Source organism: Ambystoma mexicanum, chromosome 7q, assembly GCF_040938575.1.
Source record: "Ambystoma mexicanum isolate Mex_15411 chromosome 7q, UKY_AmexF1_1, whole genome shotgun sequence".
NCBI classification, from domain to species: Eukaryota; Metazoa; Chordata; class Amphibia; order Caudata; family Ambystomatidae; genus Ambystoma; species Ambystoma mexicanum.
The window spans coordinates 1,108,504,911-1,109,658,343 of NC_090941.1; the positions used below are offsets into that span (position 1 = coordinate 1,108,504,911).

At 47.6% G+C, this 1,153,433-nt stretch overlaps 2 protein-coding genes, 1 long non-coding RNA gene and 2 other non-coding genes across 7 annotated transcripts; 2 read left to right on the forward strand and 3 right to left on the reverse strand.

Moving 5' to 3' along the window:
• Positions 1-7,001: 7,001 nt before the first annotated feature.
• On the reverse strand, positions 7,002-7,833 carry LOC138528259 (peroxiredoxin-like). The gene has a single exon (XM_069639710.1). It carries the CDS (start codon positions 7,720-7,722, stop codon positions 7,129-7,131), a length of 594 nt encoding a protein of 197 aa, XP_069495811.1. The 5' UTR covers positions 7,723-7,833; the 3' UTR covers positions 7,002-7,128.
• Positions 7,834-140,659: 132,826 nt separating this feature from the next.
• TRIM3 (tripartite motif containing 3) lies at positions 140,660-692,289 on the forward strand. Of its 3 annotated transcripts, none has more exons than XM_069640490.1 (12): positions 140,660-140,752; positions 325,902-326,098; positions 462,808-463,042; positions 465,346-465,497; positions 490,264-490,444; positions 517,621-518,344; positions 601,286-601,389; positions 624,901-625,068; positions 657,692-657,872; positions 660,778-660,848; positions 678,456-678,596; positions 681,309-692,289. In XM_069640490.1, the coding sequence occupies exons 2-12, from the start codon at positions 325,968-325,970 to the stop codon at positions 681,459-681,461; spliced, it is 2,241 nt and encodes a 746-aa protein (XP_069496591.1). In that variant the 5' UTR covers positions 140,660-140,752; positions 325,902-325,967; the 3' UTR covers positions 681,462-692,289. The 3 variants fall into 3 exon arrangements, with proteins under 3 accessions (XP_069496591.1, XP_069496590.1, XP_069496592.1); XM_069640489.1 differs by lacking the exon at positions 140,660-140,752 and adding an exon at positions 173,334-173,486; XM_069640491.1 differs by lacking the exon at positions 140,660-140,752 and adding an exon at positions 173,334-173,486 and having other exon boundaries at positions 657,692-657,860.
• Positions 692,290-849,390: 157,101 nt separating this feature from the next.
• On the forward strand, positions 849,391-992,879 carry LOC138528663 (uncharacterized). The gene is made up of 2 exons (XR_011284199.1): positions 849,391-849,523; positions 990,795-992,879. It is a non-coding gene; the product is annotated as an uncharacterized lncRNA (long non-coding RNA).
• Positions 992,880-1,110,779: 117,900 nt separating this feature from the next.
• Positions 1,110,780-1,110,943, reverse strand: LOC138529453 (U1 spliceosomal RNA). Its single transcript, XR_011284790.1, has one exon. It is a non-coding gene; the product is annotated as a U1 spliceosomal RNA (small nuclear RNA).
• Positions 1,110,944-1,111,803: 860 nt separating this feature from the next.
• Positions 1,111,804-1,111,967, reverse strand: LOC138529362 (U1 spliceosomal RNA). The gene has a single exon (XR_011284699.1). It is a non-coding gene; the product is annotated as a U1 spliceosomal RNA (small nuclear RNA).
• Positions 1,111,968-1,153,433: the final 41,466 nt, after the last annotated feature.

A 1,153,433-nucleotide genomic window follows, 5' to 3' on the forward strand; every position in this document is an offset into this window, starting at 1 on the left:
CCACACAACGAAACATGAAGTCTCCCTCTAAGAAAGCAATTTCCACATCTCGCCTCCAGCACCAACTACACAATGGCCATTTCTACACAGACGGCAGCCATCCCAACGCCAGCTACCTTAACCTATCTGCCTACACCATGTTCTACTACTAACTCAGCAGATCTAACATTCAAATGAACCCTCATCAACTCTAGATTGCTCCCACCGCATGCCCTTGACATCGCTGACCTCATCATGTCCAACAACCTAGACCTCTTAGCCATAACAGAAACTTGTGTCCATGTTGCAGCTGGTCCTGCACTCTGCCTGGCCATCCCTGACAACTACACCATCTACAGATCAGACAGACAGGGTGTCAAAGGCAGAGGTATGGCAATCATTGCCAAAAGCCACCTCCTCATTAGAGAAATTCCCAATGCATCATTTCACTCGGGCGAACTCCTATCCATCAAACTATCCCTAACCCACTCCAGCACAGTGACTATAAATCTCATGTACAGGCCACCTGGAGCAATCCTGACCTTCGAAGAAGATGTGGCTCTTCTCCTCTCAGAAAACATCAAGCCTACGTCACAAATCATTCTGATGGCGACTTCAACCTGGGCCTCCATGACTCAAATGACAGCAACGCATCCACAATTGCCAACGCCATTGAAGCACTTGGCTTCACCCAGCGCATTACAAGCCCTACTCACAGCAAAGGTCAAACTCTCGATTCGTTAGTTGACAATAATTGCCAAATTGAGATCAAAGCCAACACCCCATGCCCATGGTCCGATCACCACATTATTGCATTCTCCATACCACAAATCAAGACCCAGGCTATACCACCTTCTCAATCCCCAGCTGCACCATCCAGAAACCCTCAATATATAACACCCGAGAACATCCTTCCTCTCCTGCACCCCATCACGAATCCTCAGAACTACATTAGTAAAAATCCAACGACAATGGTTGAACTGTACAATCAAACCCTCCTAGCGGCCATCAACAAAGTAGCACAACTAAACGTGCGCAAAGCCAAACCACTGGCGCACCTCAACACCTGGTATACCCCCGACCTCAAAACCCTATGCAATACCAAGAGAGCAACAGAAGCTAACTGGAAACAAGCCCCCATGGACCAGAACAAAATCACTTTCACCAACTCTTCTAAAGTCTATAAAAAGTCTATTATTCTAACCAAAAGCTCCACATACAATGACAGAATTTCCAAAGCCAACTCTGGCACGAAAGAACTTTTCACCATTCTTCGTGAACTTGAGTCCCCAGTGGCTTTACAAGATGCATGTCTGAAAGACATTGCCTGGTGCCCAGACATTCAACAAGCTCTCTTAAGCAAGATAGCCTCGCTATGAACAAAAATCAAACTAAACAAATGTAATCTAACTCTTAACCAGCCAGTACAAATCCCCACATCACCAGCTCAGAATGCAAACACTCCCTTCAACTTTGCCCCTATCAACTACCGAAGTTCTGAATATCATCACAAGCCACAAGCCTCAAAACGTCCAAATGTCAAGACGATATTTGCCCAGCATCGCTCATCAAAGAATGTGCCGCTGAACTTGCACCTTTCATTACAAGGCTAATAAACATTTCCTTCAAAACAAACACAGTCCCCACCAACCTCAAAGACTCCTGAGTTCTCCCTTTACTAAAAAAAAAAACACACTTGACCCCAGCATCCCCACTAACTACAGACCAATAACAAGGGTTCTTTTTCTCCTTAAAATTCTGGATCGTGCAGCCTACCTGCAAATCCAAAAACACCTAGAAACTTTTGACCTCGTAGGCCCCGCCAATCTGGCTTATGACCAGGACATGGCACCGAAACTGCCCTACTCGATCTTAAAATTTTAATGGATGAATTCAAAGATAATGGCAAACCCTCCTCTTGCTACTGGACCTATCAGCGGCTTTTGACCTGGTTGACCATAATACACTTTGCAATCACCTTTCAACGGCCGCCCACTTTGCTCCTGATGCTATACTCTGGATACAATCGTTCCTGATCAACAGGACCATGAGGGTCTTCTCACCATCCGCTTCAGCTCCACCCGGCCCAGTCTCATGCGGAGTGCCGCAAGGCTCATGCATCTCACCCAAGCTTTACAACATGTTATTTATTTATTTTATTTGTATTTGTAGAGCGTGCTGCAGCCCAAAGGCATCGAGGCGTTCACTAAGCCATTGTTCGACCGCCTTGATGATTTGGGTGACACCCTATACCAACTATGCGGATGACACCCAAATCCTCATAACCCTTACAGGCTCCCATGACCTCGATTCCAAATCCCTCAACCAAATCTACAAAATTATCAAGGCCTGGATGGCCCACCATAGCATCTGTCTCAATGATGAAAAGACAGAGCTTCTCCTTATCAGCCCTCAGCACTGCATAAATAAACTTGCTGATACTTACTGTTCCTTTACTATTGATGGCATTACCATCAACGTATCTAAGGAAGTAAAAACCCTGGGAATCTATCTTGACTCAGCCCTCACACTTAAGAGGCAAGTTAATGCCACTGCCTCAGCAACTGCCTACGTATCCAAGCTCGTTATCGTGTGCAGACCATTCCTGTCCACAGCCAGCTGCACAACACTAGCCAGAGCTCTGATCCTATCTAGACTGGATTATTGCAATGCCCTCTACATGGAGACTAAAAAAGCAACATTAAAAGAAAACTACAACTGATTCAGAACAATGCACTAAGAGCAGCCTTGAACATTCCCAAAAAGAACCATATTAGCGAGGCAAGACGTGCCGCCCACTGGCTGCCAGTACGTGACCGCACCCCATGTAAGACCCTCTCCCTGACCCACAAACGCATCTCTCGATCAGCTCCCAAATATCTATCCAACAAAGTTGCACTGAACAAATCCAGCAGACCAACACGCAGCGCCTACACACACCTCCTCTCCATTCCCAATTTCAAACTTCAGAAAGCAAGAGTCAACAGTTTTCCAGTGCTTGCGGCGAAACACTGGAATGCCTTCCCACCTTCTCTCAGGTCCGAGGCATCATTCTGGACTTTCAGCAATCGCCTGCAAACCCGACTTTTCACAACAGAGATACATATTCAGCCCTACTAAACTTTGTGGACAGCCTACACATCCATCCTGTGACCTCATATGCTGACACATTTAATGTCCTATTTGAATGTAATGGATGAACTGTATGCAAATCCTACTGCTCCCTAACCGGTAACCTGTATTCCTGCAACATGTAACCATTAAGTATATTCCTGCAACATGTAACCTTTTAAGAATATCAGCGCCCTGATGCCCCAGGGTTAGGCGTGCTTTACACATGTCAAAATAAGTAAATACACAAATAAATAAATAAATGTCCATCTCCTCCCACTCTGCTTCCCCTAACATACAAGTGGTATAAGAAAATGAGATCTGGCATACAATCTGGACTAATGCTAGCAAGGGTTTTGCATCTGTATATCAAAATGTTTGTGTAAGAGATGCAGACGTATGTTGGCACTGCTATAATCACAAAGGCACTCTTTTACACCTCATCTATGAATGCTGCTCTATCTTCCCCTTCTGGGGGGAGGGGTGGAGCAGCATATAGCAGATCTTGGGCATCAGGCGTCACCATACTAGTCCTATTGTACTTTTTGCCTCTCCATGCATGCCTGACATTATCTCTAAAACATAGGGAAATGACTAGATTTCTTGCTGTCATTAGCAATAAAAACTGTCACCACTCATTGGAAAAATGGCAATAAACTCCACTAGAGTGGACAGACATTTGCAAGAGGCGTGTGGTGGGAAAGGATCATGAGCAACATGGGTCCTACCTCACCAATCAGCCAATGAGTTGCATGGTCTTCCCCCTGGAGGTATTCATTGATAAGACCAATCACGCATATACTCATGACCCCGCAATGCAAAGATAACCGTGTGAGCACTGACATTGACTTTACCACCTACTTGTAGGTCTTTTTATAATGGATCCGTCTCTCGCTTGAGGCTTCCCTCCCTCTCAGAGATGTTTTGCCCTACGTTTTATTTCCCACTAAGCATTGCCACCAGCCATCACCATCTTGCCCCCAATGTGTAATTGCCTGATTCGTTCTTAGCTCTAGGCGGCTCAATATCAAGAAGTGATCTTGTATTATTTCAACTGGCATTCCCAAGTGCTCGGTCCAGAGATATGAGGCAACCTGTACCTACGCACCAGTCATGGGCCAACACGGCGGGTCATAGCAGCGTTTGATCGCTTTGTATGTGGCCCTCAGCTAAATGTCTGCAAAAGTCTTGCTCTCTGTTCATGGTAATTCCTTCTCTATTCATGCTAATGTATTCCCAATTTATTTCTGATTCTCTGGTTCCTATTATTAGCCGTGTTCACACTAGCTAATTGCACTGAATTTTACGGTATCATGTTTTATGCAGGTTTTATCATTTAATCTTTGGTCATTTGTTTGTTTGTTCATCTTTTGCAACACTGAATTTCCAAATCTCAAATACTTGGATATTTGTAAATTGCTCCAAAATCAATAAAATGGATTGAACACAAAAAAGCAGAGGATAATATGAAAAACAAACAAATATAATGAACCTAATACGTGATAATCACTGACCAGAAGTCATCCACTGTCATTAACTTCACATTTAGTGGAAATTACTAGGTGTCACCAGGAGGAGTGTAAACAAAGCCTTCCATGAAGACTGCTCTTTAAGATACAAATTCAGTGCAGGTCTTCAGGATAGCCCTGCAAAATGGATTTGCATTCAACACATCTAAATGGTAGTTATTTACATAGTCAGTGGTTATCCTGAAAATCCGGTGCAACTGTTACTCTTGAGGACCGGAGTTGGAGACCACTCCCTTAGATGCGTTTAGTACTTCCCGGCCCCGATCTTATAGTCACTTAAGTGCTGCTGTAAATGCCACAATAAGTTGCCACGCCTTTAAGAACCACACCTCTGAGGGCGCGCCGGGAGATGAACATCCTTATATGGCCGCCACTTGTGAATTTCAGTGCGACGGAAGGGATGAACCACCAATAAGCCCCCCTAGGACCGCTACTCCATGACCAGGTCTCATCCTCTTTGGCTGCTCTGAATATGACCTCCCCTGGCATCATCAGAGACAGGGCAAGCCTAGTGCAAGACTTACAGCGATACAATCTGCCTTCCTTGGTTGCCATTAAATCAAGATAATTCCAACTCACTGAACCCTTCACTTCATTTTGTTAATAGTATCGCCATCTAGGTGTTGGGAGGTTCTTGGCCTTGTTATCACCACCAGCATATGGGCAAGGGCCTTAGATATATGTAACAGCCCTTGGTGAAACCTAACAATCGAGCTGTATAGGAATGCATATGTACAAAGGGCCCTGTACAATCACTGTACTTTATGACAAACCCCTACAGCCTTTCTATGGGTTCTCATAGATTCCCTGGAGAAAAATATAGAACTACACACATGTCTGTGCAACATCATACTCTTTGGCAACCTATTTATTTATATACAGGAGGAACAATGCTCTTTCGATCACAAAAGAACGTACAATAGATAAGAGATCAGATTTGATGGGAAGCAGTGAGCTTCTTACAATGGGGTGAGTTTGAGGGACATTCTGACCAGGTTGTGGTGGGGAGTAAATGGAACACTCACGGGGGACAATACATAAGTGGACAGACATAGTTTAAGGATAACCAACATTGGACATTTTTAAGTGCGGGTAGGTGGTCTGGACAGCTGTTCTTGGGATGTGACCATGATGGGTGAAGTGCAGAGGAAGTGAGGGTCAGAGGCAGGTTAGAGGCTAGGGAACAATGCTAGCTAGCAGGCAGATGAGAGATAGGTTAAGAGGGTAACTCAGAGGCGGGTAGGTAGGCTAAATTGCCCTACGACAATTTATAGAACATTACATCAGTTCTGAAAAGGGTGCAGTAATGACACCTGGTCACCTCTCCGTGACAGTTCCAAGAAACATACTGCATACTCTGTAAACTACATTATAGTTGTATGTGTGCAAGGCTTCATGTAAACCCTTTTTGAATGGTTTAATTCAAGAGCATGTCAAACATCAAAAATATGAGCCTGAAAGTCAAAACCTTTCATAGATTGTAGTGTGTTGAAAATATGGCTTCCAATTGTGGCGGCTCAAGGGTATTTTCAAACGTGCTGGTGGCCAGATGGTTTTACCCTTCCCTCCACTCCTGGTGCCTAGATCCGGATGACTACCGTTACAATTGGCTAATGAAGGATTTCTATTTTTATGAGAGCCATATACTGGAGGAAATTTAAGAATGGAAACTATTTTACTTCCAAAAATGAAATGGCTTACAATTTCTATGAGCTGGAATTGCAAGACTCCCAACACCAAATTATTCAATTAAACTTTGTTTATATGTTTATAATGAAGCACAATACTTAATCCTCCCTTTACTTCACATAGAAAATGGCCCCTACGGTTACTGAGTCTACCTTCGCTTTGTCATGCCTTTACTTCGTCTGCATCTTCACATTGTGAAAGTGGCAATGCACGTGGTTATGGTTAGGGTTGGGATGAAGGGGTGGCATGGCAGTAGAATACGTGGTAAAAAAGAAGGGGCGTGTCTCTCCCTTTAATTAAGAAGAGAATGCTAGGGGATGCGAAAGACAGAAGTAAAGGTACATGTGACTAAGTGAATGTTTGGGGAAGTGACTGCAGGGCAAGTCAATACAGACATCCCACTGAACTATCCCCAACCTTGTTCCGCTGAGGAGAAAGCTTAGCTCTTATCAATAAGCAGGAGGCTAACTGGGAACCCCCCAAAGCTAGGCCAAAATGTAATGAAACATGGGGTGTTACGAGAAACAGGCCTTGTTATGTCTCAGGCCTCATAGGGATAGTGTTCACCTGGTCCCATCATACAAAACAGCTTGTGGAGGTCTACAGTGGTCTCCATACTGATGGCTACACAGGACATGCATGCCCACACGTGCACCCACACACTGGCTGACACTCTGACACAGGCATCAGTAGTGTCATTATTCACAAGTGATTTAATTGTTTGCATGCTACCCAGTTGTCACCAATGCATGATACTTCTAACGCATGTGTTTAGTCTCTGAAATGTTCTTTACTTAAGTCAGCATCAGGGTGAAGACCATCATTTTGGAGTTGGGGTGCGGCTGGAACTAGAGGACCTGGATTTGGTTGGTTCGGGGTCCTGCGGTCTCACGGGGCACGTTTCGCCATACTTGTCGGTTTGCTGGAACTCCAGCACTAGCCGCATTGTCTCGTCCACACTGCGCCCTACCTGGAGATCATTGACGGTGACCTGGCGCAACATTCCACTGGCATCGATGATGAAGAGCCCCCGGAAGGCTACACCTGCATCCTCTTTGTAGACCCCATAGCTCCTGGAGATGGCGTGGGTCGGGTCTGACAGCAAAGGGATGGTAATCTGGCCTAGCCCTCCATCTTTGCGGGCGGTACCGACCCAGGCCTGGTGGGCCATGTGCGAGTCCACGGAGCAAGCCATCACCTCACAGTTGATTTTCTTGTACTCCTCGATGCGATCGCTGAAGGCGATAATCTCCGTTGGGCAGATATAGGTGAAGTCCATAGGGTAGAAGAAAAACACCAGGTACTTCCCTTTGTAGTCTGACAGTCTCAGCTGTTTAAACTGACCATCGGGCATAAGAGCGGTTGCCTGGAAATCGGGAGCAGGCTTTGTAAGTTGCGCCCTGCCTATAGACATTGTGGCAGGCGGTACAGGGGAAAGCTTTGCCGCTGAAAGAATCAGACCACTTGATTCCACTGAAGCCCCCAACACAGGATGATGGGCTGAGCATGTCAGCCAACATGAACAGCTGGGAAGGCTGTGCTGAAGAGTTCCATGACATCACAAGGCTCCCTGGAACAAAGTGGGCTTCATAATGACCTGCAGCCAGCATTGTGATGTCACACCGCTGAGTGGGGAGCAAGGGAAGGAAGTGCCACTCCTTGTTCAGCTTTTGGTGTACTTGTGCTGCTTCAATTCTAAATGTCGTTGTTAGAGGGGCAAATTTACCTATTTTTTATTCACAAGTGACCTTTGCTTATTGTTTCTCAACTTCAAATTGGGTTTATGTTTTTCTCTAGTGCATTCTGAGACTTATACTGAACTGGCTCCCACTGCAAGCCCGTTTCAGCTTTGAATCCTGCTGCATCATCTACAAAGCTGTCACCCTGAAGCCCCCTCTCACTGGTAGCTCACTTAGAAACTCAGCATCTCCGGGGGGCTGCAATCCACCAGAAGTAAGGAAATGTGCAGACTTGAATTACGACTTTACGGGAAGAAAAGAACCAGAAGACAGGCCTTCTCTGTCTATGCTCCAAGACTCTGGAACCTCCCTGTCAACATCAGACTTGCTCCCATCACTTCTACAGTTCAGGAAAGAGCTCTAGACCTTCCTTTTCAAAGAATGGCTCCTCCCTAACACCCACGTCCACACACCCTGCACTGCACTCGCTACCTGCGACTCAGTGATATGCTCTCCACTGCCCCCCCCTCATCCCTACCCCGGTTGTTTGTAGATCCCTTGCTTCCAATGGCTGGCCCTTACCCTCCCCTGCTAGCTCCCTGCCCCCTTTTTTTTCCCTCTGCTTCTTTCACTGTGTTCTTCCCCCTGTATTTGTAAAGAGCTCCGTTGCTTCCCAAAGCTAGTTCCATGCTCAATAAAGACCTGAATAATGACCCACATAATGATTGTGCTGGACATGCCATCCAACATTTCAAAACAATGAAATGGGAGTTTTTGCCCCAGAAAGAGGGACATTTGCTTTTTTTCCCCAATTAATTTGCACTGGGGTAAAAGTCAATTTTCAGCGGAAGAAAAATGTTGTAAAATATCTACCTTTTCGGGATGAAAAATTGGGAGTTGCGGGAAAACATTAAAGGGAGTTTTTCATAATAGTCCTGGACTACTGGAAATGGAAAAAAAGGACTCTGGGCTGGGGGGGGGCTCCCCTGTGCAGTGGTGGGTCATAAGTGGGAGGGGCTTTGGGGCAGAGTTCTAGCCCAGTTTAAACAGCACTCTAGATTTTCAAGGAACCCAATCCAGGCGATTTGCATAAACGCATAGCAAAGAGCATTTTGACAACATAATAATGACCACATACTTATATATTTGAAATTGTTCTGTCAAAGTGATTCAAGCATGAAACCAGAGCTCTCAGTGTTCCCCTGGAAATGCGTGAGGTCATTCTGTCCTTGTTCCCCCTCTTAGTTTTCCGGGACTTGTCATTTCTTCTTTCCCATTTGAAATTTAGGAAAACTACAAAATCCAGAATTCCAAACAAACACAGGCCTGGATGTTTTTTTCATGAATGGCCATGGGAAACTTGAGAGCTCTGATGACACTCTTCTGGGCAATAAGTGCAAATGAGGGTCTCTGCTCTTTTTATCTGTCTCAATATATGCGATCCTTGGGACTGTTTCCCACAGAGCTCATCCTTTCATCGTGCATTCTTGCATATAGGCAAGTCTTCTAAAGCAAGGCCTGTGGTTGAACGTGGGAGTCCTTGCTAGGTCGCAGCTCTTGGTGACCGTTTAGGCTAGGTTGTGGGCGCTCGGGCAAGACACCCTTAGCCCAGTGGGCGCTCTGGCCGTGGGCGCTCTGGCAAGACTTTACTTTGCTTAGACAGGCTCCGCATTGTTCCGGCCCATTTCCTATCCCGTGGTACTGGATATATAATGTGAAAAGATCTGGAAAACTACAAGTCACAGCATTCAAAAATGAAACAAGTACATTTCAAATGTTCAACATTCACATATAAACCTGAACGAAAAGAGAAATGCTCCTTTCTCGGCGGCAGCTCTGTGTTCAGGTTGGTGGAGTGAGGTCAACGCCTGGAAGCTTCGGGAAGCAAGAGCGGGCAGATATCAGACTACGCTATCACTCCGGGAATTGACATCAGCGGCCCAGAAGAAAGGAAAAACTCTGTCTCGTATGTGCGTTGTCAGGCGGCGAGGGCAGGCCACGTTATCTTACCAAAAAGGTACTCTCGCCCGGCGTCTGTGTCTAGAGGAAGAAAAACGAAATAAGGCAAATGCCCTTTCAAACTAATTCCAAAACAAGCTCAGCTCCACACATTAGGGAAAAAAAAGAAGACAGGAGTGAAAATATAGCATACAAACGAAGCAGTCAACATCCATCGAGCAGCAGTGCACGTATTTGTAGTATTAAAATGCAAGGGGGCTTATATCCAAAAGTAAGAAAAGGTACGTCATGCGTTCTTTCATCTGCATTACAAACTAATATTTCATTGATCAATTATTTGTTTTTAATCAGGTCCGGCAATCCTTTTCAAAGATGGCCGCCTTGTAGAGTGCGCTTAGGCAGCAGGGCCTCAATACCTAATCCTCCACACTCGCGTGAAATGGGGGTTTAGATTCTATTAAAGACAAGGAGGCGAATATTATGCATAAAACATGCATTACTTACCATAATAGCATTTCCGATGATTGTATCTGCTTAGATTCACATGCTGTGCATATGGTCCGACATCCAGAGGTAACCGCGGAGTATTGCATCTTGTCTTTCGGGGACTGAAAGGGGACGTCGGCATAGGCGTGTCTGAAACACTATCCCTATCGTGACGTGTGTATTACCCAAAATCCCTCACGCGCCGAGGTCCCTCCGATTGTATTGTATATGAGGGAGCCCAAGGCTATAGTGAGTGAGTACATGAAGAGAGAAAGTAGTAAGAAGTCTATGTTCCTTCCACCCCGAGCGGGGAGGCAGGGAGGGCGCTTGTGAATCTAAGCAGATACAATCATCAGAAATGCTATTACGGTAAGTAATGCATGTCTTCTGATGCTTGTTAATCTGCTTAGAATCACATGCGGTGCATAGACTAGCGTGCAGTACCCGGAGTTGGAGGTGGGTTGTGAGAAGGAACAGTAGAGAAAAGATGTCTTAGTACTGCTTGTCCCACCTGAGAATCAGACCTAGAATGAGTGTCTAGGCAATAGTGTTTTGTAAAGGTGTGTACAGAACTCCAGGTTGCCGCTTTGCAAATGGACTCTAGGGGAACATTTGCAATGAATGCTATGGATGCCCCAGTGCCTCGAGTAGAATGTGCTCTAGGCTTGAAGGGCAGTTCTCTCTTTGCAAGAGCATAACATAGTGTGATGCATTTAACAATCCACCTTGATATTGCTGATTTAGAGACAGGGTCCCCTTCTCTACCAGCTGCCACTGAAACAAAGAATTGTTTAGTTGTCCTCAGTGGTTTAGTTCGATCCATGTAGAACATGACTGCCCTGCGCACATCTAGTGTGTGAAGGCTTCTTTCGGCCATGTTAGTAGGTCTCTGGAAGAATGTGGTTAGTTCGATTGACTGGTTCACATGGAACTACGAAATAAATTACGGCACAAATCTGGGATGTGTGCGCAGAACTACCTTATCCCTGTGGACTGTAACAAAAGGGTCCAAAACCGAGAGGGCCTGTAGTTCGCTAACTCTTCTGATAGAAGTGATAGCTACTAGAAAGGCTGTCTTGTAAATCAGGTCTTTCAGACTAGTTTTATGCATAGGCTCAAAAGGGGGTCCCATGAGCCTAGTTAAAACCACATTTAGATCCCACCCAGAGGCTGGGTGAGTGATGGGGGGATACATTCTTTTAACCCCTTCCATAAAGGCTTTAATCACAGGTATTTTCCACCACGACACCTTCTGCTGTGACGTGGTGTAGGCTGACAATGCCACTAGGTGAACCTTTAAGGAATTGAAGACTAACCCAGAGTCCAACAGATGGGTTAGATATAACACAATGTGTGAAGGCGAGCAATCGGTGGGATTGATGCCTTTGGAACTGCACCAGATGGCAAAACGTTTCCGTTTGCTGGCATAGCAATAACGTGTGTTAGGCTTTCTTGCCTCCCTCAGTATGTCCATGCATCTTCGAGGGAGTTGCAGATGTCCAAACTCTATGACTTCAGGAGCCAGGCTGCTAAATTCAGAGTTTGTGGGCATGGGTGCAGAGTCTCCCCCCTATCCTAAGACAACATGTTGTACGGGCCGGGCAGCTTGACTGGTGGGGAGAGGGACATTTCCATCAGGTGCGCGAACCAAGGTTGGTGGACCCACATGGGAGCCACCAGAATCATGGTGACTGGTTCCTGGTGCATCTTGTGTACTATCTTGTTCAGAAGGGGAGTCGGGGGGGAAAAGCGTAGACAAATTTCCCTGACCAAGTTATCCAGAGACTGTTCCCCTTGGATCGGTTCTGGGGGTACCTGGAGGCGTAATCCTTGCATTGGGCTTGTAAGAAGATTCAATTCAACACTACAGCTAAGTCAATGCCTAGTCTGGGATACTGAATGGAAACCCTTATTGATATATCTTTACGTCCAGTTCATGAGTTCTGGATGACTACCCCTATATAACACCCCTCTCTTAGAATCCCCCTAACCCCACTGAGCCAAGAAGTAGTTCTGTTTTGCAAGTTTAAAAGGTTTATTTGAGAATTTAAACAATATATATATATATATATATATCACACTTTATAATAAATTAATATCTGATAGTACACTTAGACATATGATGTTGATCAACAATGGGTCATCTGGCACTAGCGCACTTCTTTACAATCAACGAGGAGTTAGTATAGGATGGATAAAGTAGCAAAACTACTTTTATGATTTCAAGGGAAAAGCAATGAGGAATAAAATGCAGTACAGAAATACTTGATATGATTTTAGCAAAAGATAAAATAATCACTTTTTCTATGGCAATTCACCCCCCTCCCCTATGCAATGTAAGAAATAGAAGGAGATGGAAGTAACACACACAGTTCTTAGGAATGCGATCAAATATAATTCAGTTCACCCCAGCAAGCTTAGATCACAGATAGAAGTTTGAAACACAGGCCCAAAATGCTTTTAAAAGGTGATGGCAATGAAGTGAGAAATATGCTGAAAATGCTTTTAATTCCCTTCAGGATGTTCAGGGTGAGTGAGAGATACTTGGGATGAGTTCAGGCTCACTTTAGCAATGATTCAGGGATGGTTCTTAAGAGGCAAACGAATTTTTAGCAAAGGAAAGCAAAAAGCTGCTATCTTTTTACAGGTAAAGAAATCAGGCCAAATCGCAAATCGCGGAAAAATTTGCGAGTGCGTGAATCGTGATTACGGAAAAAGTATAAGGAGTAGATTCTAAGCTTTTCAGAGGAAAGTTAAATCTCGTTCCTAGCCCAAACGGTTCCAGAGATACAGACGATTAAGTAAAGGTAGTTTTTCGGATTTAAAGTAAACTCAAAATGACAAGTGACAGCTTGCAGCTTCAGAATTGACAAGTGACAGTGGCACAGCTTTACAAATGACAGGTGACAGTTAGGAGGCAGTTCTACTTAGGTTAAATAGATTGAATTATATTACTTTAAACTAAGAGATTTGGTTTTTTGCCCCGTCCTAGCTGTACTCACAATATATTTGGAAGGACTGGGTCTCGTCATGGATCTGATCAATCAGGCTAGCGGCACTTCACAGCGATCTAGTCTCTGGGTCTGCGGTTCTGCACGGTCTGGTCTGGTCTGGCACTGGTCTGGCACTGGTCTGGTCTGTCCGGATACAGCGGTCTCTGCACGGCTCCTGGATCTCTGCACTGGTACTGGCAAAAGTTCTTGGCAAGGGATTCAAGCAGCTCGTCCGGCTGTGAGTAGCTTGCAATGATTTGAGGCCTGCTGCAGAGAACTCAGCTTGTGGTTTTAGGACTCTGATTTAGGTTCTAAAGTATAAGTTCTAGGTTCTGGAGTATGTAGCTGGAGTCAGTCTGGAACTGGTATCTTCTGGAAGTTGTGTGGTCCGGCAAAACGCTCCCCAGCAACTGGATTTGAATGTCCCTACCTAGCTTCCAGTGGCTCTTTTTATGTGTTTTGAAAATGGGTGTGTGCCTGGGCCTAGCTAAGCCTGCCCCTCTCTACTTGTCATTGGCCCAATTCTCCCCTCTCCCATGATTGGGGGAAGGAAATGTGAGTCAGAGTGATGCTGTAGGTTTTATGGGTCAGAGGATCTTCCCCTGGTCAGTTTGCCCGCAAATCTATATTTGACTCAAATACATATTGCACAGATACACAGTGGTTTAAAATTACATGCACCCATCACATATCACATGAAGTATACTCTGTTCAAACTCTGCTGTTCCTAAGAGCTTGCATCCAGAAATGGCAACATTTTGCGCTTTTTAGTGGGTTTTGCAATATCGGACATTTACCCAAATTTACACACATGTGCTCAAGGAGTATGGACATTAATTGATGAAGTGTCAGATTTTTAACATGCAGACATTTGGAGTGAGACCCTATTTTCCGCTAGCAACCCCTCAGAATACACCACAGGGTCCTAACGCATCTCAAAATGTTCACAGAAAAATCACAAGAATTATGGTATCATTTAGATAATTTTGACAAGTCCGCACCATGAGTTATACATCTTTCTTAAAATCATATTCTGGCCAACAGGGGTGTGTCTTCCCAGGTCACATGGTGGAGAAACCAGTCTATCCACTTTTTTTAAGCTCAGCCTGTCCTCAGAGGGGGCTGCCCCTCCCCGTTTCTGCCAAGAGGAAGCCACTTTTACGACGCCCCCAATATAACATTTGCCTGAGTCCAGGACAGGCCTTTGTTCAACTCCCTGTAGCTGCTCCACCCCTAATCTAATCAGAGAGGTGACATCTCCTTTTGGCAAGGGGAAGAGTGGCTGAGCAGGTTTTAACTCCTGTGGGGGTAGATGTCAGGCAGAATTGGAATCTCTTTAAGCCAGTTTTTAGCTACATGTCAATTTTTCGTTCCCAGTTTAAATCACTTACGATTTTTACATACACATTAAATAATTACTTCCTTCAAGTCATTTCAGAATATAGTTTTACATTGTATCCACCTGTTAGCAAGTCTTTCCTTGGTCTGGTTTTGTTTCATTTGTTCAGTTTTACACAAAAGTCTGGTGGTTTTAAAACGCCGGCTTTCTGATAGTGGTGAGTTGTCATGCTGAGAACCTGGTGTCTGCAGAAGCTGCTGAACCCCCGACAATCCACCCAAAATGTGGCACTCTGAGCTGACATAAATATAACTGCTCAGTTTACCTCACTTTCAGGGGAAAGGGGGAAGGGACAAAGAAACAAACACCAGGCTGGAAGCTATCAACTCGCTGGTTCTTCACCTGTAGTTAAAACATAAACATGCAATATAACTCATTACTCATGGGTTACTATACTAACCTTAAACTCTAAATCCTTAATCAAAATAGTTTTAAAACCATACCTGGTTCTTCTCTTCAGAATGCCCAGAGAAGTGAAAAGCAGACAAGACTTCCTTACTTGTGGACCAGAATCTTATAGATAATTCAGCCTTCTCAGTAGGTCCATGAATGTAAATTAACTTTGTAGTTAGTCTGCTCAAATCAAAGATTAATGAAACAAGGTCTTCAAGTAAGATTTATGAAGTTCTTTTAAGCTCTTGTATTTGTTTTGAATATTTTATTTGCAGAGAGTCTTTTTCTCAGGAACAAATTTAACTTACGCTGGAATCTTCATGTGGAAAGCCAGAAACCGCGGGAAGAAAAAAATCACGCGCCTTTTCTCCAAATCGCGGGAAATACGCACACGCGTAAAAACGCACTTGCGCTAAGTCCAAGACGCAATATAAATTTCACACGCTTTCCTCCAAGTCGTGGGAAACACGCACACGCGCTGATGATTCAATTCGCAGGTAAAACGCACTCGCGCTGAAATCCAAGACGCGATCAAAATTACACGCGCTTTCCTCCAAGTCGCGGGAAACACGCACACGCGCAGACGATTCAATTCGCGGGTAAAACGCACTCGCGCTAAAATCCAAGACGCGATAAAAATTACACGCGCTTTCCTCCAAGTCGCGGGAAACACGCACACGCGCTGACGACTCAATTCGCGGGTAAAACGCACTCGCGCTAATGTCCAACTACTTACGAATAAATACGTACACGCACAACATACACACGCGCTTATATTATCATGCGGAAAAAACCCTTGCATAAACGAACAGTAAACGCGAATCCAAAGTACACGTTCGTGCTTCACTCTCACGCGCAGAGACACACGCGCGGGCGAAAAGTAACGGACAAAAAACTCTTGCGCTAGTTTGATTTGACATGTAGCGATAAAAACAAACGTACGCGCTTCAATCTTTTTAGATACAGATTTGATTTCAGTCCCTTAGATAAATATAACCTTTTTACAAGTTCAACAAATCTGGTAAGTCACTTATCTTGAATAAGACTTGAAAACTTCTTTTCTCAGAATAAATGGAAGTTTCTGACTCCTGTCCTGTGTCTCCACCAAACTCCAAACATGACTCCTGTTATACTTTCAGATCTTCCGCTCAACCGCTAGAAACTTGTCACCCTTGACAAAGTTAAGCAGGAGCAACAAGGCACACGACCTCTCAGCTCGGCAAGGACGATGAAAGGCAGTTTAGAATGTTCATTGTCCTCCCTATAAACAATCTCCAGCCAATCAGAATTTAAACTGAGAACCTCCATCTTGGCTTGGGACAATCTCCATAGACTGCAATAAAGGTTAAGGGCAAAATTGGCTGTATAAAAATATAACCCATAATAACTTCCTAAAACCTTTCTATACTAAATATGTGTCTCCCCTGACCCAATGTAAGTGAGTATATGATACTGTATGTAAAGAATATGTCACTCCAACCTGACAGTACCTGACAGTACCCCCCCTCCTGACGCCCAGTCCCTGGGCCACACTTCAATGGAAATTTTTTATGGAATCTTTCTACCAAACGAGGAGCATGTACATCACTAGCTTTCTCCCAAATGCGCTCTTCAGGACCAAAGCCCTCCCAATCAATGAGATACTGTAGCTTTCCTCTTACTCTTCTAGAGTCCAGAATTCTTTTAACCAGAAATTCTTCCGAAGCATCTTCCTCAATCACAACTGCCGAAGGAGTAGGTGTTAATATAGTTCCTTTAACCACAGGTTTTAATAAACTAACATGGAAAGTTGGATGAGTTTTCATATGACTGGGTAATTTAAGACGAACAGCCAATGGATTAATCACCTTTTCAACAACAAACGGTCCTACGAAATGAGGACAAAACTTATTTCTTCCTTTAATTCTCAAAAACTTGGTTGATAACCACACCAAATCTCCCTCACTATATTGAGGACTAATCTTCCTTTTACGGTCAGCAAACTCTTTGTATTTTTGTTTACTCTCCACCAACACCCCTTTTGCTTTTTCCAAATTTCTTTTCATAACTTCTAGTCTCCTTTCGACTTCTGGGTTTCTAGAATCATTATTAATCTCAATACTAAGAAAATGTGGATGAAAACCTCATCCCAAATAAAACGGAGACATAGAGGTGGCATCCTTACTACAGTTGTTATATGCGAATTCTGCAACCCACAACAAATCTACCCACTCTTCACCTGTCTGCAGATAACACCTCAAATATTTTTCCAACTCCTGATTTATCCTTTCTACCTGCCCATTGGTTTCTGGATGGTAACCTGATGATAAACATACCTCCACTCCCAATCTCTTACAAAAAGCTCTCCAAAACTTAGAAATAAATTTAGAACCTCTATCTGAGATGACCTGACTAGGAATTCCATGCAATCTTACCACTTCTTGCAAGAAACTATGAGCTAAACTATCATCAGTAACCTCTCCCTTCATTGCAATGAAATGTGCTTCTTTGGTGAGTAAATCAACTACAACCAATACCGAAGTACAACCTTTATCTTGTGGAAGATCTGTGATGAAATCTAAAGACACTGAGTACCAAGGCCGCGGTGGAACTGGTAACGGCTCCAATAACCCATAAGGCTTTCCGATGAGATTCTTAGATCTAGCACAAATTTCACAGGTCTTAACAAAATTGAGGGTATCTTGTCGAATTCGTTCCCACCAAAAATGTCTTCTGATCAACTCGAGAGTCTTCCGATACCATGGATGTCCTGCCAAGACAGATTTGTGACACTCCTTCAACATTCTTTCTCTAAGTTCAATTGATGGTAAGTAGAGTCTGTCATCTAAATAAGGTAAACCATCTTTAATTTTGCGAGCTGGATCCAAACAAACCCAATCTTCAAGTTGTGTCTCAGAAATGGATTCCCTTACTTTCTTGAAGATTTCGTTCTCCTTTTCAACCCCAGCAAGAACAAAACGTTCTGGAGCGATCAATGGAAGAGGCTCACAAACCGACTTAACCTCACTTTCTGGCAACTGCCGTGACAGGGCATCTGCCTTTTTATTTTGATTACCTGGCTTAAAAGTAACTATAAAGTCATAATCCGCAAAAAATAATGACCACCTAAGTTGTCGAGGTGTCAGAGTTTTTGCTGTCTTCAAAAAGAGTACATTTCGGTGGTCAGTTAATACAGTCACAGTGTGACGTGCTCCTTTTAAAAAATGTCGCCATTCTTCAAATGCTACTTTGATAGCAAGAAGCTCTCGGTCTGAAATGGTGTAATTTTCCTCTGCAGGTGAAAATCTCTTAGAAAAGTAAGCCACTGGATGCAATTGTCCTGTAACATTATGCCTCTGAGACAACACTGCTCCCATTGCCACATTTGAAGGATCACCCTCTACAAAAAATGGTTTGGAAGTATCAGGATGAATCAAAATAGGAGAGGTAATGAATTTCTCCTTCAAAATATGAAAAGCCTCATCAGCCTTAGCTTCCCAAACAAATGGAACTCCTTTTCTTAAAAGTCGAGTAATTGGAGCTACTAAACTGGAAAAGCCTTCAATGAATCTTCGGTAAAAATTGGCAAATCCCAAAAAGCTCTGGATCTCCTTCACCTTAGTTGGAGTAGGCCAATCACGAACGGCTTCCACCTTTTTTGGATTCTTTCCAGACCACAAGGAGTAATCACAAATCCTAAAAATTCTACCGAATCCGTATGGAACTGACTCTTCTCCAATTTAGCAAAAAGATTATTCTCTCTCAATTTCCTCAAGACCTGTCGAACGTGAATTTTGTGTTTCTCCAAATTCTGTGAAAAAATCAAAATGACGTCAATATAGACGATAACAAAAACATCAAGAAATTCCCGAAGAACCTCGTCAATAAAAAATTGAAAAGCCGCTGGGGCATTGCAAAGACCGAAAGGCAACACTTGGTACTCGTACAGGCCAAATCTGGTTTTAAATGCCGTCTTCCACTCATCCCCCTCTTGGACCCTTACAAGATGATAAGCTCCACGTAAATCCAACTTAGAAAATATGGTTGCACCTTGGATTTGATTTAACATTTCTGAAATGAGAGGGAGAGGATACCGATTTTTCACTGTCATTCTATTTACTGCCCTGTAATCTATACAAGTTCTGAGAGAACCATCAGCTTTCGGCACAAAGAACAATGGCGAGCCTGCCGGCGATTGAGAGTGCCGAATAAATCCCTTAGCCAAATTTTCCTTTAAATATTCTTTCAAATAGTCATTCTCTTTTTCAGTTAAGGCATAAACCCTACTGCTTGGTAAAATAGCTCCAGGCTCCAACTCTATCTTGCCGTCAAAAGGCCTATGAGGAGGCAACTCACCAGCTTCCTTTTCATCAAAAACATCCCAAAAATCCTGATAACAAGTTGGAAGTTCACCCACAACTGCTCCAATGTCAAAACCTATTGCCCCTCTTTCTGCAAGCGAGAATGAAACGGAATTCACAACTTTTTCTTTCTCTTCAAAAGATTTTCCTGAAAGACAATGTTCCTGACAAAAGGTTGATTCTAAGGATACAATTCTTGCACTCCAATCTATTCTGGGATTATGAAGTGTAAGCCAGGGCATACCCAAAATAGTTTTCAAGATTGGAGCGTCAATTAACTCAAAAGAGATATTTTATTTATGACCTCCAGTCATCTCCATCTCAAGTAACTCTGTATTATGAGTGATTGGACCTGAAGAAAGAGATGTCCCATCAACTGCTCCAACCTGCTCCATTTCTTTCTTAGCAACAATAGGAATACATAGAGTTTTAGCCAATCCTCTATCCATAAAATTAGCCGTAGCTCCTGAATCAATAATAATTGGCCCAGAACCTAAAAATACCTTTTCAAACATCAAGGATACGTTCACCGTTATGTGAGGAACCGCTGTCTGTATTGTGTTTGCCACTTGTTGTACTCTGCCTGAAGATTTGGAGATCTTCTTGGGAGTAAAAGGACAGGTTTCAAGAAAATGACCACTCCTACCACAGTATAAGCACAAATTATTCTCCCTTCTTCTTGCCTTCTCTTCCTTGGACAATGGACCTCTCACCCGGCTCTGCTGGTCAATTATCTTTGACTTCACTTCTCTGTTCACCACCTCAACTTTAGGCCTCTCCATTCTTCCCGGAAACCTAACCTCTCCCTGAGTACGTCTACGCTCAGAACGTCTTTCTGTTAAACGAAAATCCAACTGTACCACCAAATCAATTAAGGCATCTAAAGTATTTGGTCGCTCCAAAACTCCAGCCAGAGCATCTTTTAACTCATCCTTTAAGCCCCTATAAAATAAGGAAGCCCTCTTCTCCACTGGCCATTTACTTTCTAAAATTAAAGTTCTAAATTGAGTGATATAAGAAATCAACTCCTTTCCTCCCTGGCACAGTTCCAGTAATTCTCCATCAACCTCTAAAGATAACTGTCTCTTATCAAACATTTTCTTAAATTCTGTCTGGAAAAGGGAATAATTATTCAAAGCCAAATTCTTTTGACTAACCAAAAGACTTCCCCACGCAGAAGCTTCTCCAGATAAATATGATAAGATGAAAGTTACCTTTGAAGCATCTGTGGAAAACAACTCTGGACGACTTAGAAAATGCAATTCACACTGAGTCTGAAAGATTTGAAACTTTCTAGAATCTCCTAAGAAACGTTCTGGGGCTGCCAAAGGAACAGGCATAACTAAAGTTCCTAAACCTCTCTCTGCCCCCCTGGGAAGCCTAGGTTCTTGTTCTTCTCCTACTCTTACCAACTCAGGTGGGTTTCTTGCACCTTCCGAAACTTCACCTTCTCTTTCTTGTATTTGTGTTACCTTTAAATTTAACTCATCCATTCTTTGACAAAGACTTGAATACTCTTGATGAGCCACCCGTAACTCTTCTCTCATTTCCCTAACCATTACTCCCAATGCCTCCATGGTTGTCTCGTCGGGGTTCATAACAGCTCGAGCAGACACTTTTTTTTTTATTATTGGCCTTTCATACTGTCATGCTGAGAACCTGGTGTCTGCAGAAGCTGCTGAACCCCCGACAATCCACCCAAAATGTGGCACTCTGAGCTGACATAAATATAACTGCTCAGTTTACCTCACTTTCAGGGGAAAGGGGGAAGGGACAAAGAAACAAACACCAGGCTGGAAGCTATCAACTCGCTGGTTCTTCACCTGTAGTTAAAACATAAACATGCAATATACCTCATTACTCATGGGTTACTATACTAACCTTAAACTCTAAATCCTTAATCAAAATAGTTTAAAAACCATACCTGGTTCTTCTCTTCAGAATGCCCAGAGAAGTGAAAAGCAGACAAGACTTCCTTACTTGTGGACCAGAATCTTATAGATAATTCAGCCTTCTCAGTAGGTCCATGAATGTAAATTAACTTTGTAGTTAGTCTGCTCAAATCAAAGATTCTTGAACAAGGTCTTCAAGTAAGATTTATGAAGTTCTTTTAAGCTCTTGTATTTGTTTTTAATATTTTATTTGTAGAGAGTCTTTTTCTCAGGAACAAATTTAACTTGCGCTGAAATCTTCACGTGGAAAGCCAGAAACCGCGGGAAGAAAAAATCACACGCTTTTTCTCCAAATCGCGGGAAATACGCACACACGTAAAAACACACTCGCGCTAAGTCCAAGACGCGTTATAAATTTCACACGCTTTCCTCCAAGTCTCGGGAAACACGCACACGCGCTAACGATTCAATTTGCGGGTAAAACGTACTCGCGCTGAAATCCAAGACGCGATAAAAATTACACGCGCTTTCCTCCAAGTCGCGGGAAACACGCACACGCGCTGACGACTCAATTCGCGGGTAAAACGCACTTGCGCTAATGTCCAATTTACGAATAAATACATGCATGCGCAACATACACACGCGCTTATATTATGACACGGAAAAAACCCTTGCGTAAACGAACAGTAAACGCGAGTCCAAAGTACATGCTCGTGCTTCACTCTCACGCGCAGAGACACACGCGCGGGCGAAAAGTAACGGACAAAAAACTCTTGCGCTAGTTTGATTTGACATGTAGCGATAAAAACAAACGTACGCGCTTCAATCTTTTTAGATACAGATTTGATTTCAGTCCCTTAGATAAATATAACCTTTTTACAAGTTCAACAAATCTGGTAAGTCACTTATCTTGAATAAGACTTGAAAACTTCTTTTCTCAGAATAAATGGAAGTTTCTGACCCTTTGTCTCCACCAAACTCCAAACATGACTCCTGTTATACTTTCAGATCTTCCGCTCAACTGCTAGAAACTTGTCACCCTTGACAAAGTTAAGCAGGAGCAACAAGGCACACAACCTCTCAGCTGGGCAAGGACGATGAAAGGCAGTGTAGAATGTTCATTGTCCTCCCTATAAACAATCTCCAGCCAATCAGAATTTAGACTGAGAACCTCGATCTTGGCTTGGGGCAATCTCCATATATTGCAATGAAGGTTAAGGGCAAAATTGGCTGTATAAAAATATAACCCATAATAACTTCCTAAAACCTTTCTATACTAAATATGTGTCTCCCCTGACCCAATGTAAGTGAGTATATGATACTGTATGTAAAGAATATGTCACTCCAACCTGACAGTACCTGACAGTAGTACTGGTAATGCCACAATTTTTGGGATTTAAGACAATTTTTGGCATCTGAAAGACAAAAGCTTACCAGCTCTTCGCAAGCTCCGGAGGCCTTCGGCGCTGCATCCCGCATCTGAAAGACAAAAGAAGGTGCGTTTAAAGACATTGGGCAACTTTATTACTCACGTGCCATTACTCCTTCCCACGCCGAATCCAGTGGGTATTCCAGCACCCTTCAGCTTCTCTAAAGCTCCGAACTTGTACCTGCAAGATAAAAGGGACAGTTAGTGCGCATCGTGAAGCAGGCTACAAGCGCTTACTTACGTGCTTCCAGGCGCTTCTATTCCTCACGCGGGTTCGATCCTCAACTCTCATCAGCCCGCCATCCGCCATCGCCGGAACCCTGCAAAACAAGGGATATCATTACAAAAGACTTTTAAGACATTTGAAGTGCCCAGAACTTACCGTTCGTGCAGTTAACGACGGACAGCAGTCCTCTGAGGTCAAGAGGCCTGCACCCTTATCCAGTGAAGAAACTGGTTACGGCACCCTGCCCCAAGGCAGATGGAGAGCTCGGCGTTCACTTACCTAAGGTGAGGGCGTTAACCTTTGGGGTTCTACAGGAGAAGAGAAAGGGAAGAGGAGAGAGGCACCCAATAACCCCAGTTCATTAATCCCATATTTTCTATCTGCAGACATCTTACTCTTCGAGTCAGACATACAGTGCACAGAGGTCCAGCCCAAAGAGCCAACCGTGTGTTACACATCACCTTTGAAGATACGGCATTCACCCAGTCAAGACCGGCGCCTCTGCGGGAATCAGGTGAGCGTTACGCTCGCTGGAAGGGAAGACTAGACCGTCTTCCGTACGAAATAGAGCCCCTAGGAACTGTTTTACTTGGCTGGGGACTAAGCTGGATTTCTTTTCGTTGATAAAAAATCCCAGGCTGAACAGTAGGTATACTGTTTTTTGGGTGTTCGAAAAACAAACGTCGAACGAGTCCCCCGTGATGAGCCAATCGTCGAGGTAAGGGTAAACTGGAACTGAAAGTCTGCGCAGGTGTGCCGCTGCCACTGCCAGGACCTTGGTAAACACCCTTGGCGCCGAGGCTATACGAAGGGGAGTACCTTGAACTGGTAGTGTTTGTCCTGAATCACGAACCTTAGATATTTTCTCTGCGCTGGCAGCATTGAAATATGAAAGTATGCATCTTTCATATCCAATGTTGTCATGAAGTCCCCCTGTTTTAGCAAGGGGATCACCTCTTGCAGTGTTACCATGCGAAACTTCTGGGGCTTTATGAACTTGTTCGCTGGGCGCACGTCTAGAACAGGACGCATGGTGAGATCCTTTTTGGGTACAAGTTAGTACACTGAATAGGTACCCTCGTCTACCTGAAGAATCGGGATGGCTTCTATGGCGTCCTTTCCCAGCAGCGCTTCCACCTCTTGGATCAGGATCTGCAGATGTTCCGGTGAAAGGCGTTGATGTTTCGGCGGGCTGAACTGTGGAGGTCGGGCGAATTCCATGCAGGAACCATGGGCGACCGTCTTTAAGACCCACTGGTCTGAAGTTATCCCCTCCCATTCCTTGAGGAAAGATGTTAAACGCCCCCCGACCAGGGAGACATGGGAGGGGACCTGGACCTGGTGGTCATTTCTGACCCGAAGTTGACGCTCCTTTGGAATTGGAGCCTCTGCCTCTATTCTTTCCGCGCTTCTGACCCCTCTGGGGGTAGTAAGTGGGGCTTACAGCAGGTTGACTTGAGTTGAAGTTGCCCGTGCCAAAATTGTTTTGAGCGGCGCAGGCTTGTTCTCGAAAGGACCGCCGAGAACTACTGCCCCTCTGTGAAGAGGGTTTCTGGGAAATTTGGTGCAGTGACTTAAAAGTCTTGTGTTCCTTCTTGGCTGTCTCCAACGCATTGTCTACCGCCTTCCCGAAGAGGATGGCCTCTTCGATGAGTTTGTTGATAATGGATGCCTGTGTCTCAGGCCTGAAGCCCGACGTGCGCAGCCACACGTGCCTCTTTAGGAGACTACCCTGTTCGAGAGACCTGCCTGATGGCTCTGCGGTGTCCATGGTATTCTTTACCACATTCTGATTGGCAAGTTTGCCCTCCGAGACAATGGCGAGAAGCTTGGCTCTGGTTGGTTCCGGAACCTCTTGAAGGCCTTGCTGGAGTAGGTTCAATTGGGCGTTGACATAGCTTGCTAGTAACGTCGTGTTATTGGCAATCCGGACGGTATAGGCTGCCGCCGACGTAACCCGTTTTCCTAAGACATATAACCTTTTGGACTCCTTGTCCGGGGGTGACTCTCCCGTGGCAAGGGGAACCCCTGCTCTCTTGCGAGTGTTGGTCACCACCAGCGAGTCTGGGATAGCGTGTCCTTTGATATAAAGCGGGTCGGTGGGGGAGGGTCGGAAAAGTTTTTCGATCCTTGGGTTCACAGCCCTAGTCTGAGCGGGTGTGAGTAAGGAAGGGACCAGCCGTCTCTTTACAAAGCTCAAGAGAGGGATGGACTGGCTTGCCAGAGGCTTTTCATTAATAATGTCCTCCACGAAATCTTGTTCGGGCAAGGCTTCAAGCGTGGCAATTTTAAAGAATTCTGCTGCTTTTTTCAACATGTTGTTGAAAGCCATTTGATCATCCACGAGGAAGCTTGTCGAATCGGGGTGGATGGGGAAGAGTCAAGGCAAACAATATCAGAGTTGTGATCGTCCTGCTGGGTGTCCTCCCAGTTGTCCGTTGCTCCTTGATCTTCCCCATAGTTGTCCAGAAAAGAGGACTCCTCTTCTTCTGTATAGATGTCTCTATATGTGTCCATCTGGACATCTTCTTGATAGACAACTTGGTGTTGGATATCTAGGTATTGGACACCTTGTGTTTGAGGGTTAGGGTCTACCTGAGCTTTTTTCAGCAGAGGTTGATCAGAAGCCCTGAAAAACTGCTCCAGCCGATCCATACACCCCTCGAATTGCTCCATGGTCCACTTGGATGACCCAAATGGACCTAGCTGAGTAGGAACCGTGTTCTCTGCCCTAAGGCGTTGAGAGGATCTCCTCAGGGTGCTTGAGAGGGGTACCTGGCTTTCTTCGTAAGAGTCTTCGGGATCGTCTTCCAAATCTGTGGAAAACTTTTGGGCGGATTGGCCCATAACTGTGGGTGGAACCGGTACTAGGCCCACCGCCGTAGCAATCCTATTGATGCTCTTACGGATAGTCACCAAATCTTTGGCAGACAACGCCTCCGATGATTTGTCGGCAGTGGAAATGTCTTCTGCGGCTCCAGAAGGGCCAGTGGATGTCTTCTCGAGTAGAGGCCTACTCATAGTTTTCGGGCCTGTATGGGCCTTGGAAACCTTGGAATCTGTTGAAGTTTCTTGTTCTGAAACTTCGGCGCATATAGTTTGGGCAGTAGCGCCCTTGTTATGTTTGTTATGCCCAGTCGTCATGCGCTGCTGCGGATGCGGGGAAGGCTTCGGACCGGACCGATCTGTGGGCGCCGCCGAAATTTCCGGCGGGCCCGTTGGCGCTTTCGCCTTCTTCGACAATGTCGTCGAGGACGGCGTTTGGGTTGTGTGCTTGGTGCGGTGCGATTGTAGGCCCCTGTCGCCGGGTGTGTTCCCTGTAGCAAGACCGGTGTCGAGCCTGGAAGGTTCGGGGATGGGCGTGGCGGCCCTAGAAGTGTCCGGCTCGAGGTCTATAACATCCGCATTGGACATTTGGTCATCCGACGTGCCCCCGTCACTTTCGGCTGGTGTAGCGGCAGGGGAAGGAGGCTCCACGTGTGACATGCCGTACGCGGCCCACCGCTTTAACTGGCGCTCACTAAGGGTCTTAGGTTTAAAGAGTTTACACGCCGAACACCGCCTTTCGTCATGCTCTAGGGGGAGACAAGCGTTACATGAGGTGTGCTCGTCTTTCCACTGATATCTAACCCTGCTCACAGTGCAGAATCTAAATGGAGTCCTTTCCATAGCAGAAGGGAAGGGTGACCAGACCTAAAGGGAAAGCAGTGGAAAAGAGGAAAGACATAATAACAGTATGGCAAACCCCGAGCCCACTCTCCCTACTGTGTAGGTCGGCCGGAAGGCCCGACCACGTGGAAGTCCGAACGCCGAATCCTAGGCGTCGGAACCCACAGCCGTAGACGATTCCCCCGTAGTCTTCGTCGATGATGTTCTTGATGGGCGTAGTGACTTAACGGGGATTAACCGACAATTCGGTAAGATAAACAATGTCTCATGAAGAGCTCCGCTATAGGGCGACCAGTGATCTGGGCGGAAAAAAACAATCTGAGGGACCTCGGCGCGTGACGGATTTTGGGTACTACACACGTCACGATAGGGATAGTGTTTCAGACACGCCTATGCCGACGTCCCCTTTCAGTCCCCGAAAGACAAGATGCAATACTCTGCGGTTACCACTGGATGTCGGACCATATGCACAGCATGTGATTCTAAGCAGATTAACAAGCATCAGAACAATCTTTACTCTGACATCACAGCAGCAAAGAAGAAAAAACTTTTGTAATAAAACTTTGTGAAAAGAACCCATCACAGTTCCAATAGTGTAATATATAAAACATCCCAATCTAAAATGGAGGACAGGTCATGCCCCCAAGAGTAACCAATGGGCATAGAGCAAGTCCCATAAATGTCTCTTTCTCTAACACCAACTCCTCTTTCTGATGCTGTTCTTCCTCGGATATCCACTGTAGAAACCATCCGTGTAGCACGAGGAGTGATGATCCCAACGAAAACAGGCGAAACTTGAACTCTCCCTCAAACGGAACATGGACCGATCTCCTTTCAACCAGCACCTCTCTCCCGAAAGCTGAAATAGCCAAATCAACTAGTAAGGGCGGCGGGTGCCATAATATTCGCCTCCTTGTCTTTAATAGAATCTAAACCCCATCTCACGCTAGTTTGGGGGATTAGGTATTTTATGGCAAGACAGGAGGCTCCTATTATGCAAGTTCAAAGCCCTTGCAGAACATCAACAGCTACATGAGCAATGCGTTTATGATAAAACGTTTTGAAAGTTGACTCTCTTGACCAATCAGCTGCTTTAAGAATGTGTTCCAGACTGCCGCCGAGGAAAGCGGCTTTAGAGGCCATAGCGCCCCTAACCGAATGGGGACCAAAGAAGGAAGTGTCAACCCCTGCCTCCCGCATGACCCACCTAATCCACCTGGCTAAAGTGGAAGGGGATACTGGATTATGGGGCTTTCTATAGGAAATCAGCAGCTGAGAGGTATTCGGAGGTCGCAGACTTTCAGTTTTTAATTCAAAACATTTCAAACATGCGATAACACACAATTTACTGTCTTCCGGGAAAGCTGGATAGGATATTGAAGAAGTCATACATTTAGTCCTCCGTGAAACAAAAAAGGTAACCCTTGAGGGGTAAACATTCTATTGTCCACATCTAAAGCTCTGATATCAGATACTCTCTTAATAGATACTAGGCAAAACAACATTGCTAGTTTGGAAAATAACTGTTGGAAGGACAGATCCTCATTAGGTGGGCAGGAATGGAAGAGATCTAAAACCATATTAACATCCCAAAGAACCGAATACTTCGGTTTTGGTGGAACCTTAATACGAATAGATTTAAGGGCTCTTCGCACTAAAAAATGTCTACCTACCGGCTCACCTTTTACCAAAAGGTGCCCCGCTGAAATAGCAGACCGGAAGCCATTAATGGTTCTATAGGCTTTTCCTTCCTTAAACAAATCCACCAGAAAATTAACCACCTCTACAGGAGGGGCAGAAACAGGATCGAGATGTCTAACCACACACCAGCTAACCCAGCGGTTCCATGCTGAAGAGTATCCCAGCTTGGTAGAGGGGGCCCAAGAGTTCCTGATGACTGACATAGAGTCCTGCGAAAGTCCTCCAAAGCACCAGGAAGAGCTGAAAACTTCCAGGCCATAAAGGAGAGGTGCCTCTGAAGGACCAGCTTGTGAGGGAATCCTCCAGGGCCTATCAATAACTGGGGGTGAAAGGGAAGAAGACGAGGAATGTCCACTGACAACTCTAGAAGAGCTGGGAACCATATTTGAGAAGGCCAGAAGGGGGTTAATATCACTAACGTGGCCTCCTGCCTGCCAACCTGAACTAACACCCTGGCTATCAGTGCAAAAGGAGAGAAGGCATACAACCTCTGACCTGACCAATCCTGTAGGAACGCATCGGTAGCTAGATCGCCAGGTTCTGGTCTCCAACGGAAGAACCTGGGCACTTGACAGTTTAGCCTCGAGGCAAACAGATCCACTGCAAATGGACCCCCATAGAGATTCTATCTTGGCAAAGAGGCCCTTGTCTAACATCCAGTCGCTTCTGTCCTGAAGGTGTCTGGAGTTCCAATCCGCCACCTCGTTGCTGATCCCTGGAAGGTATTCTGTCTTTAACACAATATTGCGGTGTAGGCAGAAATGCCAAAATTCCCTTTCCAGATCCGCTAGGACCTTGGACCTGGTCCCTCCCAAATGATTGACATACCTCACCGCCGAGACATTGTCCATGCGGAGGAGGACACAACAATTCCCCTGATCCTTGAGAAGACTTCGGACTGCAAAGGACCCCGCCAACAATTCTAGACAATTGATATGGAGCTCTTTCTCCCCTTCAGACCATTTTCCCCCTGTGGAAATTTGACCCAGACGGGCTCCCCAGCCCGCTTTGCTGGCATCGGACTCCAGAACAACATCCGGAGAGGGACCAAAAATTGCTTTCCCATTCCAGGCATCCATGTACCTGGGCCACCAAAGGAGCTCCAACCTGGCTTCTGGGGACAGCACCGCTATCTGGGAGTCAGATAGACATCTGCGCAGATGCCGTGCCTTCAGACGCTGTAACGCTCTGTAGTGTAGGGAGCTGGGAAGATAGCTTGAATAGATGCTGACAACATCCCTACTACCCTGGCTAACTGCCTGAGAGATATTTTGTCCTTCTTGAGGATAACCCGAATCTCTTTACTTATCTTGGTTAACCTGCTGTCTGGGAGGAGAAGGATGCAACTCTTTGAATCTATATTGAAGCCCAGAAACTGGATACATTTCCTATTATGGACTTTTTGACATTTAACACAAAACCCAGACTCTGAAGAAGAGTCACCGTAATTTCCAGATGGGAGCACAGGATCTGAGGGTTCTGGGCTAACAGGAGCATGTGTAATCGAGGTATATAATTATTCTGATCCCTTTGGACCTGAGAAGAGCCGTCACAGGCTTCATCAATTTGGTGAAGCACCACGGGGCTGAGGACAGGCCAAACGAGAGGGATGCAAACTGCCAAACCCGAACCCCCTCATTGAAATTGGAGAAATTCCTGGTGTGGAGGGAACACAGGAACTACAAGGTAAGCATCCTTGAGATCCAAGTTGACCATCCAGTCTGCTGGAAGAAGGGTGTCCCTGAGAGATGGATTCCCTCCATCTTGAAGTGATGGTATACTACAAAGGAATTGAGTGTCTTTAGCTTTATCACTGGACGAAACACCTGATGTGGTTTCGGAACTAGGAAAATGGTTCTCAGGAACTGAGAGGCCATGTAAGAGGCCGTGACTACCGCTCCCTTGGAAATGAGGTCCTTGACCTCCCCATCTATTAGAGACTGCTTTACTTCGTCTAAAACCAATGGGCGGGGAGCTGAGAACTGGCAAGTAGGGGAATAAAACTCTATGCGATAACCCTGGAGTGTCTTTAATACCCAAGGGTCTGATGTAAGGGACTCCCACGGTGGGAGGAACCTGGCCAGTCTGCCCCCTAGATATCTGTGGGAAAAAACTTTTAACACCTCTTCCTCCACGTCCTCTCCAACCCGCATTTTGCTGAGGGAAAAATTGGTTATTCGCTCCCCGGGCAGAGGAGGAATTATGTGCGCCTCGGGAGGTGAACTGACGGGGACGGGAATGGCCCTGGGAGAACTGGCCGGAAGAGCGGGCTCTACCTCGCCCGGCCTTGGGGAAAACCTTATGCGCAAACACCTTTTTAATGTTGGTCTGAGCTTTATCCAAAGCAGTAAAAGTATGCACAAATGCCGAAAGGTCTTTCAAAAAACTATCCCCAAACAAGTTTCCTTGGGCAGAAGACCCTGCTTCTCTTTCTGACGTATCCGCCAATTTGGGGTCAATTCTCATAAGCAAAGACTTGCACCTCTCTTTGGAGATTGAGGCATTCCCATTGCCTAGCAGGCAGACAGTCCTCTGAATCCAGCCCCTTAAAACACTCACATCAATGGGGGAATTGGAGGAATCCGCCTCCTCTGCCAGCTCAAAGATTTGCGTGACTGGACCTAAAACATCCAACAGTATATCCTGGCATTTACGCCAGTTCTTGTCAACCCCTTTTTTGGGGTCTTTACCTTTCGGAGCAAGAAACATCGCCATAGGCTGATCTATCTCGGGAGTTATAAGCAACCTTGTCTTGAAGAACAGGCCTAGGGCATTCAGACCTCAGCTTACTCCTGTCTCCCTTAGGTAAAGGACGCCTGATCCAATATTCTAAGAATGAAGAAATCTCCTGAGAAGGGTGCCACTCTGCAGATCTAGGGTGCAAAATGAGGGCAGGGTCAAAAAATGGAACACCATTAACATCTAGCACAGGACCCTTTTGTGTAGGCGCAGGGGCCACCTTTCTTTTGCATCTCTTAGGGGGCGAATCTGAATCTTCAGAGGTGTCTGAGGTGGAATAGGGGATACTGTCGCAGGAAGCTGTGAGGGGGCTGGCCAAGGAGTTGAGGAGAGGGGTTGCCAAGACTCTTCCCACCTTCGCTTCTGACCTCTCCTAGGGGAAGACTCAGGGGACGTGACTGGGGAAGGACTGAGTTGTCCTGAAATATGTTTAGTTTTGCTGGTACATTTTTTTGGGGGCCGAGGATTGACTGAGGGCCCAGCATCCTGAGAGGGGTGAAAATCAGCAATGCGGTTGATCAATCTATCAAACGCTGAAGCTAATGTATCATTCAGACCAGACAAAGCCAAATCCAGGGAAGACTGAATTGCTTGTGCTACAGACGGTTGTTGACTAGACTGGTCTACAATAATATCAGTTTTCTTTGAAGGCTGCACTTGAGTGCTGGTATCCACCGAAACCGGAACATATCCTTATTCATGACCAACTTTAGCAAATATTGTGCCACCAAAGAAGTGTCAACTTCCACCTCAACCAAAAGAAGCCGAGCAGGCTGTCAAACAGGTGCAATTAACCAAATTAGCCAAGCATGCTATTAAATATATATATATAAATATACACTCTACCAGAGTGACAGAAATTGGTGGCAGCCGAGCAGCCTATTCATAAAGATACACCCTAGCAGGGTGACAGGACTAAAGGCAGCCGAGCAGGCTATTTACGTTGTTATTTATAACTATATGCATTCACCCTAGCAGGGTGATAAAAAGGGGGGCAGCCGAGCAGGCTAATTCCATAAGAACCCTCAGCAGGGCAATGACCTATAACCAAAAACAGGCCTAGCCTGTCTGCACCTGGATTTATACATGAGCAGCATATAAATAAAACACACACGCGAGCAGCGTATGATTGTAAACACAAACGCAACGCGTGTGAAGGAACAAAAGAAAGAAAAAATGCTGACGTATTGTGACGCGCGTCGGAAGGAGCTTAGCTTCTTTAACGTGCCGCGTGCGTCACAAAATCAACCTGTGAGGAGGGGGGTTGCCTAAACTGTACGCCGGCTCCGGCATAATGATAAACAAACTTCCCCTGAGGGGAAACGAAGTTCACGCATCACCGCCTATTATGAGAGGCAGGCGACGCGAGATAAATGAAAATAACACGGTGGAAACGCCGTTTGATACAATGACAGAATTCCACTTTCAGAGCGTAACGTTCCAAGCAGAGCGCTGCAACAATAAAACACTGTGAAGGGAGCCAAGCATTCTAACACGAACACGCTAATCAGAAATGCCCATATAAATTAATGAAAAGCATGACAATTTCAATGTCACAGTGCAGCTATACAATACTTCTATAAGACACAAAGTAACACTCTAACTCCGCCTTATCAAACACTAAGGCAAGAACTAGGAGGAGTGACTTAGCTGTGGTGTCAGCAGCAAAGAAAGAGGAGTTGGTGTTAGAGAAAGGGACATTTATGGGACTGGCTCTATGCCCATTGGTTACTCTTGGGGGCATGACCTGTCCTCCATTTTGGATTGGGATGTTTTATATATTACACTATTGGAACTGTGATGAGTTCTTTTCACAAAGTTTTATTACAAAAGTTGTTTCTTCTTTGCTGCTGTGATGTCAGAGTAAAGATTGTCATGCATAATAGGAGCCTCCTGTCTTGCCATAGAATCAGAGCTGGATTCCACACAAAGTAATGAGCTGCTCGGGATGCTAGTTTAGCTTTCGGGCTCCACTCGTGCACTGTGAGCGTGCCGGCATGACGCCCCATTTATATGGGCAACCACGTAGTACAATAACATGCCACACTCCTCCTTTTCCATAGTTAAACAACCACAATGAACATTTTAAGCACATCAGAACCTTATAACTTGAAACAAAAGCATGACATATCATGAACAAAGTTCACACATATATAACATAGTCCAGAAGACATGCTGGCTGTCTATTGGGCTCTCATTGAGCGTGCCTCTGCCCTTTTGCCTGCTCCGGGACATCTTCCACCTCCACCTCAGGAGTACCATGCTCCTCAGGGTCCCAAGATGTCTCTTCTTCTGTAGGAACCTGACCATGCCCAGCACAGGGGCGGTGTGACAGATTAACTTCTGGGGTACCAGTGGTCCAGAGTGTGATGTTAGCTTTCCCGACCTGCAGTGTGGAGGTCGGGGAACATTCATACACCTTGCTCGTTCTCAAACACACACGGAGCAAAAAACATGCTCGACTCGCTGTGTTCGTTGCTCGCGCCGGAATGAAGCTCTTCCGGCCGAAACTTTATTCCGCCCTTGTCACGTGGCTTGGGTCTCCCCTTAACCACGTGATCGGGTCCAGCCTGGCTACACCACACAGAGGTGAATATCGTTTTCTAAACCATCAATCAGCCCCACACCTCTAGTACACCAGAAGGGATCCAAACAGATTGAAATAACAAGCAAATTATAAACCTCCTTGTCCAATTTTGGTAACGTGAACAGAACGGCAGACTTATCTCCAAAAGGTTGTGGATCGTTGGATAGTTGCAACACAGAAAAAATACTATTATTATCCAATGATATAGGGGCTGTCCAGTCAAGGTTGTATCAAAAATATCTACTTTGTTTATATCACAACAGACAGTTCTAGAAACACTACAAAATACAACCCACCGTGCAAAGGAATGCAGAGGACAGACAGTTTCAAGAAGGAAAAGGAATGCATTCTGGGTACTGACAGGAGGGTAGTCAGTATGGTTAATAACCACAATAGTTCAAGGTTACTTGGCTTCAGCACTAATGGAGCAATGGGTCTTAAAATGTCTCTAGGAGCCTTGCAGGAATGACCAGGGGGACAGAACCAAAATGTACCGTGTGCTGTAGACGTTCTTGGTGTTTGACATGGTTGAGTTGGCTTTAGTTCTCTTTGCAGGCTTCGGTGACAGAGTTCAAGACGGGAGTCAGCTATGGGTATCTGGCAGCAAGACAGTTTGGCAAGTTAAGTTAGACGAATGGCTAAAGGCTGGCTTACACAGCGGCTCAGGAATCGGCGGTTCTGAAACCCTGGTCGAGATGTCTTGGATGTCTTTAAGCAACTGCAGTGTAACAGCGGTCAACGTTGCAGTCGATTGCAGCTTGAGGAACTAGACTGGCTTGAAAATGTCCTTTAAGGCAGATGTCGGTAAATGCTTGTCGAGGGACTTCTCCCAGCTTCTTCAATGGGCTTGTGTCATCCTTTAAGGTGGACGGCTCAAAGCTGAGGTGTATGTTGCCTTGTCCATGGTTTCGGGTTCAAAGACCTTGTGCACTTCCCACCTAGGAAGCTTGCTGCAGAGCCTAGCAAGGCACGCTGTGTGCTGGCTGAGTACCGGTTCTGGAGAGGCTGGAGTGTCCTCTGGATTCGGTATCTCCCTGTTCCCTGGGAGATGTTTAGGAGAGGGATCGTGCTTCCCTCTTTGGAGGTGCTGGCCTTCCTTCATTGGTTCACTGGTGGAAGATGTGAGGTAGACGGTACCTTCAGCCAGGGTCCAATGATGAGTTCTTCTTGCTACTCCTTGGAAAGTCTTCAGATGATCTGCCTAAAGAGGTGCTCACCCACAATGATTGGTGTCAGCTAAGCCTACCTTAATGAACCAATCCTGAGGTCCCTAATAACAAAGTTCATGTTTGTACGAGGTCATAACCAGAGTGCATTGCAACAGGAAAGGTAAAGGGGTGAAAACATGTGATACTAAGTCCCACCCATCTTCATGTCTGTTGTGAGTCAAATAATCTCTATGGTTAATGGATCTCTCTGTGGTTCCTGTTTAAAGCGGCAGGTATCCCTTGAAGCTGCAACAAGACCAGACCCTCTGGCTCCTGCAAACCACAATCTCATCCCTTATGAATGGGGTCCCATTGCCGGGTGTAATACTGTAAACATGCAGTCCCATACATGATAGTTCACTGCCATCGATACTGAGAGCGAGAGCTGGCTTCAGGTTGAAACAGTTGCATATGAAAGTTTGTTGGGGTTTCCTGTCTCCTTTGTTAACCTCTGCAGCCAAGCCCCATGTGGGCATGTTTGAATTACCCTCAAATTGGTATGCAAATCACTGCCACCAGCAACATGGCCCAACAAAAGACCAAGCAGATCCATGGCGCATTTGTAAGTTAATCAGGCTGGCCATGGCAGGGGGGCGATTTGATCCTCCCCCTTTTGGAGATGCATCGTGTACCCCTAGCTGCTATATCCAAACTAAATATGACGGGGGGGAATATGCCTGTAGGCTGTGTCTACCCAGAGTACACAGGTCTATGCGTTGGTCGTGCTGTGAGCATAGGAAAATGTGTGTGGATTAGCCCCCAAATTTTTCTGAGGTCGGTCTACCATCATTCTATTTAATTAAACATTTCAAAAAAGCCCACATGGGCGTACACCCACCGTGTGGATGGCCGAATTCCTCACAAGGGGTATGGAACATTCACTTCTTGCATGGGGTCCCCGGTATCCATCTTCTTAAACAAGAGTTCCGGCTCACATTGTCACAACCATTGGATGATGTAACCATAGACCCTTTTACATCCACGATTGCCAATGGTTTGGGTTCATACGTGAGAGATAGTTTGCCTTCTGGGTGTTGGTACCTCACCAGCACGATCTCTCCAACTGCTAAATTGTAGTCCACAAGACCGCGTTGGATGCTCTCATCGTTATTCCTCACCCTCCTGTCTTCGAACACCTGCTCATCTTCAATCACACTTGCGGCCCTATTCTTTGATTCATGTATCAAGTCCCAGGGCATCTGCCAAATAACGCTTCCGCTGGGGGAACCCCCGTAGAACAGTGTGGTGCGGTACTCCGGCAGGAATTGATTCAAGACACATTTGAGACATAGTCCCTGGCCATGGGCAATCTGCAATGCTTTGTTCAATGTTCTCATGAACTGCTCGGCTTCGCCATTTGCCTGAGGCCACAGGCAGTGGTCGAAGTGTATGAAAAGAAGTAGTGGAACTATGTTCCCTGCTAGCCTGCCCCCACTCACCGCCTTCCACACACAATACAAACCCCCAAACACATGCGCCTGCTGTTTGAGGCAACGTTCAGTGTAGTGCACCGAAAGTGCAAGTTTCAACTTCTTCCTTCACTGTTATTTTAAAACAAAACCAGTCCGGAACCGTTTCTTTTTTTTTTTTTTTTAAGTATAGGAGAAGTAAAACTTAATTTAAAAAAGTAGAGGAGCACCGCTCCCAACCGCTCCCGCTCTCATCGACCACTGGCCACAGGGGTAATATCTTTTGAAGATCTGTTGAGGGTGCTAGGCCCTTCGCAGTACCCCTGGGGCATTCTTGTATGTTCAAATTTGGTCCCGCAATGGTAAAGGCGGAGAGATACCTGCAGTCTGGATGTAGTGCAATAGAGAAAAGGGTGTTTTTTAAAATCACCCACTGTGAAACAGTGTGCCTCCGCGGGAATGATGCAAAGAACCGTTGCAGGGTTGGGCACCAATTAATACCCTACCTCAATAATATTGTTTAGAGGGTGTAAGCCCTGTATAATAAAAAACACCACGCCCCTCCCTTTGCTTTCTTGATTGGATAGATAGCTGTGTTGCAAGGTGATGAACTCACCTGTTTTATGCCTTGATGCCATAGGGCATGCAGTGTCTCGTATATGCCCTCATATGCTTCTCGAGAAAGTCGGTAGTGCTTTACTTGTGGCAATAGTGCTCCTTCCTTTAACTTGATACGTACTGCCCCAGCCTCTTTAAGTATTCCTACATAATGGGGTCTTGTCCACATGCTTTTGGGCACTTTTCCCAAATCTTCCTGCAAATATTGCATTTTCGTTTCTGTTATCTGAGTCATCTGGGGCACTGCCCTTTCTTTTATGTGTACTGGACCAGGTATGCTCAGCTCAAACACTACCTCTCCTGCATTGTCTTTTGCTGCAAACAACTCTGTGTCACTTACTCCTGCCAATGTCAGTGTGGGATCAATACATTACATGGAACACCATTCCATGTTGATCTCATCAGTAGCGACCAGTATAATCATATCCTTCCGTACCACTACTTCCTTCAGGTACAGTAGAGTGTGTGTGCCTGAGCTAACTGAGGAAGGACACTGAGGCCTGAACACAAACTTGTTAGACAGCCGGAAGACCTTCCCCTCAATGCCTGGCAACCATCCCAACAACACATGCACTCCATATACAAACACCTCCATGTGGTGTGGGTATCCCTCTCATTGTGCTGCGTGCATAGAATGCCTGAATCAGTACTGCCACCCGAGCTGAATACCTCCCGGGTGTGGTGCACACCATCCCTTTCTCTGAAAATGAAATTGTGCCGTTTAATTTGCTGAGTAGGTCCCTCCCAAGAAGTTTTTTAATTTTTTTTAATTTATTGGCAGAAGGTTAAGACAGGTACAGCACATATTACACAGAGCCACGATATCACATTAGGCATTTAAATCATATACTTTTTCAAGCAGCACAAACTGGAGGGGGGAGAACTAATACCCCGAAAGAACGTGAAGCGCTCAGTGCTTATGGTGAATCGGGCGGACCCGGTGGGGGAGTGGAGCTCCGCTCTACTTCGTCTCTGTTGTTCAGATAGCTGCAAAATTCAGTCCACACATTTTTTGGGGTGGATGCCATGGGTAGGGAACCAATATACTCTTCTTCAAACATTTGTACCCAAGTAAGGGATTTCAACCACATCTCAAGGGCGGGGGGGGCAGCGTTTCCAGCAATGTAATATACATCTTTTAGCGACTATAGAACTTGCATTAAAACATTTTGACATTTTTTTTGCATTTTCACCAGCCCATATTCTGAACATCAAAGCTAGTGGGTCAAGGTCCACGGGGGACCCAATTATTTCTGAGAGCGCTTTCGTCACTTCCATCCAAAACACACTTAGCGCAGCACATGACCAAAACATATGTTATGGTCTCCCTCTTCAGATTTACATTTCGGGCATGTGTGAGTTGAAGCGTGTGTGAATTTCACTACTCTGTACGGTGTATAATAGAGTTTGTTAAGGAGTTTATATTGTATAGACCGGAATCTAGCATTAAGGGAGACTTTGCGCGTGTGTGCACACATTTTGTTCCACATCCCTTCAGTAATATCCAGTTCCAGCTCCCTTGCCCATTCTTCCCGTGGTTTGAGGGATGCATCCTCTGACCTTCCCAGCTGCATTTTATACAGAGAGGATATTATGCCTCTGCTGCCTGCAGAGTTTGCTATGTATTGGAGTTCGGGTGAGTCTCGGGGCTCGTCTGGATAGGAAGGCCGCATTTCACGGACTGCTGCTCTTAGCCTGAAGTTTTGCAATAGCTCTAGCACTGAGTTAGAGTGTTCGGGCTGACACGTCTGAGGGGTAATGAATTTGCCGTCCGGGTATAGATCCGTTAGTGCTCAATAGCCCAGGTCCTCCCAGTGTCGCAGGATATGCTGGTCGTGTGTGGGGGAGTCCAGGAAATTGCCATATGGGGAGCCATTTGTAGTATGGACGATGCTCATGTTGCAAGTTCAGCATACTATTCCCCGCTCTGATCGTGGTAGCCACAGGGTCTGCCGGGGCATCTGTTTGGAACGTGCAATGTAGTATTAAGGTCATGATATTGGTCCCATCTCCTGCCAGATTCTCTAGTTTGACGTGTGGAGGCGGATTCAAGTGTGCGTACCAGTGTGTGGCATGTTTAGCCTGTGCCGCGATCCAGTACAGTGTTAGGTCTGGGGCTGTGAAACCCTGTTTTTCGTAGGGTAGGGTCATATGTTGCCACGTCTTGTGGACAGCTCCGGAATGCCAGAGGAATTGGGCGCACGCCGAGTGGAGCCTCTTGAAATATTTGTTCCCGGGCCACACTGGTATGTTGGCAAAGATATAGAGGTGCTTGGGGACCGCAATCATTTTTATTAGGGACAGTCTGCCCACAAGGGACAGTGGGAGGTTGCGCCATCTAAGCATTTTGGATTCTATGAGCTGTGCCATTGTCACATAGTTATCTGCCAGTAGGGAGGCTTTGGTTAGTGACGCTTGAACCCAGAGGTACATGATACCACCCTGGGACCAGCATTGGGGGAATTCACATGACGGTTGCTGGTTTGCCGCAGTGAGCGGAAATATTTCTGATTTGGAATAGTTGATGGTGAAGCCAGAGTAAGTGCCTATCTTGGTTATGTCGCGGATGATCGGGTCTAAGTGTATGGAAGGGTTTCTGACGTATAGGAGCACATCATCAGCATACAATGAGATGATTTCTGGCGTGTCCTGTAGGTGAATGCCCTTGCGGGTGTGTCGATCCCTGACGTGGTCCGCCATGGGTTTAATGACGAGCGCAGAAAGGATGGGGGAGAATGGACATCCCTGACGGGTGCCCCTGTGTAGCGCAAAGGGAGAAGACATAAGGGAGTTGACTAGCACCCTGGCCATTGGTCCTGTATATAGCAGTTTTATGTAGGAGATCATATTTGGTCTCACCCCCATTTCCCCCAGCACGGCCCATAAGTATTGTCATGAGACCATGCCAAATCCTTCTGGGCGTCCAGTGTGACAGCCACTGCATCAGCCTTAGGGTCTATTCTGGACATCACATTGAATAGACGGCGGATGTTAAGTGCAGTCGAGCGGCCGGGAACAAATCCGCTTTGGTCTGCGTGGACATGAATGGGAGGAACCTGTTCGCTATTATTTTAGCAAATATTTTCATGTCCGTGTTAATAAGCGATAAAGGCCTATAGGACCCACATTCGTCTGGGGGTTTCCCTGGCTTGGGAAGGACGGTTATTAGGGCTTCCCTTACGGAGGGGAGGAGGGTGGCTAACCGGAGTGATTCGATCCAGACCCCGTACAATATGGGAGCTAAAATGGCAACATGTTCTTGGTAGAACTCAGATATGAGCCAATCAGGGCCCGGGGCCTTGTTCTTTGGGAGGTCTGAAATTACCTGGACTATCTCATCCAAGGTGAACGGGGCATCAAGTTGGGCACTGGTGTTTTGGGAGATGTGGGGCATAGGGATGGGTTCTAGCAGATCGTCCAGGTCCTGGGCTTTGTGTTCCAGCTTGGGGCCATACAAACTGGCGTAAAAATTAGCAAAGGTGTCAATGATGGCCTGGTCAGACCAGTGTCGTGAGCCTTGTCCATCTACAATGCTATCAATTCGGGTCCTACCTCCCTCCGCGCGCACCAGTTTAGCCAGGGTTCTTCCAGGTCTGTCTCCCTCGCCATACCTTCGCGCAGCAACAGGCCGAGCATAGTACCGCACCTCGCTGAGGACGTGAGATTCATAAAGTTCTAGTTCTGTTCTAATCTTTGCTAGGGTTGCCGGAGCAGGCGCGGTGGCATGTTCTTGTTCTAGAGTTTTGAGCTTAGTTTCAGAGTTGTTTAGGGCCTGCCTTGTGGCTTTGAGAACCCCCGCCTCCCTCGAAATGCACATACCTCTGATGTATACTTTAAATGCCTCCCAGCGGGTCCCCTCGGGTGTGTCTCATGCGTTGTTATTATCGAAAAAAGGGTTTATGTCCGATAGGATCTCAGCTTTAAAGACAATGTCAGATAGAGCATCAGATTTAAAGCACCAGGCGGGGTGGGCGGCCAGGGTATTTCCCAGTTGGATCTGCATCAGCACCGGGGAGTGGTCAGAGAGCGTGCGTGCGAGGATCTTGACATCTGTCACTCGACCCACCCGGCCTCCCGACAGCAGGAACATGTCTATTCTTGAGGAGCAATTGTGTACTGTTGAGTAGAAAGTATAATCTCTCCCTTAGGGGTGGAGCGTTCCCCATACATCGTGTAGATTTAGGGACCTCATATGTGTATGTGTATAAGATTCATGTCCCCCCCCCCATATAATGGGGACCTCCACATATCTCATGAGGATGGTAGTCATTGCGTCTATGAATTTCGGGGAATCAGTGTTGGGACTGTATGTATTTACTAGCAAGCATTCCTCATTGGCCAGAGTGCAGTGGAGAATCACATATCTGCCTTCCGTATCAATGTGGGATGTATGGAGTGTGATAAGAGTCAGGACTCCCCTGGATTGAGTGGAGAATTGGGTATAGAATCTGTTGGGGTCCCAGGGCTGTGCTAGGTTGGATGATAGGAGTCTCAGAGAATGTGTCTCCTGCAGTAGGAGTACCTTGATTCCATGTCTTTGTGCATATGCTGTAATTCTACGGGACTTTGAAATTAGTCAACCCCCGAACGATCCATGTCATTATTTTAATAGCCATGCTGACAATTTATGGGACATCCCAAGTAAAGGATCTGTCTCTGCTTACTACCATATGTGCTGCGGTGGCGTGAATACGCCTCTCTTCGAAACCAGTCATCCCCTTCCTGACGATTTTTGTATAACATTCCCCAACTTCACCACCCCCCACCCTCACCACCTGATACAAACTGGCAGTGTAACAGTACCCACCCACGGAGCGGGCAACTGCGTGCCGTCCCCAACTTGGCGACACTCGGCCCATAGCCCAACCGGGGCATAAACATAAACACTCTGCCTTAAAAGTTATTGCAGCTGCAGTGGGTGCCGCTGCTGCCGTCTGACCCACATTTGTTGATATATATTATGATGAAACATCATTAATCTTTGAACGGCTGATGGAACATTAGGTTACAAAAAACAAACTTATTCTTAGGTAACAAGATCTAAGCAGATAATGCCATGGGCACCTGTCAGTGAGGCTTAGGTTCCGAGGTTCAGGCCCAGTGTATGTCGTTATAGTCAAGCATGTTAGGAATGTATCCCCTTCCAAAGGTTGTGCTCATGAGATGCTGCTGTTGGGGCTTGGTTGGGCCCAGAATAGGGTAGAGCAGGGAGGACAAGATAAACCACTGGGGGAACAGTCCATATTGGCCCCGACTTGTGGGACCACGGTAGAGCCATGGGAGCCCTGGTCTTAGTCGTTGTCCATTGGTTCCTCCGGGGGTTCCGTTAGCGGGATTTGTGCCTCAATGAATTTGACTGCCTCGTCCGGGACTGTAAAAAAGTACAGCTTGTTGCGGTGAGTGAATTTTAGTCGAGTCGGGAAAAGCATTGTGTACTCGATTTTCCTATCTCTTAGCATTTTTTTCACACCTCCATATTGCCGTCGCTCCATCTGCACCCCCACTGAAAAGTCAGGGAAAATCCTAATGATTTGTGAATCCAGCCTTAGTTCACCTTTTTCCCTGGCTAGGCAAAGTATGTGGTCTCTATCTTTGTAACTTAGCAGTTTTGCAATTATTGGTCTGGGGAGGTCTCCTGGATTAGGCCGGGGTGCCAGTGAGCGATGTGCTCGTTCAACAGTGAAGCATGGTGACAGCTCGGGGTTATCAAGGAGGTCTTTGAATAGTTGTTCAACAGTGAGTTCCATTCGACCCTTCAGCGCAGATTCAAGAACCCCCACTATGCGAATGTTGTTTGTTCGCGACCTCGATTCTAGGTCATCGCACTTTGATTTGACCTGCTTCATGTCACGGACGAGCTCTGTGACTGTGTTTTGTAGGGCATTAACATTGTCCTCATTGGTTCCTATTCTTTGCTCTGCCTCTGTGATTCTGGCCCCATGTTGGTCGAGTTTAGATCTTAAGGAGGCGACGTTCGCGTTGATATCATCCAGTTTTTCGTGAAAGGCTGCAAAGTTTTTAGCCATGGACTCCATCATTGTTGTTAAGTCAGGCTGCGAGGGGTCCAGCGCCATATCACCATCTTCCTGTCCTGCGGAGGGGGATGCTTGATCCGCCCTGGGCGCTGCCTTGGTGAACTTGGCGCCGACCTGGTTGGCCCCTTGCGATCTGTTGGACATTGCGGTGGCGAGCAGCTGCGCCTAACCTGGCAGGTGTGGTGGTGATCCTAGGTCAGGAGTCCCGTAGTGGGGGTGGTAGCTTGCCAGTGGTTTCAGCGTGCAGGTGGTCTGAGCCTGGTAGTGCAGGTGTTTGCCTCAGACAGGGTGGGAATAGCAAGCACGTGGCTGGGCAGTGGTAGTGAGGGAGCTGTGGGTGACATGTGGCCAAGGGGCTGTATAGTAGTGGGCTCCAGCGGATGCTCTATGGTGGCCGCAGGCACAGTATGCGGTGAAAGCTGAGGGGTGTCAAGTGGGCTCCAGTGTGGCCAATACCCGTTTAAGTTGCATGTGGGCGTGCTGGCGATGTACAGTTAATGGGGTGGGTCGGGGGTCCCCACCGAGTCAAAGAGATGATGTTTGTTCACCCTTGTGTGTGCTGGTGAAGTAGGGTGGCTTCCCTTTCTCCAACGCCCTGTCCAGCCGCAGTTCTTTTGCAGGGGACTCCCTGCAGTTAGAGGAGCAATCTTCCAATGCGAGGGGCAGCCGCATAGAATATTGATTTAGCTCTGCGAGGGGCAGTCGCGTAGAATGCTGATTCAGTGTCCGCGTTAAGTAGCTATTCGTTGCTCCCGGCCCGCAGGGCACGGGAGCGGGTGCCCAACGTGTGGGAGAGAGGCCGGGGTGATTATTTGCACAAAGGCACAACAGCCGCACCTCGTGGGCGCTGGGCATCCACTGCAGGGGGGCCGGGTTGAGTTGAGCGTCCCCTCACAGGAGCCACGTCCCCTCACAGGAGCCGTGCCCAGAGGATGGTAATGGATACTGAAGAAGAGAGGGGGAGGGGGCCGAGCCGCGAGCATCCCGCCGCTGACACAGGGGCCCATGGGGGATCCGGCGGGGCAGCCAGGCAGGCAGCAGCGCCACCAGCACTTCCCCCTTGGGGGCACCTAGCATCGGCGCCTGCCGTCAGCCGCGGCCTGCAGCGGATGAACGGCGGGTGCCTCAGCCGGGGATTCGGATCAGCAGTCCAGCTCCCTGCCTCCACGTGGCAACCCCGCACCAGGCAACACGTCCGGGGGGCTCGTCTGCGTCTTCCTCCTCACAGTAGAAGGCCAACGCAGCCAGGGGCCGGTGAAGTCACACCTCCCTCTGAGATTCCAGGAGGCAGGCCCAACGGGCCTACGCGGGCGGGCCGGCGTAGTCGCTCGTATCTTGGGCACAGATGGTCGAATGTCAGCTGTTTTTTCACCATGTGTGCCCAGCAATCAGGGGGCAATTAGGAGCAGTTTATTGGGGGTCCAGATGGCAGGAATCCGACGTTGCCAGAAGATTGCAGACAGTGGGCCATGGAGGGCCATGGAGCTCCAAAGCTAGGCAGCCATCTAGCTGGCTGCTCAACAGCGCCCCACCCCTCCCTAGAATTTTGATGGGGTGTCTTTTGTATACAGTAATGGTGCTACAAAATGCTGTGTTCCTATTGTCAGGGGTAGATCTTATGTCTGAGGAACTTTCAAAATTGTCCCCGAGATGTCTTGTATGTCCAAATGTTTATTAGATAATGGAAATCCTTCTTCCTACATACCTGATCTAGTTGCTCCAGTATCTGTAAGAAAGGAAAATCACCCCTGTCCTATCTGAATTGCTCTGGTTCTTCAGTTACTGCTAGAACAGGACTAACTTGTGCTCCCTGTGGGCAACCGTATTGGGAAAATATAATTGCAGATGATGTAAATGGGTTGCCGCCCACCACTGTCAATCCTGTCTATTGGGGCACAGTATTCTGTACCAGTATTGTTACCCCTTCAGGCATCTGTGTCTGCGCTGGTGCCTGAAGTACGCACACTGTACCTTAAGTTCCTGTTATTTCCCCACCTTGTACCTGCACTGGTGTCTGTGTGGGCAGACCCTTTGTTTGTGCGGGCTGTATCTGTAGTTGATGTTGCTGCAGCATTACCTGCACCTTTTGAGGAGTCTGCTGCATGTATGTCTGCGCCTGTGCAATAAGTGGGCATGTTTGTGCCAAAAGTCCACAATTCCCACATGAAAAGCACTGTACTCCAAAACATGGCGTCATTCCCCTGTATACTATTCCCCTCCTACGTGCATAATATCCTATCCCCGTCTAATACGGTCCCATGTATCCACTTCCTCCGCCTGCCTGCATGACCCCAGGCTGCTGCACGTTTATGAATGAAGGTTGTTGCTGCATCTGTACTGTCCCCCACTGCTGGTTGGGTTCCACCCGAGTGTAACCTCATGGATGCATTGCTGTGGCCACTGGAGCCCCACCTTGCTGAGCTTGTTGTACGACAACTGGCCCTGTGAGTACTGCTCCCTCCACATGTATTTTCACCAGTTTTTTCTGAGCTCATTTGTTTTCCGCTTTTGTTGCATTGTCGACTTTCTCCTTATTCTTCTCATGCTTCCTTTTGCAATAGTGTACAATTGTCACCTGTATCTCAGGCCACCCTTTTGTCTGAACTTCCACTGTCTTTTCTGAAGAGGTCTGTGTTAGGCAAGAATTGGTGCAGTCACACTGTGTGAGACTACACAAGACGTATCTGCTTGGTATTAGGTAACCCACCTTTTTGTATAGGTCTGTACTACACACGTTGGTAGTGTGAGTGAGCAGCCAGGCCCATCTCAAGAGGGGTAAATGTGAGCTGTAGAGCTGTACAAATGAAATCTGTAGATACAAGTAACCAAGTAACACTTACACTCAAGGTTTTAGTTATACAAATGTATTTATTTATTTATTTAACTGCAGTTTTTAGCAAAGCATTCTTTAAAAAGGCAATTGGTTGTAACAGTCAAGCAAACTTTGGAATTACTTTTCAAAATCAATAAAGCTGGTGAATTCTCTTTGGAGATGTGGATACCTTACCCCTACACCCTGAAGTTACTTCAATAGCAAGGATAGTATTGCATTAATATATCACACTAGTATACTTTTTAGATTCTGAGTTTCAGGCAGGACGTCATTGCACTAAAATGCCAGAGTTCGCGGAAGTGACATTACACAACCCTTGACTCCTGGTGACATCACAGGAAGTCATGTAATTTGACCCGGCCCCTAAGTGACATCACAGGAACTGATGGCAAACGACCTACAGATTTTATTTTTTAAACATCTTTTTATTGGATTTTAACACAGTACACGTGATAGAAACTTTGCATTCCTCATATTCATTTGGTACAGGCAAGTCAATAGTCACCTAATTGCATTCTGAGAGCATCTTTCCCCCTTCCCAACATCCCCCCCTCGCTAACCCTGGCTAAATAGCCCCCTACGCCCCCACAAAACATGGTGTGGGCTCCTCTGGTGTCTAAGTCGCATGGTGCTGTCGTCTGTGTCTCATTGGTGTGGTCTTCTTGCCTCAGGTGTCATGGTGGGGCATCCCTGGAGATCAGGTGTATCCTCTCCCTCCCCCTCAACACTCTATATGTAAGGGTTGATTATTTCCCTGAACCGGATTGTCTGGCTGGATTGCTTGCTGATCGCCTCAAATATGCTGCTCCTTCTAATAGGCATGTTTTTGATAGGAGTGTGTCCTGCTCACTGGCTGAGGGAGGGGTATTAGCTTTCCAGTGGATGATTAAAAGTTTCCTTGCCGTGAAGAGGATGAGGCTAATGAGTTTGCAGGTTAAAGTGTCTGGCCCTCATTACGACCCTGGTGTTGGACCATGGAGCTAATAATAATAACTTACCGACTCCGCCATGGCGGAATGGGGAATTACCGCCACATTCCGAGTTTGGCTTGGCGGTAATTCCCCATGCCGCCATGGCCCTTCCCCATTCCCATTTTTGCCCCATAGGGCTCAATGGAAATGGGGAAGGCGCTTAGTACGGTGCCGCAAATTGCGGCACCGTACTTAGCACCAAGGTCCCTTTGCGGGTTGGATTTAAACGCCTGCAAAAAGCAGGCGTTAAAATCGCCAACCCGCAAAGGGACCTTCTAATCAGGCGTTAAGGGATTAACGGCGCCGCCACCTTTTACGGCGCCGTTAACCCCTTAACGCCAGGGTTGTAATGAGGGCCTCTGTGTGCCATTCCTCAGAGTCGGCCCCAACCTCGGGTGTGAAGATGACATCAGCCCTTTAATGTCTGTGACTTGTTTATGAACTTCCCCCCAGTAGGATGTGATATCTGGGCAGTGACACATTATATGACCTAGTGTGCCTAGTGCGCTGCAGCCCCTCCAGCATTCTTTGGTAGGGGCGATCCCCGTCTTGTGGAGCATGGCCGGGCTGTGGTATAATCGTTGCAGGATTTTGAATTGGATTTCTCTATTTTTGAGATTCACTGAGGTTAGCGGTATAGCTGAGTAATGGTCTTGTATGTCTGGTATGCCGATTTGTGCCCCTAGGTCTTGGGACCAGGCCATTGCCAGTGTGTGGTTCCTGCCTAGGTTTCTGGGGATCATCATTTGGTATAAGGTGCAGAGATGTGGGAAGGACTCCAGGTGCTGTTCCTTCTCTTAATCGCATGGGGCCGGGCCATGAGACGGGATTCTGGTGTTGTGTGGGTATGTATCGTGGTTTGTATCGTATGGTACGTTAGCCAGTCTCTTGGCTCTAGCCCCAGCTTCCTGCATGCAGCCTGGAATTGCGAGAGTGTCCCTTCTTTGCTAATATCCATCAGCCTAATGTCTGTCCATTCTTGCGCTTGTTGATGGTGTATTTTCTGTGGTACCCCATAGGAAAGGATTGCCCGTATGCTGGACCATAGTGGTGCGCTCTGGGTTAGCATCCCCTGTGCAGCCCTCAGTTTGTGCCATTGAGCAACCATGGGCCCATTAATCGGGTGCCTTTTGACTTTTGCCGGGAGTCTCTTCGGGGTTATGTCCATGACTTCGACTGGAGTTAACGGTTTCAGTAGGGCCATTTCCATTGCCTTCAAGCTCGAGTCGTCAGTTGCGTCTAGCCAGCACTTAATTCAACAGATCTAAGCCGCTTGGTATTAGGCTCTCAGGGATGGTGCCACAAGTCCACCATTTGGCTTAGCCGCCTGTAGTACAGCGAGGCGGACCCGCACCCTCCTCCTTTTCCAGATGAATTTAGTGATTGCTTTGTCTTGGTCTTTCCTTGACTTGGGCACCGGGCTGACTGGAATCATCGCGATATAGGTAAGTTTAGGATACAAGTTAATTTTCTGTGCTTTATCCTCCCTGTCAGGGAGAGGGCGAGAGTGTCCCATCTGCATAGATCATGACAGATGTTTTTGCTAGTCTGTGACTAGTTTAGGTCCCAGAGGTTGTCTAGTGAGGCACTTACATTTATACCCAGGTATTCAATAGGCTGCGATTGCAGTGCGAATAGGGCCAGCCCCCCAGGGTCCCACTGGATGTCTTGCCAAAGGGCCATGACCTCCGATTTGCTCCAGTTTATCAGGTAGCCGGCCATCGGGCCAATCTCTAGCAATATCGCTCGGATATGTGGGGGAGGGATGCATCCATTGCTTATGTAGAGCAGCATGTCGTCTGCATAGAGGGAAATACGGTGTTCCTGCCCGTCTTGTCGTATGCCAACCCAGCCACCATCCGGTCAGAGTTTTATCGTGATTGGCTCTATAGATAGGGTGTATAGCAAGGGCAATAGTAGGCACCCCTGTCGAGTGTCTGACTGTAGTTCGAAAGCAGGAGATACAATGCTGTTTGTAACTATGGAGGCGGTTGGGCCCGTGTATAGCAATTTCATCATCCGGACAAGGTGAGGGGGGAAAGGCATATTGTGGAAAGACCCGGAATATAAATTCCCACTGCACCTTATTGAATGCCTTTTCTGAGTCAACTGCCAAGATTATATCCTCTGGGTCTCTATCTCCAGCGATCATATGCAGTATCCGTCTAATGTTATTGCTCGAGTGTCGGTTGCGAATGAACCCCGTCTGATCTTTGTGTATAACAAATGGGAGGCTGTTTTCGATACGTTGTGGCAGGCAATTCGCCAGTATCTTGCCATCCGCATTTATTAGAAAAATAGACCTGTAGGAGCCAGAGAGCTCAGGATCCCTCCCACCCTTGTAAAAAACAATTATGTTAGCCGGGAGCATCGACTGCAGCAGCCGCCCCGGAAGACGGCTTCATTAAATACCTCCTCTAGTCTGGGCACCAACTCTTCTCCCAAGCTTTTATATAGATCAGTGGGGATTCCGTCGGGGCCCGATGCTTTCCCTGCCGTGAGTGCTACTATGGCTCTTGTGATTTCTGCTCCTGTAATACGGGCTTCAAGTGCTGCCGTGTGGTCTGGTGGGATAGTTGGAATCACTATTGAATCTAGAAAGGCCTCAATGTCCGGGGATGTGCATGCATCTGATGCTGTGTATATGTCTTGATAGAATTCCGCGAATCTAGCATTAATTCTGTCGTCCCGACCAGATGGTTGCCTGTCCTATCCCTGACTGAGGCGATGGCTTGCACTGCTTGTCTGTGCTTCAGAGCTACGGCCATCTGCCGGATCGGCTTGTCACTCTCTAGATAGTATGCTTGTGACCAGCTGGTATATGATTTCTGGCCCCTTTCAGCAGTTATTTGTCTGATTTTGGCCCTCAGTTTGATCAGCTCTGGCCTTAGCTGCTTACTCCTTGTCTCTTTGTGGTGCTTTTCCACCCTCTTGAGGTCTGCCGTTAGTTGGGTCTCGGCATCACCCCACGCTTTGTGTTTATGCGCCCAGCGCGATATGCATTGGCCTTGTAGGAAGGCCTTAAAAGCGTCCCAAAACCCTATACGCTATGTAGTCTTTCACTAGATTGTGTTCCCAGAAGCCTTCAGCGTCGTTTGTTAGTTGCTCTATGAGATCAGGGTACTGTAGGATTTGCAGGTTTAGTTTCCATGGGGGACGGGGAGCTGCGTACCGTGTCTGGGAGGATGATACACAATAGGACCGGGGCGTGGTCAGAGAGGGTGGATGGGAGGATCGTGCACTCCGTGACTAGATGGAGTGTGATGACTGGGGTGAGCCAATAATCGAGCCGTGAGTAGCTATCGTGCAGGTGTGAGTAAAACATGAAATTCTGACTTTGCCCATGTGTACATCGCCATATATCTTTTAGGCGGAGGTCTGTCATTAATGTTTGGAGGGCTGCCCGTTTCTTTCAGGTAGTGGGGATTCCCACCGTTATGCCTTGGCGGTCGAGGAGAGGGTAGAGAGCTATTAGTGTAATGCTGCCCATATATTTGCGGGTGATGAATGACGGAGTGTCAGTAGTGAGAGCATACATATTAAACAGAGTGATGGGGTGTTGGTGGAGAAGGCCCTGAGCCAGTATATACCTACCCTCCTTGTTTGTGCAGGTATGTTTGATCTGGAATGGAACCCGCTTGATAATGAGAATGGGGACGCCCCTCTTTCCATGGTGCGGTGACTGTATTGCGGTTCCCATCCATCCCGCTGTAGTTTCCGGAATTCTTCTTCCCCAGATGAGTTTCCTAGAGGAATATTACATCCACTTGGAGGTCTCGCATCCTGTTGAGCATTCTCCTCCGCTTGATCGGTTGTCCCAAACCTTGTATGTTAAGTGTCACTAATGTAATATGGGCCATTTTGTGTTTAGTTTTTTAGTTGGTTTAGTGCAGTATCTGTTGGGAGTACTCTGTTTGGTATTTATGTATGGACTAGTAGTAGGGGGGCACTGACCATACCTACCTCTAGTCGCACACTTCCCAAATGGGCTTGAACAGGAGCTCCGATTAAACCTTATAACAAAACCATAATTGAAACGTTGGGTTGGCCTGCTTAACCACCAATTCCCAACACTGTGCCCGCACGAGGGGGATAGGGGAGCCGTGTCTTAACTGGGCCCTAAGCCCCTCCTGCCACACCCCACGTGGGATGCCTTTCATAGCCATAGCGTTTCTGGGTTCTGACGCACAGGGGAGTGCGTCCTGCTGGAGAGTGCAATGTGATTTGGCACATTTCGGTAGCTGTTATCTGCAGGGCGACCGCCTGCACTTGGGCTTTCTGCCTCCCTTGCTTCATTTTTCACTCGATTGTTGCTTTTCAAGGCTGGTCAGGGGGATGATAGTCTGGTTGGTGGGTCTCTGATGGTGTTTTTTCGAAGTCAGAGGTGACCAGGTCGTGCTATTGGAGGAAGCATTGGAGGAAGCACCATGCCACTTCCAGGTCCACAAATCCATGTCACTGTTTATCAAGCTATATGCACCAGGTTGCTGGAAATTTTAGATAGTGTCGATGGTCCGATGCCTTTAGTTATTCGAATATCGGGTTGAAGTTCTTGCATCGTCTGGAGACTTCCAAGGAATAGTCATTAACGTTCTTTATGTCTGCCTCTGCCATTCGGATTGGGTCCACCGCCCTATAGGCTTTTAATATGACCATCTTGTGTTGAAAGTTGAGGAGGCGCATAGTTGTGATACTTGAGCGTTCATTTGGAAGTGGTTTAGAAATCGGCGGCTGGCGCACTCTCTCGATGGTGAGATCTCTTGCATTTTCTATCTTCAAGGTGCCACAGAGGCAATTGTAGATATATGTTTCCAAATTCGACCCCTCAGCATTCTCTGAAAGGCCGACCACCCGCAGGTTACTGCGTCAGGAGCGATTTTCTTGATCATCAATTTTTTTCCCCTAGGCGGTGTACCTCCTAAATGACCCCATCTAGGTCTGTCGATATGGTCATCTGGTTGTCCTCAATGGCGCTAATTTGCTGCTCATTGTCCGTGATTCTCTCTGCTTGGGCGGCCATGCGGGTCTGCACGTCCTGCAGGTCTCTTTTAATATCCAGCACAGTGGCATTCGTCGCCTGGGTCCGCTCCACTATTATACAAATTTCTGCCAAAATGGCCTAGTGTTGTATAGGAAAACTTGTCCAAACTGGTTCCAATGTAAGCCAGTCTAGACCCATAAGAACACTTAACTTGCTTGATTTATCTTAGATGCTCAGTTAATAAAAAGTCATGCTACAGTGAAGAATATACAGGCCGCAACGCCAAAACATTAGTCTAGCGAGGTAACACTACTTAACATGCTTGCTTTGTTAAAGATACAGAGTAATAATTGTCATACCACAATAAGCAATGGCTAGACTGACTGCACCAAAATGCTAGTCTGGGCAGAGAAACGCACACATGAACTTGCCTTTGCCCAAAAATACCAGTAAAACATGCAAAGTCAATAAAGGATGTGGCTAAAATGCTCCAGTGATCCCCAGTCTCCCTGGGCTTTACAAACAAATGCATACCCTTTCACCCACCGGTCACTCACCCATACATCTTCTCTCACACTCGCTCACACTGGATTTACCAAACAGGCACACACCGAACCCCACCCAGAACATTCAAACACACACTACCACATGTATGCTCATTCAACCACCAGTCACTCACACACTCCTTCTCTGACATGCACTCATTGCATTCTCTACACAGGCACACAACCACTCACCCAGAACATTCAAAAACAGACCATCACATTCATACTCATTCACCCACCATTCAGTCACTCACACACATTCTCGTACCTACACTAATTACATTCTCTACACAGGCACATACCCACCCACCCATAACATTCAAAATCACACATTACATCACTTCTCATTCACCCACCAGTCACTCACACCTTCTATTACATCCACTCATTGCATTCTCTACACAGGCACACATCCACCCAGCCAAAACATTCAAACACACACATCACATCACTTTCATTCGCCCAACAGTCACTCATAATTTCTCTTCCATCCACTCATTGCATTCTCCACACAGGCACAAACCCACCCACCCAGAACATTCAAAAACCCACATCGCATCACATCACTTCTCATTCCCCCACCAGTCACTCACACCTTCTCTTACATACACTCATTGCATTCTCTACACAGACACATGCACACCCACCCAGAACATTAAAGAAACACACATTACATCACTTCTCATTCACCCATAGTCACTCACACCTTCTCTTACCTCCACTCATTGCATTCTCTACACAGGCACACAATCACCCACCCACCCAGAACATTAAAAAAAACACACATTACATCACTTCTCATTCACCCACCAGTCACTCACACCTTCTCTTCCATCCACTAATTGCATTCTCCACACAGGCACACACCCACTCACCCACCCAGAACATTCAAAAACACACATCACCTCTCATTCACCCACCAGTTACTCACACGTTCTCTTGCGTCCACTCATTATATTCTCTACACAGGCACACACCCACCCAGAACATTCAAAAACACACCATCACATTCATACTCATTCACCCACCAGTCACTCATACACATTCTCGTACCTCCACTAATTGCATTCTCTACACAGGCACATACGCACCCACCCAGAACATTCAAAACATTCAAAAACACACATCACATCACTTATCATTCACCCATAGTCACTCACATCTTCTCGTTCATCCACTCATTTAATTCTCTACACAGGCACACAATCACCCACACACCCAGAACATTAAAAAAAAACACATCACATCACGTATCATTCACCCATAGTCACTCACACCTTCTCTTACATACACTCATTGCATTCTCTACACAGGCACACAATCACCCACACACCCAGAACATTAAAAAAAACACACATCACATCACTTATCATTCACCCATAGTCACTCACACCTTCTCTTACCTCCACTCATTGCATTCTCTACACAGGCACACAATCACCCACCCACCCAGAACATTAAAAAAAACACACATTACATCACTTCTCATTCACCCACCAGTCACTCACACCTTCTCTTCCATCCACCCACCCAGAACATTCAAAAACACACATCACATCACTTCTCATTCCCCCACCAGTCACTCACACCTTCTCTTACATACACTCATTGCATTCTCTACACAGGCACATACGCACCCACCCAGGACATTCAAAACATTCAAAAACACACATCACATCACTTATCATTTACCCATAGTCACTCACACCTTCTCTTTCATCCACTCATTTAATTATCTACACAGGCACACAATCACCCACACACCCAGAACATTAAAGAAACACACATTACATCACATCTCATTCACCGACCAGTCACTCACACCTTCTCTTCCATCCACTAATAGCATTCTCCACACAGGCACACTCCCACCCACCCAGAACATTAAAATAAAAACACATCACATCACTTCTCATTCCCTCACCAGCCACTCACACCTTCTCTTACATACACTCATTGCATTCTCTACACAAACACATACGCACCCACCCAGAACATTCAAAACATTCAAAAACACACATCACATCACTTATCATTCACCCATAGTCACTCACACCTTCTCTTACCTTCACTCATTGCATTCTCTACACAGGCACACAATCACCCACCCACCCAGAACATTAAAATAAAAACACATCACATCACTTCTCATTCCCTCACCAGCCACTCACACCTTCTCTTACATACACTCATTGCATTCTCTACACAAACACATACGCACCCACCCAGAACATTCAAAACATTCAAGAACACACATCACATCACTTATCATTCACCCATAGTCACTCACACCTTCTCTTACCTTCACTCATTGCATTCTCTACACAGGCACACAATCACCCACCCACCCAGAACATTAAAAAAACACACATTACATCACTTCTCACTCACCCACCAGTCACTCACACCTTCTCTTCCATCCACTAATTGCATTCTGTACACAGGCACACAATCACCCACACACTCAGAACATTAAAAAAAAACACACATTACATCACTTCTCATTCCCCCACCAGTCACTCACACCTTCTCTTACATACACTCATTCCATTCTCTACACAGGCACACACCCACCCACCCAGAACATTAAGAAAACACAGATCACATCACTTATCATTGACCCACAGTCACTCACACCTTCTCTTCCATCCACTCATTGAATTCTCTACACAGGCACACTCCCACCCACCCAGAACGCTAAGAAAGAGGGATCACATTACTTATCATTCACCCAACAGTCACTCACAACTTCTCGTATATCCACTCATTGCATTCTCAACAGAAGCACAATCCCACCCACCCAGAACATTCAAAAACACACATCACATAACTTCTCATTCACCCACCAGTCACTCACACCTTCTCTTACATACACTCATTCCATTCTCTACACAGGCACATACGCACCCACCCAGAACATTCAAAACATTCAGAAACACACATCACATCACTTCTCATTCCCCCACCAGTCACTCACACCTTCTCTTACATACACTCATTGCATTCTCTACACAGACACATACGCACCCACCCAGGACATTCAAAACATTCAAAAACACACATCACATCACTTATCATTCACCCATATTCACTCACACCTTCTCTTACCTCCACTCATTGCATTCTCTACACAGGCACACAATCACCCACCCACCCAGAACATTAAAAAAAACACACATTACATCACTTCTCATTCACCCACCAGTCACTCACACCTCCTCTTCCATCCACTCATTGCATTCTCTACACAGGCACACAATCACCCACACACCCAGAACATTAAAAAAAACACACATTACATCACTTCTCATTCACCCACCAGTCACTCACACCTTCTCTTCCATCCACTAATTGCATTCTCCACACAGGCACACAGCCAAAGAACATTCAAAAACACACCATCACATTCATACTCATTCACCCAGCAGTCACTCACACACATTCTCGTACCTCCACTAATTGCATTCTCTACACAGGCACATACGCACCCACCCAGAACATTCAAAACATTAAAAAACACACATCACATCACTTATCATTCACCCATAGTCACTCACACCTTCTCTTTCATCCACTCGTTTCATTCTCTACACAGGCACACAATCACCCACACACCCAGAACATTAAAAAAACACACATTACATCACTTCTCAGTCACCCACCAGTCACTCACATCTTCTCTTCCATCCACTAATTGCATTCTCCACACAGGCACACTCCCACCCACCCAGAACATTCAAAAACACACATCACCTCTCATTCACCGACCAGTTACTCACACCTTCTCTGGCATCCACTCATTATATTCTCTACACAGGCACACACCGACCCATCCAGAACATTCAAAAACACACCATCAGATTCATACTCATTCCCCCACCAGTCACTCACACCTTCTCTTACATACACTCATTCCATTCTCTACACAGGCAGACACCCACCCAGAACATTAAAAAAACACAGATCACATCACTTATCATTGACCCACAGTCACTCACACCTTCTCTTCCATCCACTCATTGAATTCTCTACACAGGCACACTCCCACCCACCCAGAACACTAAGAAAGAGGCATCACATTACTTATCATTCACCCAACAGTCACTCACAACTTCTCGTATATCCACTCATTGCATTCTCAACAGAAGCACAATCCCACCCACCCAGAACATTCAAAAACACACATCACATCACTTCTCATCCACCCACCAGTCACTCACACCTTCTCTTACATACACTCATTCCATTCTCTACACAGGCACATACGCACCCACCCAGAACATTCAAAACATTCAAAAACACACATCACATCACTTATCATTCACCCATAGTCACTCACACCTTCTCTTACCTCCACTCATTGCATTCTCTACACAGGCACACAATCACCCACCCACCCAGAACATTAAAAAAAACACACATTACATGACTTCTCATTCACCCACCAGTCACTCACACCTTCTCTTCCATCCACTCATTTCATTCTCTACACAGGCACACAATCACCCACACACCCAGAACATTAAAAAAACACACATTACATCACTTCTCATTCACCCACCAGTCACTCACACCTTCTATTACATCCACTCATTGCATTCTCTACACAGACATAAAACCCATCCACCCAGCCAAAACATTCAAAGACACACATCACATCACTTTCATTCACCCAACAGTCACTCACAACGTCTCTTCCATCCACTCATTGCCTTCTCCACACAGGCACAAACCCACCCACCGTGAACATTCAAAACCACACATCACATCACTTCTCATTCCCCCACCAGTCACTCACACCTTCTCTTACATACACTCATTCCATTCTCTACACAGGCACATACGCACCCACCCAGAACATTCAAAACATTCAAAAACACACATCACATCACTTCTCATTCCCCCACCAGTCACTCATACCTTCTCTTACATACACTCATTGCATTCTCTACACAGACACATACGCACCCACCCAGGACATTCAAAACATTCAAAAACACACATCACATCACTTATCAATCAGCCATAGTCACTCACACCTTCTCTTACCTCCACTCATTGCATTCTCTACACAGGCACACAATCACCCACCCACCCAGAACATTAAAAAAACACACATTACATCACTTCTCATTCACCCACCAGTCACTCACACCTTCTCTTCCATCCACTCATTTCATTCTCTACACAGGCACACAATCACCCACACACCCAGAACATTAAAAAAACACACATTACATCACTTCTCATTCACCCACCAGTCACTCACACCTTCTATTACATCCACTCATTGCATTCTCTACACAGACATAAACCCATCCACCCAGCCAAAACATTCAAAGACACACATCACATCACTTTCATTCACCCAACAGTCACTCACAACGTCTCTTCCATCCACTCATTGCCTTCTCCACACAGGCACAAACCCACCCACCCAGAACATTCAAAAACACACATCACATCACTTCTCATTCCCCCACCAGTCACTTACACCTTCTCTTACATACACTCATTGCATTTTCTACACAGGCACATACGCATCCACCCAGAACATTCAAAACCTTCAAAAACACACATCACATCACTTATCATTCACCCATAGTCACTCACACCTTCTCTTACCTCCACTCATTGCATTCTCTATACAGGCACACAATCACCCACCCACCCAGAACATTAAAAAAAACACACATGACATCACTTCTCATTCACCCACCAGTCACTCACAACTTCTCTTCCATCCACTCATTTCATTCTCTACACAGGCACACAATCACCCACACACCCAGAACATTAAAAAAACACACATTACATCACTTCTCATTCACCCACCAGTCACTCACACCTTCTACTACATCCACTCATTGCATTCTCTACACAGACATAAACCCATCCACCCAGCCAAAACATTCAAAGACACACATCACATCACTTTCATTCACCCAACAGTCACTCACAATGTCTCTTCCATCCACTCATTGCCTTCTCCACACAGGCACAAACCCACCCACCCAGAACATTCAAAAACACACATCACATCACTTCTCATTCCCCCACCAGTCACTCACACCTTCTCTTACATACACTCATTGCATTCTCTACACAGGCACATACGCACCCACCCAGAACATTCAAAACATTCAAAAACACACATCACATCACTTATCATTCACCCACCAGTCACTCACACCTTCTCTTACATACACTCATTCCATTCTCTACACAGGCACATACGCACCCACCCAGAACATTCAAAACATTCATAAACACGCATCACATCACTTCACTTCTCATTCACCCACCAGTCACTCACAACCTCTTTTACTTCCACTCATTGTATTCTCTACACATGCAGACACCCACCCACCCAGAACATTCAAAAACACACATCACCTCTCATTCACCCACCAGTTACTCACACCTTCTCTACCATCCACTCATTGCATTCTCTACACAGGCACACACCCAGTCACCCACCCACCCAGAACATTCAAAAACACACATCACCTCTCATTCACTCACCAGTCACTCACACCTTCTCTTGCATCCACTCATTATATTCTCTATACAGGCACACACCCACCCACCCAGAACATTCAAAAACACACCATCACATTCATACTCATTCCCCCACCAGTCACTCACATCTTCTCTTTCATCCACTCATTGCATTCTGTACACAGGCACACAATCACCCACCCACCCAGAACATTAATAAAAACACACATCACATCCCTTTCATTCACCCACCAGTCACTCACACCTTCTCTTCCATCCACTCTTTGCATTCCCTACACAGGCACACACCCACCCACCCAGAACATTCAAAAACACACATCACATCACTTCTCATTCACCCACTAGTCACTCACACCTTCTCTTTCATCCACTCATTGCATTCTGTACACAGGCACACAATCACCCACCCACCCAGAACATTAAAAAAAACACACATCACATCCCTTTCATTCACCCACCAGTCACTCACACCTTCTCTTCCATCCACTAATTGCATTCTCCACACAGGCACACTCCCACCCACCCAGAACATTCAAAAACACACATCAGATCACTTCACTTCTCATTCACCCACCAGTCACTCACAACCTCTTTTACATCCACTCATTGTATTCTCTACTCATGCACACACCTACCCACCCAGAACATTAAGAAAAACACATCACATTACTTCTCTTTCACTCGCCAGTCAGTCACTCACACCTTCTCTTCCATCCACTCATTGAATTCTCTGCGCAGGCAGACACCCACCCACCCAGAACATTAAGAAAAACACATCACATTACTTCTCTTTCACTCGCCAGTCAGTCACTCACACCTTCTCTTACATCCACTCATTGTATTCTCGACCGTGGCATACACCCACCCACCCAGAACATTCAAAAACACAAATCACATCACTTATCATTCACCCACCAGTCACTCGCACCTTCTCTTTCATTCACTCATGTCATTCTCTACACAGGCACACAAACCAACCAACCCACCCAGAACATTCAAAAACACATATCACATCACTTCTAATTCACACACCAGTCACTCACACCTTCTTTTGCATTCACTCTTTGCATTCTCTATACAGGCACACACCCACCCACCCAGAACATTAAAAAACACACACCACATCACTTATCATTCACCCACAGTCACTCACACCTTCTCTTACTTCCATTCATTGCATTCTCTACACAGGCACACACCCTCCCACCTAGAACACATCAAAACACACGTCACATCACTTCTCATTCACCCACCAGTCACTCACACTTTCTCTGACATCCACTCATTACATTCTCTGTGCACAGGCACACTCCCACCCAGAACATTCAAAAACACACATCACCTCTCATTCACCCACCTGTCACTCTCAACCTCTTTTACATCCACTCATTGTATTCTCTACACAGACACACACCCACCCAGAACATTCAAAAACACACATTACATCACTTCCCATTCAACCACTAGTCACTCACACCTTCTCTTCCATCCACTCATTGAATTCTCTACACACCCACCCACCCAGAACATTCATAAACACACATCACATCACTTCTCATTCACCCACCCGTCACTCACACCTTCTCTTTCATCCACTCTTTGCATTCTCTACACAGGCACACACCCACCCACCCAGAACATTCATAAAAACACACATCACATCACTTATCATTCACCCACAGTCACTCACACCTTCTCTTACATCCACTCATTGAATTCTCTACACACCCACCCAGAACTTTCAAAAACACACATCACCTCTCATACACCCACCAGTTACTCACACTTTCTCTTGCATCCACTCATTATATTCTCTACACAGGCACACACCCACCCAGAACATTCAAAAACACACATCACATCACATCACTTCTCATTCACCCACCAGTCACTCACACCTTCTCTTACCTCCACTCATTCCATTCTCTGCACAGGCACACACCCACCCACCCAGAACATTAAAAAAAACACAGATCACATCACTTCTCATTCACCCACCAGTCACTCACACCTTCTCTTCCATCCACTCATTGAATTCTCTACACAGGCACACACCCACCCACCCAGAACGCTAAGAAAAAGGCATCACATTACTTATCATTCACCCAACAGTCACTCACAACTTCTCGTATATCCACTCATTGCATTCTCAACAGAAGCACAAACCCACCCACCCAGAACATTCAAAAACACACATCACATCACTTCTCATTCACCCACCAGTCACTCACACCTTCTCTTACATAGACTCATTGCATTCTCTACACAGGCACATACGCACCCACCCAGAACATTCAAAACATTCAAAAACACACATCACATCACTTCTCATTCACCCACCAGTCACTCACACCTTCTCTTACCTCCACTCATTCCATTCTCTGCACAGGCACATACGCACCCACTCAGAACATTCAAAACATTCAAAAACACACATCACATCACTTATCATTCACCCATAGTCACTCACACCTTCTCTTACATACACTCATTGCATTCTCTACACAGGCACATACGCACCCACCCAGAACATTCAAAACATTCAAAAACACACATCACATCACTTCTCATTCACCCATAGTCACCCACACCTTCTCTTACATACTCTCATTCCATTCCCTACACAGGCACATACGCACCCACCCAGAACATTAAAAACATTCAAAAACACACATCACATCACTTCTCATTCACCCACCAGTCACTCACACCTTCTCTTACATACACTCATTCCATTCTCTACACAGGCACATACGCACCCACCCAGAACATTCAAAACATTCAAAAACACACATCACATCACTTATCATTCACCCACCAGTCACTCACACCTTCTCTTACCTCCACTCATTGCATTCTCTACACAGGCACATACGCACCCACCGAGAACATTCAAAACTTTCAAAAACACACATCACATCACTTCTCATTCACCCACCAGTCACTCACACCTTCTCTTACATACACTCATTCCATTCTCTACACAGGCACATACGCACCCACCCAGAACATTCAAAACATTCAAAAACACACATCACATCACTTATCATTCACCCACCAGTCACTCACACCTTCTCTTACATACACTCATTGCATTCTCTACACAGTCACATACGCACCCACCCAGAACATTCAAAACATTCAAAAACACACATCACATCACTTCTCATTCACCCACCAGTCACTCGCACCTTCTCTTCCATCTACTAATTTCATTCTCCACACAGGCACACTCCCACCCACCCAGAACTTTCAAAAACACACATCAGATCACTTCACTTCTCATTCACGCACCGGTCACTCACAACCTCTTTTACATTCACTCATTGTATTCTCTACACATGCACATACCCACCCACCCAGAACATTCAAAACCCACATCACCTCGCATTCAACCACCAGTCACTCACACTTTCTCTTGCATCCACTCACTATATTCTCTACACAAGCACACAACCACCCAGAACATTCAAAAACATACATCACATTATTTCTCGTTCACCCACCAGTCACTCACACATTCTCTTACATCCACTCATTGTTTTTTCGGCCGTGGCATACACCCACCCACCCACCCAGAACATTCAAAAACACAAATCACATCACGTATCATTCACCCACCAGTCACTCACACCTTCTCTTTCATCCACTCTTTGCATTCTCTACACAGGCACACACCGACCCATCCAAAACATTCAAAAACACACCTCACTTCACCTCTCATTCACCCACCAGTCACTCACAACCTGTCATGATTCCTGCCCCTCATGTCTCCAGCCCTCCAAGATGTCAGTCTGGAGCCAGGCCACAATCACCTACATGGCCCTCGAGGGCCTCTCCATCTCTCCAAAGACCCACTTGGAGTCAGACTTGGCGCTTGTGGCACCAGACTCACTCACTCCCCTAGGATAACATTGGGGATTGGACTTGTAGTGCATTGACGGGGACAAGATGGATGCCCCCACATATTTCGGTTCCCAGAACTGCATGTGAGGTCTAGTCTTTTGGGTGTGGTTCCGCCCAGAGGCACCTGGGATACCACACCCAGGCTGAGAAACATGCTTTGCGTTTTCTGCACCTGCAGCGTGACACTCACCATGTTCGGATCGGACTCCAGTAGGCCTGCATCTTTCTTCTGCGCTCAGCTACTGCAAGAACAAGAACACTGTTAGGAACAGCCTTACCTTGCGGTGCTTCTGCCCATCAGTCAACGCTCCTTCTGTTCTGCGGGCATCTTCGGTGCTGTCATTCCCATCCCGGCACGCCGCTTCCTAAGAAAAAGGCAAAAGAACAGAAAAAAGGCCTTAGTAAGCATTCTGCAAATCTTCGCTTATTTTTAAATACTGTACGAGCTTCAAACGCTTACCTGACTCCCAGCCGCTCTGGGGGAACTCTGTCTCCGGAACTTCTCATCCATCTGCAAGAGGGAAAAGACACTACAGGTTAGCGTGGAAACATCTAGAGGCGCTGCATACCGCGCTTACCCACCGCATTTGTTCTTCATAACCAGCATCCACGCTGAAAACGTTGCGGCACCTAAAAGACACAGAAAAATAACTCAGTTTAATTCAAATCGAAAGGGTTGCATCGCGCATCACGCTCTCACTCACCTTCAGCGCTACTCATCTCAGCAGCACGCCGGCCATCATCTAAGGAAGGAAAGGAACGAAGTTAGAGAACTGTTCAAAAGTTTCATTATACTTACCTGTTGGACTCTTGCCAGTGAAGTAACTAGGCAGCAACGAGCCCACATCAATCAACGGGCCCCTGCTCTGAAGGCAGGACGGAGAGCACACTATCCAAGAAAACAAGGTGAGCTGTGGATCAAAGGGAAGGGTTGGACCCCGGGGAAGAAGGGGTTCAAGCACACAGAGACAATAGGGAGTAGTTAAACTCTACCAATCCTGTGTTTCAGGCCCAGTCTCCAGTCAAATAGCCTCCAGGGAAGGGTTCGAGGTCGTTAGAGGCCAGAAGAGGCTGAGTGACGTCCCCGTGGATACCAGGTGAGCGTTACACAACCTCTTTTACATCCACTCATTGTATTCTTTACACATGCACACACCCGCCCACCCAGAACATTAAAAAAAACACATCACATCACATGACTTCTCATTCACCCACCAGTCACTCCTTCTCTTACATGCCCTCATTACATTCTCTGTGCACAGGTACACACCCACCCAGGAAGAACATTCAAAAACACACATCAGATCACTTCTCGTTCACCCACCAGTCACTCACACCTTCTCTTCCATCCACTCATTGAATTCTCTACATAGGCACATGGGTACCCACCCAGAACATTGAAAAAAACACACCACATTACTTCTCTTTCACCCACCAGTCAGTCACTCACACCTTCTCTTTCATCCACTCATTGTAATTCCCTGTGCACGGGTACACACCCACCCAGGAAGAACATTGAAAAACACACATCACATCACATGACTTCTCATTCACCCACCAGTCACTCAAACCTTCTCTTACATCCCCTCATTACATTCTCTGTGCACAGGTACACACCCACCCAGGAAGAACATTCAAAAACACACATCAGATCACTTCTCATTCACCCACCAGTCACTCACACCTTCTCTTCCATCCACTCATTGAATTCTCTGCGCAGGCACACACCTACCCACCCAGAACATTGAGAAAAACACATCACATTACTTCTCTGTCACCCACCAGTCAGTCACTCACACCTTCTCTTACATCCACTCATTGTATTCTCGACCGTGGCATACACCCGCCCACCCAGAACATTCAAAAACACAAATCACATCACTTATCATCCACACACTAGTCACTCACACCATCTCTTTCATACACTCTTTGCATTCTCTACAAAGGCACAAACCCACCCACCCAGAACATTCAAAAACACACATCACATCACTTCTCATTCACACACCAGTCACTCACACCTTCTTTTTCATCCACTCTTTGCATTCTCTACACAGACATAAACCCACCCACCCAGAACATTCACAAACACAAATCACATCACATCACTTCTCATTCACCCACTAGTCACTCACACCTTCTCTTTCATCCACTCTTTGCATTCTCTACACAGGCACACACCTACCCACCCAGAACATTCACAAACATACATCACATCACTTATCATTCACCCACAGTCACTCACACCTTCTATTACTTCCACTCATTGCATTCTCTACACAGGTACACATCCACCCACCTAGAACACTCCAAAACACTCAACACATCACTTCTCATTCACCCACCAATCACATACATACATCTGACACATGCTTCACACATGCAAAACACACATCATATTACAAAGAAAAGCCTTCTTAACTTTTCTTTCAGGTTCGGTCCATCCTTCCAGGCCCCCTCGGCTCCTCAGTGCTGCTCACAAACAGAAACCAGGAAGCTGCAAGGGCTTCCTGGTTCTTGTATGTGAGCAGCAAGGAAGCCGAGTGAGAAGGGGTAGGAGCTGAAGTGGCATGTGTCACATGTCACGGTCAGCTCCAACCCTACTGAGTGCCTCCATGGCCCAGCCTTCACCCTGATTGGTGAGGACCGGGCTGGGGACCCACCAGACCTTGTGTGGCGGGACCCCGCACCGCGAGTGAGTCCGCTACACCCAGTGCACCCTTTTCTGTTTGGGCAAATAAAAGATTTTCTTTAACAAAAAAAGATGTATTTATTTTAAGTTGGGGTTGCAAGGGAGCCCCAGGGGTAGCAACTGTGGTCATCAGGTGTCACAGTTGCGACCCTTGGTGACCCCCAAATGACATCCCTAGTTTCAGGAATGAAGGGTTAAGGAAAATAGGAAGGTTGGAAGATTTACTTAATGTGAGGACAATTTGAATCCTCCAATGAAGTCTAGGTAAGCCTTTCCCAGCAGAAAAAGTTCAGCAAATGTCAACCTATGACGGACTAGCAATACCAAACTCAATGGATTCAGAAAGGTGCCTTTAGGGAGCCAGGACAGCAAAAATCACTTGGAAAAAGTCATTAGTTCTGATGAACTTCTTGGATAAAATTATTTCACAGAAGTCAGATTTTGCAGAAAATCACTGTAGGAACATAGGCTGTTAAGCCTGTGCAAAGGGGAGTTTGAATCAACTCAGAAAGTTAAACAAGTGCAAATCTCAAGTGAGACAGCACGACTTAAGGCAAGAAGGTAAGTACCTACAACCCCAAACAGTATCTTTGGTTAGAAGAAAAGTGGTCCAGCTGGATGTTGTGTGGACAAGAGGGAGGATGTCTGGAGGGCTCCTGCAGCAGTACTCGGGAAGGTCATCGGCAGCGACGGGCTCTCTTCGATTCAGCAGCACTTTGCAGTTTCAGTGCCTCTCAAAAAGCACTGATGCAGATTGAATATCTCTGGGTGGACATTCCTTGCTCCCTCGGTCCTGGACTCTGGTGAGGGGACTCTGGATCAGGATCTCCTGATTCTGGAGTATCCTTAGGAGGCTCCTGGAGCGTTTGGCCGGATTCGCTCTGCGGCAGACTTTGCACTCGGTTATGGACACTCGGCCCCCGGCACTGTGCTTCTGCAGCAACGGAGAGGCACAGCAAGTCGGGGATTGCGCCAAAGTGGAGTTCGTCTCTGGGTTAGTTGGTCCCACTAACCCAAGGAGAGAATTTGTTCCGTCCGGAGCTTCTCTGTTGCTACAAAAAAGGAGGTCAGCACAGCAGCAGGGCTTCACCAGTACTTTGAGGTCCAGGAGGTTGTACCAGCCTTCTCTTCACAATTTGCGCTTTGGATGTTTCTTCCAGTGGTCGACTCTGCCTCTAGTCCCAAAACCCTTGCCTTTTAAGCAAGATTTCCCATTCATGCACAGCCAAGGCTGTCAATCACACAGCAGGGTGGCTGTCCTTTCAGGACAACCAGCCAGCCAATCAGGACTGGTTTCGTTAAGGCACTGCTAGAAACAAAGGACAGGGGGGTTTCGGGACTCTCCCTCACTTCCTGCCCTTTCAGACACACTGGAGCGAGGGGCCGGCTTCAGGGCTGAAGCCCACCATCGACAAAAACACACAAAGGGCTCAAATCTGTCTCAACGCACAGACTAAAAGCCAAGAAAGACCTCACAAACAGAAAATGGCGATAAAAGAAGACAGGGTCCATTTTGAGAAAATGAACACCCATGGGTGCTGTGGGATGTTTTCCCCTACTAGTCCAGGCCCTGCAACATTACTGTGCACTGCTTGCATCAGGAACATCAGAATGGCCGCTGGAAAGCATTCCGCTCGCTAAGAATCACCAAGAAGGGCGCAGGAAAAATCTGAAAAATAGGCCGCCATCCACTTTTGCCTATGTCATTGGTAACACAGGAGACCACTGCCAAAGCCCATCATTTGGCTGCCCACAGAGCAAAATGATTGCAAAAGAAACACAGAGCTGTGTGGAAATCCGTTTTTCTTGGTTGTCAAATTTGCAAAAATCATGGCTCACAAACCACCCACAAGATCCAACCTCCTTGTGGGGTGTTGAACATCATTCTACTTCAAGAATCCACATACATATAATGTCAGCAGAAGTATATTGTATCAGAACAAAATCCACTTCTAAAGATACTTGCTGGAAAGAAATATGTCAAAAATGGGTACAATACCGTTACTCGCCTCTGTCAGACGCAGGTGATCTCTAAATCTGTCCGGTGAAACGTGTGTCTCAAAAGCTAAATATGCCAAAGAAGGAACTTCCATCAAATGCAATATAGGGTGCCACACATTGATTTTCATGTTGAAAAAGACTGGAATTGAAGATATGTTTGCTTATTTTAAATTTGTAACTGTGATTTTGCACAAGGAACAATGTTAAAATGGACTATAAGGTAACCTGATTCAGCTAAACTTCCAAGAGGTTTCCCACACTGAGCTTCAAAAACATTCCACACCTTCTCCCTAAACAAAGGAATCTTTTCCCCTCTGCTCTCCTGAGTATCTGACAGGCAAGTGTGAAAGGAAATGGGAGGGGCACTCTGGCATGTTGCTCTGAGTGAAGACAAAGGACTCCCTTGAGCTGAATGAAAATGCTAATTCGGGTGTGACTGACAGCAACTGCCCTGGCAGGAAGAAGCGCATGTGACTCTCTGGCTCAGCCAAGCCTTGAAGGCGGGCCAGACTGAAAATGTGGATTTGAAACTGAAGTAACTGTATGTTTTGGGAAAAGACTTATAAAATATTGTACCAAACTGACATAAATATCGGATTTATAGGTTATTAAAATGAAAGCTTCGCTCACAGTTTAAAACAATCTGGAATCTTTGCGACATTCAGAGACTGAACCACGAAAAAAGTTCATATTCTAGCTATTGTGATTATGCTAGAAACATGAAAAATTACAGGAATATGCCCAGAGAGTATGTGCATGCATGTGTAAAAATTGGCACAGAACTGACAATGAGTAACCACCCAAAAGCGCGAAAAATTGTCATTTATGAACCAAAACTCGTAGGAAGATAAGATTTTGACAGAAACGTACCTTAGTCAATCTGTCATGTAAATATGTATTATGAACAAGTTGTCCATATTGGAAATGTGTTTTTTGGGAAAAATTGATTTTCTGGGTAAGAACAAAGGGGAGGGATTTTTTTCTGGACCCTAAACACTGTGTCACTCTGACACATGATGACACACCATGACACACTGTTCCCTTCTCAAATCAGGAGAGGGGGAATTCTCTGACCTAGCAGATCCTTAGATGGTTGGACATTGTGTAATCATCCTCCCTACCCCTTTGGAAGATGGATAAACAGGGACTGTTGAGGACCCAAACACACACATTCACTCATCACTGATCTACCGGCAAAGCGTTCTGCAGGAAGAAGCCATCTGCAGAACCAGACTCCAGAACCAGACTCCAGAACCTGAAGCAGAGGCCTAACCCAAAAAGCCGAACCCTTTTCAGCAGGCCTTTAAAATCTAGCAACCTGATTTTAACCCCTAAACTTCCACGGGGCCTAACCCATTGAACAGCCTGGCTGAGCTGTTTTGCTGCTTCCAACCAAGAACCCTTGCTAGAACCCTAGATCCAGATCAGTCCAGCAGAGCTGTAACCCAGAACCCATCAGATCCAGTCCAAGAGGCCGTGCAGACCAGAGTGCATTGCTGAGAGCAGTCCAGGTGTCCTGAATCCTGTCCGGTGGTGAGTGAAGTCCAAACCCTTGACCAGATCTTTGACGGGCCCATTCCATTCCAAAGCCATAGTAGGGAGTATTTAGTATAGAACTGTCCACAGTCATCTCTTAGTTTAAAGTAATCCTATTCAATCCATTTCAATCTATCTAGAACTGCATTATAGTATATTGTGTCCATCCTGAATCCTTCTCATTATATAGTCTTGTGATAACTGTAGTGATAAATCATCCTTGCGCTAAATATATTTTCTGAAGAAAGTCAAGTGTCCTGGCGGACAAAAGTCAGAGCGGAAGGCGCCCTGTTCTGGTGGCTGGCTGTTGGGTATCTTGCATCTTCATAGCCCCTTAGTATAAGTCCATCTTGGTTCCTAATCTTTAAAGCGCATCTTTCATTTTTGAAATCTTGACTCTTTTCTAAGAAAAATCTACCTTCACTAAAACCTCTGTAACTTTTGAACCATATGTCCTTATAGTTTTTCCGTAATCGCATGTCTCACATGCAGAAAAGTTGCCGCAAATTTGCAATTGGCTCAATTTCACCACATGTAAAAGTCAGCTATTTCTTGCTTTCAACTTCTGAATTTCGTTTTCCATCTGCTAATCATTCTACAATCATTGCTAGTATTGACCTGAACCAATCCAAAGCAACTCTCACTAGTTCTGAATCCCAGTTAGCGAATTAAAATCATTTTTAGCATTTTTCCCATTCATTCCAAACCACATTTAAAAGCAATTGACCTGTTTTAAAAGCAGTACTGTTCTCTCTAAACTTGCTGGGGGGAATCGGGATTGAAACTGCAATTGTTGATTGTTATTCCTGAAATCTGTGTGCCATCATTCCATCTCTTCATATTGCATATTGGGGGGAGTGAGTAATAACAGGGGGAAAGATTGATTATATTGTCCTTGGTTAAATTCATACCAAGTTTATTTCTGTGTTGCATTCTTTCATATCATTGCATTTCCCTGACCCACACAAAGTTATTCTCTGCTACACTATTCTTCCTATTCCGACTCCTAATTGATTAAAGAGGCTGTTGATATTGTAATATTACCCATTGCTGATCATTGTTCATATTCATATGTTTGATATTCAGATATTATTCATATTCATAAAAGTGTAATCTATATATTGTTCAATTCTTCAAATAAATCTTTTAATTTGCAAAACAAGCCTACTTCTTGGCTCAGTGAGGCCGGGGGGATTCAAAGAGAGGGGCGTTATATAAGGGTACATCATCCAGAATTAAAAGAACGTTTGACATTAAAAGATATAAATAAGGGTTTCCATTGGGCATCCCATACTAGGCATTGACTTAGTGGAGTGCTGGGTTGAAACCGCTTACAGATTGGGGGCTCGTAGCGGGATTCCTGGATTAGATCTACCACTTGTGCAGCTTAATACAGTGTGCTAACTGACAGGATACATAAATCCTGTTGGGCTACCACGCTGTGGTACACTGTAAAAGCACCCCTCAAAAGGGAACGCTCTAAGGAAACGGTCTGTTTTGCAAAAATAAAATAATAAACTTCTGTAAATCAGGAAGGAAATCAATATTTCCAAATGGCGACGTTGGTAGACATCAAGATGGCTAGAGAACACCTTTTACATAAGTTATTTGTGAGAGGTGAATGGACTGAGCAGGACCAGAATGTGTGGTTGCAGGCAATCACACAACAGATCACTACAACAGGGTTAGATATCTGGAAAGACCAGGGTCCCTTACATGTGGCCCTGAGTGAACTATATATGGCCCCTAGGGCCAAGGATGAGCAAAATAAGATTGCCAAGATAGTGGCATATCTATATTTATCTATGGGAGCCATACAGGATAAATATGCTGAAGGCCAAGATCTGGCAAGTAGGCAGCTGATGGCATTAGCAAAGGCCCAATCTGATCTGGACTCTTCTGAGCAGAGGCTGCAGAGGAGCCAGGAGTCAGAAAATGAAAGCAGGCAGTGTATAGTTAAAATAAAAGAGGATATGGGTATCCTGCAACAGGAAAAGGCAGAACATGATACCAGAATTCTGGCCTTGCAGAAGGAATACCAAGAAAGTTTGGACTCCCTAATGCAGAGCCAGGAAAAGCTGGAGCAACAACTGGATTTCAACAGGGCATACACAGAGCAGATAGTCACCCTACAAAGCCACCTAGATTGAGAGAAGGCAGAGAGCAACAAATTAATTCCGAAAGACCTGGATACCCAGGCAGAGTTTGATGAAGAGCGCCAGAAAGCTGGTGCCCTTCAAAGACAGAGTGACGACCTGGTGGCACAGAGCAGGCTCTTGTGCAGGAAAGGGACACGTTAGGCCAGGAAGTCAGTCACTTAAAAGGGAAACCGGAAGAAAATCACCTGGCCCTCCAGGGACTGGGTGACCTCCAAAAAGAGCATGATAGATTGTTAGAGTGCACCCGGAGGGTGGAAGATGCTCTGGCAAGGAAGGATCAGGCCAGTATGGACAGGACACAGGAGGTAACCCTCCTGCAGCAAAGACTGGCCAAGTACACAAAGACAAACCAGGAAGCACAGAGAGAAAATGAGGCTCTCTGTCAGAACAATGACAGGCGCCACAGGCAGGTAGCCATGCAAGAGAGACTGATAGAGACTATTAAGGCCTTGATTGAGGAACAGAAAGCTCAAATTCTTGCATGGCAACAGGGAGCATGGGCCGATAGAGATGAGGTTCACTGGGAAAGGGAAACACCTGAGCATAACCTCAGGAACCCAGTACCAGAGGCCTTCATCTCTCCCAGTCCCTGGACTCTGCCACCCCCATGTCCACTGGCGCACATGAGCCCAGTGCCACAGGGATGGCAGATTACTATCCAGTCAGAAGTATGGGGCTCATAGACCAGTACCTCCCAGGAATGGATGGGCGGGCATCTGGGTATGGGTACCCAAGTACTGTGAAGTTTAGTGGGGAACCCCATGAGAGTAGGCCCACTAAAGGCATCTTGAAAACCTCTGCCCAGCTAGGACAGGGGGTGGGGGGTACCCATCAAATCCTGGGAGCAAGGAGGAATCAGAAGACTCCTCTGAGCACCCCAGGACACAGGAGACTAGGTCCCCACATTCTGCCAGCCATGCCGAGGCTCGCAGAATCCAGGAGAACCTAGAAGACCAGACGGGCACCTCTGGGAGCAGTGCCTCTGAGTCAGAGGATGATTGGATCAGGGTTACCCGAACCAAGAAGGCCAATAAGGCAAATAGGGCCTTGCTTAAGGACCCCTTAAATCAGATCAAGGCAATAAGGAGCGTCATCACGCCTTATCATAAGAACGCTAAGTATTCTGTTTGCGAACACTTAGAGCTCTTTGAGCAGATGATGGAAACTTTCCATTTGAAAGATAGCAGTAGCTGCATTCAATATGTGAAATGGACATTCTCACCAGAATACTCCAGTTTCTTTGCGGGGCTGGAGGACCAAAATCATTCAAGATGGTCCACATATAGGGCGGCCATCTTGAAGCATTTTTCTGTTCACACAAATCCCCAAGAGGCTCGCAAGGCAGCCTGCAAACTTGCAATTTGAGGAGGATCAGGCCCCACAAGAATTTGTGCAGGAGTTAAAGCGTACCTTTGCACAGACTACCAAAAGGGTGCGCACGGACAGCAAAGAATTTGTTAATACTTTTTTCCATGCTCTACCAAAATGCATCATGACCCAGCTAGTGAGAGATTTTCATGAGAAAAGATCAATACACTGGATCATTGAACAGGCCACCCAAATCTATGAGGTGCAAAAGCCCATAGAAAACAAGAATGCCCAAACCAACCAACACCCCTTCTGCTGCAAAGGTGGCAGAGGTAAAGGTTAACCCCATTTTGGATTTGGAGATGGGGGGGCCTAAAAACTTGCCTGCACAGCCGCATAATTCCAAGCCCAGAAGGCCCTTGGGCCAGTCACAGAGAGGGAGCCAAGGAGGTAGTCCCACAAATGGGATCCCTCACTCCCCTGACTATGTAAGTCCCCGCTACAAGGGGAACAGGCCCATCCTGGGTTATGTGTGGACTCCTCCAGCCCAAAGGGGGGGGGTCCAACCAAACAGCCCCTAACACAGGGAACTTCCCTCCTCACTTCCCCCAGGGGGGCAGAAATTCCCCAAATCCTGGGCAGAACTTTTTCCGCCAGGTATCCACAAAATGTTCAACCCCAGAACAATCCATCCTTCTTTCCCCAATTTCCTGAGCCCAGACAGCCTAATCTGGGAGAGGGGAGGCCAAGGGTGGAGAAGTACCCAAATCTTCCCAACCCGGAGTACTACCAGAGAAGTGATAGCTACCCTTCCCGGGATCAGCCCAGGGGAGAAATGAGAACCCTGTATCAGCCTCAGCGGGTGTCACAGTTAGAGCGCCAGGTCCAAAACATGGCACAGGATCTGTGTTGCATGCTGAGGGCTTAACAGAACCCTCAGATGTGCATGCTGGCAAAGAATGCCTCCAACTCTGGACCTGGTGCTCCAGAACAATGATGGGGCAGCACCCCGACAAACCACCGGTTCCCAGGGAGGGGGCGCAAGTGGAAGGGGGGTGTAAAGCCTTGGAGGAAGCTTCCTTCCCCATTTGTAAAAAGCCCCTGGAAACCCAGGAACCGGAACCAAAATCTCCTGATCCTGAAAGTCTGCCACCCAAGGACAAAGGACCCAAACAGATCAATTTTGTGGATGTTACGCTCACCTGGCTCCCACAGGGGCGTCGATCAGAACTGGACAGTGGGGTTTCCACCCAAGTGACACGTAGTGCAGAGATGACAGACTGGACTGGCCCACCTAATCTCATCTGCTTGACCCGAAGAAGTATTCTCCTGAAAGTGGAGAAAGGGAATTAGCCACCCGTGGATTTGAGTGATAACCCCCCGACTGTTCTCCCCTCTAATCACCTCTGATGTCTCTTTTTATATTCTCACCTTAGGTTTTTAAAGGATGAGCGCTCCATCCTGTGCAGAATGCAGGGGCGCATGGATAACCAGTTACTTCACTGGTCCGAAGGAATTGGAGAGTTCCAGAACAATATTGACTCTGGGGTTCCTGGCGAGGAGCCGTTCGTAAGAGTTCAAAATGTCTGACTTTCACTCTTGTCCGATTCCTGGCAGCTTGCAGCTAGACCCTAGAGAAGATTGCCTCGTGTGGCTGGTAAAGTTCAGGTAAGAGTCTGTATTATCCAACACTGTCCGGTAAATGACACCTGTATGTAATCTGTTGGTTTCTCCCTTATTACAGGTGCAGAGTGAGAAATTATGGCGTTTTGAGGAATAATACCTCTGGCGGTAAAATCAGGTAAGTCTATTATGGTGAAAGAGATTCCCTTGGTTTGTTCTTTTGGCTCACCTGGCTGTCCTTTTGTTCCCCTTAGGTGCCGGAGTTCGGCGAAGATGAATGGAGGCTGCGCTGGCCCGTGGAGATGAAGAATGCCTCCAGCGGTAAAATCAGGTAAGTCTATTGTGGTGACTAATATTGCCTTATTTATTCTCTCGGCTCACCTTGCTGTTCTTTATTCCCCTTAGGTGCTGGACTTTGGCGAAGAAATGATGAAAACAGAGGTGGATCGTGGAGGTGGTGCGAAGGCTGGTGAGTATAGCGTGGCGCTGCAGCAGGCGATGCGACGCGCATCAAATAACGTCTTTCTTCCTATTCGAAGCTGCGATGGATCCAGAATCAGGTGAGGAAATAAGTATTGTTCTTGTTCTAACCTTTTTCCTTCTTTCTACCTTTTTTCTAGGAGCTCCAGACTCGAGGTGGGCGTGGCAGAAGACTGGATGCTGGCTTGCAGGCACGGTGAGCGTTACGCTGCAGGATGCAAAATAACGCGAAGCGTGAGCTGCTCTTCGGGTGTGGTTTAAATAGCCTTCAAAGTAGTCCCAGGTAAGAAGTCCCCAAGACCACACCCGAGTAAGAAAATAGTCTCTGAAATAAAGTAGTCCCCTATCAGACTTCAAATTGGCTTGAATGCTGAGCAGCATGGTCTGCATGAGGTAAGTGAAAGCAAATGAGCCTGGCGCCTATGGCGCCAGGACTGACCCCTTCTATGAGCCTTCAAACCCATCCTGGTGACTGCCTCCAAAGAGGGGGGCTGCCCAGAACCGGAACCAGGGGAACACAAAACTTCTCCCATCTATAGTTGCCACCTTTTCTTTGCAGATTCCCTAGACTCCCCACAGAATTCTGCCCAAATCTCTTCTCTCTTATGCCCAAAACCAGAAAATTAACCCACCAGTTGTCCAAAAATGTGCATTATCTGTGCCCCCTTGTGGAGAAGGAGGGAAGATACTATGCCCCGGTACAAATACAGGGGCAGGGTACAATTTTGGCACTGGTGGACACTGGATCCCAAGCTACCCTTCTGTCCAAAAAGGCCTTTGATGAACTAAATTCAGGAAGGGGGGAGAATTACCAAATTCCTCTCACCTCTCTTCCTGGACAACTTCAGAACTTTGATGGGAAGGAAATTCCCGTCGAGGGGACTGGATTTGGACAATAAAATTGGGCGACACAAGGTGAAGCACCCGGTCATAGTTGTGACTCCAGAAGGCACCTCTTGTTTACTAGGGAATGACCTCCTGCGAAGGTTGTCACCCCTAATCGATTGCGTAAACGAGGTCCTCTGGACCCAGACTAGCAGACCAATCAAACTAAAACAGAGTGTCAACCATGTTAGTTTAAACGGGACATGCCACATGGTTGAACAAAAATCTGACCAAGTAGAATTTCACTTCCAGAACAATCAAATTCCAGACGTGACAGTAATAGCAGTAGGACAACAGACTGGTGATGGGGGGTCCTCTCTATTTCTGAAAATCAACCTTCCTTCCAGTTTAAGGTGGCATTCCACACTGGAAGGAAACACTCTGAAATTCTTCACCAATCCACAATCAGACATTCCCATTCCTATAGTCCAGAATGATGAAAAATCAGCTCAGAGCCTGGCTGATTTTCAGCAAATTGGAGAGCAGTTGTTCATCCCTGTTCAGTTAAATGAAGGGAAGGACTCTGTTCTCGCCCGAGTGTGTGTGAACAACAGTAAGAGCTTCATCAGTGAAGCCATGTTCCGCCAACTCCCAAAAGATCCAGCCATTCCCACATTCAAACTGATAGAAAAATGGGAAAAGCATCTAGAAACACTCAATTCCAAACATCTCCTGCCAAGCAGGTGTATGCTCAAAATCTCCAAAGGCAACAAGAGCGTAGTCCATAATTGTTGGGTTGAGCGAGACGTCACTGCCGCCTTTTACTTAGGCAGTGACATTCTCAATCGCTTTGCCATTAGTTTGGACCTAATAAACTTCAATGCTTGGTCCCGATTAGCGGATAATCCCATGGGCTTTGATGACCCAGAGAAAGCATTTAGGTCAGCTCAACTGCTGCCTTATGCAGTTGAAATTCAGATTGGAGAGGAAGTCACCATCCCAGAAAGGACCCGACAATTCTCCCTGGAAGTGAAAGTTAAAAGAGGACAGAAATTGAAAAACCCTGATGCTTATATTCATTTAAATGCTGATCTCCAACAGCAAGGGTTGGGGGTCAACCCAACACCACTAGTCAACATACAACATGACACCATTCCAATAGAAGTGGATAACAGCGACTTAAAGAGTATCACTCTAGCCGCAGGCACCATTATTGGAATGGCGGTTGATGACCGACATTTTTCCATAGATTTAGGCAATGAACTGTTAGGACCAATCCCCAAGGACTGTGTTGACAGTGACAGTGATGACAACACGACACCAGACAGGATCTTTACCCGGCATGGGGGGAACTTCCTAGTGTACACTTCCTGCCGTTATGGTAAGGAAGATGTGACCTGTGACTTCAGAAGGGATGAGGTGATTTTCCAGGGCCATGAGGGCTGCCTTTCCCACCTGAAGCCACCAGTCCAAATAAGCACTCTGACCAGGGACTTCTCCACCCAGCTGGAGGAGGCTGCTGAGATGGCGAAACCAGAAGTCTTTCCAGGCTTCAGGCTGATGGTTGAAGAGAGAATCAACCTAGCTGATGCCTGTGAGACTCTGGAGCAGAAGCAAAAGTTGAAATAAGTTTTCTGGGATTTTCAAGATCTCTTTGCGGTGGACTCATATGACTGTGGTCGCACCGACATCCACACAACAATTCCCACGGACCCTGGCATGACTCCAGTGTTTGTGAAGCAATATCGCTTGCCTCTCGCATCAACGGAGTCCCTTACTGAAATAATTAAGAACCGTGAGTCCCGGGAGATAATCTGTCCAGTCCACAGCACCTTCAATAATCCGGTGCTGGGGATATTGAAGCCAAACGGCCAGTGGAGACTCTGCGCTGACCTTAGGGAGCTCAATAAACAGGTCCATACTTCCCGATGGCCTCTTCCCTACATTGACCAAAGGCTGGCCCAGATCCAGGGGTCACAGGTATTCACTACAATAGCCCTGACCAATGGATACTTAACTGTACCTGTCAGTAGGGAGGACCAATACAAGCTGGCCTTTACCTTTGGGAGGCAGCAGTACACATGGACCGGGACTCCCTTCGGATACATTAACTCTGGCAATGAATTCAACATTTTCCTACATAAGGCCATGCCTGACCTGGGTGAAAGGGGTAACCTGGCTCATGTAGACAATGTTCTCATCAAAAGCTCAACTGTGGAGGAACACATAGCGGAGATCCGTTATGTTCTGACACAATTGAGGGCCGCCGGAGCAAAACTTTCCTTTCAAAAGGCACAGTGGTGTAGAACCCGTGTACATTTCTTGGGGCATGAAATTACTCCTCAGGGTCTCTGTCCCTAGGAAAAGAAAGTGGAAGCACTCCAGAAATTGAAAAACCCCACAACTCTGCTGGAACTGAGGAGCCTCCTTGGACTGACTAATTACAGTAGAAAGTTCATTGAGGGCTACGCAGAGATCACAAGACCCCTGATTCATCTTTTGAAGGGGGGGGGTCAAGTGGGAATGGGGTCCAGAACAAGCCGAGGCAGTAAGACAACTCAAAGAAGCCTTTCACATGTGTCTTGCCTAGCTTACCCTGTCAGACACAAGGAGTTCTTCTTGGAGACAGGGTTCTCTAATACATGCTTGACTGCAGTACTATACCAAAAGCATGACAAGGTCAATAAAGTAATCCCCTATGCTAGTAAAACTTTATCCTCTATGGAGGAAAAATTCAACAATTGTGAGAAGCCACTCCTGGCAACGGTGTGGGCATTGAAGAATTACTACATGTTTATCCAGGGGGAACACATCATAGTGGAGACTCCACACCAGCCTCTGCAATATCTCCAAAGTGACAGAATCCGGGCCGGAAATGTGAGTAATTACCAAATTACTTCCTGGATTCTGTCAATGCAAGGCTTTCCTGTGGAGGTCAGATATGGCCAAAACAAGAAGCGTCCCCTCGCGCAAGGTCTGGCTGGCTTGCATGATTGTGCCAGAGAAAACTGTCTCGAGGACGAGAGTCTAAAAATCAAGGACTACATGGAGGCATACCTCAATTCCCCACACAAAGTCTTTGAAGAAGACAAGTGTGAGGGAATGCCCACAGTCTATGTGGATGGATGCTCTTACCATGTTGACAACAACGGGGAAAAAGAACTTGTGGCCGGCGTAGGGAATGCATGGGTGAATGAGATCCCAGAACCCTCCGCTGGGTACAAGATTGGTCCCCGAAGTAGTCAAGTGGCAGAGTTGATAGCTGTGCATCAAGCCATCCTCACTGCTGTCCAACATCAACTCCACAAACTGGTCATAATCACAGATTCGGATTATGTACGGAACGGGTTCGTGGAGCACCTGGGTAACTGGAAAACCAGAGGCATGTTATGTGCTATTAACAAACCCTTGAAACATGGGAAATTAATTCAAAATATTGATGATCTGGTCACCTCGAATGGGATGACCATCTACTGGAAAAAGATTAAGGGTCATTCTAAAGTAGAGGAACCAGACAAAACTGGAAATGACTTGGCTGATCAGCTGGCCAAAACCGGGGCCATCCAAGGGGATCTAATAGAGATTGAGTCCCTGTTGGGGGAAATCCAGGTCACTGCTATCGCTAGGTCCCAGACAAATGCTCACAATGACCTCTCAACTGCACAATGGAGTAAGGAGACCACAGATGCTGATTTGAATACGGCTCAGAAAGGGGATCCAATAATTGGTAGGTTTTATCAACACATTGAGGACCCTGAGAACTTTCCCCTGATGGATACCGGTTACATTGGGAAAGAGGACCTCAGAGTGTTGATGAAATGTCCAAAAATGTTCCGAATCCAAGACGGTTTGTTGGTGAGGAGATCCCTAGCTGGCTATGATCAGTGGGTGGTCCCTACCTCATTCCGAAGCCTGATGTTAAGTCAAGCCCATGATGCAGCCACAGCCGGTCATAGGGGGTTTTATACAACACTTGAAATTTTAAGAGAGGTTGCATACTGGCCACACCTGGGGCAGGACCTCGACCAATATTTGAAGGGGTGACTTGTGTGTGCACAATTGCAGCCAACATCCCTCACACACCGTGCGCCGCTCCAAAAGAGGGGGATGACACTGCCATGGTCAGATTTGCAAGTCGATTTCATCAAGCCCGTTATTCGCTCCTCTAGGGGGAACAAGTACATGTTGACCGTGACATGCTTGTTTACTAAATGGGTGGAATGTCTCCCGGACCCAAACTGCAAGGCAGAAACAGCAGCTGCCCTGATGATCAACCACATCTTTTCACATTTTGGACTACCCCAAAGGATCGAGTCAGACCGAGGTAGCTATTTCACCAGCGAAGTAATGACAAAGATGTGGGAGATACTTGGGGTTAAAAGGAAGCTACACATTGCTTACCGGCTAGCCTCTAGTGGTGCAGTGGAGACATACAACAAAACAATTGTGAGCATATTAAAAAAGTTTGTGGCAGATTCTGGGCCAAGTTGGGATATTTGATTACCTCTTGTCCTAATGGCCATCAGATCTACCCCTTTATGTGCAACTAAAATGTCACCATTTGAGCTGATGACTGGATGCAGGATGGTGCTTCCCCAGCATCTGCTCTACAGAATCCAAGAGCAGGCATTGATCAATGCCTCCACAACTCATGAGTATGTTGAAAATCTAAGAAAACACCTTCAACATGCTTTTGCCTATGCTCAGCAAAATCTAGAGAGATCTACAGACAGCATGAAGACCCACTATGAATTAAAGACTACCAGAAAAGAATACAATGTAGGAGACCTGGGATACTTATACAATTTCCAAAGGAACAAGGCCAAAGGCAGTTTGGCAGAGGGGGAAGATAAGTGGGTCCATATTAATCAACTAAAGTGTTGCCATCCTAGGCACACTCTGCAGCAACCGGAGGAGTCTTCTGGAACCCCAGAGGGGGCCACTCCAGCTCCATAGAATTCAAACTCTAAAATATTCCATATTTAGCCTATAAAATACAATAATACAAATGTGTCCTGATGTATCAAAATGTATGTGTCTGCCCCACTACATTAATAGTGGTGGGGAAATGTCTACAAATATGTTTTGCTTTGTCATCCTAGGATAACCTATAGTTGATTGGAAACCATGGAGAATGTAACCAAGGAGGACTACCTGGGGTCCCGGAGGTAAGATCTGAGGGGCCCGGAGTATCGCTCAATACTAACACCAGGACTGGCGAGGAGAACTGGTCGATCCACCCCTGATGGAGGAAAAGATGATGAACTTTGCCATTGGTGGAACCAGAAGAGATGAAACTGACATCCCAGTCTTGCGAATTCCATTGATGGACGATGAACGCCAAATCGCAAGAGGGGGGGCTTGTGGGATGTTTTCCCCCACTAGTCCAGGCCCTGAAACATTACTGTGCACTGCTTGCATCAGGAACATCAGGATGGCTGCTGGAAAGCATTCTGCTTGCTAAGAATCACTCAGAAGGGCGCAGGAAAAATCAGAAAAATAGGCCGCCATCCACTTTTGCCTATGTCAGTGGTAACACAGGAGACCTCTGCCAAAGCCCATCATTTGGCTGCCCACAGAGCAAAATGATTGCAAAAGAAACACAGAGCTGTGTGGAAATCCGTTTTTCTTGGTTGTCAAATTTGCAAAAATCATCGCTCACAAACCAGCCAAAAGATCCAACTTCCTTGTGGGGTGTTGAACATCATTCTACTTCAAGAATCCACATAAATATAATGTCAGCAGAAGTATATTTTATCAGACCAAAATCCTCTTCTAAAGATACTTGCTGGAAAGAAATATGTCAAAAATGAGTGCAATACCGTTATTCGCCTCTGTCAGATGCTGGCGATCTCTAAATCTGTCAGGTGAAACTTGTGTCTCAAAAGCTAATTATGCCAAAGAAGGGAATTCCATCAAATGCAATATGGGGTGCCACACATTGATTTTCATGTTGAAAAAGACTGGAATTGAAGATATGTTTGCTTATTTTAAATTTGTAACTGTGATTTTCACAAGAAACAATGTCTCAATTGACCATAAGGTAACCTGATTCAGCTAAACTTCCAAGAGTTTTCCCACACTGAGCTTCAAACACATTCCACACCTTCTCCCTAAACAAAGGAATCTTTTCCCCTGTGCTCTGCTGAGTATCTGACAGGCAACTGTGAAAGGAAATGGGAGGGGCACTCTGGCATGTTGCTCCAAGTGAAGACAAAGGACTCCCTTGAGCTGAATGAAAATGCTAATTCGGGTGTGACTGACACCAAATGCCCTGGCAGGAAGAAGCCCATGTGACTCTCTGACTCAGCCATGCCTTGGAGGCAGGCCAGACTGAAAATGTGGATTTGAAACTGAAGTAACTGTATGTTTTGGGAAAAGACTTATAAAATATTGTACCGAACTGACAAAAATATGGAATTTATAGGTTATTAAAATGAAAAGTTTGCTCACAGTTTAAAACTAATCTGGAATATGTGCGATATTCAGAGACTGAACCACGAAAAAGTTCATATTCTAGCTATTGTGATTATGCTAGGAACATGAAAAAATACAGGAATATGCCCAGAGGGTATGTGCATGCGTGTGTAAAAATTGGTACAGAACTGACACTGAGTTTATGAACCAAAACTCGTAGGAAGATACGATTTTGACAGAAACGTACCTTAGTCAATCTGTTATGTAAATATGTATTATGAACAAGTTATACATATTGGAAATGTGTTTTTTGGGAAAAATAGATTTTCTGGGTAAGAACAAAGGGGAGGTATTTTTTTCTGGACCCTAAACACTGTGTCACTCTGGCACATGACGACACATCATGACACACTGTTCCCTTCTCAAATCAGGAGAGAGGGAATTCTCTGACCTATCAGATCCTTAGAGGGTTGGGCATTGTGTAATCAGCCTCCCCACCCCTTTGGAAGATGGATAAATAGGGACTGTTGAGGACCCAGACACACACATTCACTCATCACTGATCTACTGGCGAAGTGCTCTGCAGGAAGAACCCATCTCCAGAACCAGACTCCAGAACCCTAAAGCAGAGGCCTAACCCAAAAAGCTGAACCCTTTTCAGCAGGCCTTTAAAATCTAGCAACCTGATTTTAACCTCTAAACTTCCACGGGGCCTAACCCATTCAACAGCCTGGCTGAGCTGTTTTGCTGCTTCTGGCCAAAAACCCTTGCTAGAACCCAAGATCCAGATCAGTCCAGCAGAGCTGTAACCCAGAACCCATCAGATCCAGTCCAAGAGGCCGTGCAGACAGTAGTGCCTTGCTGAGAGCAGTACAGGTGTCATGTCTGCTGGCGAGTGAAGTCCAAACCCTTGACCAGATTTTTGACGGGCCAATTCCATTCCAAAGCCATAGTAGTGAGCATCTAGTATAGAACTGTCCATAGTCATCTCTTAATTTAAAGTAATCCTATTCAATACATTTCAATCCATCCAGAACTGCATTATAGAATCTTGCGTCCATCCTGAATCCTTCTCATTATACAGTCTTGTGATAACTGTAGCGATAAATCATCCTTGCGCTAAATATATTTTCTGAAGAAAGTCAAGTGTTCTGGCGGACAAAAGTCAGAGCGGAAGGCGCCCTGTTCTGGTGGCTGGCTGTTTGGTATCTTGCATCTTCATAGCCCCTTAATATAAGTCCATCTTGGCTCCTAATCTTTAAAGCGCATCTTTCATTTTTGAAATCTTGACTCTTTTCTAAGAAAAATCTACCTTCACTAAAACCTCTGTAACTTTTGAACCATACGTCCTAGAAACTAAATTTAAATTTAACATCCTCAGCTTTCAAACGAATGACATTCCAATTCCTTACAGTTTTTCCGTGATCGCATTTCTCGCGTGCGGAAAAGTTGCCGCAAATTTGCAATTGGCTCAATTTCGCCACATATAAAAAAACAGCTATTTCTTGCTTTCAACTTCTGAATTTCGTTTTCCATCTGCTAATCATGCTACAATCATTGCTAGTGTTGACCTGAACCAATCCAAAGCAACTCTCACTAGTTCTGAATCCGAGTTAGTGATTTCAAATCATTTTTAGCATTTTTCCCATTCATTCAAAACTACATTTTTAAAGCAATTGATCCATTCTAAAATCAGTACTGTTCTCTCTAAGCTTGCTGGGGGGAATCGGGATTAAAACTGCAATTGTTGATTGTCATTCCTGAAACCTGTTTGCCCTCATTCCATCTCTTCATATTGCATATTGGGGGGAGTGAATAATAACAGGGGGAAAGAGTGATTATATTGTCTTTGGTTAAATTCATATCACGTTTATTTCGGTGTTGCATTCTTTCATATCACTGCATTTCATTCAACCCCTACAAAGTTTTTCTCTGCTAAATTAATCTTCCTATTCCTACTCCTAATTGATTAAAGAGATTGTTGATATTGTCATATTACCCATTGCTGATTATTGCATAAATATTCATAAGTGTGATATTCAGATATTGTTCATATTCATAATAGTTTGATATATATATATATTGTGCAATTCCTCAAATCGATCTTTTAATTTGCAAAACAAACCTACTTCTTGGCTCAGTGAGGCCGGGGGGATTCAAAGAGAGGGGCATTATATAAGGGTACATCATCCAGAATTAAAAGAACTTTTGACATAAAAATATATAAATAAGAGTTTCCATTGGGCATCCCATACTAGGCATTGACTTAGTGGAGTGCTGGGTTGAACCCGCTTACAGTGCTGCACTGCAGCTGAGGGATCAGCCTGCAGTAGAAAAGCACAATGGTAGTAAAAATTAAACCACTGCCACCAGCCATTTAAAGTATTGAGGGTAACAGAAAATGTTACATGAGAAAGTAGGAAAAGGGGCTACTAAGTTACCCCCCAGCACTCCACAAAAGATGGTGTGTGCTGGACCTACAAAGAGGAAAGGTAAGATACATTTCACCTTACTATTCTTGGGAACAGTAGTTCACCCAAGAAAAGGTATTTAAACCTTAAGAGAAATCCAAAGGACCTCTCAGTGACACTGCACTGAAGGTGCTATGTGTCACCATACAAAATGCAGATACCTATGGAGTTTTTCAGACTCAGTGAAAACAAAAGAAATTAGATTAGGGAAAACACATGAGGGAGTGAGAAAAAGGTCTCATTCACTCTAGGGTTCAAATAAAAGAAGTCCTAAGTCCAGCAAAAGAGCTAGGGGTCTCTAAAGTGGGAGGCAATTAGCACTGAAATAAAAATTCTCCCTAACACTCGCCTCCCCAGACTCAGGAACTCGAGGATCTAATCCTCACCACGATGGATCTCCTGTTTCAAGTTGGTTAAACTGTTTGCTGAGTCCACCAGCAATCTTTTGTAACCCTTGTTGTGGTACTTTTTAACATTAGTTAGTTTTCATTTGCAAGCTATATGACCTACAAATACTGTTGGGTACATCTCTCTTAATGTATAGGGGATCTGGGTTACCTGTCGCTCAGAAGTTGTCACAACTTTTGAACCTACACTAGCCTTTTTCAAGGGGTCCCTAGAAAGGAATCCCCTAGACCTAGAGGGGTCTCCATGATTCCTCACCACCTCTCTCATATTGGGTCTCAGGTATCCTAGTTGGAAGGGTTGTGGCCAAGCTTCCACTTCCTCTTAGATCTAATTTGACCTTGTTTAGACGTTTCCCTCCTAACACTAGGATTTACACTGGAGTATTCAGCAGAAGATCCTACAGCCTTAAGGTGTTTAGCCTTATTGTTCCTGGATTTCCACCAGTTTTGGGAATGACCAGTTCTCACATGCCTAGATAGGTTTCCAACCTGTCTCTCCACCCCTTCCTCAGAAGTAGTGTGGGTCAAAGACTTTACAATTGCAATGATGGAGCATGGTTCCCTAATATTCTAGTTTTTGATGTGCCTTGGTTAGGGGTTGCCCTACTAACATAAGGACTTACAGTGGGGCCCTTGGTAAAGGGTCCCACAGGCTCAGAGGTGTCTCTTAAGGTTGCCTCTATAGCCAGTCTTGTTTGCTCTTGTTTCCTTTTGCAGGGAGGCCTGGGGCACTGGACACTAATCCAAGAGGTTTTAAGTCATTCCCCAACATGACTCTCCCAAGCACCTCATTCTGTACACTGACAGGGATCCTAACAGTCATATTATTGCACTGAATGAGAGCTGGCACAATTGGAACCATTTGGACAGGGCCTCCAGCATGTTTAGTGGGACCTTTGGGTGCCTTAGCTACATCCTCAGGTTTAAAAAACGTTCAACAACCACTATTCTGCTTGCCCCAGTGTCTCTAATGGCTGGAGTCTCCTGACCATCTACCAGAACACTGTCCATATAATAGTCTTTGGTGTTATCTGGAATGGTGTTATAAACATTCATATTCTGCTGTTCACACAGACACAGGGACACCTTGAAACACTTGTGTATAGGCGCATTATAAATGCCTTTTCATATCATTAAAGATGCACTGGCTTGAACTCCAATGGGTTCTTCAGCCAGTAGGTGAAAGTGTGCACTAGCCTTTGTACTTCTCCCTCAGGGATAAAGGCTAAGGAGGCCGTATGGACCCCTGAAGGTTTACCCTTACATCTGGGATCCCCTTTCACATGATCTACAGACCCACATACAAAACATTTACCAAATGCTCTTACTAATGGGGGTGTCTGCTGACCTCCCTCTGGTTGGGCACCAGAGGTTTCACTAGATTTACCAGGTCTCCCATGGAATCTACCCTTTTTATGTTTGTGCCCTCTTCTGGCAGTTGTAATTAGATGTTTCTTTACTTTCTTTCTGGTGCTGTATCCCCTCCTCCTTCTTGTGAGTAGCCCCAGGATCCTTATGAGTGGCCCGGTTGGCTACCCATAGGTCAGCAGCTTGTCATGCTGTCTTAGGATGAAGTTCCTTATGGTCAGCCAAGTGCTGTCTCAGCTCAGGAGTTCACTCTGTAACGCCTAACCCAACCATCTAATTCCTTCAAACATTCACATATCCAAGTCTCCCAAGGGGTACCATCAGTCTTTTTGAGGGTCCTAAACCTCTTAAGGTACTCGAAAGGAGTCTTCCCAAATCTGGCTATTAATGCCAGCTTAACTATCTAAATTCGGGAACTCAGTGTCCACGGACCTCCTCCTACTAGAGCTCTTGGTACTGGCCAAAGGACGCTGTCCTGCACTCCTCCGTGAGCGCGGCTGGAATTGCCATGCCTTGGTCGAAAGGCTGAGATATCTCGCTGGGGCCTCCGAAAACTCACCAAAATATTACAAAAGTAGTCAAAAAGGAGTGTTAGCCAGTGCAAGAAGTAACACTGTTTTATTCAGGGCCCCAGACACAGCTGGGACAGCAAATACAAGCAGATCACGGAACAGAACTGAGTGAAAAGTGCTGTCAAAGAAATGTCCCTAAATCTAGAACTTTTATACAATGCAAAGTAATTAGTAATCATGATTATGATTATGCGACATGAAAGAATCTCCCCACACAAAGCTGATTGGTGTTCACATTTTTTATCCTTATAGAAAAGCATGCACTTTGTTCAATGATTGGGTCCATAAACCTTCCCACACCTCCCTCACTTACACCCTGTGACATCACAATCCACCCCCAATTCTCACAGCACAACGTTAATTCATTGAAACATTTGAGACGACCAGCAAAACTTTAATCTACTGCCCTGGTCGCCTCATCCTGGTTCACAAGAGAAGCGCTTACCTCCATGTCACCACCAGAGCCTTGAACCACGGACACACTGTTACACAAATGTTGCATATTGGGGATACTCTAACCCCTTTACAAGGGAAAAGGTACTACAGAGCAATTGGGTTCTTTTCGGCTCTATTATAAAATCGGATTTTAAATATTATTTTGAATTATAAAATGGTCATGCATTCATTATTTGTTGGCTGAACCTGCCAGCTCTAAGCTGTGAGCTCAAAAAATAACAATTATTGTATACTCCTTTCAGTACTGGCTTGGGATAGCACTCTGCACTAAATCATCAGTCACTGTGGCTTTCTTCCACACCCAAAAGGCTAACACACGTTTTCTGCAAATGCAAAACCTATTTACCGCGTTTCGTCCTACCACTACGTTTGATTATGCTTACCTGTGCCCTTGTATTTATGGATTCGTTTTATTCTCGATTTTATTTCACAAATATCAGAAAGAGCCCCCTCCCCTTTTATAGTGCTACTCTCGCAGCGGATAGGTGCACTCCTGTATACCGCGTTGAACTAGCATCTTTAATACAGTGCTGTCAGCAGTCAATGCCCCTTTGATCTCCTGAAATGCTGACTGCTCGAGGGGAGACCACCTTCAAGGAGTGCTCTTCTTAGTTAGGCTGCGTAACGGCTTTGATATTGTTGCCAGACCCTTGATGAAGCAACCAAAGTACATTAGCAGGCCCAGAAAACTGTGTACCTCGGAAATGTTATCTGGGGGTCTGGCTTCCTTAATGTCCTTTACCGTGACCAGATCTGCCGAAATTCCTCCTTCCTGGAACACAAACCTGAAATATTCTAGTCGTCTCTGCATGAAATCACACTTTTCCTTGTGCAGGGTGAGTCCGAAGGAGCGTATGCGCACCAACAACTACTCATTCCTTTCCAGATGTTCACCCTCTGACCTGGCAAACACCAATATATCATTATTAATGTTCAGCACACCAAGGATGCCCACCAGCGTGCCTCTGATTGAATTTTGGAAAACTTCAGCCACGGTGGACACCCCAAAACTGAGCCTCTTATACCTGTAGAGCCCCTTGTGGGTGGTTAATGTTGTAATGTATCGCCACACCGGGTGGAGGGCCAGCTGGTTGTACCCTGCTCTGAGGACCAGCTTGGAGAAGACTACTGCCCCTTTCAAGTCTGCCACAATGTCATCTAGGGTAGGAGGCATATGCCTCTCCCACTTGATAGCTTTATGGAGGAGGCGCATGTCCACACAGATGCGCACTGAGTCAGGTTGCTTTGGCTTACGATCCACCACGATCATAGAGACCCAAGGGGTGGGGCCTTTAACCCGCTCGATGATGTCCAACTTAACCAGATTGTCCAGTTCCTACTCAACCTTTTCCCTCAGATGAAAAGGGACTCTTCGATGTTTGAGGGTCACAGGCTGCACTGACTCGATGTGTAAGCGGATTGGCTCTCCTTCATTAGTCCATTCCCAGAAAACACATCCACAATCATGTCAACATGCGACTGTATATCTTCCTTGTACACCCCAAATGCAAACTTTACAAGGTCTAATGCTTCAGCCGCACAGCTCAAGGGCGTGTCTTCGCTGACCTTGGTAACATAGAACTTTGCCTTAATCTTCTTCCCTTCATGCATGACATTTGAGATGAACACTCCCTCAAGTGACCGAGGGGTCCTGCCACCGAATGTGAATATGTGCACCTTGGAGTCACCCAACTCATGAGGACCATCAAACGTGTCATAGTGTGACCGGGCCATCACATTGACAGACACCCCTGTGTCAATAAGGACAGCGATCTTCGTTCCATTCACACACACCTCGCAGCGGGGCTGGCGTGTCCTCTTCTGCTTGATGTCTTTCATGCTGGAAACGAAGAACACATCCTCTTCATCTTCCTCCTCCTTGCACGAAGGCTCTTTCTGCTCTTTGACCAGCTCTATTTGTGCCACCCTATGCGGCTGTCTTGGGGCCACTGGCCGAGGTCTGTCTGGGCCTCTGGGCTAAGCAACAGGCACAGGAGCAGGGCACACCCTTGCAATATGGTTTGAAATACCACACCTTCCGCATTTACGCCCCTTAGCTGGACAGTCAGCGTAGTGCAGCAAGTCATACCCATACTGCGGGCAAGGCAGAGTCACGCCAGCCCCTTTCTCTTTCTTAGGCCATACATTCTTCATGACCGCTTTACCAGCTGCTGTCTGCTTACAGCATATGCATCTTCCAATTTAATTGTCTTCATGGCAGCATCCATTTTGGATGCCCGAACGTCCGCCAGCTTGTTGGACTGGCCCACCTCAAGGATGCGAGCCAGCACAATGCCAGACTCCCTCAAAATCTGCCTTCTCATCTTGCTGGACAAACAGCCTTGAATTAGTTGCTGGGGAACAACCTCTTCCTCATTGTTCCACTCACACAACGTTGCCAGATGCCTCAACCTGCTATGAAACGTATCCAGCAATTCATCATCCCTTTGCTTGGCAGAGCACATCACAAATTGTTTGTAGTCCAGATTCCTCAGCTGGGTGAAATAGTTCCTCAACACAGCTCTGGACGCCAGGTACGAATCATCCACAGGCCGCAGTGTCTTAATGATCTTGTGTACTGCAGAGCCAGCAGAATACAACAGTGTAGCTTTCTTGGCTTCATCGTCTCTTCCCCCCACAGCCACAAAATACATCTCCAACCTCTCCATCCATAGACCCCACCTCAGGCGTAGACTGGATGGGGCACTAGAGACATCAAACTCCACTAGCGGGGCCAGTGCTCCCTGTTGTCTTGGCAGCACCACAGGCTCAGGCGCAGCACCTGCATCATCTGCATTGTCGACCATCTTGATGGAAAGAAACTGTTCTGAGCACACAAACACTCGCGGGGAAGCCGCAACTCAGGCATGGAAAAGCACTTCCAGACGTGCCACAACCATAGCCTCATGGAGACCACACACCCAGCGGATAACTGCTACACGGGCGCAACAAGAATGGGCTATGCTGCGAAGCACCACAACAGAGAACGAGGGAGAAAAACAACAACAACAAAGTCTCCGCTCTTCTTTTTTTTTTATTTAGATTCCCTGAGGCACAAGGGCACTCCAATGTGGAGCTGCAGCCTGCAGGGAGAAACAAATCAGCAGAAAGGGCAGTCCAGGGTGTGCCGAGTGGAGCCGTCAGCTCATCACACAGTGATTCCACTCACTGTGTGCGTTGTGCAGCTGCCGTGCTGCTCTGAACAAGTAGACCGGACGCGCAGTCTCCGGCGCATCCACTAGGATGAACGGCATCAGTGGAGCCACACCGCCGCGTCCGTTGGGCGGAGTAAAGGGCATCACTCGTGCAGCGACTGCCTCGTCGCCAATGTGCTGAGGCAGCAAGGCCTCAATCAGAGCAGGAATCCACACACACTAGGGGGCGCAAGGCCTCAATCAGAGCAGGAATCCACACACACTAGGGGGCGCAAGGCCTCAATCAGTCACACTAGGGGACTTGGCGGGTGAATCAGCTGATTGCACGGCATGTGATACCCGCCACAGACGTGTGGGTGTAGAGGTATGATTATATGTTCTGACAGAGGCGTTGCTAGGGGGGGCTAAGGGGGCTATAGCCCCTGGTCTTTTGGTTGTAGCCCCGGATACAATCTCAGGAGCTACAAGCAAAAGGCTATAGCTAGCCCCCAGTCCCAACAGCGTAGCCCCGGGTCTTTTCCAGACCTAGCAACACCCCTGTGTTCAGATATGCTATTGGTTTTAACAGAATAAGCCATGGCACACCAATCCACGTGCATACATTAAACCATTGACAATCTAGTAAGAGCATGCCAACATTCTTTTAGCATCTGGGAAAGATTTTTTCACAGAAAGCGGGAGAACTTAATGTCCCCATTCGATTGCATTGGGGTAAGAATTAAAAGAGGGAGAATGTAAAAGGTAGCAACATTTTTAATAGAACAATCGGGAGTCTGCCACCTAAATCAGGAGACATGCATGTAATAGTATAATTTGAAAAAGCATACACTAAATATATATAATCAAAATGGAACATCACTAACCAAGCGATCTGTTATGCATACATGCCATCGTTATCCATTTGATTCGAGAGACACTCGTCCAGTACTCGTTTTAACTTTGAATTGTGGGACTTGTAGTCCTGGGTTTATAATGGGGAAATCCATGACTACCAGTCGCAGAAAGTAAAGTTAAAACCAGAACTTGACTAGTGCCTCCCGAATGGAATAGATAATGCATAGTTGCCAACATGACCCAGTCCTGGGTTTTTCTTTGCATTCTGGGACTTGTAGTTCCACTTTTCACAAACAGCGCCAAGGAACCACGGAAGTAGGGACAGTGCGCAGTATAAGACCATTTAACATAAGATAAGATAACATTATAAAACTCGGACTGTGAGTCGCAGAATGCAGAGATAAAACCAGGGCTGGATTTGTACCTACAGATTGGAATGTTAGGAACTGTGGATAATGTTGGTGAGCAGGGTTCATGATAATACATTATGAAGCCAAATGAAGACGAAACAACAAGAAGTACGAAGAGAGGATGGGGGGTGACACACACATAAGGTCATTGATCAGTGGTATGTAGCATTGGGCTTTTAAACATTTATAATGGGGTTCATTGAAAAAAGGAGGGGTAGATGTTGCCATGTACATAATTGGAGTCTGGGTGGGTTAGAGAGAATACATAATCAACTATCTGTTACCATAAAGCTTGGCCTATATATAGCTTCTTGCATAACTAGGAGTGTCTCGTTACAGTGGCTTGGTGTTGGGACAGTACATAACTGTACCTATGTACAAATGTTCTAAATGTACTGTTTTCATGATTCAGTGTTGTTGCCAAGTGCTCTCAAATAATATTTGCTCAATTGTGCCTAGCTGGACACATAATCAGTATCCTGGACTCGCATAAACTGCCGGCAGACTCCAAAGCACCCAACCACGAGCCTGTTCTACTTTGGTCGTCAGCAGAGACTCACATCGCGTACTGGCTAAAAGGCACACACGCATTCTAACCCCACCCGGACCAATCTCTCATAGGTCAGACGTCGGTGCTCCGAGGATGTTCACATACGTCGCTTTGAGGCCATACCAATGGCAATAGGCACTTTACAAATGCCACATTATATCTCATTACATCATCTGCAATACCTCATTTGCTTCTCATAACCTGCGAGGTGAAGATATGATCCTTGGATCAGTGTTTGGGTAGATATCTGATATCTTATATAAAGTGTTACTAGCATTTAGGAAGCTAAGAACTATGTGTCTCTCAAGGCTGCAGAATAGCCCCACAGAATCCCTAGTAGTTGCTTAGGTCCAGGATGTCACCCTCTTGATAGAGAGGGCAGACAGGCTCTTCAGACCAAGCCTATGGTTAGTGCCCACACTGCAGCGTGATGTTGAATAGTTTCACTAGAACCTTTCGAATATGATATGAGCTATTTGTATTTTGTTTATTTGTATAGCGTGCCTCACCCGGGGGCATCTGGGCGCATTTCTTAAGTAGGTTACAGTTGCCTATATTTACAGGTGTTGCAAGCTTGCTTGAGCATCCTATTTAGTATTTTGTCTGGGGCACAGGTTGCCTGTTCTTTTTGTTTTTCAATGCCTTCTGTAAATTACTCAATCATGATACGATTCTCGCTGGAGTTTTGCTGATCTATAATATTTCCTGCTAATTGATGTAGTTTTGCCAGGACCATTTTCTGGCACCTGTGAGATTTTTAGCTGGGGATTGTCTGTATATGTTTCTAGAGTAGTCTGTCTATATCTTGCCATTATTAATAACTACATCAGGTTTCTCATTTGTTTTAAGCTTGACCGAGTTTCCAGGTAGAGTTGCTGTTGATTCCAGCTTCTACCTGAACCAGTTTGCTTGTCGTGCATTCTATTTTCCTTCCATGTTGTTGATATACATTCTCTGAGCATACACAGATATTTGGTGCATAGCACATGGATAACTGGGGCTTGTGTTTTAGGTAAGACAGGTGCATACATTTTTGTTTCGCTTTCTTGCAATCCTTTCCACACCAGGTATCTGGTTGGTCACTGTGTTTGAGGTCTTTTTGGCCTTTTGCCTCGCGCTCGAGTGTAGATGCCCGCTCCTGTTCTGCCCGGGTGGCTTCAGCCCGCTTCTCTTTCCCACACTCCCAATTATTTCATAGTAGAGTGTTTAGAAGCAGAGAGGACCAGTGCCAGTTCACAGCAGTTGCTGTTCGGCATCAGTGAATCAAAATCAGCTTGATTCTGTCTTCCGACGCATTGTCCTATACGCATATCAAAAATTAATTTCTCAATTTGTATCTTGATCAATTTTCCAAAGACAACATTCAAGATGGTGATCTTCCAAATCATTACCAAGGAGTAATAAATCATTCTGGAAAGTAATTGTGCCTTTTAATCATTAAACATTGAGCATTTGAAAACAGAGGCCACACAGGCCCATCGAAATTGCATCCTCTGATAGCTGAGAGGGCCATGGAAGAAGGGCATGCAATTAAGTTAACAGATATTTCATGTAACCTGGTCATAAGACTCCACGATGCTTAATGTGGAAATAACATTGTATTTCCTGCTAAAGAGCAATCAGTTTGCAAATTAATCAACCATATTGTACAGTTTAAAACATTCACAATATGAAATATGATTAAGATGCTTATTCATGGTGAGTTCCAAAGGATCAACACAGGTGTCGCATTATAGGCTTGGCACCATAAGCCTTGGAGCAAAAGGTATCTTAAGGGAGTAGCCTGTTTTATGCTAACCCGGCTCTTCCAGGCTACAAGTATGGACCAATGTCATCCCTGCCTTGGAAAGACTTCTTCAATTGCAGTACGTCTCAATGATACGTTCCTGATCCTGAGGAATCTAAAGAAGCCACTTTTGGTTAATCTACTTGGATCAGCCAAGCAATTGCAATCTGCTGTAGCTCTTGCTGAGCTACTGCACTCTGCTTCAATGTGGTCTTTTTTCAGAGAAAAAAAATTATACTTCCTTTGTGATATTAATAAAGTGATCACACAATAGAAAGAGCAGCATGATCCTATGGGAGGAAGAAAAAAAAACTATGATTGAATAGTAATTGCTCCTGCATTCTAGCAGAATCTTGCACAAAAGAAACTATGGGCTTCAGCCCTTAAATGCGTCAGTAACGCTATTACCTTTGCATTTAAGGATTGGCCCAATCATGATTTTGGCAGTAAATTGGAGTTTTACCTTCAGCTTTTTGTTGGAGGGAAAAATGTCCACTTACTGCCTGTTTTCAGCACTATTACCGCAGCACAATTACCGCCTAATTGGACCCAATGGGGATTTACCGCCTCCCCGCAACTCGAGATCCAGTGCAAATTGCGCCAGACCAAGTTGCGGTAATGCAAATTGGGTTGGGCAGTATCCTAGTGCAATTAGCGCCGGGATACCACCCTTGTCATGATAGAGCCCTATGAGAGAATCGTAATTGATCCTGCATTCTAGCGGAATTGCTCATGCATTCTAGCAGAATCTGGCATCATTTTTCTTAGGAGAGAATCGTAATTGCTCCTGAATTATAGCAGAATCTGGTAGAAATAAAATGGAAGAATCGTAATAGCACCTGCATTCTAGAAAAATCTAGCAGAAACAAACCATGATTGAATTGCAATAAATCGGGCAGACTAAACAGGGAGAATCGTAATAGCACCTGCATTCTAGCAGAATCTAGCAGAAAAAAAACTATGATTGAATCGTAATTGCTCCTGCATTCTAGCAGAATCGGGCACTGGAAACCACCAACTGCTCCTTTGTCCAGAATAAAAGATTGCTAAATGTGACTCTTCTTTGGCGAGTACGGAAGAATTCCATTAGAAATAGATACAATCGTTGCAACTTCCCAGTGTAACGACATGCTTTAGCTTGGATCCGCCTGCTTCCTGCTAGCTCTGCTCGTAGCATCCTCGGTGTAAGAGGGAAGAGTACATTAGGAAGACTCCAACCAAAATAAACAATTTCCAAGAATCTTTGTTTGCGTCACTTCTATAATTTAGGGTAATTACGAAACTTAATTCTAAGGTGATTTAGTTTGTAAATACAATACATTATCAATTACAACTACAACCGGTATACAACAAAGCACAAGAATCTTTTGAGATTCCCAAAGTGATTTGCAACAAAGCCTTCCCAGCCACCCTGAGCTATATTGACAGTACGCACCCCAGTAACAAAAAAGGCTGCAGAGGCCACCTTGCCATAATAAACTCCAGGGCCTCTTCTACAAGGCCTCCGCCAAATGCCCTATGAAAATTGAGAACATCATTGTCATCTTAAGTCAATCTACTTTCAGTCGGTCTCGGGCAGGTCCAAGGACCAGCTTCAGGCGAAGCCGAGTACACCCCTAAGTAATAGTACCCCAGCACTGGGCTCAGCGGCGAATCCACGATCAAGACCTTTCTTTTAGCCTTGAATCATCATTGAGCAACACCTTGAAGTTAGGCTTGGAGTTGTAAATCTTCAAGCGTTTGACAGCACAGAACTCCAGGCTTGCAAGAAAGGCCTCGAAATCTGTTTTGCTCAATGCGACCAGCAGCGCTGGCAGCCCTGCTCCGCTTATAGCTAACACATCCGTTGAGCACCACCATGTTGATATGGAGCAACAGAGAAGGATGTAGTCCTTCCTCACTCCTCTGTGGACTTGAAAGACAAGCGTGGCAGTGCCTTTAAGACTATAGCAAACTGAGTCCATGTTAAAGAAGAATGATATTTGGACGGTATAGGAGGGGTGAGGGGAATCAATGGACACACATTCAAGGGTAACCCACAGCATAGGGCGGTTGCATCGCAAGAGGTTTGGTCAAAGCTAACTCCATCGACATTTTTTGGCCAACTTTGGCTGCAAATATATGTGGGGGGTGGGTAAGGATAATAATTAAGGTGGGGTGGGCAAGCAGGGGTTGCGGGGGGGTGTCTCCCCACTACATATATTTGCGGGCAAATGGCTTAAAAGAAGAACAAAAATGTGATGGATTTAGTTTCGACCGAATCTCATCGATGAAATAATAGACCCGAACCCAGAAGTGGTTACAACATATTGAATGAAAAGCCTGTATTAGGTATATAAATGAAACATACAAGCAGCACCTTTTCATCCTATATATTCTTTTTACAATTAGGCTAGCTAATAGATACTAACCGATGTACAGAATGCTTGCCAAAACCCAGTTTGCTACCGCGAGGATTCCCTGCATGTGGTTCTACGTCTAGAAAAGGCTTGATTGAACCTTGGCATAGACTACCGAATGTCTGAATGTTGTTTTACTCAACCAAATGTAGTTTGTGTGACATACATATCGCTGTCCTAACCAAGTTATGTTGGCACCTCAGCAGGGGATATGCATTGATTTAGTTCTTTAAACTCACGAGGATGGAATTAAAATGCACTGTTGATCCATTAGGATGTGTAAAGATATTCTTGAAAGCGCATTGCCTGGGAACATTATCGGTGCCTGCTTCTGCCAAGTCTATACAAGGGATTGGACACTTGCAGTAAATTTCTGTTGATATATGTGGTTCTTTGCATGCGGCATTCTGAGGTCAGATTAAATTCTGCCAAACATCCCTTCATGACACTATTCTCTATTTAAGACTATAGAACTTTAGTTGGTAGTTACATAGGTTAGTGATTGAAGGAGGTAGAGGAAGTTATTTGAATGCTGTAAACATAATTTGTTTTATATTAAATCTTTATTCGAAAATTAGGTTGTTGGGATGGGTTTATGCATGTTAAACAAGGCAATGGTACTCGGCGGAGATCAATAGGATCCTCGCCTTAAATGTTGGTTGGAATTGCTGTACCTAGATTTTGTATGAAACCAATGCTACTAATCTATGAAACCATATCACTGTATAGGTATGTGAGAACTATGGGGTGGTGGACACATGTTTTAAATGCATTTGATAATTCTCTACCTATTCCTGCTTTTTATTTTGTTGCTCTGCTCCTGGTTGAGTCATCCACTTGGGTCTGATAGCAGGTGTTTCCTGTTTGCCCGCTCCCTTGTTGGGTTAGGGCTCTGTTTTTTATTGATTTCATTTTTTATACTTTAATTTTTCTTGTTTGGTTTTTTATTTCTGTCTAACTGTTTCTGTAAACATGCATTCATTGGACTCAACGAAAGTAGATCATTTGAATCCTATCTCATGGAATGTTAATGGGTTAAACAACTCTGTTAAACGTTCTAAGGTATTGTCATGTTTGAAGTCAATGTACTGTGACATAGCCATGCTCCACGAAACTCACCTTGGTGATGCAGAAGCTAGTAAACTTAAGCGGGGATGGGTGGCGCAAACGTACTTCTCAACATTTCCAACAGGTAAAAGGGGAGTCCCTTTATTGTTTTAAAAAAAATTGCCTCTTCAGATTCTCGCAAGCAATGCAGATACAGAAGGGAGGATCATATCTGTGAAGGTCAAAATTCAGGATACTATAACATTGCTCTGCTGTATCTATGCTCCTACCACCGAAGACCCTAGTTTTTTCCATTTACTGGCACAGCACATCCAAAACAGCCAAGTGGACTCTGTCATTGTGAGGGTTGATTTTAATTTGGTGATGGACCCAATGCTTGACCACTCTAATGGGGCAAGGAGTAGATTACCACGGCAGTGCCGCCTGGCATTGGACAACTTGATTGATGAATTCTGCTTATCAGGCATATGGCGACTGGAACATCCTGCAGACAGAGATTATGGCTTTCACTCCGCAAGTCACAATGTTTATTTGAGAACTGATTTCTTCCTAACTCCCAGACATGTAACACCAAGCTGCTATGATACAGATATTGGACTCAATGGGATTACCCATCATGCACCAATGTCAATGTGCCTTATGGTTGCACTACACTTTGTTTAAAACCATTCTGTGGTGAATGAATACCTCTGTGTTACACAATGAGCAACTGAAAGAGGAGATAACAAATGCGATTGATAATCTCATTGCAATAAATAAACCATAAGTTTCTATTTTCTCTGTCTGGGAAGCCCTAAAGTGTTACATGCGTGGATACCTAATGGCAAAGTCTGGTCGATTCAGGAGAGCAAAAGAAAAAGAGATCTTGAGCGAAGCTATGCTCATAGCAATGGTCAGTCTATACGTGTGGAATTGAGAAAAAAGACATTTGAACTGAATAAGATAATTTCTGATAAAGGAGAATACGTATTGTTCCGGAAGAGAAGCAATTATATTGAGAATGGAGAAAAAGCCGGGAGGCTTCTAGCATACAGAATGAAATGAACAGAAAGCGGGAGGACAACTGCGGCAGTTAGAGTAAGAGATAGTATTGACAATTTGTTGCTAAGACACAAAGACATTAATAATAAATTCAAAGAATTCTATAATCACTTATATGAATCAGAATCAAACAATGACTCAGAGTCTATCGCTTCCAGAGGTACCTAGGCTCTCAGAGGAGTCTGCAACATCGTTGGAGGCTGCAATCAATGTGGAAGACATCCACGGTGCAATCCTGGGTTTACAAACCAACAAATCGCCTGGAATAGATGGTCTCCCCATGGAATTCTACCGGGTATGTCCAGAAAGCGCTCTTGTATTACTACGTGATGTGTACTCTACATCATTCGAGAAAAGATTGCTGTCTTCCACCATGAGACATGCACTAGTGACCATTTTGCTAAAAAAGGATAAATCTCCAACGAGATGCGAGAGCTACAGGCTAATCAGTCTAATAGCTGCTAGCCAAAACATTAGCGAAAAGGTTAGAAAAGGTTGTCCATAATTTATACATAAAAATCAAGTTGGCCTTGTTAACAAAAGATCTGTGGCGGACAATATGCTAAAATTACTTTTGACTATCGAGGAAGGTAGCAAATTGGATACTCCAGTGGCAGCAATCTCGCTTGACGCAGAGAAGGCCTTTGGTAGGATTGAATGGTTCTACCTGTTAGAAAATTTGAGGATGATGGGATTTGGGCCTAACTTTCTAGGTTGGGTAGGTCTTCTGTATGCAAGTCCAACTGCAAGTGTACGTACAAATGGACTAGTCTCAGAGACATTCGAGTTAAGAAGAGCGACGAGGCACGGTTGCCCGCTTTCTCCGTAATTATTCATTCTTGCAATGGAGCCTGTAGCAATAATGCTCAGGGAGAATGAAATTATTGCCGCAATTGGAAGCATTGGATGCTCTGGAAAAATAGGGATTGATGCGGATGACCTCTTGGTAGTTATGCGGGAACCTGAACTGAGTATGTCCTACCTAATGGAATACATCCGGATATTCTCTGTAGTCTCTGGGTACACGGTCAACTGGAGTAAATCAGAGGTCCTTCCAGTCTCCAGGCAGTGCATGCGTCATATGTTTGATAACATAGATTTTAGATGGTGGGCAGAAAAGATAAAATACTTTGGAATTTGGATCAGCCCTGAGATAAGGACACTATCAAAGATACATTTTGATCACCTATTGTCAAAGTTGAGGGCAGACATTGATCGATGGTCGCTCCTAAGGCTTTCTTTATGGGGCAAAGTAAATTGCATTAAGATGAACATGGCACCAAGGGTCAACTATCTCCTGTCCATGCTCCCATTGAAAACACCCAAATTGATCTTAAAGGAACTTGATGGATTAATGAAAAGATTCCTATGGGATGGCAAGGAGCCTAGGATTGCCTTGAGAAAGATGCAATTACCTCTAAAACAGAGGGTATAAACTTGCCGGATTTTTCTGGGTACCACCTGGCCTTTTCGATGAGGCATTTGACTTGCATGATGGAGACTGAACCGAACAGATGGGTTGAGTTGGAATCTAATTGTGTATTCCAGCTGGAACCACAGGCCTTATTATCGACAGCAGCAAAGGGGTGCCAAAAACTAAGCCCACTTACTACCTTTTTACGTGAATGCTGAAAATCCTTTTATCTACCCAGATGCATCAATGTGGCTCGATCCATCCATACCCAGACAAGGGGGGGTGCTATTCTGGGCATCCTGGTACCCAAGTGGAGTCAGGTATATCAAAGACCTCCTGGAGAATGGATCATGGATCTCATTTACTCAATGCTCTACTGTTGCAAAAAGTGCATAGTATCTTTCACATATGTGGTGCTGTTCTGTATAAGTGGCTGAATAACCTTATCGTTTAGCTAACGGTTCAAGGAGCCTGGCAGTCGCTGTGATGATCGGGCATCCCGGGAGTTTACAATTCCATGGCCATCTCATCTATAGCAAACAAGTGCAGCGAGAAACCCTGTTGACACCAAAAACAGCGAAATCAGAAGAACAATGGGTATATGTGACAACACACTCACTGCAGAGTAACAAAATCAAGAGAATTATTCAAAAGAACTGGCCCATGCTGCAATTGGATCCACAGCTGCAGACTTTATTCTCCCAAATAACCAACTTTTGCCTCCAGGAACAGTAGAGCATTGCACAATAGTCTTATTAAAGCAGAGCTACCTAAAGAACAAACAAGGAAGATTACCTACAAAGGCACCCAACCCTGCCACACTTGTCAGCATTGCAGCATCATTATCACAACACTAGCCTTGCACATCCACATTCAGGCGAGGACATTGTTTTAAAACACTTGTGCACTTGTGATTCCACTAATGTGGTATATGCATTAAAATGTCCATGTGGTTTATACTATGTTGGTATAACCATGCGCAAAGCCAAACTCAGATGGACTGAGTACAAGTTGAATATTAGAACAAGGAACACAAAATTCCCTGTGTCCACACATTTTAATGAGGCAAGGCACACAGTAGCACAACTGAAGTGTGTCATTCTTGAACAAGTGAAATTGGGAAGCCGAGGAGGGGATTTACACAAAAAACTTTTACAGAGGGAGATTGTGTGGATAAATCTACTTGACTCGCTGATCCCACGAGGCATGAATTGTGAATTTGATCTTATGTGTTTCATTTGATTCTAACGCTATGCATGCCTCAAATTGGTGCTAAATTGTGAGTGGGAGCCGGTCTTGGGCCCACGAGACATACTCTGTGAACTAAGACGCGATTTCTACCATTGGAATAACTAGGTTGTGGCAGCCACGTTCAGAATGCTGTTCCAGGAAAACTCACACAGACAGTTCTTGGATTCTCTGCTATGGCGGCTCCTAGTCGATAACTAGGGGATAACCTGGAGAGTTACAGCCATTTTAAATTGATCACTAGGACCTTAGTCCTATCCTGCCATTCTCAATAACCCAAAAGGCATGTCTACAATTACATAATTTGTCACCGTGCGTACTTTGGGTGGGTCCGAGGCACCAGGCCAGTTCCAGTTGTGATGTCCTCTAGTCCGCCCATGGTCGCATGCATACTTGCCATAATCTGCACCCCGCTAACTGTGCGCACGGCGGCGTTCTGTTGCTCTGTGACACTCCACAGTAAGGGGGGTTACTTTGACTTAGCGAGCAGTTTACAGTGACCTCAAACACTTTCCCATAACACCACGTTTGGTGGCTGTCTCCTAATACCTGGTAGGTTAGAGAAGGGACTCCCACCGGTCCATAGAGCCGCACATTAAAGATGTTGAAAGAGGTTTTTGATGAACCTTCAGCAGGGTCATCAGGCCCAGTAACGGGGTTCCCCTAGTAGTTACATATGCACTTTGAGAAATATTGGTTTCACGAAGAACCTGTCTTTATCAAAGTCCCACAGTAATATGGCAGGTTTAGTGCACACCGCTCCATGGTTACGTATATGCACTGTGTTCTGGGGCAGCATCCTAGACTGATGGCTGGCTCCGATGGAAACAGTGCAATTTTTGGGAAAGTGCACCTGGCCGATGGACCGCATTAGATCTGAGCAGCGTTCCATTGATAACGGTGCTTGAGGGTTAATTTCGTTTGACAAGGAACATATTGAGCAAAGGATTTAGTGTGCGATTTAAAATGAATATGTATGTTCTTTACGAACGAGGGCAGCGTAGGGACATAGACCGCACTGGCTCTTCCCAGTTTATGTGGGCTGGGCACCCTTTTGTAGACGATGTCGCACACATACAGTGACAGAGTTAACTGCTTCTAAAACCTATATATACAGTGAATGAGGGGATGAGAGAATGTGTTAGATGTGTTTATACATTTACATCTTTATAGAGTCCCATTGCATGGCAGCAAGTGACTGTTCGCTATTTTCTTACAGTGCACATATTTTAAACCACTGAAAGTGTTGCAGCTTGCCATCCGGTGATTGCCTCGCCTTACCGGCTGTGGCCTTGGGGCAGGTAAGTAGTTCCCAGCTGTTCTATGTTTAACCATCAGCACTACATAACTGATATATTCTGTCCATTATGTCTCCTTAATATCTAAACCCCCTTGTGCAAGTCGGTATAACGTTGAAACCTCTTTATATACTGGGTCGATACACCTCTGAACTACACAGCCACAACGTTCATGTTAGTGTTCAACAGGTTTTCACACACTTACTAGATGTTTTAGTTGGTCCTTCCATTTGACACTTTTTACTAAATCTACTCACATGTTGTGCTCACAGGTGTACACTGTTACTCAAATAAATATGGAACTTTAAGACTCAATGGGCATCATTACGAGTTTGGCGGGAAGAAATAGCAATTACCGGCATGCCGTTACTAACGAGTCCGTGTTGCACTGCCACCGTAATCAACGGCCGATTACGAGTTCGCATGCCGGTAACGAAAGCTCTGCCAGGCCGTTAAGGTCCTTACAGCCCCCGATAGAGGCATCATTGAATACGCTGAGACCTCCACCAGCATCGCTGTTGCCACTAAGAACGGCATCGTTGACACCGGTACCGCTGATACAGTACCGGTAATACAGCCACCTGAAGCAACGTCATTGTGCCAGAACGGGAAATGCGCCAGCGGCCATCTTTGAAAACACAATCCATTGCCACCCACTGCAGACAGGACCTGCATCAGAAAACACACTACCCTGCCTGCCAGATCATGTCTAAAGCAACCAGAAAAGGTACCCCTCGCCTGCGAAAAACCCAGGTTCAGCGATGATGAACTCAACATGCTTGCAGATACACTTGTCAAGCATTCCAACGTTGTGATTTGCACTGACCTGCGCTGTGCAGCGCAAATCAGGAAATTAAATATATGGGAGGAGGTGGCCAGGAAGGTGTCTTCTGTGGGGACAACCCTACGCAGTGTCAAGGACTGTCGCAAGAGATGGAATGACCTGCGGCTGAGAGTGAGAAACATCCTGTCCGCCAACCGCAGCCAGGGGCAGGCAACAGGTGGTGGACCTGCCTCACCCATGAAGTTGGCACAGTGGAAGGAGATGTGTAGCTCTGTGATGGATATGAAGGCAATTGAAGGAGTTGGCCATGCGGAGATGGGAGACCCATCATTGGACGATGACAGAGAGTGACAATACAGAATCCACCACATACACCTGATATCCCGAGTACAAAGTTGTACTCCAAAAGGGAAGTAGATGAGAGCAAATACATGTCCCATCAGCCACACCTAAACACATCCCTAAATCAAACACCACATCCTGGCCACAAAAAACACACAAGCAAACCCAAAGTCACAAACAAAATGACCACACAATTGCACACACAATTAACATATGCATGCACACACACACATCCCTGTTGTGATGCTGGCACCATCGTCCCTTTAGATTGCATGCTGCACGCCTCTCCACTACCGAATACACACTTGATACACAACCAAACAGCACATGGCACACAGCCCGTGGGCCATGGCTACAGCACAGAAGCCACAACACACCTGTAGGCCACCCAACAGACACCATGGACATCATGCCAGCACCAGAAGGGTGCCAATATTACGATGCACATGACCCAAATTGTACCAACATCGATGCATGCAGGATGTAAGTTATCCCATGAATGATGCCCTGCCTCTCCATCCCCCACAGGCAAGGATCCAGACAGCAACGCCGAACACACCACATCAATAGGGAAGACACCTGCACGCATGGCCAGGGGTGAGGATGATGCCAGCAGGCCATTAACCTCTAGGGCTGAAACACGTAAGACAGGCACACCTAAATCACGCACCAGTGCCCAACAGGGTGCAGCAGTCACCTGCAACAGTCACTCAGGAGCACCATGCCAGAGACACATGTGCCATCAAGGCCCACTTGCAAAAAGATGCAGCTGCCAGAAAGGTTGCACCAATGTGGAAACTGGCCCCTAGCAGACACCTCCTGCTGATGATGAACCAACCACAGTGGCCAGTGATGTCGAGGGTACGCATTCAACGGCCACAGGTTCCAAGGACGAGGTGGCAGGTCAGCACAAGATAGCGCTGAGGAGGACGATGGGCCTGAAGATGAACACACTGCAGGGCCTACCATGTTGGGGGATGGCCATCACACCCCTAGCATGCAGGACACACCACAATGCTCCCCTGAACATATGGCTGGTGCCCACAGCACTGAGGATGAGATGGCTGAACATGGCTTCAGCCCCGTGAGGAGCATATCACCACCTCCCGTACAACCATCTGGAAGCACATCCATATGGGACATTGAGGGACGGCTGAGCCGAATGGAGGCCAGACAGCAAGCCATGCATGACATGGTCAAAGAGCACTTGGCCAAAGGGGAGGCCATACGCAGGGCTAACAGGGGGAACACAAAGGCAATCATCCATGCAGTGAACCGTGTGGCGAGGTGGGTACATGAGGGCATTTTGGCCTTGACACAGGTTGCCAACCGTATGGCTGGCAACATGGCGCAACAAGCGCCTGCCCTGGCCGAGCCACAACCACTATCGTTGAGCACAACCCTTGCAAGCTCGATGCAGATGAGCCCTGTGCACAGGTCCCTGCATAGTGTGCACCGCACTGAGCTACAAACCCTCCATCCAAAAGGGTGCGACAATAGCCAGGGACGGTGGTCGGTCAAAAGGCCGAAAAAAAAATCTCGAATAACAAAAATCTCGGAAAAAAAGGCCGAAAAAAAAAATATCGTTTTTTTTTGTTTTTTTTTATATATGTATTTTTTTGGTCAGGTAAGTAAAAAAAGGGTTAAAATAAAAAAAAATAGAAAAAAAGGGGGTTTGGGGGGAACCCCCCATTTCGAAAAAAAAACGTCATAAAAAAAATTCTATATTTTTTTTTCGGCCTTTTTTTCGAGATTTTTTTTTCTCGAGATTTATAAGTTCGGTATTATGACTATAAACCGCCAGGGACACTGGGACATGTAATGTGGCAGTCCTGTTGAACTCAATTTGGGCTGAGGGGGCGTGGGTGTGCAGGGGTGTTGGGGGGCATGGGTGTTGGGGGCGTAGGTGTGTGGGGGTTTTGGGGGGCGTGGGTGTGTGGGGGTGTTGGGGGGTGGGGGTGAGTAGTCTGTAGTGTGATGCAGGTGGAGGGTTAAATCATGTACACAGTACCATTTCATGAATACACCTGTTGTGTGAAAAAAAGTTACTTGACTGGACAATGCTTCTTGAGTGTTTGTCAATTTATCGTTCAAAAGTGACTAGTGCCCAGAGTCCCCCAATCCCAGGGCCCAGTGTCACACATTACCGGCACCTTCTGGGACCCAGTGCATCAAAATTATTGCGCTAGGTTAAAACACACCAACTGACTGGCCATCAGGGAGCGCACGGATGAGTATCCTTTCCATGTGACCTGCCCTCTGCAGGCCCCCAAAAGCGGCTTGAGCCCTCGCTGAGGGACCCCCACCACTAAAAGTTGGAAATTCTAACGTCTGAAAGTGCCCCCTAGCACCCGAGAGAAAACCCGAGGAAAATCGAAGCAGATTTCGCAGAGAAATCTGCATTCTACGACACGGCAGGGAGCTGCGCCACGAACAGTACATTCCTGGGTGCCGGGCGATCCGAGACTGGGCTGTTGCCACCTGACGAGCGCCAAGACCACTCTGCCGCCGAAGAGGCATCCCCAACTGTGGTCGGTGCGCCGGTAGGACCGTGGGAAGCGGCGGACCTTTCCGCGACTGAGAAGCCGATCCGCTGCAGTAGGAGCCGCTCACCACACGGCTCTGTAACATATGCGCCCAAGATCGGCAAACCTGCAGATAATGCCTGGCCCCCGGCCCCCGTGACAGTCTCATCTCCTTATTGGCCCCTGTTGGTCTGCCCCCTGCGGATCTCCCGCTGAAAACCACGCACTGTTGGAGCCCCGGCCTCACGATGGGTGGACCCCAGGACCACAAGGATGCACAGACGCCGGGACAGGCCCTCAGCCATCCAAGTGCACGGTCCCATTTGTAACGGAGCCGTCCGACAGTAAGTGGATGCCTCTCCCCCAGGGAAACGGACGGCAATATCGCAGTGTCCCTGACCTCACTGACACGTGGAGCTGCTCATCATCCTGGGACCCCCCGACGATATACACTACGGCCTACGCGGCCGCCTCACCGCCCAGCCCATACCGCTCTGCCACCAAACTCTAGCACACAAAGAAAGGGGATACAACCAGCTTCACGCAAGCTACACCGTAGTGGAGTGCGGATTTGGGGCTCAGGAGAATATAGTCGAATAAGCATCAACCCTGCAGATACAGTGTACCCCAGGAGCAGCCTCGCAGATAATCAGAGTGCTCTGAGACTGCCTGAACTACTGGAATCATTTAGAAAGCATCCAGAGATAAGGCAGACCGTGAGAAGGCGTCCCTCCCGCACTAAGGTAAGGGGTGAGCAGCGCACAAGGGAAAGTGTTACAAGGCAGTAGCTGCCCACAACCCATGTATAAATAAAGCAACAGAGCGGAAGGCACCAACGGGACATCCCACCACACGCAAACAACCCGTATAATACTGCTGCATGAAGTAAAACCACCCATTGATGTACCCGAAGGAGGCACAATCCGTCCCTGGGGAAAATAATTGACCTTGAATGACTGTAGAAGGTCATTACAGAAATGAAACTGAACTCCAAGACAAAGTGGAAAGGACCTATCTGCTGTGCACATGCAACCCAGTCCAACCACTAAAAGGTGATAGAGGGTTGGGCCCCTGCGTAGCAGGGTGTGCGCCCTCCTCATGAGGATGCTCATCCAGAGGACATGGAATACAAGCCTGAGGTAACTTGGGGTACTTCGCGCTAATCCTTAAACTTTCAAATTGCATCAACGAGAAGGCTGCGCCCCCACTCTTGGAGCATGTGCCCTCTTCTCCATTAAGGAGGATTACACACTCCTCCTGTCATCACGTTATCCGGAAAAAGGATATGCCATTATGAGACCAGTCAATTGAATTACCTGATACCACGATCATTTGGACATAAGGGAGAAACTTGCACTATACAGATTCTCCCCACACAGCTCCAATACGACCAGTTCCTCAAGCACCAGAATGGGAACCCTAGGAGCGGAAGCAGCCGGGACCAAGGCAGATGTCGCAGATTTATTGAATGAAATGAAACGTATGAGAGCCGACATAGGCAGAAGGGTCGAAAAAATAACGCAAAGAATAGACAAGATGGAAGAGAGATTTGAAGAGGTTGAGCACAACCAGTCCTCACTCAACACACTGGAATCCCAAATGGACCAGAGAATAGCAGACATTGAGGCGAGAGAAGAGTAATTCTGCCTAATAATGGACAACTTGGAGAATCGCGAGCGACGCAATAACATACGTATTTTTGGTATCCCGGAAAGGGATAACGGAGCTACACCTGAAAAGGACATTGGACACACTGATGAAGCTCTTGTTTGAAGATGATTCCATCGACAAGCCTAAAATAGATCGTATACACAGAGCTGGAGGTTCTGAAGCGGGACATAAAACAGTCCTAACGTGGTTTCACCATTATGCGGATAAAGTCAGGGTCCTGGGAAGACCAGGCTTAGTCCCCCAATCTCCCTGAATACAGCCACGGTTTCGATTTACCAAGATCTGTCGGCCCTCACACTGGCAATGAGAAGAAAATGGGTCCCGCTCACTAAATGGCTGAAGGAGAAGGGTGTCAGATATCGCTGGGGATACCCTTTCTCGCTAACATTTGAATGGGAAGGGACCACAATGAGACTCAGATCTGAGAGAGATATCCAGAGCTGCACAGCAGAGCTGCTGGGCGCCCAAGGAGAAGAGGCTAATGGCGAAGAAAAGAGGGCAGATGGCAGAGGAAGGCGAATCAAAGGCCCAAAACGAAGACAGATACCTGGATCGAGGAAATTTCAGAGGATGAATGCGTCCCCGGACATGGAAGATTAAGTGAGTAACCATAGGTGTGCCCTGGAAGCGGGAACTTGCGCACATGGATCCGAGATGGGCGACTATCAGATGACTTCTGGCTATCAGGCAGACGGGAGATACCGGAGGTCGAGCACCACGAGTGACGAGGTACCAGTTCCACAGCTGCGTGAAGTTGACTGGTAGGCATATGCACCTCTGTTCACCGCCCTGAAGGAGGGACGAGCCTGTCTAGGGCAGAACCTAAAGTGATGAGGGCGAGGAATTCTCTAATAAACATGGCTTGTTACAAGATTGTTGAGGGGTGGGAGTTGGGGCTCAAGGTTAAGTGAGAGAATATGAGATGGGGCCGCAAGCAGTGCGGTCTATGCTGGTGGTCCGAGACCGGCCTGGTACAGATGAGCCGGAGGAATTGGACACCTAGAGGGAAAGGAGGGAAGGGGAGAAAGAGGAAGAGGGGGGTGGGAAGGGAGAGTGGAGGAAAGCCTATCATATTTAGGGCCATTGCAGTCTGAGTGGAATATAGAGGTCAGCAAAGGTGGGCAGCGAAGAGAGGGGAATTAGAAGACAATTGATTTGAAGCGAGATGTGTGAGAAAGAAATAGAAGACCCTCACAGAAGAGATGAGGGGAGATGGGCAAGAGAGACAGTTGTAGGGTCTGGGGACATTGGGAAGAAAATGAACAAAGAAAAGGTCTACACCATCAATAAAGGGTGCAAAAAAAAATTAAATTGAATACTGGGCAACAGAGGTGGAAGAAATGACAGATCAGAGAGAAGGGCTAACTCATTTAGTACCATCCTGACTCCTTCCAATATTTACAGTGGAAGGAAGACAAGCTCACACACAGTCAGCCTTATCTGCAGTTTCCATCAACCAAAGTGCTCATTAAAAGTAAACATTGGGGTCAGCCTGCAGCTTGGATCTCTGCTTTCCTTTGTATAGGCCCTGTACTCTGCTGGAGCTTGGTGCAAAGAATAATAAACATGCTCATCTTCTCTGAAATTACATCGCAGTAAGTGTGACATGATTGATAAAATGAAAAGCAATTAATCATTGTCTAGTGAATTGCGATGCAATACCTGTTATTTTATTCCTTGGTTTCCTGTCACTATTTCATGGATTGGGTAAACTAAAGAACAAGCAAATCAAGCTACACATCAACAAATAAGTCAAGCCGACTGCCCGGCACTACAAAGGCAGTCCTCTAAATATTCAGTCTCAAGTAGAGGATGAGCTGCAATCCCTACTCGTAAAGGACACCATATAACACGTGAAAGGCCCAACACCCTGGGTTTCACCCATCGTGCCTGTCCCTAAGAGAGAAAACAGTGAGAAAATATGCCTCTGCGTAGATATGCGGATGATGAATCCAGCAATAGAAAGAGAAAGACATCTCTCTCCCAGAATGACTGACATGATGCACTTGTTGCATGGAGCCAAAGTGTTCTCAGAACTAACCTTAATAAAGGTTATCATCAGCTGGAATTACATCCGGACAGTAGATACATCACCACTTTCATAACGCACGTTGTACTGTTTCAATACAAGCGATTAAGTATCGGAGTGTCTTCAGCCGCAGAAATCTTTCAAAATGAGATTCATCAGATCATCAAGCACATACCTCAGTGTCTGAACTATAGTGATGGCATTTTAATATTTGGGGCCACACAAGAAGCTCACGATGACACGTTTCGAAGGGTCTGCATGGCATTGCAACAGACAAACCTGACCTTCAACATCAACAAGTGGGAGTTCAGCAAGTCCACTTTGACATATTTCTACCATATCTGCTCAAGTGAAGGACTGCAACCAGATCCAGAAAAGGTGTGTGCATTACTCGACACGCCCACTCCGTCCGCTATCTCGGCACTGAGATCATTTCTAGGAATGGCCAGTTAGTGTACGAGGCATAACAAAGACTTTGCATCCATTAGTACATCACTGAAGCTCCTTACAGGAAAGGGGCAGGAGTTCCTCTGGTCTCAGGAGTGTGAGGATGCATTCCAGGAGATAAAGTCTTGCATTTCATCAGCATGGCTTACTATGACCCCGAATTGGAAACAGAGGTGACAGTCGGCACAAGCCCTGCGGGGTTAGGGGCCATTCTGGTACAATACAAATGGGGACCCAACTCGCCCAAGCGCATTGTCTCCTACACCAGCAGAAGTCTTTACAACATTGAACGAGAGTACTCACAGCCTGAAAAGGAAAATGTGGCTGTGGTGTGGGCCTATGAACACTATCATCTGTTCTTGTATGGGAAAAAGTTCTGCAAACCTAATGCGAAGATGCCCCCTTGCATAGCTCGGTGGGGTCTACGCCTCCAAGAATACTGTTTCGATATTGTCCATTAGCTAGGGAAGGAGAACAACCCCGCTGACTTTCTCTCCCAGTTTCTGCTTCCGGTCGAGATGGAAGCGCAGTCCGCCTAAGCAGATCAATATGTCAATTACCTTGTCAACGAGGTACTCCCAGTAGCACTGATGATTCAGGAAATAGTGCAGGAAACAATGAAGGATGCACTCTTGTCACTGGTAAAAGAGAAAATACTTATGGGAAGGTGACGTACCAAGGCGAATGGTGAATCATAGTTGGCGGAGGACCAACAGAAGATGATGAAAACATTTGCTCTCGTGAAGGACGTGCTGTCCATATCAGTGCAAGGCCTAGTACTTAAGGAGAACAGAATTGTGATTCCGCTCTCTTTACAGGACCGCATCATTGACTCGGCACATGCAGGTCAAGGGGCATTGTGTCCACGAAGCGACAGATGAGAAACAAAATGTGTTTTACAATGCCAAAATAGAGACAGCATTACAAAACTGCAGTTTGTAAGGCTGTGACAGCACATACTTTCCCACAACCCCTGCAGATGACTCCCAAGCCACTAAACCTGTGGGACGAGGTGGCTGATTGTTTGGGACCCTGGCAAATATGTATTAGCAGTCGACGAGATGTCACGGTATCCAGAAGTGAACTTGGTATCCTTTACAAGTGCACAAGCCATCACCTTCACACTGGATAAGGTGTTTACAGACTATTGTGCCACGCCATTTTAAAATCTGACAATGACCTCCTTTCAGTGGATGTGACTTTGCCACGTTTGCACAACACCCTGGGTTTCAGCATAGAAAGATTACCCCGCTGCTGCCAATGGCACCGTAGAACGCTTCATGGCCAACATCAAGTGCACCCTACAAGTCTGCACTGTTACTAATGGATCATTCATGCAAACGATATGTGCTCTACTGAGGGCTTATCGGAACACCCTGCATAGCACCACAGGGATATGCCCCTCAGAACTTATGTTTAATCGCAAAATCCAAACAGGTCTACCTCAAGCGCCTGGCATGGGCCCAGAGGATTGTGATGCTCGAAATGCATCAGAGGGCCAGGCCTCCGTATCCTTGTCCTTTACTGCCTTTTTATTGTGTGTTCTGTCATATTTTCCACGCAGGAGTTTATGTGGGACTCCTGACGGTGCAGCTCTCTCTCTTTAGGTTTGGTGAACAGACCCATGGGATACCCCTACGGAACCCATGGGTGGGTAGGTGCCCCTAGTGTATGTTTTTAGGCACCTGTGGGTGGCCCGCAGAGCAGGGTATGGGCTGGTGGCAGCTCCATCTGACTTTGACAGGTGCGCTGAGTATCCTCCATTTTGGGATCCCCAGGCCCTGCCATTGGAATCAGTTGATTCCTGATGGAAAACAAGATGGCCCCTGTGGCCTCTTGCTTTCTATTACCTGTTACCTTGTTTTCCCAAAGTCCTGGGAAGCCCTGACTCTGTCCCTTCCCCCTGACTGGCTGTTGGGTGGAAGTTCCATATATGGTGTTGTTGTGAAGTCCAGTCCAGACTGACTGGAGCCTTCCCAGTGACTGTATGTTGTGGGTACGCCCTGTGGGTGGGACCTGGGTGAATGGAGTGTGTGACCAATATGCACTTCTTGTTGTGGCTGTCTGGTTTCTGGTATGAGAGACAAAGACTGAGACAGCCCTGCCCGAAACTGACCTGAATGCAGTGTGTAGTGTTGAATGGCTGGGTACTTGTCCCAATCCATATTCCTTGTTGTGAGTGTCTGAGAGGGAGGAGGATGGCCTGAATGCACTGTGTGCCTGATTGGCTGACTGACTGCATGAAAGCCCTTCTGTATGATTGGCTGCTGAGAGTGACTTAGCAGTGTGGATGAGAGAAAAGATGGTATATCTGGGGACCTCTCACCACTGGAAATTGTTCAGAAGCTGTGTCTACACTTTAAGAGTAACTGGAACTGCTGATCCTCGACGCCCAGCTGGAAGACGAAGACTTGCTGTTGAATTTGCTTCGACCTGATCTGAAAGCTGCCGAACTCGTCGAAGACTGATCTGAGAGAGGACCTGGTGAGGCGCCCTCTTCCCGTGCTCCGAGGGACCATCGATCACTGCTAACCTTCACCGAAGCACCCTGGAAGTCAGACTGCCGCCCCGAGACGGGACCGCTGAGGAGAACGAAGCAAAACACCCGGACTTCACCGCTGTCGAAGTCTATTGCCGTTGACCAGGGTTTGCAGGTTTGTGTAACCGCTGGAGGCCCGTCGAAGTTGTGTTGCGCAGCCGTGGGGACCACATGACGCTGTGCCGCCGACGACCAGAGCCGCCCGCTCCTTTGCCTAAGAACATTTGAATCCAAGGACTCCCTTACCCACAACGTTGACCGCTTTGTCCCGCCTGAGAAAGTTGAGGACGACCCACGCACCGAGGAGAATCCGCCGGTGGGTTTCCCGCCACCTGAAGGCCACAAAGACTTTGACAACTCGATGCCCTTGTTGGGCCACAGTTCTTCTGAAACTCTTGGCGGTCCTGAACAATCAGTCGCCGAGGTGCCCCGCACACCTCATCCTCACAGGACGTCGCTGACGAGCACCGCCTGAATCGACATCGGGGTCTCGGCACCCTTGAACTTCTCATCGCCGCCGTCAACGACAAGTTCACCATCTTCGACGCCTCTCGACGATCCGTGGCTCCTGCTTTAAAGAGAGTCACTCAAGAAGGATCCTTCAATGCATCTTCGAAGAACTCTACTCCACCAGGTACATTGGGGGGGTAAAACCTTAATAGGAGGAAATAAGGCTATTGAACAATATATGGACTGGGCTTGTGCTATATATCTTTATTTTACAGGTTGCCCAGGTGGAGGGATATCCACACAGAACTGTACCTAGTGGTAGGGGCCAGTATTCTGCCTACCATTTCAACCATCTTGCTTTCCTTCCTATCTCTATTGCTGGTTTCAGCGTTATTGATCTGTGTGGCATTTTAACCGTACTGTTGATGCACTTTAATGGAGATTCGATAACATTGATGGTACCACTTTAGAATTGTATATATTTATCATTGTTGACTTCCGAGTACAAAGTGTGTTATTGTGATTGTGTACATACCTTTGAATATTAATTATATAAAGACTGTGTTTTCAGTAATACAGTGTGTGGACATTCCTTTGTGAGGGTTCGGGGACTACACTGTACTTAAGAACCAGCCTGCACCACCTCCTGAGAAGCTAGGCCTTGATTGCTCGACTACGTTACCAATAATAGAGAATCTTGGCTGGGGTCCTCTGTGCCTCTCCTCTACCATATAGAGAGCGGAAGTACAGACACCCCCTCCAGTCTTTACAAGGATGCCATTATACAACGTGCCAGAGAAACTGATGAAACCAACAAGAGAAAGATGAAGAAGTATGCTGACGTAAGGAGTAAATCTCGAGAGTCTGACATTCACGTGGGTGACACTGTTCTTGTGCGGCAAAGGCAGTCTCGGAAAGATGTGCCTGCGTTCCATCCCAGGCCGCTACGAGTAACGGACATCATGGGCTCCATGGTGTCGGCAGAAAATGAATCTCATTCAATCACTCGAAACTCCCCTTTCTTTCAGAAAATTTGACTGGACATCGCCAATGCTGTCTCGGCTGGAGAAGATTCTGATGAAGGTGGTCCACACGACAGCTGCTCTGACAACATGGATGCTGATGTGGTCACTACAGACAGTAGTGACAGTGAGGTAGCTGAGCGGCCCTGTGGTCGAAGTCCATCTAAGAGAGTTGTGTGTCGACCCACAAGATGGATCGAAGCGATGGAGTAATTAAAGTATGCATCATTTTATGCGGGGCCTGGGGGGATGTAGCGCTCCAGTGGTTAAGAAAGGTAGTCCCCTTTCACTGTCCAGGAACGCCTGGACAGGAAACACGCAGCAAGTGTTTCTGGCAGTTACCCACAGAGAGTTACATTAAAGAGACGTGCTGCACGTAGCTCCTTGTCCACCTCGCATTTTGGATAGGGCCTCCTGACGACCGAGGGTTGCCTACACCCTGCATCAGGAAACACAACACATACATGCCAACCCTCACGATTTACTTACTCCTGCCTAAAATACTTAAATCTCCAATGCAATCCTATGGGGACATTTCTTTCTCCCGCTTTCGGGGCAAAATCGCCCTGTCAAGTGTTCGAGAATGTTGGCATGTTTGGTATATGAGTGTTCTATTTAACTGGTGTGTTTGAGTGTCCCCAGTTACGGGTGTATAGGAGCACTGGTTGGATACATGGGACTACAGAGAAGACCGCCAGACTCTGGTTCTCAGCCTTGCACTTTCCAACAGTGGCCATGGCGCATTATCAGGCTGTGCTAGGCCTGACGCGCTGCTGTCACTGGAGCCTGGGTGGTCGGCTCCAGCTCATGCCGCATACCTGTTCATTGTCCCTTACCGCCAGGCGCATGGTGTGCCCCTGTGTGGCAACTCGTCATCATGATGTACCCCAGTGTCAGCCCCTGGGACCTGACCCTGTTCCAACTCTGTGTACGTTTGCCAGGCCCAGCAGACCCAGAGTAAACGGAGGCCGCTGTAGTCGTTGCCAGGCCTCAGCCCTGCCCCGGGGCTACTTCTGTGTAGGCAGGGGCCACCACGATGCACAGGTGGGGCCCCGGCTCAGAATGCTAGCATAACAGATCATGGGGAGCTAAGGCAGCGTGGGTGTTTTTTGCAGAGAGTTGGCCTGCCATTGCCGGATAGAGGGCGTGGGCCCAGTGGAAGCTGGGAATATGGAAGGAGGAGGGTTCGGCGGTAGGAGAAGGCCTGGGGATGGGTTGGCTCAGTGCTGGAGGCCGTCCTGAAGAAGGCCTACCCAAAACGAAAGAAGAGGGCAGAAGTGGGATGGCAGTGACTCCAGTAAGGGCCTGCTTCGGTGGGCGGGCTTAAGTTTGGGGTGGTGGCTGAAAGGCAGACATTGCCAGGTCAGAGGCCTGGCTGGACGAGGCCTAGGTGTGGGAAGGTGGTGGGGCTTCCAAGACAGAAGGCAGGCCAAGAGAGCAAAGGGTAGTTCTAGGAGGTGGCAGCCTTGGAGGGCGCAGAGTAACAGGTGTCTGTTACGTAGTAAGGGCGGTATGTGTGGGCCGGAAAGCCGAGCATGGAGGGGATGGCGGTATCCATAGGCTGGGCTTGGCAGTGTCCTTGAGTCCCAGAGGCCGGGCTCGGTGGGGAGGGCAGTATCCGTGAGGCGAGGCTGGGCTCGGCGGGGAGGGCAGTATCCTTGAGGCCCGGAGGCCTGTATTGTGAGTCCTAGAGGCTGGGTGGCATCCTTGAGGCCCCGGAGGTCAGGCTCAGCGGGAAGGGCGGCACCGTTCCCGGCTGGGTGGGGACCTGGGAGTGGGCTCGGCAGGTAGGTCAGTATCGTTCCTGGCTAGGGGCGGTCTCGGCGGCCCTCTCGCCCCCATCTGTTGGGGGTGTGTCCAGACCCCCGGTGATTCCCGTAAACCCCCAGCACACAAAGGACTCCACACAGACGTCCTTCTGGCTCGGGCTTCCCGGTCGCACTGCCGCGGCCGGGAACGCCCCGTTTATTTATACTGCACGCGGCAGCGTGCAACGGCATGCCGCCGCGTGAACGTCCCGTCATCGGGCAGCGCCACACTCATTTTTTTTCAGGAGGACAAACAACAAAGCATTTAAGAACTACACACTGCAAACCAAAACAACAATGCAACTTTAACACCCAACTTCAAAACACCCCTTTATTCGCATCCACCCGGGTCCCCTTACTTAATCGTCATCAGCCTCGGCCCGACCAAATAAATGTCCAAACACGTAGTCGCTGAGGTGAGCGGGTTTCCCTCACTCAGCCCTCTGGGGGTACCTCCCGCTCACCTCCGGCACGGGTGATCTGTCCATGACCGTCCCCCGGGCCGGGTACTCAGGCAGGCAGGGTGCATCTCCTCCGTCCTCAGGGACCACCAGTAAGTCCGGATCGGGGGGCGGGTCAGTCCTTGGGTCCCCTAGCTTCTTGAAGAAGCTCACATTGCGTGTTACTGCGGACCTTCCGTCGGAGGCCGTCACCATAGATCCCTTGACTGCAATGACGTCCAGCGGCTCCGGCTCATATGGAAGGGACAGCTTTCCATGGGGGTGTCTATTTTGAATGAGGACCTCATTGCCCGGCTCCTGCCGCTGCGGTCGAAGCCCTTGCCGGATGTTTTCCTGCTCGATCCTCGCTCGCCGGTCTGCCTCGACCTGCTGGTTGACGATCACCCCAGGTTCTTTCTCACCCACCTCTGGTAACAGTCCACGAGGGCACCGCTTGAATAACGCCTCAGCCGGTGCCACCCCGGTGGAGGCATGTGGAGTTGTGCGGTATACCCTCAGGAACTGATAGAGGGCCCTTTGGAGGGACTGTCCCTGGCCTTGGGCGATTCTAAAGGTCTTGTTTAGAGTCCTCATTAGCCGCTCCCTTCTCCATTGGCCCTTGGCCAGTGTGGTGTGATCTTCCGGTGGATTACCCCGCAGCTCTCCATCAGCTCCGAGAACCGCTCGCTCTGGAACGGTGTCCCGTTGTCCGAGCACAGTGTGTGGGGGAATCCAGGGCCGCAAACACCTTTTCCACGGCCATCACGACGTGTTCAAACGCCACCATCTCCACTTCCGGGTATCGAGAGTATTCGTCGACCAGCACCAGGAAGTGGGTGCCCATCGTGGTGGAGCCAAAGTCCGCATGAACGACTTCACATGGTCGCGTCCCTCGAGGCATCGCTTCGATGACTGGCTCACGTTGCAGAGGAGACGCCGCCTGACACCAGACGCAGGCCGTCACAAAGTCGTCCACTTTCCGTTCCAGTTCCGGGAACCATACTTTCAGTCTGAGGCGGGCCTTAGTCTTGGCAGCACCCTGGTGGCCACGGTGGGCAAGAGTAATCACATCCTTCACCTTGGCTTGAGGCACAACAATGCGGTCTCCTCTAAGCAGAAGGCCGGAAGCTGAAAAGGATAGCTCCTCCCGGACCTTCCACAGCTACTCCAGACCGGTTCTGGCCTTCTGTGTGCGACCCGCCAGAGCCTCCAGCACCGACTTCCAGGAGCCCTGCTGCATGGAGTGCCTCAGGATTCTGAAACACTCGTCCTCTGCTGCAGCTACCTCCAGCTCCTCGAGGGGCATTGCATTAGGCATGGCCGCCTCCACTACCAAACGGACATGTTCATCTGCCTCTTCTGCACATGTGTCATGGTCTCTCTGGTCTCCCTCCCCAGGCGCACCCGGGTGTTGAGAAAGATAGTCCGCCGCGTTGTTCGCCCCCGGCCGATACACCAGGGTGACTCCGTATTCCAGGAGAGCGAGCATTGACCGCTCAATCCTTGCCGGCGGCTTGGACGACGACCCCGCCAGGATGGTAACCAGCGGCTTGTGGTCCGTCACCACCGACACCTGATGTCCGAGAACATAGAGCCAGAAGTGTCTGCAGCCCCAGAGCACCGCCAGCACCTCACGCTCAATCTACGAATATCGTTGCTCGGTATCCAACAGTGCCTTGCTGGCATAGGCCACCGGGCGGACACCCCCATCGCGATCAATCTGCGTCAGCACGGCTCCCAGGCCAAACGGGCTGGCATCGACAATGATCTCCGACGGTAACGCAGAGTCAAAGAATGACATGGTGTCCTCTGCAGTTAGCGCACCCCTGATGTCGTCAAAGGCCGCTTGCTCAAGTGGGCCCCAGTTCCAGGTGGACTCTTTCCTTGTCAGTGCTCTGAGCGGTTCCGACCTGGAGGCGAGATTCTGGATGAACCGTCCACAGTATGTAACCATGCCCAGGAAGCTCCACACATCGGACACGGATTCCGGAGGCTGCGCCTAATGTCTTGGACCTTCTTTGGATCTGGTGACACCCCGCCCTCTTTAAACACAAAGCCAAAGAATTCGGAGTACGGAGACGGAGTACGCAAAACTTACGATGCCGAGGGCCTCCGCCGCTGCACATTTTAGCAGGGTGTTGGTGCTCACCGGTGTCACATAGAAACGTGCCATGATCTGCGAGCCGTCGTGTTCCACTTTCGCCACAAAAGCACCGTCCAGAGGGATGGGGTCCAGATCACCGAAGGTGAATATGCGCGCTTTCGGTGCAACCAGCTTCCAGAGGGTAAAGGTGTTTAAAGTCCTACAACCAAACGATACAGACCATATACTGCAGGCCCATGTATGTATGACGTGTGTTTAATATGCATGTAAAACGCGGATCTGACAATGCGAATAAAGCGATATTGTATTGTTTAAGGTAACCAAGGGGTGCCTGACCAGGTAATAGAAGGACACGATCAGGGGGTGAAGGTTGGCCCAGGTGTGCAGTGTTGAACTTCAAAGGGTGTCATTTCTTACCAGGTGTCAAGTCCTCGTTTAGAGGTCGTCATGCCAGCCCTGGCCTGTCATGTGGATGGTGAAGAACATGCAACATGGCTTGGCATCAGTGTGTGCATTGGCATAAAAGGTAAGGTTGGTGCTGTGAGTAGGAGGGGAAGGGATATTAACCTAGTGATGGTCTGCCATCATAAGGTTTAACAGGGGTACAGGGCCAAGCATAGGAGGGTTGAGAAGGTGCTAGGGCCGGCATGGGCTGCTGCCTGCACTGCGGTTGCCATGGCTAAGCGTCAGAGGAAGGGGTGCCATGGAGAATGTAGGTGTCAGAGTGCACAGCAGGGTGGATCAGCACTGCATGCAGTCCCTGCACTACACTTGGTAGGAATCCTAGAGGTAAAAAGAGTGCAGAGCAGGTGCCAGCACTGAGCAGCAATGCAGTGACTGGGGGAAGAGAGACGGCTGGGGGACAGTGACGAGGTGATGCTGCACTGCAGGGGCTGGAGAAGTGCCATGTGCAGCCCCTGCACTACACCTGGTAGGAATCCTAGAGGTAAAAAGAGTGCATGTAAAGGTACTGCAGAGCAGGTGCCAGCACTGAGCAGCAATGCAGTGACTGGGGGAAGAGAGACGGCTGGGGGACAGTGACGAGGTGATGCTGCACTGCAGGGGCTGGAGAAGTGCCATGTGCAGCCCCTGCACTACACCTGGTAGGAATCCTAGAGGTAAAAAGAGTGCATGTAAAGGTACTGCAGAGCAGGTGCCAGCACTGAGCAGCAATGCAGTGACTGGGGGAAGAGAGACGGCTGGGGGACAGTGACGAGGTGATGCTGCACTGCAGGGGCTGGAGAAGTGCCATGTGCAGCCCCTGCACTACAGCTTGTAGGAATCCTAGAGGTAAAAAGAGTTCATGTACAGGTACTGCAGAGCAGGTGCCAGCACTGAGCAGCAATGCAGTGACTGGGGGAAGAGAGACGGCTGGGGGACAGTGACGAGGTGATGCTGCACTGCAGGGGCTGGAGAAGTGCCATGTGCAGCCCCTGCACTACACCTGGTAGGAATCCTAGAGGGTAAAAGAGTGCATGTACAGGTACCAGCAGTGAGCATCAATGCAGTGACTGGGGGAAGAGAGACTGCTGGAGGACAGTGACTAGGTGATGCTGCACTGCAGGGGCAGTGCGGTTGGCAGGCGCCCTAGCTCTATAGCCGCTGCAGTGGGCGGCATGTGTAGCTGTGCTCGGCATTGGCAGGGTGGCTTGAAGCTGAACTGTCTGCACTGCAGATGCCAGTCTTGGGAATGAAAGGGGTTTACAGGTTGAAGAGGTGACATGCGATGATGATAGAACGTAGGTAATTGGGGGACAGCAGTGACTTTTGTTGAGGTGGGGTGTCTAATGTCTGCAGCAATTCTGGGCATGGTAGCAGCGTTTGGTGGGGGAAATTGTGACCCAGTGAATTGCTGCTGTCTGGAGTGTGGCTGACGATGCTGGCTATCAGAGGGTGGGCATGGGGAAGAGGAGTCCTTTGCTGTGCACAGTGGCGGTTACTGATGGGTTGACGGGGTGAAGCGATGCAAGTGCCATGGAGGTTGCAGTGTTGACTCTGGGAAGCGTTATTGTCTCCTTTGCAGGTGCCACTGTTGGGCATCAAAAGCAATGTCAGGTTAAAGGGTTGCCCCTGTCGTCAAGGTTGAAAGTGTGAAGCCATGCTGTCAGCAACCGCTGCAATGCAGGCTGCGTCCCTGGGAGCTGCAGATGGCAGCGTGAAGCAGTATTTCTGCAGGACAGCTGCTGATGTTGTACTGAGTCACATGGGGTGAATGGCATAAGCAGTGTGTCTGCAGCTTCAGTGTGGCCCTTGACATGCGCCAGGGCTCAAGAGGGCCATGGTGTGGGCGGTGAGAAGTGTAGGTGTTGCTATTCTTGCAGCATATATAGCAGCGCTACAGGTGTCAGAAAAGATATGCTTGTCGTTAGCCCCAACAGATGTTCCTCCTTTGCAACATAGTACTTGAGCCGGTGCTATACGGGAAAAGCACAGCACCGGTTCCAGCAACAGGCGCTATGCGACGAAAGGAATTCTAGTGACATTGCATGCACTTAAATAAGATCTGCTTGACCGTGACATTGCACGCCCTTTAAGGTCTGCTTGACCGTAGGATTGCCAGCCTGCTTTATGTTCCCAGTTTCATAAACCATGCATCCTGCCAGCCTATAGGGCCTGGCCGATCCAGTAAGTGAAGGAAATGGCGGATAGCTTTGCCAGACAAACACCAGGCTCAGGTGGGATCAGTTAGACCTATTTAAGAAGAGTCTAACAAGATTGGCCACTTCGATGTTGAGTCACCCGCGCTCACACAGTTGCAAGTAGAACAATAATCTTAACGCAGAAAGGCAAGACTGCTGCAGGTGACAGCATGTGGGCGAGTTCTGGTGCCCCACCAAACTTGAAAGTAACAGGATTCAAATAAAACGGTCTAACTGCGCTGTCTTGCAATTCATTTATAAAGTTGAGAATATTACGGGTAAGGATCCCCTAAACATAGTTGGAAAACACACAGTCGTGTTTCGACCCTCTGGGTCTTTATCTAGGCCGTTTGTCCACTCAAATGTAATTGTTTATATGAGACGGTCCAGAAAAAGCAATGGATAACTCAAACGGATCTTATATCACAATTGCCAAATGAGAAATTGAGTGAACGAAACCTAAGATGTCAAATGCGAAGAAAGGTGTGCTTGGGGCCCGCTAGTCCGAGAATGTGAATAAAGCTGGCAGTGCGGGAAGCAGACCGCTGGCTTACAAACAGTTTGTTTGCGAACCAGCAGGTTTGCAAATATGGAAATTAGTTGCATCATGGTCTTGAAGTAGCTCATTGTGGTTCATAAACCAACAGTGAAAGATTGAATATATTTGAATGTATTCTTGTGTAGTGCAGACCATTTTTCCCGCTCTGATGAAGCGATGGACCTCAATTTCGCCAATCCAGAAGCTGCATTAACATAAGTGATTCTATCCTACTATGGATCCCCCCCCCCCTCTCCCGCCTCCACCATAACCCCACATAGAAAAGACAGTTGGCAAGGCTTACGCAAAGTGGAATCTAGAAAGCCTGGGCTTCAGTTATTTATTTGATTGTGGGCATGATGTGAATAGCAAGCAAGCAAGCAGAAGGAAGACTGTCTCCCAAAAATGTAAGGAACCTTTAACCAGTTAATGCTTCTCGACAATGAACTAGCGCCAAGGTCTGCAGCCTGCGGGTCTCTGCATATTCTGGACTCCCATACTCCCTTGCCAATGACTGTGCCTGCTAGTGGGAGTTGTAGTGCAAAGAAATCAGAGAGCCAATGGGTGCAGACCCTTGAACTAGTTAACTAGTTCTGACCAGTAGGCAAGGAGATCAGGGACAGATTCAACCAGTTGCAGTTTGTGTGTGTTAGTTAGTCTAGCTCCCAATAACATGGCTGCATGCTATATTTGTTTCCCTGTGGTTTTCTGGACCTCCCAAAAATATTTATGCTTTGATCGATTGCTTGGTGGATATTTTCTATATACCATCAACACAAGACTAGAATTCGAACAGAGCTTGGTAAATAGTGTTAAGAATGCCAAAAAAGTAGAGGGGAGGATTAAGTAATTGATCACGTGGCTTTTTATTTGCATGATGTTTCCACGTCTCTGTACTAGTTTTAGCAGCTGTTGTTTCTCTTGCGCACAGGGCAGCAGTGCCATTGTCTCACCTGCCAGGTGCTCTCCTATTTTTCTTTTCTCTTTCGGAACATATGTGTTTCTTTGGGGGGTTATAATTGAATATTCTACCACCCAGGTGGTCGCATATATATGTTACTACTTTGAAATATCAGATAGTATTTTTAGACCAGTTGTATATGTGTGCTTATTGGTCTTAGGTATTTACAGCAAATAACAGTGTTGGCCATGTTGATGTTTCCCAGGTCCCTTCATCTGGATAAAGAATCAATGTTGCCTGCCTAGATTGTTGCATGGAGCAGTTTGGCTTGCAGGTTTGGTTTAGTTTGATGGACTAGGGCACTTTCTGATTATGGCAGGGAAAGGTTGTATGTTCTGCTTTTATGGTAGAAGCTGAACTTCAGGCTAAAAGAAACATGGTGAACCCATTGAATTGGACACACTTTGCAGCCATGTTAACGTGGATATTATTTTGGCAAATACATATAGGACATGGACCTGAAAGAAATGTTGCATTCATTCATAATGATGAAATACAGGTAGGGCAATGCCCTTCAGTGGTTTCAGATAATGAGAGAATTGCTCTTGAATCCTTTGTTGTATTTGGCCGGATCCCTTTTTAGATCAGATATGATGACCTCCATCACATTTTGGCACAGATGATATTGTGAATATACATAGACCTAGTGGCCACATCGTTGCTATGCAGGTTGTCTTATTGGGTTGGAAATCCCCACATAGGTATGTTCCCAGGGGTATTTCTGCTGCTTGTTAATTCTATGTTTACCAAATTGCTGTCTGGAAAAAATCTGCAACAACTAATATTGCTTGATTTGATTATAATTAGATTATAACACCACGGAAGGGGGCCCTTTCTAGGTTATAACACATGTTGAAGTGTACTGCTCCATCAGTATTAGGTGGGCATCATGTTCTCTTTGCTGCAAGGGACCTTCCTGGGCATATTTATAGAGTAACTATCTAATCTGTCCTCCAGAAATATAACCAGCCATTTACTACCCTGCCTCTCTCTAGACACAGGGAGGCTGTCTATACAGGTTCCACCATGAGCTCTGGACTGGACTGTGAGAAAGGTTACGTGGGAGAACAAGGGCGTCCTTGGTGCCATGCAGCATCCTAGGTGGTCGATGTTACTGTTCTCAGGGAGATGCTTTAAACCCGTTGTGCAGCTGTATCAGACATGATTACAGAGAGTAAATCCACCTTGTATATAGTGCTATAATCCTGCAGAAGCGCCTAGGTGCTTGACTTAGGCTTCAACAGAAGTAGTGTCACCCAAAAGATTTGGCACCCACATTTACCCACTTTGGAAGATGGCAAGTAGAACTGGGCGAGGCCAGCCAGCACTCTGCAGCTGGTGCATTAAGCCCTTGAGCTATGCTGGAGGCTTTTGGAGGGGTGAAGCATTAGCCATGCAGTGCCTACTGCAGTAAAGGTGGTGAACATCAGGAGGCAGTGGCAAAGCATGTACTAGGAGTGACTGTGGCAGCAGTGTCAGAGGAGAGGTGGGCATACAGTTCATTTTTGTTGCCAGCCGCAGCACTGCACTTCAGGTACTTGGTGGGGAAAGGCCAGCTGGCAAACGCTGTATTGTGGGCCAGGCAGAGAGGCAAAGCTGTCTGGCTGCCACGGCAGTTCCGCTCCCAGCACTGCCAGGGTGATGGGGAACAATCGTTTGCAGCAGCTTTGCAACATGTCCCCAGATTGTGAAGCTACCTTAGGAGCGATGCCTTGTGTAGCTGTTGCAGTACAGGAGTACAGGGGGTAACTGTGTCAATAGAAGCGTCCCAATGAGATCCTGGAGTTCCTTGTCTGTGTGTCCTGGGCTTTCATGACACACGCTGCTAGAGTGCAAGAGATATAGGCTTGGCCCCTAGAAGCTGCAAGGTATCTGTTAATGTCTGCCTAAGGTCACTCCTTCAGGCTACTGATGCACGGGGCAGTTCATATATCTCTGGGGCCACCCCACAGTCACTTTTTAAGGCTCCAAGGCATCTGTTACGGTGTGGCAAGGGTCACTCCTTAAGGCCACTGGTGAAACATATGCATCTCTGGGGCCGTCCCTCTGTCACTCCTAGAGGCTCCAAGGCATCCGTTACGGTGTGGCAAGGGTCACTCCTTAAGGCCACTGGTGAAACATATGCATCTCTGGGGCCGTCCCTCTGTCACTCCTAGAGGCTCCAAGGCATCCGTTACGGTGTGGCAAGGGTCACTCCTTAAGGCTACAGGTGCAAGCCCAACTCAAAAATAAAGATCTTCCTGGAATCATTCTGGAGTCATCCAGTGACGGCATCCATGGCTATTTCAGGGAGATCAACCGAAAGCATCATGAAGTATGTGTATAGGCTGAAATATTTACATGGGATTACTCTAGTTATCTCAGAAACTACTCCAGGGTGAGTTCTGATTACTTTCAACAATGATCTTGTACTACTCCAGGATGACTTCACGACAATTCCAGGAAGACTTACTACAGGATGAGTGGGGATTGCACCAGGATGACCGTGTGACATCAGGATGGTGGGTATTACTCCAGGATGACCCCATGACAACTTTAGGGTGGGTATTACTTCAGGAAGACCCCATGACAATTTCAGGGCGGATGGGGCGTACTCCAGGATGACCCCATGACAACTTCAGGATGGGTGGGGTTTACTCCAGGATGACTACATGACAACTTCAGGATGACTTCATGACAACTTCGGGATGGGTGGGGATTATTCCAGGATGGCCCCATGAAAACTTTAGGATGGGAGGGGTTTACTCCAGGATGACTTCATGACAACTTCGGCATGGGGTGGGGATTATTCCAGGATGGCCCCATGAAAACTTCAGGATGGGAGGGGTTTACTCCAGGATGACTTCATGACAACTTCAGGATGGGTGGGCAATTACTACAGGATGACCCCATGACAAATTCAGAATGGGTGGGCAATTACTACAGGATGACCCCATGACACTTTTAGGATGGGTGGGTATTACTACAGGAAGACCCAATTACAACTTCAGTGTGGATGGGGAATTACTCCAGGATGACTTCATGACAACTTCAGGATGGGTGGGCAATTACTACAGGATGACCCCCAAGACATCTTTAGGATGGGTGGGTATTACTACAGGAAGACCCAATTACAACTTCAGTGTGGAGGGGGAATACTCCAGGATGACCCCATGATAACTTCAGGGTGGGTGGGGGAATTACTCCAGGATGACTACTTCAGGATGACTTCATGACAACTTCGGGATGGGTGGGGATTATTCCGGGATGGCCCCGTGAAAACCTCAGGATGGGAGGGGTTTACTCCAGGACGACTAACTTCAGGATGTGTGGGCAATTACTACAGGATGACCCCATGACAACTTTAGGATGGGTGGGTATTACTCCAGGAAGACCCAATTACAACTTCAGTGTGGATGGGGAATACTCCAGGATGACCCCGTGATTACTTCAGGATGAGTGGGGAATCACTCCAGGATGACTTCATGTCAAATTCAGGATGGGTGGGTATTACTCCAGGCTGACTCCATGACAAATTCAGGATGGTTTAGGATTACTCCAAAATGACCCCCATGACAAATGCAGGTTGGGTGAAGAATTATTACAGGATGCGTTCTCATGATGCTTCCAAAAGATTTAGGAAAAGGGTTTTGATTACCCCCAGGATGTATCCTTTTGAATAAGATGGGTGGTATTCCTATAGGGCGAGTGTAGTTAGCGTTGTTAGACTTATGGATAGTGTACTGGAAACACTCAAGGGAATTTTCAGCCATAACACCTTTGCCTTTTATTCTAGAGCATACAAACGTCATTAACTAAGTTCCCCAATTTAGTGTACAAAACAAACCACCACTGAAATGTCACAAACCAACCTGTAAACTCCCTCATTTCAGTTCTCACCTCTTGCCAACATGGCAACACACCAAATAATCTCGCACAATTACATCGCTGCACTAAAATGCACACTTTCAGTGACCTAAACAGAAGGCCTATCTGCATGACAGATTGCCAACAATCACTTCACCCAATATCACCATGAGCCGCTAACAATTACTTCCACCATTCACCACACCCAAGAAAACACTTGCTGACCCCACAAGAAATCATAGACAATAGCACAAAAACATGTACCATTTACAAGTTGGCACCAACCTACAAATTCACCAGATCAACTGGATAGTTGTACATACAAGAAAACTTGCATCTTCAGTTTCACAGAGCAGCATGTGAGATAGATTATACAGGACTCAAACAGCAATACTCATGTCTGGTTCTATAAACATTGAATTGATACATGTACAGTTTACCACAGTGATCAGTAACTTTGAGGCAATCTATTGAAGATGGACATTACATTGACGATTAGTAACAGGGGCTGACGTAGCAACCAAACTCGGTTGTGGGGATGCTCCATTTCCATTGGTTTTAAAGACCATACTTTGAATAATTGAGCAGGTGTGTGGGACAGTGAAGGTGTCACTTCTCTGTCTAAACAGGCATGACCCTCACACTGTAACAAAGACACACCGTTGAGACGAGGCAGTGAGAAATGAGCTTATCAAATTAGATGTGTCCGTCAAAACTTGTGTAGCAGACAATTGACCGTTACTTGATCGTCCAATACATCTTTGGGAACTGCAAAATTACACGGAGACATCTGCCAATGTATTGCTGCCTAATTGTCCAGGTGAGGTAACAGGCAGGTTCTGAGGAAGGAATGTATGAAGAACACTAGCCATCCCTGCCAAAAGACGCTTTTGTGAACAGCCGTTAATACGTTAAGAAATAGTCGGTTTCCACCCATCAACTTTTACAATATAATTTCATTCATTTTGGTTTTTTCATTGCATCTTCTTCTTGTAGTTCACACAAGACTGAAGTTTTCCAGCGATTCCCCAATTGTCAGATTCCACCAGTAGCTGCTGCTTCTTCTTCTCCTCTGCCTTTCTTTTTAAAGCCTGAATGAGCCCCTCTGCATCACAACAGGTTTTAATTATTTCTTCAAATGTTTTCTGTGTCTTAATGCACTGTTTCTTGGCTGCAGGTTTGAAAAGAGCAAGTTAAAACTTCAAAATGTGACTTATCAATACAACAGACTTTTTGCTTGAGATGTACACTAGGGTGACTCCCCTTAAGCGCAATCCCATCCGTCCCCTTGGTCTCATTTTTATTTCAGTCTAGCTACACACATACTCTGACCTGGACTACAGTCCCCGAGGGCGTTCAACACATATCGCTTTGAGATCATACCAATGGTAAAGGGGTATCAGGTAATATTATCCCCACCAATAATATTGGCATATTATTTTATATATATATGGTCATGGGTAAGGTCATAGGCGTTATTATTGGGGATAATTTATGGGGTTATTGGGAATAGGGGTTGCGGGGGGGGGGGTGACCCCTGCTCCATTAAATAAATTATGGAGGTTGCAGGGGTGTCCCCCGCAGGTTCCATGGTTTAATATCACCACAAAAATATGGCAATATTTTTGCGGGGATATTAACACATGGAACCAGCAAAAGGCCCTCTACAAATGCCCAGAAGAGAAATCACATAGGCCATCTATACTTTAAAGAGTTACTCTAGAGGATAAAGAGATGCTGTGAAGAGCGGTGGGCATTGTGCAGCACGCATCTGTATTGGGTGGGAAGGGAATACCTCAGCGTAGGGACATTACATGTATACCCCCCCCACCCATCAAATAGATGGGCCAAAAATAAGATACATTTCTTACCTGCTGACTGGAAAAGCACTATGCTTTGAAATCCTTTTCTTCAAGTATTTCTCTTCCACTTTCATCAAGAATCAATCAGCCATTTACAATTTACTTCACCAGGAATTGCCAATGGCTCAAATTCCCCATCCTTTCAAATACAAAGAGAATTGTCAGAAACAAAGAAAAGCAGATTAAGAGTGCCATGATTTGAATTATTGACTAAAAGAAGAACATTTTAAAAAAAATAAAAAATAGTACATTTAGTATGCACAAGTATTTGTAAAATTTGTCTGTACACAAAACCAATAATTTATAGAGGGCTTGCCATGGATGTTCCTGCTTGAAGTGTCCCTGTTTGTGAGTGAAGCGTCTTTTGGTAACTTCCTCCAAGACTTTCACCCATCGTGGCTTCAGTTAGTTCCAGCTGCTCACTAATACAATTAGAGGTGGGTGTTCTGGAGAGGCAATACGTTCTCAACTGCAGGGCTCGTGTACCCAAAATGCTGCAGATTCATTTTGTGTGTGTCCTTTAAAAGGCAAGCACCTGTTTCAGGAGGGTATGCAGGAGCCACGCACCATCATCCCGAAGGGTCAACAAAAGCCCACCCCTCCACCATCGCTGCTGTGCCATACATTATGCACTGCAGCTGAACTAGTGCAGAGCTCATGAGCAGGTGAAGAATCCTGCCAAAAAAGTAAACCAAGCCATGGGTAAATGTTGCAGAGGCATGGTCACTCACACATGCGCCACATCACCATACAAGCAGATAAACCAAATTATTACTTAGATGGTCAGGTGCACCTTTCTGAGGAAGGCATGTACCTATTCATGTGGAACATTCTGGGGGCATTGGAGCAACAACAGTGTTAGAGCCAGAGAGGGGCAGCCAGTAGGAGCATTTATCCCCTACTTGGCGACAGTTTGAAAGCTATCAGACTGATCAATCATTGTGCGAAACCAGGAAGGGAATCGCCCATCCCACGAAAAGAGGGCTTCTGCATGCTGAATGGCTAGGGTGCCTTAAGGCAATGATGTTCAAACTGGGAGGCTGGTCCTCTTTCCCCCCTCCACACCCAAAGAGGGGCCCAAAGAATGCCAGGGGGCTCAAAGCACTTTATAACAGGATTATGGTGACTGCTGAAAATATAGGCATTTGTGGTTTGTGCAGGGGAGGGGGCTTGCAAACTATATGTTTACACATGGGGGGGCTCCGTATAAAAAGGTTTGAAGACCATTACCTTAAGGGAATAAAGTAACCTTCCACTTTCTAATAGCAAAGCAATTAACAACACTCCTTTCAGCAAAACTGACTACCGCAGCAGGCCTCAAGGCTGCTGAGAAATTCCAGAAAAGCAAGAAAATAACTCCAAGCTGCACCAACATCTAATAAGAAGGAACTGGTCCTCATCTTTAGAGACAGAGCCAGAAGATGTCAAATTGTCTCCAAACCATTATCATAAACAGCATTCACCCAAGATCATATACAATGATCAAAAAAGATATTTTCAAATGAAAGGCAGTGATCACAACTAGCCCAGGCAAGCATTCAATAAATAGGTTATAACGTTTACAGCCAAACGATCTTCAATTAACTGCTGAGGTGCAATGGTTGGAAAAAGGGACAATCAACCCATACAGAGAATGGGACAGAAGTATAACTAGAACATGCAGCAATCTGCCCGAGTCCCTGAAACTTACATTTGTAGTTGCATCTATTAAAACATGTAGCGATTTTCCCAAAGTGTTGAACATAAAATAAACACAGATGGAGAAGAGCACGAGTCATGGAGGGATTTAGAAGACTCTACCCTGCGCCTTCAAGGCTGGCCCAACTTCACCCTACTGTGAACTGAAAAGGCAATGGAAAATCAACTCGGGTATCCAAGCCTTCTAATATGTTCTTTAAAATAAATGGCGTAAAAGCAATACAACAGTCTGCCTCACGGGGGTATAGCATCTGTAACTTCCAGCAGTGAAACAATAATATTGAAAAGCATTACAATACAGTCTTTGAATGCCAGACTATTCACTTTTTATGGGGGCAGCTTTACAGAACCTCTTTAAGGGCGCTTTGAACTTAACTTGAGAACGGAGTAACCGTCCTGTACACTTTCACATTCCACAAATCTCAAACTGATCCTTCCTTACTAGTGACAACTGTCTAAACATCGTCTGCGCAGTGGTGGGAGCTAGGCTAGACTACAGCAATATCTTACTTGCCGGCACCTCATTCCGCAATTTAAAGAAACTCCAAACATTCTAAAATAATTCCCTAAGAGCAGCACTCAACATTCCTAGCTCAGAACACATCTCAGCTGCCCACAGAGCAGTTCATTGACTCCCTATCAGAGAAAGAATCTCTTACATAACACTTTCAATCGCACATTTCTCCAACTCAGCCCAACCCCACCTGTTGCAATCTATCACCAAATCCCAGGCGACCAGGCCCACCAGAACCCTTTAAACCCATAGTCTGGTGCAACCCAAATTCAAACGTTCCAAAGCAGGTGGCTTCAGTTTTCCAATCATTGCAGCAAAACAATGGAACTCCCTCCTGCATGCTCTTAGAGCAGAAGATTCTTTCTGGGCCTTCCATAAAGCCCTCAAAACATGACTGTTCAACGGACTTGACTATTATCTGCCTATAACCGTTTTCCTATGATGTTTTCCTCGCCTTTGGGCTCCATATAACTGGTTCCCTAGCGCCCTGATGCCCGAGGGTTGGTGTACGCTATACAAATTAAATATACTGTAAACAATCTTCCCCAGTCTGAACAAGGTGGAAAAGGGTAGGGGGTGGAGGGGAAGGGGTCGAGGCTCTCCTTTAATGCAAATCTCTTTCAGTTGCTGGACAATTAATGGATTCAACTTAGAGAGTGGCGTTTGTGTTTTTACGTGTTCAATGACTTAAGTGAAAGCAATGATCAGGCCTCGAGCAATGTTTAAGAGAAATAAATAGATGGGGTTTGGGAGCATTTGTCCACTGTTGGTTAACGAAGCCTTTCTCCCCCGCTCCCTTCTTAATGAGAGCTTGGATGGCCAATATCTGCAACCATTCTCTGTACACAGAAACACAACAGCAAATCTAATTTGGAGCTTTTGTAAAGTAAAAGCAAATTAATTGTGATTGTTCATCAAAGTTCAAAGCAACCTGTGCCACCAGAAGCAGGAAGGCAGGAATCAAAGAGTGCATTGATCAGGGAATTTCAACCATCCCCGGCCTGAGACCACACCTGGCGCTGTATGCAGTTCACACCGTATCACGCAGTGGCTTAAACAGTCTACCACCCACTTCAACACGTGGCCAGCCTTCATGCCAGCCAAACAAAACTGTGCTTCTTGGCATGACTAAACTAAACCGAAAAGACACGGACATCCCTGACCCGAGAGAATAACGCCTACGGCACCTAGACGGATGACATTGGATAGACTAGAACACATGCGGCACGCACAGAGACTGAATCAACCACCCCAGACAATCCCACCAACACTCTTGCACGCCCTTACTTAATCACCGCCAGGTACCACACTGGTGTGGAATTATCGAGATATTGGCAAATCACCCCACTACCTGAGAGGTTGTCATTGGCAGGTGCAATGGCCACAGGAGTATGAATGGAAGATAAGGGGATCTATAAGAGAGCATGTTAGAGGCGGGGGCTAGAGGAATAAGGAACCTGTATGCCAGTCAGACCCAGATCTGGAGAGAGCCGCAACAGGGGAGACTAAAAAAATAAATAAAAAAAATAAAGCCAAGCGCTTCAATTCAGGATAGAGACGCAAACTAACCAACCCTACTAACAATGTCCCTTTCTGCATACACCTCTCAAACTCCAAACCAAACACAACCAAAACCTACAGCACAACAAACCGCACAAACTTCACTTCATTACAACAACAAAACAAAAACACACATAGCCTTGCACAACAGTACACAACGACTACCTGCCGCAAACACCCCAGGCCCAGCCAACAGACCCACCAGGCTGAGGCCGCCAACAGCACATCACTGCTCTCTTGCACTTTTCCTGCTTCCTCCCACTAACTCAACCTCGCCTCTTTCAGAGCCACCAGAGCGCCAAGGGATCACTCCGGTGATGATAGTGGGCGGTACAAATGTCCTTAACATTAACATCCTGCTTCAGAATCAAGCAATATTGAAGATGCTGGTAAAGTCGCACATGCTTCCCACGTGCCACACATCAACAATCCTCACACAAGAAAAAACTATACCAGCGGGCATCTGTGCACCGGCAGGTAGCTGCCTTGGAACTTATCGAAAATGTCAAGCATAGCACCACAGTACCCTTTATACATGATAAGACATTCTCACAGTGGCCATGCGACACTGCAATGTTCTTAAGCAGACGATCGAGTTAAATCTCGATTATCACTGGGCCTGCGTTACTCTATCCTTCAGAGTAAAGCACTGGAATGAGTTTGCTCGTACCCACTGAAGGTGTGGTCATGTGTACGAGTTGTATAGGCACTGTACCTTACACATAGCAACGTCGCACATACAGGCACCACAAGCATGTGGATATTGGACTAGCTTAAAAAGTAAAAAAGCAACCAGGGATTTTGCAAAGAAGGTTTGTTAAGTACATTAAGCTTCTGCTGTTCAAGCCCGTGCATGCACTGTCCCCTAGGGACCAAGGAGGGTCGAAGTGCTCTTCCAAACTAGCAATCAAAATATATGTTAACATAACGGTGCCAGCAAGATAGTAATTACGTTTTTCAACGCTTTTTTCTTTTTTAAACGTGTTCTTTATAAAAAGACAGTCACTCTACAACAGTGGCCTTCAAACATTTTGACCTCGAACCCCCCCACCCAAGAAATATTTACCTGGCTCCCCCCCACCCCCCTATACATATGGACTCACATTTTAATCGGTTGCAAACGGTTATGATGCACTGGTGTAGAATGGTGCCCCAAATGGAGGTGTGGTTGTCAAACACTAAATTCTTTCAAAATCATTGCTTGCAATACCTCATATTAGATTGGAGGACAGAAAATGGTCTACACCATTCAAAATTGTTTGCTACAATGCAGAGGAATTGACTAAAAGTAGTGTTGGATATTTATTTCCCACAAAAGAAAACAGCCAATATTGCTGCCCTACAGTAACGTTTGACATGCAACTGATATAACAATTAGTTCTTAAGTACAACTACTTTGAGATTACTACCAGTGCCGTCCCTTGCAAGTTGGACAGTGGCATATTGGAGAACTAGTGTGAAGGGTGGGCCTGTCTTTCAGAAGCCAGCATGTCAATTTTAGGTTCAATTTTAGCAATAGCCAACCGCAGGTTTTCTTCCACATCCAGCATCAACCAATATTTAGTCTTAAGGGCTGCAAGTGCTTGGAATCCAATCTCACAAAAGGTACAACGTGCTGAAAGGAAACAGTACATTGACTGCACCTTTGGATAAAGTTGGAAACACATATTTTGCCAAAGACAATTTTTTGAATTGGCTCTCCAATAGGCGGTCACTTTGAAGCTCCATTAGTTCCTCCTGGTGGTGGGCCCTATGTCTGCTAGGAAAGGCAGAACCACCCAGTCATTCAGGTTACAATTGTCCTCTGGAAAGTACTTTGAGACTGGTTCCTGGTTCTGAGAGCATTTAAATGATTTCCTATTAGTTAAGCAACACATGAAAGATCATACTCCTCAAGAGCATTGCTAATAATGGAAACACATCAGTAATGCCGACATCAACCCTCCTTCTTGGATGCTGATATTTTTGCATTCATAACAAATGTGTTTTCTGTGCCTTGCAAGGAGAGGTTTTGAAAATGTACCTTTTCAACTATGTCGCCAAGGTAAAATAACCACACAAGCCAGCGTGAATCACACAAAGGCTCTCTTCGTCTGTTCTAAACCAAGGAGAACATCTTTCACTTTGTTACCGAGTTCATAAATGAAATGTAAAACCTTTCCCCTGGATGGCCACCTGACCTCTGTGTGAAACAAAGCATCATGTCCAGCTCCCATATCTGCAAATAATGTGGCAAACAGATAGGCTCTTGTGGGGTGCATCTTAGTGGGTGCATCTTAGTTAAATATACAATCTTTACAACAGCACCGCTGAGCTCTTTCTCAATATTGCACACAGCCAAAGATTCCCGGTTTATCATGCAATGTTTCCACACAATATGTGGAGCCACTGCCAACACGTTGGCATTTAAACCCAGCTCTAGCACCATACATTGAAGGTGCACCATCCGTGCAAATACCAACACACGCCTCCCACTTTAGGCAGTGGGAACTTGTTAACAATGTTAAAAGAGTTCAGATGCAGTTGCTCTGCCCTGAATTGGTTGCCAAATAAGAAATCCTCAAATATTTATTTTCCATGGCAGTACCTCACATAAACAATCAAATGAGCTTCTTTTGAAATGTCAGTGGCCTCATCCAACTGTAGGGCAAACTGTTCAAGCGCAATATCAATTCTATACGGATATCAGGAAAACAGTGATGCAGCGGCAAATTGTGGCGTCAGACACAGGGAGATACTTTTACATTTCTCTGCTTCATTTCTCTGCTGCAACATCACCAAGCATTACCTGGTTGACAGCGATAATTGTTGGCAGAATCACTTTCTCAGCATCTGTAAAAGGTTTTTTTTTTGCCCAGATAGTACACAATGGGGTAAGAAGCTTTCAAAGCATTTACATGTATTGAGGCCACATTTCTAACTGTGTATTTTTGCTTTTTTATGCCTTGTGGCGGCCGTAAGAAATCCCTAGCCTTTCTTGCTAAATCAGCATGCTTTGTTCCAAATGTTTTTTACTTCGAGCTGTCATTTGCTAATGTAGCGCCACTAACACTACACTGCGGCTTAACTTCTCCAGCAACTGCGATCCATGAGAACCCAATGTCAAATACGAGTCATCATATTTCCATGTTCCTACCATCTTTGGGCACTAGGAAACGATCCATCTCAAAAAGGAGCCTGAACCTGAAAACACTGCAAACCTCTATGTCACGTACGTTTTTAGAAACCATTACAGGTTTTTTTTTAATTTAAAATGGTCCCAAAAAACAAACACCACACGCAAACATTTAAAACAAACAATGTGCAAAGGTTGGGGACAAAACATCCATGAAAAATACAAAATCGGTCAGAAATACTGGATGGGAGAAAAACACCACATTGATACAAATCTCAGAAGACTCCTTGTTCAGATCGTGAAGTCCTAGCCCGATTTTCTTTTTGAAGTGTGGTCCTGGACTAGGCCACCGATTGGCAGCGGAAACCACATTTAGATGCACATTGCCAATATAAACAGTCAGCACTTTTACTCATCCAATGGTACAATAGGAAAATAAATCCTTACCTGCCTGCGTGACTGGGTGAAGTGCTTCACTGGATTTTTCTTGCTGCGATGCAGGTGGTTAGGTTGATACACTGATGCTTGTAGAGATGCTGCTGCAATGAAAACAGCTAGTCAAGGATACATGGGTCTACCCAAGACTTCTAAATTAAGATTAGATGAGCAGGAGCTAAACCCAAATCTTGAGTGTTAGGCATCCGCTAGTAAGCAGGACACAACCCTGAGAAACCAGGAGAGTACACAGTGCACTGTAAATGCAACTTGCACACGAGACGTGAACTTTCAGTACCCCCGACCCAGCACAAACTAGACACGAGAAAGTAACAGCTTCAAAAATAGGTTTGAAATCCCTGATTGCGACTCCTACTACACCTTTAAAATTGCCCCACCTTCACCCAGATTAAAATACAGTTGTTTTAAATAAAAAAGGCATCCTTACCTTCAGCAAGTCCTACTACAGATGTCAGGATTTTTGATGGTGCCACTGCTGCTGGGGACTTTGCTGTCCTAGATGGGATGATAGAGACAATTTGTGTTCCTGCAATTGAAAAAGTACAATAATAAATATTAAATTATAGACCTACCAGATTGACCTTACCAATATTTGCCCGCTACACTCTGCCAGTTTTGTGTGCAGGGGAGGATGCACACATCCTCCCCTGCACACAAAAAGGGACCTAGGGTGCAGAGTCCTACTGGGAAATCTCCAAAGTTCCCTAAAGGACAGTCCACCCCAGCTGGCAGAGAGAACAGAGAGCAGTCAGAGCACATACCTGAAAACGTGACTCATACTCTGTCACAGAGACAAAAAAAATGATAGAAAGCGAGAGATACAGAGAGCATCAGCTTGTTACATTTTACCCTTAATATTCCCTGCCTAGAATAGTTGAGAAGCCCAGATTGCTGACATTCATTCATCTACGTATCTTAAATAGAATCCAAAACGGCAGTCCAAAACTGCACCATTATACCTTTCCAAAAGGATTGCCAAAGCACACTCTTCAAGACACATTAGGACCCCCTACACCGACAAGCTAAGAGTTCCCAAAGTGAAAAGATGCAAAGCCGCAGGTTCCAGCATCCCTTGCTCTGTTAAGCTCTGGAACGACATCCCATCCTCAAGGGCTCCGAAATCCTACTGGATATTCTGCAAAGCATTCAAAACTCAGCTTTTCACCTAAACCTGAACACCCACTTCAGGCCAGTCGATCATGTTTCTATAGGTTTGTTTCATAACTACCATCATGCTACACCCGTCTTACCCGTATCTGAAAGTACACTAGCCTACGATTTTATGCTGTAGGAGTATCGCTAGTGGTCATGATTCTGTATGTTTACGTAACTGCCATCAGGCCATACCTACTGTACTGTATCTGTATGCGGCTATGCCTGCTCCACACTAGCTTAGCTAGTATTTTGTACATGCAACAGCACCTCAATGCCTACGGGTTGTATGTGCATTTTACAAATAAAATAAATAAAGCTTAACTTTTGGAAACTTCGAGTAATAGCCACTTAACTTTTACTACAGTTCGGTGACAGCGTGAAGTAGCAGCAGACTCCGCTGCGGGTGCCGTTCAGTCACAAGGACCCCTGGATTCTCTGCAGCATACGATGCCCCATGCAGGCAAAGGCCTGGCACCAACAGCATGAGTACATACATGCTTTCCACTTTAAAATCACTTCTATGGCAGTGGGCACCCAAGGCAGTGATTTTAAATACATCAAGGGATGCATAGACACTATACAGTAGATGGCTAACTGGGTAGCTCAGCAGGAATGCAAAACGTGTTAATCGTATGACATTTTGCAATTATGTATAAAAAAAGGAAGTGCTATAAAACGTGTTTGTCCCGGGGATGGGTTGGGCTACGGGTTGCTTATACTCAGGGCGCAGATGAGGGTATTTCGACCTCTGTCCATGTAGTGAAAATAAAAAGCTGGCACCCATGAACACACAGTTTAATTTCCTAATAACTACTGTCAGTACAACAGAAGCATTTATTTGTGATTAACCAGTTTGACAAACATATATCTTTATAAATATAACCAGTGATAAAATACAAAGCTTCGTAAGGTGCTCGACAAAAAAAAAAAATATATATACATTTCAAAGAAACCTAGTGAATGCAGGTTTCAGCAGCATTTGAGTTTGGAAATAACTTTTTTTCTATGAACGTGTAAAACGTACATTTGGACAACTATAATGTGCCCAGCATGTAGAAGCTTGCTTTCAACTGTGATGTCGCCCCTCCCCACCCCAGTGATGTTCATGATCCATTGATTCCCGTGGTGTCTCTTTCAAGACGGAAGAAAGAAAATGGGATGAGCAAATAGACCTAGGAAATGCACGCGTGACAGCTGGAGAAAGAAAGGAGCACAGCGAAGATTAGGTCACCGAGCCCCCAGCCTTGGTAAAGCCTGATCAGGGCTGAGGCCATTGTGGGTCCACAGGAAACGGCAGCTGGGGGACCAGGAAAGGCCTGCACACTCGCTTCTCGGCACCCCCTCTACTCGTGGTGTGGGGAGGTGAGGTGAGCCAATAAGCGGCACCACTTACCGTGGCCAACAAGACGCTGGCAGTAGGAGGCAACAATGCAGCCTGAAAGCCAGATCCAAATGAAGGAAAGCGCACGTCCAGGCGGTGTAAATTTCCTGTTTCATGGCCACACCCCCATCACGTCACACTGACAGAGCATATGCGTGGGGGCGCAGTGGCTCGCAATGCCCATGCTCAGTTAAGTGCGGCAAAAGTTCTCTCTTATCGCATTCCTGGATCGCACACCCCCCACCCAAGCATGTGGCTGTGCCACCCAGATTGAAGACCTTTGCTCTACAGTATGGCTAGTTTTAGGCAAAATACTTAATTGTTGTTCACTTGCTGGCAAGACTAGGTAGGAGTCCACATTTTCCCTGTATACTAGCATAGTATACATGAACATGCAGGCATCTAGTCAGTGAGACAACACAGGGAAATAAAGGAACTCTGTCCTATACAGACAGAGGAAGAAATGCCAGGGGGGTTCGGGTGAAATCAAGAAAGACATCCAGTGGTACAGAGACTCTGGCTGGTACAGCTCAATGCACTGCCTGGCAGCACTAAGCGGTAAAGTTGGGTACATCTCCCGGCAATATTCAAATCAGAACCCCTCACCTGTTAAAGGCAGTGAAGTTACAGAAATCATGGCAAGGGAACGGCCCGGCCCACCTACTCTTCCTCCAGAGACCCAGGCTGCTGCCGCCGCACTCGTCAACAGCTCCGGTGGTGGCATATTTATCACCCGTGGAAGCAACCAAGCCCGCGAGTTACGCAGACAAGGCATACCTGCCTAACCTCTGGGTTTTACCCAGAGACTCTGGGTTTTTTGTCATTTCTCCGGGTCTTCAGGGAAGACCCCGGAGTCTCCGGGTTCCAATTGACTACCGGCAGCAGTCTTTTGCAGCCAGTTGGATGGAGGACTGGACGGGATCCGGGAACAGCACGAATGCAGTATTACCGCATTTATTTGGCTTAAACTTGTTTTCTTTTTGGCCAGTTTGCCTTATGTTTTAGTCGCCCTAAATTGAAGGGCAACTAAAACATAAGGCAAACTGTCCAAAAAGAGTGAAAGCTGAAGCAAAAAAAAAAGCACGGAATACTGCTTTCAATCTGGTGTCATTAATGACAACAGATTGAAAGCAGCATTCTGCGTTTTTTCAGCTTCCATTCTTTTTGGCCAGTTTGCCATGGCTCAAGTTGACGGTACACACGGAGTCCACCCACTTTTTCCAGACGGTGGACTCTGCCCCTCTCCCCCCCCCCCCCCCAACCCCAACTAAAATGAGAAACATTGAAGGTCCTCTTTGAATGAATGAATTAGCCGACCTCAGGGATTGAACCACAGGCATCAGGTTTACAGGATGGACACCTCACCACTGCACTATACAACCTCGTGAAAAATAAACAAATAAGGTGAAATGTCCAAATTTCGGTACTGCAAGTTCCAGGGAAACCCTTAGTACTGGTTCTTGGAGTTTAAAACATGCAAACATGTTAACGTTTTGAAAAACATTATTTGAAGAAAATATCTTCTCTTGGTTTCTTGTGTGTATTGCTTTTATGGAAGGCGAATGCCATTCGTCCTATGCAATTTGGGTGGTTATGCATGTCCTTGGACATTGACACTTATTGCATTCCATTGTAAAGTGCAAACGTGTTTCTGATGAAGGCTGAAACAGCCGAGTTGACCTTTTTGACAGGTGGGCGGGGGCCGTGTGCAAATGGGTGGGGTCTTTGTTGACTGTGGGCGGGGGCGTACACCTCAGGGTTTTTGATTTTCAAAATGTAGGCAGGTATGAGAGATATGATGTGTTATTTATAACACACTTAATACAGAGGTTTCTAAGCATGAACCCGGGGAATCGAACCCGTTATGTCTTGCTTCCAAGGCGAGCGCGTTGCCACTGAGCTATCCTCCCGAGATAAGGATGAAGAAAAATGGCGCAGACACTGTAGTTTTGTAGAACGCCCTTGAATACAGCAAAGAGCCACTGCCATTTGGTGGTGGAAAACATGCAAGCACACTTACACAAACAATAAATCCGACTAGCTGGCAGCCGAATTTGCACACAAAAAAAACACCTGCTCTGAAATTCACTGCACGGCCAGACATCACTTCTGTGGGGGTGATGGGGATACTACTTACCAGCCAAGAAGACGCACAAAGATCCGCTGCTGCTGCAATCAAAATAGGAAAAACAACCCCCCCCCCCTGCACCTAAATATACCTGGCGCTTCGAAACAGATGTATAAGCGCTTTCTAAATAGATACACAATAAATACCCATCGGTGCAGGGCGTAGAATCCTCCTTCCTCCATGATTGCTCTTCCTGAGCACGCAGACGCCCTGCGTGAGAAACGCTCATACGTCATCACGCCTTAAAGGCGTCTTGGAAAGTGTCGGCGAACAGTAAAGAAACACACAATGCTGTGGGGCGGGTCTCCTAGGGACTTTAAATGTGTCTCTCAGTTGCCAATGAAAGCAGCACAAGGCCCCCTTCCCTGACCCTCCCTTCCAGGCAGCAGCAGGTGAGTGCGTGCACCCGGCTCTTGGAATGAAGTGGATATGCATTTCTTTTAGCATCTGTTAACTCAGCTCCTTCTCACCGCTTTGTTGTTATACTGGCCAGAGGAGCCCTTTTGCAACCTCTGGAAATGCACGCCGAAGAGGCTGCAGCTGTCATTCCTTGTACTCATCACATGTTGAAATTAAACACTGTAAGTGTGTGATTTTCTAAACATATGCTATTGACGGTACACAGGGCAGCCTGTTGTTGGTATTGTAGACACAGCAGCTGCTCCCACACGGTGCAGTTCAGGCTCTGGAATGCCTGCAGGGGCAGTACCTGCTGTGCAGCTACTACTCAGACCGTGGCCTGGTGTAAGTGACATGATAACTGTGCAGACTGATCATTGCAGACATGTGTCTCCAGTTCCACTGCCTACTCTGAAAGTCAAGATTCCCCCGGGCTAATGGCTGCAGATCTGGTACTTTCTCTGTGTCTAAGGACCCTTCTGTGGATGATGAGTGCAGGCCCAGGGTCTGTTCTAGGTGTAATGGCTGCGGGAATGGAAACATCACCCTGAAGAATAGCAGCAGACACTACCTTCTCTAGCTCTAATAGTAAAGGGCTATCCCATCCTCTTGCTGGAGCGGCAGACACAATACCTGCTCCAGAGCGAATGACTTCCGATACCGTACGTACCTGCTCATCGTCTACATCTGACGATACCTGCCCTAGGGCAAATCATTACAGACACAGTACTGGATCTGGGATACCGATTCCAGACACAGTGCCTGCCCTGGAACTAATGACGTTTGAGACAGTACCGGCTAAACCGTTACATATGACAGAATACCTGCCCTGGGGCTTATAACTATAAATACAATACTTGCTCTGCGACAATGATGGCATGCACATTACATACTCTGGGGCTAACGATTCCAGTCACAGTATCTGCTCTGGAGCTAATGGTAATTCAACATAATACCCGCTGATGAGCAAATCTGGGGTTTATGACTGCAGAAACAGTAAAAACCCCATATACCCTTTCCTAACTGGGTGTCCTTTCCCATTCCTAATTCTCCTCTGACACCTCAAACCACGCTCTCTGAAATGAACGTACAATGTAAAGAAGTCATCAGTAGGGATAAACCACTGTGCTACGATTTTCAAAAAAAAGTTTGGTGCAACTGATGGGAATGCTCATTCACTTCACTTGCGCCAAAAAGGTGGTGAACCGTGCACAAAAAACATTTAAATATGTGTATCATAGTTGTGCTCATTGTGCTGCTCTTTTTCCACCAAATGCACCACTGCGCACGGCAGAGGGTGGAAAGGAGGTTCTTCATTTTCAAGTAAATCCTGATTTTCAAAAGAGGTGCACTTTTCAAAACACAGGAAAGAAAACATTGTTCTTTGCCTATTTGGAACAGGTGCAGGGGGATATAAAATATATGCAAAGGTCACGTCTGATCCTCTCGTGCCATGAGTGAGTGAATGCTGTGTGTGAATAAGCGTGTGAATGTTGAGTCAAAGAATGTGTGTGTGCATGTGTTTGTGCTGGGCCAGGGAGCTGAATATGACTGGTGAGTGCAGCACACTAACAATGCACTTAAAACAAAACAAAAATATTTTATTGCCATTTTCAACAGTAAGAACACGTAACCCCCTCGATCCTAACACATGTAACCAACAACGCACCCAGTCCAGAAATCTGCCCATTCCCAGGTTGGCCATCACTATGTTGTCCGGCATCTAACTCCCAAAAATACTATTCATTGCTGGACGGACAATATCCCAATAAGGCTCTATGACTGGGCATTCCCACCAGATATGCTTTCACGATCCCAGTTCCCCACATCCCCTCCAGCAGAGTGCTGACGTTGTTGGGTAGAATTTATGTAGAGTTTCACTATATGCGGCTCGTATAACTTACTTTACAGACGGCAGCATACTTGGGACACGCCATTTTGAGGCCTTAAAGATTCGGTATCTATTGCAGTGCTCAAACACGATTCGACGTACATTCTACATTTTCTATTTGAACAGAACAACGTGTTTTTGAGTGGAAACACATCAGAGTAATTTTGGAAATAGAGCTTTGCCTTGAAAAAGACCTGTGGAGGTCGAAAAAGGTGTCGGCACAGATCTCTGACTCTTTGAATATGGACATTAAATACTGAATTTTACATTGGAATTCTTTCTAACAGTGACTTCGTTTAGTATCTTGCTACTTTAAGTTTCAGTACTTCAAGTTTCCAATTTCTTCTGTTTCCTGGCAGCGCTTGCAATTGGTGGAATTTTCACTGTTTTTTTCTCTACGTTAGTAGGTACTGAGGTGCTCACTACTTCACCATAGGGCTGCAGCCAGTCGTAGTGCAACATTAGTAAGTTTACATATAATCTAACTGCTTAAGCGCTTCCATCTCCTGGCATACCTCAATAATTTTGTTTTAGAATTTATGTAGTTTTTCTGAGATGAGATGCCATTTGACTGTTATCTTAACACACATCTCCTGAATCTGGATGGCCCGTGTGAGCTTGGGGATATTTGCCCATAACTAAATCCAAAGTAGCCCCCTTCCCCCCCACACACCCCAGCGGATGCCCCACTGCAGTTTCCCTCTGATCCATATAGTGCCATGCCTGGGTCCTTGCCTCTTCTGCTGTAATCCCATCTAATGCTCCTACCAAATGCCTGGCCCCCTTGTCCGTCGTTACAAACCGTTCAAAGGGTGTGAGATTCCTGGTGGCTGCTGACCTGACCATTGGGTTCGTAAGCCAGTGCCTCAGTTGAGAGTAGCAATACCTACCCCCTCATCTAGCCCAAAGTGCTTGCACTGTGCAAAGAATTTAATGTCCTGACCCGAGAACTTGTCACGTAGTTTGTGGCACCCTACCGCCTCCCACCCATTGAAGGCACCCCTTTCCATACCCAACATGAACTGGGGATTCCTAAACAGCAAAGTCAGTAGGGAGGGGAAGGTGGTCAAGTTCACCCTCTGCACCAGCTTATACCCTGAGCCCCCAACTAGAGCCCCTATCCTGCTGCGGTGCATGTTTGCAGGTCTCTCCCCCTTGGGTTGCCACAACACTGTGTCCAGTGGCGTGCCCACCACCGCTTTGTCCATTGGACACCAGACCTTTGCGTGATCGCCCCTGAAGCAATCCTGGATCACTCTGATTTGAGCAGCAAGGAAATGGAGGCAGAGGTTTCGCGCTCCCAGCCCTCCTTTGCCTCTGGGAGACATTAGCATCTGCATAGCTACCCTGGATCTCTTGAGGTTCCAAATAAATGAATCCACGTGTTTTTGAAAGGTCCTGAAAAAACCTTGGGGAATCCCCACTGGCAAGGCCGTGAAATAATACAGGATTTTTGGCAAAATCACAATTTTAAGGGCATTTATCCTCGCCAGCCAGGATATTGATAAGGGCACTCATTCCGCCAGCAGAATTTACACTAAATGTGGGTAGTTAGCACAGTAAAGAGCACCCAGAGAACCAGTAATGTGGACCCCCAAATATCTAATGCCGGTTTCCACCCACCTATAGGGTACTATACCCCGCAATTCCTAAACCTTTTTATGAGGAGACGGTCAAGTTTAAAAATGTGGACTTAAGGGCATTTATTTTTAACCCTGCCACCTCTTCAAAGAGAAGAAGTTCCCTGGTAATTGCGTTTCTGATACTGTGATCTAGAGGAGCATGTCATCAGCAAACATTGCAACGCTATGCTCCTCACCCCCAAAGGGAATCCCCCTAATATCCGGGGAGGCCCTAATGCTGGCCATGAACGGCTCCAGGTGGATGGCGTATAAGAGCGGGGATAGCGAGCAACCCTGCTTAGAGTCTCATGAGATCTTGATCCTCTGGGAAAGTTGCCCGTTGATTGGCAGGTGCAAGGAGGGAGTTCAGTAGTTAGCTCTTACCATTGAAAGGAATTTAGAACCGAATCCCATAACCTCCATGGTATGGAAGAGTAATGGCCATTTGACCCGGTCGAAGGCCTTCTCGGCATTCAATGCTAGTATAAGTTCAGGGATTGTAGATTTATTTACTTTTTCAATCAGATGACAGACCCGCCGAATGTTATCTGAGGTCTGCCTATGCCTATTAAATCCCGACTGGTCAGGATTAATCAGCTTGTGGAGGAGTTTATCCAGGCGTGACGCCAGTACCTTGGTGTAGATTAATAAGGGCAATCGGCCGATACAAACTGCATAGAGTAACATCCTTAACCGGCTTCGGGAGCAGCACATCTTTTGCTTCTTCCGTTGTTGCAGTGATACACGCTATTCCCCACCCCCTCCAAAAAGAGTTGAAGGGCTGAATTAAGCTCAGTATCGGTGCCTCTATAAAGGTTTTGTAGACGCGCCTTCAGAAGGCCCCCGGGCTTGGGGCCTTTCCTGATGGCATGGCAGCTATAGCTGCCCTTACTTCTTCAGGAGTAATTTCTCCCTCAAGTTCTTCCCGTTCTTGAGGAAGGTTCTTAGGGAGAGGGCCCCGGGGCAGGTTTCTCTATGGGCTCCCTCCTCAGGGGAATCTGATGTGTACAGGGCTGAATAATATTCTGTGAACACCAAAATTATTTCAGGTAGAGCAATACTTTCTTGCCCCACCCTTCTTTATTTTAAGGATTGTCCTTGATTCTTTTTTCCTAATCAACCTCGCCAACAGGCGATCTGCCTTATTGGCTTTGACATAATACCTCTGTTGCAGGTAGAGCAATGAACAGTCTGCAGCTCTACTCTGCAAAGCCTCTAATTGCCCCCTAATCAGTTGATATTCCATTTGCAGCGTACTTCCCATGTTAATTGGCATTTGAGCCATTATTCGTTTGTTTAACTTCCATCCAATTCCTCCTGTAAGAGACATAGTTGTTTTTCCTTCTGGCACTTCATTGCAATGAGCTCCCCTCCCTCAATGTAGCCTTAAACGTGTTCCACACCACCTTTTCACGTACACCCTCTGTTGTATTAAGTATAAAGTAATCATATATTTCATTCTTTATGTCCTCACATAGAACTCCATCCATAAGGATGTGGCTAGGGAACTTCCATCGCCATAGGCCTTGTTCGTCCTGCCCCATATTTAAGGTAATCGTTATAGGAGCATGGTCTGACAGGGCAATCACTCCTCGCTCTATCCCCACGACCCTACCCAATAGTGACCTCCAAATCCAGGTGCAATCTATCCTTGAGAAGGAGCTATGAATGTGTGAATAAAATGTGTAGCCCCCCACACCCCAGTTTCCTCCAGCCATCTACATATGGCAATTGGACCATGTGTTCATTCAAGCAGGCAGATGGCGCCCCCTGGTTGTGGAACACCCTTGTGCTCCTGTCTTCCCTTGGGTCCCACGCCAGAGAAAAGTCGCCTACCAATATTATCTGCCCTTTGGCAAACATCTCCAGTTTGGTCAGTGTTGCCCACAAGAACACATCTTGCCCTGTATTGGGGGTGTAGATTGATGCTACTGTATATGTCCCCCCCTCTCCCATTGGAAAGAGACCACCAGATAACTATCCTGTGTGTCCCTCTTTGTAGTTATGACCTGGAAGCCTGTGATGTCTCGAATAGCTATTAACAGCCCCTGTCTTCCCTGGGTCGTTGGATTGGAACAGATGGCGGTTCCCGTTGATTTTCAGCTTATGCCTGTCTCGCCTCCGAACTTGCAGCTCTTGGAGGGCTCCTGTGTCGATGGGCGAGTGGGCACCTTCCACTTCTGCCCTCTCGTTGGGGGTGTTTAACCGGGCCTCTTAGGGATAGTTTATTTTTTTTTAGCCCCTTGTTGAAAACTTTGTCCACTCCCATATTTTCCTCTTGAGCGGTTCTCTCCCTGGTCTTTGTTCTTGTCTTGGTGACCCTTCTTCCTTAATCTTCAGGACCCTCGTACCTTCCTCACTGGTGGTGACCCGTTGCTGTTTCCCTTCCCATTCGAACAGTAGTCCAAAGGGAAAGCTCCATTTATAGTGTACGTTCGCGCGCATTAGGGCGCGCACCACCAGGTCCATCATCCTAAGCTTCACCAGGTTGGTCTGGGCTAGGTCCTGGAATAGCTCAAGTTCAGAGCCGTTGTAGCTGATCTGGCCCTCCTAGCAGCCGCCAGCACCTTCTCATTCTGCCCGTACTTGGCCACCACTAGATCTCTGGGTCTGACCCCTGGCTCTTCCCTCTTTGGCCCCGCTCTGTGTATGTGACCGAGCTCTGTCCTTAACCAGTCTTCCACCTCCAGCAGGTACGCGAACACTTGCGACGCCATCGTGCATAGATTCTTGTCCGCCACCGCCTCAGCGAGGCTTTTTATTCTTCTAGGGCGGTTTTCAAGGTCTTCGCTCTGGGTCCCGAGGTTCTGCGTGATCCTTGCTATTTGCTCGTCGATCTTCCTTGTGACCTCTTGTATGGCTCTCTCTGCTGCATCAGTACGCTCCTCTTGTTTCATTATTTCCCCGTTCACCTCTTGCAACGATTGGGACAATTCAGCTCGCACCATGCTCAACTGCGATTGAATGGTGTTCGCTATCTTGTCCCCAAAATCCTGAAAGCATTGGCGAAGGACCTCCTGGGTGACCACTTAATCTTTTGCAGTGCCTGCCAGTGCCCCCAAATACTCTCCTGCCTGGGCCCCTGATCTTCCCCAGCTGGTATCTCGCTGTCTCTGCACCAGAGTCTCTTCAGATTGCCCTCCTGTGATTTCTTCACCAACTGGGGCAGGCTTGAATGTACTCTTCCTTGTTTTTGGACGTAGGCAGGTCCGATGGGGGGGAGCCCTGCCCCCTCCTCTTCTCCCTGATATTGTGTCGCACCCTTTGGACCTCTTCTGTCCACTTTTTCAGGGCATAGGAACCTCCTCCTAGCGCAGCTTTATGGGTCCGCCCTTGACCGTGTGGGGGGTTGGAACTCCCCTCTAACTGTGCGCAGGGGAGCCGCTGTTTGTCCTCCTCCTCTGGTTTCAAATGACCCTCCTGGCCATGGTGCCAGGATCCCTCTGCCCTGAGCCCGTCCAACCTTATTCTTCCTTGCCCTCTTCGGATGTAGATGGACTCCATTGCCTTCTATTCGGCCTTCGCTTCGCTCTGGATTGGCCTGGGGAGGCCAGGGCCCCACTGGTCACTGACTCCTATGCGAGGTGTGCCTTTTGCTCCCTTGCTGTGCTTCTGGATGGGGGTGCACTCGCTGAGGCACTATATGCAGCTCCAAAATCCCAAATTTACCTCAAATGGGCCTGCAGCCGCACCGGCTATAACACCACAGGGCCTCCCCTGGTCTTCTCTGCAAAGCGCTGGCTTCAAAGCTTGGGCAGGTGCCCTCTCCCCCCACTTCCCCACTCCTCACTGTCACTCTGCTCAAAGTTGGTGATCAATTCCTGCTGATCACTGCCTGCGCTGGCTAGCCTCTGCCTGCTTAGACCCTTTCCTTGGGCCAATGCGCACACTGACCTGTGATGGTTCTCCATCCAACCCTCAGGGTCGCTGCCTTCCTGCTTCTTTGCTTTCACTGTGCGGCCCCTCCCGGGCCTCTTGGCCTCCCAGGGAGCCCTTCTCGGCTTTGCAGCACTCAGCAGTGGGATACGCGTGTTTCTCCTCCGGATCCTCCTGATCTTTGTTGAGATGCTGCTTCCCTGGTGGGGTGACGGCTTGGTCCAGCCTCGATCTTTCGGCGGCGCTCGCCAGCAGGTGAGCCCCGATCCACAAATCTAACTCCGATGGGCTTCCAATATCACAGGCAGCTCCTTCCTGACTTGCTCCTCTGCCATCCGGCAGCGACTGCTCTCCGCCACCCCACCTCCCAGCCGCACTGGGTCCTCGACCACCCCGGGTCTACCTGAGTGGTTCGTCTTGCTCGCAGAGTGTGAGCGTGTCTCTCAGCTCGGCCCACACTAGCAGCACACGCAGTGTCTCTGCACCTCCGACATGGCAGAGACGAAGGCCACACACCCGCCTATGCTGAAGACCCCCAGTGATCCGGGCTGCTGCACTCCACCACTACAGCCTACATCGATAAATCCCCACCTGGGGAAGGCTCTTTTAATCTATCTTTATTGAATTTGGTCTGGGGGGTGAGAGCTCCACGATCACGATGCTCTCCCATCGGCAGCCATCTTGGAATCTCAATCACAATGCCCTTTTTTCATTTCCCTTTTTTAATGGTTATCCATTGTAGCTGCCAGTACAAAATGTTGTTTATTTTAAAAAACTTCTTTTTATAGAAAGTACGATATGTGCTTTTATGTCTGCACTGGCATTTTGGAGCACCCCGTCAAGCCATTCTTTTCTGTGACATGACATTTTGTTTTTACTGGGATTCTATGACAAAGCAAGCATGATAAGTGTTATGTTTCTAGACTGGCATTTAGGGAAGCAAGTCATCATTTCTTACTGTGGCGTGGCTTTTTTCACTGCGAATTAAGGGTAAGGCAAACATGATGAGCGTTATTACACATCTAGACTCGCCTGCATTGTGCAGCCAGTTTGGACATTTCTTGTGACAAGACGTTTGTAAAGGAAAAGCCAGCAGGAGTGTGTGGCAGAGCCATGATGGGCACTTTTTCTTATAGTATCATTACTGGCATTATGCGCAAAGCAGACAAATTCTGTGTGAATGAGTATATGTGAATACTGGCTTATATTGGTGCAGTCAGCGTGGAAATGTATTGATTGTGAGGGTGCTGGGTTCCTGCTTTTGACTGCGATGGCAAAGGGGTTGCATGCTTTGTTTACGCCTCTGGCTTCCCCTTTGGCCGAACAAAGTCTCAACCTGTATCCTTGCCACATTGAGGGTCATTCAGCACAAGTGCAACTAAGCAAAAGCTGACTGACTATCGGTATTAGTCCGCAAATCGTCCTACAAACTCTGAGGTTCTGAAGTAATCAGTAAGTCATCCCCAAATTATCAAGAACAAACATGTTTCATGGCGATGCTCTTGAAGTAATCAGCAGGTCATCCCAGATTCTTCCCCAAATCATCGGGGACAAACATGCAATCTCTTGAAGTGATCAGCAAGTCATCCTAAAATCGGGAACAAAGAGTTTCTAAAATAGGGAGGATGTTGGCATAATCCTTAAATCATCCTAAACTCATCCCCAAATCATCACCCATCATTCTGAGACATTTGCTGATGACTTTAACAGTGTGACATCTGATGTGAGAATGACTTCTAGTGTAGTTCGAGGATCATCACATGACTCCAGGATGGTCTCTAAAGTAATCTTTTTAGCCCAGGGTGGGGCATTTCATGTATCTTTGGGACAGTCCTTCTGTCACTCCTAAAGGCTCTAGGGTATTTGTTACGGTCTGGCATGGGTCACTCCTTAAGGCTACTGGTGCATGGGGCAGTTCATGCATCTCTGGGGGCCACCCTGCTGTACCTCCTAGAAGCTCCAAGTAATCTGTTATTGTGTGCCTAAGGTCACTCCTTCAGGCTACTGGTGCATGGGACATTTCATGTATCTGTGGGGTGTCCCGCTGCCACTCCTAGAATCTCCAATATATCTGTTACTGTCTGCCCAGGGTCACTCCTTAAGGCTGGTAATGCATGGGGCATTTCATGCATCTCTGGGGTGTCCCACTGCCACCCCTAGAGGCTCCAAGGTATCTGTTACTGTCTGCCCAGGGTCACTCCTTAAGGCTGGTAATGCATGGGGCATTTCATGCATCTCTGGGGTGTCTCGCTGCCAGTTCCCGAGACTCCAAGGCTTCTCTTACTGTCTGCCTAGGGTCACTCCGTAAGGCTACTGATGGACAGGGCATTTCATGCATCTCTGGGGTGTCCCACTGCCACCCCTAGAGGCTCCAAGGCATCTCTTACTGTCTGCCTAGGGTCACTCCTTAAGGCTACTGGTGTACAGGGCATTTCATGCATCTCTGGGGTGTCCCGCTGCCACTCCTAGAATCTCCAATATATCTCTTACTGTCTGCCCAGGGTCACTCCTTAAGGCTGGTAATGCATGGGGCATTTCATGCATCTCTTGGGTGTCTCGCTGCCACTTCCCGAGACTCCAAGGCTTCTCTTACTGTCTGCCTAGGGTCACTCCTTAAGGCTACTGGTGTACAGGGCATTTCATGCATCTCTGGGGTGTCCCACTGCCACCCCTAGAGGCTCCAAGGTATCTGTTACTGTCTGCCCAGGGTCACTCCGTAAGGCTGGTAATGCATGGGGCTTTTCATGCATCTCTGTGGTGTCCTGCTGCCACTTCCCGAGCCTCCAAGGCACCTCTTACTGTCTGCCTAGGATCACTCCTTAAGGCTACTGGTGGACAGGGCATTTCATGCATCTCTGGGGTGTCTCGCTGCCAGTTCCCGAGACTCCAAGGCTTCTCTTACTGTCTGCCTAGGGTCACTCCGTAAGGATACTGGTGCACAGGGCATTTCATGCATCTCTGGGGTGTCCCACTGCCACTCCTAGAGGCTCCGAGGAATCTGTTGCTGTCTGCCCAGGTTCACTCCTTTAGGCTGCTGGTGCACGGGGACTTCATGAAACATAGCATTATTATTTTGGAGCCGGTTTTTACATGTGATTTCTCTTCGCCGCAGCAGTGAAATTAAATACTGTTGGTAAAGTTATCGCATATAAAGGTGCATTCCATCTCTGAGGCATCATTGGAGCAGCACTCACGTTCCCCGGAAGCGGGCGGCTCATGTATGGTTCCTGCTCACACGGCTTTCCGCCGAACGTTGACTTTCAGCTTGTTCTGCTTTTCTTCAGTTTCAATCGCTATTACCTCTAATCTCGCAGTCATCCAAATACGATCATTTTGTCCATCCGACCTTATTTTTTCAAAATGTTCCCGTGTATCAATTTTCTGGATCTCTGGGGCTGACCCAGAGGCTCCCAAGTATCTGTGACTGTCTGGCAAGGGTCACTCCTTCAGGCTACTGGTGCATGGGGCATTTCCTGGATCTATGGGGCCTCCTGCTCTCATTCCTGGAGGCTCCCAAGTATCTGTTACTGTCTGGCAAGGGTCACTCCTTCAGGCTACTGGTGCATGGGGCATTTCCTGGATCTATGGGGCCTCCTGCTCTCATTCCTGGAGGCTCCCAAGTATCTGTTACTGTCTGGCAAGGGTCACTCCTTCAGGCTACTGGTGCATGGGGCATTTCCTGGATCTATGGGGCTTCCTGCTCTCAATCCTAGAGGCTCCCAAGTATCTGTGACTGTCTGGCAAGGGTCACTCCTTCAGGCTACTGGTGCAAGAGGGCATTTCCTGGATCTCCGGGGCTGTCCCGCTCTCCCTCCTAGAGGCTCCCAAGTATCTGTGACTGTCTGGCAAGGGTCACTCCTTCAGGCTACTGGTGCATGGGGCATTTCCTGGATCTATGGGGCCTCCTTCTCTCAATCCTAGAGGCTCCCAAGTATCTGTGACTGTCTGGCAAGGGTCACTCCTTAAGGCTACTGGTGCATGGGGCATTTCCTGGATCTCCGCGGCTGTCCCGCTCTCACTCCTAGAGGCTCCCAAGTATCTGTGACTGTCTGGCAAGGGTCACTCCTTAAGGCTACTGGTGCATGGGGCATTTCCTGGATCTCCGGGGCTGTCCCGCTCTCCCTCCTAGAGGCTCTGAGGTATCTGTGACTGTCTGGCAAGGGTCACTCCTTCAGGCTACTGGTGCATGGGGCATTTCCTGGATCTCCGCGGCTGCCCCGCTCTCACTCCTAGAGGCTCCCAGGTATCTGTGACTGTCTGGCAAGGGTCACTCCTTCAGGCTACTGGTGCACAGGGCATTTCCTGGATCTCCGCGGCTGCCCCGCTCTCACTCCTAGAGGCTCCCAAGTATCTGTGACTGTCTGGCAAGGGTCACTCCTTCAGGCTACTGGTGCATGGGGCATTTCCTGGATCTCCGGGGCTGTCCCGCTCTCCCTCCTAGAGGCTCTGAGGTATCTGTGACTGTCTGGCAAGGGTCACTCCTTCAGGCTACTGGTGCATGGGGCATTTCCTGGATCTCCGCGGCTGCCCCGCTCTCACTCCTAGAGGCTCCCAGGTATCTGTGACTGTCTGGCAAGGGTCACTCCTTCAGGCTACTGGTGCATGGGGCATTTTCTGGATCTCTGCGGCTGCCCCGCTCTCACTCCTAGAGGCTCCCAAGTATCTGTGACTGTCTGGCAAGGGTCACTCCTTCAGGCTACTGGTGCATGGGGCATTTTCTGGATCTCTGCGGCTGCCCCGCTCTCACTCCTAGAGGCTCCCAAGTATCTGTGACTGTCTGGCAAGGGTCACTCCTTAAGGCTACTGGTGCATGGGGCATTTCCTGGATCTCCGGGGCTGTCCCGCTCTCCCTCCTAGAGGCTCCGAGGTATCTGTGACTGTCTGGCAAGGGTCACTCCTTCAGGCTACTGGTGCATGGGGCATTTCCTGGATCTCCGAGGCTGTCCCGCTCTCACTCCTAGAGGCTCCCAAGTATCTGTGACTGTCTGGGAAGGGTCACTCCTTCAGGCTACTGGTGCATGGGGCATTTCCTGGATCTCCGGGGCTGTCCCGCTCTCCCTCCTAGAGGCTCCGAGGTATCTGTGACTGTCTGGCAAGGGTCACTCCTTCAGGCTACTGGTGCATGGGGCATTTCCTGGATCTCCGAGGCTGTCCCGCTCTCACTCCTAGAGGCTCCCAAGTATCTGTGACTGTCTGGGAAGGGTCACTCCTTGAGGCTACTGGTGCATGGGGCATTTCCTGGATCTCCGGGGCTGTCCCGCTGTCACTCCTAGATGTCTTGACGGGTTTTGCACAGGTCTGTCAGGGGTTTACTGATGTGTATTTTAGGGGCACCGGCGCGTTTCGCCGTATCGTCCCTTCAAGTGATGACCAGTGCACTTTCAGGGTTGCAGAGTGATGGGTGGTGAGCGTGTCTTTGTTCACTTCTCATCGCTTCCCAAAGCCTTCTTTCACTTTATGTATATTTCATTGCATACACTATGGGTGGGCCGGGCAGGATCGAACGCTCCCCTCGGAGCACAGTGACGTCACTATAACAACAGCCTGGAGTGTTCATGTTTCTCATAACCCAGGATTGGAAGATCCTACGTTATTCTCTCCTATGTTTTTTTTGTAAATTCTCAGCATCGGCTTCAATTAATCTGTTTGCATTAACAATGTACCTCAGCTGGGAATCGTAGCAACAGCCTTCTATATAGAAAATGAAAACCTTCACGGTGCCCATCATAAGCTATGCTAGAAACATGAGTTTCACAATGCAGTAGATTAAGAATCTAACTAGGGTCCCTCAAATGCCCACTGTGTCCCTTTTCCAGCTCCTAATGAATGCAGGGAATTTAATTCATCGCAGAAGCGTCAGGGATAATTGGTGCTTTCGTTCCTTGGCACTGGGCAGGCCACTATTAAATGAAATAACCATTCAATCTTATTATTACATAATTGCCATGCCCTTTGGTTACATGAAACCCAGGCCATGCACCAGCTATGTTCAGTTCCGGAGCTCGGTTGGAGTAGCAGAGTCTGCGCAGAGCGGCGCGCTGAGTTCCTTGGTAACGGGGGTTCAGCTGATCTTGTTTTCCCAAACAGCTTCTGTACTTCTAGATTGTGAGACCCTCTGGCCAATCTCTAACCTGCGATTGGAGTAGGACCTGCACACATAGTCCTTATTCCTCTTCCTTAGTGTTGGGGGCCTTCAAGTCATGTACAATAGCAGCTGTGGCTCAGAAAGGGCAACCATGCCATGAATGAACTTCAGGAAACGATGTTCTGCTGCAAACAGTAAGGCATATGAGAATTCGGCAAACCTAAATTGGCTTGTACCAATCGGATGGGCATGCCGTTTAGACCGCCCAACTAGTGTCCCATAACTTGGTCTCTCGATTGTTTTAATTGGCTGCGAGATCTTGGGTTGACTGCAAGCACCTAGGGTTCTCTCTCCTCTTTAGTGTCTCCGGCATCTCCTTTGCTGACCTGGCGGTCTGTGCAGACTTCAGTGGCATGTTCTTGGGTGGCATGGGATGTCCCCATCTCTGGAAGGTTTTTCTGGGGAGATGCGTGTATCTGGACCTGGGCGTTGTTTCAAGCCCCACTGTCCCGTGGTGAGCCAAGATGGCACGCGCACTAAACCGACCACAAAGCCCAGCATGCCTGCTCTGCCATTGGTGCAGGAACATCTGGATCCCCATTCCTTCTCCGAACACCGATTGCTCCCTCATTGGCCTATTGTAGGGACTGAACATGAATGGATAGATTTTCCAGTGGGAGGAGCCATAAGGGATGGACCACTTCTCAACTCAATGAATTGTCGCTGCTGGGTCTGAACCGGAGTACAAACTCGCTGTTTTCCTGCCTCCTGAATCCCTCAGGCTCCCTGGTGTATTGCTTTCTGGGTTATCGGGTGCGATGTCTTAAGCTTCAAAGGGTGCCTTGGCATCTGCCTGCCCTGCTGGCTCGCTGTTCTAACTGACGCCCTTGCCTACCGCTTCCATGGACCTTGCATCCGTCCGTCTCCATCGTGCCGGAACATCATCTATGTGCCCAGCAGACAGCGACATGGAAACCATGTCCTTCTCTGGTCCTGACAGTGCTTAGCATGTGTTCATTTCAAACGTGGCTTTAGTTCGCCTGGTAGAGTGTTCCCCGGTGAACTGCGGCCTCCCTTGGACTATGCAACACCACGATTTTATTTTAGTAAAGGGCCCTCTTTGGATTGTGCCAAATAAACTGAGCTTGGGTAGAGTTGGCTGCTTTCGGAAGGGCTGTTTTTATGGCAGGGAGTGTCATTAGTGTAAATGAAGGGGAATGCAAGACCAGACCATTGTGCTATGCAAGGAGACGAGAGTTCTCTACTTCTGCGGCTGCATATGAATAGGGGAACATAGTTAAAAGGACTAGACCAGTGGAAGCACCTCTGTTACTAGGAAAGGGAGGCAGCTAGGCTAATGTTCAAGGAGAAGATGTTTGCAGATCTGGGGGCCTCTGTCCGAACTCTGATGAGGCCCCGCTTTCTGGGTTCATCCAGTGGTGATGACCAAGATACCGGCTTCTAGGCCAGCTGCTTCTCGACTTTACCTCCTAGAACTGGATGGAAGATTCTCTGCTCCGATGGCTTCATAGGAGGTTGAATGGGAGCACTTGGCGTTTGGCATTACGAGATCAGGGATGTACATTTCGATCAGAAATGACTTCCACAAACACATTTACAGGTGGCGGAGGCATTCCCTGGAAGGAAGCGTGTCCAATGGCAGCCAAGTGTAGGTGTGCAGAAGTCGCTGTCTAGACGGACATCGGAGAGGGATCCATGGTTATCTACCGTCTACTTGAGCCACCCCAGCACTTCCGCTCAGACACTCGGACATCCCTGTGCCACCATCTCTCTCCGGTATCTTTGGCTTACATGACAGCAAGTAGCAGTGCTGAACACCATTCCGAAATACTCGGAAGAGTTTAGGGATGTAAGAGCCAGCCTGGATTGCATGGAAAGATTTCCTGGCCCAAGAATGCACTTCGCTCTTTCGATGCGGTGCCCCACTTCTCTTTGCTGAGAGCAGGAAGGCTGCAAGCGATAGCGGAGCGTTGTATGCACTTGGCTCCAGCTGGCAGTATTCAGCGCTCTTGGTTTAAGGGTTCGTCTATTAATGAGCACTTCATGCAGACACGAGCTGTTGGATCGGATTGGTGCCCAAAGCCATGAGTTCTCCTCTGTGGGCCTTAAGGAGTTTTGCCTCCAGCCCCCCTCCCGCCCCCCCACCCCCGTGGCCCGCTGGCCCAATCTGCAGATTCCTTCTACTGCTTGAAAGCTTGAGGGTCCCAAGGTGGCCAGGCTTCAGCTCTTCAGGTATTTGCGCCATTCCACGGCGAGCTGCAGAAGGCCACACTGTGGCTGACAGGCTGCATTGGTCCAAATCTTTACTCTTCCAAAGTTCTCTGAGCCAAGTAAAAGCTCCTCCCGGAGTGAAGCCGCTCATAGCCTGAATCTTCGCAGTGGCTTCCATTAAAACAAGGTTACAAGCTTGCAAAACCCAGCAAAGCGTGCTTATTATGGACTGGGTACTGGCACTGACCACCAAGTGCCGTAGGGAAATTCAGGGGAGCGGAAGCTGGCGTTCATAGCTTCAGAGTGCGTAGAAGTAACAGTGTGAGCTGCCTCCTGGAGGTTTGGGGCTATGTAGAAAAGCAAAGTGTTCTTAGCCATAACAGTTCTCAGCCACTGGCCCCGTGATGAGTGTGCCCCCATCCTCGTCCACTAGGCACTAAAACTTCAGGTCTACTTCACCCTCCATATGCCCTCACCCGCATATATATCCCCTCTCCTCTTCAGCATGTTAACAAGTTCTTCTGCCTCCCACCTTTCAGACCCCCCGCCCCCCTTCTCCTTCCGCCACTCTCCCTACCTCGGATTGCACCACTTCCCTCCCAGAGCTCACTCCTGACACTGATAACCTCAGTGCTTCAAATGGGAGAATACATCGAGTCGGGGTCCCAGGAAGTGCCTGGCGCGGCTTAAGAATCGCAAGGTACCAAGGAGCTTGCAAAGGACTTGAGGCCTGTGTAACTAAAGAAGCAGCGGCGTAACAGACGAGAGTGAGTTTCCGTTTCTGGCCAAAAATACTCATATTTAGGTATAGCACCAAAATCAAATCAAAATGGGTCCTTGCCAGTCCAGTTCCTGGTTTCTTGTGGAGGAAATGCACGACCCCTCTGTTGATTGTATTGGGTAATTGGTGGGTATACTGCATGAACGTAGAACCTGCTGTCTTTGCTTCAAACGTGTGGAATCGGCCCACTGTGAAGCGCTTGGTGGTGTCTATGAAGGAGCATGTGGTGAATTCGGTCTGCTACCAACTGACCAACTTTGGAGTCATATCCTGTGTGGAAATTAGTGGCTAGTAGACTACCTGCACCCTCGGAGAGGTCTTAATAAAATGTAATTGTGTTTGTTTTACTGTCTTTAAGTAATATGTATTTATGTAAGAGAGATTTTATCATGTTAGTAAAAACGATTTGTAATTTACTGTTTTTTAAGATCACTTTTTTGTATATTGCCCTTTTACTATTTTGTTTAAAGTGTTTAAGGCTACTATGTAAGCATATTAACTATAAATATATTTTAAAAAACGAATTATATAATTCTAAAGGCAAGACTGCACTAGAACAGGTAACGAACGATCTGTTACATTTTCCCATCGGTGTATAACTCTTGACTCTAACTCTCCTGCTGTCCTCATTCTCATCAATCTCTCCTCTGCCTTTGACACAGTCAACCATTCTATCCTTCTAGAACGGCTCTGTGATACCCTTGGCATCACTAACCGCGCACTGGACGGGCTGACCTCTCATCACTAACTGCCCTTCCCAGTTGCAACTGTTCCTTTCTCCTCTCCGACCTCACTCTTCCTGCTGCGTCCCTATGGCCATGGCTTTTCAATATCTATCTCGCCACCCCTGGCTCACCTGATCTTCTTCTCTCCTCACGTCCAGTGTTATGCTCTACTACCACCTCCTCCTCTCTCATCCCGATTGTCCGCCGTCCAGGCACAGTGTGCGGCTAACAATCTGTCTGAATGACAGTAAGACGGAGATCCTTCTTATTGGTGGGACACCTGCACACTGTTTCCCTCCTACCCTCTGGCCGCCCTCCCCAGACCCCCAGTACCCCCTACCTTTACCATCCTGCTAGTGCAGTGTGTGATGAGCGCTTATCTGTGTGGGTGAAGAAGTTGGATTGAAGCTTCATGCATTCTGGCTGGTGGGTGTATGTTGGGGTAAGGGAGCTTGCAGTGTTTCTGTCCAGGGGTACCCCTTTGTTGCCTGTGGTTCATTAGGGAGACTTGTACTGCTGTTTCCCTTACTGCGCCTTATCGTCATGGGGGGGGGTTGGAGGGGCGGTCGGGGGTGGGGTGTGTGTGCGTGGCATGTGGGTGGGAAGTGCACCTCCACTGGGGTGGCAGCAATGCCATGTGGGTGGGGAGATCGCCAAAACTGGGGTGCCATGGCTTCCTATGCAAGCCTTTCGCAGCACTGCCATATGGGTGGGGGAGTGCGCCTACGCTGGGGTGGTATGGCTTCCTATGTAAGCCATTTGCCGCACTGCCATGTGGGTGTGGGGTGAGCCTCCACTGGGGTGGCATGGCTTCATATGGAAGCAGCACTGCCATGTGGGTGTGGTTGAGCCTCCACTGGGGTGGCAGCACTGCCAGGTGGGTGGGGAGTGCGCATCCACTCGGGTGGCAGCACTGCCAGGTGGGTGGGGTGTGCGCCTCCACTGGGGTGGCATGGCTTCATATGGAAGCAGCACTGCCATGTGGGTGTGGGTGCGCCTCCACTGGGGTGGCAGCACTGCCAGGTGGGTGGGGAGTGCGCCTCCACTCGGGTGGCAGCACTGCCATGTGGGTGTGGGTGAGCCTCCACTGGGGTGGCAACACTGCCAGGTGGGTGGGGAGTGCGTCTCCACTCGGGTGGCAGCACTGCCAGGTGGGTGTGGGTGAGCCTCCACTGGGGTGGCAACACTGCCAGGTGGGTGGGGAGTGCGTCTCCACTCGGGTGGCAGCACTGCCAGGTGGGTGGGGAGTGCGCCTCCACTGGGGAGGCATGGCTTCATATGGAAGCAGCACTGCCATGTGGGTGTGGGTGAGCCTCCACTGGGGTGGCAGCACTGCCAGGTGGGTGGGGAGTGCGCCTCCACTCGGGTGGCAGCACTGCCAGGTGGGTGTGGGTGAGCCTCCACTGGGGTGGCAACACTGCCAGGTGGGTGGGGAGTGCGTCTCCACTCGGGTGGCAGCACTGCCAGGTGGGTGTGGGTGAGCATCCACTGGGGTGGCAACACTGCCAGGTGGGTGGGGAGAGCGTCTCCACTCGGGTGGCAGCACTGCCAGGTGGGTGGGGAGTGCGCCTCCACTGGGGAGGCATGGCTTCATATGGAAGCAGCACTGCCATGTGGGTGTGGGTGAGCCTCCACTGGGGTGGCAGCAATGCCAGGTGGGTGGGGAGTGCGCCTCCACTCGGGTGGCAGCACTGCCAGGTGGGTGGGGAGTGTGCCTCCACTGGGGTGGCTCTAACAGATCTCTTCTGTTCCTAAGAACGTGCATGGCTGCTGTCCGTGCTGTCTTTCCGGTGTTTGATGTGAGACTGCACTAAGTGTTGTACCAGTTGTAGATGTATGAAGGGTCTTCACTCTGTGGCTGTCTCTATGATGATTTTTTGTTTTAGAGCTAAATGCCCTAATATGAAACAAACCCTTGTGGATATTCCTGTAAGTACATTCCAAACAACTGTCCCCAAACAGTACCCCTCTCCCGCCCCCCAACTGAGCAATGCATTAATATCCACTGCATTGTCAAAGTTCCAATGGTCATGGTCTTATTCCGTTCCCCTATTCCCCCTCTCCTAAGCAAGCCGAACCTCCTAGCTCCCTGTTCTGGAAACGCCCCCCCCACCGATATGTTCTGATCTCTATTTAATGTCTCTGTACCCCAGAAGTGTTTAAATGTTGCTATGACCCCCGAGCCCAGAGTGCTTGGATTGAAGGCCTTGTGTAGCCTGGTAAAGGGGTTAGCTTCTAAAGAGGGAAAGACTACAGGGTGCACCCTGGCAGATAATGGGATATATGCCACTGGGGTCACAAAGGGATTCCTCCTGAGCAGACGAGGGTGCTCCGTATCTGCATTTTGGGGGTGTAATTATGTGAATGTGTCTCCACCTGAGGTGATGGAGCAAACTGCAGGAGCCCTTTGCAACAGAAATATATTTATTTGTGTGAATCTGTCACAATGCAGTATGAAGTTGCATGCACGTCTTTTAAACATTTCAAGTTGCAAGCTACTAGCCAGGCATAAAATGTCCCTCTCAACCTCGGTTGTCCAAACTCTCCACGCGTCTAGTGGCGGGTGGACATTTCCAGCTCCTTCTTAGACCAGGTGTATTATTGGCTAGAACACCTGACCATTATAAGAAGAGTGGGCCCAAGGATGGAATGTACACTTGGACATGGGTCTAGTGAAAGGCATGAATACTGCCCTTGGCGATGGGAAATGCTGTGCTTTTCCCCAAACTTCCTCGTAGGGTACGGTGAACGCAATCTGTTCCCTGCAAGGTCTACACTAGTTACTTGGGTACAGCCCTTTGCTGGGCTGGGAAGGCCGGAGGAGTGCCCTGCTTACTAATGTCTCGGGCGATATCTGTGAAGCAGTGGTCCTCTACCTGCTCTTGCCACTCCCAGGGGACGGTGTGTAGGCAGTGCCCTGTGTGCTGCCACTCCGCAGCACTCTTATGCAGGGTTGGTGACAGACCGGGCCACGGGTGTAACCATTCCCTTATCGGGGCCTCCTACAGCTGCGATTCTGAGATGCATCTGCCCCTTCCGAGCATAGGCGTTGCAAGGGGAGTGCTGAGGGGGCTATTGCCCCGGGTCTTGTGGTTGTAGCCCCGGATGAAGGAAGGGATGGCAGTAAGAGAAATGACTGAAAGCGGGTCCAATCCCCCAGTGCAGGGGCCGCAGGGTGGGTGGGACGGGAGGTGCCGGAGAGACTGGAAAGGAGGGACGACAGCGCTGCGCAGCCGCTTGGAGTTGGCCTGGGGCAGTGCTTGGCCTGGACAGTCGCAATGGAGCGAGCCACAGGGGTGCCGGCAACTGCGCCAAATGATGCGGTTATAAGGGGACGGCAGGGGAGGGGAAACGGCAGCTCCTCTGCCTCGCCCTCCCTGGACCCTGCCAGACGCCGCCTCGTGGATCTCGCCCCAAGGAGAATAGCTGACGCACTTTTACTCTGCCCGCCGGCCAACAGGACTCTTCGACTCTTCGCTAAACAAGTTCCATCCCACCCACCCATTTTGATGGGAGATGAGGGCGAGCGGTTGGCAGGTGGGGTCCATGTGGTCAGTGATTTGCCACTCCCAGGGGGACACTGAGGCCGGTTAGGTGCAGTGGTGAGGGCACGGTCTGCCTCCCACTGGGATGGCTTCGGCCTGGCAAGGGGGATACGATCGGAAGGGGGTGGGTACTGGAGGCGGAAGCTGTGGGACAAGTGAAGGGTGCCTCCTAGGATCACCCCCAACACAGGGTATGGCGGGGAGGTCCGTGGAAGCGTAGGGGGACCTCGCCTCTCTACAACCGTCGAGGGCGGAGTTTACAGTTCCACCGGGAACTGCCTGTCGCAGGAAAGCAATATTGTATGTTGTGACTTATGTTTTAAAAAACACTGTATAAGGGTTGTGTTTATGTCAGTAATGCATTGAGTGAATTGAATAGAGATTAAACATGGCCTGTAATTCCAAGAAAGTGTGTGGGTCCTTTTCTCTCTGGTTTGGCCGGCAATGCCTCCCTGCTAAGCCCACTGTGGGTTGCATGGCGGGGTATTCCCCAATTTGGGTTAATTTATTATTGGTATTTATTTATATTTATATAGCGCACAAACAGCCCAGGGGCATTGAGGCACTGTTACTTGCAAGAGCTTAGTTACAAAGGTACAGGAATGGTAGCAGTCGTTAGCACATTATGAATACTACAAAACATAATTCTGTTATTGCAGCTAATGCACTTGGCCATTACATTACAGCTTATGCAGTGGGTCATATGTTTAGTATTCATTCTGATGCAAAGGACCTTATGTGAAGAGGATGGTTTTCATAGCTTTACGGAATGAGGGAGGCCTCACCTCGGATTGTGGGAGGTAGGGCATTACAGTGAGTGGGTGCGAGATATGGGAAGCTGGATCCGCCCGCTCTGGCTCTTTTTACTAGTGACACACAGAGCATGTTGGTATACGGTGAATGTCAATGGGTCTTGTACCGGGCACAGTTGCCACTTGCATGGTCTCTTGCCGCTCTAGCGGTTCTGCAATGGAAGGAGGTTTGATGGGCTTGTTAGTGGGATTGAGACGGAGAAGAGCAAGAAAGTTTTGATGTGCTGTTGGGTGAGGAAATCGGGAGCGGAAAAGGAGCCTTGCTGTACACTTGAGTGAGTAGCCCACCTGATCTGAGCTGTTAGTATCAGCTGCTCGCTTTCATTACCTGTAACGCCTCTCGTACTTCCCTTTCGGGGCTCCTCCATAATCTCCCTTCCTACGGGAGACTCCATGGAAATGTCCAACAATGATCAATGGTATGATCCATTCAGGGGGATGGGCAAACAAAAGAATATGCGATGTGGGCAATAGAGCCACTCTTCTATTAAACATGTCTGCATTACCTCTGCATTTACCCTTCGCTCTTCCGCAGAACGTAGTACATCGTGCGTGTGGTTCTTCTATGCTATAACACTTGGTAATGGCATACATTGGTATGTATTTTAATTTTTTTCATTTGTACTGTACAACAATGAACCCGTGGGCATGATGGCGCAGATGAGACTAAACAACAAAAAACAAATTTGTAGGTCGTTGGTCATTGCACTCCTGCTTTATTTCCTTTACTGGCTTCTCTTTTCTGTAGAGAGTTACACCGTAGCCCTTTGACTTTCTTGGCCGCTCTCCTATGGTGACCGATTGCTATATCCTTCTGCAGAAGACGCTTCTAGGCGCTTGTCTTATGTATGCAATCACAAAACGAAAACCTTTTTTTTTTTTTTTTGTAGTAGATCCTACTTCTGTCTGTGTGTCCAAACCTTCCCCTGGCATCCCACGCTGCGTTGCCACACTGCTTGGAAACGTAGATGTCATTGGATAAAACTGTCCGCTCCCTTGCTGTGTCCAATACCCTCTTCATCTAGTACAGCACTAAGGGTTTTCTGCCCGAAATGAAACAGTGCTCTTTGCTGTACTGAATCTGTTACCTCTTTGGTTGACCATATAATGTAGTCCTGGGTGTGTGTGTTCCACTCATTAGCACTGAATATTTGAGGGTAGCCATGTATTGCACCTAGATTAATTTTTGAGGGTAGCCAATGTATCGCGCATTGATACATTTTGAGGGTAGCCAATGTATTGCCCCTAGAGGAATTGTGAGGGTAAAAATGTATTGCACCTAGATTAACTTGAGGGTTAGCCAATGTATTGCAATTAGAAATGTATTGCAGCTAGATGGATTTATGAGAATAGTCAATGTATTGCACTTAGATTAATTCTGAGGGTAGCCAATGTGTTGCACTGAGATGGATTTTGCCATTGAATTGCATCAAGATGATTTTTTAGGGTTGGCGAATTTATTACACTGGGATTACATTTGGAAGAGTTTGCAAATGTATTGCACCTAGATGAATTGTGATGGTAGCCGGTGTATTGCAATTAGAAATGTATTGCAGTTAGATGGATTTTGAGGTTAGCCAATGTATTGCACCTAGATGAATTGTGAGGGTAGCCAATGTATTGCACTTTGATGAATGTTGAGGGTAGCCAATGAATTGCACCAAGATGATTTTTTAGGGTTGGCCAATGTATTGCACTGGGATTACATTTTGAAGAGGTTGTACATGTATTGCACATAGATTAATTTTTGAAGGTATCCAATGCATTGCACCTAGATGGATTTTAAGGTTAGACCATGTATTGCACCTAGATTAACTTGAGGGATAGCAAATGTATTGCAATTAGAAATGTATTGCAGTTAGATGGATTTTGAGGTTAGCCAATGTATTGCACCTAGATTAACTTGAGGGTTAGCCAATGTATTGCAATTAGAAATGTATCGCAGCTAGACAGATTTTTGAGAGTAGCCAAAGTATTGCAGCTAGATGCATTTTGAGGGTTGGCCAATGTTTTACAGCTAGATGAATTTTGAGGGTTAACCAATATATTGCACCAAGGTGAATTTTGAGGGTAACCAATGTATTGCACCTAGATACATTTTGAATTGTATACACTGTATTGAATACTGCTGTCCTCTGAATCCTGCCGTCCTCTTAATCCTGCCTCTGTTGAACGTGTACGACACTCTGAAGCTTGCCACTGTACTAACCGCCGGCACTTGCTCCTCTCCTGCATACCTCCCAAATACCACACTCGCCCTATAGGGCCAACCACACTACACACAAACCACACATTCACCACACCAAACCATCCCCAGGGATTTACCCCTCCGGATACAGCAAGCCAGTGCACACAAACTGACTTAGAAAGCCGACACGCACATACGCCAGTTCCTCCTGGTTCCTCAAGCACCAACAGAAGAGCACAACTTCTATCCTATCCCTTCTATCCCTCCTCCCTCACTAATGCACCCCGCCCTCTTTCCTACAGAGCTACATGGGCGCCTGGATGGTGTGAGCCCAACCTCTATCCTATCCCTTCTATCCCTCCTCGCTCACTAATGCACCCCGCCCTCTTTCCTACAGGGCTACATGGGCGCCTGGACGGTGTGAGCCCAACCTCTATCCTATCCCTTCTATCCCTCCTCCCTCACTAATGCACCCCGCCCTCTTTCCTACAGAGCTACATGGGCGCCTGGACGGTGTGCGCCCTACGACAACTTAATGTAACATAACCCTTGGAGTGTGCAGATTGCGGGGAATGCTAGCCCCCCGCCCCCCTCCCCGCATTCGCCCTGCCATGTCCCTGTATTCGATGTATCTTGCCTTTGTGTCTGCCATACTATGGCTTGGGGAGCTCTCCCTCCCCAGCCTGGCACCCCGTTTCACCTCGGCTCTGTGCAACGTATTCACCGGCCCGCCATTCCCATCTCTCCTCCCTTGCCCCCTCTGTCTCCCCCGATCCTGTCCTCTAACGGCCACTCCTTTCCTCTGCCCATGCTGTCACTTGCTTCCGGGTCCTCTGTGGGGGAACGGGGTATGTCACACTTGCTGCCGGCCAGGTCCTCTGTGGGGGCACGGGGTATGTCACACTGCTTGCTGCAGGCCGGGTCCTCTGTGGGGGCCCTGGGTATGTCACACTTGCTGCTGGGTCCTCTGTGGGGGCACTGGGTCGGTCGCACTTGCTGCCGGGTCCTCTGTGGGGGCACGGGGTATGTCACACTTGCTGTCGGCCGGGTCCTCTGTGGGGGCACGGGGTATGTCACACTGCTTGCTGCAGGCCGGGTCCTCTGTGGGAGCACGGGGTATGTCACACTTGCTGCCGGCCGGGTCCTCTGTGGGGGCACGGGTATGTCACACTTGCTGCCGGCCGGGTCCTCTGTGGGGGCCCTGGGTATGTCACACTTGCTGCCGGGTCCTCTGTGGGAGCACGGGGTATGTCACACTTGCTGCCGGCCGGGTCCTCTGTGGGGGCACGGGGTATGTCACACTGCTTGCTGGAGGCCGGGTCCTCTGTGGTGGCCCTGTGTATGTCACACTTGCTGCCGGGTCCTCTGTGGGGGCATGGGGTATGTCACACTTGCTGCTGGCCGGGTCCTCTGTGGGGGCACGGGGTATGTCACACTTGCTGCCGGCCGGGTCCTCTGTGGGAGCACGGGGTATGTCACACTTGCTGCCGGCCGGGTCCTCTGTGGGGGCACGGGGTATGTCACACTGCTTGCTGGAGGCCGGGTCCTCTGTGGGGGCACGGGGTATGTCACACTTGCTGCCGGGTCCTCTGTGGGGGCACGGGGTATGTCACACTTGCTGTCGGCCGGGTCCTCTGTGGGGGCCCTGGGTATGTCACACTTGCTGCCGGGTCCTCTGTGGGGGCACGGGGTATGTCACACTTGCTGTCGGCTGGGTCCTCTGTGGGGGCACGGGGTATGTCACACTTGCTGTCGGCCGGGTCCTCTGTGGGGGCACGGGGTGTGTCACACTTGCTGCCGGCCGGGTCATCTGGGGGCACGGGGTGTGTCACACTTGCTGCCGGACAATTCCTTGTGGGGGCACTGGTTATGTCACACTTGCTGCTGGGTCCTCTGTGGGGGCACTGGGTATGTCACACTTGCTGCCGGCCGGGTCCTCTGTGGGGGCACGGGGTATGTCACACTGCTTGCTGCAGGCCGGGTCCTCTGTGGGGGCCCTGGGTATGTCACACTTGCTGCTGGGTCCTCTGTGGGGGCACTGGGTCGGTCGCACTTGCTGCCGGGTCCTCTGTGGGGGCACGGGGTGTGTCGCACTTGCTGCCGGCCCGGGTCCTCTGTGGGGGCCCTGGGTATGTGTCACTTGCTGCCGGGTCCTCTGTGGGGGCACGGGGTATGTCACACTTGCTGCCGGCCGGGTCCTCTGTGGGGGCACGGGGTATGTCACACTGCTTGCTGCAGGCCGGGTCCTCTGTGGGGGCACGGGCTGTGTCACACTGCTTGCTGCAGGCCGGATCTTCTGTGGGGGCACGGGGTGTGTCGCACATGCTGCTGGCTGGGTCCTCTGTGGGGGCACGGGGTATGTCACACTTGCTGCCGGGCCAGGTCCTCTGTGGGGGCCCTGGGTATGTCACACTTGCTGCTGGGTCCTCTGTGGGGGCACTGGGTCGGTCGCACTTGCTGCCGGGTCCTCTGTGGGGGCACGGGGTATGTCGCACTTGCTGTTGGCCGGGTCCTCTGTGTGGGCACGGGGTATGTCACACTGCTTGCTGCAGGCCGGGTCCTCTGTGGGGGCACGGGGTATGTCACACTTGCTGCCGGCCGGGTCCTGTGTGGGGGCACGGGGTATGTCACACTGCTTGCTGTCGGCCGGGTCCTCTGTGGGGGCACGGGGTATGTCACACTTGCTGCCGGCCGGGTCCTCTGTGGGGGCACGGGGTATGTCACACTTGCTGCCGGACAATTCCTTGTGGGGGCACTGGTTATGTCACACTTGCTGCTGGGTCCTCTGTGGGGGCCCTGGGTATGTCACACTTGCTGCCGGGTCCTCTGTGGGGGCACGGGGTATGTCACTCTTGCTGCCGGCCGGGTCATCTGGGGGCACTGGGTGTGTCACACTTGCTGCCGGACAATTCCTTGTGGGGGCACTGGTTATGTCACACTTGCTGCTGGGTCCTCTGTGGGGGCACTGGGTATGTCACACTTGCTGCTGGGTCCTCTGTGGGGGCACGGGGTATGTCACACTGCTTGCTGCAGGCCGGGTCCTCTGTGGGGGCACGGGGTGTGTCGCACTTGCTGCTGGGTCCTCTGTGGGGGCACTGGGTCGGTCGCACTTGCTGCCGGGTCCTCTGTGGGGGCTCTGGGTGTGTCGCACTTGCTGCTCGCTGGGTCCTCTGTGGGGGCCCTGGTATGTCACACTTGCTGCCGGCCCGGGTCCTCTGTGGGTGCCCTGGGTATGTCACACTTGCTGCTGGGTCCTCTGTGGGGGCACGGGGAATGTCACACTGCTTGCTGCAGGCCGGGTCCTCTGTGGGGGCACGGGGTGTGTCACACTGCTTGCTGCAGGCCGGGTCCTCTGTGGGGGCACGGGGTGTGTCGCACTTGCTGCTGGCTGGGTCCTCTGTGGGGGCACGGGGTATGTCACACTTGCTGCCGGCCGGGTCATCTGGGGGCACGGGGTGTGTCACACTTGCTGCCGGACAATTCCTTGTGGGGGCACTGGTTATGTCACACTTGCTGCTGGGTCCTCTGTGGGGGCCCTGGGTATGTCACACTTGCTGCCGGGTCCTCTGTGGGGGCACGGGGTATGTCACTCTTGTTGCCGGCCGGGTCATCTGGGGGCACGGGGTGTGTCACACTTGCTGCCGGACAATTCCTTGTGGGGGCACTGGTTATGTCACACTTGCTGCTGGGTCCTCTGTGGGGGCACTGGGTATGTCACACTTGCTGCTGGGTCCTCTGTGGGGGCACGGGGTATGTCACACTGCTTGCTGCAGGCCGGGTCCTCTGTGGGGGCATGGGGTGTGTCACACTGCTTGCTGCAGGCCGGGTCCTCTGTGGGGGCACGGGGTGTGTCGCACTTGCTGCTGGCTGGGTCCTCTGTGGGGGCACGGGGTATGTCACACTTGCTGCCGGCCGGGTCATCTGGGGGCACGGGGTGTGTCACACTTGCTGCCGGACAATTCCTTGTGGGGGCACTGGTTATGTCACACTTGCTGCTGGGTCCTCTGTGGGGGCCCTGGGTATGTCACACTTGCTGCCGGGTCTTCTGTGGGGGCACGGGGTATGTCACACTTGCTGCCGGCCGGGTCATCTGGGGGCACGGGGTGTGTCACACTTGCTGCCGGACAATTCCTTGTGGGGGCACTGGTTATGTCACACTTGCTGCTGGGTCCTCTGTGGGGGCCCTGGGTATGTCACACTTGCTGCCGGGTCCTCTGTGGGGGCACGGGGTATGTCACTCTTGCTGCCGGCCGGGTCATCTGGGGGCACGGGGTGTGTCACACTTGCTGCCGGACAATTCCTTGTGGGGGCACTGGTTATGTCACACTTGCTGCTGGGTCCTCTGTGGGGGCACTGGGTATGTCACACTTGCTGCTGGGTCCTCTGTGGGGGCACGGGGTATGTCACACTGCTTGCTGCAGGCCGGGTCCTCTGTGGGGGCACGGGGTGTGTCGCACTTGCTGCTGGGTCCTCTGTGGGGGCACTGGGTCGGTCGCACTTGCTGCCGGGTCCTCTGTGGGGGCACTGGGTGTGTCGCACTTGCTGCTGGCTGGGTCCTCTGTGGGGGCCCTGGTATGTCACACTTGCTGCTGGGTCCTCTGTGGGGGCACTAGGTCGGTCGCACTTGCTGCCGGGTCCTCTGTGGGGGCACGGGGTGTGTCGCACTTGCTGCCGGCCGGGTCCTCTGTGGGGGCACGGGGTATGTCACACTTGCTGCTGGGTCCTCTGTGGGGGCACGGGGTATGTCACACTGCTTGCTGCAGGCCGGGTCCTCTGTGGGGGCCCTGGGTATGTCACACTTGCTGCTGGGTCCTCTGTGGGGGCACTGGGTCGGTCGCACTTGCTGCCGGGTCCTCTGTGGGGGCACGGGGTGTGTCGCACTTGCTGCCGGCCCGGGTCCTCTGTGGGGGCCCTGGGTATGTTACACTTGCTGCCGGGTCCTCTGTGGGGGCACGGGGTATGTCACACTTGCTGTCGGCCGGGTCCTCTGTGGGGGCACGGGGTATGTCACACTGCTTGCTGCAGGCCGGGTCCTCTGTGGGAGCACGGGGTATGTCACACTTGCTGCCGGCCGGGTCCTCTGTGGGGGCACGGGGTATGTCACACTTGCTGCCGGCCGGGTCCTCTGTGGGGGCCCTGGGTATGTCACACTTGCTGCCGGGTCCTCTGTGGGAGCACGGGGTATGTCACACTTGCTGCCGGCCGGGTCCTCTGTGGGGGCACGGGGTATGTCACACTGCTTGCTGGAGGCCGGGTCCTCTGTGGGGGCCCTGTGTATGTCACACTTGCTGCCGGGTCCTCTGTGGGGGCATGGGGTATGTCACACTTGCTGCTGGCCGGGTCCTCTGTGGGGGCACGGGCTATGTCACACTTGCTGCCGGCCGGGTCCTCTGTGGGAGCACGGGGTATGTCACACTTGCTGCCGGCCGGGTCCTCTGTGGGGGCACGGGGTATGTCACACTGCTTGCTGTTGGCCGGGTCCTCTGTGGGGGCCCTGGGTATGTCACACTTGCTGCCGGGTCCTCTGTGGGGGCACGGGGTATGTCACACTTGCTGTCGGCTGGGTCCTCTGTGGGGGCACGGGGTATGTCACACTTGCTGTGGGCCGGGTCCTCTGTGGGGGCACGGGGTGTGTCACACTTGCTGCCGGCCGGGTCATCTGGGGGCACGGGGTGTGTCACACTTGCTGTCGGACAATTCCTTGTGGGGGCACTGGTTATGTCACACTTGCTGCTGGGTCCTCTGTGGGGGCACTGGGTATGTCACACTTGCTGCCGGCCGGGTCCTCTGTGGGGGCACGGGGTATGTCACACTGCTTGCTGCAGGCCGGGTCCTCTGTGGGGGCCCTGGGTATGTCACACTTGCTGCTGGGTCCTCTGTGGGGGCACTGGGTCGGTCGCACTTGCTGCCGGGTCCTCTGTGGGGGCACGGGGTGTGTCGCACTTGCTGCCGACCCGGGTCCTCTGTGGGGGCCCTGGGTATGTGTCACTTGCTGCCGGGTCCTCTGTGGGGGCAAGGGGTATGTCACACTTGCTGCCGGCCGGGTCCTCTGTGGGGGCACGGGGTATGTCACACTGCTTGCTGCAGGCCGGGTCCTCTGTGGGGGCACGGGCTGTGTCACACTGCTTGCTGCAGGCCGGGTCCTCTGTGGGGGCACGGGGTGTGTCGCACTTGCTGCTGGCTGGGTCCTCTGTGGGGGCACGGGGTATGTCACACTTGCTGCCGGGCCAGGTCCTCTGTGGGGGCCCTGGGTATGTCACACTTGCTGCTGGGTCCTCTGTGGGGGCACTGGGTCGGTCGCACTTGCTGCCGGGTCCTCTGTGGGGGCACGGGGTATGTCGCACTTGCTGTTGGCCGGGTCCTCTGTGTGGGCACGGGGTATGTCACACTGCTTGCTGCAGGCCGGGTCCTCTGTGGGGGCACGGGGTATGTCACACTTGCTGCCGGCCGGGTCCTGTGTGGGGGCACGGGGTATGTCACACTGCTTGCTGTCGGCCGGGTCCTCTGTGGGGGCACGGGGTATGTCACACTTGCTTCCGGCCGGGTCCTCTGTGGGGGCACGGGGTATGTCACACTTGCTGCCGGCCGGGTCATCTGGGGGCACGGGGTGTGTCACACTTGCTGCCGGACAATTCCTTGTGGGGGCACTGGTTATGTCACACTTGCTGCCGGGTCCTCTGTGGGGGCACGGGGTATGTCACTCTTGCTGCCGGCCGGGTCATCTGGGGGCACTGGGTGTGTCACACTTGCTGCCGGACAATTCCTTGTGGGGGCACTGGTTATGTCACACTTGCTGCTGGGTCCTCTGTGGGGGCACTGGGTATGTCACACTTGCTGCTGGGTCCTCTGTGGGGGCACGGGGTATGTCACACTGCTTGCTGCAGGCCGGGTCCTCTGTGGGGGCACGGGGTGTGTCGCACTTGCTGCTGGGTCCTCTGTGGGGGCACTGGGTCGGTCGCACTTGCTGCCGGGTCCTCTGTGGGGGCACTGGGTGTGTCGCACTTGCTGCTCGCTGGGTCCTGTGTGGGGGCCCTGGTATGTCACACTTGCTGCTGGGTCCTCTGTGGGGGCACAGGGTCGGTCGCACTTGCTGCCGGGTCCTCTGTGGGGGCACGGGGTGTGTCGCACTTGCTGCCGGCCGGGTCCTCTGTGGGGGCACGGGGTATGTCACACTTGCTGCCGGCCCGGGTCCTCTGTGGGTGCCCTGGGTATGTCACACTTGCTGCTGGGTCCTCTGTGGGGGCACGGGGTATGTCACACTGCTTGCTGCAGGCCGGGTCCTCTGTGGGGGCACGGGGTGTGTCACACTGCTTGCTGCAGGCCGGGTCCTCTGTGGGGGCACGGGGTGTGTCGCACTTGCTGCTGGCTGGGTCCTCTGTGGGGGCACGGGGTATGTCACACTTGCTGCCGGCCGGGTCATCTGGGGGCACGGGGTGTGTCACACTTGCTGCCGGACAATTCCTTGTGGGGGCACTGGTTATGTCACACTTGCTGCTGGGTCCTCTGTGGGGGCCCTGGGTATGTCACACTTGCTGCCGGGTCCTCTGTGGGGGCACGGGGTATGTCACTCTTGCTGCCGGCCGGGTCATCTGGGGGCACGGGGTGTGTCACACTTGCTGCCGGACAATTCCTTGTGGGGGCACTGGTTATGTCACACTTGCTGCTGGGTCCTCTGTGGGGGCACTGGGTATGTCACACTTGCTGCTGGGTCCTCTGTGGGGGCACGGGGTATGTCACACTGCTTGCTGCAGGCCGGGTCCTCTGTGGGGGCACGGGGTGTGTCGCACTTGCTGCTGGGTCCTCTGTGGGGGCACTGGGTCGGTCGCACTTGCTGCCGGGTCCTCTGTGGGGGCACTGGGTGTGTCGCACTTGCTGCTGGCTGGGTCCTCTGTGGGGGCCCTGGTATGTCACACTTGCTGCTGGGTCCTCTGTGGGGGCACTAGGTCGGTCGCACTTGCTGCCGGGTCCTCTGTGGGGGCACGGGGTGTGTCGCACTTGCTGCCGGCCGGGTCCTCTGTGGGGGCACGGGGTATGTCACACTTGCTGCTGGGTCCTCTGTGGGGGCACGGGGTATGTCACACTGCTTGCTGCAGGTCGGGTCCTCTGTGGGGGCACGGGGTGTGTCACACTGCTTGCTGCAGGCCGGGTCCTCTGTGGGGGCACGGGGTGTGTCGCACTTGCTGCTGGCTGGGTCCTCTGTGGGGGCCCTGGGTATGTCACACTTGCTGCCGGCCGGGTCCTCTGTGGGGGCACGGGGTGTGTCGCACTAGCTGCTGGCTGGGTCCTCTGTGGGGGCCCTGGGTATGTCACACTTGCTGCCGGCCGGGTCCTCTGTGGGGGCACGGGGTGTGTCACACTTGCACGCCCACTTTAATATGTCTCTCCCGCTCTACAGTTCCTTCCCCGAATTGTTGTTCTGGCATTACTCTTGTACTCCTCGGGTGCTATCTGGTGTGTGGGGGGGGTGGCACAATGGCTATTTCCCATGCTCTGAGGCTGCACGCAGACATCGCCCTGTGCTTGACCGCAACGGGAAACGTATGTTCGTGTAACATTACACCTTGGGCTCAGGCAGAATATTCGGCGATTCCTGTTGTGAGGAGAGTTGGAGAATTTCCAGCGCTCTGCTGCCCGGGTGCTGCACTGCCGCCCCTCCCCCGAAGGTCCGCGAATCTCGTGCATTGTTCCGTGTAGGTGGTGGTGACGCAGGGCTGCTGTTCCTGAGGGTTGGGGGGTGTGCAGGTCCCTCTGCATCCTCCAGGGGGCAGGCTTGGCCCCTTTTCCGCAGAGCTGCGCTTGCAGTGCACTGACACCTCCTCCCCACTCCTTTCCTCCGGCTGCCAGAGCAGAGGGACTGGGATGCAGGCTGCGGCAGGGGGCGGCGGCGGCGGCGGCGGCGGCGAAGCGGCAGGACCCTGCCCGTGCACAGGGGGAGGAGGAGAGCTCGAGGGACCCTAGTGCCAGCGGACAGTGAGTGCCCCCAGAACCCGCGTGGCTTGGTGTGCGCGGGGACCTGCCTCCGTCCTATACCTGCTGCCCAGCATGCGCAGTGTCTGCCGGTGACTCCCTCCGTCCTATACCTGCTGCCCAGCATGCGCAGTGTCTGCCGGTGACTCCCTCCTCTTGCAGGCTGCCTGCCTGCCTGCAGCGCGGGCCCTAAGCTTGCTGCAGTGCCCTCTGAGAGCACCGCGCGCTGCCGCACGCACGATGAAGGGCTGAGAAGCGGCTCTTCTGCCCCCCTCCCTGCCTGCCTGCAGAAACCTCCTGCTGCGACGCTGGAGAGACCAGTGCCCCCCTCCCGGCGGCCCAATAGGCGCTGCGGCCCTCGTAAGCATGACTCTCGATCTTAAAGCAGAGCAAGTGGGCGCTACTTACTAGTCAAGGCCTGTCTGAGACACCGCTGTTGGGGACAAGGCGTTTTTAACGTGTTAAGAACTGGAAGGGGCATTTTTATTTTGAGAGCCCATGCCAAGCAGCAGTTAGCTGCCTAAAATCTGCGCCTTCCTCCAGCACAATTACACATATTGCACAAATCTGTCTTTAGCTATTTGCCTTATTTCCACGTGTTTATATTCACCACGCCAAATAGCGTTTAAGTAGAATGTAACATGTCTCACGCATTGTACATGAAGCCTGCAAGTGAGCCATGGATATTTACCAAGGATGTTACAAGACAGGTTGTCCTCCTGGAGTCTGGAGGGGATATTTTCTCTTGTTCTGGCCCCGTACTGATTTTCAGGGCGCAAGTCAATACATGTGGGTGGGCAGCGTCCGCCCACTTTTTTCAAGGGGTAGACGCATTCCAGGATCTGTGTTTTTGATGCCAGTATTAAAAATAAAAAAAAAGTGTGCTTGCTCAAGTGTTCAGCTACTAGGATTTCACACCATGTTTTTATGCAATGAAATGATATTTAATTTATATTGCGCTCATACACAAGTCTTTTATTTATATCGCGCGCTGTGAAACACTTGTGTATGAGCGCAATATACATAAAATGTTTGCAATGCAGACGCTTACTCACAAGAACTCATAATAGTACCATTAAAGCACAGGTCTTGTGTTTGGATTTTGTTTTCTTTGGAATATTTAATTATAAATTGTAAAGATTAAAAGGTGGGCACCTTTTATACTTTGCCAGTGTAGTTATTGGAAATTCTCTCTGGTTATTTTTATATATAATATATATATATATAAGGCACTTAATTTGCTGCACTTAGCCAATGCATCCTAGGGTCGGCCCTGCTAATGGCAATGACTTGTGGTTCGGCCTGCAACTTCCACATTACTCTGGCTGTTGCCTTGGGATGGCGGGCTGTTAACAGACTATATAGCCCTTCACCAATGCCGTTATCGCTGTTGCGGAATCAGTGACTGGAGCAGACCAAGGCATGCAATCTTACTGATCTTCTGTGTGATCTTGGGCCTTTTCCTAAGGTGCGCTCTTTGAACTTCTCACTCAAGGGGTGCTGCTGTTGTGATGCTGTGGCCATGTTAAGGTAACGCGTGATGTATGATACTTTTCCTCGGCGTAGGGTACTGGGACTGTCTCCGAATTGAGCCCTCTGTCTCCTGTCCTGAGATTTTGTTGAATTTAAAATATCTGTCCTGGTTTTGGTGAAAAAAGGTGGGGGTGGGAAGTGACCATTGGCAGAATCAGAACTGTGTATTAATCGTCACAACTCTTCATCAACAATTCTTTTTTTGGTGTTTCAATAATTTGTATTCATTTTTAAACAAGAACATAATGATGTACAACAAAACGGTGAACTGAGAAAAGTACATCCAATATTCAAAGAACATGTAAAAACCGAGTAAAACAGAGAGTCAATAAGCGTTATTTAAATCTAAGTCAATAATCATATTAGAATTGTGTAAAGGGGAGACTACAGGGGAAAATCAAAGACAAAAAGGACATGAGAGAACACAGGAGTGAAGGAGAGAAAATAACAATGCAATATCAATATGCAATTAAATAATAATTTTGAGAATTAAGATATTGATGAAATAAATTACATTTTTTGTTAAACTTGTGCATAACATCAAAAGAAGAGGCATGGTATTTTTCGATCTGGTGGATGGAGCAAATGGAGTTCCACCAAACATTAGATGATAAATTGGCTGTATTTTTCCAGTTAAAAGAAATATTCTTAAAATCAATACTAATGAACAAATTAAATAGTGGGGGAGATTCATTGCAAATGATGTCAGGATTAAACAATTCTAAGCCAAATAAATGTTATTAGAGTTCGGTAATGTTGCATTAAGATGTAAGCCATCCCGCGGTGGGTTCAGTAACCGCCACATGCATTAACTGATATTGCCACAGACACTGTCTCGCCATGGCCTTTATAGCAAGTCCTGAAATAGCCATCGGAGCAAAAGTGACTTCCAGATCCCCAGACTCCCCTCCCCGTCCGAAGTGTAATCATCGTAGAAAATGCTAGTCCTTCCTTTATGTTGTTGGTTTGTCTCAGCGACATCTACGTTAGGGTTAGAAGATTTTTAAAATAAAAAAACCGGGACAGGCCAAATGCATGCAAGTAGCACTAGCAACCGCAGCCCATTCAAACTCTCACCCTACCCCCCGCCCCTGTTGTGGACCTGCCCCTCCCCCCTACCCAGTGAGATGCCATATGAAAGGTTGGTGGTTCAAGGCTACTGCGGTGTGCCAGAGATCTGATCATGGGAAGCTGGGCAACTGTTTATTATGTAAACACGACAGCTTGATTTGTTGCATGTCTGCAGTGACCACCCTCCCTTTCCCAAAACCGGGCAGTGGTTGGGGGCCAGAAGTCTTAATTCTGGCACGGTGCCGGTTGGTCACCCTAGTCTATGCTGTTGTCCCCTAAAGTTGGCTACCTTATTCCTGCACGCAGAGATGCCTTATTTTTCTTCAGATACCAAGACAACGCAGTGCATTCAGTGTATTAGCTTCACAGCCACATGCATCCTCATCCCAGGCAAGGGAGGAAGTGGAAAAAGGAGCTAGTGGCTCTCTGGCTGCATCCAGAAGAGGAGGGTGTGGGATGGCGGGAGGCGGGGCTTTTGGCCAGACTAGACAGTGCCTGGACTAATAGACTAGTAGCACTCTGGCTGCACCCAGAAGAGGAGGGTGTGGGATGGCGGGAGGCATGGAGGAAGTGCTTGGTGAGGCAGGGAAGCTTGGGCTGCTAGCTAGACTAGACAGTGCCTGGATTAATAGACCAGTGGCCCTCTGGCTGCACCCAGAAGAGGACGGTGTGGGATGGCGGGAGGCATGGAGTAAATGCTTTGGGAGGGGCAGCTGGGGCTGTTGGCTAAACTAGACAATGCCTGGACTAATAGACTAGTGGTCCTCTGGCTGCACCTAGAAGAGGATGGTGTGGGATGGCGGGAGGCATGGAGGAAGTGCTTGGGGAGGGGCAGCCTGGGGCTTTTGGCTAAACTAGACAATGCGTGGACTAATAGACTAGTGGCACTCTGGCTTCACCCAGAAGAGGAGGGTGTGGGATGGCGGGAGGCATGGAGGAAGTGCTTGGGGAGGCAGGGAAACCTGGGCTGCTGGCTAGACTAGACAGTGCCTGGACTAATAGACTAGTGGCACTCTGGCTGCACCCAGAAGAGGAGGGTGTGGGATGGCGGGAGGCATGGAGGAAGTGCTTGGGGAGGCAGGGAAGCTTGGGCTGCTGGCTAGACTAGACAGTGCCTGGACTAATAGACCAGTGGCCCTCTGGCTGCACCCAGAAGAGGATGTTGTGGGATGGCGGGAGGCATGGAGGCAGTGCTTGGGGGGGGTGGGGGGAAGGCAGCTTGAATGCTCATTTACATTAAAACACACAAATTACAGACATAGTTCACACATATTTTGATTGGCAATAACATTTTAACTGCATAAGTCTCTAAACTGTGTCGGCAGTTAAAATGTCATTTTCCTACATGAGTGCCACTACTAATCCAGCTATGACAGGTGGGGCTTTCATGTTCGTTTTGATTTACTGTATCATTTTCTCTTCATAAATACTTTATTTGTAAATAAGTTATTGATCAAAATAGAAATGCAATATTTCGAGCAGCCAATGCCCGCACCTTAAACTCAATACACTTTCTAGTTGCCAGTCATCATCTGGCTTTTTTGGAATGAATCCAAGAATTGGCAAATACAACAGAGGTTTGTTTTTTTGTGTAGGCATTGAATAGGGGTACTGCCATAATGGTACTACCTGACCATAAGGTGCAACCACTTGAACACGGTGTGATTATCTAGGCATACGAGTGTCTGGCATATGCCCATCTAGTACCTACCCACAAGCCAGAACTCTTGACGTTGGCAGTGTTTGTTTAAAAGGACCTCAGTTAAGAAACATATATAAATACAATTACCTGAATGTATGACTAAGCTTCTTCCTTGACCTGTACTTGCAAGAGCACCTCCATGCCTCCCGACTGCATGTGCGCTCTACAGATGAAATAAATAAATAAAGTGGATGAAGGCATGCCAGATGAATACGTTTTTATTTTACCAGTCACTCATTTGCAGCGGCAATTAAACCATTAATTCTCAACAAACTGCTTGGAAATAACTCTAGATGGCCAAAGTTGGATGTTCTTGTTTGATAGAGCAAGCTTAAAGACCTTTTCAGCTTATAAGCACACCTTGTAGGCAAAACCAAAAATTAACTCTAGTAAAACTGTGGTAGAAGCAAAGCTCTGCGTTTAGGTGCCCCTCTGGTCTGTCACCCCCTCTGGTCCTTGGCTGCTCTGCTGAGTCACCCCCCCTCTGGTCCTTGGCTCCCCTTTGTGCTACTCTTCTAGTCCACCCCTCTTCTGGTCCTTGGCTGCTCTGCTGAGTCCCTCTCCTCTGGCCCTTGGCTGCTCTGCTGAGTCACCCCCCTCTGGTCCTTGGCTCCCATTTGTGCTTCTCTTTCAGTCCCTCTTCTGGTCCTTGGCTCCCCTTTGTGCTACTCTTCTAGTCCACCCCTCATCTGGTCCTTGGCTGCTCTGCTGAGTCCCTCTCCTCTGGCCCTTGGCTGCTCTGCTGAGTCACCCCCCTCTGGTCCTTGGCTCCCATTTGTGCTTCTCTTTCAGTCCCTCTTCTGGTCCTTGGCTCCCCTTTGTGCTACTCTTCTAGTCCACCCCTCATCTGGTCCTTGGCTGCTCTGCTGAGTCACTCTCCTCTGGCCCTTGGCTGCTCTGCTGAGTCACTCTGCTCTGGTCCTTGGCTCCCTTTTGTGCTTCTCGTTCAGTCCCTCGCCTGGTCCTTGGCTCACAGGTGAGTTGCTCGCAAAAACCAAATTCAAGCAAAACACTTCTATTTTATGTGTGCTGTTGCCGCTTAAAGTACACTTTGATAGCCGTAAACTCCCATTCCTGAATGTTGTGTCCATGCAATCAATGTTCTGTTATGTTATGGATATTTATACAGTGCACGTACGCCCGGAGGCATCATGGTGCTAAGAGCGAAGAAGCAGTAGCAACCCATGGCTTAAAACAACAATGTCTTCAGTCTCTGGCTCGCAGGGCTAAAGGAAGATCATTCCAGGCTAACGCAGCCAGCACCGAAAAGGCCCGACCGCCAGTACGTGCCAGTCTGATACGAGGGACAGATAACAGAAAGGCAGAGTGGGAGCGTGGGGGGCGAGCCAGAACATACTGAGGAAACTTATGCTGGATGTATTCTGCTCCTAGCTTGTAGAAGGCCCGGTGGACAATACACATGGACTTGAAGAAAATCCTCTTTTCGATGGGAAGCCAATGGAGCTGCCTGACAACCGGAGACATATGGGCTCGAAAAGGGGGATGCACCACAGATCTGGCAGCAGCATTTTGGAGTAGCTGCAGCCGATTTGTAATATACCGAAGCTGACCGAAATAGAGTGAATTACAGTAGTCGGTCGTGCTCAGCACCAGTGCAGCCACCACCGGGCCATGATATTCGATTGGGACATAAGGGAGAACTTTACGTAAAGTGCGTAGGTTAAAATGTCCCCATTTGCACACAGCCGCCACTTGCCACGCAGTGGATAGAGGATGACATTATAACCTCCAGATTTTTTACTGAGGCGGCAGGCTGAGGGCACATGCCCAGGGAGGAAGGCCAGAATTCTGGTGCCCAAAAAGAAAGAGGGGAGGCCGTGCCAACAACCAGCACCTCCTTTTTATTGGCATTGTGTTTAAGCCAATTGGCCAACATCCATGTACCCAAATCCTCGAGGCAGCTGCTCAATCGGGCCGCAGTATCTGAATGGGTAAGGTCCAGCCGCAATAAAATGTGCGTGTAAGAGTAATAACTAAAACTGTGTGAGAGAATGAGAAGAAGAGGTTGAATGTATATATTAAACAGAATGGGAGAGAGTGCGGATCCTGGAGGGACCTCGCACAAAAGGAGAATAGATTTAGAGAGAAAAGGGGGAGTGATACTGACTGAGAACGGTCAGCCAGGAAAGCAGAAAGCCAGTCCAGAACCTGGCCAGTAATGCCAGCGTCCGAGAGCCAGGAGAGCAGGATGGGATGATCAACCGTATCAAATGCAGCAGACCGATCTAACAGTAATACTGCTCCCACCCCACCCTGATCCACCAAGCGAACAAGGCCATCCATGATTTGAGTTGAGAACAGATTCAGTCCCCGTCCCAGGCCGGAAACCAGACCGGAAGAGGTCAAAGAAACCAGACGATTCCAAAAAAGAAGAGCAAAGAGGAGTCAATCAAGTTATGCATTGATTGGAGAAAGATATGGCAATAATAGCTACTTGAAACTCATTCTACCTCCCACCCTAGCTGGCAGTACAACGTGGCACACAACCGGTCTACTACAACAATACTTGTTAAACAATGGAACTTTATCATACGTTCAGATGGTGTATGTTCGGCACTAAACTTCCCTCAACGGTGAACCAACCCACCACATATACACCAACACGACTCCCCACTCTCCTTAAGCACCACTCGGACAGACCCTCAGACAACCACAAAAGCAACTACCCTAGCAACCCAGAGTGCACATCAACTACTGCTCCAGACAGCAGCTCACACAATATCTCATACTAGCATCCCACAGAGAACACATCTTCAGATCTGCACACAACAACATGGTAACAAAGCGTTCTTGGCTCGATTCCCCGTTCCTGCTTTAGAGTCCTACCCATGGACGTCATTTAGGGGTCGCCCGGGGGTCGCAACGGTGACCCCTGTGTTCTCCCTTGCTAACTCTAAAAACTTTTTTTTCTTTTTTTTGTATTGTGGCTCATGGGCTGAGGCCAGCAGCATGTGGCTCTTTGTTTGTGGAGTGGCTGGCTTTCTGATAGCTATAGCCGGTAAGATAGCTCAGTGGGTTGAGCACTGGCTGCTGCAATATGTGTTCTGCATGTTGCAGGTTCGACTCCCAGCAAGGTCAACTCAGCCTTTCATCCTGCTGAGGTTGATAAAGGAGTACCAACACAGGTTGGGTGATATTGTATAAGCGTAAGTGCTATATAATGACACATCATTATCGTTTGACCTTGGACGTCTGCTTGCATTCACAGTGATTTGGTAGTATGGGCCCATACATACTGATATTAACGATACATATGGAGAGCCATTCTTGTATGAAATGTATATCACTTTACAGTGATATCGTAACCATATTTTTCATAGTATACTCAAAAACAATGCTATATGATACCACTTCCTGTTTTGTCGTGGGGCGAAAGGTCCTGTTCCATCGCTTCCCGTGATGTTACTTCGGGGTGGGGTCAAATGACATCACTTCCTATGATGTCCTCAGAGGTCAAGGGTCATGTGATGTCGCTTCCACTACCCGTGGCATTTTGGTGAAAGGACGCCCATGGTCCTACCCAACCATCGTCGGGTCTTCAAGCTCCTAGAAAATGGCAGAGGTTGTGCTATAAAAGACGCAATAACAGCAGAACCGGACATGGCAAAAGGTTTCTCTCATTCTCCTGCGGGGTAGGACTCTCCATGGGCCAAGCAACTTCTGTGACTGGCAACAGCGGGGGAGAACATGAATGGGGACTATGCCGCAGTTAGTGTAGCAAAGATTCTAGTGTAGCGTCTGACTGGCTGCTGGGATTATATATCTGCCTGTCAAATCAAGTGATCTAGGACTGCAGGAGGGCCAGTGCACCAGTAATGCAATTCTAGGTGTCCGCTTTGGAGACCCTAACGCAGGAGAATGAGGTCATATTTTGTTCCAACCCATTAAGTGTCCCATTGCGAGGGGGAACTCTGAATCACGTGCAAGGGCTCCAATTTTTCCAGTTAAATGATTTGACCAGGATCACACGTTTTGACTAAAAAGTGAAGCAGGAATTTGAACTCGTTCTGCAAATTTGACCACATGCCTTCCAGCCTTTATTGGTACACATATTTGAAGTTCTGGATTTCCAGGCTAATAATAATATGGTCTTACAGAGTTTAGCTACAAAATAAATTGCATAGTAAAGCCACATGACAACATGTAAATCCTTATAGCAGCAAGTTAAACCAAAAAACTATCATTGTAGCTTTATTATCTACATTCTGTATTGTAAACTACAAATCCCAGAATGCTAGCCTGAAAAATCGACTTCTCTTCACTCTCGCCTTCAGACACACAATACAAGTTGTGTACCAAACTCAGTCGGGCATGGAGATTCGTTGTGGACAACTTCCGGCTCGTTGCTATGCATGATGAGCGCACATGCAAAAAGCAAACTTCATTTTTTTTGTACATGTCAAGTTGGTTACTCGCCAACACACTTCTTTAATTAGCAGCGGAGCCGTTCAAATGCACGATGGGCCATTTCCAACTGAAATGCACCCCCTCCCTCCGCCAGCAGCAGTGCCCGCAAACACCCACGGTGACAGGCGAACCGTCTGTGAGCGGCGCTGCTGCTGCTGCAAGGAATGTCCTGCTGCAGATGGCCTGCCTGTGATTTGGGAATCGGGCAATGCTTGGTCCCAGCTGAGCTGATCACGTATCTGTCGCGGGAGAAGAAAATGCGTCCAGGACGCTCTCCTTGAGCCTTTCAAATAAAGGTGCGCTCTTTAAAAAGCAGACTCTAGCGCACTAGCGGTACGGCGTACCATTGATTTATAGTCCACTTGCACTTCTGATCCCAGGTCTCGGGGTTCCGGCACCCGTGCAGCAAGTAGCAATCGCCTAATGCCTTGCTTGGAGCAGTCATGGCTGCCCTGCCTGTGCTGTAATGCCAGCCTGCCTCTGGCTGTGTGTGTCTGTGTGTCTGTGGCCTGGTGCTGTGGATCAGTTTGTGGTCTGCACTGTGTTTTTCTTTTTTTTTGTGCGTGCGTTTGTTTCTTTGTAACCCGCACCTGCTTGTTGCCAACTGCAATTTGCTTGCTTGTTTGTTCATAAATATTATGCAAGCCTCTTTGCTTCCGTCTGCTTATAAGGCAAGCACTGCCCGAGGCGACCAGGGATTGTTGGTAGGCTATTTGCTTCTAAACCCCTTTGTCTTGCTTGCTTTTATGGGGAAAGTGGCTTCTAAGAAGGGGGTCATGTGCTTTGGTTGATTCACTGCACCGATTACATGTTTTTATTTACCTTTCCATCGTGTTTCCTCATTGAGATGAAATGCTCTTTCAGCCTTGCCTTCGGCTGTGTTTTTCCACTGGCGGGAAAATGGCTTTCTTAACGAGAGGTTGGGGTAGTTGGTAGTGGTCAACTCTATGTACCAGGGTGCATTTCAGTCATTCAGTCAAAATTGCATTATTTTGGCACAAAACCATAAAAGCTTGCAAATGCATACAGTTTTATGAAAACCAAAACTATTTTGTCTATAAAAAAAAAAACATCTAACAACCGGATTTACGACCGGGACTTAAATGGTAAAGTGCAGTGCAGGTGCTAACATGAGAATAGTGCATGAAATACAGCAATGAAGACCGGCTAAACCCTAAAGTCAACATCTAGTGATGATTTGACATGACATAAAGGACTAATAAAACCTATTTCAGTATTTCATGATACACAAAAGGTCAAATGCAGAGCAATGCCAGCATGCATGCAAGCCCATTGCAGCATCCAGACAGACCATCCGGCAATCCGGGCCAGAGCAGTATTCATTTTATGCCTCCTCAACCACGCTCTATGTACATACTTCTTAAACCCAGAGCTGGGTCGCCAGTTTGTAAGCAGAGGGCCAATGGCGGCTCAACTTGCCGAGTGCCAACCCGCTGAAACAACTGGAGTAACGATATCCCTCTGAGGTCGCCGTACCCCTGAAGAAAAACCAATAGTGCATAGCGGCCTCCTCCATTGCTCCACACGTCGGGCGAGCCGCACAGAGGTCCCCTAGCCAAGACTTGTGGAACGAGCCCAGTTTCAAGGTGCTACTACGGGTCTCAATGAAAAGGCTTCAGGCAAAACGGGGGCTCCCAGTATCCAAGCAGGCTCCACGACCACACACTGGCCTGGGTTCTTAGGTGCCTTATGCCAGTAGAACGCTTTTCCCAGGCTGCCCCCATGGAGCGCCTGGAAAGACTCTCTAGTCGTAGCTTCCGGGTGTAACCAAAGTTAACCTGACTTCAGCTTCATCAAACCTGTTTCTACATGCTTCAACCACAGGAGTGACCCTGACCCCTCCAGGGACATGTGCTTCAGTGCCTCTCTGTTGGATGACCAGACGTCCTGGTTTTCCCAGGACAGTCCGGGGAAATCACCCTGTGTCCTGGGGGTCTCAGGAGTTTTTGTATTTTATGAAAACCCATTCCGGCTTTTGCTGGGACCCGATTTAAAAATCCCGAAATCGGGTTCCGGCACAACTCTTCCTCGCGAATGGGGGTTTGAAATGTTTTTCACGCCCCCATTTCCTCCCCCTTCCCCTCCCCCTCCCAGGCGCTCTCCTCCAATGAGAGGAGTGTGTCTGTAAGCACACACCCTCCTCGCCCCCCTGTCCCCCACAACAGGCCAGCGACATAGAAGTAGGATGAAAGTTTTATTTGTATTTACTTTAGTCCTACTTCGATTTCTATGACCTGCCCCGTTTTCTTTTTTTTTATTTGGTCACCCTACTCACTATAGCATGACAGTCCCAGAGAGGACCACAGTCTAGTCCAGTATAACAATGGCTTCAACATAATAAAGTCCTGGTGGAAGATCACGCTGCATGTGTAGGTTGGCGCAAGGGTGCTCATGGGTAAAAATGTCCTCATGTGCACATGGTCCGAGTGTCGGTGCAGCCCCATATCTCGGCTCCATGCGAGGCTGAAGCAAGTGCCTGTGACCGGTACAACTGGAGGGCAGGGGTAATGGCTCCGTTGGTATGAGTACGGTGAAGCCGCCTTATACCCCCGCTATACTTCTCCAGTGTCGGTCGCCTTTGCCTCTTGGTTGGTCCATAAGCCATTTTTAGGAAATGTAATCCCGAGATAGTCTTAACTAGCGACTTGCTCGAGTTTAGCACCATCGACAGCTATTCCAAGTTTAACCTGCTTGGCAAATGTTGCATTCTCTGCATTTTTTAAGGCTCATTTCAAGTGACAGTGTTGCCCTTGGGGTTCTGCAGCAGCATCACAGTCATGCAGCAGCATTGCAGTCATGCAGCTTTGTAGGAAGATTGTGGCATTTTTTGGCATGTGGCCTTTTGATACAAATGTATCTTTTTCCGGAGCCTTCGGGATCCCAGAGACTGGGATGGGGGTCTATGTGTTTTTACCAAACAATGTGTCTCGGTAGAATTTTTTTTTTATTTAAATTTTTTTTTTACTGCAGATTTTTAGCAGTTTTTTTATTTCGGCCAAATGGGGTGGGAGGGGAGATTCCCATGCTCCTTCTTTCTCTTTCCACACCCTCTCCCCATGCAGTGCCAAAGCCAGGGTGGGGACATGGGTGCGGCCGCCCCCCCCGGCTCTCCCCTGGTGCCCAGTGCCCCATCCAGCCTCCCGCTGCCACCCTATGATATGCCTCCCCCCCCCCCCGGCAACCAAAAGCTGCCTCCGCCACTGTCCCCATCCAATCTTGCCTCACCCAAATCTACCGTGTATTTTGTGTGGGGAAAATGCAGTAAACATGTTTGTGAATATTGTTCAGTTAAAAGACTGGATGCCCTTTCTGGAGTGTGTTTGCCAAGTTCTCGTTTCTTACCAAGACTATTTCTTTCAGTTGCCATGCTTGCTCTTAGGCCTTTGCTGGCCCAGACGGGTGCATTGATGCAGCACTGTGTTAGGAGGGTTAAATGCCATCCTGGCTGGCTGGAGTGATATCTGTGGTGGGGTAGGTTCCCATTCAGATTGGGGCATACCCACCAGAGGAATAGGCACATGGGGACAGGGTAGTGATGCAAATAGGTCCCCGTGCGTACTACTGACGTAGCACGGGTGACCTCCTTTTATTCACCCAGCCTCGTGACTCTGTACGTCGCGATTACTTAAAGGAGCATACACCACATTCCTCCTTTTTCATGAATAAATAACATTAATAACAACTTAACATGATACCACAACGAGTGGGAACAGGTAACTGGTGCATCCAGACTTTTGTTCCAACATCTAACTGTGTCACGCAAACTCAACGTGTCTATCGGGGAATATTGCATTCAAAGTCTTTCAGATAACCTGGTGGCCTGCAGCAATCTCTTGTGGGGTAGCGTCTTCTACTCTCCGCAACTTCCCCGCCTGGAAACATGCCACCTCCTTGATCTGCTGGGCCATCCTCGTCGTCCATGAGCCTCGGTTTCTCCATGTCGGACCCTTCCTCTACAAGCTCTGGATACTGTTTGGGGACTGAGCGCTCTTTTCCTTATTGATCTCCCCACCCCCCGGAAGAAGCTGGCATTTCTTGTCACTGTGACCTTGCCATCTGAGGCAGTTACCATGGTCCCTTAAGTGTTTATCGTGAGGTAAGTCCATCTTGCCTCTCAGGTTTCTGGCACATCCTAGTACCGTATCCCCTACCTTCAAATGTTGATCACGCTTGCCTCTCCGGATGTTTTCCCTTTCATTTGCTCTCCTTCTTTGTTAGAGTACCCATCCTTCATCAATCAGCTTACGGGTGCAACTTGAATGGCCTGGTCGCAACCCCCTGGGTCACCGCAATAAAAGGGCTTCTGCTGGCGGTACTCCAGTTGAGCAGTGTGGAGTAGTGTGGTATTCCGACAGGAATTGGTATAGTGCCTGTCGTTCCCCTTCACCCTGACCATGTGCAATGCGGAATACTAGTGCCCTCGTCAACCTTTCCGCCTCGCCATTCGCTTTGGGCCAGACCAGTGTTATTTTCCAGTGATGTATTCCCAATCCTTGGAGGTACTTTGAGAACCATATGCTCTGAAATGGCGGACCTTAGTCTGTGCATATTTCCTCTGGGAGTCCATGGGCGGCAAACACCTTCTCCAGAATTGGTACCATGTCCTCAAACGAGGTGGACTGCACAAACTCTACCCCAGGGTATCTCGACCACTTGTCCACCAGCAATAGAAAATGGGTGTCACGGCAGGTTGCCCCGAAATCAATGTGTAGTGTTCCCCAGGGGGTGTTGCTCCTGTCCATGGACTCTATGTAGGGTTCTCTCTGGTGGGGCAGTGCTGCCTGACACCATACGCAGTCACGTATGAGATCTTCCACTTTGTCCTCAAGGCCTGGAAACCAGACAGTCATTCTGAGTCGGGCCTTCGTTTTGGCTGCTCCCAGATGTCCTCTGTGAGCCAACTCTACATGTGGCACTAGACTAGAGGGATGACCATTCTCGAAACTCTCAGGACTACTCTGTTATCCAGAAACGTCAGTTCAGACTGCACCCGCCACATTTGCTCCAACACTCTTTTTGCGTCTTGGGTGTTTCTATTCAGTTTCTCCTGGACATGATTCCAATCTCCTCGGGACCCCACTGATTGCAGTAGTTGGAAGCACTTGTCTTTTGATGACGCATCCTGTATTTCTTTGAGGGACATCGATACAGGAGTGGCCGCTGACGTCTGGGTGTGTAAGAATTCTTCTGCCTCCCGTTCATCGTCAACCTCTGCTTGTTCCCTCCAATTCACGAGTTGTCGGGACAAGTAATCTGCTGCATTGGCGCCCCCCGGACGGTACACCAAATCAAGGTAATATTTTTGTAGGACGAGCAACTACCTCTCGATCCTCACCGGGGGTTTGGAGGATGAGCCATTCATGATTGGAAGAAGGGGCTTGTGGTCAGTGACAACAGTTACCGACTTGCCGTACACCTAAAGGTGAAAATGTCTGTAGCCCCAAAGTACCGCCAGAGCCTCTCGCTCAATCTGCGAGTACCGCTGTTCTGTGCTTGAAAGAGCCCTGCTCGCAAAGGCAACAGGACGGGCATCCTCGGACGTGTCTGGCTGTGTCAATACAGCGCCAGGTCCAAATGGGATGACGTCCACAATTATGTCTGCCTTTCTGTTCGGGTCAAAGAATGCCATTGTGTCATCCGCCGTGAGTGCACTCTTAACCTCCTCAAACGCGCTCTGCTCTAGTGCAGTCCATTCCCAGCTGCTTTCCTTTTTTGTGAGATTGTGAAGCGGTTCTGAGAGAGTGGCCAGGTTATGTATAAACCTCCCGCAGTACGTGACCATATCGATAAAGCTGCATACTTCAGAGGCATTAGAAAGGGGTGGGGGTCCTGCTTCCTGAATATCCTTTACGTTCCTTACTTCTGCTGGTGCCTCACCTGTAGACGAGTGTGGTGTGGTCAGATATCCCCGTAGGAAGACATACAGTGCCCTTTGCAGGCACTCTCCCTTTCCTTGCGCAATTCTGAACACCTTATTCAGAGTGCACATCATGCGCTCAGCCTCCCCATTCGCCCGAGGCCATAGCGGTGTGACCTTCCTATGATGGATACCATAGTCCTTCATAAGGTCTGCAAAGTTGTCACCCTGGAACAGCGCACCATTGCCGGAGCACAACACTGTGGGCAGTCCATGGGTGACAAAAATCTTCTCCAGTGCCACCACGACTTTATCAAAAGCCACTGACTCCACGCACTCCACCTCCAGGATATCGGGACCACTCTTCCACTACTACTAGGAAGTGGGTGCCTCTCGTTGTTGATCCAAAGTCTTCATGGACCACTTCCCACGTTCTGCGGGGCATACTCTTGATGGATGGCTCATGTGGTGCTGGTGAGGCTGCCTGGCACCACACACAGGACGCCACTAACTCTTCCACTTTTCTCTCCTGTTCCGGGAACCACACCTTTTGCCTGACGCAAGCTTTCGGTTTGGGAGCTCCCTGATGCCCTTGGTGTGCCAGGGCGATAACTTGCTGGACCTTTGCATTGGGAATCACGATCCTGTCTCCCCTCAGCAGCAAGCCTGAGTCCGAGAACGTCGGCTCCTCCCGCAGCTCTCCGGAGCTGCTCCAGCGCCACCTTCGCCTCATTTGTCTTTCGGCCCAAGGCTTCCAACACGGACTTCCAGGCCCCTTGTTCCATAGCCGTCTTTAGGATGCCAAAACACTTGTCACTCTTTTTTATGCGAGTTCCAGCTCCTCCATCTCTATTGAGTTTGGGGTGGCCGTTTCTATCACCAGCCGGACGTGCTCCTCTGCCTCCTCTGTGCCGGTGGACGATTGGGGGCCCCATCTCGGGTGCCTGGAGAGGTAGTCAGCCACGTTATTGCTCCCTGGGCGGTAGACCAACGACACTCCATATTCGAGGAGCGCCAGCATCCAGCGCTCTATCCTCGCCCGTGGTTTAGACGAGGACCCTGCCATAATGGGAAGCAGGGGTTTGTGGTCCGTAATTACAGTGACAGGTCTTCCCAAGATGTACAGGCGAAAATGTCTGCAGCCCCACAGCACTGCCAGTGCTTCGCGCTCTATTTGTGATTACCGCTGCTCAGTCTCAGACAGTGTCTTGCTGGCATAGGCAATCGGGTGGACCTCCTGGTCCCTTCCGACTTGCGTGAGCACTGCCCCTAGGCCGTACGGGCTGGCATCCACAACGATCTCAGTCTGTAGCCCTGGGTCGAAAATGGTGTCATCAGCAGCTAGGGCGCCTTTGATGTCGTCTAAGGCCGCTTGCTCGAGTGGGCCCCATTGCCATGTGGTGTCCTTCTTTGTCAGGGTCCTCAACGGCTCGGAGCGTGACGCCAGGTTCCAGATGAAGCGGCCGCAGTACGTGACATGCCCAGAAAGCTTCTCACCTCAGCTACATTCTCTGGTGGCCTTGCCTCATGAATGTCCCTCACCTTGCGCGGATCAGGTGACACTCCATCCGCTATAAAGACAAACTCGAAGAACTCAATTGTTGTCTTGAGAAACTTGCACTTGTCTCTGTGCAAAGTGAGTCCCAGCGAGCGTAGGCGCTCAAATGTTTTAGCCAGGCATGCCAGATGTTCGACCTCGCAAACGCCAGGATATCATCGCTGATGTTGAGGACTCCTTCCAGGTCTGCCAGTACCCCTCTGATGATGTTCTGGAACACCTCAGCCGCTGAGGAGACTCCAAAGCTCAGTCTTTTATACCTGTACAGTCCCTTGTGCGTGGTGAACGTTGTTGTGTATCGTGATTCTGGGTGTAGGACCACCTTATGGTACCCATCTCTGAGGTGCAGCTTGGAGAATAACTTCTCCCCCTGTAGTTCTGTTATGATATCGTCAATGGTGGGGGTTAAGTGCCGTTCCTGCTTTATCGCCTTGTTAAGGAGGCGCATATCCACACAGATTCTCACTGCATTGGGTTGCTTGGGCTTGCGGGCGATTATAATGGGAGACACCCACGGGGTCGGGCCCTCCACCTTTTCAATGATGTCTAACCCCACTAGGTTGTCCAATTCCTGATCCACCAGGTCTGTGAGGTGGAATGGCACTAGCCGATGTTTGAGCACAACAGGTTGAATGGACTCATCTATATGCAGCCGTACTGGTTCACCCATCATCTGTCCAATGCCTTCAAACAACGGTGCATGCTTGTCCAGTAACACCTGTATGTCGTCCAGGTACACTGAGTATGCAAACGTCACGATCCCCAGGGCCTCTGCCACAGCATAGCAGGGTATTGTTGCTTACTGGTGTCACGTAGAATCGGGCGCGGACGGATGTGTTCCCATACTGCATGCTTGCCACAAATGCACCATCGAGGGGAATAGGCTGGTCGCCCCCAAAAGTGAAGATGCGCGCCTTTGGCGCAGTCAGGACCGCCAGGGATTGCATGGTGTCATAGTGTTCCCTGGCCATGACATTAACTGACGCACCAGTGTCCACCAGCATTCATATTGAGTCCCCGTTCACTAGCACGTTGCACCTGGGCTGTCGTTTGGCATTGGGTCTCAGGACACCCACGCTGGACATGAAGAATATGTTCTCTTCATCTTCGTCGCCCTCGGGCAGGGCACCATCATCCCCTTGGTCCACCTGTGCTACGTTTGATGATCTCTGGGGGCGGAAGGAGCTAGCTCGAACGGGCCCTCTGGGGATCACTGTGGGAGCCACAGCCCTGCACATCTGGGCATAATGGTAAGCACCCCCACACCGGCCACGTTTTTCCAATGGCCGGGCACTCTGCTGGGTGTGGGACATCATATCCACATTTCGAGCACAACGTGCTCACTGCTTGCCCTCTCGCTCCCTGAGCACCCACTGGGCGTCTGGGTCCACAGCCTCTGCTGACTGTGCAGATGTCATCTGCTTTGTTGGGGCGCACTCCGGCCTCCATCCTGGTTGCACGCAGCTCGGAGACCTCATGGCACCTCCCCAGTTCCAGAATGCGCGGAAGGGTGATGCCTGGCTCAGGCAGGATTTGACGGCGCAGTTTGCCTGACACACACCCCTGGATGAGTTGGTTACGAATCATGGTGACTGGGTCATTCCATGCACGTGGTACTGCCAGTCTGCGCAGCCTCCCATCGAACACGTTGAGTCTCATCATCCTTCTGACGTGCAGCCCCCATCAGAAAACATTCATAATCTGCATTCGCCATTGGTAGAAAGTGATTGTGGAGCGCATCTTTGACTGCTGCAAATGACCCATCCGCTGGTTGAAGGGACAGAAACATTTCGTAGACTGCAGGGCCTGCACAATATAGGAGGGTGGCCAAACTACTGTCTTCACTAGTCTCCATTGTGACCCGGAAGTACATCTGTAATCTGTCCATCCACATTTTGCACCTCGGCCCCAGACTCAAAGGGGTGCCCGAGACATCAAACTCAGGCATTGGCTGTAGGCCGCCGGGTGGCTTGGGTAGTGGTCTCGGTGGCAGGATGGGTGGCGGCTGTTGGGCTGCTGCAGGAGCAGCAGGTTGTTGGGCAGCGGCCACAGCTTGTCTCATGGTGGCAAGCGCACTGGCCCCCCTGGGATGTAGAGAAATGGGGCTGCAACTCACCACCACACCACTCAGTGTCCCTCTGTAGAGTATGTTCCTTGACGTGGCCACTGGCAACCCACAGATGCCAAATGTTCCTCAGGCTCAGTAAGGCAGGAGCAGTTCCACAATGTAGCAGATCAGGTAGCCAGGCAAAGTAGAGGATCCAAAAATGGAGTAGGGTGGGCCCCAAACATACACCCAGTAGGCCTTCCTTGGTTCCACACCCAATCACTCGGCGAAAAACAGTGAAAAAGCAAATGAATCACACTGAAAATGGCATGTGCTGCCTCTAGTAGCTGTCCGCTACTGGATTGTCCAAATATTTGGCCTGGATGGCTCACCGTCGCTTCTATATGAAGCCGTGGCCTCCCAGGGCCTATTGTGCAAAATGGCCGCCGACCGTGTGTGTCGCTCCCCTCTCTGTGGCATATTTAGGAAGGTGCGCCTCAAAATAGATTGCGCACCTTTCCAAAGATCACCGCCTGTCCCGGGCAAGTATCCCACCTTCGTCGCCACTGTTAGCGGTGTGCAGTCACCGCCTCTCCGTGAACCCCCCTCCACTTCCCGAACACACAGACACAGAGACGAGGTGTTGGTCATGTGGGCTCCCCGGTGGCTCTGAGGCTGCCGGGAACACCCTGTTTATTTATACCCCCCCCCCCCACTCCCCGAACACACAGAGATGAGGTGTTGGTCGTGTGGGCTCCCCGGTGGCTCTGAGGCTGCCGGGAAAACCCTGTTTATTTATACCCGCACGCGACTGAGTGGACGTCACTCTGTCGCATGCTCGCCCTTAAAGGGCCAGCGCCACAGTCCGGTACACCGCCCATGTGGGTGATCGGGATGAGCCTCTGCACACTGAACGCCTTGCCGGCGAGTTGAGCTGGTAGGGGCAGGGCCTGCTCCACTGTCCTTGCAAACAAACGCCTTGCCGGTGAAATGGATTGGGGGCCGGGCCTGCACTCCACGTGTTAGCGCAGCCAACACGGAGCCTCGATGGAACGGCTGACAGCGACCGGCTTGCAGGGGCAGTGAGGGAGGAGGCACACTGCTCCCAGCTGATCAAAGTGGGTTCACAACTGTGTGGACCAGCTCCAACAAAGCAAACCCGCCTCCGCGCAAGTGTGGTGGGGTAGGTTCCCATCCAGAATGGGGCCTACCCACCAGATGCATAAGCACGCAGATACAGGGTAGTGTTACAATTAGGCCCCAATGCGTACTACTGACGTAGCACGGGGGACCTCCTTTTATTCAGCCAGCCTCGTGACTCCGTACGTCACAATTGCTTAAAGGGGCATACACCACAATATGCAACGTGCAGTGATGCATGGGACCGTTGCCACGCACAGTGCTGGGCAGAATATCTGCAGATTGCACCTGCGATTCTGCTACACAGGGGCTGCGAATTTCAAATCATTTTGCTGCTTCGAGTGAAATATCATTTCTGCAGAGGCATTGCTGACGGGGGCAGTGGGGATGTCTGAGGGGCTATAGCCCCGGGGCTTTTGGTTGCAGCCCCGGATGGAAGCTAGGGGCTGCAACCAAAAAGCTCGCTAGCTTCGAGTCCCCACCGTCCTGGCATTGGCCTAGCCCCAGATCTTTTCCAGACCTAGCAACACCCCTGCATTTTGCTATGTTTGTGCTTCGGGCACGTGACTGTTTTGTGCCTCCTTCATTATGTCAAATATTTGGCTGCCTGAAAAAGTGAAATTGTGCATTGCAAAGGGTGAAATCATGACTTTCAGTTCACAGGGAAAAGAGGGGAAGAACCTTACTTCAGTCTGTCATTATGTCAGCAAGTGAAATGTGCCCGTTTCACTCAACCCTCAGAGAACCCACACTCAGAAATCTGAGACTCAATAGTTTGGCACTGCCCTTTCTATCTTTCTCATTCGTCCCCTTCCTTTCAATCCTCTGGGAAAGTCTTCCTGGGCTCTAAGGACCAGTTGCACGTTCACATTCTGTCCCCAGTCTGCCTTCGATATTCAGGGCTATTGAGAAATTGCTTGAATAAGGGTCCTTTCTATTGAAAGACCCTCCTTGTTTGTCTTTAATCTGGTTTCCAGCCCAGCCATAGGGTGCACTTGGCGTAAGGGACTGCATTGGGGGGGGGGTCAAAGGGCCACAAGATGGCCAGAGGGCGAACACTGAGGTGTCTTAGGATGCATTCTCGGGCAAAGATGGCGTAGGAGTTGGAGTGTGGGAGCAGGAGTATGGTAAGTGGGGCGAAACTTCGCAGAAGGGCATAAATTGGGGAAACTGTTTGGGAATCCCTTTAAACTAAAGGGTCTGAATTTACCGCCTGCGGGAGAAAGTTCTGCCAACATTGGTAAAAGCAGGAATTAGCAGGAAGCGGGTGGAATTTGGGGGAAGCAGCCATATGTGGGTGGCCGCCATTTGGATCCTCATCCAAAGGACTGGCAGTTCTGAGGGCCACTCATGCGGGTGATGTTTCAGGGTCGGTGCTGATGTTGATGGGTGAGGACGTTTCTCTGTGCTTCCACACCAGTATTGCTCGCCTCTGCATACTGGGTGGAACTTGCCGTTGGAGGAGCCCACGTAGTTGGCAATCGGTGTTCAAGGCTGAATGCTGCCTCCTGCATCAATTTAATTTAATATAGTAGTGGATATTCTGGAGCCTACCATTCCCTACGCTCGCTGCGCAGCGTCTCGGTCCCTTCCGGAAACGCCATGAAGCCTACACCTGGCTACGAAACAATGGACACGGCCACAGATCACGCACCAGTAAGGGACCTAGTCAACCACAAAAGTCATCGCGACCCAGCACATCGCTTCCCACAGCACTACTGTGCTGCCGGGTACAGTCAAGGATTTCGTTTGTCGCCCATACTGTTTCATCCACACAACACTGTCCTGATATGTTATCTGAATGCATTGATGCAGTGTTCTGCTGGCCACTGACAGACCTATGTGTTCCTGCGAGTGTAGGCTGTGTCTACAGTACTAGGCAATGGTTACCAGTCAATTGGTCGAAAACATTTGGTCGACAGGACAATTGGTCGACACCATTTGGTCGAATGCCAAATGGTCGAATTTTTATTTTTTTTTACCTTTTTTGGTTTTTTTTGGGGGGGGTCCCCCAAGCCCCTTTTTTTTCTTTTTTTTTTTTTTTTTCCCACACGAAAACCCACAAAACACAAAAAAAAAAAAAAAATTCGACCAAATGGCGTCGACCAAATTGCAGTCGACTAGTTTGTTGTCGACCAATTGACCGTACACCCTAGGGCCTAGGCAATATCAGCAGGTCCTGGGCCAATCCATTTACCAACCCTGCACTCGACTTTCTACCACACCACGTAATGTCCCCACCTATTGCCCAGTACTAAAAAGACCTAGACTACCACACACCACACTGCATCCATGCACATTATATTACGAAACTTTACTATGTTCTTGGTTCCCGGTAACGGATAGCCCTTCACGTGGATGCACAACCAAGCAAGAATTCAATTGAATGTTCACTGTTCGACCAGCACCCTTCACCCTACCTCCTATGCACTTTGTCCACAGCCTTCATGCCAACTGGTCCCTCCACAAATGTAATCTAGCCATGTTCTAGCACCCACCCCGCACTCCCTCCACTGCTTCCATCACCTCCAACCCTGAATCCTCTGCCCTAGCACCCTTCCCAACCTCTGTCACCCGCCTGCCTTATGGACCCTCTCATTTTCACTCCTTCTCCCTGCTGCCCCACCCCCGTCACTGAAACCCTCTGCTGTGTAACATCAAAAGCACCACCAGCTTTCATATGTTCATGCCAGCCTTTCCTCCTTGAAGGTGCCCCCCATACATACCTGCTATACCCCTAACCCATGAAATTCCTATGCAGCACTGTATGTATTTGGACATTTCCATGCTATACTGTCCTATACCCTCTGCTTTAGTATCTTCCCCATAGATACAGGTGTTATATCGCGGTGCTTCGCTTAGGGATAATCTATGCACCGTTATCCGCACAGACTACGGTCTCCGGCATTGCTGCAGCCCTCTACCTGTCCAACTGCTCAGACATTGATTGAGGTGGGGGTCTCGTACGGGCTTTACTTTACATTTCTTCTGTGGGGGGGTGGGAGGGCCCATGCGGCACCTTGAGTTGAGCCTCTCTCTGTGACATGTAGAGCAGTGACTTTAAGCTGCTTCTATCTTTGACGGAGGCCCAGAGAAGGTACTATTTATTTATTTATTTGGCATTTGTAAGGCGCTTATACATCAAGAAAATTGTTTCAAAGCGCCCAAAGGGCAAAAAGAAGAGAACAAGGGAAACGGCAAGACAATAGAATATGTAAAATACAGAAAAACGGTCCTTGTGAACATCTGGATCGTGCAAGTGCAGGGAGAGAGAAGGCACATGGGAAAGGGGGGGGGAAGTGCTAGAGGACCCTCAAAGGGGTGAAGTGCCAGGGAGATAGTTGCACAGCAAGAGCCGGTTTCGGAGGAAACGGGTAAGCGCCAGGCAGTGACCACTAGATGGAAGAGGTGTCACCATGCCATCCAATAAGTGCTGTCCTGTGAGGCAGCAGGCCAAGTGGCGCCCGAACGCAAGTACAGGCGGAGGGTGGATGCTGCGGGCGAACTGGCAGAACGCCAGGACCCAGAAGGACACAAGGGCTCAGGCTACCAATCACAGCTACTGTGGCGTTTAGCATCTGAGGGAGAGGGCTAAGGAGGAGGAAAAGAGGAAAGTTTTGAGGTGTTTGCGGAACCTGAGGAGATGCAGCTCAAGACTGAGAGAAAGGAGGAGGCTGTTCCAGAGGCGGGAGCCAGCTGAGGAGAGGGAACGGTCGCCCGCTCTCTGCTTAGTGAAGCACTTGACAAGCAGAGAGTTGGAGCCGGTGGATCGCAGGGATCTAGAAGTAGAGAATTTGATGAGAGCAAGTTGCAGATGGCATGGTCCCTGGCCCCAGTCAGACCTATCAATGATGCACAGGGATTTAAATTTGATCCTTGCCTCAACCGGGAGCCAGTGGAGAGATTTTAGGGCTGGAGAGATACGGTCCCTGGTCTTAAGGCCAACAATGTCTCTCTGCCCTATTCTGGATTAGCTTGAGCAGGCGGATAGAAGAGGAAGCTAGATTAAGGAAGAGGCTGTTGCAGTAGTCCAGCCTGGAGATTACCAGAGCTCTGGTGACATTGAGCTTCTGGGGGAAAGTGAGGAAAGGGAGGATGCCCTCTGAGGCGGTAGAGTTGGAAATGGGCCTTCTTGGCAAGGTCCAAGATGTGAGGAAGGAAAGAGAGAGAGGAGTCGAAGATAACTCCCAGGTTTCTGGCCTCAGGGGAAGGAGATGGGGGAGAGCCCATTGCGGGTGGCCAGAGTGAAGGGAGAAAAGAGGGAATAGGAGTCCCAATGGGAAGGATCTCAGTCTTGCTGGCATTGAGATGGAGGCCATTGGAGGTACACCAAGACTGGATAGCGGACAGGCAGTCATGAATGACAGAGGAGGTCAGAAGAGATGCAGAGGGTAGTCTGAAGAAGAGTTGGACGTCATCTGGAAGAGTGGGGAAAAAGTGGAGATGAGGTGAGCCAAGAGGGGCGAGATAGATGTTAAAGGGCCAGGGCAAAATGACAGAGCCCTGGGGGAAAGCCACAGGTGGAGATGGAGGTGGGTGAGGAGAAAGCACCCAGGCTACTATAACACATACGTTATACCAGTGTAAGGTTCAAAATTTAGGGGAGCTGTGGCTGTTCGGCTCCTGCCTATAGCCAAGTAGAGCTTGGTTAGCTTGATGCCAACAGCTACCAGGAGCTACCTTTGGCTCCCCAGGCTAACTGATGCCGAACAAACACATCTATATTAATTTAACTCTGTATATTTGGGACACTCAATAAATAAACCTTAGGACACAGTTAGATAATCAATAATGGACAAATGATAATTTTACATCTGATGTGGAAGTTAAGATTTGGGGAAGGCTATGTACTAGCTCCTCGTCCCCCAGTGGTGGTTCCTGGTCACAGGTTAATGCTAGATACCCAGCAGCTGCTTTTAGCTCCTGCTCATCCAATCTTCATTTCGATCCCTGCAGTGTGATCACTGGTCTGGCATGCTCCACAAACATATTGGTTCCTATCAATTCGGTTTGCATTCTCATGGAATAGTGATAACAGACTGGGTAAACCTGCCTGGTTTGAAACCAGTGACCTGACATTTAAGTGGTGTGTGTGGGACTTACTGAGTACCACATTGATGAGATCTTTTTTTTTTTATATCTAATTATTTATATCTTTTCAGTATCCTTTTTAAAATGTTATTTTAATAAGGGAAAATAATACACTTCACATCTTCTAGCGGTCCCATATCCGCATTAATGGCAGGCAGTCCCACTCTATTATATTAGATGCCACTAAACAAGTTCTCATGCCGACCAGATGGAACTGGGAGCCTGAATGTGGTTGGATGGCTGTAAAGAAATGAGAAGTAAATCCACCTGAAGCCAGATCAATCACCTGAACTCCTCTTCCCTCGCCCATCAGAGCCCCTCGCTCTTCCACCATCTGCCATAAAACCACCTCCCCATCCACATGGGATGCCACAAGGGTGAAATGATAATCCAAATTGGACACCAAACCATGGCCCTATTGTTCAAGGCACTGCTGACTGTTCGTTCCACGCCCAAGCATCACAGAGCTCTAATCCTGATCTACCACCATGATGACGGGTAGGTACCCACTCTTGTCTCCGGGCCTCTCAACATGACATTGGCGCGGTTCATTACGCAGTCACACTCAACTCAGTGAGTTCCTTTCCCCCCAATGAATGTGGCGCACAATAAAGCACTATTAGTTTTTGTTAAGGTTCAATTTGGTGATGCCTCCAACCCGTCTCGCACCCAACTCCCAACAGGTATCCGGTGCCACAATGGACTAGGAACCGGGCCGATGTGTATTCAGAATATATATATTTATTAATTTAGTTAAACCAAATTTGACAAATAGCTTAACATCAGCCACCAGTGTTGTGGCAACCCAAGAACAAAAATGACTTCCGTAAAGGCACCAACATAGAGATGACACTGAGATATGCAGTCACATTTATTTATTTTTAGATCGCACACCAATACAGAACAGAACAATTGAAGACACACAGTGATTACTGATTTGGTTATGATACTTTTCTCCCATCAACCCCCACCGTCCAAACATCAATTAGACCTGACCCCTCTGAATTGAAGGCCAGTGGCAGAGAGTGGGAACACAATGGGAATATCGTTTTTGGGATTCTGATCACAGATGCAGTATGAGGGGAAAGAAAAGCAATGGGAAATTCATGTTGCCACACCTAAAAAGAACAGCTAGGGCTTGGTGGTTTTGGTCAGAGCACATTGGGAACAAGGGGGCAATTTCATTTTGCACCCTGCACATGCAAAGGCACTAACAGGCTTCACACTTCTGATTTAAAATTAAGGGATCAATGGGGAATTTCGCTTTGCACCCTGCACACTCATGTGGGAACAAGGTTTTGGGATTAATTATTTTGGCAAATCTTTGTCTATACCGGCTCACAACACACTTGGAAGAGCTTGTTGGTTTCGAATGCCAACAAACACATCCTGTGATTTCAAAGAGAAATTAATTGATTTACTTTAATTAAATATGCTAAGGATCTACACAGACAAACAAGATATTTTGTTATGGGGAAATAACTACAACAAGGCTTGATAAACGCAGGGCCTACACAATCTATGGCTTTGGGGATAGTTTTATTTACAGGAGAGGCCTTGGAATGGCAATCGGAGAACAGCATGGCACCGCTGGAACAGCAAGAGTGTCAGTCAAGGATTGTCTCCTTTGAATCCTCCAATGGGTCCCAGTCAGCTTCTAGGTCTCCTGGTTCCTGTCTCCACTGCAAGATTTTGGCCTCTCTGCTGGGATGTTTCTCGCAAGAGTTCAGCAGCAGGTTGCCTCCCGGAATAAGTGACGAAACGCCCAGTTCTAATGCAGACTGGTTTACTTATAGGGCAAATAACATCACAAACTTGTCATGATTCCCGCAAAAGGGATTGGTTGATTATTCTCTACTCACCTCCCACCTAAGTGCTAATAGGACAAGGTGATGCAGAGGGTAATGTAATGTGTCAGGATACCTGTGGGAGAAGAAAGCTTTGTCATCCCAATTTGACAGGGGGCTCGGCATGTTTAAAACTAAAAAGAAAATCTGTTAACATGGCAAGTATCCTACATTTTCAAATCTTTAAATGTATGAATATATTTTTAAGAACTACACTTTAAGGCAAATCAGATGAGGCTAGTCTGAAGTTGGCACACCCTTCATATGCAGGGATACGTTTTTTTCTTCATTTACCCCTTCATAATGTTCATGTTACTTATTTCCTTCACCCACACACACACACTTTCACATCTCTTGGAATCAAGGTAAGGCCCAAATCAAATTTTCACAAATAACTTTAGATCTGTTTATCACACAGCATGGTATAAAGGTGGTGACTGTCCCCTTTAATAAAAGTCTGGAATAACCGTTCTGGCATCTACTCTGCCCTTTTTATGCAATAATATGTATTTTTCCATTGTCTTAAACTCCAGCTTCACAGGCCTCATTCTAGCCCCCATCCTCGTTCCTCTAAGTTTAATTTATCCTTAAACATGTGACTAAGCAGAGGCTGGCTCATGTTTATCTACGCCTATCCCTCTCCAAGGCATGTGAGGCCCTGATAGCAACACTAATGGACCTTTTGTGGGAATTGTGACCTCAAGGTCACTTCTGCTGCAAGAACAGGCATGGCATTATTAGTCTTTATGTGGTGTACATCTAATCAGTGTATTTCTTTGTATATTTTGAAGTAATTACTTTGATAGTTGACACCCAGCCCTGTGTCTTCAGGGCAGCAGAGGAAAGGTCTTGGAGATTAACTTTTTCTTGTTTGGAGAAATAACTGGCTCATGTACCCTGTAGCCTGTTAAACTCCCACACAAATGCATAATACATGACAACTTGTAAGGCACATGGGCCTTATCCATATGTACTAAGTTTCTTTTTAATTTCACAGTTTCAAAATACATGAGTATCACTTCTGGATTGTCCATTGTCCATATGTATAGGGCAGTTACATGAGGAAACCAAACTTTGAAAGTTTAGTGAGCATTCCTCTTGGCATACTGGCATTTGGATGAGGGAAAAACGAAAAAGAAATTATTTTATTTCTAGTAAATGCATTGAGCTCGGTTTCACTTTAGCTGCCTGGGGAACACTCTAGTATTGCATTGAAGATGATGTGTGCACAGCTGTCTCTTAAGTAAAAGTGCAGATCTCCATGGATTGAGTGAAATGGCGTTGCCAGTCACGTCTTTTATTTTTTTTTATTTTTTTCCTTGCTGAAATGCATTGCGCATATCTTCGCACTTTTGAAATTCACCCACTTTCTTTCCTTAGGCCTGTTTTTGGTTCAATAGGCCTCTTGTCCGACATCACCATTTCTGTGCTGGTCTCATACTTTAGTGGGCATTTACAAATGACTTTGGCCTCTTGATTTCTAGCATTCAGGGGCTATATTTCACCCCACAACGTCCTCCAGCTTAAATTCCAATCTGGCATTGCTGTTGCATCGTGGGTGAAAGACGCATATGGCCGATCTTGAGAGGCTGCGTATTCTTCTATAGATTATGCAGCTCCACATTTTCATCACCACATTCAAAGACCTTCGTATCCCGTCCTCCTCCTTATGAAAATACACATTGGGGATCTCCCCCCCTCACCGCCAATTTCGACCAGCATGCCCAGCACCCAAGTTCCCTCCTTAGTATGATGGGTCACCTCTAGTTGCCGATGCTTCCTCCTCGGTCTGCTGGTCAGCCATTCTGTTGCTGCAACCTCCATTGTAGAACCTATCCCTTTCACACCAGATAGCGGCCGGCACACTTATCATGCATCGGCAGTCCTGGTGTCCAGAGTGACAATCCTGCTGGCGATGCCCTTTCAGCGGACCTCAGTAGCATAGTCTCCCAGAAAGCCACTTCATGAAATGAGTGCAGAAACAATAGGGCCTCCGAACTCCCCTCCCTACCCCCCCTCAACAGTCGGCTCAACCACATCATTGCTGCCACACAGCCGCACAGTTCTCCGTCCGTGATCTGGTTCTCCGCAGGATCTCCACTTTGGCAAGCTCCCACAACCGATCTCCACTGCTTTCTGAGCCCCACCACCCTTTTACATCTGTACCATGACCCCTGTTTGGCTGGGACTAGGCTTCTCAAAACAACAGTCTAGGCTTCTGCCATCTCTGTTTACCTTGTGGTAGCAGGAGAGCGATCTTCTCCCCTGGAGTTTCTCAGCTCATGGATGACCAATTAATCCCAACTGAGGATCACCTGGTGCACAAACCCATCCACCTCAATATATGTTCCCTGGAAGAGCGGTCTATTCGCCTCCGGCCAGCGCTGTGCCCAAACCAATTTAGCATGGCACTGGAGCTATTGGCACGCGTGTCCTCAGTAATGCTTGGCTGGCTCTGCCTCCCCGCCCCAGTGTTCTGTTCTGAATGATTACCTCTGCTGTTGGGGCATGGCTGCTGTCCAGGTGATATAAGATTGTTTCAGCAATGCAACATGCCTTCAATACGTTTTACTGTTGATTGGATATCACGTAGGGGTGTCCTCGTAATGCTAAAATGTGCCAGAGCTCTTAACTCCTCCGCTAACATGAACGTGCATAATGCTGGTTAATGCCCCTCTACCCTTCAGTTATGGAATGCTATATATATGGGCGCTTTTGTATGCACTGTTTCCGGGAAAGTTGAACATCCATCCTTTCAATCTCCTGCTTCTGGTGTGTATAATGCAGCAGTCATTTGCTAGATTTTAAATATTCTTAAGCCTCTTTACTCCCACCCAGTTTGACCTCCCCAGCAGCAGGAGCAAACCTTAACTTGGTTTGTCGACTTTGTGTTCATCGGGGAGAATTGGATAATCCCTCCCACACACTGTAACTTTGCAGGCAGCATGGGAGAACTTCAGGTGAGTCTTGTGGGCTTCTTTGGATCTCTGGGGAGGGGAGGACATAGCAGACTCCCCCCAGTGTAACTTGGAAGGCAGCATGGGAGAGCCTTCGGTGAGGCTTGTGGGCTTCTTTGGATCTCTGGGGAGGGTATGATGTGCTCTAGCACCTTGAAGTGTCTCTTGTGATAGATGGAATTGCCAAGAAAGATCTCGGACCAAATAACTGGGCAGATTCAGAAAATATGGCAAATGACGATTTTATTCTCAATTTAAAAAAACAGGGCGAACTGACGAACACAAACTGATGGTCGCACACTCACAAACAAACTTGATTACACAGAGGCCCCAATATGCGTCATCTATGATGTCATCCTACGTGGTAAGCTACAAAACCCATTGAAGGGAAGGATTGGTTAGGGGAACGTATGTATCTATGGTATGCATAGGGGTTAGTACTTATTTGGCTACCCCTTATCTGTAGGGCACGCCTTGAACTACCTCTAAATAAGTATAATATTCATTATAGCAGAGAAAATGGCAGCGGATTGGTCTATGCAACATTGTATAGCATATTGCTCCATAGACCCCCTGATTGGTTGGCATTCTCACCCAACCTTGGACTTTTGGCTCGCAGCACTTTAGCAAAACAAAACCCAGGTGCTTGAGTCAGGTGAAGTTACTCCCCACTTTCCCAATTAGTCAATCATCTCTCATCAGTCCAACCATAAGCCAAGATTTCCCATCTGTAGTTGACTTTGTAATCTTGTCTCTGTTCTGTGTCATTCAAGGGAGTGTAAGCGCATTACTATCTGCATCCGAGGCTTAATGAATAGCCCTTGTTTTCGACTTCTGAATCACATCTGAGGAGACTGTAAATGTGTCCATTTCAACCTCTTATTTACTGCTATTTGATTTAATTTATGCTGGGTGTTCTTGCTCCTCTTGGCCTCTAGAGACTTGCTCACTCCATCTTGTAGGAGCTTTATCCCTTGTTAATTGTCCAATACTTGGCTCTTGCAAATGTTTTCTTCCTCTTTAATCGAAGAGAAATATGTGTTGTGTACATGGCTTATCCGCCTGCCTCCCTTTGTGCTTTGCAATTATGCCTTAAAATAGCACCCTTGATCCCTGGCCAACATAGACTCCTCTTTTTTTTCTGCATGCAGTGTTGCTTCTACACGGTCTCCTGACTCTGCATCCCTGGTCTATTCCAATAACCAGTTCTGAAGGAATATTATATATGTGTTGTTAATATCGCAGGCAGAGAAGGTAACTGAAATTATGCTTCTTAGAGTTTAAAACCAAACATGAGGATAAGTCTGCTTTAAGGTTTGCAGATGGCAGCCTTATTAGGAAGTTAAAAGTACCTTAAATGCTGAAAACCGAGGAAAAAGGGGCTATAAATTGTTACTGCCAGTGTTGTGGTCTATTTTCAGCTTCCAGAGAAGGAACCGCGTTGTACGTCGCCAACGCGATACGACTTCGCTGACGGGAAATGCGGCGTCCGCTTCTGCTGGACACCGCTGCTGCAGGGCCTTGTTGCGTCTCTGGTGAGAGACAGAAGATGGTGGAGAGAAATGATTCTCCTCCTCTTCACAGTTCTGGGATAGCAAATGAGCTCGAAAAGGAAGGCAATTGTAGTTTTTTTTAATGTCCCTCAATATATTTAGAAACCGTAACGGAGCAGGAGCTCCGATTCAGCCTGCCACTCCGTGCCGCGCTTGGCCGAAAGCGCCCCCCCCCCCCCCAGTTCACTGTTTCTAAGATAAATTACAAGTCCTAGCAAAAGCACTTCTGTACTTGTTAGGGTCATTCAAATGTGTGTGATGGTGCCGGTGCTGAGCCTCAAGAAACTGCTGCCCTGCCGGGGGCCATGTTAGGGCTCCTCCAGTCCCACTGCAAAAACGCGCTGTGCACTTAGTTTTATTATGATTGTTATAGTTTTTTTTTTTTTTTGTCCTGACGGGAAGTCACTGGCCTGAAAGCACACACAAAAAACTCAACTCATGCCAGTTTATGATGGAACAAGCTGGAATGGAATATGTGCAGGGAAGCCAGAAGCCGGTTCCTGCACAGGCTGGACAACCAACACCCCACGCTCAAAGGCTAAGCGTGTCCAAATTGGCATCTTTGACACGTGGTTTCCAAATATTTTAGTATTGGGAAATGTGCAGCATGGTAATTTGCTTTGAAGGGTTGCAGGTTTGAATTGTTTTCGCAGACAAATGTGTCCAATATAAACATTTGAGGTCATTCTTATGTTCCCAAAATTGTCTTTGCTTTTATGCAAAGTAGCCCGTAGCTTTCATTGATGCCATTTCTCCAAACCCTCCCTTTTCAGTGCATTTCAGGTCCAGCTGAAGATGCGTGGAAGGTCCATTTCAAACTGATGTTTGGTGCCCCTGCTCTCCTCCATCCCTCTGGCCTCTCTGAGGCAGCCGTATGGTGCATAGATTATGGGGGTGATGCAAACACGATGGGGTGATTTCCCTGGTTTTATCACTGAAGATGCATAACTTGATCCCCTTGTTGAATTTCATGTTCCCCTAAGCATATTATCTGCCCCACCCCAAAGAGCTGGAAACCGGGCAAAACGTGTCTGTGATAAATGAACACGTTTTAAAGAGATCTGCCTTTGGCCGGCACGTTCACATTTAAAGTGATGTATACTTTAGTTGGGGAAAGACACCCTCCTTCCCGAATATGCACATGCCATCTGCCCCCCCTTTGGTCTTCTTTTTGGGTGTTGGCCTTTGCACAGTAGAACAAAGGAAGGTGGCCAGCGGGGGGTGATGCAACCCTGAATGACCACTCAAGTCATGGCTATTAGGCTTTCCCTGCTGCCAAGTCTGGGTGATTTATTTACAGCTCCAGGGAGTTTTACGCACTGATTACATTCTTTATAATCTGAGTCAGGGAGCCATTTATCTGAGTCGGAGAGATGCATGTACAGTATGCAGGCCCTAGGGCCTAGGCAACCAAGTTCGCGTGGGAGGGGCGGGGTGGTGGTGTGTGTGTGTGTGTTCTAGTTATCTGTGTTTGATGTACTTGTTTCGGGGGGGGTCTATATGTAAGTTTGTTTAGGATACTGGTGTGTGGAGCAGCTATTGGGACCGCATATGGTGTGTGTGGCGGGAGCAGGCGGGGCAGTACTAGCATGGAGTCGATTCTTCTTGGACTGGACACTGGGCTTGGAAGTAGCACTTGATTTTGATTGGGGCGGACTGTCCACTGACTCACCTGGGATATGGACACTCCTTGCCATGGTGAGTGCTTTGATGTGGCTGTTGTGAACTATGTGAGGGGTACCGGCTTGGTGTCATGGTGAGAGGGTCATGGGGGCTATCTGTGTGGTGTGTGTGTTTGTGTGTGTGTGTATATAAAGGGGGGGGTCATTGGTATTGGGGAGTTGGTATGCATGGTGCAATTATATTAATCGCCCGGTTATGCATGATGGTGTCACCAGTTCTGGCTTTACCACTGCACCACAATGTGTGACCTTGGCCGCCTTTGTTTCCCACTTCCCCTGGTATATCACACGATTTGGGGCTTTTGGAACGGAGCCAAGTGCCAGTAGATCCCACGAAAAAGCGGGCGTTTAAATATGCATTGAGATTGAGTGTTAAGCGGGTACATCTCTGCTGCAACGAAATGTGCTTTTTATTGGACATAAAACAGGGTTGGAATTGCTGGGAGTTCTTTAGCTCCTGCTTCTAGCCCAGGAGAGCCTGGCTAGCTTAAAACCAACAGTTACCAGGAGCTTCCTTTTGGCTCTCCAGGCCAACTGGTGCCATACATACATACATACATACATACATACATTACCTTCACTTTCAGTGTTTGAGAACGTTAATAAAGAAGAATTTGGACACTTTTATATAATGAATCATACAAAAGGGCAAGGAGTTATTGTTCATTTCATGTGGAAATTAGATTTGCCGCACACAGGGCACATGCTCCTGGTCCCCCAGTGAAAAGGTGTTACTGTTCCTATGCTTTTTATTTTTAAAAGAAACTGTTTCAGAATGGTTTAGTATTAAAACAAGTGTAGGAAGAAGTTGAAACTTGCACTTCAGTACATTGCACTGAACATTCCCTTAAACAGGAGGCGTGTTTGTTTGGGGGTTTGGATTGTTATGTTATGTTACTTGGCATTTATTAGCGCCTTATGCCTCATTGGTATGACCTCAAAGCGGTGGTTGGTTGAGCGCCTTCGGGAGCCACAGCTCACGTCAGTAGAGAGAGAGAGTGTTGTATGGTGCGTGGCGCACCGGATGTGTGTGCAGCGGGTGTGGTTGCTGCATGATAGCTGCTTCTTAGCGGTAGGTGTGGTGCTGAGGAAATATGTTGGAATGTGTTCAGTCTGGAGGGAGGACACTCAGACTTTTCTTCTGGCTGCATAAGGCCTGAGGAGACGCCTAAACTAGTCGGAATGTGCTCAGCTAGCTGTGTTTTATTAAGATTATGAGGTGTTCGTGGGGCCATGTTAGTATGAGAACAGCTAGGCCGAATGTGTCATAGTATAGCTGTGTTTTAGTTGAATGATGGTGTATAGGAGAGAGTAAGCGTAGTAGTGTGATATGGTGGTTATCAGTAAATCGCCTGCGACCAAGCACGAGAGCAGGACAGGGGGCGTACATAGCGGCATGCGTATATAAAGCGACAGGATGGATAGGGGTAAACATGTGATACAGATAACATGGGGATATGGGGACATAGCATATACATAGCATAACTAGGAGATGCAGAGGTTTACAGTGCTATATCCACTCCATTCACTCTGTCATTTCCATTCACTCTATCCTTTCCTTCCACTCTCTTTCTATCCACTCCATTCACTCTGTCCTTTCCTTCCACTCCATCCACTCTCTTTCCTTCCACTCCATCCACTCTATCCTTTCCTTCCACTCCATCCACTCTGTCTTTCCATCCACTCCATTCACTCTATCCTTTCCTTCCACTCCATTCACTCTGTCCTTTCCTTCCACTCCATCCACTCTCTTTCCTTCCACTCCATCCACTCTATCCTTTCCATCCACTCCATTCACTCTATCCTTTCCTTCCACTCCATCCACTCTATCCTTTCCTTCCACTCCATCCACTCTATCCTTTCCTTCCACTCCATCCACTCTATCCTTTCCTTCCACTTCATCCACTCTATCCTTTCCTTCCACTCCATCCACTCTGTCTTTCCATCCACTCCATTCACTCTATCCTTTCCTTCCACTCCATCCACTCTCTTTCCATCCACTCCATTCACTCTATCCTTTCCATCTACTCCATGCACACATCTGTTCAATCTACTCCATCCTTTACATCCACTCCATCCTTTACATCCACTCCATCCCGTGGTGGTGGGGTTTGTGAGGAGCGGTGGCAGGCCAGCAGGGAACATGGTTCCAATACTCTTTTCATACACTTCACCCACTGGCTGGTTCTGAATTATTGCAGTCAGGCAGAGATATGATTTTGCCATGTGTTGGTGCCACTGGAAGCCAACATTGAAAAGCAGGCAGGGACATGGTTAACCACTGGCAGGGGTGCCCCAAAAGCGTTCACAAACCTTGAAATGCTTCACAAATGACTTTGACTCCCACCCTTCTCCTTAACATCTGTATGATGAGCAGATCTTGAGAATCCCAGCGGCTGAATATGTCCCAGTGCAGCCCAGGATTGGGAGAGACTGGGTACACACGGCACGCCTGCCAATCTCTTCCCTTGCAGGTGCACAGGTGGGCACCTGCAAGGGAAGAGTACCCAGGCAGTTCAGGTATTCACTTAATACTACACGGGTCAGGCGGCATGAAGACCAATTCGGTGGCTGTGCAGTTACCAATGAGACTGCGTGAGCGGAGTGTACACTGCGTTTATGGCTATTGAATCACGCCCTTAGGAGGAAAGGAGCGAGACTGGAGCCCCCCACCCCTCACCGAGAAGTAGCAAAAATGGCTGCCTGATCTTGTCCTTCCGGGATCTTTGGTGTTTCCTGGATTTATGGATCGATGGTGACTAGTAGACGGGATCATCGGTGCAAGGCAATAACTGACCCTTCAGCCCCCCTGCGTGCCCCCGACGCAGAGTGGTAAACATAGCCTCATGATCAGGAGGCAGATTCTTCTGGGTCTTTGGGTGTGTGCTGGGTTTATGGCTAATTAATAGTAGCTAAACTAGGCATATATAATATTTAGGGTAGCTGAGATCATTGTGTGGTAGGTAAATAACTGAGACTAAAGCCTCTCCCCTGCCCACCTCCCCCACCAAGGAGAGAATGTGGTTGCTTGATCAGGAGGACTGTCCTTCCGGGCCCTTTGGTGTGTATAGTCATTAAAAAAACACTTTAAATGAATTGATGTTAAGGTGCCAATTTAATGCAACAAAAACCGGTGAGAATCAGGTGAGGCCCCCTAAGCATTACCCCACATCCCTCTTACCAGTACTCCACTGATGCAACAAATGACATCACTGATGACATCCTATATTACACATTTGCAATTTGACATGGGCAAGGTCTACCTCTTGATCTGATACGCGGACACTAAGTTGTCATTTGTAGATACTTGAGAAGGAACAGTTTCCAAAATCGGTGTACGTTGTGTTCTTTGGTGGGCTGCTGCAAAGTCATAAGGACTACCAAAATGTCTACTTTGCCCAGGGGACTGTTTTTAGAACAGGGTGATCTCTCATCGCGATGAACGTTCCTTCAATGCAGGGTAACGCTGGTGAGCAAGAATACCATGCTTGCAAATGGACAATCGAGCTTTGCACTTGCTGAACACACTATTCAAATGTCACGCTTCTTACTTGCATGCATGATCTGCTGTAGCAGTGATGTCACTGATGAGTGATGTCATTTGTGATGTCAGTGTGCTGGGGAGGGGGGCTGCGCTGTGCGGGCCTCAGAGTTAAGGTGCCGTAGCTTCCAACCTGAATTTTCAGGGTTTTATCACATTGAAGCGGCCCCTTTTCTACTAAAGCTTTCTTCACTGAATTTCAAGAGTTTTGTTGCACTGAACGTCTCCACCTTAACTGTCGCTCATCTAAGGCTTTCTCCCTGAATTATGCTCTATCTGCCACCACCTGTAATTCTGCCTTTCTTCTTCTGATAACGCAACGGATGTCCTATCTTTGTTATCGATATATCTTCTTCAGCCATGCAACATGGGGGGCTGGGGGGTTTATCAAGCATTTCACCTTTACATTGTCCACTGGATAAGAATGGATTACTGATGGGGTACTGGGGCGAGGAATAGGGAGGTGGGTAGTGAGGAGCTTTCATAAGAAAGATTGAAGTGGGGTAATGGGGACTGTAATGAGGAAGAGTGAGGTGAGGGTAGTGGAGGACTTGAATGAGGTATAGTGAGAGGTGGGTTGTGGGGGACTGTGCCAAAGGAGAGTGGTTGGTATAATGACATGGATTACTATTGGAGTACGGGGATGAGGAAGAGGGATGTGGAGGTAATGACAGGGATTTCTGTTAGGTTACTGGGACGAGGAAGAGGGGAGTTCACAGTAAAGGTAGGATTACTTATTGGGTACTGGGCCGAGGAAGAGGTGTAGTGCAGTAATGGAAGGATCTTTACTGCTGACGTGACAATGGAGATCTTCATTGCTTAATTACGTGAAAAGCTTGTCAAAGCAAAGCAGCTGAAAACCTCCATGGCACGACTCGATCTTCTGTTGCACACTTTTTAATGTCATTACCCAAATTAAAGCTTTTGAAGCTTTTCCGACACCTCCAAACAATATTAGCCACCCGAGGCCTCCTCTCCCACACAGTTCAGGATAATTTAGGAGGCAACCCCTGTAAGGATTGCTTCCTAAATTAAGTGAAAATGCTCTCCTTCACTTACCTAGCAATTGCTGTGATTTCCGCATCACCATATATTATATTTGTAAAGGATCTACTTTTTCCTTTTAACACAAAAGAAATCGAGATCTTGAAAAAGCGCTTGAAATAAAACAACAAATGGAGACTATTTCCAGCCCCCAAACTGCCCCACATCATCCTCCTACCCTGCCCACAGCCTCACAAGTACACTAAGCACTCCCCCTTATATCATTTTTCACATTTTCCCAAAAACAACTTTAGGGGACCCACTCTGCCGAACTTACAATGTACATCAAGCCAATAAAGGATTTCCTCAGAGCGCTTTGTGTTCAACTTTTTTTCTTATTTGGCGAAAATCCATCTAGCAGTTCGGGCTGTGCAGGTGAGCACACGTTGCAGCCTTCTCCTATGGGGAAACCAATGTAATGTGCACTTGCGTGTACATTTCCCTGCTCATCTTTGAGCTTTTCGGGCAGATCCGTGCTACCGCTCAGAACATGGGGGGGGGTGGGGGGCGCGGAATGTTCGCATTTCCTGTGGATGGTGGGTTTTACTTTAACTATGGGGCGACTCGCGTTCCCCTATAATATTCAGTAGTAGCTGAGGTCGACCTGTGGGCGAAACTAGCCGAGAAGAGACTAAAGCCACTGCCCCCCCTCCCTAACCACTCCCCCTAGAAAGGTGGCAAATGTGGCTGCTTTATCGGGAGGACTGTCCTTGCGAGCCCCTGCAGGATTTCCACATGTTTAGAGGTGAGCACTTTCGAGACCCCTTATTTGAACCCCCCCCCCTCGCACATTATGCATGTCCGGGAGCTGAAACCCGGAGCCTGGGACTCGAATCTTGAACCGCGTGCTGTGCTGGGGTTGCCACTGTCTCGTTCCCACGCAATTATGTGTAGAATTTGACTGTTTCCCTGGCTCCCACGTATGGGACCGACGCGAGGGTGGAGCAGGCACGTCTCGCATTAATGTCCCTCATTGCCCAATGCACAGAAACCCGCGACCACGCCCTGCTTCCCCGACTCCTGTGGTCACACCCCTCGGCCTATCGACCCCCGGGGGCGAATGCAGCGGCCCTGTGGAGTCCTGGACTCGGCCATTTCCCCTGGAGTGTGTGGGCAGTGCCAGCCTTTAGTGCGCTATACACGGCCTGATTCCAAGGCGCACTTGGGCGCACTCATCTTTTGAGAATCCCAGGCCCGTCTGCTACTTGGCAGGCACTGGCTGGCACGAGACTTCTTGGCACGAGGAACTGATGGCTCCTTTCAGCTGCACGCACTCTGCTTGTGGTTGCACTAAGTTCACACGTATGGAAAATGTGTTGGGACCTGTTGAAATATTGCACAGAAGCACGTTCCGTTAAGACCTTGCAATGCAAAAGTTGCCTTCAATCATTGTGCTGGAGTCCTGTGATTGAGGTTTTGTTTTTTTGTTTTTTTGAATATTCACCAAACATATTGTTCAGTGACAAATATTAAGCGACCAAAATCACAGAAAATTGGGGGTGGGGGGACGGAACCTAATATGGTGTTACGGTTTTGGATTAACAGGAGACCGTGGCGGGTGACCCTCTGCATTTTACAGTTAAAACATGTCAAAAAAATATGGTCAAAAAAAAAATCTGTTATAAAAACCCTTAGAACCTGTGTAGTTTGTGGCCGTCATTAATGAGCCCCAGGATTCTGGATTATTCCTTCAGTGCTGGGGTGTTGCTTTTCGGAGCACCCGGACCCACCTGTGCATTGACTGCCCACCTGAAGCTGCGTGATCTGGTTGCACGGTTTCCGGAGGCGACGATGGGTTGACTATTGGGAAGGCATGACTTCCAATTCCTAAGTGCAGCATTCCCCACCCACCAGCAGAGCAAGACTACACATTTGATAAGAATTGTCTCTAGGCCTTGTTGGTGTTCAACACCATTGCCCAACTCAAGGGCGGGCAACCTCAGAAGGCTAATTTAACCATTTCGAGAACCGGGCCCTAAACGTTACACACTGATCAATGGAGCCTGATGAGGCTTAACTCACTGAGCAATCTTACTGGACGTGAGCAATATTTGGTCACTCTGTAGCATGGTGGCGCCTGGGTTCTCCCTATTCCTGGCTCAGGGAGGCTAGCTCAGGGGCAACATGCTCGCCTTGGAAACATGACGAAACGGTGCAACACAGGTTCGATCCCCGGGTCCGCGCTTAGAAACCTATGGGTATTAAGCGTGTTATAAATAACCTATCATATCATATCAATGTGTTTGTCGTCGTATTGCTTTACCTTCCATTTTCTGGCACCTTGCTTATTTTCTTGACCGTTTTATCATCCAACCTCCTTATACTTCTCCTTTCAGATTTCGTTTCTTGAATTATCTTTTTTAAAGGTCTAATGGTGTCATTGTCCTACACTTATTCTCCTTATTTGTTTAATCATAATGTTTTATATTTTAATATCTCAGTCATCCTGAAAAGCGAGGACACTATATTTTTTTCTGTACTCGTCTAGCGGGCAATTTTTTCCCTAGTAGATCACCTGATTCCCTGAACCTGTATTCATAGTAACCTTCATAAGTAAGAATCCTTTTTTGTTGTGATTTCCTTCTGTATTTATCCATATGCATTTGACGCGTAAACATATCAAAGTTGCAATCTACCGGCCAGGTATGAAATACTACCTGCCCCATCAATTCACCACATACATAACAGGGCACCATTCCTTACTCTCCAGGAGTCCTTCGTCAGTTGCCGATTGGACTGCGCTAAACTTGTAAAGCGTGAACTAGGGCACGAGAGCATCTAGGCCATGAAAAAAGGACGGACAGTCCAGAGGAGCACTTCCAATATACAAAATATTTTTAAAGGATTGGTTTTCAGTGCTCTGCGGAATTGGAGAAAATCTCCAATATCACACAGTGAAACCGGAAGCTTGTTCCACAGGCTAGGCGGGGTAAGAACCGATCAAGAACGGCCACCCAAGCGGACCTTCTGATAACGTGGTACTTTCTGTAGCATTTCGGAAAAAGAGCGAAGGCACATAGGAGGTTGGTAAGGTACCAGCTTGTTTTTCAAATAAATGTCTGTGGTGTTGTGGAGAGCCAGATGAGTGATACACAAGGCCTTAAACTGCACTCTGGTCTTTACAGGCAACCAGTAAAGCTGCCGCAAAATGCTTACAGAAGGGGCAAGTCTTGGGGCGTCTAAAGCTAGCCTGTCCTTTGAATTCTGCAGTACTTGCAACCAGGGGTGCTGCTTGGTCTGAAAAAGATCCGGGGCTAAGCTAATGTTGTGGCTGCCGGGCCCCGGGGCTTGCTAGCCTTTTGGTTGTAGCCCCTGAGCTTCTATCCGGGACTACAACCAAAAGACCCAGGGCTATAGCCCCCTAAGCCCCCCCCCCCAGCAACGCCTCTGTCTGCAACACATTGAATTTAATAAAACCAGAGTTACAGACTGCCGAAATTTGGGCTTCAGGAGAGCCAGAGAGAAAAAGCTTAACCCCAAGACTTTTAACAGAGGCACTAGGTGTGGGACAAGGGCCCAGAGAGTCAGGCCAGAATTCTTGGCTCCAGGTGGCGTGAGCCGCCTGGGGACCGTACACCAGCAATTCGGGTTTTCCCCCCAGTGCGTTTTAGCTAGTTGGATGCCATCCAACTACCAATTGCTGACAAACAGTTTTTCACCTTAAAGGGTGGCTCAGTCACAGGGGAGTCAAGGCGGAACACCAATTGGCTGTTGTCTGCATAAATATAGAAGTGCACTCCAAACTTAGGAATAAGATCAGCCGGCGGACGTACATATAAGTTAAAAAGGATTGGCGACAATGCCGACCCCTGGGGCACCCCGCAGAACAGAGAAAAGGCCGAAGAGATAGAACCCTGAAGCGAAACCGCTTGATTCTGCTCAGCAAGCCAGTGGAACCCCCACGACTCCGGCTAGTTTAAGGCTAGTGCACCCCCCCCCTCCACTCCCCATCCCTCTCCTTAGTCTTTGTGCTCCTGTTGAATGCACACATCTGTAGGGATGTCACATGTGACTTATGAGCCTACAGTCAAGGCTCAAGTCCACCAAAAAAGTGGGGGGGCTCTGACGTCACCGCCTAATGCTTGTCAAAGTGAAAAATGCAAATGCCATCCAGGCTCGTCTTGCACGATTGAAAAAAACACACACGACAAAAAAGCATTTGTCAAGAGATCACATTTTCACATTACTTTCCCGCTTGAGTATAAAATGCACACGCCTTTTACATCAGAGAACCTGTAACAGAGCATGTCCTGAGCAGTAAAATGTCAAGATGAGACATTTTGCAGCTTCACAATCAAAGATTGCTGTGGTCTCGTGCTTAAGTGTTCTAGAGGCGCAAGGCCAAGGTTCGATTCCCGTCCAGTCCTCGATTCTCAGCTACAGCACTGCAGCCTGTTCTGTTGTGTTTTTTTTTTATTTCTTAAACACGGTTTCATGTGATTTCAATGACAGTAATTAATTCAAAGTAATTTACTTAGAAATGATTACTTCGAAATTGTACTTTTATAACATTTTAATATTTGGAGGGGGGGTCTGCTCCATGCCCCCTTCCCCTTCACTACTACCCCTACCCAAAACGCTTCCCCACCCCTTTTTTTACCCCTAAACCCACAACGACATATATTTTTCAGTCATTTCCAAGTAATCACTTTAAAGTTAATTTTCACTGTTGTTGAAACCACAGGATGGGCCTAAATACACAGGGAAGGCGGCGTCCGTCTTCTCAAAAAAGTGGATGGACGCCATCCACCCGGCATGGTTCCTCAACTTGAGCCCTGTCTACACTTCATTCACAACTCTTATGTCCAGGAGAAACCCCAAAACACTGGAGGGTTTGCTCTCTCAAAAGCAGATCTCAGCTAAATCTGGAGGGAAAAACCCTGGTAACCAAGCTTTGCCCTGCCTTGGCAATCGGATTAAAACTCTCTGCAAATCCCAATATCCGACTAGTACTAGCCTCTTCAGCGTCCCCTACACGTCCATTGCTCTGGCCTGGGGGAAACCTGCCGGTTCACCGCCCCCTAACTCTTCCCACTTCCTATCCGCTAGCCTCACCTTGCTCCAATCTGTCTGTACCTCTTGCTTACTTTATAACTCTTCCCACTTCCTATCTGCTAGCCTCACCCTAGCCCCAATCTGTCTGCACCTCTTGCTTACTTTATAACTCTTCCCACTTCCTATCCGCTAGCCTCACCTTGCTCCAATCTGTCTGTACCTCTTGCTTACTTTATAACTCTTCCCACTTCCTACCTGCTAGCTTCACCTTGCCCCAATCTGTCTGCACCTCTTGCTTACTTTATAACTCTTCCCACTTCCTATCCGCTAGTCTCGCCTTGCCCCAATCTATCTGCATCCCTTGCTTACTTTTTGGGTGATCTCTAAATACTGGCCTTGTTCTCATATTGGCCTTCAGCCATTACATTCCTGCCTCGTTCACATGAACGTAGTTTGTACCCTCTCCGTGCAGGGGGCACTAAGTTCAACCTTTCCATTTAAAAAAAGTTCCCCGTCACTATGAAAATCACTTTTCGGCATCCTCGTTCACCAGCGACGTTCTGGTCTCTCTTGGACGGGAAGGTGTGTGAGAGGGTCTCTACTGTTTTGATTACCGGGGAGTACTTGCCCTCTATGACCTGCCCGCCGCTCCACGTAGTCCTATTGAAAATCTCTGCCAAATTCTCCGGTGCCCTGGTCACTTCCCGAGGAAGGTAGACTTCTCACCATGCTTGGGTCGATGCATTGTCGGACATTTTCTTTGCCTAAATCGGAGGTCCTATTAAGTCCTCCATCTTGTTTCATTGTCAGTTACCCAACTAACACCCACCTGTTGCAGCCAAACGTTATGCTTACGGCATCGGTTTATGATTTGATAATGAAAAAGTACATGGAATTTCTTTTTAATGAACCGGTCTATTTGTGCACGTTCAGTCTGAGAGGGGCCTTTTGGCGCTATTGACAGATAACGGATGTTTAATAAACATCCGTTATCTGGCAATAGCGCCAAAAGGCCCCTCAGTGGTGCTCGTTTGATCGACCTCTGATGGATGATGAATGGTTGGACCTGCATCTCTTGCTTACTTTCCAACTCTTCCCACTTCCTATCCGCTAGCCTCACCTTGCCCCAATCTATCTGCATTTCTTGCTTACTTTCTAACTCTTCTCACTTCCTATCCGCTAGCCTCACCTTGCCCCAATCTATCTGCATCTCTTGCTTACGTTCTAACTCTTCCCACTTCCTATCCGCTAACCTCACCTTGCCCCAATCTGCCTGTACCTCTTGCTTACTTTCTAACTCTTCCCACTTCCTATCCGCTAGCCTCACCTTGCCCCAATTTGCCTGTACCTCTTGCTTACTTTCTAGCTCTTCCCACTTCCTATCCGCTAGCCTCGCCTTGCCCCAATCTGCCTGTACCTCTTGCTTACTTTCTAACTCTTCCCACTTCCTATCCGCTAGCCTCGCCTTGCCCCAATCTGCCTGTACCTCTTGCTTACTTTCTAGCTCTTCCCACTTCCTATCCGCTAGTCTCGCCTTGCCCCAATCTATCTGTACCTCTTGCTTACTTTCCAACTCTTCCCACTTCCTATCTGCTAGCCTCGCCTTGCCCCAATCTATCTGCATCTCTTGCTTACTTTCTAACTCTTCCCACTTCCTATCCGCTAGCCTCACCTTGCCCCAATCTGTCTGTACCTCTTGCTTACTTTATAACTCTTCCCACTTCCTATCCGCTAGCCTCACCTTGCCCCAATCTGCCTGTACCTCTTGCTTACTTTCTAACTCTTCCCACTTCCTATCCGCTAGCCTCACCTTGCCCCAATCTGCCTGTAACGCTTGCTTACTTTCTAGCTCTTCCCACTTCCTATCCGCTAGCATCGCCTTGCCCCAATCTGCCTGTACCTCTTGCTTACTTTCTAGCTCTTCCCACTTCCTATCCGCTAGCCTCACCTTGCCCCAATCTATCTGCATCTCTTGCTTACTTTCCAACTCTTCCCACTTCCTATCTGCTAGTCTCACCTTGCCCCAATCTGTCTGTACCTCTTGCTTACTTTCTAACTCTTCCCACTTCCTATCCGCTAGTCTCACCTTGCCGAACCCCTGACCATGCGGTCAAACACAGGCCGCTGTAGTGGATGCATTAGTCCACTGAGCCACAGACCCAGCTGGAACAAATATTCCACGTGCAACAACAAAGATTGCAGATACAAGCTCAGCCTTAACCATTTCTCAACCACCTTCTTTTAATAACTACCTTTATTTCTGTGTCAGGCCACTGCTCTTCGAATATATAGTAAATATATGTACTTGTGTGTGGATGCAAGCACTAGCGGGAAGCGGAAGGGCCATGCCACCCCCAGAGAGCGCAGCAGCAGGGCCCCCTTACATGAGCATTACTGTTGCAGTCGATGACTCGCAGGCAGCATGGGACAGGATGGTCAGTTACAGGTTCCAACCTGCAGTAGACACGGGTCATCCGTCAATGGCGTCTCCCTGTCCTCTGCCCACCCACTACCGCCCCTAAAATCCTTTTCATTGATGACGTAGCCAGAGTTCTATGAGCTCCCCTGCTAGTCTCGCCTGCTGCAAGATGCAAGATATCGCCATACTTGCCAAAATGACCCATTCCAGTCTGTAGGTGCTTATCCAGTCCTGTTTTTTTCTTTGCATTCTTTGCATTGTAGTCCGAGTTTTATAATGGAAAAAGTGGAACTACAAATCCCAGAATGCGAAGGAAAAACGGATTGAAATGGGTCATGTTGGCAAGTATATATCCCCCCCTCCCACCACATAACAAGCAACACAAATGCCAGCGCCTTAGCACCAGCAAGAAAGCCGGGGGGAAATGGCATGACTGGTTCAACAAACATGGTGCTAAGGAGACTGGCTAGGCTGGAAAGGTGGCAAGCAAGCTCTGCAGTAACTCGCCCCCCTTCTCGCTCACTGCTCCTGAATACACATTGGCACATACCCTGTACGGTGGAGGGCAGCGTGGTAACCACTGCGGCCGCATGCCAGGGATGCATTTGCAAGCCCCATTTATGCAAGAAGGCGCTACCACTCCCCACACTACGTGCTTTTATCTTTTCACCACCTGGGCAAAGTTCCGCTGCGGTTTCTGTGGTGGGGCGATCTCTAATGCCACGAAGATGGCCGTTTATCCCAGAGCAACTTCCTGCACGTTAGCTTCCCACGGTGGAGGCCAAACCACTGCTGTGCAGCACGTGTTGTGGTGTAGGGACGCGCACCATCGGGAATGCTGTTCACTCTACACATGCTTGTGGCCCTTAAAGCGGAGTTCGAGTCCCATGGGTCTGAGGGTCACAAGTGCAGAGTGGGGCGCGACTGCCTCGTGCCTCGTGTTTCCGCACACCTGCATTTTTGTGTTTCCTCGATCTTTTGCGATTTAGGCCCTGCGGCCAATACACTGTATCTGCAAAACCCAGGTATTGGCCACAGTTCAAATGCCGGACACATGATTCCTGACCAGCGACCCACCGCCTGCTCTGCGCTTACGCAGAATCATGACTGAATAATGGCTGGGTGCTGTAGGAAGGAAGGAGTTGCACTGTATGTGCCTACCGTTTTGCCCTGCTTCCTGTCAGTCTGCTGGTCAGGCTTGTATAATTGTGTAGACCTGAACCCCCCCCCCCATCTCCCCAAACAGACACGAGTGGATATTGTCAAAACGCCTCCATGTGCACGGTCTCACCACGGCCCGCTGTCTGCCCACCCTGGGCAAGTTGAGGTTGGGAAATCCTGGACCATTGTCTCTGGATTATCACCAGGGGTGGACTGGGAACCAAAAGAGGCCCTGGAAATAATGTTCAAAGTGGCCCCATGTTACATATTTTCAGCAAGCCCAACCCTTTCCCTATGGGAACATTTGGAAATGCCACACAAAAGAGGCCCAGGGTGCAGAGACCTACCGGAAAATCTCCAGAGTTCCCTATAGGCCAGTCTACCCGTACCCCGGGGGGCGAGGCCTACCGGGGGAATCTCCAGGATTCCCTATAGGCCAGTCCATCCCTGATTATTGCAGACTTGGCAAAGGCAACAAAGGGACTCAAACTCCCCTTTTCATAGGCCCTGCAGCGGTTGCAGTGTGCCTCCATGCCAGGAGCAGTTCACTAAGGTGATCCGGACCAGGTTTTACCCCGAGGTGCACGTTGCCCCATTCCTAGCCCCTACACCAAGGGGCTAATGCAGACCCTGTGACGCAGTGCAAGGATGGAGAGCACGGTCCAGCTCACTCATGGGTTACCAACATTGGTACATACCCAAATCTTGTCCGGGAGACTAGATGTTCATTCCTGCAGACTGCTTCAAGCATTTCCAAGGGCCTCGCACTGCTGGTGATAAATATGCGGCAACAATCGGTACAGGGAGTTCAGCACCGCACCCTCACCCCCAGCACCATGCCAATAGTCTTTATGTTCAATCCAGGCCTGTTTGTGAGTCATAGAGTACTGCGTATGTCCTTCACCCCTGTCCCACAGATGAGCCAAGAAGCAGGCCGGTGTACAGAAAGAATATTTCACTATTAATGAATAGGAACATTAATATTTGTGCAAAATCACAGATCACGCCACCTCACTCGGTGGTCCAAATGCTTTCCTTTCCTATCAATCTCTTCTTACACAAATTGAAAACACTAGTTGGTCAGGATAACACAGATCACAAACTCTTTAGCCCCGCAACATGTACAGTCGGAACCCCTTGCCTGAGGTTCACTTGTAATAGCATGTAGCACCTTAAAACATGACAAGATCATACGCTTGACACTACTTTATCTGAAGGTTAATTTAAATAATATGCAACACTTTCCTATTAATTCCACACATGAAGCGCTCTATCGTTTTAATCCTCCTGTGTACTTGGCAATGCTTTACAGTATTCTTTACCTTACTCGCATGTAGAAAGAATTTTGACTGGTGCTGCGCTATTAGTAATGCTGGTAGTTTTATAACACAACACACTTTTCAAAAGGAACACCTTTAATTTTATTTTGAAACCGTTCTTCCTTCCTTTCTTCTATGCAATGCACAATCTCCCTTCTCTGGGAGCCCCTTTCTCACTTTCAGTAGAAGGCATGCTTTTAAATGAGTGACTCCACTCTGTTTAACTTTCGGAAGACACTATTATGTCCCAGCATACAAACCGATGTTTTCAGTTGATCATTTGGGATCCCTCTGCTTTAAGGTAGGGTTCAGGGGAATAAGAAGCAGTAGGGAATTTCTTTTTGGGTTGGAAAAAATAAATAGGAGTACCCAATTAATTTAATCGGATATATTTTGTTTACCCACAATTGAACTCCCTTAGGGGCAGGCCTGTGATCAGTACCTCTGAGATGACCACATATTTCGATTTAATTTTCAAGAATTATTCAGGAGTTCAACACATTAAGGTCTGCCCCCCTTTTGACTCAGCCGTTTATTCCACCCCAAAAACTCATGCATGAATACAGCCTCCTCTCAGGCCCTGAAACTTCAAAGAGATTGACTTTCAGATAGAGGGCAAATGCTTGGCATCCATCGGGGGAAGGTGGCTTTGAATATTAGTGTTAAAGTCCGCTCTAATGAAAAGAAATCTGTACTTTAAATGTCATAATTTCTTTCTTTAGACCCAAGGCCTGCATAGATATTTGACCTCGTCTCATATGCAGTTTTCTCCTGTACCATGTCATCAATGTTCATCTTTGCATCCTTGTATATAATCACATGACTCTGGCAATGGAGATTAGTTTTCCAACGGGTTCATTGCTCTAAGCTGCAGATTGTACACATTTCTCCATGGCATCCTTCTTTTGGGAAAAGTGCACTTTGGTGCCTCAGTCGCTTGTATTCAAAAGTAGGCCTTTAGTTGGGGGCTTTGTTGCATGCAGGGCCCATTTAATTGTATGTCTCTGGAAATCTCATTTTGATGTGGCAGTTGAGAATGAAATGCTGCCCTTATTTGGCGGTAATCTGTGTGTTTTCAATACTCTGCTTTTTTAGGCCCAACGTAGACAAATGCAGTTTCATTTTTTGTTGTCATCTGGGGGCTGTATTTGAACCCCACAACACACTTCACTCAGGACCTGCAGACTGTCGGAATACATGGCACCATGGTGTAGCACCTTATAGCAAGCTTTTGAACCTGCAAGTTCTCGCACGCTGCATGTTTTGATACCTTTTATTGGACACACAGAAGATACTATGCAGAGATAGAACAAAGCATTAGCTTTCAAAGTGTCAGACTTCTTAATTATATGTTGCGAGTGAAATGATTAGTAAAAGAAAGCCCCAATACAGATAATTCTGGAAGTAAAACCAGCATTGGCAATGCCAACAGTTCAGGATTTTGTCTAGGCATGGGAAAGGCACGTGCCAGCCACTGCCATAGCAGTATTAACTGGCTATTGATGGTAGCAGGTGCACAATGGTTGGAGTACATGGTCATCTAATAGCATTACCTGGCAAATACCCAATACATATACACACTTTGCCAGTGCTTGTTTTAACAGGACTTTACTGAAGGGCAGACCTAGTGCTTATAAATGATGGCAGACCTGGTCGAGACATTTGTATTAAACCAGTAGCATGTTTACAACTCCAAATAAGACAATATCTCTCAGAAAACCACTTTGAAAAAACACTGGCAGACACTTCCATTGCAAACAGTTAGCTCAAAGAGGTCACATGAGGTTTTTTGGGCGGGGAGGGGTGGGCAGGAACTGGGTGGGGATGGCCATGGGGATTAGCAGGGCCATGGGCAGTTAATAGTGGGCAAAAATACCAAGGAACACCTACAAGATGTGGTTTACTCCTCATTTGCTATTTCTCCCTACCTGTACTCTAATGCAATAGTTTCGTCTTCTAGGTAATAGCTCAAACTAAAAGGGAAGTATTAAATGCTGGGAGTGTGAATCTGGAATTGCTGTCTTGCCTAAAAGACCATAAGCCTCTTGTAAGCATATAACGGGAAACGGTACACATTCAGAGAGCTGTATTTAAAAAAACAAAAAATCTTTTTCACGTGTAAACCATTAAGTTAGGCCCAGCCAGTCTTAAGTCGGGGCCCGCTAGGTTCCTAAAATTAATGAAGTTATTTTAAAAGGCATATTGAAATGAGAGGTATGCGAACGCATAATTGGGACACAGGGTCAGTTTTGCATTTTTCTCACACAGTCCAAATGTGTCCTGCAGCGGACCTTAGTGATTCCAATGCAGCTGCTAAGGTTTCCTGGCTGCAATACAACATGGCGCTGCAAGATATGCTTTCAAGGTTTAACTGGAGCGGTCTCCAATGTTACCTCACTGTGCCTGAAACTTCACAGTGGTTTCTTAACATGCATACGGTGTGGCAAATGCAAAGTACGTTACCCATATTTGACTGGTGATGTTTCCACTGTTATATCGGCATGTCTTATGCTCGGTTATGTGCCATCCATTTGAGCTTAGACACCCAAGATTTCCATTGTTTGTGTCCTTGCCCATCAAACATTTGGAGTCCTGAACCGTAGTGTCTTAACAGCTGCTGTTGAGAAATTGTACTGGAGAGTTTCCTTCTGACTTTGTTGATGTGATTTATTTGCTGGACCTGGGCTCAAAGGCTAAGAGTAAAGAGGATGGCTTCTTCGGAACCTGCAGTGGCCCTGAGTAGAAGTCCTGGTCCTTGGAACCTACACCCAGACACAGTAACAGCATTCCACTGTGGATGAGTGGTCCCGCACCCTCGTCTGAGTGGCAGGAAGCATAGTCTACCTGTGTGCTTGCCCCTGAGGAGGGGTGCATCCCCAGGTACACATTTTCTTTGTGGTTTGCATTCAGAGCCCTTTGAGCTCCACAACAAACAGTGTGTAGTACTGAGAGGTGGTGGAGCGGCAAAAGTCAGGACCACTGCCTTTTTTATTGCACTTTACTCCCAATTCTTGACTCTTATTTCCTCGTTCCTCTTTATACTCTCATACTTTCTGGTTCTGGCTTCGATCTCATTTTTACATCTTCACTTTCCAGATCTTCTGTGTCATTACTTCCTTTATACCTTTCTGATCATCATCTTTTATCCGTCTCAATCTTTCCAACGCCGCCTACTACTGTTCTTCCTCCCTCTACTCCTTCCTCGTATTCTCACTGTGATCGACGCAACTTTAATACTCTATTTGTTTTCCTGGTGTATTTCTACTTTACCCTCCCATTCATCCTTTACTGTCCTCCGACGAAGCAGCGTCTAATATGTCCTCTTCCCTCTCTTCCTCACTTGATGCCCTCTATCCTACCTCTGTTTTCCATCCATCCCTTAACCCCCACAAACTTGGCTTTTCTCTCGGCTCTGTGCTATGCGACAAGCTCTCCTGAAAGACATTGTGTGAAGTCCAATGCTGCAGAAGACTATAGTTCTTATTCAGGTAAAGGTATCTATTTCTCTGATCTCCTATGCACCCAGTCAACCCACCCTAGACGTCTTTTTCAAACTCTTTCGCGCCCCTCCTACCTCTGACCACTCTAACTCCTTTCTATCCGCCTGACTTTGCCTCCTATTTTTCCTCTGAAGGGATTCTCTTTGCTCCACTATTGAATATTCTACTTTACAATCAGCCACCCCTTCTGCCTTGTTACTGAGAGAGACTGTTTCACTCCCATTCTCAATGAGGAGACTTCCCACCTCTCCGTCTGATCCTATACCTTAGGCACTTATTGACAAAGTCTACCCTTCTCTTGTATCCTATGTCATTTCTTTGTTCAATATCTGTCTCTCGACCTTTCCTTCTTCATTTACACATGCCTCAATTATTCCTATTCTAAAGAAACCCTCTGCTGACCCTTCTCTAGTTTACAATTTCCGTCCCATCTCACTCTTGCCATTTCTCCCTAAAAGACTAGAGTGCGTTGTCTACTCTCAAGTCTCTGTTTGTTTCACTTCAGTCTATTTTGCCTTGTTTCAATCAGGTTTTTGGGCTTTTCATCCTACTGAGACTGCTCTTCTTTCTGTACTAGACTCTTTATTATCTACACGTTACTCAAACCATTCCTCTCTTCTTATCTTACGTGATTTATCCGCTGCTTTTGACACTGTTGATCACTCTCTTTTTCTGGCTTCTCTTTCTTCTTTTGGTTTCACTGAATCTGTCCTCTCCCGGTTTAAATCACATCTGTCCCAGAGGTAATTCCCTGTCTCCCTCCAGGGTAGGAGCATCCTCTGACATGCTCCTGTTTGTCTGTGGTGTTCCCCTGGATCCAGTACTTAGTCCTTTTCTTTTTTCTCTTTATACTTCCCCACTGGCTGAAATGATTTCTTCCTTTGGTCTATTCCATCACTTTTACACTGATGACACTCTGCTTTTTCTGTCTTTAACATCCTTTTCTCGCAACATCTACAACAAACCTTCTACTTGTCTACTTGCTATTAAATGTTGAATCTCGGCACAGTTTCTGGTACTCAATGCTGCTTAAACCAAGGTACTTTTCTTTCCTGCTAATACTTTTCCACCCCCACTCAGACCTTCCCTTATCTCATTCACACCTTCTCAGTTGCCAATCTCTCCCATCGCCCGTAATTTGGGACTTTTAGACTCTGACCTATCCTTTAAACACCACATTTCTATATCCTCATGCGCCTGTCGCTTTCACCTGCACACCATTTGGAAAGCCCACCCTTTCATGACTTTTGTGGCCCACCCAAGCTCTTGATATCTTCCCTAATCTTTTCTCTTCGACTTTTCTTCGACATTCTCTGGTCTCCCTCTCTCCCTTCTTGCCCCCCCTGAAATCACTTATTTAATGCTTCTATTTGTTTACTTTTCTCTTCTTCTTTCTCAACTTGGTTGGCTTTCCTTTCAGTAGAATCTTAGATTTAACTTTTTGCGTCTAGTTTTCAAATCTCTTCATGGCATAGCTCCTGATTGGCCTAGCTCCTGATTACCAATGTGGCATAGTCTCATTCTATACTCCATCCCGCCCACTTTGCTCTTGTTCACAATTTCTTCTTGTCGTTCCTCGTCCTCCATATACCCAGTCTTGCTTGCGTTCATTTTCTTTGCTTGCTCCTCTACATTGGAATCTTCTTCGTCTATCTCTTTCCGTTCTAGTTCTATCTTCTCTCTATTTCATAGCTCTCGGAAATCCTATTTACTTCAATCTGGTTAACATTCTAGATTGTGTTTTTAATTCTCATTTATTTTGTACCATTTGATGAATCTATGTACAGCGCTTTGGCGTAAATTGCTACATAAAGTCCAACTAAATACAAATACAAAATACACTAACAGCATAGACCCACTGACTGACTGACTGACGGGAGAGGAGACCTCTACTGCGAGGCAGCGTGATCACGTTGCAGAGAGTAGAGGGGAGCCAGCTGGTCCTCTGTGGCAGGATGGTGCCTACTGAGGTTGCAACGAGGTAAGTTAAATTTTTTTTAATGAAATGTGTATATATGTGGTCACAGAAGAATATCTCAGGGGCAACGTACTCGCCTTGGAAGCAAGACGACGCAGAGGAACACAAGTTCAATCCCCGGGTCCACGCTTAGAAACCTCTGGGTATTAAGCGTGTTATAAATAACCAACTATACATGTATTTTGGTGTATTTTATATATGCATGCATGCATGGAGTTCTTTGATGTGTGAATGCGGGCGAAATGTTGTATGGGAGTGTGTGCGCATGTGTTAAGGGGTAGTGGGGCCACTAAATGTAGGGGCGGCCCCAGCCATACCCCCTAAAGTTGCTTTACTGTGCAACAAGGGTAAAGCAAACCTGATACATGTGATAGACCAGAATTTGATGAACATGATAAAAGCAGCTCCTGGGAATTGGGCATCACCCAGTGAGCAGAAACTACCAGGAGCAAAAGCAGCTCCTGGGTATTAGGCATCACCTAGTGAGCAGACTCTACCTGGAGCAAAAGCAGCTCCTGGGTATTGGGCATCACCTAGTGAGCAGAAACTACCAGGAGCAAAAGCAGCTCCTGGGTGTTGGGCATCACCTAGTGAGCAGACTCTACCTGGAGCAAAAGCAGCTCCTGGGTATTGGGCATCACCTAGTGAGCAGAAACCACCAGGAGCAAAACCCGCTCCTGGGTATTGGGCATCACCCAGTGAGCAGACTCTACCAGGAGCAAAAGCAGCTTCTGGGTAAAGCAGCTCCTGGGTATTGGGCATCACCCAGTGAGCAGACTCTACCAGGAGCAAAAGCAGCTCCTGGGTATTGGGCATCACCTAGTGAGCAGACTCTGCCTGGAGCAAAAGCAGCTCCTGGGTATTGGGCATCACCTAGTGAGCAGAAACTACCTGGAGCAAAAGCAGCTCCAGGGTAATGGGCATCACGTAGTGAGCAGAACCTACCAGGAGCAAAAGCAGCTCCTGGGTATTGGGCATCACCCAGTGAGCAGAAACTACCTGGACCAAAAGCAGCTCCTGGGTATTGGGCATCACCCAGTGAGCAGACTCTGCCTGGAGCAAAAGCAGCTCCTGGGTATTGGGCATCACCCAGTGAGCAGAAACCACCAGGAACAAAAGCAGCTCCTGGGTATTGGGCATCACCCAGTGAGCAGAAACCACCTGGAGCAAAAGCAGCTCCTGGGTATTGGGCATCACCCAGTGAGCAGAAACCACCAGGAGCAAGGACAGCTCCTGGGTATTGGGCATCAGCCAGTGAGCAGAAACCACCTGGAGCAAAAGCAGCTCCTGGGTATTGGGCATCACCCAGTGAGCAGAAACCACCTGAAGCAAAAGCAGCTCCTGGGTATTGGGCATCACCCAGTGAGCAGACTCTACCTGGACCAAAAGCAGCTCCTGGGTATTGGGCATCACCCAGTGAGCAGAAACCACCTGGAGCAAGGGCAGCTCCTGGGTATTGGGCATCACCCAGTGAGCAGAAACCACCTGGAGAAAAAGCAGCTCCTGGGTATTGGGCATCACCCAGTGAGCAGAAACCACCTGGAGCAAAAGCAGCTCCTGGGTATTGGGCATCACCTAGTGAGCAGAAACCACCTGGAGAAAAAGCAGCTCCTGGGTATTGGGCATCACCCAGTGAGCAGAAACCACCTGGAGCAAAAGCAGCTCCTGGGTATTGGGCATCACCTAGTGAGCAGAAACTACCTGGAGCAAAAGCAGCTCCGAGCAGACTCAACCTGGAGCAAAAGCAGCTCCTGGGTATTGGGCATCACCCAGTGAGCAGAAACCACCTGGAGCAAAAGCAGCTCATGGGTATTGGGCATCACCTAGTGAGCAGAAACCACCTGGAGCAAAAGCAGCTCCTGGGTATTGGGCATCACCTAGTGAGCAGACTCTACCTGGAGCAAAAGCAGCTCCTGGGTATTGGGCATCACCTAGTGAGCAGAAACTACCTGGAGCAAAAGCAGCTCCTGGGTATTGGGCATCACCCAGTGAGCAGACTCTACCTGGAGCAAAAGCAGCTCCTGGGTATTGGGCATCACCTAGTGAGCAGAAACTACCGGGAGCAAAAGCAGCTCCTGGGTATTGGGCATCACCTAGTGAGCAGAAACTACCGGGAGCAAAAGCAGCTCCTGGGTATTGGACATCACCTAGTGAGCAGAAACCACCAGGAGCAAAAACAGCTCCTGGGTGATTGGGCATCACCTAGTGAGCAGACTCTACCTGGAGCAAAAGCAGCTCCTGGGTACTGGGCATCACCTAGTGGGCAGAAACTACCAGGAGCAAAAGCAGCTCCTGGGTATTGGGCATCACCTAGTGAGCAGAAACCACCAGGAGCAAAAGCAGCTCCTGGGTATTGGGCATCACCCAGTGAGCAGAAACCACCAGGAGCAAAAGCAGCTCCTGGTTATTGGGCATCACCCAGTGAGCAGACTCTACCTGGAGCAAAAGCAGCTCCTGGGTATTGGGCATCACCCAGTGAGCAGAGTCTACCTGGAGCAAAAGCAGCTCCTGGGTATTGGGCATCACCCAGTAGAGTCTACCTGGAGCAAAAGCAGCTCCTGGGTATTGGGCATCACCTAGTGAGCAGAGTCTACCTGGAGCAAAAGCAGCTCCTGGGTATTGGGCATCACCTAGTGAGAAGAGACTACCAGGGGCAAAAGCAGCTCCTGGGTATTGGGCATCACCTAGTGAGAAGAGACTACCAGGGGCAAAAGCAGATCCTGGGTATTGGGCATCACCCAGTGAGCAGAGACTACCAGGGGCAAAAGCAGCTCCTGGGTATTGGGCATCACCCAGTGAGCAGAAACTACCTGGACCAAAAGCAGCTCCTGGGTATTGGGCATCACCCAGTGAGCAGACTCTACCTGGACCAAAAGCAGCTCCTGGGTATTGGGCATCACCCAGTGAGCAGAAACCACCTGGAGCAAAAGCAGCTCCTGGGTATTGGGCATCACCCAGTGAGCAGAAACCACCTGGAGCAAGGGCAGCTCCTGGGTATTGGGCATCACCCAGTGAGCAGAAAGCACCAGGAGCAAGGGCAGCTCCTGGGTATTGGGCATCACCCAGTGAGCAGAAACCACCTGGAGCAAAAGCAGCTCCTGGGTATTGGGCATCACCCAGTGAGCAGAAACCACCAGGAGCAAAAGCAGCTCCTTGGTATTGGGCATCACCTAGTGAACAGAAACCGCCTGGAGCAAAAGCAGTTCCTGGGTATTGGGCATCACCTAGTGAGCAGACTCTGCCTGGAGCAAAAGCAGCTCCTGGGTATTGGGCATCACCCAGTGAGCAGAAACCACCAGGAACAAAAGCAGCTCCTGGGTATTGGGCATCACCCAGTGAGCAGAAACCACCTGGAGCAAAAGCAGCTCCTGGGTATTGGGCATCACCCAGTGAGCAGAAACCACCAGGAGCAAGGGCAGCTCCTGGGTATTGGGCATCAGCCAGTGAGCAGAAACCACCTGGAGCAAAAGCAGCTCCTGGGTATTGGGCATCACCCAGTGAGCAGAAACCACCTGGAGCAAAAGCAGCTCCTGGGTATTGGGCATCACCCAGTGAGCAGACTCTACCTGGACCAAAAGCAGCTCCTGGGTATTGGGCATCACCCAGTGAGCAGAAACCACCAGGAGCAAAAGCAGCTCCTGGGTATTGGGCATCACCCAGTGAGCAGAAAGCACCAGGAGCAAGGGCAGCTCCTGGGTATTGGGCATCACCCAGTGAGCAGAAACCACCTGGAGCAAAAGCAGCTCCTGGGTATTGGGCATCACCCAGTGAGCAGACTCTACCAGGAGCAAAAGCAGCTCCTGGGTATTGGGCATCACCTAGTGAGCAGAAACCACCAGGAGCAAAAGCAGCTCCTTGGTATTGGGCATCACCTAGTGAACAGAAACCGCCTGGAGCAAAAGCAGTTCCTGGGTATTGGGCATCACCTAGTGAGCAAACTCTGCCTGGAGCAAAAACTGGGCATCACCCAGTGAGCAGAAACCACCTGGAGCAAAAGCAGCTCCTGGGTATTGGGCATCACCCAGTGAGCAGAAACCACCAGGAGCAAAAGCAGCTCCTGGGTATTGGGCATCACCCAGTGAACAGAACCCACCTGGAGCAAAAGCAGCTCCTGGGTATTGGGCATCACCCAGTGAGCAGACTCTACCTGGAGCAAAAGCAGCTCCTGGGTATTGGGCATCACCCAGTGAGCAGAAACCACCAGGTGCAAAAGCAGCTCCTGGGTATTGGGCATCACCCAGTGAGTAGAAACCACCTGGAGCAAAATCAGCTCCTGGGTATTGGGCATCACCCAGTGAGCAGAAACCACCAGGAGCAAAAGCAGCTCCTGGGTATTGGGCATCACCCAGTGAGCAGAACCCACCTGGAGCAAAAGCAGCTCCTGGGTATTGGGCATCACCCAGTGAGCAGAAACCACCAGGAGCAAAAGCAGCTCCTGGGTATTGGGCATCAGCCAGTGAGCAGAACCCACCTGGAGCAAAAGCAGCTCCTGGGTATTGGGCATCACCCAGTGAGCAGACTCTACCTGGAGCAAAAGCAGCTCCTGGGTATTTGGCATCACATAGTGAGCAGACTCTACCTGGAGCAAAAGCAGCTCCTGGGTATTGGGCATCACATAGTGAGCAGACTCTACCTCGAGCAAAAGCAGCTCCTGGGTATTGGGCATCACCTAGTGAGCAGAAACTACCAGGAGCGAAAGCAGCTCCTGGGTATTGGGCATCAACCAGTGAGCAGAAACCACCTGGAGCAAAAGCAGCAACTGGGTATTGGGCATCACCCAGTGAGCAGAACCCACCTGGAGCAAATGCAGCTCCTGGGTATTGGGCATCACCCAGTGAGCAGAAACCACCAGGAGCAAAAGCAGCTCCTGGGTATTGGGCATCACCCAGTGAGCAGACTCTACCAGGAGCAAAAGCAGCACCAGGAGCAAAAGCAGCTCCTTGGTATTGGGCATCACCTAGTGAACAGAACCTACCTGGAGCAAAAGCAGCTCCTGGGTATTGGGCATCACCCAGTGATCAGAAACTACCAGGAGCAAAAGCAGCTCCTGGGTATTGGGCATCAACCAGTGAGCAGAAACCACCAGGAGCAAAAGCAGCTCCTGGGTATTGGGCATCACCTAGTGAGCAGAAACCACCAGGAGCAAGGGCAGCTCCTGAGTATTGGGCAGCTCCTGGGTATTGGGCAGCTCCTGGGTATTGGGCATCACCTGGGTATTGTGCAGCTCCTGGGTATTGTGCAGCTCCTGGGTATTGGGCAGCTCCTGGGTATTGGGCAGCTCCTGGGTATTGGGCATCACCTAGTGAGCAGAAACCACCAGGAGCAAGGGCAGCTCCTGGGTATTGGGCAGCTCCTGGGTATTGGGCAGCTCCTGGGTATTGGGCATCACCTGGGTATTGGGCAGCTCCTGGGTATTGGGCATCACCTGGGTATTGGGCAGCTCCTGGGTATTGGGCATCACCTGGGTATTGGGCAGCTCCTGGGTATTGGGCAGCTCCTGGGTATTGGGCATCACCTAGTGAGCAGAAACCACCAGGAGCAAGGGCAGCTCCTGGGTATTGGGCAGCAGCTCCTGGGTATTGGGCAGCTCCTGGGTATTGGGCAGCTCCTGGGTATTGGGCAGCTCCTGGGTATTGGGTTCACCTAGTGAGCAGAACCCACTAGGAGCAAGGGCAGCTCCTGGGTATTGGGCAGCTCCTGGGTATTGGGCATCACCCAGTGAGCAGAACCCACCAGGAGCAAGGGCAGCTCCTTGGTATTGGGCAGCTCCTGGGTATTGGGCAGCTCCTGGGTATTGGGCATCGCCCAGTGAGCAGAACCCACCAGGAGCAAGGGCAGCTCCTGGGTATTGGGCAGCTCCTGGGTATTGGCCATCACCTAGTGAGCAGAACCCACCAGGAGCAAGGGCAGCTCCTGGGTTTTGGGCATCACCTAGTGAGCAGACTCTACCTGAAGCAAAAGCAGCTCCTGGGTATTGGGCAGCTCCTGGGTATTGGGCATCACCCAGTGAGCAGAACCCACCAAGAGCAAGGGCAGCTCCTGGGTATTGGGCAGCTCCTGGGTATTGGGCATCACCCAGTGAGCAGAACCCACCAGGAGCAATGGCAGCTCCTGGGTATTGGGCATCACCTAGTGAGCAGAACCCACCAGGAGCAAGGGCAGCTCCTGGGTATTGGGCATCACCTAGTGAGCAGACTCTACCTGGAGCAAAAGCAGCTCCTGGGTATTGGGCAGCTCTTGGGTATTGGGCAGCTCTTGGGTATTGGGCATCTCCTGGGTATTGGGCAGCTCCTGGGTATTGGGCATCACCCAGTGAGCAGAACCCAGTAGTACATATTGTGCCACAAATTAAAATGTTCATATGAGATGCACGCTATAGACATGTGTCCATCTATATATAAGCCATTGTCCTTTACATTTCTAAACATTTCCCTAATGTCCTTTAAAACCCATCCCTAGGCACACACACAGTTAATGTCACATAGGTCTGTTTGGATGGCACTAGTAAAGCCATTCCCCTGAGACTGTTACATAATGAGGGGCCAGAGAGGCTGCAATCTTGAGTTTATAATCTCTCTGGTTAACCATATCCCTCAACCCCAAAACCGCTGTCTCTCAATGCAGACACACTGTTCTTCACCATCCTGAATTTGTCTCATTCCCCTGCGCTTCTTTTCGGCCATATAGCTGCACATTTATTTTTTGAGGTAGCCACACTGCACCGTCCAAATTCTTTATTTATTTTTTTTATACTGCCACCTCCGGCTCCTCGTTTCAATGTGTAGAAACCCCTGCAGGGTTGCAGCATCACTCCGATACTGAAGGCTTGGTGCTGTGCCAGAAGCTGGTGAGTTGTGGTTGTTGGTAGCAGGGGATGGGTTTCATTTTTGACTGTGCGAGAAGAGTCTGGGACTTGTGGCAGAAGGCAGGTTAGATCTCTGGGCGAACTAACGCCTGACAAACGTCTTGCCCAGCCTCGACAGGCCCTGCCCTCGATGGGCAAAAGTTGCCAGCAGGCCACTTAGCATAGCACCTGTTTGAGTAAGGTTTGTGTCATCTCTCAGCATCCTACCAAACATACTAAGGAAGGTGAAATTTGTGACTGCGGTCCTTCAATTTTAAGCAGCACTTCCACTGAACCTTAAGTTCTTGCCTCCCAGACTTGGCAGTTTACGGTAATTTCTGAGTTTCTGCACTGACCCTTTTCCTGCTTGTTTTGTTCTTCATGGGCTACAATGTATCTATTTGAGACAGCGACAGAGATCGACAGACCGAGCGAGAAAAAGAGGTCTGGAATTGGGAGCTTGAGGCATGGGAACGGTCTGCAAAGGGCCAGGGGGAGAAGTTCAGGGTTGCAGGTTGTTTTGCCTCTTAAGGACTACTCCTGCCTTCGCCTGACCAACCGACTCTCCTCTAAGATCTCCTACCACCTTACATGACATACACACAAATCCTGCACAGGCGCCACCACAGGCCTAGCCATTAGCATATCAACACTAATCGAGCCACAACTAAGCTCTCCTCTTTAGCCCTGATGCGCTCTCTCATATCAGTGACTAACCAGACCCAAAGCACCGTATTCTATCAGATCGTGGGCTCTTCCGTATGAATAACAGGTACAACGTCCTTTCATCGCGTGATGTTTTTTCGCTGGGCTTTTTACAGCAGATTTTTTAACCAAAACAAATGGGGGGGTTAGAAAAATATATATTTGGGGTGTGGGTGTTAGGGAATATATAAAAAAGTAAAGGGGATGGGGGGTATAGCGAGGGGACCCCCGCCCCAAAATAAAACGTTTGATTTGTTTTTTCGTTAAAAAATCCTTGGTTAAAAAAAAATCCCATGATGAAATGACATGGAACCAAATTTCTTACCCCAAGGTTTCTTCCTCCAAGCTCATAGAAATCAAATTGGCACTCTGGAACTGGGCACTTCTGACCTGCACCAATCAACACCACAGGTTTTGCATCTGCCTTTCCCACGGTCCCACTAATGAACCCACCCCCCCCCCCCCCCTTTTCTCTTACAGAGCCAAGTGCAACAAGGCCACCAGCAGTAGGACCACTTGCTTTACTGGTTGGCCGGGGAAGTCGAATCTACCTGCTGGTAACGCCAGACTCTTCTACTGTGGAAGCATGCGCTCAATTGCTCCCAGCTCCTACAATTTCAAACTCTATCTTGCACGGTTGCTATTATGCATGTTTGCGGATTTATGTAGGTAAACCCAGACTGTGCCGCACTCACGTAGGCCATACTTTCTCTCTAAAGGCTCGCAATTATGAAAAGGGCTCTACAAATACATAGATTGGTCTCCTTGGTTGAGGTGATCTTTCAACACTCCTGGGTTAACGCGGAGTGTCCCCTTGTTTAAGGTGCAGGTGGGGCTTCCACCCGCCCACCCAAAAGATCTGCGTTATGGTGTCTGTATGCACTCGGGTAAATACTGTCCTTTCCAGTAACTATTTTAAGAACAGGATTATTAGCAATTAGTTCTATTATGTTTCATATGTCGACGATGCATTAAGACAGTGAGAACCATAACTGACAAAGGAAGCGTAGGGTTATTTATAGAAAATGAAATAGGACTTTAATTCCTGCCGAATGATAGATGGTCTTCAATACTCTGCAAATGAATAGGAAGATCATTTCAAAACAAAGGAAGGGTCTGTGCATTGGTACACAATGTACATACCTGGAGCCTGCATACGGATGTCTTGGATGGTGACATGGGACCTCTGCAACCTGGTCTGAGTACCATTCGAGCAGCAGTGTTTCATAGCAGCTAAGAGTGTAGGAGCTGTTTAACAGCTGCTGACATGTGTGCTGCTAATGTTAGTAGGGTTTCAATTAGTATGTGCTCCTGATGAAGCTCTATCTAGAGAATAGGATCTCCAAGTCAAAACATAAGTCGACTCCTCATAGGGAGACTGAGGGTGGGGTCCCAACCTTGACGTTGAGCACACTATTATGATGACTGTGTGCGTGCGCAGTGTGCCATGTGGATCTTTTGGGCCCTAGCGGGTGAGTCAATAATAATTTGCAAAGTAAACGTTGCTGTTGAGATAAACATATATACACGTTGCCCTCCCCCCGCCTAGGGGGATATGGATAAAGTACCAATGCTGCCCTAGATTTTTGTATGTATGAGTTTGGCATTGCACACCTGTTATTATTCAATTTGATTGATGTGGCTTGAAGCTAGTTGGACATCAATGGAGTGCTGTACAAAGCGGACTCATCCCGTGGGCTGCAAGTGCAGTGCCGGGGTAGCAGAGGCGCTGGCACGGGCAGGGAAATTTCACACCCTCACTGTGTTTGCCACTGATGGTTTGTGGGGAGTTAATGTGGATTGGATAAGACTTTCAAATGATTGGGGGGGAGGGGCGTTGCTGGCTTACTAAGAACATTTTTAAATGTTTGGTCACAGATCGTGACATCATTGGGTGTTTTTGTTCTCCCAGAAATAAACGCCACTGTACAGTATGCTCCCTATCGGGCAGATCCGACTTTTGGTGGACTGCTGTTGGGCGTTTGTTGCTGTTGGGGTGGTTGCTGTTGACTGTGGGGGGAGGGGTTACTGCTGTCGTGGGGAATGGGGTGTTACTGCTTTTTTGGGGGGGGGGATTACTGCTGTGGGGGGGTTACTGCTGTCGGAGGGGGGGTTGCTGCTGTCGTTTGGATACGCTCTGTCTAGGTTGACTGCTGACCCTGGCTTTCACGTTTGTCACAGATGAGCTGAAAATGCTGCACCCGCGCGCTCAAGGTGACACTGCATTGTCCCGCCCCCTTATTTGTTACTTTATTGTTCCAGCCACAAATGGAATTACTGAGGCAGAGTCAAACGCAAAGCGGGTGGGCGACCTTGCATTGTTAAACATGGTCCTTTATTCCAAAATGCGTTAATATATGATCCTCCTGACCGGCCGGTGCCCAAGTGAGCGGATTTATGCCACCGCGTGTTTCTCCTCCAGCAACGCTTCCGCAGGGAGAGCAGAGCGGCATCTGCCTGGAACGTGATGTCAGTTAATAATTCCTACAGAACACAGCGCCCTAGCTCACTCATCCGCCCAGTTAATGCAGCCCGGTGCCCCGATGTGTGCGGTGTGGCGCCGGGGCGAGTAAGACGACATTTGCAGATATAACCAAGCCCCCCTTTCTCTTACTGTGAAAGGTGCCAGGCCAGCTGTGCAGCAGAGCCTGGGCGGGCCCGAGGGTGCCCGAGTTGCTTGCTCTCACTCTGAAAGCTGCAGTAACCTGGCTCTGTGCAGTGGGTGTGGTCATGCACGGAGGGTTTTGGTCCTGGGGGCTCTGAGCCGGACAGTTGGGAGGAGTGTTGGCCGAGGGTGTGGGGGAACGTTATTCATCCTACTAACCCGCGTGCTTACTTGGAGTTCTAGCCTTACCTGGACCGGAAGGACATTACTCAGAAGCCTCTTCTGTGTCCTAGCGGCACAGCAGAGTCTGGGTGGGGAGTTATCTATTGGCGCTAGGCAGGGCCAGGGGTGGACAGGGAACCAAAGGAGGCCCTCTAGGCCAGTCCAGCACTGGCCAGGGCTCAAGTCGAGGTAACTCGTGGGTGCAGAGCGTCCGCCCACTTTCTTTCAGAGGGTGGACGCCGCCCCCCGGTGTGTTTTTTAAATTAATTTATTTTTAGACCTGTGCTATTGACACTTGCTAAGACATGGCTGTGTCTGGGATTCGAACCTGGGTGGCGTGGCCGTGAGGAAGATTCTCTGCGAGAACGTCTTGAGACGCTCGCACGGACTTTCTATTGTACAGGACACGTTTTCTGACAGATCTTAAGCGAGAAATGTTTTAAGAAATCATGTTCTCTTGGGAAAGACTTCTTTGTCCCGTGGACTTTCTTGACTTAGGAAAGACGTCTTAAAATTAATTATGCAAATGTCTTTCAGTTTATATTCGCTGCTTATTGTGTCACTCCCCACCACATACGCCAGAGCCCCCCCCCCCCCCAGTTATTTATTTTTTTACTCGAGCCCTGTAACAGGAGAGCGGCACCGGGGTACCTAAACTGTAAGCAGCAGAGTGGTTACTCTTGCTGTAAAAACCTATATTAAGTTCTAGCGGTAGAGCCGAGTCTGAGTGGGCAGTAATCCATTGGCGCTACGCTGTAACAGGAGAGTGGCACCAGGGTACCTGAGCTCTAAAGGGCAGCATGGTTACTGTTACTCTGCAAGCCTCTGCTATGAGAGAGAGGTAGAGCAGAGTCTGGGTGGGCAGTGATCCATTGGCGCTACGCTGTAACAGGAGAGTGGCACCGGGGGGCACCTGAGCTCTAAAGGGCAGCATGGTTACTGTTAGTCTGCAAGCCTCTGCTATGAGCGAGCGGTAGAGCAGAGTCTGAGTGGGCAGTGATCCATTGGCGTTACGCTGTAACAGGAGAGGGGTAGCAGGGTATCTAGGAGGTGTGCAGGCATATTAATGTGCACCCTAGACCAGCACGTCCAGTACAATGGAAGTGTTTTGACGGTGCCTCCACCTGCCCGAATTTAATGAGGGTTTCAGGTGCTTGACCATTGTTATTTACTTATGCGACCCTGTAAAAAATAGTAGAGAAGCCACACCAAGGGACTCTATTCAATCGAGTTTCCATATCATGCTGTCCCTTCAGTCTCGACGGTGAGTGTCTCCTTGTGGAAATGTCTGGTGATGGAGCCCTCCCAACATGGCTGTCGCCTTGTGCCGGGACCAGGGAATCTTGTAATCTTTCCATCGTGCTCCTAAACGGAGGTGTTGCTAGGTCTGGAAAAGATCTGGGCCTACGCTAATGTCGGGGATTGTTGGGACGCAGGCCTAGCTAGCCTTTTGGTTGTAGCTCCTGAGCTTTTATCCGGGGCTATAATCAAAATACCCGGGGCTATAGCCCTCCTGAGTCCCCCCAGCAACGCATCTGCTGCTCAGCCATACCGAAGAACGTTTCATGCAACTGGAGGACGAAGTTCATTAGTCTCCACAAGCCGATGTAAATCACCTACCCACTGTCTTGAAACCCACATGCTTCTTGTCATTTAATGTAGAGTTAACACCCTGAAGTAGTATAGTGCTGCATTCTGGAATATTACCCGACCGGGTATCGCCAGTTGTGGAGCACAGCAAACATTCTGAGCTGTGTCCTCTTAATGCCATGGCATTTGACAGGGCACCCTTGGGTGCACCAACCACCGCTGACAGTCCACAAACCTACTCAACGTTTACAGTGGTGCACCTGTGAAGTACTATGAAGAGGACAATGATTACTCTTCCCTGCCCCCAGCCTATTGACTGAAGCACTCAAGAGCACATCCCCATGTTCCGCTGTCGATGCCAACACCCGCTGGTGTTTGGAGAAAAATTGAAATCGCTGATCCTCTTAGAGGCTGATTTGGGTACGCCACTAGCTTCCCTGAAAATCCTAAGTAATCCACACCACAGATTGGGACGGTTGCTAGAGCAACCACGACATCGCAAAAATTGCAACCATCCCACAAATACTCCATCTTCTACTTTAATGTGAGTGGCATGTGTCAGTCTAAGGGTCAATCGCTGGCCTTGGGAGCCCCAATCCTCGCCAGAGGCTTCTAACATTCCAGCTCTTGAAAGTGCCATCTTGCTGTGTGGTGGTGAGCCAGGCGAGTCGTACAGATGCCCTAACACTCTGGAGGTCTAGACGGCTCCCTCCTCGTATCTAAGAGCAGGGGAGCTCCTGCAGTTCAGGAACACAAAAAACCTACTTGACCATCAGAGGCGTTGATAGGGGTGGGTGGGTTAGGGGGGGGGGGGCTATAACCCCGGGTCTTTTGGTTGTATACCCGGTTAGAATCTCTGGGGCTACAACCAAAAGGCTATCTAGCCCCCGAGTTCCACCACTCCCCACATTAGCGTAGCCCTGGATCTTTGCCAGACCTATCAACACCCCTGTTGACCATCAACGTGGTTGTGGAGTCCTTTGACAAACCAATTCTCCTTACCACTTCTTCTAACAAGACCAAATCCTAGCAACTGTCAAATACCACTACAAAATCAGAGACAATTAACTGTTCCCTGCTCAGGAGGGAAGAGTGTTGTATTGTCTCGCAAACTCCTAAATTAGAGAACCTTCTGTGATTTGTCTCGGAATACCCTTAATGTGTCAAATGCTTAGATTAGCGTTTGTTCCAATCTACTGCACATTATATTGCTTGTTAAATTTGTTTAATATCAAGAAAATGTACTAAATCGAAATCCTGTTATAACATCAATAATTGAAAAAATTCCTTCGCAACCTCAATTACAAGTTGATTATCCGAGTCTCGTGGCATTGATTCAGCCATTAATAGTTTTATTATTGCCGATACGTGTTTCGAGCTAAGCTCTCTTTATTTCTTTGTTAGGATGTTGTTATCATAAATCTATATTTTGATTCCACTCTGGATAGTTATCACCTTGGGTTTCCCCTTCATAGTCAAAGATCTCGTCTACATTGGGACAGTTTCCGCATGTAGGAAGAACAAAGTACATATACGTAGGATTAGTGAACAGTGAAACGTACCATCATTACGAATTAAAGGATATAAATGCATATGGACTATCATTTTTTTTCAGCCTTGAAGAAGAGTTTAGCTCGAAACACGTGTCGACGAAAACCTCTTCAAAGCCTGCATCTAGGCCGTGAGACTTGGGTAATGAACCTGTAATCGAGGTGGTGTAGGAATTGTGTTCAGATATTAATGATTTATTAGTATTTCGATTAAATATGTTTTTTGTTGTAAGGCACATTTTAATAAGCAATGCATTGAGTTGTCGTAAATGCTAATGTAAGTATTTGAATAAACTGCTAAAATACCTTGCTCCCAGATGCCATTACACCTGTAAATGTGTCTGCACCCCTCCCACCTTTCCTAATGTCACAAGGTGCACCTCTGCCTCTTACAGAGAAGAGTGCTACACTGCAGCCACCAGTGAAACTGACCACTGGAGTGATGTCACTGTAAAACCGGAGAAAGGAAGAGAATAACCCTGTGGATGCCAGCATTCTGTAGCGTCCAAAGAAAGTGATGTCACCATGCAGAAGGAGAAAGGTAGAGAATAATCCTATGGATGCCAGGAGCTGCAGTATCCAAAGGAAGTGATGTCGCTATTCGGAAGGAGAACGGTAGAGAATACTCCTGTGGATGCCAGGAGCTGCAGTATCCAAAGGAAGTGATGTCACTACGCGGAAGGAGAAAGGCAGAGAATAATCCTGTGGATGCCAGGAGCTGCAGCATCCAAAGGAAGTGATGTCACTATGCGGAAGGAGAACGGTAGAGAATGACCCTGAGAATAATCCTGTGGATGCCAGGAGCTGCAGCATCCAATCCAAACGAAGGGTTGTCACTGTTGGGCAGGAGAAAGGCAATGACTAATCTCGTGGATGCCAGCACCTGCAGCATCTAAAGGAAGTGATGTCACTATGGGGAAGGAGAAATGAAGAGACTAACCCTGTGAATGCCAGGACCTGCAGCATCCAAAGAAAAATCCATGACTTACAGACAGACACACATTACTGCCGTCAGCTCCAATGTACACAGGGAGGGGGCTGGGCTATTTAGGCACCCGCCATGACCGGTCATGGGTTGGCTAACATCTACATGCGGGTGAATTTCAGGAAGGAAAACCGTGTGTATCCGGCTCCGCAGAGAAACAATTGTGTTGCAATAGTTGCAGCGATGAGTGCACATGCTCCAAGAATATCGGAAGCCGGCGGTGGCGAGTGAAGTCTAAATAAAGACGATTCATTGAAGTAACCAAGATAAACGTGCGATCATTTCACAACTGAAGGGTCAGTACAATAGGGATTGGAGTAGGTCTGAACAATACAGCTGTCGATTGCGCGCAAGGAAAGCGTCTGCGCAGTAGCGACGTAAAAGAGGAGCGAGTGAGGGACATTAAGGATGCCGTGGGCCGCTGACTATCGGACCCCACTTCTTTTTTATAAAAGAAGCATTGAAAAATAAAATGAAGCAAAGTTGGCCGGGCAGTGTTGTCATCCTTCCATTTCTTTCTCTCACCATTAATTGGTGCTCCCCCACAATTAGGTGTAATGGAAGGTGTAATTTGGGATATCCTGTAGTAATTTTTGACATCTAAGCAGTGCCGGCTGGTAAATGTTTTAATTGGAGGGGTGTAACAGGCGCACGCACCCCGGAGTGCTCTCGGAGTGCTGCCTTGTGGGGATCGCTGCTTCTCCTGGATTCACCCGCGCGTACAGCGGGATACTTTATTGACGCAGAAGGAAGGTAGCTGAAATATCATATGGACGGCTGAATGACTGATGAGACATTCTGCATTGGTTACAATACATTTACATGTATTAGTAATGGGGGTCTTTTAAGAAAAAACCTGCCCTCAAGAGAAACCTATTAAAGTCAATATTACTTTACTTTGAGGACAGCCTTTTATGACAGATCATAAAAGTTTGAGAAAATCTGTGTTTTCTAAGAAACTATTACGAATAAAATTGCCCAAATCCTATTGTGATTCTACAATACATTTACACTACGTTTAAACACGTTTTCCATTCAATTAATAGTGATTTGATTCAAAGACTGTGGAAGCCCCGCCCACTCTCCTTCCTAGAATCAAGTGGTCTTCAAACTTTTTTTTTTGGCTTGTGCCACCCCTGAACAAAATGTAGGCAGGCCAGGCCCCCCGAAAAAGGCCAAATGGACAGTATGTATTGCGCGCCGTCACCTGCTCCATTCACAGTCGCTGGGCTCCCTCATCCCTCTCCTACCCAGTCCCTGGGCTCTCCACACCCCATCACACACCCTGGGCTCTCCCCACCCTGCTCACATCACGATCCCATGGTTCCCGCCCATCCTGCTCCCACCATGGTCCCTGGGCTCCCCCATCCCGTTCCCAACACAGTCCGAGGGCCAGTGGCGGCTGGTGAATTTTTTAAGTGGAGGGGCATAGCTATTTCCCCCAAAAACGCCATAGCGACCGAGCGCAGTGAGGGAGCCCGAACCGATCAAGATGGGTTCGGGGGGGCGAGGGGGTCCCCCTGTGAATTATTTTTGAATAATGGGTTAAAATATTGCATTGTAGAGCATACTTTAAATAAAAATGGGTAAATAGCCAAACAGTTTGCAATTGGTGTTGGGGGCACAGGGGGAAGGCATGACATTTTTGTAGTGGCCATCTATGATAGTTGTCCAGTAAAAAGATAACCATCCCTGTCCCCTGGGCACAACTGGGCCTAACAGAATCAACAGGATTATGTGTGTATGCAAGGCGCTGGGGCGCTAAGGGAGAAAGCATGGTATTTCTGACTGGACATCTATGCTAGAAATCCAGTAAAAAAATGCCATCCCTGTTCTCTGGGCTCCACAGCGCCTCAGAAGGAGAGCTGATTTTAGCAGATGGGTAGGGGGGTTTGTGCAACAAAGGCATTTAGGCATTTTTAAAATGCCTTTGTTGGACAGCCCTCCTTCCACCCCTCTATCCACCTCATACCAAAATCCGCTCAACTGACCAAACCAAACTAACAACCTAACACACACACACACACACATTCATACAGCAAGCACTCTATCATTCACACCTGCCCATTTCTTCCAATCGACACATTTCATGCTGGGCTCTCACAGCCCCCCAGGGAGGCCCCCACGGCCCACTGCGGGGGCGCATCCCACAGTTTGAATACCGCTGCTATAATCCTTTGCACAGCACTAAGGCTTGGGCTGCGCGGTGTTCTGTGGGAATTGGAAAAGGGGAACCTTGCTCCTGAAGGTCCTGTTCAGTTATCTTGTGGGGATAACCATTATATTGCAAGGTGCATATTTTGGAGTTCCCTCTTTAGAGGTATTTGCTATTTGAAAATATAGTTACTTGTGTGGTGATCGTTTGACAGTATTGCTGTGTAACCCTATGCATATTAGATACCGTATGGCGCCAAGTTGTTATACATGCGGAATTGACGCTTTGTGCACTAGAATCATCACATGCTGAAAGCTTAAGTAATGAAATGCTCTTGGTGTGAGGCGTGGTGCTTAGTCATATGAACATTTGGGGTTATTCCTGATGGACCCTTACCTGTGGCTTGTAATGCACCGCCTTCCAGTTGTACATCGAGGAGAAAATGCATGTCTTTGAGAAAAGACAATCTTGCAGCGCCATTGGTCTTTACTCATAGAAGAGATTGTTTATCAAGGGCAATAGCAATGCCCCTATCTCCTGCTCCTCAGAAAAAGCGCGAGGAGAGGAGCTGTGGACTAACCATTACCCCTGATAGATCTGTATTGGACATACAGAATCTGCCCTGCTAGATCTATATTGGACAGACAGAATCAGCCCTGATAGATCTATATTGGATCTATATTGGACAGACAGAATCAGCCCTGATAGATGTATATTGGACATACAGAATCAGCCCTGATAGATCTATATTGGACAGACAGAATCAGCCCTGATGGATCTATATTGCACATACAGAAGCAGCCCTGATAGATCTATATTGCACATACAGAATCAGCCCTGATAGATCTATATGCACATACAGAATCAGCCCTGATGGATCTATATTGCACATACAGAATCCGCCCTGATGGATCTATATTGCACTTACAGAATCAGCCCTGATGGGTCTATATTGCACATACAGAATCCGCCCTGCTGGATCTATATTGGACATACAGAATCTGCCCTGCTAGATCTATATTGGACAGACAGAATCAACCCTGATAGATCTACATTGGACCGACAGAATCAGCCCTGATAGATCTATATTGGACAGACAGAATCAGCCCTGATGGATCTATATTGGACCGAAAGAATCAGCCCTGATGGATCTACATTGGACCGACAGAATCAGCCCTGATGGATCTACATTGGACCGACAGAATCAGCCCTGATAGATCTACATTGGACCGACAGAATCAGCCCTGATAGATCTACATTGGACCGACAGAATCAGCTCTGATAGATCTACATTGGACCGACAGAATCAGCCCTGATGGATCTATATTGGACATACAGAATCAGCCCTGATAGATCTACATTGGACAGACATAATCAGCCTTGATGGATCTATATTGCACATACAGAATCCGCCCTGCTGGATCTATATTGGACATACAGAATCAGCCCTGATAGATCTATATTGCACATACAGAATCCGCCCTGCTGGATCTATATTGGACATACAGAATCAGCCCTGATAGATCTATATTGCACATACAGAATCAGCCCTGATAGATCTATATTGCACATACAGAATCAGCCCTGCTAGATCTATATTGGACAAACAGAATCTGCCCTGCTAGATCTATATTGGACATAAAGAATCAGCCCTGCTAGATCTATATTGGACAGACGGTATCAGCCCTGATAGATCTATATTGGACATACAAAATCCACCCTGCTAGATATATATTGGACATACAGAATCAGCCCTGATAGATCTACATTGGACCGACAGAATCAGCCCTGATGGATCTATATTGCACATACAGAATCCGCCCTGCTGGATCTATATTGGACATACAGAATCTGCCCTGCTAGATCTATATTGGACATACAGAATCAGCCCTGATAGATCTACATTGGACCGACAGAATCAACCCTGATAGATCTACATTGAACCGACAGAATCAACCCTGATAGATCTACATTGGACCGACAGAATCAGCCCTGATGGATCTATATTGGACATACAGAATCAGCCCTGATAGATCTACATTGGACAGACATAATCAGCCTTGATGGATCTATATTGCACATACAGAATCTGCCCTGCTGGATCTATATTGCACATACAGAATCAGCCCTGATGGATCTATATTGCACATACAGAATCAGCCCTGATGGATCTATATTGCACATACAGAATCCGCCCTGCTAGATCTATATTGGACATACAGAATCTGCCCTGCTAGATCTATATTGGACAGACAGAATCAGCCCTGCTAGATCTATATTGGACATAATCAAAATCTGCCCTGCTAGATCTATATTGGAAATACAGAATCAGCCCTGATAGATCTACATTGGACCGACAGAATGAACCCTGATAGATCTACATTGGACCGACAGAATCAGCCCTGATGGATCTATATTGCACATACAGAATCTGCCCTGCTAGATCTATATTGGACATACAGAATCAGCCCTGATAGATCTACATTGGACCGACAGAATCAACCCTGATAGATCTACATTGGACCGACAGAATCAGCCCTGATGGATCTATATTGGACATACAGAATCAGCCCTGATAGATCGATATTGGACATACAGAATCAGCCCTGATAGATCGATATTGGACATACAGAATCAGCCCTGATAGATCGATATTGGACATACAGAATCAACCCTGATAGATCTACATTGGACCGACAGAATCAACCCTGATGGATCTACATTGAACCGACAGAATCAGCCCTGATGGATCTATATTGGACATACAGAATCAGCCCTGATGGATCTATATTGGACATACAGAATCAGCCCTGATAGATCGATATTGGACATACAGAATCAACCCTGATAGATCTACATTGGACCGCCAGAATCAACCCTGATAGATCTACATTGGACCGCCAGAATCAACCCTGATAGATCTACATTGGACCGCCAGAATCAACCCTGATAGATCTACATTGTACCGACAGAATCAGCCCTGATGGATCTATATTGGACATACAGAATCAGCCCTGATAGATCTACATTGGACAGACATAATCAGCCTTGATGGACCTATATTGCACATACAGAATCCGCCCTGCTGGATCTATATTGCACATACAGAATCAGCCCTGATGGATCTATATTGCACATACAGAATCAGCCCTGATGGATCTATATTGCACATACAGAATCAGCCCTGATGGATCTATATTGCACATACAGAATCCGCCCTGCTAGATCTATATTGGACATACAGAATCTGCCCTGCTAGATCTATATTGGACATAAAGAATCAGCCCTGCTAGATCTATATTGGACAGACAGAATCAGCCCTGATAGATCTATATTGGACATAATCAAAATCCGCCCTGCTAGATCTATATTGGACATACAGAATCTGCCCTGCTATATCTATATTGGACATAAAGAATCAGCCCTGCTAGATCTATATTGGACAGACAGAATCAGCCCTGATAGATCTATATTGGACATAATCAAAATCTGCCCTGCTAGATCTATATTGGACATACAGAATCGGCCCTGATAGATCTACATTGGACCGACAGAATCAACCCTGATAGATCTACATTGGACCGACAGAATCAGCCCTGATGGATCTATATTGGACATACAGAATCAGCCCTGATAGATCGATATTGGACATACAGAATCAGCCCTGATAGATCTATATTGGACATACAGAATCAACCCTGATAGATCTACATTGGACCAACAGAATCAACCCTGATAGATCTACATTGGACCGACAGAATCAGCCCTGATGGATCTATATTGGACATACAGAATCAGCCCTGATAGATCGATATTGGACATACAGAATCAGCCCTGATAGATCTATATTGGACATACAGAATCAACCCTGATAGATCTACATTGGACCGACAGAATCAACCCTGATAGATCTACATTGGACCGACAGAATCAGCCCTGATGGATCTATATTGGACATACAGAATCAGCCCTGATAGATCGATATTGGACATACAGAATCAGCCCTGATAGATCTATATTGGACATACAGAATCAACCCTGATAGATCTACATTGGACCGACAGAATCAACCCTGATAGATCTACATTGGACCGACAGAATCAGCCCTGATGGATCTATATTGGACCGACAGAATCAGCCCTGCTAGATCCATATTGTACATACAGAATCAGGAAAGCCAGGATCATTCTGTGGAAGACAATGAACTGGCGCTTTTGAAGGATTCAAAGGAACCCAGAACTTCTTTGGTTATTTCAAATAGTTCTAAGGGGGGTATTTTGGAACGCTCCTTCTTAGACACTCCTCCCATCTTTCTCTCAGTGGAAATAACTTTACTTGGATTGTTCCAACATATGGAAGGGGAGGGGGGTGCGAAGGGGAGATAGAGGCCGTAACATCCCAGGGTGCATCTAATGTAAGCAAACCTAATGATTTTTCCCCGCTATTAGAGATCATCGGGGAAATGAAGGGGGATGTAATGAGGGAATTGAAATTGCATACAAGCCTTTTGAGAGATTTGTTGGTCTATGAATGTCTACTCCTCCTGTTGCACGGTCACTGTGAATGCGGGTTTGGAGAATGTGATTAGTGTTTTCAGTTTAGTACAAGTTCGACATCCCCTAGAAAGGGTGTGAGGTGGGTAGCGTGTTGCTCGCCTCCCCAGAAGAGAGCCCAATGTCTCCTCTCAAGGGGGGAAAAGTTCAATGTAGGGGGGATGAGGGCCAAGGGCACTTTGTGAATGTGGTAACAAAGTACTCAAAGAAAAAACAATGAAAAGGAAGGTGGTCGCAGACTTAAGGGCATCAAGGATCTCGTCCCGCACGTATTTGCATAGAGTGGCATTTCAGGACCTACAGAACCAGCTAGTAGATGATGAGGGGCATCAGGAGGAGAAGTGGAGAGACGAGAGGAAGGGAGAGCGTATTATGGTGCCCGCTATTGAGGTGGAATTGGGGAAGGAGAGAGGGGGGGGATGAGGGGCCGGTTCATCATAGATAAAAAGAACAGCCCACAATCGATCTGACGAGAGGACTCTCCCAGTATGAAGAGGGTGGAAACAGATTGTCAGACGTCCTCAAACAAAAGAGAGATCCTGGGAGGGGGACTAGGAACTATGCAAATAATACGGAAGGAGTGAAACAAACCTATGGCATCTTCAAACCGCTCCGGGACCCTCTTATTATCTGTAATGCTGATGATCCTAACATGAGACGCCCAAAGATGGGAGTCATGAAGAGGGACCCTAAAGGTATTTGGTACTCTGGTCAGGGGCTTGATGGGGGGGGGGGGGAGGGTTACTCCAACCTCCCGTTATGGTTTGGGAGTGGGAAACCCAATACCTTGCCAATACAGGGGCTTGATGGGCCACGTTCATGCAGAGTGAGCCGGCGTAGAGCTTGACACAGGGGCAAAAGCTGAACCGATGTCTGAAGCGAAGGTGAGACTCTTGGTAAATAAAGGAAGATTGTAGATGCAGGTAATTGCGGGAGGGTTGACCCGGGTGAAAGATAACTGATGGGTACTTTAACAGGAGGACTGGTGGACCAATGTGGTGGCCATACAGGAAATCTATATGAGAAAGATCAGGGCTTCAGCAGAGAGACAGTTTGGGAAGTGGTCCAGGGTATATGCGGACTGAGCTGGAAAGGGGATCATCCCTTTCAGGTTACATGATCCCCTCTACCCTGAAGAGCCGAGTTTGGTACTGATCTACCTGTTCGATGAAGGGGGACAGCAATCTTTGCATATATCTTGTATTTTTGCTCTTTTTGAGGATATTCCTCTGATATTAAATTAGTTGATTTCATCCATCCGTTGAGATACAACTATGTCAGATTGGTAATTCCTTTTCCATTTGCCAGATCTACTCTACTTACTGAGGCTAGTAGTCTTTAGACGTTTGGGTATGACGTAACCATATTTAAAGAGGCTAATATCCTGTTCAAGGACGGGAATAAAGGACACATTCCAACTGCTAGAGAAAGAGGAAATGTGGGTTGGGAAAGTAGGGAACGTTTGGAACAGGAGTAGGTAGGAAACCCTATCTGTATTGGCGCTGGATTTCATTCACATCTTGTGGGTATGGATTGGTTAAAGATCAGTACACCTGGAATTGTCGCAAAGTCTTGATTTTTTTTGGGCATGTAAGTGGTTAACTTGGCACATGTAGTGCTGGTCACATGAGAAAAAAATCCAACATGTGTTTTGACCATAGTCTTTATTAAGGCGGAGTAAAGATTACTGGTCCTTCAGTAAGGAAGCTGGGTAGCCACTGTGGAGCCGCAGTGGCTCCGTTGGACTCGATGTGCAGTACGGCGATCTTTCGAAAGTCCTTTTTCAACCCACCCATACCCACAAGATATGAATGAAATCCATTCCCTTTGGGAATCGGAGAGCTTGTCCCAAGCAAACCTGTTAACCAGCAGCATGATCAAACCAACCCTCCAATTAGACACAACATAGCACAGGGGTCTGCCTTTCCTCTAAGCTCACAGCTTCCAGTAACGTAAGTTTGGAAAAGGAAGGTTCAGCTTTGGAGGGCCCGGATTAGCGCTGGCTAGCGCTAACATTGAAAGGTTCTATTGTGCAGCTTCAGACATTGAGTCAGCCACTTTAGAAATCTAGGGTTGATTAGTTTTGTATCATGGAAGGCGAGGGGGCACTCCCATCTAGTTGCGAGTAATATATTTTTTTCAGGAGACCTGGCCAACTGTAAATCTCATTTTGGATGGATAGGAGTTAACCTGTTTGCGTGCAAGGCGGTGGGAGAGGGGAAGATGGGCGACCTGGCTATTGCGTTTAAGCAGGGTTAACATTTAACTAAAAAGGTTGAGTGGAGGATACTGGACGAGTTTCTGCTTATTTCTCTTCATGCACCCAAGGCCCCAGGATCTGTGGACATACTTCTCATAAACGTATACTGCGATCCGGTAGATAAGCTAGATAATGCTTTTAAGTATTCCCCTTGAAAATCTAAGTATATTGGTTAATCACTGGGGGGCTTGATCATTTTGGCAGGCAACCCCAATGCTAATTGTAAGGAGGTGTGTAACAACCTACAGGAGCTTTTACTTATGGATCTGATGATCACATCCAATCATATAAGAAAAAATATACACACTGCCTAGTGGCTCAATTTTTCAGAGGGGTGGGGGCTTGAATTGATAGTGGATGATACCCCAAATTGGTACGCGAGGGGCTGTAACTCAATTATAGATTGTCTTCCTGTCCCAGCAATATTTGTAACCATACAGGATTTTGGGGCAAGGCTTACTGAATTGTGATCATGCAATGTAAGTGCCTCTTCAATTGGAGGAATAAAAGGCCTCTTACCCTGATATGATGTGGAATAATCTAGGAGTCAATGTTAGAGGCAATAGATTAAAATGGTCTGTGGAAAAAAAACAGGAAATTCAACAATATTAGGATGCACGATTTCAATTCCACAACATTTGAAAAGAAAGTGGGAAATTAGTCTTTGTTGGATTTCTCTGGACATGTGGAGACTAATTTGTCCACCGTTTATCCAGTTACAAACAAGAATGGTATAGGATCTCAAAGTTGTACATGTGTTTTTGACCCCGTTGTGAAAGATCGAAAAGCAGATCTTTTGAAAACAGAAAGTTCTGTAAAATAGGTGTATTTGACAGAAGTAGGGAGCAGGTTAAGAAGCTCAAACAAGCCTATAAGAACTGGCTTAAGTTCCATCATGCTGTCCTCTAGCAAAAGGATGGGGATCGTATGATGGCACCCCTTAGAGATAATAATATTCATACCTTTGGGGAATTGATCAACCAAACTGAAGTGAAACAGCCTCTAAATCTAAATCTTCCAAAATGTAGAGTTCTAGGGCCAAGCTTATCCAAATACTTTTTTCAGATACGGTTTGTCAGAAGAGTGCCCCATTATCCAGCATATATGTTATGTGGTCCCATCTTTATAAACAATTCTGACTGTCTACATTAAATCATTGACCAATTGCCATAATGGATATGCAATCTAAAATCTTTACGTCCATATTATTGGAGCACAATCAGCTCTGGTGTGTTTCAAATGAGATTTTGGATTATAGGCAAATGGAAGAAATGTAGGCACGGGTTGTGAGAGTCTTTTGCTTAGCTACCTTCACAGGCGTTTATGGCAATCGGATTTACCTGCCGTTTATGTGGCATCAGTGGATATGTCCATGGCTTTTGACATGGTCAATAGACCCTTACTATGGAAATAATTGGTGGACTATGGAATTCCAAAGGGGTTGCTTAGCATTCTTATCCATCTGCATTGAAATTCAAAGATGAAAGTGAGCTTGAACTCCGATGGGAGGATGTCGGCCAATCTTTCAACACACAGTGGTTTACCGCAAAGGTGCATACTGGCACCCACATTATTTAATTTGTATGTTGCTGATGCAGATAGGGTTTCAGATCAAAGTGCGTTTTTATCACCGAAAATTGGATCTCAAAAAATCATTTGGGTGGCATACGCTGATTTTGTGTTGATTTACTGTACTCCGATAGGGTTGCAGAGACTGATTAATGCTTTTGGCCAATATATGGTCAAGCTCGATTTTAAAAAATGTAATCCGTTTAAAATGATCATCTAGAAATTTGCTAAGGGTTTCGAGGCCCAAAAGCAAGTTTTGCTGGAAATGGGTGAAAGGGCGCTGCCGTTGAAAGGAAATATGCATTATTTAGGGTACCCCATTTTAGCAAATCACTCCAAGATTTTCTACCGTAATTATCTTAAAATAAAAGCAGTGTCCATGGCCAGACAAATGAAGCAGATTGATCAGAAATTTGGGAAGTTTTCCATGATTCCGTGTAGTAATTTTTACAGAATGAAAGCTTTGCCCAGAATGTTATTCTCTGGAATTTATTCCCTCATGGATACTCCCTGAATTGAAATAGTCAAAGGCCTTGTTTGGAGAGCGGTCTTATTCCATTTGCCAAAGTGCGTTCGTATGCAAGTAACTAGATTCAAAATGGGTCTAAAATCTATGGCCAGGGTAATGCAATGGAAAAGACTGGCTCTATTGAAAAAATGTGCAACTAGCACAAAGGGGAGTCGGTACAGTCTTTTGGGGGAGGATTTGACAAAGGTTTTTTAAAAGATCTACGTTAAGAAGGGGCATCAATCCTCTATAACTTGGGAGATTGAATGGAAACCCTTATGGACAATCCCAGAAGGAAATGGTATCCAGATATGGAACATATCTAAAGAAATATCCCAGTCGAGGGGTGAGAAATGACATCATGCGATCTCACTTTAATGTTGTAAGAACGAAGGAAATATTACTCCCAAGGAAGCAAGGTGAGCTATGAATGCCTAATGTAGATTTTGCCATTCTACTGAGGAGATGGAACCTTCATTCCATTTATTATTGGTATGCCCTGCTTTACTGACCGTTCAACTGCAATACTTTGGTCCTTTTGTCGGAAATACACAGGAGAGTTTCAAGAGATTTGGTCTGGTTGGTCATGTTACATGATTAAAGCACTATATACATTTAATAAAATACAAATACAAATGAGGATTCCATGGCTCTAAAGCTTGAATCTTGTGGTTTATAACAAATGAGTGTAAACTGGAATACATCTTGTACGTTTACTCTTCTAATAAGTTATGTATGAGAAAGTGGGCGTCTAAACCCCGTTTACTAAATCTGTAAAGAATGAGAAAGTTATGTGTTTGAGATGTAGCAGAATTATTATAGGCTGCATTGAATTTTATTTGCTCTTTTATTTTATCTGTGTATAAAAATATTGGCTTAGGATTTGTTTATTGTACTATGCTCTATTTGTTGAAATAGGAAGAAAGTTGTTATTGTATTGAAACCATTATGAATTTGTAAATAGGAACAAGTATTTTAATGGTATTGAAAATTGGTATACATGTTCTGCATTCTTTTTCTGATGGAAATGTCATTTAATATGTGTTACTTTTTGTAAAGGTTTAATAAATCATATACATTTGTTAATAAAAAAATAATTTTTACTCTACATATGCGGGAGCGACCGAGCGCATCGAGGGAGCCTGAACTAACCAATGAGGGTCCGACGCGTTTCTCCCTTCCCCTGCCCGAGAAATGTTTTGAACAAATAGGTTAAAATGATGCATTTTACAGCACAACCTCTTTGGAAAATTGGGTACAGAGCCACACAATTTGCAATTGCTGTTGGGTAGATCACGAAAAATCCAATGGACTCAAGTCTAAAACATTGCACAGGAGCATTTTCATGGTGCCTTTTCCCACAGTACATATAATACCAGTATAAAAAACGTCCATGCCGGCTGTGCCCAGACTTATTTATGCTGGCTGCATCAATATTTGCCAGCATTCCCATATCAGAACACACTTCTGTTTGCTTTACGAATAATGCGGTAAAGATACTGCCGAAAATGTGTCCGGGGCTCTCTAGCAGTCACCCCAATAATCAGAAGAGAACACTTGGGCCCATGAAAGACTCCCCGCCACAAGAACGGAAGACTCATCCATGGGGAAATGTTACTGGGCCTCATTATGAGTGTGCCAGTAAAGAAACCAGGGTGCCAGTAAGCTTATCAGCACCCTTGTTTCCGGACCGCCACACTCTGAGTCTGCCTGCCGGAACAACAGCACCTGACACGTCTGAGCCTGTTGGGTGCTGCGGCCCAGGTAGGCAGGCTGATTACGGAAGCTTCCGTGAACCCATTCAGGTATTGGACTCTACGGGAACGGGACTAACATTTTCCAGCACCTAGCTTCCTGGTCCGCCGGGACTTGTAATGTCCCGGTGGCACCGGGAAGCTCGGTGCCGGTAAAATGAAGTACCAGCAGGATTACCGCTGGACTTGTAATGAGGCCCACTGTCTTTTAGTAGCAAACAAAATGACCAGGATCACACCAGAAAAAATAAGTATCCTCCAGAGCTCTCGTCTCCTATGCTTGTGTACGCTTCCTTTGGCGCATCCGTAATGGGTGACTGGCAGGTCGGTTCCCCGTCGCCTATTATGGAAGAGCTACCCCTGTTTATAAGGACGCAGAGACGCTGCCTGGCAGTTCCTTGAATGGTTGAGAGGTATGCCTGTTCCTGTGCAGAGTCTGCAACATAATCAATTGTTCTGCAGTGGTTTCTCCTTCAAACTCGGAAACGAGACCTGCAGCTTTTTTGAAACACCACCCACAATTACTCTTTGTTTACATGTATATATTACATGTTTTGGTGAGTTCACATACCAAACGGAAGTTGCTAACCTCATTGTAGTTCTGAGAACCAATATTAGCAACTCGTGGCACGACAGTGTGGACTATTCATAACCGCCTCTCCTCTGGAAAAGCCACATGGTCCTAGTCAACTAGTCTCCTTGGCCGGACTGCCCTCCTCACCTGCATATAATGTCACTTGGTTGCATTCCGCTGAAGTGTACACCACACAGAGCAGTGCTGTTCCATGCACTTGCCCTCATAACGCAGCAGTCCATCCGAACCGCTTGTTAGCTTGCATTTCCAGACACAGTCGAGACCCCGCTGATTTACAATGTTGCAACGGGCTCCAGTGCATCAACTCCTATGTGGGGGCTGGTGAGGTTTAGAAGCCAGTGTTCTGATGTGGAGAGTAGCAAATGAATGACTGTGCCCCGTCGCATTGTGTCAAGCGGCTGTCTCTGAAGCACCCAGGGCCCAGGCTGCTTCTTGTCTTCTGTGTTATTTGTTTGTTTATTTTTGCATTTGTAGAGCGCACAAAACCCTCGTCCGTGAGGGGGAGCAGCTGGTTGCAGCTGGTTGCAGCTGGTTGCAGCAGTACACATCAGGCGCATAGTTGGTGGCAGGAATGGAGTTCAGGTGTTAGCCACGAGGCCAGCATAGCCCGTGGAATAGGATAGTTTTCAGATGCTTCCTGAAAGGCCAGTATGAAATCCCAGCACGCAGACGGTGATGGAAGTTGCTCCACAGTCGCGTGGCAATGACTGAGAAATGAGAGCCTGAAGCGTGGCATGGGAAGTCTGTGGCTATAAGATAGTCTGGTGGGTCGGTACGAGCTGGTCCTGGTGATTCGCTGCAACAGGTAGGGTGGTGCTGTATTGGAGAGACGGCGACGAGTAAAGGAAAGTACTTTGAGGTTGATCCTTTCTCTGACGGGGAGCCAGCAAGCCAGTGAGCCAGCGAACCGCTGTTCTATGGGAAGTACTTTGAGGTTGGTCTGTTCTCTGACAGGGAGCCAGCAAGCCAGGGAGCCAGCGAGCCGCTGTTCTATGGGAAGTACTTTGAGGTTGGTCTGTTCTCTGACGGGGAGCCAGCGAGCCGCTGTTCTATGGGAAGTACTTTGAGGTGGATCCGTTCTCTGACGGGGAGCCAGCGTGCCGCTGTTCTATGGGAAGTACTTTGAGGTTGATCCGTTCTCTGACGGGGAGCCAGCGAGCCGCTGTTCTATGGGAAGTACTTTGAGGTGGATCCGTTCTCTGACGCGGAGCCAGCGAGCCGCTGTTCTATGGGAAGTACTTTGAGGTGGATCCGTTCTCTGACGCGGAGCCAGCGAGCCGCTGTTCTATGGGAAGTACTTTGAGGTTGATTCGTTCTCTGACGGGGAGCCAGCGAGCTCCTGTTCTATGGGAAGTACTTTGAGGTTGATTCTTTCTCTGACGGGGAGCCAGCAAGCCGCTGTTCTATGGGAAGTACTTTGAGGTTGATCCTCTCTCTGACGGGGAGCCAGCGAGCCGCTGTTCTATGGGTTGCCGCATGGTCACGCCTGCAGAGACCCATGGCAGCTCGGGTGGCATTGTTCTGAATGGCCTGGAGGCTTGGTCAGGCTGCGTTCTGAAGTGCCAGTGAGAAGGGAGTTGCAGCAGTCGAGGCACAAGCCTACTACCACTGCGAGGAAAGGAGGAGTGTAATGGTGTAGGCAGCTGAGGAAGCAATTGCATTAGCCTGGTGGGTCATGCATAGGCTTGAGTCGCAGTAGACGCCAATTGTTTTGACTGCTGCCGAGACAGGGATGAGGCGCTTCGAGCCTTCTAGGCACATTACCATATCAGGACAGCCGATGCAGAAATTTGAAACTAACTATGAGTCTGTGGATATGCTGACTCGCTGTATGGAGGCGTACGTGGAGGGCGCGAGGACATACAACATGAGTGCATAACAGGGGGGGATAGCTGTGCCATTCCATGCCTGGAACCCGCTCTGGCTGCACACATCACATCCCGGAAGTTGTCATTACAGCACTGGGGTTAAGAATGCCATAAGACCCCCGTCCCCACACATTCGATCCTTGTCACACGTTGTCACAACCCTGAGCCGGTTTTAGGATTTCCGAGGTCCTGTGTGGCAAAAGACATGCGTGGCTCCTCCTGCCCATATGCATTAACCTTACAGACGGTGGTACCCATCATTGATTCACCACGGCATCTCCGGAAATGACATCACAGGAAGTTGCCCCAAGGAACCGAAGATCAGTGTGATAAGCGGTACAGGAATAATCCATCACCTATTCTTATCTCTTGAGTCACGCTTTTACAGAGGTTCTCCCGGAGTGTAAACTGTGAAAATGATTAACTTTTAAGGCCTTCCATGTTTGGCAGAAAACGCAGGATGTCCAGGAGAAGTGGTGTTTTGCGTGGTGGTGAAGCACCCAAACTTGTGTAAGCTAATGTAACGTGCTTGCGCAGCAGCGGCCTGCCGGTCCCTGCCATTAGCTCAGGCCCTGGGCGAGCACACAGACTGCCCAGGACTGGCCCTATGAAAACCCTTTGGTTTTTAGGAGACATAAAAATAAGCTGACGATAAAACGTATAGTGCCCCATGCTTGACTTCTCTCACGTCTAGGAGCTATAGAAATACGAGTGAGTACAAAATGAATCGGCTCTTAGGTATCGGGCTAGGAGGAAAGAGGCAGAACAGGTGGTAGACGTCCTTCCAGCTTGGCTCCCATAACCTGGATGCCCAACGGTCACGCATGGACCCTCAGGGCACGCCAGGTTCCATGGCATTCCACATTCCATCCCTGGTAGCTGGTGCAAGCACCATGCTACAGTGCTCAAAACGACTCCATTTATCATCTTGGAAAGGTGAGGGGCTGTGTCAGTCCTGCCTTGACTGAGAGCTGCAACTGCAGGTTGAATACAGTGGGTGGAACTTAACGTGCTCGGCTATCTATCCGCCACGTACAAATGTGCTTGCTTTCCTGCCAGTTGTAAGTGTCTGCACGTGGCTTTAAGGTTGTAATAGTTGGAACTGTAATACTGTTCACCCGTTGAAGTCTATGATATTGGTCGGTTCATATGGAAACCACCCGCCAGTATCTGCTCATGCATCAAACTTGTCCCTTTAAAGCGAGTCTTCAAACTGCAGGCAGTGGCTCGAGGTGGGCAGGCCATTTCTATTTTTCTCACTGGGAGATGTGTGTGCACGACCTAGGGCAGGGCTCTGCAACCGGTGGCTCTGCAGATGTTTCGGACTACAATTCCCATGATATTTAGCTATTGACTATGCTGGTTAGGGGTGATGGGAGTTGTAGTCCAAAACATCTGCAGAGCCAAAGGTTGCAGACCTCTGACCTAGGGCTCTGGGATGAGGTGTGACCCTTTCAGTGCTACTGTCTCTCCCCAAACCCCCCCCCGGCCCCCTTCAGCTCACCGGGCCCTCAAACTGCAGCGGCCAAAATAAGGTTTGCTCTTCACGCTGTGGGACTTGTGGGGTGGCTCAAAGATTGCCCCGCCCCGGATCACATCAATAGGTCTTCAGGGCAAACCAAGGCCGTTTTTTGCAGATGCAAGGCAGTGAAGGGTTAATGTGTATCCGCTGTCTGGAGATCAATGTGGCTTTAGAACTTTGCAGGTCTGGCCTGGAGGTGCCCGGGTCACTTTAACTCTTACTGGCTGGTGAGGTCCACAGTGAACACAACATGAGCAGCAAAGGTCTCTTTTTCGGAGGGGGCTCTGTGGATGAGGACAAAAGTACAGAAGTGTGCACACAATTTCCTCAGAAAGCTACACGCAGTGCTCCAGATAGGATTTTGAGGTGGGAGTATTTTACTCTCTATTTTAAGAGAGTAAAAATGACTTTTCTTCTTTGCAAGAGAGTAAAATGTATGCGACATCCAGGCGACGTGTGAAAAAACTGCATGGAAATCATTACTATGCGGCAGCTTTCTGCATTGTGACAGAATACCTTTCATTATTTCTGGCCAATTGATCTCTCCTGTATGCATTTAAATGTTAAAATCACAAAAACCTAGCCAATTCTATAGTAAAGCATACATGAATTTGTATTGTGTGTTTTGAGATTCGATAGCAGAATTGTCTTTTGTGTTTAATGAAAGTCCTCATTTCCTGGAGCTACTACTACCTAATGGTGCCAATGTTATGATACAACAGTGCAGAGAGGCAAGGACTCCATGCTAAATTCTATATCTAATCTAGTGGTCAAATGGTTATTTATATAGAGTACCAGTCTGCACCAGTACACCAGTGTGAGAGGACGTGCCTCTGTGCTTCTCTGTTTTGGACGGCTGCTGCTTTAAGGAAAAGAAGCTCCACTGCCTACAAAAACCTACCTACAGCGCGGAGCGCGCGCGGAGTACCGTGCAGAGTACCAGTCTGCACCAGTACACCAGTGTGAGAGGACGTGCCTCTGTGCTTCTCTGTTTTGGACGGCTGCTGCTTTAAGGAAAAGAAGCTCCACTGCCTACAAAAACCTACCTACAGCGCGGAGCGCGCGCGGAGTACCGTGCAGAGTACCAGTCTGCACCAGTACACCAGTGTGAGAGGACGTGCCTCTGTGCTTCTCTGTTTTGGACGGCTGCTGCTTTAAGGAAAAGAAGCTCCACTGCCTACAAAAACCTACCTACAGCGCGGAGCGCGCGCGGAGTACCGTGCAGAGTACCAGTCTGCACCAGTCCGCAGCGGGCGGAGCGGAGGGGAGGGGGCTTCGCCCCCCTGGATCATCCGGTCACCCGCTGCTGCCCTGGCATGATCCACACGGAGGTGAGGTGAGGTGGGATCCACTATTTCTCTATTCCCCTCATTGTTGGAATTTTTCTTCCCGTCTGTTTGCACCTGCCACTTTTCCTGGAGCACTCCGGTTTCGTTGAATATCCTGCTGAACATCCTCCTTCAAGCCACTCTTTCCTACACGCCCCCTCAACCCCCGCCGTTGGTGACCGCGGTGTCATTCTATCTGCATTCCAGTACCTGAGTCTGCATTGCCCTATCTCCAGCTGAGAATGGAGGAGGATGCCGAGCAACGCTGTCTCAGAAGCCATTTGAAAAAAAATAGTGTCCACGCCCCATTCCCAGCTTCCTAACTCTCACAACTTTGTACCGAAGCTTAAGCTAGGACCTGCGCAGGGCTCAGTCGGCTCAGTCATACCATCATGTCAGACGCAGACACCCATGGCCGCGCTGGGATCTGGAGGTGCAGAGGGATGTGCCTCTCTCGCCCTGGCACCGGAGAACAGTCGGATGATGACTCCGCCTACCCGCGCCATCGACCTCCCTACCGCTCTGGCGAGTGGCCCTAACATCGAGCAGATCGGAGGATCTCTCGCTGTGGGTCTGAGGGCGGTGGCAAGGGGGCGTGGAGTTAATCATTCACCCGCACAGGAGCCACGGATGACATTTTTGGGGCTCGTGGGAAAATCTCCAGAAACCCAGATAATCACTCCTGCTAGTATGTCTAGCGAAGGCGGTCCACAGGCGGACTTGAATGTGGCGGCGGAGATATTGGAAAATCACAGTTTACGGAATCTGGACCCCGGAAATAGGGGGACCTCCTCCCAGTCGACCATAATGGCCTTGGTTGACTCTTTGCCGCAAGAGATTATGGCTCATCACCGTCAACTGCTCTGTTATCACGCCATCTTGAGGAAACTCACACATCGATTCCGCAGTCAAATGATGATTCATTAATACAGATCTCTATTTCACCTACAGAAGACCCCACCTGCCCTCAAACAGTAGAGGTCTCAAATAACCAAACCTCACCTTCCATAATGAGCCTAGACTCAAATGCTGATCTACAATCCAAGGCCTTGGACACTTCTAACCCTAAACTGAATTCTCTGCCTAATAAGAAAAGAATTCAATATAAAAGAAGAGGCAAGCAGAAATCCAAGCTGCCTCCGCCACAAGGAACTAATGACCAAACATCTATTCAAAAAAGAAAAGAAGATGATGATGTTAAAGAAAACAAAACGACCAGAAGAACTGGGTCACAGTCTTTGACCAAAAAACGAGGGCTGGGGAAGCAGTCCCTGCCAATTCCGCTGCTCTCTAATGCCCTCTTGAACTTCTTTAAGATACAAGGAAAACGGAAACTCTCTCAGGACTCCGAACTTTCAGATGCAGAAATTCTAGAAGCATTGGAGGAGACGCCCCCTTTACCAAAATGCAGAAAACTAATATCTGGCCAATTAAAACAGTTAGAGGTGATCCCGACGGAAGACATCCAGCCTCAACCTACGGATGGGAACGTAACCACTACAGCGCACTGCTCCCCAGCATCAAAAAACAGAAAATCAGTACCTGGCCGCAAAATACAGAATGATGGGACGCTGTCAGATGACATCTATCCTCAATCTATCGACGTGAACACCAGCGATACAGAACAGTGCACCCAATCAGATCGTCTGTCTACGAAAGGGGTCCATACAGTTCCATATACTCGACGAATTAATTCAGGCATATTGGATCTACCTGGACCTGAACCGCCTATATCCGTTCAGCCTACCCAAATGCAACAGCCAGAAATGCAGACAGATCAGATAGGGCTCTCGCAACCTGTTCTGTCCTGCCCGAATTATAGGAAGCAAAGTCAGGCCAAAGAGCCGCAGTCAGGGAGTGGCAGCCACTTGGACCGAAGAAATATGGACTCTATAAGAGAGTCTACAGCGCCTGAAGATCATCGGCATCAACAGGGAATACTGGACATCTTGGATCTGCTCCAACCTAAAGTATATCCCTCTCAGACACTAATGAGCCCACAACCCTGGGCAAAAATTCATCTTCCATCCTCCAATCTTCGGTCTACCCCACAAGACCCCACTCTTGATTCTGTGCCACAACGTAGCTCGATTAATGGCCCATGGAACTCCTCGCCCAGACTACCAAATCTTCCGGAGACTGAGTACACCACAACGAGACGCCGGCACTCAGTTTCGAACACTCTACCCACAGAGGGTAGAGACACCTCATCAAAAAACGGAAGACCACCTGACTCGCAAGCATCAACACATAAAGATTTACCAAACAACAAGAGAGACATGACTACGATCATGTCAGCAATAACTATTGCGATGGCTCCCTTTTGCAAACTATATGAAACCTTAGGCGAAACATCAAGAGATAACACAGCTACCTTAGCAATTATCCAATCAAAGCTGACTTTCCTTGAGGGGTTTATATCGGCAATAGATCTGAAATACGATATTGCCCAAAGGAAAAGAGAGGAAATTGATCTAGATTTTGAAGATACGACGGCGATCAAGTTTCAAAATCCCACTGCACCTGTCCTTGTGGAACAAAAATCCACACAGACTATATCTAGGAAAGGAGACGATGAATTAGCATCAATATTCAAGCCAAAACTAGCCACAATGACGAGCAGAACTAACCTGAAGACTACCACACTCCCGTTACAAGAAAAAAAGGCCCTTACACTAACAGAAAAGGCGAAAAAAGATCCACTGCGACGACCGCCCTCTCCAGTCAAGTCAGCATTGGCCACACAGGCAATCATGGCAGGTAAAGAAATTACGGCCAAAGGGAAAGCAATGGCTGTATCAGCGACTGACTTAGCTCAATCGCCCAAATCAACTGCTGATTTCTTGGACTCTAGCATCTTGAACAATATGTCTGTCCACAGTGAACAAGATCTATCTCCTAAGCCTAAAGAACAGCATGAGACAGAAATCAGTCCCTTGACAACCTCAATTCCGCCTCTAGCTAAATGTGCTATAGTGGAAGGTCCCGTGATACTACACACAAATGAGGATGAATGCGCCATGACACATATAGACGCTGCCCCACAAGGGCGGCACATACCCACCGCCAATGCAGGCGCAAAAGGAACCCGGCAGACGCATCCTAGCCGGCCAGATATACCAACACAAATATCAGAGGCAACGGCTAAAGTAGAGAAACCAACTCGACTCTTCAAACTAGAACAAATATCGAGCAGAGATAAATACATGGTCCTTAACCGCAGAACAGTCCTAAAGATAACATCGTCCATATCCAGCTGAAGTCTCTGAAAACGGAAGACTTCAATTTAATAGAGCCATATCACAGAGACAACAAGGCTAAAGCCTATCTCCATATTAAGGCAGGCGCAATTCAAAATCTGAGTCAGGAAGCGGCAAAAGAATTAAAAACTGCTGGCCTCCTCCTAACCGAAATTACAAGCCAGGATCCGTCATGCAAAAGAGGAAATCAGAAAGAATCGTATACTAACAAACGGAAAAAGGAAGCTAATTACGACGAGCAGTACTCCGCTGGAAGAGCAGAACTAAAAAATCATTTCCAGGTCGAGCCAGACACGAAACAGGAGACACATAGGGAAGATCTCAACACAGCACGAAGAATGGAGCCGAGGGTCAATCCGGGGAAGCGCGAAGATAAACACAATCGTAAATACTCGACTGATACCTATGAAGTCTTTCCGTCCCAAAACTATCAAGTAAGATCAAGAATTAGCCCGGACAAAGCGACTCTAATCAGACACCGTGGATATCAAAGAAATGAAAGGCTACGACATGGCTCTCCGCAACGAAGAAGACTCGACTCTAATAGAAATCGCACGCACTACTCCCCGAATAAGCGACACTATGATCCTCCGGCTAAGATAAAGAAAGATACATCTACAGGTGGTCCGTGGAACTGGCTAAAAGGAGCTCTCAGCTCTAATAGAAGCAGATAGCAACTACTTAGCGAAGCGAAAGAACCCACCCCCCCTAAGGCGGTGACGCTAGCCTCATGGAACACCAGAGGTCATGCACATTTAACCGATCCTAATAGTGAAGACCTGGGCCGCTTCGACATTCTCTGCCTCCAAGAGACATGGCTCCTGGAAAAACCGAACATGGATGGATTTGAGATAGAGACCTCCCCGGCAGTTAGAGGATTCCTAGGCCGGCCTTCGGCTGGCCTTCTGATTGCCGTAAGGACAGGACAACATCTGAAAATCATCAAAACGTTTGTTAAAACCTATGGGATCCCGGCAATTCTTATACAATGGACTCACTACTCAGAAACCACCAGACTTTGGATAGACACCTCCCTTGCTGTCATTACGACATATTGGAATCGTCAAAGAACGTCCACCATTGCCTTCTGTCAATCTATGGCCGAAACGATTGACGCCATTGTGATTGAGTCGAACACGACGCATATCATAATATGCAGGGATTTGAATTCTAAGTGTCCTCATCCGAAAGAGGCTGATCTAAAAACAGTCCCGACCACGCAAACTGAAGTGAGAGGACAGGCCTGGATGGAATTGATGGCTTCCAGAAACTTACACAATGTAGCATGGATGAAGGACTGGCAAACCCAAATTCCGACCTGGGAAAGAGGCTCTTCCACAGCCACGCTCGACTATATTTACACCTCTAACGCTATGACTTTAGAAATGGAATGTTACAAGATGATCAAAACCCTCGCGAGCGATCATAACATGCTTACCATAAGATGGACTTCTATCGCCAGGGAAACCAAAACTTACACCCCTTCGATTGAGTGCAATCCCCAATAGACTCGATTGCGCATGACAGCTGCCAGCGTTCGAGCTATGACGCAACAATACTACACTGTGGGGGCTCATGCAACTTTTTCTGAGACGGGCTCAAGACCTAACTATATCCCGCTCCTGGCAAAGTTCAAGACGAAGCAGAAGGAGCCTAAGGTCAACCAGACCACCTATAATCACGCATATGACAAAATTGTAGCGGAAAAGAAAAAGACAGTCAGAAAATTGAAACGACGCGCCAAAGTGGAAAACTCCATTAAGGGGTGGGCACTTTGGACAAAAGAACTCAAGAACTATAAAGCCTGGGTTAGACTACGCAGGGCAGCTCTTTACCAGAATGACGCGGAAACTATGATGAGAGCCTTAGTGTCCAAGAAATCAGCTGACTTCTGGGCCCTGATTAACAACTCGCAGGGAAATACACGAATTAATATGATCAATTCAGTCCCCGAAGCCGCCTGGGTAGAATTCTTCACCGATCTTTTTTCCTCTCCCACAACAAATATAATGTGTGATCCGGAGCCAAGACTGGCTCCATGGATTGATTTATCCGAAAAGGCAGATATAAGTGAGGCAATTCGAAAGCTAAAAACATCCAGAGCGCCTGGTCCAGATGGCCTCACGAATACTGACCTAAAAAAACACATTACCGAATGGACGGACTTCATCAGTCTTTTGTTCAAGCACTGTACCTCCAGTAGACATATTCCCGTCTCATGGACAAAAGCCACGATTATTCCCATATTCAAAAAAGGAAATAGAGAGGACCCGTCTAACTATCGGCCGATTGCCCTATTGGATATCATGGGCAAATTATTTGCCACGCTCCTTCTCCAACATTTTCGCAGTTGGGCAAAAGTCGCGCCATGCGATGACCCATTCCAAATGGGCTTTAAGAAAAACGGGGGCACTGCAGTGAATATTCTCATATTAAGTATTCTAAAGGCCAAAATAAAACAAGGAGCACCAACAGTTTACGCAGCCTTTATTGACCTCTCGCAGGCGTTTGATAGAGTCGATAGAACGCTTCTCTGGAACAAACTAAAACGCTGGAGCTGTCCAGAAGAAATTCTCCAACCTATCATAGCTCTGCATTTGAATACCACTCTTCATGTCCGCCTAAATCTACAAGGCACACTGACTAAAGAAATTCATGCCGAAAGAGGAGTGAAACAAGGCTGCCCCCTGGCTCCGGCCCTCTTTGTAGCCTTTCTTGGAGACTTTAAGGACTCGGAGGAAGCCGTACGTAGTTTCCCACCGAAGTTGGGCGCAATCAAGATGTCCCGTATGCTATATGCTGACGACATGATGCTCTTAGACCAGACCCCTATAGGTCTCCAACGTCAGCTGGACAATCTGGGGAAATACATGGATAACAATAACCTCACAATAAACAGCAACAAGACAAAAATCATGATCTTCGCCAAAAACAAGCAACCGAAGAATCCTTCTCACTCCTGGTCAGTGAACAAATGTCGAATCGAAGTCGTCCCCCACTTTAAATATCTGGTAGTCATCATTGATGGAACAACGCAGGAGAGAAAAATGCAATTATATCTGTGGGACAAAGCTAAAAACTTGTCCTCCCAACTGCGGATGATTGATCGAAAGTTCGGGAAATTCTCGATGATCCCAGCCATAAAGTTCTACAAAGGTAAAATAGTACCCGCACTAACTTACGGCATGGACGCTACCATCACTATGCCCAACCTATTATGGCAGAGACTGGAGGGATACATCTGGAGAACGGTTCTAGGTCTACCGAACTCGATCCCGATGGCGGCCGTCAGAAGAGACCTCGGTCTCCTGTCACTGGAAGCCACTGTTAGCATTTCGTTCCTAGCCATGTACAGAAAGACGCTCATTCAAGATGGCCTTCCCATCTTTAATACCATCGCCAAAGAGCTCGAACTGACGAAATGTAAGCAGATTCAGAACTGGATCAGACGACAGGAACATAAACTGGAAGAAGTAGCCTGTACCAGTGAGGACTTAATATCTTGCCCTCAGAGAGTGACCCAGAAGCTGAAAAATTTAGACTGGATAAAGACCGGTGAGAAAATTAGTGCGCTCAAACTCTTACAACACCTTCCGCCTACATATAACAAGTTAAATTCCCTGCTGGAGTACTGTAGAAAATTCCCAGACAAGAAACTTCGAACTAACTTCTTAAGAGCACGTTTAAATCTCCTACACACCAGAGAGATTCTGGGGATAAGAAGTTTAACTAGCGATACAACATGCAGACTGTGTCATATCGAGGACTCTAAAGAAACAGTCCGCCATCTTCTGTTAAACTGCCTGTCTCTTAACCATGAACGCAGAGCCATATTGTCGCCTCTGTGGGTGAACTCTGTGTTGCTGGAAGAAGATACATGGTGGTGTCGTCTCATCTCTGGGGAAAAGGCTCGTTGGGCAGTGGCTACATGTAAACTAATGGAAGCCGCATTTGCTAAAATAAACGCAAAAGGATCCCAATGATCAATCACTAACCAACCTAACCAGGACCAACAATAACAATATAACATAAACAGGTGGTTTGGTTTATGCTGCAATTGTATCCTCAACGGATGCCCGGAAGTCAATGGACTTAATGGAACTAAACCAATAATCTACTGTTATCTTCACACGGAAAATTTGTACCTTGCTTCCTTGTAAAAATCATCTTTCTTTTGATTATACACAAGTAAAAAAAAAATAAAAAAAAAAATAGCTTTTTTGGCAAAGCGCTGTACATAGAACATATTTATCACAATTACCACCAAACCAAAGTCGGTACTCCTTTATCGACCTTAAAATGATGAAAGGTTGAGTTGGACATGCTGGGATTCGAACCCGCAACCCACAGATCATGCAGAGATTGCAGCAACGAGTGCTCAACCGGCTGAGCTATCTTATTGGCTAACATTCTTCAGAGGTTGTTTAAGTGAGTATCAACTGAGGTATAATGATCACAGTACCTAGATGTATGACGAACCATTTTATGAAGCGCTACATAAAGTTAAATACCTTGTGTATAGACGCGTTATAAATGCCATATCATATCATACCCAGCTGGATTATCACAGGGACAGGTTTTGCTGAGTTTCTATTTCAATTACCAATGTAACTTTCATTTGTTTGTTTTTGAACAGCGCTTGCACTTTCTTGAGAGTCAGGTTTTGGATGTTTTATTTGTAGTCTTGAAGATCTGAGAGGCTAGAACACCTGTGATCAAGTGTAATGACAATCACCCTTGAGCAAAGACTCTGCTGCCACTGACCATTTATAGTAATGTACTCCATTTACTGCAAGGTTGAATGGATGTAAACTAGACTGTGCATAGTCATCATTTTACGCACTGTTTTTATAATTAGACTATAAGTTAAATTAGAAGTGTAAAAATGATCTGCCTCCACATGATTATGCACATAGCACCAGAAAACTCTGAAAAATACAATTGTGCAATACTGGTTTGCTTTCACTGAAAAAAGCAGAACTTGTTAAAAAAAAAATCTCAATTGCAACTTAGTTTTCCATCTTATTAGTTATACAATCCTACAATTCTAGGAAAACATGCACAGTGTTTCTGAAGCTGAATGGAAAGAAACCATTCCTTTTGTCACAGTGAGCAGTTTATTTTTTGAAAGGCTTCAGAGAAATACATTCTGTTTCAGAGGTGGCTTGCAATTACATCCATGTAGATAAAAATCACAAGAAGCCTTCTGGTTTCTGTCAAGTAACCTGACCTTCGCACTGCCCTCTACTCTAAACCTGTGTGTAAATGTACCCAGGAAAATAATAAAGCTGGTGTATTTACAAGATTTTCATGTGTAAAAAGGACTAATACTCGCCTTATCTGGAGGCCTGGCTACACGGCTGTTAAATAACGCGGTGGAGGGGAAGAGTAACAAGGGAAATGTTGTAGCTTAATGCTAATTAAATTAAAAAATGGTACAGAAGGTCAGTTGCATATACACATCACATTTTATTGAGATATCATGAAAGCACGTTAATTAAGACGTAAACACGGGATAAAACATACATGTGTATATTTTTGTCCATTTAGAACCTATCGGGATCAGACCATGTGCTTAGATCAAATTATTACAGCACTTATAGGTGTGGTTAGTAACCTTAGTGAGTGACAGATCCCACACAGCGTTTTAAAAAGGGGCCTTTGCCCTCACACTTTGGTGTCGACACCTCAGTGCGTTTCTGGTCTTGAACCAAGTCTCTTTATGACCTAATCTTTGTTTGGAGCTCGTTGAAGACTGTCTTCAGTAGTTTGTAGTACGTCTGAGCCACTTATTTTCCTATCAACATGGATATTTAGGTTGACACATCGTTGCATTTCCTATTCGCGGCGGGGATTTGCGGGGTACGCTTTGTTCATATGAATTGTGTGCCCCTAACCCGTCATGAGCAGCCAGGCCTTGTAGGAACACGAAACACTGCCGTCACCAAGACGGCAACACCCCACTTTCACTCCAGCAATGGGTGCTCTTCTGCTTCTCTCTGAAACACGTGTTGCCATTGAAGTTTGACTGTTTGAGCCTTTGCAGAGTGGGCCCTAGACCTCCTGCCCAGACCCATCGGCAACTGAGAAGCCCCACATCCAGCGAAGCCCGCTCTGGTCCCCCTGAAATTAGGCTTTCTTCAGGAATTGGGGAAGATTTTAGGAGTCCTTTTTGAATTGATTTCATGGGTGAGGAGAAGGCTAAGGAAAGCTGAAGCGGATGGAAAGTCAAATATTCGGTACATATTTTGAGCCCATTGACCTCCTTTTTATGCCCCCTTCACTCCCCACAGCCCGAGCTCTGTTCTTTAGCTTTTCATTTGTATTTTGTATTTGTATTTTATTTATTTATATAGCGCAGCCAGGCCCGAGGGCAACCGGGCGCATATCTTGACACAGGGTGCATATTTACAGTACAGGTTACATTTTGGCATAGAAACAGTATAATGTACAAGAGTATCTACAGTCACAGAGTAGATGTACGTATTTACAGAGTGCATATCACAATATCTACAAGTAGCAAGGAAATATACAAGCAGAGGTAGAATATGAGCCTGTAATACATTGGTCATTTAGACAACATTAGAAACTAACCATAATTTGGTTCTTTGTTTGAAAATGGTAGGGGAATGTATGGATCTAATAGGTAGGGGAATAGAATTCCAAAGTTTGGAAGCAAGGACAGGGAAGCTGATTCCCCCAGCTTTCTGCAGTTTGTATCTGGGGATGGTCAGAGCGTGTGCTTGAGCCGATCTGAGTAGACGGGTAGGTGTGTAGTGCGAGAAGCGCGTGGAGAAATAGGTGGGGGCCTGGTTGTTCAGACATTTGTGTGTGAGCGTGAGAGATTTCAGCGCAATTCTTTGTGTCACTGATAGCCAGTGTAAACTTATCCTATTCTTGGAGATGTGAGAGAATCTGGAGATGTTGAGGGCAGCTCTAATTGCATTATTTTGTGTAACCTGAAGCATGTTCAGTTAATGTTGGCTGGTCCCAAGATATAGGGCATTACAATAGTCTAGTTTGGACATAACCGATGTCCTGGCTAGGATAGTACAGTTCTGTGTGGTGAGGAAGGGGCGACAAGCTGTAATAAGCTTACATGTATAGGCGGATGCCGAGACAACTGAATTGGTTTGTCTATTGAGTGATAGGGTGCAGTCGAGGTAAATGCCTAACATTTTGGTGTCAGAGGAGACTTTGATAGTGTTACCATCGATAATGAACGTCTTGAAGGCAGGGTCAAGTCTGTTCAGTCATTGTTGGGAGCCCAGGATGAGGAGCTCTGTCTTATCGTTGTTAAGACATAACTCATGCTGGGCCATCCAAGCTTGGATGACTTGATAAATGTCATTCAAGGCTTTTGTATCCACTAGGTAGTCTCCTGTGATTGGGATGAGTATCTGGGTGTCATCGGCGTAGTTGGTGTAGGCGACACCCAGATAATCAAGGACATCAAACAGTGGTTTAGTGAAGACATTATATAAAGTAGGTGAGGTGCATGGCACCGGGATAGGTTCTGCAACAGCTGTGGGTGAGAATACCCTCATTTGCCTGTTGTCCAGGAAGGAGCTGATCCATTTGGTATCTTTAGTGGAAAAGTGGACAGCAGACTTCAAGAGGCGACCGAGGATTTCATGGTTGACCAGATCAAAAGCTGCCGATAGGTCGAAGAGTAGTAGTGGGGCTAATTTGCCGTTATCTTTTAGGTCCTCAATTTGGGTTTTCAAATCTAATAAGGCTGTTTCCGTCCCATGTTTGGGGCGGAAACCAGATTGTCTTGAGCCAAGCAAGTTGTTGTTATCTAAGTATTTTTGAATCTGTAAGTACGCTGCCCTGTCCAAAATTTTCAATAAGAAGGGGACCGTGGTGATCGGTCTGTAATTGGTGGGGATACTAGGGTCCAATGTTGGTTTTTTCAGCAGTGGGAGGACCCAGGCGTCCTTAAGATTATCGGGAACAATGCCCGAGTGGAATGAGGTGTTGATAAATTCAGTGATGAAAGGTGCGAGCTCATGTGCAGATTCCTTGATGATAGGTGTGGGACAAGGGTCACTTTGACAATTGGAAGTTTTCATTTTACAGATGATGCTTTCCACCTCATTAATGGTGAGAGGGGTAAAGCTAAAAGGAGTGTGTGTGAATAGGAGGTTTCTGGGTTTAGTGGATAGCAGGTTGCTATTTTGTAGGGAATTTTGTTTAATATAACTTTTGGCCTGTAATGTGGATATTTTATTAAGGAGAGCTTTTTGAATGTTTTCGCACCAGGTGCTGTCCTTATTGCAGTTATCTGGTGTGGAGGATGGGTTTTCTAATTCTTTAAGAATTTTGAATAACTCCTTGGTGTTGGATTCCGCCTGTGAGATACGTTGGTTGTAGGTCTCTTTTTTGGCTTGTACGATTGCTTCCTTGTAATTAAGGGTTGCTAAAAAGAGGTTGTCTTTGTTGGTCTCGCAGGGTAGGCTTTTCCAAAGTGCTTCAGCGCTCCGCTTTGCTTTGCGGAGTGTTCTAAGGTAAGGCATGAACCAAGAGTTGAGATGTGCACGCTGTTTAGGTTTCCTAGTTTTGAAGGGTGCTATGGTGTTGATAGCTTTGAGCATGGTTTGATTGAAGATGTCCACCATGACCGTTGGGTCGTCTGGTGAGAGGGCAGGATTATTGATAATGAGCAGGATCAAGGATAGAAGTTTGGCCTTGGTGATATCCTTTTTGTTTCTGGTAGGGATGGATGGCGCAATGATGGGTTTGATGTGGGAATCTATGGTAGGTATATCAAAAATGATTATGTGGTGGTCAGACCAAGCGCAAGGGTCGTTAGAGATGATGTGCGTGTTACAGTTTAAGTCAGCAATCTAATCGAGCGTCCTCCCTTTGGAGTGGGTAGGTTCAAGGATACGATGAGAGAATCCTAGATTTGAGATATTGCTGGCGATCTCACTAGCATGTGAATCATTAGGATCTAGTAGTCCGAGATTAAGGTCACCCAGGAGTAGAACTTGAGAATTAGGTTTGGTATTGTCTGCCAGGGTGGTAGAGATGTCATTAGAGAAGGTAGCAAGTGGACCCGGAGGTCTATAAATGAGGTGCAAAGTAGCTGTGCTGTTGTGGGAAAGAGAGAGTTTGACTGAAATGGACTCCGCAGAACAGAGTTGTGTGTTAGGGATCGGTCTTATGTTGATGTCATCTTTGTGGATGAATGCGACTCCGCCACCTTTGGAGAGGTTGGAATTGCGGTCATTTCTGATAATGGAGTATCCATTAGGAATGGCAAGTGCCAATAAAGGGCCTGAGGCTGCGTGAAGCCACGTTTCCGTAATGGCGATGAAGTCAAGATTTTGTGTGGTAATGAGATCAGCGATATCAAGGGCATGGGCGGTGAGGGATCTAGCATTGATAAGAGCACCCCTCACCTCATTTTTGGGCAGTGACGTAAGGCTGTCAGGTGGTATCTGAGCATGATGGGTTTGGCTGGTGTTGGGATGGTTGGTGTGGGAGATGGGTTGACGTTTAGGTACGTACAGGAATCTGGATCTTAATCTGATATTTCTCAAATATAGCGGGCAAGGTTGATTAGGTGTGGGTTTAGTGGCAAAGTGTTGTAGCCATAAGGCAGGAGAGTTGAGGTAGGGATTAGTGTTGTGCAGTAAGTTGGGCTTTTGGGTAGAACAGAGTCTCGGTGAAAGGAGTGCAGTAGGTGCAGTGGAGTAATAGACTAATGGCTCAGAGGCAGGAGTCGGTTTTAGCGGCATGGTGGAGGTGTGAACCACGTTAGTCATGTATGTTAAATATGGCAGTAGTAAGGCACTTAGCACTGGTCCACTCAGGAGAGTAACTGTGGCCCAGAGTGCAGTGAGGTAGCCGATAGAATAAAGGTGCAGCAGCATAACGAATCAGGGTGTGGTGATAGTGGCAGAGTGAAGTATGTGAGATACGGCGGTGTAGCAGCAAATGACTATGTGCTGAACTAGGAGCAACCAAGCACAGGTACATCAGTAATTAGACTATTGAGCACAGGTACATTAGGAGGTTAGCGTAGGCTAGATGCAGTAGTCTAGCGAAGGCTCACCTAGGACTGGGAGCAACCAAACACTGAAATATCAGTAATTAGGAGGTTAGCGTAGGCTAAATGCAATAGTGTAGCGAGGGCTCACGTAGGGCTGGGAGCAACCAAACACTGAAATATCAGTAATTAGGAGGTTAGCGTAGGCTAAATGCAATAGTGTAGCGAAGGCTGACCTAGGACTGGGAGCAACCAAACACTGAAATATCAGTAATTAGGAGGTTAGCGTAGGCTAAATGCAATAGTGTAGCGAAGGCTCACCTAGGACTGGGAGCAACCAAACACTGAAATATCAGTAATTAGGAGGTTAGCGTAGGCTAAATGCAATAGTGTAGCGAGGGCTCATCTAGGGCTGGGAGCAACCAAACACAGATACATCAGCAATTAGGAGGTTAGCGTAGGCTAAATGCAATAGTGTAGCGAGGGCTCATCTAGGGCTGGGAGCAACCAAACACAGATACATCAGCAATTAGGAGGTTAGCGTAGGCTAAATGCAATAGTGTAGCGAGGGCTCATCTAGGGCTGGGAGAAACTAAACACAGATACATCAGCAATTAGGAGGTTAGCGTAGGCTAAATGCAATAGTCCAGCGAAGGCTCACCTGGGACTCGGAGCAACCAAACACAGATACATCAGCAATTAGGAGGTTAGCGTAGGCTAAATGCAATAGTGTAGCGAGGGCTCATCTAGGGCTGGGAGCAACCAAACACAGATACATCAGCAATTAGGAGGTTAGCGTAGGCTAAATGCAATAGTGTAGCGAGGGCTCATCTAGGGCTGGGAGCAACCAAACACAGATACATCAGCAATTAGGAGGTTAGCGTAGGCTAAATGCAATAGTGTAGCGAGGGCTCATCTAGGGCTGGGAGAAACTAAACACAGATACATCAGCAATTAGGAGGTTAGCGTAGGCTAAATGCAATAGTGTAGCGAGGGCTCATCTAGGGCTGGGAGCAACCAAACACAGATACATCAGCAATTAGGAGGTTAGCGTAGGCTAAATGCAATAGTGTAGCGAGGGCTCATCTAGGGCTGGGAGCAACCAAACACAGATACATCAGCAATTAGGAGGTTAGCGTAGGCTAAATGCAATAGTGTAGCGAGGGCTCATCTAGGGCTGGGAGCAACCAAACACAGATACATCAGCAATTAGGAGGTTAGCGTAGGCTAAATGCAATAGTCTAGCGAGGGCTCACCTAGGGCTGGGAGCAACCAAACACAGATACATCAGCAATTAGGAGGTTAGCGTAGGCTAAATGCAATAGTGTAGCGAGGGCTCATCTAGGGCTGGGAGCAACCAAACACAGATACATCAGCAATTAGGAGGTTAGCGTAGGCTAAATGCAATAGTCTAGCGAGGGCTCACCTAGGGCTGGGAGCAACCAAACACAGATACATCAGCAATTAGGAGGTTAGCGTAGGCTAAATGCAATAGTCCAGCGAAGGCTCACCTGGGACTCGGAGCAACCAAACACAGATACATCAGCAATTAGGAGGTTAGCGTAGGCTAAATGCAATAGTGTAGCGAGGGCTCATCTAGGGCTGGGAGCAACCAAACACAGATACATCAGCAATTAGGAGGTTAGCGTAGGCTAAATGCAATAGTGTAGCGAGGGCTCATCTAGGGCTGGGAGCAACTAAACACAGATACATCAGCAATTAGGAGGTTAGCGTAGGCTAAATGCAATAGTCTAGCGAGGGCTCACCTAGGGCTGGGAGCAACCAAACACAGATACATCAGCAATTAGGAGGTTAGCGTAGGCTAAATGCAATAGTCCAGCGAAGGCTCACCTGGGACTCGGAGCAACCAAACACAGATACATCAGCAATTAGGAGGTTAGCGTAGGCTAAATGCAATAGTGTAGCGAGGGCTCATCTAGGGCTGGGAGCAACCAAACACAGATACATCAGCAATTAGGAGGTTAGCGTAGGCTAAATGCAATAGTGTAGCGAGGGCTCATCTAGGGCTGGGAGCAACTAAACACAGATACATCAGCAATTAGGAGGTTAGCGTAGGCTAAATGCAATAGTGTAGCGAGGGCTCATCTAGGGCTGGGAGCAACTAAACACAGATACATCAGCAATTAGGAGGTTAGCGTAGGCTAAATGCAATAGTGTAGCGAGGGCTCATCTAGGGCTGGGAGAAACTAAACACAGATACATCAGCAATTAGGAGGTTAGCGTAGGCTAAATGCAATAGTCTAGCGAGGGCTCACCTAGGGCTGGGAGCAACCAAACACAGATACATCAGCAATTAGGAGGTTAGCGTAGGCTAAATGCAATAGTCCAGCGAAGGCTCACCTGGGACTCGGAGCAACCAAACACAGATACATCAGCAATTAGGAGGTTAGCGTAGGCTAAATGCAATAGTGTAGCGAGGGCTCATCTAGGGCTGGGAGCAACCAAACACAGATACATCAGCAATTAGGAGGTTAGCGTAGGCTAAATGCAATAGTGTAGCGAGGGCTCATCTAGGGCTGGGAGCAACCAAACACAGATACATCAGCAATTGGTAGATCAGTATAGGTTAGATATGATGATCCCAGGATGGCGCCACCTAGGCCTAACGGCATCAGTACAAGCAGATAACAGGTTTGTGTATAGATAACAGGTTTGTGTATGACTGCAATCAATTACAGGAAGTGTCTATTTGAGTTGCAGATCGGTCATGAGACAATCACATTTCACAGGTGGTCTAATTCAAAGTTCATTCGATTGTAGCCTTGGTCCAGTAAAACTTTCACAAGAGCAAGGTGGACTAGTAAGGATAGGCAGCAGTGGCAGATCTAACGCGGACCGTCAAGTGTTCGCGTCGTGTGAACAAGGTATGAGGTGGCTTGCAGCGAGTAAGGATACTTACTCTTCACTAACATGCAGATAGCTCACGATGGACGGGAGGACGTCTAGAGCAATACCATGTGTATATATATGGTGTCAGTACGCAGCCAAGCAGGCTGTGCTCGGGGATTGTAGGGTGATAGTAAGTGATAAGCAGGCTTGTGTTAGAGACCTGCTGACTATTGAAGCGCTGTTAGTTAGGACGCATCATCAAAATGGGGCGTTGGAGGGGGTTTCTTACCGGTGAGTTTGTGGCTGTGATAACGGGCATTCTCTCCGGCTCATACCGGCGAAGGCAGGCTAAGGCAGAGGATAGCCTTATGTGGGTCCCCTTAGTTGGGGAGGCCGGCTATCGCCTTCCGGTTTCGGGTTGCTGCAGAAAATGAGCGCTCAGCCAATCAGGGCTGACTTAGTAACCAGGCAACGTGTACACAACGTTGCGGCCACCATTTTAGAGGCTCTCCTCGTGGAGCGGTCGAAATTTGGAAGGTGCGGTCGGGGATACAATGCGAGATTTAGGCAATGCAGAGGCACAGCAATAGTGCTGGGGGCCTTGTGTGCTGCTTCTACCCGGATGGGTTGCGCTGGTGCAGGGGTGACGCGGGTGCCGTCGTGCACTTCGATGATGGCCGTTACTCCAGGCCGCGATACGGCAGTGAGGGCTCCTGCCCTACTAGCGAGGCTGCTGCCGGATAAGTGGGAACAATTAATTGGGAACACTTAGAATTTTATAATAGGAAATTAACTAGACTTTTTTATGAGGATGATTTCTGCAATAAATAAAAACATCTGCATGAGTTTTACACGGTTTTCTATGGTTTCTCTGCCTTATGGCCAAGACGGGAGTTTTGGAGAACTATCTCGTGCTGCGTTTGTTTTGAAGAACAAAACATTATACATTCCAGGACAGTTTGAAAATAAATTCTAAGTGTACGGTTCGTGCTTTGGTTTAGAGCGCCCACATTCGCTAGTGCATGTTTCATGGCGCTGCTGGGAAAGTACGTGAAATGCAGCCGTTAAGGCGACTAGACCAGCCATCTTTAAACGGAACCAAAAAAAAAATCCAGTAATGCAGAAAAGCACCACAGTGACCATCAACCCGAAGGAAGAGGGCGGGGCCCAGCAGGAGGGTTTAAGTGAAGCTTGAAGGGGTGGCCATGTCCCACAGACCTCTGTAGCCCACGCCCCACAGACTGTGAAATGAGGACCAGGCAGCCCAGCTTCAGTCCCACACTGGGCGCCCACCATAAGAGTCTGGCCAATTCATGCCCCCCCCCCATGTACGCCCCCTAATATCCCCCCCGTCTTCCCCACCCCCCGGGAGTCACCAGATGAAAAATGGGAGCAGCAGCGATGGAATATTGTGCCTGTAACACCGGCCAAGGAGAGTCCTGCGGGGGAGGCTGGAGTGGACAAAAGAGGGCCATGAAATGACAAAAGGCTCATGAAGGCCATGCAGGCAGCAACAATGGCAGGGGAGGGAGGAAATGTGGCACCTCCCAGCGGCAAGCCTCGCAGGTTACGCAGCAAGGCGGATCCTCAGACCGGATCTCCCCGACAAGTCCAGAAGCCCCATAGACCACCCCCCACCCCACTTCACCCTCCTGCAGGCATCGATGGTCTCTCTGACACTGGAGCAGGGCTAGACCCCATAATTAATGATACAAAGCTGCAGGCAAAGTTCACGCTATATAACAAGTCCTCTGACGAATAGTGACTGGTCAGTGTCAGAGATGCCCCCTCTTCCTCCTAGCATTCTGTGCAGTGTTGTGTGATTGCCAACGCTCTGCCAGTGGTGACTGGTAAGTGTCGGAGATGTGCCCTCTTCCTCCTAGCATTATGTGCAGAGTGGTGTGATTGGTGACTGGTCGGTGTCAGAGATGCCCCCTCTTCCTCCTAGCATTCTGTACAGCCTTGTGTGATTGGTGACGGAGATGCCCCCTCTTCCTCCTAGCATTCTGTGCAGCCTTGTGTGATTGGTGTCGGAGATGCCCCCTCTTCCTCCTAGCATTCTGTGCAGCCTTGTGTGATTGGTGACGGAGATGCCCCCTCTTCCTCCTAGCATTCTGTGCAGCGTGGTGTGATTGGTGACAATGGTGAGTGGTCAGTGTCGGAGATGTGCCCTCTTCCTCCTAGCATTCTGTGCAGTGTGGTGTGATTGGTGACAATGGTGAGTGGTCAGTGTCGGAGATGCCCCCTCTTCCTCCTAGCATTATGTGCAGCGTGGTGTGATTGCCAAGGCTCTGCCAGTGGTGACTGGTAAGTGTCGGAGATGTGCCCTCTTCCTCCTAGCATTATGTGCAGCGTGGTGTGATTGGTGAAAATGGTGAGTGGTCAGTGTCGGAGATGTGCCCTCTTCCTCCTAGCATTCTGTGCAGCGTGGTGTGATTGGTGACAATGGTTACTGGTCAGTGTCGGAGATGTTCCCTCTTCCACCTAGCATTCTGTGCAGCGTGGTGTGATTGGTGACAATGGTGAGTGGTCAGTGTCGGAGATGTGCCCTCTTCCTCCTAGCATTATGTGCAGCGTGGTGTGATTGGTGAAAATGGTGAGTGGTCAGTGTCGGAGATGTGCCCTCTTCCTCCTAGCATTCTGTGCAGCGTGGTGTGATTGGTGACAATGGTGAGTGGTCAGTGTCGGAGATGTGCCCTCTTCCTCCTAGCATTATGTGCAGCGTGGTGTGATTGGTGACAATGGTGAGTGGTCAGTGTCGGAGATGTGCCCTCTTCCTCCTAGCATTATGTGCAGCGTGGCGTGATTGGTGACAATGGTGAGTGGTCAGTGTCGGAGATGCCCCCTCTTCCTCCTAGCATTCTGTACAGCCTTGTGTGATTGGTGACAGAGATGCCCCCTCTTCCTCCTAGCATTCTGTGCAGCGTGGTGTGAATGGTGACTGGTCGGTGTCGGAGGTGCCCCCTCTTCCTCCTAGCATTCTGTGCAGCGTGGTGTGATTGGTGACTGCTCGGTGTCGGAGATGCCCCCTCTTCCTGCTAGCATTCTGTGCAGCGTGGTGTGATTGGTGAATGGTCGGTGTCAGAGATGCCCCCTCTTCCTCCTAGCATTCTGTACAGCCTTGTGTCATTGGTGACGGAGATGCCCCCTCTTCCTCCTAGCATTCTGTGCAGCCTTGTGTGATTGGTGACGGAGATGCCCCCTCTTCCTCCTAGCATTCTGTGCAGCGTGGTGTGATTGGTGACAATGGTGAGTGGTCAGTGTCGGAGATGCCCCCTCTTCCTCCTAGCATTCTGTGCAGCCTTGTGTGATTGGTGACGGAGATGCCCCCTCTTCCTCCTAGCATTCTGTGCAGCCTTGTGTGATTGGTGATGGTGATGCCCCTCTTCCTCCTAGCATTCTGTGCACCGTGGTGTGATTGGTGACAATGGTGAGTGGTCAGTGTCGGAGATGTGCCCCCTTCCTCCTAGCATTATGTGCAGCGTGGTGTGATTGGTGATAATGGTGAGTGGTCAGTGTCGGAGATGCCCCCTCTTCCTCCTAGCATTCTGTACAGCCTTATGTGATTGGTGACGGAGATGCCCCCTCTTCCTCCTAGCATTCTGTGCACCGTGGTGTGATTGGTGACAGAGATGCCCCCTCTTCCTCCTAGCATTCTGTGCACCGTGGTGTGATTGGTGACTGAGATGCCCCCTCTTCCTCCTAGCATTCTGTGCAGCGTGGTGTGATTGGTGACAATGGTGAGTGGTCAGTGTCGGAGATGCCCCCTCTTCCTCCTAGCATTCTGTGCAGCCTTGTGTGATTGGTGACGGAGATGCCCCCTCTTCCTCCTAGCATTCTGTGCAGCCTTGTGTGATTGGTGACAATGGTGAATGGTCAGTGTCGGAGATGTGCCCTCTTCCTCCTAGCATTATGTGCAGCGTGGTGTGATTGGTGACAATGGTGAGTGGTCAGTGTCGGAGATGCCCCCTCTTCCTCCTAGCATTCTGTACAGCCTTGTGTGATTGGTGACAGAGATGCCCCCTCTTCCTCCTAGCATTCTGTGCAGCGTGGTGTGAATGGTGACTGGTCGGTGTCGGAGATGCCCCCTCTTCCTCCTAGCATTCTGTGCAGCGTGGTGTGAATGGTGACTGGTCGGTGTCGGAGATGCCCCCTCTTCCTCCTAGCATTCTGTACAGCCTTGTGTGATTGGTGACGGAGATGCCCCCTCTTCCTCCTAGCATTCTGTGCAGCGTGGTGTGAATGGTGACTGGTCGGTGTCGGAGATACCCCCTCTTCCTCCTAGCATTCTGTGCAGCGTGGTGTGATTGGTGAATGGTCGGTGTCGGAGATGCCCCCTCTTCCTCCTAGCATTCTGTGCAGCGTGATGTGATTGGTGACTGGTCTGTGTCGGAGATGCCCCCTCTTCCTCCTAGCATTCTGTACAGCCTTGTGTGATTGGTGACGGAGATGCCCCCTCTTCCTCCTAGCATTCTGTGCAGCCTTGTGTGATTGGTGACGGAGATGCCCCCTCTTCCTCCTAGCATTCTGTGCAGCGTGGTGTGATTGGTGACAATGGTGAGTGGTCAGTGTCGGAGATGCCCCCTCTTCTTCCTAGCATTATGTGCAGCGTGGTGTGATTGGTGACAATGGTGAGTGGTCAGTGTACGAGATGCCCCCTCTTCCTCCTAGCATTCTGTACAGCCTTGTGTGATTGGTGAACGAGATGCCCCCTCTTCCTCCTAGCATTCTGTGCACCGTGGTGTGATTGGTGACGGAGATGCCCCCTCTTCCTCCTAGCATTCTGTGCACCGTGGTGTGATTGGTGACAATGGTGAGTGGTCAGTGTCGGAGATGCCCCCTCTTCCTCCTAGTATTCTGTGCAGCCTTGTGTGATTGGTGACGGAGATGACCCCTCTTCCTCCTAGCATTCTCTGCACCGTGGTGTGATTGGTGACAGAGATGCCCCCTCTTCCTCCTAGCATTCTGTGCACCGTGGTGTGATTGGTGACAATGGTGAGTGGTCAGTGTCGGAGATGCCCCCTCTTCCTCCTAGCATTCTGTGCAGCCTTGTGTGATTGGTGACGGAGATGCCCCCTTTTCCTCCTAGCATTCTGTGCAGCCTTTTGTGATTGGTGACGGAGATGCCCCCTCTTCCTCCTAGCATTCTGTGCAGCCTTGTGTGATTGGTGACGGAGATGCCCCCTCTTCCTCCTAGCATTCTGTGCACCGTGGTGTGATTGGTGATGGAGATGCCACCTCTTCCTCATAGCATTCTGTGCACCGTGGTGTGATTGGTGACAATGGTGAGTGGTCAGTGTCGGAGATGCCCCCTCTTCCTCCTAGCATTCTGTGCAGCCTTGTGTGATTGGTGACGGAGATGCCCCCTCTTCCTCCTAGCATTCTGTGCAGCCGTGTGTGATTGGTGACGGAGATGCCCCCTCTTCCTCCTAGCATTCTGTGCACCGTGGTGTGATTGGTGACAATGGTGAGCGGTCAGTGTCGGAGATGTGCCCTCTTCCTCCTAGCATTATGTGCAGCGTGGTGTGATTGGTGACGGAGATGCCCCTCTTCCTCCTAGCATTCTGTGCAGCCTTGTGTGATTGGTGACGGAGATGCCCCCTCTTCCTCCTAGCATTATGTGCAGCCTTGTGTGATTGGTGACGGAGATGCCCCCTCTTCCTGCTAGCATTATGTGCAGCGTGGTGTGATTGGTGACGGAGATGCCCCCTCTTCCTCCTAGCATTCTGTGCACCGTGGTGTGATTGGTGACAATGGTGAGCGGTCAGTGTCGGAGATGTGCCCTCTTCCTCCTAGCATTATGTGCAGCGTGGTGTGATTGGTGACGGAGATGCCCCCTCTTCCTCCTAGCATTCTGTGCACCGTGGTGTGATTGGTGTCGGAGATGCCCCCTCTTCCTCCTAGCATTCTGTGCAGCCTTGTGTGATTGGTGTCGGAGATGCCCCCTCTTCCTCCTAGCATTCTGTGCACCGTGGTGTGATTGGTGACGGAGATGTGCCCTCTTCCTCCTAGCATTCTGTGCACCGTGGTGTGATTGGTGACAGAGATGCCCCCTCTTCCTCCTAGCATTCTGTGCAGCGTGGTGTGATTGGTGACGGAGATGCCCCCTCTTCCTCCTAGCATTCTGTACAGCCTTGTGTGATTGCTGACGGAGATGCCCCCTCTTCCTCGTAGCATTCTGTGCAGCCTTGTGTGATTGGTGTCGGAGATGCCCCCTCTTCCTCCTAGCATTCTGTGCACCGTGGTGTGATTTGTGTCGGAGATGCCCCCTCTTCCTCCTAGCATTCTGTGCACCGTGGTGTGATTGGTGATGGTGTGCATTACGCCCCAGAGGGAAGGTAGCATGCAGGGGCTCTAGTCATTTACTGCTCGTAGTATCCACGTTCATAACACTGTAAAAGAAGCAAGTGAAATTCATAACAAGAAATTAAAATCGTGGCTAAAATGTAAAATGGATATTCCTGCATTTCTCCGTAACTGCAGTGATTTTTTTTTTTTTTTTTTTAATAAATTCAGAAATCCCTCATCTTGACCTCCTCATTAGGGATGACCAGAATGTGGTTGATAAAGTGAAGAATTAATTGAGTTTCAAAAAAATATCTTGACTGGTGTATCACTATAGTGGCAGGTTTGTGCTCGTGCCTCCGTCGGTGAAGGCACACATGAACTGTTCTGTCCTGGCCCGGAAGCTGGCTGGGGTACTGCTCTGCAACACTCGGAGGCCAGGATGATGGTTTTCAGAAGTTTATTCGGAGTGTTGAGTTAAGTACAGCCTTTTCTACAAATCTATACCTGCTGTAAATGTGTATACATGTTCTGTCGAACGTCGAACGTCGTTGGTGGTCCGTTCACCATTGGAGATATGTCTCTGTGCCAAGGACTTAGTAAACGTATTGTCACTTTAATTTTTATGGGAATGGACTGTACTGGTCACTCTCTGGGAGGAACAGAGTCTGGGACCCTTTATACCAGCACATAGCTGTGCTGACATCTGGCACACACCTTCCTGGCATCTTGGCACACTATCTCAAGTGTTTGGTGGAGTCCTTTCTGTATGTGGGGCTTGTACTTGCTTCCTCATGTGGTATTTCCCTCCAGTCACTGTCGGCCCCCCTTCCTTTTTACTTGGAATGAGTCTGGGGGCAGCTTGTGTAAGTCTGTCTTCCCTCTTCATGACATGACCTTTTCCGAGATTCCTCTTTCAAGCTTGAAGTTTCCGGTCTCCTCTGAGCTCCTACTCTGTGTCTTCCAGGCCAGATTAGTCTTGAACTGCGTTCTACGGTTGCTCTGTTCCAGTGTCTCTGTCTGTCCTGCCTAGCTCCCCCCATAAGATCGCTCTCCTGAACGAGTCCTTTCTCGATCGAGTGGCCTCTACTTCTGATGTCCACTTTGGCTAGATCTGTTACTTTCTTTTCTTACGACAACTACTTCTGTCTCGTGGGACTTTCAGCCTGGAGATAGTAGTATGGGGTCTTACCTGAATGGGTAAAATCTTCTTTCCCCTACCTGCGTCCACGGGCCGGCCAGCCTCTCCCCACATCCCCTGCTCCATGGCCTCTTTAGCTCCGATCGCCTGCGGCGGCTAAGACGACCTCTGGGACCTCCCCCAGACCACCACATCGTCTGGAGGGTTTGGCGCGCTCTTCTGCCCCCATACCGCCACAAAGCATGACTCGTCTGTGTCACTGGTCTCCATGTATGTTGCGTAGGTTGGAGCTTGTCCTCTGATACACAACTGTCACAGATGTGTGGGTGGAGAACATTCTGTTATGATGGTGAAGAAGGCGAGTGTTGTAAGGTTGAGATGGTGCTTAGCGCTCAAGTTCTCCTCATTTGCCCTCCTGCCCTCCTTTCTGTTCCACGAAGGTTCTTTCTATGACCCTCCAAAATATTCATGCAGTCCAGTTGACTGCCATGAACAGTTCAAGTAGGGCCAGCGTTTCACGTCGAGGGACTTTTATTGCAGCGTCTGGCTGCAGGTGAGTAGTAACAAGTGTAAGCCCTGCAAGTGATCGCTGAGAAGCGAGTCAGGGTATGCACCGGGAGCATGTGGATACTGAAACCAGTCTGCTTTTGGAATACCATGTACTTCCTCTTTTGCTTGTATTCATACAGACTACAGACGGGGCGGGACAATTGGCTACATTGTCTGCTGTTCAAAGTACAGCATAACAGTTGAATAGTAGAATGGGGAAAGCTGACCTGTTGAAGGCAGCTACTAGATCAAGGCAAAGAATGCAGTCTGAAACCTTTGTCGAAACTTAATTTTTGTGTTGGTCGTTTGGGTTTTCAATGGGGGCACGCTGGAGAGAAAACTATCAATAACTGCTCCGATTGATTGCTTGCTTGCGGGTGGGCACGAGTGTGCAGCTTGGCTGTTGCTACATTTACTCAAGCAATGCCAGGAGGGTTGGCCACTGACCCAGTAATGGGAGGGAGTCCTCTTCGCGGTTGTACCTGATATTTTAATAGAAGGTTCCACGCTTCAGAAACCCACTCCAGAAATAACCCAAACATGGTTATTTTGGCATCACCAGAACAATTTGGTCCTATGATATTTACATGGCCAAAACTCCAAGAGTGCCCTCGGCTCTGAATGGGGTGGGCATTAGCATGACAGTGAACCTAGGACACAGAGTACCTCCTGCTTCTTCCAAACCCGGGTTAGTCTTGGCTGGCGCTTTCCAGGCTGATGACACATCTAGAAGGACGATATGGCAAACCCGAGGATGGCTGGCACCGGGAAGACGGGCAAGTGGCATTCAAAGCCAAGCCCGATGTATCCCCGGTTGCTCTGCCCCTTTCCCACCTCAGCAGCCATCCCTTGAGGCAGACCAGTGCCCTGAAGGAGGTTGCTCCTTAACCAAGCGATGCAGCGCTAGATGCTGCAGAAGAAGTCTCTAGGCGCTGTTGAACACTCTAGCACTCATGCTCCTTTGGAGTCATGCACAGCTTATGAATCTTCTGTGCTCAGGAGCGTGCCATGGAACCCAGCTACATCCGAGGGAATCCGGAATGCGATTCAATCAATAACGGCTGTGAGCCACAGCAGCTGTTGACACTGCTCCCTCCTACTCCATAATTACATGTATATAACTTTTATCAATAAATAGTAGTGTTTATGCCACATAGAAGTCCTGTAATTATTTATACTCCACTGTGCCCAGATATTACAAACACCCGGAAGTGACTTCACCTGCTGTCCTGCAGTTACTGTTCTGGCCTCCGAGGGCACGCATGGTAGGTACCCACAGCCCGTGAGTAGGGTCAGACGGAATAGATCGGATGCAGTGGCGAGTGGAACCGCCCTGCAGACCTCCCCTCAGCCCCCGGGTCCATAGTCTTGATTTCTAGCTCTTTCCACCTGCGCTGTTTCATATGAATCGTCTACCCCCCTTCTCGATTGTTCACCCACCCCGCCCCCCCTTCTCGATTGTTCTCCACGTTTCCCTTCGCTGCCTGAAATAGAAGCCATGGTAGCAGTTTCTCGCCTTCATGGCTTTGCTTGCTCAGCAAAAGCGCAAGAGGCCGCCGTGCGCTTCTCCCACTGTGGCCGTGCCAGTACCTCGTGCACAGTCTCCCTGTGCTGTAAAAGTCGCGCTGTGAACTCACGGTGGAATCTGGCGCTTTGAAACACAATTCTGTTGAATAAAGCGCCTTACAAAGGCTAACTAAATGAATGAATAAAGGTGCCTATTTTTCCCTGAACTGCTAATCAGTTATTCTGGCGGTAACCTCCCCCTCCCGCCACACAAGGGACAGCTATGACACCAATACTTGACCCCCATGAGACGTGTCTTGCAGCGGTAATCACGCCTGCTCATGTAATGCATTCAGCCAAAATCAAGACCATGGAGAGGCCGATATTGAGTCAGTATTCAAAACACCAGCGGACAGTTACGCACCAGTACTCGGGCCTCATCAGACGCATATTGTGGCAGGACTCTGCTGCCCCATTAAATGGCTATTTTATCAGTACTCGGGCCCCATTAGACGACTATTGCTACTGTTAGCAGCATTCCATCAGGAAGCTATTGAACCAGCATGTGGGCCCCACGAGAGCGCTGCCGCACAGGTACTCGGGCCCCATGTGAACGCTGCAGCATAGATACTCGGGGGGAGGGGGGGCACGAGAGCGCTGCTGCACAGGTACTCGGGCCCCAGAATATAGCTGTCGTGAGCTATTGAACCAGCATGTGCGCCCCACGAGAGCGCTGCTGCACAGGTACTCGGGGCCCCACGAGAGCGCTGCTGCACAGGTACTCGGGCCCCACGAGAGCGCTGCTGCACAGGTACTCGGTGGCCCCCGAGAGCGCTGCTGCACAGGTACTCTGGGCCCCACGAGAGCACTGTGCTGTACAGGTACTCGGGGGGGGGGGGGGTGTGGGGGGGAGGAGGCCCACGAGAGTGCTGCTGCACAGGTACTCAGGGGCCCCACGAGAGCGCTGCTGCACAGGTACTCAGGGGCCCCACGAGAGCGCTGATGCACAGGTACTCTGGGCACCACGAGAGCGCTGGAGCACAGGTACTCGGGCCCCAGAATATAGCTGTTGTGAGGCACTCTGGCCCACCAGACCGCTATTGAACCAGCATGTGCGCCCCACGAGAGCGCTGCTGCACAGGTACTCGGGGGCCCCACGAGAGCGCTGCTGCACAGGTACGAGTCCCTTCACCTGGCTATCCTCTCAACTCTGCCTGTTTTGGATTATGCTGACTGCTTGGGGGTTCAGTCTCCACACGACACCTCTTCACTGCATGCACTTCTGAAGATATTAATCTTGTTACATTTTGACTATTAGGTGGTGCATAAGCACCGCCCATGAGGCCAAAGCTATTGGCATGCGAGTGGCGATGGAAGGGAGGTGGGATGTGAAGAGGGTTGCACTGCCTGTGGGAGTGTGGTCTGTATTCCACCCACTACTGTCAACCCCACTGCTCTCTGGGATCTCGTTGAGGGTAGCGCTGGGATTTTATGGGGCTGCCATTGTTCTTTCCAAGCAGTCTTCCCACTGAAGAGTAGCGACTACATTTCAGCTGTAAATTCGCTCCTAGTGTATTCAAATTGTCTTTACAGCGTGTGCCTTCAGCTGCTTGATTTTTCATCAATATGCGTGCTTGCATCCCTTCCTTGTACCGAATTTCTGGTAAATGCAAGCATTGGCCAAGCTGACAGATTTGACTCTTCCATAACTGGTTTTGCCTTTGCATTTCTGCTGGAGGCCGCCATTTTAAGAGACGCGCGTGGGCTAGTCGCCAGCTACTTTGCCCTGCCGAGCAGCATGGCTTTCTTGCTCGTCTTGGCGGTTTCTTTCGCCTTTGTAGCCTTGCGTGCAGTGCGTGACTGAGACGGGAGCGCCGGCCCTGACTTCTATCCCGGTCGGTATACCAGGATTGTCGTGGTGCCCACCGGCCCCCAGGGAGAAGAAGAGAAATCCGAGGCACCTCCTTCCGAAAGTACAGCACTTTCCCCAAGCATTGGCAACGTACGAGGCGCTATCCTATTACTGCACGTGCTATCTACCAGAAACCCAGATTTCTGAGGCGACCAACGTTCGACGGTCCAGGTTAGTGCAGGCCTTGCCCATTGACCCTACTATGCTCCTAATGTATGGTTTAGATTGCACGTCTTTGTCGAGTTGGACAGTGCCCAGTCAAGTTGCAGGCACCATCATGGTTTCAGGTGCCAAGTTAATAGCTTCTTCTGAAAATAACTAAGCTAACAACCAAGTTACCAAAAATAACCGAACTTTAATGTTTCATTTAAAAAAACGGAAATCGATCTTAATGCTCACTGTTTAGAGGAGCAGGCGAGTAGGGCAGAGGGTTGAAAGGGTGGCTGGGTTATGGGGCGTTTCCCATATTAGCACATGGAAATCATTATTGACCTCCTCTTAGAATATTTAGAGTGCAGTCAATAACTCCTGGTATTGACTGTATTGTAACCATCCTGTCTTCAGAAGCAGTCAGGGAAACAATTGTGTAATTTCCAGGTGCACGTGCTTCAACAAGACCCTTCCTCTCTGGGAGGATCTTTTTTTCTGCAACATGCTATTTAACCTACAAAAAAGGAAGAGAAAACATTGGAAAATGATTTCACTTTCTTATGGAGAAAACGTGTAAACATGTTCTGGTTGAACCAAGTTGATATTAAAATGCTTCACCTATGATGTCAACCGAGTGATATGAATATTACAAAATGGCACCACGTTTAATTTACAAACCGTTTGTCTATTTACGTACTCATTCTTGAAGTACCATTTCTAACTTCACCACGAAACCGCCAAAACACATATTGGTACTACCACTATGTGCTAATAGTCTTATAGACCTCAGGTGGGGGTCATTATCTCATGGGATAATGACCCTTCTCCAACATATGGCCAGCGACGAGGGTGGTGGGTCATTATCCCGTGATAACGACCCCTCCCATAGTCTATAAGGCTGTATTATGAAAGTGTACTTTACAGATGGAAATACGTGGTTGCAAATGTGGGGTGCATCCTGAAGTAATGGGGGGTGGGGCCAAGAAAGATTCCCTTCCATGCTGAAAAATGAGTAAAAAGCTAAAATAAATGTTTCAAGTAAATACATATATTTGGATTTCTTTTTTGGGAAAAATCAAGGAAAATAAAAATGTTTTTGTAGTGTTTGCTACTTTGTTGCAGGAGACCCCTCTGGGGGTCAGGGAGCTAGTGCATAGCGTGCACACGCTATCGTTTCTCTTAGCTCGGATTCCTTCTGCAAACACCCCGCCTTGATATCCTGTGGAGTCAAAAGTATCTGCTGGAACCGGCTGGTGTCAGCTTAGCCAGGCCCTAAATGTCCCCCAGCTTCACCAGTCCCAGGCGTGCTGCACCACCCGCATAGGCAGCATATAGGACACGCATTGCAGTGTCGGCGGAGCATGCTAACTGCCGCTGGTTGCTTTGGAGAAACCGGGATTAAATCCTGCAGCGCCCTTGCTGTGTCCTAATAAGCAGCCCCCCCATTCTGGATTTATCTTTTCCTTTGCCACTGGCCTTAGCTGCTGGGGCTTAACTGTATCCCTCCAGCCCTCTCTACAACATAGTCTCCCGGATACCTATGAGGACTGTAGTACACACTGTGTAAGGCTCGCTGCATGCTCATCTGCCCCCTGTACTTGGGCCCCCAGGAAAGTGCTCCTAAAGCCAAGGTTCCAGGCTCTCAGCAGAAGAGTGCAGTCGCTCAAGCAATGGGTGTGTGCCGGCGAGCTGGAGATGGGGCCACGGTGTGCTGTGGCACAAGACTGGCACAGATCCTGGCTTCAAGGAGCCACTTATTGCATGCACTTTAGGTCTAGTTTGCAACCAACTACAATGGTGGTGGCTGGGCTCCTTTTCCTGATATGAGCTTGGGTGCCACACATGGGGAGGGGTCAGGTTTTGGAACATCCCAATGTGTTATAATGGACCAATTTTTCACTATTGCACATGGTTTTATTTAGGATAATGTGTGACTTCAGATAAAGTATTGTTTGCATAATGCAGTTGTGAATTGTCGTATTTGTTTCCCTGTTTAGAGCTTAGCTTCTGCATATGAGTAGGTATCAGGATAAGGAAGGCCTCAATGCGTTATAATGGACCAATCTTGCACTATTGCACATGGTTTTATTTAGGATAATGTATTGTTTGTATAATGCAGTTGTGAATTGTTGCATTTGTTTCCCTGATAAGAGCTTAGCTTCTGCAAATGAGTAGATATCAGGATAAGGAAGGATTCAATGTATTAGAATGGACTATTTTTGCACTATTGCACAATTTACATATGGTTTTATTTACTATTATTTGTAGTTTCATCAAGTATTGCATGTATATAATTAATTTTGACGTTCTGTCGATATAAGGTAATGCAAACAAAATGAAAGTAACTTCTTGTTAAGGTGGCGCTGTGTATGCACTGTCCACTAATACATTTGCACATCACCCGACTGGCACACTACATGCTGAAATGACACATTGTGGCGTTAAGTGAGGCATTGTGAACTGGTCTTGTACATCACAACTTTTGCTATTTTGGGGGCCTTTTTCATTAAGGGCACAAGTGGCCCATTTCGTGCTTTTGGTGCTTTGCTCAATGCTGGACGGGGTGATTATCCAAGCGTGCTCTGGAGCGGTGGTTTCGAGAACGCGTCTTCCTGCTAGTAGTGCTTAGTGGGCTGCAACCTTTGACTCTCCAGATGTGTTTGACTAGAACTCCCAGCAGCCCTAGCCAGCTTGGACAATGGTGAGGAATCATGGGGATTGTAGTCCAAAACTACTTGAGAGCTGCAGGTTGTAGACCCTTGGTTTATGTTAATAAATGAACACTTGGCCTCATTAGAACATCTGGTTTTCCTCTGCTACAGCTTGAAGGGGGTGCCTCATGCACCCTTCTTCATTGTGGCTGTAACTGGGGCACAGGAATGCTTTATAGACCAGTCTTCTGGCCGCCAGTCTGTTTCTAGTTAGAGCACTTGGCACGAGGGACACCTGAGTGCAAAGTGCATGAGGACACATCCCACACAAGATCCCTAAAGGACACCTCTGTCCCAGGGACCGGCAATTTTATTCTGACTGAACAGGTTTACATTGTTCCACAGATTTCTGGGATGGTAGATCAACCTCTGGAAAATGTGTGGGGCTAATCCGCACACTTTTGTCCTATGCGCCTATGCTTTTGGCATTATCATCTGAAGGCTTCACCAGAAGCAGAAAGCAACACTCAGCATTGGATCCTGGCTGAAGGTACAGTCTGCCTTAAAGCTTCCACCAGTGAAGGAAGGCCAGGACTTCCAAGAGGGAAGCAAGATCCCCTCCCCTAAACATCTTCCGGGGGACAGAGGGAGATACTGAATCCAGAAGACCCTCCAGCCGCTCCAGGACCGGTACCCAGCCAACACGCAGCATGCCCTGCTACGCTCTTCAGCAAGCTTCCTAGGTGGGAAGTGCCAGGGAGTCTCTGAACCCTAAACCAAGGACAAGGGAGCTGCCTGTACCACTCTCTTCAGCTTTGGCCCGTCCGCCTTAAAGGACACGAGCCCAGTGAAGAAACTAGGAGAAGTGCCTCGATGAGCATCTACCGGCGTCCACCTTGAAGGACAATTTTGAGCCTGCGAGTCACTCAAGCTGCAACTGACTGCAACGCTGACCACTGTTATACCGCAGTCACTTAAAGACTTCCGAGATGCCTCAACTAGTTCTTCAGAACCACCGACCAACACTGAGACGATTCCTGACCCTGACCCGCTGTGTAGTCAGTCTGCATTGTCCGTCCAGCTTCGCTCGCTGAACTGTTTGCCTCCTGATACCCGCAGCTGTCTCCTGTCTTGAACTCTGTCACAGAAGCTGCAAAGCATCCTGGAACCGACTCATTGTTGTCGAGAATCAAGATCTCAAGCACCAGGTACATTGTGGTTCTGTCCCCCTGGTCCTTCTCTGAACGCCTCTAGGGACATTTTGAGACCCATTGTTCCGTTTGTGCTGAAGCCAAGTAACCTTGAACTGTTGTGATTCATTACTTTACTGACTGCTTTCCCGCCAGTATCCAGAGTGCATCCCTTTTCCTTCTTTGAAACTGTCCGTCCTCTGCATTCCAACTGCCTGTCCTCTGCATTCCTTTACAGGGTGGGTTGTATTTCGTAGCATTGCTAGAACTGTCTGTTGTGATGATAATAAAGTAGACATTTCTATACAACCTTGACTGGACACTCCTTTTATCATCGGGTTATTATTGTATGTTCGCTGTATTGCAAGTAGCCAAGGATCCACGACCTTGCAGAGATAAGCCTGCCGTTCCATCCACGTTACCAAAACTGGACAAGGAGGTTTATAATTGATTTATGTTACCAATCTGTTCGGAGCCCTTCTGGTGTCCGATCAGAAAGTGTCAAGAAAATTTAGCACGACCAAAACGAGGTTGTTGTAAAGACGTAGAACCAGTTGGACGGTATATTATATGATTTCTAGACTTCTAGAGGGAGGAGGACCTTATATGTACCTCCTGGTAGCCGGGCTATTGAGTCCATGGAAAGTTGGCCCTTTGACGATGACACTCCTAAAAAATCGCTAATTATGAAGTAAGATAAATATTTGCCGTTGAAAACCAGCCAGGCCCGTCCTGTCCAAGACAGCGCCGGGCGGGGGTAGCCCTGGATTGCTTCTCCTGGCACAGCATCCGGGTAGAGGTGGCATGTGTGGCAGCTATTTCTGTCTTTAGACGCCAGGAAGTGGGTATCGATATAAGCACCGCCCGCCTATGCATTGCACATTTCTCTCTGGTGATGGAAGCAGTGCCCGGCCTGGGTTTTGCGGCTCAAGCCCGACGCTCCTGCAGGGCCGGCGCTGCTGCAAGAGCACCTGCAGACCTCCGTGGCGTGGTGCCTGCAGCGCGAGCGCAACCAGTCCAGCTCCCGACCTCCACCGTGGGGGCTTCACGGGGCCATCTTTCCTTCTCTGCCGCGGACGACTGACATCCCCCCCGCCAGGTGGGCCAATCGAGAAGACGGCCGCGGGACTTGCGCTGCCTCGGGTTCCAGGCTGTGCACATAGTGGGACCTGATTCACAGCGCCATTATAAAAGGCATCCGCGAGTCAGGCTTTATTATGGGTCTCATGTGTTTTTGACCTGCAATCATGGATATGTCTTACTTGGTCTGACGGGTGCCACTATCATGTCACACGTTTATTTTATTTATTCATTTATTATTTATTTTTTTATTCTTGAATTAACCAACACGGTTTTTACAAGATGGATTTTATTTTTGGAATGTGTTTACTTGCACAGAATTGCTTTTGTATGCACTCAGAGAAAATCAAACTGCAAATAACAAAATGAATGAACTGGTACTTTTTGATTGGATATATACAGAATACAATGTCCTGCAACGATGCATTAAAGTGCCATATAGACCAGTACACTTCGACCATCTCTGTGCATGCCTGACGTTTCAGGTGCAGTGCCATGTACATGTCCGTGTTTTCCATCGGGAAAAAACAGTTGACAAATGTTTCAGTCTATGGTTGTATTTTTTTTTTATAAGCCTTCATCTGGTACAAAAGGGCGCATGGTTAGAATAGTCAAGAGTATAATGCAGTAGGTTTGTAACCGGTAAGTCGTGAGCAAAGATACCATTTCAGAGCAGTTGTCTTTGAAGGGGGTGGGGAGAAATCTGGTCTTAAGGGAGATTTAACGGTTCACTGGCTTCTGAAAAGTTCCTGGGAAATCTGGCAGGAATATTTCATCCAAATCTGCCCCGCTTGTCCTAAGCTTAAACTCAAATGCTAGGGGGACATGCCTATCAACGCCTCGCTTTTGAGTACGGTACCCTTAGCATGGCAGTATTGGCTAGGGATTTCACTGGCAATTTCGTGAAGCTGTGTACTTTACTCAGCACGGAGAGTGGGGTGCAGGTTGGTGCGGAGCTGGGAGCCCTGGGTGATGATGGAATGGACATTCCTGCCTTGTATGGTGTCTCCCATATGCAGAGGCGTTGCTAGGGGGGGCTAAGGGGGCTATAGCCCCTGGTCTTTTGGTTGTAGCCCCGGATAGAATCTCAGGAGCTACAGCCAAAAGGCTAGCTAGCCCCCAGTCCCGACAGTCCCGACATCAGCTTAGCCCCGGGTCTTTTCCACACTTAGCAACACCCCTGCCCATATGAAGTCTTAGTTATGCCTCTCTGAACAACAAGCTGCACGAGGAAATAGAGAGTGATGATCACCCGACCTCCGCTATGCCAAAACTGCACAATCCCAGAGAAAGCATAGTTTGGAGAACCTCGAAAGGACTGGGCTGCAAGTTCTCTGTAGCAGAGCGCCCTTTTTGAGGGCCTGGGGCCGTGTCAGCCCAGAAATGCATCTCTGGGGCCAGTACAGGATGCACTGTATCACTACCTGCCACCCCCGGCTCCACAAACACACTGGGGTGAGCTTACAAACCTGAACCGGCCTTCCCAAGGAAAACTACCCACAGTTCAACAAGAGCCAATCAAAATGTAAGGCAGGGGGGACTCTAGGGCTCCCCGTCTTCAGACCAGTGGCGACTGAAGATGTGTCTGGCTGCTGAGGGCCCATTTCAACATGTTTGGACGCCCCTCTGCCTTCCAGTTGGGAACAGTGATCAAAGGCACTCAAGGGGTTTATAAAATTATAACGACGTCAAAAGAATACAGTGAGATGGTTAATAGCTGCAGATAATGTCAGGACAGGCAGGGAGCTGAAACATTAGATCGCCACTGAAAATCTATTAATCGCTCTTTGACAGGAGGGTGCTAATGTTGTGGAAACCCAAGTAAAAAGGCACCTAGGAGATGAGAAGATCGCTGGATACTGCAAGAGGGAGTTGATGGTCTGTGGGCGCCAGCAAAGGCAGCCTGTAATGTGCACGCTACGTACAATCAATGTCCTGAATTAAAGCAGTATGTTCTGTGTTGTAAAACTGCCAAAACCAGGTGCTCAGGGTCCCCTAGAATCTCAGGGCCCAGTTCAACTGAAAGGACTGAAAGGCCCTGACGCCACCCCTGCTCCAGACAGCTCCATTTCAAACCTCAGCAGTAAAGGACTCTTCCCCTGATCGATTATATTTTATTTCAGTTGTACAACTGGAGTTTTGTCAAGGGTTTGTGGAAGATGAATCCATAATCTCGGAAAGGTACTCGAAATCCTATTATTAAGCAATTTGCCCCTTGCAGCGGGGGTATTACCGAGCCAGGTAATGCCCCGGGGTCCATAGTTATATAACAAAGGCCCCGGGGCATTGCCAGACTTGGTAATGCCCCCGCTGCGAGGGGCATATTGCTATTAGTACCCCGGCCCGCGAGACCAGGTACTAAAAGCACTCTTTTCTGTTCCGATGTTTCATAACAGAAAAAGAAAAAAAAAATCCAAGGAAATGGCCTCCGGGAAAAGGAAAACGGACGTGGTGGGAACAGAAGTGCTCCCAGGGCGTTCGCTCCCCAAAAAAAGAAGAAATTAGAAGGTAAGTGATTCTCCCTGGCCGGGTACTAATAATAGTTCTAGAATACAACTGCATCCTGCTGCGACATGCATTGTCGCCTTCCCGGCTAATCCAGAAACTACTAGTCCCAGAATGCTAAGAAAAAACCAGGGCTGGATTTCTATCCCTCGACTGGAAATGGGGCAGGCCTGATTTTACGGCCTAGCAGGATTATTCGCAACTTCAAGTCTTGTCCTTTTAAAGTAAATCTGTCGCGTGTCGGCGGCACCTCGCCGTGTTGTCTGGCCACAGAGCGTGGTGGCAGCCGGTTCCCGCCTTACACTGGAAGGAGCCCTGGGATGAGGGCCAGGAATTGTGTCGACGCAACACTTGCTTGAAGCAAGGTTGCCTGCAGCCCAAGTTAGCCCCCGGGGAAACAATACTTGCAGTGTCTGCACAGCTGGTCAAGCTCCAGGGACAGCGGCTGCTGGACTCCCCACTCCTTCTTCTGACCTGCTGGGCGAGGCAGGGAGCTTTGCAGTTGTTTCTCTCCCACTCCTCACTCCCCATGCTGAATCGAACGTTCACCGACTTCCAGTAAACCACAGAATAGCTTCCATCTAAGAAGGAGATATAACATTGGCGCTAAGAAGACCATGCCTGCCACCTTATGTGCGCTCGCCTCGGTTCCACGTCTCCCACTTGCTAACCAGAGTCTGGGACAAGGTTCCATGCACCACTTACTGTTCAGGGAGGTAGGGTGCAACATGTTCAAGCTTCCGGGGCTGTGTGACCTGCAGTCGTGTTGTTCCACCGGCTGCTTCTCCCTTTCCTGTCAGGGACACGAGGGCCTTCTCCTCACCTGAGCGCTTTGCTGTGCCACCAGAAGCCATTGTGACAAGGTCAGTGCCATGACCTTGTCAAGAGGGGATGGGAACTGTTGTGTGCCTCATGGACACCACTTTAATTATTATATCTTCATCAGATAATGACAGGAGTCAGCATGCATGTCTGAACTCCTTTATTCCCTCATCATAACTGACTCCTCCCCATTCCGTTCCTTCCCAAGTTCTACCCAGCAAACATTCCACATTCTATTCAGCTACAACAGGGACCTCTCCCCGCCTAGGTTTGCGGGGTCCTACCAGTGAGGAATCCAGAGACAGTCCTACCCTAGACTGGGACAGTGGCAGTTGGAAGGGCCCCAATTTCTGTCCCCTCCCTACGTGGCAACTTGTTTACATGCAGTACTTGCAGTGCCATGCTATTATGCAAGTCTATGCAAAAGCAAGAGCACCCTGGTGACCACTTGCAAAATCCCAGCTACAATTGCAGAAAGTGAGTATCAATCTTCACACGCCAGCGGCTTCGCTGCTGGCAGGAACGAGTCCGATCTCTGCGCTGGCGGTAAAGCACACAAGAGAGCGATCGCAATGATGCGTTACCAACACATCTACATAATACTTCTACACTAAATAATGTTTTTCTAGTTTTGTGATTTTGCAGTATCACTTTAAAGAGTGAATTTACCAACTCTGGGTGGGCTTGAACCACGAACCTCTTGGCTAACAGCCATATGCAGTGACCAATTGTAGACAGAAATTGTTTGGCATTATCAGCCCTGCAAACACATGGCGTTTGGATGGCGAGTGAGCCATCACTAAGCTCGCCGTCTCCTTTACTTTTCTGAAACGTATCGCAATCCGCCTCAAACCCAGTCAGGCCGCCTTGTGGTGTGAGAGCGAAGCTGAGCCTGTGCGCGGACAAGGAGATGAAGGAAATCCAAGATGGTGGCAGTGCTTCCAATTGACTCCTCTTAATACCTCCATGGTTGAGCTCGTATCCGGAAGCCCAAGGAAAATACTCGGCCTCCCCAAGCAGACCAGGGGCTATAGACAGCCAGGAAAATGGAGGAGCTGGAAGAGAACTAATTACAGGCAAAGGGGAAAGAGTGACGTGTAGCATTACTGGCCTTACAAAGCCCAACCAGGAGATATCTCACTTTGTTTGGAAGGAAACTGGGGGGGCAGGGGAGTGGAGCTACTGAACTTGCCCAAGAGCCTGAACAAATCTGCAGAATAGTGAGGAGACTGCTGTCCCTCACTCCTGTACAAGAACGTTGAAAGGGTGAGAAGGAGCCCTGTAGACTGCTAGACCCATCACTGCATTGCGAAAAAGCCTACAAACCAATTGAGACACTAGATTCTTCCACTAGCCCTGCCTCCTGGAAAGGTTGACAAGCCATTCAAACTACTCCGAGAACTAAAGACAGGCCATTGAGGCTGCCTGAGTCTCTCTCCTGCCCCACCTCTTTCCTGAGTGGTTTGAAGAACCCATTGAGGCTGCCTGAGTCTCTCTCCTGCCCCGCCTCTCTCCTGAGGTGGGTTGAAGAGGGGGTTGAAGAGGCCATTGAGGCTGCCTGAACCTCTCTCCTGCCCCACCTCTTTCCTGAGGTGGTTGAAGAAGCCATTGAGGCTGCCAGTGTCTCTTTCCTGCCTGAGTCTTTCTCCTGCCCTGCCTTTCTCCACAGGGGATTGACAAAGCCATTGAGACGGCCAAACTCTCTCCTGTCCTGCCGGTCTCCTGAAGGAGTTGGAAGAGGCCATTGAGACTGCCCAAGTCTTTCTCCTGCCCTGCCTCTGTCCTGGGTGGGGAGGGTGGGGTAGAAGAAGCCACTGAGGCTGCCTGGCTCATTCCCCTGTCTTGCCTCTCACCTGAGGAGGTTGAAGAACTCATTGGAGTGCAGAATAAGCTACTGAGGCTGCTGGAGACTCGCGCATACCCCGTAACCTGGGAGCAGGCTGACGTTGGTCTAGGCGGCTGGAAGGACTTGCAGAGTCATGACCTAAAACATGCTGATGGGAGATCAGAGAGCAAATAATAAGGAAATGGGGAAACATTCTGACCCAATTGCATCCTTATAATAAGTGACTACTTCTCGTGTGCTCGTTCGTCGATCCACCACAATCCTATTACTTATACGGATACCGTCTCCATGTTCTAACCCAGCCTGGTTGTTCTGGTTGACTCTTATGACCACATTGAAAGCAATCGTGACCTTGTTTCCAATGAGATACTCTAGTATATGGCAGGGGTCTGAAAACTGAGACGCTGCAGATTTTTTGTACTACCACCCCCATGAGCCCTCACCTTTGACTATGTTGGCTAGGACTTATGGGAGTTGTAGTCAACCTCTGGAGAGCCATAACCAGGGTTAAATCTGCGAGAGTGGTTGATAATTGTATTGGAAAAGCAGCACATTTTGTAGCGATTGAGATCCTTATTTCTCCTACAGTTGCAATTTCAAAGACTTTAATATGGCGTAAATGTGGTATTACCTCTTATGAGGTGCACCTAAATTGTACAATATGTACACCAAGCCACTATTTGACCACCTGGATACACGAACGTCGAGGATGACACGCAAGTGCTCACCGGCAACCACGAATTAGACTCTACAAACATTAACCATATTTACAGCATCATGCAGGCCTGGATGGCCACCCACCATCTCTGCTTGAATGATGAGACGCAGCGCCTAATGGTCATCTCTCCACACCGCCGCAAAAACCTCGACCCCCGCCTTCGCCTCTTTCTGCATCGATGGGAACATCACTCCCGTATCACCCCACGTCAAAACACTGGGAGTTTATCTCGACCCTGAGCTAAACATGCAGAAACATGTCAAGACGGTCGCCTCAACCGCCGCATACTCCACCAAACTCATCAACCTCTCCAGGAAATGTCTAACCGCCAGCAACTGCCTTACCCTAGCCAGGGCCACCATAGGAAGTCAACTGGATTACTGCAATGCCATCCTCGCAGGTACCTCTAAAAAAAACCTAAACAAGCTACAACTTATCCAAAACAACTCTCTCAGAGCAGTTTGGGGCATGAAACGATCTGATCACATTTTGCTTGCGAGACGCGATGCACTTTGACTCCCATCAAAGCACACATTGAGTTTAACATACTGTCCATCACCCATTGCTGCTTCCACCACACTGCCCCACCTTACCTCACCCAACACATCACAAAAAAACCCTAAATAAGCAGCCTGCGCTCGTTTTCGTCCACCTCGCTTACCACCCCCAGATTCAACAGAAAGAGAACCGGTGGATCCAGCTTCACCACTCTTGCCCCCCCCACCCTGTGGCACGACCTACCCCACTCCATCCAAGATGAACCCTCCTACCAAGTCTTTCGGCACTGTTCAACAAATACCCCTGAACCTTCTGCACAACCACATCATGTTGTATATACTGCAAGCTAATTATGATCTGTAACTCTACAACCTGTATTCATCTACTGCACCAGATCCTTACTGGCTGTAGCTTTAACAGTAATCCTGTTACATGTAATGCAATTTTACTAGCGCGGTGATGCCTCCGGGTCTGGGTGCTACCAACAAATAAAATAAATAAATGCATAAGTATGTGGTGTTGCAGTGGCAGGATTAAGGTGAGTAAAATGGCTTCTATCAGACAGCAATCTTCCGAGAGGGATGCATGGGGGCTATTTCTTAGAAATCGGTCTTTCTTCACTTTGCGGTTTAGATAATTAGGGCTATAACCCATTGGCGTGCTCGGTAATCGTAGGTTTCAAAACCTCCGACTGTGTAAAGACAATAATTCTTATTTGCATGTTAGAACTCTTTTCAGAGTTAATGATGCTTATTACTAATTCCCTCCGCTCCTGCCAGAAGCCCAGTGGATCATTAATGAGTTGGGTGATCACAGATTGGGAGCAGAGAACAGACTGTGCTGCCGCCCAGCATTATTTGCAGGCGTGAACACTTCTCGCAGTTAATGAGACCCTGTGCTGAGCACTTTCTCACCTTCTCACAGGGCTAATGGCCCACTTGAGTGTTGGTTTATGAAACTGAATAGTAATTGCTTAATATCCGACTTTGTGTTAAAGGGCACATGCACTTTTTTCATTGTCCCCCCCCCTTGTGTTAATGTGATCAAGCCAGCCCTGCTTCATCAAGTCTGCAGCATTGCAAAGAAATACGGCTGTCTTAAATGCAGGTTGAACAACAGTGCAATTTCGCACTGCGTTTGCACTACCCTACCAAGAAAATTTGGATTGAAAGTGGATTGCTACTGGATTTTCCCAAACATTTAAATCCTCTTTAAATCCTCCTTAACTGCAGAAACTCCCATTATACTGAGTGGATTGCTTTGGCTTCCTTTTGGCTTAATGCACCCGAAATATGTTAATTAGCAATCCTCAATGGAATAAAATCCCAAAACAATCCAAGCAATCCAATCCCCAAACAATCCAGTAAAAATCCACAAGCAATCCATTCCTTAAAGAATACAGTAAAAATCCAAAAGCAATCCAATCACCAAACAATCCACTAAAAATCCAAAAGCAATCCAATCCCCAAACAATACTATAAAAATCCAAAAGCCATGCCATACTTAAATAAATCCAAAAGCAATGGCTTACATCTGGCTTTCTTTTGGCTTAATTAGAAATCCTTCCCCGTAGAAATCCAAAAGCAATGCAATCCCAAACAAGGCTATAAAAATCCAAAAGCAATGCAATGCAATCCCAAAATAATCCTTTAACATATAGGCATTGTGTTGGTTAATAAGCTGGAAATAAATTAATTTAGGAGTTTTGTTAACTATAATCCTGAAAAGAAATGCTTAAAACACATTTGGTGCAGCTTGTTGAATTGGGCTTTAAAAGTGTCACTGTGGCTTAATTGCTGCCCGTTTCAGAAAGTAGGATTTTGAATTGCTTTTAGACCAATAGGGATGACTTATTAGGTCTTCAGTCATTTAGGTAAAATGGCCATGAAAGTCAAGACCGTGTAAGGGCATATTACCTATATTTAAAAAGAATCAACACATTTTATCACCCCAGTGTATTTATTAAAAGAGGCACTTAGCGGTTCAATCCGACACTGTGTACATTAGCACAAAAACATGGCTGTAGCAATCCCAGACACGGGTGCTTTACTATTAGTTGAAATGAGCTTTAAAAACATACAACCAAAACCAGTCCAGGGAGTCATAAGAGTATCCAGGCCCAAGCCAGGGAGCAAGCGAGTCCGGTGGGGTCCAGCCCAGAGAGCAAGGGTGAGAGGGGACCCGGAACCGGTCCAGGAGTCACACGAGTATCCAGGCCCAGCCCAGGGAGCAAGGGATTCAGGTGGGGACCAGTAGAGGGAGCAAGAGTGAGAGGAGACCCAGAACCAGTCCAGGGAGTCAGGTGGGGATCAAGGCCTAACCCAGGGAGCAAGTGTCAGGCGGGGTCCAGCCCAGGGAGTAAGGGTGAGGGGGGACCTGGGACCAGTCCAGGGAGTCACACGAGTACCCAGGCCCAGCCCAGGGAGCAAGCAAGTCTGGTGGGGTCCAGCCCAGGGAGCAAGGTGGAGAGGGGACACAGAACCAGTCTAGGGAGTCATACAAGTATCCAGGCAGAGACCAAAGAGCAAGGTAGTCCGATGTGCTCCCTTAATGCGCAACTACAGTTGTGTAGAAAGACCAGGTTTGCCTCCTTCCTCCGGTAGTTGCCAATTTTATTTTGGAGGGCTTTTCTGTACTCGGATGCAGAGAGTCCTGAAAGCCCATTTCCTTGGCTTGAACATGGATACATTCTGAAATGCAAAAACATTGTGCAAAAAGTTTGAAAAGAGAAAGCAAAGTACTTCTAATGAACAGGCAGATGTAAGGAGGTGTTCGGGAATTATGGATTATTTCTAGAACATGTGCCTGCCACAGGTTGACACATGGCTGTGAGAAATTAAGCATAGACAATATTCACTGTACGCCCTCTAATGTGCTTTCGGAATTCCATTTATGTAACTTGTATAGCCTCCTGTCGACGACGATCCAATGTTAACCTCCCCTTTGCTGCCATCAGTTCTTCTTTGGTGAACAAAAGACCCAGCAGCTTGTTCAGAAGGTAACATGCTGGGTTGCTAGCCTGTGGTTTTGTGGTTGTCATTACATTCTCCCTCAACTTCACGGGGTTCACCAACACATCTACAAACCTGCATTCCCATTTGTCACAAAGGAGTACTTTTCTCTGTGGACACAAAAAATGAAAAAATACTACATTTCACAAAGCTGTCAATCTGGATCAAACCATGGGAATTCCTTAGAATTTAATATGTTAGTGCCACTTCCCCAGAAAACAGTTTTTTGGCTCTCCGTTTATCTTGTTTCCCACTTCTTTGCATAATTGGTAAACTGTGAAGAAATGACCAACCTCATGTTTCCCATGTACAGTGCATGGGTAAAGGAGCCATACAAGCAAAACAAATTAAATATAGTACTGTAGGCAGCTGAGACTATTGGAACTATTGCCCAACAGTATTCGTTTTGTTGGAACCACAGGGTTTGAAATTGAGGGGAGCTGGGGGCTATTTAGCCCTGCTTGTTGCCTTGAAGAGCCTGGCTAGCTTTACACCATGAGCTATATTTGGCTCCCGGGCCAACTGATGCTGATCATGTATACCTATAGGAAGATCACATATACCTATGGGAATTTAACTATGTGCTTTTGTAACAATCTATAAATAAACCTTAGGACACCAGTATGTCATTTGAAGCATAACGTATCCTAAGTAATGGACAAAGCGATATGTTTGCATCTTGTGGAACGCTGCACTAGCTCCTGCTCATCAAATCCTGGACCGCCTTATGGGCCTGAGTGTGGGCATATAATGAGTGATGGACAATAACCAGTGAATACATGCTCCACAGTATTTGAGCTACCTTTTCCCTACCCTCTGACACAGTCGTCTAGAAGCCCTGCGGCTTCATAGGAATGTTGGGGAGGAGGGGTTTTAGGGTGGAGAAACACAGACGCCTACAACCAATAGCATTTGGATTGAGAAAAACACATGTATTTATGTCATAGCGGCACCAACCAACTTTTCATTAAATCATAGGGCACTTACCTCTGATGCAGTTGATGGACCAGGGTTGGGAATTGGATCGGGGTGAGATAAAACTGTTTCTGTGGCTCCCGTCCGCCTCCTCTTTATCCACTTATGGGCCAGTTCCAAGCATTTCTCAACTGCTACCTGCTGGCGGGAATACATTGTGTCCTAGTATGCTGAAATAATAGCACAAATATTAATATTCCACATTTTACAGTACACATTTTAATGACAATTACCAAGATTGCAATGCAGTTATTCAAAGCACATACCGGTTAGGCTTTCCATCATATGGTCATCTTATTCTATCAGGGGCCGATCAACCGTTCCCATTGTTGCTGGTCCATAATCGCCAAATGGCAATTCCATGCTCCCCCCTCAAGACGCTGCTCCCCCCCCTCAAGACACTGCTCATGTCTTCATGTTCAGCATCTTGCCCACAAAGGGCTACTCCTGCCCCATTTAAGTCCTGGTGCATTTCTAGTCTGCCTGGCCTAAGATGTGACTCGGTGCAATTTGACTGGTGGCCCAATAGTGGCCACGGAGCTTGGGGACTATATGGTGGTGGCAGCATGGCCTAACTAAGTTTGTCTGGCACATGTTAATTTCCCCAGGAAAGAGGTGATGGAGATCGGGCCTGCCAGTGTTTTTTCAAAGCAGTCTTATGAGAAATAATTACTTAATTGGAGTTTTAAACCCACTACTGGTGTAATAAACATGTGTTAACCAGGCCTGCCTTTAACCACTCGATTTAGAAATGGTGCAGCAAGCATCAGCTAGTTTGCATTGAGACAGGGTGTTGGGTAAATACCGAGTGCTGTGACCAGTGACCAAATTCCCTTCTGCCCCAACTGCCACACACCTCTTCTCCTTCTTACACCCCCATACATACCAAGAAGATAAATCCACGCTGGCAGCTTTCACCAAGAGCACTGTTGGCATCTGCTGGGGGAAAAAGACAATATGTCAGAAATAGCCCTTGCCTTGGCCAGTTGCAGGCTTTTGTAACATTTCCAGCCAACCAGTCACTCACTAACGAACCCACTCACTCAGTCAACCAACCATTCACTCCCTCACTCAGCCAATCAGCCACTCACTTCTCACTCAGTCTGAGAGTCAATAACCCTGCCACTCATGCAGTCACGCCATCACTTAGTCACATTCAGTCAGTAACTTAATATTAAATTAATATTAGTCGCACAGTCGGTCACACGTGCTTTGCTGGAGTCAGTCATGCTTACTCTGTAATCGTCACAATTAGTTACACTAAGTCACTGATTAAAAACACAGTCATGCTCACTCAGGCACACACTCGGTCCGGTAATGTCTAGTCACTCAGTCATGCCCACTCAGCCTGACACGCTCAGAAAGCCCTCAAAAGTAGCATTCAGTTGATGCTGTGGTCAGACAGATGGCGGCGGGTATGGGTGTCTAGCGGGGGGGTGCCTGTGACCATGCAGGATCACAAACCTTGGCTCAAATTGTTATATTTCAAGGTCTATAGAAATAATACCTTAGCGTGTTTAAATTGTATAGTAAAGCCACATGACAACATGTACATCCTTAGAGCAACATTTTAAGCCAAAAGACTATCATTGTGGCTTTAATTTTCACATCCTGAATGGTAAACTATAACTCCCAGAATGCAAGATGTCAACCTGAAGAATCTCTTTAACCCCACTGTATTTTCAGCGATTTAAGACATGCAAGAAGTTGTGTAATAGGTTGATATGCAGCTTGTCACAAACTTCCAACTCGTTGTTATTCGTGATGTTGAAAACATTTGAATAGTGACTTAAAGCAACTTTGCATGTCAAGACAGTAGACATCATGGATATAAACACATATTTACATGGGCACTTTCTGTTGCCAACTTTAACTAGCACACATTTGCAAGGTAACTGTTGCTTTTGAGCTTTTTGAGTTGGAAATGTCCCATCATGCACATGAAAGGCTCTGCCACTGATAAAATATATGTTTGCAACCTGAGCACCTTAAGGACCTGCAGAGCGCGAGTGTGGGTACCTAGGGAAACTGGTAGTGGGTGCTATATAACCTGATGAAAAATAACAACCAACTAAATGTGAAATGTCGCATTTCAGTACTGCAAGTTCCCAAGGAAAATATTTGTATTGGTTCTTGGGAATTTAAAACATGCACACATGTTAATGTTTTCAAAAACACTATTAGAGGAAAATATCCTCTCTTGGTTTTGTCTGTGCTTATTTTATGAAAGTCAAATTTCATTCGTACTGTGCAGTTTGGGTGGTTATGCAAAGCAAATTTAATGAAATGTGTATAATTTCTGGCGACGTCGCATCCAACTGCGTTTGTTGAGGAGTCCCTCCACTTTCTATTTTACGATTTGACCCTTCCATAACTCCTAGATCTCAACGCATAAACCCACACTATGCATTTGTCGAAGGCACAAAACAACAAAGCATCAATTTGTGCGTGAGTTTGCTGTATCTCTTGATTACCTCCGACCCTGTAGATGTTATGTCTGCTGTGTTGGGACCTTTGACACTGCCCCCCGCCGCCCCCCCTCCTTCTCCCTGCTCCAGGCTCTCTGCTTCCCTCTATTCCTTTCTTTCCGCACCCCCGCCCCCCACAGCATTTTCCTTCTCCAAGTTACACCAAACAAGGTGGGAGGTGGGGGGTGTTGGGTTCAACAGCTCTGGCTCTTATGCTTTTGGAAAATTACAAAATATGGATGGGTAAATGTGGGGAGGAGAACTGCATTTAAAGGGTGCAGAACAAGATGTAATGTGCCTTTTTGGATGAAGATGACGAGGGTGAAGCGAATACGGGGACAGAGGTGGCAAAGGGGAGGTAACAGATGGGGTTAGGAGAGAGGGGAAATCAATTCAGCACGGGATTCCCCACACTACACTAATGTACTTTGGCCATGCACTGCCCTTTATCAATCATTCAGTTCTTGTGTTTGGTCTATAATCGTGCCTGCCCTTGATGTATTTGCCCATGTATGCGTCTGCAGCTTCTTTGCTACTGTGATGTCAGCAATTAAGCGTCCTGTTCTCATTTGTATCTCGTCCTTCCTCTCTCCTTCGGGTTTATTTCTATTGCCCATTTCTCACCCCTCTTTTCATCTCTCCCGCAGCTGCTCCTGGAGCTATATATATATATTCTTTCTTTCTCTCTCTCTCACTCTTTCTCTCTCACTCTTTCTCTTTCTCTCTCTTTCTCTTTTTTTCTCTGTCTCTTTTTCTCTTTTTCTCTTTCTCTCTCTTTCTCTCACTCTTTCTCTCACTCTCTTTCTCTCACTCTCTCTCTCATTCTCTCTTTCTCTCTCTCTTTCTCTATCACTCTCTCTTTCTCTCTCTTTCTCTCACTCTCTCTCTCATTCTCTCTTTCTCTCTCTCTTTCTCTCTCACTCTCTCTTTCTCTCTTGTATGTGCCATTACAACGGCAAGACTACAAGTAAGTCCCAGAATGCAATCATAAAATTAGGACAGTTACACGTTTTCAATGCTCTGTGTGTCCCGGATACGCATTATTATTTCAAAGAGGGGGAGTGGGGGGGGATTGTGTGTGTGTGTGTGTGTGTGTGTATAGTTTCTGTGTCAACAGGGGTTTTCTAAGTCTTATTATGATTGTTTGTCTTTTTATACATTGTAGTCATTCAAATTCAGTTTTAATGTTGTGCTCACTCATAGAAACTATTAAAGTAGCATGACTCTTTCTCTTTGGTGGAGGGTGCAACTCTGGGGCAACGGTGTACATCGGGTATATGTAGACATATTGAATAGCACCTCTTGGGTATTAGTTACCTCCTCTTACCCCTGTGATGTGTGTGCATCCACCCCTTCTTGCCCCCAGGATTTGTTTGCCCCCCACGCCCCTCTTGCCCCTGGGATATGTGTGCCCCATCCCCCTCTTGATCCTGTGGTGCATGTGTGCCCTCCCCTTGTTGTGTGTGTGCCCCCATCCCCCTCTTGCCCCTGTGATGCGTGTTTGCCCCCACCCCCCTCTCGCGCCCTTGATGTGTTTGCCCCCCTGCTCCCCCTCCTGCCCCTTGTGATGCGTGTGCCCCCCACCCCTCTTCCCCTGCGATGTCTGTATGCCCCACCCCCCTTTCTTGTCCCTGTGATGTTGCTGTCTGCCCCCCCCCCCCTTTGTTCCCCCCTTTTTTCATTGCTGGAGTTGTCTTGATTCACAAAGGGTTTACCATCACCGACTTTTGCCAACTCTTGGATTGACTTTTGGACACATTTGCTCTTGGGGCTTTGGGGCTTCACCCCCTCCCTCCCTCAACTCATATGCTGGACCCTTCCTGGATATCCTTCTTAGGTTGACCCTGAATAATGTTGTGCCCATCGTCTTCGTGAATTCCTTGGCTACATTTTTTGATCCCTTGCAATATTATGTGCCTCACTGACCTCTGCAACAGTTTTTCTCCCCCTCTGTTTCTCTGCTCTTTTCTCTGTTTTATTCTCTGTTCTCTTCTCCTCTCCCTTCCCCCTTCTCCTTCTTAATAATAACCTACTCTAACCAACCTCTCATGTTTTAAACTTTAATGACTAACATATATGATGTACTATGATGTATGAGGTACTCTGTTGTATGATTCTCCTTATTCCTTGACACACTGCCTCACTGTAACCCAAGGCACAACCTATAACTGTACCTGTAACTAGGTTCCTTTACAAGTAACAGTGCCACAATGCCCCTGGGCTGCCTGCACGCTATATAAATGTAATAAATAAATAAATACTCTATGAACTTACTCTATCTGACTGGTCCCTGGACCTACGATAGTAACTCTGCTCGTCTACTCCCCACATCCTTACTTGTTAATGCCCCTCCTCCTACAGCACTATCTGAAATGTCGTCTGGGCTAGTATGATAGCCGCTTGTTTTGTTCCTCTGACCCCCCTTTCCTCCCCTCTCCCTAACCTTTTGTATTTCTCCGACTCTTCCAGAAATGTCGTCAGGCCTAGTACGGTAGTCGCCTGTCTGTTTCCATTTCCCTCCTATTTGTGTCTCAGCACTTGCACTATCTGAAATGTCGTCAGGCCGAGTATGATGGTTATTTTCACATTCTTGTTGTTCATGGCCTGTAAGAATGTTTTGTATTTTCCCCTGTTCCCTCCCTTATCGTGAAGCGCTTTGAAACACATTGTGTATAGGCGCTATATAAATAAACCATCATATCATACCTGAATTTGAATGTGACCATGTCCCATACTTAGAATTGGGAACATTAGCCTGTGTCGCATCTAGAGAGGATTGTGAATGTTACCGTGTGCCACACATAGATGGAATTATGAAGGTTAGCATGTCCCACACTTGGATAGAGTTGTGAACTTTGGCCTTTGCCGCACCTGGATGGGATTGTGAAGGTTAGCAAGTGCCACACTTAGACAGAATTGTGAATGTAAGCATGCTAAATGTCATGTAACCCACTAACCAAAAAAAGCTCAAACTTTCTGCATACTTATCTCACTCAAAAAACTCACATAACCATCTCTCGCACAACAACCCGCATGCACATCACAACACCGCAACAAAACATAAGCCACACCAACAGCACACGAGGACTGGCATCGATCCGATGCTCGCACCAAAGCTCAGCACCCAGTGTATACCCAGTTGAAGCTGCCAACAGAACACCACCCCTCTTACTATCCTACTCCCTTTTCACCTTACTAACCCATCCCATCTTCTCGTTTGCAGATCCGCCAGAGCACCTGTGGACCAGATCCGTTGGTGACAGTGCGCTGTACAAATAAACATTCACCAACATAGCTGGGGTTTCTGCGGCCCGTTGGCATCTTGCTTTGTGTTGTGCCACATTGCCTAACAACGTGCAACTATTTCATCCAAGTCGGCCCGCTCATAAGGCCCCCTGTCTGCTATTTGAACAGAATGCAGTCTGACTACATCCTATTTGATTATTATTGAATTTATTAAGCGCTGACCGAGTTTCGAGAAACAGCAGAGCGATTTAAAGAGGTATACAACAATACAGATGCATAAGGGAGCACTTTTCCGAGGTAACAACAGAACAGATATACAGCCGGGGGTGGTATACAGAGGGGCACAGAGGAGGGGTACAGCTATACCGTGTGACAGGCAGGAGACCGGTTGCCACCTGCCAGCGAGTCAAGTGGCGCGATGGGATGGCCGAGGTGTTAGCATTTCTTCTACCCATTGCTGCAAATTGGTATACCATGAATGTTAGCGACTAGGCATTGTTTACTGGAGAAATTAGTTAAGTGCAGTTGGACTTGTGATTTGCACCAATAAAATATAAAATAAAACCTAAACTCTGCGAAAGGTTTAACCAGATTAAAATGCACAAGAACTGCAACCAACATTGAAACTAGTTTGACATTATTTTTCCAATATTTAAATGCAGTAAAAATGTGTGCCTATGTTGCTGGATTGTTTTTACAGAGATACACGTTGGAAAAAATCCTAAATAAATCTTCTAATCTATCCTTGCTTGTAAAAGAATCCTAAATAAATGCAGTAAAAATGTGTAGTGTTGCTGGATTGGTTTTATTGGGAAACAAGTTGAAAAGAATTCCAGATAAATCCTCCACTTTAAGACCAAACAATCCTTGCTTGTCAAAAAATCCTAAATCGATCCTGTAAAAATGCGTGCCTGCCAGTTGGTGTTAGTGGATTGTTTTTACTGAGAAACAAGTCTGTAAAAATCCAAAATAAATCCTCCAACCCAAGACAAATAAATCATTGCTTGGAAAAATCCACAAAAAATCCAAAATAAATCCCAAACAAATCTTCAGCTTGAAAACAAGCCAGAAGCAATCCCCAAGCAATGCAAAAAGTGGATTTCTTTTTTACTAAGGGTGGGGCAAAACATGTCTTCTACAAAAATGCATTGTCTCAATGCATATGTATTTGCATTGAGGCAAATTGTGCCCTGATGCAAGTGACTGTTACATTTTACTGCAGCGGCGCAAAGGTTATGCAGTACAAGTTTACGAAACTCACAAGCCTGAAATTAGAGAAATGCTGAGCTTCCTGTCTCTCGTATGCCCTGGAGCAAATCGGGGGCCGCCCTGAGCCTCAGACTTGCCTCCACTGCCTCATGCCTGACTCACAAGCCTGAAACTAGAGAAACGCTGAGCTGCCTGTAGCATCTCTCGGAGGTCCTGGAGCAAATCAGGAGCTGCCCTGAGCCTCAGACTTGCCTCTGCTGCCTCATGCCTGACTCACAAGCCTGAACCTAGAGAAACGCTGAGCTGCCTGTAGCATCTCTCGTATGCCCAGGAGCAAATCAGAGGCTGCCCTGAGCATCTCAGACTTGCCTCCGCTGCCTCATGCCTGACTCACAAGCCTAAAACTAGAGAAATGCTGAGCTGCCTGCAGCATCTCTCGGATGCCCTGGAGCAAATCTTTCTAATCCCATATGCACATATGTAGCTCAAAGATGCTTTAGGCTGCGCCAGATTTGCTCCACTGTTAGGCTTTGCGGATACGATATAAGGTGCAAATCGGAGACGAGGGCGTCTGTTGACTTACTCCAGTGCGAATCACGCCCTTAGATTTGCACCGGCATATTCAAATTTAGCAATGTCCTTTTTTTCAAGGTTTGCAACTTGCTGGCCCTTGGCTCCTGTTTCCCGAGGAGCTGTGCTTTGGTGAGCTCGCCAACAGATCTCTGCTTATTGAGCGAGGTTGGCATGTGGATGTCTGACCTCTGAACTGTGCCTAATCTAGTTTAATACTTGCATAGATGTGACCTCCAGGTCTGGACACATGTCTGCTGCTAACACTGTGAGGGTGGGGGCTTATGTTTGTAATAAGGATTTGCACCCCACCCATTTGTATGGTCTCCAGGCGTTCTGGCAAATCTGGAAGAGAGTGGGTGGGTTTGGTTAGGTGGGTGGAAGAGGAAAGGTAAGATTGCAGTGCGGGGAGGGGGGAGGGGTGTGTGTGTGTAATTAAGGGTTAGTCTTTGGTGGTGTATGTGTGGTGCTTTGTGGTGAGAGACAGCATTGAACGTGCCTAGTGCCGCCACCTGCGTGATTCAGGGCACAGAGTTGGCTGCCATTCAGCAGCAAGATAACAGCATTGGGGAGGAGGGAGAGTTAAAGCAGGGCAAAGGCCCTGGACGGGAGCAGGGTTAGCCATAGGCTTGAGGCTTCCCCTTGCCATCCAGTCCAGTGTTCTCCTCTTGAATTCTGGGACTTGCAGCTTTTTCTTTCTCATTTAAAATGTATGAAAACTCAAGTGCCACTCCCAGTCTTCCCCAGTGCTGCAGGCATTACTGATTAACTAGCACCCGGGATACAATGACTTGTGCCTCTTAGCCACGCCTATTGCCCCGAGCGTGGTCATTAACGAGGGTGACCAGATTTCCAAAACGAAAAACCAGGGCGGCCAACAACATAAAATGACTACCCCATTGCAGCCCACCCATTACCGCCCCTCCGCCAACACGCCCCCACAGCCACCACCCAACACTATTTCCAGCACTTCTCCTTTCTATAAATGATATATGATCTAAATTGTGCAGTTTTGTCTGTGAATCTTGGCATGTTAATTAAAAACAAGCTTTTGCTCTAATTGATATTACACGGCTTGCTGTGCAATCGTTTGCAAGGCAGTCTCTGTGGCACAGTCAGTAAGTGTTGTGGCTCGTAACTGAAAGGTTGAGGGTTCGAGCCTACACTCCAAATTCAAAATTCTGAAAGTGTTGTGAAAATAATTACAATTATAATTGTTGTCACCTGCACTTTGTCCAAAACCGGGACAGGGTTTTTAAATTGGCTCAGTGTCGTCAGTGAAACAGTATCTCCAGTGGCTATAGCATTGCCAGTGGCTGGATGTCCTAAGTGGCTCAGTATTATGAAATAGTCCATATCCTCAAGAACACAGTATTAACACTGACTCAATATCAGCGACTTGCCATTATTATGGATTCAAAATTACTGATGGCTCATTTGTGAGCCGGCATTATCCATAGCTCGGTATCACGATCGGTCAGTGTCGCCAATGGTTTGGTGTCATCAGGGCTGCCATCTGATCAGTGGATCAGTGGATTGGTAGATCAGTAATCGTTGGCAGTGCGTTTCGAGTGGCTTGGGATCATCTATATCTCACTATGGTCAGGTGCTTGGCATTCACCATGTATTCCTCTAGTCGGTGGGCTTGCATTATCTGTCGCTCAGTTGTTGGTGGCTGCATCAGTTGCTCAGTATCGTAGTGGCTAAAGGATTGCTGTTGGCTCGTTTTCGATGTTTTTGGCTCAGTATTTTCACTTATTCATCAATATTACCGATGGCTCAGTAATATTTGTGAGCCGGCATTATCCATAGCTCGGTATCACGATCGATCAATGTCGCCAATGACTTGGTGTCATCAGGGCTGCCATCTGATCAGTGGATCGGTTGATCAGTAATCGATGGCAGTGGGTTTCGAGTGGCTTGGGATCATCTATGTCTCAGTATTGTCAAGGACTTGGCATTGGAAATGGATTACTCTAATCAGTGGGTTAGTGTCATCTGTGGCTCAGAATCATTCGTTTAGTGGGGTTATGGGCTTAGTGTCGTCAGTGGCTTATTTGTTTAGTGGCTTTTAAATCCACCCGCTAGCTCTTACGTGTGGCGTTCTTCAGGGCTCAGCTTTATCCACCCTGTTATTTACCTTATATCTCCGCCCTATGGCCGACCTGATTGCGGATCATGAGGGTGGTTTCTACACCTATGCAGATGATACGCAGATTCGCTTTCGCCTAAATGCTCTGTATCCTTTCTCCAAACTTGGGACCTGCCTGGATTCCCTTGGTGAGTGGATGGCGCTACATTGGTGGAAACCTAATGGAGACAAAGCAGAGGTATTGTTGGTTGGCTCGGATCCCATGGGAGCCATGTGGTGTGCCAACTATTGGCTTGCTTCCATGGGGTCCTGTCCAGACCCAGTCCATGCAGTAAAAGGTTTTGGGGGTGAAATTCCTCTCTTCAGGCGAGGCCCACATTTCTGCGGTCTGTCAAACTGGCTTTGTTAAATTAAAGGTGTTGAGGAAGATTCTTCTTCTTCTTCCTCCAGAATCCCGGATTAAGGTCGTCACTTCCTTCATTATGCGCTCCATTGACTACTGGAATGGTATCTTTCTAGGACAGCCTGTTCTCTTGCTTCAGCGGTTGCAGATTTTACAGAATACGGCACTGGCGCTCCGAGGCTTTCCCATTCTGCGGATCTACCCGCCAACTTTACTGGTTACCCATTCATAGATGTATTAAATTAAAAATCTTGTGCCTGGTTCATCGTGCCATGCAGGGCACTGGCACACACTATCTGCGCTCTAAATTGGTCCTTTTATAAACCTGTTGGGCCTCTTCGTTCATCCTCCCAAAACGTGCAAAAGATTCCCTGCAATTGAAGAGTACGGGCAGGACGACAATCATTCTTTCTTCTTGGTCCTACCCTGTGGATCTCTCTACCATTACACCTTAGAGAAGCCAACGGTTACATCCATTTTCCACAAGAACCTGAAAACCCTTCTCTTTCGAGGTTGATTTTTCTCCCCACCCTGATCAGTCTGCCTTCATGCCTTTGTGCCATTTGTTTGCGCTCTACAAGTCTATTTACATTACAGTGGGGTTATTGGCTCAGTGTTGGCAGTGGCTCATTTATTTAGTGGGTTTATTGGCTCAGTGTCTGTGGCTCTGTGTCGTCAATGGTTCATTTGTGTATTGGAGTTATTGTCTCAGTGTAAGTGGCTCATTCGTTTAGTGGGGTTATTGGCTCACTGTTGTCAGTGGCACTGTCATCAATGGCTCATTTATTTAGTGGAGCTATTGGCTCAGTGTCATCAGTGGCTCAGTGTCGTCAATGGCTCATTCGTTTAGTGGAGGCTCATTCGTTTAGTAGGGTTATTGGCTTAATGTCATCAGTGGCTCAGTATCGTCAGTGGCAAATTTGTTTAGTGGGGACATTGGCTCAGTGTCGTCAGTGGCTCATTCATTTAGTGGGGTTATTGGCGTAGTGTCGTCAGTGGCTCATTCATTTAGTGGGGTTATTGGCTTAGTGTCAGTGGCTCATTCGTTCAGGGGGGGTTATTGGCGTAGTGTCGTCAGTGGCCCAGTGTCGTCAGTGGCTCAATTGTTTAGTGGGGTTATTGGCTTAGTGTCAGTGGCTCATTCGTTCAGTGGGTTATTGGCTTAGTGTCGTCAGTGGCTCATTTGTTTAGTGGGGTTATTGGCTTAGTGTCGTCAGTGGCTCAGTGTCGTTAGTGGCTCATTTGTTTAGTGGGGTCATTGGCTTTGTGTCGTCAGTGGCTCAGTGTCGTCAGTGGCTCATTCATTTAGTGGGGTTATTGGATCCGTGTCGTTAGTGACTCAGTGTCGTCAGTGACTAATTTGTTTCGTGTGGTTATTGGCTCAGTGTCGTCAGTGGCTCATTTGTTTAGTGGGGTTATTGGATCAGTGACTCAGTGTCCGGATCCATCCCTGGAAACTTTGGCATTATTGGAAGGTAACGTCATGAAGATCCTGTAGGTAGCGGGTTAGCCCTCAACCAAGATGGCGGCCACCGTCATATAAGCAAGCCCCACCCACCACCCAGCGCATTGTATCTGTGAATTTCTCTCCTATGCGGTCGCTCCTGCAAACCTCGTATTGCACTCTCTCTCGCCTTCAGTAGTTCCCCGTTTGTCATTCCTGCCTTTGTTAGTTTTCCCCTCTTCGCTTGTTCTTTCCTTTACTTCCTGTTCTCACGGCACTCGGCCGCCTCTAGTACTTCCTCCTTTCCCTACGTTCTCAGCTCCTTGCCTCTCTGACTTGCGGCTTCCGTTCCGCCACCCTGGCGATTCTTTGCGTTCCTCCCTGGGCGCTTCGTGGATCTTCCTTTTTCTGGTAAGTAGGGACTTTATCTATCATCTCTCCTTTATTTTATCTGTTTCTCTTCTATCCAGTACTGTACTCTGTACAGTTCCCGACCTGTCCTCCATTCGTGCTGTCTACCAGTCACCCGCAGCAGCAACTCCTCGCTTCAGTCTACGGCAACGACTGGACTTACCTGGATCTTTACTTACCTGTACCTCCACATCACCTCCTCGCCTTGGTCTACGGCAACGACCAATATTCCGTACCTTTACTTGTACCTTAACTCATAATTGGAGTTACGATCCAATTCTGGCCAACTGAAGCTACTCTACGCCAAATCCGCTTCCTGGAACATTCTACAGTTTTTTTTTGCCGTCCATCGGCTTTTTCTCTGTCTACAGGGGTTTGGCTCCTCGGGGCCCCCCAAGACAGGTTCCACATCCTGTCGAGGTGGCCTCCGAGGGAGCTAGGCCTTATTTACATAACAGGAAGTCCAGAGAGAAGCCCACCAAGGATCATCCCAAGGCACCACAGAAGCAGTCTTCACTCACTAAGGACAGACAAGAGGAAGCCTCAGGTGAGGAGCAGGGGGCGGAAGGTGACCATCGTGACACTCAGTGACCTCAGTGGCTCATTTATTTAGTGGGGTTATTGGCTGCGTCGTTAATGGCTCAGTGTCGGTGGCTCATTCATTTTGTATGGCCATTGGCTCAGTGCCGTTAGTGGCTCAGCGTCCTCAGTGGTTTATTGCCCTACCTAACAGAAAACTAACTCGGGTGCTCATCGTGAGTGAGGTTGTCCAAATCAATAGTCCGTCCACTGTCCTAAACTACCCTATCCTGACTCTACTAGTAATCAAAGAAAAGTGAGGTCCAGGTGAATGACTCCCTCCTCTTGGACCAGCTTCTGTAGCCTTAACAGTTTTGTCTGGAGATGGCCTCTGGTAATGTCAAATGTAAGTTCTTTTAATTCTTCAATGGGGCTTTTACCATTACTGGGCTTCCCCTGGTTTTCGATGCAAAATGTTCCTTGGTTCAACAAATAAAGATCTCCTTCCAAATTCCTCTTTGAATCTTAATCCCTCTTAATAAGTCTCTACCCTTGGGACGGGAGGGGGATTGGGGGGTACCTGGGATCCTCCCCTGGTTTGCCTATATTGGATTCCTAATTGGCTTTTACCAAACTCCAATTTCTTTTGCTCTTTGGGGCCACGGTTTTGGGTCGCCTTAGGCTTGTTTCTTTCTCCTTGACTCTCCCTTTTCTTGGGATATACAGGATGTCTTTCTTGATATGATAGGTTATTTATACATAACGTGCTTAATACCCCAAGGTTTCTAAGGGCGTACCTGCAGTTCAAACCTGTGTTGCTCTGTGTCGTCTTGCTTCCAAGGCAAGCTTGTTGCTCCTGAGCTATCCTCCCGGGACACCTCCTTGGTGTCCTTCACTTGTTTTAATGTATTCCTCTATACTGGGACGAGCATGACTGTTATCTTGGCAATCTTCTCTCTCTTTCCAATATTCACATGTACTGGGACGAGTATGATTGGTCTCTTGGTAATCTCCACTCTTCCCGCCCAGTCCCCACCCGGGTCTCCTGCCGTTCCTGTTACCACCCTTGCCTAGGGTAGGCGTCATAGGTTCTTCCCTTTGGGTGAGGCTCGTCCTGCAGACACAACCGCTTCGGGTATTCGTTTCCTCCTCCTTCTTTACGCGGCTCTGTGCTCTAGCACCTTGAAGCGTCTGTGTGCTAGATGGAATTACCAATAAAATATCTCAGACCAAAGAACCAGACAGACTCAAAGGAGATGGTAAAATACTGCTTTAATCTCGAAGAAGTAAAGCAGGGTGAATAAACACTTATCAAATCGATTCATCTAGGATCACAATGTCTCTTCGATTGTACTCCATTTATATAATACTAGATGCGTCATCTATGATGTCCTCCACGTGGCAAACTATAAAACCTATTGAAGGGTGGTATTGGATTAGGGGGACATGTCTACATACAGATAATACGCGTGTTAGTCCCTCATTGGCGGTTTCTTGGCTGTGAGACACACCCTGTGCTACTTCTGCACAAGTAGTTTAATATACTTGTCATAGCAGAAATGGCTGCAGCAGAGTAATACTTTGCAACCAGGCATGTAAAAGTGCATGGCAGGCTATTCTGATTGGTTGGCAACCCAATTCCAACTTTGGCCATTCGGCTCGCTAGCATCACGTACATTGAAATGAAACCCAGGTGCTGGGTGATACGTCCGCTCTCCCCTTGTTATCACAATTAGTCTACCCACTCTCATCGGTAGGCCTCATGCTAGTGTTTTCTGTTTTGAAGGTTGACCCTGCCAGTCTGCACTGCCTCGGTTCATTCTAAGCAGTGTAGGTACACTGCTATCTTAGCTTCAGCCTTAATGAATAGCTGTGGTTTGCAAGCTCTTCGTCACGTGTTAAGACACCATACATTTGTCCATATCCGCATTGCATTTAATACCATTTGATTTCATTTTGCTGGGTGCAGTTGCTCCTCTTGGCCTTTAGAGACTTGCTCACTCTATCCCATATAAACTTCATGCCCTTTTAATTTTCCAATATTTGGCATTCGTAAATGTTCTTGTTCCTCCTAATCTTAGGGAAATATGTCCTCGCACATGGTCTGCTTGTTAGACTCCCATTGTGCTTCTTCATCTCTTGAAATGGCATCATTGGTTCCAAGCCAATGTATTCCTCTATTTTGCAAGGGAAAACAAATTCTTCATCATCCTTCCACTTTTCGATCCTGGGTTGATTGACATAAGCCGTCCATCTTCTTCTAACGGCCGCCCTAAACGTTGAACATATACCTCTCTCAAACAAGGTTCTATGTGTTCTTTCTACCGTGCGTTTCAGCGTATTTTATTTATTGACCAATGAGTCGCTTCATTCTTCTGTATTTGTGATCACTGTATCGTGGAGTACATGTTTGTTTTAGTGCTTTAGTTATATCCTCATTCTTAAGTATTTTCATATTGTTTCAGCTTAGGTTCCCATATCTTCTTTATGGCATTCTTTTGCTGTTGTCAGACTTTGTTTTAACGCACATCCAACCTTTTCCTCCTCCTCCTCATCTTCAAGTGCATAGGCAGCAATTGCCTGCTACTCTGTTCCCAGGCTTCAAGCATTCCAAAATGCTGCTGCACAGATCCACCACTCAAAAGCATAGGTGGCGGCCTATCTGCCATCTTTTAGCTTGTTTACACCCCTCCCCACCTAACCCCCATTAACCTGGGCCTCATTCACTCAGAGCCCCGATGTAACCTGCCCTGCCTTCTGTAATACTTCCCTACCATCCACCCGACTTACCTGCCTTTTGTTGCTTTCTGTATACCGTGGCGTCCCCCAGTTGCCTCATATCGCCCATTTATGGTTCAAATTTATATTGTGGGGGATATAAACTCTGGGTGGAGCCTCAGTGTGCTAATGTCATTAAAAACAGTGATTGCCGGATGGATTGGCCTTCAATGGGTCACTGCCCTCACTAAGCCCCAAGTGAGCTTTGGCTGGTGAGCCGTTAATGGCTATGCCTGCCTGCAAGCATGGGTGTTGATGCCACATTCGATTGTGTCATTTGTTCCCAGTCTAAGAATGTTTACTGTATATAGCCTTGTGGATCGTCCTTGAAACCGTACACAGAACAGCCCCCCCGCAAGCTCATTCTTGAGGAACAAATTACATTCTGCGGACTCTTGCCTACTTTCAGGTGGGTCACAGTTGGCAGCTGGACTTTTCTTTTCCCACTGTACACCATACACATACAGCAGTATATGATATGATAGGTTATTTATAACACGCTTAATATCATATCACTGTACACCATACACATACAGCAGTATATGATATGATAGGTTATTTATAACACGCTTAATATCATATCACTGTACACCATACACATACAGCAGTATATGATATGATAGGTTATTTATAACACGCTTAATATCATATCACTGTACACCATACACATACAGCAGTATATGATATGATAGGTTATTTATAACACACTTAATATCATATCACTGTACACCATACACATACAGCAGTAGTCGCATTTCAGCCACATTGCCTTTTAAGGGATTGGTTGTTCCAAAAATGTTAATAAATGTTAACAAATAGAAAATCAACATAATATTTATTTGCCTCTGATTTTAAAAGCGCTATGAGCTGGGGCTAACTTCTCTGTATACAATGTATATGTGGAAATGATGTACTCTCCACCGGAAATGTATTATGAGCGATGAATTGAATACCATCCTACATGTGCTGTCTGAGTACAAAAAAGCGACTACCCACTTAACAATGACAACTTGGCGAGAAAAGGTTAAGGAGTTTCTACAAGAGACCGACGTCTCTGAGGAGTTACTGATCTCAAATCCTGATGAGGCGAAATATAAAATCATGCTTTGGGATTGGATCAAAACTTGTGAACAATGTCTGAAGACTAAACATGCTAAAACATTTTGCACTGTAATTAAACTCAGAACCCCAGAATCTTATAGAATTTCCTGGCTCTAAATATAGAGATCTCTTCCTGAGGTTTAGATTCAACGTATGGCGTACGCAGGATGTACTTGCTAAATGGAAATTGATCCCTAGTGACAAGAATGTTTGTCGGTTTTGTAAGAACTCCGATATGCCTGAAACTTTGCCACATTTAATATCCGCTTGTCCTGTGCTTCTAGAAATAAGAATTGTCTATTTGAAAACTAATTTGGAAGCTTACAGATTTTTGACAGTTGAAGATTTTGGTATAAAATGTATAATGCTGATACGAACAAACTGAGAATTGCTGTTATACATTTTCTGCTGTCACTTAAACTTGGAGATGCTGTCGCAGAAGTGTAACAATACATTTTTGAATGTGAAGTCTTGGCTTGGTTTAATATGGTTAAGATGCACTACCCAATTGCTGAATGCCCAGCCTTTAAGAAATTATTGATTTCAAAAGATGTTTTATATGTATTATCCCTCGTGAAGATTATGAGAGAAATGACATGACATTATTTTGATTTATGAAATGTGTTTTTATGTCTTATTTAGTAATTTCATGCCGAGGTCTCTTTTTTTCTCAATTTCCTTTTTTTTTCTTTTTTCCTTTTTGGGGATTTTTAAGATGTTGAATATGTACAAATCAACATGTGGATCATGAAAAGTTAATTTTAAATTGTATAAATGTGAATATATTGAAAAGTTCAACTATAGCAATAAAAATAGTTTGTTTAAAAAGCAAACCAGAACTCCAAGCTCCCTCTCCGTGGGGGGTGACCATTTTTTGATCCAATTAAACCAAGGGTCTAATTATAACAGCCCTAACCGGAGATCATTACTGCATACTATTGGTGGTATTCACACCGCATTGGTCACCCCCCATGGATCAACCATGCCACTTGTGTAACAGCTTGCCATCTATATTGTAGAGCAACCGTGGTGTCCGACATTTTACAACACATAACCGCCACGCCCACAGCGGATCCATAATGTCCCTGCCTAAACCCTTCCTCCAGCTCTTCCATGCCTTACACTCAGTGGGGGTCGGAGGGGTCTCAGAGAGTAGTAATTCCCTGTACAGGCTAGCCACCAACTCTTTAGAGCCCCCTCTTCTGATCCGGGATGTTTTTGAAAGGAGTCAGTTCCCGCCTCAAATTGTCACCCCAACACGGATCAATAAGTTCTTCTTTCTGCTGAAAGTATCGAAAGACATAAAGATGATGATATGAGTGGATCATAAGCAATCCGGGGCTTTGCCCCCTTCCAAAGGATCTGCAGCAGAGCCCTTTGAACCTTTGAATAGAATCAGTCGGTACCACCACCGCTATCACCTGAAACAGAAATGTGGGCGAAAACATCATCTTGGCATCATCTTGATGCAATGCAATCTGGCCATCCAGGACAATGGCATTTTTCCCCCATCTATCCAGGCCTCTGTGCATCCTATCCCCTGGGGCAAATAAATAACTTAAAATATAGTACCCAAGTCACTCGGAAAACACACCCCAAAGTAGCAAAAACACTCTCTTCTTTCACAACAAAAGGCAGGCTCTTAATATATTCCAATCCAGCCTCTGGTAGTGAATCCTACCGGGAAAGCCACTGATTTATCCAGGTTTATCTTGAACACTGAGAGCTTCCCATAGGTTGGCAAGCAATGAAGGGGGTAGGTGGTGGGAACAGGAGTGAGAGCCTTGGTGCAGTTCCGTACAACAGTGGAACGTCTGCAAACACTCCAATTATAAAGATTCCGCAGAATCCTCACCCCTTACACTAGCCGCCCATGGTTCCTTCACCAGGGCATATAGCAGCAGTGCCAAAGGGCATCCCTGCTTAGTGCCTCTCGGCCAAGCAAAGGCTCTTGATTCCTCACTATTAAGCAGCACATTGGCAGAAGGCGACTAGTAGAGCGCTTCCACCCACCACTTCCCCACTGTTCACACCTACCCTCCTCAGCACTGCCTTCATAAATTACCATTCAACCTTGTCAAAAGCCTTTTTGGCGTCGAGGGCTAGCACCAAGGCCCATTCTACCTCCCGGGACGCCATTTGAGCCAAAGTCTTATGTACAATCAGATCAGTGCCCATTCCTGACATAACCAGCCTGGACTGTGTGGACCAACTGCAGGAGCACAGCCTCCAATCTGGATGCGAGGACCTGTGTGGGAATCTGTGCATTCATATTTCAAAGTAAAATGGGTCTATATGCTGAACACTGTGTCAAATCCTTCCCTTCCTTGAGAATCCCTGTAATGAGAGATTCCGAGAACGTGGAAGGAACATGGCCTCCATACCTGATAACATTAAAATCTGTGGCCAAGACCAGGGCAAGATGAACAACATATAACTTATAAATGGACAAAGTGAAGCCGTCTGTACCTGGAGCTTTACCCAGCTTCATATGCAGGATGGCTTTCTTAACCTCCCCAGCCAAAATGTCTGCTTCCAGGCATTCCCGGTCAACAGTACTCAGAGTAGGGAGCCGCAAACCTCGCTTTCAGGCACTCTGTCGCCCGATCATATAGGGTCTCATACAATTCTGCAAAACGGTTGAGAATCCCACCAAAGAACCACATACCTGACCTTCCCCCATCAACAATCTTTTCCACTTGCCGGTCTTACTCTGTTAGGCAACATGGTACCCACTGTAATCCCCCATTTCGTAGTATCACTGATTGGTGAATTACATACTCCTATTTATCTCCCCCAGTGCCAGGCAGTGTAGTGCCTGCCTTTTCGCTCTTATGGAAAGCAAGATCTTGCTGGTCCCCCCCACCCCCACCTGCGGCAGTCTGTCTCTGAGACAGTTAATCTCCTCCTTAAGCTTAATTTCCACCACGTACCGTTCCCCTCTTCTTTTACCATCTGCAGCAATGAACCCTCTAAATGTGGCCTCTGCTGCCTGCCAAGAATACCTCATGTGGACCTCCCCCCATATCATTCACTGCAAAGAAACACTCAATCTCATGTTCCTTAATGTCCGCATCCCTGAAGAGAGAGTCATTACAGTGCTACCTGTAATGCCCCTCCTGCTATTTGCCCAGAACAATCGTGGCGATTAACATATCGTGGTCTGACCATGCAATGATTTCCAACTGAATATTGGGTACCAATCCAATTTGTTCCCTAGTGGTATGGAGCGTATCCATCCTGGTATAGAACATATATCCTCCTGGACTGAGATGCTTGGTCCTCCACGTGTCCCTCAAGAAGGTCAGCGAGGGTCTCCGTATCCATAGTCCAGGCCTTCTGGACCCCAGTCACCCAGTCTTCCAGTCCAGGATCTTGAATCATATTAACCCCCTTCCCCCACCCCAGTATCGTAAGGCCTTCCGACCACTTCTCTACCTTCACCATTTCCGATTCGAGAAAGGGCGGCTGACCCTGATTCCGCCATTGTGGTGCAACATCCCATTATGCCACCCTTAATCAATAACCCTGCCCTCCAGCTCCTTCCGAACCGGTACCTCGCGAAGCTCAATGGATTTGTAAAGGAGGATGCCCACGCCTCTCTTCTTTACAACCCTCTCCATGACCTAGAAGGCATGTCCAGTGGGTTTCCCAGTAAATCGGGATTACTTCCCCTCGTCTAAAATGTGTCTCCTGTATGAACATCCCAGAAAGCCGCTGCCTCTTAAATTCTCTAAATAAAAGGGAGCGCGTGCATTTGTGGTGAATTCAGTCCCTTTACATTCAACATAGCAGTACGAAGCTCAGCCATAATCTAGAACAATCCAACCATTCCTAATGTGCTTTGCGATTGCATACCAACCAGCCAGACTCTCAAACGTAGAAAAAGAACCACCCCGCCCCCAACCACACATGACAGACACCAACTCCCATATGGGTACCCATGCGGCATGAACCACAAACCTAAAACTACAACACAGTGCGCCTCAAAACCCCCAACCAATGAGACGCCTTGTCATGACCGGGCCATTAGGAGTTGCAAGACATCCCCAATGCACGCTACTGACCATGAAAAGCTCCCAAAAGATCCATCAGATCCCTATATATGCTTGAAAACCCCCACACTGGACGCCACACACAAATCGGTGTCAAATTAGTTTCCGCCGAGGACCTCCTTTTATCTCCTTCCTGCCAGGTTCAATTTACAGAATTTCCTGGTGCTACTCCTTTTCCCATCCAGCCGGCTGCGCAAAGGCCTGTTTGAACTTTACCCTCACCTGCAACTGTCCTCCAGCATTGGGCCCCCGCTGGGATTCCTGCAAGTACCGTAACAGCAGATCCACCAGGTCGCCATCTCATATCATATTATTCCCTTCCACATTTAAAGGATAGAGCCAAATGGATACCTCCATCGATATCTAATCCCCTCAGACTGCCATGGCCTGCATTTACGTCTTTGATCCAAGATGCATGTTGGTAAATTCCGGTATAAATGAACTGAGGCTCCCTCCCACTCGAAGGAATCCAGTTTTCTCGCCTTCTGTCCTCCTTGTCGTTGAAGTGAAAATATCATTTCATTACAACCGATCTAGGTCCTTCTCTAGAGCCAGCACCTCGATGTTTTCTGACAAATACAAAAGTCCTCATCTCATCCGTCCCCGGCAATGACTGAAATATGGCGCTCGCCCCCTTTTCCAGGTCCATCGACGTTTCGCAAGCTGCTGGAGGAAGGCCCAGAGTCTTATATCATTTCTTCGCTCTGTTCTCTATATCGTCTGTCTTGTGCAGAACCTCTCTCTCGGAGCTCCAACTCCTTAATCTGAGCTCCCATCTTCCGTGGAGAGCTGGTTACTTTCCAGAGCCTTGACCCTGTCGTCCGCTTTCTCCAACCTTTCCCTGAGTGCCGCCTTGGACGCCTGTACCTCCACCTTCAGAGCTTTAATCTCAGATGGAACACTATGAATGCCAGACTGCAAAACCTCCATGCCCCCACCCTGTTGCGCTTCTGCCATGGCGAAAGACTCTGCGCTCCTGCGATGTGATTAGTAGGGGGGCAATCCTCCAGCGTCCTCGCTGTAGGCCGCTCGGGCACGACCACCAAATGACTAGGAGGAGGAAGCTTATCCGTCCAGGCCTCACCCTATGCGCTCCTCCCTGAGTCCTTAGCCCGTGTTGGTGGTGCTCGTCCTACTCCGCGATCTTTCTCACCCCAGTCTATTCCGTGGCTGCCACCGCAGTTCAGTAACTGGGTGCCGGGCCGCAAGGTTCTACACACCTCAGGCCTTCTCCCAAGGCCGTTCATCTATCGACCTCGTTTCAGCGCTTCAGTAAAGCTGGTCCAAAAGCAAACACCCTGGGTGGCGTCTGGGGCTATTGGGATTCTGCCGCCATCATTTTCGGTGGTCAGGGGTGCGAGTCACAATTACAGTGCCCTTATGGGGGTCTCATCTTTCACACGGCCATCTTCTCTGCACCCCCTAGTTCTCTCGTGTTTTATTTTAAAATGTCTGTGTTTTCTTTGTAATTTGTTATTTTTTGATGTCTGCTCTCATTAAGACACACACTTACTGTACACCGCTCTCTGAGCCCCTGGGAGCAAAGTTCACACCTTACCAAATTCTGTACATAAATAAAAACGTTAATCTTCACGTTTATTAGAAGATGTCCTCTGAATATTGAGAACCCATCTATTCCAGAGTATGGTTTTCTCCTACCTTCCTAACTGGTTCCCACCACAGCAGTTGGTTTGCTCCGCTCTCTGACCTTGCCCTCACAAGAATGTGCCCTGGCAACTGGACGGGCGCATCTTCTAGGAATATGTCGAGTAACTAAGTAGGTTTCATAGAAGACCCAAGACTTATCCAATCCCCCTGCATTGATCGTGCTTTTATCAGCAAGACCCTCTGTTTTCATCTGTGCCCGAGTGACAACGGGGTGCTCAGTGATCGCCTACTATGAACACTGTTCCCCTTCCCGCTGGCAATTGGCTTAAAAACACAAAGCAATGGGGTCTAGTCTGTGTCATCAGCTAGCTTCTTGTTACCCCTCTCTTCTCGGAAGTGTCTTATCAGGGGACCAACCAGAGGGGTCTCTTGTCTGGGGTTGGATCCTTTCCCAAAGTGACCTGGCTCCCTCGTACACTCCCCCTTACTCCGTTTCACCTGTCGGTACCTCCTTGCAGCACACCTTATCCTGTCAATCACTGCACCCTTCCGTTTTTGGTGCCATCCTTTAGCATCTCTGCACTGCCTGCCTGCTACTGTCGTAGTACACATACTGCAGAGCTATCCCGCAACAGTAATAGCAGTGCTACCCTTTCATGACCACAGGGAGACGATTGGTAACCCCGTTTTTCTCTTTTCAACACCCTACACGCTGCAAACCTGAGCCTGGCCCTTATTCTCTGGCCGTTTTCGTACATCTGTCATTGTCCTTCTCAATAAACTCAAGGCGGTGTGGCGGTATTGGGGAGGGGGGTCCTAAAGCTGCAGCTGGGTATTCCGCAGGTCTGGGCTCTACTGCACCCATCGAAATGTAAAATCTGCTCCAATCTTTAGAAAGAACAACACATCCAGTATGCATATAACCAAGTCTGACCAGTATATGTCAATTTTTCCTGACAACACTAACGGATTCTACTATTTTGGTGCTTTTTTTAATTCTTTTAATTTGCATATATCATCCCATAAGTTTATATGGATTTGCAGCTTGCCCAAGCAAGCCAGGTTGGTTGTCAATTGGAGATAGCGTGATCTTTTGCATTAATTTGCTTCTTTGAAACTTTGGCCACCATTTTGCAAAATGTTGAAAGCTAAGCTGGTGTTGCTGTCTGTCTCGGCCACACTCACAAAGGGTTTCTGGTACTTTCTTAATTCAACGATTAGGAGCACACCACTCTAGAGCGGTCTGTACACCGCTCTGTGTTCTTCCTCAACACAAAGAATGTCTCTGCCTCATTGGTGCGTGATCGTCCTCATGCATATGTTTGACTGCAAATTTGCCAGGCAGTGATACAATAGCTCAAAAGCTTTCTCTGACATAAATGCACCTTACGGAAAATATGTAGATTCAGTTTATTAACCAAGGGAACTGCAAAACGCACATGTGGGCCGCTTATTTTTTTTGGTCCCACCGTATCTGTGCTTCGACGCCCGATAAGGGACCTTGATATCACTCTTGCAGGCTGGCAGCTATTGCAGATCCATCAGCACTGCTGAAACCTAGTGCCGCATGGACGAAAAGTGAAGACCACGTAGAGTTGGACAGATTCTATTTGTCTTTATTAGGAATATCCGATAGCAAACCTGATTTGAATGAATGCCTATGGATGGGCACTAAGGAAATTTGCTAAGGAGAGGCTTAATAAACTAGTGTCCAGAGTGTGAAATTTAGTGTGGGGGCTTCTCGTGTTCCTTATACATCTGGGTGTTCAGATTGATTAGAAGAAAAGTGCTGAACCTATTCCTGAAATATATGGCCATTGAGAATGTGAAATGTCTGTTCACATCCTTTACATTCAGTAATAACCCTTGCCCACCACGCTTTCCCTGAATCCAGTTATCTGGGCTTGGTTTGCATGTGTAGCGGTGAAGACTTGTTTGCACTTTTTGGCTAACCGGTGATTGTGCTAGTCTGCTTTCTGTTGTGTCTAGGAAAGTGGAGCTAATTCTCTCATTGTGTTGAGTGTGTGCATCGCCTTACGTCGGTTGTAGTTCCGAGCGGGTTCATGTGTAATTCGTTTCATGCTCCTCCTATTAAGCTGCCATAACCTGCATATTTTTTCAGTAATTCATTTGTTATTTGTGGCTGCCATGTTGAGGAGTACTGAAGCGGTGTCCAGCTACAGATGGTATCTGGTCATTTCATCTAAAACATTATCATCGAATGCAATTCCATTGACAGAATTGCATCGAAAAAATATCCATCGAATGCATGTTTTTTCAAGGTGAAGGGTTTTAGATGGAATGGTCATTCGATGGAATGACCATAAACCGCTACAGATGTTTCTCTATATCATTTATGTGCGTATCACCCATCCTCCGCCCTTGCGCAGATCTTGGTCCATGCGCGGATCACGATTCTCGATATGCTTTTTGCTGCCAGGCTACTGCTACGCTACTTGCCGTTTCCTGTTGCACCCTTTTGACCATTGCCTCCTCTCTCTGTATCTACAGGCTGTTCCTGATTGGTGAATGTGGGTTCAGAGGTGAGCGGCTCCTCCCCTCCCGCCACTTTCCACCATGGCGAAGCGGGAGTCCAGTGCCAGCCCGGTGGTGCGGCAGATCGACAAGCAGTTCCTGGTGTGCAGCATCTGTCTGGATCGCTACTCGAACCCGAAGGTGCTGCCCTGCCTGCACACCTTCTGCGAGAGGTGAGTCGCCCCCCCGGGGTCTACGCCCAGGAACCCCTCCTAGATTCATGGACACGTGATGAGTTCTTGACCCATCTCCCTTCTGGAAAATGTAAAATACCTCAGTGGGCTCAACCCGCAGAATGAGCAGTGGGCACAATCTGTTCTGTTTTGTTGGGCCGAAAAAGTGTACAAAACAATCTGTTTAGAATTGTCCTCTTTATACACTGTTCTGTTTACCAGTGCTGTTTTTGTTTGCATTGTTATTCGCATTTTGCACTCAACTCCCTTCTGTTATCAAAAACCTTCAAAATAAGCAAAACTATGTTGCAAATTGACCTGATGACCGTGGATCTGGGGACAGTCGCTGACCTGAAAATTGTTGCTTCTCGACATTTATTTATTTATGTTTTAACTCTTTATTGAACTTTTAGATGCTATATGCTCCCCTCTCCCCTTTCTCACTCCAATTGACTATTTAAAAAAATGTCCCTTTCCTTTCTACTTATATTGGTACCACGCTAATGATTTAACAGTGTTCCCTTGCTCCCTCAAAGGGCTCACGCTATCCACATAGTCTAATTTTAGGGAAGTAAGAAGTCCAGGAAATTTGCCCTGGGGAAATGAAACGGTGTATTGCATTCTGTTAATGACCCGATGTGGATCACTAATTGTGGCGGGCAGGATTTTTTGCAGCGTGCATGAGCAGCCATGAAAAACAACGAACATTGCCTGACAATTATCCTCGATCACACCATGTGCCAATTTGTTTCTTTCTTTTCAATGTCTAATCTCAACCAGGAAGAGCGGAGTGCGTAACAAAGGCATCAGCCTTTCGGGAACATTCCGAGCAGACGCGTTGGTACTTAACTCTCTTAATGTTCTTGCAGCCCCTCGTGCGAGCCCGAAGGTAGCTCATTACTATCCGGCTTCACAGATCAGTGGAGTTTCCGTAAATTGGTGTTGTGAGGACCACCGCAGCCTTGTGAGTGGTTAGAAATGAAGGCCAGTGAGTACAGTATGTAGAGGACCAGAAGAAGGACGCAGACTCTTTAAGGACATAGTTACTTCAGGTTTAAATAAATGGCAACGGTGAAGGCCTAGCTAGCTCGTAGCTTTGGGGGATTTTCTACCGTAAGGAATAACTGCAGTACTTCGTCAGTCGTCTTTTACAATATCCAAAAAGAATACGTCCACCGTCCAAACTCTACCTATCTGACCCTATCACTGATTCAACTAAACAAAAGGGCAGGTGAATGACTCCCTTCTCCTGCGTGTTGCTTTCAGTACTTCTCTTCTTAATAGATACAGTTCTTTCCTCAAATCGGGCCACTTGTTTCCCACTTTGGGCCTAAGTGTCCTTGATTCAGGTTGATTTATCCTCAAGGCTATTCCACTCTTCATATCGTCTCGTTCTTACTTCCCATTTGTCTCCTTTTGCTACAGAGTTGATCCTCTCTCTTTGGCAAGGTGGAGATGTATTCCCTTTATAACTCAGTCCTTCAAGTGTCTCAATCTCTCCATCTTGTATTCAGATCCTTCGAGGGGATTGGGTCCTCCGACGTATTCCATATCTATGACATGTAATCACCACAGCTGTGCTGCTTCGGAAACTTTTTTCAGCTTCTGCGTCCTGCGTCGATGACGTCGATGCGCCGTCGTCGAGGACCTCCTCCGACGTACGACGTCATCCGATGTGATAAGTAGGACGCACGACGCCCGTAGCCTCAGTTCCGTTTTTTCCGCGAACTTGTTGCTTCGTGATTCTCGGTTCACGCCTCGACTCTTTAGAGTTCTGTTCTTCTCGGTTCTTCGAACCTGTTCGTTTTGTGAAAATCCTTCGTGTGAAGATGTCTTCTACTTCGTCTTCGACCCCGCGTCCGGGTTTCAAGAAGTGCGGGGAGTGTGGGTCCAAGATGTCGGTGACGGACTCACACGACGCCTGCCTCTGGTGCCTCGGGGAGGCCCACGACACGGATGACTGTATCGACTGCCAGTCGCTCACGTCCAAAGCCTTAAGCGAACGTAAGAAGAAGTTGTCGGTAGGTCGGGTGTCCAAGCCCAGGAAGTCGAAGTCTGCGGGGCTTTCGACGGATGATTCGAGGGGTGACTCTCCGCGTCATCGTCGGAAGTCTCGTGGGTCTCCTTCTAGGAGTCGGTCTCGCCACTCCTCAGCCTCTTCGAGGCATTCTCGGAAGCGCCGACACCGGTCGTCTTCCAGGTCCTCTTCGGAGGACTCTGCCCGGCACGTCGCTTGTCCCACCAGCCGTGCGACGCCAGAGGAATGGGCTTCCTTCGGGAAGAAAATGCTGGCGATTCTTGAGTCGCAGGGTACTATGCCGTCCGCGCCCCCGAGTGGGGTCGGTCGTGAGAGGTCGAGAGACACCGCTCGCAAGAGTGGTCGGCACGTGTCACGGGAGAGGTCCCGTTCGGACAAGGAGACTCGTTCTCGACGTACCCGTTCCAGGTCCAGGTCCTCGACGCGTTCGAGACCGCGTGCACCTGTGAGGTCTTCGAGGAAGACATCGACGTCTGAGGCGTCGAGGGCGTCGACAGGCTTTCTCGAGGCTCCGGCTCCGAGGAAGTCGTCGAAGCCGTCGACGCTCAGGTCGTCGAGGGACACGCTCGGGGCTCCGGCTTCGAGGGCTGTGTCGACGCCGCCGTTGCTGGAGGCGCTGCATCTGACGTTGACGCTGATTTCCTCGACGCCGATCCTCTCGGCACCGATGCCGGTTCTCTCGGCACCGGCGCCGATTCGCTCGACGCCATCGACGCCTTTCGTGTCGGAGGTACCCCGTGGCACGGGAGAACCCCCTAGGAGGGCTCTGGTTAAGAGCAAGCACTCTCGGGTGCCTTCTTTTCGCCACCTGGACTATATTTCAGAGGCGGATGAGGATTCTGATGGCCTGGTTCCTAGTCAGGTTCCAGATGAAATTGTCTCGGGCCATAGTCAGTTTGACGATTTGAGACAGTCACTGCATGATGCCAGTGGACTGTACACCTCTCCGGAGGTGGAGTTTTGTAGGCCTGAGCCTGGCTCTCATGCCGATTCCTCGTACCGGCGCCTTATGGCTAGGGTTTCTGAGTACTTGGGATGGTCTGCTCCCCCAGGGGAGTTTGTGCAGGATGATCTGACGGACATCCTTGATGTTGGTCCCCCAACTGATCCGGTACTGCCGTTCCATATGGCTTTACAGAGAAGGGTGGTGGCGGCTTGGACTGCTCCGGAGAGTCTCCCGGCGGTGGGCAGATCCTTGTCGCGAAAATACCGTCCAGCCAGTAGCAACCCCTGCTACTTGACCAGGCACCCTACTCCGGAGAGTTTGGTGGTGCAGGCGGCCACGGCCCCGGCAAAGCAGGCGTCGTACCTTACCATCCCTCCTGATGGGGACGACAAACGTTTTGATGGCTGGGCGAGGAAAGTGTTTTCTTCTGGTGGTATGGCGCTTCAGGCGGCCAACTCCATTTGTGCCTTGTCTCGTTTCACACACACTCTGTGGAACTGTGTTGCGTTAGCGGCTGAACATGTTCCCGAAGGGGACGAACGGGATGGTTTCATTGCTATGGTCCAGGATGGTAAGGATGCCATGTGTGAGTCCGTTCAGTCGGGTTTGGACTTAGCTGAATGCGTCAGTAGGTCCATGGCGGCGAGCACCGTGATACGCAGGTTTGCGTGGTTGCGGAAGTCGGGGTTTGCTCCTGATGTGCAGTCTCGGCTCCTCAACATGCCCTTTGACGGTGAACACCTTTTTGGCAGCAAGGCTGACGAGAGCCTTGAGAGGTTGCAGACCTCGAAAGCTGCAGCGAAGTCGTTGGGCGCTGCAGTTCGCCAACCTCCGCCTTTTCGTCCTAGGGGACAGCAGTGGAGGGGTGGTTCCTTTCGCTATTACTCGTCCTTCAGTAAAGCGAGAGGAGCTGGCAGTCAAAGAGGCCAACGCAGGGGTACCAGAGGTGGACGACAGGGTACCCGTGGTGCCAAGGCCGCTCGGGCAGTTGCCTCTTTGCCCTCAGGTAACGCCCCGGCCGTTCCCACTCAGTCATGAGGCCATGTCCCATGGTTCGCTGGTTGGGGGAAGGCTGGCGCAGCATCTTGTAGAGTGGCAAGCCATTACTTCAGATGTGTGGGTTCTGGAGATCATAACCCACGGCTACTGTCTTCCCTTTCGGCACAGGCCTCGCGACAATCCACCGGGGAACCTCTCTTTGCAGAGTCCGGATCCGCTCCTTGCGCAGGAAATTCAAGCCCTGCTGGAGAAAGGCGCCATAGAACTGGTGCCTGTAGCGGAGAGGGACATGGGATGGTATTCCCCTTATTTTTTGATTTCGAAGAAAGACGGGGGATTGAGACCCATCATGGACTTGCGCGGTTTGAACAAACTCCTCAGGAAGGACAAGTTCAAGATGGTTACTCTCTCTCAAGTCCTCCAGGCCCTTCAGCTTCAGGACTGGTTGGTGTCACTCGACCTCATGGATGCTTACTTCCATGTGCCGATCCATCCCAAGCACAAGAAGTACCTGAGGTTCGCGGTTGGCGACTCGCACTTTCAGTTTCGGGTCCTGCCATTCGGATTGACCTCCGCCCCGAGGGTTTTCACCAAGCTCATGGTGGTGGTGGCAGCGCATCTCAGGCAAGGGGGGATTCACGTCTACCCCTACCTGGACGATTGGTTGATCAGGGGGAGCTCTCCCGAGCAAGTCCTGGATCATCTGTCCGTCACCTGCCACTCCCTTCACAGGCTGGGCTTCTCCCTCAATTTAAAGAAGTCCCATTTGACGCCAACACAGCGGCTCCAGTACATCGGAGCAGTGCTCGACACTTCCCTGGGGCAGTGTTTTCCTCCCCAGGTGAGGGCTCTTCACATTCAGCAGATGGTGCACAAGTTTCAGCATGCCCAGACGCTCCCAGCGTTCGAGTTCTTGAGGCTGCTCGGCCTCATGGCATCCTGCATTCTTCTGGTGCCAGAGGCTCGCCTGCGGATGAGAACTTTGCAGTGGGCGCTCAAGACGCAATGGTCGCAGTCCTCCGGCAGGATGTCGGACCCGGTTCAGGTTCCGCCCTCGGTCGCCCGGGACCATCTGTGGTGGGCCGTCGAAGGCAACTTGATGAAGGGGGCTCCTTTTTGGCTTCCCTGGACGGAGGTGACGATCGTAACGGATGCATACCTCACGGGTTGGGGAGCTCATGCCAACGGGCTGACAGTCAGCGGTCGTTGGTCTCCGTCGGAGTCCAGACTCCATATCAATCTGTTGGAGCTGAGGGCCGTCAGGCTAGCCCTGAAGGCTTTTCTGCCGACTGTGCGAGGAAAGAGTGTCCTGATCCTGACGGACAACACAGTGGCCATGCACTACCTCAACAAAAAGGGGGGGGGCAGGGTCACTTCCTCTGTGCAGGGAGGCGATGCAGCTCGAGTTCTGGGCCATCCAGCAGGAAGTTTCGATCTCGGCAGTTCATCTGGCCGGAGACGAAAACGTGAGTTGGCTCAGGAGATTCTCCTGGAGATCTTTGCCCTTTGGGGGACCCCTCAAGTGGATCTCTTCGCCTCCAGTGTCAACCGGAAGTGCGAAAGGTTTTGCTCGCGGGAATTTCCTCCAAAAGGAGCCTTGGGAGACGCGTTCGTGGTGGAGTGGTCGTTCCCGCTGCTGTACGCGTTTCCTCCAGTCCCCGCCATCCCGCAAGGGCTGCGGAGGTTACGGAAGTTCGGTTCCCGGATGATCCTCATTGCTCCGGCGTGGGCACGGAGGACGTGGTACGCGGACCTTCTCGACTTGTCCATCTGCCCTCCGCGTCGTCTTCCCTACCGAGACAATCTGCTCTCACCGGAGGGGGGTCAGGTTCTCTATCCAGAGGTCAGATCCCTCAACCTTCACGCTTGGCTTCTGAAAGGTTGAGGTATATGGATTGGGACCTCCCTGAAGACGTGATGGAGGTGTTGCTTTCGGCCCGAAGGCCAGCAACAAAGTCTCTGTACCGTTGCCGTTGGCGTAAGTTCTGCGACTGGTGCCGAGTTCAGAATGTGGATCCTTTTGCATGTGACATCCCCATGGTTCTGTCCTTTTTACTTTTTTTGGCCCACAGGGGCTTGCAAGTGGGTACCATTAAAGGTTACCTGGCGGCGCTGTCCATCTTTAAGCGCTCGTCTGAAGAGTGTTCTTACTTTAAAATCCCTTTAATTTCACAGTTTCTGAAAGGGCTCACTAATGTGTTCCCTCCGTCACCTTTCCTGGTGCCCGGTTGGGATTTAAACCTTGTTCTTAAGTTTCCTATGGGTGCTCCGTTTGAGCCTTTACATTCTTGCCCTTTGAGGCTGTTAACTCTGAAAACTGTGTTTTTGGTTGCGGTCACTTCCGCTCGCAGAGTGAGTGAGTTACAGGCACTTTCAGTTAAGCCACCCTTCACTGTATTTCACAAGGACAGGGTTGTCCTTAGATTTAGTCCTTCTTTTCTTCCGAAGGTAGTGACAGAATTTCATTTGGCCCAGAAGGTTGTTCTTCCGGCATTCTATCCTCCTCCGCATCCCGGTAAGGAAGAGGAGAGGCTCCATAGGCTTGATCCTAGGAGAGCTTTAAGCTTTTATGTTTCACGCATGTCCCGGGTCAGAGTGGACGATCAACTCTTTATTGGTTACGATGGAAAGCTTTTAGGGCAAGCTGTGACGAAACAGACTTTGTCTCGCTGGATTATTTTGGCCATCTCGGAGTGCTACCGCTTGGCGGGTAAGGACCCACCGGCTGGCTTGCGGGCCCATTCTACCAGGGGTATGGCTGCATCTACTGCCCTGCAGAGGGGTGTTCGTATTCGCAACATCTGTGATGCAGCCACCTGGGCTTCAGTACATACATTTGTACGTCACTATTCCCTTGATTCCATCCGAGCACAGGATCTGGCCTTTGGCAAGGCGGTCCTTTGCTCTGCTATTTGATTGGCTATTCTAAATTTTGATTCTAAATTCTTTCCCTCCTCCTTGCTCTGGTACTGCTTTGGGAGTCTGTCATAGATATGGAATACGTCGGAGGACCCAATCCCCTCGAAGAACAAGTTACTTTCTTACCTGGTAACGTTCTTTCGATGGGATGGTCCGACGACGTTTTCCATATCGCTCCCGCCCTGCCTTCCCCGCTGCAGAATTTCTTTTGCGATTGCAGTTTACGTTCCGCAAGGCTTTGTGTCTGACTGGCAGTTGACTAATGTCACACGTTCTGGGGGAAAAAACTACAACTGAGGCTACGGGCGTCGTGCGTCCTACTTATCACATCGGGTGACGTCGGACGTCGGAGGAGGTCCTCGACGACGGCGCATCGACGTCATCGACGCAGGACGCAGACGCCGAAAAAAGTTTCCGAAGCAGCACAGCTGTGGTGATACATGTCATAGATATGGAATACGTCGTCGGACCATCCCATCGAAAGAACGTTACCAGGTAAGAAAGTAACTTGTTCTTCCCATGCATGAATATTGACGTTGCTCTTGTCTCACTTTGTTTCCTCTTTTCCAGGATATGTTATCTCACATTTCCTTACATTCGTACAGTTCAGGTTTATCAAGGAATTCACATTTTGCTTCGAGGGAAGGGAATTGTTTTCTTTCTCAGGCTGTTAAAGTTCAATTTCAATAAAATTCCTCTCAAAGCTTTCTCGGTATCGTCCCGGGAGAATAGCTCAGGGGCAACCTGCTCGCCTTGGAAGCAAGACGACACGGAGCACCACAGGTTTGATCCCTGGGTCCGTGCTTAGAAACCTCCTGGGTATTAAGCGCGTTATAAATAACTTATCGTATCAAATCACTGAGATGAGTTAGCCAGTTTAAATTATGTTCGATCGGGATCTTCCCATACCTCCCAGAGTTCCCTTTACCTTCCTCTTTATCGGGAAACCTCTCTGGGGTTCTTTCATGCTTCACATCGGCAATGCTTCTCCACCACATGCAGTTCCACTTTCCTCTGCATATTTCACATCCACTCTTCGCTCGTCCTTATCCCAAAAAGTGGGAGTCTGTCCCGATGAGGTCCCCTAGAGCCCATGGTAGGGTGTTGCGGAGCGGGTTCACCTCCCTAGCCTCCCATGGGGGGGAATTTCCTCCATTCACCACAAGTAGGATGCCGATGGCTCCAGCACCACGGTTGTTGGTTGGGCACCATTATTGACCGGGTCCTAGTACATTTGTTTGGCACTGACAACACAAGTGGTGTGGGTTGGCAGAAAGAGCATTGTGTTCCATTTCAGTGGTGATTTTCCAAGGCTAGGTTTAAAGTGGAGAAATGATCTTGCATACAGCGGTGACGAGGTCATGCAGTGTCTCCTTTATGGATTTGCCACAACAGCTGATTTCTCTACACAAAAAATGTATTTCCACTAAGCCTCGCTTTCTGACAACCCAGAATCTATCTGCATTTCTCCTCTGTCATGCCAGCAGGGTTAACGGAACTATTAACCCTGCTGGCTTCCAGATGTAGGTAAGAATAAAGCTAACCTCCTGCAAAGCTGCTCAGATGGCGTGCTAAGGCAGGAGGCGCTATGCTTGGCATGCTGATTTTGCAGTCTAGGAGGTGTGGCGAACCAGATGAAGGAATAGTGGTCATATTCAAGGAGTTTCATTAAAATAAATGATTCAAAACACTTAACTAGCCCCATTGCTATGAGGGACGTTCCCTGTCTAACCAAATATAAGATACAGGTGTATGTTAAAGTCCAAGATCAAGCTCTCTAGTCTGAATCCTATCCAACTAACTGGCCCTACCACTTTAGAAAATGCCTAACTAAAAAGGAAAAGGCGAAGCTTTGTACAATAGCCACAGCATGGCTTCTGCTGGTCCAATTTATGCTCGACTTGTTCTCAGTCGTCAAAGTCCCTTTTTCACAGCAAGATATTCCTCCCAGTCTTTGTATCAAGTTATGGGTTTCAGTCTCGCCTTCTAACCAAGAAAAGGTTCTCTTGATGCAAACATTTCCATTCCTCCAGGATTTCTTGTTAAAAAAAAAAAAAAAACAACACTTCCACCTTTGAGGTAGCTACAGCCCGACTTGTGCGGAGCACGGGACCCGGGCTCCCTGATATGATCTTGTCTCAGCGTCTTTTACCGGCCTACCGGCCCACCACTGCTGCTTTGTGGTCGCACCACCGGACGGGATGGTGTGTTTCTGTCTCTGCTCCCTCTCCGACCTCCGTTCTTCGGTCGGGTAGAATGCCAACCTCCAGGTATTCAGCCAGCATCTCGTTCGCCCTCTTCGCTGCCACAGACTCTGCGGCCCAGTGTGGCTCCACCCCTTCAGGATGTTGATACTTCGGAGGCTCACCTCTTGCGTAGCCGTACTTCTGCCTGTGTAGGTGTTTACTTTCTTATACATGTCACATGAAGAAACAAAACTTTTTCCTTCTACATTGTCCATGACCTTCAAGCTGTATTGAGCATTGCCTGTAGCCAATAGAGGTACAGAAGGACCGTTGTGGAATATAGTTACGAGAGATATTAAAAAGTCTTTTCCACATCCATTGATGTAGTCAGGTGGTTTTGACTGGGAGTTCCGCTCTGGAATGGGAGTCCTTGTCCCCAAGAGAGGAGTCTCTCCCAGTGAGGTCCACTTACGCAGAATCCTATGGCGGGTATTGCGTAGCGGTACCACCCTCCTAGCCTCAAAGGGGTTGACTCCCCTCTGGGGAGACTGGATGAATTGTCCAGAGTCATCAAAGAGGACATATATAGGTCGGTGCACCTCGCTGTGGTCAAAGGCCTTGCAGAGGTGGAAATTCACAAGAGGCGTTCCCTAGTACTTGGGCTCTCCCTATGGGACAAGTTTACAGGTGCACAAAGAGTTGAACCATGGACCGGCTGGACTGGCCCATAGTGCAATCGGGCAATGTCTTAAGGGCCGGCCCAACATTGCACTTTCTAAGAGTTGGCTCCTCTTCAGGGCTCCTTCTCTTTTTATGTAACAATATTTTCCCCATATGCTTCTGCCAGTTCTTAGACGTGGTAGGTTCCTCTGGTAGGGTGCTCTGGTTAGTCATGTATTTAATTTTCCTCCACCTTCAGTTTGAGCACACATTACCAGGGTGACGCCCATTTCCCTGCTGTTGGACTTCCAGCTCATGTCACCCGATTCTCTTTCTTGGCATCCGTCTCTTCGTTTTGATCAGGAACTTTGCTTTCTCCCAGGTCTCTCCCTGACCTCAGGTCTCTTACGGTTCTTTAAGGCCTTTTACCGACCTCTTGTGTTCTCCAGATTCCCGTGTCACTTTATAACCTTTGGGTCGCTTGGTAATCTCTCAAATCTTACTCTGACCTTGGATTCACTCAGACTTCTCTCAGACCTTTCATAACCATGTATTTGCTCAGATTTCCTCTTGACCTTTGCATGAGCTTGGTTCCACATGCATGTTCCTGAGGCCTCTCCATGTCCTTGGATTTACTCCTGCTTTTCTCTGGTCCCCTGTGACCTTCGATTCACTGAAAACAACTTTGGCAGCAATGGCTATTTCTTCCCCGCTCATTCAGGGTCCTTTTCAGGCAGACTGTTGACTCACCCTCCTGCCAGGTGTTTCTCTTCTCATGCTTTTTCAGGGAAGCTTCCATCTTTGGTTGCAGGACCTCTCCCCAGACCCTCTCTTCAATACCGCTCTAGGTCTTCTGGTAGAGCCTCTGGCATAGCCTCACCAGAGCAAGAGCTTCAAAGCAGACCAGCAATGTCCTACCTCTCCAGACACAGGTCTCCCTGTGCATCCAGGGAGCCGATGAAAGCACCTCTGCTTCCTCCTAATGATCGCCCTGAACTGGGGTTTCCACCTTCTTTATAGGACTGGTGACTGATTACCTAGGCCGAACCGGTGGATCAGCGCTCTGCTGTTTTGGATCTGCAAAGGCGCGTGGACGCACTTCTGTGGTGTTTCAGCAAACTTGTGGTGAGCAGAATGTGTGGCTTCACCTGACTGCGTGTACCCTTGTGCTCGCCCTGCACTGACTGGTTTTCTTGTAGAATGTTTCCGCCCACATTCAGCGTGACGCGAACTCTCACGGATCGGCGCTCCTTCGTTCTTCCAGTCTGTTAACATGGTAGTCTGATTTAGCTTCATGGCACCTGCTCATTGCATCCTGAGCTTTCAGTGTTGGTTTAACATCGGCTGCAGTTCCAAGCTTCCCCATTACTGGAGTCTAATCCCTTGGGGGCCTCCTAGGGCCTGCGGTCCAGATGCAGGTAGCCGTGTATCTTTCGGAATTAAGGGAAGACCACGTCTCTGCTAGACATGCCAAATATCTCGACCAGGACATTTTGCTCCAGAAAGCGGGAGAAAGGAATTTCCCCATAGGATTGCATTGGGGTGTTAATTATTTTAGGCGGGAGCAAGTGCTGGAGTTTGTCTCTCCCTGCTGGAGACCCCAGCGAGTTGCGGGGGACTTGGCATGTGTGCAGTTGCAGCTGGTGCAGCCCTGTCCCCTGTGACACGGCCCCGTCATACAAAAGGATGGGGAGTTCTCATCCACTCGCCACGGCATGCAGCCGCGTTCTGCAACATAAGGCACGGGGCATTTGGCGTCCATCCAAGACCTGACAGCAGGAACATGCATACACAATGCGCGTATCTATATGAATCACCTTATACTCTAAATACCGGTTGCTTGTAACCGTCTCCCCGACGTTCCCTAATCGAGGTGACTGCCCTGGCAAGATTAAATGCAGAAAGCAAACTAATCCTAAGAGTCCTAGACAACAGAATCAAAAATGGTTAAGCTCCACTAAAAATGTTGCGCTGCCAGGATCCCATATTTCAAAAAAACTAGTAATGAAATAACAAGATATGATCCAACAAAGACCAAGACACGCAAATCAATGTCCACTGTATCTTGTATTCAGATACTGTTCATTTAGCCAGAGTGATTTGCCGACCCGTGTTTCGACCTTCTGCGGTCTTTCTCAAGGCAAAAAATCTAATTCAAGTCCAACTGGGTCCTGCTAGTGTGCTGAGAAATTGTTTTGAAAAGGATCAGTATGTCGACTCCAAAGCACCTGGAGTATACGTTATTCAGCCCGACAAAATAGAAAAGAAAGCGTCAAAGCACTTTGGAGCTCCAATGTGTATCCCGGAGCCAAAATCTTCGTTTCCAAAAATATCCTGCCGTCTCCTACACAAATTAAAAGTCCACAAAAGTCCACAAAAGTCGTGCGGATGCTGCTCGGTACCATGTCATCCCTAATCCTAAGAGTCCTTTGTGTCCATTTAATAGCAGCATAAGGGATAGAAAAAGAGAGGTGCCAATAAACCTTAGGGACATTCCCAATTGCAATTTGAAACTGCAAATTTTTATAGAACATTGCAAGACCCCTATACAGGAATACCATCGCTGGTTACAGAGGTTCACATGCTGGAAGCACCCGATTCAGCCCCTTAAGAACAATGATCCGCCAAGTGTTTGGAGAAGAGTAAAGGCAAAGCCCAGAATCTCGACCTTGGTGGAAGGAACCTGTAAGGCGGCATGGGGGGGGGGGCAATACCCAAAGAATACATCTGGAGATCATCGGGCCGAGGATCACTGGCCCCTGAAGGAGAACATTAGCGATATAGTATATTAAGGACTCTAGAGCTCCTGGCCGCATTAGTGATTCCCTCGTGAAGGATATCCCTGAGAGGTGGGGAAGAGTCATGGTCCCTGGGGAGACGGGTTGGATGCCAGGACCCAGGAGCATTATAGTCCCAGTCTATAAACGGAGTCCTCATAAGGACCCTAAAACGATCGTGTTTTTGCGATGCTTGACACCTTGGCCACAATTTTCGCAAGAGTACTGCTGGATAAATTGGCTGGTCCTCTTCCCCTTTAACCCCCCATACTTCCAAGCCAGTTTGCGCAACACAGGATCTGTATATAGAACCCAATCTTGGCAATTTGCATAAAGGCAAAGAGCATTATGGAAACAACATAATGTCCACAATTTTCAATGTTAAACATGTCTTTGAGTGATTCATTAAGAAAACCTTTGAAGCAATTAATGGACTCTTCTGTTTTGATTGGTCACAATATTCAGCCTGAGAAAGAGAGGTCTGTAAAATACAGGACACAAACCAGTGTGAAAAGCTGCAAAACTGTATGTGAGGCTTCGGCAGTTTCCGTATGCAGGCTCAGTACTGTGTGTTGTGAATGCTCGTTGAAGAATGGGTTGTGCAGCGGGAGCAACCTGCGCTACAACGAGCTGCGCTGCAGCGAGCAGGCTGCTTTCAGAAGACTCCTCTGCGCTATGAGCAGACTGCTTTCAGAAGACCCATCCTAAGCTAAAACGAGCTGCGCTACAACCAGCAGACTGCTTTCAGAAGATTCCCCTGCGCTACAACGAGCTGCGCTGCAACGAGCAGACTGCTTTCAGAAGATTCCCCTGCGCTACAACGAGCTGCGCTGCAACAAGCAGACTGCTTTCAGAAGATTCCCCTGCGCTACAACGAGCAGACTGCTTTCAGAAGACTTTGCCGGAGCACCGCTGCGTCTTGTTCCGGCCCGTTTCTTGCACTGACTCCCATGCATCAGTTTGGGGACAGTTTTAATCTTGTACACTGTTATTAGATGAGACAGGAAGAATCCCACGTGTTTGAATGCAAATCTCTTTAAAGCACCCAACTGATGCAAGATGAGTTCCCCACCTAAGTTTGGGTCTGTTAAATTAGTAATATGCACTCAAGGATGTATGAAAGACTTCGTATACAGGCTAGGGTCTGTGAAATGAGTAATATCCGTGTCGTGGTCTAGGAAATATTGAGTAGAATTATAATTGTTCTTTTATACCGTACTTAATACCAGTGAGTGGTCTTTAAGCGCATGATCGAGATTCAAACCTGTGTTGCCTTGCTTCCAAGACAAACACATTGCCCCTGAGCTATCCTTCCTCCCCTGTATACATTTGAGAGTCTGTTACACGAGTAATTTACAAGAAGAATTTATGAAAATGTCAGCATACAGGCCAGGGCATATGAAACGATTAACTTACAGGACAGGGCATATGAAAAGATTAGCATACAGGCCAGGGCATATGAAAAGATTAGCATACAAGCCAAGGCATATGAAAATTTCAGCATACAGGCCAGGGCATATGAAACGATTAGCATACAGGCCAGGGCATATGAAACGATTTGCATACAGGCCAGGGTCTGAGAATGGAGTAATATGCATGCAACGATCTCTGAAACGATTAGTACACAAGGGTTTGTGAAATGGTTCGTGTACAGACCAGGTCTATTAAATGGTTGAAATGCATGTCGGGGTCTGTGACATGAATTGTGTACATGGCAGGGGACTGTTAAATTAGTGATATATATATATATATATGCCAGGTTCTGTACAGTGGTTAGTATGCAGGCCAAGGAGGGTTCTGTAAAGTTAGCATGAAAGCTAATGTCTGTACAATGTTCCGTGTACAGACCAGGGTCTGTGAAAAGGGTAATATGTATTCCATAGTCTGTGAAATGATAAGTGTACAGGCTAGGGTCTGTGAAATTATTGGCATATAGTCCAGGACCTGTGAAATTATTAATATGCAGGCCAGTGTCTGTGAAGAGGGCAATATGCAGGCAGGGGTCTATAATAACAATAATAGTCAGGAAATGACCTGTGAAATGATTGGTATACAGGCTAGGGTCTCAGATAATAGGTCAACAGGCCATGGGTCTGTGAATTTAATAATATACAGGCCTGGGGTCTCTGGGATGCTTAGTGCACAGGCCAGGTGTTTGCCAAACGAGTAATATACAGGGCGGGATTTGTGAAATGATTAGCATATAGGCCAGGGGTCTGTGAAATGGGTAATATACAAGCCAGCGCCTATGACATGATTAGTACACAGGCAGTGGGTCTCTTTGAAGAGTCATCTGCAAGCTGTGGTCTAGGAAGTGATTAGTACACATGCGGTAGGCGGCGCGCCAGGTTTGTGAAATGATAAATATACACAGTGCTGGTCATTGGGCCGGCTCTCGCCGGATCTGAGATCCCGTGACAGATGTGAAGTCGGATCTCGGGATCCGGCCAGAGTCAGCCGCCCAAACACCAAACCCATGCTCTCCAGCTGGGTTTCAAAGAGAGAAAGAGGAAAAAAAATAAACAATCCCGCAATGGCATGGCGTAGAGGGGCGGAGCAGCTCATTGCCGCCATTAGCGCTCTTCTGGCTCCGCCCCCCTATGTATCCACAACAGCAGGACACCGGAACAGACCTTCTTAAGGAAGGCTGTCCTGCACTTTCACTAGGAGTTCTTCATGCAGGCACCACAGTCTGCTCCGAGCAGCACAGCCCCCACCCTCGTGGGCCGGCAGATCTAATCTGCCCTGTGCGAGGACAGTGCACACAGTAGATTACACTGTGTGCTCAGTGCTCGCACAGGGCGTTGCTTTGAATGCAACATTCAGGGTTCCTATGCTTTTATTTTAAATGAAATCGCTCCAGAACGGTTTAATTTTAAAATAGTGTAGGATGAAGTTCAAACTTGCACTTTTAGTGCACTGCACTGAACGTTTCCCTAAACAGCAGGCACTAGGGTGGCCAACTCTGTGATAGTCTTTTGCGGGACACTTGCCCACAAGGCAGTGATGACATCACGTCTTTCACATTTGACCCTCCCTTTTTTTAATGTACATATTTTTTACTGGCTTTTAATTCCTGGGTTCATTGAAATGCAAATGGTTTGTCCTTGGGAGGTGATAGTCACGTTTTTAACTGCAAACATGACCATCAGGACCCCGGGAACAAAGCATTAGCCTTTGAATGAAGCCAGGTGTCCAGCTCGACCTGGAGGCTCACTGGGAGCCAGGGCTGCAGAGCCGCCAGGGAAAGAAAGCGGCAGGCGGTAGCGCCGTGCTGTGTCCATGGCCACTTCAGTTTGCAGAGTGGCTCTGCTGGAGGCAGGTTGTCCTGATCACAGCCACTCTGCAAACTCCAGGACAGAGTCCCTGATTGCGGGACAATCCCACGAAACCCGGGACAATTGGCCACCCTAGCAGGCACATGTGTTTTGGGGTTTGTATTGTGCGGGGGTGGCGGGGGGGGGGGGTTGTGGGGAGTGGTAATGATATCATATTTTGGGGGCACCAGCACCATGGAAGTGGTTTAAAGTGGAATTGACGTATAGCTTGAAAAAAAAGTAGCTTGAAAGAAATTGCGCTGTTTTAAACTATTATTTTGGACATTTCCTTTGATCGGAGGTCACTTGCCAGGTCCGCCCCTCTAAACCCTCCCCACCCCAAAACTCCGCCCCCTTCCCGGGCCTTGTGGGATCCCCCACCAGATTTTTGCCATTTCCACCACTGAGTATACAGGCCCAGAGTCTGTGAAATGAGTAATATGTCGACGTGCTTGTGAATTGGCTATTATACAGGCCACCATCTGATAACTCTGCAGTCCGGGGTCCGTGAAAAGCTTGACCTGCAGCGACATCTGTCCATTATAATGCATGCAGGCAAGGTTTGCCCCGCCCTAGGCGTGAGGAAATATTAATGTGTAGGTTTCAGTCTCCAAACATTAAAAGAAGAACCCAGCGGGGTGCAATGTATTAAATGCCCGTTCTGCCCTGAGCGTGAGAAATATATATGGAGTCTGGTGGCTCTGCGATGAATTAAGGAAAGCTTCTTGGTCTGGGCAATTAATGAAACTCGTGTTCTGGGCCTTTGCCAGGGATTAAAACCCAGCCCTGGCTCTGCGTGCCGAGGTGAATGCAACCCCCGGGCGCTGCAAGCGTATACCTTAGTTTTCTTGGATCTGTAATGATCTGCTCGCTAGCAGGCAGGGAATGGGCCGGTACAAGGCAGAGCCTATTCAGTCCCTGTTATCGCTGGGGTCTTTATTCAGGCCCTATATACCTGTGGTAAACGCAGGCTTCTGGGTATTTCCTCTAGGACTCATTTAGTCCCTGTTATCGCTGGGGCCTTTATGCAGGCCCTCTATACTTGTGGTAAACGCAGGCTTCTGGGTATTTCCTCTAGGACTCATTTAGTCCCTGTTATCGCTGGGGCCTTTATGCAGGCCCTCTATACCTGTGGTAAACGCAGGCTTCTGGGTATTTCCTCTAGGACTCATTTAGTCCCTGTTATCGCTGGGGCCTTTATGCAGGCCCTCTATACCTGTGGTAAATGCAGGCTCCTGGGTATTTCCTCTAGGACTCATTCAGTCCCTGTTATCGCTCGGGCCTTTATGCAGGCCCTCTATACCTGTGGTAAATGCAGGCTTCTGGGTATTTCCTCTAGGACTCATTCAGTCCCTGTTATCGCTGGGGCCTTTATGCAGGCCCTCTATACCTGTGGTAAACGCAGGCTTCTGGGTATTTCCTCTAGGACTCATTTAGTCCCTGTTATCGCTGGGGCCTTTATGCAGGCCCTCTATACCTGTGGTAAACGCAGGCTTCTGGGTATTTCCTCTAGGACTCATTTAGTCCCTGTTATCGCTCGGGCCTTTATGCAGGCCCTCTATACTTGTGGTAAATGCAGGCTTCTGGGTATTTCCTCTAGGACTCATTCAGTCCCTGTTATCGCTCGGGCCTTTATGCAGGCCCTCTATACCTGTGGTAAACGCAGGCTTCTGGGTATTTCCTCTAGGACTCATTCAGTCCCTGTTATCGCTCGGGCCTTTATGCAGGCCCTCTATACCTGTGGTAAACGCAGGCTTCTGGGTATTTCCTCTAGGACTCATTTAGTCCCTGTTATCGCTGGGGCCTTTATGCAAGCCCTCTATACTTGTGGTAAATGCAGGCTTCTGGGTATTTCCTCTAGGACTCATTCAGTCCCTGTTATCGCTCGGGCCTTTATGCAGGCCCTCTATACCTGTGGTAAATGCAGGCTTCTGGGTATTTCCTCTAGGACTCATTCAGTCCCTGTTATCGCAGGGGCCTTTATGCAGGCCCTGTGTACTTGTGGTAAATGGGGGTTTCTGATTTTTTTTGTGTGAATAATTTAGTGCAGGCCCCGGGTTCGTTCAAAGACGTAATGCAAGTCCTTTTTTCTTGTGATAAACGCAGGCTCCTGTTAGTCATTTAAGGCACTGAGCGTGCGCAGTGACCTAAATACAGATTGTGTGTTTGTAGTAAATGCAGTGTCCTTGGTCTCTGTGAGATCAATTAAAAACATGACCAGGGTTTATGAATTAATTGAACAGTTTGCATAGCTGGCAAGTTTTACAATTCCACGTGGGTCTCTTCCAGCCAATCCTGTGGGTTTTTTCGCACTGCCTGCTGGGACGTGTAGGTCCATCCGTACAATGGGAAAAACGAAACTACAAGTTCCATTATGCAATTGGAAACGGAAACCTTGATTGGCGCGAAAAGACCTGCATGGAACTGGGAAACTTGGCAGCCATGGGTTTGGGTCTTTGCACTACATTCAAGTCCAAGGTCTGTGGAAACACTTAAAGGAAGGTGTTTGACTAGTGTAATTAGTTGACTGTTAAACCACTGACTACTATGAATTAACGGAATTAAAAATTCATTTATATATAACACAGGCCCGTGCAATGAATTAACTACAGGACCAGAATTTGCAGGAAGAAATTAATGCAGATCCTGGGCCTGTACAATGAATTCAGTAGAAGAACCAAGGTGAGTCTGGGTAAGTAATTCAGTATAGGGCCACTTTCTGTACACTACAGGGCCAGGTCTGGAAAAGGACATTAAGATAGAACCTGGTCGATATATTGAATTAAATACAGTTGATTATGCAAGGAGTATAAATGCAGGCCCTGGGCCAGTGAAATGTATGGACTGCCGGTGCTGGGGTCAGTGAAATGTATGGCCTGCAGGCCCTGGGCCCGTGCAATATATGGACGGCAGGCCCTGGTCCCATGCAATGTATGGACGGCAGGCCCTGGGCCTGGGAAATGTATGGACTGCAGGCTCTGGTCCCATGCAATGTATGGAGTGCAGGCTCTGGTCCCATGCAATGTATGGACTGCAGGCCCTGTGTCCATGCAAGGTATGGACTGCTGGCCCTGGGTCCATGCAAGGTATGGACTGCAGGCTCTGGTCCCATGCAATGTATGGAGTGCAGGCTCTGGTCCCATGCAATGTATGGACTGCAGGCCCTGGGTCCATGCAATGTATGGACTGCAGGCCCTGGGTCCATGCAATGTATGGACTGCAGGCCCTGGGTCCATGCAATGTATGGACGGCAGGCCCTGGTCCCATGCAATGTATGGACTGCAGGCCCTGGGTCCCATGCAATGTATGGACTGCAGGCCCTGGGTCCCATGCAATGTATGGACTGCAGGCCCTGGGTCCATGCAATGTATGGACGGCAGGCCCTGGTCCCATGCAATGTATGGACTGCAGGCCCTGGGTCCCATGCAATGTATGGACTGCAGGCCCTGGGTCTATGCAATGCATGGACTGCAGGCCCTGGGTCCATGCAATGTATGGACTGCAGGCCCTGGGTCCATGCAATGTATGGACTGCAGGCCCTGGGTCCATGCAATGTATGGACTGCAGGCCCTGGGTCCATGCAATGTATGGACTGCAGGCCCTGGGTCCATGCAATACATGGACGGCAGGCCCTGGTCCCATGCAATGTTTGGACGGCAGGCCCTAGGGCCATGCAGTGTATGGACGGCAGGCCCTAGGGCCATGCAGTGTATGGCCTGCAGGCCCTGGCTCCATGCAACATATGGACGGCAGACCCTAGGCCCGGGAAATGTATGGACCGCAAGCCCTGGGCCTGGGAAATGTATGGACTGCAGGCTCTGGTCCCATGCAGTGTATGGACCGCAGGCCCTGGGTCAATGCAATGTATGGACTGCAGGCCCTGGGTCCATGCAATGCATGGACTGCAGGCCCTGGGTCTATGCAATGCATGGACAGCAGGCCCTGGGTCCATGCAATGCATGGACAGCAGGCCCTGGGTCCATGCAATGCATGGACGGCAGGCCCTGGGTCTATGCAATGCATGGACGGCAGGCCCTGGGTCTATGCAATGCATGGACGGCAGGCCCTGGGTCTATGCAATGCATGGACGGCAGGCCCTGGGTCTATGCAATGCATGGACGGCAGGCCCTGGGTCTATGCAATGCATGGACGGCAGGCCCTGGGTCTATGCAATGCATGGACGGCAGGCCCTGGGTCTATGCAATGCATGGACTGCAGGCCCTGGGTCCATGCAATGTATGGACTGCAGGCACTGGGAAATGTATGGACCGCAGTCCCTGGGCCCGAGAAATGTATGGACCGCAAGCCCTGGGGCCATGCAATGTATGGGCTGCAGGCCTGGGCCTGGAAAATGTATGGGCTGCAGGCCCTGGCCCCGTGCAATTTATGGACCGCAGGCCCTGGGGCCGTGCAATTTATGGACCGCAGGCCCTGGGGCCGTGCAATGTATGGACCGCAGGCCCTGGGCCCTGGGGCCGTGCAATGTATGGACCGCAGGCCCTGAGGCCGTGCAATGTATGGACCGCAGGCCCTGGGTGAATGCGCTTCCTTGAGCTCTGTAATCTAATGGTTCTAGATTTGAGTTCTTCTTAATGAATTAAATGCACCATCAACCCCCAACCAAGCGATCGGGAAGTCGTTGCTCACGCAGGGCCACAGGAAACTTGATAGCCCTGTAAATGTAGCCCCTCTGCATGTGCAGATAATTATATCTGCACTGTTACATGCAGGGGATAGTTTAGCATGACTAGATCCATGTTTTGCCGGCCTGCCTCCAACAGTACTGTGCTACTGTCCAAAAACGCCTGCCAAACGCAGGCTTCCACACACGGTGAAGCGCCCTGCGGTTCTGGAGCTAGGCCCGCTCCAGAAATGATCCTTTCCTGATGGGTCTGGCCCTGTGTGCAGTGAAGTGTGCACACGCTCGGCCTCTCCGCGAGCACTTGGGGGCAGGCCTCCGAACCAAGCAGGGAATTGCATTCGGGCACTGGCTGTATGTATTGAATGGGTGCGTGTAATAACGTAAATACTGCCCCTGGCTGTGTGCACTGTACTAATGATTGGCCCTCATCTGTTGGTTTATGTAATTCAGTAATTATATCACATTCTTACAAAGTGCTTCATGTGGGATTCATCGAGCTTCTAGGCAGTGCAATAACCAGATCCAAAGAATTCCGTACAGGTCCTGGCCTTATCCGTTACAGGCTTTATGTGCCAAGCAGTCTATTGAATGAAACCGAAGAAATCCAGCATCTCCAAAATAACACAATGTGATGCCACCCTGGCTTGTCACCGGCAAAGATGGCGTTTGAATCCCCAGCACGGGACAATAAAAAGGCGAGGGAGCCCCGGCTCACTTAAAGCCCTGGATCTCTGTGAGAGCCGCGCGCGGTCAGTTTCTTGCTCAGCATTGGTCGCTGTGAGGCTGAACTGTGTTGGCTGGATTGAGCTTCAGGGAGGCACGTGGCATCTAGGGCTTGAATGAGAAAGGCAATCCTTGAGCCTCTTGTTCATTTTTACTGTGAGATGATTTTGAGGTATAGTGGATTGCAGTCAGTTGCGTCATCTAGAACCGCCTCGGGCGGGACTGGTGTTTTTTTGCTGGCGGTGTTAATTTTGGCAATGCACAGTTCTTGGCACCCTTGCATTGGTCCATGGAATGACGTGTTGTGGGCTTTGGGAGAGGATTGGTGCATTGCTTGGCTGCAGGGCTGCTATGTCGCTGATCTATGCTGTGTTAAGCCATTTTCTAGTGACCCTTAAAACTTCTGTTATAGTGGCATAGAACTTTGGCGCCCCGATACTGATCCCAGTGTACTGATCCCAGTGTAACATTCTCCGGAAAGGGGGGGGGTGTGTGCGTGTGTGCGTGTGCGTGCCATGCCGTTGCAGAGGTCTCAACAGTTGCTTTTTCCAATTGAGTTGGCCAGGTCCCTCGTTTTGGTAGTGTGAGCGTATAGGTTGTGGAACATATTATTCCCAGCATGCAGTTAGGACTTGCTGTGAACCGAGCTTTCTTTCTGGAACCTGATTGGCTTTTAAGAAATACTTATTGCCACATCTGCAGATTAGTGATGGGGTGCAGGGCTGAGGGGGGTGAAATATTGATTATTCCTGTCGGCCCATGAATCTGATGAAAAGGTCTTGTTTACGTTCAGATGGCCTGAAACAAGCGGTAGCCTTTGCGAGGAGTGGCTTTGATGCAAGGTCGCAAGGCAGATGCGCAAATACTTGCAACGTGTCATGCCAGGCCCAGATGTGTGCCAGGCATACTACTGTTCACATTTAAACAGCGCTTATTGGACCTCCGTATTTGCACACCTTTCGACCCTTGTGCCTGGGTTGTCTCCCAAGACACTAAGAGTAAAGACACGCCCAAAATGGTGGGCGGAGCCACCGGTTTGTAAGGCTGTGGCGTGCATGTGTTTGATGGTAAGGACCCAGGATTTGCTCACAATGGAAGGCTCAGCCATTGGTGGTAAGCATCGGCCTACAGTGGAAAGCTGAGCCATCTGTTTGTATCTTGGTGGTAAGAACTGGCCCACAGTGGGAAGCTGTGGCATGTGCTTGTATCTTGATGATATGGACTTGCACACAATGGAAGCCTGAACCATCCCTTGTATCGTGGTGGTATGGACTGCCCAACGGTGGAAGGCTGTAGCATGTGTGCGTTGTACCTTGGTGGTAAGGACTGCGCAAATGTGGAAGACTGTGGCATGTCTGCGTGGCAACTTGATGGTAAGGATTGTCCCACAGTGGAAGGCTGAGCCATCTGCTCATCTGCTTGTTGCAAGGACTGACCAACGGTGGAAAGCTGTGGCATATGTTTGTTGTATCTTGATGGTACAGATGTTGTATTGTACCTGGCTGGCACTGTGTGTACACCACATACCAACACTAATCATAGCCCTGGCCAAAGGCCACGTTCCGAATATTATTAACATTGTAGTTTGCACACATGATCTCATCAGTGATGTCATTGGTAGTATTTGTTGTGATGGCATTGTTGGGTTCTAACCCGATCGAGGCATGCTGGCAGATGTGCGCTAATGGAGGACACAACCGTTGGGTTAGACTTCAACCAGGAACTCCTTTATTAACGCTCAGCCCGCGGTTACATTCACTCAGGTCACATGACATTCACTCGGCATGCGCAACTGTGTCACCTGACACGGTAGGCACGCACAATGCTACATAAATTTGTCCTACCCCATCTCCTCGATCCATCGTCGATGACCCGGCGTGGCTGACTTTCAGTTCTGGGATGGGAAAATCCTTTGCTCTGTTCCTCTCCAGGGTCAGCATTCCGCTCGGCCCCCGACACTTCTTCATCTCCAGTATACCCTGACTCTTCTCATGTGGGGCTCTCATCTTCTCTTAAGTCTCCATCTTCGTCTTGTTGGTCACGGTGTGATCTCTTGAAGAAGGAGGCCTTTCTTGTCGTGCGTTTGTCGGCCTTCTCGGCTGTGATCATAGATCCTTTCATGCTGGTGATGGTCAAAGGCCGGGGGTCAAACGGTAGTGTGTTTTTGTGGGAGGTGGACTGCCTCACAAGAACACAGTCCCATATTTGTAGCTTCGCCCCACGGGCTCGTTGCTTTTGGTCTGCGTGCTCTCATCTTGTCCTTCGCTCTCATCTCTTTTCTGCATTTCGCAGTCACTCGCATCTCGGTCTTCGGTCCGGGGGCCATGTGGAGTCTCCTGTGGAGGTCTGTGGTGTGTTCTGGTAGTCTCTTAGGAGTTGGCATAGTGACTGTTCCAGAGGCATGTGAGTGATGCTCGATATCCTGGCGGCCCTCTTCACATTGGCCATAAACTGTTCCACTTTCCCATTTGCCTGGGGCCACAGGGGGTAAGCTTCCTGCGTTGGAAGCCCATGTATTGAGCGAATTTCCAAAAGCCATGGCTGGTAAAAGGGGGCTCATTGTCCGACGTCCCTATCTTCAGAACGCCATTCAACAAGAATATTCTATTTAGTGTCAGGATCACAGCTGTGACTTGTGTGGATGGTAGGATCTCAATCTCGGTGTACTTGGAGTTTTCGTCAAGGACGATGAGTATGTATTCTCCTGATCTGATCAGACCGAAGAAATTGATGGATACTTCTTGCCACACCCCATTGGAGAGTGGTGTCATTTGCAGGGGCTAAGGGGATGACTGTGGCTGCAGGCTGAGGCATATGTGGCATGCCCGGATGTAGGCCTCTACGAGTTCTAGGGTCGCGTCGTCTGTGGTATACCTCACCAGTTCTTCCATGGTGATGGCTTCTGGTTGGGCATGGTGTATGACATAGTTGATATATCCAGCGGTTCTGCTCCTTGAGGTGTGGGGGTCCTGGTAGCGGGACATGAAATCGTGGCTAATGCATGATGTTAAATCGGTATTCCTGCGGGCGGAGCCCCCATTGTGCGATACAGGGAGGTATCTGGGCCATAGGCTTCCCATAGATGGTGACGAGGGCCTGGTGGTCGGGGATCACTGTGAACGGCTTGCCGTACAGGAACAGGTGGAAGTGCTCGCAGGCTTCTTTCTCAGCCTGCGAGTACTGTGGCGCGGCTTCTGTGAGGCTCTTGCTGGCGTATGAATCAACATTCCTCTGGGCATGTTCACTGCCGGAGTGTTGAGCAAGTATGGCACCCAGCCCCGCCAGGCTCACGTCTACTGTCACTTCTGTGTGCAGGTTGGGTTCGAAGTACGACATGCACCTGCGGCTGCGATGTCCTTCCTAATCTTGTAAAATGCCTTCTGTTGCACAGGCTCCCACAAAAACTGTTGGTCTTGCTTGGTCAAAGTCCACAGTGGGGCGCTCGTGGAGGTAAAGTTCATGTGCAGGAGCTCGCCAGACCTAGAAATTACCTCTCAGGCGATGGTTGTCGGGTGGGTGGCTTCGGATAGCACCCGGATCTTGTCGGGGTCTGGTTCGATTCCTTTCTCTGAGAAAATCTGGGCAAAGAATTTGAGCGTGTGGAGTGTTGCGTTGTGGGCTTCCTGTGACTTTCCGAAGATGAGGCTATCATCACTGTAGTTAATGCAGTGTGGTATATGGCATATAACTTTTCGGATTTCCTCCTGGAATATTTCTACGGCTAATGAGATTTCCGAAGTTCAGCCGTTTGTAGCGAAAAAAACCCAGGTGTGTGGTGAACGTCGTGATGTATCTGGATCCTTCGCTCAGCTTGAACTGATGGCATCCCTTGTTCAGGTCTAGACTGGGAAGTTCTTTGGCTCCGTTGAGCAGATGCATCATGTCATTGATGCACGGGACTGGTGATGCCCCCTTAGTATTGCCTGGTTGGGCATGCGCATATCCACGCACAGCTGTATGTGTCCTTCTGGCCCTTTCTTTGGTAGGGGCACGACCGGTGAACCCCATGGGGTGGGGCCTGTTGCCGTTTTGATCACACCAGCGTCGATTCGGGCCAGCAGTTCTTTCTCAACTTTGTGTTGAATATTGATGGGTATCCCTCGATAATGTTGTGGGATGCTATGTGCCGTTGGATTTTACACCCCATTAGCTTTCCGATCCCTTTAAAAAGAGCTGGGAAATTCACTTCAACTTTGGCGACTGACGTGATCTACATGCCGACCATGACGTGGTATAGGATGTGGATGAGCCCCATTTGGATTGCTGATTTGAAGCTCGGTATGCACCCACAGGCCGCTTCTGTGTCGATGACGTGGATAAGTATGCAGTCGTGTTTGTCTTTGTCAGAAGGTAGTTGTGAAAGCTCCTAGGCATGGGATCGGCTGTTTTGCACATAATGGTAGATGTCCATGCAGGCTTTTTTCAGTTGTGGGCCTTATGTGAGCTTTCGGTATTCACTGTCTGACATCACATTGACTTTTGCGCCTGAGTCGACGAGGAACTGGAATATTCGCCTTTGTATGATGATGAGCAGTGTGGTGCTGTGTCGTGAGGCGGAAGGGTTTCCTAGAGCATACAGATACCCTCTCTTCCTGTGCTTTGCACTTGATTGGGACTCGCAATCTTTCGTTCAAGGCGTGGTCCTGCATAGGCGGTGAATTAGTCTCCTCCATTTTCGGCGATTGTCAGTGGTGGTGGGAGTGCTTCGTCCTGGTGCTGCATCTCTCCCGGTTATGTCTCCTCTGAGTGTCAGTGTTTCTCATCACGGGATGGTCAGGGGGCGGGGGGTTTATGTCAGTGGGTCATGGGTTCCGTCTGGTTTGATTTGGAAGCTTTGTGGTTGCGGCACATTGATCTGAATTGGTCTTCCCCTACGCACGCTGAGCACTCCTGGTCGATTACAGGGTACGTGCCTGCATGTGGAAAATCATAGCCGCATTGGTAACACTGCCGTTTGTCGGCCTTGTCGTCCTGCATCGGGGCCGGTTGAGTCATGACTTTGTTCAAAGATTCTTTCTTGACTGTGGCTGCGGGTGAGATGTGGATTTTACTCATGGGAGAGACTTGGAGTTTGAGTGCCGTAGCCGTCCTTGCCAGAAGAAGGACCTCAGCCAGGGTATGGGATATCTGCAGCAGTTTTTTCTTAAGAGGCTCCAATTCCCAGCTGGCAATGAGTTGGGACTTTATTGCTTCTTTATTGGTGTAGAGGTGGAAGGCGCAGTGTTTCACCTTGGATCTGAGGCGCATCACAAATGTGTTCATGGTTTTGCCTCATAGTTGCATTGTAGTGTGAAAGATGTGCCTCTGTGTGTCCTTATAGCGACCGGTCACTAGCCTCCATAGCAACCGCACCTGGCGAAAACCCTACTGGGAAATATCTTCCTAATCGAAGCTTGTGCCTTCTCTAGGAAGGTGTATGTCCCCACGAACCGCCCCATCTCCTTTCCGAAGGTTTCTCTGAAGAGAAGGCCTTGGGCTGTTTCACCAGCTTGATAAGAGGCTAGGTCTCCTAGTTTGGAGTCTATTTTCAGCAATAGCCTTCGTCTCCTTTCCGAGTAGATCCCGCAATTTGCATTCCTCAGCAAGCATACTGCTCTCGGTGCCTAGTTTGCTAATACCTCTGGGTCTACTTCTTCTCCTGTGTCTCTGGCTCGTTCTGCTAGGTCCATGATCTTGGCTAGCGGCCCTGTGAGATCCCATACTTTCTCCTGATAGCCTCTACAGGATCTGTCTATTCCCTTTGGTGGATCTCTAGATGTTTTAGACACAAACGTAGCATCTTTGGATCCAGTTTGGGAGCTTCCGCTACATTGCCCGGCAGTCCAGGTCTCGGACATTCCACCCTCATGCGCTTCCTTGCCTCTTTCTCCAGCGCTTTTCGCCGTCTCTCTGTAATGTATTTGGCTACCTGTGGGGATGGCTGCCAGTCCGAGGACTTGGGATTTCTAATGTTCTCAGGTTCGAACATATCTGAGATCTCTTCACTATTTTCCAGATGTTTCTCCTTTGTTAATCTCTTACCCCGTGGTGGTTCTTACTCTACTTCTCTCTTCCTATGCTTGTGAAGAGCATGGGGTTTCTGGTGACTTCTTCTCGGAGTCCATTTCCTCTTTACCCATATTGTTTGTCGTGAGGCTTGGCACCACCGACCTATGCAGAAAAGCCTCTCTTCTCTTGTTGAAGGCATTGGTAGCTTCTGGGCCCGCTTTGTCTGCCCCGTAGCGGTGACCCACGGGGGGTCAGAAGAGGCCTTCCTCTTACAGACCTCAATACACCCCTGTGGACCTCCTTGTGGGGCCCTAGTGGACGTGCTCTGTTTTTTCGGTGCTTTCTTGCTTCTGGCTCAAGAATGTTTCTATTCTATTGTAGCCAGTCTGTCTTGTAGGGGTCTTACCCCTTGGGCCACTGCTTCCACTAGCGAGATCCCCAGTACTTCTCTGAAGCTGTGAGCTAGGTCTTCTGCCTGCTCCTCGCTCCATTCATGTTCTGACATTTTTACTGCCTGAGTGCTTGTGCCTTTACCCGTGTACAGGTTGTGTGGCACATCCACTCCAGTGATGTGATGCTAATCTATGTGGCCAGCACCTGTCTGCCTTTTGTTTGGCACTTGAGTTCGATCTCACGTTATGAGGTGTCTGGGTCTAGTCCTTCCCTTTTGAGTTGGGAGGCTGAAGCGCATTCATGCGGTGTGTTCATATGGACTCTTGTTTATATATTATGGCATGCGACCTCTCCCGGTGTCGGTAGAGTAAAGCGCGAGCTGTGCTGCAAATCCGCCTGTAAAGGAGTTATCTGTTTCGGTCCGGGTGCCGCTTAGTGATGGTCGCTCCATTGGTAGTCGCTTTGGTGATAAGCGCTCTCGATGCCCTGCTCCCCAAGGGAGGGGGCTGTTGTGCTCTTAGGCCTGCGCATTTGCCGAGGCTCTGCCCCTCCGAGGGAGGGGGGCGTTATGCTCCTCCGATTCCCTGGTGGCTGGCTCGAGTCCCCGAGCGTGTCGATAATGCGACACAGGACTGCACCTCCTCCGCTCTCGCTCCCTACCTCGCTCGCGTGCGTCTGTCACCCTTTCTCCGGGTAAATCTGGCTCATCATTACTGATACACTGGGGTGCTTAAGTCTTGCTTCCATGACCGCTAGCTCTATAGCATTCTTATGGTAGCCTTCTAACACAATGTTTACAATCACAAACGCTCTCAGCTTAGAGAAAAGGTACGTAACTGTCAGGAAAAGAAGAGGTGGAGCAAGGAGACAGAACGGACTATGAGCACATGACATGAGATGGACTACAAAAAGACTATATTTAAGAGGGAAATGTCGTTTCTTTTTAAAAAGAAGACATTTTGGAAATAGTCGTTTTTTTTTTTTAAACTGCTGAAGAGAGGAATAAATAGAAGTTGAAGCGTAATGCTTGCCTCCGGTCTTGACATAGAATTCATTCATACCTGTGGTATGAAACAAAGCTAATGTCTCTTTGTACTTAAACTGCTCTGTTCATGGGATAGCGTGCATTCTTGAGCACAGCTTTTGCTCGCTTTGTGGTGTCACTTACCACTTGAATAGCTAAGAGTGCACAGGAAGTTGACTTTGTTGTGAAAAGCACGCTCCCCTCGGGGGAATTTGGTACTTGCCAAACAGACAGGTGAGTGACAGGGGTTCTAGGCGCTGCACCTCCCTCTCCGAAGGGACATGGCCATGTCGTGGAAGGTGGCAGGGGTAGGGGTCAATTTAAGGTAATGTCCTATTTAAAAGAGGCAACAGCTAGTCGGTGTCTAGAGCATAACAGCAACTCGGTACCGAGACAACTTGAGCGGAACCCAGTCACAGGAGCATGTTTGAATGGACTGTAGAGTAGCAGTGTGCCCTGCCTACCTCTGACGTCAGCTGTAGACGTTCATATATGTCTACTATGCATTTTTCGGTATTTGTACAGCAAGAACTTTGCTGGAAATCAAGAGAATGGTTTTATCGAGTGTTGGGGTGAGGTGGGGGCTGTGCCATTAAGCGCTGGGTTTTCACCCCGGTCACGAATTGTAGGGTGGATCAAGCAAGCCCGATGTTGTTGGTGGAAAAGACATGTCTTATGGTCCTTCTCGTTTCCTTCTTTCTTTTTAATTATGGCTATTATGTTGTGCTTAAGCACCACCTGTAAACCAAAACTACTGAATGTGAGTATAGCTATAAAGTTCTGGAACAGGAAGATCTATATATTACCTCGTATCACAACCATATAGATGACCGAAAATGCAGGTCTATCATACAAATTTGCTTAAGGAGTGGAAAATAGATCCTTGTGGGAATGCCACCTTTACCATGGCGGCCCTCCTTACCAATGAAAATACCTTGGTCCTCCCCAATCTGCCACCCTGCCAACAGGTTGATATTACAGATCTATTAGAACAATTTCCCGAAGTATCCTCGGAGCAACCTGGAAGAGTTGCACATGTTCCCCATTTTATTAGAACCCCAGCAGGGAAACCCATAAATCTCAAGTCTTACCGAATCCCAGAGGCCTGGAAAAAGGTAATAGAACGGGAGATGGAGGACATGCTTAGGGCAAATATAATCAAGCCTTCGGAGAGTCTCTGGTGTTCCCCCATAGTCCAAACCCGGCCAGTCCTGGCACTTTTACATTGACTTCACGAAGTTGATCTCAATCTGCTTGTTCGATAATTATGCAATGCCGAGATTGATGAACTAATTTGGCTCAGCTAAATAAATCCCAACTTGAGATATAACAAATGGATATTGGCAGGTACCTCTGAATCCAGCCGACAGCCTTTTCGACACCACAGACCCTGTTTCAATTCAACGTCCTGCCTTTCAGCCTTCATGGAGCCCCTGCCATCTTTCACTGGGTAATGGACAGAACAGTAAAGCCCTCATCAACCTTGTGTTGAGCTTACCTGGATGATATTGTGGCTCATAGTGATAGATGGCCTGAGCATGTTCACCGTCTGTATGAGATTATCCGGGCCCTGAGAAAAGCCAGCCTCGGAGACAACCCACAAAAAGATCTTCTTGGCCAGTCTGCAGTAAAATGTTTAGGCTTTTTCGTCAGGACCGGCTAATTCAACCACAAACTGAAAAGGCAAAGGCATCCCTAAAAACACCTACACCTCCAAGCCAAGCGAGAACTCTGCACCTTCTTGGAATCGATGGCCCAATGAGAGCTGAGGGGCCTGACTAGGTTGTGGTTTGATAGTAGGAAGGATTTGGTAGCAGTCAGGGGTGAAAGGTTGAAGCGGTCAGGCTGGGTAGGAGTACGGTCTACAGGCTAAGGAACTCTAGGTGGAAGTAATCGCAAAGAGCTCAACCATGAACAGATAATGCGACAAATCCAGCTAGTAAATGTATAATGCAACCCGTAACAAGGGTCAGATCTTGAACAGACTTTTATGAGAGGGAACCAACACACAGAACAGGTTATTTGGTCCTGTCCATTCTCAGTAGAGGGTCGAACATTTTTGCAGATAATGTGACCTGTACGCAGAGCCAGATCATGCATAGATGTCATGCACCTACAGAAAGCTAGACCATGTACATATTATGTGACATGAACACCATGTGACAGATAGCCTCAAGAACACACCAACTGTTGTAGAAGGTTCAAGGCTCTTTATTTGAAGGGTCTCATTAAGAGCCGTTCCGCTCTCACATCTCCTGCGGCCCTTTTCCTCCTTAGCACAAGCGCCCCTAAATCCCAAGGTGTTCTCTAGAGAACAGTAAGCCCAGGGCCTAAGTGTTCCTTGCCCTAGTGCTTTTTTCTTCTTTCAACTCATGCCCTGTCTTTTCCTCCCCTACTCCTCTTTCTCTCCCCCTCTTGTCTCTCTATGTCCCCCAAAAGTCTTTCTACTGCTACTCTCCACACTCTACTACTCTCCACTCCCTTCTCTACTACTTCAGAGAGGGAGATGGGCACTAGGAACTGGTGGTGGCCGCGCCTTTACTCAATATATTAAGTCTGATCTCGTTCCACTTGGTGCCTGTAGGTAGAAACTGTAGGGCCTGTGCTCTCGGAGCCCAAAGTGTAGGTAAAGTTGGCTTTGTTGGTTTTCTACTCCTGTGGCACTAGTGCATTGGGTCGAAGATATTGCTTTCATTCACTTAGTTGTGCATAGTAGGTATGGCCACACCAAAAAAAAGAAGAAAAAAAAGAAAAATGTGTGGGCCATACCTACTATGCACAACTAAGTGAATGAAAGGAATATCTTCGACCCAATGCACTAGCGCCACAGGAGTAGAAAACCAACAAAGCCACCTTTACCTTCTCTGCTACTCTCCACTCCCCTTTCTACTACTCTTCACTCACCTCTCTGCTATTCTTTACTCGCTTCTCTACTACTCTCCACACCCCTCTCCATTACTCTCCTCTCTACACTACATGTAATCCCCCTCCTCTTAGTCACCCTCCTTTCACTCCTTCACCTTATTCACTCACCCCCTTACACTTAACCTCAGTCACTCCCTTCAATCCCCATGCGCACACTCTCACACCCAACTTCCACTTTGTCTCACTAACCTCAACCTGCGCACGCTCTCTGTAGTCCTCCACACTCTGCTGCACCGCCCTTTCCTTCACTTCGTCTCTCTGCCCGCCTTCATTCCCCTTGACCTCACCGAACAACCCACACTGATTGGCGGCTCTTGTGTCCTGTTCTTCTCCTTTCCCCCGCCCTCCCATTGCTTGTTCTGCTCAGCTGGTTCCCCTGGCCAATTGCTGCTTTGTTTCCCCCCCCCCCCTGGGGGAGGAGAGATACAGAGGGGCAAAAAGCATAACACACCCTTTAAGCCCAGCGCCCATTTTGAATATGGGTCCACTGATGTCTTATGATGGTGGCCTGCTACGCAGAAAGTCAATTTTCGGAGTTTGTTTTCGGTGCGTGACGGATTTCCTAACTGCTGATTCTCCGCAAGCAATGCCGGGCTCGTTGTGTGTTCGCAGCTCGGTCATCTCCACTGCAACAGTTTCTGGATACAGGAGTCCTACAAAAGAAGAGGGAGAATAGCGGCCAGCATTGTAACCGGTAGGCATGGTGTAATGGTAAGCGGTACTTCTCAATTGCAGCCAGGCACAGGCAGGAGGGACAGAGACTGGTGCTCTTCCAAATCCATCCTCCCATAACGCCTGTAAGTGTTTGCCAGGAATGCCCCGGCAAACCCTGTGGTATGCCTCCTACCCTAGAGAGGTACTTAATTTATCGACCTCGGAAGGATGAAAGGCTGAGTTGACCCCACCGGGATTCGAGCCTGCCACACGGGTTGCGCACAGATATCGGGGGTGAGCGCTTAGCACAGGGAGTTATCTGACCGGCTTTGACCAGGTTCGATCACTGACCGCGTCACAACTGTTTCAGATCCTGAACAAATGTCATGCACCTACAGGGAGCTAGAAAATGTACAGCAGAAGTGTAATTTAGGGGTCGCCAGAGGTCGCTTGAGCGACCTCTTCCGATTGGCTGGCGACCTCTGCCAATCACTTGCAACCTCTGAGGGGGTGTGGCCATCAGAGGGGCGTGGCCACCACAGCAAGCACAGTACCGTGGGTTCTTCCATTTTGCCTCGCCTTGAGCCACGCAGCACATGTCGTGTGCTTCAGCCTTCTCACTGCTGGTGCCTGCTTCTCGTCGTCCCTCATCCCGTGAAAGAAGGTAAGACTGGAGTTAGAGCGGGGAGTTGGTAGTGACCTCTGCTGGGTGGGGTGCCGGGTCCTGCTGGCTCCTCTCGTCGTCGGGTTGCGTGGTGCTGCTTGTCACGAGCCGGAGTGCCCTGTGGCCCGCAGGGCCTTCGACACCGGCCGTGGCCGCCCAGGAAGGACCCACACCAGCCTTGCAGCTCTTTAAAGTCGTATGTTTGTTTGATTGTATTCAGAGTAGACGTGCTTAAATAAAGCCGTGGACACGCCTGGCGACAGGCACTGTTTTCAGTCCGTTTGAAGAAGGTGCTACACCGTGCACGAGGTTGGCTTCACTGTACAGTGAAGAGTGAAAAGTGTGGGATTTTGGTATACATATTTGCCACTAGCACAGTGCAAGTTCTGCCACAATGGTGTCCTCATGGTGAATAGTTCTGCAAGTGTGAGGCGGTGGAGTCAATGGTTGGGGGAGGGCATGGCAAGATGCGAAACCTGGGTTTTTAATGTGTGCAGAGCCAAAGAACATGCTACGCTGTGTGCTAGTGAAGTTCAAGGTGAGTTGGGTTAGAGCAATGGGCGTTGCGCTGCCAGATGGAAGCACCTGGTCTTTTTATGTTCTATTGTGTGCTAACAAGTTTTGTGCCTGAGCTTGGGTGTGTATGGTGGGGTTATGATATATGATATGGCATTTATAACGCGCCTAAAAAGTGTTTCAAGGTGCGAAAATAGCCAAAAAATAATCGAGTGGAGTAACGGGTAAAAGGGAGGGTGGGGCTGAATTGGACCCTTTATGCCAGACTTGAGAACATGAGGATGACAGCCTTGTTTACCCAGGTCTATATGTCTTGCACAACTGCATGTGCCCAATCGCAGTCCGTGGATGCTATAGAACACCCATCCTATGCCCAGAAAGAGTGTAAGGTGATTAGGCATATCATGGCATCAGACGTTATGTGAGCCTGCACCTTGCATATTATGATGATATCGGTCATATGAGGCTTCAAGTAGAGTAATAAGCCAGTATACGGCCATTCATGTGAGGGTTTAGTAGAATAATCAGGCAGTATGGGTTGTTTGAGGCTGTACTTGGGCATGCATGCAGGTACCATCTTTTATGTGAGGCTTTCAGTCGACTAATATGTAAGTGATTGTGCGCTTGAGGCTACACTTGGGCATGTGAGGCTGTGCCATCTTTCATGTGGGGTTTTAAGTAGAATACTATGGCAGTGATAAGGTGTTTGAGGCTGCACTTAGACATGTAAGGCTGTACCAACTCTCATGTAAGGCTTGAAGTAGTATAATATGGCACGTTTATCCTGGCTTTTCCCTATCCCTATACTCAGCTTTCCGCCCCTGTTCCCCCAGAATGTGATTTCGCTCTGCAGACCTGTTGAAATAACAGGGCGGATCCACATAGAGAGGGGATTTGGGTTCATACGCTTCCCATGCCAACATGGGCCCTGGTGCACTGGTACATATGATGATCCATTCTTGTATGAATTGTCACAATACAGTGACATCATAACCATATTTTTCTTAGTGTACGGAGGGACAATGCTTCATGATGCCACTTCCTGTGATGTCACGTGGGGGTGTGGTCAAATTACATCACTTCATGTGACGTCACTCTTGGGGGCGTGGCATTGTGATGTCACTTCCACTACCCCTGGCATTTTGGTGAAATGACGTCCCTGATGCACAGATAATGTGACCTGTGCACAGAGCCCAGTCCATATTGACCCATATATAGTCGGGCAGCTCCTTGCTCATAATGGTGGAAGCAGAGCCTGAACAGATCACTAGGAAGCAGTGCACTGGGCATATCCTGCACATGGAGCGTGACACGTGTACACTATGAGCAGATAACCTGTTAAGAGCCGGCACGTGACAGATCATGTGACCTAGCACAGGAGCAGATGAGCCGGACTCCTCTGCGGCCGGTGAGATCCATATCACAGGCCGGCAGGGGTGCGTCTCACCCGCCCATGCTCGCTTATGTGCAAAGAAGCCACCATTGTTCCTGCTAGCACACATACAATGTGTTGGGCACAGCAAAGCTAACACACATTGTATAGAGAAAGGTAAACCCTGCTGGCTCCGCCATTGTGAAGGTGTGTTGGCTGAGTGCCCGTGCAGAGGCTCAGCACCTTTCATCGCCGGGTGCCAAGCACGGCCAAACTTCGGCAAACCGTGTGCGCTGGGGCAAGCCTGAACATGGCAGCCATTCAGAGGGCCTGGTGCAACCCCACAGAGCAGTCTCCAACGCGCTGAAAATCCTGGCAGGAGAGTAAGGCTTCTTCCGGAAGGCCTGCTGGTGGTGGCTGGTGGCGCAGGATTAATGAAGCTTCTGTCCACTGGGACCGGAAGTCCATCACTCGGGGGGCGGAAGAGGCGCGATTTGGCCGTGAGACCTTTTCTGGATTATTGCTGCATCATGACCTAGAGGTCAAAGGCGACGTACTGCCTCTTCCTATGTGCACACACAGTTCTCTAAGTGTCTGTTTACTAATGGTGGTCAACACCTAGGGTGACCAGATGCCCCGGTTTTGTCGGGACTGTCCTGGAATTGAGTTCTGTCCCCCTTTGTCAAGATTATGTTCCCATTGGAAACTGCAGTGGTCCGGGTTTTTGGTAGAAGGTCTTCATAGCTGCCTGGCAGTAATTCACAATCGCACAAAGAATAAATGCTGCATTTTACAACTTAAGATAGTGTTAGTTTGTGATAAATTAATTATAATATGTGTTCATCTGAACAGTGACACTTAAACCCCCTTCTCTTCCAACCACTACTGAAGTGTAGTGCCTTGACAGCCACTTTCAAGAGCTAGTCCTACTTTTATGTTGGTTGCCTTGTCATGCGGCCACCCTATCAACACCAGTCCTAAGTGATTTAAGTAGCATGTTAAATTGAGGGGGGTTGTACGGGGGCGTGGCCTAACAGACGGCATGCAACTTTGCAAACGGCCACCTCTTGCGTGGTTCCTTAATTGTGGTGAAGAAGCTTGCCAGACATCCCTTTGCAGCGATCGTCGCCCTCTCCCCCGGGATACGAGGGTGAGGATCCCTGCATCTCTTAGTTAAAGAGATGCCTGGCAGGGGTCGGCACCACAAATAAGGAAGAAAAGAAGAAACCGTTACAAGCCAAGGCCTTTTTTCTAAATCCTGAAGTGTTTGCTTGTGCGAGATAGTTTCAGGCTTTGGGGGGGGGGGAAAAAGGCCTTGATTTCCAGCATCCTGATTGGCTGGGGCTACCATGGGATTTTATGGAGCCGCAGCAGCACCTCAAGTCAGAAGCACTTTTCGGAGACTGCCAAGGTTCCGCCCCATCAGCCCCGGCCCACTTAAAGTATTCAACACAGACATAAGTAGCCATCATTAGTGCCCATAAATGTACTATTTACAGAAGCGGATCGTACTGCCACTAAACTCTCTTTTTTTAAAATAATGCAGAGCTTTTACTGCATTCCATTTTGAAGGGGCAATACCCACTTATTCACTCCCTTCAGCGGTGCCCAGGCAGGAATTCTGAGGCCTGAGTGTCCAGTCTTGCTTCCTGCTTAACCTAGCAGAAGTCAAAGAACAGCTCTCAAGTTGTCGCATACCAGTTGTGTGTAGCTCACCCGGCCCTGTTGTTTTTTGCATTCTGGTTCTTGTAGTTTAACTTTTGCCTTTGGAGATTTAGTACCAATAGCCAGAGGCCGAAGTGGGTGGCAGCAGGTGGCAGCGCTGCTCCTCCACTTTATTATTATTATTATTTTTAAGTTTGGCTGTTCCTATACTCCTAAAGAAACCGTTTCGGAGTGGGAGTGACGTGCTGTGCACAGCAGTGACACGCTGCTCACGCAAGCACCGCAGTGACGGGGGCTGCTCACGCCAGCACCGCAGTGACGGGGGCTGCTCACGCCAGCACCGCAGGGACTGTCTGCCGACACCAGCACTGCAGTGCGGGGGGCTGCTCACGCCAGCACTGCAGTGATGGGCTGCTCACGCCACCACTGCAGTGCGGGGGGGGCTGCTCACGCCAGCACAGAAGTAACACACTGCTCACGCCAGCACTGCAGTGATGGGCTGCTCACGCCAGCACGGCACTGACTGTCTGTCGACGCCAGCACCGCAGTGACGGGCTGCTCACGCCAGCACGGCACTGACTGTCTATCGACGCCAGTATTGCAGTGACGGACTGCTCACGCCAGCACCGCAGTGACGGGGGCTGCTCACGCCAGCACTGCAGTGACGGGGGCTGCTCACGCCAGCACTGCAGGGACTGTCTTCCGACACCAGCACTGCAGTGCGGAGGGCTGCTGACGCCAGCATCGCAGTGATGGGCTGCTCATGCCACCACTGCAGTGCGGGGGGCTGCTCACGCCAGCACAGAAGTAACACACTGCTCACGCCAGCACGGCACTGACTGTCTGTCGACGCCAACTCCGCAGTGACGGGGGCTGCTCACGCCAGCACTGCAGTGACTGTCTGCCGACACCAGCACTAGAGTGACGGGGACTGCTCATGCCAGCACTGCAGTGACGGATTGCTCATGCCAGCACTGCAGTGCGGGGGGCTGCTCACGCCAGCACGGCAGTGACTGTCTGCCGACACCAGCACTGCAGTGGCGGACTGCTCACGCCAGCAATGCAGTGATGGGCTGCTCACGCCAGCACGGCAGTGACTGTCTGCCGACGCCAGCAATGCAGTGATGGGCTGTTCACGCCAGCACGACAGCGACGCGCTGCTCACGCCAGCACGGCAGTGACGCGCTGCTCACGCCAGCACGGCAATGACAGGTGGCTCATGCCAGCACATGCTGCTCATGCCAAAACGGCAGTGACACACTGCTCATGCCAGCACGGCAGTGACACACTGCTCACGCCAGCACAGCAGTAACACACTGCTCATGCCAGCACGGCAGTGATGGGCTGCTCACGCCAGCGACTGTCTGCCGACGCCAGCAATGCAGTGATGGGCTGCTCACGCCAGCACGGCAGCGACGGGCTGTTCACGCCAGCACGACAGCGACAGGCTGCTCACGCCAGCACGGCAGTGATGCGCTGCTCACGCTAGCACGGCAATGACAGGTGGCTCATGCCAGCACATGCTGCTCACGCCCGCACGGCAGTGACACACTGCTCATGCCAGCACGGCAGTGACACACTGCTCATGCCAGCACGGCAGTGATGGGCTGCTCACGCCCGCACGGCAGTAACACACTGCTCACGCCAGCACGGCAGTGAGGGGCTGTTCACATCAGCACCACCCTCTCTTCTTTCTTTGGCACATTCTCTTCTTAATAAACCTGACCGTTCTAATAGAGGAACATTCTGTAATTGAATTTAAAAATACTGGCAGCTTATACAATAAAGATGCTCTGGCCTATTTGAGCCCACCAAACATGTACTATGGTGCATGCTCCTGACCCATTATTCTCTATCACGTGACCTGCTCATGGCTTGTCCATGTGTGGGCCGGAGTGTGCCATGCCACGTGCTCCTCACCAGGGTAAATGTGCCAAGTGGACAGGAAGCAATTTCAGTTTCCAACCACATAGTAAGTATAGTGCGGTCTCTGTATGCATCTTATGCCAGTGATGGCATGCTAAATATAGCCCCAATGCCCAGGCACTGGTATAATATAAGTGCAGCCTCTTATACCCAAGTAGTGCCATCTTATGCCAGGTGAATCCTCCTCAGCAGCGTATAATCCTCACATGCAAGATACAGCCTTACAAGTGTTGCCAACACATGCCCAGTGCCATCTCACAAGCCCAATGAATGCTATTTCATGCCAGGTGAAGACTAACATACCAGCTCTATCCATCAAATGCTATGTTACGAGGCATTTATACAGCACCACATTCCCAGCATAGTAGTCTCAGAGCGCCACGGCTTGCCTGGGAAGTGGCATAGTGTGTCCCCACCCTGGAGGTTCCAGACCATAGTCTGGGAGGAAAAGAGTAAGAGGAGTGAGTAGAAGAAAAGGACAGGGGTAACACATACATGGTGAACTGCGCTAGGTAAAATGGAGAGGGGTGTGTGAGGAGCCAGGAATGAGACAGACACACAGAACTCTGTTTTGGGATGCAGACTTTTATTAAATCAAAAGGGTTTGGGAAATGCCTCACTATCTCTAGTCTAAGAGTTATTTCCCTACCTCTGTCCTTTGTCAAGATGTCCAAAATGATATGTCCTGTATCCTTAATCCTATTCTGGCCCTCGCGCTCAAATATATAAAATCTAAGGTGCAACGGGTATTGTCTCTGGATCTTGAAGGGGCACAAATGTTCAAATCGAATACAAAAATGTAAGTTCACCCAAAGAGTTCCAAACTGAAAAATGTTCAAAGTTCCAGGGGATGACCCCCTTCCCCAGATTCAACTTCACCAATATGAAAGTTCACAAACAAAAGAATGGCCAAGAGGGTATTTCTTTTCTCTTGGAGGGTCCGCAATTCACAGGGAAATGATTCCCTTCCCGAAGCTCCTCTTCACACACAAGATAGTTAAGAATCCCAAGGGCATGGGTCTTCCTTGGAGTTCTCTTTCAAGTTACATTTTAGGTGCAAGACTCTGCCTCGCGGGTCACCTGGTATACTCCCCTGCAAGGTTATTTTTCACTTTCTCCAATAGCTCACAACCTCCAGGGCATAGGTCTTCCTTGAGGTTATCTTTTAACGATTTAAGTTTCACACTTGACTGTACCTGGTGTACTCCCTTGCCAGGTCTTTTTGATACAGAAACTTAGTGTTTAACTTGCAGACCATCCCAAATACCAAGCTCTGCCTGGTATACTTTCCTGCCAAGTCTTTTATGCATTCTTAAAACCACTTAGCTTCTAGTCTTTCTCATACACTTGGCTTGCCTGGTATACTCTCCTGCCACGACTTATATGCGATTATTTTCCCTTTTGTCCTTGAAACAATGTTTGCCCAAAATTGGCTTGTTAGATTTTGGTCGACATAATTCTTCTTTTAATATTCACTGTTGCTTTCACTTTGCTTTCATTCTATAAACATGGGTTCAACAACCCATTTGTGTTATAATTCACAAGTACTTCAGGTTCTTCAGACACTTAATTTTGAGACCCTTGAGTCCCTTGCTCAATGTGGCATACAGTTTTAAGCACCTCTGTAACCTGTTCCACTTCCCTGAGCTTACTTGGTTCTGGAAATGCTCTTAGTGTGTCTACGCTCTGGTTTCCTTCACTCCGCTGACTTCTCATGCGTCCTGTTAGCCGCTGTGCTTTCTCTCTGCGTCTTCCACATGTGCGTGGCTCCTGCTGCTTTGCGCTCGTTGGTGGCGGCTTCTCTGCACTTTAGCTTCCTCCCAGCGGTCTTGGGTCACGCCTGCTCGCAGCTTTCTATAGCGTGCTTCTGCCTGGTGTTCTGACCGGTTGATGTGCATTGTGCTGTGCTTTGTGGTCAGCGTTTGCTCCTACAGCTCACACCCCTCATCAGCTGTGTCGAATTTAAAGTTCCTGGCTTGTCGGAGCAATCTCCAAAGACTAGACCATAGCGTTTATTTGCTGGTTCTATCACATCCTTCATCAACGCCTCCTTTAAAACAGGAACTGTCCCTGACAACATTAAGGACGCATGGGTGATCCCCCTGCTCAAAAAAACCTCCTTTGACCCAAGCATACCTACCAACTACTGACCTATTACTACTGTCCCGTTCCTGCTAAAAATTCTAGACCACGCAGCATACCTGCAAATCCAAGAGTACTTGGAAGCCAATAATCTTCTAGGTCTCAGACAATCTGGTTTCCGCCCCAGACACGGAAAAGAGACAGCTCTACTAGACTTAAAAACTCAAATTGAAGTATTAAAGGACAACGGCAATCTTGCCCTGTTACTCCTACTCAACCTCTCTGCGGTATTCGATTTGGTGAATCACCAAATCTTATGCAAACATCTTCACTCTGCCGCCCACTTCTCTCCGTCAGCCACGGCCTGGATCAAATCATTCTTGAGTAATAGATCTATGCGGGTCTTTTCTCAATCTGCATGTAACGCTCACCTGGTTCCCACGGAGGCGCGGCGTCGAAGGCGCAGAACTCTGAAGATGGACAGGAAGGGCCCCTCTATTCTGGCTTCCCTGGCTCGTTGGATACCCTCCTGTGCGTGAAAAGGGAGTATTACCAACTGTGGAACAATGCTCAAGCCTCCCACTCCCTTCCAACCCTCCACAATACCTCCTCCACGATTCCCTGTGAAGCCTCACCTTAAGGTTTGGAAGGATGAGCTCTCCATCCTGCTTCTGATGCAGGGGCGCGTTGAAACCCAGTTACTTCACTGGATTGAGGATTGATGGGAGTTCAGGTAAGCTTGACTGTTCAGGTAAGGCGCTGTAAAAGTTCTGTTCAAAAGTTCAAGCTTAATAATAATGTTCGTTGTCTAATTGCAGCAAGCGCTAATGCTTATGTCTTTTTCCCCTTAGGGGCCGGGGTTTGGAGTGCCGGAGATATGGCGCCGACCCGAAGTGAAACAGTTCTGGATGAGCGCTCAGGTAATGTCTTTGCATTCGCTCATTCAATGTCTTTGTCTTTTTTCCCCATAGGGGCCGGGGTCCGGAGATGCCAGGAAGCGGCAGGACCCGAAATGCAGTGGGAATAATCCAACAGGTAAGACTTAAAAGGAAACTGAGCTTTCCTTATTCCTTTTCTCCCTCTCACCTTTGTTCTTGTCTTTTTTCCTCTAGGCGCCGGGGCGTAGCTGAATCCGGAAGATCGCTGTTAAAGATGGAAGCGCCTTGCAAAGGTGAGTAAAATGCAGCGCTGCAGCCATCGAAACGAAATGCCTTTAAAATGATGTCTTCCTTTTCAGGGCCGTTGGAGAAATGACTCCGGGATGCAGATTTAGCAGGTAAGGGCTTTTCTTCTCCTATTCTCTTCCTTTCTCCCCTTGCAGGTGTTCCAGGGTGCTGGCAGGCGTGGCTGAAGTCAGGATGCAGGAGCTGACACGGTGAGCGTCCAGCTGCTAGGTGCAGAACAATGCGAAGCATGTGTGGCTGTTCGGGTGGGGTTTAAATAGCCTTGGAAGAAGTTCCTGGTATGTATCCTTCCACCAATCAGGTATGTATCCTTCCCCGACCACACCCGGGTGGTGAAGTAGTCCTACAGGTTAAGTAGTCCCATTCAGGCCTCAAGAGGGCCTGGATGAAGCAGCAAGGTCTGCATCAGGTAAGTGTGCACCCAAGCACTTAAACACATATCCTCTTCTATGAGCCTGGCGCCTAAGGCGCCAGGACTGGGGTCCGCTATGAGCCTGGCGCCTAAGGCGCCAGGACTGAGTCCAAAGGGCCCCGACTTGGGCCCGCTGAGACTTCCCTGGGGAAAATGATGTCTGCCTCTGGGGTTGCTGGGCCCGGCCTGGCTCCTTAGAGGTAGGCATCATGACAGTACCCCCCCTCAAGGCCCCTCCCAAGGTCTTTTCCTCCGGGGGTTTTGGTTTGTGCGGGAATCTTCGATGGAATCTTTGAATTAATCGTGGTGCGTGAACATAGTTACTGGGTTCCCAAGATCTTTCCTGAGGTCCATATCCTTTCCAATCAACAAGATAGAAGAGTTTCGACTTAACTATCTTGGAATCTAAAATGTCTTTCACTTCGAATTCTAATTCTCCATCAATTTGGACAGGGCCTGGGGGCTCAGACACTCTTGTTCCATGTTGTACTGGTTTTAGAAGAGATGCGTGAAAAACGGGATGAATCCGCATGTTGGATGGTAAATCGAGTTTAAAGGCCACTGGGTTGATAATAGCTTTGATGGGGTAAGGCCCAATGAATCTGGGATTAAAAGTTCGCTGACCCTTGAGGGGTAGATGTTTAGTTGCTAGCCATACCTGATCTCCTACTTGGTAAGGAGGAGTTTTACTTCGGTGCAAATCAGCGTTTTCTTTATACTTTTTCTTGGCTTGCTGTAAGTGGGTTGTAGCTTCTTTGAAGGCTTGGGTTATTGTGGAATGTAGGTGATTTACTGCAGGCATCTCCAGGGTCAGAGGTGGATCTAGGTCAGAGGTCCGAGGATGGTGACCATACAGGGTATAAAAAGGAGTCTGTCCGGTTCGAGAATGCACTGAATTGTTGTATGCATATTCTGCAATCCAAAGGATGTCCTTCCAATTCAACTCGGATTGGTGTAACATGCACCGCAGATATTGCTCGAGAGTCTGATTCGTTCTCTCGGTTTGTCCGTCGGTCTGGGGGTGGTGGCTGGTGGATAACCGCACGTCTATTTGTGCTAGTTGGCAACATTTCTTCCAAAAGTGGGAGATAAATTGATTTCCACGGTCTGAGACTAATATGGAAGGGAAACCATGTAACCGCACTATATTTTCCATAAATTCCTTGGCCAAGGTGGAAGCAGACGGCAATCCTTTTAAAGGGATAAAATGGGCCATTTTGGAGAATAGATCCACTATTACGAGAATCGTGTTGTAACCACCACAAGGAGGCAGGTCAGTTATAAAGTCCATTGACAAGGTGTGCCAAGGTGCTGGTGGAATGTCCAAAGGTTGAAGTAGGCCGGCTGGCCTTTTCTTTTTACTCTTATTTTGGGCACAGATTCCGCAAGACAACACAAATGACTTTATGTCTTTTCTCCAAGAAGGCCACCAGAAGTGGCGTTTGATCTTTTCTTCTGTTTTCGCGATACCGGGGTGTCCTTCCATTAATGATTCATGATGACGGGTAATGACAAGTTCCTGCAATTCTTTACTTGGCAGAAATAACCGCTCTTGGAAGTAGGGTAAATCATCCTTAACGGTGTAGTGAGGACCCTTTTGACTCCATTCCAGTAAGGCAGAAGAGTCAAAAAGCTGTTTTACTTGAGCTTGGATGTCCTCAATGGTTTGCAATGAAGTCAAGCCCAGAATTCTTTGTTCCGGTATGATTGGCACAGGTTCTAAACTCGAATTGGGTTCTTCCATGCCTATCCGGGAAAAGGCATCTGCCTTACCATTCTTGCAGCCAGGGCGATAGGTAATTACAAAATCAAATTCCGCAAAGAATAAAGCCCATCGGAGTTGTCGCGAAGATTGAGCTTTGGCCGTCTTTAAATACTGCAAATTTCTGTGGTCCGTAATTACGGTGATGGTGTGTCTTGCACCGAGAAGATAGTGACGCCAAGCCTTGAAAGCTGATTTAATAGCCAGTAGTTCTTTGTCGGTAATTGCGTAATTGAGTTCAGGTGGAGAGAATTTTCTGGACCAAAAGGCTACAGGGTGTAGTTGGTTAGTTTCTGGGTCTCTTTGCGACAGGACAGCTCCCATGGCCGAACTGGATGCATCGGTTTCCACGATGTAAGGGAGATCTGGGCGCGGGTGCTTCAATACAGGTGCAGAGGTGAATTTGGTTTTCAGGTCCTGAAAGGCTTGTTTAGCCTCAAGAGTCCATTCAAAGCGTTTATTTTTCTTTAGGAGAGCTGTGATGGGTTGACCAGTTCGAGAAAATTCCGGGATGAACCTTCGATAGAAATTGGCAAAGCCAAGCATGCTTTGCATTCCCTTCACAGAGCTAGGAGATGGCCATTTGAGAATGGCGTCCACTTTCCGTGAGTCCATTCGGATTCCTTGAGGTGTCGGGATGAATCCGAGAAACTCCACTTCTGTGGTATGAAAAACGCATTTTTCGAGCTTGGCAAATAATTTGTGCTGGCGCAATTTTTCAAGAACTGCCCTAACATGGTTTCTGTGATCAGATTCTGAGGAGGAATACACCAGGATGTCGTCAATATAAACAATGACACAAACATCGATAAGTTCCCGAAGAACATCATTCATGAAGTACTGAAAGGCGGCAGGTGCGTTGCACAAACCGAAGGGCATTACTTGATATTCGAAGAGCCCAAATTTGGTGCGGAATGCAGTCTTCCACTCGTCGCCCTCTTTTATACGTACTAGGTGGTAAGCTCCTCGGAGATCTAGCTTGGTGTACACACGAGCATCTTTTACTTGGTCGATAAGCTCAGGTATCCGGGGCAAAGGGTAACGATTCTTAATCGTTATCTGATTTAGGGCGCGGTAGTCAATACAGGCCCTAAGGTCTCCTTCCTTTTTAGGTACGAAGAACAAAGCGGAAGAGACTGGTGACTTTGATGGGCGAATGAAACCATTGGCCAGGTATTGATCCAAATACTGGCGCAAATGCAGGTTCTCAGGTTCAGTAAGAGCATAAATCCTACTACAAGGTAGTTGTGCATTGGGTACCAAGTCGATTTGGCAATCGTAAGATCGATGGGGAGGTAAGGTGTTAGCCTGCTCTTTCTGAAAAACGTCTTAGAATTCTTGGTATTCAGATGGTAGCTGTACAGGGGTGGAAGTTACAGAGGCTAGACCCATAGCTGGATTCCTTGGGTAACAGGTTGGTTCACAATCAGGAAAAGTTATCTTCTTTGCTCGCCAGTCTATTCTCGGATTATGTGTTTCTAACCAAGGGATTCCAAGAAGTACTTGAAATTGTGGGGCCTTGATCACATCAAACACGATTGCTTCCCGATGTCCGTCCTGACCCACCAGAGTGATTTCAACTGTGGAATGCGTTACAGGCCCTGAGGCTATTTCGGTTCCATCAACTGTAGTAATTACATCTTGGGTTACTTTCGGGCGGAGAGGAAGCTTAATCCTGGAAGCCAATTCACGGTCTATGTAATTTCCAATAGCTCCACTGTCTATGTATGCTTTTATAGCATGCAACTGCTGAGGCTGTTTTGGGTTCACAAGCACCATTGGCATGACAAAACGCGAGGTCAAAGAGTTTGTTTTCAAGCTCGGCAAGCGGACCCCTACGCTTGTCGGGCTAGGTCGTTTCCCGAACCAGGTGTCAATAACTCGTTATCAGTGGCTCCAACCACCTTCTTGGGTGGTTTAACTGGACAACTTTGAAGAAAGTGACCGGAAGTTCCGCAATACAGACAAAGTTGCATTTGTCGCCTTCTCTCTCGTTCCTTCTGCGTTAATGGTCCTTTAACACTGCCAATTTGCATAGGTTCGGAAACGTCAGTACTCTTGGAGTTAACGTGGGTCTTGATAAGTACTCTGGTTTCATACTTGAGCCGATCTGCTTTTCTATTTTGAAGTTTGTGATCAAGTTGAACCACTAAGTCTATGTAGTCTGCGCAGGCCTGGGGTGGATCTACTATCTGAGCTATAACATCTTTAAGCTCTCCGCGCAGGCCTCGATGAAACAATGTGATCCTTTTATTTTCAGGCCATCCGGTTTCCACAACTTGTCTATTAAAGGTGGCGATATAGGACAAAAGATCCTGATTACCTTGTCGTAAGGATAGCAGTTCGTTGTCAAGGGCCTGTCCCTGCGAGTGTCGAGCGAACAATCTTTCCATGCTGGCCTGGAAGCCCTGGAAATCCCGGAGAATGGGATCATCCTGATTTACCAATGGAATAGACCAATCGGCAGCACAGCCACTGAGGTAAGATAGTACAAAGGCTACTTTGGTCTGGTCGTTGGGGAAGGCCCCGGGCCTGCATAAAAAGTGTAAACGGCATTGGTTCATAAAAACGGCATATTTCTTGGGATCCCCCGCAAAACGTTCCGGCGGGGCCAAAGGCATGTGTCCAGGTAGATTGATTTGTACCGGGTTATTCGAACCCATTGTTGTAGAAATATCTCCGGAAACAGGTAAAGGAGTGTGCTCTGCCTGGCCCTGCAATAACCTTTTGGCCAGATCATCAGTTCTTTCCTTGGATAGGATTAGTTCCCTTCTGAGAGCATTAGTCTCCTGGCAGGCTGAGTGCACTTCTGCCCGTAATTCCCCTAAAAGATGGGCCAGCTGATCTGTCTTGGAAGTCTCCATAGCACCCAGGTGGGAAATTGTGGTAAGGCTTCGCGTTCTGTAACGCTCACCTGGTTCCCACGGAGGCGCGGCGTCAAAGGCGCAGAACTCTGAAGATGGACAGGAAGGGCCCCTCTATTCTGGCTTCCCTGGCTCGTTGGATACCCTCCTGTGCGTGAAAAGGGAGTATTACCAACTGTGGAACAATGCTCAAGCCTCCCACTCCCTTCCAACCCTCCACGATACCTCCTCCACGATTCCCTGTGAAGCCTCACCTTAAGGTTTGGAAGGATGAGCTCTCCATCCTGCTTCTGATGCAGGGGCGCGTTGAAACCCAGTTACTTCACTGGATTGAGGATTGATGGGAGTTCAGGTAAGCTTGACTGTTCAGGTAAGGCGCTGTAAAAGTTCTGTTCAAAAGTTGAAGCTCAATAATAATGTTCGTTGTCTAATTGCAGCAAGCGCTAATGCTTATGTCTTTTTCCCCTTAGGGGCCGGGGTTCGGAGTGCCGGAGATATGGCGCCGACCCGAAGTGAAACAGTTCTGGATGAGCGCTCAGGTAATGTCTTTGCATTCGCTCATTCAATGTCTTTGTCTTTTTTCCCCATAGGGGCCGGGGTCCGGAGATGCCAGGAAGCGGCAGGACCCGAAATGCAGTGGGAATAATCCAACAGGTAAGACTTAAAAGGAAACTGAGCTTTCCTTATTCCTTTTCTCCCTCTCACCTTTGTTCTTGTCTTTTTTCCTCTAGGCGCCGGGGCGTAGCTGAATCCGGAAGATCGCTGTTAAAGATGGAAGCGCCTTGCAAAGGTGAGTAAAATGCAGCGCTGCAGCCATCGAAACGAAATGCCTTTAAAATGATGTCTTCTTTTTCAGGGCCGTTGGAGAAATGACTCCGGGATGCAGATTTAGCAGGTAAGGGCTTTTCTTCTCGAATTCTCTTCCTTTCTCCCCTTGCAGGTGTTCCAGGGTGCTGGCAGGCGTGGCTGAAGTCAGGATGCAGGAGCTGACACGGTGAGCGTCCAGCTGCTAGGTGCAGAACAACGCGAAGCATGTGTGGCTGTTCGGGTGGGGTTTAAATAGCCTTGGAAGAAGTTCCTGGTATGTATCCTTCCACCAATCAGGTATGTATCCTTCCCCGACCACACCCGGGTGGTGAAGTAGTCCTACAGGTTAAGTAGTCCCATTCAGGCCTCAAGAGGGCCTGGATGAAGCAGCAAGGTCTGCATCAGGTAAGTGTGCACCCAAGCACTTAAACACATAACCTCTTCTATGAGCCTGGCGCCTAAGGCGCCAGGACTGGGGTCCGCTATGAGCCTGGCGCCTAAGGCGCCAGGACTGAGTCCAAAGGGCCCCGACTTGGGCCCGCTGAGACTTCCCTGGGGAAAATGATGTCTGCCTCTGGGGTTGCTGGGCCCGGCCTGGCTCCTTAGAGATAGGCATCATGACACTGCAGCTGCAGATCCTTCCCATATTCACTGCAGCGTCCCCCAGGGCTCCTGCGTGTCGTCAACTCTCTATAATGTTTTTACAAAACCGCTCTTTGATGTACTTGACTATCTGGGTGTCTCTTATACGAATTACGCTGACGACACCCAGATACTCATCCCCATCACTGGAGACTACTCAGCTGACACTAAGGCCCTGAATGACGTCTACTTGGTCATCCAAGCTTGGATGGCACAACACCAGTTATGCCTCAACGATGACAAGACTGAGCTCCTCATCCTGGGCACTATGCAACGTCTTAGTAAACTTGAGCCGGCCTACCAATCGTTTGTCATCGATGGCAACACCATCAAAGTCTCAAAAGACACGAAAACCTTAGGCGTTTACCTTGACGCCACCTTATCCCTATCCCGACAAACAAATGCAGTTAGATCGGCCTCAGCATACACCTGCAAACTCATTGCAGCCTGCAGGCCATTTCTGACCACCCCAAACACGGTCTCACTGGCCAGAACCCTCATCATGGCCAAAATCGACTATGGCAGCGCCCTCTACCTAGGAACCAGCCAAGAGAATCTGAACAAATTACAAATCTCCCAGAACAACGCTATTAGAGCGGCCCTAAACATCCTGCGAAACCACCACATTTCGGAATCCAGATCCAAAGGTCCAGGACATTTGGGGTATGGTTCAAACTTGGATTGCAGAGGTGTCAGACGAACCTCTCCCCCAGGACCCGTTGTCGATGCTGTTGGGTCTCCCCCCGGAGGTCTTGGAAATACATAGATATTCAAGGATGACGGAAACAATGTTGAGGGCGGGGAGGGTGGCCCTGGCACAGAGGTGGAAGAGCCCAGAAACCCCCTCCAAGGAGGAATGGCAGAAGGTAAAGAACATGTTCTTAATGGACAAACTCACAGCAATGGTAAACAACGATTCGGGCACATTCCTGGCCAACTGGTACGGAGTACAGCAGTCCTGGGGATGGGACGTCCACTGACACAAAACACTCCCCCACACCTGGGGAAGGGGGTTAGGAGCCAAGTGGGGTCTGGACTGAGTACCCACGGTCCGGGGAACGGCAACTAAAACTTAGCCTGTAAAATATTGGTCACCCAGCACATCTTCTCCTAAGCACAAGATGGGAAGAGAGCACAAACCGTCTCGCAAGACTGAAGTTCTAGTAGAATAGTAAGGGGGGGGGGAGAGTGTTGGGGAGGGCGGTAGAGGGAGGGGGTGGGACCAAGGGTTGAATGGGCCAGTCAATTGCATTATATGTACCACTGTGTTTGCCCAGTTTGTTATAATAAGAAAATGCTAATAAAACCAAAGTTTAAAAAAAAAAAACCCTAGGCCTTACACACAAATGCCTAGCCAACCAAGCCCCCCCCGTATCTCTGCAGCCGGCTATCCCACCACGCGCCCACCCGTCCTCAAAGAACCGCCCAGACCCACTGTTTAACCATCCCTAGGTTCAAACTACAAAAAGCGGGTGGCTCAAGCTTCCCCGTCCTAGCTTCCAAGCTCTGGAATGCCCTCCCCCTCACCATCAGATCTGAAGAATGTTTTAGTGCCTTCAAGTCCAAAACGAAATCCTGGCTCTTCAATCAGCCTTGAAATTCAGATCTCATATGTACCGGGGAGCCCTGTCCCAGTAAAACGCTTGCTCTAATCTCTACTCTGTAAATGATGTATATTGCTGTATGCTCTGAATACTTTGCACAAATACTCGTCCTGTATCTAAAGTTTGTATATGTGTATGCTCGTTATGTAAACATGTCTAAAGTTGCGCCCTGATGCCTCCGGGCCTGACGGTGTGCGTTACAAATAAAACAAATACAAATCTTAATTGCACCGTCCCTCTTCCTTGTCCCAGTTGTTGTCACATTGGTTTTAGCAGAATACTGAGTACGCTGATGTTGGACTCTATTGGGAGTAATCATGGCTGCTCCCTGTCTCTTCCATGTCCCAGTTGTGGATATATTATTACCTATGTCATGTGGGGGAATATTGGAAGTGGCAAGGGGTTGAGGGAGACTATAGCAATAGGCCATCAGGGCGTGGGGAAGAATAGGAACATCCCTAAAAGGAAAGGGGGTGTATGTGTCTTCCTCCAACAATGCAGAGCCCTCTCACCAAGGATCACCTTCCCCATGTGATCCTCCCTCATATAGTCGCCCCCCGGGTTTGGATCAGACAGCATCTGCCTCACCCTGGCCACGTAAGGGAAGGTTACCTCAGAGAAAGGAGTGATGACATTGTCAGACTCATCACAGGTAATATTCGCAAAAGCCTGGGTGCACAATGCTCCGATGCTCTTTGCATAGAATGCAAAGACTCCTGCACAAAGTTGAAAGGGGACTGTAGCTAAGGGAGAATTTTCTTGAGTGCATGTTTAACACACCCTAGGCTCCGAGGCCCAGGCACAGCCTCACCTGACCAGGTGCTTCCAACCCATGTGAAGTGTAGGCTGCGAGGCCCAGCCGCGGGCCCACCTGACCAGGTGCTTCCATCCTATGTGAGGCCTAGACACGGCCTCATCTGACCAGGTGCTTCCACCCCATGTTGAGGCCCGGGCACTGCCTCACCTGACCAGGTTCTTCCAACCTATGTGAGGTGTAGGCTCCGAGGCCCAGGCGCGGTCCCACCTGACCAGGTGCTTCCACCCTTTGTGATGCCTAGGCATGGCCCCACCTGACCAGGTGCTTCCACCCGTTTGTGAGGCCAAGGCGCAGCCTCACCTGACCAGGTGCTGCCACCCTATGTGAGGTGTAGGCTCCGAGGACGAAGCGCGGCTTCACCTGACCAGGTGCTTCCATCCTATGTGAGGTGTAGGCTTCAAGGCCCAGGCCTGGCCTTGCCTGACCAGGTGCTCCCACCCTATGTGAGGCCCAGGCACGGCCTCACCTGACCAGGTGCTTCCACCCTATGTGAGGCCCAGGCGTGGCCTCACCTGACCAGGTGCTGCCACCCTATGTGAGGTGTAGGCTCCGAGGACGAAGCGCGGCTTCACCTGACCAGGTGCTTCCATCCTATGTGAGGTGTAGGCTTCAAGGCCCAGGCCTGGCCTCGCCTGACCAGGTGCTCCCACCCTATGTGAGGCCCAGGCCTGGCCTCGCCTGACCAGGTGCTCCCACCCTATGTGAGGCCCAGGCACGGCCTCACCTGACCAGGTGCTTCCACCCTATGTGAGGCCCAGGCGTGGCCTCACCTGACCAGGTGCTTCCAACCTATGTGAAGTGTAGGGTCAGAGGCCCAGGCCCGGCCTCGCCTGACCAGGTGCTTCCACCCTATGTGAGGTGTAGGGTCAGAGACCCAGGCACAGCCTCACCTGACCAGGTGCGTCCAACCCATGTGAGGTTTAGGCTTCGAGGCCCAGACACGGGCTTATAGTCTTCATCAAAGGCATTCCATCGAAAATGTAATGCATCGAACCATATGCAACGAAAAATAGTTACAACGAATTGCCATAAATAAAGTGTAAAGTGTTTATACATCAAAACCCTTTCATCCACAAGGGTTTCGTTATATAAACCAAAGTCGATGGAACATGCAAAACGCTTTATTATATGGAACTGTCCAGTGCTTAATTCTGAACAGGACCGTATAAGATGTGCAGTGTGCACTTTGATTTTATTGGGGGGTCCTATAAGATAAAATAAAGGTCTCCAGTCCAAGAAATGAAAATGAAAATGCACACTACACATCCTATACGGAGCTGTTCAGATTTAAGCACTGGACAGCTCCATCTAACGTTATATGACTACACACTACACCAGTCAGAGGGAGCTGTCCAGTGCTGAAATCTATAATGTATTTCAGCAGTGGAATGCTCCCTCTAGCTTGTGTTTATTGGGGGTGGGGTGTACCCTCTCAAAACCCCCTCAACACCCAGGGGTCCCCTTTCCCTATATGGCTACACACTACACCAGTCAGAGGGAGCTGTCCAGAGCTGAAATTTATGATGTGTTTCAGCACTAGAATGTGTTTACTGTGCACACTCCTTGTGTTTATTGGGGGGGGGGGGCATTCCCAACTCCTAGGGGTCCCCTTTCTCTAATCTCCCACCCCAACCCCCATTAAAAAAAATGAACCCTTTCCTCAATCCACCGAAATGTATTCAATGAAAGTGCATTTCGATTGAAAAGGCTTTCAATTAATACATTTCGTTGATTTTAATTTGATTAAAGTATTTTCGATGGAAAGACTAGATACCCCAGGCGCGGCCTCACCTGACCCGGCGCTTCCACCCTATGTGAGGTGTAGGATCCGAGGCACAGGCACGGCCTCACCTGACCTGGCGCTTCCACCCTATGTGCGGTGTAGGCTCCGAGGCCCAGGCACGGCCTCACCCCACCAGGTGCTACACCCTATGTGAGGTGTAGGCTCCGAGGCCCAGGCACGGCCTCACCCCACCAGGTGCTCCACCCTATGTGAGGTGTAGGATCCGAGGCCCAGGCACGGCCTCACCTGACCCGGCGCTTCCACCCTATGTGCGGTGTAGGCTCCGAGGCCCAGGCACGGCCTCATCCCACCAGGTGCTCCACCCTATGTGCGGTGTAGGATCCGAGGCCCAGGCACGGCCTCACTCCACCAGGTGCTTCCACCCTATGTGAGGTGTAGGATCCGAGGCCCAGGCACGGCCTCACCTGACCAGGCGCTTCCACCCTATATTAGGTGTAGGTTCTGAGGCCCGGGCACTGCCTCACCTGACCAGGCGCTTCCACCCTATGTGCGGTGTAGGCTCCGAGGCCCAGGCGCGGCCTCACCTGACCAGGTGCTTCCACCCTATGTGAGGCCCAGGCACGGGTCACCTGACCAGGCGCTTCCACCCTATGTGAGGTGTAGGCTACGAGGCCCAGGCACGGCCTCACTTGAACAGGTGCTTCCACCCTATGTGAGGCCCAGGCACGGCCTCACCTGACCAGGCGCTTCCACCCTATGTGAGGTGTAGGCTCCGAGGCCCAGGTACGGCCTTACCTGACCAGGCGCTTCCACCTGATGTGCGGTGTAGGCGCCGAGGCCCAGGTACGGCCTTACCTGACCCGGCGCTTCCACCCTTTGTGAGGTGTAGGCTCTGAGGTCCGTGCACGGCCTTACCTGACCTGGCGTTTCCACCCTATGTGAGGTGTAGGCTCTGAGACCCAGGCACGGCCTCACCTGACCCGGCGCTTCCACCCTATGTGAGGTGTAGGCTCTGAGGCCCAGGCTCGGCCTCCCCTGACCCGGCGCTTCCACCCTATGTGCCGTGTAGGCTCTGAGGCCCAGGCTCGGCCTCACCTGACCAGGCGCTTCCACCCTATGTAAGGTGTAGGCTCTGAGGCCCAGGCTCGGCCTCACCTGACCAGGCGCTTCCACCCTATGTGAGGTGTAGGCTCTGAGGCCCAGGCTCGGCCTGACCTGACCAGGCGCTTCCACCCTATGTGAGGCCCAGGCGCGGCCTCACCTGACCAGGCGCTTCCACCCTATGTGAGGTGTAGGCTCCGAGGCCCAGGCACGGCCTTACCTGACCCGGCGCTTCCACCCTATGTGATCTGTAGGCTCTGAGGCCCAGGCACAGCCTTACCTGACCTGGCGCTTCCACCCTATGTGAGGTGCAGGCTCCGAGGCCCAGACACGGCCTTACCTGACCCGGCGCTTCCACCCTATGTGAGGTGTAGGCTCCGAGGCCCAGGCACGGCCTTACCTGACCCGGCGCTTCCACCCTATGTGAGGTGTAGGCTCCGCGGCCCAGGCACGGCCTTACCTGACCCGGCGCTTCCACGCTATGTGAGGTGTAGGCTCCGAGGCCCAGGCACGGCCTTACCTGACCCGGCGCTTCCACCCTATGTGAGGTGTAGGCTCCGCGGCCCAGGCACGGCCTTACCTGACCCGGCGCTTCCACCCTATGTGAGGTGTAGGCTCCGAGGCCCAGGCACGGCCTTACCTGACCCGGCGCTTCCACCCTATGTGAGGTGTAGGCTCTGCGGCCCAGGCTCGGCCTCCCCCCACCAGGTGCTTCCACCCTATGTGCGGTGTAGGCTCCGAGGCCCAGGCGCGGCCTTACCTGACCCGGCGCTTCCACCCTATGTGAGGTGTAGGCTCCGCGGCACAGGCTCGGCCTCCCCCCACCAGGTGCTTCCACCCTATGTGCAGTGTAGGCTCCGAGGCCCAGGCTCGGCCTCCCCCCACCAGGTGCTTCCACCCTATGTGCGGTGTAGGCTCCGAGGCCCAGGCTCGGCCTCCCACCACCAGGTGCTTCCACCCTTTGTGAGGTGTAGGCTCTGAGGTCCGTGCACGGCCTTACCTGACCTGGCGTTTCCACCCTATGTGAGGTGTAAGCTCCGAGGCCCAGGCACGGCCTCACCTGACCCAGCGCTTCCACCCTATGTGATCTGTAGGCTCCGAGGCCCAGGCACGGCCTCACCCCACGAGGTGCTTCCACCCTATGTGATCTGTAGGCTCCGAGGCCCAGGCAAGGCCTTACGTGACCTGGCGCTTCCACCCTATGTGAGGTGTAGGCTCTGCGGCCCAGGCTCGGCCTCCCCCCACCAGGTGCTTCCACCCTATGTGAGGTGTAGGCTCGGGGGCCCAGGCACGGCCTCACCTGACCAGGCGCTTCCACCCTATGTGCGGTGTAGGCGCCGAGGCCCAGGTACGGCCTTACCTGACCCGGCGCTTCCACCCTTTGGGAGGTGCAGGCTCTGAGGTCCGTGCAAGGCCTTACCTGACCTGGCGTATCCACCCTATGTGAGGTGTAGGCTCTGATACCCAGGCACGGCCTCACCTGATCCGGCGCTTCCACCCTATGTGAGGTGTAGGCTCCGCGGCCCAGGCACGGGCTTACCTGACCCGGCGCTGCCACCCTATGTGAGGTGTAGGCTCCGAGGCCCAGGCACGGCCTTACCTGACCCGGCGCTTCCACCCTATGTGAGGTGTAGGCTCCGAGGCCCAGGCACGGCCTTTCCTGACCCGGCGCTTCCACCCAATGTGAGGTGTAGGCTCTGAGGTCCGTGCACGGCCTTACCTGACCTGGCGTTTCGCCCTATGTGAGGTGTAAGCTCCGAGGCCCAGGCACGGCCTCACCTGACCCGGCGCTTCCACCCTATGTGATCTGTAGGCTCCGAGGCCCAGGCACGGCCTCACCCCACCAGGTGCTTCCACCCTATGTGAGGTGTAGGCTCCGAGGCCCAGGCACAGCCTTACCTGACCCGGCGCTTCCACCCTATGTGATCTGTAGGCTCCAAGGCCCAGGCACGGCCTCACCCCACCAGGTGCTTCCACCCTATGTGAGGTGTAGGCTCCGAGGCCCAGGCACAGCCTTACCTGACCCGGCGCTTCCACCCTATGTGATCTGTAGGCTCCGAGGCCCAGGCACGGCCTTACCTGACCCAGCGCTTCCACCCTATGTGAGGTGTAGGCTCCGAGGCCCAGGCACGGCCTTACCTGACCCGGCGCTTCCACCCTATGTGATCTGTAGGCTCCGAGGCCCAGGCACGGCCTCACCCCACCAGGTGCTTCCACCCTTTGTGAGGTGTAGGCTCCGAGGCCCAGGCACGGCCTTACCTGACCCGGCGCTTCCACCCTATGTGATCTGTAGGCTCCGAGGCCCAGGCACGGCCTCACCTGACCAGGCGCTTCCACCCTATGTGAGGTGTAGGCTCCGCGGCCCAGGCACGGCCTTACCTGACCCGGCGCTTCCACCCTATGTGAGGTGTAGGCTCCGAGGCCCAGGCACGGCCTCACCTGACCCGGCGCTTCCACCCTATGTGAGGTGTAGGCTCCGAGGCCCAGGCACGGCCTCACCTGACCCGGCGCTTCCACCCTATGTGAGGTGTAGGCTCCGAGGCCCAGGCACGGCCTTACCTGACCCGGTGCTTCCACCCTATGTGATCTGTAGGCTCCGAGGCCCAGGCACGGCCTCACCCCACCAGGTGCTTCCACCCTATGTGAGGTGTAGGCTCCGAGGCAAAGGCACGGCCTTACCTGACCCGGCGCTTCCACCCTATGTGATCTGTAGGCTCCGAGGCCCAAGCACGACCTCACCCCACCAGGTGCTTCCACCCTATGTGAGGTGTAGGCTCTGAGGCCCAGGCACGGCCTTCCCTGACCCGGCGCTTCCACCCTATGTGATCTGTAGGCTCCGAGGCCCAGGCACGGCCTCACCCCACCAGGTGCTTCCACCCTATGTGATCTGTAGGCTCCGAGGCCCAGGCTCGGCCTCCCCCCACCAGGTGCCTCCACCCTATGTGAGGTGTAGGCTCTGCGGCCCAGGCACGGCCTTACCTGACCCGGCGCTTCCACCCTATGTGAGGTGTAGGCTCCGCGGCCCAGGCACGGCCTTACCTGACCCGGCGCTTCCACCCTATGTGAGGTGTAGGCTCCGAGGCCCAGGCACGGCCTCACCTGACCCGGCGCTTTCACCCTATGTGAGGTGTATGCTCCACGGCCCTGGCACGGCCTTACCTGACCCGGCGCTTCCACCCTATGTGAGGTGTAGGCTCCGAGGCCCAGGCACGGCCTCACCTGACCCGGCGCTTCCACCCTATGTGAGGTGTAGGCTCCGAGGCCCAGGCACGGCCTTACCTGACCCGGCGCTTCCACCCTATGTGATCTGTAGGCTCCGAGGCCCAGGCACGGCCTCACCCCACCAGGTGCTTCCACCCTATGTGAGGTGTAGGCTCCGAGGCCCAGGCACGGCCTTACCTGACCCGGCGCTTCCACCCTATGTGATCTGTAGGCTCCGAGGCCCAGGCACGGCCTCACCTGACCCGGTGCTTTCACCCTATGTGAGGTGTATGCTCCACGGCCCTGGCACGGCCTTACCTGACCCGGCGCTTCCACCCTATGTGAGGTGTAGGCTCCGAGGCCCAGGCACGGCCTCACCTGACCCGGCGCTTCCACCCTATGTGAGGTGTAGGCTCCGAGGCCCAGGCACGGCCTTACCTGACCCGGCGCTTCCACCCTATGTGATCTGTAGGCTCCGAGGCCCAGGCACGGCCTCACCCCACCAGGTGCTTCCACCCTATGTGAGGTGTAGGCTCCGAGGCCCAGGCACGGCCTTACCTGACCCGGCGCTTCCACCCTATGTGATCTGTAGGCTCCGAGGCCCAGGCACGGCCTTACCTGACCGGGCGCTTCCACCCTATGTGAGGCCCAGGCGTGGCCTCACCCCACCAGGTGCTTCCACCCTATGTGAGGTGTAGGCTCCGAGGCCCAGGCACGGCCTCACCTGACCAGGTGCTTCCACCCTATGTGAGGCCCAGGCGTGGCCTCACCCCACCAGGTGCTTCCACCCTATGTGAGGTGTAGGCTCCGAGGCCCAGGCACGGCCTCACCTGACCCGGCGCTTCCACCCTATGTGCGGTGTAAGCTCTGCGGCCCAGGCTCGGCCTCCCCCCACCAGGTGCTTCCACCCTATGTGAGGTGTAGGCTCCGAGGCCCAGGCACGGCCTCACCTGACCAGGTGCTTCCACCCTATGTGAGGCCCAGGCGTGGCCTCACCCCACCAGGTGCTTCCACCCTATGTGAGGTGTAGGCTCCGAGGCCCAGGCACGGCCTTACCTGACCGGGCGCTTCCACCCTATGTGAGGCCCAGGCGTGGCCTCACCCCACCAGGTGCTTCCACTCTATGTGAGGTGTAGGCTCTGAGGCCCAGGCACGGCCTCACCTGACCCGGCGCTTCCACCCTATGTGCGGTGTAGGCTCCGAGGCCCAGGCACACCGTTGTGCCAGTGGGCCCGATGGGCCCCCAGCAGTGACAGATTTAGGACATAGGTCCCCATAGTCAAGCCTATCAATAGAGGGCTGAATTGAGAGGGTGTCGTGGCTGTGTGGCGTTGGACAGCTTTTGGATGTGATCATGGTGGATTTCACAGGTAAACGATTGTGTGTTTCATCTGTTAGGATGTTAACTGGACTGAATCTCTTGTAGTTGATCTCAATGTTTTCATTAATAAGGCCCTTGCTTTAATACCATCGCTCTGATGTGCCCCCCCCCATGGGGAGGAGGGAAGAAACAGATGATAGAGGGGTTGGGGGAGAGACTGATCATTCTGTGACATGGTACGTCCCAGAGCAGGCAACTGGTGCACAAGGGGAGAGCGAGAGTTGTGAGTGCAGGGTACATGGGATTTAGGTGCACAGGCATAAGCAGAGGTTGGTGACTCTACGTCTGTAGATGTTTTGGACTACGACTGCCAGCAGTCCTAGTCGGCATAGTCAATGCTGAGGGATCATGGGATTCATAGTCCCTGGAGAACCACAATTTGTAGACCCCTGCTCTTGGTAGACCATTTTGTTGAGAGAAATTAGTGCATGCTCTGCAAGGTCCAGCAGAAGAACAAATGAGAATAAATGTAAATCCGAAACAGTCGGCCAACCGGCTCCTAGCTGTAACTAGCATAGTCGTGCCAGGTGGCAGAGGGCAGTCCGAGCATGAATGGGCACATTGTTTATCAGTCATCGGGCCAGCAGGCCGCAGGGAAGAGTACAAGGAAGAGTCTGCTATCCAAAGCTTTCTGAAGAGCAGAAGGTGCTTCATCTGGCCAGAGCCAGGTACGAGGAAGAGTCTGCTATCCAAAGCTTTCTGAAGAGCAGAAGGTGCTTCATCTGGCCAGAGCCAGGTACGAGGAAGAGTCTGGTATCCAAAGTTTTCTGAAGAGCAGAAGGTGCTTCATCTGGCCAGAGCCAGGTACAAGGAAGAGTCGGGTATCCAAAGCTTTCTGAAGAGCAGAAGGTGATTCATCTGGCCAGAGCCAGGTACGAGGAATAGTTGGCTATCCAAAGCTTTCTGAAGAGCAGAAGGTGTTTCATCTGGCCAGAGCCAGGTACGAGGAAGAGTCTGGTATCCAAAACTTTCTTGAAGAGCAGAAGTTGCTTCATCTGGCCAGAGCCAGGTACGAGGAAGTGTCGGGTATCCAAAGCTTTCTGAAGAGCAGAAGTTGCTTCATCTGGCCAGAGCCAGGTACGAGGAAGAGTCTGGTATCCAAAACTTTCTTGAAGAGCAGAAGTTGCTTCATCTGGCCAGAGCCAGGTACGAGGAAGTGTCGGGTATCCAAAGCTTTCTGAAGAGCAGAAGTTGCTTCATCTGGCCAGAGCGAGGTACGAGGAAGAGTCCGGTATCCAAAGCTTTCTGAAGAGCAGAAGTTGCTTCATCTGGCCAGAGCCAGGTACGAGGAAGAGTCCGGTATCCAAAGATGTCTTGAAGAGCACAGTTTTCTTGGTCTTTGGAATCTCAAGTGGATCTCTTAATTTCTGGGACCAATGGGAAGGTGTTTCCGTAGCGTGGGGCCTCATTTTCTTGACGGTGGTCCATGTGAAGGTCATGGGGTCTGGTAGGGTAATTAGGTGGGTCCCACACCTCGATGGACACGATGAATAAAGAAGACTAGTTTGAACTCTGCGGGCAGGCGGTGGAGAGAATTTAAGGTCGGACTAGCGATGTGATCTCTGGGTTGAAGTCCCAGAATAACGTTGGCAGCTGTATTCTGTATTACTTGAATTTGGTGACTAGGAAGGCCAAGGTGGAGACAGATTGAATAGTCCAGGTGGGCGAGGACCGTGGCTCGTGGCTCTTCCGCTTTGAGAGACGCGCTCCGGAAAGGAAGCACTCTTTTCAGCAGGTCTCAGTGGAAACGTGGTCTGATTGTAAACTTGTGGGGTGAGGGCGAGCGATGTGTTGCAGATCAAGGCCAGGTTCTTTTCTAGGGTACCCGGAGTTAGGGGCAGGTCACCTGGTGCACTGGAGCTGAGCTGGGATGGGGCAGAGAACGGGGTAATCTCTCCCTCGGGGCATTCAGGCAATGACTGCTCTCAACTCTCCAGCCTTGGATAAGAAAGAAAGGGGGTGAGGTGTTAGTGTTGGTGAGGGGAGGGGTCAATGGGGTCGGCTGTAGGTGTTAAAAAGCCTCGGTGGTTGTAGTGAATCTGGAGGCGCGCCGCGGCTACTGCTGCAGGCCTGCCAGAGGGAAGGGTCCAGCTTTGCTGTCCAGGGAGGGAGAACTCATTGTAGGGTACATCCTTTGATGGCGAGGGGGGCGTCCAGACTTGTGAGTAGTGGGGCATGATTCACAGCCCCGGGTACTGCAGACAGAGCCAGCAATATGGGGGTGGGAGGAGCGGAGGAGACCAGGATTTGCAGGAGCTAAGAAACGCCAGGCCTATGTGCAAAAGTGATTTGCCCAGGATCACACAATTTGGTCAAATGGAAAAAACTGGATTTGGGCCATGGTGTCTGCAACTTATCAGCATGGCACACCTCTGCCATCCCATCTTTATTTTACATCAACACACGAAGATGGTCTGCGTTGTTTTCTTTAAAGAACAGGACCGGTTTCAATCAAGTGGCTTCACAAAGCGTTAAGCCCCTGTCTCAATCATCCCAGGAATTTAAAGGGTCTTTATCTAAACCTGTTGGGTAGAAAGAGTATGATTTAGTCTCCTGTTTTCTTTGTGGCGCTCGCTAACATAATTTCCCCGTTTTGTAGCACTATAAATAACAGATCTTAACGTTTGCTGACTTAACGGGAGATAGCACAGGGGCAACGCAGAGCAACAGAGGTTTGAATCCCGGATCCGCGCTTAGAAACCGAGCTCAGGTACGGTATTAGGAGCTATGAAAAACAATAACCTAAATTAAATAAATAAATCTATCAACATTGGAAAGGTAAAAGACTGCCGCCGTGCTGGGATGCAAACCTGCGACAGGCTGCGAGAAACGCAGAATCTGAAGCGTCAAGCAGTTAACTCACTGAGCTATCTCCATCCTTTCTTGCATTCTGTCCCCAAAACGGGCCTTTTGTGAAATGTAGGCCAGCACATAGAGGTAGATGTTGTGTACAATGTGCAGTGACACGCCACGCGTAGGACCTACACACGCATATGCCATCAAACTGCAAACACAGAGATGTGAAACACAGGCGCACACAGACAAGCACACTGAAAGTACACAGGCAAGATGGCAAGTGCAAATGTTTAGTTTGCTTGTGCCAATGGGTAAAGCGCACACTCCTGCAGGACTTGCTTGTGGTGGTGGCCCTCACTCTGCAAGCATTTGTAATTGTGATAGAGTGAATGGTCCCAACTGCACACACTTGGATTGTTAAAGGGATTTATTTCCAGCCAATAGAGTTTCCTTACTAACCAATGAATCGCTTTTTGGCATCCAAGTTTGGTGGCCATCAGGCCCTGGATGGCAGTGGCGGTGCCCTGGATACCATGGGCATTAATCACCAAGGGTGGGAAATGAAAAGAAAAAAAGTCATCTGCATAAGGTGTACACTCGGTTTTAAGGCAGAGTGTACTGTACATGGCAGGCGGATGTACGTCTGTGCTTTGAACAAAGACCCATCGCCCTATCCTCTGACTTTCCTTTCAGGATCTGAAAGCTCAATAATTAATTGGAAGAGCGCCCTTGCCAGCGCATCACAGACGTTTCATCAACGCTGGGAACCTCTGTAGGCCAGGCAGGCCAGGCGGCTTACTTCCCCTTGGCTGACTACCCCTGGCCCAGTCTCTCCGAGTTCAATTATTTAGCTATTTTGTATGTTTTGTGAGGAAAGCGCAAATGTAGCGCTCCAGGGCATCCGAGATTGTAACACCAGAGTCTAAGGCTTAAATGGAGGCCTTCAATGCTTTCCTATCGAAGACACAAGAGCTGATGCAGAACGTTGACTAATGGACAGAGCTAGAGTCCCAGCCCAAGGGGAGAGGCCAATAAGCAGCTTCTCTGCTGCTCTGAAGATGAGTGGTCTGAGGGCACGCTGAGATTAAGGCTCTGCTCATTCCCCGTGGTTACAGCGTACAGCAAAAGATGGCGGCGAGACTTCTGCTGCGCGCACCGCAACCCCCTGGAACCACCGGAGATCTTCAGCTTCTAGGCAATACGGAGCCCGGATCTACATGGGATGCCTTGTGAGCTAGTCTGGAGGGGTCACATCGATGGTTTCATTGTGCCCTCAGACCTGGGATGGCAGAGAGACTTCTGCTGCGCGCACCGCAACCCCCTGGAACCACCGGAGATCTTCAGCTTCTAGGCAAGACGGAGCCCGGATCTACATGGGATGCCTTGTCAGCTAGTCTGGAGGGGTCACACCGATGGTTTCATTGTGCCCTCAGACCTGGGATGGCGGAGAGACGTCTGCTGCGTGCACCGCAACCCTCTGGAACCACCGGAGATCTTCAGCTTCTAGATCAGACGGAGCCTGGATCTACATGGGATGCCTTGTGAGCAAGTCTGGAGGGGTCACATCAATGGTTTCAGACCTGGGATGGCAGAGAGACTTCTGCTGCGTGCACCGCAACCCTCTGGAACCACCGGAGATCTTCAGCTTCTAGACAAGGCAGAGCACGGATCTACATGGGATGCCTTGTGAGCTAGTCTGGAGGGGTCACATCGATGGTTTCATTGTGCCCTCAGACCTGGAATGGCGGAGAGACGTCTGCGCGTGCACCGCAACCCTCTGGAACCACCGGAGATCTTCAGCTTCTAGACAAGGCAGAGCACGGATCTACATGGGATGCCTTGTGAGCTAGTCTGGAGGGGTCACACCGATGGTTTCATTGTGCCCTAAGAGCTGGGATGGCAGATAGACGTCTGCTGTGTGCACCGCAACCCTCTGGAACCACCGGAGATCTTCAGCTTCTAGGCAATACGGTGCCTGGATCTACATGGGATGCCTTGTGAGGTAGTCTGGAGGGGTCACATCGATGGTTTCATTGTGCCCTCAGACCTGGGATGGCGGAGAGACGTCTGCTGCGTGCACCGCAACCCTCTGGAACCACCGGAGATCTTCCGCTTCTAGATCAGACGGAGCCTGGATCTGCATGGGAGCCTCGTGAGCTAGTCTGGAGGGGGTCACACCGAATATGCGCTGCGCGCCGCAGTGCGGGCTTGATGGTTTAATTGTGCAGTCAGACCTGGGAGACCATGAGTCTAAAATTGCACCGTCATTATCATCATCTATTTCTTCCATAGCACCTGCTTCCGGATTCCTCCATCTGCTAAAAAGTTACTATTGCCCCCTCTAAATGTACTCAATGCAATGAGCTCAGAAGGATTACGGTTGGAGAGGGCCGGCTCCGATTTAAGCCTCTCTCCTGCAGGTTGAACACTGATGCAGAATCGAGTGCTTAACTCTCGGAGCCATCTCATCAGCCTATATATATTACGCACCTGATTGACCAATGGCTGTTAATTTTAATCCCAAATATCCGTAGAGATGTCATTGTGAGCTGGTTCAGTGATTTAAGTGGGGGGGGGGGGGTGGCTAAGGGTATCGGGGCTGAGGGGGGGGGCTCTGAAAAGGCGATGGTGTGAGCTGAATCCCTTTTCAGGAATTCAGATTTTAGTAGAAAGCGATAGTTAAAATGATTTGCACAGGAGCACACGTTTGGTAAAGTGGCGAAGCCAGGACTGAAGACCCGTCTGCACATCATCACCACATCCTAGCTGTGGTGTGTAGAAGTATTTCTTGGCACAGGTATTTTTGCAAGTTTGGTTTGAGAAGAGCATCTGTCTCCGTGCAAGAAAAGTCATATTAGCCAAACCAGCGATATGGTGAGTATTATTTTGACTGCCAAATGAATTTCAAGCAATGTTTTATTATTTTTCAAGCCCGAGGCAAGCTACAGACCTAAGGAATGCCTCTTGCTGTGAGCGCAGGTTCCAGGGACGTCCGGGTATGGGAGGTTCCCGGGGCAGACGGGGCCTAGCGCCTCGTGCCAAGGATTGCTTCACAGTGTCATCAAAGTAGAGACTGTTTCCCAGTGAGGGTTTGAGGCAGTGCGCGCAGTCTTGCAGGCCTTCAAATGTTTACAATACCAGCCCAGGGCCGGGACCAGGGAACACGACCTGTGCTCTCCTCACATGCCTGGCCAATCAGCAGGACTCATTCACCCTCCCCTCCTCTCGCATCCTCACCCTCAAATTGGCTTTCAACAATAGTTTGCTTTAAAGTACACACGTCTTACTGAACCTCTCTGCCAAATATGTAAATGACTTGGAGAAAGGTGATTCAAAAAGTACGACTCTGGCGTTATTTGCTTGCTCATCACGAAAGGAACACTACAAGTACCAGAATTCATTGCTGAGCAGGTCTTTAAAAAATGGCATGTGGTTTTTGTGAATGTTCCCTCAAATCTTGGACTCGCAACAAAACATAATTTGTGAAAAGCGAACCTGGTGGTTTTTCATCGAGAAGAAAGGCTTTCTTCATATATGATGTGGTGAAAATGTGGTAGTCTACCCCAAAAAAAAATCACAAATATGTTCATATAAAAATATCGTGATATTTGACTGCTTGTTTGTGTGACATGTTGTAATCGTCTTAAAATGTGTATAGTCACTGGTGCTTGGTGTGTTCTTTCAGAACACAATCGCACTGATTGCCGTTCTCATCACTGAAACTTGAGGTTTTGTGGAAAACAATGGTTTACTGGAATGAACCGTCTCTTATAAATAGAGTCCTATTTAAAGGCTCTCCCGGAAGAAAGAGCATGTTCCGTGTATTTGCGAGGACCCAGAGGGACCCGCTTTGCTTCGGCTAATGGGTTGCTGGAGAGGTGGGAGGGCGAGTGTTTATTGCCCGGCCTCAAAGTGGGTCGGGAGGTGACAGCGCAAGCTTAGCAGGGACAGGCAGCAACAATAGCCTCATGCCTTGAAGCCAGGCAGCTCCTCTGCAAAACACTCTGCATTAGTGTGTATGCACGCGACAGCTAGCACGTGTCTGGCCGCCTAGCCTCGGCCCGTCCCTTATTGTGGCATGCTATCTGTTTTACATACAATTGCAGTGCATTTTGGGAACCTAAGAATGGCCACTGTTTTGACAAATATTAACTGTGCAAGTAATTCAAGCGTGCAACCCTTCTGAGAATGTCATGCACACTGGGCGTGGTGCTCATCTCAGTTGCGGCAACACTCACCCTAACAGTGACATATCTGCAAACCACAAGCCATGTGCTTTAGCATTCCGGCCGGCTCCGGCCCACTTAAAGTCCTGTCGTTGCTAGTCCATAGGTCTATGGCTCATATAGATCTTTGAGGCAAGATAAAGTGTGGGATGCACCTTCATCTTCGACTATTGCTCCCATACACATGAGAGTAATGGAGTATTTCTGTCGGAGTCACTGGTCTGTGATGTAGTCTCCGAGCCCACAGGTGCTGGCTACGCTGATGGTTAAAGCCATGTTAGCATGAATTAACAGTCCAAGCAAACTTGCTGATACATAGTCCAACAGTTTATTCACACGCAGGCCCAGGTGTTGCTCTTCCAGAAGTGGTCGTAGGAACAATCAGTGAAAACACGAGGGAAACATGGCTGCCATGGGTCACAACTGATGGAAGCCTCTTTCTAGTTCCATCGTATTGCGTGTCCCGGTCCAAGAGAGATGGCGCGGGACTGCTGACGAATGAAGCACAGTCGCTGGAGCAAAACGGGCATTGGCAAAGATCACAGTTTGGCACCAATCCCCCCTCGTTGCTCACAAATTGTAGCACAATACAAGGAGTTATTGCCTGCATTCCATGCATCCTGATTGGTTCGGAGGCTTTGCTTCGGTGCTAATGCAAGTTGAATGGCCCTCACCTGTCTTAGGGTAGGGTGACCAGATGCAAATAAAAGGGGCAGGCCATAGAAGTAGGACTAAAGCAAACATAAATATAACTGTAGTCCTACTTCTATGTCGCTGGCATGTTGGGGGAGGGGTGAGATGGGGTGTGCTCACAGACACACTACTCTCATTGGCGGAGAGCGGTTGGGGAGGGGAAGGGGGTGAAATGGGGGCGTGAAAAGCATTTACGCATAAGAAGAGACACGCCATGCCCGATTTTGAATAGCCACCCACCCTTCCAATCCCGGGATGGAGTTTATAAAATTAAAAAAACTCCCGTGACCCCGGGACGGAGGGCGATTTCCTGGGACTGTTCCAGGAAAACCGGGTCATGTGATCACCTTAGAATAGGTACTTAAGCTGTAAACAAGGGTACATATGACCCAGACCCCGGACCGCATGAAATGCGGGACGATAGAGGGTCTGGGAGTTTAGGCGCAGGGTGGGGGGAAAACGGCGCGAAAGCATAGGGATGGGCGTCCGAATGGCGCCACAAGAAACAAAAGCCCAGATGGGCAGGAAAGGCACCTGGGAAGGTGCGAATTCTAACAGCAAGAGGTCAGGGGGTAACCCGGCCGCCCCCAGGAAGGAACAAAAGGCCGGGGGGGTATAAGTAAGCCTGGGAAAAGGAGAGGCGGCACAAACCAGGTAAGAGCTCACCTCTCTCGGGTATGCTCTTGGTACCTGGAGAAGGGAAAGGAAAAACGTTTGCTCTTGCGGGCTCACGCGTTTTCTACCTCTCTAGACATTGAGACTACCGCGGCGGCCAAAACGACACCGGAGCGGGAGAGAAGGATATTCTTTGCAGTTGCCAAACGGAAGCACGACCGACAGAATTCAGACGAGAAGGATGGCGGAAGGAAGAGATAAGAGGGCACGAGAATTCTCAGAATGGGCAAGAAAGGCGGAGAAGGAGTATGGTGCACAATGGGTGCTAGAAGTAATGCAGAAAGAAGAAAGAGCGAAGGCAACATCACCTCTGCTGTTCATAGAGCACAGCAGCAGCGAAGACGAAGTGCCACAAGGACAGAAGAGGGGGAGAGCGGAATCGAAAAGAACAGAGGAACAGACGGAGACAACGACCAAGAGAGAGAAGAAAGATAAAAAGAAAGGTACTGTGAATAATAATGTGGGGAATAAAATAGTACAAATGTTAAAAAATTGCGTCACGGTTTCGGGTAAGTCGCCCAGAACCAACGACAAGAAGAGCAGACGGGGGAAGAAAAGCAGGGAAGAGTGGCAGGGAAATTCATCAGAAGAATCCAGCAGTGAGGATGAAGAAAGGGATCACCTAAAGGCTTGGGTAAAATGGAGAGGAGAGGTGAGCAAGGAAAGGCGGAGTGGGGTAGGGAGGGCGGGGGCAGAACCCAGAGAGGCCCCGGTCTCTACCCCACAGGGGGCACCAGATGAGCCCAGGGAAGTCCCGGTCCCGGCACCACAAGGGACACCAGTAGTCCCGATGCTCCAAGGAGCGCCAATTGTATCGACACCGCAAGGTGTGACGGTAGGGCTAAACATAGGGGCAGGGGCTACACCACCGGGGGCAGCTCCGCCGGTGACAGCAGTAGAAAATGAGGCACCACTCATGACGAAATATGGCAGGCCAACCATGGGTAAAGACGCACAGGGCAGGTCAATGAAAGCGATGGCCTGGTACATAAATGACAAAGTAAAGGAAAAAATCTGGAGAAAAGAATTGATCGATATATTTACATTATTAGACTGTGAAAAGAGGGGGATGAATGTGGCATTGGAAGACATGAAAGAAGATGAAAAAAGTTTACTTAAAAAGGGGCCAGTAGTAAGGAACTTCGATAATTGGATGTCGGCCTTCACCATAATGTCGACAATCGTATTACAAAAATTCCCGGAAGATGGGGTAGCGTTAGTGGCATATCAACAGAGGGTGCTGAAGGTCCACGCAGCGTTTGGAGGGGGCGCATGGCTGGAGTAGGACCATGAGTTCAGAAAGGAGATGGACTGCTTTCCGGATATGGGCTGGGACGAAGAAAACTTTAACCTCTACATTTTTAACGTGCTAAAGGAAAAATGGCATTCCAAGGAGCGGAGCACAGGGGGACAGCAGAGAAGGCTGGACTGACAGAACGATTACAAAACAGATTATAGATCGAGTGGCAGAAGGTATGACTCCAGCTATGACAGGAATAGGGAACAGAGTTTTCGGAGCAGAAATTACGGGCCACAGAGAGGATGGCAGAGCAGTCTGTCCCCAACAACACAGGGTGGGGGCAGTGGGAGCACGTGGACGGCTCGAGCGTAACCAGGGCAATGGAGGAGCTTTGAAAAAGGAATACCATGCAGCTGGGGATGGAAGTGCAAATTCAGCCACAAGTGCGAGAGATGCAAGGGTGGCCACAGCAGCTCCAAGTGCACAAGGGCCGCAGCTCCAAGCAGCAGAAGAGACGAGACGCGGAAATGAAAACTGGGGCAGGAAAGGGGCCACGCCGGTGAAAATCGAGAAGATGGAAAGGTGGCTCCGGAAATATCCCGACCGAGAAGCGGCAGAACAAATCAGACAAGGCTTTAGAGAAGGGTTCAACATCCCGTTCACCGGGCAAGGAGCACAAGACATTCCTAGGAATCTAAAATCAGCAATCGAAAACAGGGAGATAGTGACCAGTAAGATCAGGAAGGAAGTAGAACTGGGGAGGGTGGAGGGCCCATTCATGGCCCTACCATTCGAAGAATTCTTATGCTCCCCACTGGTGCCGAAAAAAGAGGAGGAGGAATACAGGTTGATACACCACCTGTCCTACCCTCCGGGGGCCTCGGTGAAGGACGGCATTGCTCAGAGCGAAGCGACAGTAGCATATGCAGATTTTGAGGATGCAGTGGAATTGGTCAGAAAAGCAGGGGAAGGGGCATGGATGGCGAAAGCAGACATTAAATCGACATTTCGCCTGTTGCCAGTCAACAGCAGATCACAAAGATTGCTATGTATGCATTGGGAGGGAGAATACTTCATCGACAAATGCCTTCCATTGGGGTGTGCCATCACGTGCGCATATTTCGAGAGGGTGAGTTCATTCTTACAATGGACAGTGGCACAGGAAATGAGGGAGTCCATGATGGTGCATTACCTAGACGATTTTTTTTTTGTCGGCCCCAAAGGGGGCGGATATGTGCAGGGCAACACTGGACAAGTTTGTAGAAATAACAAGCGAGTGGGGTATTCCTCTAGCGAAGGAGAAAACGATGGGGCCAACACAGCTTATCCAATTCCTAGGTATAGAGATCGACTCGAACAAGGGGAGGTGTCGGATCCCAGAGGACAAAGTGACAGAGCTGCTCAAGACAATACAGGAACTACAAGGAAGAACCAAAGCAACAGTGAGGGAATTGCAAGCGCTGGCAGGGAAAATGAACTTCGCAGGAAGAGTCATACCTCAGGGGAAGGTGTTCCAGAGAAGGATCGAGCTGAAAACAAGAGGTGATACCAAAGGGCACCACAGGGTCAGGCTAGGAGGGGGAATCAAGAGAGACCTGGAAGTATGGGCAGACTTTCTGAAAAACTTCAGGGGGCAGTAATATGGCGCTCATCAGTGAACGAGGAAGGTAAAAGGGTGTTGTTCACTGACACAGCCGGTGGCTTTGGTTTTGGAGCAATACTGGGGAAAAAATGGTGTGCAGACAAGTGGCCAAAATCATGGCAAGTGGCGGAATGGACAAAGAACATAACGCTGCTGGAGCTCTTCCCGATATAGGTCGCGTTATGCGCATGGGGGGAGGAGCTAGGCAACAAGGAGTTAGCGGTATGGTCAGATAACATGGCGGTAGTGCATGTGTTAAACAAGGGAAGTGCGTCATGCAGTATAGTATTGGAATTGATGAGGGCAATCACGCTGGAAAGCCTAAAAATAAATACATGCATAAAGGTGAGGCATATCGCAGGGGAGGAAAATGTGGTGGCTGATGCAATCTCTCGTTTTCAGTGGGAGAGATTCAGGGAGCAGAGACCGGACGCCGACAAGGAAAGAACGCCCACGCCGCAGAAGGCATGGGTCCCATTGGAGGCACTAGAAAGGAAAGCACGGTTGGCCTCAAGGTCGACTCAAAAGAGGTGGGAGAAGAACGGAGAAAAGAAAGGGTCATCGACAAGCTGACCAGAAATGCCCTGACATACAAGACGGGTAAGCAGTACGAAAAGCATGTAAAAGATGTGTTGACGGAAACAGTGTAAAAGAGGTGGAAAAAATGTAAACAGAAAGAATCTGCGCATTTCTTGAAGGTGCATTTGCCAAAGGTAAAAAGAAAAGCTGGGCAGCAGCGCACCTGGCGGCGGTGGCATATACCACAAAAGTGGCGGGCATACCGGACCCGACTGACAGCGATAAGATAAAATACGCTATGAGGGGATGGGCGAAGTTAGAGGGGAAGAAACCAGATAGCAGAAGGCCGGTGAATTTTGGGAAGTTGATAATTTTACTGAAAGTGCTACAAGACACAGGCAGCAGCACGTACGAAACTGCGCTGTTCAGGGCAGCATTTGCGCTGGATTATTATGGGGCTTTCAGAATAGGGGAACTGGTGGCCAGGAATACGGTGGCAGGAGACGGCCTGGCAAGAAAGGACGTTAGTATAGGTATTCAGGGGATGTCGATAATACTAAGGAAATCTAAGACAGACCAAATGGGGAAGGGGAGAGCGATAGATCTCAATTGTATCAGAGAAAAGGACCACTGTCCCAGATGCATCACCAGGGAATTCTTAGATCTGCGACCAGAAGTCGACTGGCAGTTATTGATCCATAGGGACGGCAGCGCGCTCAGTAGGTACCAGTTTCAGGCAGTATTAAAACAAGCGGTGGCGAAAGCGGGATGGGATCCAGCCGAGTTTGGGACACACTCTTTCAGGATAGGGGCAGCAACCTCTGCGTGGGCGGGGGGCCTGGGAGCAAAGGGGGTGAGACAAATTGGGGGATGGAAGTCACAATGTTTTAAGAAATACATAAGGGAGGAACTGATATGACACTTATCCTCCCCCGTTTCCACAGAGGTCGGACCCTACAAATCGGCCTGGATAGTGGGGCACTCTTTCGTGACCCAGGCAGGCAGGTGGCTGGAAGAGATGAAGCAAGGATTACATTTCAGGAACGCAATTACGTCCTGGTGGGGCCTCCCGGGGATGCACTGGGAGGACATCCACGACAGGCTATCGGACTTGATAGGTTTCAGGGAACCCCCCAAGTACCTGGTTATACATCTAGGGGGGGGAACGACCAGGTGAGCACGAACCGGGGTAAATTGCAAAGGAATATCTGTGAGACACTGCATAGTGTAGCCCGCAGCTGGTGGAAGACAGAGATTTTTATGTCAGAGATAATACCCAGAAGGATCTGGCATGGGGCACAGAAGAGGCACGCAATTGAGATAGCAAGAATGATACTAAATAAATCAGTAGAAAAGTACTGCAAGAGTACAGGGCTGCATTTCATAAGACATGGCTTACACCGGAACAACCCAGACATGTTTCACCAAGATGGGGTGCACCTATCAAAGGATGGGATGGGGGGTTTTTCCGACAACATTTTTAGGGCACTCCAGGAAAGAGGCTGTAGGTAGGGTGCTTTTGGGGGGACCTGAGCGGGCGTAAGGAACACCCACTCAGATGTGGCGGCATGTGCCCAGGAACGAATGCTCAGGGATAACAAGGACTCAGAAGGAGCCTTGAGCTGCTTCGGAACTGGACACAATGTGCCCAAAAGCATATGGCTATGTAATTATTTTTGTTGTGTTGGATTTTTTGTAAGAAAATAAAATGCCTACGGCCTACAATTTCTCCATACACCTAAGTTGTCTGTAATTTATTACTTAGGTAGGGATCTGGTAGGAGCAGCGAAGTGAACCCACACTACTCAGCCTATGACCCAGGCCCCGGGCCGCATGAAATGCGGGACGATAGAGGGTCTGGGAGTTTAGGCGCGGGGTGGGGGGAAAACGGCGCGAAAGCATAGGGAGTGCTGTCCGAATGGCGCCACAAGAAACAAAAGCCCAGGAAGGGCAGGAAACGGCACCTGGGAAGGTGCGAATTGTAACAGCAAGAGGTCGGGGGGGTAACCCGGCCACCCCCTGGAAGGAACAAAAGGCCAGGGGGGGTATAAGTAAACCTGGGAAAAGGAGAGGCGGCACAAACCAGGTAAGAGGTCACCTCTCTCGGGTAGGCTCTTGGTACCTGGAGAAGGGAAGGAAAAACGTTGCCACCCAACCCACCCTACAAGAAAAACGGAAGAAGTGGGGGTGCAGGCAGGAGCCAGGATGCCGAGTACTCTTTCGGTACACGGTACAAAAGAAGGAGCAAAGCGGAAGTAAGAACGCCGAGTACTCTTTCGGTACACGGTCCAAGAAAAGAAGGAACAGGCAGAAGAAAGGAACGCCGAGTACTCTTTCGGTACACGGTCCAAGAAACGTCATAGGCGGCATGTGCGTAGGAACGAAGGCTCAGGGATAACAAGGACTCAGAAGGAGCCTTGAGCTGCTTCGGAACTGGACACAATGTGCCCAAAAGCATATGGCTATGTAATTATTTTTGTTGTGTTGCATTTTCTGTAAGAAAATAAAATGCCTACGGCCTACAATTTCTCCATACACATAAGTTGTCTGTAATGTATTACTTAGGTAGGGATCTGGTAAGAGCAGCAAAGTGAACCCACACTACTCAGCCTAAAGAGAGAAAGGGACAATGTCTGCATTATTGACGGGCTCAAAGTCCAATCAGTGCGTTTAGACTCGCACCCCCTCCTTACCTTTGATCCCTCAGGTAAGAGTCCCTACAAGTGCCTTTTGAGCGCCTAGATTCCCTGTGGCCTTACTTGGTGCTTTATAAATGTTGCTACAGTTTTGGCATGCCAATGAATTTGCCAATGCACCTTTTTATAGTGCTCACTCTACTGTGACGTTGCTTCAGGGCTTGCAGGTGTGGGCATTATGGTTGAAAAGGCAGCAGAGGGGACTACTGGGTAACATGATTCGGAAAACCAAAATTCATGCCTGGAAATTTGTACCTAGTCCTTGCAGAACTCTGTGGAGTTGTCCGCAGGGGAAAGGGGTTGAAGGAGAGAATTTCAAACGGGAGCTGTGCGTGGAATGGACGACGTTTGTAACTCAACGGGCATCTTTTAGTCTGGCTTGGGCGGCCGGGTGAAGGCTTCTCATCAGCTGGCAGAGGGTGAGCAGTTTTGGTAGGTAATTGGGGGCCATGGCCAATTGGAGCTTTGTCTGCTAGGCGGAGTGTTTTCAATTCCACTCTCGGCTTTAGCGAAGGCCATTGTAGAGTGATCAAGCCAGAGATTACCCGATCAATTCATTCCTTGCCAAGAATCTGGCCCCTGGCAGTTTGGCCAGAGTTGTGGTGTGCAGGCCACTGCGCGTCCATTGAATTAATGGATCTGTAAATGACCAGTTTGACCAGAGTTGTGGTGCGCAGGCCACTGCGCGTCCATTGAATTAATGGATCTGTAAATGACCAGTTTGACCAGAGTTGTGGTGCACAGACCACTGCGCGTCCATGGAAGTAGTGTGTCTGTAGATGACCAGTTTGGCCAGAGTTGTGGTGTGCAGGCCACTGCGTGTCCATTGAATTAATGGATCTGTAAATGACCAGTTTGACCAGAGTTGTGGAGCGCAGGCCACTGCACGTCCATTGAAGTAGTGGATCTGTAGATTACCAGTTTGGCCAGAGTTGTGGAGCGCAGGCCACTGCACGTCCATTGAAGTAGTGGATGTGTAGATGACCAGTTTGACCAGAGTTGTGGTGCACAGACCACTGCGCGTCCATGGAAGTAGTGTGTCTGTAGATGACCAGTTTGGCCAGAGTTGTGGTGTGCAGGCCACTGCGTGTCCATTGAATTAATGGATCTGTAAATGACCAGTTTGACCAGAGTTGTGGAGCGCAGGCCACTGCACGTCCATTGAAGTAGTGGATCTGTAGATGACCAGTTTGGCCAGAGTTGTGGTGCACAGACCACTGCGCGTCCATGGAAGTAGTGGGTCTGTAGATGACCAGTTTGGCCAGAGTTTTGGTGCACAGACCACTGCGCGTCCATGGAAGTAGTGGGTCTGTAGATGACCAGTTTGGCCAGAGTTGTGGAGCACAGGCCACTGCACGTCCATTGAAGTAGTGGATCTGTAGATGACCAGTTTGGCCAGAGTTGTGGTGCACAGACCACTGCGCGTCCATGGAAGTAGTGGGTCTGTAGATGACCAGTTTGGCCAGAGTTTTGGTGCACAGACCACTGTGCGTCCATGGAAGTGGTGGGTCTGTAGATGACCAGTTTGACCAGAGTTGTGGAGCACAGGCCACTGCGCGTCCATTGAAGTAATGGATCTGGAAAGGACCACAGCGAGGACCGGGCACCACTGAGGATTCCCCAGCTGAGGAGCTTGATGATCTCATTGACTTGTGGAATATGAAGGGAAACTTGGCATCAAAGAGTGTCCTCAGGTTGAGGACCTTAACTGGGAGGAACCGGCTGAGGGCCTACGGAAGGAGGCCAGTCAAATGGAGGGAAGAAGCATTGCTTGCTGCCAATAGTAGGACCCCCGCCATTGAGGCCAAGCCAGCGAACGCGATGAGGGCGGTCCATGAGTGGAGGACTGAGACATCCAGCAATGGTTCGGGTTGTCATCACCACATTGTGGAGGAGTGAAGCAGAGAGAACCCTGGACATGTTGTCGGGGGACCAGGGGTGCCGGCGATCCCAGAGGCCCAGTGACAGAGGAGATGTTGGGTCTTTGGCGTAGGAAGAGTTTGGAGCAGCCTTGCCTAGGTAGGGGCACGGTGCTGCTGGCTAGGCATCGGGGCTGCAGGTAGCCGAGGTGACGAGCCTGGCACGGAAGCCTCGGGTTCCTGGCGGAGAGCACGTCTTCCCTGACGTTCAGCCATGGCCGGAAGCCAGGTTGGCAGTCCCTGCTTAGACGCTTGCGCTCCAGACGGCGAGAAAGCTGTCTCGCGATTGTTTTGAAGATTTTCGTCAATCATGGAAGGCTGGCGAGGTTGCCATGGTTCCGGGGGCCGCAATCTGTTTTAAAAAAAAAAAATGCATGAGTTTTATAATGTGATGCTGGTGATTATAAAGGTACCAGATAAAGGAGCACGAGGGCGATGTGATTCTACTCCTCCCCCCGCATGACGTCATTGGCGGTTTGGGGGGGATCACAGCTGCGAACCCTGGTGACTTCCTTCCTGCCTCTGACCCTGTCTCTGGGACCCCTCTGTGTGCGCTGGAGAAGAGAATGTGTTGATATGGGCCAGGCAGACTGGATGCCCCAGACCCAGAGCTTCTTTCTTGGAGTCCATTTTAATGATTTCTGTTTCTCAGGCCTATATTTTGTGCAAAAATATCGCAAGTTTTGATTTTACCTTGGCTTGCATTTTCCAGTATCCAAGTGGTATCATAGCAGATTTGTATGTTTAGCGCTTCATGTCAGACTCCCCCCTGCTTCTAAGCACTGAAAAAAACGGTGTGTGTGTTTTTTTTTTTCCTATGAAATGTAGTCGTGCTTAATGTGTCAACCTCAGGCGGATGAAGGGCTGAGTCAGCCCTGCTGAAATATGAGCTTGGAAAAGGCAGGCTGGCACTTGTCAGAGTTGAGCTTCCAACTTGCCGAGCTAACCAATTGTGACACAGTATTCTCTTTTATCAATTGGGCAGTTAAAAATACATACTTATTAGGCTATCTACTCACCCCTCTCCGGTCCTTTTAAAAACAAATATAACCCTTCTATTAACAGGTTTACTAGTGGGCCATGACACAGTCCTCCTTCTTCTAATCAGCGCAGTAAGAAGGGTTATAAGAAATTTAACACCGAGAGCCAATGCGTTTTCAAACGCTGTCATATGCACATTGAAGGAGAAATAACTGGCCAGATAGCTCATTGGGTTAAGTGTGAGCTGCAGGCGACCGGTTTGAATCCTAGCATAGCCTACTCATCCTTTCATCCTTTTGAGGTCAACAGCTGAGCGTTATGTTGGTCGCCGGGTGAAATTATTTGACATGACTGTTGTCTTGAAAGTGCTTTGGTGAAAGAGCTATGTAATTAATGGATTATTATAAATGTCCGAGTGTTGGCATCAATAAGTCCAAGCTGAGACTCCGAGTAATGCACAGGAGCGAGCGCAGCCCATCACTTGCCAGGAAAGGAGTAGCCCAATCCCCGCAGGACATCTTTCATGCGCTCATTCCGATGGCCTTTTTCAACCTTTGGGCATTTGTGCAAATCGGAGGTGGCGCTTTTGCACATTTGAAATCACATCCCGAATTCACAAATGGAATGCGGCTTTAAATGTGCAGAATTTGGGGGCATCCCCCAACGCCAGCGAAGGTGTCATGTGTGACCCTGGCGTGAAGTTTTTCTTTATGGGTGACAGCCGCGTCTGTCACCCCTTTCCGTCCCCCAGAAGAGGTTGGAAAAGCTGTTTTTCCCCCTGAGCATTTCACCGAGCCGGGCCCTTCGGGGGGCCACGTGGTGGTTATGGGTTATTTGAGGCTGAGCTTGTCACGGGATGGCATCAATTACACGTGTGGCTGCACGTGATGTGGCCCATGCCGTGCATAAAAGGCTTTGAATGTCATTTATTTATTTATTTTAATTCTTAATACCGCGCCAGATCGCCCGCAGGCCTCAATTACTAGCGCATTTGAGTCTCCACTTCACATGTGATGGCAGCAAGAAGGCATTCTCGCCCGCCCTAACCATGGCGGGTGTATGGGGCATTGACTACATTGGGTGATGTTGCAGGACATTTGTGGCAGCACCTGAGAATGCAGGCCTGTGCGTGGCACCTGATTAATAGATCGGACATGTGCATCTACGATGGCAGTAAATGGCCACGTAAGGCTGTAGTGGCATATGCATGGCAGTGCCCCCGGCCTGTGTTGGCTCAAACAAGGCTACCCATGTCATAACCTGACCCCCTCTAGGACCTCTCAAGGCAGCACTGTAGTTAAAATGTAGTTGGTTTCTGAAAAGGTCTTCTGTCTGCTTTAGCGTCGGTTTGTATTTTATGAAATGTAAGCGTATGGATGCTTTTTACACCGGCCAGTCACTGCCCTTGCAGTGCTCAAAGGCAGTGACTTTGGCGGAACGGAAAACCGCTCCTAGGGCGCCTTGCGTGAATGAACACCTGCCACTAGGTCACGTAAATGGTAGAGCTGGATTTTATAGATGCCTTGCAACGTGATAGTTATTTAAAAAATAATGGACGACTGCCCCTTTAAGTATTTGGAGGAAATGGCTTAGCAGTGTAGTTCCTGGGCTCGTTTTATGTTTATTTACAATTGGAGCCAAAAAAAGATGTCGCCCCTGATCACACAATGATCGTCCGTTGTCCTCATAATGTAGGCATTTTAAAGTATCCAGGAGAAAGGATGCATGCCAATAGATTAATGAAATGTATTTTGCAACATGTTTGCTTATTCAACATACAGTAGGTTTCATCATTAAAAATAAAACCGCACTCGACGAATGGATCCTTACTCCCTGCTTCCAGGTTCATTTTCCCCTCTAAGCCGTGTGTTTGTGAGCTCGCGGTAGCTACATTGCTGTGTAAACAGCACTACAGTCTTTCATTTGTAAATGTGCTTGCTATTGCCAGGGCTCTGGCTAATGTCATGCACTAATCGCAGTGGGAAGCTACAATTTGATATTCCTTTTCTTGACTTTTGATCCAGGTACGGATTTTGCTACTTAATTCTTCCTGGCTTTTTTTGGTAGCATTCTCAGCACAGTGCATGAACTACAGCCGTTTTTCTGAATTACGAGCAAGGTATGCCAGAGTACTGCAATGCCAGTGTGCGTGTGCCTGCTTGGACTTGATGGAGGCTACAGCTCTTCCCGGCTCTCGGTGCTTGCCGTGTGCAGGTGCCCTATTTATGGAGGTGGAGGGGTGGGGGGGCAACTACCATGTCTTCCAGTAGGTGTTGTACTCTCGGTGCTATCTTTTTCAGGGGGGAACTAGTGCTTAGCAGCATCTGAAATAGTGGCACAGATGCCGGGCAAGGAGGGCGTTCTCGCAAAGCAAAATTAGACCCATTTTAATGAATAAAACAAATGAATTTCTGGATGTGTTAACATATTTGTACTCAGAACAGTGCATCGCAGAACACCACCGAATACTGTAAACTGTGATACATGCGTCTTGAAAGACCTCCTGACTCGTATTTGCCCCCGACCACATCTGCCGTCAACACCTGTCTGTCTTCGGGGCTGACCCCGGCCGCTCTCAAACACTCCCTGCTGGTTCCTTTTTTTTTCCCTGTATCTCAATCAGTCTTTTGCCCCGGGTGGGGTCCCGGAAAGTGTGTTGGTCTCGGTGGTCGACGATCTTGCACACTTGCATGATCCTGGCAGGGTCGGAGCCTTGCTGCTCCTTGATCTCTCTGCTGCGTTCAGCACCATTGGCTGTGTAGTTCTAGTTGATCGCTGCACCATGCCCAGCCTTTCTGGCATCGCTCGCTCCTGTTGCTCTTCCTTTCTTTCCGATAGGACTCAATCTCTTTCTTTGCCTGCTTTCTGTTCTTCCCCCACTCTGCTCACATGTGGTGTCCCTCAGGGTTCGGCCCTCTCCTCTGTTTGATGCTGACTAAACTCATTTCCTCCCACAGCTTTGGTTGTTCTACTTATGCTGATGACATCCAAATCGTGGTCCTCTTCAATCTGCCTATTCCGGACACTGCAACCAGATTTCGGGGTGCCTTGAAGCTGTTGGGGAATGGATATTACTTTCCTCTCCTTCCCTCAGAAGCTCGCTGTCTTCAGAGCCCTGGTTCTCTCTAGGCTGGATTATTGTAACAGTCTCCATCTTAATCTGCCTGCCTCTACTCTCCGCCCTCTGCAACTTATCCAGAACAGGACTGTTAGACTTATCCTTGGCCTCAAGCCCAGGGATCATATCTCTCCAGGACTGAAATCCCTGCACTGGCTCCCAGTGGCTGCAAGGATTAAGTCCAAAACCCTCTGCATTGTCCACACGGCCTTCTGGGGCCTGGGGCCGCAATACCTTCAACTCTCTATTCCCAAATATCTTCCTTCTCGAGCTCTTCGCTCATCCGCCTCCAACTCCCTCAGGGTCAGTCGCTTCTCCAAGCAACGAGTTGGTGGTAGATCTCTTTCCTCAGATGGGGCCTCCTTCTGGAACAGCCTCCCTGCCTCCCTGTAATTTGAGGAGAACCATCTCCGGTTTCCGGAAGTACCTCAAAACCCTCCTCTTTGCTTCTGCTTTCTCGCCTTCTCCCCCTGCTGTACTCCTGGCTGAAACTGCACTGGTTTACCTGGCCACCCCTCTCTGTTCTTGTGCCCAGGCCCTGCCAGCTGCACACCTGCACTGCCTCCCTGGCAACCCCTTGGACTGTTTCTGCATCCCTACAGTCCCCCTACCAGCACTTATACCTGCACTTACCTGCACTTGCCACCAGCTGGCCGTTATTTACCTTATTTATTCTACTATCCATGCACTGCACTTCCCCTCTGCCCCTCCCCACGCACTTTCCCTCTCCCCCCCGTCCCCTGCACTTGCGCGATTTGAATGACACCTGGCCTAGTAGGATCGCTATCTCTGTTCTTCCCTCTGTTCCCCCCCTTGCCTCGTCGCGCCCTGACACACGTGTGTATAGGCGCGTTATAAATGCCCTATCATATCATATCAGTCAACTGGCTTCAACTAAAAGGGGAGAAAACGGAGGTGCTGGTGGTGGGTCCTCTATCTGCTGCGGCCTTCTGGACACCTGCCTTCTGTCCCACTACGTCCTTTTCCAACTCCTGTTTCATCCGTGAAGGATCTTGGCGTAAACATGTCCTCATCTCTATCAGCCGACCTTCACGTTGGCGCTATTTGTCAGTAACGTACTTTCAATGAAAAATCTTGCACAAAATCCTGGCCTCTCAATTTTGCACTCCAGTGGCATGCTCTCATCTCGTCGAGTGTGGACTACTGCAACGCCATACTCCTGGCGCAGCCTGCGTTCCCCCTGCAGCGCCTGCAAGTGTTGCAGAACTCTGCAGCGAGAGCTGCCACCTCCACTGCCAGACGTGCCCATATCTGCCCAGTGCTACATCGTCTTCATTGGCTCCCTGTGGCCGAACGTGTGCAATTCAAGTCACTCTGTCTGGTTCACGGAGCGGAATATTTACAAGCAAAACCCTGTCCGTATGTCCCGGCCGGGCGCTTCGTTCAGCTGACGCTCGTCTGAAGGCCGTCCGGATCGGCGGCCGTTCCTTTTCAGTGGCTCAGCTCTGGAACTCCATCCCTTAGACATTGAGAACTATTGAAGAGCACATCACGTTTCGGCTGTCACTGAAAACGTATCTCTTCTAGTCCCTACCGCCTCATTTTGCCTTCTAAAGCGCCATGAAGCCTTTGGTGGAGACTGTGCGCTGTATAAATAAAGATTAATCCAACGTGCGTCTGTCAGAATCTGCCACAATGTCCTTTCACTGTTGCAGACTCGAGATGTGTAGAGAATTTGCAATAGTGCAAATCTCGCTGGGAAGCAACAGAGTACTGTATAAGCAAGGGGAATTAAACAGTACTGGGAATGCAAGGGGAATTAAATTGTACTGGATAAGCAAGGGTAATTAAACAGTACTGGGAATGCAAGGGGAATTAAACAGTACTGGGGATGCAAGGGGAATTAAACATTACTGGATAAGCAAGGGGAATTAAACAGTACTGGGGATGCAAGGGAAATTAAACAGTACTGTATACACAAGGGTAATTAAACAGTACTGGGAATGCAAAGGGGATTAAACAGTACTGTATACACAAGGGTAATTAAACAGTACTGGGAATGCAAGGGGAATTAAACAGTACTGGGAATGCAAGGGGAATTAAATTGTACTGGATAAGCAAGGGTAATTAAACAGTACTGGGAATGCAAGGGGAATTAAACAGTACTGGGGATGCAAGGGGAATTAAACATTACTGGATAAGCAAGGGGAATTAAACAGTACTGGGGATGCAAGGGAAATTAAACAGTACTGTATACACAAGGGTAATTAAACAGTACTGGGAATGCAAAGGGGATTAAACAGTACTGTATACACAAGGGTAATTAAACAGTACTGGGAATGCAAGGGGAATTAAACAGTACTGGGAATGCAAGGGGAATTACATTGTACTGGATAAGCAAGGGTAATTAAACAGTACTGGGAATGCAAGGGGAATTAAACATTACTGGATAAGCAAGGGTAATTAAACAGTACTGGGAATGAAAGGGGAATTAAACAGTACTGTATACACAAGGGTAATTAAAATGTACTGGGAATGCAAGGGGAATTAAACAGTACTGGGAATGCAAGGGGAATTAAATTGTACTGGATAAGCAAGGGTAATTAAACAGTACTGGGAATGCAAGGGGAATTAAACAGTACTGTATACACAAGGGTAATTAAACCGTACTGGGAATGCAAGGGGGATTAAACAGTACTGGATACGCAAGGGGAATTAAAATGTACTGCATAAGCAAGGGGAATTAAAATGTACTGTGTAAGCAAGGGGAATTAAAATGTACTGTGTAAGCAAGGGCAATTAAACTGTACTGGATAAGGAGGGGAATTGCACAGTACTGGGAATGCAAGGGGAATTAAACAGTATTGGATAAGCAAGGGGAATTAAACTGTACTGGATAAGGAGGGGAATTGCACAGTACTGGGAATGCAAGGGGAATTAAACAGTATTGGATAAGCAAGGGGAATTAAACCGTACTGTATAAGCAAGGGGAATTAAACAGTACTGGATAAGCAAGGGGAATTAAACAGTACTGTGAATGCAAGGGGAATAAAACAGTACTGTGAATGCAAGGGGAATTAAACAGTACTGTGAATGCAAGGGGAATAAAACAGTACTGTATAAGCAAGTGGAATTAAACAGTGCAGGGAATGCAAGGGGAATGAAACAGTGCAGGGAATGCAAGGGGAATGAAACAGTACTGTGAATGCAAGGGGAATGAAACAGTGCAGGGAATGCAAGGGGGATGAAACAGTACTGTGAATGCAAGGGGAATGAAACGGTACTGTGAATGCAAGAGGAATTAAACAGTACTGTGAATGCATGGGGAATTAAACTGTACTGGGAATTCAAGGGGGATTAAACAGTACTGGACACACAAGAGGAATTAAACTGTACTGGATACACAAGGGGAATTAAACCGTACTGTATAAGCAAGGGGAATTAAACGGTACAGGGAATGCAAGGGGAATTAAACAGAACTGTATACACAAGGGTAATTAAACAGTACTGGGAATGCAAGTGAAATTAAACAGACTGGATAAGCAAGGGTAATTAAACAGTACTGGGAATGCAAGGGGAATTAAACAGTACTGGGAATTCAAGGGGGATTAAACAGTACTGGATAAGCAAGGGCAATTAAACTGTACGGGATAAGCAAGGGGAATTGCACAGTACTGGGACTGCAAGTGGAATTAAACAGTACTGGATAAGCAAGGGGAATTAAAATGTACTGTATAAGCAAGGGGAATTAAACAGTACAGGGAATTTAAGGGGAATTAAACAGTACTGGATAAGCAAGGGCAATTAAACTGTACGGGATAAGCAAGGGGAATTGCACAGTACTGGGACAGCAAGTGGAATTAAACAGTACTGGATAAGCAAGGGCAATTAAACTGTACTGGATAAGCAAGAGCAATTAAACTGTACTGGATAAGCAAGGGCAATTAAACTGTACTGGAATTAAACAGTACTGGATAAGCAAGGGGAATTAAACCGTACTGTTTAAGCAAGGGGAATTAAACAGTACAGTGAATGCAAGGGGAATTAAACAGTACTGGATAAGCAAGGAGAATTAAACTGTACAGGGAATGCAAGGGGGATTAAACAGTACTGTATACACAAGAGTAAGTAAAAAGTACTGGGAATGCAAGGGGAATTAAACAGTACTGGATAATCAAGGGGAATTAAAATGTACTGTATAAGCAAGGGGAATTAAAATGTACTGGGAATGCAAGGGGAATTAAACTGTACTGGATAAGCAAGGGGAATTAAACAGTACTGGGAATGCAAGGGGAATTAAACAGTACTGGATAAGCAAGGGAAATTAAACTGTACTGTATAAGGAAGGGGAATTACACAGTACTGGGAATGCAAGGGGAATTAAATGGAAATGATTTACTGCGGGAGGGGCAGGAGACTTTTTTGAGGCCCACTCCCCATAAATATACATTTGCCTTTCAGGAGATAAAGCCCGAACACCTGGACAATAACCCCAGCGAGGAGGAGCCTGTTCTATCATGTTGTAAGCAAAGTATAAAAACGGCGCACCTTTTAAACCTAAACATCTTTACTTCAGTATTTTCCGCAGGGCACGTTGCTAGCCAGCCATTTCACAGCCATCCTGAACATATATGATAGGATATGGCATTTATAACGCGCCCATACACAAGGGTTTCAAGTGAGCAGATGCTCAAGTGGTCCTGTGGGTCAGTGTCTCTCGCTCCTAGTCCGAAGAGGTGGGTCTGGAACCCGGCGCCAGGAACCTGCACAGCAGGTCAAAACCACTACAACACTGGAAGGCTTGAAGGGTGCAAATGGATTTCCTGGATCCCAGATGCAAGCAGGCGTTTATTTATAATTCCAGCCCAATGACCAGCACTGGTTACAATAATATGGATGGGCGGGACAGGAAGCGCTGCCGGGGTCCCAGGACAGCAGGTGATGAGGTGGTGTGTAATGAGTGGGTTATTCCTTTATTCCTGAAGAGCATGATGGAGGGGGGAGTCCTGGTCTGCACCGGCGGCCATATTGCAAAACCTTTGCACCGTCCAAGTGCAATGCGGTGGGTGCGGGGTGGGGCACCCTACCGAAAGTAGAGGCGAGGAGAGCTTTGCAGAGGGCAGCCTTCCGCTGGTGGACCTCTGCAACATCGGCCCTTTGAGAGCGGCCTACGGGCATAGCCCTGCATCTTCAGGGCGCTACACGCATGGTATGTACTTGCAAGGTACTGTACTGAAGCTGTACTATGCTGCGGGGAGGCTGGTACTAGCGAGAGCTGGGGGGCTCTTAAGAAGGACAGGGAGAGGGGAAGACGGAGGAAATGGGGACATTTTGGCATCAAATGGTGAGTGAGGCCTCCTATGGAGACGTTCAAGCCAGATCTCCAGAATCCTAGAAAGAGATGACGGTTCAGAGGAGTGACGGCAAGAGAGGGTGGGCGATCATCAGAAGCTTTAACGAACATGGATTCTAGGGCCTGCGTCGGTGGAATATGGAGTTAGGAAGGTTTGCCGCTAATAATAAAGATTTAAGCACAATTCCGAAATAAAGACCCATCAGAGAAGGCAAAACTATGTCTGCAAACATAAGGCTGTCGGAAGGCGGGGGGTAGGAACCAGTGTACCCTAAAAGAAAAGGTGCTGAATGAATCGGTGGGAGGGGCAGTGATCATTGTATGCATGCAAAGACTGAGCTGGAGACCTGTGTGCTCTGGGATCAGCAGAACACACACGAGTCGCCTGTGAAGCTCGAGGAACCTTTATTAACTGTGCCAAGATGCAGGGCCAGCCTTGTGGCAGGGCCGCCCGGGCGACCGTCTGGGGCACAATGATCCCCGCCCCACCCCCGCCACGCCAGCTCAGGGGAGTATTTCAAGGTGCCCCTTGAGCTGGCGTTTGGGAGAAGGAGCGGCAGGCGCCCTATCGAAAATTAAATGTGCCCCGCTCTTGTGCTGCTGCCGGGATTTCCAGCGCGAGAGCGGTGCCCGTTTAATAACAATAGGGAGCTGATGCTTTGGCAACCGCGCCCTGTTGCAGTGATTAAGTCCCTGCTCCGGCGCGGGGAGTTCAAAAGAAAAGTGGCATTGAGAATCGGGGGGGCATATTTTTGTTTTGCTGCTGCTGCGAAGGCTGACCCTGCCAGTAAAGTATGGTTTCATAAAGGTTACTAGTAATGGGAAAGTATGCTTTGGTAAAGGTTACTAGTAATGGGAAAGTATGCTTTGGTAAGGGTTACTAGTAATGGGAAAGTATGCTTTGGTAAAGGTTACTAGTAATGGGAAAGTATGCTTTGGTAAGGGTTACTAGTAATGGGAAAGTATGCTTTGGTAAAGGTTACTAGTAATGGGAAAGTATGCTTTGGTAAGGGTTACTAGTAATGGGAAAGTATGCTTTGGTAAGGGTTACTAGTAATGGGAAAGTATGCTAAGGTTACTAGTAATGGGAAAGTATGCTTTGGTAAAGGTTACTAGTAATGGGAAAGTATGCTTTGGTAAGGGTTACTAGTAATGGGAAAGTATGCTTTGGTAAGGGTTACTAGTAATGGGAAAGTATGCTTTGGTAAAGGTTACTAGTAATGGTAAAACATGCTTTTAGTAAGGGTTACTAGTTATGGGAAACTATGCTTTGGTAAAGGTTACTAGTAATGATAAAAAATGCTTTTATTAAGGGTTACTAGTAACGGGAAAGTATGCTTTGGTAAGGGTTACTAGTAATGGGAAACTATGCTTTGGTAAAGGTTACTAGTAATGGGAAAGTATGCTTTGGTAAAGGTTACTAGTAATGGGAAAGTATGCTTTGGTAAGGGTTACTAGTAATGGGAAAGTATGCTTTGGTAAAGGTTACTAGTAATGGGAAAGTATGCTTTGGTAAGGGTTACTAGTAATGGGAAAGTATGCTTTGGTAAAGGTTACTAGTAATGGGAAAGTATGCTTTGGTAAGGGTTACTAGTAATGGGAAAGTATGCTTTGGTAAGGGTTACTAGTAATGGGAAAGTATGCTAAGGTTACTAGTAATGGGAAAGTATGCTTTGGTAAAGGTTACTAGTAATGGGAAAGTATGCTTTGGTAAGGGTTACTAGTAATGGGAAAGTATGCTTTGGTAAGGGTTACTAGTAATGGGAAAGTATGCTTTGGTAAAGGTTACTAGTAATGGTAAAACATGCTTTTAGTAAGGGTTACTAGTTATGGGAAACTATGCTTTGGTAAAGGTTACTAGTAATGATAAAAAATGCTTTTATTAAGGGTTACTAGTAACGGGAAAGTATGCTTTGGTAAGGGTTACTAGTAATGGGAAACTATGCTTTGGTAAAGGTTACTAGTAATGGGAAAGTATGCTTTGGTAAAGGTTACTAGTAATGGGAAAGTATGCTTTGGTAAGGGTTACTAGTAATGGGAAAGTATGCTTTGGTAAGGGTTACTAGTAATGGGAAAGTATGCTTTGGTAAAGGTTACTAGTAATGGGAAAGTATGCTTTGGTAAAGGTTACTAGTAATGGGAAAGTATGCTTTGGTAAGGGTTACTAGTAATGGGAAAGTATGCTTTGGTAAGGGTTACTAGTAATGGGAAAGTATGCTTTGGTAAAGGTTACTAGTAATGGTAAAACATGCTTTTAGTAAGGGTTACTAGTTATGGGAAACTATGCTTTGGTAAAGGTTACTAGTAATGATAAAAAATGCTTTTATTAAGGGTTACTAGTAACGGGAAAGTATGCTTTGGTAAGGGTTACTAGTAATGGGAAACTATGCTTTGGTAAAGGTTACTAGTAATGATAAAACATGCTTTTTGTAAGGGTTACTAGTAATGGGAAAGTATGCTTTGGTAAGGGTTACTAGTAATGGGAAAGTATGCTTTGGTAAAGCTTACTAGTAATGAGAAAGTATGCTTTGGTAAGGGTTACTAGTAATGGGAAACTATGCTTTGGTAAAGGTTACTAGTAATGGGAAAGTATGCTTTGGTAAGGGTTACTAGTAATGGGAAAGTATGCTTTGGTAAGGGTTACTAGTAATGGGAAAGTATGCTTTGGTAAAGGTTACTAGTAATGGGAAAGTATGCTTTGGTAAAGGTTACTAGTAATGGGAAAGTATGCTTTGGTAAGGGTTACTAGTAATGGTAAAACATGCTTTTAGTAAGGGTTACTAGTTATGGGAAACTATGCTTTGGTAAAGGTTACTAGTAATGATAAAAAATGCTTTTATTAAGGGTTACTAGTAACGGGAAAGTATGCTTTGGTAAGGGTTACTAGTAATGGGAAACTATGCTTTGGTAAAGGTTACTAGTAATGGGAAAGTATGCTTTGGTAAAGGTTACTAGTAATGGGAAAGTATGCTTTGGTAAGGGTTACTAGTAATGGGAAAGTATGCTTTGGTAAGGGTTACTAGTAATGGGAAAGTATGCTTTGGTAAAGGTTACTAGTAATGGGAAAGTATGCTTTGGTAAAGGTTACTAGTAATGGGAAAGTATGCTTTGGTAAGGGTTACTAGTAATGGGAAAGTATGCTTTGGTAAGGGTTACTAGTAATGGGAAAGTATGCTTTGGTAAAGGTTACTAGTAATGGTAAAACATGCTTTTAGTAAGGGTTACTAGTTATGGGAAACTATGCTTTGGTAAAGGTTACTAGTAATGATAAAAAATGCTTTTATTAAGGGTTACTAGTAACGGGAAAGTATGCTTTGGTAAGGGTTACTAGTAATGGGAAACTATGCTTTGGTAAAGGTTACTAGTAATGATAAAACATGCTTTTTGTAAGGGTTACTAGTAATGGGAAAGTATGCTTTGGTAAGGGTTACTAGTAATGGGAAAGTATGCTTTGGTAAAGCTTACTAGTAATGAGAAAGTATGCTTTGGTAAGGGTTACTAGTAATGGGAAACTATGCTTTGGTAAAGGTTACTAGTAATGGGAAAGTATGCTTTGGTAAGGGTTACTAGTAATGGGAAAGTATGCTTTGGTAAGGGTTACTAGTAATGGGAAAGTATGCTTTGGTAAAGGTTACTAGTAATGGGAAAGTATGCTTTGGTAAAGGTTACTAGTAATGGGAAAGTATGCTTTGGTAAGGGTTACTAGTAATGGTAAAACATGCTTTTAGTAAGGGTTACTAGTTATGGGAAACTATGCTTTGGTAAAGGTTACTAGTAATGATAAAAAATGCTTTTATTAAGGGTTACTAGTAACGGGAAAGTATGCTTTGGTAAGGGTTACTAGTAATGGGAAACTATGCTTTGGTAAAGGTTACTAGTAATGATAAAACATGCTTTTTGTAAGGGTTACTAGTAATGGGAAAGTATGCTTTGGTAAGGGTTACTAGTAATGGGAAAGTATGCTTTGGTAAAGCTTACTAGTAATGAGAAAGTATGCTTTGGTAAGGGTTACTAGTAATGGGAAACTATGCTTTGGTAAAGGTTACTAGTAATGATAAAACATGCTTTTAGTAAGGGTTACTAGTAACGGGAAAGTATGCTTTGGTAAGGGTTACTAGTAATGGGAAACTGTGCTTTGGTAAAGGTTACTAGTAATGGGAAAGTATGCTTTGGTAAGGGTTACTAGTAATGGGAAAGTATGCTTTGGTAAGGGTTACTAGTAATGGGAAAGTATGCTTTGGTAAGGGTTACTAGTAATGGGAAAGTATGCTTTGGTAAGGGTTACTAGTAATGGGAAAGTATGCTTTGGTAAAGGTTACTAGTAATGGTAAAACATGCTTTTAGTAAGGGTTACTAGTTATGGGAAACTATGCTTTGGTAAAGGTTACTAGTAATGATAAAAAATGCTTTTATTAAGGGTTACTAGTAACGGGAAAGTATGCTTTGGTAAGGGTTACTAGTAATGGGAAACTATGCTTTGGTAAAGGTTACTAGTAATGATAAAACATGCTTTTTGTAAGGGTTACTAGTAATGGGAAAGTATGCTTTGGTAAGGGTTACTAGTAATGGGAAAGTATGCTTTGGTAAAGCTTACTAGTAATGAGAAAGTATGCTTTGGTAAGGGTTACTAGTAATGGGAAACTATGCTTTGGTAAAGGTTACTAGTAATGATAAAACATGCTTTTAGTAAGGGTTACTAGTAACGGGAAAGTATGCTTTGGTAAGGGTTACTAGTAATGGGAAACTGTGCTTTGGTAAAGGTTACCAATAATGATAAAACATGCTGTTAGTAAGGGTTACTAGTAACGGGAAAGTATGCTTTGGTAAAGGTTACTAGTAATGGTAAAACATGCTTTTATTAAGGGTTACTAGTAACGGGAAAGTATGCTTTGGTAAGGGTTACTAGTAATGGGAAACTATGCTTTGGTAAAGGTTACTAGTCATGATAAAACATGCTTTTTGTAAGGGTTACTAGTAATGGGAAAGTATGCTTTGGTAAGGGTTACTAGTAATGGGAAAGTATGCTTTGGTAAAGCTTACTAGTAATGAGAAAGTATGCTTTGGTAAGGGTTACTAGTAATGGGAAACTATGCTTTGGCAAAGGTTACTAGTAATGATAAAACATGCTTTTAGTAAGGGTTACTAGTAACGGGAAAGTATGCTTTGGTAAGGGTTACTAGTAATGGGAAACTGTGCTTTGGTAAAGGTTACTAGTAATGATAAAACATGCTTTTAGTAAGGGTTACTAGTAACGGGAAAGTATGCTTTGGTAAGGGTTACTAGTAATGGGAAACTGTGCTTTGGTAAAGGTTACTAATAATGATAAAACATGCTGTTAGTAAGGGTTACTAGTAATGGGAAAGTATGCTTTGGTAAAGGTTACTAGTAATGGTAAAACATGCTTTTAGTAAGGGTTACTAGTAATGGGAAAGTATGCTTTGGTAAGGGTTACTAGTAATGGGAAACTATGCTTTGGTAAGGTGTTACTAGTAATGATAAAACATGCTTTTGGTAAGGGTTACTAGTAATGGGAAAGTATGCTTTGGTAAATGTTACTAGTAATGGGAAACTATGCTTTGGTAAAGGTTACTAGTAATGATAAAACATGCTTTTAGTAAGGGTTACTAGTAATGCAAAAGTATGCTTTGGTAAGGGTTACTAGTAATGGGAAACTATGCTTTGGTAAAGGTTACTAATAATGATAAAACATGCTTTTAGTAAGGGTTACTAGTAATGGGAAAGTATGCTTTGGTAAAGCTTACTAGTAATGAGAAAGTATGGTTTGGTAAGGGTTACTAGTAATTGAAACTATGCTTTGGTAAAGGTTACTAGTAATGATAAAACATGCTTTTAGTAAGGGTTACTAGTAATGGGGAAAGTATGGTTTAGTAAGGGTTACTAGTAAAGGGAAAGTATGCTTTGGTAAAGGTTACTAATAATGATAAAACATGCTTTTAGTAAGGGTTACTAGTAATGGGGAAAGTATGGTTTCGTAAGGGTTACTAGTAATGGGAAACTATGCTTTGGTAAAGGTTACTAATAATGATAAAACATGCTTTTAGTAAGGGTTACTAGTAATGGGGAAACTATGGTTTGGTAAGGGTTACTAGTAATGGGAAACTATGCTTTGGTAAAGGTTACTAATAATGATAAAACATGCTGTTAGTAAGGGTTACTAGTAATGGGAAACTATGCTTTGGTAAAGGTTACTAATAATGATAAAACATGCTTTTAGTAAGGGTTACTAGTAATGGGGAAAGTATGGTTTGGTAAGGGTTACTAGTAATGGGAAACTATGCTTTGGTAAAGGTTACTAATAATGATAAAACATGCTTTTAGTAAGGGTTACTAGTAATGGGAAACTATGCTTTGGTAAAGGTTACTAATAATGATAAAACATGCTGTTAGTAAGGGTTACTAGTAATGGGAAACTATGCTTTGGTAAAGGTTACTAATAATGATAAAACATGCTTTTAGTAAGGGTTACTAGTAATGGGAAACTATGCTTTGGTAAAGGTTCTAATAATGATAAAACATGCTGTTAGTAAGGGTTACTAGTAATGGGAAACTATGCTTTGGTAAAGGTTATTAATAATGATAAAACATGCTTTTAGTAAGGGTTACTAGTAATGGGAAACTATGCTTTGGTAAAGGTTACTAATAATGATAAAACATGCTTTTAGTAAGGGTTACTAGTAATGGGGAAATTATGGTTTGGTAAGGGTTACTAGTAATGGGAAACTATGCTTTGGTAAAGGTTACTAATAATGATAAAACATGCTGTTAGTAAGGGTTACTAGTAATGGGGAAAGTATGGTTTGGTAAGGGTTACTAGTAATGGGAAACTATGCTTTGGTAAAGGTTACTAATGATAAAACATGCTTTTAGTAAGGGTTACTAGTAATGGGGAAAGTATGGTTTGGTAAGGGTTACTAGTAATGGGAAACTATGCTTTGGTAAAGGTTACTAATAATAATAAATATGCTGTTAGTAAGGGTTACTAGTAATGGGGAAAGTATGGCTTGGTAAGGGTTACTAGTAATGGGAAACTATGCTTTGGTAAAGGTTACTAATAATGATAAAACATGCTGTTAGTAAGGGTTACTAGTAATGGGGAAAGTATGGTTTGGTAAGGGTTACTAGTAATGGGAAACTATGCTTTGGTAAAGGTTACTAATAATGATAAAACATGCTTTTAGTAAGGGTTACTAGTAATGGGGAAAGTATGGTTTGGTAAGGGTTACTAGTAATGGGAAACTATGCTTTGGTAAAGGTTACTAATAATAATAAACATGCTGTTAGTAAGGGTTACTAGTAATGGGGAAAGTATGGTTTGGTAAGGGTTACTAGTAATGGGAAACTATGCTTTGGTAAAGGTTACTAATAATGATAAAACATGCTTTTAGTAAGGGTTACTAGTAATGGGGAAAGTATGGTTTGGTAAGGGTTACTAGTAATGGGAAACTATGCTTTGGTAAAGGTTACTAATAATGATAAAACATGCTGATAGTAAGGGTTACTAGTAATGGGAAACTATGCTTTGGTAAAGGTTACTAATAATGATAAAACATGCTTTTAGTAAGGGTTACTAGTAATGGGAAACTATGCTTTGGTAAAGGTTACTAATAATGATAAAACATGCTGTTAGTAAGGGTTACTAGTAATGGGGAAAGTATGGTTTGGTAAGGGTTACTAGTAATGGGAAACTATGCTTTGGTAAAGGTTACTAATAATGATAAAACATGCTGTTAGTAAGGGTTACTAGTAATGGGGAAAGTATGGTTTGGTAAGGGTTACTAGTAATGGGAAACTATGCTTTGGTAAAGGTTACTAATAATGATAAAACATGCTTTTAGTAAGGGTTACTAGTAATGGGGAAAGTATGGTTTGGTAAGGGTTACTAGTAATGGGAAACTATGCTTTGGTAAAGGTTACTAATAATGATAAAACATGCTGTTAGTAAGGGTAACTAGTAATGGGAAGCTATGCTTTGGTAAAGGTTACTAATAATGATAAAACATGCTGTTAGTAAGGGTAACTAGTAATGGGAAGCTATGCTTTGGTAAAGGTTACTAATAATGATAAAACATGTTTTTAGTAAGGGTTACTAGTAGTGGGAAACTATGCTTTGGTAAAGGTTACTAATAATGATAAAACATGCTTTTAGTAAGGGTTACTAGTAATGGGGAAAGTATGGTTTGGTAAGGGTTACTAGTAATGGGAAACTATGCTTTGGTAAAGGTTACTAATAATGATAAAACATGCTGTTAGTAAGGGTTACTAGTAACGGGAAAGTATGCTTTGGTAAGGGTTACTAGTAATGGCAAACTATGCTTTGGTAAAGGTTACTAGTAATGATAAAAATGCTTTTATTAAGGGTTACTAGTAACGGGAAAGTATGCTTTGGTAAGGGTTACTAGTAATGGGAAACTATGCTTTGGTAAAGGATACTAGTAATGATAAAACATGCTTTTTGTAAGGGTTACTAGTAATTTGAAAGTATGCTTTGGTAAGGGTTACTAGTAATGGGAAACTATGCTTTGGTAAAGGTAACTAGTAATGATAAAACATGCTGTTAGTAAGGGTTACTAGTAATGGGAAAGTATGCTTTGGTAAAACGTACTAGTAATGTTAATGTTAAAGGACCTTTGGTCCGTGCACTATCACCACCGAAGTGGTCCACTGGCGCTCTGGCAGCTCTGAAAGAGGGGGGAGGTGGGGTTAGTGGGAGGAAGCTGGAAAAGTGCAAGAGAGCAGTGATGTGCTGTTGGCGGCCTCAGCCCGGTGGGTCCGTTGGCTGGGCCTGGGGTGGTTGCGGCCGGTAGTCGTCGTGTACTGTTGTGCAAGTCTATTATGCATTTTTTTGTTTTGTTGTTGCAATGTACTGAAGTTTGTGCGGCTTGTTGTGCTGTAGGTTTGTGTTTGTGTTTGGTTTGGAATTTGAGACGTGTATGCAGAGAGGGAAACTGTTAGTTCAATTGGTTAGTTGGCATCTTTATCCTGGATTGAGGCGCTGGGCTTCTGTAGTTTCCCAGGTAGGGTTCGGGTGCACCCCTGCGCCTTTGTCCTCATCTGGGTCAGTCCGGCCTTCAAAGTCCCTTTCAGATCTGGCCCCCTCCTCCCCCAGCCTCCCTCACAGCCCTACCTGACTTACCGTAACACTCACTATTAGTGCACCTGCCAATGTCCACAGCTCAGCTAGTGTGGTGATTTCCAATATCCCGACAGTTCCACAACACTGTGGCAACTAAGGGGCGAGTGCGGGTGTTGGGTGGGGTTAGGGTGGGTTGTTTACTCCGTCTCAGTGTGTGTCGCCTGTGTTCCGGTCTACCCGGCGTCCTTGTCCAGGTGCCATGGTAGCTTCTCCACATAAGGAGTTGTCCACAGTCGGTACTGGTGGTTTTTTTTTTTTTAAATGTATTTTATTTTATAACGACCACACAGTGCAACAGAACATAAATAGAACACATCAAGCCACAACAAAGGCCAAACAACAGATATGAAAAAGAAAAGAAAGAAAAAACAGAACAGAATTAACTTAACAATCCCCTTCCCTCCCCCCTATGAGCCTGTAGGGTGTCCACCATCATTGTCCGTTCCGTGTGGTGGGGTTCCGTCGCTCTCAGATCCAGCCGAGGTCGACCCCGTACTAAACAGTTCAGCCAATAGCACCTTCCATGCCGTGAGGGAGCTCACCTCTTCCTCCCCTCCCGCCCTGCTGGCCTCCCACCATGCTGTCGTCTCGGCGGCAGCCCATTTCTGGAGGTCACGCCACCATACCTCCACCCGTGGCCTCTGACAATTCTTCCATCCCATGGCTATTCTGCGTTTGGCAAGTACATAAGCCAAATCTTTAAGCTTCTCCACGTGCCGAAGCTTGCGCGCCCTGGGGTACCCTCCAAGCAAACAGGCCCAGGCCGAATCTATCTTAAGTACAATGCCCCTCCCTGCCAGCTTCTGCGCCACTTCACTCCAGTAGGTTGCAATCACAGGGCAGGCCCAGAACATGTGAATCATATCAGCGTTCTCTGTGTTACACTTGGGACACGCCTGGCGCCCAGTGTCTCGAAATCTGGAAATTCTCAGGGGGGTCATGTATGCCCTATGCGTGATATATAGTTGTATCTGTTTAAACCTGGCATTCCTCGATACTTTTTTGTGGTACCCCAGGGCGCACTCCCACTGCCCATCCGCCATCGGGGCCCCCATCTCTGTTTCCCATTCCAACCTCAGGTACCCCAAATCCTTCCCAACCTTTGCCATCAGCATCTCGTACAGCCTGGAGACCTCATGCCCGCCCTCGGATGCGTCATACATAATCTCCAGCGTCGCATCCGGCTCGTCAGCCAATACGGTCTCGGGCCAAGTGCTCCGGACCTCCCTGACCACTCTGTGGAATGTCATGTATTGCCCCGTATGCAGCCCCGCCCCCGCCTCTAGATCTGCGAACTCCGCCAAGGCCCCATCCTGCCAAATGTCACCCAAAGTGACCAGCCCCACTGACTCCCAGTATGTTCGCAGGATGGCCCTAAGCTGTCCGTCTTCCCCTGCCAAGGCCACCAGCGGCAGCTGCGGCATGCACGGCAGGGGATCCCCCATCATCCGGCAGGCTCTTCGCCACATGTTCCTGCCCAACGCTAGCATCTTAGGACGCCCCCTCATCCATGTGCTGGATACCCAAATAATCTCTCGCAGGTAGAAGGGGGAGCAGTCCTTTCCCAACAGTCTGTGTTCCGGGGTTTCGTCGTCCGAAAGCCACTTGGCCACGTACTGCAGCTGCGCTGCCACGTAGTAGGCCTCAAAGTTCGGCAGCCTCACGCCGCCTTTCTCATAAGCATTCTGCAATTTCCACAATGCGACCCTGTGACGCGTGCCCTGCCATAAGAAATCTCTACATACCCTATGTAGTCTAGCAAAAAACCCCTTGGGTATCATGTATGGAATGTTATTGAAATAATGCAGCAGCCTAGGTAGCACGACCATCTTAAGCATAGCACCCCGGCCCATCATCGCTAAGGGTAGTATCTCCCAAAACCTCATGCACTTCTCAATCCTCCCCACTGCCAATTCAGTATTGTGCCTGTGTTCCTCCCTGGTCGTGTGGTATACGTCTATGCCAAGGTACCGAAAGGTGCTTGTCGCCCATGGGATCCGCAATACTGGCAACTTCTCAGCCGGTATCCCCACATAGCCGCCCAGCGGGAACAGAGTGGATTTCCGAGGGTTGACCGCTATGCCAGAAAGCCAAGCAAACCTCTCCATCACCTCCAAGACATATTGCAAGTTCTCTTCAGGGTATTGGAGGTACAACAGCATATCGTCGGCATACAGGGATATCAGATGGCTCTCCCCCCCCACCTCTATGCCCACCGGGTCATACTGTTGCCGGAGGTAAATTGCCAAGGGCTCAAGGGCCAGGATGTACAACATTGGGGACCAAGGACATCCCTGCCTAGTGCCTCTACCTAACTGCCACCTGTCCGACACTACTGCCCCCGTACGAACTCTGGCTAGAGGCGCGCTGTATAATAATTCGGCCCACCTCCTGTACCCTGGCCCCATTCCGAAGTGATCCAATGCCGCCAACAGCCACGGCCAACGAACAGAGTCGAACGCCTTGACCGCATCCAGCGCCACTATCGCCATTTCGCCGTCTTTGCTACATCCCCATTCGACCACTCTGTGTAGGCGTCTATGGTTGTGGGTAATGTTCCTGTCCGGGACATAGCCCGTCTGGTCAGGGTGAATCAGCTTGCCTATCACTCTCCTCATTCTAGCCGCCAAGACAGCTGTTAGGATCTTGCTGTCCTGGTTCAGCATCGACAAGGGTCGATAGGAGCCGCAACCGTGTCCCGGTGTATTGTGCTTGGGGAGTGGCACTATGACCGCTTCCCTGAGTGATTCTGGTAGCTGTCCCAGCTCAAACGCCTCATTAAACATGTCCAGCATGGGTGGGAGTACCTCCTCCCCATACGCCTTATAAAACTCACTGGGGAACCCGTCCGCCCCCGGGGCCTTGCAAGTGGGCAGCTGTCGCACTATCTCTCTGAGCTCTTCCAGAGTGATCGGAGCATCCATCTCCTCTCGCTCTTCATCGCTGATTCTGGGCAGGCCTATATCCCCGAGTACTTCATCTATCTCCTCTCGGCTCCCCCCTTCCCGATCTTCATACAATGTTTGGTAGTATTCTGCGAATGCCCCATTTACCCCTTCTTGCGTATCGATCTCCGCACCCCCTTCGGTGATGACCGATCGGATCGGAGCCCTAGGGGTTTCGCTCTTATATAGCCAAGCGAGGAGCCTGCCTGTCTTGTCCCCACCCGCATGCAACCTCTCAATGTACTTCGTATAATTCAGGTTACAAAGTCTGTCCCAATGCCCAGAGCACCGCTGCTGCAGCTCAGTAACTACTTCCATATCAGTCCCACCCTTCTCCAATTCTTTTTCCAGCTCGATCTCGGCCTCTCGCAGGTCGGTCAGGATTCCGCCCATTAATCCCTTGGACTTCGCGATAGCAACTCCCCTCATCACCACCTTAAAAGCCTCCCACAAAGTACCAGCCGACTTGACACTCCCTGTGTTCGACTCAAAGTACGCGACTATCTCCTCCCTCTTGTCCTCCTTGAATACCGGATCCCGTAGCGCTTCCGCCCGAAGGCGCCATGTTGGAATCCGTGCACGTGGGGGGCGCAGCCGCCATTGCATGATTAGGGGCGAGTGGTCCGAGAGGACCCTCGCCCTGTAGTCAATCTGTTCACACTCCGTAAGAATGTCTGGAGTGGCAAAAAAGTAGTCGAGCCTCGTGTGCAGTTGGTGCGGCGCCGAATAGTGCGAATACTGCCTCCCACCCGGGTGTCTCGCTCTCCACACGTCTACCAGGCCTAGATCCGTTAGCAGCGACTGCAATACCTTGGCCGCTGGGCTGGGCCTAACCATTTTGTCATCCGACCTGTCCTCCCTGGGGTTAAGCACACAATTAAAGTCTCCACCCCAGATTACTGTGCTCCCCATCCCTTCACCGAGTCTCGCGCACAGTGTCTTAAAGTAAGTCGCTGTGTCCTGGTTGGGCGCATAAGTGTTTATGATACAGACAACTCTACCTTCCACAATCCCCCGAACCATGGCCAGCCGCCCGTCCGACTCCACAACCTCCCCCAAGAGCTTGAACGGGACATGTGGTGCAACCCAAACCAGCACACCCCTGGCATACGCAGAGAATGTGGATCCAACCACTGTCCCCCTCCATTTTCTCCGCACCATTTCAAGTTTATCCTGTGTCAAATGCGTCTCCTGTAACAAGGCCACGTCTATCCTCTGCCTCTTCAGATACAACATGACCTTATTACGCTTCAGGTAGCTATTCAACCCTCTAACATTCCATGTCAATACCTTAAGGTCTCCCATGATTTATCCGTAGCTCCCACTTCCCCCTCTGGTCTGATCGCCTCCCCCCAGTCCCGACTACTTCCCTTCTCAGTTTCTTCCCCAGGCTCACATAACAACTAACACCCCCCACCCCCTAACCCAACCAACTGCCCAGCTCCATCCCTGGATCTCAGGCATCCCCGTGTCCGGTTCTCCTCGGAAGCCCGTGTAGAGAACCCGACACAGTGACTAAACTAAACACACACTGGGGTACGAATAAAACGGCCCTCGGATGCCCCCTACACATCTATATCCGCGCTCGCGGACCATGTTCGAAACAGTTAAAAAGTGCATCCCCATCACAAAGTGGCAAAGACTATATTCCAGTCCAAATGTTCAAAGTCAGCCGGGCCCACTGTTTCACTTAACTCTCCCTGCTCCGTCCGCCATCTGCTCATCGGGCTCCTGAGGGCAGTTCTGCGCATCGAGCCATTCCATGGCCTCCTCAGGGGTGTCGAAAAACAGCGTCTTAGCCTTGAAGAAGACCTTAAGTTTGGCTGGGTAGAGTAACATATACTTGAAACCGGCCGTCCGCAGGCGCCTTTTGACCGCCCCAAAGTTCATCCGACTGCGCTGCACTTGTAGAGTGTAGTCAGGGTAAGCAGTGATGGTTGCCTCCCCTCGCCGTATGGTGCCCCCTTTACGAAAATGTTCCAGAATCTTCTCCCGGTCTTTGTAGTTGAGGATCTTGGCGATCACGGGCCTGGGCGGATTACCCGGCGGTGGCCTTCTGATCAGGGCCCTATGTGCCCTCTCCACTGCAAATCCCTGCGTTAGGGCACCTCCGGTGATCTCCTGCAGCAGCAAGGTCTCAATAAAATCTGTGGGATTCTGGCCCTCAGCTCCCTCCGGTAGGCCCACAATCCGGATGTTGTTTCTGCGGGCCCGACCTTCTGCCTCTTCAGCCCTGCTTTCCAGGTTGCCTACCCTCTGCACCAGGGCATGGATCTCTCGTTTGTGCGCGGTGCATTCCGCCACAGTCGGGCCCATCTCCTTCTCCAGGGTCTCTGTGCGCTCGGCCAGGGTTCGCACATCTTGCCTCAGGAGGTTCACGTCCTCCTGTACCGCCCCGACCTGTAGTTCCATCGCAGTTTTCAGTTCGGCCACCGCAAGTTGGAGTTTGGTCTCCCATGTCGCCTTCAGATCTGCGATCGCTGCCAGGACCTCCTGGTTCGTTCCTCCTGCGGCCATCTCCTTGGGCTGGGCCTTCTCTTTGCTCCTGGTCCCCTCGGTGCCAGGCGACGTCTTGGCAAATTCGTCGAGCGTGGGCTGTTTATTCTTCGCCCTCAGGAGCTTGCTCGACATATCTTCGATCAGGAGCGTCCCTTCGATCTCGCTTAGGCCCCAGGCCTGGGGGCACTATGTCCCCCCGTCGCCACACAGTTTCGGCTACCTCCAGTCAGGCTTGCTCTCGCTGGATCGCACTGAACGTGAACTGAGGGAATCGCCTCCAGAATCCCGGTCCCCGATCCTTTGTCCCAACATCAAGCGACGGCAGCCATTTTGTCTGCCGGCGAAGCTCCGGCACCAAAACTTCTCGCGGCTCCTGAGTACACAAGCGCTGCACAAGCCCGTGTGAAAATGCATCCACATGTGCAGCCGAGCTTCGCATTTACAGTCATCACCGTCTATGCCACATCGTAGCGGCCGTTGCGCGGATTCAGCCGGATAATGTTCGGATCAGCGGGAGCTCCCGTTCAGGCACGTCCTTTCACATGGCGTCCAAGCCACGCCCCCCAGCGTCGGTACTGGTGGTTGTCCGTGTCCACTCCAGTTTAGTCATCTCTTTTTTCCTTTCTGTTTCGGTTTTTCAGTTTGAGTCAGTGGTGTTGAAGAGCCAGTTTTTTAGTAATTTCCTAAGTTTAAGGTAATTTTTGGTGTTTCTTATTTCTTTTGGGATGTTGTTCCTGTTTTTTGCGGCTAAATGGTAGAAGGTGTCGCCAAGATTTTTCTTGAGGTATGGTTTTGGTTCCAGGCAGATTTCGTTACTTGACCTGAGGGGTCTTGTTGGTTTGTAGATTATTTTCTTTTGTAGGAATTCTGCTCCTTGTCCACTGATTGCCCTGTGCGTTATGCACATGGTTTTGAAGGTGATGCAATGTTTTACTGGGAGCCAGTGTAGTGTTTTTAAGGCAGCAGTGATGTGGTCTCTCCTGGATAGTTTGAGAAGTAGTCTGGCTGCTGTATTTTGAATCCGTTGTAGTTTCTTCAGGAGGTATTCTCGTATCCCGAGGTAGAGGCCGTTTGCATAGTCGATTTTTGACATGATGAGGGCGACGATAGTGAGTTTTGTGCGTGAATGAGAGGAAAGATAGGATTCTTCTTGCCGTGTGGAGGAGGAAGAAACATTTGACTGTTGCATTTATTTGTGGTTCCAAGATTAGGGTTTTGTCCATCAGGACTCCTAGATTTTTTACTACCTTAGAAGCTGATGGTGCCGTTCTCATTTCCATTGGCCACGGGATGGCGGTTTCGTTCTCTTGGTCTTTGGACATGATCATGATTTCTGTCTTTCCTGGGTTGATTTTCAGGTTGTTGGCATCCATCCAGTTGAAGACTTCTTTTAGACAATCGATTGGGGTTGAGTGATCAGCTTGTGTGTCTTTGATTTTGTAGACGATTTGAGTATCATCAGCGTAGTTGTAGCAAGTAATGTTGTATTTTTTGAAGATTCTGATAACCGGAGTCTGGTAGATGTAGAAGTATAGTGGTGATAGTGAGGATCCTTGTGGTACTCTACAGTCGTTAACTCGTGGAGTGGATTTGAAAGGTTTTACCATACGGTTTCTGTTCTGTCTGCTAGGAATGATTTAGTCCAGCGTAGTGCTGTGTCTGTTATGCCCATGTCTTCTAGTCTTTTGGTTAGGGTGTCATGACCAACTGTGTCGAAGGCTGCGGAGAGGTCGAGTAGAATGAGGGCTGAGGTTGTGTTTGAGTCTGCGTTCGTTTTTAGGTCGTCACAGATGGATAGTAGTGCTGTTTACATTCATCTTGTGGGTCTGAAACCGACTTGAACTTGGTCCAGCAGGTGGTGTTTTTCTACGTATTCTTGGGTTAGTTTGTATACGTAGGTTTCCAGGAGTTTTGCCGGGTAGGGGATGTTTGAAATCGGCCTTACTAGTAATGGGAAAGTATGCTTTGATAAAGGTTACTAGTAATGGGAAACTATGCTTTGGTAAAGGTTACTAGTAACGGTAAAGTATGTTTTGGTAAAGCTTACTAGTAGTGGGAAAGTATGCTTTGGTAAAGGTTACTATTAATGATAAAACATGCTTTTAGTAAAGGTTACTAGTAATGGTAAAACATGCTTTTAGTAAAGGTTACTATTATTCCAATTGCGAAAACACCTGGAGGAGTGAAATATATTACACCAACTACAATCGGGTTTTAGAAGCTCACACAGGACGGAGACTGCGATGCTCAACCTGCAAACAGAAATGCTAAATAGTATCGATGAAAGTAGATCAGGGCTGCTGATGCTTTTAGATCTCTCAGCAGACCTTGATCTTGTGGATCATCCTAAACTCCTAAAACGAATCCAGGAAAAAACAGTTGAATGGTTCTGGGCATTTCTTAGTAACAGAACCTCTAAGATTGTCTGGGAAAATGCCTCCTCAAACCCAGAACCTAGCACATGTGGAGTCCCTCAGGGGGCATGTTTATCCCCTGCCCTTTTCAGCATTTTCTGTGGTCCACTGTGTGATCTTTTAGATCTATTGGGCTATACCTTACCAATTATGCTGACGACCCTCAGCTAGTATTTAACCTGAGTGGAGACTACACAAAAGATGCTGACCTTATCATGTCTGCATATGATAAAATACGAATCTGGATGACTGAAAATGGGCTGTATCTCAACAGTCAGAAGATCGAGCTTCTTATTGTTGGACCAACCCAAGCAAGGCAAAAACTAGGAACCGCTTATGCTAATTTTTGTATTGACCAGCATCTCATAAATACTGTAAGCAAGGTAAAAACTCTTGATGTCATAATCGAGGCATCTCTCAATGCTGATGCCCAAGTCAGCAATGTTACAAAACATGTACAATACTAAGGCTCTTGCATTTGGTAAAGTCTTACATCTCAGACAAAAATGTCACCACCTTGTTAAGATCCCTAATTATGCCAAGGCTGAACTACTGCAACCCCTTATTTGGTGGAGCCAGTAAATCCTGTGTAGAAAAGCTGTAGATTCTGCAGAATGATGCAGTCAGAGTTGTCAAAAATGTTCCTAAATATGAGCATATCTCATTATACAGAAGGGAGCTGCATTGGCTTCCCGTAGAAGCTGGAATGGAGTTCAAAATCAATATCACGTCTCACAAGTGTTTGTTTGGAGACGCACCTGGATGCGTGAAAACATGCATCACTGTCCAGAACTCTGTCAGGACCACCCGATCTAGAAAGTCCATGCGATTGGCGTGCCCTAGATTTAAACGAGCCAAGGGGAAAGAACAGTAGCATGGAATAAATTACCGAAAAACCTCCGCTGCGAAGGAAACTTATCCGTCTTCAAAAAAGCAGTGAAAACATTCCTATTTTCATAGGCCTCCACTCTATGCATTGTAGGTCTACCCTGCCTTCTACTTTTATTCTCCTTTCTCCAGCTGTACCCTGCACGCCGTGACGCCTGAGGGCTGCGGTGCCTAAAAAATGCACAAATAAATAAAATAGTAATGGTAAGCTATTCTTTGGTAAGGGTTACTAGTAATGGGAAAGTATGCTTTGGTAAAGGTTACTAGTAATGGGAAAGTATGCTTTGGTAAAGGTTACTAGTAATGGGAAAGTATGCTTTGGTAAAGGTTACTAGTAATGGGAAAGTATGCTTTGGTAAAGGTTACTAGTAATGGGAAAGTATGCTTTGGTAAAGGTTACTAGTAATGGGAAAGTATGCTTTGGTAAAGCTTACTAGTAATGGGAAAGTATGCTTTGGTAAAGGTTACTAGTAATGGGAAAGTATGCTTTGGTAAAGGTTACTAGTAACGGGAAAGTATGCTTTGGTAAAGGTTACTAGTATTGGTAAAACATGCTTGGGTAAAGGTGCCTTTCCTGGCTGCATATTTGTTCTGCTTCTAGTTAGGAGCCCTGTGAAGGATTGCCACGTAGCAAGGGTGTAGAAACCCTGTATTTTCTTTTTGTTATTCAGAATTTTAAAAAATTGGTAATAATCTCAAAGGGCGCTCTGCTAAACAGCCCCCTCCTTCCAAACCGCTCCATGCGAAAGGTGTACACCTTTGCCCTGCTGCATCAGTCTCCTGATCTTCAGCGGCACAGAGGCAGGTTCAAAGGTCACAGGTGCCCTGTTTGACAGCTGCTGTGACAGCCAAGTCACTGCAGTGCAGAGGTTGCATTTAAGTCTGCACCTATGATCCCAAACCATAATAATAATTATGATGAACTATCTGTCTAGTGGCAGGCTAGCTAATCTCTAATAATGAGCCATACCAGGGTTTTGATATGGTGACTGATATTTCACAAAACACTTAGAGGCACATCTGATTTGTATCACAAACATGAACACTGTGAGCCCAGGCCAGCTATGGACAGCCTAGGTGGATTCTAGCAATACTGCCTTTCTCTGCTCAGCCAGCAAGAAAATAGGCAGGAAGGCTGCGTCTCCTTTGATCCCTTGGGAGGTTGGGGTAACACCTCTTTAATCCGATGCTCCCAGCAGGAGGACCCTGGGAATCTTTAGGTTTATGAAGGACACATGTTAGGTACGTCCGACATAGCAGAAGGTCTGGAGGAAGGGTGTTATCCTCCAACCTGCTTTTCTGTGGGCTTCTTTTTGCTGCCTCTCCTAACCTCCATGTAGGGTACAACAATGTGGGTCTCATGAAAAAAAGGCAAAAGACGTTTGTTACCTTTAACAGGGATTGTACCCCTTAATGCATGCTTGTTTTTACCCAATCCTAGGTGGCATTTGGCTTTTATAAGAACGTGATCTCCCACTCCTCCCTTGATTCATCTGAAACTATTAAGGACACAAGAATTTGTTTGGAGAGCAGTCTTTTCGAAAGCCCTTTCCTAGAGGTGAAGAACGGTGTTCCAAGGCAGTGGCAACCTCTGCTCCCCACCCATCCCTACGGCACAATGCACATTCGAGTTGACCTGCTTTTGGACCAAGACCTACACTCTACCAGCTGCACCGTTACCCAGGCTCCTCAGCGGAGGTGAAGGACTCCTGAAGATGCCAGCTAGTCTCCACTGGGTGCGAGTGAAGAGAAAAATAAGTTGTGTCCCTGATCCCCTGGATTGGGACTTACAGAACCAGAAGACGCCAAGCACCTGGATTCCTGCATTATGCTGTGTCGAGCTGTCATTGTACCTGAATCGACAGTGTTGAAATTGCTTCCAACCATCAGGACCAATGGTGAATGCCATAGGCACTTCTTCGGAAACTTGACCGCTGTTCGCAGCATCAATCCAATTTGCAGCAGCATTGCTCCTGCTGAGTGTCACCTTCTCCAGTTTGAAGAAGTAGCTCGCTGCTGCGGAAGCCTCCAAACTGTTATATCTCAAACAGCGCCTCAAACCACCAGCATCTTCGTCATCGGCCCATGCTCGACTGCCAAACTGACCATGTTGTCTCATTGAACCGCATCGCTCCAACGCCGCATCAAACAGCACAAATCGTCCTTTCGAACTCGATTCAAAGCTAACTCCCCGTCTGGATCACCTCAACTCGTCACATCCGAACCTGTTTGAACATGCACGCACAGCGCTGAGAAGCCTAGTTTGATGCTGTGGAACTGCCTAAATAAGAAAAGATTCAGGTATTTTTGAGAGGTTCAGCCTCCCTGGTCCACTTTTGGGACCTCGGAGACAGCTAAGCTACCCATCAGCACAGTGTTCTACACAGAAATGTTAGTGTTGCATTGTCTCACCTTCCACCCCCGCCACATTACCCAGAGTGCTTCCTTCACCTGTATCCGGCATACTCTGGTCCTCATCACGAGTTGGGCAGAAGCCCTTACATGCGGCGGTAACGCTATTACCACCGCATTTAAGGGATGGCCCTATAATGAGTTGGGCAGAAAGTTTGGAGTTTTACTTCCGGCTTTTTGCTGGAGGTAAAAATCCTGCTTTTCACCCGGTTTCACCTCAATTACCGCTGGCACTAATAGCACTGATAAAACCCATTTGGTCCAATGGAACCTTTGGGGAATGGGCCTTAACCACCAAACCGCTACTCGTGATCCGGCAGTGCTAGTAGCGGTAACGCTAATACCGCTGGCGGTATGCCCGGATACCGCCAGGCTCGTGGTGAGGCCCTCTGTGTTGTTTCCACAGGGGTGTGTTTTTGTTAAGTGTTTTTCTAGTAGAGTTCTATTGCATATTAATTAAAGCATATATATTTGTAGGGAACTCTGAATGGGCATCTCTTTATTGTCTTCTGTTGTACTATTGATGTTTGGGTGGCTACTGTTATCACAGTCACACCCCTCTTGAAGAGTATTACCTGTCCTCGCCCCCCCCCCCCCCCTTGTTGCCTCAAAAGGCGAAGGGTCTCTTCCGGTTTCACCTTTGTGTTTGGGATCACTGTTGGCTTGTAGTAGTGTGAAGGCCGAGTTGGTGGGTTAGCCACTACTCGTCCTTCACTGTTGGCTTGTAGTAGTGTGAAGGCCGAGTTGGTGGATTAGCCATTACTCGTCCTTCACTGTTGGCTTGTAGTAGTGTGAAGGCCGAGTTGGTGGTAACTGTTGGCTTGTAGTAGTGTTGGCTTGTAGTAGTGTGAAGGCTGAGTAGGTGGGTTAGTCACTACTCGTCCTAGAGCTCCTGCAGAGCAGCAGTCCTTTTGTCGCAGCGCTCCTGTGTTTGCAGCATCGGCTCTGCCTCGTAGTCTTTCTTCAGTTTCAGTTAGGACATTGCACCCATTGGTCACTGCCTTGCCAAATGAGATAAACGCTTGGATCCTTTTCTGGTTCGTTCCAGTCTCTGCCGCCCTAATTGGTCAGAAGGCACGTTTTGCTTAATGTTTGGACTTTTTGGGCCAGGTGCACCTTCTTCAACAAGACTCCAGAGGGACCCGTCTGAACCAATGCTCCTAGTACCTCGCATAAGGCTCCTGCTTACACATGGGGTTAGTATCGGTGGGAAAGACATCAGACCTGCAAAGGCATCCGAATATGGAATGTATTTTTATTCATTTTATTGGTGATTTATATCGCACTTAAGGTGGTACTCACCCAGCTTCTAGGCACTTGCACAGCATGTCCGGATCCCAGGGCGAGCATGTTCCCCCTGAGCTATGCTCCCGTCATTTAGGAATCTTTAAATAGACTGTTCTTCTCGTTAGAATGAACACAGTTTAATTGATACCCTATAAAACAATTCTGTCTTATTTCAGAAAGTGAAATCTCTTTTGTGTTACCGGTTCGTTCCAACTTTTCTGCCACCTTGACATAATCACACCTCACATTAGCCTCCACATCACTGAGCAGTTTAGCTTCTATTGTTTTTTTAAAAAAGTGTTATTCTACTTTCTTAAATGGGTAAATTATCACTGTTTTTGTCTTTTGCTCGTGCACTTAGTTTTCATGGGAAAGCAGTGCTTCCTACAGCAGTCCCCTGTCTTGGTATCCATCCCGAATCTCATTAATACTCTTGGCACCGAGTCGTCTGTTCTGAGCTGCGCTGCTCGTTCCCATGTCACTGCCGTTGCGTCTACTCTGTGCTTCTCTGATGCTTCACACTGTGCTCTTGAGCTGTGTTTCTCTGAACTCCACTGCTCTTTGCCATGTCCGTGCCATTGCATCTTCTCTGTGTTTCTCTGATGCTTCACACTGTGCTCTTCAGCTGTGTCCCGCAGAGCTGCACTGCTCTTTCCCAGGTCACTGCCAGCATCTTGTCTGCTTCTCTGATGCTTCGCACAGCTCCTGAGCTGTGTTCTCAGAGCTGCATTGCTCTTTCCCAGGTCACTGCCGTTGCATATTCTGTGTGCTTCCCTGGTGCTTCACACGCTGCTCTTGACTGTGTTTCTCTGAACTGCGCTGCTCTTTCCCATGTCAGTGCCATTGCATCTTCTCTGTGCTTCTCTGATGCTTCACACTGTGCTCCTGAGCTGTGTTCCTCAGAGCTGCACTGCTCTTTGCCATGTCAGTGCCATTGCATCTTCTCTGTGCTTCTCTGATGCTTCACACTGTGCTCCTGAGCTGTGTTCCTCAGAGCTGCACTGCTCTTTGCCATATCAGTGCCATTGCATCTTCTCTGTTTCTCTGATGCTTCACACTGTGCTCTTCAGCTGTGTCCCGCAGAGCTGCACTGCTCTTTCCCAGGTCACTGCCAGCATCTTGTCTGCTTCTCTGCTGCTTCACACAGCTCTTGAGCTGTGTTCTCAGAGCTGCAATGCTCTTTCCCAGGTCACTGCCGTTGCAGCTTCTCTGTGCTTCCCTGATGCTTCACGCTGCTTTTGAGCTGTGTTCTGAGAGCTGCACTGCTCTTTGCCGTGTCACCGCCATTGCATCTTCTCTGTGCTTCTCTGATGCTTCACACAGCTCTTGAGCTGTGTTCTCAGAGCTGCACCGCTTTTTGCCATGTCACCACCATTTGTGCTTCTCTGATGCTTCATACAGCTCTTGAGCTGTGTTCTCAGAGCTGCTCTGCTCTTTGCCATCTCACTGCCATTGCATCTTCTGTGTGCTTCACACTGCTCTTGAGCTGTGTTCTTAGAGCTGCACTGCTTTGAGTGTGGAATGCTGGGGTGGAATGTTGTGCTTTTAGTGTGGGGATTTGAGCTGAGCTGGAGTGGATGGGCCAGTGTTTCTTCCCTGTGTACATAATAACCTACCTGTACGTCTGGGCACAATAAACTACGAATAACTTACCTGCCGTCCTACTTGATATGTATTGGAAGGACCCCACCTTGGTTTCTTCAATCGGCTTCGAGCTCCTCTTGCTTTTTACAGCTTTGGTAAAGCCTTTCTGGAGCTACGAGCTCGGGAAGTAATGGATAGCTTCAGCCTCTTGTTGGGCACTCTGATATGAGATGGAGAACTTCAATTCCCAGCATGCACACTCTTTGGGTTCACAATGCTTGCCGGCCCCGGAGACCAGCCTGGATTTCCCAACATGCATTAGCCTTTCCTTTCCCAGCTGATCTTGATCTTGGATTGGGGTTTGTCTCCTCCCTTCATGAGGGCTTCTTGTCTTCTAAATTTGTGCCCGGTGAATTAGGTTCAGCATGTTCTATGCTCCCTTATTTCAACACTTCCCAGCCTTCGGCTAGAGCTTGTCACAGCATGGACCATATTTGGTTATAGCAGGGACTCCTGGTTTTTGACTGGACTTCGTTTCCCAGCAGGCATTAGACTTTATCAGAGTCCTTCTCGATCTTTGACTGAACCGTTTCCTGATGTGCATTCGACTTTATCAAAGGTTTTATTGCTCTGGGACCTGGCTTTGTTTCCCAATATGCTTTAGGTTTAATCAGAATTATTCTTAGTCTTTGAAAACACTTTGTTTCTAGTATTCTTTATGCTTGATGATCACAATGATGCTTGTTCTTTGCTTAGACTTTGTTTCTCAGTCCTTCTTATGTAATTTCATTTGTAATGTAATTTGTCATTGCATAGCTCCTTTATCTCATTGGTATCGCCTCATAGCGCTGTAGGTGAACGCCCTCAGGGGACTGTAGTCCAACGTTAGGGAAGACTGATCAGAGGAGTTTAGAATGCGTGTGTGCATTTTAGCCAAAGTGAAGTTGGGTACTGGTGGCCAGGTCCCTAGTAGCTACCCATTTCGAGTGGGCAAATGGATGGGTGCAAGAGACAATACGTGAGAATAGTAGACTCATTATGTGTCCAGCTAGACTTAATTATTTGTCATGAGGGATAGCTGCTTTCAAATGACAGAGGTATTGCGTGGGTGGGTGCCTTGCCTTAGGCTATCTTCCATAAGCATGGAGTGTGATACGTACCTGTGTGCTCTGGCTTGCTTCTTGCTTTCGTACATGTGCCATGGACTCTCTCCAGTGTTCTGCTAGGGATTATTAGATTATTCTTACCGCCATTCAGTGATTACATAGAGGTTCTTTGCTGCAGCTGCCTACCTGGAGTGGTTGACTAGCTCAAGAGGGCAGGGTTTGTCAGCTTGCTACAGGGGAATAGCCATGTCTTGATGGCCCTCAAGAATGCCAAGTGGTCCTCTGTGCGCCGGATGTTAAGCGGCATTGAATTCCCGATAGAGGAGGCTTGGACAAAGGAGGGTCACAATGATCCTTGTTCTTGTGCTTCTAACCGTTATCGATCCTTGTTATTACCTTAGCCATTGTTTTTAATCGCTATTATGCTTGATGATCTGAATGATCCTTGTTCTTACCTTGGCCATTGTTTCTAGTCGTTATTATGCTTGATGATCTCAATGATCCTTGTTCTTACCTTAGCCATTGTTTCTAATCGTTATTATGCTTGATGATCTGAATGATCCTTGTTCTTACCTTAGCCACTGTTTCTAATCGTTATTATGCTTGATGATCTCAATGATCCTTGTTCTTACCTTAGCCATTGTTTCTAGTCGTTATTATGCTTGATGATCTCAATGATCCTTGTTCTTACCTTGGCCATTGTTTCTAGTTTTTATTATGCTTGATGATCTCAATGATCCTTGTTCTTACCTTGGCCATTGTTACTAATCGTTATTATGCTTGATGATCTGAATGATCCTTGTTCTTACCTTGGCCATTGTTTCTAATCGCTATTATGCTTGATGATCTGAATGATCCTTGTTCTTACCTTAGCCATTGTTACTAATCGTTATTATGCTTGATGATCTGAATGATCCTTGTTCTTACCTTGGCCATTGTTTCTAATAGCTATTATGCTTGATCATCTGAATGATCCTTGTTCTTACCTTGGCCATTGTTACTAATCGCTATTATGCTTGATGATCTCAATGATCCTTGTTCTTACCTTGGCCATTGTTTCTAGTTGTTATTATGCTTGATGATCTCAATGATCCTTGTTCTTACCTTGGCCATTTTTTCTAGTTGTTATTATGCTTGATGATCTCAATGATCCTTGTTCTTACCTTGGCCATTGTTACTAATTGTTATTATGCTTGATGATCTCAATGATCCTTGTTCTTACCTTGGCCATTGTTTCTAGTTGTTATTATGCTTGATGATCTCAATGATCCTTGTTCTTACCTTGGCCATTGTTACTAATCGTTATTATGCTTGATGATCTCAATGATCCTTGTTCTTACCTTGGCCATTGTTTCTAGTTGTTATTATGCTTGATGATCTCAATGATCCTTGTTCTTACCTTGGCCATTGTTACTAATCGTTATTATGCTTGATGATCTGAATGATCCTTGTTCTTACCTTGGCCATTGTTACTAATCGCTATTATGCTTGATGATCTGAATGATCCTTGTTCTTACCTTAGCCATTGTTACTAATCGTAATTATGCTTGATGATCTGAATGATCCTTGTTCTTACCTTGGCCATTGTTTCTAATCGCTAATATGCTTGATGATCTGAATGATCCTTGTTCTTACCTTGGCCATTGTTTCTAATCGTTATTATGCTTGATGATCTGAATGATCCTTGTTCTTACCTTGGCCATTGTTTCTAATCGCTATTATGCTTGATGATCCCAATGCCGCTTGTTCTTACCTTAGCCATTGTTTCTAATCGCTATTATGCTTGATGATCTCAATGATCCTTGTTCTTACCTTGGCCATTGTTTCTAGTTTTTATTATGCTTGATGATCTCAATGATCCTTGTTCTTACCTTGGCCATTGTTTCTAATTGTTATTATGCTTGATGATCTCAATGATCCTTGTTCTTACCTTGGCCATTGTTACTAATCGTTATTATGCTTGATGATCTCAATGATCCTTGTTCTTACCTTGGCCATTGTTTCTAGTTGTTATTATGCTTGATGATCTCAATGATCCTTGTTCTTACCTTGGCCATTGTTACTAATCGTTATTATGCTTGATGATCTCAATGATCCTTGTTCTTACCTTGGCCATTGTTTCTAGTTGTTATTATGCTTGATGATCTCAATGATCCTTGTTCTTACCTTGGCCATTGTTACTAATAGTTATTATGCTTGATGATCTCAATGATCCTTGTTCTTACCTTGGCCATTGTTACTAATCGCTATTATGCTTGATGATCTGAATGATCCTTGTTCTTACCTTGGCCATTGTTTCTAGTTGTTATTATGCTTGATGATCTGAATGATCCTTGTTCTTACCTTAGCCATTGTTACCAATCGCTATTATGCTTGATGATCTGAATGATCCTTGTTCTTACCTTGGCCATTGTTACTAATCGTTATTATGCTTGATGATCTGAATGATCCTTGTTCTTACCTTGGCCATTGTTTCTAATAGCTATTATGCTTGATGATCTGAATGATCCTTGTTCTTACCTTGGCCATTGTTACTAATCGCTATTATGCTTGATGATCTGAATGATCCTTGTTCTTACCCTGGCCATTGTTTCTAATAGCTATTATGCTTGATGATCTGAATGATCCTTGTTCTTACCTTGGCCATTGTTTCTAATAGCTATTATGCTTGATGATCTCAATGATCCTTGTTCTTACCTTGGCCATTGTTACTAATCGCTATTATGCTTGATGATCTGAATGATCCTTGTTCTTACCTTGGTATTTGTTTCTAATCGCTAATATGCTTGATGATCTGAATGATCCTTGTTCTTACCTTAGCCATTGTTTCTAATCGTTATTATGCTTGATGATCTGAATGATCCTTGTTCTTACCTTGGCCATTGTTTCTAGTCGTTATTATGCTTGATGATCTCAATGATCCTTGTTCTTACCTTAACCATTGTTCCTAATCGTTATTATGCTTGATGATCTGAATGATCCTTATTCTTACCTTAGCCATTGTTACTAATCGTAATTATGCTTGATGATCTGAATGATCCTTGTTCTTACCTTGGCCATTGTTTCTAAATGATCCTTGTTGTTTTCTTACATTTTGTTTCTTGGACATTTAATTGATGATCACAATGATCCTTGTACTTTCCTTAGCCTTTGTTTCTAGTCGTCATTATGCTTTTTGATCCCAATGATCATTGTTGACTCTTTCCTTTTCAATGTTGTTAGACTTTACCTAGAAAATTGGAATTTCTTTTTTAGCATACAATATATGTCCAGGTCCTTGCATTATACTTTCTCTAAGCGGCACGCTGGGTATTTGTGTATCCCATCATGTCTCTCTCTCACCCCCCCCCCTCGCTCCCCCTGGCCTGTGGAATTGGGACTTCATTTTCCTGCATCAAAAATGTTCCTGTGTCCTTTCTCCGTCGGTCACACTGGATATTGGGCTGTGTATGCCAGCATGCATAAACTCTGTCTTCCACTGGTGTTGGTACTCGCAATCCTCTGAATGTTTGGCCATGGTACTGCATCAAGTTCACCACTGCGCCGCAATTCAGGGATTTTCTGCTCTGCCACAGGAACTCTTTGGGCTGTTCCCCTGGTTCTTCTCCTTGTTTCTCCTGACCTGCCTACCTCCTCGTGCCCTTCATACTGTCCACCTTCCTCTGTGCATTTCTCACCTCTCGCTTTCTCTTGTGTGTCTTTGGTCATTATCCGGTATCTCTCTGGGTCCGAGTTGTTTTTCTAATCCTGTGCCTGCCGCTGGTTTCCCCGCTGTGCTCCTTTACTTTGTTGTAGCCTTGCTCCGGTGTTAGTGAACTTCCCTTCCACTCACCACTCTCCAGATCAGCAATTTGCTGAGTTCTGCTTCCATCCCTTAGGCGCCTTGTGTTTGGCCGTCTCACACTACACATTCCAGCAGCAGTTCCTGTTTCCCATCCCAGGTTCATATCTGGTGAAACTTGTATGAGTGGCTCCTCTCCCCCTCGTGCAAGGTGTGTCTCCACCTTCACTGCACATGCTGACATCTTCTCTTTTTCTACTGTGCTTTTGAAACTCACGCTACTCTGCAGACTCGGTCACGTGGTGGCCAACATGAATGCATTTCTCGACATGAATGCATTTCACGTGCACTGGGAGGGGAGACGCACCACAGTGTGCATGTGAGTGTGACATATGGGCATCATTTTACTCTGCATACATGTAACCGTCGCGGCCGCCCCAAAGTATGGGCCGTCTGTGCAGTGGCATAGGGCCCTGCTGTCGGAGGGGCACCGCAGGGCACCAGTGTCTGCCTCCACTGCTGTGCAGCTTCCGTGTACGAAGCTCGCACGAGGCCACGGTATCGTCTCCAAACCTCTTTTGGCTCCCGTACCAGCGGCCCATCAGATGGGCTAGGCCCTTTAAGCGGCACATTAAAGTGGGGGTGATTTACAAATGATGGCCCATTTAAGAGAGCATTGTTTTGGAGGTGATGTTTGTAACGTTTCTGTGTTAAGAAATGCAAATAGGCCTTTTCCTTCTGAAAGAACACACAAAGCACCAGTTAGCTTCCGAAATCTACACTCTCCTCCAGGTGAATCACAATATATGAAACAAAACAGATTTAAATTAGCTACATTATTTTCAGATGTTCATATTTAACGCACAAAAAATAATTTATTTTTGGTGGAAAGTGCTATTTCCTTCACATCATATATGAACCCTTCATTCGTCAAACACTGAAACACAATGAGGTAACTTTTTCACACATTACATGTTATACGTCTTGAAAATACATTTTCAAAACCCAGAGGCCCCTTGTTTGCATTTTGCTGAATTGCATTCTGGTATGTGTAGTCTCCCAGTCAAGATGAGGGAATAATGCCACACTTGTTCACTTTCCACTTAACATATTTATGTCAGGATTCATATATTTGAGTGGGTACCTTACTGTGTACTTTCCAAGTCTCCTGCATAAGGCAGAGTATTGTTGAAAGCAAAAACAAAGAGGTGATGGCTGGAAGGTTTAGACTGAATCTTAACCACTGGCATTGCTCAGGGCAACCCTCCAGACCACCGTTCTTCACCTGCCAAGCCATTACAGAAGGGGAAAGACCATATGCAAATCAGGCTTGGTCCCACCCCAAAAGGGGAAGTCCAGCCCGAACTGCTAGGTCACATCCCTTCTGCACGAGACCACAAGCATCCCCAAACATGTTTCACCCTTGTTGGGGCTCATCAGTGAGGAGTAGCTTGGGTCTCTAGGCCCAGCAGGCAAGGGACCCACGTCTGGGCATACCCGTCCCACTCGGGGTGACAAAGCAAAAACAAAGAGGTGATGGCTGGAAGGTTTAGACTGAATCTTAACCACTGGCATTGCTCAGGGCAAAGAACGATGGTCTGGAGGGTTCCCCAGAGCAATGCCAGAGGTCAAGATTTATTCTAAACCTTCCAGCCATCAACTCTTTTGTTTTGCTAGAGTATTGTTGAAAGCCAGACATGGGGCTGAGGAGGGGAGATGATGAGAGGGCAAGTGAGTCTTGAATATTTGCCCAGGATGTGGCAAGAGAGGTTGCAATCCTGGAGACTGGTGCAGTTTTTTTTCCCCGATTGTGGCCATCTGCTGCTTTTCAGGGCACAAGTAGAGAGACATGTGGGTGGACAGCGTAACTTTTTCCAGAGGGCGACTCAATCCCTTGGGTATTTTTGAGGTCGGCAAGCTTACTCGAGCAGTTGGCTGCCAGGATTTCACCCAGGTTGTCGTGTCTCCCGTGCCGTTACTTACCCACAAGACTCATAAAATGATCATCAAAGCACAGGCTCGTGGGATTTATTTTTCTAGGGGATATTTCACTACGTATTGCTGGGTTAAAAAGCTGAGCACATTTTATACTTGACCAGCGTAAATGATGAAAAACCTCCACTCTCAGGTTATTTTTCCATTGTTGATTACCTTTTTGAAGGTCCAATGCTCTTTTGTCTGGTGCACTTTCTTCTAATGGGAAAAGTCAAGTGAACTGAATTAGTTTAGTTCACTTTAAGATGTGTTCACTTACAAGTGCGTGCGTATGTTCTTCGTTGCCAGCTTTTGATTTTCCCTATGGCGCAAAGGTTCCCACACCGAGTGAAGCACGGGAGCCGTATTCATCCCCATGTCAAAACACCACATTTGACAGCACGTTTATTTATTTCTGTTTACATTTGTAGAAAGCGCACAAAGCCTTTGGGCATGTAGCCGCTGTTGCCGCAAGAATACGAAAGAAGACGCATGATTTACAGGAAGGTCTAAATGTACAACATCTCAGCCACTGTCTCCAACCTGCTCCTTTGCCTCCAACTTTCTGCCGTAGAATCCCCTGCTGTTCTATACCCGGCGCACAGTTTTGGCCTGCCCACCCCCTCCAATCAAGGCTCAAGGGGAACATTAATGAGGCTACCTTCTCATTTTTTTTTAAAGTCAAAGTAATCCTTAGCTGTAGTGTCTGAAATAAAAGCATATTGCTAATTCGAACAATATGCCCAAATATACACAGAAAAAATTAAAACAATCATGAAACTTGTGCAAAAACAGCAGTTGGTTTCAGTTAGCAAAACACAATCACCATATTTTTGCAATGCCTTCGCATGGCTCGCAAAATCTACTAGCCCACCAGCACTGGTGAGTAGTTTTTATGCAGGGTGAGTACCATTTGCATGATACTCGACTTTGCTGGCGAGTATTGGGATGTTAGAAACTTATTTTTGATTTACTGCAAACACACTTTGCAGTAAATGGCAAATACCAGCACCATTTTACAAAAAGCATTTCTCTGAGGTCGAGTATGTAAACTAAGGAACTCGACCTGCAGGTCCAGTGGGATTTTTAAGAACTTGCAAGGCCTGCAGTTCCATAGAAGGCATTTTAAAACCAAAGGTTCAAAATACTTTTTGCAAACAGTATTTCTGTTAATTACAGCTGGGAAGAGATGCGTTCAAGTACCAAAATTGCAGACTGCTCTCAAACCCATCCTTTGCCACTTAACCAAAGTGAGTGCTCGCGCAGCTTTTATCACACTTTGCCTTATCTGCCAAAAGTAGAAGTCTGTACAAGGGATTCAGCTGCCTGCTACTTCAAAACATGCCTCACTCCTGATATTGCCACGTAGGTGAATGTTAATATTGACAGTTTATATACTGGACATCACAGTATATTTGTCTACTACCTTACACATGGCAACTTAATTTAACTTCCCATGATACCTTGGCGTACTAAAGACTCATTCTGTGGTATCACGATTGACACTATTTATGCAAATTATGCGGCCCACTCATCTTTTGTTGCCTAGGGCCCCACAAATCCTAGGGCCGACCCTGGTAAACGTGACAATGTGTGTGTGACCTGGCTGTGCGTGCGCGTGACTTATTATCTCGCTGTCCTGACCTCGTTTGCATCTTTTCAGGATCTCATCCTGCGCACACGTGGGTGTGACACGCTATCCACAGTATGACTCCACACGCTATATTTAGCCGGGAGGATAGCGCAAGCACGATACCCCAGCTGGGTCGACGCCGTTTTTCTCGCGCCCCCCCCCCACTTACCTTGTTAAATTGAGTACCACACTGTGGATGATAATAACAAGAAACCTAGGTTAGGAAGCGCTCTGAAACTGCTTTCCCGGTGATTGCGGCACTATATAAAACCCTTCTATTGATAATATGGTGCGTAACGCGGCCTTTTGCACACGAGTGCTATTCTCTGCAGAAATGTGCGTGACCCGTTATCCACGTGCGCCCTGGCACCGCGTGCACGTGGCCTTGGCAGCTCCGAGTCTGCAGGCTGTCTATCCCCTGGCGCTGCGGCGACATGGGTTTGGCAGCCAGAGAGCTCCCGTGGGAGCGCTGCCTCGCGTTACAGTGACTCCGGGAAGTGCGCGCTCGGATGCCCGCCAGTCTAAGGCTGCAATGAGCTCATGGCCCACTCCCAGTGCCCCGCGGAAACCCGATATCCCGGAATGAAACCAGTGTGGAGCCGGGGAAGGAAAGCTGCTACTGAGGCCTAGGAGAGGCGCGCGCTCCCCTGCCCCCGCCTTCCTCCAGGATCATGGAGCATCCCTGGCACAGATCTAGTGCACCCGCCGGTGCTTCTGGGAAGCCCTCGGTGTATTGTTTTACTAGGACCCAGTACCCGTGTGTGGGCCCCATTTGACCACGTCGCCTCACACCCCTTTCCTGTTTCTAAATGCACTGCACTGGCAAGTGAAACCAACACCTTCAGTGGAAGGGAAGGGCGCGTTAATACTCTGGGGAGGAAATGCAGAGATTAACAAACCAAGAACTCCCCCGCAATTGCCACGTTTGTTCCTCAGAGCGCAGCTGTACCGTACTATGAAGTACCTGGCCAGGGGCCGCGATCGGTGGCAGGAGACCTGCATTCAAGTCCCGGCACGTTACCTTACCGTGTGATCTTGGGCAAATCACCGTCCCCTAGACTGCCTTTTGCTTATGCAACACGTTTTGTCGGCGCTGTTGCAAAAGATATCTTTTGGAGTGTGCTCTGTGCCAAAAGCACACATTTCGGAAGGCAAACGGGTGACGGTGGGGGAGAGGGGGGGTGGAGTGGTTAGGTGTGGGGGCATTCTTCCCAGTAACTTTCCAGCTTGCTTGTGCCCTGAATATCTTTTCTTTCCCCTTTCTGTCTCGGCACTTCCCACGTGACCTACAGTTGTGTGCACAAACTTCCGGTCTGCAGTTGTTGCCTTTGTTTCCATTGCTCTTCCTGCTGGATTTAAGAACACGTGGGGCTGTGCGTCATGTTTTAATGCTACCATGAGATCACAGCTGGGTTCCTGCCATAAAACACATCCCTGGAATTCATTGTGCGCGGAGGAAGACCGAGGCGTTCTGACCTCTTGACCCCTTGCACCACAGCCGAGGAGTCCAATATGCTCACTTCAAGCACCCCATACTTGAAGAGCAACCCGCCTTGCATGGCGGAAATAAAGGTACCCGTTATTGAATACATCGTCCTGCGCAGGTGCGTGTTTAGAAAGTTCCTAGCATGAGTACTGGAGCGCGCCGTGATTGCCAGCTGGAAAGCTAGTGTGCCAGTTGAGCAAAAGGGCACATTTATTCGGAAAGTAAGTGCTTCATACTCGGTGGTGTGTTCCAAGGATCCATATTGCATGTGTCTGCACGTGTTTCGTGTCACTTCTTCAGGGCTAAAACTATTCATAATGCTGTTTCTCCCCTAGGCTGGCGTTTCTCTGCTCTGGGCCTCGAGCCGCGTACCATGGCCTAGCGCTTAGGCCAGAGTCCTAGACCCACACTCTACTCTCGGCTTGCCACTGGATCACAGGTTCCGGGGCACATCACTTTCCTCCCCCAACCACAGTTATCATCGCGCCAAGTGACTGAATGACTTAGTACAGTGTTAGGGAGAATTCTCATTCTATGGCTAATTTCCCTTACCTATAGTGTCCCCCAGCGGCTTTGCTGGATTTGAAGGGTTCATTTTTTTCTCCTGCTAAGAGTGAGACCCTGTTTTCCCACTCTTAGACATATTGCTAGTGTGTGTTTTAGGCTATCTTGTGTGCTTATGGTCTGTGGGGTTTTCCTCACCCTCACAGGAATCTTTTTTTTTTAATGTGTGGTACACAGCACCCTTCGTGCGTTACCACAGGGGTGTCGTAGCGGCCCCCAAACATAGACTCCATACCCTGGGTCTGACTACCGTCTCCCAAGGGATGTAAAGTCCCCATTGACTTTACTAGTCAAATCTTATGAACAAAACCAGTACAACCCATCTTGCTATGGATGTAATGGGAAGGGTTAATAGTTTTTCCCTAGTGTTAATTTTCGAGGGGGTACCGTACAATCCCCCTCTCAAAAGTTTCTGGCGGGTGGCAGTCAGTGGCAGATTTAAGTCAAAGGGCCCCGTGGGCAGCACCTGACACAGGGCCCTAGGTGGGCGGGTCATGGAGGCGGAGCTTTGGGTGGGCCGAGTTAATTGTGGTAACAAGTGCACAATGGCAAACTTTAGGGACAAAAGCTATTTTTTATGAAGTTACCTAGGGGTCGGTCTAGCTGGGCCTCCTCAGCAGGCTTTGCTATCAATGGTAATATTGGAGGATGAATCCTGAAGCTAATGTTGGAAATTAACATGTTTCAATGCTAAGGACGAAAGAGAATTACTTAAGGCTTTTTAAGAGCACACAATTTCCTAGAAAAATGGCTCTAAGAAGTCTAGTTGGATCATTGGGGGGGCTGAGGGGTTGACGAGCAGCAACTGCTGCACCATGCGCACGATGCCCTTGTAAACCCATTGAATCTCAACAGCAAGTTAGGGTGGCAAGTCAAGTGTTTGATCCCTAAATAGTCACGTTTTACAGAGGCCCATCTAGCACCACAAGTCCACCCTTTCAGACAGGGGTGTTGCTAGATTTGGAAAAGATCCGGGCAATGCTAATGTCGGGACTGTCTGGACTCGAGGCTACCTAGCCTTTTGGTTGTAGCCTCTGAGCTTCTAGCTCATTGCAACAGATATATACGTGAAATGTGTTCTAGTTATATCAGGCGTGGCATTGCTTGTCTTGTGCCAATCATTTCAAACCAGATTGGTTCAAGATCCATGAGGGAAGAAAGGGGAGGGGGCTGTGGAGTGAGGAGTGAAAGAGAGCAAGCTAGGTGGAAAGAAAAACAAAGGCGGACAAAGAGTGCTTTTGAGGCGGATGAGAGGGGGGTTGAGGGGAATACGATGAAAGGCGAGAGAGGTAATGATGGGTGCCAGAGAAGGGCAATGAAAAAGAGGAACAAGAGGGGCAAGTGAGAAGTGGGATGGAGTATTGAGAACGAAGGTGAAAGGAATAAGGAAAAACAGGGAGTCTAGGAGAAGGAGTGAGAAAGATTATATAAAGTGAGTTAAGAGAAAGAAAGACAGAACATAGGAGGGAAGAGGAAGTCATGGGTAAAGGGGAAGGGCGATGAGGTGAGAGAAGAATTCAGGTGAGAGGATTGTAGAGAAACAGATGAACGAGATGGAGGGGAAGGGAGAAGAAGGCGGACAGGATGAGAAAGAAAGACATAGAAACAAACACAGATAGAGGGACACAGAGACAACAAGGTGGGCCCCTGGTGGCATCGCACTACTGCGGTCCATGAACTCCCCCTCTGAGCTGGGCCCAGAGCCTCTGACTCACTGTGCCAGGGACGGTCCCTGTGCCTGGCGACCGTTGGATCCGCCTCTGAATCAGGGCCGCAATTACCATAAAACCACTCTATAGACATACTTTCCCCAGCCAAGGCCTGGCCACCCAGCATATCAAACGGGCAGCTGTCGCTACATCCAGCCCAGGGCATGCATTACAAATTTGACAACGAATCACAAAACTGACTGCTGAGGCCTTCCAGAGTTCACCACACCAGGGGAGAGGTACCGAGAGGCCAAGCAGCGAATGGGTGGGAGGCCCTATGGCCGAGCACTGAGTGAGCAGAGAGACTAGACTTCTCCCAGCGCCCCCAGAGAATAAAGAACAATCACTGGATGGGCACTGACTGCACTGCTTTTAACACCTGGGCAAGCCCCATACCTAAGCATCACCCACCGAAACCCGCTAATTCGGAAATTCCCCCACACAAAGAGGCCAAATACGGAATGCGCACGGTGGCTGCAGCTGCACGCTTCCGTCAATAAAGAGGCCAACTACCTACGTGTCCCTTTTGATCCCCCCAGCAGTAGCTGTGTCGAGGCCCAGCAAAGACAAACCGTCAACGAGGCGGGCAGTTCAGGACACATCAGCCTAAACTCTACAATGAATTTAAAACGAAACGAAAACACAGTTACACACTCTTTAGTTTTGGAAGCACTGACGACATAAAAAATAGTCAATCTGCCATATCTCTCCTCCCTCTCAACCTGTCTCCCCTTCCACTCCTTACTCCTCCCTCCAGCGCCATAGCGCCGATTACACACCCCCTTTAAATAAATACATCCATTTCCACGCAAAGGCCTACAGACAAATGCTTAGAAACACTGGAAACAAAAAAAACACTACACGTACATGGCCTGGGCTAAGCGTCTATCCGAGAGCATCACTTGAGCCCAAGGTGCTCTGCTTGGAACAAGACGATACCAAGACCTGGTCGCTGACTTGGCCCTTCCCCAATCCCCCTCTCTTCCAGGTGGAGTGAGTGGGTAATAATAGTGACACTGATTATTACCGTACTTAGAAAGTGCAGCTATCCAGCATTAAGTGCTATATAAATGTCCAAATTCGTGTTATTGTATAGACTTATACGGTGTCCAGCCTTTCAACCTTTTCAAACGAAAGGGGCCTCGAGCCTCAGGGGGCCCCCAGCAACTGCTCACATGTTACCCGTCAGCAGCCTTATAATACGGTAATAGATTCCCTTCTACATTATTTTCGTTTTGGGACTTTAAAGGTGCCCTTTGTAGTGCTCACATTCCAAGTATCTTTTTCTGGAGCCCTTCAGGCCGTCACCTGCAAGTGATGGCTTGAAGGGCTCCAGAAAAGGAAGTTTGTAATGCAAGTGCCGCAAAGTGCACATTTAAAGGAAATAAATACACCCAGGCGTTAATAGACACTGATTAACACGAGACGGCCAACCAGCAGGGAGTTGAAACACTAAGGGCCTGATTCACAGAAGCATTTTACAATGGTAAAATCCCATTGGAAAATGTTCTGTGAATTGGGCGCTAAATGTCCACTGAAAAGCTACAAATGCTTCTTAATGGAAATGCTCCATAATTGGAAATAAAAAAAAAAATCCAGCCCCCACCCCGACAATAGCCAAGCTTACCTGTTTTAGTAAGCAGCAGCAGACAGCAAACACAGCTGGACGACAGCCTCCCTCGACTCGAGCAGCAGCAGCACCTTCTCTTCTGCAGCTAGGCCCGGGCAATGGCGATTGGCGACTCCTTCCTCGTGGCAACACCACACTGGCACATAGCACTGAGTCACCTGAAACAGAGGCGGATCTAACGGTCTCCTTTCTTCCTCCCTTCCAATCCTGGGCCAGTGTAGGGACGTCACAAGACGTGTCTACGTCACGGTCGTCTCTCAGGTACCACTACCTACACTGGCCCAGGATTGGAAGGGAGAAAGAAAGGAGACTGGACTCTGGAGTGACGTCCAAGATGTCCAACAGAAAGGGCCCTGAGCTGCAAAGGGCCCTGTGCTGCGTGAAAGGGACGGGCCTGGCACAGGGGCCCGGTCGCCATTGGTCTGCCTGGCGACCGTTAGATCCGCCTCTGGTGGCAGTGGTTACTATCGTAAATATTCGACTGCAAATATTTCCCTATGGGATTTTCCCATTGTTCGATGCTACCACTTTTACTGACAGCCTCTAACATACCGCCAGTTTATTTTAATATTAACTTTACTCCTGTAGGTTTTTATTGCCAGAACTTTGATTAAAATTCTTTCTCGTGTCTTTCTCTATAGTACTAACCCAGGTCGGAGATCCTTTGTTCGTCCTTTTGGCGGGCTTCTGCACAGAAGCCCTCCTCTAGGCGCCACTGAGTCTGGGGTAGACAGGATGTGTGGGAGGGGGAAAAGGCACCCTGGACAGGGTTGCCTACGCAACCCAAGTCGCACTCTGCCCTGATAGGCTGGGGAGGATCTCCCGCCAGGAGAGCCACCCCACTGTGTGAGTGACAGCTAGGCTGTATGAATGGGGGTCTTGCGGCATAAAAGTAGGGCTCTGAGGACTGGAGGACAAGACATCGCCAGTGGAACTAAGAAACCGAAGAGGAGAGAAGCTGAAGAAATCTGCAACGACTGAACCACCGGTGAAGCCCTGCTGCAGATCCTCACCACTTTTCTCTGACGACTTGAGAAGATCTTCCTCTGCAAGAGTCTTCTTCCCTTGAGCTGGTGGAGCCAACCAGTTCGCCAATCGCCTTGCAGGACCTGCCTTGGTCGAATCGCCAGTGCCAAGCACTAGGAGATCGGATAGCCAGGCACCCGTCCACCCAGACCGCTATTTAAAGGAGCGTACCTTTTTTTAGTTTGGCAGCACCGTGGCTGGTTTCATCCCTGGGCAGTGCAGTAACTCAAACCTTCCTCCACGACGAGAGCCGCTCTTCCTCTGCTGGATCTCCCGAACTGCAGGAACTGCCAGGAACTACCATCACCGCAGGAGCCTCTTCCACTTTTAAGGTACTTTGTTCCGCCAGGCCCCCCTCTTCGTTTGGTAGCGCTAAAGGTGTTTTAAATCCTTTACTTACCTACTGGGTTGGCCGGCCCTATCATCTAACATTGTCTTTCACCTTCTGCAACCGCCTTTTCGAATCGTTTAACAAAGACTTGACTGCAGCTACTAGAACATTTCGCTCCTGGGCACTTTGCCCTGTACCACTGACTCTGGCACAGACCCTTTGACTCTGGATAAATCTGTTACAACTGCCTTCTCTAGATTGCTTCTCATCTAGAAATGTGTTGGTGCACCTAACTCTTATAACAACCTTTTCCATCCCTCTTTTTAAACTTGTGAAGTGCCATTTTGCTCGGTTTTCACCTCAGTATTATACATGCTATAGTACTGCCTTGCCTAACTTGTTCACAATCTTATTGGGAAGTGTTGCTGGTGTGTTTAAGAGCATATTCCTGTATAACTTGTCCTTTCCCTCCCTTTTGAGAATTTGTTAGAGTGCCATTTCTGCTTGGTTTTCACTGTGCCGTTTTGCTCAGTTTTTACTCTCGCTCAAACTTGTCTACAATTTAAATAGGGAGTTGTGTATACTTTCCTTGACTGATTTAACTTGCTTTGATAATGGTGATTTGTGTGTGAACATCAGAGTGGGTAAAATATATATATTCCTTTTGATACAAAGCTTTGGTCCGTGTTTCCTTGTTCCATAGTACTGGAGTCCTAATGTGTAAACCCTGAATACTGCTCATCTCCCTCTTGAGATAAGCCTGACTGCTTAGTCACAGCTACCAGCTACATCTTTGTGGTACAGACTGATACCAAAGGGGATTTATTGCTCATACCTGTAGTCTTAATCTTGTGTAGTGCTCCCTAAGGGAACTGCACAGGATTCTGCTAACCTACAGGGACGAGTATTGGTTTCTAAACTGCTACTGAGCCACACACTACCTCTGCTGGACTAGTAGTCCTCTGAAGCAGGACCACCATGAGGGGTGCGCCTCCTTCACCTCTCTAAGGTGGCACGGGCAAAGTGGTAGGTTTCCAAACAACCATTATACTGTGGTGCTAAAATAAACGAAATGTGCATTGAAGGCTCTATAAGGTGTGGAGATACAAACACACTGATAACAACACTTATAACCTTGCTCTGTAAAAGAAGGCACCGCGTTTTCAGACTTTTCGATAAAGGGGCCCTCCGGGACTGAAGACCCTGGTAGACAGCCAGCAGTCTCTGGAATATTGTTAACGTTGAAAGGATATGTCTTTTACAGAGGTAAACAGTGGGGTCTTAAATGATGCTAGGGCTCTTTAAAGCCAGGCCGGAGGCAGGACTATTACAGCTGGCTTTTCAGCCTTGGTCTTGAGCCTTGACAGCATCAGTCTGGGAGCTCGCTGAGGTGGGTTGCTGAGCGAGTCTACTGTGTCCTACGCACGGTGTGGTCTACCAAGCAGCGGCGGCATGTGGCACGAAGGTGGTTTAGAGAGGCGGACAATGTCCGGGTCAGTTTAGCCCACAAGCAGTTCAAGGCTGGAACCAGAGCCCAGAGCTTTTCCTTTGTCCTGTGGTTGCTGGGAAACCAAGTCCAGGGTCTCAAAAGATAATAATGCTCATTACGCGTTGGGCGGTATTCAGGTGGTTAATTTGCCGAAATACCACCCAACGGAATTATTGTTACCGCCACTTGGTCTGGCGGAATTACCGCCGGATTGCACGTGGTGTTGGGAGGCGTTAATTCCCATTTTTTGAGAGTCCATTGGACTCTATGGGACATTTTTCTCGGTATTACTGGTGGTGGAATTACCTCTGTAGTAATTCTACCAATTTCTTCCTTATATCATCTATGCGATCACTGCACCGCCCAAAAGCCGACTTCCTGTACGACGTGGCGCAGTGATCACATGGATCACTTTGCCCCGCAACCCGCCTTTCCCCCCCCCGCCCCCCTGCCTTCTGTGTGTGCCATCTGATTCCTCTCTGTCCCTGCAGCGTCAGTTCCACCTCCTTATGTGGGTCCGAGCTGCCGCCACAGGACCCCTTCTTTTTAGTTTAAAAAAAGTTTTAAAAATAAACCTTCTTGTCTCCCGCTCTCCATCTAATGGAAGTGGGAGATGCCCGTGCAACCCCTGTACTCCCGTCACAGCATCCAAGCGCAGCTGGGGTCACCTCTGCAACCCTCACTCCGCTTGGCCGCTGTAATGGGAGTCGGAATTGGTGATAATGCTGAATGCGCAGTAAATGAGCCTTCTGCATGTTCTGGTCTGTATTGTGGACCCGATACCCACTGGCTGGGGGCTTTGGGCGGAATGAAAGGCTTCTAATGCTGTCCAAAGCTGACGGGGCTGCACTCCCTATTCTAGGCAGCCGCAGTGGATGGGTGCCTTCCACGCCTTCTTTAAGTAGCCAATCTTGCTGTTGTGAATCAGGGTCCTTGCCTGGGGATGTCCATCCCAGAGTGCTTTGCAGGAACGGGGGAGGGGGCACAGGAAGTGTGAGTGATCCAAGATTCCAAGATGGTGGGACCTTTCGCTGTACTATGACTCGTCTCCTGGGTACCCTTAAGTCTGCCCTCTCTCCTGGCTGCCTGGCAACAAAGAATCTCCACTAGTTACTGCTCTGCTGTGACCTCCCTGTTGTCCTGGCAAGGCTATCCTTTAAATCACAGTTCCCCTCTTTATCCTCTGGGGTATTTCTGACCCTTGCGGTGGGGTGTGGGGGTGACACCCCTTTCCTGGAGAGAACACAAGATGCTTAGCTCTATGCTGAACCCACATTTTATTTTTGGGGTTTAACACAGTCCAAGAAAGCTGATACGCAAAGGCCTTGTCAGTGGAATGTGTCACTAGAAAACGGGCTCACAACAACATGATATCAAAAGGTTTGGCCAGTATAATTGTGTTTTTCCAGGAGCCACCATGTCAAGCCAGACATGGCTTATATTGATTTATTAATCAAACTGCCACCATGCCCTGGGATACACAGTCCTTTAAATTGGGGTGCCCACTGTTAAAGGCAGACACTGTCTGTTGGAACGTTTGGTTCCAGCAGGTGGTTTGCAGGAATTGCCTTGTTACTCTGTAACTCAGGGCAACTGCTGTGGGTTGACGGTCTCAGCATATTAAGATTCTTGCACTTTACTTATCAGCATGGAGCATTACGAAAGGTGGGTCTGATTAGCAGAGCTCACTTTCACAGATAGAATTACCAGCTTCATTTAACACTAAAAATCAAAAAAAGGCTCTGGCAGTCACGCCCTCACAGATGGCATCCCGTCACATTCCCACAAATGGGACACCCTAGAAACACAGTAAAACGTTGGACTTTGGACACGTGCCTTCGTAGTTGTAAATGTATTGCCTGGGATGTCTATGTAAAAGGCATGCGAGGTGAAAGGTAAGAGGAACAAGCTAGACTGGAGTTGCTTTGGTAACAATGTCCCCTTCAACACCCTGACCTGCACCCTCATAAAGGAAACTGACGGTGCCATGACACCTCAACTGCCCCATCCCCCCACAGCTCTCCTGATCCGCCCTCGTGACGTACTTCATGGCGCCAAACCTGCATGACTGTAATTGAATATACTGCCGTGGAATCTATATGGGGCTCAGCTTTGTGGAGGGACTGAACTATTGCTATGTAGACAATGGGTGCAAAGGGCGTAGACACCCCGGGGCACGTCTGCGCCATACAACACGGTCAAAGCGTACTAAAAGAAGACACCGCGGAGCCTCAGTGCTCTGTGCTGGCAAGAGAAGACCGGTGTGCATTGGAAGGGGTGATGGGAGTGCTGCTCATGGCGGCTTGTACCCCCCTCCTCAGGTGTCTGGGTGCACGCTTGCCTCTGCGTGTATTTGACGTGTCTCTTGTTAGTGTGGCCACCCTTCTGATGCTGTTCTGTTTGCAAGAAACCCAAGGGATTGGGCACCGGTGACTTCATAGGCTAGCGCCAAGATGCCCTCGGGCGAACGCCGCGCTCTACAAATGCCAATAAGATGAGATAAAGCTCATTGAGAACTATAAAGCAATGGCAGCTGGGCTCACTTTAACGAATAACATACTAAGTACAACACTGCCAGCCTTTCACCCATGTGAGTCTCGGGAGGATAGCTCAGGGGCAACACGCTCGCCTTGGAAGCAAGACGACACGGACCAACACCGGTTCGATCCCCGGGTCCGCGCTTAGAAACCTCTGGGTATTAAGCGCATTATAAATAACCTATCATGTGAAGGTTAAACGAGGGTCGACCATGGGGTGAAGCCCTGTAAGTGGTGAAACCACAGCACATTGACGTTAAGTGAGCGCCTTTTGGGCCCTTAGAGATTGAACCGCATGCTCAATTTCCTTTGATATTTGGTTCTGAGTATTAGTATTTTGCTAGGTTTTTACACACACTTACTTTTAGCAGGTAAGGAAACTCTGACACAGCAAGTGTGATTTGCCCAAGATCAAAAGTGGTTCCGCCGGGCTTCGAACCAAAGTTCTCCCTTAGACCGGGTAACCACGCAATGGATTCATTCTTCTTAATGACCGAGTCAAACTTGCACTGACTAGATCCATGATTGGTCAGATCACTCATTTTGAACCTCTGATCCTGTCTCGGGAGGAGTGCTCGTCTTGGAAGCAAGATGACACAGAGCACCACAGGTTCGATTCCCGGCTCCGCGCTTTGAACCCTCTGGGTATTAAGCGCGTTATAAATAACCTATAATATCCTGAGTCTGTGGAAAAGTACACTAGGAGATTTAAAGAAGCGTAATCAGTTCTATGCATGCAAGTCCTCCAACTGTCTGCGAGTGTCCGCGTGCAACTGTGCAGACTGGACACATTGGGTGCTCCTAGAAAACACGACAGCAGTATCCAGGACGCAGAACAGTCTCGGAACTTAACAAGGCTCCCAAACATTTGATTAAGTCTAAAACAGAAGAAGACAAAATTCACCTCTTATTATTGGAAATCTGGACCCCGCTACAGCTTTTAGGGTCCAACACTTCCTAGCAGAGTCCTTAAATCTCCATGGTAACAAATTGATATTGATATTTTATTTCTTTGGCGCTCATGCACAAGTGTTACACAACAAATCCACCAGAAACTCTGTCCGTGGTAACGGAACTGTTCCCGGAGATGCTGTGAGTGGACACATGCACGGTGACCCATCTGAGGAAACCCTGAACCCAGTCTCAAGATGGAGCGCGCAGCAGGCACTCGATAAATGCAACCTCTTCCAGGACTGGATATTTTGCCAATCAGATCCTTCCAAATCTAAAGGCGCCTTTTGCATTTCTTCAGGGTGGGGGGTGAGGGTCACTTTCCCTCCCCGCTCTATAAGCACCGGTAAAAGAACAAGCCTGTTCTACCAAACTTTGTATGTCTAAACGCTTGTTTTGAGTCTCGAGCTTCTTCCTTGGGAAGGCCCGTCAGTAAAGATGTGCAGAGCCCAGCCTTGCGTAGCTGAGGCCTCTCGCATATTGGGCCACTCTATGCCAGCTGCAAGCAAGTTTGTCAAGGTGTGCGCCCCTCAAATATCTGCACAGACTTCCTAGAATGAACAGGAGTTCCCCATAGAGCGCCTAAGAACACTCTGCCCGCGACACTGCAAACTAAACCCTACTTCGAGGAATTGCAGCAACTCGTAGTGGCCGCGTTTTCACTTAACTTCTTGCTCTAAAGAACACTTAGTTCTGTGGCCAGAACTAAGCCGCGGGGCATCGTTTGATTTGAAACACTACACAAGGGCCATGGTCGTGCTCTGGGTTTCACAGTTAAGCCTTTATGACGTCGCCGGCCCCATCCCTACTAATCACCAGTACGCCGCTTAACCCCTGGCTTCCAACATTCACATCTGTATGGGAAGATCTGATCTAGCAAATAACTGCTCCGCATTTTACTGTTCGAGGGTCATGACGTGTGCCTTAAGTACCTGTCTGAGATTCCAAGGATTTGCCGCAGTTCTCTGTTTCCATGGTAACACCTCCTATCATTCTGAGGGATACATCTGTGAATCTTACTGTAGTGAGGATTACCTCCCATTTCACGCCCTCTCAAGTTTCCATTGTCAATTCGTCTTGTTCTGCCCTTTGCAAAAGAGCACAGCTCAATAACAATGACTCCGCCTTTTATCAAGCTACTGATCAAACTTGGAATTTCCTTTATTGCTGGTCTGGTGTTTTTCTATAGGCCTATATCTGGTGGTTTCTCCTGTCCCCTGGGCAAGGAACCAAGCCTTTCCCAGAGAGAACAAAGGGAACAAATGGGTTCCATGTCATTTTATTGTGGGATGTTTTTCCTATGTTTTTTTACCGCACATTTTTAAAAAAATTATTTTGGGGGGGGGGGGTGTCCCAACTCCCCATTCCCTTTCAGTTTTTATCTATTACCAAAAACCCACATTCCATATATATAATTTTTTAAACCCCCCGCCCCCCAAAAAAAGGGTTGGGATCCAAAATCGATGGCCGTTCCCTGGCCACCCGAGAAGATACAGGGGGAAAAGTAGTGAGGACGCCAGGTTCCTCGCACCACCCATTGACTGCCCATGGCCATGCTAATCCCTATGGCCATTCCCACCCAGTTCCTGCACCTCCCTGCCCAAAAAAACGTCTCATAGGAACTCTTGGAGCTCGCTTTATTCAAGTCTTACCATCTAACTTTGTACTCAAGTGCCTGCCAGTGCGTTTTCAAAGCACTCTTCTGAGAGTTAATGACTTAATTGGAGCTGTGATCCTAATACTGATGTAATAAAAATGTCTTAACCAGATCTGCCTTCAGCGACTCAATTTATAAGCACTTTGCGTGTCCTTTAATTCAATATTTTTAAAACAAGCATTGACAAAGCCAACAGTTCTGGCTTGTGTATACGAATTGGGCATTTGCTAGGCACTGCTAGAAGATGCCGAGGTACTCACACCATTTTGCACCTGCTACTATCAGTGGCCAGTTAATACTACGGCAGTGCCTGGCAAGTGCCTTTCCCATGCCTATACAAATGTCCAAACTGTTGGCATAGCCAATGCTTGTTTATTTAGTGATTTTTAATGCGCCAGGGTGCAGTGATACTGCTTCAAAGTACTTCAGTGTGTCTTGCGGTTATTAGAATCTTTCTATATAGGCAGTCTAATTGCAATGAACATGTTAAATGACTGAGCTTTGTGGAGGTGAAAGAAACCGTTAACTGTTCTACCATTGGTTGCATTGTGGACACCATCCTTTTTTCTTAATGTTTTATAATTGGGAATGTACTATTTGGAAGGTGGGCAGTTAAGCAACAGGAGACGATTCTAAGATTGTAGGTAGCAGCCAGGATAATCTGTAGATCAGATGTTTTCGGCAATCCTTTTCTGCCATAATCAATATCTGGGCATCTGTAGCATTCTTTCAAATGTATCAATTGCCGTGAACATTTGGAATTCTTTAAAAGGCTCAATATCTGTGTAGCTATAGAACTCTTCCTTAGATGCCATCGGTATCTGTATCTGCAGAACCCTTCCAAAGGGGTTATCAATAGCTGTATATCTGTAGAACTCTTCCATATATGCCATCGATATCTGTATCTGCAGAACCCTTCCAAAGGGGTAATCAATAGCTGTATATCTGTAGAACTCTTCCATATATGCCATCGATATCTGTATCTGCAGAACCCTTCCAAAGGGGTCATCAATAGCTGTATATCTGTAGAACGCTTCCATATATGCCATCGATATCTGTATCTGCAGAACCCTTCCAAAGGGGTCATCAATAGCTGTATATCTGTAGAACTCTTCCATATATGCCATCGATATCTGTATCTGCAGAACCCTTCCAAAGGGGTCATCAATAGCTGTATATCTGTAGAACTCTTCCATATATGCCATCGATATCTGTATCTGCAGAACCCTTCCAAAAGGGGTCATCAATCGCTGTATATCTGTAGAACTCTTCCATATATGCCATCTATATCTGTATCTGCAGAACCCTTCCAAAGGGGTCATCAATCGCTGTATATCTGTAGAACCCTTTCATTTATGCCATCGATATCTGCATCTGCAGAACCCTTCCAAAGGGGTAATCAATAGCTGTATATCTGTAGAACCCTTCCATATATGCCATCGATATCTGTATCCCGAGAACCCTTCCAAATGTGTCATCAATTGCTGTATATCTGTAGAACTCTTCCACAGATGTCTTTGATGTCTGTATCTGTAGAACTCCTCCAAAGGTGTCAATATCTTACAATTTTCACTGAGAGATAAAATGATTGGGTGAAGCGAATGGCTGACTAAGCAGTAGTACAAATGGTCAAGAAAACGATCTGAAAATAAAGGATCGCTCCATTTATTGCTATTGCTGCTCTCCTAATGTTCAGAGCTGTCCTATTGGTCACTGAAGGGACCCTCCCCCGTCTAATGGCTAGATGGGAAACTGATGCCTAAGCTGTCGAGCAAGCTGTGTTCAGTTAATGTTGAGCATGTGTAACCCCACATGCACCCATGACTTTGCCCTGACCACCTACACGCCGTGCACCTATGTCAGTCCCCTTCATGTTCATGGACAGACAGTGCAGATGATGAGCGAATTGACTGGGGGGGGTATGGCAACCGGAGGGTAATATGTTCTATCACGCCTCCGTCAGGCTTGCCTATCCCCAACTGATGGAAGCAGGAACATGTAGCGGGAGGAAGACGCCACTACACAGTGACGTTTAAGACATACCTCTTCCTGGGACCTTGCTTGTGAATTTAATTATTAGTATAGGTAGACCGCTGTAAAATATATTGGCAGCAAGGGGGTATGTGACACGTATCTAGCGTAGCTGTTTCATTTGGTGTAAGAGGGGCTGTCATATCACCAGACCCCTGGTGGTCGTGGAAGTGACACTGCATTCCCTTTGACACTCCAGATCTCGCTAGTAGTAACATCAGGCAGCCTTTCACCGGATGTTATTGCGGGGACCGACATCACTTTTTTCTTTCACTCCATGACATTCCATGACATCACAAAATCTCCTACCAATTGTACAAATTAATAAAATACTTTCAAAAGATAAGTAATTAGATTGGTGAAATCTTAGGGGTTGCAAAGCAGCTAATAGGGGCTGCAAGCTGCAATATAGGGCCATCAGTCACAACCGCTTACTACCTCTATTGCTTTGAGTAGAGTTAAAACAGGTCTTTCCTGGACTGAGTGCCCCATGATGCATGTAGCAATGTGATATGATATGATATGGCATTTATAAACGTGCCTGTACACAAGATGCACAGGACTAGCTGTCTTGCGATGGAAGCGTTCTGTGTGAACATGTCAGCTTATGCCCCAGCGTACGGGCCGAAGAGGTGGGAATAGGCTCTACGAGGAGATGTCCTATCAAGGTAGGACATGAAACCCCATCTGACATCTCACTACTGCAAACATTTCAAGTTGCAAGCTACTGGGAGACCTAAGTCACTTGTACACTGGCATGAAAGCCAGTACTCCACACGTACAGGGCACAGGACTTCCTACGCACTCAGAGTTATCACTGGCCAAAGGCTGTTGTTGAGTGCAGATCTTGTGACCAGCATCGAAGATGACAAACATTTCCTTAGAAACAGAAGAGTGAACTCTGAGTATAGAACAAGCAGAAAGATGTCTCTCCTCTGATTGGATTATGAAACGCGTGGTCCTGAGCACCAGACTTGGAGGAACGTCAAGTTGTCTCTTTCTTACTCTCTGGCCTGATCTGATGCTACCAGGTTAATTCTGTTTGAGGCCAGAAGCAGCTATTCACTTGACGGTTTGAGGACCTTGTTCGAGAGGATATAAAGTCAATTAAGTAGAGTCTGGCCAGCTCCTGCTGGCAATCATTAACTAATGATGGAAGAAGGTTATTATCATTTGAGAACGCTTTGCAACAGAATGTAAGACACTTGGCGTTGTGGTTTGGTGATCTGGTTTCTTCCCGACCATGTCTAATACACAACTCAAAAGGATTGGTTGAGGGTGCGGATCTGATAATTGCCTACACACCGAGTGCAGAATAGATGGTCTTCTATTCCAGTCTTCCAAGGGAGAGAGGGGTCATGTAGCCTTGTGAGAATCGAGGAACAATGTTTCTTTCCCAAACCTTCCCTCTTGATTTTTACTCTTCTTTCCTTCAGCTGCTCTGCCTGGCCTTCAGCATGGGTAGGGTGGCCCAAGACCGCTCTCCCATCTCTTCCTAACTTCAGATGAACTCTCTATCTCTGGGGAATGATGCACTTGCAGCAGACAGTCAGATTCTCCTCTGAGAGGGGGGGGGGGGGGAGTATCACACATTGTGTGCAAAGGGGATGCATGGGGGAGGCTTTCTACCTAGTTTAACACCCTAACATACGAACTTCAGAGAAACGTTGTGTGGTAGGGATAGGCTGTTCTTTGTAGTTTCTGTCAAAGCCATCATTAATAAAGTTGCTTCTTTTGGGATGCAGGTTCCTCCTATGGTGGGCACTAGAGCCACCTCGAAACAGTGCAAGATCAGCTTCCTTGCGCATGAGATGTAGGTTCTACATCTGGTGGGCACTGGAGCCACCTCAAAATAGTGCAAGATCGGCTTCCTTTCGCCTCTCTTGAGATGTAGGTTCTACATCTGGTAGGCACTGGAGCTACCTCGAAACAGTGCAAGATCAGCTTCCTTTCACATTTCCTGAGCTACCCCGAAACAGTGCAAGATCAGCTTCCTTTCGCCTCTCTTGAGATGTAGGTTCTACATCTGGTGGGCACTAGAGCCACCTCGAAACAGTGCAAGATCGGCTTCCTTTCGCCTCTCTTGAGATGTAGGTTCTACATCTGGTGGGCACTGGAGCTACCTCGAAACAGTGCAAGATCAGCTTCCTTTCACATTTCCTGAGCTACCTCGAAACAGTGCAAGATCAGCTTCCTTTCGCCTCTCTTGAGATGTAGGTTCTACATCTGGTGGGCACTAGAGCCACCTCGAAACAGTGCAAGATCAGCTTCCTTTCCCATCTCTTGCAATGGAGGTTCCCCTTACCAATCCCTCCATCCGGTAGGTTTTATTATTTGCTACGTAGGATGACGTCATAGTTGACGTACATTGAGGTACCTGAGCCTTTGTGTACCTGAAATGTAACTGAGAGTGTGTGGACTACAACTTGTTGTTCGACTGGTTTCCCTACTTTATTGAACTGATAATAAAGTAGTATTTTGCCATATTCTTCGAGTCTGTCTGGTTATTTGGGTACAATATTGTTTGTTTTGGTAATTACGTTATACGCATAGAAACGCCCAAAAAGTGCTACTGCACACATGGTTGTATGATCCATAGCAAAGTATTGTGTGCTTTTTATATTGTATTTATTTCTGGAAATGATGCAATGGTTTTCATTGGGTAGGGGGCAAATACTTGTGAACATACTTTTCCCTAAAGGCACTGGCAAGTTGGCTCTATCTTCTGCTTCAATACAGTGAAAGGCTTGTCTTAGACTGTATGGGATGTTGGCTATCGTCAGGGGCTGACAAAGAGCATAGAATGGAGTTTCATTGGCAATGGTCGGAGGCATAGGATGGGTGAAGGATCGTCGGAGGCCGACGACGAGCGTAGAATGGAGTGTTGTTGGCAATGGTAGGAGGCATAGGATGGGTGAATGATCATCGGAGGCCGACGATGAGCGTAGAATGCAGTTTTGTTGGCAATGGTAGGAGGCATAGGATGGGTGAAGGATCATCGGAGGCCGACGATGAGCGTAGAATGGAGTTTCATTGGCAATGGTAGGAGGCATAGGATGGGTGAAGGATAGCTTGCTGATGGACACGTCAGGCAGCGCAGAAGGAGAAGGGGTTCTGTCTAGATCATGGCCAAGGCTCTGGGCGTGCAGTGCTGTGGTGCTCCTTGGAAGTTGAACGATGCCGGGGGGGGGGGTGGAATGTTCTCTTTAATCTCTAGCTGGAAATCAGATGGGATTTTAATTGGATGTTGTGGAAGTGAGATTATGAAAACGGGTGGCGTTTAGGTGTGTTACTCGAAGGAAGCATCGAGACTCTGGTTGGACTTTGGTATGTTCCGAATGGAAGAAAGCGAGGTTCAGGCGGGGACTTTGGAGGACACTGAGTGGGACAATTTAGGGTTGTAGTTGTGTGATGTGGTGAAAGACCCCCAAATTGGAGGAGATGCGATTGGGGTTCAGATTAGGTTTTTGTTGGGATCTGAATGGGAGACACTAGGATTCTGGTTCAGTGTTTTGGGGAAGATTGTGATTCAGATAATGGATTTCTGAAGGGTCCAAGTTCTAGAATTTTAGATTGTGGTTGAGTTCTGTTGAAGGCTGTCAATGGTAAGAGATGGGCTTTGGGTGCATGTCACGGAGCGGAGTGATCCCAGTGGGAATAGATGAGATATGCATGTGTGATGTGAAGCGAGATATGGATGTGTGATGTGTGTATGCTGTGGACTCCTCCCAGCGGGAATAGATGAGATATGGGTGTGTGATGTGGACTGCTCCCAGCGGGAATAGATGAGATATGGGTGTGTGCTGTGGAGTGGTTCCAGCGGTAGTAGATGAGATATGGATGTGTGCTGTGGAGTGATCCCAGTGGTAGTAGATGAGATATGGGTGTGTGCTGTGGAGTGGTTCCAGCGGTAGTAGATGAGATATGGATGTGTGCTGTGGAGTGCTCCCAGCGGGAGTAGATGAGATACGGATGTGTGCTGTGGAGTGTTCCCAGCGGTAGTAGAAGAGATACGGATGTGTGCTGTGGAGTTGTTCCAGCGGTAGTAGATGAGATACGGATGCGTGCTGTGGAGTGCTCCCAGCAGGAGTAGATGAGATATGGATGTGTGCTGTGGAGTGGTTCCAGCGGAAGTAGATGAGATATGGATGTGTGCTGGGGAGTGCTCCCAGAGGGAGTAGATGAGATATGGTTGGGTGCTGTGGAGTGGTTCCAGGGGTAGTAGATGAGATATGAATGTGTGCTGTGGAGTGGTTCCAGCGGGAGTAGATGAGATATGGATTAGTGCTGTGGAGTGGTTCCAGCGGTAGTATATGAGATATGGGTGTGTGCTGTGGAGTGGTTCCAGCGGTAGTAGATGAGATATGGATGTGTGCTGTGGAGTTCTCCCAGCAGGAGTAGATGAGATACGGATGTGTGCTGTGGAGTGCTCCCAGCGGGAGTAGATGAGATACGTATGTGTGCTGTGGAGTGGTTCCAGTGGTAGTAGATGAGGTATGGATGTGTGCTGTGGAGTGGTACCAGCGGTAGTAGCTGAGATATGCATGTGTGCTGTGGAGTAGTTCCAGCGGTAGTAGATGAGATATGGGTGTGTGCTATGGAGTGCTCCCAGCGGGAGTAGATGAGATATGGGTGTGTGCTGTGGAGTGGTTCCAGCGGTAGTAGATGAGATATGGATGTGTGCTGTGGAGTGGTTCCAGCGGTAGTAGATGAGATATGGATGTGTGCTGTGGAGTGGTTCCAGCGGGAGTAGATGAGATATGGATGTGTGCTGTGGAGTGGTTCCAGCGGGAGTAGATGAGATATGGATGTGTGCTGTGGAGTGGTTCCAGCGGGAGTAGATGAGATATGGATGTGTGCTGTGGAGTGGTTCCAGCGGGATTAGATGAGATATGGATGTGTGCTGTGGAGTGGTCCCAGCGGGAGTAGATGAGATATGGATGGGTGCTGTGGAGTGGTTCCAGCGGTAGTAGATGAGATATGGATGTGTGCCGTGGAGCTCTCTCAACGCTTGCATGCTGTGGAGTACTCTAAGAGGGATGATGAGGGATTTGGATGTGTGCTGTACAGCGTTTACATAATGAGGAGATGAGATTTGCTTGTGTGCTCTGGAGTTCTCCGGATGGTTTGATACTTTGGAGCACACCACTGGTAGAAACTGGGAGAAGACCTTCTGGTTGGGTGCTCTTCCGATCTCCCAGTAAAAGGATAATTATTAGTTGGGTGCTATTGACTACAGTAGATTTACAGAGAATCTAGCTCTATGGAGAACCTGGTACGGGGACGGGTTCCCCAGTGCATTAAGACAGAAGCGGATCGTTTTTTGGGAGAAAATTGGATTCCACCAAATGGAACCTTGGATGGGAGATGCTGGGGTAATCCTTTGCTCTATTAGGAATGTTGGTCATGTTTATTTGGAATGGGTCTTGGTTGTATTTCTTATGCAGAATTGCAAACCTGTGTTGCCTGATCTTCACTCACATGTCTCATCCCTTTTTCCTTGTCATGCCTCCTGATCGCTTTACCCACTACCTTCATTCCGTACCTCCCAGATCTTTCACCCCGTAGCTGCGGTCACCTTCTCCTCGCCCATTTCCTTTCTGCATGCCTTCTTTTAACCTTCTCATTGTCCGTCCTCCATCTTTACTGCCTGGCCGCTCACTGCCAGACCTCCTCTCCTCCTGCCTGTCTGCCACTTCAGTGCCGCTGGTCTTGCCCTCTTCACTCACTGCACCATAGGCTCCTGCCCTGCTCATGCTGCCATCTCTCCAGGTGTGCCTGGCTCGACTCTGCTTCCTGTAACTTGTCCCATCTTCTCCGTAGTAGGAAGTCCTTCTTATCCTCTTGTTGTGGCTGTTCCGTCCCAGGTGTCTCCAGAACTATATCCCGCCCCAGAGCCTAACCCTATCCTGCCCCGTGTGCCGTCAGACCTCCATCCTGCCCGAGAAGGGAGTTGCCGCTCTACAGAACAACTTCTTCATCACCAACCTGATGGAGGTCCTGCAGCGCAACCCGGAGTGCAACCGTGAGGACTCCTCCATGATGGACTCGGTCAGTGCCGTGTCTGGGAAGCCGCTCTCCTGCCCCAACCACGAGGGCAAGGTAGGTCCTACCGCTATCTGTCAGGATCCTTACCTTGGGACTGGTAATGTTGCCCATACGATTGGAGTTCAAAAGGTGATATTGGCATAATTGACCTAAAAACATTTGACCTAAAACCTTTGATCAAATTTTTTTTACCCTTTTTTGGTCAAATTTAATTAAATATATATATATATATATATATATATATATATGGGGTGGGGTAAGGGTATAGATTAGGTTGAGGGGAAGTGGGGGGATTGCAGGGGGGGGGTCTTTGCCCATCATTTTAGACTGAAAGAAAGGTCAAATTCAAACAAATGTGATTGGGTCAAATGTTTTAGGTCAAATAGACACAAACTGAAAAAGATCTGGTTGGTCAGATTGCGACGGCTGGTGGAGACCGTTTGTCCATGGGTCATGGGAAAGGGAACGTTGGTCGCTGCAGTTAATATCGTACTTGTGTTCCGTAGTATATGCAATAAAATGCCATTGGTATATGGTAACATTCCTCTTTGGATTAGTTTCTAATAACCATATTCCTGCATTCACTATTTAACCATATGCCAGCATTCACTGGATAACCATATTCCTGCATTCACCATTTAAATGTATGCCAGCATTCGCTGAGTAACCATATGCTAGCATTCACTATTTAACCATATGCCAGCATTCACTATTTAACCATATGCCAGCATTCACTGGGTAACCATATTCCTGCATTCACTGGGCAACAATATGCCAGAATTCACTGAGTAACCATATTCCCGCATTCACTATTTAACCATATGCCAGCATTCATTGGGTAACCATATGCCAGCATTCACTGGGTAACCATATTCCTGCATTCACCATTTAAATGTATGCCAGCATTCGCTGAGTAACCATATGCTAGCATTCACTATTTAACCATATGCCAGCATTCACTATTTAACCATATGTCAGCATTCACTGGGTAACCATATTCCTGCATTCACTGGGTAACAATATGCCAGCATTCACTGAGTAACCATATTCCCGCATTCACTATTTAACCATATGCCAGCATTCACTGGGTAACCATATGCCAGCATTCACTGGGTAACCATATTCCTGCATTCATTATTTAACCATATGCCAGCATTCACTGGGTAACCATATTCCTGCATTCACTGGGTAACAATATGCCAGCATTCTCTGAGTAACCAAATTCCCGCATTCACTATTTAACCATATTGCAGCATTCACTGGGTAACCATATTCCTGCATTCACCATTTAAACATATGCCAGCATTCTCTGTGTAACAATATGCCAGCATTTGCTGAGTAACCATATGCCAGGATTCACTATTTAACCATATGCCAGCATTCACTGGGTAACCATATTCCTGCATTCACTGGGTAACAATATGCCAGCATTCATCGAGTAACCATATGCCAGCATTCACTATTTAACCATATGCCAGCATTCACTGGGTAACCATATTCCTGCATTCACTATTTAACCATATGCCAGCATTTACTGGGTAACAATATTCCTGCATTCACTGGGTAACAATATGCCAGCATTCACTGAGTAACCATATTCCTGCATTCACTATTTAACCATATTCCTGCATTCACTGGGTAACAATATGCCAGCATTCATCGAGTAACCATATGCCAGCATTCACTATTTAACCATATTCCTGCATTCACTGGGTAACCATATTCCTGCATTCACTGGGTAACAATATGCCAGCATTCATCGAGTAACCATATGCCAGCATTCACTATTTAACCATATGCCAGCATTCACTGGGTAACCATATTCCCGCATTCACTATTTAACCATATTCCTGCATTCACTGTGTAACAATATTCCTGCATTCACCATTTAACCGTATGCCAGCATTCACTGTGTAACAATATGCTAGCATATGGGTAACAATATGCCAGCATTCAATGAGTATCCATATGCCAGCATACACAGGGTCAACTTTTAGAAATATGCTGTAACTGCTTTCCTTTTTTCTAAGTCAGTCTCTTAAAATGGTTGATAATATGGTTTGGAGAACACACGATAAGTTGGTGGACATTTTGTGGTGGGGTCATCGTTGTGCCTAGCAAAATGGCGTCCTGGTGTCGCTGTTTGTCAGCGGCGCAGTGAAGGATTACTAGTGCTCGCTGTGGTCCATCAGGTTAATAGGCTATTGCTGTGGGGATGGAGTGGAGACACAAGAGTGTGGCTTCAGAGGTCAGTGGGGCTAGGGGTGAACCTATGGGATTGCTAAGCCTGGCGCTCGCCCAGGGGCAGTGGCACATGGAGGCCGGGCTCTTCACGGTGTCCATGCTTCTCTCCACAGATGATGGAGTTCTACTGTGGCTCTTGTGAGACGGCCATGTGCCACGAGTGCACAGAGGGGGAGCACCGAGAACACGTCACGGTTCCGCTGAAGGATGTGGTGGAGCAGCACAAGGCATCGCTGAAGAATCAACTGGACGCCGTCAAGAGCAGGTACTGCGTGCGGAGTCGGGGAAGCTCCTGGCGCCACACTGGTGGGGGTGGACCATGCGCCAGGAGAGGCTTGGAAGCCAGTGGATACTTAGTCTGGGAAATCGAGTCGCCTCTGGGCCCTGCGTAGAGCCCGAGGATGCGCCTCAGGACTTTGTGTGAGATGATGGAGCAGGGCAGGCGGTGTGTATCAAAGACAGTGTGAGATGATGGAACAGGGCAGGCGGTATGTATGAAAGACAGTGTGAGATGATGGAACAGGGCAGGCGATGTGTATCAAAGACAGTGTGAGATGATGGAGCAGGGCAGGCAGTGTGTATGAAAGACACAGTGTGAGATGATGGAACAGGGCAGGTGGTGTGTATGAAAGACAGTGTGAGATGACAGCAGGGCAGGCGATGTGTATGAAAGACAGTGTAAGATGATGGAGCAGGGCAGGCGATGTGTATGAAAGACAGTGTGAGATGATGGAGCAGGGCAGGCGGTGTGTATGAAAGACAGTGTGAGATGACGGAGTAGGGCAGGCGGTGTGTATGAAAGACAGTGTGAGATGACGGAGCAGGGCAGGCAGTATGTATGAAAGACAGTGTGAGATGATGGAACAGGGCAGGCGATGTGTATCAAAGACAGTGTGAGATGATGGAGCAGGGCAGGCAGTGTGTATGAAAGACACAGTGTGAGATGATGGAACAGGGCAGGCGGTGTGTATGAAAGACAGTGTGAGATGACAGCAGGGCAGGCGATGTGTATGAAAGACAGTGTGAGATGATGGAGCAGGGCAGGCGATGTGTATGAAAGACAGTGTGAGATGATGGAGCAGGGCAGGCGGTGTGTATGAAAGACAGTGTGAGATGACGGAGTAGGGCAGGCGGTGTGTATGAAAGACAGTGTGAGATGACGGAGCAGGGCAGGCGGTGTGTATGAAAGACAGTGTGAGATGATGGAGCAGGGCAGGCGGTGTGTATGAAAGACAGTGTGAGATGACGGAGCCGGGCAGGCGGTGTGTATGAAAGACAGTGTGAGATGACGGAGCAGGGCAGGCGGTGTGTATGAAAGACAGTGTGAGATGATGGAACAGGGCAGGCGGTATGTATGAAAGACAGTGTGAGATGATGGAGCAGGGCAGGCAGTGTGTATGAAAGACACAGTGTGAGATGATGGAACAGGGCAGGCGGTGTGTATGAAAGACAGTGTGAGATGACGTAGCAGTGCAGGCGATGTGTATGAAAGACAGTGTGAGATGATGGAACAGGGCAGGCGGTGTGTATGAAAGACAGTGTGAGATGATGGAACAGAGCAGGCGGTATGTATGAAAGACAGTGTGAGATGGAACAGGGCAGGCGGTGTGTATCAAAGACAGTGTGAGATGATGGAGCAGGGCAGGCGGTGTGTATGAAAGAGAGTGTGAGATGATGGAACAGGGCAGGCGGTGTGTATGAAAGACACAGTGAGATGATGGAGCAGGGCAGGCGGTGTGTATGAAAGACAGTGTGAGAGGATGGAGCAGGGCAGGCGGTGTGTATGAAAGACAGTGTGAGATGATGGAACAGGGCAGGCGGTGTGTATCAAAGACAGTGTGAGATGATGGAGCAGGGCAGGCGGTGTGTATGAAAGACAGTGTGAGATGATGGAGCAGGGCAGGCAGTGTGTATGAAAGACACATTGTGAGATGATGAAGCAGGGCAGGCAGTGTGTATGAAAGACAGTGTGAGATGATGGAGCAGGGCAGGCGGTGTGTATGAAAGACAGTGTGAGATGATGGAGCAGGGCAGGCAGTGTGTATGAAAGACACATTGTGAGATGATGAAGCAGGGCAGGCAGTGTGTATGAAAGACAGTGTGAGATGATGGAGCAGGGCAGGCGGTGTGTATGAAAGACAGTGTGAGATGACGGAGCAGGGCAGGCAGTGTGTATGAAAGACATATTGTGAGAGGATGGAGCAGGGCAGGCAGTGTGTATGAAAGACAGTGTGAGATGATGGAACAGGGCAGGCAGTGTGTATGAAAGACAGTGTGAGATGATGGAGCAGGGCAGGCGGTGTGTATGAAAGACAGTGTGAGATGATGGAGCAGGGCAGGCGGTGTGTATGAAAGACACAGTGTGAGATGACGGAGCAGGGCAGGCGATGTGTATGAAAGACAGTGTGAGATGATGGAACAGGGCAGGCGGTATGTATGAAAGACAGTGTGAGATGATGGAACAGGGCAGGCGGTGTGTATGAAATACACAGTGAGATGACGTAGCAGTGCAGGCGATGTGTATGAAAGACAGTGTGAGATGATGGAGCAGGGCAGGCGGTGTGTATGAAAGACAGTGTGAGATGACGGAGTAGGGCAGGCGGTGTGTATGAAAGACAGTGTGAGATGATGGAACAGGGCAGGCGGTATGTATGAAAGACAGTGTGAGATGATGGAACAGGGCAGGCGGTGTGTATCAAAGACAGTGTGAGATGATGGAGCAGGGCAGGCAGTGTGTATGAAAGACACAGTGTGAGATGATGGAACAGGGCAGGCGGTGTGTATGAAATACACAGTGAGATGACGGAGCAGGGCAGGCGATGTGTATGAAAGACAGTGTGAGATGATGGAGCAGGGCAGGCGGTGTGTATGAAAGACAGTGTGAGATGACGGAGCAGGGCAGGTGGTGTGTATGAAAGACAGTGTGAGATGATGGAGCAGGGCAGGCAGTGTGTATGAAAGACACAGTGTGAGATGATGGAACAGGGCAGGCGGTGTGTATGAAAGACAGTGTGAGATGACGTAGCAGTGCAGGCGATGTGTATGAAAGACAGTGTGAGATGATGGAACAGGGCAGGCGGTGTGTATGAAAGGCAGTGTGAGATGATGGAACAGAGCAGGCGGTATGTATGAAAGACAGTGTGAGATGGAACAGGGCAGGCGGTGTGTATCAAAGACAGTGTGAGATGATGGAGCAGGGCAGGCGGTGTGTATGAAAGAGAGTGTGAGATGATGGAACAGGGCAGGCGGTGTGTATGAAAGACACAGTGAGATGATGGAGCAGGGCAGGCGGTGTGTATGAAAGACAGTGTGAGAGGATGGAGCAGGGCAGGCGGTGTGTATGAAAGACAGTGTGAGAGGATGGAGCAGGGCAGGCGGTGTGTATGAAAGACAGTGTGAGATGATGGAACAGGGCAGGCGGTGTGTATCAAAGACAGTGTGAGATGATGGAGCAGGGCAGGCGGTGTGTATGAAAGACAGTGTGAGATGATGGAGCAGGGCAGGCAGTGTGTATGAAAGACACATTGTGAGATGATGAAGCAGGGCAGGCAGTGTGTATGAAAGACAGTGTGAGATGATGGAGCAGGGCAGGCGGTGTGTATGAAAGACAGTGTGAGATGATGGAGCAGGGCAGGCAGTGTGTATGAAAGACACATTGTGAGATGATGAAGCAGGGCAGGCAGTGTGTATGAAAGACAGTGTGAGATGATGGAGCAGGGCAGGCGGTGTGTATGAAAGACAGTGTGAGATGACGGAGCAGGGCAGGCAGTGTGTATGAAAGACATATTGTGAGAGGATGGAGCAGGGCAAGCAGTGTGTATGAAAGACAGTGTGAGATGATGGAACAGGGCAGGCAGTGTGTATGAAAGACAGTGTGAGATGATGGAGCAGGGCAGGCGGTGTGTATGAAAGACAGTGTGAGATGATGGAGCAGGGCAGGCGGTGTGTATGAAAGACACAGTGTGAGATGACGGAGCAGGGCAGGCGATGTGTATGAAAGACAGTGTGAGATGATGGAACAGGGCAGGCGGTATGTATGAAAGACAGTGTGAGATGATGGAACAGGGCAGGCGGTGTGTATGAAATACACAGTGAGATGACGTAGCAGTGCAGGCGATGTGTATGAAAGACAGTGTGAGATGATGGAGCAGGGCAGGCGGTGTGTATGAAAGACAGTGTTAGATGACGGAGTAGGGCAGGCGGTGTGTATGAAAGACAGTGTGAGATGATGGAACAGGGCAGGCGGTATGTATGAAAGACAGTGTGAGATGATGGAACAGGGCAGGCGGTGTGTATCAAAGACAGTGTGAGATGATGGAGCAGGGCAGGCAGTGTGTATGAAAGACACAGTGTGAGATGATGGAACAGGGCAGGCGGTGTGTATGAAATACACAGTGAGATGACGGAGCAGGGCAGGCGATGTGTATGAAAGACAGTGTGAGATGATGGAGCAGGGCAGGCGGTGTGTATGAAAGACAGTGTGAGATGACGGAGCAGGGCAGGTGGTGTGTATGAAAGACAGTGTGAGATGATGGAACAGAGCAGGCGGTATGTATGAAAGACAGTGTGAGATGGAACAGGGCAGGCGGTGTGTATGAAAGACACAGTGTGAAATGATGGAGCAGGGCAGGCAGTGTGTATGAAAGACACAGTGTGAGATGATGGAACAGGGCAGGCGGTGTGTATGAAATACACAGTGAGATGACGGAGCAGGGCAGGCGGTGTGTATGAAAGACAGTGTGAGATGACGGAGCAGGGCAGGCGGTGTGTATGAAAGACAGTGTGAGATGATGGAACAGAGCAGGCGGTATGTATGAAAGACAGTGTGAGATGGAACAGGGCAGGCGGTGTGTATCAAAGACAGTGTGAGATGATGGAGCAGGGCAGGCGGTGTGTATGAAAGACAGTGTGAGATGACGGAGCAGGGCAGGCGGTGTGTATGAAAGACAGTGTGAGATGATGGAACAGGGCAGGCGGTATGTATGAAAGACAGTGTGAGATGGAACAGGGCAGGCGGTGTGTATCAAAGACAGTGTGAGATGATGGAGCAGGGCAGGCGGTGTGTATGAAAGACAGTGTGAGATGACGGAGCAGGGCAGGCGGTGTGTATGAAAGACAGTGTGAGATGACGGAGCAGGGCAGGCAGTGTGTATGAAAGACAGTGTGAGATGATGGAACAGGGCAGGCGGTATGTATGAAAGACAGTGTGAGATGATGGAACAGAGCAGGCGGTATGTATGAAAGACAGTGTGAGATGGAACAGGGCAGGCGGTGTGTATCAAAGACAGTGTGAGATGATGGAGCAGGGCAGGCGGTGTGTATGAAAGAGAGTGTGAGATGATGGAACAGGGCAGGCGGTGTGTATGAAAGACACATTGAGATGACGTAGCAGGGCAGGCGATGTGTATGAAAGACAGTGTGCGATGATGGAGCAGGGCAGGCGGTGTGTATGAAAGACAGTGTGAGATGACGGAGCAGGGCAGGCGGTGTGTATGAAAGACAGTGTGAGATGATGGAACAGGGCAGGCGGTATGTATGAAAGACAGTGTGAGATGATGGAACAGGGCAGGCGGTGTGTATGAAAGACAGTGTGAGATGATGGAACAGAGCAGGCGGTATGTATGAAAGACAGTGTGAGATGGAACAGGGCAGGCGGTGTGTATGAAAGACACAGTGTGAAATGATGGAGCAGGGCAGGCGGTGTGTATGAAAGACACAGTGTGAGATGATGGAACAGGGCAGGCGGTGTGTATGAAATACACAGTGAGATGACGGAGCAGGGCAGGCGATGTGTATGAAAGACAGTGTGAGATGATGGAGCAGGGCAGGCGGTGTGTATGAAAGACAGTGTGAGATGACGGAGCAGGGCAGGCGGTGTGTATGAAAGACAGTGTGAGATGATGGAACGGAGCAGGCGGTATGTATGAAAGACAGTGTGAGATGGAACAGGGCAGGCGGTGTGTATCAAAGACAGTGTGAGATGATGGAGCAGGGCAGGCGGTGTGTATGAAAGAGTGTGAGATGATGGAACAGGGCAGGCGGTGTGTATGAAAGACACAGTGAGATGACGTAGCAGGGCAGGCGGTGTGTATCAAAGACAGTGTGAGATGATGGAGCAGGGCAGGCGGTGTGTATGAAAGACAGTGTGAGATGACGGAGCAGGGCAGGCGGTGTGTATGAAAGACAGTGTGAGATGATGGAACAGGGCAGGCGGTATGTATGAAAGACAGTGTGAGATGATGGAACAGAGCAGGCGGTATGTATGAAAGACAGTGTGAGATGGAACAGGGCAGGCGGTGTGTATCAAAGACAGTGTGAGATGGAACAGGGCAGGCGGTGTGTATCAAAGACAGTGTGAGATGACAGAGCAGGGCAGGCGGTGTGTATGAAAGACAGTGTGAGATGACGGAGCCGGGCAGGCGGTGTGTATGAAAGACAGTGTGAGATGATGGAACAGGGCAGGCGGTATGTATGAAAGACAGTGTGAGATGATGGAACAGAGCAGGCGGTATGTATGAAAGACTTTGTGAGATGATGGAACAGGGCAGGCGGTGTGTATGAAAGACACATTGAGATGACGTAGCAGGGCAGGCGGTGTGTATCAAAGACAGTGTGAGATGATGGAGCAGGGCAGGCGGTGTGTATGAAAGACACAGTGAGATGACGTAGCAGGGCAGGCGATGTGTATGAAAGACAGTGTGCGATGATGGAGCAGGGCAGGCGGTGTGTATGAAAGACAGCGTGAGAGGATGGAGCAGGGCAGGCGGTGTGTATGAAAGACAGTGTGAGATGATGGAACAGGGCAGGCGGTGTGTATCAAAGACAGTGTGAGATGATGGAGCAGGGCAGGCGGTGTGTATGAAAGACAGTGTGAGATGATGGAGCAGGGCAGGCAGTGTGTATGAAAGACACATTGTGAGATGATGAAGCAGGGCAGGCAGTGTGTATGAAAGACAGTGTGAGATGATGGAGCAGGGCAGGCGGTGTGTATGAAAGACAGTGTGAGATGATGGAGCAGGGCGGGCAGTGTGTATGAAAGACACATTGTGAGATGATGAAGCAGGGCAGGCAGTGTGTATGAAAGACAGTGTGAGATGATGGAGCAGGGCAGGCGGTGTGTATGAAAGACAGTGTGAGATGACGGAGCAGGGCAGGCAGTGTGTATGAAAGACATATTGTGAGAGGATGGAGCAGGGCAGGCAGTGTGTATGAAAGACAGTGTGAGATGATGGAACAGGGCAGGCAGTGTGTATGAAAGACAGTGTGAGATGATGGAGCAGGGCAGGCAGTGTGTATGAAAGACATATTGTGAGAGGATGAAGCAGGGCAGGCAGTGTGTATGAAAGACAGTGTGAGATGATGGAGCAGGGCAGGCGGTGTGTATGAAAGACAGTGTGAGATGATGGAGCAGGGCAGGCGGTGTGTATGAAAGACACAGTGTGAGATGACGGAGCAGGGCAGGCGATGTGTATGAAAGACAGTGTGAGATGATGGAACAGGGCAGGCGGTATGTATGAAAGACAGTGTGAGATGATGGAACAGGGCAGGCGGTGTGTATGAAATACACAGTGAGATGATGTAGCAGTGCAGGCGATGTGTATGAAAGACAGTGTGAGATGATGGAGCAGGGCAGGCGGTGTGTATGAAAGACAGTGTGAGATGACAGAGTAGGGCAGGCGGTGTGTATGAAAGACAGTGTGAGATGATGGAACAGGGCAGGCGGTATGTATGAAAGACAGTGCGAGATGATGGAACAGGGCAGGCGGTGTGTATCAAAGACAGTGTGAGATGATGGAGCAGGGCAGGCAGTGTGTATGAAAGACACAGTGTGAGATGATGGAACAGGGCAGGCGGTGTGTATGAAATACACAGTGAGATGACGGAGCAGGGCAGGCGATGTGTATGAAAGACAGTGTGAGATGATGGAGCAGGGCAGGCGGTGTGTATGAAAGACAGTGTGAGATGACGGAGCAGGGCAGGTGGTGTGTATGAAAGACAGTGTGAGATGATGGAACGGGCAGGCGGTGTGTATGAAAGACAGTGTGAGATGATGGAACAGAGCAGGCGGTATGTATGAAAGACAGTGTGAGATTGAACAGGGCAGGCGGTGTGTATGAAAGACACAGTGTGAAATGATGGAGCAGGGCAGGCAGTGTGTATGAAAGACACAGTGTGAGATGATGGAACAGGGCAGGCGGTGTGTATGAAATACACAGTGAGATGACGGAGCAGGGCAGGCGGTGTGTATGAAAGACAGTGTGAGATGACGGAGCAGGGCAGGCGGTGTGTATGAAAGACAGTGTGAGATGATGGAACAGAGCAGGCGGTATGTATGAAAGACAGTGTGAGATGGAACAGGGCAGGCGGTGTGTATCAAAGACAGTGTGAGATGATGGAGCAGGGCAGGCGGTGTGTATGAAAGACAGTGTGAGATGACGGAGCAGGGCAGGCGGTGTGTATGAAAGACAGTGTGAGATGATGGAACAGGGCAGGCGGTATGTATGAAAGACAGTGTGAGATGGAACAGGGCAGGCGGTGTGTATCAAAGACAGTGTGAGATGATGGAGCAGGGCAGGCGGTGTGTATGAAAGACAGTGTGAGATGACGGAGCAGGGCAGGCGGTGTGTATGAAAGACAGTGTGAGATGACGGAGCAGGGCAGGCGGTGTGTATGAAAGACAGTGTGAGATGATGGAACAGGGCAGGCGGTATGTATGAAAGACAGTGTGAGATGATGGAAAAGAGCAGGCGGTATGTATGAAAGACAGTGTGAGATGGAACAGGGCAGGCGGTGTGTATCAAAGACAGTGTGAGATGATGGAGCAGGGCAGGCGGTGTGTATGAAAGAGAGTGTGAGATGATGGAACAGGGCAGGCGGTGTGTATGAAAGACACATTGAGATGACGTAGCAGGGCAGGCGATGTGTATGAAAGACAGTGTGCGATGATGGAGCAGGGCAGGCGGTGTGTATGAAAGACAGTGTGAGATGACGGAGCAGGGCAGGCGGTGTGTATGAAAGACAGTGTGAGATGATGGAACAGGGCAGGCGGTGTGTATGAAAGACAGTGTGAGATGATGGAACAGAGCAGGCGGTATGTATGAAAGACAGTGTGAGATGGAACAGGGCAGGCGGTGTGTATGAAAGACACAGTGTGAAATGATGGAGCAGGGCAGGCGGTGTGTATGAAAGACACAGTGTGAGATGATGGAACAGGGCAGGCGGTGTGTATGAAATACACAGTGAGATGACGGAGCAGGGCAGGCGATGTGTATGAAAGACAGTGTGAGATGATGGAGCAGGGCAGGCGGTGTGTATGAAAGACAGTGTGAGATGACGGAGCAGGGCAGGCGGTGTGTATGAAAGACAGTGTGAGATGATGGAACGGAGCAGGCGGTATGTATGAAAGACAGTGTGAGATGGAACAGGGCAGGCGGTGTGTATCAAAGACAGTGTGAGATGATGGAGCAGGGCAGGCGGTGTGTATGAAAGAGTGTGAGATGATGGAACAGGGCAGGCGGTGTGTATGAAAGACACAGTGAGATGACGTAGCAGGGCAGGCGGTGTGTATCAAAGACAGTGTGAGATGATGGAGCAGGGCAGGCGGTGTGTATGAAAGACAGTGTGAGATGACGGAGCAGGGCAGGCGGTGTGTATGAAAGACAGTGTGAGATGATGGAACAGGGCAGGCGGTATGTATGAAAGACAGTGTGAGATGATGGAACAGAGCAGGCGGTATGTATGAAAGACAGTGTGAGATGGAACAGGGCAGGCGGTGTGTATCAAAGACAGTGTGAGATGGAACAGGGCAGGCGGTGTGTATAAAAGACAGTGTGAGATGACAGAGCAGGGCAGGCGGTGTGTATGAAAGACAGTGTGAGATGACGGAGCCGGGCAGGCGGTGTGTATGAAAGACAGTGTGAGATGATGGAACAGGGCAGGCGGTATGTATGAAAGACAGTGTGAGATGATGGAACAGAGCAGGCGGTATGTATGAAAGACTTTGTGAGATGATGGAACAGGGCAGGCGGTGTGTATGAAAGACACATTGAGATGACGTAGCAGGGCAGGCGGTGTGTATCAAAGACAGTGTGAGATGATGGAGCAGGGCAGGCGGTGTGTATGAAAGACAGTGTGAGATGATGGAACAGGGCAGGCGGTGTGTATGAAAGACACAGTGAGATGACGTAGCAGGGCAGGCGATGTGTATGAAAGACAGTGTGAGATGATGGAACAGGGCAGGCGTTATGTATCAAAGACAGTGTGAGATGATGGAGCAGGGCAGGCGGTGTGTATGAAAGAGAGTGTGAGATGATGGAGCAGGGCAGGCGATGTGTATGAAAGACAGTGTGCGATGATGGAGCAGGGCAGGCGGTGTGTATGAAAGACAGTGTGAGATGACGGAGCAGGGCAGGCGGTGTGTATGAAAGACAGTGTGAGATGATGGAACAGGGCAGGCGGTATGTATGAAAGACAGTGTGAGATGATGGAACAGGGCAGGCGGTGTGTATGAAAGACAGTGTGAGATGATGGAACAGAGCAGGCGGTATGTATGAAAGACAGTGTGAGATGGAACAGGGCAGGCGGTGTGTATGAAAGACACAGTGTGAAATGATGGAGCAGGGCAGGCGGTGTGTATGAAAGACACAGTGTGAGATGATGGAACAGGGCAGGCGGTGTGTATGAAAGACACAGTGAGATGACGGAGCAGGGCAGGCGGTGTTTATCAAAGACAGTGTGAGATGATGGAGCAGGGCAGGCGGTGTGTATGAAAGACAGTGTGAGATGACGGAGCAGGGCAGGCGGTGTGTATGAAAGACAGTGTGAGATGATGGAACAGGGCAGGCGGTATGTATGAAAGACAGTGTGAGATGATGGAACAGAGCAGGCGGTATGTATGAAAGACAGTGTGAGATGGAACAGGGCAGGCGGTGTGTATCAAAGACAGTGTGAGATGACAGAGCAGGGCAGGCGGTGTGTATGAAAGACAGTGTGAGATGATGGAACAGGGCAGGCGGTATGTATGAAAGACAGTGTGAGATGATGGAACAGAGCAGGCGGTATGTATGAAAGACAGTGTGAGATGGAACAGGGCAGGCGGTGTGTATCAAAGACAGTGTGAGATGATGGAGCAGGGCAGGCGGTGTGTATGAAAGAGAGTGTGAGATGATGGAACAGGGCAGGCGGTGTGTATGAAAGACACAGTGAGATGACGTAGCAGGGCAGGCGGTGTTTATCAAAGACAGTGTGAGATGATGGAGCAGGGCAGGCGGTGTGTATGAAAGACAGTGTGAGATGACGGAGCAGGGCAGGCGGTGTGTATGAAAGACAGTGTGAGATGATGGAACAGGGCAGGCGGTATGTATGAAAGACAGTGTGAGATGATGGAACAGAGCAGGCGGTATGTATGAAAGACAGTGTGAGATGGAACAGGGCAGGCGGTGTGTATCAAAGACAGTGTGAGATGACAGAGCAGGGCAGGCGGTGTGTATCAAAGACAGTGTGAGATGACAGAGCAGGGCAGGCGGTGTGTATGAAAGACAGTGTGAGATGACGGAGCCGGGCAGGCGGTGTGTATGAAAGACAGTGTGAGATGATGGAACAGGGCAGGCGGTATGTATGAAAGACAGTGTGAGATGATGGAACAGAGCAGGCGGTATGTATGAAAGACAGTGTGAGATGGAACAGGGCAGGCGGTGTGTATCAAAGACAGTGTGAGATGATGGAGCAGGGCAGGCGGTGTGTATGAAAGAGAGTGTGAGATGACGGAGCAGGGCAGGCGGTGTGTATGAAAGACACAGTGAGATGACGTAGCAGGGCAGGCGGTGTGTATCAAAGACAGTGTGAGATGATGGAGCAGGGCAGGCGGTGTGTATGAAAGACAGTGTGAGATGACGGAGCAGGGCAGGCGGTGTGTATGAAAGACAGTGTGAGATGATGGAACAGGGCAGGCGGTATGTATGAAAGACAGTGTGAGATGATGGAACAGAGCAGGCGGTATGTATGAAAGACAGTGTGAGATGGAACAGGGCAGGCGGTGTGTATCAAAGACAGTGTGAGATGACAGAGCAGGGCAGGCGGTGTGTATCAAAGACAGTGTGAGATGACAGAGCAGGGCAGGCGGTGTGTATGAAAGACAGTGTGAGATGACGGAGCCGGGCAGGCGGTGTGTATGAAAGACAGTGTGAGATGATGGAACAGGGCAGGCGGTATGTATGAAAGACAGTGTGAGATGATGGAACAGAGCAGGCGGTATGTATGAAAGACTTTGTGAGATGATGGAACAGAGCAGGCGGTATGTATGAAAGACAGTGTGAGATGGAGCAGGGCAGGCGGTGTGTATCAAAGACAGTGTGAGATGATGGAGCAGGGCAGGCGGTGTGTATGAAAGACAGTGTGAGATGACGGAGCAGGGCAGGCGGTGTGTATGAAAGACAGTGTGAGCTGACGGAGCAGGGCAGGCGGTGTGTATGAAAGACAGTGTGAGATGGAACAGGGCAGGCGGTGTGTATCAAAGACAGTGTGAGATGATGGAGCAGGGCAGGCGGTGTGTATGAAAGACAGTGTGAGATGACGGAGCAGGGCAGGCGGTGTGTATGAAAGACAGTGTGAGATAACGGACCAGGGCAGGCGATGTGTATGAAAGACAGTGTGAGATGATGGAGCAGGGCAGGCGGTGTGTATGAAAGGCAGTGTGAGATGACGGAGCAGGGCAGGCGGTGTGTATGAAAGACAGTGTGAGATGACGGAGCAGGGCAGGCGGTGTGTATGAAAGACAGTGTGAGATGATGGAACAGGGCAGGCGGTATGTATGAAAGACAGTGTGAGATGATGGAACAGAGCAGGCAGTATGTATGAAAGACAGTGTGAGATGGAACAGGGCAGGCGGTGTGTATCAAAGACAGTGTGAGATGATGGAGCAGGGCAGGCGGTGTGTATGAAAGACAGTGTGAGATGATGGAACAGGGCAGGCGGTATGTATGAAAGACAGTTTGAGATGATGGAGCAGGGCAGGCGGTATGTATGAAAGACAGTGTGAGATGGTGGAGCAGGGCAGGCGGTGTGTATGAAAGACAGTGTGAGATGATGGAACAGGGCAGGCGGTGTGTATGAAAGACACAGTGAGATGACGTAGCAGGGCAGGCGATGTGTATGAAAGACAGTGTGCGATGATGGAGCAGGGCAGGCGGTGTGTATGAAAGACACAGGGTGAGAGGATGGAGCAGGGCAGGCGATGTGTATGAAAGACACAGCGAGAGGATGGAGCAGGGCAGGCGGTGTGTATGAAAGACAGTGTGAGATGATGGAACAGAGCAGGCGGTATGTATGAAAGACAGTGTGAGATGGAACAGGACAGGCGGTGTGTATGAAAGACACAGTGTGAAATGATGGAGCAGGGCAGGCAGTGTGTATGAAAGACACAGTGTGAGATGATGGAACAGGGCAGGCGGTGTGTATGAAATACACAGTGAGATGACGGAGCAGGGCAGGCGATGTGTATGAAAGACAGTGTGAGATGATGGAGCAGGGCAGGCGGTGTGTATGAAAGGCAGTGTGAGATGACGGAGCAGGGCAGGCGGTGTGTATGAAAGACAGTGTGAGATGACGGAGCAGGGCAGGCGGTGTGTATGAAAGACAGTGTGAGATGATGGAACAGGGCAGGCGGTATGTATGAAAGACAGTGTGAGATGATGGAACAGAGCAGGCGGTATGTATGAAAGACAGTGTGAGATGGAACAGGGCAGGCGGTGTGTATCAAAGACAGTGTGAGATGATGGAGCAGGGCAGGCGGTGTGTATGAAAGACAGTGTGAGATGACGGAGCAGGGCAGGCGGTGTGTATGAAAGACAGTGTGAGATGATGGAACAGGGCAGGCGGTATGTATGAAAGACAATGTGAGATGATGGAACAGAGCAGGCGGTATGTATGAAAGACAGTGTGAGATGGTGGAACAGGGCAGGCGGTGTGTATGAAAGACAGCGTGCGATGATGGAGCAGGGCAGGCGGTGTGTATGAAAGACAGTGTGAGATGATGGAGCAGGGCAGGCGGTGTGTATGAAAGACACAGCGAGAGGATGGAGCAGGGCAGGCGGTGTGTATGAAAGACAGTGTGAGATGATGGAACAGAGCAGGCGGTATGTATGAAAGACAGTGTGAGATGGAACAGGGCAGGCGGTGTGTATGAAAGACACGGATAGGGGGGGGGGTGTGTGTGTGTGTGTAAATATGACCTGTGGGAGGTGCTGTGTAAGTAGATGGATTTGGGCTGTTGGAGGTGTTGTGTGCGTGTGTAAGGGGATGATGACCTGCTGCATACGGTGTTGCACGTGTGTAGATATATATGTGAGTTGTGGGTGGCATGTGTGAGGAAGTAGATATGAGTTGTGAGAGGTGCAATGTTTGAGAAGATGGATATGGTTGTGAAGTGTGCTGTGTGGGTTTGTGAGCAGATGGGTATAGGCTGCAGGAGGGACTGCAGGATCTGCTGTGTGCATAGATGGCAGGCTGTGGGAGATGCTTGGAGAGGAAATTGGGTTGGGCTGTGGGAGGTTGTGTGGGTGTTGTGATGATTCAAGGGAATTTGTCACTTCCCCCAAGGGGTAGCCCGCCCCTGTGAGGCTAGGGAGGTGAGCCCACTCCACAACACCCTTCTTAAGGGTCGAGGCAAGTGGCACTTTACCGGGAAGGACTCCCATTCCTGTGAGGACCATTACACTGAATGGCATACATGGGACTCTCTAAAATAACAGGGACTTACAAATCCCAAGACTTGCGTGAAGAAAAAGCCAATCTATACCATTATCAAGAAGAAGGAGAAGTGTCCCTTTAAATATAAGTCTCCAATCAACTGAGATGAGCACGGTGAATAGTAAGTAAATGCTGAAAATACGAGTACACGCCGAACAAGGTGGAGATGGAGACGCGCATACGCAGACAAGGGAAGCCTCCTCCCTGCATGACACCTGATGGAAGCTGAGCAGAAGCGAGCTGCGGAGCCCGTAACATTCAAGCTTGCACTGGAAGAAAAGGGGAGATGCCAGAAGCACAGTATATCTCAGATGCAGGAAGCAGAGAGGGCTGGAGCCCAAAACAAGGTGGTGGCATGACCACAAACAATATACGTGGTGGGCAGGGAGCTCTCAAACCAAAGCTGATAACATCCCAAGAATGAAGTGGCACTCGACCCGGTTGCCTGAAGAAACCCTGGGACGTCGCGGGAACTAGAGAGAATCCCGGGAAGAGAATGTCGGCAACAGAGAGCCGATGGCAACGAGGAGCGAGAGAGAAGCTCCTAGACGGGCACGGAGCCTAGAGACGTTCCCCAGCCTTATTGAAGGTAATGGGAAGATGGGGAGGCCAAAAGGGAATCATTATACAGTTCAAGAAAGTCATCTGAGTACAAGTAAAGAAAAGTTGAATACAACACTGATGATCTTAAATGGCTTTTATGTAAGAAAGAGAAAAATTGAAGTCCCTGAGCAGGAGAGAAAGCGACCATGCATATCACTACCCTGGGAAAAGGGGAAATTACTCAAGCCTTCAAAACAGAAATAAGGGACCATAAGAGAAAGGGAATGTTGGGAATGGACGTGCAGACTAACTACCAAAGAACATAACATACAAGACGGAGAATGTCAGAGTCGACCAGAAGTACAGAAGAAATTGTACATCTCCAGGTTTTTCAGTGCCCTTTAAAAACGATGAGAGAAAGTATAAAACGTCAAGGAAGGTCCTTCTTCAGCAGAGGAAAGATAATGGTTTCATTAAGAAGCTGCATGGACTGCTACAGCAAGTAACTGGAGACTATCTGAAGATTGCCTATAAACCATAAAACCAGAGAGTGATGCAAGAAGTACCCTCTGGAGAAGAGAGCCATTCTCCTGGCCTTCATTTGTTTAGATTAGTGGTGGGTTCATTTAGGGTAGTTTTGGGCAGCAGACATAAAAAGGACATAATCCTTTGGACGTTCACAGACTGGCGTGCACCCTAGTTAGATATATAGGTAGTGAACCCCCCATAGCGATGGGGAAAGTTAGGTCTTCATTTTATTTCTTTAATAAATCATTTGGAACATGTCTTCAAAAGTGTCTGTCCCCTTTATCTGACCCTCCACAGTGAGGAGAAGGAGATGGAATGGGGTTGTGGAGGTGCAGTTTGAGTGATATGGATAAAAGGTTGTGTGAAGTCGGGTGAGGGTGTGTGTCGGTATGTGGGGGGGCTAGATGGATGTGGGCTGTGGAAGCTGCTGCTTTGTGGAGTTGGATATGGGTTGTGGGAGGTGCTGTTTTGTGGAGGTGGATATGGGTTGTGTAAAGTGCTGTTTTGTGGATATGGATTGTGTTAGGTGATGTGTGGAGGTGGATATGGGTTGTGGGAGGTGCCGTTTTGTGGCGGTGGCTATGGGTTGTGGGAGGGGAGGTGCTGTATGTGGAGGTGGATATGGGTTGTGGGAGGTGCTTTTTGTGAAGGTGAATATGGGGGGTGGCAGGTGCTGTTTGTGGAGCTGGATTTTAGTTGTGGGAGGTTCTGTTTGTGGAGGTGGATATGGGTTGTGGGAGGTGCTGTTTTGTGGCGGCAGCTATGGGTTGTGGGAGGGGAGGTGCTGTATGTGGAGGTGGATATGGGTTGTGGGAGGTGCTTTTTGTGAAGGTGGATATGGAGTGTGGCAGGTGCTGTTTGTGGAGCTGGATTTGAGTTGTGGGAGGTTCTGTTTGTGGAGGTGGATATGGGTTGTGGGAGGTGCTGTTTGGGGAGGTGGATATGGGTTGTGAGAGGTGCTGTTTGTGGATATGTGTTGTAGGGGTGCTGTTTGTGGAGGTGGGTATGGGTTGCGGGATGTGCTGTTTGTGGAGCTGGATATGGGTTGTGGGAGGTGCTGTTTGTGAAGGTGGAAATGGGGCGTGGGACGTGCTGTTTTGTGATGGTGGATATGGTTTGTGGGAGGTGCTGTTTGTGGAGCTGGATTTGAGTTGTGGGATGTGCTGTTTGTGGAGGTGGATATGGATTGTGGGAAGTGCTGTTTTGTGGATATGGATTGTGAGGTGCTGTTTTGTGGAGGTGGATATGGTTTGTGGGAGGGGAGGTGCTGTATGTGGAGGTGGATATGAGTTGTGGGAGGTGCTGTTTGGGGAGGTGGATATGGGTTGTGTGAGGTGCGGATTTGTGGAAGTGGCTATGGGTTGTGGGATGGGAGGTGCGGTTTTGTGGAGGTGGATATGGGTTGTAGGATGGGAGGTGCTGTTTTGTGGAGGTGGATATTGGTTGTGGGATGGGAGGTGTTGTTTGTGAAGGTGGATATGGGTTGTGGGATGGGAGGTGTTGTTTGTGAAGGTGGATATGGGTTGTGGGAGACACTCTTTGTATAGGTGGATATGGGTTGTGGGAGATGCTGGTTGTGGAGATGGATATGGGTTGTGGGAGGTTCTGTTTGTGGAGGTGGATATGGGTTGTGGGTGGTGCTGGTTGTGGGAGGTGCGGATTGTGGAGGTGGATATGGGTTGTGGGGGTTGCTTTTTGTGGAGGTGGATATGGGTTGTGGGAGGTGCTGTTTTGTGGAGGTGGATATGGGTTCTGGGAGGTGCTCTTTCTGGAAGTGGGATATGGGTTGTGTGAGGTGCTGTTTGTGGAGGTGGGTATGGATTGTGGGTGGTGCTGTTTGTGGAGGTGGAAATGGGTTGTGGGAGGTGCTGTTTGTGGAGGTGGATATGGTTTGTGGGAGGTGTGGTTTGTGGAGGTGGGTATGGGTTGTGGGTGGTGCTATCTGTGGAGGCGGATAGGGGTTGTGGGAGTTGCTTTTTGTGGAGCTGGATATGGGTTGTTTTGGGATTGCTGTTTGTGGAGCTGGATATGGGTTGTGGGTGGTGCTGGTTGTGGGAGGTGCTGATTGTGGAGGTGGATATGGGTTGTGGGGGTTGCTTTTTGTGGAGGTGGATATGGGTTGTGGGAGGTGCTGTTTTGTGGAGGTGGATATAGGTTGTGGGAGGTTTTTGTGGAGGTGGAAATGTCTTGTGGGAGGTGCTCTTTCTGGAAGTGGGATATGGGTTGTGTGAGGTGCTGTTTGTGGAGGTGGATATGGGTTCTGGGAGGTGCTCTTTCTGGAAGTGGGATATGGGTTGTGTGAGGTGCTGTTTGTGGAGGTGGGTATTGATTGTGGGTGGTGCTGTTTGTGGAGGTGGAAATGGGTTGTGGGAGGTGCTGTTTGTGGAGGTGGATATGGTTTGTGGGAGGTGTGGTTTGTGGAGGTGGGTATGGGTTGTGGGTGGTGCTATCTGTGGAGGCGGATAGGGGTTGTGGGAGTTGCTTTTTGTGGAGCTGGATATGGGTTGTTTTGGGATTGCTGTTTGTGGAGCTGGACATGGGTTGTGGGAAGTGCTGATTGTGGAGGTGGATATGGGTGTGGGAGGTGCTGTTTGTGGAGATGGATATGGGTTGTGGGAGGTGCTGTTTATGGAGGCGGATATGGGTTACGGGAGGTGCTGTTTGTGGAAATAGTCATGGGCTGTGGGAGGTGCTGTTTCTGGAGGTGGATAGGAGTTGAGAGGTGCTGTTTGTGGCGGTGGATATGGGTTGCGGGATGTGCTGTTTGTGGAAGTAGACGTGGGAGGTGCTGTTTCTGGAGGTGAGATATGGTCTGTGGGAGGTGCTCTTTCCTGAGGTGAGATATGTGCTGAGGCAGGTGCTGTTTGTGGAGGTGTATATGGGTTCTGGGAGGTGCTGTTTGTAGAGGTGGGTATGGATTCGGATTGTGGGTGGTGCTGTTGGTGGAGGTAGATATGGGTTGTGGGAGCTGCTGGTTGTGGAGGTGGATATGGGTTGTGGGAGTTGCTTTTTGTGGAGCTGGATACGGGTTGTTTTGGGATTGCTGTTTGTGGAGCTGGACATGGGTTGTGGGAGGTGCTAGTTGTGGGAGGTGCTAGTTGTGGGAGATGGATATGGGTTGTGGGAGGTGGGTGCTGTTTGTGTATGTGGATATGGGTTGTGGGGTTGCTTTTTGTGGAGGTGGATATGGGCTGTGGGAGGTGCTATTTCTAAAGGTGGATATGGATTGTGGGGGTACTGTTTGTGAAGGTGGATATGGGCTGTTGGAGATACTGTTTGTGGGGGTGAATATGGTTTGTGGGAACTGCTGTTTGTGTATGTGGATATGGGTTGTGTGGTTGCTTTTTGTGGAAGTGGCTATGGGTTGCGGGATGTGCTGTTTGTGGAAGTGGCTATGGGTTGCGGGATGTGCTGTTTGTGGATGTAGACATGGGCTGTGGGAAGTGCTGTTTCTGGAGTTGGATATGAGTTGTGAGAGGTGCTATTTGGGGAGGTGGATATGGGTTGTGTGAGGTGCGGTTTTGTGGAGGTGGCTATGGGTTGTGGGATGGGAGGTGCGGTTTTGTGGAGGTGGATATGGGTTGTGGGATGGGAGGTGCTGTTTTGTGGAGAACTGCTGTTTGTGTATGTGGATATGGGTTGTGTGGTTGCTTTTTGTGGAAGTGGGTATGGGTTGCTGGATGTGCTGTTTGTGGAAGTGGCTATGGGTTGTGGGATGGGAGGTGCGGTTTTGTGGAGGTGGCTAAGGGTTGTGGGATGGGAGGTGCGGTTTTGTGGAGGTGGAGGTGGAGGTGGAGGTGGATATGGGTTGTGGGATGGGAGGTGCTGTTTTGTGGAGGTGGATATTTGTTGTGGGATGGGTGTTGTGGGATGGGAGATGTTGTTTGTGAAGGTGGATATGGGTTGTGGGAGATACTCTTCGTATAGGTGGATATGGGTTGTGGGAGGTGCTGGTTGTGGAGATGGATATGGGTTGTGGGAGGTTATGTTTGTGGAGGTGGATATGGGTTGTGGGAGGTGCTGTTTGTGGATATATATATATGGGTTGCGGGAGGTGCTGTTTTGTGGAAGTAGACATGGGCTGTGGGAGGTGCTGTTTCTGGAGGTGGTTATGAGTTGTGAGAGGTGCTGTTTGTGGAGGTGGATATGGGTTGTTTTGGGGGTTGCTGTTGAGCTGGACATGGGTTGTGGGTGGTGCTGGTTGTGGGAGGTGCTGATTGTGGAGGTGGATATGGGTTGTGGGGGTTGTTTTTTGTGGATATGGGTTGTGGGAGGTGCTGTTTTGTGGAGGTGGATATGGGTTGTGGGAGGTTTTTGTGGAGGTGGAAATGTCTTGTGGGAGGTGCTCTTTCTGAAAGTGGGATATGGGTTGTGTGAGTTGCTGTTTGTGGAGGTGGATATGGGTCCTGGGAGGTGCTGATTGTGGAGGTGGATATTGGTTGTGGGAGGTGCTGATTGTGGAGGTGAATATGGTGTGTGTGAGGTGCTGTTTGTGAAGGTGGATATGGATTGTGGGTGGTGCTGTTTGTGGAGGTGGATATGGGTTGTAGGTGTGCTGTTTGTGGAGGTGGGTGTGGGTTGCGGGAAGTGCTGTTTGTGGAAGTAGACATGGGTTGTGGAAGGTGCTGTTTGTAGAGGTGGATATGGTTTGTGGGAGGTGTGGTTTGTGGAGGTGGGTATGGATTGTGGGTGGTGCTGTCTGTGGAGGCGGATAGGTGTTGTGGGAGGTGCTGTTTATGGAGGCGGATATGGGTTACGGGAGGTGCTGTTTGTGGAAATAGTCATGGGCTGTGGGAGGTGCTGTTTCTGGAGGTGGATAGAAGTTGAGAGGTGCTGTTTGTGGAAGTAGTCGTGAGAGGTGCTGTTTCTGGAGGTGGGATATGGGCAGTGGGAGGTGCTCTTTCCTGAGGTGGGATATGTGCTGAGGGAGGTGCTGTTTGTGGAGGTGTATATGGGTTCTGGGAGGTGCTGTTTGTGGATATGGGTTGTGGGGGGTGCTGTTTGTGGAGGTGGATATGGGGTGTGGGAGGTGCTGTTTGTGGAGCTGGATATGGGTTGTGGGAGGTGCTGTTTGTGGAGGTGGATGTGAGTTGTGGGAGGTGCTGTTTGTGGAGGTGGATATGGGTTGTGGAGGTGGATATGGATTGTGGAGGTGGATATGGGTTGTGGGAGCTGCTGGTTGTGGAGGTGGATATGAGTTGTGGGAGGTGCTTTTTGTGGAGGTAGATATGGGTTTTGGGGGTTGCTGTGTGTGGAGCTGGACATGGGTTGTGGGAGGTGCTGATTGTGGAGGTGGATATGGGTTGTGGGAGGTGGGTGCTGTTTGTGTATGTGGATATGGGTTGTGGGGTTGCTTATTGTGGAGGTGGACATGGGTTGTGGGAGGTGCTGATTATGGAGGTGGATATAGGTTGTGAGGGTTGCTTTTTGTGGATTTCGGTTGCGTGAGGTGCTGTTTGTGGAGCTGGATTTGGGGTGCGGGAGGTGCTGTTTGTGGAGCTGGATTTGGGTTGCGGGGGGTGCTGTTTGTGGAGCTGGATTTGGATTGCGGGAGGTGCTGTAGTTGGCGTCAGGTGTTGACTGTGATGGAATGAACGGGGGACTCTGGGAGGCGCTGCGAGTGGGGGGGTGGGGGAAGTGATGTGGTTCTGGGTATAGGACCCTGGGGAGTGGCTATGTGAGGAAATAGATTGGTATTCTATGAAGGGATACGTGCGAGGAATGGGGGCTGGGCGAGATGCCCTCTTTGAGAGATAGTACTGTGTATAAGGGTATTCTCGGTGCTCTCCGTTAATAATCAGCGGTGTTTATTTATTTTAAAAACCAGGGTTCGCACCTTTTACACAGTAACCCTGCATGTCAAGTGCTTTTCCAGGCGCTGCTTCATTGCGCGCTTGTGCCCACGGTCTCTCCTTACTGGCGCCCAGGCCGAGCTGAACAGAATCAGCCCCTCCCCCACCTGCGCCCCTGTGTGGACCCAGCCCCAGGTTCACATAGGGGCCATATGGGACCTGCTGGTAGAGGGTCGGCACAAGATTGGACAAAATATGGCACACATACATCTTCGGAGGTTACCTTAGCAACCGTCAGCAGCAGCAGCATCCGATGGCTCTAAAAATAGATGTCCACTGTCGGTGCCGCAAGGGAGGGGTGTGCCGGGAGCGTCACGTGGGCCTCTCGGTGGCTGCAGGAATGGAGGTGGGCGGGGGGCGGGGGGGTGTCTGTGCAGTCCCATGTGTGGGAGGGGGAAGCGCGCTCCGCCGTAGGCTGGGTGTAGTGTGCTCTGTGATGGAGAGCCCTGCCAGGCAGGCAGCTTGTCCCCCATGCCGCACACGCAGGAGACAGGGGACAGACTGAAGCCCCTGCTGTGCTGTGAGGCACTGGTCTCAGGCACCCACTGGGTCCTTGAACAGACAGCTCCCGCCCCGCCCGGCCCAGGTACTCGAGGCCTATCCATTGATAGTCTCTACCCCCGCAGTCTCTACCCCCCTCATTGTTTACCACCGCAGCCACGCTGCCTCCTTCCTCTGCTGCGTGACCAGCTCACACTCCGCTTCTGACTGGATCTTGCGTCTGTGCGCAGCCCTGAATGCACACCCTCTGTTCATCACTCCACTGCTGTGTGTACTCCGCCTCTGCTCCTGCCACTGCGTGTGTCTGCATTGCCTCTAACCGTCCTCCCGCTTCCGTAAGCCTCAATTCCTCACATGCTTCTGTCTGCATACCCGAGCTGCTGACCCTTCCTCTGCCTCTGTCTGAATCCCCAGCCTGGGATAGCTCCTCTGCTGTCTGCTTTTTACTGTCCGATACATAACCCCCTGCCCTCCCCCAAACCCCGCTGGTGTCTTTTGTCCGCCTCTGCTGCCTGCATCTCACACCTTGCAGGTCAATACTCCGCTTCTGTTTGCATCTCATAGCCTGCATTCTTATCTCAGCTTCTGTCTGCATCTCACAGCTTCTGTCTGCATCTTACAGACTGTGTCTTCACTTTGCTGCAGTCTTCACTTTGCTGCAGTCTTCACTTTGCTGCTGTCTTCACTTTGCTGCAGTCTGCATCTCACAGCCTGCGCTCTTTACACCGCTTCTGTCTGCATCTCACAGCTTCTGTCTGCATCCCACAGCCTGCAGTCTTTACTCCGCTTCTGTCTGCATCCCACAGCTTCTGTCTGCATCCCACAGCCTGCAGTCTTTACTCCGCTTCTGTCTGCATCCCACAGCTTCTGTCTGCATCCCACAGCTTCTGTCTGCATCCCACAGCCTGCAGTCTTTACTCCGCTTCTGTCTGCATCCCACAGACTGCAGTCTTTACTCTGCTTCTGTCTGCAACTTGCATCCCGTGAACCTTCCTTTGCTGCTGTGTAAATCTTGCAACCTCGTCTACAATGTCTTTCTCTCTAAATTGCACACCCCTACTTCTCCATCCTCTTCTGTCTGCTTCTCACAGCCTGCAGTCATTGCTCCCCTTTTGTTTGCATTTCACAGCCTGCAGTTGTAACTCTGCTTCTGTCTGCACCACACAGCCTCTTGTCCTTTTTGTTGCTGTCACACCCTCTGCTTCTTCCTCCCTTTGCCCTTATTCGCAAAATGTTACACTCTCTGCTTCTTCCTTTCCTTTGTCTCAACTTCTGCTGTTACATTTTGTTGCATTTCTCAAACTCTATCTTGCTCTCTGAATCCCCCAGCCCTTTGCCCTTCTCTGCTTCCCTTTGCCTCTCATAGCTTCTACTCTCTACTTGTGACCGCTCCGAGCCTTTGCCCATGTCCATCTGCTCCCTGAACCCCACATCCTCTGCCCATGTCTCTCTTCTCCCTAAATCTCACAGCCTCTGCCCATGTCCCTCTGCTCCCTGAATCTCACAGCCTCTGCCCATGTATCTCTGCTCCCTGAATCTCACAGCCTCTGCTCATGTCCCTCTGCTCCCATCAGTGAACCGCCTCTGCCCATGTATCCCAGCTCTCTGAATCTCACAGCCTCTGCCCATGTCTCTCTGCTCCCTGAATCTCACATCCTCTGCCCATGTTTCTCTGCTCCCTAAATCCCAGTCTCTGCCCATGCTTCTCTGCTCCCTAAATCCCAGTCTCTGCCCATGCTTCTTTGCTCCCTAAATCTCACATCATCTGCCCATGTCTCTCTGCTCCCTGAATCTCACAGCCTCTGCCCCTGTCCTTCTCTGCTCCCTAAATCTCACAGCCTCTACCTCTTTACTTCTAGGCTCCCTGAATCTTAGACCACCTGCCTGTGTTTTTCTATGTTCTCCGAACCTTACACCCCCTGCCATTCTCTACTCACTCTGAATCTCAGTCGCTACACCCGTCATTCTCTACTTCCTGGTTCTCACAGCCTCTGCTCCTTTCCCCCTCCGCTCTTTGAATCTGGCAGCTATTGTACATGTCTCTCGTTATCTCTGAATCTTGAAGCTCCTGCCTCTGTCCTTCTAGGCGCCCTGAAGCTGACATCCTCTGTGTGTGTCTTTCTATGTTCTCTGAAGCTGACATCCTCTGCATGTGTCTTTCTATTTTTCTCTGAATCTCATGTCTCTTCTCTCTGAATCTTAAAGCTCCTGCTTCTGTCCTTCTAGGCGCCCTGAGCTGACATCCTCTGCATGCGTCTTTCTATGTTCTCTGAACCTCATGACTCTTCTCTCTGCTCTTAAAGCTCCTGCCTCTGTCCTTCTAGGCTCCCTGAAGCTGAAATCCTCTGTGTGTGTCTTTCTATGTTCTCTGAAGCTGACATCCTCTGCATGCGTCTTTCTATGTTCTCTGAATCTCGTTTCTCTTCTCTCTGAATCTTAAAGCTCCTGCCCCTGTCCTTCTAGGCCCCCCGAAGCTGACATCCCCTGCGTTTGTCTTTCTATGTCCTCTGAATCTCATGACTCTTCTCTCTGCTCTTAAAGCTCCTGCCTCTGTCCTTCTAGGCTCCTTGAAGCTGACATCCTCTGCGCGTGTCTTTCTATGTTTTATGAATCCTCATGACTCTTCTCTCTGAATCTTAAAGCTTCAGCCTCTGTACTTCTAGGCTCCCGAGGCTGACATCCTCTTCCCCTGTCTTAGGTTGTCCTCTGAACCTCACAGCCACCGCATGTGCCATTATCTGTTCTGTGCACCTCACAGCCGCAGCATCTCTCTGCAGAGCTCCTCGCACACCCCGTCCCGTCTCTCGGCGCTGCTTCCTCTCGTCACACAGGATGGGGTTAACGTCTTCTTTCTGTCCGCAGGCTCCCACAGCTGACGTGCTCCATAGCGCTGGTGGCCGAGATCAGCAAGCAGCTGATAGACCGGAAGAACGACGCCATCTCCGAAATCAGTGGCACCTTCGAAGACCTGGAGAAGGCGTTACATCAGCGCAAGAACACGCTGATCCACGACCTGGAGGCCATCTGCGGGGTCAAGCACAAGGTACGGGAGAGGCCCTCACCCCACCTTTGGGAATTACCTCCTCACAGCGCGAGGCTCAGCACGCAGCCACTGACTGCACTAGTTAGCGTGGCTGACTGCACTCGGTAGACTGCCAACCAGCTGCGGCTTCAAAGCGCTATGCATTCACCGTCTGGGGAAGAGTTTCACGAGCACAGTAGAACGTGCATGTGTGCCCCCACACACCCTTAGGTTTGCTCTCCTGTTGGTTTGCCCCCTGTAAAGTGCTTTGTTCACATACAGGCGCATTATTTTGTATTTCAGAACCTTTTCTAGGTGTCTTTACCAAAGCCCAACATGTCCACAGATTGGGCCTCATTACGACTCAGGCGGTAAGGGTTTTACGGCGGCGTAAACAGCGCCGACCCTTACCGCCTGAGTACGAGGTCCCTTAGCGCCATGGCGGATTTAACACCTGCTTTTAGCAGGTGTTAAAATCCATGGCGCTAAGGGACCATGGAGTTAATTACGCCACCGTAATTTACGGTGGCGTAATTAACGCCTTCCCCACTCCCATTATGCCCTATGGGGCAAAAATGGGAATGGGGAAGGGTAAATGGGGATTGGGGACTTACCGCCCCGCCAAGGTCGGAATGGGGCGGTAAGTCCGCCAACCACCATGGCGTAAACGTAGTTTACGCCATGGTGGTAAAGTCACGGCCCAGGCGGTAACTTACCGCCTGGGTCGTAATGAGGCCCATTGTGTCTAAACCCGTGCAAAGCATGGACAATAGTTTAGGATTCTTAACTGAGGGTCGTGACTCTGACACGAGAAGAAGGCCGCCTTGGTGGTGTACTTAACTGGCTTCACCAGAGAGGTCACAGGGGAGGGCTGTGTAGGAACAAGAAGAGGACTGGTGCTAGCCCAAACACAGAGCAGCTGCGAGCATCCCGCTGCATACACGCTGAGACCACACGCCAGCCATCCCTGACCCCCCAACGTGCACATCCAGAGCACTGGCACACCAAGCGCTCGCAACATTCTCCTGGGTTGTCATTCACAAGCCTGTATCAGATTCTAAGAGCATTCATGGATGGCCAGCAGGACACTGCATCCCCCTTCCTTACAATGATCACAGACCCAATCAACATCGCAACCACACAAGCATCCAACTGGGTCACCATGGCTACATTCTACGTCCCCCTTCTTACAATCATTACAGGACGCAACCACACAGGCATCCAACTCGGTCACCATGGCTACATTCTACATCCGTCTTCCTTACAATGCTCACACGATGAACATCGCAACCACAGAAGCATCCGACTCGGTCGCCATGGCTACATTATACACCCCCCCGTCTTACAATCATTACAGGACGCAACCACACATGCATCCAACTCGGTCGCCATGGCTACATTCTACATCCGCCTTCCTTACAATGCTCACACGATCAACATCGCAACCACAGAAGCATCCAACTCGGTCACCATGGCTACATTACAATGCTCATACTATCAACATCGCAACCACACAAGCATCCAACTCGGTCACCATGGCTACATTACAATGCTCACATTATCAACATTGCAACCACAGAAGCATCCAACTCGGTCACCATGGCTACATTCCACACCTCCCTTCCTTACAATGATTACAGGCCACAACCACACAAGCATCCAACTCGGTCACCATAGCTACATTACAATGCTCATACTATCAACATCGCAACCACAGAAGCATCCAACTCGGTCACCATGGCTACATTACAATGCTCACATTATCAACATTGCAACCACAGAAGCATCCAACTCGGTCACCATGGCTACATTACAATGCTCACACTACCAACATTGCAACCACAGAAGCATCCAACTCGGTCACCATGGCTACATTCCACACCTCACTTCCTTACAATGATTACAGGCCACAACCACACAAGCATCCAACTCGGTCATCATAGCTACATTATAATGCTCATACTATCAACATCGCAACCACACAAGCATCCAACTCGGTCACCATGGCTACATTACAATGCTCACATTATCAACATTGCAACCACAGAAGCATCCAACTGGGTCACCATGGCTACATTCTACGTCCCCCTTCTTACAATCATTACAGGACGCAACCACACAGGCATCCAACTCGGTCGCCATGGCTACATTCTACATCCGCCTTCCTTACAATGCTCACACGATCAACATCGCAACCACAGAAGCATCCAACTCGGTCACCATAGCTACATTACAATGCTCACACGATCAACATCGCAACCACAGAAGCATCCAACTCGGTCACCATGGCTACATTCTACATCCGCCTTCCTTACAATGCTCACACGATCAACATCGCAACCACAGAAGCATCCAACTCGGTCACCATAGCTACATTACAATGCTCACACGATCGACATCGCAACCACAGAAGCATCCAACTCGGTCGCCATGGCTACATTCTACATCCGCCTTCCTTACAATGCTCACACGATCAACATCGCAACCACAGAAGCATCCAACTCGGTCACCATAGCTACATTACAATGCTCACACGATCAACATCGCAACCACAGAAGCATCCAACTCGGTCACCATGGCTACATTCTACATCCGCCTTCCTTACAATGCTCACACGATCAACATCGCAACCACAGAAGCATCCAACTCGGTCACCATGGCTACATTCTACATCCGCCTTCCTTACAATGATTACAGGCCACAACCACACAAGCATCCAACTCGGTCACCATGGCTACATTACAATGCTCACATTATCAACATTGCAACCACAGAAGCATCCAACTTGGTCACCATGGTTACATTCTACATCCGCCTTCCTTACAATGCTCACACGATCAACATCGCAACCACAGAAGCATCCAACTCGGTCACCATGGCTACATTACAATGCTCATACTATCAACATCGCAACCACACAAGCATCCAACTCGGTCACCATGGCTACATTACAATGCTCACACTACCAACATTGCAACCACAGAAGCATCCGACTCGGTCACCATGGCTACATTATACATCCCCCCCTTCTTACAATCATTACAGGACGCAACCACACATGCATCCAACTCGGTCACCATGGCTGCATTCTACATCCGCCTTCCTTACAATGATTACCAGCCGCAACCACACAAGCGTCCAACTCAGTCGCCATGGCTACATTCTACATCCCCCTTCCTTACAATGCTCATACTATCAACATCGCAACCACAGAAGCATCCAACTCGGTCACCATAGCTACATTACAATGCTCACACGATCAACATCGCAACCACAGAAGCATCCAACTCGGTCACCATGGCTACATTCTACATCCGCCTTCCTTACAATGCTCACACGATCAACATCGCAACCACAGAAGCATCCAACTCGGTCACCATGGCTACATTCTACATCCGCCTTCCTTACAATGATTACAGGCCACAACCACACAAGCATCCAACTCGGTCACCATGGCTACATTACAATGCTCACATTATCAACATTGCAACCACAGAAGCATCCAACTTGGTCACCATGGTTACATTCTACATCCGCCTTCCTTACAATGCTCACACGATCAACATCGCAACCACAGAAGCATCCAACTCGGTCACCATGGCTACATTACAATGCTCATACTATCAACATCGCAACCACACAAGCATCCAACTCGGTCACCATGGCTACATTACAATGCTCACACTACCAACATTGCAACCACAGAAGCATCCGACTCGGTCACCATGGCTACATTATACATCCCCCCCTTCTTACAATCATTACAGGACGCAACCACACATGCATCCAACTCGGTCACCATGGCTGCATTCTACATCCGCCTTCCTTACAATGATTACCAGCCGCAACCACACAAGCGTCCAACTCAGTCGCCATGGCTACATTCTACATCCCCCTTCCTTACAATGCTCATACTATCAACATCGCAACCACAGAAGCATCCAACTCGGTCACCATGGCTACATTCTACACCTCCCTTCCTTACAATGACCACAAAACCAGTCAACATCGCAACCACAGAAGCATCCAACTGGGTCACCATGGCTGCATTCTACATCCCCCCCTTCCTTTGTTTCGGGACGATAGCTCAGGGGCAACATGCTCGTCTTGGAAGCAAGACAATGTTGAGCAACAATGGTTCGATTCCCCCAGGTCTAGGGACACCTGTCGGTATTAAGCACCTTATAAATAACCCATCACAATAACAATGATCACAGAACCAATCAACATTGCAATCACACAAGCATCCAACTCTTCTCAACATGGCTACATTACAATGCTCATACTATCAACATCGCAACCACACAAGCATCCAACTCGGTCACCATGGCTACATTACAATGCTCCTACTATCAACATCGCAACCACACAAGCATCCAACTTGGTCACCATGGCTACATTACAATGCTCACACTACCAACATTGCAACCACAGAAGCATCCGACTCGGTCACCATGGCTACATTATACATCCCCCCCCTTCTTACAATCATTACAGGACGCAACCACAGAAGCATCCAACTCGGTCACCATGGCTACATTCTACATCCGCCTTCCTTACAATGCTCACACGATCAACATCGCAACCACAGAAGCATCCAACTCGCTCACCATGGCTACATTACAATGCTCATACTATCAACATCGCAACCACACAAGCATCCAACTCGGTCACCATGGCTACATTACAATGCTCCTACTATCAACATCGCAACCACACAAGCATCCAACTCGGTCACCATGGCTACATTACAATGCTCACACTACCAACATTGCAACCACAGAAGCATCCGACTCGGTCACCATGGCTACATTATACATCCCCCCCTTCTTACAATCATTACAGGACGCAACCACAGAAGCATCCAACTCGGTCACCATGGCTACATTCTACATCCGCCTTCCTTACAATGCTCACACGATCAACATCGCAACCACAGAAGCATCCAACTCGGTCACCATGGCTACATTACAATGCTCCTACTATCAACATCGCAACCACACAAGCATCCAACTCGGTCACCATGGCTACATTACAATGCTCACACTACCAACATTGCAACCACAGAAGCATCCGACTCGGTCACCATGGCTACATTCTACATCCGCCTTCCTTACAATGATTACCAGCCGCAACCACACAAGCGTCCAACTCGGTCGCCATGACTACATTCTACATCCCCCTTCCTTACAATGCTCATACTATCAACATCGCAACCACAGAAGCATCCAACTCGGTCACCATGGCTACATTCTACACCTCCCTTCCTTACAATGACCACAAAACCAGTCAACATCGCAACCACAGAAGCATCCAACTGGGTCACCATGGCTGCATTCTACATCCCCCCCTTCCTTTGTTTCGGGACGATAGCTCAGGGGCAACATGCTCGTCTTGGAAGCAAGACAATGTTGAGCAACAATGGTTCGATTCCCCCAGGTCTGGGGACACCTGTCGGTATTAAGCACCTTATAAATAACCCATCACAATAACAATGATCACAGAACCAATCAACATTGCAATCACACAAGCATCCAACTCTTGTCGACATGGCTACATTCTACAACCCCCCCCCTTCCTTACAATGACCACTGCCTGCAACCGCACAAGCATCCAACTCTTGTCAACATGGCTACATTCTACAACCCCCCCCCTTCCTTACAATGACCACTGCCTGCAACCGCACAAGCATCCAACTCTTGTCAACATGGCTACATTCTACAACCCCCCCCCTTCCTTACAATGACCACAGGCTGCAACCGCACAAGCATCCAACTCTTGTCAACATGGCTACATTCTACATCACCCCCCCTTCCTTACAATGATTACAGGCCGCAACCACACAAGCATCCATCTCGGTCACCATGGCTACAATCTACACCCCCCTTCCTTACAATGGTCCCACAATCAACATTGCAAATAAGCATCCATCTCGGTTACCATGGCTACTTTCTACCCTCCTGATCTGTGTAGCTTTTAATCGGCAAACACACTACTGTACTGCCCTAACGCACCCCTCCCCCACCGCATACCCATCGCTAGAGGTGGGAGAGCCAGAGATTCCATGGGGGAGGGCTCCTAGTGCCAAAACAAAAACCGAGCCAGCATCTGCCTATACCAGCGCTTGCTGTCCATAACAATGGCAGTAAATGTTACACAAATATCAAGTAACCCATCAATATATATATATCAACATGCTCCATTCTATTCAGAAGATGGTAGTCCAGTCCTGTTTTTTTGTTTTGTTTATATCCTGAGACTTTTAGTCCTGGATATTAGGTGGTGAAATCCGGGACTTCAAGTAACAGCATGCACAGGGAATAAACGGGGCCCATCTAGCACCGCCTGGATGGAAAGGAACATGTTAGTGTGTGCCCACATATCTGCTAAATGATGGGTTTTAAGAGTTAAACTGTTACTTGCAAGATTCTACACCAACCTGCGAAATATGTGCGAGTGCGATTGTAGCTTTTAGTCTGCTCATCAGGCAATGTAAGAACAGCTTCCATTCTGTACCTTCAAGACAGCAACACACAGCAAGACCAGGTTATGCTCTGAAGAATATGCTGTGTTCCACAAAAGAGAACCCCTTTTCTGCTTCCTAAAAAATAGCTGCACCATGGAAGGACTGGGGGGGGGAGCCTGAAGCAAGATCACAATTTAGAGGGACAGACACTGCGGTTAAAAACAAGATTTGAGCTGGGGGAAGGGGGGAGATACAGAGGGTCTTTCACAAACATATGAACGTGTCCGTACTTCACCTGCTAAGAACGAGGCGCTAAAAGCAGGATTGTTCATAGTGGATCAATAAGGGGGTCACCGTGACCCCTTCCTTCCTTTGTGTCCGCAGGCGAGCAAGGAGGGGCTGCCCTCCGGGGGAATTAATCCCCGCTGGGGGGCAGCGAGTGTCTCCCAGACCACGAAGTGGGGAGAAGAGACAGCTCTCAGCTCGGGCCCAGTGCTCATTGACTCACTTTTAGGGTCAAGCTGTGGTCGGCCACAAAGCCCGAGCTGGCTCCAGCCCCGCCTGACCCTCCCCCTCTACTCGTCGCCCTCCGAGTGCTCTGTGATTTTGAACATCTGGAGATGGTCCGCATCTGGACATGGGACACCCTAACTGTCAGTCTGAGAACCGTGCTTCGCCTGTCATGTGACTGTGACGCCACTTCCACATTTCCTAACAAGGGGTAGGTTTCCTCAACAGTGAAGGCCCTCCCTGGCTCCACCCTCATTACAACCCCCCCCCCCACCATCAACGTGGGGATTAAAACCCAGCAACGCTCCTACTCGGCCTTGTGACATTCAGATTGTGACAGTGCCAGTACCTCTAATCCGGCAGCATTTACATACACCCCAGCACCAGTACTGAATAATACTGGTGCTGGGAAGTGCAGGGGGGGGAGGGGGAGGGGAAATGGGGGAGGGGGCAGGGGCAGGAAGGCCCAGGCTGAGGCAAGTGCCGGGGGAGCCCAAGAGGGCAATTGCCAGTGGATGGACGGGGAAACACTGACTAGAGCGGGAAGGGAGGTGGATGGGCAGACTCGGGGGTGAGGGGGGGGGGTCAGGGAGATGCCCTCCTGGCTAGTCAGGGAAAGGGCCCGGAAGGGCAGTGTTAGGTTGGGGCTGGTGCCGAGGTAGACTGGACGCTGGCGCCGGATGCCCTGTAGCAGACAGACTCGGGGATTAGCATGGGGAGGCGAGAGGGAAGGGAGAGGAGCAGGGTCTTGAGCCGCTTCCGTAACTTAAGGAGATCTGGCTCAAGTCTGAGAGAGGCGGGGAGGCCATTCCAGAGGGAGGTTCCTGCCAAAGAGAGAGATTTACCCCCCACTCTACTTCTAGAAATGACGGATCTAGTTGTGTCAAGATGGCACTTTCTCCACGGTGACAAAAGCCTTGCACCAGCCCTCGTGCAATCAATCAGTTTCAAAAGGACAATCACCCAATGCTTCCCTCTACCGGGGTCAGGATCTGACGACCTGACCTCTAGACTAGGGTTGTACAACTCCGGGCCTCGAGGGCCGGGATCCTGACAGGTTTTCAGGATATCCCTCATTAATATTCATGAAGGAAGATTTGCATACATTTAGAATCATTGTATGCAAATGTATCTAATGAATATTAATGAGGGTTATTCTGAAAACCCAACATGGATCGGCCCTCGAGTACAATCTTGATACATCACCCACGCATATATTCCCCACATTCCAACAATTCCTTTGTTCATGCACATCCTTGCTTTATCCAGGCCCTTCCCCTGACAGTTCTGCTCAGCACCCTTTGCACCCCCCCCCCGCACACCCCCAGGAGTCATGCCTGGCAGAGCTGGCTGTCCCACCGGTCTTGAAGACTGTAATCTCTGCTGAAATGGGCTGTCATTTAGTAGGACTGGAGAAAATGGTTCTCCCATGAGGTCCATTTCCACTGCCTTTTAGCCCATAGATGTTAGGTGTTCTTTCCCCCCAAAGTCCTCTAATCAGGCCAAGTCATTACAATAAAAAGCCCATCGTATTTTTGTCTCCTCATTCTTAATGAGTCATCGCGTGCTGAACATGTCCCCTAAATGAGGTTTTATTTATTTTGTAGTTTTCTAGATGTTATGGACGAGGACTCATATGATCCACCACTCTTGGCTATGTTGGCTTGGGCTGGTGGGAGCTGTAGTTCAAACATATGCAGAGAAAATGATGCAGACCCCTGCCCTTAAGATACACATATGGGAGACTCGCTGTCTAAACACAGCACCCCACCCAAGGATGACAAAGGCAACATAGGTTTATGTATTTCTCGAAAGCATGTGATTTTAAGAAGATATTTGCCCAGTAATAGTCTTTCTGTGGCTTGTAATGTTTGTCTATATATAAATCTCCAGAAGGGGCATCTTAAGCAATCGGTCAGGTTGGAACATCGCACAGGGCTAATAGTATAAATAATGAAGGGACTATTTTTGGCACTATGCGCACGAAGGATCATTGGTGCCTATTTACTATGAGTGTGCGTCATGGTGTTAGGGAATACTTGCAGGTGAGCAACACACCCGTCTCCATTTCTGCACCATGATGCTGGTGCCAGCAATGCCTCATTACACTGCTGCAGCCAATAATGGACACCCTTTTGGTTTGGGGCAGTACCTACAGCACCACATTGCTGGTTAGATAATTACAGCATTGTGTTGCTAGGTTAATGACTAGTACATTATATTGGTGGGGACAGTGGTACTGTACTACATTGTGAAGAAATAGGATGATTGCACTATCTGCACTGCCCTACACGTACTCTATAACACACAGTGTGTGATTACTGCACAGTACTGATGGGAGTACAATAATTCTGCGGAAGGATTTTCATTAGTGATACAGGGCTAAGGGGACACATCTGTTTCCTAGGTTTGGCGTAAAGGTCACAGACAGATGGAAAGAAAAGGGTGCTTATAACAGTTCTATGTTCTTTTGGCGCCAGTTTTTAAGTTTTTATGAAAGGATTACTTTGAAAAAACTCCTCCTTTTTTAGTGTGTTTTTGAAATCTATATTTAGGGGTTCCCCCTCTCCCCCCAGACCCCATCCCTATTATTTTATCCCAATCTCCCCACTACTTCTGTCTCCTTACCTCCTATACTTTGAGATTTTTTTTCGAAAAAAGAATCTGGCGGCAAAACGACTGTATACTGTTTAAAACGCGCACTGTATCATATAGCAATGATCACGTAAGCTATACTGGGGCAATATAGAGGCAGCAAATCCTAAGCATTCCAGAGACAGAGAAATACATCTTTCAGAGTGTGAGAGGGGTCTGAAATGTATCCCCATTGGTGGAGGCGCACAGGTCCTCCTCCTATCGACTCCAGGCTCTGGGCCGAGCCTGCGTTATTCTCTCACAGTATTGGCTGATTCACAGTCTAGCATGGGGTCATTCATATATGGCGTCCATGAGGGCGAGGGTGGGAACGCAGCCTGCTGGCAGCTAAAGGGGAAGGGTAGGAACTCTGTCTCCTGTGGGTCCTTCTCCCTGCTTGCTACCTTTTTACATCTGTATCCCTTTCATCTCTTCCTTTCTTTGCAATCTCTCCCTGAGCCCCTCGTCCCCCTCTAATAGGGTACTTCCTTGCACTAGGAACTCAATGAATTCAAAAGATGGATTTTTTTTACCTTGCATCTCCTCTTCAGATCGGGTAGTAATATTAGAGCTCCCTTCTGTGGCACTGCTCTGCCAGTACCTCTAATCCGGCAGCATTTACATACACCCCAGCACCAGTACTGAATAGTGGACCCCCAGCACCAGTACTGAATAGTGGGCCCCCAGCACCAGTACTGAATAGTGGGCCCCCAGCACCATTACTGAATAGTGGGCCCCAGCACCACTACTGAATAGTGGGCCCCAGCACCAGTACTGAATAGTCGATGTATGTATTCTACCAAATAGTTTGTCAAATATTCGGTCAGAGCTGAATAGTTACGCCCAAATAGCTAAGACTAGCCCAAACACAGACTATTCGTCTGTGCAATCACTGTTAGGGGAGTGACTGGGATGGGCCTCCTCTCACTCTCAAGGGCCTGCCCATCCATAGCCTTCTGGCTCCAGCAAGGCACTGAAACACAAAAGGAGTGATAATATCAACTAGCCCCCTGCTGACTGCTGGAGTGCTACTGAGAACAAATCTTTGGGTTGCTAAAGCCGTGCTTTCTACCTGTAGTTACTGAGAGGAGAAGAGGCAGTTAAATAATTTCTTTTCTTGAATAGCTAGTTTGTTGTGTGTGTTTTATGGTATGTTTCGAGGGGATTGGGTCCTCCGATGTATTCCATATCTATGACATATCTGTGACATATAATAACTACAGCTGTGCTGCTTCGGAAAATCTTCGGCTCCTGCGTCGATGACATCGATACGCCGCCCTCGAGGACCTCCTCCGACGGCCGACGTCACTGGATGTTATAAGTAGGACGCCTGTAGCCTCAGCTCTGTTTTTTCCGCGAACGTGTTCGCTTCGGAGATCTCGGCGCGCCTCAACTCTTTGGAGTTTCTGTTCTTTCTCGGTTCTTCGAACCTGTTCGTATTGTGAAGTATATTCTTCGTGAAGATTTCTACCTCGTCTTCCACTCCGCGTCCAGGCTTTAAGAAGTGCGGGGACTGTGGGTTCAAGATGTCAGTGACGGACTCGCACGACGCCTGCCTCTGGTGCCTCGGGGAGGCCCATGACACGGATGACTGTGTCGACTGCCAGTCGCTCACGTCCAAAGCCTTGCGGGAGCGCAAGAAGTTGTTGTCGGTAGGAAAGGTGTCCAAGCCACTGAAGTAGAGGTCTGCAGGGCTTTCGACTGACGATTCAAGGGGCGACTCTCCGCATCGTCGTCGGAAGTCCAGTGGGTCTCGGTCCTGGAGTTGGTCCCGCCACTCCTCTGCCTCTTCGAGGCACTCCCGGAAGCGCCGTCATCGGTCGCCTTCCCCGTCCTCATCCGAGGACTCTGCCCGTCGGCGGGTCGCTTATCCCACCAAGCATGCGACGTCGGACGAATGGGCTTCCTTCGGGAAGAAAATGTTAGCGATTCTCGAATCGCAGGGCACTGGTCCGTCCGAGCCTCCGAGTGGGGTCGGTCGTGATCGGTCGAGAGACACCGCTCGCATGCCTACGGGCTCGGGTGGTCGGCACAATTTACGGGAGAGTTCCCGCTCGGACAAGGGGAATCGTTCTCGTCATGCCCGTTCCAGGTCCCGGTCCTCAACGCACTGGAGACCGTGTGCACCTGCGGTGTCTTCGAGGAAGACGTTGACACCGGTGGCGCAGAGGTCGTCGACGGACTCTTTTGAGGCCCCGCCTCCGAAGAAGTCGTCAACGCCATCGGCGCCCAGGCTGTCGAGGGACACGCTCGGGGCTCTGGCCTCGAGGCCTGTCGATGCCGTTGATGCTGTTGGCGCCACGTTCGGCGTCGACGCTGATTCACTCGACGCCATTCGAGGCTGTTTCGACAGGGGTACCCTGGGGCTCAGTGGAACCCCCTAGAAAGGCTCTGGCCAAGGTCAAGCATGGCTTTGTTCCACATTCTGTGCCTTCCTACCGTCATCTTGAGTTTATTTCAGAGGTGGATGAGGGCTCTGATGATGGCATGGTTCCTGATACGGTGCCAGACGAGATTCTCTCGGGCCATAGCCAAATTGAGGACCTGAGGCAGTCCCTGCACGATGCCAGTGGGCTGGACACCTCTCCAGAGGTGGAGTTTTGTAGGCCTGAGCCTGGCACTCATGCCGACTCCTCCTACCGGCGCCTTATATCTAGGGTCACCAAGTACTTGGGATGGTCTGCTCCCCCAGGGGATTTTCTTCAGGATGACCTTATGGATATCCTCGACCAAGATCCACCAACTGACCCGGTACTGCTGTTCCATATGGCTCTACAGAGGAGGGTGGCGGCGGCTTGGACTGCTCCGGAGAGTCTCCCGGCAGTGGGCAAGTCTTTGCTGCAAAAATACCGCCAAGCCAGTAGCGACCCCTGCTACTTGACCAAGCACCCGACTCCGGAGAGTTTGGTGGTGCAGGCGGCTACGGCCCCGGCAAAGCAGGCGTCGTATCCCACCATCCCTCCTGATAGGGTTGACAAGCGTTTTGACGGCTGGGCGAAGAAAGTGTTTTCTTCAGGGGGAATGACGCTTCAGGCAGCCAACTCCGTATGTGCCTTGTCATTTTTCCCGCATACTCTGTGGAACTGTGTTTCCTTAGCGGCTGAACATATTCCCGAAGGGGACGAACGGGATGGTTTCCTTGCCATGGTTCAGGATGGCAAGGATACCATGTGTGAGGCCGTTCATTCGGGTTTGGACATGGCAAATTGCGTCAGCCGGTCTATGGCGGCGAGCACCGTAATACTGAGGTTTGCGTGGTTGGGGAAGTCGGGATTTGCTCCTGATGTGCAGGCCCGGCTCCTCAACATGCCCTTTGACGGGGAACATCTTTTTGGCAGCAAGGCTGACGAGAGCCTTGAGAGGTTGCAGACCTCAAAAGCTGCAGCAAAGTCGTTGGGAGCTCCAGTTCGCCAACCTCTGCCTTTTCGTCCTAGGGGACAGTAATGGAGGGGAGGTTCCTTTCGTTATTACTCATACTTTGGTAAAGCGAGAGGAGCTGCCAGTCAGCCACCGTAGGAGTACCAGAGGTGGAAAACAAGGTACACGAGGTGCCAAGGCCGCTCGGGCTGTTGCCTCTTTGCCCTCAGGCAACGCCGCAGCCACTTCAGCTCAGTCATGAGGCCATGTCCCATGGTTCACCGGTTGGGGGAAGGCTGGCGCAGCATCTTGTAGAGTGGCGCGCCATTACTTCAGATGTGTGGGTTCTGGAGATCATAACCCACGGCTACTGTCTTCCTTTCCGGCAGAGGCCTCAAGACAATCCACCGGGGAATCTCTCTTTGAAGAGTCCAGATCCGCTCCTTGCGCAGGAAATTCAATCCCTGCTGGTGAAAGGCGCCGCAGAACTGGTGCCTGTAGCGGAGAGGAACAAGGGATGGTATTCCCCTTATTTTTTGATTTCCAAGAAAGACAAAGGGTTGAGACCCATCATGGACTTGCGCGGTTTGAACAAACTCCTCAGGAAGGACAAGTTCAAGATGGTTACTCTTTCTCAAGTCCTCCAGGCCCTTCAGCTTCAGGACTGGTTGGTGTCTCTCGACCTCAAGGATGCTTACTTTCATGTTCCGATGCATCCAAAGCACAAGAAGTACTTGAGGTTTCCCTGTTGGCGACTCCTACTTTCAGTTTCGGGTCCTGCCGTTCGGATTGACCTTCGCCCCGAGGGCCTTCACCAAGCTCATGGTAGTGGTGGCAGCGCACCTCAGGAAAGGGGGGATTTAAGTCTACCCCTACCTGGACGATTGGTTGAACAGGGCGCGCTCTCCCGAGCAAGTCCTGGATCATCTGTCAGTCACCTGCCACTCCCTCCACAAGCTGGGCTTCTCCCTCAACTTAAAGAAGTCCCATTTGACGCCAACTCAGAGGCTCCAGTACATCGGAGCAGTGCTTCACACTTCCCTGGGGCAGTGTTTTCCTCCCCAGGTGAGGGCTCATCACATTCAGCAGATGGTGCACAGGTTTCAGCTTGCCCAGAGTCTCCCAGCGTTCGAGTTCTTGAGATTGCTCGGCCTCATGTCATCCTGCATTCTTCTGGTGCCAGAGGCCAGGTTGCGGTTGAGATCTTTGCAATGGACACTCAAGCTCCAGTGGTCCCAGTCCTCCGGCAGGTTGTCGGACCCTGTTCAGGTGCCGTCCTCGGTCGCCCAGGACCTTCTGTGGTGGGCCGTCGAAGACAATCTGATGAAGGGGCTCCATTTTGGGTACCCTGGCTGGAGGTGACGATCGTGACGGATGCATCCCTCACGGGATGGGGAGCTCATGCCAACGAGTTGACAGTAAGCGGTCGTTGGTCTCCGTCGGAGTCCAGACTCCATATCAATCTGTTGGAGCTGAGGACTGTCAGGCTAGCCCTGAAGGCTTTTCTGCCGACTGTGCGAGGGAGGAATGTCCTGATCCTGACAGACAACACCGTGGCCATGCACTACCTCAACAAAAAGGGGGGGCAGGGTCACGTCCTCTGTGCAGGGAGGCGATGCAGCTCTGGTACTGGGCAATCCAGCAGGAAGTTTCAATCTCGGCAGTTCATCTGGCCGGAGACGAAAACGAGACAGCGGACGCTCTGAGCAGGCAGAGCGTGATCTCTCACGAGTGGGAGTTGGTTCGGGAGATTCTCCTGGAGATCTTCGCCCTTTGGGGGACCCCTCAAGTGAATCTCTTCGCCTCCAGTGTCAACCGGAAGTGCGAGAGGTTCTGCTTGCGGGAATTTCCTCCAAAAGGAGCCTTAGGAGACACGTTCTTGGTGGTGTGGTCATTCCCACTGCTGTACGCGTTTCCTCCAGTCCCCGTCATCCCACAAGTACTGCAGAGGTTACGGAGGCTCAGTTCCCGGATGATCCACATTGCTCCGGCGTGGGCCTGGAGGACGTGGTACCCAGACCTTCTCGACTTGTCCATCTGCCCTCCACATCGTCTTCCCTACCGAGACAATCTGCTCTCACGGGAGGGGGGTCAGGTTCTCCATCCAGAAGTCAGATCCCTCAACCTTCACGCTTGGTTTCTGAAAGGTTCAGGTATAAGGATTGGGACCTCTCTGAAGACGTGATGGAGGTGTTGCTCTCAGCCAGACGGCCAGCAACAAAGTCCCTGTACCGTTGCCGTTGGCGTAAGTTCTGCGACTGGTGCAGGGTTAAGAATGTGGATCCTTTTGCATGTGACATTCCCATGGTTCTGTCTTTTTTGCTTTCTATGGCCCACAGGGGCCTGCAAGTGGGTACCATTAAAGGTTACCTGGCGGCGCTGTCCATATTTAAGTGCACGTCTGAAGAGTGTTCCTATTTTAAAATTCCTTTACTTTCTCAGTTTCGGAAAGGGCTCACTAATGTGTTCCCTCCGTCACCTTTCCAGGTGCCCGGTTGGGATTTGAACCTTGTTCTCAAGTTTCTGATGGGTGCTCCGTTTGAGCCTTTGCATTCATGCCCTTGAGACTGTTAACTCTTAAAACTGTGTTCATGGTTGCGGTCACTTCCGCTTGCAGAGTGAGTGAGTTACAGGCACTTTCAGTTAAGCCACCCTTCACTGTGTTTCATAAGGACAGGGATGTCCTTAGAGTTCGTCCTTCCTTTCTTCCGAAGGTAGTGTCGGAATTTCATTTAGGCCAGAAGGTTGTTCTGCCAACGTTTTATCCTCCTCCACATCCTGGTAAGGAAGAGGAGAGGCTCCATAGGCTTGATCCTAGGAGAGCGTTAAGCTTTTCTATTTCATGCAAGTCCCGGGTCAGAGTGGACGATCAACTCTTCATTGGTTACTCTGGAAAGCGTTTGGGACAGGCTGTGACGAAACAGACTTTGTCTCGTTGGTTTATTCTGGCTATTTCTGAGTGTTTCCGCTTGGCGGTTAAGGACCCACCGGTCGACTTGCGGGCCCATCTACCAGGGGTATGGCTGCCTCTACTGCCCTACAGAGGGGTGTTCCTATTCGTAACATCTGTGATGCAGCCACCTGGGCTTCGGTCCATACTTTTGTTCGTCACTACTCCCTCAATTCCATCCGTGGGCAGGATCTGGCCTTTGGCAAGGTGGTCCTTTACTCCGCAATTTGCTTGGGCATTATGAATTTGTTTTCTAAATTCTTTTCCCACCTCCTTGCATTGGTACTGCTTTGGGAGTCTGTCATATGTATGGAATACGTCGGAGGACCCAATCCCCTCGAAGAACAAGTTACTCTCTTACCTGGTAACGTTCTTTCGATGGGATGGTCCGACGACTTATTCCATATCGCTCCCTCCCTGCCTTCCCCGCTACAGAATTTCTTATGCGATTGCAAGGCTTTGTGTGTCAGACTGGCAGAAGACTGGTGCCACACGTTCTTGGAAAAAACTACAACTGAGGCTATGGGCGTCGTGCGTCCTACGTCCTACTTATAACATCCAGTGTCGTTGGCCGTCAGAGGAGGTCCTCGAGGGCGGCGTATCGACGCAGGACGCAGACGCCGAAGATTTTCCGAAGCAGCACAGCTGTGGTGATTATATGTCATAGATATGTCATAGATATGGAATACGTCGTCGGACCATCCCATCGAAAGAACGTTACCAGGTAAGAGAGTAACTTGTTCTTCTACAGCATGGGGTCTGGCATGGATTCACATGCTCATGAATATTCCCCATCGTCAGGCTCCAAGGATTCTGTTTCATTTCTGAACTGTCTTTCTCCTAACAACCAATCACTGAGCTCTGGGTCATACAGCCAATGACTGCCCTCTACCTAAGCCCCTCCTCTGGCAGTGGTTCTCAGCTGACTTTTGGGAGGGGACAGTGCTGCATTTCAGATCTAAGGGTGTATATTTTACTTCTTTGTTTTGCTTGTACAGCCATTTGGTCCAATGTTTGTAAAGTGTAAACTTGTACCCCCTTGCCTTTATTATCCAAATATCCCTCTTTAGTGAGACTCTAACGTCGGGAGGGACATGTTCTGCTGTCACAGACTGGCATTTTGCTTTAAATATAATTTGTTTTAGTAAAATAGTCCATCTATTGAATGGCCACATTCTTTATTGACTAACATGTGTTACCCAATTTAAAGGGACTCATTTTGGCAACATAAGAGGAGGGGAAAGTTGTGCGACAGGAATTGTAACATATGGTGCAAGCACATTCCTGCCGCAGGCACACACCCCACTGAGCCATCTTACTTTAGCATCTTTGTCCTGCAGGCTAAATACAGTTCTCTGCTGCAAGCACTCTACCTCCTGAGCTATTTTACGGGGATTCGAACTTGCAGGGATCTTTGCAGCATTTACATTAATCCCCTGAACTACTTGGATTGGGAACTGGTGGGATTAGAACATGTAATTTGCAGATTACTCACACAGTTCATCAGGCAATTTAAGAAGACCCTGAAGAGGAAAAAGCACACTTTCCTGTAGCAGCTTCTGAAGCTGTTGCTCCTGCTCGATACTTTTCGATTGCAAAATACAGGTTAGACCAGAGACATCCCATTGCACATTAAAAATATTGAGAGTTCTGCCCCAGCTCGCCCCTCCCCAAGAAATCACCTGATGAAAGGCTTTTTCTGCCAAAGCATAAAGGACAGGAACTTCATTTGCACTTCGACCCCTTCTGGTCTGCCTTTATGAAATCAAAAAGGGACAGCAGCCTTTGTTTAATGATCCTATTAAAGGACACACGCGAACTGTCTGAAGGTTTCCGGGCACGCAGTCAAAGCAGTGCTTAAAGCAGTGCTTAATGTCTCTTGAAGAGGAACTATTCGGCTTCGAGTGATCAGTAAGTATTCAGTCAAAGCCGAGTATCTCCTTTTCAGCCGGAATTCAGCCAAATGCTGCCCTCTTGATTTCAGTTATGGTGAAACCCTGTATATTTCCACACATCAGTGGCCGGCTTTATTGAATGGAAACTACAGGTGTGGTCGGTTTCTAGGGAGAAGCTTCGTAATTGTTTTTCAGGCACCCCACCAGCACCGGAAGATACGCCTGCAAAGTGTAAACAAGCAGAGCATTGTGATGTGAATGGTCAGTGTAAACTAATAGCACTGTGAGTCAAGGGGTAGCGTAAACAAGGAAAGCGTTGTGCTGGCAGGACGTAATGTAAACACAAGGAGCATTGTGACTCAGCAAGAATGAGGCACTGCTCTCATTCTAATCTCACATTTTATAATCACTGTGGATATGTTTGCGAATATATGGGCCTTGGACCTCTTTGGCAATCAATAAATGTAAACTCTGATATAGCATTCTCTACCCCTAGGGGACTGTAGGCTCTCTTTGAGCATTCCACACTTAGAAGAGTTTGTTTTCAGCAGTTGTCCATATTTTGACGCTCCTGGCCGGCTGAGATATGGTGGGAAAGCGCTCCACTTTTTTGCTGCTGTGACGAATCACTGGATGTTGTCACTTCTCCCTGAGGGGGAGCCCTTTCCCATGAGGCCAGGGAGGTGAGGGCGCTACCTGATCGTCCCTCTGGGAGCGGTATAATGCGGGAAGATCTCATGGGAAGGGACTCCTCCCCTCCCCCCTCCCCACTGACCCCCACACAGGAGAACAACCATCTAAGGTACAGCTCTTATAGGAACATCACACCCCCACATACCCCAGCCTTTTCTTCTTCTCCCAACCTCTTTGCAGACAATAGACCCATCTACTGTTATAAGGCAGACTACCTCTAGGTTCTGGAAAGTACTCAGATGAAGATCAATCGCAGCATGAAGATTACCGACCAGGTAATCACTAGGACGAGGTGTGACACAGGAACAATGAAGAGCAATACCAAGAAGGAACTGCAGCGGTGTAGACTTCCGCAAAGGCGTGGTTCCCTCTACACACTAAAAACCAAAGGACTGCCTATCAGACACACACGACCAACCAGGATGAGAGACTGTAAAACACAGGAAGCACGAAGGACACAGAGAAGGCCAGGAGGGAGCCAAGAGCAGTCCACTCCCGGAGTCAAGAGGACAACAGAACTCCTTTACCCAACAGACTCCAGACGGTAACGGGAGGCAGGCAAATGGTGATGCGAGCGCAAGAGGCAGCGTCCATACCGTTAGTCCAAGGGCCAGGCAGGAGATCCGCGAGGTGAAGACCCCAAGACACGGAGATGCCTGTGCGCCAGTCTGAGTAGAAGAAGGACCCCAGGAAGAACCGGCTAGGCAGGCGAGGTAACGGGAGAGGCACTGGGACCGGTACGAGCTCGAAGGTACAGGAGGCAAAAAGTCTGTATGAATATAACAAGCAGGACTATCCCTCTTGTGTCAGTACTTGGCAAGTGAGGCAGCCAAGGGGCCATGAAGAGAAAGGGCGAGAAACCTGGGTCAGGGACCCAAACCAAGAGAGTGATATGAGTCATCTTCCTCGCGGCAATAATTATGCAGGAATGTGAATCAAGTGGGCCAAATGAAAGGAGGAGAGAAGCTAGGGTCAGGGACCTGGTGTTGAAGGTGTGAAAACCAGTAAAGATAAGACCTGGGGAAGGGAGTCATTCCAACAGGTTGTTTGTGATCACCAGGAGAAGGTAGTCCTTCTGCTGGTAACCCAGACCGGGAGGAAGGTTCAACAGGCCTGGGGAAGGGAGACCTTCACCCATGTTATTTGAGTTTGAGACGCATGTCAGGAGAAGAGAGGAATTCTCCTGGCCCACCGAGAAACTATTGTTTAGGACTTTTTGGCCTGAGGAAGGGAGCCATATTCCCCAGTTTATTTGAGACTGAGAATAAACACCAGGAGAAGGGAGGTATTCTCCTGGCCCCTGAAGCAAACATTGGTTGGAACTCAGTTCCTGGGGAAGAGAGTCATTCCCGCAGGCTTTCTGAGACTGGACGTCAGGTGAACGGAGGCATTCTCCTGGCCTACCAAGAAAGAATTGTGTGGAACTTTCACCATAACCCATGGGAGGCATTCTCCTGGGACCAGAACAGTACTGCTTTGTTCTTTAGTTTCTAGTGTAAGGGACATAAGTCGGTTTTCTTGACACAGAACGGTGGACACTTTTACGTTACCAGACATCCTGACGGGCAGCTTAGATCTTTAGTTGAGGCAGGGAAACCCACTGTTGGGAACAGGGAAAGACAGGTTGTCTCTTGCTTTATAGACGTCTTTAGCCCCAAACATGCCGCCTTTGTGTTAGAGACCTTCTTCTGTGCCCTTACGCTGCTTGTGGATCGTGTTACAATTTTCCCGTTGGCGTCCATTTTCAAACATGGACATGTGACACTGAGCCGCTTGCTGGAACGCCAGACAATGGCCCTCATTAGGACCCTGGCGTTAAGGGGTTAACGGCGCTGTAAAAGGTGTTGGCGCCATTAAACCCTTAACGTCTGATTACGAGGTCCCTTTGCGGGACCCGACCTTAACGGCTGGTCTAGAACTAGGGGCCTGCAAAGGGACTCTCGAGGTAAGTACGGTACCGCAGTTTGCGGTACCGTACTTACCGCCTTCCCCATTCCCATTATGCCCTATGGGGCAAAAATGGGAATGGGGAAGGGCCATGGTGGCATGGGGAATTACCGCCCTGCCAACCTTGTTATTGTTATTTTGCATTTATATAGCGCCTTATATACCATTGGTATGGTCTGAAGGCGCTGGTAGGTTGAACGCCCTTGGGAACCGAAGTTCATATCAGTAGAGAGAGTAGAGAGAGTCAAAAGGTGCGTGTGAGCACCGGGTATGTGTACAGCTCGTGCGGTATCTGTGTGATAGCTGCTTTCTAGCAGTAGGTGTGATGGTTGAGGTCAGGAGTATGTGTTCGTTCTGGCGGGATTTATCCAGATCGGATGTGGTTGCATTAGTCCTGAGGAGAACGCCTGGCTGGGTGGTGTATAACCAGCAGTGATTACTTAGAATGATGTGGAGTGTGTGGCGAATGTTGATATGAGAACAGTTATACCGAATGGTGTGGAATGGGGTGGTAATTCCCCATGGTTTTCCGCCGGAGTCCTAATGAGGGCCAATGACTGCTTTGTGAGGTCCAGCTTTAATAACTAAGTACTTGTGAAGGCCTCACACGCCTGAACCATCATCTTACATGTAACGTTGGCTCCAAAAGGCAGCTAGATAAGAGAGATGCTAAGCCGGGAATCGGGATCAAATTTCCTGAGTCCATGGATTTTGGATTTGTGCAGTTTATCGAAGCTGGACATTGCCTCATCCGCCCGGAAATTTCCCAAAATCCTTTAAAGGGTGTACAGCAGCGCCCACAATAAAGGCTCCGTGCAGGATGGGAGCAATGGGCGTCGCCCTGTCCAGTAGTCGGCACCGAAACAGACACCTTTGCATTGTGTTAAAAATTTGGACTTGTGTGTGTGTGTTGGGGGGTGGCCAGAGGCTTTCAAGCACAGTCTTCTTAAAAGCACAACTATGGCTAAATATCCTTGTAGATTGCAAACTGGACCTTTCTGTAGGGCCTGTAAACCCCTACAGGATGTTCAGTGTTGTGTAATTCAAATCTACACCCCCATCTGTACCCTGTAATGGGCTGCTGCACCCCATCTTGCATCAGTAACACCAAGGTCTCAAACTGTACCTGGCGGAGCATTTACAGCCCGGGTCCCTGGAAGGGCGCTGGCGCCCACCAGGCCGACCTCCTTTGCGCCTCAGTGGTTGGCTACAGTCAGCAGTGAATGTTAATTCCCTGCCGAGGAGCCTATGGCCTCCCTGCCTAAGGCGCCAGGTTTGTGCGAGCGCTTGATGACTGGGTGCTGCCATCGGTGATGACGTCATTAATGTGCCACGGGGCACTTTCGGACTGTGCTGATGATATTGCTGCCTATATTGTTGGTTGTCCCACGTTCAAAATTTGTCTCCAGGGGGGGGGGGTCGGAGATTTGGGAGTCTTTGGACCCAAGCTGCGGAAGTATCTCCCACTGGAGATTGGAGCCCGCCAGTCTTTGGCTCGGTTTAGGAAGGCTTTGAAAAAAACCCATCTGTTTAACTGGGCCGTTTAACCCAGAGACAACATGGTACTGGTTCTGTGTGGCACCTTATTGGTAGGTCTGTTCATTCATCAGCGCCTGGATATAGTTTAGTCTGTTTTGGAGCGTGGTACATGGCAGACTTTTACCATTTGCCAGGAGCTCATTGGTAGTTCTTGAATCCTTTGTCTGCTCTCCAGCTATTGCCTGTCCTTTCACCTGTGCAATGGAATTGCACACTCAGCATTTGTTTACTGAGCCTCACACCGCTGGGATTGTGTAGATGCTTATATTATGACACCCATTCCGTCCCCTGGGGCGGGGCCATCCATCCTTGTGAGTGACTGAACCCCCCCCCCCCATCTCCCCCCCATTGCTCCATGTGATGTCCAACAGGGGCTGAGGTTGCAGCTCTGGAATGTTCTTTTTGCATTTATTGACTAGAGCACGGGTCTGCAACCTTTGGCTCTACAAATGTTTTGGACTACAACTGTCGTCATCCCTAACCTGCATAGTCAGTAGCCAGATATTATGGGAATAGTAGTTCTAGAGAACCAAAGGTTGCAGACCCCTGGACCAGAGCTTAAAGAGAGTGTGTTATTGCTCTTTGAATACGTGACTAGGCGCCCGCGCGTGTTGTCTGTCTGTAACACGTGTTACTTGTCTCCGTGCGCGCGTGTTGTCTGTCTGTAGCGCGTGTTACTTGTCTCCGTGCGCGCGTATTGTCTGCCTGTGCAGCGCGTCATTTGTCTCCTTTTCATCCAAGGCGTCGGATGCGACGCCACGTCTTCTGGCGGGCGGCGAGAAGGGATTTCTCGTGTAAACCTCTTCCCTTCCATCATATGGAATGCCTACACAAGGGGCCCTAGCAACTGCCTGCAATTGGGTGCCTGCAAGAAGGCCCTAGCAACCATCACTTCTCTGCAATTGGATGCATACCAGACGGCCCTAGCAACCATTTACTGTCGAAATTGGGTGAATGAAAGATGCCCCTAGCTATGGGGTGTCTGTGCATATAAAGCAGTTGCAGACACTCGATGCGACGTGTGTGTGTATGGCTACACACTAGACCGACCGAGCAAACAAAAGCGGTGCTTAAAAGGATTGCCTAGCAACCCGATTTTAATTTGTGGGTGTATGAATACATAATATGCGGGCACAAAAGTGCACCATAACACCTCGCAAGCAAGTGGGCGTTGAAACAGCACAACAGAGCCTTTCTAGGAGGTGTGTGTGGATGAGGGGCAGCTTTGGGGTGCGGATGGCTGCGGCACGTGTACGTGGAGTGTGTGCATATACAAGACAGACCATGAACTGCTTGGTTGTCCCTGTGGGTGTGTGAACAAGGCCCCTTTAGCCATTGGCTTTCCACGTGTGCGTGCCTGGTGACAGTAGCAAATCATATTAAGTGTGTGTGTGTGTGTGTGTGTGTGTGTGTATGATGAACTGACTAGCTATGTGAGTACACACGTGGGGGCACTGCCGTGGCCCTTGCTGGGCATCTGCCATGAGGAGTTGCCACCTGGGGCATGGCAGGGGCTGTTTATCCTTCATTTCAGGCGGCACGCATCTTTTCCCACTATCGGGTGGTGTCTGCATGATGGAGGCCCTGGGTCTACTTTAGGTTGCGCGCGGTGTTAGATTTGTGGCGTATGTGCTTCTTGGTTTGGTTATTTTTGCAGATCTTGTATTGTGCTGCCTTGTTGGATGTGTGCTATTTGTTGCATTGTATATGGTGTTAATGAGAACCATCAAAACTTCAGCGGGATATTTGATGGCCTTGCTGTATGAGTGCCCAAGCTTTAGGTGAGGGGTCCTCCACTGTCCAGCAGGTCAGCAACAGGAGTCTACAATTGGCTGGTCCCCAGGGGTGCTTGGACCCTAGGATTGCCAATTGGGGAGTGGGCACCAGGACTGCCCTCAATGATATTTGTACTGCTCATGTTTATCGGGGCAACACCGACAACTAGTAGGTCAACAGGCTATGTGCGGGTAGCTCTGAAGGCACTTCCAAGCACGTGGTCAAGTTAACGTGTGCTAGGTCCTGCCAAATATTTTGGCATGGTATTGGTTGTGTGCTATATAACACAACCTGTTTTAACCCCAAAGATTGTATTGAAAGGTTCTGGTTCTAGTCCTACGATAGATTGGTTATGAAAGGTATTGATTTTAGTCCTGTGATAGATTGGTTATGAAAGGTACTGTTCTAGTACTGTGATAGATTGGTTAGGAAAGGTATTGGTTCTATTCCTGTGATAGATTGGTTAGGAAAAGGATTGGTTCTATTCCTGCGATAGATTGGTTAGGAAAGGTATTGGTTCTATTCCTGCAATAGATTGGTTAGGAAAGGTATTGGTTCTGTTCATGCGATATATTGCTTATGAAAGGTACTGTTCTACTTCTGCGATAGATTGATTAGGAAAGGTATTGGTTCTACTCCTGTGATAGATTGGTTAGGAAAGGTATTGGTTCTATTCCTGCGATAGATTGGTTAGGAAAAGGATTGGTTCTATTCCTGTGATAGATTGGTTAGGAAAGGTATTGGTTCTATTCCTGCGATAGATTGGTTAGGAAAGGTATTGGTTCTACTCCTGCGATAGATTGGTTAGGAAAAGGATTGGTTCTATTCCTGCGATAGATTGGTTAGGAAAGGTATTGGTTCTACTCCTGTGATAGATTGGTTAGGAAAAGGATTGGTTCTATTCCTGCGATAGATTGGTTAGGAAAGGTATTGGTTCTATTCCTGCGATAGATTGGTTAGGAAAGGTATTGGTTCTATTCCTGCGATAGATTGGTTAGGAAAGGTATTGGTTCTATTCCTGCGATAGATTGATTAGGGAAGGTATTGGTTCTGTTAATGCGATAGATTGTTTAGGGAAGGTACTGGTTCTAGACCTGTGATTTTTTGGTTACGAAAGGTACTGTTTCTAGCCCTATGATAGATTAGTTATGGAAGGTATTGGTTCTAGTCCTATGATAGATTGGTTATGAAAACTATTAGTTCTAGTCCTTTTCTAGATTGGTTATGAAAGGTACTGGTTCTAGTCTTTTTATAGATTGGTTATGAAAAGTACTGGTTCTAGTCCTGCGATAGATTGGTTATGAAAGGTACTGGTTCTAGTCCTGCGATAGATTGCTGCAGAATTATGGTCTCAGAGTTGAAGTGGCTCCAGTGCACGTCTTGGTGGCTGGAAACCCTGACGTTACCGCACTGATGTGGATCAGCGCCATCTTAATGAGGTACATTGACAGTGGTAGTTGACATGCCGGCCCCATGTTTGTCAGGGCATTGTGAACACAATTGTTTGTTGGACTAGAATCCAATGCAGAGGTCTCCAAGCCGAGGTGACGCGGTCTCTTAGTTTAATGGCTGTCATTAGTCTTGCTGTTGTATTCTCGAGCCGTTGCTTGCCATTGGTCGCCACCATTGGGGGGTCTGTGTAAAGGCAGAGAAGCAACCTCATCACGGCCAGAAGGCAATTAGTGTTTTGTGTGAGAGCGCTAACCTATTGAGTGAAAGCTGTCCACGTTTCTTGCTCGTGGTCTGGTGTGTCTAACTTTGCCCATCATTTCAAGTCCTTTCATTTCGCGTTTGGTTGTTTGGGATTGTGGTGCCTACGAGGAGGATGTCCGACTTGATGCTGTTGATCATCCAGTCCATCTGTATATGTAGATTTCTTTTTGCAAGACTTCTCGAGTGCATGGTGTCGGTGGCACAGACTAGGGGTGCTGGAGTAATACCCTCAGTGATGGAGCAGAAGCTTGGAGGGGACACCTCCTGCCAGGGTGAGCCTGATGGTGGAGCCATTACTGGGCCACTTCCAAGCTTGTCACTTGGTCACTTCTGGGGTAATGAATGCACCCACACACTGGAATACCCTACCTCTCACAATCCGAGGTGAGACCAACCTCATCGCTTTCCGTAAAGCTATGAAAACCTTCCTCTTCACATAAGGTCCCTCGCATCAGCATGAATACTATACATATAACCCACTGCATAAGCTTTAATGTCATGACCAATTGCATGAGCTGTAAGTTTTGAATTATGTCTGTAGTATTTATAATGTACCAACGACTGCTACCATTCCTGTATCTGTAACTAAGCTCTTACAAGTAACAGTGCCTCAATGCCCTTAGGCTGTTTGTGCGCTATATAAATTTAAATAAATAAGTGCCGGAGTGAGTTAACTCTAAGCAAGTCCTCTGCGGCAGAGTATGCTAGCAAATAATTACTCCAGCAATGCTACAATGACGGCAAGAGGGCACAGCAGGCTCCATTCTCTGCCTTCTGCATGATGGACCCTAACTAGGGGTCCAGTAGAGTTAGTGCTTTGACTTCTCAATGGGTAAGTGTCAAGTTTGCAAAACGATACAATGAGGATAAGCACAAACTAGTTACTCCTGGATCACCAAATAAGCAAACCAAATCTTTTATTTTAATTTTATTGTGTATATTAGTCAACATTTTTACACAAACATAAAAGAATCATTGTACCAAATATTTCAATAAAAGCATCTAAAACACATATAATGGCTCGCTTGTGACCTGGGTTGAGTTTGAGCTAGAGACCTAGCAGTAAAAAGCTCCTTGTCTCTGCTTAAAGACAAGGAGTTGGTGAGCTTGGGTCGCAAGTGAGGAGGAGGGAAGTGGGACGTTTAACAAGTGACAAAGTAATATTGTTATTATACGCTGGGACTAGGAAAGTAAGGGTGGCACGCTACATTATCTTCCGCTTCCCCTGTTTGCATACCTCAGTCCCATTCCCTCCTTCCCAGTCCCCGCTCTATGTTGACTATGCAGAGGTCCTAGCCTGGTTGGTCCATGTGTTTGCGATCAATTGTTCTCTGACCCCTGACCTTGCTTCAGTCCTTATCAAATTTGTGCACATATACACGTCTAGTAGATGAAGACCATCCAGTCTGTGTCATTGGCCCGGTTTGCTGCCGAGTGCGGCATTGTAGACTCTACTTAAACTTCAGCTTTTTCATGGGGTGCGTTTTGACTTTGCTCCCTCTTGATTCTGTTTAACTTCTCACCTTCACCTCTCCTACTCCATCTCTTTCTTCCTTGTTCTTTCTTCGTCTGTTGGCCTCTTCCTAATTTCCTCTCGCTTGCTCTTTGCAATCTCTCATTAGCAAGGTGTTTTTTCCGTTTCTTCATGGATCTCTGCTTTTCTCGTCTATGCTGCTCTTTCGCCTTCCACTACTCACTTCTCTCACTATTTCTGCAGGTGCTGCAGGCCCAACTCGATACCCTGCGCCAAGGCCACGAGAACATCAAGAGCAGCTGCAGCTTCACCGAGCAGGCCCTGAACCACGGCACGGAGACGGAGGTCCTGCTGGTCAAGAAGCAGATGAGCGAACGGCTAAGCGAGCTGGCGAGCCAGCGGTTCCAGGAGCAGCCGCATGAGAATGACCAGCTGGACTACATTGTTGAGACGGACGGCGTCCGAAAGTCTATCCAGAATTTGGGCGTGCTGATCACCACCAACGCCATCGCCCACCAGACTGTGGCCACGGGCGAAGGCCTACGCCATGCCATTGTCGGGCAGCAGACCTCCGTCACAATTACGACCAAGGACAAGAGCGGTGAGCTGGTGAAAACTGGTAATGCCATCATTCACGCAGAGATTTCTGCTCCCGATGGTAGCTTTGTGGAAGGAGAAGTGGTGGACAATAAGAATGGCACCTACGAGTTGGTCTATACGCTGAAGCACGAAGGGGAGTTCGGCCTCTCGATACACCTCTATGACCAGCCCATCAGAGGCAGCCCTTTCCGCGTCAAGGCCGTGAAGCCCTCTGATATCCCCCAGTCACCCGATGACGTCAAGAGGAGGGTGAAGTCTCCCAGTAGCGGGCACATCCGTCAGAAGGCGGTCCGGCGCCCGTCCAGCATGTACAGTACCGGGAAGAAGAAGGAGAACCCCATTGAGGACGAGCTGATCTTCCGGGTGGGTGAGTAGTGGCAAAGCATTCCAGGAAGGGGAGTAGTCGTGAAAGGGAAATGAGTCACAGGAGAAAATACACAAAACAAGGAAGGAAGTCGCACCACAACCACATTTAAAGCTTCATGCATTTGATTTTTTTTTTTTTTAATTATCCATGGTCGATTATGGTAGGTTGTGAAAGAAGGAAGTGTTGTAACATTGCAGCCGAGAAAGAGATGAGTCACTAAGCCGGAAGTGGTATAACCCCACTGTCCAAGTGGGTTGTGAGCTGAGAGTCATAAAACAGGAAGTGAAATAACATGAGCACCCCCAGCGGGTGCTGGTGCCCATCAGGTTGCTCCAAACCCGGGCTGAATCTACCGATGCAACATGAATGCTCTGCGAACCCACCCTTCACCAGCGCTACCGTTTTCTTTCATCCCTGCCTCCCGACCCCAAAATCCAGCCCCTGAACGCCCTCCGACCCCACCAACTTACCTTAAATGGGCTCTTCTGCATGGCCCTTCAGCCCGCTGCGCTCCATCAGCATGGAAATGGAAGAGGTGCTCAGAGCGGAACCCCGCCCCGCCTTCCATTTCCATGGCAACTCTGACTCTCCAACGAATCAGCATGGGCGTTTTTTCAATTTTCTTTTCTAGTGCTATTAGAACCCTGAGGGCTTGCCTCAGGGTGCTAATAGCAATAATCCAGCTTTCTTTTGGCTTCATCGGCCAAGTAAGGGCACCGGGCCCGGCGTGGAGGCCCTCACTTCGCTTGGACCTGTAACTTGGGCCCTGAGACGTTACCGGTTGGTGAAGCCTGCAGAACGCAGAATTATTGCTTAGTCACAGTCGCGGATAAGATGGCTGTACGGATGGGATTTATAAATCGTGAACCTAGCGGGTAAGCAATGCAGTGCTGCACATGGGGGGGGAGGTGGGAGGGGATAGCGCACTCAGGTGGTCGACTGGGTTGCTGAGGTAGCCGGAATGGGTAGGCGAGGGCGGCAGTGCAGGGGTATTGGAGCGATTGGCCACATGTCCCTTTAAGGGTAGGATTTCAGGTCCATCTTGAAGTGTAGGATGGGGATGGCTCATCCTACTGATGGCCCTGGGAGGATAGCTCAGGGGCAACATGCTCACCTTGGAAGCAAGACGACACGGAGCAGCACAGGTTCGATCCCCGGGTCCGCGCTTAGAAACCTCTGGGTATTAAGCGCATTATTAATAACCTATCATATCATATGGCTCTGAGGGGAGCTACCTGGCAGGAAGTAAGGACACGTTACAATTCAGGTTTTAACCTCCGCCTAGAAAAGAGAAGGAATTAAACAGGATGCCAACCGTTTCCCTCAAACCACACACCGCAGAGCTGCCGGTAGCTTCTTAGGACGGGAGGTCTTGGAATTCCATGCTCAAGAGTTTGGAAATCATTCTGTATTTTTGAAATCCAAAATGGCCCCAGGTGTAACATTTTGGGAGTGAATTAATTTTGTGACGAAATCCTGAAAATCAATAGTTACATAAGAAGACGCAAATAATTCTCCTGCATTTTTTGAAGTTTGAGAACAAAAGTATTTGTATTTGTAAAAAGCCCAAATCTGGTAATCGTTGGTTTAGTGGAGGGAGGGCCCCTGTTAGATGCACAAAGAAAATAAAAATGCCATTATTATGCTTAAGAATACCTTTTTTTCCAATTTAATCTTTGAATCTTCCAGAGAACATTTACAGTAAACCTAAAGGGGTGAACTGATCAATTTTTGTTTACTAGTCATATCATTAAAAATCCAACATTTAACACTTCTATTTGAAAAGACCTCATTGTAAAGGTCTAAGCACCCTCTCCCGTGTGATTTCAGCTCCAGCCCTCTCCCTCCCCCGCCCAAACCAAAAGACAGACATACATACACACACACGCACCCACACACTTACCCGATCTCCTTGCCCTGCGCTTCCGGGTCCTGCAGAACCTGTCAAACTCTGTGCGCCCTTGTGTGTGGCAAGGGCGTGTAGCTTTTTCGTGAAAAGACCTTTTTACTTGGGACTCATTTAACGCATTCCCTCAACATAGATTCTCCCTCTCCTCATTTTTTAGATTACTCTGTTAGCCTCTGTAGCCGCGTCCGTCTCGCTGATGCACGTTATGCAGCCGCCTAGCCTATATTTTTAGCGAGGTGTGTGCCCTCGCTCCTGGACTCCTATTTCCTAAAATGTCTATACAATAGCCCACCCGACCTGCCCCCTCACCTCCCCTTTGAATTATGTTTATTTAGTTTTATTTATTATTTTTAAAGCGCTCACACAGCCCGCAGACCTCGAGGCCCGGTTACAGGAATGGTTGCGTAATAGTTTTTTAATTTTTTGTCTTAGTTGCGTATTTATAATGCGGCTTAAATACCCAGAGGTTTCTAAGCGCGGACCCGGGGATCGAACCTGTGTTGCTTCCAAGGCGTACACGTTGCCGCTGAGCTATCCTTCCCATCCGGGTTCCCTCCATGCCCCAGCACAGACATCTGTACCATAGGCACACCTGCATTCTACGGTCCCGCCAGGGCGTTCACCCGCAGCGCTTTGAGGCCATACTAAAGGGATAAAGGCGCTACACAAATGGCAAATTACATTACATATTTCGCACATACAGGGTACCATTCCGTCTCAATGTTTTGCCCCGTTTCATTAGCCCAACTCGTCAGCTTCTCCTACAGCTCCTCCGCTTTTCCCAAGCATTCTTGTTTGGTGGGAGGGGCATTTCTTTTCCAGCTTTGGACCGGGCAAGGTCCTGCCGCCAATGTTTAAGTATACTTCAATGGCTGGACACCTAGAGGGCATTCTTTAAACGCACTTCAATCCTTTCACTTCCGGTTCCTCTTTTCAGGTGGTTTGGTGCTTTTTATTGACTTAAAAACCTGCAAAAGTGACTTAACTGAAATACTCCCTGATAGGACAGTTCACAAAAAGGATATTTTTTGGGAGAAGCGTAGAATTCTAAGGCGTCGCATCACTGCACTGAACTACGGGGAACACCAATACGGTGCCAGTTCTAGAGTTCACCTTCTGTGTAGGAGAGTAAGTCACACAATTTCATGTCTTTTAATTAAGAAGGTATTGAGTTGTTTTGGAAGTCGGAATTCCTCCACACACAAACCTTAGGGAGTAAATTGCTTCCATAACAGATAGGTGGAAGACGGAACCTGCCCACCGTCTGAGAAGGAAACTAAAGGTAGGACAGACACTCCTCTTTAAGGGCCTGGCTCTGTAGAGTGCAGGGATCCGGCCAGACCTGCTGTCAGAAGGCAGCATGAAGGGAGTTTAGGTATATGCGTGCGACACCGCAGATGGAAGTTTTACTATGACCACACCACATATCTTTGAAGTAGGCTATTTTGCCTATTCTTCCTCTCATCCAACCCCCCCCCCCCCACACACACTTACAGAGCTAAGACCACACTAACTGGCCGCTGGTTCTGTTGTACGCCATGCCTGGGCGGCGTAATTCATTAGGACTAGTGTGTTCTAGCACCTTGAAGCATCTATTGTGCTCGATGTAATTACCAATTAATTACTTTGGACTCAATAACTGGCCAGACTCAAAGGAGATGTTAAAATACTGCGTTAATCTCAAGGAGTAATGCAGGATTAATAAACACTCATCAATTAGACTCATTCAAGATCACACTGTTTTATCATTTAGTTCAAACTTTTATAATACTGGATGCGTCATCTATAATGTCCTCCTATGTGGCAAACTCCAAAAACCTATTGAGGGGTGGGATTGGATTAGGGGCTCATATCTACTTATAGAAAATGTGCTAGTTAGTCTCTCATTGGTGGTCTCTTTTCTGTGAGAACCACCCAGAGCTACTTCTAATCACATGGTGTAGGGTACTCATCATAGCGGAAAATGTGGCAGTGAACTAATACTTTGCAACATTGTATGTAAAAGTGCATGGCAGGCTATTCTAATTGGTGGGCAACCAAAATCCAGCTTTGGACATTCGGCTTGCTAGCAGCACGTACATAGAAAAGAAACCCAGGTGGTTGGAGATAAGTCAGCTCTTCCTTTGTTTCCCAAATTAGGCCACCCTCTCATCGGTAGGCCTCTTGCCAGTGTCTTCAGTTTGAAGACTGACCATGCCACTCTGCACTGTCTCAGGACACTCGAGGGAGTGCATGTGCACCGCTATCTTAGCTCCAGGCCTAATAAATAGCCTTTGTGTGCGAGCTCCTCATCACATTGTGCATTTCGACGGTGCATTTAACATCCTTTGATTCAATGATGCTGGGTATAGTTCTCCTTGTAGCCTTTAGAGACTTGCTCATTCCACCTCACGCAGGCTTTTGCCTTCGTGGTTATTCAATATTTGGCATCAGTAAATGTTCTTATTCTCCCAATCTTTGGGAAATATGTCCTTGCACATGGTTTGCTTATTAGACTCCCTTTGTGCTTTTTCCTTCATCTCTCGAAGTAGCATCCTGGGTTTAAGCCAATGTACTTCCATATTTCGCATGGAAAACGGCTTCTTCAACAGGTTAAGACCCTGGGCTCGTATTTTGAGGCAGTTAGGTTGATTGACATGAGCCGTCGTCCATCTTGTTCTGATTGTAATCATAAACGTAAGCAAGCTTCTACGTATTCTTTCTACCTTGCGTTTCAGCGTATTTACAGTTATTGGCCAGTGAATATTTCATTCTTTGTATTCGTTAATGCTGCATCATGGAGTAAATGTTTCTCTTAGTGCTTCAGTTACATCGTCGTAAGTATTTTTCAATCGTTTCAGCATAGGGTCATATATCTTTTTTAGGACATTCTTTTGCTACTTTAAGAGTTTATTTAACATACATCCATGTCGTGTACCATTTTACTCATGGCTGCTTTTCAACAACTCTGCAAGGGACATCTTTCCTGGTAACTTTCCTCCACTGTTTCAACGTGAGGGCATCTTCTGAATGGCTGCCTGAGTGCAAATCGTTTTTCACATAGTCGACTGGGTATGGACATATCGCATAAACCTGTGCATGGGTTCCCAATTGTAGCCCTTCGTCCGTCATTCCAATAGTGCAGGGGTTAGGGGGCGGCGATCAAGGAGAATGTGTCCACCTGCTCCTCTACACTTTTGATGTTGTCCGGCCGACTACCACCTCATGTACAGTGGCGACCGTTAGCGAACGGTGCAGCCACCGTTTTGTGCTAAACTATGACTTGAAGCATTTACGAGTGTGTCTGCGAGTGACATTGTGTCGTGACATTTCATGTTATTGACTCCTTGCTTCAGTGTTATTGACTCCTTGCTGCAGTGGTGTGCATATTTTCGTTTTTTCATTTATTTCTAATGCGCACCAAACCCGAGGGTAACAGGGCGCTGCAGTAGGGAGATGCACAGCTTACAGGTAGGTCATGTTATTACAATCGAAGCAAGGTATACAGTATAATAACAGGTATGAATATAAAGTGAAATAAAGACAAGTGTACATATATACAATTCTGGTCCTGGAAAACAGTATATTTACAAGGAGAGCTAGGGCTGTGTAAATGGAAGTAGAGCAAACTAGTGGTCAGTGCAGTTTAGCAGGTTGATATAGTTTTTTCTAAAGTGTAAGTATGGTTGGTCTACTCTGAGCTTGTGTGGCAGGGAATTCCAGAGTTTAGCAGCCCTCACAGGGAAGCTATTACCGCCGATCTTGGTAAGTCTGGATCTCGGCACCACGAGGCAATTGGCATTACCAGCTCTTGTCGGCCTAAGGGTCATTCTTCTATTTAACCTGTCTGGGAGGTAGTTCGGGGCAGCATTGTTTAAAGCTTTATGGGTCAAGGAGACCGTTTTTAGCAAGATTTTATTGTGGGTGGAGAGCTATTCATATTGCCTTCTAGTAGCGAAGATATGTTCTCTTTTATTAATGCCTAGTTCAGATCTTAAGCCATTATTTAGAAGAGTTTGTAACCTCTGGATGATAGCTTTATTGGCGCCACTGTATAGAGCATTACAATAATCTAACCTCGATTGTACTAATGCGCTGGCCAAGATCATGCTCTGGCCAAGATCATGCAGCTGTTATTTGAGAGGAATGGTTTACTTGCCCTGATAAGCTTGCACGCGTAAACAGTAGTGGAAGCCAGTGATTTCGCTTGTTTGTCAAAGGACATGGTTGAATCAAGGTAAAAGCCAAGAGTTTTTACCTCCTTGGTTACTTTAATGACCTTTCCATCTATGGTAAATGTGGAGTATTCATGGTCTTATTTGTTAATGTTGGAGTGGGTACCCAGGATTATCAACTCTGTCTTCTCATCATTCAGGCATAGTCCGTGTGTGGCCATCCATGCCTGGATGATGATATATACCCTATTCACCAGCGCCAAATCCTTGCCATAATGCCCAGAAAGAGGGCGATCCTCTTGTGGGGATCCTGGTGGGCAGCAATTTGCATCAATGAACCTCTCGCGGTTGGTGGGCAAGTCTCTGGGAAAGAGGTTTGTACTTTTATCCAAGGCTCCAGAAAATATTTTGAAGTGCAAGTGTTTTTCTATCTGTGTTTTGAAGCTCACAGGAAAATGAGACTTGTCTCAAGGAAAATGAGGTTGACACAGTCCAGACTCCATGTGGGGTACAGGACTGTATATACATTTTCTCTCTGCTCTGTCCCTGTATGATACGCTGTTAATGATACCCTTCGGTACATGTATACATGCTGTATATTTTTGTAATTTACTGTAACTACTGCTTTTTGTAACATGTTTAAGAGTATGTGCCTGGTTGCCCCTGGGCTTCGTTTTTTTGCGCTTTATAAATAAAATAAAATCAAAATTACATTTTACAGAGAAAAAGACATTCCCTTTGCCAATGTTGGTAAAATACATTTAAACTCCAAAACCATTGTGTTGTTTTTTTGCCCCACTGCGCTTCGGGTATCACTGTTCTGAACATATGCATGGGGCTGTGTTATTGGAAGCGCGGGACATCCTATGTGTCTGGTGTTCCCTATTTTATGTTGTCCGTCCTTTTACTCGCTACTTTTTTGGTTCTGAGGGGCTAATTCTTTTCAGGGGAGTACCATGAATGGAAAGCATACAAGTCCTGCTTAGGGCATTTAGGCTTTCAATTAGCAGTGTTTACTCACTTCGCATGACGGAGGGCAAAAGTGCAGTGCCTTTGCACATTTTCCATCTACAGTGCAAATGACAGAAATTTGGCAGTGTGGAGCCACCTACGTATATGTCCACATGTAACGGCTCTCTGCCGCCAAATTACTTGTTGCTTTAACTTGAGCTCCAGAGTATTTTCCTGTATGCTGCTTATATTTAGGTTTGGTTCCAACTCAGTTATTTCTCGGCAGGAGCCCACCTTTCACACGTTCCATCAAAATGCGAACTATTTAGCTTCAAGTGTGCAGGCCCGGCAAGGAGGCAGATGTTATAAGAACATTGACCCAGAAGTGTCTGTTTACCATCCTGAGTAGATTTACACTGGCTTGCAGTGCCTGGGAGTGTTCTCTTCTCTAGAGGACCTCAGTGTCTGATGCTGCCAGCCCCGCATCGGGGTAGGTGGCACTGCTGTCATGCCAAATCAGTGGTCTAGGATGTGTGCCCAGGAAAGCAGTGGGTGATCTGGTGCATGGCTCTTCTCTAATTTCTCAGCTGATATAAGGGTTTGTGGCCCCCGTACACTGCGGGCAGCCGAATGCACTGGGGGCTCCTGTCTCTTGCACTGACGGTGCCTCCTCTCAGCTCCTCTGATGTTGCCCTTGTTTCTTGGAGTATAGACAGGGCTTCCGTCACCGCCTAAATATCCTTCCTCTGTCATTGCTTTGTTCTGCAATTTCCAGATGATGGTACTGTACAGGGATCTTCCGTTCCTGGCACTGCCTGTCACTTCCTTGAACACCACAGTGGCTATATAGAGACATCCAGTCCCCAGCACGGCCTGTCGCCTTCTCGGGACACCACTGAGGAAATAGACACCTCCAGACCCAGCACTGCCTGTCACTTCCTCGGTACACCACTGAGGGTATACAGACACCTCCAGTCCCAGCACTGCCTGTCACTTCCTCGGGACACCACTGAGGGTATAAAGTCACCTCCAGTGCCCAGCCCTGCCTGTCACTTCCCCGAGACACCATTGAGGATATACAGACACTTCCAGTGCCCAGTACTGCCCGTTACCTCCTCGGGACACCACTGAGGGTATACAGTCACCTCCAGACCCACCACTGCCTGTCACTTCCTCGAGACACCACTCAGGATGTACAGAAACCTCCAGCGCCCAGCACTGCCTCCTGTCACTTAGTCAGACACCACTGAGGGTATACAGACACCTCCAGTGCCCAGTACTGCCCGTCACCTCCTCGGGACACCACTGAGGATATACAGACGCCTCCAGTGCCCAGTACTGCCCGTCACTTCCTCGGGACACCACTGAGGATATACAGTCACCTCCAGTGCCCAGCATTGCATGTCACTTCCGAGGGGCACTGCTGATGATCTACAGACACCTCCAGTGCCCAGCACTGCCTGTCATCTCCGCATGACACCACTGAGGATATACAGACACCTCCAGACCCAGCACTGCCCGTCACCTCCTCGGGACACCACTGAGGATATACAGACACCTCAGTGCCCAGCACTGCCTGTCACCTCCGCGTGACACCACTGAGGATATACAGGCACCTCCAGACCCAGTGTTCAGGGAGGGGAGGAAGTTACTGACGGGCCCATAGGTCAGTACTCACCTTCCTGGGCTTGTAAGACAAGATAGCTGCACCATGTGAGGACAGGGGGTGCAGGATTCACATACTCCAGCACAAGTCAATAATGAGGACTCAGTAAGTTGGCAAAGGGAAGTCCGTTTAATGGCAAGTACATCAAACGGGGAAAACAAATGGAAATCAGCAGCGTTGCGATCACCTCTCTTGCCCCGACTTCCCCGAACTTCAGTTGAACAGCCACTTTTATGCATAAAACTCATCATCATTGACGTCTAACTTTACAAAAATCATCATGCAATATAATTGGTTAGGAAAGGTAACTTAAGTTTAGGTGCTATATCTGTATACGGTAACAGAGCATGTGGATTGGATAACTCTTATCGGGTGGGCGTCTATGTACAACCCTCTACATTACTCGTGATAGACGTCACTACAAGTACGACGTCTCATTGGTTCTACTGGCTATGGGACCCTAGATTACTTGGTCTATTGTGATTGGGCGGGTTACACCCCTAGACATAAATCCCCATTTTAATTAGCAGCATGCAGAATGGAAACCCAGGTGCCTGGTGTCCCAAGTTTCACCCTGCCTCCCTTCCATCAATCAGTATCTTTGGGCTATGTGTCAATTAGTTGGCTGGGTATGGCCTCGGGACTGTAGTCTCTTATCAGGAGAAGTTATGGCATCCTCGGGTTCTGGATGACATCAGGTGGTGGTGGTACTTCGCGCCTGGCAGGTCACGTGTCTGTTCACCATGAATCTGCTTCAGTTTCCAGCTTTTATTGTATTTAATTCTGCTTCGGCTCTGTCACCTGCCTCGGCCTCTCTTATCTTGACCTTCATGGGCGAGCTGGTATGCTCCGGAGCCTGATTCTTGCGAGTTGATGCTCTCCTCCCTTTCTCTGGCTGACCTCGGTTTCCTAGGCATGAGCCACTCTTTGTTGAGTTTCGATTCCGCTCATTCTCTTGCCTTTGGCTGGGTTTCGAAAACTTGGCCTGTCAGGCCTCTGGCCGCCTGGGTACATTTCTGCTTTTACAAAATGGAGTCACACTTGTATAATGTGCTTCTTGAGGTAGATATATAGTCGGCGCATGCCGCTTCTATTATTCTACTAAGCATTGCAAGCAGTATCGGTTTCTTAGCATCTTGCGTTTCAAGCCTATTTACACACGTTTAACAGGACGGTTGCTTCCATCTTGTCTCGTAGCACCGTTTCCTTATGTTTTAAAATTGTCTCTTCTCTGTGTCCATTACATGTATTTTCGTAGCTACTCGCACTGGCGTGCTTGTCTTCGATAGCCACTTTTGTTCATTTGCGAGTCTGTTCAGGCACTTATGTAATTTCTACTGGCCTTCCATTAAGGCTTTTGGGGTCTCTTCGTGGACCGCATGAAGGTACTCCTCATTTCGTATCAGCGGCTGGTATGGCTGTCTGATGGGGTACCACGCTGCCCAGGGTTGTTTTGTTATGGGCACTTCAACAGGCACGGATCTCCTAATATATACTGGGCAGAGTCCCAGTGCGGCTTTCTGTTGGTTCATTTTCTCTTCATATGTCACGCCCCTTGGCAGGTACCTTCCTGGCAGATCGAACTGAGGGGCAGGGGTGCAGGTCATGTCTGGAACCTCCTCTACACTCCCCCCTCTGGTCGGTTCATCGACCACTGCTTCTTCAATTTTTGTCTCCATTCCTCTTGATTCTTCAGTGTTTTGTTCATCATCTTCAGGGTTGGTACATGATGGCGTGAACATGTGTCTTTGGAGTCCACATTTTTATCACGCCTTTCAAACTTCCTGCTGTTTTGACATGTTCATCCTTGTTCCAGGTCATTAGCTGGCATTGTCCATTTGGACTGCAGTGAATCCATTTTCCTTCATACTTTCTTCGTTTCTTAGGGTATGCAAATTTGGTTCCTTCTGGCGCAAACTCACTGGCCTTCACAAAGTCCTTCATCTCTTCATCAGCTAGGTCTCCACCCTGGCTCTACATCGACCATAATCTTCATCCCAATGGCTTTCTTTGCTGTTTTCTGGCACACTGTGATGATTATTTTGATCACAAAGAAACCTAGTAGTATCATTACTAGCAGGGCTCCCAGAAACTTGAATATATCAGCCATCCATTGTGGGACCCATGAGAACAGGTTCCCAAGCCAGCTGTCATCGTCCACTTCATCCGTTTCATCAATCATTTGATTCTTTAGATTTGTCAACATGCTTATGGCCTCTGTGAGGGTTCCATTTTCTTCATCGTGAGATGGTATGAATGTGCAACATGATTCTCCAATTTTTGCACAAACACCTCCGTCCATTGCAGTGATCATGTCAAGCACATATCTGTTTTGGAGGGTCATCAGTCTGATTGCTCAGTTCTTCCTTGATCGCGTTGAATCCTTTTACAGTGGTGTTGATGGCCTGCAGTAATTCCCATATGGTTATCTGCAACCATTTAGTATTTGCTCCAACTTGGATGTGTGGCAAGAGTACTGTTGTGAATACTGATGAGGTGAGGCTAAAAAGCCTGTGTTCATATGGGATTGCATGGAATGGTTCCTTCGATTTGGTAGAAAAGTAATTCTCTCTCTTCATTCGGGATACTAGCTCCGCAGATCTCCTTTTCCTGAGGTGAGCATCTGCTTTTGGGAAGCTGACAATACTCTGGTCACTTTTTGGGATTACTAGTACAGGAACGTGGACGTTTATTATTGTGCATATAATAGTAATAATAATGCCTCCCCAGTTCTTCGGAAGTCTTATATATGCTTTGGATCCACACGCCCAGTAATGATCCATAATTACTGCAGTACCATGTACCATTCCTGGGGTGTCAAAGACTCGTCCACAGTTCTGGTTCTCCCCCATCTTCTTCGTACCATTGTTTCTGAAGCAGAACTTTGGGCTTTCCAGTGGTACTATCTGCAGGGGTCCTCCTCTGTCTTCGACCCATGTGAGTAATTTTGCGAGTTTTGGCCATAATGGCTTGCATCTGTTCCGTACTATGTTGATGGTAGGTTCGTATTGACCAATCACCATCCAGGCTCTGCAGATCACCACTCCCTTTTCCCATCCGTCTGGTGAAAGCACTGTCCCCCAAATCTGCATTTGGCCTCTTTTCTTCCAACTTCGAGCTTCCTCTGGAGTTTTTCCTTGAACGTTTAGCTTCTGATTCACTTCCCGTCTAATTTCAGCTCCCTTAACTCCAGGGTTCTCGTATCTGATTATGTGATTCTTAGTATGGGCTTTGTTTCTTGTCTTTATGTCCTGAACATAATCATCCTCGTCGGGGTCAGTTGCTTCTGTTGCCCATTTCAGGGAGGCATCATTGCCCATTAACTGGCCTCTAGTCTTGCACATTGCTACGTGTGACATATAGTGTGCTGTCTGGACATCAATTTCTACAGCCACAAAAATCTTGGATTTTCCCATACTTGTAGGGCAGGAGTACACAGACGAAGCATTCTCCTTCTGACTTCCTACTTCCTTCATGTGCTGGTACCATATGTTGTTTCCAAGATGGGCTGTGCTATCCAGGTAGTCGTTAAGTTCATTGGAATCTTCGTGAGGGCTTCTCTTGATTCTTAGCGTTCTTCTGTAGTTAGCTATGACTATGTCTCCGAATGCATCTGTGCTGCTTTTCCATTTTGGGTATCGGTGGGGCAGGCTGTCTTGACTGTATCGCTATGGTAGGAGAAGGCTTTGCGTTTCCTTTCCCTCCCTTTTGTAGCCTGTCGTCAGTTTCCCCTGACCACCATTTGTTTGCAAACTTCCCAACGTGGGGCTGTGTTGTGGGCTTGCGGCTTGTTGCTTGTGTTGGAACAGGTGTGCCTGCTGTCATAGTTTCTATAGTCCTGTTCTTCAGCTCCTCGTGCGGTTTCTTTGCTTGGGCTATGAATGGGAACAAAAACTTTATTAGCAACTGTGTCTTCTCTGTGAATTCTGTAGTGGCCATTTCTGTTCTTTTGAGGGATTTTGTTATTCCCTCAGTCTTTAGTATTTCAATTGGCTTTTCCTGGGCATTTCCCTTGTTTTCAGGAATCGATTGTTTGACAGGCAGTCCCTCCTTTTCTGCTCCCTTTGTCGGAAGCCTTGTAGCTATTGACACTTGCCCTTGTTTGTGTGCACTCTGTGTGTGGGTGCGTGCCCTGGTCAGTGCTACATTATCATTCATTTCTTGCTGTCCTTGTCTCATGCTTTTCTCCCCATTCATTACCTCATGTGTATACGTATCACTGCTAATTACATTCAATTTCAAATCATTTGCTCCATCATTAGCTTTTCTTGGAACTGGAATCACTATATATGGTCTAGGTGCTTTTGTATGACCCTGACGTTCATTATCCTGTGGTCGTACTGATAGTGGGACAATTCGCTCGCCATTAAAGAAAGCCGTTCTGATTGTTAATAATAGAAAAACAATAATAATCACTGTACAGATGCACATTATCGTTCGGAACGATGATTTGCAGCATTTTCTTCCAGGGATGTGGAGGCACCCTTCTGCTGGGGGTAGAACTACGTTACTGTTCTGGGCCCCCATTTCGATTAAATCCATTTTCAATTATTTATTCTTTTCGTGCTTTGATCTCACAGTTCAAAAGGTCTATTATTACTAAAGTCTCGAGTGCTTTTAAATGTCCCCCCTTTTGTGGGTAATGATGATAGTCTCTGGGTATGCAGCACAATTCTGTTCGCTAGACTATGGAAAAGGGCTAGGCTATCATCTCTGGTACATCACATTTATTTATGCGTATCTTTAGTAGGTGAGGTCCCAATGAGCGCCTCGAATTTGCCTTGGTCCTGAGGGCATGCTGGAAACGGTTCAATGCCAAAGAATAAAACAATGGAACTGCTACAAAATCACACAAAATTGAATGCTGAAAAAGTAAAAATAAAAACTGAAAGTGAACGTGTGGCAAAAATAGGAAAAACTGAGCTATACTCACAAAAATAGAGTTGTAAAAATAGGAACAAAAATAAAAATGAACATGTGGAAAAGGTAAACGAGTTAAAAGCGCAAAAATAAGATGTTGCAAAAATAGGAACAAAACATATAAAAGCAAAAGTGACCATATGAAAAAAAATAGAAAAAATGGGAAGTTTGAAGGAAAAGAAAAATAAGGTGGTGAAATTCTTGTTTGCTCCTTTTGTTCCGTCTCTCGGCGACACGTTGAAGAACAGTGTCTCTTTCCTCTGTCTGCTCCACGGCGGTAGGATGACGAAAGGTTCTATTTTGGATCTCCTCCTTCTAAGGCTCTCCTCAGCAGTGGATGTCCATAATTGCTTCTTAGTTGCGCTATGATGGCTCTCAGGTGCCTGTTTAATTGATTGTTCTTTACTGGGTCTCTGAGGAATGTGGATACGTCAACATTGTTGGGTCTACCCACTAGTTCTGGAAAGTTCTCAATGAGATGGAAAAAGACTTGGTATGCGTATCTGCTGTCTTCTGGTGTCAACGACATTAGCTCTTGTTTTCTAGTCTCTAGATCACAGGCCTTTCTTGCAGCGTGAACAGTCTTCGTCTCCTCGATCTGTCCCTCGGCGAAAGGTCTCACTGGATAGGAATTCTTGCTAGAAGTTGGACAGTTCCACTTGGAGCATTATACCATGGAGAAGTGTACCTATGTGTGGGGCGGTGGCCAGATCTCTAAGGAAGGTGATGACGTCAACATCTGCAGGCCTTCCTACCATTTCTGGATAGTCTGTGACTAGTCTGAGCATGACATTGTGGGCCAGCTAGGCATCTGCGGGTGACAGGGACATCTGCCTTGTTTTCTGGGTCCTGATCACAATCCTTTCTTTTGACGTGAACAGTTTTTACACTTTCCTGCTGCGTGGATTGCAACCACGTAGTTTAGTTTGTACCATACTTGGTTTAGGAATTTGTTGTTTCTTGGGTCTCTGATGAAGGTTAGGCTATCTGTGGTTCTCCCAACAGCTCCTGGGCACTCCTCTATGATTTGCAAAAATAGGGTGTAAGTCAGTTTATTGATGATCACTTGAGGCGGCAGCATTTGTCCTTATTCCCAGTACTCTGGCACTTCGGCAAAAGCCTCTGCTAGGACAGTCAGTAGTTGCTGTATTATCTTCCTGTTAGCTGGATTTTGGATGAAATCTGGCACACTTGTGTTTCTCCCTACGAGTGATGGATATGTCTCTAATACTAATCGGAAACAGGAAAGCACATCCTTTGTAATATTCTACTGGGGGAGACCATGAGTTTTGTGGCACAGTCTTGGTTCTGGTTGCTTCGGGATATTGTTTTTGGTTCTCAGGAATGTCTTACTTTCCGCTTATCAGAGTTTTAGGGTCTTTTCAGTGTTCAATGTGGCTCTAAACATTTATATGAGTAGCATTACTGTGGCTTTGGGTGCGCAATTCTCTTCTTTACCCTGTATCTTTGGCTGCACAGAGTGTTTGTTTTGTTGCTTTTATCCCTTTCAATGCTTAGGGGAAAAGTTCGGTGTAAAGTCAAGATTTTCACAAGAGCTCTTTTCGTCTTGTCTTTTCTGCTCATGCGTCCTTCTTCCTCGTCATGGATCTTGTCTGCACGTGCTGAGGTTCTTTCCCGTTGTCTGCAGATTCTTCACAGCTGGATGCAGCTGGAGGGCTTTCTCCTATGTAGGGTTTAATGACATTTAGGAAGATCCAGGCTCTTCTGCCCTTGAGCTTGACAGCGGACGGGGTGCAGTCCTCTACGTTGAAGGGACCATTGAAACTTGGCTCGTCCCACCTATTTCTTGTGTGGTTCTTCAACAATACTGTGTCACCAGGGAAGATGAGGGGTGCACAAAGGATTTGAGCTGTGCCTGCATCAGCACTTTCTGTTGCGTTTTGTGTTGTGCTGTCCCCTTTTCGTCGTTGCTGTAGCTGGGCTATAATGACAGAGGCACTGGATATCATACAGCTTAGGTCGTCCTGCATCTCTGTTCCCAGAACCTCCTTAGTCGGCTGGGCATCACATCTAGCTCTATCTCGGGGGGTAAGAGGGGTCCTCCTCCTTCTGCCTGTAACTATCTCGTGCGGCGTGAGATGATGGTCGGAGCCGGGTTGGTTCCGAAGTGCACACAATGCCAATGGTAGACAGTGCAGCCATCCCTTCTTTAATGTAAGCGTCAACTTGGCTATGCTCTCCTTAAGAAAACCGTTGATCTGTTCACATATCCCATTCCCCTCAGGATGATACGCCAACGAGAACTTGTGCTTTATACCAAGCAACAAGCTAATCTGTTCGAAAACTGAATTTACAAAGTGAGCCCCATTTTCTGATCTCATTACTTCGTACACCCCCCATCTAGGGAACACCTCCCTCACTAGGAACTTGGCAGCACAGGTAGCGTCGGGGTGTGTGCAGGGACCGGCTTCTATCATCTAGAGAATGGACACACCACCACAATTAAATACCTGTACCCATTGCACACTTGAATCATGTCGACATAGTCGATATGCAAGTGCTGGAATGGTCCATTTGGTCTGGGAATGATCCCTCTCACTACTTTTAATGTGTGCCCAGCGGTGAATTTCTGACAGATTATGCAGTTCACTATGAAAAATGCAACATGCTCTGTCAAATTTGGTGTGAACCAGTCTTCTGCGAGCATTGCAGCTAGGTTTTCTTTTGTCATGTGGATGGGGTAGTGAAGTTGTTCTAACGCTACCTTTAGGCGGGCGACAGGCATTACTGGTTTACCAGTGCTGTCTTGCCTCCACAACCCGTCAAAGGGGTTTAAAGAACACCCTCGACGCTTCCACAGATTTTTCTCCTCCTAAGGTGCCTCCCCCTGGAGCTCCATTAGCTGAATCTGCCCCATATTGCTATAGGCTTCTGGTGTGGCTTGCTCTACCATCATCCGCTCATGGGTACGTGCCACCACCACGTCCATGATTGTTTCGTTCCTAGATGCCATACGCTTGGCTTCCGTGTCCGCTTCATGATTTCCACGTGACACGAAATCTGTCCCCTTGGTGTGAGCGGTGCATTTCCCGACCGCTATGCCCACTGGGAGCTGCAGTGCTTTTATCAGCCTGTCCAATAAGGCTGCGTGCTGCACTGGCGTGCTGTCTGCTCGGCGGTAGCCCCTTCTCTTCCAGCACGCTAAGCCTGCGTGCACTATGGACGTCACATAGGTGGAGTCACTGTACACCATTACTTCCTGGTCTGCATGATTCTCAATGGCGAGCACCAGTGCCATTAGTTTGGCAGCCTGTGCTGAATAGTGAGATGGTATTCGTGCACTGACGAGTACTCGAAACTCCCCGTTCGCCAGGTGTTTCACCACAGCCATGCCTGTATACCATTATCCGTCTTCTTGGTCTATTCTCGAAGACCTGTCAATGAAGACGATCTCTCCACTCGCCAGGGCATTTTCTTTTACCCTGGGGATCTCATCATAGAATTCCTCATAGTTCGCAGAGTCGTGCATGGGTTCACCCTCTGTGACTGGCTCAGCCATGAACGTAGCAGGGTTTACAGTTTTACATTGCACTATTTTGATCAATGGATTAGAGATGATCACCTCATAGGTGGATGCTCTTTGAGACGTCAGTGTGCCCTTTGGCTTCTCTCGTATGGCGAACAGTGAGTGCTCAACATACAGTGTCATGGAGCACCCCATCACAATGGATGACGCCTTCTCGATGGCGAAAGCAGCAGCAGCTAGATTATGTTCGCATGGGAAGTGGCCCTTCATGACTGGGTCCAGATTCCCGCTGTGATACGCTAGGGGCTTATACCCCAGCGAGGTTCGCTGCGTGAGCACTGCCGTCATGAAATTACCATCGGTATGTGAGAACATGTAGAATTCCTCTGTATAATTAGGAATCCCGAGAACTGGGGCCTTACAAATTGCCCCCTTGAGTTCTGAAAACCCCTTTTCCATTGCCTCAGTCCACTCAATATCTTCCCTTGTCGCCTAAGCCTTTTTTAGGGCCTGAAGCAAGGGCTTGGTGTATGAGCTGTAGTCGAAGACCCATGCTCTGACGTAATTGCAAAGGCCTAAGAAGCTTTGCATTTATTTTATCGTGCGCGGCTTGGCCGTGTTCATGATAGCTTCAGCCCTCTCTGGGGTTACCTTCTTCCCCTCATGTGTAATCAGTTGCCCTATGTACAATACTTCTGGCTGACAGTACTGCAGCTTCTCCTTATCAACTTTGTATCCCTTCTCAGCCAGTATGGTTAGTAGCTGGACAGAGTCTTGCCTGCATTGCTCTTCAGTGGTGCTGCAGTTCAGAATGTCATCTACATACTGCAACACAACGCTGTCCACCGGACTATTGCTTAGGTCCATTTGCAGGACTATGTTGAAAATAGACGGGGATTCGCAGTACCTCTGTGGCAACCTCGTGCTTTTCAGGCGCATTTGTCTGAAAGTGAATAACATCAGGTCTTGTGAGTCACGGTGCAACGGGTTCGGGAAAAACGCATTCTTCAGATCGATCACCGTGAAATATTTCGCCTCAGTGGGTATGTTGCATAGGATTGTAGAGGGGTTCGGGACTAGAGGGAACTCGGTTTCAACAATATCGTTTAAGGCTCTTACATCTTGGATTAAACGCCAAGACCCTCCTTTTGATTTCTTGACAGGGTAAATCACTGTGTTACACGGCGATTCTGACGTCACAAGGATGCCCTGCTCCATCATGGCGAAGATTGTCTTCGCGATCCCTTCATCTGCCTCTCTGTCATGGGATAATGTCGCGCTCACGGTAAAATTGCTCCTGGCTTCAGTTTAATTTTCACTTCCCCTGCCCCCTTCAGGAGTCCTACATCGTAGGGTCCTGTTGTCCATTCTGTGGCAGGTACTTGAGCCATGTCGTCATCAAAGTATTCCGGACATACTAGTGCCAACATCATTCTCTGTGGCACCTCTTGTTTGATCATTTGTGCCCAAAATATGAGACTCACTTCCACCCTTGTCTCTTCTAGGTCAGGGTGTTCTTCGAACAGATCGTCATCGGTGACGTCAGTCACTCGGTATCCTTCTTCAATGGCGACAATCACACCCCATTGTCTGCCTTCATCATCACATCCTTTGACAAATACCACTTTCCCTCATACTGCGGCAGATTGCACCCTTAAAGGAAATACTTGTCCCTCCTCTTCGTGCATGGGTATTCTTGATCTGAATAGAAACTCATGTGGGGTTCTCATAGGTCTGTCCGTGAGGCCTGGCAATCCCGCCATAAGCGCCCAAACGCCATATGTGAAAACCTCTGGTTCTAGCGGTATAGCCCTCATTGCTGCACGTCCAGAGGATGCTGTGATCATTTCGCACGTGTTTAAATAATGCATTCCTGGAGTGGAGCGCACTATACCATTCTCGGTAAACGAGATGGTCTTGTTTAGTTTAGTCATCAGGTCCCGACCCAGAATATTTACTGGAGTCTGATGTGAATAGAATAGGGGTACATTCATTTTGCGCTCTCCCACTGAGACTGGGAGTGCGCCTGTAAAGGGAACTCTACTATGAGCTCCAGTGAAACTTTTGAGTATCTATAGCCGCGCCGGACAAGGAAAACTTGCCTTCTCGAATGCACGAGCACGTTGCACCCGTATCAACTAAGAAGAAATATTCTTTCCCCCCCTATGGTGACATTCACCCTTGGTTCCCTGTTAGGGTCTGGTGTCACTGATAGGATAGAACACATCAGAGTCCCCCGTGAGCTGTCCTATTTTATATATAAGTTCGGTCCACTGTATACTTGTTGATTTCCCCCAGTCCCAGGGTTAACGCCCCCTCCGGAGCCAGTGCCCTGTGACATTTGCGGTGGTGCCTGCTGGGGTTGTCCCTGCGGCAAGTTCCCCATGTTCGGTGGTTAAACCACTTGCTGTCCACCTTGCTGCAAGCCTAATGCCTGCGGCTGCACTGTGTAATTTTGTGCACCGCCCGGTTGCGGGACAGCAGGTTGATTCATCATGCCTGCCCCCATCCCTTGGTCATTTTGCCACATGCCTTGGCTTCTGCACATACACGCTACGTGTCCCATTATTCCACACAGCCAACACACTGGCGCTGGTCGGGCCAACTGTCCATCCGGCGTAGCTGGACTGCCCATCTGTGCATTCTGGAAGCCCCCTTAGACCTTCTGAAACCTCCTTGGTTACCTCGAAACCCTCCCTGATTATTCTGCCATCCTCTTCCCTGCGTTACCCTGATTATTCTGCAATGGGTTGGTCGCTTGTTGTGCGCTTGGCTCAGCTGGGCTGGTGAGCATGGCTCCCTCGAGAGCATATTTAGAGAGTTTCTTTTGAACTAGCTTTGCCTCCTCTCCCTTACGCGTTGCCTCTTTTTTCGATTCTTTTCTTGCAACATTCTACAGTAGTGTGCAATTGTCAACTGTATTTCGGCCCATGGTTTGGCTTCTAATTCTACCAATTTCTTTTGCTGCTTCTGCACCGGTTCAGGCAACCCTTGGCATAATATGTGGTGGAATACACGGAATGATTTCGTCCAAGACTCATGCGTTTCGAGCACCCACGCGTCCTGAAAATTCTGGATATAAATATAAATCAACGGATCCTCAAAATCTTTTATTTTCCGTGTCATTATAGCTCCCATATCGGACGTGTCTGGGTATAGCGTTCGAAGTGCTTTCCACACTAATGCTCTGCAGTTATTAAATGGTGCTCCGTCATGGGAGGTATCAGTTAAGGTTACCCGAGGATAGCCTGCCCGTTTCCATACATCATCTGCTCTTTCACCAAGTATAGAAATTAGGAGGACCTTAATATCCCCTATAGCTAAGGTGACACCCCCCGTCATTTTCTGTAACTCGTGTGTCCACTTTACGGCTCCCGATGTCAGCATTGGAAGCTTATTTTTAAGATTCTCTCGGTCCATGTGTGGCCATGGAATATGTTGTGGTCTTGCTCCCCCCTTTTCTATCAACGGGAATTGGAATACACAGTCCTCCTTCTCTTTCCCCATAGCTCTCTGGTCTATTGCTGGGGTGGCATTCCCGCCTTGCCGTCTAGCTGGCAATGCCCTTAGTCTATCTGCATAGGCAGGTGCTGACGCCTCCCACACGGGGGGGTGTTCCTTCATGACGGCCGGACTGCGCGGCAGACTTCGGTGCCCTACTTGTGGACCTGCTAGCGTCTGACCATCGTACCCCTCTGTCCCCTGGGGGCCGTTTTTCGCACGTCTCCCTTCTTTATATGCCACATCTTCCGTTTCCCCACCAGAGTCAGATTCTGAGTACTCCTAGTTTTGCCCAATTTCTAGCCTGTCTAGGGACAGTTCCCTGCTCCCACTACTTCGGGTGACATCCTCAGTGTCATAGAGCTGAGTGCTCTCTAAGCGCTCATCTTCCCTTCCCCCTTGGTAATCTAGTTCCATTCCCATCTCGTCATAGATTTTATCAATCGTTTCCCCGGTGCTTCTGGTGTCGATGTCGTCTTCAATATTACTCCCGCTTGTACTTACCGCATCGCTGCAAGGAAAGAATTCTTCTATGTCTTCCCATTCTACTGTAGGACTGGGTTTAATCACTTCCCGCTCCAAATATTCAAGATCCTGTGCCCTCTGTCTGTGCTTACATTCTATTTCCTCGTCTATTTCCTTTCGCTTTTTTTTGCTTCCTCCCTAGCCTTATCTACTTCCCTCATTCGTTCGTTTCTACGTTCTTTTGCTTTTCTACTTTCCTCCTCTTCCCGCTTTTTTACTTTTCTTTCGTGCACTCTCCTCTCTTCCTCTAACTTTAGCGTGTTCTGCCTGTACTTTTCATAGGCTGTGTATTGTGTGCGACTGAGCAGTATTCCTTGCTCTTCACAACATAGTTGTTCTCGTCTTAGCCTATCTATCTTTCTTGTCCTTTCATTCCTTACTTCCTTCTCCTTTCGTTGTGCTTCATCATTCCTTTCTCTCGCTCGTACCTCATCGCTTCCCTTTCCATCTAATTTCAATAGTATCTGCCCTCCCATCCATTTGTCTTTTGCGAATGCTAACTCATCACTTCCTTCCCGCTTCTTTCCCTCTCTCTTTCTCGAGAGATGCACTAGTCTGTGCCTGATCCTTTTTTCCACCATCACGTCTTTGCTTGTCCCTCGGGACTGCAAAGGCAAGATTACTCTCCTGTTCCCTCTCCTTGATCTCGTCACTACTGCACGTAGGTGACTCATATGCAGGGTTGTTATAACGCGTAGCTGCCTTTAGTTCTTTTAGTGGGTAAAGCCCTTCCGTTTTGCTCTCTTCGATGACTGGCTCATGCGGGGCTGGTGGCGCGGTAGGCGTCTCACACCCCTCCGTACATACATTTAATATCCAGTCTGTGCGTGGTTCTTCCACCTTTGTTTCTTCAAACATTTTCCATAACTCAAGGACAGCAAGACGTTTCTCTAGCTTCTTACCAGTATATGTGGCGTGTAGGAAGGTGGTCATGTGCTGTAAAACAGCCTTAGAAAGCGACCCGTTCTGTAGCCAAGGCATACACATCTTATTGGCGGTACCCTTAACCCACTCCTGGCTATATTTCTTCAGTTCTATTGCATGCTTGAGCAGTTGCTTGCATAAATGCGCAAGTGGGGTAACGTCCTCCATTCTTAATTTCGTCACCAACAAGATTTACACAGTTCTTTAATATTTCCACTAGTATGAGCGAGCACCACATAAGCAAGCTCCAATCCAATTTTTTCCCGCTAAATTTTGTACCAACAATTTACTTAAAATAATCAATTCAAAGGCTATTCTCTCTTAGTTACGAAATCGCGTAAAGCCAAAATGCATTTCAATCAATCATCAATACAATAATTTCACATTCGACATACAGAGGACATATATGACAGACGCTTGACAGACTAGACGGATGCCAGCTGGTCATACATATACCTGCCTTCTAATCAATACCCCACCATGGGATGTAAACAAACCCCTTTTGTGACGTCTTTAATCGTCACCGTAGCCTAAATTGTCCACCCACTTTGGGCTCTGGGTTCACGTTCCTTCTGACCACTCTTTAAAGCGCAGGAACAAGGCGAATCCTTAAGTTTTGCTCAGGTGCCCCCCTGGTATCCACTCTTTATTTCTTATGCTAGAATCATTAATCCCCTATATAAATACAGTCTTCTCTACTTCTACCTACTTTATTTTTTCTCCGCCACCCTCCGTTACCTTTCCCTTATTTACTCTAATGCCTACGAGACATTTGCCAAAGTAACGAGTTTGTTGTTTCACTCACCGATCGCATCTTTTCCTCTCTGGGACTTGGGGATCACCGCCCCTTCCTCTTCCTGCTTTTAAGGTTTTCGTCCGATCCGCTGCCTGTGGGAATGAGAAGGGTTATGCTTGGAAAGGCGGATTACTTCAGACCCACTGCAGACTTTTTAAACTTTTACTCTATCATTGTCCACGGGGAGCTTCTCAGTCTACTCAGCCGGAATGGCGAAAAGACTCGTGATCTTACCGAGGACCCAGAGTAACTTTGAACCGTCGGTCTGAAGGTGTCTTATAACTATCAATCGATCATCAATACTCGATGGCCGAAACCATCCTCACGCGACCAAGTGTTCAGGGAGGGGAGGAAGTTACTGACGGGCCCATAGGTCAGTACTCACCCTCCTGATCTTGAAAGACAAGATAGCTGCACCATGTGAGGACAGGGGGTGCAGGATTCACATACTCCAGCACAACTCAATAATGAGGACTCAGTAAATTGGCAAAGGGAAGTCTGTTTAATGGCAAGAACATCAACCAGGGAAAATGCCCCGACTTCCCTGAACTTCAGTTGAACAGCCACTTTTATGCATAACATTCGTCATCATTGACATCTAACTTTACAAAAATCATCATGCAATATAATTGGTTAGGAAAGGTAACTTAAGTATAGGTGCTATAGCTGTATACGGTAACATGTGGATTGGATAACTCTTATCGGGTGGGCGTCTATGTCCAACCCTCTACATTACTCGTGATAGATGTCACAACAAGTACGACGTCTCATTGGTTCTACTGGCTATAGGACCCTAGATTACTTGGTCTATTGTGATTGGGCAGGTTAGACCCCTAAACATAAATCCCCATTTTAATTAGCAGCATGCAGAATGGAAACCCAGGTGCCTGGTGTCCCAAGTTTCACCCTGCCTTCCTTCCATCAATCAGTACCTTAGGGCTATGTGTCAATTAGTTGGCTGGGTATGGCCTCGGGACTGTAGTATCTTATCAGGAGAAGTTATGGCATCCTCGGGTTCTGGATGACGTCAGGCGGTGGTATTTCTTCGCGCCTGGCAGGTCACGTGTCTGTTCACCATGAATCTGCTTCAGTTTCCAGCTTTTATTGTATTTAATTCCGCTTCGGCTTTGTCACCTGCCTGGGCCTCTTATCTTGACCTACACGGGCGAGCTGGTATGCTCCGGAGTCGATTCTTGCGAGTTGATGCTCTCCTCCCCTTCTCTGGTTGACCTAGATTTCCTAGGCATGAGCTGCTCTTTGTTGAGTTTCGATTCCGCTCCTTCTATTGCCTTTGGCTGGGTAGCGAAAACTTGACCTGTCAGGCCTCTGGTCGCCTGGGTAAATTTCTGCTTTTACAAAATGGAGTCGCACTTGTATAATGTGCTTCTTGAGGCAGATATATGGTCCGCTCATGCCGCTTCTATTATTCTACTAAGCATTGCAAGCAGTTTCGGTTTCTTACCATCTTGCGTTTCAAGCCTATTTACACACGTTTAACAGGATGGTTGCTTCCATCTTGTCTCGTAGCACCGTTTCCTTACATTTTAACATTGTCTCTTCTCTGTGCCCATTACATTTATGTTCGTAGCTACTCGCACTGGCGTGCTTGTCTTCGATAGCCACTTTTGTTCATTTGCGAGTCTGTTCAGTCACTTATGTCATTTCTACTGGCCTTCCATTAAGGCTTTTGGGGTCTCTTCGTGGACCGCATGAAGGTACTCCTCATTTCGTATCAGTGCTAGTATGGCTGTATGATAGGGTACCGCGCAGACCAGGGTTGTCTTGTTATGGGCACTTCAACAGGCACGGATATCCTAATGTATACTGGGGAGAGTCCCAGTGCGGCTCTCTGTTGGTTCATTTGCTCTTCATACGTCACGCCCCTTGGTGGGTACCTTCCTGGCAGATCGAACTGAGGGGCAGGGGTGCAGATCATGTCTGGAACCTCCTCTACACCAGTACTGCCTGTCACCTGTGCGTGACACCACTGAGGGTATACAGACACTTCCAGTGCCCAGCACTGCCTGTCACCTCCGCGTGACACCACTGAGGATATGCAGACACCTCCAGACCAGCACTGCCTGTTACTTCCTCGGGACACCACTAGGGTATACAGTCACCTCCAGTGCCCAGTACTGCCTGTCACCTCCGCGTGACACCACTGAGGATATACAGACACCTCCAGGTCCAGCACTGCCCGTCACATCCTCGAGACACCACTCAGGATGTGCAGACACCTCCAGCGCCCAGCACTGCCTGTCACCTCCACGTGACAACACTGAGAATATACAGTCACCTCCAGTGCCCAGTACTGCCTGTCACTTCCTCAGGACACCACTGAGGATATACAGATACCTCCAGACCCAGTACTGCCTGTCAACTGTGCGTGACACCACTGAGGATATACAGACACCTCCACTTCCCAGCACTGCATGTCACTTCTGCGGGGCACTGCCGAGGATATACAGACACCTCCAGTGTCCAGCAATGCCTGTCACTTCCTCTGTACACCAATGAGGATATACAGACGCCTCCAGTGTCGAGCACTGCCTGGCACTTCCTCTGTACACTGCTGAGGATATACAGACCCCTCCAGTGTCCAGCAATGCCTGTCACTTCCACGGGACGCCGCTGAGGATATACAGACACCTCCAGTGCACAGCGCTGCCTGTCACTTTCTCGGGACAGCACTGAGGGTTTACAGACGCCTCCAGTGTCCAGCACGGTCTGTCACTTCTGTTGGACACTGCTGAGGATATAGACACCTCCAGTGACCAGCCCTGCATGTCACTTCCTGGGGACACCACTGAGGGTATACAGACACCTCTAGGCCCAGCCCTGCCTGACACTTCCTCGGGACACCACTGAGGATATATAGACACCTCCAGACCCAGTACTGCCTGTCACTTCCTCGATACACCACTGAGGGTATACAGACACCTCTAGGCCCAGCCCTGCCTGTCACTTCCTCGAGACACCACTGAGGATATACAGTCACCTCAAGACCCAGTACTGCCTGTCACTTCCTCGGGACACCACTGAGGGTATACAGACACCTCTAGGCCCAGCCCTGCCTGTCACTTCCTCGGGACACCACTGAGGATATACAGACACCTCCAGACCCAGTACTGCCTGTCACCTCTGCGTGACACTGAGGGTATACAGTCACCTCCAGTGCCCAGCACTGCCTGTCACCTCCATGGGACACCTCTGAGGATATACAGACACCTCCAGACCCAGTACTGCCTGTCACCTCTGCGTGACAATGAGGGTATACCGTCACCTCCAGTGTCCAGCACTGCCTGTCACTTCCGCGGGACACCACTGAGGATATTGTAAGTGACTCCAATCAAGCAATTCAGTGCCTTGTCTGGGATGCCCAAGGGAAGCCCTTATTTATGTATTTTTATGGCAAGTTATAATCTGGATGATGAACCCTTGTATAACACCCCTCTCTTAGAATCCCCCTGACCCCACTGAGCCAAGAAGTAGATTTGTTTTGCAAATTTAAAAGGTTTATTGGAAAAATTAAACAATATATATATACCACACATCTAGAAATAAATTGATAATGGATAGCACACTTGTGAATATGATGTTGATCAACAATGGGTAATCTGACACTAACACACTTCTTTACAATCAATGAGGAGTTGGTATAGGATGGATAAGGCAGACCCCTCCAATGTCCAGCAATGCCTGTCACTTCCACGGGACGCCGCTGAACACACTTCTTTACAATCAATGAGGAGTTGGTATAGGATGGATAAGGCAGCGAAAATACTTTTATGGTTTCAAGGGAAAAGCAATGAGGAATAAAATGCAGTACGGAAATAACTTTATAAGATTTTAGCAAAAGGTAATATAATCACTTTTTCTCTGGCAATTCACCCCTCCCTCCTATGCAGTGTAATAGGAGAGCACACAGTCTTCAAGAATCCCAACAAAATGCAATACGAAACGCAGTTCCCCCCTAGCAAGCTTATAGAAAAACAGGTATGATTTTAAAACACAGGCCCAAAATGCTTTGAATGCGGTGGCAATGAAGTGAAATGATGCTAAAATTGATTTTAATTCCCTCTAGAGGTTCAGGGTGGGTGATATCTAGTTTATATTAGTTCAGGCTCACTTTCGCAATGCTCTATGAGTAACTAGCAGGTTAAAACGAATTTTAGCAAAGGAAAGCAAGGAGCTGCTGATTTTTACACGTGGCTGAAATTGTGCAAAATGTCAAATCGCGGCAAATTTAATTGCGTGCGTCGAGCGTAATTACGGAGTAGGAAGTCGGTGGAAAGCTTAGAATCTTAGCTTTAAGATCACAGTTACACCTCGCTTCTATCACAAACGGTTCCGGAGATACGGCCGATTTAGTAAAGGTAGTTTTTCGGATTTGAAATTTTAAAGCTCAGAATGACAGATGACAGTTTTCAGTTTTAAAGATGACAGAATGACACAATTCTAGGAGGCAGTTCTAATAGGCTAAAATAGTTTGGATTAGATTATTTTAAACTAAGAAATTGGTTTTGCACAGTGAGTACTCACACTGTATTTTTGAAATAAGCCATCAAGTTCTGGTCAGGTTGGACGGGACTTCCGGCGGGTGGTTCTGAACAACGGTCTGGTCTCTGGTTCTGCTCTCAGCACTGCACAGTTCTGGTCTCTCTGGATCTCTGGTCTCTCTGGATCTCTGGTCTCTTGAGGTTGATGGATTTGAAGTCTGGAGTCTCCCGGCAAAGCATCCCGCAAGAAAGTGGAAAGTGAATCTCCCTACCTGTCCTGCACTGTCTGCTTTTATGTGTTTAGAAAGTGGGTGTGTGCGTGGCATAACTGAGCCTGCCCCTCTCTACTTGTCATTGGCCCAATTCTCCCCTCTCCCATGATTGGGGGAAGGAAATGGATTGTCATCATGATGAGGTCTGTTTATGGGTCAGAGGATCCTCCCCTGGTCAATTTGCCCACAAATCTATATTTGATTCAAATACATATTTCCCAGATACACAAGTGGTTGACATTACAGGTACATATTACAGATGAATTAAGACAGGTCTTTGTTCAAGCACCATGTTCCTGCGAGCTGGGATTCAGAAATGACAACATTTTGCGCTTTTTGGTCGGTTTACCAATATCGGACATTTACCAAAAATTCCACAAATGTGCGCAAGGAGTATGGACATTAATTGATGAAGTGTCAGATTTTTAACATGCAGACATTTGGAGTAAGACCCTATTTTCCACTAGCAACCCCCCAGAATACACCACAGGGTCCTAACACCTCTTAATATGTGCACGGAAAAATCCCAAGAATAATGATATTATTTATATAATTTTGACCAGTCCGCACTATGAGTTATCTATCTTTTTAAAATTATGCCCTGGTCAAAAAGGGGTGTGGCTTCCCACATCAAATGGTGGAATAACTGGTTTATCCACTTCCCCCAAGCTCAGCTGCTAGCAGAGGCACTGCCCCTCCCAGTTTCCCCTAAGAGGAAGCCATTTTACGCCCCCCCCCCCAATATAACATTTGCCTGAGCCCAGGACAGGGCTTTGTTCAACCTCCTGCAGTCTGCAGGTACCCCTCCCTTAATTCAATCAGAGAGGTATGATCTCCTTTTGGTGGGGCAGCAGGATGCAGCCAGGCCTGGGAAGAGTTGTTGAGCCAGTTCAACCCCTGTCTGGGGTAGTTGTCAGGCAGAATTCAGCTAAATGTCACTTTAGTCCCCAGTTTTCTACATTCAAATCCAACTTACATGCAGCTATTTTTTATATATACATTAAATAATTACTTCCTTCAAGTAATTTCAGAATATAGTTTTACATTGTATCCACCTCTTAGCAAGTCTTTCCTTGGCCTGCTTTGGGTTCCTCTGTTCAGTTTTACACAAAAGTCTGGTGGTTTTAAAACGCTGGCTTTCTGATAGTGGTGAGCACCAGTATTGCATCCATTTTTGACATTAAGAAAATGAATTCCCCACAGTTCTGGGTTGCTTTTGGCAATCAGCATTGCCATTCCCAATGGTTTCAGGCTACTGTGTGTGTAGCCCAATGGTGGTTTTAGGCAGTGCCCTCCTGTGCTCACAAAATAGGCAAAAATGGGTGGCAGCCTATTCTTCATGCTTTCCCTGTGCACTCTCTGGGGAGTTCTGGCCATCATGATGTTTTCAATGCCAGTAACGCACAGTTTTATAGTAGGGCTTGGATTGATGGGTAAAAACATCCCACTATATACAGACGCCTCTAGACCCAGTACTGCCTGTGACCTCTGCGTGACAATGAGGGTATACCGTCACCTCCAGTGCCCAGCACTGCCTGTCGCTTCCTCGGTACACCTCTGAGGATACACAGACACCTCCAGACCCAGTACTGCCTCTCACCTCTGCGTGACACTGAGGGTATACAGTCACCTTCAGTGCCCCCAGCACTGCCTGTCACTAATTTAGGACACCACTGAGGGTATACAATCGCCTCCAGTGTCCAGCACGGCCTGTCACCTCTGCGTGACACCACTGAGGGTATACAGTCGCCTCCAGTGTCCAGCACGGCCTGTCACTTTCTCGGACACCACTGAGGATATACAGTCACCTGGTTAAGGGTGATTACATCAGATCGATTTGCTCGTTGGAGATTTCATCAAATTATTTAAAAATTATTTTAAAACATGTTTTGCTTTTACCGAAAATATATGCGGGCGGAGATGCCCCATAGGCTTTCCATGCCGCCCCCCACAATAATTAACCTAAACCCACCACCATATATATTTGCGGCAAAAAATGTACACAAGAAGTGGATGATCTCTCCTTCGAGCAACCTGCTGCGCAGTAATCTGCCCTTCCCCAGACACCTCCGGTGCCCAGCACTGCCTGCGTACAGACACCTCTGGTGCCCAGCACTGCCTGCATATAGACACTCCGGTGCCCAGCACTGCCTGCATATAGACCCCTCCGGTGCCCAGCACTGCCTGCATATAGACACTCCGGTGCCCAGCACTGCCTGCATATAGACCCCTCCGGTGCCCAGCACTGCCTGCGTACAGACACCTTCGGTGCCCAGCACTGCCTGCGTACAGACACCTCCGGTGCCCAGCACTGCCTGCGTACAGACACCTCCGGTGCCCAGCACTGCCTGCATATAGACTCTCCGGTGCCCAGCACTGCCTGCGTACAGACACCTCTGGTGCCCAGCACTGCCTGCATATAGACACCTCCGGTGCCCAGCACTGCCTGCGTACAGACACCTCCGGTGCCCAGCACTGCCTGCGTACAGACACCTCCGGTGCTCAGCACTGCCTGCGTACAGACACCTCCGGTGCCCAGCACTGCCTGCATATAGACACTCCAGTGCCCAGCACTGCCTGCGTACAGACACCTGCGGTGTCCAGCACTGCCTGCGTACAGGCACCTCCAGTGCCCAATACTGCCTGTATACAGACAGCTCCGGTGCCCAGCACTGCCTCTGTATAGACACCTCCGGTGCCCAGCACTGCCTGCGTACAGGCACCTGCGGTGTCCAGCACTGCCTGCGTACAGGCACCTCCAGTGCCCAATACTGCCTGTATACAGACAGCTCCGGTGCCCAGCACTGCCTGCGTACAGGCACCTCCAGTGCCCAGCACTGCCTGCATATAGACACTCTGGTGCCCAGCACTGCCTGCATATAGACCCCTCCGGTGCCCAGCACTGCCTGCGTACAGACACCTCTGGTGCCCAGCACTGCCTGCATATAGACACTCCGGTGCCCAGCACTGCCTGCATATAGACCCCTCCGGTGCCCAGCACTGCCTGCGTACAGACACCTCCGGTGCCCAGCACTGCCTGCGTACAGACACCTCCGGTGCCCAGCACTGCCTGCGTACAGACACCTCCGGTGCCCAGCACTGCCTGCATATAGACACTCCGGTGCCCAGCACTGCCTGCGTACAGACACCTCCGGTGTCCAGCACTGCCTGCATATAGACACTCCGGTGCCCAGCACTGCCTGCGTACAGACACCTGCGGTGGCCAGCACTGCCTGCGTACAGGCACCTCCAGTGCCCAGCACTGCCTGTATACAGACAGCTCCGGTGCCCAGCACTGCCTCTGTATAGACACCTCCGGTGCCCAGCACTGCCTGCGTACAGGCACCTCCAGTGCCCAGCACTGCCTGCGTACAGACACCTCCGGTGCCCAGCACTGCCTGCGTACAGACACCTCCGGTGCCCAGCACTGCCTGCGTACAGACACCTCCGGTGCCCAGCACTGCCTGCATATAGACACTCCGGTGCCCAGCACTGCCTGCGTACAGGCACCTCCAGTGCCCAATACTGCCTGTATACAGACAGCTCCGGTGCCCAGCACTGCCTGCGTACAGGCACCTCCAGTGCCCAGCACTGCCTGTATACAGACACCTGCAGTGCCCAGCACTGCCTCTGTATAGACACCTCCGGTGCCCAGCACTGCCTGCGTACAGGCACCTCCAGTGCCCAGCACTGCCTGTATACAGACACCTCCGGTGCCCAGCACTGCCGGTGCCGCCCTGTCGCTGCCTTGGGCATCCCTGAGGGTACACAGACCACTTCAGACCCCAGTACAGCCTCTAGTTGCCTGCCACGGCCTCTGAGACCACTGAGGGTTTACAGAGCTCCTGACTTCCGAGCGCTGCCTGTCCCTCTCTGTCATTACCAATGAGAGCGTTGACTATTGCACATATCATCATCCCCTATCGCTCTCTGCCATTCATCTGTCATTTCTCTTGACGGCTGTATACAGGTACTGAGAAATGGCACACATACAGACTGAATAAACCCGGCGCCGAGCCAAGACTCTCGGATATCTGTCAATAGGATAGGGGCCACGCTAAAGGCTGTTCAACTCAAGTTGTAAGCCACTAGCCATCCTTAAAAACTCATTAGTCGCTTCCAATTCTAACATACAGACCGAGCACTATTTCGTGCTTGCCAAGAATCAATAATCACTCGCCAAAGGCTAGTGGTGAGTGGACATTTTGAGCCTGTGAGTGATGTTTAATTACTGCCTTCCTTCTTGCCACGTGTTTCGTGCAAGAAGCACGTTCTCAAGACTGAAAAGAGAGTGGCCGCTGAGAAAGTGCACCCTGCCGAAACACATGTCAACCTTGGGGACAGTCATTAAATGCCACTTCACTTGCACCACCTTTGGGCGGAAGGTTTGGATTGGCGGCATTGGGCGTTAACTGATGTGCTGGGGTGAACTATCTTTGAGTTCTTTGTCTGCGCCTCACTCCACAATGCACGACCCTTGAGAGATCAGGTAGTAACAGGAATATCGGAAGCCTTTGCCTCCAACCCGTCCTATTCCACAAGCTACTAGAGATGTCCTGAGCTGCCCCCTCGCCCCGCCCCGATATCTTTTATTTGTATTGTATTGGTTATTTATAAAGCGCCTGTACAACAGCTGGTGTTTCAAGGTGCCAAATGCCCGATGCACTCTGTGTAGGGACCACCATATCGGATTCGGAGTGTCTCTTCAGGGCCATGTGCTGTTGAACATCTATATGGTACCACCCGGACACTTGGTGCGGTGGTCGGGCATCTCCATACACCAGGACATGGACGATGCTCCGTTGTACCTTAGTGTTGTGCATCCATGGATGACATTTGCAGCGCACGGTGGTGGGAGTGTGGGGGGGGGGGATCTTCCTGTGTGCCCTGGATGACTGCCCACTTTCAGTTCTTTTGACCAAGAAATTATCTTAAAATGTTCTTTGTTTAAAAATTTACTTCCATGTTCCGAAATTAGCCCAGATTTTCGGGGTGTCTGTATTAAAAGATGAGTCGAATCAGTTTTATCGGCATCCAACTTTCGTTTAGTTGTTTAGGCCTGGATACCACAGTCAGTCCTTTTTGGCTGTGGATCCCAGTGGCTGGTGATTTTCAACTTATCTACTCATATTGGCCTTCCCGAATTAGATTCACTCTCGAATCTGGGCTTGCCATTTTTGGGATGATCTGTTGCTTTTGTATTTTTTTGGTATCACTAGTCTATGTTCATTTTAAATGACTGGCTAGACTATGGTCTTGATGACGTGCTCCTATCACGCTTAGGGTGTACTATAAAGGAATTCTACATACATGTTAACAACCAGGCTAGATTATTTTACATGTGCATCTGTTCATAAAAGGTGAGCAATTGCTTTGATGATAACATAAAATGGAGCAAACAGGGTTTTCCACAGTCCATATAATCGAAAAAACATTTGCATTGAGGCAGCATGAATCAGACTCGTAGCCTTACCATCGAAAAAAATTGCATTGAGGAAATAAAAGCATTGATTTTTTTTAAAGGTATAAAGGGTTTAGTTTACTTATAATGGGTTTTAAAGGTGATAGGGGGTTGGGGAGACACCCCATTAAAAAAAAAGCAATGCATTCGATGCAATTTCTTTTCGATGCATTTTTTTCGATGCATTTATTTTTAGATGGAATGGTATGTCGATGATAGCAATTCGATGCAATGAGTAGGAACCGTGCCATGTTTGTTGCAGAACAGCGAAAAGAAATCTGTGGGATGCATTTCTTCTCCTGTTTTGCAGCAAGTATACTGACAAACAGTTTTATTGATGTGTGCCAGTTTTGCAGAATAGGAACGGGTTGCTCCCTTCCATAGTCCCGAAGCAGCTAAACTGGTGCAAAGTTCATAAGCTCCATTCTTTTGCACGAGCTCGACGTTGTCATAGTCTGGCCCCTGGAGCTGGAAGGGACAAGAGGAAGGGGAAGAGGGAATGGAAGCTGTAAACTGAGTAGCAATGTCAAGTTGTAGGGTACTGGCCAGGCAGGAAGTCACCTGCCCCCTCAGCTCTTCACAAGCACACAGCACACACCTTCTTACCAGCCAACCATGGAAAACGCATTGTGATGCAGACGAACACAGAGGGAGTGATGCGACGGGGGAAGAGTGAGTGAGTGATGCGGTGGGGAAAAAGTGAGTGAGGGGGTGAGGCGGCGGGGGAAGAGTGAGGGAGTGATGCAGCGGGGGGAGAGTGAGGGAATGATGCGGCTGGAGAAGAGTGAGGGAGTGATGCGATGGGGGAAGAGTGAGTGAGGGGGTGAGGCGGCGGGGGAAGAGTGAAGCAGCAGGGGAAGAGTGAGGGGGTGAGGCGGCGGGGGAGAGTGAGGGAGTGATGCGGTGGGGAAAAAGTGAGTGAGGGGGTGAGGCGGCGGGGGAAGAGTGAGGGAGTGATGCAGCGGGGGGAGAGTGAGGGAATGATGCGGCTGGAGAAGAGTGAGGGAGTGATGCGATGGGGGAAGAGTGAGTGAGGGGGTGAGGCGGCGGGGGAAGAGTGAAGCAGCAGGGGAAGAGTGAGGGAGTGAGGCGGCGGGGGAGAGTGAGGGAGTGATGCAGCGGGGGGAGAGTGAGTGAGGGGGTGAGGTGGCGGGGGAAGAATGAGGGAGAGATGCAGAGGGGGAGAGTGAGGGAGTGATGCGGTGGGGGAAGAGTGAGTGAGGGAGTGAGGCGGCGGGGGAAGAGTGAGGGAGTGATGCAGCGGGGGGAGAGTGAGGGAATGATACGGCGGGGGAAGAGTGAGGGGGTGAGGTGGCGGGGGAAGAGTGAGGGAGTGATGCGGCGGGGGAAAAGTGAGGGAGTGATGCGGCGGGGAAGAGTGAGGGAGTGATGCGGCGGGGGAAGAGTGAGGGAGTGATGCAGTGGGGGAAGAGTGAGTGAGGGGGTGAGGCGGCGGGGAAGAGTGAGGGAGTGATGCAGCGGGGGGAGAGTGAGGGAGTGATGCGACGGGGGAAGATTGAGTGAGGAGTGAGGCAGCGGGGGAAGAGTGAGGGAGTGATGCAGCGGGGGAAGAGTGAGGGAGTGATGCGACGGGGGAGGAGTGAGTGAGGGGGTGAGGCGGCGGGGGAAGAGTGAGGCGGCAGGGGAAGAGTGATGCGGTGGGGGAAGAGTGAGGGAGTGATGTGGCGGGGGAAGAGTGATGCGGTGGGGGAAGAGTGAGGGAGTGATATGGCGGGGGAAGAGTGAGGGAGTGATGCGACAGGGGAAGAGTGAATGAGGGGGTGAGGCGGCGGGGGAAGAGTGAGGCGGCAGGGGAAGAGTGAGGCGGCGGGGGGAGAGTGAGGGAGTGAGGCGGCGGGGGGAGAGTGAGGGAGTGATGCGGCGGGGGAAGAGTGAGGGAGGGGGTGATGCGACGGGGGGAAGAGTGAGGGAGTGATGTGACGGGGGAAGAGTGAGAGAGTGATGCAACGGGGGAAGAGTGAGGGAGTGATGCGACGGGGGTAGAGTGAGGGAGTGATGCGGTGGGAGAAGAGTGAGGGAGGGATGCAGCAGGGGAGAGTGAGGGAGGGATGCAGCGGGGGGAGAGTGAGGGAGTGATGCAGCAGCAGAAAAGTGAGGGAGTGATGCGGCGGGGGAAGAGTGAGGGAGTGATGCGGCGGGGGAAGAGTGAGGGAGTGATGCGACGGGGGAAGAGTGAGTGAGGGGGTGAGGCGGCGGGGGAAGAGTGAGGCAGCAGGGGAAGAGTGAGGGAGTGAGGCGGCGGGGGGAGAGTGAGGGAGTGAGGCGGCGGGGGAGAGTGAGGGAGTGATGCAGCGGGGGAAGATTGAGGGAGTGATGCGGCGGGGGAAGATTGAGGGAGTGATGCGGCGGGGGAAGAGTGAGGGAGTGATGTGACGGGGAAGAGTGAGGGAGTGAGGCGGCGGGGGAAAAGTGAGGGAGTGAGGCGGCGGGGGAAGAGTGAGGGAGGGAGTGAGGTGGCGGGGGAAGAGTGAGGGAGGGGGTGATGCGGCAGGGGAAGAGTGAGTGAGGCGGCGGGGGAAGAGTGAGTGAGGCGGCGGGGAAGAGTGAGTGAGTGAGTGAGGCAGCAGGGGAAGAGTGAGGGAGTGATGCAGCAGGGGAGAGTGAGGGAGTGATGCAGTGGGGGGAGAGTGAGGGAGTGATGCAGCGGGGGAAGAGTGAGGGAGTGATGCAGCGGGAGAAGAGTGAGGCGGCGGGGGAAGAGTGAGTGAGGGAGTGATGCAGTGGGGGAAGAGTGAGGGAGTGATGCAGCGGGGGAAGAGTGAGGGAGTGATGCAGTGGGGGAAGAGTGAGTGAGGGAGTGATGCGGCGGGGGAGAGTGAGGGAGTGATGCAGCGGGGGAGAGTGAGGGAGTGATGCAGCGGGGGAAGAGTGAGGGAGTGATGCAGCGGGGGAGAGTGAGGGAGTGATGCAGCGGGGGAAGAGTGAGGGAGTGATGCAGCGGGGGAAGAGTGAGGGAGTGATGCAGCGGGGGAAGAGTGAGGCAGTGATGCGGCGGGGGAGAGTGAGGGAGTGATGCGGCGGGGTAGAGTGAGGTAGTGATGCAGCGGGGGAAGAGTGAGGGAGTGATGCAGCGGGGGAAGAGTGAGGGAGTGATGCAGCGGGGGAGAGTGAGGGAGTGATGCAGCGGGGGAAGAGTGAGGGAGTGATGCAGTGGGGGAAGAGTGAGTGAGTGAGTGAGTGAGTGATGTGGCGGGGGAGAGTGAGGGAGTGATGCAGCGGGGGAAGAGTGAGGGAGTGATGCAGTGGGGGAAGAGTGAGGGAGTGATGCAGCGGGGGAGGCGCGAGGGAGTGATGCAGTAGGGGGAGAGTGTTTTGCGACCTGGCCAATGACATCTGCTTATGGTGCCTCGCCGATGCTGAGTGGCAGCGACGACACCAATCGCATTCGGAAGGCGAGAACGTTGCGCTTCAGTGCCATGTCCTTTAGGTCTTTATTTATTTTATTTGAAGCATGTGGTATATAGCCCAAATCCTAATCAAAGGGAAAAAGAGAGCTTTACAACAACAAGGTACCTTTCAAAGCCATTTAAAGTCAAATGACGTAACATTATAATCAAATAAGTAAATGCATCAAAATGAAAAACGCCGATACAATGAATGCCGTTGAAAGGTACGTTTTCACATTCTTGAGGAAAGAGGCGAGTGGGTGCGAGGCACAGATGTGCAGGAATTGCAATTTAAAGCATGGAATCGAGGAATGATGTAGGTGCTTCCATCACTAGAATATTGTCCAATCAATCTGCCAAGTGCTGGCAGAGACATCTAGTTTGATGGCAAGATATGAAGGGTGCTGAAGCTGCTGCGGCAGCCAAGTGACTGCTGCACATCTTGAAACAAATGCCGGGTTCAAAGGGCAGCCGGTGTAGAGAAGCAAGCATTGGCAAAGCCAACACTGTAAGGATTATCTAGGCGCTGATATAAAGGTTCTTCCTGGCCCTTTGATCGCAACCACTGAAACACTGAGCGATTGCCCGGGCGTGATTTCAGTATCTGGCAAATGCCTATCTAATATCTCGAGCCAAAACGGTTGGCTTTGGCTTTGTCATTGCTTGTTTTTAATAGGAATTCAGTTCATGGAATAGCTATAAATCAAGTTGCTTAGGGCATACTGGGTTAAGACATTTTTACTAAACTTGTAGCCATTTTCAGCTGCAACTAATCCATCAACTCCCTGTAGACTGCTTAAGAAAAACTTGCAGGCTAATTTTGATTTTACGCTGGAATATAGACTTCTTGCCCTTTAATACAAAAGGAAAGGCGACCACATGGTCCCGAAACAATAGGGTCTCATGTATTGATTACTTTGCGGTATCTGGGGAACTAGCATCTGATTGCAAGGGAGTAGAGCTCGCAACTAATGAATTGAGTGATCATTGTATTCTATACGTGGCTTTTCAACTAATGATTCCAAAATTGCAACTAGATCCATTGAGCATATTTATAATGGAAGATCGTCCAGGTGTTTCTCTACGATGGAATACTAGAACTTGCAAAAATTTAAATGGAATCATTACGTTGTTAATAGATAGTGCTAGAAATAATCACCCTCTGCAAACAATTGTTTTAACGATCAAACAAATTTCACTAATTATGATAATAGCGCTTATATATGTGGTATTTCAAAAAACAAAAGCAACAACAAAGCCGCGGGTAGTCGACTTAATGGCTACCAGAATTGCAATTCTAAGGAAACAAAAGAAATATGAAATCTTGCAACTAAATATAATGTGCCTGGCAAACGGTGAATATCACATACAAAAACGAAAATCTCTTAATAAATATTCCAATCGTGTAAAAAATTACAGGATTTATCTTCATAATTCAATGAACCAAACAATGATTGCCGCATTATGCAAAAATGACCGGCGTTCCATATGGGCACTCCTAAGGAGTAATAACTTACATCAAACGGTGAATCAAAGCTCTACTATAAGTGCCGAAATATGGATACAATATTATCAAAAGAAATTTGCTCTACCGGAACGATTCAAAGCACTTCCTGACAAGTTCACCAACAAGAGGCTGAATGAACTTGAGGGTTGGTCAATTGAGGATATTACATGGGCACTTGGAAAATTGAATAAATCAAGAGCGCCTGGTCCGGATTGCATTCCACCTTGTGCCTTGAAAGAAAATATCCAGCTATGGGCCCCGATACTAAAAAAGCAATTTGATGAGATTATTCACTCATCTATTATTCCTCCATCCTGGCTACAATCGATTATAGTCCCAATTTACAAGAAAGGTGATAAAACAAAGCCAAGTAACTATCGCCCGATTGCTCTGATGGACGCAAGTGCCAAGACCTTAGCAATCTTGTTGTTGCAACAACTGAAGGCGGTTATTAAACAACGGAACATTTTATCGATGTTCCAAATTGGGTTTCGCGCCGGAATGGGAACAGCATTAAATGCAACTGTTTTAGCCACCTAATTGCACAGACGAATTCAATGAATACGGGTCCATTATACATGGCATCCGTGGATTTAACAGCAGCTTTTGACTGTGTAATTGGGGCTCTTCTCTGGACAAAGATGGATGAAATGGGATTTCCGCCTAACTTAATTGTATTGTTAGCCAAATTGCATGAGAACACCTCATATCTAGTCCGTATTAATAGTTCTGGTTCTACAACAATCCCGATTACGACCGAAGTGGGGGTTAAGCAGGGGTGTAATTTGGCAGCTACTCTGTTTAATTTATACATCTCCGACATTGAGACAATATGGAACTCAGAATTGAGCTATCCAGCAAGACTGGCACACTTACGTATCCAATGGATTGCATTCGCAGATGATGTTTTAATTTTTGATCGAACCCCTTATGGCCTACAAAGGAAACTTGAAATATTTGAAGCTTATCTTTTTAAAAACAATCTTACATGTAATGTTGAAAAGTCAAGTATCTTTATACTAAAAAACCTAAAAAAAAAATATCCCAAAATGCGATGGTCAATAAATTCTATTCAGATGCCCATCGCATTAAATATGAGATACCTGGTATATGATGTTATTGACTCACCTTCTAGAAAATTGTGGTTGACTAACTTAAATGCAAAAAAAAATGTTCTAGCGACTCAAATGCGGATGGTATTTTTAAAGCATTGTAAATTTTCAATGGAACCACTCTTTCAATTTTGTATGCTGAAAGTGGAAGCAATTCTACTTTATGGACTAGATCTATGTCTTTGTAATATTGATTCAATATTAGATCAAATTCAAGGGCAATTGTGGAAAGCAACTTTGAGACTGCCAAAATCACTCCCAAATTGTATTGTACGACAAGAGCTAGGAATATCTGCCCTATCAACCAGGTTCCATTGGCGACAGCTAACGAATTATGGAAAGATGATCTTTCCGCAGAAACAGTCATTGTATGGCGAACTTTCAATCATGATTGAGAATCGAGTACCTAAATCGTTGTTGAAGTTCTCGGAATGCATGATAAAAAAATTAGACGAATGCGGTTTGAAACCAATGGATTTAGAATATTGTATGGGACATGTAAAGAAACGCTTATATGAGCAAGATTGGCTACTAACAATAGAAGATATGCAAGATAAAAAATTATACTCTGAAGCTGCAAAATTTGTAACATCAAGACTGCCTCGCAAATCCTATGCATACCCAGGTGCTGGGTATGACTCAGGAAGCAAGGGAATGGTGTTGGAAAAAATTCATGTGGGGATATTCAATGAAAACAATTGTTTTATTATGCGCATTTCTTGAAAAATTGGAACTTGAATTAGATGCGAAAGAAAATATGAAATAAATCCTAATGTATAACTTGGCAATAGTTTAAATGCATGAAAAAAGCACAATCTTATCTATTGGTAGCTTAATCGCACGGAAATAGTATGAATTTAGCTTAATCACAAAAGTTAATCCATAACATTTAACATGATATGTAATGATGAATTTAAACTAATATATTGTGAATGTAAATTAATTTTCTATGTAATGATTTTAATAACTGAATTTGACGATGTTGTAAATGTTTGTTAATCAAACTTTAAATACAACTTTTAATAAATTGAAATTTACTAAATATTTGTTCCAGCCTCACTCTGCCACCAAGAAAAAAAGGGGGTGTGGCGACTGCTTTAGTTGCAGAATATATTTAAGGAAAACAGAAAACCGCCTGACACGTGTTTCGAGCAGTGCTTGCTCTTCATCTGAGGCTGACAAGTATTCAATAAGGCATTACATTCATCATTGACCAAAATCAATTGCACTGTGGAAACATTAGTTGGATATAATTAAGTAACATGATAACGGGGAAACAAAAACAAGGGGGTATCATGGGGGTGGAAACCAAACCCCTAACACATTTTTCACCCATGTGTTAACACAGGTAAACGTTAATTGGTTTCCCAGTAATCCAAATAAATGTGTGAGTTTCACATTTGTCATGTACATGAAGAAAAGGAGAAAACAATGCACAAAAAAATAGAGGGGATGGAGAACCACAAACATTTGTTTTTGTAAATACCGTCCATTTGCTGTTTCCCAATTACAACGGAGCCATGGTAGCAAGATATCGATTCACAATGGCAAGAAAACAGAAGAGAACAAAAAAAAAAAGGGGGGGGCAGCAAATTATACCATTAGAAACTCGTTACTATAGCATTGTTAGACATAAGTGTAGACCAAATTTAAATCAACTGATAAATAACAAATGAGGCGAAATACCTTGTATTAAGAAAGTCTGATTTGGTGGGCTTGTATATTAGCTGTGTTAGCTAGAAAATTTCAAAATTCGAAATGACCAAATGATTAGAAAAAGTATAATGACTACTTTGCCGCCGTGGAATATTTAGTCTGGGCAAACGTTCTAATAATGGTGCATACCTTTGATATGTCATGAATGCGGAATGCATATTGCTGTTTTTTCGGACGTGTGGAAGACAATAGCAGTACGATGATTCCATAATGTGGGTGATCCTGATTTGGATTATTGAGAGAAAAAAGGTAAACTAGGATGTTTCAGTATTAATGGACGTCATGTCTGTTTTGGGCCATCCATAGTTTATACGTCTGAGCATGCAGCTGTGTGCTGCACAGGGCCTTAGGGACCATGCACAAATCTTACCTGGTGGTCTGCTAGCGTGGGATTGGACTCCTCACGAGCGCCGCACCGTGTTGCCTTGCTATGTTTAAAGTGATAAACCTGATAGAGCGAGCTCAAAGAGGTTTCAGTAGGATGTGTTTTAGGGCAGGGAGGGGCAAGGAGTGAATGGGAATGGCCATAGAGATTGGCAAGGCCATGGGCAGTCAGTGGGAGGTTAAATATCCAAACACCTGCAAGCTGATTGTCCCTCCTCACATGTCATCGCTCTCGTTCCAGTACCCCAATGCAATATCCGGCTTCTGGGCAGCGCTTCAGCTCCAAACTACACCTCCAAACTCCACTGCAATATAATAAATGCAAGATCCATGTCAAAACACTCTATAGAGATCTTTGACCTACTTGATGACAAAGGCATTGACATCCTATTCATCACAGAAACGTGGCTGGACGGCAACTACAAAATCACACTCCAAAGCTGCCTTCCAGCAAACTTCAAATGTCTTCAAATAAACAGAAAAAACAAAAAAGGAAGAGGCATCACAATAGCATTCAAAGAACACCTAAAAATAAGGGCAGATGAACCACTCAACACCCTCAACTGCGAATCCATGGCCATACACCTAACAGCGAGCCCAAAAACCAATATCGCATTCATCTTGGTGTACAGAGCACCAACTTATGATGCATCCTTTGTCGAGAACCTCATAGAAGCCATCACCAGCATAGCCATCAACCACGAACACCTAATCATCCTGGGGGACTTCAACATCTGGTTCGAAGACAATCACACCAACTCCCAAAACTCACTGATTGAACAACTCACCACCATGAAACTTCGACAACTAGTAAAAGGGGCAACACACTCGGCAAGACACACCCTAGATGCAATTTTCGCAAAGGAAAAACTCATCACCACGGCACCGCCAATACAAATACTGTGGAGCGACCATCTCATCCCATTCGTGATCACTCTGCCTACTCAAGTCTGCATCCAACCTCCTAAACTCACATCCACCACAAAAAGAAACTGGAAAGACGTCAAAGAAAGCAAGCTATTCAAACAACTGGAGTTAACCAAACCCTCAACTACAGAACTAGAGCTAGCTGGCCTAGACGGGAAATCAGAGATACTACACAAATGGATTGCGGATACAATTGACAAAATAGCCCCAGAAAAACCATTCAACAAAAAAGAGAGTGATGGCAAAATCGTTCACCCCACTATTAAGCACCATGAAAAAGGAAAACAAAAAGATGGAACTGGAATGGAGAAAAAAAATAAAACCCAGACAAAAAACACTGTTCCAGAAACAAATCCACGCATAAAAGAAGGAAATTCAAAAGGCAAAGAGAAGGAATTATGATGACAGAATCACAAATGCCACCAACACTCAAAAAGAAATGTTTATCATCATTAAAGAAATGAGAAACCCACCAGGATGTGACAACAACCCAACCCCCTTGGCGAAACTCTGCAACGACCTGGCAGACCACTTAAAAAAAAAATCAATGACATCCGACAAACCATTCAACAGGGACCAACCAACAGCAACATACAACCAAACGAACCTAACTCAGAACCTCAGCACAAACTTGAAAACTTTCCTGAAATATCAGCAGAGGCATTCACAATGCTGGTAAAACACAGCAAGAAAGCCGGTTCACCCATGGATCCCTGTCCCCCGGACATCTACAAATCAATCCTTTCACAAGGAATGCCATCAGAATATTACAGAAAACTTCTAAATCTATCACTAACAGGAACCGTACCGAGGATCTTCAAATCAGCTTACATCAAACCACTTCTAAAAAAACACAAGTGGCGACGTAGATGACCTCTCCAACTACAGACTACTCTCAAACATCCCTTACCCGAAAAACTCCTCGAAACCTACGTATACAAACTAATCCAACAATATGTTGAAAAACACCACCTTCTAGACCAAGCTCAAGTCCGTTTCAGACCCGCAAGAGGTACAGATACAGCAGTACTATCCATCTGGGACGACCTAAAAACTAACGCAGACTCCAACACAACCTCAGCCCTTATTCTGCTCGACCTCTCCGCAGCCTTTGACACAGTTAGCCATGACACCCTAACCAAAAGACTAGAAGACATGGGCATAACAGACACAGCACTACGCTGGACTAAATCATTCCTAGCAGACAGAACAGAAACCGTATGGATTAAACCCTTCAAATCCACCCCACGAGTTAACGACTGTGGAGTACCACACAGATCCTCACTATCACCACTGTACTTCTACATCTACCAGACTCCGGTTATCAGAATCTTCAAAAAATACAACATTACTTGCTACAACTACGCTGATGATACTCAAATCATCTACAAAATCAAAGACACCCAAGCCGATCATTCAACCCTAATCGACTGTCTAAAAGAAGTTTTCAACTGGATGACTGCCAACAACCTGAAAATCAACCCAGGAAAAACAGAAAGCATGATCATATCCAAAGACCAAGAGAACGAAACCGCTATCCTGTGGCCAACAGAAATGGGAACTGTACCATCACCGTCTAAGGTTGTAAAAAACCTGGGGGTCCTGATGGACAACACCCGAACCTTAGAACCGCAAATAAACACAACAGTCAAGAAATGCTTCTTCCTCCTCCATACGGCAAGGAAAATACTACCTTTCCTCTCCTTCACACACAAAACACTCACTATCGTCGGCCTCATCATGTCAAGTATCGACTATGCAAACAGCCTCTACCTCGGTATACCGGAATACCTACTGAAGAAGCTACAACGGATCCAAAACACAGCAGCCAGACTACTCCTCAAACTCTCCAGAAGAGACCACATCACCCCGGCCCTAAAAACACTACACTGGCTCCCAGTAAAACAACGTATCATCTTCAAAACAATGTGCATAACGCACAGGGTAATCTGCAGACCAGGAGCTGAATTCCTACAAAAGAAAATAACAATCTACAAACCAACGAGACCCCTCGGGTCAAGCAACAAAATCCTCCTGGAACTAAAATCGTACATCAACAAAAAAATATTCGGAGGCACCGCCTTCTACCACTTAGCCACAAAAACCTGGAACAACATCCCAAAAGAAATAATAAACACCAAAGATCACCTAAAATTCAGGAAATTACTGGTGGAACACTAGCGACACACAGGGAGATGGAATCAACCTCTCCAGCCAACCCTAAACCAACATCTTCAACCGCCCCTAGCTGCTACTAGATACCACTGGGTCGTGGAACTGTCGAGACTAACTGAGGTGTGGACACTGGCAGGTGCACTGGCCATATAAGTGGGAGTGAGGAACATGCAGGGTTGTTGGGGAGGCTGGTGGAGGTGGCAGCGATGTGAAATGGGCCTCGAATTCAGAACGGATCCAGACCGAACCAGAGGCACAGGGTGCACACGCACCCCATTTGTGAGAGATTACGCAAGCCCAACTCTTCAATTCAGGATAGAGATGCCAACTAACCAATTCCACTAACAATTTCCCCCTCTGCATACACCTTTCAAACTCCAAACCAAACACAACCACAAATCTACAGGACAACAAACCGCACAAACTTCACTACACTGCAACAACAAAACAAAAAACACACATAGACTTGCACAACAGTACACAACGACTACCGGCCGCAAACACCCCAGCCCCAGCCAACGGATCCACCGGGCTGAGGCCGCCAACAGCACATCACTGCACTCTTGCACTTTTCCATCCTCCCCTCCACTAACCCACCCTCCCTCCCTCTTTCAGAGCCGCCAGAGCGCCAGGGGACCACTCCGGTGGTGATAGTGCACGGTACAAATGTCCTTTTAACATTAACAGCTAGTAGCCTTAACGAAAAAGAATGGGATGAATGGGACCGCATTTCTAAGCACCTGTACCGGACACGCAGTGGTGTGCAGTCCTAAGCGTAAAAGGTTGCAGAGTGCATTTCGAGACTACCATAAGGAGAGTCTTGCCCTCATCCATATGAGTGAGAACGAGAGCCTACACAACAGACTGAAAGCGCTTCATGCAATGTAAAAAATGGATTGGATGAGCCTCTACTTGCATCTACTTTGTGACATGTTTGCTCAATACCCTTGCACTTGCCACCAGCTGGCCACACCTTTACTTATTGCTTTTATTTATTCTATTTATCCCATGTACTGCACTTTTCCCCTCCCCCTTCCCTGCACTTGCACGATCTGAATGACACCTGCCCTAGTAGGATCGTTGTCTCTGTCCTCCCTCTGTTCCCCCTTGCTTGCCTCATCGCGCCTTGAAACACTCGTGTAGAGGCGCGTTATAAATGCCATGTCGTATATCAAATCGTATATATTAAAACAGGATTGAATGTGTTCATTGGCTTTGTTAAAAGATCTTGGAAGAGTTTCAGATTTGCAGCCAACACTCAACCCCTTCCAGGCAACTCTTCGGGAGGGGAGACCTCCCTTTGAGAAGACCCCTTGAGATAAGAATTGGGTGTCTCTGGCATACTGATAAATGCCGAACCCGCGCTCTGCAATCAGACCCCACCAGGGGCTCCAAATAAATACTGAACAACGCGGGGACCCCCGGGGGCCCTCCATAACGGACGGCCAAAGGGCGAGAATGAAAAGGTCCCATTTGAACTGGCTGAGAGCCGCAGAACCAATTCATTAAAACACTCATAGGCCCATTATTGGGGAGATTATATAAAACCATGTAAGCGAATGAGAGAACAGGGTTCCAACAAAAAGGCGACCGGACCTCGCAATACGGATAGCTTGTGGCACAGCAACCCGGCCTAACTCAAAGGAGGGAGGAAGGTACCCCGCCTCCCCCAGAGTTTCCCCCAAAGAATACACTACACTTATATACTGAAAAAATATACACTACATTATAAAATCACACATGCACTATCTATTAGGCCACAAAGTACTTTGGGTTAAATAGAACACATAGTAAAAACAGTGTATATATATAAAAGATTAAGAAAAGAAATGGTAAAGACCCTGCCCACTCCTTAACTAAATGTGCTCCCCACTGCCTAGTGGTAGGGGTGGGAAGGAAATGCAACCCTAGACGGCAAAAACATTCAATAATACAGTCCAGATCAGGATGCAAGATATCATCCAACAAGCAGCATAGCCTTCCTCCTAACCTCTAGTTCTGTGAACATTATAGATGCATCTTACACAGGTATGTAGCTCCTAGAGGGAGAGAAAAGGGGCTAACAGGCCAACAAAGCCCAGAGGATGTAGGATACATTCAGGCGTGTGCCTCCCAGACCGTAAGGTCATGTTATACTCCAAGAAATAGACACACAAAGTAATCAGTAACGATACACCGCAAGTTTGCTCATTTCAATAGTCATGTGTGTAATACAATGATTTAGATATGCACAATAAATCAGGATTAGCAGTCAAAATCCAAGTCTTTGTAGCAAACTCCAGGGAGCCAAGGGGGCCCCAGGAAAAATGTAACTGTTCAGGTACTTTGTAGCAGTCACTCTTCAGGTAAGTACCTTAGAATGTAACTGTTCGGTACTTTGTAGCAGTCACTGTTCGGGTAAGTACCCTGGAAGGTCACTTTGTAGCAGTCACTGTTCGTGTAAGTACCCTGGAAGGTCACTTTGTAGCAGTCACTGTTCGTGTAAGTACCCTGGAAGGTCACTTTGTAGCAGTCACTGTTCATGTAAGTACCCTGGAAGGTCACTTTGTAGCAGTCACTGTTCAGGTAAGCACCTTAGAAGGTCACTATGTAGCAGTCACTGTTCAGTTAAGCACCTTAGAAGGTCACTATGTAGCAGTCACTGTTCAGTTAAGCACCTTAGGTCAATTTGTAGCAGTCACTCTTCAGGTAAACCTTAGAAGGTCACTATGTAGCAGCCACTGTTCAGTTAAGTACCTTAGAAGGTCACTATGTAGCAGTCACTCTTCAGGTAAGTACCTTAGAAGGTCACTATGTAGCAGTCACTCTTCAGGTAAGTACCTTAGAAGGTCACTATGTAGCAGTCCCTGTTCAGTTAAGTACCTTAGAAGGACACTTTGTAGCAGTTGTAAAACTGTCCCTTCGGAGTAAACGGGACAAAGTATGCAAAGAGAGCTGCCGTTCTAGGGAAAGGTCAGGTAAGTCTGAGTTCTACCCCACAGCTGCGGCAACCTACCTTCGTGCACGCCAGAGAGGACCCTCTTGAAGATCCCCTGTTCCAGGTTCGACACCCAGAGATCCCAGGAAGAAGAGAAGACAATCATGATTTGGGCCAATATAGAAAATGTGGACTTGCAGAAACTCATGACCGCAGACCACAAGGACGCCGAAGGATAACCCCCAGCCAGGGCCCAGAGTAAGTACTCCTGGTGGCAGTTCCAGAAAACATGTTTCGGGCTCAATGAAAGAACCCAATGTGCACAAATCTTCTCTGGCAGGCAGATCTGGGTAAAGGATCGGGTCACCCAGGGACTTGAACCACACCCCAATAACAGGCCAGACAACCACAAGTAAGAACAGTCAGCCGGTCCACCAGAGTGACGGACCACCCGGGACCCGTGGAAGAAGAAGGAGCCTGACCTAGTGTGTCTTGATGTTTTTGTGGGCATATAATGGTGTTACTGACCCAGGATGGCCCAGATGAACAGGAGAGGTGGGCTAGATATATCTCAAGGCCATCCTCATTTGAGGTGCTACAATTTGGAGGGTAAAACAGGAAACATGGCCAGAAATGAGCCCAGCATAGGGTATCCTGCGCATCCAGTGTGGAGGACCAGGGGAGGGTGTAAGGACATCCCAGGAAGGACGTCAAGCAGCCGAAAACATAAAATACCAAGGGAAGAGTAAGGCACGGGACCCAGCCAGTATGGCAGACCCGGTCCTGGCTTCATGGTGAAAATCCTACATCTGCCTGGTAAGTAACCTACCAAAATCCCAGCAGATTTGAGAAAGGGTCACGGCCTTCCGTAGTTATACCCAGACACCTATGAGCTGGTCTACACCTCCCTCCAATCACACACAAGGGTGCGCGCACACAGTATGTTTATTCACCAGTTTAGGATCCGGCGCCTCCAAGCCAGCTTAAACCACAGTAGAGCATTCGGACTGGACCCAGAGTGGGTTCATGTTTGCATAATGAGGAGTTGCCATCCCAGCTGTGTGTAGACCCCTGACACCAAAGTAATTGCTCCTGCTTCATCTATGCAGTCAGCCGCAGTGAGACTGCCCCTTCCAAGATTTGTCCTAGAAACGGTCCTTGGAAGTCAGTTACTAAGAATAGAGGGGTCCAGGAATGCTTTCTCCAAGGGTGGGTTTATGCATCTCAGTTAGACTTTCTGGAAAAACACCATGAAAGGGAGAAATGTAAAAGCAGCAGATGGTCCAAGGCTTTGGAGAGACTCACGTTTAAGAATTGTGAAGGACTAGCATTGTCCACGTAATTAGCAAGTTTCAAAGATGACAAAATGGAAGGAAATGAAATTGGGGGGGAAACTGCTCGAACCGGGATCTGGATTTAGGTAAACTGGGAAGAGTACGAGTCAATTCCACCACCGAATGAGATCCATTTTTTTCAATGAAAAACAAATGATTTATACTGCATTTCAGTGCACTCTACAAATTGTACCATGTAATTTGGAGAGACTATCCAGTTTAGGGTTGTAAGCAGCCACCTAGAGACGTGGTCAACCTGCTTGTTTTACACCCTAAAATCAGGCAAATCTAGCAGCAAAACCGAGGGAGTAACATATACGTAGGTGCCTGCCCCTTGTTGCCACCTGCTCTGCTGTGTTCAGACCAGAGGCATCAGCAGCTCAAGGCACACAGAGGGGGTCAATTACCTTTTTATTCATGGGAATGACCGGGCACAAAGAAAATGGGTTACAACAACAATTCCTGAATTGTACAAATGGAAACATATTTTTACGTGATTGAAAAACAAACAATGGGAACTTATTCTTTGATCTCAAACTTCCAAAAGTAGGGAGTAAAATACTCCCACCTCAGAATCCTAACTAGAGCTCTTGTTAAAATGCGTCATTGTCTGATCTGGATGATGAGCAGTGAGGGCGTGCAACCAGTGACTTTCACTAGTGATCCACAGGGCTTGGCAGAACGGTGTGATTAAGTTTGAGAATTTAGTGATGTAGATGATCCTTCCCGATTGGAAGAAGATGCAAACCTTCATAAGCAAGCGCCAGAATGACGCGGCAGGGTGGGGGCGGTGTAATCATTTTATGAGACCGGTTGCTGCGGAGGCTAGAAAGGACACTGAAATGTTTGCTCATGATGTGTTTGTCGCCATTAAGGTGAAAGGGCAAGACCTGGAAGGCTGTACTGAAATTTGACTTCAGAGAGGACTATCCTAATGTTCGGGATTAGTTTGATCTGGAACCACACCATTATTATTACTATTATGTAATGTGTGTCTTGAAAGAAAGAGGCTTGCCGATGGAAAAATCCCTTTTCCAATTCCTTCTTCAGATACTCTTGGTATTGAATTCTTGCCGTCTTCGTACAGGCTTTTTGTTGTGTATCGTGGTTTCAGCAGTGTCTCCATTTTTTGTTTTGTTACCTGAATTGGTAGAGAGCCTCTCCTCCTCCACCTAGGGTGATAGCCCTGATCATCTAGACAGGGCGAAGGTGGTATCTAAGGCATTTCAGCAAACTTATCTTCTTGGAGAGATCTGCAAGGCAGCCTCTTGAACGGCACCTTGTGTTTTCTGCAAATGCTACAAGTTCAATATCATGGACTTGCAGTTTGGACTTGATGTTCGGCAGAGCTGCTCCAGTCCCCTAAACCATTAAAACAATCTATTTGTCTGGAGGAAAAGGCTACATGTTTTACAAGAGTGAGTTGTTACAATTTATTGTTGGTGATGTCCTGTTGCCTCATCTTTTTGACCACTGTCTTTTCTACGCACACATCCTCTGGACTAATGAAGTCTTTTGACCCTGCAGAACTGGATGGATGGATGGATGGATGGATGGATGGATGGATGGATGGATGGATGGATGGATGGATGGATGGATGGATGGATGGATGGATGGATGGATGGATGGATGGATGGATGGATGGATGGATGGATGGATGGATGGATGGATGGATGGATGGATGGATGGATGGATGGATGGATATTTCATGTGTGGCTGAGTCTCCCACAGGTCTGGAGATTCCCAGCTTTCTCAGACTTCTCTCTTTCTGAGTTGGTGGTTGGCTGCCCCTGGATGGCCCTCCCTCCTTCATGAAGAGGCCTATGACTTCCCTTTCCCCTGGTCTCTGTCTGCCTCTTCTGCAGGATTTTCCTCTCAGATCATCCTTGTTTTTTTATACCCAGAGTTGTATCCTCTGGATCCTCCTTGGTACACACCAAAAATAACCCCTCTTTTCACATCAGCCTCTCTTTACCCAGTGGCTTTTCGTGATCACTCCTCTCACCATCGCTGGTCCTGCTTGGGGATCACGGTCTTCTTCGTCTCCACCAATAAGGAGATCCTGCCTTTCCAGGGACCGGCCTCTAGCTTGGTGATGCAAGATTCCATGTCTTCTGCAGGTGAAGTACTTTCCAGGGTTTGAGAATCCTCTCTGGTCCCTGGTTTGGATACTCTGCAAGCTCAGCCAGTCTTGTGGACGATCTTGGAGGGAAGCACTGCGACTTGGTATAGAAACAGTGAAGCTGATGCAGATGGACACGCAGAGTGCGTGCATCATGTAAGGAAGGCATGGTATCAATAGTAGACACAGACACAATAGAGGCAATTTTTGAAAACCTTCATTTTGGTATTTCGGTTGGGTTGGTAGAATTCCTAACTGGCCCTAACTCTAGAATGGGAGTAATCCCGACCATTAAACAAATAAACAAGTCAAAGTCAGTCTAGTCAAAATAAAAAGGCCTATATTAAAAAAAAACTAACCTTGCCCTCCTTCTCAAATGACAAATGTGTTAAGGGAATACAAAAGGATAAATGGTGTCTTAAAAGAAATGTAAGAATGGCTTAGGTAGCAACTCCCTTCCCCCAGCTTCAGCAGCACAGGGTCTTGAGAGTTCCTTACAAAGGATAGGTGGGTGGCACAGTTCTATCATTCTTGCACACTTTGGCTTACTGGTACAATTTAACAGTTCAGGCATTGGCTTCAAGTGCTTGGCAGTTCATTCAATTCCTTGGGCTTCCTCTGCCTTGTCACAAATACAGTTCTATTCTTGACTTTTACTTTTCCACAGTTCAGCACAGGCTTCCCTCTGCCAGGCTCGAGTCTGTCTTTCTCTTTGTGAGGGTTACCTTTCCCAAGTTATGTCTTTATATATTTTTACTGTCCAAGACTTTTCAAAACTGCAAGGATTTTGTGTAGACCTCTGCATGACCACTTCAACCTCTCTTTAAACAATTCAACAATCAAACCTCTTCCTCATCTTGCAACACCAATGCCTCTTGGTACTTGTAGTTTCTTATTCTCTTTACTTTGTCCTCTTGGCCTCTTTCAACGTTCATATGCCCTCATGGCAGCTTCAGAGTTCACATACTTTACTTTTCCAACTTTCGTTCTGGATCGTGGTTACTTTCTTGCCTTTGGTTCCCGTTGTAATACACTTCAACTTAAAACATTTCACAGAAATATTTGAATGTGCGATTCAGCTTCGCATGACTACTCTGTTACTTTGTATACTTTCTTCGTCATTCAGCAATTGTCGTTTCCATTACGCGTTTTATCAGCACACACGCAACTTTCAACTTTTGGATACAGTTCTTTTGTTTTTAACACAATCCAGGCTTTTGTTGCTTTTGATAACTCACCGGTCGTGTTAATTGGGCTTCTTTTTTCGTCAACGCCTTTAATGTAGCACTCAAGGCCGTTACCAACGCCTCCTCTGTGTCTCCCCAACTTGGTCATTCATCTGGGAGGGTAGCGGGCTGTTTTGAAGAATCTTGAAGGTTTCTCCTTTCCGCTCACTCGGTTTCAGTCTTTGAACGCTTACGGCTTCCCGAAGGAGTGGAATTCCTACCTGGCTCTCTCTCGTTCTTCGCAACTGCTGATCAGCCCCCTGGTCTTCCAACTTTCATAGCCTAGTTCTCATCAGCCCCGAAAGAGCAGGACCACTCTGTTACTGGTTACATGTGATTTCAACGAATGAGAAAACAACGAATGAGTTTTTAATGAACCAAAAACACCTAAAAAGAATAACTATTCTTTTTTCATTGGTTTTGGGGGGCTTCCCTCCAAAGCCCCCCCTTTTTTTTAATTCATACTTTCCGCCACCACAAAACTACTATTCCCATTCCCAACCACATATATATATAGTTGTTAAACATTTATTTATTTTTAATATTTTCGGTTAGTTAAAAATTTCATTTGTTATTATTCATTCATTAAAATCACTGCATAACTCTGTTACTTTATATACTTTCTTCATCATTCAGCAGTTGTCCTTTCCATTGCGCATTTGATCGCACAACCTTCAACTTTTGGTTACAGTTACTTTTGCTTTTAACACAAACCATGCTTTTGTTGCCTTTGATAACTCACCAAAGTTCATTCGCAGCGCCTCCTCTGCTCCTCCCCAACTCTGTCATTCACGTGGGAGGGTAGCAGGCCGCTTTGAAGCACCTTGAAGGTTTCTCCTTTCTGCTCACTTGGTTTCAGTCTTTGAACGCTTACGGCTTCCCGAAGGAGTGGAATTCCTACCTGGCTCCCTCTCGTTCTTCGCAACTGCCAATCAGCCCTTTGGCCTTTCAACTTCCATAGCATGGTTTGCATCAGCCCCGAAAGAGCTGCTCCTCCCCGTACCCAGCCTTGCTCAGAGTGTACCTGTGCGTGCCACCTTTTATTTTGACCGGGAGTGTTAACAAGTGGCAGGGGTGTATAGTTAGGATTACGTGCCTGACTTTGCCTGGTCTCATTAAAGGGACAGAGCCATAGCAAGTCAGTAGAGGGAATCTTCCTGGCCTCATTCCTCAGCTTCCTCAGCTCAGTAGTGTTGTCAATGTGAAGTGGTGAGGAATAATGAGAACAGTAGTTTCCCATAAAATAAACCGGGATAGGGGTTAGATGGGTTGTGGAAAAAGGGGGATACCATATCTCACCATCAGGTGCTCCTCACCCACTCCCTCAGGGTCGGGATCCAAAAGCGATGGCATTTCCCTGGCCACCCGAGTACAGGATCCCTGGGACTAGGTTGTGAAATACCCTTCCCCTATGTGATGTGGACAAATCTGTTTCACAGGGGAACAGTGAAAGGAAATCCATGTTGCTCTGATCTTTACCTTTCCGATGGTCTGCTGTGAAACAATATGGGTTTAAGTCCAGAAACCATTGCATAACAAGTGGGTTGGATTCCTTTCGCTGACTTATCCAAACAAGGGTAGAATGGTCAGTATCTAGGATGAATTTTCTTCCCAAGAGGAAGTATTTGAGATGAATGATGGCCCGTTTGATGGCTAATGCTTCCAACTCTAACACCGAATAGTTCTTCTCTTTGTAAATTTGTGACTGGAAAATTATATAGGATGTTTTGACCCGTCATGTATTTGGGACAATACAGCCCCCAGTCCAGTCAGAGAGGTGTCAGTCTGAAGTATAAACTCTTTTTGAGAAGTCTGCCACTTTCAATATGGATTTTTGTCATAAAGTTTGTGTTAAATGACTTCATCCTCATCAGTCCAACAAATCATTTAAGATTCAGTGTTTTTTAGCTTGTCAGTCAGTCGGGATGTTTTTTCTGAGAAATCAAGGACAATCCTGCAGTAGTATACAATCAGACCCCAAAATGCTCTAAGGTCTCGTTTGGTGTTAGGTGTTGGTGCATTTAAAACAGCTTTTACTTTTTCTTGCTGAGGCTGTACACTACCATTTCCTACAACTAAGCCTAGATATTTTACAACCGATTGAGCTAGCGTACATTTTCTAGCGTTAGCTGTCAGCCCAGCTTTTTGTAGGGCTCTCATAATGGTGTAGAGGTGAAAGGGATAGTCATCCCATGTTAAATAATCAATATATGCCATGCAGAAATCAGAATAGGGTTGTAAAATCCCATCCATTTGTCTTTGGAAAGTCACTGGTGCACTGTGTAACCCAAAGGGTAGGACCTTGAATTGAAAAGTCCTATCAGTGTTGAAAAGGCTGTTTTTTTCTTTGGCTGGGTCATGTAAGTGAACCTGCCAGTATCCCTTAGTTAAATCCAATATTGACAAAAAAACTGTACTACCCAATTTGTCTTTTAGGTCATCTATATGAGGCATAGGATATGCATCAAAGGCTGAGATGGTATTAACTTGCCTAAAATCTATGCAAACCCTCCAAGTTTGGTCTGGTTTGGTCACCAATACAATGAGAGACAACCAAGGACTTGAAGAAGGTTCCATAACGTTAGCCCTCAGCATACTTTCCACTTCGTCAATAATGATCTTTTTCCTTGCCTCTGGAAGTCTATAAGATTTTAAGTGAACTACTTTACCCTGTAGTGTTCGTATATAGTGGTAAGTTTTGTGTACCCTCCCTGGTGTCTCGCAAAATACATCAGGAAATACGGAAACAAGATCGTTCAAACTTTCTTATCATTGGGAAGTTTTTAGGGTATAAGTTCTACGTTATCGATTTCTTGGGGTGCCAAACAAGAAAAAAGTGTGGGAGGATGCTGGATTTTCCTTCCACCCCTTTAGAAGGTTGACGTGGTAAATATGAATTTTTTTGCATCTGTCTGGTTGGGCTATTTTGTAGTTGCATGTTCCCATCTGTTCCAGTACCTCATAAGGCCCCTGCCACTTCGAGATTAATTTATTCTCTGAATTTGGCAAGAGAACCAGAACTTTTTGACCCTCTGAACATTCTTAAATTTACTTTTTTTATCATATGACGGCTTCTGTTGGCCTTTAGCTTTCTCCATGTGGATATATATTAAAGATCTGACTAGGTTCATGTGTTCTCGTAACTGATTTGCGGTTTGAGACAGTGGTATTGGGGCCTCCTTCCTCTCTTCCCAGGTTTCCCGAGCATGTCCAAGACATCCTTTGGCTCTCTGCCATACAATAGCTCAAAGGGTGAAAATCTGGTAGATGCTCGAGTGGAATCATGCATTCCCAATCTTTCCCGCCTTCATCAACTAGTTTTCTTACAATGGTTTTCAGGGTCTTATTAAATTATTCTACCAATCCATCTTTTTGAGGATGATAAACTGAGGTTCTTAACGTAGCGATATGAAGTCATTCTTCTCCCATGAGTTTACTCATAAAATTCGTTCTGGGAACCCGACCCAGGATATAAATGGTAGCAGATGTTTTAATATTTGCTGGATTGTACTATTTCTCATGGGGAAGGCCTCAGGATACCTGATAGCATAGTCAACGATCACTAAGAATAATGTATGGCACAATTTCGAGGGATCCAATGATGCCCATCCCAATTCGGGAGAATGGGACCTCTATTATAGGTAGTGGATTTAAAGCTCTAGTGTTATGCGGTGAACCAGAAGAAGCCTCTTCCTTCTTAGCTGGTGAGCTGCCTGGCACGAACACGCCTTTCGGATTCTTCAACTTCACAGAGAGACACATCTCTCTCCTGCCAGCAGCAGACTTCGATTTCTTGCTTCACTTGCCTTTTAAACTTACCAGGCAAAAATGTGTACAAGCAACCACTAGAGCATTCTCTGGGCTTGTGGCCTTCCTCACTCTGCACTGCTCGATTCCTCTTCCTCATCACAGTATTTTGGTCATTCTGGGAAAGGAAGTCCAGTTTTGGGATTTCATTCGGAAAACTTGAAGAAACCGTTTCAGTAGTCTTAAATGGTGAATGAGTCCTGGTTAAATGACAGGTGAAACAGGAGAGGGTGATCTCAATATTCTTCATGGGAGAAGGAGTGGGGGTATAACAATAGGCCATAAGTGTATTAGAGATGGGAGAGTTATTTTCAAGAGTAAATGGGGTATAACATGCCTCACCCGATGAAACCATGACAACTCCAGAGGTTGTCTCACCCCCCACCATGATCGTCCCTCATATACATGCCCCCAAGGTCAGTATCATGTAGCGGCTGCAGGCTCCTGGCCACCTGGGAGGAGGGCACTGCTGGGAAATCAGTGATGATTTCATCAGGGTCATCACAGTAGTTAATGCACTTATCGTTGGAGCTCGGGGATCCGGGCTCTCGTCTGCAGTCTGATCTCTGTATCGGTTAACGGCCCCAAGCCCATCACGGCTTCCGTACGGTCTTCTGGCGTCAGGTAGACAGTTCACTCACGGCTCCGCAGTCTAGTGCCGCTCTGTCCCTCCAGGACATCTTCTCATCAGAGCTTTGCGTAGGATTCTCTCTCCTCCATTCTCGGTTGCTCCTCATTTTATGTACGTCATCGCAAACAAAATGGGTGTGTCGCTGTTCTTTGACTGTGGAGTTCAGGCGAGATCCAGCAATACCTGAAGCCAAAGAGATTGAAGAAATATTACTATTTGGTGAGTCGAAAACAGAAACAACAGTTGTTTTCCGATTCTTATGCAGGCAGATAAGGTGTTCTGGACATGGAGTCCTTTGCAGGAATGGGAGTCCTTGTCCCCAAGAGGGGAGTCACTCCCAGTGAGGTCCCACTTGCCTAGACCCCTAGAGAGGGTCTTGCTGAGCGGGCTCACCTCCCTAGCCTCTAAGGTGGTGGCTCCCCCCTGGGGAGAAGGGACAAATTGCCCAGATGCATCACAGTACAGCCTGCTCCCTAGTCTCCGGCCCCATCAAACCCTAGTGTTAGTTTTAAGGAACTCATGGTGGCAACAGTAAAGACGGGCACAAGTGATCCCAGTTTAAGGGTGTTGATTAAACTGTATAGGTAGGTTGGAAAAACGCCTAATCTAAACCCAAATCTAAGATGGGAGCAAGCTAGCACCATCAAATAATAATAAGGCAGTCCTAGTGGCCTCTTGTCAAATAAAAGGGCCTATATTAAGAAAAACCTATTGCCAATCAGTACAACTAATACCAAAAAGGGTGTGGGATAACGTTCACAAGAAAGAAAGAAGTGTTCACAAATGATAAGTCAGGATGTGGTAGCCCATGGTCTCCCTTCCCCACGTTTTGAGCATGGGACAAGGCGGGACTCCAGGAGCACAGCACACGCTCAAGCTTTCCCGGCACGAGACTACAGTTCCGTTCTCCAGTATCAAGATTTTCCGTGGTTAAGTCTCTTTTCTACAAAAAGTCTCTGGCCTCCGAGGAACTGATGTGTTCAAAACAACAAACAAAAAGCTTCAAGTTCCTTTCCGTATGTACGTTGGGTGATTACTTTTCACCTCTGGATCCCCCACTTCCGGGCTCAGATCCACAAAAGTTCCTAGCGATATCATGACCTTCGGTGGTTAGATCCCTTGTTTTCGAGGGCCTGTTATGTTCAAAATCATAAACAAAAGTTCCTTTCTGATTGTACTTGGGTGATAATTCTTCACCCCTGATTCCCCCTCTTCCGGGCTCGGACCCCTCTCGAATATCAGCCTCCCTCCGTCGGGCTCACTCTGGTTTGTATTCAAACATCTTGGTCTGTTACCTTCACGAGTCGGTAGGTGTTGGCTTTTCACCCCTAGATCCCCCTCTTTCGGGCTCAGACCCCTATCGAATAGCAGCCTCCCTCTGTAGGGTTAACAATGGGTCTCATTCACACGCTTTCTTGTTTTGCATTCACAAATCTTCAGGTGACAGCTTTTCATCCTTGGATCTCCTTCTTCCGGGCTCAGACTCTACTTGAATGTTAGCCTCTCTCCGTCAGGTTTACTATGGCTTGGTTTCCAAAACACTTTCACCTTTCGCATTCACAAGTCTTAATGCCTTTTTAAACAGTTGACTGTGGACATCCTCTGTCGGGTCCACTCTTGTCAACACACTGTTCATTGGGACTTCAAGCTTCGTCCTGTTTGATCGACATGCCTCCATTGGGTTTACTCTTGACAACTATTGCCAATCACAATTCCTTCTACTTTCACCCTATGCAGGATTCGCTCCTTTAGTCTTCCGCTTACTTGTCGGTCAACGACTTTCGACTGTACAGGGGGATTTTGTTAGACACCTGTATGACCACTTTGACCTTTTCCTTCCGGCTCTCCTAAGGCTTTCTGGTATCGATAGTTTCATCAGTAGGGGAATCGACCAGAGTCTCTCGATTGAGCACCCTTGTGGTGCCAGACCCCTTTGCAGCTGTTCTTCCCGTAAAACATTAACATTTCTTTGAACTTTCCTTATTTTCTGATTTACCACTTTTGTTCAACACAGTTCAGTTTCTTATCGGTTTCTCCCCTCGGACCACCGGCTGTGTGGAACCGCGTGGCTTTTCTTGCTTCTGGAGTCGACAGTACCACATTAGCAAACGTCTTTCCCTGTCCTGCTTATCAGTGTTGGAGGGCTTTGTGTACCGTTGACATCCACTGCAACACACGCTGGCTATTGTTTGCGGTGTTATGTTAACTTCCACAGTGACTGGCGGGTCAGGGTCGGAAATGACAAGGTCGCTTCTCTCCTTGTCGCCCCTTCGGTTCTCACCCCCTTTCTCCTCCTCTTGAACTGCCGTGCTTGGATAGCTCTCTCGTCGTGTGGTCTGCCTTGCTCGTATTGTGCTCTCGTGCTCCAACTTTTATCCCTGTGCCAAAAGGCTGTCAAGTGTGTGTTTAAGATTCTGGACAATTGCCTGACTTTGCTTGACCCTTGTGTTGGGACATGTCAGGTAAAAGGCTCTGGTGTTAGTCCATTGTCTTTCGTAGTTTGCAAAAGTGTTGGTGTCAGAAAAGGATGGGGGTTAGAGTTTGAGTATCCTACGTTGTAGGATGGGGAGGTGGTGTTATGAGAAGGGGGATAACGTGTCTCACCCGTCGGTGTCCCACTTCCACTCCCCGAGTAACCCCCCCATCCAGGTGATCCTCCCGCACTGATCCACCCCCAGGAACTGGATCCAATAGCGATGTCTCTGTCCTGGCCACCTGCATGACCAATCCCCAAGGACTAGTAAGTCAAACACTGTCAGGTTTCTCTCATAGTGCATCTCGTTCTCTAGTCTTCGGCCCTGTCAGCCCTAGTGTTAGTACAGCTCGTTCCCTAGTCTCCCGCCCTGTCACTCCTAGTGTTAGTACAGCTTCTTCCCTATTCTCTTGCCCTGTCAACCCTAGCATTAGCGCAGCTCGTTCACTAGGCTCTGGCTCGGTCAGCCCTATTGTTAGCGCAGCTCGTTCCCTACTCTCTTGGCCGTCAGCCCTAGTGTTAGCACAGCTCGTTCCTAGTGTCTGGCTCCAACAGCCCTAGTGTTAGTACAGCTCGTTCCCTAGTCTCCTGCCCTGTCACCCATAGTGTTAGCACAGCTCGCTCCCTAGTCTCCGGCCATGCCACCCATAGTGTTAGCACAGCTCGTTCCCTAGTCTCCTGCCCTGTCACCCATAGTGTTAGCACAGCTCGCTCCCTAGTCTCCGGCCCTGTAACCCATAGTGTTAGCACAGCTCGCTCCCTAGTCTCCGGCCATGCCACCCATAGTGTTAGCACAGCTCGCTCCCTAGTCTCCAGCCCTGTCACCCATAGTGTTAGTATATATTATAAAAGAAGGATAAGATGGTAAACTTTCTCTACTTCCACCCCTCCTTCTCCCCCAACGATTAGACACCTCTGACAGATTCTCCGGCACTACAGGTCTTGACAACATAGACTGCGTGCAACATTCCAAATTTCAAAAAACATTTTTGTTTAATACAGAATATTTAAATTAAAACATAAAATACTACCCACACCTAACACAGTGTACAAAACTACCACTAAAACCTACAAAATCTAAAAAGCTAAATTTCAAATAAACCACTTACAAATGGACACAGACGAAATCACATATCACAGTACATAGAAAAAACCTAAATGTGTCACTAAAACAACATATAATCCCAACATGCTTCTGTTCTTTAAAGCGCTTTTCGGGCGAACATTCTTCAGGGGAACCTTTAAAACATCCACTATTCTTCTCAACACCGTGTTGAATGGGTAGTTTCAGGCAACCAGCCTGCAAAGAAGAGAAACAGAGGAAACTAATCAGATCCCCAGGGGAGGGGGTATTACCAAATGTAAAAGTGGAGTTGACTCAGTCAAGAGAACAATTCCACAAAAGGTTTAGAAATTAAACCAATTAGATTTACCTTAATGTGGTGAATCTTCAACGCACGTCTGTAAATGACGGTTAGGCTAATTTTTCTTCATTGAAAAACCAAGATACTTCAAAAGGCGTCTCAATCCGCCGAAAATATCGTCACACCTAGAAAGGACACATCACACTACCAATGAGCCACAGATCACTACAGGACAACAGTCCTGAATTGTTCAGGATATATTAAATAAAAATTACCTTCACGCAAGTGAAGCCACCCACAACGTGGGGCAAGGGGAGGAAATCCCTTGTAATGACAACCAAGTCTGCAGATGATTACAAAAGAGGACGCAGAACCAATCTGTAATATAAGAAGGGCGGTCACCAACTATCTCAAAGAGCATTAAAATGCACCGATACACCACGGCTCCCAAATGTGTAAAAAAAAGGGAAGAAAAGAAACCATTTTAAGCCCAGCCTAGGACGTGCATTAGAGCTTGTGCTTCCAAACAGTAGTGTCATACACCAGCGGTCTTCACAGCCATTAAATGTGTAAAAACATGCTGAATGTGACCAAGTAGTGAGAGATAGTACACAACACCTCAACGTTCAGTAAGTAAAAAACTGCGGAAAAGGGATAATAGCCACCAACATCACTAAAAGTAATGTAGCTACTAAAGTACAAGAACAACATGTTCACCTCTAGATTAGGAGAAACAAACTCCTCGCTAATGACTCGTGGGGTTTGAAAGAAGACCGTGCAGCACCAGCATGTGTTTTCACCAAGTGCAGCAAAACACTCACCACTTCCTAGTAAACACTAAGAAAGGACTATACTTTTCGATTAAATACTCGCCGGCAAGAAAATACAGCGGCCATCTTTTACATGCAATTTTCCTAGTGAACACTAAGGAAGGACTTCACTCTTCAGTTAGGTGCTAGCCGGTAAGAAAAAACTAGCGGCCATCTTTGCATCAAACCATCCAACAACAAGGGGAAGCAGTGTTGAGAAGAGAGTGCACTGGGGGGGCACAAAACCATTCAAAGGAAATCGACACAGCATTGCAAAAATCAAGCAACAGACATAGTCAAATGTTTGCAAATATAGATGGCACAAAATAAGGAAAAATCAAAAAAAAAAATTTCAAAACACAGCCAAAATTGCAAACAATAATCAGATTGCAGAAAACATTTATGTTTGGCTGACCAGATGCCAATCAATACTCTCATTGAGCCCCAGAACATTACTTTGCAATTTAAAAATAATTTTTTGTTCCAGGTTCAATCATTTCTGGTCTGTCTCGGCTTTCCTATGACCATGCACCTTTTTCAAAATAAACCACGTAAAGTCATTGCAGCCATGTTTCATATCAAGAAAATGTTTCACTAAAGGAGCTGCAGTCACTTGACACTACACTACTAGCCATATAACATGGCTACAGCCTCAGACAAGTGCCTAGCATATAGCGAGGATCATGTGAAAAAATATTTAGACACATTATCAGTGCTGGCTGGCACCAGTGAAAATGAGATCAATATTAACAGCAATGATCAATGGGACGAATCGGTCCAATTAAGGAAACTCCTTATTCGTACTTAACTGCATGGAGCTATTATGCTTGAGTATTTGAAAAATCAGGCCCTTCCTCAAGGTCTCATAGTGAGAAATGAGCCACGTCTATTTTTAGACAATAAGGAATTTAAACTAAAATGGAGTTACATATCTAATAAATGTGGGAGGGTCTGGTTAGTCCTAATCATAGATACAGCTACTGAAGTGTCAAAGAAAATAGAGATAGATATTACAAAGTTGGAAGAAGAACTCAAAAAAGATCTTGATCTAGATACGTTCAAAGTAAAACTAGAACAACACCTTAAAGGGTTAGTAGATTTTAAAAATGATACTACCCTAGAAAGGGTCAAAAGGTTGAAAAAAGACCTCACCAATTTTACAAATGAAAAGGCCTTCCCTTATGTTGTAGAGGGCCATAACTTTGGTAACACATTTCAGATTCCTAAAAACAATAGACGTGTACATTTTAGGGATACTTCATATAGCTCAGGTGGAGATAGCACAGGATACAATGAACCTGTAGCTCAATCGAACCCGGGCAGAAGCAGAGGAAGGGGCCAGAGAGGGGGCAACAGACAAAGACAAAGGATGCCTTTTTTAGGGCAGGGTCCCAACTGAGGGGATTGGGACAACCAGGTCAGGACACGGAGCCGAACAAGGAATCAGTGGTGATTAACTTGTCCAACTATGTACTTTCAAGTGAAGAAGAGAATACTCTCAACAGGGGCCTCAGCTTTGTTATGACCAAAACCCATGATCCCTTTGAATTTCGTATTTTTGCATTTATGCGTAAAGTACGCCTTAATGAATATTTCAGTGAACACGAGGGTTACAACAGTAATAACTGCAGTGGTCTGCGTAATGAGTCGACCTTCTGTGCACCCAGCTACTCTCACACCGCCGAATCCACGGTATTTGAAAGACAAGTGTTGGCTGAAGTTCTAAAGTTAGAATCCTGTGAGAAATCTCATAATTCAAACTTTAGTAAACCCCAGAGAGATTCTGTTCTAAAACTTGCAAAAGATAAGAATCTCATTATCAGACAAGCAGATAAAGGGGGAGCTATTGTTTTGATGAATCGCAGTGATTATGTTAAAGAATGTGAGAGACTTCTTTCTGACAGTGTGAGCTATTTGAAACTTGTGACCCTACTGCTCGGCTGATGAAGATCATAAAAGAAAAAGTTACTTTGGCATATGACTTAGAGATGATTAGCAAACAAGAATTTGAATTTCTAATAAGGGAACAGGGCAGGGTACCTGTGTTCTATATTTTGCCTAAGGTGCATAAGAGATTGGTAGACCCTCCTGGACGTCCCATAGTCTCTGGGGTCAACTCCATTGTAGAACCATTGTCTAAGTTCGCAGATTTTTATCTGCGCCCATTTGTGATGAAAATGCAGAGTTATTTGAGGGATACTACCGATGCCACCAATAAAATAGAGAACATAGATTTTGTTCAAGGCAATTCTTTATTGATAGGTTTGGATATTCAATCCCTCTATACTATGATACCACAAAGGGCGACATTAGAGGTTGTTGAAGAAATTTTGCTGGGCAGAGAGGATGGACACTCTGTGAGCAGTGTCTTTATTTTGTGGTGTACTGAGTTTGCCCTTATCCAAAACTTTTTCCAGTTCCAAGGAACTTTTTTCCAACAGATAGAAGGCATTGCCATGGGTGCGGCCATGGCCCCTAATTTAGCCAACCTCTATGTTGAATATTTTGAAAAAATTGTGATATACCCAGCCACTAATCCTTATATCCATCAGTTGAGGAAGCAGCTGAGGTATATAGACGATATACTCATTGTATGGGATGGTACGAGAGAAGAAGCTGAGTGCTTTATGACCTGGTTGAACCAACAGAATCTTTTTCTGAAATTTACGGGATCCATATGTGACTTTGAGACCCATTTTCTGGATATTACCATATTTCATGAGAATGGAGTGTTAAAAGTGAAGCCCTACACAAAGACTACTGACAAGAATTCTCTTCTGCACTTTAAAAGCCATCATGCTAAGCATTTGAAAAACAACTTACCTTTTGGGCAGTTTTTAAGGTTAATAAGGAATAGTAGTAGAAAAGAGGATTTCCGTCTAAGTGCGGACGCACTTACTCAGAAACTGCGAAACAAAGGCTATCCACCTAGAGTGATTAAGACTGCTTCAAAAAGAGCATACAATAATAATCGGGAGGCTCTTTTGGAGAAAAATGTGAAAATAAAGAGAAAGATTGGTACTGTTTTTGTTAATACTTTTTCAAATTTATCGTACAAAATTAAATCTATTGTGATGAAAACTTGGAAAAAGGTATACAGAGGAAAAGAAGCCTTGCCCCCTTTGGTGGCCTTTAGAAAAAGTCAAAACCTAAGGAACATTTTGATCAGGAATGATGTAACTGAGAAAAGTACACCACTGGTGAGACAAACCAGGTTATGGGGTTTACCGGAAGTAAAAGGGCATTTTCCTTGCGGTAAATGTAGTATGTGTGCCCAAACTAAAGAGATTAGATATATACAAATTTTACCTAATCTGAAATGGGTGTGTAATGAAATGACCAACTGTAACAAATCCAATGTTGTGTATTTAATCACATGCCCCTGTGGCCTATATTATGTAGGCAAGACTAACAGACAATGTAAAGTCTGTATGGTGGAACATCGGAGCTGCATCAGAAATCAAGTGATTGCAGCTCCTTTAGTGAAACATTTTCTTGATATGAAACATGGCTGCAATGACTTTACGTGGTTTATTTTGAAAAAGGTGCATGGCCATAGGAAAGCCGAGACAGACCAGAAATTATTGAACCTGGAACAAAAAATTATTTTTAAATTGCAAAGTAATGTTCTGGGGCTCAATGAGAGTATTGATTGGCATCTGGTCAGCCAAACATAAATGTTTTCTGCAATCTGATTATTGTTTGCAATTTTGGCTGTGTTTTGAAAAAATTTTTTTTGATTTTTCCTTATTTTGTGCCATCTATATTTGCAAAAATTTGACTGTCTGTTGCTTGATTTTTGCAATGCTGTGTCGATTTCTTTTGAATGGTTTTGTGCCCCCCAGTGCACTCTCTTCTCAACACTGCTTCCCCTTGTTGTTGGGTGGTTTGATGCAAAGATGGCCTCTAGTTTTTTCTTACCGGCTAGTACCTAACTGAAGAGTGTAGTCCTTCCTTAGTGTTCACTAGGAAAATTGCATGTAAAAGATGGCCGCTGTATTTTCTTGCCGGCGAGTATTTAATCAAAGTATAGTCCTTTCTTAGTGTTTACTAGGAAGTGGTGAGTGTTTTGCTGCACTTGGTGAAAACACATGCTGGTGCTGCACGGTCTTCTTTCAAACCCCGCGAGTCATTAGCGAGGAGTTTGTTTCTCCTAATCTAGAGGTGAGCATGTTGTTCTTGTACTTTAGTAGCTACATTACTTTTAGTGATGTTGGTGGCTATTACCCTTTTCCGCAGTTTTTTACTTACTGAACGTTGAGGTGTTGTGTACTATCTCTCACTACTTGGTCACGTTCAGCATGTTTTTACACATTTAATGGCTGTGAAGACCGCTGGTGTATGACACTGCTGTTTGGAAGCATGAGCTCTAATGCACGACCTAGGCTGGGCTTAAAATGGTTTCTTTTCTTCCCTTTTTTACACATTTGGGAGCCGTGGTGTATCGGTGCATTTTAATGCTCTTTGAGATGGTTGGTGACCGCCCTTCTTATATTACAGATTGGTTCTGCGTCCTCTTTTGTAATCATCTGCAGACTTGGTTGTCATTACAAGGGATTTCCTCCCCTTGCCCCACGTTGTGGGTGGCTTCACTTGCGTGAAGGTAATTTTTATTTAATATATCCTGAACAATTCATGACTGTTGTCCTGTAGTGATCTGTGGCTCATTGGTAGTGTGATGTGTCCTTTCTAGGTGTGACGATATTTTCGGCGGATTGAGACGCCTTTTGAAGTATCTTGGTTTTTCAATGAAGAAAAATTAGCCTATCTGTCATTTACAGACGTGCGTTGAAGATTCACCACATTAAGGTAAATCTAATTGGTTTAATTTCTAAACCTTTTTGTGGAATTGTTCTCTTGACTGAGTCAACTCCACTTTTACATTTGGTAATACCCCCTCCCCTGGGGATCTGATTAGTTTCCTCTGTTTCTCTTCTTTGCAGGCTGGTTGCCTGAAACTACCCATTCAACACGGTGTTGAGAAGAATAGTGGATGTTTTAAAGGTTCCCCTGAAGAATGTTCGCCCGAAAGGGGCTTTAAAGAACAGAAACATGTTGGGATTATATGTTGTTTTAGTGACACATTTAGGTTTTTTCTATGTACTGTGATATGTGATTTCGTCTGTGTCCATTTGTAAGTGGTTTATTTGAAATTTAGCTTTTTAGATTTTGTAGGTTTTAGTGGTAGTTTTGTACACTGTGTTAGGTGTGGGTAGTATCTTATGTTTTAATTTAAATATTCTGTATTAAACAAAAATGTTTTTTGAAATTTGGAATGTTGCACGCAGTCTATGTTGTCAAGACCTGTAGTGCCGGAGAATCTGTCAGAGGTGTCTAATCGTTGGGGGAGAAGGAGGGGTGGAAGTAGAGAAAGTTTACCATCTTATCCTTCTTTTATAATGTAATCTATGTTCCTATTGGTGGAGTAAGATGTGGTACATATAAATAGGATCCTGTGTACCTATTTGAACCCATAGTGTTAGCACAGCTTGCTCCCTAGTCTCTGGCCCTGTCACCCCTAGTGTTAGCACAGCTCGCTCCCTAGTTTCCGGCCCTGTCACCCCTAGTGTTAGCACAGCTCGCTCCCTAGTTTCCTGCCCTGTCACCCATAGAGTTAGCACAGCTCGCTCCCTAGTTTCCTGCCCTGTCACCCATAGTGTTAGCACAGCTCGCTCCCTAGTTTCCGGCAAACTCAGCCCTAGTGTTAGTACAGCTTGTTCCCTAATCTAAGGCCCTGTCAGCCCTAGTGTTAGTACAGCTCGTTCCCTAGTCTCCGGCCCTGTCACCCCTAGTGTTAGCACAGCTCGCTCCCTAGTTTCCGGCCCTGTCACCCATAGTGTTAGCACAGCTCGTTCCCTAGTCTCCTGCCCTGTCACCCATAGTGTTAGCACAGCTCGCTCCCTAGTCTACGGCCCTGTCACCCCTAGTGTTAGCACAGCTTGTTCCCTAGTCTCCGGCCCTCTCACCCCTAGTGTTAGCACAGCTCGCTCCCTAGTTTCCGGCACACTCAGCCCTAGTGTTAGTACAGCTTGTTCCCTAATCTCGGGCCCTGTCAGCCCTAGTGTTAGCGCAGCTCGTTCCCTAGTCTCCCGCCATGCCACCCCTAGTGTTAGTACAGCTCGCTCCCTAGTCTCCCGCCATGCCACCCCTAGTGTTAGTGCAGCTCGCTCCCTAGTCTCCCGCCATGCCACCCCTAGTGTTAGTGCAGCTCGTTCCCTAGTCTCCCGCCATGCCACCCCGAGTGTTAGTGCAGCTCGCTCCCTAGTCTCCCGCCATGTCACCCCTAGTGTTAGTGCAGCTCGTTCCCTAGTCTCCTGCCATGTCACCCGTAGTGTTAGTGCAGCTCGCTCCCTAGTCTCCCGCCATGCCACCCCTAGTGTTAGTGCAGCTCGCTCCCTAGTCTCCAGCCATGCCACCCCTAGTGTTAGTGCAGCTCGCTCCCTAGTCTCCCGCCATGCCACCCCTAGTGTTAGTGCAGCTCGCTCCCTAGTCTCCAGCCATGCCACCCCTAGTGTTAGTGCAGCTCGCTCCCTAGTCTCTCGCCATGCCACCCCTAGTGTTAGTGCAGCTCGCTCCCTAGTCTCCCGCCATGCCACCCCTAGTGTTAGCGCAGCTCGTTCCCTAGTCTCCCGCCATGCCACCCCTAGTGTTAGCACAGCTCGTTCCCTAGTCTCCCGCCATGCCACCCCTAGTGTTAGCGCAGCTCGCTCCCTAGTCTCCCGCCATGCCACCCCTAGTGTTAGCGCAGCTTGCTCCCTAGTCTCCCGCCATGCCACCCCTAGTGTTAGCGCAGCTTGCTCCCTAGTTCCCCCCATGCCACCCCTAATGTTAGCGCAGCTCGTTCCCTAGTCTCCCGCCATGCCACCCCTAGTGTTAGTCTCCCGCCATGCCACCCCTAGTGTTAGTGCAGCTCGCTCCCTAGTCTCCCGCCATGCCACCCCTAGTGTTAGCGCAGCTCGCTCCCTAGTCTCCCGCCATGCCACCCCTAGTGTTAGTGCAGCTCTTCACTCGGTCTCCAGCCATGCCACCCCTAGTGTTAGTGCAGCTCTTCCCTCGGTCTCCAGCCATGCCACCCCTAGTGTTAGTGCAGCTCTTCCCTCGGTCTCCAGCCATGCCAGTCATCGGGTTAGTATAGCTGCCTGATACCCGGGGTGGTCTTTTCAGATTCTGGTGCAATCCCTCGCCCAACGCCCGATGTCACCTCCACTCCCGCTGCTGACGTCGAGTGAAACCTCCGAGGCCGCCAAAAGGTGATGTCATGGGCCTGGAACTCCAGGATCGTCTACGGCCTGTGTACACAGGGTGAGGCCTGGCGTCCTGGGCATTTCCTTATCTGCATGTTAAAGGTCAGAGGTAACTCCCGTCTGGACACACAAGGCTGAACAGATATGGACTCTCTGCCAGACCTTCAGATGGCCTGTCAAGAGTGGGGGTGCGGTGCGTGAGCAGTGAGGTGCCTGCCCCCCCTCCCGCAGATAGCCTTACTGGAGGTCCTTTGGGTGTCGCCCACTGAGTTCCTGGTTTCAGTCCTTGGGGTTCCATTACTGTACACACTTTAATATCACAGAATGGAATATACTCAGAGAGGTGGCAGTGATCCACCAGAATCTTAGGAGGGCAGGCCTTGGTCCCGCTTGGAGGGAAGGTGACACAGGGCACAGGGCATACTTAGGAGTAGTAAAGGCACCCAAATTGACATAAGCTGCGTTTAATGGGCGAGAGTGCTGTGCCCGGGGAGGGGAGGGCTCATGCATAGACCATTGCATGTAAGTAAGGGGGTTTAAGCCAGTGTCACTTAATGCAGATTCAGCACACGCGTGAAACTGGCGCTCCAGTGCATAGAAGCGTGGGTTCTTGAGAACTGATTTTGGGTGGGGTGGAATGCAAGCGCTTTACGGTCGGCTGCTTGGGCCCGTGCATTACATATTTAGCGACTTGGGGGCAGTTCTAGCTTATAACTAATAGCTGGTCCAGTTCATGGCTGCACATTGCAGTGGATATAGATTAAACAAGCATTGGCAAAGCCAACCGTTTGGGCATTTGCTAGACACTGTTAATACCTGGCTATGAAATTGCAACCGCTGGTAAAGGGTGTGATTACATGGCCGAGGGGCAGCAATGCTTGGCTAACGCCATCTACCGCCTAGACCGAAGTCCCAGCTGCTGGCTTGGTTAATGCTGGTTTTTACCAGGACATCCGTGCAAGGAAGAGAAACTACACTCCCACGTGCGCCTCCCTGGGACCAACCCTTCATGATGCTTTGAAGGGTAGCTTTGAATGAGAGCAATCCGTTTGAAGTCCAAAGCCAAGTGCAATTCTTGGTATGACTCTGACCTAGCTACACTTAAACATAAGTGCAGGGTGGCGGAGAGAAAATTGAGGGCTTCTCGCTCATCCTCTGACAAACTGGCCTACCGCCTGCTCCAAAGTCAATACTGACCCGCTGTCCGCACTAAGATGGGAGTCCACATACAAACCCGCGTCTCTGCAGCATCTAACAACTCGGCCAAACTCTTCAAAAATCAGCAAGGAGCTGGCCAACCCTGCTGCAGTCTCCACCCCTCCTCTCGCCGCCCTCCTCTTTCCGCCCTCCTCTTAAGCACTTTCTTGTGCATCCTCTCCTCAGGAATTCCACAGCTGATCCATCATGTCCAGCAAACTATCGCCCAATTTCCGTTACTCCATTTTTGGGTAAGCTCCTGGAAAAGCTGGCCATCACTCAGCTAAATCTTCATTGAGACTGTTGGCTCCCTCCACGATCACCAATCTGGCTTTAGACTTGCCAGAAGCACTGAAACTGCTCTCCTGAACATCCATGAAGACCTGTTCTCCAACCTTGACTTTAACATTCCCTCTGTCCTCATCCTACACGATCTCTCCTCTGCGTTCGACGCAGTCAATCATATCACCCTGCTCAATCGTCTCCGTGACAACCTGGGTATCACTGATCAGGCTCTGGCTTGGCTTACCTATTTTCTTTCTGATCGACCATCCCAGGTACAATTTGGGTCCTTTCTATCTTCTATTTCCCTCTCCACCTGTGGTGTCACCAGGGGTCTAACCTCTCGCCCTGGCTTTTCAACCAATACCTGGCAACTCTCGCCCACTGCATCTCCATCTTCTGCTCAACTTTCCAGTGCTATGCTGACGACACCCAACTAATTTTCAGGCTTCCCTCTGCCACTTCCTCTCCTTCCCTCATCTGACTGTCTAATCACCATTCACAATTGGTATGCCGCCAAGGATCTTTGTCTAAATGCAAACAAGACTGAGATCATCTTTATTGGTACACCATCTCCATCCTTTCCTCTCACTCTCTGGCTGGCCTCCCTTCGCCGTCCTCCTACCCTCACCTGTGTGGCTAAGAGCCTCAGGGTTATCTTTGATTCCAAACTTTCCTTTTCTGCACACATCTCTGACGTCTCCAAAAAGTAAAACATTTTATTGCACCTCCTTAGAGGTACTCTGCCTTTCCTCTCCTTCTCTCAAAAGATCATTATTTCCCAAGCTCTGGTTCTCTCCAGACTGGATTACTGTAACATCCTCTTTCTAAATCTACCTGCCTCCATGCTCTGCCCTTTACAACTTATCCAGAACAGGACTGCAAGACTTGTCCTTGGTCTCAAGCCCTGGGATCGTGTCTCTCCAGCCCTGAAATCCATTCATTGGCTCCCAGTGACTGCAAGGATTACATTAAAAACCCTCTGCTTTGTCCACAAGGCTTTCTGGGGCCGGGGTCCAAAATACCTTCAACTATCCCTCTGTAAATACCTCCCCTCTCGAGCCCTTCTCTCCTCTACCTCTAACTCCCTCAGGGATAGTCGTTTTGCAAAGATGGTGGTAGATCTGTCTTCGGCTGAGGCCTCCCTTCGGAACAGCCTCCCGTCCACCTTGAAACTTCTGGTGCTTCCGGAAACGGAGATGCTTTTCCTCAAGACCTTCCTCTTTGCCTCTGCCTTTGCTCCACTTCTCCCCTGTTGATCTGTTTCTTCTCTTAGCATTATGGACCCGGCCACCCTCTGTCATTCAGAACCAGTACCTGCTCACCATGCCACCCCCCTGCACTGCCTCCAGGCCACCCCCTGCATTGGGGTTCTGTATCTGTACCCTTACAATCCCCCTCCCACTTTTCTTCTGTAATTATCAGATTTACCCAATCAGACTAAACTTCACCTGCCTCCTGCTGACTGCACTACCATGGTTTATTGCCCTTATTTATTTATTTAATTTAGTATTTATTCTGTTCCGCACTTCCACTCCCGTCCTCCTCCATGCACTTTCCCCCTTTTCCCTTTTTCATGCACTTGCGCTTTCTTAAATGTCACTGGGCCTAGCAAGATCGCCGTTTTCTTTTTTGTTCTCCCTTGTTCCCCTCCCTTTTTTACCTAAGCGCACTCTGAAACACTTGTGTACATGCGCGATATAAATACAATATCATTTCGTTTTCATTTCATGATCCCTCATTGACTTTACTGGCTCTGGCTGATGGGAATTGTAGTCCGAAACATTTGGAGAGCCAAAGTTGCAAACGCCTGAGCTAGGGGAACTTTATTAAGTAGGGTTTGAGGAGGGTCCCTGGAGATGTAGCCGGAAGCACCCGGAGGGGCTGCAGGCCTAGGAAATCCAAGTTGATACCATTGAGGTCTGGGCAACCAGCTAGCAGCTTCTGTGCACACACCCATCCCCCACCATACACTACACATCTTTTCACCTACTAACTGTGACAGTAGCTGCCCCCCCCCCTACAGGGCTGGAAATTAAGGGGAAGGGGCTATGGAAAATCCCCCCTCCACAGAAGAAGTCCTCCTCCTTCACAGAATTCCCACACACCCTTAAGAAGCTTTCGGGCATTGGGTTTGACCTGCTCTGCATCTGCTCGTTACCCAGGGCTTTTGCGGCTCGGAGCCTGCCACACACCAGAGCATGCCCTGGGGCGCTCCGATTGGCCATCTCTAGTGAGTACTGTTATGCATGGACCCCCAGGGCGCAGGCTCCAGGCACATAGTTTCTGGGGGCACCCAGCCGACAATGCAATAACAGGGATCCCCCTGGAAGCCTGTGTTCACATGGGCGCCCCAGGGCCTGGGCACACACAGGTCACACGTTTACAAATATTGGTGCACCCCAGCCTGAAACTCGAACAGAATTGAACTAACTACCAGACTGTCCAACATTTCTATACGGAAGTCTCATCTGATGTCCCAGTGTCCAGACTCCTGATTCGTGCTAGTCTTTGGGCAATTCGGCTGCTGGAGGAAAACTCACTGAACTTGTGCCTGTACAAACTTGAAAAAGTTCCAAATCAAATGTCCAATCAGCAATCGTATCATTTTTTATTTACATGTGTGTTATGAACAATAAGAAATACAAAGAGACACTGTTTCATCTGAATACAATCTCAAAAATAATAAGACAAAACAAATCATCAAAAATTAAGTTATGAATCATAAATATAAAATACACAACACAATTGAATGTCTAATTCCTCACATCGATGACAATTCTTTCGATGCACAAAGCATCCATTTACTGCTTTTTGGATACCGAGGCTTGAGCCTCATTACTCCATCTTCTCAGGTTGAGTGTGTAATGGTGGGTTTGTGTTCTTCTTGGTCTGTGTGGTCTTGTCACAGTAGGGCTGCTTTCTCAGGGTCTTAGCAGTGATGGGCCACGGGTAGCGGTCAAAGGGGTTTGCCGTGGTGGCAGTGAGTCTTCTGATCAGAGGGGGTTCGGGTTCTGACCCAGTCCTTGGCAGAAGTTCTTACTCCGCTTTGCTAGATGTTCGTCCCAACATCTAAACCCGCTCTTCCCTTTTATTACATTGGTCACGTGGTAACAGACATGTGACACCAGCACGAGCTCTTATCAGCAGGGGGCACAACATCACAAGCAAGTGCAGGGGGCCTGAGAGTCTCGTCATTTTCAGTGCCAGCAGAAGGAAGTGTGTGTGTATATGGCCAGAGCAGCTGGCACCGTACAGGGGCACCCGCTGGGCACTTCTGAAAGCATGGCGAGATGGGCGCGAGAGCCAAACTCGGAACACCTTGCAAGGTGCGTCTTCCCTTACTCGCTGAATGCACAGTTACACAATCCACTGGTATATGAGCCGTCATGTCGTAAGTGGGATATATCTGTAATCAACATAAAATTGTACATACAGCTGGACACTCCTTTTTACAGTTACATGCACTAGCACTGTAAACAGCAGGTGTTACTACTGTCCAGTTCAAGTCCTATTAATCCCACAAGGCGGAGACTCTTGCTCAGCTCAATGCAATTCCGACCTGTAGCCTCGTGTTACAGATTTCTGCAGCAGGTGCATTAACTCAGGGAGAGGTATTCGTATCGGTTCTTATACACCCAGAATTCATCTATTCGACTGCTAAGCCAAAGTGTTGCATATCAGTCACGTCACAAACACCTCAGTTAATTAATCCTTCCAAGTTTGTTTTTCATATAAAACAACTTACCATAAATTCTTAATTAATTGGTTGTATTAATGTTACACACATTCTCTTTTAATTCAATTCCCATCTAATTATTTACCAGAAAGAAACATTACTGATAGAATAACACCATGTGCATACGCGAGTGCCTTCTTCTGGGGAGAGGTATCCCCCTAACTAATTATATGCTGCGATATCATTACCATGAACAGGAGCACTTCCTCCTGTCAAAATGCATCAAATAATTGCCCTATCGTAATAGCAGGCCCCGCAGTTTCGAAATGTAGTCTCCCAGCCCGACTCCCCTCTATCCTTTCATAATTATCTGGCGAGAGTCTGTGGATTGCCCAACATGTTTCAGCCGCAGATTTGAGGAAGGACTTTCGTCAGGGCTGATGTTATTGTTGGAATGGTACATTTGTTTACAGAGGTAAATAGGTGTTCAGCTAATCTCTCTTTTTTATCCCAGCCCCTGTTCCTTTTACATAATTTGGGGATGAGGGCAGCAATTGTTTGTGTCTTGCTCTGGCTCCTTTATCAAGTGAGCTGTGGGGGTCCCCTTTTGGACAATTCTGTGCCTTGAGAACCTGCTGTGACAGATTCCTGGAGTGGGACCCCTTATGAGAAATTGATTCTGCATGGTGCAAGATTGATCAGTATAGTATTATTTAATTATCGTTGTTCAGTCTTGAAATGCTCCATGTACCTGCAGTGAATCCTGGTGACCCTTGGCTTGCTCACAAATGATAATCTTGCACAAGTGCTAGGAATCTGGGGCAAGTTCACTGCGTATCCTGCGATTCAATGTAGATCCCTGGGAAGATGAGGCATCTCCGCTGCCAGGTGGCTTGCATGCGTGCAAACCCTTTGTTGAATGACAGCTGTTATGACACAAAGGTTCATGCCCATTGGGGGACATTTGGGTGCTGCTGCATTAAAGCTTGCACTCTGCTGCACTGAAGCTTGCGTGCTGCTGCATTAAAACTTGCACTGCTGCATTAAAACTTGCACGCTGCGGCATTAAAGATTGCGCTGCTGCATTAAAGCTTGAACACTGCTTCGTTAAAGCTTGCACACTGCTGCTTTAGTGCTTGCGCGCTGCTGCATTAAAGTTTGTGCCACGGCATTAAAGCTTGCACACTGCTTCATTAAAGCTTGTGCGCTGCTGCATTGAAGCTTGCAGTGCTACATTGAAGCTTGCACTTCGGCATTAAAGCTTGCGCTGCTGCATTAAAGCTTGCCTTCGCTTTTGTCTCGATAGACAGTAAGCACTTAGAGCTCTGGTGGATATCCATGGTGGGTCCTCAAGCTTCCTCTCACCCATTCTTCCACCCATTCACATTTAGGGGAAAGGTGTACCCGTTTGTAAACTTAAAGGCCATTGCGCCCCTTGTGCTGGACCCTTGTAATCCCCCCCCCCCCTCACCCCCACAGTACCCATGCACAGTCATCATTGTGTGCTAAGGGCCATTCTCCCTAGAGCAACCCCCCTCTTCCTGCTTTGAGGTGAGGGCATGTCCATTCTCGCCTAGAATGTCCCCCGATTGACTGAGTGCTGGTAGAAATGCACGACTCTGGGCCAGTTTATGGTGTTACCTGGTGGCCACCGCACAGAGTGGGGGTTCTCTGGACTCCGAGACATCCATGAAGGCACTTCGGGGGTGCGGAGCCCCAGCCATTCACCAGTCGTTAAAATCCAGTCTTGTATTTGGCAAATAGTTCAATCCACCGAACACAAAAGCTAAATTGGACAATTTTGAAACACGTGATCAAGGTTTTCATAATGTAGTCAAAAGCACTTCAAATGTTACAATTATTTGCGTACGTCACTTTTCATTTAATCTATGGCAACCCTAAAGGGACACACTAGAACCAAAACATGTGTTGGGTGGATTGTCACAGACGTTGCTGTATCAATCTTCCACACCACGGGGTTTCTACACCTGTCTGCACCATCGTTTTTTCAGCCCTCTATGCGCCATTACAGTTCGGGCTGGACTGCCCCTTTTGGGGTGGGGCCAAGCCTGATTTGCATAAGGTCTTGCCTTCTGTAATGTTTTGCCATGCTGAAGATCGATGGTCTGGAGGGTCGCCTAGATCAATGCTAGAGGTTAAGATTCATTTGAAATCTTTCAGCCATCACATCTTTTTGTGAACCCTAAGGGGAGGCAAATTAGAGGGACAAAAGAAAATATTCCCATTTCCAATAAAACCGTCCTGAAGGCCGGATTCGGATTCGTAGAAGCGTTTTATAACGGCGCAGTCCCATAGGAAAACACTCTGTGAATCAGGCCTGAAGTGTTTGTGCGACAGCTTTTCAACTCCAGAGGAAGGTGGGGCACAACCTCTTCCTACCAGGAACGGACTAAGTTACTGCAGTGGGGGAGGGGAGTGTATTAAGCGCAAGCCTCCTCACAGCTCGGATCTTTGGTCTCCTGCCGTAATGCCCATGAAGTGGGTATCTGCAAAGAGTGTCAGCCCCCAGCAGCCCTGCCTCTGCCTGTGCTCTTCCTGCCCAGGTTAAAGGCTTCAGTCTCTGGGCTCTAGAGACTCCTGCCTGTGCTCTCCCTGCCCAGGTTATCTTCTCTGCAAAGGCTTCAGTCTCTGAGCACCATAGCCTCTGGCCTGTGCCCTCCCTGCCCAGGTTATCTTCTCTGAAAAGACTTCAGTCCCTGGGCTCTTTAGTCTCCTGTTTGTGCTCTCCCTGCCCAGGTTTTTTATCTGCCAAGGCTTCAGTCTCTGGGGTTTATAGTCTCCTGTCTGTGCTCTCCCTGCTCAGGGTATCTTCTCTGCAAAGGTTTCAGTCTCTTGGATTTATAGTCTCCTGTCTGTGCTCTCCCTACTCAGGTTGTCTTCTCTGCAAAGGCTTCGGTCTCTAGGGTTTATGGTCTCCGGCCTGTGCTCTCCCTGCCCAGGTTATCATCTCTGCAAAGGCTTCAGTCACTAGGGTTTGTAGTCGCCTGCCTGTGATCCCCATGGCCAGTTTTTTTTTTTAAAGGCTCCCGTCTCCGAGCTCTATAGTCTCCTGCCTGTGCTCTCCCTGTTCAGATTATCTTGTCTGCAAAGGCTTCAGTCTCTGGGGCCTGTAGCCACCTGCCCGTGCTCTCCCTGTCCATGCATTTTTGTCTGCAAAAGCTTCAGATTCTGGGTGTTCTAGTCTTCTGCCTGTGCTCTTCCTGCCCAGGTTATCATCTGTGCAAAGGCTTCAGTCTCTGGGCTCCATAGGCTCCTGCCTGTGCTCTCCTTGCCCAAGTTATCTTCTCTGCAAAGCCTTGAGTCTCTGGGATGTATAGCCTCCTGCCTGTGCTCTCCCTGCTCAGGTTATCTTCCCTGCAAAGGCTACAGTCTCTGGGCTCTAAAGTCTCCTGATAACAAGGGGGGGTCCTGGGAGACTCTCTGCCAGACATGAGTCCTGGTTACAAGAGCCTTACCCAGAGTCTTTAGCTCACTATCTTTCACAGAGAAGAAATATCCCAAACATATCAGTCTTTGTCCTGCCCTGGGGCAGTCCAGCACCGAAATGCTAGGCAATTCTCCTCTGAACAAGAGTACCAACAGCAACCCCAGACACGTGTTTCGGTCTGGTTGAACCCCATCAGTAGGGTGTAGCTGTGCCTCTCTAAGAATAGTGAGCAAGGGGTCCACGTCTGGATTCCCCTAGTAACTTAGGGTGAGACCCAAAGTTACTTGAAATATGCAGATAGCAAGGGGGGTCCTAAAGTCTCCTGCTTGTGCTCTCCCTGCCCAGGTTATCTTCTCTGCAAGGCTTCAGTGTCTAGGCTCTATATTGTCCTTCCTGTTGTGACAAATCCCAGGACGTCATTGCTGCTTCCATAGGGAGAGCCCCTTCCCAAGAGGTCAGGCTGCTACCCAATAGTCCCCCTTGGGGTGGTGCTCAGTGGGTGCATCTCATGGGTGGGGAGAACCCCTTTGGGACCAGTGACCACTATTGTGGGAGAAGGTGGTATCCATCTAAAACCTACACCTCTCCTTCACCCCTACTCTCTTCACCCCTAGCCTCCTATCCTATATACTTCTATAGGATGTACGAACTAAAAGGGACTAAGACGAGGGAGAGTAGGGATGACTATATCATGAAGATCCAAATCCAGGAACTGTGACGAGGAGGAGGCATGGATCCGCATGGATCACTCAGTTAAACCAATCTGGGTGGTCTAGTCTTCAGCCACAGACTTGACCAGATATGAATATTAGAAACCGATAACGGACTCACCCAAATGTCAGATGCTCTGGAGAGGAACAACGAAGGACCGGTGCTCCGCAAAGAAAGCAGCAAGAGCAGACCTAGATGCAGAGACGCTGCAGTGGCGGTCTGCACCGGACACACAGAGCGAACTGAGAGGCTGGCTGGGAAAAGCGCTGACGAGGACCAGAAGCTGCGGAACCACTGCGACAAGCTGAGAGTAGTCGCAGAGCGCCGGTGATCCAACGGAAGACCCGTGGAAGTCGGTGACCGTCCTAGGGCTACAGCTTGGACCATAAAGGTATTTGGGAGGCTGAGCCTATGGTTGGTGGTCCCCAAAAGGTAGAGAAAACCCTAAAACCAGAAGAGTGTGGAAAATGGGGGACAGAGGATAACCGCTACGGGACACTAAGAGAAACATTATCACGATACTGTAACGAGAGGACTATGGTCTAGGACCCCTACAAGAAAAGATCATATCAAGTAATAAGAATATTCAATCTTCCTCGTGACAGTACTTGGAGAGAGATGGCGGCCCAGGGCTGTTAAATCAGAAGGGAGGAGGTTAAAAGAACTGTGGGAATAAGACATAAGAATGCAGTACTTGGCAGGCAAGTAAACCAAGTCTGTGTTTGGTACTAAGGGACCTTGAAGAAAAGGGAACCAGGTCTGCCAGTCAGGGAAAAGGACCCACCCGAGCTTGGAGAAGTATCGACATTCCTCCTCTTCTTCATTGCAGTACCTGGGAGAAGGAAACCAGGACTCTCAGGGACCCACCACAGCTTGGAGAAGTATCCAGGCTACTCTTCTTCATCACAGTGCCTGGTTGAGGGAAACCCAGACTGCCAACTAGGGTCAGGGACCCACCGCAGCTTGGAAGAGCATCCAGCCCACTCTTCTTCGTCGCAGTGCCTGGTATCACAAAACCAGAACTGCCAACCGGTGTGAGGAACCCATCACAGCCTGGAGGAGTATTCAAGCTACTCCTTTGTTGCCATGCATGGATGGTAGAAGAAAACCAGGACTGCCAACCAGGGTCAGGGACCTACCACAGCTTGGAGGAGCATGCATGCCACTCTTCTTCGTCGCAGTGCCTGGTAGAAGGAAACCAGAACTGCCAACCGGGGTGAGGAACCCATAACAGTCTGTTGGAGTATTCAAGCTACTCCAGTTGCCGTGCATGGTAGAAGGAAACTAGGTCTGCCAATCAGGGTCTGGGACCCCAAAGACCGAGAAAGAGACCAGGAAGGGCTGGTTAAAGAAAGGGAGACATTCCCTCCCGGCAGTCCAGGAACTGTACGAGAACCCTGAGGCAGGCTGGGAAGGGAGACATTCTGCCCAATACTTAAAGAAACTTGTAAACCAAGAACTGCCGTTGTGTCCATGGGAAGAGTAATTCCTCTGGACTAAGAAGATCTCCTTTCATTTAGTTTAACATAGAGCTGGGATTCTGAGATAGGGCAGTGGACTTTCTTTTTGGACATCTGCATATAATTACATAGAAACGCACTCTTTCCCATGGGACTCGCTTCATGCACTGCATGGAGTCGGACTCATTCCTGCCTAACCGGCTTCATGCACTTACTGTCTCCCTCATTCCTACATGATTGATGCATATAATTACATAGAGACTCACTCATTCCCATGGGGCTCGCATAATGCACTGCGTTGAGTCTCACTCATTCCTACATGACTGGCCTCATAAACTTACATGCAGACCCCCTAATTCCTACCTGATTGTTGCCTGTAAATACATAGAGACTCACTCATTTCCATGGGACTCGCCTCATGCACTGCATGGGGTGGGACTCATTCCTACATGATTAGCCTCATACACTTACCCGCAGTCTCCCTCATTTCTACCTGATGGCTGCCTATAATTACATAGAGGCTCACTCATTCCCACGGGGCTCGCCTCATGCACGGCATGGAGTCATACTCATACTTACATAACGGGCCTCATACACTTACCAGCAGTCTCCCTCATTTCTACCTTATGGCAGCCTATAATTTCATAGAGACTCCCTCATCCCCATGGGACTCTCCTCATGCACTGATTGAAGTCAGATTCCTTCCTACATATATATATATATTTTTAAGATTACTACCATGGCCACCAATAAGCTGCCCATCCAAGCAATCTCTGCCTTATTTCCACCCAATGCGCACCGTGAGCTCCCAGTCCTGCTTCCCAACATCCCCCTCCAGTCCCGCCTCCCGCGACCTCCCCCCGGCTTCCATTGGTTACTGCACATGTTGTGCTCAAGGGCCTACTCCCTCTGCACACGCGCTTCCTGAGCCATTACCACCATGGCCATTAGGTGAGCACTGTGCCCAGGCTGCCCATCCAAGCAATCTCTGCCTTATTTCCACCCAATGCGCCCGTGAGCTCCCAATCCTGCTTCCCAACGTCCCCCTCCTGTCCCGTGACCTCCCCCGGCTTCCATTGGTTACTGCACATGTTGTGCTCAAGGGCCTACTCCCTCTCCACACGCGCTTCCTGAGCCATTACCACCATGGCCATCAGGTAAGCGCTGTGCCCCGGCTGCCCATCCAAGCAATCTCTGCCTTATCTCCACCCCAATGCGCCGTGAGCTCCCAGTGCTGCTTCCCAACGCCCCTCTCCAGTCCCGCCCCCCGCGACCTCCCCCCGGCTTCCATTGGTTACTGCACATGTTGTGCTTAAGGGCCTACTCCCTCTGCACACACGCTTCCTGAGCCATTACCACCATGGCCAGAGGAGCACGGTGACCAGCAAGGCCCTTCCAGGAGCGCCTTGCTTTTTTTATTTTTATTTTTTTTAATCTTGCAGGCCCCAAGGCCTTTTCTGATCCCCCAGCAGCCCGCTCCCTCCCCGCACCCTCTTCCTACTATCCCTTTCGTCCCTCCTCCCGACCCGCCCAGGCCCGTTCTCATTGGTCCTCTCACCCTTCATCACTGGTCCTTCCAGGGCAGCCCTCTGCCCGTGCAGCCCTCGGCTAAGGGCCCCAAGGCCAAGGGCAGCTCCAACAGAGGCGGCTCCAGGAAGTGTCTGCAGGTGTCCACAGGGGAAGCCAAGGAAGCCAGCAGACGCCAACAAAACGTGAGTGTGGCATGGGTGGGGTGTAGAGCAATTACTCTACTCCAGAAAGCCCCTATCACTCTACCTTACCTTCCATAGCGTAGACTGCCATAGGCTTAGACAATACACACTTAGGAAGACTTGTGACCACTGTAAATGGATTGTAAATGTTGCCTTGTGATGCATATTAACTTACTTGCCAATTTTAGCTAGTGCCGCACCTGTAGGGAACTGAACTTTAGCTTCAGATAGAAATCGCATCTAGATAGAAATATGATTGTTAGCATGGTCCACACTAGTATCAAATTCTGAACTTTAGCTGGCGTCGCATCTAGATAGAAATGTGATTCTTAGCATGCACCTCACTTAGAATTATGAACCTAGCTTGCGTCGAATCTAGATAGAAATGTGACTGTTAGCGTCATTCTGAACCCTAGCTTGCGCCGCATCTAGATAGAAATGTGAACTTCAGCATGCACCGCACCTAGATGGAATCCCATAATTGCAAGGACAGCAATGCCAACTAACCAACCTACTAACAATTCCATCCCTCTGCATACACCTCTCAAACTCTAACCAAACACAACCACAAGCATTAAACGCAGCAATCCGCACGAACTTCACAACAATGCAACAACAAAACAAACCACACACAGACTTGCACAACAGCACGCAACGACTATCGACAGTAAAACAGCCCAAGCCCAGCCAACGGACCCACCGGGCTGAGGCTGCCAACAGCACATCACTGCACTCTTGCACTTTTCCAGTTTATTCCCACTAACCCACCCCCTCTCCTCCCCTTTTTCAGAGCTTCCAGAGCGCCAGGGGACCACTTCGGTGGTGAGAGTGCACGGTACAAATGTCCTTTAACATTAACATCTTGACTCATTAGCAATATTGGTTGAGGCAGGGAAACCACTCTTAGGGTTGTCTTTTCGTTTTTACTTTTAATAAAGGTTTATGCCAACCACAATGACCCCTCCGTGTCAGAGTCTTCCTTCTGCCCCCTTACACTATGCTCTCCCTGCCCAGGTGAAATGCAAAGTGTTGCAGTCTCCAGCCTCTGTGGGCTCCGCCTGTGCCCACGTCCCCTGCCCACGTGATCTCCAGAGGGTTGCAGTCACCAGCCTCCATTGGCTCCGCCTGTGTCCTCACTGCGCCCTCACTACCCTGGAGATTTGCACAGTGCTTCAGTTCCCACACTGGCTTTAACAAATCTATGTGATCACTGCGCCGCCCGTAATTCCACCAACAAAAATGTCAACGACCATTAAGGTGTGGCGCAGTGATAAAATAGATCACTGTGGCCCACATCCTCCTACCCTTCTCCCCCTCCCCCACCGCCCCCCGGCCACTTACCTTAACGGCGGCACACATGGAAGTGTGCCGACGACTTCCCTCGATCACAGCGGTGTCAGTTCCCACCCACTTACGTGGGTCAGCGCTAGCGCAGCACGGTCCGTTTTTTCTTTTTTTTTTCTTAAAACGTTCTTGTCCCCCACTCTCCATTTAGCAGAAAAGGGGGACGTCCCTGCAACCCCCAGCCCCCATTACCACGACTAAGAGGAGCAGGCGACACCCCCGCACCCCTGCGTCCCTTAGTCGCAGTAATGGGGGTCCGCATTTTTTACTGCGCAAAGGCGCAGTTTCGTAGCAGGCGACATAGTGTTGTCGTAGTAATGGTACGGTTCCCTTTTACACTTCTCGCGTGTTGTTCCCGGTGACGAAATTGGAGAGGTTGTTAAAAAAAAAAAATTAAAAAAATTGGAATATGTCCTTCATAGAAACCACAAAGTATCTAGAAACAAACTGTAGTGTGTGTGGCCATCTGACCCTCCGAACTCTGCATGCCTGCACTGCACACACTGGACTTAGTACTGTAATTGAACAGCTACTCGCAGGAGCGGAGTATTATTTATTTCATGTCCAATGCTGCCATCGTGCGGCGTGTTAATGTACTGTCTCGTCAAACGTAAGGAATGCTTTAAATGGTTTTATGCTTATCAGACGCCCGCCACATGTGCAGCCTTTTTAATGTCAGAACAATTAAATGGTTGAATGTGCTTTGTCATAAATGACACATTTTTAAAAGTAGAAGTGAACACAAACATAGGCCAGGTATTAGTCGAGTACATGTATGGAGTTGTGTCTTTTGTAGATAATGTGTTGGCGCAGCACGTGGGAGGGGTGGGCGGGGGGCATGTGCGCCCCAGTGGGATATCATTTACAAGGCTCTCTTCCCTCCATCAGGTTCCCGTGGACGGGAGAAGGGCGAGTTCACCAACCTGCAGGGCATCTCCACGTCGGGGACCAACCGCATTGTGGTGGCAGACAGCAACAACCAGTGCATACAGGTGAGCAGGCCCTGCGCGCGGTGCATGATGGGAGCAGGGGCGAATTTTCCCGCGCCCCACTGGGTCAGGGGAGGGTGGCCCCGCGCGCGGTGCATAATGGGAGCAGAGGCGAACTGTCCCGCGCCCCACTGGGTCAGAGGAGGGTGGCACAGGGCGTGCGGTGCATGACGGGAGCAGAAGCGGACTGTCCCGCGCCCCACTGGGTCAGGGGAGGTTGGCCCCGCGCGTGGTGCATGATGGGAGCAGAGGCGAACTGTCCCGCGCCCCACTGGGTCAGGGGAGGTTGGCCCCGCGCGTGGTGCATGATGGGAGCAGAGGCGAACTGTCCCGCGCCCCACTGGGTCAGGGGAGGTTGGCCTCGCGCGTGGTGCATGATGGGAGCAGAGGCGAACTGTCCCGCGCCCCACTGGGTCAGGGGAGGTTGGCCCCGCGCGTGGTGCATGATGGGAGCAGAGGCGAACTGTCCCGCGCCCCACTGGGTCAGGGGAGGTTGGCCTCGCGCGTGGTGCATGATGGGAGCAGAGGCAAACTGTCCTGCGCCCCACTGGGTCAGGAGAGGGTGGCAGAGGGCGTGTGGTGCATGACGGGAGCAGAGGCGAACTGTCCCGCGCCCCACTGGGTCAGGGGAGGGTGGCCTCACGCGCGGTGCATGATGGGAGCAGAGGCGAACTGTCCCGCGCCCCACTGGGTCAGGGGAGGGTAGCCTCGCACTTGGTGCATGATGTGAGCAGAGGCGAACTGTCCCATGCCGCACTGGGTCAGGGGAGGGTGGCCCCGTGCACGGTGCATGATGGGAGTAGAGGCGAACTGTCTGGCGCCCCACTGGGTCAGGGGAGGGTGGCCCAGCGCGCGCAGTGCATGAAGGGAGCAGAGGCGAACTGTCTCGCGCCCCACTGGGTCAGGGGAGGGTGGCGCGGGGTGCATGACGGGAGCAGAGGCAAACTGCCCCGCGCTCCACTGGGTCAGGGGAGGGTGGCACAGGGCGCGCGCCGCATGATGGGAGCAGAGGCGAACTGTCCCCCGCCCCACTGGGTCAGGGAAGGGTGGCACAGGGCGCGCGGTGCATGAAGGGAGCAGAGGCGAACTGTCCCGCGCCCCACTGGGTCAGGGGAGGGTGGCCCAGGGCGCGCAGTGCATGACGGGAGCAGAGGCGAACTGCACCGCGCCCCACTGGGTCAGGGGAGGGTGGCCCAGGGCATGCGGCACATGACGGGAGCAGAGGCGATCTGCCCCGTGCCCCACTGGGTCAGCGGAGGGTGGCCCAGGGCACGTGGCGCATGACGGGAGCAGAGGCAAACTGCCCCGCGCCCCACTGGGTCAGGGGAGGGTGGCACATGGCGCGCGGTGCATGACGGGAGCAGAGGCGAACTGCCCCGCGCCCCCCTGGGTCAGGGGAGGGTGGCCCAGGGCGCCCGGTGCATGATGGGAGCAGAGGCGAACTGCCCCGCGCCCTACTGGGACAGCGGAGGGTGGCACAGTCCTGCAGTCACGCATGCTTATAGAAATGCGGTCACTCGGAAGCAGAGCTTAATTTGTGGGGGTGTTTTTTAGCCCCAGAATGTATTGTCCCAGACAGATTATGAAGTGGTTTGTTAGTCAGCCACAATGAGCAGGTGCGAGCTGTTGTGTGTAACCCCCAAATATGTCGACACTGTGGGGAGCAGCTATGGGTGGTGGCAGCAGTGGGGCCCACCCGCAGTGTCACAGGAGCGCTAGAAAATATTTGGGCCCCGACACTTTTACAAATCAAGCACTGCTCGGAAGCAACCTTCTTTTTGGATAAATGAAGGGTTAAAGTGTGCCATTGGAGTAGCGCTGGTGTATTGGTGACATGTCACGGGAGCGGGGTGCTTATAGCTGTGTATTCCCCGAATGGCCTTGTTGACCGGCTTCTGTGGGGGTGTTGAAACTCCAAGGGCCACAGGCAGCTGCGTGCCTGCCTCACAGACACTATTTTATAATGAATTAGCATAATGTTACATTGCACCCTCCCACTGCACCCTCCCTTCATCCTGTGGGTACGCAAGCATGTCATTCTTCTTATTTTGTAATTTTGTATAGTAAACACCTTTTATCATTTTCAAAAAACAGCATAATATTGAATTTAAACATAGGCTTAGAAGCAGTTGGTCCATTTTACAGGGAATCGAGTGAAAGCCTCGTAAGAACTCGCACAAATAATTGCCTATTCACTCCTCTGACATTGCTTGGCCCATGACTAGCATGAACTACCAAGCCCATGCCTCGTCATCAAACAGAATCTAAAAAAAGAAATAAATAATTCATTTAAAAAACGAAAAACGAACAACCACACTAGTCACACACCCACAAACCAAACACCCACTTACATAATCCCACCAGGCCTAAACCCGTCTCGTTTTCAAGTCATGAACACCAACTTCAACCATACAGCTTGTATGCCCATTCTTTTTTGCATAGACTTGCATAATAGCCTGGCACTTAAGGGGTTAAACGGCCCTCACATCTCCAGATAATCGCCTTCACGTTTCTACTTTCGCATCATGATTTTCTCATAGCTTGCCAAAGTTTGCAAATCCAGCACTCATCTGTCCACCAATGGTTTCTTCCTAGTTTTCCAAACCCTAACAATTGACTTTGCAGCCAGTACCACTACCTTTATCAATCCAAAAGCCATGACTCTTAGATATATTGCACCTCCCTGACCCTGCAAGCAAAATCGCAGCACATGATGACCTAGGAATGCCGTCCCCAAGATCGCACCCAATCTGTCAAGAACCCCTCCCCAAAAGTCAGCCACTCAAGGGCATCCCCACAACATATGTAGCAACATGTCACGCCTTTGACCACAACCCCAACAGTTGGCATGCCCAGCTGAAATATTAACTCCGGAGTCCAATATAGACGAAACAAGATCTTCTGACGGATGAACCGCTGATCTAAGTCCATCTTAGACCTTACTCCCACTGGCGACAGGTAATCCCATTCCTTAAAACCGATTTCCCTGCCCAATTCTTTCGTCCAAGCTTGCTGCAACTTTTCCCAGGAGGCGGCATAGGAAGCGTCCAGAGTTATCATTTTTATACCGTCTGTGGAGGTGAATCAAACAAACTACACGCCCGTGGCCTTCAGTAGTTCATGTAACATATCTTGCCTCTGCAATATAAGTTCACCCAACTCTGCATATCTCCTAAACTCCCTCTGACCCGGGCCAAAATCTGCTCTTAGCCCGTTAAAGAGGACAATTTTCCCATCACTCCGCACAAAACCCACCTCTCCACCCGGCTTTGCCAGCATTTGACCTTGTTCCCTATCTGTAGGGTAGTGTTATTTCATAATGAGGCTCTGTAAGGAATCAGTATGTTTTCACTACAACCAATCCGCCAAGAAACAAGACCTTCTCTATTTGCCTCAGTAGTGTGTAGTTTTGTTGCCAAATTAGGCATCTTCCCCATTGAATACACCTCCCCCAGTTTATACGGCAAAACGCTCTCTTTCAATGGATAGTCAAAGTGGTATTGAATCAACCCTCTCAGTGACAGAGAGTGGATTTTTTCAACAGAAATCCCCTGTGATTACTTTCAAGAATAGGGTATCCAAATCCTGCTTCACACATCGGGCAAACCAAAATATACCTTGGTATCCTCAGTCTCTTTTGGGCCCCGACAAAAAGGTCTGGAACACTTTGTCAATGTGTTTGATAGCTTTTTAGGAAACTTCAGAAGGAAGTGTCTGGATGACGTATAGAACCTTGGGCAACAACACCATTTTAATTGCGTTAATCTTCATCCAGATATTGAGTATCAAGCGATCCCATTTCCGCACGTCTCTTCCAAGCGTTTCTATCAATTTATCCACATTGCTTTCAACGATCTATCTATCTATCTATTATTGTTTTTGTATAGCGCAAAATAACCCATAGGCCTCAGAGCGCTCACACAGACGAACAACAGAGAACAACAACAATCCTTATTAGATCCCGAACTGAATGGATTCCCAAGTACCTTAAACTTGTGTCTGCCCACTGGCAATTCCACAAAACCAGATCTCCTCGTGAACACTGCGATCCAATTGGAAAAATTACTGATTATTTCTCCCAGTTAATCTTGTGACCTGACAAAAGACCAACCTCCTCAAATATTTCCTTTAACCGGTATACCCCCTCATTCGGGTTTGCCAATATCACAGTCATGTCGTCAGCGTAACATAAAACCTTAAAACCTTAAGTTCGCCTCTGCCTACCTGACGACTCGGGACTTGTCTAATGTAAGCCACCAAAGGATCTATTGACAAGTTGAAAAGGAACGGCAAAAGTGGGCATCCCTGCCTGGTGCCCCTTGATAACTGAAAGGAAGTCGACAGTTCTCCATTAAACCAAACCCTTGCACCAGCTGACGAGTGCAAACCACTAATTGCTTTGAAACAGGTAGCCGGGAAGCCCATTTTATTCAATGTGAAATCTAAATGTCCAATTAACCCGATCAAATGCTTTTTCTGCACCCATACAAATTGGCAGCATCTTTTCCACCTCATTGTTTGGGAGCCCCCTGATGTCTAGAATTGTCCTAACATTATCATAACCGTGCCTCTCTCGCATGAACCTGACCTGGGATCCGTGTATCAGACCACCAATCCATTTATCTAATGTATTTGTTAATACCCTGGTAAAAATCTTGACCACTACGTTGAGCAATTAAATTGGCCTATAATTACTACATTTTGAATGATCTTTGCCCGCTTTTGGGATTAATAAGATCATTGCCTCCCTTATAGATTGACACAATATTCCCTCTGCCAAGATGTGTTTAAATAGCGCACGTAAGATCGGTGTAAAATAGGGACCGCGTGCTCTAGAGAACTCAACCATCAGTCCATCAAAGCCAGGAGATGTACCTGTATTCAGCTGGCTGATGGCAAGTAAAATCTCGTCTTGTCTAATCTGCTGATCCAAAACTACTGCATTGTCGGCACTCAATTCTGGAAGTTCAATTTTATTGAAAAACCCCTGAAGTTCAGACTCCAGTGAGGAAATGGTTTCAGTATATAAGGACTCGCACATTCCTCTCCTAACTACTACACCCCATGGCCATCTTCTGCTCTATGAACCTACAACCTTTCAATCATGCCTTTAAGCTTGTTAGCCAGGAGACGTCCACCTTGATCTCCCCCTCCCAGTATTTCTGTCTCATATAAATCATTCCCTTCTCTGCTTGTATATCTATCTCACATTTGAGTGCCTCCGTTGCCCTGTCCTGTCGTATCTTATACTCCAAATTCCTTGTTGCCTGGTATTTGCATTGCAACACACCAAGGGTGCTCTCCAAATTTTTCAAGTTGCTTAAACCTGACTTTCTCGCACTAGACGTCGCATTCATTAGTTCCCCACACACAGTCCCCTTTACACTGTCCCATACCACCAGCAAGTCCGCAGAGCTTATATTTTCCTCAAAGAACAATTTTATAAAACTCTCCATATGTTTCAAGGTTTCCTGATCTTATAATATAAAGGACTTTAGTCGCCATCTGGTGAAGGACATCCCAGAACCACCTGTGTTCCCTTCTAGTTTAATCATTGAATGATCTGAAAGTATCAGAAGTAATAAAATAATCAATTCTCGAGTAAGACTCATGTACAGGTGGAACAAAAGTGTATTCTCTTCCCCCAAGCGTCCACTAAGTCAAACTTATGCAACATTCTACCAAACTCTTTGCTAGCCCCTGTCGCAGAATATCTGCAAGTCGCTGAGCGGTCTAATCTATAATCCAGAACACAATTGAAATCGCCCCCTAAAATAATGTACTCTCCATGCTTGTCACACAAGGAGGAAAGAGTAGCGAAAAACATTCCTCTCGCTGAACATGGTCCGTAAATTGACCCAACCGTGAAGATGCTGTCCTCATAACACACATCAGCAAGGATGGCCCTGCCTTCATCATCCGTTGCCGCTTTCTCCACCTATATTCCCAATCCTTTGCGAAACAAGATCCCCACCCCTCTAGGTCTCGCCGTGTAACAGTTCAAAAACATCTTAGTGCACCTTGCATTATCCAAAAGATGTTTGGACTTATCCAGCATGTGAGTCTGCTGCAAAAAGGCAATATCGGCTCTGGCCCGCCATATTCGTGATACCATTGTTTTCCTCTTTTTTGGGCAATTCGGCCCCTTAACGTTCCATGTGCAGAGTGTCGGTCTATCCATCAGAGCGCACTGCCTCCTAGCTTGTTTTTAGCAAGCAATGTAACTGCCAAGGGCTAGGGGCACGGTAGCTAATGTTGCACATAGGCGTTTCGGTGGAAAATACATTCTCCATATCGCAAGCTGACGAATCAGTGTGAACACATATCCTACACATGCATTCCCCCCCACACAACATTAACAAACAACACACAACACAAATAGACAATAAGCCTTCTCAATGACAGGGCCCATAACAATATAACCCCAATTGGTCTGAGCCATTCTTCCAGAGTCCCATGCCCTACTAAACTGTAGTATAGCTATTACATTAGACTCCGCACCCCCCTTCCCTCTGATACACAATAGAAGAAAAATGTAATTTGGCCCCGTGCACAGAGTGACATCCCATTAAGTTATTGACATGGTTACTTTGAATGCTTTTTTTTTTTTTTTAATGTTTAGTTTGATTTTTCAAACTTTACATTCAAGTCTATTCCGATTTATTCTTTAAAAGAATAATTTTGTTTCTTCTGAAGATTAGGACTCATTTTATGATTTCGCCCCAAAATTTCATTATTGTGATTATTAACCACTGGTCATTTCCTCTTAGAAGATTCTCCCATCTTTCTTCTGTCGTCATCACTTTACTCGAGATCCGGAAGAAACTTCTCCATATATCTCTTTTTTCTTTCAGCCTCGGACACACCATAATTAAATGAAATAATGTTTCTGGGCTTTGTGCTTCTTTACAAAATCTACACCCCACTGCGACAGTGCCAGTTTTGTCAAATGCTGCTAGGTAGTCTCTGGTTGGTAGTATATTTAAGCGAAATCTTAGAAATTGATCTTGGATTGTTTTATCAAGAAATTGGTTTAGGTATCCCGGTAGTTCGTTCAGAGCCCTTGTTTCAGTTTCACAATTTAGATACCTTTTGTAAGATTTTTGTTTCTCTATTGTTTTTATCCAGTCATTGCTTTTTAATTTTCTTTTCGCCTGTTGGGGCCTCTTAGTCAACATTTCTTCTGATATTTCTTCTTCTTGCAATTTTCTTTTAATTGATGTCGTCCATTTTTCGAGAGCTGTCGTTTGGACTGCTTTTTCTTTCTTTTTTAATATTTCAAGTGATGGAATTGGATCCTCCGATAAGATTTTTCTGTATAAGTCCATCTTTTTCCATGTAACTATGGATTCAATTGATTGCAGACCCAATTCGAATCTGATCCTTGCCACAGGAAATGATTTTGGAAGTGCCAACGTTTTCCGCCAGTATAGCCCTTCTAGAATGGACCAATTAATAAACTTCTCCTTGATTATAATGGATTCACTGGCATAAGTTATGATAGGCACTACCTTTTGCCTATATAATAACGTTATTGGCTTTGCTGAGAATGTGCCATACTTCAGATGAAAGAATCTTCCTTGTCTCGCTAAAGATATAGCCTTTTCTTTGATGTTTTCAAACCATTCTTTTTCATTGTTTGAAGGATTTATCAGGGCACCCAAATATTTCATTGATTTTGTCATTCCAATTTCATTTCCATCCAGCATGATTTTAAAGGGATGTTGTTTTTTCCGTTTCAGACTGATCAGTTTCATAGCCTTGGTTTTACACGTATTGATTTGCAGATCATTTACGTTCATATAGTCTTGTGTTTTGTTCAGAGATTCTTGCAAGCCAGATGTCGTTTTATCTAAGATGATAATATCGTCAGCATAGATAAGTGCTCGGATAGGTTCGTTATTGATTTTCGGAGGATTTGCTCTCGTGTTTTGAATACGCTCTTCAAAGTCATTAGTATAAAGGTTATAGAGACATGCAGCTAGGGGACAGCCTTGTTTCAGACCGTTCCTAGTAGAAATGGATTCTGTGACCATGCCAGCGTTTGTTAATCGGACTCGAATAGATGTATTTGAATATAGTTGAATGATTGGGTTTAAGATGTAAGCAGGACAACCCCAAGCTGTTAGTTTCTCCCAGAGCTTCTGTCTGTTTACTGAATCAAATGCCATTTTCAGGTCTATAAACACGGCATAAACTTGCTGATTTCTGATGCTTGCTTCAACCTTTATCATATTCAGTAACAGTAAGTTTACGTTTGTCCCAATCTTCGTCACAAAGCCAGTCTGTCTTTTCGCGTGTCTTCCATTTTTTGCTGCCCATATGTTTAGTTGTTTTTGTAGGTAGCTTGCAAATAGCTTTCCTAGTGGATCAAGGAGGGCTCTCGGTCTGTAGTTGTTTGGCAGCTTTCGGTCTCCTTATTTAAAGATTGGGATTATTATTGCAGTTCTCCAGGTTTTGGGGATTTCTTTACTTTTCACTATGAGTTGCAATAATTGTGAGAAGAATTTTGCCCAGTCTTCTGGTGATGATTTCAGAACTGCATTTGAGAGCCCATCCGGGCCTGGTGCTCGCAAAGAATTCAAAGCTTTGATTTTATTTATTATGTCGTCGAGCTCCCATTCAAATTTCCAATTAGATTCATCGTTTCCTCCATCAATTAACAGCTTGCTTGTTTTGTTGTTATATACTTCATGGTAATGTTTTGTGAGTCAACGTCTTGTATTAATGTTTGCTGAGTTGATTTATCATTCATCATAGACCATAGATATCTTGTGTTTTTATTTTTTAAAGCGTTCAATATTGCTTCTGCATCATGTTGTTTCATCATAGCCTTGTTTTGTTTTATAAAGTTTGAGTATCTGTGTTTTTCTTTCTTTAACTGTTTTTTGAGGTCCGGTTCATTTTTTGATTTCAAGTGACACAGTCTCTTTTGATGTTCATGCTTTTCTTGTTTGATAGTTTGATTGTAATAATGTCCATGACATTTTTTCGCCGCATGCTTTGTTTTTGTTTGTGGGTTTGAATGCATAGTTGACAAAGCATAGCACAAAATAGAAGAAGAGACCGATAAGAACGAGGTTGTGACCTTCAAGTAAAGTATACAAAACACTATAAGGACAAATGTTAATCAACAAGCGATGATTTCAATCCAAGTCACACAACTGAGAACCCATTTTTGAGCGCCGAATTCTTTCCCTCCTAGCTCCCTGAAGATCTGAGCGGAATACGGCATAGACCCTCTTGCCATTGTGCATTCTATTTGCATCACAGGAGTGCCTCATTGTTGTCCAGTGTCTCTGTTTTCAAGTGCATGTATTCACTTGCACCTGCCCATGAATACCGCCACCCCCACGCTGTACTATAATTTCAGCCTCGCCGCTGCCATACGTATTCGCCCAAGTTCAACTGTAGGTAGAATACACGGATCAGGTAAAAGTCATCACGCGCACAGTCAGCGTTGGCAATCGCAGTGGTGTGTATCAGACGCACAGTCAGCGTTGGCAATCGCAGTGGTGTATCTCACGCACAGTCAGCGTTGGCAATCGCAGTGGTGTATCCCACGCACAGTCAGCAATAGTAACAGTGGGAATTTGTAAAGGCCAGTGTCAAGCATTTCCAGCCTTTGACTTGCCACACTGCAAGTACATCTTTTGCTGCACGTAGGGCGGGATTGCAACCTCCACCGAATTCCCATGCGAATGACTTCTCTGTTCCGGGAAGTGATTACTGCTTCCTTGGACCAATCCATGTCAGTGGACACTCAAATCATCCCTAATAACGAAATTCCATCTGCAGAATCTTTCCTCGCTTAACCATTAATGGACCGATTGGGCCCAAGAAGCCTCCCACCCACAACCAACTCGGCTCTCCGGAATCACTACCGCAGAACGACTTATTCAACATATTCGTCACATACGATTAGTCCGTGATATGAAGTTCAGGCATGTGGTTTCCTGGTGTTAGGCAGAATTGCATGCAGTACCCTCTGGGACCACCACATACAATTAGGACTACAGGTGTAAGCAAAACCAACCTTTGGCATAAGTCTGTAATACACAGTTTGTGTTAGCGCTGCTGATCAGTCAGACTTATCTCAAGAGGGAATGTGAGCTGTACGGATGTTACACAGAGGTCTTGCAATCACAGTGGTTCAAGTAGACACTTGCACTCAAGGTTCCTTGGTAAAACTCTTATTAATTTATTTACACAATCATTTATAGAACATTCACTAATGTTTGGCAACTTAATATCATATACAAACCCACTTCAGTACCAAACCAATAAGTTTGAGTAGATTAGGCTCCCCTGAAATAGGAGCAAAATGGCATTTCAGTCACTTTAAATAGAAATAAAAAGGCACAAGTTAATAAAATAGACCACAAATACTTTCTTAGGCATTGCAAATAGTTTCAGTTCACTAGAGGACTCGATTCAGTTAAATAGGCCTAGGCCAAAGTCAATGGACTAGTGTCTTGGATAGGATAGTGCAGTTCTTGTAGTAAACGGTAAAGTCTGCCAAAGTTCTCAGAAGTAGTTTGCACGAAAAAGAATCATGTGTTGGGTCACAAGCTGATTAGGCCTGCAAGTCAGAAAAGTTTCATGAACTTTCACCGCTAGAGGTAAGTTCTCTCAATCGGGTTGGCACAGTACCTTAGTATGAAGAAAAGATGCAGCTGAAGACATTGGTTCCTGCAGATCTCGCTGTTCTTGAGCCTCAGTCATGGGGACAAGAGGGAGGACGTCGGGGGACTTGTCAAACAAGCTGGCAAATGGAAAATCTTTGGTTCGAGCAGCTGTAGTCAAGCTGGTGTCCTTCCACCTGGTTAAACCTAACCAGCTCAGAGAATGGTATCCAGGTGGCTTACGAGTTGATTGGTCCCACCAACTCAAAGGAAGAAGTCGTCCTTCAAGAGGCTTCTCTGTCGAGATGAACTTGGCAATTCAGACCTACAGCAGGGCTCCACCGGGCAAACCAACGGTCCAGGAGTTGCAGCAGCCGTCCTCTTCCAGCTCGTCTTCGGATCGTTCCAGTGGTCGACTCTGCCTTCCAAGCCAAGAGACTAGCCTTCTAAACAGTTTTTTCCCTTTCATTCCAGCCTAGCTGTCACTCACCCAGCAGGGTGGCTGTCCTTGCCGGACAGTCAGCCAGCCAATCTCTCCAGAGTGCATTTGGGTCTCATAGGAGCCTAAGTACAGGGAGTTTTGGGCACCTCCCTCATTTCCTGCCCACCCCAGACACTCAGGTGCCAGAGGCGGTCTTCACCACTGAAGCCCGCCAAAGGCGTAAAAACAAAGGGACCAAACCTGGTTTGGCGCGCAGAGACAAACTCTAGAAGGACCTTTCCAAAATGAAATGTCGAAAAAAAGAAGACTGAGGCCTGTTTAATCAAAGGGGCTTAAGGCGCCATCTTGAAAATCATGGCTCCCTCGATTTATAGCTACCGGTGTTCGCGGTCGGGAAAAATCATGGTAGTTCGTTGTAAAACCACTGCCACCAGCCATTTCGATAGGAAAGTGTAGCATTTGACTGCTTCATGAGTTTCTAGACACAGGGGACAGTGGGTCTAGGAATTTAAAAAGGCCAGTAAAGTCAATTTAACTTTACATTCTCTGGCAAACAGTAGTTTATCCCAGAGAAGGTATTTAAACCTTGGCACAGCCTAAAAGGTTTCCCTGTGTCACTGCACTGAGGGTGGTGTGTGACGCACATGAAAAGATGATGCCTATGGAGTTGTCTAAAACTCCATAACCAAAAGAAATAAACACAGAAAACATACAGAATGAAAAGTACAAAGTCCCAAAGGTCAGCAAAAGAGCTGGGGTTCTCTAAGGTAGAGAGGAATTGGCACATTTATGAGAATTCTTCCTAACACCTGGTCGCAAGGTGCCTTACTCGAAGACCTGTGCCCGTGCATCCGTGAGCCAAGAAACAAAAGAAAATGGATAACTGCCCCAACGTTCACGCAGGCACAAAAAATGTGTACAAATTTAAATCATTTTTTAACAATAAGCATCAATTTGTCCTTAAATAACATGCATCAAAAATAAAAATCTGGTAGGTCACCAAGTAAAGACAGTATCCCTTTGGAGACCCAGATGTATTTCTTAAGTACTTGTATCCTCCTCTGTGCTGCAACCGCACTTTCCTCCACGGGCTCATGCTCTAAATCAGTCAAAAAGGCCTCTGCACTCCTGTGGTCAGTGAATGAGTGCAACTGCCCATCCAAACCCACGCAAAATATAGCCGTATATACCATATAGTATTGACGCTTTTTGCACCTTGCCCTTTCCTTTGCTATGTCAAAATCTTGTCTCCTTTCCAGGACATCCCTGCTTAAGTCACCAAAAACCATAATCTTGTGGCTGTTCCAGGAGAGGTCCCCAATTGGAGGCGCCCTTTTCATAATCATTTCTTTTATGGGGAATCTTAGAAATTTCATGATAAAGTGTCTAGGACTTTGGCCCTGGACTTCTATGCGCCCTTTCCATCTCCAGCACCATATTTGGATCCAGCTTGAGTATAGAGATCAGTGCCTTTCCCAGGAAGTCCTAGGGTTCCCCCTCTCCACATCTTCAGGAAAATCAGCAATCCTGATATTATTCCTTCTGGAGAAATGTTCCTGTTCAGACAACTTGAGAGTTAAGTTTGCCTTTTGGGTTTGAAGATCTCTTATCCGATCAGCCATCCTCGGGACATTTTCATCCACTGATGTTGGGTGCGTCTCTGCCGCGTCTATCTTGGAGGTCAATTTCACGTATCTTTCCTCAGCGTTAAACGACTTGGTCTTGATTTCAGCTATACCTAGAGCCGCCTTGGTGAGGGGGTCTAGCAGTTTGTCTTCTCTCCTTTCTGATGCATCTTCTCCACCCTTTTGCCTCTTTGCTGGTTGGGATGTCGCGGCAACATTTGGGTCAGACATTGTATTGGCAGAGGGTGTCTTTAGTTACAGGGCACATGGGCAGAGCTCTCAAGCTCCCATCTATGGAGCTGACCGTTCTAGACGCTTGCCATTCTTAGGGAGAAGCCACTGGACTCTGTCATTCAGTCCACACTGGACTCTGTCATTCAGTCCACACTGGAGGACTCTGTCATTCAGTCCACACTGGACTCTGTCATTCAGTCCACACTGGACTCTGTCATTTCTGACAGCCCCTTGAGAAATGCCAGATTAATTTCTCTTGGGGTCTGTCAGGTCTCGCGAACACCCAACAGACAAACAAAGGCCCCATCGTCCAAGGGTACACGGGGGCCCATCACACAACCACTCACTTGAGGTGTGATGGGCTCAGTACTTGCCTACCACTACTAGAGCTGCCAACACAGGTATAGGCTCATGGCCAGAGTTTTAGGATCAGCGCCGTGCCTTGCCAGCTCTCACAAACTCCAACTCTACCTCCCCCTCTCCCCGCCATATTACCTCTACAAATGTTTCATCTTCAACCCTTCTCCCTATTTGCGCTTTTCACTTCCTTTGCAGCCCTTTTATATTCTCTTGCTAACCAAAGTCACTTCCTTTGCAGCCCTTTTATAGTCTCTTGCTAACCAAAGTCAGGATGGCATGATGCGCCACTCTCTGGGCGAGCTTTGCAACTGTTACGCCACCACTGTGGTGATTGGCGTGGTATAAAAAACCCTTAACATAATTTCCTCGTGACTGCACAGCGTAGGTATGAACGCGGAGTCAGCAGCTCTTACATCGCAAAGAGTAATAAATATCTCTGTATACTTCTCTTCTCTTGATAGTGGGGAATTCAGCTGAGTAAGGGTTTTAATCGACCCATCTCCCTTATGCAGGTGCACTGCTCCCAAGACACTTTGCCGTCACCCGCGCAAGGGAACACAGCTGTAAAACCTTGTTCTCTGTTTTTCATAATTATTTTACTGATGTCGTAAGCCACAGCCGAGGAGATCAGTACAGGTTACATAATCCTAAAATATTCAGATTGAAGGAAAATAAGGGGAAAGAAAGACCACCCAAGCAGGAAGGCCATAGAGAATGGGAATCACAATATAGAAAGGCCACATTAGAGGGATATACAAGCACTGAAAGGCCATAGAGAATGGGAAACACAATATAGAAAGGCCATATTAGAGGGATATACAAGCACTGAAAGGCCATAGAGAATGAGAAACACAATATAGAAAGGCCACATTAGAGGAAATACAAGCACTGAAAGGCCATAGAGAATGGGAAACACAATATAGAAAGGCCATATTAGAGGGATATACAAGCACTGAAAGGCCATAGAGAATGAGAAACACAATATAGAAAGGCCACATTAGAGGAAATACAAGCACTGAAAGGCCATAGAGAATGAGAAACACAATATAGAAAGGCCACATTAGAGGGATATACAAGCACTGAAAGGCCATAGAGAATGGGAAACACAATATAGAAAGGCCATATTAGAGGAAATACAAGCACTGAAAGGCCATAGAGAATGGGAAACACAATATAGAAAGGCCATATTAGAGGGATATACAAGCACTGAAAGGCCATAGAGAATGGGAAACACAATATAGAAAGGCCACATTAGAGGGCTATACAAGCACTGAAAGGCCGCATGGGAGAGAGGAAAGCAAAACATTCAGGAAAGTGTCAGTTCGGTTTGTTGCGGCATTAAAGGCAGGCCGCCGTACGAGAAAAGCAGAGCCCACTTGGGGGAATGGAGTTACACAAAACATGCAGAAGCCATGTGGGGGAGAGGTCTTAGAACATGTAGTGTGGTCATCAAAAGGGAATTACTGGGTAATCTATTGGGAGCTGATAAATCCCTTTTTAGTCCAATCAAACTTTCTAATCCTGAAACTTGGATAGAGGAGTCAGCTCTTGGGTTACTTATTGAAAAGAGAAAATGGTCTCCTCTGTCTGGTGTTGAAATGGGGGTGAGTATCATTCCTAAGAAGGTAATTGCTTCCGAGCAGGGTAGCCTGTACTAGTCCCCTGGCTTGAACAGTTGGCATGTCCTTTCCCAGGCTGGCCAATTAATGTGTAGATCTTGCACCACCGACGCCGTTGACTCCTGTGGTAGGTCAGAAAGACGAGCCGGACCAAATGGTGCCATGTTTAAACGGTATCGGGTAATAATATCGCCATATATATGGTCGCCGTAAATAATATCGCCGCGAAAATGTCGTGGCGATATTATTTGGGTGACCATATATATGGGGACAGGGGCAAAAAAAAAAAATTTTTTTTTTTAAAAAAAAGCTAAAAAAAAGTTTGGGGGTCGCGGGTGTGTCCCCGGCATGTTCCATGCAATAATGTTGCCACAAAAAACTGCCATTTTCGGCGATATTTTTGCATGGCGAGATTTTTGTGGCGACATTACATTGAACCGTTTAAACACGGTTTAATATAGAATAATAGTGAAAATGCCTAACTTTCCTCATCTGAAGGGTTTCGCTACCTAACACAACTAAACTAGGGTGCTCGTCGTCAATAGTGAAGTCTGTAAACAAGAGTCTGTCCTCCGTCCCAAAAGCTGCCCCGTCCTGTCCCTGTCACTAGTACTAAACATCAAAAAAGGTTCAGGAGAATGACTCCTTTCTCCTGGGTTGCTTGATCAGCACAGTTCTCTCAGTTCTGCTCAAGAGGGGATCTTTAAATAAATCTTTGCCGCTTCTTCCCGTAAATCTTCCAGTTCCTCCAGGGGGCTCCTCCAGGTCCTTAAATGTGGCTTTCGTGCCTGCTCAGCAAGGTGGACATGGCTGGTAACAGCCCACCAGCCCAAGCTAAGGCAAGCCCGAGTGAAGCAAAGGCCCCAACGTAGGCCGTTACCGGCCATGTTTGCCCTCCTGAGCGGGCACAAAAGCCATATGCACCCCGAGGTTCATCTGTAGTGCAAATGGCTTTCATTATTTTTTCTGATTGGGGGGGGGGGGAGAAATCCAAGATGGCCGCTGCCATAGGGAAAGGAGACCAAGGTCCTTTTTCATTTCCATGGCGGCAGCCATACAGGAGGAGTGCTGTTAGGGAGCACAAAGCTCCAGTCCCGCAGGGAAGTGGGGATGGAGGGAGGGGATCGGAAGGAGGTTCAGGTTTTTTTGGGGGGACGGTGGGGTTGGAAGGCAACAGGGAGAGAGACTGTTACCTTCCCACAATAACAAAAAAAAATGGCATCACCCAGGGAAGGGCCTCGGGTAGCTGGTACAGCAGGCAGAGCATGTCCATTCTCGCCCGCTGTTCCAGTCACCCGATTGGCTGAGCACCCTTCCCCCGGGTGCGAATAGAGTTCTCTCTGCACTTTGTTTACGTTCAACAAGGTCTTTATAGACAAATGATATTTCACAATACTTTTCTCTTGAACAATACAATTTTCAGGGCTCTATCTCCTTCATTTATTCCTCTTCTCACTAGTCCATTTGGGTTGAGCCCTCGTTGGACTCTCACTCTCCTTATTTGTAGAAATCTCACTCCTCTCTCAAGTGTGTCACTCACTGGGACGAGTGTGATCAATGTCCTTATGATTCTTATCCTCCTTGTCAATTTGCCAGTCTCTGGGACATGTATGATTAGTCCCGTTAGGATTCTCACTCCTCTTATAGGTTCGATGCACACTGGGAGGAGTATGATTACTCCATTATTTACGTTTGGCATTGTAACATTCGTAGGTATCACTGTCCCCCTTCGTTATTACACCAGGTCTCCCGCTCTCTGGTTTACCTGCGTTGTAACGGGCTGCATCACCGGTTCAGCGTTCCTCCTTGTTCCGCACTCGCTGCTGTTCAGGATGGCCTCTCTGCTTTCTATCGTTCTCTCCTTGGCATCCCACCGTGATATCGGCTCTGTAAGGGTTCTTCTGCCTGTTTCGCTTTTAGCCAGCAGCTCTCACGTCAGTTTGACAGAACTGTTGGGGTCTGTTATTAGTGTGCTTTTGCCTCAGCAGGTCAAAGTTGGGGCTATGCCTCAGCCCTAGATGCAGGTCCCTCATGAGACTGGTAGCCTCCCGACAGTCTTGAGGTCGGCTGCTTGCAGCACAGTGCACCTTAGGGACTGCTTCTCTCGCCTGGTTTGCCACTGTACAACCCAGTGTCATCCCCGATTCACCGGCTCTCCTTGGACCGCCGGTTTGAAACTCCCAGGTGTCCCTCACTGGTTCTCCGGCTCCTCTGACTTTAAGCATGCAACGCTGGGGTTTCCCCAGCCTGTCAACACAGTCCTTTCTCTGTGTTGGACTTGTGTTCTTTCTTACTGTGTGGTTTCCTCTTCATAGTATTTGGTAGACAGTCATTTCACATTACACCTGTGATCTTACTCTTCCCAGTACCACATTGATCTCTTTCTTTAGTAATTACATAATAATACATAAAGGAGGAGTCTTGGTGTCTGTCCTTTGCTAGAACTGGATTGGGTATTTGAGGGCATTAAAAAGGGAGTTCCTCCATGGAAAGGTGGTCCTTGTCCCCAAGAGGGGAGTCTCTCCCTGTGAGGTCACGCTTGCTGCCACCCCTAGGGGGAATGTTGCTTAGCAGGCTTACCTCCCTAGCCTCACAGGAAGGCGTAGCACCTCCATACCCCTTGAGGAAAGTGACTTTATGCCTCTCACTATCTCAGTCAAGACCTGAATGTCACACATTTGAAAGTCTCTGCTGGGATACCCCATGTTGTGAAAAGATACTTTTCATAAAATTGCAGTATTTCCACCAGCCTTGGGTGGGGCCTGGTTCAGCCGCTCTGTAATGTACAGGCAGTCATATCTCTGAGAGAAGTGTGGGACCCGGTGTCCCAAAGAATACTCCAAAACTTAAAATAAAGTTAAAAGAACCAGATTGTCAATTGGCTCTCTGCTGGTGCGTCTGGTTTCCACTTTGCAACACTTGCTTGCCTCTCGCGATTTGTTGCGTCAATCTTTTTTTTTTCCCTCTCGTTCTCTTGTGCCACAGGTGTTTAACGTCACAAAACCTGGACCAAAGTCTTTGGGAAAACTAAAGGATTAAACTCTTCTGATAATGCTCTGTATAATATAGCGCTGACATGCAACAAAGTGGAAGCTTTTCATTTAATTGTTGTATTAGAGGTGGGGAACCAAAGAATGTATGGGTAGAGCAGTGCCATGGGCCAGAGCTTGGCTCTAAGAGCCAATTGCAAGCCGAACAGGCAAAAGATGCAAAGCTTGCCATCTACCTCCCCAACCCTCAAAGACAAACCTCGTGCATATCATCCTGCCTCCTCAGCTCCTACAAAAAACAAACCAATACCGGCTATCCTCCTCCCTGCTCCCCTCAATACATAACAAAACCTGATGTCTGGCATCCCTGCCCCTTGTGGCAAGTCGGAAGAACGATGCAGACACTCTGAGGACATTTCCAACGAGTTGTTATTAAAGAATAAGAATAAGGCCCATTGTTCCTTATGACTACAAGTGTGTTCCTTAACTATTTTACTTACTAAGATGCTCGTCAGTCGTCAGTGAATGTCCGAAAGGAATACAACTAGTCCTAACCGACCCTCCCACTATTCTGAACGCACTAAGGTCAGGAGAAGGACTCCCTGATGATTGCTTCTTGCAGTTGTCTTCTTTCTTTCTCTTGTTAATATGCACTTTTTAAATAGTATCTTCTTACTTTCTTGATCACGTAGTTCTCTCAAGGTATTGTTTGCTTTTCTCCCCTCTTTAGAAGTGCCTTTCGGTAACCTTTGTTGAATCTCTGGATCCAGGTCAATGGGCTTTGAGTAACCTTGGAAAGAACATTTCCCTGTGTGGCTCTTGCGCTCCAGACCATTACAGTTCAGCTCTTTCCAGCCTGGTCTCGTTTGTATATTATTTATCCAAGGGGATTCACTGTCTTTCAGTTCACAATGTTTTCTCTCAGTTATACTCCACTCTTTCTTTGTTGAAAAATGGGATAAGTTCCCCTGTTCCCAGGGTAGTGATCCCCAAGCACTATTGGTTTCCCTCGCAGGGTCTTCTGTGATTCTCGTTCTCACGTTCATATAGTTCAAGTTCATTAGCTTTTGTTTCAAGTGTTCGTCACTTCTACTGGGATGAGTATCTCTGATTACATAGTGAGTCCCGCTTGGCCTCCCGAGATTCCGTTCTCCCCTTCTCTTCACTGCTCCGAGCGAACGTACCTGGCACCCGTATTGGCTTTGGACCTTCTCTGTTATTTCTCTTCAGTCAGTTTGGTTTCACTGCTGTACTCCTCTTCTTGCGTTTCTATTTTTCCTTCATTCCTTCATGGCTTTTCGGTACTCCCACGGGTAACCGGACTGTTTGCTGCGGTTTGTGCTTCGTGGTGTCAGCGTAGTTAGATGGGTAGTCTACCCATCAAAAACTCCTTGTGGTCACGCCACCACTGAGGTTTGGTCTTCCGTCGCCCCTGTTTCTCCCTTGCCGTACACGCTGGGCTTCCAGCGTCTCCTACCTTTCAGAGCCGGCATGCTTGTCGCGGCTACGTGTCTCTTTTGCTCTTCCTCCACCAGGGCCTCCCCTGCCTGCTTATACGTTCCTCTCTCTCACCTTTGTTTGGGGTCTACTCCGTCTTCAACGTACTCGTCACAGTTAATTGGAGGTCCTCATTTAAAGGGGCAGTTTCCTTTCCTCCCTATAATGGTGTGGGTTTGTTTTTTCTTTAGTCAAGTCACAGGGCTTGAAGCTATTTGGCGTATTAGATAGTCCCATGTATGCCATCATGTGAAATGGTTTAGGGAGAAGAGACGAATTCCCTTGATTCGTCACACCCCATAACAGTAAACCTATACCTGGCATCACAATCTTGGAAGATGCATAACAGTGAAATGAATGATTTTTCCAGCATCACACACTTTTGATAAGCTGTGATGTTATGCCAATCTAAACTTTAGATATTTGAGTACATACAATTGTTTCTCTAGCAGATATAAAGGTGTGTTCAGTTACAGTTTTAAGAACTAAAATAATGCTCTGTTTCTTGCGTTCACAAATCGCAATATAAACTAAACTGACAAAACCTTATGTTAAGCAAAAACAGTGATTATAGCTTTATTTTCACCATCTTTAATGGCACTCTACATGTACCAAAATGAAAAGTAATGTCAACTTTAACAATCCCCTCTGTTTTGAAACTATACTTTTAAGACTTAGACACACAACAAAGCTCGGTGCAAAGGTCAGCAACGTGTAGTCATTGTTTCACAGAGACTTGGAGCTGCTTATTCTGCACAGCTTCTGGTGTGTTTAAACCCTAGGGGAGCTATCCTCTTTCTCTCTTTTAGCAGGCACAAGTAGGAGCAGCAGGCAGCACCCACATGTCGTGGCTGGTGTGAGATGGAGGGCAAGCATGAAAGGACTGTGTGGCGGGTGGACATCCTTATCTCTGGGCGAGCATCTGCATTTGCCCAAAACCATTGTGACCTCTCACTGCCTTATTCAAAAAATGGGTAGTACATAAGGACCCATGGCCACTGCCCAAGGCCCAGGGCAGAGTAACAAAAATGGTTCTGGAATGCACTGAATGCAGCAAAGGAAAATGCCCCAGGCAACCCGTCTTGTAGCGCATCATCTATTTCGGATCATAGTTGACCAAGCAATAAGCAAGTTATGGGGCACTTCAGCCTCTGGGGCGCACATTGGAAAAGGTCAATTATATTATCTTTGGAGCACACACTGGACCTTCATACAATATGTACAAGTGTGGAATTTTGTGTAGTGCACACTTAACAGAATCCCTTCTAAATTATCCCACTTGTGGCAATATGCCCCCTTTAAGTAGAGTGATTTCCCCAGAATTGCATAGATTGCTCAAGTGTGCAAGCCACGTTTTCTGGCTGCACAGTTGCAATTATGCAGATTTCAGAACACACGCTCCCATTACATCTTTAGTTTTGCATAAACATAAAATTCCTGGCAGGCAAATGATAAAGTATTCTGTGCAAGTCGATCATTGCATGCAGTTCCATAAACTATCGCTTTATGGCAGTGGCACTTTAATTTGCTCTGTGAATGTCGCAGAGGATGAGGTGACGCTTGGCTCTAGTTTGCCTCTTATTTTACAAGGCACTCGAGCCATGCCAGAACCAGGCATTTGGCTCCACCAGTCCTGGCTCCTGTAAGGAACTCATGGTGGCAACAGTAAAGACAGACACAAGTGAACACAGTTCAAAGGTGTTTATTAAACTGCAAAGGTAGGTTGGAAAAACACCTAACCTAAACCTAAATCTAAGATTGGAGCGAGCTTTGACCATCAAATAATAATAAGGCAGTCCTAGTGGTGTTGTGTCAAATAAAAGGGCCTATACTAAGAAAAACATATGGCCAATCCTTACACTAAATACAAAAGGAGTAAGGGATAATGCTCTCAAGAAAGAAGGAAGTGTTTACAAATAATAAGTCAGGATGCGATACTTGAAGTCTCCCTTCCCCACGTTTTCAGCACGGGACAAGGTGGGACTGTGGAGCACAGCACACGCTTGAGCTTTCCCAGCACGAGCTAACAGTTCCGTTTTCAGCAATGAGGGCCTTCGGTGATTAAGTCTCTTTTCTCCCAAAAAGTCTCTAGCCTCCGTAGACCTGATGTATCAAAATAATAAACAAAGAGCTCCTTTTGCACATATAGGTTGGGTGATGCCATTTCCACCCCTGGGTCGCCCTCTTCGGGCTCGGACCCTTCTCAATTGTTAGCCTCCCTTCGCCGGGTTCACTATGGCTTTCAACAAAACTTTCTTTTGTTTTTTTTACGTATCTTAATGTCTTTTTAAACAGTTTACTGTGAACATTTCTCAACCGGGTTCACTCTTGTCAACACACTGTATTTCAGGACTTTAGACTTCGCCCCCTCTTTATTGGCATCCCTTGTTCGGGTTCACTCTTGTCAATTGCGTCTTTTCCATTCAATTCTTACGGTGCGGGATTCACTTCCCTTAGTTTCACAATCATCTGTCGGTCAAAGACTTTCGACTGTACAAAGGATTTTACAAGACACTTTGACCCCCTGCTCACCTTTCCCAAGACCTTCTGGTTATCGTAGTTTTAACAACTGGTAATCACCCAGAGTTTCCTGAGTGATCACCCACATGGTGCCAGACTCTGTTGCTGGTTTTCCCTTTTCTCATCAATACTTATTTTAAGCTTTCACAGTTCAATTAGCCGTTTGCTACTTTTCAATCAACACAGTTCGGTTTCTTATTGACTCTCCCATCGACTCACCGGCTGTGATGAACCGCTTGGCTTTCTTTCTCTTTGGAGTCAAAGTTGGTACCACAGAGACACGCGTCTCTCCCCGGCTTGGTTATCAGCAGGGGAGGGTCTCGTCTACCGTTCACATCTGCTTCAGCCGGGCTATTGTTGGCTGTCTTACGATTCCTTTTACCGAGGTTTCAAATGCCTTGGTCGGAGAGGGCAAGGTTGCTTTTCTCCTTGTCATCCTCGGTATGCGCCGTCTTTCTCCTCCTCTTGAACTGCAGTCCTGAGTTAGCTTCCTGAACATGCGGTCTGTCTTGCTCATAATGTGCTCTCGTGTGTCAACTTTTATCCCTGTGGGGAAGGGAAAGGGGCATCGGGTGTGTGCGGTTCTGGTCAATTCCCTGACTTTGCCTGACCCTGGTGTTGGGACATGTCAGGTAAATGGCTAAAAGTTTAGTCTGTCGTCCTTCGTAATATGCGAAAGTGTTAGCGTCGGAAAAGGAGGGCGGGGGAAAAGTGTCTGTGTATCCTATGTGGTTGGATGGGGAAAAGGTGTTGAAAGAAGGGGGATACTGCGTCTCACTCGTCAGTGTCCCACTCTCCAAGGACCTCCATCCAGGTGATTCTCCCTCACTGGTCCACCCCTACGAACTGGATCCAATAGCGATGGCTGTTTCCTGGCCACCTGGATGACAGACCCCCGGGGACTAGACAGGGAGACACCTTCAGGATTCTCACACTTCCCTCATTTCTAATGCCCACAGGGCATTGCTCTGTAGTCTTGAACTCAAGGCGAACTTCCAGCGATAGCTTATAGGCAGCACTGTGACCTTTGCGGCTTGTTAACTGAAACTGCCTACTCTGCTCTCACGACAAAAGTAGACTTGCTTTTTTCTTGGATTATTTTACACCTACCATAGCTTTCTTGATGTTTTGTAAACATGCTCCAATTGCAAATATGTCAAAGCACATCACATTGATGAACTCCAATGAGGGTGAAGCATTTGTTTGTGGTTGTTACATCCTTGAGAGCTGCCGGATTTGGGCTGATGACCATATCTATAAAACCAAGCTGCCCTATTACGCATCTATCTTGCTGGAGCAAAAATTCACACTTTTACTTCAGTAGATGCATGGTTACTAGGCAGGACTGTGACATCTGTGGCTTGTTAACTGAAATGGTCTAGTCTAGTCATATTTCTGCTGTGTCTTTGGCTGGCGAGGCTTATTTGTCGTTGCTGCTAATCAAACCACTCTTTTGCTGAGAAAAAAGCATGGGAGTAAGAGTACAGTGCTGGCACATTCTTCATCTCCACAGGAAAGGCACATGGCTTGTGGTGGGCACACTCCCTTGCTATTGAGTTCCCTTACATGATGAATGCCAATCTCTCTCTCTCTCTCCTCCAGGTGTTTTCCAATGAGGGGCAGTTCAAGCTCCGGTTTGGAGTGCGTGGACGTTCCCCAGGGCAGCTGCAGCGCCCGACCGGCGTGACGGTGGATATGAATGGCGATATCATCGTGGCCGACTACGACAATCGATGGGTCAGCATCTTCTCCCCGGAGGGCAAGTTCAAGGTGAGCAAATGTTTGGGGCTGGCTAAGTGGATGCTGGCGTGTGTATTTGGAAAGAGGTGAGTCTTCATATGAGCACTTGACTGCTCATCAGTTCATGTGTCAAAAATCTGGCTGCAGACAAATGCATGACTGACGGCACGGCAGACAGTATGCCCGACAGAACACCAGGAGACTGGTGATAGGCGTGCTTGTGGTGAAAGATGGCAACAAAGTAGTGGTGGTACTGTTGAGCTGCATCACAAGCACAAAGGGTTTTGCTCATACCAATATCTTGATTTGGGTAATTGGGCAACAAGACCAACAGGCACCTTTGCATTGTGACTGTGTAATTGCTCTTGTGGTGATATTTCCTTTTTTTGCAAGGGGTATTTCTCCACAGTCTTCCTCTGTGTCCTGGTGTTTGGTTGAGGTCGCTGGTCAAGTCTGGTCCGTGACAGTGGAATGCTGTTGTCGTCGACGGTCTACACTCTGCAAGTTCTGGGAGATGCCTATAGACAAGCGCAACTCGATATTAAACTGAGCATGTACTGTGTTGCCCTTCCTTCTGTGATACACCAAACGGTTACAAAAAGTACATTGCGGCTACACTTTGCAGGAGCATCCACAGAGACCTAATTCTTTGAGCGAGGCACGAGTAATCGTGGCTGTTGAAGGTGTAGATTGTGCCTTCACTGATAGCGGCCTTAGGCCTCCTCACCCCACCACCACAACCTATTATGAAGGCATTAGTGTTGCATGAAGGCGGGTGAGCAATGTGGATACTGTTCAGCGCGTTCTCATAGTTGTAGGGGGGCTGCCCTGGTTTTGCCATGTGGCCAACCATGGTAAGTATCATGGACAAAATATATTGGACTTTGGCAAAACCTTGGCTAACTGTATTATGTAAATGTCATAAAAGAGGAGTTTTTTATGCTGACATATAGTTTTCTAAAAATGATTTCAGAATAATCCTAAAGTAAGAAGGACGGTCTGCATTCCAAAATAGTGACACAAGCTCCTCCCACCCCGTCTTCTGCCTCATATCTTTTTATTTCAATAGAGCATTATGCAAATTCAAAAAGACGCATTTAGCATAGGATCAATGTTCAAAGATGGGAAACACGTATCGGCTTGAATATTAAAGTATTGTGACAAATCCTTAGATGTCATCACTTCTCCCCTTCGCATGAGGCCAGGGAGGTGAGGCTGCTACCCTATAGTCCCATTGGGGGTGCTGCACAGCAGGAGTATCTCATGGGGAGAGACTTTTCCTCTAGGGAGAACGCAGTATGATCCCGTCCAATCTACTCCCCATAGCCCCCACCTACACATAAACCAGTCCAACCCAACACCTCACCACCCCATGTGTTTGTGCAGAGCCACCAGTCTAGTAGACAGTTCAAGAGACCCAAGAACTGGGACGAAGAAGATCAGCCAACTACAAGTAGACACTGCAGAGTGATGAAGACAAGGTGTGAAAGGAACAAAGGACTCACTGTGGAGTCAGACGAGGCCGGTAACATTGAATAAAAAGTAACAATTGACTAACTCCAGAGAGCGAATCACTGGTAGCTGTGAGTCTCTGCAGGTGCACAATTTCCCAGTCATGGGAAGTTCAATCCTGCTTTGGTGAGCAGAGAAGGCGAAGCTCTGGGAACCTGACAAAGCACTTGTGGGACCGAAGCCATGTTGAGAAGTAGCGGGGAGGCAAATAAAGGCGAAAGTCAGTTGGGAATGCTGTTCCTCAGCCACGCTGGAAGCAGACTGTCGAGTAAGCCGAACAGAGTGCCCATGGTCCCAGGAAGCCCAGGGGATGTGCCGAAACCCTAGACCAGGTAAGGGGTGGCACGGAAGATCCTGAGGGGATGCAAGGCACTGCAATAGTCAGGCACAGATTGTTGTCCCTAGAAACCTTCATCAGTAAAACGCCAGGTTGTCACGACAGGAGCAGGAAGTATCTACATGCGCTCCTCTTCGTCACAGTAGTGGAGACTCCCCCACTGACCACCAGGTAAGGGTCTGGGACCCATATCAGTATAGTCCTCATCTTTGCGGCAGTACCTGGCAGGAGAGTGAACCAGGTTTGTCAGATCCGAACAGTAGATAAATACTGGTCTGGGACCCGCAACCACGAGAAAAGAGTAATACACGCCATTTTCCTTGTAGCAGTACTTAGCAGGAGAGTGAACCAAGTCTGCCCAAGTCTGGAGACGTTGAGGCCTGGGTCTGGCATCTCCAAAGTGAAAGACTGAAAGCGTTAAAGTGTGAAACCAAAGTGTATGACTCCCTTCATTCCCCCTGGTTGTGTTGAGCTGCGAAATCGAGATACCGGGAGAAGGGAGTCATTCTCCTGGTAACCTATGCTGAAAAGACTTTCTGATCGTGTCAAAAGATAAAGTGTGTCTGCCAAAGAGAAGTGCCGGAACTTTGTCTTTTGTGTTGGAGCACAATTTTGACCCAGGGAAGGGAATCATTCGCCTAAAAAGAAGTCAAAGTCCGGAAGTTAACTTTTCTCACGTGTCCTGAGGAACGGAGTAATTCTTCTGGACCAAGAAGCTCTACTTTACCTTGAGTTTAGTTATAAGTGTAAGAGACAGAGATGGGGACTTCTTGACACAGGACGGTGGACTCTTTTAATATACAAGGACATTCACACTCTGCATCGTGCATGATCATCTTATCTGGTGAGGCTATTCAATTAACATTTAGCCCCTTCGACGCCTGCAGCCCCTTCAATCTGTTTTGCTGTGGGCCCAGAAGCTCCGGTAGTGCATCTGCACACGTTGCTTCCTACGCACCACCATCTTGTCCCGACGCCCGGCCTGACCCCAAAATGGCGGTCGCGATGCGGCACGAAAACGAGGCTGCCTTGAGTTGCTAAGCAACTTTCTCGTTTTTCTACCAATCCTCGCCGCCGGTAGGCGGAAGCCGGCACTCGGAAGAAGGCCCGAAGAAAAAGGCCCTGTTCCACCCCTGTTCGCCCCAGGACGCCAGGACTAGGCTACCAGATCCTGCCAGGTAGCAGACTTGTTTAGGCCACCTCTTACACCGCTTGGATGCCCTATACTGCTATCGCACCTCCAACCTGGAGTAACGATCGGCACAAACACTAACTTTGAGCGCCGCTCCACACAGACGGTAAACTACGTACTAGGACCGGCACGGCCTACAAAAATCTAGCTTTGCTATACCCTTCTTCATTACTGCCTATCGTTCTCTAAGCGCAAGTCTATTCTGGGTAAAGCGCATGCTTATAAAGGATCATAACGTCGCATACTCTCATGAACAATCCACTTGCTCTTAATGCTAAACCTCACCTGATTGACACATGTCCTGTATGCATGTGTATAACCCTAATGTGATGGCAATGTGTGAATGTACTCACTGCTCGTAATCAGACAAAACCTACCTGCTGAGGTGTATTTGCCAAAGGAGCATGACCCACCAACATTTGATCACTGTGATATCTACATAGTATGATGTATTATATTATGGCTAGAGTCATTGACTCTAGGCTTTCCTACCCAAACCTAGGCGATGCCTAACTCCTCTTCAGCCTACGCACTACTGTGTACTTTGATGCCGCTACACTACACTAGGTGTTGTGCCCTTTGGTCGTCTACATGACCACATTTGATTGATTTGTGTTATGCATTATGGTCGCCTACAAGACCACATTTGATTGATTTGTGTTATGCATTATGGTCGCCTACAAGACCACATTTGATTGATTTGTGTTATGCATTATGGTCGCCTACAAGACCACATTTGATTGATTTGTGTTATGCATTATGGTCGCCTACAAGACCACATTTGATTGATTCGTGTTATGCATTATGGTCGCCTACAAGACCACATTTGATTGATTTGTGTTATGCATTATGGTCGCCTACAAGACCACATTTGATTGATTCGTGTTATGCATTATGGTCGCCTACAAGACCACATTTGATTGATTTGTGTTATGCATTATGGTCGCCTACAAGACCACATTTGATTGACTTGTGTAATGCCTTATAGTCGCCTACAAGACCACATTTGATTGATTTGTGTTATGCATTATGGTCGCCTACAAGACCACATTTGATTGATTCGTGTTATGCCTTATGGTCGCCTACAAGACCACATTTGATTGATTTGTGATATGCCTTATGGTCGCCTACATGACCACATTTGACTGATTTGTGCTGTGCCTTAGGGTCGCCTCTATACCTTATTTGCAACCCCTGCTTACTAGCAACACTGCCCACATCATGTATTGGTGCCTATCTACTGTCATTCACCTATTGTATATCTACACTAGATGTTGGACTAGTCAACCCAATCCACTTCCCTATCAAGACACTTACACCTGCTTACTCATGCTAACCACCACCCCGTGGCCTATCACCATGACACCTGCTAACCCGTATTTGAATGATCCAGCACTCTGGATACGCCACTTTGCTACCAGACCAACACCTAACCAACCTTGTACTACGGCCATTAGAAACACTAGATTGAACTCTAGAACTAGCCTACCCACCTTCCCATGCACCCACCACCCCAGCATCTTATCCAGAAACTCTAGATTAAGAGTCCGCAGCATGAAACAATCGCATACTGGCCACAACCATGCTAATTCGACCACTGACTCAGCCAAGTCAGCCCTCACCCATCTACACGACCTACCTATACCACTTGAAAAACCTTCCCATAAAGACAAGCCCATTAAAGCAGCTTTGGTGAATGCTAGGTCTCTTCCTGCCCATGCTCTCGACATCGCTGACCTTTTATCTCACGAAAAGCTCGACTTCCTCGCAGTCACGGAAACCTGGCTCAATGCTGCCTCCGGCCCATCCCTGGCCCTTGCTATACCCAATGATTATACTATTATTAGATGCGACAGAAACTCCACTCAAACGAAGGGAGGTGGACTTGCCTTCATATTCAGAAATACTCTCGACATCAAAGTCATCCAGGACGCTCAAATCCCCTCAGCTGAATCCTTGTCCATTAAGCTACCGCTATGACCTAACCACACGGCATCCCTACACCTTATTTACCGACCACCAGGTCCCATCTCCTCCTTTATAGAGGACATCGCATCACTCATAACCATAGACGCCAAACCCAACTCTCAAACGATTTTACTTGGAGACTTTAATCTTGGTTTCAATGACCCTAAAGACACTAACGCCCATGACCTAGCTAACACCCTATCGGATTTGGGTCACACGCACATTATTCACGAGCCCACTCACATCAAAGGCAGAACACTGGACTGGATCACTCACCTCAACTGCCCTATTGACCTCCTATCCAATGACCCATGCATTTGGTCTGATCATCACATAATAACCTTCTCTATCAAAGCCAATACACCTCACCCGGCGCCTATCATTGCCCCAGCCACCAGCACGAGAAATAAGAAAGATATCACACCTGACAAACTCTTACCTATACTACTCCCCATCCTGAACAATATCGACCCAGAGGTCGACCCTACAGTCCTAGTGGACATCTACAACCAAGCTATACTTAAAGCACTGAACGCCATTGCCCCACTAAAATTGCGGAAACCCAAACCACAGCGTCACCTCAACACTTGGTTCACGCCACAACTAAGAGAATTACGTAAAGCTAAGAGAACCGCAGAGTCACATTGGAAGAAACATCCCACAGCCTCCAATAAGACTGAACTAACCCTTGCCACCGCTAGTTACAAAGAAGCTATCTTTATTGCTAAAAAGGACACATATAACAAAAGGATTATACAAGCGGAATCCAACACAAAGGAACTCTTTAAGATTTTGAAAGAACTTGAATCCCCCATTGCCCCCATAGACAAATGTGTTACAGATGCACTATGGTGTAGTAATATTCAGAAGGCCTTATTAGATAAAATAGCTCGCCTACAATCTAAAATCAACGCAAAAAAATCCCTGCTACTTGCTGACCCGGACTACAAACAAATACCTAACAAATCACCTACCGTTAAATCAACTGCTAAACCTTTCAGCTTCTCACCCCTCTCTATCTGGGAAGTAGAAAACATCATCAGGAAACTTAAGCCATCTAACTGCCAAGGTGATGCTTGCCCTGCCCCGATCATCAAAGCTGCAGCACACGACCTGGCACCATTTATAACCAACCTCATCAATGCCTCCTTCAAAACTGGAATAGTGCCTGATAACCTAAAAGATGCGTGGGTCATCCCACTCCTAAAAAAACCTACTCTTGATCCAGCCAACCCGTCTAACTATAGACCGATAACAACTGTACCTTTCTTATTAAAAATATTGGATAGAGCAGCATACTTACAAATACAGGCCTACTTAGAATCAAACAATCTCCTAGGACTTAGGCAGTCAGGTTTCCGACCAAGACACGGTACGGAAACTGCATTAATAGATCTCACTACCCAGATCCAAATCCTGAAAGACAATGGTAAACTTGCACTCCTCTTATTGCTTGATCTGTCAGCAGCTTTTGACCTGGTCAACCATCAAACACTCTGCCACCACTTGAAAACTGCAGCACACTTCTCAGACGCAGCCACAGCCTGGATCAGCTCCTTCTTGGAGAATAGAACCATGAGGGTCTTCTCTCCCACTGATTCTGCTGAACCCTCTCCAGTACCCTGCGGAGTCCCGCAAGGCTCTTGCGTGTCCCCGACACTCTATAATATATTCACAAAGCCTCTCTTTGATATCCTTGACTATCTGGGTGTCACGTATACCAATTACGCGGACGACACCCAGATACTCATTCCTATCTCGGGGAACTATGAAACGGACAGCAAAACCCTTAATGAAATCTACTCAGTAATTCAAGCTTGGATGGCACTTCACGGACTATGTCTTAATGACGAAAAAACCGAGTTGATCATCCTTGGCACTCACGCCAAACTCAAAAGGCTCAATCCTGCATTTAACTCCTTCACCATTGATGGCAATCTCATCCCCGTGTCAAATAACACTAAAACCCTTGGGGTCTACATCGATGCCACCTTATCCTTGTCCAAACAAACTAATGCAGTAGCATCATCAGCCGATTACACCTGTAAGTTGATCACTGCATGTAGGCCATTCATCTCCTCACCCAATTGCATTACTCTTGCCAGAGCATTAGTCCTTTCCAAGATAGACTATTGTAACGCCCTCTACTTAGGCACTAGCTACAAGAATATCAACAAACTACAAGTAATTCAAAATAATGCCATTAGAGCTGCCCTCAACATCCCCAAAAAAATGCACATTTTGGAGACCAGACGCATGCTACACTGGCTTCCAGTCAAGCACAGAATATCCCTTAAAACTCTTGCCCTCACACATAAAGCCAGGGCCAACCTTGCACCAGCCTACCTCACTAACCAACTTACACCTCACACTTCATCAAGACCACTTAGAGCAGCACAAGCTAACACTATGTCCATACCGAGATTTAAACTTCACAACTCGGGCGGTGCTAGCTTCCCTGTACAAGCCTCCAAATTATGGAACACAATACCTGCACTTTTGCGAGCAGAACCGTCATTTAACCTATTTAAACATAACACTAAGCGCTGGCTTCACAACATGGACTCTATGACAGCCTAACTGCCTGATTCTAGCATGATCAACTGTCACTATACACTCGGGTAATTTATATAATTATACTAGACTATGTATATATGCATCGGCATGACTAAGTTTGTACCCACTTGTAACTGCAATGTAACGTAACCCTATTGAATGCCTTCAACTGCAATTGTAACCAGATCTAACTTATGCCCCCGTATGCCCTTGGGCCTGGCCGCGCTTTATAAATAAATAAATACAAATACAAATTCTGAAAGACCCATTAGTAGTTTAGTTGAGGCAGGGAAACCCCTCGTAGAGATAGGGAAAGTTGGGGTTTTCTTTATTTTCGTGACTAATAAGTCTATAGGAATCACCATGCCGCCTGTGTGTCAGTCTCATCCTGCTGCACCCTTACGGTGCACTTCTAAGAACTGTGCCCAAATTCAGAAACTTGATATTCAAAACCTTTCACTTCAGCTAGTATTGCTTCATTTGTGGATGCTGATGCCATCTGTCCCCCACTCTTTTAGTGTACCCCGATTATTCTGCTTCCCGTGTCTCATGACCATGCATCGTCCTGCAGCTGGGGTGACCCCTCTCTATCTCGTTTGGGGTCCAAGAAGGTCGATTACCAGCAACGCCAGCTCAGGGGAGGTAGTGGGGGCATCGGGAAGAATGCTTTTGATTTCTCCGGAAACATTAAGCCAACATTGCGGATTAACTGGGGAATCTGTAAAACTACCAATTTCATCACACTCCTGCCAGCATTGCTAGGAAAGAGACCTGTTTATGCTGTGCAATCTGGTACTATACCAATTAGACCTGCGTAATATTTTGTACACAATGAGTTGTGTGTTGGACCTTTAGGCCTCTTCTGCCATTGTATCATGCCCTCATCCCAGAGTTCCTGGCTCTGGGTCAAACCCAAGCCCCTCTTGTTTGTTCCACTGTAGGTCCATGGGGCATTCTGTAGCATGGCATGAGCCTACGATATCTTATGTTTCAGTCGCCGCATGGGTCAACCGCACTTATCTAATATTGAGTCCTGCCGCTGATCGGTGTTACTCATTTCCAGTGTTTCATTTAGATTATACCTCTTCAGTTATAGATGTTTCAAGAAATGTTCTTTTTCTGTGTTAAACTTGAGTTGCAGAAAATTTTAAATAAAACATTTTTTAAAACATTGATCCTTTCGTAACAGGCTTTTCCAATCTGTTGTTTCCAAAATATTGTTCTCTATCGATTTACCGAAACTCATTAAGCCGGATTGAATAATTATAAATACAATATAAGTCTAGAATCCAGCACATGGTAACTTAAGACCAATCAGAAACTGTAATTTTTTGCTCAATGTATTAGACAGGATTGCTACCTCCCAACTCCAAACTTACGTGGAAGATAACAAAATCCTAAATTGTCAGCAGTCTGGATTTCGTGCAGCACATAGTACTGAAACAGCAATGCTGGACCTTCAATCTCACATGTTAAGCATTGTGGAAAAGGGGAACACTGAGCTCCTCTTATAGTTCGATCTCAGTGCAGCCTGTGATCTTTTAGACCATAACCAACTCAAGCTCGCACTGGAGAAGGTTGCAAACTGCTCCACAGAAGCAATTAGTTGGCTTACATCTTTCCTATCGGAGGAAAATCCAGGATCCATTGGGGTGACGACTTCTCCTTTTGAAGAGACCATAAGCTGTTGTGCACCTCAAGGGGTTAGCCTGTCCCTGCTGCTCTTTAATCTGTACATAAGATTTTTATGCCTGGTCCTAGACAAATTGGGAGCCTTTTTCATGAACTGCGCGGACGAGACCCACCTAGTGGTGGAACTGAGTGGAGACTATGCACAGGATAGTGCTAGGGTGGACGGATTCTACAAATCAATTGAGAATTGGATGAACAACAACTGTCTGTGCTTAAACGCAAAAAAGATTGAGTTGATGGTCTTTTGCTCAAATCAAGCCATGGCCAAACTTCAACTGCCATTATGAATCCTTTCTCATAAATGACGCACAAGTAAAGGTGGTCAACAAAGTAAAAACATTAGTAATGTACATGGAAGCGTCCCTGAGCGCAGAAGCTCAGGTCTCCAACTAAACGAGAACTGCTCCTACTATCTCAGGCTCCTCAGAACAATTCGCCCCTACCTGAGCGAAGACAACTGCCATTGTATCAAGGGACACCTTGCCAAGTGCCAAATAATTCAAAATAGCGCCGTCAGGATCATAAAGAGGAAAACAAAAAAGGAACACATTAGTGAAGATGGAAGGAACCTGCATTGATTAGCTGTCAAGGATAGAATCCTATTTAAGGCCTTGACTCTGACACACAGATGCTTCCATGGGAAGCCTCAAGCCTACCTTTTAAAAGTAAACTGGTCGCTTACGTGCCAAGACGCGCGCTCAGGTCAGACTCAAAAGGCCAAATAGAGACAGCCAGATTCAATCAAGCAAACGGATTGGGCAAAGCTTTTCACATTAAAGCGGCCACTATGTGGAATATTCTCCCACTCCAAATTAGGCTAGATCAGAAATATACAAGCTTTCGGAAAAAACTTAAGACCCACCTGTTCAAATAAAACCCCCGAAATCTGTGACACGACCTCATGTCACCACATATCTGAGTAATTTCGTCCCGTGAATTTGTGTGTTACCGTCTAATTTGTCTACATGTCAGCGCCCCGATGCTTGCTAGCTTACGGCGCGATACAAACAAATAAATAAAATAAATAAATGGTCAGTCACACGTATGTAGAAAAAATCAATATTGGATTCTTAGACTAGAGGGGAACCGAGTGGCCCGACCCATGGAATGTAGAGACTAGGGAGAGCAAGAATCATTCAAACCTATCTCAAGCAGGACATTTTCTCCTCCGGCTTAAGTTCTGGCTACTTAACACAGTCTAGGAGCCTACATATAGCACCTCAGATAGGGCACGCGGGGGCATATAGCACCTCAGATAGGGCACGCGGGGGCATATAGCACCTCAGATAGGGCACGCGGGGGTATACAGCACCTCAGATAGGGTACACGGGGGATATATAGCACCTCCGATTGGGCACGCGTAGCTCTTGCATGGTGTGGTCCTTTCTATTCCCACCCATAAAAGCCTGATCGGCCATTTCTCCGGTATTTTGAAATACTTGGGAGTCTACCTGAAGTGGAATGCACTTAAAAATATAGTTCACCTGCAATGTGTTTTATCCTTTTGAGTAGCATTACTCTTCCTAGGAAAGAGATGGGCAAAGTGGACAACCATCTGAAGCCTGAATCAATCCTCTTCTGTAGGTTAGCAAAATGAGTTTTTACCATAGATTGCACATTTTTATGGCGATGGATACCAAGCGATCTTGGAGTGACCACGTGTCTTAAGTCCAGAGTCTGAAATAGGTCACTACAGTGTTGTCTATCTGTCGGTGGCAATAAACTTTTGATCGTATGCCCTGAAAAAGACCAGAGTCTTCTGCCATGGCAACGATCCTCCGAGAATCTCCCCCGAGACACGGTATCCCCTTCCTTGTAACACCTTTTCCCCATCCTACCAGGTAGGATACCTAGGAAGGAACTCAGCCCCTTCCCCTTTCCCGACAAACACTTTTACATGGACAGTTCAACGTGAGCGACAATGGACTAAAACCAGAGCCGTATACCCGAGATGTCCCAACACTATGGTCAGGCAATTACAGATCATTAGACACAGCTAGCTTCCATCACACATCCCCACGTGGACAAAAGGCTTGGCATGAAAGCACACTCTGAGCGAGGCAAAACACACCAGGAAACAGCAGTTCCAAGATGGTAGTTTAATAATAGGAGAAAGACTGCGAGACCAGAGAGGGATGCAAGGAGCAAAGTACCCTTGACCTGTAAAGGCCGTTACTTTCGTGAGCCTTAGAAAGTAAGAAACCGAAGACCAGGAACTAAGACTGATCAAACCTGCACAGTGTGTCGGAGGTGTCTGGAGCTCTCCTGCGTCGATATCCCAGGCGGGGAGGAGCGAATGCCGCTGTGGTACTGTCCTTTTCTCCTAAATCAAAGCAGCGTCAGAAAAGGCAGCCCAGCCAGTGAGTCGGAGAGGATGATACCAAACCAGCTTGTGTTTTGAACCAAGGTTGCGAGCAGCAACATTGTTTAAAGTGAGCAATGTGTGAAGCGTTTGGGATGAGCATCGTGAATACAATTGGAAGTCAAAGGAAGTAGTTGAACTTTATAATTGAACTTTGAGAGGCCAAGAAAAGATACTATACACAGAGTGGTCCGGTGCCACATTCGAAAGTCTGTTAGGTATCCAACAGATGCGGAGTGTGATAGAAATAAATATTGAGAACAAAGCGGTCATGCAACGGGTCAAGCTAAACCCTGTGCACATTCGAAAGTATGTCACAATTGGTCCGAGCATGGCTGAGGGACACTAATTGAACTGTGAAAGAAAGGGATCTGAGCCCGGTAGAGGGGGATCTGGGGTGAACCGTGAGTCACCTGTAAAATAATTCTTAGAAACTTGTTTTGAAAGGGATCTGAGCCCAGCTGAGGGGGATCCAGTGTGAAACCCAAAATTGAATAGGGAAACAGGCGTTTGCGTGTTGTTTTCTGTGCAGCAGGCCCTCTGCATCAAGAGACTTGAAAGAAGTAAAGAGACTTGGACACATAAGGTACTGAACTGGGAAAACAGAACTGTATCCCTGTGCCACAGAAGCCAGAGTGTGTGTTTTGCTCGAGTGACCCGACTTGCCCCATGCTGAAAACTTTGGGAATGGAGGCCAATGGCCCGAGCATCCAGACATATTATTATTTTGCACAGTTCTTTCTTTTTCATGAACATTACCCCACCCCACATTATTTGTAAGTTAGTGGTAAGGATTGGCAATATGTTTTTTTAGTATAGGCCCTTTTATTTTGACAAGACTGCACTAGAACTGCATTATTATTATTTGATAGTAGCTTGCTCCCATCTGTAGATTTAGGCTTAGATAGGCGTTTATCACACTCTTGTGAAAGTTCAATAAACACCTTTGAACTGTGGTCACTTGTGTCTGTGTTACTGTTGATACCATACCTTCCTTACAGAGTGAACAGGAAAGGGAGGCCGGAGTAGTGGAGAGTAGTAGGAGGTGGGAGGCAGTAGTGACCAGTAGACGGGGAGTGGTGAGTAGTGGAAGGGGGAGTGGAGAATAGTACAGAGCGAGGGAGAGTAGTAGTAGACGGAAGAACATTAGAGCGACAGAGAGGGAGGGAAAGAGAAGAGGGGGAGAAACACAAGGGCGGAGAGTAGAATGTAGGGAAAGGACAGAAAGAAACCAGGGCAAAGAACACAAGTGCATGAGAAGTAGAGACCGACTGAGACCTGGGTATTTGGAAGGCACCATTTCCTGAGAACACTTTTTATTGTGAGACACCATGTTAGGATCCAGCTAGATTCATCCTGGAGAGAGCTGGAGAGATAAGGTGGTTGCCTGAATACCCTCGCCATCAGAAGCAGTGGTTACCAACCTCTAGGGATCAGCTTACGATTTAGGAACACCTGGCATAGGAAGGTCAAAACCCACGGGAGATGGGAGGGGCAGCCCTTAGTGAGAACCTATTCAAACAAAAACCCCTCGACTGTATTCAAGAGTTGGTGTGCACTTGAGGCCTTGTCTGACACTACTCCAGGGGGAAGTTGGAAATGTCTTAACAAAAGGTTTTTTGCTATCACAATATGAAGAATTCGGTAAAGTAGTCACCCCTCAGCCCCTCGTGGGTCCAGCGTAGCTGCCCATTAGAGTTACCCAACTTACTTCCTCCCAATACCTCGCCCACTGACAGTGTGCCGTGTGCGGCTGCCAGGTCCGGAGTTGGCAGGTTCGCTCTCCAGAGGAGTCTGACATTTCACTAAAATGTCCCAAATCGGGAAGCTGCTGCACAACAATGCGTGGGCTCTTGGCTGCACACTCTGTCCCTCTCCCACACAGTGGAATGAACCAACAGTCTGCAGTACTCGGGAGATTTATGAGAAGCCGTCAAAGAGATGCACCCATTTTCTGATTGGTATCGCCCCATCAGTTACCTAGGGGTTTGCCCATGGTGTTGTAGTGAGAAAGCCATGTGTGATCGCCAACTCTGTGGCGCAGTGCAATGGCGGCTCGCTGCCAATGGATGATCTGTAATAAGGCTGACGCCATTTAAACTCGGGTTTCAAACTACACTGAAAACCATCAGTGATACAACAAACTGCATATGTATGCTCAATTGCTAAAGCACCACCCAGTAGTGCAGCATGCTCCACTTCAGCCAGTCCTGTGACAGGCTATCCTTCTGGGTTCTGTGACTGCCGGGGGAGTTCCGTGACCCCTCCAGATCACCCCAGAACACAGGACAGTGGTTCAGGCCCTAGTTCCCTATCTGTGAAGACTGCACTGTGCTGTGGCCTTCTGTACTAGGGTTGCTGGCTAGCACCGTTATGTGTAGCCTGTAGTGTTCTGCACCAGCATTGCCTGGCAGCACCTGTATGGTGGACTGGACTGTTTTTTTTTTTTTTGTACCAGGCTTATTGGGCAGCACCAGTACAGGTAGACTGCAGTCTTCCACGCCAGCATTGCCGGGCAGAACCAATATGGCAGGCTTCAGTCTTGCACGTAACGGTTGCCAGGCACCGCCAGTACAGGTAGATTGCAGCCTTCCATGCCAGGTTTCTGGGCAGCACCATTACAAGTAGACTGTGGTCTCCTGCACCAGCATTTCAAGGCAGCACCGGTCCAGGTAGACTACCGTCTTACGTGGCATAGTTGCCAGGCACCGCCAGTACAGGTCGACTGCAGCCTTCCATGCCAGGTTTCTGGGCAGCACCATTACAGGTAGACTGTGGTCTCCTGCACCAGCATTTCAAGGCAGCACCGGTCCATGTAGACTACCGCCTTACGTGGCATGGTTGCCAGGACCACCAGTACAGGTTGACTGTGACTTTCCATGCCAGGGTTGCAGGGCTGGCTCTCGACTCCGTTGGCTGCCTGTGTTGCAGAGAAACGTTTTTGTTTCTCTAATAGATGCCTTTCTTCGGAAGCTCCTTAGCGAAGTCCTAGTGCAGGTGAGAATACTCTCATGCAATGATGACACTGGGTCTAAGAAGCACGTCTGAGGTGGCCTTTGAGCAGCGTGTGGCACCAACGAAAACGCCTTTGAATAATGGAGTGCAACATTTTCAGCTCCCCCTTTTCTCTTCAACTCCTCCCGCTGTGGTGTGGCAGTCTCCCAAATGAAAGATGCCAGAGTCTACCCACATAAGACCCATGTAAGAAACGTCCACTGTCAATAACAGTTGCTATGCCTAATCCTGTATTTTGGGCAGGTTTTCCCGGGGCCACACCATGCAAATAGCATATCTGATCTTACCCCATGGGAGCAGTAATAGGAAGCTTCCTATCCAAGAATGTTTTCTCCTGTACGTCCCCTTGAATCAAGATGACCACTGAGATTCTTTGTGGTGCAAAACATGTCTGAAATATGTGGAATGCCTCCTTTTGCAAATGCCGTAATGCAACCATGGTATGTGCTTTAATGTTGTCCCCGCATATTGTACTCCCCAAGACGATTGTCGTGCAGCACCTTGGTGGAAGGTGGGATCTGTATTATACTGCATCAAGCATGTCATAATTCAACATTATTGCTCACTTTTGTGGGCATTATTGCATGTCAGTTGGCCCTTCATGTATTTTGATCCTGAGCCGAAGATAAGGGAAGCCAATGAGGTGGGAATGATTCGATTAAAATACATTGATGCCGTCACCAGAAGGATAATCAGATTATTAGCACATTAATTCGTTCCTTTGTCTGTGTGCTCTGGTCTTCCCCACCCACACGTACTCAGGCCTGTGTGCTGAGGGTCCTCGCCCTTGACATGCCTGCCTACCACGCTCTTTCTCTTTGCTCTGTCGTGCTGTCTTCCTCTCGGTCTCTGCATGGCAGCAATCTCCCCACTGTAAGGAACTCATGGTGGCAACAATAAAGACGGGCACAAGTGATCACAGTTCAAGGGTGTTTATTGAACAATGAATGCAGGGTGGAAAAACGCCCAACCTAAATCTAAGATGGGAGTAAGCTTTGATCATAAAAATGAAAAATAAAGCAGTCCTATACTAAAATAAAACTATTGTCAAATACTTACAACTAATTATAGAAAGAGTGTGGGATAGGGTTTTCGATAAAGAAACAAGTGTTCACAAATAATAAGTCAGGATGGGTGTCATGCCTGCGCCATGGGCGCATCCATTTACGTTCAATTTGGACTATATGTTTATCATTTATTTACAACAGACTCTTGGATTCATCTATATTTACTTTGGAAACTTTATTTCCCATTTGCGAGACTTTGCTGCTTAATTATTATTTCCAACAAACTACGCATACCATAATGCACCTGGCTACAAGCATCGATTCCTGGCTGTTCCTATTGGTTATCAATGGAACTACACCCCCCAGAAGCCCTAGAGACTTGCCCTGCTTCCACCAGCCCAGGAACAGAAAGGGAGGTGGCCGATTGCCTGCAGGTGTGCTTAGCCAGGTGCAACCAATTAGCCTGCCTCTGTGCTGGGCTAGGCAGTTTAAAGGCTGCTGCCTGCAGTGGCTCAGCCTCTTGCATCTGAGAGTCCTTCCTCCACCTTTCGCGTCTTCCTACGGATCCTGTATGCTGTTTACCTTCACCCCTACTTGGACCCTGCCTTGTTGCTTGCTACAACCTGCTGCCTACAGCCCTAGCCTTCTGGGCTCCCTGCCTCAGTCCAGCTCCTCTGGGCTTCCTGCCTTGCAGCCTGTTACACTTTGCTGCCCTCCAGCCTCCGCCCTTGTCCTGCCGGGCTCTCCACATTGCAGCCGATCACGCTCTGCTGCCTTCCAGTCTCCGCCCTTGCCCTGCCGGGCTCTCCACATTGCAGCCGATCACGCTCTGCTGCCTTCCAGCCTCCGCCCTTGCCCTGCCGGGCTCTCCACATTGCAGCCGATCACACTCTGCTGCCTTCCAGCCTCCGCCCTTGCCCTGCGGACCCTCTACATTGCAGCTGATCACGCACTGCTGCTTTCCTTCCTCAGCCCTTGTCCTCTGGGCTCCCTGCCCTGCAGCCTGCCTCACTCCGGCTGCCTTCAGCCCTTCTCTTCTGGGCTCCCCTGCTCTGCAGCCTGCCTCACTCTGGCTGCCTTAGCCCTTGTCCTCTGGGGCTCCCTGCTCTGCAGCCTACCTCTCTCTGGCTACCCACAGCCCTTGTCCTCTGGGCCTTCCTACTTTGCAGCTTATCACGCTCCGCTGCCTACTATCTACCTTTTCCGCTGGGTTCTCGGCCTAGCAGCTCTCTACAGTCCTCTGCTACCTTCTACGTTCAGCGGCCCTGTCCCTCAGGGTTAACTCCTTACTGCCCGGCCCTTACGGGATCCTTGCCGTGCAGTCTGCTTTACTCTGCTGCCCTAAACCCTTTTTCCTCTGGGCGTTCTACCTTACAGTCCTACTCCTGTGGGCTTACTCATTGCTTTCCTGCTCCTCTGAGCTCTCAACCTTGTTCCTTACTGTCCTCTGCTATCCTATCCTGTTACACGACTTTCCTTTCATTTCCTTCTGCTAGTTTGCTATCACCTCCTTTACTGGATTTGTCTGTAGTATCTTCTCTTGTACTGTTTGTAGACCCTTTTGTACAGAGCCTGTCTGTTGGTTCCCATCAGTCAACCTCTGCCCCTTCCCTTGTCCTGTTTCTACATTACAGACACCCAGAGCTACTGTTCCAAGGCATGAGCAATCAGCGTGGGCCTCTGTTATAGCAAACTGTGCAGAAGGCTAGAGTATTTCCAAGGTTTGTGGAATACTCTTTTCCTATATCTGCATACACCCCAAGAGGGTATTCATTCAGTATCTTTTCCCTGGCTACTCTTGCTTACTCTTCGTTCTCTTTCCTTTCCGCTGTGTGTGTTCTTATCTGTCCACTTTATTTGGCACAACCACCCAAACCCTTTCTGGGTGTCCTGTGCCACTCTTAATAGAGTGCCACCCCTGACAATGGGTTTGCCAGGGATCTCCCTTCCCCACATTTTGAGCACAGGACAAGGTGGGTCTCCTGAGCACAGCACACGCTCGAGTTTTCCCAGCACGAGCCGACAGTTCCGTACCAGCTATCAGGTTGCTCGATGGTTAAGATCTTTTCAATAAAAAGTCTTTTGCCGTCACGGCCTGATTTATCCAACAAACAAACCCAAAGTTCTGTCCATGTATATTTTGCGTGTTGGCTTTACCCCTGGGTCCCCCTCTTCCGGGCGTTGACCCTTCACAAATCCTATTCAACAAATCATCTAAACAGTACCTTTTCCAATTAACTTTGGGTGATAACTTTCCACCCCTGGATCTCCCTCTTTTGGGCTCAGACCCCTTTCAGACGTCAGCCTCCCTCCTTCGGGTTTACTGTGGCTTTTATTAGTTTCACGAGTCTTAATGTCTTTTCATACAATTCTTCAGGCTTCACCCCTTTTTGTCGGCTTCCCTCTGCTGGGTTCACTCTGACCAACATTTACAACCATGGGCGTAATTTTAGGGGGGACAGGGGTGTTTGTCCCCGCCCAACTTTCATGGCACACCATTTTGTCCCCGTTAATCTGGCTGGGGCACCTTTTCTTCAGATGTCATGTCCCCACCCCCCCCAACATTTTCAGCAAAGTTACGCCACTGTTTACAACACACCGTTCCTGCGCTCGTTTCACCAAGCAGGATTCATTTCCCTTAGCTTCGCAATCATCTGTCGGTCAACGACTTTTGATGGTACAGAAGGTTTTACAAGACCCCTTTTTGACCACTTTGACTTCTTTTCACTTCCTCCCAAGGCCTTCTGGTTACGGTAGTTTCTACCATCGGGTAATTGCCCAGAGTTTCCTGCCTCTTTCACCAATAGTTTCTTTTAAACATTTTCAAAGTTCAAATTAGCCGTTGGCTTCTTTTCGTTCAACACAATCAGTTTCTTATCAACTCTCCCTCGACTCACCAGCTGTGATGAACCGCTCAGCTTTCTTCCTCCTACGAGTCAAGGTTGGTACCACAGAGACCAACATCCCTTGGTTATCAGCAGAGGAGGGTCTTGTGTACCGTAGACATCTGCTGCAACACGCTGTCTATTGTGTGCGGTCTTATGATTCCTTCTGTGGAGGATTCACAGGCTTTGGTCAGAAAGGGCAAGGTCGCTTCTCTCCTTGTCACCTCCTCAGTATGCACTGTCTTTCTCCTAATCTTGAACTGCTGTGCTGAGTTAGCTCTCACCTCATGCGGTCTGCCTTGCTCGCTCTGTGCTCTTGTGCTCCACCTATTAACCCTGTGGGGAAGGGAAAGGGTCGACAGGTGTGTGTGATTCTGGTCAATTGCCTCACTTTGCCTGACACTTGTATTGGACATGTCATTTAAACGGCTCTGGTGGTAGTCGGTTGTCTTTCATGTTGTGCAAAGGTGTTTGTGTGGGAAAAGGGGGAGATGGGGCAGTGTTTTGGAATATCCTACGTGGTAGGATAGGGAAAAGGTGTTGAAAGTAGGGGGATACCGCGTCTCACCCGTCCGTGTTCCACTCGCCAAGGACCCCGCCATCCAGGCGATCCTCCCTCACTGGTCCACCCCCAGGAACTGGATCCAATAACGATGGCCGTGTCCTGGCCACCTGGATGACAGATCCCCGGGGACTAGCTAGGGAGACACCGTCAGGTTTCTCACACCCACCCTATTTCCTCCCAACCCATCCTTTGATCATAGCCACTGTGAGGGGTCAGAAATGAGAGACCGACACAAAGTTGTAATGTTTTCAACATTAGACATCTTTATTAAAAGAAAGAGGTTGGATAAAGACCTTTCTGTCCCTATCCTAACAAGAGTTTCCCTGCCCAGGAAACTATAACTAGAGATCTGTCTGTGTCTTGTCATCAACATTATGTAAACTGTTCTTGTGTCCAAAACATATCTGACCCTCACGCTAGAAATTAACAACTAAAAAGTGAAAGGAAAAATATTCTCTGATCTAGGTTTAAGAAAAAGGGTTCATATGTAAAGCAAATGGGTAAATCCTACAAAAATGGTTTCTTCCAAGGGTAAGTCCTTGGATCCAGAGGGTGGTTCCCTTCCCCTGGATTAATTCAGGAAGGATGGTGAAAGTGCCTTTTTCAAGTAATGTTTCCTTAAGGATGATCGGAACGTCTCTTCCATACAGTAACTTGTTAAAGCTGGCAAATGTGTCTCTACTATACAACTATTTGACGGAATGCAGGTCTCTTCCACATGATAGCTTTCTAAGGATGGCAACAGTTTCTCTTTAATACAACAACTTCTTAAGGAAGTTGTGCTCACCTGCCAGGAATCATTCAGCAGATTCTTTAGATCCCTGGTATACTCTCCTGCCAGGTATCTCTTCCCCAAAGGGCTCACTGCCTGATGCACTTTGTTTGCCAGGACTTCTTCCAATGTTCTCTCAGTCTATAGTTCATTGCTTTAGATACTACTTGTCCCAGCTTTCCCCACATTGACGTCTCGTATATGGAGACTTGTTCAAGTTCTGTCTTTTAATGTCTTCACCAGTATAAAACTTGCTCCAACTTTCTCCATATCGACATCTCATGCATGAGGATTTGTGCAAATTCTGTCTTTCTATTTTACTTGGTCGGTATTTACAATGAAATCTAATTGTTCATGTGCCCATCAGTACGCCCTGGGGTCTGCCGGGGGTCAGTAATATGAGACTCATGACTGTGTTTAGTTTTCCCAAGGTTCGACATTTTATTTTCAACAAAATTATATAATAAACCCTAAGTAAACCTACTCCACCAAGGAAATCCCTACTTAGGCTAGGACCTAAGGGAAAACCTCCTAGCATACTCGAAACTATCCCTCACACTTAACAGCATAAACATTCAAAGCAACATGAAAACAAAATAAATAAAAGGTTGCCAAGTAACCAGTGTCTTGGATGACTTCTACATCTCCTGGGCAGATCTTGCTCCCCCAGGAATGTCCCAAAGTCAAATTCTTCCAAGGCAAAGGAAACTCTTGAAAAGTTCCAAAGAAAGAAAAGTTCACACAAATAAAATCCACTGGTAACAGTTCCTTCTTTGCTTGATGAAAAGATTCCCTTTCCAGGATCCACAAAGAAAACTGCTCCAATGGGGTTCCTGGTCAAAATCCTTCCACAAAATAATAACCAAAGTTGAAGACAACATACCACTTCTGTTTACTAACAACTCTTCTGCTTACAACTTCTACAGTGTCCTTTACATACAGTTTGTCTGAATGCTCCTGCTTAGGGTGTGCTCTCTATCCAGCAACTCCCTTCTACTAATAATACTGTGCAAGCAGGCTCCCTTGCCGCACAGTTGACTTCTGCTTCTACTACATTCAATTGCTGCAGTTCTGACAAGAATGTTGACAACCAAAGTTCTTCTTCTCCTGCTGCATCTTTATGTTATAGGAAACTTTAACAAGACTTGTTCGACCTCTGCATGTTGACAAGGCACTGTTCTTTCTTGTATGGCAAGAAAGGGCAGCCTCTTTGCCTTTCCTTCTGTCTTGCAGCTACCACGAATTCTGTCTTTAGATACCAGGCTATCTCCTCTCCACTTGAACAGTTCCAACTCTTCAGATTTTAAATATATACTTTTGAACAAGTACCCAGCTGCCTTTCCCAGCTTTATATACACACTTTTCCTCCAGTAGTTAAGCTGCAGTGATGCTCTTTCACCTTTTGGATAACCTTATCAACTTTATACTAGAAGACTCTGGGTTAACAAGAGCTTCAGCGACTCTAGAATAATGATGTGCAGTTCTTAGATGAGCTGGATTCACTTTAACAGGGTTTCGTCTGCTGGCTTGTGTAATACTTGTTCTTTGTTCAGCTTCAGCCACTTCTACAACTTCTACTTTAGAGTTCAGTATGTTACAAGATGCAAGTGTCATAATGGAAAATGAATTAGGCACACACAAGTTTGTTTTTGATCTTGAAGTGCCACTTCAAAAGATGCACGTTCCAACCATTCGGTTACCGTTGAGCTTCCAAGGTATTGGGGAACACTATATCATGTGCAACGTCTTCAAACATTAAACTGTGCTTTTAACTTTTCGGGAAAGTCAGTTCTGCTTTAATAAGTTTACTGGCAGAGTTCTCCTCGTTAATAGGAGCCACGCGATCGCTCAGCAACCAGTTACTTCTGGCAATTGGGAAAATAGCTACATTCATTACATGCGGGTACTTGAACTTGGTTAATATTAGTGTGAGTTACATTACCCTGTGTTAGAAAGAATTCCCACTTCTGCAAACAACCTTTACTCACTTTTATGTGTACGCGAGTATGAAAAAAGCTGGTTGCAATTACCAGCAAGGTATTTCTGTTGATTTGGAGTACAGAGCTTCCCTTTTCCCACTCCACAATCACGACGACTGCAGGCTACTTCTGCTTCCCAGCTTGGTTTCTTCTACTGCTGCTGCTACAGGCACTCTTGGGACCCACACCCCTTTCCCACAAAGGTGTCTCCGATCCATCCTCATTAAGGCAGAGTCTTCCACTGTCAATTTCCCTCGGCTTGCTTCTGCACACTGGTCTCGGGTGGATGCACGACTTCAACTCTGCGTTCACAGCAATTAGGCACACCTGGAAGAACTGCCTTCTTCCAGTCTCTTCCAGTGCTGCCACAGCCAAGCAGGGTTTGTGAGCACAGGTCAAACCCAGAGCCTGCTTGTGAAATCTGTTCTTCCTCTGCTCCGGCGTCCCTTCTTTGGTCACACTACCTTGTTACCTGGTTGCCTCATGGTCTGCTCCTTCAACTTCTGCCGACCTTACAGCTCCTGCTCCAGCTTCTTTCTCCTGCTTCTCCTTGCTGCAGCCTTTTATGCCCCCCATGTGGGTTAGTTGGTTTCAGGTACAGGCCCTTAGAAATAATTGCCTGACCTTGCAAAAAACTATTCGGCTTTCCTGCCTGACCTTGGCTCCTGCATGCCTCTTCAACTCTTCTTCACAGTCTCTGAGCGAATCTGGGACATGCAGTCCACCTTAGAAAAATGCTATTTCTCTACTTCTATAAAAGGCTTAAGAATGGATTGTCCTCCCAGGAATTATAAGGTTGAACCTTTTGAGAGACAGATGGGGCAAGAAAAGTCACATGTTCGCCGTTCCTTTTGGCATAGCTTTATCATCGTGGAGGATATGGGTATTTAGAGGTATAAAAATGTGATTCTTTGAGTTCAACACTAGATTGAATCACTTCTTTAGAATGTATCTTGTCATCCTTAGTGGGAGGTTGGGATATATCAAAATGGCAATAAGCCAGTTCCTCCTCTAAGTCAGTGGTAAAAGTATTTCTCTTCAAGGAAAAATACTGTGTCTCACTCAGCCAAATACCCCCCCTCCCTTGTCTGTCTGCTGCTGCAGTGCACCACCCACAGGATTGGGACCAGGAAGCATCTGCCCTCTCCTGGCCCCCTGGGAGGAGACTCTAGGCAGGGTTTTAGTGGGGGGATCTGCAGGATTCTCCACAGGTCCTTACCATCACTGGGCAGACTCACCGGTGTCGTCTGGTGTGTCCGACCCGTAGCACGTTGTTGCGGCGAAGTCGTCACTCAGGGATGGCGTCTCCCACTTTGCAGGCCCTCTTTCAGCTTTTCCTCTGGCTCCTCAACCATTTGCCGGCGAAGCTGATGCTGTTTGGCACAACCGTGTTGTTGACAGCTTGGCTGCTGCTGCTGTTTCCTTAGCAGCTCTCCCCTGGTGCCTGACACGCTTCCCTGGGTCTTCCGCCACTCCGGTAGGTAATGCTTACAAGCAGCAGCTTGAAAGCACCTGTTTCCTTCAGCATGGTCTGTTCCAGTGCGTCTGCCTTCACCTGTGGTTCTGCTTCCTATTTCACCCGCTCTGCTTCTCTCTTTGACTTTCCTTTGAAAGCACAAACCATTTTTAAATGTCCTGCACAGCTGATCTTCATTGTAACAACTAGCCTGCGTGTTTAGCTTGGGGTTTCTTCCGCTTCCTCATCTCAGTATGTGAGGCGTTATGGGAGCTGGAGTCCATAGAATATATGGGATTTCTAAGGTGATTTTGTTTAGGATTTTTGTTTAGAACAAAAACATCAGAGACAGGAAATGTTGTGTGTGTTATGTGTATCTGAGGTTGTTAGTTAAGTACAATTAGGGTTGGACTCTATAATACTTATCTCTTGGTTTCAGGGCCCCAACTTCGAATACAGGCCTGGACCACACAAGGTTGGTAGAGTGGCAGAGCAGCCAGGCGTATCTTAGGAGGAGGAATGTGAGCTGTAAATCAGTACAAAGAAAACAGAACATAGCTAGATCCAAAGAAACACTTGCACACTTAGTCATATCAAAAGTAGTAATGTATTTTATATATACACAAGGCAATAAGTATCTAAAGAAATACTGTCTCAACTAATAACATCAAATGCACATCAGGGTAATATGCGGAAATAAAGCAGGTGAGTACATTACAAGGTACTCTTGTAACCACACATGAATGAAGTGAGTAAAAGCACTTTTTGAATTGTGAGTACATCTAGAATGTAAAGGACCAACAATAACAGCTAAGCAGCACTGTAGCAATTCTTTGTAAGGCTTAGGCCATCTTTCCCACACTACAAAAGGGTTCTTCAATTCAGGTGGAGGGGAACAAGCAATGCCAAAGTCAAGAGGTGTTCAGCAGTTCTGATGAGAACCTTCCTTGAAGAGGTAATTAGCAAGTTAGTTGGTTTTTAAAAAGACACAGGGACCTTAAGGAAGCCTCGCTGTAGGTCTGGGTGACTGAATTTGGGTGAACACCCAAACAGCACTCGCAGAACAAAAGAGCGACACAAGCCGAGTACCGGGAGAGTGTAGAAGATGATGCAGCGGATGCCTCCACGATGCACGATGCAGACGCAGTCTCCTGTTCCTTGGTTGTGGGGACGGATGGAGGGACTCTGGATGGGACCCTGCAGAAGTAGTCCAGAGAGGGACTCGCCAGCAAATCATTCTTCTATCTCCCGTGTTGGTTTGTGGTTTTAGCGCCTTTTTATCAGCACCAGGAGTGAATGGTCACTGCCATTGGAATTTTCTCATTTACCCGGTCCTGCACTCTGGTAAGGGGACTCTGGTGAGAGGATTCTTGTTTTGGAGGTCCACACGGATGCCATCGAAATTCCAGTGACATTCGTCCACAGCAAGATGATGCACTCCACAATGGCCAAGTTACCCCAGGTATTGGGGATCTGCAGCCCAGGAAGGTCGCAGGATGTCTGGAGGCAGCTCACATTGAAGGTGGTCGTGAGGCTGATTATGCCCACCAGCTCAGAGGAGGAAGTCGTCCTTTTCAGTGCTTCTCTGACGATTCAAAAATGGCGTCAGCACAGCAGCGGTGCTCCTGCGGGTGCTGGAGGTGCTGCAGGCATCTCAGGTTGTCTTCCTTTTTGGATCTTCAGCTCCAGTGGTCAACTCTGCCTTCTGTCCCAAAAGCCTCACCTTTTATGCTGGAACCCATACCCATTCACTCAGTCCTATGAAGCTGTCAATGTCCCGGGGGGGTGGCTGTCCTGCAGGACAACCAGCCTCCCAGTTCAAACCGGATCCAGCCAGCCATACCATTTAACAAAGGCCAGCAAATATTGGGATCCTCCCTCACCTACTGCCTGAGCAGAAACATTGAAGCCTTAGAGGGCTTCACAAAGGATTACCGCCAAAGATAAAACTCAAAGAAGACCCAGGGACGGTAGAAGAAGGTCCATGAAGGAACTTGCAAATTAAAAATGCAGAAAAAAGAACACAACCATTTTGGGAAAATGTTCACCCATGGGTGCCCTAGAGCAGCTGTGGAAACAGCCTGCGACTACGTTGAACACGCATTGCAGAAAAGTAAATCCAAGGCCACCAGCCATTTATATTTGTCAGTTACTGTAACTAGAAAGTTACAGGAGCAGTGGGAAAGTAGTTACAGGGTAACCCCCCAGCACCCCACACAAGGTGTTGTGTGCTGATCCCACAAAAAGAAAAGCGAAGTACAATATAAAGTATCTCATTAGCCTTGAGAACATGTGTTCTCATGGGAAAATAAAATAAATTAAAAAGGGAAGTCCAAGGGTCTCCCCTGCAACACTGCACTTAGAGTGCTGTGTGCTGCAAAAATCAATTACAGATGCCTGTAGTAAAATACATGGAGGAAGCAGGACTCAATTAAAGTAAAAAGAAAACCCAAAAGCAGTAAAAGAGGGTTCCCATGCCAGAGCCAAAAGAATGAATGAGTGGAAAAAAGTTCCACTCACTCAAGGGGACAGATCAAAAAATCACAGAGTCCTGCGAAAGTGCTGGGGGTCTCCCAGGTTGAGGGGAACTGGCACAGAAAAGGGAAATTCTCCCTAACAGAGGTAATAATGGTGTTCTGCCTAGAATGTCTGGCAGGAAGGGATTTTAGGGTTTTGCAACTGGAGGGATTTGTATAGCGAAATCAGGCCATCATGAATTTAAGAATTATAGGGTCTTTTTCACATGGAAGGGAAGAATACTGCGTCCCTCCTTATGAGGCCACCACATCTCTCGACAGCCATCTCCTCCCATGTGATCCTCCCTCATAATACCACCCCCAGGGTCAGGATCAGGTAGCGACTGCCATCTCCTGACACGTGTGAGCAGATCTCTGGCTGGGGGTCCGTGATGACTCCACAGGATTCGTCACCCTACTCACCCGAAGTCTTGTTCTCTTTCCCTCACTCTGCTCTCTCTCCGGTGACTCACTCTCCTTACACATTTTTTCCTCTGTTCGTTCTCTTCCTGGCTGCTGCACCTGCACACCTCTGTCCCCCTTCACCAGATGCTGCTTATGGCTTCTAAAGGGGCAAGCAACATTACTTCATGCCTGCATTCCAAGCCTTCGGATTGGCTTAGCCAATGGGCCATTCAGTTTTATATGACATGTAACATTCCCTGCTGAAACTACAAATGCCACTCTTTGTCTATCACCGAGTCCTTTCTGCCCATATATTATTGCTCATTTGTAGCGGTCTCATAGTTTTGATTACTCTTTCTCTTTTGTTGATACTGTCCATGTTGGAAGCCCTATATGTGTTTAAATCACTGACCGTTTCTTCAAAGTTCACCACCGCTCGCTCTCTAAGCTGTTGCACCTTTTCCTCAGCTCTCCTTGCAGCACCTCAGTGCTTTTGGTGTGATGGGAGGGTTGTTTCAGCAAAGTAGTCTTGTTTTTCATAGTAGAACGGTAGAGAAATGGAGCGAGTTCAGCCAGCATTGGGCAAAGCCATGATCGTGCCGCAAGCAATGTTTGGTTTGGAATAGCATCATGGATCATAATCAAAATAAGAATATTTCTTTGACAAATCTGGCAATATCGTCACTGACTCTCTGGAAGGAAACTTGTCTTACGTGGCCAGGGAAAGGCAGAAGCTACGCGACTCTGACCCTGTAAGTGGCTATATGTGGGAGGACAAACTGCAGAGAGGCAGGAAAGCACTGAATCAAAATAAACCTTCAGATGGCATTCTTAATGACAACCATATACCTTTACAACATGTATGTATGGCTTATTGTGACGCAGATAAGGAATTTCCAGGTTTTCTTGACCAACAACCTTATTTGCCTACCCCCGCCATTTTATTTTTTACTGAAACGAGGAAGAGGGATGGAACAATGAAGATGACCAAAAGCGGCTAGCGAACGCCACATTCGAGGGGATTGTGTCCTCCAATGTATTCCACATCTATGACACCAATCACCACAGCTGTGCTGCCTCTAAAATAAATGTCGGCGTAGGCGTCCTGCGTCGATGATGTCGATACGCTGTCCTCGAGGTCCTCCGGCGCTCTCGATTCTTCTACTTCGTTTGTGAAAGTTTGAGAATATGTCTTCGTCTTCTTCTACCCCGAAGTCGGGCTTCAAAAAGTGTCGTGACTGCGGTGCCAAAATGTCCATTACGGACCTGCACGATGTCTGCCTCTGGTGCATTGGCGAGAGTCACGCCACCGGCGACTGCGATGACTGCCAGTCCCTGACTTCGAAGGCCTTGCGGGAGCGGAAGAAGAAATTGTTGGTAGGTAGGGTTTCTAAGCCCCATAATTCAAAATCTGCTGTGCTTTCGACCGACGACTCGAGGGGCAACTCTCCGTGTTGGCTTAAATCCAGGGGGTCTCGGAGTGGGTCCCACCATTCCTCTGCCTCTCATAGCATTTGCGGAAGTGCTGTCACCGGACACCTTCCCCGTCCTCGTCAGAGGACTCCGCCAGACGGTGGGTAGCTTGTCCCACCAAGCATTCATCGCCGGCGGAATGGGACGCATTCCGCAAGGAGATGATGGCCATTTTTTCGAATCGGAGAGCACCGTTCCGTCCACGCCATCGAGAGAAGCCGGCAAAGAACTAGAGCCACCGCTCGCACGCCTTTGGGCTCGGGTGGTCGGCGCGATCATCGGGAGCCGTCGAGGTCCCGATCGGACAAGGGTGATCGCCATATCGGTGCCAGGTCCAGGTCCCGGTCCTCGACACCGTCAAGACCGTCGTAGCCTGTGAGGCCTTCTAGGAAGGCATCAACATCATCGGCGGCATGTCCGTAGAGGTACTCTTTCGAAGCTCCGGCTCCGAGGAAGTCGTCGACACCATCTGCGCCGAGGCTGATCGAAGGACACGGTCGGGGCTCTGGCCTCAAAGCCGTTGTCGAAGCCGTCGGCGCCTCGGTCGACGCTGACGCCTATTCCATCGGCACCCTCGACGCCTTTTGAGCCGGAATTACTGGAGGTGCCCGGGAGGGCTGTGGAAACTCGGAGGAAGGCCCTCAGTAAATCCGTGAGGCCTGTCTTTGAGCCTTTGGTAAGGCGGTCTTCTATTCTGCAATTTGATTGGGCATTCTAAAATTCTAAATTCTTTTTCCCACCTCCCGACGTTGGTACTGCTTTGGGAGTCTGTCATAGATGTGGAATACGTCGAAGGACACAATCCCCTCGAAGAACAAGTTACTTTCTTTCCTGGTAACGTTCTTTCAATTGGATGTTCCTCCGACGTATTCCACATCGCACCCTCCCAGCTTGCCCCTATACAGAATTTCTTATGCAATTCCAGCTTACGTTTCCGCAAGGCTTTCTGCAGTCATACTGGCAGGAGATTGGTGCCTCACGTTCTGGGGAAAAAACTACTACTGAGGCTATGGGTCTGTGCGTCCTAGATATAACATCCAGTGACGTCGACCCTCAGCTGATGCCCTCGAGGATCGCGTATCGACGTCATAGACGTAGTACGCCTACGCTGAATTCTTTTTCAGAGGCAGCACATCTGTGGGGATTACTGTCATAGATGTGGAATACGTCGGAGGAACATCCCACCGAAAGAAAGTTACCAGGTAAGAAGGTAACTTGTTCTTCTAGTCTTTGGAAAGAGTTAACTAATGCTGGGAAGTTGAAAACACACACAGTTGAACAGAATAGGAGTGAGAGGCAGAGACTGCAGCGGAACACAGCTTGCCCAGACACTGTTTGGAACACCGCAGGCGAACATTCTGCGGAAGGCAGTATGGAGGCTGACAGAACAGTGTGCAGAGAGACCAGGCCAAGAGAAGGTCACTGCTTTATTGCTATATGCAGCTGGAGCAGCAAGAAGCAAAGGAATATAAAGTGCGAGTCAGGCGGCTAACAATATGCACCCCCTGTCAGCGAACCGATGGAGGAGAAGAAGATGTAAAGACATGAGGAACGACAGAGCTGCCCGGTAAGCGCTGAGGGAGTAAGTTGGTTAACGGAGCGATTGAGAGCAACTGTCACAAATCATTAACTGCGCAAGAAACCCCAAATAAAGTAATTGGAGTAACTGATACAAATATGGACAATGTGAAGAACGGGCCAGTTTCCCAATATTTGAAAAGAGGAGTTGATATCAATAATAACTTTGCAGAGAAAAGGCTGTTGACCCAATACTGGAAAAGCATTACTTCTTGGATGCGGGAAAAAGAGAGTGAACGGGAAAGCCCTGGCAGAATAGTGGACCAGGCAAACAGTTAATCTAGGACTCGCACCCATGAAAGGATCTAAAGCCATGGCAGGGGAGTAAACCAGGCACTGTGCGAGTCCGGGACCCCTACCCAAAAAACAGAATTGTTAAATCCTGAGAGGAGAGTAAACCAGGCACTGTGCAAGTCTGGGACCCGCACCCAAGAAACAGAACTTTGATATCCTGGCAGGAGAGTAAACCAGGAGTAAGAAGAGAAGTAAACCTGAAACCGTGCAACAGTGGCAACGAATACAAAAGGCAAGATCCATATACCTTTTAAGGATCAGTGATAGTCACAATGCGCTGGTAGGAGGGTACACCAGCGGTAACAAGGGGAACAGTCAAAGGAAAAGGGAAGAACCATACCCGTTAGTATTAATTGAGATAAACTGAAGATTCAAGAAAACTGTTTTTAAAAAGACTCAAGGGAAGGCATATTCCCCCTGGAAAATATTGGAGGGTGAAAAACGGAAGGAACAAAGGGAAAGATTTATTTTCCTCAAAACTGTGGAAGCATAATAAGTGGAGAAACTCAAGGGAGAAGTCGTCCCCCTTGTAACTGTGAAGTGAAATATTGTATAAAGAAAGAAGCACAAGGGGAGAGCTCTTTGAAACAGTGGAACATTATTTGACTTTTTTTCCCCCAGAAGTACCAGACAGACATTGAAAGACCAGAAGAAACATGGGGGAAGGGAGGAGCCCTTCCTCTTGTGGAACTTTAATTACTTTTTGCTTTCGGCACCTTAGAACTTTGTTTGGAACTCTGAAAGAAAGCTACAAGTGCATAGCTTACAGAAATCCCCTTCTATACATTGTGTTAAGTTTTACGTCTAAGGGTCTGTTTAGGGTTTTTGGACACAGGACGGAGGATGCTTTTCTGTTTAACATCCTGACACAGACATTCATTCGCTTTGTTGAGGTGGGGAAACCCCTCAAAGATACAGGCACAGGGAAACCCGTCTTATTATTTTGACAATAGAGGTCCTATTTCATACTAAAACTTGTTAATCTGTCTAGTTTTACTCTTGATCCCTTACAATACATTATGTTCCTTATACAATCTTCCCAGGTTTAATACACCATAATAAATATAGAAACATATCTTTTCCTTGGCAATTTAATGAACATGGATAGTCTTTAAAAGCCTTTCAAATCTGTACAATCGAATTGCAAACAAAGTGATGCCATAGTTGCACATTTCCAGTAGCAGTTTTTTCATACTGTATGCTTGCAAAATAAAGGGCTGCAGGATCACGGCTGAGACGCGAATATGCGCCTGTTTCCTGATAACTTAGATGGGACACTGCTTGTTGATGAATCTGCACATTGATGAAGATGGAGACCAGACTTATTGCAGTGCCTGGAGAGGAACAGTCTGGCAGGACTGGCACAGAGACAGGGCCCAGCAGGACTGGCAGAGGGAGAGAGCCCGGCAGGACTGGCAGAGGGAGAGAGCCCGGCAGGACTGGCAGAGGGAGAGAGCCCGGCAGGACTGGCAGAGGGAGAGAGGATAGTAGTAGACATAGAGGCAGAGCCTAGCAAGAGAGATGGAGGCAGAGCCTAGCAAGAGAGATGGACACAGAGCCTACCAATTGAGAAAGAGGGAGAGTCTACAAGAGGGATGGAGGGAGGTATGGAAGAGAGCCTAGCAAGACGGGCTGAGCGAGCCTAGCAAGACAGCAACATTGAGTTCAATGCATACTTTCACAACACAAATACGGCATAGAACACCAACAGATTAACAAGTGGGACAAGCACTACTGTAATCTATTTTCTGCAGTACCATCACATCCCCCACTTTGGAAATCTACTGCTCTTTAATCTAAGCCACATAAGGCGAATATTACCTACCCAGTAAGAGTCTTTCTGGTGCTTGCATCTGTTTAAAGTTGCATGTGCCCACACAAACCTCCCTGTGGCAAGGAACAGGAAACAAACTTCTTTAGGCGGCACTACACAGCACCTGTGGTACACATAATCACTACTCATACACATGTGCTTGGTGGGTACTGTGAAGGCATCAGGAAGTAAGACTCAGACAACAGACTTAATGTTCAAACCAAAGATGTTTATTAACTTAAATGTCAGGCTGGTTGAAGGCCTAACTTGCCCTTTGCTAAGGTGGGATTTCCCTACCTGAACAAAACTAAGGAAAATCTGAATCAAAGACTTGGACTTAAAAGTCCATCTGTGCCCATATCCTATTGCTGCCCTCACAACTAATACTAAACAATGTGTACTAACAAAATAGACAGTGATTAACTCAAAGCTTCTTCCAGCTCTCAAGCTTTCCTTCAGCTCCCCGTCCCCAAGTGCAAGAAAGTGCCATAAAAAGTCTCAAGATTACTTACCTCACGTTCGAAATAACACAGTTCCAAATAATCCCTGGGGTTTCCTTCCCCAAGTTCCAAGCAACACAGTTCAGTTTGCCCTCAAGACATGTGCAGTTCCTCAAATCTCGGGACGCCCTTCCCCAAGACTTCAACTCTACCAGGTTTAGTCGGTCTTTTCAAAAGTGCAGCAAAACTTGAGATCAACTTGATCCTCCTGGTTTGCTTCACTGCACATTCAGGGCTCACTGGTGTAGGCACAGTTGTCAGACCACACGGTGCACCGATCACAGTTCGCGCAACCAGGATCCCTAGGTTCTGGTCCACACAGGTTCTTCAGTTCCTGCCCCTGTGCACCAATTCACTTTCACTTAATTCCACTGTGCTGGACTGCCCATCTGGGCGGGACAAAGACTGATATGCAAATGGATATTTCCCATCTGTGAAAGGTACAGTGAACAAAAAGCATGTGCTGCAAACTCTCATCTCACAACAGGTTATCATGCCATGTTCTTTCTGGAGAGGAGCGCCTGATACCTTTTTTGAAATAGTTGCGACTATGTTCTAGGCACATTATTTCAGAAAAAACATTTGCTTGTTGGCTTGAAATAGGTATTTTGCTGCTACTCCCTCTTAATTAATTGCATAGAAACCTCTGGTTGTTCGTATTACACCCAGGTGCATTTTGCTCATTATCTGCTGATTTTCACATTGTCTACAATGCCTATGCGTTTGTGCACAGTATGGGTTGCACACTGACCAGGTGCGTTTGCTGTTCCCCTTAGAATAAGATTGGGGCCGGCCGTTTGATGGGCCCCAAGGGTGTGGCAGTGGACCGGAACGGGCACATCATCGTGGTGGACAATAAGGCCTGCTGCGTCTTCATCTTCCAGTCCAATGGGAAGCTGGTGACCAAGTTCGGTAGCCGGGGAACTGCGGACAGGCAGTTTGCAGGTACACTCGATGGTAATAGACAGAGAGGTCTTCTCATTTTATTTTTTCGCATGTGGTTTTGCTTCTACGTTTGCGGCTTCCTTGTGCGTGCAGGATGCCGTGCCCAGCGCATGATGGGGAAGGCTTTCATTTGTGCTTCAATTTCATGCAGCCAGCCCATTACAGTCCGTTTTCCTGTACAAAATAAGGGCCTGCCCCAGATGGTCCCATTCTGTCCCTCGAAGTGAGGGGTTACCACAGTCCTTTGCCGATGCCAAGGAGGCTAGCGGTGCTAAGATGTGGGTTTCCCTTGAGTTCATAGACCTCATCCACTCCTGCGCTGCTCCCTTTCATTATAGGACCATGATCCCAGTTCCTATTAATCCTGCCCTCCCAGGTATGCCAGCATTGCCCAAGAGAGTCCAGGGACCGTATCTCTCCTGGACTGAAATCTCTTCACTGGCTCCCAGTGGCTGCGAGGATTAAGTTCAAAACCCTCTGCATTGTCCACAAGGCCTTCTGGGGCCTGGGGCCTAAATACCTTCAACTCTCTCTTCCTAAATATCTTCCTTCACGAGCCCTTCGCTCATCCGTCTCCAACTCCCTCATGGTCAGCCGCTTCTCGAAGCAACGAGCTGGGGGTAGATCTCTCTCCGCAGCAGGGGCCTCCCTCTGGAACAGCCTTCCTGCCTCCCTGAAACTTGAGGAGAACCATCTCCGGTTCCGGAAGCACCTCAAAACCTTCCTCTTCGCTTCTGCCTTCTCTCTCCCTCTCCCCTGCTAAACCTGCTTAACTCCCCACTGAATTCTGCACTTAACCTGCATCTGGGCCACTCTCAGCGACCTCGGTCCAGGGCCCAGCCACTCTCCTCTTGCACTGCCTCCCCTGGCCCCCCCTGCACCGTGGGACTGTCACTGTATCCCTACAGCCCCCTTCCCAGCACTTGCTCTGCACTTACCTCGCACTTGCCACCAGCTGGCCCTTTTTATTCATTATTTATTTTACGCTACTTACCTTGTACTGCACTTTCCCCCCCACCTCCTCCCCTTGCACTTTCTCCTTTTTCCCCTTACCTCTGCACTTGCGCGATCTGAATGACACCTGGCCTAGTAGGATCGTTTGTCTGTCTTTCCCTTGTTTCCCCCCCCCCGCCTCGTCGCGCCTTGAAACACTTGTGTATAGGCGCGTTACAAATACCATATCATATCATATCATATCTCTCAGTTCAATTTTCTATTATGTGAGCTCCTCATTACTTAACCATCCCCAAGCAGTCCAAGCGCACTGCCTTATTCCATGCGCTCACTTTATTTTCCGGTTCTGTTTTTCACATTTCTGTTTTTTCATCCTTTTCTTCTGTTTTAGCCAGTGTCAGATACTGTACATGTTTACTTGTGCTTTAAATGTTTTTTGGTGCTTTTATTGAGAATGTATCCTAAGACCCCTGTCCGACAGTGGCCACATTTACTGTGAACCCGCGTGCAGAAATGTTGTGGTAGTGCAGAGGCTCGGCAATGAGCATTTTGGCTGAGGTTATGTGTGGAAAGCTTCCTCCTGTTAGATACTTAGAGGAGTGAGTCATGGGGAAAGGAGACACTGTTGAATGTTGGAGGTATAGCTGGGGGATGGGCTGAAAGTGTTGTATTTTGATAGTGGAGCTTAGTTGGTGAAGAGGTGTGGCAGTGTTCTATTTTGGTTTTGGGGAGCAACTGGTGACTGGGTGGGCTTTGTTGATCTTGGTGAGTGGGGTGTTGCAGGTGATAATGATTGACCGTCTTACGCTTTGTAGGGCTAGTTTTCAGTGCTGTATTGGGAGCCACGTTGATCTGGCTTGGCAGTGGCATACGATGGGCGGACTGCTGCTGGTGGAAGTATTTGCATATGCTATACAGGCTGGCAGTGTTCCTCTGCTATGTTTACTGCAGTGTGTAGCTGGTGACTGTGTTGTATATTGACCCTGGAATGTAGGTGGTTTGGCAGTGTCATGCATAGAGGGTGGAGTGTAGCCAGATGAGAGTATAGCTGTTACATGGGTGGGCAGGGTGCTGCATTGAGGTTGCAGTGTGTCTGCTTGCCAGTGTTCTATATGTATATTGATGTTGGAGAAGTGGGAGTGTTGGTGGTGGAGTCATGGCCAGTGTTGTATCTAGAGGTTGGAATTTACTGTTGGGCCATATGTAAATATATTGATGGGGGCTATGCCTGGAGGTTGGATTGGCACCATGGACTGTTGCTAGTGAATGGACGAGCGGTGTTATACATTGAAATGACTGTGTCTTCCAGTTGGCAGTTTTATTGACAACGCAGAGATCTATTTTCAGAATAGCTAGGAAGCCACTTAGAGGTGGCCAGGATATCTCTCACCATTGATTATGCTGGCTGTGGCCGATGGGAGTTGTAGTCCAAAACATCTCGAGTCAAAGGTTGCAGACCCCTGGAGTAGCTTGAAGGTGGAGAAGGTTGTGCCGTCCTGTTGCACGTTACTTTCTTTCTTGGATTTTGACTGGGTACTCATTGACTGCTGTCTTACTCACAGTTGTGTTCTATGTATGCTGACTCATTAACCCTTTAAGCATGGACTGGCTGGCTGGGTGTTGTGGTCTGTTACTAAAGTCGCTACTTTTTGCTCTGTTGCTCTCTTCTGGGCTTTGCTGCTAGAGGCCTGACTTGGTCTTACAGTAGCCTCTCATCTGCTGCTACAGTGGCTTTGGGTTGATGTACTGTGCCAGCCATCTGCTTCGAGCCTATGAAGCCTGTGGCACGTAGGTTACTGCTACGTTTTTGTTGGATGTTGTTCCTGTCTTTTGCTCTAACAATTGCAAGTCTGGAGCTAACCGTGGCATCGCTACTGACGGCCTCACACCTCTGCACACCAGAACCCAGGACGTTCTGGTTCCGATGGCACACTTCACTCCTCTTCCTCTTCTATACATCCAGGTCCGCATTTTGTTGCTGTCAATAACAAGAATGAAATTGTGGTCACCGATTTTCACAATCACTCTGTGAAGGTAAGAACTGAGCTCTCTCCATGCATGTGTGTCTCCATCGCTTTCTGTGTCTCCCTCATGTTTTTGCTTCTGTGCCTGCTTCAGAAGGGTGTGTTTGGGTGTGTTCAGGCGCATGTGTGAGTGCCGCGTGCGTGTGTCTATGTGCCCCTCACTCCCTTGCTTTGCCTTGTTCTTTGTAGTGGTCCATTTCATTTACAAATTCTCTGGTGGCCTCAATTTCCCGAGTGCCCTTAATCAACATATGTTGTCTGCTCCTGATCTCCTGAACAAATCCCTACCCCTTTTTTGTGTAACAGCCATATTTATGTAAGATCCGTCTCCTGTGGCCTTTGTATCATCATCAGCATTTCATAATCCAGTCTTTTACTCCTGGGTATTTGTTCCTCTGCCTTGGGCTGTATGGTGTTGCCTCTGACCCTTTCGATGTTTCCATGGAGATCAGTCAGTTTCCTGTGCCTGTCCCATTATTCTGTTTCCTGCACAACTCTCTTCCCTCCTTGCTTGACCACACAAACCTAGCGGTGTTCTTTTTCTGAAGGATTTTGCCCCTCCCCCGTCTGTCGCTCTTCTTCATTGTCTTCCTTGTTCTTTTTGTCTCCTCTGTCTGGGATAGATAGTCTAGTGTGTTTGTTTGTTCCTTCGTAGCTTTACTTCTGTTGCACTCTTCCTGCTGACCATCTTCTTTTAAATGTGACTAGCCGTCTCTCAGTCTGTCTGCGTTGTGCGGAGCCATGTCACTAAAGGACCTACTCTATGCAAAAATATTTGCTCTTTCTGCTTGTTCAGTCTCTGTTCCTTATTCTTTTTTTACATCTCATATTTGCTGTCTTAAATATCCTTCCTTTCCTCTCCATTTCTAATTTTACTTTTTTTATCTTCTCTCCCTTTCACATGCCATAATTCTCCCTTACTCTCCAGTCTCTTCATTTCCCTTGAATTTCTTTGCTCTTCCCAGAATCTTGCATTTGGTTTTTACAGCACCAGCGTTCCCCAGATTCACATCTGTTGGTTGTGCATTTTTCTTCCATTGTGCGCCTTAATCTGGATTCATCTTTGAGAAGGAATGAAAAAAGTCTGTGTCATCCAAGAGTGTGGCCCCATTTGTGACCTACACAGGTGCCCATATTGCTTTCATGTCAACACTGTCCTATAGTCTGGCACCAGTGGTGGACTAGGAATCATGTCGTTCTTTGACCTTTGTTGGCAGTCAAGATTTTCCGACTTTGCCTGGTTGGTATTGTAGCAATGAAGTTGGTGTACAGTGTCGCAATCGATGATAATGGGTTGTGTACAACAGTATTGCTGATTTCTCTGGAAAATGCAATACCTATTCAACAATGTTGAATATATGCATGAATTGCCATTCAACAATGATCCGCGAAGTACTGCAGATCAATGACTCGAAAATGGACTGGCAGACTTGAGGCGAAGATGAGGATGTACCAGGAATAACATCTGGGTTTGGTATTCTCTGATAACAAACTAGATGTCAATTAGTTTTATAATTTTTTTTGTGGAATCTTCCATTTCTTGCCGACCCAAAAAGCCAAGTCCCTTTGGGGATATGCCTATTAAGGACGTTTAAGTTGTGTGCTCGGTTACCAAATGAGCGTGGGATCATGCTCATGGTGCAAATCTCGCTTCTTCATAACCAGGCCGAAACCTCCAAACCATCCCACTCTTTACATTTAATGCCATTCATTTTGAAATCGGTATATTGTCCATCAGCGATGTGGCATAAAACGTGCTCTCTTGAAATCAATAACGACTGCTTGGTCGAGGTTTGTACACAAGACGCCATTTTACAAATGTCAGGGGTCTTTTGTTTGAAAACATTGGTCAATTTCCTAGCATAACTTGACACCACACCTTGCTTTCCACCTCTGGTGCACTTTACTGGTGTGTGCTTTAGAACCGCTCAAGAGAATGGGCCAGAATTGTCCTACCTTTCACAAATCCCACCAGAAATTAATTCAATAGCAACAAAAATATACTCGGAAGGTGTTACATCTACAACACCATGATCAAGATTGGTCACAGCCACCTTGCGAAGGCCAACAGATAATGTGTGGACAACCGTGCCTTCGAGGGGTTGTTGATGAAAACCGCGCCTCCTGCCAAAATGGCCTACATGGCCTCGCAGTTCGCTCATTTGTATTCTGACCAGTGCCCACTTCCCCGTAAGCAGACTTTGCAGTTGTACTCACAATCGGGTGACAGTATCACAGATGTCAAGTGTTGAAGGATAAGATACTGCTGCTTCACCTCCGACCCTTCCATCTCTTCAATGTTAAGTCAAACCTCAGGTCACTTTCGCCCTCAAGGAGGACACTGTAGCTTGAATATCAAGTGGATACAACAAACATGTCTACTTTCCTCAATTAAGTTAGGGTGCGTACCCTCGGTTTTTATATTTCTGTGACCCAAAATCATGTTTGATTCTGAAATTTTGCTTCTTGATCACATGGGCTACCAATCAATCCATAAGGGTCACATTACAAAATATTCTTCTTTGCAGGAGGACACTGGCCCCAATAACCCTATAAGAGGCTTATTTACATACTCTGCTCGGTTGATGGCACAGGGAGCTCCAGGGAGCTCCACGGATACACAGAGCAAGGGACTTTATAATTGGTTATTTATAACATGCTTAACACCCAGAGGTTTCTAAGCATGGACCCGGAGATCGACCCTGTTTTGCACCGTGTCGTCTTGCTTCCAAGGCAAGCACGCTACCCCTGAGCTATCCTCCCGAGACTAGATAACAAATCAAGGTTTTGTAATTATTTTGCATTCTAATGGCAAGAGTTGTCACCAGTTGCCTATGTGTAGGTACTCCTTATTTAGTGTTATGGTTGTCAAGCCACGGAGAGGCCTCTCTAGTTTAGCAGGACCTGACCCCGGAGGACAGGCCGGCGCCATGTTGTGGGAACTACACCCGGCGGCAGAAGCGCTACAAGGACACACGCCACCAAGCACATAGGCCCAGGTCGAGACTCAACACATGAGTCGAGTGATCGACAACGTTCGACACCCAGGGAAAGGTCAGCGGAGTCCTGGTCCTCTGGGCAATCTTGCTCGAGATCGACACACGACATGGCCCAACCGTCGAAAGATGGCCAGGGTGTCACTTGTAAAACTCCCTCCGAAGGTTGATCATCCGGGGATGAGGCCTCGGCCCTACCCGCATCCGAAAATCGACGCTTGGCGTCAGATCAAGTAGTAGGCCCCAAAAAGTCGGTTAAACACTCCTCTGGGCCCCAGGGAGGGGGGAAAACATCACAACAAATCCTCTAAAACACCTCATAGGGACAAAAGCCATCTTAGGGATAAAACCCCTCAGAAGGAAACACCTAGGGAATCCAGGCCCAAAGAGAAACCTAGAGTATCTAGGCATATATCTCATAAAGAGAAATCTAAGCTAGTGCCTCCCACAGATGAGGACTTGGGATTACCAAAGGATGAGGGGAAAGTCCTAATTTCCAAAGAATGGTCTTCTCAAGACATAGGCTGAGTGATGAGAAGAATGACCTTCATGGCCAATTTTTATGAGAAAACCCTGATTGCTTTCAGAGTTTCCACTCCACTCTCCCCACCTCAGCTCCCTCTGGTTCACAAGCCTCTGTTTTACCTACTCAACCCCCTTCTAAAAGGTCTCGTATAAATGTTCCATTACAGAGTACAGTCATAGACCCCTATGACCCAGAATCAGACCACGAAGAGCTCTCTTTTGTAGAAATAGCTGACCCTCAATTTGGTCATGAGGAGACAGCAGACCCTTATTATGGGGATGACGAGGACCAAGAGGCTGACCAGGAAGCCAATATGTACTCTATAGACTCCCCTCTTAACCAATACACTCCAGTTGTCGATTCTCCGATTGACACCCAGGCGGTACAGGAAAGTAAGGACTTTGCAGGACAAATCCTTGGGACAAGAATGCAGTGGCCCAATTTATCCTGCTACTGAAATCAGTAAAGCACAGAATACAGCCATCTTTAGAAGCCCCTAATCTCATACGGGTTGTAAACCCACATGTAGAGAAATTATTTAGACCAGCACTTTCAGACCCATTATATATTAGAGGGCAACACAAGCCAGACTCATTGGTTCTGACTAAAACTAGAAAGAGCGGGCACACCTCTTGCTTCCTCTGAAGTTCCACCCGGTAAGGAAAGCAAAAAGATTTACGCCATGGGTAGAAAGGTCGCCTCCTCTGCGGCTTATCAGACCAGAAATGTCAGTTTTACTTTCGTCTGCCCCAGAGCCACTGAAGTCCCAACTAGCACAGGTGGCTGCAGATGGGAGGGCAGTGTCGAGCTGTCGTCTTAAGACCAACTTTGATGCAGCGGACTATGCCGGAAGAGTCATTGTGCAGGGGACTGTTATTGTCATGGTCATGAAGTCAGGGGCACAGGCATGCAGGGGTCGCATGCACAGGAGACAAGGGTGGACACTGTCCTGGCGCCTTTGGCACCAGACTCATGAACAAAAGTAAACAAGAACATCCATTTAACACCAAAAAGCTTTTATTAGGGACATAGCACTTCAGATGCATTAACCTTGAACATTCCATCCATTAAGCAGGATGCATAACCTTGAACATTCCATCCGTTAAGCAGGATGCATTAACCTTGAACATTCCATCCATTAAGCAGCCCCAAGTGTATTCTTGGGTGTGGCTGCTAATGGATTGCCTTTGCACGTGCTCACTCTCTCGGAGTGGCAGGGTGTGCCTGGTAAGTAGGCCCTAATGGGCGTGCCCACGATCTCAGCTATATAAGCTGCCCCGATCCTCAGGACAGACGCTTCGCGTTATTCTGCACTTGCAAGCAGCGTAACGCTCACCATCCCCTGAGGTCAGACTTACCTTTGAAGATCCTGTTTCCTTGACATCCTGATTCCTTCCAGCATACTTACCAACTGGTTGAAGCTGTTCTTACCTGTACATCTCTTCGGCGAACCAAGTATTCATCTTTACACTTTCCGGAATGCCGAAATCTTCATCTAGGCACCGCAGCCCGACACGCTCCATCGTCGACAGCAGCGCCTGCAAGGAAAAACAGAAGACAAGGTTAGACATCAAAAAAACAGTCAGTTTAAGGTTGCGCTTCACCATACTTTGCGCTTTTCCTTAAACCATCACTTACCTGCTGTCGAACATTGCGGTAGCATCCATCTTCCATCCGGCCGCGTCTTGCGTCTCACAGCTGCATTGAGGCTGCATTTCCATCTAAGGGAAGAAAACAGAAGAGAGACATTATTGCGGTCATAAATAGGAGCAACATATAATGACATCAAACAGAACAAACAGCATCACAAGAGTTCAAGAAAGACTTACAAATCATAAGGAGAAGCATAGTCGCAGCTGGACTGGACTAATCCTCATCAGGGATCAGTGAAGGAACTAGATGCCATTTGATGCACCCCTGCCAGAAGTAGCAGGACGGAGAGATTATTTTCCATACTTCACAGGAGCAGTATCACCTCTACTAAGGGAGAGACCTGAAGGGGGTGATTCAAGTTCAGGGAGGGCTGCAACCGTGCCCCAATGCCTCTGCAGAGACCAGGTGAGCGTAACAGTTATTAAGAGGCATGCATGGCTGCACCAGTAAGGGTTTAGACCAGAAACTCAGGCCACCCTAATAAACATGCCTTTTGAACCCAATGTGCTCTTTGGTAAGGTCGTCTAAGGTCGTCTAAGACGCCCGTAAGACAGCAAAGGACGAGTATGACACACTTAAATCTTTAGGTCAACTTGCCAACAAGCCTTCCGGACAAAGGGGTAATGGCAATTTTTGCCGTTTACGAGGCCAAAACTCTCAACGAGAATCCAGCTACAGTCAAGGCCAGGGTTCCTCCTGGGGAAATAATCAAGGCCAATCCTCCCAAGACTATCCTAGAGGACAGCGCAGACGTTGTGGTCGGGGCAGAGGCCCTGCTCAAGGTGGTACACCACCTCAGAAGCAGTGACATTCCGCTTCAGGTGCCCTCGCATGCTTCTCTAGTAGGACGACGCATTTCCAGCTTCACCCACGCATGGGAGTGAATCAATTCAGACATATGGGTGCTGTCCACAGTAACAGGTGGATACTGCATAGAACTTCTCCAACGTCCCCACGACTACCCCCACGACAGAAGATCTACTCAGAAGAACACCAGCGTACCCTACTCGAAGAGATAGCCACACTTCTATTAAAGGACACCATCAAGGTCATCCTGGCCAACCAGGTAAACAGAGGTATTTATTCAACTTACTTCCTTGTACCAGAGAAAGGTCTAAAAATGCGCCCAGTATTAGATTTGCGCCCTGCAAACAAGTATGTCACGCCACAAAAGTTCTGCATGACTACGCTACAAGAGGTAATCCCTCTACTAAAAAAGGGGGATTACATGGCAACACTGGATACGAAAGATGCCTATTTTCATATATCAATGTTCCCAGCGCACAGAAGATTCTTGCGTTTCAAGATAGCGAACCAGCAATGCCAATTCAAGGCGCTGCCCTTCGGAATAGCCTCGGCTCCAAGGGTATTCACAAAAGTACTGGTGGTGGTGGTGGCGGCGCACCTGCGCTGGGAGGCAATCTCAGTGTACCCTTACCTTGTCGACTGGCTCATTGCAGGGCAATCCCCCCTGATTTGCAGACAAAACATTCAGAGAACAATCAACCTCCTCTTTCAATTGGGCTTCTCCATCAACGAGAAAGTCAAGCCCAGTGCCAAGCACTTCAAAACAGTTCCTATGAGCTGTCTTAAACACAGAAGATGGGTTGGTCTTTCCATCAGAGGAAAGAGTACAAAATGTGTTACTGCAAATGCCTCATTATCATGCCGACCGCCAGATAAGGGTGCGCAAAGCAATGCGTTTAATAGGCATGATGGCATCTTGTATTTACCTGGTTACTCACACACGCCTGCCCATGCGACCCATACAGGAGTTGGCGAAACATTGGTCTCGTGCAAGTGGTCAGTGGGACGATCTAGTGGTCCTGGTGGACAAGGGAAAATCTAACGAAAGGAAAACCCTTCTACGATCCAGAAATACAGGCGATTGTCATGACAGACACCCCTCTAGCGGGATTGGGGGCTCATTACCCTCACCACACAGTTCAGGGTCTGTGGTCTCTCACTGTAGCTCAGAACCACATCAATCTGCTGGAACTCCTGGCAGTATTCAAAGCCCTTCAGGCATTCAAACCCCATTTAACTTACCTATCTGTGCAGATCCTAACAGACAGCACTACAGCGATGTTTTATATCAACAAACGGGGGAGGGGTACACGTTTGCCAAATCTGTCCAGACTTCCGCAGCAAATTTGGAAATGGGCACTCAAACGGAAGATGTTCCTTTCGTCACAACATGTTCCAGGAGAACTCAACTCTCTAGCAGACTCATTGAGCCGAGATCCCCTACCAGAGGAACATGAGTGGTGTCTACACGAAGGAGTCGTAGAACACCTCTTCTCTCAATGGAGTTTCCCCACTGTAGACTTATTTGCCACAAGCGAAAACAGTCAATGCCCAGACTTCGCGTCCAGGTTCCCCCAGCCAGGCTCCAAGGGGAACGCCCTATTGATAACTGGTCGGGGAAATTTGCTTATGCTTTCCCCCCCCCCCCAACACCTCTCATGAGGAAGGTGGTGAACAAGATACACAAGGAACCAATGACGCTTATCCTAGTTGCTCCTATGTAGGCAAGACAACCCTGGTATCCACATCTGCGCAAACTGGCAATGTGCGATCCCATCAAACTCCCGTGCCCGGGCCAGTACAACCTACTCACCCAGTATGAGGGTCTAATAGTGCACCCACAGCCGCACTCAATGAACTTGGCAGCATGGCTCCTGAAGTCATAGAGTTCGAACATCTCAACCTGCCACAGAGATGCATGAATATCTTGAAGGAATCAAGAAAACCAAACATTAGACACTGTTATTTTGACAAATGGAGAAGATTCGTAATTTGGTGCCAGTCTAAACAAATCAACCCCATAGAATGTACTCCATCCCACATTCTTACTTATATGCTCCATTTGCTAGATGTTGGGGTAGTATTGAACTCCCTAAAGGTCCACCTGGCGGTCTTGTCAGCCTTCATAACCTCTCAAAATAAGGTCTAATGGTCGAAGGTTCCAGTCATTAAGGCATTCATGGAAGGGGTAAAGAGACTCCACCCTCCAATTTCTAACCCGCCGCCAGGTTGGGACCTCAATATGGTACTCGCTAAGCTCATGGGACCCCCTTTTGAGCCTATGCACAAGTCTAGTCTCAAATACCTGACTTCTAAAACGGCCTTCTTAGTGGCTATCACTTCCATAAAAAGTGTTAGTGAAATTCAAGCACTGTCGGTTCAGGATCCTTTCTTTGTTGTACACAAAGACAAGTTGGTTTTACGTACTCACCCTAGGTTCTCTCCAAGTTTCACGTAAACCAGTCAATTGAGCTACCAGCTTTCTTCCAGGAACCCAACAGCTCAGCTGAGGTAAAACTCCACGCACTAAATGTGAGGAGAGCGGTCCTCTACTACGTAAACAAGACCGCTAAGGAAAACTGAGAGGCAGAGAAGGTGACCGCATTTCTAAGAATGCCATCTCTAGGTGGATAGACAGATATATCCAACTGTGCTATTCCCTATCAGGTAAGACACTGCCTTTTACACCCAGGGCTCACTCCACAAGAGGCACAGGAGCCACTCTAGCTTTCATTGCAAATGTTCCCTTAGACAGCATTTACAAGGCAGCTACATGGAGCTCTGTACACACTTTCCCTCAGTACTACTGCATTGACACTCATTCCAAGACAAATACACTAGTGGGACAAGTGGTTCTTAGACATTTATTCGCTCATGAACCTTCTCACATCCCATCTCCTTCTAACACTGCTCGCTAATCTATGCACAGCATGTGATCCAAGCAGATTCCACAAGCCTCATAAGGGATACATTACTTACTGTAATCGTATTTCTGATGCTTGTATCTGCTTAGATTCACATGCAACCCACCCTTCCTCCCCTCTGAGAGAACGCGCATGGATGCTTATGAGCTTGTCTGGTACGTATCTGCTTGGATACAACTGTACTCACGCTACACCTCATGCTACCTCATGTCAGAAAAATAACAATCTGAGGGACCTCGATAGGTGAGGGATCATGGATAAAGTGGACGTCACAATAGGGATAGTATTACTGGCACCCCCTGTCGACGTCCCTTTTTGAGTTCCGAAAACAACTGTACTATTCTGGAGCTTCCACTAGATGTCGGCCTATGCACAGCATGTGAATCTAAGCAGATACAAGCATCAGAAATACTATTACAGTGAGTAATGTATCTTATATATAGGGCTTCCTGCTTGAAGTTATCCATACTATGCATGTTACAGTTGCTATTCTAGTGGAGATTAGCTTTGGGAGGGTTTTTAGTTGAAAAAAGTAAAGCAAACTCTCAATGTAACAAGTCTACAATAGGTCCTCACCGCCTGCCACCAATATTAGGCAAGATTGGGTGCAGTACCCTTTGGGTGCACAACAGCAACCTTGACCTCCTGGCAATAGGAACCCAACCTTTGGTATAAGTCTGTACTACACAGGTTTGTAGTGTGGCTGAGCAGCCAGGCTTATCTCAAGAGGGGTCAATGTGATCAGTAGGGTTGTAACACAGAGTTTCACAGTGACAGTTATTCAAATAAAAACGTACAGTTTTAACAGTCAGTTACATAATCATTCTTCAGGAGGGAGCAAAACATGTAACAATTATAATGCACTTCAAATACCACTCTTAATTTCTCTAAATAAGATGATACCCATTGGGGATGGTACAGAACACTTCCTACACCCTCAGGTGACTTAAATAGCTAGGACACTGTGGACATTAATTTATCACTGGTACAGTTAGAGCAATACTGAGTTTGGTGCAAAGGTTAGATATGGGAATAAACCAAAGGTTAACAAATAATTCATACATAGGTAAGTACTTCTTGGACCTTCCAATGTCAAGTAAATGTAACCCTTTCCTGGGGGAAAGGTAAAGGCACAGAGTCAAAGGTAAGAAGAGTTTCTCAGGGAGCCAGGACAGCCAATGTTAGTTGAGCAAAGTCTATGGGAGCTGAAGATCTTCTTTGCAGGTAAGTAAAAGTCTTGCACCCTGTTTTTAGAAAGGTTTGTAGAAATAGGATTCACTTGAAGGGCCACAAGCTGGAAGGCTTGTGAGGGGCAAGGCTGTAAGCAACTCTGCAAGCGTAGCCAAGACAAGTTTCAACTGAGAGCAAGTAAGGCTACACAACAAGAGGTAAGTATTCTTAGACTTTACAGTACCTTTGGTTAGAAGACATTTTTCCAGTTGGCTTCTGTTCCTGTACAGCTCTGCAGATCCGAGTGTTTCTGGGCCTCAGTCATGGGGACAAGAGGGAGGACTCCTGCACTGCAATGGCAAGGTCAGCGGCAGAAATTAGCAAATTTCAATTCAGTGGCACTTTGGTGTTTCAGGTCCTCGCTTCTGACAGCTGATAGCAACACTACGCTTCTCGGATACCACTTTAGACTTTCCTCGCATCTGGGGTCCAGCACTCTGTTGAGGTGGCTCAGGCTTGGTCAGTCCTGCTTCAGGGAAGTCCAGAGGATCTTCCTGGTGCTCGGGTCCAACTTAAAAGCGATCAACTCAAGTTGGTGTTCCTCTCCCTGGCACTTCGGTTCCAGCAGCAGTGGAAGTACAGCCAGCTCAGAGAGGATATCCAAACGAGTTCACTTTGGAGATGATTGGTCCCACCAACTCAAGGGGAGAAGTCGTCCTTGCAGGGCTTCTATAGTCGAAACAAATTGAGTTTCAGAACAGTAGTAGGACTTCACCGGGCAAACCAACGGTCCATGAGTTGCAGCAGGCATCTCTTCCAATTTCTTCTTCGGATTCCTTCATCCAGTGGTCGACTCTGCCTTCCAAGCCAAAAAGCCTTGCCTTTTATGCAGGTTTCTCCCATTCATTCCAGCTTAGCTGTCAATCACACAGCAGGGTGGCTGTCCTTGCCGGACAGCCCACCAGCCAATCACCTTTGGGTGCATTCCTGTAACCAAGGGGATTAAGCACAGGGAGTTTCGGGAACCTCCCTCACTTCCTGCCCCTGCCAGACATATTGGAGGCAGAGGCGGGCTTCACTTGTGAATCCTGCCAAAGACAAAATGAACAAAGGAACCAAACCTGGTTTGGCACGCAGAGTAAATCTCGAAGGACCTTTCTGAAAAGAAAAGGCGAAAAAAAGACCAGGGCCATTTTCACAAAATGGGCACCCATGGTTGCCTTACTGCAGCTGCGAACGCTGCCCACGGTAAAAACACACAATGGTAGTAAAAAGTAAAGTGGTGCGGGCGGAATATAAAGCGAGAGTCCTGTCGGACCACTCGCCCTTGATTGTTACCTGGCAGTACTCCGAGCGGAAGCGCTTACGGATCCTGTGTTCAAGGAAGAGTTAAGGGAAGAGATCATAACCTACTTTGAGGAGAACACGGGTAGTGTAGACTCAGCGTGCACATTGTGGGAGGCCTTTAAAGTAGTGTTGAGGGGCGTGGCCATAGCGAAGTCCCACAGTCTGCAAGGCGGTATCCTGGCTGATTTACGGGAGGCTGAGAGGGATTTGGAAAAAACACAAAGAGAGGAGGGCGATACTGGTCCGAATGCGGAGCGGATACTTCAACTTCAACAAACGTGTGGAGAGCACTGGGACAGGTTGTGTAAACTGAATTATAGGAAATACATAGAGAGGCAGCACGCGGGCGGTGACAAAACAGGACGGCTTTTAGCGTGGTTATATAAGAGCGAAACCCCTAGACCCACCATCAGGGCGATAACAAGGGAGGACAGTAGTGTAGTGGACACCCAGGAGGGAGTTAATCAGGAATTTGCCAAATATTACAGAGAACTATATGGGGATGTTGAAGAGGATAATCAAGAGATGATAAAAGAAACACTCGAAGATATAGGCCTACCCAGGATAAGTGCTGAAGAATTAGAGGCGGTGGTGAGACAATTGCCTACTAGTAAAACCCCAGGGGCGGACGGGTTTCCGAGCGAGTTTTATAAAGCATACATGGCAGAGGTGCTCCCTCCGATGCTGAATATGCTAAATGAAGCGTTTGAGGCGGGACAGCTGCCGGAGTCGCTAAGGGAAGCAATTATAATTCCGCTCCCTAAACCAAATAAGCTTGGGCACAGTTGCGGCTCCTACAGACCACTATCAATGCTGAATCAAGACAGTAAGATATTAACAGCCGTTTTGGGGAGCAGACTGCGAAGAGTCATAGATAAACTCATACACCCGGACCAGGCGGGCTATGTTCCAAACAGAAACATAACTCATAATCACAGACGACTCCACCGAGTCCTTGAATGGGCGGGGCGGAATGAAGGTGATATGGCAGTAGTGTCCTTGGATGCGGTAAAGGCTTTCGATTCTGTTAGGTGGCCATGGTTGCTGTCGACGTTAGAGGAATATGGGATGGGGCCCGGATATGTCAGATGGGCAAAGATGTTATACAGTGCGCCGCTCGCTAGAGTTAAGACGGGTGCAGTTATTTCAGAGAGATGGCGGTTAAGCAGAGGTACTAGACAGGGATGCCCATGGTCCCCTATGTTATACATATTGGCATTGGAACCGTTGGCTATATACCTCAGACAGCAGTATGACCCCATAGGCATTGAAGTGGGTGGGGAGCGACACTTAATCTCTTTATATGCAGATTGATTGTTATTGTATCTGAAGCATCCCGAGGAGAACCTCCAGTATATTTTAGAGGTTATGGATCGGTACGCGGAGCTGTCTGGAATAGCTGTGAACCCTCAGAAGTCCGTAATTTTCCCGTTGGGTAACTATAGGGGACTCCTTGCAGAGCAGTTGCCGGTATTGCAAGCCCCTTGGGCGGTTGACACCTTTCGATACCTTGGGATAGACGTGTATCATACGGTTGAACAAGAACATAAGCACAATACGGAGGTAGCTGTGGGAAAGATAGAGCACAGTATGCCATTTTTGGGGAAAGCTGCCGCTAGCTATGATGGGGCGTAGTGCAATGCTTAAGATGGTGGTACTGCCCAGACTCTTGCATTATGAAAGTACCCCCGAATCCGGATTGTTTAGAGCAGACTGTGCGCCATTTTATTTAAAGGAAGTGATCTGGTTGTCCGAAACAGATATGCAAGGGCGCCCCAATATGTTGATGCTAGGGTGGAGGATTTGGCGCCGCGCGTGCAGGATGATGGAAACCTCAGCTCTGCGCTCCCTGCAGATACCGCTGGTGGCACTGGCTACTGGAGATGAGCAACTGCGGAAGAGGATCAGAAGCCACTGGGAGCCAGTGGGTTTGGCAACGATTGGAGATGTTTGGCGGGAGGGATCCATCATAAGTTTCGAGGAGTTGGGCGAGGAAACAGGTTTACACGCAGGCCAATATATTACATATCATAGACTGGCGCGCGAAATTAAAAAGACTTGGCCCGAAACTGTCCTCGAAGCAGAGCCGGATGGTATTGTAGACACTATATATGACATAACAGAGGGAGGGCATGAGATCTCAAGGTTGTATGATATGCTGATGCTTAGGATAGGTAAAGAACCAATGCAACTTCGATTAGATTGGGAAACTGAGGTGGGAGCCCCAATGGAGGATGGGATGTGGGAGCGGGCTTTGTGGTATCATCAGAAGGTGTCGAGAAACGCTAGGTTGAAACAGATACAATTATATATTACGCATAGAGCGTACATGACACCCCTGAGGATATCAAGGTTTAAAAATGCAGGTAGACAAGCATGTCCCAAGTGTGATGAAGAACAGGCTGACATGACACACATGTTTTGGTCCTGCCCTGTGGTTGGGCGCTTCTGGGGCGAGATAGCGGCGAGACTGGCAGATAAAGGAGTTGCACTGGTTGTAGAGTCAGCTTGGGCCTGCTTATTGGGGGGGTTCCCTAGATCGCAGAAACTGAAGCATGTGAACAAATTGAAAGACTTGGCATATGTGCTGGCTAAGAGAAGGATTGCCATGGGGTGGAAGGCCTGTCATAAACCGCAGGTGGAGATATGGTGGAAGGAATTGCAAAAGTGGGCGGAAGCAGAGACAATGGTATGGCAGGAGTCCAGTATAAGGGGAGGGGAAGAAGAGGTGGGAACCCTGCTGGCTTGGAAATCACTGATAGCGGAATTGTTTGGAACGATGCCAGACCTGGCGGATTCCAATGGAGAACGGACCCCACCGCGCAGCGTGAACACAGAATGAACAGACTTGATGGGCTCGTAGGGGGGGGTGGGTTTTGGGGAGCGGAGATCAAATTGTATAATGAACACATTCGAAACTGTATTATGCATCTTGTATTATATATTTGGTCTGTATTGTTTTGTTGGTTGAAATATAATAAAAAACGTTTATAAAAAAAAAAAAATGGTAGTAAAAAGTAAACCACTACCACCAGCCATTAATTGTAGAAAGGGTAAAATAAAAATGTTACATGAGAAACTAGACAAAGGGGATACTAAGTAACCCCTCCAGCACCCTATGGTAAGATAGTGTGTGCTGGGTCTAGAAAGTTACAAACGTAAGAAAAGTCAATTTCACTTCACTGCTCTTGGAAACAGTAGTTTCACCAAGAGAAGGTATTTAAACCTTTGGAAAATCTAAGAGACTTCCCTGTGTCATTGCACAGGTGCATTGTTTCACAATTGTATTCATTTATTTAAAGAGCTCACCGGACCGTCCGGCATCTCGGCGCTTGTATGATGTTTTTGGTTACAGTTACAATAAAGTACAGTGCAGTTACAGCATAATACAAAAGATACGAAATAGCAGGAATAAGCAAGGAAACTTTACAATAGTATATTTATATGCAAGAAGGAAACTGTGATAAATATATAGATGTCATAATTGGTCATCCAGTTTGTTAGAGTAGGGGGGTACAATAAAATAGATACAATTAAAACCAGTCTTGGAATTAAATGTCAGCGGTCGTTGGCGTGTAGCCAGTGTTTGGCATTGGTTTTGAATGAATGGAAGGACGGTGAGGCTCTTAAGGTGTCCAGAAAGTAGTTCCAAAGTTGTGCTGCCAAGAGTGGGAAGCTAGATCCTCCCGTTCTTTTAAGTTTAAAGTTGGGGATTCTGATGCTGTTGGTTTGAGCCCTTCTGATAGGACGTTCCGATTTATGCTTGTAAATCTTTCAGTGAGATATGTCGGAGCTTTGTTGTTGAGGCATTTGTATGTTAGGTTTAGTGTCTTAAGTTTAATTCTGTCTTTGGTGGCTATCCAGTTAGAAGATCTTCTTTGATTGGATATGTGATGACCTTTGGGAATGCCTAGGGCTGTTCTTGGGGCATTATTTTGGAGGGTTTGAAATGTGTTAGTATTGTGTTTACTGGTGCCGAAGTAAAGTTTGTTGCAGTAATCCAATTTCGATAGGAATAGTGCTCTTGCAATTGTGGTGCAGCTTTCAGTGGTCAGAAATGGTTTACGTGCATACATTAATTTGCATGTGTAATTTGTTGCAGAAGCTGTGGCATTTACTTGCTTGTTAAGGTTGAGAGCGGAGTCTAAGTAGAAACCTAAAGTTTTTACCTCCTTGGCAATTTTGATTTTAATACCATCAATGGTGATGGATTTGCATTGGTGAGGGAGTTTGACCCAATAATTAGGAGTTAGGTCTTTTCGTAATTGAGACATAGACCATGGGTAGCCATCCAGGTTTGTATGATTTGGTAAATTTTGTTAATGAGGTTTGTGTCTTTATCATAATCTCCTTGGATAGGGATGAGGATCTGGGTGTCGTCTGCATAATTAGTGTATGAGACACCCATATTGTCATGTATATCAAAGAGAAGCTTTGTAAATATATTGTACAAAGTAGGGGAGACACATGACCCCTGAGGCACTCCACAAGTGATGGATTCTGGGTCGAAAAGACTCTTATAGTTCTATTATCTAGAAAAGAATGCATCCATGAAGTGGCCTCTGTGGAAAAGTTAGCCGCCGATTTGAGGTGGTGCATAAGACTTTGTGGTCAACCAGGTCAAAGGCAGCTGACAAGTCTAGGAGTAGAAGAATGGAAGTTTCTCCTCTATATTTTCGCTCATCTAATGTGTTCTTGAGATCAAGAAGGGCCGTCTCAGTCCCATGTCTTGGTCTGAAGCCCGATTGTCTGGTGCCTAATAAGTTGTTCATCTCCAAATAAGATTGAATCTGTAGATAGGCAGCTCTGTCTAAGATTTTAATGAGAAACAGAACTGTCGTTATAGGCCTGTAATTGGTCGGGACGCTTGGGTCCAAGTTAGGCTTTTTTAGGAGGGGTAGGACCCAGGCGTCTTTGAGGTTGGTTGGTACAGACCAGGATTTGAAAAAAGAATTAATGAAGGTGTTAAAGAAAGGAGCTATGTCTTTTGCAGCTTCTTTGATGATGGATGCTGGAAGTCATCGGGAAGGTTTCAGTGAGGTAATGATACTTTCAGCTTCCGTAGTAGAAATTGACCTGACTTTGAATTGGTTGAGTAGTTTAGTTTGGTTGTTGGCTAGTTCTTGTAAGATGGCTTCTTGAGTGGCAAGCACACTCAATGCAAAGATGCTGCCTATGGAGTTTGTCAGACTCCAAAGTCAGATCACAGAAGAATACATGAGAGATTGGGGAAAAGGGTCTCACTCTCTCCAGGTTAGAAATTAAAAAGTCCTAAAGTCCAGTAAAAGAGCTGGGGGTCTTTAAGGTATAAGGGAATTAGCACATTTCTGAGAATTCTTCCTAACAGTAGTGCCCTTCCTCCACTTTTTTCCTTATAGCGTTTTTGTGTGAAACAGTGCCGGGGTTCCTAGATGAGTGGCTTGTTGGGAGAAAGAGGCCGTTCCTGCTCTAAAGCTATGCCTTTACGAAGAGACCTGGATTTGGAAAGTCTCTTGTTGCTTCACACAATTGGCTCGAATAGGCTTGGGTGTTGGTTCCATCCAGTCTGTGCTTAAAGGGATAGTTCACTCACAAAATTATATTGGCTCAAAAGATAGGCCATAATCAAAAATAAATATAAAAAATATTTTTAAATAAAGTTGCTATGCAAAATTTTGAGCAAATGACGCTCAAACTCAAAAATGTCAAGCACTAGCAGGCATACATTTTGTGAAATGGATGGGCCTCCTGTGCTTTTTAAGCTCTGCTCTTGCAGCACTAGTGAAGCAAATGCCACCTGCTGGTATCTTTGTTTATTACAGCTGACTTTTGCTTCATTAGTGTCTGAGAGCAGAGAATGCAGTCTGGATCCTTCCTGCTGTCTGCTCCTGGCAAGTGCTTATTATTTTTTTTAACTTAGAAACCCACCACAATTATAAATACAACCGCGTTGTATTTATGATTGCAGTGGCTTTCGCTTTGTCTCCTGGGCTCCCCCGAGCCGCGATAGCCCTGGAGACTCAAAGCGAAAGTACCGGCATTTATAAAAACATCATTGTTGCATTTATGATTGTCGTGGTTTTCTTTTTAAGTTTCCCGGGCTCCCCCGGGAACTTTTCTCCCTTTTAGGAAGCTTTTCTTCCTTCCCTTTCCCCATCCCTGATGTTTATTCTTTGTCCCTCTCTGTGGTGTAATGCTTTTTTCTTTTTTAATAGGTGTACAGCGCTGATGGAGAGTTTCTCTTCAAATTTGGGTCTCACGGGGAAGGCAACGGACAGTTCAATGCTCCGACAGGGGTGGCTGTTGACTCTAATGGAAACATTATTGTGGCCGACTGGGGAAACAGCAGAATACAGGTGATTATGCAGTACAGTGTTTATGGGTGGATGCGGTTTATTGGGTAAGCTGTAGGGTTTTGTTGATGTGATTGGTGTGTGCGGTATCGATAAATGGCCATGGTGGAGGTGGACTATGCGGTGGGTTGGAAAGCTAAAAATGCTCGCTAAGACTGCGTTTCTTCCTGAGGTTGAAAGGTGATCCTTGGTGGAACTACACAACATATATTTATGTTATCTGTACTTCACTGCGTCATAGTATTTAATGTTAATTAAAAGATGCTTTCCTTTTTTTGCCTTAAAGTTCCTCTTCAGATCAGGTGGTAACAATATTAGAGCCCCATTCTGTGGTACCACTGTGTACATCCTCGTGGAGGAGGGGGGGGGGCAGTCTTCGTGTCCATTGTTTTTTTTTTTTTGTTGTCTTGAGTATTTTTACTACCCATTTACTTTTGTTAGGACTATTTGCTCCATAGGAACTAAACGTGTCTGGTCTGCCCATGTATCTATACGGCTGGTTTGTCTTCAGGTTTTTTGGGCAACCACACACAGTGAAGTGTCACTTAACCTGAAAATGGAATGCGCAATTTACTGTGTGTTGGGCTTTCTCAAAACGCCTTCGTCGAACTTCTATGGTTTAAAATGTTGGAGCATAGCTACATTTCCTCTCCAAGTTCACTCATCAGACTGCTCCTACAAACTCCCCTACCAGTGGAGTTTTTAGAGTGATGGAATGTAAATGTCTTCCCCAAATTCCCACGAGTGAAGAGGGCCTTAACGAACTAAAGGGGTCTCTGGGGTGGGTCTCTCTCTCTCTCTCTTGAGACATCTTTAAAATAATTGGTCAAAATGGTAAATTTGACAGCACAAAAGTAGACAATATGGGCAAAAAGCCATATATTTAAACAGGATATGCCAACACTGCCAATGTAAATACACTTTAATACTGCTTGTGCCCAAGGAAAATCATACAGTTTATCATAACACATGCCAGCTCACACTGTAATGTGCCGCTGTAAACCCCATTTTCATGCTACTTCATGCACCGGTTCTTCACTGTGTGGCTTTCCCAGACCTAACTCTGCTGCCATTTGATCCTGGCGGTTGTGTTTTGTCCACATTTGGGCCTCAGTAGCGAGTTCTGTCCACATTTGAACCTGAATGCAGAGTCTGCCCCATGGCACGCCTCCATTCTGACTTCTGCCCTATTTTCCCAGTTCTGCCTCCATTTGCCCCTTAGTGTCCTGTTCTACCCGCATGTCGTCCTTAGGGTCCGCTCCTGGTCTCTGATGCCCCTCAGTGCATGGGTCTGCGTAATTTTACCCTGAGTGCCTGGCCCAGTCACTATCATTGTGCTCCAATTGTCTGGTTCTGCCCACATTTGCCGGTTCAGCCATGTTTGCCCCATTAGACCCTCACTGCTGAGTTCTGCACCATGTGACCCTCAGTGCCCAGTTATTCTGTCCCATTGTAGCTCTCAGTGCCCAGTTATTCTGGGCCAATGTAGCTCTGTGCCAATGGCCCCGGACACCTGCCACATATGACAAGTGCACATACACACACCAGGGGAGGAAAGTTGACTCCCATAGTGCGACATGGGACCTCAGATTTGGAGTCCCAGCATGCATCTGGGGCACCAAACCTGATTCCTTTGTGTATGTCATGGCCAAAGATCAGTGACGCCACCGTTCCGCTGCAGGAACAGAGGCCCCTGCAGGCTGCATGTGGCACATTACCCCGCCTCATCCCTCTGAGACAGGACGATACTGCTGGCAGGAGGCGCTATACCTGTAGGATTACGATGGAGCTGTCATGCAGATCACTACCCGTAACTGGCGGCTTCTTAAGCATGTGTTAATATAGCATTGCTTTTTATTTATTTCCTTCATTAACCTTTACGGTGTCTAGAAAAGATTCTGAAAATGTGTCGGAGATATCGGAGTAGGAAACCTGTTAGCTAAAGTTCTTTTGAGGGTTATTCACACAGTATTAATTCACATTATTTGATTAAATAAATCCCAGTAACAGAACATGGCTTGTTATGGAAGTTGCAGCTCGTGCCCTTCCCAGTCCTTCCTCTGCCATCTTTGTGTGGGTTAGATGCATGTCATATGTCAGATCTTGGGCGCCATCTTTGTGAGGGTCTGATGCATGTAGTCTGTCATTTGTCAGATCTTTGGCGCCATCTTTGTGAGGGTCAGATCCATGTCGTTTGTCATTTGTCAGATCTTGGGCGCCATCTTTGTGAGGGTCTGATGCATGTTGTCTGTCATTTGTCAGAATTTCGGCGCCATCTTTGTGAGGGTCAGATCCATGTCGTTTGTCATTTGTCAGATCTTGGGCGCCATCTTTGTGAGGGTCTGATGCATGTAGTCTGTCATTTGTCAGATCTTCGGCGCCATCTTTGTGGGTCAGATCCATGTCGTTTGTCATTTGTCAGATCTTGGGCGCCATCTTTGTGAGGGTCTGATGCATGTAGTCTGTCATTTGTCAGATCTTTGGCACCATCTTTGTGAGGGCAAATTAAAGTCCTGCAGAGCTTGAGAAACCACATTAGCTACATGATGATGGGTCATCTTGGTATGAGAAAGCTGCAATATACAAGCACTTTGTTTGGGGTGTTTAAGGACCTTTAGATTGAAATGATGGCTGTCTTGGCTGGTTATGGTAACACTGAGCATGCCTGCCAGATGGGAACAGCACTGACATCTTGCTCTTCTTTCTCCCTCACAGGTGTTCGATAGCTCAGGATCCTTCCTCTCCTACATCAACACAATGGCAGATCCTCTCTACGGTCCCCAGGGGCTTGCGCTAACCTCTGACGGACAGGTGGTCGTGGCCGATTCAGGAAACCACTGCTTTAAGGCTTACCGGTACCTCCAGTAGCCGGAGAGATGGGGGAGCCATGCAAAGCCCACTCCAAAGTCGCGATGGAGGTCAGCCAACTCAGTCCAAACAAAAGAACCTTTAAAAATACTTTCCCAAAATTGAGAAAGAGACATATGTGATAAAGCCCGAAAAGCGGTAGCGCTGCTTGGGCCAAACAAAAGGAAAAGGAAGAATTACTGAAAAGAAGAAAGTACAACTTTCAAAATGCACAGGGAACCCTCAAACAAATGTTCTTTGGAGATGGGCCCTTTCATTTGCAAATGTTGCTAAGCAACGCTACGGACGATTGCATGACACAAGCCAATCGATGAGTAGAACAGTCGGCGGTGATTGAACAGAATGTACGATTGGATGATGAACAAAACAAAGACTAGCCTTTTCTCGAAGGAAAGGATGGATTTTTATTTAATGGAAATTGTGTGCAAAGATTTCCCTCGGCCCTCCAGAGATCTGACGCGCCAGGAAGTGGTGTACGACCGCTGACAGAGCCAGTTGCTTTACAGGCCCTCATTGACTTGCTCCAAGGAAGGCTTAGCCATAATTCCATCTGTGTCAAAGTGTACTGCTCAATTCACCATTGCCGGGTGGCTGAAAAGACTCACGGCCATCGGGCCCAGCCAGTCCCGGAAACGCGAATGTATTGTTGCTTTATTCCATTGTGTTCACGGCGCTGTTTGGTATAACATTCATTTTTCCATACACTCCAGGGGGAAAGGGCAACAGCGGTGTTAGAAACACAGCAGCGAGATCCCTTACCATGCTTTGTCTAGACCCTAAGGGTAGGGCCCAACAAGTGATTACCAAAAGAATCTGGTACCTTTCCAGAAACACTACTTTGAGGTCATGTTGTTTGTACTGGTTGTCAACAGAGCAAAGGTCTGTTAGCGTGCACGCCCACTACCACTCCTAGCGAATAGCTGGTGGCCAAATGCAAATGGGCTTCGAAACAGCTCATTGCCTGGTGAAACTATAGTGTGGAATCTGCCATGCTATTATCTCAGTGACTAATAGCATGGCTGTGTTCTTCTCTGTCCCGATCCTCATTAACGATATGAGGATTACGATGGTTGAGGAACCTATGCGATTGTCCTCCTTGAGGGGGTCTGAGGATGCGCCTTTGCCGTCTCCTTTTTTTATTGTTTCCAAGTGGGACTGCAGGCTTTGCAGGTCTCCTTAATCAGAACTAAAAAGGAGTTGCGGAATCTCCTCCTTTCCAGAACCTTCTGGGGAGGGGGAGCGTTGGGGGGGGCTTCTTGTACCTTCCATCTACCAGTGTGTATAGATGCAGCCTCCAACCCTTCTGCTGGCCCTGATATCAATCCCTATAGAGTACAGAGACCCTCATTCAAACAGCTCCGCAGCCCGGCTTGCCAAATTTGGGAGGAGCCTTCGGCAGCAGCCATGTCTTGGATGTGAAAATAAGCTAATTTTCCTCCAGATGCACAAACACTCTGCTGGGGTTGGAACGTATCACTCAGGATGTGGGGTAGCAAACTAGAGCCGAGAGGTGGTACGATAACGGCTGCCAATGAGCAGAGTGGACAGTGGCAGGAAGTTTAGGGTTGGCATTTTTAAAGTATCAATATTGCACTATATCCTGTTCAGGTCTGGAATATGCTTGGCTAGGACCACATAGTGGGGCAATGGACGCGCTATGTACAAAACAGTGCCCCATTTGTCAGCTTGAAAATTCTTGCCAGTTGGCATCCCAAGACTTTACAATGTAGCTTGTGAGCTTCTTCCCAAGACTCTACAAGGTAGCTTGTGAGCTGCATCCCAAAACATTACAAGGTAGCTTGTGAGCTGCACCCCCAGACTTTACAAGGTAGCTTGTGAGCTGCACCCCCAGACTTTACAAGGTAGCTTGTGAGCTGCATCCCCAGACTTTACAAGGTAGTTTGTGGGCTGCATCCCAAAACATTACAAGGTAGCTTGTGAGCTGCATCCCCAGACTTTACAAGGTAGCTTGTGAGCTGCATCCCCAGACTTTACAAGGTAGCTTGTGAGCTGCATCCCCAGACTTTACAAGGTAGTTTGTGGGCTGCATCCCCAGACTTTACAAGGTAGCTTGTGAGCTGCATCTCCAGACTTTACTAGGTAGCTTGTGAGCTGCATCTCCAGACTTTGCAAGGTAGCTTGTGAGCGGCATCCCAAAATATTACAATATAGCTTGCGAGCTGCATCCCAAAACATTACAAGGTAGCTTGTGAGCTGCTTCCCAAGACTCTACATGGTAGCTTGCGAGCAGCATCTCAAAACATTACAAGGTAGCTTGCGTTGTGCATCCCAAAACATTACAAGGTTTCTTGTGAGCTGCATCCGTAGACTTTACAAGGTAGCTTGTGTGCTGCACCCCCAGACTTTACAAGGTAGCTTGTGAGTTGCTGTCCAAGACTCTGCAAAGTAGCTTGTGAGCTGCATTCGCAGGCTTTACAAGGTAGCTTGTGAGTTTCTGTCCAAGACTCTGCAAAGTAGCTTGTGAGCTGCATTCGCAGACTTTACAAGGTAGCTTGTGAGACGCATCGCCAAACTTTACAAGGTAGCTTGTGAGCTGCACCAAGATCTACCCTATTCCCAGCACATTAAATCTGTCCATTATGCATCTCAGGCTTTCATTGGAGGGACAGGTGAATGCGCAGACACGGCAACGCCCTCCAACACAAAGCAGCTCATGATTTATGCGTGTAAAGAACACATGTTCAGCCAACAGAAATTCTCTGTAGGGTGGAAGTGTCAGACTTATTCAACCGATCAGCTATGTTTGTATAGAATGCAACCTCTTTCCATGCTTGCAGTCTTGCAGTCTTGCCATTGTGCAGCCAAAGCATGCACATGTGTATCCCATGCACTGCATTGTTAAAAACAGCACCATCTGTATGAGCACATTAACCCCAGCCACAGTTATACTTGGTAAGCTTGGCCAGGGCTCTTTGTTTTACTAGTGTGTTTTTCCTCTTTGACATAGCAACGTTGCACAAGCCAGCAATTGTGCAGGACACACTACAAGAGCCATCATGTGCAATATGCCCACTGTAGTTGGCACGCAGACATGTGAGGAAGCTCACTTGCAAGCAGGCTGTGATATAGTATGGCAGGCAAGAAGGAGGGCACTCCTTGCCCGTTCCTCGTATCATTGGGCATGAGCTAGGTTTCAGTATTGCACAGGGTGCATGTAGCCGCAGCGTCAGATACGGCACACCAGCTCCTAACGGTGCGGCTGTGGTGGTCACACCGGAGATGCAAAGAAACCGGAGGCGATTCCTTGGGGCTGCCAGCACACTTGATCGGCATCAAGCATGCATATCTTCAATGGAGACCAGGCGCGTGGTGGCCTCAGCAGTGCCGTAATGGTGTAGCAGAAACTATGCTAGGGATGTTGGTTGGATTCCCCTACAACCATATGGTTTTTGTGCCAAAGTCGGACGGAGCCGTCACATAAGAGACAGCGAGAGGATCGGTCCTTGAGAATGAGACGTTCATACCTAGGCACTCCTCTTGGGACATGGACCCATACAGGTTGGTGTCAATCTGTACTTGTGTGGCAATGAAGACTCTCAATGCAGCCTCAGAATCCACCGCCTCAGATTCCACCGCCTCAGATTCCACCGCCTCAGATTCCACCGCCTCAGATAGCACGTCTATAGAACAGTTGAGGGGAATTTCCCGCTGAACAGATTTTCTCTTTTTAAATAAGGGAGAAAGTGCAAAATGTGGGGGGCTGCTTTAGGGAGTCTACCACACAAATCGTGAGAATGCACAGTGTGTCCCTGGAAATCATACTTGGCCTGTCTGCGAGTCGGTTGTTCTACCAGTGCTGCGTGGTGATACGTCTATTCCCACACCACGCTAGCGTAGAAAGAAATGGGGATGACATATGCAGGGAATGTTGCTACCAAATGTGGAATGTGTTCCTTCACAGAATTGTGTGCAGGCCTTCCTCTTTAATATTCACACTGGAGCCTGCTACTTCTCAGCATCAATTCTGAGTTGGGTCCATAAGGTAGCCCTGCACTAAACACATGTCCGTGGCGTGGCTGCCGGCCCTTGGCTCCTGGAGGTGGGTGGGTTTCAGAAATATGAAGGTCTTTTCTCTGCTTTGAATCTCCTCTTGTGAACTGTGCTGGGTTTGCTATTGTGTGAAGACCCTCTCTGCAAAATGGCGTCCTTGACCGTAGAGTCGACTGAGCATCCTGTCGAGGCATGCCACTTGGCACGTGCTTGGACATGGTCTGCAGCCTTTGCCCTCGTAGACCCACCAGCCCTGGTTTGACTACAAGTCATGGTTCCGGAGGAGGAACCACAAGTTTAATGGGAGCAAATGGCTTTGTGAAGTGTTTCTGCATGGTTTCAGTTGTTGCTCTGCTGGGTTGTGCCGTTCTGTCCCATCCCACACCCCAAGTGCTTGAACCTTGTGGTAGGTTGTGGGGGTTTGCAGGGTGAACCGGGCTGCTTAAGGGCTGAAGCCTTAATTAGAGGTATGCATGGGGGAAGGCTGGGTGCCATGGAAGCCAGGCTGCACTCAGAAAGGGCTCACAATGTCCAACTGCTTTCCCGTCCCCTCAAGACATGAATCCACGTACAGGGAGATGTCCCATTGTACCCCAACACACCCCGCTCCGCAGCCGCACTTTATTTCTTTTATTTGTTATCCGCAGGTTTTTTTTTTATTTTTAGAAATCGTGTAGAATATGTACAGAGAAATTAAGCTTCCTACCCCTATGCCCTGTACGTGCCCCTATGCCCTGTACGCGCCCTGTGTGTGCGGTGCTCTTGCCAAAATGATACCAAATATGGGGGATTGGAAAGAGAGCGAGGGCGCGCAGCCTCTCCAGTTACCAACATTCCGCAGCAGAGGGGCCTACCTGTGTGGAGGCGCGTGGGGAGTCCTATGGGAAGGAGGAGGATCCACAGTCATGTGATGCGCTCCCAGCTGCGTGGTATGGCTGGGATGCGAAGGCCAATCAAATTGGTCTTCGATGGAACACCCAGTGGGGGCGGAATTGCTATTAATTGTATAGTTTTGTCTTAAATCATGTTCCTTTGTGATCATGCCATTGTGGCATCCCTGCGTTTAAGGTCCTTTTTGTTTTTTTGTTTATTGTACTTTTTTTTTTTTTCTTAAAACGGAGCTACATGGTATCTGCGCTGAGCCCCTTTACCCCCTGCCTAGGTCTGGTTCTTTACAAGTGCTCCCCCTCCTCATGCCAAATCAAGCCAAATACGATGGCGCAATGGCTCTGGGCTCCCACGTCACAATTGTGCAAAATACAGGGGAGAGTAACGTCGAAGGACAGCGGGTGCCCCAGCCAGTCAGCGTGCCGTCTCCCCTTGCAGCCAATCCCTCACTAGTCTGATGTGGTGGACTCCGCACCCATATTCCTGGAGACCCCACTGATCATGTGCTGTCCAAACTCCGAGGGACGCAGAAACTCTGTGTTAATGAATAATTCAATTGTGTTATGGTAGTCTCTGCACCATATGATACTGTGAGGGTTGAGCCCTGGTTTGCTTATTTTGCAGACTGCTCTGCTAAGCTTGATCCCAGGTTTGGCAATCAAGGAGCAGTCTCTGCGGAGAACTGGGACTACGCGAACGTCCGGGTCCTGGGTGGAAAGCTACTAGAAACCTGTCTCCATTCCGCTCCCTGGCCATTGCGCATGCGCGTGGCTGCAGTGCCTAGGCATTGCGCATGCGCGTGGCTCCACTGTATAGGCCGCCATGCGCGAGCAGGCCCAGAGCAAGGACCTTAAAAAGTGCGTGGGAAGCCCTGACCCTGGGTGCCAAACCCAAAGAGAGGCGCCTCCGTGCACTTGAGCGATAACTTTGCAAAGGCAGAGGAAGGAGGAGGAGGGATGGGGTAGAGGGCAGATGTTTGTCGAATTTTACACACAGGTTTGTTTGAATTATTGTTTACATTTGTTGTCATCTGCGTTTCGCTACAAAGATGTATCTGATATGTGTGCTTTATTTTTTTCTACTGCACGGCAGTCCCTGGCGGTGGAAACCACCCGAGCGATTGACTGGCGCCACTACTGAATTGAATGTAACCTGGACTGAGCCTTCATCCCGGTGGGTGCCATGACCATCGCTACTAACCCATCCGGGCCTACGCCCCCGCCAACTGCTTTCACTGGCACGGCGAGTACTGCTCATTGAGTGGCCGGTGCAGAATAAGGTCTCTCACGCTGGGGGGTAAGAGAGACACTAAAAGGGGTTCCACGGTGAAAGCGGCCACACAGTTCACACACAACGTGCATAGATGACAACCTTCTTGTGTTGATATTCATTTTACAATGCACACCTCTAAAGTGAGTGTATTTTTACTAACTCATAACTTATGTATAAAAAAGTTTATTTATTCAGGGGACGAAGCTGTCTAAAGGCTTCCAACCTTTTGACTGAGACCCGGAGGAGGGGGCAGACGGGAGTGGGGGGTTGGGGGGGAGTGGGGAGAGGGATATAGCTGGCGGCCGGTAATGGATATTAGCAATAGATGGCATGAGTACTGGGGTTACCAAACTCAAGAGCAATCTGAACTACTACCCTCTAGTACACACACACTACTAGTGCGTCAGGTGTTTTTCGGGTTGATCAGGACAGCGTTGGGAGTCCTCAAATGTCAGACTGTTAAGCTGGCACAATCTTTAACCAGTAGGCAATGGGGTTGTTGCCGCCTGCCAAGGTGTGAGGTAAAGATGGAGACACCAGAAGTTTTGTTTATTTATGCTAGCGTTCTGCCACTTTCAGCTGGGAAGCTTCAGAGCCTGGCTGCTTAGATATGACCAGGGCCAGGCATTGAGAACTGAGAGAATGAGGTCGATGGTGGGCAGCTGAAGCTCCTGTCTGCAACAGGGAGATACCCCCTTGGGCCTGGCTGAGCTTGAGGGAAGGACCCAGAATAGTGGGTGACTGGTGGTGCCATAGATGGAAATATCGCTAGATGTAGACGCCAAGCCCTACTTTTTGACTTGCCGTAGGTGTCCAAGGAATGGAGTAAGACAGAAAGCAAGCAAGCCACTTTGTAGAAATGGAGCTTTCAGTGCTCTCCCTGCCCGGAGTGTGGGGTTGGATGAGGTTGGAGCTCTGTGTCCCAGCATCTATCCAGGGACGCAAATCGCCTGTCCATCATAGAATCAGATGTGGCGGCTCTTGCTTGAAGTGGCCTTCGTGCCATTGCTTTTCATGCCGCAGTATTAACTGGATTTTGCATCCTGGGTTTTTTCTGTGTATCTTCATTCATTTATTTCAGGAGGTTGATAACGAGTCACTGCAGGTGTCGGATGCTTGCTTCTGTGCCTGTAGTTGTGCCACGGGTGGTGAGAACCGGCTTGCATTCCCTCGTGATGTTCTGTGGGTCTAGGGAGCATTGCCAACTATTGCCAATGTGATTCTTGGGCGTAAGGACACGTAGAATAGGGCCATTCATTTACACCCCATCACCGCCAGTACCTTATCTCTGTGCCAAACTGTCGTGCCAAGCCATTCCTGATCAGTGAATGACGGGGAACATATTGTGCCATCCAGCTGGGCATGTGAATGTATGGCAGGGCACCAGGGAAGACCCGATGTCTGGTGACCAGCTTACGCGGTTTCACGCTGTTGAGTTGGAGAGCAGTGCTGCCCGCTCCATCTTCGGGAATGGGTATGGTCAGTCGATGTGAAAGGCTGCATGGCCCACTTGGCCGCGAGATGGCCAGGATGTGGCGTGTGGCCCTGAAGGTTTGGTGGAACGTGTAGATGGCGACCTAACGCAACGCGCTGCGTTCTTCTTGGGATCAGGCACACGCTATTACTCGTTACTGGGATACATGTTATTAATGGTGATAAATGATATACTGGGGTGAGTGATGGGCAGAGCCAGCATTGATTTCATGACCCGGAACTTGCTGCCCCAGAGTGACCTGAGAGCGAGGGGCAATTCCCAGCCTATTTCAAGGCTCCTTGTATGACATGAACTGTGAAGCCCCCTCAAGCAGCTGACAGGTCCACACTCACACTTGTGCTGTTAGCCACCCCCTTTATTTATTTCTAGGACCACCATTTCATCGATTTGCACTATTGTCTCCCAGATTGTGAAATATGGCTAATTCTCTTTTGGGATTTCCAATTTAAATAGTTGCATTTCTTTTATGCGTTTGTACAGTAATAGCGAAAAAGCAACCAGTCTAGTGCTTAGAAGCTCAGTGTAAGGTTTGCAAGCTTTTGAATCAGTGTTTATTATGTTCCAGCGGCGCCGTGGCTGCCGACGCTGAGCTGGGAGAAATTATGAGGCTAGACATGGCCATGGGTATTGGAATGTGGCCACTGCGGGGCACGCGCCACGCGCTGCCGCTATGTGCCCCTCACTCCAGAAGGACCCATTTATACCAGCAGAGGTGGCTTGAAGCCCGTACCAATACTCCATCTGTAAGGAGGGCGCCCCGGCGGACGGAGAGAGTCCCGGAGTCATTCCACCCGCACTCAGCAATAATAACTGGACTCCGCCCCTGTGATTTTAAGCTTACATAGTCGATAAATTAACATCTGACCATTAAAAAAAAAAAATGGAATAAATGGGAGGAGCCAAACCGCAGTCATTGCAAGCAACTGTGAATCTACATAAATGAACACAGAATTGGAAGTGGGCCGCAGGTCAGGGGCTTATTTTAGGGCACATGAAGCTTGGGTGGTCTTGGACAGTGAGGAGGAGGCCTACAGCAGTGCACTGCTACCTGTCCAAGTGTGAAAATAAGGCTTCTTTATTAAGTCTCTACAACTGATGTTCCCTGTATCATGTCACTGGAAGCTAAACCATGGGGACAGTGTCAGCATTTTCCGGCTGTTCACAGTCCAGTTATTGGGATCCAACTGCGGGGGTTCTTCTTAGAATAGGGGCCTTCAACCTTTGGGTCTCCAGATGTTTTGGTCAACCACTTTCATGAACTCTAGCCACCCAACCCAATCAATGGTGAGAGAACATTGGGGTCGTAGTCGTACAAATCTGAACCAGGCTCCCTTCCATCCATTTGCCCCGCCTAAACTGCTCATTATTGTCTTTCCCGTAGTATGCAGTAGCTAGCTGGCCTCAGACTGGACCCAGCTCAAACAATTCTTACCACATGCAAGCAACAGAACTCCCTTTCTCGTTCCTAGCTCGTCGGGAGAAATGTATGCAAGTGAACCTGCAATGTGTCTACCTGGAGGGGCACTGCTTAAGAACTGTCAAAGGGCCACTACAGACCACAGCAGCCCTGTACGTTATGCCAGTGCTCCTGTCTATGCCTGCCCTTCATCCTGCGGCGGGCAAATAAGTCATAATTGCTAAAATATCTTGGAAAGGGCAGATGTGGATCGTTCCCTGATGCTTGGGGCTACGGTCCGCAACCTTTGGTTTTCCAGATGTTTCGGACTACAACTCCCATCAGCCCCGCCCAGCATTGTCATGGATGAAGGATCATGGGAATCATAGGCAAAAGCATCTAGAAAGCTGCAGGTTGTAGACCCCTTCACTGGGGCACATAGATTTCTGGGAAGGGGTGCAGCAGAGATGTGAAAATGGGTACAAAAACATAATGTTGGGAGCAACGGAACTAGCGTGAGAGCCAGTCGCGCTCACCCGGCACGGAACCAAGGGAATGTCCAGCAAAACCCATATACGCTGCAACACTTTGTTGGTTATGCCAATTCCCACATTGACAACTTTTGATATGACTAAAAGGTATTTTTGCTTCCCAAAACGAGAACCTGTTCGTGCTGTCCTACTGGAAAAGGCAAGATGGCCTTTCAGGATAGTCAGAGGGGTTTAGTTTCACCCCTGGGTCCAATGTTCTTTCTGTGGCCTTTCAGGGCTTTGCCAAATGGCTAGTAAATCTGTACCTAAAATCTCCTGCTACCGGCTGCAACTTCTCAACCTTGCTGTTACGAGCTGTTCGATTTCTCTGATGGTCTTGTATCGTTTTTGATTCGGTCGCCAAAGAAACAAGTGCCATCCAGTGTGCAAGGCTTGGATGCCAACTGTTCAAGATATGCAATTCGCCACACTCAGATAGCCATGCAACTTGCAGCCATACTTCCCATCGCCTAGCTTTCTGTTGCTCTGATGTTGCCAGTATTTACAAGATCTCCCCCTCATGCCCATTACACTGGCTTTGGGGTTCTCTTGGTGTGAGTCCCCCCAGAATAGGAGTGGCATGTCAGCTCCTCTCTGATGAGCAGTGCCTGGGAGAGTGATGCCCGTGTGGCTTCTGCCACAGTAGCCAATAAGAAACCTCACACCTCAGTAGTGGATGCTCAGCATGTGAGTGTACGTGACGCCTCTGGGGGTTTCCCCTCACACGTGGGGTCTGGTTCTACCTTTGCCGAGCACTGATACTCTCTAGGGTGCCGTTGGTCCTGCCCTTTTTTCTTCCATAGGAACAAAAGTATAGAACACATTGTACATACTTGCAAATGCTTTAAGCATTATCAAATCCCCTGCCATACAAGAAGACCACAGGCAAAAACATCTAATTAGTAGGCAATGGGTGCACTCAAAATCACATTGGCGGATGTAATTTGACACACCAGCAATACACGGGCTTCATTCAGTGACCTCTGACCCCACAGTGATCATGCTTTCAATAACCTTGAGTTGGGGTACAGGAGGTGGTTATGGACAGGCTCAAAACTTCTGACTTACAAGCAAGTGAGATTGCCCTTATTCTGGCACCGGTCCCCCCCACCTCTGTGACCCGTCCACCAATGCCCAGTTCCCAGCCACAATCATGGCCGGCCGGCTGGGGGCGGGCCCCACCACTAACGAACTGTAATGTAAAAAAGACGCTGACAATAAAATCATTGACGTTGAGTCTTGAGCCGTTTTCTTTGTTTGCATGATTACGTCAGATCAGATCCGGGTCATCATTTAAGCTTCTCAGGTGCTAATCTATCAAGGCATGTGATATGACGGAGCTGGAATGAGGAGAGAGACACCAGTTGCAGAGAAGCAGTGTGGTCATGCAGTGGTTGGTTTGATGAGTGTTGTTCTTCCTACCCTACACATTTATATGCATGCCATCATTCCCACACACAACTAAATGAGGATCCTGAACTAAAGTAAGGGACTCTGGGATAACTTGTGATCAGAGCCAAATAGCAAGAGCCTATTAGTAAACTGCACAACCCACGGAACTGCACTCTTGCTCTTTGGGAAGGTCCTGCAACCTGTGGCTCTCCAGATGTTTTGCAATAGGAGTCACCACGACCCTTCACCGTTGACTGTGCTGGGTAGGGCTGATGGGAGTTTTAGTACAAACTATCTGGAGTGCCGCCTGCTGCAGACCCCTGTTCTATGAGGACAGAAAGACAATGGCACAATCCTCTAAAGGAGGGCGCCCATATTTGTTCTAAAGTTTATAGACCAGCTCTGTTGTTACGCCACTTGATTATTTATTTGAGAGATGTGTACAGAATAAGGTACTACACTCCAACGCAAGAGGAGTACCTTCCTCTGTTGTAGCTTTGATGATTACAATGTAACTGATGTAGATGTAACACACTTTCTACTTCTGATAGACAAACACAAAACAACAGTAGCACTTAACCGTCAACTGCTAATTACAAAATGTATCCTGTGATACTGAGCGCAATACTGTCCGACAATACTGTTCCCTTAGTCTGATGCAATGTCCACGATGAGTAGCAGCAAACAAACTATCAGACAGCAACAGTTTACAGAGTCTGTTTACTCTTCTTTGCAATGCAAGAAATGACACAGTTTACAGAGTCTGTTTACTCTTCTTTGCAATGCAAGAAATGACACAGTTTACAGAGTCTATTTATTCTTCTTTGCAATGCAAGAAATGACACAGTTTACAGAGTCTGTAATGCAAGAAATGACACAGTTTACAGAGTCTGTTTACTCTTTGCAATGCAAGAAATGACACTAAAAGAGTGTCCCTGTCTCAAAAACTGAACACTGAGCCACTTGGGGTGGATTTACTAACAAAGAACACTTGGATTTCCTATTGCCATTGCTTACAGACCTCTTATCAGAGTGAGAACTGTCTACTCTTGCACTTCTCCATCTGTCGCAGGACTTCTCGGGTAATCGACCACTGCATCCAGCCAGAACACTGTACAGTAAAGCACCATGTTCATTATAATTCTCCAAGACCGGCTACAGTTTACATCTTTTACCCTCTCACCATCTCCCCTTCACTGGAGGCTATCCCAGTATGGCTTGGTGTGGGGAGGATTCTTTGCCTACTTGCCCTTTTGCGTCCCCCAACTTTTATTCAGAACACAGCCAACTCTTGGCTCTGACACCTCTGTCAGTGGGCTCAGCAGTATCTGGGCTCTTAAGCCCCACAACCTCAGAGAAACTCGTGAGCACATCTCAAGGCCATCACACATCCAATGCTCGATTTTAAATGATTCCAACAACACGTTGTGCTCTTAACTGACAAGATAATTGACTTGTCCAATATGGTCATTTCTTGGCCCCTTGCTGATGTAAACCGTTACTACAAAATATACATCCCAGCAATCACTGTCACTCAACTGTTATCTTCCCTTTGTTGTGACTTATGTCTGTCTGTTTTGTTCTCTGACTTTCCCCCTCTGCTATTTCCCACTTACCTTTCCCGTTTACTTATTCACCCCACAGATCACGGTCTGGTTTACAACCTGGGTGGGGTGGTCACAGTTCGCCCATACGGACAAGGTTTGTCACTTTAAGACCACTATGGTGGTGGTCCGCACAGTACAAAAGCCAATTAACATTAACCTAACATAACTTTCCTGTGCATCATTGCCTCCAGACCAAACATCCCCGTCTTCATCCTGTCAGATTCTGTATGCCTCCATACTTCGTCCTGCAGCGCCTTATTGGGTCTGCTGCTTCTAAACACAATGCATCATGGGTTTTATCGCTTCCCAGTGTCAACCTTTCTTTACCATATGCGTTGCTCTGCCAACAAAGATGGCTGCATATTACATTAAACCTGCTTATGCCAGTTTTCCAATACACTTGCCCATGTCTCTAGTATTTATGGCAGCTCATAAGGTTCATGCAATTGTCTAACACCACTTCCCCCGTTTGTGCTTTTAGCACAACTAAACAGCAACTTTTATATCCACTTTTAGTCATGAATGTTACTACAAGTGCTTCAGCTGCCTCTAACCAGGGCATCACGGACTGACCTTTGACTGACCCTGCCTATGCATAGCTTTCTAAATGCAACTCTACAAAATGTCTATTCACATTAAATGGTTTACTTTGCCCTGCATGCTAGGAGCCAGTCGCCTTCTTCCTCGGAGCCTTTGCAATTCGGTCTGTTGGGTATAAATATTGACAGCGTTCTATCCTTTGCAACATTCAGTGACATCACTATGCTAAGAGGGCCAATATTATTTATGCAACCAGTAGTAGTGCCCACAGGAAATGGTGGCGGCTGAGCAATTGCCTTTTCTGCAAAACACAATATATCACTTGAGGTACACAGAGTGGTATTCCTATATGTTGTTTGAAAAACGATTTCCACATCGTATGTGTGTTAAATGTAACTGATGCTTTAAAGGACATTGTGTATAGTTGCGTCAAAAAAGTACATTTTGGAATTGGTGTGGCCCCATGGGTATCCAATTAAATGGGGTTCCTAGGTTTTCTATATTCATCGACATAACTATATCAGCTGGCTAAAAAATGACATGTTCTCTATAGCAATTGTTCAGAGAGAAATGGGTCTCGTTGGAAGGTCACATTTATACAAATACAGCCACATTTGCACTAAACAGTTCTTACCATCCAAGGATAATCGGCAGTCTGTACCTTCCCAGCATACCTTATCACCTGCTGTTACTATTTGATCTGAGCTCAATGTGTTTATACACTGCAGCTACGGAGGTTCAGAGGGCCAGAATGGCCACGCCGTACCAATTCTTATCCAGAGGTTGAGTGTCAACTTTGGGGCACTTAGGACAAAACAACTGTGTTCTCTAGGAATCTTGATCTCTCATGCATCTTGGTGAATAACCCATGCCATCCTGCCTAGAAACTAGGTAGTATTAGTAGTAAGTGGGGGCCACTCATTGTAAAGTTCACCTCTTCACTCTGTATAGCTGTACTGTGTCTGCTAAGACCATACATCCGAGGGTTTTCCAGAGTCAAATCAAAATCACTTTATGGTGCAAACTTGTGATTTCAATAAAAGTGAATCAAGATATATGATGAAAATAGTATGGCATGCATTTCATTTGAAATTCTTTAAATGATTGCTTACAATAAAATACAATCTGGACCATGTTCTCATTTCAGCACTCCAGTTGAGAATCTTTCAACAGCACATGAAGATCATTAAGCGTTAATTAAAACATAGGTGCAGGGTGACATCAAGTAAATACAGTTCCCTTAATACAGGCACTAAAGCAATGCAACAAATTGTATTATATCTAGTACAGAAAATCTAAAATGTAGTAAATCCTCATTTCTATTAGTGTTACATATACAGAGTGTTATTTTCGGTTCTACGTTATTTCGCCGTGGTATTTTTCATCGCAGGTTTTTTCATCGCCGTTTTTTTTCCCGAAAAACTCGATTTTTTTTTTAAAATTTATTTATTTATTTATTTTGGGGAGGTTACCTCCCCAAGCCCCCCCTTTTTTTATTCCCTTACACCCACAACCATATATTTAATTTTTTAGCCCCCCCCAAAAAACAATGAGTTTTTTTTCAAAAGAAAACCCGCGATGAAAAATACAGCAGTGAAATGCGTGTATACCTTTTTTTCTGGGTACCCTCCATCTAACTGGAGGTGACTGCATTAAGTGTATGTGAATCAAAGGCAGCCCCCAGACCAAAATGTAACTGCATTTGGGTATGTTGGGCCTAAAATGCAGAGCATTGAAAACATTGAGATGACTGCCACATCAAAAGGCTGTTTTCAGAGAAATACAATCAAATGGGCATTAACATGCAAAAATACTGTATTGGAAATATGAAAGCATAATTGTGTCTGGCAGATTGAAAGGCAAGCAATTCATTTTCAAACTGCCAAACAAAATAATGCTGTTTCCTTTGGCAAAAAGAAAACCGCATGGAAAAATAAAGACATTTGCATCTAGGATTGAAAGGAACTGTTTACCAGTGAAACTTCAGTGCCTGTGCCAGTTTAATATAAAGCATAATTTAAAGATGAACATTAATGGCATAACCCAGGAGAAATCTGCATTTTTTTTGTGTTCAAGTATTAAAAGGCCTCCTGGGTAAAAGAAATTGTAACATGTAAAATCACCAGTTTCGGTTCAGAAGGATTGGCATTTGTTTCTGTTCTGGAGAAAAGGCTTCAGTTTATGTTCATAACACTCAAACAGTGACCTGCTCCCTATCTTCTATCTAAAACATCTTCTGAAGCCACTGCAGTGATGAAGAAGACATTTCTGATGTGTTGGGACCTGATTTGAAAGGTACGCAACAAAGGATCCATTAGCCTTGGGAGAAAGAATGCTAATGGAATCATTTCAGGCAAGAACAACAAAGAAAGCAGATGTGCAGATTTCATGTTGGGTGGGGGAACGAAAACTGAATGTGCAAGTGAAGTAAAAATATGCTCATATCTTTAGGTATTTCCATTAGTTTAGATGTACAACATAGTGTGTTACTTTTCCCAGCAACCGTAAGTTTCACAGTAATGGTTCGAGTATCATTGAAAAGCTGGTGAACAGGCCTATCCGTTGATGTAACGCTCATAAAAACCCGACCCAGTGAACAGGAGTTAAAACCAGAAATGTGGTTTTCGACTTCCCCGGAAATATCATGAAGCAGAGATTTTGGGAGATGATAGTTTATTAAATTAGATATCTGTATAGAAAATGTCAGGTTGATAACCAATATAGTTTTTGAATAAATCAAGAAAAACACTCATTCAAACCTGCAACCTGGTGTAGTCACAAAACGTATTTCATAAGGTCCAGCATTGACCCACCATTTCACGAATATATGTATTGTTATGCTTAACTGTAAATGAAAACTATTTGCCATGTTAGAGTTTTTAAGTGCAACATTTAAATGTGTGAAAACGTTAATTCAAGTGGGTGGCCTTATCTCGCCCATAATTTGGGCTTGGCAACTGAACGAGCCAATGAATGAAAAGAGATTCAGTCTTAGGCAAGGGGATGGACAATAGTTGTCCCAGCCATATCAAGAGCCAATAAGATGGCATCTCATACTTTAGGCATTTTAGTGGGAGTGGTAGAAGATTCATAAGGAGAAGCACAATGGAAATTGGGGAGAACTGCCTGATTTCATCTAAGTGGGACTACTACAAAAGTGATGTAATAATAGCATTGCCTGGGAGACAGGATTTGGAGTTAACCAGGGAAGGACTAAAACCTAACTGAGATCTATACAAGGAGAAGCGATTCATGCTGGAGGCCATTCTTGACTGAACCTGGAGAGGCCTCTAACCAAGTCCTGATGTTTCTCCAGAAGTCTTGATGAATTTCCTGAGTGAACAAACCATAGATATTTTACGTAAGTAAACTTGTCCAACAAAACCAAGTCTTGTGGGGATCTGTTTGATTCAATAGGTTTCCCATTATTGATTGGGTGGGCAGACAAAGTAGACCCCTAGCATTTTCTTACCAAATAATAATGTAATTAATTCCCCTATAGCCAACTGGCACAGGGTGATTTTGTTGACATTCAAACTCAACAACATCACTTCCATTGTGAATAAAAAACATAATCTGTTAATGTAATTAGGATTCCTGTTTCTTATTGTCAACCCCAAAATTCCCTCAAAGGAGGGGTGCATACAAAATGAATTCCTAACTGTTCACCCTTTCTCAGACCCTGCCTTAAAGCAGAGGGGTGCTGAATGTAAACTGAATATCTGGATTTTGTGCTGGGGTAGAAACATGTCTTGCCAAAATCAAATAAAGTGAAGTCTCTGATTTGAAAAAAATATTCTCTGATCAGTGTGGTAACGCAACTTGTGGTAGAAGAGACATTCTTCATTGAATTCCGGTGAAGGAAGAAGGGTTCTATATATATAAAGTGCTTTGTTTTTAAAAGTCTGTTGTGAGCATTTCCAAGTGCACAGGGAGATTAAAAAGACAGAGCGCTGCATGAGTGAAATAGTTTTTGCAAATAGTAGTGTTTGTATTTGTTTATTTATAACGCGCAATCCATCAGGCCCGGGGCCATCAGGGCGCAATTTGTACAAGGTTGCAAGAAAAATTACAGAGAGAGATTACATTACAAAGTTTACAGTAACAGCATATTAACAGTCTTACTAATTACATATATTACATAGGTTACAGTGCAACTAGGATTAACAGAGGATGTATCTTAGGGTGTGCTGAATTAGTAACAGGGGTAGTGGGCCAGAAATGGTATCAAAGGAAGCGGACCAGAGTATGTATGACAGAGATGTCGAGCATGTCTTATTGCTGCTCAAAGAGCCAAGATTTGGTTTTGGTCTTAAAGGTGTTGAAAGAGTCTTCGGCTCTGATGGTAGCAGGGAGGGTGTTCCATAGTTTAGAGGCTAGGACAGGGAAGCTGGTGCCTCTCGCTTTTTGAAGCTTAAACCTGGGGATCGTTAGACAGTGGGTCTGAGCAGTTCTTGGTGGTTAGGCGGTAGAATGGCATGATAGCCGACTGCAGAGATAGATCGGGGCCTTGTTGGCCAGGCATTTGTGCACGAGGGCCAGAGTTTTTAGAGAGATTCTCTGCTTCACAGGTAACCACTTTAGGCTGGTTCTGGCTTCTGAAATGTGGTGGTTACGAGGGATGTTCAAGGCCGCTCAAATGGCATTATTCTGGGTAGTTTGGAGTTTGGGCAGGTTCTCTTGGCTGGTGCCTAAGTAAAGAGCACTGTGTGGACCGAAATCTTGTCTGGACCGAAATCCAGATTGTCGTAGACCTGTTCGATTCGAGATAGTTTTGGATCTGCAGGTAAGCTGCGCGGTCCAGTATCTTAAGCAGAAACGGTACTGTAGTAATAGGTCGGAAGTTCGTGGGTATACTTGGGTCTAGAGAAGGTTTTTTTAGTAGCGGGATCACCCACGCGTCCTTAAGGTTGTCCGGGACAATACCTGTTTTAAACGAGGAGTTGATGAAGGCTGTGATGAATGGAGCTAGATCATGGGCAGAATCCTTAATGATAGGAGCTGGGCACGGGTCACCTTGACAGTTGGACGGTTTTATTCTCAGGATGATGTTTTCTACCTCAGTGACAGTGAGCGGTGAGAAGGTGAAGGGTTTAGTGTTAGCAGTGTCAGAAAGGGGGGGCCTAGTAGGGGAGAGTGAGCGGTTGTCAAGCTTCAGGCTGTCCTGCTTGTCTTTAATTTTGGATTGAAGCATAGAGATTTTGTTTAGTAAGGGTGCTTGAATGTTAGCACACCATTTGCTATCTTTCGTGCATGTGTCTGGAGGGGAGACTGGGATTTCGAGCTCTTTTAGGATTCTAAAGAGTTCCTTGGTGTTTGAATCGGCTTGCAGGATACGATTGTTAAGCGACTCTCTTTTAGCAGTAATGATGGCATCTTTATAAGTAAGGGAGGCGAGGAGGAAGCCATCTTTATGCTCATCAGACGGGTGGCTTTTCCAACAATTTTCCGCACAGCGTTTAGCTTTGCGGAGGATTCTTAGCTGTGGAGTGAACCATGAGTTAAGATGTGCTCGTGGTTTGGCCTTCCTAGGTTTGATTGGTGCTATAGTGTATCGCCGTGAGCATAGTTTGGTTATAGGTGTCTGCTAGGGAGGTGGGATCAGAACATGAGTTAGTAGCCACATTAAGGAAATGGAGTAACAGTGGGAGGAGTTGTTCCTTCGTTATATTTTTTTGTTGCGAGTAGGGAGTGCTGGGGCTATTGGTGTCGGGGCTCGCGGGGTTGCTTCAATGTTAAACGTTATGATGTGATGGTCAGACCATAAGCATGGGGAGTTGTTGAGGACCTGGATGTTGCAGTTGGAGCCGGCTAACCAATCGATGGTCCTGCCTTTGATATGGGTCGGTTCTTGGATGTACAGGGTGAGGCCTAGGTCTGTGAGAGCATTCTCCAGATCATTTGCCACAGGATCATTTGCCACAGGATCTTTTGGGTCGCCACGACCTAAGTTGAGGTCGCCTAAGATAATTGTTTGTGAGTTGTTTTTCGTTTTGTCAAGAAGGAGAGTAGAAGTTTCACTGACAAAGGTGGGTGCCGGACCTGGGGGCCTGTAGATAAGGTGAAGGGTGGCCGTTTGGTTGGGTGTTAGTAATAATTTGATTGAGAGCAGTTCAGCTGATTCGAGTTTGGAGTCGGATACCACTCTTAGGTCAAGGGAATTTTTGTGGATGAAGGCCACGCCGCCACCTCTGGTTTGTGCAGAGGAGCGGTCACAGCGCATGATGCTGTAGTCCGGCGGTAAGGCCAGGGATAGAGAGGGGCCAGATGCGGCATGTAGCCAAGTTTCGGATATGGCAATGAAGTCAAGGTCAGCAGTGGTGATGAGGTCGGCTATGTCAAGAGCGTGTGCTGTGAGAGATCTAGCATTGATGAGGGCACCCTTGAACACAGGTAGTTTATCCCCTGTGGTCTTGGTTTTGCATGTAGCGGTGGATGAGGGTGGAATATGTGAGGCTTGCTTGGTGGCGTTGGTGCGGGAGTCACGAATGCGGAATCTAGTGCCTAGTCTCTTGTTCCTGAGAATGAGGGGGCAAGGTTGGTTGGGAGTGGGTTTCGTAGCAAAGTGTTCCAGCCAGAGAGCTGGGTCATTAAGGTATTGGTTAATCTGGTTACTAGGGTGGTGAACGCCTGCGGTAGTTGTTGAGGGGCTCGTTGAGGGGGTCATAGTCATGGTAGGTGAAGCTGGGTGGTGTAGGTTCGGGCAGGCCAGATTATTAACCCCAAGGGTAAGGGAAGTTGCTGTGGGTAGTTGAATGACTAGGGCAGCGTTTGTGGCTAGAATGTAGTGTAGTAGAAGGTGCACACTGATGTGCATGATGGTGGTGCTAGCTGCCTGGGTGGGGTACCTATGAACTTGTTGACAAGGGACAAGATTGGGTCTCATAGATGGGACAGGTGTGACAATGGCACTAGGTGCAAATGCTATAATATGACTAGAGGCCCGGCTGAGGCATTGCAAAATGCAGCGCAGCTAAGTTTGGGTGTCAGGCTCATTAAATAGAATAGTGCGGAGTGCACCAGGCAGAGGTGTTAGTTAGGCTAGAATACACCTAGTGGTATCTAGATGTGACGTTACAGTAGGCTAGAATGCACACAGCAAGGCAACACCTAAATTTGACATATCACAGTGGCCAAGTAACACGCACCTAGATTAGGGATATCACCATAACTAGAATGCACAGGTCAGGGCAGCCCTGGATTTGACTAATCACAGGCTGAAGCCCAGGGCAGTAGCACACACCTAGATTTGAAGTGACCCAAGTCAGGCAAAGGCACAACACAGTTTAAAGTGGTCTGAAAGCGACCATAAGGCACAACACACTTTAAAATGGTCTGAAAGCGACCATAGGGCACAACACAGTTTGAGTGGAGAGCTAACAGCGGCCTGGACATGTGCAGGTTAGGGTCGTGGACATGAGCTTGCTAAGCATCGTATGAGAACAGATGTTTTAGAGCAGGCGAATTTGAATGGTCAGTGGGCTAAATAGTGTGCAAGTGCAGTTACAATGCAAGGAGGCTGATCTACAGTTACAGTATAGTGACCGTATTAAATGCCGTGCCAGTCGCACAGGGCAGCAGAAGGCGTTATTGATGGCTAGGTACGAACGAGACCATCAGGGTAGCGCGACTTGTACACAAACGGAGTAGCGGGCATACACTGTAAGATGCTCTGTGTGCAATAGCGGGTTCAATACTGACTGAGAACGGACATAGACAGGCATGTGCAGTACAGGTAATCCAGGTCGAATATGTAATAACCTTAAAGGAGCGTTGTTGGGACAATAGCCTGAGGGGAGCGACCTAGTGCGGCTCAATAAGGCATACCATAACAAGCCAGCAACATTATAGCAAGCTCCACAGAGATCGAGATGTTACCAATGCGCCTTACAGATACCCCGCAAGTGCAAGACAAAAGTGGGCAACGTTATGTTCAGGGTCGATATGGCAGGCAGTGGAGTCAGAAGAGCCTTACCCAAAGGGGACAGAGTCTGGGACCCGGGCCTCGGACGCCTCCGGGCAGTCAAGGATCCTTAGGTAGATGGTCCTTTGGGAGTGGGCCGGGGCACGCCTGCCGGCGTGTAATTGGCCTAGTAAAGCCAAGGCAAGCCAATCGAGGCAGGCGATGAAGTCATGTGGTCGCCGAAGAGTCCGAGAGGGTGCCGGCGGCCATCTTGGAACAGGGATCCCTCGTGGATTCCAATGGTGACCGAATGAAAGTGGCTAAAAGCAGCTTTTGGCTCAAAGTCGGAGCCTGCGGGGGATTTTTAGCTTGCAAAATCAGAATTATGGGGATCAATGAGGCAATTTCCGGAGTGGGGTGAAAAAACAGACGGGGGTCTGTGGAGGAGGCCAATGTGCCTACCTTAGGCAGAGGTAAGGTCAGCTGGACTGCTGACCACTGCTCCTGCAGTGGGGGGTGCTCCTGCACCTCCGCGCTCCTGTCCAGTCGCGTGTTATTAAAATTAAACTCATTGCATGTTATTTAAATTAAACTTCCTGTCGAGGGTCTTGCTAAGTGTATGATCCGGTCATGTTTCAAAGTGCTACATGTTATTGAAAGTGAACCCCAGGCAAAGTGTTTTGACTGTACATGTTGTGGTGCTAAGAGTTTGTGATCTGTTATTCTGAACCAACTAGTGTTTTCAATTAGTGGAAAAAATTGATATTAGGAAAGAAAAGCATTTGGGCCATGGAGTGAGATGGCGTGATCTGTGATTTTGTACAAACATGAATTCTCCTATTCTTCAATAAGTACATATTCTTTCCGTACACTGGCCTGTGTGATGAATCCTGCAGAGTCCTCACAAAAACCAAGCCTAAAGTCTCCTCCCAGGTGGCCTGGGGAAGGCAGCCGCCACCTGACCCTGGGGGTGGTATTAGCCGGTAGGATCACCTGGGAGAATAAATGCCCCAGGGGGACGGGAGGACTCAGTTGGGAAAGACGCAGTATTTGCCTTCCTCACATGAAGAAATGTCAGTGATACCAGAATATGTAATGGCTTGTTGTCGGAAGGAGGCTTTTTTCCACAAAGCTAATTACCTTGATATTGGTGAAACCTGTCATAACCAGTCATCTATTGGGACTGAGAACCACCACCCCCACAGAGTCATCCACATTTATGGTAGTAACAGCCCCTGTGATTCACAATGGAGTGTTGAAGGCTCATCTCAAAACCTTAACATCATAGGTTTTGAAAACTCATTCCCCTTCAAATAAGAACAACTCATTAAGTCCTTGTAAAAGGCCAATAGAAGATGGATGTTATTGAGGATAGAAATGAAAGTAGTACATTTGGAAACAGCATTCAAAAGAGAAAGGGTAATTTGAACATAGAGGGATGCAGAGGAACTCAACTGCAGCTTGCAGCTTAATTGTCTTGATGGCCCACACCTGAGGGCAACTGGGAATTATAAAAGGCCCTCTCAGGTGCAGGTGATAGAGTAGTAGTGGGGGGTGGAGTGATTGCAGAGACTCCACGTTTCAGAAGCTGAAGTTGAAGGAAACTCGAGATGCCAGAGCTGTCATGATTAGCAGATCGAATGCTGGTTCTCAAACGGTCTCTCCCATCAATGACCCTGAATGCAGAGGTTGTGCAGCGAGAAGTGTTAAGTACAATAGCTTTCCCCATTTTGAACTGCTAATGGACCACAGTGGCAGGCGAGCAGCAAAGTGTCCCTAGAGCGAGGAATGCTCCATTCCCGCTTGGCGTAGGTCACAGGAAACGGAAGGAAGCAGTTTGCCGGGCAGGATGCAGCAGAGAAGACAGAAGACCCAAAGGCGGCAGAGCGAACGCACGCGTATGCAATACGAGTTTACTCATTGTATGTGAACCGGGAATGCTCCGTAATCACCCGCTGGCCCAATTTATTGCTTTTGAATACCGAACTGATATATAGAACTTGAAGTGGCAAAATAATAATGCTTTTGAATACCGAACTAATACTCAGAAGCTAAAGTGGCAAAATAAGAACTTTGGGAACGAACAAGAAAGGGTATCATACGTGTAACAGTCAAAGACATTGCCAGAGTGCAGAGAGGGCAATATTGAGACAAGTTCATAAGAACCAACATTGTCAAAGGGCAATTTTGAAACAAGTCATTTGTAAGGCTTTTTGCCAGAGTGAGTAAGAAAATGTTGTTCAGGACCTAAGCCAGCATTGTCCAAGCCAAAGCAAAGCAAGTTGTAATCAAAAGCCATTCTCAGCAGTTGGTTAACTAAAGAGTGGGAAAGCAGAAGTGACAGGAGAGCTGCCTTCCTGATATGTATTTATTTATTTATCGGTCATTTATATAGCACCTATACGCTAGACAAGCATTTCAAAGCACTCCAACGCATGGACGGTGAGTAGTTGAACAAAACATTGACATTCTTAATAGGTATTGGAATATTCAGAATGGGCAAGTGCTATGCGTTTAGCGGCACAACCTAGGACAATGAGGAATACAAACTGTAACAACATATGAAATAATTATTGTATGTGCCGGACGGTCATTTCAATAATGCAAGAGCAATACATGAAGAAGGGGATGGGGTAGGGTAAGACGAACAGAGCAACACAAGTACAAGAGACACCTAGTAGGAGAGGAGGAGGGTGAGAGGGATGGCAGGGAGAGTTACACTAGGCACACCAAAAACGGAAAGTGGCTGCAGATTTAAAGTCAAAAGAAATCGAAATTAGGTGGGCTGCCTACTCACAAGTAAATCTGGTGTGCCAGGCACGAGGGGTCACAGTCGGCCCCCAAGTCCAGGTGACTTCATAAAGAGGTGCTGCGGTGGTGGAGGTAAAAGCGGGGCCATCGGGTCCAGCCAGGCCCAGGCAGGCGCAGACAGGAGCCTTAGGAGTGGGGCCTTGGTGAGGGGGGCGGCTATTGTCGGCTTCAGGATTGATCAGTAAGATGGAGTAACAGGCCAATCACATTGCAGCATAAGGCTGCTTCAGGTAGGGCTGAAGAGGACAGGAAGAGAGGAGCATAACCTGCATTGTATGTGGCAATCACAAGTGTGGAACAAACAGCACCATCTTTTCCCAGGAGAAGTAGTCAAAACTGGTTTTGTAGAAAGTCAAAAGGATTTTCTGTCTTATTTGGAGTAATCTTTAACACAGAAGTACTTGTAGTAGTGGTAGGAGTTTCATTGAATACTGGCAGGCAAGTACACCAGAGCAAGGTACTTTGAAGTGGTAGTCCTGGCAGGTGAGTGGACCAGGAAGAAGTCATTGAAGTACTGTGTTATCGTTAAAAATTAAGAAGAAGTGGTGAGACCATTAAAAGATGGTGTGAACTGTTGTGAAATCATCCTGACAAAGGAATATTTTTGTTGATACAGACGAAGTGGGGAAATACCTTTTTGTTTTTATGAGGAGTTGTGTTGGACTCTCTAGCACTAGTGGAGAGACGATTGGTTGAATAATTTGGAACTGTCAAAGTCCAAGCAAGAGACTTTCCTAGAGTAATAAGAACTTTATCATTTGAACTTTGTTGCAAAATGGAACTATTCTAATTTTGAACTGTTGAATGAACAATCCTGTGTGAATCTGGGGAAGGGGATGTCAGCCAGGTTACAAGGAGAAACAGTTGGCAGGTGCACAGTGAAAATAACTGTCATTTATGTTATATATGAACTGCTATACATTACCGTGTTAAGTTGCTGTATAAATAAGTGTGAGGGACAGATTCCTTTTGTTCGAGTGTTTCCTTTAGTTATCTTGATAAGTAGGGAAATCCTTGTTAGGGTAGGGTTAGTGAGGCGTTTGCCCAACCCATTTAAGTTAAACAAAATCTTAGGAAAAATCTATACAAAGTTATCCGCCTTACATTTCTGACCCCTCGCACCCGGTTTTTGGTTTGGTGAGGGATCTACGTGCTTCTGTAGGAGTCCCATACAGGGTTAAATTGAACATATAAGGAATATTGGTGTGGCACTTTGATTGGGGCACGGGGGGCTGCAGACCCTGTATATATCGTTGCCGTATAAATATCTCCAACAAGTTGCAGTAAAGTGAACATATCTTTTGTAAAGAGCATACATGCAATATTGTCCCTAAAAGGTAAGGTTAAGGGCCTCATCTTTGTACCAGTGATTGGGTCTTGGTGCAGAGTCATTTTTAGGACTTTCGGCCAGGCTTGGTGCTCAATGTCAGCACAAATTGACCATAATTGTTTGTTCAAGGGGTCCTACACCTCTGAACACAAGTCCCATTTGATCCATTCCCCTGCAGATGTGATATTAAAACAAGGTTTGTTAGCAGAGCTTCAGTCATGATATTCAGATCAGAGATTTATGTAAAACTCACCGATGTGCAGTTTGACATTGGTCATTTCTCCCCCAGTAATAAGACCTGTTGCCTTTTCAAATTGCCCTAGTTTTTGGTCTTGCAACTGGCCCTTACATTCTCCAATGCAGAAATTAAATTGTCACCGTCCTACAGGCACCCCTCAGATCATTATTTTGTGTTTGGCTAAGTGAATACCAGCTCCCTTTCAACAGTTTGGGAATTGAGAAGTTTTGGGGAATTCTCATAGAGAAAACTATATTGGCCCTAGAAAAGCACCCAACACAGTCCCTCTATGACCCATTACCTCTCCTTTGATTGATGCAGTAAACCACAGTTCTTTTTGTTAGTTCCAGAACATGTTTTCACTCCATGTAGAAGAGGGCTCATTCCTGAACAGTGTGTACGCAATATCAGAAACTGAGAGTATTATAGTGCATAAAATCCTACATTTATCAGAACATACATTTTCAGTTGAGAAACTGTGAAATAGGTGTGGCATCAAAACCAGTTGGGACTTTCCCCACCAAGGATCTCATAGTAGCTAAGGACTGCCACCATATCTGTTGCCTCAGGGAGTGGGTAAGAGGGATGTAATTATTGGGGAAGAGTAACCTTAGTAGATTTCTACGTCTTTCAACGTAGCAATTGTCACAGTACACTGATCCCTATCACGGGATCACTTGCTGAACTATTGTTGCTTGGGAATCCCAGCCCTCGGCCTACGTTCTGTCAAAGAGGGGGCTTTACCCCAAACCTACCTCTTCCCCACCCTCTTCGTTAGAAGGGGCTCTCCTCCATTGCCCCATGTTGGGTCCCTTGCCGCACCTAACCCATCGCATCCCTGGCATGGACTATTGCCACGTTAACATTAGCAACACAGTAAAGACCTGTGTGCACTGCAACTTTGGAGTAATTAATAACAGAGCTGCTAATTTCAGTGCAATAAAATGCATCAACCGTAGTAGTTATGTCGAGCACCTTTGTGGCTGTTTCACTATTTGTTCCCCTTTCAATCAATCATTCACATCTTCGCTCCTGTGCATAAGAAAGCAGTACAATACAACATTAGATCACTTGCAGGGATGGCTTGAGCGTCTGTATTGCTTATTTATTGCTTATTCATCCCACATGAATGTATTGCTTATTCATGTGGGGTGTAGTGGTGGTGTTGTATCATAGGTAAAACAGATTGATTTAGGCATATCCATAACAGTTACATGCAGCATTTCTGATGCATTTCCTCTGACACCCAATTAGTAAGTGCCAAACAACCAGGGGGGAAGTTGTCCTTGTGTAGATGGACCTCTGATCACCTTAACTCAAAGTAGGCCCACCTCTTAAGAAGTGAATGCATCTTTGTCCGTAAAGCAAGTTTTTATTGTACGGCCGGGTGGAGCTAAATGACGCCATTCAAACTAACCCGAATCTCCCTGAACCACACAAGTTTACACATTTTATACATTTTCCAACAGTTAAAACAGTCCCACATATATTATTACAAATCATCCCCCAGCACATGATTGGTCTAACATATGGAAAGAGATGTAATGTCCTTAAATTACCATGCTCTTATTGGACACATTTATTTTAATTTCTTTTTTTATTTAGATAAAAAAAATTGTTGAATTAACAACTTTTTCAATTACTTACATCTTCATTTTCATTTCAGTATTTCAATATTTCATTTTATAGAAAGATTTAGTTAGACATCAGCTCATACAGTTATAAAAGATAGTAATAAGGAACAAATGGAAAGACAAAAGAATAAGAACAGGAGAAAAATAAACTAGATTCTAATTAACATTGATATGTACTAAGATTTCCGGGGTACATTTCTTAGATTAACCATTGGTAACTCAATGCGGTGCTTTGACTATCAGAACAGTTATACAATGCATGATTCTATATTTCGAAGGTAAAATAAGCTTTAGTATTAACACAAAATATTTGTAAATACATTACACATGGGTAACATCAAAAATATTGTCGTTTGCTGGATAGTGTTTATGCAGGCAATATCAATCTAAGTTCTTTCAAAAATTGTATGATGTCTATGATGAGGGAAGTATTGAATATTGCCTCCCACAATTCATCTTTGGTCAATAGAGGTCGATGTCTAAAATGTTTGTAAAGATAACGAGTCCTTGTATCTGTCAAGGATGAACAATCTACTGAAAGGTGTCTTGTTGTCTCTATGGATTCCGGAGCCTTACAATAGGTACATCATCTGGATAAATTTAAGGAGTTACTGTATGAAGCAAGTTTGTCTTCAGTGGGGAGTAAGTTGAATCGAAAACGTAAAAAGGCATCTGCATACTTTCTATCTGGAAACTTGATAAGATACTGTGGTAAGACATTTACAGCACGCAATTGGAAGGCACCTTTTTTTTACAGCTTGATACACCTTGATTTGGTCCAGAGAGTGTGTATTTACATTCACTCCCAGATATTTATATTCTTGTACTTGTCTCAAGGTACAATTTCCTAGTTTCCAATTGAAGTTGTAATTGGCTGATGAGCGTTGATGTTGTAAAATAAGAACATTAGATTTGGATGTATTGAATAACAGTTCATTCTTCTGTGCATATTCAGATAGAGCCAAAGGTTTTCTCTGCAGACCAATAGGAGTTCTATCTAATAACATGAGATCATCTGCATATAGTAAGTGTGATATTTCGTGGTCATCCAACTTTGGCGCAAACGAGCGTGTAGAATTAAAAGCAAGGTGTATATCATTAATATAAAAATTTAACAAGATTGAAGCAAACGGACATCCTTGTTTTAATCCAGAATTGGCTTCAATTGACTCCGACAACAGGCCATTGGATGTTAGTTTGATTCTTATAGTGGTATCAGAATAAAATTTAAGAATTAAGACCCTAATATACGGTGGGCACTCAGCATCTGAAAGTTTTCACCATAAGACTTCTCAACACTGAGTCAAGGGCTTGCTTAAAATCTATAAAAGCAATAAAAAAAGGTTGTTTGGATAAGATTGCTTGTTGTTTTATAATCAATAAAATGAATAGATTTAGCGTGGTTCCAATACCCGGAACAAAACCCGATTGGTTCACATCAAAAAGGCGTCGTTTGATCAGCCATTTTGAGAAATCACAAAGAACTAGCTTTGCAAATATTTTCCCAGGTGCATCCAACAGTACTATGGGTCTGTAGTTGTTACGATCAGACAGTCACCTTTTTTAAATATGGGGATTATTATAGCCTGTTGCCAGGATGGTGAAATTTGATTTGACTCTGACTCTAGAAAATATCACTTTCAGCACAGATGCCCACATCTCGGGGTTTGTTTTTAAGTATTGCATTAGTGAGTTGGTCGGGCCCGGAGCTCTTGATGTGCTTAGATTCTTTATTATGATTAGAATATCTAATTCGTCAAATTTGAGATCCGTTAAAAAAAAATAAACAGGGTTAGTTATAGGTTCTGGATTATATACCACATCAGATTTTTGTAGGAGTGATTGAAAATGTGTGGACCAAACAGTTTCTGGGATAGGGTTCAACAAAATGGATCTCTGTGCATTGGAAGGCACATTAATAATAACTTTCCATAGTTCACCTGTGGATTTAGTGACTAGTGCTTTTAACATGATTTCTGCTTGCTCTTGTTTGTAATTATGTAGAATTTGTTTGATCTTAGTTTTGCATTGCCTTTTTATTTGATTTTTCAATGACTTACACAACCTAACAGATGTAGATCTTAAATCGGGTCTCATTTCTTTTTTAAGATTTGAAATCTGTAGTAGGCGTGAATATTTATGTATATGGGAGGGGGCGAGACAATCCACATGCTTCTTGTTTAAGAATCAAAATACAATCATTATAAAAAAACACTAGAAGACGCAGAGAAGTGCTGATTTGCTTCTGAAATTTTGTTTTGTAATTTTGTTATCTGGGCAGGGTGCCATTTGAGGTGGTAACACGCATTATTTATGTCGAGAGTCAAAGGATAATGATCTTGATTCTTAACACAATGAGGCACTCAAGTGACTCTAAGTATATTGTAGTCGCTAAGCTTTGTAGGTAGAACCTGAAATGTCTCTATCAGATTGTTTGCCTCAGAGGAAATATAAACTTAGTCCAAAATGGACTTATTGTCGTTTCGGCTCCATGTCGGCTTTGCCGGCGAGTCTTCTGGCGTCGAGCCATTTAGCATTGAAAGGTTTCTTAAAGATGCCAATTTAGGCCATCTAAATGCTCTTGAGTTGTATTTAATGCTAGGAGTGATGCAATTGAGATTAAAGTTCATGGCAATTATTATTGTCTTGATGTTAGGATTCATTAAGGATTGATTTAGAAGATTGTCGATTTTGTCAATAAACTGTGGTTCAGATGGAGAGACCGGATTCCAATCAATATTTAAGATTAGGCAACTTGTAAACAGAGGGTGGTGAGTATTAGTAGTGGACAATTCGACCACTTGAATCCCAATATCAGGTGACGGCCAGGCTCTAAGAGACAATTGACAGCCGTTACGGACAGCAACTAGCAAACCAGCAGCCGGACGCCCTCTTGTAGGCTTGGATGCAGCCACAATATTGATTTGGTGAACCTCCCAGATGGGAATAGATTGGATCCATGTTTCTTGCAAAAGGACTGTCGTAATTATTTAATTTTGATGTGTCGGTAAAGAGAAGATGCTAAAAACCCCTAGTGTTCCAGGACATCAAAGAACAACTACGGAATGTGCTTGGGAGTTTATCCTAATGATTTGTCGAATCTGGGCGGTTCTTTGCCTTATTTTTTACCCAATCCCATCTAGATGTGGGGGGTATCTTGTTTGGACGAGAATCTGGCTTACATGTACAACAAGATACTTCTTTGTTATTATTTTGATTTGAATTCGCATTTGTATTCTTAGAGGTGGATTCTTTGATCACAGATGGAGGAAGGAAGGCTTCTAGACACAAACCTCTATTGAATAGTTCTTGCCTTTCATTCCATATTAGGTTTCTTACAATTCTTGAACGGATATTAAGTGCACTAATGTCTTGTTGGGCTGGAATGGGATACCACACTGATTCTATTTCATTAGAATTTATCTGTCTCAGTGATGGAATCGAGTTCAGTATTAGTAGAATTGTACGGTTTGGGAATGGGTCTGAATAGACTCTATCAAGCATTGTGACTCGTATACACTCATCTTCTAAGATTGGGGGATTCGGCAAATATACATCCGGTCTATGTTCTTCATGAATAGTATCTAATGGAAGGGGCGGCAAAGATTTGGGCAGAGCTCGCAATGTCGCAGAGGATGTTGAGTCGGATACATTTGCGAGAGGAATTTCCGATGTTAACTGATGATGAGCTGAGTTCACGTTAATGCTTGAAAAGGTTGAAAGAGGGATAACTGAGGAAGTGGATCTCTCAGTTGAATTAGATGAGCTTGACTGTATTTCATTTCTTCTTTGATCCAAAGTTTTAAAAGAAGTAGAGTTGATATTAAAGTTTACATAAAAGATCGGCATCAACTGCTGTTTATTGGGCAGAATATTATGTAAACCGTGGTGTACATCATCTATGATTGGGTCATTGGGGTAAACAAATAGGTTCATAAGCTGCTCATGCATACCATTCGTATTGTGTTGATTTAGCTCATCGTCATTGCATACAGAATGTATAAGGTCGAGCTTCTTACCTTTGGAGAGGTCAAGTTCCAATTCAGGAGGCATAGCAGGGACTGAGGACGAAATAGGCTGATTTGACGCATGGGCCGGCAGCTTATTGGATGACTCAAAGGACAGGAGGTCAGCAGAAGCCAAATTGGCAATTCATTTTTTGGTTTTAGATTTCAAGTTTTTGTTTTTCGGAAGAAGGGACATGTTTTTAGATTTCTTGGGAGGTCTTTGTTCAATATCCAGATTACGGTTAGATATATTGAAACTTTGAGACGTACGCTTCCTGTTGCCTCTGCTTCTTTGTCTGCTAATACGGGCAGGTTTTGAAAATACCTCATATGGAGGTCTTTCGATGATTTGGATGTCGGAGGAGTTAATTATAGTCCCAATGGGACTGGTAATTGGGGGTACATGAGTGATTGATTGAATCTCATCACTAGCCTCTTCAATTGGTGGTATCTCCAAAGGTATTACAATATGAGGCTGAACAACTAATTCAGGTAAAGCAGTGTTAGTTCTAGGTGCAGCAACCCAATCCATTTTCTTATCCAAGAGGAGTAAGGAGTCATGTTGTGTTACGGATCTAAGATCCAACACTTCGAACAGTTTAACCAACGAGAAAATGCTTGTATTGATAGCGGTTAGTGCAGCTTCTAGTGCAGGATTGGCAATGGACGGGAATCCAAAAGATGGACGCGGGAGAGGTTTAGAAAATGAAGCAACTATGGATGATTGAGACTCACCCGGTGAGATAATGTCTTCAGGAGCATCAGTTGTGTATAATTCTGGAGTTTTAGAAAGTGCAGAAATATTCATGTTGGGAGCGGCTGTTTGAAATGGGGTAGACTCAGTAAGAATCACACCAGCCAACTGAGTAGAAGAAGAAAGCGGACGTGAAGGTGGAAAAGAGGGATTGCGTAGATCAGAGGAGGTCGGTGTAACTTGATTATGAAATGTTTTATTAAACACAGGATTCGCCACTTGGGAATATAATGCCTGGGGTGCACAGGATTGAGAGGGTTGAATAGTTAGTGGCAGTAGGTTCCATGCAAAATTCAGGGAGATAGCTAGGCGTGTGGAAGTGCTTGTTATTCGATGGACTAGAAGATAACAATATGCAGCGTTGCATTGTTGTATCCGACAAAAAAAGCCAGCTGGTTTGCTCTATTTGGACAACGCTGTTCTGGGAGTGCCGAATTAGATGAAGCCCTGCATCAAACATTCAACGGTTGAGTATCGGCAGTTATGCTTCCGGAAGAATCAGGATTTAGTAGAAAATGGCGGATATCGGGTGAGAACCCTATGTTTTTCTTGGCTATTGATACAAGTTTGGGCAAGCCCATACTTATTGGCGACTTAGTTAGACTCTGACGTTGAGAAAAAAGACTCTGGACACGTGGCATGCCTGCAGTGAGTCGATTCATTGTCTCGTGGGAGTTAACAAGCCGGAATTGACAATGGCAGTTATTTGACTATTTTAAACAGGATGTCGGGTTCAGGTTTCGAGGACAGAGTATAAGGATTCAGTCGGCAGTAAGATGGAATTAAGTAAGCGAGAGAGGGGCAGAAGGAGGAAAGCAGATTTAGAGCCCGCCGGCAGAGTAACTCGCTGACACGCTGCGCAGCGGTCAGCAGTCAGTACTCTGCGGGTACTCGGCTGGTTGCGCATGCGCAGGTGCGTGCGGGATCCAAATTTGTAGGCTCGGCGTCAGAGGGGGGCGTGGCTATGATCTGAATATAAAGAAAAGCATGTATTAAATGATTTGAAGTGGCTTAGGGGAGCAGCAATATAGCAATAGTCCCAGCAATAGTACCACAAAAGTCCACAGAGTACAATTAGTTTATAGAGAGTGCTGGTTCAAGATGAAACGCTGAGGCATTGAAGCACGTAGTAGCAGAGCAGAGCAAGGTGCAGACGTGCAGTCCGTACTCTGCGGGTACTCAGCTGGCTGCGCGCGCAGGATCCAAATTTGTAGGATGGACGTCGGATGGGGTCGTGGCTATGATCACAAAAGTCCACAGAGTCCAATTAGTTTGTAGAGAGCGCTGGTCCAAGATGAAACGCTGAGGCATTGAAGCACGTAGTAGCAGAGCAGAGCAAGGTGCAGACGTGCAGTCAGTACTCTGGACACATTTAATTAACTGCCATCCCTTTTGAACATACATTGCATCAGCTTATATTTACAGCGCACCCGTTTTTTGGATCGTTCCATGGTAGAGCATGACATTGTCTCATAGTTACACATTCACACAACAAACATAATTCATTACATTTTCCAACTGGTCAAAGACCTCAACCCCGAACATGATGCACATGGTCTTTGCAAGGACACTTCAACAACATAAGGAGGGGGAGTTGTAAACAAGTTCCCTTTGATTTGGCGATAAATATTGTATCCACCCAGACTTGTTGGTGTCCAAATTTCAAACTAATCTATATGACTACCAATTCAACATGCGTGACTACTGGGCACATCCTGAGACCCTGATCGAAACCCATACACCATTTGTTCATTCTGCCCCTAAGCATTCCTTACTCCAGGTTTATTACCCGGTCCCAATCCAATTCTACCAGGTGGCTGGACATCCCAGGACAATGAATAACAGGCTCCCATTTACTTAAATAGATTGCATCTCCTCTCCACAATAGTACCAAGTTGTAAAAACCTGAGCCAGGCTGTAGCTGGCCATCTGATATTATCACAGCTGCCCACTGCTTTTCCAACCTTGCTAAACCAGTTTTCCCAGTCGCACAGAGTTCATCTCGCCACCCTAGGCTTCTGAAGCTGCACAATACCTAGCTATGAGAGGACTTGCGGCATACAGATTTGTATATTCACAATGTACCCCACCTGTCCCAAACGCATCCCTAAAACCCCCATGTATGTATGTCTGTGCATGTATGTTCAAGACTACTACGTCCTCTCACAGTGGTTTCTCCATTGCAAATCTCCGATCTCACGTGCGCATATGAAGCTCCTCACTGTGCAACTTTAGGTGCTACATGGCACACCACACACCTTCATCATTTATATTTACATTGGCAGATTTTACATTATCTTGCTGTGCGCCTGTGAATTTAAGATGTATCAACTTAAACACAAATTAACACTAAAAGTAATACTTATCCCATTCTCATTAACTACGTTAGATACATGCTAAATTGCAACATCACTGTCACCAATTTGGCATGTGTAACGTGAACCCCACTTTCTCATTGGGACCTTTATTGACCACCCCAACATCCTCTATACTTTCAGCTCAAGTAGGAACAAATCCCAAAACATAGCACACCATTCATAACCATGTCCCACAATACCCACAGTTCCCACTGTTCCATGCAGCGACCCAGTGTCTCTTGCACCCCAGTCAAATGTCGACTTTGGCAGATGTTATTATATTGGTCAAGCTTACAACCCTGCAATGTCTTGTAATTAGTCTTTGAGTTTGGGGTTTCAATTTCAACTTGTTTAGTCATGACATCATCACTGAGCACATGATTAATTTTTAGAACAAAAAAGAGATATAAGCAGGATGCTAGCTCTTTGCAGAGGATGGACCGTCTTCTAAAGCTGGTGTTTTCTTGCATTGACTAACATGTATCCAGGGTGACAGTCCTTGGCATTTCACTGCTGTCATGGAGAATGATATGCTCCCTTCCACGTGAGGGTTAATGAAGATTTTAGTCGATGAACTTTGATGTGGACTCTGTCCCCTGGTTACAGCATTTGGCACACTTGATCCAGCTCTTTTGGATGTGCCTCCTTCACTGGTCAATGGCTAGACACGACACACTTGATGAAATCCTTGTAATAATTAAGCATCGAATTGTCATTCGAGTGAACATTTGTCTGTGTTATGGCTAGTGGTGCTGATGATGGAAGGTGCATTGGGTGCACATGAGATTATTATGAGGTCACCAATCTTACTTTTCTATTGCAGTAACTTCACATACCTATTAGGACTAGGGGTAATGCATCTGTCCATTTCAGGTTTGTTTCAGCGCAGAGCTTTGATCATTTACTCTACAGTGAGCTGTTCTTGGATTCTAGTTTTTCTGCTGACTGAGGGTGTTGTAGACAGTACAGTGTGTTGCATTTGTACGGCTATACACATTTCCTTCATCGTCTGACTAGTAAAGTGGGTGCCTCGGTCGCTGATTATGCTGACCGGCTCCCCAAGTCTCAGTGCACTATCCCTAACCACCCCCTTTTCTTTAGTTGTGTATATCGTGCAGGGGTCAGAAATAGGTTTTGAACACAGGACAATGGACTCTTTGCTTTAGACTGACATCCTGACATATGATATTAGTTTATTTATAACACGCTTAATACCCAGACATTTCTAAGCGCAGACCCAGGATCAAACCTTGTTTTGCTCTGTGTCAACTTGCTTCCAAGGCGAGCGCGTTGCCCATGAGCTATCCTCCCGAGACTCATTAGTATTATTTGAGCCAGGACCTTAGAACTAGGGTCAGGCAGGATTGTCGCCTTTATTTTACTATACATAGAAATCTATACCCAGAAACATGCCTCGTGTGTGCCGGTCTCCTCCTTCCACACCCAAACTACAAAAAATCAACCTGAGAAGTGCCAAATATGAACTGGATGCCATGTTCAATGATTGCTCCTCTAGCTCATGTGCTTCCTCTTGTATGGAAGCTGCACTACAATACTTCATGTAGTATGGTAATATAAAGAAGGCAAAGGGTATTTCTCTGGTATAATTTGTAAATACATACATACAGCCTGAGAGGAGCAAATACCATCTTTCTTGGCAGCTTTATCATCCAAGGACTTCCCTCGTATAACCTCATCATGGAGAGTATGATTTGCAGTACAATTAACAATGGCAATTTCGGCAAGTAATGCAAGGGCATCAAGAAAAACAGAAACATATGTCATTTTTTATGGGATATTATCTGGCAAGGATGCATTTAGCCAAGAAGCATGTTTGTCCTGTTCTGGACACAGGGACATAGAGAGATAGATAGGATTTGTGACAGGGTATAGGTGAGGCAGGTTTGAAATACCAATAGTGTTAATGGAAGAAGAAGAAACCGGGACATTTAGAAAATCTTCAAATTGGAGAACAGACCTGCGACCTCTGGTGGCCACATGGCAAGATACATTTCCTTACTCAATCACACACTGAGCATAAGGTCCCTATTGCCCAATAAGTATTAAAGGAGTTATGGCAAGGTTACTTTCTCTCAGGCTGCCCTAATATGGACTGTCATTGTAATGTTTGGTGGCATAAAAACAAGGGCATCAAGGTTCTGGAATGGGGTGGTAGTGGGAAGTGTGAGAAACCTGACGGTGTCTCCTTGGCTGGTCTCCGGGAATCTGTCATCCAGGTTGCCAGAACACGACCTTTGCTATTGGATCCAGTTCCTGGGGGTGGATCAGTGAGGGAGGATCACCTGGATGGGGGGGTCCTCGGGGAGTGGGACACAGACGGGCATGACACGGTATCTCCTTCTCCTTCCAACACCTTATCCCCCAGCCTACCACGTAGAATATTCCAAGACACTGCCCCCCCTTTTCCACACAAACACTTTCGCACAACACGAAAGACAATGGACTAACACCAGGGCCATTTACCTGACATGTCCCGATACCAGGGTCAGGCAAAGTCTGGCAATTGACCAGAGTCACTCACACCTGACTGCCTTTTCCCTTCCCCACAGGGATAAATGGTGGAGCACACGAGCACAGGACGAGCAAGGCAGACCGCACGACGTGAGAGCTAACTCAGAATGGCAGTTCAAAAGAATGGAGAAAGACGGCGCAGACAGAGCGGGTGTCAAGGAGTGAAGCAACCTTGCCCTTTCCAACCAAGGCCTGTGAAACCTCTGCAGAAAGTATAAGACCGCAAACAATAGCCAGCGTGTGTTGCAGCAGATGTCTACGGTCACAAGAGCCTCCTCCACTGATAATCAAGCTGGGGAAGGATGCTGGTCTCGGAGGTATCAACCTTGACTCCGAGGATAAAGAAAGGCAAGCAGTTCATCACAGCCAGTGAGTCGGGGTGAGTGTCGATAAGAAACCGAACTGTGTTGAGCGACATGCAGATTTACATTCGCCTAAGACAACCTGTGGAGGCAGTGGAGAACATCTTGGAATGTGCAGAGACAATTTGAGGATGAATGTTAGACAATAAGCTCCAACTCAACCCTAATAAGACAGAGATAATTATCTTTGGTTCCAAGAAGAAACTAGAAACCACCTTCCAAATGGTTCCATGTCCCTCGATATTTGGAAGTATCTCAAAGTACAGAGTCAGTTAGGAACTTAGGATGCATTTGGCTGTCAAATCTGGGGTACAATTGGCATGTTAATCGGATGGTCCAATCAGTCTATTTCCATTTGAAAATGCTGATACCGCTTCTTTCTCATCTCAGAAGAGGATTGTGCAATTGTTGTGGGTTTAATGCTAGGATGGACTATTGTAATGGCCTCTTGGTAGGTTGTCCTAAATATCAGTGGCAGCGCCTTGCAGTGGCACTAAATTCAGCAGTTTGTGTAGTCTTTTCCCCTTCATGGAAAAAGTCAGTCTCAGAATTTAGGAAGAAACTCCACTGGCTTTTGGTCCATCGACGGATCCAGTTTAAGCTTCTTTGTTTGGTTTTCAAATGTGTGCATGGCCTTGCACCTCTATATCTAACCACTAAGATCAAAACCTACACCCCCCTTAGACCCTTGCGGTTTATGAGCCAAAATCTACTGGTTGTTCCGACCTCTAGATTTGTCCATTGGGGAGACAGATTTTCCGTTGCTGGCCCTCGCACATGAAACTGTCTACCAACGAATCTACGGAAGATAGAATCTTTGGCTGTGTTTAGAAAACAGCTTGAAACCTTTTTATTTGAGTAAGTTCATTTTGAGCAGTTATCAGATGGTTGTTTTACTGTTTAAGATCTGCGCCTAGATGTGGCTTGCCGCTTGATTCGTCAAAAGGATATGCACTATAAAAATTCTAAATCAAATCAATGAAAAGTAGCTAAAGGCTAATTTGAACTTTTAAAGAAACAATTGAGAAACGAGGGGGAAAACCAGCAGCAGAGGATTACAGCACCACGTGGGTGCTCAAGCAGGACACTCTGGGCGATTACCCAAAGGTAGAAAAACTACCATAACCAAAAGGCCTTAAGAAGAGGCGAAGATAGGTCAAAGGGATCATACAGAGGTCTTGTCAAATCCTCTGTACCGTCAAAAGCCTTTGACCGAAAAACGACCTGTGAAAGCTAAGGGAAGTGAATCCTGCGTGTTGAGAACAAAAACATGAACTGTGGAAATTAGCAAGAGTGAACCTGGACAAGGGATGCTAATGAAAAGGGATGGAGTCTGAAAGTCCTGTGAGGTATTATTAGTAAAAGTTGACGAGAGTGAACGCCGGCAGAGGGAAGCCGACAGCCAAAGTTTGGCGAGTGAACCTGGCAGAGGGAAGCCAACACCCAGAGGCAAAGCCCGAAAAACATGCTTAAAAAGACATTAAGATTTGTTAAAGCAAGAAGTAATGCAGACAAGTGGAAGGTAAGTGTCCCCCTTGTCATCTGGGGATCCGGGCAAGGCAGAGGGAGATCTGGGGAGGGGGAATTTAACACCCAAAGTTCGCTGAAAAAGGAACTGTCTTATTAATTAGTTACCTTTTTAAGGGTCAGTGCCCAGAAGAGGGGGACCCAGGGGTGAAGCAATCACCCAAAGTGTTATGAAGGGTCAACGCCCAGAAGAGTGGGACCCAGAGGTGAAGACATCACCTAACTTATACGTGAAGCAGAACTTTGTTGTTTGTTGGATACATCAGGCCTCGAAGGCAAGAGACTTTTTAATGCAAAAAGACTTGACATTCGAAGAACTTGAGGGCTGGAACTGAACTGTCCGCTCATGCTGAGAAAGTCTTTGCCGGTACTGTGCCAGTTGATATGGAACCTGTAGCTCGTGCTGGGAAAGCTCAAGTGTGTGATGGGCTCCAAAGTCCCACCTTGTCCCATGCTAAAAACGTGGGGAAGGGAGACCTCAAGGCAATCACATCCTGACTTATTATTTGAACACTATTTCCTTTATTTTAATACCGTATCCCACACTCTTTCTGTAATTAGTTGTAAGGAATTGGCAATAGGTTTTCCTTAGTATAGGCCCTTTGATTTTGACACAACGCCACTAGGACTGCCTTATTTTTCCATTGATGGTCGACGCTTGCTCCCATCTTAGATTTAGTTTTAGTTTATGTGTTTTTTCACCCTGCATTTATTGTTCAATAAACACGGTTGAACTGTGATCACTTGTGTCTGTCGTTACTTTTGCCACCATGAGTTCCATACAGAAGGCATCTATGAGAGCACTTAGCTTTCCCAATGACCTACATGTTTAAAATAATGACAAGCTCTTCCAATACTGGAAGCTGTTCCTATAAAGTTTATTACCATACCTTTACCAACAGAGTATCTCTTACGAAATAAACCTCAGAGCCAGAAATACAGATGTTTTTTATACACTTTAGATAGACTTTACCTCATGCCTGCGAGTTTACTTCCAGACCCCTTATCAGAGTGAGAACTGTATACTTCTTGCAATTCTCTGACATTCGCATGCCTTGCTTCTCACCTGATCATCTTCGCCACAAGACCAAGCATCCCTGTCTCTATGTAGTGTCAACAGGTGGACAAAAGATCCCGGCAACTCCCAGAGCAAGTTCACAGATTTTTGTTAAAATCCTTGCTAGGGCACTAATGGCCATCATTCACTCTCTTCTCTAAAGCAAGCAGTTTCCACTGTAGATCTGGGCTCCCTACTTCCCTTGTTAATATATAGTGCATATTCCCCCTACTGTCTAAATGCTCCATGACTGGTAGTGAAGGTATAAAGACAATCACCTTGTCTGTCTAAGCTCTTTCAGGGACTTGTTCACGGACGTTCTAGGCTAGTCCTACTCAAACATTCAGGTTAGATGTAAGGATTGTAGGGATGACCCTTGCACCCGGGCCCACTTGGCCCTGTTCCTTTCATGCCCTCATGGTCCCCTCCCTATGCCTCTCTTTTCTTCCCCTTCCTTCGGTTACTCTTTTCTTTAACTCCACCCACCATCTCTCCACTGTCATTCTACATTCTCTTTATTCCTCCAATGTCTCTATCCGTCTACAGCCTACCCCCACCCTCCAATAGTTCCTACTCCCTTCTACCACTCTTCCCTCTGCTACCACCCCTCCTCTCCACACTCCTACTACTCTCCCTTCTCTACCTTGCCAGTACTATCCCCCACCACACTACTACTACTCTGCCCTCTTCACATTACTACTCTCCCTTCCCCATACTACTACTCTCCTCTCCACACTATCTCTCCCTCCTCTACACTACAACTCTTCCCCCTCCTCCATACTACTACTTTTCTCCCCTCCTCTACACTAATGCTATTAATCAACCCCACCTTCTTCCCAGTCACTCTCCTTTCAATCACGCAAACAATTGCCACTCACCCTATACACTCCCTATAACACCCACTAACCTTGCATGCACATTCACAACACAGTACCACTTGCTCTCACCAACCAATATCTCACATTTTCTTCCACGCCTCCACACTCCAGTCCACTGTCCTTCCTCCTGCTGACCTCTTGGTCTGCCAGCTCCTCCTCTTCTGACGTCACCTGAATAACCCATACCTTCCCGTTTTCTGTCTCTTTCTGTATCCCCATCCAATTGGATTTCTGGCCCTAACAAACACGGTTCTGTCTTCCCTCCGCCAAGGTTAACACTTGCCAATGTGTGCTGCAACAATGGCAGCCCACATTGGCAAGTGTCTCAGTTCATGTTAGGGTGCTGCATTGTGGCCAATTCTCAGGCAAATATTGGGAGATTAGTAAGTTTTGTATTTGGGCTGCTCTGCATCACGTGGGTTTCAACTTTCACCTCATCATCTTTTTTGCACGAGCGGGAGCAATTCCTCTGTTGCAAAGCACATTTCGTATAGCTGATTGTTATTTGGTTTCTGAAACACAAATTGGCTCTATCATCCCATCTTGGACAGCAAAGTCCCCAGCAGCAAAATAAATCCTGACATCTGTAGTAGAACTTGCCGACGCAGCATCACTCTAAGCGTCCATGTGTCAACCTAACCACCTGTGTCCCAGCAAGAAAAATGCAGTGAAGCACTTTTCCCAGTCACGCAAGCAGGTTGTTGAGCGGAAGGTGGAGCAGAAGGTGATCTGCGGGTACTGTGGCTAGTGGACGTGTTGCAGTCCGTCTACACGCTTTGTTTTGGAGGAGTGGCCGATGTGACTGCTGAGTTTTGCAATCACTTCAATCCGCCGCAGAATGCGAAGCGGAAGATGTTGCAGAAGGTGATCTGCAGTGATCTCAGGTGACCATGGGTGTCGAGGATGTCAACCTAGAAGTGCTGATGGTCGCGCTTAAAAGTGGTGACTGCGGGACGCAAGTCCTTTGAACCGCTGTGTTCGACCTTTAGCCTGAGGAGTTGCTGGCTCGTGACGGCTGCGTGAACTGAGATTAGAAAAGCTACGAAACGAAAAGCACAAAGGTTTAATAAAGAGGCTTTCAAAACCTACTATATTGGTAAAAGACATCAGACATGGGCCAATTGAAAAACCTAGAAGTCAGAGTACCAAGAATACTGACCCGGCGGATGAAAGAAGAAACTAGAGTGTGAATGTGAGCTCGCCGAGGCTGCCGTGCAAGCAATATGAGGGTAACGCTAGCCAAAATCGGAAATGGTGATTCACACCCTCTCAAGCACGTATTTGACACCCAATGCGAGGTAATTGGACAGTTTAAAATCAAACAGCCATGAAGACCATGGTAATAGTCCTCGTAGTATAAATCTGATACCGGCGAGGACCAGCTCAATACACCAGAACTGCCACCCACCAATGCCACATATAAACATGTTACAAACTGGAGCACTCACAATAACAGATGCTGAAAAGGTTGAGAACAATGGGAAGTATAAAGAAAGAAACGGGAGTGGGGCGCCCAAACAGATCAGCGCCACCAAACCCCACATGACACTATCAAATGGAGAGCCAGTTACAGACATAACGAAAACAGATCTTAACAGCCAAAAACAACGACTTAATTCCACTGATTGCCTCTAAGAGGACACAATTCCGAGAATATCGTTAGGAGAAGAATTGGAGGAGAAACAACGTCTGGTGCTGCATCAGAAAAGAAAATATGAAGGGTCTAATCATGACCAGAGAATGATGGGTGAACATGTCAAGAGATCAAAAGTATGGAAGCTTATAAGTCTCAAACCGCATCACTTGGTTCATGGAAAAGTAACAGGCCTCCAATCATTCAGAGGTAATTCGGGAATGTTGACACATGAAAGAATAAGTAACACGCCATTTGGAGACCTATGAGTGTTATTGTGAAGGAAAAGATCAACCAATCCGAAATATCGGATGAATTACTGTTAGAAACATCATTGACAATAGAATCGGAAAAAGCAATACAACAACATGGCGGGAGTAGAGGGCTGGAAAACCCTAAGCAAAGACCATTGAAAAGGAATTGGTCCCTAACTTCTCACCACAGGACTGGGAGGTCACCATTCAACTTTGAGCAGATCAAGACAATCAAGGAGCCGCCAGAGCCAATAAATGCAAGCCACCAAATCTCTGAGGACAAAAAAGTGGTTTATGTACCAATAAAATACTTTACAACAGAAACACAAACTGAGCACTTAAAAGAAAAGTTAACGAACACAAGGGAGATCGAAAACAATGTAAAAGAAAGTGACTTTGTAGTGATTGCAACGCTGACCACGGTACTTGCACCCTTCATGAAATTATATGAGGAAATTGGAGAACGCATGCAAGATAATACAGCTGTATTGGCATTGTTACTTTCGAAAATGTATGTAGAAGGATTTGGGACTGGAATATAAAGGGAGTTGGACAATAGCTCTGCCAAAGTGTCCACATTACTACGTGACATTTTAGAATCTGTAATAAAAGAAAAAGAAATATGAAGACAATCGAGAAAGTTTGAAGTGGCAGAAATAAACTTACAAACTCCAGGTAGAGTGCAAAAGGTGCTCGAATCTAAAAAATCACAAACTGAAATAAGGGAGGAAAATGCAAGCGTGGAAGAGGAGAGCTTGGGGGACAACAGGCTCCCACCTGTAAAGTCCAATGAATACACACACAAGCCAAACAAAAGCCCTCATATGGTGAGAGTCTCCACCCAAACAAATGAGCCTAAATATGTAAAATCATCCAAACTAAACAAGATTAACTTACCGATGAATAGAAGAGAATATAATTGCCACTTGTTTGATGAGGATCATTCCACGTGCAAATAGCAAGATAAGGTCACAAAGGAGGGGAAAAGAGACATAGCTACAGAATCCAAAGAGGTGCAGCAGGCAGACCCTGAAAGGAGGATATGCCCCATTTTCTCCAGACACATAAAGATGTTGGAAGAACAAGTAAAGTCGGGACTGGAGAGTGGACAAAACCGAAATGACATCCAACATAAGACTAAAGGAGCAAATAAAGAAAAAGTAAACCAAACAAAGAAAACGAAAAACATGGCGGAGAAACGAAAATTTCAATCAAATGGAAGCAAGAGCTTCATTAAAAATATCAAGTGCCTGCCAGGTAGATCATTAGACCAAAAAGTCATAAAAGTGGGGATAGTACCTAAGAAATTGGATGAATTGGTACGATTGGAGGAACCACAAATGCTGGAGGATGTGCAACAAATTGATTTGACGGATGTGTCTGAGTATACAGTTACAATGTCAGAACAATCGTTTGAATCTTCTACAATAGAAGAAGAATCTTCGTATGAACCAGACTCCACGGACAGTGAAGAAGAAACACAATTGAATAAGAAACCAGAGTGGGCTGGCAGACCAACTGGGCAAGAACATATAGGCAGAAACAAAAATCAAATATATTAAAAGTTACGAGGACCAGACATGGAGAAAGTGAAGGAAGCAGGCTAACACCAAGCCCAATACTATTGAATGAAACAAAGACAAAGAATCACTCCAATGATGAACAAAAGCTCTTAATTGACATCATTGAAGTAGAAAAAAGATAACCGCAGCCCGGAGCATTATAAAAAAAAAGAACGGACCATAAACGAGAGGGGTGGATCCATACCAAAAGAAAGAGAAATACATTATATCACCTTTAAGAATAACAAAAAGAAAGATTGTAACCGAAAAAAATAACCGAAAAAAATTGAAGAACTAGATATGTTATCTGCGACTTATGTTGGAAAGACTTGTGCCAAAGAATGACAGCCTAATTATGAATAGGGCAAATGTCCTAAGACTCTTTCATCATATACCAGCACTGAGGTTGATGACAACTAATGACTTAGTCATGATTGAATTCCCAAAAGATGAACAAATGGACAGAGTTATAGTGCATCTAACAAGTTCCCTGATAACACATTTATTAAGAGAAGCCACCAAATTAAGACCATTAGGCTTTGACTTGATCCAAATCAAAAGTGACAAAGCACATGAAGGAATTGCAAAGGATCAAAATAACATTTCGAATCCGGGGGAAAAGAAATAAAAACTATGATGACTGGAAAGAGAACGATAAGGTTCCAAAAACTATGAGACAAGAAGTAAAACAAGAAGATCAGCGAAAAGATAGTAACAAATATAAATAATCAGCAAAGACCGAAGAGGAAGGGACAGAAGAACAGTGGAAATGGCTGGTGGGTCTGTTAGCGACAAAGATGAATAAATCATAGATCCGACAGCCAGTCGAAAAAAGACAATATTACGCTGGGAAGTTGGAACACACAGGGTTCATACATTTATATCAAACACAAGTGGATAAAGAAATGGCATATGACTTCATATGCATGCAAGAAACATGGAAAAGAGAACCCCCAGTAATACAAGGATATGTAACATACCTTAACGAAGCGATTAAGGGCCCAAAAGGTAGACCCATGTCGGGTCTATTGACTGCAATTAGAAATACGGTGCAGTTTGAGATGCTGGAAATAAACAACCCTAATCCATACATACAAATGGTGTTAGGAAAATTACCCTCAGAAATAAAAAAAGAAGACAAGAAATACTAGTAAACCTCTACTGGAATCTGGTGAAAAAAGAGCTTGAGGATTTCCCAGATCAGGTGATAGACCTGATAGATGAACAAAGAGGGAGGTCGAACAATCCATACTTTGTCATATGTGGTGACCTGAACGCCAATTGCTGGACACAGGATGGATACGATACTGAAGATGAGCCTATAGCAATAACTGCCTCGAGCCATAGAGGTTTAGCCTGGAAGAGATTGATGATTTCAAGAAATCTCTACCTATTGACAGGTAATAGAGATGAGAAAAAAACGGGAAAGATAACATGGAGAGGTAGAAAAAAAGGCCAAATCCTAGGCTATGTATGTGTCTGAAAACATTTTGAAAAAACAAATATCAATGGAAGTTGTAGAAAAAACACAAAGTGACCACAACTTACTGAAAATAACTTGGTGGCGTGAAACTGAACAAAAGAAGCAATTGGAACACTTAGATCTTGCAGTGGGCCCAGGGCGAAATCGTCTAAGAATAAATAAGGAGCAGATAAAAAAACTCAAATCAAACCTAGAATCCGTAATAACTGAAAAGCAAGCCGTGGAATCGGCAAATACAGCTGATTATATGACATTGCTAATGGAATGTGAGTTTAAAAAGGCATAACAAACATTATTTAACATAAACATAGGGTTGAAATATTGGCAAAGAAGAAACAAAAAATCAAGGATCGGACAACATTAAAATCTATATGGAGGAAATGTCCAATTGAAAGTCAAACAGATTAAACAAAAATATAGACATTGGTTGAAGAATCATAAGAAAATGTCACAACAAATCAATGATGAAACCATGTTGTATAACATCAGGAAAAGAAACACTGCAGAGATATTGTCCCACATTAACAACTTGGAAGTGCCACAGGAGGGAATATTGTCAAATCGAATTCAAGCTGAAAAGTGGATCAATTATTGCACCAAATTCTATGATCCCTTAGCCGATAAGAACCAAGCATGGAACACCACAAATAATACTTGGAATATGCTAAAAACTAATGCAGAAACTCTGTGGGAAGCCATCAAAAAACTAAATAAATCTAGAGCACCCGGGTCACATGGGCTTACGAACGCCCACTTGAAAGAACATCCTGAACAATGGGCAGAAATTCTATCAATGTTGTTCGACCATGTTATTAATAAGCACAAGATCCCACAAAGTTGGAAAGCAATTAAAGTTCCGATATTCAAAAAAGGAGCTAAATCGGACCCCAACAACTACCGGCCCATCGCATTGTTGGATGTGGTTGGCAAGATATTTGCTATAATGGCTGCGAATGAGCTGAATCAATAGAGTGAAGTGGCTAACCAACTGGATATGTGGCAAAGTGGATTTATCTGGGGGATTGGTATCTCGCTTAACATATTCCTATTAAATTTACTGAAAGCCCAAACACAATGAACTAAAGGGAAGAAATTATACATAGCTTTCATAGATCTAAGCGAAGCTTTTGATTTCATAGAACGTCCGAAATTGTGGGCTAAATTAACCCAATGGAATTGCCCGACACCAATCTTCGAGGCAATCCAAGACTTATACTCGAAAACTTCAATTCAAATTAAATTGGATTGAGGGTACATTAACAGAAAGTATCAGAACAAACAAGGGGTTAAAGCAAGGCTGCCCTCTAGCAGCAGGCCTTTTCAATATGTTTATCTCGGATGTCGATCTAGCTTTTGAAAAGATCAGATGCTTCCCCCCAAATATTGGAGGAATGAAGATAAGCAGACTACTCTATGCTGATGATGTAGTCCTACTGGACCAAATACCAGTAGGACTACAAAGGCAATTGCAAGCACTCCATAAGTACACCCAAACAAATGGACTGAAGATCAACCTGCAGAAGTGAGAAAAAAAAAGGAGCAACAAGTGGCGCTTAGAAGGGAACATGATTCCACAAGTAACGGCGCTTACTTATCTGGGAGTGGTAATAAATACCTCTAAAATGGACGCACACCGCTTCATAACATTGAAAGCTAAAGCCAAGAATCTGGCAAATCGGGGGAAAAGTCTAATGAAAAAATATTGTGGACACACAATAAAACCCCTGATTGAATTCTACAAATGAAGGGGCCGATTCATGGAAGAAATGTGCGCCGAAAATCCTGGCGCAAGCGTGAAAAAGCAAGAGCACACGAATCATGGAAGGGCCTGCGCGTGTTTACCCTGGCATATGCGCAAAATCCGTGCATGGCGCACACAGGCGCACATGGGCACACACGTCATTGCAACATCCAGAACGCCATGCGCGACGCGCACAGCGAAAGCGCACAATGTTGGCGCACACACCAAAAAGGGGGGCAGAACACTGGGTGGAACGCGCGGAATGGGGAACAACGCGTGAAAATAAGGGCATAACTGGGGATGTACTGCTTGGAAGTACACGGAACGCCCACACGCACACGAACCACACGTATTCATGGAATCGAATAGGGGAAACCCACGCACGGCCAAAGACACGCACAGGCCTAAACACGTCCGCCACACGAAGGCAGGCGGTAGCGTCCCTGCGCATTACAAAAGTGTGCGCAAACAACAAACACGTATATACAGCTACGATGAATGTCCCATTCTGTCACCCCCTAGGAGAAATGACGTGTCACGCAACGCTCGGGCATCCCAAAAAAGCAAGAAAAAGAGATAAGCGACCCCCTGTAGCCCACATGCGTGTAACAGGAACACAAAAAATACATACGTGATCAACACGCAGGCTAGTATGCCCGGAAGAAAAGGGGTACGCGACTAACATGGACACCTGCATTATGAAAAATATCATGTACGACTCACCGTCTGCCTTGCATGTAGAAGAAGAACGTGTAGCTGACACCCACGCCAAAAGAAGTACGTACTGTAGCCACTGTGAAGTAATCGCGTGTGGACCCCAATGCCTGGAAAACACACGCACCGCTTTCCACGAAAAGCACGTACAGAGCAATGGAAACCCACGTGGGACCTTCAGCCCGTGCCAGGGAAACGCCCGCGTGCACGTTATGTCACCTACGCGCTTACGCGCCAAGGGCCTTTCCTCGGAATTCACGCAAACATGCTGTTTTTCACGTGCCAAATCACTCTGTATCAAGCTGACCACGCGACAACACATGGAAGACCACGCTCCTGCCCAGAAAGCCGAATTACTGCCCCCACAGAGCCCCGAGCAGCCTCCCACGAGCCAACTGCTGCTGCCTGCCTGCTGCCACCGTGCCCTGCCATTTGGTGCCTGCACATCTGCCATCTGCAGGGGTCCAGTTGCTGTGACCACCCCTGCTGGAACAGAAGACTCCCGACTGGTGTTCCATCACTCCACAGCCCAGCCCCAGGACCCAGTTGCCCACCCACACCTGCCTCGGGCGTTGCCATGTCCGACACAACACCTTCCGGCACCAGTGGCAACGCCCCAGCACAGAGGCAGAGGGCTACCAGCTTCAGTGAAGAGGAAGTTGGTATCCTGGTGGAGCAAGTTCTGGGGCATTTTGAGGCCCTCTTCACACCATCGCGCACCGACAATGAAGGACGGAAGAGGATCTGGAAGGACATAGTGGGTGCCATCAACGCGGAGGGGGTGGCACCCCGCGACATGAAACATGTCCAGAAGCGCTGGGAGGACTACAAGTCCAGGACCCTCAAGAAGGCCCGGCGCCTCTTGGAGGCAGCGGATGCAGTGGGGTGCCGGGCCCCACTTACTACCCAGCAGATGAGGGTCCTGGAGCGCATTTGCCCAGTGCTTCACCACCAGATCCTCAGGATGCAGGCCCGTCTGGAGTCGCGCGGTAAGTGGCCATGCATTCACGTTTAAACCAGTGCATGTTGCAGTGTGCTGGTAGTTAGCTACTTGGCTGCATGTGTGACATAGGTCATGTATGGATATGTGTGTGTGCAGGGACATGATGGTGCTGCGTGTGAGTCCAGTCAGGCGTAACCCACATGGATGGTGTATGTGTCACAATGCATCATGCGGAGCAGCATGCGGAATGCACACATGTATGCATGCCTGTGTCATGTTTGGGGTGTGAGAGATGTGTGCTGCTGTCATGGACATGCATAATGTACATGTTCGTGTGTCTGAGTAGTGTGTGCCCCATGGATGCATGACACATGTCCGTGACGATGTGTTGAATCACTGATACAGCCTACTCATCCTTGTATCCACTGTGTCTGTGGGCATACAGGACCAGATGCATGACCCTCCGGTGATGCGTGTGCATGTGATCAGCATGTCCCATGATGCATGTGAGTTTCAGCCCACCATTGGATGTTTCTACGGGGCAGTGGACATGAATGCAAATGTTTGTTGCATGTGCCATGCCGGTTCCTGCATGTGTGTTGCCTGCACTGACCCATGTGTTGTTGGGAGACATGATGGAAGTGACGTTTGACAGTGTCACTCATGTGCTATTGCTTTCTGTCTAGGGGACTATTGTGTAGTACCCTGATGCTTGTGTTCAATGTCTCCCTTTACACAGCAGCGAGTGAAGAAGAGGGCGAGACGGCGCTGTGGAGGAAAGCGGCAGGGATGCCTCCACCGGCCGGTGACGCAAGGCCCAGTCACCCTCCCAGGAAATTCCATCACCAGGGAGCAAGGGGACTGGTGCCGTGTCTGCCACTACGGCTGCAGCGGAAGGGGCGGATGAGCCCCCACAGGGGCTTGCAATGGCGGAAGACTGTGCAGAGCCATCCAGGTTGGTGGTGTCTATAGAGGAGGAGGAGGCCGCTACAGAGCCGCACATGGGGCCTGGTGGGGGTGGTACCACTGGTGCAAGTGGTGCAGCCCAGGGGCAGGGGCAGGAGGTAGCACAGGTCGCCACGGACGTGCCTGTGCATGTCTCGGTCCCTGACACTGTGACTGCATCACCATGCACCAGCAGGGATGCCACGTCCCAGGCCTGTCCGCAGGTAGGGGGGAGGTCCACGTCATCTGGCACTCCTCTATCTGCGGACGAGGGGACCCGTGACCAGATGGAGTCCGTCCTGATTGGTGTCGCGTTGCGCACACGTGACATTCGTGATGACGTGCGTGCTTCCTGGGGGGATCATGCACGTCATCACGAAGAGCTGTGTGCCAACGTGGCCCAATTGGGAGGGTCCATGGTCGGGGGTTTCCTCCATGTGTTGGCCAGTTTTGCGGCCCTCTCCTCCTCTGTGCACACTATACGCCAGCCATTCTCCGTGCCGTCTTCCGGCCCAGATGCCACCAGGGCCCGCTGTGGATCTGCCCCAACCAACGCAGCCAGCCAGGTGGAGATCCCATCCCTGCCACAGTCGGGAGTCAAAGGTCCAGCATGGGTGGCTACCCCACCAACTGGACCCTAGCGGATGGAGGATGTGCCGACACCATCGGGCAGGGCACGTGCACGACGGCGCCAGAGGATTCCAACAGCCGGGATGCCGTCGTGCAGAGGCAGTTGTGTCGGAGGCAGCAGCAGGCTGAGCGTGGGAGGCATCTTGGCTCGGGCCATCAACACCCCGGGGGCAGGCATTGGCCGAGGGGCAGGAGGACCCCGGACTGGGAGTGTCTTCCGTGTGATAGCAGTTGGGACAGCAAATAGATGCGCAGAGGCGGCAAGCGGAGAGGGCACGGCTCGGGATGGTCAGGCGGGAGAACTCCATGCACCGGGCTTTGAGGCGGGCGGAGGCCCTCGAGGAAACTTGCAGGGAGTTGAGGGCTTCCATGGCTGAATCCCTGCGAGACCTCGATACAGGGAACAGGCCCACTGCCGGAACATCGACATGGAGTTCAATGTTGCCCTGGGCCGGAACATCAAACAGTGAGCCGTGGAACTAGCCCGCCGCCTTTGTAAATAGTAATGGTAATGTAGTTGTAGGTTTCCTTTATTTATTTTTTCCTTTGGGGCACATGGACTATGCCCTGCCTTTTTGTAAATAGTTATTTATTAGGTAGGTTTTTTCTTAGGTTTCCTTTGGATTGTTGGGCACATGGACCCTTGATTTTTACATTGTATATAGTTATGGACCTGATTTTACATATTTTTTTTACCATGGAGGAATGGTTTTGTTTTTATTTTGACTTTGGATTTCGTGTTATGGACCGACACTTTGGAGGCATTTTTCTTTGCATTTTATTCATTTCACCATTAATAATTTTTCCCTCTTTTCGGACATCCTTTTATTTATCATTTAATTCTTGTGCAATTTTGTTTCATTCATTTTTTGTATATAATAAATTTTTATTTTTTACTTCATTTGTGTGGTCTTCTCTCATTGGTTTTGTGCATGTCATGATGTGGGTTTTCTCGGTCATGTGTCGCCACTGTGTGGGTCTGACGGACTTGTACTCATGTGCATACTGGTTATTTGGGATCTATCATGACATGGGGATTTCATTGTGGAGTGGATGGAATGCTTGGTTGGATGTTTGGACTGGGGTGGCGTGGGGTGGGATTTGGGTGGCCATAAGGGTAATGGATCTGGATTGTGATGACGTGTTGGGTGGGGGCCATAAGTCTGGGCCTGCTGGCAGGTGCCTGTCACTGGTGGGTGGGGGACATGAGTCTGGGCCTGCTGGCAGGTGCCCGTCACTGGTGGGTGGGTGGGGGACATGAGTCGGGCCTCCCAAGTGCATGGTGCCATGTGGCCTGCCTGTGGGGCATGCCCAGGAGTGATGGGCTGCCTGCGGGGCATGCCGAGGGGTGTGGGGTGGTCCCCTGTTGTGTAGGCTGCCTGAGGGGCATGGGGAGGGGGGGCACACCCGGGAGGGAACACACTGCCAAATCACGTGTAAAACTTCACACGCACCCCCGGAATACACGTACCCCGCTCGTGCCAGGCCTATCGCGTGTGAAACGCCACGCGCACCACCGGAATACACGCAGGCAGCCCATCCACCCCAGTCCATAGCCCTCAGGCAGCCCATCACCTCAGTCCATAGCCCGCAGGCAGCCCATCACCCCTGGGCATGCCCCGCAGGCAGCCCATGACCCCAGTCCATAGCCCGCAGGCAGCCCATCACCCCTGGGCATGACCTGCAGGCAGCCCATCACCCCTGGGCAGGACTCGCAGGCAGCCCAACACCCCTGGGCGTGCCCCGCAGGCAGCCCACTCCACAGGAGGGACTTTTTGCACGTGTTTTTGCTGGCGCGAGCAGGGTACGTGTATTCCGAGGGGTGCGTGTGGAGTTTTACACGCGATTGGCCTGGCGCGAGCGGGGAACGTGTATTCCGGGGGTGCACGTGAAGTTTCACACGCGATAGGCCTGGCGCAAGCGGGGTACATGTATTCCGGGGGTGCGCATGGAGTTTCACACACGATGAGCCTGGCGCGAGCGTGGTACATGTATTCCAGGGGTGCGTGTGAGGTTTTACATGCAATTGGCCTGGCGCGAGTGGGGTACGTGTATTCCGAGGGGTGCGTGTGAAGTTTTACATGCGATTGGCCTGGCGCGAGCGGGGTACATGTATTCCAGGGGTGCGCGTGGAGTTTTGGCCTGGCGCGAGCGGGGTACGTGTATTCCGGGGGTGCGCGTGGAGTTTCACACGCGATAGGCCTGGAGCGAGCGTGGTACGTGTATTCCGGGGGTGCGTGTGAGGTTTTACATGCTATTTGGTCTGGCGCGAGCGGGGTACATATATTCCGAGGGGTCCGTGTGAAGTTTTACACTCGATTGGCCTGGCGCGAGCGGGGTACGTGTATTCCAAGCGGTGCGTGGGGAGTTTTACATTCATTTTCGCTGGCGTGAGCAGGGTACATGTATTCAGAGGGGTGGGCGGGGAGTTTTACACGCGTTTTCGTGGTTGGGGGGCTGTATGCTGGTCCACTGACCTTTGCGCCATGTACTGGATTTGTGCACATTTTTGGTGCACGGGGCGAAGTTGGGGGGCATAACTGGCGCTGCTGCAGGGTCGCTGCGCCACTCTGCGCCACGGCTGTTTATGGATGTATAAATCCATGAATACGCTGTGCGCCTAAATGGGTTTAGGCACACGCAGCTGGCACAGACTGCCGCACGCGCACTCTGTGCGCCAGCCGCGTCTGCCACTTGTGCGCTGAATTGTATGAATTACCCCCTAAAAGTGGTTCCGATTGTAAGACCCGGAGCGGAAACAGTGTTCAAATTTAAACAGGAAAATTGGACGTCATCGAAGGTTTTATTTGGAAGAGAGTTATGAGAGTGCCCCTAAGTACACCAATGCAAGCACTGAGGATGGAGCTGGGTTTGACTGCATTAAAAACTATAGTAACATGGAAAACTTTAGCATTATATAGGAAATGCATAAATACCCCAGGGAAAAGAGCATTTAAGATAATCCATGAAGCTATGAAAAACAAACGAGAAGATACTCTGAATAAATGGAAGATGATATGCTCCTGTATAATCTGTGACTTGGGTGAAACCGAAGAAACGCTATTGGGAAACCCTGATAAAATCAAGATGAAATTATATAGATCAGACTGGATAGCAACACAAGAGGCGAGACAAGATCTAAAAGGCTATGGAAAATCATTTGTAGATAGCCGGAAACTAAATACTTTATCAAGCTACTTGGAACAATTTCCAAATTGGATCTTTAGAGATCAATATCTATGGTTCAGATTGAATCTATTTCCTACAGGTGAAATAGTAAATAGATGGACAACCCAAATAACGAAAATCAGATACAGATGGTGTAATGACGCCATTAACATCTCGTAATGTTCTGCCCGGCGTTGGAAGACAAAAACGTGTTGGCAGATATCACAAGAAATGATGTTGAAAGAACGTACGAGGAATGGTGGTTGGAGTTGTTGCGAGGCCAAAGAATTAGTCTGACCATAGCCTTAGTGAAACTATTAAGAGAATTTTAATCAAAACGAAATAAGAAAACACCGAGAAACAAAACAATGAAGAACATTATGATCTTACTAAACAAATTGGACATATTTAAAAAGAAAAAAAAACATTTTTTAAATGAGATATTTGAAAATGAAGTAACGAACTGGTATTAGGTTTTGATTGTAAAAAACCAACAAAATCCAATACAAAAATAAATTAAAAATAAGTCTTGTAGCGAGCAGCTCTGCAGCACAGTGATAGGAATCTCTTTGAGGGGGCTCTGTCACTGTTGCCGGAGCGTGGCATGTGTTTCTGATGCTAGGTGATGCGCTGCGTTCCTCTCTGCTTGCCGGTTCTTTCTTCTTGCTGCACAGAGAATTCTGCTGATTGGAATGTCTGGTCTGGAGGCTCTTCTGGATTCTGCTGTTGCGGGTGGTCCTCCCAGGGTTCTGGGGCCTGTGTTTGCCTGCAATGGTAGAGATAGGAATGGCAAACATTTGTTTGCAGGTGTATGGGGTGATAGAAAGTGGTACCATTCATGAACAGCAGAAGTGTTGTGTGGCATATGTGAGAAACCTGAAGGTATTCTCTCAGGTAGAGCCCAGGGATCCCTTATCCTGGTGGCCAGGACACGCCCATCACTTTAGGATCCAGTTCTTGGGGGTGCACCAGTGGGGGAGGATCACCTGGGTGAGGGAGACCAGGGTTATGCTTGGGAGAATATCCAAGGTGAGGCGTTGTACTGTACTGAGGAGGAAGAAGAGGACAATATCCCTGAGGCCTTCATGGGTTACAATATATCTGCCTCCCCCTCACTCCCATTAAATCACTCCTACCCAGATCCAATAAACCCTCAGTACAAAACCCATCCTCTAAAATCTCGAACCTGCTTGCATCTCATCCAAACAACCATGGACATTTATTTCCACATTCCTCTAGTTGTTTATTATTATAATACCCACAATCCTCTATGTTCTGTTCTCCATCCCGGTCATTCTCGTCCATTTCACAAACCCTCCCTATCTCGTAGGATACTCTGACACTCCAACCCCTCCCCGTTCCAGTAGAAAGGCTATAATTCCCGATAACATCTTATCCCCGTCCTTCCACGAAGAACATGCAGAAACTCTACCTCTCCCCTTTTCCGACACCAACACTTTTCCCTGATGTAGAAAACAATGGACTTGTAATAATACTCTTTACCTGACATGTCCCGACACAAGGGTCAGGCAATTGACTTAAATCACACACACCTGATGGCTCTTCCTTTTCCTCACAGAGATAAAAGGTGGAGCAAGAGAGCACTGTACGAGCAAGGCGAACACGGCAGACAGCACAAAGAGACAGCTAATCAGGCATGGCAGTTCAAGAGAAGGAGAAAGGCGCAGGAATCGAGAGGGTGGCGAGGAGAGAAGTGACCTTGCCCTTTTCATCCCCACCCACAGATCCTCCGTGTAAGAGAGCCTAAGACCGCGAATAATAGCACAAGTGTCTTGCAGCAGATGTCAACGGTACCCAGGGCAAACCTACGCCGATAAGCAGGAGTGAGGGAATCTCCCACACCCGTGGTACTGGCCTTGACTCCAGAGAAGAGAAAAGCCAAGTGGTTCATCACAGCCGGTGAGTCGAGGGGAGAACCGATGAGAACCGGGCTGTGTTAATTGAGAATCGCGAAGTGGCAAGTTTGAACCAAGTTCAATAAACTGTGAATGAACTGTAAAAGTGTTAATGGGAGAACAGCTGCAGAGGGCAACCGGCAACATGTGGGTGCTAACTCTAAATACACTTATCGATCCCCATCTGAGAGAAACTACAGATACCAGAAGGTCATAGGAGGGTCACCGAAATAGGTCAAAGTGGTCATACTGAGGGTCAAGCAAAGTCCCTGTACAATCGAAAGATTTTTCATCTAGAAACTGTGTGAAAGAAGGGGGAGCAAACCCCACCAACATTAAACTGAGTAAAAGAGACAGCAAGAGTGAACCCGACCGAGGGATGCCAGTGAGTAAGAGACGGCAAGAGTGAACCCGACGAGGGATGCCAGTGAGTAAAAGAGACGGCAAGAGTAAACCCGACCGAGGGAGGCCAGTGAGTAAAAGAGATGGCAAAATTAAACCCGACGAGGGATGCCAGTGAGTAAAAGAGACGGCAAGAGTAAACCCGACCGAGGGATGCCAGTGAGTAAAAGAGACGGCAAGAGTGAACCCAACCGAGGGATGCCAGTGAGTAAAAGAGACGGCAAGAGTGAACCCGACCGAGGGATGCCAGTGAGTAAAAGCGACAGCAAGAGTGAACCCGACCGAGGGATGCCAGTGAGTAAAAGAGACAGCAAGAGTAAACCCGACCGAGGGATGCCAGTGAGTAAAAGAGATGGCAAGAGTAAACCCAACCGAGGGATGCCAGTGAGTAAAAGACAGCAAGTGTGAACCCGACGGGGGATGCCAGTGAGTAAAAGAGACAGCAAGCGTGAACCCGACCGAGGGATGCCAGTGAGTTAAAGAGATGGCAAGAGTAAACCCAACCGAGGGATGCCAGTGAGTAAAAGACAGCAAGTGTGAACCCGACGGGGGATGCCAGTGAGTAAAAGAGACAGCAAGAGTGAACCCGACGAGGGATGCCAGTGAGAAGGGGCAAAGTCAAAAGTCCCAAGAAACAGTGTGTTGACAAACGTGAACCCGGTTGAGGGATGTCTGCTGGAACTGTTTGAAAAGACATTAAGATTTGTGAAGAAGGAAAAGCCATAGTGAACCCAACTGAGGGAGGCTAAGATTCAAGAGGGGGTCTGAGCCCGAATGAGGGAGATCCAGGGGTGAAGCCCTCACCCAAGTATTGGTAGTCAAGAGGAGTCCAAGCCTGACCGCGGGAGATCCAGGGGTGAAACTATCATCCAAACTTCATTTGAGAAAAGAACTGAAATATATAATTGTAGAACACGATACGTGAGGGGTCAGTGCCCAGAAGAGGGGAACCCAGGGTTGAAGCCATTACCCTACGTGAACTGTGGCTAAAAATTGAGAAGGGTCTGTGCCCAGAGGAAGGGGACTCAGGGGTGATCCAGTATCACCCCAACAAACTTTCATTTGGTTAAAGGAACGTTTGCTTTAGTTATTTTGAGCACATCAGGCCTCGAAGGCAAGAGACTATCAAAGGAAATGAGACTTGACCATCGACGTTCGTGGGAGCTGCCATTGGAATGGTTTTCTCGTGCTGGAGATGCTCGAGACTGTACTGTGCTCCAAGCTCCCATGTTACCCTGTGCTCAAAACGTGGGGCAGGGACACCCAGGCTACTGCATCCTGACATATTATTTGAGAACACTTCTTTCTTTTCTTGAGAACTATCCGACACCCCTTTTTGTATTAGACTTGAGTTCTCACCAATCAATGCGCCACAAAGAAATTTAAGGTAAACAACATGTTTTAATATATAGTCAGATCTCTAGATCTCCAATTGTAGGAGAAGTCCTTATTGATAAATCTCCAATTTGCAGGACAAGCCCTTTCTGATGGCACATGTTTTGGTTTCTCAAGAACCTTTCTCAAATCGGGGCATTTATCTCATTCACTACATATGTTCAAAAACCATATTCACACCCCTTCCTAAATATCTGTCCTTACACAAACACCCATTATGTGCATATGGTTGCTAATATCAGTTCTGAGAATGAATGGCAGCTCATAAGGTTCATGCGATTGCTTTCCACCACCGTATTCTCAAGAAACCATTCAGATGAAATTTCAAGTCATGATGATGAGCAGAAAAGCGGGGCACTGACCTCTGTACTGGTGACATAGTTCATGGAGACTTCTGAAAAGTGCCATAAGAAATTTTGTAGAGCTGGTGACCTGGTCTGCTTTTTCAAGAAGGGGTTCGCTCATTGTTAGCAAAAAGCATGGGTTTGAAAGGTTAACATCACTGACATTTCAGTTACACAAATCCCCATTGACTCTCCTGCCATGTGTATGAGAGCTGCAGCTTTAAATTAATAGGTCTGAGTTTTACATTTTAATAAAATTGGCTTCTAACAACTCTATTTCTCTGCTTACTGCTGCACTCCATTACTCTTTTTCCATAGGGCTTATTCCTGAGCCCCTTAAACATTCCCTGATTTCCCCACTATTAAAAGAAATCACATCTTGATCCTGCAATAGTGGAAAACTACCGACCTATCTCACTGCTTCTGGTTCAAGTGAAACTGATGGAATCTTTTGTGACCTCTCAACTCTCTGCCTTTTTGGAATCCAATCATCTTCTCCATTCTTTTCAGTCTGGATTCCTCCCCGGTATGGGTACGGACTCCGTCATGGTTGCTCTATGGATGACATTGCTTTGCTTCAGGACCGCAGAGAGGTGGGAACGTTGATTCTCCTTGACCTCTCCGTGGCCTTTGACACTGTTGATCATCTGAATCTGCTTCAATGTCTTCAGGAGACAGGAATCTCAGGCACTCTGCTGAAATGGTTCTCTTCCTTTTTGTCTGAACGGGTTCAAACAGTCTCTCTTCCTCCTTTCACTTCAACGCCTATTGTTTTGAACTGTGGAGTTCCCCAGGGTTCTGCTCCGTCTCCTCTTTTGTTTAATTTGTATATGCAGGCTCTGGCTAATCTGATCGCCAACTATGGAGTATATTTCTACTCTTACACGGATGATACTCTGATCCTCTTTCACCTGAATGTGCCATCATCTGATCCCCCCCAACAAACTGAAAAACTGCCTTGCTGCGGTCGGGGACTGGATGGCCAATAATTGGTTCAAACTTAACAGAGATAAACAGAGGTCCTCATGGTTGGATCAAATATTGTGGGACATCCCTTGACTCGTGACCACTGGCCTTCCTGGGGATCAAATTAATGGCTACAGGCTCTAGAGAAGCCCAGATATCTAAAGTCTTACCATTTGTACCGGCCACAGCTAAAACCAAAATTGTGACTGCATCTATCATGAGTTCCCTGGATTATTGCAATACCATTTATATGGGCCAACCAGAGGCGCTATTATAACGCCTTGAAACTCTCCAGAACACTGCGGCGTGCCTTGCTCTGGGAGCCCCCAGACTGACTCACTCTTGGGTCCTACTTTACCAACTGCACTGGCTTCCCATTAGGAGCCGAGTCAAGTTTACTGTGCTCGGTCTCCTTCACCGTGCTACTCACGATGTTGGGGCAGAATTCTTACGTTCTAAACGTGTGCCCTATATTCCTAGAAGACTACTTCGCTCGGCAAATCCATCTTTGCTGTGTGTTCCCAGGTTTCGCCGTGCCAGAGTGGGGGGAAGATCCTTTACGGTGCTTGCCCCTACGCTCTAGTACGCCTTGCCATCTGATCTTCGAAGACTTTCTGAATATCCTCCCTTCCGAAAAGCTTTCAAAGCATATTGGTTTTAGTCCTTGTTGTTTAGCGGCCTTTATCTCTTCCTCTTAGTGCCTTGATGCTTTGCGGTCTTTCTTGTGCTCTATATATATCGATACAATACACAATACAGTTCTTCAATTACAGTTGCGTCACAGTCCAAAGTCCCTCGGGTACAGCTTTACTTTCAGTGCTGTGGCTGATTTGAACATACAATGATCACGCAATGTGAGACCTCAATTAAGCAAGTTAAAAGAAATGGGGTCTTTGAGTTGGACACTAAAGGTAAATCAGCGGAGTTTGTCAAATACTGCTGATTTTACCGTCTGTGCAATTCGGTGCTGGGTCAAATACCGCTGGCGGAGTTCGATGGGAGTTTCTGAAGTGGAGGTAAAATTTCCAGTTTGTCCCCAAAGATTTCAATACTGTCTGAACAATGTTACACTGGGCCATGGTAAGGGTTTGAAGAGGTGGGACAATGTAATGCTTGATAGGGTCTGTAATGCAATGGAAAATGTACACTCCTGGAGGCATGAAACACCACTGAACATTCTCCTGGCAGATCTTTTAAGAAAAAATTAAAAAACGAACTTCTGAGATTACGACTGGCAAAGGTGTTATTTCAGAAGTAACTAGAAGTATTCCAGAAATACCACCTCTGCCAGTGGCAACATCTGACTACGGCAGACTTTCAAAAATACCATCAAAGGAGGTGGTAACTTTTTCCAGCGTTATTTCTTACCAAAAACCCACACAACTATAAACTAGGCCAAACGTCTTTTCATTTTAGCAATTTTATAATATGGGATGTTCGACTCTCTGGGAATTTGGCAAGCGCAAAACCGCCCCACGTATTGCTTTGTAGTGCCTCGGGCTGCATGGGAATTTGTGAAGCGCTAATCCGCCCAATGTATTGCTTTGTAGTGCCTTAGGCTGTCTGGAAATTTGAGAAGCTCTAAACCGCCCCACGTATTGCTTTGTAGTTCCTCGGGCGGTCTGGGAATTTGTGGAGCGCTAAACCGCCGCATGTATTGCTTTGTAGTGCCTCGGGCTGTCTGGGAATTTGTGAAGCGCTAAGTCAAGTCGCCCCATGTATTGCTTTGTAGTGCCACAAGCTGTCTGGGAATTTGTGAAGCGCTAAACCGCCACGTATTGCTTTGTAGTGCCCCAGGCTGTCTGGGAATTTGTGAAGCTCTAAACCGCTACACGTATTGCTTCATAGTGCCTCGGGCTGTCTGGGAATTTGTGAAGTGCTAAGTCAAGTCGCCCGATGTATTGCTTTGTAGTGCCACAAGCTGTCTGGGAATTTGTGAAGCGCTAAACCGCCACGTATTGGTTTGTAGTGCCTCGGGCTGTCTGGGAATTTGTGAAGCTCTATACCGCCTCACGTATTGCTTCGTAGTGCCTCGGGCTGTCTGGGAATTTGTGAAGTGCTAAGTCAAGTCGCCCCACGTATTGCTTTGTAGTGCCTCAGGCTGTCTGGCAATTTGTGAAGGGCTAGACCGCCCCATGTGGTGCTTTGTAGTCTCTCGGGCTGTCTGGTAGCTCAATAGTTTGCCATAGAACGAAATATACCAGTGACTTAGAACCCTACAGAAATGCCCAGGTACTTGGTGTGCGCTGCAACACATGCTATTGGTTGCATTGTATGGGCGCGGGGTTCACTTTGGGGAGTGACTAACTCTGCAGGCAGGGCGGCAGGCCAGCCTAGTCCCGGCGAGTAGTGAAACGGGGAGCGGGCAGAACTCCAGCGCCAGCAGTGCGAGTACGGGGGCTCCAGAATAGTGCGATTACAAGGTGGCACCCAATCGCTGGCATTAAAATAAAAGGTTTGCAAGGTTATATAAACAGTGGATTAGGGCACCCCCCACCAGAAGTCTGTTCGGCCCATTAGTAGCACAGTACCTGACTGTGGCCCAAAGAGTCGCATGTTGTAGGTGTAGAACGTACTGCGTCTCTGCTGGTTGAGAAAGAAGGGGGACTGAAACGACCCGCTCAGTAGAGCATCAAAGGGACCCTACTACTCACCCAGTGGGTGTTCACAGCAGAAAGCCTTCTCAGTCTAGTGAAGAATTAAGTGTCGTACTTGTAGGGCTGGCAGAACATGCCTGCACTGAAAAGCAGGTGACGTCTGGAATATGAGGAGGTGGGAGGGTAAAGGCCCCTGCCGCACCCCCCTCCCCCTAATCTTAGCGAAGATGACCGAGGCATGGCTCCCTGAGGGTGCTGGCTGCAGCGCCCCCTTTCAGACTAGCATTTTATTTATTTATTTGGATTTGTAGAGCGCACATCTGCCCGGGGGCATCGTGGCGCTAAGAAGTCTTACTTGTTACAGGCATACATGGTGAATATACAGATATACAGATTAGCATAGATGCGTTTTTTCATACATTTGCTGTTATTTCCATAATTACAGTGGTGAGAATACAGGTGAGGCGGGGTTAGTGGAACAGCGTGGTTTTGAGTAGTCTACGGAAGGCATGGTATGATTTTTCGCTTCTTAAGGCGGTGGGGAGTGTGTTCCAATTTTTGGGTGCTAGGTGTTGGAAGCTGGACCCTCCGGCTTTGCTTCTTTTGAAAGTGGGTACATAGGTCTGGTTGGTCAGGTGTGACCTGGTAGGTCTAGTGGAGGTATGGAGGGTGATCCTTTCAGAAAGATAGGGTGGGGCATTGGCAGAGAGGCATCTGTGTGTGATGGCCATGGATTTAAATAGTATGCGTTCTTTTATAGGTAGCCAGTGTGCTTCTTTTCTGGCTTGGGAGATGTGCTCCCTTTTTGGAATGCTTAGGGCTGCTCTTAGAGCATTGTTTTGTGTGACTTGCATTTTTTTAATGTTTTGTGCGGATGTGCCCAGGAAGAGGGCGTTGCAGTAGTCCAATTTGGTACCTACTGTGGCTCTGGCTACATTCAGGCAGTTTTTAGGGGATAGGAAGGGTTTAACGGCGTTGATTATCTTAGTGGTTAGTGCAGCAGAGGAGGCTACGGCATTGACTTGCCGTGTCATGGAGAGAGTGGAGTCGAGGTATACTCCTAGCGTTTTTACCGCAGTGGAGACTGTGATGGTGCAGTTATCGACGTTAAAGGATTTGTATAGAGGCGGGAGTTTATTTAGTGTTTCTTTGGTGCCAACTAGTAGGATCTCGGTTTTGTCCCCGTTAAGGCAGAGTCCGTTGGCTGCCATCCAGGTTTGAATGGCTGTGTATATTTTAGTTAGTGCTGCGGCGTCTTGTTCATATAAGCCAGTAAGGGGGAGCAGGACTTGTGTGTCGTCAGCATAGTTGGTGTAAGCTATGTGGTGATGGTCGAGGTCATTGAACAGAGGGAGGGTGAAAATGTTGTATAGGGTGGGTGCAGTGCAGGATCTTTGTGGGACGCCACAGTGGATGGTGGTTGGGGTAGCGTTTGCAGATTCAGAAAAGACTTTCATAAGTCGACCCTCGAGGAAGGATTTGACCCAGGAGACGGCTTCCGGCGAGAAGTGAGCTTCATTTTTAAGTTGTGTGCCTAGAATGTCATGATTGACCAGGTCGAAGGCAGCAGATAGGTCTAATAGTAGGAGGAGAGCCGGTTTGCCTTTGTCCATGATGTCATTAAGTTGAATTTTAAGGTCTAGAAGGGCTGATTCGGTCCTATGCCCCGGGCGGAAGCCCGATTGCCTTTTGCCTAAGATGCATGGCTCTCCCACGGTGCAAAAACAATGCTGCTTTTTATTACTAATCGACTATTCCTCAGTTGTCGTGTTCTGGGTCATTGTCGTGTTCTGGGTCACGCCGCCGTCCTCTGAGAGGCCAAACAACGCCCGCTTCCGCCTGATCTGGAGTGTCTGGGCCCAGGCCTTTGGTGTGAGCTCTTCCTGCAAAACATGCAACTACCACTAACTGTGTTCTGAACTGAAAAATGTCCATTAATCATGCATCATCATCATGATGAAAAGAAACCAGTGCCCGTGCAGTTGCAGGAAGCTCCCAGGAACCTGTACTGGTGCTGGGGAAAAGGATGCGGTTGCCAGGTAACCGCCACATACCTCTCTGCCAAGATTCCCAGTTCCCTGCCTGACACCTCAAGCCAGTCCTACATTGTACTTCCAATTGCATGCTGTAACTTGTAGTTTCGTTTTTTCCATTGGAAGGGTGGGCCTACAAGTCCCAGCATGCAGTGAAAAAGAAAACAGGGCTGTCTCAATGATTCCGCATGGAACTGGGAATCTTGGCAGCTATGCAAATATTCGACCTCTTGAGCTGCCCCCTCACAGGAACTGGTGCCTCTACTTGCCATAACCTCTCTGCGTTCTTTGTACACCACTCCACACCTCTTTGAATGGTCACGAATCCTCTCCACTTTCGTCCCGTTTGTGAAACCGAGCTCCAACAGTAAGCACAGGCCCAGCTCCAAGTCCTTCATCTCTGGCCTTGGCACACGGACATGGCAACAGAAATAGGACCATACCTGAAGGCCTGCCTATCGTTCTGGTCATCAGCGGGTATTGACATTGTCCCGGGAGGATAGCTCAGCGGCAGTGTGCGCGTCTTGGAAGCAAGACGACACGAAGCACCAACAGGTTCGATCCCCGGTCCGCGCTTAGAAACCTCTGGGTGTTTAAGCAGCTCAGCGGCAGCGTGCGCGTCTTGGAAGCAAGACGACACGAAGCAACAACAGGTTCGATCCCCGGGTCCGCGCTTAGAAACCTCTGAGTGTTTAAGCACGTTCGTAACTAAGACCAAAAAAAAAAAAAACACAATTACGCAACTAAGAAAAACAAACAATTCCTGTAACAGCGCCTCGATGCCTGCGGGATGTGTGAGCGCTTTATAAATGTAAAATAAATAAATAATAATAAAAAAACCATGAATAACTAATTTCCTGTGCGGGCAGAGTCTCACACAGCACTGCACGTGCCGGGAAGCACTGCTCGGAAAGTAAGTACGTCACAGGGTCCAAATTACGGTGTGGCATGCCCCACCCATGTGTGGGGACATCAATCTACTAAATTGCGCCTGTCCACACCCGGAACGCACAGTGCCACTGTCAGATATACCAGTGATCCGGGACATGGTTGAAGGACCCACTCTACACAATACTTAACATTTCTAAAAAAAATCCCAAAATGGGCCTCATTACAAGTTTGCTGGAGCAGTAAAAATGTGGTGAAAATTTTGTAACCCACACTTTTTTGGTGGTAATGAACTTACTGCAATTTTTACCTCACCGCCAAATTCTGAGTTTGACCTTTGTAGTGCAGTACATACCTCCAGCCTTCTGCTGGAGGTAATTCTTCCCTTTTGAGATAAACAATCGTCGAAATTACCGCTCTCCGTAATTCTGCCAAAATCCCCATAGAATCCAGAAATGGGGATTAACACTGCCCTTCCGCAATTTGTAATTCCATGGTAAACCCACGTGACCAATTGACGGTAATGGTAAAGGAGTTTGCCAGTAATTCGATTTACCACCAACATCGTAATAAGGCCCAGTGTCCTTTCTTTCTTGCATAACTTCATTCACATGTTCAGTCGCATATTTCTGCGACCAGTGTGGAAGTTTGCGGGTTTGTTGTACAGCATATGGGTTATCGCCATTGAATTTCACTGGCAGTTCCGGGTGTCGCGTTATTGCTTCACCCGGTGGGGACCCAGTCCTGGTGGTGCCGGAGATCCTGCTTCAGGTTTCTGTCCTGAATCTTTATGGTAATTGTCCTTGGTTTTTTCCTTAAAAGTTTTTAAACCATGGTAGGTTTCAGATGATGGAATGTCCTTGCAACCCCACCCGCACGGATCAGCCTCGTAGGGAGTGTAAACTTGCCCCCTGGATGACTGTCCTTGCTGGGGACCAAGTCACTTGACTGTATAGCTGAAGTTTGGCTTCCTCAAGCTCGTTCACCAGGTCATTTTGTTTTCTTTGCTGGCTTTGTGTGTCTTCCTACTGGGGCATCGAGGACGGCCAGCTGGTAATACCATACAATACCGTCGCTGAGTTTGGTTTCTAAGCGCGGATCCGGAATTCGAACCTCTGTTGCTCTGCGTGGTCTTGGTTCCAAGACCAGCGTGTTGCCCCTGTGCTATCCTCTGTTTGACATAGATAGGTGCCATCAATTCCTAGAAAAACGGGTTTTCTCTTTCAATCAAGCTTTTGTGTTCACAATTCCCTGGTGCCCCACGTGTGCTGAAACCAGAAAAAGTGATGGGTGGAAGGTTTTGAATTAATCTGAACCACTGGCATTGCTCTGGGCAACCTTCCAGACCACCGTTTTCTAGCCCGTCTGTGCCATTGCAAAAGGGGTCCAGCCATATGCAAATGAGTCAGGTACTGCCACCAATGGGAGCAGCCCAGCCCGAACTGCTAGGCCAGGGCCCCGCTGCACAGAGACACAAGCAACCCCAGACATGCTTTGTGTGCTAACCACATTACCATCACTTACAATCAAAGAGAAGATATTCTGTAGACGCTGATCATTCATGGCGCTTGGTCATAGGAGCCAGCAGATAAAAATGTATCAGCTGGGTGCCATGGCTATTTTTGCCTAATTGGTTCCCCCATTGTCCGGTGGCCAGCTGCATTTCAGTAGCTTCTGTCCTGGTTGTTTGATTCTCCTACAGCAATAGGGCCAGAGTTCTAGCACATTCTGTGACAAGTCAGACATATTCTTCATTTTGGGATGTCTGTTCCACTTCTTCGGGAGTAGAATCTTGGTGATGTCTGGATTTTTCTATTCTGGGTGAAGGAGGTGATGCACATACAGTGATTAGCAGAAGGAGTTGCCTGTTATCGATAACTGGTACAAACGTATGGCCATATGAAGATAAGGAGAAACGACACGGCCCTCAGAGAACCGTAATGGCTTCTTTCTTTCTTTATTGTGATTCTGTTTTAATTTAACAAACTTTTCACAAAAAATTCCATAATAAATAAATGGTTAATATTCAAATGCATAAAATCATTTTTATTTTTCTATTTGTATTTTAATCCAAAAAAGATTATTTACAAAAAGCAGAAGTAACAGAAGACATAAAAAGAAAGTTTCTAATCTCATTAATATGATCTTGAAGTCACGAGAAGAGTTTGGCCATTCAAACTTTTAGGCGTGGGATACTCTGTGTACATCAGACCACAGTCATCAGTCATTTGTTGGTTCTTTTGACGTAGGAAAAGAGTTTTGTATATGTTGGAGGATGTTATAAATTGCCAGTAACCAAGATCTATTGTCTCCCATTATCATTTTGGACCAACAAAGGTCTTCGTCTTGTAAACGAAGTCCGAAACTAAGTGCCTAAAGTAATGGCCTCTTATCTTCGAAAAACCTGAACAGGCGGGAAGTAAGTGCCGAACAGACTCCACCACACCCGGTAGTCCACAAAAACAACAGCCGTTAGTAATGGACAACCCTTGAATGGTTAGAATTTCATTAGGATGGAGTAGGTTCAGTCTCGCTCTTAACCGCAGATTCCTTGCCTGTTTTGATGGAAATTGTTTTATGAAAGGTTGCAAGTCGTTTCGTTTTCTCGGGACGAGAGGGAGATGGCGCGTCAATTTGTTGGCAGCTGCTGTTTCGCCTGTCTTGATCCAATCCAGCTCTTTTATTTTGTTCAACACTTTCACAGGGTTTGTTTTAAGTGTCTCTCCGTCTAAGGCGACTTCATGAAGGGTTTCCAGGTTCCGTTGAACCCACTTATTTAGCATTTTGCAGCTTGAGTCCGAACTTTCTCGTGAAATTAGATTGTATAGTGACGGATGGTCTGCCAACTGGCATTTGCGAAAGAGCATCAAGGAGTTACATCTCACAGAGGCCGCGAGAGAAAGTAGGCTTAGTTATTTTCTAATACAAGCTATTGCAGTGCTGTTCAGTAGTCCTAGCACTTTCCTCCAGAATCGGGCTCTAGTATAAACCAGAGTGAGGTTGGGATGTTGGGCATGGCGTCTGCGCCATAAATCAATGTCTGGACAACTTTCATCTTGTAAAAGTTTAGTACAGGAATGAAAGAAAATCGACCACATTTTCTGTCAATTGCACGTCCTTGGGCCGTGAGTTTTTTGGTTTTTTTTTCAAAGATTTTTCATAGCTGTTTCGTTCTTGGAGTTGTCTAGTATCACTCCTAAGTATTTGAATTCCGCAATGTTTTCAATCCGTCTTCCCTCCAGGACCAGGTTTATTTTTTCATTCCTTTTTGTACCTTTTGACACAGTCATAAATTTGGTTTTATTTTCGTTGATCTCCAAGTTGTTTTCTTTCATGTATGACTGTAGGTTGCTAAATTGGCATTGCAATCCTATCGGTGTACAGTCTAGGAGTATCAAATCATCTGCGTACACAAGTCTATTTATTTGGGTTTTGCCAATTTCCGGAGGAAACATACGGAGCTCCATTTCAGAATTTTTAATGTCCCCAAGGAACGCAAGAAACAGTGCCGGCGCCAATGGGCATCCCTGTTTTACTCCTCTCTGGGTCTGTATTTGTTCGGAGAGTGTGCCTTGTTGGTCTAGACGCACACTCATGGTTGTATCCGAGTACAGGGCTTTGATGGGCGCCAGGAGTGGCGGCGGGCAGTTCCAGCTTGATAGTTTCTCCCAAAGAAGTGACCTGTCCACACGGTCAAAGGCTTGTGTGAGATCCACAAAGACGATGAATATCCAGAGACCCCCCTCTAAGACCTTGTGCTTCAAGATGTTTAATGTCAGGATATTGGCTGAAGATTCTAGGTTTTTCTTGAATCCTGTTTGTAAAAAGTCCTCACAAGGCGCTTCCTTCGCCCAGACTTTAAATTCATTAAGGAGCAAGGACCCGAACACCTTTCCGATACAATCCAACAAGGCGATCGGCCGATAGTTAGCTGGATCACTCTTTTTCCCTTTTTTGTAGATTGGCACCCCCGTGGCTGACTTCCATGATGGTGGGACTGATTTTTAGTTTTGCACATCTACGAAATATTTCACTCAAGAGAGCTGCCCATTCATCTGGGTGTGCCTTTAGGATCATGTTCGTTATTCCGTCGGGCCCTGGCGCTCTAGACTTCTTGAGGGTCTTGATCAGCCGGGCTATCTCTTCGCAGTCGTCCAGACAGATACAATCTGCCTCGTCTGAACTTTGGTAGTAGATTTTGTTGGTTTTCGGTGGTAGAAACAAGGAGCTAAAGAAATTCACCCATAAGGATTCACCAATACTGTTTGAGAGTGATGATTCTTCTTTTGGAGTCGTTTATAATTTAGAAGGGACCAAAATTCTCCACTTTTGTTTCCCTGAATGTCTATTTGGATAGCTTCTGCGTCTTGCTAATAAAGTGTAATCCAATGGTTTTTGAGCCATGATTTATATCTCCGGGTAGCCTCAATCAATGTCAGGTTTGTTTTTATGGGTCCTGAGAGTTTGGCCTGTCTCTTCACTATTCTTAGTTCTTTTCTTTTTTCTACCAAGGTCATATCAAACACATGCTTTTTGGAGCCGGCTTTGTTTGGTTTGCCCCGCGTCGTTTTATAGATTGTCAACAATGGAACGTAGTCGATTTGTCTCACTGCTGATTGATGTACTTGGGCTAAGTATTTAGACCTTTGGTCAGTTATTGCTGCAGCTGACATTTTTAACCTTGATCCTTGATTGTTTGTTTCCAGGTATGAGATGAATTTCGTGGTTGAGATTAATTTTGTTGGCCAGGTAATACGCAATAGGTTATGATCACTTGCGGCAGCCTGGACCACCTCAAACGAGGTCATTATTTGAGCAAGTTGACTTGATGCGTAGATGTAGTCAATCGTTGCACTAGATCAGTCTCGTTCCCATGTAGGCAAGGTGTTTTCAGTTTGTAGTACCTCGCCTATGTTGTGCAGCTCCCGTGATGTCATTAGTTTCACCCAATCCACTCCTCTTAGGTCACCCGCTGATGTCTTGTTGACAGAATAGTTGGTGACGTTTTTCCAATTATAGGTTGCGTTGATGTCAGGTGTGATTGGGCCAGATGACCAGCGGTTGCCTCATCAATTGCGTTTTCTATCATCTTAAGGAAGTTGCCAGAGTCACTGCTAATTGGGTTCCAGTATACGTTCAGGATCATGATTGTTGACTTTGTAGCCTTTGTTATGTTGCTCTCCGAGTTAGACCACTCTGCCTTGATCATTAGCAGTGCTTGTTTGCGTATTAATGCTACTGCGGCCGATATTCCACAGCCATGACGTATTGCTGTCACGATTCCAGACGACGGTCGTCCACAAATGCCCTTTTTTTCTGGGGCTAAGAAGACTTCATAACCGTCAAGAGATGGAGCCTCTGTCAACCAGGTCTCTTGTAGACAGATGAATCAGATTCCCCCAAGTTTATGTTGCTTCGAACTGTCAGATGGGCGTGTCCCCGAGTGTTCCATGAGCATAGCTTCATGACCCTCGTAGACTTCTTTAAAGTTGCTGGCCGTACATTGCCATGCTCAGGACTCAAGAAGGACCCCCCTACTTCTGCGGGGCTCCGGGCTCCAGTCTTTTCCGTGTGAGTTGTGACCTCCCTTCACGGCCGCTTACTGTTTCGTGTTGACCAGCCTTCTCCCTTTCTTCGTCTCGTCTTTTTCTGTATTGGGGAATTGGTTCGTCGTGGATGGATCTGAGGGTGCTCACTCTTTCTTTCATCCCTCTCTTCTGCAGATGATTTGTCGTCAATGTGAAGACTTATGTTCATCATAGCTTCGCACTCCAAAAATGTGTCTATTATTTTTGGCGAGTTTTGTGTGGCTATAGTAGGCGCCATCGTTGTTATTTCTGGAGGCCCACCTGTCGTCTCACTTGTGGGTGTCTTTTTAGTTGTTTTTTCTTTTGGCGTCTCTTTACAGGGCCGGTTTAAGATGAACACTGGTTCTTGTACTTTGACACTTGGTGGTCTCTCAAGTTTTTCATCGTCATTTTTATTTTCGTGTCTCTTTGTTGGATTTTCTCTGGAGTTCGAAGTTAAGTCAATCATGATTGTTGTTTGCGAACCAGTCTCTTTTTTGGACGGGTTCAGGAGTTTGTGCTGGTGTGTCTCCTAGGGGTCTTGGTGGTCCCTCTTTGGCCAATCTGTTTTCTTTAGTTTCCCTGGTCATGATAAAGACTTCTAGAGACGTCAGCTTATCTAGTAGCTTGGCCTGTATCGCTGTGTGATCCTTCAGAGAGTCACTTATCCCTTCATATAACTTCATGAAGGGAGCTAGTGCTATCATGACTGTCGACATTATTGACAGCATGTCAGGTTTCTTTGTCGAGGGACCCGTGTTTGATTCTACATGTGGTTGATGTCTTTCTTTCGAAGGCATGTCCATCCAAAGAGGAGCCGACACAGACCGTAAAGAGCTGTGTTTTCTTTGAGGGTCCAATGAGTTTCTTCGTTTTCCGGCCACTTTTAAGGGGTCCCAGAGGTCTTGTTCAATGTGTAAAATCTGGAGATTTGTTTTGCCCCACTTCGAGCTCCCAGTTCCTTGCGGTCTAGGTTTTTGTGAAGGGTTGGTTAGACATTTTTCTGGTATGCCCGGTGTTCCTGGCATCTCTTCGTTGTCTGGGTGTTCTCTCCGATGGTCTTCGAGGACAGGAGAACTGTCAAGTTCGACCGGCTTCTCTTGCGCCGGGAACAATGATTTAGGAGTTGTGGTCTGTGGAGTGTTAGTTATAATCCGATCTTTTGGCGTATTGGTTGTTGCTGGGTCCTTTGGCCCTGAGTTCAGACTCTCTTGCAGCGGATATGAGCCTTCGTCTAAGGATGTCACGTATCTTTGGGTTTTCTTAGGGCTCAAGACTAACCTAGGACTATTATGCCGACATGCTTCTACATCTCTCAAGTTTTCTTTTGTAGCAGTAATGTTCGGCACCAGATTGCCACATTACACATCCCTTGGTTTATTTGAAGTCTCGTCTGTTTTCTCCGTAGCTTCCCCAAGTGGCATTGGGGCTTGAGCAGTGTGTCCGTCCTGTCGTCTCTGTTTTGCTATCGGCATACAGTCATTTAAGGCTTCAAGAATTTCTCACTCAGTGAGTTCTTCTCTCCTGATACTTTTGGCCAGGGGTCTAAGGCTAAAGAAGTCTCTTAAAGGGATAGTCCAGGAAAACATGTTATTTAAAAAATAGATGGGCAATATTAAAAAAAAATACTAGCACTTTTTTTTTTAAACTTCCTATGTAAAATTTTGAGCTATTCAAGCTCAAAATTCCCAAAAGCAAGCACATGGGCGCATCCATTTTGTGAAATGGATGCCCGCCTGTGCTGGCTTTTGCTTTTGCGGCACTAATGAAGGAAAAGCCAGCCAGCTGTAGTAAACAAAAGCTACCGCTGGGTGGCTTTTCCTTCATTGGTGCTGTACGCGGAGGACGGGGACCGGAGACCAGAGCAGGAAAGCTGCAGCTGAATCTCGGTAAGTGCCATTTATTTTTTTTAAAAAATAAGCACTAGTTGCAGCTTTAAAAACGCTGTATTTATGTTTGCGGTCGCTTTTGAAGCGACCGCAAACATAAATACAACGTTGTGTTTGAAAACGCTGCGGTTTTTCTTTCCAAGTTTCTCAGGCTCCTCCGGCTCGGAGGAGCCTGAGAAACTCGGAAAGAAAAACCGCAGCGTTTTCAAACACAACCGCGTTGTGTTTCTGCCTGCGGTGGCTATCACTTTGGGTCCTCGGTGCTCCCCCCATTTTGGTTCCCCAGGGGAGCACCGGGGACCCAAAGTGAAAGCCAAGGCAGGCAGAAACACAACGCGGTTGTGTTTCTGCCTAAATCTGCTTTCGCATTTGGGGCTCTCGGGCTCCCCACGGGAGGCCCGACAGCCCCAAATGGGAAATCAGATTTAGGCAGAAACACTGCAGCATTTAGCATTTCCCATTTGGGACTCTCGGCCCCCCCGTGGGGAGCCCGAGAGCCCCAAATGTGAAATCAGCTGTAGGCAGAAACACTGCGGCATGTAAACACAACCGTGTTGTGTTTCTGCCTGCCGTGGCTATCACTTTGGGTCTCCGGTGCTGTTGTGTTTGAAAACGCTGCGGTTTTTCATCCGAGTTTCTCAGGCTCCTCCGAGGCGGAGGAGCCTGAGAAACGTGGAAAGAAAAACCGCAGCGTTTTCAAACACAACGTTGTATTTATGTTTGTGGTCGCTCCAAAAGCGACCGCAAACATAAATACAACGTTTTTAAAGCTGCGGTTTTATTTCTAAGTTTTCCGGGCTCCTCCAGCCCGGAAAACTTAGAAAAAAAAACGCAACTAGAGCTTATTTTTAAAAAAAAATAAATAGCACTTACCGAGATTCAGCTGCAGCTTTCCTGCTCTGGTCTCCGGTCCCTGTCCTCCGCGTACAGCACCAATGAAGGAATAGCCACCCAGCGGTAGCTTTTGTTTACTACAGCTGGCTGGCTTTTCCTTCATTAGTGCCGCAAAAGCCAGCACAGGCAGGCATCCATTTCACAAAATGGATGTGCCCATGTGCTTGCTTTAGCGAATTTTGAGCTTGAATAGCTCAAAATTTTACATAGGAAGTTTAAAAAAAAAAAAGTGCTAGTATTTTTTTTTTATGTTGCCTATCTATTTTTTAAATAAAATCTTTTACTGGACTATCCCTTTAAGTTTGTGTGCCCCTTAGGGATATTATTGCTCTGTTTCTGTTGCTGTAAATTGTCTTTCTTGTGCAGTCTTTTAAAAGGTTTACACATTTTTGGTGTCTTTTTTTATTTTTTATTTTGCCCCAATCCTTTGGAGGTCTGAGTTTCTTTGCCGCTTTTTTGGGTTCACTGTGTCATTGTTGTTTGTCGAGGCAGTGGGACTTACTGGGGTTAAAACAGACGCAGTGGCCACCTCAGGCTCTGTGTGCAACATAGCCTGAACAAACAGCACAGATCCTGGGGGCAGAGCCAGGCTTTCCCCCTGGCGCACAGACAAGGACGGGGCCCACTTCAACAGAGCCTGATCCTCGACCTCGGGCTGCCTCAGCGCCACCAATGAGGACGCCACCTCCTCCCCTGCCCCCAACGGCGCTCCTCCGGAGCCATCCACGGGCTCAGCAGCCGTACCCGTACCCGGCCACGGTCACGGCACAAAGGTATGACCCGGCCCTGCCCGCATCAACCCCCTGTCCCCCCCTTCGGGGAGCGACGGGGACGGAGGCGCCGGCAGCAGGCCTGAGTCGGGCGCGGCCGCACAGTCGCCGGGTCGGCAAGCCGCCGTCTCCTCCTCACCAAACGCCCCCGCCCGCAGCCCGTTGAACTCTCCCGGCGCTAGACCCATGCCCAGCTCCGGGACAGACAGGACGGTAGGAGTGTTTGTAGATGATGCACATAAATTTGGTAATTTTTCAAAGTTTGTAGATGTGGCTTTGGTTTTTCCTTTTTGCGTCGGCGGCAAGGCGGGATCGAGTGAAAGGGCACAGTCACTTCGCCCGCATAACGCCAGTTTCCCCTCTCCCTGAGCCACATCCCACAGCTCACCCAGTCCACCCAGGGCCCGGCCCTCCCCTATAGTAGGGGCAACCTGGTCACTGGCGGGGTATGGGGACAAAAGGCTTGGGTCTGATGGGAGTTCAGGGTTTGTGGTCATGTTCTTAGTTTTACTCTTTCGTGTCGGAAAAGGGGCGACACCATTAGTCAGACCAGATATTTCTACTAACAGCTTTGGCTCTGTTGTTGTGCGTAGTCGAGCGCTGGAGAGACGGCGTCCTTCATCTTCATCTGGTACTGGAGGGGTAGTAGGGTGGTACATTGCAGTCCTGCCAGGACTGCAGGACTGTCACTCTCCGTCACTCCGCGGCCGATCTGCGGTTCTGGGTAGTCTTTGTACTGTGGGTCCACCCACCAGTACTGAGGTGGAAGAAAGACTCAGAGTCTCAGCAGATTCAGCAAGAAAGTAGAGTAACGGAGTGCAGTCTCTCCTCACAGGCGCAGGACTGTCACTCTCCGTCACTCTAAATAATTACCAGTACAGAAATAGCTCACAGTAAAAGATTCCTTAACACATTCAAAATCCTCTTTTAAAACAAATTCAGGTGCAGAATACACAATAAGAAAATGAAGAAAGTCTTCCTCTTCATCTTTCATAATAATAATGTGTTCTATACTTTAAGATTTTATAATGTGAAAATACATTGGATGGGGAGAACCGAAATGATTTAGATTCAATTACATCAATCTGGCAGATAAAACAGATATCTTACCTCTTAATGAGGCCCAGAAATTGTAAGCACCTTAGTATCCTAAAAGACAAATCAATGGATGATCCAGCAAAACATTGCTACCATAAGCTATCAGATTTAATGGGAAACCTGGCCGGTGAATATTTCCCATAGAAGTAATGGCGAATGCCACCTACAGTGGGGCAGGTCGTTATTAAATGCTTCCAGATCCTTAATCAGGTCTTTCCCCACAGAAGCAACAAGACGATGATGGGGATTCTAATTTATCACTGATATTATGAGCTTCTCTGGTAAGTATTAGATTGAAACAAAACCTCATAAACAATGATGTTAATATTGCAGTAGGGAATTTAGTTGGGCACAAAGGCAAAGTCCCTCTTTTTTCGTATTCTCTCGCGATATCCATCTAGAACTTTATATTAATCTAACTCACAGAGCAGCTGTTTTACAAGAGCGTGAAAGTCAACCAATCTAATTGGGGTACAATTCATTAATTTAAATCCTGAAGCAGATTGTAGCGCGTGAGAGTCCAATTCGTAAGGGATTCACAGCTATTATCAAGTAGTAACCGCTGTAGATTACGAAATAAAGCATCCGGCAGGGATCAAATGTTCCTTAACAAAGAAAGTGCATTCCAGGCCACTCTGGAATGCTGAGACAGGGGACCCAACTGGAAGCTGTCCACTACCAGCGGAACACAGTTTGGTAGACGAAGGACTTTGCGCCACAGTCCTGATTCAATAGGGTCTATACTTTCCCACGCCAGTGATAACCTAGTTTCCAAACTGTCCATAGCTTTGGGCAACACTTTCATTTTACAGTACTTAATTGCAGTGAGCAGTGAGTACCTCCCATATTTAGAGTTGATCGTTTTCATTTTTGGGATGCAAGCTATCAACTTTTGATTTCAGTGCTGCGTTTGTGTCTGCTTTATTCAACGTCCCTAAATACATATACTGGTCTGCAGTTGCGATAACAATTTTATCCTCAGGCCAACTATATCCCCTATTAGACTTGGCTCTGCAGAATCGCATAACTTTGGTTTTCTCTTTATTCATCTATAAGTCATTCCCAAGTGAATATTTGTGAAGTGCTGATAACATCCTCTGCAGACCAATCTACGTTTGATCAAATATGAGGATGTCGTCAGCATATGCCAGCCATTTCAGACCAGTATCGCCCAAGCGAGGTGACCCGAGTGAGTTCTCCTCCAGAGTATCATCCAAATCAGATTTATAGATGTTAAATAGACTGGGGGCAATGCCGCACCCTTGTCTTAATCCCTTCCTTGTAGGTATTGTCCCTCAGGGTTCCCTCAAGGTTAAGTCAAACTTGGGTGTAAGTGTCCGTGTGAAGGGAAATCCAAATATTCAGAAAGCCTTGGGGAAGGCACCAGAGCGATAGTTTGTGCAACAGCCCTTCCCTGTTAACAAAATCAAAAGCATGAGAAATGTCAATAAATCTCAAAAAGAGACTGGGGACATGTGGCCTAGTGAACATAGCCTGTAAAATGTTTACTATTACACCATTCAACTATATCCCAACCTCTTATGAAATCCTGATCGGTACCTACTGAGGTGGCCCATCTTAATGGCCCAGTCCTCAAGCTCTTTAAGGATTAAAGCCAAAAAGATTTTACTTTCAGCATCCAGTAGGGTAATTGGCCGATAGTTGGATGGGTTCAAATGGTTTCCTTTTTTGTAAATGGGGATTACAAAAGAGAGCTTCCATGAATCCGGGGTTCTGCCTAAATGAATATTATTAAATAGGCTGTACAGGATAGAACCCCCAGTGATAGATCATTTTTGGCCTGAAATTAGATGGGCAGTTTGGCCTCACGGCCCGTGAGCTAGTTATTCTTTAGAATATGTAGAGCATGTCGTCAAAATCAATGTTCAAAATCCAGTCATTAGATGTGAAGGGCACAACTTCATTCTTTTTAGAGACTCCCGTCCCCCCAGACTAGAGCTTAAGAAAATGTTGGGTCTATAATTCTTCTGACGTGTTTATTTGCAATTTTATCTGAGTGTGGCACAGATCATTAATGGTCAAATTACTTACAATTGTATCTGGCGCCTCTCTGCAACATGTAATATCTATACAGTGTAAGCCAGTTTTTATACTTCTGTTTACAGGATTTTACCGGATTTTGGCATTTTAGCCTTTATCATTTCCTTCTCTGCACTATATTTGAAGAAACGGAGTGCCCTCCGAAGTTCTCTTTTCTTAGTTAATATTTTTTCCTCAAAGATATGTATATGAGAGACGTTACCCAAGGTTTGTTTCCCCTTGAATAGAGCACAGGTTCACTTTTAAAAATAGGATCATAAATTGGGGAGAAAAAAAAAACGACTTCTCTCAATCGCATTATACCTTTCAATGGACTTGTTCAAGTGTGTATTAAATTTACATACATTATTAGTTGTCCATTTGATACGATTACCCGCAGGATCGAATCAGGAATGTTCCTTTCAAGCAGGAATACAGTAGACAACATATTATGCGATATGAACATTGGTAATTCCATGTATTTTTATTTTCAGGCGACCAGATCAATGATGGGCAGATCCTAAAATCAGAAATATCGAAATAACGAAATAATTAACTGGTTACCCCTCTCTTAGGTCTACCCAATTCTATAAACCTTCAGCGTGTCATCTTTTTTACACCGATTTTTCAAACCTATATGTATTTTCAATATATTTTATTCAAAAACTCATTCTAAAAACATAGTTCATTTCATAATCTGCAGTGCAGAACTTTGAAAATGCACTTTGAAAACGTTTTGCCATTTTCAAATTCTGCACTGCGAGCAATATGCCAAAGTCAGACACTGTCTGACGGACATATGCGAAATTGCAAAGAAACAGAGTTCCATGCCTGCCGATTTGCCCATTCACACAGGCAGGCCAAGGTGACCTACACAACGCATGAGAGAAAACAAGCCCTTTCAAATGTTCCAGTAACAAGACCAACCATCAATCAAGACAGATTTTTTCAGTCTTGAGGCTAGTGCTCATGTCTACACGCAATAACGTAAAGTGGCAACAGACGCAATACATTTACAGGGTTGGTATGAATCATCACCATGATGTAAAGAAATCTCCAGTCCTGAAGAAGGCCCATAAAAATATAGTTGACGACGTTAGGGATAACGTCTTAAATTCCTGAAGGGCCGAAACATATGTCGACCATCCAAAAGCCATATTAAAGTGCTTTTTTCTGAGCATATACCATCAAAGAACTTCAGTTTGTTTTGTTATTAAACATCTCTTTTTGACTGTGTTTTTGTGTCAACTAGTAGAAAAGGATACCGTTGAAAAGGGAGTTGAATCTCTCTGTCCCCTTTTTAGGTTCATGTCCATGAAGAATATTGTATAGGACCTTGCAAGTTACACAAGTCACGTACTAACCCCAGCACCCATAATAAACATTTGGTATATGTTTTTTTTAAATAATTCAATAGTAGCCAACAATATTTGTTGATGCTTGTTTTTGTGTTTATGAAATGAACTATGTGTTAAGAATGATGAGATTTTGAATAAAGTATTTTGAAAATACATATGTGTTTGAAAAAATCGGTGTGAAAAAAGATGACGTCCTGAAGGTTTATGTTGTCGCACTAGATTTGCGTAGACTTGAGAGGGGTAACCAGTTCATTTATTTGCTATTTCTGACAACATATTATGGCCACTATAATCAGTATCTAAAAAGTAAACCAATGGCACCCAATCACAGAACACACATATAATCAATGCATGATTAGAGGTCCCCGTGGCACCAAGTGACATCCCCATCCATATCCCCTACAACATTATTATTAAGTTTAATAAGATCCCACTTTTGTAGAACTGTAGATCATACTAAACCATTGTGATTTCCTTCAGTTCGGACGTCAACATTGCCACTCCACTCATCCATGACAAGTTTGCAACAAACAGCATTAAGATCACGAGTCAATAATACAAATCCTCGGTTGGGCCTGTGCCGATTCTGAGGATGTCGTCTCTTCTCCACTAGGGGGAGACCTTTCCCATGGGGCAAGGGCGTTGCGGCCACAGAACAATAGTCCCCCCTCCGGCAGTGCACCGAAGGGGGATCATATGGGGAGGATTCCCGCTATGGGATCATGGGTAATCCGCATCAGAGAACACGGTATCAGTCCTCTCTACAATGTCCAAACGTTTTGACAAACCCTCCTTTACTATCCCTAGATGAAGCTAATATAGAGTGTTGCAAGTTAACCAAGCTCCTTTACCATGTTGTCATCCTAACTTGGATAACAACATTGAAAAGTCAAACAATACAGAATATTGCACCTGTAGCTTGAAAGCCGATAAGATGGCAAAGAAGATGCCAACCCAAGTTACATAACCGCAATGAAAACACAGATGATACAAAATATTGTGCCTAAAACTTCAAGACTGGTACTGTGATGAAGAAGGTGATCAGGAGGAGAATGATTACTTTCGAGGAATCGAGCGAGCGGTCTAGTTCCCAGCGGCCAGTGATTGGCTATACAGAATACAACAATCCGACGTGGCTGATCCATGGGAGTTCATGCTACAGCTCAGACGCCGAGGAAGGGTGAGAGGGCGAAGGCTGTACCCTGAAGATTATAAGCGGGAGCCATAACCGGACGCAAAGTAAACTGCTGTAGAGATGGAGTGTGTAGTCGAAGGGAGGCTTCAGTCTGCAGAGACGCTGCACACCCTGCTTGATGCCCAGATGCTACCAGAGACGCCACGAAGACCACAGCTGCCCAGAAACTGCCAGTACAACCAATGTGAAGGCAGCCATGTACACAGGTTGCACGAGAGCTGTGAGAGGTCCGGGGAAGCAACAGGGTGAACTCAAGAACAAGAAGGTCTGGACCCTACCCTTTGAGTCTGACGGCGACCTTTGAAAGTCGGAGGGAAACAATTGAGAAACCATGAATAAGAGGGTCTGGTGTCCTACCCTTTTAAAGTCAGAATGAAATCAACAAGAAACCGAGAATACGAGGGTCTGGGACACTACCCTTTACAAGTCAAAGGAAAACCAATGAGAACAGGAAATCAAGAATAAGAGGGTCTAGGACCTTACCATTCGGATTTCAGAGGGCGACCAATGAGGAACAAAGCAGAAACAGCATAACCGTGCAAGTCTGGGACCGGCACCCAAAACCCAGAGGGTCTAATACCCTGACCAAAGAGCGGGTCTGCGGCCCTGAAGTACATCAGAGACAGTTGTATGTCTGGCAGGAGAGTGAACCAAGCAGATACAATGGAATTGTGCGAATCTGGTACCTGCACCCAAATGCAAGAGGGTCCTGGGACCATGAAGTGAATAAGGGACAATTGCATACTTGGCAGGAGAGTGAACTGAATGGAAACTACGCAACAGTACAAATCTGGGACCCGCACCCAAAGTCCAGAGGATCTGAGACTTTGAGTCAAATGAGAGAAAGGGTGGGACACTTGACAAGAGTGTTTCAAGTGAACTCCATGCAACATCGCGAGTTTGGGAACTGCACTCAAGTATGTAAAAAGGGTTTGGGGTCCGAAAAGAAACAAAGAGGCAATTCAACAGAGATAATTTGATTGACAAGAGAGTAAATTAATCTGGACAAAGACATCATTACACCAGCAGGAGGTGGAGAGCAAGCTACTCAAGGAGCTCGTGACTTGTCGAGAGGGAAGTAACATGAAGACGAGACACTGGAGAACCGGTGTGCGCAGATTCAAGAAGAGTATCGGGTCGACCGAGAGAGAAGCAAGCAACCCAGTGGTGGCGTGACCATGAGCTGGACATGGTGGGCAGGATGCCCCAAGAACAACGCTGAAACTGCCCGAGAAGGAAACGAGGCAAGCTTCCAACCGGCAGCACCAGTGCGAGGCAGGAATCTGATGCAGATGCGAGAATTTGAAGGCGAGAAGCCGAGGGAGAGAGAGAGAGAGAGAGAGAGAGAGAGAGAGAATAATCGTGCATGAGCTGAACCCAGCCACCAGCTCCTACCAAGAGGTATCTGGGAAACTGGGAGAGCAGGAGGCCCATAGGATATCGCTATCACTCATAGATGACTCATCCCAGTCACACAAATGAGAAAGCAGGGCTAAAGTAAAGTGATGGGAGTTGGAGACAAATAACAAGTGACTGAGCGAGGGAAGAGCGTTATTACATTAGGCTGTCACCTTGTCCCAGTACAAAGGACGAGTTATCAAATACGCAACAAAGCCAAGTAAGACGTGAAAAGCATAGAAGAGAAAGGTTGAGTCCACACAAGTGTTGTATAACCAATAAGAAAAGAGATACTCAATCCAGAGGTGAAAAGCCTAAAAGTGAGGCGCTCAATCAATGCGGCTTGGGTATACACAGTCAGATCAGAAACATTATAAGACTGAGTATTACTGATGATAATAGAAGCTTAGAAAGGGGCAGAGGAAAGCCCCGACCAAGTACTCCCTGAGGGAAGGCCTGGGAAGAAACTACGAATAAAAATCTGAGTATTAAGAAAGGTTCCATTGGGGGATGTTCTAAGAAGGAGACAGAAGAAAGCACGAGAATGAAACGTGTTCTTGAGGAACTGCAAGAGTTGATTGCAGATACTATTTGTTCTGCCAAGAGGGCGTATAATTGAATAACATATTGAATGACCTGGAGGGGGGACCAGGCGAAGGCAAATCATTCCCTTGGTCTACTTAAGTGAGTTAATATTTGTGGCAGGGCCAGATAGGGAAGTTTGGACAGAGGGCATATATTCTATTGGATTTCACTTCAGGACAACTGACAAGCACCTTTTGTTTTTTTTAGACAGGTAGGGTACTCTCCTTAGTGATGGGGAAATGTAGGCCTTCTACTTATCATGTCTTTCGAGTGCCGGACCAGTCACAGTATGTAAAATAGGTTTGGAGAGTCCCACGGTCACTTGTTCTGCTCCTTTCTCAATTCGGCTGCTTCCATTTTAAAATGCTGTCATATGGTGGTCGGACCAAAGCATGGCCGTCGAGAGCCCTCTTCGTCCATCCTGCACCTTTCCTTTTCAAATGCTGTCGCAGAGCCAGGTTCTCGGGGTGGTGGTGAACCTTCTGCAAATGAAGGTAGGGATGGGATGAGTGACCTAAGGCTTCCCCCTATATCGCCTTTGGGGACAGCACCATGGAATGGGTGGCGGCTTCTTGTTCGCAAGGTCACCCTACTCCAGTCATACAGCCTCCGCCCTGTGACCTCAATGGTATTCAAAATGTCTGCACTAATGGAGAGAGGGAACCTTCAAATCCATGTGTTAATGGGACGATACTGAAGATTACCACTCTGACACTCTGAGAGTGGCAAATCCAAAGAGGACTAGCCAAATTAAATTACTAACCAGGCTTTCTGTAGTTTGTTCTTCAAGCAATCTTTCAAACTCCTTGCTAATCTTATCTCTGTGCTGAAAAGAACTTGTTTTGTATTTGGTGGGCTCCACATCATCCTTGAGTTGCATGATGAAAACCTCAATTTTTCAGCATCTCTTGTCCGTACAAGGTTACAGATGCTGCCATTATTCTACCTGACGTGCCAGATTTACCCATTGACCACCAAAACCTTTATACTCTCTACCGAACGATTGACACTTTCTTCCATGTGACAAAAAAAACTTCCCAGAGGTAACTCTGCTCTTAAACTCCATTAGCTCTCCCAAGTATAGCCCCCATTACTATGGCTTAGAAACCTAAGGGTATAAAGTGCGCTATATATGACTAATTATAATGGGTGGATGTGGGAACGACCCTGGTATTTTGATGTCCCATTGTTTTAACTTCTCAGCTACCCCCTTACATAGATTGGTCCTTAGAGAGCTTGGCACTAAAAATGATGGGTAACCAACCCATCACCCTGCTTAGGCTTTGGCGTGCCTCTTCCATGATCCCTCAGTATCACGTATGCTGGATAGGGCTGATGGGAATTTTAGGCCAAGCCATCTGGAGGGTGTCAGTTTGGCCTCCCCTGATGTAGAATGAATCGAAAGTTGAAATATTAACTGGCCTTCTATCCCCAAAATGCTGCACATGTGTTTTAGGGCATATATATATATATATATATATATATATATATATATATATATATATATATATCCATGAAATTTACAGTGGCTCCTCTGATCCGCAACGGAAACTAAGTTCATTTTATCGCTGTTTTATCAACATTAGCAAAAGGCCCTCACAACCGTTACATGTTTACTTGACAGCTGGGCAAAGCCTTGCCACTCCTGAGCCATTCTACTTTAATGGTCTCTGCTTGGGCAAAGTCTTGCCACTCCTGAGCCATTCTTCTTTCATGGTCTCTGCTTGGGCAAAGTCCCCATTCTTCTTTCCTGGTCTCTGCTTGGGCAAAGTCTTGGGCAGTCCTGAGCCATTCGTCTTTCATGGTCTCTGCTTGGGCAAACTCTTGCCACTCCTGAGCCATTCTTCTTTCATGGTCTCTTATTGGGCAAGGTCTTGCCACTCCCGAGCCATTCTTCTTTCATGGTCTCTGCTTGGGCAAAGTCCCCATTCTTCTTTCCTGGTCTCTGCTTGGGCAAAGTCTTGCCACTCCTGAGCCATTCGTCTTTCATGGTCTCTGCTTGGGCAAACTCTTGCCACTCCTGAGCCATTCTTCTTTCATGGTTTCTCCTTGGGCAAAGTCTTGCCACTCTGGTGCCATTCTTCTTTTCCATGGTCTCTGCTTTGGCAAAGTCTTGCCACCCCGGAGCCATTCTTCTTTCATGGTCTCTGCTTGGGCAAACTCTTGCCACTCCTGAGCCATTCTTCTTCTTCCATGGTCTCTGCTTGGGCAAATTCTTGCCACCCCGGAGCCATTCTTCTTTCATGGTCTCTGCTTGGGCAAACTCTTGCCACTCCTGAGCCATTCGTCTTTCATGGTCTCTGCTTGGGCATAGTTTTGCCACTCCGGAGCCATTCTTCTTTCATGGTCTCTGCTTGGGCAAAGTCTTGCCACTCTGGTGCCATTCTTCTTTTCCATGGTCTCTGCTTGGGCAAAGTCTTGCCACTCCTGAGCCATTCTTCTTCTTCCATGGTCTCTGCTTGGGCAAATTCTTGCCACCCCTGAGCCATTCTTCTTTCATGGTCTCTGCTTGGGCAAACTCTTGCCACTCCTGAACCATTCGTCTTTCATGGTCTCTGCTTGGGCAAAGTCTTGCCACTCCGGAGCCATTCTTCTTTCATGGTCTCTGCTTGGGCAAAGTCTTGCCACTCCTGAGCCATTCTTCTTTCATGGTCTCTGCTTGGGCAAGGTCTTGTCACTCCCGAGCCATTCTTCTTTCATGGTCTCTGCTTGGGCAAAGTCCCCATTCTTCTTTCCTGGTCTCTGCCTGGGCAAAGTCTTGCCACTCCTGAGCCATTCGTCTTTCATGGTCTCTGCTTGGGCAAACTCTTGCCACTCCTGAGCCATTCTTCTTTCATGGTCTCTGCTTGGGCAAAGACTTGCCACTCTGGTGCCATTCTTCTTTTCCATGGTCTCTGCTTGGGCAAAGTCTTGCCACTCCTGAGCCATTCTTCTTCTTCCATGGTCTCTGCTTGGGCAAAGTCTTGCCATCCCTGAGCCATTCCTCTTTCATGGTCTCTGCTTGGGCAAAGGCTTGCCAACCCTGAATCATTCTTCTTTCATGGTCTCTGCTTGGGCAAAGGCTGGGCTCTGCTTGGGCAAAGTCTTGCCACCCCTGAGCCATTCTTCTTTCATGGTCTCTGCTTGGGCAAAGTCTTGCCACCCCTGAATCATTCTTCTTTCATGGTCTCTGCTTGGGCAAAGGCTGGGCTCTGCTTGGGCAAAGTCTTGCCACCCCTGAGCCATTCTTCATTCATGGTCTCTGCTTGGGCAATGTCTTGCCACTCTGGAGCCATTCTTCTTTCATGGTCACTGCTTGGGCAAAGTCTTGCCACTCCTGAGCCATTCCTCTTTCAAGGTCTCTGCTTGGGCAAAGTCTTGCCACTCCAGAGCCATTCTTCTTTCATGGTCTCTGCTTGGGCAAAGTCTTGCCACTCCTGGGCCATTCATCTTTCATGGTCTCTGCTTGGGCAATGTCTTGCCACTCCTGGGCCATTCTTCTTTCAAGGTCTCTGCTTGGGCAAAGTGTTGCCACTCCAAAGCCATTCATCTTTCATGGTCTCCGCTTGGGCAAAGTCTTGCCACTCCCGGGCCATTCTTCTTTCATGGTCTCTGCTTGGGCAAAGTCTTGCCACTCCTGGGCCATTGTTCTTTCATGGTCTCTGCTTGGGCAAGGTCGTGCCACTCCCGGGCCATTCTTCTTTCCTGGTCTCTGCTTGGGCAATGTCTTGCCACTCCGGAGCCATTCTTCTTTCATGGTCACTGCTTGGGCAAAGTCTTGCCACTCCTGAGCCATTCCTCTTTCAAGGTCTCTGCTTGGGCAAAGTCTTGCCACTCCTGGGCCATTCTTCTTTCATGGTCTCTGCTTGGGCAAAGTCTTGCCACTCCTGGGCCATTGTTCTTTCATGGTCTCTGCTTGGGCAAAGTCTTGCCACTCCTGGGCCATTGTTCTTTCATGGTCTCTGCTTGGGCAAAGTCTTGCCACTCCTGGGCCATTGTTCTTTCATGGTCTCTGCTTGGGCAAAGTCTTGCCACTCCTGGGCCATTGTTCTTTCATGGTCTCTGCTTGGGCAAGGTCTTGCCACTCCCGGGCCATTCTTCTTTCCTGGTCTCTGCTTTTCCCTTCCTTGATCTGCCCTATAGCTGTTACTTTTGCCCCTGCGTCCTTCTTCTCTTTGCACCCATTTCCTTTCCCTAACCCTCTGCTGCCATGTGCTTGGTTATGGTTTTGCTGACATTGCTCGTCATACATACATTCACTTGACTACTGCCCCCCACATGTTGTGCACGCATGCATAGGCCATTGGTGCACGTGAGCCAGAACTTCCGTGTTCGTTTCAGAGCCGCAAACCTTTCGTCTTTTATTGTCGGATACATTTACCGTTTGACGTCAGCAACACCTGTTTCTGCAGGTAATGCTAAGCTTGGGCCTTTGAGGCTGTCAGCTGGACCAATAGGAAGACTCGGACAAATGGATCACACACAGAAATGGAAGAAATACTGAATAATATTTTTATGAAAGCAGGTTGAAAGAAAATGGCTGATATCTTGAAACCTACTTGCTCTCGCTACTTTCTTCAAAGTCCACTTTGCTGATCTGAATTGCCCGGGGAGGGGGCAGAAGGAATTGCTTTGAAAGTGGGCCCGAGCCAGTGGCTGGAAGGTGCATGCATGCCTTCGCCTGCACATTCTGTGCCATAAGGTCTCATCTTGAAAGAGGAAAATACACATGTGTAGAGGCACCATAGGAACATTTCCATAAAAGCCCAGGAAAGGTTATCAATGAAGTGTTCCTTGAGATAGCCAACAGCCAGTAGGTAGCCTGCCTCTCCCAGGCCTGCCCAATGCATCCATCGGTAAGCTCGCAAGTAGAGTCACAGTCCATCATGGAGCGCCTCTCATACGGTAGAAGACGGTCCTTCATGTTCTAGGCTAGTCTTGCTGATTGGCTGATGACAAGATGGGTCTAGAATCATGTTCAAAATCGCTTCTGTGCACCAATGTTCAATGAATTTTAGACATCTCTACATGTTAGGAAGCATTTCTAGGGAAAGTAGACAAATTAACCGTTTGCTGTTAGTGTTCTGCATAAGGGTTCTGCGACAAAACCGCCAAACTGGTTCTGGAAACTGCCAGGGTAGTGACTCGGGGACCTGCGTACCACCCCGAGCCAGCAGATGTTGGGCCTGGGAACCATATGTTCGTCACTTTATACTGTGCCCCAACATACGAGTCCCACGAGGTTGCCAGATAATGCAAACAAGCCTCCTCCACAAGATGGAGTCTGAAGCCCACACCAGCCAGACCCAATGTCCCAACATCAAAGCAAGCGGCTTCCCCTTCAAGTAGAACACTTCCCAAAGGGCTTGGGGAGCTAACGGGCGCACTGCCGCCAGTGCCACTCAGTAACAGATGATAGCAATGTACCCCTAAAACGCCTAACACAAGATTGCCCCTAGAATCCTAAACTTGTCTGTTCCCCTTTTATGATTGTATGCTCCACCTGGACAGGCAGGGAGGACTATCCAATATTGAGATGATATGATATTATAGATATGATAGGTTGTTTATAACGCGCTTAATACCCAGAGGTTTCTAAGCATGGACCCGGGGATCGCACCTGTGGTGCTCGTGTCGTCTTGTTTCTAAGGTGAGCGCGTTGCCGCTGATCTATCCTCCCAAGACGACCTCTGACGCGCCTGCAAGGAATTATGGAGGGAAATCGCTCCGGTGCATACCGGCTGTGAAGAGAACAATCTAGGGGTAGGACTTTATCACAATCTGTTGACCAACAGGTTCTAGGTTTGCAGAATAGGGTGTTGGCCGCTTTCCGATCAATGCCCCAAACTCTTGAACCATTTTGAACTTGCTTTCATCTCCGTCGGTAAAACTTACCCTAATGCACTCACCTCAATACTTGTGGCCTGTTTACGAGCTGAGTGGACTTCTTGGCAAAAATAATGCTGCCAGTGAATACTACCTCATCGGTGCAAGCCTATTCTGAGTTTACCACGGGCGGAGCTGGTATTTCAGGAGTAGCTTCAGAGGTTCTCCGGAAACACGCCTCCACCAGGGGTCTCCCTGAGGGGTCATTTTAAAAATGTGAAGACTGAATGGATATTGAACAGCTGTGCTTCATTGCACTACTGCGCATGGGTTAATTCCGAAAAGGGCCTATCCAGCCCCTTTTATGCAATGTCTGGGCCGAGGGGACATTGGCGGAGCCCGCCCTTTGTTCCGAATATACAGGTTTTGCTATATTGGAGGAAGCACCTGCACTTCCCTTCCATAAAATAAAAAAAAGCATTTTTTTGTGTGCCATTTCAAAATGTTTACCTCAAGTGCGCAGACGAAGGTACAAATAGGCAGGACGACTTTAACAAAAAAAGGAATACCGCCAGAATGTATTTTATATTCATTGTTTTTTATAAAGCGCCTAAGACCATACCGGACTTCGGTTTCTAAGCGCGGATCCGGGATTTGAACCTCTGTTGCTCTGTGTGGTCTTGCTTCCAAGACCAGCGAATCACTGTTTTAGGCAGAAACCTGTGCAGTTCCCTTAGGGACCACTGCAAAAGGCTTAGGACTACAGGTGTTGTCAGTAAACCCAATTGGTAGCAGTCTGTACCACCCAGATTTACCTGGTAGCTGTGGCTGAGCAGCCAGACTTCTCTCAAGAAGAGTTAGACAGTATATAGAGTATACAAAATAGGTACAAAGATACAGTAGCACAAGCAAACACTGACCAGAGCTTTGGTATAAAAGTGTATAATTATTTATTTAAAAATACACTTGTAAAATACACTAACACTAATATGGCAAGCAAGTTCAAACACAGTCACTATCAATATATATACATCCCTGATTACTTATTGAACAAGCCTTAGTTAAAACACCACTTATTTGCAGACGGAGGTGAGCGCTGAACTTAAGATGGCACTCCAATAAGTTAGTTAAAAAGGGAGGGAAAAGGCAGAATTAGGAAAGCACACAATCCCAACACTTCTAATAGAACCACAGCAAGTCAGGAAAGGCAGAGTCTACTTTAGAGCAAGAAAGTTCATAGGCCAGGCCCACTCTTGGAGGGGCAAGGCGGAATGTGTCCAAGATCACACAGTTGAATTATACTTAAAAGTCTTTGCAGATAGTTCAAAAAGAGTTGGATCAGTTCAGAGAAAGTTAGTTAACAGGTCCCAGGTCACCCCAGGATAGAGAGTCAAGAATTTACGGGACAACTTGAACAGTCTGTTGCAAGGGAGACCAGGCGGGACACAGTACCTGAAATGGTGAGAGAGCTCCAGCGGGGGCAGTTCCTGGCAGCGGGTGCAAGTTGGTGCTTCGTCCAGGGGAAGAAAAGATCTCGACGTGGAGGAAAGCTGGAGGTTGTTGCACTGCCAGGGAAGAAACCAGCCGCTGAGTTTCCCGGTTAAAAGGTACTACCCTTTTATTTGCGGTAGTGGTGAAGCGTGGCTATCCGGCCGCCGGGGTGCTTGGCACGGGCGATTCGACCACGAGACGATCCAGGAAGGCAAAAAGAGGGCAAACTGGTTATCCCCGCCAGTTCAAAGGAAGAAGACTCTCCGGGATGAAGATCTTCTCTGTCGTTGGGAAGTGGTGAGGCGGTTCAGCAGGGCTCCACCGGTGGTGTCGTCGTTGCAGGTCGGCTCAGCTTCTCCCTCTTCGGATTCTTTGGTCCTGTGGCGACTTCTGAAGTTCCAGTCCCCAAAGCCCTGCTTTTATGCAGAAATCCCCCATTCATCAGTCCTAGCTGTCACTCAAACATGCTACGTGGTGAGCCAGGCGGCTCACCACTGGGCCAATCACACAAGAGTGCGACTTGAGTTGCCGAGGCAACTCAGTCCAGGGTGCCTAAACCCCCCTCCCACACATCCTGTAGACCCAGACAGAGTGGCACCACTTTTGGTGGCTTCTGTGCAGAAGCCCGCCAAAAGTGGAACAAAGGGCTCGACTTGGGTTGGAGTTACAGAGGCGAACACAAACGCCATTTTAAAACCGAGTCCTGGCAAAAAGACCCAACCGGGGAATAAATATTAAATAAATAACCCGGCGGTATCTTTAACATTGCACCAAAATAGTGGTGCGTTTAAAATGAATGGGAAAATCCCATAGGAAATCTTCCGGTGGAATATTTCGCGTGTTAACCACTGCCACCAGCCAGAAACTCGACGAGGGGGGACTGCACAGTGCCCCTCGAAAAACAGACGCAGGGGCAATCTAATTATCCCTACAAGTACTTCCACAATATGATGGTTTGTACTGGTTCTGTTTACAATGTAAGACTAGTAAAGTCAATGGTGACTTTACATGCCCTGGGAGACAGTAGTCAGTCCCAGGGTATGGAGTCTATGTTTGGGGGTCACTATGACACCCCTGTGTTACTGCACTGAGGGTGCTGTGTAACACACTTACCAAACACACATGAAACCATATGGAGTAAAAGACCCCATAGCCCATAAAACACATTACACAGTCAAAGGATATCTCAAATCATGTCTAAGAGTGGGAGAAAAAGAGTCTCACTCTTAGCAGGAGAAAAAAATAAACCCCAAAAATCCAGCAAAGCTGCTGGGGGACTCACTAGGTTTGGGAAATTAGCATATACATAGAATTCTCCCTAACACTCGCCCCCCCCCCGACTAAGGGACAGGAGGATTTAATCCACTCCTAGATGAATCTCATACCTCTAGTCGATGACATACATCCTAGAGAGACCATCAGTATTTTGGTGATGACACCCTGACCTGTGTTCTATGGTCAAACCAAAGGTTTTCCTTTGTAAGCTATATGACCTACAAACCCTTTCAGGAACATCAGTCTTTTTGAAATTATAGGGGATCTGGTTGACCATTCCCTCAGAAGTTGGTACAACTTCTGAACCTGTGTTAGGCTTTTTCAAGGGGTCCTTATAAAGGATTCCCTTAGATCTAGAGGGGCCTCCAGAGGTCCTCACCACTTCTCTGTTGGGAGAAGGTTGGGTTTTAGGCTTCTTGGTTGGAGGGGATGGAGATAAGCAAGGTACATGCTTCTCCTTCCTCTTAGAACTACCCTTACCTACTTAGGATTTGAGTTGGAGTCATCAGTAGAAGGTCCAACAGTCTGAAGGTTTTTGGCCTTAAACTTTTCTTTGCTGATTTTCCACCAGCACTGAAATTTACCAGTTCTCTTAGGCCTAGTTAGGGGTCCAGTTGGTCTATCCACCTCTTCTTCAGAAGCAGGAGGAGTCACAGACTCTGAAACTGGGGGAATAATGATGGAGCATGGTTCAGGCTCCCATTTCCCTAACATTTTAGCCTGAAATTTGCCTGGGTCAGGGGTCAACTTACCAACACCAGGGCTTGGTGTGGGGTTCTCAGTAGAGGTTCCCACAGGCTTAGAGTGGTTCCTTAAGGTGGATTCTCTAGCCAATTTGGTTTGGTTCTGGGTCTCCATACTGGGAGGCCTGGGGGTACTGGATACTACTCCTAGAGTTCTTAGATCATTCCCCAACAGGACTCTCCCAGGCACCTCAGTCTGAACACTGACAGGAATCCTCACTGTCACGTTATTACCCTGAATGAGGGCTGGTAGAATTGTAACCATTTGGACAGGGCCTCCAGACATCTTAGTGGGACCTTTGGGTGCCTTAGCAACATCTTCAGGCCTGAAAAAGCTTTCATCCACTACTGCTCTGCTGGCCCCAGAGTCTCGCCTGGCAGGAGTATCCTGGCCATTGACAAGAACACTGTCCATATAATAAACTTTAGAGTTTTCTGGTATGGAGTTGTACACACTCCTATTCTGATCACTAACCAAACCCATGCACTCTACTGTTACACTTGCTTGAAGACCCAAAGGTTCTTCAGCAAAGACTTCAAAGTGAGCACTAGCCATTTGGACTTCCTCCTCAGGAGTCAAGGGTAAGGAGACTGTGCTGATCCCTGTAGGTTTACGCTTACATTTTGGATCTCCTTTGATATGGTCAGTTGCCTTACAGACATAGCATACTCCAAATGCTCTCTGAAAGGGTGGCTTGTTCTGACCTCCTTCTGGTTGTTGACCAGAAGGTACACTAGCCTGTTGTGGTTTACCCTGGGGCTTACCCTGGTTATTTTGTTGTTTGGGGTCCTCTTTAGGTTGGGAGGTATTAGAAGTCTCTTGGTTCCCTTTTGGTGGCTGCTTTCCCTCATCCTTTTTCTGAGTGACCCCTGAATCCTTGTGAGTAGCCCTGTTGGCAACCCACAAGTCAGAAGCCTTAGCTAGCTTCCTGGAATCTAATTCCTTTGAATCAGCGAAGTGCTGTCTGAGCTCAGGAGAGCAGGCATCATAAATTGACTCCAACATAACAAGATTTCTCGTTCCCTCATAAGTGTTCACCTTGTAAGCCTTAATCCATCCCTCTAAGTTCTTCAAACTTTCACTCACCCAGGTAGCCCAAGGGGTACCATCATGCTTTTTGAGGGTCCTTAACCTCTTAAGGTACTGGGAAGGGGTCTTCCCAAATCTAGCTATCAAAGCTAGCTTCACACATCTTCTTATCCACCTCCCCAACTCCATTACCACATCAGATGCAACAGGGGGAGCCTAGAGAACAACTAGGGAAGTAACTAATTCCCTGAGATGTCCGGGAGCCCATGATTATACTCGAACATACCCACCAATCCAACACATTCAACTTAGGCGCATACATACCCATAATCTCTTTAGGCATCCGGGGTCTTTTGGGACTGGAACTCCTAGAGGATCCGGAGAGAGAAGCATTTTCAACAATTTCTTCATCTCTAGCTCATGCTTGAGCTCCATTTCTCTGAGCCTTAGTTTTGATTCAGTTCTGGGTGTCTTTGTTCTGCTTGCATATTAAGTCTCTCAAACTCCAATTCAAGGTTCATTTTCTCTAGTTCCAGATATTGAGGACTAAATGTGGGACCTGGCAAAGGTCCAGTGGGTACAGCTGGCAGAGCAGGCAGAGGCCTAGGGGGGACAACCTCATCATCCTCACCCTCCTCTTCTGGTTCTGACCCAAGATTATCAATACTTTGATCAATATCAATATTATTGCTGTTATCTACATTTGCTGGAGTGGTAGGTTCCTCTGAACCACCATCCAGACTTTGGTTTGCTAACAACCTTTCTATTAGCTCCATTTTCTTGCCTTTAGTCAGGAGATTCTCATGCCTACAGAGAACTCTTAAAGAATCAGCAGTTTTTGTATCAAGGGACTCTTGACTATAACTTTCCATAGTTGACAGGTTAGAAAATAAACTTTTTAGTGCTCAGCTTTGTGGTTAGTTGCACTAAGGTATCTATAAGCACACTAAAATGTATACTCAACACAAATCTCACCGCTGTACACCAGTGTTAGGCAGAAACCTGTGCAGTTCCCTTAGGGACCACTGCAAAAGGCTTAGGACTACAGGTGTTGTCAGTAAACCCAATTGGTAGCAGTCTGTACCACCCAGATTTACCTGGTAGCTGTGGCTGAGCAGCCAGACTTCTCTCAAGAAGAGTTAGACAGTATATAGAGTATACAAAATAGGTACAGAGATACAGTAGCACAAGCAAACACTGACCAGAGCTTTGGTATAAAAGTATATAATTATTTATTTAAAAACACACTTGTAAAATACACTAACACTAATATGGCAAGCAAGTTCAAACACTGTCACTATCAATATATATACATCCCTGATTACTTATTGAACAAGTCTTAGTTAAAACACCACTTATTTACAGACAGAGGAGAGTGCTGAACTTAAGATGGCACTCCAATAAGTTAGTTAAAAATGGAGGGAAAAGGCAGAATTAGGAAAGCACACAATCCCAACACTTCTAAAAGAACTACAGCAAGTCTGGAAAGGAAGAGTCTACTGTAGAGCAAGAAAGTTCATAGGCCAGGCCCACTCTTGGAGAGAGCAAGGCGGAATGTGTCCAAGATCACACAGTTGAATTATACTTAAAAGTCTTTGCAGATAGTTCAAAAAGAGTTGGATCAGCTCAGAGAAAGTTAGTTAACAGGTCCCAGGTCACCCCAGGATAGAGAGTCAAGGATTTACGGGACACCTTGAACAGTCTGTTGCAAGGGAGACCATGCGGGACACAGTACCCGAAATGGTGAGAAAGCTCCAGCGGGGGCAGTTGTTCCTGGCAGCGGGTGCAAGTCAGTGCTTCATCCAGGGGAAGAGAAGATCTCAACATGGAGGAAAGCTGGAGGTCGTTGCACTGCCGGCGAAGAAACCAGCCGCAGAGTTTCCCGGTTAAAAGGTACTACCCTTTTATTTGCGGTAGTGGTGAAGCGTGGCTATCAGGCCGCCGGGGTGCTTGGCATGGGCGATTCGACCACGAGACGATCCAGGAAGACGAAAAGAGGGTGAACTGGTTATCCCCGCCAGTTCAAAGGAAGAAGACTCTACGGGATGAAGATCTTCTCTGTCGTTGGGAAGTGGTGAGGCGGTTCAGCAGGGCTCCACCGGTGGTGTCATCATTGCAGGTCGGCTCAGCTTCTCCCTCTTCAGATTCTTTGGTGCTGTGGTGACTTCTGAAGTTCCAGTCCCCAAAGCCCTGACTCTTGTGCCAGGACGGTGGCAGAGGTCTGCATTTTCAGGGGCCTGCAGGCTGTGCCCCCACCCCCGATGGCGCTGATGCACCATGGCGCCCAGGGACCTGCCGGATGTCCAGGGCAGTCCCCAAACCCCCACATGCACTGGGCCTGTCGTATGCTGGAGGTAACAGCACCCAGGGGCGCCTGCCGGATGTCCATGGCAGGCGGCCCACCAACAATGGCGACGAGGGGGGAACCCAGCAGGATTCCGGTCCTCTATTGTCCCTGAGAGTTATTTTGTTTTCTCCCGAAAAGGAGGAGGTGCGGCACTGAAGTGTCCTACGATCTGCGCACTGTACACCGCACTAACGGCGCCATGCATGGGGCGCTGCATGGGATAAGAGACATTCTGCACGGCCAGGCACTCTGTGAGGTGGAGTACCAGTGCGCACCTGTGATACCAGCAAGGGATGTGTCCTGATCAAAGCAGGACGAGGTCAAGGCCCTCCAACACCAGGGAAATCTGCCACTGGGTGATTCGAGATGGTGGCTTCCACCACGTACCTGTGATGCCAATCCAGCCCATCGTTGGCAGCCGGACAAGAGCTGGTACACCGTGACCGTGATCGGATGGCGAGGTCTACCAGCATGGACGTCATTATGTACCGGCACTGCACCGTCGGAACCCAAGCCACCCTGCCTGCCATGTTGGTGGCCCTGACTGCCTATCACGGAGGACACCCTGACTGCATGTCACTAATGACACCCCGCACGCCATGCCATCGAAAGACCGGGGTAAACAGGGCTTGGGGTAGACACCTGCCGGACTCCTGAGTTCAGCCGACAACTTGTGTCTGACCAATTCACCAGTCAGCCCGGGGCCTGAACAACAAGACTCAGTGCATTAGTCAAGAAATGGGTTGCAGCTCGTCATGAGTGCTTGTGCGCCCTCCGGTGCTCCTGGTGGAAAGAGACGTGCCACGTCGGAAGAGCATCGCCGACGACGGCGGTGAGTGATGTTCTGTTACGACAGGGGTGAGTGACATTCTGTCAACAACACCGTGCCCTATCAACAGCACATGAAGCAGCCTGGATGCCATGCGACCGATATTGCTGCTCTGAACATCATGGGACTATGCCGATGTGGCCCCTGGTACCCACCAGGTGCGGCTTTGCCGGCCGTGAGGTATACCATCAATGGACCAGGACTCGGGAAGTGACTCCTGAACGGACGCTGATGGAAGATGAACTGGTATCCTGCTGTCCCGCAATTGCTTAAAGAGGACTCAGTTATCCGGTGTGTTTTGATGCTGTGAACCTGCATAGTAACTACATGCTTTAAGTGGTCTCAGTAAAGAATAATAAGGTGAGGCTGTGATCCCGCAATTGCAGGAGTGTGCATGTAGTGCCAGCCGCCAACCATGGCGTTGTTTGTTGAGTTGCCATCCCGAACCCCAGGTTAATAAAGGGTCTTGCAAACTGTGGCGGAACGGCCTATGTTCCTTCGGCTGCTCATCGGCCACCACTGTCACCTGTTGAGTGTGTTTAGAAATGGGTTAGTATTTGTTGTTTTGTAACGGGTGGGATGCATGTATGTTTTGGCAATGTTTGCTCGTTATGAAAAAGGAGGATTCTTAGGTGTGACCCTCCTATATGTTTTGCCCCTTTAAGATGGGCCATGACTCTGGCCATGCAGGCCCTGATGCCGTGGAACCCTCGTGCCAGCATGGTGGCAGAGGTCTGCATGGTCAGGGGCCTGGCAGGCTGTGCCCCCACCCCTATGGCGCTGATGCTCCATAGCGCCCAGGGGCCTGCCGGAGGTCCAGGGCAGACCCCCATCCCCCACATGCAATGGTTCTGTCGTGTGCTGAAGGTAACCGCACCCAGGGGCACCTGCCGGATGTCCATGGCAGGCGGCCCACCAACAATCATGGAGCCTGCTGGTGTTGAAGGAGGCGGAAACTTGCTCCTGTGGCCACTGGTCCTGGCTGAAGCGTGTTTAAAGGTAGCATCCACTTAGAAAAGTGTTTTCTTGAAGCACAGAACTCATTTATCTCTTATGAGACAATCCCGCCATCTGGTGGTTATTTGCTATATTGCGCTATGTCCTCAGCTAATTTTAGAAAGGTCCTTTTTGGGTGTGTTTGGAGGGGTTTAGGAATCTTATTCGTTCTTTAGTTTTCTCTGTAGAATGAATTTAGGACTGAAAAGATCTCCCTGCATTTATTGTTACTAAAGAGAAGTCATGGTATAAAGCCTTCAATAGAGAGACTTTTTTTCGAAGTTGCAGGATTTGTTACAGCTTGGGCAGTAACGGTTACCACCATTTCGGAGGTATTACCTCGGGTGGTATTCCGAGGCAATACCACTGAAGGGAAAGTCTCCCTATGCAGAATGGAATTGACATCATGGAAAATGTAACTATTTTTACCGCCGCTGCTGTTCCATTAGAGAAGGGAAGTAGACACTTTAAGGGGTGAACTGGTGGCAATCTATGCACCCCGTCTCAAGACCCGACCACATGGGATGCATTAATGGGTCAGAATTGCCATTTTTGTGTATTTAAAAATGTACAGCATCCAACCGTGCAACTACTATACATTATCAATTTTCATACCCATCATTTAAATTTAAATGGGCTGGATTTTGTGGAATACCGCTGGCAGAGGGTGCATTTACCACTGCGGATATTCCTGCCCCGAAGTCTGCACATCTCCCAGTGGGGCCCGGAGCCTGCGCCCTTCCCATGATGCTGTGAATGCAAGGCACGCTATAAAGCTCTCAATGAAGGAGTGGGGGTTCCCAGACTAGCGGTACCTTTACTCAACCTTGAAGTGGGGGCTCCTTACCCTGGCACAAAGCTACTATCGGATTATCTATCACCATGGTACACCTACTATCTGGTTCTCTCCTTCAATCTCAGGAGGACTAATGAATGTAGTCTTATTTAACACACTCCTCAGGGGCTTACTAGGCCTAGGAACTAAATGGGATAGGCTGGTTGATCTCCTACGCCCTTAGCCCCCTGGTGGCCGCCTTCTCATATTCTCCTCACACTCCTCTCTTCTCTCATCCCCCCCTCTTATCTCTCTCTCCGTCTTTCCCAGTTCTGTCTGCTGGTCTTCTTGTTCACTCCTGATTCTCCTATCTTCACCCTGCAACTGTTCTCTCCCCTCTCGCTCCGCTTCCTACTCTTACCACTCTTTCTCTTCTCCTATCTCCGCCCTCCAACTCCCTTCTGATCTTACACTGCCAAGAGTGCCCCTGCCTCTGCCACCCTCTATTGCACTGCCTGCTGCAGCGCTCTCTGCTCTCTCTCACACACCCACCCACTTACTTACACCTAGCCTTTTCATACAACTACTCTCAAACGGGGGGCCTTTCCATTCCCAGCTTCCAAATCAATCTCTCATTCACAACTAAATTGCTACCGCCCTCTCAGACCCCTCACCCTATTGTCACTCTTTCAAAGCCCTCCAACAGTTTCTCCAACCCCTTCTCCACCTGCCACGCTGTGCACGCTGGTCTATTGGTCAGCGCCAAAACACCTTTTATCCCCTTCTGCACCTGCAGGCTTTTGATTGCGCCGCCCCTCAGGGTTATTTATTTATTTATAGAGCGCCAGCAGCCCGCAGGAATCGGGGCGCAAGAAGGACACAAATAGACAACAGGCAACACGGGACGGCGGTGGATAGATTAGATGTCAAATTCCGGGGATTTACTTGAAAAGGTAAAACTCCTGCTCAGGAGTTCTCCCTGGCTCTCATTGGTTCCCTAAATTAGCTGCCCCCCTAGGCTAGTCCCCACCAAATGTAGTCCGTGACCCAATTGGGCCTGGATAGAAAGGCTTACATGCTTGTACCCTGAGGGAAAATATAGAAATAAAGACACAGGCACCAGGCTGTAGGGAAAACTGTTTATTTAACGCGGTAGATCTTTAATGTGCGATGTAGGGATGATGTTCTTTTTTAAGAAATCTAATTCTATCAGAGGTAGTGTCTCACAAGTTAATTATTTCTAATATTACATTTTTGTGGGCTTTAACATAGGTCATGGGTCAGTTCAAATAACTTTGTGAATATAACATATTTATTCATTCATAATCAATTGACAATATGACAACATACATCATACAAGAACAATATCAAATGTGCATTAGTACACATCATCAATAAAATGTATTTCTTTGTTTTTGTTGTGCAAAATAGTGCATGGAAAGTGCAATCATGCATAAAGTGCAAATCAGTTAATATTGAAAAACAATTCCGTATTTTTCTACTATGAAATATTCAATAATGCAGTATTGATCTTTTTCTTGCACATATCCCTTTCTAAAAGTAAACGTTATTATGTAAGCAACAATATGTTTTTAAACAAACCCCGCTCATAACAGTCGTCATCAACTAGAGGTAGTTCAGAGGTGTATACAGCTCTTCAATGTTTCCCATTGAACTTCCCTTATCCTAGTTTCGGCAGGTCAACATCTAGTACTGCAATAGTACTGATGTCCGTCTTCTTCAGGACCAGACTGTTTCACAAAGAAGGTGCCTACTCTGCTTTCGTCAAACCTTCTTGGAGATTCTTTACCTTTTCTAAAAGCTATATAAACAGATATACAAAACCCATTAAAAACACTCAGGGGGTAATTCATAGAATCCAGCGCACAAGTGTTGCACGCGGATGGCGCACAGTGTGCGCGTGCGACAGTCTGCGCCAGCCGCGTGCGCTAAAATCCATTTCCACGCACAGCGTATTCATGGATTTCAACATCCAAAACCAGCCGTGGCGCAGAGTGGCACATCGACCCTGCAGCAGCGCCAGTTACGTCCCCAACCCCTCCCTGTGCGCCTTGCACAGCGCACAAATCCTGTACATGGCGCACAGTCCCCCAACCACGAAAACGCCTGTAAAACTCCCCGTGCACCCCTCCGAATACATGTACACCCCGACGCGGGGAGTTTCACATGCGATTGGCCCTGTGCGAGCGGTGTACGTGTATAACTGGGGTTTGTGGGAAGTTTCACACGTGATTGGCCCTGTGCGAGCGGGTTACGTGTATTACTGGGGCCCCCACTCATGTCCCCCAGCACCCCCACCCACCCAGCAGTGAGGGGCACCTGCCAGCAGGCCCCCACTCATGTCCCCCTGCACCCCCACCCCCCAGCAGTGAGGGGCACCTGCCAGCAGGCCCCCACTCATGTCCCCCAGCACCCCCACCCACCTAGCAGTGAGGGGCACCTGCCAGCAGGCCCCCACTCATGTCCCCCAGCACCCCCACCCCATTGCAGTGAGGGGCACCTGCCAGCAGGCCCCCACTCATGTCCCCCAGCATCCCCACCCCACAGCAGTGAGGGGTACCTGCAGCAGGCCCCCACTCATGTCCCACTCATGCCCCCCTGCACCCCCCAGCAGTGAGGGGCACCTGCCAGCAGGCCCCCACTCATGTCCCCCTGCACCCCCACTCCCCCAGCAGTGAGGGGCACATGCCAGCAGGCCCCCCTCATGTCCCCCAGCGCCCCCACTCATGTCCCCCCCTACATGAAATAAAGATGCACAATCATGGCCCACTTCTACACCAAAATACCACAGCATGCCACCCCATTCTTGAGACGCAATGATTTCCCAATCCACCCCACACTGACATGCCTATCTCAAGACACAAACCAATAGTCAGCTATGTACATCAACACATGTCTGTCACACACACACACTGGTTGCCATTGATTGAGTAAACCCACATGTCGACATGCATGAACCCAATGAGCGAATCCCACACATTGAAGTAAAACATCAAAATGTATTAACATGAAAATCAATGTAAAGTAATTAAAGCATAAAATAATGGCAAACATGAAATTAAATGCATGTCCAAATGAAAAAAAAAAATCCTCAAGAAATCCCAAGGAATCCAAAAGAAAAATGGCCAAAACTCTCTGTCCACCAAACCAAATCCAAATGAAACGCAAAAAGGTAAATCCATTGATCCATGGTGAAATTAAATTAAAATGTCCAAATAAATCCAACATCCAAATATGTACAATCCAATTTTCAAGGGTCCATGAGCCCAACGAAATAAATGAAACCTATCTAATAACCTACCTAGCAAAATAACTATATACAAAAGTGTGGGCATAGTCCAAAAGCCCCAAAATAAAAAAAAAGAAAAGGAAACCTAACACTATAAACTATTTACAATGGCGGCGGGCAAGTCCTGCGGCTCACTCAGTGATGTTGTCGGCCAGGGCATCATCGAACTCCATGTCTATTTGCTGGAGGTGGGCCTCTGTCCTGGCCCCGAGGTCTCGCAGGGAGGGACTCATGGCCTGTTCCAACTCCCTGCGAGTTGCCTCGAGGCACTCTGCCCGCCTCAACGCCCGACGCATGGAGAACTCCGCCCTCACCATGTTGAGCCGTGCCTCTTCCGCCCGCCGCAGCTCTGCACATATACGCTGGCCCAACCGTAGCCACACGGAAGACACACCCATTCCAGGGTCCTCCTGCCCTCAGGCCTATGCCTGCCCCCCTGATGTCGATGGCCCCGAGCCATCATTGCTCCCACCTAGAGCCTGCTCCTGCTGCTGCTGTCCATGTGCCCTGTCCGATGATGCCTGCACATCCTCCATCAGGTGGTCTCCAGTTGTGGTGTCCACCCCTGCTGGACCGCCGACTCCCGACTGTGGCAGGGATGGGATCTCCACCAAGCTGGCTGTGTTGGTCAGGCCAGGTCCACAGGGGGCCCTGGTGGAATCTGGGCTGGAAGACGGGTGGGAGAACGACTGGCGCATAGTCTCCACAGAGGAGGAGAGGTCCGCCAGAGTGCGCGTCACATGTAGGAATCCACCGACCAGGGCCCCTCCCAACAGTGCCACGTCGCAACGCTGATGTTCGTAATGGCATTCGTTCTCCGCCCAGGAAGAACATATGTCATCACGAATGTCACGCGTGCGCAACGCGACACCAATCAGGACAGAGCCCATATGTTCATGGGACCCCTCGTCCGCAGGTAGTGGAGAGGCAGATGACATGGCACTCTCCCCTACCTGCGGACGGGCCTGGGAAGGGGCATCCCTGCTGGTGCATGGTGGTGCAGTCACAGGGTCAAGGACAGCGACATGCACAGGCCCCTCTGCGGTGACCTGTGCTGCCTCCTGACCCTGGCCCTGGACTGCACCACTTGCACCAGTGGAACTACCCCCACCAGGCCACATGTGCAGCTCAGTAGCTGGCTCCTCCTCCTCTGTGGAGACCACCAACCTGGATGTCTCTGCACCGTCTTTCGCCATTGCAAGCCCCTCTGGGGGCTCACCTGGCCCTTCCGCTGCAGCCGTAGTGGCAGACGCAGCACCAGGCCCCTCGCTCCCGGATGATGGCAATTCCTGGGAGGGTCGCTGGGCCTTGCATGGCCGCCCGGTGGAGGCCACCCCGCCGCTTGGCTCCACAGCGCCGTCTCCGCCCTCTTCTTCACTTGACGCTGTGTAGAGGGAGACATAGAACACAAGCATCAGGGTACAGTACAATATTCCCCTAGACAGGAAGCAATAACACATGAGTGGCAGTGTCAAACGTCACTTCCATCCTGTCCCTCCACAACACATGGGTGAATGCACGCAACACACATGCAGAAACAGGCACGGTGCCTGCAATCAACATCAGCATCCATGTACAAAGGCCTCTATTAACCACAATGTTGCCTTCAAACTCACATGCATCATGGCTCACACTGATCCCATGCACACATCACCGGAGGGTCATGCATCATGGCTTGTACACCACAGACACAGTGGATAGACACAGTGCATACAACGGTGACCGCACTGCATGAGTGAATCTACACATGATCACGGACATGTGTCATGCATCCATGCCGTTTCAAAGTCACACACACACTTCTCAGACACACACACACGTGCACCATACATGTACATGACAGCAGCACCCATCCCTCACACCCCCTCCATGTCCAAGAACAGAGACTGGCATGCTTTCATGTGTGCATTTGGCATACAGCTCCCCATGTTGCATTGTAACACATGCACCAACCATGTGGTTCACACATTACTGGTCTCACATGCATGACCATGATGTCCCTGCACACACACATCCATTCATGACCTATGTCACACATACAGGCAAGTATCAGACTACCAGCACACTGCAACATGCCCTGTCTCACACACCAATGCTTGGCCACTCACCGCTCAACTCCAGACGGGTCTTCCTCCGAAGGATCTGGGCGTGGAACGCTGGGCATATGCGTTCCAGGACCCTCATCTGGATGTCACTCATGCCGACCCGGCCCCCCTCCGCGAGGCGCAGGGCCTTGGACCTGAAGTCCTCCCTCCGCGTTGATGGCAACCGCTACGTCGTCCCAGATCCTCACCCGTCCTTCCTTGTTGGCGCGTGATGTTCCGAAGAGGGCATCAAAATGCCCCAGGACATGCTCCACCAGGACACCAACTTCCTTCACACTGAAGCTGGTGGCCCTATGCCTCTCTGGCTGGGGGTCACCAGTGGTCTCAGATGGTGTTTGCCCCAACATGGCGACCCCTGAGGCAGGCGTGGGTGGGCAACTGGGTCCTGGGGCTGGGCTGTGGAGTGATGGTATCCCAGTCGGGGGTCTTCTGTTCCAGCAGGGGTGGACACAGCAACTGGAACCCTGGCTGATGTGCAGGCACCAAATACCAGGGTACATGGGCAGCAGGCAGCAGCAGATGGCAGGTGGGAGCATGCTCAGGGTTCTGGGGGGCAGTAATTCGGCCTTCTGGGCAGGAGCGTGGTCTTCCGTGTGTTGCGTGGCCAGCTTGATACGGAGGGATTTGGCACGTGAAAATCTTGCACGTCTGCGTGTAATTCGAGGAAAGGCCCTTAGCGCGTAAGCGCATCTGTGACGTTACGTGCGCGGGCGTTTCCCTCGTGACGTGGGCATAGTGGTTCAGCGCGCATGAAAAAACTGCACGTCCGTGTGTGAATGCGTGTAATCCGAGGAAAGGGCCTACGCATAAGTGACGTGATGTGCTCAGGCGTTTCCCTCAGCACGGGCTAAAGGTTAGCGGGGCCAGCAGTTCGATGTACGTGCCTTTCGTGGAGACCGACGTGTGTTGCTGCTTCGTATTGTTTCGCGCACCATCACAACTTCACAGCGGATCGAGGACGTATCTCTTCTTCTGGCGGGGGTATTGGCTATGCATGTTTTTCATTATCACACTAGTCGGACGGTGAGTCGCGCACGCTATTTTTCCCACTGCAGGTGCCCCTGTGTATCACACCTGTTTTCGAGGTCATAGTAGCCTGCGTGTCCCACGCGTATGCGTTTTTCGTGTTACTGGGTGCCACCGCGTACTGCGGGAGGTTGATTCCATGCACGTAGGCTGCAGGGTTGCGTGCACGGTTTTACTGCAGTTTTGGGGTGCCTGAGCATTGCGCGACCCGTCACTACTTCATCGGGGTCACATACAGCCTTGCAGGTGCAGGGGGGCTGTTAACATCTTCCATCCCACCCCCTTCACCCCAATTGCCCAGGACAATTGTGGTGTACACCTCCCATTGGCACTCCTCCCTCTGTGCCAGCACTACTCCATCTGTGCCATGATTGGGAGGCCACCAAAGGTGAGGGGCGCCTTAGCTGGGCGTCCTCTTCATGGCGGGCATGGTCAGGGACGTGGCCGGGGTGACCAGGGAGTAGGGGGACTCCAGGGTGTCCAGGGTGACCGCAGACGGGGAAGAGGCAGGGGTGCGCCACTTGAGCACGATGTTGTGCCATGTGTCGGTGCAGTCTTGCCACCACCCCCTGTGGTTCCGGGAGATGCAGCTTCTGCATCTGACACTGGCGTCCGTGTGACCCGGCAGTCTATTTCATCGACTGCCACGGGCTCAAGAGTAGTGGTAGCTGCAGGTGCAGCTGTGGACTCCACCACCCAGGCTCAGGGTCTGCCAGTGCAGGCTGCGTTGGCACTTGAAGAGCCCTTGGAAGATTTCCAACAGGCCAAGAGGGAAACCGTAGGTGCATGCAGGGCTGCCCTGACCAAGACACGTGTCCCTGGGGCAGTAATGTCATCTGCTGCCCCGACCAGCCGGGTGTTGGCAAGTGCAGGGGCAGATGCAGCCAACAACACCCCGGTTGTGAGTCTGCCAACCAGGACAGTCGCGGTCAATGACCCTGCCACAGCGGATGTTGCTGCGCAGGGCCCATTAGAGGGCACCCAGCTGCCACTGACGCAAGTCAGGTCTTTGGTCGACCCTCCACCTGCCACTCCCTTGGCTCAATTCACCGGTGCTACTGGCCATAGTGATCAGGGCAGCATTTGCCAGCCAGGGTCTGCGCCACAATCCAAGAGGAGGAAGGTTGCACCTGCAGCACAGGCTGGGACCACACACATAGCCACGACCTCCAGCACATCAAGGAAGAAGCCTTTCTGCAACCAGGAACTGGACTAACTCATGGACTACGTGCTGGGCCACAGCCGTGACATGCTAGTGGGTCCTAATTGTCAGACTACGGCTGCCCATCGTGATACCCACTGGAAGCAAGTTGCGGAACATGTGAGTGCATTCGGCCATGAGGTGCGTACGGCGCAAGAGTGCAAAAAGCGTTGGAATGACCTCAAACGCATTGCTAAGGCTAAGCGTGCCTCAAATTACAACTTGACTCTGGTGACTGGCAGTGGGCCTGCACCTGAGGAGGAAGACCTTGCTCCGCACGAGTCACTCGTTGCGGAGTTCATACCACCTGAATCGGTCAAAGGAGTGGGAGAGATGCCGGACTTTGATGCCCAGTCCAGTGAGTGTTGCTGCGTGTCTGTTGTGGACATGTGTGTTTCACTTGTGTGATGTGTTGTGCATGACTGCCATACATGTCACGTGTATATGGTTCTGATGTGCAAGTAATGCAATGCTTCCCTGATGCATGTCTGCTCTGCTGGATGGTGGACATGTGGAGCAGACGGGGACTGTCCGCATCACCACTATTGCACCCTACTCACATGCTGGTCACCAGGATGCCCCTCAAGCCCATGTTCCAGCTCAATGGCCCTTCAGCATGTAGCGTGGGGTGACCTTCCTCTCAGCCCAGGGACTATGTCATAGCATGACTGACGTGCATGTGTCCTGTGCCTGCATGCGGGTACTCCATGTAGGCATGCTCCCTTGCCCCTCCACCCCCCCCTCTGCACCCCAATTCCACCTTAACACTGGTATGCTTCAATTTTGCCGTTGAGTACTTCCCTGTTCATGTGTCCTGTGTACATGCTGACTTCCAGCAGCCAATCTGCCAGACATATGCTGTGTGGTACATCCTTTGTACTTGATGAAGGGTGTCTCACTTGGACTGTGCAGAGGTCAGATGTGCATTCCACTCATGCCCCTATATGTCCTTGACTGGATGATCATTGTGGTAGGAGTCCAGGGGGACCTACATTGCATTGCATGGCATTTAATCAGCCTTCCCATTTCCACTGTGGCTCAGTCCTGCGTCACACACATGTTTAGGGTGTGACGGTCTGTGTGGGTCACAGGCCTCAGCCTGTTTAATGGCCAATGACTCTGTCCAACTGGTGTAGGTTCTTCTTCACAAGTGGGTGTACTCCAAAGGTTTCATCATGTGTCCTGCTTACTGTCCCATCATCATTTACTGTGTTGTCACTTGACTCACATGATGCAGTTGAGGCTAGTCAACACTTTCTGTCAATACACAGGTCTATGTTCAGACTTTTGATACCATGCTAGGCATCCCTGCATTTGCACTTGGGGGGAGGGGTGGTTTACTTGTAGACATGCTACCCATTGAATGCACATTGCACGTGAAGCCTGAAGTTGACCTTGCACTGCCTTCACATTTTCTGACACACATCATGAAGTTCTTGTACATGTAGATAGTGAGTAACGTACATATTTGCTGCACTGCATCGACCCACTTCAGTGCAAACTGACACCTTTCGACATGCCTAATCACAGAAGCAATTTCAAGTTGACTCAGCATGCATGGCAGGTTCTATTTTGTGTGTGACACGTCTGCTTGATGTCTTACTTTCCCATGTGAATCCTACTCCCCTCTCCTGCCCCTCATTCCGGTTATCCAGTATAGCAATGCCTGTCCCGACTGCATATCCCTGACCCTCCTTCCCCACCAGGGTCTCAGAGGCCTGTGTGAGTTTGACCTTGCAGGCACCCAGCCACGGTGGGGGTGGTTGGTTCGTGCCACTCCTGCACCTGTACATGGGAGCAGTGACAGTACACATCAGTTGGTGGTGCACTATTCTGTGTTATGTACCACACATGGTACACATCCTGTTGTGAAATTGTTTTACTGTGCTACCTTGGTTGTTACGTCATTGTGGTAGTACTTTGGCTTTGTGACGTACTGCTACTTCAATTCATCTACTGGAGGGTCTTCTGGCTTGTTTTGCTGCCTGCAGGCTTTTTGCTTGGCTTCTGTGTTGGCCTGCTTTGAGTTCTCTTTGATGTGGTGTTTTTGCAAGTCAAGGTGGCCTCTGAGGGTGCTGGACACTTTTTGCACAGAAGGTGGGAGATGGTGACAAAGGGGAAGGGTGATCCTGTGGCCAGGTGAACTTCAAGGATGAAGGCTAGATAACCCAGGTGCAGTTGTTCAGTGGGTCATGGTGATTTGTGAGGGAGGGGGGGTGTTTTGTTGTTGACAGTTGCCTTGCCCTACAGTGTGATGCACACCCTGACATTGTAATTGCAGTATCCTATGTACATGATGTATTCTGCTGATCAATTTCTGTTCATGTGTTGTGTTTACCTTTCGGGTGTGAGGGAATAGTTGTGGCTTGACATGCTGGGGTGTACACATGGTGAATGTTCACATGTGATGTGTAGAGGAGACTGATGGTCACTTGATTGCACATGCATATATTGAGTGCATGTCCTTACTGACCCACACACTCGCTCTATGATCCATTACATGTACAACCACCCTTCCATGTCCACATGTACACTCTGTTTGCCTTCTGGTGCCCACTGTGTCCCTGCAGCACATGATCTATGACCAATTGTGGATCCTGTACATGCGTAATTTGCTTTTTGATGTATTTTGTTGCTTGGATGTGATGCTCAGGGTGTGCGTCACACACAATGGCTGTTCACTATGATGTGCGCTGAGCAGTGTGATGCATGAGGTGGGCATGGCACACAGAAGCTGCAGTGTTGATTTTGCAATGCACAATGTGCATGTTAACATGCATTCATTGCTATGTTACAACAACTGTTGGAATGCATTTGGGTATGACTTCTTTTGGGTGGGAGGTTGTTGGTCAGTCATTTCATCTGATTCCATGTCCGGCATCATTGTGTGATGCCACTTTACATTTTTCACATGTCAATGTGTACCTTATTGGTACTGTGTTGGTGTATAGCTATTGCTTGCCATGTCATGTTGTGGTTTGGGAGGGTTTGGGTGACATAGCAGTGATAGTCATGGCCTGTGTTGCAGGTCTGTGTGATTCACACCTTGCATGTGTGCCTTTTGGTCACACTGGATTGCTTATGTTTAAGGAGCTAGGGATGCACACAATGTGGCACTTGCATGGCAACATTCTCAGGGTGGTAAGGTGGTGACAGTTGACTGTCTCTTTGTCATCATCGATTGTCACCTGGTATGTGCCAGGCCTGTGTGCACTCTGCAGGGGTGGGAGTTTAGGTGAAAAATGTGGGCACAAGCTGGGTCCGGGCTACCTCGCCACGTGCCATGTCCCCTCCCATGGGCAGTGCCTGTGGTTCGGGATGTGGGGGCACCACCATGTCCACCGGTACGCCCTGCCGTGTTGCAACATTGTGCAGGACACATGCTGCCACAATGATCCTGCACACTACTGGGGGTGCATAGAGTAGTTGCCCGCCAGAGCGGTCAAGGGAGCGGAAGCGTGACTTGAGCACTCCGAATGTGTGCTCCACTATGGCCCTGGTTGCAATATGGGCAGCGTTGTCTCTTACCTGGGGTGGTGTGGTGGGGTTCCGGATTGGCGTCATCATGTGGTTGCTCAGAGGGCAGGCACTGTCCCCTCGGGAGGTGATGATGGTTGTGATTATTGGGCTTTGTGTATTTGTGTGTGTGACATGCATGCATGTGCACAGGCATTTGTACTCACCTAGGAGCCATGTGTCGCCATGCTGCCCAGCTTCCAGGGACCGTCTCAGGGCAGACATTCTGTATATGAAACTGTCATGGGTGGAGCCAGGGTAGTTTGCATAAACAGAGGTGATGATTCCCTTTGCATCGCATACCACCTGCACGTTGATGGAATGCCAGTGCTTGCGGTTTCGGTAGATGTGCTCAGTGGCCCTAGGTGGACGTAGGGCCACATGGGTGCAATCTATGGCACCAAGCACTTTGGGGAAGTGTGCCACCCTGTAAAAGTCCTGGACAACGGCCTGCCTTTCTGAGGGTGTTCTGGGCATGTATATGTGCCTGCGGACTGAGGGGCGCGCTGTCATGATTGCCAAGACCTGGTGTAGTCAGCGTGACTTCGTGGCCTGTGAGACCCCCCCCCACTATGGCAGTAGTTCACTGAAATGACCCAGTGGCCAAAAAATGCAGGACATTGAGCACCTTCTCCAAGGGGCTCAATGCTTGGGAGCAGAGGGTGGGGGTGTAAGGTCATCTTCCCACTCCCTGACCAGGTCTAGGATGATACGAGGTGGAAACCTATACCTGCCATAGACCTGGTCGTCAGGCATCCCAAAAAGGCTTGTACGGGGTGAAAAAATGCATGCCCTGGCTATTCTCCTCCTCCTGCGGTGTCCCACGATCAGTGCTGCGACAAATGGGGCATTCATCATAGCGGTATATACGTGTTTGTTGTTTGCACGCACTTTTATACTGTGCGCGGGGATGCTTCCGCCTGCCTTCCTGTGGAGGAGGCGTTGACGCCTATGCGCGTCTTTTGCCGTGCACAGGTTTCCCATACTCGGATCCATGAATACGGGTTGTTCGTGTGCCTGTGGGCGTTCCGTGTAGTTCCCTGCAGTACTTCCCCAGTTACGCCTTCTTTTTCACGCGTTATTCCCCATTCCGTGTGTTACGCCCACTGTTCCGCCCACTTTTGTTGTGTGCGCCGCGCTATGTGCGCTTTCGCTGTATGCGTAGCGCACGCCATTTGATGACGTGTACGCCCGCGTGCGCCACGCACGGATTTGGTGCACAACCAGTGCTATACACGCGCAGCGCCTTCCTTGAATCGCACGCGTGCGCTTGCTTTCTCACGCTTGCGCCACCTTGCGCCTGCTTGCACTGGGATTTTCGGCGCACGTTTGTTCCATGAATCGGCCCCTGAGTTTCACAAAGCTACCTGTACCGCAACCATAGACCGCTGTTTCTTCAAATATTTACCATTACCTCCTCCTCAATTGCTCGATGGGGAAACCCTCCATCCTCAATAGGTAATTAAATCCTGCAATTATATAACCAAGGATGTCATGGTCAATACCCTCATTTACTTGGTAATAGTAATGCGAAAATACGATACAACTCTGTGTACGAGAAACAGGACACCTACCTCTAGCACCTGTTCCCTTCAGATACAGAAGGATGATAAACACCTTTATTTAATGTTCTTTTCATAGGGGAAGCCGCTAGCTCATCTCCAATCATCTCCAATTGAAAATAGCATTTAGTTACATCGTGCCTCCTTACAATTATGCGAAATGTGTTTACATGAAGTTCCAAGTAGAGTTTCAGTGGCTCTTTATATTCCGTTCCTCTTTTCTATCAGCTTTCAAAGCAGTAGATACAGCCAAAATCTAGCGTGTCATATGTGTATCTTTCAACTAAAACTCTTAGGTAAGGATACCTTTTTCTGGACTTATACAAAAGCATTAGCCTATCATGTGCGTACGCGCTTTTCAGCTAAGACACTTGTATTCGGTTCCATGTGTTCATATTCCCGCAAAAATAGCACCATACAAAAATATTGCCACATTTTTGTGGCAATATTAAGCCATGGAACCTGCGGGGGACACCCCTGCAACCCCCATAATTTGTTTAATGGAGCGGGGGACACCCACGCATCCCCTGGTAACAAAAACCCCATAAATTATCCCCACTAATATCGCCTATGGCCTTACCCACGAGCATATATATATATGGCAATATTATTGGTGGGGATAATATTACCTGATAGCTTGTATTCAACTGCATTCTGATTGGCTTCCATAAAGGCACTAACTTGTCTTATATGTGGTTTTGAACTAGTACACTTATGTCGGGCTACCTTTTATTAGACTTTCACAAAAGCATTAAGTCCAACTGGGAAACCCCTTTCCATTGTTTATTGGATATACCAACAAAGCCGACACCATTGGCGCTCTCCGGCTGGTGCACCACAGACTAGCAGCTCCCTCGCCACCTCCAAACACCACGCGCTGCACCAGCGTGTCCCCAGATCTATAATACCATTTTCACTCCCCACTCGTTCGTTATGACAAAGTCTAGAATGACCGTGGCGTGCATTAAGTCTAAGCAATTACCTTTAGAGTTTTGCCCGTTAGTCGTGGCGTAACCGCTCTCGTTAGTGTCAGGAACGCTGGCCCAGCAGTTCCTGTCTAGACAAGAAAAGTTTTCAAAAAAGAGAAGATGGACTACGGTAAAGCTTCTACCATCACAACCAGAAAAATGCTGCTAAACAGAGTTCCATTTTGGAATGGCCATTCTTTAATTATATATGGGTATATCCTTGTGCATATCAACATCCTACAGGGTCACGTAGCTTCACAATCATTGCATAGGTCCTGTTGTCCAATGAATCTCAAAATGGAAAGCTCCCATATTAGTTGGCTCCATTCCTCCTGATTATTCAGTCCATCAATGTAATTCTGGGTTTGGAAGATCCACCACTGTTGTCGCTGAGATTTTTGCGGCTATATTGTATCCATCAGTGCTGAATACCCTTTCTATAGCCCACCATTTCAGATCTTCCGTACCATGGTTTTCTGCCAGAAAGTGGTTAACTAAAGGGGAAGTCAGGCTTTGTGTTCTAATCCGAGATTTGTGTTCGGTAATCCTTGTTTTAATTGGTCGAGAGGTTTTTCCTATGTAGGTCTTCTTACAAGGGCAAGTGATGGCGAAAATGACATTGGCCCTCATTACGACCCTGGCGGAAAGTAACTGACCTGACCGCCATAGCGTAAATAGCGTTTCCGCCATTGCACGATGGAGTAAAGTGCGGCTAATTCTGACCCATCGGGCACGAGCATTACGCCATGGCGGAAGTGCAAAGTCCGCGATGGTGGAAATGTCCCCAAAACGCCCCTCACCGCCGTCGTACGGCGCCCTAGGTGCAATTCCGCCACCCATCATAGCGGTCACCGTAATGAGCGGTAATCGCAAAATACGGTGACCGTAAATATACGGAAACGGAAGTAAAAACATGGGCCCGGAACGGGAAACAGCACGCCGTACACCTATAAAATCAGAATCCCAACACAACCATTAAAAATCCTACCCTGAGACACATCCCAACCCGTTAGCCACCCTAGTGTAAACAATCAAAATGGGAAAAGTTGCGAAAAAAGCGTGCGACCGCAAGCGGCAGGTCCACTTCTCCCATGAGGAACTCACCGTGCTCACAGAGACCCTCCAGGAGAATGCTGCCGTCGTCTTCTCGACGCAAATGACCAGGACGGCACTTGCGAATAAGAAGGCCATATGGGCCCTGGTGGCACAGCGGGCAAGTGCGGTGGGGACCGCACCCCGCACCCCACAGCAATGCAGAAAGCGATGGGACGACTTGCGGATACGCGTACGGAGCATACTATCAGCCAACCGTAACATTGCCACAGCTACCGGGGGAGGATCGGAATCACCCATCAAGTTGACCCCCTGGGAAGAAATCTGTGCCTCCACCATTGGAATGGAGAGTATAGAGGGAGTCGGAGGGATGGAGAAAGGAGTGCAGACATCCGAAGAATCAGGTAGGTGGGCCAAAGAAAACAATGCTAAATCCACAATGTCCAATCATGTGAAGTACCATGTGTCCACATAGTGCAACAGAAACACATGTCCAGGAGAACGTCCACATACATTGGCCTGATAGCGCACTTCAAAAGTCACATTAAATACATAAATAATTAAAAATCCTAAAAACACCCTCTACACGTGCAGCATGCACACCCTAACTGCAGGCTGCAAAACAACTGCATCCTCAATCCACACAAAAATGAAACCACCTCCAAGGCCCTGACCCAAATCACCCTCAGGTACCACCCCAATGCATGTGATACATTGCCATTCCAATATCCACAGACCCATGAATAACGCTCGCCCTCCTTTACTCCACCACAGGGTCCGATTCAAACGACGAGCTTCAGGACACCCCTACCAGCACACCTGCAAAGAGGGCCAAGACCAACGGCCAAAGACCCTCCACCTCAAGACACGGCAGCAGCACAAATCAAGTGGCAGCACACAGGAGGGGACTTCAACAGGCACCCCAGCAGCCAGCATGCCCACAACAGCAGCACCACAGGTCCCCCCAATGGATGCCACAGAAGGCACTGCTTCTGGTGGCAGCAGCACCATAGGTGACACTGCATTAATGCCAGCATGCTCCGACACAGATAACGGTGCTGTCGATGTAGGACCCATCCATGACCTGTCTCAATCCCCCTGTCTGTTTCATCCCGTACACCATGAGGATACCACGCAGGGGCACCCACAAGACGACTGGCCATCTCCCACAAGCCCTGTGGCAAGGCAACATGAGGTGATCAGCCCCTCTGTGACACCACCGCAAATGGGCATGGCCCAGCAGAGGCAACAGTCCCTCGACCAGGTGATCGTGCAACAGCAGCAACTGGCCACGCTCCTCAAGGAGCATGCTGATGAATGTGGGGGTTCTAAGGCAGCCATAGAAACATCTACTGAGACACTTAGGGCACAAATGGAGCGAAGTACAGAGACACTAAGGGTACAAATGGAGAGAAGCACCGAGAGCCTGAGGGGGGAACTGCATGCGACGTCCAAAGACGTATGTGGTGAACTTGCCGCTGTGCGCCATGTGCTCACTGAGCTCTCACAAACTAGGGACATGCATGGACGTGAGCAGGCAGAGACATCATCCGTTGCAAGTTCCGTCCAGGGCAGCCCCCAACGTAGATCTGGGAGGAACCTGCGCTCCACAGGCAGGGGTGCCCCTGATACCTGGAGAGGGGGCTTGCAATAGCGTCTGCCCACTGACAATGAGCATCTTTGGACACTGGTGTTCGGGTGGGAGGTAGGAGGGTGGAGGGGGGGTGTTGGGCATCCTTGGGTGGCGGGTCGATGGGGTGTGTAATATAATTTCACATATGCTATAAACATTTCACAATCATCCAATGAGATGTGTGGACATTGATCTTTGTGTACGAGGCCTTTATAGGCGTACAGTCCATATTGTGCATGTTCCAGACACACACAGTGCCACAAGTCCCGTGTCCATGTATCAGCCACCAGGTGTGAGTGCTAGAAGCATGAATCTATGATATTCTGACGAATTTCACGGGCCTCCTGTGCCTCGCGGACTCCTTCAGGTGCTGCCACATCCCCACCCTCATCATGACCATCTTCAGGTGCTTGCAGTTCTGCGTCAGGGGGCATGGGCACATTTCTACGTACGCACATGTTGTGTAGCATGACACATGCCATGACCATCTTTGCAACCTTCTCATGGCGGTACAGGAGTGCCCCGCCAGACCTGCTGAGGCAGCGGAAACGAGCCTTCAGTAGGCCGAATGCCTGTTCTATGACTACATGGGTACGTGAGTGGGCATGGTTGTAGTCCTCCTCATGCTGGTTCTGTGGGTTCCGGAGTGGTGTAAGGAGCCATCTCTTCAGTGGATACCCAGCATCACCTGTATGTGGACAATAAAGGATGTTTGTGGAATGACATTGCTACGTACGCATCCCCCCCCTTCCTGCCAGGTCATTGCCGCATCACATACCCCACATTATCATGCATGAAATGAGACTCACCGAGTAGCCAGGATCTGTTCCCTGCATGTCACTCCATGTAGCGTGGTATTGTAGAGTTCCTCAAGACCCTAGAATCATGGGTTGATCCAGGAAATCGGGCACAACAATGTGTAAAGATCCTGTTGGAGTCACACACCATTTGTACATTAAGAGAATGATATTGTTTCCGGTTGCGGTACTGGACCTCCATGGCATGTGGGACAACCAATTCCACATGGGTGCAGTCGATGGCACCAATGCAACCCGGTATGCCGGCAAGTGCATGGAATCCCACTTTTGTGTTTGTAATCTCCTGCTCCGAGCGTGGTAAAGAGATGTAGTCGCCTGCGTGCTTCAGGAGGGCATCGAGCACTTGCAATAGTGTCTGTGACAACAGTGGCTGTGAAATGCCATGCAACTGTCCGACTGTGTGCTGGTAGGTGCCTGTGGCCAGGAAGTGGAGTACAGACACCACCTTCAGTAGGGGTGGGATGGCGGTTGGGCTATCTATCATGCTGACAAGGTCAGCGTGTGTCATGTCCACAATGGCGGTTATGGTGTCCCGGTCCAAACGGTAGAGGGTGTGGATCTGCTCATCAGTGAGGTTGAACGGATGAGCTCGGAGGCGTGGGATTGCGGGCTGCCTGCGTGGTGGTAGTGGCTGTGCTGGTGGGCCTTGCTGGCCCTGCCTTGCCCTCCTCCTCCTCCTGCGTCTCCTCTGTGCGGCCGGTTGTTGTAGTAGTTGTTGTTTGTCTTCTTCTTGAAGTTGGAGTACTTGCAGTGCTATCAGGTCCCCCAGGGCCAACATCGCTAGTCCTGCCGGTAGCATTTTGGAGTGGGTGTGGTTGTGGGAGGGGGTTGGGTGTGCAATTTATGTGTTTTCAGGCTGTATAGCCTCCACCTGTGGTGATTCATTCCACCTGTGCCAGCTGCAATCCCCTTTGGGCGAGCACGTCCCACACACAACGCTGCAATTTGACGCATGGCATCTTGCTATTACAATCATGTATTTAATCCCGATGGCAGTGAAATATTGGTTTATATGTTCATTCTGCTATGCTCCCATTGTTTCACATACCAACTTTGCAGTCGCGAACAAGCTTGTGAAGGGTCAGTGGAATGTAGTACTCGATTAACGGTGGACCCTCATGCAGCACTGTACCGAGGTTCACCGACGGGCGGGGCGTCCCATTTGTGAGTGAAGCCAGTTGCCATTTTCACACACTGCCGCACTACATGGATGAATTTGTGATTTCAAACGGTCACAGATGCCTTTTCGACGTGATGTTGCAAATGAGGAATTCGAAGGACAGCGCTTTCGGTTTTCAGCTAGCGGCGAGGAGATGCCCACAGGTCTGACTGCAAATTTAACGTTCTATTGTTTAATGTCCTTGGGACAGGGGCCATGGCGAGAATGCAATGATTGATATGAATAGTATGGGATGCGCAATAGCGTAGTGGACGATAAGGCAGGACGTTCCCAAATACATGTTACTTCACAACACTAGTATTCCGGGCTGGGGCACAGTGGATTTTGCAGACTGCATTACGCACAGACTCAATGGAAATTTCAAATGTTATGTGAGTAAATAATCAGGCGTTTTTATACCGGGATGAGGGAATGATGTATGGATGCATGGACAGATGATTTAATTGAGAGTTTGCCATGTACATGGCTTTTTGGAATCTATCCCCGTCCCCTGCGCTATGTGATGCAGAGCTGCCATAGTGGGACCATCGTCTATCTGCCCTTGTTGAACCCTCCCTGTCTCGACGCGCCTTCAAACACTTGTGTCTATGCACGTTACTAATCCCATCTAATGGATTCTGTTTTAACAGACGCATGCACACAAACACTCGTTTGTAATAGTGTTTTCACCTCGATTTATATAGTTATGATTCGCAAGTGATTTTTGGGTGGAAATAATCCTTTTGAGTGGGCTAGCATGCATATGGCTGTAGATTTAGTGTGTTCATTGAAGTGAGTAATTCAAATGAAGTTCTGATGCCCATTCTATTCTTTTTCATTTCATTTGGGTGACAGGTATCTCATCCCCTTTTGCCGCTGCCATCTGTATGCCACTCCTGCAGATGGCTTTTACTCCCGACACCTGCTGCTTCGAGTTAATCAGTGGAGCACCATTACGATCTTATGGGACGATCGCCAATGGGCCACATGCCCTTACGCAGTACTAGTGGCTAGTAGCAACATATCGACCTTTCAGCTGGACTAGTGCCTACCTAATGGGACGGCCCTGCGGTTCTAGGCGCTTCCATGTTGCCTTTTTGAACTTGAATGTAGCCCCTGTGTACCATGAAGGAACAGGGCGTCACACAAGAAGAAGCTGGTCATTTATTGCGGATGCAGCCCACATTAATGAAAAATGTTTTGGAGTTTATGACCTAATAGCTGTATGGGCTTGGTGAATTTGATGTGCATTGAAATTTTATTATGATATTAACCGTGTAGCGTTATTCTTTGCAAGTAATGTAGCATATTCCTATTTGTGGAGCGATGTATTGTGAGAAGATCTGCATTGGGTTCCGGCTTCTGAGTATAGTTGCGTGGTACTGTACTGGCCGCGTTTGCCAACGAAGCCCAGTAAGGGCAGGAATAGGGGCTGCCATTATGACTGTTTTGATGATGTCATGCTCAGGGGCGGGGGATTAGCTTTTGTGTAACAGATGCCGGTCAGCCAGGTGGATTGGTGGAATGATGTGATTATCAGAAAATGGCTGGTCACAGGTGCCTGTGTTTGCGTGCGTTTCTTGGAGGGAGACTGAGGTCATGTCCATTGGAATAGCTTCTGTATTCGTGCCATCTGTGCCCTGCAGCTCCCATTGGCCCCTCTTGAGATGAGCCTGGCTGCTCAGTCACTCTGCCAACTTGTGTGGTACATGCTTATGCTGATGGTTGGTTTGTTTACTGGCAAGAGTACAGGGCTGGTGCAGTCTCCCTCAGGATACTGCTTTGAATGTTGCCTTACACTGGTGTCAAGCGATGGGGGCCTGTTGTTGTTTTGTCTCATATTTCAGTTCATATTGCTGTACTTGAACCTTCACATGCCTGTGCTGCATCAGTACGGCAATGGTGACATGCCAAATATGGATGGCCACTCACAAGGCACTTGGAGCCCCTACATTCATTTGTTCGTTGGCATGCATGGGTGACTTGTACATTTCACTGGTTGCATTGTGTAACTTCATTGCACCTACGAGGAGTTGTGCAATGTGGGCAGGGAGTGGTGTACAGGCACTCAGTAGGGCCATTTACGGTTGGTTCACGATGCCGTATTTCTCACCATGGCGGAATGGTACTTTCCGCCATGCTTAATGGCGTTAAGTAAATGTCCGCTAGGGTCAGAATTCGCGTACCGTTGCGCCATGGTGGTAATTACGGTTTTGCATGGCGCGCGTGCGCGTACTTGGTGCAGTTAGCGTTGGCGTTCACTACGGTGTCGCTAATGGCATCGTACTTTACGGTGACGGGTCATAATCGCACCGAGCGGTATTCGATGGCGGTATTGCATTTCCGCCATCGTTTTTCGATTTCCGCCAGGGTCGTAATGAGGGCCATTGTGACTATTACACGTCGCCTTACTTCTTAACATCCATGTTTTCCCATTTATTTTGATTCAATTGCATGCCACTGTGGATTCTTACTTATGAAAAGACTTACCTGGACTAAACCATCCAGCCCACCATGGGGTGGCATGGAATGAGGAGAAAGAGAAAACAGGAAAAAGAACACAGCTGTGAGAATGCTCTTGGAACAAACACTGCTCGGTGCTTGTTTCGAGGCTTTTCACTTCAATTGACAGCTTGTTTACGTTACAGAGGGTGAGATTTATACTGGCGGAGAGGCACAGAGAGGCAGTCAGAGCAGCATCCAGTGCCAATCCAGTCTGTTTTCCCTTGCAGTCTCTTGGAGGCGGCGCTTTTGTTCAAAATCCACCTGACACAGCAAAGAGGCAGTCTGAGCAGTCCGAGTGAGTCGAGTGGGTTGGTTGGCCCCTCTCGCTCAGTGCCTTCGGTATCTGCCTACGAAAAGTAATATCATGGTTTTACAAGGGATATGTGCGGATAAATCATACAGAGCTCCCAAAAACGTAACTCTCACAATAAGAAGTTGAGCGGACACCGAGCGGGCGAGGTGAGCTTGGTGTTCGCGCCTGTTTGTGTGCCACTTTATTACATAGCTATCCAGTATCGTCTGGAGCGAGTTTAAGCAGTTACAAGCTCTGCTTTCTTTGACTCTCCTTTTCTTGGTATTATTGGCATATTGAATTATTTCAAGGGTGGTGACTGCGGCTATCGACTGTTTTCGAACCAGTTGTGGCAGCTCAGTGTCCTTAAATGCACGATTGGTGACACTGACACCGCGGGACTCAAACTTGTATTTTGGGCGGTGACTGCGTGCATCTAGTGCCTTTGAGCCGTCCTCATGATCTTTCTCGTGGAAGTCCAGTGCGCCTGCCGTGCCACAAAAATTGTGATTGTGTAATATTTTCTTGACTTCACAGCATTTTAAGAATTTCACATATGTACTATTTCAGGAGTGGGTTACGGGATTATGACTTAAGAGTACCCGAACTTGATGGCTCAGTGGTGATGGGGAAATCTGGAGAAAAAAGGACCTTACCTCGGGGTAAAACGTTTTTATCAACTCAAACTCAACACTCTATTGATCTGGTACAACCCTCAACCCCTGGGCGCGCCAATGAGATTGAACAAACGAATGGTCCTGTAACACCTGCCAACACTTTGAGCTCATAATTTTCACAGAAGAAGGGTCTTGAATACACTTGAACAGCTAGCACCATGAAAAGAATCATTAAAGATGTCTTTTCAAGAAGGAAAGGTCACAGTGTAGGGGATGCAGAACTCTATGAATAGATGATATCACGGACATTCTGTACTTAACTTGCCAACTTGGGGGATAAACATCAGTTCTTCCGAAATCAAGTCTTATTAAGGAGACCAACCCAATTACCCCTCTTGTCTCATTGTCATTGGATGTCTCACTAAGTCCAATACAGGGGCCGGGGGTGGCTCCTACAAGTAGGCAGTTTCTGAAAGCAAGGGTGTAAAGAATCCTAATGAGGTCAATGTTCCTCTCAAGCCTCATAAAGAACCAAATGAGGATACTCGAACAGCTTTGAATTTTTTAAATTCTTTGGTTAATGTTTTTGAATTGATAAGAGGTAATGTCCAATCACACACAGAGCTATTACTTGAATTAACCAGGAAAGTTAGTGAGTGTGAAAGCTCCATGGTTGGCTTAAAAACAGCAGTCCAGTCACTGATTCTCTGGCCACTCCCATATGACATTAAGCATCAGTCCATGGTTATTGAGGAGCTACATGGAAAATGGTCCACAACACAGGATTCAGTTGATATATTGACTGCTCCCAGTGGAACTTTGTTAATTGATGCTCAAATGAGGTCACGTTTAGATGCAACGACAGAAAGTAACAATCAGGGGAGGGATTTAGATTAATTACATGATACGCCCCTATCCGAGTCAACTGTGGAAGAGTTTATTCGCTCGGCTCAATCCTGCGAAAATCCTTCGGACAAGGAAGAGGTTGTTTAAGTTCCCGGGAATTATCGATGGGAGTAAATACTGAGCAGGCGCTCAAACCACACAACCTCAATGGAAAAACGAGAAGAAAAAAAAAGAAAAGGAGTGTAGATCGTGAAACAAGGTTTCTCAGAACATCACTCAGGTTAAAATAAACAAAGAACCAGAAGGCTCCCAGGAAGAAGAAATCAGCCACGGTTCAGTTTGTGCAAGCTATTACAATTCCCAGTCCTATCAGTAAATCAAATAAGGTATTGAGGAATTCTAAGGCTACAGAGTGTAATTTACAATCTGACAATAGGCATGGGTCTAGCATTGAGACGGAATGTCCGATCATTAGGGGGGACGGAGAAACATCAGGGGATGGAGCCCTGTGGGCAAGGCCTGGAAGCTCAAAAGTACTGTTGGGGTCCAAGCAATGACCCCTCAAAACCGCTATGGGTAGCTCTGATATTTTTGTGTGGGAAGAAAGATAGGTTGTGTTTTCCCGCTCTCACATTAGATGACTCGAATAATGGTGTAGTTGCCAGTGTTGTGGAAGGCTCGAGCAATACTGCTGAGAATCTAACTGCTGAGAGAGCAAAACAGCATGGTTAGCGCTCTAGGGTGGTAGAAAGTGCAGGTCTAGCCCAATCCACTGGGAATAGAGATGTATCATCCGAGGATCTGGGAGGCAATTGTCAAAGTAATGGTATTGAGGAATCTGACTCAACATTGAATCTATTTGCTATCTCTAAAGTCTGGGCCAAACGAATAGATGTAAGGATTAAAACAAAATCTTTGAACAGGAGTGGAATACTGGCCATTTTTTGCAAGGTTCGTGAGCTCTTCCTTTTCTCCTCCCACGATATTGAACAAGTCAAACTCCCAGACTATAGACATAATAACAGCACAGAGATTGGACTGAAGTCAACACTAGGGGCTAAAGCCATTTTAGCCGCAGCTCTGGCCCTCAGGATTCATGGTATAGAGATATCAGCCAAACCGTTTTTGTGATTATAGTGGGCCGTTTAGTACTCGTCGAAATCCTCAGGAGGGATCAGAGGCCAAAGGAAGTTCATTATCCCCAAAGGGGACATTCCCTCACATGACAGTGAAGAAGGATACACAAAGGATGACTCAACTCTTGGGAAAGCCACAGAATACTTGGCCTCTGGTACCAGAGATTATTTCCCAGGTTTTCCATAAATTCGGGCTGGCTGAGGATTCACTTTAGCTTCACGTGAATTAAAATTGATAGGTTGGAATGCGAGGGGCTTTAGTTCATTTAAGAATATGAAAAGCAGAGAGGAGATTTTTTGTGAGTATGATATAATAGTCCTGCAAGAGACCAGGTTAAGGCAAACATTTGAGGTAGATGGGTTTACAGTAAGAGAACAACTAGCTTCATGCCAAGGTAAAGGGACACCGGCTTGGGCTTATTGCTGGCTTTAAGAAATTCTATATTCTCCTCTGTAGAGATAGTTAGCTATGAAATCCCGGGAATCCTAGCAATAAAAGCTAACTTAAGGGATAAAAAAAGCTCTCATAATATTATTAGTGATCTATATATACTGGATCCCCTCCAGCTCACCACTTGAATGCCCAATGTATTAGAACACGTGTGAATAAAGATCAATGGAAGAAACCCACTTCTAATGGTCAGCAGTGGCTTTAATTCCTAAAAGCTTGGAATGTGTTTATGGCTAATGGTAATATTGTGGGGGATGTCCCTCCTGCATTGACCTGGTGTTGGGGAACTCAGGGTTCCACCATTGATTATTTATTACTAACAAAAGATTTATTTGATAATTGCACACATTTTTATATAAACAAGATGGGGAGGAGTGATCGCGATATGTTGGTAGGGTCCTTTGAAAATGAGATCATGCCTTCTGAAAGTCGGTACTTCTCCGTCGTAACTGTTAACAATGGCAGAAATGGACCAGTAAAATGTGTGGGAGGTGGGTCAAGTTTGAACACAGGTTTGTCAAGACGGCTACAGTCAATGTCAGATCTTGAGTTTAGACTGCTCCACTTTCCTATAACGTTTGTGGTCTTCCTATGAGATGTTCAGACACCCAAACCAGTAGGAGAGTGACCACCGCATAATCATCTGCACTCCCTTAATGAAGAAACATATCTGACAAGTAGGGAATTAATGAAAGAAATATGAAGGTTAAATCATAAATCCCTTAATAGTGAGTCCCTGTAATTGGAGAAAAGAAGGCTGCGACAAACATACAGAAATTGGTCAAAGTCACATAAGTTTATTCGCTTACACAATGATGGAGAACAGATGTTAAATGCTGTGGGGAAGGCCAATTGGTCCATAGTCAACAAGAGAGAGCAGAAGCAAGTGGGCTCCCAGAGCAATGTAATTCAAGATTCATATGTAAAAAGAGTTTGGCTTTTGTAAAGGCTGGTCTGCTTGGCGACACCTTATCCGTGTACTGCTTCACCTTTGTAGGCTTGTACAAGATACTCTATTACAAAAGTCTTTCTTTTACTGTCTCGTCTCCGGGAGTGGTGCGGTGAAAAGCCAAAGAACCACACAAAGAACTGAAAATGTCATAACTACTCGTGGAGACTTGTGCCAGATGAATTTTAACATCAATATTTTAATTGCAAAAAGCATCACAGTGTGCCCTTAGTGATGACACGCGTTTCAGCATTTGCCTTTTTCCAATCAGGGCATGTACCATTTTGTAAACTGATAAACAAGTAAATCCCTATGAACATACATTGTGCAAAAGACATTTGTGTGCAAGTTCCACAGCATTCAAAATAGAACATAAAAGATTTAATTAAATACTGCAATTCTTGATAAAATAATCTGTTGCTAACTGTCTCATGCATGATTATAAAACATAAATGTGTTATGGTCACCACTTGCCAAGTAGTAATGATTGGCTCAATTGAAGCGTGCATAAGGTAACGTTCTTACCTTTTGTCTTCTTATGATCATTGACCAAAGTATTCAATTTCATGGGTTAAATCCCTAAAAATGATTTATTGTGTATATTGTCAGGCAGTATGTTAATCTGCTTCCAGATTAAATAACCATTACGGATGTTCAAATTGAGTTTGACGAGTTAGGAGAGTAATGGTGTATTCTACTGACATTGATAATTGGTGCAGTTAAATGTCGCCGATTATTAAGAGCACCTCTTCTAAAGAGATTTATACCATTGTGCTTGTTTTTGGACAGTGTCTCCTTTGCAAAATTACAGTGTGCACTAGTTTGGGAAAATGATAGCGTACGTTTCTAGCATTAATAATTATCGCGAGTATATGTCGCAGATTAATGTGTTCTCGTACATCATTTGACTTACAGATGTGCTCAGATCTATAGATTAGTCATGGAACTATATTTCCAAGAGTATGCTCACCCGATTGCATAACGCACATCATTGACAGTGTGCGCTTCATTGTGCAATCCTACCTGCTTGCCTTGTTATCTCCACGTTGGCTTCTCGTCAGGACGCAAGGGGACGTCGCCATTGAGTACATGTTGTTTTTTTGGTACCATGGTAACTGTGGGACACGAGTCCCTTTTCTCTATTCTTGCTAAGGTAAAGCCACCAAGTATAGGGAACCAAGTAAACCATTCTAAAGGCGTAAGTGCCATCTTTTGGGCATATATGCTGTGTTTCACTTTGAAGTCAATATTTAGCAACCCAATTCTTTGGGACTGAGATAAACATTGTGCGCAAATGTGTATCATTAATATCAATTCGTTCCTTGTGTGAATTGTCCTGAAAACCTAATCAATTTTCGAAACATGCATTTAATCGACACCGATTTGCGACTAATTCTAGTTCAAAGGGATAATTTAATGAACAATATTACGTTCTATGATCGAATCTTTAAATCTAATGCAGGTTATAGCTTCCTAACCTTATACATATGACAGATTTAGCAAAAAGCACGAACCATTGTAGTCATGCCCAGCACTGCGTCCCAGTGCTGTTATGAAAAATACATACTCATCTAATAATGTGGTATGATGCAAGACAACTGTGGCTACGACCATTACATTTTCTTGTGAATTCTATGAACCATATTTTTACAGTTTGCATTGGAGACTGGTGTAATACAGTACGTAGGTAAGCAAGAAACATAACCAAACACTACAATGATGGCCATATAAATCACAGCGTCGCAGTCTTATATTGAAAATGCAGTGTGGTATAATGTGAGTCAGCTGTGACCATGACCAATACATTGTTTAGAAGGTTCAAGGGAACACATTAAACAGTTGTTGTTTGTGTTAGGCTGATATAATATCTTTCTTCGTATCTAATCTGATAATGTATTTAGAGAAAATGAATAAATTCATTGTCTGAGTTAAGTCCTGTAACAGTTGTGTTAAACTTGCATATAAGCTTTGCTTCGGCTTGCCTGAGTGCTTTTTCTTTCTCACCACCTCTTCTGCCAAGAATAATTCTTTGAAGTCCAAGAAACTTGATTTCAGATTTATTTTCCATTTGGTGCACTGTTTGCCAATGTTGTGCAATAGGAAAAGTGGGATTTTGGCTGCCAATTGTGGCCAAATGCTCCCTTATTTGTGTTCTGAGCTCCCTTTTTGTGCTTCCAATATAGTCTCTGACATTTGCATATAATCCCATAAACCGCATACTTTGTCCTGCAGTTTATTCCTTCTTTTATTACAATTTCTTTTCCATTTTTTTCACAAAATGTAGTGATCTTCTCGTGTGCAAAGCAGCTCATGGTACATGTACCACATTTTCTGAATCCAATATATTCTGAATGTAACCATGTAGTGTTCTTGGTATTTGTTGTGTGAGGAAGTAGTGAAGAACTGAGATTATTTCTAAGAGTATTGGCTCTTCTGTATGTGATGTTTGTTTTGTCATTAACATATTCTCTAATGTTCTTGTCTAGTTTCTAAGGCTCTTGGCGATAACATGATGGTTGCAGCTGTATCTGGTTATTAAACCAAACTTTTGTTGTTCCGGGGAAGTCTGCTTACTGCTTGCTTCCAGTGTTTGGTCTTGTGTAAGTTTACTGCTTTTTTTTATATGCTTTTTTAGGTATTCATTTGTGTATCCTCTTTGATGAAATCTGGTTTGCAACAGTGTGCATTCTTTGTCAAACTTACCTTGTGTCTGACAATTGCGTCTTGCTCTTACATATTCACCGGTTGGAAGATTCGGTATGGGTGGATCATTTCTCTTCTCTCTATGGCCTGTCGGACATGGTGCCATTATCTAGCTCCAACAAAGGTATTTGGGTCCTGAACTTTACCCATGACTCTATAAATGAAGCCATAAAGAACTCCTCTGGATCTAGGGCATCTGGGCCCAACAGGCTCACAAATCAGATCTTTAAATCAGATGTTGCCCTATGGTCCAATATATTATATAATCATTACCTGGAGGTGATCAGCTCAAAGACCCTTCCGGACTCATGGAGGGCTGGTATAGTGATACAAATTTATAAGACGGGAGATCGGGCGGATCTGATAAATTATCACCCGATCTCCCTCCTTGATGCTGATAGCAAAATATTTGCAGGCTGGTCTTGGAACACTGGGTAAACAGCGAGGGAATCCTATCCAAGAATTGGATAGGGTTCCGTACGGGCCTGTCTACCACATTTAATGGCCTATTAATTCGTATAACCTTGAGTAAATCCTTTCAGAAAGGTGGACCATGCTTGTATGGGGCCTAGGTCGATTTGTCCCATGCCTTTGACACAGTCAATTAGAGCCTGACTGTGGCAGAAGTTGAGACAGTGGGGACTCCCCGAAACACTCTTAGTTATAATAATTGAACTCCACAAGCTGTTTTATTTGAGGATAAGTCTGGATGCCCGAGGCAAGTTATCAACTTGCATTCGGACTCTGAGAGCGGTGAGGCAGGGTGCATAGTTGCCGCCTGCCTCTTCAATTTGTGTATGGCAGATCTTGCTAAGAGTTTGCAGGGGTGTGGCCTCTCAAGACCAATAGTGGGTTTTGAGAGGATGAATTGGGTAGCAAACGCAGATGACATCGTAATGCTAGATTACACCCCTGTTGGACTGCAGCGGACATTGGATGTCCTAGGTTGAGTATGCATTGATCAACAATCTTAAGATAAATCCATCAAAACAAAAATAGTCGTATTTAAGCGCCCCTTGAAAAGGGAATCTAATTTTACCTGGGGGTTGTCTGGCCAGGTACTACCTACTGGCAAGAAGGTCCTATATTTGGGATTTAATGTTCACTCTTTTCCTTCTCAGGGAAACGTAGAGGGAATTATGGAAGGTAAACTAATCCAACTAATGAAAAATGATGGTTTCTGCAAGCTTTTGATACTGCTTCTTATAAAATTCTGTAATTGTACAGTGATCCATATCCTTACATATTGTGTGTATGTTAATCCAGCAATACAACAATAAACTGGGACAGGTTAGAGGGGACATTATGCAAAAAAAGTTCTCTCGCTCCCACAGTCTCTTCTGATATCATCTGTCAGGTATGAATTGGGTCTCCAATCTCTCTGCTCACACATAGAACAGAGAATATTGCCTGTTTATAGACTGATTTTGGAACCACGAATATATGTGCTTTATGAAGAAGTGAAAGCAGAACTTGAAAAGAACGGAAATCTGTTTCTGAGTGGATTAGATCAATATGCTCGTGAAATCCTAAGATCTTGTGAGTGGGATATAAGTGACCTCTTAGATAACCCAATGTGCGTAAAAAAGTGCCTAAAAAGTAAGGACTGGATTCATACTATCATGGAGATGCAAAATGAGAGGAGGACTCAATCTATATCAATGCACGATAAGCCGCAGGGCTTTCTCCCGGGTTATTTAAAGCATTTTCCAAGGTTCAGAGGTAGGAAGGACTTCTTTAGATTTCGGCTCTATATATATTACCTACGAAGGAAATCCTCTTTTCTAGACACAAGGATCTACATAGTGACAATTTGTGCCAACGCTGCGACAATTCATGCATTCAGACAGTGAGACACAACCTGGCGGATTGTGAAGGTACTCGTGTTGAGAGGGTGAATTCTCGAGATTTGTTGATAAGGATTGGTGTCATGATACACAATAATTCGGGGAACGAATGAGCCTGGGCTATGAAACCCTCCTGACATGGGAAGTAGTAACACTCCTCTGAGAACTGAATCCCTTGAAGAGAGGTGAATGATTGCATTGTTCTTCTTCTCTTTTCTTTTAAATATTTATGGATAATGAATGTATGCATTTTAATGTTTATTCTTTTGTTTTGTATCTTGTGAAAAGTCAAATCTTTGACCATACCACAGTAACTAAAATAAACATAATAAAGTGAACTTCAATCGAAAGCTTGTTTACATTACAGAGGGTGAGATTTATACTGGCAATTACTTACTTGCCATTGCAGCCTCTGCAGTCCTTCTCTTCAGGTGGAGGTGATCGCTCCTGGATTTCAGCAGTCTCACCATAGATCTTTGCTTCAGAGATCTTTGCTTCAGAGTTATCGCTACTGGTTCAGTCCCTCCTGGGCAGTCAGTAGGCTCATGTCGCGCCTCATTCATCTGCCTCCGCTCCTACCACCATCCGCTACAGGAGAGGACATTTTTTCTCCATTGTTTGGGACCTCCCCTCCCCCTCTTAACCCATTAGTGGTACCCCTCTGTATGGTCCACCTCCCCATGTACCCCAAGCAAACATGAAACCCGAGGACTCTGGTGAAGTGAACAGGAGCCCTCTGGAACAAAAGGTAGCACCATCAGTCGGAGTTGCAGCCGATATAGGCAACAGAGAAACCCCTGCAAAAGCCTTCAATGACAATGGTCGAAAGGGTCCCAACATCAGTCATACCTGTAAAAGGGAATATCCTCATACCCCCCCAAATGATGGGGGCTGGAAGAATTCCACCGCAGACACACCTGACTAGCCTCCTCTAAGTTGCACCTAGCTGTGGGAAGACAGATCTCGAATAGAAAGACCACACAGACTGGCAATCTCTAAATGAGAGCATTATAATGAAACAAACTCAGTCTGCTAACCTAATGGAGTTTAGGCAATGGCTTGAGATGGCTACACAGGGAGCAAGTCAGGTCTCACAGAGAACAGTGGACAGTGTCAAACTACTTCACTTGCAGTCATAAGTAAAAACTAGGATGGAGGAAAAAGGGGAGCGAAGGAGCAGCATGAGTGTGTGTCTCCAAATGCGTCTTCCACGTGCGCTCCATTGTCAACTCCATCGAGCCATTCCAATGGTCCCGCCAACACCCTATTAGCCTGAAGGTGAAATCTCATACGCTGCGTGACCCTCGTCTAGGGAAAGCGGATATGCCATTAAGTGCTAATTGCAAAATAAGAAGAGCCCTAACTCAGGCCAGGAGGAATATCATGATCGCCCATGTGGAGAAACCAACGAATAGGGAACCAAGGGAAGCCCTACATAATAAAGTCTTAGCCCGCTTGCAACAGAAAGTGGGGCATGGGATTATAAGACCATACAACTTCAAAGCACTCTACAGGTTGACAAATGGAGCTCTTTTGGTAATAGAGTAATGTTTTTGTGGGATGTGGAACAAACCATCTTCCCTATTTCCCGAGCATCTGTAATAATCTGGCAAATGCCACATCCGTATCCAACCTGAAAATTGTGGTGGACTCTTCATAGCTGCCGTGATTTGTTTTGGGCTACAGCAGGCCCCATCTGATTTTATTACAAACAATAGTCGTTTGTTGGCCACTTGACTTGTTGCACAAATTAGTTTCTTTGGGGCCCACTAGCCATGACCTTTGTCAGTGGCCTCTGTACATTTTGCACCAATAGGTTTCTTTGTGACCCACTAGCCACAGCATTCGAACGTGGCTACCCTACATGTTGCACCAATAGTTTTCTTTGGGTCCCACTAGACCTGGCCTTCGCCGTGCCTACTGTGCACATTGCACTAATAGATTTCTTTGGCAATTGGCACAAAGAAAGATCCATTACCTCCTGCCTACTAGATGTGATCACTGTAGGTGTAAAATGTCCTTTTTTCCCCACTCTCTTCTGATTCCCCCTTATAATGACAACAAACTACACATACAGCTGCAATGAACTACCCATGCCTGCGGTATTCCCCCGATAAACGGAAAATGTTCAAAAATCAAAAAAGTCTTTGTAGTCCTCTCAGGAGCTCACCACGTGCCCCCTCCTCTATGCATGGTCCGCCCACCTGCCTCAGCTGCTTCCCCCAACCCTTTCCTATTACCCCCTTTCACTCTTTTGTTCGTGTGACGCATTTTCTTTTCCAAGCGTGTCTTCCGTTGTAGCTGCGGGAATCTTGGAAGATTACCCCGGTGTTCCCCCGATAATCTGAAAATGTTTGTACTGTAACTCGCTCCCCAGACCATGCCCAGCTCTCCAAATTCACATGATCGCGTTTAGTTTTGATGTCTGAACAGCGAGAATGGTAACCCCTTTGCACTAAAAGGCCACCTGGAACATCTAGGTTAGCTAAAGTGGAAAAAGCCCAGAACATTCGGTATCCGAGATAGCCTTGTTTAGTGTAAGTAGCAAAAGTCATTTCATGGAGCTTGAGGCCCCCTAGGGTTTATAGTCCATTTAAGACGATGCTAGTAAACTCTGGAAGGCCACTGAGATCCGTTCCTCTTAAGCCTCGTCATTAAATATAACCCAGTAGACAAGCTCACAGACACCTGGAGCCGGGGGATTGCAGCTCTGTTATTGAATACGCCAAGACCAGAGCTTAAAGCAACCTCATTAAATGTTCATAAGAGGAGGAAGAACTTGCAGTGTAGGCCCATTCAAACGTGAACTATCTACAGTGATCATGGCCAACACATGGTCAACACAGGGCTTGCTTTGTCAAGTCTAGATGGAGAGGTTCTTTGCATTCTGCTGTGTATGTTCAACTTTTCCCATTACTAACAGAGACGGCAAATACCAAACTGAACGCAATCAAGCAGGACCTGATCACTTTCACCAGCCATGGGGTCCTGAAGATCGCTTATATGGAATCAACAGGGATCCGGACCACTAGTAGCATATTGGTGAAATGATTTTTATTGAGCAAAATGTTTCCTATTAAGACCTGTGCCCAACATGCAGGCCACAGGTTAGAATCCCTGCAGGTCCGACTCATTCAATGTATTAACCTTGGATGGATGATAGGTTATCAATAAATTGAATAATCAAAATTACTATGTCGTTATTGTTATATCAGACGTTTTGGAAAGTTTAGGACGGCATAGCCAATAAAGAGCGAGAATTTCCAGGCACTAATCTCTGTTAGTAAACCCAGAATATATCACTCCCATCAACTGGGCTGTTTTCAATGCTCCCAATCCTTGACCGTCTCTGTCTTACCCTTCTCTTTACTATCGCCATTCTTTCTGTGTCGATCTCCTTGTGCTCCTCTGGTCGCCCCGGCCCATGTCTATGCTTTATTTTTGGTGCCTTTCACTCTTTCCCCAGATGCTGTCTCCCTGCTGTGCTGGCCAGTGCTGTTCTACCTCACGTGACGTGTGCCCAGAGTTAGAGTAAGCTCCTGTGGGATGGGGGTTTGGGGCATCTCTGCATTATCTGGCTGGGCTATCTTACTAGGGCTGGAACTTGGAACCATCAGGCTACACCCCGATCTCTGCGGCAGGCGCTACACGGGGGATTGGATTCTGTAACTGCTGAGCTGTCTCGCTAGCTTCCCTTGGGCAGTTCCTCATGCTATGCTAGGGCTTGAGTGCTACCGATTACCATGCTGCTCAAAGTGCACACCACGAGTGCCTCTGAAGATGGCAACTCTTCCTATGCTAGCATGGTCAGACAAAGTGTCCTGTAGATTTAAAGAACCCAGAAAGTAGGCTCTCAGTCCAATAATCTCATTAGAACTCTTTGTTGTATCTGACAGTGACATGGAACCAAAGACCAAGATGAACAAACGTGTCTGTGCAGTTGGCAGCTTTCAAGTCTCTGTACCTGGGTGCACCAAATGGACTCTCAGTATCATTTCTTGACGTGGGCAAAGTAGGCAGCTGCCAGTGCCGCAGGTATTTTGATGGTGCACGATTAGCTGTTCCCAGACAGCGGTCGGAGTCTCATTTTTGAACCATGCTTATACGTTCTTTTTTTTGCTTTGCATCTCAAATATAAGGAACCAGGACAGCACAAATTTGGCCAAGTCTATTTTTCTGATCCCTTTGTTGTTGTAGTGCGATCGGGAGAGATTAGTAATGGCAGATTGGAGGCGCAGCTGTGAGTGGGTCATTGGCAGTCTTTATTGTTAGTGGGATGTCCCTTAAGAAATTAAAATTTCATGTGATTAGGAACAGTAAAGGTGCATAGCAAGCGCCATTCTGTGTAAAATAGTGACTACAAGCAGGTGACCGTCTCACTTATTTTCTTTCACTGGTGAGTTACTTCTCCATAGCACAGCAGTATAAGGCAAAGAAGATTGGCTTAGAATCCCCTCAACAATTATCTGTACCAACCAGAGGTGGGAAGATATGCGGCCAAGTGCCTAAATTGCAGACTAGCCTCAAATCTTGGCTTCACCACTTAACCAAACCATGTGATCTTGGGGAAATCATTTGATCACACTGTGCCTAAGCTACACACATTGGCTGTCCCTCTGGAAATGTTTCTGCCTGGAGTGTGTGCTATGCAAAAAAACTTCACTCATGATTTACTAGACTATAGTTCTTGACAAAGCCAACACTTGTGAATAGTGAAAATGCTTTCTTTGTTTCAACGTAGTCACCACTCAAAGACATTGTTTCCACATTTCTGGGTTCCACTGAAGATCTTGAATGCAGATGCTGTCGCTGTTTGTTGAGAGGAGTTTCAGTAACTTGAATCTGATAAAATCATGTTTGCTGTCTTTAATGGCTGAAGCACTATTGTCTCCAGTTATACTTTCAGATATAACAAAATCAATGCAAACCTAGACTATGCAGCCCAACAAAAACATCAGCACCAACATCTGGCGACGTTGCTTTAGACAATGAACGTATATATGCTATAGTGAACGCGTTAGGCAGAAAGTCCACTTGCGAACACGCGTGGTAGCCCCCTGTACGTTTTCCTTTTTGTCTGGGTTTGCGACTTGTGTTTCTCCAAGCCAGGCTTAATCAACCCTGACTCAGAGTGTGGCTCTGTGGTTTGTGCAATGCCTTAAAAGTCCTTACGACCCCTGAGGTGCCCCTTAATCTCCCACAGGGACAGCCCTCTCTCTGTTAGTCATGGTGGTGGCTTTTTTAACGTGGTCTCATTTGTCCTGGCTCGTTTTCCCCCCTTTTCTCCATTCTTCAGAATTGAGGTTGTGGTTGTTTGCTTAGAAGGCCTGAGGAGTTGCGTGGCTCTCCGTTCTCCCTCATTGGCTGTGAGAGAAGAGGTGGCCATCGGCTGTGTGGCCAGGAGGCTGTAGCCTGCCTGAAACCAGTTCTGACTGTCGTTTACAGATGCATGTCTGCTACAGTGTGGATTCATTCCTTTGTGAGAGAGAACCTTCCAGAATGCCTGGGTATACTTGGAGGGATAGTTGGACAATTCTGACAACGCCTTCTGGTTGAATTATGCTTGGTGGGAATATGGCATATTGTCATTGTTACGTACAGTTCGATTTTATAATTCGCATGTTTTACCCAAAATCACTTATGTCGCAGAAGCCGTACCATCAAAACTCAAAATAACTGGGTGCGAGTGGAATCTATAAATTGGAAACAAGTCTTGAATCTTCGAATTCTGTCCCTATGACAGTTTGGAAATATGCATTGGGTATTCTTTCTATACAGTACAATATCAATTGAGAGAAACCGGCAGTTTATAGAAATATTATGGCGCCGCCCTCAAATTCGTTATATGTGGACCTGGTAAATCGCATGCATTGCAGGTTCACCATTTCCTTGAATGATTGGAGCCAGGAATGCACCGCCATTTTAGATTCAGTGAATTTGTCTTCCCAGGATTTGCTTGTTAATCCTTTCGGGGTTAAGAGGAAAGTGCAGTTGGAAGACTGGGTTCAAACACGCACTAATGCACACACATGTAAGCTATTTTTATATCTGGTAGGAAAGGATAGTGTAGAATACTGTCTAAATATCTAATCAAATTTCCAAATAGGAAATGGAGGATGGCTTTTCTCTGCTTAAAGCTGAATTTCTGTCCATCTTGGGAGATCTGGGGAGGCAGGCAGGATATACCGCGCGCGAGGAAAGAGTTTGCAGATTTTGGCGGGATGAGAACCTTTGGACCACTTATTTATTGATTGTTCAGCTTTCAATTCATTCTGTGTTTTGTGCTTGAAATCCTTTGTATACAAGGAACTTTCTCTTTTTCAGAATGATTTTTGGTTCTGGATTATACATGGTAATTGGGTCTGATTGATAATAGTAGTGATCAGTTTTATACATAGTGTTTTAGATGTTCATTTTTTAATGTGATGTTAATATTCTTGTACATTTTGACCTGATTTCCTTGTTTATTTGCATGTTTAGCAAGACGATAATTTTTTTTTGTGAAAGATATTATTAAACCAACCTCAATAAAACAAAAAAAATGATTATTCTTGGTGTGTGATTGGGTGTAGTATTGACTGGCTGGTTCCCAAGGGGGATAAAAGCAACTCCTCTTACACTCTTACCTTGTCAAGATCTGGTTCTCCAAACGTATATCCTGGCAGGCCTGCTGCGCGAAAAAGGAATGTGCAACATTTGACATCCACAAGACCCCGCCGCCAAAGCTCTGACTAACCAAGCAAGACCAGAAGGAACCAACAGCACCACAGCTTTCCTCTGATCTAGTGGGGACAACTGGATCACACCTCTGCCTCAAAGGCCTCATCTCCCCGAGGCCCCTAACTGTGCCTGCATCACCAGACTCCGAGGTAGGTTCACCTTCACTTCCAGGAACCTGACGATGCTCCGAGCTGAACTGACCGGAGAATCTTTACCACAGGACCCCAGGCAAGCGCTCCGGTTCTGTTCCCCCTCACCTATGCCTCAATGTCCACTTTCTGTTGGTGTCATGCCTAGCTGAACCCCTCCTCAAAACCCGGGTGCCATGCCAGAGGATGACGTGGGAACTCTGCATCACCAGCAACTGCCCCAACCATCTCACCTTTCTGCTCCTCTAGCTTCCACCTCTGACCTGGCAGTCTTAATAATCATCCGTCCCCAGAGCCTGGGGGTCCGATCGGCATTGGTATGCCATTGCTGGAGTTCTCGGTGGTCATTGAACCAAGTGCACAGCAACCGCCACTGGAAACCACCAACCGCATCCTGCAGAACCACTTACCCGCTCGCAGGGTATTGTTCTCCCGACCCCCCAGTGCTGCTGGTGGTCATGTTATTCATTTTATTGGTATCTGGACTTTCCATTGAAAACGTTTCCATTGAATTGAAATCCAACAGAAATGATCCATCGAAATGCATTTCCATCGAAAAGCATTTTATTTAATAATTTTCGTTGTATTTTCGAGTTACAGTTGGGGTCAGAGTTAGGGTTAGGGTGGAGCTAGGGTTGGAGTTAGGGTTTGAGTTAGGATTAGAGTTAGTGGTAGGGTTAGGGTTAGGATCGGGTTGTGGTTAGGGTAAGAGTTAGGTTTAGGGTTGGGTTAGGGTTAGGGTTGGAGTTAGGGTTAGGGCAAGGGCTAGGGTTAGGGTTAGGGTTGGGTTTAGGGTTGGGTTAGGGGGTGTCCTTGGGGGTGAGGGGGAGGAGGGGAACCCACCAATATGGGGGTAGCCCCCCAATATACAATACACAGTAAAGCATTACAATGAGCTGGCCAATGCCGAAATACTTTAAAAATGTCAGCACTGGACAGCTCCATGTAACGTTTTAACATTAAAAATAAATGCATCGAAATGCCATCTTTTACATTTAAAAGTACATATCCATCGAAACTTGTCCATTCCAATATTCGATGGACAAGTTTCGATGGATATGTACATTTTAATTTAAAAGATAGCATTTCGATGCATTTCTTTTCTTTGCATTTGTGTCGATTTTCATTTCGATGGTTTATTTTCTATAAAAAGACCATAAGCCCATTTTATTCTCCATTTCCGGGCCTCCTCTTCATTAGCTCTTGAGGGTTTCCCTTAAGGGCACTTTCACGCTGAGGTAACACTCTCCCGCCAAAGGCTGCCCCTCTTTGCACCACTGGTCCCTCTTGATCTCATGTGAACTTGCCTACCAGAACTGAAAACAATTTGCATACCTGTTACTTCTACTTCTTTTCTTTTTCAAAATAACTCTATTTGAAAATGAAAATGTACTTGCTACATTGTGACCTCTCTGTTTTGCAAAGTTGTACTTATCTGTTTGTGTACTGTTTTTCTCTTTGCCTTTTCTTAAATATAAAGTACATATTTATATGTAAGTGTAGTATGTGGAACATTTCCTATTTGCCATGTAACGAAAAGTGTGTACTGTACCTGGAAAACACACCGCTCCAGCTCCTTAGAGTTAGGCTTGGTCTGCTCTGCCACGACTACCACTTGGAGAGCCTTGTGATCTTGAGCGAATAACTAATAGTACCCGAGTCAAGAAGATATACCCGAGGATCCTGGCCACAGGGCCTTAGGGGAAATCGGCCTAACAGAGAGCACATTCTATTTTGGCAACATTCTTGTCTACCGTGCAGTATTTTTAAGTACTGTCATTAAAAGTTAATCAAAGTAGCATTTGTTTATTCTGTAATGATTTAATAAAGTTGGCGAGGGGCCGCAGCGCTGGGTGCTTAATACAGGGTTGTATAATGTTGTCTAGACACTGCCCTGTGGACTCTCCTCCCAGATGCCTGACCCTCTTATTAGTACTACTGCGAATGACAGCTAGAGAGCCAGTTAGGCTTCCCACTATAACACTTTCAGGCAGTTTTTTTTAATTAAACATGGTCTGTATTGCTGTAAAAACACATTGGGGGTCATTCCGAGTCCGGCGTTAAGGGAAAAACGAGGCCGGTAAAGGAATAACGACTTCCTTTACCGTTACGGTCTATTCTGACCCGCCACACCGTTATTTACGCCACCGTAAACTACGATTGCGTAAATAGGGGACCAGTGTCGCGCGCCCGACACACCATCCCGTAAATAACGGGAAGGCGTAAACCATCTCCGATTCCAAGCAAAGCGAACACGGAAATAACAACCTCCACATGGGCGCAAAGTACCTTACCGCCATGGCGTTAATACCGGCATCGCGGGGAAGGTGTTAACAACCCTGATCAGTGTTTGGAAGAGGAACAGGTGCACCCAATCAGCACAGGTGGAGGCAATAGAGTCTGGCACAGCACAAAAGGAGCACACCCACACACCACACCCCCACCCACACCAAGATGATACCAATTGTAGCAGCATTCCTGGAGCTGGAGGCCCTGCTTGCAAGGCAGCAACTACGACAACAGCAACAACAGCAACCACAGCAACCACCACAGAGGATACACAGGAGGAGAAGGAGGGTGAGACAGGGCCAGCATGCCCTACCAGTGCAGCCACCATTACCACGCCGGCAGCCCCCAATACCCTGCATCAGAGCCACCTCCCCCCTCAACCTCACACCAGAGCAGATCCACACCCTGTACCGGCTTGACTGGGACACCATAACCACCATAGTGGCCCTGATACATACCGACATAGTGAGCCTCATAGAAATCAGCACTGCCATCCCCCCTCTACTAAAGGTAGTGTCCATGCTCCACTTCCTTGCCACAGGCACCTACCAGCATACAGTGGGGCACATGCATGGCATTTCACAGCCAATATTTTCCCGGATACTCAACCAAGTGCTGGATGCCCTCCTCAAGCACAGAAGGGACTACATATGCCTCCCCTGGACTCCACAGGAGATATATGACACCAAAGCTGCCTTACATGCACTTGCAGGCATGCCAAATTGCATAGGTGCCCTCGACTGCACCCACGTAGAATTGGTGGTTCCCCATGCCATGGAGGTGCCGTATCGCAACCGCAAGCAATACCACTCCATCAACGTCCAGATGGTGTGCAATGCCAGTAAAGCCATCACACAATGCAATGCTCGGTACCCCGGATCAACTCATGACTCCTTGGTCCTGCGGAACTCAACACTACCACGCTACATGGGCCGACATGCCGGACAACGTACCTGGCTGCTTGGTGAGTAACCATAATGGGCCATGGCAGTGCATTGGGTCTCTGAGTAGGTTGCCAGCATACCCCGTTGCGAAAGGGGGTGGGGGAGATGCATACTCCACCCGGGAGGGAAAGGGGGGGGGATGCATACTCCACCTGGGAGGGAAAGGGGGGGGGATGCATACTCCACCCGGGAGGGAAAGGGGGGGGGATGCATACTCCACCCGGGAGGGAAAGGGGGGGATGCATACTCCACCCGGGAGGGAATGACAACGCTATTGTACGTTGTGCACCTCACAGAACACTGTGCCCCATGACAAGTGGCACGCCACATTACCACCTAACCACACAGTAGTGAATACGAGCCAACACCTAATGGTACCTGACAAACGGTTACCCTGGCCTAAGACCACGACACATGCACCACACATTGGTGGACCTTACACACCGTAAGGCCATCGTGCACCATGCAGTGCAATAGAACCATGTCGCTGAATCCTGCATCTCAACACAAAGGACAGTCATCCATGGGAGTGCATAGAGGTTAGTCTGACAGGGATCCTACTGCGTGTGACTGGTTTGGCACCTCCATAGGATAGCTGCCAATCACCATGATAGGGATCAGTGCTGAATGAAGGCTATGCTACCAACTACTACCAACACACCCTTACAGCAGGTCTCATGCAAGTCATCAATTAATGCAGTCCAACACTGCTGCTAGCATAAACGATGCACATGCAACAAGACATGAGTGCGCACCATGACCCATCAGGGAGAACCTACCCCATCCATCATTCCATTGGCCAGCACACATGGCCGGACCAGTAATGGGTTGGCTGTATCCAGGGACATGTGTGCATGGCCAGTCATCACCCGCTGCAATGTAAAACTAGCACAGTTCTCCACCATGAATGTACTAACACTTACCTTCATTCCACTCTCATGCAGGTGATGCTGGCGACCCTTTGAAACCGTGGCTCATGACCCCGGTCCGCAATCCCCAAAACAGGCACGAGGAGGACTATAATAGATCTCATACCCGTACACGGGTGGTCATAGAGCAGGCCTTCGGCCTTCTGAAGGCACGATTCCGTTGCCTCAGCCGGTCAGGTGGGGCCCTCATCTACAGCCACGAGAAGGTGTCCAAGATCACCATGGCATGTGTAATGCTGCACAACATGTGCATCCGTCGGAACGTGCCACTGCCCCCTGACGTGGGACTGCTACCACCAGATGAGGAGGAGGAGGAGGAGGAGGAGGAGGAGGAGGTGGAGGAAGGAATGGCAGAACAGCAACATGGTGCCGATGCACGGGAGGGACGTACCGTGCGACACGCATTGATCGAGCAATATTTCTGAATCACAAGTCAGCTAAGGGGGTGAGGATGACAGGGCATTGGGCACTGGGTGTGGGGATACATGTACTACATGCACTGTGAGACATTAAAAGACACATGCACAATAATGAATGTCCACTCTGTATTGTAGGATAGACCAAACTGTGTATTGCATGATGATGTCCAAACATGTACAACAGATCCTTCACCCTCAACCCCCTCCCCCTTCCCCCAACTCCCACACACACCCTCAACCCCATCTCCCCCAACTCCCACACACACCCTCAACCCCCTCTCCCTCCCCCCCAACTCCCACACACACCCTCAACCCCCTCCCCCTCCCCCCCAACTCCCACACACACCCTCAACCCCCTCCCCCTCCCCCCACAAAAACCCCACAATGTTCCCATCAGTGCAGCATTGGCCACATGTGTGTGGCTGCACGGTCAATGGGCACTGCCAGAGCCTGGGGCATCCCTTCCATTCCGGCGCATCGTGCGCAGTGACCTACGGACCGGGCTGGTCTGCGTGGAGGAGCTCTGGGAGGGTGGCTCCTCCTGCTGGGGCTGTGGTCTGGGGGGTGCTGCCTCCAGGGCATCAGCAATCCTGCCAAGCATCTCACAGATGCGGTTTGTGCTGGTACTGATGACCTCGCCCAGGGCCTGAAGGTCATTATGTAGCACCGACCCTGATTCCCGGTTGTCCCGGAGGAACTCCTCTATCATGCCCGTGAGGTGCTGGCAGCACACTGTTTCTGCAGCCGATGTGGGCGATGTGGTTGGCAGGCTCCGTGTTGTCGTGCCTGCAGGACTTACAGGACTTCCTGCAGGGGAAGTGGGCACATGACAGACAGGTGTATCCGCTTCGCATGTGAGCCCTGGGCCGTCACTCGACCCAGGGTCGCTATGGGCAACCTGGCTGTACGAGGGAGTGTCTGGGCTCTGTACATAGACATTGGGCTCCTCCACGTTGTCGATGGTGTTTGGTGATGTGCTGCCTGGCACATCGAGGATGCACATGGCAGCATTCTCCCCTGACGCACACGATTCCTCATGGTGCAACGTGGGGCATGTGTCCCGCAGAACTGCAGGCATGTCCAGGGCCGCGGATGTGGGTTGTGTACCCTCCATGGGGGTTGCTGGGGCAGGTGGTGTGGCATGTGCCTTCTTCCTGCTTGCAGGTGTGTGCTGTTCCCTGCCTGTGCCCCGGGAGGTACTTGTCCGGGGGCCTTCCTGGTCCTCACTTTCATGACCGGTGCCTGTGGGGGGCAAGAGAGAGACAGCATGAGCAATGATCTGGGGGTCAGTATTACTTCCAGACAATGGGATTACGATGGGATAGCAGCGTTTTGGTCACATTTGGGTGCTGAGTGGGACTGTGAGCTTTGCTTGGATGGGAAAAGCATACTGTCGGCAGGGTCACTCATGTTGGCGGAGTATTGTGGTGACTGACATTGACCAGCTTTTTGTGTGGCATGCCCAATATGGGTGTCAGCCTTGCACCTGACATCATCCTGGGTCCCAGTTGTAACGGCATCATTGGGGGGGGGGGGGTTTACCCATACATGATGTGACTGCTTGACCTGCCCTTGGCGATGACTTGCATTAGGGATGCATGTACTGTTTACACTCATGGCACTCACCTGCGTCAGCTGATGAAGGGTCACCGCAATCCATATCGCCAACGCCTTCGATGGCTTCTGTGCCCATCATCTCTGCACATGTTTCCTCCCAGGGCATCATTTTTATGGGTGAGCCTGGGCCTCCTCCTGTCTCTAGGGCCAGATTGCGGTTTGCTGAGAGGATGGCCCGCACCCTCAGATGGAGGTCATCCCAGCGTTTGCGGCAATGCGTCGTGCTGCGGGGGGTGTTTCCAACAGCGCTCACCCTCTGCGAGACCAGCTCCCATATCTCCTTCTTCCTGAGGATGGTGGGCCTGCGCATGTCGCTGCTGAATACAATCTCTGCATGTTCATGCAGAGTATCGACAAGTACCTGGAGCTAATCCTGGGAGAATTTCCTCTTCCTGATGCGCGCAGCACCCTTTTTTAATGCTTTTGGCATGATGCTGGTCTCTGGAGTCTATTTTGCCTATCACAATATGCCCACGAGTCCTGTATGGGGAGGATTGCAATGGATTGTGATTTTAAAGATGGCCGCCATGATGCTTCCCGTTCCTGTTCGATGACGTAATTTCCGTTTGCGGTTTTTACCGGTGCCCGTAATTTACGGTCATTGTTAATTACGGGCACCGCTATTTACGCACTAGGTGGAGGGCGATGGTGTTAGTTACGTCTCGGTTGTTGTCGGTAAGGGGTTTGACGCGCCCTTTACCGGTATGGCGCTAGGGGGTTTACCGGCATGGCGGAAAGCTCGTACCCGCGAGGTCAGAATATGGTGCTATTTACGCCCTGCTACCAACGCGGATACGCTATTTCCGCCATGCCGGTAAAGTCAGTGATTTAACGCGAACCTCGGAATGAGGCCCATTCACTTAATATACCACACAAACTAAATGGAGTGTATTTTCATGGCAGTGGCAGGCTTTCTTGTCAATAGTACTTTTGGGAATGTGACAGCAAGGGGCATGAAGACAGAGCATGGTGCATGATGCTAGGAAACAGGCTTTAGGTTGTATTTGAAAAGCACCCCCACCCCAGTTCACATGCAAAGTACAACAAGAAAATAGATTTCCTGTTAAGTAATTCTATTCGTCCTTTCAGATTTGTGATCTAAAGCAATGTGGTGTTGTGCAGCACAACTTACAATATTTTGGTAGCTTCTTTTATCTCGCTCTTGAAACCTTGCTATAAGAGAAAATACTTTTTGCAGCAAGGTAGTGAATTAATGAGAATGATAGCAGGCAGAGTGCTCACAGTACAGCCAGTTCACGCCCACTAGTTCATCTTCATCAAGGGGAGGGCTTTTTGATTGTGTGGGACCTGGCCAGGTGAACCATTTGCTCCATGGTTAATCCGGACCTACCTGTGCCAAGGTGTCCCTCCCTAGCAGGAACTCATCCTTTTCTCTTCCCACTGCATTGGAGCGGGAAAGTGAGAGACTGCAGCACTGCAAAGTGTACTTAAAAGCATCACAGCCTCGCAATATACTTTGGTGGTCATTAGGTGTCCTGAGCCCTCAAACGGTCCTCAGTTCTTTCATTTTCTTTTTTCTTTTTTTATTGTTTAAAATGCAGACCTGGCTTGAGAGCAGCACACGCTCTACAGAGTGTGGGTAGCCGGCATTTGGACTGGCATCTTTTAATAGCAGCGCAGTACTGTGAGGTCTGCATCGGTATGTGCGTCCATTGGAATGAGTCCTTGGTCAGGTGTTGTTGAAAGAGCCATGTTTTGAGAGATTTGCGAAACTGGAGAATTGTGGGGGCATTCCGAGCTGACACCGGGATCGAATTCTAGAGGGTGGGTGCATGACAAGAGAAGGATTGTTTGCGGGTCCTCTCTTTGCGGATGAGTTGTAATTCAAGCCAGATGGTGCGAGGAGCGTGTACCACTAGATATATGGAGCGTAGCTGCCAGGTAGGCTGTTGTTCTACTCGTGACTGCTTGTAGATGATACATGCAGTCTTGAACAGTATCCTGGCTTGGAGTGAAAGCCAATGTAGTTTGTGTAGGATGGGGGTAACTCGGTCAAATTTCTGTGCTCCCACAATAGGACGTGCTGCATCGTGGTGGACTGCCATCAGGGGAGCCAAGTGAGTGGCTAGGAGCCCTGTCAGGAGGTAATTTCCCTCATCGGTTTGCTATACCACAAGGGCCTGCACTATGGTGCAGAGGTTCTGCAGCAGGATGAAAGGTTTGATTTATTCGAAGGGTAGAGATTCTGAGCCAGGCTATTTGGGCCTTCTTGGCTAGATGTTTTTGGAAGGACAGATTGCTGTCAATGATGAATCCTATGGATTTTGCTGAGTCTGAGAGTTGTGGATCAAATCCTTCTAGGCTCATATCATTGAGCCATTGTTGGACAAGTTGTTTTTTAGCAGGCAGACCGATGAGGACGAATTCAGTCTTGGATGGGTATAATTTGAGGTATGCAGTTGACATCCAGTACTGGATGATGGCTAGGTAATTGTGGAGACGAATAATGTCCTGCATGCTATGTATTCTCATGTACAACTGAGTATCGTCTGTGTATTGGTGGATGGCTATATTGGGATATTTGAGGAGAGTGCCCAGAGGCTCCATCTAAAGGTTAAAAAGGATTGGTGAGAGAGTGGAGCATTGGGGGACTCCGCAAGAGACCTGGAGTCGGTTAGAATGCGAAAAGTTCCTCTGGACAGCCTGGTGTCTGCCTGAGAACTAGGAAGTAAACCAATTCAGGACAGTGTCAGAGAATCCCATTCTGTCAGCAAGGAGGGAGAGAAGGATGCAGTGATCGACAGTGTCGAATGCAGCCGAAAGGCATGAGCTTCCCTTATCCATGATTTGGAGAGCATCATCCAACACTCGATGCTACTCTTTGAGCAGAACCCTGGCTGATAGTCATTTAGGAGGTTGAGTTGGTCGATTCTGGCAAGAAGCTGTGTAGCAACTACTTTTTCCAAGATTTTGCCAATAAACGGGAGGTACGTAATGTGCCTGCAATTGGCCAGGCCCGTCTGAATCTAGGGTTGGTTTTTTCAAAAGATGTCGTATGATACCAGTCTTGAGGGTGTGCGGTATTGACCCTTCTGCGAGGGAGGCATTAATGATGCTGAGGAGCACTTTGAGCGCCGGGCCCGTCCATCGTTTAATGACGGAGGCCAGAATTATATCATCAGAGTAAGAAGTAGGTATGAGGGAGGCAATCATTTTTGGGATTTCTGGGGGAAAGAGAGGAGAGAATTCAGTCCAGATGGGTAGTGTGCGTGCTGGGGTGCAGGGGATGCTAATTCTGTCACAGGTGTCTCGGATTTTGTTTATTTTTTCAATAAAAATGTGTTGATTCTTTTGCATTTTTACAGAGTTTCTGGTCGGTGTGGTGCAATGCTTTACTACTTCAAAGGGGGCTTTTCTGCTGTTGGAGGCTGCCTCAATGGTGGTGGGGTAGGAAGCAGCTTTGGCCTCGGTATTCGGAACCCTACGGTTAGCGTGCAGGGATTTGAGGTTGGTGTGGTCTCCCGAATTATGGATTCTGGGCCACCTTTTCTATAGGGCTCTGATTGAGCATTTGTTGGAGGCTAGTTCGGGGGTGTTCCATGAGGCAGATGGTTTGGTCTTAGCCTGGCTGGACTTTAGGGGGGCATGAGTGTCCAGTTTCATAGCAGAGTTGCTGAATAATTCCAGGAGGCCCGAGGCATTCTCTGCGGTGGGGAAGTCTGCAAAATTTGCTTCTAGCTCATTGCCCGGGAAGGTTTTGAATGAGCGGCGTTGAGTGAGCGGGCGTAGTCGAGCAGTCGACCGATAGTGGGATGGCAGCGTGTTCAAACCAGTTGAGTGAATTAGGGTCTGTGCAGGTGATGCAGGGGGGTGAGGGGAAGACTAAGTCTATGGTGTTGCCTTTGTTGTGCGTGCGAGAGAGCACAATTTGCTTAAGATCCATGAAAGCGGTCAGTGCGAAAAGCATGATTCAAGTGTGGTTGGCATCTTGTGACTCAGGGAATGTTAAAATCACGGAGAAAGACATTATTTGAATGCGCTAATTTGGCATAGGAGAGTATGTTGGAGATGCCTGCAATGAAGGAGTCACTCCTGTGTGGTGGTCTGTAGATGAGGTGGGAGGTGATGGATTCCTTGTGCGATAGAGGGAACCGGCAGGCAAGTGATTCAAATGAGCTTGTTCTGGGAGAGGGGATGATGGAGCATGGCCAATCGCTTCAGTGGATGATTGCCACTCCACCCCCTGCCCTTGCTGGCCAGTCGGCATGTTAGATGCAGTAGCCTTGGGGTAGGAGGACATCGGCGTGTGCATGTGGTTGGTGCGTGTTAGATGGAGGCAAGGGCAATATTGATGAGGTTCACCAGGGTTGCTTTGCCGGGCTGCCCAGGGCACTTGGCCATTCGAACCCTAGTGAGAGCAGGGATGGGCTGCAGAGGGAGGAGAAACATGGTCATGTCTTTTGGTGACTAGCATTAGTAGCGATTCGTTTGTAGGTAAAAGGCAGGATAGCGGGTCGGCCCCCCGGCCCTATCAGGACTGACCAAGCACAAACAGGTGAGATCCTGGTCTTCGCACGTCCTTTGCTGAGGATGCCGGTGATGAGGACGCCTAAGGAGAACTGATTAAATAGGTGGTGGGCGGAGCAACTGAGTGGTATGGCCTGGTCACGTGACCAGCAGCCTACTCAATGCTGTCTGCCTGGAGCTGGTCTACAGTCCTTAAGTAGAGACTTCGGAGCATTAAATCAGGCTTCTTGGACCATTAAGTCAGGCTTCTTGGCTCCTAATGGCTTTGTCATCACGTGGGGGGGGGGTGTGGCAGGAGGTGCAAACTGCCCCAGGCCTCGTGCTTGAGATGGGCCTTGCAACACCCTCCCCTCGCCTGAGTAGAAGGCAGCGCAGTCCACGGGGGAAAGTGCTGCCTGCTCTCAGCCCGTGCAATGATTTGTTTGTATGCAGAGCCAACAAGCAGCAAAATAATGGAAGACGACAGTGCTAAGAAGTGAGCTCTGCCGCCTACCATTATTGAGCTGACATTGTAGACACGCTGAATGACAAGAGAGGACTCCTCTCCTGTCGGTCAGAGTGTTCACATGGCAGAGACCCGCAAACTGAAGAGGCTGACTGACAGGATATGGCCTCCTCTCCTTTCAGGCTGTGTGTCTACGTGCTGGAGTGAAAGGAGGGCTATCCGCTCCTCCTGTGGCTGTGCGGGCGCTTTTGAAGGGTGCATGGAGGTAAGGGAAGTGCTTTTTTATTTTAAATGAAATGTGTATTTAAATTAAATGTGTATATGTATGAATGTATGCATGTATGTTATTGTTTGTTTCTGTCAATGCTGTGTTTGTCTTTATTTATACGTGCATGCAAGCAGTGGGTGACTGGTGGATGAATGCATGGGTGAAACTGTTGTATATGAGTGTGTGTGCCAGACCCCACACCTACATTTAGCGGACCTACGGGCCAATAAATTTAGAGGTGGGGTCATGCCATTCTTTTTAGTTTTGGCAATTAGGTGACACTTTACTTCAACCAATAAGCCAATAGTACAGACAGTGGTGGAAATTGACTTTTTGTTTACATTGGGATCCCACCTAGCTCAGGGGAAAGGGGCAGGTCCAGCGAAGGGAGGATTGGGAGGGTGTAGGGCAGGTATTGTAGTCACCCCCATAAACAATTGCCTCTTAGAAGGTTTATCATGAACACCTGCAAAACAGCCCAATTTCTTATGTTTTCAGCCAAGTACAACATCTGCCCCCCTTTTAAAACTAAAAAATGCACATTAATATTTACAGTACAGTGCAACATTGCCAAGGGATTTCACAGGGCTCCTGCTCAGACCCTCAAGTGTCCTTGGGGGGGGAAGTGTCTTGTCTCTGAACCTAGCGACCACAACATGAACGCACCACATTATTCTAAAATAAATGTACAGTGCCCATAGATTTCCCAGGATCCGGGGAGCCATTTATTGCTGGATCCCGGCACTGATTACAAATGGGGAGAAATGGCATATGATGAGGTGGGACACAGAGCTTGTAGGTGATATGATATGATATGGCATTTGTAACACGCCTATACACAAGCGTTTCAAGTGTTTCAAGGCGCGACGAGGCAGGGAGGGGGAAACGGGGGAAGACAGACAACGATCCTACTAGGCCACGTGTCATTCAGATCGCGCAAGTGCAGGGGAAGGGGGAAGGGACAAAGCGCAAGGGGAGGGGAAGGGGCAAGTGCAGTACACGGTAAGTATATAAAATAAAATGAATAGGGCCAGCTGGTGGCAAGGTAAGTGCAGACAAGTGCTGGGAACGGGGGCTGTAGGGATACAGAGACAGTCCCGCAGTGCAGGGGTTGCCAGGGAGGCAGTGCAAGTGGAGAGTGGCTGGGCCAAGGACCGAGAACGGCGAGAGTGGCCCAGTTGCAGATTCGGTGCAGATTCAGCGAAGAATTAGCAGGGGAGAGGGAGAGAGAAAGCAGAAGCAAAGAGGAAGGTTTTGAGGTGCTTCCGGAACCGTAGATGGTTCTCCTCAAGTTTCAGGGAGGCAGGAAGGCTGTTCCAGAGGGAGGCCCCTGCCGCGGAGAGAGATCTACCCCCAGCTCGTTGCTTCGAGAAGCGGCTGACCCAGAGGGAGTTGGAGACGGATGAGCGAAGGGCTCGGGAAGGAAGATATTTAGGAAGAGAGAGTTGAAGGTATTTAGGCCCCAGGCCCCAGAAGGCCTTGTGGACAATGCAGAGGGTTTTGAACTTTATTCTCGCAGCCACTGGGAGCCAGTGTAGAGACTTCAGTCCTGGAGACGTTCGGTTATTTGCTCACCCATTGACTGCCCATGGCCATGCTAATCCCTATGGCAATTCCTACCTAGTTCTTGCCCCCCTCGCAAACAAAACACCTCACGGGAACTCTTTAGTGTCACCATCAAACTTTGCACTCGAATGAGTCTTCTGAGAATGAGTGACTTCATTGGAGTTGTAAACACACCACTGATGGAATAAACATGTCTTGACCAGGTCTGCCTTCACTCGATTGATTGAAAAGCACACTGCGTGTCCTTCACTGAAGTCCTGTTAAAAACAAGCACTGCTAAAACGAACTGTTATGGCTTGTGCATAAGTATTAGGCATTTCCCAGGGACCACTGTTAGATGCTCTTGTACTCAAACCATTTTGCACCTGCTAACATCAACGGGCAGTTAATACCAATACAGCAGTGCCTTTCCCATGCCTACAGTGTTGGCATTGCCAATATTTGCTTTTTGGCTTACCCTTGATGCACAGGACCATACATCACGGGTAAAGCACACATAAGTGTTCCTACGTGGGTAAACTGGACCACATTGAATGTAGGCCAGTCTAGCCATTAATAACACTTATGGTGCACAGCCAACCTGGATATTCTTTCCGTGGCATGGCATTTTAACTGGCCGGGAGTCCTTTCATGGTAATACGGGCATATATTGGTGCAGCCTGCATGGACATACATGGAAACAGCCAGCATGAATATATTTTGTGTAAAGGCGGCATGAAATGCATTGGAAAATGTTCCTGTGCACGGTTGATGACTTGTGACTATTGGCTTTTTTCCATGCGCTACCATAACACACCAATTGAAAACTATATGACTTTCTATCCAATTTTATAAAGAAAGTACTGTAAAATGCACCATTTTAACCCTATGTTTCAAACATTTTCTTGGGAGTCAGAAACCTTCTCAAGCACCCCTTGTTTGGTTTGGGCTCCCTGCATAATTGGTGCAAAAATGTAAGGCCTCCAGTTCAAAAATTCCCCAGCCTCCAGTGTACATCATCTACCAGTGTTTATGACGTGTGTTTTAATGCGCACAGAGGGGCAGGGCACTCATTAATGCTGGCATCACACACTACACTCCGTCATGCCATTTATCCATATGATAAAAAGTCTGGCATAAATCTTTCTTCACTAGAGAAACCTAACTTTGCTGCTGTTGATTTGCAGTTGTAGGAATAAACCATATATGGGTTCCTCGACATAAACTCAAGGCTAGGTTCCTTGCGTCTCCTGTTTGTGGCGGTGCCGCGCTAGCTCGCTGACTTCTTTGCCCCAGGCCTCACCACACCTTGCGGCAGCCCTGCCTAGCGGATTCTATTATCTGCAGCTAGGCACTCCAATTCTTACACATTCCCATTATTAGGGAAGATGGCGGCGCACATGTAGATCACGTGGTCACAGCAGTGTTTGGTTTCAGATGAAGCTGCATTCACATACAATGTAAAAGGGTTGGGGCGACATAGCTTTCCATCAGTTTCAACTTAAAACGAGTGTTTTTCTTTTGTATGTTTTCCATTCAGATTTAAATCCAAGCAGAAATAAAAACAACCAGCTAGAAAAAGTAGGAGGGGAGTGGTAAAGGGGAAAACAGGATCTTGAGTACAGGGTGGGGGATGGGGACGTAAGAACAAAAGATGAAAACAGCTCTGATGAGAAGGAACAGAACCCATGTCAGACCACAAGGACTGCGAACCCTGAGCGCAGAGACTCAACCCAAGAGCTGTCTGGGCGGCACAGATCCGGAAACGCTTTGCAGTGCAGTCATGGATTAAAGTTGAAGGCCTGCTTTTTTCCTGGCAGAGGAGCCCTTGAAGCAGAGGGTGGAGGGAGCAAGTTCCAGCGACCACGCCAGAAAAGATGCGAACGCTCAGGACAGGCTCATCCAAAACACGTGTTCAAGGAAATCGCCAAGGGGGCATACATCTCTACATTAATGAGGCCATTTTACATGCAGAAAAGAGACAGCAGAAGACAGCCGAGCTATCCAAATACTGATGCCGTAGACCCACTGGTGTATTGGTGCGATTGGCTACGTCACCAGTGTATTGGCGCGATCGGCCACGTAGTGTCAAGGAGCAGCCGAATGCCTTGAGGATATTGTATTCCGTGAAGAACTTTTATCAAGTATCCATATTTTTGAAGGGCAGGTTTGATTATTTAGGGAGCAAATCGCTTCTCTGATCCCCTCAACAATATTGCTAAGGCATTCCACAAGGAGGGTTCCAATGCAGAGGACGCCCGCAGTCCAACTCTATTTCTTTTCTATACCAACAGCTGAAAAACAATCTTTCTGATGAGGAACTGAGGGTGTGAGATGAGACATGTCGACCTTGCTCGTAGAAGGTCCTATGCACAGCAAACCGCACTCACTTCACCACACCGCAACAACAAACAAGCAACACATAATTCACACCAACAGCACACGAGGACTTGCTTCGATCCTATATTCACACCCAAGTTCATCGCACGGTGAAAACCGAACTGAAGCTGCCAACAACACATCACCTTTCTCACTTTCCTACTCCACTTCACCCTACTAACCGCCACCCCTCCTTTTTTGTTTGCATATCCGCCAGAGTGCCTAGGGACCAATTCCGTTGGTGACGGTGCGCAGTACAAATACCTTCAGCAGGAAGATACTAGAGCTGCGCCACTGTCAGACACACGTACTCTCCTCTGTCCACACCATGACCATTAGAGTAGTCCTTTGCTGAGACCAGATATTATCGATGATGCAGAAATGCAGTCGTATTGAACCAATTTAAAAATCCAGAACTCCCCGCTATGTTGTCACTGCAGTGAAATATGAATGTCATATTTCACTGCAGAGATGTCACACACTGTAACGCTCACCTGGTATCCACGGGGACGTCACTCAGCCTGTTCTGACCTCTTACGACCTCAAACCCTTCTCTGGAGGCTATTTGACTGGAGACTGGGCCTGAAACACAGGATTGGTAGAGTTTAACTCCCTATTATCTCTGAGTGCTTGAACACCTTTCCCGGGGTCCAACCCATCCCCTTGATCCACAGCTCACCTTGCTTTCTTGGATAGTGTGCTCTCCGTCCTGCTTTCAGCGCAGGGGTGTGTTGATTGATGCAGGCTCCTTGCTGCCTAGTTACTTCACTGGCAAGAGTCCGACAGTTAAAAATAATGAGTCTTTTGAACAGTTCTCTAACTTCGTTCCTTTCCTTCCTTAGATGGTGGCCGGCGTCCCGGGATGGCGACGTGCTGCTGAGAGGAGTAGCACCGAAGGTGAGAGCACGATGCGTGATGCACCCCTTTCGTATTTGCATTGAACTGAGTTCTTTTTCTGTGTCTTTTAGGTGCTGCGACATTTTCAGCGTGGATGCCGGCTATGAAGAACAAATGTGGTGGGTAAGCGCGGTATGCGGCACCTCTAGATGTTTCCATGCTAACCTGGAGAGTCTTTTCCCTCTTGCAGATGGATGAGAAGTTCCGGAGACACAGTTCCCCCAGAGCGGCTTGGATTCAGGTAAGCATTTGAAGCTCGTACAGTATTTAAAAATAAGCGAAGATTTGCAGAATGCTTACTAAAGCCTTTTTTCTGTTCTTTTCCCTTTTCCTTAGGAAGCAGCGTGCCAGGATGGGAATGACACCGCCGAAGATGCCCGCAGAACAGAAGGAGCGATGAATGATGGGCAGAAGCGCCGCAAGGTAAGACTCTCCCTAACGGTGTTCTTGTTCTTGCAGGAGCTGAGCGCAGAAGAAAGATGCAGGCCTACTGGAGACCGATCCGAACACGGTGAGTGTCACTCTGCAGGTGCAGAAAACGCAAAGCATGTTTCACAGTCTGGGTGTGGCTTATATAGTCTTTGGGTATCCCAGGTGTCTCTGGGCTGAACCACACCAAAAAGACTAGACTGCACATGCAGTTCTGGGAACCGAAATATGTGGGGGCATCCATCTTGTCCCCATCAATGCACTACAAGTCCAATCCCCAATGCTATCCTATGGGAGTGAGTGAGTCTGGTGCCACAAGCGCCAAGTCTGACTCCAAGTGGGTCTTTGGAGGGATGGAGAGGCCATTGAGGGCAATGTAGGTGATCGTGGCCTGGCTCCAGCCTGACATCTTGGAGGGCTGGTGACATGAGGGTCAGGAATCATGACACACATCTACCTTCTGTGCTGTCTGCGAAGGAAAAAAGTGTTGATTTCCTCCTTACGCTGACTCCGCCGACACGCAGCAGCTCACAGCCCACCTCCAGCAGTACAAGCTGGAAACAGGAAGTGAGCAAGCTGTTAGAGTTATCGTTCTGTTGTGATCCAAGTGGTGAAAGCACATCCACGTGGCAGAGATAGGGATACAGCATTAACACGGTTTGCACAAAAATGGATCAGAGGATTAAAGACAGTCCAAAGGGGTCTGAATTACCCATAAAGAATGGTCTGCTTTGATGTTTTCAGCAGCTATTTATATCCCTGGCCAGTTTAGTTGGACTTATATTTCATTTTTTGAGTCCACTGCATATTGGACTAACTAGGTGCCCCTAAGGATTTTGAGGCGTATTGCTCTTAGTAGTGCACATATGGGGAATAAGAGAATTAGATATAGCACTAGGTGCTCATTGATCACCTTAATGTCTGAGGGAACTCGGTGTAGAAATCTCTCAAGTTGAATAAATACAGTTTCTGGCGACTGAGATCCTGGGATCAATAGGTTCTTGTTCTATACGTCCGGTGTAAGAATGAAATCGGTGATATGCAATGAAACCGAAAAAGAGAATCTTTATTAAAGGCATCAGCCTTTATAATTGGTGTATTCATGTTACTAACTAGTAGTAGTTTAATATGTATTTGCATTGTACAAAATATAAATTCTTCCACGTTAAGTGAATGAATCAGGAATACGCGCAAGTGGTGAAGCATTCGAACATGCAGCCTTTAAAGAAATAAGCATCAACCAATTTATTTTAAGGGCAGATCCGCTATAAAAGAAGATAAAAAAGAATAAAAAGGAAAAAGACATTGCATGTGGAGGGTGGTCTAAAAGAAATTAAGGCAAAATATCTTCACATGTCAAAAGCCTGATGCATCTATGTGGCATCTAATAAGGTCAGTCTGTTAGATTTCTCTCAACCCCTATATGTCACGTGGGCTTGGTACCATCATTAAGTGATCGCAAATATATCTTGTTTCCAGATTTCCTCTGGGGAAGATCTCCAGTCCAAGAAGTGCATGGGATTTTTATGTATATTTTCATGATCGATGCATCCTGATGAAGGCCCCTCAGAAGTTGCTTGAGGGGCTCTGCGGCTGGGTTGATTGCCTCGGATAGGGCCGAAAACGCAAAGTGTCGGCATTAATTTTTTTAATAGTTTATTTTTGTATGGTTTCATCCAAATGGGGACAAACATTGATACTAAGAGGGCAAACATGGGCTTCAACATTATGCAGATGATGTTGTGGTGTATAAATTCGGAAGCCGGATAAATGTAAGAGTTTGTTAAAACTTCTTAGGTGCGTGAGTAATACAATCATTTTGTTCAAACACAAATCAGATCTTGATGTTTAACAATCTGGCTCTGTGTTCCATGCCTCCCCGATTAAAATAAGATGAGATACAGTTTCTATTTAGCACTTTTAAGAATTTGCACTTTTCTGTTTTTATACACTGTTGCACTTTATTGTATACATGTGGAAACATTTTTTGGAAAACGCAAACATGATGCTTGTTTGGATTGATTTGTAATAACTCTAATAAAATGATATGTTTTTTATTTTCAAACACTTTTTGAACATATTATCTGTGAGGTTGCGTTAGATCTGTGAGTGCGGTTGATGAGCAGATCAAGTCTAGGTTCTAAGAAATGTAAAGACTGTTTGTGATGCACGTATTTGTTAAAAAAGGCAGGATGACCGACTCTCTCTCTCGCTGTATAATACTAAGTGTTCTCCTGCTTGTGAGTAGCTGTCGCATCTGTGGATAAAAAAATCAGGAGTGACCCACTGTTTGATTTTGTCTGCTTTCTTAGTCAATGGGCCTCATTACGACCCAGGCGGTAAGTTACCGCCTGGGTCGTACCCTTACCACCATGGTGTAAACTACGTTTACACCATGGTGGATGGCGGATTTACCGCCCCATTCCAAGGTGAGTGGGGGGATAAATCCCCATTTCCCATTTTACCCTTCCCCATTCCCATTTTTGCCCCATAGGGCATAATGGGAGTGGGGAAGGCGCTAATTACGCCACCGTAAATTACGGTGGCGTAATTAGCACCATGGCCCCTTAGCGCCATGGATTTTAACGCCTGCAAAAAGCAGGCGTTAATATCACCATGGCGCTAAGGGACCTTGTAATCAGGCGTTAAGGGTCGGCGCCGTTAACCCCTTAACGCCTGATTCGTAATGAGGCCCAATATCCGCTATTTGAGCTGACATTTGGGTTACATAGTACGGGTGAGGTGTTTGCTTAGGCAAAATGAGTAACATAAATTCTGGTGTTTGAACGTCATTCATATTAAAACAAACATAAAACAAGCATATGTAGGTACAAGTCTGGTAAACTTTCGCAGAGCCAAAGTAGGCACAGTCACACTGTCTGGTAATATCTAAATGTGGCCGCGGCGGATGCTAGATTCTTAATGTAGAGAGAGGTAGAGTCGTGGGTGGGGAGGGAAGGTTATTTGGTTAATTTGTGCATGTAAAGACTGGAGGGGATATCTTTACTCCTGCTCCCTATATGGCAGAGTCGAGGCACAGAGCACCCCAGTCAAGATTCTGTATGTGGTAAAACGTGGGCGAGCAATCAAGGCCTAGCTCTCGGTAGGTGATGCAGGCTCGTTCTTAAGTATAGTGTAGTCCCCAAGCACCCACAAAGGAATGTCCACACACTATGTTAGTGATAAAACAGTTCTTTATATAAATAAGGTTCACGTTATGGAAACAATCGCAATAAAACACTTTGTACTCTGGCAATACTATAATCGTAAATATATACAAGTCTACATGGTACCACTCTTATATATCGATTCCCTTGAAATGCATCCACGGCTAATAGCCCAAATGACATACAAATCCAGTTATAAGATGAATCAACGATAGACACAGGAAGAAAGCAAGGTAAATCAAGCAATGGCAGAACAGTCTATCCCACTACCATGGGACCGTTCATTGTGAGGATCCCCCCACCTGGGCAACCTGTAAATAAAGCGTGTTGATAAGCCCAGTCCAGATATGATTAAAATCGTCTCGATTCCTTCTAAGGGTTCCACGACCCCAATATACCTGGTCTCGTAGAGTTCTTCGATGAGTTGTCGATGGGCCCTTCTTGAGTGAACTCCCTTTAAGGCAGGAGCCACGGGTCATCGAGATTCCTCAGTGAAGAAAAGATGAATGCTGTTGTTGAGGGAGCAGCTTCTGTTTGTTTGTTTGTTTGTGTATTTGTAATGCGCACCAGCCCCGGAGGTATCAGGGTCCAGAGGAGCAGGTCGATACATGAATACTCTAAGCTTAGGTTACATAGAAGAAAAATAAACATTGACAAAGAAGATATAAACAGTAGGCAAATTGACAAGTGGATATGTACAATAAGAATAATCAAAACATCAATACATAATTTCCAAGATAGCGGTTCTGCATGAATAGGCTTTGTGGTATCTATTTACAGTACAAGATAATGAGTGGTGCAAGAGAGAGAAGAGACAATAGTACAGTAGCTAGAGTACATTAGTGGTCCCTTTCTCTGAGCCAGTTAATGATGTTTGTCTGAAGTTCAGAAAGGTTTGGTCAACCCTCAGGAGAGGGGGGAGGGAATTCCATAACTGCGCAGCTTTGACAGGGAAGCTGCTTCCTTCAGCTTTAGTCAATTTGAACACAGGTACAACTAGACAGTTTGTGTTTGCAGACCTGGTGGGATGATTGGAAGATTTTCTATTGATTCTCTCTGTAAGGTTGTTACGCACTTATGCGTAACAACCTTACGTTGGATAGGCACTTATGTGTTAATGAGGCAGTTTTCAGCAGAATTTTGTCGCTGGTGAAAAGCTAATTATTCTGTCTCCTTAACTCTGAGATGCACTCTTTTCTAACTATACCCAATGCCGCTCTGAGGGCATTATTCTGTAGAATTCGAATTTGGTTGATGATATACTTGTTGGCCCCAGGTATAGGGAGTTACAGTAGTCCAATTTGGACAAAATTAAAGCTCTAGTCAAAATGGTACAGCTATTCTTAGATAGGAACGGTTTACCGGCTCTGATCAGCTTACATGTGTATGAAGAGGCAGAGGCCAGGGAATTAACCTGTGTGGCGAAGGCGAGGGTGGAGTCAAGGTAACAGCCTATGGTTTTTACCTCTTTAGCAACTTTAATAATGTTGCCATCGATATTAAAGGAGGTATATTTGTGGCCAAGTTTATTGACGTTGGAGGTAGTTCTTAATATGATGAGCTCAGTTTTGTCCTCATTCAGGCATAGGCCGTGGACAGCCATCCATGCCTGGATGATGAGATAGATTTTATTTACCAAGGCCAAATCCTTGTAGTAATCCCCAGTAAGTGGCATGAGAATCTGGGTATCATCTGCATAGTTAGTATAGGTGATACCCAGATGGTCAAGATCATCGAAAAGGGGCTTAGTAAATATATTGTACATTGTGGGTGAGAACAGGAACCCTGTGGCACTCCACATGTAATCGGAATGGGGTCTGCTGCCGCTGATGGCAAGAAGACTCTCATAATCTTGTTGCTCAGAAAGGATTGGATCCAAACTATGGCCTCCTGAGAGAAGTGAGCTGCTGAGTCAAGGTGATTGCATAGGATCTTGTGGTCCACCAGGTCGAACGCAGCCGAGAGATCTAGGAAAAGTAGTAAGGCTGATTTCCCCTTGTCCCTAAGCTCGTCAATCTGGACCTTAAAATCAATCAGCACAGTTTTGGTACAGTGGTGAGGCCTAAAGCCCGATTGGCGGACTCCTAGAAGCTGGTTAAGCTCTAGGTACTCCTGTATCTGGAGATAGGCCACCCTGTCTAAAGTTTTAAGCTTCGATCTTCGCGGTGCTCGTTGATGAAGGCTTGTGAACGTCCTGTGTAGAGGAGGCATGCGATGCACCTCAATGATGAGTGTCCGTTGCCGCAAAGGGTCAATAAAGAACTTTGGCCCAGCAAGGGCCTCGGGTCATCAGCGTCTGGCGTTGGCGAATGGGACTCATCCACACTGGCTTCTGGATCTTCATTTATGTCTGTGAGCTTTTTGGGTGGCAGGAAACCCCCCGGCGGATTCTCCTCGGTCGTCAACAACCTTGACTATCTCCAGCGGGACAAAGAGGTTGATGATGATGAACAAGGGCGTCCTTGATTTAATTGTCTTAGGCAATGCAGCGTTGCGGCTCCGGTCGACGATCGTCGGCGACAGTGATGAACTTCAATGTCCGGGCTCTTTGCTTTGTGATTCCGCTGCGGTCCCCGTCTCCGGTTGGCAGCCTTTCGAGGACTGACTTCCGGGGAGCCCTGGCAAAGGATTGCTGGTGCACAATGATCCCTCATAGCTCGGGAAGAGGTCTCTTAGCCAGGTCCTCTCTTGCATCACTTCCTTGACGGTCACGCAGCTTTCAGATTAGCGAAGGACAGAAGCAGCAATTCTTCTTCTTCCAGCAGGCTTCACAGTTAAGCATCAGTTTCGACTTCAGCTTCTGAATGATTTCCATCATTGATAGGTCCCCAAATATACTGTTGGTCTCTCATTCAACCAATCATTCAGAAGGGTATCCAGGCAGGCAGGCAGGCAGGCAGGCAGCCAGTCAGGCTCATTGTAACGCTCACCTGATTCCCGCAGAGGCGCCGGTCTTGACTGGGTGCCTCTTGACCTCAGAGGACTGCTGTCCGTCGTTAACTGCATGAACGGTAAGTTCTGGGCGCTTCAAATGTCTTAAAAGTCTTTTGTAATGATATCTCTTGTTTTGCAGAGTTCCGGCGATGGCGGATGGCGGGCTGATGAGAGTTGAGGATCGAACCCGCATGAGGAATAGAAGCGCCTGGAAGCACGTAGGTAAGCGCTTGTAGCCTGCTTCACGATGCACACTAACTGTCCCTTTTATCTTGCAGGTACAAGTTCGGAGCTTTAGAGAAGCTGAAGGGTGCTAGAATACCCACTGGATTCGGCGTGGGAAGGAGTAATGGCACGTGAGTAATAAAGTTGCCCAATGTCTTTAAACGCACCTTCTTTTGTCTTTCAGATGCGGGATGCAGCGGCGAAGGCCTCCGGAGCGTGCGAAGAGCTGGTAAGCTTTTGTCTTTCAGATGCCGGAATGCAGTGCGAAGACCTCCGGAACATGCGAAGAGTAGGCAAGCCTTTGTCTTTCAGATGCCGGAATGCAGCGCGAGGCGTTGGTGACAGCCGATGGACCAGGTAAGAGATGCGCTGCCACTGAAGACTGTAGTGCTAACCTGTTCTTTCTTTGTCTTTACAGGTGCTGCTGAAGACTGGATTCCAGGATGGTAAGCCTTTGTTTCCTTAGGCCCAGGATCAGAAGCAGAAGACACAATGAGCGTTCTGCTGCCGAGAATGCAGAATAACGCAAAGCAAGATTCATCCATCGGGTGTGGTTTAAATAGCCTCCTGTAGTGCTTAGGTGTCTCCTTCCACAGCCACGCCTAGGTAAGAAAAGAGTTCCTGCTTTCCAGAAGAGTTCCAGTGTTCTGAACCTAGGGAGTGGCTCCTGCCCCACCCAACAGGAAAAGTAGTCCCAAACAGAAGAGGATCACGGGTTTAACTGGCAGGTAAGTAAGCAGCATGGTCTGCTGCAGGTAAGTCCACCCAAGCATTATGAGCCCGGTGCTTCCAGCGCTGGGACTGGGCATCTTTATGAGCCTGGTGCCACTGGCGCCAGGACAGGGTCCAAAAGGTCCCAATTGGGACTGGCTGGCACTCGGAACCGGGGCTATGGGTCTGCTTCCAAGGGAGTTGGGCAAGTCCTGATCTTTTGGAAGCAGAGATCATGACAGCACCCCCCCTCAAGGCCCCTCCCAAACCGGGCTTCTCCGGGGGTTTGGGCTTGCTAGGAAATGTTCGATGAAATCTTTTGATTAGACGAGGCGCGTGGACATATTCTGCAGGTTCCCAGGATCTTTCTTGGGGACTGTAGCCTTTCCAGTCAATCAGGTAAAATAGTTTAGATTTGGAGATCTTGGAATCCAGGATGCTTTTGACTTCAAACTCGAGTTCTCCATCAACTAGAATAGGTTTTGGAGATGTAGTTAGTCTGGTTTGAGGTTGCACGGGTTTTAATAGAGAGACGTGGAAGACCGGATGTATCTTCATGTGAGGGGGCAAGACCAACATGACCGCTACTGGATTTACTATGGTAGTGATGGAATAGGGACCAAGGTATCTTGGGTTGAATGTGCATGGTCCTTTTAGAGGTAGATATTTGGTGGATAACCAGACTTGATCTCCTACTTGATATTGGGGGGCTTCCTTCCGATGTTGGTCTGCTCCTTTCTTGTATTGTTCTTTAGCCCTTTGAAGGTGAGAAACGGCTTCCTTAAAGGCTTGGGTGATTGTAGAATGCAGGTGGTCTACTGCTGGTGTTCCAAGATCTTGGAGTGGATCCAACTCCGAGGTTCGAGGGTGACTACCGTATAAAAGAAAAAACGGGGTCTTCCCAGTTCCCGAGTGGACAGAGTTATTGTAGGCATATTCGGCTATCCAAAGGATATCTTTCCAGGTTTTTTCAGTTTGTTGTAGCATGCAGCGCAAATACTGTTCCAGAGTTTGATTGGTCCTCTCGGTTTGTCCGTCGGTTTGAGGGTGGTGGCTGGTCGAAAGTCTCACATCAATTTGAGCCGACCGACAGCAACTTCACCAAAAATGAGAAATAAATTGTCTACCTCGATCCGAAATTAGAACTGAAGGAAAACTGTGCAGTCGGACGATGTTTCTGAGAAATTCTCGGGCCAGAGTTGCTGCTGTTGGTAAGCCTTTGAGTGGAATGAAATGCGCCATCTTGGAGAATAGGTCCACGATTACTAGGATCATATTGTATCCGGAGCATGGAGGTAGATCGGTGATGAAGTCCATAGAAAGCGTATGCCAAGGGCGAGACGGGATGTCAATAGGGCGTAAGAGGCCGGCTGGTTTTTCCTTTTGACTCTTGTTTTCGGCGCATACTCCACAGGACATTATAAAGTCTCTGATATCTTTTTTCCAAGACGGCCACCAGAAGTAGCGCTTGATCTTTTCCGAGGTCTTGGTCATACCGGGATGTCCTTCCATTAAAGAATCGTGATAACAAGAGATTACCTTTTTCTGTAAATCTGTGCTGGGCAGGTATAACCGTTCTTGGAAATATAATAGGTTGTCCTTCACCGTAAAGTCCTTTCCCTGCAGATGCCAATTCTGTATGTCTGCTGGAGTTACCAGTAGCCTGGCTTGATCCTTAACTTCCTCTATGGATTGTGTGGCGATTACACCTAGAATTCTTTGTTCGGGAATGATAGGTACAGGTTTAGGATTGATCAAATGTTCTTCCACTCCCATCCGAGAAAGGGCATCAGCTTTACCGTTTTTTGTACCCGGTCGATAGGTAATTATGAAGTCAAACTCGGCAAAGAATAGTGCCCAACGGAGTTGCCTAGAGGATTGAGCTTTTGCGGTTTTCAAATATTGCAGGTTTCAGTGATCTGTAATCACAGTAACGGTGTGTCGGGCCCCCAGAAGATAATGCCGCCAAGCCTTAAAGGCGGACTTGATAGCTAGAAGTTCCTTATCAGTAATAGTGTAATTGATTTCAGGAGGCGAGAATTTGCGGGACCAAAATGCCACGGGATGCAACTGATTGGTTACTGGGTCCTTTTGTGATAGAACTGCCCCCATGGCAAGACTCGAAGCATCAGTTTCAACGATGTAGGGGAGTTCTGGGCGAGGATGTTTTAAGATCGGTGCAGAGATAAATCTAGTCTTCAAATTCTGGAAAGCTTGTTCCGCCTCGGTAGACCATTCAAAACGTTTGTTTTTCTTTAACAAGGCGGTGATGGGCTGGACTATTCGAGAGAATTCGGGGATAAACCTGCGGTAAAAGTTAGCGAAGCCTAACATGCTTTGAACACCTTTTACAGAGGATGGCGATGGCCATTTGAGAATTGCATCGACCTTCTTTGAATCCATACGCACTCCGCTAGGTGATAATATGAATCCCAAGAATTCAACTTCAGTCACGTTGAAAACACATTTTTCCAACTTAGCGAAATGTTTGTGTTGACGCAATCTCTCGAGGACCATTTCCACTTGTTTCAGATGTTCAGTTTCCGATGAAGAATAAACGAGGATGTCGTCAATGTAAACAACAACACACACATCTATGAGCTCTCTGAGGACATCGTTCATAAAATATTGAAAGGCGGCCGGGGCATTGCAAAGTCCGAAGGGCATGACCTGATATTCAAATAGCCCATACTTGGTGCGGAAGGCCGTCTTCCATTCATCGCCCTCTTTTACTCGTACCAAGTGGTAGACTCCTCTAAGATCCAGCTTTGTATATATGCATGCTTTTCTGACTTGGTCCAGGAGTTCAGGGATCAAAGGTAACGGATATCTATTCTTAACGGTGATCTGGTTCAGGGCGCGATAATCTATACAAGTTCTAAGGTCCCCTTCTTTTTTTGGAACGAAGAACAAAGCTGAGGAAGCAGGGGACTTGGAAGGACGAATAAACCCATTTGCTAGGTATTGATCCAGGTATTGTCGGAGGTGAAGATTCTCAGGCTCGGTGAGGGCATAAATTCTACTACAAGGAGGAGTAGATCCAGGTATCAGGTCTATCTGGCAGTCATAAGACCTATGAGGAGGTAGAGAGTTAGCCTGATCCTTCCGGAAAACATCTTGGAATTCTAGGTATTCAGGAGGTAACTGGGGAGCCTCTGAGGAAATTGCTGCCAGTGCAACACCAGGTCGAGGGTGACAAGTAGAGACACATTATGGAAACTGAACCGTTCTTGCTCGCCAATCGATCTGAGGATTGTGCTTCTCTAACCAAGGAATTCCTAGAATAATCTGGAACTGAAGGGCCTTGATCACATCGAACAGGATCTTCTCATGGTGTCCATCTTGACTTACTAGCGTCACTTCTTGGGTGGTATGCGTTACTGGTCCGGAGGCTATCTCCGTACCATCCACCGTAGTAATGACGTCCTTTACAGCCTTTGGACAAAGAGTCAGATTCATCCTCAAAACCATTTCATGATCCACATAATTGCCAATGGCACCGCTGTCGACGTAAGCTTCAATCGCATGTAATCGATCCGGATGTTCAGGGCTAATGAGGACCATAGGTATCACGAAATGCGAGGTCACGGAACTGGTTTTAACGCTCGGCAAGAGGACCTCTATTCTTGTCGGGCGAGGTCGTTTCCCTGCTCAGAGTTTGTGACCCTGGTAACTGCAGCTACTACTGCCTTCTTGGCTGGTTTCACCGGACAGTCTCGAAGAAAGTGCCCCGAGTTTCCCCAATAGAGGCATAATTGCAGCTGTTTTCTCCTTTCCCGCTCCTTTTGTGTTAGTGGTCCTTCCAGGCCCCCTATTTGCATGGGTTCCCCGGAGTCTACTCCTTTGGTAGGAGTTGGTGGTTTGGAAAATACTCGAGCATCAAACTTGGAACGATCGGCCTTCCTGTTCTGCAGTCTGTGGTCAATTTGAACTACTAAGTCAATATAGTCCGAACAGTCTTGCGGGGGATTCACTACTTGGGCTAACACATCTTTGAGCTCTCCACGTAGACCTCTATAAAACAGCGTAATCCTTTTGTCCTCAGGCCATTGAGTTTCCACTATCAGTCTGTTGAAAGACGCAATATAAGCCAAAAGGTCTTGATTACCCTGTCGCAATGAAACGAGCTCATTGTCCAAGGCCTGCCCCTGTAAATGTCTTGAAAACAGTTTTTCCATACTGAGCTGAAAAGCTTGAAAATCATGGAGAACCGGATCATCTTGATTAACTAGAGGGATCGACCAGTCTGCCGCATTGCCACTAAGGTACAAAAGCACGAAAGCTACCTTAGCTCGATCAGTTGGAAAGGCTGCTGGCCGGCATAAGAAGTGCAACCGGCACTGATTAATGAATACTGCAAACCTCTTTGGGTCACCAGAAAATCGTTCAGGCGGAGCCAGAGGTACATTCCCAGGTAGGTTGATCTGCACTGGGTTCGTAGAGGATGTTGAAGGAAGATTTGCCCCTGATGCGGGTAACGGAGTTTGTCCGGCTTGTGACTGTAGCAATTGTCTAGCGAGATCGTCTGTTCGCTCCTTGGAAATAATCAGTTCCCTTCTTAGAGCATTCGTTTCCTGACGGGCTGCATGCACTTCTGCTCTTAGTTCCCCAAGTAACTGGGCTAGTTGGTCGGTATCCGAGGTTTCCATAGCGCCTGGGTGGGAGTTTTGCGGTAGGCTGTGCATTCTGTAACGCTCACCTGATTCCCGCAGAGGCGCCGGTCTTGACTGGGTGAATGCCGTATCTTCAAAGGTGATGTGTAACACACGGTTGGCTCTTTGGGCTGGACCTCTGTGCACTGTATGTCTGACTCGAAGAGTAAGATGTCTGCAGATAGAAAATATGGGATTAATGAACTGGGGTTATTGGGTGCCTCTCTCCTCTTCCCTTTCTCTTCTCCTGTAGAACCCCAAAGGTTAATGCCCTCACCTTAGGTAAGTGAACGCCAAGCTCTCCATCTGCCTCGGGGCAGGGTGCCGTAACCAGTTCCTTCACTGGATAAGGGTGCAGGCCTCTTGACCTCAGAGGACTGCTGTCCGTCGTTAACTGCACGAACGGTAAGTTCTGGGCGCTTCAAATGTCTTAAAAGTCTTTTGTAATGATATCTCTTGCTTTGCAGAGTTCCGGCGATGGCGGGCTGATGAGAGTTGAGGATCGAACCCGCATGAGGAATAGAAGCGCCTGGAAGCACGTAGGTAAGCACTTGTAGCCTGCTTCACGATGCGCACTAACTGTCCCTTTTATCTTGCAGGTACAAGTTCGGAGCTTTAGAGAAGCTGAAGGGTGCTGGAATACCCACTGGATTCGCCGTGGGAAGGAGTAATGGCACGTGAGTAATAAAGTTGCCCAATGCCTTTAAACGCACCTTCTTTTGTCTTTCAGATGCGGGATGCAGCGCCGAAGGCCTCCGGAGCGTGCGAAGAGCTGGTAAGCTTTTGTCTTTCAGATGCCGGAATGCAGTGCGAAGACCTCCGGAACATGTGAAGAGTAGGTAAGCCTTTGTCTTTCAGATGCCGGAATGCAGCGCGAGGCGTTGGTGACAGCGATGGACCAGGTAAGAGATGCGCTGCCACTGAAGACCGTAGTGCTAACCTGTTCTTTCTTTGTCTTTACAGGTGCTGCTGAAGACTGGATTCCAGGATGGTAAGCCTTTGTTTCCTTAGGCCCAGGATCAGAAGCAGAAGACACGATGAGCGTTCTGCTGCAGAGAATGCAGAATAACGCAAAGCAAGATTCATCCATCGGGTGTGGTTTAAATAGCCTCCTGTAGTGCTTTGGTGTCTCCTTCCACAGCCACGCCTAGGTAAGAAAAGAGTTCCTGCTTTCCAGAAGAGTTCCAGTGTTCTGAACCTAGGGAGTGGCTCCTGCCCCACCCAACAGGAAAAGTAGTCCCAAACAGAAGAGGGTCAGGGGTTCAACTGGCAGGTAAGTAAGCAGCATGGTCTGCTGCAGGTAAGTCCACCCAAGCATTATGAGCCCGGCGCTTCCAGCGCTGGGACTGGGCATCTTTATGAGCCTGGTGCCACTGGCGCCAGGACAGGGTCCAAAAGGTCCCAATTGGGACTGGCTGGCACTCGGAACCGGGGTTATGGGTCTGCTTCCAAGGGAGTTGGGCAAGTCCTGATCTTTTGGAAGCAGAGATCATGACACTCATAGTGCATTCGGGCCATTCACTTCTCTACAGACACTCACAACAAGGAATGTGTATTGGGACAAGTACCCAGCCATTCAGCACTCCACACCGCATTCATACCGATTTCGGGCAGGGCTGTGTCATTCATTGTGTTTCATACCAGAAACGAGACACCCATAGCATGAAGTACATATTGGTCACACACTCCTTTCAAACAGGTCCTACTCCAAGGGTGTACCCACAACATACAGTCCTTTGGGAGGCTCTAGCCAGTCTGGCCTGGACTTCCCCACAATACCATATATGGAACTGCCAGTCAGGGGAAGGCACAGAGTCAGGGCTTCCCGGGACTTTGGGAAAACAAGGTAACAGGCAATAGAAAGCAAGAGGCCATAGAGGCCATCTTGTTTTCCATCAGGAATCAACTGATTCCAATGGCAGGGCCTGGGTATCCCGAAATGGAGGATACTCTGAGCACCTGTTAAATTCAGCATGGAGCTGCCACCAGCCCATACCCTGCTCTGTGGGCCACACACAGGCGCCCAAAACCATACACTAGGGGGTACATGGTTGTACCCCCACCCACGGGTCCCATAAGGGTATCCCATGGGTCTGTTCACCAAAACAAAAAGAGGCAGAGCTGCACTGCCAGGAGTCCCACATGAACTCCTGTGCAGAAAATATCACAGAACCCATATGAAAAAGGACTACAGGACAAGCACAGGGGGGCCCTGCCCTCCAATGCATTTCCAGCATCACAGTGCAGGCATATCATAGTTGGATCTTCTGTTCATGAAGCAACGTTTGCATATTCGTTTTCCAACTCTTGAGGGTGTATTCTGTTTTTAAGTTTTTAGGTTTTGACGCTCACCCTTGCATAGTAGGGTAATGTAAGTGGGCTAGACCAGATTATCAAAACTAGTTAATATAATGTTAGCTTTATTAAGAGAGAAAACAGATGTCAGGTAACTGATGTGGCTTGTGCCTTATCCATTCTTGAGAAGTTGGGAATTGTCTCTGTGTTCAAAAACTCTTCTGAGCGGCACCCAGAAGGAAACTGGGCACGCGCGCATGGAACATGGACGATTACCCAGATGGATGAAAAAGGAACAATTTATGTATCCAGGAGAACGACCCACTAGCCAATAGCACTTGTGCTACGATAGGAAGAGCTATACATTTTGTAAACCATGATGCATGTTACGAGATGTGGTATTGCATATAGATCTAATGTTCCTTAATCCTAGCTGCTAGCATACACAGGGGCTGAAATAGGTCTGGAAATACAAATACTAGTGGGAGTTAGCTGAAGTGCCCTTATGTCTTTGTCAAGCGATAAATGAAACTGAGGGATTGGGCGACACAATATTGAGTCCCATGATGGGGAGATTGGAGAAACTAGCCATTTTGCATGCTGATTCTGTTTAGGGTCTCAGAATGGATGAGCTCGCAGACAGAAAAAGGAATGACACACATTATAGACTGAATGTAGCAATCAAGGCCACTGCCTGAGCGTCTAGTATCACCACTGATGGCGATAGTACAACCCTGCAATGATTGGCTACAACCAAAAAGAATCGAAACCTCAGATTGGGACAAATCCACATCAGGGCGCAGCACTCAAAGCTCTTCCCAGTAACCCTGAAAGAGATATAATCTCGGTAGTTTAGGGGGTGGGTAGAGATTCTCATCTCCTTTGTGTTCTAACCTCCATGTAATCATCCTCTTGTTGTCTGGGTTCCTGACTTTGTGGCATGTGAAAGAGAGTGAAAGAGAGGTGGTTCATCCCAGGTGCCATTTCTGAGGGTGCACCAAGTGTGGGGAGAGCCCCTACCACCTAGGGGTAGATTATTGGTCCCTGGGCACATGTCAATCGCATTTGCTGGCAGCGGTAGCATGTCTTGACAGTTTGGGTCTGCCATTGAGATGAAGTCACAGGGAGCGAACCGACACTGGAGAGAAAAGGGAGTGCTGATTTTACATGCTTGTTCTTTTGGGTGCCTTGAGGGGGCGCAAGTCTCATGGGAAACTCAGACTAGCTGGATTAGTCTGTTGTGTTGCATTTTGAGGCTGACTAGTTAGATTATTCTAGCTGTGTTGTGGTTTGAGACTGACTAGTTGGACTAGTCTGTTCTGCTGCATTTTTCACACTGACTAGTTGGACTAGTCTGTTGTGTTGCATTTTGAGACTGGCTAGTTGGACTAGTCTGTTCTGCTGCATTTTGACACTGACTAGTTGGACTAGTCTGTTGTGTTGCATTTTGAGACCAACTCGTTGGATTAGTCTGTTGTGTTGCATTTTCAGACTGGCTAGTTGGACTAGTCTGTTGTGTTGAATTTTGAGGCTAACTAGTTTGATTAGTCTTTTGTACTGCATTTTGAGGAAGACTAGTTGGATTAGTCTGTTGTGCTGCATTTTGAGGCTGACTAGTTAGATTATTCTAGCTGTGTTGTGGTTTGAGACTGACTAGTTGGACTAGTCTGTTCTGCTGCATTTTTCACACTGACTAGTTGGACTAGTCTGTTGTGTTGCATTTTGAGACTGGCTAGTTGGACTAGTCTGTTCTGCTGCATTTTGACACTGACTAGTTGGACTAGTCTGCTGTGTTGCATTTTGAGACCGACTCGTTGGATTAGTCTGTTGTGTTGAATTTTGAGACTGGCTAGTTGGATTAGTCTGTTGTGCTGCATTTTGAGAATTACTCGTTAGATGAGTCTAGTTGTGTTGTGGTTTGAGACTGACTAGTTAGATTAACCTTTTCTGTTGCATTTTGAGAGACTGACTAGTTGGACTAGTCTGTTGTGTTGCATTTTGAGGCTGACTAGTTGGATTAGTCTGTTGTGTTGCATTTTGAGACTCAAAATGCAACACAACCGACTTGTACATTCACTAAGTGGGTGGTAATCTGCACTTAGCGGCTGATTCATCCGTAGGACTTCAAGAATAAAGAAACCTAACTTCTTTGCAAATATACTAGTGGACAGCTCTAGAGACTAAAGTATCTGTCCACCTTAAATCTCTGTGGTTTCTAACAGAATTAGTAAGGGTACACTCTTTTGTTATGTTGTACCATTTTCGGTCCCGGAACCCTTCCAAGATAGGCCGTTCCCTACTAACCCCAGGTAGGTTTCCTTGCTACCAGAATTTGGCAACCTTGTTGCTTAGGGAACTTTTAGATAGGACTTGGTTATATACCTTACCATAACTGTCCATCATTTCTTTTACCGGCCCTTATATTCTCTCCCAAGATCAGTACCGCTCGCTCTCTGTCCACACAGGGGTGTCAGCTCACAGACCAACTATTAATTTCCTAGCCAGACTAGTTCTTGCTTTATTTCATCTCTGGGTATGGCTGAGAATGCAACACTGAGTTTCACTGACCAACAGATCCAAGACACCATAAGTGGTCCCTCTTTCTTTGACCCCTCAGGTGACAACCCTCCCTTGGGCGCAACCAACACAGGAGACAGTATCTTACGTCTCAAGAAGAAGTGCTTCTGCACAGAACTACACGCCCATTTCTTAAGAGAATATCTGAGAGCTAGTATCATTCCTAGTGGGCTTGTTGGAATGCACCTTGTCTTTTCTTAGATGACAAAGAGTATGTGACTAATTTTAGTTACGTAGCAACTAAGTGCAGCTGCGATTTAATGGTACTGACCATTACCACGGCACAGCGGATCGCCACTCGGATCCAAAAAGATCTAGACTTAGAAGAAGCCAGTTACACTACCAATACAGCCATTGCCAATGCCAAGAACCTAATGATAGACCTTAATAAACAATTTGACGACTTCAAAACTGCAACCCTCAATAGAAAAACTACGAAACTCCAAAAAGACATCAAAGAGTTTAAATTAGAAGTTGTCTACCCATATATCTCTGATAACTACATTAACAACTTGAACCAGGGGTCTGCTCAAGGCCCATTTGGACCGCGTGCCCAGAGAAATCGCCGAAAAGGATTAACTTTTTCAGGCTCCAGCAACAGGTCGTCACCCTACGATCAATCTAAACAACAACAACAGGGTCCACCACCAGCAAATTTTGCCTATCCCCCCTTCCTTTTTTCCTTTTTAGGGGGAGGGGGTTTGGCAACCCCCAATGGGGTTTACCACAATGGGGGTTTCAAACACGCAGAGGCAGAATACACCAACGCCCCCAACGCCGCCGGCAGAGGTACTGAATTTAACTGAAGACTCTATTTTCCCTATTTTCAATTTAGCCAAAATCACACTCTCAAAGGCTGAGTCTTGGTATTGACGAAAGGTCTATCATGCGTACCCACAACCCGGACAGATTGGTATGACTCCGAAATGGAGATCCAAACTTTTTTACGCAAAGTAAGGCTACGCTCCTTCTTCCAAGAACACAACGGAGGAGTCAGAAGAGGACACTGGTCTACACAATCCTTCATTATTTACTCCTTCCGACAGTCAAATACCAAGTGAACTTCTAACTTTTGAAAGATGCATCCTACAACACTTTGCCAAATTACAAACCAGAACCATCAAAACCAAACACAATTTGACTTTAGCTGAAAAACAAGCCTTGACATCGCTCCAAAGCAACAAGAATATAATGATTAAACCCTCTGATAAAGGTGGTGGACTAGTGATTATGACCATTAACCAATACAAGAATATGGTGCTGGCACTACTCAATGACCAAAACAGCTACAATGTCCTGACATCGAACACAGCCTCCTCAGACAAGAATTAAGATGGATACACAGGCTTGACACTTACTACCATGGCCTAAATGAGATTTTTCAACCTGTACTGTAAAGTATGCCCCCTTACACAGTTACCACTTTTGAGCATTCTCTCAACACTCATGTTTGAGGCCTTTCATCGAGTGTAGCATCAAATGCTTTAGCTACACCCTCTGACATCCATTCTACCAGGTCCCTATGCATTACCAATTGCCTGGTGCATCCTGCCTCTCATCTGCACTCAACGGGCCTTTCCAGCCACGGAATCCACCACTCACTAGATGGCGCTATATCCATCCAGCTACACACTCCCGATATCCCTTGCGCCTTATACACCTAAGGTGCCCTTAACCTTTGACTGACTGGCGCCCGCACATAATGAATATCATCACGATTGCCCACTCAATGGGAGATGTAGTCCTGTGTATTTTCACTCACTAACACTACCTCTGCCTCCAATGGCACTGGCATGCTCTGTGTTTTTGCTCCCCATTCAACTTGAGCTCACTAGGACGAGCTAGCGCTATTCCCAACAGCACGCGCGATCGCCATGACAACTTTAATAAACAAAAGAATGCGACCACTGCGCACGCGTGATCTCCATGACAATGGGCTAAATGCCCTGAGGACGCCGCGCGCGCACACCTCTGGTCCGGGCTGCAAGGGCGAGACAGCGCGCTTCCCCCTTTTCTCCTGCATGTTTTCATTTGACTCACGCGGTTGGATAAACGCTGAGCAACAGGTAAGCTCCAGCGTCTCCCGCCACGCGCGCACATTTGACAACTCTTGTCATTATGGCCGCGTGGGCCTGTCAGCGTGCGTTTGCGGGATGCGAGGGCTCCCCCACCTCCCCCCTCTGCATGACTTAAGCTGCTGCCTGTTCTTTCAGCACTAGATATACACTTTAAAGTACTGAGCAAGAGGCTAGCCCTGGCGCCTTCACGAACCAATTGATATACGCCACGGCCACCTCTGCTCTACATGCTGCAATCGTGCACCTTAGCACTCTGTTTGCTCAGTGAGAACCCAGTGTTTGCATTTCGCCTTTCCAACACTCTGTTTTGTCATTTAACTAAACTTGTTAAATACACCCCAAAAATCCTACAACACGGATTGCCTTACCCCTTTCTTTCCCGCTTTTTCGAACAACTAATGTAGCCCATACAGCTGTTTTAATGCGGGGCAGTATTATCAACCTGACCTGAATTAGGTTCTGGTAGCTTGTTTTTGCCCCCTGTCTAGGAGTCCACTCCAAGGACCTATATCAACGTTGGCTAACAGCTAATATTTGATGCCCACGGCCTGATGAAATTGCATCCAGACCTAGACAGGTACCAGATACCTTGCCATTTGTTTTCTTCCAACTATGTGCCTATGGTTGAATCCTTTTGCATAAAGTTATCTTTATCTTTGCATATCACCACATGAGATACTGGCACTCATCTCATGTAGCCTCATTCTTTTGAATTTCTGTAGAAACACCCTCATGTGAACCTGACTGCGAATCTTTGCAATTTTCTGTTATCTACATGACTGGTCCTGGTGTCTGGCACCAGTCCTGCGTGGGTGGAATCCGAGCACTTGGGATCTGAAGCATCGGCAGGTAAGCGCCCTGACCGGCGCTGAGAGAATAGATCCACACAATATAGTGCCCCAGTAATACGGGCACCCGCAGCACAACTCCACTCACTAGATATCAATGTACCCCCTACAGGGTCCCTGATTAGGAGCCCTGATGAAGGCGGACTTACTACAACACATCACAGCTGAAACGTGAAGAATACAGGGAACACTTGAACACCTGTACCCCTGTCATTTGATTCTTTTGTCTAACTAACAATTGTCACGTTGGCAAGGATAAGATATCTTGTACTCAATGACCCTGCAGCATTCATTGCTTTTTGAAAATTACTCTGTTATATTAGGGATAACTAAAGTTCCCAACTTGGGATCAAGGATGCAATGGACTTATTGAACTTTTTACATGCATTCGAGTCCCTCCCTAAGAATACTGCTTTGATAGTGACTTAACTAACAAACATTGCTTTTTTGTTTTTGTTATATAAAGATTCTTTTGTATTTTTGTACATTACTGTAAACTGTACCCAGTTATATGCATTATGTTTATTTTTTGTCGTGCTAACTGTTGAAAATATATGATTACACTTTTTCACAATTATCTGTTGATCTACAGTTTTTTTCCTGCTTAGACATTTATTCTTTACTTATTTTCAAGTAATAACAAAACAAATATATGTTTTAGAATCAACTTGTACATTGACTAAGTGGGTGATAATCTGCACTTAGCGGCTGATTCATCTGAAGGATTTCAAGGATAAAGAAACCTAACTTCTTTGCAAATATACTAGTGAACTGCTCTAGAGACTTAAGTATCTGTCCACCCTAAATGTCTGTGGTTTCTAACAGAATTAGTAAGCGTACACTCCTATGTTTAGTTGTAGCATTTTGAGACTGGCCAGTTGGACTAGTCTGTTGTGTTGCATTTTGAGGCTAACTAGTTTGATTAGTCAGTTGTGCAGGATTTTGAGACTGGCTAGTTGTATTAATATAGTTGTGTTGCATCTTGAAGCTGACTAGTTGGATGAGTCTTTTGTGTTGAATTTTGAAGCCAAGTAGTTGGATTAGTATGTTGTCTTGTGTTTTGAGGCTGACTAGTTGGATTAGTCTAGTTGTGTTGTATTTTGATACTGATTATTTGGACTAGTCTCTTGATTTATGTTTCAATGTATCTCAGCTAGACAGGTCTAATGGGAGACTTCAATAAATTGACTGTGGAGTACCTTTGTGTTGATTGTCCCGTGGAAAACAGAGATGTTGTGGTGGGATCTTCCTAACAGATATGGATTATTGCGCATCCCTGGGGTATACTGGCCTCTTGGTGGGATCCTGTTGTTGAATGGCCAGTGTCGCAGTGGTTGTAATGGTCCCAGAGGAGAGGAGACTTTGCCGTGAATGCGGCACAGTACTGTGGCCCATAAGGTGTGTTTTGCTGTGTTGAGTGTCTGGGGAGGCATGGCTTTCGGAGGGAGACCCTGAGTAAGTGAATGATGCTTGGAGACCAAACAACACATTGTGGGCAGGGCAGCACCTAACAGGAGGGTGTGCACTCCTGCTACTCCCCAGTGTGGAGTCAAACGGAAGTATCAGGACATTGTGCTGGGATTACCAGCAGAGAAAGATTGTAGAGTGCCAAAGTGTGATGTTAACATTGTTACCGACATATACGATAGAGTATTATTAGAAATGATACATACACAAGACCAAACGTACTCTAGAAAGAACAAAGAGACTCTAGGAATTCAGGATTACTGATCCAGAGCCAGGCCAGAGGGGATCACATGGCAAAAGATTTTTAATGTGTCATGGATGAAGCAGAATCAAGGAGAAAATGACATGGATGGAGATTAATATGACATTGGATGAGTATTGGGATGACTGGGAGTCACGTGAGACTAATCCTGCTCCAGCCTGATTGGATGTGGTTGGATGGCCAACACAAGACACTGGGGAATGGGATGACTAGAGAGTGAAAAGGGAGGTGGAGAAAGCCCTACTGGTGAGAGAATGTGGGTCATGGTGAGGATGGGAGACAGGGACTTTTAGGAAGGGTAGTTTAGGAAGATACATGTGGCAGTAAAGCCTGTAACATGACAGTGGGATGAGGCCGCTCCCCCAAGCTCTTACGCGCTGGAAAAATGCAAGCTGAGTAATATTTGCCCAAAGCAGAGATACAGTTCCTTTAATGGGTTGGTGAAGAATTGACATGATGTGTGTTGGATAATGGATGGGACTACGAAAGAGTTCACCAACTATATCACGAAGGCAAATAGTATCGGCGAAAGCAACCACATGTTCTGCCAATTAGAGCCACAGGCACCAGATGGAGAATAACACTGGAAGGGTTGAGGGTATTTTGTAAGGACAGGAATAAGGCACAGATGGATCTGTAGGGGGCACAGAAACGATTTCAAGAGTCTGAAGATGGGCATCAAAGGAAGAGTGATATGCGGCTGGGTTAATGGTTGCTTGTGTTTAGTGGGCTGAAGCAGGAAGTGTGGGAGCATATGCAGGCTACCAAGGACCCAGTGAAGCCTGCAGGTCAGCTCAAGAACCATCGGGCACGTTTTTGAAGAATTCGGACAATTATTGTAGGCAGAAAAGGGACTGTGGGCTGGTGAGCGTATTGAAGCAGCGGGTAGGCAGCATGCATGTCTATTGGGGGCAAGAGTCATGGTAGCAGGATATTATATCCAATGATCACACGCAAATGACGACAGGTAGCCACCACTTCTTCATGCAGGGCTGTTTATTCAAGTACAGCAAACCTCTAGTCACAGCACGCAGCAAGCAAGATCAGTAGATGGATTCAATGGCAGGACACCGGTCATCCATCCTCACCCAAGGCAGGCGTCTCAACTGTCCATCATGGAACTCGCCTGTGGCCAGCAGGAGAAAGGTCCATGAGGTCAGAGGTTCTAGACTGCAAGAGCCTGCTTGCCACTGAGAGGGAACATAACACAGGATTACTAGCCAATAGATGAGAGAAGACAGTTGAGGAAGAGATGAAGAGGAAGTTGAGGGAGAACCAGGAGAGTTTTGGGATCTGGCAAAAGGTATCATGAGAAAGGGGTGACTGTAGTATGTCCATGTGTCAGTGGCATACAGCAGGAATTGTAGGAAGATAATGAGGACAAGGAAGTGGCGGCTCCATGGACTGTTCTCCTGCAGCGGTGGAGAAACTCTCCCACCGTCTTCCACAGAGTGACGGGGATATCTTGGAAAAGCATTTAGGGCCTGATTCCAATGGGATTGCACCATTATAACACACGTCTGTGAATTAGGACCTAAATGTGAGGCAGAAGCAATTCATTGCGTAGATGACCTTTCAACTGCGAGTGAGAACATGCAGGACCGCGTGGACCAGACTAACGAGGTTCTAAGCACACCACGAAGAGGTGGACGAAAGGTAAACAGAGAATAAACAGAACTAGCGCTGCCTAGAGGGACGTTTCTAGGAGGTATTAGGTGATGGGTAAAACCTTCACTGAGACAGACCAAGACAAATTGCTGAGCTGCTCACCCATGCTACAGGGAAGATTGCTGGGGGCGGGGGGGTACCTGAATTCTTGCAATATGTCACCCCATTCTTCTCTGAGTTCGCTGCGCCACTGCATGAATTGTTGAGGGCAAAGAAGTTGGTGTGGACGCAGAAGCATACACACACCATGAGAAGCCCGCAGCAGGCCCTGTTCTATGCGCCGGCCATGGTCTGGACCAAACAGTGACCTAGGCTTGTTTGCTTTCCCTGGTGACACAGAGAGCATTGCCTGCATGGCTTGGCCTGAAATAGGCAGACGCACATATACCAGGGCAGTGACCTAAAGGTTGTAGATTCTGAAGACACCTGAGTTGAAACCCTCTTCTGGTGAGAAGACAGTGTTCTGCACCTATTGGACAGTGCAATTGTTTCTGTATATGGTGTGGCATTGAGAGAAACCTTTGAAATCACACCACAATCTGCTGACTGCCTTGCTAAATGCCAACCTACATGAGGACATTAGTAGAGTAAGGTCCTAGTAGAGTAAGGTCCTAGCAGAGTAAGGTCCTAGTAGAGTAAGGTCCTTCTAAGGGGATTCCTGTGTTAAGCAGCAGGGACTTCAGCCGGGCCCATTGAAATACATGGGATGAAGAAACAGGAATGAGTCGTGGGTGCATGATAGAAGTGCATGGCACGGTGCACCCCATTTTGAGGAGCTGCTCCCAAGAGGAAGCGCCCATGGGTCTCACTCAGTTCATATGACAAGTACAGGAGTTCACATTGGGTGCATAACACATATAATGGAGGGGCAGGAGCGGTGCTAGAATACCCCACTGTAAAGGACCAAGGCGTCCCATGCACTCAAAAGGTGTTTCCAAAGGTGGGTAGTGGGTGAGCGCAACACAGAGAGTTGGTGGCCTTGGTTCTGGCATTGCAACATCCCACAGATCTTTTGGAGAGCCATACATGTATGTATGTGATTATGGATTCCTATTGAACAAAATCAAGCGGGACCATGCGTCCCAGGTGAAGCCGGTTAGAAGGAAGGGATGAAGTGAGGTCAACGAATGAGGACAGGAGATTCTCATGAGGCATTCATAAAAGTATGACTAAAGGAAAGAGGAGGTTATCTGTATCTTGGATGGAGAAAATCAATGCGTTGGCGTAGGATTTGAACAAATTGCAAAACTTGTATTTAGAAGCTACTTATCTGGATTTGGCGCAGCATGAACTGGTTATGGATGTAATCTAGGGGACAGCCCTAGATTCCGCAGACACAGGCAATGTAAGCAGAGGCGTTGCTAGGTCGGTAAAAGATCTGGGGCTACGCTAATGTCAGGACCACCGGGAATCGGGGCTAGCTATAGCCTTTTGGTTGTAGCCCCTGAGCTTCTATCGGGGGCTACAACCAAAAGACCGGGGGCTATTGTCCCCCCAGACCTCCACAAGCGATGACTCTGAATGTGGGTAAAGCTTGGGTTCTTTTGGAGATATACAAGGAGTAGCAGCACTGTTGGTCTGAACAGTCGTGGACCGAGCAAAGGAAGTAGAGGTTTCTCACTGTGTTCAATACATGGCATCGCTACACTTCTGCGTTGATTGTGTCTGAACGTTGGGTGTATTGACAGGCAAGACGATATATACATCTTACGTGCATGTGAGTTCTGATATTGTGCACACATTTTTTTTTTTTAATCACTTTATTTAAAGATTCGAACAACAAACAAAGAAAAAACGATCTCCAGTACATTGCATCATGTTCAAATCACAAAATCTTAAAAGAAACTTAGAATAAATAAACAGAATAATGCTGAACACATGAACCTCGATAATAATTGCAAAAAACAAATACAATTTGAACCAAAATTCCTGATACTCAACAATTAAGACAGACAACAAGAAACCAAAACATATAACAAACACACAACGGAACAGCTCCCCAACTCCAGACATATCAAAGCATCCCCAACTCAAGGAGGGAATTACCCCCCCGGGTTTAGATCCCAACCTTCAGCCAAATAGATCATTGAAAGGTCCCCAAAGTCGAGAGTAACGGCTTTCTCTACCTTGTCCAATAAGCAAAACTTTATCATAGTTTGACCATACCTGCATATCTGTTAACCACCCATCCACACTCGGCTTCTTCCTTGACTTCCAGACCCGTAGTATTTGTTTCATTGCTAAAACCAACCCTTTATTGATCCATTCCGTACAATCCCTAGCTCCGTCTCCTCTACCTCTGTTGGATAACAAAATAGTTGAAAGGAAAGAGCGAGGAAGATTCTCTTCTAATACAAGGTCCAGTCTATCCAATACCCCAGTCCAGAAATCAGAAACTCTCGGACACGTCCATAACATATGCATCAAAGAGCCCACACCACATCCACAACCCCAACATGAATCAGTGTCCGATAGACCCAATCTGGCCATCCTGGACGGAGTCCAATATAGTCTAAAGAGGATCCTTTGCCTGATATAACGCAGTTGCATTTCCATCTTTGCTTGTACTCCCACATGAAGTAAATACGTCCATTCCCGAACCGAGATGTCCACCCCAAGATCATCCACCCAGGCCTGTGGATGTATATGTATGTATGTGGTGAGTATTCTTTTTTTCCCTGGATTCCAGGTCGCCGCGTGCATCATCACAGAACGTCAGTGGGCAATGAGCCTCGTCACTGCAAGGTGTGCTCTAGCAATGGACTGTGATTGGGGAATTCTTAACAGTGGGAATTTTGGGGATACTCTTTTTAAATTGGGGTGTATGCAGCTATCATACAAGTCTGTAGTGTCTGATGGTGGCAGGAAGGACACAAGGACCAGCAGGGCGTGTGAGCACAAACGGAACAGGCTCTTTAATATGTTTCAGGTATCAGGCTAGTAGGAAAGAGGGAGAACAGGTGGGAGGCGTCCTTCCAGCTTGGCTCCCATATCCTGGATGCCCAAGGGTCACTCATGGCCCCTCGGGGCACGCCAGGGTCCATGGCATTCCACATTCCATCCCCTGTAGCAGGAGCACGCACCATGCCACACAGTCAAAGGGAAACATGTGGGCTTTAAGGGCGGCGATGATCAACCAGAAAATAATCGATTATCGTTCACTGGGATCACTATCATTACTGCTCATGGGAGTCTTTCTCAACCCCAAACCGCCTAGAGATGCCCCCTTGCTGTTCCAAAAAAACACAGGGTGTTGAGTGAGAATGAGACACCTGTGGGCTACCTCAGTTTCCCCCTAACCCCCCCCTTCCCCCATACCCCCCCCACCAGTGGTAGGAAAGTTCTATCATATATCAATTATAACACTTTGGAGCTCATTTTACAAATGAGCGCATCTTGCCCAGAGGGCAGCGTTTACGTTTACATTTATGTGTAAACAGGTCCCCTCTGGGCAATTTTCCTCATTTGCACTGCGGAGTGCAGAAGAGAAGTGTAAGCTGACGGTGCAGCATCTTTACGCTCCTCTTTTGCACTCTGCAGTGCACAATGAGTAGACGCTCCCTGCCATGCACTCATGGCAGGCAGCGTTTACAATGGATTCCTATGTAATCCCCCTGTTTTTTGGCAGTGAAAAAAGCAGGCAAATGACATAGGAAATCATTGATTTCATGCCAGCATGAACATTTTATGCTGGAGTAAAACCAAATTATTTGTGATTGTATTGGGCAATGGTGTGGTGGAGACGTAACTCCCATTCTGCCCCGCCCTCTACTTGCAAAGCACTTTGGATTAAAGCGCTATATAAATTTAAGACAATACAAATTCAAAATACCGTCAAAAACAATGAAAATACCCCTAAGCCAGAATGGAGACATTAACCGCGGGGTAACCGCGTTACATGTGTCCTGCACCTTCAGACACGCTGCAGGGACTTTCAAAACGATCCATAGCGGTGGCGTATCAGTAAAAGGCAACGCTTGACATTCCCAGGGCAATGTGAAGCAGGAGAGATGGTCCTCACTCAAACTAGCTCAAAATGCTTTATTTGAGGATCTTGTAATGCCAATGTACTTGCCAAAGAGCATTTTGATGGTCTAAGCAGGCAAAGCAGACTAGATTCCTGGTAGGCTCAGACTTGACATATATCACGATGAAGATTGCCTGCCATGTCGCGGATGCCCCGATTCGTTCTAATCAAATCTCCAGATAGTAAGACTCCTTTGCTTTGGGTATGTGGTCACAATATACTATGTTACTAGTGAATTAAATATGAATAAATATTCAGACTATGCTTACTTGCCAATACTTGTACAGATTAACTTTACAGCATTCACCGTCCCGCCACCGGCTTTATGTTACATCATTTTTGGGACCCGCAGTTGTTAGCTCCTATTCTTAATCAGCGACCCCCCTTGAGGGAAAGAGAGAGGCCATCCACGGTATGAATGATGTTTTGGAATAGGTTAGCAAGAGAATTATCAAGAAATTGGATTGTTGTTTTGCATTACGTCATTCGTGGGGGTTGGGTGAACAGTGCCTTCAGGATATAGTGTTGGGGGAAAGTGTAATCTGCAATGAACGTGTCTCCTTTGATCACGTGAGCGTGGAGGAGATGGTTGCCCACCGCAAAGGAAAGGTTTGGTCTCGGAGGTCATGCTCACACAGCAAAAGGCAGCACCAGGAAATCTCTTACAGGGTAGAACCCGGGCACGTATGTGTGTGATAAATGGGGCGACCAGTGACCTTGGTAAGACGCATGTTTTTCAGGGAACACCCACTCAAGACCCCCCCACTGAACACCATTCTTCTTTTTGAGCTCCCTAAAGATGCTGAGATGCTGAGTGGGGGTTTTATCAAACTTGAGAACAGGAGCTGCTTTTATTCTCTCATACTATTACCCTTCAAACTCAGCTAAATCCAGAATTACACTATATTCACTCTGAGGGAGTCTGGAGGTAAGGCGCCTGACCTGACTCTCATCAGGCACATGACTCAACTAAAAAGCTGACTGGCACCCATCCAGCCAATTAAAACTATCATTCCCCTCCACATGCATGGCCACTAAGTCCTTAGGCAGTTTAGGATAGGAGGGGCGTCCAGAACTCTTGGTACTGCCTACCTTATCAGCCACCAGTTCTAATTTCTTAAATTCAAACTGGTGGGCTCTGTCTTGCTCCTTGTCAGCCAGCCCTGGCTATGCGCTTTTCAGGACTTTGCCCTGAGCTCTAGACTAACTGTGAGGTGTTCCCTTTCCAGGGAAAAGGGGGGCATCAGCAGGAGTGGGGGAGGATGGATTACCTACAAAACCAAATAACCACATACGAACCTTGCCACACCTTAAGATCCAAGGCACAAGGGTTTGTGAAAGTAACTCGCTCCAAAAAAGCCAATGGACTTGGACGATGTTATGAAGTGACTCTCATACCTTCTTGAATGTACTTGTAAGGTTTATTCCAGCTTCTTATGACACCTTGATAAGCAGTTACAATAGTTCACAGTAAGTTACATAAAAGACATTAACACTGGCAGCCCATCACCCAGGCAGGGGGTTCACCAACTGACCAGCACTGGAATCTTCACTCACACATTCCCACACTCAGACATCAACACTCCACATGACATCACAACATTCCTGCTCACCCAGGCAAGACATATACAACGGACGAGCATTCCCTGCCAAAGCACCATCTAAGTGGAACGAGCTCCCAAACAACATAAGACTAGAATCTAACCACCTATCCTTTAGGAAGAAACTGAAGACCCTGTTGTTCAAATAAAGGACGTGCATAAATACTAATGTCCATGTAATGTAATCTACTCAGAACCAGTAATCTTACTCTACTGTCCCGTCACTTTTCTGTTGTCCTTGTCTTCATGTAATGCGCCCTGATGCCTGCAGGCTTCGGCGCTATAGAAATAAATAAATAAATAGCAAGATTTTCAGATTGATATTCCTGAATGGCCTTGATCAGCTCAGCTCAGCTTTTGTGCCGGATGCCCGGAGACCCCTACCATTACCTAGTGCTGGCAATCTGTCAACAATCCACAGGTTCAAGGCCATAGCGATAAGGCTTTCCATCTTCGGGAAGGTAATGGTAAGTTATTCAATGGACAAGAGAAATGAGACACAGGGATTCCATGTTGGCTATTCTTTGGGCAAAGATATGCAGTGGGCAGTGCCATCCTTTCTGTGTTTAATGGGTCTTTGAGTGATAGCTGTGAAATCACACCACACTCCACTGATTGGTATGCAGTAATATAATCTCGGCAAAAATGTTGCCTGTGCAAAAAATTACGGCAAAAATGTAGTGGTTTGACCTGGTAAAGGTGTACCCCGTTATACCACTTAAGGGGAGCGGGGGTTGCGGGGGTGTCTCCCGCTCCCCTTAAGTGGTATAATGGGTCTGGAGGTTGTGGGGGTGTCCCCCACATCCTTTACATGGATTGCGGCGGCAAAACCACTGCCTTTTTGCTGCGATTTTTGTGTAAACTGCCATTTTTGCTGCGATTTTAACACATGGAACCCACTGATTGTCTGGTAGAATGGAAACATAAATGTGGGCACAGTTAGTAGCGTCCGGCCTTTTACGTGGATTTCTGGGTGAAGCCAGTGCTGGTGCAAGAAATGTTGCCACCCCAGGCAAACTGTCAGATGCCCCCCCCATCCACTTTCCGGATCCTAACTGTTCTCAACCAACCGTCCACATTTTGTTACTGATTGCTGCAACCCATTACATGACCTTCACCAAACACATTGCTCACGTCTTCTGCTGTGTATGGATTCCAATGCACTTTCCTCACATTAAACTGCAAGAGCACTAGCATGTCGCTGGTACACTGTATCCAGACAGGCTGGCTGCCTGGTGAAGGCTCTGGGATGCGGTTGTGTCAGCTGCACACATGGTCGCAGCAGGCGATGGCCGATTGGGAGACAGCCAGGGCCAGCAACCGAGAGCTATTCCCTTGTGCTTGCTGGGTTATTATTCAAAGGGACACTTTCATAGTGCATGGACCGTTCATGTCAGTGTGACACTCATAGTACACAGGGATGCACACAGCAGGCTTTGCTTGCATTGATGACTCATGCTGGCTGATAAAGTAAAGTAAACACAGTCTGGCTTTCTTTTGTTTTGCGTTTTCACTTTCGAGGCTCTGTTGTAAGAAGAGATTTCCAGTACATTTCAAGAATATAACATTGCATAACCCCACCCGACCAAATGACGTAAAGCAAAAAAATAACAGTGACCCTGTTAGTGTCATGATGTCCCCTTAAAAAGACTACCTTGCACTCCAGTACTGGAGGAAGTGTGATGAGCCAGCACTCCTCACAGGCCCCTACTCCACTTTTTCTTTTCCAAGCAACAATTGTGCCCTACTGGAGCAGCGCTGTGACCGAGCAGTAATGAACTGCACTCACACAAAACATCTTTTGCCGCTGGTGCAGCATGAGTCATGGGGCCGAGGGCTGACTCAGATGACCTCAGCCTTTATGGGACTATTGGCTTCAGTAAAGCGATCTCAAAGACATCCCAGGAGTGGATGCATTTTGGGCAGGAAGTGGGTAGGAATGGCCTGACCATGGGGATTAGCATGGCCTTAGGTAGTCAATGGACTGCAAGCTCAAATGGGCAAAAGTGTCCCACGCAGGCAGATGGGGCCCGCCCATGTTCCTCGCTTTTGATGTAATCACTAAAACCATGTCCGAGAATCAGGAAGACTCTGTGACATCCAATGTAGGCCAGTGACAACACATGTCATGTGTGCTTTATCCTTGATGCACAGTAACTGTGGATCAAGGGTAAACCAAACATAAGTGTTATTACATGGATAGACTGGACTTCATTCATGTTTGCATTCAATGTAGGCCAGTCTAGTCACGTAATAACACTTATGTTTGCTTTACGCTTAGTACCATAAGAGGAAACTAACCTCGTTAAAAACCCCTACATCCAAGTACCTACAGGGATGTTCGAGTATCACCACAGTGTTCCCATCACTGCAAAGGACTCGTTAGTGACCTTCTTCCACACTCCCCGGAGCCTGAGTGCCCAGTCAAAATGGCTGAGGGAGGACCCGGGCTCTGTGGAGGCTGTGTCTTCTGCCCTGCAAGTCCACAAAGCTCAAAAGCTTAACCTGACCCACTGGTGCTTGGAGGAGGGCACATATAGCGGAGAACACCCAGGTCTGGAATAAGGGGTGAGAAGTGGAGCATTGGGGACACCATTGAACTGGGAGTCACTGGGGCTGGTGACCATCTGACCTGCAGGGAGCAACACTGCATCCACTGCGCCTGCTCTGCTGCTTTGAGGGGTAGCGGGTGAACTGCTGAGACCCCTGAGTGAGGGGGCTTGCTGGATTGTGCGGTCTGTTATGCATAGCTGCAGCATAGCTGTGTGCAGGACCCCTGCTGCACTCCCTGTGCTGAGGAGCTCACTGGATTTGGTAGCGCAGCACGCATATCTGCTGCAAGGAATGGATAGTGGGTCCCCTGTTGTGGCACGTGCACTGGATTTTCTGATATGGTGCATGTACGGGCTGTAGGCGCTCCATGTGGGTGGCATGCCCAGCGGGGATATATGCGGAATTACTGCAGATGAAGGAGGATGCATGTCTGTGTGGGGATGCCTCCCCATATCAATTTGTGCCTGATTTCTATACAGGGGATGCTTGTGATGCCGTCCTAGATGGATAAGCACACCTTGGGGGGCTCTGTTTGATTGTTTGTTTGTTTGTTTTTATTATTTATATTGCGCACCAGACCCAGGCGTATTCGGGCGCGGAAGCATAAAGAGGGTTGTTCAACTTAAGTTACAGGTTACAGATTAAACATGGGGGTACAGCTACGGTTACAATGCTGTGAATATGAGTTGTCAGAGAATCACAAATGTATATATAGTATGTTTACAGGAATGCAGGTGTGACATATAAATAAAGCAGAACAAATATACAAAATATACATGAGATCCCAGGTGTCAGAAGGGTGAGGTTAGGCATCATGTTCTTTTAGCCATTGAATCAGATTGGACCTAAATTGCCCTGTATGGGAGATCTTCCCTGAGAGTGGGGGGGAGAGGGAGTTCCAATATTGTGCTGCTTTAACATCGAAGCTGCTCCCAGCAGATTTAGTGAGTTTGAATATGGGTACTAACAATAGGTTGGAGTTAGCTTTTCTTAGGGGACGCGAGGCTGTTTGTCTGGTGAATCTGTCTATTAGGTATTGCAGGGCTGTGTGGTTGAGACATTTGTGAGTAAGGGATGCTGTTTTAAGGAGGATTTTGTCATTTGTGGTGAGCCAGTTGGTAGATCTCCTGAGGTCTGATATGTTGGCGTTTTTCTGGAAGTTTAGGGTGGCTCTCAGGGTATTATTTTGAAGTGTCTGTATTTTGGCGGTGATGTATTTGTTACTGCCTATGTAGAGGGCGTTGCAGTAATCTAGTTTCGACAGGATTAGTGCCCTTGCTAGAGTGACACAGTTATTAGGTGAGAGGAAGGGCTTGGCTGCTCTAATTAACTTGCAGGTGTAGGAGGTGGCTGAAGCCATGGCATTCACTTGTTTACCAAAAGTAAGCGTAGAGTCTAAGTAGAAGCCGAAGGTTTTAACTACTTTGGCCACAGTAATGATGTTGTTGTCAATTGTGAAGGAGTCATAGTTGGGACCTCGTTTTTTGATGTTGGAGGAAGTGCCTAGAATGTGGAGTTCCGTTTGGTCATCATTCAGGCATAGACCGTGGGAGGCCATCCATGCCTGGATGATGAGGTAGACTCTATTCACAAAGGCCAAATCCTTGTCATAATCTCCCGTCAACGGGATGAGGATCTGTGTATCATCTGCATAGTTAGTGTAGGTGATACCGAGACCATCTAGATCATCGAAAAGATGCTTTGTAAAGATATTGTACAGGGTTGGGGATACACATGATCCTTGGGGTACACCGCATGAGATAGGTGCGCGGTCTGCAGCTGCTAGAGGAGAGAAAACTCGCATTGTCCTGTTATCTAAGAAGGACTGGATCCAGGCGACTGCTTCATGGGAAAAGCAGGCTGCCGTGACCAGATCATTGCATAGTATTGCATGGTCTACCAGATCGAATGCGGCAGAGAGGTTGAGGAGTAGTAGGAGTTAAGTCGTGCCTTTATCTCTTGGTGTGTCTATTTGTGCCTTAAGGTCTAGGAGTGCCGTCTCAGTACCATGCTGTGGTCTGAAGCCGGACTGTCGGACTCCTAGGAGATGGTTAAGTTCCAGGTGGTGCTGAATTTGTAGATAAGCTACTTTGTCGAGGATTTTCAGTAGAAATGGCACAGTGGTTATGGGGCGGTAATTGGTTGGGATGGCGGGGTCCAAAGTTTGCTTTTTGAGGAGGGGGCGGACCCAGGAGTGTTTCAAGTTGCTAGGTATGGTACCTGATGTGAAAGAGGCGTTTATGAGTTTGGTAATGAAGGGTGAGAGTTCACGGGCAGCGTCTTTTATGATTTGGGCTGGGCATGGGTCACCCTGGCAATTGGAGGGTTTGAGAGTGAGGGTGAGTTTCTCAACTTCTTTAGTGGAGACTTTGCGAAAGTAGAAGGGAGGGGTGTCCAAAGTGGGTGGAGACGGGGTGGATTTCAGAGTTGTTAATGGATTCGTGGTAGCCTTGGAGGGGTTACCTATGTTTACAGTGTTTGGGACAGTTATGGAAGCTTTGTTGTTGTGGATTTTCGACTGAAGCATTGTGATCTTATTGGCAAGGGCATTTTGTATGCCTGTGCACCAGTCCTTATCCTTGAGGCAAGAGTCAGGAGCTTGGATAGGGGATTCTACTTCCTTTAGGATGGTGAACAATTCTTTGGTGTTGGATTTGGCTTGAGTGATACGGGTGTTGTAGGATGTTTGTTTCGCAAGGATAATTTCTTTTTTGTAAAGGGTAGCTAATTTCTTCAGGTTATTTTTGTTGATGTCTGAGGGGTCAGATCTCCAAGTATTTTCAGTAAGGGTGTGAACCAGGAATTTAGGTGTTGGCGGGGTTTGCGCTTCCTAATTTTCAGTGGTGCGATGACGTTCAGAGAGGCAAGCATCACTTCTTTGTATTTTTCTACCATGGGGGCAGGGTCAGACTGATCTGAGATGGAATTTAAGGTGGAGAGAATGAGCGGAATAAGATTTTCGGTTGTATATGAATTGTTCGAATGTCAATTGTTCGAATAACAATTGACCTTCTGCACAATTGACCGAATTTAAACAGTCAATTAGGATATATATGCGGGGGAAACCCCCTGCAGCCCCCAAACCAATACAACCCCCACCCCAACCCCTCTCCCAATCCCCTTATATTATTATTACACCAACCCAACCCATAATATATATCAAAATGACCATACGGTCAATTGTGCAGAAGGTCAATTAGGACCCCTATTATTCGAACAATTGTGTCATTCGAACAATTGTAAACGAACAATTCGTGTAATACCAGATTTTCAGGGGTAATATTTTTTTTATTTTTGGTAGGTGCAGTGGGAGCTAGGATGCTGTTTACGGGTGTGGTGGCTTCTAGGGTGAAGGATACCATGTGGTGGTCGGACCATAGCTGAGGCATTATAGAAGTGATGGTGGTTGGGCAGTTATGTTCAGCAATCCAATCGAGGGTCCTTCCTGTGATATGTGTAGGATCTGTAATCTTTTGGGTAAATCCTAGTTCCTCAAGGGTGCTGTTAATTTGTAAGGCATTGGGGTCACGTGAGTCATTGAATCAAAGGTTGAAGTCGCCTAGGATGAGACATAGAGTAGAGTTTTTTAAATTGTTAGATAGTAAGTTCATGAGGTCTTCCTCAAAGGAACTTAGGGGGCCTGGTGCTCGGTATATCGGGTGGATGGTGATAGTTTGGTTCCTAGGGGGCCTGGCGGTCGGTATATCAGGTGGATGGTGATAGTTAGGTTCCTAGGGGGCCTGGCGGTCGGTATATCAGGTGGATGGTGATAGTTAGGTTCCTAGGGGGCCTGGTGGTCGGTATATCAGGTGGATGGTGATAGTTTGGTTGTTGGCTATGGTACGTTTCGCTGTGAGGGATTCACAGGAGTTGGTATTATGGGGTGAAGAGGGTCTTGGGGCTAGGTGATTTTTGACAATTATAGCGAGGCCGCCCCCTCTAGACGTGGTGCGATCCATACGTATGAGAGTGTAATTATCTGGGATGGCTAGCATGATAGCTGGTCCTGCTGCTGGATGAAGCCAGGATTCTGGGATGGCCAAGAAGTCTAGGTTTTCATTTTGGATTATGTCTGCTATTTCAGTGGCATGGGCTACCATGGAAAGGGCCTTTATTAAGGTGCCTTTTATTCCAGGTAGAGTAGTTGGGGTAGGGGGCGGCTGGACTTTGTGTTGGCATTTTAGGGGGCAGGTGGATTCTCTAAAGATTCGACTGTTGAGTTGTAGTCGGTGTTGGCCAGAGTTGACTATGTGTGGTGGAGTGTTGGAGGTATGCTGCTTATTATGATTAGCAGTGGGTTGGGCATTCGATAGAGGGTCATAGATTCTTGGGAGTCTGGCACGGAGTATTAGGTTTCGCTGTTGGAGGATGCAAGGTCTAGAGGCCATGTTAGCTTGCTCCAGGGGTACACGTCCGTGAGGTAGCTGGTTCTGTGGCTGGGAAAAGTTGATGTTATGACGGGTGGTCAAATACAGGATAGTTCTGAGTAAGATCGTGTAAAATAGTGGTAGATACATGGTAGGCTAGTGTAGGTGGCTTGGAATACTGGCCCCCTGTATGCAGCTTTGAGGGTGCAGGTAAGGGTAGGTGAACACTGTTTGTTAGCTATTGGGCATGTACAGACAATAGCTAACATTGGTTTTCGGGACATTGGTTGAGGCTGACTGCTCGTGCCTGGATCGCCACCATGCTTTCAACACATTGTGGTGAAGTAACTCGTGACTTTGGTGTGTTTCTGTAATTCACTGCAGACTGTGCTTGGGAGGATTTCTATACATGACAGCGCACAGCAGGGCTATCCTTGGTGCCCCAGAGGGAGTGGAGGTCATAGGGGGTGCACAAACTGGACTTGGTGGAGTGGAGGAGACTACAGCTGGTGCTACTCTGCCCTGCATAGTTCAGCTTGCATGTACGCATTACGAGGAATAAACTCATAGTGTGAAGTAGGTGTCAGAAGAGCGGTGCCATGTCGAAATCACAGAAAGGTGGTACACAACAGACGAAGATGCAGTTTGAGACCTCAAGCCCGGCCAAACACCAGCCATTTGTGGAGGGCTCTCTGAGGGGCACTTCTCAGTCTTCCTCCTTAGACCCTAGTGGAGCACTTAGTGATATTAAAGTTATCCTTGGTCAGCTACAGGCAGGCAAACAATCACTGGATGGGAAAATGGACACCCAAACGTGTAAAGTGGACCACATACAGGTGCACCTAAACAAACATGGGGAGAGGCTATATGAGGTCGAGCGACGAGTGTCAACGGTTGAAGATGAAGCCTCTTCGGCTACGAGAGAACTCAGAGAGCTCTTAAGGAGTTGGCGGATAAGCAAGAAGACCTTGAATCACGTCACATCGGAATAATATGAGAATAGTCAGAGTATCTGAAGTGGGTGATCAACGCAATATGGAGCCCATGGTCGAAGGTCTTTTGCAAAAGACCCTTGGGAGCGAGGACTTCTCAGCTGTGTTTATCGTCGAGAGAGCTCAACGGATTCCCAGTGGTGGAAAGCCAATACATGGAATGCCAGATAGGCCAATAATAGCATGGATGTTGAACTATCGGGATAGAGACCTAGCCGTGGGAAGGCCAGAGAAAAAGGCTCACTGTTATATCAGGGCACTTCAATCCATTTTTTCCCTGATTTCTCTGATAAGTTGCAAGCACCCAGAAGGACTTATATTATGTTAAAAAGAGACTCAGGGAGAGAAGCTTTAAGTATGCTATGCTCTTCCCCGCCAAACCCAGGGTGGAACACGAGGGGCGGGCAGTATTTTTTCAAACCCCGGACGAAGCTAACATGTTTCTCAAATCGCTACTGGGAGTTCCACATTGACGAGGGAACAATGAACAGGGAGGGAATTCCCTGTGAAGTAGAGGCATGGGTTGACATCTGATGAAGACGGTGGCAACACTTATTGGCTGAAATGGCAGGGGTGGAATTCAAAGACTGCAGGAGTGCTGAAGTGACTGGCTGCTAGCGTGTCCTCATGCAAAAGCTTCTGTTTGTTGGTGGCGGGTAGGGGGGTGGTAGCTGCAAGTTGATGTTACTGGTGGGGAAGGGTTGGAAGGTTGGGGGTTGAACGGGGGTTGGGAGTAGACAGTGGTTCCTGGGGTTGCTCTCTGTCATTCTTGGATTTTTCCTTATTGGTTGATGGCGTGGTACAGGGCCATTAACTATAACTTGGAGAGCCCCAGGATTCCCACGGAACTGATTAGGGAACATGGCCAAGACACTTAAATGCATGACATGGAATGTTAGAGGTTTGAACTGTCCATCTAAATGTTGCAGGGTATTACTGTACATGCAACGTCCCCAGGTTGATGTAGCATTCCTCCAGGAACTCACTTGACCCAGTCAGGGGAAGCAAGGTTTGGTCTGCAGTGGGGCTGTCACCGCTATTTCTCCTCTTACTCTTACAATTCCAGAGGAGTCTGCATATTGCTGAGAGGCTCTGTTGGGTTTTGCTTGGCCTCTGAGTAAAGATCAGGAAGGGGCGGGCATTGGACAGGCAGTTAGTTTGATTAACTTTTACAATCCCAATCAGGATTCAGTGGAAACCCTGGAGTGGATAGCCCAACAGATGGACAAGAACTCGACTGGGGCGATTATTTGGGCTGGAGACTTTAACGGGTTGCTGGAGCCCGACCTTGATAGAACTGGGGGGTTCATGACTTCTTTTGAGAGTAACTTGTAAGCTATGGGAATTGAGGTGGGCCTGGGAGTTAAGCAACATTTGGAGGCGAGATACGAGGGGGAGGCTGGGTATACGTATTACTCGGTTCACCCCTCGGCATTCCAATTGGATTATGTTTCTGATACAATTGCGGGTTGGGGAGTTTTTCCCGGAAGGGCAGTTTCTGACTGTGGAAGAGATGAGGAGTAAAGGGGTTCTCACATCTCTGGAATTGTTCTTCTTTTTCCGATTGAGAGAATCTCTGGAAAAACTCTTCCCCACCTTCCCCATGTGCCAGAGGTGGCATCTATACTAGATGGCATGTTGAAGAGGGTCGGTACTGGTAAGGTTGTGTCTGACCTTTACAGTAGAATACAGGGTGTTGGAGCGGGATGGGGGAAACCTCCCAGAGAAAAATGGGAACAGTCGTTGGGGATTGTCACGGTGGACGAAGTGCTGCGGACAAACAAAGAAGGTTGCCATCAATAATCGATTTAAGTTGATTTAAGTTGATACATTTTAAATACCTACATCAATGTTATTATACCTCTGTTAAGTTGGACAGGTTCTTTACGGATGCCCCAGAAGGGTGTGCTAGATGCGCGGGTATGCCCTTGGACTTTATGCATGTGGCATGAGTTGTCGGCTTGTGCCATGTTTCTGGGAACAGATTTTTGGGAAGCTGAGTGGGATTGGGGAGAAAGAGGTGGAGCCGTCACCCGTAATTGCCTGGCTGGGTTATACCAAACTGATTCCGGCACGGGTGAGGAGGTTGGCGGGGGTTGCTCCTACTCTTAGCCAAGTGGAGGGTGGCGAAGGTGTGGGTTAGCCCGCAGCGACCTGAAGTGGAGCGATGGCGAGAGGACATCCTCTATTGTAATGAAATGGAAGTGGAATATGACAGGCTGCTACTCCCTTCCGCCAGGCCCAGCGAGCGCTGGGGTGCATATATACAGCATCTTGTTGGTCAAGCCCAAAGGTGGGTGGTGACTCCTGGCGAAGAGAGTCTGCAATTGCTAATGGAGATCCCTGGCGTGCAATACATGATTAACTGTTATTGTGGGTGGCAGGCAATGCTATTATTGACCAGTTCATATGTGGTGTTGAAAATGGATTATAGTTTGCAACTGTGACTGAGAACGAATATCCTTTGGGTGCAGTGGGGAAGAGGGCTGACTCACGGGGCCACTGTTTTCCTTGTTCTTCCTTTTTATAGTGTATTTCATTGTTGCAAACAATAAAAAAGAGTTTTTAAAAAAGTTGCCAACTTCAATCAGGTGTCTGCCACTTTTGGCTTTACATATGTTTTGGACTCTACAGCCCTATCCAGCACAGACAATGGCGAGGCCTCATGGGAGTCTTCATCCAGAACATCTGGGGACATATTATAGAAACTTTGCACCAGTGCAAGTGCAATTCTGCATGATATTGGTGCAAAAACACATACTTTCAATGGATTTGTGCACCAGGTGAAACTTTGCCCTTGTACTAATACCATTCTATATTAGCAGTAGGTAAAACTTTGCCCTGGAAAAAAACTGCATTGAAAGAAGAGTATTTTTTTCCATGGACAAACATTGCCCTAGTTTTAATACCATGCAAAATTGCACTTGTAATAGTGCACAGTTTTTTCATGTGGCCCAAATGTCTTTTTCACTAGGACAGGGGTCTGCAACCTGCGGCTCTCCAGATATTTATGACTACAAATCCCTTGATCCCTCACCATTGACTTCAATGGCTCGGGCTGATGGCAGCTGTAGTGCAACACACCTGAAGAACCAAAGGTAGCAGACCCTGCACTAGGGCACAGTTTGCCCCAGTGCTAACACCGTGCAAAATTGCTCTTGCGCTGCCACAAACATTCTGGAATCTGGCCCCTGGACAGCCACATCTTGCAGACATTTGACTCAGGGGGTGGGAGGGCGGGGAGGCAAAAGGCTGGTAGGGAAGAACAGTTCCAACAGATAACCCAAGAAGTTACACTAGTCCTAGGCATACTGAAAAATATACACTCTTGATTATAGAAGTGCACATAAAGTATCTATATATTCAAATGTGTACTTCAGCGTAGAGCACAATACACAGTAAGACAGTAAAAGGGCCTTGGAGTGGAACCGTCCCACTTATAAGCAAATGTATGACCAATACCTGGTTGTACACTCAGTACTTAAAGGCATGGTCTAGTAAAAATGTTTATTGTCCCTACGGGTCGGCCATGTTTTTTTAAGCCTAAGTGGCTCGATTTTAGAAAACTTTCCTATGGACCTTACCCGAGTTTTCGTCCATTAAACGCACACGAAAACAGACACCAGGGCGCCGCCATTTTGTGATGATCCTATCACTTGCCGCATCGCCCTGGCTGACCTGCTTCTGCGGCACTAAATAAATTCCCCCGCCCCTGAGCCTGACATTATCAAAACATTCATATTCCCCGCCTCTCTCCGTGACGTTACTGTGCCTTGTGCAACTTAGTCATTGCCTATGCTAATCTATGCCCACTGTGCCTTGTGCAACTTAGTCATTGCTTATGCTAATCTATGCCCACTGTGCCTTGTGCAACTTAGTCATTGCCTATGCTAATCTATGCCCACTGTGCCTTGTGCAACTTAGTCATTGCTTATGCTAATCTATGCCCACTGTGCCTTGTGCAACTTAGTCATTGCCTATGCTAATCTATGCCCACTGTGCCTTGTGCAATTTAGTCATTGCTTATGCTAATCTATGCCCACTGTGCCTTGTGCAACTTAGTCATTGCTTATGCTGATCTAGGCCCACCGTGCCCGGTGTATCCAGTTCCACATCATGAGTATCACACCTTGCAGCCTGCTATTGTACCTATCTGCAATTATCTTCCACCATAGAGAGGACAGTAGCCTCCCTACTATGCTCACAAGACCACCAAATTCCACCATGACCACCCTCTCTACTGACACCAGTATGGAACACCCGGATCTGAATCCACTATCCGAGTTTCCCAGCAACCCATGTAGTCTACTCTGTCGAAACTCCAGGCTCAGAGCTAGACTCTCGAAACTTTATGAGCCTCTGACTAGAACCCTACCTCCTAACAACAAAAGATCCAATACCCAGAAGCCCAATACCAACGTCCCCCCAAAAAATAGGAGACTTCCTCCCACTACCCAGACCAAAACTGTACCACCTCATCCGTCAAACCACCTACTCAAAGGAGGACTAATAAATGCAAGATCCCTGATAGCACATGCCACAGATATCTGTGATCTGATAGTGCTCGACAATCTGGACTTCATCGCCATCACCGAGTCCTGGCTGCACAACGCAGCAGGACCCCTACTCTCCTTAGCCATCCCAGAAGACTTTACGATATTCAGGCAAGATAGAACTAACACGCGCGGCGGTGGCATTGCCATCATCGCAAAGACCAGCTTAGATATGAGAATCTCACCTACAATAGCAGCTGACTCATGTGAATCACTTACTATCAAACTCCCACTAGCTAGCTCCCAAACTTTGACGATCCATCTCATCTACAGACCACCTGGTCCCTTAGGGACCTTCGAGGAGGATCTCCATAATTCACTCTCCAATAACCTTAAAACCTCTTCACAACTACTTGTCCTAGGGGACTTCAATCTGGGCTTCAATGACCCTTCAGATAAAAATGCCACCATCATTGCCAATTCCCTCTCAAATCTGGGCATGACGCAAAAAACTCTTGCACCTACACATAATAAGGGAAGAATCCTTGATTGGCTAGTAGACTACAATTGCACTGCCAATATCAAAGCTATTATCCCTCAACCTTGGTCAGACCACTTCTTCCTGTCATTTGAATTATCTACCTCCAGACCACTTCCACCAGCCTCCATCATGGCCCCGCCTTGCCCAACAAGAAACAAAAAGAGCATCACCAGAGACACAGTGATCCCGGCCATTCTACCTACACTTAACGGATTAGCAGATCATCTAGACCCAGAAACACTAGTCAACGAGTACAATAAAATTATGCTAACTACCCTCGACAACATCGCACCCTTGAAACTCAGAAAAAGTAAACCCAAATCTCACCTAAATAAATGGTTTACCCCCGAACTAAAGGATTTGCGACTACTTAAGAGGAGCTGCGAAACAGCATGGAGGCTCACCCCTTCAGTAGACCATAAAATGAAACTAACAGAAATCTCCTCCCAATATAAAAAAGAAATCCATCTGGCCAAACAGAACTCCTTTAATAAGCGGATCTCCAACGCCAATTCAAGCATGAGGGAACTATTCACCATCCTCAAAGAACTAGAGTCACCCATCCCCATTACGGATATATGCACCAAAGACAAAACTTGGTGCTCCAACATTCAGCTAGCCTTATCCAATAAAATCTCCCTACTCCAAACAAAAATAACCAAAAAGAAAGCCTCCCTTACTCATCATTCCAAGACTAACAACCTCATTACAGACCCTACCCCAAAGACCCAGGACACAGCCACACGATTCATGTTTTCCAAAACATCGATTCTCGAGGTGGAGAAAGTCATCCTCTCTCTTAAGCCGTCTAACTGCCAGGGCGATTCCTGCCCTGCCCAGCTAATAAAAGACGCAGCTAGAGATCTCTCCCCGTTTATCGCCAAACTTGTCAACTCCTCATTCACGTCCGGCACGGTACCCACCAATTTAAAACAATCCTGGGTACTACCATTGCTTAAAAAGCAAACGCTAGACCCTCTTATACCCACAAACTACCGCCCCATTACAACAGTCCCCTTCCTGCTCAAAATCCTGGATAAGATCGCCTACAATCAAATCCAAAGTTTCCTGGAACAACAGAAACTCTTAGGAGAGCGCCAATCAGGATTCCGTCCACAACATGGTACAGAGACTGCCCTCATCGACCTAAAGGCACAAATAGATGAAATAAGAGATAAAGGTAAAATGGCTCTCCTCTTGCTGCTGGACCTCTCGGCGGCATTCGACCTTGTAGACCATGGAGTACTTTGCAGCCATTTAGACTCAGCCGCACATTTTTCCAAGGAGGCCATATCTTGGATTGAATCCTTCCTCAGTGATAAGACTATGAGGGTGTTCTCCCCCTCGGCAGCGGCGGACCCAATCCCCATCCGATGTGGAGTCCCTCAGGGCTCATGCGTCTCCCCGACTCTCTACAACATATTCACTAAGCCCCTTTTTGATGATCTGGACCATCTTGGTATCACCTACACCAACTATGCAGATGATACCCAGATTCTCCTCCCACTTTCCGGGGACTACAACAAGGATTTGGCCTTGGTGAATAGGGTGTATATCATGGTCCAGGCATGGATGGCAACCCACGGTCTATGCCTGAACGATGACAAAACAGAGCTGCTCATCCTAGGGACACATTCTAACATGAAGAAACTCAGTCAGGACTACACCTCATTTGAAATTGACGGGAATATTATCAAGGTTTCCAAAGATGTGAAGACACTTGGCTTCTATCTGGATGCCACCCTCTCTTTTGACAAGTAGGTGAAGTCATTGGCATCTGCCACCGCCTACACATGCAAGCTCATTAGAGCAGGCAAGCACTTTCTCTCCGATAACAACTGCCTTATCCTAGCGAGAGCATTAATCCTTTCGAGACTTGATTATTGTAATGCCCTCTACATCGGAGCAAACAAATCCATTACCCACCGACTTCAAATTCTTCAAAACAATGCCCTACGAGCCGCCCTTGGTGTACCCAAAAGATCACATATTTCAAACATCAGGTGCCAAAACAATTGGTTATCCTCCCAAAACAAAATCCACCTTAAAGTAGCATCCCTGGTTCATAAAGCCCTGAACAATGCAGCACCAAGCTATCTCCGCAATAAACACACAAAAAGAAATTACTCGCACCCCGCTAGAACTGCAAATGCCAACAGCCTCATTATTCCTAGATTCAGGTTATCTAAGGCGGGGGGTAGTAGCTTCCCGGTGCAAGCAGCTCAATTATGGAACTCATTGCCTAATCCTCTACGCGAGGCACAGCCCTTCCCTGAATTCAGAATTAACTACATCAATCTGCTAAGGACTGCCAATGAATAGCCTATTGGCGCCCACTTATCCTTCACCCCACCCTAGAACTTACACTTCATCATGATCTTATGGTCCCACTCTCTTTGGCCACCTGACCGATGAGCTTTCGCCCACACAGTACCTGTACATAGATTGTCTTGAGCATATTTTGTATTTATTCTGCATGTATACCGCAACTGCTGCCTTCCTGTGATATTTTGCATCTATATTTTGTATTTTGTATTTGTACAGTGTATGTATCCCATGACCCCACCCTGCAACCTAAGCTTCGCATTTTCTGTACTGCTGCGCCCGGCTACCTTTGGGTTTGGTGCGCATTATAAGTGAATAAAACAAACAAACAAACAAACAAACTGTGCTGCGTAGGCAAACGCGCCCAGTCGTCTTCTACGCGACTCCACACAGAACCCGGAAACCAACACAGACCATCTCACAACACAGCGCGCCACAATTCGGAATATGAAACTGTACTTTAAAATCAAACAGCAACACGGTACATTTGGTAAAGTACATTTATTTGACATTAAATGTTTAGAGAATATTCAGCAATTGCCATATGAACTCCGAAAGCCATTTATTTTCTTTTATCTGTATCCGCCATGGTACACAGGGTGTTGCTTTTCGTTAAAAGAAGCACTTTGGAAGCACGGTGAACCGCAGGGCTGTTCCATCAACTAGGCACTAGTCCATCGTAAAGGTTGATATGTTGCTTCTAGCCACTAGTACAGCGTAAGGGCATGTGGGCCCTTGGCGATCGTCCCATAAAATTGTCAGTGTGCTCCAGTTGTTCACACGAAGCTGCAGGTGTCTACTGTAAAAGCCATCCGCGGGTGTCTCAAACCGATGGCAGTAGCAGAAGGGGAGCAAATACCTGTTATGAAAACAAAAAAATTATAATTAGTCTCGCCAGCCGATCTTCATTAATATTACTCATTTTATTTATTACAGCCGATCAGAAACTATTTGCTTGCAAGGATAGTTCAATGGAGTATGTTCGGCTCTAAAATCAATGCGAAAAGTAACGAAATAAATCGAGGCCAACACACAATGATAAACGACAGTTAGTCTACATGCGTGAGGAATGATATGATATATGATATGGCATTTGTAACGCGCCTATACTCAAGTGTTTCAAGGCGCGACGAGGCAGGTGGGTGACAAGGGCAGACAGACAACGATCCTACTAGGCCAGGTGTCTTTCTGATCGCGCATGGGGAAGGGGGAGGGGGGAGGGGGGGTAAAAGTGCTGTACATGGTTAGTTGAATACAAATTAAATAATAGGGCCAGCTGGTGGCAAGTGCAAGGTAAATGCCGGGAGAAGGGGCAGAAGGATACAGAGACAGTCCCGTAGTGCAGGTAGGCAGTGCAGGGAAAAGTGGCTGGGCCAAGGACCGAGATCGGTGTGACCAGTGGACCTGCATGCCCATGTGCCCACTACGAACACGTTTTCCTTGCTTTTCCTAGCTCTTCATTCATTCAAATATTCATGCATCCATTCATTAAATCTTCATTCTGGTATAAAAGCGTGTAAAGATTTACTTACATTATATTTGAAATTTCCATTGTGTCTCTTCGTAATGCAGTCTGTAAAACGGACCGTGCTCTTGACAACGATGTTTCGTATACTGAACTAAAATGAAACTCGGTCTAGTTTCTGAATTTTCTGCCTTATCGTCTCTTACGTTATTGCGCACCCCCTTCAAATGTAGTTCTTTCGGCATGGTCCCTGTCTCAAGGTCAAAAAACAATAGACCCTTATACTTCCAGTGCGACTTGTGGGCCTCATCTGGGCGCGAGCTGAAAATCAAAGCCGCTGTCCTTCGCATTCTTTATTTGCAACATCACGTAGTATAGGCATCTGTGAGAACTTGAAGTTTAGAATCCGTCTATGTAGTGCGCCTCAATGTGCAAATGCGAACTGGCTTCTCTCCCAAATGCCACGGCCCGCTTGGCGCGTTCTAAGTGCCCCAATTTTGTCCCCGTTGTCTGCGAGCTTTGCAGCCCAAATTGAGACATTTAATTTTTGGCGTAAGGTCAGGGAAAGTATAAAGTACCACAGGAGTGGAGTTAAAAGTGAGATTTATTGTTTGTTTGTTTGTTTTATTATTTGCAATACGCAAGCCTCCCCTCCGTTAACAGTGCGCAGCATTTACATTTACATGAGATGAGACATGAGAAAAATATATACATACAAATATATGAGGTGAATAGAGAGAATTCAAAGATGACACCCAGCTTGTTCGCCACCCATGATGGTGAAGGTAGGGGTTAGGGTTACAGGTACACTGTACAATAACATTTATTTACAAAAAGACAATCGTATTGCAATTATTTAAACCGGGATTTGTACTTCACAACCAGCTGTGCTTCGGGTGGGCATGGCACAGTCGCAATGTTCGGTGGCAATGGATCACTGCTCTGCACAGAAACGTCCAAAATTCCATATCTGTGCTTCTCTAACACAGCAACAATAAGGCCTTTCACAAAGTCGAACTGCATTTCATCATAGACTGGTTTGATCACCCATTGCTTACTTCGTTTTGAAAACACTTTAGTGTAGCGAGGCATCCTTACTTTACCCCTAGTCCTAGATTGTTCACGTCCGACATTGCTGTTATGGGCCAAGACCGCTAGTAGAGTGCGATGTTTCATGCCCCGAAAGCTAAAATGCAAGCGCTTTGGCCTGTACTTTAGGCACATATTGTGGAACACCTCCAAATCTCCTGTGTGACAGAATTCTGTCAGTCCTCTCAAATCTCTTGATAGAGTTTTGTCGAAAACAATCTTCTCAATGGCTTTGTGTGTTGGTGAAGATGGAATCAACCACTTCTTCTTCCATGCCTCCTCTGGGGACAAAGGGCCATGTTCACATTGGTGGAAATGTTGATTTGCTGTCCAGTGGTGAACGTTGGTACAGTGGTGCATCAGTGACCGCCATTTTTCAAGTAGTATTTTCACTGACCCTTCACAAGTTTTTGAGCTCCACCAAAGATGGTTGGTGATAGAATGGGACCACTGCAAAATACTTTCAAAACCTTTTTTTTTTCCTGCAGCCGAGATTTTCTTACTGATTGATTTAGCAAGATGCCATAGGTCAAATTGATGATTAATATGTGGGAACTGCTCTCTCATTGTCTTGGCAATTGAAACGTGTCTGTCCGTGGCTATGAGGTCGATGTGCATTCCCCTCGATTGTAGATATTCCACTGATTTTATAAATCCTAGTTTCTCCATGGCCACTGACGATGTACATTGTGTTACCTGCACGACCACCGAACTTACAATTTTCTTACTATCCATGTCCTGAAAGTGGTAGGTGCAGTACTTGGCAGAAAATCCAGGGCTGTCGCACTGTCCATCGCCGGCTAGCCTGAATCGTTTGCCTTCGAATGTACTTGCTAGAGAAAATTGTTCAATTTTCCAAGCATCACTAAAGGCCGGAAACAGATAATCACGTTGGTATATGTAGTACAGTGCTTTAGAAATGAAATGGAGTCCCACAAACTGAAAGAAAGCCTCTAACTTTCTAAAACTGGAGCCACTAAAAAGTGATGCAGCTGCACACAGTAGATTGCCTGCTGGCAGTTTCCCCAGCATCGGTTGTGCAGACCATGAGAACCTATGATTTAATCTACAGGCGGCATTTATTTTGACGTTACTGCCTTTTATTTGACGAGTCACATTAATTAATGGCTTCCCACATACTTTCCCTCTAATGGAATGCACACATTTCAGCATACTTATAATTTCCATCAAACAACTGTCGAATACAATGTATTTGCTCTCTTTCATTAGACTGTCATCCTGCGTCAACGTTGTTTCGGCCTGTGACGTTGTGGAGATTTCAACACATTGGAAAGTAATATCGCTGATATCAAGTTCTGATGTGTCTATGGATGCTGCGGCTGGTTCATTCTCTGTCATTTCGACATCTATTACTTCAACATTGATGGGAGAACACAACAATGTCGACAGGTTTTTGGGTGGCAAATTTTTGGCGGGTGTAGATTGTGTGAATTGATCTGCAACTACTTCAGAGCTATCTTCAATACATTCAATAACATCTTCTTGTGGTGGTGCGGTCGCACTGTAGCTATGGTCCAATGCAACTTTGCTGTAGTCTCCAAACACAGTTAATTAATGTTCTGGCCATTGGACATGAGCATCTCGAGCCTGAACACGCCTCGCCTCAATTAATAGTTCCTCCATAGTGTACATGGTCTGGCAAGCAACATCTCTCATTCGCTTCACTGTCTGTGTATGTATAGTTCTGACACCCACGGGTAACTAGAGGAGAGATTGGAAAAGGGATGTTCAGTTTAAACACAAGATAAAGTGTAGTCCAATTGACTGGAAAAAAACATAAAATAGTCCCCAGCACAAACATTTTTTTAAAGTTATGAACTGTTTGTAACTAACCTTTTTTTGGGTTTTTTTCTTTGCAACTTTTTTGACTCGACCTTCAACATCTGCACGCTGTAGCTCCGATTCGTTTCCGCATGTCCTCCCTTCCTCTTGCGCTGCAATGACTATATTTTCTGTATCCGCTTATACAGCACGGAATGAGGCTCCATCGTCTCCCTGAAACATAGTACTTTCATTACTATGTATCAAAATATTGTTAGCATAAAACACACGTGAGGACGAACACACGGGTACATCTCAATAGCCAAACACGATTTAAACATTGTGTGCAACAATCAAACGACAAGTATTCGACCAGTGATGAACTATTTTGATGGCGCTGTCAGTATCCATACCTCTGGCTCTGCATGGACTGCCATGAATGGTTGTATTGGAGAGGCATCCGCATCTCCCTGAAACACAGTACTTGCATTAGTATGCTTTTCAATATTGGAAACATAACACACACTTGGGGTCGACGGCACAGGTACATATAAAGAGATGACCACAAATGATGCATTGTCTAAAACAATCAAGGAAAATTTAAGTATGCAGATTTCATCGACTTATTTCTCCGATTCCTTTACATCTGCATCATCTAAATGAGATGTTGTGATTGTAGTGGAAGCTCCGTCGTCTCCCTGAAAGACAGTAGTTGGATTAGTATGGTTTTCAATATTGGAAACATAACACACACTTGGGGTCGAACGCACAGGTACATATAAAGAGATAACCACAAATGATGCATTGTCCAAAAGAATCAAGGAAAATCTAAATATGATCACATTTCATCGACTTATGTCTCCGATATATTTACATCTGTATCATCTAAATTGGATGTTGCGATTGTAGAGGAAGCTTTGTCGTCTCCCTGAAACACAGCACTTGCGTTAATAGGGAAGAAAGTATAGCAAATGGAATCACGTTATATGATCACGCATGATGGAGCTGTCAGTATCCATACCTCGTGCTGCTGAAGAATATCTATGGATGTTGCAAATGTAGTGCGCACTTCCGAAAGCTGTTGCGCCGATTCGTATACGCATGGTCCCGCTTCCACATCCCCTGGAATTACTTGAATGTCAGGCTCTGCATCAAGTGCAGGGGTTGACGCTCCATCAACTGCCTGAAACATAGTACTTGCATTAGTGAGGATTGCAATAGTGAAAACATAACACACACCTGGGGTCGACAGCACAGGTACATATCAACGGCTAACCACGAATGAAACTTTGTGTAGAACAATCAAACGACAAGAATTCCAGCTCTGATGATGACGCTCGATGGAGCTGTCAGTATCCATACCTCCTGCTGGTGAAGAACATCTAGAAATGTTGTAGATGTGGCGGACGCTTCAGCATCTCCCTGAAAGACAGTACTTGCATTAGTATGGATAACACTAATTATAACTGAAAACAAACACCAGTGGACGATAACTAAGGTGTATATCAATTGGAAAGCACTAACCAAACATTCGGTAAAATAATTACATGATAAAATAAAATTATTTCTTGACATGCATAAAACAGGTCTGTAGCGGATTAGCCTAGTAAGATTACCTGATACGCGCTAGAAGTGGTTGATAACTGCGACCACGTCAAGGATGTAGAATGTTCTTGCTTCAGATTCAAGGGATAGTCAAGAAGTTGTAAAGGTAAATTAATGATTGATAATGAAATGCCAATATTAAAAATAGCCATGTAAGGCGACAGAATACTTGAAAAATGCTCAATACAGCACAGTTCCCTGTTCCCATATATATACATTGCGTTTGTGGGTTATGAAATCGAAAAAGAATATATTGATAAATGTCATTATTCAAAAAACTATACACTCATATCAATATCGAAATTATTACAAGGGATAGAACAGCTACAATATCAATTAATCTGTTCGGCTACCTACACATGTGAGCGATGGCCCCTGGGCGTGGGATACCTTTTGAAGTGTACATGCAGTTTGGCACCTTGGCCTTTCGCGCCCCTGACAGCCCCCCATGCCAGCGCTCAGCCACTGGCGTGGACCGCCTTTGATAGAGGGGGGTGGGATGGATGGGCCTGGGGCGTGCAGATAAGGCACAGGAAGACGGCTGAATGGAGACACTTATGTGGATTGCAGGGGGGCGGCCTGCTTCAAGGGGAGGCCTAGCTGGAGACACGGGGTCTGAGGAGGCCATGTGGCCGATGGCCCCTTGGCGTGGGATACCTTTTGAAGTGTACATGCAGTTTGGCACCTTGGCCTTTCGCGCCCCTGACAGCCTCCCATGCCAGCGCTCATCCACTGGCGCGAACCGCCTTTGATAGTATATCGTTGCTCATCAATAACAAATGCCACATACCGGAGATTCTTGTGAGCACAGACCCACACTTCAACTGGTGTATTATAGTGGTCAAGACCCTAAGGCCTGTATAATCCAATGGTAATTGTTAGTATAGATATATGTGTGACTTTTATAGAGACATAACCTACTGAAAGACTTTGAACAAGTGTTATTTAGTGCATGCATTATCGAGAATATGTTATGTTAGCTTAGATAGATAGTGACCACCCTGCTTCACAGCGAACAGACCTTCACCCATTCGGAGCACAGATGTATGATGTCCATCCTTGAATGGAGACACACTTGATTCATTTAAAAAATCGAAACAACCGTTGTTAAAATATATGTGGTGTTTTATTTTGTATCTTATTTTCATGACACAAAAATACAAGACTTTAAAGATCATACAGGTCAGGTTGCAGCACAGCGAGAGAAAATCCCCTGTACTGACCACTGTCACTCGGGAACGTTTCTCTAATGGCACGAACGGCACAGGCGGGTATCACTCTTCGAACGTGGTGTCCAAGCCTCCCATGGAGCCACCATGTAAAGGAACGATAGGCCACCAGCCTGTACCACCTGTGAAAAGGAATGAAACAAACTGTTTTTAAATGACCAAGATAAGTTTAATAAATGTTTGTTGTCAATACAATTCTTGTAACTAATGGCATTCTGCACGGACAAATGCTATCTAGACAATGCACACTATTGAACGACTTACATGCGTTACAATGATATGTAGATGTAATTTTGGATATAGTAGAAGAACATGAAATAGGAGTGGCATGACAAGCAGAGTATACTTACTCGTTACTCGGATTACGAGGACAAACAGTTGCGCGAAGTTCGTGCATAAGCACCATTATTCTCAACACGGCCCGTGTGAGGCAGCTCGGTGATGCATTGCGGTCGTGGCTCGCCTTCCGAAATGTAGGCCAGGCATCCCGAGTTTTCTCGGCAGCAGCAGTTTTCCTCCTTGGTTGGCATTAGCTCGCACCGATTGCATGTGCACCAGGTGGAGACGCCGTCCATGCGACTAGGCCCAGGCTCTTCATCTGTTGATTCGTCCTCCCAACTGCCGTCTGAATCCCCATCGTTTTCGCATGCTTCCCTTTCCAGTAGTTCCTCCTCGGTATACTCGGGCTCGTACATGTAGGGCATTATTGTAGCCATTGTGTGGTAAACAAAGTAAAATAATTTACCGAGATGGTACAGGTGTTCACACGGGCTACAAGCGGCGAAGGTAGCTGACCAGAGCACAGAAACGAGTCACAGAGTACTGTAAGTAACTCAGAGAGAGGAATGGAATCGAAAATCTGCTGCTGTGTGTTGTGAAACGGTCTGTTTATACTTATCGAGGAAAGAGGCGTCCTGCCATTTCCATGGCGACACGTCTCTAGCTGAAGCGCAGCGAATGTTGACACAAGACGTGCTTTGGCGTAGGGAAATGGGCGGTACGAGTCTGCTGATGTCAGGCTCAGGGGCGGGGGAATTGATTTAGTGCCGCAGAAGCAGGTCAGCCAGGGCGATGCAGCAAGTGATAGGATTATCACAAAATGGCGGCGCCCTGGTGTCTGTTTTCGCGTGCGTTTAATGGACGAAAACTCGGGTAAGGTCCATAGGAAAGTTTTCTAAAATCGAGCCACTTAGGCTTAAAAAACATGGCCGACCCGCGGGGACAATAAAATTTTTTACTAGACCATGCCTTTAATTGCATAATTGTCATCTGAGGGAAAGTCGATATATTGTTACTACGCCTTGTGTGAAATCGCGCATTTATTTTAATTTGAAAATGTACGTAGACGCAATAGGAAATAATTTGAGTACATTGAAATACCTTTGTGATTGCATATTCTAGGGCGTGCTTCGCACTGCATCAATATTGTGAGGAAATGCGCTGACTGATAGCAGGGACTGAGAGGGGCTGTCAAAAGTTTTACTGCATTTCATGTGTATGTGAGTTGCTGGAACTCCACTTCCCAGACACCCTTCTGGTTGACGCACCGGTAACGTGTCGCCAGGCCTTAATTGATTTGCATCAGCGCGAAGCCTGTTTAGGCCTGTTTGCGGCCGGATGCGCCAGTCGGCGGGGGTATACTGCTGGATATGATAGTGCTGGTTTGAACATACTCGATAATGAGTATGGACATATCTCTACCTGGGCATTAAACAAAATAAAAGAATTAGGGGTAGCCAGACCCAAATTAATGATTCAAGAAGGTGGAGGAGTAGCAGTTAAATCAGGAATTGTAGCAGCATTAGTTAATGCCCGCTCCGTTATGGCGCACGCAATAGAAGTGACAGAGCTGATTGAACTGTATAAGCTTGATCTGCTTTTGCTGACTGAAACATGGTTTTCGGAGGGCTGCCAGACGATATTTCATCTGTTGGTCCTTAAGGGCTACCATATTCAGTTTATCAATCGGGTTGAGAAAAGGGGGGGGGCAGTTATAGCACTGATTTACAGATCCTCGTTGGAAGTTTCCCTTTTTGAAGAACTTACATGGGGGGATGGGTTCCAGGTAGGGCAGGTTACTATCCAGCTCTCACCTATGCTACAGTGAAAGTTATCCTGGGATATAGACCTCCAGGTCCTACAGCCAGATTTTTGGAACAACTGGATAATTTTCCCAAATTATCAGGGAGTAAATACAAGGAAATCCTATGTATGGAATATCTGGATGGACAATATCAATATGCAGATTCGAGGGAGTCAAATGAAATAATTGGTAATCATGGGCTAATATCTGTGACTATGGATCCCTCACATGTCAAAGGTCACTGCCTGGACATATTGCTAGCTAGGGGTATTTGCACAGCAATGAGGGGAACAGTCCCCATCCTTTGGTCCGATCACTTTGTTCAGTTTTTTTATTTTTTTACTTTGGTAAATAGAAACGAGACGGGGAACGGAGCACCATGGGTGCTTACTCGTAAAATTAAGGACTTTGCCAATATCCCAGGTGAGGAGTTTTGCAATAAATTCGCTAACATTGACTGTTCTCTTTCAAGTGATGCATTTTTTACCCAGGGTTCTGCAACTTTGGATACCATTTGTTCCAAATGTGCCCCGCCAAAACCTAAAAGTTTCAGACCCTCAAAATCTTGGTTTATGTCTGATCTTATCCCTCTCCTGAAGAAGGCCCGTCAAACAGATAAAAAGTGTAGATAATCCAAATCACTGGAAAACACTGAGAATGCAAAATTTGCACTGAAAAATTATGACCAAGCCCTCTTTAGGGCTAAAGGGGATTTGTTTCATACTGAAATTAGCAATGCTGGCAACCAACCAAGAGAACTGTTTGCAATGGTTTGCAAATTTAATTTTGCAAACCAGGCTGAATTGCTACACCAGTTGAGCCTTCGTTAGCACAGGCAAATAGGTTTAATGTATTTTTTAAAGAAAACATTGAGATTATACAAGAAAGCATTAGGGCAAAAACTGAGGAGACCCAACACCCCATAGTCAGACAAATTAGTTAAGTCTGAATGCTCAAATAGATGTAGCAGTAGCTGGAAGTAACACAGAATATGTGAAGTTTGTCGTTCAACCTGTGACAGAGGAGTATGTTCGATCTTTAGTACTAAAGCTTAAACCTTCTGACGACTCCCTGTTTCCGCTGCCTGCATGCATGGCCAAAAATATGGTGAAAAATATTGCTCCCTTTGTTACTACATTTGTTAACAAATCATTGGCCGAGGGCTCGGTACCCTGGGAACTAAACAAGTCTATTATTACACCCTTGATAAAAAAACAAATTTGGACCCGGCTGAGCTAAAAAAACTATCGCCCAGTGGCAGGCCTATCAAGGCCAGCTAAAATTTTAGAAAAAGTGGTGACCTCACAACTGCAAACATTTGTGGAAAAGGAGGCACTTCTCGATTAGCTGTAATCCGGTTTTCGGCCAAAACATGGGACAGAAACAACCTTGTTGAAAGTGTATGAGGAGTTGTTAGAGGTCGCGGACATAGGTGAACTTACTCTTTTTGTAATGCTAGATCTGTCCGAATCCTTTGACACAGTCAAGCATAGTATTATACTGGAGCGTCTATCAATGCCTGGTAATGTTTTAGACCAAGCCTTGAAATAGTTTGCATCCTTCCTTGATGATTGATATCAACAGGTGAAGTCTGGGGGGCATATGTCAGACCCTATTGCAATGAGCTATGGAGTACCACAGGGGTCTGCACTTTCCCTCTTGCTTTTTAACTTATATATGCAGCCTGTATTGAATATCTTGAAAAGTCATGGCGTAATATCATTCTTAGGTATATATCAAGATCGACAATATTAAAGAGGCTTTCATTAAAGTGAACCAGTGGTTAGAAGACATAAATGGATGGATGGCTAGAAACCAACTCCAGTTGAATGCAGTAAAAACAGAGTTGATTTTGTTCGGACCAGTGAAGCAAGTAGCAGCTGCAAGAGAATCTTTTTTCTCATGCATCTTCGGGGAGAATCTTCAATTCTTTACCAAGATTAAGAACTTAGGATGCATGTGGCAGGAGAATTTGGGTTGTGAGGCACAGGTGGGGGCAAAGATTCAATCGTCTACTATGCGCTACGGGTGTTATGACGAGATATTCCATGCATTCCCAAAGAAGACCATGCAGTAGTAGTTGGAGCTATGACAAACACCCATCTATACTACTGTAATAGTCTTTTGATGGGTGATCCAGCCAAACAACTACATAGGCACCAGAAGGCCCAAAATGCAGCAGTTAGATTGATTGGTAGTCTGAGGAAAATAGATAATGTCTCACCTTTACAGAGGTCATTGCATTGGTTAATGGTTGAGGACCGCATTAAATTTAAGGTCGCTTGTATGATTTTTAAGTGCTTAAAAGGATTAGCCTCGGAATATCTAAGCAAAAATTCTTACTTTATAATCCAGAGAGGACTCTCAGATCAAGCAATCAACTACTGCTTAGTAACCCTCAGTCAACCTTTGTTACCAGAGGGGATAGGAGAATTGCAGTTTTTGGACATACCGCAAAAGATCAGGGAATGCCAGACTCTCGTTCACTTTAGGAAGGGTCTGAAAACGTTTTTGCTCCAGTAATCAGCTAATGTTTTAACAACTAATAAGGAAACAGTAACAAAATAACTATCGACTGGTTCTCTGTATCCTAATTCAAAATTTTTCAATATTGGCAATTCCAACTGCGCCCCTATCCAGTTAAGTTCGTCATGGGCACGTTATAAATACCAAAAATCAAAAATCATACATTGTAATGGTAAGGGGTCGGGGAAAAAGGGATTTGTAAACAGACACTACCTACACATACTCGGGAATCACTTGCCAGGACATGGTCACACAGTTGTTCCCCACAATTTCTAACATATTATTGTAAGCATACACCAGAAAGGAAACATTTTAGATACATATGCTTTATTACACAGAGGGAGTGAAAGAGTTAAAAGGCTCTCCTCCCTTCCCCAAATCCTTTAATCTCGATGGTGATTTTACCCTTCACCTCTCTTCTACTCATTCCTCTCGACCTTTACTCATTATCCTCGACTCCTATTACATCTCTCCTGTTACTGCCCGCATTCCCTTCTCATACCTCTGGCTCTCATCTTGACCTTATCTCCTCTGTTACTGACCTCCTCTGTCTCTGCCATTCCCGTGTACTCCCCCGACCATCACCTTGTCCTTTTATCTGTTGTTCCTCCTCCTTATATTTCTTCTGTTCCCTCTTTCCCCCTTCTTATACGTTCTATCACTGTGATCTTTGTTCTTTTAACACTCTCTCTTTTGTCTCCTCCCTTCTCATTCTACCTTTGCACCTCTCTCTGCTGACGATGCTGCTTCCTCTCCCCCTTCCACCCTTGACACGATGTATCCTGCTTCCCCTTTCTTGCCTAGTCGTAAACCCTCACAACCATGGCTCGCGTCTCAACTCTACTCAATGCGACGCACTCTTCGTCTCCTTAAGCAACACTGGCGTAAGTCACACTCTGACTTTATTTATTGTCTTCCTTTTGTTTCTTTTTTTAAGTTGCTCTTTTTTCTGCCAATCAAGCCTATCACTCTGATCGCCATAATTCCAATTCTTCTCACTTCCATCGCCTTTTCCAAACACTGACTCGTATACTCTCTCCTCCTCCTCCTCCCAATCCAACTCTTACCTCTCCCCTTTCGGCTCCTAACTTTGCCTCCTTCTTCACTTCCAAGGCCGCCCTGCTCTGCTATTACCACTTCTTCTTCCACTACCGCCTTCTCCCCCCTCCCAATCTGCTTGAATGTCCCCTTTTCTCCCACTCACCAACTCTGACACTGCACCTCTGCTCTCCAGAACACATCCCACTTCTGCTCCATCTGATTCCATTGCTTCCTTTCTCATTTCTAAAGTCTATCCCTCGTTACTGTCTTACCTTACTTCTCGTTGTAATGTCTCTCTTTTGTCCTCAACCTTTCCTTCCTCGTTGTGTGATTCTTCCTATCTTTATAAAAACCTTGACCTTTCTCTCCATCTAACTACTGACCCACATCCCTTCTTCCCTACCTTTGCAAGCTCTTGGAACGCCTTCTCTACTCCCAAATCTCTCCTCTTATCTCTTCCAAGCTTCCAATTGGGTTTCCATTCTCACCATTCCACAGGGACTGCGTTACTCTCTGCCCGTGACGCTCTTCTTTCTGCTTGCTCTATTAAACATTCCTCTTTTCTGATTATTCTTGATTTGTCAGCCGCTTTTGACACCGCCAACTGTAGTCGAACCCGGAGAGAGGAAGAGCCCATGGTGAGATTTTAGCAGCCTTCAAAGAAACTGGGAGCAAGGTGAAATGAGGCAGAGTTCAGCCAACATGGCCAACTCAGATCCTCACTAACAGCAGCCCTCCAGCAATTCAGACCAGAATTTGAATAATGGACAGTCTCTCCCACTGGTAGCATGTTCAATCAGGCGGGAGGGCCTAAGTCAGCCCTCCCATCACACACCAGGACGAAATACGAAGGTTTTGGTGGCCGGTCGATCAGGCTCGCCCTAAAAACCTGCCAGGCACACTGGTCCCCTTTTCAAACCACTTGATAGACTAGCAGGGATGGGCTCAGAGTGAGACCACGTCAGCTGAGTGCCAATCTGAGTTTACCCAGGTAAAGGCATGGTCCAAAACAAAATGGCCAGATGAAGGGCTGAAAAATACATTAGTACCCCAATGGCTACTGCACTGGTGCATTGAGCTACTCATTTGGTAAACATGACTAGAGCCAAATGTAAATCACAGCTGCCCCCAGTATACTCCACAGCACGCCTGTAGGGTGATAGAATCACCCTGTGACCAAAATAGGGCATTTAAGAAACACCCCTATCCTAGTAGCCAAATGCTACTAGGGCAGCAAATCAGAACAAGGGTTGCAGCTGCAGGGGGCCTTCAGTAGAAGTCCCTTTGAGCACAAAAATAAATTCAGGAAAAAGGGAACTCATAAAAAACAAAGTATGAAGTTTTGAGGGACCCCTGTGGTGCAGACAATTCCAAAAAATGTAATTCTCTCCCTAACACGGATCCTTCCTCAAACAGATGTGCCTATAAATTGCACGTGCTCTTATGAGGCTGTTAGGGTGTTTCAGCGCATGTTTTATAAAAATGATTTATCACACACTGCGACTCGGCCTGTGAAATGTTGCAAGTGTGAATTCACCTGGATTATACAATTACTGCGCCCCATCAGTGCGACCTCCGAAAATGTTGATTTTATTTTATTTCCACCCCTTTTACACTATATATATATATATATATATATATATATATATATGTGTGGGGGGTGCGAGGTAATGGTATATAATGTAAGTAGGGCGGGTGCGGGGGGGGGTCGCCCCCCACATATGTATGTGGTGCTAAGAGGATAACATTTTTTTAAAAAGTGGGCAATTTCGGGTTTGCAGTGATGGCGGTCGCAGTAATCTTATAGATTCAATTAATCCAGGGGATGGGGTATTGCAATGTGAGTGCCATATGTTGGGTACAGGTAGTGCAATGTATAGTTAGCCCCCCCCCAATCATTCCCTACTCCAAGGACTGGGTGGAGGCACACCATCAATCCTGTGCTCAGGTGTTGCGGTGATGTGATGGCACCGCTCTACCTTCATCAGTTTCATGCCCTTACCGTGCACCCTACTGGAACCTGGGAAAACGTGACTGCGCAGGCTCAGCAGTTTCACTGAGATTGCGCGGGCAACTAAATGTGCCCCGCTCAGTAGGCTGCAGCCGTTGGGAGTGGTGCTCCTCTACTTTTTAAAATTAGGTTTTACTGTTCTTATACTTGAAACTTGCACTTAAACAGAGGGCGCATTTGTTTGGGGGGCTTGTATTGCGCGTGGGAGGGGGCGTGGTGATAGGGTTTGTGGGCAGCGGGGGCAGACCAGCAGGTTACATGCTGCAGAGGGTTATATATTCATTTATTAAAAGTGAGCAGTTTCTAGTCAACTTGGTGCCCAGGGCGAAACACCAGAATGTCCCCCCCCCCCCCGACTGGCATACGTCACTCCCAAATTACAACTATGTGTTGTGCAACAAACCAGCCCCTCCTCAATATGAATACATGAAAACGAAGATGGTTTCATTACATGGTAATGCAAGTACTTTGCAGAATAATTATAATGTGAACATACAGTGGTTGCTGTCCAAGTAAATGGTTTTTCTGTCACCTGCTCTTGGGGAAGGCCTTGCCTGAATGCATTTTCAAACTGTCCGTACTTGCACACTGCGGGGTGACCTGCCTACCAGGATTTGAGGGCCCACTGGCCATGTGTTGCAGATGTTCTGTTCGTACCACCTCACTTGCATTTCACAAACTGCAATACTAGACTAACCATATGAATTATTTTCTGATAGAAGGTTATCATTCCAAGATGGACTGTCTGGTACACTCTTATTGTACTCTTTCAAAATACCTCTATGAGAGTGGGAAAGGGAACAAATAGCACCAGTGAGGGTTCCTGTATGCTTTGCATTAAATCACAGAGCATTTCAGGACTCTAACAGTGATCGGAGAGCTCTACCTTTGATAAACAAGTCTGTGATAAAAAATTGTATGTGTGAATATCTAAATGCATAACTGATGCATGGCTTGGTGCTCACATCACTGTTCACAACACACACCATTTGTAATCATAAACCATGCATTCTAATTCGGCCATCTTAAGTTTTTGGATGTGAGTATAAAATGGCTGCAACATCAGACACTCATATGGGGTACAAGGGCTCTTTTGCTTCTTGTTTCTGAAGAATTTTAGATGAGGAAGGGCTGGGTCTCAGTGTGGGCATGCCCAACCCCAATACAGAAACATCTTTAGGGAATTATATCTACAGACAGGACAGGAAACTGCACAAGAGGGACCCAATAAACAATGCACAGAAAGGCTACACAGAAAGGATTGTACCTCTTCCAAACTTTAGCCTCAGCAGTAATAAGCTGATGAAGCGTTTTAAACAAAACCAGCTTCTAATGCATGGTAAAGGGTCCACAGTTTCTCCGCCACTACGTCCTCACTGTTACACAGGCCTCAGGCGCTATTTCTGCAAAAACTGTCAGGCCCATGCTTTATCTAACAGAGCTGGCATTAGCATCTCTTATTAGTGCTGGCCAGCAGCTAGTGAAAATCATGCTGTGGCAGTGTACAAAGGGCATTTGGCCTCTTGGATGTACAATTTGAGCCAACTTCTTCGATTGCTTTATGCGTTTAAGGTTGGGCACAGTATGGCATGCTCGTCAGAGCCACATACACAAAATGTTCCAGTGTGCTATTGTATGGACGTTGGACACATCAGACAAAAACAGGCATATGTGCAGTTACACACGGGCGCACCACATAGATGCATTAACCAACAGGGTGGTGACTTGTGCAGCGCACTATCATTGCTGCACACACATCACTGCACTGATTTGCCATGGACTACTGTCTGCATGGTGACACACAATGAACCCTGCTTTCCTTATCAAGGTGCCAAGTCACATTGAGGTTCCATCTGGTGTGCGCGCTAGGCAGTGGCTGGCTTGTTTAGAAAATGAAAAGACCTTTGATGCTGAGCGCATGCATTTAGCCCTTGTCCCAAAGCAGCCACTAGAATACTTAAGCAAGAAAATGACAGTTAACCTTCCCAGGGATGCGCCAAATATAACTAAAAAGTAGTATACACAAAAAAAGAGACATGAAAATAAAGAAAATAGTTTAAAACCTTTTCTGTATGGCATTTAATTCTCTTTGAAGAATGCATAGGTTTTGTCAGCTAACTGATGCTTGTACTGGCCGGTGAATAAAAATGCCCCATGTTCAGGTCTTAAGACTGAAATGTTCAGCACATACTGTGTAAAAACAATGGCTAGATAAATGGCCATCACGTATAAATTGCCCCACTTGTGTGACTCCAGAGCATCTCACACACTGCGTTTGGAATATGCATTCCTTTGTTTGCATATTCCAACGCATCTCAGTCATCCACAAGTCATCAGAGAGCAGCCAGCCACACATCGGGGAGGAGCACTAACCAGCACGGTAGGCTGCTTAATCAGCTTTCTGGGTGGGCCCCTTACTGCGCCACACCCCACCCCCTCCTGAGCTGTTTAGCTCTGCTCCCCAGGCCGTCGCCATCCGCCCAGGCCAAGAAACAGGGCTGAGCACCACTACCTGTTACCAGTTGTTGATACCAGCTGTGCCACTAGAAGGTTAAATCCGTTCTGTGTGCGTTATAAATACTCAGAATCAAATCAAATCTACAAGGTTCCGCTACTTCTTTTCATGCACATCGACTACTGGCCCCGGTGGCAGCTTCCCTCCAGGTCTTCGTGCTGTTTGCCGCGTGCGAAGGTCACCAGTAGAGCGGGGTTCATTGATTATAAAGAGGATGAGAACTAAACCGCCTCCTGTTGATGTCAGCACAATCCCTGCACCTGATTGGTCTGCTTCCCACGTGGTGTGTTGGCTGGAATCCACAAGAAGAAAAGGTTCTGCACCCAGGCCCTGTTCCATGTGTTGCAGCCCTGCTGAACAGCGGTGCTCCTATTGGAGGTAAGAAGAGCAGGTACTGACAGGCTGACATTCAAAGTATAGTGAGGGCCCTGTTGGTTTTGGCAGTAGCCTCGTCATCCCTCGATTGTACCAGGTAAATGAAGTCAGAGCAATGCAGCACCCCAGCAGTGGATGGTGGGGGAGAGTGCTGAGCAAGTGACGCAGGGCTTCTGGGATTGACATTCTCTATAATCGGCAGTGGTGAGTGGAGGCCAGCAGGCCAAATGAGACACAGAGACAAAAGCCTCCTCTTCCCCTTCCCTCATCTCTGACTGTCTTTCTACTATCCATGAATGGTGTGCCGCCAACGACCTCTGCCTTAATGCCAGCAAGACTGAGATTCTACTCATCGGCACACGCACTCCCTCCTTCCCTGCAGCTCTCTGGCCTGCCTCCCTTGGCCCTCTTCCTGCTCCTACCTGCAAGCCAAAAAACCTCGGGGTCATCTTCGACTCCACACTCTCTTTCTCTCCTCACATATGACGTCTCTAAGAAGTCACACTACCAGCTGCACCTCCTCCGAGGTATCCTTCCTTTCCTCTCCTTCCCCCAGAAGCTCACTGTCTCTAGTGCCCTGGTTCTCTCGAAGCTGGACTACTGTAACAGCCTCTATCTAAATCTTCCTGCATCTACTCTCCGCCCTTTGCAACTCATCCAGAACATGACTGTGAGACTTGTCCTTGGCCTCAAGCCCAGGGACCGTATCTCTCCAGGACTGAAATCTCTGCACTGGCAATCCCGTAGTGCAGGTGGGCAGTGCAGGGAAGAGTGGCTGGGCCAAGGACCGAGATTGGTGGGTGGCCCAGTTGCAGATTCAGAGCAGGTTCAGTGATTTAGCAGGGGAGAGAGGGAGAGAAAGCAGAAGCAAAGAGGAAGGTTTTGAGGTGCTTCCGGAACCGGAGATTGTTCTCCTCAAGTTTCAGGGAGGCAGGAAGGCTGTTCCAGAGTGAGGCCCCAGCTGCAGAGAGAGATCTCCCCCCAACTCGTTGCTTGGAGAAGCGGCTGACCCGGAGGGAGTTGGAGGCGGATGAGCGAAGAGCCCGCGAAGGGAGATATTTAGGAAGAGAGAATTGAAGGTATTTTGGCCCAAGGCCCCAGAAGGCCTTGTGGACAAAGCAGAGGGTTTTGAACTTAATCCTCGCAGCCACTGGTAGCCAGTGTAGCGATTTCAGTCCTGGAGAGATACGGTCCCTGGGCTTGAGGCCAAGGACAAGTCTCGCAGTCCTGTTCTGGATGAGTTGCAGAGGGCGGAGAGTAGAGGCAGGCTGATTTAGATAGAGGCTGTTACAGTAGTCCAGCTTAGACTACTAGATGCTCCTTTTAATGGGAGCCAGTCATGACACAGTCATGACTCACACTCTTAAAGGAGACACTATCAGAGATACTGGCACGTTGTCTTTTTGAGATGGTCTGCATAGGTTTAGTGAATGGCGGGAGGTCTGATGGTCCATGGGACCTCTATCATAAGGCCTACGGGGTTCAAAGGTGCTGTGGCTCGCCGTGAGGTGTCCAGCAGCGATGGGATTTCACCACCAAGGAAAGGGGCTTTTTAAAAGAGAAGGTGTCCGAGTTCCGGAGAGAGGCCAAAGCCGCTTTCTGTGTGGATTTTTCAGGGTAAGGTACCCTGGGCAGGGGTGGGCTGGGAACCAAAAGTGGGCTTGTAAATGTTGTTCAAAGGGGTCCCATATTACACCATACAAACAAATGTAGCAGACAAGTCCACCCCCCATAATTAGGGTATGGGGGTTCTCAGCCCAGGGAAATTTAGAAAAAGGAGTCCACAAACATGAGCAAAGTAATGGGGAGTTTAAAAGACTTATGAAAACCTTTCACCTGAAAAGTGTAAAAGGTATAAGCCATTTGGGGCAAATCACACATGCCACAGGGCACCTCTAGGTCAGTGCCATTAAACAGAGCATTGTGGGTATGCAAATCATAGCTATATGGTGATTAACGAGTAGTGAATCTTAAGAAAACTGACGTAAAACATTTAAGAGTCAGGAATAATGGACTGGAAGTTTTATAACAAATGATTTGCTTCAAAGGGATGCTGGGGGTAGGGAGATATGAAAGTAAGAGTGTGAAGAACAGAAAATCAGGGTCCCACACAAAAGAGACCCACTGGGAAATCTCAAGAGTTCCCTGTGGGCCAATCCGCACTGCCTGTAGGTGGGAATGAGCCGGCACAGCGGGTAAAGGATGGTAGTGGCACTGACCAGGCTGGACATTCCAGGCCAGAATTCCTGGCAAGAGCACCAGGCTCAGCCTGAAGCCTAATGCCTGGGGTCCAGATCCCAAGACCGGGCTGCTTTCCTTGGGTTACCAGGAATGCAACCCCCGACTGGGTCTATACGGCAGAGCGTTAAAGCTCCTCTTAGGAGAACGGAAGACCAGCATGAGGAGGAACTTGCTCCAATTCAGGTAGGCCAGCAATAAAGGATGGATTGCCCAATGGAGCTAAATAGAGATTTCATAGTGATATATTAACAATGCTCATGGATTAACATCCGTCAAAGGCAAACCTGCAATGGTGCACTTTAGTGCAGGGGTTTCTTTGTCGAGCTGAGATTCTGGGAAAATCTACCAGTACCTTGAAATTAAGACCTTTCCAACATCAGAGGAACGCAGAATACCATGTGGACACAATCCGAACACACATGGTGAAAACCCAAGATGTTTTCTCAGTCCAATACGCGTGACCTTGCTTTTGTGGTAATTGGTCAACCACAGTTACCTGTGCTCTTTCCCAGGCTGCCGCAGATCACCATGGATAGCCCATAATATTCACAATGGCTGTACTCATTGGCATCGTGCTCCTGATAGGCTGGGTAACTGCTGGGTTCTAGACCAATTGAAGTGCAGCTAGGTCTGTGTTCCCTGGCCACCATAGTTTCTGATCTTCCCCATGACGCTCTGGAGTCCAAGCAGGGGCTTCGGGATTGGACCTTGCCGTTACAAATGTACTCACCAGAGGTCACACAGGGGTCAATGCTACGGCGATGCAAAGCCTCAGCCAGGGCCACAACATATGTACCAAGAAGGGGAAGCGTACTCAGGGTCCGGAACTGCCAACAGGAACTTCCTTGGAACGGGAGGGAGGCTACTAACTGGAGAGGGGAGCACTCAGGAGGAAAGCCGGAGCGCAAGCAAGATAGTGGGGCTGTGGAGACCAGGGAACATTATTATGGTTGTGTCCTATGACCAGAACAACCCCTTCTTTCTCCCTTAGCACAGAAGCACCCCTAAAACACAGTACCTTCCTGGGTGGGCGGTTTCAGCGGGCGGCACCACTAAGTGACGGCAGAGCGGGATTGCTGACTGGTAGCTCTTCTGATTCTGGGTAGGTTTCTTTACAGAAATTGAAAACAAAGAGTTGGAAAGACAGAAGAAGGGAACAAAACAGCACACACACTGGTACGCAAGCAAGTACTGAGCTAGGACTCTAGCAGAAATAATGAGAAGCCACACAAAGAGACTCACCAGTAGATTGATTTGGAAAGGGATGAGGTAGTACAGCACAGGGCAGCAAGCATACGCCTGTGAACGGCAGAACAAAGTAAGAGTAGAGGGCAAAACAGTGAGGCCACTGTGTATACCAGAAGCAGCCACTGGTGAGTAGGGAAAAGATGGTGGAGGGCAGAGCAACCCAGAAAATGTCCGCCACTTATGCCAGGAGTGCTCGCCTGGAAGTCAGAGCAGGAGAGGAAGAAGAAGCTTGGGCACAAGTCATACTTAGCTGCTGCATATGCCAGGAGAGGCCATCGGTCAGGACGGAGGAGTCAAGGAGGGCACTTTGCTGATAAGGTCTCGATCCCATTATGGCTACAAATTACAGGTCAATTATAAATGTCACCTTTCTGCTAAAGAATCTTGGCTCGGGTAGCGTATATTCAGCACTAGCTTGAGGGGGTGGGCCATCTTAGCCAAAGACAATCGGGTTTTAGAAGAGTGCATGGTAAGGAGGCAGCGCTTCCAATCTTGAAGTCTAGCATGCTCACGATATTGGACTCCGGAAAAGCTGCCATACTGATGCTGCTCGACTTGTCCTCGGCTTTTGATTTCAGCAATCATAAGCTATTGCCAGACAGACTCATAAGCTCCGCCAACTTCTTCCCTGAGGCGGCTGCTTGGGTCAATTATTTCTTGACCGGTCCTACTGCCAGGGTTTTTTCAAAAGACAGTGCTGTCAATCCTGTAATCCTGGAGTGTGGGGTTCCCCAGGGATCCTGCCTATCCCCAATGTTATATAGTACTTTAACAAAACTTCTGAGTTTATGGCCCTTGGAAACACGCATCTGTTACTGGATGGGATTAGACCAGAATAATTCTGAGTACAAATAACCGGACAAACAAAAGAAGATGGCAAGTTGCTGTTTTATTAGCAATTATCTAAAACAGGGAGTTTACAACGAACATCAATGGATGTACGCTCATTCTCAGCTATTTCCACATGAAATACAATTATATACTCTCTTTGTGCATCAGAATAATGAAAAACCTGATTAAGGGACTTATCTAGATATACAATCATATAGGAGCTAGATTTGATATTGGCTGTCAGATATCAGGTGGACAATTTATGCCTACCTCTTCATACGTGTTATTTAAGAAAAATCAGTTGCACAGTGTTTCATTGGTTTCTCAAGCTATAAGGTCCTTCATTATATGGACTAATACAATTGGTTGGCTCGTTTGTGCCATGTCTGGAACATTCGGTACAATTAGCAGCACATAAACCAAGACCCAGGTGCAAGTAGAAGGGACATGATACTGCCCTACCCCCCAATTAGCCAAACATCTCTCATCACCCATGCCTTCTGCCACAAAATTCTCCTTGTACTTGGCCTTGCAGAGTATTCTTGTCCTAGGAAGGCAACATGAGTGAGGGCACTCGCTGTTGTGTCTGGAATTCCAAGTTCAAGCTCTATTTTCAGCCTTGACTCATGTAACAAGAAACCACGATTCTGTTCTTCATTCTGCAAGCTTTTTAATGTTTTAACAAATTAAGACTTGGCATCCTCTGTGTTCTTTCTTGTACCTTAGCGTGAGAAGATTCATCTTCCGCACACGTTGCTCTTCAGCGTAGATAGCTGACCTCAACTTCTCAGCCCTTGACTTCAGGCCAGGCAGCCTCCCAACGCAGCTCCATCAACCTGCTATTCTGCTGCGACACAGCCTTTCATTTTCTCTTAATTCTTTGGCTTCTTATTTCATGATACCCAGGTCCAATTTCTGTACAATGGCGGCTCTGCCTGCATTCTATTCACGACTTGTAGCTAAACTGTCTGATGACTTGATCTATCTTGCGTGTCAGCATATGTACATTCATTATACTTGTAATATTCTTCTTTTATACTTTTAAGGTTCACTTGATTCTTATTTCTCCTTTAGGATTCATACATTGTCTTCCTTCAGTATTTCAGGACCTTGTGCACACTTTCGTATGACGTCATCCGTCCATTTTCTTAGCTCTTTCTCGTTTTCCTTTAGGAATCTCCTCCTGCAGGCTGTTATCAACTCGAGGGTATATTCGATATGGTTGTCTTAATGGATACTGTCTTCCAAATACTTGATGCAGTATTGATACAATAGCCTGAGTTAGACAGGGCACAGTCTCATGTTTCCAATAGAGGGGAGGTAGGGGGGTAGGATCTCCTGCGGATGTGTACGTTTGCTCCTCTACACCTCCGTTTGATATGCTTGATGAGAACGGTATTCTCTACACAAACTATGCCGATGACACATAGATTTTGTTTCAATCGTCGTTTGATCATGGGAAAGACACTGAGCTTATTAATGGCCTTTATTTTGATATTCAAAGCTGGATGGCTCACAAGTATCTCGTGCTTAACGATGATAAACCTGAGCTGCTGATTATTCGAAGACCTAATTGCTTAAAGAAATTGCCAGAGGAGTATCAGAGCTTTGGAATTGCAGGCATTAATGTTAAGGTTGCCATCAAGGTCAAAACACTTGGAGACTATTTAGACACCAATCTCTCCATGAGGCCATATGTCAATAGCATAGTGTCCAGCTGTGCCTACTCTCTTTAGCTGCAATGACACATTCTGTCCTTTCTGTCTAGAGCCAGCTGCTCCATCAGTTCTAGAGCCGTCATCTGCTCCAAGATTGATTACTGTGACAGTCTATGGGGGCAGTAGCTCAGATAATCTGGCAAAGCTTTAGGCAGTTCAGAATGGGGCTGTGTGCGTCATCTACAATCTTCGGAACACCACTGGCTCCCTGTGGAGTCAAGGGTTATGTTTCGGCTGCTTATTATATGTGTATTTGTATTTATTTTTTGTTTATATAGTGCTTTCTCTATGGAGTAGCTTCAGCCTATCCCAAGGAGAGAATTGACTGGCCGCCAGTCTACCAAGCAGCTGCCCTCGAACAATACTCGCCACTTGATCCAACTCGGATATCGCCTGGAGCGAGCTGGTAAACTTGCCTTCGACCACATGGCGCCAATGCTGTTCTCTTGCCTTTCAAACGTGCCCTGAAAACTCATCTCTTTAAGTGACCGATTCTTTGTTTCGTCGCTTTTAGGACTTTACTGTTTTTCTGAGCTGAGGCAGCTGATGCTTCCTTTGCTGTTCTATGGGTGTTCTGTCTAGTCTGGTTTGTTGTTCCACTGCTGCCTTGTTGTTAGAAATGACACACCGTGATGCCCATGGGTTTCTTGGCGCTTTACAAATAAATAAATTATGAAATAATAGCAGCAGCCACGTATGCCAAAAGCAGCTGCCATGAAACAGGGAAAGCAGCGAGAGACAGTTGCACTGGATTCCAGAGAGGCTGCACATCTTGGGGTGGGAAGGATGGACCAGTGGTGTTTACACACGCATTTTGTACGCGCAAAACGCACTCTGGTCGAGGTTACCTCGTATTACTAAAAGTGACTAACCTCTATCAGAAATGTTGCCAGGGACTGTAGGCATAAGCAGACAGGACATTTCTATTGCATTGTACACAGCACTGGAAACGAGGCTCTCAGCAGGTGAAAGGCACAGTCAGTCGGCAGAGAATTCAGTGACTGATAGCCCACTTGAGGGGTGAGCGCATGGCTTGGCTGCCGTTGGTGTGAAACACCATGGCAGGAATCCCTAAGGAAGGTGCACACTGCATGCATGCAAACACAGTTTACAAGCACACAGAGTTTGCAAGCACACATACACAATTTTGCAAATACAAACACAAAAGAAAAGGGGTGGCTCTGAGCTGACGGCACACCCCCGAAAAAATGAAAAAGGAATAACGACACTTGGGGGCCGATTAATGCAATTACGTGCAGAAATTGCGCAATGGGCACACACCGAAAAGGACACTGCACGATTAAGAGAATTTGCACGCAATGCCTAGTCATGGAATTGTTAGCGCAAAGTAATCGTATTCACAAGCCCTGGCTGGAACGTCCCTGACACACCCACATGCAAAGCAGGAAACTGCCAGATCCCCCAGCTGCAAATGCACGCACCCTTCAAACAGGGACCAAGCCGCCGCTCCTGCTGCAAATTTGGTGAAAATCCATCCAGCAGTTGTTGCTGTAGGTAAGGAAATTGGGGTCCCTCCCTCTAACTTTGGCTTCCCTGGATGAAACCTAACAAAACTTGCCAAACGAATTCTGAGCAGGTGATATACTCTTTTTGCAAAGTTTGGTAAGGATTTGTCCAGGGGGGAGCGAAGTGATAAGCCGCCCAAAAAGTACACAGCCACTACCACGGGCCCTGTAATTACAGATGATCCTGTTGCAATTCATGTTATGCTTTGAAGGATTGTTAACTTGATAATTGCATTCTGTATTATATATTGGTATATTCATTTTTAATAGTGTGTAAGGTTTTATGTCAACCAGGTATTCACTTTGAATAAATAAAAAAAGAGGATTTATGACAAGAAAAAGGTAACTTGCATCATGTCTGCATTTTGTGGACTCATTTTGAGTGAACTCCCTTTTTTCTGTTATGGTGAGATCCCATCTCATGCCCCTCTTTACTAACCACCCATCACCCCAGACTTCACCCCTACACACTCCTAACTCAAACATTCATAAATACATGCAACTAGTCGAGCAAAGGTAGAACGGCTTAATTTAGGGAGTTCTAATCTTGGCACACCCCATGGATCATTTTGTGAGGAACACGGCTGGAGAGTGGGGCGCCAAGGAATGGACTCCATGGCGCTTTTCTGCCCATTGGTCAAGTAAGGGCAACTGTCCCTGCATCTGCTTCTAGTGATCGGGGCCACTTCTCAGAAGACATGTGCGCCCCGAGTGATGGACGTGTGTTGGCTTCAGTAAGTTGGCGGGGAGAAAGCGGAGCTCATATTATCCAATGGAGACTGTTTCCAATGCATCGCGCCAGGCACATTGACTGAGAGCTGTTTATTTTATCACGAGAGTGGAATCGGATTTTTCAGCATTTAAGAAAGTCACGGCCAGGAAGCAACATACTTCCTTTTTCCTTCAAGTTGTTCGACGAACGAGCAGAAAAAGGGTATGTGTGTTCCTCATCCAGACACAGGCTACGGCAGGTGGGCTGGAGGGTCACTGAGTCAATGAAGCCTCCTGAGTGGCCGGGCACGAATCTGCACCTTCTCCATTGGGCATGGTGGCCAATATAGCATTCCAGCATGTAGACCATGTTTGGGGAGGACGGGGTGCTGGCCCGCTGATCAGGGCAGGTGGGCCATCTATCATTTAAAGGCCTACAGGACATGGAGGATCAACCCCTTTTCTGGCCTTTGCATCTTAAGATGAGCTTTACTCAGTGGTATATTTATTATATTGATATTCTGATAGCCTGAATGTTTGCGGACAGCGGGGTGGTGGCAGTTGAGCCACCAAGTAACAGCAACTCCTCCAGACCTAATTCTGCTTATTTTTGCACACCCATTCTGGATGGACCAGTAGAGTAAACCCGATCCATGATAATTATGAATACAGTAGCCACGAGGGTTGTATACTAATTGACCTTTTCACAATTGACCTTGGGAGAATTGAACTTGGGAGAATTTACCTAATTTAGAAGGTCAATTAGGACATATATGCAGGGGGAAACCCCCCACACCCCCCCACCCAGTCCAAAACCCCCTGCAATTTCCTGCCCAATCCCCTTATGTTATTTTTAATCCAAAACCAGCCCAATATATATATAAAATAACTAAAATAATATAAAGGTCAATTGTGCAGAAGGTCAATTAGGACCACTATAATTAGGTCAATTGTACAAAAGGTCAATTGTAAAAGGTCAATTTCGGTAATACCACCATGAGCAGGCCTGCGTGGCAATGCCGTTGGACTCTTCATGACAAGTAACGGGGGATCGCCCCCAGTGGGAAAAGCCCCTGTGCTTACCTATCAGGGAGGCATCATATAATTGGAACGCTGAAGCTGGTGCTCTCTACTCCAATTGGCTTTTCTCCCCAAAGTTTGACCCTTGCTTTGAATCTAATCCTTAATCTTAAATCTAACAACAATCGACTGGCCGACTCCCTCCAGATGGTCAAGAGATACAAGAGATGGAACTTGGGAAAAACAGCAAGTGGGTGCTGGCCTAATTCATTCATTCTACTCTGCATCACCAGAGGCCAGTGCTGGAGGCAGCTCATTTGCAATTGAAAGAGATTTTTGCAAAAATTATTATGGTATTTATCAAGCACGGACCTGGCTTCGAGAAACAACGAGCGCTTTACAGAGGTGTACAACAATACAGATACAGAACAGAGCGCTTTACGGAGGTGTACAACAATACAGATGCACAACAGAGCGCTTTACGGAGGTGTGCAACAATACAGATGCACAACAGAGCGCTTTACAGAGGTGTACAGCAATACAGATACACAACAGAGCGCTTTACAGAGGTGTACAGCAATACAGATACAGAACAGAGCGCTTTACAGAGGTGTGCAACAATACAGATACAGAACAGAGCGCTTTACAGAGGTGTGCAGCAATACAGATACAGAACAGAGCGCTTTACAGAGGTGTGCAGCAATACAGATACAGAACAGAGCGCTTTACAGAGGTGTGCAGCAATACAGATACAGAACAGAGCGCTTTACAGAGGTGTGCAGCAATACAGATACAGAACAGAGCGCTTTACAGAGGTGTGCAGCAATACAGATACAGAACAGAGCGCTTTACAGAGGTGTGCAGCAATACAGATACAGAACAGAGCGCTTTACAGAGGTGTGCAGCAATACAGATGCACAACAGAGCGCTTTACAGAGGTGTGCAGCAATACAGATACACAACAGAGCGCTTTACAGCGGTGTGCAGCAATACAGATACACAACAGAGCGCTTTACAGAGGTGTGCAGCAATACAGATACAGAACAGAGCGCTTTACAGAGGTGTGCAGCAATACAGATACAGAACAGAGCGCTTTACAGAGGTGTGCAGCAATACAGATACACAACAGAGCGCTTTACAGAGGTGTGCAGCAATACAGATGCACAACAGAGCGCTTTACAGAGGTGTGCAACAATACAGATACAGAACAGAGCGCTTTACAGAGGTGTACAGCAATACAGATAAACAACAGAGCGCTTTACAGAGGTGTGCAGCAATACAGATACAGAACAGAGCGCTTTACAGAGGTGTACAGCAATACAGATAAACAACAGAGCGCTTTACAGAGGTGTGCAGCAATACAGATGCATAACAGAGTGCTTTACAGAGTAGTACAGATACACAACGGAGCACTTTACAGAGGTATACAACAATACAGATACACAACCGAGCGCTTTACAGAGGTATAAGACAGTACAGATGCATAACAGAACACATTTCAGCGGTAACAAGAGAACAGATATACAGCAGGGGGTAGGATTCAGAGGGGGGCAGAGGACGGGTACTGCTGTACCAGTATCGGGACGGGGAGGGCCGGGGTGCGTCAAGCGAAGCAGGTGGCATGAGGGGCAACGTGATGGCCTAGGTGTTGAGGAGGAGGGACTCCTTGAAGAGGTGGGTTTTGAGTTCTTTTCTGAATTGTAGGAGTGCGGGCGTGAGTCTGAGGCTGACGGGGAGGAGGTTCCATAGTTTTGGGGCGTAGACAGAGAAGGATTGTTTTCTGGTCCATTCCTTTTTGCAGTCTGCATGAGAGGATGAGGTCTTTTATCGTTTTTTATTACAGATTAATTGAAGCAGGCGGGCGGGTGGACATGTGACCCCATGGATACGTTCATGGCGTTGGTTACTCAAAGCTCGGATCCAATTGGAGAGGGACCATAGATATGATTCATGTGAACCTGGGATGGTGCATTTCAATGGCCCTGATGGTTCTTTCCATATTTACCAATAATTATTCTGGATTTGAGGCTCAGGGTCCAAGAGATATTTGTATGTATGATGACCAGATTAACCTTTCAACCCTTTGCCAGCTGACCTCACCTCGAATGTCTCAGTCAGGACATGAAAGTGCAGATGCCACCTGGGGGTGTAGATGGTTCCTGCAGGCACTTGCCCATTCCGATGCCCGCTGATCCCGTCAATGCAGAGATTGGCCCAGCCAGGGTCCCCAGGTTCTTTGGGGGGTGGGTCCAACGCCAAGCACGGGTTCGGCAGGAGCTGGTAGGTTGGGCGAGACACAGTGCAGCACTTTCAGTAACAGTTCCACTAGAGATGGAATGATCTGACCTTGTATTACTAAACACCTGACTGCTAAAGGTGGGTGCAAGGGGGTTCAGCTATCTTCCCAGAGTGGCAGAAATGGATGCACAAAGGGTACTAAGTACCCAAGAGGCGGTTCCTGGCCAATCAGAGTGTGCGGAATGCAGGCATATATCTGCTGGAATGGCCCCGCAGTCCTGAGCAGGCCGAGGGGCGCAGTGCACCCCTGCCATACCTCTCAGGCGCACTTCTTCCACCCCTCCCCCCTCTAGCAGATCTACTCCTTGTCCACAATGGAAATATATAGAAAGGGGGATTTCCCATGTGTTAAAGACCTCTCTCATTTTCCCTGGTACTCATTATTATAATTATTTCTTAAACCAATGCACTGAGTTGGTTGCCTTAAGAGAGGGCATAACTTTCCCTAATCCAAAAATAAAACACTTTTGCCAGGATTCTAAGAGCCTTCAAAGCCATCATAATGGTCTCTACTGGGCATTACATTAAAGGACTTCCTCAATGTCTTTAACTCCTGCTATAGCCCCCTACGGCAGCTATAAGGCTATATTAAAGACCCCGACGCTCCTAATCTGGAGCGACTTGATCTTGGGTCTAGTTATTCATATCTTTAATTCACATATAATAGTTGCTGAAAGAATGAAGTATCAAACAGGGCGATAAGAAGGGCGGGCACGAGAAGCACAGGTACCTTTCGAATAAGCCATGAGATCGTTTTTAAGAACAAGAAGAAGGGAACGTGGTGTAGGACTGGAAAGGAAACATAATACCAAAGTTTCGGGTTTAATGGGAAAAGGAGTGAGCGTGGGGTGGGGGCCCAGTGATTTTGAGGGGTTGGGTAAATCTGGGGGGGGCTTGGCAGCAGGAGAGCCCTGGGCAGGTGGGTGGTCTACCAAGGCATGCATCATTTGATTCTGCAGAGGTTTGAAGCAACCTGATTGGCTGCCGCACCTGCCCAGTGTGCTAATTTAACTTTCAGCACTCCCATGTCCCATTGTGAGAGTGCCACTGTCTCTGTGTTAAGGCGAGAAACAGCTCCAGGCCCGAGGGAGTACCTTCCAGATCTCTCGCCATAATATATATAGCTATAATAAAAGGCCAGATTTATGTTTGTCCGAGTTATGCGCAGTAGAGGCTGCCCGCTTCGCCTGTTATCACCTCTAGAGGGAGCTGTTGCCTTAGGATTTATAGTGGTCCTACTGTGTCCATTTTTTTTCTCTTAACATAAATTACAGCAAAATATACCACATAATATAACACCACTGAAAATCTCTTTCTTTACTCACTTTGGCACGTGTACATGGGCTGTTCAACTAGTGCAACTATAACTGATCAGAAGATTCCCCCATGCAATAGTGCCAGGGTAGCTGTGACGTTTCACCGTCTCAGAGACCTCCCTGTGCTTTAAAGAATCAATCAAAGATAGCGCAGCGCGTAATACACACAAAAAGCTAGAAACTAGACACCAAGGCACCAATACGTGTACAGTATACTTGTAAAGTGCACCCAATGCTCTGTTCCATGTGTAAACACCAGTGCTTTAAGTGGGAGGCAAAATCGAGGGCGGAACCCTGGACAAGGGGACGTGGCAAACATGTGCCGAGTGTGGCATACTGTGGCAGGTGGATTAGGCAAGGGCACGAGGCACTGCAAACGTGTATTCTGGGTCATTTAGCGTTGGATCATGTAGTCTTGCCAACATACTTGAAATAAAGCCCCCTCTGTTTCAGTTTCTAAATATATTGCTGTCTGAAAAGAAATCAGTTCCTCACTCAGAATATAAACAATTCAATCAGTAAATCGCCATCATTCAGTAGTGTGCTTGTACCCAGTGTGCTTGATAGCTTTTTAAGTGGCCATTTCGGGTTTCAGCTCTCTGCTGGCTGATTTTCTTTACGTTGCTCTTCAGAGGCCAATACACCTGTCCAGTGGTGCTATGCAGCTATTTACCACCTGGCATGGCTTTACCTCTGATTTTTCCACAATACGAAGCTGCAAGTTGAGACTGATAGTATGCACATATTCAATGCAAAGGCACCGTTTTTTTTTAAACTGTCGGTTGCCTCCCTTTAAATGTGCTTTTGTTGGCCAAAGAGAGACCTGCATAATAGCCTGGCACTTAAGGGGTTAAACGGTGTTAATTAACCTGTTGTACCCTCCCTTCACTTCTTTGATGTGGGGCACCGACTATGCTTGAGAATAATGTAGATGAAGGTGTGGCAAATCACCCTTTGCTGTTTTCATTAGGACACATTTACATAATAATCTATTCAGCACACAGTTGCCTCAGACGCATCTTCACATAGAGAAACGGGAGGGCGACAAATAGCACATATCTACAAGCTGATTCATGGAATGAATGTGCGCCTAAAAAACGGCGCACGCGTGCGAAAACCTGCGATTTGCAGTGAAAGAGCGAAAATCGCAGGGAAACCAGCGCACATCGATTCATGGAAGTCGGTGCGCGTGAAAAATTTTGGATGTGCGCTGAAAAAGTGTGCGGTGCACGCTGGCGCACGCTGGCGCACAGGTCATCGAACGCCATGCGATAAGTCCACTGCGAATTCACACATAGCGCGGCGCACACAACAAAAGTAGGCGTAACACGGGGGGTTACACGCAGAATGGGGAACAACTCGTGAAAATGTAGGCGTCACGGGGGAAGTACAGGAGGCAAGTGCGCGGAACGCCCACACGCTCGCCTACAACACGTATTCATCGAATGGAATAGGGAAAAACAGCGCACGGCCAAAGACGCGCACAGGCCCATACATGTCCGCCACACGAAAGCAGGCGGTAGCGTCCCTGCGCAGGAAAAAAATGTGTGCGCAAAGTTCTACACGCGAGTGGCCTGGGTGCGTGTATTTCAGGGGTGTGCGAGAAGTTCCACACGCGATTGGCCTGGGCGCGTGTATTTCAGGGGTGCGTGAGAAGTTCCACACGCGATTGGCCTGGGCGCGTGTATTTCAGAGGTGCGCGAGAAGTTCACACGCGATTGACCTGGGCGCGTGTATTTCAGAGGTGCGCGAGAAGTTCCACACGCGATTGGGCCTGGGGGAGCGTGTGCGTGTATTTCAGAGGTGCGCAAGAAGTTCCACACGCGATTGGCTTGGGCGCGTGTATTTCAGAGGTGCGCGAGAAGTTCCACACGCGATTGGCCTGGGCGCGTGTATTTCAGAGGTGCGCGAGAAGTTCCACACGCGATTGGGCCTGGGGGAGCATGTGCGTGTATTCCAGAGGTGCGCGAGAAGTTCCACACGCGATTGGGCCTGGGGGAATGTGTGCGTGTATTTCAGAGGTGCGCGAGAAGTTCCACACGCGATTGGCCTGGGCGTGTGTATTTCAGAGGTGCGCGAGAAGTTCCACACGCGATTGGGCCTGGGGGAGCATGTGCGTGTATTTCAGAGGTGCGCGAGAAGTTCCACACGCGATTGGCCTGGGCGCGTGTATTTCAGAGGTGCGCGAGAAGTTCCACACGCGATTGGGCCTGGGGGAGCGTGTGCGTGTATTTCAGAGGTGCGCGAGAAGTTCCACACGCAATTGGCCTGGGCGCGTGTATTTCAGAGGTGCGCGAGAAGTTCCACACGCGATTGGGCCTGGGGGAGCGTGTGCGTGTATTTCAGAGGTGCGCGAGAAGTTCCACACGCGATTGGCCTGGGCGTGTGTATTTCAGGGGCTCGCAGGTGGTTTTACAAGCAATCAGGCCTGGGGGAGCGGGGTATGTGTATTTCTGGGGCTCGCGGGTGGTTTCACACGCGATCGGGCCTGGGGGAGCAGGGTACCACTCACCGTCTGCCTTTCGTGTAGAAGAACGCGTAGCCAACACCCACCCGCTGTGAAGTGATAGCGTGTGAACCCCAACGCCTGCAAAACACATGCACCGCACCCCACGAAAAGCAACGCCCGTGCACGATACGTCACAGACGCGCATACGTGCTAAGGGCCTTTGGTCCAATGGAATCGCGTAGGCGTGCTGACGCGCTTACGCGCTAAGGGCCTTTCCTCGAATTACACGCTGACGTGCAGAATTTTCACATGACAAATCACTCTGTATCAAGCTGGCCACGCGTAAGCACACGGAAGAGCACGCTCCTGCCCAAAAGGCCGAATTACTGCCCCCCAGAGCCCCGAGCAGCCTCCCACGAGCCATCTGCTGCTGCCTGCCTGCTGCCACCGTGCCCTGCCATTTGGTGCCTGCACATCAGCCATCTGCAGGGGTCCATTTGCTGTGTCCACCCCTGCTGGAACAGAAGACTCCCGACTGGGATACCATCGCTCCACAGCCCAGCCCCAGGACCCAGTTGCCCACCCACGCCTGCCTCGGGGGTCGCCATGTCGGGGCAAACACCATCCGAGACCAGCCAGAGGGGCAGAGGGCCACCAGCTTCAGTCAGAAGGAAGTTGGTGTCCTGGTGGAGCTTGTCCTGGGGCATTATGATGCCCTCTTCAGATCACCACGCGCCGACAAGGAAGGACGGGACAGGATCTGGGACGACTTTGTGGTTGCCATCAACGCGAAGGGGGTGGCAACCAGCAACATCAAGCAAGTCAAGAAGCGCTGGGAGGACTTCAGGTCCAGGACCCTCATAAAGGCCCGGCGCCTCGTGGAGGGGGGCCGGGGCACCAGGAGTACCATCCAGATGAGGGTCCTGGAACGCGTACGCCCAGCGCTCCATGCCCAGATCCTAGAGAGGCAGACCCGTCTGGAGTCGAGCGGTAAGTGGCCAAGCATTGCTGTGTGAGACAGGGCATGTTGCAGCGTGCTGGTTGTCTGATACTTGCCTGTATGTGTGACATAGGCCATGTACGCGTGTGTGTGCAGGGACATCATGGTCATGCATGTGAGACCAGTAATGTGTGAAGCACACGGTTGGTGTATGTGTTTAAATGTAACATGGGGAGGCCTATGCGGAATGGACACATGAGAGCATGCCAGTCTCTGTTCCTGGACATGGGTGTGGGTGAGGGATGGGTGCTGATGCCATGTACATGTATGGTGTCCATGTCTGTGTTTCTGACCTGCGTGTCTGTGACTTGTGAATGCCACGGATGCATGACACATGTCTGTGACAATGTTCAGTTTCACTGATGCAGCCTAGTTATCCTTGCATCCACTGTGTCTGGGGTGTACGAGTCCAGATGGATGAAAGTATGTTGAAGTGTGTGCATGTGATAGGCATGACCCATGAGAGTCCAAAAACATTGTATGCCTCAAGAGTCCCTTGGACATGTTTGCTTATGTCCATAGCATGCGCCATGCCTGTTACTGCATGTGTTTTGCCTGCACTGACCCATGTGTTGTGGAGGGACATGATGGAAGTGGTCTTTGACAGTGCCACTCATCTGCTATTGCTTCCTGTCAAGGGGACCATTGTACAGTACCCTGATGCTTGTGTTCTATGTCTCCCTCTACACAGCGCAAAGTGAAGAAGAGGGCGGAGACGGCGTTGTGGAGCTAAGCGGCGGGGATGCCCCCACGGCTGCAGCGGAAGGGGTGGGTGAGCCCCCACAGGGGCTTGCAACGGCAGAAGGCGGTGTGGAGCCATCCAGGTTGGTGGTTTCCACAGAGGAGGAGGAGGCCGCTACTGAGCCGCACATGGGGCCTGGTGGGGGCATCCCTGCTGGTGCAAGTGGTGCAGTCCAGGGGCAGGAGGCAGCACAGGTCGCCGTGGAGGTGCCTGTGCATGTCACTGTCCCTGACACTGTGACTGCACCACCATGCACCAGCAGGGATGCCCCATCCCAGGCCCGTCCGCAGGTAGGGGGGATGTCCATGTCATCTGACACCCCTCCACCTGCGGACGAGGGGACCCCTGGCCGTATGGAGAAGGTCCTGATTGGTGTCGCATTGCGCACGGCTGTCATTCGTGATGAGGTGCGTGCTTCCCGGGGGGAGCGGTCATGGTCGGGGTCTCGTACATGTGTCGGGCAGTCTGGCGACCCTCTCCTCCTCTGTGGAGGCTATGCGCCAGTCGTACTCCATGCCGTCTTCCGGCCCAGATGCCACCAGGGCCCCCTGTGGACCTGCCCCGAGCAATGCAGCCACCTCGGTGGGGATCCCATCCCTGCCACAGTCGGGAGTCGGAGGTCCAGCAGGGGTGGACACACCAGCAACTGGACCCCAGCAGATGGAGGATGTGACGGCATCATCGGGCAGGGCACGTGCACAACGGCGTCGGTGGTTTCCATCAGCCTGGATGCCATCGTGCTGGCACAGGCAGTTGCGTCGGAGGCAGCAGCAGGCTCAAAGTGGGAGGCATCATGGCTCGGGGCCATCAACATCAGGGGTGCAGGCATCGGCCGGAGGGCAGGAGAACCCTGGAATGGGAGTGGCTTCCGTGTGGGGGCGGTTGTGCCAGCAGATAGGTGCGGAGTGGCAGCGGGCAGAGGAGGAACGGCTCACAATGGTCAGGGCGGAGGACTCCATGCGGAGGGTGCTGAGGCGGGCTGAGTGCCTCGAGGGTCTTCGCAGGGAGTTGGAGCTGGACACTGCATTATCCCTGCGAGACCTCGGGGCCAGGGAACATGCCCGCCTCCAAGCCATTGACCAGGAGTTCGATGATGCCCTGGCCCATGCCAACAACCAGTGAGCCGTCGGACTAGCCTGCTGCCCTTGTAAATAGTTATGTAGTTAGCGTTAGGTTTCCTTTGGTTTTTTATTTATTTTGGACCTTTTGGACTATGGACCACATTTTTGTAAATACTTTTTATATTAGGTAGGATTTTTATATAGGTTTCATTTCTTCAGTTGGGATCATGGACCCTGGATTGTTTAGCTGTATATAGTTGACTGTTGGATTTTTGTGTTTTTTATTTGATTTACCCATGGAGCAATGGTTTTCGGTTTTGTTTTTACCTTGGATTTACTTTCTTGAACTGTGACTTTGGACACCTTTCCTTTGGATTATGATGTGTGTTTTTTCATTATTTTACGGACATGCAGCTTTTGGTTTTTTATTCCCATTGTCATTTGTTTATTTTTAATTCCATTTATGCTGTTTTTAATACATTATTTTTCATCAGACTTCAATGTGTAGTATCATCTCATTGGTATCATGCATATCATGATATGGGTTTTTAGATTCACTGACACCCATTGGGTGTATGTGAGGGACATGTGTTCATTTCCAAACTTGCAATTGGGGTTCCATCATGTCATTGCCATTTCTAAGTGGGTGGATGCAATACTCGGGTGGGTGTTTGGCATTTGGAGGCTGACCATAAGGGCCAGGGATCTAGATTGTGATGACATGTTGGCTGGGGGACATGTGTGGGGGCCTGCTGGCAGGTGCCCCGCAATGCTGGGGGGTGGGGGTGCAGGGGGACATGAGTGGGACATGAGTGGGGGCCTGCTGGCAGGTGCCCCGCACTGCTGGGGGGTGGGGGTGCAGGGGAACATGAGTGGGACATGAGTGGGGGCCTGCTGGCAGGTGCCCCGCAATGCTGGGGGGTGGGGGTGCAGGGGGACATGAGTGGGACATGAGTGGGGGCCTGCTGGCAGGTGGCCCGCAATGCTGGGGGGTGGGGGTGCAGGGGGACATGAGTGGGACATGAGTGGGGGCCTGCTGGCAGGTGCCCCGCAATGCTGGGGGGTCGAGGTGCAGGGGGACATGAGTGGGACATGAGTGGGGGCCTGCTGGCAGGTGCCCCGCAATGCTGGGGGGTGGGGGTGCAAGGGACATGAGTTGGTGATCATTAGTGCAAGGAGACATGTGCCTTTGCTGGGGGGCATGCCCATGTTGGGTGGGCTGCCTGCGGGACATGACCAGGGATGCAGGGTAGTCCCCTGTGGTGTGGGCTGCCTGCAGGGGCCGTGGAGGGTGTACAGGGAACACCTGGGAGGACCCACACTGCCAAATCACATGTAGGACTCCCCGGCACCCCTGTAATACACGCGCCCAGGCCAATCGCGTGTGGAACTTCTCGCGCACCCCTGAAATACACACGCCCAGGCCAATCACGTGTGGAACTTCTCGCGCACCCCTGAAATACACACGCCCAGGCCAATCGCCTGTGGAACTTCTCGCGCACCCCTGAAATACACGCGCCCAGGCCAATCGCGTGTGGAACTTCTCGCGCACCCCTGAAATACACGCGCACAGGCCAATCGCGTGTGGAACTTCTTGCGCACCCCTGAAATACACGCACCCAGGCCAATCGCGTGTGGAACTTCTCGCGCACCCCTGAAATACACGCGCCCAGGCCAATCGCGTGTGGAACTTCTCGCGCACCTCTGAAATACACGCACACGCTCCCCCAGGCCCGATCGCGTGTGAAACTTCTTGCGCACCTCTGAAATACACGCGCCCAGGCCAATCGCGTGTGGAACTTCTCGCGCACCTCTGAAATACACGCGCCCAGGCCAATCGCGTGTGGAACTTCTCGCGCACCCCTGAAATACACGCGCCCAGGCCAATCGCGTGTGGAACTTCTCGCGCACCCCTGAAATACACGTGCCCAGGCCAATCGCGTGTGGAACTTCTCGCACACCCCTGAAATACACGCGCCCAGGCCAATCGTGTGTGGAACTTCTCGCGCACCTCTGAAATACACGCACACGCTCCCCCAGGCCCGATCGCGTGTGAAACTTCTCGCGCACCTCTGAAATACACGCGCCCAGGCCAATCGCGTGTGGAACTTCTCCCGCACCTCTGAAATACACGCACACGCTCCCCCAGGCCCAATCGCGTGTGGAACTTCTCGCGCACCTCTGAAATACACGCACCCAGGCCAATCGCGTGTGGAACTTCTCACGCACCCCTGAAATACACGCACACGCTCCCCCAGGCCCGATCGCGTTTGGGACTTCTCGCACACGCATGTTCCCGAGACCCGTAATACTCGTTCCCCGCTTTGCGTTTGCTGTTTGCCAGTCTGTTGAACTGGTCCAGGGTTGGCGCAGCCCTTGGCGATGGTTTTGCGATCTTGATGGCTTTTCCTTGCGCGAAGGCGTTCTTGGGGGCGTAACTGGCGCTGCTGCAGGCTCGCTGCGCCACTCTGCGCCACGTTTGCTTTTGGAGGCGAGAATCCATGAATACGCTGGGCGCGGAAATCGATTTTATCGCACGCGGCTGGCGCAGACATTCGCACGGGCACGCTGTGTGCCAGCCGCGTGCAACACTTTTCTGAGGAATTACATGAATCGGCCTGCTAGTCTCTTGGCTGCTTTGCATAAAATCAAAGAGTGTTTTGGGACCATGAGGATGACCACAAAAATTTTATGTTTCAGAACAATGCCTGTGACACTGATTGAAGCCTGCTGCCTTTCTGAGCACATAATGCACATTGTCCATGCGACTCATTTCATTTGTGATAACATCCTAATAGTAAAATGTCTGCGTCCTATATACTCTCTTGGGCAGCCTGCCCATTGTCCTACTCGAGCAACAACAGCATCGTGTTTCCATTTGTTAATCGCCGGATCGACCATGCACTCCGGAAAACTGTTAGCTGGTACTTTTTGTGGGGACCCAGGGAGCCCGGGCTCATGAGCAATTGCTGAGATGGCAAGGGTTCTGCCCTATCGAGTCCCAGCCCACTTAAAGCCCCGGTGAACACGTGCCCATTTATAATACATTGCAGAACGTAGACTGCAGTTTCCAGGTAGATGGTGTCTGGCTTTGGTACTCACGAATCTAGGCTTTAAGTTGGCTTAGGCTCAGCCCCGGAGTACCGTCCATGCCCCCAATCCATTTCTACTACTCTAACTCTGGGGGTCCAAGTCCATTTGTGAGGTTTCGATGTGTCTCTGTTTGTGTGTGTCTCGCTCTTCGTGTCTATTTGTACGTGTGCCCCATTGTATTCGCACTCCAGTCATGTGCCTGCACCCTCTTTAACTGTCTGTGCAAACCCTTAATTTTGGGAGCACAATGACCTGAAATACCATAGTCCGTGCTTCCAGCCAAAAACAGAGTATAATTATTTACTTTTAAGAGCTTAGCTTTTGATCAAGTTTAGCTGGTCAGATAGCACATCGAGTAAAGCGCTAGCTTTAACATCCAGAGCAAGGCCATCAAAACCAGACTGTTTTTCTAAAAGTGGATTCTGCTTGACTGCAGCTCTAATGTAACCTTGGTGCCTCCTATTCGGTTTTAACAATGTATTGTAACCAAGCCACTCACCTAAATGTTGTGAATAATACTTGGATGCGGGCTAACGTAACCGACCCCCCACCTTTGTGTTGTAATTGAGACATATTCCTGTAACAGCGCCTCGATGCCCCAGGGCTGTGTGAGCGCTTTATAAAAGCAAATTATTATGTATTTCACCGGTAACTGATATCAAATCCCAAATATGGGGAACCCCAGGCAAACACTCACCTGGGCAGACAGCAATGTATCCAGTGGAGGAAGCAGGTGCAGTAATGAAAGCTCTGCCGAATAGTCCTGCCCCTCCCTCACCTGGGAATAGAACAACCAGCGAGAGAAAGGGCAGAACCCCTAGGGAATGATGGCGGAAGAAGGGAGCCGCTGTGGAATCTCGGCAGAGGGAGTGAGCCGCTGGGAATCCTAGATGGTTGGAAAACACAGAAATGAAGGTTCAGAAAGATGAAAAAGCCAAGAAAATAGGGGACACGAGGCTGAAACCTAGAAGCAAACTTATGGAGCGCCGGTGAAAACAGTAGCGACGCATTTGATTGCCGTTCTTCGGTCCGTATATGGAATCACGTGACCAGTAGGCAACGTCCCTCGCGGACGTGAAACGACTGTACCGCTGTCTCTTGCAAAGTCTATTTGGCCGCCAGCCATATTGGATGTACTCCTCAGTATTGATCCACACGGCCGTCTGCGCTGCCAAAGTGACCAGCGCCTGAAAGCTGTAACACAAATAAATAAGTAATTGAGCCTTCAGCCTCCATTAAGGTTCGGATCCCGGCAGGCTTTCATCCTTCCGAGGTCATTAAATGAGCACCACACACCGTGGGTAATAATAAGCAGCGCTCAGATGCCTGAGGGTTCGCAGCGCTATATAAATGCTGAATTATTATTTTATTTATTGTCAGTCCAATACAGAAAACTTTCAAAGACACTCCTCAATCACAGACGGACGTTGCCCCTTTTTGACAACAGTATTGGGAGGCATAAAAGTTTGGAGATATTGGGAAAGGTGAATTTATTTTCCCAGTATCACACCCTTTGTTCAGGGGGGAAGCTGGGATGTTAAGCCACTGTGCAATTTAGGCACCTGACCGCACACCCTCTGCACTCGAGTTGAGACGCATATTTAGGTTTTGGCTTTCAAGAACACAGTCTTGTAAAGTTTACTTTTAAAGTACACAAAGGCATAGTAACTCAACATGATAATGTACACGCCTGCGCGGAAGAATGTTAAATCGAAAGTGTCATTACGCTTTAATGTACACATCCTAAATGAACAACCAAAAGTCCCAGAATGAAAAGTAACACAACCCTAAAAAATCGCTTTTTACACTACTTCCATTTTAGCACTTAAAGACGCACAATCAAATAAATATTGTGATAAGGTGACTTGCCTAAAGTAATTGTTTGCCACAAACGTCCAACTTTTTATCCATGCTGTTAAACATATTTGAATATCCATATAAAAGCGAACTCTATCTTTTTTTGCATATCAAGCTAGCCGACATTGTAGGTATAAACTACGATTTAAAGAGGCCGTTTTATCGTCCGCTCACTTTCATGGTGCTGTACGTCTGGCAATATGTGTCAGGTAACTGGAGTGGTGTGGGGGCTTCTGTCTGAAACGCCCCACCACAGTTCCAAGCACATAAACATGCCTATATTAGATAAGGCACCACTAACACAAAATCACCACGTTCAAAAGTAACTGCCAGGCCCTACTTTGGGGGCTCTCTGTGTAGGAATGTCCAAGGACCTGCCGCCCTCAACATTCTGCCCTGCACAGGAAAGCTCGGTAGGGGCCAGTGAGTGGCGGGTTCATCGCATTTCGACAAATGGCGCTTTAGCTTTGGTTCTGCAGTTTCGGCTCCGGAGGAGGACTGATGGGCCCTGCAGGTGGGGCAGGGAGTAGGAGGGAGCAGGCCCTGCTTTCCACAGCAAAGGCTGCTGTGGCGTATTACTTTCTCGTGCTGCAGTTAAATGAAATGCTTTCTTTTGCACCTGCTCTATAATTGAGTACTGGTACTCACCTTCAACTTGGAGAAGTCCAGGTACTCACTATTGTAAAATATGAGACGTGGAGGTACCGAGGGACAGTTAAAACTATCCAATTTAAAGCAGTTTATGGAGGCAAGGACGTGAGCCAGCCACAGTTAGAATTGATGGCAGGACGGGGGTTGAAATGTGGGGTTACGTTGCAGTGAACAATTGGCTTCATTCAGCTTGAATTTGATGCAAAGGGGCTGTATTGCTTCATTATATCAACTATCCTTGGGTAATGATGGCTTGGACCCCAATATCGATGTGCCAATCAGTGAGCTGTCCCACTCCACAATCCCTCTTGTTTCAGGGAAGTTCCCAATGCTGAGAGTATGTTAGTGACCCTCAGGGAGCAATGGTGCTCGGGTAGGGCCGGGGGGGATGGAGGGGAGCAGTGGTCTCTACTGCAAAATGTTGTGCCCCCGCCCCCCTTGTGCCAGCCTCCCCAGGGACAGGTGGAGACCTGCCCTGGGAGTGTTGCCAAGTCTGCTGAAAGTGGGCTTGTTGACATTGCAGCAAAGCCCATTACATCTCGCAGCTGAACACAGCTCCTGGACTGGCCTGCAGGAAGCCCTGACCTTTATCGTCACCTTAATGGCCTGCAAGTACTCCTTTGTCTTATGTCTTATCTTATGGGTTCTGTATTCCATCGGAGACACTCCTAACAGTTGGCTTAAGTATATTTAAAGTTAGTAATTAAGTCTACTACTTTAACATGGAAACATCGGATTGTTTCATAAGGATAGTTAAATGTTCTTAAAATGTTGCACAACAAGTTGGAGGTGTGTGATAAATGTCATCATTACTCTAGTGAATTATTCTACACAACTCTTTTCAGTGATTCTTAAAGTGAGAAAAGTTCAGTTGTGTAAAATGAAGGCTTATTTCAGGCTTGCATTATTTTGCATTCTGCAACTTCCATTTTTCCTTTCAGGATGTGGAAAATAAAAATCCAACAATATTATCTTGGCTTAACATGTTTCAGTACGGATTTACATCTTGTAAGATTGCTTTCATTTGAGATATGTGTATTTTGCATGTCAACTATCAGAACTCGCAGGTATCCAGTGGCCAGGCATGAGAAGGCCATACAGTCCAGCTTTTTACCTCTCTGGATTCTGGTACTTGTACTTTTTTCTATGCCATTCGAAATTTAGGAAAACTACACGTCTTACAATTACAAGCATAAACAGGACTGGATCACCCTCTCACGCTTGGCCATGGAAAATCTGAGCACTCTGTTCCATCAGGCAGTATTATTGTTGACTTTGAAATCCAAAATGTACACAATTGTAGCAAGTTGAGCTTGAAAGTTATGTGTTCAAATACCTAAACTGTAGATTGGGTTAAAATCTCAGTTTTACTGTTTAACCAAAGTGTGTGATCCTGGGCAAATAATGTAATCTCTCCATGTATAGTGGACTGACCTCAGCAGAGCCAACCATTATTTCCTCCTCTTTTGCCGCCAGTCACCAAAATGGCATGGACCGTCCATAGTATGGCCCCACAGGACAATGAATGAAACATTTTGCTATGCCCTGGTATGCAATGTTAATGAGTTTTGTGCAGTACAGAGTCCACAGTTTCTTGGGTTTTCAGGATCCTCAAGAGGTGGGGTAGGAGACTAAGGCAGAAGCAGGGGAAGGCTGCTTTGTTGTAATGTTGATGTGTGCATGATCTGAAAAGGTAGGATTCTCTGTGGCGTGTACGTTTTATATATTGTGAGAGTTTTCTGGAGCAATGGTTAATGTTTGCTCCAGGGTGGTAACTTTTCTTGTGATTATTGTGTCTGTCCTTGTGGTGTTTAAGGAGTGTGGGGAGCTGCATTGGTGTATCTGTGGTAGGCTAGTGTGATATGTATGGAATGCATTCTATTGTGTAATCCATATTGATTCAGTGAGGAGTTGTATGTGAAGATGGGTTATTTGTTATGGGGGTGTAGAATGATTGTCAGGTAGTTCCTGTTACCATACATTGCTCAACAGACCACCTGATAAGAACTGGGAGCAGCCTTCTTCACTTTGGAACAATCACAGTCAGTCATGTATTTGCTCATTTCAATGCAAAACATTATTATGGGGCCTGAGCTCTGGTGTTGGGGGGAAGGATGTCAGGTGTAGGGCTTGGATTCTGGCCTCTGGCTGTTGATGAGGCAGTATTCCAGGTATGGGGGCTGGGTGCTGGGTGGTCGGGGGAAGGATGCCAGGTGTGGGGCCCGTGTCAGTTTGGGAAAGCATAATAATAGCCATTTAATAGGTGCCCCCCCTACTTTTACCTGTGGCCCCTTCTGTGCCCCCCTAAATTTGATTCTTGGAGACATTCCTGGAGACACCACTGTCAGGGAGACTCTGAGTATAAAGTAACAGGCAGTAAACACATCCAGGTAAATATAGTCTGTAAGTCTGCCTTCACTGGACCGGTTCAGCAGAGTCAAGGTAAGAAGCCTTTACACATGGACTATTGAGGTGACAGGACGGTGATAATCCCACAGCCCGGATGAGCAGATACCAATGAAACTCAAAAACTGTTTCCAGGAACTCACCAAATCCTGCCATCAGGTTACCCGCCGACGATGAAAGCAGCCATGATGCCCCAACTCCATAACAGTTGTGATGATGTCTAGGGCGGGTGACCACAGCGCCTTTGGGTGGTATGGTGAGGGTCCCCTCGTAACCCCTACTTAGTCCACAGATCCGGGTAGGGGACAGTCACTAGAAATGTGGCCCCCTTCAACAACTTTGGGAGCAGAGACCACATGTACTTCCCAACACTTAGACACTGCTTTTGCTTCCACTGAGGCTGTAGACTCTGTAGCTAGAGCCACTTTAGGTAGTCAGACTCAAAATACAGCCTCTCGCTGTCTGGCTACCCTGGTGTGGGTACAGGAACCCCATCTAAGTCTACAGATGAAGAGGGGGACCTGATTTAGAGTGGCAACTCAACTGTCAGCCAGCAATCCATCACACAAAGCCTCCATTCCTATGCAGATAGGAACAGATAGACTCAGGGAGGTCACACCGGGAGTAAGGTTAGGGTGTGACATCCAGAGACAGAATCACCCAAGAGAAGAATCTAGCCAGCCCAAAGTCCCACATTAGAACTGAAAGCCATCCTCAGGAATAGGGACCACCAGCCTATCACTACACCAGCTGCCTTGGGTAGTATACCTGAGCCCCCTTACCCCAAGGCGAGGGTGGACATTAGGACTAGCGTGTAGCAAACAGAGGCAGGGCCACCCAAGAGGAGGGATGAGCCAATAGCAGGAATGTGGCCATTGTGGAAGGCAGGAGCGCAGCACTAGGGATGCACACAGCCCCATTCCGTCCATGTGGGGTGGAGAATGAGCTGGAGACCGGACAGTAGAGGCGGGAGCTGTTTTGCAAATGGCTGGCTGAGAGATCCTAGTGGCCTGGGGTTGGAGCAGAGCCCAGGGGGTTGGAGCAGGGCCCAGGGGGTTGGAGCAGAGGCCGGGCCACACCGAAGCCTGGAAGTCGAAGGAGACCAAACTAAGGAATTATCATGGTCGTGGGCCGTCAATGAGTGGGCAACAACCCAAACAACACCTGCAAGCTGTGTTTCCCTCCACATGACATTTCTCCCTGTTAGGTGGTGCTTGCACCACCTATAAGCTGAAACTATTGCATTAGAATACAGATAGGCAGAAAGGCACATGAGGAGGGACACAAAGTGTGTAGGTGTTTGGTTATTTGCCCACCCTTTGACTGCTCATGGCCATGCTAATCCCTACGGCCATTCCCACCCGGTTCCCGGCCATCCACGCCCAAAACATCTCCTCATGGGAAGTCTGTGAGCTCGTTTTATTCAAGCAATGCAATCATAATCTGCTCTCAAAGTGCCTGTCAGTCTTTTTTGAAAGCAGTATTAGGAGAGTTAATGTGCCTCATTACAAGTTTGCCAGTCCGGTAACAACGGTACCAGTAAGCTTGCCGGTCCCTTTGCTACCGGACCGGCAAACTACGAGTTCTGCGAGCGGGTGCCTATCAGCCGGCCTGGTCTGACCTGGCGGGTGGACCGGCACTCGCTCGCAGACACTGACTGTAGCACCGGCACCATTCTGAATGGTGCCGGTGCTTCCGTCCTCCCCATTCCCATGGGATTGGGGAGCAATACATTCTGGTGCCTGGCAATGGAGAAATACAGGGTCTGCCAGCGCTGTAATGGCCCTGTATGGTGTCCGGTCAAAGGTTCGACTGCAAAGGGTCAAGTGACCTTTGGATCGAAAACAAAAGAACCGAAAAAAAGGATCAACATTTTTTAATATTTATTTATTTATATATTTTTTTAGTTTAGCATGTATAAAAATCTTTTTTATAAAGAGAAAATGGAGGGGTGGGGGAACCCCCCCATAAAAAAATAAAAAATAGATCCTTTTTTTCGGTCCTTTTATTGTCGAAAAAAAGGCATTCGTGCCTTTTGTTTTCGAAACTTTGATCTATAACCGCCCTGTATTTCCCCATTGCCAAGCGTCGGATAATTTTTACCGGCAAGTCTACCTCCGAACTTGTAATGAGACCCAATGACTCAATTGGAGCTGTAAACCCTCTATGGTGTAACACAAATGTCTTAACAAGGTCTGCCTTCAGAAATGGAGATGTTTCTAGTCTGAGGAAAAAAGAAGATATATGCAGAGCTTTTAAAGAGTATTATGAACGTAGTATGACACTGGGCAGGGAGATGAAAGACCACGTAGGACACGGCAGAATGAATTTTAGAAGCAATGGACTGCATGTGTTTAGGGAAAAGCCCTGGCCCTGACCTGCATACTAAATTTTATAGAACGTTTAAGTCAAGTATTGTTTCCCTTTTTCAAGAAACTGTATATAGATATTATTGGAAAATGGACAGTATTTCCTAAGATGCAATCTGCACTAAACTGTGTTTCCCAAACCAGGGAAAAGCCACAGTAAACGTGGTAATTTCCATACAATCACTGCAGATATCAAACTCTTATCAACCATATCCGTCTAGCAGTTAAATGGGTTTCTTCCCAAACTGATATTAATTTACATATAAACTCAGTCGAGGCTTGTGTAGCAGTAAATCCAGATGCCGAGAAAGCCTTTAGTAAAATTAACTGGCTTTATTTAAGACAAGTCCTACTTAAAATAACCTGTGGTCCGAAGTTCTTGATGCTTTTTTGGGAACTGATTGGAGAGGACTCAGACTTAGGGGAGGCGCATGCACCTCCAACGTCTCACACTGCGCGGGTGACCTTTTGGTGTTGCTCTCTAACCCGGAAGGAATGCTCTTACCGCCGTCTGTTAGATGTATGAAACTCATTTGGAAAAGTTTTGCATTATAAAGAAAATACCTCAAAAACTGAGATCGGTCCTGTTGAGATACGCAGGACACCAGTATTAGATTAAATGGTGTTTATTATGTAAAGCCGCAACGGGCAGCAGACGCGCCCATATACAACAGATGCAACGTTAAACTGTTAGAAACTCAACATAAACATTCTAAGCCGAACACATTCTGAACTACGTGTTACAGAATGTGATCACATCATTTGGAACTGCAAACGAGAAAGCTTCTGTATCATTTAACTCAAACATAACACACCTTCCTCCTTACATGTGAACCAGGGACGTCATTTCACCAAAACGCCAGGGGTAGCGGAAGTGACATCACAGTGCCACGCCCATAAGAGTGACATCACAGGAAGTGATGTCATTTGACCACACCCCACTCGACATCACAGGAAGTGATGTCATTTGACCACGCCCTCCACATGACATCACAGGAAGTGGCCTCATAAAGCATTATCCCCTCAGTACACTAAGAAATATATGGTTACGATATCAGTGTTTTGTGACATTTCATACAAGAATGGATCATCATATGTAGCAGTGTCAAGGTCCATGTTGCCACGCGAAGTGTATGAACCCAAATCCCCTCTTAATCTGGATCTGCCCTGTTAGTTCAACAGGACTACAGAGCGAAATCACATTCTGGGGGGACAGGGACGGATAGGCGGGTATGGGGATAGGGGAAAGCCAGGATAAAAGGCGAGAGGGAGAATATTTCACCAGAAAACATGTATGGCATCCACAGTTTTTAATAATTCTTCTTCTTGTGTTATTTTGGCTGCCAAAAGATTAGTTCAAAATGTGTTCAAGGTGTACAGTGCATTACTGAGCGATGCCACCTTCAGTACCAAAAGCCTCATAAGTCATGTCCCCATATTTTACGGGGAAAAAATCCTGGCTGCATTTTGCATTACTCCCACACTCACCAACACTCTTTATATGCCTAGGTTTCTGTTCCTACATGTTCATTGTCCTCCACACCCCTCACCTCTCCATAATGGTACACATTCCAACAATTAGTACTATTGTATAGATTTTGGGATAATGCCCAACCCTTCACTCTGATCATAAGACTTAAAATGTAGTTTCTTACCAGATTGAGCAGAACAGTGGCTTGACAGATGTGTCCGAGGCTGCTGTTTCAGTGGCATGTAAGGTGAAGATTCTGACACAGAAAGGAAGGAACTCCACATGAAGATGCAGGTCTGAAAATAAAAAACAAATTATCAGAATGGAAGAATCATTTGTACAACAGCACACCAGAATATCATTTGTCATAGAGACAAGATACTGACTGAACGCACTGAGGGGTGTGCTTTCCAGACTACCATTAACTGCAGTGCCCTGCTTCTGACCTTGCAATCCGGCCACCCAGCAGCCTATTCCACCCTCCGTTTCCCGGCATCCCTGGAGCCTGTGGTACCTCTCATCCCGGCACATCTAGCCTCCCCTCACTCACATGAGCACTTGGGGTGACGTGATATTATCGAATTATACTCCTGAAACTGAATACCCTACACCCAGTGACCCTAATGTGGCTGGGAAGAGGTGGATGGTGACGTCCCATCACCATGTGAGGTCATACACTGGGAAACTGGGGCGTGCAGCGTAACCCCTCACTATTTACCCAGAGGCAGAACTGATTATTGTGGCAGATATTCATTGGCCCATTATTTTTATGATGATGATATTTTGAATGCACAGAGCTGGATTCCAGCGAGCACTGAGCAACTCAATATGATCTCTGCTGCATAGGAGGCATTTCAATGAAGATGCAGGAAGGACAGTTGTCTCAGGTAAGGAGCGATTGTGCTGCGAAGTGACTCTGTTGAAAAGTCTACATGTCCCCTTTGTGTGAGGGGCCGGCAGGGTTCCACGACTCCCACCACACTTGCCCAGTCAAGGAGGCGTGAGAGAAGGGAGGCCACAGAGAGACAGTACACCCTGCACTCCAGACACACCTCCACAGCACGGACCCAGGGGCCAGAGAAGCACCCCAGGCACAGGGGTCCCTTCCAGATACCAGGGAGCGCACAGACCACACAGCTAGGGGGCCGAGAGCGTAGCCCGCAACACTCCAGATAAAGCCCCCTGATTTGGGCCAACCAAGCCCTGCAGCACTCCAGATACAGGCCCCCCACATCCCACAAACGCACACACAGACTAGAGCAAGCAGACATTTGCATGCATGCACACCCCCACCCCGAAAGCAGAGCTCCCTGCCCTTGGCCACAGGCACCCTGCCAGTGGAGTGTGTTGGGACCCTGATTACATTCTGCTTGAGGAATCAGATTTTAGGCTTTTAGCTCCAATTGTGTGTAAGTATTTGAGGTATTACAGATGTGTGCAGCGCACTTAGTTGCTGTATTGAATCCATGCTCCTTCGCCAATGAGGTAAATTCACAAAACCCCCAATTCTATGGAAAGAGGCAGAGAGAAGCTTCATCATTCTCCAATGGTACTGTGTTTTACTTTGTGTATAGGCGCGTTATAAATGCCATAATATATCATATGTTGACATTCCTTGCCAATGACATTTTAGAATATTGCAAGGCCGGGACACACATGATACTTTATAAATCGGGGCCACTGTCTATATTCTAGGGACTCTAAGGGGGAGAAACTGGGGTGGCTAAACCTTAGCAACTCGACAGTCCGTGGGGCAGATTCCTAGCTCAGGGGCAACTGGAAGCAAGACGACGTGGGAGCAAAACAGGTTCGATCCCCAGGTCCATGCTTAGAAACCTCTGGGTATTAAGCAACACGTGTAGCTGTTGTCGCCTGAGGTGCCAAGCTATCCGCCTGCGGCCGCAGGCGGGTAGTGGGCTAGCACAGCACACACGCAACCTAGGCTCCACCTGGTCCTGGCGGCCGCAGGGGAATGCCACAAGAGCACACATCTGACCTCAGCCTGGGGCAGGGCTTTAAGTGGGCCGGGGCCTGCCGGGGCTGGGCCCCGGCAGGTTCCGAAATTTCGTTTTGAGGCGGGGCCCTGCCGGGGCCCACTAATCTCCCCGGGCAGCCCCGGCCACTACACGAAAAGGCATTTTTTTCTACAGCCTGAAACTCTCGCTCGTGTGCGAGAGCTTCAGGCTTCAGAAAAAAATGCCTTTCAGCTATAATGGTGGCGCCGCACCTGCGAGGCATCCCTTTAATCAAGGGATGCACGTGGGCCGGCGCCACCATTAAGGCTGAAAGGGTGAGGCCGCTGGAAGCAGAGGCCTTGCTTCCTAAATACTGAAGCTCCCGCGGATTCGCGGGAGTTTCAGTCTTTAGGAAAAAGGCCTCTGCTTCCAGTGGCCTCACCCTTTCAGCCTTAATGGTGACGCTGCCCCTCCCCAGCTGGCGAGGGGCAGCACCACCATTAAGGCTGAATAGGCGAGGCGCTGTCCCCTGCCAGGCAAGCCTATACAAAATAAATGCAGAGATCAGCACCCTCTCCCCCATAGGGGAGAGGGTGCTAATCTCTACAAAAGGCTGCCTGGCAGGGGTGCCAGTAGCCCATTGAGCCGGGGCTCGTCAAGGGGGCGTGGCCTAACGGCCCATCAAGACCACGTTGTTGGGCCACGCTCCCTCGATGGGCCCCGGCTCGATTTGTAGTGCCACTTAAGGCACTGGCCTGGGGCCTACGGCGGCACACGCCAGCAACATTAATCCACCCAGCAGCTCACACACACCCGCTCGCCCCCGACCTCAGTCACACACACAACACAGACTGACTCACCGCTGTGTGTTAGCTTGGAAGAAGTTAGTTGGCCTGGACTTTCTGGCACCAAGAGAAACCACGAAGCTGCTGCTGCACGCTGGCTTCGCTGCAGTGCTCACAAAATGGAGGACCACCAGCACGCTGCACCGCTTGAGTGGTGGCCACGCCCCCTCCTCCTCTGATTGGAGGAAATGCCAGAGGTCGCAAGAGAGTGACAGAGGTCGCTGGCCAATCGGCAGCGGTCGCTCTTGCGACCTCTGGCGACCCCCAAATGACGTCCCTGATGTGAACTAAGAAACAATAATAAAACTACTCAAGATAAAAGTCTTTGAACCTTTCTGGCATTCTGGTAGCTCTTTTGCTTTGTCCCTGGATGCCGGGTTCCGAATGATCTGAGTGACTTTTGCCTGAATGTAATGAATCTCCTGGATGACTCTGATCTGATTACAATGTGACTTGTGGTTCTTCCATTCTCTGCTCATCATTTATTTCACTATCCGTGTTGCTCTCCACACTGTTATCATCATCGGGATTAATGGTGCTCTTGACCAGTCTGGACTTTGACCAGCACTCACCTCCTTCAGGTATAGCTACACTACCCCAAATAGCTATAACTCTTCTTGGACCAAGACATTTGCTTTCTGTGCATTTTACTCCAAAACGTGGATTTTCCATCAGGACAAAGTCCCCTTCAGATAACTCCACATCTTTGACACAGAATGTGGTGTTAAATCTTTGTCTATATTCGTTCGGAGCCTTAGATATTAAACTCATTACTTTCTGTCTATCCACCTCTACACACCCAGCCAACTCTAACCATCCTGGACATAATCTGGTTGCAGGTTGTCTCCCTTTCAATGACACAAATGGTGAGATTTTAGTAGTGGAATGTGACGTGACGCAATAGCTCCAAACCATTTCTCTCAACAATTTTGACAACTCTATGCCAGAATTTAGAGCCAATTGGGTGCCACCTTTAATAAACCTATTGGCCCTTTCGACCAGACCATTTGCCCTTGGATGGAACAGTGCAGTTCTTGAATGTTTAATCCCATAACACACTAAGAACTCCTTCATCTTTTGAGAGCAAAATTGCACCCTATTATCAGTGATTATTTCTGTGGGGAACTTTTTTCTGCAAAAGACTTCCTCAAAGAATGTAATTAGATCATTAGTGGTGGCTTCTCTTAATGCCTTGTATTTTAACCACTTGGTGTGGTAATCTACCAACACCTCCATGAACTTAAACCCATCACCCAAGCCTTGGACAGAGCCAATAATATCAACTGCACATTTCTTCTAGGGTTCACTGGGGACTTGGACAGGGTTAAGAGGAACTTCCCTAACGATTTTACCTTTATCTGCACCTTCATACTCCAAACAGCCCCTCACTTTCTTTTCTACCACACTGTCCATCCCTGGCCACCGATATGACTGTCTCAGAAGCCTTTTTGTGCCATTTATCCCTAAATGACCTTGATGAGCCAGGTCAACCAGACGGGACCTAACACTTGAAGGAGGAACTATCTTGGAACCTCTCCTCAGTGTCTTCCCATCTTCAGACAAGTTCAATTCCAACTTTACCTCATAGAAACGATCAAAGTTTCTATCTAAAGTCTCTCTGCTAGGCCATCCACACCTTGTCCACTCTTTCCCTCTAGTAAGAAAAGAGCCCCCTGCATCAGCCTCACTCCATTCTTTCTTGCCCACTGCTCATGCTGCCATATCTGAAATGCTCATGTCTTCCTCATTAACCATGTTAGAAATATATTCAGCTTGTTCTGAAGGGAGCCTGGATAAGCAATCAGCAACTACATTGTCTTTGCCTGGCATGTAACTTCATTTAAAGTTATAGCCTTGTAACCCAACCATCCATCTCGCGATCCTTGGGGAACCCCTTGCCCAATCGCAACTACTTAAGAGTTGCACCAGTGGCTTGTGATCTGATTTTATTAGAAAATCCTGTCCCCAAAGAAAATATTCAAAGTGCAAAATGGCCCAGTAGACAGCCAAAGCTTCCCTTTTGATTACTGAGTAATTGCACTCAGCTCCTCGTAAGGGCCTGAAAGCAAATGCAATAGTGTGGACTTCCTTTCCTGAGTCTATTTGGCACAGTGAAGCTCCTAAACTAGACAGACTGGCATCTACCATAAGGACTCACTTCCTACCAGTCACGAAATACCACAATGAGGGAGCTTTTGATATGCTCTGCTTTATGGCGTTAAATGCTCCTTGGCACTCAATGGACCATCTGAAGTTTGCCCCCTTCTTTAGCAGATTCCTCAGAGGTAAAGAGATAGTGGCAAACCGCTCCACAAACTTGTGGTAGTACTCTGCCATACCCATAAGGGACCTGAGTTGATCCTTATCGGTAGGGGCAGGAACTCCACAAACATTCTCTACTAACCTGTTTTTTGGGGACACACCTTGGCACGACACTTTATGGCCTAAATGTTCCACCTCTCTGAGGGCAATTCGGCATTTCTCCCTCTGTACCGTAAGGCCCGAAACTTTCAGTCTTTGTAAAACACCCCTCAACACACAATCATGTCCACTTTCAGACCCAGCATAGACCAATATGTCGTTCTGGAATACAGCAACATTCTTGAGACCTTTCAACATTTCTTCCATTACTCTTTGGAAAACTGAGGCAGCAGATGCCAATCCAAAAGGCATCCGCAAGTATTTGAAAGTGCCCTTAGGTGTTATAAATGCCGTAACATGTTGACAGCTGTCTGACAGAGAGACCTGATGGTAGGCAGCAGACAAATCTATTACTGAAAACCAACTAGGTTCTCCTAGAGTAGCAAGAGTCTCTGATATTACAGGCAGTGGGTGTCTCTCAATGAAGATGTTCTTATTGAGCTCTCTAAGATCGACACAGAGTCTCAAACTCCCATTGCTTTTCGTGACCAGGACAACGGGAGAAAACCATTCAGTTCCATCGATACGTTCAATTACACCTTTCTGGAACAAACTCTCAAGTTCTTCACAAAGCTGCTGGCGTAGTTTCAGTGGAACGGGTCTTACTTTGTGTACCACTGGTTTCGAATTTGGTTTTAGTCTTATATGGTGCTCGAAATTGTTCAATTTTCCCAAACTTGAGTTAAAAACCTCAGGAAACTCCTTTGACCATTTGTCTTCAACTTCCGCAATTGTCACTGGTTCTGCAGCACTTGCTTGAATGTGGATGCCCAATTCTCTCTGTTTGTCCCAACCCAAAAATGACGCTCCCTTCTTTGCAACCAATATCTTAGCAGAGCATTCCTTCCCTTGTACGACACTTTGCCACAGAATTCACCAATCAGATCAATGGTCGATTCTTCATAGCTACATGGTTGAACACCAACTCGAACCAGAATGTTGGGGTTTTTACCCAGCACATTCCTGAAAGTATCCTCAGATATTATGGTCCACGGGGAAGCCGAATCGACTTTCATTTTGAGATGACATCCGTCGATTGAGAAATGGTCAATCGGTCCCTTGAAATCACCTGACACAGCATAAATGTGGAAAATATGCCTAGAGTTATTCTCCTGAACTGGTAGTTCATCTGGCATCCTGTTCGAAGACTAGCTTGTGGCCTGGTTTTCAGGGTCTCTTTGCTCGATAACATTGGTGGAGGACTATCTGCACATATTCACGAAATGACCACTTCTCTTGCATTTGTAGCAATGAGGGAATCAGTGAGATCTCCAAAATCGCAAGTATGACTCAGGGTCCCCAATGATGCCACATAGGATTCAACTGATTCAGCGTTGTCCTCAGCACGCTGAAAGAACTTGTGCCTTTCGAAAGTTACTTTTTTTTTTGGTTCAAAGTGTTCCTCAATTTTCCTGATTTGCTATGAGATACTCATCAGCATCACCAGCACCCTCTTCAGCACCGCGTGTGAGGCCATCAAATACAATGCGCCCTTCAGGTCCTAGATTGTGGAGGAATAGCACTTTTTTCTTGCAGAACTATATCTGTCACCACCAATGGCCACAATGTAATTTTCAAACATTTCAACCTATCTGTCCCATCTCACAGGGGGACGACCAGGCTCAGAAAGGAATGGCGCAGGAGGCGGAATTGCTGCTGCCATGGTGTCAACTCCCAACAATGGGCTTTGGGTATACAGTGTTCAGCAGTGCAGCGGAAACCAGCAATGTGCTCAATCAGTCCCTATGATGTCTATGTGTAAGGGATGGTGGCTCATTCAGCATGCAAAACTCTGAAGACTGTGTATGTGTCACAATGGCGTGGTTTTGTGACCTCACAATGAGGCCTCCGAGCTGACTAGGATGTCCTTCCGCTTCAAATGGAACGTGCTATGAATGATACTCTGTTGCATCACAATGGGCCTGGAATAAGTGTCTCTGATCTGCCATGGCTGGGCAGGCCGTGTGTTGCTAGGCAACAAGTTACTAATTCTCAAAAGTAAATACAGTCTCGGAGTTCAACGGGCGAGTCCCGCCTATGGGTTACGTAATGGCAGGGAGGGCGCTGGGCTTCCTAAAATGCGTGTGCCCAGTTACCAGCACAGTGCGAGTGAGAGAAACGCGCGCGAGCACAAGCGCAGTCCTGATGGCTCCACCCACCCAATCACGGCACCCCACTCTGACCTGGGAGGCGGGACCGCAGCGCCTGCTGCCTGATATGCGGAACGGGGCCGGCCTGGATCAGCTCTGCTGCGCTGCTCTAAACTCCCACAGGCAGGGAGGAGCGGCACTTGTGAAGCGCGGTGTTGTGGAGCCCCACTTCGGTCTGCTCCAGAGCCTCTTCAGGAGAGCAAACGTGCCTCGAACAGGTAAACGAGGGTGGGCGGACAGGTCACGGGTGATCCTTGAGATGATCCTCGTCGCCAGTGTTGAGATACGCAGGACACCAGTATTAGATTAAATGGTGTTTATTATGTAAAGCATCAACAGGCAGCAGACGCACCAATATACAACAGATGCAACGTTAAACTGTTAGAAACTCAACATAAACATTCTAAGCCGAACACATTCTGAACTACGTGTTACAGAATGTGATCACGTTATTTGGAACTGTAAATGAGAAAGCTTCTGTATCATTAAGCATTAACTCAAACATAACAGGTCCCCTCTTGACTTCATGTGATGGAAGTGTGTTTGGAGTTTCACTTAATAACTGGGCCAATAATGGTTTGAATATTTATGCATTCAAATAACCAGAGATATTAATTGGCTTCTAGCAAACTGCTTTCGGTTGAGGCGCTGTGTAAAAAGTGGGAAAAGTTGAAGCTATCACTGTAGGGGAGAATGAATGCCAATTGGTTCTGCGCCCTGAATGATTGTGTGTATTTAGTACTCTCCCGTTTGCAGTGTCAATGAAGTAAACATCAGAACCACATAAAGCTTTTAGTAATTTCTTTTCCAGAGAAGGTGTGAAGGCAAAGATCGCATTGAATGTTCTTCAATACCCTGTTCAGACGGGTGGGTTTGGGTACCCCAATTTAAAATGATACCATAGCGCATACACATTGCGTGCCATGCATTACTGGCTCCGGGAGAACCAAATCGATAATCCAAAGTGGGGCCAGATAGGGAAAGATGCTGCCAGTCCAGTGCCACTGGATAGCCTACATGGAAAGAGAACGCCACCTTCGATTCGGCGGGTTTAATGGAACGGAGGCGCAGAAGCCAACTTATGATATGGCGTTTATAACGCGCCTATAAACAAGGGTTTCAAGGCGCGACGAGGCAAGGGAGAAGAACAGAGGGAAGACAGACAACGATCTTACTAGGCCAGGTGACATAGATGTCGCGCAAGTGCAGTGGAAGGGGAAAAGTGCAAGGGGGGAGGGGAAATGCAGTACATAGGAAAAATAGTAAATAAATAAGAACAATAAATAAGAACAATAAATAGAAGTGGGGCCAGCTGGTGGCAAGTGCAAGGGTAAGGGCAGAAATCAGGTGTCAAATGCTGGTAGGGGGCTGCAGGGATACAGACGTAGCCCCAGAGTGTAAGGGTCGCCAGACGGGCAGTGCAGGTGTGCAACTGGCGGGGAGAGGACCTGGGCCCAAGGGCAGAGGGTAGCCAGGTGACCAGTGCAGTTTCAGCCAGGAGTTCAGCAGGGGAGAGAAGGGGAGAAAGCAGAAGCAAAGAGGAAGGTCTTGAGGTGCTTCCGGAACCGGAGATAGTTCTCCTCAACTTTCAGAGAGGCTTAGTGGTGAAAAGTACCTTCTTTGGAGAGATTTGCACCTCTGGTTGGCAATTCATAACCACAGGCTTTATCGGAAATCATGGCAAGAGGTAGGAATTTGGAAATTACAATTAGTGCCCTGCGAGGGTCAATCAGCTTGTAACAATCTGACTGGCCCACGCCAGGGCTTTACCTGACCGGGAATCCCTCTCCTAACTTTCCTTTCCTTTGTCCCCGGTGGGGGTGCAGGGGAGGTGTGGCAGCCCCTCAGCCAATGAGGAGGCTTGGAAAGGGATAATCTCTGCTCCGAGCCACCACACAGCTGGAGGCTGCCATCTTCCCCCACCGGGAACGAGATAAGTGTTCCCCCCCCGCACCTCCATCCAAACAATCCCCTCCCCGCCCTCCCAACACCACTTACCTTCTTTTTGGTCCATTTCGGGAGCGGACGTGCTGGGAACACTTCTGTTCCCAGTGCGTCCGCTCCTGATCTGCGACAGGCCGTCATGGAAAGGAAGAAGGGACTACATGTAGTCCCTTCTTCCTTTCCATGGCACCCATTTTCTTTCTTTACATTTTCCCTATTATTTGTTTGTTGTTTTCCATTCATTTTGAATGGCCGCCATGGAAAGGGAAAACAGACTCCGTTTTACCTTCCCCGGTGGCCATATTCTTGAATTGTTTTTCTTTTTCCTAGCCCTAGCACTCAATTATATTTTCCTACCTACTTTTCGCCTTTTTGGTATTGAGGGCTAGGGCTAGGTGCAGTAATTTAAACCTGTGACGCCCACATATTGATATGTTTTTATGTTGTTTTGTTGCACCCACAGATTTTGGAGTACCATGTTTGAAAATAAAGAATAGAATTGTTTGAGTGGAAAAAGATCGACATTTCAGAGCACAAGATATAAGATATACGATTGCCCCTGAGGAATGTCCAGTTAACACACAACATTTAGGACAGAAACCTATATAAGTCGGGCTATGATGGGTACAGTGTGGAGTAATAATTGATTTGGCACTGTACTTTTGTTTTCAGGTTCTAACTTTTGTTTCCTGTGTTTTTTAACATTGTAATTTGTCTTTTTGCGTTATATATATTGTAATTAAACATGTGCATATGCTTTTTTAAGTGTTTTAGATCTTTTTGTCAGGGTCTGGTAGCTTTGAGTTTTTTTCAATATTAAAATATGTTATATGTAACAATTTGAGGATATATACTGTGAGTGTCGTGTTTACAAGGTAATGTCCAGGTACTACCATTATTAGCATTTTTGAAATGTTAATGTAGATTAAGGATTAGTGCTCCTCCTTTGTTTGAAACCTAATTTGATTATACCCCCACTTAGTAGGAGGGGTCAATACCGTATGTATGTGGGGCAGTACCCCTGTAGAAATTAATGTAGAATGGGATCTAACAGTCAATTATGGTTCTATAACAGGCTGAGTTGACCAATACTGCATATCCTGTCGTCTTGCAAAAATGTAAGACTTATTGGAATTAGGTCATACGGTGCACTGACTTAGTGTTAGGTTTCACATTCCCGATAAAACATCGACTGCATGTGTGTTGAGTTTGGCTCCCTCACAAAAGGACATATCTAGTAAGAAATTGAGGTGGGCTTTCAGAATACTTATAATGGCTAGGAAACATTTTTCAGAAAATATCATAGTGACTGTGATTTTGGCACATACCTCACACAAAGGACATTCCACAGTAATATCAGTGCTTTATTTTTTATTTTTTTATTTATTGTGCTATAGCCAGCATTAACAGCATTTCACAAAAACAGAAAATAGAAAGCGAACCACACATACACCAATACTTTCAAATTAATTATACAATCCAAACTCCACATAAAATATATACAGTAGAAGAGTTTACATAATGTACAGTAAAGAAAAAACTTTACATCAAATTCGCTTATTTCATCACAAGATTACTTAAAGGATACCAGGCTAAAGGAACTCATAACTTTTAGGACAGCAATAGTGAGATGTCCTTCATGACCGGCAATTCGTCTTTCCCAAACGTTCATTGTTATAAGCCAACCAAGATTGTCCACAAAATTGCCCAAATACTCTTCTCGAATTATCCTGGTCCCCTGCATGATATTAACAAATCACGTAAAGTGTGGGTAACAGTTTCCTAACACACATTACAAACAGCAGAGCTCAAGTCCCGCTTCTCATATATCGAACAGATCTCCCCTGTTTTCACCAAATTGAGTCGTAGTCTAAAGAATTCCGTTCTAGCGCTCTGAGTGGGAAAGCAAGTTAAATAATTAGCCAGGAAACCCCTTGGTTTATCAATAAATAACAGAGAGCTATGCACCTTTAATACCCACATTTGGGTCATCGTTGTGACACAGTCCATTGTTAGCATTGCCTGCTTGACTCCCACTGGCTTTTCCACAAACGTGAGTATTGAACGGTCACAATGTTCCAAAAGAGCGACAGCGTGACCCTGCAGTGCCATCACCACGCCATTTGTGCATTCATTTAAGTCAACTAAGTCCTCTTCACAAAGGGATCCGCTGGAAGGCATCATTATTGACCTATATAGTGTCAAGATCGTCCAATCCATAGCTGACTTCAAGGACTGGAGCCCCAACTCATAACGCAGACTAGCCATCGGATAACTCTTTGGCAAAAGCAAAACCTTCTTCCACATTTTGCCCTCAAAGCTGCCCCAGTTCACAGTTTGTCTTAATGATGAAATTTCAAGACCATACAGCAACGATGGAATTACCTTAGCTTTATAATACTCAATCAATGGCCATATTGAGAATGTACAGAAGGATCTGTGAAATTTCTTCATTTGAGCAATGAGGGGTATACATTTATGACACAGCTCCGATTTGAGGGCACAACGACTGGCTAGATCTCAAATTGAACCCCAGGTAGGTCAGTTCATTGACCATCGGAATAACCTGATTCTGAAGGGCCCATTTGAAACTTGCCCTGTTTTTCTTGGGGTCTCTTAAAAATAAGAATTTTCAATTTAATGAGATTTACCTGTAAGCCATTTATCTCTGCATAATGGCCAAAGGCAGACAGCAGACGTTGCAATCCTAACGTCGAATGGTCCAACAGGACTATGTCATACGCTTATGCTACCCAATATATAGGCTTACTGCCAATTTTAGGTTCTCACCATGGATTGTCTAGCATGCACCCTATCCAAATCCGCTAAATAGAGATTAAAGAGACAAGGGGCAAGGGTGCACCCTGCCTCACTCCTCTTTCAGTTAGGGCCCCCCTTGACAGATCTCCTTGAGCACTCAAACGGACTCGAAGGGAGGAACCGTCATGGAGGTCTATATTTATGGCAGAAGAATTTTTGGGTCCCCCAAGCCAGGAGTTTGGCCCAGAGCCATTCCCTGTTGATTGTATTGAATGCTTTAGATAAATCTAGCCAGGCTCCATACAATATGCGCCCATTTTTCATCACAGTTGACTGAGAGGCGATTGTCATTACTAGCCCATTAAGTGACGTGGATAGACCCTTTTGGAACCCTGTTTGTACTTTCGGCTAAGTATTATCTCTTTTTATCCACTCCTCAAAATGTCTTAGGACAACTGCAGCAAACATTTTTACATCCTCAACTAGGAGGGAGATCGGCCGATAGTTGCCCAGATCGACCCGGTCTCCCCTATTTTATATAGGTACAATGATCACCGCTTTCCATGTGGGTGGAATAATAGTATTTTTCAAAATGTGTTCAAAAAGGACCTTAAGAATCCAAGCCGATAGGTAAATGTTAGATATTAAAATACAGTTAGTAAGAAGATGATTTTCTGATCAGATCTCCCAAGACATCCTGATCTAAAGTCAGTTGCCATCTCGTGATCATTGCATATTTCCCCTCTACTAATTCCGATCGCATATATATATATATATATATATATACATCTGCAAAGTAGGTACACCAAAGATCGTCTGAAATCACATAACTTTGGGATTCAACTTGAAAACCGATTGTATTATTGTTAAGTAGTGAGCCAGAGACAATTAGGTAAGGTAACAAATGAGGTTTTATTTGTGCAGACCAAGGGTAATCAGTTCGGGTATAACCGGTCGTCTCTTCCAGAAACTTCAGCAGCGTAATAAGGCAAAAAAATAAAAAATGGGTCTTCCAGGCTGCTCGTAACACAAAACTCAAGAATGGCAAATCCCTTCTTCCAAAAATGACGATTATAACGTGTAGCTTAAACTTACAGTGTTCTAAACTAGATGCAGCTCATAACGTGGAAACACACACAGGACTGGTAGCCTTCCTTGCCTTTCGTTCCTTGCAAACCATCGGAGTAAAAGTCCTCCTTGATGCAACATGTGTTAGGGGTTCAAGCGTTTTCAGTCCATGCTTGAATGGTTCAGAGCCTCTCCTCCACGCTCTGCTGCAGGTTCCTGGACACAGCCGTTTCTGCGCTGTCCTCGGCTGCAATTCGCTAACTAAACAAAACTTTTCCCTTTTTCCGCTTTTGAGATTCCTTTCTCGTCAGGCGCCTTCAGCAGCTGGGCAGTCGGGAGTGACTGCAGGATCGGTACGGGGCACTCCGGTGAGAATTCCTTTTCCTTCTAATATGCCCACCGATATGGGTTAATGGTCTCGTCCCATTCAGAGCCCACTCCGTCAGCCTCTTTCCACTCCTGCAAAGCGAGAGACAAAGTAAAACGTTTTTGGGTGCTTTTAACCCCGATGTGCCTCCTCCCAAGTAATTAGTGTTGTGCCGTTCTAGCCCGGGGCTCTTCACACCTGATGCTAATGCCTCTCCTCCCGGCTTCAACCTTATGGAGTCAGTTTCGTTTTTAACCCCTGATTGCCCAGAACCCCCAGTGTATGGAAACGTGGCTTTTCGTCTTTTCTGTCTGTTGCCTATTTTCCTTTCCTGTCTTTCATTTTGGTTATGTGTGTAGTGGGACGTGCTGTCATGTATTATTGGTGTCTTTTCTTCTCCCGTTTTCCTTATTTTTGGTTGTGCTTTGATTAGTCTTACATTAGACTGTTGAGGCATTCTGGGAGATGTAGTCTCTCGCTCATTCATGTTCTTCAGTCGGTGTATTACATGAATTGGGTTGATAATAGATACCCCCTCGTCCCTCCTGTCTTGTTCAATAGTGGCCGCTACTATGTCCTCATCACATACTCCCCCCAAGGACTTATGCCGTTCGGGCATAACTAAGGCTCGGGACAGGTAGTCCGCCACCAACTGATACTTTCCGGGTTTGTGAACAGTCACGAAGTTGTACGGTTGTAGGGTTAAAAACCATCGTAGGACTCTATGGTTGGAGTCTTTCTGGGTCGCCAGCCACTTCAGAGGAGCATGATCGGTAAAAAGGGTGAACCGCCTTCCGAGGAGGTAATACCTTAGTGTTTCTACGGCCCACTTGATCGCTAGGCATTCCTTTTCTAGGGTACAGTACGGAAGCTCATGGGGCAAAAGCTTCCTACTGATGAATGCTATAGGACATAGGTCCTGTTCGGTACCCTGGGATAGTACTGCTCCTAGTCCACATCCCGAGGCATCAGTTTGTAAGAAAAACTCTCTGTCAAAGTTAGGACAATGTAGAACGGGTTTGGAGGAAATCATTTGTATCAATGTTTGAAAAGCTTGTTTTGCCTCAGGAGTAATGTGCAGGGTTTTGTTTGTTTTCAGAGCGTCCGTAAGGGGGGCTGCTATGGTAGAGAAATGGGGCAGGAATCTCCTGTAGTACCCCACAAACCCTAGAAAAGCACGGATTTCCTTTCTGGTTTCAGGCATCCTTAGTTTTTGTATTGCTTGTATTTTGTCCAGCAAAGGGGTTACGATTCCCCCTCCCACTTCATACCCCAAATATCTTGTGGTTTGGGTTGCCAGTTTCGATTTTTTTGGGTTAATGTGTAAACCGGCCTCTTTTAGTGCTTTTATGACTTGGGTTAATTGATATAAATGTTCCTTCCAGGTTTTGCTGAAGATAATAATATCGTCTAGATATGCAGCCGCATATTGCTCGTGTGGCTTCAGGATTTTATCCATTAAGGCCTGGAAGGTTGCTGGAGCCCCATGGAGCCCAAAGGGCAGAACAGTAAATTGGAACAGGCCCTGGGGTGTAGCAAACGCTGTCTTTTCTTGGTCGGCGGGTTCGAGGGGAATCTGCCAATAGCCCTTTGTTAAGTCCAGGGTGCTCAGAAAAACTGCTGATCCAAGTCTTTCTAAGAGCTCATCAATTCTGGGCATGGGATATGCTTCATATTTTGAAATAGCATTCAGTTGCCTAAAGTCCATACAAAACCTGGAGGAACCGTCCGGTTTTGGCACTAAGACGACTGGAGAACACCAGGCGCTTTTTGAGGGCACAATGGTTCCTAGAGCCAGCATCTCATCTATGTCTTTGGCGATCTCCCCACGTTTTGCCTCTGGAATTCGGTATGGCCTCAGGCGTACCGTTTTCCCTTCTTCTGTAGGTATGGAGTGGGTTGTCAAATGTGTCCGTCCGGGTATGCCCGAAAAAGTTTCTGCTATCGGGTTCAGGGTAGTAAATAGTTCTGTTCTTTGGGAAGTATTTAATTGTTCTCCTAATAGTACGTCTTGTAATCCACTAGGGTGGTTTGGGACCAACTGTTCTGGGACGGATATATCTGATAAGGTTGAACACAACACCCCTGGTGTTCCTTCCTTCCATAGTTTAAGTAGATTAATATGATAGTTTTGGTATTTGTTTTTACGTTCGGATTGTTCCACCTCATAGTTCACTGGACCCAAGATTTTTGTTACCCGATAAGGTCCGTGCCATTGGGCCAGCATTTTGTTTGTATGGGTGGGCAAAAGAACTAGTACTTTGTCGCCTACGTTCAAGGATCTGGGTCTGCTTCCTTGGTCATAGTACTTTTCTTGCTTTTCTTGTGTTCTACCCAGATTTTCTTGAGCGTAGTTCCTCAATTTCCCCAAATGATCCCTTAGATCTTGAACATAATCGGTGAGCGTTGTTTCTTCTTGTTGCTCCCAATTGTCCTTCAATAATCCTAACACTGACTTGGGTTGTCTCCCAAACAATAGTTCAAAAGGGGAGTACCCTGTGGATGATTGGGGTGTATCCCTCAGAACCATTAGTACCCATGGTAAAACCCGTTCCCATCCTACTCCAGTTGGGCTGGTGGTTCTTTTTATCATCTGTTTAATGGTCTTGTTATATCTTTCCACCAATCCATCCGTCTGTGGGTGGTAGACCGAGGTTTTCAGGTGTTGTATACCTAGGGTCTTACATACTTCCTTCATTACTGCTGACATGAAATTGCTTCCCTGATCTGTTACGATTTCCAGGGGTATTCCCACTCTTGCAAAGTAAGGTAATAGGACATCGCACACCTGTCTAGCTGAGATTCCCCTTAAAGGGAAGGCCTCAGGGTATCTGGTGGCGTAATCCACTACTACCAGTAGGAATCTGTATCCTCGACTAGAAAGTTCCAGTGGGCCAACTATGTCCATTCCTATCCTTTGGAACGGCTCCTTGATCAAAGGCATTCGTTGCAAGGGGGCTCTGGCTGGTGTGTGATTACTTGTTTTCTGGCATATTGCACACTCCTGGCAATACTTGGCTATGTCTGCATAAATCCCTGGCCAATAGAAGTTCTGTAACACTCTTTTCCCCGTCATGTTTTCTGCTAGGTGTCCTCCCGTGGAATGATCATGGGCTAGTTGTATCAAGGTCTTCCGATAGGACTGGGGAACCAACAATTGTTCCTTCTCTTCATTTTCCGTTCCTCTGGTCACCCTATAGTACAACCCTTGGTTCTCCTTAAAATAAGGAGTGGTATTCGGGATTTGGCTCTTACTTAAGGCTTGTTCACGTGCCCGTTTTAGGGTTTCGTCTAGCCCGGATTCAGTCCGGAAGGATGGCAGATGATCCCCCACTCGCCAGTCTATAAGGGCTATTTCCTCCTCTCGCCTTCCATTCCGTTTGTCTTTCCTCTTCTGGGTTTTTGTGGGTTTTTCCCCTAGGTCTATCCCTTTTATCTCGGTTTGGGCGAATGGGGCTTCCCTTAACCACAAATCAAACTCGGGAATATCTGTCCCTATCAGGACGGGAGCTGGTAGGGTGGGGATAATGGCCACTTTAACCGGTAGCTCTTTCCCTTGTAATCCTAACACAATTTCTTTGGTTGGATACCCCTTAATATCCCCATGTACACATTTAATGTCAACTGAGCTCACCTGTCCTGGTCCTGGTTCGCTCACATGTGGTTGTATAGCAGTCTGCCGACTTCCGCTGTCCATCATAGCTTGTTGGGGCCGTCCATCCACTGTTACCTCAATCACATAGGGCTGTTTCTTCCGATTTCCATACTGTTGCAGGGTCCCAATTTCCATCGGTTCGGTTTTGTTTCTCTTGGCACAATATCGGGAGATGTGTCCCCATTCACCACATTCGAAGCATTGAGGCATCTGGCCCTTCATTGGAATGGAGCCGTTGTTTGGCCTCGGTTCTGTTCTTGTTCTTGGCTCCGGCCCGCCCATCCGGTTGTTACTGCGTAAGGCGGGAAGTTCGTGGTGTGGTCTTGTAGGTAGTGCTGATATATTACGAGGGGTTCCAGCCTTTTGATAGGCCGTGGCCACATCGATTGCTTCAGACAGTTTCAGGCGGTGATGTTGCCTAACCCACCTTTGTATGGGCCCTGGTAGGGCTTCGATGAATTGCTCCAGCATAATTTTTTCTTTTATTTGCTCAACTGTGGATGTATTAGTTTGCAACCATTTCTCCGTGAGGTCCTGTACTCGATAAAAGAGCTGTCTTGGGCTTTCGCCTGATTTTAGTCGGGTTTCCCGGAATTGCAACCTATAGGATTCATCGTCCATTCCCAATCTTTCCAGTACTGACTTTTTGATGTCGGCGTATGGGGTGTCCCCATTCGGATTGGCCGCTTGATATGCTCCTTGCATCACTCCCGTGAGAAGGGGCGCCAGGAAGAAGGACCACCGATCCTGTGGCCATTGCGCTGCTCGGGCTATCCTTTCAAAATTTACAAAGAAGAAACTGGGATCGTCTCCGGTCTGGTACTTTTGTAGCACTGTAGGGGGAATGGCTGGGTGGGACCGGTGTGCAGCCACTGATTCGCCTAGAATCCTCAGCGCTTCCCTGCCCTGCTCTTGGGCTACGGTTTGTACCTGGATGACTTGCTGTAGGGCTTGGCGGTCTGCTTGGGCTTGGTGTCCTTGCACCTGTACCAGTTGCTGCAACTGTTGTTGCCCCTCGGCCAGCGCCTTTATGACTGCCTCCATGGTCAATGGGATAGACGTGTCTCTGTGAATCCCACCGCTGCCACCACTGTTAAGTAGTGAGCCAGAGACAATTAGGTAAGGTAACAAATGAGGTTTTATTTGTGCAGACCAAGGGTAATCAGTTCGGGTATAACCGGTCGTCTCTTCCAGAAACTTCAGCAGCGTAATAAGGCAAAAAAATAAAAAATGGGTCTTCCAGGCTGCTCGTAACACAAAACTCAAGAATGGCAAATCCCTTCTTCCAAAAATGACGATTATAACGTGTAGCTTAAACTTACAGTGTTCTAAACTAGATGCAGCTCATAACGTGGAAACACACACAGGACTGGTAGCCTTCCTTGCCTTTCGTTCCTTGCAAACCATCGGAGTAAAAGTCCTCCTTGATGCAACATGTGTTAGGGGTTCAAGCGTTTTCAGTCCATGCTTGAATGGTTCAGAGCCTCTCCTCCACGCTCTGCTGCAGGTTCCTGGACACAGCCGTTTCTGCGCTGTCCTCGGCTGCAATTCGCTAACTAAACAAAACTTTTCCCTTTTTCCGCTTTTGAGATTCCTTTCTCGTCAGGCGCCTTCAGCAGCTGGGCAGTCGGGAGTGACTGCAGGATCGGTACGGGGCACTCCGGTGAGAATTCCTTTTCCTTCTAATATGCCCACCGATATGGGTTAATGGTCTCGTCCCATTCAGAGCCCACTCCGTCAGCCTCTTTCCACTCCTGCAAAGCGAGAGACAAAGTAAAACGTTTTTGGGTGCTTTTAACCCCGATGTGCCTCCTCCCAAGTAATTAGTGTTGTGCCGTTCTAGCCCGGGGCTCTTCACACCTGATGCTAATGCCTCTCCTCCCGGCTTCAACCTTATGGAGTCAGTTTCGTTTTTAACCCCTGATTGCCCAGAACCCCCAGTGTATGGAAACGTGGCTTTTCGTCTTTTCTGTCTGTTGCCTATTTTCCTTTCCTGTCTTTCATTTTGGTTATGTGTGTAGTGGGACGTGCTGTCATGTATTATTGGTGTCTTTTCTTCTCCCGTTTTCCTTATTTTTGGTTGTGCTTTGATTAGTCTTACATTAGACTGTTGAGGCATTCTGGGAGATGTAGTCTCTCGCTCATTCATGTTCTTCAGTCGGTGTATTACATGAATTGGGTTGATAATAGATACCCCCTCGTCCCTCCTGTCTTGTTCAATAGTGGCCGCTACTATGTCCTCATCACAATTATTAATTAAATTCCAAAAGTTATGTGAGTTTTTGGCACATAAAACATTCAACATTTTTTCCCCATCTTGTTGGTGGCGAAGGTATTTATGAGTTTGCAACCAATTCCTGTAGTTGTTCTGCAAGACTTTCAGCTTGATCTAATAACCTTGTTGTGTATAGGCTGTGTACTTTAAGTTTCTAATAGCGCTTCTTAGGGATTTGCTCCTAGCCCAGGTTCTTTCATCAAAAATCAAAAGCATGTTTAAATGTATCATTCATGCCTGAATTAAGAGGGGTCGGTTAATTGACAAAATGTTCGAGGGGTTACAAAATGTGTCCATTTCCTAGTCAGAGGTCTCCCTCATAGTTCTTATCAGCCTATCGTTTAAAACGTTCCAGTTATACTTAACAATCGACTCTTAGATTTATTTACCATCAGATTTTAGTTAGTGGATGTCTCTCTGTAGCTATACTCAAGACTCAACGTTGCAGGCAGACGATTATTATAACTTTTACCTTTGTCCAAAACCTGGAATGATAGGTACAAAGGGAGCAATTCTTCCGATACCACAAAATAATCAAAAATCGAGGCAGTAGACCCTCTGGACCATGTGGCCGAGGGCGGTGTCTTACCTTTCACACTTCCATTTGCCACCCTCAAATTCAAATTTTCAAAGAATATTGACAATTTTTTCCCATCCTTTATCAATATTTTCTTCAGAATCATCCCCTCTTCTCTCTTCAGGGAACTACACTGGGCATTGAGATGCCCCATTATAAATATCCAAGCCAGAGACTGTGAGATTTTAGCATTTGTTATTAATTCTAACACTGATTCAAGAAAATCTACTAAGTTAGCCTGGCGGGGTAACAATAAATATTGGAAGTGAGGAGCACTTTAATGTTAGGAGTGCTGCCAACAGCCCTGGAATGTTCGAAGGCAGTAATTCTATAGATAAGCATATAGTGGCCCGAACAGAGATCAAATGTCGCCCTGCCGGGAAGCCGCACAGGCCTCTATCGGCCAATTGCTCTATTGTAACAAATCCATCCAACTGTGACCGGTTCCGCAACCATGTTTCTAGAAATAAAACAAGATCGTAATTGCCAAAGATATCTTCCTTCGTTCGTTTAACGTGGAATGCATTGGAACCACGTGTATTCCAACGTAATATCCTCAAATTTCTATTTGCAAAAGCAAATCTTCATTTCCCCTCAATTTCTCACTTACTTGCGTTATTATTGCAGGTAATATTTCCCACATACTCGCTTTGGTGTCTCTGAGATCGGTCTCCCTAACCATATCGCTAGACATTGAACAGGATATTGCTGTGGAGGAAGAATCTGCCCCATTTGAGGGTACATTCTGTTCCACCCCCTCTTCACCAAGAGCTGAACCTTGTTCCCTGTCACTGATTACCTGAGCTGATATTTCCAACCCGAAGTCTTGCAAGTAATTCTCTGCTTCGCCCCAACTCTTGCTTTCAAACCAAACTCTGCTATGCATGTATAATTTGGATGAGGGAAGTGAAAAACTCAATATCGTTGGCTGTAAATAGATGTACATTTGGAAACCACTTCAATGCAAGAAGAATTGTGCTACTATGTAGAGCCCTGAATTCCTTCCCTCTCTCAAATTGGTACAAGCATAACCTTGGAATTGCAAAAGGAGGTACGCTTGTATATAAAATCTACAGTTTAACTGGCTCCCCTCATAGAAATTGAGTCCTGATTCCATGTTGATTTCTGGTTCAATGTCATTGTGCTTGAGCAGGCTTCTATTACAAGCGGCCCACCCTCGGTGTCAGCTCCTGAAGTTCTCCCCAGCCCCTTTGGCTGATGGACTGAGACATTGTCCCCAGCAGTCAACATAGTCTTATTTACTTGCTTGAAGACGAGTTCCCACTTTTTTGCTGCAATCCCCTTCTCTCTGGGGCCTATCATGGCTCTTTGGCCCACATCGCAAATTCCGTCCGCAGGTAAATAATCTTTAGCCTCGGCCACAGTAATTATGAAATCAGGGAAAGTTGAAATCGGTTATTTCTTGCATCTGAGAAATATGGCTTCCAGCTTCTTCACTTCCTTTGTGTCCTGTTTGAGCATCAGTGGAAATCTTTCCCACCGTTTGAGTAGTCGTCAAGGAGTCCATTGAAACCACAGCCTCCACAGCTCCTATACAGGGAGCAGAGGAGGTTTGTTGAGCCTTTTCTTTCATTGTGGTCCTAGTTAGGAAAGATTCTCTTTACTGCACCTTTCCTTCCATCTTTATGAAACCCCTAAACGTTTAGCTTTTATTTTATAATCTAACCTGTACTTTTCACAGTACAGTGAAGCCTTAAGCTTCACTGCACTGGTCTTTCCTTGCTCCTATGTTATGGGGAAACTTATATGTCCTTCAGGCTATCAGTACTGAGAAACAGTGTTACTACTTTTGGTTACTTTTGTATCACTTGTGGTAACTTTTTATCATTGCACAATGCAGCTTACACTGCAGTGCAATGGGGTGCATTTTTGTTCTGTCCTAGATTAACACTCAGAGGATCCTTGGTTACTCTAGATGTGCTTAAAAGATGGGCTGGAGGCAGCAGTGACTTTTCACCACTTTTTGGGCCATTTCGTTTTAGCTTTACCGCGTTTACCGTGTTTGGCTACTAACTGTGGCTACTGCCTATGCAAGACCTCTGACTGTTGGGGCTAATTTTAGACATTAGTCTACATTGAACCCTAACTCTAAGAACCCTTCACTGGACCCCAGAGACCCTACCTGAATTTTCTCCTGCACCCTAGGTTCTGTGGAACTGTATCCTGAACAATAGGGCACAAGGCCAAAGGCAACTTAAGGCTGGACAATTTTAGCTAGGAATCATCTCTGTGGACCTGTTTGTGTATAATACTTGGCAAACCTTTCCTTTGAAGGAGTAGCTGATTTGTATTATGCATTTGAACCAAGTGAATGTATATGTATGTATTTAGTTTAATAGTGTTGTGTGATAAGTCTACCTGCTTGTAGTCATTTTTCTATACTATGTTTTGGGCATAATTAAATTACTGTATTTCTATACATCCTCTCTAAGTGTAATTTGTGATGCCAATTGTGTGACCTCATTGTGGACCCTTTACAAGCTCACCCCTTCTGAAGAACTTAGCCTAGACCGCCTGTCACTGCTTCCTAAACTGGTTTGGCTGAAGCTTCCCAGCGTTGTTCCTGTCACAATATAGGTTGGCTTTATATACATCTGTCCACCAGGCCAGGGTATAGAAAATCAGTCCTAACAGTCTTCTTTTGGGGAAGAGATTCTTCCGATACCACAAAATAATCAAAAATCGAGGCAGTAGACCCTCTGGACCATGTGGCCGAGGGCGGTGTCTTACCTTTCACACTTCCATTTGCCACCCTCAAATTCAAATTTTCAAAGAATATTGACAATTTTTTCCCATCCTTTATCAATATTTTCTTCAGAATCATCCCCTCTTCTCTCTTCAGGGAACTACACTGGGCATTGAGATGCCCCATTATAAATATCCAAGCCAGAGACTGAGATTTTAGCATTTGTTATAAATTCTAACACTGATTCAAGAAAATCTACTAAGTTGGCCTGGCGGGGTAACAATAAATATTGGAAGTGAGGAGCACTTTAATGTTAGGAGTGCTGCCAACAGCCCTGGAATGTTCGAAGGCAGTAATTCTATAGATAAGCATATAGTGGCCCGAACAGAGATCAAATGTCGCCCTGCCGGGAAGCCGCACAGGCCTCTATCGGCCAATTGCTCTATTGTAACAAATCCATCCAACTGTAACCGGTTCCGCAACCATGTTTCTAGAAATAAAACAAGATCGTAATTGCCAAAGATATCTTCCTTCGTTCGTTTAACGTGGAATGCATTGGAACCACGTGTATTCCAACGTAATATCCTCAAATTTCTATTTGCAAAAGCAAATCTTCATTTCCCCTCAATTTCTCACTTACTTGGGTTATTATTGCAGGTAATATTTCCCACATACTCGCTTTGGTGTCTCTGAGATCGGTCTCCCTAACCATATCGCTAGACATTGAACAGGATATTGCTGTGGAGGAAGAATCTGCCCCATTTGAGGGTACATTCTGTTCCACCCCCTCTTCACCAAGAGCTGAACCTTGTTCCCTGTCACTGATTACCTGAGCCGATATTTCCAACCCCAAGTCTTGCAAGTAATTCTCTGCCGAGATGAGGGCCTTCGCCCCAACTCTTGCTTTCAAACCAAACTCTGCTATGCATGTATAATTTGGATGAGGGAAGTGAACAAACTCAATATCGTTGGCTGTAAATAGATGTACATTTGGAAACCACTTCAATGCAAGAAGAATTGTGCTACTATGTAGAGCCCTGAATCCCTTCCCTCTCTCAAATTGGTACAAGCATAACCTTGGAATTGCAAAAGGAGGTACGCTTGTATATAAAATCTACAGTTTGACTGGCTCCACTCATAGAAATTGAGTCTTGATTCCTTGTTGATTTCTGGTTCAATGTCATTGTGCTTGAGCAGGCTTCTATTATAAGCGGCCCACCCTCGGTGTCAGCTCCTGAGGTTCTCCCCAGCCCCTTTGGCTGATGGACTGAGACATTGTCCCCAGCAGTCAACATAGTCTTATTTACTTGCTTGAAGACGAGTTCCCACTTTTTTGCTGCAATCCCCTTCTCTCTGGGGCCTATCATGGCTCTTTGGCCCACATCGCAAATTCCGTCCGCAGGTAAATAATCTTTAGCCTCGGCCACAGTAATTATGAAATCAGGGAAAGTTGAAATCGGTTATTTCTTGCATCTGAGAAATATGGCTTCCAGCTTCTTCACTTCCTTTGTGTCCTGTTTGAGCATCAGTGGAAATCTTTCCCACCGTTTGAGTAGTCGTCAAGGAGTCCATTGAAACCACAGCCTCCACAGCTCCTATACAGGGAGCAGAGGAGGTTTGTTGAGCCTTTTCTTTCATTGTGGTCCTAGTTAGGAAAGATTCTCTTTACTGCACCTTTCCTTCCATCTTTATGGAACCCCTAAACATTTAGCTTTTATTTTATAATCTAACCTGTACTTTTCACAGTACAGTGAAGCCTTAAGCTTCACTGCACTGGTCTTTCCTTGCTCCTATGTTATGGGGAAACTTATATGTCCTTCAGGCTATCAGTACTGAGGAACAGTGTTACTACTTTTGGTTACTTTTGCATCACTTGTGGTAACTTTTTATCATTGCACAATGCAGCTTACACTGCAGTGCAATGGGGTGCATTTTTGTTCTGTCCTAGATTAACACTCAGAGGATCCTTGGTTACTCTAGATGTGCTTAAAAGATGGGCTGGAGGCAGCAGTGAATTTTCACCACTTTTTGGGCCATTTCGTTTTAGCTTTACCGCGTTTACCGTGTTTGGCTACTAACTGTGGCTACTGCCTATGCAAGACCTCTGACTGTTGGGGCTAATTTTAGACATTAGTCTACATTGAACCCTAACTCTAAGAACCCTTCACTGGACCCCAGAGCTCCTACCTGAATTTTCTCCTGCATCCTAGGTTCTGTGGAACTGTACCCTGAACAATAGGGCACAAGGCCAAAGGCAACTTAAGGATGGACAATTTTAGCTAGGAATCATCTCTGTGGACCTTTTTGTGTATAATACTTGGCGAACCTTTCCTTTGAAGGAGTAGCTGATTTGTATTATGCATTTGAACCAAGTGAATGTATATGTATGTATTTAGTTTAATAGTGTTGTGTGATAAGTCTACCTGCTTGTAGTCATTTTTCTATACTATGTTTTGGGCATAATTAAATTACTGTATTTTTATACATCCTGTCTAAGTGTAATTTGTGATGCCAATTGTGTGACCTCATTGTGGACCCTTTACAAGCTCACCCCTCCTGAAGAACTTAGCCTAGACCGCCTGTCACTGCTTCCTAAACTGGTTTGGCTGAAGCTTCCCAGCGTTGTTCCTGTCACAATACAGGTTGGCTTTATATACATCTGTCCACCAGGCCAGGGTATAGAAAATCAGTCCTAACAGTCTTCTTTTGGGGAAGAGTCCTATTGTAAGATTTCACCACTTAATTATCTAGAAGATTAAGAGGCTGCACAAAACTTGATTTAGCTGAGTTCTTTATTTCTTTACCTTTTTTGTTTTTAGATTTGGGCTCAGTATTTCCCACCTTTTGCACCGCAGGATCTTTTGCTGGATTTCTTTTCCCTTTGTGCCTAGTTCTCCCATTGTACCAAATCTGGGTTGGCAAAAATGCCCAATCGGTGCTTATTGGTGGTTGGCCTGTCATATCAATATTGTGCTTTCCTTGTACCGGCCCTTCCATAGTTACATTTGCTAATCTTCAAAATTCTTCCAGAACGGATTCCGATAATGGTGTATCATCCAGGCTAACATTCCATTCATTCGCATATGTCGTAGTTGATGGGAACACCGCCCTCTTCATCTGTTTCAGATTGGTAAAGTCTTCAATACGCTCTAATGAGCGTTCAATTGATTCTTGTGATGCAACCAGTTGGTTTTGTGATTTGTAACTTGGTCTCTCAATTCCTTTACTCTATTCAAAAGGTCAATATTAATTGATGACTTAATTAATTCGCATGGAGCTCTTTCCTTTGAGATTTCCAAGGGTAGTCGTGAGTCAACTTAGACTTCTGACTTTAGAAGAAGTTCAAAAACATTACAGAGGGATGTCAACACAAAGTTGAGGGCAGACAGAGTGACATCCAAACCAAGATTCAAAGTCCCCTTGTTTTCCCTTTGAAAGTCGTCTGTATTCAGAGCACAGGGGATCTGGCTTCTGAGGTTCGAGAAGTCAAGTTGCAAATTGCCTGCTAAATCTGTGGACGTTAAATACGAAATCTCCTCTGAATCCGGGACCATGTTGTTTATTATGAGCCCGCCCACCTTGTTTGAACTATCCATTGGTGCACTCGAAGTACTTTTCGCGTATTCCTCAAATGAGTGCACGTCCCCAGTACTCTAATGTTTCCTCGAAAACAAAATCACTTATTTAAAAATGTCTCTTCAGGCCCATTCAATAACTACACAGGAGCCATTATGTGCTTCCAACCTTCCCTTTATTCCTCCATGTCGTTACTGACTTCCCTCTTCCCTTGCCCCTCCCTTTCCTCCCGCTTCACGCTCCCTCCCATAGTCTTGAGCTCCCCTCTTAAAGGGGCTCTGTCCTTTTTCCCTTACAACACCTCCCCCTTGCTTAACATGAGACTTCCGGGGTTACATTTGCTCGATGAGCCTTTGGGGTCTCTTTGTGGCTCGATGGGGCCTGCTTGGTTGCTCGTGGGTCTCCTCTGCACTCTCTCGTTGCGGCATTTCATGAGTCTCCTCTCTCTCTTTTTCCTCCATCTCGATCACCTCCCTTTTCGTTGGTTCATGCTCTTCAAAGTATAACCCGTGGAGGAGGGAGTCATTTGGCGTAATTTTGCCGTGGTTCCTTGTCATACTTGTCACTTGTTCTTTGTCCCCTGTCGCTAGGATGGGATCTGGGCTGTTCGTCTGTCCTTTGGCTTTGCTTGTCTCTCTAGCATCTTGCTCAGGAACGTGGTCCTTCTTGTGGGTTACTTTGAATGACCTATAGTGGACGCTGATGAGTGCGTGCTGTAGTGCTGTCCGGTTACTGAGACGGCTTTGTCCTCTGGCGGGACTCGGTATGATGCGGATGGTGTCCGGCACTCTGCGTTCTCCTTGGGTTGGGTCACGTTGTGACCGTCCTTTAGGCTGCTCTGTCTGTGCCATCCTCCATTGGACGGCATGGTCTTGGGGTTTGTCTAGGGGGTATTCTTCCTCCCTTGTCTGGTACTGTTGCCTTGTACTGATGTTTTCTGTGACTTCCATTCCCCCCCGTACGATATTTCAAAGGGTACTGGGCGGTTGCGAAGCTCATGGTCCTCTCGCAGGACGGGTGGCATTCGTGTGCCAAGTGTCGGTCTGTCCCCTTTGTGGTGGGCTAGCTCAGGGTAGAGGGGGTGTGCATGCCTGAGACCTCTGGGTGGGCTGGTGTTCATGTCCTTGATGTCTTTCCTGATGTCTAACCGTGATCTAGGTGTACTCGGGTGTCTTGCCTGGGGTGTGGGTTGGCATGCCGAGCTTGTGGGTGGTCCTGTTCAGCACATTCTCTGAAGGTGGCCTTCCTGGCCACAGCGCCAGCATGTTTGTCCAAAGGCTGGGTATGGTTGTCTGTGGGTGTGTTTCCACCCTCGCCCGTGGCATTGCTCTTTGCTCAGGCTTTCTTGCCAATGTCTTCTCAGTTTCCTCCTTCTCCAGGGTCGAGTGGGCTCAGAGTATTGCCGTTGCTCTTCCGTGAGGGCCGTGATGGCGTCGCGTTCACCTTTCTTTTCAATGGCGGCTGCCTGTGCGTCAACTCTCTCGTATGTTTTTGCCATATTGAGTATTTTCGCCAGGTGTAGGGGCTTTATTAGAAGATGTTTTCTGAACGTTGACGAGGTGCACCCTTCTATGATCCTTAGTATTATAGCATCTTCATCATTGAAGTTGGCAAAGTCACAGTCTCCTATCCTCTGCTGGAGACGTATGACGAACTCTCCAATCGATTCGTGTGGACGCTGCCTGTGTTGGTTGAATGCAAGGCGTTCGTAGTCTTTGTTGGATCCGACTATGAGTTTGTCGTTGATTGCATCGAGGAGACATTGGTATGTGGTTTTTTCTGTAGCTGGGATTGTCTTGATGATGTCCTTTACCCCTTTTCCTACCAAGTTCCTAAATATGCTGAGTTTGTTTGGCAGGTCTTTGTTTCCAATTGCACCTAGAAAGTCCTCAAATTCTTCGACCCATTCCTCCCATTTTGTTTCTTGGTCATGGTGCGGGATCAAGGCGAATGGGTTGGGCCTTCTCATGACTGTAGCATATGACGTGTGGCCCAAGTCTTCTAGGGCTTGCGCACCTGCGTCGGCCTCTGCTTGCGCTAGGTCAGTCATGGTGGCCGGTGTTTAGTTTGGGTATGGAGTCGCTGTGCACTTGCATGCAGTCTTTGGCGGCAGATCGCTGTGTTTTGGTCCTTTGGTTTGTATGGGTGGTGTTGCTTTTACTTTCACTGTTGCCGGTCCGGTCTGGTACGGGTCTTCTCTGCTGCTGGTACTCATGAGTTTGGGCAGCTTTCCATGTCTGTCTTCTCTTTATGTCCTGTGCGTGTCCTTTTGGTGGTGTTGGTGCGGCTGGGCGCGGGTGCCACTGCGTCCTTGTGTCTCAGTAGGTGAAGTTGGGGTGGTGGGCGGTCACCTTTAATTTTTCATTAGTGTGTCGCCCTTATTCACTATCGCTACCTCCACGTTACGTTTGCGTTGGTCGGGGCAGCCGGGGTGTTAGCAGGGTGCTGGCTCTGGTTGTGGTGGCTGGGCATTGGGGTTTGCCGCATCCGGAGCCGACGTGATGGTGCCACTGTGTATGCTGTAGCTGTTTAGGTGTCACGTGGGCACCGGTTTTAGCTGTCTCCTGAGGCACTGTGGTCACTTATTTTGTGTGCCAGAATACGTCCTTTCCTTATAGGTAACTTCTACCTGCTGGTTTGGTAGGGCTTTTATCATGTTCGTATGTGGCTGCTGGGCCCTGGGGTTTGGCTTTTGTTATTTTCTCCTTTTATTTTTGAGTGTCACTGGGTGGGAGGCACGGGGTTAATGCTGCAGGTCTATCCGTTGTATCTTTATTATTTTAGTTTCGATGTCACTCGTGGGAGACACGGGGTTTCCCTTATTTGTTTTAGCTTTATTATTATTTTCTGAATGTCACTTGTGGGAGACACGGGTTTTCCCTTATCTGTGGCTCATTTCCATCCCGTCCCCCGGCAGAACACCTTATTTGATGGGGGTGTGTCCCTCGCGGTCCGGTGACTCGTCTTCTCTTGCTGCCGATGGCGGAACGGAGCGGTCGAGCAGCTGGTCCTGCCGTGCTGCCGCGGGTGCTGCAGGTGCAGTCTTCTCCTCTTCTTGTGCGGCGGCGCCGCAGCCGCTGGTCCTTCCTTCTGGAGGCACACGGGCCTCCTGTTCACTGTCGGGCGCACGGGCTCGTAGCAGGGCGCACAGGCCCTCCGTCACTATCGGGCGTCCGACCCGCATACTTCTTGTGCGGCGGCGCCGCAGCCGCTGGTCCTTCCTTCTGGAGGCACACGGGCCTCCTGTTCACTGTCGGGAGCACGGGCTCGTAGCAGGGCGCACAGGCCCTCCGTCACTACCGGGCGTCCGACCCGCATACTTTGTTGGGCTTGCGGGCCCGCTGCAGGTTGCACAGACCCACCTTTGCTGCCGGGCTCGCAGTCCCTCCTCCGTTGCTGGGCTCACGGGCACGCTGTTGGCACTGGGTGAACAGGCCCGCTGTAGGGCGCACTGGCCCACCAGTGATTGCTGGGCACGCTGGCCCACCGTCATTCCTGGGCACACGGGCCCTCGTCTGGGCACACGGGCCCACTGCTCTAGTAGGGCACATGGGCCCGTTGGCGCTGGGCACGCAGGCCCGCTGCAGGGCACACGGGTCCCAGGATGCTTCTGGGCGCACAGGCCCTCCGCTTCTTCCGCTGCTGGGCGTACGGGCCCTACTTCACTTTGGGCACAGGGGCCCTGCAAACTGCTGGGCACTCGGCCTCACCTACACTGTGTGCGCACAGGCCCCGTTCACTGCGGGCACTCCGGCCCCTGGGTGCTGCTGGGCACACGGTCTTGTGCCGGGTCGGGTCCGCCTCACCCTCCTTTTTACTGGGCACCTTCATGCTGCTGGGCTCACCTCTGCCATGGCACTGCTAGGGCTCGTTTCCCTTCATCGCCAGTTGTTAGACTCCCTCATGGTGTCTCTTCAGGCCCATTCAATAACTACACAGGAGCCATTGTGTGCTTCCAACCTTCCATTTATTCCTCCATGTCGTTACTGACTTCCCTCTTCCCTTGCCCCTCCCTTTCCTCCTGCTTCCCGCTCCCTCCCATAGCCTTGAGCTCCCCTCTTAAAGGGGCTCTGTCCTTTTTTCCTTACAACAGTCACTGTAAATTCCAACCCACTAGCCCAGATATTTTGAACTTGCCATGATGTATGGGGCGAGGAAAACCCCACAGCTGTCATACTATGAGGAGTTGGATACAAATTGAGCGGGGCCTTTGAGTAATCAGACATTGTGCTCGTTGTCACCGGATTATTCGAATTGGACTCATTGGTAATTGAATTTCCTCCATCAATATCGCTGGCTTAAGGCAGAGACCATTATCCAGCTCTGGCGCTCGTAAATCATCTAACAAGGTGCCACTTCGTAGGTTGTGTATTTGTTAACAGACTCTTTTTTTTTGTTGTTTGCCATTTTCAGAGGGAAAACAGCACAACAGACAGTCAAACATATACTCGCACTAAGCTCCTTAGAGCAAATGTAAATTTACAGTGAGAGACTTTAATACTTCTTGGCTCACCTAAATATCCAAAGGGCCGAACAGCCGAACAGCCAGACATCAGGACACTTGTGCAGGCACTTGCACACAGGCGCCTTTACGTCTGCTTACAGTTCAATTATAGAGAACGGTTTTAAAAATTGATTGGAGCTTCACCGGTTATTTTGCTCCCCCCACACCCACTTGCCCGCTGTTGTTATGGAGCGTATCTAGTGCAATTATTTTCATTATTATACTGGGCAGTCACCCTTTCTTCATGTTGTATCAGTCAGACCAAATGGCACGGCCAATGGACACAGGCACAGAGCACAGAATACACAGCACAGAGCCCTAAGAGCGGAGCATGGAGCCCGAAGTATGTGAACACACACACACACAGTTGTAAGGGAGGCATGGAATCACACGTATGACACTGACACAATATGTACGATTTGTAAAACCTTTATTGAAGTTTCTGGGGTTGGAAAAACTCCTACTTTTCCCTAAAACTAAAATGGGAGTAGTCTCGACCATCAAACGACAAATAAAACAGTCCTAGTGGAGTCTGTCAAATCAAAATGGCCTATGTTAACAAAACCTAATGCCTGCGTACATCAAAAAGTGTGTAAAGGAGAAATGTAGGTAAAGGAAAAATCAGTGTTCAAATAAAATAATCTCCCCCCACGTTAGACCACACAGAGGCGGCCCCTGTAGGCAGGATGACACACTCCGGCTTGGGTTTTCAACACAATAAACAGTTCCAAAATGTGGATTGGGGCCCGCCTGGCCTTCCACGTTAAAGTCTCTGGCCCTCATTACGACCTTGGCAGAGGACCATGGTGCTATTAGCACCATGGTCCATGGCGCTAAGGGTGCAATTCCGCCATGGTGGTTGGCGGACTTACCGCCCCATTCCGACCTTGGCGGGGCGGTAAGTCCCCAATCCCCATTTTACCCTTCCCCATTCCCATTTTTGCCCCATAGGGCATAATGGGAGTGGGGAAGGCGTTAATTACGCCACCGTAAATTACGGTGGCGTAATTAACAACAAGGTCCCTTAGCGCCATGGATTTTAACACCTGCTAAAAGCAGGTGTTAAATCCGCCATGGCGCTAAGGGAACTCGTACTCAGGCGGTAAGGGTCGGCGATGTTTACGCCGGCGTAAACCCCTTACCGCCTGGGTCGTAATGAGGGCCTCTGTTTGCAAACATCCAAATAATGTTTCAACAAAAGCTCACGTTTGTCCCCACTATCGGGGTCAGACCTCATCAAAACACAGTTCACGTAGGTCCCCCTCTGTTGGGCTCAGACCTCTTTAGAACAAAGCTCACATAGGTCCCCCTCGGTCGGGCTCAGACCTCTTCAGAACAAAGTTCAACAAGACTTGCAAGAGGGCTCCCGTCCCAAAGCTTATTACGCTTCCGAACTCCCTCAGTCGGGCTCAGACCGCGTTCAGATGTTGAAGACTTTCGAATGTGTGTGGCTTTCAATACAGACGTCTGCAAAACCACTTTGCCTAAAAGTTTAAGGTTCAACTTTCACTCCCGCCTTCTCTAGGAGTTACAAATAATGCACCTTTCACTGAAACTTTCGAGTGGGCTACTTCCTTTTGCCGGACCACTCCATTACTCAGTATCGCTGACTTCACAGCTGTCCTTACTTTAAAATTCATTCACAGGTCTGCCTTTCTTCACATCTCATCCACACGTGTGCATCCTTCACTTGCGATATAATGTTGCAACTTAAATGTTCATTAACACACACCAGTCTCTCAAGTCACTTGCCAACTCAACAGCTGTGTGCGTTTTATTCTTGGTTTTACTATTTCCAATTCACAAATCAAGATTAGTACCACAGGCTTTGGGTCTTGCCTCCCCAACTCTGCCATTCAACCAGGAGGGTCGCTGGCATCCTTGAAACACAATGCAGCCTTCTGATGTGGGATCTGGCCTTCTCCACATGTCATCTTTTAGCCTGTTGGAGGGCACTCTTGGGGTTTTGGACCTGCTGCTCTCGTCCCTTGGTCCGTCACTCTGCTCCAGTAGATTTGCCTTCACCCTGGAAGTTCTGCTCGTACTCATGTTCCGCCTTGCTCAGAGTGTGTCTCTAGGGTCTGCCTGTTATCCGTGTGAGGAGGACTAATTGGTATCAGGTGTATGCACTTAAAGTCAATTGCCTGACTTTGTCTGACCCAATTAACGGGACAACGTACAATATACGAGAGTTAGTCTTGTTACTCTCAGTCACCCTCTTCCTCTGCCCAGTGTTTGTGTAAAAAGTGTGGGGGAGTTGGGACCTTGGAGAATCCTAAAAAATAGAATGGGTTAGATGAACAAAAAAGGGGAGAATACTGTATCTCACCATCGGCTGCCTCACTGCCACTCCCCGAAGACCCCTTGCCCAGGTGATCCACCTGCACTGGTCCACCCCCAGGAACTGGATCCTAAAGCGATGGCCATGTCCTGGCCACCTTGATGACAAATTCCCAGAGGACTAGCGGGTTAGATACCCTTTGGTTTCTCACAGAGTCCACTTCACTCCGTCTGCCTTCCCCCACTGCTCAGTAATCAATGGTCAGAACTCCCCCCCTCTCTCTCAGCTGTTGGCTGCCAGCAGGAAACAGCTACAAGAGGTCACTCACTCCACTGAGGACCACCTCTGTAGGCTTGGAGAAGACTGGAATGCTACCACCGGGAATCAAACGTGGTGCGTTCAGCCAAGCCAAGCCGGCGAATCCAGTGAACCCAGTGCCCACTCCAATCCAATGGAGGCACCCGCAGAATCCGCACAGTCCATGTAGCCCCCGCAGCTGCAGTTTACCACCGCAGAGGCTCAGGATTCAGGCTCAGAGTTCGCATGCTCGCTCAAACTAGAGGAAAGGACCTCTCAACACAACACATCAAGCTGCACTGCCTCTCAAACCAATGTTGCAGCCACTTCCAACATCCATGCAATTATCATGCCACAGATAAGGGTCATCCAGTAATTCCATCAACAAACCAGCATATGATTGGTGATCTGAATTATCCAGGGCCCAAATAGCACTGTCGCTAACATGGCTGCACACAACCACAGCGTAAACAGAATGATGTCCTGCCAGGAACTGATTTATATGTGGGAACACATTCTTATTATTTCATTAGTGTAGGTGATAACAGGGTGCTTGGTAAGGACCTGCCCGTCCCTAACAGTAATAATGAAAGGTAGGCAAATGTCTGCTTTTGTAGGATTCAGTAAGGTTTTAACAAAATAAGTCCATTGATATAGCATCCTGTCTTCTGTGAGACAAACACATGTATACTTCATGGAGTAACACTAGTTCATTACTTATGGTCACAGGGTTTATATTCAGCTATAAATCACACACGGCAACCTTACTACTACTTTCTTTAAGAAATTGATTTATTTTTGCATTGCCTTCAGCCACCTTTAAAGATGCCACGTTATTAGTTTCAACCGGTAGTCCCATATATGCAGCTATGGTAGATGGCCTAGGGAGTTCCTCACAGGAACGTGAGTCCTTGTCCCCAAAGGGGGAGTCTCTCCCAGTGAGGTCCCACTTTCCCTGACCTCTACGGAGGGTCGTGTGGAGTGAGCTCACCTCCCTAGCCTAACAGGGGGGCTCCCCCTTGGGGAAAAGGGACGGATACCCGCAATTCATCGCAGTATGTTGAAAGATTAGGTCCTCACCATACTAGCTGATGATGGTATTGCATGAGTGGATTACGGGTGCGTGCAAGAAGTGCACAACAGAGGATAACTATTTTCCACAGCATAACACTGGCTTTTTAAACATTATTTTTAATGTTAATTTCTAATGATCAGTTCCATTCTTTATGTTAGCTGGTGACCTATCCCTCCCATGTTGACATTAGCAATGTGGCATCCCAGGGCTTTAATGCACTGCGTGTGTCCGTCTGGAAGAGACAGGTAGACTAGTTAGTGGGCTGGAAGGAGGTGCCAAGAAGTGGAACGGGACGGGAATGGAAATAACATGGTGGGGCCAGGAAGCTAACAGGAGGAAAGGAGGTGAGGGGCAGGGGGGTTCAACAGGGGTTAATGGAGGGATCCCCTTTAATAGGATGGGGTCTAAGGAAACATGCATGGGGCTCCCCTTTTGAGGAAATAGGTGGAGTGCCTTGAAACACTTGTGTATAGGCACCTTATAAATGCCATATCATATCATATATCATATCATATCAGTGTGAAAGAGGGAAGAGCAGCAAAGACCTGCACAGTAAATTCAGTGCAGAAGTAGCCGCGTTGCAAAGACATGGAACTCTACAATGAACATAATAAGAATGTTACCCTTGTCTTCTTGATCAAATAACATTATCAACACCTACGGTGACCATGTGAATAATGTTCTCACTGAAGATAAAGGTTAAAAGATGGACAGGCTTGTACTCTCCTTTGTAACACCCTTATGAGCAAGCGGAACGGATCCGTAACACCAGTGATAGTTCCAGGCTGATTTGCATTAAATCAAATATCACTTTAGTCACATATAAATGACCAGAGATCTGACTCTATATTTGAACCTCCTCAGATCACTAAGTCCCTCCTAACACAACCTCATAAACTCCGTACTCTCGATACCAGCATAGAACTTCTCCAAACATCTCACTGATTAAAAATGGAGCCTGCTTCCGCGGTAGGATCTGATTTAGAACCCCAAGGCAGTGTGAGTCTAGTTGCTCTGGGTGTCCCTGAGCCATTTGTAAATAGCTAAGCTGCTGAAATACTTTTAGCTCCTGATGTGAGATGAAAGATATCCAGCAAAGCAGGTGCTAGCAATGACAAAAAACACTGAGAACTCTTGATAAAGGTGGCCACAATATCTAATCAACATACACCTTCCCTCACTATTTTCCGGGGTCAGCCCCTTCTTTGTAGGTCTTGACCTGGTCCATGACTTCTTTCCCTCCGCGGCTCCTATCCCCCTCAGGTGACTTCAACCACACATACTCACTGCGGCACCCTACAGCCATATCTGCGTCTTCTGGGTGGCCAGGTTGGTGTGGTGGCCGCTCATGTCACCGCTGCGCCCTGCCACCATTTTAGGTGCAGGTGGCATCTCTGTTGCTATGGGGCCGACACCGCGTTCACCACTGCTGGAACATCAGCCGGGCTGCTCTGCCGCAGCAGCCCAGGCTTTTCTTCACCCTGGTTGCCACGGCGAGGCAGCACAGGACATCCTCCTGCATCCCGTTCTTAACCCGTGTTGCCCTGCAAGCAGCCCGGGGTTTGTCTTCACTGCTCTGCCCACCCAGGTGCAGCAGACTTTCACGCACTTCTACGCCTGGGCCGCCTGACGTACGCGGCTCAGGAGGACTGTCATAAAGGGCCCACCTCACCGCCCACGAGGTGGGCCGATATGGGGGCACGCCTGAGCTGCCTGGCTCACACTGGGGGCCCCATATCTTCTTCCCAGACAGTCCCACGCATGCTGCCCGGGCCCTTTGATCTTTCTAGGCCCGTCTGGTCTGACCACCAGACTGCCAACATCCGCCATGGCCCCGGGGGCTTCCGGGCTGCTCCTGGCACGCAGTCCAGCACCACAGTTCACTCGCTGTGGGCCTCTCAACATGTAGCCAGCACAACCCTTTCTGTGCACCCCAGAGGGCAGCTTGAGGCTGTGGCACCTCAGGGAGTTGTTTCTTTTTTTTTCTTGTCTCTTTTTCCTCTTTCTGCCCCTATCAGTTTCTCTTTTTCCTTGCCCTTGTTTAGCTGCCTTCCAGCTGTCCTCTTTTTTCAAATCTCCTGTATAGATTCCTATCTCCTCTGCCCAGCCCATTCTTGGGCAGGGGGATTCTGTCCCTTGTTCTTTTCTTTTCTCCTTCCAACATGGTGGGCTGGATGGATTAGTCCAAAACACATACTCCCAACCTAACACACACTACATGTATGTTTATTGAACCCTGGTGTCTGTGTCTTTATTTCTAGGTTTTCTCTTGGCGGACAAGCATGCAGCCCCTTCTAGCCACGCCCTCTTTGGGCCACGGGCTGCGCAGGTCTATTCTGCATCGACTTGCAGCCAGGCCGGGTAGATCACACCTAGCACGGCAAACAGTGAGGGAATCTATGTGGATCGCCAGGGATCTGGGGAAGTCACCCACTGATTGGTCAATTTATTAGTAAGACTGCATTGGAAAATGCTGATTTTAGAGCTCGCTTGGACCTTTTATAACTGGGCTGAGTTCTCAGGCAGGCGGATGCATTATTCCACATTTTTATGACTGACACTGCAAAGGTTACATTTAGGGGCGGTCGTTACATTTAGGGGCGGTCAATGGAGCAAAGTGTCCAGTTGGGGTTAGGGGGCAGTAGAGTGCTGAGGTACTTCGGTTCTTTGGGATGAAGGCACCTGTAGGCCAGAATCTGAACTTTGTGATGGATTTTGTCTTAGAGTGGGAGCCCTTTAATTGTGTTGAATGATGGCGATATGGGTTCTCTTTCGTGGAGGTTTAGTACCTGTCTTGCAGTGCAGTGTTGGATGAGACTGACTGGGTGGGCCCGGTGTTTATCGAGGGCTGTTTACATAGAGTTACAGTAGTCTGTGGTTGACAGGTCAAATGCCCTGGTCAACTCTATTTACTGGGCCATCTCCCTGTAAGCAATCATTTCCAGCTGAATCTGAAGGTTGAGGTAGGCTTTGTGGGAGAGTTTGCGAATTTGTTGGAATTCTTAGTCTCAATGATGAAGCCTAGGTTCTTTTAGTGAATTGGAAGGAGGGGAGGGGGGGTTTATGGTGTGGGCTCATTTAAAGGGGAGGGTGTGGAGGATTAGGGTACCCAGACATGTTGAGTTCAGTATTTGTGTACTTGTGGATTTCTCTTCTCTACTCCTTTGCTCCTGGAACTCTTTATAACATGCCCGCTCCTTCCTACCTCTACTCCTTGAATCCATGGGGGGTGGCTATGTTGAGTAACACCTGTCCCGCTTAACATGTTTCCTGCCCTTAAACCTAAGAATGCCTTAGCCCTCCCATTAGCTAGCTAACGCAATCACCCACTACACCCCTACGCGTACCTTTCCCCTCAAGTGTCCTACTCAATCTCTCTGTTCCCAGTGTCCCTGTGCTGACTCTGTCCCTTTTCCCTCCTTAATCCCTTCAACGGGAACTCCCTTCTCCCTGCGATGGGAAATCCCTACCGACTATGCCACTATCCGTGCTTTCCGAGGAGCCCTTGAGGACACACAAAGGGTCTACTTGGCGCTGCACCACTGAGTCAAAGATTGTGATCCGGGTGAAAACTTTGGAACATATGCCAAAACCAACACACACACACTGAAAAGTGAGGTCCTTACAGTGGTCGGTTCAATATGTGTAATTAGTTGGTCATTCAAAAAATAAACACACTGTTGCACAAAGACCAGTCTCGCCCAACCACAACCAGTAATGCCCACAAACACTCACACATACACTCAATGCAGCCAGCAATCTACAAACCCACACTGCCAGCCTAGCCAGGGGCGCCTGCAGGGATCCCTTCTCTGGGCGGTGAGGCGGGTTCCTCTTTCTGCATGAATGATTTCTTATGGTTCTGGAGCGGTGACTCCTGTCGCTGCAGGCGGACAGCTAAGCCTATTGGAATCCATGTGGTTGGCTTTCCAGCCAGCTTGGGTGTTGCTGCCTTCAGATCTGCCATGAGCGTGTGGGTCCAGTCCAGACACACAGCCTCAGTGCCAGCCGAAGGGCCTGTGGTTGCCTGGCCTTGGCTCCCAGCACAGGGTGACCAGCCCTTGTTTCCTCAAACTCTTTATGAATGGGTGGCGTGGATGGTAATAGAAAGGATGGGTTGGTGCCAAGTGTGTCTGGGCTAGACACCAGCCATCCACCAGCCTGCGACTGTGCCAGGCTACTCTTGGCTGTGTGTTCAAAGGAATTTCACTCTGGACAGCAATCCTTGCGGTTGCCTTATTCGGGAATGAATGAGTGGGCCTGGTGGCACCTGTCTTGAGCATTAAGGGAAAACCCTTAAATAGAAAATGATCATTATTGCTGCCTGGAAAACCACATCACTGTGCAGTACATTTAACATGTACTTTCCACATATCTCCTGCACTCCCCCATGCACCAATTTATAGGAAGTTGGACGCATTGAAATGGGACTGGCCACCTAAAAATCATCTGATGGGGTGCATGAGCGAGGTCGGAGAACGAGAAGACTTGAGCCAAAAGTATGATGGAGAGTTGGCCATGGCCGCGTCTATTGGTATTGCTGTCGATTCAAATCCCAACTCCACCTCTGCGACTCCTTGACGCCATCTTTCCTGTGTTCATCTTCCTTCATGGTCTTCAGGCTGATGACTGAGGCCTGTTCTGTCATGGCGATCTAGGCAATGTAACCTGGGTAAATCTGGAGAAAAGCACCAAAATCAATGTCCACAGCTAGTTGGACTTTTACTGTTAACAACTCCACTACTTTTTGCAACCATTTTCACCGTTCCGGAACTGTTCTTTATGAGGTTAAACCACGCTTCTCCACTTTACCACCGGATATCAGTTACAGAGGAACTGAAATCTATTTCAACTCAACTGGCTGTCAACCAGCAAGACTTGCAACCCTTGAAAACTGTGTTGCACCTAGCTCTTTTCCTTCCTACTGTGTCCACCGCCAGAGTCACAGTTCCACTACTTTAGTGGTATACTTCTATAACTGCAAAAAAGGTAGGGCAGATTAATGTTCACGGGCAGAGATTTATGACGCCTTGTTCATGCCACGCAGATATGTGTCCCTACCGCCTCAACCCACAGTCACCACTTGCCTGCTATCAATCTTGAGGTGTGTGGTATTTGAGGGGTCCAGCAGAGTACTTCCAAAAAGACCCCTGTTTCTGAATCTCCCATCATAGAGAGATGGGGCAAATAGTAATAGAAAAACAAGCATTGGCAAAGCCAACCGTTGTGGTTTCGTGTAGGCATAGGAGAGGCACTTGCCAGGAACTGCCATCGTGGTACCAACTGCCCATATAATGGCAACAGCGGGAACATGTTGTGATTACATGGGAAGATGATGTGCGTGCCTTGATATGCGCGTCTATTAGCTATACAAAAGCCAAACTGTTGTCTTTGTCACTGCTCGTTTTGCCAAGGTGTTCAGTGCAAGGAGCAGATATAAAGGAAGTGGCGGAAAGCACTCTTAGTTAAGACATTTTTATTACACGTGTGGCACATTCACAGCTGTAATTAAACCATTAACTCTCAGCAAAATCCTTAGAAATAAAACTGGCAGGCCGACATTTGAGGTTACTGCTTGATAGAACTGGCTAAAAAAAGATCCTTCGATTGGTTTGTTTTTGGGCAGACAGTAGCCGGTATTTGTTGGGAATGTTTATAGGCATGAACCTGGACACAGGACGCAACTGAGCGGGTGTATAATCAAAACAACAGCCTCAAGGTGTGCGTTCCTCCTCACATCTCATCTCCCTACTATCTCTACACCAATGCAATTGTTTCGACTTATAGGTGGTGACAAAGCACCGCCTTGTAGCGGAAACTAAGAAAAAAGGCAGCTATACTCTGTGGTCTTAGACCGCGATGGCCACATTACAGCAGCTATAAACGTACACATGTGCAAAATGCACGTAACGCACACCTACCTCAGGTAGGATAACTCCGCACAATGGGGTGCCTACTCGTGCATTTATAGCAGTGGTCGAAGTGGGCGGGAGCGGTCGGAAGTGGTGCTCCTCTATTTCTTTTAATTAAGTTTTACTGTTCCTATACTTTTATTTTAAAAAGAAACCGAACGGTTTTGTTTTAAAATAAAAGCATAGCTCTCAACCATTTGTCACATAGGCGAGTGAAATCACCCGATTTTGTTTTTGGCGGGTGAGACGCCCATTGGAATGAATGGGCATGCAGGAGGCTTGGCGGGTGAGTCAGCCCTTTACAAGGCGTTATTTAACAAGATTTGGGGTACATTTCTTTTACTATATTAGACCAGTTTATTGATTGTTTTGTGACTCCTGGGGGGAGGGGGGTTTTCTGGTGTATATAGTTATGTTGGCTTTGTTATGTTTATCACATGATGTTATATTAGGTACAAACTGTTTCTCTGTTATGAACTTTCTGAAAATAAATTAAAAAAAATAAAAAAAAACAAGAGGCGGGTGACACCTGCCAAAAGCGGGTGAGTTGAAACCTATGATAAAAGTGTAGGAAGAGGTTGAAACGTGCACTTTCAATGCACTGCACAGGACGTTTCCTTAAAGAGCAGGCACATGTGTTTTGGGTTTTTTATTGTGCATGGAAGGGGGTGCGGCGATGGGGTCTGTGGGGAGCGGTGCAGGCCAGTTGGGAACATAGCTCCACTACTTCTTTTGGCACACTTCGACCACTGATTTATAGTACGGAGCAATGTGCAGAGACAGGCCGGTATGGTAGCACACCACCATTAATGTTAGCACCATTTTCATTAACTTGAGCACAAATGCACTCACCATAACGTTGCCTTTTATGTCTTTGTAATTGAAGCATTTATGCAAAGTGAACACATTCGCCATTTTGAATATGATAGGCGCGCAAACTAACGTAAACAACACAGGGCGCGTGCACGCAACGATTACCATTATTCCTGACTTTAACACTACAGAAACGAAGACCATTCTCCAAATAGTTAGAAAAATAAACTTTTGGGTCATTTTTCCATATAATGGAAAACGCCTTGACCTTATATTTTCATTGTTGTTTCTGGCGCGATTAATATACGTTCACATTTCGAGCAAGAAACGAAAGCAGATTGCGTTCCCTCCAATTCTTCCAGCAATTACTTTGCTCTGCTTCGGCACCAAACTTCTTGAAACAGACACAGTGATGTAAACTGGCAGCGAGGCGCCATTGGCTGCCAGGAGGGCTCTTTCATCGGCGGGGTCACATGTGATCAAACTGTCGACCCAACTGAGAAAAGGTTGCGGTGGAATTTCTGAAATCAAATTCTGTTTTGTGAAGGTTGTTTTTGGAGAGGTGTCATAATCTTCATTTGACGCGCCCGCCTTTGATGCAGTAAAGTGCCAGGGGTCACTGAATTCAGCTGTTCCTAAAATGTGCTGCTGCTAATTGTGAAAACTGCTCTGTGGCATCCGCTGCTGTCATTCATAATTTGCCTGAAATGACTTTAAGATGGAATCTTTAGCTGGAATGTTACCTCGGGGGATTTCACTCTGTGGCCAGAAATGGAGAGAACATTTGAGATCATTTTGAAATTGGCCATGTTACACCTCAGTAAATACATTTTTCAGGGTCTCTGGGGAGATTGTTCCAATCAATGGAAACGTGGGCTTGCGAGGGTTAATACAAGTCCAAGCCCTTTTGGCATGGTATACGAGTTAGATCACTACCCCAAAGTCAAGTCGCTGATCAGATGGATTCCTTAGTTAAGCAACCAAGATGGCTGCCGACAGCAGGTTGACATGACGTCGGTCTATGACAGGGTTGTCCAACTCCAGGCCTCGAGGACCGGATGAATGTCGGGCTTTCAGGCTACCCCTCAATATTCAAGAGATACATTTGTATACAATGATTCTAAATGTATGCAAATGTTTTCTCATTAATATTAATGAAGGGTATCCTGAAAACCAGTCAGGATCCTGGCCCTTGAGGCCTGGAGTTCGACAAGCCTTGTCTATGACATTCAATCCGATGTCCCCACAGATGTACGTAGATGTTGTACAGGACCGAGGACAAGCCCAGGCAAGATTCTGTACACAACCTTACTGAAATAGGAAGAAGAGCTGCCACTTAGGACGTGTTCTACTCTGTTGTGACAAAATGATGCTGGCCAGTGCTCATCGGAAACCCATAAAGGCACCAGCGGTCCTCAATATTACATGTGGCGGTGGTGCTCCAGATAAGATTTTGAGGAGGGAGTATTTTACTCTCTATTTTTAAACTTTGAGAGTAAATGTGATTTCAAGAGAGCAAACATTAGTTTTCTCCTTTGCAAGAGAGCAACAAGTATGTGACATCCAGCCGACCTGTGCAAAGAGTTGCAACTGTTTGGAAATCATTACCATGCGGCAGCTTTCTGCATTGAGCCAGAAAGGCAGGTTTCTCTCACAATTAACCCCTAAAGCACATGGTGCAGTGCCGCAAACACCCTCTCATAAATGGAACAGATGAGCACTAAAACTCTTAATTCCCCTTACAAATAAAGCAAGGTTACGACAGCAATATAAGCTTTTTAACACTTTGCTCACACAGAGCAGGTCAGCTTGAGGAGAAACCGTGCAGGCTTCCCCCACACAAACAGAAAAGGCGAATCAGGGCAACCTCCATGCAAGGTTGACGGGGTGGCTGAGTGCATGATGCAAAGCACGGGCAGAAGGTTCTCACACAGACCACAGATCAGGACTGTGTCTCCGCAGCAGAAGCTCCTCTCATATAAAACAAGTGTAACATAACCTGGGTAGTGCACACCCCACCCCTAACACAGAAAAGGTATTCCATGGATCTTAGTAGACCATGCTTTCATCGCATAGAACAGGAACGCAGTGAGTCGCAACAGTGCAAGATTACCACACTTGGAACAGGTACATTGTGTGCCATAACAGTAGAAGTTCCACTGAACTCCACGGGATTCAAGCACCCCCATCATGAACAGGTACATTAAGGGCCTCAACACAGCAGTGGAAGCTACACTCACATATAACTGGAACATTGTAGGCCTCAGCCGTCCAAATGACTGCCACAAAGAACATGCCCAGCAGTGGGAGGATCGCCCCCAAAGAACAGGAACAGTTAGATGCCTCAGCAGTGCAGGATCCTCAAAGATAGAATTAATATAACACTGATAGCGACTAGTTAAAATACTCACGGGGGCAGGGGTGAACACTGTTGTTGTCTGTTGCAAAATGTTAATAAATACATCTTTAAAAAAATGCTCTAGCTAACTCGAATAAGAAAAGCTTTTCAGTAAACCATAATTAGAAGGAATTCAGCCTTAGAAAACCAAATGATTTCTATAACGATGGTGATGATATATTTTATTTCTGAAGACTCAAAAACCTTGGCAATTACACAGTAACACAAACATTTGTATTTGTATTTATTACATTTTTATACTATTGTGCATTTTGATAGTTCGAGAGCAGAATTGTCTTTTGATATTTAATAAAAGTCCTCATTTCCTGACACTAGTAGTACCTAGTGGTGCCAATGTTATGATACAACCGTGCAGAGAGGCAAGGACTCCATGCTAAATTCTATATTCAAACTAATGGTCAAATTGTAGCTGGACAGAATTAATGATTTGTTATTTATATAGCGCTTTTGCTAAAGCGCTATACATACAATTATCACCCAACCGAAGTTGGTAATCATTTATCGACCTTAGAAGAATGAAAGGCTGAGTTGGCCTAGCTGGAATTTGAACCTGTGACCTGCATATCCCACCCAGATTGCAGCAACAAGCCCTCAACCGACTGAGCTATCTTACTGACTAACATCCTACAGAGGTCGGTACACTGATTATCAACTGAGGAATAATAATCACAATGCCTGGAAGTTGGACAAATCATGCATGAATCGCTGCATAACAAAGTTAAATACTTATCTGATCATCACTACAGAAACAGGTTTTGTTGAGTTTATATATCAATTAAAAATGTAACTGTTTCATGTACTTCATAGAGAGTCACGTTTTGGATATTTTCATTTTAGTCTTGAAGATTTGACAGAGGCTGTGACTCCTGTGATTGGTGTAATGACAATCACTCACCCTTGAGCAAGGACTCTGCCGCCAATGACCATTTATAGTAATTTATTACATTGATTGTAAATTAAGGTTGAAAGGATGTAAACTAGACCTTGCATACTCATCATTTTACACCATTTTTACAGAGTGTAAATTAAATTATAACAGTAACAATTATTTGCTTCTGTAAGAGTGTAGAAAGTATGCAAAAGGCAACCAAAACATGAAAAAACGAATTATAAACAAAAAAACTGTTGCTCAGCAAAGATGTCTGGTTTCAAACTATTTATTACATTTGTGGAAAACATTCTCCTACACAGTAATGTGTATAAACACATCATGTAGATGCATCTTGCTGATCAATAAACACAGCACTAGAACTCTGAAAAATACTTTTGTGCAATACTGGTTTGCTTTCTCTGAAAAAACCCATAATTTGTTACAAAAAGATAATTCTCAGTTGTTACTCAGTTTTCCTTCTTATTAATTATAGGATTCTAAAATGCTAGGAAAATAAATATGCTCAATGCTTCTGTTTGCTCTATGAACATCGTGACACAAAACATAGCAAAAGCTGAACAGGAAGAAACCATTCCTTATATCACTGTGTGAGGTTTCTTTCTGAAAGGCTTCAGAGAAAGAAAATGGTATGTTTCAGAGGCTTTTCTCCATGGCCTGCAATTACATCCATGTAGATAAAAATACAAAATAAAGATTCGGGTTTCTGTCAAGTGGCCTGACCTTTACAATGCCCCCTGCTCCTAAACTGGTGCATAGGCTTACAGGAAAAGAATAACAATGTCATATTTACAGTATTTTAATGCGTAAAAAGGCCTGGTACAAAGCTTATCTGGAGGCCTGTGTGGCGGCTTTTAGATTTCAAAGACTTGCCAAAATTTGCAGCACTCCAGAGATCTGTTAACATGGACTGTTCCACCCGGCACCTTGAGCCATTCTGACAATTCTAAAGTGGCTTTTAAGATGAGCATATTTGAGGTGTCCTGAAGTGTGCCCTTCACTCTATTAAAACCTTTGCTCTGATTAATTTATACACTAAAGCCTTTCAAAGAAAGCCTTTTGAGTTGGGCTTATATAAAAGAGCACTCACTGTGCCCCTCGTGTGCCAGTAATCCCCACAGCCATGATAATTCAAGACTGACCTCCACCCCTTGCATGCTCCACTCCAGTCCCTTAATGGTGTTTGATTTTTTTATGTCACGGGGCGTAAATATGTTCCCAGAGTTGGCGTGAGCATACTCTGCACGTTAGCCCAAACAGTTTAAGAAGATTTGCAAGTGTTCACCCACTTGAGAATTTCTTTTTTGGATACAGCCCAAAATTCAGAGCCTTTGCATAAAAAAAGCATATCATTTACAACGTGTTCTGTAGGGGAACCAATTAAAAACTCCAGTAGAATGCTGCTCATCAACAGTGCAAAGGAGCATTTGTGGCACATTTTCATACTGGCTGTTTCCAAAGAAATATTCTGAGACCTGTTTGAACATTTATGACAGCATTGCCCTGTAAAACAGATTTTCATGTTGCTAGTGCTCAACAATATGTCATCATTGCCACTGTAAAAACATATGTTTGTTGTTCCCAATGTATTCCACCAGGCCACTGTAAGATCACATTTAACTGATGGCTGAGCTCAATATATGTAAACAGTGCCACTAACATTTTAATGTTAGATGAACTCAATATATGCCAGTATGCCACGGTACTAGACATCCACACTTGTGCCCAAGAAATATCACTGTTCCCACTACAACACATGGTTGTACTCAATATATGATAGTATCACCACTGTAAAACATGCTGGTTGTGTTCAACACATGCCAGAATGCTACTGTAGGAACACACTTTAATTCTGGCTGCCCCTAATAAATACCAGTATTGCTACGGCAAAATATTTTCATATTGGCTGTGCCCAATACATGACATTATTGCTACTGTGAAACCTTTCTAAGCTGCCTGTGCCCAATATGCCACAATTACCATGCAAAATACAATGTAAACCCCCTGCATGAGTTCCACGGTATATGCTTGCATTGGCAAAGTAAGAATAACATATGCACGTATTCACACGCACACACATACACACACTGGCTCGGTATTGTAAAAGGTGCAATTTCAACTCATTTTAAAAAACATTTTGGGCCTCCTCCTCACATTTGGGTCTGGCCCACTCATGCTAACTAAGGAACATTATTTACGCCCCCCCCGCGCGTTTAAGGTTCACCAGTGTTGCCACATCACTCCTACCACGGTACAATGTTCTATCTAACCTGTGTAAATGCGGGACTCTAGTACATCTCTCTTTCACCCCATGGGTCCTAGATAGTAAATGTGCGGGATGTGTACATGGGGCTGTTAGGAGGGGAGGCAGCGTGAGGATGAAGGTGAGAAAGACGCTAAGAAGCCTTTCCTGCTATTAAGTGGCTGGAAGAGGATATCTAATGAATAACTCTAAAGCGATTCTCTTGAATATTATGCACTCATATGTGATATTCTATGCACCTGAGCATACAGCTCAACCTTATTGGAGGATAGGATGAAATACTACAGTGGACGTCATTATGTAAGCACCATTCTTGCATCCTTTCTTAAAGACTTTAAGAATAAAGAGACATGGAGCCCTTCAACCCAAAAAAAGCTAAAATCCCTTTGGATATTTCCCAACAATTTGAAGTGTTTCTCAAAAACTTGTGTACATCCAAATGAATTTTGAAGAATACGAATGTTCATGTTTTAATACCATCCCTAACTCCAAATGTGGCCAAAGAGTGGATATATTTTCGAAAGAAGTTACTCAAGGGGAGCAGAAATCAGCTTTCTCACATATGGCAACTGGGGAATTCCAGATTGACTCAGTGTCAGGTATTCCAGAGCCCAGATTGGCTCAGTGTAGAGCATTCCGGTGCCCACATTGACTCAATGTGTATAGTATTCCGGAGCCCAGATTGACTCAATGTTGGGAATTCTAGAGCCCATATTGACTCAATGTAGAGTATTGCAGAGCCCAGATTGGCTCACTGTAGAGCATTCCGGTGCCCACATTGACTCAGTGTGTATAGTATTCCGGGGCCCAGATTGACTCAATGTGGGGAATTCTAGAGCCCATATTCACTCAATGTAGAGTATTGCAGAGGCCAGATTGACTCAACCTAAAGCAGTCCAGAATCCATATTGACTCAATGTGGGGCATTCCAGACCCCATATTGACTCAATGTGGGGAATTGCAGAGCCTTTCAAACTCAGCTGATCACCAAGTCAAGGATATTGTTCAGCAATGTGGCCATGAGCACAGGATCACGATGCACCTATTCAGAGGCCATGATTTTCTGTCCTCTTTTTATTAATGTTGGGATATTTATTGAGCGCCGATCAAGCTTTGGGAAGCAACAGAGCTATTTACAAGTCATAGAGGCCATGTGGCAGCAGGCAATCTACAAGCGACCAGGGGAGGAAGCAGGAGAAGCAGGTTGCTCATTCTCAGGCCAGGTGCAGAGTGACTGTGAAAAAGAGGGTCTTGAGCCCCTTCCTGAAATGTAGAGGCAAACGGGTGAGTCTCGTGTTGGGAGGAGGTTCCAGAGTCTGGGGGCATGGACCGAGAAGGCCCGTCTTCTGGTTCTATCCCTCCTACACCTGCGGATGTCAAGTCTGTGCATGTCCTTACTTCTGATGGAATTATATTGGTAAACGAGCAAGGATGGTAGTTACATGAAACATTAGAACTGTATATTTTCATTAAGTTTAGAATGCAGCATATTTACGACAGTTTTAGCCATGAGGATTGAACAGTTTTTCTCAAGATGTGTCAGGTTGGTCTTCTCAAAGATAGGAACGGTTCGGAAAATACAATACTTCTTTGTGATTGGATGGTCTTTGCAAGAGATTGATTGATCCAAAATTGTGCTAGAAGATATTTGATCGCCTTTTGTGTTTTCTCTGGGAGTCTCTGGCCTACTATGATTTTTTAAAAAGAGTATGTACGTAGCGTAACAGCGTTTCAGTGGCATGCATATTTACAAACAGTCATATCCTGATTCTTTGAATAAGCTCAAGGACTCAACCAGTGTTCGCTAATTCTCTCCTAATACTAGAAAATCAGACTTATGGAGTCATCACGAGTTTGGCGGTAACCCTTGAATGCGGCGGTAACTCTATTATCGCTGTATTTAAGGGTCTGCCAAATCACAGGTTTGCGGTTTGCAGGATTTACCCCCAGTTCTGTGCTGGGGTAAATCCGCCACGAATGTGCCGATTTTCCGCACAATTACAGGGTGGTAATACCGTCAATGGTAGTCACGCCGAAAATTCCCCAATCGGACCCAATGGGGAATGGGGAATTCCCAAATGGGCACAATGGGGAATTCCCAATCTGCCAAACCTGTGATCCGGCGCTAATAACGCCGGACCCGCTGCCGGTAGCGCTATTAGCACGGGCGGTATCCTGCCCAACTCGTGATGAGGCCCTTAGTCCTGACACTGTGGGCACAGTCACTGGGACTAGAGAACAGCTGTGCACGCGGGTGGTGCACTTCTATTCTTGACTACGTTTGGGAAATGAATAGAGAAGTCAGGGAACATCATACAATGACATTTTCAGCACTAAGGATTAAGATGGATTGAGACACAATCAAAGACGTTAAGCATAAAATGCCCCCTCACCCCCACACCAAAATAAACCATATCGGGGGGACCAGATGCAGGCTGTTCTCTAAAAAAGCTATCACAGAGTTGCAGACTTGATTATATTTTGATGATGATTCCCCTGTTGACCTCTACCCTATAGCAATTCTCTCAATATCCCGTGCATTGAAATCCTTTCAGGATTGAAACTTGTTTCTGTTAAAACTGTTACAGTCTTGGCAGTCATCTGAATAAGTTTCAAATTCCTCAAAACTCAGCGGCCCGCTAAGTCGCAGATACTTTCCTGGTACTGCATCTACTTCACTGGCACGATTATTTTATTTATTATTTATAAAGTGCTGAGAATAGGACCCTAAGGTATAGGAGCGCTGAAAGGACGAACTACACTAAACAAAAACCATCACACTGAAGGGAAGCAAATGGATAGCAGGAGGGGCAAGAGAAGTTACCGGAAGAGCAATGTTTTTAAGCCACGCTTGAACCTGGTAAGAGAGTGGCAGGCCTTCATCTCAGATGGCAGTGCATTCCAACATTCAGGTGCGGGATAGGGGAGGACCCTAGAGCAAGCTGAACCGGTTTGGCCCTGGGGGCATGCAGAAGGAAGGAGATGTTGGATCTGAGCACTCTGCGTGCTAGTTGCCCGAGGAGCCAATCGGATAAGTATACTGGGCTACTTGTGCGTAATGGTCAGCACACAGAAGGTAATTCTGGATGCCACAGGGAGCCAGTGCAGGGCCTTCCTGGCCTATGAGATATGATTTTTTTGTAAACCCTCTACAGCCCGGATTTCATTATTTTGGACGGTTTGCGTATGAACGAGTTCTCCTTTGCCAATGCCTTGTAACAAGCTGGAACGATAATCCGCCTATGATAGCTCTGGCAATGGTGGCTCGGCTACTATGAGTAGGGAATGGTCTGAGGTGGGAAAAAAGTTTCAGATAATATGAGGTGGAGGAAATCAGGTACTTGACATGTGCTTTTATTTTTAGTTCCTGATCCAAGAAAAAACAGAGAGTCTTGACTTTGGGGAGGGTGGCGATGGAACATCCAGCCATTTGAAATTTGCAATTTGAAATCTGGGCTAAGCTTATTCAGCTATGGTCCTATGCCCATAACCATAAGCTTTGCTTTTGAGTCACTCAGGGCAAGACTGTTCTCCATCATCCAGATCTGGATGAGGGAGTAGGCTGAGTTGATGGATTTGGAGTCTTTGGAGTAGTTCCCTCACAGAGGTATAATGCATTGAATATCGACTGCACAGTTAGTGTAACATACCTGATTCTCATTGAGCAGCTCATTGAGCAGCTCGAATAGGAGCTTGGTGAAGAGGTTGACCAGGGTAGGGGATAAACAGGCTCCATGGGGGACTCCACATGACACCAAGAAGTCTCTGGCCACAGCATCGCCACTGAACACTCTAGCTGACCGTCCAGCAAGAAAGGATTTGACCCAGCTGGCCACAGCTGGCGAAGAACCAGCAGAGGGTAATAGCCTAGTGACCAGCTGCACATGGTCAGCCAGGTCGAAAGCCGCTGATAAGTCCAGAAGCATTGGGGGAGCTGTTCCGCCTTTCTCCTAGAGAATGCTGGTCTTCAGATCTAATAATGCTGACTTGGTACCATGGGCATCACGGAAACCAGATTGCCTCTGAGCCAGGATGTTATATTTGGATAAGAAATCCTGCACTTGATTGTAGGCTACTTTGTCCAGGATTATTTAGCAGAAATGGAGAGTTGGTAATTGGCTTGTAGTTCAAAGGGACATTAGGATCCAGTGAAGATTTTTTAATCAGAGGGGAAATCCACACTTGCTTAATGCATGGTGCCACAGTGCTGTGCCTGAATGAAGCATTAATACATTTGGTGATCAGAGGAATAAGCTGTTTTGCACATGCCCTGAGGGTCTTGGCGGGGCAGGCATCTCCCTTGCAATGAGTAGGGTTTAGCTGTTGGAGTATCACTGACACTTCTACTTCTGTAGACAGAACTCGAATGTGGGAATGTTACAGCCTGTCCCAATTGGTTCTGAATCTAACCGTGGTGTTATGCATGCAGCACGTTCATTAGCAATATCCTTCTGGATATTTTCAACTTTGTTAGCAATAGCATCCTGAATGGATGTGCACCAACCTTTGTTTTTATTAACAGCTGGTGCTAGCGGGCATGGATCTTCCAGTTCTTTAAGAACTTTGAAGAGCTCTTTAGGGGTGGAGCTGGCGATTATTTGATTAGACATCAATTTCTTAGCAAGTACGATAGCTGTCTTATGTTCCTTAGCTGCAAGATTGTAGCTGTTTCTATTCCCATCTGTGTTGTCCTTTTTCCAAATATTAAAGGCTTTATGCTTAAGGATTTTAGGTTATGGATTTCAGAAAGAATACCAAGCTTTGGAGTTCTTTTCCCTGACTATTGTGGAAAACCTGAGGATTTTCCCTCCCTACTCCCGGGGGATCTTCCAAACAGGTGGCCAGGGGAGGGCCATCAATTTTGGATCCCAACCCTGGGGGTGGACTAATGAGGGAGGATCACTTGAGAGGAGGGGCCCTTGGGATTGGGTTAGGTATTACCTGAGGGTGAGTCATGGTATTTCCCCCCTTTTCAGATGACCCCATCCCCGACATTTCCATCACCTACTGTCAACCGAACCTGTGGTTCCCACGGAGACAAAGTTTCTCCCATCGTAGTAATACCATGACGGAACACTTATACTCGAGAGAACTCTTCTCTTTCTGTGAATGTCCCGCTAACAAGACCAGGCGAGGTCAGGCCCTGGTCTACAATAACGAACACCAGAATCCAATTGAGGAATGAACTGTGTATAAAAGGTGGAACCCAAAAGAGCTCAGAGCGCAAAGAACGCAAAAAAGGCAAGGTCGAGTTCGTAAGGTGGAGTGGAAGATGCCAAGAACTGGGCAGGTGAGAACGGAACACTGATACGCTACATGGTTGCCAGTTGAAGCAGGTGAAAGTGTGGTGAGGGAGCGGTGACTCCAAGAAGATAAAAGAGTTTGTTACAGAAAGCCAGAGAGAGGGTGATTGCTCATGTCCCTGGCATAGCAAAGCGCACAGGAAAGTCTAACGGGCAGGAGGGGAAAGACCCTGACCTCAGATGAAAAGGATAACCAAGTGATAATTGTTGTGGTACAAAGAAAGCATGTGTGGAAAAGGGCTAAAAGGAAAAGACTGTAAGAACCAGAGTGCAACAGTTTAGCAGTGGTCAGGCATGGGATTGGGTAAAATCTATGCCATTTCAAATGTCTATGACGTTAAACCCGTAAAGAGGGTAAACAGAGTGGGGTAGAAACCCTGTGTGTCAAGTCAAGAAAGAGGAAATTATGTAAATCGAATTGCTAAAGTTAAAGACATAATATTTAAGAATGTTTGAACCAGAACTATGTGATGCTAAAAGAATCTTGAATCAAGAATTGGTGAATCAGAATTGTGTTATGCTAAGGAAAACATTGACTCGAGCAAGGAAGCCTGCAACGAGAACAGTGTTGATATCAACGTGTACTGTGATAAAAAGGATTTAATCAGGCGAGGGAAGATTCAGAGAAAGGTGAACCTTGCTGAAGAAGATGATCATTGAACTGCCTTTTGGTTTTGAACTATTTGAAGCAAGTGGAACCTTTGGAGACACCGAGTAACTTGAGCTTCGGAAAGGGAGCCAAGAAGAGGCTCCAAGGTCATCCCGATAATCTGCTTGAGACACTTTTATCCAATACTCTAAACATTGTTAAGTTGAGGGCAAGTTTAAGTATGAAAGACTCTTTTGTTTTGACCAACAGACTTTTGCACAATACCTTTTCTTTTTTTCCATGGTCAAGACTACACCCATTTAGAAGTAGGGCAAGATTAGGCACTCTCCAAACCCCATTTTCATAAATAAAGGTTTTGAAACTTGTACGTCTGTATCTGCGTCTTCCTCTGAGCCCCATGCCTTTCACACATTAGCACAGTTTTCTCTGGAGCCACAGTGTCAGCTGTGTGGAGCATCAGGTTCTGATAGAGCTCAGCCCGCTCCACCTTGGACTCAAACTGAGACACATTGTCCAGTGTGTGTTCTTAAAGAGGGGCGCTAATACTTCCTCAGTCAACCTGCACATGTTTCTGGACTGGATACGGATCATTCTGCTTTGATGTTATTGTTCTGCTGTGCAGTGCACCTAACTCCGAAGTGGATTAAGGAGTGATCGTACCATGAGCATGCAATTAGTTCTACGTTTTTTACTACAATTTGATGGCATTCAATCCAGTCCAGTGTCCTGCCTTTTACATGTGTGGCCTCTCGGACCTGCTGAGAGAATCCTAGATCAGCCAAAGCAGCCTCAATGGTCCGAGTCATGCCAGAGGCCCAGATTGAAATCACCCGGGACGATACATTTAGATAGTGGTATGAGCAGGGGCATCTGCAGGTCACAGAACTGTGCACGGAATTCGGGCATTATAGATGGAGGGCGATAGGCCAAAATAGAATTGATGGTAGTAATATCATTGGCCAACCATTTAACATGCAGGATCTGGCAGCTGATCAGGCCTGGAATGGCCACTTTGTGTATCTGCAGAGAGGCCTCATATATAATAGCGACACCTCCACCATGTCCAGTTTTACGATATGCTGTAAGGATTTGATATCCGGGGGGAATTGCCAGGGCCAGTCCTGGGCTGGCTGCCTCATGTAACCATGTTTCTGTGACAAGCATAATATACATTTTTTACTCAAAACCTAGTCCTCTGTGGCATGCTTCATCAGGGAGTGGGTGTTGAGTAGTAGGCCATTTAGAATTCTATGGTGCCCCTGACTAGTACCAGGCATGCTGCCAAGCCTTGTGACGTTGGCTCCATCAGCCTTGCGGGCATTGGGCCTTGGAGTCGCTTGGCAATGCTCAGCTGTAATGTTGCTGGCACAGGTGTTTGTCTCAGTATTTATACAGTTATTAGTCATCTTCCGCTCCCGAGAGGAGGTGGGTGGGAGAGATGTGTCGAGCGGTATCTCAGGTATACGGCCCATCTTGTGCATATCCCCGTCCTTCAGTAGCGCATAGTTACGATTAGTCGAAGGGGGTTCAGTATCCTGGGCGGGTATATCCATGTATGGGCTGAGGAGACCCTCCACATAGGTTTCGGGAAGGCCCTCACACATGGGTTCTAGCAGCGCTGTCTATGTTGATATAATCGTTAGGGGGTCATCAAGGAGTCGTCACAACACAGCTCTAATGCCATTGCTAGATAGCGTTTCAGAATCTCGGCTGACCTATTTACTTTAGTAGGTTCCATTTCCTGCGTGTCCAGCAGATATGGCATCTCCAATAGGGCCCAAAGTGAGTGGAACAGCAGTTACTTAGAATGATAGGACAAATGTCTGCTGTTAGTACAGCCCGCGCCAAACCCAGAAGGTGGCAGTTAACAGGTAAACAGCAGTGCACAATGTACCCAGATCCAACATTGAATCAGGTAATGCCGTGGGAAAGGAGAGTCCCAGCCAAGGGTGTTCTGGGTTGAAACATGTATGTTTGTGGCACTAATTAAGATGTTAGCCCCAATAGATTCTGCTTGCAAAATAAACAGAGAACCCACGGAGATAAGATGATAAAAGTAAATAGCAATTTAAGTGCCAGATAATCGCACAAACACATTAACAGTTAAGTGATAGCAAGTTAGCCTGAAGAGCTGTGAGGAACAGCCAGCAGTCCAATGCATTCGGCACAGACCCACGAAGACCAGCTGGGCCCAGATGCGCTGGTGCTGATGCGCCTGGTTCAGGATTAAATGGCTGCCCACTGAGACAGTTGGGAAATGAAGTCCCTGTACCTCATCAGCTTCAGTCACACAAAAAGTATTTTAACACTCATGCACACACAAACTGTAATGCAATACAGTGATATGATAATATGATATGATGTGGAATTTATAACACGCCTGTACACAAGTGTTTCTAGGCGTGACGAAACAAGGAGGTGCAAACAAAAGCAGGGCAAAATAATGATCTTACTGGGCCTTCTGTCATTCAGATTGCGCAATTGCGGGGAAGATCTAAGGGGAGAAGTGCCACGGGGAAGGGGAATGGGGTAGTGCAGTTAACTCACAAGAGCAGCCAGCGGGTGGCTCATAAGTGCAGAGAGAAGGGACTGTAGGGTTGCATTTACAGACCCTTAAGTGCTGGGGAGCCCAGAGGCAATGTGAGGGTAACTGGACATGCATGAGCCTGGGCCCGAGTTCAGAGGGTGACCAGTGCGCGGAGCAGTCAGGTGCATCAGCAGGGGAGAGGAAGAGAGAAAGCAAAAGCGAAAAGGAAGGTCTTGAGCTGCTTCCGGAACCGGAGGTGCTTCTGCTCAAGTTTGAGAGAGGCAGGGAGGCTGTTCCAGAGGGATGCCCCAGCTCAGAAGATAGCTCTGCCCCCAACTCTCTGCTTGGAGAAGCGCCTGACCCTTAGAGAATTGGAGGAGGATGAGCAGATAGCTCGAGAAGGAATAGGTTTTAGAAGAGAAAGTTGGAGGTAGAGCGATCCCATGCCCCAGAAACCTTTGTGGATGATGCAGAGGGTCTCGAACTTGATACGTGCAGCCACGGGGAGCCAGTGAAGAAATTTCAGAGCTGGAGAGATACAATCCCTGGGCTTGAAGCTAAGGACAAATCTTGCGATCCTGTTCTGCATAATTTGTAAAGGTCGAAGAGTAAAGGCAGTAAGATTTAGAAAGAGGCCCTTGCAATAGTCCAGCCTAGAGAGGACCAGAGCTCTGGAGAGAGTGAGCTTCTGGCAGAAAAGTGATAAAAAGAAGAATACCTCTGATATTTTGCCTTCTTAGAGACGTCAGAAATGCGAGCAAAGAAGGAGAGGGTGGAGTCAAAGATGACACCAAGGTTCTTAGCCTGACAGGAAGGAGCAGGAAAAGGGCCCAGAGTGTGGGGCCAGAGAGAGAGGAAAGGAGGGAACGGGTGTCCCAATGAGGAGGATCTCTTTCTTACTGGCATTAAGGCAGAGATCATGGGCGGCACACCATTCCAGAATTGCAGACAGTCTGGTATGAGAGAAGCAGCAGAGGTGGCTCAGGGGAGCCTGAAAGAGAGCTGAGTGTCATCTGCATAACAATGTAAATTGGAGCAGAGAGTAGCAATGTGGTGGGCAAGAGGTGCCAGGTAGTGGTTGAAGAGCCAGGGAAAGAGGTTAGACCATTGGGGAACACCACAAGTAGAGGGAGGGATAGAAGAGAGGAAAGACCTCAGTTGGACCTGGGAGAGTCGATCAATGAGAAAAAAGGTCAACCAGGACAGGGCCTGTCCAGTGATACCCAAGTTGTCACGGAGGCGATTAAGCAGGATGGCATGGTTGACAGTGTCAAAAGCAGAGGATAGATTGAGGAGAATGAGGACAGAAGGAAGATTAGAGTCAAGAATTGAGATTAAGTCTTCACGGGTGTTCAGGAGAGCAGTTTCTGTGCTTCTGGCAGCTCTGCAGCCAGACTGGTGGTCGTGGAGACAGCCAACAGATTCAGTGTGTAGATTAAGCTGGGCGATGACCAATGTTTCCAGGGGTTTGCCCAGGAAAGGAGTGATGGATATTGGGCGATAGTTAGCCGGAGAGGAAGGATCGGCAGAGGGCTTCTTTAGGAGGGGGGGCACAAGAGAGTGCTTAAGAGGGGAGCAGAAGGTTCCAGTGGCAAAGGAGTGATTGCAGAAATCGGCCAGGGCTGGAGTCAGGGTGTCAGTGTTTGGTCCTTGATGGTTCTAGATGAGCAGGGGAGCACCTGCTGTAATGAGACTTTCATAGATTGGACTTGTCTAGAAACATCATCAGGGGTGAACAGGAGAAAGGAGGAGGGTAAGCAGCCAGAGATGGGCCAGGGGTGTCATAGGAGGAGGAAGAGGAGGTAGAGGAAGAGAGGGTGGACAGGATGTCCTGAGTTTTAGTGGTGAAATGAGAGGCCAAGGCTATGCAGAGGGCGTGGGAGGGAACAGGAGAGGCAGAGACAGCAGCAGGATTGGCCAGCTCCCTGCAGATTTTGATAGTGCACTCCAATTCCTAATCAGCTTCCAGGAATGCTGCTTGTAAGTAGGCAGAGCCTTGTGGTACAATCTTACAAGCAGAATACCAATGCAGTGCCAGTTCACTTGATTCATCAGCTTTGTATGGGCACATTGCTTCTTACCGTCAGGAAGAAATCATTCCTCATGAATCAGTGAGAGCTCTTTGTTCATTGAATCTCGGTTTTCTTGTGGTCCTGTGGTTTAAGAAGGTCTCTTTGGGTGGTAGAACCCTTTCAGTGGCGGCTCCTTCTCTTTGGACACTCTTCCACCAACCCTGAGGTTGAAGCAGGCCCACGCCAAATTTCAGAAAGCACTGAAGACCTTTCTTTACCATAAAGAATCTGTTTGAACCAACTCCTTGTTCATCCTCTCCCTAAGATCTCCCAAAACACAGCGCTAGGATACCCTAAGGTGATAGGGCGCTATAATCATTGTAACATAACAAAACATACCAGTGAGAAAAAGAGACCGAATATTGCATAGAAAAATACAGAAGGATGAGAGATGTGATTGTGTGGGGCAAGGATCTTGCATTTTAACAGATATTATTTTCCCTCAGCGATGCTGCAAAGAGGAGAAAAGGTTTTCAAGAGCACTGCGGCTAAGACAGCTTGAATAGAGATTGAGAAACACATATTTTTGTATTTTTGACACAAGAGCTATTACGCTGAATGAGAGGATGGCCAACCGAAAAAGGAGCACAGAGGTTTTCAATTTGTATGCTCTACTTTTCATCCACATACCTTGAGACTTCCGGAGGTTTGGTCTATGTATGCCCAGCTCACTGTGAAAGGGAAGCCGGTGGGAAATACAAAACATTGTGAGTCTTGGGAAAGGTAAAGACTTCCAGACACTACATCATAGTTTCTCATCATGTGGCCCTCAGATGTTTTGGACTTCAACTCCCATGATCCCCAGGGTGCATAGCCAGAGTTTAAGGGTCTTGGAATTTGTGGTCCAAAACATCTGGGAGATGCATACTGCGTTACCATGTACTAGATCATTTCTTTGCAACTAAACTAAAACGTTTCAGGCAACTAAAAGACACATTTAATTTAGAGTCCATGGAATCAAGTAGATCTCGATAATGCTTTGCGCAATGACATGATGATGATGATGATGATATGTTATTTATAACGCACTAAATAGCCAGAGGTTTCTAAGCGCGGACCTGGGTATCGAACCTGTATTGCTCCATGTCGTTTTGTTTCCAAGGCGAGCACATTGCCTCTGAGCTATCCTCCTGTTGTGTACAAACGTTGAATTGGACAAAATAATATTGAGTGAGTTAATGCCTTTGCCCCCTTTAAGCTCAAATAAATAAATTATGCAGATAGAAGGAAGGCCTCCGCCACACCAAAAGGTGAATTTGACTTATGCATGTGCCTTAATATATTTCTATATAGCTCTTCGTGCTGGATTCATTTTGCCTCTAAGCGCTGTAATAACAGTTGCTATCAATCCCTAATGTAATGGTAATAGGCTCATTGTGCTCCCAAATCACATCCCACCCCCATGGCTTGAACAACGCAAGCTCATATTTATTTATTTATTTTTCCATTTGTATGGCACACCGAACCCTGAGGCATCTGGGTGCTGTTCTTGACAATGGTTAATACCGTAGTTACATGATTACACATATGCATGATCAAAGTTAATACATAGTTACATATTTGCACGTATGATAGTCAGTGGGAATATGCAGGCTCATCTGTAACGTAAATTGAGACATGGGGGTTACAAGTATAGTTGGGTTATAAACTGGTGGACATGACTTAGAACCGTGTTTCTTGTCTGAGGAGCTAGGTTTTCAATTGTTTTCGGAAGGTCCAAAAGGAGTTTTTAGACCTTGGTTTGTCTGGAAGGGTGTTCCAAAGTCTAGTGCCTTTTGCCGGGAAGCTACTATATTACCCTCAATGACATGTGAAGCGACCCATTGCTTCCTACATGAATTTGTGGTACGTAAACCCCAAAATACAAATACTATATTCAGTTTATCACCCACAAAAGAGAAAAGGGCTGCGGCGGCCGGCTGGGATTTGAGCTTGCGACGTGACCTGCAGGATACTTCCCTGTTAGAGGCTAGCAGTACACATCAGAACTATCCACCCGGCGTGAACACATGACCTTTAGGTTACTATGAGACAAAGATTAGGGAAAGCCTCCCAAGCTTTCCCCATTGGCTGTCACACAATCTTTAAAATTGATTATGTAGAAGTTACCCCCACACTGCACAAATAAGCCTACACCCTTCTCATTCAGGGAAGTAACAATCCCTGAAGTCCTACTAATCATGAAGCGTATCAAACCTTTGCTATGTAAAGGAGACATATGCCCAGCCAATCTAATTAAAGATTGTGCAGCTGCCCTGGCCCCATTTGTCACCACATTCATCAATGCCTCCTTCGCCAACAGCACTGTCCCATCAGCCCTTAAGGAAGCCTGGGTTCGACCACTATTAAAGAAAACTACCTTAGACCCAGACTCCCCTAACAACTACCGTCCAATCACAACCGTACCATTTCTGCTAAAGATACTGGACAGGTACAGTTGTACCTGGAAACCCACAACATATTGGGCAAATGACAATCTGGTTTCCGCCCTCGTCACAGCACTGAATAAGCCCTACTAGACCTTAAGAACCAACTACTAGAGGCCATGGACAAAGACAAACCGTCACTCCTCCTACTCTTGGATCTCTCTGCTGCCTTTCACTTAGTTGACCACAACATCTTGTGCAAACATCTATCTGACAATGCCCAATTCTCCCAAGAGGCCACCACTCCTTCTTGGAGGGCCGAGCTATGTGGGTTTTTTCCGACCAAGCTTCAGTTTCTCCAACTCCTATTGAGTGCGGAGTACCACAAGGATCCTGTACACCCCCACCCTTTACAACCTCTTTACCCTCCCACTTTTCTGAGACTTAGAAGATTTCGGCATAGCTTTCACAAACTATGCCGATGACAAACAACTTCTTCTCCCTCTAACAGGGAACTACGAACAAGACCTCAACACCCTCCAGCTAACATATGTACGCATCCAGGCTTGGATGGCAACCAATGGGCTCTGCTTGAATGGGGAAAAAACTGAAATCTTGCTAGTAGGCCCGAAAGAAGCCCTAAAAAAACTAAATGAGAAGTATAACTCATTCAGTATTGAGAACACTACCATTACAGCCTCCACCTCAGTGAAAACCCTTGGGGTATACCTCGACTCTACCCTAACAATGGACAGGCAAGTCAGCGCCATCTCATCCGCTGCTGCCCTCACCACAAAAATTATAAATGCAGTACAACCCCACCTATCGACAAGGAATCTCCTTAATATTGCGAGAGCTACAATTGGCGCAAAACTTGACTACTGTAACATCCTTCTCATAGGCACTTCTGCCAATAACATTAACAGACTACAGATTGCACAAAACAACGCCCTTAGAGCCACCCTCAGCATTACCAAGAGAGAGCACATCTCCCAGGCAAGAAAGGATGCCCACTGGCTCCCAATCAGAGAATGCATAACATTCAAAGCCCTTACCATCATACACAACTGCCTCGCCAAGACCGACCCAGCCTACCTAGTAGACAGAATACACCAGACTCCAGCCCACAGACCTAAACGTGACCAATACTCCCACCTGCTCTCTGTCCCAGCCTTCAACAGAGCTAAAGCTGGCGGCACTAGCTTTGAAGTATTAGCCCCAATAGCCTGGAACGTGCTACCCCTCAGCCTAAGAAGTGAAGAATCTCTTACAGTGTTCAGAAAGCTGCTAAAAACAAAGTTATTTAACTAACACTTTTCTACAAATGTACTGTCTCCACTCTGTTCCACTGTAACCCCTGGAACTCTCTCTCAACACTGTCACTGAACATGTACCACTTTTATCACTGTCTATGAATGACCTGTCCGACTGTACTAAGTAACTTGCTTTTACAGCGCACGATGCCTCCGGGCCGCTAATAACTTTACAAATTCAAACAAAATAAAAAATAAATAAATAGCTGACATTGAAGGCATACGTTGATATCTGGGGTCCAAATACAAATATGAAATGGGAGTGTTTTACTCCATTTGTGGGATGTTGGGAGTAAAATGATTTATTAGGAGGCAAATATGCTAATCCTATTCCCAAAGGGGTATATTTTAAGTATATATACATATATTCAAACTCTAAAACAGATATTGCTAGAAATTCATGCAAATGAAAAGGTGCATTTCTACCCTGAGGTTCCGCTCCACATCAGGCATTAATGTTATTAGAGGTCCTCTTTAGTGGTGTAAACATGTGTGACTTTGTCTCTGTCGTGGGTTTTTGGTTATAGTTGTATTCGGTCATTTTGAGAAAACAAAACTTCCCTCCCTCTCTCCTCTGCTAATCTCACAGTTGCGTGTTTGGTTTCCAGGGCCCTCCTGCATCCCTGGGGCCCTGACCTCCCAAACCAAATCGCCCCCAGCTTCTGTGTGTCCTCTGCACTTTCTATGGCTCACCCTCCGCCCTAGAGAATCGCACTTACCTTACATTGCTCTTCACCTGCTTGCTCACCCATGAGCGCCACAGCACCTATCCCATTCCCCCTCCCTTCTGCACTTGCACGTTCTGAACACTCACAAGGCATAGTAGGTTTGTCCTCCCCCACTGTATTTAATATGTGTTATGTATTTTAATTGTTTCTTATCCCTTGTCCTCTCCCTGTTGCCCTGGGGGTGCTTGGAAACCGGATTTACTTCCTATATAAGCGCCTAACAAGCGATAAATAAATAAATAAATAATACATACACAATCAATTAGAACCATGAAAATAATTCACTGGACTAATCCTGGACATGATAGTGTTTGAAAATTGCGGTCTTCGTTATAGGCAAGAGATCTGGAATGACTGACTACTCTATACCCTTATCCTATGACCTCTCGGAATAATTACTTTCTATTGGAAGGCCTCAGCTTGTGTGACCTATGCATCAGGAGGGAATCCCTGTTTTCATCTTCTTACACAGGAGATGTTAAAACACAAGGCAATGTAGATATAGTTGGAAAGGATTCAGGGTAATCCTAATGGAGGAGTTTCTGGCAGATACGTGGACGACGTCCAGAAACCGCAGTGGATATTCTGTGAGGGTGCATACATGGCTTGTACAGTCACGAAAGGAAATATTACTTGACGCTATTTGAATAGACCTGCTGAATCTCAACAGGATCACTCACTGCTGCAGTTTGTGTGAAGATGTCATCACACATCATGCCAGGTAAGTAACACATTTTAAGAATGAAGCATCTCATATGAAGCATCTCATATGTTAACATAAATGTTGACCTGTAGAAAAGTTACAAGGGTAGGGATTTCTCTATAGCATTTTCCCTCTATAATGATTTAAGAGAAGTTAGCAATTCTTAGTAGAAGTGTACTTATCTACACCGAGCAGGTAGCTAAGTGTTCCCCTTGCACATGGGACACGCCTGCAATTTCAAGTCCATGAAATGACTCAGCCCTTTATTCTTCAGAGGATGGTAAATGGAATAGCATTCAATTGGATAATAATAATGTTACTGTGATTAGAAGCAGAAGGAATCTGGCAGTAAGCACTATATATCAGCCTGATATTATCAGTTTTGATTTTTCGATTTAGAATTTTTTTATTTGTAAAGCGCCCACAACAGACTTAACCATACAGGGGCACAGTTGGAATTATCAATATAGAATAAGAGATACAAGAACTCCCTAGATAGTTGGTTTGTTACTGTGTCCCTTAAGGGTTGTCAGATAGCTAGATGATAACCTAAACAAAAAGGTTTTCAAAGCCTTCCGGAACTGAGCAAGTGTCTGGCACTCCCTCATCTTTTGTGGTATGCTATTCCATAGTTTAGGTCTGAAGACTGCACATCTCCTGTCACCTCTAGTACAAATGCTGACCGCAGGCTGCTTAGCAATAGTTGATCGCATAATTGAGCATAAGACAGAATTTCACATGTAGCGTGCCACAATGAATATTTATATTGAATAAATGATTTTAATACCTACCACCTAGGATCATGAAATCCTTTCCCTTTTGATCATCAAAAATACCCAGAAACGCTGTCTGCGCATAGACGTCATCAATGCCTCCCTGTCTCAATGGACCTGCCCCACTTCCTGGGGAACCAAAGAGATGGTCCTTTCTCAAAAAGCCAACCTCGATCTCAGTGGCCACAGCAAAGACCTACTCCATTAGTCAACTCCTCTTCCTGGAAATAATGATTGTAAAGGTAGGTGCCAAGCAAGTGCTTGCACATCTAGATACAAATAACTTACTTGAGGATGACACATTCAGATAACCTTGTTAGGGCATAGAGGGTGCCACAATACAAGAAGTATATGATTGGTAGCATGCCCTCCCTTCTGCCTTCCTTGCTTAATATGCCCACTTGACATCTCAGTGGCCTCAGAAATAGGGCATCACTCGTCATCTTCAATAGCCTCACTGCTCAGGTGGGTATCAAGGGAACAGTCCTTGCCTGGTTTATCTTCTTCTTTAAAAAATAATCCAGATATTGCCCCTTAATGCCTGCCCCCCATGTGTGGGAACTCCCAGAGCCCTCCAAGGTTGGTCTTCAACATATCCATGGAACCTTTGGGAGATCTACTTATCGATGTACGCCAGTATTCTGGTGACCCTCCGCTTTGTGTGAAGGTCCATTTCGATAAAGCCATCATTCAACTGAAAGTTTGCCGGACTGCCCATTACCCTGGAATTACCTCTACACCTCTGAAGCTGAACCAACCAAAAATGGAATTCATCCCTTTCTCTAATGGCAATCTAGAAACAGCGATCGACCAATAGATTCATGACATGAACTGTGACCCTAACCTCACCTCCTATGGACCCGCCCCCGAGAACAGCAGCACTGATGACCCCCTGAATACTTCACAGCTTATCACATGGTGCGCGATTAGCACGCTGCCTTCATGTGAATCAATAGCTCCTACGTCATCCCTCCAGGTTTGGTATCCTTGATCGGGCAGCCAACCTGTGCTGGTACTGAGCTCTCAATCCTTCCTCCCCTCTCGCCCCCTGGCTGGTGTGTGCCCCTCACCCCTCCTCTCTCTTCTGTGCTGGTACTGATCTTTCCCTTCACTCTCACCCCCAGGAAGGTTCTGGGATACCCCACACCCATCCCTATCCATTGGGCTGGGATCCCCCTCACCCATCCCATATTCCCTCACCACTCACCCCATGGCTGTTGGCTCAACATTCGCTACCTACACTGCCCCGGGTATTACCTGTTGTCGCGATCCTTCAAAAAGGGGTTGGCGCTCATGTTTTATGCCACCTATTTTGACCATATGCATTACCCTTTGTTGCCACCCTTCAAGATGGGGTTGGTGCTCATGTTTTATGCCACCAACTTTGACAATATGCATTACCTGTTGTTGCCACCCTTCAAGAGGGGGTTGGTGCTCATGTTTTATGCCACTGATCTTGTCCATATGCATTACCTGTTATTGCCACCCTTCAAGTTGGGGTTGGCTCTCAAGTTTTAAGCTACCGATTCTGACCGCATGCTCTTATGCAATGAAGCAAGTATTCTTAACAGCGCCACAATGCCCGAGGGCAGTTGTGCGCTTTACAAATACAAATAAATAAATACCCCTTTCACCCCTGGGCCAGTACTTGACCTCTCTCTCGCATCTGGGCTGGTACTGGGCACCCCCTCCTCACTGAACTTGTCGGGTGCCTTTAAAGGCTCTAGACAGAAGCCCCTCTCCCCTGAACAGCAGCATTTAAACATTGTCACCAAAAACGGCTCTGTTTTGCTCTTATTTCACATGAGTGGCAATAAATTATACACTGCAACCAAAAACGGCCTTGCCTTACATTTATGTCACATGGTGGGCAAGAATTACAACACTACAACCATAAACGGCTTTTTCTCTCGCTTGCACATGAACAGCAACTCTTTAAACACTACAAACAAAAAACGGCTTGGCTTTTTCTTTGTGTTCATGTCAAATTAAAGAACCATGGGGAAAGGGGGCCTACCCATTATCATCTATGCACAAGCAGCAATATAAATCCACCCAAGAAGGAGAAATCAAAGACTCCTGTGACCTGCAAGACAGGATTTTAAACATTAAAAGCAAAAACGGCCTGCACATGTGTGAAAATAAAAACAGCTTTAAAAAGCCACAGTGGAAAAAGATAACATTGCTCACAGGAAATGTCAGAAAGCAAAACCTGATGTGGGTGGGCTGACCAAAGCTAATTTATATTATGTTTCCCCCACCAGACTCCTGTGACCTTTGAAGAGACACTTGCTGCTGGAAAAATCAGTTCTGGCTGGGGGCAGGAAATTTCACAGTTAAAAGCTCCGGTTCCAGCTGGAAGTCGCACCTACCAGCGACCAACCCTGCAATAAAATGTGATGCTGCTGAGGGCATCATAATTCCCTGCTCTGCAGACATGAAGGCAGGAGCCCATAGATTTCAAATAAGCTATGTTCTGTTACTTTGCATTTATATAGTGCCTTATGAACCATTGGTATGATCTCAAGGCGCTGGTAGGTTCAACGGCCCTCGGGAACCGAAGTTCAAGTCAGTAGAGAGAAGAGAGAGCTATAAGGTGCGAGTGAGCACCGGATATGTGTGCAGTTGGTGTGGCATTCGTGTGATAGCTGCTTCTTAGTGGTAGGTGTAGTGGGTGAGAGATCAAGTGTATGTGTTCGTTCTGGCAGGTTGTTATCCAGACCTATTCTGGCTGTGTTAGGCCTGAGGAGAATGCCTAGGCTGGAGAAGGTGTAACCAGCTATGTTTAGTTAGGATGATGGGAGTATGAGGCAAATGATGATATGAGAACAGCTATACCGAATGGTGTCATAGTATCGCCGTGTTCAAGTTGAGTGGTGGTGTAAAGAAGAGAGTAAGCGTGGGGATGTGATATGGTGGTTTACCTTAGGTGCTTGAGCTCGAGCACTCTCCAATAGTTCTATGTACTCTAACTGTTCCAGGCTTTACGACTGTTTCAAGCACTCCAAAACGTTCCATGCAAGTCAAACTGTGCCATGCACTCCAATCCGTTCCATGCACTCCAAACCGTTCCATGTACTCCAAACCATTCCATGTACTCCGATTTATGCACTCCAACCATTTTATGCACTTCATAGCATTCCATGCACTCCAATCATTTTTTTTACAGTGTCCATTCTGTGCCCTCTGGCTGTTCCGTGCATTCCATGCGTTGCATGTACCTGCTCAGTTCTATGCGCACTATCAGTTCGATAAGTACTATGAATTCCTTCTGATCAATGCACTTCGTCCGACCTATGTATGTTATCCCTTCATCATCCGGTCTGCTCCTTTCATTCGCTCTAACCACGTTATCCGTTCTCCATGCATCACTCCTCCACATACTTGACCTGTTCCATATACCCTCTTTCACCCGTTCCATCCACATATGTCATCTGTTTATCCACATACATTATCCGTTCGTCCACCTACTTCATCCGTTCCATCCACTTCACCCGTTTCATACACAAACTTCAACCGTTCCACCCACTTTACCTGTTCCACCCACTTTACCTGTTCCACCCACTTCACCTGTTCCACCCACGTCACCTGTTCCAACCACTTCACCCGTTCCATCCACATACTTCACCCGTTCCATCCACATACTTCACCCGTTCCATCCACTTCACCCGTTCCACCCACTTCATCCGTTCCACCCAGCTCATCCGTTCCATCCAAAGCATCCGTTCCACTCAGTTCATCTGTTCCACCCCGTTCCATCCACATACATTCACCTTTTCCAACCCCATACTTCGTCCGTTCCAACCACATATTTCACTTGATCCATTTACTTCACCCGTTCCATCCACACACTTCACACGTTCCATTCAACATACTTCACCCATTCCTTCCACATACTTCACCGTTCCGTCCGCATACTTCACCCGTTCCAACCACATACTTCACCTGTTCCATTCTCCCATTTTCTCCGTTCTTCCACATATTTCACCTGTTCCTTCCACATACTTCATCTCTTCCATCCATATACATACTTCTCCTGTTCCATCCATATACTTCACCTGTTCCATTCACCCACTTCACCCGTTCCATACACCCACTTCACCCGTTCCATCCACATACATCACCAGTTTGCTGTACACTCTACACCTGCTCCACACTCTACACTCTACACGCACTCCACACTTTACACTCTACACCTGCTCCACACCCGTTCCACACTCTACAACCGCTCCACACTCTATACCCGCTCCGCATCCGCTCCACTCCCAACATCCACTCAACACCCTACATCTGCTCAACACCACCACACCCTACACCCGCTCAACACCCTAAATCTGCTCAACACCCTACATCCGCTCCACGCTATCATCCACTCCACAGCCTACATCTGCACCACACCCTACATCCGCACCACCCCTACATCTGCTCCACGCTCTCATCTGCTCCACGTTCTCATCTGCTCCATGCCCTCATTCATTCTGCGCTCTCATCCGCTCTGCGCTCTCATCCGCTCTACGCACTCATCCGCTCTACGCGCTTCATCCACTCCACTGACTTCATCCGCTCAAGCGACTTCATCTGCTCCACTCACTTCATACATTCATCCTGCTTTATCGGTTCAACCCATGTCACATGTCCCAGGCACTCGATCCGTTCCATGTTCTCTATCTGTCCCATGCACTACACCCGTCTCATGCACTTGTATTGTCTATTTTATTTGATCCATTTATACCATGCATTCTTACATTCCATGCCATCTATACGTTTCATGCACTCTAGATGTTCTGTGCACTCTGTGCACTCATCCATATCCTGTATTCATCTTTCCATCCTCTCCATTTTATTCCTCTCGTCCATTTTGTTCCTGTCGTCCATTGCAATCATTTAATCATTTCATCCATTTCATTAATTTCAATCACTTTACTGCTTTCATACAATTTATTCTTTTTATCCACTTCACTGCTTTGGTCCACTTTACTCATTCTATTCTGTTTGTCCTTTTTAGTTCACATTAAAGGTTATTAGTTTTCAATTTCTTGCTTGGATCTTGATGTTGGATTGTTATTTATTTTATTGTTATTTATGATCTAGTAGTTTGGGCTAGTTGAATTGCTGTTATCCACTGTATTCCTCTCGTTCACTTTGATCCTCTTGTCCATTGCATTTATTTCATCCATTTCATTAATTTCTGCCACTTTACTGCTCTCATACAACTTATTATTTTTATCCACTTCCCAGCTTTGATCCAAAATGTGGCTACAGCGCGATCAGATGGTGTGAGCCCTTCCTGCACCCACTACAAAGAGCAAACTGCAAAGTTCAAAGGGACTCATAAAAATCTCTGGTGACCGGCTGAGCCCAGAAGAAGACAGATGGCTGTGTGGGATGAAGCAGCTCTTCCACAGGTGGAACAAGACACTCCCTATTGACATTAAAAGACTGATTTAATTTTAGGCATGTTTCACAGCAATCATAATGAGGATTCATTTCATTTTATGCCATTTTTTCATGTAATTTCCAGGCGGTTTTAAAAACATAAATTGCATTTCCATAGGACTTTGAGGACTGAAATGGCCAATTAAGACTAGTTTCTGGATGATCTGAATGGTTGACAAATATGACAGTTGGCGAAAAGATGGAAAATGAAATTAGGAATAGGCATGATCCTTTGCATATTCATAACTGTTATACATTTTATGAAACTGACAAAAATGTGCCAAATGGCCATGCTACATCATATGGATTTGGTGATCAACTTATCTAAGTCCCCATGACCAGTTAAAAAACAGCATATCTGTTTCACATGGCACTGGCTAGTATAATTATGAAGTTATGAGACATAACTAGTTTTTGCCAAAAAGTGGTAATGAGAACAAAGAATTGTAATAAATGAAAACAGACATATGATGCTCTCTTCCCTTGAACCAATCATGCCAGGGACGGAGAGAGGAATGGTAAACTGTCCTATCTGAGCGGCAGTGGTAATTACAGGGTACTCCCCCTAGATTGTAAAGTTAGTTATGCCATTTTTTGCTATATTAGGGGTCTGTACTAGGTCAGAGAGAGACACACAAAGACTGGGAGACAGGAGAAGGAGGACGAGGAGAAGGCTGCTGAACCTTACCATTTTTGAGAGTGCAGAGGCCAGACCCCTTGCCCTAGCTGTCCAGAGTGCCCTGAGATCCAGCTGGCTTTCCTGAATCCTAAACCAAGGCTTGCTTTGTAAGTAGTATATAACCCCAGTCCTAAATTGCGTAAACCCCTTTATTTTTGAAGTAGTACATTTAATCCAGTACCCCATTGAAAACCCAAAATTGCCAGTGTAATCCAGTCATCTCCCCCAACAATAATCTCTTATTTGCTTGTGTATGTTAGCATAGCTCAGTGTCTGTGTAAATCCTTAGTATATTTTTAAGTAAATCAATGAATTCCCACATTGAAATTCACCGTACAGGATTGTTGCAATTCGAAATCAACCATCTTGTTCCTGGTGGTTGTATTTGTTATAGTCATTAAAGTATTGCCTCAAAAGAATGAGTCTCCTTGTAACTAAAAACCGAATTTGTCCGTATATTGTGTGCATTACCAAACAAATTCCTATTTGCATCTGTGCTATTAAACCCAAACCGTTGTTCCCATTATGAGCAATCCTTTTTACCTAGAAGTCTACCTGTTATATGCCTCTGTCCTTGTCATTGAAAACAGATTTTCCTATTGTAAACTAAACCCCTCCACTGAGCTGCCTGTCATTGTAAACGTCCAGTATAAAAGAATTTCCATTTGCCACTGGATTTTCCCTTTGCATTTGCTTTTTCTCAAAACCGATTTTCCCACTTCATTTCTACTGTGCCCTGGTGCGCTGATTAGTATTCTCTAAACTTTGCCTATCTCCTAAGTGTAAGCAATACGAATTTCCTTCTATTCCCTCCCCTGGAAGTTGTAATTCCATTGTGTCATTTTGCTCCAAAAACGGCTTTGCCCTTTCTTTGCTGACTTCCCATCTTGGGCTGGTGGGCTTTGCCCCACAACCAATTTCCCCTCTATATTCCTGCTTCTTGCCACTGCCTTCCATTCAAAAGAATCAAGTTTAATTGATGTTTGGGGGTGAGTGTTGCAGGGGGAGTGCTAAACTGTTGGTGTTATCACTTGGTGGAAAATTGTTCTTTTTCTGTTTTGCCATTAAAGACCTCAGTGAACTGTAATAGGATATCTTAACCTAGTTGTTCTGTAGAGATCATTGCATTTTGTGTTGCCACAACATTGAAGGCTGTGAAATTGTTTGACTTTCCTGTTTCATTAAATAATAAATTAATACATATCTTCTTGATACTCACCGGCCTGATTCCTGGTCCATTGTGACATGGGGTGTTTGTGGAGGTTGGGTGCGAGACGGGTTGGAGGCCTACTCAAAAAGAATCCATAGTATATTGAAAATAAAAAGCGTTTTATTGAGCACCACATTCATTGTCGGGGAAGGAGTCCCTGGCTGGAGTGTGCCGTGTAATAAAACTGTGACAAACCTTGGGATACGTTTGTGCTCCCCTTCTTTCATTTATGTCAACACATGCACAATGTATCCTTTTCTCCCATTAGTTTGTGTTTCTTTCTATACCAGCGTCTCCCCTATGTTATAAGGCACCAGAATGCCACCATCATTCTTTGTCTTATGTACCTTGATTTTGATCAAAACATCTTCTGTCACCAATAAATACAAATTACAAATACAAGATCCCTTTGCTTCATCATTAACTCAGTGCTTGCCTAATCATCAGAAAAAGCGGCCAAAGTGCCGGGTACCATCTCTTTTACTCTTCTGAAAAATCAAGTCCTACCAACCAATTTCATAACGATAGTCCATGCACTAGTCGTTCTGCATGTAGCTGGCAGGACCGCCCACCTGAGCTGTCTCCTTGACTCCGCATTATTCCCAATCAGAGAACCTCTCTAGCAGCTGCCTGTATCATCACTAGCCTTGAACTACATCCACAGGATCTACAACCCCCTGTACACCAAATAAGACAAGCGCCAACCCTAAATTGCCTTCAGAAAACAGCTGAAGACTTTCTTCTTCAGACAATATCTTCTGGGACATCTCCAAAATGTTGAGTGTCAGAATCATCAAGTAGATTCTGAATCCCACTGAGAGAGTTGCTAATTGGATTCGGGTGTGGAGGAGGTTGGGGAGTCAGATCTGCTGCCGGAGTAGATCACAGGATTACATTGCAGAAGGGAATGGAGAGGAAGCCGGCTCGTGGTGAGTAGGTCCTGGGAACTAGTTAAGGGGAGCAGGTGTAGGTGCTCAGCATGGCTGCACGGTCAGTGGTGGGTAGAGGCGGGAGGGAGGTGTTTGGAAGGTGGCATCCAGGTCTTGGAATACTGTATAAACATACTATTGTGTGCTTCCTATGATGCGCTAACGTGAGCTACCCATGGCAACTTGTGCGGCCATGCTTGTAACTTTTATTATTGGCACCTGAATTAGGGAGACAGCCTATCAGCTCCCTCCAATGCCGGGCTGGAACCACCACAGTACGCACCGTTATAGGTCTGCATTTTGAGGGAGCTGCTCCATGGGCCCCACCGTCTTCTCCCTGCTACCCCAAAAAAGACATGCTCCCCTACTTACCTTCTGGTCTTCTACAATGGCTCAGGCCGCTGACACCTCCGCAGGGGCAATGCCAGCAGGCTGCCTCCCCTTCCTCTAGCAGTCTTCCATTGCCAGTGAGAAGGCACTTGCTCCAGAGCACCTCATGTATCTCATCTTTGGCATTCCTTCCCTTGATGAAAGGAGCACAGTGCGTGCCTGTTCATTCAAGGGCACAGTTTGTTTTTGTTTACATTTGATGGCCGGGGCACCAGTGATCCAGGGTTGAATATCGGTTTCTAAACCATCAATCAGCCCCACACCTCTAGTACACCAGAAGGGATCCAAACAGATTGGAATAACAAGCAAATTATAAACCTCCTTGTCCAATCTTTGAAAAGTGGACGGAATGGCAGGCTTATCTCCGAAAGGTCATGGATCATCGCTTAGTTGCAACACAGCGAAAAAACAATTATTACCCAATGATTAAAGGGACTGTCCAGTCAGGGCTGTATCAAAAATATCTATTTTATTCATATACAAATGACAGTTCTAGCAATACTATGAAATACAACCCACCCCCTAAAGGAATGCAGAGGACAGACAGTTTCAAAGAAGGAAAAGGGGTGCACTGTAGATACTGACATGAGGGTAGTCGGTATGGTTAATAACCACAACAGTTTGTTAAGGTTTCTTGGCTTTAGCACAAAAGGAGCAATGGGTCTTAAAATGTCTCTAGGGTCCTTCTGGGAAGGACCAGGGGGACAGAACCACACTGTACCGTGTGCTGTAGATGTTCTTGCTGCTCGACAGGGTTGAGTCGGCTTCAGAGCACTTTGCAGGCTTCTGCGACAGAGTTCGAGACAGGAGTCGCCACGGGTATCAGGCGGCAAGACAGCATGGTGAGAGAAGCTGGACAAACGGACCCAGGCTGGCCTACACAGTGACCCGGGGTCAGGAATCGGTGTCTCAGTGCTGATCGGTGGTTCTGAAGCACTGGTCGTGGCGTCTCGGGTTTCTTTCAGTGACTGCGGCTTGACAATGGTCAGTGTTGCAGTCGATTGCGGATCGAGGAACACGACTAGCTCAAACATTTTCTTTAAGGCGGACTGCGGTAGATGCTTGTCGAGTCACTTCTCCCAGCTTCTTCAATGGGCTTGTGTCGTCTTTTAAGGCGGCTGGCACACAGCTGTTTAGTGTGTTGCAGGCAACTTCCTTGTCCTTGGTTGTTGGGTCAAAGACCTTCTGGCACTTCCTACCTAGGAAGCTTGCTGCAGAGCCTAGCAGGGTACACTGTGTGCTGGCTGGGTACCGGTTCTGGAGCTGCTGGAGAGTCCTCTGAGTTCTGGATCTCCTTCTGTTCCATTGGAGATGTTTAGGGGAGCGGTTTTGCTTTCCTCTTTGGAAATCCAGGTATTCCTTCACTGGCAGAAGATGTAAGGCAAACTTTACCTTCAGCCAGGGTCCAGTAATCAGTGCTTAATTTGTAAAACAATAAGTGCCAGGGCCCAAAAAATCTTGGCCCCATAATGCCGGCCCCGGCGGGCACCGGACGCAGTGCAGGCGGCACGGGCCTGTTCAGTGCTAGACCTAGATCGGCCCACCATCAGCCCATCACACTGCTGCTGCTCCATGTCACGTGTTTGGCGCTGCAGCAACTGCTGACAGAGGCCAGTAGTGGGATGGATGGGGAAGGCGGGCACACATGGGTTGAGGAAGTATGATGCTTTAAAGTTGGGAAACAATTGCTATGGTAGATGTACTGGTTCTGGCATTCCAGCACCCTGAGAGCCAAAAGAGTGCATTTGAACACACTTCTAGTTTTAGACCACACTTGTTAGACGTCTGGACAGTCTCTGGGGCAACACTGAGTCTGGTCTCCCGGCATGAATGTGTGCTATGAAGACTAAAGGGGGCAGCAGTGGCAAACGAAATCAGGAAGAGGTGGGCGGTGGCAGGCCAGGGCAGCTCAGCTGTTCACACACCTGGATGCAGTTTGACCCGGGGTGCTGGGCGTGGCTGCGGCAGCCTGCCAGGGAACTGAATTGACAGCAGGAGGCGGCGCGCATACGGCTGCTGCCACCCGGTCAGATAGCACAGCGAGTAGAGCGCTCACTTTGACATCTGTGCAGAGCCTGCTGTCGCAAGTTCGAATCCCGGCAAGGCCAAATTCAGCCTTTCATCCTTCTGCCGTCGATAAATGAGCACCACACACTGTGGGTAATAAGCAGCGCTCAGATGCCTGAGGGTTTGTAGCGCTATATAAACGAAAAAAAAAACAAACAAACAAGCCCCTGCACACCACGCCCAACACACATCACAGATTATACTTATGCCACCTCATAGGCAGGGCTGGCCCTTCCCAGTGCGCGCCTCCCATCTTTCAGCGACCAGGTCAAGGGGCACTGTGGACCTTTTCCAGCACCGTGGAACTTAACATACAGTACTGCCGGCTTCTGCTAGGAGGTACACTGTCGCTGAACAACGCACCTGTTTCCGGACTCACTCACTAGCACAGGTGCCTGCTTTGAGCAAAAGGCAGACATTCCAACATGAATGTGCGCAATTACGCTCATTGTTTTAGGAGCTTTTTCAATAGGGCATGATATCAGCAAACCGAACGGTTGCACTAATACTGCAATTTTCCGGCTGATTATATCCCCTGGCGCGATTCGGCTCCGTGTCTCCTTCCCAGCTGCAAAACCAATCTATTTCCGAAAAGAGTTATTGATCTTTGGCAGATCGCAGAGAGGACACATTTAGTTGCTGTTTCATTGAGTAGTAGTGACAGTGTTAGCACGAGCAGCTCAGGGGGCGAGAGCAAATAAGGGATTGCGACGCGCGTACCTAGGATGGGGTCGCCAACTCGCCAGCCATTCTTCTCGACATGGTGGGAGCCTGGGAGGCGAACGCCTTCTGACTGTACTGTGGATCTGTGCAATCCCAAGATCCTGCGCCTTGCCTTGCTAGGTGCCAACCTAGGTGCATGCGCACATACAAACCCACTGAATGGATAGCTTAACGAGTTCAGTGCTTGTCTCAGCTGCGGACCACCCTGCACTTTACAACTGCTTAGCCCGTCATTACTCCATTAGTCTATAAATGAAGCACCATTCAATTGGACAATATACACACGTATTACTAAAGTGCTTAGAAGCCGGAGAAAATATCACAATTTCTCTCATGAGCTGTGCTTTGAAAACACGTGAGTGCAATGTACTTGTATGGGCTTGAATTACAAATGCAATGTAACGATCATTTGTATAGCACCTTTCGCGTTTTTCAATTGGATGTTCGCATCGAAAAACGCGTATGTATAACAGACACAATGATTTCAAGAAAATCCACAGTAAACGAAAGCTGCATGAGCAAATAAAAGAAAATTGCTAAGGGCCCGATTCATGGAAAAATGGAAAAGTGACAGCAGCGCCGACACAAACCCTGATTCATGAAACTGTGCAAAGCGTATTTTTGCAGTGCAAAGTCACTGCAAAGTTCATTTTGTACTGCAAACATGACTTTGCACTGCAAAAAGAATTCCATGAATCGGGCCCTGAACGTGTACCTTTTTGGGGCAGTCGGCTACTGTACACGTGCATGTGCCAGCTCGCAGCAAGTGTGATATAGCTCCTGTTCACACACATATCAGCGGGGGGGGGGGGGGTGTATCTCATGGGCTGCTGGGGAAGTAGTGCAGGAATGTGTGTGCTCGAGGGCGGCTAGGCTGTTCATGGCCCATAATGTTTCGGGGTGAGCTTATTTTCGCCATCATGGCTTATGCACACACGAAAGGACGGTGGCCGATGAGGTTAAAAGGGGTGGCCGCCATTGCACAGTAATACACGATCAACCTCCTTTCTTATAAGTAACACAACTACACTACTACACAATCTACAGCACAACCATTGTGTATTCCAGATGCGACTATGGAGTGGTGAGCGCCAGACTAGCTGAGGATAGAAACATTGAAGCGTGGACGGATTGTGTGTTTTATTTTGTGAGTAGGCGGGTGGCTGGGTAAACAGATAGATCAATGGATCATACACTCTGCTTTTGGAACATATATTAATAAACATTTTCAGATGTAAGTTTGTGATTTTTGAAAACTTTCACCGTTACTGTAGATGTAATTGTGTAAATGCCTGCAGGTCACGTCTTGTGTGAACATTGCACGCCAAACACCACGTTACCAGCAACAGTGCATCCATCGGAACCGGCTTCTAAGGCACTGTTTAGCGTTTTGGAATTCGAAGCGCTAGCTTTTAGCTCTGCCACATAGTGACATTGGGCTGCTGGCCATCGGTGGGTTTATAAGGCAGCCAGACCTGCAGTGCGAATTTCTTTGCTTTCGTTAAAGGGCTCTTCGGGGATACACTGGGCTTTCTAGGAGGCCTGGCTGACTCGTACATTAAGTTTGAGGACAGGCCGCGCATGGGCATCCATCACCTGATGAATGCCTGTCAGGACGACTCCTGCTTTCTTTGGAGTCGACAGCCGGCACAAAATCATTTCACACCGCACTGTTCACACCTCTTCACACGGTCACCTCTAAGTTACGCTTACCAGTGCTCCTGCTTTCTTTGGAGTCGGGGGAGCCGGGGACCGAGTCTCTCCTCACTTCGAGGCTGCTGGCCTGGCCAAAACGAAAAATAAGGGCTGGCTGTCTGCTGAGGCCGAGGGGAAGCACAACTAGGCCGCACAGGGACGGCACCACACGTGCTGGGCTGCAGGCTTCCTCTCTCACACGACTCACAACGCCCTAACACAGCAAAAGCAACTTGTGAAGTGAAGGTGGCGCTGCCTGCAAGTTGCAACAACAGCACCCACGTGACCCACCCCACACTCACAATGTCATTTCATTGGGCCAGAAGAACAGCCAATGAAAACTGTATATTCTGTGTTACTATACAGAATTGAGCAAATACTGCATAGTAACAACAGAATATTAGTTTTTCACTTGCTGGTTGGATTGCTGTAGTCCCAGGCCCAGCCCACCATGGCCTGCAGAGCACGCACGAGATAGACATCAGATCGAAGAACATTAAAACTCTGAACAAACAAAACAATCACACTCCGTGGCCCAAGGCCTGAATCAAATAGTGTTCCGGTTTCCAAAAAAGAGTGCCGGTGTTGTCCACCGGCAAACACCAGCACAAATTAAGCACTGCCAGTGATTAGTTCTTCTTGCTATTCCTTTCAAGGTCTTCAGATGATCTGGTCAGCCCTCTTTTAAAGCCAAGTGTGCCACAGTGATTGGTGTAGGTTAAGCCTACCTTAATGAACCAACTCTGGGGTCCCTACCAACAATCTCTTGTATGCACGAGGTCATAACCAGAGTGCTTTGCAACAGAAAAGGTAAAATCATGTGAGACCAAGTCCCACCCATCTTCCTGTCTGTTGTTGATCTTTGGATCTCTCTGGTTAATGGATCTCTTTGTGGTTCCTGATTATAGAGGCAGGTCTCCCTTGAATCTGTGGCGAGACCAGACTTTCTCCTGCAAACCACATTCTCGTACCTTATGAATGTGGCCCCCCTACTGGGGTAGCCTACTGTAAACACGCAGTCTCAGACAAGGCAGCTCACTGTTACTGCTACTGAGGGCGATAGCTGGCTTCAGGTTGACACAGTTACATATGAAAGGTTTTTGTTTTTTTTTGTCTCCTTTGTTAACCTCTGCAGCCAGGCCCCATGTGGTCCTTTTTTGAAGTACCCTCTATTTGTATGGTAATCGCTGCCACCAGCTCCAATGCTGAACAAAAGAGCTGGGCGGATCCATCGTGCCTTTGTTAATTAATCTGGGTGCCCATGGCAGGGGGAAGGTTGGCCCTCCCCCTTTCTGGAGGTGACCTGGTCTACTGGCTGTTATAGCCCAACTAAATATGACAGGGCGGACTGTGCCTGTAGGCTATGTCCACTCAGCGTACACAGGTCTATGTGTATGCATGTAGTGAGCACAGGAAAATGTGTGTGGATCAGCCCCACACATTTTCCTGAGGTTGGTCTACCATCATTTCATTTAATTAAACATTTTTTTTTAAATCCCAGGTGAGTGCACACCCACCATGCAGATGAAGGCTGGTGGGACATTACTGCTGAAGCCAATACCCCCCCCCCCCCAACAACCCCCCCACGGATGCAGGGCTTACATCTACATTGTAATTCCACTCTTCCTGCCGACTTGCCTGAGTCACTGTTCCATCCTCAGCTCTCTTGATTAATATTACATCTCTGGCATCATTGGCTTTCCATGTCACCCTGCAATGCGTGCACCATTTTACTGAATTCCTCCCCCCCCCCCCGCGCCCCCCGCCCCCCGCCTCCTTGCGCAACGCTTCCATCCTACACCTTACGGCCTTGCATCACGTGCCCAGTGGTCAGCCGGTACCCTGCTGTGGGTACAGGACAAATGGGCTCTGATATTGCACAGGAGCTGACCCTGGGTCAATGAGAATCTGATGCAAGGATGTGACTCAGTGAGGAAGGGGCTTGCTTTCAGTCAAGAACTAGTCTGGCTGCCGCATTAACAACGTTGACTGCCTGCCTACCTGACTCCCACGTGACCCATCATCGGTTCTGGGAGCGCACACCAGCATGTCCCCCCACGGAAAAGGGAAACCCCCTCCCTCAGACAGCCAGGCCGGAGCCTGATTCGCCTTCAGTCACATGAGCCAGGGTACCGCAAGACAGCACACCTTCCAGTCACTTCCCGAACATTCTGGCCCGGGGAGGCGGGGCGGCGGTCAAGCCGAGGCCTGCCTGCGAGTGGGAAGGGAGCCAGGATGACTGATGTTTTTGCTGGAGACCTCTTTGGCCCGCAGATGCTGCGGTGGACTGGAAGCGAAATGGAAGACGCGGCTACTTAGAAAGTGTTTCTTGTAGAAGAAAGTAAAGCACGCGCTGCGCCGCGGTGCAGCACTTTCACCAACATCACAGGCGCAGCGAAAGTGGCTGAACACGACCACTCACCTCCCAATATAACCACCTAAAGTGACACCACATGAAATCTGACACCAATGCATGGACATTGTATTTTTTTAAGTACCTTTATAGGAGCTTCATTTTGAACCAGTGTGAAAGGCCAGTTTACTCGAGCCAAAGTGAATGAGGAGAGCAATGTGCAGAGTGTTAATACATTATTCCTAAGGTAACAGCTCCCTCTAGTGGTGAGACCAGGTAAAGCTGGCAGTCTCTACTGCGCATGAGTGCATTGGACACACGTACATCTGGCCTTTTATTATATTGTATAATAATCTTCATTAAAACTGCTATGTACAGGTTAAAACACAAGAATGTTGAACGATTAATAGATTGGTTGTGGAGCGTGTGTAAATTACCACTGAGGCAGCCATCATTTTCTACTTTTCGCGTCATACCATTCGATTCTGACCTATGCATTTTAATTGGGATTTGGAAGTTGTCCCATGTTAGCCTGATTGCATAGATATGCACCAGCTACAAAACCCACTGCAAAACTAAGCCCCTTGCCTAGTTCATTTTTCTCACAGGTTCAGCATCATTTATCCTGTGTCCATTTATCCAGAGTCACAACATCCTGATCGCACGTCTCCGTGACACCCTGGGATTCACAGGTCAGGCTCTAGGGTGGTTAACCTCCTTCGTCTCAGACCGCCCATCCCAGGTGGCACTCCGAGCAGGGGAGTTGCTAGGTCTGGAAAAGACCCGGGGCTAAGCTGATGTCGGAACTGTTGGGACTGGGGGCTAGCTAGTCTTTTGGCTGTAGCTCCTGAGATTCTATCCGGGGCTACAACCAAAAGATCAGGGGCTATAGCCCACTTAGCCCCCCCCTAGCAACGCCCCTGACTCCGAGCCTTTCACTCGACTATCACTATCTCAACTTGTGGCGTTCCCCAGGGATCTAACCTATCCCCCTGGATCTTCAACGTCTATATGGCTGCCCTGGCACGAGTGATTGGCACCTTCACCTCTAAATTCCAGTGCTACGCGTGTGACACGCAACTATCCTTCAGGCTACCTTCAGCCGCCTCCTCCTCCTCCCTCCTATCTGACTGTCTGTCCTCTATTCAGTCGTGGTGTGCTGCAAACAACCTCTGCCTCAACGCCACTAAGACTGAGATCGTTCGCATTGGGACCCCTGGTCCTGCTGGCCCACTTTCACTCTGGCCCGGCCTACCTTGGCCCTGCACCTGCACCCACCTGCGAAGCAAGAAAACTTGGGGTCATCTTTGGTTCCACTCTCTCCTTCTCCTCTTACATTTTAGACATCTCTAAAATCTATCAGCTACACCTCCTCAGAGGTACACTGCCCTTTCTCACTTTCCCCCCAGCGGCTCACTGCCTCCAGAGCCCTGGTTCTCTCCAGGCTGGACTATTGCAAGAGCCTCTTCCTCAACCTCTCTTCTTCTGCCCTATGCCCTCTGCAACTCATCCAGAACAGAAGCACAATACTTAGTCTTGGCCTTAAGCCCATGGACTGCATCTTTCCTGTGCTGAAGTCCCTTCACTGGCTCCTCGTGGCTGCAAGGATCAAATTCAAGACCCTTTGCATTGTTTGCAAGGCTTTCTGAGGTCTGGGACCCCCCTACCTTTACACTGCCTACCTAAATACTGTCCCTCACGAGTCCTCAGCTCATCCACCTCCAGCCTTCTGGGAATGAGCCGGTTCTCTAAGGAGAGCTTTGGAGGTAGATCCTTATCCTCAGCAGGTGCCTCCCTCGGAAATAGCCTCCCTGCCGCCCTACATCTTGGTCCGGATCTCCTGAAATTCCAGAAACTCTGCAAGACCCTCCTCTTCTCCTCTTGCTTCTCTCTCCCTCTACCCTGCTAACCTAGTTGTCTGTCCTTTCCCTTTCTCCCTCCTATTCCTTACAGCATGCTGACTGGCCACCTGGTCTACCTCAGAGTCTCACTGGTCCCCGGCACGCCCGCCAGTCCTCTCTTGCACTTGCCTCAGGGCCCTACACACCACCCACAATCAATGCACTGATAAATTAACCCAAGAGAGTGGCTATCTCTGTACTTACCCCGGTCTCAACCGACCGGGTGCACTTGATCCTCCCATATCTGTGACCCTCTGTGCACTTGCTCCATCCAGACACACCACGCCTGAAGATCGCCTGTTTCTCCTCTGTCTTCACCCCTAATTGCACTGTTAAAATTGCAGAATCGCTGTCAGGCCTATTTGCTATATCCCATACTATTAATGTAATTTATGCACTTACTCTGCCTGTGCAGACTATTATCGTCTCAGATTTTCAAGGGCTCAGAGTGACTGTTGTTTTTTTTTCCCCTTATGTTCCCACCCTGCTTGAGCGCTTTGAAACACTTGCCTGTGTATAGGCGCTATATGAATAAACAATACCATACCATACTATATTGTACTGAAATTGGGTACACCATTTGGACACATCGCTCTTTTTCCTTGCCCAGAATGGCTGTTTTATGGACACACATAGCCACTATTTTTGTTCCACGGTGGCGGATGCAGCCACATGAAGCAGTATCATTTCACCATCAGGTGTCTCCTTCCGAATCAGAAGGGGTCCTCATGCTTGCGCGTACAGCCCCAGTCCACACTGCCTGGGTGCAACTTTGGCTGAAAGGAGGCTTATGTATGCTCAGGCACATGCCATAGCAGTGGGTTGGTGGACCAGCGATTTGAAGACTAGCAAGCGGGCACTCCCAGGAGCTGTGGGTTTGGCCCTCTCCATTATTGATCTCATATTAATAACTTTTCCCCCCAATAGTAATTATAAAGAACTACAAGCAGCCATTTGCCTTTTCAGTATGGCCCATTTGTTTCGGTAGTTGATTGGCTAAGATCTTTCTTTGCATTCTGGGACTTGTAATTCTGCATTTCTAATGGCCAAATCAGGAGTACATAGTACATGGACAGGTTCTGATGATTATTGTGGTATTTATTGAGTACGGATACATAACAGAGTTCTTTTCCGAGGTAATAACAGAACAGGTTTACTGCGGGGTGGCGGTTGGATACAGTGGGGCACAGAGGAGGGGTACAGCTGTACCAGGAGGTGGGGAGGAGAGGGGCAGGCGTTGTCTATTGAGAAAGGTGACCGATGTGTTGGCCTAGGTGTCGAGGAGGAGAGACTCCTTGAGCTCTTTTCTGAATTCTAGGAACGTTGGGGTGAGTCTAATGCTGACGGGGAGGAGGTTCCATAGTCTTGGGGCACAGGCAGAGAAGGCTTGTTTTGAGCTCCTTTCCTTTTTGCAGCGGCGGATTTCAAGTCTGCACGTGTCCTGGCTTCTGGTGGTGCGCTGGCCGCCGGAGATGCTGAATTTCTCTGTGAGATAGCTGGTGACTTTAGGGGGACAGAGGTGTCTAGAATAGAATAAGGCATGTTCCATGCATGAGACTGAAAGGTGCAAGTCGTTCTTTCTTGACCCCGCCTCAGGTGCCCTTCTGCTCGTCTCCCGGAGCTACCATCAAGGGTACTTTGCACTTGTGTTGCATCCCAGGTAGACAGGAATGTGTTCTCTGCATGTGTTAATCCACACCTTCAAGGTAAAGCAGAGGTAACATCTTTCTAGTTTCAGCCATTTGATGTGTATTTTGCAAGCATGATCCTTGTACAGCATATGCTGGACACCTGATGGGTAGATTTGGGCAAGGCTTCGGTAGTCGAGGGAAACCGGCCGAGGCTCTGCAATGACATTTCCAGTGCAACCTCGTACACTGACCCTCGTAGGCGATCAATGCTTGCAAGGGGTGAGGTCAAAGGGCTGGCAGGGAGCCCATACACTAGTGAAAATTGCCCCTGGCTCTTGCACGAGCACTAACCCTTAGGACATATGACCAGAGGCGTTGCTAGCGGGGGAACAGGGCGCTATATCGCCCAGTCTTTTGATTGTAGCCCCGGATAGAAGCTCAGGGGATAAAACCAAAAGACTAGCTAGCCCCGATAGTGCCAACATTAGCGTAGCCGCACGTCTTTTCCAGACCTAGCAACACCCCTGCGTATGACTACATGTTCCGTTACTTCTTTGTAGTATTATTGTCACTCGTGTGAAAGCCGGCGGGTTGTGAGGCGTGCAGTCAATGACTTATCTGTTAGGGTGCAAACCTCAACCCCCTCCTCCCCCATCCCCACAGGCACTGAAGGGGACAGTTATCTGGCACAACCTTTCACCTGGCACTGCTTGAGCAGTGAGGGGCCTTCTCTTCTGGTGTAGGTTAGATGGCCATCACATGGGGGCTGGGTAGGGGGGAGAGAACAACTAATTTACCTGCCTGAGCCAAACGGGAGAGGCACTCATAAAATAATTTCCTTTTTTTTTTGGGTGGTCGCCATAGGGAAGAGAAGAGAGTAGCAGCATGTGATGCCATGGTATTGCAGGCGGTACCCCTGAGAAGAGGAGGCAGATTGCCAGCACTTATGGAGCCTGCAAGCCGGCCCGTCCACTCTACCCACTCGCTGCACCCTTAGGTGCGAGCAATGCATTTATATGAATTGAGAAGCGGTCCGACCAGGGTGAAGGTGGTGGAGTCTGAGGTGGGGCCGCTCCTCGCCGGTGATTATGGTAAATCAGAAATTCCAATCTTATTATGTACTCTGAGTGTGTAGAAAAGACCCCCAAAAAGTATTACGACGCCCAAAAATATTTTAGTATTTTGTTCAACACTAAGCACATCAGACCCATCAGGATATTGTGACATTGCTAAACAAAAGAGGAGATGGCTGGAAGGTTTCAAATTAATCTTAACCACTGGCATTGCTCTGGGCAATCTTCCAGACCATCATTCTTAGCCTGCCAAGCCAATACAAAAGGGGAAAGACCATTCGCAAATCAGACTTGGTCCCACCCCCAAAGGGCAAGTCCAGCCCAAACTGCTTGGTCACATCCCTTCTGCACGAGACCACAAGCATACCCAGACATGTTTCGACCTCGTTAGTCCTCATCAGTGAGGAGTAGTTTGAGTCTCTAGGCCCAGAAGGCACCGTACCCACGTCTGGGTATACCCGTCCCACTCGGGGTGACTACAGCAAAACAAAAGAGGTGATGGCTGAGAGGTTTAGAATAAATCTTAACCAATGGCATTGCTCTGGGCAACCCTCAAGACTATCGCTCTTCGCCTGCCAAGCCATTACAGAAAGCGAAAGACCATATGCAAATCGGGCTTGTTCCCACCCACCAAGGGGAAGTCCAGTACGAACGGTGAGGTCACATCCCTTCTGCACGAGACCACAGGCATCCCCAAACATGTTTCGGCCTTGTTTGGCCTCATCAGTGAGGAGTAGCTTGGTTCTCTAGATTCAGCAGACACGGGACCCACGTGTGGGCATACCTGTTGTTAGGAAAGATTTCGTAATTGTAGGTAATTTTCCTTCCATGTGGCAACCCCTAAACATTTTGCTGTTGTTTTACACCTTGTTCTTGACTTTGCCAGAGAAGTGCAGCCTTCTGCTGCACTCCTCTGGGCTTTCGCTCCTTTTCTTATGGGGAAACTGACATGCCAAACTGACATGCCCTTAAGACAGTCAGTACCGGGGAACGCTGTTTCCCGTAGTTTCTTTTATCATGTTGCGGCTTTAGTGCAACATGACACAAGTGGGCACTGTAAGCTAAGTTACAGCTCTCTTGGGTCTCTAGCCTTCTACAGACCCTAGATACTCTTTTAGGATGGTATTTTGATCGGTGCAAGTCATTCAGGGACTGGAATGGTGGTAGCGATCGTTTTGTTTATTTTGAGCTCCTTTTGGCGTTCTGAGCACGTTTTTCGCACTGAACCCAAAATGGTGGCCTGGCTCCCAAAATGGCCAGACCACGAGGCTCCTTTGTCCTGTCCACTGACCGTCTTGCTCCCTTCACCTTCCCCAGGTCGGGCGACCCGGGGCCTTCCTTATTTGGGCATGTACTTTCCCGCGAAACGTGGTTGCTTTCGCGGGCTTCTACATGTCGTTTGTGTGCCTCCAGGGTGTGGGCTGGGACGTCTGGTCCCAATACACATCCTGGGTGCCAGAGAGTCTGGGGTGGTGTGAATGCCTGGGACCACCGTGGTCCGTGATTGGTCCACGTATGGTATGTGTGTTGATGAGCGGATCTCCCATTGGCTCCCCTCCGTTTTGGCGCGAAGGGAACCGTGGATAAGAGGGAGCTGGAAACACCACTACCAGGTCGATCTCCTGAGTTCTCACGAACGAAGGAATACAGGAGCCAAGTATCCTGCAACCAAGAGGCTGGACCGAGGAATCGCTGGTGACCCGCTGAAGGAATCCTCCTTTGCACTGCTGTCGTCCTGTGAAGCCCTTTCCTCCTTGGATCGAACCAGAAGGCCTGTACTGGTGCTTCGACCTTTGGAATAGCAGGAACAGCTATTCCCGGCGACTTCATCCTCTCCTGCCAAGTAAGCCTTCGGAAGTGTCTCTGGGCCATCCAGTTGACTGACCAGCTTACAAGGGAGTCCTGCTCTGTAACTGCCGCCAGGTTGTGTTGTATTTCGAGTCCTTGTCACTCTCCCACGCTTCGTACACTTGGCGTTCCCAAGTCTGAAGGGAGGAGTGTACATTTGGCTCGAATACACACGGCCGCTCCGTTGTCCTGCTGCGGCAACAAAACTGTGCTGGTTTCGTCGATTGGGACATCTTTTTGCTCTACACGGCTACGAGGCGTTCCCTGCTCTTCTGAACCTGCCAGCTGCTGAAACTAACGTGGAGAAGCCTGGGTCTGCTTGCTTCGGGGACCGGTGAGTAGTTTTAGCTAGGATCTGGTCGCCCTCCTGCAGTATCCCATTGCTTTTCCCTGCTGTGTAAAAACAGCACCCTTTTTGCCGTACTCGCGCTCTGCTTCTGCCCGCTGTGGAGGCTCCGCTTGAGTTGCGGAACCTGTTCTCCTTCTGCTGTGCACTAACCCGAACTGCTTGACTTCCTCCGAAGAGCTTCCCCTTTTGCCCGTTGGCACCGGCGTGGCAGGTACTTTGAGCACAAGGCTCCACTCTTCGCAGGGCTCGGACTTCCATCTAGTTAGGTGCCTCTGAAGGCGAACTGAGTCTAAAGCGTTATCGCACTGCCTGTTTTCCTTTCCTTTCAGGTGGACTACATATTTCGTGCTTTAAACGCTTGCGACTGTGTATTTGTATATATATTGTGTTGATATGGTATGTGTTGGTTTAGTATTGTGATATTGTGATTTTCTCGCTACGGTCATTATTTTAAAGGCCTTAAAATAAATGTGTATCTATTTTTGATATAACAACTGTTTGGAGTAGTTTGTAAGCGCTCTTGCTTTGTGTGCTCATTGCGGGCTTTCAGTCACCCTCACCCCTCTTGAGACCTAGTCTTGATCGCCGCGATCGCTACCTTGATTGGTCTGGCTTGTCCAGAGGTTACCCTGTTCCAAGAAATTAGGTTGGCCTTCTGAACTTCTGCTCCACCAGGACAGAGTTCAGAAATCCGTCTTAACAAATTGGTGTACAGCGGTGGGATACGACTGAAGGTATCCAGTGTTGCGCTCGAACTAAGGCATTTCAGGTTATTCCAAACAGTACACGTAGTGAATTGTTGTAATATAACTTTAAAAAGGCCATAGTCCTATCAAACAGTATGGAAACAAATACGTTGTTAACTTTAAATGCTTCCAAATCAGAAACGCTGAAAAAGATGTGTGCGGAGAGAGGTGTTTCCTCTCAAGGCACTAAATTGGAAATGATCCAGAGAATCGTGGCGTGGCAAGAAGCGCAGCTTGACGCTATAACTTCCGAGGACAGTGCAGAAGGTGGTGGGGCTGCTCTCACTGGTAGAACCGACGGTTCTGCCGCTGCACTGATCCATCGCGACCACGAGGACAGGGAGGATGTAATGTCTAATGTTTCCTCTGCCAGTGTTGATGGGGAGGCTATGCTTGAATTCAAGAAGCAAGAGCTGCGGTTTAGGCAGCAGGAGCTTGAATTCAGCATAGCCAAACTAAAAATCGAACAGGCAGAAAAACAAAAAGACAGGGATCACCAGTTGGAACTGGCCAAGCTTCAGGTTGCAAATGGGTCCAAGGGTCCTGGACATGGGTCTGGGGCTTCCTCTCATCCACGGTTTCCAAAAGATCTGCTCAGTGTGTATGAAGAAAGGAATGACATTATGGACTGGCTGAATGCGTTTGAGTATGCATGCGAAGTTCAAGAAGTTGACAATGCTGATAAGAATGCGTGGTTGCTCAGTAGACTGCCCCATTCTGGCTGCAGTGCCATTATGGAAATGTCGAAGGCTGAGCGGGCCGATTTCGCAATGTTAAAGCAAACTCTCATTTTAAAGTTTGGGAAGACTCCGGCCCAATATTTAAAGCGTTTTCGAGAGTATAAGAAAAAGGAAGGTGGTACTTGGGTATCTTATGTCGCTGAATCTTTGAAAAACTTAACTGGCTGGGTCGAAGGTTATAAGGTTTCTACCTTCGAAGGCATGATCAATCTGGTCATGTTGGAACACATTTTTGCTTCTTCTTCCCCGGAGCTTAAGCAGCATTTGGCCGATTCGAAGGAGATAGATCCTAAGAAGCTGGCCATTGCAGCAGACTTATGGGTGTCACATCGAGTGTCCCATAAGGACAAAACTCATCCTGGTAAGCAGGAGGAAGGGAAAAAGTCCAAAGATATGGAGGGTGGGGAATCTGCTAAATCTTCTTCCCATAAGGGCCACAAAAAGAAAAACAAGGGTAAGACACAAGAGAACTCACAGGGTAGTGGAGGTTCACCTCCGAAACAGAACTCTGGTTACAATAAGCCTCCCTACGTAAACAGACCCAATGGGGCTTGTTTTTCTTGTGGAGCAACTGACCATGTGAAGGGGGATCCCCGTTGTAAGGTTAGACCTTTGGGGGTCCACTCTGCTAATCTGGCCTTCTCCTCCTACGAGGAAGAAGAGATTACAGGAGCATCCTTCTCCTCAGACTCATTTCCCAGCGGGATAGAGGCTGAGGTAGTTTTAGTGTCCCTGGGTTCCTGGGAGCCTAAAGTCGCAGAGGCTTATGCTAGGATTCCGGATAATACCAAGCACTACTTTAAAGACAGTGTGCTGATCAATGGAGTGGATACTCCAGCTCTTAGGGATAGTGGGTGCAGTCGAACTGTAGTGGATTCTACCTTGGTAGACTCAGAGGAAGTTGCCAGAGCTACTCTGATGCCCACTAAGTTGGCTGACGGCCCCCTCCGTATGTTTCCCGTGATCCCTGTAAATCTTACTTTAAATGGTACAGCAGTCAGGATTCCAGTGAGCATTCAGAGAAACGTCCCGGGAAAGGTCTTGTTGGGTAATGATCTCAGAGCTTTAGGGCTCGTAGGAGACACTGCCGAAAGACCCTACACACGGTCTCAAGCACGGGCAGCATTGGCCAAGTCCAATACGCCGCCCCAGCCGAAGGGGAAACCCAAGGCGAAAAGAGTCTACAAGTCAAAACGAGGGAAAGAGAATATTCCCCTCGAGCTCGCCTACCACTGCGGTGGAGGAAGTTGGTCAATCGCCCGCGCCTGACGAGGAGGTGGCGATGCCTGAAGTATTCGACCCCAACGATCATCCTGAACTAAAAGACTTGTTAGTTGAAGGAGGTCCTGATAGGGACGAATTCAGTAAAGGCCAACGTGAGTGCCCATCTCTGGAAGGCCTAAGGAGCCAGGCCTGCTCCCAGCTTGAGGGTGAACCTCCTGGGATGCATAGGATTTACCAGGAAGGTGGACTCCTGTATAGTGAGCCCACAGAGTCTACAGAAGGAGACCATAGGAGGTTGGTGGTTCCCCTTGCTGTTAGGCCCTTCCTCCCGCAGTTGGCGCATGAAGTTCCCCTTGCTGGTCACCTCGGTATGAGGAAGACCAAGCAAAGGTTATCCATGCACTTCTACTGGCCCAAGATGGGGGAGCAAGTAGAAAGTCACTGCAGGAGTTGTGCCGCCTGCCAGTTGTCTGGTAAGGTTGGCGCGACAATCCAAGCTCCGTTGGTACCGCTCCCAGTTGTGGGGGTACCATTTGAAAGGGTAGGGATCGACATGGTTGGTCCCCTTGACCCGCAAACATCCTCAGGCAATAGGTATATCCTGGTGCTGGTCGACCATGCAACCAGGTATCCTGAGGCCATCCCATTGAAAACTGTAACTGCCAAGTCAGTTGCAGAAGCTTTACTCGGCAGATTTACTAGGGTTGGCTTCCCTAAAGAAGTTGTGCCGGATGATGGCAGCAACTTTATGTCGAAGTATAGGCAGGCTACGTGGATAGAATGTAGGGTCACCTACAGGTTCTCTTCTGCATATCACCCCCAGACCAATGGTCTGGGGGGGCGTTTTAACAGGACGTTAAAGAGCATGATTGGGGCTCTGGAGGAGCCTCAGAGAAGAAAATGGGATCTTCGTGTCTCATGCTTACTGATTGCCTACCGAGAGGTACCACAGGAGGGTGTTGGCTTCAGCCCCTTCGAACTTCTGTTTGGTCATCCCGTACGGGGACCCTTAGCCATCATCAAAGAGGGATGGGAGATGCCCACTCCCCCTGTTACTACCAACGTAGTTGATTATGTGCTGGGGCTCAGAAAACGGATGGTACTTCTGATGGGCTTGGCTAGTGATAAATTGAAGGCAGGACAAGCGCTGGTGAAACATTGGTACGACCAGAAAGCTTCCCTCATCAACTTTACACTTGGTCAGCAAGTCCTGATCATGAATCTCAAAAGGCCTCGAGCTTTACAGGACAAATGGTCAGGCCCTTACACAGTGGTGGAGCCCCTGGGTGAGGTTAACTATTCAGTGGACCTTGGAAGGCCTGGACAGGCTCCAAAAGGGCTTCCCGTGAATAGGCTGAAGGCTTTCGGCCCAAGCGTCGAAATCGCAGCACTGCTACTGGCTTCAGATGTTGAGGAAGAGGAGTCTGAACCTCTCCCCGACCTGTTCCCAAGCAGTCCTTCAGTTAGCTCTTTTGAGGGTGTCCGAGTGGCCCCTCACCAAAATGGACAAGGCTCAGTGGTTTACCTTGGACATGAAGTAGGTGGAGGGAGGAGACAGCCTCTATCCAGTAAGGTACAAGCAGTACAAGACTGGGGTACCCCCACTACGCAAACCCAATTGAGAGCCTTCTTAGGACTCACGGGGTATTACCGCAATTTTGTGGCAGACTATGGCACCATAGCTCCCCCTCTGACTGCCCTCACAACTCCGAAGAAACCCAAGAAGGTAACTTGGACCGACGAGTGTGAGAAGGCCTTCAATGGCTTAAAAGACTCCTTGTGCCAGGCCCCTGTGCTCAGGGCCCCTGATTATCAAAGACCTTTTATCGTGCAGACGGATGCCTCTGACACTGGGATAGGAGCTGTACTATCACAAGTAGATGAGAAGGGTAAGGAACACCCTATCAGTTTTATTAGTCGCCAGCTTAAGGACAGAGAGCTCAGATGGTCCACGGTAGAGAAAGAATGTTTCTCTGTTGTGTGGGCCCTAAGGAAGCTGAGGCCCTACCTCTATGGGACCCACTTCACTGTGCAGACTGACCATAAGCCGTTAAAGTGGCTAATGAACATGAAGGGGGAGAATCCAAAGTTGCTTAGGTGGTCCATAAGTCTACAAGGCTTCGACTTCACCATTGAGCATAGGCCAGGTGTCCAACATAGCAATGCTGATGGGTTGTCCAGAATGTTTTACCGACCTGAACAAGAGACTCATCCAGGGGTGGATTAGTTCCCCCTGTCCATAGTCTGGGAGGGGCGAGTGTTAGGAAAGATTTCGTAATTGTAGGTAATTTTCCTTCCATGTGGCAACCCCTAAACTTTTTGCTGTTGTTTTACACCTTGTTCTTGACTTTGCCAGAGAAGTGCAGCCTTCTGCCGCACTCCTCTGGGCTTTCGCTCCTTTTCTTATGGGGAAACTGACATGCCAAACTGACATGCCCTTAAGACAGTCAGTACCGGGGAACGCTGTTTCCCGTAGTTTCTTTTATCATGTTGCGGCTTTAGTGCAACATGACACAAGTGGGCACTGTAAGCTAAGTTACAGCTCTCTTGGGTCTCTAGCCTTCTACAGACCCTAGATACTCTTTTAGGATGGTATTTTGATCGGTGCAAGTCATTCAGGGACTGGAATGGTGGCAGCGATCGTTTTGTTTATTTTGAGCTCCTTTTGGCGTTCTGAGCACGTTTTTCGCACTGAACCCAAAATGGTGGCCTGGCTCCCAAAATGGCCAGACCACGAGGCTCCTTTGTCCTGTCCACTGACCGTCTTGCTCCCTTCACCTTCCCCAGGTCGGGCGACCCGGGGCCTTCCTTATTTGGGCATGTACTTTCCCGCGAAACGCGGTTGCTTTCGCGGGCTTCTACATGTCGTTTGTGTGCCTCCAGGGTGTGGGCTGGGATGTCTGGTCCCAATACACATCCTGGGTGCCAGAGAGTCTGGGGTGGTGTGAATGCCTGGGACCACCGTGGTCCGTGATTGGTCCACGTATGGTATGTGTGTTGATGAGCGGATCTCCCATTGGCTCCCCTCTGTTTTGGCGCGAAGGGAACCGTGGATAAGAGGGAGCTGGAAACACCACTACCAGGTCGATCTCCTGAGTTCTCACGAACGAAGGAATACAGGAGCCAAGTATCCTGCAACCAAGAGGCTGGACCGAGGAATCGCTGGTGACCCGCTGAAGGAATCCTCCTTTGCACTGCTGTCGTCCTGTGAAGCCCTTTCCTCCTTGGATCGAACCAGAAGGCCTGTACTGGTGCTTCGACCTTTGGAATAGCAGGAACAGCTATTCCCGGCGACTTCATCCTCTCCTGCCAAGTAAGCCTTCGGAAGTGTCTCTGGGCCATCCAGTTGACTGACCAGCTTACAAGGGAGTCCTGCTCTGTAACTGCCGCCAGGTTGTGTTGTATTTCGAGTCCTTGTCACTCTCCCACGCTTCGTACACTTGGCGTTCCCAAGTCTGAAGGGAGGAGTGTACATTTGGCTCGAATACACACGGCCGCTCCGTTGTCCTGCTGCGGCAACAAAACTGTGCTGGTTTCGTCGATTGGGACGTCTTTTTGCTCTACACGGCTACGAGGCGTTCCCTGCTCTTCTGAACCTGCCAGCTGCTGAAACTAACGTGGAGAAGCCTGGGTCTGCTTGCTTCGGGGACCGGTGAGTAGTTTTAGCTAGGATCTGGTCGCCCTCCTGCAGTATCCCATTGCTTTTCCCTGCTGTGTAAAAACAGCACCCTTTTTGCCGTACTCGCGCTCTGCTTCTGCCCGCTGTGGAGGCTGCGCTTGAGTTGCGGAACCTGTTCTCCTTCTGCTGTGCACTAACCCGAACTGCCTGACTTCCTCCGAAGAGCTTCCCCTTTTGCCCGTTGGCACCGGCGTGGCAGGTACTTTGAGCACAAGGCTCCACTCTTCGCAGGGCTCGGACTTCCATCTAGTTAGGTGCCTCTGAAGGCGAACTGAGTCTAAAGCGTTATCGCACTGCCTGTTTTCCTTTCCTTTCAGGTGGACTACATATTTCGTGCTTTAAACGCTTGTGACTGTGTATTTGTATATATATTGTGTTGATATGGTATGTGTTGGTTTAGTATTGTGATATTGTGATTTTCTCGCTACGGTCATTATTTTAAAGGCCTTAAAATAAATGTGTATCTATTTTTGATATAACAACTGTTTGGAGTAGTTTGTAAGCGCTCTTGCTTTGTGTGCTCATTGCGGGCTTTCAGTCACCCTCACCCCTCTTGAGACCTAGTCTTGACCGCCGCGATCGCTACCTTGATTGGTCTGGCTTGTCCAGAGGTTACCCTGTTCCAAGTAATTAGGTTGGCCTTCTGAACTTCTGCGCCACCAGGACAGAGTTCAGAAATCCGTCTTAACACCTGTCCCACTCTGTGTGAATAAAGAAAAACATAGCACTGGGCAAGCCTCCAAACCATCGTTCATCACCTGCCAAGCCATTACAAAAGGACAGAGACCATATGCAAATCAGGCTAGCATGAATGTTGCAGTCCTTGCCTGGTATTGAGGACTTGCTGTTAAGATGGATTTCTGAACTCTGACCTGGTGGGCAGAGGTTCAGGAGGCCAGCCTAGTTTCTTAGAACAGGGTAACCTTCTGGACAAGCCAGACCAATCAAGGTAGCTTGGTGGCAGTCAAGACTAGGTCTCAGGAGGGGTGAGGGTGACTGAAAGACCTCAATGATGAGCAACAGAGTAAAGGACACTTACAAATCACTCCCAGTCAGGTGTAGATATATTAAAAATACAAATACATTTATTTCAAGGACTTTGAGTGTCAACGCACAAATCAAATCACAGTAATACTATTAAGCCAACACAATCCTATCTAAATACATATATACAAGACCAATGGGGTCTAAAGGGTTAATGCACTGAAGAGGGAAAATGGGACAGTTCCTTCCCCTGACCAACGTACAAACTATGGCCGATGACGTCACGACCCAAACACCCTCGGCGGGAAGAGTTCGCACCTCTGTCCTCTGCCCCAGATGTCCACATCCACCGGGATCCTGCCCCACCTGCAAATCTTGGCCGCTTCCCACCCAGAACACGAGGAGGGAACCACAATGGAGCAGAAACCGATCACATGGACCAGCTCGACTAAATGTCACAAACCTACGCCTGACATCATTAGAGATGACACAACGACATAGCCACAACGGACCAAAACACACGTGCCACTGTGCACCTGGATCCGACACACACCAAAACCACACAAAGAACACACTCAGTGCTATGAATTAGAGGACCATACATACTCATAGACATGCATTGTTATTATTTTTCATATAGGTCAGCAACCGCATCGCAGAAACGCAAGACGCCAGAAGAGTTTGTGTATATGCTTGCAGACGCTGAAGACAAGACCATATGAACCAAGGCACAAAGAACCGCACTGCACTCCCACATCCCTCGCCTCATGGACCTTATACCGCTACATATAACAAAGCCAAAGTAGGCCTCAAAAACAGAGTCGACAGGCCCGGATCAGCTCGCACGGAGCAAAAAGATGCTGAGCAACACAACAGCTCCTCACTGGAGCCACCACCGCCAAGGTCACAACGTTGCAATCCACTTTCCGCACTCCCCCAGCCCAGGCTACACCTGCCACTGCTGCAGCTACCAGAAGCAGAAACCCAAATCAAATCCCCGTAATTCTTTCTCAAACACAGTCTCTCAACACGTGACCAGGCCGACCTGATACGATGCCAAGCTTCGACGACTGAAGAAGCACTGGGGTGCCACGTTTGGGACCCAACTTGCAACAAAAGAGTAACAACCCAGACCAAAGCAGCAATGGGAAAGGAGCACTCTAATGGCGAGTAACAGGACCTGTCCATTGTCCTCCACTCACATATAGTCACACATTGTTGCCAAAACCAGGTACATTGCAAGCTGGGAACGACGATGGTCCCAGGCTTGGGGGCTCACGGATGGACCAATCAGGGCACAGAGGGCTAACCACTGACAGCACCACAACACAACCAATCACTAATTCTCTTCATGTAACCATTTCCAAGTAGCAATTTATAGGTACAACCCAAACGTATCACCTGACCTCTTCTCTACCAATAAACCTTTTCAATATACTGTCCTATACTACCTACCACTCGGGAACCAACCTGGAGTTGCGGTAGGTTTGGGATGAGCTTTCGCAGATGACGCACATTGTTACATCACTCAGCTACAAAAGGGGCCTGTGAGCCCACTTGGAATGAGAAGCTTTTGGAACCTATGCTCCATGTACCTGTCCCTGTCTGTTTTGTGCAATAAACAGCAGTAACCCATTGCTCTTGTGTGGCCCTTCTACTTCTTTGGGACACGGAAGGAGTTAGGGCCTTCCTATAGCTGGAGGTCCACGGACTCCGGTGCGGCCCGGCTGACCTCCAGAAAATTACCCTAACATGTTGGAGGCACTGCTGAGATCCTGAGATAGATCAGAACGAGACTGTTTGCGACAAGGTGGCCCGGCAGCGCGGCCCCCTCTGCCGTTGCCCCATTTGGAGGACTGCAGGACCATCGCGGAACTGCAAGACGACCGGACTGCACAATCCGGAGATTGGCTGTCGGGAGCTGACTTCAGAAGTATCCCGCTCATGGTTGGCGAGTGTCCAGACGCGGTCCAGATGAGGGGAGGTGGCGAGCTGATTCGGGATGGGAGTCCGCAGCCGAGTGGCACTGGCAGACGTGAGCCCGATGTGAGTATGGTCCACACAACCAGCAATAGTATGTTGTCCCGATGGAGGGAGGTATTGTAAAATAGGGTGGCAGGCGGTTTTACATTGTCACAAAATTTGGTATATCAGTGTTCAAGTGGCACGTGAGATTGTAGTAGGGAACGGAGCGGAGGTAGTCCCTTTTTCTGTTATTGGGCGTATTGGGTGGGGCAAGGAGTCCCCACGTGTTGAACGGAGTGCCACGCTGATTGGTCTGGATAGCGAACACATGTATGGGGGTGTGTTATTCCTATGAGTTGGCGTTGTAGTTTGGTGAATAGATGAGGATCCCTATAAATTGAGTGTTTTAGCTCAGTGAATAAATGACGTATTCCCGCAGGAGGTAGCTAGAGTTTGTCTCAGATTGCAGAAGATAGTTGGCTGGTTAAGTTCCCCTAGTGAGGGAATGTATCACATGTGAGGTGACACCGCGGGTGCAGCTCAATTATAATAATTACGGTGATTCATGGATCCTCCATAAGGGTGTAGTGGGAAGACAGCTGTGGGGATTGCTATTGTGGAAATTGGTGTGCATTACATGTTCAAACTGTGTATACGTAATATGTTGTGCTAGTTGGTGACATCCCCCATAGGGCTTGCATAGGACATCTTGTTTCTTTTTAGCGGCTAGGGTGAGGTAAAGGTGAAGCAGGCGGCCGTGCACGGAGAACGCCGGCACATCATCAATAAGAGGGGGTGTGCCGAGCAGCGGTGCAACCCGTGTGGGTGTGGTGATGGTACGAACATATGAAGCGCAGACTGGGAGGAAGCAGAGGGGAGGAGGAGTCAGGACACTAACACGGGCATGCCGAGCAGCGGCTATCCCGGGAAGGCGGGGGGAGGAGAGTGAGGAAGAGGCCCAATAAAAGAGCTAAAGGAACTAACAAAGCCCCGGAAATTAACAGCGGCAAAGGGATACTCAAACCCTACATACCACCCACCACTGTACACTCCAGAGGATCACTACCAGAAAGAGTTGCGTACAGGGGGCAAGATAGATACAAAAGGGACTCAGGTGAACGTTGATGGTGTGAAGAAAGCACAGCTCGATTTAGCAGGTATAGGGCCAGACGAATGGATAGCAGCGCAAGTACTATTCAAACAGCAGGGGACAATGACAGGAAAATGGGTCCGCAACCTAAAAGGGAAAGGAAACAGGTAGTGCAAATAATCTTTACTCCCTTCTGCATCCAACACACTCCTAACTAAGAGGCAGTCCAATCCCTAAGAAGAGTGGAGCCTATTGCTCAAATGTACAAGCAATGCTAGCGTACACAGTAGTTCAAATGGGCAAAACGGGATCTCTTCAAGGGTCTGTAGCAACTCAGGAAGGTGGGTCAGGCAATGAAGAATAGGTTCCCACTATTTGAGGAGGGTCTCCACTTGAGGGCAGAGTCGATTCCAAGAGTTGGGAATAGTTTGCTAGTTAGCACTAGCAGTGGAAAGGAGAGGGGCCCCCAGGGCCACTCGTGCGTAATAATGGATGGAGGCACTAGGGGCCACCGGTTAGGGTTGCGATTACTTACCGAGCCCCGGGGCACTCCGGACCAAACCTCGGCAGTCGAGTCCACTTCGGTTGCAGGTTCAAGTGTGGCAATTTGACAGTTCTGCGGCTTTCAGCAACAAAGATACAGCGATGATTCCCAAACGGGACAGTGGCGATTTTTCCGCTCATGGTGGATGGATCAGCACAGTTTCACTGCGGCCTACTCCTGGACTTCAGGGTCAGGAGGGACACAAATGCAGCGCACCTGCAAAGTTTGTCACCACGGCTGGGTGACACGGTAACTGCATATACCCCTGTTCGGGCGCACTCACTTTACTCCAGACCTTGGAACGCCAAGTGTACAAAATTTAGTGTGAGAGTGCCATGAAAAAAAGAGCTGGTGATGTACCAAGTTTCAAGGCCTTCTCAAAACGGCAGCTGTATCAGGGCAAAAAGTCTGCGTAAGCTGGTCAGCCCACTGGTTGGCCCAGGGACACTTCTGAGAAAGCTTACTTGCAGGGTTTGATGAAGGTGCCGAGAATATTTGGTCCCACTATTCCAATGGGTGGAAGCGTCTTCGCAGACCTTTTAGGACGACCAGATGCAGAGGGGTCCAGTGGGACGACAGCAGGCTCAGGGTGTCAAACCTTCCAGCGGGTCACCATTGGTTCCTCGACTCGGCTTCTTAGTTTCAGCATACTTGGATGCTATCCTTTGTTCAGTGACAGCTCCAGATATCAACCTAGTATGGGTGTTTGGGGCCTTCTCTTATCCAGAATCTCCTTTGCGCCAAAATGAAGAGGACCCAATGGGGGATCTGCTCACATACAGGCATACCATCCATGGACCAATCACAGACCACGGTGGTAACCAGGCATTCACAACACTCCAGACTCTCTGGCACCCAGGATGTGTATTGGGAACAGACATCCCAGCACACATCCAGGAGGCACACACAAGGCATGCAGAAGCCCGCGAAAGCTTAGCGCTTCACGGGAATATGCATGTCCAAATAAGAACTGACCCAGGTCAGCTCGACCTGGGGAAGGTGAAGGGGCAAGATGGGCAAAGGACAGGACAAAGAACCTTGTGGCATGGCCATTTTGCAGCCAGGCCACCTATTCGTGCCAAACCCGGTAATCACGGTTTAATTTGCAGTAAAGGGTTAAAAATATACGAAATGATAAGCTGCCACCAACCCTGTCCAATGCACATTTGCACTTCTCGTAAAAAATCCTTCGAGAGTATCTAGGGCCTTCGGAAATGACTAATAGACCCAAGTGCACTGCACTGAAAGGTACATTGTGCACTTGTTACATGTTGCAAGTAAGTTGCAACCTTGGAAAGGACTAAGCAAACAAAGTCTCCCAGTACTGACTGTCTTAAGGGCATGTCAGTTTCCCCATAAAAAGTGAGCGAAAAGCCCAGAGGAGTGAGCAAAAGTCTGGGCTCCAGCAAAAAGTTGGGGGGTACACAACTAGAGGGAAAATTACACATGAAATGGAAATCTTTCCTAACACGGGCACATTTGGTCCAAGAAATAATAGTTCTGTATCAATGGGGTCTTCCTCATTATTTGAACTTGTTCTTTCTTCTCGTGACATAGAAAACCTTTTAACGCATTCCTTTTCTAACAAGCAAAGCCCCTTACTGCTTAAACCAGGGCTTTTCCAACCCCAATTCCCCACTCCCCTGTCAGCAGCTTCCTAATGTCTGCTTTGGTGCTTGGGGAGAGTCCATGGGGGAATTCCTCTTTCCACCCTTCAACACTTGAACTAAACTCCAGAGGGAGCGGTGAAAGGAACACCAGAGGTGCACGTTGCCAATGGCAAGAACTGGGAGAATCCCCCTTGTATGTGACGGCAGCATCTGCACATGTGAGACTGTATTTTACTCATGATCTCTATACCGGGGATATGAGGCCTTAGAGGGTATTACCCTGGCACGTGAAGCTGCACTTGGCATATAAAGTCAGCATCTGTCTCTGTGCAGCTGTGCATTCCATATTATCACTAGGCCTGGCATGTGAAGCATGTGAAGTAGAATAAGATGGAAGTACGCACATGGACATAGTCCCCCCATGGCATATCATGGCAGCACCTGAGAATCAGGGGTTGCGATTAGCATATGACAACTGCACATAGCGTGTGAGGCTATAACATGCTTAAAATGGCAGAAACTGGTATTATTGGTATTACTATTAGTATGGTATTTATTGGCACGGACCTCGCTTCGAGAAGCAACGGCCACTTTACAGAAGCATTGAACAAAACAGATATGTAACGGGGCGCTTTTCAAAGAGGTATTCAACATTATATCTGCATAACAAAGCGCTTTTCAGAGGTAACAGAACGGATATACAGCGGGGGTTAGGATACTGAGGTGCACAGGGGAGGGATACAGCTATACTGGGTGGTGGGGAGGAGAGGGGCGGGTGGCGTCTAGCGAGTCAGGTGGTGCAGGGGTGATGTGATACCTGAGGTGTTGAGGAGGAGACACTCCTTAAAGGGATGGTCTAGTAAAAAAAAGTATTTAAAAAATAGATAGGCCACATAAAAAAAAATACTAGCATTCTCCGTTTTAAAACTTCCTATGTAAAATTTTGAGCTATTCAAGCTCAAAATTCGCAAAAGCAAGCACATGGGAGCAGCCATTTTGTGAAATGGAGGCACTCCTGTGCTGGCTTTTGCTTTTGCGGCACTAATGAAGGAAAAGCCAGCCAGCTGTAGTAAACAAAGGCTACCGCTGGGTGGCTTTCCCTTCATTAGTGCTGTAGGCGGAGGACGGGGACCGGAGACCAGAGCAGGAAAGCTGCAGCTGAATCTCGGTAAGTGCTATTTATTTTTTTTACAAAAAATAAGCACTAGCAGCGGTTCTGAAACTCCATGGGCTTAGTCTCCTTGGTTACAGGAATGTACCTAAAGGTGATTGGCTGTCTGGCTTTCCTGGAAGGACAGCCACCCTGCTGTGTGAGTGACAGCTAGGCTGTGAATGAATGGGAGAAACCTGCATAAAGGTGAGGTCTTTTGAACAGAAGGCAGAGTTGACCACTGCACGAAGGAACCGAAGAAGACACTGGAAGAGAAGCTTGTTGTAGCCTCCTGGACCATTGGCTTGCCCGGTAAAGTTTCGAATCGACTAGAGAAGCCCGGAAAGGACGACTTCTCCCCTTGGTGGGACCAATCGACCCCAAGATGAACTTGCCTGGAACCCCTCTCCCTGCTGGCTGTACTTCCTTGCTGCTGCTGGAACCGAGTGCCGGGGTCAGAAACACCAGTCCACCATCTTTAGGCCCAACCCAATCTCCAGGAAGATCCTAAGGACTCCCGCGAAGCAGGATGACCCAAGCCTGAGCCACCTCAACAGAGTGTTGGACCCCAGAAGTAAGAGGAGTCTACAAGGTGTCCAAGAACCACGGTGGTGCTATTGACCGGTAGCTTTTAACACAAAGGGCCTCATTACGACTTTGGAGGTAGCCATGGCGCTATTGGCACCATGGCTGCCTCAAAAACGTGTCCGGGTCCGGGTTCCCTGAATGGGGAATTACTGGGCCATTCCGAGTATGGAGGGCCCGGTAATTCCTCCTTCAGGGAACCCAGGCCCGGTCCTTCCCCATTCCCATTTCAGCCCCCATAGGGCTCAATGGGGAGGGAGCTAACAACAGGCCCACTCATCATGGGCCTGTTGTTAGCTCCCTGGTTCCCTCGCGGGACCCGCTATGAATGTCTGGATAAACCAGACGTCCACATTGGGTCCCGCGAGGAAACCTCGTAATAGTGCGGAGTGGGTTTAACGGCGCCGGCACCATTACTGGCACTGTTAAACCCATTCTGCACATCTTGTAATGAGGCCCAAAGTGTTGTTGATCTGGAGTAAGCCCATTGCTGCCGTCGACCTTCAAACTGCTGTGCAAGAGACCCCAGACATCCTCCCTCTTGTCTCCACGACTGAGGCCCTGGAACCCAGCTGGACCCTTCCCTTCAAACTTAAGGTACTGTCTAACTAAGGCTATTACCTCTTGTTGTTAGTAGCTTGCTCGATCTCAGTGGAGGCTTGCATTAGCTGCCTTTTGCAGAGTTGCTTGCATCTTTGCTTCTTCACAAGTCTTACAGCTTGTCGTCCGATAGTGATTTGTTTCTACAAACTCTCTTTATAACATTGTGCAAGACTTTTGTGCCATTTTCCCAAAGTGCCTCAGCTCCCCTAGACTTTGTTCAATTGACATTGGCTGTCGTGGCTCCCTGCAGACTCTTCTGACCCTTTGACTTTGTGTTCATCCGTTCCTCAAAAAGTCATACATAGGTTACTTGCATTGCTGGGAAAGGGTTAATCTATATTTCATTGGGGGATTGTAAAAGCGCTTACCGGTTCAGAGAACTTGTTAACCTTTGTTTCCTTCCCTAACCTTTTTCCTTTTTCCATAACTCCAGTACTGCATTTAAGTATTAAAGTGATATATCAATGTCCGCAGTGTCCTAGCAATTAAACTCACTTGAGGGTGTAGGAAGTGTCCGTGTGTCATCCCAAAACAGTATCTACTTACTTAACTGAAACTGAAGGAGTGTATTCTTGAAGTGTATTTTATTGTTGCATCTTGCCCTTTCTAAAGAAAGCTTAATCTAAAACTGACTGATAAATTAATAAATAATTATTTTAATAAGAAACTTTAGTGCTATTTGACTACTTGTCACTGTGAATCCCTATGTTGCATCTCTACAGCTCACACTGACCCCTTTTGAGGTAAGCCTGGCTGCTCAGTCACTATACCAACTTGGGTAGTACAGGCCTATACCAAAGGATGGGTTCCCTATTGCTAAGAGGAAAAGGCTGATATAGTCTCCCACAGGGTTACTACATGCAATCTTGCCTAAGAGTCATCAGGCCTACATGCTCCATTTCTGGGAGTTCTTGCTCCACCCATCTGAAATTGTATTTCTGAACAACACAAATATGAAGTTAAAACTCTTCAAAAAATGGCACTTTTCTCCAATTTTCCACTAAGGGCCACAACCCATATATTTCTAAATTGCTCTGATTATGCCAATCTCAGTTAACTGTCTGTTTGGCAGGTGGTTGTCTGAGCAAATGACAGATTCTTATGATTTCCCCAGAAAGAATTACAGCTAGAAACATGATATTTTAAAGACAGGTATTTCATTCCATAATCTACAACATACCCGTCTCTCTGATCTATAACATTTTCTGGCCAGCAGCAATCATAGCATAGCTTATAATTTTGGTTCCCTTGGTCGTTTTTCTGAGGTGTGTCCTATTACTAGATAGTGCTCTTCGTGTGTTTTCTGAAGACGTGTGACCAATCACTGGATCTATATTGGTTCCCCAGTTCATGAGCAAAATATGATTTCCCATAGAATCCCATTACATCCTCTTAATTGTATGCACACGCTTAGCTCAATTAAATAGCCTATTTATATTCCCAAACCCTATAGCAAGGCCTTGTTATCTCACCTGTTGAGATAGTCTGCAATGAAACCTGTTAACATTCTTCCAAGGCTAATGACCTGAACATGTGTTTCCTTATCTACTTGTGTAGAGGGGTATATGACTGCCCACGTGGGATCGTGTTATCTCCTGTTTCATGACAAATTGTCAACCAGCCCAGGGCCCGAACACAAACTGAATTCAATTTTGAGTATTTTGGAAAGTTCAGGATCCATGGGTTGTAGTTTGTATTACTCGGTGGTCATCATTCCACCTCAACAAACCTCTGTCCCAAGCCTTAGCTCTGTCCCCTTCCTGGCTCTGCTGAGCTTCAAAGCGGTTTGACCAAATGGAGAGGTGAAGGAGTGTTTGACCTCCATAAGCTGATTGGGGAAGATTTCCCTTTGCTTAAACACAGGTCTACTTCATTTCTTGTGAACAGAACATAGTGCTTTTAAATTATGCATTATATGGTGCCTTTGAATGACTCTGGCAATGGGGTATCATCTTTAATATGTTCATTGTTCAATCCAAGCCACAGAATGCACAGAAGCCACTCTGATTAATCACATGTCTGCATGGCATAACATCCCAGCTTTTTGTCTTCATGTGTCTGCCAGTGACAAATGCCATTACTGAAGATACATTTTTTCAACTATAATTTACCAATCATTGTTAAAATATTGGCAACATTGTTGGTTTTAACTGGTTTACAATTTGTGTGCACTACCATCAAAATATACACTCATACACTATACTTGGGGTGACATTTGAACATATTGCTGTTTTTTATGACCTGAAGCATCTGTTTCAAGGCCACATACTATTTTGGCCCCAAATTATTCTGCTAAATACTGTGTGCACTGGTGTATCCTTGTCCTTCAGCAGATCGTGTGCATGGACTCCCTGTTCTCAGTGCATGTGGGTGTTTCTGGCTCATAGCCGGTGCATAGGTGCTCATGTGTGCATCATTGTCAGAGCGTGCATGGACGAGAGCTGCATATGGGGCTCTGGGTTTATTCCTCCCCATCAACGAGCTCATGCTATTAGTTTTCATTGGCACACTATCAATTATAATAATTGTTGTACAATATAAACAGGGATTATAAACAGCCGTTTGATTGTGTGGTCATTTTTTTGCGGGTGGATGATTGTCCAGCATAATTGGAAGAAAGGAAACGTAGCACAGTGCAGAAAACATAAAAATGCATGCTAGAAATATAGTCTCTACTTTAGTGTTCATACACCATTTAATGAGATATAAATGAAGGTTCCCATTGAAGTCAGTCCTGTTTCTTGCCTTGTTTAAACACTTCACATGTACAGGAGGTATTTGGAACCTTGATGCACTGTCGTTTGTACTGTCTCCTGTACAGAAATGACTGCCCTGGAAGTTGTTACTCCACGCCTTCATTGTGAATCCACCTTGTCATTCTGTTGGTTTTGCATATTTACTGCTTCACGGGTTGGTGGTAGACCTCCTTCCTTGGCGGGGGCCTCCCTCTGGAACAGCCTCCCTGCCTCTCTGAAACTTGAAGAGAACCATCTCTGGTTCCGGAAGCACCTCAAGAACTTCCTCTTTGCTTTTGCCTTCGCATTCCCTCATCCCCGCTGATCTGTTCTGCTTCTGCACAGTGCAACTGATTACCCTCTGATTTTGGGCCCAGGTCCATGCCTACCCAGCCACCCACCCGCACTGCTCCTGGCAACCCCTGCACTTGGGTCTGTATCTGCTACCCTACAGTCCCCTTACCTGCACTTACCAGACACCCTTGTCTGCGCTCAAAACGTGCACTTGCCACCTTGCTGGCCGCACTACCTTTTGTGTTGTTTTATCCCATGCTCAGAACTTTCCATTTCTCCCTTCTCCCTTGCACTTTCCTCCTTCCCTCTTCCCTGCACTTGCGCGTTTTCAATGTCACTGGGCCTTGTTGTTTTTGTCCTCCCTTGTTCCCCTCTCTTGCCTCGTTGCGCTCTGAAACACTTGTGTATGAGCGCGATACAAATAAAATATCAACAGGCCGATTCATGGAATAAATGTGCGCCGAAAATCCCGGCGCAGAGGGGCCAATACGTGCGCTGCGCCGAAAATTAGCGAAAAGCGCAGGGAAACCAGCGCACGTCGATTCATGGAAGTCCGTGCGCAAGAAAAGCAGAGGACGTGCGCTGAAAAAGCGCGCGGCGCAGGCCGGCGCACAGGTCAACCAACGTCGTGCGCCACGGCCACTGCGCCATCACTCCGAGCGCAGCGCACAGCTCTAAAGTAGGCGGAACACAGGGCGGGACACTCGGAATGGGGAATAAAATGGGGCACAACACTCGGAATGGGGAAGAATGTGGGCGGCACGGGGAAAGTTTAGGAGGCAAGTGCGCGGAACGCCCACACGCTCGCATACAACACGTATTCATGGAATAGAATAGGGCAAAAAAGCGCACGCACAAAGCAGCGCACAGGCACAAACAGGCACAAACACGACCGCCACAAGAAAGCAGGCGGTAGCGTCTCTGCGCCTGCAAGAAATGTGCGCTAAAAGGTGCGCCAACAAATAGCACCTATACACAGACATGATCAATGTCCAATACTGTGGCCCTCCAGGACAAATGACGTACAAAGGGGTACCCACAAACACAGACACGCGCTGAGAGAAAAAATAAACGTGTGCGTGTATACCGGGGTGCGCGGGAAGTTGCACACGCGATATGTCCGGGTACGTGGATTCCAGGGGTGCGCGGGAAGTTCCACACGCGATTAGTCAGGGTACGTGGATTGCAGGGGTGCGCGGGAAGTCCCACACGCGATATGTCCGGGTACGTGGATTTCAGGGGTGCGCGGGAAGTTCCACACGCGATTAGTCAGGGTACGTGGATTGCAGGGGTGCGCGGGAAGTTCCACACGCGATATGGCCGGGTACGTGGATTTCAGGGGTGCGCGGGAAGTTCCACACGCAATTAGTCAGGGTACGTGGATTGCAGGGGTGCGCGGGAAGTTGCACACGCGATATGGCCGGGTACGTGGATTTCAGGGGTGCGCGGGAAGTTCCACACGCGATATGGCCGGGTACGTGGATTTCAGGGGTGCGCGGGAAGTTCCACACGCGATATGTCCGGGTACGTGGATTTCAGGGGTGCGCGGGAAGTTCCACACGCGATTAGTCAGGGTACGTGGATTGCAGGGGTGCGCGGGAAGTTGCACACGCGATATGGCCGGGTACGTGGATTTCAGGGGTGCGCGGGAAGTTCCACATGCGATATGGCCGGGTACGTGGATTTCAGGGGTGCGCGGGAAGTTCCACACGCGATATGGCCGGCTACGTGGATTTCAGGGGTGCGCGGGAAGTTCCACACGCGATATGGCCGGCTACGTGGATTTCAGGGGTGCGCGGGAAGTTCCACACGCGATATGGCAGGGTACGTGGATTTCAGGGGTGCGCGGGAAGTTCCACACGCGATATGGCCGGCTACGTGGATTTCAGGGGTGCGCGGGAAGTTCCACACGCGATTAGTCAGGGTACGTGGATTGCAGGGGTGCGCGGGAAGTTGCACACGCGATATGGCCGGGTACGTGGATTTCAGGGGTGCGCGGGAAGTTCCACACGCGATATGGCCGGGTACGTGGATTTCAGGGGTGCGCGGGAAGTTCCACACGCGAATTGGCTGTGTGCTCCCAGGCATTACCTGTACACCCTCCACGGCCCCTGCAGGCAGCACACACCACAGGGAACTACCCTGCACACCTGCTCATGTCTCCCACCACCCCCACCCCCCATCCACCAGGGACACCCTCCACCAGGCCCCCACCCATGTCTCCCACCACCCCCACCCCCCATCCACCAGGGACACCCTCCACCAGGCCCCCACCCATGTCTCCCACCACCCCCACCCCCAGCACTGTGGGGAACCTGCCAGCAGGCCCCCACCCATGTCCAACCCATGTCCCCCACCACCCCCACCCCCCATCCACCAGGGACACCCTCCACCAGGCCCCCACCCATGTCTCCCACCACCCCCACCCCCCAGGGACACCCTCCACCAGGCCCCCACCCATGTCTCCCACCACCCCCACCCCCCATCCACCAGGGACACCCTCCACCAGGCCCCCACCCATGTCTCCCACCACCCCCACCCCCCATCCACCAGGGACACCCTCCACCAGGCCCCCACCCATGTCTCCCACCACCCCCACCCCCAGCACTGTGGGGAACCTGCCAGCAGGCCCCCACCCATGTCCAACCCATGTCTCCCACCACCCCCACCCCCCATCCACCAGGGACACCCTCCACCAGGCCCCCACCCATGTCTCCCACCACCCCCACCCCCAGCACTGTGGGGAACCTGCCAGCAGGCCCCCACCCATGTCCAACCCATGTCTCCCACCACCCCCACCCCCCATCCACCAGGGACACCCTCCACCAGGCCCCCACCCATGTCTCCCACCACCCCCACCCCCAGCACTGTGGGGAACCTGCCAGCAGGCCCCCACCCATGTCCAACCCATGTCTCCCACCACCCCCACCCCCCATCCACCAGGGACACCCTCCACCAGGCCCCCACCCATGTCTCCCACCACCCCCACCCCCCATCCACCAGGTACACCCTCCACCAGGCCCCCACCCATGTCTCCCACCACCCCCACCCCCCATCCACCAGGGACACCCTCCACCAGGCCCCCACCCATGTCTCCCACCACCCCCACCCCCCATCCACCAGGGGCACCCTCCACCAGGCCCCCACCCATGTCTCCCACCACCCCCACCCCCAGCACTGTGGGGAACCTGCCAGCAGGCCCCCACCCATGTCCAACCCATGTCTCCCACCACCCCCACCCCCCATCCACCAGGGGCACCCTCCACCAGGCCCCCACCCATGTCTCCCACCACCCCCACCCCCAGCACTGTGGGGAACCTGCCAGCAGGCCCCCACCCATGTCCAACCCATGTCTCCCACCACCCCCACCCCCCATCCACCAGGGACACCCTCCACCAGGCCCCCACCCATGTCTCCCACCACCCCCACCCCCCACCCCCCAGGGACACCCTCCACCAGGCCCCCACCCATGTCTCCCACCACCCCCACCCCCAGCACTGTGGGGAACCTGCCAGCAGGCCCCCACCCATGTCCAACCCATGTCTCCCACCACCCCCACCCCCCATCCACCAGGGACACCCTCCATCAGGCCCCCACCCATGTCTCCCACCACCCCCACCCCCCATCCACCAGGGACACCCTCCACCAGGCCCCCACCCATGTCTCCCACCACCCCCACCCCCAGCACTGTGGGGAACCTGCCAGCAGGCCCCCACCCATGTCCCCCTGGCCCCAGGTCCTGACGATACACAATCATGGCAGTAATGGCCAGCATACCCAGCACAAACACCCAGGCAAGGATTGCATGCACCCACATAGTGAATGCAATCACATGACACAACCCCAAAGGCAAGTATGCAAAAGAACACATGTCCGTCACACACACATACACAATGGGTGCAAGTGAATGTCAAAACCCATATCATGACATGTAAGAAACCAAAGAGAAAATAACACAAGTGTAAGATAATTTAAAAATGTATTAAAAACAAAAATTAAGTAAACCAATAAAACATACAACTATGTGGCAAAGTAAATAAAAGGTCCATGTCCGAGAACAAAAATGATAAACCAAAAAACAAAGGATTAAAAAATCAATAGCATTTGTCCAAAGCAAAACCATGTAGTAGGAAATCAAAGAAAAACCATTACGTCATGGTGAAAACAATAAGAAAATAAAAAAATGTATCTCCAAAAAAATAACAATATATACAGGAATGTTCCAGGGTCCATGAGCCCAACACCACAAATGAAACCTAATACTAACTAATAAAAAAAATATGTACAAAAAAGTGGCCATTGTACGAGCGGTCCAAAATAATTAAAATAAATAAAGGAAACCTAGCACTAACTAACTAAAAAACTATATACAAAGGCAGCGGGCTAGTCCTGCGGCTCACTTGGTGATGCTGGCCAGGGCATCCTCGAACTCCATGTCAATGTCCTGGAGGCGGGACTCTGTCCTGGCCCCGAGGTCTCGCAGGGACAACCCCATGTGCTCACCAAAATCCCTGCGAGCCTCCTCGAGGCACTCAGCCTGCCTCAATGCCCGACGCATGGAGATCTCCGCCCTGGCCATGGCGAGCCACTCCTCTTCCGCCCGCTGCCGCTCCGCACCTATCCGCTGGCCAAACTCCTCCCACACGGAACACACCGCCATGCCAGGGTTGCCCTGCCCTCCGGCCGATGCCTGCCCCTCTGATCTTGATGGCCCTGAGCCATGATGCCTCCCACGTCGAGCCCGCTGCTGCCTCCGACGCCACTGCCTCTGCCAGCACGACGGCATCCAGGCTGATGGTAACCACCGACGCCGTCGTGCACGTGCCCTGCCCGATGATGCCGGCACATCTTTCATCTGCTGGGGTCCACTTGCTGTGTTGTCCACCCCTGCTGGACCTCTGACTCCCAACTGTGGCAGGGATGGGATCCCCACCGAGCTGGCTGCATTGGTCGGGGCAGGTCCACAGGGGGCCATGGTGGCATCTGGGCCGGAAGACGGCAAGGAGAACGACCGGTGGATAGCCTGCACAGAGGAGGAGAGGGCCGTCAGATTGGCCAACACATGCAGGAACCCCCCGAACATGGCCGATCCCAATTGGGCCACGTCGGCACGGTGCACTTCGTGATGACGTGCGTGCTCCTCCCGGGAAGCACGCACGGCATCACGAATCACAGCCGTGCGCATCGCGACCCCAATCAGGACCTGCTCCACGCGGCCAGGGGTTCCCACGGCCGCAGGTGGAGGGGAGTCAGTTGACATGGACATCCCCTCTACCTGCGGACGGGCCTGGGACGGGGCATCCCTGCTGGTGCATGGTGGTGCACTCACAGGGTCAGGGACAGCGACATGCACAGGCACCTCCACGGTGACCTGTGCTGCCTCCTGCCCCTGGCCCTGGACTGCACCACTTGCACCAGCAGGGATGCTCCCACCAGGCCCCATGTGTGCACCAGTGTCGGCCTCCTCCTCCTCTGTGCAAACCACCAACCTGGATGGCTCCTCACCGTCTTCCGCCGTAGCAGGCCCCTGTGGGGGCTCACCCACCCCTTCCGCTGCAGCCGTGGGGGCATCCCCGCCGCCTTGCTCCACAGCGCCGTCTCCGCCCTCTTCTTCACTAGCCGCTGCGTAGAGGGAGACAAAGGACACAAGCATCAGGCTACTGTAAAATGGTCCCCTAGACAGGAAGCAATAGCAGATGAGCACCCCTGTCAAAGTACACTTCCATCATGTCCCTCCACAACACATGGGTCAGTCCAGGCAAAACACACACAGTAACAGGCATGGTGCATGCCATGCACATTTCCATGCATGTCCAATTGACTCTTGAAACATTCAATGATATGTAACTCACATGCATCATGGCTCATGCATATCACATGCACACACTTCACCTCAGTTACATCCATCTGGCCCCAAACACTACGAACACAGGCGAAACAAGGGTAAGTTGGGTGCGTCACTGAATCTGTGCATTGTCACACACATGTGTCATGCATCCATGGCATGCACAAGTCACAGACACGCAGGTCAGGCACACAGACATGGCTACCATATATGTACCTGGCATCAGCACCCATCCTTCACCCCCATCCATGTCCAGGTACAGAGACTGGCATGCTCTCATGTCCTAAATCTGCATAGGGCTCCCCATGCCGCATTTCAACACATGCAACAACCATGTGGGTCACACATCACTGGTCGCACATGCATTACCATGATGTCCCTGCACACATACATGCATACATGGCCCATGGCACACATACAGGCAAGTATCATAGAACCAGCACACCGCAACATGCCCTGTCTCACACAGTAATGCTTGCACACTTACCGCTCAACTCCAGACGGGCCTCCCTCTCAAGGACCTGGGCGTGGAGCGCTGGGCGTACGCGTTCCAGGACCCTCTTCTGGATGGAACTCATGCGGCCCCGGCCCCCCTCCACGAGGCGCCGGGCCTTCACAAGGGTCCTGGACCTCAAGTCCTCCCAGCGCTTCTTGATCTTCTGGACGTTGCGGGTTGCCACCCCCTCCGCGTTGATGGCAACCACACAGTCGGCCCAGATCCTCTCCCGTCCTTCCTTGCTGGCGCGGGACGATCCAAAGAGGGCATCATACTGCCCCAGGACATGCTCCACCAGGACACCAACTTCGGTGGCAGTGAAGCTGGTGCCCCTCTGCCCCTCTGGCCTGGGGTTGCCACTGGTGCCAGATGTGGAAGTGCCCGACATGGCAACCCCAGAGGCAGGTGTGGGTGGGCAACTGGGTCCTGGGGCTGGGCTGTGGAGCGATGTAATCCCAGTTGGGAGTCTTCAGTTCCAGCAGGGGTGGACACAGCAACTGGACCCCTGCAGATGGCTGATGTGCAGGCACCAAATGGCAGGGCACGGTGGCAGCAGGCAGGCAGGCAGGCAGGCAGCAGCAGATAGCACGTGGGAGGCTGCTCAGGGCACTGGGGGGGCAGTAACTCAGCCTTCTGGGCAGGAGCGTGGTGTTCCGTGTGTTTTCGGGTGGCCAGCTTGATACGGAGTGATTTGGCACGTGAAATTCCTGCACGTCAGCGTGAAATCCGAGGAAAGGCCCTTAGCGCGTAAGTGCGTCAGCACGCATACGCGATTCTATTGGACCAGAGTCCCTCACCGCGTAAGCGCGTCTGACGTGATCCGCACGGGCGTTCCCCACTCAGCACGTGATGACGGAGCACACGTGGAAATACTGCACGTCAGAGTGTCATCGCGTGTAATTGGCCAAAAGTGCGCGTACACGCGATTGGCCTATGTACGTGTATTACATCGCGTGTAATTGGCCAAAAGTGCGCGTACACGCGATTGGCCTATGTACGTGTATTTCATCGCGTGTAATTGGCCGAAAGTGCGCGTACACGCCATTGGCCTATGTACGTGTATTTCAGGGGTGCGCGGGCACTTACACACGCAAGTACGTCAGCGCACCTGTATGCCTGCTGCGTGGGAATTTCCACACGCTATTGGAGTGGGAACTAGATTCCAGGGGTGCGAGGGTCACACGCTCGCCTAGAACACGCGCAAGGCATTAATTTGCGCACTTATCAATAAACAAGCCAGATGCCAGGATGAACATACCGTTCCTAGCAGCAGTGGCAGTGGGCTACCAAAGGAGGAGGAGGAGGAGAGTCAGGGCCAGAATATTCACACCCAGAACCAGCCTATTCGGGATGCCTGATGACCAGGTGTATGGGAGGTACAGGTTTCCAGCACACATCATACTGGACCTGGTCAGTGAGTGGGAGGATGACCTCACATCACCCACCCTGTGCTCCCAAGCACTCAGCCCCCTGCAGAAGGTCCTGAATGTACTGCACTTCTTGGCCACTGGATCCTTTCAGCGGACAAGTGCCATAGTGGGTGGTGTGTCACAGGCCACGCAGTCACGCTGCCTACACCAGGTCTTGAACATCATCACTGCACGGCCATCAGTCCGCAGGCACATATATCTCCCCAGGACTCATGCAGAAAGGCGGACGTGCATCCAGGAATTCTATGGTGTGGCTCAATTCCCCAAAGTGCTTGGTGCAATTGACTGCACACATGTGGCTCTACGTCCACCCAGGGCAACAGAGCACATCTATAGAAACCGCAAGCACTGGCATTCCATCAACGTGCAAGTTGTATGCAATGCCAAGGGAATAATCACATCAGTATATGCCAACTATCCCGGGTCCACCCACGACAGCTTCATCTACAGAATGTCTACCCTATGCCGGGACCTAGAGGCTGGCCAGCATGGAGATACATGGCTGCTTGGTGAGCATGAATGCCACTGCACATGCATGCATGTCAGATACTGGGTCATGACACAACACCACTAATGATACCCATCACCACCTCCGCAGGGGACAGTGCCTACCCTATCAGCCCCCACATGATGACCCCAATCCGGAACCCCACCACGCCACCCGAGGTATGGTACAACACAGCCCACATTGCAACACGGGGCATAGTGGAGCGCACATTCGGAGTGCTGAAGTCACGCTTTCGCTCCCTTGACCGTTCTGGCGGGCAGCTGTTATATGCTCCCCGAATAGTGTGCAGGATCATAGTGGCAGCATGTGTCCTGCACAACGTTGCAACACGCCGGGGCCTGCCCGTGGACATGGTGGTGCCCCCACATCCACAACCACATGCACGCCCGCTGCGCATGGGAGGGGAAAGGGCACGGGGGGTGGCAGCCCGTACGCAACTGGTGGCCAACTTCTTCACCTAGGAATCACAGTGCTGGCTAGTGCACACTGCTCTGGCACATACCATCTGACAATCAATGATGACACTACCTGACAATGTCACAAAATTACTTGACAATAAACTGTCAGATACACATCAGCCTGAGATTGTTAACATGGAAGTGTCACTATGTGTGCACCCCTACCTACACATACACCAGCAATGCATCACAACGAAAAGACACAACTCCATCAATCAAATATGCATTGCCACAGGCGATTCACTACATGACAACATTGCCATGTCACCCATTCCCTTCACAGTCCCGCCACTGAGGACACCATGTCATGGTATGTGAGAGCAAACAAACTGGCCATCACAACATGACACCGGTGTCACAAATAGCAGTGCCCCAAATGGAACATAGCCGCACTTGAACAGCTAACCGCGCTGGAGCCACTACTACACACCTGTGTAAGAGTAATTTCAATCAAATTACACACCAACCCACCCTGAAGCCCACCCAAACAAGACACAATGCATGTAATCAATGGTAGTCTCATTACCTGATTCTGCTGGTATGTCCTCACCGTCCAGATGTACAGTGATGGCGCCACGCAAAAGTGTCAGTGCACATCTACCGACATGTAGTCTGACTCCAGAGAGTATGCCCGTGTGAAGAACTGTGTGAAATACCTGCAAAATATGAGCAACATATGTAAGTAGAGGCACATATCAAACCATCATGCATAGTTAGGTGCAACAACAATGTACACTATGAATGTCTACACAGTATTGACTATGGACTGGCCAACAGCTCATGGGAGTCCAATGTCACCGTGTAATTTGCTGTCACTTGGGCACACCCTTTGCAAGCCCATGGAAACGGAAGCAGGAGGGGTGTGGATGTCTGCTACCCAAGCATCGAAACCAAACTCAGGACAAGCCTGCATGTGCCCAGCCACAATACAGTGTATGCCCAGGTACCCACACAAGGCAACACTCTTGGAAAAGAAAAAAGAAAATTGAGAAAAAATGGCCATGAAAGGGCCGGCGGGGGGGGGGGGCACCTATGAGGTCCGAGGACAGGATGCACGCCACAATCCACCTGTGTGGATCATGGGAAACTAAAACACCCCATAGGCTCGTGGCCCACACGGCTACTCTGTTGTGGGAGATGAGTCGCTATCGCTCTGGCCAGACCCTGCAGCTGACTCAGGAGGTGGGGGAGCTGCCTCAGAAGATGGTGTGACAATGGGAGGCAGCCCACGCAAAGCACGAGTTTGCTCCTCCATGGCTGCAAGCAGGCGGGTCTGGTAGTTCTGGTTCTGGGTTATAATCATGCGGAGGTCCCCATGCAGTAACTTCCGGGATGACCTGACCTCCGCACGAGTTGCCTGCATCTCGGCCGAGAGCGTCCGTGTCAGACGCTCCAGCTGCTCCTCTGTCCTTCTATGGGATGAAGCCTCAAGCTCTAACAGGGTCGACCTGAGGTGATGGAATTCTTCCCTCAGGCCTTCCCTGTGGCGCTGGGACTCCATGGAAAGTGATTCCCGCAGAGTCGCCAGTGCCGCCCGCCTGTCCTTGTTGGACGCCAACATATCCTCCCTGTGTGCCTGGCAGATGGACTCTGTAGCCTGCTCCAGTCGCTCCATCAGCCTTTCTGGGGGGACAATGGAAGTGGCCACCCTATCCATGGCCTGTGCAATCATCTCGGATGATGCTGCCTGTTGGTTGGCCATACCGTAGATGGATTGCTCCCAAGCGGTATTGCCAGGTGGCATACGGCCACCACGTTGACGGGCACCACACCTGCCTGGGGCAAGGCGGACTGCGCCTTGCTGTGCCGGCAAGGCCTCAGGCTGCAGGACTGCATTCCCTCTCTGATCTGCAGCCCCAGGAACAGGATCAGAGATTGTGTGGTGTGGCCCTGCATCCGTAACCACCGGAGGCTGAGCTGCCGACACTGACATCCCCATTGAGGGCAATGGCCCGGCTGCAGGTGGGTCGGACAGAGGAGATTCTCTCCCAAGAACACTCACCTGCGACTGCACATAGGTGTCATCCTCCGAGTCTACACCTGAATACTGCTCGGGGGAGGAACCCCCAGAGACACCCCTCGACAGCACGACCTGCAGCACTTGTGGGTTTTCACCCACAAACACACCACGTCCCTCACTTGTGGAAGGTCGGCCCGGGTTGCCCTCCTGGGACGGCTCAACCACCACATCCCCAGCATCAACAAGTGCTTCGTCCCCTGCAAAGACATGAAAGAGAAAAATGGAAACAGGCATTAGCACCATGGCATGCAACAAGGGCTGATGAACAACAGAGGCAGTAGTTCTACGACACATGTCCCACATGACTGGGAGACCTCCTATGCATTCACCATCACTGGGTCTGTAGGGGAGGCTCAGGGCATACAATGTACAGATTGGAGAGCAACGCCTGCTCACCATACTGCCTAGCACTGCCATCACACATTGGCCGGTGATTGCCATGTCAAAGGCACATGCCATCACACACATGGCATGTGACATAGCCACCAAGTGAAGAGGGAGAGGAGGGCAACTTTTTTGGATTTCAACCACTCTGGTCCTGACATTGCATCATCACATCAATAAGTTAACATGTTGTACATGGATCTGCTAGTCCAAATTGGCCACGATGCACAGTGCCATGTCTACATCAACAAAAAGCAGTAAACAATGAGATTCCACCTCCCCATCACCTGTAAAGGAATCATATAGCATTCGTGAAGCACCGGTCCAGAAATGTATGAAGGTACAGCGGAGCACTGAGGGGTGGTGGGGCAGTAGGGGATGCCAGTCAACAATCCTACTGGTGCTGGTGTCATTCATGTCACGCAAGTGCAGGGGTGGGTGGCACAATGAAGTGCAAGGGGAAGTGGCGGCTGGAAGTGCTGTACAAGGTAAGTAGGACTTAACGTCAAGGGCAGATGGTGTTAGGCGCAGACAAGTGCTGGGGGGGGTGGCCTATAGGGGTACAGAGACAATCATGCAGTGCTGTGGGCTCGGAGGGGACAGGGGAGGTACACACTGCATCTGGCTCGGCAAGGTCCTTGCAGATTTCTATGTGTCCTGCAGAGTTGTCACATGCCGCAGATATGTGCCCTTGGATTGGGGATCTCATCTTGGTGAAAAGGGTGAGGCGCTATTGCCTTTGGAGCATGTGGCAGGCCAGTTTGCCAGAGGATGAGCATGATGCAGGACATTCCCTCTCTGCCACCCGGCACCTGTGGTCTGGGTTCACAAGATCCGAGTCATGCCAGGACTCTGCATTGGCATGGGGCTTCAGACAGGTGGTCATGACCGTGGCAAAGACATCCAGTGTACCTGACATAGAGTGGAGCATGGAGTGGGCCCTGTCAGGATGGGAGTGAGCCTAAGGGGGAGCTGGATGGGGGGGAGATTTTGGCAGCATGAGCCTCGACTGACACACACTTCATGGGTTGGAATACCAAGAAGGTGTGTGACAGTGGTGAGGGTGGCTTTGCCTGTGGGGTGGTGAGGGTGAGCTGGGAGGAGAGGAGAATGTGATCACTCCAGGAGAGAGGAGTGCAGAGATGGACGGAGAGGGGAAAGTCAGATGAGATCAGAGCATCAAGAGTGTGCCCTGCAGAATGAGTAGGGACAGACGGGAGTCTAGAGGGTGAGAGGGAGTTGCTGAGGTCACAGAAAGGTCACGTGGGGGGGTCAACAAGCATGCAGGTGGATGCGTACAGCACCAAGGAAGAGGATTTCTGTGTCTGGGGACATGAGTGAGGAGGAGAGGTGAGGACACTCAGAAAGGAAGTAGTACATTTGACCAGTTTTCCCAGACACAGTACGCACAGTTTGTGAATGTCAAGGTGTGGTAGAGAGAGACGTCACACAAGCCATTCCAGAGTGGAGTAGGTCTAAGTAGGAGTGACAGTGGCAGGAATACCCTCAGGGAAGCCAAGGGCACACCCCCCCTGCACAGTAGTGGCGGGCCAAGGAGAGGGTCTCCTGAACATCAGGTAGGAGTGTGTGAAGGATGCAGACAGAGCTGGCCGTCAGACATGTTTCCATGAGACCAAGGATGTCAAGGTGCATAACCTCATGTAAGTGACAGATATCGGAGGAATGCCTGATGCAGCCGCAGTGAAAGGAGTGTAATTGTGGAGGAGGTTGACAGCCTTGGAGGACTTACGGGGAGTGCTAGAGATCAGAGGTGCAGCATGTGTAGGAGTTGGAGTGGGAGGCGGAGAAGGATCATGGGAGGGTGCTGGGAGGCAGTGCAGGATTGATGAGGAGAGAGGAGGGGGGACAGCAGGAGAGGAAAGGAAGTTGATGAGATGTGGGTAGCATTTCTCAAGGAGAATGAGGTTGGCCTAAGGGCCTTGGACTGAGATGCTCCCATTACCATGCACATCAATTGTGGCCTCTGAGGATTGGAAGGAGGCCAGGAGTACACCCCAACGGGTCCCACCATTGATGGTGGAAGAGGAGCAAGGAGAGAGGACAGGGACCATGTGAAGGGTCTATGGGACAGGCAAAGGCATGTATGAGCAGATGTCAGTGAGAGTTGGCTTTGAGTAGGCTCAGATGCACTTGTCAGCAATAGGGTGGGTCGCATTGGAGGGCAGGGTGCCCTCATTTGACTGTTAGCAAGCAGGTGTCGTGAGTAGGGCACGATGGTCTGAACTGTAGAAGTCAGGGAAGATAGACCATGAAGAGCAGCATGGAGTGTGAGGGAATGGGGCTCGAAACCAGACGGTACCAAAGCACACAGGTAGGAGGTGGATGTCAAGGCAACATCCACAGTATGACAGCATGTTGGTTGGCATTTATATACAGAGGACGCATTAGCATGTGGTATCATTGCATGTCAGGCATGTGAAGATGAAACTTGATTGGCTGGGGGAAAGTATAGGAATGGTATGTAAGACATCAGATGAATAGACAGGGGAGTATGAGCAACAATGTAGTGACAAAATGACAATTCAAGGGCAACTTCCATGGTGTAGGGCCATATGTGCACTGTTGCCAGTTGGGATAGTGCTGTGGGCAGATGGTGTTGCACTGAACATACTGGATGAGGCACATGGGTGCCACTATCAACTCTGCCACACACCCCCTTGACAGGCACCCAACATGAATGCTTCACACACACACCATGCACATGGATAATACACACATGCATGTGCACTCACCGGATGATGCCTCGTAATCAGGGAGATCTCCCACACCTTGGAGTTGTCCCTCGGTGACGTAGGATCCAGCTACGGACTCGTGTGGTGTGAGTTCTATTTCCTGTGGTGGGGACCCACCTCCAGTCACCAAGGTTGCGGCATGACTTGAGGCCAGCTTATCCTTTGCCCTGCGCTTAAGGTCATTCCAGCGCTTCTGGCAATCACTAGCTGTGCGCCTCACTACTCCAAGGGCACTTATTCTGTCAGCAATGGTCTGCCAGTGTGCCTGGCGTCTGGCATGTGTGGTCTTGGACCCTGCAACGATGACCATTTCCCTATCATGATCTGACACATACTGAACAAGTGCATTCAGTTCGGCGTCTGTGAAGCTTGGCTTCCTTGATGGGCCGGACTGTGCAGCCGTGCCTGGGGAATCAGCCTGTGCCGGACGTGCACTCTTCCTCTTGCGCTTGGAAGGGGGTGGGGATCCAGAGTGTCCTACGCCGCTGTGGACACTAGGGGCAGGAGCCGTGGTGGACTCAGTACTGGGTGTGTGGGATTGCACACTCAGCATGGGAGTAGGTGCAGGCATTGGGGGTAGTGGGATGGGGTCAGGCCTGATCTGAGGTGCATGAACTAGGACCGACACAGTCTTGGCAGGGTGTATGAGAGGTGGGGTGGATGGAGCCACACCCTGGCTACGGGGGCCAGCAGATGACCTATCTGGCATAGATGCGCGTGCCCTGATGACACCAATGTGCACCGGTGCACGTGCAGTGGACCTGCTGACCTGGATGTCAGCGATGGGATCACCCTCGGACAGGTCTGCTGCCACAATGGGCTGGTCCGACAAGGGCTGATCAGGGTTGGTATCAGCCACATGACCCTCAACTGGGGGGGGGGGGGCATGGGTGTCCCTGACTGGTCCTCCAGACTGGGGGGGACAGGGGCACCCTGCAAGTCACAACCACGTCCCCTAGTGGATCCTCCACGGCCACCACGTGTGGCTCGGCCACCTTTGCCACCCTTACGGCTTGCACGCCTCCCAACCATGGCACTGATGTTATTGTGCGTATGGGAGTCGGTGTGCACAATTGTCCTGGGCAATTGGGTGTCAAAGGGGTTGGGTACCAGATGGTATTCGTACCCTAGTGCAGTGGCAAGGCTATATGACACCCCTGGGGAAAGATGACGGGTCACGCAACGCACAGGCACCCCAGAAAAGTTAAGGAACGTGCACAATACCCCTCCTAGACCACGTGTGCTGATGGAAAACCCTGCACTACGCTGTGGCATCCAGTAACACAATGAACGTATGCGTGTCACACGCAGCCTAGAATGACCTCTGAAGGGGTAGGCTACACACGGGGCAAGCACAGAAGTTAGATACGTGTGTGACTCACCGTCTGCCAGGTAAAAGAGCGTGAAAAATGAGCGCGTTTGGTTGGCAACACCCCCGCCAAAAGAAGATGTGTACGCTGTCTGAGGAGACAGGACAACAGTAGAAGGGGACACTGTTTGAGGGAACAGGCCCAGGTAAACCAGTACAAGAGGAAAAAGAGAAAAAGCTGTCAGAGGTAACAGGGAGTACGAACTGGAAACGCCGTGAAGTAAATCGCGTGTGAAACGACAAGAAGTACAGAATTCACCCACTCGCTCTCCACGAAAAGCACGTACAAGGAAATGGTGTTCAACACTACCTTATATACAGGCCCACACGTACAGCGTCACTTACGGCGTGTACGTGCTTGGCCCATGTTCACCAATCACACGCTTTGTCACTTCTGCGTGTGGATCCTTTTTCACCAATCACACGCTTTGACACTCCTGCGTGTAGCTCACTTTTCACCAATCACACGCTTTGTCACTCCTGCGTGTAGATCCATTTTCACCAATCACACGCTTTGTCACTCCTGCGTGTAGATCCATTTTCACCAATCACACGCTTTGACACTGCACGTGCAGGTAACTATAGACGCACATATGCTGGTGACGGGTTTTCGCGCGATTCGCTGAGTGTGGGGTTTTCACGTGCAAAATCACTCCCTATCAGGCTGTCCACGCGTTCAAACACGAAAGACCACGCTCCTGGCCAGGAGGCCAAATTACAGTCCCCCAGAGCCCTGAGCACGCTCCCAACTGCCATCTGCTGCTGCCTGACTGCCTGCTGGCCACGTGCCCCACAGTGCTGGTGGGTGGGGGTGGTGGGAGACATGGGTGGGGGCCTGGTGGAGGGTGCCCCTGGTGGATGGGGGGTGGGGGTGGTGGGAGACATGGGTGGGGGCCTGCTGGCAGGTGCCCCTGCACTGCTGGGGGGTGGGGGTGGTGGGAGACATGGGTGGGGGCCTGGTGGAGGGTGCCCCTGGTGGATGGGGGTGCAGGGGGACATGATCAGGTGTGCAGGGTAGTCCCCTGTTTTGTGGGCTGCCTGCAGGGGCAGTGGAGGGTGTACAGGGTACACCTGTGAGGGCCCACCCAGCCTATTCGCGTGTGATAATTCCCACGCACCCCTGTAATACACGTACCCTGGCCAATCGCGTGTTGAACTTCACGCTACCCCTGTAATACACGCACCCTGGCTGTTCGCGTGTGATAATTCCCGCGTACCCCTGTGATACACGTTCCCTGGCCTATCGCGTGTTCTACTTCACGCGTACCCCTGTAATACACGTTCCCTGGCCAATCGCGTGTTGAACTTCCCGCTACCCCTGTAATACACGCACCCTGGCTGTTCGCGTGTGATAATTCCCGCGTACCCCTGTAATACACGTTCCCTGGCCTATCGCGTGTTCTACTTCACGCGTACCCCTGTAATACACGTACCCTGGCCAATCGCGTGTTGAACTTCCCGCTACCCCTGTAATACACGCACCCTGGCTGTTCGCGTGTGATAATTCCCGCGTACCCCTGTAATACACGTTCCCTGCCCTATCGCGTGTTCTACTTCACGCGTACCCCTGTAATACACGTTCCCTGGCCTATCGCGTGTTCTACTTCACGCGTACCCCTGTAATACGCGTTCCCTGGCTGTTCGCGTGTGATAATTCCCGCGTACCCCTGTAATTCACGTTCCCTGCCTAGTCGCGTGTAGAACTTCCCGCGTACTCCTGATTTGAAGATTGCCCGCTTTGCTTTCCTTGTTTGCCTGCCCTGTGAAGTGGTCCAGGGTTAGCGCAGCCCTTAGCGATGATTTGGCGATTTTGATGGCTTTTCCTTGCGCGAGGGCGTTCTTGGGGGCGTTACTGGCGCTGCTGCAGGCTCGCTGCGATTCTCTGCGCCACGGCTGGTTTGGGAGCATGAAATCCATGAATACGCTGTGCGCGGAAATCAGTTTTAGCGCACGTGCCTGGCGCAGACTATCGCAGGCGCACGCTGTGCGCCAGCCGCGTGCGCTACTTGTGCGCTGGATTCTATGAATTACCCTGCATATATCATCAGGACTTCCGCCTCGCCTCTGGAGAAGCGAGCTTTATTTTCAGCGAACACCTCGTCGGTGAGAGCCAGAAGCGCCCGTACCCCTGGGGTTTATGAGACCCATAAAATCTGCCTTTTATCTAGTTTCGTGTGCCCCGAGTACACAGCTGGGCAGAATACAGGCCGCCATTGTGGGGATTCATGTTACTACAGTATCATTGATATTCTTTGTAAAGGCTGCCACCCCGCCAGCCCCGTTCTGAGTGGCTTGCCTCTCCTGCTAGTCCTTTGCCCTCATTGGCTAGCTGCCTCTATTTCCTCCTATCGGTGGAACCGAAAGGCGAAATCCTGCCGCACATCTCAAGGGCCATAGCGTAAGGGCCGCTCTGTGCCTGTCCGGGCCTAAGGGCCATGCGACAGTTACTGTGCTCAATTACTACGCCGCCAACACCATCAGAGACAAGCCCTATTGGTTGGCACACAATCGCAGCTCAACCCGGCGTGTCCCTTGCTGCCTATGTTGCTTGAGCCTACCAGCAGCAAGCTGCCAAAGCCCTCTTTCTCTCTCTATGACCAAAGCTCACCGGTCCACACCCCAGCACCGGCGCTGCGATTAAGGAGACCGCATTGGCGCCTGTGCGTGAGAACTTCCCCACTGCGGAACACGGCTCCTACCTGTGTGTATTGTAGAGTTGCATTGTTCAAATCTTAGCAGCCGTGGCCTATACGCATCTGCAGTTCCAGATAACTGCATATAGGTCTTGCCACATTTAAGTATGCATCTCCCGCTACTGTATGTCTGCTCCTCCATCACCTGCCTGCTAGGAGTTTGTCCTCAACTCGCTGATTTTGCCCACATACGTATCCGCTGTGCCTACCACGCATCTACGGCATCTACTGCCTGATATTGTGCGGATAATATGCTAGTGTTAAATGACACACCTTGTTGCAAGACTATTGGTAATGTCTAGCTTAAAGCACACACCGCCTAGCCTGATGTGTTGCTAACCTATTGTTTAAAGCGCACATTACCTACCCTTGTGTACTGTTAACCGGCTATTTAAAGCGCACACAACATAGTGTGAGTCACCATCCCCGTTTCAATTGCCTTGCTTCATAGAAAATCAAAGATTGGTTACTGAATGTGCCGCTCGGACAGTGCTCCCTGCGATATTCCATGCCACCTAATCTTACAGGACACCTGCCGCCCACGCCTAACTCTGTGCGTAGCGATTCACAGGAACTCCCTCAGTCAGCCCACTCTGTGTAGCCCAACCGCTTCTCCACCACCTAGCAAATCCACATCCAAACAACACAGTACTGAGACACCACACGGCATTCTCGAACCCTTAAACCCTTTGGGCTGTAGTGCGCTCTACAAATCTAAAAAAATAAATAAAATTAAAGATCCTGCCATAGGAAATGTAGCCTCAGTACTGCCATACCTAGCACGCATGGCCACGCACCATGACTCATAGGCTGCCAAACTCAGAAGACATTGCCCCACCCCTTTCCTTCCTCCCCTCCTCAGCATCTTCCCTTCACCCCACGCCATGACTCCCCCACTGGCATCCTCTCAACACACCAACTAGCACTCAGACTGCATTGACTAAGGTGGCGAACTGAACCTCACCCGCACATACGTTGTCCCAGACCCACCTCCTGAAGAAACATATTACTAGGCATGTGTCTTACTAGGGGCCTTGCCATTACAAAACCCATGCCTGAACATTTGCCCCTACACCCCCATAACCATTTGCCTGCTGTGGCACTCAACCCTATCATAGACCCACCAATCCCCACGTCTAAAGGGCCCAAGTCTAAACCACACCTCCAGCCCATCCCACTCCAGTGTGCCCTCATTAATGCACGCGCACTACCAGCCCATGCCTTGGAGATCCATGACATACTTACCAACCGGGATCTTGATGCTCTCGCCATCACTGAAACTTGGTTGCACGAAGCAGCGGGCCCAGCTATCTCTCTAGCACTCCCCCCTGGCTACACCCTACTCAGACAGGACAGAATGTTTTCTAAAGGAGGTGGAGTAAAGGGGTCCCTCTCAGTAAGGCAATTAAACACTCTGTTAGGTTGGAATGCAGATGACCTATCGGTAAAACTTTCCCTTTCTCGCCATTCATATCATTTACCGCCCACCCGGCCCACTCCTGGACTTTCATGACAACCTTCTTCACCTACTAGGCTACTATCTGAAAACTAACATTAAATCCATCCTCTTAGGGGACCTCAACCTTGGCTACAATGACCCTAAGGATAAACAAGCCAAGTCTCTAGCGAAAGCACTGCCTGACATGGGTTTTGTGCAACGAGCCACACACCCAACCCACTATAAAGGTAGAATCCTTGGCTGGGTAGCTGACCACAACTGCTCAGCGGACGTTATCTCTAACACTCCCTGGCCTTGGACGGACCTCCACCTAATCAACTTCTACATTCCCACCAACACCAAAACCATCAAATCCAACACGGCCTCTCCACTAGCCCTAGCAAGATGTTCATACAACCTTACTTAAGACAGGATCCTCCTGTTTTTAGATGTACCATCCCTCAACCTGCCTTTCTCCAATGGCCATCTGGTGCTGGTAGAACTATATAACTACACCATCAAAACAGCGATAGACGCTATAGCCCACCAAAAAGTAAAAAGTCTAAGGGAAAAAAACTTGCTAACTCCTGGTTTACTTCAGAGCTCCTGGAACTGCGCGCCCTTAAGCATTCCGTGCTCACAAAATGGCTATCCAATCCACAAAATGCCACACTGAAGGAATACAAAACACTTGCCTACCAATATAAAAAGGCCATCACGCTAGCTAAATCCACAGCATTTAACATCAGAATCGCAAATGCTAAATCTGAATCTAAAGAACTATTCGCTATATTCAAAGAACTCGCCACCCCTGCCACTAGCGCAAAATAACTCATAAACAATTAAACTTGGTGCTTGAGTGTACACACTGCCATGTTAAGCAAAATAGAGCTCCTGCAGGCTAAAATTAGCTCCAACTATAAGGCACTGCCTAAATCTTCCTTGCGAATCTCACCTGTAAAATATGTGGACTCCAATATCAAAACTTGCGCCTCATTCAAAGATACAACATAGACTGAAGTGTTAGCCCTCATGAAACACATTAAACTTTCTAACTGCAAAGTTGATGTCTGCCTGGCCAGTCTTATCAAAGATTGCGCAGACAGATTAGCCCCTTTCTTGACATCTTTCATCAACGGAATTGTCCCTTCTTCCCTGAAAGAAGAATGGGTGCGTCCATTGCTAAAAAAAACCTCTTGGACCCAGAATCTACAAATAACTACAGACCCATCACCGCTGTTTCCTTTTCGTTAGAAATCCTAGATAAAGCTGCCTATGTACAAATACAAAATGTCCTTGAAGTAAACATGTTAGGGAAAAGACAATCAGGCTTCCGACCAGGTCTCAGAACCACATCCGCTCTACTGGACCGGAAGAAGCAATTAGGAGAAATACTAGATGAAGGCAAGCCAGTGCTTCTCTTGTTCCTCGACTTGTCGACAGCATTTGATCTTGTTGATCACAAGACTCTCTGCAAACAACTTAGGAAGGCCGATCAATTCTATGAAGCCACATCCTGGATCACTTCCTTCCTGCAAGGGAGAGTCATGAAAGTGCTCTCATAGCAGGCTAGTGCTGCACTTACCACCATCCACTGCGGAGTCCCACAGGGCTCCTGCACCTCGCCCACCAGATACAACATATTCATCCTACCACTCTTCAATGACTTGGACAACAACGGCATAGCTTACATTAACTATGCCGATGATACACAAGTCCTCCTTCCTCTCACTGGCTCCTATGAAAAAGACTCTGAGACACGAGCAAAAACGTATGTCACCATCCAAGCTTGGATGGCTGTTAATGGACTCTGTCTCAATGGAGATAAAACAGAAATTCTCCTGATAGGCTCCAAAGATACCCTAAACAGGTTAGAATCGCTACATATGTCCTTCAAAATTGAGAGCACCCAAATCACGATCGCACCAGCAGTCAAAACCCTTGGGGTTTACATTGACTCTACCCTCTCTATGAAGCGTCAAGTTCGCGCCATCTCCTCCTCGGCGTCAATTACCATCAAAATCATCAATTCAGTTAAACCCTACCTAACTGCATAAAACTGCCTATCAAAGCTACCATTGGGGCTAGACTGAACTATTGCAATGCCCCGTGTTTGGGCAAGTCAGCCAAAAACCTCAACAGGCTTCAAATAATGCAGAATAATGCTCTTAGAGCAGCACTAAGAATTCCTAAAAGGGAACACAACTTGCAAGCAAGAAAGGATGCCCATTGGCTCCCAGTCCGAAGCGCATACTCTTTAAGACCGTAGCCATCACATATAAGTGTCTCTGATGATCAGCCCCTCCATATCTCTCCAAAAAAATACCTACAGCCACCTACGCTAGGCCTGAGGGATCCCACCACTCCAACCAGCTCATCATCCCTTCTTTCAAAAGAGCTAAAGCTGGAGGGTCGAGCTTCTTATTTCTAGCCTAGTAAGATCATTGTTTTGTCCTCCCTTGTTCCCCTCCCTTGTCTCCTCGCACTCTGAAACACTTGTGTATGAGCGCAATACAGATAAAATATCATATCATAGCATATCATTAACAACATCGTCAGTAAATGTTGCTACTCACCGTGTCCCTTCCTGCGGTATTCGGGCCATTCAGGGTACTTTGCACATGCTTTGCATCCCAGATATCCCAGATAGAGGGTGTTTATCAACAGCCTCAATGTGATCCCAGCATAGCAAGCTAGTGATTAAAGTAATGAAGTCGCAAGATAGACACTCTACTGATGACGCAACCGGCCTTGATGCTATTAAAAGCGAGGTGGAGATTCTGAGTGCCACCATTGTTGCAAGTCCATGTTTGACCACCACATTTGCAAACGCCCAATCTGTTCACAGCAGTGAACTCTACGTGGAGATCCTTGAGCACTAGGTGGGCCAGGTCATGCAAACCAGTGTTGGTACTTGAGGTGGTTGACTTTAGACAGATAAGATCTCAGAAGGAGAACATTCCACCAAAGGCCAAGTAAATGTAATGTCTCAAAGGAACTACGAGGGCCTCTTCTATGCTAAGGGAAAGCTCCCGTGCTGCACATTGGGTCTCTCCTCTGGCTCTCCCTCTTTCGCAAACAAGCACATTTTCTCTGGGTCTTGGACGATTTTGATATGGAGGTACAAAGCGGTGTGTATGTGTTCTTCTCATTTACAAGGCGGCCGCGTCGGTCTCATTTTCTCTCTCCAAAAAAGCCGTGTGCATTTCAATAAGCCAGTAAACGTCTATCGCCAGTGGTGATCTCCATTGACTAACCAATGGGTTCACCACTCAAAAACCATTTGACTTCACCTTCTCCTCTCACCTTGTATACTGTACCTAATGTGACACTGTGGGTTAAGGTATTGGATGAGACCATCAAGTGGGAGAATGCGCAGAGGCCAGAACACCCTGCCTACGATCTCGATGACGGAGCAGAGATACAGGATGTGCAGAAGCAGACATTGCACACTAATCCTACAGCTGAAAGGAGTACATCCCAGCTCCTATTCAACATTAATGACTAGAGAAGCCAGGAATATTGCCGGGTCTTGAAAAATCCCCAAACAATTCCTTTGTTCATAAGGAGCTCAAGACCTGCCTCTTCAAGAATGGCTCCTCCCTAATGCCTATGTCCATACACCGTCCACTCCCCACCCTACACCAGACTGGGTGATCTGCTCTCCACTGTTTCCTCCCCTGCTGACAAATGCCCTCCCTCCCCTGCTGTTAGGTGCCCTTGATTCTCTGCTCCCTAAACTTGTTCTTCCCCCTATGATTGTAAAGCACTCCATTGCCTCCTGAAGCTAGGTCTTCGCTCAATAAATACCTTAATTCTAATGATAATAACAACTGAATGGAGATCCACAGTTCCTTGAGAAATCAATTTTAATTCACAACTGTTAGAACACGTTTGATTTGGATGATGTAACAGGTATTAAAAACCAAAAAGACAATTGAAAACTGTCTCTGTCTAGCTTAGTCAACAGTGGGCATGATGGGAGTTGTAGGCACAACATCTTGTGTGTGACAGGCTGCCTACCTCTTGTGTTGAGTAAACATTGTGTTGCTGTTATATCCTATGCTCCTGGAGTCCGACTGCTACGAGGCCACCATCAACTACTATTACCCCCACCCCAGAACACTCTTCAGAATGGTAGTGGAATTCTAAGTCATTTAAAGATACAGTTCTGTGAGGTGGGCCATGCCAGAGCTCTGCTCACCTGCATCATGCTTGGAACCAATGTGAAGAAAGCCGTGCACAGTGATAGTTTCATTTGCTCTTAGCCTCATACTGTCCAAAGGTCCCCCCCAAGCACCATCACTACTGCTGTCCCCTCCCACCACTAGAAAATGAAAGGCCCTGTCCCTGGTTACTGCTGTCTGGTAAAAGTGCCAGAATAAAGGTGTTGCTGACCCTAATGAGGCTGGCTCATGGGCATACCCAAAGGGAGCAGGACTAAGGCGTGTCCCATTGGAAGTTGCTCAAGTAACATTGAGCGGTATGAGCCATAGGCGGGCGTGGCAATGCTGCTGCACCGGCAGAAGGGCGGTAGCTGGAAACTGCAAAGGGATGCATCAGAGTCCAGCACAAGGTGTTCTCCAATGACCCCTAGAAGGGCCGCTTGAGATATACGACGGCAGAATGTCCATAGCAGGCATGAGGTCTCCAACTGGACCAGTATCAGGAAAGAACTGCAAAAAGATAAGAGGAGAAAGCAGAGGACAGGTGGATCATGGCATCGTTGCCCCATACCCCAATGTGCACCTTACTGTACCTGATCTCTAGCAGTCCCAGTACATACCTGAATCGAAAAGCAACAGAGACACGTAACACCACAGAAGATCACGCGCAAGTGAGGGTCCACCAATGAAGTGTATCAAGGAGGCCACTGCACATTGTTTGCAATGCTCACCTCTGCCTAAAGCAGAATAAAGGCGCCTGCAAAGTGGCCAGGATATAGATGCCGTTATTGAGTGCTATGTGTGGGGTAGCCGTACCCGTCAGAAGTGCCGTTCCCCCCCCCAATGCCATGGACACAGTTGAATTGAATTAATTCTGTGAATCATCTTGCCACTTCCAAAATTGCCACACGTGCCCCCCCCCAGGCTTTGCCTAGAGACAGTGTACTGCATCTGCGAGCAAGATATGCAAATATCACTCTATTTTATCACCCCAACCCACAGTTTCATTGCCACACATCACCACTATTTTGACCCCAAAATATACCAGGGATCTTGCCTATCTCGTCCCAGTTGTGTCTCTCCTCTCTGTGTTTCACTCTCTTTCTCCCTCTCCCACACACCTTTAGTTGTGTCTACAATGTTCTGCTTCACCACCTGTCCCAGAACTCGTGCACCCACTGCGAGTGATAGTTCACACTCTCGCTTCTTTCTTTTCTCTCCTAGGTGTTTTCCTGTGCACCTCTCCCTGCCTCGGAGAGAAGGATTAACCCCTGCAATACAACCTGCCCCGGCAGAGTGGCTGGTAACAGTGCAAGGTGGACGTTGCGTAGTGGTGGAAGGTTGTTTCTACTGGATCCGGTCGGTATGATGTGACATGTTCTCCTGTGCGGGAGGTGGCGGGATGGTTCATGTTCAAACCCTTGTACAGGCATGGCAGGATGCCCTTATGTGTGATGCCCACATTGGGCACATGTTATTGTTTTATTACAGATTGAAGACCTGGCACAATGTTGAATTTGTTATCTATTAATCATTTGGAAAATCACATGATAAGGATGACTAATACCCAGTGATCAATATAACTGCAGTTGTATCACAGACACTAAATAATATGATAAGGCAGAAATATCTCCTTAAATAAATAAATCAACCCCCTACCTGTCCATGGATGGGTTACAACTCAAATCCCAGTCGATCACTGTGGAGAGGCAATTCCTTGATGTACGCAATATCTGACATGGTAGGAAAATATTATAAATAATGTTAATTGTCAAAATCTGATAACCCTTTGAATAAAGCAAATGCAAATATACCTTTCTGAAAACAATATTAAATAGTCTTGAGGACTTCCAGTTCCACTCCCCAAATGTGGAGCTTGAAGCTACAAGAATAAGCATAAAAGGCAACCCCAGATGAGCCATTCGCCAAACAAATTATATAATGAAATGCAAAGGAGGACGTATGAATCCCCCTAAAGAAAATGGCCTTCCACTAGTCAAGCAGGTAAAAAAAAAATACATCTTGTGCTGCATTGCCGGAAAAGCTGCAAAGACAAAATGGCGGTGAAGTTGATGCCATTTTAATGTGGCGATGTCATCACACGATGACGTCCTCATGTGGCACAGCAAATAGTAAACTCATTCAGAACCTTGTATTCCACTCTAACACAGAAAGTAGGACAACAAAGGCAAAACTAAATTAAAACTGCTTTGAATGAAACAAAAATATAACACCAGAATAAAATAATAAAGGGAAATAAAAAATGTAATGGTAGGAAAAAAACTACAGAAAAGTATAAACACGCATTAGGAAAGACAAAAAAACACAAAGACGCAAATCATAAGCGCTAAATGACAAATACAGAACGAAAATATGCATGCACTTAACTTCTTGACATAATTAGGTATTTTTCAAATAATGCTGAACACCAGAAATCTACATACGAATGAAGCATTACATCTAAATGACATACATGCACACAAATCAATCTAAGTATCAAACATGATTTATAGGTCTTTCACGTATTGCTCCCGCTAGAGCAGGTATCTAAAGAAATCTGGTGTTCTTGGATATGGTATTGTCATACAGCAATCTCAAATGTTTCACATATGACGCCGACTCTCCCGACTTAGACCTTCACATGATATCATGACTGTGGCTTACTGGACGGTTGTGCCTCTTCCAAAAGGCCATCACGAAGTGTCATCAAAGCTTCATTTGTGAAGACCCTGCCTGTCTCCATGTATTGTTCTGTGTCCTAGATCCAATTCTCCTTATTCACATCATGGATACTAGGTAATAGACTAGATCACACCCAAAATAAACATTTCCTGCACTATTAACCCACTGACATAAACATCTCATATAAACACCCCACAAGAAGAAATGCTACTCTTTTCACTCTTAGATTAGCCCGGCCCCTCCTCAGTCTGCCTCAAAAACTAATTGCAGACATCGCAAGGTAGCAAAAAATCACCTAATACACAGTGTTATTCACATACTTTCAAATATTAAAGAAGAATTTAGAGAGATTTTGCACCAGAAGAAGAAGGTGGCTTTGCACGGTAAAGCATAATAAGGTCTGACTTATGTTGCTGCCTGTTATTTCCCTTTCACAGATTGACGAGCCCTTCCTATAACCCTGTTTGTAATTGTAATCCCACAAATTCCAGACTGAAGAGATTTGGGCTAAGACACTGGTATTTCATCATCCTTCCGATGATCAAACACAGGCACCTACATGGACAGTAAAGCAAACAGAAAGGAAATATTGGGGTTCAGAAGCATGCAATATATGAGATTTATTATATAAAGTATAGTGTAGCTCCCCCACCCCCAGTAGAATACATCACAGCATGTAATCGTCCTTAGGCTTATTTATTCTCTTCTGTTCTGTGTTCCCCTCTGCTGTGGTAACCCATGGTAGACTGCATCGAGGAAACTCACAAGAAGTAAGAGCCGTTGCTTGATTTCTTTGATGGTGTACCCAGTGGTGAAAAGCTCCCTCAACTTTGGACTCCTCTCTGGCCTGATGAGTGTAGGCCTTGCACAGTAACAGAAAACCAGACATTCTGGAAAGCACAGTTGCATGAAGTACCTGTCAGGTTCCAATGCACAAAGAAATAAAGTGGTATTCAAAGTATGTCCTTTAAAGGCCCATTGGGGTAGAAGGTAGGGGTTCACATGCTGCTTCAAAGTCTGGAGTTTCGCTCTTCCATCGAGTACCTGGATGAGTGCAGCAATCAAGGCGTGTTGCCTCATTAATCGGGGCCACGTGTCCTTTGCATTCTGGGTAGGCAGAAATCACCCATCTGACTGGTGCAGCTAGTATAGCTCAGTGGAACGTGCTCCTCTTGGAAGCAAGTAAGAAACCTCTTCGGTATTAAGCACGTTATACATAAATAACCAATTATTAATTAAGAAATCCACAGCTTGCAAGATCCCAGATGTCACACAACCTCAACGCAGTACTTTTGAGGAGGTTAACACATGATTCGATATGAGTCCGTTGTGCCAGCCAGGAAGAAAGACATCACTGAAATGCAACCCTGGACTGTGGGGACACACGACATGGACCGATCATGCACGACATGTGATCTGGCCATATGAAAGAAAAAAGGCTCCATGCTGGTGCAGGCGTTTCAATGCTCCTGTAATGGAGCACTTATTTTTAATTTTTTTTAAAAAGTTTATTAAAAAATTTCATCTTAAGGAACAATAGAAAAAAAACAGAGAGAGTCAGTGTGGAGAAGTTCGAAGGGATCTTTAGTGCAACTGTGTGACCTGCTGTTCATATTATCATCACTTTGTTTGAATTGTGGACCAACCATAGGCTATTACTGGCCATTTAACAGTTAACCAAACACCAGTGAAGGAGATGTTTTACACCTAGTTGACAGAGCTGCTCCTTTTTTTAGAGTTGAGCCTCTGATGCTCTACACTGCTAATGCTGTGGGTACGAAGCGTAAACACTGCATGGCACATCATTATGCACCCGGCACAATCTTGGGGGCGGCACTGAGTGCCTATCATGCAGAACCATAGAGAGTGAGACATGCTGGGAATGGCGGAAACCTTTTGCCTGGGTTGTAATAAAGATGCAAGTTCAACGCGCCATAAAGGAACACACTTATCAGCTGCGAGAGTAGCGCTGTAAAAGCGATGGGGGCTCATTCTGATGTATGTGAAATAGACTCCATAATAAAACCAATTTATAAATACAGGGGCACCGGTAATTATAACCACATTTAGTGGTAGGACTAAACGTGGTAAATAGGCCTTCAAAGCTTTTTGTCCTGCCACTAAGTTGGATTCTACTTACCTGCGCCCCTGTATTTATGGATTAGTTGCATTATGGATTTTATTTCACAAACATCAGAATGAGCCTCCTCCCCTTTTATAGTGCTACTCTTGCAGTTGATAAGTGCGTTCCATCGTACCGCGTTGAACTTGCATCTTTGTTACAGGGTAGTGTGGTTTGCATTTAGCCCGACCTCATGGACACTTGCAGTTAGTTTGTGTTGATGCCTAGCAGCGACCAGGGGGAATGAAACAATGGTGTGGGCGGCGGCTTTCATATTGTAGCAAAGGGTGCTTGCATGTCGAGTAATACTATACATGTGGATGACAAGTACTCAACCTGTACCTTGTTTTATACGGTGTCAGCATGTTGAACCAGAATGTTTACATTGGGATGCAACAAAAAGAACAGCACACAGAGTGGAACATGAAACCCCACTGGCTCTGACATGAAGCTGTCATGGCTTCATAAACTGGGGTCCAGCTCTGGAAGAGAAACATGTTCCAGCTGCTCCCAACTGTGGTAGAAAAGGGAACAAGAAGTTAAACGCAGTGGTGGATGGTGAATTGTTTAACCGGTGGGGCCTAAACGTGTGTGCCTAATATGTGTGAGTAACCGAGCGCAGCGAGGGCGTCACAACCAAATTATTTAAAATAATGGGTTAAAAAGGTGCATTTTAGAGCAGTTTCTGTGAAAATTCTCTCGGTAGAGAAACCAGCCTAGCCTACCATATGCTATCTCCTAGGAGAGAACTACAGTTCTCTGAAGGCAAGTTGCTTCCCATAGTGCTGATAACCACACCAGACTACGTATCCTAGAATGCACTGCAACGTGATTCATATAAATGCCTCCCACATACCTGCAGGCCTCCCACAATACAGATCCACAAGAGGGCTACATTGTCGCAAGTGGCCCACTGCCTCACAAAGTTCATATGCATCTCCACCACACAAACAACTGGGTCAAAGAATGTGCAGTGTTGAAGGACCCAAAGGACTGCATTTCTACGAATGTACTTACAAGGTACAGATGACACCAGTAGACTGCATGCCCTACAATGCCCTTTCCATCACTCAGTAGGGATGCCCCTAAATAGCTACATTTTCAACATAAATGTGTAAATACATCAGTTTGGGCTTTTGTGTAGATATGCGACGGGTGTTTGCCCACCAATGCCATAATGGTACTCCATGGCCACAAGATGGTAACAGCTGGAAAAAGGTGTGACTATCTGGGCATATAATGTGAGTACCTGGCAAACACCCATGGAACACTTATACACAAGCCAAATTGTTTGCTTTGTCAAAGCTTGATTTAGCAAGACTTCAGTGCAAGGAACACATGCAAAGACACACATATTGCTTTACATCAAGTGGCTGAAGCCAGATTTATTTTGTATGATAATCCATTAAATCTATACACACACATACACACACGCACGTAAATCTAACAATGAATATCATAAAATACAATCATAAAAATAGGATGTGATATGATATGGTATGATATGGCATTTATAACGCGCCTATACACAAGTGTTTCAAGACGCGACGAGGCAAGGGGGGGAAGAGGGGACAGACAACGATCCTACTAGGCCAGGTGTCATTCAGATTGCGCAAGTGCATGGGAAGGGGGGTTAAGGAAAAGTGCGAGAGGGAAGTGTTAGGCAGAATCCTGTGCAGTGCCCTTAGGGACCACTACACACAATTAAGACTACAGGTGGCAATACATTTTTACCTTTGGTACAAGCCTGTACTACTATGTCAGAGTGGTAGCAGTGGCGGAGCAGCCAGGCTTATCCCAAGAGTATATGAGCAGTAGCAGAGATTACACAAAGGGACCACAATTACTGTGACTCAAGCAAACACTGACTCAAGGTTTCAGGTAAAAAATATAAGTACATTATTTTTAAACCATTCGTTATTAACACAACACTTCTATTAAACTCAAATAAAAACCACAAGTTAAATATACTACAACTAACCAATTCACTTTGTACAGTAAGTCTCAAGGTACGTACCCTGTGTTTGAATGAACCGGTGTTAGGCACAAAACACGTTACCGCAAATACGATTGCGGTCACTTTTTGACAGTTCGGTCTACTAAATAAACGTGTATCCGTGACATGAAATGCTACCGGGGCAAAAACACACTCAGCACCTGAGATACACAGAGAGAGTTGGAGGCAAAAATCACAGGCAATATTTTGGTTAGGCAGGCAGAATCAAGAAACACTCAGAGACAGGAGTTCAAAAGTCAAAGTTGAAAGACACCGGGGCCTGTTGCCGAAGATCACAGTCAGACAGTTCTCGATTCCACATAGCCAAAAGCACTTCGATATTGTCAATGTTCGGAAGCAAAAGTTATACGAAGGAGGGAAGACAAGGGCAAGCCTTGGAAATGAAGAAAAAGGGATTCACCCAGTTTCCTCAAGTAGAACACAGTACCTTGTTCCAATGGTGCAGCTGGTGCCCTGGCAGTTGTTCCTGTTGGTTTCCTGCAGACCCACTATTCCTGGAGCTTCGTTGTGAAGGACATCTGAAGGTGGTCTGCACCACGCAGGGATGAAGCCGGCAGCAGCGACAAGGAATAGGAGGTGCGCTCCGTAAAAACAGGAGAGGCTCGGCAGGTGGCTATCCGGACCACTACAGCAGCGATCAAGGAAGGGGATACTCTGGCTGTAGAAGATAAGCTGGTTATCCCCACCAAGCTAAAGGGAAGAAGACTCCGGACTGGATCTTCACTAAGTTGTTGAAGGGAAAATAGCTCAGGACTGCAGCAGGGCTTCACCGGGACGGGGTAGTTGCAACAGCCGTTGTTCCATCCGCTTCTCTTCAGTTCCTTGTAGTTCCAGTGGCGACTCTCTGACTTCTAGCCCAAGAGACCTGCTTTTTATGTGAAAAACCCCCATTGACACAGCCTGGCTGTCAATCACCTAGCAGGGGGGTTGTCCAGCCCGGACAACTACCCTGGCCAATCATGACAAAGTGCGACTTGAGTTTCCTAGGATACCCTGTGAAGGGGGCGACTACACCCCTCCCTCACATTCAGCCCACCTAGACACCCAGGCGCCTTGAGGAGGGCTTCTGAGTAGAAGCCTGCCAAAAGACAGTGAACAAAGAAGGCAAACCTAGTTTGCTGCGCAAAGTAAGACACAAGAAGGGAAATGGCGAATAAACCCAACCGGAGCCAAAAGAAAGACAATTTGGTCAAGTGGGTTTATGTTGAGGCTAATATAATAGCCAAGAACAGTACCACGTTTATCTAATAAAATCGCGGTAGAAATGTTAGGGTAGATACCACTGCCACCAGCCAAGTCTAAATGTTAAAAGAGTGAAACAATGCTCTAGGAGGTACAGATAAAAAGGGATACGAATTAACCCTTGCCAGTACTCCATGGAAAATGGGTAGATTGACTAAGTAAAGTTAATGGTAACTTTACCCTTTTCTGGGGGACGGTAGTCGCCTCAGAAATGGAGTCGAGGGAAGTCTCGAAGACAACCCTGTGCCACGGCACTGAAGGTGCTGTGTGACACACAAAAAGAAGGGGGCCACTGAAGTGGTGTACTTCAAAGTCCATAATCACAAAACCAGGTAGAAACACTTAGCAAAACACAGGCAAGAGTGGGGGAAAATCACTCACTCTTACCAAGTGGAAAAAAATAAACTCCAGAAGTCCAGCAAAGCTGCTGAGGGACTCACTAGGTGGGGGAAATTAGCCATAGATGAGAATTCTCCCTAACAGGAAGGGAGAGGGAAAAGTGCAGTACATGGGAAGTGGAATAAATAAGATAAATAACGGCCAGCTAGTGGCAAGTGCAGGGCAGTGCAGGCATAAGTGCTGGTAGGGGGGCTGAAGGGGTACAGAACACAGTCCCCCGATGCAGGGGTAACCAGGGGGGCAGTCCAGGTGGGCAATTGACGTGGCCTGGGCCAGACATCAGAAAGTGTGGCCAGGTAACCAGTGCAGTTACATTAGGGAGTTCAGCAGGGGAGAGGGGGAGAGAAAGCAGAAGCAAAGAGGAAGGTTTTGAGGTGCTTCCGGAACCTGAGATGGTTCTCCTCGAGTTTCAGGGAGGCAGGAAGGCTGTTCCAGGGAGAGGCCCCTGCTGAAGAAAGTGATCTGCCACCAACTGCTTGGAGAAGCGACTGACCCTGAGGGAGTTGGAGGTGGATGAGCGAAGAGCTCGAGAAGGAAGATATTTAGGAAGAGAGAGTGGAAGGTATTGGGGCCCCAGACCCCAGAAGGCCTTGTGTACAATGCAGAGGGTTTTGAACTTAATCCTCACAGCCACTGGGAGCCAGTGCAGAGATTTCAGTCCTGGAGAGATACGATCCCTGGGCTTGAGGCCAAGGACAAGTCTCGCAGTCCTGTTCTGGATAAGTTGCAGAGGGCGGAGAGTAGAGGCAGGCAGATTAAGATGGAGACTGTTACAGTAGTCCAGCTTAGAGAGGACCAGAGCTCTGGTGACAGTGAGCTTCTGGGGAAAGGAGAGGAAAGGAAGAATACCTCTGAGGAGGTGTAGCTGGTAGTGTGACTTCTTAGAGACGTCAAAGATGTGAGGGGAGAAGGAGAGTGCAGAGTTGAAGATGACCCCTGGGGTTTTTAGCCTTGCAGGTGTGAGTAGGAAGAGGGCCAAGAGAGCTGCAGGGAAGGAGGGAGTGGGTGTGCTGATGATTAGAATCTCAGTCTTACTGGCATTAATGCAGAGGTCGTTGGCGGCGCACCACTCCTGGATGGCAGACAGACAGTCAGAGATGAGGGAAGGAGAGGAGGAGGCCGAGGGTAGCCTGAAAATGAGCTGGGTATCATCCGCATAGCACTGAAAGTTGGGAAAGAGCAGCGATACGGTGGGCAAGGAGTGCCAGGTATTGGTTGAACAGCCAGGGAGAGATGTTAGATCCCTGGGGGACACCACAGGTAGAGAAAAAGATGTCGGAGAGGATGGACCTAAGTTGGACCTGGGAGGGTCGGTTGGAGAGGAAAGAAGTCAGCCAAGCCAGAGCCTGACCAGTGATACCCAGGTTATCACGGAGACGGTTGAGCAGGATGGCATGGTTGACAGTGTCAAAGGCAGAAGAGAGATCAAGCAAGATGAGAATGCAAGGGCTGTTTGAGTCAAGGCTGGTGAGCAGGTCTTCACGGATGTTCAGGAGAGCAGTTTCCGTGCTTCTGGTAGCTCTGAAACCAGACTGATGGTCATGAGGACAACCAACAGATTCAGTATGGAGATTGAGCTGGGAGAGGGCCAGTTTCTCAAGGAGCTTGCCCAGGAAGGGAGTGATGGAGATTGGGCGATAGTTAGCTGGGCAGGAGGGGTCGGCAGAGGGTTTCTTAAGAAGAGGGTGCACAAGGGAGTGCTTCCGGGGGGAAGGGAAGACTCCAGTGGCGAAGGAGTGGTTGCAGAAATCAGCCAGGGCAGGAGCCAGGGAGTCAATATGGACTTTGATAGTTTTGGAGGAACAGGGGTGAACCTGTTTCAACTAGACCTTCATAGATGGGAAGAGAAGGAGGGAGGAGGGGTGGCTGCAGAAGGGCCAGAGGAAGAGCAGGTAAAAACGGGAGGGAGGGGAAAGGAGGAGAGTGAGGACAGGATGTCCTGAGTTTTAGAGATGAAGTGAGAAGCCAGTGCCGTGCAGAGGGCCTGGGAAGGGACAGGAGAGGTGGAGACTGCGGCAGGATTGGCCAGTTCCTTGCAGATTTTAAAGAGTTCAGCCGAGTTGTTAGATGCAGCAGAGACCCGGGCTTGGATATGAGCTCTCTTCTTGGAGAGGACGGAGAGGCGGTATTGCCTTTGCAGCAGGCGGCAGGCCAGTTTGTCAGAGGATGAGTTTGAAGCACGCCATTTCCTCTCAGCCACCCTACACTTGCGTTTTAGGGTGACAAGGTCTGAGTCATACCAGGAGTTACACTTGGCTTTGGGCTTCAGGCGGAATCTCATGACAGGAGCAAGGATATCAAGAGTATCAGATATAGAAGAGTGGAGCCTGGAGAGGGCTGTGTCAGGGTGAGAGTCAGCAAGAGGGGGAGGAGGGGTTGAGAAGGTGGCGGCGAAAGCCTCAACTGACACGCACTTCATGGGTCGGATGACCGAGAAGGTGGGTGGCAGTGACGGAGGTGACTTGGCCTGCGGGGTAGGGAGGGTGAGGTGGGAGGATAGGAGAAAGTGATCACTCCAGGAGAGAGGAGTGGAGAGAGGGACAGAGAGCGGAAGGTCTGAGGAGATCAGAACATCGAGAGTGTGCCCAGCAGAATGAGTCGGGCCAGACGGGAGAATGGAGAGTGAGAGAGAGTCGCAGAGGTCGCGAAAGAGTCCAGAGGGAGGACAGGGGGCATCCAGGTGGATGTTGAAGTCTCTAAGAAGGAGGAGTTGAGTGGTTGAGGCCAGGAGTGAGGAGGAGAACTCCACCCACTCAGAGAGGAAGGAGGAAATCTGGCCAGGTGGCCGATGTAGTTGCCACAGTAAGGGAATGGTTAGGGGAGAGAGAGAGCCTGCAGACAAGGCATTCAAAAGAGGAGTAGGTCTGCATAGGAGTGACAGAGGCAGGAATCCACTCAGGGAAGATAAGGGCTACACCCCCACCAGAGTGGTTGGGCCTGGGCACGGAGAGGATCTTGTAGCCATCTGGTAGGAGTGTGTCAAAGCTGGTGACAGAGCTGTCCGTAAACCATGTCTCAGTGAGACTGAGGGCATCAAGGTCAAGTGCTTCAAGAAGGCGACAGATATCAGAGGAATGTTTGACAGTAGAGCGGGAGATAAGAGTGGCAATGTGGAGAAGGTTTCCACCCTTGAAGGACTTCCTGGGAGGGGTACAGATCAGAGGTACGCCTTGTGGAAGTCTAGAGAGAGCCCGAGAGGGGGCAGAGAGGGAGTGGGAAGGCAATGTAGTCAAGGAAAGGGGAGAGGGGACAGCAGGAGAAGAAAGGAAGTTGATGAGGCGCGGAAAGCATCTATCAAAGAGATGGAGGTTGGCCTGAGGGCCTTGGACCAAGACGGTCCCATTAGAGTAGACATTAATGATGACCTTAGAGGATAGGAAGGAGGCCATGGGAGAAGAGGAGAAAGGAGAGAGCACAGAGACCATAGGAGGGGCCCATAGATCAGGTGAAGGAACGACAAAGAGGACGTCGGTGAGAGTTTCCTTGGAGGAGGCACTGGTGTAGGTGTCGGCGATAGGGAGGCCTGGGTTGGAGACCAGGATGTCCTTTTTAAACTTTTTCCTACCAGACTTAGTGAGGAGAGCAGGATAGACAATAGAGAAGCAGGTAGAAATTATAGGGGAGACAGAGAGCACAATAGAGTAGGTGGGAGAGGAGGGGTCCCAGGGGTAGACAGATAAGACAGCGGGAGGCAAGTGAGTAGGGCTATGGGACAAGCCGACAGCACTCAGGGTGCGGGCACACAAAAGCACAATACATTCTAAGACAGGGGAGAAGAGAAGACAAACCTAAATTTTGAGAATCCTTAAGAGTGAGAAAAGGCCTAGGTATCACAGTGCAATTCTAGTGGTGCAGATGCAAGCAAATTAGAAACAATGCAATTCTCTTTTTTTTTTATTTGTCTTTTTTACAAACTTTAAAAAAAGAAAAGAATAAAGACACCAAGGTTCCTTTTAAAAGATGGGCATGGGTTAGGACAAAGCCCTAAAGGGCAGGGAAAGGAGAAGAAGGCTAAAACCAAATGGAAAAAGGTTTAGGGTGGCTCAGTCCTTCGGCCGCTGGCTCCTTCCAGAAACGGCAACAACAAATTTAATCATCTCACATTTCAGCAGCCTTTTTTCCAACACTTCTAGAAAAAAAGTCAGAGCGTGAAGTAGCTTCATGTCTGCTCCTTCAGACATCTTTGACCACCAGTCGTCGCCAGATAAACATGATCTGGCCTCTAATAGGGTTCCCATTGTGGAAAACCAGGTTTCTGAGAGTTTTGGGCAGTAAAGTGTCAAATGTTCCTTGGTCATGAAAGGTTCATTCTAAATTTAATAAAAATTCTTCGATGCAATTTTAGTGGTGCAGTTACAAGCAAATTAGAAACAATGCAATTTCAGTGGTGCAGGTACAGGCAAATTAGAAACAATGGGAAACCACCTAAATTTGCGAATCCTAACGAGGGAGAAAAGGCCTAGGTATCACAAGGCAATTACAGTGGTGCAGATGCAAGAAAAGTTGAAACAATGCAATTTTAGTGGTGCAGGTGCAAGCAAATTAGAAACAATGCAATTTTAGTGGTGCAGGTACAAGCAAATTAGAAACAATTCAATTTTTGTGGTGTAGGTACAAGCTAATTAGAAACAATGCAATTTTAGTGGTGCAGGTACAGCAAATTAGAAACAATGGGAAACCACCTAAATTTGAGAATCCAAAAGAGGGAGAAAAGACCTAGGTTTCACAGTGTAATTATAGTGGTGCAGATGCAAGCAAATTAGAAACAATGCAATGCAAACAATGCACAAAGGAATGCTATAAAAGTGGACCATATACCCATTTCAAATTGATATCACTATACAGAAGAAAGAAAGCATTACAGTAACAGAAAACTAGATCACAAAGGTATCAACAGACTATATTAAGACCTCACACATGCAAATCATGGTAGAGACACGAGGATAATACACTATAGCTGCATGCCATATTGCAGGCATACCCCACCGTCATAAATTATTCTCTATTCGCACAAAAGAATTGTGGGGTGAAAATACAGCCCCAGAGTGATGGAGATGGAGAGGCCATGCAAGGCCCCCATTGTGAGAGTGAAGCTGGCTAATGTGGAGTTCAATTGAAATATAAAAGCCAGTACAAAACAGTGATTTTCAACATAATGCCTAGTGAAATGGAAAGAAAAGGGCCTAGCCAACTCCACTAAAATAGACAGGCATTCAAGCGAAAGGGAATGTACCCGAGCTTAAAACTGCTGGATATGCACAAGGAATGGTAAAAGAAACATGGTCCTGCAGATGCTGACTTCGTGTAAACTGGGAAAAGGCACCTGTTGACAGATTCAAAAATGCAGCAGTACGCATGGGAAAAGATACATTGACATGCTGTGCCTTTTCAAAAATAAAAGGGAGGATTTGTGCCTTACATTTAAAAGATGTGAAGTCAAGTGACAAATTTCATCTGACACGGAGAAAGACATTCACCTTCCACAAATGAATTGACATTTAAATAGAAAGGCCTACTCGGTTTTAAAAAGGGACCCTGGTTTCCCATGTTAAATAATAGCCTATGTGTGGACATGTTAAGAGGAACACTCATGTCTTTTCAAGCAGCAGATGAAAGAAACATATTAACATATATAGACAGAAGCCCCATAGGCAATGTAAAATGTTACATGTAAATACATCTTTTCAATTTAAAATGATATTTTTCTCAGAATTATGCATGTAACTGGCTGCTGCTTCCCCCACTGAACTGCTGTCTATCTGGTACTGTGACTTCCATACCTTTGGGCTGAGGCCCTCTAGGAGAAAAGGGTTTGGTTCTTAGATTAAATGCTAAGATATACAGAGAACTAGATCAGAATTGTTGTAGTTGCAGATAACACAGCCAGCAGAAACGTCCTTATGGTCAACCTATTAACTGTCCATTAGGCTCGAACAGAGTCTTTTCAAGCCAAGGAGGGGAGGGGAGGATAACCTGAGCCAGGCAGATGGTCCTCATCAGGTGATGAAGTAGAAATTAAACTTAGAAATAGGTGGGGGCTATGTGAAACTGAGGGGCATATGTGAAGCGTTGCCATTGATTAACATTGGACTCCTTTTTCCAGAATAAAAAGAGAATTGTGTGTCCCAGTGAGATCATCCCAGACTCATATTAAAGGGGATAAGAAGCCAGTTAGTACCATGTAAATATGAATTGTGTGTGATGTATACAATGTGAGTTATGAAGAAAATTATGATTCCGGCCTTCTCATCATTCATAATAAAGTGGAAAATTAATATTTAAATCTTGAAGTGTCAGATGTTTACTATTTTGGCTCAGGAGAAACTCAAAGGAAATGGTAGCTCCTCCCAGGAAGGGCGTGCCAAAATAAGATTAGTATTTTCCGACTTGCCATAAAATATAGAACTCAAATTATATATATATATATATATATATATGTGCCTGCAGGTCTCTGAAAAATTAGGGTAGCAGCCATGTTGTGAGAAAAAAAACTAAAAGTTAAACCCACTTGTCATTTTGGGATGATACAATGTTTTCCTTCCTCAGCCACCATCATCCACAGCTCCCAACTCCTTGTCCTATCAGCAGGCAGTGGGCATATTGGGCGAAGGTGGCAGGGAGAGAGCTAGCCAATCTGAATTGTGGGAATTATGATTATAATGGAGTGTCACCAGCCCTACAAAAGATCAGTTTTCAATCTGAGAGGGGCTTTTGGCTTGACTTGTCCACTCTATTCCTGCAGGTAGTCTACTTCTGGACTCTTGCAAGGATCAACTAGCAGTGAGGCAAGGAGAGCTACCTAGGCCACCAGGGTAAACCTTGCCAGGAGAAGAGCTGGTTACCTGGAAAGCCGTTAAACCTTGCATGGGAGACAGAGACTGTGAAAACTAGAAGCTAGCTGGGCCTGCCATTTTAGGAGCCAGAGAGGACTGCATTGATGGGGTCTATCTAGACTGAAGCCTTTGAACAGATTGGTGTTGTCCTCAGAGGAGCCCTGTTGTTTCTCTGGATGCCCCATAATCAAGGCCTCCCATGTAAGTAGAATAATCCAAATGCCAACAAAAGAGTGGGAGTGGGGGAATCTGCCAGCCTTAATCATTAAAAGATTTGGCACATTTTATTAAATAATTTCCCATAGAAAACCACCCTATCCATTTACATTGAATTGTGAGTGGAACTGCCTGCATTAATCCTTTCCATGAAATTGTCAGGGAGAGGGTGAAACTGTGTAGACCCTTAGTCATTGAATTAAAGTTAAATCAATTAATTCCCATAGAAAAATCATGGGATAAATGTTGTTAGAGTTGGAAACAAGCAAAGTTCATGCCCAGTGTATTAGAGCAAGTATACACAATAAAGAACTTGGGTGACTCTACCTGTATGAAACCCTTGTCTTCCTTATCGAAGGGGCATGTCCATATTCCCGAAATAAGTAACCTTAAACCTCTGCCATTCAAGTGAATATAGAGTGTGCAAAACAAAATTTCCCATTTATTCACTTGCATCCCAAAGCAGAATCCCAAGGCCCTGCATTTTATTCAAATAAAAATCCCAAAAAGATTTCCCCATTGTAGTTCCTTCTCGAAACATTGCCTTCCAAATAAAAAACCGAAAACGATTTTCCCATTGAGTTCCTTTCCTAAAGATTGCCTTACAAGTAAAAAGCTCCAAACGATTTTCCCATTTGAGTTCCTTTTCCATACATTGGCCCTCATTACGACCCTGGCGGAAAGGGGAAAACGATGGCGGAAATGCAATACCGCCATCGAATAGCGCTCGGTGCGACTATGACCCGTCACCGCAAAGTACGAAGCCATTAGCGACACCGTAGTGAACGCCAACGCTAACTGCACTAAGCACGCGCGCGCGCGCCATGCCAAACCGCAAACACCACCATGGTGCAACGGTACGCCAATTCCGACCCTAGCGGACATGCACCTAACGCCATCAGGCATGGCGGAATGGACCATTCCGCCATGGCGAGAAGTACGGCATCGCGAATCAACCGTAAACGGCCCCACTGAGTGCCTGTACACCGCTCCCTGCCCACAAAGTACAACTCCCTGTAGGTGCAATGAAGTCACAATGCAACCATTGAAATGTACAAAGCACCCATGCATGCCAACGAACAAAAGCAACACAAGAGGGGCCAATGGGAGCTGCAGGGCACAGATGGCACGAATACAGAAGCCATCCCAATGGACATGACCACAGTCCCCCACCAAGAAACGCACGCAAACACAGGCACCTGTGCCCAGCAACATTCCGAAAATCACATCATTCCACCAGTCCACCTGGCTGACCGCCATCTGTTACACAAAACCCAATCCCCCGCCCCTGAGCATGACAACATCCAAACTGTCATATAGGCAGCCCGCATCCCTGACCTCACGGGCTCAGTAGGCAAACGCGCCCAGCACAGTACCACGCAACTAAACCCCGAAGCAGGAACCCAATGCAGATCTCCTCACAATACATCGCCCCACAAATAGGCACATGCCACATCACTTGCAAAGAAAAACGCTACACGGGCCAAATCAGAATAGAAATTGAATGCACAACAAAATCACCAAGCCCATACAGCCATCAGGCCATGAACTCCAAAACACATTTCACCATTGTGGGCTGCATCCGCAAGAAATGACCAGCCACTACTTGTGTGACGCCCTGTCCCATCATGGTACACAGAGCCACAATCACGTACGAAAAGGCAACATGGAAGCGCACACAACCGCAGGGCCGTCCCAATGGGGAGGCACTAGTCCAGCTGAAAGGCCGAAATGTTGCTCCGAGCCACCAGTACTGCGTAAGGGCATGTGGGCCACTGGCGATCGTCCCATAAGATCGTAATGCTGCTCCACCGATTAACACGAAGCAGCAGGTGTCGGGAGTAAAATCCATCTGCAGGAGTGGCATACAGATGGCAGTGGCAAAAGGGGAGGAGATACCTGTCAACCAAAAGAAAAGAACAAGAACAGAATGGCCATCAGAACTACATTCGAACAACTCACTTCAATGAGCACACGAAATCCACAGCCATATGCATGCTAGCCCACTCCAAAGGATCATCACCACCCCAAAGCCACTTGCGACTCATAACCATCTATACCTAGGTGTAAACACCATCACGAACGAGTGTACCTGTGCATGCGTCTGCCAAAACAGAATCCATCAGATGGGAATGTTAACGTGCATGGACACAAGTGTCTGAGGGCGCGTCGAGACAGGGAGGGCTCAACAAGGCCAGATAGACGATGGTCCCACTATGGCAGCCCTGCATCACATAGCGTAGGGGAGGTGGATAGATCCCAAGAAGCCCTGTACATGGCAAACTCTGCATCAAATCACCTGCCCATGCATCCATTCATCATTCCCTCATCCCGGGATCAAAACGCCTGAATAATTACTCACATGACATTAGAAACATCCATTGAGTCTGTGCGTAATGCAGCCTGCTAAATCCACAGTGCCCCAGCCCGTAAATCCAGTGTTGTGAAGTAACATGTATTTGGGAATGGCCGGCCTCATCGCCCACGTAGCTATTGCGCATCCCAAACTATTCATATCAATCATTGCTCCCTCGCCATGGGCCCTGTCTCAAGGACATAGAACAATAGAACGTTATATTTGCAGTCAGACCTGTGGGCATCTCCTCGCCGCTAGCTGGAAACCGAAAGCGCCGCCCTTCGAATTCCTCATTTGCAACATCACGTCGAGAAGGCATCTGTGGCCGTTTGAGATCACTAATTATTCCATCGAGTGCGGCTGTGTGTGAAAATGGCAACTGCCTTCACCCACAAATGGGACGCCCCGCCCGTCGTTGCAACTCGGTACAGTGATGCATGAGGGCCCACCGTTACTCGAGTACTACGTTCCACTGACCCTTCACAAGTCCGTTCGCGACTGCACAGATAGTATGGGAAACAATGGGACCACAGCAGAATGAACATATCAACCAATCTTACACGCCCATCGGGTACAAATACATGATTGCAATAGCAAGATACCATTACCCGATTTGCAGCGTTGTGCGCGGGACGTGCTCGGCCAAAGGGGAGAGCAGTTTGCACAGGTGGAATCAATCACCACAGGTGGAGGCCATACAGCCTGGAAACACATAAATTGCACAGCCAGTCTCCTCCCACAACCACAGCGAAATGCTACCGGCAGGACTCGCGATGTTGGCCCTGGGGGACCTGATAGCACTGCAAGTGCTCCGACTCCAAGAAGAAGACGAACAACAACTACAACCAGCCGCACGGAGGAGACGCAGGAGGAGGAGGAGGCCAAGGCAGGGCCAGCAAGGCCCAGCAGCACAGCCACTACCACCACGCAGGCAGCCCGCAATCCCACGCCTCCGAGCACATCCGTTCAACCTCACTGATGAGCAGATCCACACCCTCTACCGTCTGGACCGGGACACCATAGCCGCCATTGTGGACATGACACAGGCTGACCTAGTCAGCATGATAGATAGCCCAACCACCATCCCACCCCTACTGAAGGTGGTGTCTGTACTCCACTTCCTGGCCACAGGCACCTACCAGCACACAGTCGGACAGTTGCATGGCATTTCTCAGCCACTGTTCTCACGGACACTATTCCAAGTGCTCGATGCCCTCCTGCAGCACGCAGACGACTACATCTCTCTACCACGCTCGGAGCAGGAAATAACCAACACAAAAGTGGGATTCCATGCACTTGCCGGCATACCGGGTTGCATTGGTGCCATCGACTGCACCCATGTTGAATTGGTCGTGCCACATGCCATGGAGGCCCAGTACCGCAACCGAAAACAATTTCATTCACTGAATGTACAAATGGTGTGTGACTCCAACAGGATCTTTACGCATTGTTGTGCCCGATTCCCTGGATCAACCCATGATTCCATGGTCTTGAGGAACTCTACCATACCACGCTACATGGAGCGACACGCAGGGAACAGATCCTGGCTACTCGGTGAGTCTCATTGCATGCATGATGATGTGGGGTATGTGATTTGGCAATGTACTGGCAGGAGGGGGGGGGGTGTGCGTACGTATCAATGGCATTCCACATCCTACGTTTCTCGTCCACATACAGGTGATGCTGGATATCCACTGAAGAGATGGCTCCTCACACCAGTCCGGAACCCACGGGACCAGCATGAGGAGGACTACAACCATGCCCACTCACGTACCCGTGTAGTCATTGAGCAGGCATTCGGCCTACTGAAGGGCCGTTTCCGCTGCCTCAGCGGGCACTCCTGTACCGCCATGAGAAGGTTGCAAAGATGGTGATGGCATGTGTCATGCTCCACAACATGTGCGTACGTAGAAATGTGCCCATGCCCCCTGACGCAGAACTGCAAGCACCGGATGATGGTCATGATGAGGGTGGGGATGTGGCAGCACCTCAAGGAGTCTGCGAGGCACCGGAGGCCCGTGACATTCGTCAGCATCTCATTGATGTATGCTTCTAGCACTCATGCCTGGTGGCTGATACATGGACACGGGACACGTGGCACTGTGTGTGTCTGGAACATGCACAAAATGGACTGTACGCCTATGATGGCCTAGTACACAAAGATCAATGTCCACACATCTCATTGGTTGATCGTGCACTGTTTATGGCATATGTGATATCATGTTGTACACCCTATCGACCCGCCACCCAAGTGAGCCCAACACACCCCCTCCACCCTCCTACCTCCCCCCCGAACACCAGTGTTCAAAGATGCTCATTGTCAGTGGGCTGTCGCTATTGCATGCCCCCTCTGCGGGTATCAGGGGCACCCCTGCCTGTGGAGCGCCGGGTCCTCCCAGATCTACGTTGGGGGCTGCCCTGGACGGAACTTGCAACGGATGATGTGTCTGCCTGCTCACGTCCATGCATGTCCCTAAGGGTTTGCGAGAGCTCAGTGAGCACACGGCGCACTGCGGCAAGTTCGGCACATACGTCTTTGGACGTCGCATGCAGTTCCCCCCTCAGGCTCTCGGTGCTTCTCTCAATTTGTGACCTTAGCGTCTCTGTGCCTCTCTCCATTTCTGCCCTAAGTGTCTCAGTTGATGTTTCTATGTCTGCCTTGGTGCCCCCACATTCATCGGCATGGTCCTTGAGGAGTGTGGCCAGTTGCTGCTGTTGTTCGATCAACTGGTCGAGGGACTGTTGCCTCTGCTGGGCCATGGCCATTTGCGGGGGTGTCGCAGAGGGGCTGTTGACCTCATGTTGCCTTCCCACAGGGCTTGGGGGGGATGGCCAGTCGTCGTCTTGTGGGTGCCCCTGCGTGGTATCCTCATGTTGTACGGGATGGGACAGACAGGGGGATTGGGACAGGTCATGGATGGATCTGACTTCGGCATCCCCGTTTTCTGTGTCCGAGCATGCTGCCATCAATGGGGTGTCACCTATGGTGCTGCTGCCACCAGAGGCAGTGCCTTCTGTGGCATCCATTGGGGGGACCTGTGGTGGTGGTGTTGTGGGCATGCTGGCTGCTGGGGTGCCTGTTGATGTTCCCTCCTCTATGCTGCCACCTGATTTGTGCTGCTGCCGTGTCTTGATGCGTGCAGCTGAGGTGGAGGGTCTCTGGCCGTTGGTCTTGGCCCTCTTTGCAGGTGTGCTGGTAGGGGTGTCCTGTTGCTCGTCGTTTGGATCGGACCCTGTGGTGGAGTAAAGGAGAGCGAGGGTTATTGATGGGTCTGTGGGAATCGGAATGGCATTGTATCACATGCTTTGGGGTGGTACCTGAGGGTGATTTGGGTCGGGGCCTTGGAGGTGCTTTGATTTGTGTGTGGAGTGAGGGTGCAGTTGTTTGGCAGCCTGCAGTTAGGGTGTGCCTGCTGCACGTGTAGTGCGTGTTTTAGGGGTTTTTAATTATTTATGTATTTATTGTGGTTTTTAACGTGCGCTATCAGGCCGATGTGTGTGGACGTTCTCCTGGACATGTGTTTCTGTTGCACTATGCGGACGCATGGTACTTCACATGGATGGACTGTGTGGATTGTTTTATCTGGCCCACCTACCTGAATCTTCGGATGTCTGCACTCCTTTCTCCATCCCTCCGACTCCCTCTATGCTCTCCATTCCGATGGTGGAGGCACATATTTCTTCCCAGGGGGTCAACTTGATGGGTGATTCAGGACCTCCCCCGGTGGCTGTGGCAATGTTGCGGTTGGCAGAGAGTATGCTGCGGACGCGTATCCGCAGGTCGTCCCATCGCTTGCGGCATTGCTGTGGGGTGCGGGGTGCGGTCCCCACCGCACTTACCCGCTGTGCCACCAGAGCCCATATGGCCTTCTTGTTTGCAAGTGCCGTCCTGGTCATTTGCGTGGAGAAGACGACGGCAGCATTCTCCTGGAGGGTCTCTGTTAGCACGGTGAGTTCCTCACGGGAGAAGTGGACCTGCCGCTTGCGGTCGCACGCTTTCTTCGCTACTTTTCCCATTTTTCTTGGTTTCGCTAGGGTGGTTGACGGGGTGGGGTGTGTCTCAGGGTAGTGTTTTTAGTGGTTGTGTGGTTTTAGTGTATTTATAGGTGTACGCCGGGATGTTTCCCGTTCCGGGCCCGTGTTTTAACTTCTGTTTCCGTATATTTCCGGCCACCGTACTTTCCGGTAGGCGCACACTGCGGTGACCGCTGAGAGGGGTGGCGGTATTGCACCTGGGGCGCCGTACGGCGGCGGTGTGGGCCGTTTTGGGGTCATTTCCGCCATCGCGGACTTTGCACTTCCGCCATGCCGTGGTGCTCGTGCCCGATGGGTCGGAATGGGCCGCACTTTGCTCCTTCGTGCAATGGCGGAAACGCTATTTACGCTGTGGCGGTCCGGTCAGTCGCTTTCCGCAAGGGTCGTAATGAGGGCCATTGCCTTTTTAATTAAAAAAAAACGCCAAAATGAGTTTTTCATTGTATTCCCACTCCCTGTACCTTGCCTTCAAACCAGCGGGGTCACATCTAATTGATGCCTCAGGGTGGGGGTTGCTGGGAGAAAAGAGCCTGATTTCAAACTAAGCAATCACTGTGTGAGTTATATTTTTTGTGGGTAAAATTGCAAGAAATCTGATGTAATGTGATAACTTTCCATCTCTGAACTTTATCTGTGTGCTGTAGTATCTGTAAATCCATTAGAATATGTCGGTCTTGGTGCAAGTAATTTGAAATTGTGATATTGTGTAGTGCCACTGCGTTGGTGGCTGATGTTTTGGTTGTTCTATTATTCATTGTCAAACCTTAAATAAATATATATACTGACTATACACCGGCCTGGTTCCTAGCTCATTGGTGGTAAAGAGGGTATTTGCTGAAGGGTACGAAATAGGTGGGAAACCTCACTAAAGTTGAATCTGCAAAGCGTTTTGCTGTGCGCCACCTGCCTTGCAGGGGAAAGGAACGCCCCGAGTTGAGAGTTACCGCCCAATAAATCGGGACGAAACCCAGCTATTTGCATCTTGCGTTCCAAGTAAAACCATGAAATTTGAGAGTGCAGTTATTGCAGACATCAATAAAGTGGGCTACAGGTTGAGCCAGTGCTACAGACGCGCTTCTACTTCTAAAACTTTTCAAACCAGTGATCCACCCATTCCTGATCTTTCTGTGCAATGATGTAGACGACAGTCTCGTCCTGATTAAATACAATGGGTGCTCTTAAGGGGACATATCACTTGCCATTTAGCTGTAAAAGAGGTCAAAGGGAGGACACATAGGAGTAATTAAACGCATAAACATCTCTACAGGGGGTCATCCTGGCCAGGTACACAGCATGAGCCACAAAACATACACACATTCACATGTGCAAACCGTCACTGACACATAGACCCATGAGCAAACACGTCCTGCAAGGCTCTCATCATGCGAGCACGCCCAACGACAGCCGTTAACTACACTGCAGTTCAGCAGGATGGACCACCCTGCGTTTGTATGCTGGTAGGAAGCAGGGGAGGTGTCAATCACACCTTTCCCTGAGTCCTCGTGCCTGCAGGTAGCCGCGAAGACGTAAAGGCCCATGACAGGCCATTAGGGCGTGAATGCACAGGAGTGCGCGCGCTCTCTCTCTCTCTGTTTTTATATAGCGTTTCAAGTCAGACTCCTCCCATTTCTAAGAATTGCGAAATAGTTGTCATTATGACCTAATTTAATGGTACTCAGTTTCTGTAGTCAGAAGGGCTGAGTCGCTGCTGCCGGGGATTCGAACCCTTGAAGTTCAGGAATGTCTCATGGCAGAGGCGGGCACTTAATTAACCCATGTGCTCTCTACAGGTCTCCAGGGGAAAAGTACCTCTCCCGACCTCTCCGTTTCTCTAAAAGGCACAGCCACACACATGTCTGATTGACTCGTGTCGGAAGGTTCTGGAGTCCATCTGCAGGTCCTTTGCTCCGGTAAACAGTTTCGACAAACCATGGACCAGTCACATGCAGGTTTGCTGTAAATCTGACTAGGGGAATTTGCAAGGCTGGAGCAAACATTCCATGTGGGAATATGCATGAAATGTGCATGTTCTTGGACTCCCCTAAATGTTTCTGCTCCCTTGAAAGAGCTTAACAAAACATTTAAAACTAATTTAGTGCTAGATACATAAGGTTTTTTTTTTGCCAAAATAAAAAGTACCAACGTTATAAGCATCTGAAAAAAGTGCTCCTGGCTTCTATTGGCAGTTCAACTGCAGGCCTCGAGGGCCGGATCCATGCCAGGTTTTCAGGATACCCCTCATTAATACTCATGAGATAGATTTGCATACAATGAGTCTTAATGTATGCACATTTTCGCTCATGAATATTAATAAGTGATATCCTGAAAATCAGTCAAGATCCTGGCCCGCAAGGCCCGGAGTTGGACAACCCTGAAACTATATTGCAACAATGCCCACGTCCCTGGAAGAGGGCCTGCTGCTGGGCATGGACGCATATGGAGAGCATACATCATTTGAACAATACAAAAATACATAAATTAAAAAAAAATCTTTCAGGTTCACTGAAAAAACCTTTGTTGTAGGGACGTTTTGGTTATAATGCAAAACCGAAAACAGCACTGAAAGTCAGCAGCTGTGGTTAGCCGTGCAACGTGAACTTGGCCCATGTGCTGCTCAGGACTGTGCACATGTCATCGGATAGGCCACTATAATTGGCGTTACCAATGACATTACTGAGCACATCAGCTATGATAAACCTTGTGGCATGTGCAAGGCGTGCGCCTATGGATGCTCACGCAGCCAGCCATTCCCTTCAGCTTGAATTTTAATCTGGGACAATGCCACCAACCTTGGCTATTTTCTCTGGTTGAATGGGGCATATTCCACCTCCCTGGGAATGCTGCTGCCCTCGAGGACCAGGACATGCCCCGAATGCTCGACGGTGACCCGTGCCAAGGTTTTAGGAACCGTAACTCCAGGTCCTGATCTGCTGCTCCATCAGGGCAGGTTCTAACATGTTTTCAACCTGACCAATCAAAGTTTTGGAATAAACCCATTAAATAGCACTCAATAATGGCCCACTTTTTATTTATTTAAATTATCGTTCATTTATTTTTAAAATGGTATTCGTATTTTCACCAAGCCAAGCAAACTGTGGGATTTGGACGAGACGGCAGCTTCTAGTTCCAAGTTTGTCATAAAAGAGAATAATGGGATTTTCTTTAGGGTATGCAGAACATATGAGCACAGGAATGCCGTGTCCATAGCATGAAAGTAGGACATGTAACAGAAGCAGAACTCACAGGGTCTGGCTCCCTTTCGTCCTCTTTGCATTTGCTGCAGGTCTGCAATGCTGCTGTAGAAGCCCCAGAATACAGTCCCTGCCCTGGGCAGAGCGTGGCTGCAGAGCCTTGGTGTGGCCCTGTGCACACATCTCAAAACCCTGGGTACTCGGCGGGTGGGCACTGCACCCATGCACACATGGAATGGGCATACGGGCTACTGGAAATGGCGTACAGCCTTATGCCAAGCTGAAGGTGCAGTACCCAGTGGCCATGGTCCTGGGCTCATTGGGAGTTTAGGAAGAGTTGCGCCTGTTGGTCGTTCTCAGAGGTTACTGTTACGGAGGGTAATGGGCAGAGTGCTTAGTCATAAGCCATGTCCAGTAAACAAGTTACTGGCAATCCGGAATTCGAAATCTAAATGTGGAGAACAAGCTGTCTCTCCTCACACCCCATCCATCTGGAATAGCCGACCAGACACCTTAATACCCAGGGAAGCCTCTGCAGGCGTCTATGGTCTGAAAGACCTTTCTCTTCACTGACCGAATGAGTCTACCTTGAGATGTGTCCACTACTATATGGTATTGGCACCAAGACACCCCCTGTGGATGGATGGTTAAAAATATAGATTCAACTCTGAATTCCTTTGGAAACATTTGTAAATTCTTATCTGGTTGCGGTGGGGTACAAGGTTATAGGAGAGGTCACGAAAGTGGAATTTAGCAAAGGGAATATTTGCTCTCATTTATCTCAAAAGCAGTAGATGGATTTACACAAACCTCCACAAGCAGCGATGTGGACCCTTTGCCTGCTTTTCTTGATGAAAATCCTGCAAGCTTTAAAAAAAATGTAAATCAAGCAAATAGTGAGCCATACATACATGAGGATATATTGTTTGTGGTGTGTACAGATCACAAGGAGTGTCTGCTCTCAGGAGTGTGATCGCCTGATGTAGGTCTGGACATTGTAATCCAGCCACCATCCGGGATGCCCGGATCCTGTGCTGCAGAAAGTTTGCAGATGAGAATATTGCAGCGCCCGCCATGGGACATGTCCTGACCTTGACATGTCCCAGCCCAGTGGAATAGGCCTCTTTTTGGTAAATGAAAGCATCAAACGGGGATTCTTCGCATACCCACGTTATCCACAGTGGCTAATATTGAGGTCAAGGGTCGTGAAGTATCGGTGTGCTGAAGGTTGTCATTTAGTTTGTGGTGTGCTGGGCATTGTTGTTTGGACCTAGTGTTTGTAGTAACAGTGAGTGAGCGGTAGCACCAGTATAGGGCACACTGCTCTGAGGGGACACCTAGTGCTCCAGGTCTGCTTCTAGGTAAGAACTGCTTCATAATGAACCTGGGGTAGAGTATTGCCAATCAGGGCTGCCTGGGGATTAAACGTCTAACGCCCCAGACCAGAGGGGGCACGTGGTACCATCTTATCCTTCAGATAAGCAAAGGCCTTACTTTGGACATATAGAATCTTAAAGCTGACCTGTAACTGGTACTAGACCTGCCTTGCCTCCGCGACTTGATCCCTCTTTCTGAAGCCCAAAACCAGCGGAAGGGCCACATTCTGCACTCTCTGAATCCTGGTTATTAACCATGTGTTAGCCTCCGACAAAAGGCTTTGGCATAATCTAGTAGGACGTTGACAGCTTCTGCCACAAAAATAGGTCTGTTTACATAGCGCGATGGTGGGTTATGCACATAGCGTGACGTTGTGTTATCTTATGCACATGCTGTGGTGGCGGGCTATGCGCATGCTGTGGCAGTGAGCTATGTGCATGTTGTGGCAGTGGGCTATGCGCATGCTGTGGCAGTGGGCTATGCGCATGCTGTGGCGGTGGGCTATGCGCATGCTGTGGCAGTGGGCTATGCGCATGCTGTGGCAGTGGGCTATGCGCATGCTGTGGCGGTGGGCTCACTTTTCTGTGCAGCCTTCACTGGAGACACATGCCACTGACCACTGCATCTACCTGTGCATCTAAAGGCAAATGCTTCAGTTTCTCCTTCACATGGAAAACCTGATCAAGCAGAGGAGGTTTTGAACATATCAAAGGAAGGATCTATGTTTATGCTAAAGCATCAGGATCTCAAGCTTTTCTCATTTCAGTTGTAAATCCTTTTGCTGCGTCAAGACTGGAGCAGACATGGAGCTTATACAATGCCTCCCACCGACCTCCACACTGAACATTAAGCGGAGTGTCTGTAATAGAAAATATCCAAGAGAGTAAACACTCTTTGGGGATAAATAGAAAAACAACAACATTCAAATTGATCTATTATGCAAAAAGGACAAGCATATTCGTCCTTGGCACTTAAGGGGTTAGCCGTCACTATGGCCCAATGCACATTTCATACAATTTATGCAAATAATTTACTCAAAGACAATTTGATTATTTGGAAGAAAACAGATCACTTTATTCAGAGTCAGTTTACAGGCAATCCTAGCAGTGGCCAGGCCCTACTAAGTACATTCTCCGGGTGACCCTTTGCCATTCCCGGGTTTCAACCAAATGGGTGACCCCTCACTTTGGTTTAGTATTCCATCCGGGTGAACTCTGTCAATTCCGGTTTAAGTCTGTCCGGGTCAAACCCGCTTATGATAGCCTTTCTACCAGGTCCAGACACATAGCTCCCAGACCTCTGTATGGAGTAAGATGTTGTTGCATCCCGGTCAACACAGAAGTCTTTCAAATGTGTTAATCTGCTCCACTTCGCTACTCTCAACTCTTCCCCTGCTATCAGACACTCCTCCATCTGCTGACTCCTCGAAGAACTTGATCTGGATGTCCTCGGTCTCACCAAGACGTGGTTCTCGGCCAGCTCTGCCACAATTTTTGACACACTCCTCCCTGATGGCTATAAGATCCTCTCCGAACCTAGACCTAACCATGCAGGGGGTGGAGTAGCCCTGATCTTCCTGGAGTGGATCCCTGCCTCTGTCATTCCTTTGGAGGCCTAGTCCTCCTTTGAATGCCTGGTCTGCAGGCTCTCTATCTCTCCTGGCCTCTCACTGTAGCCACCACGTACAGGCCACCTGGCCTGGTCGCAATCTGTGTCTCCGAGTGGGCCGAACTCTCCATCTCTCCCCTGCCTCTGCCTCTAAACTTCTCCTCCTCGGAGAACTCAACATCCACCTGGATGTTTCTAACCCCTCTGGGCTCTTTCACAATCTCTGTGACTCTCTCTCTCTCTCTCTCTCTCTTTCCATTTTACCCTCCAGCCTGACACACTCTGCCGGGCACAACCGGGATGTTCTCCTCTCTTCAGACTTCCCCCTCTCCAACCCTCTCACGGCTCCTCTCTCTTGGACTCACCACTTTCTTCTCTCCTCTCACCTGATGCTCTCTGTCCCCCAGCCCTACAACCCACCTTCTCGGTCATCCGGCACAAAAAGCGCATGTCAATGGAGGCCTTCGCCGCCACCTCCTCTCCTCCCCCTACGTCTGTGGCTGACTCGCATTCAGACACAGCCCTCTCTAATCTGCATCTCTCTATCTCTAACACCCTTAATGTCCTTGCCCCTGTCATGAGGATCCGTTCCAAGCCCACCTTCTAGTGCAACCCTTGGTGTAGGGTGGCAGAGAGGAAATGGAGGGCATCAGGCGCACCCTCTGACAAACTGACCTGCTGCCTGCTCCAAAGGAAATACAGACTCTCTGTCCTGTCCAGGAACAGAGCCTAGATCCAAGCCTGCGTCTCTGTGCCCTCTAACAACACGGCTCAACTCTTCCAAATCTGCAAGAAGCTGGCCAATCCTGCTGCAGTCTCCACCTCTCCTGTTCCCTCTTAGGCCCTTTGCATGACACTGGCTTCTCACTTCACCACTAAAACTCAGGCCATCCTGTCGTCTCTCTCCTCTTCCTCTCCCTGTAACTCTCAAGGCCCCTGCCCGGCTCCCTCTCCCTCTCCTCATCCTTTCTCCTCTTTCCCCGTGTTCACTCCTGATGATATTTCTAGACAAATCCAATCCATGAAAGTGTTGTCCAAGCAGGTGGTCCCCTGTAAGAATGAGATCCTTCTCATTGGGACCCCTGCTCCTGCTTTCCCTTTTTCACTCTGGCTGCCCTGCTTGGGCCCTCTACCTGCGTCTTCCTGCGAGGCAAAAAATGTTGGGTGTCATTTTCGACTCCACCTTCTCCTTCTCTCCACACATCACTGACGTCTATAAAATGCCCCGCAACCAGATGCACCTCCTTAGAGGTATTCTTCCTTTTCTTACTTTCCCTCAGAAGCTCACTGTCTCCAGAGCCTTGGGTCTCTCTAGGCTGGACTGCTGCAACAGCCTCTTTCTAAATTGTCCTGCTTCTTCTCTTCGTCCTCTGCAACTCATCCAAAACAGGACTGTGAGACTTGTCCTTGGCCTCAAGCCCAGGGATTGTATCTCTCCAGCCCTGAAATCTCTCCACTGGCTCCCGGGTGGCTGCAAGGATCAAGTTCAAGACCCTCTGCATTATCCACAAGGCTTTCTGGGGCCGGGAACCAGACTACATCCAACTCTCTCTTCCAAAACCCTTTCCTTCCCGAGCTCACCAGTCATCTGCCTCCAGACACTTCTCCAGGCAGAGATTGGGGGTAGATCTCTCTCCGTGGCTGGTGCCTCCCTCTGAAACATACTCCTTGCTTCTCTCTTACTTGAGCAGGACCACCTCAGGTTCCGGAAGCAACTCAAGACTTTCCTTTTCGCTTCTGCTTTCTCTCTTTCCCCTACTGATCTTCCTGTTCTGCTGCGCTAACTGGTTACCTGGCCAACCTCTGAACTTTACAGGGTCCAGGCTCCTTCACGACCGGGTAGCACCATGCACTGCCTCCCGGCCCGCCCCTGCCCTTTCCGGCCTCCCCTCCGACGAGGAGTGGAGGCGGAAAGTGAACCGGGACCAGAGGGGCAGCCCACTTTACCAGCTGCCCCTTTAGCACCACCTAGTGGGGGCTGGGACAGCTGCTTTTTGTGCTCTGCTTTCGGCTGACTCTGCAACCATTACCCATAGAAGAGCATTATGAGCCAACAGGAGAAACTCTTTCTATTTTTGCTATAAAATGTCATCTAACAATTAAGAGGGGGGGAGAAAAAGCAGCAGTGAGAGAGACACTAGCTAGAACAGCCTTTCCAGACCCAGGACCAAACCCACAGTGTTCAGATTGCTGTGTCACATTTTGGCAACCGTGTAGATAGAGAAGGGGGCGGGTGCTTAGAGCTGCAGGAAAAAAGGTCCAGTCCTCAGTTGCTGAGGCACCTTGTCTGTTGGTGGTAGCTGCAGTGGCATTCTGTAGCCGGATGGTAGGCGGGTTACTGCCAATAGTACACAGAACAAATGCACGTGGTCCTCATCGAAGCAGGCGAGTGACTCCAATTGATGCATGTGTGTTGAAGCCTCAGTCTGCTCGAGCAGTGCCATGCGACGCCTGACAAAATGGCCACCGCAATGCCGTCACCACGCGTACTTCAGAATCAAGTTCCTATTTCCCATAGTTCTCGAATGTTTTTTTTTTTAAATTAAAGAGTAGGAAGGGTAGTATTAGAAAAGAGTAGAAAGGCAGCAATGCCAGCCACTGCCTAACTACTGCTCTCTGCCCACATCTCTTGGCAGAGCCACCTTTGCCGTAGACAGAATGTCCCATATGGAACCCATTATGACCTACTGTTTCCTGTGAAGCCGCGGACCAGCGATCAGCACACAGGTCTCGAGTCGACCCATGGAGGCAGTGTGGACCTGTTCGATGACGTCATTGAGGTGCAAGTGTAGCCTGTAGGAGAAAAGCTGATGGTGGCATCAGAACACTCCCATTTACAAGACATAAGTCTATAATGCACTCAGGTGTACATACTGTCGCCCTGCATGGGATATGCTCACCTGGGCCTGGCAGGAACAAGGAGCACCCATGGTGGCATCTGCTCCCAGGCTGAAGAGACTGGTGCAGTACTGTGCATTCAGCACCCATGAGAATAAGAAAGCGCTTTGACTGGGCGCTATTGAGTGCAGCACGTTACTAGAACATTCTGTCGGGGGGAAATTCTGCCGGGGTCGGCCGGGCCGTCCGCAGACCTCCGGGCAGGGAGGCCCCAACTCCTCCCGTATATCCCAGATGAGATAGAGTATGAGACACACGCAAGAAGCAAGGTGACTCTGCTGTTTATTAGACAAAAACGGCAGGGATGGGTCAAGGAGCGTACGCGTCCGTCCTGACACACACACAATCGTAGGGCTCGCAGGCCCTTTTTACCTTGATATGACGCGCTACTTGCGTCACATTGGAAAGTTAGCAAAAAACCTATCGCCACTCTTAATTGGTTACTCGAGTGGTAGGGTTAGTATAGCACACGTATAGAGAACAATGTTAGTGGTCGAGGGTTAGTCAGGTGATATATCTGGGTTGTCCCTACGATTAGATACATGAGAATTGTTACATGAAGACCCCTGATGATTGGTTAAAGTTAATGGCGTCAGTGGTAGGAGCCCCATGTTCTGATTGGTGCGCCCGCGAGCTTCCCAGCCTGGGACCATCGCTGTTCCCAGCTCTCGGTGTACCTGTCATTTGCAACAATGTTTCACTATGGGTACGTGCAGACAATGTGAGGATTTATTCATAGCTGGAAGGCCGACTGCTCCCACTGTCACAGATGTCCATTGAGCCTTTTTAATTGTATCTGCTTATGTCTTGTAACGAGAGATCCAGACGCTTTCTTTCTCCTGGGCTTGGCATCCTGTCAGGTTCGGCTTGGTCACGTGAGGTGGGACCGTGTTTGAGGCATAATTCTGCACAATTAATATTGTTTTTCCACTGTGTGTCTGGTTTAATTTGCAGGTGTGACTTTAACGTTGGTGTGCGGCGTGCGAGGTTGCAACATCGTGCCCTTGATGATTTGCTCTTGGAATGTGGGTTTGCAACATTGCGACCTTGGCTGGTTGCTTCGCCGGGCTCATTCTGCAGGACCAGCAATCTGACTCTTGTTCTTTTAACGTCCATGGAAGCTCTTGCTTGCGGCCTACTTAGGCCTGGTGTATAAGTGGGTCCGTCTGGTGCACAGGTGCTTTAGGTTACAGTACCATATAGTTTCATGACCAGTATTGTGTCTTCATTATATTTCTCATTGTGGCAGCTGGTTTTAGGAGAAGCGTGAGCAAGCTTTTTAGATGATTTCATGACGCGTCTTGCGTTGCTGCATTTTGAAAGCCTATGTAGAAAATAATAAAGATGCACGTCCGTGAGTATGTCTGTCGCCTACGTCATAGCACTGGGTATATTCTTCGTGTAGATTGGTGCGGGAGTGTCCAGTGTGTATATTTGTACAGGTGTGCTAACCGTTGGCTAGGTCGTCATGGCATCTCTAACGACGTGTAGGCGTTAGTCTAGTTGGTCCGTGCCGCAGGTGTCGGCATGGCTAGTGCGGGCTGCTGGGCAGGCAGATGGACACATCCGTATGTTCCTGTACCAGGGTATCTGGTCGTCTGGTAGATGGACAAACTCTTCTCGTGGCGGGTGTCTGGGTCGTGACCCTTTAGGCCAAGCGCGAGAGGTGAAGGACGGGAGCCTGGTCTTCCATTCTCCCACTTCAGTCCCCCCTCTGGTCGACTTGTCGACCACAAACATATCCTTTTCGTTGTCTCCTCTTACTCTCCATATCTTAGTTATTCCTCCTAAATGTCCATAGTGGTTCACATGATCTTCAAATGACCAATACATATATTCACAGGTTCCTCCCGGAGTACAGTATACCCATTTCCCTATGTAGCTCCTGGGGTTTCTTGGGTTCTCGATCTTCACCGATGGTGGGTCTAGATGGTTGGTGATGATCTGGTTGCGCAACTTCTCCCTCTCCTGTATTATTACGCCTGTGTGTTGGCCGTCATCTGCTGGCATCAAGGGGTGCATAACGACCATTTCAAGCAACTCGTCAGTGGTACGTGCCTTCCGGGCCTTCCAAAATCTTATTATGATCAGTGTAGCTCCAGCCAAAATAGTACAACCAACTATAATTGTCAGTCCATCTGACAGCCAGGATGGCATCCATGACCATAATAGTGAAAACCAGCTCTTATCCTTGTTTACACCGTTACTTTCATCCATCATGTTGGAGTGCATCTGGGCCAATTGTGAAACTGCCTCTGTCAGTGTACCATTGTCAGCATCGTTGGCAGGAATGAACGTGCAGCATGATTGTCCTATCTTTGCACAAACTCCTCCTTCCATGGCTGTGAGAAGGTCCAATACATATCTGTTTTGGAGTGCTACCATCCTTATAGCTCGCAGCTCCTCTTTTATTGCGTTGAATCCATTTACTGTAGAATTGATAGTCATCATTAGTTATCTGGAGCCATTTTGCGTTTGCGTAAGCCTGCAGTCCCGGATGTATTATTGAGGAGAAGAACATTGCTGCTCTGCTGAATAGTCTGTGTTCTGGTGGTATTGAAGTGAGTGCCGTTTCCGACCTTCACCACAGGTAATTTCCTGTCAGAGGTTCTCCTTGTCTTTTCCTTCTATTTAGGACAGTATCATTGCTGTTGGTCCTGTTCTTTTGCTCCTCCTGAAGTGGTGCAGATCTCTTTTTTCTCTTGTCCCCTTCATCCATTTTGGGAAAGTTCACCACATTCACGTGCTTCTTTGGTACCACTAGTGATGGTACATTGACGTGCACCATTGTGCACACACCATTCCACAGGGGAGGCAGTGTATGGTATGCCTTTTCTCCACAGGCCCAATAATGGTCCATTATTACTGCTGTTCCTGCTCCCCCCTCAGGTAACTCCATCACGCTTGCACAGTTGGTGTTGTATCCTACGTCCACCTCTCCTTTATGTTGGTAACATACCTTAGGCGCAGTCAGCGGCAGTATTGTTATTGGGTCTTCATCCGTCTCCACCCACGTGAGCATGGGTACGTACTTGATCCACGTCGTCCAACATCGGTGGTTGTGTGCCTCGATAGTTGAGATAGTTTCTTTTGTTACCATGTTGCTGCCAATCACTCCTATCTCCCAGCTGTTGTCCAGGTACACCTACCCGGTTATCGTCACCAGTGGCCTCTCCCAACATCCTTGTTTACCAGGAACTTCAGTGGCGTACCAATCACATGGTAGATACTGCAGTGTTACTTTCTTTGTTTCTCCTTTTGCAGGACCACTTGTTATGTATTTGAATGCTTCAGCATGTAAACTGCTCTTGTGGTAACTCAAATAGGTCTTGAGGAAGTTGTTTTCATATGGGTATGAGTCTCGTGTTTTCCATGCCATATGCACCACTGTCCCTTGAAATCTTCCTTTCGTTTGGAACAGTGCCAAGTATATTATGCACCGTGCTGTCTTTTCATCTATTTCTGTGGCAACAAATGTTCGAGAAGCACTCATGGCGTATGGTATTAATGAGCAAACGTAGCAGCTGTCCTCTGTTGTCTGCTTACCAATGCGGGTCATGTGTTGGTACCATATGCTGTTTGAGACGTGTGCTGAATCTTGTATATAATTATCAATACCTTTATTGTCTGAGTATGTGCTGCGTTTAACTCTATTTTGCTTGGGTGCAATTTTACTACTATCACCTGACGTAACACCTGTTGCAGCAGGGGACGGGGGTGTATTAGGTTTGGGTGCAGCAATAAAATGAATAGCATAGCTGTACTGCCATACAGAGGCAGCCAAGAACCCGGTGATCATCAAAATCCCTATTAGTTTTATTACATATGCTAATTTCACCGGCATTTTGCTCTTACCTTGCTGCAGTCCTGGCAGCGTATTCTTGCGACGTTAAAGTTGCCCGCCTGAAAATTCTCAAAATGCTTGTTATTAAATGTTAGTTGTTGTTTTCTTTAAGCTCTCCCTATCAAATAGTCATTTAGTGCCCAGGCGAAGAGCTGTTCCCACGCTACTCTAAGTGATCTATCTCTTAGGACCGGCAAGTATGGGTGGAGGTGAGGCATTGAATATTCTATGGCCAAGAGGAATGCTGTGTAGTAGACACGTACCCTTCTCCTTTTCAGGTACGTTGGCCTTTTTATTTCGTATACAAATTGGTGTGACAATTCTTCCGGGTAGTTATCGTCTGGGAGTACCATCTACTCCTGGGCAGTGAATTTGTTAGTTATCTATTTTCTTAACAATACAATAATACGCAGTTCCTGTATGTGCGAGAGAAGAGAAAAGAGAACATTCACGTGTTTACATGTGTATTTGTGCAGGCAATGTCCTTCAGTTCGGGTATTACTATTTTTGGGGGTAGGGGTCAATGGGCAGGGGGTTTGGGCTCAGCTGGCGGAAGTATTTTTACTCTTTGAGCGTGTGACCATGGGGTGGGCAGTATGGGGATCACCCCTTTCTTCGTCAGTTATTGTCTCCGGGGAAGCTGGGGAGTGACAGGGTATGGGAACAATTGGGTCGTTGGCTGTAGTAGAACTCTCTTCCGCCGTTGGTGATGTTGTTGTTTTTCTCCCAATGGACCTGTCGGTGGCGCTGGGGCGGGTCTGCAGTTTGTAGATCTTTACATCATGTAGGTGGTTCCAGGCACGCTTGTCCTGTAGCTTTACTGCTCTTGTTGATACTTCCTCTACCAGATGGGGGCCAGTAAATCGTTCATTATTCCATTTCCTGTTGAAATTGCAAAGTAGCACGTGGTCACCTTTAGCAAGTTTACACAGGTTTTCCTTTTCCAATTCTGTATTCGCGCCTTCTTGTTGATTGCTGTTAGACCCGCCCCGTGTGCGCTCGAGCTGTTGAGACACAAACACAACACTAGTAATCAAAGAAGACACATATTGGTACATTTCATCACCTAGAACACTCGCTGTACATTCGTGGTCAGTAAATGCTCTTGACGTTGGCGTTAGGGGAAGGCGCATTTGACGTCCGGTAACCACCTCGTGTGGGGTGAGGTGGTGGTCGGACCCTGGTCTATTCCTCAGTTCAAATAGGGCTAATGGAAGGCAATATAACCAGCTTTTCTTTGTTGTTTGTTGTATCTTTGCAATTGCCTCCTTTAATAGGCCATTCAGGCGTTCACATACACCGTTGGCCTGTGGGTGGTATGCACATGCAAATTTGTGTTTTATGTTCAGCAAGGATGTGATATGCTGGAACATTTCGTTTGCGAAATGTGGGCCATTGTCTGACCTTAACACCTCGCACACTCCCCACCTGGGGAAGACCTCCCTCAATAGGAATTTAGCTGCTCTAAATGCATCTGGGTGTGAACAGGGCCCTGCTTCAATCCACCTAGAAAATGGGCATACTACTACAATCATATACCTATTACCTTGACATATGTTGATCATATCAACATAGTCAATATGAAGATGCCGAAAAGGTCCCTCTGGCCGGGGTATAGTACCTCTTATTACTTTTAGGGTATGACCGGCCGTAAACTGTTGACATGTGAGACAATTGCTGATAAAATTTGACATATGAGAATTTAACTCGGGGCAGAACCAATCTTCTCTAATTCGTCCTGCAATTACTTCCTTGCCTGTGTGGGCTGGGTGATGTAGTTGGCTCAGGGCGGTGTTCAAAAGTGCCAATGGTATTACAACCTTTCCAGTGCCACCCTGGCGCCATAGTGCGTCGGTTGGTGACATTGTGCATCCTCTTTTTACCCATATTTCTTTTTCGGCCATTGGTGCAGCCGCTTGTAGCTCCATAATCTGCGTGGCTGGGAGATGGGTGTACCCTTCTCTTATCAACATCTCCTTAGCCATTCCCCTCCCTCTCCCTCTCTGTGATTCTGGGGGGTTCCATATCTCACCAAAGTATGCAGCATATTTCGCATGTGCGTCTGCTGCTGCATTCCCTTTTGAGACGTGGTCTTCACCATTGGTGTGTGCGGTGCATTTTACTAGTGCTAATTCTTGGGGGTCATTTATTACTTCAATTAGTTCAGCCAATAAAAGGGCATGTTGCACTGGAGTGCCATCAGCTCTCCTAAACCCTCTTCTTCTCCATTTCGACAGCCCTGAGTGGACAGTGGATGTAACATATGCACTGTCGGAGTATATGGTTACTCGTTTGTCAAAGCTTTCCTTCAATGCCAATATTAGTGCAACCAGTTCCGCGGCTTGATCGGAGTAATGCTGTGGTAATTGTACACATTTCATAGCCACACACACCGGTACCTCCATCATTTTTACCACTGCTGCCCCAGTTCTCCTTATCCCATCTCCTTGATCAATAGTTGATGACCCATCAATAAACAAAAGCTCACCTCCCTCTAGTGCGTTTTCTTCAACTTTTCTAGTACATGAGTACATTTCAGTTATTTGCGTACAGTCATGGGCATAATCTCCCTCCTCAATTACTTCTGCTAGGAACCTTGCAGGGTTAACCGTGCTACATCTAACAATTGCTAGTTCAGCTCTAGACAAAATGATCTCATAACCTGATGCCCTCTGCGTGGTTAGGGTGGACTTAGGTTTATTCAATATTGCAAATAGTGCATGTTCCACAAACAGTGTAGTTGGACACCCCATGGTTATTGCTGATGCTTTTTCCACTGCAAAAGCAGCTGCAGCGAGACCTTGTTCGCAAGGGAAGTGACCTAACATCACAGGGTCCAAGTGACCGCTGTAAAATGCTACTGGTTTATAGCCCATGCTTGTTTTTTGGGCTAATACTGCTTTCATTACTGCTGAGTCGCAATGTGAAAATATAAAAAATTGTCGCTCATAGTCTGGGGATGCCAGTACTGGAGCAGTTGATATCGCATCTTTCAATTCATCAAAGGCCTCTTTCATTTCCATAGTCCACCCCAACTTTTTCTCCCCTTTATTAGCTTCCCTTAAAGCCTCAAGCAGGGGTCCTATGTATGAACTGTAATCAAATACCCATGCTCTACAGTAGTTGCACAGCCCCAGGAATTGCTGCAGTTCCCTCACAGTTTGTGGCATTGGAGTGCTTGAAATGGCCTGTGCTCTCTGTGGTGCAATCTTTCTTCCATGTTGGGATATGAGTTGGCCAATGTAAAGTACCTGTTCTTGACAGTATTGTATCTTTTCCATGTCTACCTTGTACCCTTTTTCAGCCAATATTGTCAACATCTTTAAGGAGTCCTCTCTGCATTTACTTTCGTTTGTACTGCAAATTATTATGTCATCCACATACTGCAACACTGTGCTTTCCACTTCAATGTTACCCAAATCCATCTGTATTACTCTATTGAAAATTGAGGGTGATTCGCAATACCCCGGTGGCAATCTGGTATGTTTCCACTTTGTATTTCGGTAAGTGAAGCTTGTCAGATCTTGTGAGTCTGGGTGCAATGGTATTGAGAAAAAAGCATTTTTAAGGTCGATCACTGTAAATCGTGATGCTTCCGCTGGAATGCCACACAATATTGTGGCCGGGTTTGCTGTTACGGGATATTCTGCTTCTACTATGTTGTTCAAGGGCCTGAGATCCTGTATGAAGCGCCAAGACCCCCCTTTAGCCTTGCGCACTGGGTACACAGCCGTGTTGCATGGTGATTCTGAGGGGACCAATATGCCATTGTTTATAAGGGCCGTTATGGTTTCATATATGCCCTCATCAGTGGGTACTGTTTCACTCTGGGGAGTATGGCACCTTTTTTCAATTTTATCCTTACTCCCCCTATGCTTTTTATGCACCCCACGTCATAAGGGCTAATAGTCCACAATGATTTGGGTACCTTTGACATATCCTCCTTAAAGAAGGGGACTGGGGTGCATGCGGGTGCCTCAAGTGCCATCGCAATTTTCTGTGCTACTTGTTTGTGAGCCACTCTTAGCCATATTTCTACACTCATCATGAACACCATTTCACCTTCCTCCTTTTCTTCTGAGAACAGCTCCTCATCTGACACCTGGGTTAGCCTACATCCTTCTGCTAATGCTATCACGGCCCTCCATGCTCTTCCTTCTCTGTCTTGGGCATGTACAGCAATGTAATCAGCTGTTGCAATAATGCTCTCAATGTCCATTAGAACCACCTTTCCTTCTGGTTCATTAACAGGTGTTTCTGGTCGGAACAGATAGGCTGCTGGCCTCCTCCATATTTTCCCTTCTATCCCTGGCATCCATGCAAATGCCATATCTGTTCCATACTGGAATAGCTCGCCATCTACTGGCTCTGCCCTAATCGCTGTCTGTCCGCAGTGTGCTTGCATAATCTGTCGTGCTGCGAGCATGTTAATCCCTGGAGTAGAGCAAATTATGCCGTCCTCTGTAAAGGAGATCGTCATATTCAACCTGTTCATTATGTCTCTCCCCAGTATATTTACTGGTGAGGCACTATAATATAAAAGTGGAACTGACAGATCATGATCTCCAATAGATAAGGGAATGTTATCAGTAAAGGGAACCAACCCTCTAGCCCCAGAGAATCCTTGGGTGTTCATGGCTTCGCCTGACATCTTAAATTTACCTTCCCTTATGCAAGACCGGGTCGCCCCGGTGTCAACAAGGAATGATAATTTTTTGTCACCTATCGTTACCTCTATGCGTGGCTCCTCCGCACTATTAGGTGTTACTGACAGGATGGGACACACCAAGGCCATCTGTGGGCTGTCCTATTGAGGGTACAATGATTGGCCATTTCCTGTATAAGGGTTGTGTCCCAAGACCGTCACCCTACCCAATTGTGTTTGTTGTGTTTGGGGTTGTTGTGTTATCGCTACCTGTTGTTGTGGCAGTGAATATGTCTGTGGCTGTTGTTGTGTTATTTGTTGTTGTTGTTCACTTCCCTGTTGCAACGTCTGCTGTTGTTGTATGCCCTGCTGTTCTTGTGAGGTCCTAGGTTGTCCCTGTTCATTCCATGCTGGTGTTCCTGGCCTAACCCTACACGTGCATGACATGTGTCCTAATAATCCACAACTCCAACACACGGGTGGTTCCCTACTCTGCCATGGGAAGCTCCCTGTGTTGTCCTGGTATACTGGTTGCCCTGTGGGGTAGGAATTTCTAAGTCCTCCCACCTGCTGTTGGGTGTTATATCCGTATCCTCTCCCTCTCATAAATCCTCCTCTCCCCCTGTTATAATTATAGTACCCAGCTCCTTGCATTGGGTACCCTCCTCCCATGTTGGTTGTGTGTAATTGCAGTGGCGGCGCTTGTTGTGTTATAGTCTGTGAAGGTAGTATTTGGGCGGGACCTTGTGCAGCCACTACTTGTGTGGGGCTTTGGGCCATTGTTGTGGGCGTAGTTATTAGTGCCCCTTCCATTGTGTATTTAGTAAGTTTTTTTCTGTACTAGTTTAGCCTCTTCTGTTTTCCTGTCCTCTTCCTTTTGTTTCATTTTTCCTTGCCATGTCCTGCAGTGATGTACTATAGTCAGTTGTATTTCTGGCCATGGTTTTGCTTCCATTCCCACTACTTTCTTTAGTTGTTTCTGAACTCCTTCTGGGAGCCCTTGTACTAGTATATGATAAAATATTGCTGGTGTTTTATCCCATTGCTCTCTAGTTTCCATGCGCCACTTCTCTTGGATCTCCTGGATATAATCAACAGGATCCTCATTCTCACGCATTTTACGGGAAGTAATTGCTCCTATGTCTGATGTGCCTGGGTACTGTACCCTCAGTGCCTGCCATAGTGCATGTCTGCAGTTTGCGAATGGTGCCCCATCATGCGATGTGTTTGTTATTGTTACCCCATGAAATCCCGCTCTCTTCCAAATGTCATCCGCTCTATCCCCTAATATTGATATTAACAGGCCCTTTACATCTCCTACTGCTAGTTTCTGTCCTGCGGTGTGTTTTTCCATTTCATATATCCACTTACCCGCACCTCCACTTAATGATGGAAGCCTACATTTTATATTTTCTTTATCTGTATGCTTCCAAGGGACATACTGTGGTCTAACCCCTCCTCTCTCCAAAAGTGGCATTAAGTTGTGTCTCGTTTCACCCTTTATGTTCCATAATATCGAGTCCTCACACCCGTCCTCCTCTTCCGTTTCTTTTACATCTTCAATTTCGTCCTTATTACCCCTGCTCTTAACTCCTTCTTCTCCATCCTTTCCCCTCCTTTCATCATTTCCTGTATTTAATGTGGGCATGTGTATTCGCCTGTCCTGCCTGCGACTAGGGAGGTCTCTAAGCCGACATGCATAGGGTGTCAGTTCGTCTATGAAGGGCGCGAGTTTTATTTTGCGCAACGAGCGTGAGGTGGTTGAGCAGGTAGGGTGCGATGGGGGAGGGCGTGATGGGGATGGGGATGGTGTGGCTTCATGTGTTTGTCTTTCCGCTAGTCCTTGCTCTCCCTCCTCACTTCTCTCCAGCTCCTCCTTTCTCCTACTTATCCATGGCGAGTCCATGTTGGTTCGGGTGAGGTATAGTTTATCTAAGCTTTCCCTTTCACTTTTTCTTCCTTCCCTCTCCACTCCTTCTTCCTCCTCACTACAAAAGTCATTCATAAATGGCATCCCCCACTCGGTCTTTTTCCCTTTTATTGTTACTGTTTGTAAGTCTATTAGGTCTAATTCTCCTTTTTCTCCGTTACCAACTGCTCCCCCTAGTGCTGATGTTGTCGCTACTTCTCTGCTTCTATATACATCCCCCCATCTTTCACTCTCCCTACTCCTATCTTCTCTTCCTCCTTCACTTCTCTCCTCCATCTCCCTACTATTTTCCTCCCTTTTCCTTTTCAATTCCTCCATCACTTCATTGCTCATCTGTTCCAATTTTCTTTCATCCTCTTTCTTCCTTTCCCATTTCACCCTTTCTCTTTCTACTATACTCTCTATTACCTTCCCTTCTTCATATTTCTTAGTTGTCTCTGATAGTAACCTCCTCTTCCATATTGCCATTTCTTTTTCTTTTTCTTCTTCTTCCCTCTTCTTCTCTCGCAGCACTACTCTTGATACCCTATCTGCTGCTGCTTTTACCCTTTCAGCTTCTCTCCTTTGCTCCTCATTCCGTTCCCTTAATTTTTCCAATTCGTTCTTACCTTCTTTCCTTTTCCTCGCTCTCTCTCTTTCCTCCCTCTCGAGCTGTTTGATCAATTCATTCTGCTCATCCCTTAGCTTTGCTAGTCGTTCCTCCAAAATCTCTTCCTTTTGCCGTAATAGCTCTTCCCCCCTCATTTCACTCTCTCTGGCACTATCCTCGTCTGTTTTCTTTACTACCTCCCTCTCTTCTCCAGTTAGTGAACCTCGTAATTTTAATAATATCTGTGCAGCTACCCACTCATCATTTCCTATCTCTACAGTCTGTTCTTCTCCAATCCTCCCCTCCCCCACTGGCATCTTCCTATGAGCCCCATATGGTGGAGGGCTGTATGCCGGGTTCGAGTATCCTTCAGCCGCCCTTAACTGTCCTCTTTCTATTTCGCCTAATTCTCTTAAAGGGTACAGCCCCCCTCCCTCTGTTTTCACTTCTTGTGTTATGGGTATCTCGTTGCTCGGTTCCTTTTTTATGTCATCTAATTTATTATTCTTTGCTCCTCCTTCTCCGTTCCCCGTGTTTTTTCTGCTTTCACTCCCCTTTTTCCCATCCTCTCCTTCCTCCTTAATCTCTTTTTCTTCCGGTTTTTCCCCCATAGTGAACATTCCATTTGGTCCTGGTCGGGACCCCTGGAACATCCTCCATAAGTTAAACACCTCCACATGGTTTGCCAACTTCTTCCCCTTGTATGTATTGTGCAGATGGTTTAGCAGTGAGTGTGGGCATATGGATCGAAGCTACCATTAGGCGGCCATGGTGTTAGCATTTTGTTATCCGTCCCCTGGGTCCATTCTATGCTGTACTTAATTAGTTTCTCCCTATGGGGTGGCAGTGTGGTGCATATGTGTTGTAGTGGGGTAGTGAGGGTGTTCCCCCACCCTCCCAACCCTGTCCCGTATGACATAGTAGCGCTCCACTTGTTACCCTTCCCCTATCTGGTAGCAGTTTATCTCACTAGCAGTTTACAATATACAACCTTATATTGTTTACCTGGCCCCGTAAGTTTGGGGACTTACGACAATCCTTTGATAAAATTATAAAATAAAAAAAAATATGGGGTTTTACATTTGTATATTCCCTTCTGTCTTTCTTTCTTTATACAACACACTTACGGCCCCCTGCGGCCGAAGCGCACGCAGCCCCCTGCGGCTGCGTACCCCTTATGACGCTCTTATACAGTCGTCCTGTTTCCACGTTCTCCTCCCCCTTTTACACTTGTCGTGGCCGGCGTTCTCCGTGCGCAGCCACGCCCCTCCCCCCTTCTCCTTTCCCCGATCAACTCGTTTACCGTTTATTTCCGTGTCCACTCCCTTACCATATTTCTCTTCCCCACCACTCTCAAAACCAATGTGCCTTGTGCTCGTGATATCCTATTAAAGCCCTACTGGTGACGTCACCGATCTCTTCAAGCTACTGGTAAGTTCTTCATATGTTCTTTAAGTTCAAAATACACTTGCAATCTACCCCCGTTAACCCTACAGCTGTCTTCCTGTCACTCCTGGAACAAGGTAATCAAATCAATAATATAATCGGACTGCGCACGCTGCGTCGCCTCGCGTGTGATACGCCCCTCAACAGGAGGGCTTAACCAGCCAATTATCTTCCGTATTGGGCAACTAGCTAGCTACCGCCTACAGGGAAACGTCATCTACCTATCGAGTTTCTTGCTCGAACAATAGGGATCCTCATCTACTCATTGATCAATAAATGCCAAATCGTAGGAAACCACACACACCCACCCTTACACGTAGTCGCAACCTAGGCCAATCAGTGTCTACGAGCGGCCGCACGTGATGTTTTCGTGCTCCGCCCCCCTCTTTCGCGTGACGTAGCCGACTGCTCTCGCACTCGTTTCACTACCATTCATTCCATTGCCAACACTAAGTTGTTAAACCTTCGCCGCGCACCTGTGCAACACCTCCCTCCTCCCTTATTTACTTCCTCCCCCCTCCCTCACAATTTCGCATTGCTTGTTGTGCGTGTCATGCTCACCAAGTTCTCTCGATGCAGGGCCGCTCGACTGCGTGCACCCCTCCAAGCGGCTCGCCACCTCCCCTTGCCTGGACCACGTCTGGACACTCGCCAACCGCGGGCAGGATACTTCTCAACCGGCTCCCGAGGGCCAATATCCGGATTGCGCTGTCCGGTCTTCTCGCAGCTCCGCGATGGTCCTGTAGTCCTCAGAAGGGGCCAACGGCAGAGGGAGCTGCGCCGCCGGGCCTCCTCGCAACGGGAGTGCCTGGAAAAAGTAAAAATAAAAAGGTGGATCTTAAACAGATCTCAGCAGTGCCTCCAACTTGTCGGGGGGAAATTTTGCCGGGGTCGGCCGGGCCGTCCGCAGACCTCCGGTCAGGGAGGCCCCAACTCCTCCCGTATATCCCAGATGAGATAGAGTATGAGACACACGCAAGAAGCAAGGTGACTCTGCTGTTTATTAGACAAAAACGGCAGGGATGGGTCAAGGAGCGTACGCGTCCGTCCTGACACACACACAATCGTAGGGCTCGCAGGCCCTTTTTACCTTGATATGACGCGCTACTTGCGTCACATTGGAAAGTTAGCAAAAAACCTATCGCCACTCTTAATTGGTTACTCGAGTGGTAGGGTTAGTATAGCACACATATAGAGAACAATGTTAGTAGTCGAGGGTTAGTCAGGTGATATATCTGGGTTGTCCCTACGATTACATAAATGAGAATTGTTACATGAAGACCCCTGATGATTGGTTAAAGTTAATGGCGTCAGTGATAGGAGCCCCATGTTCTGATTGGTGCGCCCGCGAGCTTCCCAGCCTGGGACCATCGCTGTTCCCAGCTCTCGGTGTACCTGTCATTTGCAACAATGTTTCACTATGGGTACGTGCAGACAATGTGAGGATTTATTCATAGCTGGAAGGCCGACTGCTCCCACTGTCGCAGATGTCCATTGAGCCTTTTTAATTGTATCTGCTTATGTCTTGTAACGAGAGATCCAGACGCTTTCTTTCTCCTGGGCTTGGCATCCTGTCAGGTTCGGCTTGGTCACGTGAGGTGGGACCGTGTTTGAGGCATAATTCTGGACAATTAATATTGTTTTTCCACTGTGTGTCTGGTTTAATTTGCAGGTGTGACTTTAACGTTGGTGCGCGGCGTGCGAGGTTGCAACATCGTGCCCTTGATGATTTGCTCTTGGAATGTGGGTTTGCAACATTGCGACCTTGGCTGGTTGCTTCGCCGGGCTCATTCTGCAGGACCAGCAATCTGACTCTTGTTCTTTTAACGTCCATGGAAGCTCTTGCTTGCGGCCTACTTAGGCCTGGTGTATAAGTGGGTCCGTCTGGTGCACAGGTGCTTTAGGTTACAGTACCATATAGTTTCATGACCAGTATCGTGTCTTCATTATATTTCTCATTGTGGCAGCTGGTTTTAGGAGAAGCGTGAGCAAGTTTTTTAGATGATTTCATGACGCGTCTTGCGTTGCTGCATTTTGAAAGCCTATGTAGAAAATAATAAAGATGCACGTCCGTGAGTATGTCTGTCGCCTACGTCATAGCACTGGGTATATTCTTCGTGTAGATTGGTGCGGGAGTGTCCAGTGTGTATATTTGTACAGGTGTGCTACCCGTTGGCTAGGTCGTCATGGCATCTCTAACGACGTGTAGGCGTTAGTCTAGTTGGTCCGTGCCGCAGGTGTCGGCATGGCTAGTGCGGGCTGCTGGGCAGGCAGATGGACACATCCGTATGTTCCTGTACCAGGGTATCTGGTCGTCTGGTAGATGGACAAACTCTTCTCGTGGCGGGTGTCTGGGTCGTGACCCTTTAGGCCAAGCGCGAGAGATGAAGGACGGGAGCCTGGTCTTCCATTCTCCCACTTCAATTTGAATCCCTGCACCGCAGGCTTCTCAGAGTGACTATTCCTATATATGCTTCCATTCAAATTTCACGGAGGTATTTATTGTTTGACAACTTTTTACCAACTTTTCCCCTACAAAATGCGGAGGGTGACCGACCACACCCCGAACACTCCTCACCTAGCCCCACACCTTCTCCTCCACCCCCTACCACCTCCCCATTCTGTATAGCCTCACCCAAACACCGCCACATCTTGCAGCAAAAACATTCTATGGAAATGTGAGGCAAAAAAGTTAAGCAAAGAAAATTATTCGGAAAAAAGACTGGACAGCCCTAAAAGACTATTCTTACAAGCAGCATATTTGAGATGGCCGGAGCTGAGGACCAAACAGCAGAGAGTGATGTTTGGAACACACACACGTTAGGACAGGCTTTGCAGGGCTCTGGATGTATTGCAAGTCAGCCGAGTGGGGGCCAGACATCCCTGCTTCCTACTTTGCAATTCTGTGGCTTCAAGCCCTGGATTTCTAATGGTAAAAGACGGACTACTGGGGGGGGGGGGCAACAAATCAAAACCCGCACCAGAGGGACTACACCCAGTGGTCGAAGTGTACGAAACAAGTAGTGGAACTAGGTTCCCTGCGGGCCTGCCCCAGCTCCCCACAAAACAATAACCACGACCCTCCCACGTACAATCCAAACCCCCAAACAAACACACATGCTGTTTAAGGGAATGCTCAGTGCAGGTCACTGAAGTGCAAGTTTAAACTTCTTCCTACTCTTTTGTTTTAAAACTACAGGGTTTCTTGTTAAAATAAAAAGTACAGGAGAAGTAAAACATAAAATAAAAAAGTAGAGGGGCACCGCTAGCAACCGCTTCCGCCCACTTCGACCACTGACTACACCTCCCTGACATAGGACCAGTTTAGCGCTCTGCTTTGGAAACACCGTTCCGAAGATTTCAGAAATCGGGGATATGCAGACTATTGGGACAGGGTGGCGGCTAGAAGTCTGATTGTGACATTGCATAAGAAGAGACATTTTAGGGGGGAACGTTTACAAATATGAGATGACCACTTGTGGTCATTCGGCGATGTCAAGGCAAAATCACACGACACTTCATGATGTCATTCTCTCTGGGGAAATGCGCCTAAACTGATGGTAAACATTAGTTACGAGTTCCCGAGTGCTAAGATGGATTTCTAAACTCTCACCTGGTGGGCAGAAGTTTAAGAGGCCAGCCTAGTTTAGTGGAACAGGGGAACCTTCTGGACAAAAAAGACCAACCTACGGTAGCTTGATAGGCGGTCAAGACTACATCTCAAGAAGGGTGAGAGTGATCAGAAGCCCTCAATGAGCACACACAGTAAAACTCCACAGCTTACTCTTAGACAGATGTATCTAAAATACATTTATTATAGGCCTTTATAATAAAAAAACAAGTAAACCACATTGTAGAAGTGTGCTGTTGAGTCAAGGTGATTGCATAAAACCTTGTGGTCCACCAAGTCGAACGCAGCCGAAAGATCAAGGAGAAGTAGTAAGGCTGATTCCCCTTTGTCCCTAAGCTCGTCGATTTGGGCCTTGAGGTCAATCAGCGCCATTTCGGTGCCATGTTGGGGCCTGAATCCTGATTGGTGGACTCCTAGGAGCTGGTTATGCTCTAAGTAATCCTGTATTTGGAGATAAGCCACCCTATCTAACATTTTTAGTACACAGGACTCCTTTAGATTACTAGGGATGGTGCCCATAGAGAATGAAACATTGATTAGCCTAGATATGAAGGGTGCCAAGTCTCTTGCAGCATCTTTAATGATTTGGGCTGGGCATTTATCTCCCTGACAATTCGAGGGTTTGAGGGAGAGGATGATTTTTTTGACCTCAAGAATTGAGACTTTTGCAAATCTAAAGCACTGCGTTGGTTTATGGGGAAGCGTGGTGGTGCTAGCCGGTGTGATCATGTTAGGTAGGTTAACTTTTTTTTGGCAATCTTAAGCTGGAGCCTACTTACTTTGTCAGATAAGGCCTTCCGTATATTGGAGCACCAGATGTTATCCTTCACACAGTTGTCAGGCACAGGGACAGGGGCTTCAAGCTCTTTTAGGATTACAAAGAGTTCATTTGTACTTGAGTTAGCTAGCAGGATCCTATTGGTGTATGTTTCCTGCTTAGTACAATGCATTTCTTTCTTATAACTGGATGAGATATGTATATGGTTGGCTCTGTTTAATCAGTGGGTTGCTGCCTCCAAATGCCTTCGCATTTTCTTTTTTCCATTCTTAGGGTTTTGAGGTATGGGGTGAAGCAAGAGTTCAGGTGGTCTCTGGGTCTGTATATTAGGTGAATAGTGAGCATTTGGAAGTCAGAGATGGGTACTTTGGCAGCAAGGGATTCACAGGATTTAACATCAGGAGAAGGGACTAGTCTCATGGCTAGATTAGATTTAGCTATGAGAGCTTTGCCTGTGATGCTGGAAATGCATCGGAGAGACAGGGCCTCCATATCCTTGTCCTTTACTGCTTTTTATCGTGTGTTCTGTTGTGTTTTCCGCGCAGGAGTTCATGTGGGACCCCTGGCGGTGCAGCTCTCTCTTTTGGTTTGGTGTACAGACCCATGGGATACCCTTATGGCACCCATGGGTGGGGGTACAATCCTGTGCCCGTAGTGTATGTTATTGGGCACCTGTGTGTGGCCCACAGAGCAGGGTATGGGCTGGTGGCAGCTCCATGCTGAATTTGACAGGTGCTCTGAGTAACCTCCATTTTGGGATACCCAGGCCCTGCCATTGGAATCAGTTGATTCCTGGTAGGAAACAAGAGGGCCCCTGTGGCCTCTTGCTTTCTATTGCCTGTTACCTTGTTTTCCCAAATTCCTGGGAAGCCCTGACTATGTCCCTTCCCTGACTGGCTGTTGGGTGGAAGTTTCATATATGGTGTTGTTGTGAAGTCCAGGCCAGACTGGCTGGAGCCTTCACAGTGACTGTATGTTGTGGGTACACTCTGTGGGTGGGACCTGGGTGAATGGAGTGTGTGACGAATACGCATTCTGTGTTGTGGATGTCTAGTATCTGGTGTTTGATACAATGACTGAGACAGCTCTGCCCGAAACTGGTATGAATGTGGTGTGGAGTGTTGAATGGCTGGGTACTTGTCCCAATACACAACTTTTTGTGAGTGTCTGGAGAGATGTGAATGGCCTGAATGGACTATGCACCTGATTGGCTGCCTGCCTGCATGAATGCCCTTCTGACAGATTCGTTGCCTGAGTGTGACCCAGCAGAATGAATGGGAGATCAACTAGTATATCTGGAGGCCTCTCACTGCTAGAATTCGTGTTCAGAAGCTGAAGAGAAACAGGAGTTGAAACTGAAGCTTAACCTTGAAGCCCTGCTGGAAGAGAAGTCTTGCTGCTGCTCTACTTCATCAATCTGAAAGCTGCTGTGTCTCCAAGGACTGACCCAGAGAGGACCTGGTAAGACACCCTCTTCTCAAGCTATGAGGGACCATCGTGCATCAGCTGATCTTTGCCAAAGCTCCCTGGTAGAGAAACCTACGACGGGCTGCCGACTGGAGACGGGGACCGCCGCGGTTTCACAAGAAGAAGTGCCCAGACCCTGTTGTCCATCACCGTCGGCGACCGACGTCGCCGACCGGAGTACTCCCGGTTGCCTACGAACTTCATTTGATCCAAGGACGTTCTCGTCCGCACCGTCGACCACTTTTTCCCGCCGGAGAAAGCTGAGGCCGTCGACGTGCCAAGGAACACCCACCGGTGGGTTTCACACCACCCGACAACCACAGAGACACTGACAACTCGATGCCCTTGCTGGGCCACAGTTCTTCAAACTCTTTGTGGTCCAGAACTATTGTCACCGAGGTGCCCCGCACGCTTTTTCCTTGCAGGACGCCTACGCTCCGTCGTCGACAAGCACCGCCAGGAACGAAGCGGCCACTTCACCGCTGTAGTTCACCCTTCCTCTCGCTGGACATTCAACGACCCGTGGCTCCTGCCTTAAAGGGAGTGCACTCAAGAAGGGCAGTCAATTTCCTGACGAGAAACTCAACAACACCAGGTACTTTGGGGTTGCTGAACTATTGGAAAGACTCCTGTAAACAATATATGGACAGGGCTTGTGCTATATCTTTATTCTACAGGATGCCCAGGTGAGGGGATCTCCACACTGCGTCTAGTGGTAGGGGCCAGTATTCTGGCAATTGTCCTATTTCTATTATTGGTTTCCTTTATTGGGTGATCTGTGTGACATTTGACCAGAGTATAGTTGATGCACTTTAATGAGATCTGATAATAATTGTGGTGCCACTTTAGAACTGAATATATTTGCCATTGTAGATTTTCAGAGCACAAAGTGAGTTATTGTGATAGTGTACATAACCTTGAATGTTAATTATATAAAGACTGTGTTTTAACTAATACAGTGTGTGAACATTCCTTTGTGGAGGCTTGGGGACTACACTGTACTTAAGAAGCAGCCTGCATCTCTCCTGAGAAGCTAGGCCTTGATTGCTCGACCATGTTACCAATAATAGAGAATCTTAGCTGGGTTCCTCTGTGCCTCTCCTCTGCCATATAGAGAGCAGACGTACAGACACCCGCCTCCAGTCTTTACAATGCCTCCTCCACGAGCCTCGATTCCGTCTGCTCTAAGAATGGTATAATTGTCTGGTATTGCGAGCATGAGGGCAGGGCCTGCTGCTGCATGTAGCCATGACTCAGTAATGGCTACAAAGTCATAGTTTTCTGCCTGAATTAAGTCAGCTACCTCTGTAGCATGAGCTACTAAGGATCTAGAATGTATTAGGCCACTCTTGAGGTCTGGATCAAGGTTGCCTGTTAATGGATTGGGCGAAGTACGGTCATTTGCTTCATCAGTCGGTATTGTGATGTGGGGTTTATTCTGCTGCTGTGTTTTGTAGGTCAGTCGGTCTTGGGTGTGGATAGAGTAGTGGAATAGTTATTTTTGGTTATGATGGTTTGTTTGTTGTGAAGGCATTTTCTCCTAAGGCCTATATTAGTCATTGAACATGCAGATGGTTCGAATAGTCTTATTCAGTCTAGAGCGGAGTCTGATGTTTCTAGAAGAAATGTGGGACAGTAAATTAGTTATGGGAAGGTCCTGGGTGAGATTAACGTGAAATGGCAGTTGTCGTAGTCCCAGGTTACTAGGTGACGGTGAGGTAGGTGTAGTGCCCATTATGGCTGCCATATTCTTTGTTGTGGTAGAGTCTGGAGAAGGTATGGTAGATGGGCCCATAATACTAGACACTAGAGCTAGTGCCAGTATGGCCCACAGTAAGCCTGGCTGTAGGGCAGTAGCATACATACTGCACTTAAGTGCAGTTAGTGTGTGGTATTTCATAAGCAGGGGATTCGGTTTAGCACATAAGTGGTGGGTAGCGTGCGTAGTTTGAGTACATAGAGTGCTCAGTCTGACAAGATATGCTATTTCAGTTAATCACGCTAGGTACAAAAGTATACAGTCTGACAGGAGGGGCTGGAGCAATTTGCTGATAATGAGTCAGAGTGCGCAGACTGGATCGGTTTACTGACAGTAATGCAAAATATACTCTAGTAAAGTAAGCTAGTTCGGAATTAGATACACTCCCTGGTAGAATATGCTACTTGCTAACAACAGGGCTAAGTACACTCTGGTAGACTACTTCAGTTTTAGCAGGGCAATGTGCAAACATGCATTGTCTGTTAAAATAGGCTAGTTCACTTTACTAATAGGAGGGCAAAATATACAGATAAGTACCGTTTCCTTAACAGTGGGGTTAGATGCAATCTAGAGGAGTAGGCTAGTTCGGTATTGGCACTGCAGAATATAGTAGGGCACAGTCTAGTGGGATAGGCAGGTACATTTTCTAATTCTGTGAGGCATACAGACATATGGTATAAGAGGAGATGAACAATGAGACCTGATACCAATTTAGGTGCTGCGTGTCAAGTTTGGAGATTCTAGCTAATGGGGCGAGCATTACCTTAAGCAGCGTATCGAAAACAAGCAGCAGTGTGGCGGGTATACTGTGACTACAACTTGTGGATGAAGGCAGAGGCTCCTGGCTCCCCGCGGCAAACAGGGCCTTTATCTGCCCTTCGTCGTGGCCGCCGGCTCCTTCCGCCTGCCGGTGGATGTTGTTGCCAATAAATTCAAACACATTGCCTAGCAACAGAAAGGAAGCAGAGCCTTGTTCTTGCGTCGCGCCCGACATCTTGGATCAGGATGAATTCAGAGTACAATGTGGCTGCAGACACGGATCAGCTTGACGCGGGTGCACGTGGCGTATGCACATGGCTAAGGTGCTCTGCCAGGCACACAGGGGGCATCAGTTGAAGCTTGGCAGAGCATAGGGGCTCACCAGGTAAGATAATGGGCAGCTACTGGGGGGCAACAGGAGGCGATGGGCAGCATGGTGCGTTCATCACGCTCGGTCCGGTGCTGTGGCTGAAGCGACTGATGTCTCAGGGGGGAAGTGGGGGCTCCTGCCCTCTCCACTTCTCGAGGGACTGCTATGATGTTAAGGGGCAAACAGGGCCTTTATCTGGCCTTCGTCGTGGCCACCGGCTCCTTCCGCCTGCTGACGGATGTTGTTGCCAATAAATTCAAACACGTTGCCTAGCAACAGAAAGGAAGCAGAGCCTCGTTCTGGCGCCGTGTTGTGCCCGACATCTTGGATCAGGCGAATTCAGAGTACAATGCGGCTCCGGAACACCGATCCACTTAACGCAGGTGCACGAGGCGTATTCACATGGCTAAGGTGCTCTGCCAGGCACACAGGGGGCATCAGTTGAAGCTTGGCAGCGCATAGGGGCTCACCAGGTAAGATAATGGGCTGCTGCTGGGGGGCACCAGGAGGCGTCGATGGGCAGCGTGGTGCATTCATCACACCTGGTCCGGTGCTGTGGCTGAAGTGGCTGGTATCTCTGTTATGTTCCAGCCCGCGGCATGCGCGCACGGGGGCTGGCGTAGCTGGAGTAGGCCTCACGGCCCGTGGCGCAGCTCCAGCGGGAGCCGTAATGACACACACACACACGCTTCGATGGTCTGCCTCGGAACTGCCTCCTGAGCGCGGGGGCGGGGCTTTTATTAAGGACGCCCTGCGTCACCGCGTAGCGGGACGCAGGGCGGAACGTAACATTCCTCCTTTATTATAAAACAAACAAACATAACACTAAATGCCATCAACTGGAAGTTCAACATCTGTTCACGTTTTTAACAGTTATTGCCATTATTGTTCGTGGTCCGGGTGCATTAACTACCACACATAGTCATTTAGCTTGGCTGGTGGTCTCGTGGCAATTCTCAGACCGTATCGCCCATCTCGGGGACTACACCCCCATCCCCGGCTCATGATCTGGCTCACCTTCGCTGTTCGGGTCCTCGAGGCCGGGTGCATCCAGTTGTTCCCAAGTTCCATCCCCCTGCTCCTGTCTCATCCGGGATGGACCCAGGCTCTTCTTCACTGGGCTGAGCGTCCTCGACTTCCCGGTGGCACTCACTGTCAGTCCACAGGGTGCGTGGCACCGCCTTGAACCACGACGAATTCCTTGTCACTTGACGGCGTCCTCGTGTCACAGTCACCATGGTTCTGTGCCGGTCACTGACAGTCCATGGAAGTTCCTCGTATCTGGTATCGAATTTTGACTTTGTGGGGTTGCGTAGCATGACGACTTGGTCCCTCACTTGATGATTGGACGGCCTCGCTCTCCTCTTGCCACTCATGTGGGCATTGGCACTCCTTCTCCTCCTTTCCGTGCGTTCTTCGTTGACCACGTCCGGGGTCCTACTTGGATGATGCGGAATCGAGGATCTGATGACTGTGCCAAACATGAGGGCTGCCGGCGGTATGCCGGTTGTGCTGTGGGGGGTGACCCTATAGTTCCGGAGGAAGCGGTAGAGGTCAACCTTCCATGGGCTGGCGTTCGCCTTGGATACCCTTAGCACCTTGTTAATGGTTCTCATGAACCGTTCTACGTCCCTGTTTGCCTGGGGCCATCTCGGCATGATGTGATGATACTTTATATTGTGGTCCTGCAGATAGTTTTTGAATTCCTCCCCTGTAAACGGTGGCCCATTGTCACTTTTGATGGAGGTAGGTAGTCCGTGAGTTGTGAACATTTTCTCTATAGCCGGAATGACCACTTCCGCTGCTGTGGATTCGACTATTTCAACTTCAGGATATCGGGAGTGGTCATCAACGGCCACCAAAAGGTGGAGGCCTTCTCGTAGCTCACAGAAGTCAATGCTGATGGCCTCCCAACGAGAGCGCCCGCGTTCTGCCGATAGAATTGGTTCCGGTTCTGGCGGGGCCCCCGTTATCTGACAGGATAGGCATGTGCTAATGAGTGTCTCGACCCTCTCCTCGATCTGGGGAAACCATACCCTGTGCCTTATGCTGGTTTTTGTCCTTGCCAGTCCTTGGTGTCCTTCATGCGCTAGGGCCACTATCCTGTCTTGTATTCTGAGAGGGATTGCGATACGGTTTCCTCTTAGTATCAATACGCCTTCTGTGATCGACAAATCTTGCCGGACGGTGAACATGCCGGACAGAAACCCTTTAGCTTCCGCTGTTCTGTTGTGTGTGTGTCTCATGAAAGTCTTCCAGTCACCTGAGATAATGGCATCTTTCACTAAGTTGCAACAAGGATCCTTGTGAGTTTCTGACTCGATGTCCTCGATGCTCACAGCCTTTGGTCTCATTGTGCGTACCACTTGGCATATATGTTCCTCAGTCTCTTCGGCCACTTGGATTTCTTGTTGGGTTGCCTCTCGTGGATGCATCGAGAGAAAATCCGTGGGGTGTCCACTGCCTGGTTGGTAGATAAGATCAAAGACGTATTGCTGAAGATCTAGTAGCCATTTGGTGATTCGTGCCGGAGGGTGTGACGACGTTCCCATAAAAATGGGTAGTAGGGGTTTGTGGTCAGTGATTGTCGTGAAACCGACGCCCATATAAGTAGAGATGAAAGTGCTTGCACCCCCACAGCACGCGATGGCCTCCTTTTCAATGTGAGAGTACCTCTGTTCGGTTTCTGTGAGGGCTCTCGAGGCGTGTGCTATCGGCCTTTTCTCCCCTTCCTTCGTTACCTGCATTACGATGGCTCCGAGCCCAACAGGGCTTGCATCCATGAAAAGTTCTGTGGGCAGTTTGGTGTTATAATACGCCATTTTGGTGTCGACGGACAGGGATTCTTTGATGCTTTCGAACGAGTCCTGGCACTTCTGCCCCCAGTCCCACTTGATGTTTGCTTTCGTCAGTTCCCGTAATGGCTCAGATAGGGTGGCCAGGTTTCGGATAAACCTCCCGCAGTAGGTAGCCATGCCTAGGAAGCTGCGTACTTCTGTGGGGGTCATCGGTGGGCTTGCAGCCTGAATGTCTGCGACCTTCTGGGGATCAGGGGAGATGCCCGTGCTGCCGAACTTGTAACCAAAGAAAGTGATTTCAGATCTGAGGAACTCACACTTCTCCCTGTGTATGGTAAGCCCAGCTTCTTGTAGTCTGCCCAGTAGAGTTTGAAGCCTCTTGATATGCTTTTTCTTGTCGGGGGCGTGAATCAGAATGTCATTGCTCACGTTGAGGACACCAGGGATACCCCTGATGACCTCTTGGATGGTTTGCTGGAATACCTCAGCAGCGGACTATATCCCGAAACTCAGGCGTTTGTATCTTCGCAACCCCAAATGCGTCGAGAATGTTGTGATGTAGCGAGAGTCTCTGTGGAGTTTGAGTTGGTGATACCCCGCCTTCAGATCAACTTTTGAGAATACACAAGACCCTGTGAGGTCAGCCACGATTTCGTCGATCATTGGTGTGATGTGGCGTTCTCTTTTAATGGCAGTGTTAGGGAGATGCATGTCTATACAAATCCGGACTTTTCCGGGCTGTTTAGGCTTTCGCGTTACAACCATTGGAGAGACCCATGATGTGGGCCCTGTGACCTCCTCTATGATGCCGGCTTCTCCCAATGCCTTGAGTTCCTGCTCCACTTGTTCTCTCATGTGGAATAGTGTTCTCCGATGCCTTATGGCTTTCGGCTGTACTGTTTCATCAATGTGCAGTCTGATGGTTTTGCCCTTCAAGCAGCCTATTCCATCTTGCAACTTGGGGTATTGACTCAACATCTTCTCCACCTCCTTGGCTTCATCGACATGGCATATGAATTTGACCACTCCCAGATCTTCTGCTGCGTCCCCACTCAGGAGGCTTTCAATTCCTGCCTTCACGACATAGACTTTTGACCATAGTCTGTTTTCACCGTGTTCCAGCGTAGTGCGGAACCTGCCAATAACTGGTAGGGGCTTCCGGCTGCCGTATGCATACAACAGCGTGTCTGTGCTTTTCAGATCTGGTTGAGGGTTTAGAGTCTGGAATATGCTTGTGGGCATGACATTCACCGAGGCGCCTGTGTCAATGGTCATGAGAATGCGCTGGTTTTGGACGGTGACCATGCACTTGCGCCTTCGGACAGATTTTCTTTGTGGTTCTTGACCTTGGCTTAATGCAGACACCAGGTATACCTTCCTCCCTTTCCTATCGTTGTCCTTACTGGGATCCTGCTGCATTGCCGAGACATCATCCCCTTCTTCCTCCGTGGAAGAGTTAGCCACTGCGAACCTCCTTGCACTGGCTTGCTTCTTTTTCTTGGTCGCGTTCTTCTCCGGAGGGTTCTGTGGAGGTGCCCGCTGATCTGCATACCTTTGCATAATGATCCTTCCTGCCGCATGCTCCACATGTGGTGCCTTGTGCGGGACAGTTGCGGTGGCCATGTCATGGGCCACCACACCAGCCGCACTCTGTGGGCCCAGGAATGCGCGGTTGCCACCTGTTTTTGAACTAGCCCCCACTGTAGTCATCCCTCGAGGATTGTCTGTTGGTGATCTGGGCCACCATGGCTGTGTTGAGAGCAGGTTGCAATTTGTGTAGCGTGGCCTCCATGTTGGCCACTCTGGTGTGAGCTAGTTCCCTTTGTCGTCCAAGTTCAAGGATCCGTTGTCGGGGAATACCTTTCTCGCTGAGTATCAGGCGTCTTAGTTTTTCTGAGTGTATGCCGTTGATAATTTGCCTCCTGATCTCCCTCTCAACATTTGTGAACTCGCAGGACATGGCCAATTTTCTCAACCGAGTGTGATAGGCATCAAGGGTTTCGTCCGCTGCCTGTATAGTGGTGCAGAAGATAAATGTCTCATAGTCCGGGTTTAGTTGAGGGAGAAAATGAGCCGTGAGGGCATCTTTTGCGCTTTGGTATGCATCTTGGCCATCGTCAACATTCAAGGAGTTGAAGATGCACAGTACCTTGTCACCCACACTGAGCAGTAGGTGTGCCGTCATCTTCCTGGCCATCGTTATATCTTTGCACTCCATCGCCATCTTGAATTTCTGGATCCACAACTGCCATCTGGGTCCACTTGATGATGGGTCCATGAAGGGGTCAAAAGGCTGGCCCAGTGTCGATGAACCTCCTTGTGTGCGAGGCTGTGGTGATGTCATCGACAGGTTTGCCGCAATTCTGGACGGCGTGGTGGGCCCAGGGGTGGATGTACCGGCCGCCATGTTGACGTGTACCTGTTTGGTGTTGGCGTGAGCTCTTCGGACGACCACCAGCGCCGTGAAGTTGGGCCTTTCCTGGAAGTGCTGCGGTTTCCAGACACTGTGTAGGAAAGTTCAGGAACTGGTGCTTCCACGTTGTTTTGATGCCAGTTCGTGTTGCTGCCCTCTAGTGTGGGAGGCCAGATACCAGATGGCTCCACAATGCCCAGCAGGAGAGTAGAGGGCGAAGGAGAAAGAAAAACATTATTTATTTATTTTTTTTTTTTGGGGGTGGGGGGTCACGTGTGCGATTTCCCCCCCCCCCACCGGGTGTCCAAAAATTTCGCCACGATGGCTGTGGGCCATCTATATGCTGTCAAACGCCGAGCGCGTGTTAGTATTCGCTCCACCTCGTCGCCATTGTTATGTTCCAGCCCGCGGCTTGCGCGCGCGGGGCTGGTGTAGCTGGAGTAGGCCGCACGGCCTGTGGCGCAGCTCCAGCGGGAGCCGTAATGACACACACACACACGTTTGGATGGGCTGCCCCGGAACTGCCTCCCGAGCGCGGGGGCAGGGCTTTTATTAAGGACGCCCTGCGTCACAACGTAGCAGGACGCAGGGCGGAACTTAACATTCTCAGGGGGCTGGTGGGGGCTCCTGCCCTCTCCACCTCTCGAGGGACTGCTATTAGGATAAGGGGCAAATAGGGCCTTTATCTGGCCTTCGTCGTGGCCACCGGCTTCTTCCGCCTGCCGACGGATGTTGTTGCCAATAAATTCAAACACATTGCCTAGCAACAGAAAGTAAGCAGAGCCTCGTTCTCGCGCCGCTTTGCACCTGACATCTTGGATCAGGCAAATTCCGAGTACAATGCGGCTGCAGACACGGATCCACTTAACGCGGGTGTACTTGCCGTATGCACATGGCTACGGTGCTCTACCAGGCACACAAGGGGCATCAGTTGAAGCTTGGCAGCGCATAGGGGCTCACCAGGTAAGATAATGGGTAGCTGCTGGGGGGCACCAGGAGGCGATGGGCAGCGTGGTGCGTTCGTCACGCCAGGTCCGGTGCTGTGGCTGAAGTGGCTGATGTCTCAGGGGGCTGGTGGGGGCTCCTGCCCTCTCCTCCTCTTGAGGGACTGCCAGGGGTGCGCCAGGCTTTAGTAAAAAAGGCCTTGGCTTCCTGCGGTCTCACCTTTTCAGCCTTAAGGGTGCTGCTGTTCCTCCCAAGGCTTGATGATTGGCGAGGGACAGTGCTACCATTAAGGCTGAAAAGGCAAGTTGCTGTCCCCTGCCAGGCAAGCCATTAGTAAATAAAGGCAGAGATCAGCACCCAACTACCCTCACCCCCATGGGGGAGAGGGTGCTGATCTCTACACAGGGGTGCCTGTAGCCCATTAATCGTGGGTCGTGGCAATGCGGTGTGGCCTAATGAGCTGGCAGGAAACCTCCCCTCTACCCTTTCTAATCAGGCCATGCCTCCTTGATGAGCCCCGCCTCATTTTCCAGTTAAGGCACTGCCTCTGTGTAATTTACAGGGACTTGGAAATGAGCCCAAGGCAAGGAGAGAAGCCTCAGAGCACTCACACTCACACTCAAAGGGCCTATTCAGTAAAGTTCGAAACAGAGGGCATCTTGGTGAGCGCAAGCCTACGTCCCACCAGCTTCTGCTTTTTTTCGCTCAGCTGGGGGCAGTTTATGCATAATCTCGCATCAGGCCACTAGCAGCTGTGCTCCATCAGAGCTTTTGATCCCAAAAGCAGCAAATGCTTCAAGCTGCCCAAGGTGATGCTTTGTCCTGAAGACAAACACCTCCCAGATGCAGAGCTGGCAGCAGCTGTCGAGATTCATAGACACAGAAAGGGGAACCTGGGAAGGCTGGGCCTCAGAGGGGCGTGCGAGGGCAACGCATCAATCAAGGTGTCAAGCCATAGGTTGCTTCAAAGGGAAAGGGAGGGCACTGGCAGTGTGCAAATGGGGGGACCGCCAGTGGGCAGACACAGCCACTCGCACAGACATGGTGTCCGCTGGCTTTGAATAGTGCTGGTTCCCTAATACGCCGGATAGCTAGCCTCCCTATGGCTATGGCTAGCTCTAAAAATGGTTGGTGTATGTTTTGTGTCGTTTGATTCTCTCTCTCTCTCTCCTTCTCTCTCTCTCTCTCTTTCTCTCTCTCTCCATCTCTCTCCCTCCTTCTCTTTCTCTCTCTTTCTCTCAACTCTCGAACACTCTACTTCTCCGTCCGTCCTCCTCCTGGTCTCTCGGTCCCGCTCCAACTGTGACCTCGCCTGTATGCCTGTACCTACTTACCTACCTACCTACCCTACCCTACCCCACCAGATATATCATTTTGCATATTTTCCCCAGAAATCACCATCTTGCCAGCTGTTTTTAAAAAATATGCCCATATGTTGGTATCCAGTGATAAAGTCGCCAGGGGTCAATAGTTCACCAAATTTGCAACCCCATCAAATTCAAGCAATTTCTCCAGATATTCTGGGACTGGAGTTAGAGCAGAAAATTGTACCTGTCCTCGAACATGTGGGGGAAGGCGTTTAGGGGTGCAGGTAAAAAAGTCAGCTACCTGTCGGCTTTTTCCCAGGGGGCATTTTCCCATGGAACCCAACCACTGAGCTGCCCCAGATACAGGCATCAGTCTCGGTGTTCCACGCTTCCGGTATTATGCAAGCCTGGTACATTTTTGGAAGTGCTGTGTTGGAATTGCCCCCTGTGGAGATACATTTTTTTCACAGCGTTGAATCTGTTTATCACTGTTCCTAGAGCTAAATATCCAAACTCCCCTCGTTCGAATATTTTCCACCACGTTGGGACAATACCTGGGACTAGTTCTAATTTAAGCTTCGCTGACTCCCCTTCCCCGTGTCTAGAAATGTACCCTCTCAAGCCCCCACCCGGCAGAGTCATGGCCCTGACCGCTTCACAGGGGCTGTTTCCTCTTCATTTGATTTGATTTGAAAGATTTGACAAATGTCACTTCTTTCAAAACCAAACAAATGTGCCAGGAACTGCGGAAAACACGCGTACGCAGATCTACGGAAGGTAAGAAAGACGAAAGACACCGGAGGGCATTTTAAGGGAAATGCAAATTGCATGCATGGAATGACACACGTTTGCACTGGTGCGCTCTCCCGCCGCCTGCATGCACATTATAAACATTTGCAAAGCGGGCTATACAAGTTAAGATCAAAACCAGGTGAAGCAGCCTTTGCTCTTCAGTTTCACTCTCGCTTTGGAAACGCTGCCTGTCAGTGGCTCACTGCAGGCAGCGTTTACTATTCCTACTGAAAGTGCCTGTTAACTAACAGCTGCTAAGGCCGAGCAGATTCCGCAATTTCTTTGTTTTACACCTGCATGAAAGTCTGTGCGCCTAGAGACAGATCTCCTGTATTAAGCACATTATAAAAGATTAATTATTTAATATTGAGAATCAATTTATTTCAGTGCAGAGGGTACATGGAATTATACCATGTAGCAGGCCTTGGAATATCTCACCAATCACTGATTACTCCACTCATCCTTTCATTCTCTGCCACTTGAACCCCTCACTCCCCTGCTCCCACTAAGCAACCGAGCTCCCCTGCTACCCCCACACCTTTACTTGTAACCTCCTCGGTGTGTCCCTCATGTACAGCGCTCTGTTGCTTCCTAACCAGGGTCGGACTGGAGCATAAAATTGTCTTGGGCACCAACAAAAAAGTGGCCCACAGTTGCAAATGGGAATTCATTCCTTTTGTGACGCTGTTTGAACAGTACCCAAGGGGGAGGTTTTTGATAAAATGTGATGCAAACTGTACATTTTAAAGAATATTTAGTCAGCAACACTTGTCAAAACTACTAGCCGCGCAGTGAAGTAACTCATCAAACTGGCCCACAGTGGGCAAAAAAGTGCCCCACTTTGATCCAAAAAACTGTCCCACACTAGCATTTAGCGTTTTTGGTTCGGCCATGGGCCTATAGGCCAGACGAAGCCTGGCTCTGTGTGCGGCCAACCTACTTGCTCTTTCACACACTTTACTCTTTCTTTCACCAATAAATCAGGGGAAAGCGCGAACGCAGTCCCCCACTACCAGAAATAATGCAGTCGAGAATCCCGCATTTGGGGACATCGCAGGGGTCAGCAAATCCGATATGCAATGGATGAGCCTCACCCTGGGAGCTCTGCCTTGCTGATCACAGATGCTCCCCTGCCAGGTAAGTATGAGTTGCGAGCCAGAGGGCAGGGCTTGGGCCTGTTCTGGAAGCCCCGCTAAGCGAGGGTGAGAAGGCCGGCCCTGACCCAGCCCTCCCGGAAGCCCTGAGCGTCTGCGGAGCTGCCTGTCCCACGTGCAGGGGGAAGCTCCGGCAGGCAGAGCCCAGCAGAAGAGGCACATTGTGGCACAGTTCATGTCTCCCACCAGGCCCTGCTCGGCCTGAGATTTGCATAAATTCGGACCTGGCTGCCAGCCAGCAGGCCCAGTCGGAAAGCGAGCAGGCCTGGCGCAGTGGGCCCACTGGCCCGTCGGCCCCAGGCGGGTCCATGGCCCTCCTGAGCCGACAGGTCACCCCGCTTAACAAGAGCGTCTCGGGTGGGGTGCCCCGCGCCAGGACACGGCAAGGCCCGATCGTGCCCGATCGGTGCTCGGACGGGGCGGGCGGCAGCGGCGGCCGGGAGCCAGTCTCACCCCTGCCCCCAAAACCCCAGGAGCTGGCTGGGCCTTCCTTAGGTTGGAGGGCCTGGGCGCGAAAGCAGAGCCCGGGCAGGGCAGGCTGGCTTCAAGAACTACCGGGGCACCTGATATCATGGGGCGCACAAGTCTGGGGTTAGGCACCTGTGCACTTCACCCCTCCAGTGAATGCTGGCCCTCTTGACCGCAGCAACATTCAGGGGCCCAACCTACACATGACACACATGACTTTCACATTTTTTTATTTCACCAATCCATCAGGCCTGTGGACCCCTGAACGGCCCAGGGCTGGCCCTCTTGACTGCAGCAAAATAAACTCTGCTGCACGAGCTTGGGCCCTGTGTGCAAACAACCTGACTCGCACACTAAACTCTTTCTTTCTTTCACCAATAAATCAGGGGAAAGCGCGAACGCAGTCCCCCACTACCAGAAATAATGCAGTCGAGAATCCCGCATTTGGGGACATCGCAGGGGTCAGCAAATCCGATGTGCAATGGATGAGCCTCACCCTGGGAGCTCTGCCTTGCTGATCACAGATGCTCCCCTGCCAGGTAAGTATGAGTTGCGAGCCAGAGGGCAGGGCTTGGGCCTGTTCTGGAAGCCCCGCTAAGCGAGGGTGAGAAGGCCGGCCCTGACCCAGCCCCAGCCCTCCCGGAAGCCCTGAGCGTCTGCGGAGCTGCCTGTCCCACGTGCAGGGGGAAGCTCCGGCAGGCAGAGCCCAGCAGAAGAGGCACATTGTGGCACAGTTCATGTCTCCCACCAGGCCCTGCTCGGCCTGAGATTTGCATAAATTCGGACCTGGCTGCCAGCCAGCAGGCCCAGTCGGAAAGCAGGAGGCCTCGGGCAGGCCTGTGTCAGTCTGCCCACTGGCCTGCCATCCCCACACAGGCCTTTGGTCCCTGCCGAGCCGACAGGTCGCCCCACTTAACATGAGCGTCTCAGGGAGGCGCACCCCAGCCAGACACGGCAACGCCGTGAAGGCAAACACAATCGTGCCCAATCGGTGCTCGACAGTTGCAAATGGGAATTCATTCCTTTTGTGACGCTGTTTGAACAGTACCCAAGGGGGAGGTTTTTGATAAAATGTGATGCAAACTGTACATTTTAAGGAATATTTAGTCAGCAACACCTGTCAAAACTACTAGCCGCGCAGTGAAGTAACTCATCAAACTGGCCCACAGTGGGCAAAAAAGTGCCCCACTTTGACCCAAAAAACTGTCCCACACAAGAAGAATTTTGTGTTTTTGGTTCTATTGCCCTATAGGCCAGTGTGAGCTTGTTCCGAAATAGGTTTGAGCCTTATGAATCCCATACATGCAGTTGGCATTATACAGGGATCTCCCTCTTTTCCCCCAGGTGACTTAATAAGAACGAGGTTTATTGATCAGAGGTTGGAAAAACTGTGCAGACAGAAGATACTGTTCGGACACCAGGCACTGGTGAATATGAACGATCTCCTCCCCCAAGTAGATACCAACTTTGTATCGGACGTGTCCATTTTGGGGCCAGTAATTTCTTCGGAACTTGCAAAAACAGTGTGTTTGTCTCTGTAATCCCGTCATTTGCAATATAATTCTGGCACATTTATTAGCCACAAGCACAATCTGGAGGAGGTGCAATTATCCGTCCCTACTTATAATCTATCACCAGTACCGTTTGCCCAGCGGAGGGACGCAGCACCAGATTACCAGGCTTCCCCGAATGAACTGGAAGCCAGAGAGAATACAACCCGCTAGGGAAGAAAGGCCCAAGTCGATCCTGTAAGGATGATGAGTTTTAATCTCAAACGCAGATAAGAGCAACAGCAAAGAACTCTACTGCTAAGAACGTTCTGCAAAAAAGTAGTACGAGCAGAATCTTATAAAGGAACACACCGTCATAGATGACGCAACACATACATTGAAAACCTGCGCGTCTGATGGGTGGACCCCATACAGGTACCACCTTTATCCATAAGGTATTGCAGTTTATTGGTCCCAGCCAAGTCCGTCCATCTTCCATCAGGTGGGCGCTGAGGGGCTCATCTTCTCACGTCGAAGGTCAGAAAACAAATTCCTTATACTCCTACTATACAGCTTGTTTTATCACTCATACTGTACACCTGACAGGCCTTAAGACGGACACAAAGGAGGTTCTGGGGCACCCTAACCTTCACACACACACATCACTCACTCCTTCCACGCCATCCGGCTCCAAGGTCTCCACCCTCGTTTTGATCTATAATTTATCCCTCCCAGCTCCTAGCAATGCAAATCACACGATTGTCACTTTGCCGATATGCCCTGTCCGTCCTCTTTGAACATTTCAGGACTTGTTACTTTGGGGTTGGCGGTCAAAGGGCACCTGGTGCCAAGGAATTCAGGAGCCTTAGGGTTTAGTCAGTTATATGGGCTATTGCTCATGGTCAACCGGGAATGGCCGGGCCATGCTTTGGCCAGTGTGAGATAACATGCACACCAGGCTCCGGTCTGTGATTGCAGGCTTGTAGGGCACATTCCTCTTGGGTGAAAGAATGCCTTTTTGCAACACTTTTGGAACAATGAATAGACTTGTGGTGGTTGGGGGTGTGAACTGTCCTTCTGGGAGCACTGCCATGGCTGGGGATTTCTGTGGTCTTGCAAATTTGAGCCTAGTGCATGCAATACCGCATATACCGCACAGGCCTTCCCTTCCACCAATGATCACTAATAACTATGCAAAATATCGATGCAGATATCCATGCAGAAGGGAAGAAGCCACAAACTTGGCAAAACATCGATTTAAGGTGTGACTGCCTTAAAGTCCACAATCTGGTATCCTCACTGGCTGCCCGGTTTTCAGCAGCATTCTGAACGAAAATTCTACCAGTATGGAGATGGTTTCCAGGTGGCTTGCAAAGTGGTTGTTCGCACCAGCACAAGAAGTCGTCCTTGAAGGGCTTCTCTGTCGAGGGAGTTTCAGGCAATTCGGACCTGCAGCAGGGCTTCACCGGGAAAACCAACAGTCCAGGAGTTGCAGCAGTCGTCTTGCTTCAGCTCGTCTTCGGTTCTTTCGTTCCAGTGGCCAACTCTGCCCTCCAAGTCCCAGAGACCTGCTTTTAAACAGTTTTCTCCCATTTATTCCAGCCTAGCTGTCACTCACCCAGCGGGGTGGCTGTCCTTGCTGGACAGTCAGCCGGCCAATCACACCAGAGTGCATTTAGGTCTCCTAGGAGACTAAGCACAGGGAGTTTCGGGCACCATCCTCACATCCTGTCCACCCCAGACACTCAGGTGCCAGAGGAGGGTTTCAGCACTGAAGCCCGCCAAAGGCCATCGAACAAAGGGCATGCAGAGACAAACAATAGAAGGACCTTTCCAAAAACAAATGGCAAAGTCAATTGGAACCTGTTTTTGCAGGGAAGGCTCAGACGCCATCTTGAAAAACATGTCTCTGGTGAATCTTAGCTACCGGAGCGTTTAAAATGGTTGCGGTCGGGAAAATCATGGTAAGACTGCCACCAGCCATTTTAAGAGGAAAGGATAGCTTTTGAGGGCTACATGAATTTTCTAGGCATAGGGAATACTACAGTGTGTGCTGGGTCTAGCAATTTAAAAAGACTAGTAAAGTCCATTTAACTTTACATTCACTGGGAGACAGTAGTCAGTCCCAGAGAAGGTATTTAAACCTTGGGAAGTCTGAAAGTCATCCCTGTGCCACTGCACTGAGGGTGCCGTGTAACACACAAGAAAAAGATGATGCCTATGGAGTTGTCTAAAACTCCATACCCAAACAAAACATAAGTTAAACACACATCAAAATACATGAAAGAGTGGGAAAAAAGATTTGCACTCTTTCCAGGTGAAAATTAAAGTCCTAAAAATCCAGCAAAGTTGCTGGGGATATCAAAAGGTAAGGGAAATTAGCACATTACTGAGAATTCCTCTTAACACTAGATCAACACGAATTCCTGAATATTAAGCTGGAAGTGGACGCCAAAAGTAACAAAGCCACAGCGAGTAACCATTCTGACAGACGCTCCGTGGTATATGATTGTCCAGAAATAATAAATTCACTGCATGTCCTCAGTCATACTACTAGAGGCTCAAATTGAATTAATGCAATTAAGATCATATCGTGGAATTCACGGGGGTTTAAACATCTTTGTACAAATGAGGACATTTGGAAGTCAGCAGATTTGATCTGCTAACAAGAAACACTTATGAGGGATACCCCAATGTTGGATGAATTTACCATCCTTTTTGAGCCTGCAAGGAAGGGTTTAAAGGGCATGCCTTTTGGGGGTTTAATGTGTGCCTGCAGGGTTACCCCAGGATCTAGTCTGGAAAACCTTTCACTGGGATGTGCAGATATTTTCAGCATCAAAGTAAGGTGGTGGGACGTTCAGGAACCCTCTTGGAGGTCCTTAATAGTACTAAATGCCTACCATAACCCGGTGTTGGCTACTATCACTGATTCTTGCTGTAAAATTACTAAGGTGCTTGAACCATTTGTGATGCAAGAAAAAGAGGGGATCGTGCTTTTGGGTGATTTCAATTCTAAATGCTTGGAGGACTCCTGGTACCCGTCGGCTACAGCTAGATATTTTTCGCAGCGAGCAAGAGATAGAGGCAAACTGCTTCGTGGTTGCTTAGTTTCATGTGATCTTACACTGTTCAATGCTAATACTTGGAGTGATAGGCCTCCCAAGCACACATGATCCAATGGTAGTACAGGTTCTTCATTGCATTACGTGTTTATCTCTAATTCCACTCGTTTTGATGGGTTGGAAGTGATTGGTAGCACAACTAGTGATCATACGCAGATGGATTTTAGGTTGGAGGGTTTGTTTATGGCAGGCCCTAGTTTGGCGGCAACGTCCCATTCCCATATTGAGATAAAGCCAACCAACCATGCCATAATATGGTGGCCAAAGCTGCCAGCTCATTTTAATACTAATGTGGAACAGGGACTTTTGGTGGGTATTTTTACGAACATGTCACCTCTTGGTGTAAGTACTTATTTCCAGCAAATATTACGTGTGTTAATTCCCTTAAAGTCTCCATCTGGCCATTCCAACACTGTTATTCCAACCCACAGGTTTAATCAGCTGGTAGCGGATAAAAAGAGAAAGCTTGACGTACATTAGAAAAGCGGCTAAGATAGGGGTTGCTGCTCATAAAACTCTAAAGACACTGAAGCTGGCTTATGCAAATTGGATAAAAGGGCATATGTATCTGTTGTTCCAAGAAGATGCGCAACGTATGTTGTCTGCTCTGGGTCCCTCTGATCTATCTAAAATTTGGAGGCTGGTGAGAGATAGTCGGGTCCAGACATCGTTGCAATATCCGGCCTGCGTTGGGAGCCTTATGTTACGGAATTGTATTCTTGCCCCCTAGGGGGCAACCTTAGACCACAAGAAGGTAGTGGGGTGGCGCTGGCCATGGCCGAATGGGATGGCCTTGATATAGATCTGGAGGGGATACTGAATGCAATTAGACAGGCAGAATGATCTAATGCCCCAGGCCCCAACGGTCTGACCAATGTAACTTTAAAGTCTGCCCCACTTTTATGGGCAGAGCTTCTATTGCATTTGTTTAGGCATGTCATTGCTACTCACCAGTTCCATGTGACCTGAAAGGAGGCCACAGTGGTGGTGATATTTAAAAAGGGAGATAGAGTGGATCCTGTAAACTACCGCCCTATCTCCCTGTTGGATGCAACATACACAATCTTCTCTAGATTTATCTTCCATGCATTGGAATGTTGGGCTAGCGACTCTGCTCAATTGGACACAAACCAGTCAGGTTTACGTAAAGGTACGAGTACCTCGCTAAACTGCTTTCTAATTAAATTGCTGAGTGAGCAAGCAACCTTGGGCAAGCGTGGCCTTTACTTGGCTTTCCTTGATATCTCCAAGGCGTTTGACTTTGTGCATTGGGTCAGACTATGGAAGATGTAAGGATGCGGGGCTGTCCAGAGTATTTGGTTAATACACTGGAGTGTTTACATGCCGATATAAGATGAAAGTAAGGCTAGAACAAAGAGGTTCTTATTTGGCTTGGGTCGATGCTGCGTGTGGTCTCCGGCAGGGCTGTGTGCTAGCCCCTTTTCTTTTTAATTTGTATATATTTGGATTAAGGGCGGCATTAGCTATTTTGATGGTAAATCCTCCAAGGTTGGGTTCGGTCACAGTACAGCATTTATTGTACGCAGATGACTGAGGCTTGATTGATTATACAGCAAAAGGCCTGCAAAGATCAATAAAGGCAGTGGGGGAGTTTTTTGGGGACCTTGGCTTGACAGTTAATGTACCCAAGTCAAAAGTCTTGGTAGTAAATCGACGGAAAAATTGCTCTGGGAGAGTGAACTTTGCCGGGTACATAGATGACCAGAGGTTGGAGGAGGAACATGAGTTCAGATACCTTGGGGTGCTGTTTAGGAAATCAATGGGTAGGGCGAATCAAACTGTGGAGCTTGAAGCAGTAGCGGCTGCAACACGACTTTGAGTAATGAATAAGAACTATGGTCAATTTTCGTCCATGCCAGCCATTAAGATGTACAACCAAATGATAGTCTGTAGGTTCTGTAGGTTGATTTTCGGGGCTCAGGCCCGTGAAGAAGGTCTGCCTTGGGCTAATGTTGAATCCTTTATTTGGAAAAGTGTTCTGTTCTTGCCTGGGGGCATTCCTTTTGCTGTAGTAGGCCATATTTCGGGGCTTGTATCTTTGGAGGTTTAAGTTATTTGGCATAGAAGGCTGCTTTTATGTTGCATATCATTTCGCACAGTGTTTTCTCTCTTCGAACAATTAAATGAGGTATTCAATGGGGGTGGCTGTGGGGTATTGAATGCATGGATGCGTAACTCTCTGGCCATTCGGACTAAACCTCTTTATTGGTAGAGGACTTGGAACTTAGTCAAGAGGAAGTTATAAAAACTGATTGGATTTTTAATCATCGCGAACCACTGGTCCCTTATAAAATCTTCGACCATTTTAGCATGGATATTAAACCTCATAATGCACTGCAGAATTCCATGAAAAAATGCCCCTCTAAAAATGTAAGAGATTTTTGGTCAAGGGTAAAGTTAAACCTATTGCCAACTAAAGACGCTATTGCCGCATGTATTAAAGCTTCTGTGAGTGAGCACTTATGTCGATTTTTATATGTTGTCAAAGGAAACTTTAAAACATCTACTCATTAAACAGCGCCCTTTGGTCACATAGGAAATGCTCTGGTGGTCACTGGTGGTGGAGCCGAGTTACCATCTGGTTATCTCAGTTATGAATTATGTAGGTATTATGTCACTTGATTCAGAAAGTGTATTTCAAATTTTGTATGTGTGTTGCTTTTTTTAGGAATTGTTGGTATTTGACTATTTTAATGTTTTGATTTTTCTTTCTTTTACTAATTATTTTTCTATTGCTTGTGTGTGTGTGTAAAATATTAATGTTGAAACTAAATCACACAATAAAATAACATTAAAATAAAAAAATGTATAAATCCCATACATGCATAGATGGGGGAAATGTCAATATGTGTGATATTCTTAGGGGATTTTCCACAATGTGTGGCATCCCTGAGAAATGTTCCATTATGTATGATAACCATACAAGATATTCCATAATTTGTGACAACTCTGGGAAATATTCTGCTATCTGTAAGAACCCTTAGGGATAGAGCATTATGCCTGGCAACCCTGGAAGATATTTCACAGGATATAAATACCCTGGGAGATATTTCACAGCATATAATAACCCTGGGAGATATTTCACAGCATATAATAACCCTGGGAGACATTTCACAGGATACACAAACCTGGGAGACATTTCACAGGATATAAAAGCCTTGGGAGGTTTTGACTCAGTATATAACAACCATGGGAGACATGTCACAGGATATAAACTCCCTGGAAGATATTACACAGTATATAACAAGCCTTTGAGATATTCCACAGTTTATAACAACCCTGGGAGACCTTTCACATGATATAACAACCCTGGAAAATGTACCCCAGAATACTTTCTGGGAGATATTCCACAGCATATTGCAACCCTGGGAGACACTTCACAGGATATACAGACCCCGGGAGATATTCCACAGGATATAGCAACCCTAGGAGATATTCCACAATATATTATACCCTGGGAGATATTTCACAGGATATACAAACCCTGGAAGACATTTCACAGGATATAAAACCCCTGGGAGCTATTCCACACTATATAACAACCCTGTGAGACATTTCACAGGATATGAACACCCTGGACGATATTCCAAAGGATATAAATACCCTGGGAGATATTCCACAGCATATCACACCCCTGGGAGACATTTCACAGGATATGAAACCCTGAAAGATATTATACAGTATATAACAACCCTTTGAGATATTCTATAGTATATAACAATCCAGAGAGATATTTCACAGGATATAACAACCCTGGGAGATATGCCACAGTTTGTAACAACCCTGGGAGATATTCAACTTTTAGAGCAATATTTATGTTCAAAGAAAAAATCAAACAACCCAGCAATCCCTTACTAACTCTGCCAAGACCTTTGATCCTGTCCCTCCAATGTGTTTCATGGATCTTCATGTTAAGGCATTGTCCTCCATGAAAAGAACATAGCAATTCACTGCAACTATGTATGGTATTTTGGCACAAAGGATCCTGCCAAAATACCTCAGCAATTGATATGAACATGTTTGTAAAGTTGGCACACATCTGATCTCTGGAGCACCCTGTTACGCACAACCATGACCCTAGCATCTCACTCTTCACCCCTGCACCTTCCCTCCAGCACCTGCCTTATCTGGAATTCTCCAGGGACTGTGAATTGTCCCCTCTCCCTGCCCACCTTTTAAGGCATCGCAAAGCAGACTGTTTTGCAGTGGGCACCATACAAATCAAATTAATTAAATACTTGATAAATTAAGGGATCCAGGGATTTTGGCCTGAATAAACACTTATATTTTGGCTACTCATGCTAATATTCCTCAGGGAACACATGGCCCTCTCTAGACAAATCAGTATTTTCTTCCTCATCTTATTTATTTTAAGATGTAGAAAATGTGTTGTTTATAGATGTTTATCCGAGTGGCCACGGGTCTTGTGCAAGCCATAGCTGGTCACCTTTAAGTATTGTTATCACATGGACGGCAGCTCGCGATAGGTCTGAAGAATCTTGAGAAGGTGGCACTGATGACAGATTGAACTGAAAAGGAGGAGAGACAGCCATAACTCAGTTTCCATCTGAAAAGGAAGGAATGTCTGATGCAGGAGCCACAACTCCTGTCTAGCCATCCTTTCAAAACAGTTTCATCATTCAACCGTACAGTGGATGGTATTGCTTGGAAGTCAATGTCTCACCACTATAAAGTAACTGAAAATGTGAAATCTTTAAGCACAAGCAGGTTTATTACTGGTAGAACCTATCATCTTTATTATGAGAACAATTTTGCCCATAATCTTCTTGGCTGAATGAATGCCCACTGATTTGCCCATCTCTTTTTATATGCAACATGATTTGCTAGTTACAGCATGGAGGAATTGTGTTTGCTTGTTGAATGCATCAGGCCCTCGAAAGGCAGGAGACTTGTTATTGAAAAGAAACTTAATCATCGAAGAACCTGATAGCTGGAACAGAACTGTTGGCTCATGTTGAGAAAGCTCTAGCGTGTGCTGTGCTCCTCGGTCCCACCTTGTCCCGTGCTGAAATGGTGGAGAACGGAGATCCCTGGCAATCGCATCCTGACTTATTATTTGTGAACACTTCTTTCTTTATTGAAATCCCTTTCCCACACTCTTTCTATATGTAGTTGTCAGGATTTGGCAATATTTTATTTTTAAGTATAGGCCTTTTTACTTTTGATAAGATACCACGAGGACTGCCTTATTTTTAATTTGATGGTCGAAGCTTGCTCCCATCTTAGATTTAGGTTTAGGTTAGGTGTTTTTCCAACCTGTATATTGTAAAAATAAGCACCCTTGAACCATGATCACTTGTGTCTGTTTTTACTGTTGCCACCATGAGTTTCTTACAACCAAGCTGTTCAAGATATAAAAACCAAGAAAGTGGCTAAGGTGGTGAAAAAGGAATAAGAACTAGACACATTTGATTTATATAGAGAGCTGCAACCTTTTCGGAACATCAAAGGTACAAGCTGAAACCATTTATTTGTGAACTGCTTTGTGTGAATTGCGACCTTTTCTGTTCTGAACTATTCCCATGAGAACTGGTAACCATTACATAAAGATTAGTAGTTCTCAGTGGAGATGTTAAAGGGAGAGCTAAACCCATCCTTGTTTGGAACTAGATTTTGCTGTGGACTGGGAACTATCTCCAGAGGGAGATCTCAAGAACATTGGCCGGCAAGAGCCTGAGTTGAGAGGCTACTCCTCTGGCTCATTTTCATGTTGTTTTGGAAATAGTGGTACGTCTACATAGTGGGTAGGTTACGGACTGAGGACTACCTTTTTATTTTATGACGGACGAGCACCGTTAGTTTAGTTTATAGGTAAGGAAATCCCTATTAGCAATTGGAAGAGCTAGGCATTTTGTATTGGTTCAAAATAGTCCAATATGGTTCGCCACAGTGCTCTTAATGAAGGATTATTACGACAGTAACATAAACGCTTCTATGTGCTTATTGTGAGGCACCTGAGGGTGTCTTCACTTCTTTCCGTCCAGTATCCTCCTCTCAGGTGGCCAGGGAAAGGCCATCGCTTTTGGATCCTGACCCTTGGGGTGGATAAGTGATGGAGGATTATCTCGGTGGGGAGTTTGGGGAGTGGCAAGAGGATGTCCTTAGTTGACACATGGTATGCCCATTCCCATTTCAGAATGAACTCTCTACCCCTCAGACCTTTGTGGACTACTGTCGGCCCCTTCCCTTTTCTTCCCTCCAAAATGTCCACCAGAAACACCCCCTCAACACTGGGACGAGGAAGAGACAAACTGGGAAGACACATCCTCATTTGGGTGAGACAAACACATATCAGCCCCTTTATTGTTAATTCAGATATCCCCAAACACCGCTCTGGTACTGAGAGGAAGAAAAGGGCTATGGAGGTGTACAGGTCGAACAACCAGGCACGTCCACCTAAAGGATTCCACCATGGTCAGACAATTGGACTTAATTACCCACACCTGAGGTCAATTAACAACTCTAATGGATATAGAAATCCTTGTCACACAGGAGGAAGAGGAAATGGGCTGGAGAGAAGGAAACTGGAGGCATCAGAGCTGGGAGCGGTGTCAAGCAGGAGAGAGAGATGTTGAGGCAGAGACCAGCCGCGAGAGTGTCTAGAGATCCTTCTGTCTTCCTTATCTGGTGTGCACAGCAGGAGCTGTGATATGCCCGAGAATCCCAGCCGCCGTGGGAAAGCAGGAGAGCGAGCAATGCTCTCTATGGCTGCCACGAGGGAGGCAAAGGTCGTGGAAGCCTAAAAGCCGAACAAGGAGTGAACAAAACAGAAGGGAGCTGCAGTGTGCAACTGGTGAGTGCAAACAAGGGAAGCTCTCATATCATGCCGCTCTGAGTACTTGAAACAAGTACTTTTGGATGCTGAATGAACTGAAAGTTATTGTAAGCACTTTTGGATGCCGAAACAAGTACTTTTTTTTAATACCGAACAAACTGAAAAACATTATAAGCACTTTTGAATGCCGCACAGAGAAAAAGCAAGTTTTGAGCACTCGTGAGTGGAGTGAAAGAAAGGTGGTGCATGCAGCAGATACCACAGAATGAAGTGTTTGAGACACAAGTATTGGCAAAGCCAAGAGAATGCCAACAAAGGAATGAGATGAGAAACCAAGTGATGACCAAGCTAAACGAGTTCAAGGAACTACAGGTTAAGAGGAAACCTGTATTGGCTAAAGCCTGAGGAATACAGAAAAGTGTAACAAAGTCCATGGTGGGGAAACAAGACACAGTACAGTGTTAGAAGAGTGTAACACTGATGAAAGAACCAAGCTTCACTGTCAAAGGAAGCCAGATGCCATTTGTTGATGGAAAGCAGTCAAGAAAGGGTATTGGTTACGTGATATGTAACGGGTGGGCCTGTGCGGTCCGACAACTGCGCCTAGACCTAGTGCCCTTTATGAAAAAGTCAAGGAAAGTATCCATAAAGAAACTTGTGTTTTGAAGTTGAAGAACAGAACTATGTGAACCAGTGAAAAATACTGATACCAAAAGAGTTAGGAAGTGTCCCAATGAATTGTGTTTTGTTGAAAGCTGGAAGATTTGAACTCTTGGGGAAGGCAACCCGGGTGTTTTATTAACCCCTTTGAACTTAGGGAAGGTGAGCTGATTACAAGCCAAGAGCTGCAAGAAGCTCTGACCTTTACCTTAAAAACTATTCCTTTTGATGCTGACATCACTTGCACATTACATGCACTCAGTTGTGAGGGCAAGTATAGGTTTTGGACAAAGACAGACATTTGATTTGGACTTACTGTCACAGACTATCCTTAGGTTCTTTTAGGTGGGGAAATCCCACCTTAGCATAGGGAAAGTTAGGCCTTACTCCATACTGCCTTTTTAAGATAATAAAGAAATATTGAGGACCAATCTTGAACATGTTATCTGTGTCTCCTTCATGATACCTTCGCAATGTATACCAATGTTGCTTATGAACATGGATTCTTCAAAAATAGGGAACACACCCTTACTTATCTGTCATAGTTTATTTTCCAACAATAGACTCTCATCACATTTTCAAACAACTTTTTGATGTAAATGTACATCTTTGGGTATGATATAGTTAATAAAGAATCACTTTATTATGAAACTGGATGTAACAAGCATACATATGCTGTCCTCGCCCTCTCCCTTTCTCTCTGCACCCACTTTCTCTCCCTGTCTCTCTTGATCTCTGTCTTACTCTATGGTAGTCTTTCAAAATGCCCCCATGAGAAAAGGCAAGGGGGCAATTACCACCAAAGTGGGTTCCTGGCTGCTTTGCATGAAATAAAAAAGCATTTTGGGAGCATAAGAAGGACTAGACATTGTTATATTTGACAAACATGATTTAGATTAGCTGCTTCAATCCTAATGCATGCTGTGTTCGGTGCTTATTTACGTTTTTGAAACCATAAAAAATAGAAACTCAGCCCAAGGATTTCAATGTCAGGATAATATGGCTTTGACATCTGTTACGATGAGACTTCTAGGCTGTCTTGCTTCTTGTTTCTAGGGAATTGTAGAACAGGGGGCACAGGTCTCAGTGTGAGCATGCCTAGTTCTTAGAGATGTATCTCCATATATGAAATAGCATGTTAGCTTTAGCTCATTAAATGGCTATGCTTGGGGCAGGCACAGCAGCACACAAATCCTTATGGGATCTAATGGGCTGGAGCTAAGAAGTGTACTCAGGAAAGTGTTGCATGTGGTTCCCTACATCCAACTATCTCTCCCTAAATGCCTCCCTGCTCGAGCCCTTCAGTCCTCTAGCTCCAGCTCTCTGCAGATCAGATGTCTCTCTAAGCAGAAAGTGGGGGTAGATCTCTTTCTTCGGCAGGAGCCTCCCTCTGGAGCATCCTTCTTGCCCCTCTCAGACTTGAGCCGGAGCTCCTTAAATTCTAGAAACGTCTCAAGACTTTCCTTTTGTCCTTCTGCTTCCCTCTCCTCCTTCCTTTGCTTATGTCCCTCTGCCGCTGTGACTGGTGCCTGGTCCATTATATGCCTTACAGGGGCCAGGCCCTCTTCATCCAGTCTACCCCAGTACCCCTTAACCAGTACTTGCCCTCGGGCACTCTTTCCTGAATAGCCTGAATCTGGTCCACCCTGTCCTCGCACTAGCTGACCCTTATTACCCCCAGGCACTTGCCCTCCTTGGCTCCCCTCAGCACTTGCCCAGCCCCTGGGGCCCCAGCCTTCCTGCACTTATCCCCTCCCCCTTCTCTTACCCCAGCCCTTCCGCCCTGACCTGCCCCCTCCCCCTGCACTTATTGTCACTGCACTTGCATGGTCCGAATGTCCCAAGGCCCAGTAGGACCGTTTATTGTTATTGTTTCTCCTCTGGCCCCCCCCACACCCACCACCACTTTTGTCTTGTGGAGCCTTGAAACACTTGTGTATAGGCACCATACAAATGACCAATAAATAAATAAATAAATAAATAAATAAATAAATAAATAGCTGGCCTGGGGGAAGAGACATGTAGGCACAGCCATATCGGGTTGTTCTGGATGAAAACGGAAGCAGTTCAGCTTTGAAAAGTAACATGGGGGATTTCATTTCAGTGCGCACACCATCATCTGTCCACTCTTCAGTCCATCGACCTTCCTGGGCCTAAATCCCATCAGATGCTCGGGCACAACTAGCATCTCTCTTGTCTCTCGCTCTCTTCCTCGCTCTCAATGTGTCTCTTTCACTCTCTCTATCTCTTGCTCTCTCTTCCTTCTCTCTATATGTTTCTCTCTCTCTCTCTCTCTCTCTCTCTCTCTCTCTCTCTATCATTCTCCCTCTCTTTCTCCCACTATCTCTAGCTTTCTCTCTCTCTTTCTCTCTCTCACGCTGCCTCTCTTCTATCTTTCTCTCTGTGTCTTTCTTGTGTGGTCTCTCTCCCTCGTTGTGTCTCCGTCTCTCTCTTCCGCTCTCTCTCTTGATCTCTCTCTCTCTTGTTCTATCTCGTTCTCTCTTTCTCTGTCTCTCTCTCTCGCTGTCTCCCTCTCCTTCTCTACGTCTCTTCCCTTTCTCTCTCCCTCTGTCTCTCTCTCTCTCTCTCCTTCTTTTCCTCTCTATCTGTGTGTCTCTTCTTCTCTCTCATTCCTCTCTTTCATTCTCTTGCATCTCTCTCGTCTCTTCTCCCTTTCGTCTTCTCTCTTCTACTCTCTCTTTCTCTCTTTCTTCCTTTCTTGCTGTCTCTTCTCTCTTTATATATCTTTCTCTGTATCCTCTCTCTCTTTCTCTCTCAGTCTCTATCACTCGTTATCTCTCTCTTTCTCTAACTCTGTCTCTCTCTCTTTGCTCTCTCTCTCTCCCGCTGTCACACTTCTTCTCTCTTTCTCGCCCTCATTCTCTATCTTTCTCTATATATTTTTCTCTCTCTATCTTCCTCTCTCCCACTATCTTTCTTTCTCTCTCTCTCGCTCAGAGCCACATACTCTTCTCTCTTGGGCTTCCATCTTATCTCATTCTGCCATCAGGATCCGCCCACTGGCTAGATGACTCCACCCATCTTCCTGAATAGACTGGGGCTGTTACCGTGGAATACCACACTTTGATACTTTGAACACCCCTAGCAGGGACCAGGGAGACATAATTAACCATGTTATTACCAGATCCTTTTATGACTATAATGGGAGCCCTTCAAACACCTCTAACAAAACTCACCCCTTAACTCCCAAAGCAGGGAGGGGGCCACACCCTCCCAGTGCTTGTGCACATCTTTTGCATGTAGGGCGACAGATTTGACATCCAGGTGTGAATCTCCTCCTGCGATGGACGTTTTCAAGCCGTCATTGGCCAGTTCAAGAACAGGCAAACCACTACTTCCTGCGTGGGCAAATTCTTATTTCAAGCTAAAACCACATAGGATGCAGTTTGAAGGACAGTTGCCTGTTTGGTAAAGTCACATGTACTGTATGCACCTGTAAGCAGACTTCTTGACTCCAACAAAGATCCTTGTGCTCATGAACACTGATTGGCACCTGCCACCAGGGGAGCCTACTTATGAATTTCCCGGACAGTGCCCAGATATAGCAAAGTGACATCACCAGCAGTGATATCACCACATTTGCACTCAGTCGCCAACTTGCTGAAAGGGCAGCGCAGAACAGTGGGAACATTGGCTAGCATGTACTGCATATGCTAAAGTCAAGCACAAAGGAGAGGCAAGCCTTCCAGTTGCATTGCAGTAGGCCATCGCTGCCCCTCCTCCGCCCTTCTATAATCATCCAGGCTGTAGCAGCCCTCAAAAGGCGGTGTAAGACGACTAGGATGGGAGAAAGACATGCTGGCTAAACAAAAGGTACAGCCGCAAGGAGGAGTACCACCGCCACCAGAAAAAATTCCCATTTCAAGTCAAAATAAGAACAAGTAAAGAAAATGTAAGAGAGAGTGAGAAACAGTGACTTGGACGAAGGAGAGGGGCTGCGCCGAAGGAACTCCTATGTAATGAGCGGTTTAAATATCAGCATTGATCATGTACTTATCAGACGTGTGGGTCATTGGGGTACTGTACAATTACCTAATGAAAGATTGCACTCATTGGTGGCACGCCCAAAACAGATCAGGGCGGGTCACAAACACTTCTCTGGTGTAGGTACTCATTAGCCCATAGAGTTGGGGCTTATTTTTTTAAATCCGATTTGCCTGTTCAGCCAAAGGGCATCTTGGTGCCAATCGCTTGTTTGCATTCGATCTTTGAGCTGAAGCTTTGGAACAACCCGAAATGATATGTCCTTCGTACATTCCTGGCGACATCCAAAGACGGGCCAGCTCAGGGAGCAACATGTGCAATGTCACACACCATGCATGACCAGGCGGCATGCACAGGATTTGCACCTGACCCTAATGATCATACTATTTTGCATTCCCTGCAACACTTTTTTCTTACCTCTGCTGAGGGTACGGTAATGTCTACCTGGCGCCATTCCATCCATGTTTAATGGCATTGCTCAGCAACAACGGGAACATTGTAAAATGCTGACCTGTACTCATACATTCAGGCTTTCAGCACCATAGAGTGCAATGGGATCTGCTCTTACTGCCTAGAGCGATGTACAAGAAGGCAGGGGTGTGCCTAGACCAACATTCGGGGCTGGGGGGAGGAAGAAGGTTTAACCCTTCAAATGTTGGGAGAGGTGCCAATTTCACAGACTGTGGGGGAGGGGCAAACTTACATTTGTGGGGTCATGTAAATTCTTCACACCTTCTAATGAGACTAATCGAGTGCAGCTTCAATGTTACATGCAGTTAACTCTCTTCATGTCTGAAACCACAGACTTAAGAACTGCTGTGAGAATTAGCTGTCTCCTGCCCCCTACCTTTCTCATCTCTCCCCTGATACGCAAGTCTTAACCCCCATCAATTGCCTAAAACATACGCATACGAATGGAGCTGCTAATAATGAAACAAAGCACCGTTTATCGTCTGCACCCTGCCTGCCGAAGGCTCTGTAGGTCAGGCAGGTAATGTCAACAATACCCAAGATTTCGGGGAGGGTTGGCGGGGGTGTGGTGGGCTGAATCTCAACCTGCCCACTTGCACTATGCACCACCTGGCTATAGTCCATGATTTCATCCCCAAAGTGGCAGCAGGGATAGAAACATTTGGCAGAATGCCTTCACACTTCACCCAGACATTATACAAAGACTCTTAATAGGTGCCAGCCTGTATAATACAAAAGAAACCCTTTGTTAGTATTTCAGGTAGGCAGACCTACCTGAAACGCTCTTCAAAAAAAGCACCCTTTCCCTTGTTTTCAGGCACGAGGATGCGTACCACACAGCAGAGTCAGACTCAGAGAGACAGTATGGAGCCCAAAACAAAGGCCATCCGTACTGCGTCTTTTCTCCGGCCCGGAGTGGGCTCAGCCCAGGCCCGGAGCACCCACGTACTCGGCGCCCCTGCCTGTCGATGTCTCTTCCATAACTACATGCACACTTTGTGCTGCCTCCAAAGATCTCGCAATGAAGGGTATTGAAACCCACATTACTCTTGCACTCATTGTCGGGCCGTCGTCGACATTAATCTGACATGGAAAGCAGGTGTCATTGGCCCAGAAAACAAGCATACGCCACAAGACGATGGAACCTCCTCCCCGTCAGCATCGGACTTGCCCCCACACTCATACAATTCAGAAAAGAACTCAAGACCCACCTCTTCAAGGAGTCTCTCCTCCTCAACACCTAGGCCATCATGTTGCTCCTTGCAGATGACATCTGCCCCTCGCCTCCCCACCACCCGGTACAGATGTAGCCCTCCTCTGTGCCCCTCTGTATTCCAGCCCCCGCTGTATATCTGTTCTGTTGTATACCTCTGTAAAGCATTCCATTGCTTCCCAAAGCTAGGTCTGCACTCAGTGAATACCATTAATGATAATAATAATAATAGAAATAATTCTTACCCTACCGACTGGGGGTGTAAACACAGATCTTCTTCCCAGCAAGAATATCTACCCATTTGGGCGGGTGCTGCAACGGGATTGTCCCTGCCAATTCCAGATCATCAGTTGAGGGTTTGCGCAGGGCATTAAGGGTGCCGCGGCAGAGCACCAGCAGGCTCAGAAATATGGTTCTAAGACAGGCCCGGCTGGGGCCATCTAATGTCCCATAGCAGCCCCGGGCACTAGGGACAGGATTTTTTCTTATGCCTGATGCTCTCGCTCATCTGCTAGAGCTTCAGGCTTTAGTGCAAAAAGGCCTTTTCTTCATAATGGTGGTGCCGGCACCTGTGAGCCATCCCTCTAACCAAGAGATGCCCATGGGCCGGGGCCACCACTATTGAAGAAAGGGTGAGGCCGTAGGCAGCTAATACCTTTTCTTCAGGCTTCCCGTAACCTCTACTTTTTATCCTTAATGATGCTGCTGCACCTCGCCAGGCACCCCTTTGGCTAAGAGATGCAGCAATCCCCTGAGGGTGATTGTAGCATCTCTTATCTCAAGGAATGCCTGGCGAGGGTCAGCACCACCATTAAGGCTGAAAACATGTGGCGCTGTACCCCACCAGACATTCCTTTAGTTAATAGATGCAGAGATCAGCAGCCTCTCCCCCAGAGAGCCTCTCCCCCACAGGGGAGAGGCTGTTAATCTCTACAAAGGGCTAGCTGCCGGGGGTGCCCTTAGCCATTTAAGCCGGGGGAATGTCAGGGGTCGTGGCCTAATTAGCCAGCAGGCGACCCCAGCCATTAGGTCACGCCCCCTTGAAGAGCCCGGCTCGTTTTCCGTTGCCACTACCCTGACTACTCTCGGACTGGGTCCTGATCTGAGTTCAATGGGTTGTTCGCTTTCTCGACGTACCTAGAATTTGCCATCCTCCATTCAGAGAGTAAGTGTGGTATGTGCAGAGCAGCTCTGTTCCAATGATCACTGAACACATTGGGTACAAGCAGCACCACGATACAGGACGACAACCGCTGAGACAATGCGGCGTACATGTTTCCCTGTGTCTGAGATGTGAATCTGTCCTGACCTCTGTGAGAAACCAGAAGGTGTCTCACCCACTAGTCCCCGGGGATCTGTCATCCAGGTGGCTAGGACACAGCCATCGCTTTTGGATCCAGTTCCTGGGGATGAACCAGTGAGGGAGGATTACCTGGGTGAGGGGTCCTCGGGGAGTTTGAGTGGGACACTGGATGGTGAGAAGTGGCATCCCCTTCCCTGTAACACCTTCACCCCATCCTACCAGGTAGGATATTTAGGAACTCTACCCCCCTCCCTTTTACAACATGGACACTTTCACATGGACAGCCCGCTATGAGAGAAAACAGACTAACACCCGAGCCATATTCCTGACGTGTCTCAATACAATGGTCAGGTGAGGTCAGGCAATTACTGACCATCAAACACACCTGACTTCCATTAAGCTTCCCCACACGGATAAAAGGCGGAGCATGAGCGCACACTTTGAGCAAGGTAAAGCACACGAGGAAACAGCAGTTCCGAGACGGCAGCTGAACGAGAGAAGAAAGACGGCAAAACAGAAGGGGATCGCAAGGAGGGAAGTTCCCTTGACCTTTTCGACAAGGAACCATTACTTTCACGAAACCTTGAGAATAGAAAGAGTAAGACCCGGAAACCAGGCTGAAGAATCCTGCATTGGGTGTCGGAGATACCGGGGGCCCTCCTGCATCAATAATCGAGGCAGGGAGAAGCACAAGCTGCTGTGGTACTGACCTTGGCTCCAAGAACAAAGCAGCATCAGTTAGTTTGGGAGACAGATACAAGACTGGTCTGTGTTGAAGCCAAGGTTGCAAGCAGGAACATTGTATGGCAGGCGCTGGAACGAACATTGTTAAAATGTGTGTGATAAAAGACACAAGTAAAGTTGAACTGCGGATGAGTGATTTCAATGAAAGGTCTCTGTAAGGTATCCAGCTGAGAAGTTGAAAAAAAGTGAAAGTGAGAAAATGGTTATATCAAGAAGAGAACTGGAAATTGTGAATTGAAGTAGAACTGCGAAGGGTGGAGCAAAATCAAGCACACTTTGGAAAGTATTTGATTTTTGAAGTAAAGGAAGCTTAGAAAAGTAGATAAAGTTGGTTCAAGCCTGGTGGAGGGGGATCAATTGAAAGCTTTGTGTTAAAATGGGTCTGACCTCGGCATAGGTGGACCCGTGGTGAACAGTAAATCACCCGAGAAGGTTTTGTGTTCAAGTGGGTCTGAGCCTGGCGGAGAGGGATGCGGGATGAACGGAAATCACCCGAGAAGTTGTATATGTGAAATCCTAAGACGAAAGGAACGTTAATGTTTGTCATGTTGCATCAGGCCCTCTGAAATAAGAGACTTTGAATGGCAAATAGACTTTGGCAGAGAAGGCCCTGATGTTGAGGTTTTGAACTGCATCCTTGTGCTAGAGAAGCCAGATGATGTGCTAAGCTCGAGTGTGGCGCCTTGGCCCGTGCTGAAAACGTGGGGCAGGGAAGCCAAGGGCTTCAATATTCTGAGATATCATTTCTTGAACACTCCACTTTTGCATAGCATTGTTTCCCACACTTTTTTGTATTTAGAAGTAAGGATTGCCAATAGGTTTATTAGTACAGGCCCCTTTATTTTGACAGACTCGACTTGGACTGCGTTATTATGATTTGATGGTCATAGATTTCTCCCATCTTTAGATTTAGGATAGGCATTTTTCAGCCCAATTGAAGTTCAAAGAACACCCTTCAACTGCGATCACTTGTGTCTGTCTTACTGTTTGAAACCCTGCCTTCCTTACATCTCGGATAACATATCTATTCATAGCGATGATCGCGGGTCAGTCACGATCACACATGACCTATTATGCATAGCCTAGTTGGTCATTTTTATACAATTGTGGCAATACCTCCATCCTGATGTTCTGGGGTCAAGCCCAAGGAGGAAATCATTAATACTAGGGTTACTGCTACTTTTACTGCACCACCGTACTACATATTTCACCTTCATGTAAGGAATTACCTCCAGCAACCTGCTGCAGGTGGCTCTTGCACTTTCATGCCACAAAAGTTCTGGGATTTACCACAGGCGGAATTAGCACCTCAGGTAAATCTACCAAAGCCCTCCTGGAATACTGTAGATTCCCAAAATGGGAATTAATGCAGACCCGCTACCATTCATAATCGGGCGGGAAACCCACCAACCAGATCTACTGGCATTAAAGGGAACCACATTTTGGTGGTATTGCCAGAGATATACTGCGGAAACACCACCAACTTCGGAATCACCCTCTATGGTCTCAATTAGGCCTTTAGGGAAAATGTTTATGAGTTTGCAGCTGATGAATTGATTGCCATTCCGCTGAGCTTTGCATCTCCCCCCAGGGTTTGAAACTGTGAGAGGGCGTATTCAAGGTGCTGCATGGCGCTGTAGAGGTGCATCCACCTCTCAGCCACTGATTGGTCTATGTGCAAGCCCACCCCTCTCATACAGGCGCTTACCTCTTCTCCGAGCCCGCCTTTCACACCTACGTGAATTGTATACCTAAGGCAGCTGGGAGTACGGCATTTATTTTCTCCACATTCCGGTCTGTATTTATTCATATTTATTTTTTGGTCATTATGTTGGCATTTATCGACATTTAGCATTTGTGTTGTAAATGCATCACAAAAATACAACAACAAATAACTGTTATGTTGTCCTTGTGACAATCCTACCGTGCAAGTGCATGACAAGGTGATAAGTGCAAGGAGGTGGGGCGTAGAAGGAGAAGTGCAGGACTGATGTACACCCATGGTTGGCGGCGGGCAAGTGCTGGTCAGGCCCGTGTATGACCATGAAGGGACCAGGCCCCAGTTGCAGCAGCCGATGGAGAGTTTAGCACGCGAGGGGGAGAGGGAAGGAAGAGGAGAAAAAGAAGTTCTTGAGAGGTTTCCGGAATTTAAGAAGATACAGCTCAAATCTGAGGGGAGACGGGAGGCAGTTCCATGGAAAGGGATCTACCTCCCACACGCTCTGCTTGGAGAATCATTTGACCTGCAGAGAGTTGGAGCCAGAAGACTGAAGGACTCTGGCCGGGAGGTATTTCGGGAGAGAAAGCTGGATGTAGAGAGGTCCCATGCCACAGTCAGCCCTGTGGATGATGCAAAGGGTCTTGAATATGATCCTTGCAGTCACTGGGTGCCAGTGGAGAGATTTTAGAGCTGGAGAGATGTGGTCCCTAGGCTTGAGGCCAAGGATCAGTCTTGCAATCCTATTCTGGATTAGTTGGAGGGGGCGAAGGGAGGAAAGAGGCAGGTTGAGGAAGAGGCTATTGCAGTAGTCAAGACTAGAAACAACCAGAGCTCTGGAGACGTTGCTCTTCTTGGGGAAGGTGAGGAAAGGTAGAATGCCCCTGAGGAGATGGAGCTGAAAATGTGACTTCTTGGCAAGGTCCGTGATGTATGGAGAGAAAGAGAGGGAGGAGACAAAGATGATCCCAGGGTTTTTTGCCTCACAAGTGGGTGAGGGAAGGGGATCAAAGGTTTCTGGCCAGACAATGGGGGGAAAACAAGGAGCAGGCGTCCCAATGAGAAGGATCTCTGTCTTACTGACATTAAGGCAGAGACCCATGCCTGAATGGCAGCAGAGGTGTAGACACAGTAACACCTGAGCGGGCAAGGCCCAGACAAAATCTGTAAATGCCCACTGAGCAGCGCTGTGTGGGCATAGATGTTAATGGCACTGTGGCGGGCCCCACTACATTAACTTCACGCCCCACATGTAAGACAATCTTGGCCACGCATCTGAATAGCAGCCAGGCAGTCTGTAATGAGAGAGGAGGAGGAGGAGGTGGAGGTAGGGGAAGGCAGCCTGAAAGAGAGCTGTGTGTTGGCTGCGTAACACTGGAAATGATGAGCGAAAGTGGAGAATAGGTGGGCCAGATGGGCCAGGTAGATGTTGAAGAACCATGGCGATAGGATAGAGCCCTGAGGGATGCCACAGGTAGAGTCAGGTGGATGAGAGAATAGGACCCATTTGCACTTGGAGGGGGGGGTCTGTTAGAGAGGAAGGAGGTCAGCCACTCCAGTGCCCTGTCCGTGATGCCAAGGTATCATGGAGGCAGTTTATGAGGATGGAGTGGTTGACTTGGTCAAAAGCAGAGGAAAGATCGAGGAGGATCAGGACAGAGGGAGGTTTGGAGTCCACGTTAGAGAGTAGGTCGTCACAGGTGTTCAGTAGAGTAGTTTCCGTGCCTCTGGCCCTGAAATCGGATTGGTGATCATGGAGACAACCAGCCATTTCGGTGTGGACTGTCAGTTGGGGGATGACCAGCTTCTCCATGAGTTTACTCAAGAAAAGGGTGATAGAGATAGGGCAAAAGATAGCCGGACAGGAAGGGTCACTGGATGGCTTTTTTAGGAGAGGTGCTTAAGGGGATGGGGGAAGGAGCCGGTGGCAAAGGAGTGGTTGCAGTGTTCAGCCTAAGCGGCAAGCCAGTTTGTCGGCGGATGAGCTAGATGTCTGCCAGTTCTGCTCTGCCACTTTGCACTTTCACTTCAAAGGGGCTAAGTCAGAGTCATACCAAGAGTTGCATTTGGAGGCAGGCTTCATGCGGATCCCCATGACAGGGGCAAGGATGTCCAGGTTGTTTGAGAGAAAGATATGAGGTTAGTTAGAACAGACACAGAAGGAGAGTCTAATGAAGGGGGAGGAGGAGGGACAAAGGAAGATGCAAATGCAGCGACTGACATGCGCTTCATCGGACGCATGACGGAGAGGGAGACTGGTAGTGTGGGGGAGGAGTCTGGGACAGGGGAGGTCGAGGAGGAAAGAGAAGAGATTGTGGTCGGACCAGGAGAGAGGGGTAGTGAGAGGTTTGGAGAGAGGGATGTCTGTTGAGATGAGAGCATCCAAGGTGTGCCCGGCAGAGTGGGTTGGGCCACAGGGAAGGATCGTGAGGGAGAGAGTGTCGCAGAGGTCACGGAAGAGAACAGTGGCCACATCAGGGGAGTCAAGATGGATGTGGAAGTCCCCAAGGAAGATATGTTTGCGGGAGGAGGCAAGAAGAGAGGAGGAGTGGTCTGCCTATTCTGAGAGGAAGAGGGAGGTAGAACCGGGAGTCTGTATATGGTAACGAGAGTAACAGAGACAATAGGGGAGACAGTCAGCCTGCAAACTAGGCTTTCAAAGGATTAGTAGATTTGAGTGGGGATGATGGAGGCAGGAACCTACTTAGGGAAGATCAGAGCCACTCCACCACCAGACAAGGAGGGTATGGGGCTAGACAGGATTTTGTAGCCTTCAGGAAGAAGTTTGTCAAAAGCAGTGATGGAGCTGGCCTTGAACCTCAGTGAGGGCAAGAAATCAAGGTCAAGATCTTCAAGGAAGTAACACATGTCAGAGGAGTCGTTGATAGGAGAGCACTATGCAACAATAGAATCACACCAGGCGGCCAAGCAGACAGAAATTAGAGGGTACGCTGGAAAGGCCCAGGTTAATAGATCATTATGCCTCTGATGGGCTGCACGGGAAGTTCAGCTTCTACAGATCAAACTGGGCACTATATGCTGGGACACTATTGAACCCAAGGGGGCTCTTTAAGACAAGGTGGCGCTCTTATGGGAAGAATGGAGAGGCAGAAATTATTCAAACATCAATTATAAGGTGGACTCAAGAAGTTGGCAAGGTGTACCCTTTTTTATTAACAATTATCTAAAACAGGGAGTGCAACAGACATCGACGGACATCTCATAGCAAATTTTCAACGATTTACATAAAAAATATGCTTTTATAGCAAACATTCGTCATCATTGATGTCATACTACGTGGCAAACTGTAAAGACGTATGTGGGGCTGGAGTTGGGTAATGGGGAACATCTAGATCTACTTTCTATGGGGTTTCAGGTCGTGATTGGGTCTTTACTTTTAGGTGGGCAACTAAGCCCTCCTCTAGTGCAAGTCATCTTCATTGTCACAAAATACATGACGATCTATTGGATCTCAAACTATAGGGCTCTTTGATACGTGGCCCTCTATAATTGGTTGGCACACTTATACCCTTCTGGAATATTCCACTTGCTAGCAGTGCACAAGCTGGTACCCCAGCTGCTTGTGGTTTTGGTCTTGACCATACCTCCCCACCCAATTAGCCCAACATCTATCATAACTCTTACTTTCTGTCATTCAATTAGTCTTTGAACATGGCCTTGTATGCTTCACAACTCCTGGGAATATTAGGGAGTGTGTGCATGCTCTTATCTTCTGGTCTCTGCAGAGTCTGCTTAAGTCTATTTCCATCCAGGTCACATGACTGACGACCACGTTTCTAGCTTCAGTTCAATATCAAATGGTATTAAAACAAATGGAACTTGGCACTCATTGTCTCTCAGCTGCACCTTGGCAGGAGCTAGGCTCTTCTCTTGTATTAATTGTATCCTTTGAATAGATAACCAGTTCTCACTGGCCTTCTTGACACTGGGCCTGACAAGCAGCCTCAATTCTTCCTTGCTCATCAGCTACTGCTTGTTAACTGCGAAACACTTCAGGCTTCCTGCTCATGGGATCTCAGCTTGTTAAAACACGACGTGGAACATCCAGATTTCTTATGCTTACATATACCTTGGCGGCACTGCCTGCAGTCTATATACCACGTATAGCTAGCATCTATGATCACTTAGTCTACTTGCGTTGCTGGCTCTGTACACTTATAAAATGGTTTTGCATTTTCTTCTGTGCTCTTCACACGTGTAATCTTCATTTTGCATGGAACAGGTTACTCGATTCTTTACTTCTTCACTGGATTCTATTTTTTCTCTTTACGTTCTCCACTATTATCTCTCTCTTCGCAGTGTGTTACGTTACATCATGTGATGTCGCCAGTCTCTTTCATTCATCTTCTCCCGCTCTTCAGGGATGATCCTAAGAGGCTGTCTGCTCTTTGTGGCAGGTTTATCACTTCCGTGACTCAATGCATGGTTCGCTAATGTCCCGCGCATAGGAGGCGCGTAGCTGAAGGGGAGCACAACACTCTAGAAGGTAAGCAAGATACAAGCAACGGCTTACTTTTTGTTAATAAGTGATAACGCTGCGCCTCTGCCGGGCACACGGTGCCTTAATGGTGCTGCGAACAGGAAAACACTGAAAATATGTTACATTTGTTGCTGTGGTTGTTGCTGTGGTTGGGCTCAGACCCGCGTGTGAGCGCCTTTGAGCAGTAATATGGTTCCATGTGTATGCAATTCAAAACGTAGATATACGTGCACATCTAGAGGTACAGTCTGCCTTGAAGACTAATGGCAGCACACAAGACGAATATAGATCACGCAAATGAGGGGCACAAAAAAGAAAACAACATCAGCCTGGGTCAATGGCATTTTTCAAAACGGCTCAAATGAGCCAGTTTAACATATAACACATAATTAACTCTTGCTAGTGGAAGATAGAAGTTCAAAGGCACTAGCGATCAGACCTCAAGAGTAATGTATCCTTTGTCCTCTGTCATTCTTCCAGACTAGCTGGTGTATTCTTACACTAATAGCTGCAACGTGAGATGTGCCTATCTATTTCAAGCCTATTCATTGAAAGGCCAGATGTGGAGACAGAATTACTGCCCTCCGATAGCTATCTGAGGTATTTATGTATTTTGAACATTTTGGTCCAATGTATATTGCACAATGTCCTTTTCTATTCGACGATGAATGTGACCATGACATAAGCATGTATATTTACCATGACATAAGCATGTATATTTATAGGCCTGGTGAAAGAATAAACCTGATCAAGTGAGCATCCGTCAAGGAGCCAGAGGTGTTTAGAACAATTTCATTGACATCACTCCTACAACGTCCCGAAGCAATCTGCAATACCTGCAGGTTAGTCCATGCAATGGCATAATTAGAATAGACAATTACCACAATGTTTAGCTAAGCTTCCCTAAAGAGCGTTTTAAAACACTTTGGGGGTCATTAAGACCCAGGCGGTAAGTACGCCAACTTTACCACCATGGTGTAAACTACGTTTACACCATGGTGGATGGTGGATTTACCGCCCCATTCCAAGGTGAGTGGGGCGGTAAATCCCCATTTCCCATTTTACCCTTCCTCATTCCCATTTTTGCCCCATAGGGCATAATGGGAGTGGGGAAGGCGCTAATTACGCCACCGTAAATTACGGTGGTGTAATTAGCACCAAGGCGGTTTAGCGCCATGGATTTTAACGGCTGCTAAAAGCAGCCGTTAAAATCGGAATCAGGCGTTAAGGGTTAACGACGGCATTAACCCTTAACGCCTGAGTTGTAATGAGGCCCTTTCTGTTTTACTTTTCATAGATCACAATAGAAGTACCTGGGAAAGTATTTGTTACCTTGTTTCAAATAACGGTGTTATCCTGTCCTGAAGACGGCCAGTACCAACATAATCAACAGCACAGAGAGAGTGCATTGTATGAGTTATAAATCCGAAACATATGTCGACTTTACATTAGGGAATCCGTAACTTCTTTTCCTATCTCTAAATTCTACAATCAGCTTTCAACGAAGGGCATGGTGTAGACTGCACCCTTTGATACTTTTGATTGGTCTTTAGAAAAAACAACGAGGGGTTGTGAAATAGGTATATTAAAATTAACAATCCATCACCACCCCAAGAATACCGAGAGACATATATGTACACAAGAGGGAATCTTTTCCCAATTGGTCATCAACATACTTGTGTTATTAGTTTCTCACTTCTCTTTCCCGTTTGTATGAATTCTTTTCTGTTCACTTAGTTTTTATTCATCATGAAAGGATTGGTGTTACCACACCATTTAGAGTGTAAGTGGTTAGCACAGACTTGATATTTTTTGTTGTATAGGACCTTATGTCAGTCCTTTTTATGTTCTTGCACAAGATGCATATAAATAAATGAAATAGTTATTTTCTAATGGATCAAATTGTGGTCTGACTAATCCTTGATTCACTAGGGTTATCCTGGACTTAGCCTGTAAGTGTCATAGGCACTTAAGGAGGGGGCAGTTGACCTATCATTCTTTTGTTTGTCATGCTCTTTGTGGATACATAAAGAGTGGCTTTCTCAATGGGCATTTTGCTTCAAAGGCTGCTCCTGTTATTGGCATCATTACAGGTGCTGCCTTTGTCACTATCTCTGGTTCCCAACATATAGGCTGGTTAGGGGCGGGGCTTCTAGTGGAGGCTTTTGGCTCCTCCTCTACACTATCTATGCCTATTCCACTACTGAAGAAACCTAGTCTGGACCGCCCCTTCCCACCCACCCCCTCCTGCATAACCTTTGCCTCACCCTTTCCTTCATTTTCTAAACACATTTCATTTTTCACATGTCACTAATATGCTCCCAACTTCATTGGCTCATATAGCTCTCTGGATCACTTTCTGATATGCTTTTGACCAGCCATTGCCAACAAACCGGCCCTTGTGAACATACTTGGTAACAGCCATGTGGCCTCTGAAACCAGTATTAGTACCCAGGAGGGCATGGTTTCGGCCTCCCAGACAATGAGAAGGGTCAGAATGGGGGCTTTAATACATGGTAAAGTCCCTGTTCCGAGTCTCCTCAGAGCTGGAGGCCACAATCTTCCCCCACCGGATAGTCAGGTAAGTGTGCCTCCTGCTTCCCCATCCCCCATCCTCACCTCCACATTGCCACATATTTATCCCCGTTCTGTCCCCCACCCACTTACACTGCGCCGCGGTCCCTCACCAGCGCCAGGAACATTAGTGTTCCTGGTGCGGCCCCTACACGCGACTAGTCACCATGGAAAGTGAGAGGGACTATGTGTAGTTCCCATCTCCCCAATCTATGGCGCCCATCTTATTTTGTCATTTTTTTAAGTTGAGAAATGAAATAGTGAACACATAGCCGGTCAAGTGGCACAGCGAGTAGAGCGCTCACTTTGACATCTGTGCAGAGCCTGCTAACGCAGGTTCGAATCCCACTCAGCCTTTCATCCTACTGAGGTTGATAAATGAGCACAACACTGTGGGTAATAATAAGCAGCGCTCAGATACCTGAGGGTTCGTAGCGCTATATAAATGTGAAATTATTATTATTATTATAGTTTCTCAACTGAAAGAAAGCCACTAGTAGTACCCTGGTACAATGTGCTGTAGTACTAATAGCAATATTACTCTTCCAGGGGGGCATTACTGGGGCAGGTAATGCCCTGGGCTATCGTTAAAGCCCTTGCTTCGCTCAGTCTTCTGTTGCTTAAGTGTCACAGCCTTGATGCTTCTTGACAGAGGCGTGGAACATGCCATCCTTCTCTGTGTCTTGGACATCTGCGCAGTGGCTCTCCGAATGTTTTGTACTACAACTCCCATCGTTCTTAGCCAATGTAGTCATCAGTGAGGGATCATGGGTGTCATACTAAACATCTGAAGAGCCACCGGTTGGAGACCCCTGTAACCTAACCACACTCAATCGGTCTATTCGCCCTGCCACCCTTACTTCTAAATACTATGATCAAATACAGGCTTTACTCAGCCGCTCTTCAGCCTCTGGGTCAGAACCCCACCAGCCCACTCGTTCGTGACCGCAGGAGGCTGCTGGTGACTGGGAGAGGAGACACTGGCTCACACTGAAAACTGTGCTGATTTAGCATTGGAACCCCTCCGCCCCCTTACATTCATGTCTCTTCTATTTACAATCCTCTTTATCACAACGGCCCCCATTTCACCATTTCAGGTTATCTAACATTTGCACCAGTGATAAAAATGTAGTGAAAAAGCACCAATTGTGCTACGTGTGCAATATAGCAGGGAGCAAACATGATCATGACCAACTCCAGGCCTTGAGGGCCGGAAACCTGACCGGTTTTCGGGATATCCCTCATCAATTTTCATAAGCAAAAATGTGCATATATTTAGAATCATTGTATGCAAATTTATCTCATGAATATTAATGAGAGATATCCTGGAAATACAACATAGATATGGATACAACGAGGCGTGGAGTTGGACGACCCTTAATATATTCTGAACGGACGCAAAAAGGAGCACTCTTTTTTGTGTACTATGCTGGATGTGTGATATGAATAGAATACACAGATTGTTTTCTATGCTGAGGTGTCTTGCCTTAGTCCAAGCCCTTATCTACTTTGTTCCCAGATACATTTGTAGCATGCCTTATTTCATTCCTGCAGAAGAAAAGGGTTAAATAATTGCATTTCATTGTTAAAAGACTCTTTATGTTGTTTGAATTGGTGCCAAACTTGTTTGCTCCATTTCTTACCACACAAGCAGCAAATCTCAGTTTGCTCCATTTTTAGCACCCGTTTTTGCATCAGACTGGCAAAATAGCAGGCTCATGCTTTCAACAATTCATCCTCTTTTTTCTCTTTTCCGAAGTTCACAGCACAGTGGTTGGTGCCCCATCTCCAGTGGAAACTCACTACACCTTACTTTAACAGAGGTTTATGTAAAGGGTGCAGAACAGTTGAAGGGCCATCACGGGATGAGGCCCTGGAACAACCAGGGTTCTTACTTGCGAGTGCCACCATGAAATTAGCGCTGGATGAAAAAGGGGTCTCCTGGTAAATGTGCCAGAGTTTGAATTGACGGTGCGGATGGGATAGCTTCTCTGCAAACCATGCCAATTGGGGATGCCTGGAGAAGGGAAGAAGTGGTCTGGGAACCAAAGAGCATAACCAGTAATACAACTGGCAATGAAGTAGCGAGGCAAAATAACTGTAGCAGATGAAACCCATTCACAATGAAGCAAGGCAAAGTAACTGTAGCAGATGAAACCCATTCACAATGAAGCAAGGAAAAGTAACTGTAGCAGATGAAACCCATTCACAATGAAGCAATGAAACCCATTCACAATGAAGCAAGGCAAAGTAACTGTAGCAGATGAAACCCATTCACAATGAAGCAATGAAACCCATTCACAATGAAGCAATGAAGCCCATTCACAATGAAGCAAGGCAAAGTAACTGTAGCAGATGAAACCCATTCACAATGAAGCCATGAAACCCATTAACAATGAAGCAAGGCAAAGTAACTGTAGCAGATGAAACCCATTCACAATGAAGCAATGAAACCCATTCACAATGAAGCAAGGCAAAATAACTGTAGCAGATGAAACCCATTCACAATGAAGCAATGAAACCCATTCACAATGAAGCAAGGCAAAATAACTGTAGCAGATGAAACCCATTCACAATGAAGCAATGAAACCCATTCACAATGAAGCAAGGCAAAATAACTGTAGCAGATGAAACCCATTCACAATGAAGCAATGAAACCCATTCACAATGAAGCAAGGCAAAGTAACTGTAGCAGATGAAACCCATTCACAACGGAGCAATGAAACCCATTCACAATGAAGCAAGGCAAAATAACTGTAGCAGATGAAACCCATTCACAATGAAGCAATGAAACCCATTCACAATGAAGCAAGGCAAAATAACTGTAGCAGATGAAACCCATTCACAATGAAGCAATGAAACCCGTTCACAATGAAGCAAGGCAAAATAACTGTAGCAGATGAAACCCATTCACAATGAAGCAATGAAACCCATTCACAATGAAGCAATGAAACCCATTCACAATGAAGCAAGGCAAAGTAACTGTAGCAGATGAAACCCATTCATAATGAAGCAATGAAACCCATTCACAATGAAGCAATGAAACCCGTTCACAATGAAGCAAGGCAAAGTAACTGTAGCAGATGAAACCCATTCACAATGAAGCCATGAAACCCGTTCACAATGAAGCGAGGCAAAGAAACTGTAGCAGATGAAACCCATTCACAATGAAGCAATGAAACCCGTTCACAATGAAGCGAGGCAAAGTAACTGTAGCAGATGAAACCCATTCACAATGAAGCAATGAAACCCGATCACAATGAAGCGAGGCAAAGTAACTGTAGCAGGCGAAACCCATTCACAATGAAGCAATGAAACCCGTTCACAATGAAGCAAGGCAAGATAACTGTAGCAGATGAAACCCATTCACAATGAAGCAATGAAACCCGTTCACAATGAAGCAAGGCAAAATAACTGTAGCCGATGAAACCCATTCACAATGAAGCAATGAAACCCGTTCACAATGAAGCAAGGCAAAATAACTGTAGGAGATGAAACCCATTCACAATGAAGAAATGAAACCCGTTCACAATGAAGCAAGGCAAAATAACTGTAGCAGATGAAACCCATTCACAATGAAGTAATGAAGCCCGTTCACAATGAAGCAAGGCAAAATAACTGTAGCAGATGAAACCCATTCACAATGAAGCAATGAAACCCGTTCACAATGAAGCAAGGCAAAATAACTGTAGCAGATGAAACCCATTCACAACGGAGCAATGAAACCCGTTCACAATGAAGCAAGGCAAAATAACTGTAGCAGATGAAACCCATTCACAATGAAGCAATGAAACCTGTTCACAATGAAGCAAGGCAAAATAACTGTAGCAGATGAAACCCATTCAAAATGAAGCAATGAAACCCATTCACAATGAAGCAATGAAACCCATTCACAATGAAGCAATGAAACCCATTCACAATGAAGCAAGGCAAAATAACTGTAGCAGATGAAACCCATTCACAACGGAGCAATGAAACCGTTCACAATGAAGCAAGGCAAAATAACTGTAGCAGATAAAACCCATTCACAACGAAGCAATGAAACCCGTTCACAATGAAGCAAGGCAAAATAACTGTAGCAGATGAAACCCATTCACAATGAAGCAATGAAACCCGTTCACAATGAAGCAAGGCAAAATAACTGTAGAAGATGAAACCCATGCACAATGAAACAATGAAACCCGTTAACAATGAAGCAAGGCAAAATAACTGTAGCAGATGAAACCCATTCACAATGAAGCAATAGATGAAACCCATTCACAATGAAGCAATGAAACCCATTCACAATGAAGCAAGGCAAAACAACTGTAGCAGATGAAACCCATTCACAATGAAGCAATGACACCCGTTCACAATGAAGCAAGGCAAAACAACTGTAGCAGATGAAACCCATTCACAATGAAGCAATGAAACCCATTCACAATGAAGCAAGGCAAAACAACTGTAGCAGATGAAACCCACTCACAACGGAGCAATGAAACCCATTCACAATGAAGCAAGGCAAAACAACTGTAGCAGATGAAACCCATTCACAACAAAGCAATGAAACCCGTTCACAATGAAGTAAGGCAAAATAACTGTAGCAGATGAAACCCATTCACAACGAAGCAATGAAACCCGTTCACAATGAAGCAAGGCAAAATAACTGTAGCAGATGAAACACATTCACAACGAAGCAATGAAACCCGTTCACAATGAAGCAAGGCAAAATAACTGTAGCACATGAACCCCATTCACAATGAAGCAATGAAACCCGTTCACAATGAAGCAAGGCAAAATAACTGTAGCAGATTAAACCCATTCACAATGAAGCAATGAAACCCGTTCACAATGAAGCAAGGCAAACCAGCTGTAGCAGATGAAACCCATTCACAATGAAGCAATGAAACCCGTTCACAATGAAGCAAGGCAGAACAGCTGTAGCAGATGAAACCCATTCACAATGAAGCAATGAAACCCATTCACAATGAAGCAAGGCAAAGTAACCGTAGCAGATGAAACCCATTCACAATGAAGCAATGAAACCCGTTCACAATGAAGCAAGGCAAAATAGCTGTAGCAGATGAAACCCATTCACAATGAAGCAATGAAACCCATTCACAATGAAGCAAGGCAAAATAACTGTAGCAGGTGAAACCCATTCACAATGAAGCAAGGCAAAATAAACGTAGCAGATGAAACCAATTCACAATGAATCAATGAAACCCATTCACAATGCAATGAAGCAAGGAAGAATAAATGTAGCAGATGAAACCCATTCACAATAAAGCAATGAAACCCATTCACAATGAAGCAAGGAAAAATAAATGTAGCAGATGAAACCCATTCACAATGAAGCAATGAAACCCATTCACAATGAAGCAATGAAACCCATTCACAATGAAGCAAGGCAAAGTAACTGTAGCAGATGAAACCTATTCACAATGAAGCAATGAAACCCATTCACAATGAAGCAATGAAACCCATTCACAATGAAGCAAGGCAAAGTAACTGTAGCAGATGAAACCCATTCACAATGAAGCAATGAAACCCATTCACAATGAAGCAAGGCAAAGTAACTGTAGCAGATGAAACCCATTCACAATGAAGCAATGAAACCCATTCACAATAAAGCAAGGCAATGTACGTACAGCAGATGAAACCCATTCACAATGAAGCAATGAAACCCATTCACAATGAAGCAAGGCAAAGTAACTATAGCAGATGAAACCCATTCACAATGAAGCAATGAAACCCATTCACAATGAAGCAAGGCAAAGTAACTGTAGCAGATGAAACCCATTCACAATGAAGCAATGAAACCCATTCACAATGAAGCAAGGCAAAGTAACTGTAGCAGATGAAACCCATTCACAATGAAGCAATGAAACCCATTCACAATAAAGCAAGGCAATGTACGTACAGCAGATGAAACCCATTCACAATGAAGCAATGAAACCCATTCACAATGAAGCAAGGCAAAGTAACTATAGCAGATGAAACCCATTCACAATGAAGCAATGAAACCCATTCACAATGAAGCAAGGCAAAGTAACTGTAGCAGATGAAACCCATTCACAATGAAGCAATGGAACCCATTCACAATGAAGCAAGGCAAAGTAACTGTAGCAGATGAAACCCATTCACAATGAAGCAATGAAACCCATTCACAATGAAGCAAGGCAAAGTAACTGTAGCAGATGAAACCCTTTCACAATGAAGCAATGAAACCCATTCACAATGAAGCAAGGCAAAGTAACTGTAGCAGATGAAACCCATTCACAATGAAGCAATGAAACCCATTCACAATGAAGCAAGGCAAAATAACTGTAGCAGATGAAAAACATTCACAATGAAGCAATGAAACCCATTCACAATGAAGCAATGAAACCCATTAACAATGAAGCAAGGCAAAGTAACTGTAGCAGATGAAACCCATTCACAATGAAGCAATGAAACCCATTCACAATGACGCAATGCAAAGTAACTGTAGCAGATGAAACCCATTCACAATGAAGCAATGAAACCCGTTCACAACGAAGCAAGGCAAAATAACTGTAGCAGATGAAACCCATTCACAATGAAGCAATGAAACCCATTCACAATGAAGCAAGGCAAAGTAACTGTAGCAGATGAAACCCATTCACAATGAAGCAATGAAACCCATTCACAATGAAGCAAGGCAAAGTAACTGTAGCAGATGAAACCCATTCACAATGAAGCAATGAAACCCGTTCACAACGAAGCAAGGCAAAATAACTGTAGCAGATGAAACCCATTCACAATGAAGCAAGGCAAAGTAAATGCAGCAGATGAAACCCATTCACAATGAAGCAATGAAACCCATTCACAATGAAGCAAGGCAAAATAACTGTAGCAGATGAAACCCATTCACAATGAAGCAATAAAACCCATTCACAATGAAGCAATGAAACCTATTCACAATGAAGCGAGGCAAAGTAACTGTAGCAGATGAAACCCATTCACAAGGAAGCAATGAAACCCATTCACAATGAAGCAAGGCAAAGTAACTGTAGCAGATGAAACCCATTCACAATGAAGCAATGAAACCCATTCACAATGAAGCGAGGCAAAGTAACTGTAGCAGATGAAACCCATTCACAATGAAGCAATGAAACCCATTCACAATGAAGCAAGGCAAAGTAACTGTAGCAGATGAAACCCATTCACAATGAAGCAATGAAACCCATTCACAATGAAGCAAGGCAAAGTCACTGTAGCAGATGAAACCCATTCACAATGAAGCAATGAAACCCATTCACAATGAAGCAATGAAACCCATTCACAATGAAGCAAGGCAAAGTAACTGTAGCAGATGAAACCCATTCACAATGAAGCAATGAAACCCATTCACAATGAAGCGAGGCAAAGTAACTGTAGCAGATGAAACCCATTCACAATGAAGCCATGAAACCCATTCACAATGAAGCGAGGCAAAGTAACTGTAGCAGATGAAACCCATTCACAATGAAGCAATGAAACCCATTCACAATGAAGCAAGGCAAAGTAACTGTAGCAGATGAAACCCATTCACAATGAAGCAATGAAACCCATTCACAATAAAGCAAGGCAATGTACGTACAGCAGATGAAACCCATTCACAATGAAGCAATGAAACCCATTCACAATGAAGCAAGGCAAAGTAACTATAGCAGATGAAACCCATTCACAATGAAGCAATGAAACCCATTCACAATGGAACAAGGCAAAGTAACTGTAGCAGATGAAACCCATTCACAATGAAGCAATGAAACCCATTCACAATAAAGCAAGGCAATGTACGTACAGCAGATGAAACCCATTCACAATGAAGCAATGAAACCCATTCACAATGAAGCAAGGCAAAGTAACTATAGCAGATGAAACCCATTCACAATGAAGCAATGAAACCCATTCACAATGGAACAAGGCAAAGTAACTGTAGCAGATGAAACCCATTCACAATGAAGCAATGAAACCCATTCACAATGAAGCAATGAAACCTATTCACAATGAAGCAAGGCAAAGTAACTGTAGCAGATGAAACCCATTCACAAGGAAGCAATGAAACCCATTCACAATGAAGCAAGGCAAAGTAACTGTAGCAGATGAAACCCATTCACAATGAAGCAATGAAACCCATTCACAATGAAGCGAGGCAAAGTAACTGTAGCAGATGAAACCCATTCACAATGAAGCAATGAAACCCATTCACAATGAAGCAAGGCAAAGTAACTGTAGCAGATGAAACCCATTCACAATGCAGCAATGAAACCCATTCACAATGAAGCAAGGCAAAGTAACTGTAGCAGATGAAACCCATTCACAATGAAGCAATGAAACCCATTCACAATGAAGCAATGAATCCCATTCACAATGAAGCAAGGCAAAGTAACTGTAGCAGATGAAACCCATTCAAAATGAAGTAATGAAACCCATTCACAATGAAGCAAGGCAAAGTAACTGTAGCAGATGAAACCCATTCACAATGAAGCAATGAAACCCATTCACAATGAAGCAAGGCTAAGTAACTGTAGCAGATGAAACCCATTCACAATGAAGCAATAAAACCCATTCACAATGAAGCAAGGCAAAGTAACTGTAGCAGATTAAACCCATTCACAATGAAGCAATGAAACCCATTCACAATGAAGCAAGGCAAAGTAACTGTAGCAGATGAAACCCATTCACAATGAAGCAATGAAACCCATTCACAATGAAGCAAGGCAAAGTAACTGTAGCAGATGAAACCCATTCACAATGAAGCAATGAAACCCATTCACAATGAAGCAAGGCAAAGTAACTGTAGCAGATGAAACCCATTCACAATGAAGCAATGAAACCCATTCACAATGAAGCAAGGCAAAATAACTGTAGCAGATGAAAAACATTCACAATGAAGCAATGAAACCCATTCACAATGAAGCAATGAAACCCATTCACAATTAAGCAAGGCAAAGTAACTGTAGCAGATGAAACCCATTCACAATGAAGCAATGAAACCCGTTCACAATGAAGCAAGGCAAAGTAACTGTAGCAGATGAAACCCATTCACAATGAAGCAATGAAACCCGTTCACAATGAAGCAAGGCAAAGTAACTGTAGCAGATGAAACCCATTCACAATGAAGCAATGAAACCCGTTCACAAAGAAGCAAGGCAAAATAACTGTAGCAGATGAAACCCATTCACAATGAAGCAATGAAACCCATTCGCAATGAAGCAAGGCAAGTAACTGTAGCAGATGAAACCCATTCACAATGAAGCAATGAAACCCATTCACAATGATGCAAGGCAAAGTAACTGTAGCAGATGAAACCCATTCACAATGAAGCAATGAAACCCATTCACAATGAAGCAAGGCAAAGTAACTGTAGCAGATGAAACCCATTCACAATGAAGCAATGAAACCCATTCACAATGAAGCAAGGCAAAATAACTGTAGCAGATGAAACCCATTCACAATGAAGCAATGAAACCCGTTCACAACGAAGCAAGGCAAAATAACTGTAGCAGATGAAACCCATTCACAATGAAGCAATGAAACCCATTCACAATGAAGCAAGGCAAAGTAACTGTAGCAGATGAAACCCATTCACAATGAAGCAATGAAACCCGTTCACAATGAAGCAAGGCAAAGTAACTGTAGCAGATGAAACCCATTCACAATGAAGCAATGAAACCCGTTCACAACAAAGCAAGGCAAAATAACTGTAGCAGATGAAACCCATTCACAATGAAGCAAGGCAAAGTAAATGTAGCAGATGAAACCCATTCACAATGAAGCAATGAAACCCATTCACAATGAAGCAAGGCAAAATAACTGTAGCAGATGAAACCCATTCACAATGAAGCAATAAAACCCATTCACAATGAAGCAATGAAACCTATTCACAATGAAGCAAGGCAAAGTAACTGTAGCAGATGAAACCCATTCACAAGGAAGCAATGAAACCCATTCACAATGAAGCAAGGCAAAGTAACTGTAGCAGATGAAACCCATTCACAATGAAGCAATGAAACCCATTCACAATGAAGCGAGGCAAAGTAACTGTAGCAGATGAAACCCATTCACAATGAAGCCATGAAACCCATTCACAATGAAGCGAGGCAAAGTAACTGTAGCAGATGAAACCCATTCACAATGAAGCAATGAAACCCATTCACAATGAAGCAAGGCAAAGTAACTGTAGCAGATGAAACCCATTCACAATGAAGCAATGAAACCCATTCACAATGAAGCAATGAAACCCATTCACAATGAAGCGAGGCAAAGTAACTGTAGCAGATGAAACCCATTCACAATGAAGCCATGAAACCCATTCACAATGAAGCGAGGCAAAGTAACTGTAGCAGATGAAACCCATTCACAATGAAGCAATGAAACACATTCACAATGAAGCAAGGCAAAGTAACTGTAGCAGATGAAACCCATTCACAATGAAGCAATGAAACCCATTCACAATGAAGCAAGGCAGAGTAACTGTAGCAGATGAAACCCATTCACAATGAACCAATGAAACCCATTCACAATGAAGCAAGGCAAAGTAACTGTAGCAGATGAAACCCATTAACAATGAAACAATGAAACCCATTCACAATGAAGCAAGGCAAAGTAACTGTAGCAGATGAAACCCATTCACAATGAAGCAATGAAACCCATTCACAATGAAGCAAGGCAGAGTAACTGTAGCAGATGAAACCCATTCACAATGAACCAATGAAACCCATTCACAATGAAGCAAGGCAAAGTAACTGTAGCAGATGAAACCCATTAACAATGAAACAATGAAACCCATTCACAATGAAGCAAGGCAAAGTAACTGTAGCAGATGAAACCCATTCACAATGAAGCAATGAAACCCATTCACAATGAAGCAAGGCAAAGTAACTGTAGCAGATGAAACCCATTCACAATGAAGCAATGAAACCCATTCACAATGAAGCAAGGCAAAGTAACTGTAGCAGATGAAACCCATTCACAATGAAGCAATGAAACCCATTCACAATGAAGCAATGAAACCCATTCACAATGAAGCAAGGCAAAGTAACTGTAGCAGATGAAACCCATTCACAATGAAGCAATGAAACCCATTCACAATAAAGCAAGGCAAAGTAACTGTAGCAGATGAAACCCATTCACAATGAAGCAATGAAACCCATTCACAATGAAGCAAGGCAAAATAACTGTAGCAGATGAAATCCATTCACAATAAAGCAATGAAACCCATTCACAATGAAGCAATGAAACCCATTCACAATGAAGCAAGGCAAAGTAACTGTAGCAGATGAAACCCATTCACAATGAAGCAATGAAACCCATTCACAATAAAGCAAGGCAAAGTAACTGTAGCAGATGAAACCCATTCACAATGAAGCAATGAAACCCATTCACAATGAAGCAAGGCTAAGTAACTATAGCAGATGAAACCCATTCACAATGAAGCAATAAAACCCATTCACAATGAAGCAAGGCAAAGTAACTGTAGCAGATGAAACCCATTCACAATGAAGCAATGAAACCCATTCACAATGAAGAAAGGCAAAGTAACTGTAGCAGATGAAACCCATTCACAATGAAGCAATGAAACCCATTCACAATGAAGCAAGGCAAAGTAACTGTAGCAGATGAAACCCATTCACAATGAAGCAATGAAACCCATTCACAATGAAGCAAGGCAAAGTAACTGTAGCAGATGAAACCCATTCACAATGAAGCAATGAAACCCATTCACAATGAAGCAAGGCAAAATAACTGTAGCAGATGAAAAACATTCACAATGAAGCAATGAAACCCATTTACAATGAAGCAATGAAACCCATTCACAATGAAGCAAGGCAAAGTAACTGTAGCAGATGAAACCCATTCACAATGAAGCAATGAAACCCGTTCACAATGAAGCAAGGCAAAGTAACTGTAGCAGATGAAACCCATTCACAATGAAGCAATGAAACCCGTTCACAATGAAGCAAGGCAAAGTAACTGTAGCAGATGAAACCCATTCACAATGAAGCAATGAAACCCGTTCACAACGAAGCAAGGCAAAATAACTGTAGCAGATGAAACTCATTCACAATGAAGCAATGAAACCCATTCACAATGAAGCAAGGCAAAGTAACTGTAGCAGATGAAACCCATTCACAATGAAGCAATGAAACCCATTCATAATGGAGCAAGGCAAAGTAACTGTAGCAGATGAAACCCATTCACAATGAAGCAATGAAACCCGTTCACAACGAAGCAAGGCAAAATAACTGTAGCAGATGAAACCCATTCACAATGAAGCAATGAAACCCATTCACAATGAAGCAATGAAACCTATTCACAATGAAGCAAGGCAAAGTAACTGTAGCAGATGAAACCCATTCACAAGGAAGCAATGAAACCCATTCACAATGAAGCAAGGCAAAGTAACTGTAGCAGATGAAACCCATTCACAATGAAGCAATGAAACCCATTCACAATGAAGCGAGGCAAAGTAACTGTAGCAGATGAAACCCATTCACAATGAAGCAATGAAACCCATTCACAATGAAGCAAGGCAAAATAACTGTAGCAGATGAAACCCATTCACAATGAAGCAATGAAACCCATTCACAATGAAGCAAGGCAAGGTAACTGTAGCAGATGAAACCCATTCACAATGAAGCAATGAAACCCATTCACAATGAAGCAATGAAGCCCATTCACAATGAAGCAAGGCAAAGTAACTGTAGCAGATGAAACCCATTCAAAATGAAGTAATGAAACCCATTCACAATGAAGCGAAGCAAAGTAACTGTAGCAGATGAAACCCATTCCCAATGAAGCAATGAAACCCATTCACAATGAAGAAAGGCTAAGTAACTGTAGCAGATGTAACCCATTCACAATGAAGCAATAAAACCCATTCACAATGAAGCAAGGCAAAGTAACTGTAGCAGATGAAACCCATTCACAATGAAGCAATGAAACCCATTCACAATGAAGCAAGGCAAAGTAACTGTAGCAGATGAAACCCATTCACAATGAAGCAATGAAACCCATTCACAATGAAGCAAGGCAAAGTAACTGTAGCAGATGAAACCCATTCACAATGAAGCAATGAAACCCATTCACAATGAAGGAAGGCAAAGTAACTGTAGCAGATGAAACCCATTCACAATGAAGCAATGAAACCCATTCACAATGAAGCAAGGCAAAATAACTGTAGCAGATGAAAAACATTCACAATGAAGCAATGAAACCCATTCCCAATGAAGCAATGAAACCCATTCACAATTAAGCAAGGCAAAGTAACTGTAGCAGATGAAACCCATTCACAATGAAGCAATGAAACCCGTTCACAATGAAGCAAGGCAAAGTAACTGTAGCAGATGAAACCCATTCACAATGAAGCAATGAAACCCGTTCACAATGAAGCAAGGCAAAGTAA

Coding starts and splice junctions, on each gene's coding strand:
- TRIM3 (XM_069640490.1), top strand. CDS start 325,968: ATGGCGAAGCGGGAGTCCAGTGCCAGCCCGGTGGTGCGGCAGATCGAC. Junction 657,873..660,777: donor GTTTGCAGGTACACTCGATG/GTAATAGACAGA, acceptor CTATACATCCAG/GTCCGCATTTTGTTGCTGTC. Junction 678,597..681,308: donor GGGGAAACAGCAGAATACAG/GTGATTATGCAG, acceptor TCTCCCTCACAG/GTGTTCGATAGCTCAGGATC.
- LOC138528259 (XM_069639710.1), bottom strand. CDS start 7,722: ATGTCTATAGGCAGGGCGCAACTTACAAAGCCTGCTCCCGATTTCCAG.